The following is a 973,258-nucleotide window of genomic DNA, read 5'->3' on the forward strand; positions in this document are numbered from 1 at the left end:
CCACTGCGAGAGGCAATGAAAACAATAATAATATAAAATGAGCTAGATGTATAGAGTTATATTCGAACTGGAACTGAATACGTGCTCAGAGTGGGATCTATATATATAGTAATAGAGCGATTACTAGTTTGAGGAGCAGGCATGGGGAGAACTTTGGAAGGAGAGAGAAACTCAGGAAGGACTTCAGGGAGGAGGTGGCATTTTAACTGAGTCTTTGAAAGGTGGGTATTATTTAGACAATATAGAGGAAAGATAAGATGTAATAGACAAAGGGAGTAGTGAGAGAAAGCCACTGGGTAGGATGCAGATTAGAAAGAAAGAATAGCCACCGTTGACTAGATTACAGTGCTTGCCAAAGGGAGCAATGATAAACAGAAAGCTGATTAGAGACGAAATAGCGGAGAGCTCTTCATGGCAGGCAAGGGATTTTGAACTCTGTTCTCCATGGTAGTGGGCCTTTATAACAAAGCCATGAGCAAACTGCAGGATGTCCTACCTGTTTGGTATGTATGAACCTTGGCTTTGTCTTCCAAAGGACTGGAGGTGGAGGGGGAGGCTATTTGGGAGGCTGTTCTAATTTTCCAGCAGAAGTTGTTATTTGCCTGAGCTAGGACAGTGGCTGTGGGAACTGCAAGGAGAGGAAGAATGGCAAATGTCTTGCTCAGAAAGAACCGATGGCATTTGATATACTTGATGTTAACCTAGTGACAGCCAGGCCCACTTGCTTTAACAGAGATTCCCGTCATCTTTGTAACTGGTATTCTTTTTTAAATCAAGAATAAATATAAAATCATTTAGGTAAATACCAGCTGTCTTCAATCCACTGATTTCCAAGCACTGATTTCCAGAGCTCAACAACACCTGAGCAACTTGCCCATGAGCTTGAAACCTGGCTCACCACGTCAGCTTGCTGTCCCTTTTTCATTTCTTTCACATATAGAGCTGCCATGTATGATTTCCTTTGCACAAAGGGTTCCATAGCTATAGAATAGTTTGAAAATCATAACTCATCCAAACTTTATAGATGAAGGGACTGGAAGGATACTGCAATTTCTGGACTCCAGGTCAGATCACAAAAGAAATAGATAATAAATCCCCTTCTCAATATGCTGAATTCCCAATTTCTCTTTCAATGTTGTAACCCTGCTGTGTCATTATTATTCTGTTTTTCATCCTGGCACAATATTAACATCAGAGCTTGATTATAGATTTATCAGTATTCAGATGTGGAAAAATCAATCATTTACGAAAAGAACACCAGTGTTAGATGAAAAGCTGCAGAGCCACTTCCGTGGAAAAGAAGTAGAGAGTCTTGCCTGGGTGTTCTCTCTCTTGTAATAATTGCTGTGTAGTACCATTTTACTCCAATAGCTAATATTTCATTAACAACTCACATTATAGAGTCAGATTATTATGGATTTTCTGTTTGTGACAGGAAAGTTTTTCTTAACCAAAATAATTACAAACCACGAATCCTCATGAGGGTAGAGGTTGTTGACATAATAAAAAGATAATTTAGAAATCCAAAAATGGGTCTGAAGGGTCAAAGTGAAAAGATGAGTAAAATGTGTTTTCCTTTTAATAAACTCATACTCCCTGAAGACATCTGAGAAATGCTAATAATAGCATACAGATTATTAAGTTTCTAAAGAGGATTAATGGAGTGCAGCTTTGGCAAAAATTTAGTTGCACTCTCTTGGTATGCCTCACATTTTGTGATGACTCTATCGTGTGCTTTCTCTCACATCCTCACATTGTACCAGAGCTTCTGAAACCCTAAGGTGTGCACAGATCACAGATCGGCTGGACAATTACAACAGGAATGCAGATTCTCATTCAGTATGTCTGAGATGAGCCTGGGATGCAGGTGATACTGATGGTTCTGGAACTATACTTTGAGTAGCAAGGCTACACATACTGCTCTGCTCTGACCCTGTGGAGTCTGGCCACCTTTACAGGGTTTCCTGTATCAATACTGCAAACAATTTTTTTCTCAAACAGTGCTCCCTGATATTCTAGGGAACAGTGGGAATTGCTAAAGAGATAGGGTAAGGTCCAGAAGTAGACTCACACAAATACAGCCAGGATACTACCACTCTGCTAGAGCAGTTCCAATTTTATGGGTTTGACATATAGGCTGACCAACATGGAGAAATCCCGTCTCTACTAAAAATACAAAATTATCTGGGTATGATGGTGTATGCCTGTAATCCCAGCTACTCAGGAGGCTGAGGCAAAAGAATCTCTTGAACCCAGGAGGCAGAGGTCGCAGTGAGCTGAGATTGTGCCATTGCACTCCAGCCTGGGCAACAAGAGTGAAACTCCGTCTCAAAAAAAAAATAAAAAAATAAAAAATAAAATAAAATAAAATAAAATAAAAATTAAGAAGCTCCAATGCTTAAAAAGGAAAAAAAAAATCTGAAAATGACAGCTCTAGGCTTTTCCATCTTCCCTTCATCAAGGAAAGCTATTGCTTGCTGAGAACTTACAGTATGCCAGTCCTATACAAAAGGATTGCCCAAAGTCACACATTTGAGAAGACAAGCTAGGGTCCTAGAGCTGTCTGATTTTACCTAAAGCCTAGGTTGCTCCACATGCACCATTCTTCCTTCCTGTCCTGTTTCTATGCTATGTCCTAGCCTCAGGGGTCTAATACTCTGCTTTCTCTGGTGAGAGTGAGTAACATGAGAAACTATTCAGTATTTGCTAATGGATTCTGTAAAGAGAGTGGGAATAAAAGGTCAATATACATGTATCAATACATTTCTATATATAGAAGCAATGAAAATTGGAAACTAAAATTTAAAAATATATACCATTTAAAATAGTTCTAAAAATGAAATAGTTATAAATCTAGCAACTGTAACTGTATAATAACCATAACTAACATGCTATATTTGCTACATTTTCAATTACAAAATGCTAATGAAAGAAGTCAAAGAAGATCTAAATAAATAGAGAGACACACAGTGTTCATTGTTTGGAAGACTTAACATAATAAAGATGCCAATTCTTCCAAAGTGAGCTATAGTTTTAAGCAATACCAATCAAAACCCCAGCAATTTTTTTTTTGTAGATATAAACAAGTTGGCGCTAAAATTTATATGGGAGAAAAGAAATTAGAAGAACTAAAATAATTTTGAAAAAAAGAATAATGTTGGAGTTCTTTAAGTATAAGTAAAATTTTTAGGACTTACTATAAAGTTACAGTAATCAAAACAGTGGAATGGAATTGGTGAAGAGATAACAAGTGGATCAGAACAAAATAGAGTCCATAAATAGACTTATACAAATATGGCCATTTGATCTCCGACAAAGGCAGTTGACAAAAACCATTCAATGAAGAGAGAATAGTCTTTTCAATCAATGGTTTTGGAACAATTTATCTTTTTATGTAAAAACATGAATTTGACCTAAATTTCACAGTTCATGCAAAGATTAACTCAAAATAGAGCCTAGCTCTAAATATAAAACATGAAACTACAAAACTTTAAGAAGAAAACATAAGAGAAAATCTTTATGACCTGGGATTAGATGATGAGCCCAAATGACACCAAAAATACCATCCATAAAATAAAAATTGGATATATTAGTCTTCATCAAAATTAAAAATTTTTGCTCTGTTAAGGACATGGTCAAAAGAATGAAAAAATAAGCCACAGACTAGGGGGAAATACTGAAAATTACATATCTTACAAAGGTCTTGTATCGGTATATAATAAGAACTCTCAAAACTCAATAAAAAGACAACAACAATAACATTTACGAATGGGCAAAGGGCTTGAACAGACACTTCACCAAAGAGGATATAAGTATGGCAAATAAGCACATGAAAAGATATTCAACATTATTAGCTATTAGGGAAATGCAGATTAAAACCATGATTCAATACTGCTACAAAAACTAGAATAACTAAAATAAAAATACTAATAATACCAAGTGCTGACCAGGATATAGAACAACTAAAGCTCCCATACATTGCTGGCATAAATGCAAAGTGATATAACTACTTTGGAAAGTGGTTTGGCAGTTTCCTATAAAGTTAACATATGCTTACTAGTGATGCAGCTCTCCCACTCCTGAATGTTCATCTCAGAGAAATAAAAATTTATGTTCCCACAAAAAGCTGAATATGAAAGTTCATAGTAGCTTTACTAGCAAAACCATCTAAATGTTCTGTTGCTTAACAGGTGAATGGTTAAACAAATTGTGGTACATTCCTACAATGAAATACTACTCAGCAATAAGAAGGAATAGACTGTTGATACATTCAACAAGTTGGGTGAATCTCAAAGACACTATGCTGAGTAAAAGAAGCCATCTCAAAAGGTTGTTTATTCTATAATCCCGTTTACATGACATTCTTGAAAAGACAAAACTACAGTAATGGAGAACAGATCAGTGGTTGCCAGGGGTTGGAGGAGGGGGAAGTTGTGACTGTAGAATGACAGCATGGAGGAGATTTTGGGGTGTGATGCATGTGTGCTTTTTATGGTGGTAATTACATATATCTACATGTTTTGAAATTCACAGGGCTGCATACCAAAAGGAACAAAAGCACAAAACAAACAAACAAACAAGCAAGTGATGGTGGAAACTATTTTCAAAACTTCGCTGTTCTGGTAAACACGTTTTCAGAGCTCAAACTAGTCCTGCTGAAACTATTTTTTAAAATATGAAAGCACAGCGGAAAATGTAAGTATTTTGTTCTTTTGGATTTTTCTATTCTAATTAAGCAAGTAAATTGATGTAGAAAAGCAAGTCTCCTTTAGTTGGTTTGTGAGTACAGATGAGTGTTTTAACACCCAGATTTGCAGGAGGTAAAGGAACTGAAAGAATTGAGAGTGTTCGTGGCTGGTCCACCCAGACCAACAGGGGACAGAATGTGTTACTCTAATGACTAGAAATTTTGTAGATGAGCAAAAGGCATTCTAATTATCAATTACTGTTTATAATACCTATATCCTCTTCCATTAGTCTTATCTGTCAGTGTTAACGAGTCAGTATAGATAAGATTATGATCATTTCATGTGAATACTTTAACAAAAAGTAATATATTTAAGGACTAAAATTAGGTTGTCAGTTCATTCTATTCCTCTGGTATCCCAAAACTGAGGAGGTGGAGGCTTAGCAATTTGATACTACTGTCCTTAGTGTTAACTGTCAAATTGTAGGTATAACAAACCTCTAGGTCAGGAGTTAGCAAACTACAGTTCAGTGGCTCACAAGCTAAGAATGTCTTTCTATATTTTTAAACAGTTGTATGAAAAAGAAAAAAGAAAAAGGAAGAGGAGGAGGGAGAAGAAGAAGGAAGAAAAAGGAGAGGAAGAAGAAGAAGGAGGAGGAGTAGGGGGAGGAGGAGAAGAAGAAGAAGAAGAGGAGGAGGAGGAAACAGCAGAGACAATGTATGTCCCAGAAAGCCTAAAATGTGTACTGTTTGTCTATTTATAGAAAAAGTGTGCCAATCCCTACTCTGTTCCCAATTTTAAAAACAAGTAAATAAAAAGAAAAACAAGCAAGTCTCTCAGCCAAGAAGGAATCAATGGGAATTTTTCAACTTTATAAAGTGGATCTACAAAAAACTACAACTAACACTAACATCATACCTAATAGTGAAAGTCTGAATGTTTTCCCTCTAAGACTAGGAAAAGGTGGCATGGACGTCCACTCTCCCTGCTCTATTCAGCATTGTATCAAAAGTTCTTGTCAGTGAAATAAGACAAGAAAACTAAATGGCATCCATATTGGAAAAGAAGTAACACCATCTTTATTTGCAGATGACATTATAATCTAAATAGAAAATCCTATGGAATCTGCCAAAAAGCTAGTAGAACCAATAAGTGAGTTTAGCATAGTTACAAGACACAACATATAAAAATTAATTATATTTCAAAATACTAGCAACGAACAATTAAACTTTCCTTTTAAAATTTTCAACAACATCAAGACATGAACCACTGGGGGATAAACCCCAAAACATGGCAGAAAAAAATTAACGAAGATCCAAATAAATTGAAAGATATACTCTGTTCATGAACTATAGGAATAAATATTATTGAAATACTAATTTTACCTAAATTGATGTACAGATTCAAGGCAATACAACCGAAATCCGAGCAGACTCTTTTGGACAACTTGAAATTGCTCATAGATTTTTATGGAAATGTGAAGGGCCTAGAATAGCCAAAACATCCTTTAAAAAAAAGACAAAGTTAGAGGACATACACTCCCTGTTTAAAAGCATAAAGGCAAACAAGGAGAGGTAATGGCCCTCATTGTATTTTTTTGATGGTGAAGATAAATTGAAATATGTTTTTCAGCTCTCATACTGCATTTTTAGACACACAGAGCAAACAGTGGGTGATGTTTCTAAATATACTATTTGAGGCCAGGTGCGGTGGCTCACGCTTGTAATCCCAGCACTTTGGGAGGCCGAGGTGGGCAGATCACGAGGTCAGGAGATCGAGACCATGGTGAAACCCAGTCTCTACTAAAAATACAAAAAAATTAGCCGGGCGTGGTGGCGGGCATCTGTAGTCCCAGCTACTCGGAGAGGGTGAAGCAGGAGAATGGCGTGAACCCGGGAGGCGGAGCTTGCAGTGAGCCGAGATTGTGCCACTGCACTCCAGCCTGGACGACAGAGCGAGACTCCGTCTCAAAAAAAAAAAAAAAAAAATCATACTATTTGAGAAAATGTCAAAGTAACTGGGAGTATTTAGCCTGGGGAGAAAAGGAGGGGTTTGTTAAGGAGGCCAGCTTACTATGTCGAATAATATGAAGGGCTGTTATAATAGGAGAGGTATTTGAGCTATTCTGTGTAGCTTCTGAAGGAAGAGCCTGAACATACAGAAGACAAAGGCAGACTTGGCTCAGAATGAGGATAAACTTTCTGGAAGCCACCTGTCATGCATGATATGTTGAAACTAGATTAGTGTTTCTAAAAGTGTAGTCTGAGGTCTATTTGCATCTTAATCTTAGAGAGGTTGTTTAAAATTTAGATTCCTGGGTCATAACATGAACCATTAATTTTAATCTCTGGGAATGGGAGCCAGGTATCTGCACTTTAAAAACCTTTGCAGACGAGTTGTATATTCATTAAATTTGGAAATTGCTGGCTGAGATGACTGACAGGGATTCTTTTGAATTCAAAGAATCTCTAATTGTTCTTTTCCTTTCCTAAAGGTCTCCTTTAATTCATTTTGTTGGGTAAATATGACAGTCTTTCTATAGTTTGCATTTAATTCTGTGTTCCAAACAACTCCATGGCAAATTAAACTTCACAGCATAAACTTTGGGAAATGTTTAATAATGGATGACTCAATGTGTTTTCAGGTGTGATTGTTATCACGGTAGAGCATCAAAATTGCTTGCTGATTTCTCTCTTTGCTTTAATGTCAGGATTTTAGCAATGCATGGACCAACTGTAGTCTAATGTGCAGAAAGAAACATCAAAGTGATAGCCCCACCACGGGGTACATTATGGCCACGACATAGACTGTACTGGGTTGTTGACCCCACGACATAGACTGTACTGGGTTGTTGACCCAGGCTTTTTTTTTTAAAGTCACAATGTTACAGGAAAGGGGTCCTGATCCAGACCCAAGAGAGAGTTCTTGGACCTCGTGCAAGAAAGAATCCAGGGCAAGTTTATTAAGAAAGTAAACAAATAAAAGAATGGCTACTCCATAGGGCAGTCCTGAGGGCTGCTTGTTGCCCATTTTTATGGTTACTTCTTGATGATATGCTAAACAAGGAGTAGATTATTCATGCCTCCCCTCTTCAGACCATATAGGGTAACTTCCTGGCGTTGCCATGGCATTTGTAAACTGTCATGGCGTTGATGGGAGTGTAGCAGTGAGGACAACCAGAGGTCACTCTCGTCGCCATTTTGGTTTTGGTGGGTTTTGGCCAGCACCTTTACTGCAACCTGTTTTATTAGCAAGGTCTTTATGACCTGTATTTTTTGCTGACCTCCTATCTCATCCTGTGACTTAGAATGCCTTAACCGTCTGGGAATGCAGCCCAGTAGGTTTCAGCCTCATTTTACCCAGCTCCTATTTAAGATAAAGTTGCTCTGGTTCACACGCCTCTGACAACAACTCCTGGCTAGAGAAACCTGCAAAGGAGATCTCTAAATACAGTCCATGAACTAGGGATTACAGTCATAAAAACAGTAACATTTTACTCTTCAAATTTAAAAAGAAACAAACAATTATCACCTGAAATCCAAATATAGACTCATGGCAGGAAGAAACATACCATTTAGCTACATTGCATATACAATTAAATACCTTATAAACATCATTTAAACCATCTCCATCATCACAGCATTCCTGAGCATATAACAGCAGCAGGAAGGATAGGACCTCTTCCACAAAAAAAAGCAGGGAACAACTTTGCCAATTAACTCAATATTATATACACTATAAATAGCAAATGCATGCATATCTAAGATTGTTAGATCTCTGGATGAATTGGTTCTTTCTATCATTATGAATTGGACTTCCTTATCTCTTGTAATACTGTTTGTCTTGAAGTCAATTTTGTCTGATATTAATTTGGTTTTACTGGCTTTCTTATATTTAGTGCATGCATGGTATGTATTTTTCAAGCCTTTAAGTTTCAACTTCTGTCTTTATACTTGAAGTGTCTCTCCTGTAAATAGCATATAGTTGGGTTTTAGTTGTTACTGCTTTTTTTCCAGTCTGACAATCTCTGCCTATTAATTGGAATAGTTAATTCATTCACATTTCATCTAATTATCAATATGACTGGGTTTAAGTCTATCATCTTTCTGTCTGTTTTTTATTGGTCATCTTTGTTCTTTTGTCTTGCGTGTGCATGTGCGTGTGTGTGTGTGAATCAAATAGTTTTTAGTATTTCATTCTGTTTGTTGGCTTCTTTTCTATACCTATTTATATCTTTTCCTAGGAATTAATATTAGCCTATCACAGTCTATGTTGAATTAATATTGCACTACTTCATGGATAATGTAAGTACCTTGCAACACAGTACAATTCTATTTATACTTTGGACTTTTTTGTGCTGTTGTTGCCACATATTTCACTACTATTTATATTATAACCCTCCATAACATATCGTTTGTTTTAACTAACAAACTTAGAAAAAATAGTATTTTATAATTACCCACATATTTACCATTTCCAGTGCTCCTCCTTCTTTCCCATAGATCTGAATTTCCAGGTGATATCATTTCCCCTTTGAAGAACTTTTAGCATTTTTAGATTTAAACTTTTTTAAAATGTAAAATCTTTAGCATTGTTTTGTAGTCAATTCGCCTGGTGCAAATATTCTCAGCTTTTATCTGCTTGAGAATGTCTTTATTTTGCTTTAATATTTACGAATATTTCACTGGATATAACATTCTAAATGATGAGATTTTTGTTTGTTTGTTTTTTGAGACAGAGTCTCGCTCTGTCGCCTAGGCTGGAGTGTAGTGGCACGATCTCGGCTCACTACAGCCTCTGCCTCAGGGGTTCAACAGATTCCCTTGCCTCAGCCTCCTGAGTAGCTGGGACTACAGGCACGTGCCACCACGCCTGGATAATTTTTTTGTATTTTTAGTAGAGACAGGGTTTCACCATGTTAGCCAGGCTGGTCTCAAACTCCTGACCTCAAGTGATCCACCCACCTTGGCCTTCCAAAATGCTGGGATTACAGGCATGAGCCACCGCATCTGGTCTAGATGATGAGCTTTTAAAAGCTGTCATTCCATTGTCTCCTGGCTTTCACTGCTTTTGATGTCAACAGTTATTCTAATTATTGGCCCTGTATTTAATGTGTCTTTTTTCTCTGGCTGTGTTGATTCTTTTTTCTTTGTCACTGGCTTTCAGTAGTTTGTCTGTGATGTCTAATATTATTGCATTGTAGAAAGAAAATGTGGTTGTGTTATTGATTCCTTAGAATTTCTTGGGAATTCTTTTGTGGTCTGATATGTGGTCAGTGTTTTCTATGTGTGCTTGAAAGTAACGTAAATTCTCTATTTCAGGAATACATATTTCCATATAGGTCTCCTTTAATCTGGCTTGTTAATTATGGTGTTTAAAATGTCTATACCCTTATCAATATTTGATCAGGTTCTGAAAGAGGCATGCAAAAATATCTTCTATTAAGGTAGATTTGTCCAATGTATTTGATAAGCTAGGAGTCTATTTTGTTAGGAACATACAGACTCAGCATTGCTATTGATTCCCTGTGAATTAATCTTTAGTCATTGAATCATGACCTTCTTTATTCCAAATTAAGCTTTTATGCCTTAATATTGCTTTCCTTGCAATGTCAGTCTTTATCTATTTTGTCTTTTTCCATACCTTTCAACCATTAAGCATTATCATGTTTTAGGTATTCCTCTTAAAAACTGCACATAGATGAATTTTATTTTCTAAAAATAATCTGAGGGTCTCCATTTTTGAATACACTAGTTTAATCTGTTTACATTTACTGAGATTACTGAGATATCTACACTTTTTCTACTATGTATTTTTTTCTGTTTATTATGCCTTTTCTTAGCTTATATTTTCTCTTTCCTGCTTCTTATTAGAGCAATCTAGTGTTCTTTCTTCTTTAAAAACTTTTATTTCAGGTTCAGGGGCACATGTGCAGGTTTGTTATATAGGCCCACTCGTGTCACCAGGGCTTTTTGTACAGATTATTTCATCATCCTGGTACTAAGCCTAGTACCCAATAGTTATTTTTTCTGATCCTCTCCCTCCCCTCACCCAGGCCCTGACAGGCCTCAGTGTGTGTTGCTCCCGCTAATGTGTCCATGTGTTCTCATCATTCAGCTCCACTTATAAGTGAGAACATGCAGTGTTTGGTTTTCTGTTTCTGCGTTGGTTTGCTAAGGATAATGACCTCCAGCTCCACCCATGTTGCTGCAAAGGACATGATCTTATTCTCTTTTATAACTGCACAATATTCCGTAGTATATATGTGCCACATTTTTTTTATCCAATCTGCCATTAATGGACACTTAGGTTGATTCCATGTCTTTGCTATTGTGAATAGTGCTGCAGTGAACATTTGCTTGCATGTGTCTTTATGATAGAACAATTATATTCCTTTGGGATTTTGCTCAGTAATGGGATTGCTGGGTCGAATGGTAGTTCTGTGTTTAGCTCTTTTAGGATTCACCATACTGCTTTCCACAATGGTTGAACTAATTTACACTCCCAACAACAGCATATAAGTTTTCTTTTTTCTCCACAACCTTGACAGCATCTGTTATTTTTTGACTTTTAATAATAGCCATTCTTGACTGATGTGAGATGGTATCTCATTATGGTTTTGATGTGCATTTCTCTAATGATCAGTGATATTAAGCTTTTTTCTTCATATTTCATTTCATTTCTTCTTGTTGGCCACATGTATGTCTTCTTTTGAAAAGTGTCTGTTTATGTTCTTTGCCCACTTTTTAATGGAGTTGTGTGGTTTTTTCTTGTAAATTTGTTTAAGTTCCTTATAGATGCTGGATATTAGACCTTCATCAGATGCATAGTTAGCAAATATTTTCTCCCATTCTGTAGGTTGTCTGTTTACTCTGTTGATATTTTCTTTTGCTGTGAAGAAGTAGAACAATCTAGTGTTCTTTAATCTTTTTTCTTATGTAAAAGAAATCTTACATTTCCCCCTATTCTTTGAGAGTTACTCTTAAATTTTGGAAAGTATACTTGCTTGAAGTCTAAAGTAAACCTAAGTCTATCTTCCTCCTAAATAGTTAAATGAACTTGGACTTTGTGATTTTAGTCTCTCTTAATCCCTTTGTTCCTGTTGTTGTCATCTAGCATTTTAGTTACTTGCTATTTACATAACCCCTTAACTGATCCTCTTTAAAACAAACAGTGCTTCTTAGAGTTACAAACAGTTTACAAATTTCTTTGTTCATCATTATTCCTTCTTGCACCCCACTTTGTATTTTGGGATTAAATTTCCTTTTTCCAGAAGTATGTATATATATATATATATATATATATATATATATATATATTATGAGTTCTTTGGTGAGGTCCTCAAGTTGATAAATTCTCTCAACCTTTGTTTCTCTAAAAATGCCTCTTTATTTCACCCCACCTTTGAAGAGTAATCTAGTGTTGTATATTATTCTTAGTTAATACCTATTTTCCGTAAGCATTTTGAAGATAATATTTTGTCATCTTGTGGCATCTGTCGTTGCTAATATGGAGTCTGCTGTCAGTTTAATTTGCAGTTTTCTACATGAACAATCCCAAATTATTTTATAAACTTTTTATATTCTTTTATTCCACACATTCATAAGCAGTGCCTCTTAACCTTTTTTTTAAAAGAAGGGGTTTTGCAGAGTCCTGTGAGAATCTGATAGCTAAAGTCACCCACACATTCCCCTCCGTACCAGATCAGGAGATTCAGAGATCACTTGAAGTCTATCTTTGAATCCTCTGAAGAACTTCTGCCGAGAATTGCTCTAAAACAAAGAAAAACTATTCAAAAAATATATTTGCTAAATTAATTAATTAATGGACATAGGGTCTGGATGGAGATCTGGATGGGTGAATAAATGAATCCTGGATAATCCTAGGGAAAAGTCATGATTTCAGACATCCTACCTGTTACTCCTATTAACATTACTGATGGCTATTTCTTAGTCTATTAATGCAGATGCTATAATTTGAATACAAAAATGAAATGAATATCATTTCTTAGAGATACATTTATACTTCAAAGTGACAATTTGACTATTAATAAAAATACCCTGCTGAAAAGATAAACAGTGTTTGCTTTTTAAAGTTTGCAGAGCATTTCCATATACATTCTTTTAATTCATTTAATTATCAAGTAAACCTAAGTGAGTTAAGTATTTTTGCCTTCATTTTTTGCAACTGAGGAAGCCAAAACCATGGAGAAAATTTTGGTGATTTGCTTAAAATTGTATAACCAGCTAGCTGGATTCAATGCAGGATTTCATTTTATTCTCTCTAATTTCTCTTTGCCTGCCCTTACATTCTCCATTCGCCTGCAACTTAGTCATTTTGGGCTCCTATAACAAAGTACCATAGGCTGGGTGGCTTTTAAGCAACAGAAATTTATTTCCCACAGTGTGGAGGCTGCAATTCAAAGCTCAGATGCTAGTATGGTCGAGTTCTGGTGAGGGCCTATTTCCTGATCTGTAGATGGCCATCTCCTTATTGTGTCCTCATGCAGTGGAGGAGACAGAGAGCTCTCTGGGGTCTCTTGTATAAGGGCACTAATCCCATTCATGAGGACTCCACCCTCATGACCCAATTATCTATCAAAGGCCTTACCTCCTTATGCCATCACATGGTGGGCTTAGGATTTCAATGTATGAATTTTGGGGGACACACATTTAGTCTATAGTACCCTTGCCTCAGAGCTGCTAGACACCAGTAAGAGGGTATAAGAATTTGTATGCCCCAGCAAGGGCAGCCATGTATTAAGAAGCAGGGCATCCCCAGGGCTCCAAAGTGCTACCTCAGACCTGGGCAGCCCTTGAGCATGCTCCACTTGGACTAAAGAAAAAAGAAAGAATCCACCTGGGGTGATTCTCTGGGATGCATGCTGTGGGTGCATGCATCAGAGCTGGAGAGGAACGCAGAGTGGGCGATAAACATCCACGGAGGCTTCTCCTACCCACTAAATGATCTCAAATGATGACTGCTCCCTCCTTTAGGCTGCTGTCTCTGATCCTATCCTTTATTCACTAAGTCATATTGTTGGGGTCCTTTCCATTAGACCTACTGTCCACTCTTCTCCTTACTCTACACTGCCCTTTAAAATTTAGCCTGCATCAGTTAGAATTCTCCAAAACATTTATCCCAGCTTTCCTCTAGTGCTGGTAGGGTGCAAGTTGGTACAACCTTTCAGGAAAAGTGTTTGGTAGTATCTAATACCGCTGAAGATATGCACACCCCACAACACAGCAATCCCCCTCCTAGAGACCTGAGTGAAATGTGCTCACATGTTCACCAAGAGATATGGACAACACCATTCACAGCCGCTTTATTCATAATATCACCAAACTGGAAACTATCCAAACACCATCAATAGTCAAATGATAGATAAATTGGGGTAGTGTATTTACTCAATGGGATGCTATACAACAACGAGAATAAGCAAACTACACTATAGATGAATCTTACAAACACCGTGAACAAAATCAGCCACACAAAAGAGCACACACTGTACGATTTCATTAAAATTTAGCACAAAACGGATAAAATTAGTCTTCGCTGAGAGAGGTTAGGACAGTAACTACACTTGGAGGGAACAGAAATGAAAAGGAGGGATAAGGGAGGCTTTTGGGGTCCTGGTAATATTCTGTTTCTTGCTCTGGGCGCTGCTTACATGAGGGTGCTCAGTCTGTGGACTGTGCAATGATGATATATTTACTTCTTTATATGCATATTATGTACCTAACAGGGAAAATATTTATCTCTGCCCAAACTTAATTTAAATATACCTGTTGAAGTCTTATATATACCACACAAATGTACATTGATTTGAAGGCCCTTATTCATTCCGTCAAAAAAATCAAAGTCGCTATTGTTATCTACCAGCTGGGGCAGGAGCTATGCCTTTAACTTGTTCATGTCATGAGATGCTATGTTAGTGCCCTCCCACCAAACCACACCAAGATCAGTAAAGGAATTATGTAAATACAATAGGCAGCACTGATGAAACAGCAATTATGTATCTTAGCAGCTGTGTGCTTCTGTTCATGTTAGATAATTAGCCAGAAAATTGTTTGCATAATGATTTTATGAAGCATTTGGTGATTTAACCATTTAATTCTGAAGACTTATCCAAAAGTCATTAAACCATTTAAAGTGGTAGAGATCACAGTTGGTGCTATTTCAGCAAACTTAACAAAACCCAAATGGCTTCAGAATTCCATGGATCTCTTCTGTGTAACCAGTCATTGCAGCTGGCAGGTCTGTGCTGGCTTTTGCTTTTTAAATTATTATTATTTTTCCTCTAAAGGACATATGTGTCAGCTCTGTTAAAATGATATACAACCAAAATGAGTTCTTGGGCCTGCCACTACGCTTTCTGATTAGATGAAAGTACACATGAATCACTGCCTTGGTTATTAAATCCATGTGCTTCATTCCTTATTTGTGAATAGGAGACATTAAGAAAGAGAAATCAAGAGAGGTTACAAAGGCAGAGGCAAAAGCAAAGAAGGGGAAACTGACCTTGGAGATTTGTTTGAAAAGTACTTCTGGCCCACCAGAAGTATAGCCAACTTTATAATATTTTGGTAGCTTTTCTGCACGTCGCTAATGTCATAATAACAATATAGTTGATGACATAAAGCTTCAATAGGGAATATTTTGTCTTCCTTTTTCTTTTGACTTAGAGGAAAAACTCAATTCTTTATATCTGGCAAGATACTGAGGTATCTTTGCCATTGATGCCATCCATTGATGGAGGTATGTTGACTGGTTATAGCATTGGGCTTGGGGTCTGAATCCTTGTACAGTATTTAAGTTCTAACTAGGTTCCTCTCGTAATGTATAACCTCTCAAAGTTCTCATTGCTTCTCAAATGGGAACACTGGAAGCAATTAGAGTGGAGCTTAGAGTTCAGATTAGAATCAAACTGCATATGCTCACATCTCAGCTCTGCTCTTACTAGCTCTATGACCTCAAGCTTGTTGTCACTTAACCTCACTACTCCTCTGGCTAATTTTAACAATATCTGTCTCGTCTAGTGGTTGAGGATTCATCTTGTCCAGTTGTGCTACAATAACAAAATACCTGAGACTGAACAATTTACAGACAACAGAGGTTTATTTCTTACAATTATGGAGGTTGAGAAGTCTAAGGTCAAGGTGCAGGCATTGGGTGTCTGGCGAGGGCCTTCTTGCTGCATCTCTACATGGCAGAAGAGATGGAAGGAATGCACTGGCCCTTTCAAACCCTTTTTTTTTTTTTAATTGTACTTCAATTTCTGGGATACATGTGCAGAATGTGCAGGTTTGTTACAGAGGTATACATGTGCCATGGTAATTAAACCCTTTTATAAGGCACTAATTCCATCCATGAGGGTGTTGTCTTATGACTTAATCACCTCCCAGAGCCCCACCTCTTTATACTATGCCCATTGGCAATTAAGTTTCAACATATGAATTCTGGGGGACACATTCAGACCATAACAGGATTAGATGAATTATGGGAACACATATGGGAACTCTAAGAGCTGCCTGGCACAGAATAAGCACTTTATAAATGATTTCTATTGTTATTTTTACATCTGTTGTATGGGAAAATAAAATAACATTGTCTGTGTGAAAGTGTGACTTAAACTGTAAATTTTAGAAAAGATGATTCCCGTAATCCTGTAATTTGTCTAAGGATGACCCATTTGTGATTCCCTAGGGAAAAAGTCAGAAGTTGAAAATTAAATATACTAAACACAAGTTCAAATTAGTGCGTCTTAGGGAAGAAAACTCAACTGCATAGCCACCATCAATGAATTAAATCTTCACAAGAGGCCAGTGCAGGCACAGCTCAGCTGGAAGATAGCAACTGAACAGTTAAATCCAGGAAGGTAACAAAAGATGGGCAACTATTGTTCAAGAAACAGAGGGTCTGCCATTTTTAAAATTACCCCTTGGGAGTCACTGCTAATGGGTATGGGCTTCTTTTTAGAGTGATGAAAGTGTTCTAAAATTGATTGTGGTCACAACTACACAACTCTGTGAATATACTAATTCCATCAAATTGTACACTTCAAATGAATGAACAGTATGGTATGTGAACTATATCTCAATAAAGCTATTGTTTTTTTTTTTTTTTTAAATCCTACCCCTCGAACTTCAATTCATATCACAGGTTTCTTTTTTGAAAAACATATGAAAAGAGAATGCATTTGGCCTCTTCTGGAGTGGCGAGGCTGCCGGCACCCAGGCTGAGCTCAGCAGCTCCCGCTCTGGCCTTCTAGGTGATGATGGCAGGTACCACAGAGCCTGGCAGCCTAAAGTCCCCACCGGACCATGAGCACACAGAAAAGAATGTCAACTTCTTCCTTTTTTCTTTTTTTCTCATTTGTTCGTAAATGAGAGCAGGGTTTGAAAGGAAAAGGCAGATCCCACGGGTGTGTGTCCTGCTCATTACGTCAGGTGGCAGTCGGAGGGAAAGAGCAGGGGCCAGCACCCACGGGATTGTGGTGGTGGGCAGCCTCCCAAATGGGACAGGAGTTCCTCTTGAGGAGTGGTGTCTGTCTGTCGTGTTTATGGTACAACCTCTCCCCAGCTGTTTGCATTTCCATAGCGTCTTTTGAAGAATAAAGAGACTGAGCTCTTGCGTGGTAGCAGGGGGTCATTCCGATACTCACTCTAGTCTCCCATTCAGACAGGGGCTCAGAGATTTGGCTTCTGCCGGAGGGAACCTCCACAGCCTTAAATGTCCCTGTCTGACTGACAGCTTTGAAGAGAGTAGTGGTTCTCCCAGCACGCAGCTGGAGATCTGAGAACGGACAGACTGCCTCCTAAAGTGGGTCCCTCACCCCTGAGCAGCCTAACTGGGAGGCACCCCCCCAGTAGGGACAGACTGACACCTCATTCAACCGGGTACTCCTCTGAGACAAAACTTTCAGAGGAACTATCAGACAGCTGAATTTGTGGTCTCACGAAAATCCGCTGTTCTGCAGCCACCGCTGCTGACACCCAGCCAAACAGGGTCTGGAGTGGACCTCTAGTAAACTCCAACAGACCTGCAGCTGAGGGTCTTGTCTGGTAGAAGGAAAATTAACAAACAGAAAGGACATCCACACCAAAAACCCATCTGTACATCACCATCATCGAAGACAAAAAGTAGACAAAACCACAAAGATGGGGAAAAAACAGACCAAAAAAACTGGAAACTCTAAAAAACAGAGCACCTCTCCTCCTCCAAAGGAACGCAGTTCCTCACCAGCAACGGAACAAAGCTGGATGGAGGATGACTTTGATGAGTTGAGAGAAGAAGGCTTCAGACGATCAAACTACTCTGAGCTACGAGAGGAAATTCAAAACAATAGCAAAGAAGTTAAAAACTTTGAAAAAAAATTAGAAGAATGGATAACTAGAATAACCAATGGAGAGAAGGGCTTAAAGGAGATGATGGAGCTGAAAGCCAAGTTTCGAGAACTACGCGAAGAATGCAGAAGCCTCAGTAGCAGATGCGATCAACTGGAAGAAAGGGTATCGCTGATAGAAGATGAAATGAATGAAATGAAGAGAGAAGGGAAGTTTAGAGAAAAAAGAATAAAAAGAAATGAGCAAAGCCTCCAAGAAATTTGGGACTATGTGAAAAGACCAAACCTACGTCTGATTGGTGTACCTGAAAATGATGGGGAGAATGGAACCAAGTTGGAAAACACTCTGCAAGATATTATCCAGGAGAACTTCCCCAATCTAGCAAGGCAGGCCAGCATTCAGATTCAGGAAATACAGAGAACGCCACAAAGATACTCCTCGAGAAGGGCAACTCCAAGACACATAATTGTCAGATTCACCAAACTTGAAATGAAGGAAAAAATGTTAAGGGCAGCCAGAGAGAAAGGTCGGGTTACCCACAAAGGGAAGCCCATCAGACTAACAGCTGATCTCTCAGCAGAAACTCTACAAGCCAGAAGAGAGTGGGGGCCGATATTCAACATTCTTAAAGAAAAGAATTTTCAACCCAGAATTTCCTATCCCGCCAAACTAAGCTTCATAAGTGAAGGAGAAATAAAATACTTTACAGACAAGCAAACGCTGAGTGATTTTGTCACCACCAGGCCTGCCCTAAAAGAGCTCCTGAAGGAAGCACTAAACATGGAAAGGAACAACCGGTACCAACCCCTGCAAAAACATGCCAAATTGTAAAGACCATCGAGGCTAGGAAGAAACTATAGCAACTAATGAGCAAAATAAGCAACTAACATCACAATGACAGGATCAGATTCACACATAACAATATTCACGTTAAATGTAAATGGGCTAAATGCTCCAATCAAAAGACACAGACTGGCAAACTGGATAAGGAGTCAGGACCCATCAGTGTGCTGTATTCAGGAAACCCATCTCACGTGCAGAGACACACACAGACTCAAAATAAAGGGATGGAGGAAGATCTATCAAGCAACTGGAAAACAAAAAAAGGCAGGGGTTGCAATCCTAGTCTCTGATAAAATAGACTTTAAACCAACAAAGATCAAAAGAGACAAAGAAGGCCATTACATAATGGTAAAGGGATCAATTCAACAAGAAGAGCTAACTATCCTAAATATATATGCACCCAACACAGGAGCACCCAGATTCATAAAGCAAGTCCTCAGTGACCTACAAAGGGACTTAAACTCCCACACAATAATAATGGGAGATTTTAACACCCCATTGTCAGCATTAGACAGATCAACGAGACAGAAAGTTAACAAGGATATCCAGGAATTGAACTCAGCTCTACATAAAGTGGACCTAATAGACATCTACAGAACTCTCCACCCCAAATCAACAGAATATACATTTTTTTCAGCACCACACCACACCTATTCCAAAATTGACCACATAGTTGGAAGTAAAGCTCTTCTCAGCAAATGTAAAAGAACAGAGATTATAACAAACTGTCTCTCAGACCACAGTGCAATCAAACTAGAACTCAGGATTAAGAAACTCAGTCAAAACCGCTCAACTACATGGAAACTGAACAACCTGCTCCTGAATGACTATTGGGTACATAATGAAATGAAGGCAGAAATAAAGATGGTCTTTGAAACCAACGAGAACAAAGACACAACATACCAGAATCTCTGGGACACGTTCAAAGCAGTGTGTAGAGGGAAATTTATAGCACTAAATGCCCACAAGAGAAAGCAGGAAAGATCCAAAATTGACACCCTAACATCACAATTAAAAGAACTAGAAAAGCAAGAGCAAACACATTCAAAAGCTAGCAGAAGGCTAGAAATAACTAAAATCAGAGCAGAACTGAAGGAAATAGAGACACAAAAAACCCTTCAAAAAATTAATGAATCCAGGAGCTGGTTTTTTGAAAAGATCAACAAAATTGATGGACCGCTAGCAAGACTAATAAAGAAGAAAAGAGAGAAGAATCAAATAGATGCAATAAAAAACGAAAAAGGGGATATCACCACCGATCCCACAGAAATACAATCTATCATCAGAGAATACTACAAACACCTCTATGCAAATAAACTAGAAAATCTAGAAGAAATGGATAAATTCCTCGACAAATACACCCTCCCAAGACTAAACCAGGAAGAAGTTGAATCTCTGAATAGACCAATAACAGGTTCTGAAATTGTGGCAATAATCAATAGCTTACCAACCAAAAAGAGTCCAGGACCTGATGGATTCACAGCTGAATTCTACCAGAGGTACAAGGAGGAACTGGTACCATTCCTTCTGAAACTATTCCAATCGATAGAAAAAGAGGGAATCCTCCCTAACACATTTTACGAAGCCAGCATCGTCCTGATACCAAAACCTGGCAGAGACATAACCAAAAAAGAGAATTTCAGACCAATATCCTTGATGAACATTGATGCAAAAATCCTCAATAAAATACTGGCAAACCGAATCCAGCAGCACATCGAAAAGCTTATCCACCATGATCAAGTGGGCTTCATCCCTGGGATGCAAGGCTGGTTCAACATACGCAAATCAATAAATGTAATCCAGCATATAAACAGAACCAAAGACAAAAACCACATGATTATCTCAATAGATGCAGAAAAGGCCTTTGACAAAATTCAACAACCCTTCATGCTAAAAACTCTCAATAAATTAGGTATTGATGGGACGTATCTCAAAATAATAAGAGCTATCTACAACAAACCCACAGCCAATATCATACTGAATGAGCAAAAACTGGAAGCATTCCCTCTGAAAACTGGCACAAGACAGGGATGCCCTCTCTCACCGCTCCTATTCAACATAGTGCTGGAAGTTCTGGCCAGAGCAATCAGGCAGGAGAAGGAAATAAAGGGTATTCAATTAGGAAAAGAGGAAGTCAAATTGTCCCTGTTTGCAGATGACATGATTATATAGCTAGAAAACCCCATTGTCTCAGCCCAAAATCTCCTTAAGCTGATTAGCAACTTCAGCAAAGTCTCAGGATACAAAATTAATGTACAAAAATCACAAGCATTCTTGTACACCAATAACAGACAAACAGAGAGCCAAATCATGAGTGAACTCCCATTCACAATTGCTTCAAAGAGAATAAAATACCTAGGAATCCAACTTACAAGGGATGTGAAGGACCTCTTCAAGGAGAACTACAAACCACTGCTCAATGAAATAAAACAGGATACAAACAAATGGAAGAACATTCCATGCTCATGGGTTGGAAGAATCAATATCGTGAAAATGGCCATATTGCCCAAGGTAATTTATAGATTCAATGCCATCCCCATCAAGCTACCAATGACTTTCTTCACAGAATTGGAAAAAACTACTTTCAAGTTCACATGGAACCAAAAAAGAGCCCGCATCGCCAAGTCAATCCTAAGCCAAAAGAACAAAGCTGGAGGCATCACGCTACCTGACTTTAAACTATACTACAAGGCTACAGTAACCAAAACAGCATGGTACTGGTACCACAACAGAGACATAGATCAATGGAACAGAACAGAGCCCTCAGAAATGATGCCGCATATCTACAACTATCTGATCTTTGACAAACCTGACAAAAACAAGAAATGGGGAAAGGATTCCCTATTTAATAAATGGTGCTGGGAAAACTGGCTAGCCATATGTAGAAAGCTGCAACTGGATCCCTTCCTTACACCTTATACAAAAATTAATTCAAGATGGATTAAAGACTTATATGTTAGACCTAAAACCATTAAAATCCTACAAGAATATCTAGGCAATACCATTCAGGACGTAGGCGTGGGCAAGGACTTCATGTCTAAAACACCAAAAGCAATGGCAACAAAAGCCAAAATCGACAAATGGGATCTCATTAAACTAAAGAGCTTCTGCACAGCAAAAGAAACTATTATCAGAGTGAACAGGCAACCTACAGAATGGGAGAAAATTTTTGCAACCTACTCATCTGACAAAGGGCTAATATCCAGAATCTACAGTGAACTCAAACAAATTTACAAGAAAAAAACAAACAACCCCATCAAAAAGTGGGCAGAGGACATGAACAGACACTTCTCAAAAGAAGACATTTATGCAGCCAAAAAACACATGAAGAAATGCTCATCATCACTGGCCATCAGAGAAATGCAAATCAAAACCACAGTGAGATACCATCTCACACCAGTTAGAATGGCCATCATTAAAAAATCAGGAAACAACAGGTGCTGGAGAGGATGTGGAGAAATAGGAACAATTTTACACTGTTGGTGGGACTGTAAACTAGTTCAACCATTGTGGAAGTCAGTGTGGCGATTCCTCAGGGATCTAGAACTAGAAATACCATTTGACCCAGCCATCCCATTACTGGGTATATACCCAAAGGACTATAAATCATGCTTCTATAAAGACACATGCACACGTATGTTTATTGCGGTACTATTCACAATAGCAAAGAGTTGGAACCAACCCAAATGTCCAACAACGATAGACTGGATTAAGAAAATGTGGCACATATACACCATGGAATACTATGCAGCCATAAAAAATGATGAGTTCGTGTCCTTTGTAGGGACATGGATGAAACTGGAAAACATCATTCTCAGTAAACTATCGCAAGGACAAAAAACCAAACACCGCATGTTCTCACTCATAGGTGGGAATTGAACAATGAGAACTCATGGACACAGGAAGGGGAACATCACACTCCGGGGACTGTTGTGGGGTGGGGGGAGGGGGGAGGGACAGCATTAGGAGATACACCTAATGCTAAATGACGAGTTAATGGGTGCAGGAAATCAACATGGCACATGGATACATATGTAACAAACCTGCACATTGTGCACATGTACCCTAAAACCCTAAAGTATAATAAAAAAAAAAAAAAAAAAAAAAAGAAAGTTAGTGACTTCCAATGTAAACAATGAGAAACCATCATAAAGAGATCCACAGACATGAAAAAAACAAAAGCTCTGCAGGTAAAGCCCCCCAAACAAAGCACCAGACCCCATTCTCAGGGCATAAGACTAGATTCTCTGGAGGCTGCCAGGGGCCCAGTTTGTCCCAACTTCCAAATTGGAGGACTATTTGAAACATTTCTTTCCCAGTGAGAGTGGAAGGAATCTTTAAAGACATAGTGAGCTCCTAAGACACCCAGAGAGAGCAAGCCTGGCCTCAGGGCATCAGGGCTCTGCCATGGGGTTGCCTTGTGTGCCACAAAGTGCACCCTTCTTATATGTGGCTTTCTGGGGAGACGAGCTTTAATCGATAGTGTAACTTTGTTGTGTTTAGCCAAACGTTACAAAAGGGTCAAATTCTAAAATGTTTTAAAAGATAAAACTAGTGGGTACAAGTTTGAGGAGAAACACAATATTTACATGGTCCCAAAGTATCTCCCCACAAGATTTTTATTAATTACAAAGAGAACAATAACATCAAGAATAGGAAAAACTAGGCTGGGTGCCATGGCTCATGCCTATAATCCCAGCAATTTGGGAGGCTGAGGTGGGAGGATCACTTGAGGCTAGGAATTCGAGACCAGCCTGGACAACAAAAGACGACTCCATCTCTATGAAAAATAAAAAATTAGCCAGGTGTGGTGGTGCATGCCTATAGTCCCAGCTACTTGGGGATGCTGAGGCAGGAGGATTGCTTGAGGCCAGGAATTCAAGACTGCAGTGAACTATGATTATGCCAATGCACTCCAGCCTGAGTGACAGAGTAAGACCCCGTCTCAAAAAAAAAAAAAAAAACTAATACGATAAATTGACATCAAGTGTGATAATACACTGAGAAACAGCCAATATATCTTCTGTGATATTCCGCCAAATATGTGTAACCTGAAAATAGTTACTAAGAAGCATTAGGCAAACCCAAATTAAGGGACCTTTTATAAAACAGCTGGTTTATATTCTTCAAACATGTTAAGGTCCTAAAGGACAAAATAAAAAAAATTAAAAAAAGGAAGAGTTCAAGATTAAAAGAGACTAAAGAGATCCAAGGCAATGCCTGATCCTAGATTGGATCCTTGATCCTTTTGCCATAATGTCTATTGCTGGGACAGTAGTGATTTGAATAAGGTCTAAGGATTAGATAACAGTGTAGCAGTGTTAACTCCTTAATTGTAATAATTGTATTGTGTTTATGTAAGAAAACACCCTTGTTTTTATAGGACATATACACTGATGTATTTAGGGGTAAAGAGATATGAGATCTGCAATCTGCTCTCAAAAGGTTAGACAATATTAATGATGACAATTATAAATAATGAGAGAGAGAGAATGGGAAAGCAAAACTGCTAACCTATTAACATTTGAAGAATCTGAGTGAAGGATACATAGGATCCTTTTACTATTATTGCAACTTCTTTGTAAGTTTGAAATATTTCAAAATAAAATCCTTTTTTAAAAAACATTACATTTTCCAGGAGAAAAAAGTGAAATGAATTCTACTTGGCTTCTGGAGTCTTTACAGACAAAAATGAGTTTTGTCTGTAAAGACTCCAGAAGCGGGATGCAGCTTTGGATAAAGCAACCCTTCTGGAGGCTCCCCATGCTGCACTGGATCTCTGTTGGAGCTTTGGAATTGCAGAGGTCTCTTCCACATGGCTGCTCTGTGGGTTGCCAAAATCATCCTTCCGTGAAGGGAGATGATCTGTTTAATGGTTAGGAGAATGTGAAACACTCCCTTGACACTCAACATTTGGAAATAATATCTTATGTGATAGAAAGTCTGGGTACCCTGTCCAAGGAAATTATTTCCCATCCTCCTGTGCAAGGCATCGAAGAACTATTGTTTGGACTATTAAGATAATGAGATGCAGATGAGAACTTAAATTACAATGCTATATATAGACTCTTGAAATGTTTTCTTACTGGATTTTAGCTACCCCTGTCCTTTTCTTGCCTAATTTTCTCTTTACTTGTTTTATGTTTATGAGTTCATTAGCTGCTATCGTCATGATACTGTAGGAAGAGGCTTAAGGACTTTGTCATTTGTCATTTGCAAAATGCTTTTAGGAACTTCAACATATCATTCTGCCCCCTCCACCTCCCCCACCCTGCCGCCACTCCCTACCCTCCTGCTCCAAGTCATATTTCTAACTGGTGAAAAAAAAAAAAAATAGAGAAAGGAAGGGAAGGAAAGAGAAGAGAATTAACAAGTGATTTACATCAATATCTCATTTAATCTTTGCACAATCTTGGAAGGCAAGTGGCAATATTTATTGACAGATGGAACTGAAATTCTAAGAAGTTAAAAAGTGGCCAATGCCTTACAAACCACACAGAGAACAGCGAGATTCAATATTGAAGTTTTTCTACCTCTGGAGCCTATGGTGTTTCCACTTTACTATTTAATACCAATAAAATCTCATTCACTGAGTTCTCTTCAAAAATAACATTTTTGAGCTGGGCATGGTGGCTTATTCCTGTAATCCTAGCACTTTGGGAGGCCAATGGGGGTGGATCACGAGGTCAGGAGATCGAGACCAGCCTGGCCAACATGGTGAAACCCTGTCTCTACTAAAATTACAAAAATTAGCTGGGCGTGGTGGCGGGCGCCTGTAGTCTCAGCTACTCAGGAGGCTGAGGCAGAAGAATTGCTTGAACCCGGGAGGCGGAGGTTGCAGTGAGCCGAGATCGCGCCACTGTACTCCAGCCTGGGTGACAGAGTGAGACTCCATCTCAAAAACAAAACAAAAACAAAAAACAAAACAAAACAAAACTTTTTTTCCCTAATTCTGAGGAGATTATATAGCAGAAAGCATAGAAAACTTAGAAAACACAGAAAAGCACAGTAAACAAAATTCAATAATTCTATCACCCACAGTTAATCTTTTTGCATTTTTGATAATGATTACATTTTAAAACATCATTCATGAGCTAACAAACTTTTGGAAAACTGTTTTTAAAAAATTTTTATGCCGGGAGCGGTGGCTCACGCTTGTAATCCCAGCACTTTGGGAGGCCGAGGCGGGTGGATCACGAAGTCAGGAGATCGAGACCACGGTGAAACCCCGTCTCTACTAAAAAAATACAAAAAATTAGCCGGGCGTGGTGGCGGGCGCCTGTAGTCCCAGCTACTCGGAGAGGCTGAGGCAGGAGAATGGCGTGAACCCGGGATGCGGAACTTGCAGTGAGCCGAGATTGCGCCACTGCACTCCAGCCTGGGCGACAGAGCGAGACTCCATCTCAAAAAAAAAAAAAAAAAAAAAAAAAAATTTTATTCTTATTTTTAGTAGTCTTAAAACTCAATATACAATTATTTTTCTATATATTATTATGTTTACCATGAGTAAAATTTTAGAATCTCAAAAACATTTAAATTTTCTATCTTCAATGGTAATATATTTTTTCTTAATATTTTTCAAAAGCATGACCTTATGAATATTACTTACGCAGGACAATTTAAACATCTTCTAACTTGCTAACAATACTAATATTAACGTTGATGTAAATAAAGATGTTTATGGTGACATAAAGCTAGAGAAAAAAAAAATTAAAACAAAAGAGTCCCTAATGTTATAGATGGAATTTTATCCTCCCCTCAAATCATTCCGTTGAAGCCCTACCCCCCACTACCTCAGAATGTGTCTGTATTTGAAGACATAGCCTTTAAAGAATTAAGTTAAAATGAGGCCATTAGGGTGGGCCCTAATCCAATCTGAATGGTGTTCTTATAATAATAAAAGGAGATTAGAACACGCCAAGGAAGACAACCAGGGATGTGCAGGCACAGAGAAAAGGCCATGTGAGGACACAGCCAGGAGGGGCAGCCATGTGTGAGCCAAGGAGAGGGACGTCAGGAGAAACCAAATCTGTGGACACCTTGATCTTGGACTTCCAGCCTTCAGAACTGTGAGGAAATACATTTCTTTTGTTTAAACCACCCATTGTATGGTATTTGCTATGCCAGCCTGAGCAGACTAATAGATCTAATAATATGTGCCCTCCTCATATTTTCAGAGCACTTACATTTATTTTAATCGCTTATTTAGTTTTTTGTCTTTTCTGTTAGCCTGCCACCTGTGTGCAGGTAGGGGCAGTGTCTGCCTTGATAGCTACTGTTTATCAAGAGTTTTACTTCCCTTACCACAGTTAACCTCACCCTAAGCGTGGGGTAAGTATCTTTATCTTCATTCCATAACTGAGGGCTTGAAGCATGGAGAGGTTAAATAACTTACCCAAAATACCAGTTGCAGTTGGACCTGCACATAGTGTTTGGAACATAACAGCACCCAATATATGTGGGTTGAATAAATGAATAAACAAATAAGTTAAGTTATGGAAGTAAGATTCAAATACAGGTGTGTCTGACTCCAGTGCTTATGCTTCTAAACCTGCACTGTCTTCTGCTTGGATACAAGCATATTATCAGGGCTGCTACTGTGCCAAGGACACCATAAGCACTCAAAAATGCCTGTTAAATAAATGAATGACTGAATGAGTCACAACCTGACTGAACTCTAGTTTCTCATGAATAATACCACCTACTTTCATCTTGCAGTTGTCATAGGGTATAAATAGGACATGAAAGGCAAATGAAAAATTCATTCTTATTATCGCCTTATTTTAAAATTATTAATAGCACAGTCTTCAGAGTCACACTGATCTGGGTTTGAAACACAGGACCAACATTTAATGGCTGTGTGACCTAGGACACATTATGTAATCTCTCTGTGCCTCAGTTTCTTCATCTATAAAGTGGAGATTATGGCACCTACTTCATAAGGTTATTGAAAGAATAAATGATACCTATTACACATAAAGTATTTAGCATTAATGAATGGTAACTGCTTTATTATTTTTAAACTAAAGCACAAAGTTGAAGTCTAATCTTATTGATAAATAAACCAATGAGAATTAAACAATTCCTCTCACTACAAATTGGTAAGAGCTAAATCTCCGATAGCACCATAGAACTGATAGGTCTTTTGAGAGGAATTCCATAGCAAGTGTCCCCTGTCCCCATCAGCCCCAGACATCCCTGAGAACAGAGTTTCTGAGAGGAGAGGGTACATTCCCAAGCCTTCTTCATCTTGGGAGCAGTGGCCATAAGCTGAAACCAAGATGGCCTTGTCACACACACTAAATCCAACAAGACACTACTACTTAAGGAGAAGTTTTAAAAACAAACAAAAGACCACTTCTGAGAACTTCCTTTCTACTTTTATGTCCAGGCCAATGATCCCTAATTTTGTGCATTTATGGCTTACATAAAATGTGGCAAGCTCTCCTGACCATGAGCATTTGGAGAGTCTCCCATCATGAATGAAGATAGTAGCACCAGGGAACCCATGGTTTAGAAGTCAGGCTAATTAAAAATAGCACATTTATTGGTGGTAACAATCCAAATCTAATATTGGGTATTGTGCCCATTTCAAACAAATTAAATTTCAGGGGGAAAAAGTGCATTTTAGGTAATCCAGGCTGGAACTTTTTTTTCAGGTATGAGATCTCCTCCATCTGACAGGGATATGGAAATATCAACTTTCTGAACTAAAAAATAAGATGAACTACATGACTTTGAAAGTCCCTTTTAACTAAAGGCTTAATGATAGGAGGGTCTGTGTTTGTGTTTATTTGTTCCACCTGTGCTGCTAACCTGGCTTTCTAAATTGGCACTCAGTTTTTCTGTATCCAAAAAAAGCAGTGATGAAAACACCTACACAGTGATGAAAGGAAATTTTGAATATGACACCAATACATCAGTCCTTCTCAGCTACCTTGTCTAAACAGCATACATAGTGGTCAAGAGAATGTTCAGGGCCAGACAGGCCTAGAGCTGAGTTTGAATTCTACTGCTTTCTAGCTGTGAGATATTAGGCAGGTAATTAAATCTCTTTAGATCTTCTTCCCTCCTCTGTATAATCAGGGCAATTATAAATAATCATTGAAGATAATTAAATGAGACAATGTATATAAAGTGTTTTGCACAGTTCTTGACGTATGGTAAGTGCCTAATAAATGTTTTCTCTTATCCATATATGCTAGGATTAAAGTGGGTAGATAGTACCCCATAGTGAAACAGTATAAGTTCTGGAGTAAGACAGGAACAGGTCAAATCTTGGCATGGTTTTTCTGCTTACAAATTTTGTGATTTCCTGCAAGTAACAAACTATGAGCCTCAGTGTCTTCATTTGTAATTATTCAAACCCAGATCTGTTTGACTCAAAAGCTTATGCTTTCAATTACTACGCTACAGGGGTGAACATGATACCTGCAGGGTTGATATTTCTATAACCCTTTGTAGTGAAATTGACATCTAGAATAAACTCAAGTAGTAGTAGAAATAGCAGTAATTATTGCTTCCGTCATGCTCTTCTTCATCATTATCATTCAGTGGCCTAGGATGCAACTGTAAGGTAAAGCCAGGCTATCTGCGAAGGTAATTGGGGTTGAGCTGATAGAGACCCAGCATAAGGCAGCCTGAGTGGCAGAGTAAGACCCAGATGGTCACTACCCCTCCAGCTCAGGTCGTCCATTCATTCAGTGGAGATAATGGCAGGAGAAAGGAGTATCACAGCTTTGCTTGTGTGTTGCCTCCTCTGATGAAGGAGAAATGTCTATGAAAACCAGGAAGGTCTCTTCCAGTTTTTACATTCTCAAATTTGATATCTAATGAAACCACCATTTAGAATACTCTGACTCTGAGCCACTTAACCTCTCCAACCCTGTTTTGTCATCTCTCAAATGGTGGTAATACTATGTACCTCTGTGCTCCTGGCAGGGGACACTTACTCCTGTGTGTCCTGAATGCCTTGGGCAGTGCCTGATCTTAGTTAGGGTGAGGACATAATTTCATGCTTGTTGAATACTAAAGAAATGGTGGGGGCAGAGGCAGGGGTATAGATTCCTGCAGAGGCATCTACCCTCTTACTGTTAACAAACAACTCCTTTTGGATAAATCAAAACCCAGAACTGAGGCCACTCACCAGCTCCCTTGCTGTGAAAGCCCTGCAGCTCCCCACAGAAAAAGTCTCTTTAAGAGTGAAGAATGCCAAGCATGTCTCCATGCTCTTAGGTGCAGAGGAAACTGGCCTGCCAAGTTTGAAAAATGATGCAAAAACTCAGCACCTCTGAATTCCCCAGAGGAAAGCCTGCTCAGCTTCCTCTCTGGTGCTTACCAGATTGGAATGTGATACCCAGGAGTGGCTTTTTGCTTGACCATAACAGCAAGGTCCAGCCCCCTTAAGTGTTTCTCCATGCTGTTCAGCAGCCAGCCACTGGAGTTTTTTTGTTTTTGTTTGTTTTGCATTAATGAAACTGTAGCCTCTGGTTTTGTGTTTCTACTTCACATTTTCCCTTCCTCCCCAGTCCACATCGTCATCATTCATTGCCTTTATTAAGGGCCCGTTTGCTGGGCATTTGACTGTCTGTGCATGATAGTGGATAGGCACCACTTCATCTCTAAGAGATAGGAAATCGCTCCCCACACATAAGACCCAATATGGTCTTACCTAGTTCCCGACGTCCCCTCCCTATCAACACACACACACACACACACACACCCCAATCTCACAATTCACTATTTTCAGCTGGCTAATATACAAATGTTTAACTAGAGATTGAGAGCACATTAAAGCCATTTTTAGTCCAGATTCTCCTGCCAATTCTTTAAGGATGGTGCAGTCAGAAGCAGGCCCTTGGAATACATTTGTTTCTGGAGGGTGGCTTATAAGAAGGAAGGCTGAGACAAAGATCTGGAACAAGAAGCAAGCCTAAAATACACCATTATGAGAAGATGTGGGGAAGGGAGTGTCTTTAAAGTCATGCTACCTTCCTCCAGAGCCAGCCTGCCTCTGCCTTTGAGATTATTTGCGATAGGATCCAGATTATCATCCCCAAAATTGAGCACAAATAGAAACAACATTGAAAATAAAGTCAATGTGGGTGACAGCATTTCTTGAGGCAAAATCTTCCATACCAGATGCGAGAATGTATATCCCTGTTACCCAAGACCTAACAGTTCTCAGGGCTGCATGAAACCAAGGCGTGGGTGCAGCTTTGGAGGGACAGTTCTCAAGCTCTGGTCACAGCTTCCCAGCCACACTGCCCAGTGTACTTGGAGACATCCCTGAAGGAGGTATAGGCCAACAGGGAGCCCCTGCTGGCTTGACCTCATGCTCCCAAAAACATGTAGTAGCATCAGGACTGGAAAGGTAGGGAAGAGCAAAATTGAGAAAGAGAAAATAACTTTCTTTCTTCTGGTAAGAAAATAGATTTTCTGTTGAACTGCTCTTAGAGTGTCCATAATCTCATTATTGATTTCCTGGGGCAAAGCCTTGGGTCACAATGTTTTCTTTTCTAATGCAGCCTCACGATCCTCTTACCACACCTTCATCTGGGTGGATGGCAGTGCCATCTTAACCCTGATTTCCTAATGGCATATTTCTTCTTATTGCCCTTGTGTGAAATGACAGTTCTCTTTTTGGCTTGGTTTCCAAGGAGCCGGAAATCTTGCTGTCTGACTTCTTGAACTAATGAGTTCACTACTGGGACAGCACAAATAAAGACTGGTGCTTGGGAGATCTTGGCTCACTTTCAGAGAGTGTTATTTCTGAGAGTGCCTTAAACAATGATCAGAGGAAGACAGCAGAGAGCTATAAGAAGAATTATGTGTAGTCATTTGGGGTGGAGAGATGGGAAAAGCTTAAATAATTTGGGGAGTCCCTAAACAACATAACTAAAGCTTCAAATGCACAAAGATGCCTAAATTGGTTGATGTTTTAAAGTCAAAGGAAAACCAAATACAAACAAATATGGGAAAATGTTTGAATGAGGAGGTAATGGTACCCGACTTGCAGGAATGACTTTCAAGATCCCAAAGTTGGGGACAGTGGGAATTGCTCTTTTTAACATTTTAGAAATTTTCCTCTTGCTGTTCTTATAAAGAGAAAGCAAGTCTGTCCTTGAGAAAACTTGTAAGACAGCCTTGTCTTTAAAAAAATGCTCTAAAAACAGTCAAGTGCCACAAAACTTTGAAAGAACTAAGATCAACTTGGTGTTTGACAAAGCTAATATAAGAATGGTAATCAATCCCTTGGCAATGGAAATTTTAAATTTAAAATAAGCTTCAACAAAGCCTTTGAACCTTCAAACACTTTATGCTTAAGAAATTAATGGGTCCCTGAAGAAGTCACATTTCCTTTTCTGTTTCTGTAATATATACTTCAATTACATTAATCAACAATGCAGCAAAATAACTGACACCAACCAACTTCCAAGTCACATTTCCAAGCACTCCTTTTCTTCAACAGAGACTTAGCATTTTAAGATAGCTAATTGAGGTTTATATAAGCATGAATAAATATTTGGTGAAGCTGGATTTTCCCATCCTGTTGTCACCCTTTGCTCACCCCGGAATGGTTTCCCATCTTTTTTTTCCTCCTACTGTCATTCCTGTTGAGTGTGATAAACCATCTTGCTGACAGAGATATTAAGTTAAAACCTTCCTTCTGCAGTATCTTTGAAGATGCTGAAACACACATCAGATGAGTTTCCTTTTCAGGCAAATTTTAAGAATCTCACAAGACTGTTTTTCTTCGTTGCAAAATCAACTGAAGGGTCCCTGCTCCCCTGTAGTCTCCTATGCTCTAGACAAAACAAAGTAAAACGAAACGAAAAAAAACAGACATGCACCCTTTTACATGTGATCCTCCTTGTAAATTGGCTTTTGCTTTCATTGTATCTACCCTCAACCCTATCCTTACTAGAGTTTTGGTTTTACCTAACTTTTCTCAGAGAAAGTGTCTCCACAGGCCCTATTGACAATTTTCCCTCCCATTTGGGTTCTCTCTCTCTCTCTCAGAAATGAAGACCTTAAAAGTAAAAGGCTTCAGGATGGGTGCGGTGGCTCATGCCTGTAATCACAGCACGCTGGGAGGCCGAGGCGGTGGATCACTTGAAGTCAGGAGTTCGAGACCAAACTAGCCTGACCAACAAGGTGAAACCCATGTCTACCAAAAATACAAAAATTAGCTGGGCATGGTGGCACATGCTTGTAATCCCAGCTACTTGGGAAGCTGAGGCAGGAGAATCACTTGAACTTGGGAGGTAGAGGTTGCAGTGAGCCCAGATTGCACCACTGCACTCCAGCCTGGGTGACAGAGACTCCATCTAAAAAAATAAAATAAAATAAAAGGCTCCAAACTTAATTTTATTAGTGTAGTATTCTATAAAACAAACAAATGAAAAACTTCAATTTCTTATTTCAGAAACTTCAATTTTCTATTATATTGGGAGTGGTCAGCGACTATCCCGGGGGAGGCCATTTCTCCTTTTTGCTAATAGTCTACAAGGGAACTGCTCCTGACACTTTGCATACTGCAGAGAGGGCCAGTCTTGTTTTCAGGTTCTTTCAGCACCTGCTGGGCATTTCCAATTTTACAGTCTCCTCTGCGGGGCATAGATACTTTACGAAGGCCCTTGCCTTACTCATCATCTTAGAAACATTTCAGATAAATTTATCTTCCAAAGGTGAATTACCTCTCCCAGGGGCTTTCGAGTTTTAATAAAGAATCTCCTGAGGAAAAAATGAATAAATTAGCTTCTAATGGTGGAGTTACTTGCACAAAACAGTGTAAGATATTTGAATAGGTTGTGGAATAAGGTAGACCTTTCAGTCATGTCACCTCAGCAGCCTAAATCCATACACTCACAAGGCTTATCCTTTCTAAAAATAATGCTAGATTTCAGAAATTTTATTATTTATAGTTCAGGTAGATTGCAAGAGAATTCGGTGTCATGAGAAATGAGATGCATCATTGATACTTCGATGGTTACTCATCTCCCTTTCAAATCTGCTTGCCACCGAGAGGAAAAGTAGAGCACTTAGTACAACACAAACAAATCATCTGTACGCTTGGTTGGATTCTTCACTTTCCACATGGGTGTTTTAGTCAAACTAAAGACAGGGAAGTTCACAATTCAGTTACCAAGGCCAATCAAGCTCTCCACAGTCTTACCTTGCTGTACTCTGCTTAGCTCGAATCAAGAGACTAATTTCTTCCCTCTAGTCCCTGAGGAGAGAGAAGGGCCTTTCATGTGTTCCTTTCTCCCATGGCTCGAATATCACTTTTGTCATTGTGTACATGTGTTTTGGTTACTTCTTTCAATTTAATAAGATTGGCAATGTATGTAAATAGGCAGAGTTGGATGAGAATATCTACCCACACAATTACACACAAAGGGAAACCGTTTGGGTCTAGATCATCACTAGAATTGGAAACTGGTATTCAATAAAAGGCCTCTATGTACAGAGATAGATTTAGACAGTCCCTGCCTTTGTGCATCGAGGAAGGAAACGATGTGTATTCAGCTACCCAACTTGGCCACAAGCAAAGCTCAACACTTCCACAATCTCTGGGAAAATGAGATGTTACACGTTCTTAGCAGGAGCTGACAATTAAGCTGAGTGAACAATCGTGCAAGGCGGGGGAGTGGGAGTTCATGCTGCTTAGCCACATGCCTCAGGTGCTCGGCTGAGTGTGAGGCCGAGGGCCAAAAGCTTTCAACCACCCAAGAAGCCGGGGATCCTGAAACCTACAACCCTATGGCACGTTATTCTGTTTATTATCTTGGAGACTCCCTGTTCCTTCCAACTATTTCCTCTGGCATGATAAGGAGTTTGTGAGGTGCCAGGGGAGATATAATTCATTAGAATCAAGTAATGATTTGTAATATTTAAACTCTTCCATTAAACCAGGAAGCAGGTCAGAAACTAACCTTTAAATACAGCCAAGGGAGAAAGTCAGCCCAGCAGCTTAAAATATATATATTTTGCAGGATGCATGGAGCGTATAATTAGCTATAATTTCTGCAACTGCAGTCAGGAAGCTTTATTTTTTTGGCTGATAGGCAATGTTATCTCCTGATGGCCTGGGAAACCAAACGCTAGGGTTACATTCCTGGTTCCCACATAGACCTTGGTGGGTGGTTTTGGGGAGAAACTGGGCAAAGGAGCAAAGGAAAGGAATGGTCAGGGTGGGGCCAGAAGCTGGAGAAGTTGCAGGTAAGGATCAGGGTGATCGCCTCTTTGATTCTTTCGTAAGGAGACTCTGAATTTTGAGAACTGTATTTAAACATATTCTGATTTCCAGTGTGATCATTTCCCCAAGACATTTTTAATGCTTAATATATTGGGCAAATGCTATACTGCTTGGCTCCTGCTGATAGTTGTAGAGGAAGTTAAGTGTACTACTGTTAGAGGATCACTTTTATTTTTGGCTATTTCAACAAGCGTAGATTTTTTTTTTTTTCCAGTGGGCAAGTCTCAGTCTGGCAGAAGCATTAAAAATTGGTAAAGGTGGAAGTGCTTTGAAACATTTGATCTCTTCTTGAGGAAGCTGAGCAGAGGGGAGGGGAGTCCCTCAGGAAGGCTTGCTGTGTGGAAGCATATACACCAACAATGAGATTTTCTTCAATGCCTCCTGTGGCCTTGAATTCTCCCCTCTAGTCAGGCACCAAAGGGGAAAAGCCCAGCACTCCTCTCTGACATTTGATCTAAATCTCCTGAAGTCACAGGGGAGGCTGGGCAAGCTCAGATGGGGGCAATAGAGCAAGAACAGCAACATGGCAGTAAATAAATCTGATTTTTGTCCATTTCAGCCAAGGCTGATTTTGTTTGCTGGGAAGCAATTTCTCTTACCTTTGTTTTTCTGCAGATTGTCAAATCCTGGCTTAGTTTGCCCTGTGAACCACATCAACCAACTAATCATCCACCAAGCAGACGAACTAACAGACATCTAGCCTGTCCTTAACAAGAGTGACAGTAATTGGCATTTTTTAAAAAACATTATCTCACCCAGTTATTTATCAGCATTCTGCAGTGTATTAAATCTCTTTTCTAACTATTTATAAAAATTCCACAGTTCTTTTGGGAAGGAAGATATATGATTTTAAATGATTTAATCTTTGAAAATAGTGTACACTTAGCCTAGCAACAGAAAAGCCCAAATACTATTTCTCTCTTCTGCTTCTGGGGATGATCTCCCTTTGATGGGGATCACCTTCAGATGTGTATTATACTGATATTCCCCAGATAACACATCTTGAATTACAAACTCGGGCATCTTCCAGGTACTGAGGAAGAGAGGATAAAGCAAGAAGGTGAACAAACACTCATTAGATGAGAAATGGGAAAGCAAGGGGCATCTTTCCAGGGACCTCCATTGCCAGCATTTATCCTACAACATCCACAGTATACAAATAATTGCCTCCGAGCTCTGACTTGGTCAGATGAATCTGCTCACTGCCTCATACATAGTAGCAGCCCGAGACCGTTTCTCGGAAGGCTCACATCTCTTCCACAGCAGCTGCTCATCTCTAATGAAACCGTTCTGTGCTGTACTCCAGAGCGGAGCCGCATTGTCCCAGCCATGAATAAATCATTAACCCTATTTTATTAATAAGGCTAAGCTAACAATACTCCCAACCTGGCCCCGCTCTTCCTTTCCTGCAGCGCCTCAGAAACAAGTGCCACACCGCTCTTCCTGTGCGGAGAAGGGTTGTGAGCCTTAAGGACTTGCCTGGCAGGATCTGGGGTCTGAGGCATGAACCAGCTGTTGGCAGATGAGACCTATATCTAAAGCCTGGGAGAATTGCAGCGATGAGAGAGTCGGCTTTAAAGACAGGCAGTTACTCCCAGACATCCACTGCTTCTACGGTACCCCATGAGGGGAGGCAGCTATGCAGTGTCCCAGGGTGAAGAGTCAGAACAGGGAGCAACTCACCTTGGTCTCATTTTTTATAAAGAAGTAACTGGGATTTTAAAAAAAAATTTGCTTAAGAAAATAATATTTTAATATCATATTCCCTCTTATAGAGACCTCAAATTATTTCCCCACTTTGGAAACAGGTAGAAATAGACTATAAACTTTGTTTTTAAAAAAACTTTCTCAATCAATGTATAAAGCACCTTACTATGTCATCAGTTCTCTTTTACCATTTACTGAACTGTATTTCAATTGTATGCAGGCCTCTTTTGGAGGCAAATGACAGAAACCCAACTTAAATTAAGCAATATGAAAGGAGAGAAGTTGTTGACTTAATGAAAACTTGAAGAGGTGGGCTGGACATTAGGAATGGGCTGAATCCAAGAGTTCCAAGAATGTCATCAGATTCTTCTCTGTCCTCTACAGATTTCATTTTCAGGTAGACTGTTTCACATGATGCCTCCCATTGGGAGTCTGCTGAGGGTTTTGGGCACCTAACTGCCCTCTAGACTAGCTGAGGAATCAGACTTGAAAGGACTCTACTGCAAGATATTTCCATGGGAAATTTCATGAGGAGCTCAATCATCAGAACTCTTGAGCTTCCCCAGACCTGCTCATTTTGAGGCTTCCCACCGAGCATGTGATAACCAGCCTCCACCCAGGGATCCATTAAGAACCTTGGAGTCATCCTGGTTCTTTTTCCTTCTCCCTCCTGTTCCAAGCCACCAGCTTGTCCTATTGGCTCAATCTTCATAATGTATATGGGCCCAACTACTTGTCCATATTTGTTACTACCACCCTAATCTGAGCCATCATCATCTCATGCTTGGACCAGTGCAGAAGCCTCCTGACTTGTCTCTCTACTGATATTCTTGCTCCCCTAAAATCCATTCTCCATGCTTAGCTATAGTGATCATTTTCAAATGATCATAAGTGAAATTGTGTCTGTATCTGCTTAAAACCTTCCAAATTCATTTTCTCAGGTCTAGATTCTTAAAGAAAGGTGTTGGTAGATTTACTTCCTTCTGGAAACTTCAAGGCAGAATCTGTTCCATGCTCCTCCCTTAGATTCTGGTGGGTGTCAGAAATCCTTAGTGTTCTTAGCTTGCAGCTGTACCACTCCAGTCTTTGCCTCCATCATCCCATGGACTTTTTCCTGTGTGTCTCTGTGTCCAGATTTTTCTTATCTTATAAGGATATGGGTCATTGGGTTAAGCCAGTATGACCCTATGTTAATTTGATGACATCTTCAAAGATCCTATTTCCAAATATGGTCTCATTCACAGGTTCTAGGGGTTAAGGTTTGAACATGTCTTTTGAGGGGACACAATTCAATCCAGTACAGAACACTCTATGGCCTCCTTCAAATTCACATCTGTCCCATGTGCAAAATACATCCACCCTCTTCCCAAATCCTTAAAAGAATCAACCCTAAGTCCAAAGTCTCATCTAAATATATCAACTCAAAAAGTCCCAAATCTCAGCTGCTAAATCATCTAAATCAAGAATAGGCAAGATTCTGGGCTCGGTCCATACTGGAGTAAAATTCCATCTGTGGACCTGTGAAGCCTAGAAAACAAGTTAACTGCTTCTAAAATACGTACATACATGGAATAGGCATAGAAGAGATACTTCCATTCCAAAAGGTAGAAATTGGAATGGAAAAAGAAGTCATAGGTCCCAAACAAGCCTGAAATGCAGCAGGACAAATTCCATTACATTTCAAGGCTCAAGAATAACTCCTGTGGTATAATGCTCTGTCCTCTGAGATGGCCAGGAGAGTACTGTGGGGGGACCCCTAGCCCTCAGGGAATTATAAGAGGGTCTAGCTTCCTTAGCAGTGAGGCCTAAGGGAAGGTAGCAGTCACCTAAAGAAGAAAATGGAAAATATCTGTAAACAAACTGCCTATTTTATCAGGGATGAAACCTGAGGACAATGGTCCCTTGGACTGGCCTTAGCCATGTCTGAAGCTACAAACATTCTGGTAGCCCTGCAAAGCTGCCCTTGAGAGTAAGAGAAGGGAAGGAAGAAGAAAGTTCTATAGCCAGTAAATTGCTTATGCTTGAGATGAGGGCATAAGCAGAGCCAACTTCAAGAGTCTGCAACCTGTGCAAGTGTACAAGGCCCTCACTTAGAAGGACCTCAGGATTGGTTTACTGCTCTTGTATTACCATCTTGAAATTCTTTGTATTTGAATGAAGGTCCTATGTTATAATTTTGCATTGAGCTCCCAAAATTATGTTACTAATCCTGAGTGTAAGACACTGCCCTACACTTGCTTATAACAAATTTGTAAACGCATAAGGAAAAAATTGGAATCCTGAAAAAGCTTTCCATCTTGAAGTCAATTAGAAAGAATCCTGTAAGCCTTGTTTTCCATACAGAGATTTTTGGAATAAGTCACCTGTGGGAAGAAGCTGAATGCTTCTTCAAAGACATCTAATGGATGGAGGGTCTTCCAAGATCCTTAAGCTGTCTCCATTAGTCTTCCCAAAGGAAAGAAGGAGGAACACATCACCAGTACTCACAATGCGTTCTTTTTGGGGATCTAACTGCTGATTTCTGATTGTGTCCCAGCCTTCCAATGTGCTGTAGAAGAAACCTGTAGAGCAAACAGTGTGGCTATGGGCCACCCTGCATGTTTATGAGTCCCACATCACCTGGGGCTAGTGATTCTCAGCATTTTATGTCCCTTTATTTGGAAGCATTTCCCATTGTCCACAGAATATGCTAAATGTAACTCTGCCCTTCTGAACCATCAGTAAATAATTATTCTTCTAGCTGCCCAAGAAAATGAAGGGCATTCAGTAAGAAGTTTCCTAGCCTCTCTGCCTTCAAGCTTTTCTTTACTTTAAAACATATCCCTCTTATCTGGCTTCTATCTCTTATCTTGCAAATGGATAAAGTCATGTTTCTCTTTTCATATAATAACATAATGTCATCCTTACCAGAAGTACATTTTCAGGATGAGAAACCCAAGGTTATTCTCATCCAATTTTTCGTCATCCAATATGTCTTTCAAGATTTAAATAAATAAATATTCATGCAGGGGGTACAACTTTCTGTACTTTGGGAGTATCCTTACATACTAGTTAACATGTTTAATCTATTTTTGAATTAGCTCTTTTCATCTGCCCAAGCTCAGAGCTCACTTTCCCTATCTTCATTTTACAGCTTTTATCTTGGCTATCTATGATAGCCAGTCTCCAAAGATGGCCCCAGTGGGCCACACCTCCCAGTATTTGTAGACTTGTGGCTGGTCCTGTGCCTAATTTTTCCCAATAAATAGGATGGTAGTGACACTGTGCCAGTTCTGGGTCTATGCCTTCAGAAGACCTGGAAGCTTCTGTTTTTGTGCTCATGAGATTCAAATTTAAGAAGCCTATTTTAATAGACCAAGCTAGACCCATAGTCAGACCATATGGAGAGAGAAGAGATGGATGTTTCAGCCTTCCAGTCAACCCTGTCAACACTTGAGACACGTGAGTGGAGACAGACATCTTGGATAATCCACTTCAATCCACCATATTTTACTACATAAGAGACTGTGAGTGAGAGCATCAGAAGAATCATCCAACTGAGCCCAACCAACCCACAGAATTATAAGGAATAATAAAATGGTTGTTTTAAGCTCCTATGTTTTGGGATGGTTTGTTTGGCAGTAATAGATAACTGAGACACTAATTCTCCTCACCAGTCTCCTCGTGTCAGCTTCCTAGCAGCCCCATCACTTTTATTACCTAGTCTGGAGCCAAGTAAACATAGGTAGTCAACATATTGTATACACAAATTTCAAATGGATGGAATTCCAAAATATATCTTTGCTTGCACAGTTTGAAGTTCTTTGGGGAAGCTCCTTTCTAACATTTTGAGGCCCAGCCCTGGGCTGCCATTCAAGCATTTGCCAATTATCTTATAATTTTGGCAGTTGTACTTTGCCTGACATTTCTGTAGACCTCATTTATATTTAAAGTACCTCAATATGGATACAGCAGTTGTAGTCTAAAATACAGAATGTCACTTAAAATTAATGTGTTTTGATTGCTGTGTGTCTGATACTGAGGTAATTTAAAAAATGACATGAGACCATTCCTCCAGAATTTCAGGCTGTTCTGTAAGTATTTTGTTTCTAGCAATGTGTTGCAGGTTTTTGAAAGTAATAATCTACAATGCATGCCAGAAGAAAATGCCAATTTGGAGTATTAAAAGAAAAGTGTAAAACATTGCCACATTTATTAGCATTTTGAGGTGCCAAAATCTGTGTGAAATTTCAAATGCTATCCATTTCCTCATTGTGGTAACATTACACATCAGAATTCACAGGCTCTTGCCTGCAGAAACACTTCCAAGGAATTTCTATTGGGTCCTCAATGAGGGTTCCATATCCGCTCTAGCCAGAGCCCCACTTCCTTTACCATTTTCTTCTCCCATGCATCTGATGGGTACTGCTGTGACCTCATGGAACATATGTTTTCCTATCAGCTGAGGCACCAGAACCTTCTACATGCCAAACTTCTGAGTGTTCTGATTCTTTTCACACTCTGTTAGGTAGACACATAGCTGTGTTTCATGGGCACTATGTTTTCCTGAAACAAATCTTTTAAATTTAATTATTGCGCCCCTGTTTACCACAGGATTCCTATAAACCCATTGGGCTCAGAGAGGACTCATCTTCATGGATACTGAGTGATGGACACCATTCTGTATGCAGGTCTACTCCTGACCACCATAACTTATCATGGCTTTAGAAGGTCACACTTATCAAGCTTATATGACTTACCACAGCTTTATAAGGTCACACTTTTCAAGCTTCCTCTTCTGGTAATTTTTTGCAGGCTTTCTCAGAAATGTCCAGCCAGTCTGAATCATAATCCTGTACTTGAACCCAACTCAGGTTCGAAGAGAGTTTCCCACCATGAAACATGGTAAATAATTGCATGAGACACTGAAGACCTGAGATGTAGGCATAAACAGTTCACTGACATTTCCCTAGTGAGAATTGCAAAGAACATGGAAAGGGGAGACTAGAGGCCAGGTATATTCCTAACTCACTCACTCACTTGTCGGATAACTTAAGCAGGTTAGTGACACTCTCCTGGTCTCAGTTTGTAGATGATCCCAGTAATTTAAGCCCATGATTCTGCTGGACAATCAGGCATGGTTTTCTTCCTACATGCTGAGAATGCACTAATCCTAAAGAGAGATGTGGACTTGGATGAAACCATGGCAGGCTCCCTTCTCACTAAGCACACCCCATGGTGTGATGATGCAGGGGGAACAGGTGGACAGCCTAGGCCTCTGAAGGTATGCATGAAAACAGCAAAGCAATAAAATGCAAGTGCAAGACAGAAACACTGGCTTTTTATTGTAAAACAGGGTGCAGAAAAAAGATGACAAAGAGACATTGCATTAAAACACATCAAGGATAACTTTTCCTAAACTTCCTAGTGGGCTAAGATAGAGTATTCTCTTTAGGATTTACATGGACAAAAACTATTCCCTGGGATGGCGTGGACTGAAAATGTCCTCTCAAGGCTTCTATCAAGACTAAAAAGAAGCCTTAATTTGTCTCCCTAAGGCCAGAAAGGCTCTACATAATAAAAATAAAAGCTAAAATATGGAGCCCTTACCACGTGCCAGACACTGAGCTAAACATTTTACTTACATTAATACATTTAATCATGCCTCAGCCCCATGATGTAATATTACTATTTTCATTCCCATTTTAAAGATGGGAAAACGGACACACAAAGAGCTTAAGCAACTTGCCCAGGATCCACAGCTAGTAAGCTGCAGAAGCAGGATTTGAATTTAGTCAATTTGGGCAAGAGCAGTTAAATCATGTGGCACTAGGGTTTCTCAACCTCTGCACTGATGACATTTTGGGCTGGATAACTGTTGTGGAGGGTTACCAGATGCTGTCTGGCATCTTTTGCCTCTATGCACTGGATGCTAGTAGCATCCCCCCAGTTGAGACAATCAAAAATGTTTCCAAACATTGGCCAAATCGCCCCCTATTGAGAACCATTGTTTGGCACCAAAAATCTCTACAGTCTGACAATGGCCTCTGTCACAGCTCTGACCAGCAGTTACTATTCCCACCTTCCTTGGTGTTACAAAGGAGGTTGTGAATAGGCATTAATGAGTTAATATAGATGTAATGCTTAGGGAAGCCTTGGGTTCATAACAAGCACTAATGTAAGCATTAGCTTTTATTATTGCTGTCTTTGCTGTTGTCGTCCTGACAGGAAAGGCAGCATGGTGGGGTGGAAGGGAAGCTCTGTAGTGGACAACAGAAGGTTTGGGGAGTGATTCTTTCATCTGTTGGATAATCAAAACCAGGGATCCAGTGTGAAAGACCCAGCCATCAGAGACCAATTCCAGCAGCCATGGCCAGCAGTAGAAGCTTTGTAAACACAGTTAAAACATCAGCGTTGTCCAGGCAGAAAATTAAATCATCAAGAAAAATTAATTGCTTTCAGTGAGTTTTTATTAAAAAGCCCTTTTAAGAATATGATCTCTGTCCCATTCTTGCAATTCGTCCTTTCTATTGGAGCCTTAGTTGTCTCCTGCCTTGAGGTAATCCGCTACTGACTTATTGAAGGACACATCTCATGTCAAACAGGCAATGGCTGGAGGAAGAAGAAGAATAGGCCTGCATAGGAGCAAGAAAAGGAGACCAGCCTGATGTGTGAAGGGATAAAACAGTCAAGGGAATCATCATATTTTGTTGCCCAATTGCTGGCAGAAGATGAATCAACAAGTAGGCAGCCATCTTTAACTGGTGATCAAGTGGTGGAGGCTGGTGGATAAGTCAGGGAGGCTGGAGTGCTTACACACCTGTGTGAGGTGAGCGCTGGGACTCATTCCAGAAACAACCACAAAGGGCTTTCTGGAGACGCTGAGACACTCAGGCACCCTTGAGACAAATTATGAACTGCTAGGCAAAATCCACCATGAGCCTTCACCACTAAATCTAAGATTGACAGATGATCAGGGTTCGATGGCATCAGCTGCTTTAAAACAAGAAACATAAAAAATTCAGGGAACACGAGAACACAGTGCACGTAGAAAGGTTTTGTCATTTTCATTAAAAGCATCACATCAGCTTGGTAATGCTTACAGACTTGGAAAAGCATGGTAGAGTTTCATAGGTGAGGGTTGTGAAGAAATCTACTGACAGCAGTTAAATGACCACTTTTCCATATGCCCATTTAAACTCCCTGTGTGTCCGTTTCTTTATCTGAAGTCACAACCATGTTGTACATGGTTTCACCTACTTCACATTAAGCATTTAATTTACTCCTCATAACACCTTGAGAAGTAGGTATTATTATCCTTAATTAACAGGTGAAGTGGCAGTTTAGAGAAGTTAAGTCATTTGCCTAAAGTCACAGAAGCAGTCCTAGATACACCAGGATCTCTATTTCAATTCCTGTACTCTTTCTAGTATCCTGATCCTGAAAAGCAGACACCAGCTCTCTGAGGCCTCTTTTAGCTCCAAAATTCCATGACTTTTATGGGCTCTGTATTTTTAAAAGCGTGTCTGGTTCTTAAATGTTTTCTCTTGGAAAGGTTTTATCAGAGGCAGAGAAGCCACCAAGAAGGCCTATTTCCCTTTCCCCACCACCTCTTGTCCCTTTCTGTCCCCACCAGTTTAGAAGACCTGGAGATGAGCCCCAAATACCTATTCCAGATAAATGTTTTGATTCAGAAGCTTTCTCAGGAAAGAACCACAGAAGGCAAGCTAACTTTGGGAAAAGATAATTCAGACTAACGCTGAAAGAACCAGAGCTGACTAGGAACAGTCTAGCTCTAGTGGCCTTTTATGAGTGAGAATAGAGCTCTATGGGTTTGCAGCTTAAATGAGATGATACACCTGGGAAGAGGCCACCCAAATAACTTCCATATCCAGTCAGTCCATCACATGGAAGGCTGATGAGCTCTGATAAAAACAGACCATGTCACTTCTTGGCTGCAATATCTCCATGGGATTTCAGCAACTTTTAGGATAATCCAAAATTCCAAGCACAGCCTCCAGGCTCCTCCAGAACTTTATCCCTCTTACTGTTCCCAGCCCTAACTCTAAACCCATGCTTATATTCACCTCATACTGGAATTGCTGCTTTTTTCAAACAAGTTGTTGGCTGCTTGTTTTTGCCCCTCTCATAATGTGAAATGCCCCCAGCCACAAGATCCAGACTAAAGTTACCACCTCTATAAGGACCTCCATCCTTTAATCCTACCTCTAGGAAGATGAGCTACTTTGGGTTATTATTCCATTTCTCTGTCTCCACCATAAGTCTATATCTTCCAAGTCCATAACTTGTTTGTTTTCTTGTCATGGTGCCAAACTCAAAGTAGGTGTTCAATGAGTGTTCATGTGAATGCAAAAGTGTTAGAAAGAGTTAGTCAAAATGATGTAATAAGAAAGAATTAGGGCATGCATTTGATTGCACTTTGTCTTCTTTGCTTCATCCCCTCCAACTCCTTGGCTCTATTTTGGTACTGGTTGATTTGTGTTAAAATGAATTAATATTGGTTGATTTGTGGTAGAATTTATTATTTTCTTCATGTTTCATATGAGTCAGGGAGTGGTATGTCTATCATTCATATAGACACTACAAATCTCTCTGCACATAGGAAAGCACCCATCTCATGCACTTACAAGTAGGTAGGTGTTCATCAACAAAGTCCTGCTTTCTGCAGTCTAACAACCTCTCCTGTACTTTCTCCTCTTAACCTATGATGAGCATTCAGGGATGGTTTCCTAATTTAGGCAGCTCACCTGCTCTGTGTCCAGTCACTTGAGGTTCAACTGCTAAATGGTTCCCAAAGATATCATGAGTCAATGAGGACAAGACAAAGATGGAAGAATGCTAAAGAAAATTCCTCCTCCACCCTGGTCATGCCCCAGGACTTTTTATTCCCTTTCAGGTTATACTTTTCAATACTGTGGCAGCTTCTGGAATTAATCCCCTGACTTTTTTACTGCCTGTGCCCAATATAGGACTAGGCAATGAACATTTGCAGCCAGACCAGCTGAGGAAGAACACAGATGTTGAGATTTATAGATAAAATAGGAAGCAGGCTGGTGGAGGGAGGTGAGGTGGGCCCAATGTGCACAGATAGACACAACTTAGCAGGGACCCTCACATTACATACAACCTACACGCAGAGCTGGGCCCATTACTAGGCAAACATGAAGATCAATTATTTGTAGAGAGCACAATTTGCTGCTTCTGCTTAAAGAAGAGTATATATGGAGTCTATAGGCCTACTTGTTTGAGTCAAAGCTCAGCTTTCTCACTATGAAATCTTGAGTGAATCATTTAATTTTCCAGGTCTTAGTTTCCTCATCTATAAGATGGGTACACACCTCATAGGATTGCCATGAAGACTAAATGTGATAATACAAGAAAAGTGCTTAGCACAAAATTTAGCAAGGAGTAGTGGTCAAAAAATTTTAGCCATCATCACCATCGTTATCATCAACATTACTATGACTGGCTTAAAACTCAAATTAGGTCAAGTAACTTGCAAATAGAACATTTTCAACTAGGAAAATACCCCCAATCTTTTATTTTAGTTACTAAGAGTATAAGATTTCTCTTGAAATATGTTGAGAATTAAAAATATATTCAGACTATTTCACATTTTGAGGGCACTATTCACAAAACTGTGGCTACTGTGAAGAACGACTAGTGTCTTAAATCTGCTTCTTATTGTCATGTAAGAAGGCAGCTGATATTTACAGACTTCTCCCTTTTGAGTCATCTCAGCTGGTCTGGCTGTGAATGAATATTGCCCAATGCTGTCTTTGAGGGTAGCCAATTGATGTAATATGGACTAGAGGTTCTAGGACCTCTCCTCAGGCAAAGACCAAGACATCTTACTTCTTTTGTCCCCGCCCCCCCCAACCCCGTGATGCAGAGCGCAGAATGGATACCAAAGACAAATGAAGAATCCTGAGAACTCTGCTGCTTGCTCAGGCTGCTCAGAGAAAAAGCATGTAGCTTTGTTGCTATGATAATCTAAGTCTGAGTCCTTCTCCACCAAGTATTAATAGATGTACAACCTCAGATGTTTAGCTTCTCTGCAGCTGGGTGACATGACTTACCTTGTACAACTGTGGCAATGAATGATTTGACATTCTTAGCACAGTGCCTGACATATATGAAATGCTTAGCAAATTGTAGGATTTTTTTTTTTTTACCCCTTTCTCCCTTTTTATAAGAAAAGAAGACAGAATGAGAGATGGAGAAAATTATCCCTCTGGGATGCAATTCAAAAAATGACCATTTAGATAGGGAGAGGAGCCAAAATAGTCTAGAGGATTATTTTAGAACAGGATATGGGCTCTCAATTCAAGAAAAATGAACTTTGTAAAGCCACGTAGCCTATCTTGAGAAATATTTTTTTGGGAAACTTTCTTTTTCTGGCAAACATTTAAAAACTGTTGCTTTTACACTAAAAGCCAAGATTAAACTATTTTCAGAGTACAGTGTTGGCTCACTGAGTGATGGTGGGGTCTATGCTTAGTCTATGGGCTCCATAAATATTAATGAAGGACCCAGATAACAGATAATAATGGTGGTGGTGCTGGACTTGTTCTCATGCCTTACGTTTTCACCCAGAGGGGTTGGCTATGATTTCATGTTTAAAGGACTGAACTTCACTAGAAAATATATCAGGCAGTGTGATGTATGTCTTCCTACTCTTAACAATGAGATCTATGCAAACTCACAGTCATACACATATACACACAAACTGAAATCAGTAAAAACTGAATTTACACAAGTGTTTAGTTTGTGTTGAAGATTCACTTTTGCCACAGGGACTACATGTTTTGCCTTAATTTGATTATTTTGCTGATACGTCTAGATATGTTGGTATCTCAGAAAAGCAGTTATTATCCCCAGTTTTTCCCCAAAGTTTCTCATATTTTCCAGCCACAGTAACTCCTGCTTCACCTCTCCCCATACTCATACATGACACTCTCAGTTTGCCTGTCCTATTTATTCACAAGACTGTGTACGTGTTCTATTAGCAATGGGCTAATAACTTTTAAATCTATATATGCACGTGTCTTCCTGGCACACACTTTCACGTGTACATAGGACTGGATATACTCACTGCCTGCTGCTGGGCAAGGGGTGGGGTCTCATTTCCAGGCTGAATGGGGATGAACCACCTCATATCTTTGACTTGCATTCACATCACATGGTCCATAGGAATCATGTAGCTGTTTTGTAATATAAACTCCAAAGCAAATCCAGCATGCATGCCTGCCTGTAAACTACCCAAAAGTCACTGTGCCCACAGAAAATAGTTCAAAACCACAATATTATAACTGAAAATCACAAATAAAGAAATGGCCAGGCACGGTGGCTTACACTGGTAATACCAGCACTTTGGGAGGCTGAGGTGGGCAGACCACCTGAGGCCAGGAGTTCAAGACCAGCCTGGCCAACATGGCAAAACCCTGTCCCTACTAAAACTTCAAAAATTAGATGGGAGTGGTGGTGTGCATCTGTAATCCCAGCTACTTGGGAGGCTGAGGCAGGAGAATTACTTGAACCCAGGAGATGGAGGTTGCAGTGAGCCGAGATTGCACCACTGCACCACTGCACTCCAGCCCGGGTGACAGAGCAAGACTCTGTCTCATAAAAAGAAAAATAATAATCAACAATTCTACTTTTTAACAGCAAATAATAATGAAAATCCAGGAACCATAAAAGACAATTAACTTACAAAATAATCATCTGAATATTGCATGACTTTTCCTTCAAGAAGAATCTTACATAGTAATTATTTTTCTGTACCATGGAAAGGCAGCAAATAAACATATAAACATCATTATCTTATATATTTAAAAACCCTCTCCCATGGATGCAATCATGATGAATATCATTGATATCTTTTTCTAAAAGACAACAAAGGAACACCACACATCAAAATTTCAGATGCGCATTATCTTCAAATCAACAAGTCTACTTTTGGAAATTTAACCTAAAGGTGTCATAAAAATGTACACAGGTGTATTCCCAAGTATCTAAGTTGCAGAGTACTTTTTAATAATGAAGAAAACAACCACCCTATAATAAATACTAAGAAACCATTTGAGAGAATAATGTAGAACACAGTTATGGGCATGGGAATTTGGATGTTTCCAAATAAAAAAGGAGGGTTTTCAAAAGAATATATGTATGTTTATGCCTATGCGTGTTTATGTGCATACATGCATAGCAAAAATATGTAGAAAGATATTTAGCAAAGTATTAAATGGGTTATCACTGGTTGGTAAGATTAAAAGTTATTTTCATTTACATCTTTATACCTCTTTGCACTGTATAAAATTATTTAAATTGGGGGGAAACACACAACAATAGTAGGCACACAAATATTAATGCCAAACTGGAATATATTAAAAGTCAACCCTCCCCAGTACACATGCACAGGTCACTGGGGATTGATGGTCTCTGTAATGTCAGTAAGAGGATCTGAGTCGTCAGGAGAGTAGGAGTGAAAGTGACAAGTGGTGTGTCCCTCAAGGCAGATGAAATCCAGGAGAGTGTGCCCATGTACCACATGCCTACTGTATCCAGAATTGGATTTACTCGTGAAACAAGTGAAACATTCAATGCAGCTCATTTAGCACTTCATTGCAAAAAAATGAAACAGGCACAGCAACTAAATCTAATGCTTTATTCTTTCTCTCTTACTTTGGTCCCTCCTTTCCTTCCTTCTTTCTTTCTGTCTTTCCTTGTCTCCCTCTCTCTCTCTTTCTTCCTTTCTTCAGATTTCAAATTCCTTATAGCCTGTCATATGGCCAAACCACCCCTGGAGAAAGTGGCAAGCTGACATATTTAAATTTAAAAGTTGCCTTATTTCCTCTGCATTCTGGTCCTGGAAATGGAGTAAGTTTGCTTTGCACACTCTTGGCTACAGGGGTGATCAGCATTCTGACTGTGCTTCCCAACATTTCTGCAAGCATCTCCCATCTGAGGTGCTGCATTATTTCCAACCTGCCTTAGACTCAGACACTCTACCAGACATATGACGGGCCAGTTAAGCTTCATAACAAGCAGAGCTAGGACATGTAGATTTTATTTAAAAGGACACATGACTGTCCATTCAAGATGAAATGTTGTCATCCTGGTCAGGCCTGGATCCAATTTGTGTTGGAGAACATGAAAGAACTTCTGGCTACAACAATGAATCATCATACGCTAATATAACCTAGTCAGGTACACTGCTATTTCTTGCCATTTTCTTTTTTATCCTGTGAAGTTTGTCATCATTTCACACACATTTTGCAATGATAAGGGTAGTTCCATTACTGACTATCTTGTAGGAACGGGGAAGCAAAAGCACTTTATAACTGTGTTTCAACAATTTTGAATTTACTTCCTCAAATCTCTTTCTAACTCTATCCTCTATATGTCTTTTTTCTTTATGTACAAATATGATGTCTTTCTCTGTGACACACAAACATATAAAGTCTGGACAAATAGCCAGGGGGTTGGGAGTTCTATTCCATTTGAATTTTGAAAATGGAATAAACTCAAAATATGACACTTTCAAAGCAATTTGGAGACAAGGCTCACTCGACTAATGGGATGTAGGTAAAGCAACAACTAACCTGAACTGTTAGAAACCTCCAAGTCTCTGGAATTGCCACCATTCACAGATCCCAAAAAGTCCAGCCCACACACCTTCAACCATGAGACAAGATGGCTGGTGCAAGGAGAGACCATTGTTCGTGGTATGGTTAGGTTGTTTATGCTGTTGTTTATATGTTTTAAACAGCATAGCTATTAATGAGATTATGTTATGAAATACTCATTTCCTTCTATGTTATTGCCATGACACTCAGTGGCAAAGGGGAAACACCCAAATACACAGTAACTACATACGCAGTTGGATTCTACAGACTTTCTCCCCTCCTTTCAGAAGGAAATTTCTATTACTTTCACTTCTCAGGTATGTCACAAAGAGTTTGAGAAATAAAAAAGAGAATATAACTCTCAAAAGAACAAATAGCACATACCACGAATTAATAGAGCAATAGTAATTGGCAACAACATCCACAGATATTAACCCGCAGTGCTGAGCTACACAGAAACGAGTGAGATTAGTTCCATTTCAGTTACAATAACAACAGGAACCAGGCCCACATGTTTGTATCTTAGTGGAAGCAAAGAACAGATTATAAAGCAAGTCTAGATTCAATGATCAGACAGGATGCAGCCCTGCTTCCGAAAATCAAAACGAAATAATTGCCAGTGGCAGCTTACACTGGGTTCTAAGAGTTAGGAGGCAAATATGTTTGCAACAAGAACCATGGGGAAGCAAAATGAAAATACATTGCCCCAGGTTCTAGGCATTCTCTGTGCTTGGGCCCTGGCTGGCTTATACACAATTTTCAGAAAAATGGATGGTTCAAAAGCAAGACAAAACAAAATAGAACACATCAAGAGGCAATTTTTGCCTGGCCCTGAGTAAAACAATTCAGATCTCCCAAGCTGGTGTCTATGGTTTAATAAAGGATTTAAAATATGCCTTGCAATATTTCTAATTCTTTCTACAACAGTCAAAACACAAAGAACCAAAGTTGTAAAAGAATGTTCCAAATGAGTACTATACTGGAAAATAGAAATCAAAAGTGGGAACTTTTAAAAAACAAATGCTTGTTTAGCTTTTATACCACCCTAAAACAAGCAACCCCGGTCTGTTCACTTGGATTTGATTTGAGAATTTGAGATCTGCCTTTTCCTACCTCTGCGAAGTTAATCCCACTCCTCCTTCCACTCCCACTCATGGGTCTTTATGACTTTCTCCCTCTTTTACACCCAAATGCAGAAGTGAAGTGTGAAAAGCTGTTTAAGTACTCTTACTGAGAAAGGAAACTACCTGGCCATTTTTTATATTCCATGATATTAAAGTAATTCATCTGCATTTGCATTAATGACAGTAAATCTCTATTGCTGACAAGCTGTGGTCAATTATCCTTTCTACAGCCTTTTAAAAACGAAGCAGTAGGAAGTGCGTCAGTGTTGGAAACTTGTGGCTTGCTTATTCAAACGAAACAGCCAACCAGCTTAAGCAGCTCCCTCAAAAATGCATCACCTTGCTGCTAGACCCCAAACAGCTCTCCCAAGGGCCTGCAAATACTGGGAACTTCCGCTGGAATTTACATTTATGAAGGAAATTGTTTAAATAAAGTGGTATGCTATTTATCCCTATAATGAGTAGTTTAACAGTGACAATTAGAAAGGAAATTCTACAAGCCAGGACTCCAGTTACTTATTACTGCCACTGAAAGTCAATTAAAGTATCTAACTAATTATAGGGATTGGGATCATCTGTCATCTGGCAAATCATATTAGAGGGAAGAGGGCCTTGGTTTGTTTTTGAAAGTGTGTGATCTAGTCTCCATCATGCTGGTTAATTTTCGGACAAGGGAGCGAATGAGGGGTCTTGCCCCACACATCTGCAGATCTATTCACCTGGGAAGCTCCAGAAACGTTAGCTGTATTTCCATCCAACCTCAGCTGCTATACAAAGAGCAAGAGTTGGCCAGGAGATGGATGGAGAGAGATCCACTCTGCCAGACCAATCATTGACCAAGAACATCGTTCTTCAACTCAAGAGCCTGTAGTGATTCCTTGTAGCCTCCTAGAGCAAGTTCTTACTCCTTTGCCCACTCCCAAGCCTGCTCTCCTACCACTCCCCAGCACTTCTGTCAATCATCTTGGTCAGCTGTTTCACAAATGTTATCATCATGACTTAAACCCCATCTGTGCTTTTTCTCAACCTGTTAGTTAAGATGCATTCTACCCCTCTCTTCTGCCTATCCAAACTCTTTTCACCCTTAAAGGCTCAGCTCTGGTCCTGATTCCTGCTTCATGCAGAATCCAATACAGAAGATCTTTCCTTCTGTACACTGCCTGTGGGGTTTGGAGTTTATCACTCAATGGTTCTCAGATTGTGAACAGGCTACATCTTAAGTCTTTGCTTCCTGCCCAGCATCTGGGATACATTTACAACCCCAAAGTGGTAACCCCCTGATTCTTGGTTTCTGTTATTACTGCATTTAGTCTCATGTTTAGTAAAGTGTCTTAATCAGACCTAGCTAGCATTCTTTTGTTAAATTAAATTTAGCCTAAAGCACCTCCTTACGTATTTGAAGTCCAACCTGAAGGTTTCTCCATACATAGAGAACCTAACTGGATGTGTAAACAGACTGTAATTTACTTTTGCACCAATCACTGAGTTTTGTCCATTCAAAGGCAGCCAACTGTTCAAACTGTGTTCATATAGGACAATTGCCAAGCTGTAACCAAAATCTGGCTGCTTCTGTACCTCACTTTTCTTTTTCTGTACATAAATCCTCTCCAACCACATAGCAATGTGGAGTCTATCTGAACCTATTCTGGTTCAAGGGGGCTGCCTAATTTGCAAATCATTCTTTGCTCAATAGAACTCTGTTAAATTTAATTTGTCTTAAGTTTTGCTTTTAACACCTTCATTTGTTCAATCTTTTGCTCATTCAGCACATGTTTAGAATGGCTTCTTAGAGCAAGACACTTCAACAATGACTTCTAAGTCTGCGTCCCGTGCATCCTCTCCTACCACATGGCCTCAGTGGGAAGCTGCATGTGCTCATACCACCAAGAACAAATCAAGGAGTCTCTTACTGCTCACTGATTCTTCTTTGGCCAACGCTTACAGGGAAATGGCTATAAAAGCACTTACAAATATTAAAAAATTGAGCTCTCACCCCTCAGCTCCACACAGCTCTCCGCAGAGCAGTCCCAGAGCAAACCAGGAGACAAAGAGGGAAAAAGATTTTCAAATGATCTTCTGAATGACTTCAGAGCTCACATAAGGTTCAAGTTTAGTTCAAGGGATGGGCAAAAGTTGGGTCAGCCAGCTATGCTGGGGTCAGCCAGACACTGGGGTCAGCCGGCCATGTTTGGGTTGAAGCAAGAACATTTCTGTACTTCACATCCCAAGACAGATATTGGAATTTTAACTTTCCTTCTTGCAGTTTCTTTATGTTTTAATAGCTCATTTCACCATGGAGTGATACTTCCCAGAGGATCTATTTTCTCACTCTTCCCACTCCTGGCATGTCCTTTGGCATCTCATGTTCTGCACCTGTGGTGTTTAGACTTTGTATCTCCACTAGCATTTGTCTCCAATACATTGTGGAAAAATGAACATACTGCATGTGTCCAAGGAAACTGAGTAGGAAGAAACAAGAAACCTGACCAATGTGAAAATGCACAAAGTTTTTTCATTAAAGCTTCTTACTATTTTCTGCAGGAAATATTGCCTATAACAAAGCATTGAAAATGGAATATTCTCAGGCATCAAACATAAAGGCAGGATTCAACAACAGATCATATCACAAAGGACTGCTTAAAACTCTTCAATGCTCCACCTCTCTGACAGTACTCAGCATATTGCATCGAAACTATTGTATTTTCCTTGCAACCCCCACACTAAAAGAATTAAGAGTATACAGCTGTATGTCTTCCTGGTACTTAGCATGGTGCCTGGCACCCAGTAGGCCCTAGTAAATATTTGTATTTGGTTATATAAGTACCATGTTCTAAGTACAGAGGTTTCAAAATGCCCAGATACATAGTAGCCATCTTCAAGAAATTCAAACCCTAGTGCTGTGATTCCCAAGCCTGAGTGATCTTCAGAACTGCTCACAAAGCTGTAAAAGTACAGATTTCCAAGACTCATCTCCAGAGATGCTAATTCAATAGGTCTACATAAGGGCTCAGAATTCTATATTTTTAATAAGCTTCCCAGACATCTCTAATTATCAGCTAAATTGGGAATCATTGGTCTAGAGGGTAATAATAAAGCCTTGTTTTTACATCTCTTTTCCTACATATAAAGTATTTTCATATCCATTATCTCACTTGATTGTTACTCTCTGAGGGGGTAACATACCCTGCAGGTTACAAATGTGGAAGTGAAGCTGAGAGAATTTATAAAGTTGGTGAATTCAGAGCCTGAATTTGCACATAGGATTTCCATCCAAAAGCTCAATAGTGTTTCTATCTCACCAATCCTTCCTGAGAGTGATGACCCAGGTTAGCGCTTTTAAATAAAGAGTAAAAAACCACAAGTCATATTACGTGAACAGCTAGTATGTTTGAGTCACTCTCTTAGGTTGGAGAGATGAAGTAAAAGGAAAATACTGCCTTCTCCCCCAACATATCCCTGAGAACGACACCAGAGAGAAGAACAATTATAGGGACAGAGCCTCTCAGTGACAGCAAACAATGAAGGTTATTTCCTTATAGGTCCATTTGACATGGAAAATACTAACAAAGTCAATCCAAATAGGTGCAATAAGCTTGGTTCATGTGTCACATGGTCCTTTGGTGGAGACTACATGGTGAAGCAGACAGCAAACCACATGCAGTTCTTCAACTGAACATGGTTCATTAATTCAGTGCTCTCGCTGTTCTCCGAGTTGTTACCTCCTAGCCCACTTTGCTTCACTCTACCATCTGCAGGGCGGCTGAGATAACTCATTGAAGGATTTATCCCACTATTATAATATAATCCAATATGATATTAGCAGGGCATTTTATAGCAGACATGAAAATTCCAGCTGCCTTTCTGGATTAGTAACACAGCGAGTTTCATTTTGCAATTACAAACTACAAGGGAGCAACGCCAGCAAAAGTCACCTCCATTTTCTATGTCAGTACACGACCTGCAGCTTTTCCCTGCCATGTCCCTGACAGGAAGAGGCCAGAGGTCCAACAGTGTGGACACAGAGCTATCTCATCATTCAAGAACATGGTCCCTTCAGGATGGGAGACACACAATGAGGCTCCATGAAGCATACAGAGGATTTGTGCTGACCACAAGAAAATAGGAGAGAAGCCACTGAAAAAAGAACCAGAAAGAAACGAAAGTTTTTAGTCTTTGATCTCTTTTAAATTCTGCTTGGAAGTGTTTCTGGGCAGAAGAACATCTCACCAAGGTTTTTTTGTTTTCACTCTTCTATGTGGTGGTACTAGGTATTACCAGAGGAAGTTAGGGAGGGAAGATGGAAAAGACAAATGTTCCTAGTCATTTTTCAGAGCATTGACATAGAGGGAAAATGACTGACAGCTTCTGTTTCCTTATACTCACAATTGGACATTAACAACTCTGAAAGGTTTGTGTCTTGACGAAGGTGGCATTCTATGATAACTCTCCCTTTATGGCCTCCTGGGTAGGGATTTTGTGGCCTAATCATACTAAAATCAGATTTCACTGGGCCCACTGAATTATACACACACACATACAAGTTCAGACCACCTTTTAAGTAATCATTCTGGGAAGCTACATGCTTGATGGGAACCTCCTTCTTTTAAAATGAGCATTATGGTCAATGGCACATTCATTCAGCCACGGAATATATATTTACTGACATCTATTATTACAAGGTCCAGGGCAAGTTGCCACTGCTAAGATGAGATGAGGCAGCAAAGGCAGCCAGGGATCATCCTGAGTAGGTGCAATTTGGAATACCCCACAGAGAGGAGTCCAGCTGCAGCCCACACTGTGCTTACTTCCCACTGGGTGTAGACGAAGGCAGGGGAATGGGGGGTGGAGGCTATAGTAGCCCATGAAATCTGTATGGTGAAAGTCTGAGATTTGAAGACTGGATCACATTACTTCTAATATAACAGTTTCTCTTTTTCTGTGATCAGTGTTATTCATGGACATTTCTTTAGTAACAAATATATCCAAAGGCATGGAATAAATGACTTTCATATTGGTGTGGTATTATCTCTGAGCTCTAGCATTTTTAGTGGGGAGAAGTACATTTTGAAATAAACAAAAACAAGGTCTCTTACCAGGATAGGAACCATGAAAGCAGATCTAAGTGACCATGCATATCTAAAAGAATGGTTGTGGTGGGCCGGACTCTCAAGGGGAGCCAATGAGGTTGCCAACTTTACTGCCTCTGGGCCAGCTGCCTTAGCGCCTCCATTAGGAGCTCTCATTGTCCTTGTAAAGGTCTGCAGTTACAGTCATTCATCCTTCAAAAGGAGAGGACATAGAGGCCTTACATAAAATGTCTTGCAAGCTAGGTGATCCACATTTTATGGTTTTTGTAAAACTTGTGGCCATTGTAGTCTTGATTTAATCTTGGTTTTAGGACTTCACCACAAACTGAGCATTGCTTTTACATAACCATCTGCTCTGTAAGCAGAGCGTTTTCAGTCTGCTATGTTAAAGGCCTGAACATTGTTTTAAAGAACTTTCTGCTGGAAAACCTCAGCTGAGACATCCCTTGGCCTGGTTTCTGCTGCTAAGCCTCACAGCCTGTGCAAGCACACAGATTAATTATTTAAAGAGGGCCCTGGACATATTGAACCCTTCTATATAGCAACTTCAATGTATTATGTGTTCTTTAACATCAGTTTTAACTGCTCAGCTCTTTAAGAAGGGGCAAGATATGCCTGTTGATTACATTATTGGTACTTTGAGTGTCTTCCTTAGGATGTTTATGGGGATGTCATTATTGCATGCCTTTAAAGATGACTGTTTAGCAACATTTCCCATGTCTTTTTGAGATGAAAAAGCAATTAATGCAATCTCTCTAATATTCTTAATATGTCTAATATTATTAATAGCAACAAATAAAGTTTAACTTGTAGAACTGAACAACAAACTGGTCAAAGTATCCCCCAAAATAAATAAAAATCTGATAGTTTTTAAGAAACAAATTTAATTAAAACATTATTCTGTAATTCTGCTACAAAATGAGTTCAATTTTTAAAACATGTCTGAAAATGACAGTGTCCTCTTAAATACTGTTCTCTAGAGATAATCATTTTTAGGATCATGATCTTAGTGAAATACGAGGTCGATTTCTATTTTTATTGACACTATATTGTAGTGTCATGTGTGTGCATGTGTGTGTGTTTTGATTCCTCCACAAAGAACCAATGTATTAGTGACAATTTTGAATGTAAGAAAATGTTTTATTTCTTTACTGGTGAAAATTTAAAAAGACATCTCTGTAGCAGGGTATTGGTCAAGTAACCTACTAGTTAAATAAGCATAGAATTTTTTTTTTCAAAATATTATTACAAATTTTTATCTGGAAGGAGCGATTAATTTTCGGGATTTTTAGAAATAGTCTGAAATGATGTGAAATGAGATCTAGTAGATAAACTAGACCGTCAAACTTGATAACAACATTTTGGGGGATACGTAACTATAATGAAGAGACCCATTTTCCTTCTGGCTCTGCGATGATTCTACCAAAGAGAAATTTTGAAAATGTGTGGAGAAAGGGTAGTGCCAGCAGAATACACAACACACGTGACCTCATGCATGACTGCCTCAGAGGCGGCTATCATTTGAACTTAAAGAGTATGAGATATTTACTTACAAATCATCAGTTCAAAACAGAATGGGAGAGGTCATGTTTAAAATATCTGTCAGTCAAAGCTGAGAAGCATTATTTTTTAAAAAAATAGAAATGCTTTTTTTTGCAACCGATATCAGAGTAAAATTATTCTAAGAGCACATCTTGGGCAGAGAATCTTAAGTGCTTTTCATTTTTTGGATTAAAAAGAATTCCACACATCCAACATTCCTCTGTATGCCTAAGAGATTAATTTCTCACCACTTTAGGTAATGTCAGTGAAGTCATTATGAGGTTAATCAAAAATTTTAATGCAAGAGACATATGATATAGGAAAATGTATGTACATGCTACAATTAAGTAAGAAGTGCTTTCTTTAGACATAAGTAATGAGTTGTCCATTAAAAACTAAAAAAAAAAACTCCTGGAAACTTGCTAAAGTCTTTGTTTTAAAAGAAGTTGACTCTTAGTTGTCTTCATGATTAGCACATTTATCTGTTCAGTTAAATCTAAAGAAATTCTGTCTGAATATATCCATTTTTAATTTTACAACTTTATTGTGGGTTTAATGGACCCTAAATAAGCTGCATATATTTAAATGTACAATTTAATAAGTTTTGCCTTATGTAAACATCCATGAAGCCATCATCACTGCAATCAGAATAGTGAACACATCCATCACCTTCCAAAGTTTCTTCATGCCTCTTCATAATCCTTTCCTCCCCATGAATCCCTCCTTTCCCAGACAACCACTGATTGCCTTTCTATTACTATGAATTCTGTTAATATAGAATTTTATGTAAATAGAATCATGCGATATACTATACTCTCTTTTGCCTGGCTTCTTTCACTAGGCATAATTATTTTGAAAATCACCCATGTTGTGTGTTATCAGTCCTTTATTCTTTATTACAGATAATTCTACTTATTCCTAGTATTCCAGATACTCGTATTTATTCCTTCTTATTCCATCATATAGATGTGCCAGAGTTTGTTTATCCATTTACCTGTTGATGGCCATTTGCGATGTTCCAGTTTTTCATTATTATGAATAAAGCTGCTGGGAACATTTATGTACAAATCTTTGCATAAACATGCACTTTCTTCCCTCTTGGGTCATAGATGAGTGTATTTTTAACTTCTTAAGAAATTGCCAAATTGTTTTCCAAAGCGGTTGTGCCATTTTCCATTCCCACTAGGAGTGTGGGAGAGTTCCAATGACCATATTTATATAACTGACCTATGTCACGATCTTCTCATTTAAACAGATATTAAGTATTTTTATTTTTTTATCTTGTTGACTGATAGAGAAATGACTTGATTGTCCCTAAATTGAACCACTTATGCCTTACTAACACAAAGATAAGTCTTTTACAGTGACCCTGTGCCATCCCTCCAGATAGCCCACCTTCCCTGTTCTCCCTCCCTCTCTCTCCTTTCAGTCATTACCTTTGCTTGAGGAATTCTCATGAAAAATAACCCTGAAATAAAGGGATAAATGGCGAGAGAGAAAAAGTAAAGTCGGTAGCGACTGGATGGGGTTGCAAAGTCAAGGAGTGTAGTTGAGTAAGTTGCTGTTTAGTTGATGTATTCCTTAGGATTGGGTTCACCTTATGTGAGAGACAACCAAGAATAGAAGTTGCTAAAATAGAAACTTATTTTGCTCTCTCATAAGAAAAGTTCAGGGCACTAAATGGCAACTATGGAATCCTTTGAGTTCTAAGTCCTGTCATTCCTTGGGTGTGACTCTTATCATCATGATCTGTGGTAGCTTGTCTCCAAAGTTGGCCCTGACAATTCCTCTCTGTACTATATGCATAAGCTCCCCCAACTTCTTAATTATGGGGACTGTTTTGACCATTAGAATATAGTTAAAACGATATTATAAGGCTTCCAAGGTCAGGCCTTAAAAGAATTAACAACATTACTTCTTGCCCTTTGGAACTATCTCACCATGTGAGGAGCCATGTGGAGAAAAACTGAGGCACTCTGGTTATAACAGCCACAACTGCAAGTCAGCCCCAACTCTCAGTTATGTGTTTGGCCCACCTTGGATGTTCCTGCCTAGCCCCAGAAGAATACAGCCCCAAATGACATCACACAGAGAAGAAGAACTACCCAGCTGAGTGCAGTCAACCCACAGAATCATAAGAAATAATAAAATCATTGCTTTGAACCACATGGCAATAAATAACCAAAACACATTCTAAGAACTGTGATTAGCCACGTGGTTACATGTGTGTAATCCCAGCATTCCGGACAGCAGGATGGGTAGACGACAGGGGTTACACAACTTCTTTTTAAAAGAAATATTCCAGAAATTGCCAAATTGTACTTCTTATGTTTCATTGGTCAGAACTCAGTCACATAGCCCTACCTAGCTTGTAGAGAAGCTTTTGTATTTTTGTAAAGAAATTTTGTATTTATACATATATTTTTTAAGTTCTGGGGTACATGTGCAGAATGCACGGTTTTGTTACATAAGTATAGAACTTTTAACTAGACATTGATGAACTCAGCTAAAAATCAGGGTTGTGTTAACTTGAGGGAAAAGGAGAGCATTGGTATTTTGTGGGCAATTGGAAGTGTCTCTCTTAGGTTTTCTGGGGTTTTTTTTGTATGTAGTAAGATTAATTAGGGTTAGCACTGCTCAAAGGGGAATACATATTTCCTCAGAAACTCAGGTGGAAAACAATCTGAAGGAAAAAGCAACATTTTGAACAAGAGAGAAATGGAAGGAATATCCATCAGAGGATTCCAAGTCAGCTTTGTTAGTGCCACTTACTAAGATTAAGGAAGCAAGTGCTAGGTTCAAACATAGAGAAAGAAACTAAGGTCTTGGAAATTCTGCTTTGGGAAATTCAATAGGAAGTCAATGGTGAATAATAAAATGCATTCCTGAGCAGCACCAAGGACCTAGTGTGAATCTGTGGGACAATCAGTGAAGCTGTTTGGGGAATCACTTTAGTAATGATCAGAAAACAAAAGCAGACAGTGGGAGATACTTGGGTTTGGGGACTGACAAGGTAAGAATGGAAGAAATTCATTTTAAAAAACAATGTTGGCATAAAAAAAGTGTGTGTATATATACAATTATATATATAATTTGTACACATATACATGTATATATACAATTATATATACATTTATATATATAATTATGTATATATACAATTTATAGATACAATTATGTATATATATACAATTTATATGTACAATTATGTGTATATATATACAATTTGTATATATACTCTCTCTATATATAATTTCACATGTGTCCAAATATATTCATTGAAGGAACAGTTCCGGTCTACAGCTCCCAGCGTGAGTGATGCAGAAGATGGGTGATTTCTGCATTTCCATCTGAGGTACCGGGTTCATCTCACTAGGGAGTGCCAAACAGTGGGTGCAGGACAGTCAGTGCAGTGCACCCTGCGCGAGCCGAAGCAGGGCGAGGCATTGCCTCACTCCGGAAGTGCAAGGGGTCAGAGAGTTCCCTTTCCTAGTCAAAGAAAGGGGTAACAGATGGTACCTGGAAAATCGGGTCACTCCAACCCTAATACTGCGCTTTTCCAACCAGCTTGGAAAACGGCACACCAGGAGATTGTGTCCCGCACCTGGCTTGGAGGGTCCTATGCCCACGGAGTCTCACTGATTGCTAGCAAAGTAGTATGAGTTCAAACTGCAAGGCGGCAGCCAGGCTGGGGGATGGGCGCCCGCAATTGCCCAGGCTTGCTTAGGTAAACAAAGCAGCCAGGAAGCTCGAACTGGGTGGAGCCCAACACAGCTCAAGGAGGCCTGCCTGCCTCTGTAGGCTCCACCTCTGGGGGCAGGGCACAGACAAACAAAAAGACAGCAGGAACCTCTGCAGTCTTAAATGTCCCTGTCTGACAGCTCTGAAGAGAGTAGTGGTTCTCCCAGCATGCAGCTGAGATCTGAGAATGGGCAGACGGCCTCCTAAAGTGGGACCTTCACCCCCGAGCAGCCTAACTGGGAGGCACCCCCCAGTAGGGACAGACTGACACCTCACTTGGCCAGGCACTCCTCTGAGACAAAACTTTCAGAGGAACAATCAGACAGCTGAATTTGCAGTCTCACGAAAATCTGCTGTTCTGCAGCCACCGCTGCTGACACCCAGCCAAACAGGGTCTGGAGTGGACCTCTAGCAAACTCCAACAGACCTTCAGCTGAGGGTCCTGTCTGGTAGAAGGAAAACTAACAAACAGAAAGGACATCCACACCAAAAACCCATCTGTACATCACCATCATCAAAGACCAAAAGTAGAAAAACCTACAAAGATGGGGAGAAAACAGAGCAGAAAAACTGGAAACTCTAAAAAGCAGAGCACCTCTCCTCCTCCAAAGGAATGCAGTTCCTCACCAGCAATGGAACAAAGCTTGATGGAGAATGATTTGACGAGTTGAGAGAAGAAGGCTTCAGACAATCAAACTACTCCGAGCTATGGCAGGAAATTCAAACCAATGGCAAAGAAGTTAAAAACTTTGAAAAAAAAATTAGAAGAATGGATAACTAGAATAACCAATGCAGAGAAGGGCTTAAAGGAGCTGATGGAGCTGAAAGCCAAGTTTCGAGAACTACGGGAAGATTGCAGAAGCCTCAGTAGCTGATGCGATCAACTGGAAGAAAGCATATCAGCATTGGAAGATGAAATGAATGAAATGAAGTGAGAAGGGAAGTTTAGAGAAAAAAGAATAAAAAGAAACGAACAATGCCTCCAAGAAATATGGGACTATGTGAAAAGACCAAACCTACATCTGATTGGTGTATCTGAAAGTGACGGGGAGAATGGAACCAAGTTGGAAATCACTCTACAAGATATTATCCAGGAGAACTTCCCCAATCTAGCAAGGCAGGCCAACATTCAGATTCAGGAAATACAGAGAATCCCACAAAGATACTCCTCCAGAAGAGCAACTCCAAGACACATAATTGTCAGATTCACCAAAGTTGAAATGAAGGAAAAAATGTTAAGGGCAGCCAGAGAGAAAGGTCGAGATACCCACAAAGGGAAGCCCATCAGACTAACAGTTGATCTCTTGGCAGAAACTCTACAAGCCAGAAGAGAGTGGGGGCCAATATTCAACATTCTTAAAGAAAAGAATTTTCAACCCAGAATCTCATATCCAGCCAAACTAAGCTTCATAAGTGAAAGAGAAATAAAATACATTACAGACAAGCAAATGCTGAGTGATTTTGTCACCACCAGGCCTGCCCTAAAAGAGCTCCGGAAGGAAGCACTAAACATGGAAAGGAACAACAGGTACCAGCCACTGCAAAAACATGCCAAATTGTAAAGACCATCCAGGCTAGGAAGAAACTGCATCAACTAATGAGCAAAATAACCAACTAAAATCATACTGAAAGGATCAAATTCAAACATAACAATATTAACTTTAAATGTAAATGAGCTAAATGCTCCAATTAAAAGACACAGACTGGAAAATTGGATAAGGAGTCAAGACCCATCAGTGTGCTGTATTCAGGAAACCCATCTCACATGCAGAGACACACATAGACTCAAAATAAAGGGATGGAGGAAGATCTACCAAGCAAATGGAAAACAAAAAAAGGCAGGGGTTGCAATCCTAGTCTCTGATAAAATAGACTTTAAACCAACAAAGATCAAAAGAGACAAAGAAGACCATTACATAATGGTAAAGGGATCAATTCAACAAGAAGAGCTAACTATCCTAAATATATATGCACCCAACACAGGAGCACCCAGATTCATAAAGCAAGTCCTGAGTGACCTACAAAGAGACTTAGACTCCCACACAATAATAATGGGAGATTTTAACACCCCACTGTCAACACTAGACACATCAACGAGACAGAAAGTTAACAAGGATATCCAGGAATTGAACTCAGCTCTGCACAAAGTGGACCTAATAGACATCTACAGAACTCTCCACCCCAAATCAACAGAATATACATTTTTTTTCAGCACCAAACCACACCTATTCCAAAATTGACCACATAGTTGGAAGTAAAGCTCCCCTCAGCAAATGTAAAAGAACAGAAATGATAACAAACTGTCTCTCAGACCACAGTGCAATCAAACTAGAACTCAGGATTAAGAAACTCAGTCAAAACCGCTCAACTACATGGAAACTGAACAACCTGCTCCTGAATGACTACTGGGTACATAACGAAATGAAGGCAGAAAGAAAGATGTTCTTTGAAATCAACAAGAACAAAGACACAACATACCAGAATCTCTGGGACACATTCAAAGCAGTGTGTAGAGGGAAATTTATAGCACTAAATGCCCACAAGAGAAAGCAGGAAAGATCCAAAACTGACACTCTAACATCACAATTAAAAGAACTAGAAAAGCAAGAGCAAACACATTCAAAAGCTAGCAGAAGGCAAGAATTAACTAAAATCAGAGCAGAACTGAAGGAAATAGAGACACAAAAAACCCTTCAAAAAATTAATGAATCCAGGAGCTGGTTTTTTGAAAAGATCAACAAAATTGATAGACCGCTAGCAAGACTAATAAAGAAGAAAAGAGAGAAGAATCAAACAGATGCAATAAAAAATGATAAAGAGGATATCACCACTGATCCCACAGAAATACAATCTACCATCAGAGAAGACTACAAACAACTCTATGCAAATAAACTAGAAAATCTACAAGAAATGGATAAATTCCTCGACAAATACACCCTCCCAAGACTAAAACAGGAAGAAGTTGAATCTCTGAATAGACCAATAACAGGTTCTGAAATTGTGGCAATAATCAATAGCTTACCAATCAAAAAGAGTCCAGGACCAGATGGATTCACAGCCAAATTCTACCAGAGGTACAAGGAGGAACTGGTACCATTCCTTCTGAAACTATTCCAATCGATAGAAAAAGAGAGAATCCTCCCTAACACATTTTATGAGGCCAGCATCATCCTGATACCAAAGCCCGGCAGAGACACAATCAAAAAAGAGAATTTCAGACCAATATCCTTGATGAACATTGATGCAAAAATCCTCAATAAAATACTGGCAAACCAAATCCAGCAGCACATCAAAAAGCTTATACACCATGATCAAGTCGGCTTCATCCCTGGGATGCAAGGCTGGTTCAACATACGCAAATCAATAAATGTAATCCAGCATATAAACAGAACCAAAGACAAAAACCACATGATTATCTCAATAGATGCAGAAAAGGCCTTTGACAATATTCAACAACACTTCATGCTAAAAACTCTCAATAAATTAGGTATTGATGGGACGTATCTCAAAATCATAAGAGCTATCTATGACAAACCCACAGCCAATATCATACTGAATGGGCAAAAAATAGAAGCATTCCCTTTGAAAACTGGCACAAGACAGGGATGCCCTCGCTCACCACTCCTATTCAACATAGGGTTGGAAGTTCTGGCCAGGGCAATCAGTCAGGAGAAGGAAATAAAGGGTATTCAATTAGGAAAAGGGGAAGTCGAATTGTCCCTGTTTCTAGATGATATGATTGTATATCTAGAAAACCCCATTGTCTCAGCCCAAAATCTCCTTAAGCTGATAAGCAACTTCAACAAGTCTCAGGATACAAAATCAATGTACAAAAATCACAAGAATTCTTATACACCAATCACAGACAAACAGAGAGCCAAATCATGAGTGAACTCCCATTCACAATTGCTTCAAAGAAAATAAAATACCTAGGAATCCAACTTACAAGGGATGTGAAGGACCTCTTCAAGGAGAACTACAAACCACTGCTCAATGAAATAAAAGAGGATACAAACAAATGGAAGAACATTCCATGCTCATGGATAGGAAGAATCAGTATCGTGAAAATGGCCATAGTGCCCAAGGTAATTTATAGATTCAGTGCCATCCCCATCAAGCTACCAATGACTTTCTTCATAGAATTGGAAAAAACTGTTTTAAAGTTCATATGGAACCAAAAAAGAGCCCGCATCGCCAAGTCAATCCTAAGCCAAAAGAACAAAGCTGGAGGCATCATGCCACCTGACTTCAAACTATATTACAAGGCTACAGTAACCAAAACAGCATGGTACTGGTACCACAACAGAGACATAGATCAATGGAACAGAAAAGAGCCCTCAGAAATAATGCCGTATATCTACAACTATCTGAACTTTGACAATCCTGACAAAAACAAGCAATGGGAAAAGGATTCCCTATTTAATAAACGGTGCTGGAAAAACTGGCTAGCCATATGGAGAAAGCTGAAACTGGATCCCTTCCTTACACCTTATACAAAAATTAATTCAAGATGGATTAAAGACTTACATGTTAGACCTGAAACCATAAAAACTCTAGAAGAAAACCTAGGCAATACCATTCAGGACATAGGCATGGGCAAGGACTTCATGTCTAAAACACCAAAAGCAATGGCAACAAAAGCCAAAATTGACAAATGGGATCTAATTAAACTAAAGAGCTTCTGCACAGCAAAAGAAACTACCATCATTTTTCCAGGGGGGGTGGAGCCAAGATGGCCCAATAGGAACAGCTCCAGTCTACAGCTCCCAGCCTGAGTGACGCAGAAGACAGGTGATTTCTGCATTTCTGTTTGAGGTACCGGTTTGATCTCACTAGGGAGTGCCAAACAGTGGGTGCAGGACAGTCGGTGAAGCGCACTGTGCGCGAGCCGAAGCAGGGCGAGGCATTACCTCACTTGGGAAGTGCAAGGAGTCAGGGAGTTCCCTTTCCTAGCCAAAGAAAGGGGTAACAGACGGCACCTGGAATATCGGGTCAGTCCCACCCTAATACTGCGCTTTTCCAACGGGCCTGGAAAATGGCACACTAGGAGATTGTGTCCCTCACCTGGCTTGGAGGGTCCTATGCCCACGGAGTCTCGCTGATTGCTAGTACAGCAGTCTGAGATCAGGCTGCAAGGCAGCAGGGAGGCTGGGGGAGGGGCGCCAGGCATTGCCCAGGTTTGCTTAGGTAAACAAAGCAGCCAGGAAGCTCACACTGGGTGGAGCCCACCACAGCTCAAGGAGGCCTGCCTGCCTCTATAGGCTCCACCTCTGGGGGCAGGGCACAGACAAACAAAAAGTCAGCAGGAACCTCCACAGACTTAAATGTCCCTGCCTGACTGACAGCTTTGAAGAGAGTAGTGGTTCTCCCAGCACGCAGCTGGAGATTTGAAAACGGACAGACTGCCTCCTAAAGTGGGCCCCTCACCCCTGAGCAGCCTAACTGGGAGGCACCCCCCAAGTAGGGACAGACTGACAGCTCACTCAGCTGGGTACTCCTCTGAGACTAAACTTCCAGAGGAACTATCAGACAGCTGAATTTGTGGTCTCACGAAAATCTGCTGTTCTGCAGCCACCGCTGCTGACACCCAGCCAAACAGGGTCTGGAGTGGACCTCTAGTAAACTCCAACAGACCTGCAGCTGAGGGTCCTGTCTGGTAGAAGGAAAACTAACAAACAGAATGGACATCCAAACCAAAAACCCATCTGTACATCACCATCATCAAAGACCAAAAGTAGATAAAACCACAAAGATGGGGAAAAAACAGAGCAAAAAAACTGGAAACTCTAAAAAGCAGAGCACCTCTCCTCCTCCAAAGGAATGCAGTTCCTCACCAGCAACGGAACAAAGCTGGATGGAGGATGACTTTGACGAGTTGAGAGAAGAAGGCTTCAGACGATCAAACTACTCTGAGCTATGGGAGGAAATTCAAAGCAATAGCAAAGAAGTTAAAAACTTTGAAAAAAAATTAGAAGAATGGATAACTAGAATAACCAATGCAGAGAAGGGCTTAAAGGAGCTGATGGAGCTGAAAGCCAAGTGTCAAGAACTACGCGAAGATTGCAGAAGCCTCAGTAGCAGATGCGATCAACTGGAAGAAAGGGTATCGCTGATGGAAGAAGAAATGAATGAAATGAAGCGAGAAGGGAAGTTTAGAGAAAAAAGAATAAAAAGAAATGAACAAAGACTCCAAGAAATTTGGGACTATGTGAAAAGACCAAACCTAAGTCTGATTGGTGTATCTGAAAGTGACGGGGAGAACGGAACCAAGCTGGAAAACACTCTGCAAGATATTATCCAGGAGAACTTCCCCAATCTAGCAAGGCAGGCCAACATTCAGATTCAGGAAATACAGAGAACGCCACAAAGATACTCTTCGAGAAGAGCAACTCCAAGACATATAATTGTCAGAGTCACCAAAGTTGAAATGAAGGAAAAAATGTTAAGGGCACCCAGAGAGAAAGGTCGGGTTACCCACAAAGGGAAGCCCATCAGACTAACAGCTGATCTGTCAGCAGAAACTCTACAAGCCAGAAGAGAGTGGGGGCCGATATTCAACATTCTTAAAGAAAAGACTTTTCAACCCAGAATTTCATATCCAGCCAAACTAAGCATCATAAGTGAAGGAGAAATAAAATACATTACAGACAAGCAAACGCTGAGTGATTTTGTCACCAACAGGCCTGCCCTAAAAGAGCTCCTCAAGGAAGCACTAAACATGGAAAGGAACAACCGGTACCAGCCACCGCAAAAACATGCCAAATTGTAAAGATCATCGAGGCTAGGAAGAAACTGCATCAACTAACGAGCAAAATAACCAACTAACATCAGAATGACAGGACCAGATTCACACATAACAATATTAACGTTAAATGTAAATGGGCTAAATGCTCCAATTAAAAGACACAAACGGCCAAACCGGATAAGGAGTCAGGACCCATCAGTGTGCTGTATTCAGGAAACCCATCTCACGTGCAGAGACACACATAGACTCAAAATAAAGGGATGGAGGAAGATCTATCAAGCAAATGGAAAACAAAAAAAGGCAGAGGTTGCAATCCTAGTCTCTGATAAAAGGGACTTTAAACCAACAAAGATCAAAAGAGACAAAGAAGGCCATTACATAATGGTAAAGGGATCAATTCAACAAGAAGAGCTAACTATCCTAAATATATATGCAGCCAACACAGGAGCACCCAGATTCATAAAGCAAGTCCTGAGTGACCTACAAAAAGACTTAAACTCCCACACAATAATAATGGGATATTTTAACACCCCACTGTCAACATTAGACAGATCAATGAGACAGAAAGTTAACAAGGATATCCAGGAATTGAACTCAGCTCTGCACAAAGTGGACCTAATAGACATCTACAGAACTCTCCACCCCAAATCAACAGAACATACATTTTTTTCAGCACCACACCACATTTATTACAAAATTGACCAAATAGTTGGAAGTAAAGCTCTCCTCAGCAAATGTAAAAGAACAGAAATTATAACAAACTGTCTCTCAGACCACAGTGCAATCAAACTAGAACTCAGGATTAAGAAACTCACTCAAAACCGCTCAACTACATGGAAACTGAACAACCTGCTCCTGAATGACTATTGGGTACATAATGAAATGAAGGCGGAAATAAAGATGTTCTTTGAAACCAACGAGAAGAAAGATACAACATATCAGAATCTCTGGGACACGTTCAAAGCAGTGTGTAGAGGGAAATTTATAGCACTAAATGCCCACCAGAGAAAGCAGGAAAGATCCAAAATTGACACCCTAACATCACAATTAAGAGAACTAGAAAAGCAAGAGCAAACACATTCAAAAGCTAGCAGAAGGCTAGAAATAACTAAAATTAGAGCAGAACTGAAGGAAATAGAGACACAAAAAACCCTTCAAAAAATTAATGAATCCAGGAGCTGGTTTTTTGAAAAGATCAACAAAATTGATAGACCGCTAGCAAGACTAATAAAGAAGAAAAGAGAGAAGAATCAAATAGACACAATAAAAAATGAAAAAGAGGATATCACCACCGATCCCACAGAAATACAATCTACCATCAGAGAATACTACAAACACCTCTATGCAAATAAACTAGAAAATCTAGACGAAATGGATAAATTCCTCGACAAATACACCCTCCCAGGACTAAACCAGGAAGAAGTTGAATCTCTGAATAGACCAATAACAGGTTCTGAAATTGTGGCAATAATCAATAGCTTACCAATCAAAAAGAGTCCAGGACCTGATGGATTCACAGCCGAATTCCACCAGAGGTACAAGAAGGAACTGGTACCATTCCTTCTGAAACTATTCCAATCGATAGAAAAAGAGGGAATCCTCCCTAACACATTTTATGAAGCCAGCATCATCCTGATACCAAAGCCCAGCAGAGACATAACCAAAAAAGAGAATTTCAGACCAATATCCTTGATGAACATTGATGCAAAAATCCTCAATAAAATACTGGCAAACCGAATCCAGCAGCACATCAAAAAGCTTATACACCATGATCAAGTGGGCTTCATCCCTGGGATGCAAGGCTGGTTCAACATATGCAAATCAATAAATGTAATCCAGCATATAAACAGAACCAAAGACAAAAACCACATGATTATCTCAATAGATGCAGAAAAGGCCTTTGACAAAATTCAACAACCCTTCATGCTAAAAACTCTCAATAAATTAGGTATTGATGGGATGTATCTCAAAATCATAAGAGCTATCTATGACAAACCCACAGCCAATATCATACTGAATGGGCAAAAACTGGAAGCATTCCCTCTGAAAACTGGCACAAGACAGGGATGCCCTCTCTCACCACTCCTATTCAACATAGTGCTGGAAGTTCTGGCCAGAGCAATCAGGCAGGAGAAGGAAATAAAAGGTATTCAATAAGGAAAAGAGGAAGTCAAATTGTCCCTGTTTGCAGATGACATGATTGTATATCTAGAAAACCCCATTGTCTCAGCCCAAAATCTCCTTAAGCTGATTAGCAACTTCAGCAAAGTCTCAGGATACAAAATCAATGTACAAAAATCACAAGCATTCTTGTACACCAATCACAGACAAACAGAGAGCCAAATCATGAGTCAACTCCCATTCACAATTGCCTCAAAGAGAATAAAATACCTAGGAATCCAACTTACAAGGGATGTGAAGGACCTCTTCAAGGAGAACTACAAACCACTGCTCAATGAAATAAAAGAGGATACAAACAAATGGAAGAACATTCCGTGCTCATGGGTTGGAAGAATCAATATCGTGAACATGGCCATAGTGCCCAAGGTAATTTATAGATTCAATGCCATCCCCATCAAGCTACCAATGACTTTCTTCACAGAATTGGAAAAAACTACTTTCAAGTTCACATGGAACCAAAAAAGAGCCCGCATCGCCAAGTCAATCCTAAGCCAAAAGAACAAAGCTGGAGGCATCATGCTACCTGACTTCAAACTATACTACAAGGCTACAGTAACCAAAACAGCATGGTACTGGTACCACAACAGAGACATAGATCAATGGAACAGAACAGAGCCCTCAGAAATGATGCCGCATATCTACAACTATCTGATCTTTGACAAACCTGACAAAAACAAGAAATGGGGAAAGGATTCTCTATTTAATAAATGGTGCTGGGAAAACTGGCTAGACATATGTAGAAAGCTGAAACTGGATCCCTTCCTTACACCTTATACAAAAATTAATTCAAGGTGGATTAAAGACTTAAATGTTAGACCTAAAACCATTAAAATCCTACAAGAAAACCTAGGCAATACCATTCAGGACATAGGCGTGGGCAAGGACTTTATGTCTAAAACACCAAAAACAATGGCAACAAAAGCCAAAATTGACAAATGGGATCTAATTAAACTAAAGAGCTTCTGCACAGCAAAAGAAACTACCATCAGAGTGAACAGCCAACCTACAGAATGGGAGACAATTTTTGCAACCTACTCATCTGACAAAGGGCTAATATCCAGAATCTACAATGAACTCAAACAAATTTACAAGAAAAAAAAAACCCCATCAAAAAGTGGGCAAAGGACATGAACAGACACTTCTCAAAAGAAGACATTTATGCAGCCAAAAAACACATGAAAAAATGCTCATCATCACTGGCCATCGGAGAAATGCAAATCAAAACCACAATGAGATACCATCTCACACCAGTTAGAATGGCCATCATTAAAAAGTCAGGAAACAACAGGTGCTGGAGAGGATGTGGAGAATTAGGAACACTTTTACACTGTTGGTGGGACTGTAAACTAGTTCAACCATTGTGGAAGTCAGTGTGGTGATTCCTCAGGGATCTAGAACTAGAAATACCATTTGACCCAGCCATCCCATTACTGGGTATATACCCAAAGGACTATAAATCATGCTGCTATAAAGACACATGCACACGTATGTTTATTGCGGCACTATTCACAATAGCAAAGACTTGGAACCAACCCAAATGTCCAACAACGATAGACCGGATTAAGAAAATGTGGCACATATACACCATGGAATACTATGCAGCCATAAAAAAGGATGAGTTCATGTCCTTTGTAGGGACATGGATGAAACTGGAAAACATCATTCTCAGTAAACTATCGCAAGGACAAAAAACCAAACACCGCATGTTCTCACTCATAGGTGGGAATTGAACAATGAAAACACATGGATACAGGAAGGGGAACATCACACTCTGGGGACTATTGTGGGGTGGGGAGAGGGGGGAGGGACAGCATTAGGAGATATACCTAATGCTAAATGATGAGTTAATGGGTGCAGCACACCAACATGGCACATGGATACATATGTAACAAACCTGCACATTGTGCACATGTACCCTAAAACTTAAAAGTATAATAATAATAATAATAAAAGAAAAAAAACAAAAAAACAAAAAAACACAAAAAAACTCTATTAAAGTAAAAAAAAAAGAAACAAGATATCTAGTAAAATAGTGTTATATTCTGTACCAAATCAATCTGAAATATTTAGTAGCTTGACTCAATACAAATGTATTTCTTGCCTACTAAAAATATATATATATATCATTGAAATAATTTACCTATTCAAAAAAATTAAAGAAACCAATAATTAGTTTATCAACAAAAATAGCTAAAGAAGATAATATCTATAATACCTATATAAAAAAATCATGAAGATCAGATGATATCACAGCTTACCCCATCCTTGTTTTATGAACCCGGAAATGTCAACCTCAGCAAACTGCAGTTTCCACACCTATAAAATAGAGTTACATTTTCCATCTTAAAAGTTTGTTGTGGAGACTAAATAAACCAATATATGTATAGTACCTGGAACCTGGTAGGCACTTAATAAATGTAATCCTCTCCCTTCATTCTTTCCCCACAAAAACACACTCTAAAAAGAAACTATGAAGTACTATTTAGCTGTATTAGAAAATGGTGTATCACTTAGTATAAGATTTACATTTTAAAAAATATGAGCAAAGAATTCATAGACTCTTGAAAGTTTGGTGCTAGAAGAGTTCTGAGCTTGTCTCATCCAACCCACTCCTTTCAAAATCGAGAAGACGAAACTAGAAAGCTTACTTGGTTCACCCAAGGTCATTCATCAAGATGGTGCAGAGATGAGCTAGAAACCTTGACCATCCCCCATCACAACTGCCAATCATTACTTAATAGAAAAATGGGCTACAAACACTTGTTCAGAGTCAAAATTATGTCATAGATGGAAATAGAACAACTTAGAGACATGCAATGATTTCCTCACAAAATTTTTACCAATTACATCTAGTAGCCTAAAAGTATTAGCACACAATCTTCTAGCCAACAAACTTAAATTCTTTATTGGAGGCCATTAAAATACTTGAGAGTAAATGTTAGAAGTAGATTCATAACCTTACTGAGTTTTTTAAATGAACAAAAGAAGAAAATATTTATATACTATGTGAAAATTAAAATGTCAGCCTGGTAAAAGACATTATAAACAAGAAATTTAAAAAATGAAGCAAACTGGGAAAAAAATGACACTCTATATGACAGGCAGTGTACTGGTACATAACAAGCTATTATGAATCACCAGGGAAAAATATGAACACCCCAGGAGAAAATGGGCAAGGGATATGTACAAGCATGTCCCAGATAAAGAAATATATATAACCATAAAACAGAAGAAAAGAGTCTAACTAAAATTTAAAGAATCACATCTAAAAACAGTGAGAGACATATTTACCTCTCAGATTACCAAAGATAAAAAAAGAGTAATAATATCTCACACCTTGGTTAGCATATAGGATAGGAAGTTTTTAAAAATATATGCCTAGTATTGACATAACTTTCCTGGAGGGCAATTTGGCAATTTCTATAAAATTTCTATGAAAAATTTTATAAAATTGTTGACTCAGAAATGCCATTGCCATGAATTTATCTTATAAGAGTACTTGCTCAAATGCCTAAAGATAATTTTTAAAGATGTATATTGCAGACTGAGTTGCAATATAAAAAAACTAAGAAGTCAACAAAATGTCTACTCATTCATGAGTAGAAATAAATAGAGGAATGATGTGTTCATATGGCATGTTCTACTGTTTAAAACAAACAACAAAACAAAAACAAGGTTGCTCTAAATGTACTATCTGGAAAAGTGCCAGTGACACATTAAGTTGAAAAGCAAGTTGTAAACAATATGTATAGGATGACCCTATTTTGTAAAAGGGGAAAGAAAATATAGGTGTTTGAATATACATGGAAAAATGTCTTACTCAGAGATCTTAACTGAAAACAACAGAATTGAGCAGAATCCAGCTTAGGCCAAAAGGGATGGTTTGGCTCATGTCACTGGGAAACCCTGGATGGAGCTGGCCTTAGGGGCAGCTGGATCTGGGGGTTCAGGTGATGTCTTCAGAGTTGTCTGTGCACCAACTCTGCTTCTCTCTGTGTTTTGCCCTCATTCTTTTCATTCCAGACAGCCACCTCCCTCATGTAACTAAAACACTTCAGCCATTCATAAGCTGACTTCAGACCTTTCTAACAAAATGATCTGCAAAAGCAAGACATAGAATTTCCTACTAGCTCTAGCAGGAACCTCAGGGAGAACCTTGCCAGTTTGGTCCCCAAACCCTTCCCTGAGGCAGTAAGTGGGGCCAGGGCCAGGGCTCATTCTCATTGGCCAGCAAAGCTCCTGCTTCCATCCTGAGAAGCAGTGGGGGCACAGAGCAGGGAGTGGTGGTTCCCCAAAGGCAGAACGGATTCTGGGAAACAACGTATGTCCACTACTACTGATACTGTAATTTAAATAGGCAAATATGGGCCAGGCGCAGTGGCTCATGACTGTAATCCCATCACTTTGGGAGGCTGAGGTGGGTGGATTGCCTGAGGTCAGGAGTTCGAGACGAGCCTGGCTAAAATGGTGAAACCCCATCTCTACTAAAAATACAAAAATTAGCTGGTGTGGTGGTGCACACCTGTAATCCCAGCTACTCTGGCAGCTGAGGAACGAAAATTGCTTGAACCTGGGAGGCGGAGGTTGCAGTGAGCCGAGATCAGGCTCACTCTGGGAAATAGGATTTTTCAAAACACCAAACTCCTACCAAATCTCTTCTTCTCATACACACACACACACACACACACACATACATACACACACACCTTTTCCATTATTTTATCAAAATGCAGCCTGTGTATTTCTGGACAATAAAGTGGCTAATTTCTTCTGGAAGGATACCGGGAAAGGAATTTTATTAAAGAGGCTGATTGGGCTTTTTCTGTGAGCAGAGACCCTGATTCTGTGAGATAAGTAGGGGAATGCCAGCCTTGGCTGAAGGCTGCCATGGCTCTGCGTGGGCTTGTTCTGGATCACTCCCCAGCCCCAGGGGCAGGAGGACTCCAGGGCAGGGCCAGCCTCATGGCTCTGCTGCAGCCCTAGGACCTTCTGACAGCTGCTGAATAGGCTATAAATGTCCCCAGAATATATTTTTCTCTCCAGAAAGCACTTAGTACACTCTCTGCCACATTGGAAGCTGATTGCCTTCTTTTCCTCGTATAGGCATGTCAAAGAGAAACCAGAAGTGCAAGACCTAACAGTTAAACTCCTTAATTTGGATTCCACAAATCTAGAATTTGAGATAAATCATCTAGGAGCTATAATAAAGTTTCTGTGTTATCTCTAAATAAAAGATTTATTTTGCAAATTATAGGGTAAATAAGATTGCAGAGAAATGGGGAAAGCTACTTTTCAAGTACCATGCACTATTTCAGAAGCATCCATCTGCAGGTAATCATCTGATAAACTGATGACTAATTGTAAAGCACTGTTATCTATTCAATCAAGTTTTGTTTTTTTTAAAACAACTCTTCCATTGGACACTTTGTAGCCTAGTTCCTAGTTACTATATTCTGAAAAGCATCTAAAAATGGTATAATTCAGAATGCTTTACTAATTCAGTTTACTGGAGAGTTTTTATTGTAGGATGGCTAAAATTAGTTTTCAGATGTTATAGTGCTTTAAGAGCATTGGTTTCTGAGGTTCAAATTCAGGTTCTATCATTTAAGATATCTCGGGTAAGCTGCTCACTCTCTGAGCCTGTTTTCTCATTTTTATAATGGGACAACAAATACTTACCTCATGGAATTGTTGTCAGGATTCGGTTGGAAGTTTGGCACATAGTAATCCATCAATAAGTATTAATCTTTAATCTTCTTAATCACATAATTGTGTTTTGAATGTGTCCAACTCTCCTAAGACCCTAGATATTTTTGAAAAAAAAATTTGGTTTAGTGAGAACAGAATAGAATAAGAACCCAATGGAGCTAGCCCTAACACACATGCTGGCCAAGTGCTTGACAAAACACCACTTTGTTCAGTATAGCAGGTTATGTCAACTCTGAGGAAAAAAACTCATCATTCTGAATCAATCTGTCAACTTCAGTTCATTGATTTTACAGGATCTGTGGATTATTTTCTTTAAAGAAAGCAACCTTACTTACCATGTCATACCATTCCTATATTTAAAAACCAAAAACTAAAAAACTCTCCACCTCTCCTCCCTAGAGTTAGGTGGCATTTTGATCTATTCAACTTTGGCAGAGTCCACCAGCATAGATTGTTCCCATTTCAACAACATTCTTGTGCATGTGACATGCAGTCAGTGCTTACCCACAAACCACACTAAGGGATGAGCTAGGAAATCAAAAGGCAGACCAAGCAACCTGGTAAAGTAGAATGAGTGTGGAGAAAATAAAACAAGTGACAAACTGGGGAAAAATATTTGGCACACATCTAACAAGCAGAGGCTACAAAATTCTACTATAAGAATGCAAACATTTAAAAGAGGATACAATTTAATCAGAAATGTCAAACAATCCAACAGAAGAATAAGCCCAGATTCTTCTCTGCAAAGTTACAAAAGAAATTCGAAAGGTCAAAAACTTATGAAAAAAAGCTGAGCATCATTAGTAATCTGGGAAATTCAAATGAAAGCAACAGTGGCTCACCAATTTTGACTATGAGATTTGAAAAAGTTAAACAGACTGATAACATCTAATGCTAAGATTTTTAAATGAATATTCTCTAACATCAATTTTATTCATTTTCTATTACTGCAGTACCAAATTGACACAGATTTGGTGGCTTAAAACAACAAAAATTTACTGTCCTATAGTTTAGTAGATCAGACGTCCCACAGAGTCTCACTGGGCTCAGATCAAGGTGTCAGACTGGGCTGTATCCCTTTCTGGAGGCTCTAGAGGGAATCTATTTCTTTCCTTGCCTTTTCCACTTCCTTGCCTTTTCCATTTACTTGCCTTTCCCATTTTTTTTGCCTTCTAGAGGACACCAGCATTCCTGGCCTCCATCATGCATCTTTAAAGCCAGCGATGTTGCAACCCTCTGATCCTTCTCCTGTAGTCAACGCTCCTTTTCTGACCACAGCTGGGACAGAGTCTTTGCTTTTAATGATTCACGTGATTAGATTGGGCCCAACTAGATACTCCAGGATAATTCCCCCATCTGAAGGTCCTTAACTTTAATCACATCTGCAAATTCTCTGTGGCTGTGTAAGGTAACATATTCACAGGCTTTCAGGATTAGGACATGGATATGTCTGGGAGGAGGCTTTATTCTGCCTATCACACTAACGGTGAGAGGATGGCCTGTTTGTAGGACAGTTTCGCAGTATATGCATTATCACTGACCCAGCAATTTGACACCTGAGTATCTATCCCACAGAAACACTTGCACATGTGCATAAAAATGTACATTCAAAATGTTCATTGCAGCATCATTTGTGAAAGCAAGAGATTAAAACAAATCAAATATTCTTCGAAAAAGAATGGTTAAATAAGTTATGATATGACCATACTATGTTACTAGGTAGCAGTTAAAAATACAGGTAGATCTCTATAAGCACATATGCAAAGACCTCCACAACACCTTTTTTTTTAATATTTAAGTTTTATTTTAACTTTTAAGTTCACGGATACAAGTGCAGGGGTACAAGTACATAGGTAAACTTGTGTCATGGGGGTTTGTTGTACAGATGATTCTATCACCCAGGTATTAAGCCTAGTACTCATTAGTTATTTTTCCTGATTCTCTCCCTCCTCCCACCCTCCAGCCTCTTAAACGCCTCAGTGCATGACATATTGTTAAGTGAAAAAAAGAAAAGAAAAAAATAAGTTGAAGATAAACTATAATACAAATTTAAATTTATAGATTAAGAATTTAGAAAATGTCTGGAAAGATCTCCACCATTGGAGGGCTCTGAGAATTAGAATGGAATTGAGGATGAGGGATGGAGGGAACATGTGTGTGTGTGTGAATATATATACATGAATACAGTTATCTATACATAATACATTTTATATTTTATGCATAATATATTATAAATATATACTAGGTCATCTGTATATTTATATGTAATATATATTACATATAACATTTTCTACATGTTTGTATATTAAATATATTTATATATTATTTGTATATTACACACATTATATATTATCGGTACATTTATATGTTTATGTTATATCTCTGTAATATTTGAATTTTTACAGAGGTATATTCACGTGTTACTTGTATTTTTAAATATTAAGTTGTTTAAAAAACAAAGTGCACCAGACTGTAAGTCATGGGCACAGCTGTGTGACTTGGGCTACTCACTTTATCCTTCTGGGCTTTAGTTAAATAGTCTATAAAATAAGAAGTTAGACACAGGGATTCTAAATTCCATTTCAACTCCAGATTTTATGAATAGTTGCAGCAAGAAAATTTAAACTCACTCTAGTAATATTTTGGTGATGTATGAAAAGGAAAATAGTAATTTCTTTATTGATTTTTAAAATCACGTCCTAAATTTTCTGGAATGGTCTTGACATTAAAATATTTTAATTTTCGATTCTGTAATATATTAGTACTTGCCATATTGTATGACTCAATTTGGATCTCTACAGGCGAAGTCTAATACACTGCTGGTGTTAATGCAAATTGGTACAACCTTTCTGAAAAGCAAATCACAACAGGAGAAAGTTTTTTAAAGCAGTTTAATCATTGACCTAGTAATCCCACATCTAGAACTTTTATTCTAAGAAAAAACACAGAGGCCGGGAGGGGTGGCTCATGCCTGTAATCCCAGCACTTTGGGAGGCCGAGGCGGGTGGATCATGAGGTCAGGAGATTGAGACCATCCTGGCTAACACGGTGAAACCCCGTCTCTACTAAAAATACAAAAAATTAGCTGGGCGTGGTGGTGGGCACCTGTAGTCCCAGCTATTCAGGAGGCTGAAGCAGGAGAATGGCGTGAACCCAGGAGGCAGAGCTTGCAGTGAGCCGAAATTGCACCACTGCACTCCAGCCTGGGCGACAGAGCAGACTCCGTCTCGGGAAAAAGAAGAAAAAAAAAGAAAAAACACAGAAACACCCTAAATGTCCAAAATCAGGGAAATCGTTCAATAAATTAAGCTTTATTTGCAGGCAGCATTATTATATAGTCATTGATAATATTTCAAAGAAATGTTAATAACACAGGAATATTTATAATCAAATATTAAGTGACAAAATATATCAAAATATGTATATATTTCCTGTTCTCTGGTATAGGTTTTATGTACATGGGCCTAGAATAAAGATTGGAAGGGAATGTACCAAAATGTTAAAGATGGATAACTCCAGCTTGTGATATTTAAAATGCTTTTTGGCAATTTCAAATCTTCACACAGTGAACTAGTATTATTACATTTTTAATCATAAAATAAAATTCAAATTGGTCTCTGTACTTATAAAGTATAATAAGCTTTTCAAATGAAAAATTTCACTGCATTTATAGAAAAATTACTAATTTTCTTAACCTTTGGAGAATTATCTATTTTTAATTCTTCCTTTTTGTTTTAGGTTTAGTTTATTCTTCTTTTTCTAGTTTCTTAAGGTGGAAGGTAAGTTATTGATTTGAGATCTTTTTTCTCTTTAAATATAGGTTTTAGAGCTATAAGTTTTCTTTTAACTAGTGACTTTGTTGTATCCCATAATTGTTTTTATAAAATGTGTACTTTCTGAAAGTACTTTCTTTTTTTTTTTAATTTTCTTCTCCTTTTTTTTAAATTATATTTTAAGTTCTGGGATATATGTGCAGAACGTGCAGGTTTGTTACATAGGTATACACATGGTCATGGTGGCTTGCTGCACCCATCAACCTGTCATCTACATTAGGTATTTCTCCTAATGCTCCCCTAGGCCCCCCATCCCCTGACAGGCCCTGGTATGTGATGTTCCCCTCCCTGTGTCCACGTGTTCTCATTGTTCAACTCCCACTTATGAGTGAGAACATGCGGCGTTTGGTTTCCAGTTCCTGTGCTAATTTGCTGAGAATGACTTTCTAACTTCCTTTGTGATTTCGTGTTTGATGCATTGGTTATTCAGTAGAATATTTTTAAAAATTTCCCCATATTTGTGAATTTCCAAATTTCTTTCTGTTATTTTAAATTAATTTCCTTGTGGTTAGAGAATATGCTCTACATGATTTCCATCTTCTTAAAAGTCTCAGGACTTGTTTTATAGCTAACATATTGGTCTATCTTGGAGAGAGTTCCACGTAAATTTGAGAAGAATGTATATTTTGTTGCTGTTGATTATTCAACAAATGTCTGCTCGGTCTAGTTGGCTTATAGTATTGGTCAAGTTTTCTATTTCCATGTCTATCTTCTGCCTATTCTTTTATTGAAAGTAGGATATTGAATACTGTCAAATTGCCTATTTCTCTCTTTAATTCTGTCAGTTTTTGTTTCACATGTTGGGGTTCTATTGTCAGGTGCATATATGTGTATAATTTCTATGTCATCTTGATAGACTGATCCTTTTATCATTATCAAATGATCTGTCTATAGTAACAATTTTTGGCTTAAAGTCTATTTTTTTCTGATATTAGTATGGCAAATCCAGCTCTCTTTTAGTTATTACTTGCATGACATTTTTCCCATCCTTTTAATTTCAACCTATTTGTATCCTTGAATATAAAATGTGTCTTTTGTAGATAGTAAGTAGTTGAATCGTTTTTAAATATCTATCCTGCCAGTCCTCTGGCTTTTAACTGGAGTGTTTAATCCATTTATATTTAATACTACTACTGATAAAGTAGGATTTACAGCTGCCATATTTTATTCATTTTCTATATGTCATGTCTTTTTTATTCCTTGATGCCTCCATTACTGCCTTTCCTTGTGCTGAATAGATATTTTCTAGTATATCATTTTAACTCCCTTGTTTATTTTACATCATTTTTAGAGTTAAATTTTCTTTTTTTTTTTTCTTGAGACGGAGTCTCGCTCTGTCGCCCAGGCTGGAGTGCAGTGGCGCAATCTCGGCTCACTGCAAGCTCCACCTCCCAGGTTCACGCCATTCTCCTGCCTCAGCCTCTCCGAGTAGCCGGGACTACAGGCGCCCGCCACCACACCCGGCTAATTTTTTGTATTTTTAGTAGAGACGGGGTTTCACCGTGGTCTCGATCTCCTGACCTCATGATCCGCCCGCCTCGGCCTCCCAAAGTGCTGGGATTACAAGCGTGAGACACCACGCCCGGCCTAGAGTTAAATTTTCTTAGTGGTTGCCCTGAAGATTAGAATTAACATCTTAGTTTAAAATATTCTAGTTTGGATTAATACCAAGTTAATTTTAATACTATATAAAAACTTTGCTCCAATACCATTACATATCAACTCCCAACCCTTCCCGTGTGAGAACAACATTTGGGATATATTCATTGTGTCAGTTCTACTAGTAAGCAGTGGTTATATCTCACTTTAATTAATGAGCATGTCTTGAAGAATTCCTAATTTCTATTTAGGAGTTAAATGAAGAGGTAAAACAACCAGGCTAACTATTTAAGCAAGGAATATGGCAGCTCCATTTCACAAAGGAAATTTTGAAGCAGGCACCCGCATTCACTGCGTTTTACCAGTTTCATTTGGCAGCTCATAAGGTGATTTTATGTGCAACTGAAAAAATGTAAAACTCTTTCCCACAGTGATTTAAAGAAGTTTTAATGTATTTTCAGATACAGTGGGCTACGGGGAGATTTCCTGACAAGCTTGAATAAAGGTGGAAATTTCAATTTTTTATGAGATTGTTTAAGCACTGACTTTAAGGCAGCAGCAGTAAGCACACTCTTGCTGGCTGTGAGCACATTGAAACTCCTAAGCTGAAGAGAGGTAAATGAGCATTCCAGGGTGTGCAAACTGAAAAAAAATATGTGCACAATTTGTGTGTCACAGAAACAATTATTCTTTAAGTTTTATCATCAAGAAGTGAGAAAGGCAAATTATCCTTTATATACACATTCACACACACACACATTTATATAATGTGTAATGTATCACTTTGCATGGCAATGATTTATTTGACCATGGACTGGAATAGGAAGTATGGCTGAAATATAGTCATTTCTATATGATCTTTCTATTTTTTATTTTTTAATCACCCCTTTATCAGAATATGTTTTTAAACATGTGTGTCAGCTTAGTTAAAAAGAACCTGGCATTGTTGTTAGGCAGATCTGAACTTGAGTCATGGTGCTGCCACTAGTGTGACTTGGTACTTAATCTCTTAATCATTTAATCTCTCTAAGCCTCAGCTTCCTCAACTGAAAAGTACACTTAAATTTGGTACCAACTTTAAAGAGCAATTAAGATAATGAGTCAGTCTGATTAGGTATTACTAATATAACTATTGCTAATAATGCAACTATAAATAAAAATAATAATAACAGCAACTATTTTGAGTACTTGCTACATGCAAATCAATGTATTAGGGCCTGAAGACAAATGGTAAATGGAAATATGTTGAGCTCATTTGATTCAAATGTGCTTCAAGTAAAGTCTGAGAAATAAGGAATAATGGCATACAGAATGCAATGCAGATAAAAAGAAGTTTCAGAGAAATGTTTAGGGAAATTGGGGGCAATAGGATTAAGGTAGAAATGGAATTGGAGTTGGAATATGTCTGCTTACCAGTTTTCAACCTATTAATGAAAATAAAGGCCGGGCGCGGTGGCTCACGCTTGTAATCCCAGCACTTTGGGAGGCCGAGGTGGGCGGATCACGAGGTCAGGAGATCGAGACCACGGTGAAACCCCGTCTCTACTAAAAAATACAAAAAATTAGCCGGGCGCGGTGGCGGGCGCCTGTAGTCCCAGCTACTCGGAGAGGCTGAGGCAGGAGAATGGCGTGAACCCGGGAGGCGGAGCTTGCAGTGAGCCGAGATCGCGCCACTGCACTCTAGCCTGGGCGACAGAGCGAGACTCCGTCTCAAAAAAAAAAAAAAAAAAAAAAGAAAATAAAATATTTGGGCTTTTTTGTTTGTATGTTTTGTTTTTCCAAAGCTCCATTGTGCTTGTACTTTCATCAATGTCTTGGAAAAATACCGGTATTGGTTTATTCAGCATAGATTATTTTCATTTTTTATAACAGACATTTCTTTGATATTACAGTCAGCCCTCCTTATCCATGGGTTCTGCATCTGTGGATTCAATTGACCATAGATTGAATATACTTGAGAAGAAAAATAAATGTTTGTGTCTTACCTGAATATGTGTAGATTTTTTCTTGTCCTTATTTCTAAGAAATACAGCATAACAACTGTTTACATTGCATTTACAAGGCATTAGGTATTATAAATAACATAGAAATGATTAAAGGTGTACAGGAAGATGTGCATAGATTGTATGTAAATACTACCCACTTTATTTCAGAGACTTGAGCATCCATAGATTTGGGTATCTGCAGGGGGTCCTGTAACCAATCCTCAATGGATACTGAGGGATGACTGTATATGTAAAAATATTTGTAAAGTAAATCACATTTGAAATGAGCTTTGTGCTTTCCAGTCATTGCATTTTGCTCATTTTACTCCCTGCTTAAATTACTTTCCCTCTCTTCTCTGTCAACTCAAATTCTATCCAATCTTTCTGGGTCACTACCAACAACACTTATTCTCTGAACCTCCTCTAAGGTCATCCCAGTCCTCATCGTTTTCCTACTCACGTGAATTACTACGGGATCTGCATTTAATTATAAAGAAACTCAACAACCAACTGTTGACCAATTACAATGAGCCAGGCCCTGGAATTGCTATTGGAGACATAAGATGAACAGGATGCTGTTCCTGTCCATTCTTAGGGGACATAGAATCCAGTGGCAGGAGACAGACATACTAAGAGAATCATTATTCCAAAAAATATTTTTATAAATAAAGGGCATATTTATGGATAAATACTGCATCAGAAAGATCAGAAAGAAAACCAATCACTCACTAATTTTGTCTTTTTGGTAAATCTGGATTTTCGTCTGAAGCACAATGCACAGCTAGTCTTTCTTTCTTTTTTTTTTTTTTTTTGAGACGGAGTCTAGCTCTGTTGCCCAGGCTGGAGTGCAGTGGCACAATCTCGGCTCACTACAAGCTCCGCCTCCCGGGTTCACGCCATTCTCCTGCCTCAGCCTCTCTGAGTAGCTGGGACTACAGGCGCCCGCCACCATGCCCGGCTAATTTTTTTGTATTTTTAGTAGAGACGGGGTTTCACCGTGGTCTCGATCTCCTGACCTCGTGATCCGCCCGCCTCGGCCTCCCAAAGTGCTGGGATTACAAGCGTGAGCCACCGCGCCCGGCCGACAATGCACAGCTAGGCTTTCATATATTTTTTCAGAAATAAGAAAGTTGCCCTTCAAAAGTAGTTACAGGTTTTCTATCTCCATAGATCGAGAAAAAATTCACCTTTATAAGAAGACTTCTCTTTTTATTATGAGAAATAATTCTAACATGCATTTTCATTATGCAAAGTTAAAGCTAAAATGTTACTCTGGAATGGAGACAATTGGGACAAGTAGCTAACCTACTTTGCATAAAGATGTAAACATTTGACTTTACTGTGGTAAGAATTACATCTTGCAGCAATTAGCCTTTGCCACAATGGTGTATTACAAACAACTTCAAAATTCAGTGACTGAAAAAAATTATTTTATTTCTCCAGATGTTTGAGTCAGCTGGGCAGGTTTTGCTTCACATTGCAGGTCTGCAGGTCTGGGTCTTCCTCACATGTCTTTCATCCTTTTCGGTCCCATTGAGCTATTCAGGGCACATTCTTCTCATGGTGACGGCAGAGGCACACCAAATGGCAAGCCCAACCACACAAGCACTTTTCAAACTGCTTTTTGCATCACATCTGCTAACATTCTATTAGCCAAAGCAAAACACATAGTCCAGCCCAAAATTAAGAGGCTGGGAAGGACATTCCGTTTTTAGTAGCAGAAAGTGCAAAACTACAAGGCAAAGAATGTAGACATAGGAAATGATAGAGTCAGATAAAATAATTCAACCTCTCAGAACCCATAAAGATACTGATTGAAATGTGTTTGAAACTGAGGGAAGGATTTGGGGTTTGCAGTCATTCTCAGTGGACCAGAGAAAGAAGAGATTTGAGGGTTCTCTGAGCAGCAGACTATGAGACAGAGCAGATTAAACAGGGAGGGCTCTTGAAATCAATACCTGTGAAAAGGAGTGAAAGGAAGCAAAACTGGGCAAAGGGAAAAGTTGAGCTTTGATGTGGTCTCAATAAAGGGTTCTGGCAACTCCATGGGAAGTGTTGGAACTTGTGGCCCTTCAGAGTTGTCCCAGGTTGGGGCATGGTGTCCAGGCTTTTATATCTCTGCTCAGTCAATCTTCACAATACCTTTGCTTGATCAGGTCTTGTGTAATTTTGGCTATAGGCAATCTCCAATGAGGGCTGATGGGTGAGAACTGTCTTTTGGCAGCACTCACAGGAGTCTTCATTTTGAAGAAGATCTTGGTTGCAAAGCACTGCACCCTTACAGCAGCTACTATGTGCTAGGCACCATTCTAAGTGCTGGGGATATAGAAAAAGAACAAATGAATAAGAAAATATATCACACATCAGATGGTGCTGAATGTTACAGGGAGAAATAAAGCAGGGTCACTCAACTCCAGCCACATAGCATCCTTGAAATTATTCAAACCCACCATGTAAGTCCCCATTCTAGGGTCTTTGCTACCCATCACTTATGGCCCCACTCCCTTTAGGTCTTGGCTCAAGTGTTCCCTTCTCAATAAAGCATTGTATCACTATTCTGTTGTAAATGTCAGCGTCTCCAACATTCACCCATCCTAGCATTCCCGTCTCTCTTCTGCTACTGGCCAGTTTTCTCTGTTCTCCTGAGAAACCCGCACTCTGCGCCCCTGGCTACCTGCTGCCCTTCTGAGACTTGAATATCCTTGTCGGGGCCTTATAATGACTTCTTTTACTTTCTTTTTATTTCTCCTAAATAAGTAAAACATGGCAACATCAAGGAAGGAGAGTGATTACTTTGCGAGAATTCCCCCATCCCCTCCTCCTGCCCCATCCTACCCTATCCTTGCCATTAAATAATAATTTTTCTCAACACTAGAAGTAAACTGGAAAAACATACAAATAAGAAACTCTGATTAAAACTGATCAGGTTTTTTTCTCTAAATCAAGTTATTTTCTCTAAAGAATAGAAACATGGAGCTTCATGTGAGGTGATTCAAACCAAAGTTGAAATGCATTTCCAACTTGTAACATATAGGCATGGTCATTTATGCGAGTTAGGTATTTGATGCCTTTTCTAGCACAGCCATCTTCCCACCATTTTACTTTCCACCGCCTTTTCACTCCTAATCCCCACCCCCACCCCAGTATACCCATTCCAGCCCACCACTCTTTATCCTCTAATCCACAAATTAAAGTATTTCTGCTGGGAGTTATATATTCCACTGCTCAACAGGAGTTCACCACTGAAATTCTTGTAACTGAAATATCCAGATGGTTGTCCTAATTTTTCACTTAGCTATTCAGTGTGCTTGGTTATTCTATCTCATTTTATTCATCCTCAAAACATTTTTGAAAGTTATTTTCTCTAAAGAATAGAAACATGAAGCTTCATGTGAGGTGATTCAAACCAAAGTTAGGAATTATAGTTCACTTCAGAAGGCAGGTTTTTCAAAACAAATACAGACTGAAGTAAGAAGGTTACCATGCCTTTAAATGTTTGCCTTTTCTATATAAATAGGCTTATTATTTATTGAAGGTTTTTGAACAAATATTTATCGAATACTTACTACGTGTCAGACATTTTCTCAGTGTTTAGAATATCTCAGTGAACAAAAAACGAAGACACTGACTCTGTGAAAGCTTAAGTTTAAGATAGGAATGCTGATAATAGACACAAGCATAATAAATAAATAAATTATATAGCTTGTCAGAAGCTTCCTATACAATACAAGAAGCATTTCCATATAATATGGGGAGGAAAAGAAGAAGGAAGCTACGGTAATAGGAGAGCAGGAGGTGTTAGGGCACAATATAGCATAGAGTGGCACAGCAGGCTTATTGAGAAGGTGGTATTAGCATAAAGACTGAAGAGCTTTTCAGGCTAAAGTAACAGCCAATGCAAAGGGCCTGAGAGGGGAGTTTGTCTGGCATGTTTGAGGAACAACAAGGAGGCCAATGTGGCTAGAGCAGGGCAAATTGGGCAAAGAGAAAAAGGATCAGACAGGTAACTGGGATCAGAACACTTAGGGCCTAGTAGACCATTGTAAGGACTTTGGCTTTTACTCTGAGTAAACTGGGAGCCATTACAAAATTCTGAGCAGAGAAGTAGGGTATTTTTGGTTGTTTGTTTGTTTGAGACAGGGTCTCACTCTGTTGCCCAGGCTGGAGTATAGTGGTATAATTCTAGCTCACTGCAGTCTAGAATTCCTGGGCACAAGTGATCCTCCTACCTCAGCCACCTAAGTTGCTGGGACTACAGGTGCACACTACCATGTCTGGCTAATTTTTAATTTTGTTTGTAGAGACAGGGTCTCCCTATGTTACCCTGGCTGACTTCAAACTCTCGGCTTCAAGCAATCCTCCTGCCTCAGTCTCCAAATTGTTGAGATTACAGGCGCAAGTCAGCAAGCCACCCCACTGGGTCCATATTTAGGTTTAAAAGGGTCACTCTGGCTTCTGCGCTGAGACTAGATGGTGGGTAGAACAAAGATAGAAACAGAAAGGTTAGGAAGCTGATGATGGTGGTGCAGACCAAGGCGGCAGCAGAGGTAGCACTGAGAAATAGTCATGTTGTGGATGTAGGATGAAGGTAGAGCAAGAGATTTTCTGATGAATTGGATATGGAGCATGAGAAAACTATGAGTCAAGAATGATCTCAAGGTTGTGACCTGAGCCCTGGGAAGATGGTGTTTCCATCAATTGAGATGGAAGTGGCCGCCAGAAGTACAAGTGAGGGGGCCATATCGGGAGTTCTGTTTTTGACATATTCCATTGAGGCAACCAAATGAAGACGTTAGTAGATAACTATATGTGAGCCTAGAGTCAGGAGAGAGGTGTGGATGAAAAGGTAAATTTAGGAGTCTTAGGCATTTAAGTGGTATTTAAAGCCATGAGATTAGATGAAATCGCCAAAAAAAGGAAGTAGAGATAGAGAAGAAAAGAGAATCAAGGACTGAGCACTGGAGATCAACATTCAGAGGGCAGGTAGAAAAGGAGAAGTCAGCAAATGAGACAAAGAAGCAGCAGCTAGGAAGATAGGAGGGAATTCAAGACAGTAGCCAAATGAAGACAGGTCAAGTAAAATGAGAAGTAAGAATTGGCCACTGCAGTTAGCAACATGGAAGTCACTAGTGATCTTGACAAGAGCAGTTTCAGTGAAGGAGTCGAGGTAAGCAAAAGCCTGACTGGGGAGGATTCAGAAGATAATAAAAGGAGAGGAATCAGAAATGGCAACTAGAGACATCCCTTTCAACAAGTTTTGAGGCAAGCAATCCAGAGAAATGAGGTGATAGCTTGTAGGGAAAGATGGGAGAATAACAGCATGTCTGTAAGCTACTGGGAATGATCCAGTAGAGAAGAAACATTTTGATAATATAGGAGTCCGAAAAGATAATTGCTAAGGCAGTGTCCCTGATGGGAACTAGTCATGGCTGGAGGGACTGGCTTTAGTTAGCAAAATGGAGACCTTATCTATGATAGCAGGTGGGAATGTAGCAGATGAGAGGCAGATGGAATGAGTGTAGACATGTGATTGTAAGGGTCAAGGGAAGTTCTCTTCTAATTGCTTCAGTTTTCTCAGTGAAGTAGAATGTAGTATCATCACCTAAGACAATATAGATGGGAGGGGGAAATGTCAGAGATTTGAGGAGAAAAAGGAGAGCATCAAATAGTGAACGAGTGAACAAATGGACTAATGGAATCAGGAAGGGTTCACTTGAGTTTGTGCTTATGAATTTAAAGTGAGATCAATCAGCATGGTTGTGTTCTTTTCTTCTCCAGCTCCAGTAAGTTACCCAGGTGCAGATACAGAGAATGCAGAGAGTTTAATTTAAAAAGCATTGTGGTTTTTATCAAACAAGCATAAAAAAAAAGTAGAAAAGCAGCAAGGAAATTTTTTTCCTTGAAGGTGTGTACAATTGAGAGTGATTATTGAGGATGGAATTCAGCTGGGTATGGAGGGGAGTAAGGACATGAAGTGGCGATGGACAGTAAAAGGGTGGTAGAAGAATTGGAGGTCCCAGTCAGGTTAGAGTATTAGTGAGAAAGTCAGGCAATGTTGATCACATGTAATACATGACATTGAGAGAATGAAATAGCATGTTCTAGCAAGGCCTGCCCATGGGAGTGGGGACTGCAGAGGGGAGGACACACAATGAGGGAAAAAGAGGTCGGGGATCTAAGGTCACAAGACACTAGAAAGATGATTCATGCATATTGAGATCACCAAGAAGTTAAAACCCCAAAAGGTAAATTAAGGAAAACAAAGTTGTGGTACAACTCTGCGATGAAATATTATACAGTCACTAAAAATAGAATTTTGGAAAAAATATTTAAAGACATGAAGAAATGATAAAAAAAGCTAAGGGAATAGGGAATCTAAGATATTTAATTTTATATTTAGTAAAATTCCATTTTCTTAAATATATCTTTGTGCATAGAGAAAAGACTTGAGGAAATAAAATGTCAGTGGTGTTTATCTCTGGGTGAAATTTATTGTTTTCTGTGTATCTTTATTATTTTCTAAATTTCCTACAAAAAATAGGGAAGAAATCATTAACAGAAAACAACAAAAGAGAGTAAACATATTATCTCTGGTGCATTAAATTTTGTAAGAGCATTTTTAAAAATAATTTAGTCACAGCTCCCAGATTTCCCACTGTCTTCTCTGTGTTAGTTCACTTAGGTAATGTGAGATGTGACACAGTTTTACAGCCAATTTCTGAATTTCCTTTCATCTTCAGATGGTATTTTTTCCATATAACAGTTTTCTTTTCAGTCAACTGAAACTCTAGAAAGTTGTGTTTCTGTCCAAAAGTTCTCCAAATGGAGATGTTCAAATTTGAAGTAAGCTTTCCTTCTAGAGAGGACACATGTCCTTTACAGAAAATATGGGAAAACAGTAGCTATGTTTCTAAAGCTTAAGCATCCAAATCTGGCATGGAAAACTAGAATGGTTATAACTTAGATTGCTTTAGTAGATGCTTCTCCCATTCAGGGATAAGTTGAGCGAATAGGCTTCAACTGTGGGGTCTTTGTCCTTTGGTAATGTACACTGAAGTAAGCATATTTAAAGAGAATGTCAGTTAATTTTAAATTTGTAATTAAGTCTGGTTCAAAGTAAAAGTAAATACACACAAATGCACCCTTCTCTCCACCCCGGGAACAAAATACATGTTTGTGTTTGTGAACCTAGTGGTCGTCTTATGTTTCACTTTTAGTTTCAGCTTTTCCTGAAGGTTTTTATCCCTAACCTATTAAGAGAAACTCCACAGAGAAAAAGACCCCCCTCTTGACTCTCAATCAAGTAGATTTCTACCTGTCCTTATCTCTAACACCCTCTGTAGTCTCATGTTGACAATAAATAGGTTAGGGAAGATAATATAAGAAAAGATTTAGGATTGAATCATATGACATTTGATTTGAAATTGTACAAAATTGTGAAAGCATTAATCTCATGCTAACTCGGTCTGAGGAAAAATCCCATTTATCATTTTGGAAAATTTTTTATTTTTAATTTAAACCAATTTACAATACAATTGACACAAGAAAACTAAAAAGAAAATGTGGTTGAATTTTAACCATTGAAAGTTCATGTTCTAATCTCTGCAGAAAAGTCTGGAGTAATTTTGAGAGGAAAGAAAACATATTCTAAAAGCTGAAAAAATATCACTTTTAAGCATGAAATTTCCTAAGTCATGAGAATCTGAAATCACACTGCTATTTCCCTGGCTACTAACTTCAAATCCTTGCCATCCTTGTCTGAAAACCTACTGCCTACAGCCTGGCCAGAACACGGGGTGGGAATGCTCATTTGTAAAAGGCTGCCTGTATCTCACTTTGCCATCACCCCATCCCTAACCACAAAGCCAAGATGAGTGAAAAAGAAGACCCCTATATTTATATCAGATTTACATTAGACCTTCAATTCAAACATATAAAGTGTGCAGTGACTAGGCAACTTATAGCCCTTCTTATCATAAGGAACTTTATTCCACTTTTATGGTAGTATAACTAGCCTGAAGATGAGGGAAAGGCCTGAGAGGTCATCTAGAGCAGTGGTCCTCAACATTTTTGGCACCAGGGACTGGTATCATGGAAGACAATTTTTCCATGGACTGGAGAGCAGGGGACGGGTGGCGGGGGTGGAGTGGGAAGATGGTTTTGGGATAATTCAAGCACATTCCATTTATTGTGCACTTTGTGCCTAGTATTATTACATTGTAATATATAATGAAATAATTATACAACTCTCCATAATGTAGAATTAGTGGGAGCCCTGAGCTTGTTTTCCTGCAACTAGACAGTTCTATATGGGAGTGATGGGAGACAGTGACAGATCATCAGGCATTAGATTCTCATAAGGGGCATCCAGCCTAGATCCCTCATATGCACAATTTACAACAGGGTTCGCACTCCTATGAGAATCTAATCTAATGCCACTGCTGATCTGATAGGAGGTGGAGCTCAAACAGTAACGTGAGCAATGGGGAGTGGCTGTAAAAACAGATGAACCTTCTCTCCCTTGCCCCCCACCCCCACTCCCCTGCTGTTGTGTGGCCCTGGTGTTTGGGGACCCCTGATCTAGAGCCAAATCTTGTAACTAGGAAGGCACATGACTCTCCCCAAGGTCAAGAGGCTGAATAGAAACACTTAAATGAAGACTTCAAAATTAGATTCTCTTGTGTACATGTATCTACAGTAGAGGGTTACACACACATCTACCTTCACAGTATTCAAATCGCTCTTTACTAAGGATTTAAAGAAGCACATTTTCAAAACTTGGCTATAGTTACTGGCTCAATCATTTGCTTACTATAAACTAGAATTCCTTCTTATTTAAATGTAACATTTCAATTGCAGGAGTTCAAATACATTGTGTCCTGAATAATCTTAAGGTACAAATATTTTTAAATAATACTTTAAATAGAAAAACTTGTCTTTGGTACATTAACACTGAATTTTTCCATTTCTTCCTAAGCCAGCCATGAAATACCTACTAATTCTAAATGAAGTAAGAACTTGGTTATGTGATTCAAAAATGTCAAGAACCTCTGGCCTGCATGATCTAAGATAAATGGAAGTTTGTGCAACTAACATGATTTTGGTAAAACGTATTTTTTAGGGGTGGAGCCAAGATGGCCGAATAGGAACAGCTCCGGTCTCCAGCTCCCAGCCCCAGCGACACAGAAGACGGGTGATTTCTGCATTTCTGCTTGAGGTACCGGTTTCATCTCACTAGGGAGTGCCTAACAGTGGGTGCAGGACAGTCGGTGAAGCGCACTGTGCGCGAGCCGAAGCAGGGCGAGGCATTGCCTCACTCCGGAAGCACAAGGGGTCAGGGAGTTCCCTTTCCTAGTCAAAGAAAGGGGAAACAGACGGCACCTGAAATCCTAATACTGCGCTTTTCCAACGGGCCTGGAAAACGGCACACTAGGAGATTGTGTCCCGCACCTGGCTCAGAGGGTCCTATGCCCACGGAGTCTCGATGATTGCTAGCACAGCAGTCTGAGATCAAGCTGCAAGGCGGCAGTGAGGCTGGGGGAGGGGCGCCCGCCATTGCCCAGGCTTGCTTAGGTAAACAAAGCAGCCAGGAAGCTCGAACTGGGTGGAGCCCACCACAGCTCAAGGAAGCCTGCCTGCCTTTGTAGGCTCCACCTCTGGGGGCAGGGCACAGAAAAACAAAAACTCAGCAAGAACCTCCACAGACTTAAATGTCCCTGTCTGACTGACAGCTTTGAAGAGAGTAGTGGTTCTCCCAGCACGCAGCTGGAGATCTGAGAACAGACAGACTGCCTCCTAAAGTGGGTCCCTCACCCCTGAGCAGCCTAACTGGGAGGCACCCCCCCAGTAGGGACAGACTGACACCTCATTCAACCGGGTACTCCTCTGAGACAAAACTTTCAGAGGAACTATCAGACAGCTGAATTTGTGGTCTCACGAAAATCCGCTGTTCTGCAGCCACTGCTGCTGACACCCAGCCAAACAAGGTCTGGAGTGGACCTCTAGTAAACTCCCACAGACCTGCAGCTGAGGGTCCTGTCTGGTAGAAGGAAAACTAACAAACAGAAAGGACATCCACAACAAAAACCCATCTGTACATCACCATCATCAAAGAAAAAAGTAGATAAAACCACAAAGATGGGGAAAAAACAGAGCAAAAAAACTGGAAACTCTAAAAAACAGAGCACCTCTCCTCCTCCAAAGGAATGCAGTTCCTCACCAGCAACGGAACAAAGCTGGATGGAGGATGACTTTGATGAGTTGAGAGAAGAAGGCTTCAGACGATCAAACTACTCTGAGCTACGAGAGGAAATTCAAAACAATAGCAAAGAAGTTAAAAACTTTGAAAAAAAATTAGAAGAATGGATAACTAGAATAACCAATGGAGAGAAGGGCTTAAAGGAGCTGATGGAGCTGAAAGCCAAGTTTCGAGAACTACGCGAAGATTGCAGAAGCCTCAGTAGCAGATGCGATCAACTGGAAGAAAGGGTATCGCTGATGGAAGATGAAATGAATGAAATGAAGAGAGAAGGGAAGTTTAGAGAAAAAAGAATAAAAAGAAATGAACAAAGCCTCCAAGAAATATGGGACTATGTGAAAAGACCAAACCTACGTCTGATTGGTGTACCTGAAAATGATGGGGAGAATGGAACCAAGTTGGAAAACACTCTGCAAGATATTATCCAGGAGAACTTCCCCAATCTAGCAAGGCAGGCCAGCATTCAGATTCAGGAAATACAGAGAACGCCACAAAGATACTCCTCGAGAAGGGCAACTCCAAGACACATAATTGTCAGATTCACCAAAGTTGAAATGAAGGAAAAAATGTTAAGGGCAGCCAGAGAGAAAGGTCGGGTTACCCACAAAGGGAAGCCCATCAGACTAACAGCTGATCTCTCAGCAGAAACTCTACAAGCCAGAAGAGAGTGGGGGCCGATATTCAACATTCTTAAAGAAAAGAATTTTCAACCCAGAATTTCCTATCCCGCCAAACTAAGCTTCATAAGTGAAGGAGAAATAAAATACTTTAAAGACAAGCAAACGCTGAGTGATTTTGTCACCACCAGGCCTGCCCTAAAAGAGCTCCTGAAGGAAGCACTAAACATGGAAAGGAACAACTGGTACCAGCCACTGCAAAAACATGCCAAATTGTAAAGACCATCGAGGCTAGGAAGAAACTATAGCAACTAACGAGCAAAATAACCAACTAACATCATAATGACAGGATCAGATTCACACATAACAATATTCACGTTAAATGTAAATGGGCTAAACGCTCCAATCAAAAGACACAGACTGGCAAACTGGATAAGGAGTCAGGACCCGTCAGTGTGCTGTATTCAGGAAACTCATCTCAAGTGCAGAGACACACATAGACTCAAAATAAAGGGATGGAGGAAGATCTATCAAGCAACTGGAAAACACAAAAAGGCAGGGGTTGCAATCCTAGTCTCTGATAAAATAGACTTTAAACCAACAAAGATCAAAAGAGACAAAGAAGGCCATTACATAATGGTAAAGGGATCAATTCAACAAGAAGAGCTAACTATCCTAAATATATATGCACCCAACAAAGGAGCACCCAGATTCATAAAGCAAGTCCTCAGTGACCTACAAAGGGACTTAAACTCCCACACAACAATAATGGGAGATTTTAACACCCCACTGTCAGCATTAGACAGATCAACGAGACAGAAAGTTAACAAGGATATCCAGGAATTGAACTCAGCTCTACATAAAGTGGACCTAATAGACATCTACAGAACTCTCCACCCCAAGTCAACAGAATATACATTTTTTTCAGCACCACACCACACCTATTCCAAAATTGACCACATAGTTGGAAGTAAAGCTCTCCTCAGCAAATGTAAAAGAACAGAAATTATAACAAACTGTCTCTCAGACCACAGTGCAATCAAACTAGAACTCAGGATTAAGAAACTCACTCAAAACCGCTCAACTACATGGAAACTGAACAACCTGCTCCTGAATGACTATTGGGTACATAATGAAATGAAGGCAGAAATAAAGATGTTCTTTGAAACCAACGCGAACAAAGACACAACATACCAGAATCTCTGGGACACATTCAAAGCAGTGTGTAGAGGGAAATTTATAGCACTAAATGCCCACAAGAGAAAGCAGGAAAGATCCAAAATTGACACTCTAACATCACAATTAAAAGAACTAGAAAAGCAAGAGCAAACACATTCAAAAGCTAGCAGAAGGCTAGAAATAACTAAAATCAGAGCAGAACTGAAAGAAATAGAGACACAAAAAACCCTTCAAAAAATTAATGAATCCAGGAGCTGGTTTTTTGAAAAGATCAACAAAATTGATGGACCGCTAGCAAGACTAATAAAGAAGAAAAGAGAGAAGAATCAAATAGATGCAATAAAAAACGAAAAAGGGGATATCACCACCGATGCCACAGAAATACAATCTACCATTAGAGAATACTACAAACACCTCTATGCAAATAAACTAGAAAATCTAGAAGAAATGGATAAATTCCTCGACAAATACACCCTCTCAAGACTAAACCAGGAAGAAGTTGAATCTCTGAATAGACCAATAACAGGTTCTGAAATTGTGGCAATAATCAATAGCTTACCAACCAAAAAGAGTCCAGGACCTGATGGATTCACAGCTGAATTCTACCAGAGGTACAAGGAGGAACTGGTACCATTCCTTCTGAAACTATTCCAATCGATAGAAAAAGAGGGAATTCTCCCTAACACATTTTATGAAGCCAGCATCATCCTGATACCAAAATCTGGCAGAGACATAACCAAAAAAGAGAATTTCAGACCAATATCCTTGATGAACATTGAATGCAAAAATCCTCAATAAGATACTGGCAAACCGAATCCAGCAGCACATCAAAAAGCTTATCCACCATGATCAAGTGGGCTTCATCCCTGGGATGCAAGGCTGGTTCAACATACGCAAATCAATAAATGTAATCCAGCATATAAACAGAACCAAAGACAAAAACCACATGATTATCTCAATAGATGCAGAAAAGGCCTTTGACAAAATTCAACAACTCTTCATGCTAAAAACTCTCAATAAATTAGGTATTGATAGGACGTATCTCAAAATAATAAGAGCTATATATGACAAACCCACAGCCAATATCATACTGAATGGGCAAAAACTGGAAGCATTCCCTTTGAAAACTGGCACAAGACAGGGATGCCCTCTCTCACCACTCCTATTCAACATAGTGCTGGAAGTTCTGGCCAGAGCAATCAGGCAGGAGAAGGAAATAAAGGGTATTCAATTGGGAAAAGAGGAAGTCAAATTGTCCCTGTTTGCAGATGACATGATTATATATCTAGAAAACCCCATTGTCTCAGCCCAAAATCTCCTTAAGTTGATTAGCAACTTCAGCAAAGTCTCAGGATACAAAATTAATGTACAAAAATCACAAGCATTCTTGTACACCAATAACAGACAAACAGGGAGCCAAATCATGAGTGAACTCCCATTCACAATTGCTTCAAAGAGAATAAAATATCTAGGAATCAAACTTACAAGGGATGTGAAGGACCTCTTCAAGGAGAACTACAAACCACTGCTCAATGAAATAAAAGAGGATACAAACAAATGGAAGAACATTCCATGCTCATGGGTTGGAAGAATCAATATCGTGAAAATGGCCATGCTGCCCAAGGTAATTTATAGATTCAATGCCATCCCCATCAAGCTACCAATGACTTTCTTCACAGAATTGGAAAAAACTACTTTGAAGTTCATATGGAACCAAAAAAGAGCCCGCATTGCCAAGTCAATCCTAAGCCAAAAGAACAAAGCTAGAGGCATCACGCTACCTGACTTTAAAGTATACTACAAGGCTACAGTAACCAAAACAGCATGGTACTGGTACCACAACAGAGACATAGATCAATGGAACAGAACAGAGCCCTCAGAAATGATGCCGCATAGCTACAACTATCTGATCTTTGACAAACCTGACAAAAACAAGAAATGGGGAAAGGATTCGCTGTTTAATAAATGGTGCTGGGAAAACTGGCTAGCCATATGTAGAAAGCTGCAACTGGATCCCTTCCTTACACCTTATACAAAAATTAATTCAGGATGGATTAAAGACTTATATGTTAGACCTAAAACCATTAAAATCCTACAAGAGAACCTAGGCAATACCATTCAGGACATAGGCGTGGGCAAGGACTTCATGTCTAAAACACCAAAAGCAATGGCAACGAAAGCCAAAATCGACAAATGGGATCTCATTAAACTGGGGAGCTTCTGCACAGCAAGGGAAACTATCATCAGAGTGAACAGGCAACCTGCAGAATGGGAGAAAATTTTTGCAACCTACTCATCTGACAAAGGGCTAATATCCAGAATCTACAATGAACTCAAACAAATTTACAAGAAAAAAACAAACAACCCCATCAAAAAGTGGGCAGAGGACATGAACAGACACTTCTCAAAAGAAGACATTTATGCAGCCAAAAAACACATGAAGAAATGCTCATCATCACTGGCCATCAGAGAAATGCAAATCAAAACCACAGTGAGATACCATCTCACACCAGTTAGAATGGCCATCATTAAAAAATCAGGAAACAACAGGTGCTGGAGAGGATGTGGAGAAATAGGAACACTTCTACACTGTTGGTGGGACTGTAAACTAGTTCAACCATTGTGGAAGTCAGTGTGGCGATTCCTCAGGGAACTCGAACTAGAAATACCATTTGACCCAGCCATCCCATTACTGGGTATATACCCAAAGGACTATAAATCATGCTGCTATAAAGACACATGCACACGTATGTTTATTGCAGCACTATTCACAATAGCAAAGAGTTGGAACCAACCCAAATGTCCAACAACGATAGACTGGATTAAGAAAATGTGGCACATATACACCATGGAATACTATGCAGCCATAAAAAATGATGAGTTCGTGTCCTTTGTAGGGACATGGATGAAACTGGAAAACATCATTCTCAGTAAACTATCGCAAGGACAAAAAACCAAACACCGCATGTTCTCACTCATAGGTGTGAATTGAACAATGAGAACTCATGGACACAGGAAGGGGAACATCACGCTCCGGGGACTGTTGTGGGGTGGGGGGAGGGGGGAGGGACAGCATTAGGAGATACACCTAATGCTAAATGACGAGTTAATGGGTGCAGGAAATCAACATGGCACATGGATACATATGTAACAAACCTGCACATTGTGCACATGTACCCTAAAACCCTAAAGTATAATAATAAAAAAAAATATAAAAATGAAAAAAAAAAAAATGAAAAAAAAAAAAAAAAAGAAAACCAAATCACACTGGAGAAAAATTTCAAATAAAAAAAAAACAACAAAAACAAAAACGTATTTTTTAATTAAAAGAGTCACATAATTATATTAAAAGCTGTTTATGTTAAAACCAAAATCAATACCAGTGATAATAACTAATACTTACGAAGTGATTACTAAGTGTTAGACATTGTGCCTAATAATTTACTATATTATCTTGTTTTAGGCTTTCCACAATCACTTGGGGATAGCTATGGTTATTAGGCTCATTTTACAGTTGGGGGAACTGAGCACTAGAAAAATTACGGCATTTGCCGAGATAATAAGCTAGCAAATGGCAGAATTGAGATTGAAGCCCAGGTAGTCTTAACCACTCTATCAACCAGATCGCATAGAACAGTTATTAGCAAATAAGAAAAGTATGGCTTTGTGTGAGTTTAGTTTTCAGTTAAATGGTGTGTTTCACTGATGGCTGATGTGATTAGCACCTTATAAACCTTGGAAATGTTGCTTGTCAAGCATGGAAAAGTAAAATATTTGTGCTTGCTATTCTGTTCCCAAGACTAATTTTTAAAATTCCATAATATGTTAAGGTAATAATAATGAAAAAATTAATTACATAAACAGGCCATTAGGTTAAGAGCCTACACAAGCATGACTTACCAATTTTCCAAACTGATGGTAGAAATTAGTATGTTGATGGACTTTAACCACTGCATAAAAATAACCCAACATGCCCTTGTAAATCATTGTCGAACTCATTACTCATTACAGATTGTACTTCTCATTATCATGCCACATGTAAAATCTTGACAAGATTTGTCTGACATCCAAAGAAACTCTTAAAACTAACTCAAGCAGCATGTTTCTATGGTATGTCAGCCCGCTGCAGGTGTTTCTCTATCACAATGAATAATTACATCAAACAAAGACAAGAAATATTCTAAAGCTGACAAAACCGCACATCTGAAATCTGTATTTTCTACCTCTTGGGAAATTAAAATCTACAAGTATAGGGGCTTCAGTGCCCATGTCTTGGGGCTATTCCAGGATTATAAAGAAAGATTTTTTTTTTTTGCAAACCCAAGGATTATAATAGTACAGAAAATTAAACTGTATTTATAGACTGGACACCAGCACACCAGCATGCTTTCTTAGCTCTTCAAATCTCCCAACAAAAATAAAAACACTAGCAATCAAATGGGTGAGCAAGAAATGACATGTATTTTGACAGCTCTAGAATACTTTGAGGTATTTTTAGCATATTTCTGAGTCGTATTAGCTTAACCTGTTATAGAATATAAATGAGCCCATATGGCACAGCTGTAATTATGCTCCATGTGAGAAATCCCTGTAGTAGGTTGAGGAGGGGGCTGGAGGAGAAGAATACACCAGCTCCCACCTCCCTCCCCACCCTCTCCCCCTCACCACATGTGCCTTCTGGAGGGCATGATTTACACATCATTTGCATTGAGAAGAATATGAAGAAACACAATGCTAACAACACAGTACTGAAAAGGGCAAGCAAAAGATTGGGGATCCCTAAGGGTGCTGCTCTCTGTGACTGACATCCGGTTAGGAGTAGAGGCAGCTTCCCCTGGGGATCACATTTGATGAAGCGATCTTTGATTATGTGGGCACAGCAATCATAAGGCATAATTATTATTACTGCAAGAGAATGGGCAACAAATCTCTGGGGAAAGCCTCTGTCACAGACACTTTGCTGGCGCACGCTGGAAGCGAATGTTCTCTCAAGGATCATTTTCATTCCAACCTGATATTTAGCTGAAGATTCTTTGACTACCAGTCATGAAACATTAAATATAGATTAGAGCCAGAGAGATGTTGAAAGTTGAAATTCACCGGAGGTGCAAGCTTGTGTCCTTGAGAAACAACCTCGAATGCTGTCCAGATGTTGTAGCAGCAAGGCAGAATGGTCCCAAGCTGCAAGGAGGCTGCAACAGAGGAAAGAGAAGATGTTTAGCATTCTACCAGCCTTCTGTTTGGTTTATCTGTACTACATTAATTTAGCAGAGAACCTTAACAGGCTGTTAGTGGTAGATGTTGCTAAGTGTTCACTATCCCGAAAGAATGAAGAAATGCTTTGGGCCAAGAAGAGGAGTAATTCAAAGCACATAATTGATTTTCTACAGTTTCAAACTGTGATAAGACTAAGGTCTAGCAACAGACACATATGTTAGTAGTTTTGTCTGTGTTTCTCGATGAAATAAAAAAAGAGCACCCCCATAACTAGTAGATGGTTAACTTACTTTGAACATCTCACTAGATATTAACAGATATTGCAGTGGAATTTGGAATAAATTGGGTTGATTTGGAATGGTTTGCAGAGGGCGGCTGTGCTGTAGGAAGCAAAATTCATTGCCCAGGTGTGTGATGGAAACACCTCTCCCATTTCCTCAAGGAACTAGGTGTGCTGCACTCACATTCAAGACTCTCTCTACTCCCCTTACCTCACCCACTTTTGCAGAACATGAATCACAGGGAGGCCCTTTTGGTATTAGTTAGCAGGCAACACGCTTCACTCAGGGACAACTCTTGCTCACTATCATTCCCAGCAAACCAGAGATACTAAACCAGTCACCCTAGAGGCAACTGACCAGCTGTTCTTCTTGTTCACAGGAAACAGAGGAGATGAGGAGGTGAGCACCAGGTAGGGATAAGAAGTGAGACCTAGGAACTCCTTGCCGATGAGGGCTGACAGGTGCTGGCTTGGATGAACAAAGAGCAAAGAATTTTTATTCCCATAGACCTTTAGAAACAGGAGGTACTGGTTAGTTCCTCAGGTCTTTCTGGAAGTGAAGAGCTGGATTAGATGACATGTAAGACCACCCCCTCTTTTCCAGCTCTCTTTTACCTTCTATCAAACTAGCATATGAAAATTCTGAATCTGTCTCCCACCAAAAAAAAAAAAAAAAGTTGGGGGGGGCGGAGAACCAGAAGCTTTGTCTGAAGTTGCAACAGTCACTGGGGGTCTCTCATCACAGTGCTTCAGGGCCTAAGGTGATCATTAACAGTCAGCAAGGCAAGTTCCCTGAGGCATGTGAGAGCAGGGAGACCGCAGAGTCAACTCTTACCTTTTAAGCATCCCTCCCCCAGCTCTTGTTAGAGGCCCCTTCTGCAATGCCAATTCTGTGTTTATACTGATGGTGGAAATAGATATGTATGGAATAACCCCAAAGTCATGTTAAACAAATACAATTCACCAAAAAGGAGGAGCCAGTCCCTGCCAATTTTCATCAGTCTTTGTTCCACTTATGTAAGAGCCCTGGCAACTGGGCGCAAAAACAACCTCAAGAAATATCATCATACTCCATCAGTGGATAGCCCTCCGATAATAGGTTTGGAGTGGGGTTGAAGGGTGGAATGGGAAATGTTTCCCCAGGGAGGTGGCCCTTCAATTGGCTCTTATAGGGTAGAAAAGGATTTTGTTGGAGGTTCGGGGTGCTAAGGAGGAGATTCCTGCAGCTGGATGGCACACTTCAAAGCACAGAGACTTTGAAATTGCAAGTTGTCAGGAACTGCAAATAGTGGGGTAAAGCTAGACGGTAGTAGGTAAGCGGGGAGAGAAAAATAAGCTAGATGGATAGAAGGTGGTCATCCTAAGTTTTCCTGTCATTAAAGGGTCCTGAATAGAAGTAAAGAAAAGATTGAGCAGAAGTGATCAAATCAGTTAGTATTATAGAGGTCCAGGTGTGAGAGGATGAGTTCCTGAACTAGGGCAGTGACAGTGGGAATAGAAACTACAGGATGAATAGGAGAGAAGTTAAGGTGGTCTAATCTACTGGACTTAGTATCTTTTACAATGTGAAGAATGAGGGCAAAAGGGAACCTGGGATGATTCACAAGCAGAGTGAGCAAAGAGCAAATACTGTCCAAATCATTGAATTTTATCTCCAAATTGATTATTGTGTTACTTGAGAAGGAAGTTTGTTTCTGTATTTGACTTTGGTTTGATTTGGGGAGGCTTCATTAGGAATTTCCAGGTATCCCCTTCGTGTAGCAGTCCCTAACCTTTTTGGCAACAGGGATTGGTTTCGTGGAAGATAACTCTTCCACAGATTGGGGTAGGGAGGATGGTTTCGGGAAGATTCAAGTGCCTTATATTTATTGTGCACTTTATTTCTATTATTATTACATAGTAATACATAATGAAATATACAACTCACCATTATGTAGAATCAGTGGGAGCCCTGAACTTGTTTTCCTGCAACTAGATGGTCCCACCTGGGAGTGATGGGAGACAGTGACAGCTCATCAGGCATTAGATTCTCCTAAGGAGCATGCAACCTAGATCCCTCACAGGCGCAGTGCAAATAAGGTTCATGCTTCTCTGAGAATCTAATGCCACTGCTGATCTCACAGGAGGTGGAGCTCAGGTGGTAATGTGAGCAATGGGGAGCAGCTGTAAACACAGATGAAACTTGGCTCGTTTGCCTGCTGTTCACCTCCTGCTGTCCAGCCTGGTTCCTAACAGGCCACAGACCATTACTGGTCTGTGGCCCAGGGCTTAGGGACCCCTCCCTTAGCGGACAGCAAAGAGAAAGTGCCTGGATGAAGGAGAGGAAAGAGAGCAACTGTGCTGGGAGCCTTCAGAATGTGGACAGTGGAAGTAAGGTGATGATGGTCACTAGGAGAACTTTATGAAAAACTAATATACCATGTTCTAAAAGCTTTATTTATTTTATTATTTTATTTTTGAGATACAGTCTCATTCTGCTGCCCAGGCTGGAATGCAGTGGTGCAGTCTCGGCTCACTGCAACCTCCGCCTCCCAGATTCAAGTGATTCTCCTGCCTCAGCCTCCCCAGTAGCTGGGACTACAGGAAAAGTGTTGAGATCACAGGCCTGAGCCACCACGCCCGGCCCTAAAATCTTTTTTAAATTATTCTTTCTGACCCAACAAATTACACTTGTAGAAATCTATCTTAACAAAATGACCAAACTGCTGTTTTCCATTCTAATGATGTTGCAGTGAATATTTTAGGAATGTTCACTGCAACATCATTAGAATGGCAAAAATTCCACGTCATCAATAATTGAAGTGATTAAACAATTGCTCTAGAAGTAGTAATGCAGAGACATAAGATAACAAAGTAAAAAGCATAAAAATTGGAAAGGAAGAGGCAAAATGTCATTATTCACAAGTGAGATGGGTGTACCTGTGGAAACCCCAAGAGAATCAACTAAAAAATGGTTATAAAAGATAGAAAATTCAATAAATTGACAGATTGAATTATTGGTAAAAAATGTCAGCAGTTTTCGGACCAGCGCGGTGGCTCATGCCTGTAATTGCAGCACTTTGGGAGGCTGAGGCAGGCAGATCAAGAGATCAGGAGATGGAGACCATCCTGGCTAACACAGTGAAACCCCGTCTTTACTAAAAACACAAAAAAATTAGCCGGGTGTGGTGGCATGCGCTTGTAGTCCCAGCTACTCGGGAGGCTGAGGCAGGGGAATCTCTTGAACCTGGGAGGCAGAGGTTGCAGTGAGCTGAGATCACGCCACTGCACTCCACCCTGGGTGACAGAGCGAGACTCCGTCTCAAAAAAAAATGTATTTTTTATATATATATATATATATATATATATATATATATGAACGAAAAATCTCATTTGCCAAGGAAACATAAATGATTGACTAAATGGAAAGGTATATCCTAATTTAAAAAGATTTAAATATCCTATTTTAGGGAAAAACTGACTCAATATTAAAAAGTCAATTCTCCCTAAATCGATCTATAAATTTCATGAGTTTTCCAATAATACCAGTATGCTTTTTGTTCCTGATGGTAGTTTTGGGCATTTTTGTTTTGCTTTGCTTTTGAATAGGCAAAATGATTTTTCCTAGTGGTGGGGTTTAAATTTTATAAGATTTAAGAGTGATGAAGGGATACTAATCTTATTGATCATAATATTTCAGTAAATAAAACCCTTATGCACTGGTAATTAAGTACATGACTAAATTAATGGAAGAGAAATAGAATCAAATACTTACTAGAATTTAGCATGTGATAAATAGTGCAGCATTGGTCTGGTCTTAAACTCCGAGATGAAATTCCCTTTAGAAGAAAACTGGTAGTGTTTCAAGATTCAATGGATTTTGAGTGAGCAATAATTTGCCTACTGGAGAACATTATAATTTTGTTCCATTCTTTACAACAGGCCAGGATGGGCAGTATATTTGTTTCAATGCAATTGTTTTTTCTAATTGATATGTATAATTATATAGCTATAAGTAGTCTCCACATTTGTATTTATAACCAGATACCCAGTGCGCACTATATGTGTGACATTTTTGCTTAATGCAGTATTCATGGGTGCCCAGAGAAACAAAACCATTACATTATCATCTTTTAAAAAAGGGTTGATAGGTGAGGCATTTAAAAGTTCTGGCTAAAATAAGGTTTGGGGATTATTAACGGATTTAATTTCTGCAAGCCAACTCCATGACACATTACCATGGCTAGCTAAGCATTAACTGGATTTTCCATCCGTTTCCCATATTGTTGAGCTCAACCTCAACTTTTCAGCTTGGGCAAATCCCTTAACCCCTGTAAGCCTCAGTTTCTTCCCCTGTCAAATGAAGGGGTTAGGCAAATTGATCCCTCCAGGCCTTTCTCACTCAAAGCTTCTGTTATTCTGGGTACAGCAGCTCGTTGCCACAATCTGTTGCACAAAACATAAGGTAAAACAAAAGGAGAAGGATGCTTAGCTAAAAACAATGCAGACATTTTAGGTAGAGTAGTTACCAGTTTAGAACAATTGTTGCCAGTCTTTCTTGAAACTGCAGTTCTGTGCCAAAAAAAAAAAAAAGAATGTATGCATCTCAATATTTGTAAATACGCTTACTTATAAATTCTACGCATGTATTGTTATATGTGCATATATATCTTTAGGTATACTGTAGTAATGAGTTATGTTCATTTTAACGCATTCAAAAAATATAAAACTGTAAATCCTAACATTTTCTTCCAACGCTTCAGTAGGTCATCTTGCATATCCTCTAGAATGACTGGTTTAGAGACAGAATTAGTTTGCTCTTCAATAAGTATATTTAATAGGGAGCAAAACTGGTGGAGCCCAGAAGCTTTTTCAATTAATCTGTGGGTGAGGGGTAGCCAAGTATGCTTGAAAAGAAAAATCTTTTTTGAATCTGAAGTCAGAAAACCCTGCTCTGATGATTAGTAGAACACTAACGAAAATGCCATTTCCATCCCCAGGGACTTCTACCACTCTCCTTGCCTCTTAATTCTTCGTGCCTTATTTTCTTCATAAGTTAAATAGAGTTAATACTACATGACCTATAAACCTCACAGAGTTATTGTAACAAAATAGATTTTATATGTAATGTATATAGATTATATATAGTAAAAAAGTAGATTATATATAGAAATCTATATATATTATAACCTCTATATAATATAGATCATTATGTGTATATAATATATACAATGCATTATACAAATGGGAAGTGTAAGAATTATTGTTACCAAATGCACAAATAGTATACATTCTAATCCAGTTTAACCTTCTACAATTGACCTGATTCTTACACACACGTAAACCTAACCAAAGAGTACCATATACTGCATCCTTCATTGATCAAGGTTCTAATTAGGAAAAAGAACAGGGCAATTAAGTTGAAAAGCCTTCTGAGAATGCTGTTGAGCTTCTCATCTTTGTAACACGTTTTATTCCCAGGTAGACAATAGATATTTTAGTGGCAGAGCCCCCCTACCTATTCTGCTTACACCCTGCTCCTCGCGCCACTCACTCTTAGCCACTCTCCTCCAAAGCGCCCCACCCTGGCAGGATTGGACTATCCTTTCTTGGGCACTGTCCCATGCTCTGATAAAACTTATCTGCCCTGTGATCCATTCTTTCAGAACTTTGCCATCTCCTCACTAAGAGAACAGTATCCATGTGCAGATGGCATAAATGCCATTTGTTGATGACCGGTTAATATATGACCTCTGGCCAGGTGTAAGCCTGGGCCCATGAAGCAAGGACTACAGCATTATTGGCAACTGTCCTTCCCCATAGTCAAGGAGGACTAAGCAGGAACCAGTCATTGATTCTTGAACTCAGGAGTGCCCCCTGCTGGGATCCTACAGTGTTCCCCAATCTTCCTCGGTGTCAACCTCTGTGCCTTGAAATTGATGGCAGCTGACATTTATTAACCACTTGATATGTGTCAGATTTTATTGTGCTTAAATTCATGTTTTAATTCATGCAATCATCACAACAATCCTGTGACACTGAAATGATATATCAGAATGGAAATCAGCTGAATATCAACCCTGGATACAGGTTTTATTAGTATCACATCTCGACATTTTGAAGGTGAAGACATATTCTTTTATTCAACAAATATTTTTGAGCTCCTACTATAACCCAGTCACTGTTCTAGGCCCTGAGCATACTCCTATAAGCAAAACACAAAAACCCCTGCCTTCATAGAGCTTAGATAACTGTGAAGTTAATGAAGAAAATTTTTTGGCAGTGATCTTAAATCAGACCAGACAGTGAGCTACTTCCCCTGCTGGGCCTTGCCTGTCACAGCTGAAAAGCTGCTTCTCAACTTGTGTGGAGCTATCAGAGTTATAGTCATTGGACTGGCAGCCCATCTGCTCTCATACATGGCTTCAGCTCCAGCTTCATTTGCACCCCTGTAGGCACTGGGAGCTGAGTTGCCAAACTTCTCTCATAAAGGCTCCAAGAAGTGGGCTGTCAGAAGAGTTCATAATTCTGTCTTTACCAGCTCTGTGGACAGAGGAAGAGTGTCGATGCCGAAACATTAAAAAAGTTATAAAGTCACTTGGAAAGGGCTTGAAACAAAACAAATACACTTTGCAATGGAAATTTCCAGCCACATGTAAGAATTTACTAAAGACAGAACCTCAACTTAGTTTTAAAAAAGAAGGCAACTTCCCTTTGTGAATTAGGAACAAAGTAAATTAAGATCTTGATCTCATGGGTACTCTATTTATAAAGAAACATTCTACCATTAGCATTTTGACAGGACTGACGTGGCCAGCTGTGATGAGGAAGCATTGCGTTTGTAAACTTTACCTCCAGGCTTGTAACATTCAAATGTCCCTTTGAACCTTGGAAGGCTACTATCTCAGAGAGAAAAAGCAGAAAGCCAAATAACTAAAGTGAGGGCACATCAGAACTGCTGGGACAGCATGGCCTTGCTAAGGAAGGTAAGCTGCTCTGGGGTCACCACTGGATGTTGAATAATTTGCAGATGTAATTTTCTAAACTGTGATGTGGGGTCAGGAGGGGGCTGACGGTGGGGGGGACTGGGGTCACCCTAACAATGTAAACATTATGCTGCTATCTTCGCCCTCATACTCCATTCTTATTTCTTCCGGTAAATTACAGTATTTTACATTTTTCTGATTTTAAAACAGTACATGGTTAGAATAAAACTGCAAGCATGGCAAAACTAACAATCGAAGTTGACAGTCCCTCATAGTGTGACAATGCATTCCAGTTTGTCCAGGGCAGTCATAGTTTATATCTGTTGTCTTGGTGTAATTATTAGCGGCAAATCCTTCATTTTCAAAGGCATCTCTGTTTGTACAATAAATTACATGTTACTCTATTCATAACCTACACCCCAGGCTTAACTATGGTTAACTCTTTCAGTCTATTCTCAAAATTCACCCTTGCCTACTAAATTCAGGAGCTCTGAAAGGTGTTTCACATGTGCTCAAGAGCATAATCTTCACAATTACTGTATGACGCCCCATCTTTCCTTCCCTGAGATTTGCTTTGGCAGTGTGCAGCATCTGTGCGGCACCTATGAAGGCACTCCTGCAGCCCCTCTGCTGCCCCTGTTGGCACTGGGCCACCTCCTTTTACTGTCAAAGCCAGTCAGCCCCACCTGCACTGATGATGCAGTAACATGATAGCTCCAGCGAACCAAATCCACTCAAATTGCTGCCAATGAGCCAACTCTTTCTGCTCCACGAAGTCATAATGAATTCTCCAATGAAGTAGGGCACTTTTCATGGTGCATTTTATCAATGTAGTGGCACAGCATGCCAAAGATTTTCATTAAAATAAAAAGTAAAAGAAAAATCTCTTACAGACTTTTTATGGAAACAGCCCTTTTAGTGTTCATTCTCAGGCTGCCTTCTTAGTTGGCTTTAAGGGCAGATCCACGGGTACTATTGGTGTACATCCCACTCCTGAAAGTTGAGCACTGATCTTCCACCAAGCTGGAGGGATTTGACTCTGGCCTAAGGTAAGTTATTCCCCAGGAGATGCCTTGGTCCTCATTAAAAGAGAATTCTGGCAGTGTTCTAGATACAAAGGCATGTTTGACTCATAGTGTGATCTCATTTGCCACATGCAATCATTTTAAAAATCTATTTATATTAATGGTCTGCTTCCCCTTTATCTTTTCCCCTCCCTCGTCCACATTTTCTTCAGTTTTCCGGTCTCTGTGGTGTTTTATTAGTGTAATGTTTATTCATTTTCTTACTTCTTGTACTTTATTTTTTATGGTGGTAGGAGAAGGAGGAAAAATCTTTCTTGCCTAATGGTGTCACTTTTCAACTGTCAATTTCTGGCAAACAAGACTATGTTATAGCACAGACTCAATGCCATGTGCATGTGAATCCTTAATAATTGCTGCTGTGATTCGAAGAAGAAAGCTCAGGACTTATAATAAATCCTTCGTATTATTACCTTTTCGACAGAACATAAATATAGATGTCAAGATATTTAAAATATTGGGTGGGCTCAGGAAATAGAGACATATTTTATTTTTCATGGCATCCAATAGCTAACCAACAGGAAAGAAAGCAGACAGGAATGGTATTTTTGTCTCTTCAGCATTTGCTAACAGAAAACCTACTTTTCATTGGAGCTGCTTAACTGAATGTACATTAAACAGCAAACCATATCAGAAAAACTTTAGTTTTGATAATTTTCACTTCTTACATTTTTCTGTCTTGGTGTTCTGGAAGTTTCTCTTGCCATTTAGCCCAGTAGCTGACTGTTGCATCCCGGTGATACATTCAAACATAAGAATTCAGTGTAGGGTCAACAAAAAGGCTCTTTCAGATCTGGAAGGAGGGAGCTCTCAAAGCTGCCCACATTGCTGCATACTATAGTTCCACATTTCCTAAGACCCTGGCTTAGTTTGCCAAATGGGGCAAGTTGATAATTTTAAGCAGCCCTAAATTGCACTGCAGCATTTTGTATGAAGGAACTGAAATTCTGTGCTAATTAGGAATACTTATATCGTGGGGATGTATTGCAGAGTGGAATTTTTGAAAACCAAATTATACTGAAATCTCACCATAACACTCTTCTTAGACTTCCTGCTGTGGGACCTTCCTCATGGTGTGAGTGGCTTCTAATAAGATCTTTTCAGTGCTTCAAGGATGAAACCTCTTGAATAGTGCCTAAGATCTCCCAGTTGATTCAGCGTTGCAGCCTAGAGTTCTATAGAAGTTTCAGGGCAACAAATACTAATAAACCTTGGAATGATTAAATTAATACTGTTTATTGATAAAGTATTACAGTCTATATTTTGGGAGATTTTAAATTTTGCTAAATGTAAGTCATTATTTGACTAATGCTATGGTTTGGACGTGGTTGGTTCCCACCAAAACTAGTGTTGAAATTTGGTGTCCAATGTAGTGATGTCAGGAGGTGGGGCTGATGGGAGGGGTTTGGGCCATGGGGGCAGATCCCTCATGAATGGCTTGATGCTGTTCTTGGGGTGAGTTCTCACTTTTTTTGAGACTGAATTATTTCTAACAGGAATGGATTACTTCCTGAGAAAGTGGGTTGTTATAAAGCCAGGATGCCCCTAGGGTTTTGCCTCTTCGTATGTGTCCATTTCCTCTTTAACTTTCTGCCATGTTGTCCCACAGTATGAAAAGCCCTCACCAGAAGCTGAGCAGATGCAGGTGCCATGCTTCTTGAACTTCCCAGGCTGCAGACCATGAACTAAATAAACCCCTTTTCTTTATGAATTAATCAGCCTCAGGCATTCTGTTATAGCAATACAAAGTGGACTAAGGCAATTAGTTTATGGTAAACTTGAAATGGTACTATCAGATAGATAATTTAATCTGCTGACTGCCTCAGCTGTCCCTGAAATAATGTCTCTGGCTACTTTGAAATAGGAACCCTCTTTGTAGTTACCGATTCAGTGTTGAACCACACAAAATAATATAGTATTTATACATATTACATTATTGATCTAAAGTAGATTTGACTCAAATAAAATTTTAACCAGGTAATGTACTAAGCTTTTGGGATACTGAGTAAAACAGAAATTAGTAGACTAGAAAGGAGGAAAGACAATTATATAAGCTGTTACATAAACTGTGACAAGTTTTATGATAATGAAGGTGCAGGATGCTACATGAGTGCATAGCAGAGGCACATAAGAGGCTCTGTGGGGGTTAGAAACATATCAGACAGAGACACATATATTTAATGATAACATTGTTTTCCCCAAAGCTATCTAAAGAATATCTCCATGCATCTTTGGAAGGTTTGATGGTGGTCAGGAGGACAAATATGATATTTTAGAATCTTGGATTCTAGAAGTACAACAAAAATTTCCCAATAAATAGACGTACTGCATATTTTTTCTTTGTTTACTAAATAATAATTACATTAAGAAGGCAAATGCACATATTTCACATTATCTTTCCATACACAGGTGACATCAAACTGGAAGAGAGAGTGGATATAACAGATGATGGAATTAAAACTGAAATGTACTGTTTTAGTTCAAAAGGATGAAGTTATCTTTTTTAGTGGGAGACAATATTAAATGTATCAAGGATACATATAAGGACTTACATTTAGATGAGAAAGTAGAAGCAAAGGAAAATCTGGTCTGTTAGTGGTTTGCCCAGGGGGGAAAAAAATCACAATATTCAGCAAAGTTTTCTGGGCTGCTATAGTGAATGTGTCTATGAACAAAACCCATGCAGCCTGAGATGACATTAATAGAAATATATAATTTCCAGAGCAGATGGGTGTTTAGCACATTGATGGGCTAACATCTGAAAGAAGATTTTTCCTTCTGGGGGTCACTTTTAAAGAGAGACAGTGACAAACCCACGTGTTTACAGGAGAGTGAGAAGTCAGGAATGATTTATTAAGTCAATTTGATGCAACTACCCTTTGTTGAGTATTTGCTTTGTGCTGGGCACTGAGGATATAAAAAAGACAGTTTCCTCCTGTGAAACTGATCACAGTCCACTGGGGAAGATGGACACATGAACAAATCACTATGATGTATTCATACAATTGCTGCTTTAAAAGTGCTATGGGAACACAGAAAAAGGAAAATTAATTCTGCCTGGGGGTATTAAGAACCTACCAGGAAAAGATAACATCTGAATTTGGCCCTTGAAGAGTGGTGTTCAGATTTCCTCAGTGGTAAGGGAACAGGGAATGGAGGAGACAAGGACCTGCCAGGCAAAATGAACAGCGAGTCCAGTGTGCCTGGATTTCATGAGGGGCTGAGGGGAAATGGGGCTAAAGGACCCAACAGGCGCCAGCAAGTTTGGACCTAAATCTTTAGAAAATAGGGAGCCATCTGATGCTTCTCATAGGAAGAGTGAGTGTTCAGCTTGGAGAAGGAACAGTCAAGGTTTTACAGGTGCTTTATACTTTCAAATAACCGCACTGCTGCTGATAGAAAGTAGGGTAACATATCTATTAAGAAAGGTTCCGAGGAGCAGACATGGTACTAATAGATGGATGTGACAGGCTGATTTTAACCCTTCTGTCAACCAGAATAGTCAGCAATGGGAAGGAATGTGTCAAGATTCAGGGTCCTTTTGATATTGGTGGGATCATGCAGAGAATAGATAATGACTCCAAATAGTCAGCAATGGATTCTAACTTGTTTTTAATTTTATGAGCACTATGGAGTCTTTGATTTATCATTTCAGTTTGGCTCCTAGGAAGTTCAGAGATAAAATTTTAGCCCACCTCTGGCTAGTATACAAAAGCTTATAATATGCCCATAGCATATTACAAGTTACCTTATCTGTATTTTCTACTCAGCTAATACTCTAATATATTTTTACATTTATGTTATACAATGCATTATGATGAACCATATGAAGCCTTTTTTAATGGAGTGGTATATAAATATATAGGTAAGCAATGAATCTAACTAATTCTAGAATCACCCCTTTTTCAGTTTATTCAGAGGTATAAAAACCATCATGAACTTCCCTCCCTTCTACCATGGATCAATTTCAGAATATTGACAAGAAGCAAACTGCAAAGCAAAACCACAGTGAGATACCATTTTGTGCTCATTAAAACAGCTAGAATCAAAAAGACAGACAATAATAAGTATTGGCAAGGATGCGGAGAAACTGGAACCCTCACACATTGTTGATGGGAATACAAAATAATTGAAGCCACTTTGTTAAAAGAGTTTAGCAGTTCCTCAAAAAATTAAACATAAAGTTACCATACCACCCAGTACCACTCCTAAGTGTATATGCAAGAGAATTAAAATAATATATTCACACAAAAGCTTGTACACAACATTCATGGCAGCACTATTCATAATAGCTCAAAATAGCAACAACCCAACTATCTACTAATGAATAAGTAGGAATAAGTAGGTAATCAATGTGCTATATTTATACAATGGAGTATTATTTAGCCATAAAAGGGAAGGAAGTACTGACACATGCTAAAACCTGTGCAAGTCTGGAAAACATTCTGATAAGTGAAAGAAGTCAGGCACAAAAACCACATGTATGACTCTATGTGATATATCCAGAATAGTCACATCCACACTGACAAAAACTAGATCAGTAGTTGCCAGAGGCTGGGGGAGGGAGAAATGAGGAGTGCTTCCTAATGGGTCAGGGTTTCTTTTTAGTGTGATAAAATATTCTGGAGTTAGGTAGTTGTGAGTATTGTACAACTTTTGGAATACTAAAAACTACAAAGTCTTATTTTTAAATTTTATGGTATATGAATTGTATCTCCGTTAAAAAAAAATTTTTAAAAATTAGTTGGGTAGGTAGAATGTGTGGGGGATGGGTCAGTTTTATTTTCTTGAAAAAGGTTTTACTTGATCATCACTTCAACCACCTCTACTTAATTCAAGTGCTGTTTTAACTTTCTTTAAAAATCTCATTTAAAAATGCATGTGCCTTAGCCTTGAAATTAGCATAATTTGCTATTTGGAAGGAATTGCTACTAAATGACCATCTAATAGCCAATTCTTTTTTTATTAGTCATGAACTGCCCTCTGAATTAAGTATTAATACTATGTATAAGTAATTAATTACATCAAATAAATATTTATCTTTGAAATTCAACATCCATCTTTCATAGACTAATTTACACATCATTAACATGTTTATATAAATACTATGCAAAATGTTTATTCACATAAACATCTTAATTTAAAAAAATCAAAAATTGTTTTCCATACTCCCTAGCTAGAGTCCCTAGCTAGACTCTAACGTGGCATCCTACATACCTGGAGGAGGTATATCTTTCCAGTATATTACACACTATAAAGGAAGGGGCTGCTTGGAACTTTCCAAGCTACAGTAAGTTCTAGAATAAAATTATTTTATTCTAAAAAGATTTGGCAGTCTTTTCCTCTGTGCTGTGATTCTTTCCTATGAAGAATTAACATTCTTTACATTCTTAACATGCTTAAGACAACATGAGTTTAGATATCTTAGATTTTTTTTTAATCTTGTAAAATCAGTTGGGATATATTTTAGTCCTGTCTTACTCACATTTCCCAGTTACCTGGATTAATTGATGTGAACAACAATGGTGCTTTGAAGCTCTCGGGTACAACAGTGGAAATGATCGCATTTCATGATTAATGAATGAATTGTTCTTTCATAAGGATTTGTTTATGGAAATAAATAGAGTAATACCTTGATTAGTGAATTCCCTGGGAAGGAAGGGCCTTTTAAGAAATCAGATGTATTAAAAACCTAAACAAACAAAATACTCAGAAAGGTTGGGAAGCTGAGCTGCCTGAGAAGTCTCTATGCACAGCTTCTTCTGCAAATGGCAGCCCCACTGAAAGCAAAGAGGCCCACCCTGGGGAATACCAGGAGCTTTTTAAGTCCCTCCTCTGCCTGCCCATCAAGCTGCCACCTGCTGCACTATCTCCCTCTCTGTGGCTGTTGTCAGAAGCCCTATCTAAGCAAGAGAGAAACTGTATCCTTCTCCTTCACTGTTTAGGGGTCAGTTAAATGATACTACTCTGAAAGTCTTCTTACTAAAGGGATAACTCTAAGTTAATCTCTAGTTGTGGAATTCAACTTCCTCCCTTTAAAAAATTAAAAGCTAATAATTTTAAAAGAATTTTAGACATGAGTAAACCACTCAGTGGCCTTGGCCACTTGACTCTTCCTGATTTAGACCTTTAGGGACAAAGACCATGTGGACAGAACAGGTCTGCTCCCTACTGAGGATTCTGTAAAGCTGGTTCTCATAGCTTCACTTCACCGGTGAAGTTCCACAACATATTTATAAGAGGGAGTTTGCTGGTGAGACGAATCGCTAGGGGTTTATCTTGAAGTTTTGTTTTAATCCAGTGTTTCAAAGAGAACTCAAGAACAACCAGCATCAGAATCACTAGAATGGAGGTTCCCGAACCTTTTCCCTGGCCAACAAAATCAGCACCTCTGGAAATGAGGCCGGAAATCCTCGTTGTTAACATGCTCTCTGAGTGATTTTTATGCACATTCAATTTTAAGAATTCCTAGTAACCCATTGTCACCTCTGATAAATACCGTATATTTTGAGGATCATCTGATTTTATTTTAGTTAGCATTGAATAAGTATCCCCATCATAACCGGTCTTATCTGAGGTCTTCAAACACACCCTACAACTCCTACATTCATTCAGTTTGTCTCTAATGAAGCTGTATATTATTAAAATACATATTCTTTATTTACAGAGCCATTATTACATTCAAGTGACCTCTAGTCTATTCCTGAATTATGCCTCCTTGGGAAAAAAAGCTATAAAGAAGATGGATGATGTAAAATTTTAGAAGACTATAAAGGATGGTGGTATTAGAAGATAACTGCATATGCTAACTTATTATTGATTTATAGAAATTTTGATATATTTCTATATAATTTCTCCAAATTCACATTCTTAAAAATAATGTATATTTGGGGAGAACTATGAACATTTAGAATCTTTTTCTTAAGTAATTGCCTTAAAAGGTATATATTTTCAGAAAGATTTATATATATAAATACATATATATAAATATATATTTATATATATGGAGGCAAATATACACTTCTAGCCGTAACAGTATAGATAGAAGAAAAAAATCTTGCAGTTGGTTTTTAGTATGGAATAAAAGTTACATTTTAGAGAACATTTTTAAGGATGCATTTGTAACGCCAGGAAAATTTTTTCTCTGAAAATGTCAACATAAAATTTTAAACTAGGGCAGGTGTATTCATTATCTGAATTTGTATAAAATGCAACCCAGGCAATCGAGATTTCTTTTCTTTTTTGACAAAATGTTTAAATTAAAGATAATGAGAAAAAGATTGTCTCTATAAATATGATGGTAACTTCATGAAGAATTAAAATCTATAATCACAGCTAGAGATACATACTAGATTAATCAGAGATGAGATGAACTATATCGACTCTCGCTCCCATCCAGCCCCTCACTAAAGGGCAAAAATGTAATCACTTGACAGATGTGTTTCTGATGAAAGCCATACAATTATATCATCTGTAGCTTAAAAAAAAACAGTGGGGTTATATGTGTTCACTTGGGAGAAAAGGGTTGACATTAGTCAATCTCCATCTTTTTCTGCTCTATTTCTGGGACAGACACAAAATATGAATTTAGAGAAATGTGTATTGAAAAGACATATAGAGTAACAAAAAGGGTAGCAATCCAGAGAATATGTGCAAAGACAAGGAAGAAAAATGACATCTGAAATACAAAGAAATCAGGTAGAGTTAGAGCATGAGGACTGATCTGCAGACCTCTTAACAGAAAATGGGGTAAAAGGAGAGGGGAAATCAATGAGGAATTGACCACTGACAGAAACATACTTTGAAAGAATGAAATGGGGAAGTGAAGAAATTCAGGAATCCACTTAAAAAAAAATCGTAAAGAACGAGAATGTGGAAGGAATACTTCTAAAAGAAAAATTTTCTAGCTCCAACTGCTAAACATAGATGTGGCAGGTAGAATAATGGCTCCCAGCAATGTGTATGCCCTCATCCTTGGAACCTGTGAATATGTTACCTTATATGGCAAGAGGTACTTTGCAGATGTCATTAAAGCTAGGAACCTTGAGGTGGGGAATTATCCTGTATTGATCTAATCATGAGTCTTTAAAAGCAGGCAACTATTTCCAAATGGAGAGAATCAGACAGAAAGAACTCGACCCAATGTTGCTGGCTTTGAAGATAGGAAAACTGTGCCATGAGCTATGGAATAAGCCTCCAGAATAGAGGAAATAAAGCTGGAAAAAGTACAGAATAGATTCTCCCTTAGAGCCCCCAGAAAGAAACATAACAATGCAACAGCTTGATTCTAGCCCAATGAGACAGGTGCCAGGCTTCTCACCTACAGAACTGTAAGATGATAAATTTGTATTTTTTAAGTTTTTAGTAATTTGTTGCAGCAGCAATAGAAAACGAATACACTAGATCACAGAGGTGACCAAGGCACCAAAATGGCTAGCTACTCTTATATGAGGAAATAATACAATTACTAATCAATCTCTTCGATATAATCCCTCAATCCTGCTCAACTTCATGCATCAAAATATGTTCAGTCCATATCAGTTGTATCAAAGGAACATTTTCATAATTGCTGTGAAGTAAGTTCCCTTTGGCAATATAGTCAACAAGGACAAACAAAGGATTCTTACAATTTTTCAATTTGTTATCAATCCAGTAGAGGAGTATATTTCTGAAGGGAAATTATGAATCTCTTCCTGGTCATGAATTAGAGTGGCCTCAAAGAGCTGTTTCCATGTTACCCAAGTACAAAACCTACCAATTAGGTCAATTTGTTAGGGCTGTAAAGAAATTAAATTGAAATTTAATTAGTAGTTCCCCCTTATCCATAGGGGAGATATTCCAAGGCTCCCAGTGGATACTTGAAATGGTATAGTACTGAACTCCATATATATTATGTTCTTTTCTATATGTATCTATGACGAATAAAGTTTAATTTATAAATTAGGCACACAAAGAGATCAACAATGACTAATAATAAAATAGAACAATTATGACAATATACTATCAAGGTATATGAATGTGGTCTCTCACAAAATATCTTAGTGTATTGTATAGTATTTACCTATTTTAAGACTGTGGTTGACTTTGGGTAACTGAAACCTCAGAAAGCAAAACCACAGATAAGGAGGGAACTACTATACAGTCATACATCTTTTAATGATGGGGATATGTGCTGTGAAATGCATCATTAGCAATTTCAACACAGTGAGAACACCATAGAGTGTACTTACTTCAACCTAGACGGCATAGCCTCCTTACAAGCCTAGGCTATATGGTATAGCCTATTGCTCCTAGGCTACAAGCCTGTACAGCATGTTACTCTACTGTACTGAATACCATAACACAATGGTAAGTATTTGTATATCTTAAAGTAGAAAAGGAACAGCAAAAGTACTGTATTATAATCTTATGGGCCCACCATCATATATGTGGTCTGTCACTGACTGAAACATCACGATGTAGCGTGTGACTATAGCATATCCCAAAGCATACATTAATGCACAGAGATGTACTTATGCTTTAAGAGCAACATCACCGGTTGATTAATAAAGTACATTTGTGTCATTTAACCTCAAGATTGCCCATTATCTTAATCTTTTGTGTAAATAAGTCTTGTAAAACATGCTTAGCCTGAAAAGAGATGCAGGAAAAATATGGCATTAGTTTGCTTTATGCCTTTTCAATTCCCATCAGCAGTAAGGGTGAGTGATAGAAGCAGGAGGAGTGAAAGAGGGAGGTGGAAGAAAGAAGAGACAGAAAGGAGGAAGGGGGGAGAAGAATAGGGAGAAGACGAAGAGAGAAAAGAAATACGCAAGGTGAAGAAGACTAAGATGTGTAGCTGACTCTAGTGCTAAAAATATCATTATATACTTCATTTCTTTGATTCCCCCAACAGACGTGAATTAGTGAAAAATGATTATTATTACTATTTTAGGTAAATGGATTTGAGGCTAAGAGCTGGTTTGGATTCAAGCCAGTTCTCGCAAGTCCAAGATTCTTTCCAAGATGACATTCGAGTTCTCTGTCCAATTCTCTATTATCTTGAAGTTTATTTCCTTTTTAAAGGAGGAGGAGGAAAGGTCATATTTAAAATCCAGGGTTGTGTCTCTATTTGAGAGATGTTTCCATTCAATTCCTCTACTCACTCCCACCTGGGCTAGCCCCAGGAAAGAGTAGTTGACTTTGGTTTTCATTATATCCCTTCTCTTTTTCTCCCTTCCAAAGCAAAATGACCCCAACTTGTCTACCTGTAGGACATGAGCCTCCCCTCTCCCGGCAAGATGCTCACATCTACCCCAACTTGTCAATGAACAAATGAAGCAACACAGCTCCTGGGCACTGTCCCACTCTATGAGGACTCTCAACTCAGAAGGTCTGTCTGTGAATATGCCACATTTGGACCTGGACCATACATACTCTTAAGCCCCGCTCTCCTCTGACCTCAGAACACTCTTGTAATAATTCTTGCTCCATTCCAGCCCTTTCAGAAGAGGGCCTTCTTTCTTCTAACTAGGACTTGGCCCCCTCTCCAATGGCATAGTAGCTGTACTGCAGACTAACTCATATGAAATTTACCAGGTCTGGAAAAAATTTAAACACAAAATATCCTAGGCGTACACAGGAGAACTCAAGTGTGGTGATGAAATCAGAGAAGAGGTGACTAGGAAGACAACAGGAAGGTCTCCAGTCATCCTGGGGCCCTTCAGTGACCGGAACATCGTTTTCTAAAGGGGAGGCAGTCAATGCTAAGCAGGAGCCTTCAGATCCTCAACTTCCTCCTTAATTAGCTTAAAGTGAATGATAATTCTCACATTTTTACAGAGCTTCACCATTTATAATGGGGCATTTATATCTATTACTTCATTATTGTCTCTATTTGATTCATTAGGTCCTGTGGGTCAGACTCACTCAAGGTCCCTTAACCAAATAAATCAAGACTAGAACCCAGGTTTTCTGTCTCCTAGGCCAGAGTTTTTCCCCACACCATAACACCTGTGATGATGCAGGGAAATGTGTAAAAGAAAATGGAAGTGTGGAATATGAAGTATAACAGCGTAATACTACTAAACGCCTTTCAGAGATTTTTTTTAAACTTGCTTAATGTTATTTACAGATTTTTCCCACTGAAATTATGATACCGTATGTCCGTGTCTAGATTTGAATAATAAAAGTTTTATTTTATTGCCTGCTATGAGTTGAATATTTATGTCCCCCCAAATGCATGTTAAAGCCCTAACCCTCAATATGATAGTGCTTGGAGATGGAACCTTTGGAAGGTAATTAGGCTGAGATGAGGTCATGAGGGTGGAACTCTCATGATGGGATTAGTGTCCTTAAAAGGAAAGGAAGACAATCGTCTTCTCTCTCTACCTGCATGAACTGAGGAAAGGCCATGGGAACACAAAGCCACAAGACAGCTGTCTGCAAGCCAGGAAGCAGGCCCCCACCAGGAACTGAATCTGTTGGCATCTTGATCTCGGACTTCTCAGCCTCCAAGACTGTGAAAATTAAGTGTCAGTTGTTTAAGCCACCAAGTCTACAGTATTTTGTCACAACAGGCCAAAAGACTTCGGACACCATGCAATATTATCAGGCTATTCACCAATCTAAAAGAAAATTTGCAGGTCAAAAATAAAGCCCACCAGGCGTGGTGGCTCAATCCTATAATATCAGCATTATGAGGCCAAGGCAGGAGGATCACTTGAGACCACGAGTTCAAGACTAGCCTACGTAATACAGTGAGACCTCATCTCTACAAAAAGTTTAAAAAACTAGCCGAGTGTGGTGGTGCATGCTTGTAGACCCAGCTACTTAGAAGGCTGAGGTGAGAGGATCACTTGAGCCCCGGAGGCAGGTTGCAGTGAGTTGTGATGGCACTGTTGCACTCCAGCCTGAGGGGCAGAGAGAGACCCTGTCTCAAAAAAAAAAAAAAAAGATAAAAATAAAGCCCATGTTATATACACAGTAAAGCCATATTTTTCTCAATTGTATTTTATAAATTCGATATATTTCACTATTTTAAAAAGTATATTTGCAATTTTAATCACTCCTCCAAAGCAAGGTCTCTCAACTTTGGCACTTTCGATAAGATAATTCACTGTCATGGGCTGTCCTGTGCATTCTAGAATGTTTAGCAGCACCCTTGGCCTCTACACGTTAAAGGCCCATAGCACCTGATATAGTTTGGGTGATTGTCCCCCCCATATATTATGTTGAAATGTGATCCCCAGTGTTAGAGGTGGGGCCTGGTGGGTGGTGTTAGGGTCATGGGGGTGGATCCTTCATGAATGTCTTGGTGCCCGTCTCTTGTAATGAGCCAGTGCTCACTCTGTTAGTTACCAGGAGATCTGGCTGTTTAAAAGAGTTTGGCACCTCCCTCTCTCTTGCTCCCTCTCTTGCCAGGTGATAGGCCTGCACCCCCTTTGCCTTCCACCATGAGTAAAGTCTTCCTGGGGTGTGGACTAGAAGTAGATGTCGGCACCATGCTTCTTATGCAGCCTGCAGAAACATGAGCCAAATAAACCTCTTTTCTTTATAAATTACCTGGTCTCAGGTATCTCTTTATAGCTATGCAAAGCAGACTAAAACAGCACCCTTCAGTGCTCAGTTATGACAGTCAAGTATGTGTCCCAATATTGCCACATATCTCCTAGGGAACAAAATTGTCCCACATTGAGAATTAGCTCTAGAGTCTAATGTGTAGGTACCTCTTGCAATAATTACATTACCTATGTGTCTTTTAAAATTCATTTACATTGAGTTTAATTAAGAGATAGCAAGAATAGTATTGTGGTTTCAACAATAAAGGCAGTGAAACTGCATGTGCATTTATAAGAAGGATGACGGTAAGCTCAAAAAAGAAGTGGACCAATTCTGATGGAAGAGTTTCATGTAGAAACGTGAAGGTCTACATTCACATTTCCAGGGAAACCCATCGTGAAATCCATTGTGAAGGATTGCATGGTCCACACCGTGTATTCTACAATTTTCAATAATCACAGTATAATTTTTAAGACTTAGTTTACTTTGTCCTTTTTGTAGATACAACTTTTGAGGAAAGATATGGGTGTTAACCCTACTTACCTTGAAAAAAAGTATAATAATTATATAAACTGTTGATGTAGAGCCATTTGGGGAAATCTCTACTTGAATTTATAATCTCATCCTAATGTATTGCTTTATTATACAAATATATATGTACATATATAATTATATATATATACATATATATATACACACACATATATGTACACACATGCAGAAGCCTGATAGTTACTTACAATCTGGTAAACTTTAACATGAATTTTTTACAAAACAACGATTTAATCCAAGGGAATACTTTTTGAGAGCCTTTTCTAAAAGCACCTATTTAACCTGATTTCACGAACAGGGTTCAATGGCTAGTTAGAAGCCTACACCTATGTCCCATTTCTTCAGGAGGCAAGGGCTAAAGGTGGAGTGGCCAAGATAATCAAAGTAGTTTGTTCCATTTTATCTTCATGGTCCACCCAGCTTCTGTTGATTGGTACTATGAAGACCAGTTACAAAGGGCTGTGTTCATTGACTTTTAATCTGGTAATTAAGAAGGCTACAGCCACTGTGGAGTACTTTCAATGCTGGACCAGAGAGCAACATGTAAGCTTTTACTCTATTTTGTGAGAGCACAATTTAATCCATGGAATAAGGTTTCCAATCATCCCAGTTTGTCCAGGACTTTCCTGGTTTTACTACTTAAAATTCCCACATGCCAAGAAAACTCCCAGCCCTGGGCAAACCTAGACAGTTGGTCATTCTATCTGAGGGGCCTAGAGTTTTTGACAGAGTATTTGGTGAAGTTAACCTTTTAAAATATTTCCAAGAGTTGGAAAGATAAGGTCAAGAGTAGTTCCCAAATCTACTTTTTAAGAAAAAAAACCCTTATAATGATCAAGCAGGACATGACATTTAGAATATGTATCTAACTAGCCTGTATGACTTCCAGGTATTTGCTACTGCAATTGTAAAGACAAGCATTTCCAAGGGCAAGAGAACAGTCTGTCTCAGAGTGCTTCATTTAAGCAAGGACACGCTGCCAACTTGAAAGGAAATAAAGGCCACACTTTGTCTATGGGGGGATCCTGCAGTTATTCCCCTGCAAATTTAATTCAAACAGGTACTGAGATCTGAAACATGGAGATATCCACAAATTAGAGGATACTTGGTTTTTAAAAAGGAAAGAAAGAAAATCCAGGCCACAGAGAACTGTATCAAAGCAGCAATAGTGATTCCTTTTCATGTTAATCACTGTATTGCTATGAACATGTTTTGAAAGTCTATATTATGAATGAAATTTCTTGAGATCTTTTTTATAAAATACACATATAAATTTTAAAACAAAAACTATTGTTTTCAGGTAAGTCAATTTCATCTTTTAAAAAATGTACAAATGTGTGTAAAATGTACAAATCAGTGCTATTTTAATACTGTTTTTAGAATTATTAGTCATACGAATATGCCATTCAACTAATGTATTAATAATACCTCAAGAAAATGCAGTGTTATTTAAATTTTATCATTCAAAAATACACCTCTTTAGAATACCAATGAAATAATTTACTTAAAGTAACCTCTTTTGGAAAATTGCATCTTATTCTTTCAAGCAATTTAAGGATCTGCTTGACTCATAAAACTGACGATGACCCACAGAATACTTATTATATGTTCATTGTGTACATGTATAAGTACATGTACTTATAAATTGTATTTGAAATTATACATTATATTACATTAGAAAAATTTCTTTGAGAAACCCTTTTGTTTGACCTGTTATTAGGGTCCCAAACTAACCTACAAACAAAGATCCCCAGAGGAAGTATTATATTTGAATAGCAACTTGATTCTGTAATGGAGTAGAGACATTTGTCACCACAAAACACGATACAACTTAGAAAAATTACTCTAGAAATTGTGTTTTAATTTCCAGGTTCTAAGCAAGCTGTTTTGTCACTATAATTGTTAAAGTTTAACATATCCATTGTCAAAGGTATGACCAAAGTGAATTAAAATATTTAAGCCCAAAAAGTTTAAGGGAACTCTGAGACATAATTGACGTTCAAGTACCATTTTTCAAATGTTAAGGGCTACTGGCATCTGCCAACATTCAAAACAAAGATATATATCTTGAGAGTCATCAAAATAAACTTTACTTTTTTGGTACTTCCCTTGTAAGATCCCATTTAAAATGTAAGGACACTGAAATAAAAGCCTTCAATTTAAGATAGTATTGCAATTCCTTTTTAGTCATGTAACTAGAGAATTCTTATATATATTCCATGTCTTATGTTGGTTCCTACACATTAATCCTGCAAGCCTTTGACATTAGTGTATTCTGCAAAGTATTCAATGACAATATCATCAGCGTCCACCTCTAGACATATGTACGACTACATTTTGCTTCTAATCTCTCAGCCTCCAGTTACACAGACTATTATAATAAGAAATGAATCAGAGATATCCAATGCCATGACACTGGTTTCAATTAATTGCATGTGCATTATATAAATTGTGGCCAATAGTCAATAGATGGATTAGAAAGCAAAAGCACACACAGTAAATATGCATCTTAAAAAAAATGTATACCAAGGTTGAAACATGCTATCAGGGAATGTGATCTGCTGCCACTCAAGTCCTGAAATGATTTATGATGTAGTCTATTATTTTTCTTAATTGGCCACCAACTCTTCATCGTAGTCTCCTTTCCTAGTTAAATGCTGGACATTAAGAGTGATACAACTACACCAGAAGGCTTCAGTACTTACAGTGGAGACAAAAGGACCAGGCCAGTAAACTCAGGCTGACAAGTGACTACCACAGGACAAGCTGAAAAAATCCGGCCCGGCTCTTTTGCATGTTTGACACTGGCTGGCTCTGAAATTAAAAATATGACTCTCTGTCCCCACAAAGCTTAAGTGAAAAACTGCTTTTTTAGAAAGAAGAGCTTCAGAAGTCTTTCATACTACTTATATATTTACTCCAAAAGCTAAATTAAGTACACTATGAGGGGGGAAATTGACCCCAATTTATAGCTGGTTTAAAAAAAAATAGGCAAATCAAACCATCTGAAAATAGGGTTTGTCATGGAAACAGCATGCTAATGGGACAGTATCCCAAGTAGCCTTATGGTTTTCCAGACACGTCCTATTTTGCCACCAGTATTAAAAGAAACAAAAGAATACACTGGTTTTCTATAAGCTAAATCATTTAAAATAAATTGTTTTCTAAAAGTAAAGGCTGGTGGTGACTTAAAAATGTCTTCTAAAGCTATTTAACCACAGCATGTAAAACCTTTCTGCATCAAATTTATAGTTACATCATGTTAAGGACACCTCCAGTAAGACTGCTTTAAAATATATTTTTGGATAGCAATTAATGTCAAAAACATGTTTTTCCAGAAATTATCTAATTGAACTACTTAGTGAGGAGATATGTGTGAATTTGGCCTAAGAATACTATTTTTTGTGTGTGTCTATACAATAAACTTTCTATCTACTATATTATGTTAATGTAACAAAGAAAAAGGGAACACAAAATTGCATCTTGCTACTTAAATGCTACATTTTTAGTAAGATTTAATTTTTTTGATTTTCCTTAAAATGAATAATGACTTATAAGACAATTGCATTATAACAAGGAAAGTAACTCTATTGTATTAGTGATCTTCATTTTAGTCCCTTGTCATTTTATCACAAAATGTTTTCATGGGAAAATTTAGTAAAGATATTTTTAACCTGTAAAGGTATTTGAGGTTTTCCATCTAGCATTTTGCATTTCTCATAACCATATTTCCATATTATGAAATGTAAGTAACCTTTACATCTCTATTTTATAAAAATTAAATGCATATATACTTAGGTGTATACTTGTCTATATACACACATATATACACCCATGCATAAACTCTGACTAAGAGTAGACCAACTAGATAATTTATCTGGAGAAGGTTCCTTGAACAATTAAAAAAAGGGGTCTTCAGAAACAACAAAACAGCCTTACAAACCCAATTGCTGTTTAAAATGTTTATGAACACATAGCCAGTTAACCATCTATTGATTGCCTATTTATGGTTTTGTAATATCCAAGATTATGGAAGAGATAAGACAATACCTCTAAAAAATATGTGAAAGGTGATGATTTAAAAATAAACCTCCATAATACAAAAAGTCATGTAAATTTATTCCCTGAAAGAAAAGAAAGCTTTAATATTAAAATTAGAGTTCTCTTTTAATCCTCTTTGAGTAAAGAAATAATTTGCAAACTTCTATTTTCTACTGTCATGAAAACAGATCTTTTCTTGGGACTTCACAAATGTCAATCGCAACAATGCAAACAGAGTAATCCCTTGGAAAGACTGATCTGAGGGTTTAAGGGTAGACTTTTTTCATTGAATTCCTGAATTTTTACACTGTGGGATTGGCTATGAGACACCATAAAATGTAAAATACTTCAGACAGCTCAAGCTCTATTATTTTCAGGCACAAAATCCATATAATTTTGTACAAAACTTTGAATTTTTTATTTGCGAAATTAAAAATATGGTATTATATATATATATATATATAAACTTCTATTCCTCTATAAATATAGATGATTTTGTGATAGTGAACAGAATAAATGTATACCAAATTCAAAGACCAATATCATTTTAGCGTATGACAGACATAGATAAATTTAGGTCCTAAGTACCGGCATTTTGATAAATTCTTAAAGTTTAAAACAATATAATCAGGAGGATTGCTTTTCTCCTCTTCTTCACAGAGCACTAAAGTGAATATTTTTAAATGGCTTTGAAAGATTTACATTTGACACATTTCTGTAAATCCAAAAGAGGAGCACACAGGATTCAATGCAGTAGACCTGCACACATTTTCCCTTTAGCATGCATGCCCATATTTTGTTTATTTCAGGCGCTATCTCCCCGTCAATTATTCCACCTTCTTTACCTCCTGAAATCTCACCAGGTTATTATTGGTGGTGTGGATTGTTCCTCCCTCAGAATGTGTTGCTGAATAACAATCGTAATAAAATGTTAAAAGTGTACAACTTTTACATTTTAAAGTTTCTGATATATGTCTAGTTATTTGATTAAAAATAAGAAAATAGCACTTCATTTTGAGGAAGTCCATGACACTGAAATATCCTTCAAGTTTTCAATTTCTGTTTACGTTTTGCTGTCTTGTTAAGGAAAGCAAATATCAACTCTTTAACAAAGCTTTCCAGGTTACCTCAACATTTCCATTTTACAGACCGGTAAAATCTAAGCGCAGGCTGTCTCATTCTTAAAGGCAGGTTGCCAGGCATCCGTATGCAATTAGAATTAACATTTTATAACCCATATCTTCAGTCTCTTCCAACCCACACAAAGCTTCATGCTTCTTCCCAAATCTCAGTAACCACATCTTTCCATGACGCTGGCCAAACCCATACCAGGTTTTAGACACTAGAGAATGAAATGAGCTCACCCCTCAAAAATTAGACTTCAAAAAGTTTGGCATTGGTTATCTCACTCACCCTGTAACCAACTAAGGTGGGAGAAGGGAGTGTCTGGGCGTTGAAGGTGACCGTGGAGGGAGGCTGAGACTGCCAGTGCCCACACCCGTGGGCTCCCATGAAGTTGGAGGAAAGTTCTGGACAGTTAAAAATCCAACTTCAGGAAGTCGAAGGGACGGGCCTTCGCAATCCACCGCTGAGCAAGGGATGAATTGTAATGTATGGGGGCCCACCTCCAGATTTGGAAGCTTTGTGGAGTTCTGTACCTTGAGCCCCTACCTCAAGCCAGGAAAGAAAGGGAGGGGACAGAAGGAGGGGGAGGAGGAGGGGGCAGAAGGAGGAGGCGGGAACTGACCCTGGCAGCGCAGCCCTAGTCGCACCCCGCAGTGCTGAACTCGCCCCGGAGCTGGCGCCCAGCCGTCCGAGTACCCGCGGCAGGGAGAGGCGCGCGAGGACGACCAGGAGCGCTGTGCGGTTGCACTCTAGTTTTAGCTCCTTTGCAATACTCCGAAAAGGGCAAGAAGGAAAAGCCTCAAACGGTTAAACCGCCCTAAATAATTAAAAACTTTTGAAAAAGAAAAACGCGTGATCGGTCGTCATTTAAATACAAATATACTTACAAAAATCTTACACAGGCTATTTACAATCATAAAAGCGAACAGTCCCGCTACCAGAGTGTGAGGGCAAGAGGTCTGTCCATCCTCCCTCTAGCAGTCGGGCCCTCGTGTCCTTTTGCCTCAGAGACGGAAGGTTTTGCAGGAGCTGAGTTGTTCAAAGGAGCCTGCGAAAGAGAGTTGTCTAGTGAGGAAGCCTCGCGATGTCAGGATTGGCACGAACTCCACGGGGCTGGCTTTGGAGGATGGCTGCGCCCCGGCCGAGGCCTGGGCATGGGCTGAGCCCTGGGTCTCAAACGGTAGTCTCCCCTTGTTTGCTGTTGGTGAGCCTCGTGTAGAACTTCCTCCAGGAGTTGAGGGTCTTGCCGGACCAGATCCAGAAGCCCGACGTGATGCCCACGATCAGCGTCATAAGGTACTTGATCATGAAGACCGTGAAGTCCGGGCTCATGGGCGGGTGCGGCGGGGCGCCTCCGCCCGCCTGGAGGTGAGGGCAGGGGATAGCGTAGCTCTTGCAGCTCTGGGCCACCCAGCTGCGTTCCCACTGGTCCCGGAAGGCCTGCTCGTAGAAGTAGCAGGCGATGACGATGGTGGCTGGCACAGTGTACAGCACGCTGAAGACGCCAATGCGCACCATGAGCTTCTCCAGCTTCTCGGTCTTGGTGCCATCGTGCTTCATGATGGTGCGGATGCGGAAGAGCGACACAAAACCGGCCAGCAAAAAGGACGTGCCGATAAACAGGTACACGAAGAGGGGCGCCAGCACGAAGCCACGCAGCGCGTCCACGTTGTTAAGCCCCACGAAGCACACTCCGCTCAGCACATCGCCGTCCACCTGGCCCAGCGCCAGGATGGTGATGGTCTTGATGGCCGGCACAGCCCAGGCGGCCAGGTGAAAATACTGTGAGTTGGCTTCGATGGCCTCGTGGCCCCACTTCATGCCAGCCGCCAGGAACCAGGTGAGCGACAGGATCACCCACCAGATGGAGCTGGCCATGCTGAAGAAGTAGAGCATCATGAAGAGGATGGTGCAGCCCTCCTTCTTGGTGCCCTGCGCCACAGTGCGTGCCCCGTCCTCGGCGAACTTGTCGTTACACACCACTCGGTCCTCCAGGAGGAAGCCGGCGATGTAGGCCACGGCCACGGCCGTGTAACAGCCGGACAAGAAGATGATGGGCCGCTCCGGGTAGCTGAAGCGCCGCATGTCCACCAGGTACGTAAGCACCGTGAAAAGCGTGGAGGCGCAGCACAGCACTGACCAAATGCCAATCCAGGTGCGCGAGAAGCGCAGCTCCTCGGGCCCGAAGTACATGAGCCCATACACCTTGGTCGGCTCACAGGGTGCGCCGCAGTCCTTCTCCCCCAGGAAGTGGTAGTTGAGGTAGGAGGGCACCTTGAGGGCGCGCGGGCAGGAGAACTTGCCTCGCTCCGACGCGCCGGCGCCCCCCGGGAAGCCGCCACGGTGCCCTCCGCCGCCGTGCTGAGGGTTGCTGGTCCAGAACTCTGGAATCAGCGAGGGCGTCGGGGTGCCCTTGTCGGACGTGTTCTGGCCCACGCACAGCTCGCCGGCGCCGTGCACCGGGAACTTCTCGCACTTGAGCGTGTCTGGCCACTGGAAGCCGAACTTGTTCATGAGCGCCTCGCAGCCCTGGCGCGCGCGCTCGCACAGGGAGCGGCAGGGCGGCAGCGCCTGCTCTAGCACGGTGCACACGGGAGCGTACATGGAGCACAGGAAGAACTTGAGCTCAGCGGAACACTGCACTTTCACTAGAGGGTAGAACTGGTGCACCTCCAGGCCCGCGTCCTCCTGGTTCGTGTGGCCCAGCAGGTTGGGCATGATGGTCTGGTTGTACGCGATGTCCGTGCACAGCGGGATGGAGATGGGCTGGCAATAGCCGTGGTCCGGGATGGAAATGCCACGCTCGCCGTTGTACTGCTGCCCGCTCTGTTGCTGCTGAGGCGGCGGCGGTTGCTGCCCCGGCCCGGGCCCCTGGCCTGGCCCCTGGCCCGCCGCCTGGGCCCGTACCCCCAGCAGCAGCGGAGCCTCCAGCAGCCAAAGCAGCAGCAGCAGCTGGCGCGCCAACCGCCGGGGGTCAACTGGGGGGCGGCGGCGGCCACCGGCGTCCCCGCTGCCCTCCTCTGCCAGCCGGGCCGAGAGCGCCCCGGCACAAAGTTCCCAGCTCGCGCCACCGCCGGCGGCCCGGGACTTCTTAGGCGCCTCCTCCTCAGCCATACTTTCTCGGCTCCTCTCTTGGCGCCGCTCCGCTGGGGCTGCCAGGGGCACGACCGGCGGCGGCTCCCCCTCCGGCCAGGGAGACCTCTGCACCGGTGCCCTCCGTCGAGCCCAAGCCGCTTTCGGCCCGCTCCCCCGGCTCCTGCTCTGCGTACCGCAGCCGCCGCCGCCGCAGAAACTTGCGATTCATGAAGCGCGGGCGGCGGGGAGAACCCGGGTGGCTCGGGCGCGCCGAGGTCGTGTCCCGCCTTTCTGGCCCTCGGCTCGCTGGCTCCCGGCTGGCGGCGCCGTGCTAGTGGCCGCGGCCCCGTAGAGAGCGCAACTGTCCGCAGCCCAGCGGGCTCGGCTCCCCCCTGCGCCTCCGCCTCCTTCTCCGCCGCCGCCGCCTGACCATTTGTGTCAATCCCTCAACTCGCTCCGTCTCCTCTCCCTCGCGCGCCCTCGGACCGGTTTCCAGGCGCCCCGCAGTCTGTCTTTCACCAGGAGGGAGGAGCCTTGAAACCGACGCAGAACTGGAGGCTCAGGGACCGTCGCCCAATCGCGGCTCCGGCTTCCCGGCGCAAAGGGAGCCGGCCGCCTCCTAGCCAGAGCGAAAGCCAGCGGCAGGCGGGCGAGGTAGGAGGAGGCGGGAGGAGGAGGAAGTAGTGGTGGTGGCACTACTCAAGCACAAAGAGTAGGATTGCTCTGAAGCGGGACAGGCTTGGTTGCTTTTGCTTTTTCAGAAGAAAAAGGCGAGGATAAGTAGGAGAATGGTCCCATATGCTGCTGGAGATAATGAATAGGAGTCAGAGGACCGCGGGACTTCGCTTTTCTTTTCTTTTATCCATTATCATGTTTAAAAATCCTGCTCTTAACGCTGGTTACCAACAGCAAACCGGGTGCTGCTTCCAGAACAGATGCCTTTGACTTAAGGAGCGCACGGTTTCCTTTGAGTTTGTGTCTGTCGAGGTTTTGTTTAAAATATTACATTAATAAATCCTCCAGTTTGCAGGCTGGGCTTGGCGGGCTTTGGTCGCGCCATTTCCCCAGAGGAGACGTTCACGGGATCGCTGTCAAATGAAACAAAACACAAACTTTGATGGAATTTGGAAAGTAAAGCCAGATGCGCCTTCTGCTACTATCATTCTTCTTGGAGTCAAACTCCTTTTTTTCCGCCTCTTTAATCAAGTCAGAAACAGAAGCAAAATAAAACTATCCATTAAATTTTTGGAGAGAAAAACTTAAGAACCCGACGACCGAGGCGGTGGGGGCGCCTCTCTGGGATCGTCCTCACCTCTCCAGACCGCAGAGGTGGCGCCGGCGGGAGCTGCACTCGCCGGCAGCCTGGGCCCTTGGGGAGCCTTTCTAAACCCTGGGGACGCCCACGGCTCTGATGGGAACTCCTAGGACCTGAGCCATTTAGGTTCCACAGGCTGGGCTGCAGAGCTGGAGACGCCAGTTTAATAAACAAAACAAACAAACAGTCTGAAAGCAAACAGCGAACTGCACATTCTCTTCCTAATTCCAAAACAACATAATCTGTCTCAACAGATGCACATAAATGTTGTTTTCCTTGTAAGATTATTTTAAATGATGGTTTGACTATGTGATTCAGTTTTATAAGAAAAGTGCCATTGGACTATTAATTCTTCGATTTTTTTTTTTTGCCTGTGACCTCAGCGTACTTTTCACCAATTAATTTCTATCATTCATTTACACATTCATTTGTTTAATAGATACCAACCACCCATTGTGCTATAAGCACTCTTAGGTCGTAGAGTATAAAATGAAGGAGACCTGTGCCAGCCTTAGAGAAGGGCATAGTACAATGAGGCACAGAAATGCAAACCACTTGTTACAGTGTCCATCCCAAAGCCAAAAGGGCACATAGAAAGCAACCAGCTCAGATAAAATGGGGTTCTGACGGAGAGGTAGGTGCAAGGTGCAAAAGATTGAAGCTCAAATTCACTTGAATCGCTGAAGGAGGCCAGAGAGGTGAGTGTAGCTGAGGCACTTTGAGGGGAGGCAGGAGAAAAGGTTTTAATCCAGACTAAAACGTTTGGGCCAAATTATACAGAAAATAGAAAACTATTGAAGGTCACTTTCCTCACATAAGTAGGGAGTGATTTCAGGGTGACTGAAAGAGGACACCTGAGGCAGGCTGTCATTAGGAAGCTTTAGATGAATGTGTAACATTCATCTACACATAAAGGTTACTACTTAGATGGGTGTTACTTGTACTACATGCTAACAAGTCTCTGAGAATTTCACTACGCAGCATGTTGGTGTCTATAAAGAAGGTGCAGTCATATCTTTACCTGCTAAAGCAAAATGACATCTATTTGTCTCAGATACATGTTATGATTTTTCAAATGTTTATATAAGCAGTACATTCATAAAATGCATATTTGCTTTAAAGTATTTATTCTGATTGCTAGCATTTTTTTAAAGCAACAGGTACTAAATGCATAATTATGTGAGCATGTGTATGTGTGTTGACTGTAATTTATGACACATTTTGATATTGAAAAGGAGGTTGGGAAGCACAGCTCTCTGAAGTTCTTTGAACCGTTCAATAAGTGTTCATTTTCACTCTAGCATCCTGGCCCCCAGGCTCCCAGGGACACTTTTTCTCTAGCCTTTCCACTCTGATGCTCATTCCTCTGCTGATAGTATCCCATGTTTAGGAACTTTATCAAGCTGTCTCTCTCCTATCACACCTATCTTGGAAAGATTTAACCTGTCTTGTGTTCTAGTCTCTCAAGTCATTCGAGCTGACTAGGCTGAGTGAAAAGTGAAGTTATTCTGACGTGTTAATTACCAAGAAGCATCACATGTGTTAAGCATCCATCCATCCCTACTATCACTCCAAATCCTTCTCCTTCTCCCCTAAGGGGTTGGGGCACAGAGATATGGCAGAACACTCAGTTCTGTTTCTCAGAGTAGAAGACACTCTCTTGCTTCAGAAGTTGTTCTACTGAAATTCTTGAACTTGTTTTATGTTTCACTTGACAGTGAAGTTTACTATGAGGAGGCTTAGAAGTACAGCTAGAGTTAAAAAGAGAGAGAGAGAAAAAAAATGTCATTCTTACCAGATTATGAAACTGGAAGCAACTAAAGATGTCATCTAGAAATGAGTTAATTTTCTGCAATCTACAATTAAGAATATTGGACCCAGAAATATTAAGGGATGTGCCTCATGTTAAATGGCTCTATTTGGCTTGAATTTCATTAGAAGCTTATTTTAATCCTTCTGTGTTATTTTAAGTAGCTATAGTTCTTTTTATCTTTTTTTAAAAGTTAGTTTTCTATGGAAGTTCTCCCTCAATAGAATGTGTAAATAAAAGACCTTATAACATTTAAAAAAAATCATTTTCTGAGAGTTGTCTTCCAAAGTTAAAAAAAAAACAACAAACTTGATTTTCATTTATTATACAAATAAAATAATTAATTTATCAAAACTATGTAATACAGAGGAAGGTACTAAAATCAGAAACAATTCCGAGTTTTAGTCAGTAATAACCAGGGTCATGAAAGGAGGTCTTTTGGGGGAGGTAATGAAGGCAATGGGTAACAAAATATTAGAAGAGAAATATGAGCAGTGTATTTTAACAGAGTATAAAATGTAATATTTTCTCAAGATGTGGAAAAGTTTGAGATCCACAGATAAAAATTACTAAGTAAGTATGAACTATTATGAACTTGGTAATAAAAACATTTCAGTTAGGTCAAAACTATAAACATAACCCAATTCTTCCTTGATACTGCTTTGTCAAGCATCAGACTCAGTCAAGTTTTCTTATATCAAAGATCTTGTTTTATCAGGCCTTTCCCAAATCTTCTGAAGTTTCTCCAGACTGCTTATGTCAGGTTGAATGTGGATAATTAGCAGGGATGGAGATCCAGTTCCAATTACATATAGTTGAGTGTACACAGACACACAGGCAGTTAGGTGAACGCTCCATGTGCAACCTGAAGGATCTTAAGCTTTTAGGTAAGTTGCTTTTTTGCTGGCTTGTGAGTGGCAGACTTGAATTGTCTTTGTTGAAGAATAGAGATTAACACAGGTTAAGACTGTATTTTTGAACACCTACTGTGTATACTTGGTGTTATTCTGCACAATGTATCCATATGTTGTGTTGCTTAAACTTTGAGGAAGGTACTAATTATCTTATCCCTTTTTATTTCTTTCTCTTTTTTTTTAGAGACAGGGTCCCATTCTGTCTCCCAAGCTGGCATGATCATAGGATCATAGTTCGCTGCAGCCTCAAACTCCTGGGCTTGAGCAGTCCTCCCACTTTAGCTTCACTAGTAGCTGGGACTACAGGTATGCACCATCATGCCCATCTAATTTTTTAATTTTTTGTGGAGACAGGGTTTTGCTGTGTTGCCCAGGCTGGTCTCAAACTCCTGGGCTCAGGCTGTCCTCCCACTCAGCCTCCCTATGTTATCTCCTTTTGATAGATGAAGAAATGAAGGCTCAAAACAATTAAGTAATTTGTACAAGATCCCATAGCCAGTAAGTGCCAGAGTGGGGCTTGTGTCTGACCAAGGTCCATGGACTTCCAGTTAGTAAGACTATGTGATCATGCCCACTGAAAAAATTATAGAAGAAAATGTGGTTTCTAGGAGCACATCAGATGATTGCTCAGTATTTAACATAGTTTTCCATACCAGGATATATATGCTAGGGGCTTAAATGCTGGGATTCACTAATGAGTTAGACCAGCATTTTCCAAACTGTGTTCTGTGAAATACAATATCTTCTCCAAAGGCATTCTGTGAAATAAATTTGTTCAAATAAGTTCGGAAAAAGGCCATATTCTATGTCCTTATTGGAGATTCACATTAGCCTAATATAATCTCTGAGACTTGCTGAGCTTAAGAACCCTTTTAAACTTTCTTCTTATCTAGTATTTCCCACATTTGGAATATACATATACATATACACACTTGGAATACACACATGTATATGCATACACACATACATAGACACACATATATATTACACTGCGTCAATATTTTGCTTGACATTAATGCTCTGTGAGATTCAACTAGAAAAATGCTGAATTAGACCTACTACATTTTGAATTTTTATTTTATGAGGTTGGGCTCTCACCCCTGTATTACTTTTGAATGTCAGTTGTAGAAAGTGAGAACTTGGCCTGCTATGCTTTGAGTTCCTGACTCTTCTTGAATTCCTAGTGAAGGGAAGTTGATTGCTTAGGGAGCTGATGGTGGTAGAGAAAACTCAGACCATACTATTCCCTTCTTTCTGGGTGGCACCACGTAGGAGTCTATTATATTGTCTTTGTAGAGACACATTAGGTATAACTCTACTAAAGCTTTCAGCATAGTTCTCTATTTCATTTCTTCTTGAATTTCCAACCCAGAAATTACTACATAAGCTATTTCTTTTTTTTTTTTTTTTTTGAGTCTTGCTCTGTCACCCAGGCTGGAGTGCGGTGGCGCAATCTTGGCTCACTGCTAGCTCCGCCTCCCGGGTTCACGCCATTCTCCTGCCTCAGCCTCTCCAAGTAGCTGGGACTACAGGCGCCTGCCACCACGCCTGGCTAATTTTTTGTATTTTTTAGTAGAGACAGGGTTTCACCGTGGTCTCGATCTCCTGACCTCATGATCCACCCGCCTCGGCCTCTCAAAGTGCTGGGATTACAAGCATGAGCCACCATGCCCGGCCCTACATAAGCTATTTCTTATCTTCCATAATATCTGTATTCTTCTGCAACAATTCTAAAAATGAATGTCTTTTCTTTCTTTGTTTTTTCTTTCTTTCTCATACAAATCTGCTCTTGACATTGGTAAAATAGTTACTGAATTCACTCACACACAGAGGCTCAATTTGTAGACTCTCTTTAAAATATATATATATATATATATATATATATATTTATCTATCTTTCCCTAAAACCACTTATCAAAAGAGATTTTCAGTGTGATTACCTTGACTTTTAGCTTATAGAGTACTTACAGCTGATTGATATTAAGATCCTGAACTAACTTATTATTTGAGAGTCAGCCATAATTTGTTATAATTTACATTTTAAACATGGCAAGACTCAAAGATTTAATATAAAGGGGTGGCTCAGTAGTTCTAAATATGAATCATGGATTACTTGTACACAAATCTCACAAAACACATTTTTTATTTTAAAAAAAAGATAAGTATGAAAGGGGAAAAAATCACCATCACTGAATTTTCATCAAGGTAGGATAATAATTAACCCAAGTTTTCTTGCAATTAAAAGATTAAACTATAATAGATTTTGCTAAATACATTACTTAAACATCAGTTTCACAAAAAAAAAAAAAGTGCATATAAAGAGTACCTCATGGCTCTGCTTTAATTAGTTCTGTTGTCATTGTCATTGTGCAATTGGAAATGGTGTATACTATCTGAGAAAACTTTTGTAGAACATACAGGCATTTGTATTAGAGTTAGAATGTAGTCCTTCTTCAAGGCCCTGGGAAAGAAATATAGATGAGTCCTTGTAAATTAAAACCTTATGCCTCATGTGCTTAAAGAGGCCTCTCTGGTTGGCTAAGATGTGGGGTGCTGAGTTTGCAATCATTTTGGTGCAGAAATTTTAGGAGAATAAGTAAAACTTGTGCTTCTGTAAGTCAACATTTCTGTTCTCCCTTCTAGATGATTTGTTTGTGTATGAGGGAAATAATGTTATGCATCTGTTAAAATTATAGTCTGATCAAATTGTTTTCTTCTTTTTTGTTTCTTGCTTTAACCTGAAATCTCCTGGCCGAAGGTAACAAGGAAGTCAATTTATGGTTTCTAAAGTGTAGGTACAAATATTTCTTAAAATAACATCTTTGGGGTAGGGGGCTGGCAAGATGACCAAATAGGAACAGCTCTGCTCTGCAGCTCCCAGCGAGATCAACACAGAAGGTGGGTAATTTCTGCATTTCCAACTCAGGTACCTGGCTCATCTCATTGGGACTGGTTAGACAGGGGATGCAGACCACAGACGGCGAGCCAAAGCAGGGTGGGGCATTGCCTCACCCGGGAAGCAAAAGGGATCAGGGAACTCCCTCCCCCAGCCAAGGGAAGGCGTGAGGGACTGTGCCATGAGGGAACGTTGCACTCCGGCCCAGATATTGCACTTTTCTTACAGTCTTCACAACCCACATACCAGGAGATTCCCTTGGGTGCCTACTCCACTAGGGGCCTGGGATTCAAGCACAAAACTGGGTGGCTGTTTGGGCAGACGCTGAGCTAGCTGCAGAAGTTTTTTTTCACACTCCAGTGGCACCTAGAATGCCAGCAAGACAGAACCGTTCACTCCCCTGGAAAGGGGGCAGAAGCCAGGAAGCCAAGTAGTCTAGCTCAGTGGATTTCACCCCCTTGGAGCCCGGCAAGCTAAGATCCACTGGCTTCAAATTCTCGCTGCCAGCACAGCAGTTTGAAGTTGACCTGGGATGCTTGAGCTTGGGAGGGGGGCGGGGTGTCAGCTATTACTGAGGCTTGAGTAGGCAGTTTTTCCCTCACAGTGTAAACAAAGCTGCCTGGAAGTTCAAACTTGGTGGAGCCCAACAAACTCCTCCGAGCTAAAGGAGCATGTTCTAACCCAATGCAAGGAAGCTAAGAACCTTGAAAAAAGGTTAGATGAATTGCTAACTAGAATAACCAGTTTAGAGAAGAACATAAATGACGTGATGGAGCTGAAAAACACAGCATAAGAACTTCATGAAGCATACACAAGTATCAATAGCCGAATCAATCAAGAAGAAGAAAGTATAACAGAGACTGAAGATCAACGCAATGAAATAAGTGAGAAGACAAGATTAGAAGAAAAAGAGTGAAAAGAAATGGACAAAGCCTCCAAGAAATATAGAACTACGTGAAAAGACCAAATCTATGTTTGACTGGTGTACCTGAAAGTGATGGGGAGAATGGAACCAAGTTGGAAAACAATCTTCAAGATATAATCCAGAAGAAATTCACCAACCTAGCAAGGCAGGCTAACATTCAAACTCAGGAAATACAGAGAACACCACAAAGATATTCCTTGAGAAGAGCAATCCCAAGACACATAATCATCAGATTCACCAAGGTTGAAATGAAGGAAAAAGTGTTAAGGCAGCCAGAGAGAAAGGTCGGGTTACCCACAAAGGGAAGCCCATCAGACTAACAGTGGATCTCTTGGCAGAAACCTTTCAACCCAGAATTTCATATCCAGCCAAACTAAGCTTCATAAGTGAAGGAGAAATAAAATTATTTACAGACAAGCAAATGCTGAGAGACTTTGTCATCACCAGGCCTGCCTTACAAGAGCTCCTGAAGGAAGCACTAAACATGGAAAGGAACAACGGGTACCAGCCACTGTAAAAACATACCAAATTGTAAAGACCTTCAACATTATGAAGAAACTGCATCAACTAACGGGAAAAATAAACAGCTAACATAATGACAGGATCAAATTCACACATAGCAATATTAACCTTAAATGTAAATGGCTAAATGCTCCAACTAAAAGACACAGACTGGCAAATTGGATAGAGTCAAGACCCACGAGTGTGCTGTTTTCAGGAGACCCATCTCACGTGCAAAGACACATATAGGCTCAAAATAAAGGGATGGAAGAATATTTACCAAGCAAATGGAAAGGAAAAAAATAGCAAGAGTTGCAATCCTAGTCTCTGATAAAACAGACTTTAAACCAACAAAGATCAAAAAAGACAAAGAAGAGCATTACATAATGGTAAAGGGATCAATGCAACAAGAAGTGTTAACTGTCCTAAATATATATGCACCCAATACCAGAGCATCCAGATTCATAAAGAAAGTTCTTAGAGACCTACAAAGAGATTTAGACTCCCACATAATAATAGTGGGAGACTTTAACACCCCACTGTCAATATTAGATTAATGAGACAGAAAATTAGCAAGGATATTCAGGACATGAACTCAGCTCTGGACCAAGTGGATCTAATAGACATTTACAGAACTTTCCACCCCAAATCAATGGAATATACATTCTTCTCAGCACCACATCACACTTACTCTAAAATTGACCACATAACTGGAAGTAACACACTCCTCAGCAAATGCAAAATAATGGAAATCATAACAAACAGTCTCTCAGACCACAGTGCAATCAAATTAGAACTCAGGATGAAGAAATTCACTCAAAACCACACAACTACATAAAAACTGAACAACCTGCTCCTGAATGACTGCTGGGTAAATAACAAAATTAAGGCAGAAATAAGTAAGTTCTTTGAAACCAATGAGAACAAAGACACAACATACCATAATCTCTGGGACACAGCTAAAGCAGTGTTTAGAAGGAAATTCATAGCATTAAATGCCCACAGGAGAAAGCAGGAAAGATCTAAAACTGCCACCCTAACATCACAATTTAAAGAACTAGAGAAGCAAGAGCAAACACATTCAAAAGCTAGCAGAAGACAAGAAATAACTAAAATCAGAGCAGTACTGAAGGAGACAGGGACACAAAAAACCCTTCAAAAAATCAATTAATCCAGGAGCTGGTTTTTTGAAAAGATTAACAAAATGATAGACCACTAGCCAGACAAATAAGAAAGAGAGAAGAATCAAATAGACACAATAAAAACTGATAAAGGAGATATCACCACTGGCCCCAGAGAAATACAAACTACCTTTAGAGAATACTATAAACACCTCTACACAAATAATCTAGAAAATCTAGAAGAAATGGATAAATTCCTGGACACATACACCCTCCCAAGACTAAATCAGGAAGTACTTGAATCCCTGAATAGGCCAGTAAGAAGTTTTGAAGCTGAGGCAGTAATTAATAGCCTACCAACCAAAAAAAGCCCAGGACCAGACAGATTCACAGCCGAATTCTACCAGAGGTACAAAGAGGAGCTGGTACCATTCCTTCTGAAAATATTCCAAACAACAGAAAAAGAGGGAATCCTCCCTAACTCATTTTATGAGGCCAGCATCATCCTGATACCAAAACCTAGCAGAGACACAACAAAAAAAAAATTTCAGGCCAATATTCCTGATAAACATCAACACAAAAATCCTCAATAAAATATTGGCAAAGCAAACTCAGTAGCACATCAAAAAGGTTACTCACCATGATCAAGTCGGCTTTATCCCCGGGATGCAAGGCTGGTTCAACATATGCAAATCAATAAACATAATCCATCGCACAAACAGAACCAATGACAAAAAACACACGATTATCTCATTAGATGCAGAAAAGGCCTTTGGTAAAATTCAACACCCCTTCATGCTAAAAACCTCAATAAACCAGGTATCAATAGAACATATCTCAAAATAATAAGAGCTATTTATGACAAACCCACAGCCAATATCATACTGAATGGGCAAAAGCTGGAAGCATTCCCTTTGAAAACCAGCACAAGACAAGGATGCCCTCTCTCACCACTCCTATTCAACATAGCATTGGAAGTTCTGGCCAGGGAAATCAGGCAAGAGAAAGAAATAAAGGGTAATTAAATAGGAAGACAGGAAGTCAAATTGTCTCCGTTTGCAGATGACATGATTGTATATTTAGAAAACCCCATTGACTCAGCCCGAAATCTCCTTAAGCTAATAAGCAACTTCAGCAAAGTCTCAAGATACAAAATCAATATGCAAAAATCACAAGCATTCCTATATACCAATAATAGACAAACAGAGAGCCAAATCATGAGAGAACTCCCATTCATAATTGCTAAAAGAGAGTAAAATATCTAGGAATACAACTTACAAGGGATGTAAAGGACCTCTTCAAGGAGAACTACAAGCCACTGCTCAAGGAAATAAGAGAGGATACAAACAAATGGAAAAACATTCCATGCTCATGGATAGAAGAATCAATATAGTGAAAATGGCTATACTGCCCAAAGTAGTTTATAGATTCAATACTATCCCCATCAAGTTACCATTGACTTTCTTCATAAAATTAGAAAAAACTACTTTAAATTTCATATGGAACAAAAAAAGAGCCTGTGTAGCCAAGACAATCCTAAGCAAAAAGAACAAAGCTAGAGATCATGCTACCTGACTTCAAACTATACTACAAGGCTACAGTAACCAAAACAGCTTGGTACTGTACCAAAACAGATATATAGACCAATGGAACAGAACAGAGGCCTCAGAAATAATGCCACACATCTACAACCATCTGATCTTTGACAAACCTGACAAAAACAGGCAATGGGGAAAGGATTCCTTATTTCTTAAATGGTGTTGGGAAAACTAGCTAGCCATATTCAGAAAACTGAAACTGGACCCCTTCCTTAGACCTTTTACAAAAATTAACTCAAGATGGATTAAAGACTTAAAACTATAAAAACCCTAGAAGAAAATCTAGGCAATAACATTCAGGACATATGCATGGCAAACACTTCATGACTAAAACACCAGAATCAATGGCAACAAAAGTCAAAATTGACAAATGGGATTTAATTAAACTAAAGAGCTTCTGCACAGCAAAAGAAACTACCATCAGAGTGAACAGGAAACCTATAGAATGCGAGAAAATTTTTGCAATCTATCCATCTGACAAAGGGCTAATATCCAGAATCTATAAAGAACTTAAACAAATTTACAAGAGACAAACAAACAACGTCATCAAAAATTGAACAAAGGATGTGAACAGACACTTCTCAAAAGAAGACATTTATGCGGCCAACAAACATGTGAAAAAAAGCTCATCATCACTGGTCATTAGAGAAATGCAGATCAAAATCACAATGAGATACCATCTCATGCCAGTTGGAATGGTGATCATTAAAAAGTCAGGAAGCAACAGATGCTGGAGAGGATGTGGAGAAATAGGAGCGCTTTTACACTATTCGTAGGAGGGTAAATTAGTTCAACCATTGTGGAAGACAGTGTGGCAATTCCTCAAAGATCTAGAACCAGAAATACCATTTGACCCAGCAATCCCATTACTAGGTACATACCCAAAGATTTATAAATAATTCTATTATAAAGACACATGCACACATATGTTTATTGCAGCACTGTTCACAATAGCAAAGACTTGGAACCATCCCACATGCCCATCAATGACAGACTGGATAAAGAAATTGTGGCACACATACACCATGGAATACTGTGCAGCCATAAAAAAGGATGAGTTCCTGTCCTTTGCAGGGACATGAATGAAGCGGACAACCATCATTCTCAGCAAACTAACACGGGAACAGGAAACCAAACACCGCATGTTCTCACTCATAAGTGGGAGTTGAACAATGAGAACACATGGACACAGGGAGGGGAATATCACACACCAGCGCCTGTTGGGGAGGTGGGGGCCTAGGGGAGGGATAGCATTAGGAGAAATACCTAATGTAGATGACAGGTTGATGGGTGCAGCAAACCACCACGGCACGTGTATACTTATATAACAAACCTGCACATTCTGCACGTGTATTCCAGAACTTAGGGTATAATAACAATAAAAAATATCTTTGGAATTATAATTATGAACAAATGAGCTGGGTACTATTACTCATGCCTGGATCCCAGCACTTTGGGAGGGCAAGGCGGGAGAATCACTTGAAGCCAGGAGTTCAAGACTAGCCTGGGCAACATAGAGAGACCCTTTCTCTACAAAAAGAAATTAAAAATTAGTTGGACATGGTGGCGCATGCCTATAATTCCAGATACTTGGTACGCTGAGGCTGGAGCTTTGCTTGAACTCAGAAGTTTGAGGCTATAGTGAGTTGTGATCGCACCACTGCACTCCAGCCTAGGTGACAAAGCGAGACCTTGCCTCAGAAAAGAACAGATGGGGCATGTACCCAGGTATTTTTGCTTCAGATATGACAATAATTTTCTGGCCAGGATAAAGAAAATCACTCAGCTGTTTGTACTTCAATAGAAATCTAGCTAAAAAGATCATCATGCTTTTTTAAAAAGAAGCAAAAAGCAAAAGAAAAAGCATTTTCCTGTGTGGAAGTTGCCATCATGTCATAGTACCTGGTTTAATCTTCACAACAACTCTGGTGCAGGTTGTAGAATAGTCACCCTCATTCAAGATACAAAAATGGAGTCTTAGGAAGGTGACTTGCTCACACAGCCTGTAAATGGACGAAAGAGGATTCACATGCGGTTACCATATATATTAACACAGCCGCATGCCAAGGGAAACAAGATCCATTCCAGAGTTTTTGTAATCTAATTAAATCAAGGTCATTAGGAAATACAAAATTCTTCTATGAACCTAGCTCTAAGACAGCCATTTGGATCTTCTGGTGTGAAAGATATCAAACCCCATACAGGCAATGACAGAAGGCCATTTCTTACACCTAACCACGACGAAAACTAGGCTGCAATGGTGAATCCATCTTAGATCAGGGCAGGTGTTCACGTAGGGAATAAAACCATAAATTCAATATGTAGCTTTCCTGTGATTTGAGTTGAACTGGGGGTAGAACTTTAGGGGATGTACTCAGCATTTTCATATTTATTTCTGCATCCAAAGAAAGGCCTGGATATTCGTGTATCCTTTGGTGCTGGGTAAAAGGCATTGTTGTGTCTTTTATCATGGCAAGTTTTTCTTGCTTTACTGAACCTCAGTTTCCTCATTTATAAAATTAAACTGATCACCTAATGGATAGTGTTTATCTTGCTGTCTTTAATATACTGTAATTCTTATCACAACAAAGAGGTATGTGTGTTTATATTTAAAAGTCAGAATATTAATGAACAGGCCAGTGCATTTGTTAAAACTGCCCCAGCACATTGATTTTAGGAATCTCTGCATTATTGATCTGATAGGATGAAATGCTATCGGGATCCATTTAAACCAAGGGCTTTTATTTTCAGCTTTCATTTCCCCTCAGTTCTCTCAAGAACAGAAGCAAGGGGAATCTCTGTCTACATGGGCTAGTGTGCTTCCCCTTGGGCCCTTTCAGACTGTGGAGTTCATATGGCATTCTGTTTGCTGCAGGTCCTGCAGATTAACATAGAACTTTTAGCTTCAAAAGTGAACTTTGCAATCATTAGACACTATATATGTGTTTGAAAAATGTGCACATAGATCAAGATTGGATCTGATGATTTCGATATGGTTAAATTTTCCCTTTTATCCCATTCTTACCGCTATATCCATTATTTCTGAAATGTTCCATATTCCTATTGTTGTGTATCAAACCACCCCAAATTTAGTAGCATAAAATTATAACCATTCTATTATGCTTATGATTCATGGGGCCAGGTATGTGTCCAGGGTCAGTGGGAATGACTTGTCTGTACTCCACAGTCTGAGAACTCAGCTGGGAGGACTCTGACAGCTGATGGGGAGCAGGGGTAACTACAGCAGTTGAGGGCTGAAACAGCTGGAGCTGGAAGATCCACTTCCAGATGGCTGGACTCTGATGGGACTGTTAGCCAGAGTGCTTACTAGTGGCTTCTCCAGCATGGAAGCCTTAGGGTAGTCGAGGGCTCTTTACCTGGTGGCTCTGTTTCAGCAAACAAGGCACAAGCTGCATGTTCTTTTATTACTGAACCTTGGACATTATGCAGTGCCACTTCTGATAGATTCTAATGATCAAAGCAGTCACAATCCTGACCAGATGCAAGTGGAGGGCACAGACACTGCCTCAAGGGGAACAGTGTCAGAGAATTTTTAGCAGTTTTTAAAAACTGCTGCACAAAGAAAGCTGAATTTATACAATAATTTTCTATTATCAGGGTTAAAGATAGCTGGAGTAATAACATTTATTAAGCACCTACTATGTGCTAATCAATTTTATAAGGGATATCCTATTATTATCTCCATCTCACTGAAGAGGAAAATGAGGTGTAGAGAGGTTAAGGAACTGGTCATATCCTAATGAACATGAGAATGGAGATTTGAACCAAGGCTGTCTGACTACAGCATGTAGGAGCTTAGCCACTGGCCTATAGAATTTCCCCTCAGCTAACTAGAGTAAGGCCTTTTAAGAACTGTTAAACAAACATTTTAAAGCTATAGGCACTCACCAAATATTAAGAAATGTTTTGAATAAAATTGTTACTAAAATTGATTTGGTGGTCTTGAACCCATGGTAATTGACAAAAATGTCTCACCTTTATATACATAGACACCTGTACATTGGCAGAGTATTTTCCTAACAGGATTGGGCAAGCTTGAACTGGCAGAGCTGGAACCCTCCCCACGAAGAATGAGGTGAGTCACTAGGCCTGAGGGTTACTGGATTGTGACTGTTGGGAAATCAGACATTCATCCTTGGCTCTCTTCTTTTTTTTTTTCTTTAAGAGAGACAGGGTCTCACAGTCTCACTCTGTCACCCAGCCTGGAGTGCAGTGGTGTGATCATAGCCCACTGCAGCCTCCAACTGCTGGGCTCAAGCAATCCTCTGGCTTTGGCCGGAGAGTAGCTAGGACAACAAGCACACACCACCACATCTGGCTAATTTTTATAAAATTTTGTAGAGACAGGATCTTGCTGCGTTGCCCAGGCTGGTCTTGAAATCTTGGCCCCAAGAGGTCATCCTGACCCGGCCTCCTGAAGTGCTGGGATTACAGATGTGAGCCACTGTGCCTGCCCCAGCCTGTCCTTGACTGTTAGTTGGATATCATTCCATAGTTTAGAAATGTTTTTTCATCCACAATTTGGCTGTTTTCAAGACATATTCTAATGTAAAGTTGTTTCACCTTTCAGGACGATTAGAAAGTAGATAGCTAAAACATAAAAATACAAAGTTCTCATTTCCTGAAGTCAATTTTCACACATCAGACCAAGTTATCTGGTGGGCTCATGTGCTACAAAAAATATAAAATTACAAAGAGATGCACTTCTGTGATGAATTAAAAACCTGTGTCCTGCAGGAGCCCTGCTTTTTACTAAAATACCTCAGCATGCAGCTGAGAGTATAACTCTTGGGATACTAGCCATGAAGTGTTAATGGCTTGGAGAGGAGGGGCCAACCCCAGAGCTCTGTGGCTTTAGAATCAATTTGGGTACTGAAATGTCATCCCTGCCAGCCCTGTTTCCAGTTTGCCTTATACGTGGGGACTGGTGAAGACAGGAAATGGGATTTCCCCTGTCTTCCCACTCCCATCCACCCACCAGCAGCTCTCCAAGCTGAAAATGGCTGTTATGGCTGCTCTGTCCTTACACAGCAACCACCACAGGCTACATCAGGGTTGTTCCTGCTGCATGGCTGCCCTCTCAGGAATGGGTCTATAATGGGCCACACAGTCCTGCAATGTCCTATGCTTCCCAGAGCATCTTCCCCTCCTGCCCAGACCCAATTTTGAGAGATTTTCCTGTCCATGGTGAGAAAGCTCCTTCAGCCAATCTCAGCATTCAAATGTAGACAAGGTGTTTGTACTTTACTTCTCCTCCCACAAAATAATATAGGATTGTGGGACATCATTTTCCAAAAGTTGAGCTAAGAGACCACCTGAGCAATTTAATCAAAGGTTTCAATTCAAAGCATTTCTCACTAACATGAAATCCAAATCCACAATGATCCCTTAAACCTCCCATCCAGCCAAAGTGAAGTCATTCTTTCCCAGGCACTTCCCAAAGAGCTGCATCAGTCTTTTATTTCCATCGATTCGTTCATTCAACAAATATTTGTTAAGTGCTGACTGTGTGCCAGGCACTCTGCTTGGTACTCAAGATGCAACACCAAATGAGGCAGACAGCTTCCCTGTCCTCACAGAACTTCCATTCTAGCTTCAAGAAAGGACACAGTGCAAATACTTAAACCATTCAATCATGCATGCAAGTGTGAGTTCATGCCAGTTGGTATTAATTGTGTTAAGTCTTCTGGTTGGGAGTTATAGACAACTCTGGAAAACTTCATGAAAGAACTGAATTCATGGGAGAGACTGGAGAAGTCTAACAGGATCCAAGGAAGAGATAAACAAGTGCAGGAACAAAATTAGCTCTACCTCCTTGGCAACAGTTTGTGAATCTTCCTTCTATTGTGTTTCATTAGTGTGACTTAGTTATCAACAACTATAATTATTTCAGTTAAAAAGGGAATGTCATTGGTCCACCCTGCATTTAGCGTCTGCCTTTGGACTAACTGGACTGAGCTAGGGATGTTGGTGTTAGAGGACAGACATAGCTGTTGAGGGCCACCCCTGAGCAACAAGTGAAGGCCCCAGAAAAGAGATCAGGCAGTTTCTGCAAATTATCTATATAACAGAGGTAGGAATTGTCCCAAGAGCATCTGACTTAGTTTTGGGAAGGGGATGGATCAAAGAAAGTTTCACTGTGGATGAGAAATATAATCCCATTACCTGAAGGATGAAGGAGTTAGCTAAGTCAAAATGAAAAACAAAAACATGGGAAGGAGAGAGAGTGGGACATCATGACACAGAGAAATGGCATCTGCAAAAACTCAGAGGCAAGAAGAAATAAGACATATCTGAGGACTGGTGAGAAGGCTGGATTACAGCTGACAGGGCATTTTCACTCTGGTGGATTGGAGGCCTTATCTCAAGCCCTACATCCTTTTTATCAGCTTTCTTGGGAAGTCAATGGGACTCCCGGTGGCCAGCAAGGAGTTTCTGGGCAGGGCATCCAGAGAAGGCTCTTCTCTAGAGTTAGTAATAATGCTAGTTGACACCTCTGATTTATGGTTGTTTTTGCCTTCCAGAAATACTCATCTTTTTTGCAGAAACATATTGGCTTTTCTTTTTGAAAAGAAAAAAGTTGATTAAAATTCATTTCACCCACTTTCTCTAGATTTCATAGATATGCCACCTGATCTTTGTATCTATAAAACAGACCTATATAAATTCTAACTGAATTTTAAATAGTTTTTAAAGCAGGTCTTGAATTTTAAGATTCTATAAATTATTTTTCTATTAACCTAAGGCCAGAAATTGAGCTGTTTTGTTCTTCTGGAGAAACAGTTAAAAGCTGCACAAGATGAGATTTCGACCCAGATTTATTAACACTTTATGAAATAATTCTAAATAATATCGTGATAACTTGTAGTGATTTGAGCTGAGAAAATGTGGAGGTCTGTGGTGGGTTAAAGACGGCTGCAAATTCCTTGCCATTCCTCTCAACAAGATACGGGGTTTATTTCCCCGTCCCTTGCATCTGGGTTGGTCTTTGAGTACTAGTAGAATGAGGAAAGAGTGATACCGTGCTGGCTCCAGGCCTAAGACTTCAAACGTCTGGCAGCTGCCATGTTTGTGCTCTGCCAGCTGCCATGCTATCGAGCAGCTTCAGTAGACTAAGGAACCATAAGAAGGCATGGAAAGGTTCTGGAGGTTGAAGCACCATCTTGTGAGTACCAGCGCCAGCCAAGCTCCCCACTGAGTGCAGTTCCTGAGTGATCTCAGCTACGCCCTGTGGAGCAGAACTACCCAGCTGAGCCAAGTCAACTCGCAGAATTGTAAGACATAATAAATTTTTGTTGTTTTAAGCTATTCAGTTTTGGGATGGTTTGTTATACAGCAATAGATACTGAAGCAGGTTCCGTGTGGATTTCTTTTCCATTTCTTTAGGAGAAAGTGGATTTCTTGGTCTTTTGCTTATTTGTTTATTTTGGTTCTTAGTATTTTTTGTTTTACTAATACTTTAAAAACTGTTTTACTAACAATTTATACCAAAAACCAATAGCAAAATAATGAATCTTTCTTACTTTTCAGTCACCCAGTTTCACTCCCAGATGCAATCACTTTTGGTAGTTTCTTAGGTATTTACGTAGAAGCACAAACATATGTATTGTCTTTTTTTCATTCCTTTCTTTTTACGTCCAGATGGAAAGTTACTTTACATGTGGTTTTATACCTCCCTCTCATCATTTACCAATGTATTGTGGAAATAGTTAATGCCAATACTCAACACCCTGAAAGCTGCCTCATTTTTTAATGATTATATAATATTCTATCACATGATATAATATAATTTATCTAACCAGTCTCCTATTCATTGGCATTTGCTTCTAATCATTTATTAAAAATAAAGCTGCAATAAATATCCTGTAACTATATCATTTTGCATACGTGCATGTACATGCATATATTCCTAGAAATGAAATTGTTAAGCCAAAAGGTATATACATTTTACATTTGATAGTTGATACCAAATTAACCTCCATATAAGTGGTATCAAATTATACTCTTACCAGCAAAAGGTGAGAATTGTCCATTATCTCTACACATTGAATAACACATCTAGATCAAATTCTTCTATTGTTTGTTTTAGTTCTATGGTTGATTAGCTAAGATTTTCTGATAATTACAATTTTACCTCTTTTTCCTTTGCTGTTTTGTATTTTATTTCTTTCTCTTGTCTAATTATAGTGGCTCGTACTTTCAGAATAATATTAAATAATACTGGAACTGTCCTTTTTTTTGTTTTGTTTTGTTTTTTGAGACAGGGTCTTGCACTGTCACCCAGGCTAGAATACAGTGGAACTATCATGGCTCACTGCAGCCTGACCTCCCAGGCTCAAGCAATTCTCCCACCTCAGCCTCTTGAGTAGCTGGGCTATAGGCATGTGCTACCATTTCTGGCTAATTTTTTTTTTTTTTTTAATAGATGTGGGGCCTCGCCATGTTGCCCAGGCTGGTCTCGAACTCCTGGGCTCAAGCCATCCTCCTGCCACGATCTCCCAGAGTGTTGGAAATAGATTACAGGCATGAGCCACTGCACCTGACAAACTGTCCTATTCTTCCTTGAATGAGAGCACTTCTACTGTTTTCCCATTAAGAATAAACCTGAGAAAAAGAATAAAGCTGACATTTGAGATGAGACATTTATTTTATCATTTTAAAGAAACAGTGTCCATCTATTCCAATCTTTGAGAGTTGTTATCAAGAAAAGATGTTACATTTTATCAAATTTCAACATTTGTGGAATAGTCATATGAGTTTTGTCTCCTTCAATCCATGAATATGGTGAATTACATTAATAGGTTTCCTGACGCTGGAGTATACTTAGAATCTTAGAGTAATCCTTGTATACTTGGCCATGGTATATTAATCTTGATATTTTTCTGGTTCCTTGTTGCTCCAATTTTTATTTAGGATCTCTCTCTCTCTATCTATCATCTTCTCTATCTATCTATCAAGACAGAGTCTCTCTCTGTCACCCAGGCTGGAGTGCAATGGTGTGATCTCGGCTCACTACAACCTTGCCTCCTGGGTTCAAGTGATTCTCGTGCCTCAGCCTCCCAAGTGTCTGGGACCACAGGCATGTGCCAACATGCATGGCTAATTTTTGTATTTTTTGTAGAGATGGGATTTCACCATGTTGGCCAGGCTGGTTTCAAACTCCCGGCCTTAAGTGATCTGCCCACTTTGGCCTCCCAAAGTGCTGGAATTACAGGCATGAGCCACCACACCTGGCCTGCATTTTAATTTATAAATGAAATTGGTCAGTGGTTTTAAAGGATACTTGACAGGAAGCATTCTGTCAGACACAAAAGTAATAATAGTGTGAGTGGTTAAATCACCAAATGAGAAATTCTAGACAACAGAGAGAATGCTAAGGAGAAGGGAGGAGGCCACCTCTCCTATGAAAGAGAGTCTGGGGGAGACAATCCAGGAGATCCTGAGGCAGCAGGGAGGAAAAGCCAAAGGGACTCATATCAGACAATTGGGTCCCTGTCAACTGGAGCTAAAGATCTTATGCAGAGGAAGGGCAAAGTCAATGCTTGGAATACTGACCCATCACCCATTAGTGAAATATTGAATTGCATGTGTAAAAAATAGGCAGACTAAGTATCAAAATATCTTAAATCACAAATGGTAATTCACTGCAATTGTTCCAGTGACTGAAAGATAAAAATAATGAATTTTCTATAGAAAACATGTAATAGAGAAAGTAAAAGCAGATTTGACCTCCTGGGTTCAACTCCTAGCCCATACGTTACTCATCCCGGCGAATTGCCTGTTCATTCCTTCTCTGGTGGAATGAATTCTTCAGCACAGTGTCTGCAATGGAGGAGGGACACATTTCTGCAACAAGGGAGATGGCTCTTCTCGGGACTAGAGCTCCCCTTCATTCAGGCAGTGGGCAGTGTCTGGGCAAACAGGCAAGTACACATCCCAGGTTTGGTAGAAGTGGCCATCTGGAAGCCCTTCTCCTTTCCATGACCCTGAAAAGTCTGTTTTATGTTCTCTCACTGAGGAAGGGAGCTGAAGCTGGAAATCATTAAATGTTCTCAAGTGTCCTGAATGTCTGCAACCCTGAGGATGAATCGCTCTGACTTATTTGTTTAAACGTCTGATTTTAGCAATGATATCACCAGAAGCTATTAAGCTTAATATGAGGTGAGATAATTTACAGAGCTTATTAATACATGTGACACTGCCCATACTCTTCTCCTGCAGCTCATTAGCTGGATGACTTTGGACAAGTTTATTCAGTGACGCCGAGCCTCAGTTTTCTCATCTGTAGAATAGCTATTATAAAAATAGCTTTCCTGATTACCTCACTGGGGTGTTGTGTAAGGATCAAATGAGATAATAAATGTGTACAGCACTTTGAAAGCAAACATAATGTATATTGCATAAATCACTTGTGAAAAACATCTATGCTTACTATAACAACTCATCCCAATTCTGGGGCAAACTGGTGGGAGAATTTTACTCTTTTTCTTTTACCAAAGCACAAATGAAGAAAGGATGTCCATTCTTCTATACTTTTAAGAGGTGCCTTGTTGACTCTAATGAGATGGGTTGAGTCGCTGAGCCTCTGATACCCTTTTCTGACACATTTTCCACTCACTCTGCTAGTATACCAGCTAGCCATCACCTAGATTACAAACACAATCAGAGGGGGAAGGATCACTGGCCTATATAGGAGGATTCTGCCTGAAATAGGGTTAAGAGGCTAACCACTGGCATAGGAAAAAAAAACTTTGGCTTGAGTAAATGAGAAACAGAACATTTGCCACAAATAACTATTATAAGCCTAATGACTGCAGAATGCTCTCATCAAAAGAATCAGACTGTGTGGATTCAAATCCCAGCTCTGCCACTTGCCAGCTGAGGGATTTTAGGCAAGTTACTAACTTCTCTGTGCTTGTTTCCTTACTTGTACAATGAGTAGTATAATGGTACCTCCTTCGTAGAGTCATTATGAGGATTAAATAGGTTAATATTTAGAGAGCTCTTTGAACAGTGCCTGGTGCATGCAAGTGCTACATAAAGATTTATTATGTAATCTGGCAGATAGTATTTAGTATGTCAGACTCTGGAATTAAACCTCAATGTTTGTTTGCTAATTAGAGAAGGTGCATGCCATTGATGACACATTGAATACAACATTTAAAGAGTCTATGAGTTTACAGACCTAAATGTAAGTATTTTCAGAGACATTTTCTGCATTTAGCATTAAACTCCCCCACAAACACATTACAAATACTTTCTTTAGACAACATCAAACCAGGTTTGAGGTCTCTGATTTCAGATCGGGTAATCCATTTAACCTCTTCACGCCTCAGCTGCTCTCTCTGTAGAAATGCAATAAAAAAAGCTTGCTTCACAAGGGTGTCATGAAGATGAACATGAGATAACGTTTGTAAAACTCTAGTGCTTGCCAGGAGAAGCGCCACCTAAATGCAGATTGTAATTATTAACATTGTCTCATATCCTACTGGAGACCAGTTTGAATGCCATTATCTTATAAAATGACTAAAGCCAATCTTAGAAATTACAATGTTGGGGGGCTTGGATAGTTAGGAACATAGTGGCAGACAGCTTCCTGCATAAAAGCAGTTGAGAAGGCGCCACCAGACTCTGCTGTGTTAAAACTCACTTGTGACACTACCTAGAGTCCCCTAGGGTAGAGTCTGAGAGATCTTAGGCACTTTGCAAATACGGCTCCCTAAGGCTTACCCTCTGTGACTCACTAGCATTACCAAGTCCGTAGAACTCTGGAGCGGGAAGATTTGGAGCGTTTCCACACTTGATCTTAGCCAAAAGGCCGAGAAGCGATAGATTTGGAGCGTTTCCTACTTGAAGTTCATTAGCTGCATTGACTTTCAAAGCTCTTTAGAGGAGTTTAAAATGTTGGGGAACTCTGTGACTTTAATTCTCTCTTGCCTGTTCTAGGTTTACATGGGATAGGCAGTAGCTGACAAATGTTCAATAAGTAAATTAGTACATTGAAAGAGGCAGAAAATTTTTCCATGAAGTTTTACTATTTCTAGTGGGGCATAATATACCAAAAGGGGAGAATAAAAATATTGGTGATAAGCAAGGTGACTTTAGGTGGCACACAGACGCGTATTCTATACACACACATACATACACACACATATATGTATGTATTTACACACATATATTTACACACACGTGTGTATGTGTGTAAATTACACACACATATGTGTGTGTGTATAAGTGTATGAAAGTTAAATATAGGACATGAAACCTGTGGATTTATGGATATTATTGCTTAGGACAAAGATAAAATTGGTAGTTGAGGGCCGGGACTCATGCCTCCTAGCACTTTGGGAGTCCAAGGCAGGCAGAACACCTGAGATCTAGAGTTCAAGACCAGCCTGGCCAACAAGGTGAAACCCCATCTCTACTAAAAATACAAAAAAATAGCCTGGTGTTGTGGTGCACCATGTTGTGGTGCACCTCCCAGCTACTTGGGAGGCTGAGGCAGGACAATTGCTTGAGCCTGGGAGGCGGGTTGCAGTGAGCTGAGATCGTGCCACTGCGCTCCAGCCTGGGCAACAGAACAAGACTATCTCAATTAGACAAAAAAAAAAAAAATCGTAGTTGAGGCTGGGTGCAGTGGCTCACGCCTGTAATCCCAGCACTTTGGAAGGATGAGGAGGCCTAAAAAAAAATTAAAAAATAAAAAAGAGTATCACCGAGGTCAGGAGTTTGAGACCAACCTGGCCAACATGACGAAACCCCGTCGCTATTAAAAATTAAAAAATTAGCCGGACATGGTGGCACCCACCTGTAATCCCAGCTACTTGGGTGGCTGAGGCAGGAGGATCGCTTGAACCCAGGAAACAGAGGTTGCAGTGAGCTGAGATTGCACCACTGCACTCCAGCCTGGGCAAATAAGACTCTGTCTCAAAAAACAAACAAACAAGCAAACAAAAAAACAGTAACAACAAAAAGACAAAATTGGTAGTTGAAAAAGATGGCTGATAGTGAGGAAAAGAATGTATTTGACTTAAATAAAAAGTAATTAATAGTAATAGAAAATAATGCCGTTTTTAAAGCAAAAATCTCAACTAAAGTTAAGGAAACACTATGTTAGAAGAAAGATGAAAGCCTCCGTTCCTTGTTTTAAAATTTCTGAGTGTGGGATTTAGCTCCCAGGGCAGAATTTAGAGAACAATGATTTCTTCCATCTGGATTGATCACTACTGTTTGTAAAGCACTTTTACATGCTTTCACTTATTTTCAGGTCAGACATAATTGTTTCCGTTTAATACATGAGGAAACAGACTCGGTGTCCTTGAAAAGTTGCGCAATAGCAAGCTGGCAACTGAATAAAAATCTGCATATGTTGTAATACCGTTTAGGGAAAAGAATCATATGCTTAGTGATTTTTACAGAGTAGAGAGCTATTTACTGAAACCAGCAGTCCTTTATTTAACTCCTTGGAAACCCACATTTCTAATGGTGGTCCTGTTTATCCAGAGCCTTTCATCTGCCTTATGCTGAGTGTTGTGCTGAATATTGAGGCCTCAGTGGGGATCATCTGGTCTGTTCTTTCAAGGCCCAAAATTTGGACAGAAGTAACACACTGCTAGCTCAGTTAGACCCCCAGTCATGTGTTGCTTGAATAGTAGGGTGTTAAAATTGTTTAAAAATCTCTTGTTAGAAGCTAGGCACAGTGGCTCGTGCCTGTGATCCCAGCATTTTGGGAGGCCAGGCCAGGAGGATTGCTTGAACCCAGGAGTTTAAGACAGTCTGGGCAACATAGCAAGACCCTGTGTCCACACAAAATAAAATAAAAAATGAGCTGGGTGTGGTTGTACGCACCTGTAGTTCTAGCTACTCAGGAGGCTGAAGTGGGAGGATTGATTGAGCTCAGGAGTTTGAAGCTGTAGTGAGCTATGATTGTGCCACTGAATTCCAGCCTGGGTGGAGATCTCAAAAAAATGTTAATATTCAAGAATCTGGAGATTTTGTTTAAAGATCTGGTGCCTAGCTTCACTTAAAACCCTCTAAATATCAGGCAAGACCAGGTCTGAATTCCTGTTTATTTAGCCTTTGGCTGAAGCTGTGTGCTCTCTAGTCTGACATAGCCCTTCACTGGACTCACTTCTCCTTCACTCACTTACCCTGCAGAGCCCAGGTGCAGAAAGTAAAGCAGACAGGGTAGCAACTCTTATAAACCAGCTCTTCCTGGGGAATAAAATGAACACAGTGGACATTAGCCTAAAGTGTGAAAACCCAAGCTGGGGGAACTCAGCCATAGTTTATCATGTTGCCTAAGAAATATTTTTACACATTTGGCTGTTAACAGAATTCTTGCACATTATTTGCTCTTTGTACCAAAACTTTCAAAAATAGACTAAGCAAAAATTATTATCCGTGTTTTACCGATTAGGATATTGGATATCCAAAACTGAAAGAGGTTGCTTGGAGCAGAGCCTGAGACAGGGATTGGGTGTGTGTGATTTACTGAGAAAGTGCTCCACAGGAAAATCCTGGCAAGGAGAGAGTGAAGCCAGAGAGGGAAGGGGAAGGATGTGGTCTCATGGAAATGCCATTCTTGGCCTGGATCATGGGGGAGGGCTCTGAAATATTGACCACACCACAGAATTGCTTCCTCTTGAGGCCAAGGTGCTGGTCTTCTATGCTCTTATCCACCCGTCACTGGCTGTGGCCTTCTCCGACTAACTTCCTGGGTGAGGTGGCTCCCCTATTAGTACAGGGCAATTTCCTCAGAAGTAGAGGAATTTGCGGGCCTTCAGGAGCCAACACCCAAAGCAGATGCAGCAGAGTCACTAGCTCAGTAAATGGGATCTAGGAGGGGCCATCACAGCAGCATCTACCATTTTCCTAATATCACACACACAGTTACTCACAGTGAGATCCAAATAACAGCACTCTCTGTTGCAGTGTAGTGCACACACACACACACATACACACACCGTACACACTGTGTTTCAGGAGGTGGCAATTGCAGAAAATACACAAGTGTTTCTTCCCACAACAGCAAATTCTCAGGATACATTTTGAGAATTTGCAAGGAAATGGTCCCACCTTTATAAAACTGAATTTCACAGCTAATTCTGTGCAAACTCTGAAAATAATTAAAAATTAGTCTAGGCCGGGCATGGTGGCTCACGCCTGTAATCCCAGCACTTTGGGAATCTGAGGCAGGCGGATCACCTGAGGTCAGGAGTTAGAGATCAGCCTGGCCAACATGGCAAAATCCAGTCTCTACTAAAAACACAAAAATTAGTTGGGTGTGGTGGCAGGAGCCTGTAGTTCCAGTTACCCAGGAGGCTGAGGCAGGAGAATTGCTTGAACCCAGGAGATGGAAGTTGCAGTGAGCCAAGATGGTGCCACTGCACTCCAGCCTGGGTGACAGAGCGTGACTCTGTTACAAAAAAAAAAAAAAAATTAAACTCTAAGATTTTATAGAGTAATAGACAGATAAAATAAAAGTATACATATAGATACACATAATATACATACACACATACGGAACATATGTATATAGATATAAATGTATGGATGTAAACATAGATGTAAGATGTGATTGTTAATGTTCGGGAACAATCTCTTGCCCCAGAACATGGAAAAGCTTTGTGTTTAAAGAGTTTAGAAAATAGCTGGGTGTGGTGGCTTATGCCTGTAATCCCAGCACTTTGGGAGGCCAAGGTAGGTGGATCACGAGGTCAGGAGATAGAGACCATCCTGGCTAACACGGTGAAACCCCGTCTCTACTAAAAATACAAAAAATTAGCTGGGCTTGGTGGTGGGCGCCTGTAGTCCCAGCTACTCGGGAGGCTGAGGCAGGATAATGGCGTGAACCCAGGAGACGGAGCTTGCAGTGAGCCGAGATTGCGCCACTGCATTCCAGCTTGGGGGACACAGCGAGACTCCATCTCAAAGGAAAAAAAAAAGAATTAGAAAACAAACTCTTCTTTCACAGAGCCTACCCCCTTGGGCTTTGTCATAAGAAGAAAAAAAAATGTCCGAGAAATATCAGGTTGTAGGTCTGGCATATTCCTACTTTGTTCTGAAACAATTTGAACTCAAGCGCATTTCATCAGCTATAGAAGTATACATTTTGCTAAGTGTGGATAGAAAAGAAAAAATGGGAAAGGACTCTAATGTTGTATGAAATAGGGTTAGATTTTAAACCTTTAAAAATTTTTAGATACAGATTTTACAGATTTCTCATTGAAGGATACTAAGCAGGTTGATATCCCTCATGATAGGAGACAGTCAATATTATTAGCAATTGTGGCAAATTAGGAAAAAATAATCAATATTAGCAACTGTGGCAAATTAGAGAAAAAATAAACGGGCAAAAGCCCAAGGTAAAATACAGTTTATTTTATTTTATTTTCCTTGATTTCTTTCCATAACACCTTCAAAATACCATTCCAGAGCGATTATCATAACTGAATATTTTACATAATGGAAAGCACAGGCACTTCAGATCTTCTTCTGCATGACAAATGTTTAATTAGAAAAATAATAAGATGGAAATGAAATTGGTATTTACTATGACTGGAACAGAGAATTGTCCTGGAGAAAAAAATCGAGTTTCAATTCACCAAAGGCAAAAAAGAAGAGGGGGGAAAAAAGCAGACAAGAAAAAAAAAGAATCATAAATGATTGCTGGAAACAAATCAGAGACAAAAGTATATGTCTTGAGCCCATAATTTGGGTGGAATCTCTCTCTGCCTGTCTCTCTTTCTCACACATACACACACACACCCCAAATCCCAACACATTAAAAAAGGAAGAATGTGATATGTGATATTAAAGTTCTTAAGTTGAAAAAGACCTTTTTAATTGTTTCTGGGGGAAAAAAAGCCAGGCCCTCTAAACGTTGCATTTCCATCAGATTAGATAAAGTATATACCAAATTATTATATGGTCCAATTCTGCACTGCATTAACAACCTAATTATAACTGTGAAATAATTCAGTGCAGATCCATATGCTAAAATATGGTAATTGTATGCTTTTTGAAGAACTAGTTGTGTTTTCCAGTATTTTTCGGAGACCTCGTGGTGATCTGTTGCCTTTGGTCAGTGATTTAGAGGCCATAAGCCTCCTCCTCATCAGAGAATACGAAAGCTACAGTCATTCCCTGCCTTTTCATTTATTTGCAGATTTTTGTTTCTTTAACAGGAACACATCTTGTCATAGAAAAGGTGGATAGGGTTCCACACGTGTTTAATCCCTGAATCTTTTGCCCATTTCAGTCCTGCTCTTCTGGATGCTGGGTACTGAGTTGGGCTTCTGGCTACCCAACATGCAGCAAATGCCAAGGAGCATTGGATTAAAGGATGGTGTTGGGTTCTCACAAGCTGGAGTCCTTGGGAGGGCACAGCTGTCTTTAGACATTCCAAACCTGGGGCTTTGCGGTAGATCTAGAGGCGTGTGGTAGTTCTAGGTGCAGGAAAGGGAACCAATGGGAAAGGAGGGGTTATAGCAAGGTCATCAGCCTGAATTCTCATCCCTCTGCAACTCCTTCCCCCAACTCACTTGCAGTGCTGCCTTTGATGGTCAGGCAGCAAATCAAATTTCAAATTTTGTATTTGAAAATACAAAATTTGCCAAGAGCTCCTGCTCTGGGGTCAGACTGCCTGTTTGAATATGCCTCCACCACTTATTGACTATGTAACTTTCAGCAAGTTATTTAATCTCTCTAAACCCCAATTTCCTCATCTGTAAAATGTGGCTATTAATAGTATCTACTTTATAGTTTGTTGTAAAGATTCAATGAGAAGATGAATGCAGGGGCTTGTACAGGCCCTGGCACTGGAGAGTATTCAATTTATATTCATTTATTTATTTTCTTATCATTGTTATTATGAACCAGATTTCAAGTGACATAATCCTAAATCTTAAATAAAATTTTACACGATTTCTATCAGATTTGAGGTATATTATTTAATAGGAGAAAGTCTGTTTCATCAAATCACGCCATTAAACAGTTACTCCAATTTCAATCTATCACATCATATTAGAAGCTTAATATTTGTCCACCTCCTATTGACAAAAATTAATCTTGTTTAAATTTAGATGAAAAATTTTACATAACTTTAAAATGTGCAGGAGAAATGATCATAAGAGATCTTCTTGGGGTGATGGAAATGTTTTAAAACTGGATCCTGGTGATGGTGGCACAACCCTGTACATTTACCAAAAATCATTGAATTGGTCTGGGCATGGTGGCTGACGCCTGGGGCTCAGCACTTTGGGAGGCTGAGGTGGGCAGCCCATTTGAGGTCAGGAGTTTGAGACCAGCCTGTGTGGTCTCAAACCACGTATCTACTAAACCCCATACTTATTAAAAATAGTGAAACCTTATATCTACTAAAAATATAAAAAATTAGCCAGGTGTGGTGGTGCACACCTTAGTCCCAGCTACTTGGGGAGTTTAGGCAGGAGAATTGCTTGAACCTGGGAGGCAGAGGTTGCAGTGAATGGAGATTGCGCCACTGCACTCCAGCCAGGGTGACAGAGCCAGCCTCTGTCTCAAAAAAAAAAAAAAAAAAAAAAAAAAATCACTGAGTTGTACACTTAACACAGATGAACAGTAAAGCTGTCTAAAAAGGTGGATGAGGGGTTTACCTATTTTTTGTTAATAACTACAAAAAGTAGGAAGGCTTGGGTTATTTGCTAAAGTACTGGGCCACAGAATACTAAGTGTGCTTCATTCCATTGCAGCTGATGTCACTGAGTTTACCTCACAGTTGTTTGTTCTGGTTTTATGTCTTGTTTTTAAAATGTTTACTTATTTTAGGACAAGGACAAATTAATACCACCAGATGGAAGAAGCCATTAAGATTATTAGCTATGAACTGGCCTGCCCTCAAAATGCTACACAGCAGGTCCTCAACTGATTGGAACATCTCTGCTATCTCTTTGTGTGGGTGTCCAATTCAAACGGTTACCACCCCATTCGACTTTGGCCCTATTTTCCTTTGGTGGGACATTGTGGAGAGAGGCCCCATCCTTGCCTTTTTATCTAGGAAATATGAAACTACACAGATAACATTTTGAGTTCTTTTTTTAAAATTTTTATATTTAGTTCTGGGGTACATGTGCAGGATGTGCAAGTTTGTTACATAGGTAAACGTGTGCCATGATGGTTTGTTGGAGTTCTGTTTTTTTCTAGCCGCAGGGTCTAAATGAAGTTTGACATCTGTCACTTAGTTTCAAATCCAAGAGAGGAAATGATACAATATATCTATCAGTGAGTGCTTGCATTGTGACAACCAGGTTGCTCATATCTCATGCTTGATGGGAGCATCCATCCAGCTTCCTGGAGCACCTGTGAATGAGGGCAGCAATAGGACTGCCATGGTCAGGACCACAGGTTTTATTAACAGAGGGAAATTGGAAGCTGTTCCAATTCATTTGTCCTTTCATTCAACATGCTTTTGCTGAGTGCCTCCCGCTGTACTAGACTCCGAGAGTTGAAAAGAAAATGAGATGCATTGGGGGGTCTGGAAGGGTAGGGTAAAATCAGAAAGATTTGAAAATACAAAATCAAGAGTAGCCCTTGCTTGTGAGCATGTGAGTCTCAGAGAAAGCCCCATGACCCTGAAGCCTCAGCGCAGGTGCGATGATGGAGAAGGCATCTGCAGAAGGATCCATGTGGGGAAAGTTTTGGGAAGTCCCTTCCTTTCCATCCCAATGGGCAATACCCAGATTCAGGCCAACATTACTCTTTACCAGGCCTACTGAGTGTAAGGGGCTAACAGATCTCCTTGCCCCCAGTTCTAACCCCTCAAATCCATCCTTCTCAAAATTCCCAAGAACGATCTTCCCAAAATGCAAATCAGATCATTTGCCAACATTGCTTAAAACCCTTCTGTAGGTTCCCTTCACAGCCATGCTCATCGGCAAGGTATCCCTGAGCTAGCCTGCCTGCCTCTTTCGGCACTTCACCCTACATCTCATGCCCTGGCAGAAGTGAACTGCCAGTGTGCCATCACACCAGAGCACTTTGAACAACCACTTTCCCTCTGCCTGTGCTTAAGACCCTGGACTTTGCCTTCAGACAGCTCTGGGTCTGACTGCTGGCTCTGCAGCTGCCTAGCGTTGTCACTGTGCGGGAGTCATTTTGCCTCCTTAAGCCTCAGTTTGTGAAGTGGGATGATATGCCTCACACGACTGGTTCTAGCAATTTCTCACAACAGACAGATACTTGAAAAACAAACCTGGAAAACCAGCAAAGCTTTCTCTACTCGATTAACATTTTCTTTTTAGCACTTAAAATATCGTGAATGGGATGTATTCTATTTTGTAAAGTTCCACACTAGTGACTCACAGACAAAGGGTCATCTCGTTTATGTGTCTTGCATTATGGTTTTGTGGTTCCAGATTTTTATTAGAAGAAAGACGACAAGCTCCGACATGGCCCATGGCCCCTCACAGATGCCCTGACTTAGCCCTATCCACACAGAACAGGGCAACATGTGGAGAAAAGAAATAGGAAATCAGCAGAGACAAGCTGCCCTTCTGCTCATGGGTCACAACATTTATGTGCATCCTATATAGGAAGGCTGGGTTTGGGTGTCTTTTCCATGTGACCAACAGAAAACAAATTGGGACAGACAGAAGGCAGGAAGTTCTGTGAGCTGCCTCATGGTTATTGTTACTAAGGAAACCAATTCTTTAGTATTCATGTGTTCAGCAGACGGCCACGCTGAATCTCTGAGGCTGAATCTCTGAGGCTGAGGCGGCATCACAGAATGGCATGAGGGAGAAGAAGGGATGAAAACAGCCAAACAGCTAAATACAGAAGCTGTTTAAAAATATGTCAGTAATTGAGCCATCAACCATGGTTTCTAGTGGCTTTAAAAATGAGATCACAGCATCAAATGATTTAAAGAGTGATCAGGAGCTTGTCTTCCCACTGCATTTATATAGTCATATTCACATACTGTGCACACACAGGGAAGAAAAGCTTCTCCGGAGGGGACAAAGATCCTTGAAATCTGGTTCCATTTTGAGAAAATCATTATTGCATGAAAAGGGCTTCTGAAATTTATCTCTATCTGTTCTCTCTGCTCCAAAAAGCCTTTCCCTTACTATCTAAAGATGGTGATGGCAAATGTATTGTTAATGACCTCAAAGGTGACATTTTCTCTAGCAGAGAATGGGAGCATTTGCCATATTTGCTGAGCATCAATTCCAAGATATAAAAGAAGTCAATCCCACAGAAGTCAGAATCCCACTAGGACACCCAAATTCCCACTGGCCAGCCTGTGGGTGGTGATGAATTAACGGGTGTCGAAAGCCTTCAGAATATGAAAGAGCAAAGTCGGGGAATATGGAACCATGTGTCGCTTATCACAGACTCTCTGAGTGAAAGAGAAGAGCTGGAAGGACCAGAGAAAGAGAATCCACTTCCCATCCCACTCGCCCCACTGTCATTAGAATAATGCACAATATGTTTTGCAGTCGAGACAGTGGCCAAATAATGACCCTCCTAGTGAGCATCCAGACAGGGGATAGCTCAGACCTCTTTCTGTTCTAGAGAAATTATCTAAACTGAAACATTTCTTAAGTGAAAAATAGAGTGGGCCAGGTGCTGTGGCTCATGCCTGTAATCCCAGCACTTTGGGAGGCCGAGGCAGGTGGATTGCTTTGAGCTCAGGAGTTTGAGACCAGCCTGGGCTACATGGTGAAACATTGTCTCTACAAAAAGTAAAAAAAAAAAAAAATTGCCAGGTGTGGTGGCTTGCACCTGTGGTCCCAGCTACTCGGGAGGCTGAGGCTGGAGGATTGCTTAAGTCCCAGAAGTGGAGGTTGCTGTAAACTGAGATTATACCACTGCATGCTGCCTGGGTGACAGCGAGACCCTGTCTCAAAAAGAAAAAAGAAAAGTAAGTGTCCTGGCCCCTTCACTTCTGATCTGCATGGCCTAGGGGAAAGCACTGTGGATTCTGGCAGCATCTCCTGGTTTGGAGGTACAAGTATCCACTGAAGTAGATAGGTCACCATTAACATCCCAGTGCATGGTCACAGCACTGATATCCTTTCCCCTTGCTCAAGCAGTAACAGTTTAGCACCAACTGCATTCAAAACCCTCTGCTGGAGTTTGATGCAGCCTCAGGACATGAAGAACCTACAATCTAGTGGATGGTAAACTGAGAAATCTCAATCTGAGCAGATCACATCCTTTCTTCACATTCTTTAAAAGTCTTAATATGACCGGAATTTCCCTGGTCCCTGCCCAACTCTCCAACTTCACCACCACAGATCCCCAGCCCATTCCACTCCCAAAACTGGCTTCTTCCAATTCACCTGCTCCTCTTCCTCCAACCTCAGATCTCGGTGAAAAAGTAACTTCTTGAAGGAAACATTTCCTAAGTCCCCAGGTCAGGCCCCCCTGCTGTATCTTCTCATTGTACCCTCTTTTTTCCTTTGTTGCAGTAATTGTAGTTTGATTGTATAGTTATGGGACAGTTTGATATTGCCTGTCCTCCCCACTGGACTTCAAATTTCATGGAAACAGAGGCTGAGACAACTTCTGTTTATCACTGAGTTCTCAATGCCCATCGTAGGTCCTAGTTCAGAGTTGGTTCTTGACAAACGTTTCTTAAGTAAATGAATAAATGTGCACAAGAACATAAGTTAGAAGGTAGGAGAAACAAAATCCTGAAGCAAAGGGCCATAAAACAGTGTGGCTGCAGGTGGTTGTTTCTCTCCCAAACATTCCTTATGTACACAGTGCCTTGCACATGGAAGGCTTGTGGAATGAACAAAGAAGGAATGAAGGGTGAAATGGGAAAAATCACCTCTCAGTCTCTGGTTTGTTTACATGATTATCCTTTATATAAACAGTAATATTAAAAGACCCATTTCTGTGTGTGTGTCACAAATCTTGTGAAAATATAGTTTAAAAACAAGCAATAGCTAGTAAAACAAAACAAAAAACCCCACAACTCAGGATGTAGCTGGGAGACAAGTCTTTGTCATTTCCAGACCCTATGTTGCTGTAGAGCAAGCAGAGCTTCGAGTCGTGCAGAGGGGACAGTTATAAGATGCAGTATGAATTGTGGTGTAGTGAAGTGTTGAGGGTACCCAACAAAGGCCTCTTGGTGAGAGAAGGAACAGGCCAGTGCTCAGGCTGGTGGGAGCACTGAATTCCAAGCTGGGGAGCAAGAGAGAGGAGGTGTGTGCTGTCAGGAAGGGCCCTGGTGCCTGGTATGGACTGATCCCCAATGCAGGAGAAACCAGTGGAGTGTGAGAAACCAGTGAGCCCTCACAGCAGGTGAGGGCTTCTGAGGATTCCCTCAGTTTCATCATGGAGCAAGATTAGGAGGGTGATGAGTGAGTGGCAGGAAGAAAAACTTGAAGCTGTTCAGGTGGAAATGTTGAGGGTCTGGGTTTCTTAGAGGCAGTGGAAATACTGATGCTCATGTTCAATCAAGTTCAGAGCTGAGCAAACCCTGAGAATTACCCATTACAGTACTCGAGGTATTCTGTGAGACACAGGTGCTTTGTTTTAATTGGTTTAATCTCTAGAAAGCTTCAGTTATCTTTCTAAACAAAGGATTCTGCATGCTAGGTACATCTTTGTGCTAGGGTCCTTCCTTAAATACATCCTTCTTTGGATGTGCTTAAATTCCGCTGGAGTTCCTTGGCAGTGAGAAGTTGCTTGTTGTAACATTTATGTTCATGGAGGAAGAGATTTTAACCAGAGATTATGGACTCCATCTCGTCTTCTAAAGCTAGATCTTTGTTTCTCCATACCATGTGTCTCATGAAATGTCAGGTCTCTATTCTGTCTTAGTGTTCTCAGTATGATTCTTAAATTGGCTGTTTCACATTTCCTCTGTTCTCTCTCCTAAGACTGATGTGGTCTCATTTTGCTCTGCCCTGGCACTCAAGACAGATGTGAACATCCCAGGGACCAGGTATCCCCTTCAGAGTAATGACACACTCAATGACCCCTCCTGTCATGCAGATTGCCATGAAAGCCATAATTAATACCTGAAGATGTGCAAATTTGGATTTCTACAATCAAACAAAGACATATTTGCAGATAGAGGGGACTAATATCTAAGTATATCCAAAAATGTGTTAAGGCTGCAATGTATTTAGTGAAGATCAGTCAGCCTTGACTAAAGGTTGTCATAGAACAGAACAAATGGGACTTTAAAGTAAGGCAAATTCAGCAAAAGGCCATATTCTGGTTAAGTGCATGATTGCAGATTCAAATATGTTTGGAGATTTTCTGATCAAAAACAGCACTTAGGTCAAGTGTGTTGGCTCACACCTGAAATCCTAGCACTTTGGGAGGCCCAGGCAGGTGGATTAGTACAGCCCAGGAGTTTGAGATCAGCCTGGGCAATAAGGGAGACCCTCATCTCTACAAAAAATTAAAAAAATAGCCATATGTGGTGGCATGCACCTGTGGTCCCAGCTACTTGGGAGGCTGAGGTGGGAGGATTGCTTTGACCCCAGAGTTCGAGGCTGCAGTGAGCTATGATTGTGCCAATGCACTCCAGCTTGGGTGACAGAGTGAGACTCTATTTCAAACAAAACAAAACAGGGCTTGGCCATTCATTTTTCCCTCAGTATGATTAAAGCAACCTGTTAGACTGACCAGTCTGTATAATCATGACAGACTTTTTGGGTAGAGGGTGGCCAGTGTCTGTAAAAACCTCATCTGTTATTCTGGGAGGCCAAACAGAAAGGAAGTTGTGGAGTTGCTAACTGATGACTTTCATTCAAGCATTAGCTTTCTCTTGCTGTTGTAATCCCTAGGATTTTAGCCAGCAAAATTCCCCCAAAACAATGAAGCATCTTTACTTGCTGAAGATGAATCTAAAAAGCACTCTTGTGGGAAATAGCTACCTCTAATGTCCCATTCACCACACATGGCAATAGGCTAGGAATCCTCTAAGAAAGCAACAATGGAGATTTATGTTGCCATCTGTCTCTGGGAGATTTGAATGTTTATGTCACTCTTAGCTGTAGGGTTTTGGCAGCAATATTGTTGATACACAGGAAGGAAAGATGTGATTAAAACTAAGAGGCTAAAAGCTGGAAGTTGATCTGATTCCACGTGATATTTTGTCATCAGAGCCTACTGTCTTTCCAACCCCTCCTTCCTGCTGACTTTTCCCCACTCATCTTACTCTATACCAAACAAATGATCTCCGAAGCTTACCTTAGCTGAGTCTCTATTAAAACCACATAGGCTCTAAACAACACTCATTAACAATGGGGAAGAGAAAGTGAACAAGGTGGCATTGCAGGAGTCCCCTGGAACAATAGATGCATTCTCAGCATTCAGAACGACAAGAACATTAGGCAGAAAACTTTGAATGTAAATCTCTCCTCCCAGGTCCCTCCAAAGCTTTGTGTATTTCAGTCATTTCCCTTCTGGTCCATAATCAGTACCTTCAGATTACTCAAAGCTCTGTCACATTTTCCGCACAATTTATTTTAATATAAATTCACAGAATCAAAAACATATAAAAAGTCTCTACTTTTTTCTTCTGGAGTAACTCACTCTCCCTAAGGAGGTGAACAATGGGATTTGTGTTTGAGCATAAGTCTTAAGCTTTAGAAATGAATCACATGTGACTCAGTTATTTTTAAAAATAAACAAATAAAGCTGGGGGAAAGGAAGGTCAGAGAGAGAATAGTTTAAAGGGGAAAAGAACAAGCCGTGTATTTTCATGAACTGCGGAGATGTAGTTTAAATACAGAAAAGGGGACTCCTGTCATCTCCAAGGGTTGAATATCTCACTTCCTTGCACCAGCTCCCATACCCACATACACATTTTCATTTGTTAGCCTGTGAATAAAAATCCCTGTTCCCCAAGCATTTCTTTACATTTAGAAAATTGACTGTATACTGTCCTAGCTATGACCACAAAACTTACATTCTACAAAATCAAAACCTTGTAGACAAGAGAGTTCTTTTTGCCTCGGATGAGGTAGGGTGGAAAACCTGATTGCCTGTCCCAAAAGGTATTATTTTAGTTCCTTGTGAAACATTTAAAGCTAGAAGACTGCTTATTTAATTCTTTGGCACAGCAGGGTTTTTAAAAATTAGTATTAAAAAGCTACTTAGCTAGGCTAAGTCAAATCCAAGCATTAGCAAGTCTTAGTGAGACTAGAGATGGAGAGAGTGCTTGTTGGCTACTTGATGCAGATTATTTTTCCTTTGGGACAGTGGCTGCCTGGCTTTGGGAGGCAGGAAGCTAATGAGAGACAGACAGCATCACTCCTCTATGTAACACATGGTTTCCTGTGAGGCAAATGGGACTCTGGGCAGTTATCACCTCAGGATTCAAAAGCAATAGGGTAGACAAAGGTTTCCCAAGTGATTACAAGGGATAACATTCAGTTGCAGGTAATTTTAAAATCAGGAGACCTAACTCCCAGAATTCCAAGAATATCCCAGTCTGGGATTTTCTACCAACTCTTCCTGATTGGCAGGCACACATGTATTAGGATGGGGCCTCTGTGTCATTCAACGCCAGAGGTGTGATGATTTTAGCACATGTCTGAAAATTCTTGGAAACACTTCCCATCAAGAGGTGGAGTCTAGCTGCCCACCCTTTAAACATCGGGCTGGCCTTAGCAATTTGCTTCTCATTTTGCAAAGGTAGCAGAAGTGATTCTGTGTGGTTTTCAAAGCTAGTTCACAAAAGATAAGCTTCTGCCTGGTGCCCTCTCCCTTGAGGTATACTCCTTTGGCAGATGGAAACCATGTGCTAGAGCCAACAGAGATAGAGAGAGACAAAGAGAGAGAGAGACCATATAGACAAACAGAAAGATGCCTAAAGAGATCCAGTAGTTAAATAGCCCCAGCTATTCAAGCCTTCCCCATGCAAGTGCCAGATATGGGAGTGAAGAAGCCTTTGAGTGGATCTCAATCCCAGAATCATCTGATGTCAAGAGTTCTTATGCCAGACCCTCCCAGACAAGCTGATCCAGAATACTGTATTTGCAGGAACCATGAAACATTTTTTTAAGTTGTTTATTTTTAGGTCAGTCACCAATTTTGAAGGTGATTTGTTTCACAACAATAGATAGATGTGAGGTATTGCTATAACAAAACTTAAAACACGTGACAGTGGTTTGGGGCCTGAGTGGAGGGTGGAAATGGCAAGAGTTTTGAAGAGGCTGTCAGTAAAAGATGAAAGAAAAGTGAGCAAAATGTATCAGCAGCTAGAGGAAAGGAGGCCCTGGTTATGAGGTGGTAGAATGCCTGGCAATATCCTCTAGATACTGTGGTAGCACAGAAAACAGGAAATATATACCTAAGCAACTCACAATCTAGTAAGGACATTTCTAGGCAGAATGTTGAAGGTGCTGCCTGGTTCTTCTAGCTGCCCATAGTAAAATATGAGAGCAGAGAGATGAAGTAAGGAAAAAAATTGTTAAATAAAAAAGAGCCAAGACTGTGGGTTTCCAAAAAATACAACTATTTCTTAGTCTTAGCCTCTCCAGATGGCAAATGAGGCTAAGGTTATAATGCGTAATTTTCATTTAAAGATGAAGGCAACAGTGTAACCCTAGAATCCTTTGTTAAGACTCAGACAGATTTAAGAAAGTACTTTATGGGCTTCTTTTCAAACAGTCAAAGATCCCCTTAAAGATTGTAAGGGCATCCCTCTCAGCCATCTCTACTAAACAAAAATGCTTCCAAGAATCTTAAGGGCAAAGTACCACAATAGCCAGAGAAAAGCATAAAGTAGAAAAAAGTTTATCTCATTGAGGTTACAAGTGAATCCCAGTTAGATTTATAAGAAACACACAGAGTTTTAAAGAGATGTGTACTAATGAAAATGTTGCCAATTTATACTAAAAGAGACAGAGGTAGTACAAAATGAAAAGAGACTTTTGGACCTCTGAAATTCTACGGGAAAGAAGCAGACTGAGAAAACCACTCAGCCGTAAAGATGGGGAACATTTAATAGGACAGGAACGATAATTCAGAGGGAGAAACCAATAGCCCAGAGAACGGAGCCAAGAGCCAGGGATAATCGTTCCTAGAGAGATTACTGAGCTGTAATCAAGGAACTGGCAACCTATTCCTGGCTAGATTTCAGAGCTGCTGTGGACTACTGATTACCATATGTGTTCTGTTTTTGAAATGTCTATAGTACCTGTCCTATGTCTAGCCCACCAAAATATGCTGGGTTTGTGGAAGGCAAACAACTTGTCACTTTAGTTCACAGATCTTGAGATCAGGAGCAGTCCTCAAGAAGCTGTAAATGAGGATCTGAAGCTGAAGAGTGTCAGCTGCAGCACCTGAACCTGATTCAGATGATGAGCTACTGGCCCTTGAGCCTGAGACTGGGGCTGTAACAGCTGAGATATCTATGGCTCTTAAGAGGCGGGGTCGGTGAGTGTATTTTGCATATGGAATCAACATAAATAACTTGCATCAGAGGGCAGACTGTTACGATTTTAGAACATGTCCACAGTTCTTTGAGACTCCTTCTATCAAAATGTGGAGTCTAATTCTCTTTCATTAAATATAGGCTGGCCTTAGTGATGCATTTCTACCAAATGGAATGCCAGGTTAATACAGCAGCGGTCCCCAAGCTTTTTGGTACAAGGGACCGGTTTCATGGAAGACAATATTTCCATGGACAAGGGCCAGGGGGTGGTTTCAGGATGAAACTGTCCCACCTCAGATCATCAGGCATTAGATTCTCACAAGAAGTGTGCAACCTAGATCCCTCACACGTGCAGTTCACAATGGGGTTCGTGCTCCTATGAGAATCTAATGCTGCTGCTGATCTGATAGGTGGTGATGCTCAGGTGGTAAGACTCACTTGCCAACCACTCACCTCCTGCTGTGCAGCCTGGTTCCTAACAGGCCATAGGAAGTGTGAGAGATCATAAATGGTTGTCATTGCAAGACACTAAATGTTGGGAGAATTTATTATATTGCAATAAATATAGCAATTTATTATATAGCAATAGCAGTAATAATAGCAAATATTATTCCACAATATTTGGAACAAGGAAGCACCGCTCACATTTTGTTCTGTGTGAATGGTAATTCTCAGAGTTCTTTAGTAAGATGGTATCACAGGTTGCTGTGCAAATCCACCAGTTGTAAGTGTTGGTTGACATCTGCAGACTTCATCTGGACTACTCTGCTTCTCACTTTTTCTCACCTCTTCCCTGGTTTTCTACTTCTGTTTGGCTCCCTTGTCATCACATGAAATTGTTGACACCAAACCTCAAGGCTAGTCCCTAATAACCTTTTCAGCTCTGCTAATCTCTTTTGGATACTCTAGTCTAGCTCACCCTGGGATTTCCTCTCAATAACCCCCAATGTCCACTCTAGCACATTTGTACCTCCCAAGACCACACGTGGAGGCCCCTTCTCATCCCATCCCCAGATCCTCCCTGAACTGTGGGGGACCTGCAGGACACCCCAGCTCACACATCCAAGCTCTTTTTTCAGCCTATGCAAACAGCTGCGCCTCATCCACTCCTCAGGTGTAGAGGAGCTCACAATGGCGGACATGGTCTACCTTCAGGAGAACAGGGAAGAGGCCCATACAGACCCTACCTGCAGTTTGTAGAGGGCTCATACCCTTGCCCTTCAGACTCGTCACACCATGCGGAGGGACAGGCAGAGGAGGGCTAGATCAGGGCCCTCTAAGCACAGGGCCTGGGCAGGGCCACTAACTGCCCTGCATTAAAGGCAGTGCTGCCCAACCCCACCTCCTGAGACTGTGGGAAAGTTACACGTCTAGTGCTCTCTGCTGCTCCTCCCTAGGATCCAGCAAGACTGCTCAGCTAGAGCCATCTCCTGTCCTCACCAGCCAGCAGGATGGGCAGAGACTTGCTTTTTTTTTTTTTTGAGACAGAGTTTCACTCTGCTGCCCAGGCTGGAGTGCGGTGATGCAATCTCAGCTCACTGCAACCTCCGCCTCCCAGGTTCAAGCAATTCTTCTGCCTCAGCCTCCGGAGTAGCTAGGATTACAGGTGTGCACCACCACACCTGGGTAATTTTTGCGTTTTTAGTAGAGACAGGTTTCGCTATGTTGGCCAGGTTTCACTATATTGGCCAGGCTGGTCTTGAACTCCTGACCTCAAGCAATCCTCCCACCTTGGCCTCCTAAAGTTCTGGGATTAAGGCGTGAGTCACTGCACCAGGCAGAGACTTGCTTTTAGTGTGATGGAGAACTAAAAGCGATTGGTCCCAAAGCAGAGGCTAGATTATGTCATTTCTTTGATGATACAGGGTGAAATTCACACATTTTAGAGTCTAGGTCCTAGGGTCTCCATGGCCCAGTTTTATTCTTCACTGGTCCCTCTCACACACCTTATGCACCAGCCTAAGTCATTGTTATGACTTCCAGAAATTGCTGCCTGGTCTCTACTTTTTGTTGTTGTTGTTAAATGTGGAGTCCTTGCTGAAAAAATGACAGTTCTAATAAGATCTGGAGGCTTGAAGTGATCCTATTAAGGACAGATAATTTCCTGAGTTAGAGCCACCAGCACAAGGGTGCCCATTCATAGTCTGTCACAGAGTTTAAATATCACGCTGAGGTCATCAAAAACAGGGAAGACATTAGCTCAAAAATTTACTTTGCAACTGCAGTGGCAGCATTTGCATTGCACTTCTAGGGTTCAGCCTAACCACAAAAATGATTGGACTAAGGCCTCAACTTTATCACTTATAATATTGTGATCTTGGAAATGTTGCTTCATCTTTCAGATCTAAATGTAGGCTTAGATGATAGTGCAAGCTCCAGGCTTCCCGGTGAACCCTCTCTCCCAATCAATCAGCTAAAGACAGTCAGGACCTTAGACGGCAGCTGATGACCTCTGTGGAAAGGCGACAACATTTCAGTCAGGACTTATCTGCACTCTCAGGGTCTGTTAACTTGCTCACAGAATGAGATGACCAAAAATGTGATTGCAATAATGAAGTTATGAATAAAACTTTAATCTTAAATAATATAGAATGAGCAGTATGAGGATCCTTAAATGACATTTGTATTGGGCTCTCAATTTTGGCAACAATTGAAAGCATGCAACCTCACCTAAAATTAATGACCAACATCAGAAAAAAATAAATCTTTCTTCAACCTACTGTGAATTATCTAGTACACTTAGCAGATAATAGACATAGACACTGAAGGTTAATTCAGCCTACCTCTCCCAAGGTGTGGCTTTCCTTTGGGGCCTTATTAAAACATATCAGAACACATGTTGTCATTGTGGCATTCATATCAGAGGTGCATTCATTCAATACATCTTCCACTACTTCACAGAAAATGGGAAAGACTTGGGAATTTCATATTTTGTTTTGCTCTGTGGACACATGGAAAACCCACTTGTCAATAGGTTCCTCTTTATGTGCTTTTTGTGTGCATAAAGTGGATCTCTTTGTACCTCAAATATCTGGTGAGCCCTCGAACTGTGCCATACAAGCTGCAGAAATGAGATGAGCAAGGCTAGATGTCTTACTTCCTTAGGGAGCTCCAGGTCCTGAAGGGGATCAGAAAAGCCCTGCTCTGGGGAAATGAGGGGGAGGAAGTCAAGCTCTGTAGAAGGAGTGTGCGGAATTCCCTTGGAGGTGTTTGTTATTTCAAAGTTGAGTGATAACTTGAATTATACTATTTATTAATAGATTTGATAGAGAAAATTTGGAACACTGATGTTTTTACTGTGCAATCTTGGAATCAGGGTCAAATTAACATGAGGGGTGTACATGGTGTCTCATCCCCCTGTGTGCTTGCATTTACTCCTCTGTCTGGAAAGCCTGCCCATGTTCTCTGGAAAACTCACATGTGTTCTTCCAAGACACTCTCCCCACTCCCACCTCTGCCCCAGAACCAAAGCACAATGTCATACCTTTTTCTGTACTACTTCTGTAAATTGTATTTGCATATTTATTGCATTGAAATCGTGTCTACATAGTTGTCTTCCCCAACTAGACTGTGAGGGAAGGGCAGTGTCTCACCAGTTCATGGCCTGTAGTGCCTGGCTCAATGTCTAACACGTTGAAGGCACTTAACAGATGCTTGGTAATGTGAAAAATGGTAAGCAACCTAGGCCAAAGTGATCTGTCCCAAAGCAGAGGCTAGATTACATCATTTCTTTGTTTGACGCTCCAGGGTGAAATTCAAACATTTTAGAGTCTAGATCCTAGGGTCTCCATAGCCCAGTTTTATTCCTCACTGGTCCCTCTCACTCACCTTATGCACCAGCCGAAGCAGAGTGCCTCAATGTCCCCAAACACCCTGCATTTCTCATATTTATGTCTTTTTTGTGTTCTTCCTTTATCCTAGTGTGATGTTCTCCTACTTCAGTAAGGTATGTGTTAAAATGGTAATCACTTTCCAAAGCTCAGCTTAGATGCCATTTCCTCCATGAAGCCTTCCTAGTTACTTTCAGCTAGAAGGAATATCCTCCTCTTTTTTTCTTCTCCTTTGCACTATGTTTCACTGTCCCTGCCACATTACACCTTGTACCTTCATTCATTTAATCAACATTTATTGAACTATAGTTAGAAAGATCAAAATACCAACTACTCTCCCTCAAAATCCCAGATTCTAGTGTGCAGGCACATAAAATTTTAAAAGTGTTGGTTAGGCGCGATGGCTAACCTCTGTAATTCCAGCACTTTGGGAGGCCGAGGTGGGTGGATTGCTTGAGCCCAAGAGTTTGAGACCAGCCTGGGCAACACAGCAAAACCCAGTCTCTACAAAAAGTACAAAAATTAGCTGGGCATAGTGGTGAGTGCCTCTAGTTCCAGCTACTTGGGAGGCTGAAGTGGGAGCATCGCTTGAGCCCGGGAGGTGGAGGGTGCGGTGAGCCATTATCCTGCTACCGTACTCCAGCCTGGGTGACAGTGAGACCCTGTCTCAAAAAAAATAAAATTGAATGGTAGAAATACTCCATTTTTTTAACAGCTCTTATGACTTGAAATTATGCATTGTATTCTTAAAAAATTCTCTTTTCCACTGTGAGTTGTTCACCATCATATCTCCAGCACTCAGAACACCCCAGACATGTGGTAGGTACTCAATAATCATTTGTTGAATACATTAGTGTAGAATAACTTTTAAAGTTTTTTTAACAGTTAATCTACAATGGAAGTTTATGTCTTGCTAATATAAATTCCCTTCAAGATTATAATGTGGCTGAATTCCAAACGGTAATTCTTCCATACTGTGGCTTCATCTTCTTAACATGTGACTTCCATGTTCACCTGCATGGAGTTAGTGCGAAAGGGAAGGAGTATGGGAATTATGTGAGGCATGCTTCATAGGCCAGGCCTGGAGTGCTGCACTCACTTCTGTTCATATTCCATGGGTCAGAACTCAGCCACCTGGCCACATCCACCTGTAAGGGGGGCTGTGCAACGTGGTCTAGCTGGTTTAGTCCAGGAGAAAAAAACTTAGGTAGGCTCTTTTAAATTCTATGAATGAGGGAGGGAAAAATGGAGAAAACGGTCAGCTACTCAGGGGAAGGGGCCTTGTCAGCAACGGCTTCGTGGAGGAGGTGATGCAAAAGATGAGTCTTAAAGCAGCAGTGGGATGTGACCACCTGAGGAGGGAGGAGAAGGAATCCCAGCTAGAAGGTAAGTATAAGCTAAGCAAAGGAGTGGAAACTACTCAGCATTCACTGAGGCTAGAAGACAGAGAGGCAGGGAGAGGACATGAAAATGGAGAGAAAAGGAGAGACGGTGAGGGCGAGGTGGAGGGCTTACTGCCATTACACAGAGCTTGGAACTCACTACAGGGGATAGAAGGAGCCACTGAAAGTTTGAAGCAGGAATGCAGCACAAGTGATTTGCAATTTGAATAGAGTCTTCAGGTGGAGAGGACAGAGGGAGGACAGAGATGGAGGCAAACAGACCACTTAGGAGGTTATGTATTTAAACTTCCATATGGGGTCCCTAGAGAAGATCACTTGAGGAAAATCTGAAGTGTATATACACTCGGGCTGCAGCCTTAGCCGCTGCGATTCAGCAGGAATGTTTAGAAAGCTCCCCAGGCCATTCTGATAGTCAGACAGGTGTAGGAATCACTGCCTCTGTGCATCATGAGCTCCTGCGAGGGCATGCAGACATCTTTCCTCTTTGGTTTCTCGCATAGAGCCAGGCCCTGACTTGCATATAATCCCATATCATTACATGTGGTATACATACAGGATACTCACATTGTTTGAAGTCTTTCAACTAAACCCTTTCTAAGAAAGGGTTCTTTCTTAGAAAGAAAGAAAAAAAAATTCCCATTTCACTCTTATTTAATCTGCATTATCTTTTAATAATTGATTAATTTGTTTTAAAATGGCTAAACATCTACTACACCTTGGGCACCATTTTCAGGCTTGAGGATATGGAGATTGAAAATAAGACCTGTACGGTACTATCTTGAAAGTGATGTGGGGACACGGAAGAGGGAGAAACTGTTTCAGAGGAGTTCTGGAATGTTTTACAGCAGAGATAATTTTTGAAAAAGGTCTTAAAAGGATCAATAGGAATTTAATCAAACAACAGGAAAGGGTTTTCCAATCAGAGGGAACAGTGCGTGCAAAAGAACAGCAGCATGAGAAGGCCTGGAACATCCAGGGATCTGTGGGAACTTCAGCATGGTGAGGGCAGAGGATGCGCACATGGAGGCAGGAGATGAAGCTGGAAAGAGAGGGGTTGAGAGGTAGTGGTGTGCTGGCAACTTATTCTCAAAAACAACAACAACAAAATCCAGACATGATTTGCAGAGTTTGCCAATTTCTGTGGTGTAAATATTTCCATCTGATTTCAAGCTGTCAATGATTTAAGGACTGGCTTACAAAATCCCTAAATATTTTAGAACTGGTTTTTGTGAACTGGTAGCAGCTGCTTCTAGTACATGACTGACAGGAGGCCAGGTTCTTTAATTTCAAAAGATGTTCTGAAAAAATTTGTGTTCCCTTCACTTGGTTGTGCCTCACATTATGATGAGGCTTGTTTTAATGAGTTTGGAGTAGAGTAAGCCAAAGAAACCCACAAGGGACCTGAAAACTCACTGGAGCTATTTCTTAGGCTCCCACTACTCACCAGTAGTGCACTTAGACCCAGGCAAGAGGGGCTCCCATTTTGGTTTCTATGATCAAACAGCCTTCTGTAGACATAGCCCTTCTCTACAGAATGAGAAATCCATAGTGCTATGCCCAATGGGAACTTATCTCCCCCACTTCTCCATATTTTCCAGATGTCCATGACCCTGGAATACTCTCTGCAAATGGAGTCTTCCCTGCAAATGGAGTCTTTCCTGAGACCTCCCTCCTGAGGGCATGTACCTCATCCCCAAGGGCTGCCCAAGGAGGCGCTGTTTGCTGAAGGTATGGATAATTGGGATGTGTGGGCTGGGATGTCCACACACACGCATTTGCGGCCCCTTACATCATGGATAGAGCTGGTGATGAGAAGTGAAAAGAAGTGGGTCAGTCTCAAGCTGAACTGGCTCCCTCTGTACTGCCACATTTTGGTGAGGAACTTTGAGGAGTCCAAGCATCTAACGGTGAATCTGGCCTTCAAGTTCATAATAAAGGCATATTTGTCAAAGTAAGAGAATAGAATAGGTTTAGTTTTTTTGTTAGTTGGGTGTATATCTTTAAATATTTAGATATATAGTATGTGGGCCTTCATTTTTGCTTTTACCCTGGGTCCTGCAAATGTTAGGGGTGGTTCTTGTCCACCCCATTACTAAGGCTGTATTCTAAACCAAGGTAAGCAAACTATAGCCCCCAGGCAAATTACTGCCCACTGCATTTTTTTAATGAGGTATGTGAGCTTAGAATAGTTTTTACATTTTTAAATAGTTCTTACCCATTTGACCTAGCCATCCCATTACTGGGTATATACCCAAAGGAGTATAAATCATGCTGCTATAAAGACACATACACACGTATGTTTATTGCGGCACTATTCACAATAGCAAGACTTGGAACCAACCTAAATGTCCAACAACGATAGACTGGATTAAGAAAATGTGGCACATATACACCATGGAGTACTATGCAGCCATAAAAAATGAGTTCATGTCCTTTGTAGGGACATGGATGAAACTGGAAACCATTATTCTCAGCAAACTATCGCAAGGGCAAAAAACCAAACACCACATGTTCTTACTCATAGGTAGGAATTGAACAATGAGAACACATGGACACAGGAAGGGGAACATCACACACTGGGGCCTGTTGTGGGGTGGGGGGAGGGGGGAGGGATAGCATTAGGAGATATACCTAATGTAAATGATGATTTAATGGGTGCAGCACACCAACATGGCACATGTATACAAATGTAACAAACCTGCACATTGTGCACATGTACCCTAAAACTTATAGTAAAAAAAGAAAAAGTAATCAAAAGAAAAGCAATATTTTGTGGCATGTAAAAATTATATGAAACCCAAATTTCAGTGTCCACAAATTGCTTTACTGGAACACATCCATGCTCATTCATGTATGTATTGTGCATGGCTGTTTTCACACTACAGCAGCAACGTGAGTAGCTGGGAAAGAGACTGTGCGGCCTGGAAAGTCTAGAGTATTCACTATCTGGCCCTTATAGAAACAGTTTCCTGACCCTCACCCTAGAGTAGCAGACAGGCAGGAGGAAAGGAAGAGTCTAGCAGTTCTCACGCTGGCTGCACAATAGAATCACCTGTTGATTTCTCCAAGCAGTCCCCCCACCCATAATATTTCTTGAATGGTTTGGGGTGGGGGTGTTTTTTTAAAACTTCCTGGTGATTCAAATGAGAGTCAGGACTAAGAACCACTGGGCTAAGGGAATAAATACATGAAGGTCTGAATTTCCCAAATGTTAAGCAAGATGGTTGCAGGACTGGCCCGCTTTTCCCAGGGAATCTTAGTGGATTACAGCCTTTCTTGAGGACGAAAGGTACCCAGTAATGAGATTTGGTTGAAGATAGAGAGGCGGCAAAAGACTAATTGTTTCTCACTGTAGTATGATTTATAAGCTAAGTTCCATTTTAACCTCTCTAAACCCTTGAACCATTGTTTCAAACATGTATCCCTGGCATTGTCTGCATCTCTCAGGCAGGCACACCTTGGGCTACGTAGCACATACCTTTGCAGGGACCCCTGCTGGGTCACTTCTCAGGATACACCCCAACAGGGAACCCTTACGCCATCTGTGCAGCGTGCCCTCCATAATTATTGGTGGTCTCATAGGGAAGGAGAAAAAAGACAGCTCTATCAGAATCCCATTCTTCACTAGCACAGTCAGCACCATTGGCAGAGGATGGCTCCGGGGCTGCAAGGCTGCTCTGAGCTATTATTGTGCCTGGCTCTCTCTCAGCATGACTCAACGCAGACAATATAGCACACCGAGAGCATGGGGGATGAACAGTAAATACGAGGCCTTGGATTTTTTTTTAATCTTGTCAGTTTTTCCCTGATTTGTGTCCTTTATCCTAGCCCCCTCTGCTACATAAGCTTCTCAAAGCTAATGCCCATAACGCCACCACCCACTGGTAGCAGCAGGCTGCTGGGCCACTGTGGGGTTCTCATTGCAGAGATTTACAATGCCCGCCATTATTCAGCAACTGTACGTGTTAACCCAGTGGCACAAGGTTGCTCCAACACCTTCCCCTCTGGTTTCTCTTTACTCTGGAGGCCAACAGCAACTATAGGAGTGCCGCCCTCCTGACTCGAACTGCTTGCCTCAGTGAGCACACATCACATCCTCCAACCTGGCAGAGCTGGAATAGGCCCTGCTGAAAGACAGAAACGTTGGGCAATTATGGAACTGAGATGATGCTTGACATTTCTACTGCCACATTAAAAAGTTAAAAATATTTCTCAAAGGTGTTTCTTTGGCCTCTTGTAGATACCTACCCTCTATCCCCTTCTTTCTTCTATTAAGAGCTGATGTGATTACATCTGTAAAATGTGAGCTTGCTGCAAGGCTGCTGGGAGTGACCTCAACAATGAGCCTACAGGCTACTATAGCTGTAAGGAGGTGAAACAGTGCCATATATTTGCTCCCTTGAAACAACTCCCTGGAACAAGTTACTATTTTCACACTTCTATTAATTCTAATCAGTTTCAAGGGTGATTTATGGCTCCCATTTAATTAAGAAATGTGCCTATTATCTCTACGTTGGCTACTGTGACGTCTACCTCCATGCACTCTCCCGTTCCAGAATCCAGTAGTGGAGGCAGCAACTGTCTGGAAATGCATTTGCCTGTGTATAGACGATTTACTGCTTCAGAAGAAACAGAAGAAGCACTTGGGGGATGAAGATGCGGTCACTCTCATGAGCTTTTCTGGAGAGAAATATGCATCGGCTGAGGACACCTATGTTTGGTTTTGTGCGAAGGGTTTACAAACTGAAATCACAGAGGTTACAGGAGAAGAGCAGGGGAAGGAAAACATCAGGTAGCTGCTCCTGGTGGGTAAGCGTCTGCCCAGAAGAAAGCTGGGAGTCCTGGGGGTCCTCTTAACATGGAATGTGAACTTGTGAAACACTCTTTTTTTTTATTTTTTATTTTTTTAGACAGTCTCTCTGTTGCCCAGGCTGGAGTGCAGTGGCGCTATCTCAGCTCACTGCAACCTCTGCCCCTGTCTCCCGAGTAGCTGAATTACAGGCACCCGCCACCATGCCCGGCTAATTTTTGTATTTTTAGTAGATATGGGGTTTTGCCTTGTTGGCCAGGCTGGTCTCGCACTCCTGGCCTCAGATGATCCACCTGTCTCAGCCTCCCAAAGTGCTGGGATTATAGGCGTGAGCCACTGCACCCGGCCTGTGAACACTTTTAAGTCACCAAATACCTGGCATGAACATTATTAGCAATTTATCAAATCGTGGGGGCCCGTTTGGGGTTATGATATATCTGACAAGAAGGAAAAGGTGATGATGGAAAAGGGACTGGCCTCCCACGTTGGCACTGTCAATCCAAACGTGGGATCCCAAGAATGCCCTGCAGTTTCAGGTGCAGACGCCCCCTACGTGGCGTTCAGGGAAGTAAGCTCAGTTCAGAAAGAACAGTCATGCTTCTTGCAGAACACCAGTACACTGAAGCTTTGATTTGTATTCAGTGGAGGGTAACCTACTCAGCCCATCTTTGAATATGTGCAAAAAATAGAGAAGGAGGCAATAAAAGATAAATAGGGCTGCCATTAAACAAAACCAGAAAGGCTCCAGATGCATCTGAGATGGGCAGAACATGTGACATGTGTGAACATCAGGAAGGGGCTGGGGGAACTGTGAAGATCCTGCAGCTCGCGGATCTGTTTCTCATGGCCTCTACTCCTTTACATAAATTTGGCACAGCAAGTCAAGGAAAGCGGAGGGTTTAACAGACTCCTGGACCACTCCAGATAACTCACTCCTTCCCACATATTGTGTATTTGTTCTCTTATTTCACTGTGTAAGAGTGGTTGTGTTCAAGAGGTTTTTAAGTCAATGTTTCTTTGATATGGTATATGCTCTTACTGGGCATCCACCAAGAAGATGTACCTAGAACATGTACGGAGATTCTGCTATACTTTATTCCATATCATGTTACAAGAAAACAACAGTGACGACAGCTGACAAACCATTACATCTTTCATAATACAGACAAATTACAACTGGTAACAAATATGCAACATGTATTATTCCATTCTCCTTACTATGTGTCATTTGAAAGTATAATAGTTTTCTGAATAATGCTACCACATTTCTTAGGTACCAATCCCCTGTTAGAAAGTACACATCTCAGTGCATCATACAAAAAAAATAATAAAAGATAAAAGGAAAAATTTAAAAATCCACTCCCAACTAGAGAATGTAGGTTTTGTATGTGCCTCTAAAATATGCTGCTGTGGGAAAAGGAATGAGAATAGAAGATTGCTTATTTTATTGATTTTTTTGTGTTTTTGGTGTATGAGAAAAGTACAAGGCAGTAACATATACAGTTTCCTCTGCCTACAGGCCAATAAGGGAGATGGAAGTTATGCGCAATTATGCAGCATATTCCTATGTATAGGGGGCAGACAATAATCTACCCCAGTATGTACAGCCTAAACATCCTCTTATATAACAAAGATTACAAAACCAATAATATTCACAGATGAGTATCATATAGACGCATAACCTAGGGTATTGATTATACTGGCTGTCATATACACACTGAGGGAAGGATACCAAGAGGCCTCACTTTCTTTGCAAGTCTGGAGGTGCTCCTGGAAACTTTCTAATCACTCTTGTAAGGTAGAAATTGCTTCTCACCCCAGAATCAGTGGATGGACAGCCACCCTGCTTTATGTACCCTATTTTTTGCTGAGTACTGCAAACATTTTTTTTCACATCCTATGTATCTCATATTTTTAAGTCGACAAAACTGTTCTTTTAAGAAAATGGGAATTAAGTGTCAAATCTCCTTTCAGAATACCGTGTGTGCAGTGATGTGCTAAGGTGTTTGTACTATTCTTACCATCTGTTTGAGTTCAGGCTACTCCTTCATATAAAAATAATCTCACAAAACATTCCAGTGCTTTCTCAATAGAATAATAAATCTGCTAATGAACACAGTCTGAATTGATTTTCATGACTGCCCACAAGGAGGGCAGAAGAGAAAAGAAGCAGAGGAAGAATATGATTGCAAATAGGGGAAGGAGAGAGGGAGGGAGGCAGGGAGTGACAGGGGTTTGGGGGGAGAAAGAGAGAGAGAGAAAGAGAGAGACACGGAGAGAGAGACACCAAACTTTGGATTTCCTGTATGGGTGGCAAGGATAGGATACTCAAAACCTCCTGACCTTCTGAGAGGTATGTCTCTGTAACAAAACAGATTTCTCCCTCCACTGAGTAATGTTATATTTCACTTCTCCGAAGAAGCTGCCTACAACAGGGAAATATAACTCTGATGGCCCTAATTGAAGTCTTTCAACATTAAACATTTTCAAATTTTCAAGTTAAAAACCTTATTAAAAAGCAACATTTAATCATCAGTTGCTCTTGCTTTAAACTTAGTGAAATACAAAAGTCATGCCTCTTCTCCAAATGAATGATTCAAACCAAATCACAGGAAAGGCCATTTTTAATTGCATGTAAAGTTTTCTCCCTATATTTTCTTTAAGAAATCCTAATTTAAGTATACTTTAAATCAAAATACCTCTAAAGACTTCCAGTGGGTTGGAATGTATGAACGAGGAATGGAAAAGATTTCTAGGTAGCAAATAGTAGACATTCTACACTTGAGTGTTTTCTGCTCTCTTTAAAACCAATCAGTAAATAATTCCTTGCTTAGCACTTAAAAGTTTACAATGAATGCTACATTTGGATAGGATGAACTATGACTTTGACATAACCATCCATACTCCACTCCGCAGACAGTACCATTTTAAAGTTTAGGAATTCTGGGTCCAGTTTCCTTGGTGTATTGAGCTTGATTATAGAAAAGCTTTACCCTCACCCAACTCTCAGAAAAAGTCCTTGTCAACCTGGCTCTTAATTCCTAGTCTTGATCCTAAAACAGTGTGACACATTTCAAGCACTCACTCATTCTCTCCTTCTTTCTGAGTAATAGGAAAATGTAAGATACTGTACACAAAGGTATTTTCATAGGAATTTGTGTGCAGAGGAGCTAGGTTTCATGCTTTAGATGAAGTCTCCTAACTGTCCCCTTGGCCGCAGTACTACTGGGCATTCTGCAGCGAGGCCTGCCCCACTGGGAGCCAGCCTGCATCAGGCAGCCCTCCCTCCAGATCAAAGCAAAAGACATGCCTGGTCCACTTTTCCCCAGTGTCACCTACTCGCCTTCATCCTCCAAGGTCCCTCAACTCCTTGAGTAACGGAAGCTGGACCATTCCCTTTTCCATCTTTAAAGCAAGATTCCTGCATTGTTTCTAAAACCTGCATTTGAACAGTTATTCCAGGAGATGTCTTAAAGTAAGGAACCCAATGATGTCTTCCAATTGGCTTGGAATGTTTTTTTAAAATGTAATTTTTTTTTTTTTTTAAAGGTGCTTTGTTGTAACTAAGCAAACTTTGAACTGGATCACTTTGTAATTTACTTTGTAAGCCGTAACAGGCCAAGATTGCTTTCAAGGCTCATCCAGCAGATATAGTTCTTTTGCACCAGATTTAAAACATTCTGTTCCTCACTCTTTTCTCCAGTTAGAAAATACGAAGTGTAACAGAATGGATGAGAAAAAATAAGATGTTGACAAGACTGAGACACAAAAAGTTACCTCAATCTCCAGAGGTTGAAATGTAAGCAATTTATCCCTGTCTTTGTTCTTAACGTTTGATAATTGTTTTTTCAATTCCAACCTATTCAAAAAACAGTCATGCTATGTGGCTTGAAAATGCTAAGCAGAGTCCAATATCCTATATATAAATGTGCAGTTATTTCCAAGGAAAAAAACCACATTTGCAAAATTACCTCAAAAGGTAAGCAACAGGTGGGGCCCCACAGTCCGGGGCCAAGTTGTCAAGTCAGAGAACAGGGGTTTGCTTTAGCAGAAAATTTCCTTCCTAGTGGTTGCAAAATGTGCACTGCTCTCAAAGAAAACACACATTGTTTTATGCCACTCTGTGGCTTTCAAGTACAGACATTACTGAAGAAGTGTGAACACCAAATGTGTTGTCTTAATGCATTTAAGACATGGCTGGTGAAAGCGTAAAAACCTTTACAGAGACGCTGTGCTGCAGAGGGAAATCAAACAAAATCAAACACAAAAGACTGAAAAGAATACATGCCATGTATCAGTAAGCAAAGCTTAATCTTCATGTAGTTCTTGGAAATCGCAAGGTATCCAAATGCGTGCAAGGTTTTAAATAAATTGCAGAGAAAACAGGGTCTTGCCAGCTTCAATTTTCTTGTAAGTGAAATCCACCACAGGGAGTGAAAGAAAACTGATCCATGATTCCCTTCATATTATTGGCCTCTTCATTAATGTTTTTTTCTTTCCAGAATGATGACAACTTAATCCTGGAAGGAGGAAAATAGAAAATTGTTATATAAAAAATCTACACCATTCATTTTTCCTAAATTGCATGAAACATCAAAATTGGTCAATCCAAAGTGATCCCACTGATGTTCCCCACAGCCACTCCAAACACATAAAAATGAAGCAGAATAGCCTCCTTAACCAAAAAATTCCTTCTAATACAATAAACAAATTTTCTGACCACACTTTCCTCTCTTAAAATCATTTAACTCCACCAACTGAATTGGTCTATTTTCCTCTTGGATATTTAGAGAAAAAGAAATTCAGCAAATTTCCTTCCCTGAATCATTAGTAGCAATACTGGTCTTAATTAAGTGCCTGTAGCATCATACAGACCATTAAAAGGACGTATCATTATGTTCATTTTTATGAACATGAAATAGAAAAATGGATCACATACATGCTTTTAAAAAAATTCAGCTGTATATAATTCCTCGATTGCCTATTATCATTATTTCAGTTTCAGCAGAATGAAAATTGGCCAGTGTGACCTGAATTGGCAGCCTCTTCCCAACATCCTGTATAGGACTGCATGTTTCCAATAATGCCTGCTGAAAACAATAACAACTTGTGGGTGAATGGTTCAAGCAAAAAGAAGGAAGCTTCACTCTGCCCCTTTCCATACTTCTTTTTGGCCCTTAAGCATTTTCATTGACTCTCCAGGATGGGAAAAGAGTGCCTTGCCAGGATGGGTGGAAACACTCCCAGGTTCAAGGCACATAGCTGAGGGATCGGTTCATTAGCTGCACTGAGTCCCAGAACCAGTTCCTTAGCTAAGTTTAGAAGCTGCTGGTCACTTTTGGCTTAGGATTGACTTGGAGATGTGGGCTCTTTTTTGGTTCCATATGAACTTGAGAGTAGTTTTTTCCAATTCTGTGAAGAAAGTCATTGGTAGCTTGATGGGGATGGCATTGAATCTATAAATTACCTTGGGCAGTATGGCCATTTTCACGATATTGATTCTTCCTACCCATGAGCATGGAATGTTCTTCCATTTGTTTGTATCCTCTTTTATTTCATTGAGCAGTGGTTTGTAGTTCTCCTTGAAGAGGTCCTTCACATCCCTTGTAAGTTGGATTCAGAGGTATTTTATTCTCTTTGAAGCAATTGTGAATGGGAGTTCACTCATGATTTGGCTGTTTGTCTGTGATTGGTGTACAAGAATGCTTGTGATTTTTGTACATTGATTTTGTATCCTGAGACTTTGCTGAAGTTGCTAATCAGCTTAAGGAGATTTTGGGCTGAGACAATGGGGTTTTCTAGATATACAATCATGTCATCTGCAAACAGGGACAATTTGACTTCCTCTTTTCCGAATTGAATACCCTTTATTTCCTTCTCCTGCCTGATTGCCCTGGCCAGAACTTCCAACACTATGTTGAATAGGAGTGGTGAGAGAGGGCATCCCTGTCTTGTGCCAGTTTTCAAAGGGAATGCTTCCAGTTTTTGCCCATTCAGTATGATATTGGCTGTGGGTTTGTCATAGATAGCTCTTATTATTTCGAGATACGTCCCATCAATACCTCATTTATTGAGAGTTTTTAGCATGAAGAGTTGTTGAATTTTGTCAGAGGACTTTTTTGCATCTATTGAGATAATCATGTGGTTTTTGTCTTTGGTTCTGTTTATATGCTGGATTACATTTATTGATTTGCGTATGTTGAACCAGCCTTGCATCCCAGGGATGAAGCCCACTTGATCATGGTGGATAAGCTTTTGGATGTGCTGCTGGATTTGGTTTACCAGTATTTTATTGAGGATTTTTGCATCAATGTTCATCAAGGATATTGGTCTGAGATTCTTTTTTGGTTATGTCTCTGCCAGGCTTTGGTATCAGGACGATGCTGGCCTCGTAAAATGTGTTAGGGAGGATTCCCTCTTTTTCTATCGATTGGAATAGTTTCAGAAGGAATGGTACCAGTTCCTCCTTGTACCTCTGGTAGAATTCGGCTGTGAATCCATCAGGTCCTGGACTCTTTTTGGTCGGTAAGCTATTGATTATTGCCACAATTTCAGAGCCTGTTATTGGTCTATTCAGAGATTCAACTTCTTCCTGGCTTAGTCTTGGGAGGGTGTATTTGTCGAGGAATTTATCCACTTCTTCTTGATTTTCTAGTTTATTTGTGTAGAGGTGTTTGTAGTATTCTCTGATGGTAGATTGTATTTCTGTGGGATCGGTGGTGATAACCCCTTTTTCATTTTTTATTGCATCTATTTGATTCTTCTCTCTTTTCTTCTTTATTAGTCTTGCTAGTGGTCTATCAATTTTGTTGATCTTTTCAAAAAACCAGCTCCCGGATTCATTAATTTTTTGAAGGGTTTTTTGTGTCTCTATTTCCTTCAGTTCTGCTCTGATTTTAGTTATTTCTTGCCTTCTGCTAGCTTTTGAATGTGTTTGCTCTTGCTTTTCTAGTTCTTTTAATTGTGATGTTAGGGTGTCAATTTTGGATCTTTTCTGCTTTCTCTTGTGGGCATTCAGTGCTATAAATTTCCCTCTACACACTGCTTTGAATGTGTCCCAGAGATTCTGGTATGTTGTGTCTTTGTTATCGTTGGTTTCAAAGAACATCTTTATTTCTGCCTTCATTTCATTATGTACCCAGTAGTCATTCAGGAGCAGGTTGTTCAGTTTCCATGTAGTTGAGCGGTTTTGAGTGAGTTTCTTAATCCTGAGTTCTAGTTTGATTGCACTGTGGTCTGAGAGACAGTTTGTTATAATTTCTGTTCTTTTACATTTGCTGAGGAGAGCTTTACTTCCAACTATGTGGTCAATTTTGGAATAGGTGTGGTGTGGTGCTGAAAAAAATGTATATTGTGTTGATTTGGGGTGGAGAGTTCTGTAGATGTCTATTAGGTCCACTTTGTGCGGAGCTGAGTTCAATTCCTGGATATCCTTGTTAACTTTCTGTCTCATTGATCTGTCTAATGTTGACAGTGGGGTGTTAAAATCTCCCATTATTATTGTGTGGGAGTTTAAGTCGCTTTGTAGGTCACTCAGGACTTGCTTTATGAATCTGGGTGCTCCTGTGTTGGGTGCATATATATTTAGGATAGTTAGCTCTTCTTGTTGAATTGATCCCCTTACCATTATGTAATGGCCTTCCCTGTCTCATTTGATCTTTGTTGGTTTAAAGTCTATTTTATCAGAGCTGGAGGCATCATGCTACCTGACTTCAAACTATACTACAAGGCTACAGTAACCAAAACAGCATGGTACTGGTACCAAAACAGAGACACAGATCAATGGAACAGAACAGAGCCCTCAGAAATAATGCCGCATATCTACAACTATCTGATCTTTGACAAACCTGACAAAAACAAGCAATGGGGAAAGGATTCCCTATTTAATAAATGGTGCTGGGAAAACTGGGTAGCCATATGTAGAAAGCTGAAACTGGATCCCTTCCTTACACCTTATACAAAAATTAATTCAAGATAGATTAAAGACTTACATGTTAGACCTAAAACCATAAAAACCCTAGGAGAAAGCCTAGGCAATACCATTCAGGACATAGGCATGGGCAAGGACTTCATGTCTAAAACACCAAAAGCAATGGCAACAATAGCCAAAATTGACAAATGGGATCTAATTAAACTAAAGAGCTTCTGTATAGCAAAAGAAACTACTATCAGAGTGAACAAGCAACCTACAGAATGGGAGAAAATTTTTGCAACCTACTAATCTGACAAAGGGCTAATATCCAGAATCTACAATGAACTCAAACAAATTTACAAGAAAAAAACAAACAACCCCATCAAAAAGTGGGTGAAGGACATGAACAGACACTTCTCAAAAGAAGACATTTATGCAGCCAAAAAACACATGAAAAAATGCTCATCATCACTGGCCATCAGAGAAATGCAAATCAAAACCACAATGAGATATCATCTCACACCAGTTAGAATGGTCATCATTAAAAAGTCAGGAAACAACAGGTGCCGGAGAGGATGTGGAGAAATAGGAACACTTTTACACTGTTGGTGGGACTGTAAACTAGTTCAACCATTGTGGAAGTCAGTGTGGCGATTCCTCAGGGATCTAGAACTAGAAATACCATTTGACCCAGCCATCCCATTACTGGGTATATACCCAAAGGACTATAAATCATGCTGCTATAAAGACACATGCACAGGTATGTTTATTGCGGCACTATTCACAATAGCAAAGACTTGGAACCAACCCAAATGTCCAACAACGATAGATTGGATTAAGAAAATGTGGCACATATACACCATGGAATACTATGCAGCCAAAAAAAATGATGAGTTCATGTCCTTTGTAGGGACATGGATGAAACTGGAAAAGATCATTCTCAGTAAACTATCGCAAGGACAAAAAACCAAACACCACATGTTCTCACTCACAGGTGGGAATTGAACAATGAGAACTCCTGGACACAGGAAGGGGAACATCACACTCCGGGGACTGTTGTGTGTTGCGGGGAGGGGGAAGGGACAGCATTAGGAGATATACCTAATGCTAAATGAGGAGTTAATGGGTGCAGCAAACCAACACGGCACATGGATACATATGTAACAAACCTGCACATTGTGTACATGTACCCTAAAACCTAAAGTATAATTAAAAAAAAAAAAAAAAAAAAGAAGCTGCTGGTCACTAAGGCCTGGTCAGGCCTTCATGTCTCCAGCTATAGGGCCATACAGTCATCTTCCCAGATGCAGGGGGAACCCTGGATGATGCCTGATCCCAAAGGTTTTGTCCTTTTTTGAGACTTCACAGTGCACCTGTCTTGCTGCTGCACACACAGGCTGTGGCATCAAGGACATCACCCTTGCATAGCAGCAACCCAGCAATACCTTGTCCAGATAGCAGAAATTCCACTCTTATGCTCAGGAACCACTGAAATAGTGGCCAGGCACGGTGGCTCATGCCTGTAATCCCAGCACTTTGGGAGGCCGAGACGGGGGGATCACAAGGTCAGGAGATGGAGACCATCCTGGCCAACATGGTGAAACCCCGTCTCTACTGAAAATACAAAAATTAGCCAGGTGTGGTGGTGTGCGCCTGTAGTCCCAGCTGCTCAGGAGGCTGAGGCAGGAGAATGGTGTGAACCCAGGAGGCGGAGGTTGCAGTGAGCCGAGATTGTGCCACAGCACCCCAGCCTGGGCAATAGAGCAAGACTCCCTCTAAAAAAAATAAAAAATAAAATAAAAAGAAAGAGCATCCTCTCCACCATCTGCTCATTTCCCCCACTTACTATGGTGAGTTTCTGGCATGTTAACTTTCCATTCTTTTTTAAAATTGAAGCAAAATTTATATAAAACAAAATTAACCATTTAAAAGAATATAATTTAGTGGCATTTAGTGCATTCACAATGTTGTGCAACTATCATCTCTATTTAGTTCCAAAACATTTTCATCACCCCCAAAGGAGATCCTATATCCTTTAAGCAGTCACTCTCCATTCTCTCCTTGTCCCAGCCCCTGACAACTATTAATACTAATGTTTCTGTCTCTATGGATTTACCTATTCTAGATATTTTATACAAATGGAATCATATAATATGTTACCAATTTTGTCTAGCTTTTTTCACTTAGCATGATGTTTTCGAAGTTCATCCATGTTGTAGCATGAATCAGTACTTCATTATTTTTTAGGGTTGAATAATATTCTATTGTATGAATATACCACAGTTTGCTTATCCATTCATTGGTTGATTTATATTTGTGTTGTTTCATCTTTTGGCTAATAGTGAATAGTGCTGCTCTGAATATTCATGTATAAGTATTTGTTTAAACAGTTTTCCATTCTTTTGGATATACATAGGAGTGGAATTGTTAGGTCATATGGAAATTCTATGTTTAACTTTTTGAGGAACTGCCAAACTGTTTTCCATCATGGCTGTACCATTTCACATTCCCACCAGGAATGCACAAGGGTTCCAATTTCTCCAAAAAAAAATTTGTTTGTTTAAAAAAAATTATAGCCATCCTAGTAGGTATGAACTGATTTGCACTTGCATTTCCCTAATGATCGATGATGTTGGGCATCTTTTTTTTTTTTTTTGACAGGGTCTTGCTCTGTCACCCAAGCTGGAGTGCAGTGATGTAATCCTAGCTCACTGCAGCCTTGACCTTCCTGGGCTCAGCTGATCCTCCCACCACAGCCTCTCAAGTAGCGGGTACTACAGGCACACATCACCATGCCTGGCTAATTTTTTATATTTGTAGAGACAGGGGTTCACCATGTTGTCCAGGCTGGTCTTGAACTCCTGGGCTCAAGCCATCTGTCTGCCTTGACCTCCCTAAGTGCTGGGATTACAGGCATAAGCCACCAGGCCCAGGCTGTTGGGGACTCTTTCATGTGGCTGTTGGCCATATGAATATCTTCTTTGGAGAAATATCTATTTAAGCCCTTTGCTCATTTTTAAATTGGGTTGTCTTTTTGTTGTTGAGTTGTAGGAGTTCTTTATACATTCTGGATATTAATCCCTTACAGTATGATTTTTCTCCGATTCCATAGGTTGCCTTTTCACTCTGTTAACTGTGTCCTTTGATGTACAAAAGTTTTTAATTTTGGCAAAGTGCAATTTATCTTTTTTTTTCTTTTGTTGCTTATACTTTTGGTGTTATATCTAAAAATCCATTGAGAAATCTAAGGTTACAAAGATTTACCCCTATATTTTCTTCTAAGAGTCTTATAGTTTTAGCCCTTGCATTTAGATTTTTTGGTCCATTTTGAGCGAAGTTTTGTATATGGTATGAGAATTCTTCAGAGTTCCCTGTCCTCAAAAACAAAAGCCTTTCCTTAAGTTTCTAGGAGAGGCCTGGGGGTAAATGGATACCACATATAAGCCCTTTGCTACCTCTACATCCCAACAGTTATTATCTCAAATCCTTGCTGCTTGTGGGAGGTTATCCATAAGGCTCACTTGACCACTCCTCATCCTTGCTTAATTGTGCAGATATGCCTTTATCGAACCTCGTCTTAAAGAAGTCACCACCCTAGCAAAAATAATTAGATGGGAACAAACTCCTTTGTCCCCAGCCTACCCTTGTTCTTTCAGGGAAATGAAGAAAGAACATGCTCTACATGCTGCTCCATGTAACTATGCATTCTGATCTAGGCACTGGCATCTTTTTTGAGGACCATGACATCAAGAAGAGAGAGCACTCATCCTCACAGTACTTCAAGCACATTTGTCCACAGGCATCCTCAGCCAGTCCTCAACTCCACTATCAGCCTTGACATTTTTATTAAGCAGATGACAAAATTGTCCTTTTTCTTCCATGTACTTTAAACAGCAGTTGAGATTCCAGCTCTTCCTGGAAGCCTGCCCACTCCAGCTAAACGGGAGCTTTAGGTCTGTCCTGATATCTGCTTGTCCAGGCATGGAGTTCCTATAACTATATCCAAATGATGTAGTCTTGCCTGGCTCTCCCCTCTTTTACCACTTTAATCAACAGAATGGAGACCTGGTACCCACAATGACCTCTTGAACCAGAGACTTCATTTAGTCCCTCCTAAGGTGTGAAGATACTTCCTGTGAAGGAGCAAGTCAGGGGACAGGTGGCATCAGTATGTTCTTGATTAAGCTTGATTTTGTAGACTGCTGTGTCCCCAGAGCACAGCTCAGGCCCGGCTCAGGCACTCAATATACAGCTGTTGAATGAATAAAGGGGAAATTGTAGAATCCGAAGACTTGGTAGTGAAATATGTTCTCATATGTAGAGTTCCCTATGGCACATTCACTGAAGGCAAATGTGATGCCTGTGAAATGGTACAGTACTGCACACACTGCACACCATCCACAGATACACCACCAGCCTGAGGATGGTTGGTAGGATTAACACCTTCCTGTAGGCAAAAATAACATTTTTTTAGCTCCATGACATTATATTTGAAAGGAATGATTTGATTTCCAGTACATCTAATTTCATGTAACAATAAACTATGTTGTCACCATAGTCAATGGCATATTCACTATCCTGTTGGGTTAAGATGTTTTTTAGACATCGATGATGTTTGTTCTTGCCTTGTCCTGATTCTTTGAGTGTAATCTCTAGGAGAATCACATGTACCTAACCTAGGGCATAAACAGAATTGCATAATAAAGGGTAATATGTAATAATAGTAATTGGATAATAAACGGTGAACACAGTGATTATGATAAATCCATTACTTAGGTTTGGGCTTAGACATTTAATGGAAGAAGCCAATAATGAGAACAGAAGAGAGGTGCCAATGAGAGGCAGACTCTTTCCCATCTCTGTGAGATGGCTCCGAATGGCCCAAATTGTGCCGGCTACCCTGCCTGGTGCTGTTAGTCAGCAGCATGGGATGTCCCTTCTCTCTCCTTGAGCAGCATCAGCTTCAATTTTCAATGAGTGCATATAAGGTAGGTCAGATTTGCTGGAAAGTTTTTAAGAAAATATAAATGCAATCATGCATTTGATGAATGGGGATTTAGGTGGAAGGAGAGAGGGTATACTACAATCACAGGGAAGCAAAATATAGTATCAATGTAATTCTTTCCCTTAACTTTATTATTAAAACATGTTGCATGCACAATACAAATGAACAGTGTATATGAATTATAAGCTCAACTATGTGCATAGCCAGTCATAGATATATAAATCATAAGATTAATGGATGCCATTTTTATCTTGCTTTCAGCTTTTACAATGTTCTTTCTCTCTAGAAATGAATGCTTTAAACAAGAAATTGGATTTGATTGATAAAATCCTTATTCAGAAATATCTACATAAAGCTTCTTGGCTATAAATATTAATTAATTGGATCGCTGGTACCCATAATGCAACTTTGTTCTGACCCATGTGCCCTATGAACTAGATATTTTTTGGATTCAATTTTCTTAAAACCAACTGTCAGCATCATGTGATGGAGGAGATGAAAAATGAAAATGAGCAGTCCCGCTGTGCAGGTGGGTGACCTGTGGGAGAGAGTCTGCCTGGTAGGATTTTTACACGAACCATCAGACGCAGACCAATTGATTAGATCATCTCATACCCGCCACCAACTAGGCTCAAGAGACTAATTAGAGAGAGTACTGCCTGCGCAGGCACCCCATTGACACCTAATTTGCTCAGCCAAAGCCTTTGGGGAAAATGTATTATCTCTGCAGCTGCACTTCATGCATTCCTGATTTGAGGCATAAGCAAGGAGTGCTTCATCACTCTTTTGAGCAAACTGAATGTAGAAGCCCTTAAGTGCTAAATGCAAGCAAACAGACCCAAATTAAAAACGAGCCAGGCTCTAATTCCCTCTGTGCTCCTGTTAAATCTCTGTGTGTACATATACACACACACCCCTACACACATGCATGCAGTTTACACGCCGGAGGGACAACATTGCTGAGGACCCCCGCTCAGGGTGCTTCGATGTGATCAGGTGGTCTGCGTTTCACTGGCCTATTTATGCACTGTAAGGTTCTGCGTTTGTTTGACTGTGTTTTTTTTTCCTGCTGCATTGCCCTTCCTCAAAGTACTCTTTTTTTCTACAAGACAACTCTGGCACATTTTTCTCCCCCTAAGCCTCACTGGAGAGAAGTGATTATTTTGGTTCCAAATTAAAACAACTGTAGGTTTTCCTTTCATCGTCTAAATTGTGAACAGGATATTCTATAGGATGTATGTGAAGCTGTGAGGTAATCGCTCATTTCTATTTAGGAGACTTCTTTGTAAATATGCCTAACAGAGAAGAAAAAAATACTAACATTTGACAGAAAGAAAGCTACCTCATAACAGTAAAGACAGTATAAAGCTATAACACGTTTAGGTTCTCTTCAAGAAAAAAATAATTATAATTTGACCAAATTTAGCTTTATATATTAGCTTTAGAATAAAACTACTTCCAACCTCCTTCTCAAATGCAGAATTCAAAATATTGATACATAAGGAGGCATTTAAAGATAGGTATGCAATTAATTACATGCTTTCAAAAAGGAAATAAAAATAAATAATCCAGGTAATAATGAAAAAATTAGGATATCTTTGTGCCAAATTTAGTGGATGTATAATGGGTTTCCACAATGCTAGAATGAAAGAGAAAAACAGGACCATGGTGGTGTTCTATAGTGGACTTACTGATTTTGTGCCTTTCCAGTCATATGTTGGATGAATTATTCTACCCACATGTTCTGGTAAATTACAATTCTGCTTTGTAATTTTTCACATTTAGCCTATTTTTAAGAGTTTAATGAAAATTAAAAAAATCATTTTAGCTGTATGCCTTTTAAACTAGCATTCAAAATGGGCCTTACTTGGGCACTCAGACAGTCAGAAGATCCCAGTGACCACTGGAGTAGATATCCTTCTGAAGGTATATGGAGAGTGGTTGTAGGGGAGATGTTTGAACACAGTCAGAAAACCAGGGCCTTAACTAACGCGCGTAACTGTTTAAAGAATTTATTCTGATTTTGTCGAGAACAAAGTCCAGAAAGCTTCCCCTCCCCAAGTACCACGTCAATAAGGTTTCACATGAACAATGTCCCGGAAAAAGAAAAAAAACAAACTTACAAGACGGTGCCACTTTGATTTTGGTTTTGCTTAAAATACCAAGAAAAACAAACAAATTGTTGTACCTAATTCATCTTCAAGTAGTGCTTCCTATTATAGAGAATTAAGTCCACACATAAGGTTGTTAAACCCTAAGCACCTAGGCAAACACAAATCTCTCTAAAGTAAAAATATCAAATCCATATATACACACACGTATTTGTATATATAACAACACAGTCAAATTTTATACTGTAGATTTTATATGGATGCTGGACTCAAAGTGGTAAGTTTTAAACTTCATACTGAATTCAGAAAATCTGGGACAGCTTAATTTCCTTATTCTTCGAGTGAATTTAATGTGTTATAATTTGGCTAGAAATACAGGTTTTCTTTTAGAATATCTGAAATCAGTGTTTTCCAGTTTCTCTGACACTGCATTGAGGCTCCTTGAGAAGGAGGTAGGAGTCGGAGGAAATGGTATGAAATAGAAGGAAGTAGAAAATTAGTCAAACCTACTTCTGTAACTTATTTCTGATTTATGATAATCATGCTTCTTACCCCTAGAAGAGAACACATCTTTGAGACCAGCAAGAGAATATTAATTAAAATGAATGCAGAGATAGTCGGGCTTTGTTTTAAGCTTAACAGAAGGCCCATCATTCAAAATAGCCCAAATCCTTTAAGTTGAAAGCTATTTGGTAACATCCATATGGATGCACAATGCACTAATTGCAGCAACTTTGCACATTTTAAGCTTCATGCTAAAGTGGTGATTTTAATTAAAAAATTTTAGGCAAAGCTGTAAGTCTAACATTTCAAAACAAAGCATTTCTCACATGAGAAGACTGACTTAACATATCATTTTAAAAATCACCATTATCAACAAACATTTATTGAAATCCTCATTAAAGACCAGGCATTATATGATGTGTAATTAGCCTTGATTGAAAAGAATGTTCTATTTTAATGGTGTGACTGTTTATTAAATCAGATTTATGCAAATGGAAAACACTGGTCATCCTTTAGACACACATAGACAAAAAGAATGGCAGTTCTGGGATTTCTTCCTGTCTCAGTCAATGGGAAAACAAGCATAGGGAAAAGTACTGATTTAGGTCTTCTTAGATACACCAAGCCACATTTAATCTTTTTTTTTATAAAAAATCATATAATATTGTATACATATATCATTTTTCAAAAAGGTTAAACATATCATATAAATAAATAAAAACTGGGAGGTTTGAAGTAGTTCATTGAAACAGTTTTAATGACAAGGTTAATAGAAAAGCCTTCACCAAAGGTGGCATATTCTTTTCAAAGATTTCATGTTATTTGAAGCCTTATTTGCTCGGCATACCTTTACAAGTGACTGACTCCCAAGTGGTTATAAGTTAATTAAATAGGATTCTGACCCTTAACCCTCCTTATATATTACAATCCTACTAAACTATATTTAAACAAACCAAATACAAAGTCACTCCTCAGCGTGTGCTTTTTTCTTCTCAACTTAAAACGCATATACACAAATCTCATAAAACGAGTAAAAACCAAGTATTTAATAGTTAGAGAAACACAAGGGTTCATGTCTGATTTTAATTAAAAGATTTTAGAGGAGATGTGACTCCACTTTGGGTGGATTTTTTTTTTCCAAATTAAAACTTGTCTGGTATTATTATCCAATGTATTGAAGCAGTTTTTTCATGCTTAGGGTTTCAAATTCCAAACATACAGTCACCTACAACTTTGAACCTGTTTTGTGAACCATCTTATTTAGCAGAAACTTGCAAAACAAAATATTCATTTCTGTAGCATAAATTAGATCACATTTAATTTTGGTTAATACAGAATGATGTCAGCATGAACCAGAAGTATGTTGGTTCCTGGGAGATTTCTTTCCAATATTATTTTGAGTCACCAAGTAACAGCAGCCATGAGCAAGATACATAAACACAGTGCATGCAAGCCCAAGAGGCCTGCAGTACTGCATCCCACATGCTTCCTTTTCGTTTGGTTTGGCTACTGCTCTGTCTTGGAATTAACTGTTTATTGTACAGTCTTCCTGGATCCTTAAGCATTTTGCCCTTGCATCCAAAATTGGGCAGCCTCAACCCTTACATCAAGTTTATTTCACCTGTAAACTCTGCTAGCATTTTTATTGTTACTGCTTTTCTGAGTGCTGCACTTATCAAGTTCAATATATTTGAAGTGGACTACCCTTTATTTTATTCCCCCCCCACCACAAAAGCCCTACAACTTTTACGGTAGTATTCTGCTGAACACAGGTAGGAACACAGATGTCACATTACAGCAGAAATATCTATTTTTGTGAGGACACATCCTGACAGTGACATGAAGTGACACATTGTGCACACCACTATAGCACATCTTTTCCACCAGGAAATATCTGCAGACAGTGAGGAGGGTCCAACAACTCCAAGCTAAGGGTGGCAGGTGCTGGACAGCTCGCTAAGCCCCCTGCCAACTCCCTCCTATGTAGCTGCTTCACAACACGAAGCTGCTTCACAACAGTGCCAACGAACAACTGCTCGACCAAGGACAAATCACTGAATTCATCCACGGAAGCGAAGCTCTGTGTACTACATGTAAAGTCCTCCAATATGCACTCTACACAAAATTATAATTGGTTAAAGTATTTTGATACTAGTTATCCCACTATAGCATGTTGCTATATTTCTATAGAATCCAAGATGAGTTGTGAAAGACATAATTAACAGAATGTGTACCATTATGAGAAATAAATACCAGCATTTTGTGCTCATGTGGAATTTTCTCCTATCCAAAGTACTTTCCCATGTATTCTTTCATTTAATAAAAGTGCCTGAAAGATAGGACCTTTGAAGAAAGGTTCTGTTTGGAAGATAATAGATTTTGTGAACTCAAATTTTTAAGAAGTTCTAATCCTTTTAGTCACTGATTCAGTGTCTTCTGAAATATCTGCAGTAGGAGGTATATTGCAGATTTAAATACCAGAGCAGTCATGATAGAATCCACAGCCTTTACAGGAACTAGGGTGACCAGCTGTCTCTGTCTGAACTGAGAAGGTTTCCAGGATTTGGGACTTTTTTTTTTTTTTTTTTTCTGAGACAGAGTCTCTCACTCTGTTGCCCAGGCCAGAGTTCAGTGGTGTGATCTCGGCTCACTGCAACCTCTGCCGCCTGGGTTCACACGATGCTCCTGCCCCAGCCTCCAGAGTAGCTGGGACTACAGGCACATGCCACCATGCCCAGCTAATTTTTGTGTTTCTGGTAGAGACAGGGTTTCACCATGTTGGCCAGGCTGGTCTTGAACTCCTGGCCTCAAGTGATCCACCCACCTTGGCCTCCCAAAGTGCTGGGATTACAGTAGTGAGCCACCTCACCCGGCCTAGGATTTGGGACTTTTGGTTCTAAAATGGGGGTGCGGGGGTGCAAAATGGAACAAGCTGGTCACCACAGGAACAACAGGATTAATATGCACAGTAGTGACTTCCAAGTTTATTATAAAAACAGAGGTAACAAGGTTTGGCACTTTATTACATGAACTAAAATGAAAAGTATGCTGACACTCCAATCTGAAAGTGTGAGTCACAAAAGTTTTACAAACGTGAGACACTGAGAATGGTAAAAGGTGAAAATAAAATGGGAACTGCGCCAGCAGCCTTCTCTCTTCTCAACTCTCCAGACTGTACAGGGATTTTCCACTTATCTCCTTGGAAGAGACACAATCTTGACTCTGTGATTTAGGCTTTCTTCTCTGTTTTTTGTTGAAATCACAGTCAATCACATTCTGCTCTAATGAGGTTGTTGAACTTAAGACCATCAACCTGTTCCTCACCACAATTCAGAATAAATCCGTCTATTTAAATTCACAAATGCCTGTGCAGTGTGGCATGCAGGAGATGGCTAAGGCCACCACTCTGAAATGAGAAGAAGTACAAGTGTTGCCTGAATCACTGCCAGAAATAACCCCTGCTGTAAGATCGGTGGTGAAGGAGCAACAGCATCAACTGACTTGCCTAAATCAATTCAGGAAACACTTGCTGAACATCTATTTTTAAGCAAAGAAGAGTGTTTAGGATGAAAGACGAGAGTACTACATGCACTATTAAAAATGGATTCCAGTGGTGTTCTGGAACTGGCTTGACCTGCCTCAAGAGATGTGAATGTGAAACTCTTCAGGAATTTTGCCAGTTGTTAAACACAGCCACCCTTGAAATCACCCATCATGGGAGTATCTACACGACAGGATATAGACAAACGTGACCAATCAGGACTATTCTACTCTCTTTCTGGAGAGCCAACTGTTAAAATATTTACCAACATGCCACTGCTGTCTTTAAGGAGCTCAAGATTGGGAAGGGGAGGTGACTAGGACAACAGCAAACTATAAGTCAACACGGAAAATACAAGTGCTATCCTAGAGGTGCCACTGCAGTGAGGAATAACTGAAAAGTACGTAACAATTTAATGCCCAGAAGGGGAGGAAGAAGGACATTCTTGCACAGGCAAGGACTCTGGGAAACAGACTGGCCAATGGGACAGGCATATGTTTGCCTGTTAGGATACAGATGCAGACAGAGACACAGGAAAAGCTGAAAGGTAGGTGAGGGTGGTGGAGTAAATGGTCTGAAATGTCCTGCTTAGGGGTCTGGGCTTTCTTCTATTTGCAGAGAGGAGGTGTTGGAGGCTTTGGATGGAGAGTCCCAGGTTCCAACCCAAGGGCAGTCATACAGTTTTCATATACATGAAGTCTTGAGCTGCCACTGTAAAGTCTGTGGGTAAATAATTGTCTTCTTTAGGATGCCATCAAATCAGATAATGCAGCTGGTTCTTCTAATGACTGCTGCGACTGCTCACAAAATACCAGGTTTGTAACATTTAGTATTGAAATGCTTTATTCCACCCATGAGAAATATTCAATGTTCTGGACAAATGATGACATAGAAACTAAACTTCTTCCCAAGTATTGCAGTTTTCAAAACATAGCCCATGGGGATAATTTGGACATTTTCATACATCAGAGAGATGCCTTAGGTACTTTATAAATAGTTTGTTCACTCATGTCTCTATTTTTATCTATGCATGTAAAAGGAAAAGGAAAAAATATACATTATTAACTCCTACCTTTACTACACTGCCGTCCTTTATAACTCAAACATGTTCGATTAGTACACAACTCAGACAGACTTTCTAATTGTAGCATTGGGAGTTCTGAAATACCATCAAATCTTTTAAAGAGCAACTGCAATAATTTAGAAAACTTTGTTACTATACTCTTATCTTGATTCACTGTGGTTGCATGTATTGGACTAGGAGTGTCAGCTCATTAAAAATGTGAAGCCTGTAATGTCTGATGAGTAAGACATTCACATCAACACAATTGGTTTCCTCCTGGTATAAAACAATTAAAGTGTCAACAGCTCAGTGGTTTAGTGGCAGAGCAAAGAACAGTGGTTGCAGGCCTGGGGTCAATCTCTCACTTCCATTGGCAACAGAGCTGGAGAATGCAGTGAGAGGAGCCAGCACACCCCAGGCTCATAGGATTAAGGGATGCTTCATGTTTTTTTACTGTTCACTTGTGGCAGACTGAAACAAAAGCACTAGCTGAGTTAAGTGAGCTGAAGTTTTACTGTAAGAAGCAATGAAATGCTCCCTTTCCTTGCCCCAAACCAGAATCTCCCACACAGTGCAGTAAATCAAGAATGCGACGTATTTCTCTTCCACACCTGTGACTGGGAAGCACATCCCAGAAAGATCTTAAATTTCCTCTTCCCATGGATGCTAAAGAACAATGTCATGTCTTGTCTGGGTATGCTGTTTGTTTTCCAGTCTGTTAGTATTAAAATCGCACCCTAAGCACCTATCATGTCTCATGGCCCTCTGTTAAGTCCTTTTCAAAAGTTCTGACTTTGCAACACTGATGTCATTTGGAATTAAAAAAAAAAAAAAATCTGGTGATTTAGTTGTTTCATGTTATCCTGTGGGGAAAACCCCCCATAGCCCATTTTAGAATAATTTAATAGAGCATACATTGTGCAAAGTATACAAATTGAAAAAAAATCAGCCCAATCAGCTCCAATAAGCTGTTTTAGTTTTATTCTTTTTGTAATTATTAGATTCAGTTGTTCTGCGTGAGACATCACGCATGATGAGCATGAGCCTGAAATGCTAAAACAAAAAAGCTCTTTTGTTTTTTAATTACTAGCCTCTTGAATTTTAGTGCTAGAATTTATATAATTTTCATAATCAATTATTGAGTACTTGGGTCCAAACACGACATAAAATACTCATGCTTGGATTTACATGATATTGCTAAATCTTGCCTCTCTCAGTACTTCCTTATTAAAAGAAATTCTACCAGGTTGATTTGTAGGGACTGATGTATGTCTGGTAAAAGGTACAGGAGAACAAAGCCACTCCTTCTTTAGCTCTCTGGGATGTGGTATGGATAGGACTGTCTCCATACTAGAGATTGGCGATTCAAATAAGACATACCTGAACCAGACAGAGTAGGGGAAATTGCTCAGATTAATGGTGTGTGTAATCAAGTAAATAAATATTTAGAGGCTTAGAAAACAATTAATGGCAAGAAGAGCTTTATGTTTGAAGAACCTCCAAATAAAACTGTGAGTAACAAATCTGACAAAATATAGTATACAATCATGGTCACTGGAAGGCCATCTTGATCAGTACTATTTATACATATACATAAAATACCATATACTATATATATAGTACTGTATATACTGTATAAAGTATATATAGTTTTATATATATATATATATATATAACCGTAATCTCTCTTGACCATAAATTCTTTGTAGTTGAAATTCAAACATATGTAGATTTACTTTTATGTACTTAAAAATGCCTCCAAATTGACTCGATAAATACGTAATTCGAAACCAACTTCCATTCACTTCCTTTAATCTGCTATGCCATACACAGTTGTATGGACTCTACATGTTATAATCACATATTTTTCCAAAACATTAAAAATGTCTTTAATGTTGCCCCTCTTTCCTACTCTCACCAAACCCTCAGTGGACAATCCACTGATAAACACTAGTGCCAAGAAGAGAACACACACAAAGAACTCAGATTGTGATAATTCTTAACCTTCTGTGTCACTGCCAAACTTAAGAACCAGATGAATACCAAGAGAATTTGCTCCAGAAAACCGCATATATTTAACTACATGCAGATTTTTTTCATACAATTTCAGATGGTTCATAGGCCTTCTGATTTCCATTAATAGACCCATAGATCCCAGGTCAAGAACCAGAGGATTACGATGTCAGAATGCTGAAGCATAAAGCAGCATTTCCACCATCTAGCCATAATTTTAGAACATATTGCAGAGGAAATACCTTCCAGGAAAGTTAAATGCTTGAAGGAAATTCCTTTTGAACAACGGGCATGGGCTAGAGACACCTTGTTGAGCGGTAATAAGGCTTATATGATTTCCTACACTCCCCCATATGAGAAAAATATAATCAAGCAAACAAAACCAAAATAAACAAAATATCTCACTCAGTCTATGCATCGTATTTCCTTCAAGAGAGGAGAAACCCGGATCAGGCTATCTGATGAATGTGACAGCCAACAGGAGAAGCATACGTTGGCAGTGTGGGTCCCTATTTAGATGATCCCGAGAGTTTGGGGAGCTGAGTAGAAGATTCTCTTTCCTAAATACAATCCCTCACTTTCCATTCTTTTTCTTCTCTATTAATGTCATCAGTGATGTACTAATATTAATACAGGATTAAAGATAAATGGAAATTAATTCTATAGTACCCATTCTTACTACTGGTATTAAATGCCATTGATAATCACTTTATTTAGTACGTGAAAATAAAAATTATTGTGAGAGCTTCTCACAGCTTTGCCAATGACCCTGAACTTTGATTTTCCCTTTTAAGGTAAAAACATCAGCCAAGAACTTGCAATTATTCTTAGTGTGGCCACCCATAAGTTCCCTCTCAGAAGGGATTGCAGACAACTAATCTGAGTAGTTGAAGAGAATTTACTGTGTCTCTGGGCCTTACAGCAACCTTTCAAGGTATATATTTTTAGTCTGTCCTAGAGTTGAGAAAGCTGAAACTCCGAAATGCAAGCTGGAGAAGTACTTCCCACTCCTACTTTCTGGACAAAGATTTGTTTCCCTTATCCATGAGTGTTTTTCTGATCATTAGAAGAGCAACTCCTGGTTTTCTATCTGCTGTTCACAGACTGACCCATCTTCTATGGTCTTACTTTGGTTCTGTCATTTCAGGGCTGTGGTATAGCAGGACATGGCCTGGAAGCTTGGCATTCTGATGATTCTTGCTCACTTTTATCTCCCTGGCTAAGCCTTATCTACCCTGAACCTTGTTCGTCCCAAGTTACTTGTGCCTTCCTTGCTAGGAGATAGATATCTTTGGTTATGTGGTATCTCTCTGTGAGAGGGTTTGGTAGCACTATAAATCTTCAGGACCCAATTAAGAAGGGAAAAGGAAAATGTGGGGTCAGGTATGAATCACAATTCCTCAATCAGAATAAGGTTGCCATAGCAACCACGCCTGTTTTTGCTCCTACCGCTGATCTGCTTGCTGGCTTGGGTGTTCAAGGTAATTTGCACAGAATTGCTCCAGTCCTCTGATCCACACAATTTTAATTTTATACCACTTAATTTTGTACCATTGCTTCCCTTGAGCATCAAATAAAGAAGGCATTAAGAGTTTAAAATCAAAGCATACATACATTTTCTGACCATAGTTGTCCACCTGATCAAATGCAAGAAGACCATTCCTCATTTCCCCTTCTTGAAGCTTCACATTTCCCCTTTCCTTATTCTTCCTTCCCTCAGTGTGATCACATACACACAAACATAAACACATCCCACCTCCCTCCATCTGAACACAGTTTGTGGTATGTTTGAAGAAATACTCTGAAAATAAGTTATGTGTATATATATATATACATATATGAATATATATATATAACTTATTTTCATATATAATATATGAATATATATATGAATATATATATATATGAAACCCTAAGCATCTTGTAGACTTGTAACCTTTCTACAAGTAAGCTAAGGAAGTTTAAGAAAAAAACTGGACTTGGCATAATGAAATTTAAACTTTTTTCATTTGACATGTCTTCCTTGTAAATAATAAAGGAGACTCACTCCCTTTATTTTCAAGCACCAAGAAAATAGAGTGCTCTTTAGAGGTTTTGAGGGGACAGAAAACTTTGCTGTGATTGCTTCAGTGGTGTATGAAGCTGTGGTGTTGCTAACTCTGGTGTGGTAAGTGATCGTTCATGATAAAGAAGCACCAGGAGCTGTAGAAAGGCCAAAAGTAACACCACAATGCTACAGTGAGACCAGACACCAGAAGCCATATCAGGAACTGAGCAGAAAAGTGGGGTCGTGTGGCCTTGAGGTCATTTTGTGAGACAGATAACCCCATCTGATGATGTACAGGGGCCACTGAGGATGAGCAAACTTAGGCTAAAGTTTGCAAACCTCTTCAGATCTTAAAGTGTGGGGTTGATCTCTGGTCAGACACGTATGAGACCCAAATCATTTCACTTTGATGCCATCCCTCCGTCACTTTCTCTTCTTACTGAAGTTTTCAATCTATGTTCCTCTCCATGCCTGATACCACCCAAGTCTCCCATTTGTGTCCCCAGACTTGTTATCTTCCCTTGGAAGTCTTTTTTGATCTCTCTGGGATCAAAGAAAAGAATAGGCTGGGCGGGGTGGCTCACGCCTGTATTTCTAGCACTTTGGGAGGCCGAGGTGGGTGGATCACTTTAGGTCAGGAGTTTGAGACCAGCCTGTCCAGCATGGCGAAACCCTGTCTCCACTAAAAATACAAAAATTAGCCAGGCATGGTGGTGCGTGCCTGTAGTCCCAGCTACTCAGGAAGCTGAGGCATGAGAATCACTTGAACCCAAGACACAGAGATTGCAGTGAGCTGAGATCATGCCACTGCACCCCAGCCTGGGTGATAGAGTGAGACTCCGACTTAAAAACAAAAACAAAATAGACAAAAAAACAAGAAACAAAATAACAAAGAATGACTTTTTATCCTTTCCTACTTTATATTATTTCTAACGTTTGCTAACACTTCTGTGGTGGTCATTAGTTTTATTCACTAATTTTCAGTTCTCTACCTCAATGGAATGCCTTTCCCAGCTTCCCTGAGCCATTTGACCTGTCCTGACCAATGAAATGTGCGCATCCATGTGGCTGCTTTAAGGGCCACTATTTATCTTGGTTCATTTCCTCCCCTTTCCAAGGTGACTGAGGAAGCACCTTGTGAAGATGAGGCCTCAGCCTGTGTCTCTGAGTGAACAATGAGCAGAACCCGCTCCATGTCTACATTTGGACATATGGTGTAAGAAATAAAGATTTGTTATATCAAGCAAGCACAAAACCTAGTCAATCCTGAATGATACAATGTCTGTCATGTCTATTTTGGATCATAAGTCCTTGGACAAAAACTGCAATGTATCTGTTCTTGCAAGCAATCCTAGGGAGATGGCTAGTTTTGCTATTCCTTATTCAGTGATGAGGAAAACGAGGGGTGGAGAATACACATAATTTACCCAACGACTCACAGCTATTAAAGGGTGAAGTTGAAACGAACACTCAGGTTTTATTACTCCAAAACCCATACTCTTTCTATGGTATTGTGACGGCAGTTAACTCTTATGCTATGTAGGCCGAAGGACCGGTTTGTTTTTGAAACACAGTAGAACATTTTTGATAAGGTAGTGAGAAAAATACCACAAGCCATACAAGAAAATTCATGTTTTCATGTTGAAAAATCAATAGTAGTACTGGATACATCTGACACTCTTTACAGCATTCTACTTTTGTGTTTATTTCTTCTAGCAATAGGAAAGTTTCCAAATATCTGGTGGAAAAAAAAAAATTGGGATTCTCATATGACTATCACTTTCAGATCGGGTGAACTGAATTTCATTTAATTAGAATCTGAGTACAATTCAAGTAATAACATTCTTTGAAATTTTAAGTGTGAAGTGTCATGCATATCAAAAATGATCTGAAAAGATACACATAAACTATCAATAGCGAAGAGATCAAGATTTTCTGCAGGGTGAGAACTTTAACTTTTACTAGATATTCTTATATATTATTTGTATGCTTTACAATATGAATGCATTTATTATTTGTATAATGAACACACACACTAAATGTGATGAAGAACTGCTGACCCCATAATTGTGGACTTGTGAGATAGTAATATTTGGTACTTGTAATGAAAAGCTAGACTTATTGGGCACTTGGCTTAGTTGATGAGCATTATTTAATGCTTTGATATTCTTATGTTTAAGATAAAATTATTCATAAAGGAAAGAAGAAGTAAAATAAGCTTCATGCTTCACACTGTACATCCAAATTAAATTATTTTGTTGATTTTTTTGTAATGATATTTATTCAAAGCATTAATGAAGTGAAATGACGAAGAGGAAAAAGATAATATCTACACTGTACATCCAAATTACATTATTTTGTGGATTTTTTTGTAATGATATTTATTCAAGGCATTAATGATGAAGTGAAATGATGAGGAGGAAAAAGATAATATGCTAAGTTGAAAATAACCATGAATGTCAAATGTTGCTTAATCTTGTTAATTACAAACACATAAGACACGTCTGAAGAAAGAAAATAACAACACGCTTTTGGGCACTTGGTTGTTACTAAAGAGGAACACTTCAAATCTAAAAAGATTTTATTTTATCCTCTTCTTTACAGAAAAGAAACTAGGTTTGAGTTTCTTATTTCTGAACTCATCAACAATTACACAATGTAGTGATACACTGTTGCTGTACAATCATACTTTATTTTGAGGTATAACATTGGTAATAAGGCAATGGAATTACTTTCTTAATCCAATGACTAGTTTCTCTATAACCATATTCTATAATGAGCACCAAGACAGAAGATTTGGGCTTGGCAATTATTTAAAACTTTAGAGATTCTGAAATTCTTACTCTAAACATAATACAGTAGTGACATTTTAAAAATAGTTATGTATGTATGTATCCATCCATCCATCCATCCATCTATCTACACATACTACACTTTGGCCCTGAGTTTCTAGCTCTTAACTGGTAGACTCAGAATCCAGGGAAAAAAGTTGACAACTCAGTCCAACTCTGGAATTCCACTGATATTGAGGGCTCTGTTTTGCCTGGATATTGCTTTCAATTGCTTAGCTTGGGAGGGGATAAGCACCAGATTCTATTACTTCTTTCCTCGATTCCACTGAGAGTTTATAAACACTTGCATTTCATTACAATGTTCATTATCAGTTATAAAGAGTTAACATATCTGAGGAATGTTTAAATGATACTCCTAAAAATCTTCATTTAATTACTGGAAATCACAAGAAATCAAAGCTCTTTTTTAAAAAAAAAAGAATCACGCAGTAATCATGTAGAAGAAGAAATTACTTAGGCAGATAGCGATGGTACAGAATTCCTTGGTAAGGTTTTCCTTTTAATGAAAAGCAGCCCCCAAATCATTTTCTTTTCTAATAAAGAACAGCCTGTAAAACCAAGCTGCAGCCATAGACAAGCAAGCTGGAAGCTTGCACGGATGAATGCTGGCAGTTCTGCCAACAGGAAAAGGCTACCTGGGACTAGGCATGTTCAAAACGGCGGCTCCATCTTCCTTTCTCTTTGCTAAACCATGTGTACTGTCAGGAGAAGACAGTATGGCGCTGGCCAGGCAAAGACTCCATTTGCATAATAAGATTATGGTGGGGTGACCAGTCTTCCCCATGCACTATGTAGATGTCACACCTGGTCGAACCAATCTGTGGACCCTACATATATCAGACACCGCCTCCTCAAGCCTGCCTATAAAATATGGTGCAGTATGACCAGTTTTTCCCTTTCAGGAGCCCGTCTGATTCTGGCAAGGGAGAGAACTGTTCTCCTTTCTCTTTCTTTTGCCTATTAAACCTTCACTCCTAAACTCACTCCTCGTGTGTGTCTGTGTCCTTAATCTTCTTGGCACTAGACTACGGACTCTGGGTATTTACCCTAGACAACGATGCCACTTCAGCAAATCTTAGCACTCAGGGTTCACTTCATAAATATTGGTTCCTTTACTCTTCCTGATCTTAAAATTACTACAATTCTTAAAAAATAAAAGTGATACTTCATAATAGAAAGGAAGACAATTATGGGATTAATGGTGAAAAGAACACTGTTCAGAAATGTTTGGAAGAAGTTGCTGACCATCTGTCTTAAGAAATTCCCACAGAGTCCCCATGATATATGCCCTCACTAAAATTTTGGTTTAAAGCTGACATTGTAGCAGCTGTCTACTGATTCCCATGGGTCTTGACTGGAATAAGAAAAGAGAGCAATGTTTGGATTGTGGCACATGACAAAGAACTACGAGATGAGTATTCATCAGAACTTAACCATATTTTAAAATAAAACAATACCTTATTACAAGCACAAAGAGTAATTATTATGTTTAAATGAATTAAAGCAATATTTTAAAAGAAATGTGATGATATGCACATAATTATGTACTGTTTTTAATAATTTAACTATTCTCAACCACTGCTTTATTTAATCCTGTTCTTGTGCTTTAATTGAGCTAATAGGTCCCCTTTAACCTGATTTTGGTGGTATTTCTTCCTGCAGATGTACTGTAGCTCTGTTACCAAGTATAACATTTCTTTTTTTTTTTTTTTTTTTTGAGACGGAGTCTCGCTCTGTCGCCCAGGCTAGAGTGCAGTGGCGCGATCTCGGCTCACTGCAAGCTCCGCCTCCTGGGTTCACGCCGTTCTCCTGCCTCAGCCTCTCCGAGTAGCTGGGACTACAGGTGCTCGCCACCACGCCCGGCTAATTTTTTTTGTATTTTTAGTAGAGACGGGGTTTCACCGTGGTCTCGATCTCCTGACCTCGTGATCCGCCCGCCTCGGCCTCCCAAAGTGCTGGGATTACAAGCGTGAGCCACCGCGCCCGGCCCAAGTATAACATTTCATGTCCATATTCTCCTCTTAAAAGGTATAACTGACTAACATGCAGAAAATATTTTAATTGTCACAGATTTTATAGGGTCAGCAATATCCCAGTACTTGATGTTAAGTTCAGGCTTTTTCCTTGTCTCAGAATTTAAAGAAAGAAAAAATGAAACAAAAAAACAAAACCAAACAAAAAACCCTACATTGTGGATCCATGTGATCGCTGAAAGAGAAAGACTAGAGTGTACTGTGTCCCGCTGGTGAAGAACATTAACCTGAATAAATATTTTTCCCCAAAGAGAAGGGTTCACTCAAAAGGAGCTTTTCAGACTTTACTATAAACATGGAAGACAAAGCTTTTGTAATTTGCACATAAACAATAAGTGAACCATTAGGAGCCAATTGGCCTATCTAAGATCAATGATAATGGGGAGAAGTTGAGATCCTTGTATGTTGCTGGCGGGGATGTAAAACTATGCAGCCACTTTAATGTTCATAGCAGCATTATTCATAATAGCCCCAAACTGGAAATGATCAGAGGTCTATCAACTGGAGAACATATAAATAAAATGTGGTATATCCATAAAATGGAATATTATTAGGGAAGGGAATCGAAGGGGAGGGGAGGGGAGGAGAGGAGAGGGGAGGGAAGGAGAGGAGAAGGGAGGGGAAGGGAGAAGGAAGACAGGCAGGTAGGCAAACAGTGCTGACACATGCCACAAGACGGATGAACCTTGAAACCATTACGCTAACTAAAAGAAGCCAGTCACAAAAGGCCACATACGTATGATTCCATTTATATAAAGTGTCCAGAATTGGTAAATCCACATAAACAGAATGTAGATGAGCAGTTGCCTGAGGCTGTGGGGGTCTGGGGGAAGTGGGAATAGAGAGTGACAGCCAATGGATATGCAGTTTCTTTTTAGAGTAGATGAAAATGTTTTGGAATTAGATTGTGGTGATGTTTGCACAACTCTGTGAATACACTAAAAACCCCTGAACTGCTTTAAATTTAAAGTATTTAAATTAAAATATTTTAGTTTATTTAAATATTTAAGTATATTTAAAGTATATTTAAAGGGTAGATTTTAGGATGTGGTAATATCTCAATAAAGTTGTAAAAATAAAATAATTCTATGCCCTCTCTAGGTAAAAAGCCTCTCATAGTTTTGGAAGTAATTTGCCCATTTTATAATGATGCTCATGAATATAATAATGATGGCAATGACAATAATATACTGGTGGCTATATAGATAAATCATTATAGGAATACGTACTAATGGAAAGTAGTTCTATATGGTAAATGAGACTATGAGGTATGTCCTCTTTATATTGTGTAGTTCTATTGCTTTTGCATTTATATATTGAACATGTGTTACTTCTGTAATCAGGAAAAAAGTATAGTTTTAAACAAAGTTTTAAAAATAGAAGTTTTGGAAAAGGAGATTCACAGGGGCTATTGACCAAGCAGGGGATGATGGTTAGAACTGAGCTGGGTTTTGTACGATTAGTAGAATTGGATAGAGAAAGGCCAAGGGAAGGGCAACAGTTTTCTAAATAGTTCTTTTATTTCTGTATCATTGTTTACTCTCTCTGAACTCAGGGTTGAAATGTGTCTGTCTTATTCACCACTGAGTCCCCCGGGTCTAGAATTATGTCTGGGACATAGGAGATACTCAATAAACAATAATTGAATACATGAACAAACATTTGTTGCCAGAATCCTTTTCCTAAAATACAGGTGACAGCTGGGGCTACCACTCGCAACGTATGCACGCCTTTATGCCAATTGGAAAAAGGTGTCCTATTCCCCTAGGTTGATGCCCTTCCTCTCTAGGATTTGTGGCTAGGAGAATCAATCTGGAGTTCACCTCACCCATGACCGGCCCCAACCCTGCTGCCTGGCCAATCTTCCTTCTGAGGCCCCTGCCCCCAACTGCATACAGGGCTGGCAATCAAAGCCCTTCTCAATCTGACCCCAACTTTCCTGCTCCATCATAACCATTTCAACATTGATTCCGTGCTTACGCTACAGTAGTCCTCGGATTCAATGTGTGAGTTCCCACTACTGCCTTCATCCCACCAATTCAGCAACTTTACACCAAACACCTACCATTTAATAAAGAGGAGCCATCCCCATTCTAATATTGTTCTCAGCAACTCTCTAGAAGCTCCCTTTTGTCCTCACAGGCTCCCACTCAGACTCTTTTTCTTCCTGTCTTTGATTAAGAAGATATACTAGCTTTTGACTCGCAGCTTTCCCTTCATTTTGGCCTTGGTCTCCTTTGGACAATTTTCCTGGACCTTAAAGGAAACAGGCAGTCTGCCTCCTTAGTCCTCCTCAGGTGGAATCAACAAGCACTCTTTCTCTGAACTTACTCAGCACATTGTAAAACCTTTATAAATAAAATCTTGATCATATCATATTATGTCGTTTTCTTATATATTTCTACCTTAAGACTGTGGAAGCTTCTTAAAGAGTTCTTTTTTTTTTTGAGAAAGGATCTCACTGTGTCACCCAGGCTGGAAGTGCAGTGGCGCAATCAGCTAATTTAATTTTTTTTTTTTTTTTTTTTTTTTAAAGACGGAGCCTCACTCTGTCGCCCAGGCTGGAGTGCAGTGGTGCAATCTCAGCTCACTGCGACCTCTGCCACCTCGGTTCAAGCGATTCTCCTGCCCCAATCTTCCAAGTAGCTGGGATTACGTCTATTAAAAATGTAATTTTAAGCCCCTGGCTTAAAAATTTTTTAGTAGAGACAGGTCTCACTATGTTGCTCAGGCTGGTCTTGAACTCCTGGCCTCAAGTGATCCTCCTGCCTTGGCCTCCCAAAGTGCTGCGATTACAGGTGTGAGCCAACACACTGGGCCAAGAACCATTTCTTATTTTTAGGCACTTAGCACTGTGCTTGGCATAGGCCAGGTGTTCAATAAATTTGCATAGAGACAGTGAATAAATAAAGTATGGAGACAGAATCTGGTGTGAATAGAGAAACTGAGACTTTTGGGGTAGATTCTAGTAGGATGGAATCAGATTGTAACAGGTATTGAAATTAAAACAGAGGAGCTTAGACTTGAGGTGGAAAGAGCTAAGGTGTCAGTTCAGATCTCAAAGAAGGGAATGACATGTTATGTGTCACCATTCAGTGTAGAAGGGAAGGGAATGAGGGAGAGCCTGTAATCATAGCAAGCATTCAATAAGTGTTTGTTGTTTGACTGGTTGAGCCTGGAGAAACTCTTACAGAAATATGTTGGCATGAGATGAGAGAATAAAGAAAAGGGCGGGAAATCAAGAGACTGTTAAAAGCAAAGACCTGCCAGTCTTGGAAGCTGATAGGAAATGCAGATGAAAGGAGAGCTAGAGTGACTGGGTGCAGAATGAGACCATGAATAAGTAAGGGTACAAAAGGTGAGAGGAGAAACTGACTTGTAAGTGGAGAAGAGACCAGCTTTGAATACACTCAGCTGCAGTGGCTGGTCTATGTGCACACATGTGCTTATATGACTGTGTAGTAAGGCATATCTGTGACACACACAAACTCTGTGCTGTTTTAATAAGTCCTCCCTCCCACTGTGCACCACCCCAGCCTGGGTTTAGTTTTCAGCCAACAAAAACAAAATTACTCATAAAATTAATGGAAACAATCTGCTTTTTCCTTGCCATAGAAAGGATTTTTCTTAATTACTTTTTTTTAGGAGCTTTGAATCATATATCCTGAAGGTTGATTAAATCCCTTAGAAGTCAACTAAACATTGGAAGTTTGCAGCGTGACTCTCAGAGCCGGTGTTTACTTGTTGCATATAAATGGATCTGCCTTGGAAAGCTCTGCTTCAGCTAGTGTAATGAGCACAGGCTTTCCCTCTCTGGTGAAAAATTTATTCCTCAACATTTATAAGGAATAGGATCTGGTTAAAATGTTAATTAAAAACTGAGTCTCTGAATAATCTCAGGTTGGAAAATTAGGTTTTCTAATATGAATCTCTTATATTTGTGTAGGCTTTTCCTTTAAGAATAAGTGCTTTCCATTCATATTTTTTCCTTTTGTTCTCTCCAGCTGTCCTTAAAGGAAGCATGACAGGTGGTAGGTGCGTATAGTGGTATAAAGAGAAGCACATCACCATTTACCTAAGAGTGGGAAGTTCATAAATATAGATACGTACTTGCTTATATTATAAAGTCTACCTTCTATCCCTGTCCCTCTTTTCTATATATATATATATATATTTTAATTATATGTTTTAGTTTCCATTAAGCTATAAAATTTAAAAAAACTGCATAAGGAGAAGGAGAGACAGAGGTGGAGGTAGACTTCTTTGAATAAATCTTATTTTATCAATCTGACTTTGGAACTATATATTTTATAATATTATTAAACAAAAAAATGTAAAGGCAATCCTAAAAAGATAAAAAAACCTATCTATCTAGTTGGTGGTATATGAGAATAATTACAGCAAGTGATTTTAAAACACAGCAATTTGACTATGGTACTATACAATATTAGATTATACAGTATATTTCTCATTGGAATACCCTAGTAAAAACAACTACAAAAAGAGAACAAAGGAAGAAAAAATCTGAACCCATTTTCATTAATCATATTGCCATTCTGAGGCTAGTGTGTGTGCAGTGTGGGATAAAGCAGATGAATAATCCGTTAGCCATAATTTCCAGTGTGTAGAAAGAAATATCATTTTAAGATCAGAAAGGTTAAGTGAAAACTCCATAATATTGAATTTGAATTGTAACTATCAATATAAATTTGTAATGGGTTTCATCTTAAAAAGAAACATACATATCATAATCTATTAAAAAGGTATAGGAACAATGATCAACCTAGTAGCAATGTATACCCTTAGCACTCAAATTGTGACCTCACAATTTGTAGACAATGATAGAAAAGGCTGATTCCATGTCTGGAGCAGGAAAAACATTAGATGAGTCTGGAACATCTTGTCATACCAGAAAGAAAGGAAGCTATTAGAAATTCTTAGGGTCTGGTCAAAAGGGGTCAGAAGGAAACTTGAAGAGTCTCCCATTGGTCAAAAAAATAACTGCAATAAATCAAAACACATCCATCACCTTCGGAGGATATTAGGAAACTACTCATTATTTTGAAAAGAGAAAGAACCAAGCCTTCATCTTGTCTTTTCTATATAAAAGGTTCCTCAGGGCAACAAAACAACATACGAAGGAGAAGATTTTCTGTTTAGAAATGTTCCAGCTAATAAACTATAAAGAACTGATAGAATTATACAGAATATAATCATTTTGTAATCCTCAATGGATTAGTGGATCTAGGCAATGATCACTAACAGCTATGGAAATATACATCACCATCACAAAGTATTTTTGCCTTAAAAAAATTTAAACCTAAATCTGATCGAAATTCTTGATCTACATACCAATTTGTAGAAAATATGGGAGAGAGAGGAACATGTTAAAGGACACCACAGGAATGCAATCAGCAAAACTGACTGTGGGACACTCTAAAGGACAAGTCATTTGGCTTCTTCCACAAAATTTTATGAAGAAAGAAAGGTGAATAGAGGGAAAGGGAGAGAAAAAGGCAGATGAAGGGAGGGAAGAAATTCAGACTCAAATAAATTTAAAAACATTGTTGATAGAACAATCAGAGAAATGTAAACATTAACTGAATATTTAATAGTATTAAGGAAGTGCTGAAATTGTTTTTGGCCAGGAGAGTGTGACCATGGTGTTGAGATTAGGTTTAAAAAAGATAGTATTTATAGAACTACATTCTGAAATATTTAAGAGGAAACAATGTTGTCTTGGATTTGTTGTGAAGTAATTTGGGTAGGAAGGGGAGAGTGGGTATAGATCAGAGGAAAAAAAGAACAACTGAAAGTTGGCAATTGTTGAAGCTCTGTACATGGCAGTTCATTCTGTCTACTTTTGCATATGCTTAAAATTTTCCATAATAAAAAAATGTAAAAACACTATGTCTGCCCCTTTGGCCTCCTTGAATATTCATCTCTTCCTTTCTCCTCCTCTAAATCCCAGGCAAGTTCCACTTTGGCTTTTAAGGCATTTCTGACCAAAACACCCCTGGCATGGGTTCTCCTCCCTGACCTCGTAGAGAGACCCTCATCTACTCCATTACTTATCTGACATACATAGGCTGTTTTATTTTAATTAAAAAGAACAACAACAGCTTTTTCCTGATCTTTATTGTAGAAGTCACAAATGAGCAAAAAAACAATTCTACTCGCCCATAATCCTCCTCAATCAGGAGAGAACTAATGTCAACATTCTGCTGATATTTTTCAGTCTTCTTTCTATGCATATATGTGTATACTTTCGTTACAGAGATGGGGTTGTACTATACATAGCTGTTTTGCAACCTGCTTTTTTGAGTTAATGATAGGCATAGAGCATATTTCAGCATAATCATTAAATATTACCTTAATGACTATTTAATAGACCCAGCACAAATTGTATTATTATTTAAACTTTTCTCCAAAACTGGGAAGGGTAAACTCCTTGAAGGCAGAAGAGATGTGAATTTGTGATGCATTTTGTATCCCTAGCAAAGCATCTTTCTTGATAAGCATTAATGATCATGCTTACTCAAGGTGGGGATCTCTGATTGCGTTAATCATGTGGTTGTACTTCTGCACCTCAGCTGACAAGGGGAATTTGAAGACTGAATCCATTACAAAGGATCCTTTTCTGTCCTTTAGTACTTCTAGTGCACTTCCCTTATAGAATTTTATTCTAATATAACATGTTCTTTTTCTGGAATGTCTTGATTTATTACTCTATAATACTCCATAGCATAAATATGTACATAAGTTTGAATCTAATTTTTTAAAAATTCCTAATAAGATTAAAAACATTTAAGATTTTCTTCTGGATTGAATCATTATTAAAATTATATTGGTACATAAATGATCAAATTAACAAAATAGTACAAATTTGAAAATAATTATTAAAAATAAAAGTAAACTTTTTTTTTTTTGAGACAGAGTCTCGCTCTGTCGCCCAGGCTGGAGTGCAGTGGTGCGATCTCGGCTCACTGCAACCTCTGCCTCCTGGGTTCATGCCATTCTCCTGCCTCAGCCTCCCGAGTAGCTGGGACTACAGGCACCCGCCACCACGCCCGGCTAATTTTTTTGTATTTTCAGTACAGACAGGGTTTCACCGTGTTAGCCAGGATAGTCTCGATCTCCTGACTTCGTGATCTGCCCGCCTCGGCCTCCCATAGTGCTGGGATTACAGGCGTGAGTCACCGCGCCTGGCCACATTTTTTTTTTTTTTTTTTTTTTTTAAGAGATGCAGTCTTACTCTTTTGCCCAGGCTGGTCTTGAATTCCTGGGTTTAAGTGATCTCATTGCTCCAACCTCCCTAGAAGCTGGGATGACAGGAGTGTGCCATCGCACCCCAAAACTGGAATTTAATTGGGAATGCACCTCTTAATGAGGTGAATGAGGATGACTTCCCTTCTCCCCAATTTAGTTGATGCATCCCTGGAAGAACAGAATAAGTACTAATTGCTAGAATGAACCTGGTTGGATTACAGGAGGCTTTGATTAGAGGAGGCTTTTCTGACACCAGTAAGTGAATGTAACCTTTTGTTTGTTATATGGAAGTTTGCACAGCTCAAGACAATTCTACCCAGTAAAATGGGGACAGATGACATTTTCTTTGGTAAAGGAGAAGAAAGGCCATTAGAAAAGAAGGAGCAGCAGGTGTTCTCAAGCAGATGAATTTTAGAACAACATGGGAAAATTAAGAAAGTTTGGGCATGAGCGGTACATTCATCCTTGTTGGAAAACTACAGGAATAGGATGTGAAACATACCTAATAGGAAATCATAATTTCATGGGGGAGACATATAATTAATAAAAATAAAATCTGATGTGAGTGAAAGAGTAAGGTACAAAGTCAAAGAGGAAGAACAATGACCTCTTCGTGGAGAAGTGAAAAAAAGGCTTCTTAGAGAAATAAGTCTAAGAGAATAAGGAAAGAGGGCATTTCCACAGTAGGGAGCTCAGTCTGGCAGAACGGGAGAGTGAGGCATGTTCTGTACCCCAAGCAACTCTGTGTGGGGAACACTGAGTGGGTTTTAGGGATTAAGTGAAAGAGCAATCAGGGACAGATCATGCAGGCCTCTGAATTATTTACTTCACCATCTAGCATTTGGGAGCCACTGGAACATTTCTAATCAGGAAATGACTGCTTAGATTTGGAGTTTTGGAAATAAATCTCTTCTAGCAGTGAGGAAAAAGGGCAGCAGTAAGGAGTAGGAATAACCAGAAGAAGGAAGTCCATTTAGGAAGCAGATGAAGGATAAAGAGGGCCTCGGCTAAGGCGACAAGACAATGGGGAGTGGAGGAGAGAAAATGGATTTTAAGATAATTTTTAGGAGGCAAATGAACAGGTCCTGGTGGCTCACTTAATGTCTGGTTAAAAGATGGGGCAAGTCATGGAAGATACTGAGCTTTCTAGCTTGGGCAACTACACTAATAATAAGTAATGGCTATGAAAGAGAATACAGAATCTTCCAGTGAAGGTGGGACTCTGTGTCATTCATGTTTGTCTCTATACCTCTTAACAGATCTTACTGGGTAAGTGAATAAATTTATCACTGCATTTAACCTCATAAACCCAAGCACAATAATAAGATGCTACCTCTAGGCAGGATTTAAATTTTGTTTTATGATAAAATTTGTGGACTGCACATAACTGACCCTCTATCATAAAACAACAATTTAAAAATCTAATCAATTGTAGAAAATAACAGTACACATTTTTAAAAGACAGCACTAAATATGGGCCGGGTGCAGTGGCTCACGCCTGTAATCCCAGTACTTTGGGAGGTTGAGGTGGGTGAATCATTTGAGATCAGGAGTTCGAGACCAGCCTAACCAACATGGTGAAAGCAGGTCTCTGCTAAAAATACAAAAATTAGCTGGGTGTGGTGGTGCATCCCTGTGGTTCCAGCTACTTGGGAGGCTGAGGCAGGAGAATCGCTTGAATCCAGGAGGTGGAGGTTGCAGTGAGCTGAGATCACACCACTACACTCCAGCCTCGGTGACAGAGGGAGACTCCATCTTGAGAAAACAAAAAACAAAAGACAACACTAAATATACCATCCGTTAGAAAATGATTTAGTCAAAGATTAAATTTAAGCAGCTTGGCCTCAAATTATGTAGTGTCAAGAAAGTTATTTCCATGTGTTTTTATGTGCTTACATTTTAAGAGACCATAGTTGGCAAGTGGTATTTTCTCCAATATTAAAAAAAAATTATTCTACTTACTAATAAAAGCATCTTTTAGTTCATACAACAACACTAGTCATAGCAAATATGGAGATGAAGTCTGCTTCAATTGGAAAAGTCAGTTTTATTTTTATTTTTTAATTTTTTTTTAGATGGAGTCTCGCTCTGTCGCCCAGGCTGGAGTGCAATGGCGTGATCTTGGCTCACTGCAAGCTCCACCTCCCGGTTTCATGCCTTTCTCCTGCCTCAGCCTCCCAAGTAGCTGGGACTACAGGCACCCGCCACCACGCCCAGCTAATTTTTTTTGTATTTTTAGTAGAGACGGGGTTTCACTGTGTTAGCCAGGATGCTCTCAATCTCCTGACCTTGTGATCTGCCCGCCTCGGCCTCCCACAGTGCTGGGATTACAGGCGTGAGCCACTGCACCCGGCCCGGAAAAGTCAGTTTTAAAAATTAATGACTTTCTTCACAGAATTGGAAAAACTACTTTAAAGTTCATATGGAACCAAAAAAGAGCCCGCATCACCAAGTCAATCCTAAGCCAAAAGAACAAAGCTGGAGGCATCATGCTACCTGACTTCAAACTATACTACAAGGCTACAGTAACCAAAACAGCATGGTACTGGTACCAAAACAGAGATATAGATCAATGGAACAGAACAGAGCCCTCAGAAATAACGCCGCATATCTACAACTATCTGATCTTTGACAAATCTGACAAAAACAAGCAATGGGGAAAGGATTCCCTATTTAATAAATGGTGCTGGGAAAAATTGGCTAGCCATATGTAGAAAGCTGAAACTGGATCCCTTCCTTACACCTTACACAAAAATTAATTCAAGATGGATTAAAGACTTACATGTTAGACCTAAAACCATAAAAACCCTAGAAGAAAGCCTAGGCATTACAATTCAGGACATAGGCATGGGCAAGGACTTCATGTCTAAAACACCAAAAGCAATGGCAACAAAAGCCAAAATTGACAAATGGGATCTAAGTAAACTAAAGAGCTTCTGCATAGCAAAAGAAACTACCATCAGAGTGAACAGGCAACCTATAAAATGGGAGAAAATTTTTGCAACCTACTCATCTGACAAAGGACTAATATCCAGAATCTACAATGAACTCAAATTTACAAGAAAAAAACAAACAACCCCATCAAAAAGTGGGCGAAGGACATGAACAGACACTTCTCAAAAGAAGACATTTATGCAGCCAAAAAACACATGCAAAAATGCTCATCATCACTGGCCATCAGAGAAATGCAAATCAAAACCACAATGAGATACCATCTCACACTAGTTAGAATGGTGATCATCAAAAAGGAAACAACAGGTGCTGGAGAGGATGTAGAGAAATAGGAACACTTTTACACTGTTAGTGGGACTATAAACTAGTTCAACCATTGTGGAAGTCAGTGTGGCAATTCCTCAGGGATCTAGAACTAGAAATACCATTTGACCCAGCCATCCCATGACTGGGTATATACCCAAAGGACTATAAATCATGCTGCTATAGACACATGCACACGTATGTTTATTGCGGCACTATTCACAATAGCAAAGACTTGGAACCAACCCAAATGTCCAACAATGATAGACTGGATTAAGAAAATGTGGCACATATACACCATGGAATACTATGCAGCCAAAAAAAATGATGAGTTCATGTCCTTTGTAGGGACATGGATGAAACTGTAAACCATCATTCTCAGCAAACTATCGCAAGGACAAAAAACCAAACAATGCATGTTCTCACTCATAGGTGGGAATTGAACAATGAGAACACATGGACACAGGTAGGGGAACATCACACTCCGGGGCCTGTTGTGGGTGGGGGGAGGGGGGAGGGATAGCATTAGGAGATATACCTAATGCTAAATGATGAGTTAATGGCTGCAGCACACCAACATGGCACATGGATACATATGTAACAAACCTGCACATTGTGCACATGTACCCTAAAACTTAAAGTATAATAATAAAATAAAATTTAAAAAAAAGAAAAAAAAATATTGGATTGATGGGAGGCTGAGGTGGGTGGATCACCAAATCACCTGAGGTCAGGAGTTTGAGACCAGCCTGGCCGACATGGTGAAACCCTGTCTCTACTAAAAAATACAAAAATTAGCTGGGCATGGTGGTGCACACCTGTAGTCCCAGCTACTTAGGAGGCTGAGGCAGGAGAATCACTTGAACCCGGGAGGTGGAGGTTGCAGTGAGCTGAGATCATGCCACTGAACTCCAGCCTGGGTGACAGAGTGAGACTGTGTCTCAAAAAAAAAAAAAAAAAAAAAAAAAGATTGAAAACAGAATTTACAAACAAGTTTTTCATAAAAGTTAATTGGTTATGACAAAATCATTTAAAATTATTTTCCTTTTTATTTGGTATTCTTCATTGTAAATAATTGAATACAAGCTAATCAAAATTATTTTTAATTAACAAATCAATTTTCACTGAAGGGAAATGATTTATTTCTATCTCTCCACTTTAAAAATAATCTTTCTATGTGGACAGGAGTACCAAGGTGTCAAATATCATGGTCTTCACTCTAAATATTATTTTAATATTGGTAACCCATGCAAATAACAATATACATTATTTATTATCTATTACACACACCCACATTGATTTATTTCTGCCATCATCAGAACTAAGCAGTAGATTCTGAGACACTTGGTGGAGTCATTCATGATACTGAAACAATAAAATAGTTAAAAGGCATTATTTTCCCCAGTATATAAAATTAGCATGTAGGGAATTTTAAAAGAGTCCCAAAATCCAGTATCTTGTGGAGAAATATGCTAAAATGAGCATTTATTATTATTTTTAGGACTATTAATGAAGTTTGGACTCCAGTCCTTTCCATATCTGTGAACACACAGGGAACAACTCATAGCATCACTATTTGACCTCTAAGGAACAGCTCGTGTCATCACAGAGCAAAAGTGCTGGCGAAACATTTATCTAGATAAAAGATCTCAAGCAGTTAACCTGCTCAGCAGAGGCAATGCAACCAGGCAACAGGATAATGACCTCTATCCAAATGTGGAAGGTACATCAATTTAATACCCTGACAGCTTGACAAAAGATGATGGCAGCTCAGCAGGAAAACATTAGCCATGATAACGCAAGGTACTGTATGTGAAAAGAATGAGTTATAAAGCACAATGCTATTTGGGCCGAGTAGGGATTTTTGTTTTTTTAACCAACTTTATATTTAGGAAGGTAGTCATGTCTAAAGCCTCCTTCCATTCTTCTCTACCTGAAGAATATCCTCATAAAAGTAAAAAGGCAGTGTGGATTAAATTGACAGCTTAAACACAAATCGAGTTTCCGAACTAAGCCAGGAAAATGCTGCACATTATTTCTGGCAGACTTGTTACTGTTTCAGAGTAGAAAAACCTGGGCATTGGTAAATTGGCTTAATCCACTTGAGGAAAAACTGGTAACTCAAATAAGTGTGAACAAGACCAGGCTTACTGTGTGTATTATTTTGTTTTATTTTTAAAGGGAGAGGGTACTTGGCCCGCTTTGGGGTGCTTTAGATCTTCAGCTGTAAAATGTCCCTATTGCAAATTCAGTTTAAGAAAACAATTTAATTTTAGAGTAGTAGTATGATCATCCTTGTATGTTTATTCAAGGACCTTTACTCTGTGACAGGGTTTCAGCCTGTGAGGTTTTCTCTACACATGGCAGGCAGCTGTCAGAACCAGTGTGAGGGGTGAAAGGGCAGCCCGGCTGCTCTGTTAAATCATGGGGTTCCATCAACATCTCAGAATTCCTGCCGAGTGGGAGCTGGGAGACCACAGATTAGAGTACACTGGAGTGTGTATATTAGGTCACTCAGTGTCTATCAAAGCGGTATCACGCCGGTGAGCTGTACAATAGATTTTACTGTGTTCTGTTCAAAGAAAATGTAAGGAAAGTGGACATGTGTGTAGCAGACCATAGCTGAACACTGAATTCTTCTTGTCTTTAAATGGATGGATTTATTATCCACAAGATGAACGAAGAGTAGGGGCACAATCAATAGCTATGGAAAACATGCGAGGCTGACGGTTTCTATTCAGTGCTTGGAAATAACTGTTCAGCAGATGTGTATGAAGCAGATGAGTCCACGGCCCAGCACAGTGGAGGGGGAGGAGGCCGGATCATGGCTGTGATCCTGGGCCATGAACTTGTTTTATGACTCTAGATGGTCACTTCCCCTCAGTTTCACAAAACTTTAATGTCCTCATTTGTGAGTTGAAAATAATAATCTCCCTTGTCTTATCTACATCTCAAAACCTGTAAATAAAAAATGAACTCCTAAATGAGAAAAGACTTTTTAAATGTTGAAAGGTATGAAGCATGATGGTATAAAGTGTGATACTTAATTAAGAAATAAAATGTAACTTGTGTTAGTGGATATTTGGTCTACATGTAAAATAGAAAACATCTGCTCCTTTATTACCTATTGTTTAATTTCTTTTTAAGAGAGAAAAATTCATGTTCCCCAATGCATCATGTAATCTTTAAAAAGATAATGGATAAAAAGTGAATAGCATCATGCCTGGCAAGTACAGTGAAACTTTAAACAACTTTAAAAATTTGTGTTATATTTTAATTTCTCAATTATAACTTCTGTAAGAGGTTTCTTGACTGTAATAAATATATACCTGAATTTATGTTAATGATAACTAATACTAACAAAATGCTTCCTATGTGCCAGGCACTGTTCTAACTACATTACAAAAGTTAATTTATTTAATTCACATAACCATATGTAAAGTGGCCCAATTACCTTTTTTTGAGACAGAGTCTCGCTCTGTCGCCAGGCTGGAATGCAGTGGCATGATCTCGGCTCACTGCAACCTCTGCCTCCCGGGTTCAAGTGATTCTCTTGCCTCAGCGTCTCGAGTAGCTGGGATTACAGACATGCGCCACCACGCCCAGCTAATTTTTGTATTTTTAGTAGAGACGGGGTTTTACCATGTTGGCCAGGGTGGTCTCGATCTCCTGACCTCGTGATCTGCCCGCCTCGGCCTCCCAAAGTGCTGGGATTACAGGCATGAGCCACCATGCCTGGCCCCAATTATCAGTTTTTAGGTTATAGCACCCTCTTCCAAAATATAAGGCTCTGCATTATAATCTCACTTTGGGTTAAATACATTTTCTAATCTTGTAAAATGTGAACAGCCAACTACCTTCAACACAACAATTTCATTTTTTACCCTATGTGGTAGACACTATTCTTTTCCCATTTTTTTTTTAGATGAAAATATTATTTCCTAAGGGGTTAAGTGATTTGCACAGCAACAAAATGGCAAACCTAGCATTCACATGTAGGCAGTTGGCTGTACGGCCTCTCTTTGCATCAGAGGGCCTGAAGCCATTCTATTATTTGGGGGCAACATCATGGTGTCCACTTGGATCATTTGGGATCCAAAATGAAGATACCAGGTTGAGAGCTAATTAGTCACCCAGAAAATAACTCCAACATGCAATGTGGCACTGAGACTGGCTCACGTTGGAGCCATGACCCTATCTACATTATATAAGAACAATCAGCTGGGCAGTTAGCTGTTTCAGTGTGAATGCAGCAATGGCTGCCGTGTCCAAAGCACTTTCCAGGAGAGGAAGCTGAAAAGCTACCTTATGGCCTCATGTTGACATTTATCCAGGTGAATTGCAACTTGAAATGTACTTCTAACATTTGCTACTGTGAGTGCAGAAAAGACGTCATATAATAAGGCAAATGTGGAGAGCCCTTTGTTTCTTCTTTTTTAAAAAATTAGAACTATTTTTCAACGTTGGCTGGAAACAAGTCCATGAAGAACATCTTTAAAAGACAGTAAAGAAATTCTGAGATTGAATTCCATTTTGTCTGTTTGTTGTTGGGTGACAAAAGACTGTGAAATACAAACAGGCATAGATAGAGCTGCATATAACAGCTTTGTGGCTTTCCCTTCAATAAACTCAGAGATTGTCTTTGTATCCAGTGACCTTTTAGGGGGATTTAAAATAAAAACTAAAAAGACACAGTATAATTTGTCTATACTAAAGACTCAATTATAACTCTCAGTCTCATCTTTCAGGGTTACTTCTCAAAATTCGCCTAGGTGAGAAAGAACTGAAAAATATTCCTCTTTTCTGGATAATATTATCAAATGAAGTGAGGGCCTGGGCGGTTGCCCTCACTGGTGATTGATTCTTTAATGAGCTTCACCTGCAGGCCCAAGAGCACAGAGACTGCCCAGCTCTTTAGATTTTAAAATAGTGATCAATTCAGACACACATTGGGTTGTGTTGTTGGGACTAGTCAGAAGAACTGATGTATATTCTCTGAATAACAAAAACTGAAATTGAGATGTATTTACAGACACATTCACACATACTCAGGGGCCTTATGAATAAAAAGCGAAAATGCCAAATTACTCGGATGCCTCTAGGCTCGATCAGTATCTTATGAAAAACATAAGGCTCTGCATTATGATCCCTTCTAGGTTAAACACATTTAAAAATCTTGTAAAATACGAATAATATAAATAATCTGAATGCTTTCTACGAAACAATTTCATTTCATAGATTAATGTATCAGTAGAGTAGCTATAAGCTGCTGTTTTGCTTTTTAAAAAATTAATTAATAGGCACTTCAAGTTTTGCCTCTTCACAAGGCCATCCTATTTATTTATACATTTTATTAATTCTGCAGCCAGTAGCTCCTCAATGGTGTATTTATGTTCAACTAGGTCAGGTCCACTGGGATGATATTTGGTCTTTCACAGAAGACACACTGAGCCTGTATAGACAGCAGGCTCAAACTACCAAACACACTTCCTTTCCTAAGATTTGACTACATGAATTTGTTAGACTTTAGTGAAAGAAATATAGGAATCCAGATATGCATTTCATAAGTCTCTCTACATAAGACCTTCTACACATAAGGGTGTCAGTAACACGTTGCCTCCTTATTAGGGAAGCAGGCATTTGGCAAACAGTCCATTTGTGATAGGTGGTTTGTGTAGCTCGGTGTAGTAGTTTGAAGGGCACCCACAAATACCAATAGAGGGAAATACTGAAAACTGTTCTCTCACATTACATTAGTTTGCTTAAAAAGTATGCATGTGCTAACCAAGCCTACAAATCACTAATTGTCAAGTATGCTGCAACAGAATAAAATTTAGTACAGAAAATACTTAGGTGAGATAAAAAACATTGACGTTTATATTTCTCAATAAATCTATGATTGATTACTTTGATAGTGATAATGCCATAGAGATAACTTTAAAAATACTAACAATGCAGAGGATTTGACATTAAAAATGTTCAAATGCAAGATGACATTCTTACTTCCCCTTTCAGAAATGTTATGCATGGATTACTTTCAGAACTATTTGAGCCAACCCTGTTGATGAGTAAACGTTAAAAGCAGCTGGGATGTCCACTTTCTAGGTCTTTCTGCTCTATGATTTTACTCGGTGGAATGTGATGAGCACTATTACCTTTTGAAACTATTACTAGCCAGAACTCACTGATGACTTAGTACAGAACATTGGAGTTGATGGGAGTCCTGGAGACCCAAAACTCTCTCCTCATTTCACAAAAGGGAACCAGAGGACCCATGGAGATTAAGTGGCATGCTGAAGGTCACAGCTAGTTGGTGACAAGGTTTAGTCCAAAACCCATGTATTTGGATTCCTAATACGGTGGTCATTTGCTCTGTTACCCTTAGTGTGATGAAAGACAGATAAATGGCACAAACTCCTTACAGTTTCTATGTCAGCACATGATTATTAGATGTGCGCTGTTGACTCTGAATGCTCTGAGGTTGGAAGAAATGTGCAACAATCTAAATGTCACAGGCCTGGAAGTAATCAAAAGGAAACTGAATGTTAGTTACTACTGTGCATAATGCTTGCAACATATCTGTGGTTGGTTGCAATGTATTATTAGAGCGTGGGTTTTTGTTGTGACTGTATGAACCAAGCCGCATAGGGAACGCTGAAGAGTGATCACAAAAATACCTTTCTTTCCCTACTGTCCCTCAAGCAGCAGGGATCAAATAACTGTTTCTCAGCTGTCTGTCTTTTAAACAAAAATATCTCCTTCACTCTATGTGTATCTGTGGCAAGCTAGTGTCTGTTTCCTCTTCTCTTTTCTGTTCTATTTTTTAGACCCCAACCTTGGATCACCAGGGGATACTGGGACTAGAAAGGGCCTGACATGATGTTTTACAAATTTATCTTGGATTCCTTCAGTACGTCACAGTTTGTGTTCAATAAAGGCAGGCAGTGTAGAGCAGGCAGGCAGAAAACAGTCTGCAACTGGATATTGGGTGTGCAGAATCATCTGCTGCCAATCTGGACACTGGAAGGGCTTTCCACTCTGAGTATGACAGTTTCCATTTGTATTTCGTGCCAGCTGCTGTTATGCCAACAATGTAATAATGGTGTGTTTTATTCATCTGCAACACAGCCAAATCTTCCTGCATTTGTCTAGGAAATCACAAAGCTTGATGAGACCTGGAGGAGCCATCTTTCATCCTCCTTACTTCCTAACTACACACAAATCCCCCGATTCCTTTACCCTGACTCCGGCCTGATCACTTACTAGCCGGACATGTTTCTTAATCTTTACTTTGCCATGGTAGCCTCATGTGGTAAATGGGGCTGACAATAGTAGCTCTCTCTTAGGGTTGTTGTAAGGATTTAATGAGTAACATGTACAGGACTTTAATAGGGCCTGGCATATAGGCACTATATAAATATTAATTATTATAATTATTATTTCTACTCGACAAAATTAAGACTTCCTCATAGTTTTGGATCTCAGCTGATTGTAACCACTTGTTCATCAGTGGTAGCATGGTTGGTTAACTAATGAACATCATATAGCTATACCGTAATTTATTCAACCATTCACTTATTATCAGACATTTAGTGTGTTGCCAATGTTCTGCGATGTAAGTAATATTGTATGCTACGTGCCCTGTCAAGCGTCTATCCTTATAGTTTCCTTACGAGGTGGATGTTTTAAATCCAAATCATAATTTCAAAATGAAGCCACTATGTCTTAGGCAATATGAGCCCAATATGACCACACAACTAGTAGGTGTTATATGCAAAACTTGAGCCCATGCCTTGGACCCTAAAGCCTTAATCAATTGCCTACCTATCTTCTTATCCTAAATGGTTATAATAACAATTAATTTGTGCACCTAATGTTACAAACTCAATTTTTCCAGAATTTTTCTCATATGGATCATCTTATTCCTTAATAATTCTGAATATTACCAGCAGCTGGGAGTGGGGTAGGGTGAGGGAGGAAAGGAAGTTGTTGGTCAAAGGGTACAAAGCTTCAATTGGACAAGAGAAATAAGTTTTGAGATCTACTGCACAAGTAGGGTGACTACAGTCAATAATACTGTATTGTGTATTTCAAAGTAAGAGTAAATTTCAAATTTCCAATGCAAAAAATGGTAAGTGAGGTGACGGATATGTCAATTAGCTTGATTTAATCATTCCACATTGTATGCATGTATCAAATCATCACCTTATACCCCATATATCTATACAATTATAATTTGTCAATTAAAAATATTCAAAAGGGAATTCAGAGTAACTGCAGTGATATTTTCCCCTTGAGCCCAAACTCCTCGATTTAAAATCTCTGATCTGTTGTTAGGAATGCTTATATTGCAACACCGTCAGCAGCTTTATCAAATCTTGCGCTGGATTCTAAAGGACCTAGTCACTTCCTTGCATCCATTTATTCCCAACTGCCTGGACCAGCAAGACACAGAATGGACATGAAGAGCAATTTCTGGGGCTGGAGGGGATAATGTAACTATGATCCAGCAAGAAGATCTTCTTTGCTGCTTTCACCTACTACAAGCTTGTACAATACATTTAATACAATCTGACTAATACCTTGTGGGTCAGGGAGAAACTCCCATCATCACTATTGGGAGTGGTGTGAACAATTATACACAAGTGCTAGTTTTAGGAACATACAGATACATTTGGTGTTTTGAAGACAGGGATGGTAACTGAGTAACAACTATATAAGTGTGCTGTCTGCACAACTGATATTACTGTGCACTTAGGGGCCCCAACATTTCCCAGAGAAAGGAGCTGGGATGGCACTGGCGACACCACACATCCAAGCTGAGGCTGCCCTCTCCAACTACCTGCCCCTTCCGTAAGAGCACCTATAACTCTAATAATTATGGTTAAAGTTTATGGATCGCTTACTATGTGCCTTGTGTCTGTCTCCATTCTACATACTTTATATGTATCAATTCAATCTATTTAATGTAATCCTCACAACAATACTATGAGGTAGATATGACTATTATTTTCTTCATATGGTAAATGAGGAACCAGAAGTGTAGAGAGGGTAAGTGACTTCCCTAAGTTACAGAGTCAGTAAGTACTAAGCCTGGGACTTAACTCTGGTAGTCTGACCTTGGGGCCTTTGCTCTTTGTCACTACAGATGCTCTACAGGCCAACAGCTGGCCCTGGGGCCTGCCTCCTCTCCCTCCCCTAACATTCCCGGTTTCCTGCCCAGTTCAACGTGACTTCCTCCCATTTGTTCCTCCACTGGCACCTTCACGGAACTGATCACTCTCCAGGCGTGAGCTTCCCAGTGGGTCTCCTACCTCCCACCTTCCCCATTCCCAAAAACGTTCTTTCCACCTGTGCCATGAAGCCTTCTGGGAGAGTGAAATAAATTTAAACATGGCAGAGAAACACAAAAATTACTTCCTTTCCATACAAGGTTTAAATGATTACTAAGAATACCTGAAAAATAAATATTTAATACATAAAAGGGAAAATTGTCGGAATTTATGTAATCTAATGTTTCCATGTTATAAAGTCCCCCACTGAGGGTTTTCCAAAAGTCTGTCCATGCTAATCCCACTGGCCTGTGAGAGAAGGCAGTGACTGTACACTTTTATGTGCCTCTCTTTCTTAGTTTTTAAAAAATAACAAACATTTAAGATATCAAGAGAAAAGTTACTCTTGCCTAAGTGTCAAGCTTGGAAAGGGCAGAATAGCTAATCTACTTTCTCGACTTCTGTGGAGGTTTTATTACTTCAGTGTTATATTAAAAATGTACTTAAATTTCATGTTGACATGCCATTTTATGAACTTTATTAGAAATTATTGATTCACAAATTGAGGGGAAATCTAAGCCTAATATTTTATTTATTATGTTCTAGCTATGTGCCGAATGTCAAGAAGGATTTAGCAGTACCTTATAGCTTTGTTGTTTTAATATTCAGTTTAACTATTTATTTTGCAATCATTTCTTAGATTTTAAGTCATTTTAGGTGTATCTGAATTCATTTACTATTAGAAGTTGTCTGCCTCAAATGTTTTGAAACAGTAAAGGATTTGTTAAAAAGGGAATGCAACTAAAATAATGAAGAGATTGATGACTTCACTGTAAAAGCATGATTTTTTACCTTCACTCCGTAGCCATTTTTAAAATTGGCCTATCATGAAAACAACTTGTGCTGTTACTTGTAATCAAAACATTACATTATTTCTCACTCTGCTCTGGTAGTGTAGAAAAGCACACTGCTCTAAACAATAAACCTTGCATTTTAGTAACCTCACCACTCAGATTTTTCTCAGGATATACTGTGAATTATACAGAAAATGTCTTGCTTTCCAAAAGAAGTAAATTCAGTTTTTCAGCTTTACATCCCACTCTAAGAAACCCACTCTCTGGCTCATGTTGCCATCATGGCATGTCCTGGCTGTCCCACCACTGATTCTGCGCCTAGGGCGGCTCCTGCCTGAAATGAATCCTCTCTGTCTACTCCCTACCTCCACACCACAATATCCATAATCCTATGGACCGGTCCAGACCCAGATCAAATGTACTTCCACCATGAGTCTTCCAAGTCAGAGGCAGTGTCCCTCTGTTCAGAATTTTGACACCAATTGCCCATATCTCTATCACATTGATTCTCTGCTGATATGCCTTTCCAAGGTGTATGTGGGTCTCCACACTTCTCTTTCCAACTAACTCTGAGCTCCCAGAGATCAGTGACTCTGGAGAGAGTCAATAATTTATTTTATCTTTTGTATTGTATATAAATTTGTGAGCTGCCTCCAGCCTCATAATAAAAAATTATATAAATATATAATGCTTACAATGCAATTATAGAATAAAGAAATGAGGATTTTTAAATGTATGGGCCTGTAAGAATAACTGTATTATTTTGTAGTGACCCCTTATGTTCTGAAAAACCCATAACATCCATGTACATAAATAGGATTGTTAAATATATTATAATAAAGTAAATAAAAAGTAAATAGCAAGCATGGAATATAGTAAAAGGAGTTTGAAACAGAGAAAGAAAATCTTTAAAAATATATATAGTATAAATATTTGATTACCTGTAAACCTGGACAAGTAAAATCAATAGATAACTACACACCAAATTTTGGCTATAGGTTTCAATCATCTGTTGAACAGAACATTTCAGTACAATTATTTATAGACTGCAGGCTATGTATATGAATTTATATCCCCTCCCTAACATAACATAATCTTTATACATATATTATCCAGATGGTGATGGGGGACTTTCCTGCTCTTTAAGTCTGGGTAAAACTGGTAGGGACCCTACCAATTCCACAGCCCATGGAAGTCCACAGTCCCCAAGGTATCTATAAATTCCAGGGTGGAGGTGGTACTTATACTCTCAGGTGCCTGGGCTGGAATGGGCCATGCACAATAAATTGTAGCTCACATTAGATGCTTCCAGTGCAATTTGCTGATGATGGGGAAGGTAGAGCCAAGGGCACATGGTCTTTTGACACCCAGATGATTCCTTTCTCCCTATTATTTTTCATTTTCTTTCATATTCATTTTCTCCTTCCTGAACAAACTAATTTGGATTTTCTAAAGGAAATCTTTGCATCATCTCATTTTCCCAACCTTAGTGGATCACATTCCTAAGTATAATCTCCAATCAATATTTCTTCAGACAAAAGTAGTATGCTTCTTGAGACAAATTCAAATCCTAGCTGTTAACCAGTAAAAATGACTTCCCATCACACTCATGCATTGAAAAGGTAGTATATTGTTAAGAAGCTGAAAACAAGAGGAAAACTGAGCTCACCAGAGCTCAGCAGCTCTACTGTCGTGCCACTACAGCTCCCTCACCATCCATGACTGAGGGTGCAGGTGTCCTATAAACACCACCATGGCCATACACCAGAACCCACCATCAAGTTGCATTGGGAACCTCCTGTCCTGGGATGGTAACCTCAGTTTTGGTCCCATTGCCTAACTTCTGGCAGACTCTTGGTTGTCATGCACAACTCAGACAGCTGCTTTCTGTCCAGTGTTGTTTCCTTCCCCGGCTCATTGAGATTACTGTGGTCTGGAGCCCATTGGCCAGCTCCACTTTGCCTTGCTGCTGGGCACATCCTCTTCTCCCACCAGTCCAGACAGCAAGCTTGGGACAACACTTTAGATAATATGGACTTTGAATAATTGGCTATGGGTAACTGATAATTAGATCTATTATAGATTTCAGATATCATTTCCAAATGTCCAAGTGTTTATAATTCTCATGATGCTAAGTTATTCATATCTACAGAATGCTTATTTTCACCACTGAGGCAGTAGGCAGACAGAGGATGATTAAGTGTTATCTTAGAAAATAAGAGCAGGCAACAGCATGACCATGCTGAGTCTCTTAGTTAATAGGCTAATCTATGGACATGAAGTTGTTAGATGTGAGCAGCCAGAAGTACTGGGTTCCATACGTTTTAACCACCTTCATTTTTCTTGGCAAAATTGTTTCCACAATTTGTTTTTTGTCAGAAAACACAGTATCCCATAGTCATGATATCAAGCCAGCATGTTCTCTGTTTCCAGTTAAAAGAAATATAAAGATGCCAGAAAATATTTGCCCAAACAGTGCTGTTTTTCATTAGAATGACACTTTTGGAGCCTGGTTACTACAATATCAACTCTACTTTGTTCTATTACCATGAAGAACAACATTGAAATAGACATTTTTTCTATCAGCAACATATCATATTTGTTGGCTATTAAATAAAGTGTTCACAGATATTAAAAGTTGTTTTTCCTTCTGGTAAAAGCACATTATTGAAATACAACATAATTCCCGTTTTCTTTTCAAGCCCTAAAGTTCAAGAACCTAACTTTTTGGGGGGTTGCCTCTAGACAGCCAGGGCATTAAATACCACCTGTGACCTGACTGTATCTAAGCTGGACAAAGATGTCAACCCTTTGCCCATCAATTCCTTACCTCTGACAGGGTAGAGGGACCACTTACTCACATTCCTGCCTTAGAATAACCTCTCACAGTCTTCCTTTCCTATGGCAATTTTCATTATAATATAACTTATCTCGGAAAGCACACACTACTTCACAGAAAAACTTCTCAGAAACTAGAGAATATTTCATATTCCATTAATATGTAAATTGTGACAAATTCTACATCTCCAGTGTAATGAGTCTGGAAGTGCAACAACCTAATGGATGTCAAAAATTTCTGTTTGGCCTGTAATCTCAGCACTTTGGGAGGTCAAGGCAAGCAGATCGCTTGCGCTGCGGAGTTTGAGACTAGCTTGAGAAACACGGCAAAACCCTATGCCTATAAAAAATAAAAAGAAAAATTAGCTGGGCATGATAGCATGTGCCTGTAGTTCTAGCTACTCGGCAGGCTGAGGTGGGCAGAATGCTTGAGCGCGGGAGGTCGAGACTGCAGTGAGTCAAGATTGCACCACTGCACTCCAGCCTAGGCTACAGAATGGGAGCTTATATATATAATATATATATATTTGCCAAACATATATTATATATATTTTATGTATATTTAATGTATAATGTATTTAATGTATATTTATGTAAATGTATATTTAATGTATATAATGTATATATATTTATATATAAATATTTATATATTTAATGTATATAATTAATGTATATAATATATATATAATGTTTGGCAAATGGATATTGAGAAAAAAGTTTCTTGGGAGTTATGAAGCTCATTATGGCTTTGAGAAATACAGTGGCATCACAGATGGCATGTGCCAGACCAGAAGCTCCTGTGGCCATGATAGACCAGGATATCTGACCAAGAATACTCACTGTAAAGTGGGACTCTGCACTGGATGACAGGGGCAGCAGCTACCACATACTGCTTATTCATTATATGCTAGGAATTACAGATACTAATGCCCATTTGCCCAACCATCCTGCAAGGTCAGCAAACGAGAGTGTGGAGAACTTTCCATGTGCCATGCAGGAGCTAGTCTAAGAGCTTTATGTGTATCATTACAGTCACTTCTCATCATACATCTGTGGGATGTGAGTATGATTGCCGTCACTCTCTAGATGGGAAATAGGGGCTTCTTTCCCAAGGCCACAAAGTTAATACCTGTCAGAGAAGCTTTCAAACTAGGACAGTTAACTCTGGAACTAGAACTCCTAATGGCCATGCTACAATGACCCAATGCCTCTCAGGTAATAGGAGGCATTTGACATCTGTCCTCTCTCATTTAACTCATAGCATTAGCTTTGTAAGATTAGCAGTATCATCCATACTTGTAAATGAAGAAAATGAGCCTTAGAGAGATTCAGTCACTTGTCCATGGACACACAGTTAGCAAGAAGTGATGTTGCTGGGATTTGAACCCAGGTCTACATGAATCTGAAGTATGACTAGAAGCACTATGGGGCCTTTGAGGATCAAGCCACAGTGAGCCTCTTGCTCTTCATGGATAAGCTGATTGCGGCCAGGGTTTAGGTGCTCATATTCCAAAATCTAAGGAGACATGACATAATTTTAGCAAGAAATGGCTTTTCATACACACATTCTTTCTTCTCATAGAGAAAGAGAAAATATGAAACGTGTGATTCAGCAATCTCTCTGATGAACTTTATTTTGCATCCTAATTCGGACCCAAATTCCAAACTCTTTTTCCACGTTTCCCTGTTTGAAATCTCTTTGAGCACTTAAGATACCTAAGTCACAAGGATGGAATTTAATTCCTAGAGACATGTAATGCACAAAATATGGAAATGATAGCTGCTTAAAATAAAATATAGTTGTATCATCCAAATGAAGGCCCATCCAAAAATGGCATTTCAAACCCCCAACATTTCCTTAAGTGCTATTTGCATGTTCTTCAGTTTTGTCTACAGTGTTTTATGGGGCTGCTCATGCTCCAAGTGTGGACCCTGCCAAGAGGCTCAGCATAAAATGGTTTCAAATGCAGAGAATGTGATGGGATTCTCATTTGAAACCATATGGCTTTTCATAAATGCTCCAAATGGCCACCACTTATAGGAACAAGATTTTAAAAATAATCCTCCCACCATTAAAAATATATGAATAAATAAACGATGGCAATGACTTCCTTTTCCCCACTGGATTTGGGGATGGGTTGGGGAGTATGAATTGCTTCTGCTCTGTGGCTGATTTTCAGTTCTGATAACTCATCTTTATTCATTTCCTTTCAGTCATGGTGAGCCATATTGAGAGCAGCTGTAGGCAAGAGAGAGTGAGAAGGAAAAAAAAAAGGATCTCCTCACTCCTTCCTTAAATCGTTGTCAAATAGCCGTTCTAAAGAATCCATCAGGGCTCATTGCTGTGCTGGGCACCCAAAAAGTAATAGAAAACAGGACAAAGAACAGTTTAAGCCAAATTTAATGAAGAGATTTAAAAATTATCCAACCACATATTTTGGGGAAAAATCAACCTTGGAATGATTTAATTCAAAGTCAGGTAGACCAGGTCTATAGGGAAATTATATTTCAAATTAAATTAAAAAACAAACAACAAATTGTACTTTAAAGGTGATGGGAAACACCAGTAGTGGGCAACTAGTTAATGAGAGGTCTGGCGGCCTATTCCAGCAAAAGTTACTTAGAAAGTTAGAAGGTGGTAAACGAGTGCCAACAAGCTAGGCCTTAAAATGGAAGAACAGCGAACTGATTACGGGAAATCAACTGGTACAAAGTGGAATGAAATTAAAAATGATTTTAAATTAGTGATAGAGTTTTTATATCTCAAAATGTCTTTCCAGGTTTACCCAGCAAGTGAATTAGGGGTCAAAACTTAGTTTTATTTTGTTTTTAAATTTTGGACAAATGTTAAATAATTTTTGGATCAAGCTTAGTCTGAGCTAGGAAGTAAATGCTTTTAACATTTTGTTTAAAATGATTTCATCTGTTTTAATATATAAACCCAACAGAAATCTTGTTAATGGGTCATTCTACTATACTTCAATGACACAAAAATGGCTTCAGTTTCAAAGGGGAGGCTTTGCAAGTTATTACTGCATAAAACATTGCAATCTTGTTTATTTTCTAGCATTTTTGTTCATGTGTTTTTAATGGTTACATGAACCAAATGCTTAGGCAATTGTGTCAAAGGTGATAGTGAATAAGAAACAAAGATCTGTTACACTGTGAGTTGGAGAACTGCTTCACAAGTTTTCTTAAAATGTGGCTAATGGAATAAAAAGAATTCTAAGTTGTGTTTGAAAACAACCAATAAAACATAGTGACTAAAATTCACAAAGAAAGTTTTGAGAAGCTAGGAAAAAAATGAACAAAAGAACCATCATGAAATACACAAAGAAAATGCAAACTCTCTTACCTTTAATTTATTAACTAGAATTAGTAATTGTCTTTACTTCTCATCACCTTTGAATGTTTTGCTATTTGGCATTGCTGACTACCCTCTCCTTTGTGACATTTATCCTTGTATGGTTCCCACAACTATGATTCTCTGTTCACCTCTGCAATGGCATCTTCTCAGCATCCTTGGCTAGCTGGTCTTCCTTCCTGCTGTTCCTTCTCTCTACTTTCCTCCAGCAGTCTAGGATCCTAAGCCCTGTTCTCTCAATCCTCACTTTTCCTGGGAGTCCACCCATTTTCATGTCAATAGTTCACTTCTGATCATTCCCAAATCAACATGCCCTTCCTCGTTCTTTACCCTGAAATCTATAGTCACTAGTCTGTGTCCATCTCCCACTGTGTCCACTTCAGTATGCCCTAAGCCAGAGGCCACTTCCATCACTGAAACATCCACTTCCCTAGGCTTAAAAAGTTTGGCTCATTTTTTCACTTCTCTCCCTTCTTTGCCCTATATAGCCAATTAGTCACCAAATATGACTGATTTGTCAAAGATTTCTCTCTGTATCTTTCTTCTCACTAATTTGACCTAGGCTCTCATCATTTCAAAGCTAAATTACTGTCATAATAATACTAACAACAACTCAGTGTCAGCTAGAATGTGCCAAGCAGTGCTCTAATTGCTTCAAATGAATTACCTCATTACACAGGAAGAAACCAAGGCACAAAGATTAAGTTATTTGACCGAGGTGACACAGTAAGAGGAGCCAGGATTTGAACCCAGCCATCTGAGATGGAATTGCTTCTCACAGAATTTCTCTTCCAAGACGTGCTGCATACTATATCCACTTAATTTTTCTAAAATAGTGTTTTAAAGGTGGCAATATGTACCAGCAACCTTAATTATCCATATCTGTTAGCTTGAAATTTATTTTGACTTAAAACTTCTGAAAGTGTATCTTAAGGATATAATTAGCAATGTATGGAAAGATTTATATACAGAGATCTTCATGGCAACATGAATCATATAGTTAGAACTTGGAAACAACTTTAATGTTCAATGGTTGGCTAAACATAACTGTGGCACATTCATATTAAGGAAAATACACCAAGCAGAAGAGGATTTGATGACATGGGGAAATATTCAAGATTTACTAAGTGGAAAAAAAAAGGAGATTATAAAAGTTAAGTAAAGTATAACCCCAATTCTGTTAAAAAAAAAAAAGCAAAGACAAATAATAAAACCCCTAAAACCTGGAAATATATTAAAATGTTAAGATGGAAAAATGTTAATCAAAATTGTTTCTGAGGTTTGGTGACTTTAAGAGATTTATTTTCATGCTTTTGCAAAATTTTTCAATGAACATATTTACACATTGCAGTCAGAACTCCCTCCCATAATAAACGTTATTCAAATCCCACTACTTCCATAGTGTAATTTCCCTGCTCAAAGACACAACTATAAATACTTTTGTTTTTTTGTCAACTTAATTTTCTTTTTTTAAAGACTTTTAAGTTCAGGGGTACACGTGCAGGTTTGTTACACAGGTAAGCTCGTGTCATGGGAGTTTGTTGGACAGATTATTTCATTACCCAGGTAGTAAGCCTAGTACCCATTAGTTATTTTTCCTGATCCTCTCCCTCATCCCACCTTCCATCCTCTGGTAGGCCCCAGTATGTGTTGTTTCCCTCTATGTGTCCATGTGTTCTCATCACTTACTTCCCACTTGTAAGTGAGAACATCCAGTATTTGATTTTCTGTTCCTGCATTAGTTTGCCAGAGAAAACGGCCTCCAGCTCCATCCATGTCCCTGCAAAGGACATGATCTCATTCTTTTTTATGGCTGCACAGTATTCCATGGTGTATATGTGCCATATTTTCTTTATTTAGTCTATCATTGGTGGGCATTTAGGTTGATTCCATGTCTTTGCTAATGTGAATAATGTGTGCATGTGTCTTTATAAGAGAATGATTTATATTCCTTTGAGCATAATGGGATTGCTGGGTCAAATGACAGTTCTGCTTTTAGCTCCTTGAGGAACCACCACACTGTTATCTACAATGGTTGAACTAATTTACACTCCCACCAACACTGTACAAGCATTCCTTTTTTTCCCATAACCTCACCAGCATCTGTTATTATAAATATTTATTGTCTGCTGCATCAAGTTGAAAGTTTCTCTGCCTAGAATTCAAGTTCCTGAGTCTAGGGCTTCTTGTTACTTTTTCAATGCATGTCTGCATCTTTCCAGGAGAATCTTTGACCCCTGCCACACCAGTCTCCTAGCTATGCTGCCTTGATCCATTCCCACCAGCCCTACAGCTGGCCACAGCTCCACTCCATCTCTAACCCCTCACTGAAACAGATGTATCAATCTCTCCCTTGAATTCTTCAGAGCATAGCTTTGACTTATGTATACTATAAACTATTTGGGGCTTCTTTCTGTTCTTGACATACATGGAAAATGGTACTCAACCTGTGGGGCAGTTATTATATAAGATCATTATTACCATAGGCAAATCAGGAAAATGGTGTTAATAGTGCTTCCCACATTTATGTGCTAGAGTTTTAATGCTGACATGCTAACTTGAGTTGCTCTTCTCTGTCTCCTACATCATATTTTTTCACCCTTGGGCTACAGCACTTCCCACCTATATCAACTTTACATGTATGTCTCTCTTGCTCATTTGTCAGTTCCTTAAGCACTGTGATAATATCTAATTATTTCTAAGCTTTATAGCCCCAGCACATAGCACATAGTATTCAATAAAGATTTATTGAACAAATGGCAGATTACAGGGAATAGGTGAATCTTTATGTAAAATAAGTACAGGTTGTTTGAAGGAAATTCTGGAAGCAACTTTCACATGACTTATGAATGCAACACAACATAAGCACCAGAAATAATTCGATGAATGAAATGAATTAGATAAATATTAAAGCTAAAGAATATGTTCTATATCCACTTAGCTTTGCCAGATAGCTAAGAGATGCATAGAAGTAAACCCAAAAATGTAATATAATGAAATTCTTACCCATCACAGTAATCTCTGATATTACAAGATATGATTTAGTAATGAAATAAGTGAAGGAGACAAAAAAGAATTTTGACTGATTGTGATTCCCAAGTGGTAATTCTAGTTAGTATGCTTCCCCACTATATTCTAAATTACTCTTAAGTTGCTATGTATCTATGGAGACCAAAAGATCATACCACGATTCACAAGACACAACACTATGAATAAGCGGTCTATGTGGGGAGCTATAATTTTTCTGTGAGGCTTTGGAGAAGTTGTAACCACATGAGGAAAGTATGACTGGTTTATAAAGCCAACCAAGCCCACTGGTAGCATTTAAGAACACCATAATTCCAAACACACAAGTTCGGTTTTATATAATGCATGGGTATAACTCCAACTGAGTCTGCATACTGCGAGGACTGTTCCATCTCATGTTGGCCTCAATTTCTATTGCTTTAGACTACCTCACTTTTCTGTTTTGGGCTTGATGGGCTATAACATTACATCATAGGTGGGCAAAACTGAGACTCCTTTCTCCATCTTAGTGACCATGAAATGTAGGCATTTAGCTACCAGTGAATTCTGTCACCCATCTAGGCACGAGTATGGATCAAAGGCAGAAGATGCGGAGAAAAGGGAAGCATTTTTTCTTTTCTGCATCCATGATATAATGAACACAAGTGACCTTTTAGAACCAAATGTGGACCGCCAAGAGGGATGTCATTCCAAACCAGCTTCTATTTAGATTGTTGTAAAAGCATGGCAAATATTATTTAAATAGCATTGTTAAGAAATCAACCAGAGAAACAAAAGTCAGGAAATAAAAAAGGTATGGTTTTAAATGAAACCCCATCATAACTCCGGAGTTAGAGAAACTCAGGTCCAGCCCCCAACTTTATAGGCTAACTACATTTGCTCAGGCTTTTAACAGGTGAAATTTGTTTTGCATGAATGAGAGCATGATTAAATTCACAGTTGTCTGGATTTGAATAGCAACAAGCCACTTTTAATAGATCTATTCTGTATCAGGGATATGATCTGAAATGAGTGGATTCTGTGATGAGGATGCTCCCACTGGACTTGTACCTGTTAGCAAATCAGACTCACTTTGAAACTGGGACTTTTGAGTTCTCAGTCCCGAATTATGAGACAGCCTAAAGACTGGGGTGTGGGAATGAGAAAGGTAAGAGCAAGAGGCTGAATACTAAAGCAGAAACACAGGGAGTATTCCCACCAAGGGAACTCCAGTTTTAAGAATAAATTATGTCTGCTTCATGGGATATACAATCCTCGGGACACTGCAGGCATTAAATAGAAAATATTAATAATGACATCTGTGTCCTTCAGCAGAGTTCTTCGCATAAACACAATAAAAATACCTTATGCATTAATGAGGCAAATAAGAAATAGGAATCTTGTATTTATTATAGTAATACCTAATTCATTTTGATTCAGATCTATCTTTCAGGACTTTTAGCCTGAAAATTTTAATGTTAACATTAAATTTTAATGTTCTTTAAAGAGATAAAATTGTATTATCCTTAAATATATATAGAAACTAGAAGAAAGCTAACTTCATCAACTAGAGGTCCTTCCTGGGCTCACTTGGACTCAGAATATTAACATTAATTCTAACATGCTTGAAAACAGTTTTCCTAATAGGACAAATCCTATCCTTTGTGTTTCTCTTCAGAACCATTGTTGACTTAGCAACTATTTTTCATAGATGGAGTAAAGGCCAAATTCTTACTAAAAAGGATTATATACTAAATAAAGTTTAAGTGTTTAAAAAGTTGTATAAATTTAGTGTGATCCTATATATGTTTGGGCATGTGTGAACACATGTAGAAACACACATACACAATGAGAACATAAACCTTAGGGCTTTCTAGTCCTTTTAGACCAATCTGGAAAAAAAAAATCACAATGGTCTGAAACATATGTAAATATATGACAGCAGCAAATGTAAATGGATTGACTAGCTTTCCCTAAATAGATAATTAATTGGTTAATCTATTTTAATTTAAAAGGAGACTTGGAAATGAAAATTACATTTTAAAGACATATTTTAAACATGAAATATCACCTTGTAAACAGCCAGCAAGCAGGAGGTATTATATCCTGGCATTAAAAGGGTTAAGTGCACCACTGACTGTCCCTTCCACTTCCTCCTGACCAGAAGATGTTGTAATTTTTTGGATTTATGAATTGGCCAGGCCAGTCAGCATCTTGAACACAACAGACTCTGCCTAGATCTATCCCTTACCTGCTGAGAAGAGACAATTCCCCTCACACTTGGAACCCTGAAGCCCTTTAAGCTGCTTGCTCTGTAACCGTGGCAGCTGGGCCCTACACAATTCTTCATCTCCTGCCACCAGGCCTCACTAAATAAAAACTATGGTGCCTTGTTAGCCAACAACTGAGCGTGAAATCACTACATTGCAATCCCCTACTTTCTGAGTCAATCAATTTTCCCCCACCACTACAGATTTGGATGCACAGGATCAGTAAAGAGGGGGGGAAAATGGAGTGGAAGAAAATGAATGTATCAGGGCAATCAGAACACACCCATATGGCCTAGTTAATTCTGTACAGTGAAATTAGTGCATTCACATAAAACAGTTTAGAGCTAGCTAATGAAACCAACATGTGTGCTATCTAATGTCATCATCATGCTTTGAACTTGCACAGGATATATAGTGGAGAGAACTGTAGAGACAGACATGGGGCCAAGAACAAGCTTTTGTCAGCCTAAAATTGCTAACAGATTAGAGTGTGTCTGACAAGGCACTAAGATTGTAACATATGTTCTTTTTAAGGAGTATTAACATTTTATGCATTAGCTACATGTTAACGGAGAGAGAGCTTGAACTGCTAAAAACTATTGGAATATCATTTGCAGTCCATCAGCAATTTCCTTCCACATTTGGAATTCTGTGTGTGCCTGCATGGGAGGATGGGGTACTCAAGTAAGGTGGCAGGAAGGGAAGAGAAGGAAAGTCAAAAAGGAAAGAGCATGAAGAATTACGCTGTAACGTGCTGAAAGTGGTGCCTTTTTTTTTTTTTTTTTTTTTTTTTGAAGCTCCCAAAGTGAATGGCATGTTCGGAAAATGGTTTCAGAAGAGGGAAGAAATGTTTTGAAATATTGAAATAAAGCCATTTTCAATGTTTCTTCCCACCTAAATCACATCTTATATCTATTACTACTTCCCTTCTTCAAGGGCTATGTACTCAGTATCTTGATATGAACCTTTTGTTTATATATTGCAACGATTCCTTTCTCAACAGGGCAAAATTGTTTTATAGCAAAAGTCAAGGTGTTAAATAAATGTTATTATTAACAATAAGCCAGGACTACTGGTCCATCCAGAGTACTCTAAAATCATTAGGTCTCCACTCCAGGGCACAGTCTCCCTGATCACAGGTTTTCACATATGGCGTCTCATGTTTTTATATAAAATTTCAATAACTGATGCTGTTGGTCTGCAGCCCCTTACAGGCAATAGGTATATCTCCCATAGTGCCTGGTAAATAGCAAGAACTGAATAAACATTTATTAGCTTGTACTAATATGAAGGAAATGAAAAAAATAATAATACTGCAAAGGAAGACATCCCACCAGCGGCCTATTTATACACTCCTCTCAGGGTTCCCCAGGGACTCCTGGGTGTGCCTGACCATGGTCCTCGTTCCGCTGACCAGACTCACTGATTGTTGTCTATCTCTCCCCAAAGAATGCAATGTCCTTAAGAGTGGACATTATGGCTCACCTGACATTGTAGCCTAAACATCTAGGTCAGGCTGTACTTAAAGGGGCACTCCACCTTTTACCCTAAGGCATCAATGCTAACTATTACCTCACAAACTTCATACCCACCCAAGAAGCTACCGTCATATCTTATTAGAGGAAATGGAAATGGAAGATTCCTATGTGGGTAAAATGTAGTTATATGCACATCATTATCTATTTGCAAATTCCTTTTTTTTGGAGACAGGGTCTCGCTGATCGCCCAGGCTGGAATGCAGTGGCATAATCATAGTTCGCTGCAGCCTTGACCTCCACAGCCCAAGTGATTCCCCCACCTCAGCTGGGACCACAGGTACATGCCACCACACTGGACCTGGCTAATTTTTAAAATTTTTTTGTAGAGACGGGGTCTCTCTAACTTGCCCAAGCTGGTGTGGAACTGCTGGGCTCAAGTGATCCTCCTGACTTATCCTCTCAAAGTGCTGAGATTACAGGCGTGAATCACCACACCTGGCCTGCAAATTCCCTTTAAAAATCCATTTTTATTTCAGACTATACAGCTTAATTTTATTCAAACATACTCAGAATCCAGAGATAGCTATTGATTATATATGCATATGTGTGTATACATGTAAGTATGTGTGTGGATAGACATATAAGCATTTAACCCAAGGTCTCTTTTTACTACTTGACTGATTCCCTGATGATAATTTTAATGTTAAACATGCTAATTTTAAAGTCAAACATATTAGAAACAAAGACAAGAATAAAGGTATCAAGTATTATCATACCAAAGGGTTGAACAATTTCAGAGTTGGTCATTATCCTGAATTTTTCATGTACCCATCCAGGCTTTAATGGGGGGGAGGGGGGAAAGAGTTTGGTGTGAATCCTGGGACTCACAGCTCCACTTCAAATATAGCAAGTAGACAGTATCTACAATAAAGTGCAATATAATTGTCATATATGCAAACATAATCTGTTAGGAAAAAGGCAACATGGTTTATATGGAGACAAGGCATGTCTCGCCAATCATTTTGAGTTATCTGAGACAGTAAATAAGCAGAGGATATAATTTATAAACTTTCAGAAAGCCCTTGACAAGGTTCTTCATCAAAGACAGTTTAGAAAAATAGAGTTAACATGGGGCTGGGGAGAATGTTTTCTCTGGGAAAGAAAACTTTGATTAAAGAGGGGAAATAATGAGTCAAACCAACATTTTCCATCAGAGAAGTGTTAAAAGTAACTAGCAGCCAGCATTAGTTGGATTTTCTTTCTAATATTGAAAATTATCTCGGAGTAAGAGACAGAGTACACTCAAAAAAGAAAAAAAAGGCAAATCTTGCAGGACACATCTGCCTCTTCCAAGTGATAAAATACCTAAAACCATGGGAAGAAGTGTGTGTGTGTGTGTGTGTGTGTGTGTGTGTGTGTGAGAGAGAGAGAGAGAGAGAGAGAGAGATGCTAGTGGAGGTGGGGCTGTTGGAACCCTGAAAGTGATGACACAGGTGAACATCAGACCATGCTGATGAAGCAAATGATGCTCCTTATCCTTTTACCACACTGACTTGTCTACACCCACCCAATTTGTGTGAGTTTGATTACTATGTCCTGCAGGATACATGATTAGAAAAGTCCCATAAAACTGGAGAAATAAAGTATTCTAAATATTGTGTTTAAAAGTGGAGGGAAATAATTTCATTGATAGGTATGTGTATAATCAAAGAAAAAAGGAGGCAGATGGAAGAAGATAGAAAATGGGGGTTGTTCAGCATGGAAAAATGGAAGTTGAGAGCAATGACTGGAAAAACTTGTAGAATGGCAAAGGACAAAAGTGGGGTATCATCATATTCACTACCTGAACAATATAACTTGCTATTGCCATGTATATTTGTATGTCTTTGCTGTGTCAAATAACTGGATCTGATTTTAGCTCTTTTTAAGTGGTAAAAGCAATGCATTTGTATTCTTCAAATTCAGACATTGAATACATATTAAAATATGTATGCTTACCTGTAATCCTCTCCCCATCAACAATTAGGAACATGTTTCTCCAATTACTGTTGGCATGACTACCAAGAAAAATTGTTGAATTAGAACCCCAGCGCTGGGCACGGTGGCTCATGCCTGTGATCCTAGCACTTTGGGAGGCTGAGGCAGGCAGATCACCTGAGGTCATCAGTTCAAGACCAGCAGGGCCGGCATGGCGAAACCCTGACTCTATTAAAAATACAAAAATTAGCCAGGCGTGGTGGTGGGCACCTGTAATCCCAATTACTCAGGAGGCTGAAGCAGGAGAATCGCTTGAACCTGGGAGTTGGAGGTTGCAGTGAGCCGATATCGTGCTATTGCACTCCAGCCTGGGCAACAGAGCAAGACTCTGTCTCAATCAATCAATCAATAAGAACCCCAGATTGTATAGCTACATGTTTTAGCCCCCTTTTCAAAGTATATGTTCTCCTTGGTACTTATTTTGACATTCTGATTTTTCTACATATGTTTTATCAACCTCTTAATTAAACCATCATTGTCTATTTTGAGAGATAACTGCACTGCTTCCCATTGTGTGTTTTAAATGTTATTGTTCAGTTTGAGTCAAATAAAAGGATATTTAATTTGTGGTGCCTTGACATAAAAATAAATAAATAAATAAATAATGCCAGGTTAATCCCTTTGAAGTTTAAAGGGCTCGTTTAGGACACAGGATAGGAAAGACTTAGATTTACCCAACAGGTAGTTCTTCAAGGGAAAGCATCTAGTGACAAATTTAAATAGACTTAAGGAGTTTGGGAAATTCAGAGAGGCTAGATACATAACAAGTTAATAAGGAAGATGAGCAGCTTCTAGTTGCATCCCCATCTTTTGAAATTATCATCAAGACAGTTATGCCTGCTCACTGAATTTCCTTAGGGACAGGAGCTGAAGAGTGGCCAGCCTGGCAAGCCATTTCTTCCATTTCCTCCATTAACACAGAAAATTAAGCATGGATTGTGAATGTTGCATTAGCTATCATTGTTGTCAACACTAGTCACTAATGACCCAATTTGAGGGAGAAGGGGTGGAGGGGAGAAGGGTCCAGTCAAACAACAGTTACAGTCTAGAAATGTAAAATGTCTTTTTTGAGGTAATTAAAATTTTTTTGCGACTTTTAAAGACTGGCTTTCTTATGTGCAGTGCGGCATAGAACAGCTTGTAGGCTGCAGATCAATAAATTTCCAGTTAACTTTCAAGTCATGTCAGCATGCAGCCCTGGCTGGTTTATTAATTTAAATTTCAGCCCTCTAAAAAAAAGGTATGTCTAAAGAAATAAGGCACTATATGGATCGCAGTGAGATTGCGCAATCAGAACAGGTCTTCACATACATTGGGTATCAACAGCAATAGGAAATCTCAAAACACTGAAGAGAATAGGTCAACCCTCCCTCTGTCTTATCCAGTTAGTGTTTTTCTTAGGAACCCTGACTACCAATTCTTTTTGTTTTTAAGAGTAGTTGATACCTGAAACACTCATGGCTTAACTCACATAAGCTTCAGCAATTAGTTAAGTAAGAATAAAATGGTGAAAATGAAAGGAAAGTAGTGTGATCCATCTCAGTGTTCAAATCTTTAGGAAGGAACAGTCTCCCTTATTTCTCTTTTCTCTGCCCTTATGTCCCTAATACCTATCTAATTCTAAGGATATAACCCAAAAGTCTCATAGTAGCAACAAAATGCTAGAAGTTGCTTATGTTTTTCTTTTTAATAATCTCTCTCTTGCATGTTTTACCTTTGATTTTTCGCATTGTTTTTAACAATTTTTCCAAGCCCGCAAATATCTACCAGTGGATTACACCCCTTTTTGGAGACTTGCTCCAGGCACTTTAGAAATCCTGCTCCAAAATTGTTGGTATTTTAAGGCACCAAACTACTTTTACTATGAGACTATCAAAAATTACTGTGATGATACAGCATGGCCCAAACACTGCATCCTCAAACTCAATGATTTCTGTTATCTGTGTCGCTTCTCCCTTGTGTCAACATAAATAAGGGAAGGCTGTCTGAATCTATTAAAAACGGTCAGAGTCTAAAGCTGCAGTTGAATTCTACTGCACCTACTGCATTTTTAATATTGAAAGAAATATTGATGAAATGCCAATACCATCCAAGTATGGCCCATAATAATAGAATCTCAAGCATATATTTTTTAAAAACAAATGCTTACGTAGAAATTGCAAATGTTTTCAGACCAATTGTGTCTTCATGAAATTTACAGAGAACATTATCATTTTATTAATAACTGTGATATGTATTTGAAAAACCAACATGATTCTAAAGACAGATTTATACTTTTTATTTCTTACTGCATTCAGTTTTAATGAAGGTTCTGGAGCTTCTCACTAACAGTGAAATTGTATTTAAATGGGGCCTTTAGGGTGTTCAAGTTACAGATTAGTTAACTTGATCTGGTCAGGGTTTTGGGGGCACTGTAGTTCTTGAACCTCTAATTTTATTCTTAGAGGTAGCCAAAGCTTCTCTAGACATTAGCAACTAAATAACTGCATAGGCTTAGATTATGATTGAAACATCTAAAATAATGCAGGCTTGTCAGAAGATAGAATAAAAAGACCAGTTGATAAGTGCAACAACATGACATCTTTCCAGCTTGCAAATGTAGCTCTACTACTTCATAGCTGTAAGACATTGAGGACACGAAAGAACAGCTCAGGTCTCGGTCTCCTCTGCAAAACGGGGATAAGAACACCTACCTTAGTGGGTTGTTATGAGGATTAAATGAAATTACTCATGTAAAGTGCTCAACATGATGTCTAGCACACAGTAAGCACTCATTAAGTGAGATGTTCTCACTATAACTATTATTTTAAAGACAGGGTCTCACTCTGTCACACAGGCTGGAGCACAGTGGCATGATCTTGGCTCACTGCATTCCTGGGATCAAGTGATCCTCCCACCTCAGCCTCCCAAGTAGCTGGGACTACAGGTGAGCACTACCATGCCTGGCTAATGTTTTATTTTTTGTAGAGTCAGGGTCTCGCTATGTTGCCTAGGCTGGACTCAAACTCCTGGGCTCAAGTGATCCTCCCTCCTTGGCCTCCTAAAGAGCTGGGATTGATTACAGGCATGAACCACTGTACCCATCCACTGTTATTATTATTAACCTTACAATTGTGCTTTATGGCATGACAGCCATCTCCAGAAATAAGAGGCAAAGAGAAAAGGTTAAGGAAAAAAGTAGCTTGTACTTGTTCTGACGCTATAGTGAATGGTGTTTATTACATTCTCTCTCCTACCTTTAAGCAGGACACACGCACCCACTCACCTACTCTGTTTTTGAGGCGATTACATTTCTTGTCCAGCTTCAAACATATCCTGGACTTTTCAGCTGTTCTGTGGTTTTAGGTGCCCCTTCCTGGAAACCCATCCCTGACTATAAATATCCCACCTAGTCTTCAAGTTTGAGCTCAGATGCTATCTTTTCCATGAAGCATTCCCTGAAATTTATGAGGTCTGTCCCTGCTCTATTTTCATTGCATTTTATTTATATTTGTATAACAATAATTTTCACATTTTACCTTGAGTGAGTCATCCGTACCTTATGTCATCTACTGCACTGCAAACTGCTTGACAATAGGGACGATGTCTTGTACATCTTTGGATCTCTTACAAAATCCATCTGAGATCTGTTGGCATTTAGTAAATGTTTGCTAATTTGTCATCTCATTCTCAATCAGTTGGGTCACTTATTTTCAAGGAGATATTTCTTCTTTAGAAACTTGTTACAGTCTTTTCCTTTTGTTCCTGGTTCCCCTGAAACTGTATGCACATATTTCACTTTGTGTACAACATTATGTTATATGCTATGGAATAAACCAACTCTAGCTGACGAACCTTTATGATTCCCTTGGAAATGGAAGCTAAACACATATAGTAATAAAACTGATTAAATGCCATACAATTATTATGAATTCTCAGACAGCAGCTCAATAAGGGCCAAGAAGGCAACTTGAGTGAAGTGGCCTAGATTATTTATACAAGGAAATAGGATCTTGTCAATTCTTCTTACAACAAAAGGCTCCTCTGGGCTATTTTTATATTTGACATTGACAACAGAGACATGGCTACAAGAAATATTTCACTTTTCTTTTCCTCCACTGAAAGTTAAACAACACAGATGGCGAAGGTAAATAGCAATTGCTTCTCAGTCTGAGTGGCAGGGGGACAAGAAGGAGTGGAAGGGACTGTGGAAAACTTCAGGTCACAGCCTTTGCTAAAGAAGGCAGCCACTACTCAGCCCTACTGATCACTGCTGTTAGAGAATGCCCAAAGTGGTCTAATCTTCCTTTTTCTAACAACAACAACAACAAAAATGAGATGCAGAAAAAAATGTATTTTCATGTAAAATCTACATAGTTTTAAAAGTTGACTATTATCTTAAATATTTAAAAACACTGTTGGCCGGGCATGGTAGTTCATGCCTGTAATCCCAGCACTATGGGAGGCCCAGGTGGGCAGATCACGAGGTCAGGAGATCGAGACCATCCTGGCTAACATGGTGAAACCCTGTCTCTACTAAAAATACAAAAATTTAGCCAGGCGTGATGGTGGGCGCCTATAGTCCCAGCTACTCGGGAGGCTGAGGCAGGAGAATGGCGTGAACCCAAGGAAGCGGAGTTTGCAGTGAGCGGAGATTGCACCACTGCACTCCAGCCTGGGTGACAGAGTGAGAATCCATCTCAAAAAAAAAAGAACAACAACAACAACAACAACACCACCCACTGTTTTAGGCAAATGCTAGGTATACGGGCAGTATCTGTTAAAGGCTTCCAGGTTACAACCTCCACAAGTGTTTTGGAAAAATAAGAGAAAGACACTATAACTACAGGTTGGAATGCCCTGGCTTGGCATCATGGAGAAGCTGGTAGCAGAGATGCACCTGTAACTTATTTCTCTCTTTTTCTTCTGACCTTACTTTCTCTGTTGTCTGTGCTGACCTCTATTCACAGCTCAGTAACAATGACCCAGCTTTTGAATCTTTGTTTATCCCATCAAGTCCTATTATGCCAGAGGCTCCCAAATCTTCAGTTCTGCTTTTTAATTTCTATCTCTCTTTCTCTCTCTGTTGCTATATCAACCTAAACAAAAGGACACCTCTACTTTATACCACCAGACTTGGCCTAATTATCCTCACCTAATGCTTGCCCCTTCTGAGTTCTTTGAGGTCGCCAGTGAAAGTACCATCCGGCCAATGAGTTCATCTGAGAAAGTGGAGACAATTTTAATTCTTCCCTGTCCATCTCCCACCACTCTAACTACATGACTACGTCACACTGACGATTTTCTGGAATGGCCCCCTACTGAGGGTCATGAAACTTACACTTCCTCAAAGACTGCTTCCACTTTCTTGCTTCCTTTGCTTCACTCAAGTGGAAATTCTTGCCATCCGCTGCACGTGACACACTGCAACTTTTGTGCTTTTTGCTGATGTACAAAAATCTCTTGCATCTCTTTTCCCAATTTCCACAAATCCCTTTTCTTCATGTCCTCATGCCAAACCAAGCCCTGGTTTGCTCTTCCTTCTTTCATGGTTACGTACAACTTTTACCAAGCAATACTCTACACTGTAAGATGGTCTAGATTTTTTTTTTTCATTTTAGGTAAAAGAAATGGAAAAAACACCAAAAAAAATGGTTACCATAAAAGATCTCAAATAAGTCTGGCTTTTATTTATACAGACTTCATGAAATTTGGAATTCATAACAGTCACTGAGTACTTGTTATGGAGCAAGCAAGTATTGTGCTAAATACTTTATCCTCCTATTTAGATCTTCACAACAAGCTGACAAGAAAGGAACCATTCCTACTCCTGATTTATAGATGGAAAAACTGAGGCTGAGAAAGGTTAAGTCTCAGCTCAGGCCACAGAGCTGGTAAGTAGCATAGCACAGTCTGAAAGCCCAGGTTGCTGGTATTAACCAAAGATATTAATCCCTATTCTATATTGCTTCCCGAGTTAGAGCTGCCTGTACTGAGTCAAGTCTACCACCAACAAAACTGATGTTAGTGCAATGAATGATTAACAAAAGACTCACTAACATAAGGTCAAAGTAAAGGAAGCCCATGACCACTTCACATCTTTTCTCAAACAGACACAACAGAACTCAGGATTAAACAAAAGAGTTCGACATAAGGTTCTGGCTTCAGGACAGTCTGTGCCACACAGATCCCCTCATACAATGTCAAGGGCAGAAAAAGCACCTGTTAAATTTATTTAAACTTTCCAAAGGAAGTCATATAAAATGCACTTTTAGGGAAGTCAGTTTGTTTTCTTATTTAGTCTTTGTTCTCTTGCTATTTATTTCTATTAAAGAGATTGCTTCTCTCCATGATCCTCGGTTTTAAAAGGACCTTATTTGAGCATGTGAGGAGGCTGCCCAAATCCTTCTCACTCGTGTCACCATTGCTCACTTTTGCCTTTCATCCCATCCTAAAGAACAAAACAGGAAAAAGTGCGGGGAGAGGGACTCACTGCTTTTCTCTTTTTAAAATTGTAAAGCTGTTTACAGTTCAGTCTGATTCAGTGTTGTCCTGGTTGTATGCTAAGTCTCAGAGTTTTTTGCAATGGGATTAAGTAGGGAAACTGTACTTCATCTTGAAAGAAAGAAATGAAGAGAAAAAATGAAAGGTGACAGAGAAAGAGAGAGGGAGAGAAATAGGGAAAATAAAGAGAAATAAAGGAAGAAAGGAAGAGCAAGAAAGAAAGAAAAGAAAGAAGAGAGAAAGAAAGAAAGAAAGAAAAAGAAAGAAAGAAAGAAAGAAAGAAAGAAAGAAAGAAAGAAAGAAAGAAAGAAAGGAAAGAAAGAAAAGAAAGAAAAGAAAGAAAAGAAATGTTCTGGATTGTTTCCTGATCTCTCCCTAGTAAAGAAAACCAAAATAATGCTTGCTCTGGTCCTGGAGGCTACTGTACTTAGCTCTAAAAATACCAAGGTACATGGGAAATCATTCATTCAAACTTTTGGCCACTGCATCCTTTGTTTAAAAATATCTTAGGTGGAAACATAAAGTGTAAAACAGATTAAAGTGGAGCTACTTTGATGCGGAGAGTGATGGGGTTGAAGCCCTGCCCAGTGTTCCTCTCTCTTTTCACTGCCTCCCAAGAGATACCTTCAAGGAGATCTGAGGAGCAGTGACTGCTTTGAAATTTGTTTTGGCCACAACTCACTGGAAAAAATGCATTTTATTAAGTGACTCAGTATAGATACAAATGCACATGCACACATACAGTTGAAATAAAAATTTCATGAAATGATACTTATTATTTTTACTACATGTGATCATCTCATTTTCCTTTCCCATTTAGTCTACTACACTTGCGAAGTACTTTTTCAGTCTACTAGATTGATATCACTATCCAATAAGGAGTTAAAAAACACTGCATTCAGTAACTTAATCCTTAAAATAATTCTATAGATTAAGAAATACTTGCTCCTGTCTGCATTTCCTCTCTCTTGAGGGAACACTGATGAAGAAAACATGCAGTAAGAAGTGGTAAGTGGAGGCACTCGAATTTGGATGTAGGGCTGATTCACTTGTCTAAGAAGGACAGATTGTCTTCGCAAGGAGTTGGGAACACTGACCTCGAATGATGTCTGCTTGTTATTGCAAATCACAGGACAAGTCAACCTGGCTTCCATCACATGGACCAGAGAAGCAGGGAAAGCCAGAATTGAGGCAACAAAAAGATGGTGAAAGAAAGAGATCTTATCTCTGCTGGAGTCCCTGTTTCCAATTTACGCCCAGGGCCCAGTTTTATTTTTGTCCTTGGTTCCATAAAATATCTTACATATCCTTATAATCTCCCATTTTATAAAAATGAGGAAAAAAAGAGGGAAAGAAAGAAATAGAAATCACAGGATAGTCATGACAATACATTTAACAATCAGCTGTCATTAATATATATAAAATCTATTCATGCTACAAAATTATCACCAACATAAAAAAATTCTACCCCACTTAAAAGAATAATAATAAAAATATTTCTGGTGGATTTAAAGAAAGTGAAAGAGAATGCAAATATATATTTGCAGAAAGAATTCCCTAGGTCTATTGCTTTTTCACCCTTAAGATTGTCAATGCGCTATGTCAATACAGTGGCAACCACAGGATTTAAAGCTTTTATTAAACTTTCTTCACTAACTTAAAAAATCCATCTCAAATGCTATCTATTTAAGTGTGTGTCCCTTTTCACCTTTTTATTTTAGCAAGAGGCTCTAAGAAATACACCTTTTAAAAACTCTAGCCACAGCAAGCCTATAACAAGGCTTCAAACATATGCACTTCCACATGAAATCACAAAATGGGCTTTTATAAATTTCTTTCTACAAAAATAAATAAGAGAAAGTAATAAAAAAGATAAAGCCTTCATATAGAATTGCAGCAATTATATCCCCACAGCTACACTATAACCCAAAACTTTGCAAAGGCTTTGATTATTGAACCATGGCTGAAGTGAATAATTTGCTTTTCACTAAGAAAACAAGCACATTCATTCTCACCACAATGGAGAGAGGCAGTTTTAATTAAACCTTATCAAAAGATGAATAAAGAATAAACTCAATACCCATTCCACAGAACTCTATTTTCATCTGTTTAGTTTAAGCTTGCCATGTTCATGCAATAATTATCCACTGTCCAAGGAATGCCAGAGTTGTGTTAATGTTGGTAAAGATTTAATTAGCTCAATTATCTGGAGAGTATTGAAGTGAGGCTCAGCACAGTACAAATTTCTTCAGGCTTTGTACATACCTCTCATCAAAATACATGAAACTGAAATCTAAGTGAACAAAAGACTCTTACTCTAAAACTCCACAATTGAAACAGTTCCATACTTCATAATTTTATTACTCCAATTACACACACACACACACACACATACACACACACACTCAAGTCTTTAGAAGTAGAGCTCATAAGTGAGGGCTTATCTTGGTGTGAGTGTATGTGTGTGTGCACAGTGCATGTAGTTAACTTCCTGAATCTGTAAATATGTTCTTAGAAAGTTAATTAAATCTGCCTTTTAGATAAATATTAACATCCAAAGCACAGTCCTTTAAAATTTTTTTTATTTTTTCAATGTAGCCTACATATTACTTTTTTTTTTCCCAGAAAGCAAGGCATTTAAATAGCATTGAAAGCACAGTAATGCAGATAACTGTTTCAATCTGTCAGACACCACGGACAGACAGTAGGGTTCATTTCAGAAAACAGATCGGCCCCCAGCGGCCTGACCTTCCTGGTGGGAAAGAGAACACAGCACTGTGCTTGACAAGCTCAGCAACAAAGAGGTATATTCAGGTTCCCCCAATTCAGACACGCTTCTCACAGGGGAAAATGCAAAGCTGTGGAAAGAAGTGCACCACTTCCAGCAAAGCAGAGTTTACTTAGATCAGAGACAAGCATTTCAACCATAACAAAAAATAACATATTTAGGAAAGCAGCAAGCACAATTTTATCCACAGTTATAAATTTAGAAAACTCTAATTTGGGCATTGTCAATGTCTTAGCTTCCAACTTCACCCGTGATCCACACCCACTAGCATTATAACATCAGTGGAAATCCCAAAATATGATTATCCTGATAAAGATTTCCTAATTATCAATGAAGAGGGCATAACTTTTCTCTTAGAAGATGGCTCATGTGAATTTCAAAGTGTGCTTTATCTTTCTTTTTATATGCTGCAAGTTTTGCCTTTATTTTGAAACCCAGATGGACATTTCCTTGTCTTTCAGACCCTCAAACAGATTTTTCATTACCTTTTATTTTGCATTTGTATAGGGTCTTTTTAAGAAAGTTTCAAAATGAGACAAAAATCCAGCAAAAGAATAAAAAACAACTAAAACAGTGATAAAGTAATAATTTAGAAAACCTCAAGCTGAATTAGTTGTTCTATGTAAATACGTACATATTTTTCAAAACTCCAATGTCAAGTTTTATTGTATATCCTACAGGATCCATTACAAGGAATGTTTAGTCTGTATGTTTATAATTATATATATAATGTGTTAAGATATCACATTTTTAAAGCATTAAGCTTCATGTGGAAGATTATAAATTTAAAAGGCACTCACAGATACCCATGTTACCCTTATAAACAAGTACACTGCTGTTTTTTAAATTCAGAGTCTATGCTTTTAGTACATACTTTCCTGAACTGTAGACATTATGGGGCAGTAACGCTCAAATCAACTAGTGAAGTTGAAACAAGCCCTGACTTCTGACCCATAGATATCTGGATGATTAAACACTCCTCTTTGTAAATGTGTAGATTATTAGAAAAACTTACGGTGGAGAGTAGACCATGATATACTACGTAGAACATCATATTTTAGAAAAGAAGGCATAGTTTTGAAAACTGGACACAGATCAAAGTCAGAAACTCACGTTGCCAGATAAAAGATATGGCTGGTCGGGTGCTAAGACAATCTGAACTGCCAAAATAATTTGCCTCCATTTTAGACATAAACACTTACGTATCAGAAAATGCTATAAGGAAATGGGGCAAAAATGATCCATGCCAATAAAAATTATTTTTTATCTGCCTCATTTTTTTTCAGCCATCTTCTGTAGGAAGTACACAAAGGTCTCTTCTGAGCTGGCAAAGAAAGACACAAGTGTAGGTTGGTTTTACCTAGTTTTCTAGCCTGTGAGCACTTTGATGGTATGACTCACTGAGTCAGGCTCTAAAAAACATCCTTGGAACTTCAGAGTATTTTGTGTAAGAACAAAGGGTGCTTGGGTTCAGTTTGCAACACAAGTCATTTTTACCACACAAATTCCCTTCTTTTGTGCTGGCAAAGGGGGATGCTTTGAGCCCTTTGGGTTTAGAAGATCTTCAAACAGACAATAGTGTGCAAACAACCCTCAAGAACGTAACTTTGCTAGGACAACCTCAAGGCTGAGACCAAGGCTTTGAGAAAGGCCCCTTCAGCTGATTTCCTTCTGCTCTTCACCCTGAACAAAGCCTGACTGACAATACTGAAATCTCCCTCTTTGGATTAAACCCTTTTTGCAGGAAAAGTATGCAAATGCTATACGTGGCTCCCTTGTCTGAGGCTACTCTTACCCGGCTATCTTTTCTCTGTCTGGCTCACCCCTGCAGACCATCTATTCCTGACACTGAGACCAGCCTTCCAATTCAATATCTTTCACAGCTCTGACAGTCAGATCCCTGGGCCTGCCACTGCCTCTAAAAGGGGCTCATTTAATTGTAATTAACTATTCCCTGCATATTTCCTAAGGTATGGTAATTGTGCTAAAAGCCAACAAGTGAGGCATTCATTCTAGTTCTCATTTAAATCTTTTTTTTTCCCTCAGCAGTCTTCCTCCTCTGCCTCCTTTTCACCCCCAACCCTCTGTCCCCCAGTTTTATTTTTTTGTTCCTCCCTGGTAACATACCAAGTAAAGAGATGAAGTGAAGGTGGAAATTGAAAAGTACAGGAAAATAAACAATTCAAAAGGCAGAGCTTACTGAATGATGAAGCATTGCATGGAAAGTTATAAGTAAAAGAAAATTTAAAATGAAACACATTGCTTTTTTTGACAGAAATATATGTATACAAATATGTAAATACATACATATTTGCATATTACATAAAATGGCCAATTTAATAAGCTGGTTCAGGGTCTCAAGATATGTTTGTATATACACACAACAACAAAAAATTCTATAAATTATTATTATTTTTTTTTGAGACAGGGTCTCACTCTGTTGCCCAGACTATAGTGCAGTGGTGCGATCCCAGCTCACTGTAACCTCTGCCTCCTAGGCTCAAGTGATTCTCCTGCCTCAGCCTCCCGAGTTGCTGGGATTACAGGCACATGCCACTACTGCCCAGCTAATGTTTATATTTTTAGTAAAGACAGGGTTTCACCATGTTGGCTATGCTGGTCTCAAACTCCTGACCTCAACTGATCCACCTGTCTCGGCCTCCCAAATCGCTGGGATTACAGGTGTGAACCACCGTGCCCGGACTAAATTCATTTTCTTAATAGAAATTTTCTTCTCAAAATTTATTTGCACTCTCCACTACAAAGAGTACAAACAAAAGATAATGATTTTGCCTTCCCAGTCTTTCTACCCCTTAGCTGCAGATAAGAAATAAATAAGGTCAAGAATCTTAATTTCTGATCTTTTGCAAATAGTTCAGGTCTGGGCAAGTGGGCAGTGGACCTCTGAGGACTGTAGCATGTTCTTGCAGGTAGATCAACAATGCCATGATCAGGAGATATTTAGGGGATGAGATGAAGTGATAAAAAAATTATTTACCTCAAAGACTTTCCATTAGCTACAAGCTGTTGAGCTATAGTCAAGTGGATCAAACTGGAAAATAGTCATGGCTGTTTGCAACATCTCCATTCTCTCAACCCACAAAGCAATGTTGTAGAATTAGTCTTGGCATAGGAAAGTACATATTGTTTCATTAAAAAGACTCAATGCCCTCCCCCCACAAAAAACCCTCGCCTTTTGAAAAGCCCATTGAGATTAGCAGCAGGTGGAGAATCTGGAGTCCCAAATTCTTATGCCCATAGGACTCCTTTAGCTCCTCTTTTTGCTTTTGGCTAAATTATGTTTCCATGCTATCTCTTAATCATCTGGATACTGCTATTTCTAGTATTAATTTATCAGCATTTCTTAGGGGTAATAGAAAGTACTTTAAACGTTAACTCATGGAATGCCCTGTGGTTGTAAAATGAGCTTAGCTTGCATAGTATCTGACTCTTCAACATAGATCTACAGAGGAGAATTTGGTAATGAGATAGCATCAAAGAACTTGGACCCATCCAAGGGGACTCTGAGGTTGGAATACAGTGAGAGCCTAATATGGCTATAAAAATGTAAATTAACTAACTTTCTTAATTATACAATAAAATCGGTAAAACCATTTTCTCTGTTAAAGTTAGGACACAGCAGTTCAACGTACTTCCTTTCACTCCTATTTCTGATGTATAAATTTTATATGTACAAGCAAAATATTCTACTTTCACTTTATCCCATGTATTTCTCCATGTTACTTGGCTTAATAACTGCAATTTTCAAGACTGTATCATATTTCATCTGCTTTGGTAAACTTTAATTTACTTATTTATTTTTAAAATATTTAAATGGTCTACTCTGTTCTTAATAATTTGTTGAATCAGTTTTACATCAGTTGTTTCAACATTTTTTTCATTGTTATCATAATTATCACTGAAAATTTTAGTTACTAACCATTAAGGTGGTTTAAGGAATTTGGTTAGACAGACTTTAATATTGTCAAATACTTCACAGTGTATTTGAGTTTAGGCAAAACTGGGCCTGAAACTACAGTTAACCCTTACAGGGACTTAAAGTACATAGACAGGAGTATGAATTTATTCATAAAGACACTTTTGCACACCAATTGACTGCTGAGCATACAAGACCATGAAGATGCTGAATGCTTAAACATTTCTTTTAACTTTGAAAATTGTCTTAAATTTTTATCCCTAGAAACTTGCTTTTCCATTTTTTGCATTTCTCCCAAATGATGCCAATGTATCTTAATATATGAAATTTTATATATTCACAAAATTTAAATTAAGGGGATTGTTATTCATTTTACAAAAGATATGTGAATAGAAAAGGCATATTCTTTAACTTAAAATAATTTACGTATTACTTTTAAGAAACATGTTGTAATATGCTGATAAATGTATAATCAAGAAACTATGTCTATAACAGTCACAACAGAGTTGCAGTCACTTTTGCAACCTCCTCCAGCAAAATTAATTTTTCCCTCATTTGCCCTCCCATATAGCTTCACGCAAAGTTCTGCTGTACCCTTTATCATCCTGAAATTTAAAATGTCATGGCTGGAGGATGAATAGAAGGAGAAGAGTAAGTGTTGGTAAAATTGCTAACATCAAATTAGGCATAAATGTGAATGGAATCTTGTTTATTTTCTTTACTTAATTTCAAGACATGATCTAACATAATAAGTTTAAAGAAGAAAAAAAAATACCTCTTCCTTTAGCATTGCTAAATGATTCCTAAAGGATCTCTCAGCTTGAAGATGTTTTGGTTCTTCTATCTCTGACCAGGAAGTCATACATATTTTCCATGGGCAACAACATGAAAATCCAAACTCTTTAGCATGTCATTAAAGACCCTCAGAATCAGGCTTCAAATGACTTTCTCTGTCCATGTCTTCTCACTCCGTACCTCCCAGCCCCTTAGCTCTATCAGATCAGACCCTAGAGATGCTGCACTTTGTGACACAGCTTTGCTCTTGGTGTTTGTGTCCTCTTTTTGAAAACATCCTTCTCCTCCTGTATGCCCATGCAAAATCCAATGCCTTCTTTTGTTCAAAATCTCTTCCTTTGGAAAAACATCTGCTACCTCCTCGAGCAAAATTAATATTTCCCTTATTTGCCCTCCCATATAGCTTCATGCAAAGTTCTGCTGTACCCTTCATCATCCTGAAATTTAAAAGACTGCATTTGTGTCCCTAAATTGTGAGTGTCTTGAAGCTAGAACTGTCTTCTTACTATTGTCTAGTAGAGTACCAATATAGTGTTTGCTAAAAGACAAACAAACAAAAAAACTTCCTGAAAGAACAGGAGATTGGTGTATGGTGAGTTGGTTGGATATTCACTAAGTCAATCAATATTTCAAAAATATTTAATGGGCATAGATTATGTGCCAAGTGAGGAGATGGGAAATATAATGGTAAAATGAGGATAAAACTGTAAACGAGTTCCTGTATTCTGACATTTAGATTCCAGTGGGGAAGAAAGACAAATGAACAGGTGACTTCAATACTGAAGGGCTAACACTTGCTTTGTTCCCAACATCTGTAAAGTAGCCACATTTTATTCATGTTTACAAAATATATTCCACACGCTGTCAGATGCCCTGATAAATTCTATCACTGATCCTGAGTCAAAGGCTGGAACATCTCAGGGTTCTTAAATCAGACATTCCCTGCTTTGTTGGTGACTCTTTCTCCATTTCCACCTATTTTCATTTAGAAAGTTGAAGCCTTGAGAGTAATTTCTCTCTTCAGATTCTGACATTAGGCAGCCTTGTTGTCAGTTCAGTAACCATTTAGAGTTCCTTCCATTTGATTGAGAACCTGTCCCAGATCTCCAGCTTCTCTGACTTTACATCCTGGGTATCACATTGGCTTTAAAACCTTATCTGTGTTAAGGTAGTGATCAAGGTCAACATCTCCAGTGACAAGTTATGTGGATATCATGTACTTCTTGACATCAAGTGGTGAAAGGGCATCTCATCTTAGTGGTATTCTTCTCCAAAACCCAAAACCCCCATCTAATCATGAGAAAGCATCATGAGGGACATTCTGCAAAATACCTGAGCAGTACTCTTCAAAAGCATCCAGGTCATAAAAAATAAAGTTAATATTAGGAGAAGTTGGGTTAAGGACATAATCCTCTGTGCTGGCTTTACAACTCTTCTAAAAAATCTAAAAGTACTTCAAAATAGAGTTCAAAAAACAAAAACAAAAACAAAAACAAAAAATAAAAAACTAAAGAACATAGCCCTAATCTGACTGACTGCTACTCAGGTTGAGTAGATATTCTGGATTCTGAAACCCCAAATGCACCCAGATTTCCATGAGTTACTTCATGGGAGCTGGGTAGGAAAAGACCCAAGTCCCGTTTTCTGACATAAAGTTGAATTTATGCTGTGTCTAATAGGAGCTATCTAAAAGCCTTTCTGAGTCCTATAAGCAAGCTATGTAAAATGGCCTGAAGATTTAGTATCATATGGCCAGAGGCTCTCCATGCGAGGTCAAACTTGATGCATATAAAAAAGGAAAGTCACAGCCCCTGAGATTAATATACAGTAAAAGTCTTTCAAGATTTGGTTTACTAGTCATCAAGAGGATAGTAAACGATGCTCTAATGTAATTTTCAGATGATACCTGTGTGAACACAAGAATAGGGATTTTTATCTATTGTACACTACAAAAATTGAGATATTAAATCAAGAGATCCAGAATCATTTCATATAGCTAAAAAAAAAATTTGTGCTGAATAGTAATTTCTTCAAGAAGGAAAATGTTACCAACCTAACTTGTATGTTAGAGTTAATGCATGATACTTGTGAAATAGAGCAGTGTTTCTCATACTTTATCTTAGGACCCCTTAAGACTCTTAAAAGTTAAAAGGAACCCCCTAAGAACTTTTGCTTCTATGGTTTGTAGCTGCTGACATTTACTATATTCAAAATTAAAACTGTTAATTACAAATATTTACGTAAGAACTCATTACATGATAACATGAAAACAGAATTTAAATAAAAATAACTATATTTTCCAAAGAGAATTAGTGGGAGGAGTGGCAGTGCTCTACAGTTGTGCAAATCTTTTTAATGAGTGGCTGGATAGAAGAGAGTTGGGTTCACAAATATGTTTCTACATTCAATCTATTATGATACATTGTTTTGGTTGAAGCAAATGACAAAAATATGGGACTACAACAGGTAAGTAATTGGAAAAGAAAGAAGTATTTTAATAGCCCTTTCAGATATATTCTTCTTTTACAGTACAACAAAACTCAACAAGTGGTAGTTTCTTAAGGGTTAATTGTACCAGGGAATCTGAAACTATATCAATGAACTCTTCGTATTCTGTTACCTTAGTATCTATTGGTTTATTTTAAACTTTCAGTGAATATTTTATCCATGCATTATTTTGCTAACATGCATTGATCATTTGGAAAACATTGATTTAGTGACTTACGCAGGTATTTCAAAGATTGACACATTTCACTACACAATATCAAAAAAAATCACATTTGTTTATATTACCACCAATCTCATCATTACTGTCCAGTTCACAGTGGCAAATAAAAGCTATCCATAGTGTTCTCAAATTCAAATTTTCTATTGAAAGCTCTAATTTTATCAACAAATTACTATTGGTTTTTTGCTTTGCTGACAAACTCATTTTTGGTTCCTTTTTGAGAAAATGTCTGCCAAATACCTAAGTTTGAATAACTATAGTTTTTCCTGTCAGTCATTCTTTCAAGTAAAAACCATGTGCCTGGAAAAAAGCAGTCAGTTCAGCTTGCAACTCAAACAACTGTACAAGAGCTTTTCCTTGAGACAACCATGGTAACTAGGTATCCAGCGGAAATGACTTAGGCAAACTTCCCATTTAGTCACACAGTATATTAAGAAGACATTTACCTAAAAGTAGAGGTTTAATAAAATCAACACTTTTAACTTCCTCATCAAGAATATTATTAAGTGAAGCTTCCCCCCCCAAAATTGAATTGTGTGGTTGTGAAGACACAGTGCCCAGGAATACAGTTTAGAGTGTCACTGCTTTGATTCATGCTAAGGAGCCAGCAGTTTTACCCTCCATTGCTTTTGCACCACTAGTGCAAATGTCAACACAGTGAAAATGGCAAAGAACATCTTAGTGTTATTATGAAAACAGTTTTGACCCCATGAAGCCCCTGGGCATGAAGCCCCTGGGGATCCACAGGGTATATGGACCACACTTTGAGATCTGCTGACATAAAAGACGATGATAAAACTATCACTTCTTTTCTTTAGTATCCAGGGACCTTCTCTGAGGAGAACTCACAAAACTGAAAGTAAGACTTTTAACACACGGTTACTCAATCCACAGAGTTGTGGAAAGGTTCAACAAAGAGTATGATAAATATAATAATGTCAATATGTACCAGCAATTAGTTAATGGAGAGGAGATGGATTGAGAAGAATGTAAAATAGTGGAGAGTCTAAGAAGTCAGTGAGTGCAGAGCTGACTTTGCAATGCGGAATTGAGAGGAGGGGCTGGAGAAAAGGGTAGGCAATGAGACCAGGCATGCACAAACACCACCAATTCACCCCTGCAGTCTGTAGGGCCAGGAGCCTTCAACTTGCCTGTCTTGAGTGGTAAGGGCTTCTTACTTAAAGGTACAGACTGGGAAACCTACTTGTAGACAAATATACCCAATTATTTTAACATTTTTTTGACAATGTTTTCCCTCAAAGTGGTTTATTTATTAATCTAATAAATCTGTCAGTTATTAACAAGTTGGGTTTCAGTGAAAGAAAAAAAATCCTAACGTTAGGTGAACCATTTCAGACAGTATTCTATAAAAATTTTGTTTTCAAGGCCAGCTTCTGGACCACACAATACAATTCCCAAATGAGGGGAGGGGTGGATTCACACTGATGTTTAAATTTTTATATTTGACAGAACTAATGCAATATATCTTGACAGCTATATACAGTAGCTTAATGCTAAGCTTTTTATGCTGAATACAGAATGGAATGAATTTTGCACCAGTGTTTTGGACTAGGAGGTTTTAAGATTCCTATTCACATTACACAGCAGTCTGAGGCTGCTTGATAAAACAAGCCTTGGCTATTTAATAACTGCCTCATAAAATGTCTCAATATTTAAAAGAAACCCAAGGCAAAGACATTTTGAAAATATACATTTTAACCAGAATCTGGATGCTAAGTAAACATCCTTTAGTGTTCAGCCAGAAAGACTGCAGCTGTGGCATTTGTGACTTAACAAGATGAAGATCTCCATGCCAAAAGATAAATGATATCATAAAAGTTTCTTATCAAAACAAAATACGTTTTCGGATGGAATTTATGTTTAAAAAAAGGCTTTACACAAAAGTTCATTTGATACATTGTAAAAATACTGGAAGCTTTTAATTTGGAGTTTAGTATGAATACATGTGAGGCAATACTGTTTTCTGTTTTGCCACTGTGTTCTCTTTTTATAAACTGCAGATTAATTTCCTCTATAACAGCAACTTTTTAGTTTAGTTTTGTTTGTAAATAAGGTTACCGTAAATTGTTAACTTTATAGTAGAATATTAAATTCTAGATGAATTGACATGTAGGCAGCAATGAAATTGGAGAACTTCTCCTTTAAAAAAAAGAAGTTAAAATTTTAACATTGTACCAAAATAGGACACAGTCATATTCTAAAATGTACATATATTTTTTCACATGGATTAGATACAAATCTCCCAAAGGGCATGTGGTCTCTTCTATCAATGAGACTGCACATGAATCCGGAACCCTAGTTTGATTTGTGCAGCCTAGCTAACCACTGAGTATAAACACCAACCCTGTTATAATTCAGTATGCAACTGAGCTAGTCTTCCACACTAGCAGAGGGGGGAAAAATCCCTCTTATTTTCTAAAGTTGCCCATCTCTATCCGCTTCTGTCAAATTGCCACAATTGCCCAGATAAAACATTTGAGAGTATGTCAGCTTTAATTAATGTAACATGACCTGACCACTTCCACAGTTAAGAATAAAGAAGTTTGCTTTCTTTAAATCCAAAGCTCAACCTGGAGATTATGCTAAGTTGCTTCATTCATAGTCCACACTCCTCTGCTCATGTCAGAAGGACAGCATTTGTCCCCTCTAGTGATAAACAAATTATACATGAAATCAATTCCACTTCACAATCATTTTCCCTATTGGGTATTATCTTTCCTTCCCTGCTCCCTCCAGTTAAGCCCGCATCCTGTAACTTGCTAATGAGCTGAGAGCTTTCTGTTCCAGGTGGCACCCCCTGCCTCGAAGTCATGACATTTCCCATTTCGAATGCTGCTGGCATTTTTCGACAGCTCCTGCTAACTAGCCTTTTTGACCTGCACTAAGAGGAACTCATCTGATCGAATCCTCTAACCTGCCAATCATTCCAGCAAATGATCTTCACAGTCACTCCCAAGGCAGGAATGGAAGGAAAAAAAAATAAAAAAAGGAAAAGCGAGTGAGAGAATGAGGGAGTAGGCAAGCGGCTGCCTCTGCAGCTACCTAATGAGAATACTTTAAGTCTCTGAGGCAGCTGAAACACTGAAAAACTGGTGGGAAAATTAGGACACAACTGAATGCCTGGCTCTGTAATTACTGATTTCTTTCCATCCTGAGATCATTTTGAGAGCAACACCTCTGAGATGTGCCAGTTTCTAAAGAACACAAGATATATCCCACCTTACGTAGAGAAAATAGATTTATTTCTCCTGCCACTATCAATATGCAATTCTCATAATCCCACTCTGTCAAACAGCATCCTTTGCAGAATTAATTATGTGCTATAAGCTCGTTAAGTGTGCATTTGTAAACTAGGGATGATTATAATATTTGCCACAGTGAAGAAAGAACCTCTTTTTTTCTCAGGCATATTTTAAATGTTACCAACATTTAGGGGTGTTAATTTTTACATATCCACATAAAAACAAACAGGTATGGTGGAGGTTGGTATGGCACCAGGGAGGATTAAATTCTTGACACCGACAAAAAGAGGATAATCTGGGCATTCTTAACTAATAGAGGTGAAATAATTTTTTTCCTTCCAAATTTTTCCTGCCTGTGCAGAATCAGTTTACTTAATTATATTTAAACTTAGTGGGGCCTTGGCCCACAGAATAACCCTATTATTTTAGGAAGAATGATCCGGAAGATGGTTAATTTGGCAATGTATCACAACTCTAGGTATCTTAATATGCAGTAGATTTGTTGACCAAGGAAAGATACAATATAGTTATGTGTTATCATTATAACATTGTATGTAATAATGTAAAATAAATACTGTACATGACTTAATTGCACATTATAATCACACATCTTTCCCCATTTATAGTAATTAGGCCAATAGCCCCATATACAGTAATTATTATATGTAATTGAGGGCATTTTACTAATTGCATTGAAAATGATAATCCAGAGCAATTAAAAATCCAAGGGCACTATACACAATGCAAACTACATTAAGACAATGGTGATAATTTAAAGTGAAAAAATTCACCCAAATATTGAAGTTAACAGTTCAGTATTTGATTCCATGCTTAGCTTACAGGGTTATATTTATAATGAGATAAATTTCCACCAATGGCTCACTTTTGTATTTTTTTTTCTAGATTGTGTACATTATTTCCCTAAATGGAAAAGTAACCTTTGATTAATCTATGATGTTATCTTCACAACTCAAGGACTGCTGAAAAATTATTATTTTTGGCTGTATGAATGGTGTGTGTTTGTGTTTGTGTGTGTGTGTGTGTGTGTGTGCATGCATTGGTTAGCAGAGAAAGCAGCTATCCTAAATTCCAAAAGATGCTCAGTAAACCATTCATTTGCACAACCAATTTGATGCTCTGAAAAGCTTTATTCATAGAAGCAATTCAGAGTATTTCAAACTTTTTGTTAATTATACTTGTAATACTTTAGCTAAAGTGTTTAACTTTGTCTATCAGAACACATTCGGGTTACAATTTTCATTACATTTGCTATCTGTCTAGAATTTTAATGTGTTTAAGGACATGAAACCCTGGCTCTTGTCCCCAGGCCCCAGTGTCTAGCCCTCCCTGATCCCACTCCCCATTTCTACCCAGACAAAGCTCCCATGTGAAGAATATCGCAGGAGGAGTGACGAGCATCCGTGGGATAGCAGGAATAGTTTCCAGCTTCTTTTTGCCTTCCCTTCTCGACATTGTCATTTAGACATTGTCCTCTGTGAATTCAAATGTCATCCCAGACCATCAGCCCACTTCAACTCAAACAGCCTCCTTTTATGCTTAGATACTTCTTAGAGTATCAGCAGACCACAAAGACTGTCTAGTAGGACTCAGCTGCTATACTGGTATTAATAATACAATACAGTGCACTTAGGGCATAGACAATTCCTTCTGTATCCCAAATTCATAAGAATCAACATTAAATGAAAAGGAAAAATACAGCACCTGAACTGATTCTAACTACTTTCTATATGTGACTGCTAACTTCCTTGTAATAAATATTGTGGTTACTAGCCACATCACAGCTTGGGCCCACTATTTACAAGAAAGCTTCACTCATATTATGCTGCTGGCTAAATAGTCCCTAAGAAATTAATTTGGGTTTTAAGAAGTCAGAAGATGCAAGGCTATTCCCCCCGCCCCTCACCATTTTGAAAGCTCATTTGACCTGGAAATGCTGAATCACAAAATTATAGTCAATTTTCAAGGATCCATAGGCTGATGAACCAATTTGTGAAGCATCAACCAGTTTCCTCTCTTTTAGCCACTTTGCTTTTTAAAACCTTAATCAGAGAAAAAAAAAAAGGAAAAAAAGGGCAAAAATTTATTATTTTTATTTAAAAAATCACTCTAAATTCTTTGTTTTTAAGAAAAACACTGTTAAATATTTAAAGATAATGGAGCTTCATTTCAGTAACACACATGGTTTAGTGAAACAATGTCTGTGTGCACAAATTTGTGTGTGATGGTGGAGAGAATCAATATGATAAAGCAAATGTAGCTAATGTAGTAAAATGTTAACACTTTGGGGAGAGTGGGTGAAGGGTATCAGGAATTCTTGTGCTATTCTTTCATCTTTTCTGTAGACATGAAATTATGTCAATATAAAAAAAAATGCTTGAAGGCTGGGCATAGTTGCTCATGCCTGTAATCCCAACACTTTGTGAGGCCAAAGCAGGATGATCGCTTAAGGCCAGGAGTTTGAGACCAGCTGAGACAACATAGCGAGACTCCATCTTTACAAAAAATTTAAAAATGATCCAGGTGTGGTGGTGCACACCTGTAGTCCTAGCTACTCAGGAAGCTGAGGTGGGAGGATCGTTTGAACACAGGAAGTTCAGCCTGAGCAACACAGCGAGACCCTGTTTCTTAAAAAAAAAAAAAAAAAAAAAAACAAAATAAAACAAAACAAAAATGCTTTAAGAATGCATTCTGAAGGAAGCATGATACAACTTTATTTTCATTCTGCTTTGTGACAATCCCAGTAGGTGGTGAGAGCCTGCGAGTCCTCTGCCTACACTTGCATGGGGTTAGGGTGTTAGTGGTACAGAGTACAGATCAGAGTTGACCCAAAGAAAAGAAGGGGTGGAGAGGCAGAGAAGGGACAAGGAGGAGAGAAGAAACAAACTTGCATTAGCATTTAAAGGACAGAACAGACTCCCCAGAGTAGAGAGGAAGCTAAGGTAAGGTGGGGTGGAGGTGAGGTGAGGTGGGGAAACTAATAGCATTGCAGCCTCTTCTCATTTGGATATTCATAATATGCATCATGCATTTTGAGGTTCAAAGTGCTGTCAATTTCCCAAATAAGATGTATTTTTTAATTGGCAGTCATGTGGGGGTAATGGTAACAACTAGGGAATCTTCCAGATGAAACTTGCAAAGAACACTAAGGTTTGTTTCCCCTCTGAGCGTCATTTCAACAATTGTTGTCAATTACATGAGGTAACAGAAATAATAAAACTGCAGATGTTTAATAGGAAAAAAAATTTGTAGGATAATGCAGAAAATGGCAGTTTTTGCAGGAAAAACCCCAGAAATCTTCCTAGTACTGAAAGAAACCTAGATCTAACACTTGTGTTTCGTATATATTGAAAAGTGCTGATGGATATTATCTCTGTTTGTGTCTATAGTTGAGAAAATGCAACACATCTTAAAAGGACCTTTAGTCAATAGTCAAAAATATCACACAATGAAGATATCACACCGTCAGAACTGGAGTTTCTCTCTGTACTTGCCTGATTTTTCACTTGGTAGTATACAGGCCAGGCAAGGCACTTTCCAGCTATACTGCTTGCTTTCCAAAAGCTTCTCCAAGTTTCTGAAGGGCTAAGCGCAGCAGCCTCTTCCAAATGCTTCCTTACAAACAGGTTGGCCACCCAGTTCTGGGTCCAGCTGACTGGATCAGGGCTCACAGCCTGACCTCAAGGCAGCCTACAGTCAGTCAGCAGTTTCTACGGGGGTGACTGACACAACAGCTTTGCTCTCTACTTCATGATGATGGCTACATCAATCAGAGCCACTCTCTGGGAGGGTTTGAATCTGAGGCAAAAAGAGGTCAGCAATAGACTGCCCCAGAAGTAGAAGGACAAAGAGAAATGATAATAAGCAGGATCCATGAATAAGCAGAAACAAGTCAGCAGAAGCCCTGAAGTGAAGGGAACATGAAAGCTGTGTTAGTTGATGCAAAGACAGAAAAAGTGAGCCGCCATAATATCACAGCATGGAGGAGAGCAATAGGTGGCTGTTCTTTAGGAGCAGTTTCCAGAGTTGAGATGGCGGTTGGGATGGGAAACAGCTCTAGGTGGCCTACCGAGTAGGAACCACCATTCTACTAACGTTCAGACAGTGCTGCCACAGTCTTAAGCACCAGTACATTGTGTTCTGTCTAAAAGCAGGTTTCTAAAAAAATCTTTATCTCATTTAATTAAATTTCGTGGAGCATTCTACTCTGTTTACCTAACAGCCTACTTATAGGAAATTACTGCTTAATGACCAAGCAGGGAGTCTGACACATTTTTTTTTCCATTATCATGTAATTCCTACATAATGCGGATTTACAGAAATAAGAGGCTAAAAGGTAAGGAGACGGTCACCAAAATATGCATGCAGTTAACTTCTTGCAATTGAACCAAATAAAATTCTTTCATGCACTAGACAAATATTTGTAAATTTATTAGGAATGGGGTCTGTGAACCAACTGATTCATTGAAAAGAGATATTCCATAATGAGCACATACTATTTCAGAAAAATTACAAAACATATCTAAAAGAGTAGAGACCTTTCTTATCCCTTATATTTAGCTAAAGGAGAAGTAGAGTGACCATGCACTTTCTATGCCAGTTTAGAGTAAGTGGAAAATTAAGCTCACCAGAGGGATGCGTTTGGTATCACTGTATGCAAAAATAAGTCATACTAATGGATGTGGTATTCAATACAGCTTCCAGTCTTTTCCTTGGGGAAAATTTCTATGTATATTTAAGGCTCTCTGATTTTAGAAGGGTCTTACACATCAGTGCTGATAAAATGAGTTAGAAGAATCTATGAAATCTTTACTCATATCTTTAGAGGATAACAAAATGTAAGAAGCACAGTATTTTGATAATCCAGTGGCACCTACCCCATTTTTAACTTAGGTGTTTATGGTTTGCTTCTTATTTAATTTGGTTACAAGACTCTGAAACCAAAATTGCTTTCTGCTGCAAAGCCAAATGCATCTCATTAGATTTTCCACTAAGACCAATTTATGCAAATCTGGCATTATTAACTAAATAATTAAAGTGACCTTGGTATGCAAGGAAAGAAATAATTTGGCATTGAGGTTTGGAAGAAAAATTAGGACTTGAAACATTCTTGTCTACTCAGTCCTCTATCATTTCAAAGACAGAAGTAATATAATGCATTTTCCACATTCACCTCCTTGTAACTCCCCAAAGAGAGGTGGTTAAAATGCCGGCCCTCGGTCTTAGTCTCCTTTAGCCCCCAACCCCCTTGGCCTCCCTCTCCTTCCCAATCTCTCTAGGCATTACAAAGAATTGGGACATTTGAGGAAATTTAAGATGCCAAAGCCTTCTCTAAACAGTCAATGAATTCAACAGCAACAGCAAAATCAAAGTCTAAGAAATTACAGATTGTTCTCTAAGGATACCTTATCTACGTAGACATTTTGCTCTACAATGTCTACATGATATTCAGTATTGGTCAGAGTAAGGCCATTCCACAAGATATAATAGGCCAATAAATAGGCTATATTACTTGATCTCAAAGATGGTCCCATTTATTTAAAAAGTCCACAAAGGTGAGACATTAAAATAATTTATTTTTCTGCTGACTGACAGAAAACTCTTAGAATCCATCTTCCCTGTAGCTTTTCTGAGAAACGGAGTTGTTTCCTCAGCATTATGTTGAATCAAGCTGAGGCATTTGGATTGGAAGAAAACTACACCAACAATAATACTAAAGCTTTATTGGGCCAGGTGCCATGACTCATGCCTGTAATCCTAGCACTTTGGGAGGCCAAGGTAGGTGGATCAACTGAGGTCAGAAGTTTGAGACCAGCCTGGCCAACATGGCAAAACCCTGTCTCTATTAAAAATATAAAAACTAGCCAGGCGTGGTGGTATGCACCTGTAATCCCAGCTACTTGGGAGGCTGAGGCAGGAGAATTGCTTGAACCCAGGCGGGGGCAGAGGTTGCAGTGAGCCCAGATTACGCCACTTCACTCTAGCCTGGGGAAAAGAGTGAAACTCTGTCTCAAAAAAAAAAAAAAAAGCTTTACAAGTTGATGTGAAAAAGGCAAAACTCATAGAAAAAATATTTGTATTGCTATCAAATAATTCTGGAGGAAAAGCTTCTACTGTGTTATAACCTGACATCTAGTTTAAAAAATATATGTGAAGAAAATACATTTTTACATTTTTGTAAAGGCTTTTATATACTGATGACTGTAGTTCTGAGCACCTTTTAAAAAAATCTCTTTTCAATTAGCAACCTTTGAGACTTTCTGAGCAACGCTTCTGTCCTGTGAGCTTGATTTGATTTCCCAAGGAGGAGCTGAGCTGAAACACGTTCTAGCAGCTTTGACTGGCTGGGCTCAGGTCAGGGGATCTCAAAAGAGCCAAGAAGAAGGAACACAGCCTTGCAATTGAAATTCAGGCTTGCTTGTGTGCATGTGTGTATGAGGCAGCAGCACAAATAAAGTCCACTTTTTATTTTGTTCCACTGAATTGGCGAAGGGATTTATAAAGCCACGGCCCTCATTATGATAATGCAGGTTAAATACTTTAAAAAAGCATATGCTGTAACCCTCATGAATCAAAACCATTCTCAATACCAGGAGGTAGCTTGTCAAAAACCTAGCCCCACTCTTTGTCTGACCAATTGAAATTCAGAGTGGGAGTACAAATGCAACCGAGAGTTGTGCTTTTTGTTCAACAGGGAGAAATAACATGAAGAATGAAGACTCTTACCTATGGAGTGGCAAGTTTAACAGTAACATCTTCTGACTGTCATTTATACATCATACTTTATCTGGAGATCTTTTATCTCCAAATCATTCATAAATTGCCACCATGCCCCTGATAGGCCAAAATTGACCCCTATGTTGAGGGTATTCAAAAGCTAAGTCCAGAAGTAGCTCAAGATACTGGCAGATTACCCATAAGACAATGTGTACAGTTTAAAATTTGCTCTCTTTACCATGCTATCAATTTAGCCTGTTAACATATTTCAAACTAAGAGAGGGAGGAAGGAAGAGGAACTACTACAATGCTGCATATATCCTTTGAGTTACTTGAACACTTTTTATTTTATTTATTTACTTTTTGAGAAGGGTCTGGCTCTGTCACTCAGGCTGGAGTGCAGTGGTGCAATCTCAGCTCACTGCAACCTCAGCCTCCCAGGCTCAAGCCATCCTCCCACCTCAGCCTCCCAAGTAGCTGGGACTATAGGCACATGCCACCACCACGCCCAGGTAATTTTTGTATTTTTTGTAGAGATAGGCTTTCACCATGTTGTCCAGGCTGCTCTCGAACTCCTGAGCTCAAGCAATCTGCCTGCCTCGGCCTCCCAAAGTGCTGGGATTACAGATACATGCCACCATGCCTGGCCTGAACACTTAATTACTGAATATCAGAACAAACACATACTTTTCTCTATAAATCAGCACATAAAAAGCCTTCTCCACAGTAACATTTGTTCTCTATTTGTTTCAGAGACTTGTGTTACATTAAGTATGTATATGTATATAAATTATATATATACTAAAAATTTTCCAAAAATACTAGGCATTTCCATCTGGCAATCAAGAAAGATGGCCTTTTCAGAAGTTGCCATCCCAGGCTGGTCACTACGTAGCACACGTGATGTGATGACTGGGCCAGGCTGACATGGCTAGAGGTTGCCAAGTTTAGATTATGCTTCCTATCTGCAGAATAGTAGAGGACAAAGAATTTGATAGTAAAAGAGAAAAACTTCATAACGATAAGGTCCGTACCAGGAGCCAGACAGGAATCAGAAATAGGTGCAGTGGCCCAGATGGGAGCTAAACTAAACTGGGGAGTCTACATCCCCTCCAAAGGAGGCAGCAATGATTCAGTTATGCGCAAACACTTCTGGTAGGAATGTGAAGGCAATATTGCTAGAGTTGCTTATTTTTCAAGGAAAACCAGAAATCCAGACTTTTGTGTATAGTCTCCCCATTTTAAAATGGGAACAACTAATGAGAAAAATTGCATGGGCAAAACAAAGTAGGTCTGTGGCTTAGATATAGCCCAAAGTGAACCTTTTTCTAATCTCCATGAGGAATGTCAGTAGTTAAAATGACTTGCTTATAACTAAAATGGTTTGCCTATGACTACATAAATAAAAGCATAAGATAAAGTATAATTTTAGTTAGAATCTAGTAGGTGCCTGAAAACATGGAAATAACTGAGTGCATTCTATCTCAATAGAAGGTCTGATGAATGCCATAATGCACACAAGAGACTCGTAGGATAGTTGGTGAAAAAACGAGTCTGAAATATTTCACTTAAAGAATCTGTTCAATATCCATTGAATATTACTTTCCAGGTAAAGCAGGTCATCTTACCTGTGTGCTCTTGAGAATGTGCTGCTTGTCAGTGCTTGCTGTTTGATAGACTTTTGCCGTAACTATTGTTTTTCCCAAAGGCCCGCATGCTTTCTCCAGCTTCTGGTTGCAATCTCACATTTGGGACGGTAAAAATAGAAGACACTGTGGACAGAATATGAAGTTTTCATTTATATAGTTATAGACATTTAAAATCATCCATTTTTTTTAAAAAAATGGAGACTGAGATGCAAGTTTGGATGCCCAGCACACTGAACATCATGGTATGTTTTGATCTTTGAAATGCCAGGTGGTTGCAGGCACACACACATTTGCAAACATATGATAGGACAGTCGGTCTTTCCCTCAGAACCACAGCTCAGACTATCTCCCGCATTTCTCTGATCTAGAGCAATGAACTTAGATTGGGAAACAACATATTTTGCCCTTCCTTTGTGCCATTCTTTCATTCATTGGAAAAATATTTATTGAGCCTCACACTGTTCTGGGAATTTCAGAATCCTGTACTAAATAAATCAGAATGAAAGGAAATCCCTGTTGTTATAGAGTCCAGTTGGGAGAGACAGGCAATAAGCAACTGAACAGATATAATATATTAAATAGTGGTAAATGTTATGAAGAAAAATAAAGCAGAGAAGAGAAACTGGAAGTTTTAGGGTGGAAGGAGGTCAGTGAAGGCTCTCCTGAGAAGGGACATTGGTGCAGAGAATCAAATGAGGTAAGAGGGCAACCCATGCATATATCTAGAGGGCGAGCAAGCACAAAATATAAGGAGAGGAAACAGTGACAGCTGACTTTAAGGAGGCAAGAAGAGAAGCAGGCAAACCAGGTAGGAGGCAACTGTAAAAATGTGGGTGAAAGATGGTGAGTGACTGAGGGCAGGGTGATAGCAGTGAAGTGAGGAGTGGCGTGCGTGATCCTGGATATACTGTGAAGGTAGCAACAACAGCGTCTATGGAAGAACTGAATGTGGAGTGGAACCAAAAAAAGATGAGTTAGGGACAGCTTCCATCAACTGGAAGAATGATGCTGCTATTTATTGACAAGAGTAAGACTAGAGAAGGCGCAAGTTTGAGGGGAAAGATGAGTTCAGTTTTGGTAAGATTAAGTGTGAGAGGTCTACTAGATAGTCAAATGGAAATGTTGAGTGTCAGTTGGATACACAAGTCGAGTCAGGGAAGACAGGACTGGAGATGGATATTTGAAAACTGTCAGTGTATAGATGATATTTAAATCATGAGATGGGATGAGATCATCTAGGCTCCAGGGATCCGTGCAGATAGACAGATCTGAGGATTCAGCCCCAGGACACTCTAATGTGAAAGGTCTGGCAGATGAGGAGAAATCAGCAAAGGAGTGTGAAGAGGAGACTTGAGTTTTCTGAACTAAAGGAAAGCAATGAGAGAATACTGTCCTGGAAACCAAGCGAAAGAAGTATTAGTAGGAGGAGATGGTTGTCAATTGTGTTGAATCTTCGATAGGCTGGGAAAAGACGAATGAATAGAGATTTCGAAAGCCAGGCATTGTGGACACAAAAGCCTGGTTGGAAAGGATTCAAAACAGCATGAAAGTCTAGGAACTGAAGGCAGCAAATCTTACATCTGAAATGGGTGCACCTGTTTTATTTTTAAAACGATGGCATAGAGCTACATTAAGAGCATTATGCTGTTCTAGGACGATATACAGAACATATACAGGAATATGTGGGAAAATCGACAAACTCTAGAGCTAGAAAGGTCCCTGGAGACTACTGTGTCCACCTCACTTGCTGCTTAAGTGAGAAATGGGAAGCCCAGAGAGACTAAGGCACTTGTCAAAAGTTCCCTGGCTAGTTAACAGTGGAGCTGAAGCTGCAATCCAGGTGGTCTGATTCCCAGTTCAGTGCTCTTCACACTATACCGATTTGTTGGCCTTCTTTCACTGAATTTGAGTTTTGTGAATTAGCAAATGAGTGCAATAAAATCAAGGACTCTGTGCTATGAAGTGTATTTTGTTCATTTACTTTGACAAGGGTAGTTCAGCTTCAATTATTTATGTAACTTGATAGTATATGCAGGAGAATGCCCTGTGGTATATTTGGGAAAAGTAATGAATTTCTTCTAAATCAGCCCTCCATTTACTTCCCTGCAATTAAATCTTTGAGAAGAACTGGGACAAAGCTGTTGGGGTTTCAGGACAGAGGGAGAATGACAGGCTGCCACCAGAATTAGCCAGCTTTAACAGCCAGATCCCCAGATAACCGTACCATTATTCTTGCTTTCTGCTTTTGTAATTCCTGCTCCAGTGCCACACTAATACATTACCTCTAAATTTGGTACTATGTAACCTGATGAGGTTTTAAGGAATAGTATACTAAAGAAAGATATTACATTATTATGTATTCTTCCAAAGCAAGTGTCTGACATAAGCCCATAATTTCATTTTTACACAAATCTATGAAATAACTGCAGGGCTCTTTGTTACTCAGGCTCCAACTACACTTGATGCCCTTCTCATGGGGTCTGACATATTACACTAGGCCAAGAAGGCTCAAATCTACCTGTAACTTATTTTTGTTCCCATCTTCTCCTTTTAACCTGACTTTGCTTCCTGCTTGCATAAGTGTTTTCCTCTTGTGGAAATTCTTTAGAAAGTGCTATGAACCATCTTTAAGAATGAGAGTGCTATGGATTGAATTGTGTCCGTCCTCAAATTCATCTGTTGAAGCCCTAACCCCTAATGTGATGGAATTTGGAGATGGGGCCTTAGGAGGGTAATTAGGGTTAGATGAAGTCATAAGGGTGGGGCCCTCATGATGAGATTAATGGCTTGGTGAGAAGAGGAAGAGATTGCTCTCTCCATCCTGTGAAGACACAGCAAGGTGCCCTTCACAAACTGAGAAGAAAGACCTTCCCAGGAACCTAATCTGCTGGCACCTTTATCTTGGACCTCCCATCGCCAACAGAAATAAATGTCTGCTGTTTAAGCCACCCAATCTATGGTATTTTGTTATTGCAGTGTGACCAAACTAAGACAGCGAGGTTCCTAAACTACAGCTTGGTTGCTAAGACAATCCATTTATTGGTTCTGTAACACTTCTTTCCAGGTGGATCTCCTTCCAAATCTCCTTAAAAAATAAGCCTGTAAGAGTATTACAGGTGCTGCTGCTACTGCTGCCACTGCCACTGCTGCCTTTGCCAGATAGTGAACTTTTACAAGACTCTATGCTAATATGAAATTTAATTATAAAAATTTAAAAAACTTCTAAATATAGTCTGCAGAATACTAACCTAGACAATAAGTCACCCAAACCAGTCATTTCACTTAAAGAAACTAATTCCCAAAGTCTCCGAAGTCTGGGAATTCTCTGTTTTGTAAACATGTTTACAAGTACAGCCACGTTGTTCTAAATGGAAATGACTATAGTATTTAATACTGGGATTGTCCTTTCTTGCAACTGGATTTATGCCTCATAATGATTATCTTCTAGACACAGAAATAGCATTTCTGTAACTCAAAATTGCTACTGGAAGCATTTAGTAGAATCTTGGTTTAAAAATATAATGATTTTTCATCTTTATTCTCCCCCCTTCAAAAGGTTTCACTGCTCCTGATGTTTAACGTTATGCAAAGACGTGTTTCTGCCAATGAATATCGCCTTATGGTTATGCTTCTGCAAATAGCCTGCTGTGAGCTGATAAAGGGATTAATGCAGCCAAAATTCTTAATCTGTGAAATTACAAATTAAATTCTCATATTAAAAATACCACCCTGAGGTATTTTTTGTGGTTTTAATTCCCCTCTGGTGTTCTGCATACTTTGTGCTTGTTAATGATGGGGACAAGGCTGTCTCCCTTGGCAGTCTGCTGCCGAGTGATAATGTGTAGGCATTTACTCACTGATAGAAACTGGATTTAACCACTGGCTGATAAACTAAGTGGCAAGTGGGTAATAAGTCCATATTAACAGAAAAGTACTACTACAGAATTCAGAATTCATAGACCATCAAAATCCTGGCTTAAACTCAATCATCAAGTCAGTTGGGATTGAGATGTCACCAAGGAGGAGTGATATCAAGTTACAAGTTACACTAAACAGGAAAACAAACCATATGTTTGAGTGTGATGAGCTGTAAACTAGTAAGCCTATTTACATCATTTTTGTTTTCAGTATATAAAAATTATTTTCCCATAGGGATTTAATTTTTAATTTAAAAAAAATTGAGGATAGCTGTTGTAATAGTCAGTGAGTAGACTTTAGAAAGGGCAGAGTGTTGAGTAAATATGGGCTGGAAATACGTGAAATGTTAAGGAGGATTTGCTAAGCATTAAGGGGAGTAGTAGATTAATATATCTATAGTCACTTTAGGGTTAAAAAAAGTAATGAGAAATAAATGTGGGATATCAAAAAAGATTTAGGATAGAAATACCCAAGAGGAGTTGTACTTAGCACTTAGTTCCAAAATAAAGGGTTATTGCCATCAAGGAGAATCCAATATTACGATGGGTGAAAGAAATCTAAAATCCAAGAGAATGAAGAAATAATCGTACATCTACTGTAAGTGATGTATACCAAGGATTAATAAACACATTATAAATATTAATGTATATATGCAGTATGTTCATTTTTAAGGCAATCAGAAAAGAGTACAGAAGAAATATCTCTAATTGTTCTTTGGAAAGAACATATCACCATTGAGCAAAAATATTCTGATGGCAATGGTTTTTACAAAATTTAACAAGAATTGTTTCACACTTTGGAAGAAATCTGAGACCCAGCCATAAATCCTCCCCCAAATATTTAAAATGTAATTTTAAAAGGCTGTATAAATATGAAGACTTCTGTAAAAACAAAACAAAACCCACCCAGGAATGTGTTTTGTTTTAAAAGATTCAGAGAAGAGCTGTCTGTACAAATACCAAGAGCATTTGCAGTTAAAATGAATTACATGTCTTCAGTCTGTACATGTCAATTCAGTGCATTAGCCAATTGCCAACTCTGTTCCTCAGCTCACTGCATAGCAGCCCTTTTTAAGGTTATTGTTACAACCAAGATGGTCTCTGAGAATCAAACAGAAATGAATCATCGTCTCCTCTGTGTACTGCAGCCAGTTAAAAAGTACTGTATGCATAAAGCACTAAATATGTAAATCATATTTTCCTTTTCCTTTATGACTGTTCAGATCATTTTTTTGGACACACACATAATCAAATACAAAGATGCACAGCTGCAGACTGCAGAGCAGAGATAGCAAAAAAGGAATCCATTTTCTTCCTGTGTCTGGTAAGCTAGCAAATGAATGGCAGGATTCCACTAAATACATATACACATGGCCCCCCTCCCCCGTTCTCTCTCTCTCTCTCTCTCCACACATACACACACGCACACACACACACACACACACACACATACCTGTAATGCACATACAAACATACATTATCTTATGTTTGTGGACACACAAATATGTGAATCTCTGTATACACGTTACATACAGATGCTAAAATAAAATGATGTCTCTGCTTGGACTGGATGTTGTGGATTTGTCATACTCACTATCGGTGAGTTCCCATAGCCGTGGGGGCAGGTCACTAAAATACTTGTGGCTCAAGGCAGCCTGTGCCGACAGTCTGTTCTTTGGGGAACACTGTAGGAGCTTGGAGGCCAGGTCCTCTGCATGGTTCACATAGCTGAGCCTAAAAACATGAGCAAAAAAGAGAGGTCAGACCAAACAAGAAAATCCACTAAATAAGACATAAAGCTTACTTAATTTTTCTGGATTTCAATTTATTCCTGGCTAGAAAAACAAATTACCTGCTGAAAATAAACAGAAGCAAAATGCACATTGGTTCTTAGAGTATTTGTTACTTCAAACTCACTTTTACTCTAGGTATAACAGTATAATTGATTTAAAACATTTCTACTACAGGCAAAGGGTTGATACTTTCAGAAATGATAAAACTAGGTCCAGAGGTAGAAAATTTCAGAAGACAACATATCAAATAATTATTAGAATTTGTTAATAGAATCTACGTACTACACCCACATCTGGATATATTTATAGAAAATTAATAACAAATACCAAGAGAATTAAAATAAAACTGCTATTAAATTCTCCAGTTACTAAAGTTTCTTTTCCTCTAAGAATTTACATTTTCTTGCATTGAATATGAGTTAACATTATTGAAACAGTGCCCTGTCAAATATCAACTATCATAATATTAATATACAGGTTAGCAAAGGGGATGTGCTTAGATGATACGGGGCTGAATCAATTCAAGATGACCTTTAAAACAACAGTAGATAGAAAATATGTGTCTCAAGATTACAGAAAAAAGCATAACAATAAAGTCTTTCATGTGGTATAAGCTTTCAAATGGGTAGCAGCACTTCTCAGTCCAGCCCAGCCTTGCTTTTCATGGAACCTCTATTTCTCTACTCAGAGCAATCAAGCCTGGATAATTAATATAATAATGAAAATAAAAGTATTCCTAATAATGGCTACCATTTCTGGATAGTTGAACATGTGTCAGGCACTTTCCTAGGCACTTTTAACACTCGTATTTATTATAGTCTGAGAAGGTAACAATTGCTATTTTGTAGTGATGGAAGCCAAGTAGGAGTCAGAGATGGCAGTGGATCACTTGGATAGCAGGTTGAGAGGAGATTCAAATCCTTCCAGAACTCCTTGACTCTAAAGTGGTTTGCATATGCCATGCTCTCTTTCTCTCACAGGTTATTTTAAAGGCATTTCCCAATGGATTCTCCAGTTTCTGAAACCCGGTACAATATGTACAGTGACTCTCAGAGGCAGCCAGAAGTGGGTGAGGGAGAGCTGCACCTTCCAGTAGGTATTTCTTTAAAAATCCTTGAAGCTACTCAAGACACAATTAGTCAACAAACATATTTCCTCAATGACCAACAATCTCCTCCTTCCCCTCCTCAACCAATTCTTTACTATTTATTTCAAATTGTTGGGGATGGGGGTAGGAAGAGAAGATGAGGTAATGGATTTGGGTAGAGAAAGAAAAAGGGGAAAAGCAAAGAAAAATATTACCACAAAGATCCAAACTAAGAGACTTTCTCTTTAAATCTTGTTATGTGAAGGCCTCACAAATGGGTTCAATGTGTGGCTGCTGCAATGGCTGTTCACAAAAAAATGAATCAATGGATTGGTTTTAACTGTCTCTCCCTGGAAGAGAGAAATTTGTCCACAGGGAAAGAAAGCATTCTCAAAATTCTTCACAGTTTTTTCCCCTTTAAGAGGGCACAGGGCCATTCATATTATTCCTTCCTCTTCCCAAGACTTTATCACTAGTACAACTTTTCATTCATATTTTTAAAAAATCAAATGCAAAGTTTGAGATAGGCTTCATGGTTAAAAGTTATATTGAATGTACAGTTCATAGTTAATTATGGTGAACAGTATGTTCAAATCAATTTTATATAGTTTTGATAAAATAGAACAACCAGATTAGGACTAGATCTGAGTTTCAGGCTTAATACTGTTATCATTTTCCTAAATTCAGACAAATAACTATTATTAAAAGAAAAAAGGAATATTATTAATCGCCCAAACTGTATGTTGTTACACTGCATGTAAATACAAGAAGAGAAAGGTGATTGCGATACTTGGTGTACAAGTACTTAACTCAGAAGTCAAGAGTATAAAACACATGAAATACAAAGCAAGACATATTATTTTTGATCTTGGTTTTCTCATCTATTGAAAAATACTGATGAACCACATTATGCCTGCAGTCCTTCCAGCTCCAAAAAGCCATGAATCACATCTGAAGCATGGTTTCATTATCTTGAAGAATTATAAACACTTATAGTTGTATCTCTGTTTCTGAAGTAAATTGTTGACTATATTTAAATATAGTATATGCCTCATACAAGGAATTCATCAATATAAGATAGTCCCATTCCCCCCTAAATTGACTACACTTTAATATGCCAATAATCAAATTTTCATTTGTGATATTTAGTTAATACACATTTAATTGTTATATAAAATTTTAGTTTAGAAATTTCATTCTAAGTCTACACATGCATTTTCAACATCAGAGCCTTTGTCATCACTAGAACCTCTTTTCTCGGTCTACCTAAGTTGTTAAGACATGATGCTTTTGGGAATCCACGTATGGTATCTTAATTGGAAGTTTTATCTGAAGTAATACGTGTACATTATCAGATTGTTAGAATGGTGGTGGTGGTTCTCAATCTCCCATTGTGATGGCAGATTTTTTTCAATCTTTCCTTGGAATTCTATCAATTTTTGTTTTATGTTATAAGGCTGGGTAATTAAATGCATAGCAGTCTAGCACTATTATCTCTTCTTGGTAAATTCAGTCTTTAATCCTTACGTCATAACACTCTTTATCTTTCATAAAGTTTTCTAGGCTAAAGTTCATTTTATTCTCACATTAATACAATATAATGACCTCAGCTTCTTTTGTTTAGTATTTGCCTGCCATACCTTTTGTTACCTGCTTAATTTTAATGTTTCATACATGTAATATTAGGGTGTCTCTTTCATAAATATTATTCAGCTAAGTTTAGTTTTTATCCAATTAAATAATCCTCGTCTCTCAAGGAGAAAGTTTAGTCCATTTACATTTTGTGATTATTGATATATTTGGAATTACTGCTACCAGATTAGTTTTGCATCCTATTTTGTCCTCCTTTACCTTTTTTCTCTTTACCTGTCTTCTTTTGGATTCAGTTTATTTTAGACAGAACTATTTTAGAAGTATAACTTCTAGAAGTTATGCATTCTATTTCCATGTAATTAGTAATTCCTCTTAATTTTTCTTCTTTTTTGCATTCATCATCAATTTAAGTGTTTAAGCTTTCACAAGTTTTTGGAAGCTGGTGAACACTGACAAATTATTTCTCCCACAAAACTGGAAACACACAATCCAGACAGTATAAGTATATGGTTGAACGGACATCAATATACATTACCATTTCATTGATTGTATAATAAAACAATTAAGTATGCAAATATTAAGTTATACAGAGCAATAGGCTTAAAAAATATTACATTTCTGTTCAATTCACTACCAGAAGTTAACTTCTCTTTTTGCAAGAGAGGTTGGGAAGAGATAGACAACAATCACATTTCAAACAATAACAGCTGGTAAACAATTTCCAGTAGATATGGAAAAAAAATTATAAGATTTTCAAAAATTTTATTATTAACAATTATTTCAGCTACAATCATAAGGCATGTCTACCTTAAAAAATATTTACTAAAGAACATATGTCCTAAACAACACAAACACATTTTGCTAAAACTACTTAATAGCTCTCCTACCCTTCCTTTAGATCTTCTCTTTTAAGTTGCACCTCAAATGCAGACATTAAATTAGCTTTAAGACATTTTTGGTCTGGAGATAGACATTAAAAATATGTGCTTCTGTGCAATGTGGACTTTGCACGAACTTTTCAACCAGAGGTTTGTGATTTTCAAAATGGAGGTTTTCATAATAGCACAAAATGAGATTTATAAAAAGACATTAAGAAATCATCATTAAACTTGGATGAAAGCCAACAAAATCAATGGGTACACAAATCTGATGCACACTGTTTTAAATGTGGCAGTTATAAACATATAGTAGCAGGCAAATAGCCATACAGGCACCACTATTAATGTTTGAAATGACTGAAGGAATAAATCACAGAAGGCGACTTAAGACTGTTCACAGTTCTTAAGTTTTTAATTCTGTAGGACATTAAAAACATACAAGTATTGTGCTGGGTATTTTGGCACCCAATATCTCTATATTCCTTATATATTGATAAGATTCAAGAATGTGAATAGACTTGAAGAACACATAACTCAATACTGCATGATTTCAGGAAAGGTCAACTCAAACGAATGGTAAACATGCTTTAAGTGTTGAACAACAAGCTTCTCTTTTTTCTTTTTTGAGACAGAGTCTCACTCTGTTGCCCCAGCTGGAGTGCAGTGGTATGACCTTGGCTCACTGCAACCTCTGTCTCCCAGGTTCAAGCGATTCTCATGCCTCAGCCTGAGAGTGGCTGAGAGTACAGGCATGCGCCACCATGCCTGGCTAATTTTTGTATTTTTAGTAGAGACAGGGTTTCACCATGTTGGCCAGGCTGGTCTTGAACTCCTGAACTCATGTGATCTGCCCGCCTCAGCCTCCTAAAGTACTGGGATTACAGGCGTGAGCCACTGCGCCTGGACAAACAAGCATCTTTTGCTGAGTGTTCAAACAAGCTGATCATAATCCAAATACACAGGTTCAATTATATCAAGCTCTTGAGTCCTGGTAAAAATGCTCATCAATACTCTCGGGGAAGCTTCATTAGACTTATCATTCACTAAGCCTACACGTTGGCTAATATGTTTGATAAACTGGGTCCTGTCTTAAAAGTTCCATTTCCAAAGCAATTGCATCAGGTAGCCCGGTTTTATTTACTGCAAGAGTTGTTTCTCTGACTGCTGGTGTCTAGGAAGTGCAGCTGCATTGTAGGACAATACTGCTTCAAAGAGAAAAACTGCTGGCTTCTAACATTTCCATTTCACTTTTGTCTTATGAACTTTACTGCATCTTCATATTTCATTCCACTTTAATGCTTGGACAATGAACACTAGAGCTCTCCCAAAACCAGCAACATGATGACAGTAATATTTAATACAACAACTAGCCTCTTCAAGAAACTTCATTTTACAAAACATAACCAGTCATCAACAGGCTTGGATAAATGGCAGTGTACCATTATTCAGAACCTGGATGCCTTCTTTCTCACAAGAGCAGTGTTGTAAGTTGCTTCACATATTCTCACTACTGGGTAAGACCATACTTTTAAAGTTCCTTTAACATTCATTTAAGGTCATACTGACTGGAATGTCCTGTGTGTGACTTCACACGACCTGACCTATTCATTTGAGTTATGTTAGTTAAAAAGCACTCAATAGGGTTATTTACAAATTAAAACATTTTTTGAATAAAGCATACAGAAATGATGTAAAAAATAATGTAAAAATAACTGAAGTCTACTTCAATGTACCACACTTTATAATACACTTGAAATCTTCAGTGCTTTGGAGTATGAAGATGAGAGTAACAGGACGTGAAATGAACCTCCTGAAAAGCAAGACCAATTCTTTAACCCAGGAATGAGGCAACAGAAAGGAAGTTCCCCCTAAGTTTACCCATCTAGGTCAGAACTCTTGTAAAATGCTTTCCTGATTTTAATTTGATTCTCCTGTGTCCTAGTTAACCCCTCTCATGGAGCTGCTTGGTAGAATGGTAATGACTTTCTATAGTTCACCTGTTTGCACAGAAGTCATGCTGTATGCCTGATAATAATCTCCACTGCCCCTCAGAAACTTTGCAAATGCATGACCAAGAACACTACAGAACTGCCCAACCTGCAGCTAGCAGTGACCTCTCTTGGTATAGGTTGGCTTAGTGTCTTTTACCATCAAGGATATAAAAATAAATTTCCATACTTTACATCTTCACCCTCACTTCTCCAAGTGGATGGCTCCTTAACTTTTTAATATTTAACTCTATTTAACTTAAAATTTAGAGTTCAATTTTATTTTTACTCTCGTGTACAAGAATATTGGAATACTTTAATTCTAATGACACAGTCCCATCTATCATATTATTAATATTTTATTTCTATTTTCTATGCTTTTTAAGGACACATATTAGACATTGTTATTATTATTATTACTGTTATTGTTATTTTATTTACCCATGTTTACTAATTTAATCACCTTTCTTCTTATGTTTCAGACATTCCCTCCCAGATTATTTCTGTGCCAGAAATACAAATGATAGCAGTTATTTCAATGAGCATCATTTGGTGGTAAATTCTGTTTTGTTTTCATACAGGATAATGGGTTGGCTGGGTATATATTTAATAATTCTATATGCAGGCTGAAGGCATTTTCCCTTAACCCTCTGAAGACATTATTCCATAGGCTTCTGTTGTTTCTGCCTCTTAATGCCCTTCTCTTCCTCTTCAGAGTTCTGCAATTGCAATGTTAGGTCTTCTTTTTATTTAACCTGTTTGGTACTCATTGTGTTTCCTGAATTTGAGGTTTCATGTTCTTCAACAATTCAAGAAAAAATACCAGCCATTAGCCCTCAAATATTATCTTTCCCCAATTCTATCTCTTCTCTCATTTTGTAATTTGGATGCAATGTTCATGTTCTTTAACAATTCAAGAAAAAATACCAGCCATTACCCCTCAAATATTATCTTTCCCCAATTCTATCTCTTCTCTCATTTTGTAATTTGGATGCAATGTGATCTCATTAAATTGTCCATGTCTTTACTCTTTCATGTTTTCCATCTGTTTGTCCCTCTGTTTTCTATTCTGGGCAATTACTTCAGAGCCATCGCTCAGTTCAATGAATTATCTAACCAATTGCATCTAATAGGCTATTTTCCCTGTTCATTTTGATTTTATAAGGTCTTTTCAACTCTTTGACAAATTTGCCTATTCAGTTTTGATAGTCTCTTAAGTTTTTTATATGATCTTATTTCTTTACAACATTTTAAATATAGTTGTATGTCTGATAACTCCCAATACCTAAAATGCTAGGTGACAGGAGAGTTCAATTTTGTTGCTTTTGCTACTGATCCTCACTTGCAATAACTTTTTCCTCATATGCTTTATCATTTTTGGTTTCTGGGTCCATGGTTGTCTAATGTTAATCTATGGGAAACCTGAGGGGCCTCGATTCAGAATGTGTTTCTCCATAAGGATTTTCTTTTGCTTCTGTCAAAAGGCCTGAGGCTCTCCCAGTACATGGGTACTCCAAGTTCTTGCTGTTGGTTTCCAAGAGCATGCAAGCTGTGTAAATTTAAGCCTAAGTACGTAGAAATTCTCATATCAGACTTTTACATCCCCATTCACAGTGAAGGCTGGCACCAACAATTGTCCTTGTGGTCTTTCTTTGTTGGAAGCAGTTATTCCTGAGTCCATTACTGGGGCTGAATTACATTACTGAAGCCCATTAATGTGCTTTGAGGTTCCCCACTCTATGTGGAGAATCTCAATTCCTATTACCTACCTTTTTCAGGCCAAAGGCCTTGTTTCCTGATCCCCAAGTGGTTTCATGTTTCTATTTTAGAGAACAACTTCAGGGCAGCTGCAACTTTAGCATTTGATTATTCTTCTGGTTTCCTGTCTTTCTTCATTCTTGGCCTTTCTGGAGATTTTACTTATTTTCTTCTTGGTTCAGCTGTGCATCTGAAATCACGTGCTTGGTGTATTTTATCCAGCATTTTAGGTGACTTTTAGTACTAGGAGTAGTAGAAAGGATATTTTTTTTCCTATAGGCATATATTTATAATCCCTGTAATCTAATTAGTTACTATAAAATCATCTATACTTATAATTTTTAAGTCTTTCTCCCTGGAATAATCACAAAATAATTACCTATACTTATAATTTTTAGGTCTTTCTTCCCGGTATTCTTTCATTGCCCCATCCCTCTCTTTTAAAACTAATTCCGTTAGGTTACCTCTATTTAGTCTCAAAAACTAATTATCTGAAGTTGATTCAGGCTGACATTTTTTCACCACACAATATCTAGATGAATCTCAAATGCATTATCCAAAGTGAAGAGGCAAGAGGCCTCTTATAGATATATAATTCCATTTATACAACATTCTGGAAAAGCCAAAATTATATAAACAGAAAACTGATCAGTGTTTGACATAGGCTGGAAGGAGGGTGAGAGAGGTTAGCAAAAGGGAACTGGACAATGTTTTTGGATGGTTCTACATTTTGATCAAGAAGGATGAACATTGGGCCATGTGAGAGGGCCAGGTCAGAGGGACTATAATAAAAATTCAGAAGATGGAGCCATTTAGAGATGGAAGACTGCAGATTTTTCACAAAGAACATTCAGGCATTAAGGATGGAGAGCTGCCCTCCTGTGAGTGGCTGAAATTAGAACTTCCTTGTCTTGAGGGGATTCCCAATGATGCCTCAAGGGATGCTCCAGCCTACCCAGAGATGCTGCTGCCAATGGTGAGGCCCTCCTATAGATTTCAGTGTTCTATCCCAGGTCACTGAGTGGGAATCTGCCTCAGGCTGATGGAACTGGGCCCATCAGGTTGGTGGGGGTGTACTCAATGAGCCTCTATGTTCACAAGGGGTCAGAAAAACCTGAAAGGTTATGTGGGACAAGAGACTGTTATGTTCATTCCACATTCATTTTGTAAAAAGATGTTTGTTGTTCATGGAAACTCTTTAAAAACAAAACTAAGGAATTTTAAAATTATAAACCTGGATGACAAGACATAAACAATCCCTACTGAATTCAGAGTATGTGTGGTATGAGAATCTTATATTGCGAATAACTATGAAACAAGTGCTTTTAATACAGTTGAAAATAACAGTATGCGGCTCTTCTAATTATAAAGAATTTTCTGCATTTTTCTAGTCCTTATCCATACAATACTCTCTCTCTCTCTCTCGATCTCCTTGCAGTTTTTTAAAAAAATGTATGAAAGAAGATAACATGAATAGTGAAAAACAGTCTTAGACCATGAATATAGAGCAGGATATTCTCCTTATTCCCTGTACAGGTTAGTTTTTATACCTCAGAAATGAGGAAGATGGAATAAATTGTCTTTAAGAGTTGTCCTAGCTCTAATGCTACATATCCTCCAATCTGGGAAGAACCGGATTGTGAACTAGAGGCAGGGAGAGTTAGCACAGCTGTACTGGCCTGCCAGGGCTGACCTACCAGAATTTCCTGCTCTGCCACCAATGAAAGGAACAAACAGTGCCTCTCACTTCTCTCCACTCAACCTTGCAACTAACGCTTCTTCAAAATCTAACCTAAGTTTCTAAGACTTCCGGAAAACAGACAAAGAGCAAAGTAAACCTGGAGTCCTCTACCAGACTAGAGAGTATCATCAAAGTTGAAAAGATGGAATGGAAAGTGGAAGACAAAAATGGTGGTGCAAAAAAGAAAAAGAGGAGGTCCACTGGTTGTGGCAAGACGAAGAGGGCTACTTCCTGGAAGACAGCATTTCTTTCTTTTTTTTTTTTTTTTTTTTTGACCAAGTCTTGCTCTGTTGCCCAGGCTGGAGTGCAGTGGCATGATCTCAGCTTGCTGTAGCCTCTGTCTACTGGGTTCCAGCGATTCTCCTGCCTCAGCCTCCTGGGTAGCTGGGATTACAGGTGCACACCACCAAGCCTGGTTAATTCTTATATTTTTAGTAGAGATCGGGTTTCACCATGTTGGCCAGACTGGTCTTGAACTCTGAACTCAGTTGATCTGCCCGCCTCAGCCTCCCAAAGTGCTGGGATTATAGGTGTGAACTATCGCACCTGGGCGGAAGGCAGCATTTCTAATACAATGTGGAAACACAGTATCTGCTAAATGACTGAATGTTTGCTTGAGTACTGAGTATATCAATGGTTATATCTTTTTTTTTTTTTTTTTTTTTTTTTGAGATGGAGTCTAGCTCTGTTGACCAGGCTGGAGTGCAGTGGCGCAATCTCGGCTCACTGCAAGCTCCGCCTCCCGGGTTCACACCATTCTCCTGCCTCAGCCTCTCCGAGTAGCTGGGACTACAGGCGCCCGCCACCATGCCCAGCTAATTTTTTTTTTTTTTTGTATTTTTAGTAGAGACGGGGTTTCACCGTGGTCTCGATCTCCTGACCTCGTGATCTACCCGCCTCGGCCTCCCAAAGTGCTGGGATTACATGCGTGAGCCACCGCACCCGGCCATCAATGGTTATATGTATAGAGGTTTCACATTACCTGAGAAATAAAAATTGAAGAAGTAGAGAGTCATTTTTGAGCAAAAACATCTTATGTTCAAGTCCTGGTGCTTAAAGAACCTCTTCAAACTATACATCCCCTGGAAGATGTCATTTTCTTTTTCTTTTTCGTTTTTTTTTTTTCTGATTTGGTTTGGTTTTTGAAGTGGGAAGGAAGTTCATCCTTGCCTTTTTAAGGTTAACTTATAAACTAGGACTGCATGGATGTTTGTTTTGATTTAGGGTTTTTTTTTTTTTTTACACTATAGTTCTAAAAGACTCCCTCTGAAACTGAAGATACACCTGCTTGTATAACAACTAAGGCAAGCTACATTTTGTTCCCAAGGGTGGCTTCTAAATCTCTGTAAAACTCTCCACTGGAATTTATTAATGTTTTAGCTCATCAAAACTGGATATAAAGAGTAAAGGTGTGGTAGGTGTAATTTACATATTAGACCATTCAATGGAAAACAAAATTCCATATAAAAAGCTTAAATGGGAAGAAAAAGTTCTAGAATATTCCTCACTTGCATTTTATATGGTGATGGGATACTATTACACTCACTATGGGCCTATGTCTGAAGGATAATAGTGTGCTTTCTTTTACAGAGTTGGAAGTACAACAACCAACCTGGAGTGAGTGATGCAGAGAGTCTATACTCATGCTTTATGCACTGTCACACTCTTCACAGAGCAAAGCCACAGAGCCTGGATCCCTTCATTTGACAGTGCACATCTCTGTGGCAAGGATGCCAATGCGGGTGCTGGCCACTGAATTAATCAACATCTGATCTCTTGAAAATGATCTGGATGATTTGTGAAGTCCACCCACCAATAAAAACAAGTCTGTCTGTTTTCCTTAACTACTGAACAGAACTGTCAGATGCAGGAGTCTTCTTGTCTACACATCAAAAGCAAAATGCTCAAATACTCATGTAACCCCCTCTTATCAAAGCTTTTTGTCTTAGAGGGAGTACTATGGTCATAACACTGCTTTTGTTTTTTCAAAAAATGACTTACTTTTAGCAAATAGGCTTAAATTTATTCATCTGCAAGGAGGGGTCAGAAATTGGTCAAACAGAACATGACTGAATCTGACATTGGGATAAACTCTTGGGGAAAATAAAGACTAACAGAAGAAAAGATTCAGCCCTGTGCAGTGTACTACTCAACCCCAGGTGCTGCGCTGTGCAATGAAATGAGAGGCAAGACTCATAGTTACATTAATAATAAAGACACAGAGTTGTTTTACACTAGGACTTCCTTTCTCACTGTACTCAATGTAAAAAAAATTAATGAGATTCCTCCCCTCAAAACAAACTGATAACATTTTTATATTAGTTTCTGTAAATAGGCTGTAGTTTTAGTACATAAAAATACTCAATTCTTATTCATTTACTCTAATGAAATTGTTTAATGCCGCAATCTCCCTGGCAGACACTCATTCCCATAATGGTCAGCTCACTTGACAGCCAACGCTATATTAGAATAATGCTATTTGTAGGCAGCTCTACAGTTCACAAAATGCTTTCCCATGTATTATTTTATTTGATCCAGATGATCAAAGGGTCATGCTTACAAAATGGACAGTATTCAGACTCCTGATACTTACATCTTAGTGTCCATTGCATGCCATGACAAAGAGTTATTGCTAGCTATACATTACTCAGTTGGTAAAGGGGTTATTAGATTATTCCTAAAGTTTTCCTTAAGAACATATTACATTTTTCCATATTTCTCTCTTTTCCTTTAATTTTGAACTTTATTGCTATAGAGACTATTCTTTCTACATTCTTGTTAACACCTCCACTGTCCTATGCTAAATAAGGACAATGGGGAAAGTCCAGCCTTAACATGAACAAGATGAATAATCATACGAATCTACACTGCTAGGTCTCCCCATCAGATCTAACCCTTACTCAATACACAGTTGCCTTTGCAGTCAACTCTACCTGATGGAAAAGTACGGAAAGTGTTGAAGAGCCCTCAGCAGGATCTGAAATGAATCAAGTTTTTGAAAACACTAGCACTGACATTGTAAGGCTATTCTAAACTGCCAAAAGTGGGCCAGAAAAATGAAAATATTAAATTCTTGCTTTGGATTTCAGAGCTTAGCTTGGTAGTAATTCCCCAGCCTGATTTTATTTATTACTATTTTCTACCCTTCCTGGAAAAAGAAATGTCTTCAAATGTTTAAGATTATTCCAAAACCAAAGAAAGGGTGATCTGCTTTTTAAAAATCTGTTAACTTATGACATAATTATAGCAACATTTCCTGTGTACTAATATGATGCTATTTTCATATTTACCTTTCATAAATCCATTGATACTGACATTATCACAAAATATTCATAGACTAATATATATGAAATTGTTATATTCTTTACAACAAGAGCCCTCGTTTATTTAAACTTATTTTCATTTAACTGCTACAAAAGTAGATCATGTTTCCATCCTACTGTCTACAGGAGAGAATAAGGTAACTGCTTCATTACATTGCTTTTGCAGAGCTTCCACTTTAATTCCTTTTGCAATCTTCTCCAGTGCCTACTGGCAGTAACTGTTTTCAGTGGTGAAGTTTTATTTTTAATAATTTGTACAGAACACTATAATCCATGTGCACTTAAACTATAATTCTACATGCATAAATAGCATAATTAAAAACTTCTCCTATGATTTATCAGAGATCACCAAACATTAATAGTATTTTTCATATATGGGATAGTACAAACCTGTCAGTCATTATACTTGTATCTCAGTTATATTTTAGAAAAGATCCCTAGATTTAGTGAACCAGTGATTATATGATTTTATAATTTTTGTTAAGTATTTTACTTCAACAAAGCAGTAAACAGCAAAAGAGGCACCAATAATTACTTTTCAATCCTCTGACTAGAAGTCTTGATAGAAGAAAAATACATTTACAATAATTGACCTTTATAATTAGAAGAATAAGGTTTGCAGAATACTTAAAAGTCTAACCTCACAAGTCAGCATAGAATATCCTCAAACCCAAAGATGTGTATTCAACAGAATTGATTTCCAGCTTCCCAGTTATTTTTACAGTTATAGCCTATCTATCATAAGCACTAGACCTTCATAACCACACAAACCCATCCTGTATGAAATCCCATTGTTACCTGAAAGACATTAGGTAACTCACGACCTTTCCAACTTCTGGATACAGATCAGGATAAAGTTAATAGCCCTCTCCTACTTCATAGGACTGCTGAGAAGATTGACCTTTTCTTACCATAACTTGCTTAAATCGATTATAGGCATCTTATTATTTCACTGACTTCACAGGTTTTAAAATGTTTTTAGGAAATCAAGAGTGAAGCAAAGTAAATTGTTAGTGAATGTTATACTCCTGTGATGCTTTTAATATTTATACTATTTGGAGAATAAAGATTACCCAATTTTCCTGAATTCAAAGTGGTTGATTAAAGCACTGTTTCAACTGAAACAGACAACTCCCATTTTTAATGATAAAAGATTAAATGGGAGTTTAAACCCAAATCTTCATTTATCCAAAAATTCAATCTATGTAAAAATTTAGGAATGGCTTATGTTTCAGGGAGATTGGTTATAAATATTTAGTCCAAATTATCCAAGCAGTATGAAAAACATTTTCACCATCAAAGGCTCTGGTAAAAAGTTTAACTTATCGGTGCATCTGCATTATGGTAAATGGAGTTAGCAGAAATGGTGGCTTCCTAGCCTTTCACTCTTCTGAAACCCTAGAGAAGTTACAAATCTCATCATCAGAGGAAGGTTTTGGAACGGTATGTCCTTCGACTATAAGTAGCGCTAAAAATAGCTCTTGAAAGGCATAATTTTGTGTCACATTATTTCGTAAAAAGAGAAGAAAAAATGTATCTTTAATCCTGAACAAACCTCTTCAAAGTTTATGTTCTCAATAAACCTTTCACCGAGAACTGGAAGTATAACTTAGTAATGCAATAAATGCCCTAACAAATATATCAGATTTTTCACTTAATGCTTTTTACAGGCTTAAACCAAATGGAGTAAAAGGAAATCACCTTTTACAGTCTGACTCCTACAGGAAGAATGCCTTGCTGTTACGCTTTTTAAAGAAGGCATGGTGAATTTATCTCAACTTTGGTGAATCTTGGGCTATGATAAAAGGAAGAAAAATAGCAGAGCAGTTAACATTCTACAGAACTCTTTCTTCACATGTTTATTTCCTTACAGATTGGGCATGATCCAAGATAATAAGAAAAGTGTAAAAAAGAACTTTTCTTAAAGGCAATATATAGTTTAGCACTCTATGTTGATATAGAAGAGATAATGTTTCCTCATCTCTCTTTCTCTCTTTCTTTCTTTACTTTAAGTTCTAGGGTACATGTGCACAACGTGCAGGTTTGTTGCATATGTATACATGTGCCATGTTGGTGTGCTGTACCCCTTAACTTGTCATTTACATTAGGTATATCTCCTAATGCTATCCCTAAAAAATTATCTTGTAGATTAAACATATTAAATGGTTAGGGCTGCAGAAAATCACCAAAAATAGTGCTCCCATTTATATCAAAATGAAACAATATTCAGTTTGGTCAGAAATCATGGGTTATTAAAGTTTAGTTCAAAGCAAATGAAAAATCTATTTGCTGGGCACTCTAATTTCAGCTTCTTTATCTCATGATATTGCATCTGGAATTTGAAAATATATGCTTTCATGATGAAAGAACGAGAAATGGCTTATGTCTAAAGCAAGAATTGGATTAAGACTGCTGAATAGTTGAGCATCCTTTACATGGGCCCTGTTCTCTAAGAAAGAAATGTCAGAATCCCTCTCAATGCTTTCCACTCCTATGAGGAGTTTCCTGTCCATCTTCTCTAACCCACAGTGTCTTCCCAACTGCACACTGAACCAACTACCTGGTGAATGATCACATCTCTTCCCATTACACAGAAGACATGGCCAGCCAGGAGATGGAATCCTTGTATATCTTCTACTGGGGGAAGATACACAAAGGGGAAGGAAACACATGGTTTACTATGTGCTAGTGATGTTTTTCACATGTGATCTCCCTTATACTACACACCCAGCCTATGAGGTGATCATTAGCATCCCACCTTGCAGATGAAGGAGCTGAGGTTCAGACAGGAGGAGCAACGTAGCCTCAGTCACACAGCAAGTGAGGCAGAGCCCATTACATGCCTCAAATGTTGGTGCTCTCTTCCCTGTATCATTCCATCTACAGGCTATATTTATAGCTTTTTTTTTCTCATTATAAAAGTAAGATATGATGATTCTAGAGCACTTAGAAAATTCTGGAATGTATACAAAAAAATAAAAAAACATCTTATTAGTGTGTAATCTAATGTTTTTTAATCAATTAGATATATTAACTCCATGTATAGAGGTCCAAGAAAATTTATAAATTTAGTTCTTTGTATTTTTTAACCACTGAAAATTTTTTTTATATTTCTTTTTTTTTTTTCCTGGAGACAGAGTCTCGCTCTTGTCACCCAGCTGGAGTGCAATGGTGCGATTTCGGCTCACTACAACCTCTGCCTCCTGGGTTCAAGCAATTGTCTTGCCTCAGCCTTCCAAGTAGTTGGGATTACAGGTGCCTGCCGCCACACCCAGCTAATTTTTGTATTTTTAGTAGATACAGGGTTTCACCATGTTGGCCAGGCTGGTCTTGATCTCCTGACATCAGGTGATCCACCTGCCTCGACCTCCCAAAGTGCTGGGATTAGAGGTGTGAGCCACTGTGCCCGGCCTGAATATGTTTTTATATAATAAAACTTCCTTTCAATACCTGGATTTTACTCAAGTCCATTTTGAGGTTATATTAGCTTTTCGTTTTCCCTTTTGTGAAGAGAAAAAATTTTTGACATCCATGAATGCTGTATCCTGTTGAGGGTGTAGACTTTTCTTTTACTTGGGCTGTTTACTTTGATTCTCACTTTGCCACTTAATATTCTCTTATTAATGCAGCTAGTTTTACGAATCTCCTCCATATGCAAAAACATGGTTATAGGCATCTCATGTCAGGCCAAAGCCTAGTGATGCATTCGACTTTGTGACCATGATACTGTGAGGTGTCATGATGGAAATAAATAAATTTTACTTTACTGCACAGCACTCCTTTTAATGTTAATTAATAAAGTCTGCTGCACCCAGGACTTCCATTAAAAGAGGAGAAAACAAGACTTCAAAGTTAGGGAAAAAAACAGCTGGTGTCTATTGCATACCCATGAGGATAGCTGTAGTGAAAACAAGATAAAAAATTTTATATTTGCTTTTCTTTTTTTTTTACAAAAAAACAAATATTTATTATCTCATAGTTTCCAAGGATCAGGAATCTGGGAGAAGCTTAACTGGATAGTTCTGATTCAGGGACAAAGTTGCAGTCAAATTGATAGCCAGGGTTGTACTCATTTGAAGTTTGGGTCTGATGGATCCACTTCCAAGGTAATTTATTCATATGGCTGTTGGCAAAAAAGGTCTTAGTTCCTCACCATGTAAGCCTCTCTCTAGGGCTGGGCACATGACATGTTGGTTGGCTTTGCCAGAGCCAGTGATCAGAGATAGAAGGAGCCAGAGCCCAAGACAGGAGAGGCAATCTTTTATAATCTAGCCTTGGAAGTAATGTGCAGTAACTTCTGCCACATCCTATTGGTCACCAAGACCGATCCTGGGATGAAGTGAAAACGGTGTGAAGACCAGAAGGTGGGACCACTGAGAGCCACTTTTGGGGCTGCTGGCCACACTGATGATTATAGAAGATACCTGTTTTTTTTTTTTTTTTTTTTTTCGGTAAATTGTGGTAATATAGATAAATAACTGAAAATTTGCTATTTTAATCATTTTAAGTGTACAATTCAGTGGCATTAATTACATTCATAATATTGTGCAACCATCACAGTATTTCCAAAACCCTGTTATCACCCTAAACAAAAACTCTACACAAATTAAGCAACATTTTTTGTTATTAAAATAATGTGACAATATTAAAGATAATTTCAGGAAAGTAGAAAAATAATCACCCAAAATTCTACTACTGTATCACAACCATTTTCATCTTGTATATTACATTTCAGTAACAGCTAGTCCACAGACTTTTTATAGTAATATGTTAGTATATATATTTTTTATTCATCTTTTTTCAGGAAACATAGGGAGAATTTCCTATGTTTTTAAAATCTCCATATCTAATATCCTAACATTGTTGTGTAATATTCCACTGAGTTCCTGAATCATGACTTGTTAAACCTTTCCCCATTCCCTTAATCTTGGTTAAGTTGATACCAAGTCTTTTTAAAAATATTAAACTACAATACAAAAATGAGAATTTTGGGGCAACTCGGTTTTTACCTGGTTGATCTATTTCCTTGGGAGAAATACTAACAAGTGAAATCGGTAGGTTCAAAGCATAATTCCTCAGGTTTCCTGTTGGAAGTAAAGGAAAATCCCAAACTCTGGCCTGCAGGGCCATTCCTTGGCTGGCCTCTGCTTTCACTCACCAGTCTCCTCTTCTCTCACTCTCCCCACATTCACTATATTCTCACCACCAAGCACTTTCATTCTTCAACAAATATGAACTGAGTGCCCTCTATGGGACAGGCTCTGTTGTAGGCGCTAAGGACATGGAATTGGGCAAAAAGTGAAAGTCCCAGCTTTCATATGCTTATAGCCTGCCAATGCTCTTCCTTTTCATCACATTGCTCTGTTTTATTGTCTTCATGTACCTAGCACTCTTTGAGATTATACTGTCTATTTTTTGTTTACTGTCCTCGCTACTCTAGAAGGTAAGTTCTATAAGAGCAGAAACAGCATTCCCAAACATCCAGAGCATCAAGATACTAAATTAAATTTCTTGAATATTCCATGATATCTTTATGGCCACTAACATGTTTCCATATTGTTTTTCACATTTACCAGTTTACAGGGATATCAGCAGTAAATGAATGGGCTCATTTTTCTATAACCTCACCAGTATTGGTGTTTATGAAGAAGTGGGTTGTGGATGTGAGGTTGGGTACTAATGAAGCGTAGTTTGATGGAGAGCATACAAGACACTGAAGCTATCTTTTGAGTTTTTGAAATATTGCATTAAAGTGTTATTTATCTTGATCACTGAGATTTTTCTTCATACCACCTAAATTCTGAACTGAAGATGAGCACCTTACATGCCTCACTCTAGTCTCAGCCCTGTTTGGTATAAAAATGGCAAATGAGACAGGTATTTCTAGATCTGCTCTTGAGACTACAAAATAACTGAAGACAGGAAAATAAAATTTGTAAAATAAACTTAGTTGTTCCTATCAGGAAAACAATTTGAGAGCTGTTTTCAGGATTAAATGAGATGATACAGACAAAGCATTCTGGCATGCTGTGAGGCACAGATGTGTGCCGTGATACTTCATACTGCACTATTACCACTTCTCCCCCACCGCTACACTTGTAAAAAATTAAACTGACCTTACTAAATGGAGTTAAAAGAGTCCCTTAGGACAGTAATATTCCTTCCCAAATTAGAGTACATCCCTGACAATATTTTGGTAGGAGAAACCTCATTGGAGAATTTACAATCAATGGAAAAAAACATGAAGTAAAGAGGATTGAGATCATGAGTGAACTCATATGAAAAAGGTCTCATAATTTTTATTTATTTTTACTTTTTAGTAAATTTATTTTAGGTTCAGGGCGTACATGTGCAGGTTTGTTATATGGGTAAATTGCATGTTGCTGAGGTTTGGATTAGGAATGATCCCATTACCCAGGTAGTTAGCATAGTACGCAATAGGTGCTTGTTCAACCCTTTTACCCCTCCCCCTCCTCCCAATAGTCCCCAGTGTCTATTGCTGCCATCTTTGTGTCCATGAATACTCAATGTTTAGCTCCCAGTTACAAGTGAGAACATTCAATATTTGTTTTTCTGTTCCTATGTTAATATACTTAGGTTAATGGCCTCCAGCTGCATCCATGTTGCCGCAAAGGATGTGATTTCATTCTTTTTTATGGCTGCACAGTATTCCATGGTGTATATGTGCCACACTTTATTTATCCAGTTCAACACTGATGGGCACCTAGGTTGATTCCATGTATTTGCTATTGTGAATAGTGCTATGATGAACATGTGAGTGCATACGCCATTTTGGTAATATGATTTATTTTCTTTTTTGATATATAAACAGTAATGGAATTGCTGAGTCAAATGGTAGTTCTGTTTTTAAATGCTTACTAAAATAAGATAATGGTGAGGTACCTTAAGAACAAATATTTTCAATATTCTTTTAAATACCTTGAGATAGAAACATTCTCTTGATAGATATGCTTCAGAATCTGTCTCCAAATTTTAAGAAGATTTTGTAACTGTTTTGCTGTGTTACACACTAAAGTATACTCCTCTCTTTGCCAATCTCCCCTTCAGGCCCACTCTGTTTGTCCTTTTTCTAAATGTCCAATGACTTCCTCATTTTATGGTCCACCATGATTGGTTCCTGTTTCCCTGGCCTATCTTAGTTTTATACGTCTTGATTTCCTCCTGCCTAGTGGGCACCAGGGTGCTGGCTTCAAGTCCAGATTGATCAACGCAACAGTGCAAAAGCATGCTTTCTACTTGGCCATCCTCATTCTTCTTTTCCCATTCCCAATCCTTATGCTCAAATACTTCCAAATAGAGTGACACACACACACATCTGAAGCAGCCCTCGGAGCTGCAGAGTATCAAACTGACAACTGCTAGAATTCTGAGTAACTGTGATGTGTGTTTAGGGAGAAAATACTGCAAAGTCTTACATGGCAGGTGCTAACGTTAGTATGCATAAAATTTTTGTCATTTTTGTTCTGCAGTTCAAGTCCTGGGAAATAATTTATTTACTCTGTGATGCATGCATCAAATATGAGAACATATTGGAGGAGGGATTTTCAAATAATTAGAAAATTCATGTATTTCTTTCAACAGATCTTCTTTCAAAAAGATCGTTTCCTTCTACATTAGAATGTGAATGTGTAATTTAAGGAGTGACTTTTAACAACAAATCTGCAGGATGCATTTCAATTCTATGTTATGAGGAAGAGTTAAGTAGTGGTACCTCGTATTCTCCTTCTAGTTCCAAGTCCTTGCCTTTGACTTTTCATTTTCTCTCTCTCTGCTTATCTGAATCTGCATTTGACTGAAACGCTCTTATCAAACAGCCTGAAGTACTTCTGGAGTTTGCCATTGGCTGTTCCCAACACAGAAATAGTTGCTACATTGTAGAAACTTTAGTGAAACGACTTTTCTGTGATAATTCGCATGTTCATCAACAGAAAGGCTACCAATCTTACAATGGCAGGGAACTTGCTTTGTGCATGGGAGCACAGTCTTAAAGTTCATTACTAAAAAACACTGCTAAAAGCTTCATGGCCTCTATTGTACTGTCATGCCCTGTGGTAAGAGGATGCCTAGGCTTTTCCAAGAGGCTGGTCAAATTATTCTTATAGTGTGACTCCCAGCAGACCCTACATTCCTCTCTCATGGGGAGGAGGTTGTAGATCTGGGGACACGGTTGCTCCAAAGTGTGGTTTGATGGTGAGCATAAAATAGGCTGAGGCTATCTTTTACTGCAACTGAGCACAACCTTTGTTTCACAGTCCTTTATTCCTGACTTTAACTCTACATCCGGCTCTTTATATAAAATGATTTATAATGGAAAGGTGCCATTTCATATTTGTGGCTTTAAGAAAACCCAAATTGGCATGATTGCTAGAGTTTTTTATCTTTTTGATCAGCATTTTCACCTTTACAACTGAAATAAAAGAAAGACAAATGAATAGGATTAAAAAGCTGCACATTTAGTATCATCTGGGGTTCCAGCTACTTATAACTTCCAGGTATATGTAGGTAAGGGCATTTTCAGGTGTATGTCTAACATGAATCAGAAGCTGGTGGCAAAAAAAAAACAAAAAAACAGTCTACTGATGTCTTAAAACTAACAATATCAGCATAATGTACGAAACTAAAGACAGGCATTTGCAGGTCATATGTAAAGATATGGAAGTGTTTAAAGAAATGAAAGAGAGAAAAAAAACTCATCTGATTACTTGGGAGCTTAAAATAACATTTTCTTTCCTTTCTTTCCCTCTCCCTTTCCCTTTCTCTTTCTCTTTTTCTTTGACAGGGTTTTGCTCTGTCGCCCAGGCTACAGTGCAATGGTGTGATCTTGGCTCACTGCAACCTCTGCATCCTGGGCTCAAATGATCCTCCTGCCTCAGCCTCCCAAGTAGCTGGGACTACAGGCATATGCCGCCATGCCTGGCTAATTTATATATATATAAAATACATATTTACTATATATAATATATAAATTATATATAAATTACGTATATGTATACATACATATATATTTATATAAATAAAAATATATATAATTTTTATTTTACTTTTTTTTTTACAGATGGGGTCTTGTCATGTCACCCAGTCTCGTCTCAAACTCCTGGACTCAAGTGATCTGTCCACCTTGGCCTCTCAAAGTGCTGGGATTACAGGCTTGAGCCACCGCACCTGGCCACAAGAACATTTTCAAAATAATATTGAGGTCATTTCAAAAAGGATGATATAAACCTAAGCTTTATTTGTAGTCAATGTAAATAGCTGCTCATACACACACACACAAACAAAACCAACTTAGTTAATGAGCTGTGTGTCAAGCTTCTACGTAGCCTGACACATTTTAGCACATTTACTAAGTTGTGTTTCTATATTTAGGAACACTAGATACAAACAGGTGAAGAGTGACACAGCTTAGATTGTGAAATGGCCAGCGCCTACAGAATCAGTGCTGCCAAAATGCCATGCTTCAAACTCCATTCTGGATACCCAAGAGAGATACATTCAATATTCAACAAAATCGAAGAATTTGAAAATGGAAAATCTCTCAGATGTTCTGAGAGAAAGGAAATCCTGGGGCAGAGTCATAGGATTTAGATTTAAACCTATAGCTATATAATAAAGAAATAAGTGCAAAAATAAAAACCTGGGCAGGAGGTTTTTAGCTGAAAATCCTAATTCACCTCCCAACATATTCTGGTAAAATATTTGCTTTCAGCTGATCAGAAGTTATGTTCTATTTTGCACCATGCAATTTGGTAGTCGCTAGCCACATGTGGTTATTTAAATTTAAACTAATAAAAACTAAATGAAATTAAAAATTCAGTTCCTCAATTGCACTAGCCACATTTTAAATTACTCAATAGCCACACACGGCTAGTGGTTACCATACTGGAAAGTGAAGATAGCGAACATTCTTGTCAATGCATAAAGATCTATTGGACAGTACTGCTCTATATCCTTAAAATATTTAATGCAGCTTCTAGAAATCTCTAAATTCTCATAAAGGAATAGTGTAGTTCACACAATGGGAAGATTTGGCTCTTTAGATGAATGGTAGAGACTGGACTGAGAAAATCAATGAATGTGGCAATAGAGAAGGGGTCCTGATCAGGGACTCACCCCAAAGAAGCGCGAGGCAGGCAAAGGAAGGAGCCCAGCTTTAAGCCCAACGTCTACTCTGAACAGAAGATGTCCCTGTGGAAATGTTTTTCATTTTCTTGGGAAAAATAAAAGGTACTAGAATTCTTTAGCAGTCGCAAGCTAAAAGCAAAGGATGTGAGATAGCAGAATTCTAAGATAGGAAGGTAAAGTCTCACTTGACTACCAAATAAAATTAGAACTATAGGTACAGTTTGACTCAAATTCTACACTTCAGTCAAGGGTGACAAGAAATAAGAGCCAAGTGAAAAAAAATCCATTTGTATTTATCTTCATAAATACAATGATGGGCTTAGTCCCATTTGGTGGCAAAGGCATGGAACCTGGTGTAATCTCTAAGTAGCCTCCAAGGTAGGCTGAGCCAATTCATAAAAAATATTCATCATCCAAACAGACATAAAGTGGCAGACAGGGACAGACAATGCATGGGGCAGCTCTGGCTTCTCTAACAGAGACATTTTACTTGTTTTGCTATCGGAAAAAATATATATAGCTGCTTATCTCATATTTTACAGAGATAAACAGTTGCCTGGTTTTTTTCCCTCAGAGCATGCTGCCCTCTACAGGCCACATGGATATATACATATGTGAAGATGCATAAATAGGGTTCGGTTATATCCAAATAGGATCATTAGTAAAGGTAAGACGAAAAAGAGGGGAGGAGGTTGGGTATATCTGTGTGTCTAAAAGGCTTTAGAATCAAGATGAGAAGCAATCAACATTTATGAGCCTCTAATAAACTTTACCTCTTCAGCCGACAGACATGTAAGAAATTATAAATAGTACTATAGTCCTATCATGCCGTTTTCCCTGAGAAAAGTATGTCGACAGTCATTTTTCCTTTGTTTTAACTAGGGAGGAGAGGCTGGGGAAGAAAGAGAAGGAAGAATGGTTGACGTGGTTTGATGCCTTTTCCCAACATCTCCAAAGTACATCAGTTTTGATCTAAAACTTAATATATTAAAACTCAGCTCTAAATTAGCAAATAAAAGCCAACGCATTTAAAGAAATACACACGATTTTATCCCTGAGAGTTTAATCTTTTAAGCCCTGGCTTCAGTGAAGTAGTTAAAATCTGGCCTAAGAAATGAGAACTACCCTTCATCTTTACTTCAAATTGATTCTTTTGCAATAGCTGTGCCATAAACACACACTCACACACACACACATGCACACTCACAGCTGGTATGTTTATTGGTTTAGTCACTAAAGGATTTAGCTGGACAAACATCACAAAGATGATGGCTGATTTAATTGAATTTATGATCAAATGTTTTCTATTGCAGGAAGAGTGGGAAATCACTTATGGGGAGATTTGAATAATTTAAGGGAAGTTCTCTATTTGGCATTATGTTTGTATATCAAGTCTTGAGGGATTAAATACAGCTGAGGACTAGCAGAGACTTCACATAGAGATACACAAAGATATGCTGTATAACAACCTAATGAGGGCCAGAATATTGATCCCTTTAATATTCCTATTCATTTGTCTCATTTATAGTCTGAGTAATAACCACGCACACACACACACACATATATATAAACTCTATGAGACTTCCATTGTAAACCAATACTAGATTTTTCTGAAATCCCAAAGATGTTGAAATGATTTTAAAATATTCTTTCAGAGAAGACAGAAAAATAATCGTGTTGGGAGTTGTGTATGTGTGTGTTTAAGGCTTTTCAGTTCATTTTTGTTGTTGTTAAAGACATAATGAAATCTATTGTTAAAGTCAATGTCACTGCCATGATGGAAATAACCGTTTAACATGGGATCTGTGCCTTAGGGTATGGACGTGGCTCAGTGTCTAAAAGAAAAAGGCCAGTTACCTTTGGAATCCCCTTCCCATTTTCCTCACCACAACAGATATGGCATGGCCATGCTCCCAGCCTTTATTCATTGTGTTTTGAGAGATAATTCATCTACTCTCCCCCTTTAAATGCTGTAAACAGCAAGGATAATTACCTTTAGTCTCACCTGTGAAATCACTGGGCCAAGTGGATGCCCAGACCCCACACACCTGGCTTAGGGTTATCCATCAGTTTGTATACAAGTTATATTACAAGAAAAGGTCTAATAGACATTTGAACTTGGTAACAGTGATCTGTCTATGGGTTTCTTTCAATCTAATTTGGAAAACTGTCTAATAAAATGTGTTTCAAGACTAAGGATGAATCACAGTATTGCATTAATTATGTACAATGCTATTTGTTAACACACCACTCTTGGGAAGAAACTGTTGAGGAAGGGGAAATCTTGCTTTTACCCAACAAGTATTTAAAAAAAAAGTTTTGGTGACCAAGTAGTTCAGCATGTGCCCCTACGAAGGTAGAAAGAATATTCCAGAAGATGTCTGGGGACTCTATGTAGGAGTGGTATCCATGTTCAAGAGTAATTGCTTATTTGGAGCTGAATGAAATGCTCTCACTGGGAGGTAGGACAGGGAGCACTGAAAAAGAGAAGGGAGGTAAACTAATATTTGCCAAAGGACTGTGTTTAGTAAGGTACACAGTAATTTATACCCTTACCTTACTTAAAGATTAAACAATAATCCTGCCAAGAGGTTATACAAATTGAAAAGCTGAGGCTCAGAGAGGTTAGTGAGCTTCCTGAATATTACACAGTTCAGCAGTGGAACTAGGGATGAACCTGGTTCCTATGCTACCAAAGATGATGCTGGCTCCAAGCATTTTCTTGCTATTTGTGTCAATAATTAGCTTGTGCAACCTTCCTTCCTCTCTTCTGTTTTTTTCTTTGCTCATGTCAATACTATCTATTGATGGTATATTCTTAGGTCAGTAAGACCACTATGTACACAACATATTAGATGCAGGTGTTAATAAGAATACTCTAGGAGCTCTATCCTCACAAGGAATAGAAATTGAGCCCTGGTTTTATAGAGTCTCCCCAAATGATGAGAGGGATATATTGTTTCATGAAAATCAAACAAGTAGAGGGTGGAATGGGTAACAGTGGATACTAGGGATGACATTGTTGTTAAAATTGTCTCTTTCTTAGCTAGGGATGGTGGTAGGTACTTATAGTCCCAGCTACTTGGGAGGCTGAGGTGGGAGGATTGCTGGAGCCCTGGAGGTCAACGCTGTAATGAGCCATGATCATGCCACTGCAGCCTGGGCAATAAAGCTGCAAAAAAAACAAAACAAAAACCCTAAAAAACAAATAGTTCTTTCTCCAGTGACTTCTTATATTCATCTTTATTTTGAGGCTGAACATTCACTAAATCTGTAAATATTTTCTTAATCAAATGAAAATGATATCAATAAGTTTGAGGAAAGGTATCACACATCATGTGTTTCTTTTATATAAGGAGAGGTAAAAATGACTGCATTTCTGTTCATGCTTCACTTTCTAAAATGTGGCAGTTTTCAATGTCCTAAAACTTAAGAATTAAGATATATATATACCCACAGGGGCCCAGTGAGGAAGACCTAGCTCAGCTCTTGATTTGGAAGGCTTTTTCAGAAAATGGAGCCCCTCTCAATAGCATCTCATATGTGATGAACAGGAAGCTGAGCCTTTACGGTGTTTTCTGAGTAGAGTTAGGGGAGATCAAGGAGATCGGGAACAACAGCAGAGAGGTGAATTCTTAAGGGAGTTCAAAAAGGGTAGAGAGCTGTGTGTCTAACCCCTAACAGTTCCCAACAGAAAAGAGAGAGAGAGAACAGAAGAAGGAGAAAGGAATAGAGACGCTTGCAACAGGCTGTGCCCCTCAGGAGGGAACAGCGTGGCTTCTGGAGGGGAGGAGGCAGGGAAAGGAATGTCTGCTTGATGTTCTTTGATATTTCCACTATTCCCCCTGCAGATTTATTATGCTTATTGGGTACTTCAGAGCTATTATTCTCAGGGTGTTTACAAATAAAAGATAGGGGTGAGAAGCAAAAATAAAAAGCAAGATCTCTGGACACTTGAGTGCAAAATGCAATGACTCTTTAGTGTAGCATTTCCAAAGCAGCAGACATCCACATTTGTATTACACTGACAAGCATTTAAAATAAATGAATATTGCACATGTTGATCTAGAATTGTGTCAACCAATATGGCAGCCACCAACCACATGTGGCCCTTAACTCTTATTAATTACATTTAAATATAATAAAAAATTCAGTTCCTAAATCACAGTAGTCACATTTTAAGTGTCCTGGAACCACAGAGGCCTAATGGCTACTGCATTTGTCAGCACAGACATAGAAATGTCGGGCCAAACTTTCAGTTACCTCAGAGGCCAGCAGCCTTCTTGAGCATAATCTCTTTTTCCTCTGTGCTAGACATAAAAACTGATTTCTTCCTTATATATAATTTTGAGGATACCGGTTGTGAACCAGGCAACTTGAAGTCAGAAGCCTATGCTTGTTACCTGATGGGTCAGAGACCAGGCAAAATAGACTGTGTCTGACCTGGCTAGGACTGGATTTGCTCCTCTGTGCTCTGCTTCACACCATGACTCAGGATTGAACGGGAAACTCTAGTACCCACTTGTGATAAGCAAAATGGCCCCCAGAGATGTCCATCTGTTAACCCCTGAAGCTGGTGAACAGGTAACTTTTCACAGCAAAAGGGACTGTGCAGAGAGTAACCTGGATTAACCAGGTGGGCCCAATCTAATTACATGAACCTTCAGAAGCAGAGAACTTTCTCCTGCTGGAAGCAGAGGAGTTGGGGCAGACAGGAAGTCAGAGAGATCAGAAGCTTGTTTGATGGAGGTGGTGGCTATGTGATGAGGCATGCAGGAGGCATTGAGCGGGTGGAGACAGCGAGCAAGGAAATGAGACCTCAGCCCTACCCCACAAGGAACTGAATTCTGCCAACAACCTGTGTGAGCATGGGAGTAAATTCTCCCCAAGAGCCTCTAGATAAAAGCCCAAGTTGGTCAACATCTTGATTTTGGCCTTGTGAGACCCAGAGAAAAGAAACCAGCTCAGCTCATACAGACTTCTGCCTGACAGAACTGTCAGGTAACATGTTTGTACTATTCTACACCAATAAATCTGTGGTAATTTGTTATGGCAGTCACAGAATACAAACACCCACTGTATATTTGGGAGAACAGAGGAACTCTTACAGTTTATGCTTCTAGAATCTGTTCGGAGAAGAGTTCAAGAAAGCCTAATTCCATCTCCTCCTTTCAGGGAAATGAGCAGCCCAGCTGCCTCTAGAAGCTCTGTGCCACTTCAGAAGTAGAGTTGAGTTTTATTCCTTAATGAGCTGGATGGCAGGAGGAAGGTATTAGCCACACCATAAGCGTGTACTTTTGGATGAGGAGTCCAACACATAATCTGAAAGGATGAAAAGCAATGGCTGTTGCCAACTCCCAAGCCTGGCACATACTGCCAATTACTAAGAGAGAAGATGGGTATTTTCTGTCTATCAGAAGGGGAACAAAAAACGCGTGTCCAACAGATAACAAACAGCATGGGGCCTGCCCTTGGTCATCACCAGGGGTTATTAATGACACTGAATTATTTGCTAGAAAAAAAGAGACATGTATAAGAAATCTGGCAATGACACAAAATGGCAGGGGTAAACCTCCTGGGGGCAGTGGGAGCTGTGTGGAAGAGGTGACAAACCTCACTGGTAGGGTGTGAGTGGGTAGCAGGCAGGCCTGTCATCTCTGGCACTTAGATTGTCACAAAGCCAGCCTTTTTCCCATGGTGCATTACCCAGCAGTGGGCAGGAGAGGCCCAAGTTGGTGGTGCGGGCAGTTAGCCAGCTGCAAACACTGTTTTCCCCAGGACAGAGGAAGTCACGCTTCTGTTCTGTCTCAGCTCTCCTGGCTGCATGAAATCTAGATTGGGAATGACATCAGGTCCCAGAAGAGATATCCCCACCCATGGCAGCAGTGAGAACAAAATAAAATTAGATATTGATAAGCTCCCATGAATATGGAGTTTTAAAATGGATAATATTCCCTTCATAAGATTCACTGAAGTACATACATTCCTAGTTGTTATTTTCAATTGTGCTGATCATTTGATCTCATGAGGCTGTTTTTAATTTTAGGCTATAAAATCAAGATGATAATATCTGCCTTGACTACCTCAAAAGACTGCCATATGCATACATGGGGATGTGACAACATACATTGCAAAAGGCTGTTAGTTCCATCACAACTGTATCTGTGGAGATGAGTTGCATGTCAGGCCTTTGACTACGTCTGTTTCATAAGCTTTCACATTTATGCTGTTGCCACTGCTAGTGATCAGGGCTATGCCTTTGGCAAATTTACCATCTTCCACTCAGATAGTTTTCTCTTTGTCCTTCTGGCACCTGCTTGCAACCTGAATCTTTGGACAGATCTTTATTGTCTTTTCCAAGGCTCTCTAGGACTCCCACCAGGGCCTGGGAAGCATCTCCTATTTTAGGTCCTCCTCTTTTTCCTTTCAAGAATCCTATCTGCAATTTTCTCGAAGAGCTGCTCTCTGTTAGATGGCAAGGGGTTTAGGGGGTTTTGATAAACATCATATCCACATAATGCTTTCAGTAACTTAACTAATGATTCATTCTTATGAAAACAAATGTCTCCAGAAATTGCTATGAGCTGCAACTTCTGAGCAAGCAGGTGAGCCTTTGGGGCCTCCAAACAATACTATGTATGTCAGTGCAGGGTCAGGACAAGAGACCTGCTTGGATTGGACTGTCTGCATATTGAAAACAGTATATTTTCAAGGGTATGGCATGTGGTGAAGAACTACACCTCATGCAGTGTTCTAATGCTGAACTCAAATCCATAGAGCTGGGCAGTGGACAGCTGCAGCTCACCCTTTGAGTTAAAAGACTGGAATTCCAAAAGGTCTGCTTTACTTTCTGCTTTAGAGTTTATCCGCCCAATAAACCCATCCCCCAAACATTGAATTGATGATGTATAGAATAATTTCTTTGAAAATATTACAAGAAGAAGTCTCCAGGCACTAAATAAATTAAAATTGTTACTTTGAAGTAAACAGAATTATAACAAAAATGATTGACAATGGGAAAAAAATGTGAAAGTCGAGAAAGATGATTTAAGATCTCACTCAACTCAACTGCTCCTCCTAGTGCAATAACAGTGTCCTTACCTTCCTCTCACATTTCTAAACAGGAAAAGACATTTACAACTCTAGCTTACTTTGCAATATATTATTATGTTAGAAAATTTTAGATCAACTTTGAACATTAGGGAGAATGGAAAACAGGGTCTTTCAGTTTCTTGCAAATTCTCTGACTTAAATCTTAATGGGACACATCAGCTATAATGACAAGAAAAATACAATAGAGCACCACCAACATAAATACAGAGTGAAAGTTATGTTATTCCTCTGAATATTATTTTAAATACATTATGTTTTATGCATATGTAACTCAACTATCTAGCAAGTCACCTTTAAAATATGTCTTGGAAGTTAAACATCAAGTCAGATAAAATACTCAAGGAAAGTTCAAGAACACAAAGTTAGGAAACATTTCTAAATCTTGTAAATTCAGGTTGGAGACTCTGCTGGTACATTCAATTGTAGCAGGTAAGATTTTTCTTCTCTATTTTTGTGTTTCCAGAAAGGTACCTTTGTTTAAATGTCTCTGTATTTACTACACAAATTAAAATATCAATTTTTACAAGTTCTTAGGAGAAATCCAGTTTTACTTAACTAAGAGAGGATAAGCAGAACCATAACATGTGCGGGAACAAGCAGGAAAAGGTTAACCTGTGCCTATTCAAGTCTGTAGACGTGCTTCTTGTTACCAGCCACAAGCGATCTTTTCCAGATCTGTCTTCTGTGACTTAGTGGTTTATCCTTAGTTCTCTTTTTGATACTTTCAAACCTCCGAAATCGTTCGGCTGTTTAAAAGTTCCAAAACAAGCAAATGTGTTCCTGGAATCTTCCCCTTAACTTTGCTGGAGAGCATACACTAAGGCTTCTTCTCCAGCCAAAATAATAAAAGATCTTTTAAGTGGCTAAAATTCTTGGTTGATTGCACATACATGCCAATGTCAGACAACTATAAACAGACAGATTTGGAAGAGAAATAGGGAGAGTATAACTGCAACGAAATAAAATAGAATGTTTTGAAGGCAGTCAGAAAACAGTACATGTTTTTATAAAATTAAGATTTGTCTCCCTTTAATCCACAATCCCCTTTATGGAGGAGGAGCCCACATGGATTATGCACTTCAAGCACGAGGGAATAAAAGGACTTTCTTTTCTTTTTAATATATATTTATTATTCTCAATCGCATAATTAAGATTTCTTCTATTATTCTTTTGAATTTGGGTATCTGTTGGATCTTACGATATTTCCCCCCATCACTGCTTTGTTTTCCCAGAACAATAAAAATATCTTTCAAAGGAAATTATGCCCATGGTTGCTGACATAAATGAAGTCAGCAGGGAATTGCCTAGGTGTTACTTAGGGCAGAGTTGGCCCCAAAATAAACTGGGTCTTTTGTTATAGCTATTCAAATAAACTTAAGGATTCACTTCTCAAGAAATTCCTACTCTCTTAGGCAGGTTAACATGTCCACTAGCTTCAATACCTAGGTTAATACATATTTTTAAAAGCATTGTTACTTAATTTTGAACAGTGACCTACTTTTTTATGTTAACCCACCTATCTTATATTAACCCATCTAAACTGAATTCAAATTAGTTCTTGCAAATTAGTTCAATTTATTTTAAACCTATTACCACTGTACAAGAGAATTTAACAGTTGCTTCAGTTTAGTAATTGTGTTATAGACAACCAAATTAGCTGGAAATGGAGGAAACCATCACTCGTGTAATAGTCTTTTAATGTAGTTCTTTCGAATTCTGATCTCACTCCTTAAGTGAAAGATGCTGAAATGCTGACAATGGTTGCAAGGACCATTTGGAGGAAGAATCAATAATATAATTAACGTCTCTGCATCTTAGTTCTCTTTAAATTGCATTGGTTTGAATTGGCTAGAGGCTACAGCTTGGCTCTAAAGATTCAGCACTTAATACTGGAATACCAGAAAGTAGCATTTTAATATTTTTAGTAATGATTTTATTACTTAGTGTTTCTGAAATAAACCCTTAAGGCAAGACTTACAAGGACTTAAAAATAGTATCATTCTAAACAAGCCATGTTCATAATTTTAAAATCTTACCTCAAGCTCAGTTTTATCATTTTCCTTAAAATATTTAAAAAGTGGGACTAATGGTGGGACTCAGTTTATTAAATGCCTTTGAATTAATTCTAATGATAAATTCTGTAATTCCGTAATTCTAATTACCTATTCTCCAGAAATGCTGCTATGCTACGTATGATAGTTTCAAATTTTCCTGTTACTTTAAATATAGGTTTAGAGATTCAATGGCTTTATCAAGAATTGTTTCATAAAGTGGTTATCTGGTTGGAAGGAATGATGTCTTATTCCTATGAAAGGAATGTGTTTGATCATTTAATTAAGGTAGGAACTGTATACTGTATATATTATCTGGTGTATAAAAGCACTTAATTAAAATGTTAGACCAGTGATCAGGAAATGGGGAGGTAGAGAAGAGGAGCATGCACAGGAAGCTCCCAGGAGAGGGAATGCTTCCCAGGGGAGCCTTGAGGGTAAGAACTGGCTCTTCAAATGGCACATGCAAAGCCCCAGGTTAGACAAAAATGATTATACCTATGTGTTCTTTGAGGTACAAATTTAATAAAAATAAATGGTCAAATCCTTAAACTACCGTAGAATTTAATGTATTCATTTCATGAGTTCCTCGCCATTAGCTGTTCACTGTATCCACTGAGAGCATGGATTAGCAGCATTTTAATATGAAAAATTTTTTTCTTATTTTTTTCATAACTGGGAGTATCCAAAATTAAACATGTGATAATAGTGAAAAATGTGAGTATAACACTAAATTCCAAGTAGACAAAATTTTATGACAAATTACAGTTTATTTAATCAAACCAGTTCCAGTTGTCTTTTCTCCAGCATAAACCTTGAAATGTGACACCCACAAGTAAACGGGAATGACTAAATTACTGTTTCCAGCTTCCAATGATTTTCTAACACATTGGCTTGCAATAAAAGTCTCCTGAGTAACTACAAAATCCAGATCTTCAGATTTTATGAAATTTCAAAAACAACAAATAAAAGGAAGTAAGGTCAGATGAGAGAACAGACATGAAATAAATGGAGAACACACACTTCAAGTCATAAATGCATTTAGCTTCCCAATAAGGCGTAAGGGAAAAACACGCAAAGTGAAAAAATCTGAAAGATCAACTTTAGCTCAAAAGTTGTTGCCAACATCATTTATATTAGAAAGTCAGTCATTATATTATATTTTCTAAATGCTATTTTGCTGATACAAAAATATTTCTTGGAATTTAGCGGCAAGAAGGCTGACCACAAGGAATTTTAGGATTTACAGTTCTGAAGCAATGCCACATTGCTCTAGGAACTCAAATTCATACAGTGTTGGCTCAGGCTGAACATGATAGCTAGCACACAGTTAAGGTTTAACAGCAGTTTAATGGTTAAATGAATGAATAAATACACAGCAGGATGAATCAATAACACCATGAAAAACATATAAGAAGAGTTGTAAATATTAAAAGAGAAAGAGAATGAGCACAGTCTGTATAAAGACTTACTTATTCCACGCTTGTCTAAGGCTTTTAGAGCTGTACAGGGTAAAGCATTCTGAAATAAAAAAGAAAAATGATAAACAATCTTTGTATCAAATGTATATATTACAAGTATGTTGAAAAAACTTCAACTTTAATAAAAGACAGTTGGCTATTCAGTCAGGCCAGCATAGTAAGGTCTTCACTTTTATACTGGGCAGTTATAAAGAGTAAAACAGGAAGATAACAACATATTAAACGGTGAAGCATTGTTTTCTTTTGTCTAAGATGGTTTATTTCATAATTTGGCTTCCTAATAACTATTTCTTAGAATAACTAAGTTTTAATTGAGTTGAAAAAAGAAATGCAAATTCCAAACCACCAACCTGTAAGTAGATTTACAGAAGTATATCAACACATTTCGTCAAGTGAGACTTGCTGTTTTTTTCCTATGATGTTTTCTCTGACCAAATGTAATAATGTTGGGTCTCCTTTCCTATATTGTATGGTATTTATACATGCTCAAAGCCAAACTACCAGGGTCCTATACTGTATATTTACATTTATCAGTGAACGATCTTTAGATTTGTTTTAGTTTAAAAAGGAACATGTTTGTTTTACCAAGTTAAACAATAAAGTGATACAGAATAGACATTATAGTATCTTCAGCTGCAAATTCTTTCACTTCTGATGATATAGCAATTGTTAATGATTTGACATGTCCTTTTTCACATATTTTTTGTTTATGAAATACACCCATCCTTATGTACGAACATATATAGCATTGATTTTTTGAATGGATTTTACAATAAACATTACTCTTGAAACTCTTTTGGCACTTAACAATATATACTGGATAGTCCTTCAAATCAAGAAATATATATAACAATTTTTTCAGACAGAGTCTTTCTCCGTTGCCCAGGCTGTAGTGCAATGGCCCAATCTCAGCTCACTGCAACCTCTGCCTCCCGGATTCAAGCGATTCTCCTGCCTCAGCCTCCTGAGTAGCTGGAATTACAGGCATGTGCCGCCACACCCAGCTAATTTTTGTATTTTTTAGTAGAGACAGGGTGTCATCATGTTGGCCAGGCTGGTCTCAAATTCCTGACCTCAGGTGATCAACCTGCCTTTGCCTCCCAAAGTGCTGGGATTACACGAGTGAGCCACTGCACCTGGCCTGTAACAATTGTTTTAAAATCGTATAACGTTCCATAGAAGTACCATAATTTATCTAACTGTTCTCCCACTGATGAACCTTTAAGTAGTTTCCAATTTCTTTTCCCTTACAAACAATACTTCAGCAAATATCCTTGTACATGTCTCTCTACCTACAGATGCTTTCATTTCTGTTGGATAGATTCCCCAATATAGAATTGCTTGGCAAACGGTATGCATATTTTACATTTTAATAAATGCCGACAGAGTACTTTTCATTTTCCCACCAGTGATGAAAAAGAATGTCACTTTCTCCATACGTCTTCTAGCATTGGTTGTTATCAGTTTTTTACATGTTACCAAAGCTACACTTGATAAAACATTCTTGGGCTTCTTTTCATACACTTTCTGGCCATTTACATTTCTTCTACTGTTTCAAATTTCACTTTTCATAGCTGGTACCAATTTTAATATTGGATTCTTGGTTTTTTATCAATCAGTTTATAGAAGTTTTTTTGTATATGATCAAGTTTACCCGTGTGTGTGTGTGTGTGTGTATAAAAGTGAAATATGTATACACTTTTTTCCATATAAAAATTTAAATTTTTATTTAGTGAAATAAATTATTCTTTTTCTTTTTTATTTTACTTTACGTTCCAGGATACATGTGCAAGACATGCAGGTTTGTTATGTAGGTATACTTGTGCCACGGTGGTTTGCTGCACCTATCTACCCGTCATCTAGGTTTTAAGCCCTGCATGCATTAGCTATTTGTCCTGATGCTCTCCCTCCCCTCACCCCCTGACTCCCCAACAGGCCCCTGTGTGTGATACGTTCCCTCACTGTGTCCATACGTTCACATTGTTAAATTCCCACTTACGAGTCAGAACATGCTTTGTTTTCTGTTCCTGTGTTAGTTTGATGAGGATGATGGGTTCCAGCTTCACCCAGGTCCCTGCAAAGGACATGATCTCATTCCTCTTATGGCTGCATATTATTCTATGGTTAATATGTACCACATTTTCTTTATCCAGTCTATCATTGATGGGCATTTGGGTTGGTTCCATGTCTTTGCTATTGTAAATAGTGCTGCAATAAACATACATGTGAATGTGTCTTTATAGCAGAATGATTTATAATCCGTTGGGTATATATCCAGTAATGGGATTGCTGGGTCAAATGGTATTTCTGGTTCTAGATCCTTGAGGAATCACCACACTGTCTTCCACAATGATTGAACTAATTCACATTCCCACTAACAGTGTAAAAGTGTTCCTATTTCTCCTCAGCCTCACCAGCATCTATTGTTTCTTGACTTCTTAATAATCACCATTCTGACTGGCATGAGATGGTCTCATTATGGTTTTGATTTGCAATTCTCTAATGATCAGTGATGTTGAACTTTTTTTCATATGTTTGTTGGCTGTATAAATGTCTTCTTTTGAGAAATTTCTGTTCATATCCTTTGCCCACTTTTTGATGGGGTTGTTTTTTCCTTGTAAATCTGTTTAAGTTCCTTGTAGATTCCGCATATTAGACCTTTGTCAGATGGGTAGATTGCAAAAATGTTCTCCCATTCTGTTGCCTGTTCATTCTGTTCACTCTATTCATTCTTTTGCTGTGCAGAAGCTCTTTAGTTTAATTAGATCCCATTTGTCAATTTTAGCTTTTGTTGCAATTGCTTTTGGCATTTTTGTCATGAAATCTTTGCCCATGCCTAAGTCCTGAATGGTATTACCTGGGATTTTTTCTAGGGTTTTTATGATTTGGGGCTTTATATTTAGGTCTTTAATTCATTTTGAGTTAATTTTTGTATAAGGTGTAAGGAAGGGGTCCAGTTTCAGTTTTCTGCATATGGCTAGCCAGTTTTCCCAGCACCATTTATTAAACAGGGAATCCTTTTCCCATAGCTTGTTTTTGTCAGGTTTGTTAAAGATCAGATGGTTATAGATGTGTGGCATTGTTTCTGAGGTCTGTTCCATTCCACTGGTCTGTATGTCTGTTTTGGTACCAGTACCATGTTTTTTTTTTTTGGTTTCTGTAGCACTGTAGTATAGTTTGAAGTCAGGTAGCATGATACCTCCAGCTTTGTTCTTTTTGCTCAGGATTGTCTTGGCTATACGGGTTTTATGTTTTTTTTCTTTTTTGGTTTTATATAAAATTTAAAGTAGTTTTCTTTTTTCTAATTCTGTGAGGAATGTCAATGATAGCTTGATGGGGATAGCTTTGAATCTATAAATTACTTTGGGGAGTATGGCCATTTTCATGATATTGATTCTTCCTATCCATGAGCATGGAATGTTTTTCCATTTGTTTGTATCCTCTCTTATTTTCTTGAGCAGTGGTTTGTAGTTCTCCTTGAAGAGGCCCTTCACATCCCTTGTTAGCTGTATTCCTAGGTATTTTATTCTCTTTATGGCAATTGTGAATAAGAGTTCATTCATCATTTGTCTCTCTGTTTGTCTATTGTTGGTACATAGGAATGCTTGTGATTTCTGTACATTGATTTTGTATGCTGAGACTTTGCTGAAGTTCCTTATCAGCTTAAGAAGTTTTTGGGCTGATACAACAGGGTTTTCTAAATACAGAATCATGACATCTGCAAACAGAGGCAATTTGACTTCCTCTCTTCCTATCTGAATACGCTTTATGTCTTTCTCTTGCCTGATTGCCCTGGCCAGGACTTCCAATACTATGTTGAATAGGAGTGTTGAGAGAGGGCATCCTTGTCTTGTGATGGTTTTCAAAGGGAGTGCTTCCAGCTTTTGCCCATTCAGTATGATATTGGCTATGGGTTTGTCATAAATAGCTCTTATTATTTGGAGATAGTTCCATCAATACCTAGTTTATTGAGAGTTTTTAACATGAAGGTTGTTGAATTTTATCGAAGGCCTTTTCTGCATCTATTGAGTTAATCATGTGGTTTTTTTCATTGGTTCTGCTTATATGATGGATTACACTTATTGATTTGCATATGTTGAAGCAGCCTTGCATCCTGGGGATGAAGCTTTTTGATATGCTGCTGGATTTGGTTTGTCAGTATTTTATTGAGGATTTTTGTTTCAATGTTCATCAAGGATGTTGGCCTGAAGTTTTCTTTTTTGTGTGTGTTTCCACCTGGTTTTGGTATCAGGATGATGCTGGCCTCATAAAACGTGTTAGGAAGGAGTCCTTCCTTTTCGATTGTTTGGAATAGTTTCAGAAGGAATAGTACCAGCTCCTCTTTGTATCTCTGGTAGAATTCAGCTGTCAATCCATCTGGTCCCGGGCTTTTTTTGGTTTGTAGGCTACGAATTACTGCCCCAACTTCAGAACTTGTTATTGGTCTATTCAGAGATTCGACTTCTTCTTGGTTTAATCTTGAGAGGGTGTATGTGTTATGAGTTTATCCATTTCTTCTAAATTTTCTAGTTTATTTGTGTAGAGGTGTTTACAGTATTCTCTGATGGTAGTTTGTACTTCTCTAGGGTCAGTGGTGATATCGCATTTATCATTTGTTATTGTGTCTATTTGCTTCTTCTCTCTTTTCATTAGTCTATCCAGTGCTCTACTTTGTTAATTTTTTCAAAAAAAACCAGCTCCTGGATACATTCATTTTTTGAAGGGTTTTTTTGTGTCTCCATATCCTTCAGTTCTCCTCTGATCTTAGTTATTTCTTGTCTTCTGCTAGCTTTTGGTTTGTTTGCTCTTGCTTCTCTAGTTCCTTTAATTGTGATACTTGGGTGTCGATTTGAGCTCTTTCTAGCTTTCCGATGTGAGCATTTAGTGCGATGTTTCCCTCTTAACACTTCTTTAGCTGCATCCCAGAGATTCTGGTACATTGTCTCTTTGTTCTCATTGGTTTCAAAGAACTTCTTGATTTCTGCCTTAATTTCATTATTTACCCAGGAGTCATTCAGGGGCATGCTGTTCAATTTCCATGTAGTTGTGTGGTTTTGAGTGAGTTTCTTAATCCTGAGATCTAATTTGATTGTACTGTGGTCTGAGAGAATGTTCTGTTATGATTTCAGTTCTTTTGCATTTGCTGAGGAATGATTTTACTTCTAATTATTTAGTTGTTTTCTGAAAAAGGGCCATGTGGGACTGAGAAGAATGTATATTCTGTGGATTTGGGGTGGAGAGTTCTGTAGCTGTCTATTAGGTCCACTTGATCCAGAGCTGAGTTCAAGTTCTGAATATCCTTGTTAATTTTCTGTCTCATTAATCTAATATTGACACTGGGGTGTTAAAGTCTCCCACTATTATTCTGTGGGAGTCTAAAACTCTTTCTAGGTCTCTAAGAACTTGTTTTATGAATCTAGGTGCTCCTGTATTGGGTACATATATATTTTGGATAGTTAGTTGTTCTTTTTCAATTGTACCATTTATCATCATGTAATGCCCTTCTTTGTCTTTTTTGATCTTTGCTGGTTTAAAGTCTGTTTTGTCAAGAGACTAGGACTGCAACCTCTGCTTTTTCTTTTCTTTTCATTTGCTTGGTAAATTTTCCTCCATCCCTTTATTTTGGCCCTATGTGTGTCTCTGCACATGAGATGGGTCTCCTGAGTACAGCACACCAATGGGTTTTGATTCTTTATCCAGTTTGCCAGTCTGTCTTCTAACTGGGGCATGTAGCCCATTTACATTTAAGGTTAATATTGTTACATGTGAATTTGATCCTGTCATCATGATGCTATCTGCTTATTTTGCACACTAGTTGATGCAGTTTCTTCACAACATCACTGGTCTTTATATTTTGGTGTGTTTTTTGCAGTGGCTAGTACCAGTTTTTCCTTTCCATATTTAGTGCTTCCTTCAGCAGCTCTTGCAAGACAGGCCTGGTGGTGACAAAACCCCTCAGCATTTGCTTGTCTGAAAATGATTTTATTTCTCCTTCATTTATGAAGCTTAGTTTGGCTGGATATGAAATTCTGGGTTGAAAATTCTTTTCTTTAAGAATGCTGAATATTGGCCCCCACTCTCTTCTGGCTTGCAGGGTTTCTGCTGAGAGATCAGCTGTTAGTCTGACGGGCTTCCCTTTGTAGGTCACCTGGCCTTTCTCTCTGGCTGCCCTTAACACTTTTTCCTTCATTTTGACCCTGGAGAATCTGTTGATTATGTGTCTTGGGGTTAGTATCTTTATGGTGTTCTCTGTATTTCCTGAATTTGAATGGTGGCCTGTCTTGCTAGGTTGGGGAAGTTCTCCTAGATAATATCCTGAAATGTGTTTTCCAACTTGGTTCCATTCTCCCTGTCTCTTTCAGGTACTCCAGTCAATGGTAGGTTCTGTCTTTTAACACAGTTCCATATTTCTTGGAAGTTTTATTTGTTCTTTTTCATTCTTTTTTTCTCTAATCTTGTCTGGCTGCCTTATTTCAGCAAGATGGCCTTCTAACTCTGATATTCTTTCTTCTGCTTGATCAATTTGGCTATTGATACTTGTGTATGCTTCATGAAGGTCTCATGCTGTGTTTTTCATCTCCATCATGTCATTTATGTTCCTGTCCAAACTGGTTATTCTAGTTAGCAGCTCCGGTAAGGTTTTTATCAAGGTTCTTAGCTTCTTTGCATTGAGTTAGTACATGCTCCTTTAGCACAGCAGAGTTTGTTATTACCCACCTTCTGAAGCCTACTTCATCCATCTCATCTTCTGTCTAGTTCTGCGCCCCTGCTGGAGAGCTGTTGTGATCATTTGAAGGAGTACAGGCACTCTGGCCTTTTGGGTTTTCAGCATCTTTTTGTTGCTTCTTTCTCGTCTTCATGAGTTTGTCTAGTGTCGATCTTTGAGGCTGCTGACCCTTGGAGGAGGTTTTTGTGGGAATATTTTTGTTGATGCTGTTGTTGCTTTCTATTTGTTTGTTTGTTTTTTCTTTCAATGGTCAGGTCCCTCTTCTGTATGGCTGCTGTGGTTTGCTGGGCATTTACTTCAGGCCCTATTTATCTGTTTCACTCCTGCGCCTGGAGTTAACTTGAGGAGGCTGGAGAACGGCGAAGATGGGTACCTGCTCCTTCCTCTGAGATCTCTGACCTCAAGGGGCACCTACCTCATGCCAATAGAAACATTCCTATATAGGGTGTCTGACAACCTGTTAAGAGGGTCTCGCCCAGTTGGGTGGAATGGGGAGCAGGACCTATTTAATGAAGCACTTTGGTTGCCCCTTGGTGGAGGGGGTGTGCCGAGCTGGAGGGAAACCTACTCATCTGGGCTGCCTGGGTTCCTCAGAACTAACAGGAAGAAAGACTAAGTCTGCTGGTCTGCAGAGACTATGGCCACCCCTCCCCCTAGGGGCTCAGGCCCAGAGAGATCAGAGTTCTGCCCCTGAGCCCCTGGCTGGAGTTGTTGGAGTTCCTGCAGGAATGCCCCATCCCCATGAGAAAAGATGAGTCAGGGTTAGGTCTGAAGAGGTACTCTGGCCACAATCTGCCACAGCCAGTGTGTTGGGCTGTGGGGAATCCCTCTTGGGACCAAGCCATCCAGCCTCCCTGGCTTCAGCAGGGGAAGAGCATGGCCTAGAGCTATAGAGATGGCTGCTGCCCTTACCCGGCCCTGGGAGCTTAGTGTGTTAGGCAGCTAGCAGTCCCAGTGTTGGCTGCTGCCCCTCCCTGAAGGAGCTCAGAGGGCTTAGACAGCAGGCAGCCGCAGCTGTGGTGATGGCCGGACCTCCCACCAGGAGCTTGGTAGGCTTAAGCAGATTCTAGCTTAGTGGCTGTTGAGAATCTGAGCAGCTCCATGGTTGGGACCCTAGGCCCTGGTGGTGTGGGCTCATGAGTGGGATCTTCCAATCCATGGGTTGCACAGTTCCGTGGAAAAAGCACAGTTTCCCAGGCTGGGGAGCATGCTCACTCACTGCCTCCCTTGACTGGGGGGGTGAGGGGTCCCCTGCCCCATGTGGCTCTCAGGTGGGCCGCCACACTACACTGCTCTTCCTTCCTCTCCATGGATCATGACAGCTGCCTAGTCTGTCCCCATGACAGAACCTGGATACCTTGGTTGCCAGTGCAGGATTCGCAAGCTGTTTTAGTTCTTTTTGATGGGAGCCTCAGATCACCACTGCTTCTAGTCGGCCGTCTTGGCCCTGCCCCAAATTATTCTTTTTCCTTTGGCTTTCTTGTCTTGCTTAAAGAAAAAGACCCTGATCTTGATTTTATACAAACAATAACTTCATTTTTCTCCTACTTATTATTATTTTTTTTAACAAATTGTTACTTCTTGGCTTTACTATCTGGAATTTATTTTGTAAATACGGTATGACATTTTCTTTGTTCAAGGAGGACAGACAATTGTGCCAGGATTCGGTAAAAATCAATCATTATGGATCACTCTTTCTCTGACAATTTGAAGTGACACCTTTATCCTACATTACTTTCCAAAATATGTAAGAGCCTGGACTCTTTAATACTTATCTATTTATGTCAGTATCATAGTGTTTTAATTAGAGTGCCTCTTGTTATCTAGGAAATGTCTTTTCTTACTAGTATTCTTTTTTTTTTTTTTTTTTTTGGTAAAAATTATTGGGGCGAGTTTTGAACATTTCTTTCTCTTTTTTTTAACATTTCCTTTTTTATTTTTAAAGACAAGGTCTTGCTCTGTCACCCAGGCTGGAGTGCAATGGCATAATCACGCTTACTGCAGCCTTGACCTCCCAAGCTCAGCTGATCCTCTTACCTCAGCCTCCCAAGTAGGTGGGACTACAGGAGCATGCCACCATGCCTGGCTAACTTAAAATTTTTTTTGTAGAGGTGAAGTTTTGCTACGTTGCCCATGCTGGTCTCAAACTCCTGGGCTCAAGCAATCCTCCTGCCTTGGACTCCCAAAGGGCTGGAATTAGAGGCATAAGCCACCAAGCCCAGCCTGAACATTTCCTTTTTCATTAATTCTGCACATAGTTAATGGTTCCTAATATGTGCTAAGGATTCTTCTCATGCTGAGAATATAGGCATGAACAAAACAGAACAAGTCTCTTTCTTCACGGAGCTCTTATTCTAGAAACATGAGACAGACAATAAAAACATAAACACCACCATCACCATCACTACCACTACCACCACCACCACCACCACCACCACCACCACCACCAGCAGCAGCAGCAGCAACAACAACAAAATGAATGAGTTAATTTTAGAAAGTGGTAAGTGTTCTAGCAAAGCAAACAAGGAGATCTGATGTAGACCAGTGTGAGAACACTTTAGGTTCTTCTTATTAGGGCAGACCAGTTTAAAATAAAACAGTCAGTCAACACAATACACAGGCTGGGTGTGGTGGCTCATGGCTATAATCCCAGCATTTTGGGAGGCCGAGGCGGGAGGATTGCTTGGGCCCTGGAGTTTGCAACCAGCTTGGCCAACACAGGGAGACCCATCTCTACAAAAGAATTGAAAAATCAGCTGGGCATGGTGGTGTGTACCTGTAGTTCTAGCTACTCAGGAGGCTAATGTGGGAGGATCCCTTGAGTTTGGAAGGCAGAGGCTGCACTAAGCCATGATCGTGCCACTGTACTCCAGCCTGAGTGACAGAGCAAGACCCTGTGTTAACAAACAACAAACAAAAAATTTTAAAAAATGTTTCCATTGGAAATCTGATTGCATTCTATTAAAATATATATTAACCTGAAAAGGATGATGTAAAACGTTTGTGTCTTTCTATTTAGACAGCATTCACATATACATTCTTCAGTAACATTAGTTTTTTAAAGTATTGATCTTATTTCTTTTTAATGATTTAATACTTATTAGGCTTAATTCTGCTTAATAACAGTTGGTGTCCTTTTTCAGTGTTGAGTGCTTTTTTAAAATTTAAATTTAAATTTTTTCAGAGATGGTGTCTCACTCTGGATGGAGTGCAGTGGCACAATCATAGCTCACTGTAGCCTTGAATTCTTGGGCTCAAGGGATCCTTCCACCTCAGCCTCCCAAGTACCTGAGACTATAGGCACTCACCACCATGCCTGACTAATTATGTATTTATTTATTTTTAGACATGGCATCTCACTGTGTTGCTCAGGCTGATCACAAACTCCTGGCTTCAAGTGATCCTCCTGCCTCAGCCTCCTGAGTAGCTGAGATTACAAGCATGAGCCACTGTGCCTGACTTCTTGTCTGCTTTTAATTATAAGTTTTTAAAGGAGAAAATAAAAATGACTTATATTGCTTTTGTTATGGTATGTTTCATGTACAAGAATACCATTGGATAAGAAGAACAAAAAGAAAAACACACACTCAGCTTCCTATCTTTAAACACTATGCAATGATTTATTCATTCATTTCAACTACTATGTATTGAGCAACTACTGTGTGTCAAGTATGTAATTCTTGGGGCTGCAGACACTGGAGAGAAACAAACCAAAAAACCTTCCTATTTGCAGGGGGCTTGCATTCCCATAACGAGTATGCTAGGCTGGAATGTGCTGGAGGCCAGGATAGCTGCAGCTGACATAAAACCCAGGAGAGAGAGGTGGAGGCTGAGACAGAGACAAGCAGAAGGGTTTGTGGCCTTTAAGATATGATCTGGTATGGGCTTTTTTTTTTTTAATATAAAGGTATCACTCTGGTTTCTATTTGGAAAGTACACTATAGAAGGCAAGGTTGGAAGCAGGGGGCCCAACAAAAGGTTATTACTGTCCAGGAGAGAGACAATATGACTTGGGCTATGGGAACCGAGTGAATGCAGTGAGAAGGGGATCAGAGTCGTAAATGCTTTGGAGGATGAACAAGTGAGATCTACTGGTGAGTTAGAAATGAAGTGCGACAGAAAGGGAGGAGTCAAGGATGATTCATGGAGCACTGACTGATCTCCAACTTCCAGGTTACAAAGATGTGGAATTTCACACACAACTCAATTACTATTTGGAGAAGAAATTAATCTTTCCGTGGTAATTCAGAAGGTATATAAAGAGGAGTTCTCCTGGAGTTTTGGAGTTATCAATCAAACGGGTAATTGACAAAATATTTAATAACCTGTTAAGCACAGGCATTGACCAATCAGAACAGAAACTAGCCATTATGCAATAAAGGTGTGCACTAGCTGAAGATCAGCCCCGATTACAAACATCCATTGTTCTAAAGACAAAGGCCAAAGGGCTTACCAACAAATGTGTATTTATTTGTTTCAAAGGAATGTCTAGTTTCTGAGTTTATTCTCTACTAGGCTGCATTATATAAGATGCAACATAATTCAGCCAGTTGGTGTGGAATAGGAATTTAAGGGCATAGTCTAGGTTTGAGGATTAACTGACAAAAGAGAAACAGGAAGAACAGTTCTTTGTATAAAGTTCTTTTTAAAAAAATTATCTAAAGTTTGGCATTAAGAAAGCAAGAGACATTTTAAAAATTAATTAAGTCAAATGCCCTCATAAAACAATTTGATTTCCTTAACTTTGTACTATCCACAAAGCAAATTTAATAATTTGCTATGATTTCAGGATGGATGGGAATTCTATTACAGATAAAAGTAATGCAATCTTGCATTTATAAGTAAATTCTTATTCTTAGCAATTAATTGCACATAAATATTAGTTCTAAGAATTACCTCTTTTAAAGCTTGACAAGATATGCTAATATAATTTTTTTCCAGAAATACAATGTTAATTTTAGCTGTGCACAAAAGAGACTAAATTAATAGTGAAACATGCCATATGAGAGTAAAAAAATTTTAAAAAAAATGAAGCCTCATCCTCAGGTTTACCTTCCATCAATATTCACATAAAACCTTAATTCTTTTAGCAAATATTGCCTGGGCACATGCCTGTGTGCCAGGTGCTACACTGGGCAATGGGCACACAAAAATAACTAAGTCCTGGTTACAGTTTGGTGGCATCGAAAACTAAATATAGAATTACAGATACAGAACGAAAAATGCTACAGTATGGATACAGACAGCGTCCCCACCAGAGACTACAGCTAGAGCCACTAACTGCATCTGTTTCTTTTCCAAATGAAGACAGGACAAACTCAAACACCGGAAGCTAGCTCCAGGAACACACAGAGCCTCATGGTTTATATCCAACAGCTTTCAGATCATAACTGCCAAAGTACACGATTTCAAATGGAGCCATTTCTAATGTTTTCTGCCACGAACATGACATTTATAATTAGAATAAAAATTTTTATTTTACAAACTACTTCCATCATAAATAAAAGTAATGTTCCATTAGATGAAAACAACGTAATTAGCCATGTAAGTTGTGAAAACAAAAAGGTGTTAAAATTGGTGCCCCAAGTTGATAACAAGCATATTTAATAAAATAGTCAACTGCCTATGAATAATTTTATCAAGAGTATTTGAGTATTTGCATATGAATGTTTTACACTGTTCTCCTTCACTTAAGTTTACTCTCACTTATTACTTTAATGTCAACTTTCTCTTTCCAATTATGTCTAAACTAGAAGTTTAGAATGTCATTATTTAAAGCACTGGCTAACTCACAGCATAACTGAGAAGTGCAATTAATTTGAACCTGCAGGCTGATTTTCACCTTCTCCTCTTAGTGCAGGGACATTGCAGAGGATGATCCCAACACAGCAGGAGATCAGGTAGGAGAGCTTGCCGAGAAGAAATCACTTGCTAAGTGACAGGGCAGGGAACAGAAGATTGGAAAGGTTTTCTCTCAAATCGCCATGCAGGTAAGCACTGCAATTCGTTGACATTCCACAGGAAAACAACTGGAGAACAATGCTGCATATTGTAAAGTCCCTTGGCTTAAAAAAGCTACACCTGAAATGTCTTGAGGCACTACAAAGCAAACTTTAGCCCACAGGAAGATAAAACCCAAATTGGATTTTACTCATTTGCATATAAGCATGCAGTATACACTTCAGGAGATTAATTTTAATTTTCCTTATTCTCTTCTCACCAATGTTTTTGTATCTTATACTGCTGTGTTTTCAACTTCAATGACAGAAAGACATATGAATAAAAAGTTCAAACAACCAATAAAAAACTTCAAGTGTGTTCAAAGGACTTGAAAGGCTGAAACTAGATTTGTAGCTAACACTTTTCTTTCTTTTTTTGGGAGGAATGGGAGTGAGCAGACAAGGAGGGGGGTCGACAGAAGGATCATAAAAAGGCTCAAACTTCAGTAGATCTTTTGCAAATGGCTTTGACATCATATAATATAAACAATACCATGGAACAAGCATTAGTTTATAAATCAATATAAAAGTGAGTACGTCTAAATGCCATATGAACTTCTAGCTGTTCTTCATAATTAACTCTTCTAAATCATATATTCAGTTACTCACAATTTCAATTTAGGATTATTTTTCATTGTAACACATGCATTTACTCCTACTGAGCTGGTAAAAAAGTAGTAATGATTTAAGCAAAAAGCCATGGCCACACTGAAGGGCACTTCATCATCTGGCAGAGATGCTGAGCCCAGTGCCTTTCTGGGGGTTGTTTCCTGAAGGCAAAATGCTCCAGTCCCTTACAAGGATGAACAATTAACACTGTCATAAATCACTCTGGTTACAGTTCAAACAATTATCCTAATTATTTGTTTATGTTACAAATAACACACTCAAATCCTTTTGGCTAGAAGGCACAGTATTTTATTCATTCATTCTACAAGTACTTATTGTGTGTCTGCTATTTGCTAGGGACTGTGAATACAGTGGGGCAGCAAACATACAAGGTCACAAGTAGCCTCCAACAAATCATGCGAACCAATACTGAGAGGCAGGCCTTCAGTAGAAGAAAGCTACACTCGCAAGTATTCACAAGAACTTTTATGCACACTTTACTTTCTTATATCTGTTAGGAAAACCAAGCCATCAGTGAACGACACTTTAGTCAACATTCTGATCAAAATATTTTAAAAGCTGAATCTATAGTCCTTGGAACAGAAGTAAAGCAGTATTTGTGTTCAGCAGAAAAGAGTTGACCTCAAATAAAGAGGGCCAGACTTTTCCCAAAATCTTAGGATTATATATCTTAACTCCCAAAGGGCATGGTGATTCCAACAGGCATTTTAGAATAATATGTATGTTACTCTAAACTGCAATCCACACCCTTAAAACACTTGATATTCCTAAGATATTTAATGGCTCAGATTTGACACAGCCCCAGCATTATCAGTGAGAGGTTTTGATGTAACACATCAATGCTGAACAGAACTGCACTGCCCTGTCACTGCCACCCAGCAGAGCTACCTTAAAATGCTGAGCAGCCTCTTCAGTCCTTTACCCGTGAGGCTAAAGCATCCTAACTTGCCCTGGCTATAGGAAATCATCCTTCAATTACTAACAGTATGCTTTTCTAAATGAGTAATCTTTGAGCAACTTCTGGAAACAAATGTTCTACTGTATTCATTACACATTATTGCTTGTGAAGACATTTGTGTTTCTAACATAGAAATAACATTGTGGGGTTAGTCAATGCATATTCCCAGATGAGGTCACCAAACCATCTACACCTTTCTCCACCTGAAAGTCATAGACTACTTATCTTTCCACAAGACATTTTTCTCTAGAGAATTAAGTGAGGCATTTATTAAAGTCTAAAGCATACTATTCATAAACAAGATCAAATTTACAGCTCCCAGAAACGAAAGCAGGAGAAAAATGTTGTGTCTTACTCTCTGTGCATCCCCTTCCCCTTCCAAATCCCCCATCCAAACTCTCTAAAGGGGAAGACAGAGCAGCTCCAGAGGATCTGAGTCCTAGATGGGACCCAAGCAACCAAGTGGCCTAAGCACTTAATTTACAAATGGGTAAACTGAGACTAGGAAGGTTGAGTTGCCTGAGGCTGTGATGCAGGCTATAGTGACAGAGACTGAGCCAGGACTCTACTCCAGTCTACTATTACCAAAGAGCTAGGATACCCACGACTCCTATTTGATATTTAACAGATGTTTCTTGTATCCTCTGTGGTTTGCAAATATGAACTCACTGTAATCCACGTAATAATGCTACGGGTAGGGCTATGATTATCTCCATTTCTTACACGGTGAAATGGTACACAGACATTGACCAATTTGTCCACGTTACACAGCTCATAAGTGACAGAGCAGAGATGTGAACTCAGACAGTGTAGATCTGGAGCCTATGCTCCTAGTCACTATACCATGACACCCCTCTGGGTCTTAAATGGTAGAGACTTGAAGTGCTACCCTGATAACGCACAAAGCTAGTAGCAGAACAAACAGATCAAAACTCCTTGACCAGCAACGAAAAAACATGCATAAGAACATGCACACAAACAAGATTCTCAACATTCCTCACTCCCAACTCTCTTTCCACCTGCTGTCAGAGTGCCTTACCTTTTTAAGTCTAGGAGAATAAATCTGTCTTTTGTTTACAGGGAATGATAAACATATGTCTTTCAAATTCTAGAAACCTTGAACAGATTACGTAATCATTCCGTGCCTCAGTTTCCCCATATCTCAAATTGGGATAATAGCAGTACCTACTTCATAGTTACTAGGAATGTTCAATAAGAAAGTGTATCTCAAGAGCTGATAAGTTCCTGACACATAAAAAAACACTCAATATCTGTTAGCTATTAATATTGCCACTGCAACTATTAATAATAATACAATTGAAAAACTGACCATATTGTACAGTTATATACTTCGGAAGGAGACATATGGTATATATAAAGCAGTATTACTCCAGGGAGGGCAAATGCTTCATCTATCCTACATTACTCCTTTTGAGGCAACAGTTAAACGAATAAAAATCACAAATACGTTGATGCTCTTCTAACTCCTGATATATAATCCTGTGATTCTAATACACTAGTGGAGAGTGAGGATTGACATTCTGAGAGGATGTCAATTGTCCTCCTTTTTTACAGTTGAGAGATTATTAATTGGATTTACAAAGCTGGCTCTAAAGGCATGAGCATCTGTTTACATACATACTTATGTCCTTTTTAAACAATCTCCATTGGGAGTATTATTGTCTGTTAGCTACAAAGGCGCTCTCTGCCAGTGCTGCATGAAGGACAGTGTACGTGAAAGAAATCTTATCAGATCTTATGCCGGAGCGAATAATTAGTAGTCAGTTTACCATACTGTTGGTCTGACTTTAACATTTTGGGGGTAAAATAGTGCTTGCATCTTAAGTATTGGAAACGAAGGTTTTTTTCTTTCTCCTATATATTAGAATCAGAGTTATTATTCCATAGTCATGCATTTGTCTTGAAGGAGACATATGATAATGGCCTAAAAGGATTTTTTAAACAGCAAAAAATGAACTCACTTGTTTTAGCTAGGAGTAGCTGACAAGCCTAGGAGTCAGAACCTACTATGGGAAATGAGATGATTATTCAGCAAATAATCACTCCCTCCTCTCTTCCAACTTTCACGAGTGGATGATACTTCTCTGCCCCACTGACAGTTTGCATGAACAGTGGTAATGACACAAACAGAGATCTGAAATGTGACTGTGGCATTAGGTCTGCTCTTTTGTGCCCTGCCTTTCACTGTAAGAAGGACGTTCTTCCATAGTTGCCACTCCAAAGAGGATTAGAGGGGTGTGGAACATACCTGAATCCAACCTGCAGCTAGAAGCCCAGAAATGCAGGGCCCAGCCAACGCCAGCTGAAACCCAGCTCACCACACAGGTGTAGTAATTGCCAGATACTTAGTGGGGTATAGTACACCTTTGGGGTGGTTTGTTTTTGTGTCACGAAACAGTATTTTCCTCACTGAGCTTCGGCTTTGTCCATCTGCCCTGTCTACCTTCCCTAGTGGGAGGACCTCCTGAGATAGCATCCATGAAAGCACTTGATACACAGGAAAGAGCTATGCAATGCAAACTAGCATCATCAACTATGTGACACTTAAATTTTTTGCCATTATTCTGTGTTTCTAAGAATTTTCAAATGCTGAAAAATTTATATGAATATTCAGATTACCGAACGCTATGTTGTTCTCTGTGCTTCCAATATTTCCAGGCACCTAAGAAAGAAAATCTTCATCCTACCCTTGGTTCAACCACTTAGTCACGAATCTCTCATAGTGGTGTGGAATCACTGCTCAAATTGGACAGCTGTGCAAGCTTTTGGCTTGTTGAAGTCCCACTTCTTCCCTAAAGATACAGTGTCCTATTCAAGGTACTGTGGTCAACACCCAACTTGAAGACAAGGGATAACGTTTTTTTATTTTACATCCAAACTTCCAATCCCCTCATCTCCCTTCCTAAGATCTTGATTTTTAAAAAGTGTTTGGAAAGGGACCTAAAAGTTCAGGGTCAGGAGTTATGGAGGACTTTACACAATGCATAGATTCCTAGTTATATACTTGCCGGCATTAATTTGTGGGAAGGATAAGCATAAAACATTATGTTATAAACTTAGGAAGGCAATTAAAAGTGTACGGCCAGTTTATGGAAATGCCACTGGTATATAACAACTCAATCAAATGTTTTATTTTAAAAGAGATGACAGTTCTTTCAGTATCAAGTAAATTGTCCCTGTCTTCATTTAATTCTGCTATAAATTCTTAGGCTAAAAGTTTAATTCTTTTCTTCAATATGACTTTAACCAAATCATACAAATTGGAAAGTATACAAGACTTTTAATACTCTTAGGCGGGTTGGAATTACTGAAGAGGTGAAGAAGTCTTTATATGGTGATTGGCCCTCTATATCAACTTTAGCGATATGAGGGGTGAATAACTCCCAAAATGAATTTTACAAAATTCCAGGGAGTAGAACTAATAAAACCGGTTTATTTAGGATTTTAAAAAATAAGTCTGCTATCAGTAGAACTTCATTTTCCCTTGAAAATTTAATCTTATTACTTTTTTTTCTGGCATTTTCTAGACATTCTCTGCTAGTCTCCATCATTACTGATGCCCTCTAGTGAAAATAAATGTGAAATTCTTCAAGTACATCCAGACAAAGTACAGATCGTCCCTCCTTTGCATTGAAATGGGTTTACAACATTCCTACAGGGATTTCCCTCCTTAACCTACCTATTGTAGGGGAAATGAATTGCTAATTTTACATTTTTAAGTGATTATCAAGGTTTTTGGTTGTTTCTTTTTTATTTTTATTTCATATCGTTGACCATATCTATGACTTATTTTATATCAAATCCTTGGTCAGCTATGGACCTATGAGGAAAAATATCCTTCGTGTCTGTGGCATCACTGCTAACTGGTAGGAGAATAATTTCCCTGTGAGTTAGTACTTGCTTTTATAGACCCTTCTTGACCCAGGGATGAAGGCAGAAATGACCAATCAAGAGGATTTCACACTTCAGATGAAACCTCTTTCCAGCTCTGAAATGAGTCCGTGACTTTTTGTAGCCTGTAGGTCTTTCTGAAAACATAAAGCATTGATTTCTTCCTGTCTTCAAAACCCTCCGAGGATTCCACTCACACTTCAAGTAAAATCCTGACTCTTCACCTTGGCTTTCCAAGGACCTGTCCCCCTGAATTGTCTCTTGCTGCTCTCCCTGTGCTCACAGGCATAGTAAGTTGTGATTTGTCTATTATTAGTCCCCTCTCTAGCATGTGAGCTCTGCAAGAAAAAGGATTCATCTGCTTTGTTCACGACTGCATCTTTAGCACCCACAATACTGCCTGGCACCTAATAAGCACTCAGTGGGAATCCAAGCTCATAAGCAGATGTAAAGCAGTTACTGCTGATGGAAACACCAACTTTCAACTTTAGCATCTGCTCTCCAGCAACCACCAGTGACCTCCCAGTATGGCTGGCTCAGTCAGAAAGTGCAGTCTGCCCTTCCTGTCATGTTTACATACTTCCTTAGCTTTATAAAGTTCACATAGTTCATAAATTTAGTAATTAACTGGCTTTTTCACTATGTGATTAAAGCAGCATTTATTTGTGGGAGGAGGGACAGCAAAGTTCACAAAGGTGATAGCTGATGGTGGGTGGGGAGAGCTCTAAATACCCTAGGCTTGTGTCAAGCAGACCCACAAGGCTTTTAGCAATAAAATCTCAGATAAAAAGCAGATATTTATGTAATAATTTTTAAAGTGCATTTTAATAACCATCACATAGTTACAGCCCATACACCTAGACCTAACCTATAATCATTATAGTTGCTATCAATCATAAAAATAATTTAAAATTCCTGAGGTAAAGTGTAAAGAGAAAGTGGGAAAGGAGATAGCAGGCAGAAGATATGGTATAAATGGTGAAAAAAATACATATTATTTTGCAGTTACATGCCCCTAACAGTTTAAAAGTACTCTTATATCAATTATGTCAGCTAGCTCAAATCTTCTTAAAAATAGGTAGAGTATAAATAACAAATATTGAAGGGAATGTAAAAATAGTTTATCTCATTTAATTTACGTAGGAAGTCTGTAGGCTGGATGGAGCAGACACGATTCTTCTAGAAGAGTAAGGAAGGTATCTCAGCACTTCACAGGCCTCTCTCACTGCAGGTGTGGTCTGTGCAGGGCAACATCACGGCACAAAGAGGCCATCCCCCCAGTCTTCCTGCATGGAATATCCCACCCGGACAACAATTTCTGCTGCATCCACAGCTTTCCTATCACCTTCTAAAAGACTCAGGAAAGGCCAAGAATGTCAATAAAGGCTAAGGGTTCAAACATCCTCACATCTGCAAATGAGGAAAGTGGGCAGTTCCGATAGTATGTATTAAGGACTACACATCTGAGACTAAACATCTGCAGAGGACATTTTGGAGCTGAAGACTTATTGGAGGCATAGGTTTAAAGGGCGGAAGAATATGCCCATACCTAGCAAGTGGAGGGTGGATCGGGTATGTACAAGAAGACAGAGGTCTTTTCCAAGATGCCACAAGACAGAGTTGAGAAGAGCCTGACAATTCTCCTTCGTAGGTCTAGGTCTGTGGGCAGGGAAGCTCTTTTAAAGAGAGGAGGAGGCATCACTGAAAATGGCTTAGAGTTGAAAGACCTGGATTTGAGTTTTGGCTCTGCTACAGCCTGGAGGGATGAGATCTCTGGGCAGGCCACACTATCTCTCTGAGCCTCAGTTTCCCAGTTTCTTCATCTGTAAATGGGATAACAATATTAGGAAAAAAGCATTATTATAATGCAGTTATTCTAACTGTCAAATGAGATAATATATTAAAATGCTTTGTAAATAATAAAATATAGCATAAAATGTATGGTGTTATCACCATAGTATTTTATTTCTGAAATGATTTACTTCCTCCCTCTGGAACAAAAAAGTGTGGATCTGTTCGGTTTTGGGGTCCCAGTCAGGCCAGAGAAGAGGAAGGACTTAAAGAGAAGGTTTTTTTTTTTTTTGCCTCATTACAAAGCCTTGATACAGCTAAGTCCGTATGTAAATGTTCCCTTTAAGGTCATTGTGTCTGTAGGATTAGTTTTCAGCAGAGTGTGTTTAAAATATCACCATTCCCCAATTGCCTCCAATGGCAAATTCTTTATATTGTTTCATTCATTGGGAGACAGTCCATTTTCTTCAAAGTTTCCTGAATCAAACACTCTTTTCCATTGACTAACTTTCCCTTAGAAATAATATAACCACTTTAGAAATGCTCTATTCTCTTGCTTGATTTTGGAAAATATAATTATTTTATTCTAAATTTCATTACTTTTAATTGCTTCCGGTCTAGTAGCATTTTTTTCCTCACTGAACTTCACAGTGTATTCCTTTTTGAGCTCCTGAATAATCTGCCATTAAATAGTTTTTGAATGTTCCTTTTGTTGGAAGCATTTAAGAGATGAAAATATCATACATGGAATCTACATGTTATTTCAGTGCTAAACCATTTTATACAAACTGTTATTGGTGGTTTTGTGTAGATATTTTACCAAATACAGAAATCAGATCCTCTCTACTTCTCTGCTTTTTAAAATAGTCGATAATTGTTGGTAAACTGTTCTTTAGAAGGGCAATGAGAATTTGTAATACACATTCAGTAGAACGCTATTTCATAATGAAAACTGGAAAACAAAAACACAAACAGACTCAGGAAGTGAGACCAAGGGAGACCTGGAATCTACTTCCACCTCTGACACTAATGTTAGGGAAGTTCTTTAACATCTCTGGACCTCAGGTTCCTAACTTCACAAGAAGAAAGCCAGACTAGATGCTCCCTGGGGCTTCCTCTAGCTCAAACATTCACTTTGCTTAAGGCACAATCAAACACCACTCGCACTCTCAGCTCATGCAGCCCCGGGGTACTCTTTGACAGCTAGAAATTACAAAGCCTTGACAGAACTCTCCAACCATTACTCTGATTCTACTGGTCTGGAGAACCACAAATGTCTATGTATATTCTGCCCTGATCTGGGGTTACCACAATTCGATGAAGCTTAAACAACCCCCTCAAACATGCATGCAAGATGCATCTTTTAAAAATGGTAAGTCTGTCTTATAACAAACAACAAAAAAAAATGGCACTGTCACTTTAGCGGAGACATACGAACCACAGCACCTGTTGATGGGATGTAGCAGGGGATAAACCTGGTAGGAGAAAGTGATCCTGGGATTCATATAGGGGAGCCTCTCATTATCCCAGGAGGAATTTATAGCAGAGAGCCTTATGCAAAGGCCTCCTGTTAGTGAATAACTATGAACCCATGAAAAGGAATATGACTTATTTTTACAGTAGACTCTCACTTTGTGTTAGAGCATGGGTTTGCCTGTGATGAATCTCACCCCAAGTTACGGAATTACTAAAGTACTGAGAACACCACAGCACAACCTCTCACCTCAAGACTTTCCCACAGCAAGCATCCTGAACAGTGACAAAAGGAGACACTCTGGAATGAGAGAGTGAGGGAGAGACAAGAAGACCTACTTTTAAAAGACCATTAACTACGGAACCCTGAGGGTAAGGGAAAAGAAACAGGAAGGTAATCGGATTCAAAAAAGAAACAAGCCCATTTTCCATTTCTTTTAAGAGAAATTTAAATAGAAGTAAATGACGGAAAAACAGCAGCTTCCAAGGTTAGACTCTGATACAGTTTGGATGTCTGTCTCCTCCAAATCTCATGTTGAAATGTGATCCCCAACGTTGGAGGTGAGGCCTGGTGGGAAGTGTTTGGGTCATGGGGGCAGATCCCTCATGAATAACTCAGTGTCTTCTCCAGGATAATGAGTGAGTTCTTGCTCTGTTAATTCAGGTGAGAGATCTGGTTGTTAAAAAGAGTCTTGTACTGGTGTAATATTGTAATATTGGTGTGTATTGGTGTACATATTTTCCCAGAGATCAGATCTTCTCTACTTTTCTGCTTTTTAAAATAGTCTAATTGTCAGTAAACTTTTCTTTAGAAGGACAATGAGAAATCGCGATGCACATTTCTTAATGGGTACCACATCCTAGTACTTTCCAAAATACAACTAATAAATGCTTTTGTATGTTGTTGACGAAGATAAATTCTATTCCCACCAAAACACATAAATTACTCCATGTTTTCTAATCCAGAAACTAGGCAGGCCAAATGATTTCATGTTAATTGTTCCTTTTTGCATCTAACTTTATTCATTTCAAATCTTTTTAAAGTCTCTTGTTTCATTTGCCTAGGACTTAAAATTTTAGGTCCTAACACAGGGTAGTTAACCTTCTTTAAGAGCCCACAATTGAATCACTTATAAAGAACTGTGTTCTTCACTCCATTAAGAACACGTGGTTCAGTTAGAGGATGCCTCTTAGTTGCTTAAAAAAGAAAGTCAGTCCACTTAAAATTGTTAGGTTTCTATAGTCTTTCAGAACATAGAAGTCATTTAGAATTTCCAGTAAAAGTACAAAGAGTCTTTAGGGCAGTTGAAGAAGATAAAAGAATTCTGAACACACTGTACACTTTCAGAAGAAAAATATTAGGAGTAAAAATAGTTTCCCAACTCAGTCATTCTTTGGAACTGATAATTTATTCCTGATGGTTCCCCAAAAGAGGGGAAGAGAAGAAAAGAATATACTTGGCTCCTCTAACAGATATTATTCATAGCTCTTTTCCCTCATAGGATAACAGACTATTAGAGCTTCTATAAAATCCCTTTCAGTAATTTTATGGTGGGTCTGCATTTTGTGAGCCATGTTTTATAACTGAGAAAAGAAAAAAAAACACAACAACCAACAAGAGAATCATTTTACAATAATTCATTCCACTGATTTTATTAAATTTTCAATTCCAAACCTTTCCCTTCTCTTATAAAAATCAGACCATGTTTGAGATTCATCTGTTAAGTGTAATTATTAAAACAAAGTTTCATGCCTGCCACCTACTGGTGAAAAAAAAAGACAACTTATTTTAAAAGTTCACATTTCTTTCAGATTTTTCAGTGTTTAGGTTTAAATATTTTACATGAAAACATATTGAATGCTGTACAATAGAACATTCAGAATATCTTACATGTTTAAACTCAAATTATGGACCATATATTTCCTAGTTTTGTAAAAAAATAAAAATATGATTTTTCCTTTTTACAATTTAATACTTTTCCTGGTCACTTACTACAAGAAGTGACACAGATGGATTACAGCACCCCAATTTAAATTTTGTTTTTATAGACATGGATGCTAGTCCAACTGATGATGAAATTAATGGTTACTGCAGGATCAACCAGTCAAATAAAATAAAGTATATATGGAGAAAATCATCAGTGATGTCTTTAACTCTGTCTTCACAGACAAATAATTTGTGAGAACAAAAGGACAATTCCATTAATAGACAAAGTACACAATGGCAAAAGTAACCAGAATTTTTCAAGGTGGTATATTGCTTGAGAGGGAACATTTATATACTCACCTTTTGCATATAGGAAGCACCTAGTCATCTGTAATTAATGAAACATACCTGGCTTAAAATGTGGTAAAGAATGAACTCCAGGCCATGTGTCCTCATTTGGCGTTCCAAGAACCTAGTGGAGAGCAGGAAATTGTGGAAACAGCCTTATTATTTCCAAAGCACTCAAAATTCTCAAGTGTAGAAAAATAGTACACTACATATTATGAAACTCTGGTATTTTTTTTTCCATTATCGTGTGCCAGAGATTTTATTTCAGTAAAAACAAACCCGGCTAAAGAGCCACCCAAGATGAATCTCTGTGTTATAACAAATACAGCTGAATGTGGTAAGACAAGTTAAATCTGCTATATTTTATCAAGTCCAAACTTAATAAGTAGGCTAAGGAATCAAACAATGAGCTGTCATCTTCATGCTGCTGAATGAAGTTTGTATGTGTCCCTCATGATTCTTTCATGAGCTTTTGTCTTTCACTCCAGTATCACATGTCTCATCATTTAACAGTTCCAATAATTCTTCCATTTCTACCCCACATCCTCTGTCTGAGCATCATAATGTTTCAAAGAGGCAGGGTCGACAGCTTAGAATGCTCAAATTCTCTCATTACAGTTAAAATCTGTAATTATGTGATTTACAGTTTCCTTTTGCCAAAATACTGTTCTTTCGACATGTTTTCCTTTTTCTATCCATATGTCTACCTTCTTTCTCCACCTATTTTTCTATCACTACAATGTTTGATCTGGGGAAAGGAATTAATGGGCAATTCCAGCTCACATGTAACTGGGCGCATTCCATTGGAATATTCTGTTCCATGATCTATGGCTCTTACACTCAATGATCATGGCAAATTACTGACTGACAACAGAGTTTCAGGGTTAAGAACCTAGAAAGGGGAGATTCAGGGTTAAGAGGCCAGGCTCTGAAGACACCTTGAGTTCAAATCCTTGCTCCCCTATTTACCAGCCATGTAAGCTTGGGCCGAGAAACAACCCCACTGAGCTCCAATTTCCTCATCTGTAAACTGGAGGGTGTTAACAGCATCTACCTCAATTGTGTGGAGAACGCTGCCTGGCACATAGCACTATGTCAGTATTAGATATTACTCAAAGAACCCACAGAAAACTGGGTCTGTTCAGATCAGGGAGGCTCCACCATATGGGAAAATTTAGACTGCCCACTTTTTCCACAGGGACGCTATGTTCGAGGGAGTGCCAGATATGTCATTCCAACTATATTGGATAAATGGATAGACAAACAGGTTAGAAAGGGCAAGAGATAAAGCTGGAAATCAGCAGAAGAGAAGAAGGACCACTGGATATTATGAGAGGTGTAAACCAAAAATAAAATTATAAGCCCTTCAACCATCTGAATGGACCCCTCCTCTCAGCCAAAGGCATTCTCAAGTTAACCTGAAAAACCAGTTCAGGCCATGATGGGGAAGGGGAGCTGGACATGCCTCATTATACCCACCTCCTTTTTGGAATTCAGGCACAGCTGACCAGCAGAAACATCAACACAGGCCTTAAGACTGATAGGACAGACTTTGTAAGTCTGTAAATGTAAGAAACATTTACATTCTATTGTCTCTGAAGCCTGCTACCTGGAGGCTTCATCTGCATGATAAAGCCTTGGTCTCTACCCTTTTGGTAACCCCTTTGGGTAACCCAGACATTCCTTTCTATTGATTCCAGGTCTTTAGGTAATAACTCTTTCAAGCAATTGCCAATCAGAAAATCCTTGAATCCACCTATGACCTAGAAGCTCCCACGTCCAGTTGTCCTGCCTTTCTGGACTGAACCAATACACATCTTACATGTATTGATTGATGTCATATGTCTCACTAAAATGCATAAAACCCAGCTGCAGCCTGACAACCTTGGGCACATGTTCTCAAGATCTCCTGAGGGCTGTGTCATGGGCCATTGGTCACTCATATTTGGCTCAGAATAAATCTCTTCAAATATTTTACAGAGTTTACTCTTTGTCAACAGAGGAAATGAAGCATATTCACTTTATCCGAGGATTTGTAGGCACTACTAGGCAATAAGGTAACACAGGGCTCAAATTGTTCATGCATTTATTTACTAGTGGGTGACATGGCAGTGATGTCAAAGAGTGGCACATATACAGTAAGTGCCAAACTCCCTGCTTCCTACTCTGGTGAATCAGGATTAAATACATGTATTTATGTTCCTGGCTGAAACATGAATCCAGCATCAACAAATGAGAAAATAAAAATTCTTTTAAGACTCATACTTGGTTACTTTTTCCAGCACTAATTAATACTAACATCAATAGATAGATCTACACAAACTAGGTCACATTATTGATGGGCTGGATAATGAGGGGGAAAGAGGCAGGCAAGAGGGCTGGAAGAGTTGTAACATGAGAAAAGAGACAAAAGCATTGTCTCTGACATAAACGATTATGATAACAGTGTCTGCAAAAGGCATTTCTCCCTTTCTTTTCAATAATTCCAACCATTATTTCAAGAGGAGACAAACAAGTTTGCAGGCAGCACATACAGCTAATCTGGAAACGCTCCACTTTGTTCTCACTAAAATTTGCATCAAAGACAAAGGAGTTCAACAGTACTAAACTTTAGCAACAAAAGGGAGAAAATGTCAGCTCAAAAGCACAATTTGAACACAGCCAATCAGACCTGCATTTGAACACTGCAAAAACAGACCCTATGGAAGTTTTATAAACAATGAAAAGTCCAGCCAGAATCTGAGCCCTGTTCTCTTGCTCCTAATAAAGTACAATTGTTTTCCTGGCTGCCTCTGTTTCTACAATGCTTGCGTTAGCAAAACTTTTTTGTAGGCATTATCCTCATCCATATCCAGTGTTCTGTTTCAAAGTGATTATGAAATATTATGGTTATATCATAAAAATTACCAGGAAAGAAACAAATACATTAGACTTTTCTTTTTCAATTATAGGCTTAACTGTTGAGATTCCAGACCTCAAACTGTCCTGCTTACAACCCTGAACCATTTACACAGAAAAGGCAAAGTGGGCAGAAAGTGGGCAAAGGAAAAGAATAATTAAAAATTAATTTTGCTTCCTGTAAAAGCCATTTTGGAAAAAATTGTTTGGGTTTAATGTATGATTAGCAATGACTGTCTATCTGTGCACTAAGGAGGGTATGTGTGGTCTCTGATGCCAGATTTTCGTTTCTATTAATTCGCTAACAAGTTCCATTAACAAGACACATTTAAGTTAGAAAAAAATATTTTCTAAAAGTCAAAAATTATCTTTTGCAAATGAAACAGAAAGAAAAAGAAAATTGCACCTGAGGTGCCACCAACACTTAAAATGTGGTCCCCAGCTCTGTAAATAAGCAGGTTCATGACACTTGAAGCCCTTTTCCATCTATGATATACTGAAAAGTCTTCTACACATCCATTTAAGCAGATTTACCCTAAACTTGTGTCTGTGGCTTGTCCATCTCCTTTTTCTTTTATTGGTTCAGCTCTTTATTTGGCTAACACTTATTGTACTCCTCACAGAAGATGTAAGGACTTGGACTCTGCCTTGAGGTGCTCCTGGTCTAGTGATGCAGATGAACAGGGGTGGTGATGAATGGCCTTCAACACAGCAAAGCTGATGGCATGGGAGAGTGAGGTCAGAGCCTAAAGAAGGGAGGCTTGAGTCTCCCTGGGGGCAGGGAGAAAGGCTACCGGGAGAGGGTGGTTTAGTGGGAGAGAGAACACTGAGTCATGGTTTGCCAAGTAAAGAAAGGGTGGGAGTGACAGTAAAGTATACGGTTATAAGGAGAGGCTTATATCAGAACACTTTCAGCTCTCCAAATTAACACGATGCTCAGCCCCCGTGTCTTCTCATAGTGGATTCCTCTTCCCTAAGGCCCTGCCCTAATTTTGCCAGCTGAACTCCTACCTCTACTTGTAGCTTCAGCTCAAGGGTCACTTTTTCCTGAAAGACCTTCTGGACTCTCTGGTCCAAGTTATATGCTGCCTCTTTGTGATGTCTGAGTGCTTTATGCAAACTTCTATTTAGAACCTAACCACTACCTGGTAATTGCTAGATTACTCACCTGTCTCCGCATTGTGGTCCTCAGAGTGGAGACGATGACATTGATCTCTGGATACTTAGTGCACCATGTGCCCAGCACCAGATATGCACCCAGTAAATGTTGACTGACTGAATGAATGAATGGTGTGTCTGGATAACACTGTGGCTAGACTGCAGGTTGGGCTACAGGATGGGAAGCAGGGGCCAGACGCTGAATTCAAGGAGACTGCATTTTATCTCTGTTTACGGTTTTCACAAATTGTAGGTCACATGACTGGTTGGGGGATTGTAAGTAAAATTCATCAAGGGAGTTGACATCGGCACTTTTCAAAAGATGGAATTCAAGAGAAGGTATCAGAGGGCAACATAAATGTAAAGATACATATTGTTTTATGAAACTGTTGTTCAAGTTACATCTTTGTGTGTGTGCATAGTGAGTCATGATGTAAAATGTATATTCTGCTGTTTAAAATCCACTTATACAGGGAAGTTATTAGCTGAAATCAAGAATGCCAGAGATAATGCAAGTTTGGGGGCTGAGGGCAATGAGTTTCGTTCTGGATCTATTAAATGTTAGAAATGCCTGCAGGTCAAGATTGGGCAGCTGGAAATACAGGTCTGAATCTTGGGGGAGGAATTTCAGAGGGAGAGAAACATTTGGAACTCTTCAGCACACATATGGTAACAAATAGCAAATGCCAAAATGCTAGCTACAAAATGGTCTCACGTCCCTCTGTTCAGAAATATACAGTTGCCAGAAGTCTTTTCTGTGATTTCTTAGACTATTTAACATCTGTTAAAAAAAAAAAAAAAAAAAAAAGGACAAGTTCATCTTATCAGTGGAGGTCTACACCCCTGACCCTGAGGAACTAAGAGGCAATGATGGCCCCATACTCACTCCTCCAGGTATGCCTCTGCCCTGGCAGGTGTGGCCCAGGTTCTGCCCGTTATGTCAGCCTCTGTTGGGCAGAGAAGATACTGAGAAAAAGAGGGCCTCGCTGTGAAAAGATCTACTCCAAATAACAGAAGAAAAGCAAATTCTAAACTTCTAGAGCTCAGAGTAACTCTGACAAACTAGTGTTTGTCAGAAATATTTACTTATCTTTCTAAACTATCACTAGTTCCACTTCCAATTCTCTCACTTTCTAGTCTTTGCTTTTGCAGAGGCCTCAGAGCTGCTAAACAGGAGTCCATGGGCTTTTCCCTGAACAACTGTGATTTAAGTAGAACAAGACCTGCTAACGGTTCTTCCTGGGTCAAGGGGACCGAGAGGTCTCTAACAGAGACTGCAGCACAGAGGAATTCTGGCCTATGGGACACAAATAAAACCGGCTCACACAAGTGTGTCCTAATGAAGTGATATGGAAAGCACCAGATTCCCACTTCAAGGCTTTAAGTTTTAGAGGCAGGACTACAGTGGTGATGAGGATTTTAAACGGACTCAGCTGTGGATTCTAAGGGACTGGAGAACAACCTAATAACTGATGATTTTTAAGCTGCAACTCTGAAAGTCCACACATATAACATCTCTAAAATAATGATTGCTTCACAGCTGTACTACTTTCGGATCTGGAAGATTTTTTTTCTAGCTCCTTAGTGAGAAGTCCTAAAAGAAACCTGTGAAGTGGCTCAGCAGAACTCAGCTGCAATATTATACACCCTGCTCTGGAACAGATGGTATGAAGTTCCCAGAAGAGCCAGAGAGAGAAAGCAGAACCTCCTAATTCTGATCCTAACTGTGCACTCTCCACCTGGAAAAACGATGATCAGGTGGAAACACAGACAAGCCACCTGGAGCTGGCACTACCCCCGACAGCACAATGAATGTGCTGCAGACAGGGCAGGTGGAAGGCGAGGAGAAAGCTTTCAGGATCCAGTGGCCTCATGGGTGATGGTGAGAAGGAATTGTTTTATTTTTCAAGATAGGATTTCATTCTGTTGTCGAGGTCATAGTGGTATGACCGTGGCTCACTGCAGCCTCCATCTCCCAGGCTCAAGTGATCCTCCCATCTCAGCCTCTCGAGTAGCTGAGATGACAGGCACACTCCACCCTATTCTACTAATTTTTTTATTTTTTGTAGAGATGGGGTCCCACTGTGTTGCCCAGGCTTGTACTCCTGGGCTCAAGTGATCCACCTGCCTCAGCTTCCCAAAGTTCTAGGACTACAGGCGTAAGCCACCGCACCCGGCCAAGAAGGAAGTTTTTTAAGACGAGGATATCGTGATTGAAAAAGCAGAGGTTGAAAGGATGGAGTACATTAAGGGGAAGGGGAAAGATGTAAGTAAGAGGAGATTATAAGAGTGGCCAAGGACAGATGGAAATAACCAAAGAGAGCAAATTTCAGCATGGAAATCTTGAAAAATGCCAATTGCATACTTGAATCAAATATTCATTTTCTCTATGTAGATAACTTCTAGAGTAGGCAAAGGATATCCCTAAAAAACAAACAAACAAATAAACTAGTAACAGCAGTGGTCTCTGAAAAGGGGAATGGGTGGCTGGAAATCAGAGGTGGAAGGGGCCCACGCTTTTCACTGGCCATCCTTATGTATCTTTTTCATTTTATACTATATACATGTTGCTCAACTGTTATGTTTTCCCATCCATGTATTAAACAGAAATGTACTGAGTGATGTCAACATGACCACCCCTTTCCTGTGTGTAGAAGATAAAAGATTTTTTATAAAAGTGTCTGCCTTGGAGTTGCTCAGTCTGGAGAGAGAGAGAAAGAGACAAGCATGTGAAACAGAAAGTCAGCATGACAAGGCTGCTCAATGAGGGGTGTAATGAGTGCAGTGGGGGCCCAGGAAAAGAAGCGGAGGGACAGCTTGAAGAAAATTAAGCCTTAAAACTGAGACTTCAAAAGTGACTAGGGGCTTGTCAAACAAATGAGTAGGAGAAGGACACTCCAGACAGAAGAGAGTGTGTGTAAAGATACAGAGGTATGTATGTGTGTGTGCCAACTCTAAGTGATCTGGTATTGTCTTCTGGGAACACCCGTGTATTAGTCCATTTTCATGCTGCTAATAAATACATACCCAAGACTGGGAAGAAAAAGAGGTTTAATGGACTTACAGTTCCACATGGCTGGGGAGGCCTCACAATCATGGTGGAACGCCAGGAGGAGCAAGTCACATCTTATGTGGATGGTGGCCGGCAAAGAGAGAGCTTGTGCAAGCAAACTCCCATTTTTTAAACCATCAGATGTCATGAGACTCATTCACTATTATGAGAACAGCTCAGGAAAGACCCACCCCCATAATTAAATCACCTCCCACTGGGTGCCTCCCATGACACGTGGGAATTGTGGGAGTTACAATTCAAGATGAGATTTGGGTGTGGATACAGGGCCTTTACACACGTATTTCCAAAGCCTGGACATCTGTGCCCATTCCACTTGATTAGTTCCTGATTCATTTTTCATCTCTGAGTTGAAACATCCTTTTCTCAGGACAAGCCCCTGCATATTGGGGCAGAATCACCATAATATACCATTATAGCACTGTAGGCTTCTTGGTAAAAATTGTCACAGTTGAAACTTTACATTTATTTCTGTGAAAATTTGATAAATGTCTATTTCTTTCATTGTACTCTAAGTGTAATAAGAGATCATGTCTTTTTTAAAATTTTTGTTTACTTTATATTCCTTTTGTTTATCAAAGCACATAAAGTAGGCACTCGTTAAATATTTGTTTAATTAACTATATAGACCTGAAGGATCCTTGTAAATGACAAATTATCATGACTTCATTAAATAAAAGTCATGTTAAACTAACCTTTTTAAAAACTAGAAGAGAGTCGTCTTCAGCTTCAAGATTTGTGCTTTTCCTCCTACCTTACTCTGCCTTCCTGGAGCAGAACGGTAATGCAAATTAAAATTCTTCTAGAAGCAGTCAGGCAGGTGACTGAGGGAGAGGGCTGGGGAGAAAGAAGGCAGGACTGAATGTGACAAGGCACTGTCCACAGAGAGCAGCGACTGCTCAGCTTCCGCCGGAGGCTGCCATGTACAGTGCAGGCCCCAGTATTGCTGTAGCTTCCATTTCACTAAGGGAACTGGATGATACCTGGATTTCCTGTGAAAGTACCTTAATCCTATGACCTAATTCAAATTTCTACGAAAAATTACTTAATTCAAATTTAAAACAAAAACTAAATGAGATGGGTCAAATAAAACTTGTCAACATCCTGAATTCAGAGAAGAGCGTCTGGGCAGTAACCTTCGCTCCTCCAGCATATGTCGATTTTAGCCAGGCATCAAGAAAATAAGCTATCCTTTATTGATATCATGTGTGCAATATCAGGTTTATAACCAGTTTACTGACAAACTGGTTGTTCAAGGTTGCACAGCTAGAAAGTTGGGGAGCCGGAGTCCTATATCAGGTTGGTGTAGCTAGAGAGACCATGCTTTGAAGAGCTGTACTATCTGCTTCCAGGAGAAGCTGGCTGAGCAATGTGGCTCAGATGTTGTTAAACAATTCACATCCACATGACCAGACCCTAGAAGGGGGTTTTGAGTATCAGAACAAGGTTTTCTTCATTCTCTCTCTCTCTCACATTCAACACACACGTGTGTGTGCACACACACATGCACATACATATGTTTATGTCTATAGGACATGTGATGTAGATGTACATGTATATTCTGTATAATGTTAGGTATCATCCTCTTCAGGATTTTTATCAGCTACTTGAAGGAAGACAGAGGGATGTCTTACATTTTTCAGATGACATGAAATAGAAGGGATGTGTAGTATTCTGATGGCTGAACCAGGATTCAAAAATATTTAATCAGGCATGAACAACTGGCTGAACCTAACACCAGGAAAATGTGATAGCTATAAACATAAAGTCCAATACTTAGATTCTATTAATTGATTGTTCAAGATGGGAACAGCTGGCATGCAGCAAGCTGCATTAAAAAAAGACTTGTGGTTTTTAGCTGAATAAAAACTTCTATAAGACCACCTACTAGAAGTCAAAAGAGATTAGGAGAGATGACTCTAAGCTCGCCCCTGTGATTCCCACCTCCTGGTGTTCACAACCTTCTCCTTAAGTGTGGGTGGGAGCAGCAACTTCTAACCAACGGAATATGGCAAAAGTGATGAGATGTCACTTCTGAGATTACGACTGGCCCTTGAACAATGAGGGGTTGGGGCACCAACCCCATGCACAGTCAAAAATTCCCATATAACTCTTGGCTCTCCCAAAACTTAACTACTAATAGCCTACTGTTGAACAGAAGTCTTACCAACTATATATATGTTATATTTATTATATACTATATCCTTACAATAAAGTAAGCTAGAAAAAAGAATATTAGGAAAATCAAGAGGAAGAAAAATATAGTTACTATTTATTAAGTGGAAGTGAAACATCATAAAGGTCTTCATCTTTATCTTCATGTTGAGTAGGCTGAGGAGGAGGAAGAGGGCTTGGTCCTGCTATCTCAAGGGTGGCAGATGTGGAAGACACGGAGGTGACAGAAGGGGAGGCAGGAGAGACAGGCACATTTGTTATTACTTTTATTGAAAAAAATCCACGTTTAAGTGGACGTGAATTCCAAAGCTGTGTTGTTCACAGGTCAACTGTATATTGTGTACAATGATAACAGCCATTGTGCTAGAGGACTTGCTCCCTTGCTGGCTTTGAGGAAGCGAGCAGCCATGTTGGGAAGGCCTGAAGGCAAGGAACTGGGGGTGGCTTCAGCCAACAGCCAGCAAGAACCTGAGTCCTTAGTTCCACAGCCTGCAAGAAACTGAGTGTTGCCAAGAACCACATGAGCTCTAGCTGACCCTCACATCAGACTGCTGCCCCAGCTGATACCTTGATTACAGCCTTTTAAGACCATGAAGCAGAGGGCCTAGCTAAGTCCAGGAATCCCAACCCACCGAAACTGAGAGATGATAAATGTGCCTTAGTCACTACATTTTTGTTAATGTTGTTATGCAGCAATAAACAATTAATACAGATGTAATCATTTAATCATATGATATACTAGTCAGAACACATCTGGATTGCTGTGCCAGTACCAGATGCTACATGTGACAAGGGACAAAAATAAATAGTCTTCTGTGGAGTGTATTCAGAAAGGTTGGGGGTGGGGTGTGCCCCATGTCCCATTGGGCTGACTGGAAATGCTGTTGAGAAAAAAGTGGTTTGGGATATCACTTTGAATAGATTAAGTGCTACATTGTGAATGGGAGACTGACTTATGCAGAGCCACATGACAACAAAGACCAATGGGGTAAAGATATTAACCTACAGCAAAGAAGGGCACTGTGTAAATGGAATCAGCACTTTTATGAGGTTTAGGCAGAATTAAGGTTGCATTTTGCATTCGTTTTGCATTCAGACAAAATAAGAATCAAATTCTGCTTCCATAGACACAGTGCACTAGTTTAATCCTGAGGTAATATACAACGGAGTTTGGGTGACAAGATGAGGTCACACAGATGCCCATATATTTACTTTTGGTTTTATGTGGCTGCAATTACAGCTTAGAGGGTAGACAGGGAGAAGTGGGTTGATAAGGAAGGGTATAATTATATGAAGGAGGGCAGAGAAGTTAGTCATGAAAGCTTTCCTTCCCCACTTTCTATAGTGTCGATGCTAATTGTTTTGCAGGGAACCAGCACAATCACATGGCTAACAGAATATTTTGCTGGTAGCAGGATAAGCTATCAATGTGTGTGTGTGTGTGTGTGTGTGTGTGTATACAGGTGTGAGTTTATCTATTTACATATATATAGTTCCTTTCTTCCATCATTCCCTAGGCCTTACCTAAACTACCACTATGTAAGAGATTAGAGTATTCTGAATGTTCGTTTTTGGCAGTGACATACAGGCTTGATGTGGGATTAGAAAATCTTCCTTAAAATACTATGATTCTGGGTTGTGTTTTGCGGAGCAGCAGAATCCGTAATGAGGTTCTGTAGAGCAGTGAGCTCTACCTGGTAAAGACAGCAGGGGGAGCCACCGGACTGAGAAAATGAAAAGCTGACAGGGCTTCAGAAAGCAGCTTCAATATTTAATCAGCTGTTTGGCTGCAGGTGATGGATTGAAGGAGAGGGTGTTTCCAAAATATTATGTAGAGTTTTCAACATTGCAAAGGTTTATATAGGAAGCAACACACACACACAAAAACAGCTCTTAGGGGTTGTTTAAAAATGAGTTCAATTCACCTGCTAGAAGATTACTGTCTCATTTAGCGGTGCTTGGCTGGACACAGGAATCATCTAAGGAATATTTTAAAATACTGATTAAAAAAAAAGAAAAAGAAGAAAGTGCGAATGACTGGGACCTATCCCCTAAATTCTTATTTAACTGGTCCAAGGTGTAGCAAGATATGCAGAATTTTCCAAACCTCCTCAGTGATTCTAACATCAGCCGAGTTGGGACCACTGACTGGCCCGATTTAACTAGACAAACTCTCAGAGGCTGCAGCACTTAGTTATACAGTTCAGAGATTTTTTTTTAAAGTTTTCAGCCTGTATACAGAAGGTCACAAAAGATTTGTGGATGAATGAATACAACAAGCTGCTAAAGAAATTCGAGGATAACAAATAAATAAATTTAAAATTATTCCAGAAAATGCTCTTAGTGCCTGGAAAATTCTGCAGTGAAAGTAGCACATTTCAAATGTTTTTCCCCAACTAAATTTTCATGCTTTTCCCTCTCCCTGTTCTCCTACTGTTTTTATATTCCCTGTCTCCCTAAACCCTGATTCCCTTATGGATTTCACTCTCATCTCAACGACTTTTCTCTCTTTTCAGACTGAGTGATGTTATTGTGACACAGCTTCAGACTCAGTCCCTAACTGTGCACTGTGGGACCCACAGTAGTGGAAACATACGTGCATGTGCAGCGGCCAGAGGGTGGAAGCTGCAGAGGCTGGAGGGAGGTGATGTTGCCAAGCAAATGCAGCAGAACCAGCCTCACTGCCTGAAACTGTGCCTCAAAATAGGGAAAAACAGGGAGAAACCTGTAAGCAGGAGCACTAGATGCTACAGCCCTGCTGCTCAAAGTGTGGTCCATGAACTAGCAGCATCACCACCACCTGCAGAAGCTCAGGTCCCACTCCCTGCTGAATCAGAATCTACAGCTCATGAAGAACGCCAGGTGGTTTACAAGCATACTGAAGTTTGAGAAGTACTGCTTTAAAAGATGCATTCTAATTGGACTTTTCGACCTAAAAGGCACGAATAGAGGAGAGGAAGTTATGGTCACAAGTCCACCTTCATCTGGAGTGCCTATGTAAGATTATTCTTTAAAATAGCATTTGTAAAGGAAGGGTTGAGGGCAATTTCAAGTTCTGTGGTATCAGGAGCTACCACTGATGATAATGACTGCATGGAGAACTGGCTTGGCACTCTGCAAGTCACAGCTCACCCCTAGGTACCTGCTCTTCTACCTCGAATAGCCTTATAGAATAGGTAGCTCCAAGAGGTTTTGAATCATTTCTGGAAGCTGGCAGGACATAATAATAAAAATGCTCAATTCATCCACTGATGCTTTTACTTCAGCTGCAAACTTAAGGCCAATGAAAATCCTCACACTTGTGTCAAAACGATACATAAGCATGCCCAAATTGCTCACCATCTTGTTTTTCTGTAATGTGTGCTGATTGTCAACTTTTACCCTGAAAAATGTAGTGCTTTAAATATTTAATTTAAATATTCATTTCAGTTACATCAAAATTAAATGTGACAAAGTTATTGAATTGATTCAGAACACTTCAAAAGCTTGACATCCTCAATTGTGTTTTAGAAAATTATATTATCTTCAAAAACATGTTAATATGAATGTATTTATTTCCTGTGACTGCTGTAACAACACAAACTTGGTGGCTCAAAACAAGAAATGTACTCTCTCACAGTTCTGGAGCCTGAAGCCAAAATTGTTTCCAATGCGCTGAAACTAAGATGTTAGTAGGGCCTTGTCCCCCCTGGAGGGTTTAGGGGAGAAGCAGTTTCTTGCCTCTTCCAGCTTCTGGTGGGTGCTGGCATTACTTGGCTTGTGGATGCATCACTCCAATTTCTGCCTCCCTCTTCACACTGCTTTCTCTTCTGTGTCAAATCTCCTTCTGCCTCTCTTTTATAAGAACATCAATGACTGAACTTATGGCTTATCTGGATACTCAATGATAATTACCCCATTTCACGATCCTCAACTTAATCCCACCTGCAAAGACCCATTTTTCCAAATAAGGTCGGATTATAGGTTCCAGGTATAAGGACTTAATATCTTTGGGTATCCATTATTTAACCTACTACAGAGTAAAATTACCATTTACAAGATATTATTTGTAAATGATACTCAACAGGGATAGTTTATACATATAAGGTATATGAAGTAAACAGAAAAATCTGGGGAAACATGTCTACTTGCAGGAATAACAACTTCTCATAAGCTGGTCTACTATTTGCAATTTTACACCTATTATTTTATGAGTCTGCATCAACCCAATGAAATAGGACATAATAATGAAAGCTAAGAGGGGACCCTGCCTAGGTGCCCTGGAAGAGAAGAACAGAAGCAGGATGCAACCTGGATGTATGACCCTTTATGAGGTGCCCTTCCCCCTGCTGTCTGGTAAAACACTACTAATAGGACTGTTAATTCATCTCGGTTGACTCACAAAGAGAGGCTTATGTATACAAGACCAGCAAAGACTGACAGACTGAAGGTCAGTGCTCAACTGGGTGACCTCACTAGCTAAATGACTCCTTTTCCCCCAGCAGGTGCTGCTAAGCTTCTGCTGACCTACTGGACATACTTAGTTTGGTTTCAAAGTCAAGGAGCAACATTCCCATATGGATATTTCCTATGAAAAACAAGTTTGTGATTTATTCTTATTTCAACCTGGAAAATAAAACAGTGTTTATCCTTAAACTAAGGAGAAAAGAATGCATTTGTTATTTTTTTCTTGCTTTGGATCTGATGCAGGGAATTTTATTTTAATTAACTTAATAAGCACCCATGAACTCACTACATCATTTAACAACAATCCACATCTAATCGTCTGGCTAAGGCCCCATGCAACCTCCTGACCTCCTCCAAGTGAAGTAAGCTCCATCCTGAATCATGTTCATTATTCTCTATGTTTCTTTTTTATATAACTTTGTTGTCCTTATAACGATTATAAAATAATTTTAATTATTTTAAATTTTACATACAGGATATAATGCTGTATCTAATATTTTGGGATTTTTTTTTCACTTAACATTACATTGCTAAGATTCATCCAAACTCCTGTATGACTGTTATCGAAAGGGAATATTATTCATCTGCTTGCCTATTGATGAGCATTTGCATTGTTTATGGGTTTCTGCTCATGATACAGAAAGGAAAATCACATCATGCAAAAATAGCAAGTAAAGCCTAGCAGCAATCATCTTATTGTCCCTTTACCACTATAAAATTCCACAGTGCAAAAACAAAATATTGGCACCTAAAATGGAGTTGTGTTCCAACAGATTCAGAGCTGTTTGAGACTCACAATATATTTCCCCAAAGAAACAATTCTCTACATGGTTGTTAGTCCACTGGCTGGTGCACAGAAGGCTGCTTAATTCATAATAAACCAAAAGGACGACAGAGCCAAACCATTCTGGTACAACAGCATTCCTGATGAAAATGCATCCACCAGGGAAATCACAGCACTCCTATAGAAGCAGACCAGGGAGCAGGACAAGGCTCCTGTTTTCTTTTCCCAAAGTCTCACCTAGCCTCAGCCAGAGGCAGCAACTCCAGCCAAGGGAAGGAACAGGCTGGCCTGAGGCTTCTAAGCCCAGGGAGATACTGGGAGGGAGACTCTGAGGCCAAGAACTGAAAGGCAAATGTGACTTAGGAGAAGTGACAAGAACTTTAGTGGAAGGAGTGAGGGGTGGTCAAAAAGTGAATAGTTTCCTCTACATTTTTAGCACTGGTCAGTGAGGATCAACAGCAAGGTGGGGTCAGGAGGCAGCTGCAGGGTGCCTCTACCAGGTGACAGCCTTGCATTTTCTTTCTCTTCTTCACAGTCTTACCTCCTCTTTCACAGGGGCACCTACCTGCACTTAGGATGGGACATTTGAGAGGCAGAATATGGGGCTCTTGGAAGAGGTGGCAAATACTGAAAGGAGGTGCCACCTCCTCTGTGCTTTTGTGTCTGCAGTGGTTGGGAGGGAGAGCAGGATGGAGCCTCTGGGTGCTACGCCCACAGTAACTATTGCTCTCTAAGGACTGGTCCTATATTGAGAATATGCAGGTCAGAGCCTGTATACTGAAAGAAAATGCATACATTTACCTGTTCTAAAAAAAGATGCTGCTATTTTTAGGGCTTTGAATGAGGTATGCGGGAATGTGTGAGTTACAACTAAACCTCTGATAAATTTAATGTTAGGAAACTTATTTAAAAATTTGGGTCAAAATAGTTCTATAAAAATGTACTACATTTGCAATATTTTGTTATAGTTTTTGCAACTGTATATATAGCATTTAGATATATACAATCAAAATTTTAATATGTGTATACTATTACATACGTATCCATTTATTTTCAAAAGTTATTGAGAGCTTATTTTTGCCAAGGAAAAGCTAGGATACAAGTATGGAAAAATATAGGTCCTGATAAAGGGTGATCTTCATCATAATCTCTGGGGCCACAAGGCCCTACAAGCCTACTCCTGGTTAAGAACAGACTCCCCTGGAAATCCTAGCCAGAGCAATCAGGCAAGAGAAAGAAATAAAGGGCATTCAAATTAGAAAAGAGGAAGTCAAGCTACGTTTTTTTGTCAATGATATGGTCTTATACCTTGAAAACTCTAAAGACTTTTTGAAAAGATTCCTAGATTTGATAAATGAATTCAGTTACAAAATCAAAGTCTCAGGTTACAAAAATCAATGTACACAAATCAGTAGCACTGCTACACACCAATAATGACCAAACTGAAAATCAAATTAAGAACTCAGTCCCATTTATAATAGCTGCAGGAAACAGAAGGGGAAGGGGAGAGGGGAGAGGGGAAAGGAGAGTGGGGAGCGGAAGAGAGGAGAGGAGGAGAGGAGAGGAGAGGAGAGGAGAGGAGAGGAGAGGAGAGGGGAGGGGAGGGGAGGGGAGGGGAGAGGAGAGGAGAAGGAAGCACATTCAGGAACATACTTAACCAAGCAGATGAAAATTTTCTACAAGGAGAACTATAAAATACTGATTAAAAAGAAAAACAGAAATGACACAAACAAATGAAAACCATTCCACGCTCATGGACTGAAAGCATCGATATTGTGAAAATGACCACACTGCCCAAAGCAATCCATACAGACAATGCAATTCCTATCAAATGATCAATATCATTTTTCATAGAATTAGAAAAAATAATCCTACAATTCATATGAAACCAAAAAAGACTGGAAATAGTCAAACCAATCCTAAGAGAAAAAGGACCAAAGCTGGAGGCACCACATTATCTGACTTCAAATTATACAACAAGGTCATAGTAACCAAAAGTATAAAAGTGGAAAATTTAAAGCCATATTCAGAGGAACAAAACTGGACCCCTATATATCACCATATACAAAAGTCAATTCTAGATGGATTAAAGACTTGAATGTAAATGTAAGACCAGAAACCATAAAATTTCTCTAAGAAAGCTTAGGAAAAACTCTTCTGGACATTGGACTAGGCAAAGAATTTATGACTAAGACCCTAAAAGCAAATGTAACAAAAATAAAAATAAATAAATGAGACTTAATTAAACTAAAAATCTTCTGCATAGCAACAATAATAATATTAATAATCAATAGAATTAAAAAGACAACCTACAGAATGGGAGAAAATAGTCATAAACTATACATCCAACAAAGGACTAATATCCAGAATCTGTAAGAAACTCCAACAAGACAGCCAGCAAAAAAAAAAATAAAATAAAATAATCCCATTAAAAGTGGACAAACAACATGAATAGACATTTCTCAAAAGAAGATATGCAAATGGCCAACAAACATATGAAAAAATGCTCAACATAAGTAATCATCAGGGAAATGCAAATTAAAACCCAATGATATATACCACTTTATTCCAGTGAAAATGGCCATTTTAGAAAAGTCAAAAAATAGGTGTTGGCGTGAATGTGGTGAAAAGGGAACACTTATACACTGTTAGTGGGAATGCAAATTTGTAAAATCTCTATGGAATACAGTATAGAGATTTCTTAAAGAACTAAAAGTACATCTACCATTCGATCCAGTAATTCTACTAGTAGGTAGCTACCCAAAGGAAAATAAATCACGTAAAAAAGATACCTGCACTCCCACGTTTATTGTAGGACTATGCAATATGCAATGTATGGAAAAATACAGAATCAACCTAAGTGCTCATCAACAGATGAGCAGAAAAAGAAAATGTGGTGTATGTGTGTGTGTATGTGTGTGTGTTTGTGTGTGTGTCTGTCGTGGAAATCTGAGCCATACAAAGAATAAAATAATGTCTTGCAGCAACTTGGATGGAACTGGAGGCCATTATCGTAAGAGCAGAACTCAGGAACAGAATACCAAATACCACATGTTCTCATTTATAAGTGGGAGCTAAGCTATAGGTATGCAAAAGCATAAGAATGGTGTAATGGACACTGGAGACTCAGAAGCAGGGAGGATGAGAGGGGGGTGAGGGATAAAAAAAATCACCTATTGGATACACTGCACACTATTTGGGTGACAGGGGAGAGGGGAAAGGGGAGAAGGGAGCGGAGGGGCGGGAAGGAGAGGGAAGGGGAGGGGATGAGAGGAGAGGAGAGGAGAGGGGAGAGGAGGGAAATGGAGGCGAGGGGAAGGGAGGGGAGGGGAGGGGAGGGGAGGGGAGGGGAGGAGAGGGGAGGAGAGGGGAGGGGAGAGGAGAGGCCCAGATTTCACCACTAAAAGCCCAGACTTCACCACTATACAATTTATCCATGTAACCAAAGACCACTTGTACCCCCCTAAAGCTATTGAAAAACAACAGCAGCAACAAAAAAAGAATCAGCTCCCATTCCCCATGCAATGCTCTTTTGGCAACTGACATATAATAGTACAGACTTTCACCTACAAATGGGCTACTTATTCCTAAAAGCTTGTGGGTCAAGAATCAGTATTTGGAATCCCAATACTAAAACGTGGTATGCATAATCTAAAATTAGTAAATTACATAGAGTTGAAAATGAGGCATCTTCCAAGGAAGTATGGCTGCCAAGCAAGTCCCGAAACTTTGGGGCACTCCTAACAACACTGGCACACGACGAGAGTAGATGTCTGCAGTTCTCTGGATGGCACTGAGATATGGGGTCATTGTCAGTATTACAATCAGTTGGTTGCAACTCTCAGTTGCTGTTAGTTTTGGTTCAAATTGTAAACTGATGTTAATTTAGCTTCCTCAGCACCGGCTTAGATTGTTGTGAGCTACATGGTTAACTACATGTTATACTTTAATGTATTTCTACATCAGTAATATATTTGGCCCATTATTTTCCAGTATCTAGAAATTATGACAGTTACGCATTGTGAGTTATACATGAATCAGCTAAGAGACTAATGCTGAAGTAGATATACATCTAATTCTTCCCCACCCTTTAATCAGTTGTTTTTGAACACTGATACTGTTATCTCCACAGTTACGTAGGAAAGGGTAGCAGTAGGCAGGCTAAGAGATCTTTTGCCTAAGTGTACCAAGGAAACAAAGAGGGGAACACGTTCTAGAGGAGCTCCAGCGAGAAACATACGACGTTTTAATTTATCCAGCATCATGATAGTTTAGATAGAGAATTTATAATGGTCATAAGAGTTTGGGCAGGGAATTTATAATGGTCAGAGGAGTTAGGAGGAGGGGGCCTCACCGTATATGACTATGAAATATGATATAATGAACAATAAACCCTAAGTGGGAAGCACTGATTTACGCAGACATATATAAATGGTGTGTGAAACAGATTGCATAACTTGCCAAAGGTCACGCAGCTAATGGTGACTGGTGAGGGAGGGGAGAGAGGATGGTCTCTGGACTCTAGTGATCTTCCCACAAGATTATATTAGAAAATTAATTTAAACACATATGTTGACCTTTGATGGAGAATTTTACCCTCATACGAAGGACAGAATGAAGATCAAAGATACTCTAACACATCAGAGGTTGGCCTAACAGTGAGTATCTCTTCCTATTTTCCATCTTACTTCTATAAGACTATCCTGTCTTGTGATTACTTTAACAGTTGTTTTCACTCCAGATTATCAACACATTGCAAAACACTGCTAAGGTGGTTTATTGTTTTCAGTAAAGCATAAAGTTTCCCAAAAGTTAGGAATCTAGACAGTAGACACGGCATGGCCTCCTTACACAGCTGAAACTGTCAGCAGCTGCTCTTCCTCTCATCTCTCAAGAAGGCAGCTCTCCTCACTGTCTCTCCACTGTGCCTCTGTTCTGCTGACAGGTTACAGGGAGAAAGGACAGCCTTAGAAGACTGCCTGTCAACAAAAAGGAGCAAAGGGACGGCCCAACCAAGGTGCAAAGTCTTCTAATGATTATGTTCACTAAAAAAAAAACAGGTAACTTAGTCCTCTAAAAGATGTCACCTAGATTTTTAATTTTCAGCCACTTTTGTCTGGCTCTTCCTTGACAATAAAATAGGCTTACAGCACAACAGGTTGAGGAAAAGACATTGACAGTGAGTGGGCATTTTTGAAAGATAAAACATCAGGACTGGCAACAATGCAACTCCTGCCTGAGACCTGGTGACTCATTCTTTTAGAATATACAAAATTAAACTGAAAAAGGAAGAAAACCTTCACTGCTAGTCTTTTTTTCCCATACTGCTCTAGAGACAGGCACAAGCAGTGCACAGGCAGTTGCCTCAGATTCTTACTTTCAAAAGATCATCCTCAATAATGTAGCATTTTCAGGCTACACTGTAATGCCCAAACAGAGCCACTTGTGTCTTTCTTTCTCCTGCCAGCTTTGTCAAAAGGCAGCAACCATATGATCAAGGCCACCTATAGTACATTAAAGTACCACACTTGAGTCCAAGAACAATCAACATCATTTTCATCACTTTCTCATTCCATGAACCATGCTTACATTAATGTAATTTCATGAGATTTAGGTCATAAAACTCACTGTTCTTTACTAAATTACTCACTGAGTAGGCCTTAGACTACCTCCCGCTTGAATGGAATAGCTAGGTTTCCCCAAGATGCCTTTTATTATGTACATTTCTTTGGACAATCTTTGGACAATCCCTTGGCAGAAACCCTTCTCTACTTTAACAGGCTCATCTGTGGCTGATTTTAGAGTTAGGAGGTCAGAAGAACAAAGTGCCAGGTACAACTGCAGTATGGTGCAAAGCAATCCAGTTTTGTTATGGTGCATTCATAATATAAAACAGAATTTGATTCTTTTATTAATGTATGCCATGAAAAGCTCTGTTACTACATTAGAAACAAACACTTCAAAATTACACAGACCCTCCTACCTCTTACCAAGAAGGCCTCATTCATTTCAGTTGATGTCTCTGTCTCAAACAGTTGAGCAAACAAAACACCTAAAGACTTATATCCTCGATTCCTAAATTACTTCAAAATTATTCAACAGTATTTGCATTTGAGACCTGGCTGGATCACATTTAGAGTAAGGGAATCAATCACCAGCAGAAAACTATTAGTTGGGTATAAGGAGTGTTCATGGGAGTAGCTCTGAAGAGGGTAAATAAGCACATCACATACTAAAGACAACCTATCAAATAGACTTAGCTGAACTAATTAGCTATACTGCTCAGTGATTAAGAGAAGGTCTACGAGACCGAGGTTTGGGTCCAGGTCTGCCACTTACTTACCAGCCACATGATCATGGAAAAGCACTACGATAAGAGTGCGGCTGCCGAAATCAATCTATCTGCATTCAAGTCCCAACTTATTTATTTATTTTTGAGACAGAATCTCACTCTATCACCCAGGCTGGAGTGCAGTGGCACAATCTCGGCTCACTGCCACCTCTGCCTCCCAGGTTCAAGTGATTCTCCTGCCTCAGACTCCTGAGTAGCTGGGACTACAGGCGTGTGCCACAACACCCAGCTAAGTTTTGTATTTTGGTAGAGACAGGGTTTCTCTATGTTGGCCAGGCTGGTCTCGAAATCCTGGCCTCAATGATATGCCTGCCTTGGCCTTCCAAAGTGCTGGGATTACAGGCATAAGCCACTGTGCCCAGCATCCAACTTAAATATTTTGAACCCAGTAATTTAAACTCTTTTATTCTAGTTAGTTAATTTCCCTGTGCGTCGATTTCCTCTTTGATGAAACAGGGATAACAAAGAGTATCTACCTCACTCGATTCTTGGTAAGAAGATTAAATAAGGCAATGCATGAAAAGTACTAAAAATACCATTATAACATATAGTGGCACTCAGTAAATATTAGCTGACATCATTATCACCATCATAATCATCATCATCATCATCATCATCATCATCATCATCATTTTGGATGGGTTGCTTAGCTTCTTTAAGATACACTTTCCGGCTGGGTATGATGGCTCACGCCTATAATCCCAGCACTTTGGGAGGCCGAGGGGGGCAGATCACTTGAGGTCAGGAGTTCAAGACCAGCCTGGCCAACATGGTGAAACCCCGTCTCCACTAAAAATACAAAAATGTGCCAGACATGTTGGCGTGCATCCCAGGTACTTGAGAGGCTGAGGCAAGAGAACTGCTTGAACCCAGAAGGCGGAGGTTGCAGTGAGCCAAGATCGAGCCATTGCACTCTGCACTTCAGCCTGGGTGACAGGTTGAGACTCTGTCTCAAAAAAAACAAAAACAAAAACAAAAACAAAAAACCACTTTCCTTTTATGGAATATAGGATAATAATAACACCTGTTTCCCAACATTGTGAGAGTTCATGAAATAATGCATAAAAATGCTTAGTATAGTACTTTGTCCCCTAATGCCAACAATAGTAGTGGTAATAATTAAAATAATTTGTCTATCTATTCCCTATAATTGAATTCCTCAGAAATCTTTACATTTAGTGACTATTTAGCAACTCTGAGAACTCTAGTGACTGAGCCAAATGGTATGGATATTTAAAAATTCTTTGTAATCTATTCTGTAGAATCATTATATCAACTTATAATCCCATTAGGAGTATTGAGAAGTACTTATTTCATCTTGCCAACAGTAGAAATTGTCACTTTGAAAAATCTTCCCTGAGTGATAATATATCATAGAAGACATGAAAATCAAGAACACCACCACCCCATCACCAACAAAAACCAAACTTAGGGTTTATGGTACTAGGATACAGAAAACAGATTTACAGAGTAGCAGGAACAGTAATGCATTTATTATGAAAAACAGGAAATGGTGTACTGATTAATGGACAAGTCTTGACACGAACATCATGTTCCGCTGTGGAATAAGATAGTACTGTAATATAAAAAATATATCATCGTGGTGGACGTTCTCAGTAGCATGAGGAAATCAAGAAATACCAAGTTTCACATGCTCCCAACAAAAAAATAGTTGTTAGTACTTTCAAAGGATTCAGTTGTTTCATTAGATGAAAAAAAAATGTATACTTCAAAGGCTTGAAATATTGAAGCCCAAAGAGTTTTTTCTTCTAGCCATACGGCATCAGTCTTTAAAGAGACCATAGTGAGAAGCTCCAGAGGCTGAGAGAGTAAGTTAAAAGGACATAGCTTCCTAGTGGGCAGGAAATAATTCTTCTTATATGCAGCATATCAGCTCGGAAAGAGCTAATGAGCTTTTAAACAATACAATGGAAACAAACTAAAGCAGATTCATTCTGGTCATTTTCTTGTCATCTTGAACACAAATAAAAAAAAAAGCTGCTAATAAAAATGTAATACACAGCTGCATGTATTATAAGTATATGCCCATAACTGCATTTACATGAAATTCAGTGCAATCTCTGGAGATCTCCTATAGCCTTAACAATGGTAACGATCCCTTCCTTACACCTTATACAAAAATTAATTCAAGATGGATTAAAGACTTAAATGTTAGACCTAAAACCATTAAAATCCTACAAGAAAACCTAGGCAATACCATTCAGGACATAGGCATGGGCAAGGACTTCATGTCTAAAACACCAAAAGCAATGGCAACGAAAGCCAAAATTGACAAATGGGATCTAATTAAACTAAAGAGCTTCTGCACAGCAAAAGAAACTACCATCAGAGTAAACAGGCAACCTACTCATCTGACAAAGGGCTAATATCCAGAATCTACAATGAACTCAAACAGATTTACAAGAAAAAACCAAACAACCCCATCAAAAAGTGGGCGAAGGACATGAACAGACACTTCTCAAAAGAAGACATTTATGCAGCCAAAAAACACATGAAGAAATGCTCATCATCACTGGCCATCAGAGAAATGCAAATCAAAACCACAGTGAGACACCATCTCACACCAGTTAGAATGGCCATCATTAAAAAATCAGGAAACAACAGGTGCTGGAGAGGATGTGGAGAAATAGGAACACTTTTACACTGTTGGTGGGACTGTAAACTAGTTCAACCATTGTGGAAGTCAGTGTGGCGATTCCTCAGGGATCTAGAACTAGAAATACCATTTGACCCAGCCATCCCATTACTGGGTATATACCCAAAGGACTATAAATCATGCTGCTATAAAGAAACATGCACACGTATGTTTACTGCGGCACTATTCACAATAGCAAAGAGTTGGAACCAACCCAAATGTCCAACAACGATAGACTGGATTAAGAAAATGTGGCACATATACACCATGGAATACTATGCAGCCATAAAAAATGATGAGTTCATGTCCTTTGTAGGGACATGGATGAAACTGGAAAACATCATTCTCAGTAAACTATCGCAGGGACAAAAAACCAAACACTGCATGTTCTCACTCATAGGTGGGAATTGAACAATGAGAACTCATGGACACAGGAAGGGGAACATCACACTCCGGGGACTGTTGTGGGGTTGGGGAGAGGGGAGGGACAGCATTAGGAGACATACCTAATGCTAAATGACGAGTTAATGGGTACAGGAAATCAACATGGCACGTGGATACATATGTAACAAACCTGCACATTGTGCACATGTACCCTAAAACCTAAAATATAATAATAAAAAAAAACTCAACCATAAAAAAAAAAGGGAGAAATTTTGCTGGAGTAATGGCATAAGATAAATATTTTTTACTATTACTCTTTGGTACTGTACTGTTTGGATTTATTAAAATCATGCACATTTCATTTACTTAAAAAATGCATGAGAAATAAGCAAGTAAATAAATACGTAAAATATACTGAAGATATTTGACAATTTTTGTAGGCATTTTTGGAGGAGAAGAATGCCACTAGCATTTAGTTGATAGAAACCAGAGCTGCTGTTAAATATCCTACAATGCACAGGACCAGCTCAAAAGGTCAATAGTGAGAAACTATTGTCAGTAGTTGAGAAACCCTACTCTAAATGATGAGCCTTTACGAAGAGAACATAAAGACACAGAGTATGAATTATACAACTACTGAAGCTGCCTCTTGGCTCCTCACTACCCCAGACAGAATATATCACCCAAAGAGACAGGGAATGGAAGTGATTCTACACACAGTCCCTCAGCCTCTGGCAGTTTCCTGCCTGGTGGGGGAGGAATAGCTTTCATCAGCAGCTCTCAGCACAGGTAGCCGTAATAGCAAGACTGGACCCATCCTGTTTCCTCAGCCATCTTTGAGAGATGACTGTCAGGCCCCCTCTTTGTGGGCTTCTGTGGGTCTAAGAGGGCATTTAGGGGCTGAACTGTCCCAGTTATTCATGTTTAAAAACATTTGGTTAAAATCTACTTACACTTTCATACACTAAACATAGCACTGGCACCTATATTCAAACTGTTGTATTACAATCCAATGGCATCATTCAACAGTATATTTAAGAGTCACAGGCTTCAATTAATTTAGAAAAGAGTATGCTGACCAATGAAAGTTTCTTACAAAGAAATATTTACTTGGAGGAATTCAGGCACCCAAAGGGATCCCTTGACAAGGTGTTCCACAAAATTTCAAATCAGGAAGAACTTATGGAGGGTCCACTGATGGCAAACTAAAAGAGGAATGAATCTTGCTTCTTTGTAATGCAAAATCTATTTAGGTTAATTTCAACATGTCTCTATATTATGCTTTTTCTATCTCTCTAGTCAGTAGATTTCTTATACTTGTTCATTTTTGTATCACAGTGTGTGGCAACAAAACCATAACGTTTGAGCTGGAAGGGATCTTAAAAATCATCTCACAATATCCTCACATTTTGTAGATAATAAAAACAGCTATCACATATAGAAATTTCTATGTACCAGGCATTGTCCTAAGCGCTTTACTTCTAACTAATAATTCTTTAATCCTCAAAGCCATCCTATCAGGTAGATATTATTATTACTCCCACTTTACTGAGGAGGAAACTGGGACACAGAGGTTAAGTCCCATGTTGTGAAGACAGAACTCTAAGATGAGCATCCATTAGTCATGCCCTTGTACAAACCCCTCCCACCGAATGCAGGCAGAAACTATGATGTTGCTTCTAGTTGATAATATATGGCAATGGTGATGACAGAGTCACTCCTATGACTGCATTATGTTATATAAGACACTGTCATAGGAGACTTAGTAGACTGGAGAGAGAGAATCTCTTACTGGATTTGAAGGAGCAAATTGCCATGCTGTGAGACAGCCTTCTAGGGAATCATGTGGCAAGAAACTATGGCACTTCCAGGAGCTGAGAACAGCCTGTAGCTGACAGTGAGAAATTAGGGACATCAGTTCTATGGCCGTAAGAGATTGAATTCTACCAACAACTGCATGAGATTGAAAGAGGATTCCAAGTTCTAGAAAGGAAAGCAGTTCAGCCAACACCCACGCTGTAGCCTTGTAAGATCCTGATTCCAGGACCTGGCTAAGCTATGCCTGGCACCTGAGCCATAGAAACTGTGACAAAATAAAGGTATGTTGTTTTAAGCCACTAAGTTTGTGGTAATTTGTTATGCAACCATGGAAAAATAATAGGCATGTCCAAGATTGCAAAACTATTAAAAGGAAGAACAGGGATTCAAATCCCAGTGGTCAGGTTCCACTATTCATCCCCTCAACCACAAGCACCAAACTGTTAACAGTGTAAAGCTCTAGGGCAGGGAAAGGTGAATTATTTTGTTTATCTTAACTTTTTCTTATTGCATTTTAACTCTGACATATTATATACTCATGCATGCATGTACACACACATTATTTACTGTCTATCTCTCTGACTGGAATATGGGATCCATGTGAGCAAGGGTTTTTATTTTGTTCAGTGCTGTATTCTCATCACCTAGGACAATGCCTGGCATTGAGTAGGTGGTAAAAATATTGGTTGCATGCACGAATGAATGTAATCATTGAGAATCTGAGGCTTGGAGACTGCTCAAAGTCCCTTGATGGTTAATAGTAAAGCTAGATGTGGTCAGTTTATTACTGATCTTGATTCTTTAACCATTCCCATAACTAAATCCTCTGTCCTAGGACTCTGCAATCCCTCCATGGAGGTTTGACTTGATTGGCCAATGGAATGGGGCTGGAAGTAAAAGGGGGAAGTTACAAGCATATGACTTAGGAGGCAGCACATGTTTCCATTGGCCCTTCTTACCTTTCTACCATGACCAGAGAAAAGCATGCCCTGATTAGCCTGCTGGTCCAAGGGGCATGAAAAATATCTGGAGCAACTCTGGACTTAACCTGTAGTTGATGGCTGAGGTTGAGTCAGCCAACCCTGATCAATCCATGAGCATTTGAGCAAAAATAAACAATTGCTCTAAGCCGCTGAATTCTTAAGTGGTTTGTTATGCAGCATGATTATGGAATAGGAAGAGTTCTTTGGATTTCTGTTCTGCCAGAGCCTTATTAGCATGGTATTTCATAGCACTGGCATTCTGGGGGAAGAAAGCCCTAAGCAGTAAAGAAAGGTATAATTAATTCTTTAGTAGTCCTTTTGTTGGTCACAGGATGCTTTGTAACCACTATGCTAAAAGCAGCTTTTAGGATAGAACATATCAAATATCATAATTTTGATAAAATAACAAAACCAATACATAAATATGTACTTCTGAAATTAAGGCATTACAAAAAAATATATTATACAGGTTTAAAGGGAGAATAGAGTTGTGAATTGAAGCCAGAAGTTCAATGGCCAAGAAAGCCCATCAATATAGAGCTGACAATGGTTAATCATCTACTTTCAAGATCTAAAAAGACTAAAAAGATTTTGAATTTTTGTAGCCTGGAGTCTCTGGCTATACTTTAAAATCATGTGTTATTGTCCATAATTCAGTCAAAATTGAAAATGGATCAAAGCTAGATCTATTTGGTGTAATTTTCCCTGGGTAAGGATGCAGTAGGAGTGCTAAAGCTTAATGTTACAGACATGAAAGAAGTAGTCCCAGGAAGCCATTAGTTGAATGGAGCTGTCCATTCACAGGAGCAAGCCAGTCTACCAGGGATGATGGGGATGATGAAGAGAAAGCCAGCTCAGCACAGTGGCTGCTGCATCTCTGCCAACAAGAACAGCAAATTCTTCTTATTTATTGGAGTTTACTATATGCCAGGCTCTCTCTGCTAAAAACTCTATGTATTATCTTCAATCATCACAATGATCCTAATAAGTTAGGTACTTCCTGTGGTCTGAATGTTTATGTCCCCCCAGAGTTCATAGGCTAAAACCTAATCCCCAGTGTGATGGTATTGGGAGATGTGGCCTTTGAGAGGCGATTAAGCCATGAAGGTGGAGTCCTCAGGAATAGGATTAATGCCTGTATTAGTCCATTCTCACACTGCTATAAAGAAATACCTGAAACTGGGTAATTTATAAAGAGGTTTAATTGGCTCACTGTTCCACAGGCCATACAGGAAACATGGAAGGGGAGACCTCAGAAAATTTACAATCATGGAGGAACATAAAGGGGAAGCAGGCACGTTTTACGTGACTAGAGCAGGAGGAAGAGAGAGAGAAGGGCGAGGTGCTGCATACTTTTAAACAACCAGATTTTGGGAGAACTCACTCACTATCATGCAAACATCAAGGGGGAAATCAATCCACCCATGATCCAATCACCTCACGCCAGGCCCCTCCTCTCACGTTGGGGATTACAATTCGACATGAGATTTGGGTGGGGACACAGAGCCAAACCATATCAATGCCCTTGTAAGGAGTTGAGGAGATAGAGTTTTTCCCTTCTACCATGTGTAGACTCTGCAAGAAGACATTTTTTATTTATTTATTTTTTTGTGTGAGAAAGAGGGCCCTCATCAGATACCAAATACGCCAGGGCCTTCCCAGCCTCCAGAACTATGAGAAGTAAGTTTCCATTGTTTATAATTTACCCAGCTTATGGTATTTTGTTATGGCAACTCAAAGAGACTAAGACAGTTCTCTTATATTCATGATACAGACAAGGGTCAGGAAGTGAAGTTCATTGTGTGAGGACAAACAGCTAGTAAATGGAAGAGGAAGAAGAATAATGGGGAGCTCACACCCAAAGGCCTAGGTTCTTTCTACAAGACCACACTGCTCCTCAGGCTTTGGAACAAAAATGGCTTCCTTTTCTTCCTGTTTCTTTTGCTTCCTTTGTACTGAAGATTTCAAATTTATCCAGTATGTATGTACTCACCATTTATGTCATCAATTATAAATTCACTCAGAAATACCACTGTCCCCCATGCCTCTTTTAGGAAACATGGTCACATTTATATGTCTACTGTTTGCCAGCACAACCTCTGTCTGATGCACAGTAGATCTAATTTGGTTTCATCCAACCCCCAAAATTGGATGAAGCTGGTTTGCAGCCCATTTTTAGTTATGAAAATAATCTGGAAGGCTGGCTAGCATTTGTACCCTAGTGGCCCTGTAATTCAAAAGGCCTTGTTATCTCTGTGCACAGATTCACCTACTCAGAGAACAAAAGCAATATCAGAATACACTGGTGTTGGCCCTTCCTGAAAGAGTTATGTGAAGGCAGAGCCCTTCCAGATGCTGTGATACTCATCCATCATACAGTAGTGCCCATTTATTCTGTCTATGTCAAACACAAACGCCTACCAACCATCTGAAGTAATCAATAATAGCAATACACAGACCAAAAGTCCATCATTCAGGCAGCACCACCAGGCACCTACTGCTGAGCCTAAAGTGTATATGAAAGCTGACCTGGAGATATCTTGTTTTAAAAGAGTTCATCTCTCTAAAAGCATTTTAAAGTCCAACTTTAAAAATTAATAGGAAAATATCAAATATGAAAAACAAAATAACAATTAACAATATTTGAGAGTATTTAATAAAAAGTGAGTGTGTTAGCATAGGCCCAGTCCTGAGCCCTGTAAGAAACCACCAGCTAGAAATTCTCCCTGCATGCCCTGGATATTGTATCATGTCCATCTGTTTAGCCACTTTCTCTTCCTTCCTCTAATGTGAACTTAGACCTAGTTTGTACTTAGCTTTTTTCCTTTACATATCTTAAAGAGCTTCTTCTATTGGAGAAAACAGTGGGGAATAAAGTCTTAAGTGAATCACTCTTAAAAAGTGAAATAGATCTCACTAAGAAGTATTAACTTCATAGAAAATAGACCTGTGTACTTAAACTATTTTTGCTCATTATAAATAGATTCCAGCAGATGGAAGTGAAGAAAGAAAACACCACTGGGGGCTCAAGAACAGTCAAAAAAGAGCCCCATAGGAATTCTGCCTACCTTCTTCCTTAATATGATTTTGTTTCTTATTTCCCTTTCTTCTTTTTCTTAATAGGAAAAATAGGCCCACTGAAGTTATTGGGAGGCTTTCACAAAGGTCCCTTCTAGGTCATCTTCTGTGCCTCCACTGGTGCATGCGAAGTTACTATAGACAATGCTTTGTTTAGTTTTGTTTGAAAGTTTGGCTTATGAAAAAATACCACTCCTATTCCTCTAATAGAATCTAGATTCCAAAACCTTAAAACTTGTTATAGATGATGAATATAAAAACTACCTAGCATACATAGTAGCAGTGGATTTGCCACAGCAAGGCCAGAGAGAAATATGTTATTCAAATTTCAAACGCACCCTGCAATTCTGCTTAAGACCTGAACTGCAAAGCTCTCAAGAAGTACTCTCTCAACATCTGAAATAACTGAAGACTAGGTTGGGTGGGCTGAGGAGGGGTAGTTAAAATGCATAACTCACTTTCAAAAGAGGTTGATAGTCTAGCTGGAGCCATATGGTACCATAAAACAGAGTATAATCTAAATGTAAGTATCTATCTAGTTCATTGTACCACCTAGGATAATGGCTTCATGGCTTTTCATCAATACATGAGAGCATGTTTAGGACAGTCTAAATTGAGGAATACAAAATTCAGTCTGTGATTCCTGAAGGACCACAAAAAATCATGGTAAAATGAGAGGCACGTGTAAACGGTGATTGCTAGAAACTAACATGTTAGAGTATTATGTTTTGTCAGCAGAGAAAACACATCGGTTTTCAAATATTCTCAAATCAAAATTCATAATGGAAGAAGCGCTAACCTGCAGGCATTGTTCTGAAGGTAGATACTGGCTTTAGGGCTGCTTTTCTTGTGGGCAGCTCTATGTAGCTCCACACAACACCCTCCAGGGTGATAGCAGCAGGGATCTATTTATTTAATGATGGTTCATATAGGCATTGCGCACTTTAGGTCAGTTATCCATATCTGAAAAGCCAATGTTCTCCATGAAAATGCTGAGAACCTATTTCCCATCACTTTAAATGAGAAATATTTTGATATAGTACATGTCAACCAGAAAATCCCAATCAACTTCCCAAAATGTAATTAAAGCATAGTAATCTGCTAATATGTAAATCATCAACTATCATTTTAGGATGCTTGTTGAAAATCTAACAAATATTTTTGTGAAATGTTTATATGTCTTTTTTTTGGTATATAAACACAGAACCGATTCATACCCATATTCCATGAAGTAAGGTATAAAAAACCAAGACAATCCCATTTCTACTAAAAAAAACCACAAAAAATTAGCCAGGCATGGTGGCGGGTGCCTGTAGTCCCAGCTACTTGGGAGGCTGAGGCAGGAGAATGACTTGAACCCGGGAGGCAGAGCTTGCAGTGAGCCGAGATCACGCCACTGCACTCCAGCCTAGGTGACAGAGTGAGACTCTGTCTCAAAAAAAAAAAGCAAAAAACAAACAAACAAAAAACCCAAGACATACTCTGCTGGGGTGGGGAGACCCAACAAACCTATTCATTGGGAAGATGAATGCTACAGGATACATCTTCAATTATTGTGAGCAATTCTGGGAGCAGATGGCACATAGGGTAAAGTACAACCTGTTTGATCTGAATTGCCAGTGAAGAGTAATTACGAAAAGGAAGAGCATGCTGGGGCTAAAGACCCCATAGCAGTGAAGAATGTACAGAACTTGGGTAAGGGAGTGAAAACAGGGAGTGCCTTGAGGAAGGAGTTAATGCTCAAGGAAAGAAAAATAAGAATGACCTTGATTAGTAAGAAAACTGATCCGATTTGTTAAAGAGGAACAATGGGAAAGTAAGGTTGAGACAGGTAAGAGATTAAAGTATCTGGACTTCATATAAAGCAGAAAAAAATTAGCAAAAACACAAATAGATTAAGGCAAAGTCAAATAACACACTACACAGAATATTATCTATTACATAAAGATAGATAGACTCCTATAAGAGAAAAATACTAAGTATGCTAATAAGGAAAATTAGTGACAATGGACATAGGTTTCAAAGACTTAGCTGCAAGCAAGCAATATGAATTTTCATATCAACAAGGAACTAATCATAGACTCTGAAAAACTGAAAGGGGCTTTCACAGTTGGCCCTTGCCCCAGTCAACCAGGCATCTTTAGAAATAGTCGGTCCATACAGCTAGGCAGGTGGACACTCAGGCTCCTCACCCATGCTGGGGCGTGCACCATAATGGAATTTAATATTTATATCTGAAATGGAACAAACTTCTATTAGTAACAATACACATAGATAACCTTTACTGGCAGCTAACCTACTTTAATGACAATGAACCCATGGTATGGCTGTTTGATATATTAGCTTGTTCAGTGCTTTCAAAATCTGTATGCTTGTTTAATACTATTGCTACCTCTATATCACACTTAGCTTGGTCACAACATAGTCTTCTAATAAAAATAAGGGAAAAGTCATCATCATTGTATGTTTTATAGTTGGTACTCTAAACTCATTTATTAAAACTCTTGGAAAAAGAACATGGGCTAAATCATTCTAAACATGATCTCATGTTTGACTCCAAGAAAGGAACGAAAAGTTCACAAAGTAATATCTAATTCTGTTCTGGATTACCTTTGTGTTTCAGATTTCCCTCATCTATAATAAAATGTTGAGTTGCAAAAGAGAAAAATCCCTGAAATATAAGCTAATTTGAGAAAGCAAGGGGGGCCAACTAGTGCACAGCTTAATATAAACAAATAAGTTTAATTTTACAGTTAAATTCTGTTCCCTTGTTTCCCAACCCCCAACTCCTCATTACCAGTAATGTATGTATTAAAACTTTGGTTTTTCTAATGCGTGACTTCAAAAATCAGCACTGGATTATGATAAACTGAATGTGAATTCTGGTAATGGGACAAGTAGTAGACAGACAAGAGATGTCATCTAGTGTGATGTTTTAAGGTTCTAATATCTTGACAACTAATAAAAACATCCTCAGCTTAAATACCAGAAGAGTTTATGTAAGGTACTCTCACCACATATGTAACTACAAAAGAAGAAAAAATTAGGTCACCTACTTTCCAGTTCAATTTCCCTATTTTTAATAGTTATTTCGCTAGTCACACAGACTCATGCAGGGTTGAAAATGCTCTCTAGCATTCACTCCTGTGCAAAGCTAAAAAACCTCTTTAGATTAAGTCTTAATTACATGTTACCTCAATTAATTGTTTTATAAAGCTTGTGATTATTATTGTCAGACACTATGATTCTCGTAACTCAGAACCACTCTTTCTTTTTTTTTTTTTTTTTTTTTTTTTTTTGAGACAGAGTCTCGCTCTGTCGCCCGGGCTGGAGTGCAGTGGCGCAATCTCGGCTCACTGCAAGCTCCGCCTCCCGGGTTCACGCCATTCTCCTGCCTCAGCCTCCGAGTAGCTGGGACTACAGGCGCCCGCCACCGCGCCCGGCTAATTTTTTGTATTTTTTAGTAGAGACGGGGTTTCACCGTGGTCTCGATCTCCTGACCTCGTGATCCGCCCGCCTCGGCCTCCCAAAGTGCTGGGATTACAAGCGTGAGCCACCGCGCCCGGCCAGAACCACTCTTTCTTAACTCAAGGTAAATCAAGGAGAAGCAGCAGGAGAAAAACAACAACAACAACAAAAAAAAAACAGAGGCAATGAGACCGTGTGATCCACAGAAAGATTTTTCCTTAAAAACACTGGTAATTGCCAGGACAGGAACGTAGGTTTCAACCAGATTGCTCAAATTTTCTCAGTGCCAAAGTGACATTTTAACAGGAAAGGAGAAAAAGCTCCCTGTGGAAAATGAACTGGTGTTTCCTTTGATGATTTCTAGAATGTCTTTCTTTAAAATCTTGACTCAGTTTCAGGGCTTATAAAATTGTTAGTCATAGGTAATGAAGTCAAATACAAAGTTTTAATAACTGGTAGAAGCAAGTAGACAGAAGCAAAGAACAATCCACTGCCAGAAAGCAGAACTCAAAGTAGAAAGTGAAAATAGACGAGTTTAATACTAGCTAGTCTATCTCCTATTGAAGAACAAATCAGAAGCCTTGGTAAGACCTCCCTAAGGGAGGCCGTGGGCAGGAAGCTACAAAGAAGAAAGGAAGAGAACAAAGGAAAAAGAAATTTGGGTTTCAGTTTACTATGTAAACCTAGGCCTGTGTTTGGGAACTTCTAGAGTGGTGATAGCCTGTTGCCTCTCCCACTGGCTTTGATCAATCGGGTTGGGTAGTAAATTAAGTAGTTTCATGCCCACGTTATTGCTGTTATTCAGCAGTGCTGGAAGAAGGTAAAATTCTGCCCCACTAGTGCACTAAGTGACTGACCAGAGCATGGTGCAATCCCAGGAAGCCTGCTCAGAAATGCTGTGTTGTCTGACATTTCCTACTTAATGTTACGCCCTCTCAAAAAATTACATATTTTTCTTTCACTTACACACTACCCCTTTATTTGTATATGAATCTATGTAAGTGACTCTCTATCTTTACCCTTTGAGGAGTATTTACTATATATCTAGCATCATGTTAAATGCTAGGGGACATAAAGAATCAGTCACAACTTCCCCTTCCAGTCAAGATCAAGTAAGAGACATTGAACTTACCTTCCTGCCTGAAGCAACTCAACACCATAGAAAACATATAAAATAATGGCTGTCAAGAACTTAAATATCGGGTAATAAAGAACAGTGATTCCAGAGACAGGTAACAAGTTGAATCTATGATTGCTCCAATTTGCTGCCTGAAGAAAATTTGCAGAGAGGAGAAACCCAGAGGAAGTCTGAAAAACTCCCTGAGTTGAAGACACATAGCTGGAAGTCCAGGAAGGCTAAGGCTACTATAATATGCAAAGCAGAGGATCAGAGAGGAGAAATCTGTACCAAGAGAAAACTATGAAGATCTGCAGAAAGTCCCCTTGATGATTCAGTTAAGTAATGTCAGTGCACAAAGTTGAGGAAACTACTCAAAGTTAGGGAAAGGACTACCCAAAATATTGAGGGAATACTGCACAGAGCTCACACAGGGATGACAATGGTGCCTATTCCCACAGACAGAGTAGGAAATCTCAAAATTCACAGGCATTGTTTACAGTGCTAAAAAGGATCTTGTTTCAGTAGTGCAGAAAAATTTATCCTAGGCTAAATGCAGCAGCTTTGATAATCTTGCCCATCAAAGTCTAAAAGCAAGACCAAAAGGCTGAAACAGTTTCAAGTAACTTGAGCATGTCACAGAACAAGCTGAAGAATATTTTTAGGAATATAAAAATATCTAGAATCTGGCAAGAAAAAATTCACGATCTATGGCATTGAATAAAAAATTACCAGGCATACAAAGTAGAAAGAAAATACAACCCATAATGAGAAGAAAAATCAACTGAATCAATCAAAGTGACCCAGAAATGACAAAGATGACAGACTTTGTAGAAAAGAAAATTACATAGGTATTCCATATGTTAAGAAAGTTAGAGGAAAGACTATACATGTTAAGTAGTGATATGAAAGAGATTTTTAAAAAACTTTTAGAGATAAAACCTACAATATATGAGATGAAAAATACACTGAATGAGATTAATGATACATTAGATATTGAAGAAGAACAGATTACTGAATTTGCAGATGTAGCAACAGAAATGCTTCAAACTGAAACAAGTAGGGAAAAGAGACAGAAAAAAGAAAACGGAATCAGTGAGTCATGTGATAATCAGTCAATAAACTTGCCCCAAAGACATGTCATTGTAGACCCTAAAGGAGAGGAGCAAGAATAGGAGGCAGAAACAAAATATATTAGGAAACAATAGCCTAAAATTTTCCAAAATTGAAAATTATACAGTAACATCCAGAAACTTACTGAACCCCAAGCACAAAAATATAATAAGCATACCAAAATGCATTATAATTAAATTGCTTAAAACCAGTGATAAAGAGAATATCTTTAAAGCAGTTTCTTCATTCATTCAATTATTTAGCCAGCACAGAATGGACACTTAACCCTCTAGGTGCTGAAGACTGTGATTCCCAACCTTCTCCCCTATTTATTAAGTAACTCACCTAGTATCATGCCTCAGGTAGGGACAATACCTATTCCAGGATACAGATAAGGAAAACAGCAGCTTTTTGTTGTTGTTGTTGAAGATGATGCAAGATGATATCATAATCTCAGTAGACAAGAAAAAAAAATTTCACCAAATCTGATATCCATTCCCGATAAAAACTGTCTGCAAAGCAGTATCAATTGTCTGCAAGCAGTATCAGGCTGCGCCTGATAAAGGGACCGACAAAAAACCTAAAGCTAACATCATCCTTAGTAGTTAAAGATGGAATGCTTTTCACCTGAGTTTAAGAACAATGCAAGAATGGCCATTCTCACCACCTCATTTAATATTATACTGGAGGTTCTAGCCAGTATAATAAGGCAAAAAAAAAAGAAAGAAAGAGAGGGAGGGAGGGAGGGAGGCAGGCAGGCAGGAAGGAAGGAAAAGAAGGAGAAAAAAGAAACATAAGGACTACAAAAAGAAAAACTACCTTTATGCACAGAGAGATGATAACTGACATAGAAAATCTATGTAATCTACCAAAAAACAACTAGAATAAGTTGATTTTAACAAAGTTGCAGGATATAAGATGAATATTAAAAAACCAATTGCATTTTTATATACTAGTAATGAAACATTAGAATTCCAAACAAAAGTACCATTTACAATAGCATAAAAATATTAATAGTTATGAATGTGAAAAGATGGGCAAGACCTATACATTGAAAACCAGGAAACACTGCTGAGATATTATAGAATAAATACATTGAGAGATATACTATGTTCATAGATTGGAAGACCCAAGATTACTAAAATGCCAGTTATCTCCAAACTGATCTATAAATTCAATATAATCCCATTTAAATACCAAGCAGGCTTTTTTTTGTAGTAACTGATCAGCAGATTATGAAATTCACATGGGAATACGAAGGATCTAAAATAGCTAAGCAACTTCAGAAAAGTCTGTGTAAGTTGAAGGACTTATACAATCTAAATTTCAAAACTTATTATAGAGCCACAGTAATCAAGACAGTGTGGCACTGGCATCAAGATGAAACAGTCTATGAATACTTATACACGCATGGCCAATTGACTTTCAATAAAGTTGCAAAAGCAATTCAGTGGAGAAAGGATAGTCTTTTCCACAAATGGAAATGGAACAATTAAAAAACTGTATGTCAAAAATAAAATTAAAAAAGGAATTTTAATCTGTCCCTGGCACCATAAACAAAAATTAACTAAAAATCGATCCTAGACCTAAACATAAAACCTGAAACTATAAAACCTCTGGAGGAAAACAGAAGAAAATCTTTGTGACCATGGGGTGGATCAAGATTTCTTGAGATTTCATCAAAATTATGTCTTTTGCTCTTCAAAAGAAACTGTGAAGACAATGAGAAGGCAAACCAGAGACTGAGAGAAAATATTTACAAATAACTGATAAAGTTCTCTATCCAGAATAAAGCACTCTCAAAACTCAATGATCAGAAATTAGTAACCCAATAAAAAAGGAACAAAAGATCTAAACAAACACTTCACCAAAGAAGACATATAGATGGAAAACAAGCCCATGAAAATATGCTCACCGTTAATCATTAGAGAAACGCAAATTAAAACCACTATGGAATATTAGTTCATACCTATTAAAATGTCTAAAATTAAAGATATACAACAACTGGAACTCATACACTGCTGGTGGCAATGTAATGGTATAGCAACATTGGAAAACAGACTGGCAGTTTTTAAAAGAGTTAAGCATACACCCACTGTATTGATTCAGCTTTCCACTCTTACGGGAATCCAATGGAAGAGAAAACATGTCCCATAAAGAATTTTACATGAATGTTCACAGCAGTTTTACTTGTAATAGAAAGGTACAACAAAACTGGAAACTAAAATGTCCAACAGGTGAAGAGTTTAAAAAATGTGTGAAATATCTATACAATGGCATACCACTGAGCAATAAAAAAAGAATAAACAACTGACACTAGCAACAACATGGATGGATCTCAAAATAGTTATGCTCACTAAAAAAAGCCAGGGCAAAAAAACAAGTATATACCTTATGTTTCAAATTATACAAAACTTAAGAAAATGCAAACTATTCTACAGTGACAGCAGGGAGATCAGTAGTCGCTTGGGGATGGAAGCAGAAAGAGGGAAGGAAAGGTGGGACTACAAGGAGATTCAAAGAAATTGAGGGGGAATGATGGATAGATCACTATCTTGAATGTGGTGATGATTTCATGGGATTATACACATGTCAAAACTTAAGCTGTACACCTTAAACGTGCAATTTACAGTAAGTCAATGATACCCTGATAAAGTAATTAAAATTTTTAAAAAGAATGACATAAAGAGGTAAAAATTTAACATGGAATACAAGTTTGTACTCTTGTTGTACAGTAGCATTTCTACACTTCAGTTAACTCAATACCCTCTTTTAAATATGAAACCTTTAAGCCTTTCATGACTGTTATTTAAAATTTCAGAAGTAATCCACTATCCTGACAGAAAAAAAAAACTGAATATGCTTATTCAAACTGCAAATTCTCCCCCACTCACTTTGATATGTTCCAGTCTTTTTGAGATTCTGATATTAAAGGCTTTAAGAAAAAAAATTACTGCCAAATAATAGGCATTTCGGGGACATAATACAAATACAAGAGGGGAAGGAGGGAAGGAAGGAGCAAAATTAACAACAAAAAACAAAAACACATGAAACCTCAAACAATGACTTCAAATACAGTCTAAATTTAAGAAAGTTTACATTTGGTCTTTATTCTAAACTGAGATCACAGGCTGCACTGCTTGTTCAGGTAGCTGTTTGTTCATTTTCCTCACCTGCCTGTCTTTCTCTCACCCTTGATTATTCTGGTTAACCATCCCGCCAGCCACACTAAATTCACAATTTCAGGTTGCTAGCTGGCTTCACCTTGAGTTAGCAGAGCTTTGTGAAGTGTCAGACAACAAATTCCTGAGTGGAATTACTGCAACGAATGCTGCCTCCACCATCCACTGTTTTTTTTTTTTTTTTTTTTTTTTTCGGCCTTCTCCCGGCACTGGCTCCCATTTCTAGGCGCCCTGTAAGGCTCTGGTATACCCAGAATAGGCAATCCCAGTCCAATACTGGAATGTCTAAAGAAGCAAAAGTCTTTTCTGGGGAGGTCAGCACCATCCCTCACTGAACCATACACACACTGACCACAAAGGCTGCAACTCTCACATGGAGTATCTAATGAAATATTGTGTTTATAATGAAAATATAATGTAAAAATGTATTCATAAAAAGATTTCAAGCACATAAAGATACTGGCAGATGGACATAAAATAGAAAGACGTGTAAAAATAAAAATAAAGTACTTGTCAGGATTTTTGTTTTTTTTTCCTCCCTCCTGTTTTCACAAACTATCTTTATTGATGTTATATTGTCTATATAGAAAAAAAGAACAGTTTACTGACAGCTGCTAGCTGGAAGGCTTTTTCATTCTATACAGCTGAAATTAATCTGAGGGTTCTATTCATCTGGGAAAAAGGAAAAATAACATTTATTTTGCTCCTGTGGTGGGTGGATTTGTAGCTGGGGTGGATTTGTTTGGCTGCCAATTACTGGTAACAGTTATCTGATTGTTATACATTTTATAAATGTGTCTAGCAGTGTTCTGTCTGGAAATGTATACGGTGTAGAAAATAACTAACATAACTTAATCTCCCTTTCCGTGGGATGTGGAAAACTGACCCTGGTTAACTTAGAGGTGTGGCCCACACCTGACTATGCACAGTGTATGCTTTGGTAAGTCCCAGGAAAGTCTGGTCTGCTACTGTTCTCCAGGGAATAATGCTACTGTGGCAAATTATCTAAGATTGAAAACCAGATTTTGTTGAGTTTATTGTGTCTTAGGAAAGCAAATCACGGTTGAACAAAAATGTTAACTCAAGTGCCAACCAGTCCAGGCAGAGGGCAGCTTCTACTGGAGAGTCAGTAACACCGGCACTAAGGTGGGATGGGAGGGTGCATGTATCACTGCTGACGGGAGCGTAGACTGGTTCAACAGTTTTGGAGCATTATTTGTCAAAATTTATAAAAATGTTCAAGGTGCACCCAGCAGTCCTCCTCTAGGAATCATTTCTACCGAGATAACATATGAGTGCATAAAGCTCTGAGTATGAACAAGGATGCAGCAGGCTTGTCGTTCCATGACAGTAAAAACAAAAACAAAATTGGCACAATCTACATTTTCAGGAATAGGTGGGATAAATATGTAACAGCCATAGAATGGATCATTATGCAACTGTTCAAGCAAAATGAAGATTTATATGAAATTGCTGAGAAAGCTATCCGTGACTGATTTAGGTGACAAAGGCAAGTTGAAAACCATGTTTGTATCACTTTTTGGTGAAACACACATCACTCACAAACACATACTGTTTATGTGAATGATTGCATGGGCACAAAAGAAAAGATGTAAGTGAAAGTTTTAATAAACAATACCAGACAGGGAATTATAGTGAGATTAGAGATAACTTTAATTTTTAAATTTACATATTTCCAAAATCTAGTGGAATTCTAAGTACTTTTTAATTCAACAAATCACAAAGACAAGTTCAAATAAATTTAAAATAAGTGGAACAGGATATTGATATAGGGAACAAATTATTTTTAAAAATAAAACGTGATCAAATTAAGAAAATGAATTTAGTAGCACATGTGTTGGTAGTAAGGAATTTCTATCCAGGAGCTATGTGTAATGTTTTCTGAAAAAAGAAAATGAGCACATGTTAAATGGCTTTCTCTCTTCTTTCTACTTAACTTGCCAGAATTGGTTTCTGAATAAATGCAGCCTATATAGCAGACAGAATGGAATATTAAAGAACAATTCAAAGAAGGGTAGTAGCCTTTGGGGAAGGGTAGTTTCAATGGAAACTTATATTCTTTAAGAACTAAAAAGAGCCATGAGGGGAAAAACTTCAAATTTTTTTCCAAATTAAAATAAGCATGCTTATGCTAATTCTGAACATCGCCAGCAGGCTGAAGCAGGCTGAGTTCCCAGATGCCCTGCAGTCCAGGCACTGCCTGTCTGTGGGGTCCAGCGGTGTCCACCCACGGGGATGGCTGACACCATCTTGTTGCAGAGTTGTTTGGATGAGCCTGGAGCCATCACTGCCTATAGGGTGGGACCAGGACAAGACTGGGTGTCTTTATGAACCGAGTCAGATCTTAAACCACAGCCGCCCACATCACCATCTGTTAAGTGCCATGTGGACCCCAAAAGAAAAATCCGGTTTGGTTCTAAAAATACCACTATTTGCCTCACAAGGAACGGTCTCCTCCAGCTCTGCCTCACAGGCCTCTGTTTTACATAACATTAATTAGAGATGCCAATTCTGTGTCAGAATGGTACAACGGCCACACCTTGGAATGTGAAACTGTAAACCTTAAAATTCTGCCAAAATGTGACATTTTATCCAAGTGTAGAAAACTCAGTTTAAATTGCTTATGTTCCAGGGTTCCCTGACCACAAGTTAACTGAATTGGAATTCAGCTGTCATCTTGCTTGGACTAGGAGCTGTAACCTTTGACCCACAATGTGTAAGATTGATTTATTTCTCCTTTGGCTAATAATAAAATGGTATGTATTCATGTGTTATTTAAGAAAATGAAGCCTTTGAAATTTTTAATTAGTGCTCAGGGTAGACCTTGAGAAGTTTCTGCTTAAGTGTAATGCTGTTCCACTCCAAGGGTATCTTCCATTGCCTCCTAGTGATACTGGAATATTTCTCCCCGCCAGCTGACAAGATGCTAAGTTTTGTCAGTAGATGGTGTTGGAGGGACCCTGAACGAGGAAGGATCTTGATCCAGTGGCTTGTGTTCCCAGCAGTGCACCTACCACGAAGCGGTGTTCACCTTCCAGCTTTCCAGCCCTTGTCAGCAGTTCCCTGCTGGCTCACCAGCCTCAGCCTGCTAGAACCCAGGAGGGGATTTCCTGCTCACAATGCCCTGCCCACCAACCTGGGCCCACTGGCACCCCAGAGGGAAGCCACCAGCGAGCTAATGCTGACCTGGAATCCCATGCCACCGCCTCTGTCCTGCTGTTGTGGGCCAGATCTGGCCCAGGGTAACACAATAAACCTCTCCACCACCCAGTGGGCCACACCACTCCTTCTCCAATGAGATCTGAACCTGAACTTGGTGAGGGAGAGCCTTTCCACGCTGGTTTCCTTCTTGGGTTCTCTCCCTCAGCCTCAGGCTATTCTTCAGATTTCTCTTTTATATCCTCTTAGTAGCAAATCCCTTGTAAATAGTTCACAAGTATATTAAACCATCCTTGGTCAAAGTGTGGTTTTGACCAGGCTGAACCCTGATTGATACAGGAACCTTCTATGATAACCATCCATTGGTGAATGCAACAACTTTAAACCTCAAATTGGGCCTCAGTGCTGTTCATTAATTTCAATATTAATTTCCCATGGTCAGATCTACACACTGCTCACCAGTTCACTTCAAAACTTCCCCTGTGTCCTTTAGGTTCCAAGTCATCCAACCTACCAACAACTTACTACCAGAAGATGACATCAATTGATACTCTTTAAGGAAATAGGAGTCTCCTTCAAAATCCAAAATTTTAATACTGGCTTTGCCCTTCTATTGACCTGGCTTACATTCCTTTAAGCGTAAAAGAAAATAGTTGGAAATGCCCCTCACCAATACCACTCCCCAGTAGATTGGTTACTTGTTTCTCCTCAAATAAGCTTTAATAGGTTTGTATATTTGAAGGAACTTGTCCATTTCATCTAAGTTATCAACTTTATTAGCATATATTTATTCACGACGTACCTTTATTAGCCTTTTAATGTCTTCAGAACGGAAAGTGACATCTCTTCTTTCTTTTCTTAGTAAGTCAGGCTAGATGTTTATCACATTACTAATCATTTCAAAAAACCAGCTATTGATTTCATCGCAGTTTTCTACTGGTTTTATGTTTTCAATTTCATATATCTCTTCTTTCATATTTATCATTTTGTTCTTTCTGCTTGCTTTCAATTTAATTTGCTTCTATACTTCTACTTTGTAGTATGAATGCATAGATCATTCATTTTAAATCTTTCTTGTTTTCTAGTATAATATTTTAATGCTATACATGTCCCTCTAAGCACTGCTTTAGCTCTATTCCACATATTTTGATATGGTGTGTTTAGGGGAATCTGGCTTTTTAGTCAAGGTATACTGCAAGTTATCAAAGGGTGATACAGGGGGACCAGCATAATCTGACATTTTAAAATAACCACCCTGGGCAATGGAGTTTACTTACTGCCTGCCCCCATAACCATTTTCTATTTTCTCCAATAAACAATCAATTTTCTTGAATTTTATATGAATATCCAGTGACCCAGGTAGAGGTTACATTTCCCAATCTCCTTATTATCTTGTTCTGGCCATGTAACAGGGTTCTGGACAGAATTATATGGGTGGAAGCGTGGAACTTCTAGGTCATGCCTTTAGGAAGAAGCTCCTGGATTTCTGGAATTTGATGCTGTGGTGGTTACCCAGCTTCCACTATGTAGATGATGGCAATACCCAAGGAGAAAGAGGGACCCCAGATAAAAGAAACCCAGGAACCTGAAGGACCTCATGCAGCACAGCCCATCCATCCACCACCTTGCATTACACATGAGAAAGGAACAAACGATTTATTTTTTTCTAAGACATGTCATTTTTGCCTCTTTTTCAGTAGGCAAACCAATATGCTAGCTAACACACCATGGCTGCCATTTAAGATGATAGGAGTGTTGTCAATGGGTGGGGGCCAAATGGAGGTGATATGGAGACTGCAGCAGTGACCAGGTGAGACATAATGGTGACTAGGACTAGTATGGTGGAAAACTGTGGATCAGTATCTATTTTACAACTAGAATTAACAGAACTAGCTGATACATCTGATGCATAGGATGAGGACAGGATAAGAATTAAGAGTGACTCTTAAACTGTGGGCTTGAGCCACTGGGTGAAGGATACTGTCATTTACTGAAATAGGAAAACTTGGAGAGGAACAAATTTGAATGATTTTGTTTGATATATTAAGAGCTATGACTTAGATAGATTGCATCTGATTTTTTTTTTTTTTTTTTTTTTTTTGAGATGGAGTCTTGCACTGTCGCCCAGGCTGGAGTGCAGTGGCGCGATCTCGGCTCACTGCAAGCTCCGCCTCCCGGGTTCATGCCATTCTCCTGCCTCAGCCTCCCAAACAGCTGGGACTACAGGCACCCGCCACCATGCCCGGCTAATTTTTTTGTATTTGTAGTAGAGATGGGGTTTCACCGTGTTAGCCAGGATGGTCTCAGTCTCCTGACTTGGTGATCCACCTGTCTCAGCCTCCCAAAGTGCTGGGATTACCGGCGTAAGCCACCAGGCCCGGCCACATCTGATATTCTTATTAGACATCCAAGAAGATAAATTAATCACGAAGCTAGATACAAGAGGCTGGGGCTCAGCACTTAATACATGGTGTCATGACTGTCTGCCTCCTGTCTTTCTCCTTGACCAGACTGTGAGATCCTTGAAGGTGAAGACAATGTCTTGTTTGCTTTTACATCCTAGGTGCTAACACAGTAACTGACATAAAGTAGATATTCAATACATATTTGTTGAGTTGGTTTATGAATACTTGGTTTTAGTAAAAGGCAGTTCATACCAGGAGTTATGGAAAAAACTGCTGTGGGATCAAAATACACTACACAAGTGATCAAAATAATTAAATAGTTAAGAAAAATCAGAAGACAGAAATAAATATTTTAATGAAGGTAATACATTCAGAACATAAAAGAATAAAGAAATCTTTATGACATTAATTTTTAAATATATAAGAGATATTATAACATAAATCAAATATAACTACTGTGGAGAAAATGAAACAATTTTGGAGATACTGTAAACATCATTTGGTCTAGTGCTTCTCATAGTATGTTCTTTGGAGTCCTACACTTTCTTGGAGACACCCTAAGGAGGTTGGGGGGATACTACACGGGAAATTTGGCATTATTGGTGAAATTTCATTTCAACAAACAATTACACTAATATTTTTTTTTATTTGCAGGCTATGAATTCTTTAACCTCATTCTATAGGTAAATAAATCGAACACTCCTTAAACAAACCCAGTTACAAATAGACAGGACTACAGGTTGGGTCTTCCAACAGCCAGTCCAAAGGTAATCTTTCATTCCAGAATTTACCTTAAAAAAACTTGACATACTTCCATATTTACTATCACCTCGTTGAGTCATAAATTCCATTAGTTCATTACAAATGGTTAAGTTGTATCACTTATACTGGGCTTAAACATAGTGTAATGCAAAGACAAAGAGCTTTAAAGAGAACAACTGGGTTTAAGCTCTGACAGCTCTGGTTACATGAAAGGTTTATGTGTTGGTTATTTTAATGGAGGTAGCACAGGGTGCTCAGCTCAACCAACTTTGTTCTTGGGACACTGCTAGGAGATACATACACAAATTACTGCAACATATCCTAATTTTCCCTCTTGGGTTTGAGTGGAATTAGTGAAATACTAAATAGAAGTAAAGGAGAGAGTAAGAGGATAAAAAGAAAGTTTCTCTATATTAATATTTGAAAAAAGTATTGCGTTTCCCATGAAAGAAAAAATAAAAAACGGAGGCACTATTGAAGGAAGCTTCATATTGTATTTCCATTATCCCTATATTATTTATCCAACAGGTTAAGCTGCAACACACCGTGGATAAAATCTCTTCATTTGCTTTCTTCTTTCTCTTCTGAGTGATTTTTTTTATCTTACCATCTGAAGCAATAGGCTGCTATTATCAAAGCTACGTATTCCAAGAGTCAGTAGCAGGACTAAATTTCCTTTTTTCATTATTTTTGGTAGAACACACAGACCTTAGGGGTAAGCTATCAGCACCAATATGTCTTCAAATTCTTACTAGCCTCCCTTAAGGGAAAAAGAAGGGAATTAATCTGTCATCCTAGACAGTATACTGTTTCTCCCCAATATTTAAAAGCCTATTTCATTGGAATAACATTTTTTCATAAACAGATGAACTAGAACAAAAGAAAAGAAAGCATCTCTAACCAAGAGCTGCTTCAGAGCATAAAGGTAAAGATTAATTTTAAGAGTTTTCAGAGTTTAAGACAAAATCAGTAACAATAACAAAAAACTAATATTTTTGCCTGCTGATTTGTAGTTGCTATTTCTGAATTTAGTTATGTATTTCCGAAAACTAATCTGACATGAATAGCTTGCTCCCATAAATTTTATTCCAGCGAAGACCATACAAACATGAATAAAGGCATTTAGAAATGCACTGAGTTTTAAATGTGTAATCCTCTTAGTTACTATGTTGACCTCCTGAATTTCCCAAAGCATAAACATTCTAGATGATTCGCTTCACAAACTGCTGTTTTGAGAATGTCATTAAATGTGAAGACCTCACTTAGATAATCTCCTAAGACTTTGGGAAAGAGCCTCTTAAAACAAATTCTCATCTTTGTCTTTCTTTTTCTAAAACTTGTCCTACATATTGTCACAGGTAGCCCTGAAGCAAGAAAAGTTCTCAAAGAGCAGCCTAGGTTATGTGGAGGGAATAAAGAGTACTATCTGTCATTGTAGCAACACCTTAATAAACTACTTACAGTAACACGAATCTCAGTATCTTTTGATGTACCTGGCTATATCCTTCTGTTAGTTTCTTGAATCCTATCCCGATGTTATAAACATATGGTGTGGCTTGTCAGGCCTGGCTATCAGTGGAAACAATCTGGAATAAATGTGTATGTACATCAGCAAAAAGTAAGCCACAGCTGTTTTTTGGCAAAAAGTAAGCCATAGCCACAGGTTCACATAAAAAGGGATGGCAAAATATTGAGCAGTGAATTGGAAGTAGCCTATAGAAGACTGGTTTGTAGTTCTTTTTACTTAAATATAGGGTTTTGAACACTAAACACAAATCATAGGCTAGATTCCTGGCATTTGTCAAACTCCACTCTCGGGCTGCAGGCCTACAGGGCATGGTAAGTCAAAAAGCAAGAGGAAGTGAGCATTCTGCTGTGTATTTTTCAGCTCATTAACTTTCTAAGCAAAGAAATACCAAGCAGTTGGCTTATTGAAACCATAAAAAAAAAATTCAGCTTGCTTATTGTGGTATTTTCCTAAATAAAATCACCACTTAAGAAACCAGAAGTCAAATAATTGTATACATCTCTAGAGAAGATGAAACTATTTCATCATATGGCTCAGTCGTTACTTTTTTCAAATTGGTATTAAAGAAATGCTAAAGTGGTGGCTGAGACAGAACAGTTATACTACTAAGTAATAATAATTTTTTGTAAACCACAAAATATCTATGTTTGAACAAACAGGCCACTCTTAAAACTCAAGAGTTGAAGGTTGATTATTTTCTATTAAAAGTTGCTGAGTTTTGTGTGAATGATAATACGGTGTCTCATTTCTTACCTTTTTTGAAGTAATGTTGACACAGCTCTGCTCAAATAAGTGAATGCTGCCATTTTAACCAATTCATACCAACTTAAATACACAGGAAGGAGAAGATCAGCAGCAATGTCCCCCAACAGTTTCTCCTACCCCAGAGTACTGATGACAGGTTTTTGTTTTGTTTTGTGACAGAGTCTTGCTCTGTCACCCAGGCTGGAGTGCAGTGGCATGATCTCGGCTCACTGCAACCTCCGCCTCCCAGGTTCAAGTGATTCTCCTGCCTCAGCCTCCCGAGTAGCCGGGACTGAAGGCACATGCCACCACGCCTGGTTAATTTTTGTATTTTTTTTTTTTTTTTTTTTTTTTTTTTTTAGTAGAGACGGGCTTTCACCATGTTGGCCAGGCTGGTCTCAAACTCCTGACCTCGTGATCTGCCCACCTCGACCTCTTAAAGTGCTGGGATTACAGGCGTGAGCCACCCTGCCCGGCCCTGATGACAGGTTTTTAATGCTTCAGCTTGATCACCTATTACACTGTTAATTCCTCTGCTTCATAGCCTGGCATTTACTTATTTTGGCACCACCTCCTGCTACAGTTTTAATGTGTTCCCCCAAACTTCAAGTTTTGGAAACCTAATCCACAAATTCACGTGTTGATGACATTTGGAGATGGGGCCTTTGGGAGGTAATCAGAACTAGATAAACTCAGCAGGGTGGGTCCCCAATGATGGAACTGGTGGCTTTCTAAGAAGAGAAAAAGAGAACTGGAGCTGACATGCTCTTGCACTCTAGCCATCTGATGCTTTCCACGATGTTATGACATAAGAAGGCCCTCACCAGATGCAACCCCTCAGCCTTGCACTTCCCAGTCTCCAGAACTCTAACAAGTAAATTTATTTTCTTTTTAAGTTATCCAGTCTGTGGTATTCTATTACAGCAACAGAAAATGGACTAAGATACCTCTCTACCCCACCTACCACAGTTTCCATAAAACTGTCAGGGAATAAGTATTTTTATTGCCCAAGTGTCTATTCTCTTCTGCACTGTGTCTCACTGACAGAATATGAAATTCCTGAAAGGACAATCTTACTATTAACTCAAAAGAAAAGAATGGATTTTGTGGACAGTATTCTGCTTTTATTCATCCACAACATCCTTTTTTTTTTAATTCATGTATTTTATTTTTTAAAGCAGTTTTTGGTTGACAACAAAATTAAGTTGAAGGTACTGAGATTTCTCATATAATAGCACATTTTATTGCTTATAAAAATTAGCTTAACATTTGGAAAGATAAACAAAAAACACATTATATTCACCTGAAATATTTTTTGCTAGAAAGGTGGTTAAAATGTCATTCAAGTTAATCTTTTTCCATTTCACATCTAATTTGACATCATGGTATATTAGGAAGATCAAAATAATGAGATGAGCCACTCTATGCACTATCTGATTATTTATGCCTAAAAAAGATTTTTGGTATAAGGTAGAAAAGTAGTAAGGAATTGAAAATCAATTTTAGTTCCTTTATTATTTTATCTTCATAATATCCTCAGAGTGGCATTCCCAGTACTAAGCAGTAGAAAGAACATTTAATAAAAATTTTGTCAAACTTCTTCAAAATAGAAGTTCACTGAAGCCCACTGCCAGGCTTATCAAAGACACTCACAACTACTGAATGACTTGAATCACATCCCAAGAGTCAATAATCAAATTAAATGTGCATATATCACTATTCTATATGAGAGATAAGCAATATTTCATTTTATTATGAATAATATGACAGCCAAGAAAAGAACCTAATATTATTCTCCCAAAAAGGTTTTATTAACACCTCTCAGCTGTTTACTTTCTATTTGGCAAACATGAAACATTTTTAATATCAAATTTTACTTAGAGCAAATTGATAGTAATTTGTTCTCTTGAGCTTCAAGAAAATGAACTCTGCATCTGAATGTTAAATGTTACCTGCCATTAGTGATTTAGGTATTATTAGAACAAAGAACTGCAACAAGAGAAACTAACAAAAAGCATGAATTTGCATCTATATTTAAACAAACAAATGAAAGAAGGAAAACCATCTTTAATTTTTTAAACTTTGGTTCTAAATTCATTCCCACAGAATTCTCCAAAAGATGTATTTAAAAAGGAACACAGAGAAGTTCAAGAAATGTCCTTGGCCTCGCAATAATTCTGTCATCACAAGTCAATATCTAAGCCTCGTCAGGGCACATACTGTTTGCTCCACACAAAGTAGTCCTTATCTTCTTACTTCTACTCTCAAATCCTAAACTCTATTAGGAGAATAAGAGCAAAACAGCTGCAGTGCAAGGCAGACACTGAAGAGAGACACCAGAAAGTTTGGGCAAAGAGACCAAGAGGTCCAGGAGAAGGAAAGAAAATTTCCAACTGAAAAATCTGAGAAAAATTCACTGGTGAGGGGGAATATTTCATATATTTTGAAATGGGTTATATTTAGACATTAGAGACAGAGGAAGAAGAAAAACTGCAGATACTTAGGCACAGAAGTTTAATAGCACCATATGTGTCTCTAAACCTATTCTTGCATCTTTACCAGGGATTGACCAACATGAAAGGTAAAATATGACAATACTGACATTTGCTTTTGTCCTGGAGAAGAATATATTCCCACACAGAGACTCAGATTCACTGACAATTTTCATGTCTAGAGTTATTCAAAATTAATAGAAGCCTGAATTTATATTAGGTACTATACTAAGAAAAATTTAATTGAATGGTACATCTAAAATACAGTTTTCAACACTTCCAGTACAACTAAACCCACAAAGAGATTTTAGTAAGAATATGAAAGCCATAGCCTCCATACATACACATTACCTGGAAATGTATGACTGTCATTGTCAAAAGAGACAAATGAGATCGAGGACAAATTCAGCTCCAAGGTCAGATAATCTGTTAACTTGACTTAGAATAAAACTGTTCTCTAAGGGAAATGTTTCAATGACTTGGGTAGATTATTTTATGATAAATTTTAATCAAACAGCCATAGCTTTTTATCAAGTTATGTAATAATGAGACATAAATCAATTTAGGATAGAATATTTTGAGGAGGCTTTTTTCTTGCAGGGGGTTGGGCAGGAGATAATACAAGGTCAGGTTTTAAATGAACTCATGCCTCGCTAAAAGATTAACATCCTGGACAGATTTATCCCTGAGGGTAAAGACTTCTGAAGCATAAGAAAAGGTAAGTTGCAAAATGAGAGTAGAAAACAGAATGTCAATCAAGTGGCCAGCCAAGATAAGAAGTCACAGTGCTGGGACATGATGATTACAAATCTTCATTTGCTTGTATATGCAATTCTAATAATAGTCACCTGATACTAGTAGCACAAAGACATGAATATACTCATTATAAGGGAGGGTCCCTTGAGGTCCTATCAAAAGTATCTCTGTGAGAAACAAAGGACTCAGTCTAACCGAAGAATGACTTCCACATTCCAGATAGAATGTCCACACTATCTAGGTTTTAAGGTTGTCACATAAGGCCAGGAAACTTAAAACATGCTTAACATTTCAAAGAATTCCATGTATCTTTTAGAGTAGAGTTCTTAAGAGAACTCATCAACCAGGGACTGCTTATCTGTTTGACTACAGAGGGATGTCCCATCCCCTGAGACTCTGATTCAGAAAGTCCTGAGTGGGGTCTAAGAATGTGCATTCAACAAATAACTCTAAGTCATTCTATGACATACTCCTGATTAAGAATCAGAGCAAAAACAACCAAACAAAAAGACAAAACAGAGCATTCTGATGAAAGAGTAAGCAGATGTGGCATTTAGTCTCAGTTCTGGCACACACTAAACATGTCTTCTTAGGGAAGTTCACATGATCTCCAAAGATAATTTTCTCTGCTATAAAATAAGAGTAATAATAGTATCTACTCTTTCTTGGTCATGGGATATATTAGTTATCTATTAGTGTATCTCTATAAAAGAGTTATATTAGGTAATTATTGGTGTGCAACAAGTTACTACAAAACCCAGTGGGTTTAAGTAACAAACACTTATTATCTTACAGTTTTCTTTGGTCAGGAATTCCAATGAATCTTGGCTATGTGCCTTTGGCTCAGTCTTTCACAAGGAGGCAATTAAGGTGTTAACCATGGCTGTGGTCTCCTCTGGGGAGGCATCCACTTCTAAGCTCACTCACAAGGCTTAGGTCAAGCCTCAGGTTTACACCGGCTGTTGGCTGGAAACATCAGTTCCTTGATATGAGGGCCCCTCCTCAGAGCCACTCGTAACATGGCAGCTGGCTTCCCTCAGAGTGAGCCGGTAAGAGAGGAAGACAAAGTGAGCAAGAAGTAACAATCATTTTGTCACCTAGTCTCAGAATTGATATCTCATCACTTTTGCCATATTCTATCCATTAGAAGCAAGTGACGAGGTCCAGCCCACACTCAAGGGGACAGCATTACACAAGGGCATAAACGCCAGGCGGTGGGCACACTAGGAGCCATCTTAGATGCTGCTCACCTCAAGAGATACCATATGTAATGTTCTGAGAAATAAGATTTACGTGGGGAAGTATTCTGCAAATGAAAGTTTTACTCAAAGGCAGAATGTGAATTATGAAAACAGGCTTTATGGATAACATTCAGGGAATCTGCTAAGAAGTGTCACCACCTCCTCACTTGCCTCAGATGTGTCACACTATGGCAGTATTTCACCATCTTTTTCAGTCTGACACATCTGTGAACTTGTTAATCAAAAAGGGAAGAAAAAAGGGTGAGCAAATGAGGGACCTCATGACCCACCAAGTAACACTCTTGACAATTCACACTTTATATTTAGCATGGGAAGCAGTAATATAATGGCTATAAGGAGTATGGGAAAAACAAAAAATTCAGGAACTTGATAAAATTGTTTCCTGGAGCTTTTTCCCTACAAAGCTGTTTATCAGCCCTACTTGGTGATATGCTCTAATGCAAATTTACATGGTCAGTGTGGCAGCTTGAAAACACAGCCCCAACATTCTGGACATTCTTATGTACAAATGGGATCTATGTCCCCTTCCCTTGACTTTGGGTGAGGGTTTGTGACTGCTCTGACCAGGAGAGAGTTACTGCGTGACTTCCGAAGCTAAATTAAGAGAAACCACACAGTTTCCATCTGGTCCTCTTGGGCCACCCACTCTTGGAACCCAACAACCATGACATAAGGAAGTCAAAAGCAGCCCACATGGCAAGAGCCCTTGGAGAGCCCTAAGACTCTGAAGAAAGAAACAGGAATGTTTGGCTAGTCCCAACTGCTCCAGCCCTGATTAGTCGAGCCCAGCTACTATGTGTCTGCAACCCAAGTCCAGAACTGCCCAAGCTCTTACTGAATTCCTGACCCTGATACCATAAAAGAAAATTAAAAAATGATTATTGTTTATTTAAACTAGGGGATTTTGAGGTGGTTACATGAGAAAAAATAACCAGAACAACCAGTCATATATGTTAAAAATAAAGTCATGTATATTAAAAAGATAGTAATATTAAACAGCAATACATCAGGTTAAATTTTTTTCAAAACATTTAAGACAGATCACAGAGGTAAACCATAGCCTCCAGAAAAGTCTTTGGTAAAAATTCCTACAACTGGGAAATATTTACAGGTGGTAGAAATATATAAAAGCATTCTTATGTTAATAGGAAAGTAAATAAACTATCACAAATCAGAAATTGGGAAGACAACATTTCTATTTCCATAATAATGTCTCAGATAAAAAATAGATTAAAAATCTAGTCAGCAACTATTTCCTCCTGTCAGTTGCAAAGCATTTATTATTTCACCAGCATTATGAATATTATCCATTCCCTCAACATCTGCCCTCCATATGCACATCACTGTGCCAGCCATACCCCACCCCCTTTCACGTAGGAATAATGCAGATCATAAAATCTTCAAATTTCTTCTTTCTCCTCTAAAACATTTATTGAAATCTCCCCCTCCTTCCTTCCCCTTCTTCTTTCTTTTCTTTCAGAAAAATATTTCATCCACATTTCAAGGCACTATCCCCTCCACCCATCCTCTCTTGCCTGCTCCAATACCTTGATCCATCCAGTATGCCTTCTTGGAGTTTTGGTGTCATTTACCTTACAAATATACTGGTTTTCATTATTTCAAAAATACTTAAGATTATAAAATATATGAATATTGATTGAAAAATACCCTCAAGGTGACATCAATTCTCTTCATTGACCCAATTCTCAAAGTTGTCTACAGGCTCAGTGTTTCCCAATTCTTCACTACCCACTCACCCTTTAAATCCATTGTAACCTGGCTTCACATACTCAGCACTCAAAAGTTACCAACCAGCGGCCTGTCTCAGCTTTCTGAGTATTTGATGCAGCTGATACATAGTTTCTTCTTGAAATTCTTCTAAAAAAGCACTCTCTGGGTCTCTTCATCCTCTGGACATTCTTCCTCCCTTCTCCAGAACTATCATCTACTCTCTAAAACAGAAACATTTCCATTTTCTTCTACCTACACTAACTCTCATGGTGAACTGACTCAGAAAGCCCAAATCCCTAGCCCCAGCATAATTCCTACTTGGAATACGTATTCAGTTGTACTTCAAACTCTGTGGATTCACTCAATCTAATGCCTGAATTGTAACATATACAGAAATTTAATGTTCCACACAAAGCAAGCATTTCCCAAGTAAGAAAATGCTTCATATAAAGGATGACCTCAATACATGGGAGAATGATCCTTAATTTAACATATGAAGGCATGAGAATTCTCATTTAATACTATGACCATTAAATCCACCCAAGTTGCTACTCCCTCTGCCTCAAATGCTCTGATCCCTGTTATTTGTGAGTTTGGTGCCCTTACAAACTTCAGTGAACAAGTATCACCTCTGAGAGAAAACTCCCCAGAACATGGTATGTAAAATGGCATCTCTCAGAATAGCACTTAAGAAACACATTATATATTTATATATTTATTTTCTCACTGTCTATCTTTCCTTACAGGAATATCAGTTCTACGAGAGCAAGAATGTTATTTTGTATACTGCGGTCTCCTCAAACCATGAAAAGATTATTTAGCCTAGAGTAAGCACATAATAAATATCTGCTGAATAAATGAATAACTTAGAAAATGAATGATTTAAGTGTTCTCATTTTCCATTTTATAGAAAGTTTGTGGTACTGCAATGCAAAAACACTGAAGTAAAAAAAGTTTTTTCACTATGTGAGTTAATTCAAATCTCTGGGTCACAAACAGGTTGTCTTTTAATAGAAGTTTCTTTTTAAGCAATAATGTGATTAGCTATTCTATAGATGGATATCCCACTGTCTTAGCTTTCATGTAAGACAAATGACCTTATTGAAGTTTGCTACCAACATTTCTATTCGCTTAGAAGCATGGAACTTTCTTTATTAGAACATCCATCTAATGTCTCCACACATGAACCACTCAATGTTTATTTTTCCAGCATCTTCATTTTCACTGGATCTCTTCTGAACACTTTTCTTCCACATAGACTTTTTTTTTTTTCATAGAACTATTGACCAGGGAGGACCTTAAGATGTTATTAGTCCAGGGCTTTTCAACCTTTCTTTCAGCAGTGGGATCTGTTTCACATGCAAAATCTTAATAGAAGCAGAGCCAAGAGTGGACAACCTAGTGCCTCCCTCTGAGGCTATACCCACCTTCACTCCAGCATCACTGAGGCATCAAGGAGAATTACAGGTCTCCTTTGAAAAACCATGGAAAGTCTAACCTTTCTTCATAAACCAACATATGTTTTCTGTGTTGACTCTTGCACTTTTGGGGCAGGAAATCTTTCTTTTCCTCTGTGCTAAAAGCATTTACTAGGCACATACAGTGTGCCACAAACTACATGAGCAGTGTGCAGAACATGCTGGGAACAAGCAAGGAAGGGAATCTGGCTTCATAACCCACCACCCCTACCCGCTGAACAGACCTGAGCTGAAGGATTATCTTGCTCCAGGGAGTGATTTTTTTTTCTGTCCTTACCCTTCATTTCTCTTCTAGTCACCCTTCCCTTGATTTGTGTCACTGTACTGATTTCTCCCCTGATCTAACCCTCCAATCCCCCAAAACATGAACATCCCCTACAGGGTAGGCAGTGGTCCACTGCATTTCCCTCTACCTTCTCATGATTCAAGAACTAATATGATGTGGGAGCCAAGATCGTCTCTTTCGGGTGAACGGCTCCTTGATTCCCATGCATCTCCCTGATTTTGTTGTGTATGAGTTATAAACCGGACATGTCCATCTGAGGTCACCCGCTATCACATAAAGTCCAGTACCTTGAGCTCTCTTCTTCCTCTCCCTCCAGTGGTACTCCTTTTCAATGTTCCCATTATTTTCAGTGACATCGCTGATCACGTAGTTCCCCAAATTTGAAACTTTTAAGTTATCTTTGACTCTTTTTCTCATCATTTATATCCAAGATGTGTAACAGTAGTGTTGCAACATCCTTCTGACCTGGTTTCCTGGAAGCTATTCAAATGTAGCTCAGCTGACCATATTTTTGAAGCAAGTAGGGGCTGTGTTTGTTGGTTTACCACCATAGTCACAGTGACTGTCACATAAAGTGCCTAATAATCTTGCTGAATGAATAATTAAATGTGGTAAAAATATGCAATGCTTACCGTAGCATAAAAACTGTAAGCAAATTATCTAGTAATAGAGAAATGTCTGAGTTTCTCCATCTGGGCACATTTGTAAGATATTATAGTATAATTAAAATAACATTTTCAATTATGTATTAATGGATTGGAAATGGCTATTTCCTGTTAAAGAGAAGCTAAACACAAAACCATAAATTTATTATGAACTCAATTGTGAAAATCTAGAAAAGGGAATACAAAGATGTTTAATGTTGGTTATATCTCAGTGGTGATTTTTTTCTCATACTTTTCTTTTACTTATATACAGTTGATTCTCTGAAAAAGATTTTTCACCATGTAAATGACTATGCCTATAGATGAAGCTTGAAGGAAACAAGTACAAATTAAGAGGTACTTGTTCCAGGGTGGGAGGTAGAGTATTATAATCTATTGTCCCTATTTGTTTTTCTAAAACTGATTTAAAAATTGTAGCTTAATATTTTCAATATTCTTCACCCCAACAGGTGTTGTTTAATTCTCTACTTCTGCCAGTCTTTATACAGTTGAATTTATCATTTTATCCACATTGTATTTTTCTTTTCTAGAGACGGGGTCTCACTCTGTCACACAGGCTGGAGTGCAGTGGCACAATCATAGCTCACTGCAGCCTTGAACTTCTGGGCTAAGTGATCCTCCCACCTCAACTCTCCAAGTAGCTGGGACCATAGGCACATACTACCACACTGTACTGTATTATTTTTGTTAAAATGCTCTTAACATTACTCTCCTGTTATACTGTTTTATTACATTATGGATAAAATGAGATTTAAAAATACTAAACTATCAAAGTGCAGTCTTGAACATTCAACCTCACCTTCCACCCACTCCTATACCACTGCCTGATGTCTCCTTTTCCCTTTTATTTTCACTTCAAAGCTTATACTTTCTTTAGTACTTAATAAAAATTTTCTTAGCAATTTTTCTTTAAACACCCATAACTAATACATAATACAGTAACATCAAGCATTTAAAAAAATAAAAAATGGTTAGAGCTACAAGACTATTGAAATCACTTAGTTTAACTTCCTCCTTTAAAGATGCAGAAACTACTGTCCAATTTGAAAAGGTGGCTTGCTGGGGGGTAGTGGGTGAGGGGGAGGGTAGAAAACAAAAACCTTGGATTAGAGCACAACATTTAACTCTTAGAGTTCAGTATTTTAACTAATACAGAATCCACTATTATTGCTGGGTCTCACATCTGCTGATCAATTGCTCAGCAATTATTCATGATTCCATTCCTAAAGTATGCCTTGCCCACCTGCCTTGATTCTCATGGTCATTACTACAGGCTGACACCATGACACATAATTATTTTATGTCTTCATTGTACCTAGTGCTACACAGTAACTGCTGAAGTAGTATGGCAGAAATGACCTAAAGCAAATCCAGTAATGGTAATGATCATACAAATCTGTGATAGCAATATTCCATCCTAACCATGTGGCTGTTATAATACATCCACTTGAATGGCAATAACTGTCAAGGAGGTGATATCAGCTTTCCCTTATATTCTACAAGGCTTCCCTAACCAATCGTGAAGCTGCAGGATTATGGTTCCAGTTCTAAAGACCCTGGAATCAGAGCCATGTGGAGGAAACAAGGACAGGAACTGAATCTGCAAACTATATCTCCACAGTCAGTTTAACGCAAAGCACAGCAGCTTAAGGAATAATCCAACTCAAAAGCCACACTAAGTACTACAGTAGCTTTCAAAGTTGCATGTGGCTCATTACACACACACACACACACACACTCACACACACACACACTCAAATTCTGAATGGCATATATTGATGAAGAGGACTATTTTAACAATTGTACCAGTCAAATAATGTACAATAGTTTAACAATCAGTGGATGAAATTTCATTGTAAGCCAGGAGACCCAGGAGACAAGGAAAGGCGTGATTTGTCAGGGTTATCAACATTCAAAGACAGAGAGAAAAAGAACAGATCTGAAAAGCAGAATCACGCCAGCTCCTTTGTCATGACTGTTACACAATGGGCCATGAGCCACAGAGACCCAGAAGCATCTGCCAAAGGTTTCAGACAGCTGTGCAAGCATTCCCTGCCATTTGTTCAGCTGTTTTGAAGTGAGAGAGACACATATTCCCAGGGTTGTACAAGTACCCTTCTTTTTCAATTCAGAATAATATGTTTAGAATACAAATGTTTTATTAGTTGTGATCTTGTCACTCTGAATATATATTCACCTGGATGAATGCATTTGCTGCTTATTTTGCAACTAACAGAGGTGAACAGAATACACCATGCCACATCAAAAACTGGGTAATGCTAAAGAAGTGAAAATAAATACTCTTTCTACCTAAGAGCAGAGTTACTACTTGGAGAATTAGGTGCCTATTTACCTGCCAATTCAAAATGTCTTGAATATAATTCATTAAAATTCCATCATCTTCCTTCCTTCCTTGCATGTAAGTATCACAATGTCAAGGAAAATGATTTAACAGTGAAATTTCAGATTGTAGCATATCCCAGCTCACCTTATATATATGAACATAGTTATTATGTTCCAGAAATGAATTCACTGAACTTGTTAAAATTGTGAACTGCTCTCTTCAACCAAAGGAAGAAAAAAAGAGAATAGGGAAAAAAGAACCTCAGAAAGAAAAACATAAAGACTTTTACTAACTGATCTTTATTTCCTTTCACCTATTTTATAAAGACTCAGTGTGTGGGAGCTAATTATATTAGCTGTCTTGGGTAACAAGCTATTAATTTTGTGCTTCAAAGTTATTAACCACCTTTCTATGTACGGTTCACAGGCAAATGAATGAACTTAATCCTTGTATTAAAACACAGAACAAACCAAATAATCCCATGTTTCATGACTTTTCAAAGTTGATTATCTCCTTGGCAATGCTTTACCAGAGGCCAGATATACAATTGCCACTTTAGAAAAGAGTCTCTGGCAGTTTATACTATAGGCCTGTTAAAGTGGATCTAATCACTATTTAATAGTCATTCCTCCCAAGATTAGACATAAAAGGTCACAGAGGAAAAGCATTTTTTTCTCAGTGATTTAACCATACTGGGTTTATAAAATTTCCTCCTCCGAGGATCACACCAGTCTTGAGAGAGTCTACTTGTGTGATAATACAGCTAACATTTGCAAATTTAAACAATTCAGTGGAGAAAATAAAATATTTAAGATGATAACATTTAATGTCAAAAGAATTCTTTAGATTTCTCTTTATCTGGCTTCATCTAATTCTTCAGGGCAAAACATAACATTTAATTCTACAGCAGTAACTTCATATAGATGATGATCTTCATTTCCTGATTATCAAAGGACATTTTATTGTAAGAGGCATTAGACATGTAAAATAACTACAGTAAATGAAAGAATTATTGCCATAAATCACGATGCTTATCTGCATTTGAGGGTCTCTGTGCTCTAACAATAGCAATGTAGTTTAGTGTATCAATAATCCCATGGGAAATTTAAAATGATTTATTTCTCTGACTTATTAAAAGCCTAGTCATAGCTCAAAGGTCTCTGAATACCCATAATATTGGGAAACTAATGCCATAAAATTAAAAAATAATAGCAAAAATTTCATACAAGAAGTAATCCAACAAGATATTACCCAATGGAAATTACTTCTGTTAAACAAAGATTTCAAATGAAAGCTTTGACTAAGCTATGTCAATAAATTATGCTTTTATGAAACTCACCTTTTTGTTCTGTTGCTGTATAATATATCTCAATTATGTAACAATTTCTTTTCCTTTATAATTCAACCTAAAGTAACATATAAGTTGAGGTATTTCTTTTCAGTACAATTCCCTTTTTAAAGTTTTCTGCTTTCAAATACAGTACAGTAATAATTCTACCATAAATCAGTAATTTGACAAGTTACATAATTATTGTTCAACAGCTATTAGAGGCTGAAAAGTGGAATCTAAAGTTTAGAAAATTATTATCAGAATATAATTTAGTGATACTATTATTATCATTATACATGAGCTTTATATAAATAAAAATGATAAATATTTGGAGATATGTCTTTGCATAAAAATTTATATAAACTACAGCCCATTAAAGTTCCCTCTAGGCCATTTTTGTCAATACAAAATATATGGAACAGTTTATATTTTTAAGAAAGTTATTGTGAAAAAGTTAATTAAAATAATTGAATAAAAGTAAAGTCTTGAGTAGAACAAAAAACCAAACATGTTTATAAAAACTGTACATTTATGCTAACAGCCATAAAATTGAATAATTTAATCTTGGATAGGAAAGTACAATTTTGTATTATTTCTATAGACTCAGTACAATCTCAATAAAGTGAGTAAGAGATTTCTTGGGAGTAGGTTTCATGAGTTTAAATGAAGGGATGGATATGAACAAATAGTCTACATCTATAAAAATTAAATTTTATTGAAATAAGGATTTCTTATTCTAATAATTATTCTTAACTAACAGGATGATTGTGCAATGAATGTTTCTGGCAGCATTTTATTATAGTGAAAAACTGAAAACAAGCTATCAATATGGGGCTGGTTAAGTAAATAATGTCTCATCCATAAAATGAAACACTCCCCAGTCATTAAGAATGATGATAGGTTTCTGAATTTATTTTTCATTGAAAGGTGTTAATTACAAATTGTTTAGTGGAAATAGCTGATTCCAAAAGAATATACAAGATATGATTCAATCTTTTCAAATACATATAGAAAAACTCTATAGAAGATACATGTCCAAATACTAGATGTGGTTTTCTCTGGGTAGTAGGACAAAGGGTGATTTTCCAGCCTTTTTTCATTTTGACACTGTAGGAATTTTCCATTATAAAGATACACTATTTTTATAATCATGTTAACATTTGTGTGTGGGAATTTATAGATATTGAATAAAATAAAATTGAAAGGAAGTGGATACAGATGGTTTCTGAAAGAATAAAACCAACAGGACAACACTTTGAGGATGGTTTCCATGTTAGGGACTTTGCTGATTGTCCATTTGTTGTTAGCACACAGCGACTCACAGGGATATAGGCTACTGCATAGAGGAATCACATGTGCTTTAATTTCCTAGTTTCCAGTCTTCTTTTCTTACCATTTTATTGCTGACATTAAGGGAATACAATAGTGATGGAGCCTCAGTTTGTATCACTACGTTCTACTGCAGATTTTATTCTTAATATGATAGTGATATTTAAATGTTGCACTTACTTAATTTGTCTAACTCTGATTTCATGTTTTAAATTACAGGTTTATATGAATATTAGCTCTACTGGAAGTTCTACTGAATATTTGGCATAAAATGATGTAATTAAAATAACGATTTATATATATGTAAAGTATTTACTATATGCCAAGCAGAGTCCTAAAAGAACTTTATATATTAGTCAATTATTCTTCAAAGCCACTTATGAAGAAGGTGCTATTATTATCCCTCATTTCACCCATGAGAAAACCAAAGTGCAGAGAACTAATAAGCCCCTTGTTTAAAGTCCCATGGCTAAAATGTGACAGAGAAGGGTGATAAGCCCAGATAGTCTGGCTCCAGAACACTTACATTTTGCACATTTTCAAAAGTTTAAATAAGCTTTTAATTTTAGAATAGTTTTAGATTTACAGAAAAGTTACAAAACATAATACAGAGAGCTCATGTATACCCCTCGCCCAGTTTCTCTCTCTAATCAAAATCTTACATAATATGGTACAACTGTCACAGCTAAGAAATTCACATTGGTACACTGATATTAACAACATACTTAATAATGTTTTTCCTTTCTAGTATTTCATCCAGGAGACCACATTACATTGACTTGTCATGTCTCCCCAGCCTCCTGTGATTTATGACAGTTTCTCAAACTTTCCTTGTTTTTGATGACCTTGACAGTTTTGAAGACTACCAGTTATGTATTTTGTAGAATGTCTGTCAGTTTTGGCCTGTGTGATATATTTTTTATGATTTAACTGAGGCTATGGTTTAGGGAGGAAGACCACAGGGTGAGGTGTCATTATCAACACATCATATCAAAGGTACAGCCCACTAACATGACTTATCTTTGATGATGATACCCTTGAAAACCTGACGGAAGTACTGTTTAACTGGTGTCTCTATTGTAAAGTCACCATCTTCCCACTCTCCATGCTCTGCTTTATGGAAGAAAGTTATCAAAGCTCACAGTCAAGGGGGACGGGGGAGTTAAGCTCCACCTACATGATGGGGAGGGAGTAACTATATTAATTATTTGGAATTATTCTGTCAGAACCTTTGTTTTTAACCCATTACTTTCTCTATATTGCCTCTCCTGCCCTGTTCCTTCTTACTACTTTGACATGTTATTCACGTACAGTAGTATAAAAACATAATTCTTAACTGATTTCCTGCTTTTTCAAAGTTCCAAAATATGTTAGAACCAAATGTGATAGCAAATTTTGTTTTAAATTATTTTTCCACAGACTGCTGCAGAATTTGTCACTAAGTGACTAATTAGAAACCAATTTTTCTTAGAAATACTCTGTAAAGGACTTACCAGAAATATTCGTTCAAGTTGATCCTGAATGTCTTTCATTCCTGGAAAAGCAGCAACTCCTTGGATCATTTCAACAAAGATGCAACCTACTCCCCTAGAGAGAGAAGAAAGAATCGTTACAAAACTTCAATACATTCTGCTTAGGAAAACTAAATCTGGAATTAGAATATCCACTCCTACAGAAAAGATGTGGTGGGTAAACTGTTTTCTTTTTCCCCTCTAACTTTTATTTTACACTCAGGGGTACACGTGCAGGTTTGTTACATGGGTATATTGTGTGATTCTGAGGTCTGAGGTATGAATGATCCCATCACCCACGTACTGAGCATAGTACCCAATAGTTTGTTAACCCTTGCCTCCCTTTCTTCCCCCTCCTTCTAGTAGTCTCTAGTGTCTATCATTGCCATTTTTATGTTATGAGTATCTGATGTTTAGCTCCCACTTATGTATGACAACATGTAGTATTTGGTTTCCTGTTCCTGTGTTAATTCACTTAGCATAATGGCCTCCAGCTGCATCCATGTTGCTGCAAACAACACTATTTCTTTTTTTTTTTTTTTTTTTGAGACAGAGTCTTGCTCTGTCCCCCAGGCTGGAGTGCAGTGGCACGATCTCTGCTCACTGCAAGCTCCATCCCCTGGGTTCATGCCATTCTCCTGTCTCAGCCTCCCGAGTAGCTGGGACTATAGGCACCCACCACCAAGCCTGGCTAATTTTTTGTATTTTTAGTAGAGACGGGGTTTCACTGCATTAGCCAGGACTGTCGCGATCTCCTGAACTTCTCGTGATCTCCACCCATCTCAGCCTCCCAAAGTGCTGGGACTACAGGCATGAGCCACCGCACACAGCCAATACTTTCATTCTTTTTTATGGCTGCATAGTATTCCATGGTATGTATGTACCACATTTTCTTTCTCTAGTCCATTGTTGATGGGCACCCAGGTTGAGTCCATGTCATTGTTAATGTGAACGGTGCTGTGGTGAATACGTGAGAATATGTATCTTTTTTTTTTAGAATGATTTGTTTTCTTTCAGATATATACCCAGTTATGAGATTGCTGGGTTGTATGATAGTTCTGTTTTAAGTTCTTTGAGAAATCTCCAAACTGCTTTCCATGGTGGCTGAACTAATTTATTATACATTCTCACCAACAGTGTATGAGCATTCCCTTTTCTCTATAGCCTTGCCAGCATCTGTTGTATTTTGACTTTTTAATAATAACCATTCTGACTGGTGTGAGATAGTATCTCATTGTGGTTTTGATTTGCATTTCTCTGATGATTAGTGATGTGGAGCATTTTTTAGTATGTTTCCTGGCTGCTTGTATGTCTTCTTTTGAGAAATGCCTGTTCATGTCTTTTGCCCATTTTTAATGGAGTTACTTGATAAGCAGTATTTTTAATGAGCACCATGAGCTATCTAGGTGACATACACCTAGATCCCATAACCTACCCACTCCCCCTGCCCCCATCTACTGCCTTGAAAGAACTCTAAATAGATGCAACTATACTGGGCTCAGAAAAGAGTGGAAACCCATAAAATAGTGCATTCTAGTGCTATTACTTATAGAATAAAGTTAAGTCCTTAGCCTGATGTATAAGAGTCCTCACAGTCATGTTCAAGTATCCTTTTCCAACTATATTTCACAAACTTATAAAGTATTGTAGTCTCTAGAGATTCAGTGGTTCTCAATCCTCTTTGCATTAGAATCATCTGGAGAAGGTTAAGAAACTGCATATCTCTGACCACAAACCCCAGAGATCCTGTTTCAATTTATCTGGGTTGGAGTCCAGGCATCCACATGGGCTGCTCAGATGATTCAGGGCAGCTACAGTGAAAATCACTGAGCCCGACTGATCTACGTGATCTACCTGAGTGCCAGGCATAAACCTGTACCATTTGGCTCAAATTGCTTCACTATCTAGAATACCCTCCTTCTTTGCCTATTTGCTCTTGATAGCAAATTCCAACTCAACCACTATAATCCTGTTTAAATGCATCTCCTCTGTGATGCCTTTCATGGATCTTTCAGCAGACAGAATTGCTCCCCTTATGAGCTTATGGATTACTCTATCAGCCATCTACTATGCTCGACATCCTTTCGCAGCTTGACCTGCCATGCTCACAGTTCCCACCTAGCAAGTTAGTCCAGTAAATCAAAAGACCTTGCCTACCAGACCACTGCAGCTTGCATCTAGCCCAACAGGAATAACCAATCCATAGTATGGACAGACAGCCAATTAGATACTTCTGCCAGGACTCTGGAGAATGGGGCAGTATGGTAAGAAACTAGCATACGTAGACGGCTAAGTCATGTTAGTGTCAGGGAAGTAGCATGAATGGCTACACATTCCTGCAGATGAAGTCCCCTGAAATGACTTGGTTCTTGACTTCTGGAGGCTTAGATGTTCAGATGATCCAGTTTTTGTTTGTTTGTTTGTTTGTTTGTTTTCCAGAACTCTCTACCTCCTGGAAATTCTCCAGATTTTTTACACTGGCTCTATTTGAATGGGTTTATGTTTCTTGCAAATATTCTAATAAAACCACAAACATATTGGGACACTTCTTCCACTGCTGCACCCCCATACTCAATTTAGGGCAAGCAAACACTTGTGTCTTTAATTTATTTCATAAACCTAGGGGTTAAGACCAAGTGACCTACTTCTCTAAAGCTACTCCAGTTGTTATCACAATTGCACATAAACAATGTTTTGAATTAAAGAAGTAATGTATTTGCAGAAATTGCTTCCCTATTGTACCACATGATTCTTATTCAAAGTAAACACCAATAGTATACAGTGTTAAAATGACTAAAAACAAACAAATGCCATTTTATATCATAGGATGTAATTTTATTTAAGTAGTAAAGAACTAATTTCAAACCAGTGTTCTAGGTAGATGGGTTTTTACACAAGTTGTTTTCATTTTAGATTTGAGAGACAACATAGGTATCGAGAGAATTATTTTATTAGGATATTAAAATGCAATGATGTGCTTATAAATATTAGGGCATCAGATGTCTGGTTAAGTCTACTTAAATTTTCAGTATGGTGGCTTTCCAAATTTTTCTGTCAGGAATTCTTTTCTAAGACTATTTTCTTCTTATTTAAGTTTATACAATAAAATACCTTGGATTTTAAATAGCTACCTGCACCTTCCTTTTTTACACTCAGTGTATCCTCTCTGCTCTCTACTTTTTGGCCTTCGTTTTTCCCACCATAAGCTGCAGTTCTGAGTGTGAAGAGCCTCAGTAGAAGCCATAGCCACCCCCATTATGTACACAGCTAGGCTGGCTAGAAAAATAACTATTACATTGCCAGAACTACTTATAGAATTTATTTTAGCACTACTTGTGTTTAGTCTATATCATCTCCATAATATGTTACTTAGAATGATTAAAAGACAAATCTATTCTATGCTGCAATTCTATTCAGTTGGAATGAAATGATGTAGCATTTTTATAAGCTCTTATCTGCTTAGCTGGCTAAGACTTGGATTTTCATTTCTAGTGGATGCTTCCTATGACATCATCTTTTTCAAAGATGCTTGAGGATGTACTAAAGAAGCTGAGAGAATTATACTTAAAGGACTCACAACAAGAGATAAAATGTACAAGGAAATAAAAAAGTATGTGTATAAAACATATCAACATACGAATATAACAGAATTCCTTATTACTGGACTGCCTTATTGCCACACAGCAGTAACAGCTCTTCAATTTAATATGAAGGAACTAGTGTCTGCTTTCCCCCCATCTCTTTCTACCCTCCATTAGCCCCATGCTCCCTCTCTCGATGGATTAAATTGACTGCACTGAATGGTTTACTGAGAAAAAAAATTCATCTACTTAAGCACTATAATTTCTGATATATAATCTTATATCAGGAAATGTCTCCTTTGTTCCTTCTTTTGAGAATTTGAATAATTATGTAATTATCATCTACTTAGTCTAAATTTTTCAAGAAGAACTGGTCACAAAAGCTTACAATGAAAGGTGTCACAGGATGCAGTATGCTCAAACTCTTATTTTAGGATTAGTTACCCAGTAAGGTAATATATAAACACCCACCTATGCTCATGCATTTCTCAATTTTTTTGAACTCAACATTTCCCAATGTAATTTATGTCTCAGGTATATGAATGATATTTTTCATCAGAATTCAAAACAAAATTTTAAGCAGAATTGACAATTTTTTGTCAGTAGAAGCAGAGACAGACAATCTTTTAGGATTGAAACTTACATAACTTGGGAGTTTTTGTTATTAAAAAGATTATAAAATTATAACTAAAAAATTGGCTATAGAAGTGCATTTAAAATGAGCAAATCAGTCAAAAGCAATCACAAAATTTTAAAAGGTAGCAAATGCAACAAAGAATCTGACATTCAGGAAAACAAAGTAAAATTAACTATCTGACATTTGTCATCTGACAAATCTCTTTAATACATTTATTTCTATAATTTGGCTGTATAATCTTCAATTAATTCTTCTTATGACAATTCTATAGTAACATTTTCTGTAACGAGAATGTAGAGATAATTTAGACTTTCCTCTAGCATGATGATGAACATTGGTTTGGGGGTATGTCTAATAGTTTAGAATTTTTTTTTTCTCTGCTTCACTTCTCATTGTTGGTAAGGTCAGTAAACTTTTAGGACTGTTGTTAATTTTGGGAAAACCTCTATCAAGTTTCTGTTTAGTAGATCTATATGGTATAAACACAGTAATTATAACGTATTCCATTTTACACAGTTCCTTGAGCATGAGAGGACATGCTTAGCTCAGAGTGTAGGGTTAGGAAGGATGCTTAATGCCTGAAAGGGCTAGAAAAGTTGAAGCTGGTTGGATTATGGAGTGATGGCACTGGGAATGGAAATATTCCAGGTTGAGAAAACAGGGTCTAGTAAACTGAAGACTCTTTAGAGAGCTAACTGCTGTTGTTATGGCTCTATGTGGACAATAGAAGAAAATTCTAAAAATAAAGAGAGCAGAAGTCCATATTCCATTCTAAGAATGGCTTCTACATTTTTAAATGGTTGAAAATATCAAAAGAAGGGTATTTGGTGACATGTGAAGATTACCTGAAATTCTAATTTCAATATCTATAAATAAGCTTTAATGAAAAACAACCACACTCATTCATTTAGGTACCATGTATGGCTGCTTTCTCATCAAAATGACAAAGATAAGTAGTTGCTACAGAAACCACATGTCCTGCAAAACCTAAATTTTTACCATCAGGCCCTTTACAAAGTTTGTGAAATCTTGACCTATGTTATGCTCCACTTGCAAAAAAACACAGTAATAGAAGAAGTCATACTAATCAGTTATGGAAAAACAAATAAAGAAAGTATAATATATCATGATTATTTGTAAATAATAGAAATAATCTCTTAAATATGATCTGTTTTTTCACTACTGTCCTTAGCAGTTTTCTTGTAATAAAATATGACTTAGAAGTTTCCTGCATTTTGTCAAAAATTAGTAGATATTCTAAACTTGATTGAAGAGAGATATTTTAATCTCTAAAGTATTTTGAACTGAGAAATAAATTGGGAGAAAATATGTGGAGTGACGTTTTTTAATAAGGTGCTATCTAACTTCTTCCCAAAATACATAATTTCGTGAGCTGATATGCATCATGGGAGGGAAAAGAAGGATAGTTTATTTTACTAAAGTTTTTATTTTATATTTAGAAGATAGGGAAGCATTATATCATGCTTGGAAGTAATACCTTTTGTTTTATAAACATTAGAAAATTTTACCTATTAAATTTAATTTTATAAACATAAGGGGTTTCCAAAATTATGCCGGGTTCTATCCTGACTTCAGAGAATTTTCTTTCTACCTGTTTTCTTTCTACTCATAACCTACATATGTGCCCCTATATTGACAAAAGGAGGGGAATCCAATTTTTAAAATTATCCCTTGAACTTTTTTCTTCCTTAAAATCAACAGTAGAGGCTGGAGGCAGTGAAGCCTCTGCATGCTGTGCAGCTGACCTCTATCTCCAAATTTACATCATGTCTGTATCCACATTAGATTTCCTCTGCTCCAGCCATGCTGTTCCACTGTCCTCTCCTAAAACTTGCCACACTCTTTCCCATCCCAAGATCTCTGCACAGATTGTTGTTCCCTTTGCCCTCTCTGTACCTGGTTAATTGCTTTTTGCTATTCAGAGGTCAGTGCAAATAGCTCCACTTAGAAATGTCTTTCCCAGCGATCACCTATAAGGCAGTTCCTCCTTACAGCCCCAGCCCCAGTGTCTTACCCTGCTTTTCCTAGTTTGTCCCCTTTATAACACTTAAAAATGTTAAATTGTATTTGGCTTTTAGGGGTGTGTCTCTTCTAGATGGAACATCTACAAGATCGGGGACAAGGTTGTGGACATCACCTTATTCCCAGGACATAGCAGAGTGTCAGGCACATAACAAGGGCTCAAAAATATTTGCTGAATGAATAGAAAGCAACACAACCCTCCACTGGCTTTCTGTGCAGCAGGCAAATGGGACCTAGGCTGAACCCCTGGTGTTTTGATAACAGTGCCAAGAACACTCACGGGAAAATGACAAGCTCTTCAAGAAATGCTGCTGGGAAAATTGGATATTCTTATCCGAAAGAACAAAACTAGACTCCCACGCTTCACAGTAGACAAAATCACCTTAAAATGAATTAAAGACTTAAACATAAGGCCCAAAACGGTAAAACTACTAGAAGAAAACACAGGAGAAACACTTCAGGACATTGATCTGGGAAAAGATTTCATGAATAAGACATCAAAAGCATAGGCAACAAAAATAAAAATAGACAAATGGGATTATATCAAACCCAAGGCTTCTACACTAAAAGCTTCTGTACAGATGGGAGATAAGTCTCAAATCCATCTCCCCAACCAACTTAAATTGAGTTTTTATATAGTGGGGTAAGAATGTAGCTACACGCAGGAAAACAGAGTGAAACAATCAACAGAGTGAAAGAAAAACCCACAAAATGAGAGTAAATATTTGCAAACTACTTATATGACAGGGGATTAACATCTAGGATATATAAAGAACTCAAACTTCTCAACAATGAAAAAACAATCAATCTTATTTAAAAATGGGCCGATGAGGACAGGTGCCATGGTTGATGCCTGTAATCCCAGCAGTTTGGAAGCTGAGGTGGGAGAATCGCTTGAGGCTAGGGAGTTCGAGACCAATCTGGATAACATAACAAGACTGTCTCCACAAAAAGTTAAAAAAAAAATTTGCCAGGCATGGTGGGACAGCACCTGTAGTAGTCTCAGCTACTGGGGAGGCTGAGGTGGGAGGACTGCTGGAACCCAGGAGATTGAAGCTGCAGTGAGCTATGATTGCACTACTGCACTCCACCCTGAGTGACAGAGAAGGACCCTGTCTCTTTAAAAGAAAAAAAGGAGGGGGACAAATGATCTGAACAGATATTTTCCAAAAGAAGACACACAAATGGCCAAGAAACATGAAAAAGTGCTCAACATGACTAAACATCAGGGAAATTCTCATTAAAATCACAATAAGACATTTCACTCCAATTATGATGGCCATTAAGAAAACGATAAAAAATAACAAATGCTGGCAAGGATGTGGAGAAAAGGGAACTCTTATATACTGTTAGTGGGAATGTTCTATCTAGAACAGTATGGAGGTTTCTCAAAAAACTACAAATAGAACTACCATATGAGCTAGCCATCCCACTACTGGGAATTTATCCAAAGGAAAAGAAATCAGTATATTGAAGAGACATTTGCACCCCCATGTTCACTGCAGAACTATTCACAATAGTTAAGATAGGAAATGAAGCTAGGTGTTCAACGACAGATGAATGGATGAGGAAAATATGGTGTACAAGCACAATGAATACTATTCAGCCATAAAAAAGAATGAAATCTTGTCTTTTGTGACAACATAGATGGAAATGGAGGACATTATGTTAAGTGAAATAAGCCAGGAACAGAAAGTTAAACACCGCATGTTCTCACTCATATATGGAAGCTAAAAAAGTCAATGTCGTAGAAGTAAAAAGTAGAACAGAAGATACTAGAGGCTGCTAAGGGTAGGGAAGGAAAGTATAGGGAGAGATTTGCTAAAAGATATAAAATTACAGCTGGGAGGAAGGAATAAGTTCTAGTGTCTTATACCATTGTAGGATGACTATAGTTAAGAAAATACAACTATATTATATGTAACATATACTATATATAAGACTATAACAATAATACTGTATTATATAGTTTCAAATGACTAGAAGGAAGATATTGAATGTTTCCAACACAAAGAAATGATAAATGTTTTTATATGAGGGATGAGCTAATTACCCCGATCTGATCACTATACATTATACGTATCAAAACATCACTATGTACCCCATGAAAATGTAAATTATTGTCAATTTTTAAAAATTAAATTAAACATTTAATATGAAAGTATTTGAAAAATATATATACATATACTCTATGATAGAGGAATTCAAGGTGAAAAGATTTATTTAAACTATTATATTTGGGGCAAGGGTGGGGTGGAGTGTGTAATATATAGAAAATAATGTAATTCATACGGAAGGAGTAAGAACTTTCCTCCATTAGAATAGGGAAAGACAAGTTCAGGGTTACTTCTGTGGGAAGGTCTTCTGATCTCTCAGGCTATGTGAGGTCCCCTAACTCTGTGCTCTCCATGATACTTTCTACAACTGCAATTTATTTATTTACTTGTAAATGTATTAGCTACCATCACCTTTCTCAGAACAAAGATTAGGTCTTTTACTGTTAAAAATATAGTCCAAATGACTGATAGGGGTTATGGCGATATGGCAACATTACCAGACTTGAATGAAATAGGGTTAGGTCAAAAAGGCACCAGCTAATATGCCTTGTAATGTATGTATCTGTTCATTAAAGTCCTGTTGGGATTTTATGGTGTAGGATAACTTTACATATTTCAACTAAATATGGATTAATTATATCCATCAGCATGCATAATAAAAACATCTGCATTTGATGCATATTTTCAATGGACTATACTCAGTCAATTTTCTCAAAAAGATATTAACTAAATGGTAATTAACTCAATAAATAATTATATCACGAAGAAGCAGAATAAGACATAAAGGTTATTATTTCTCTAGTTGACATTAATCTAATTTTGGTTAGATTCAGATATCAAAAAAATAAAACATTGTTCTCCTTCTTCCCTAATTCTCAAGGCAAAAGTTTGTTTCGGGAAGTCAGTGACCCAGAACAAAGGGACTGGCTGAAGCCGTGGCAGAAGAACATAAATTGTGAAGATTTCATGGACATTTATTAGTTCCCAAAATTAATACTTTTATAATTTCTTACACCTGTCTTTACTGCAATCTCTGAATATAAATTGTGAAGACTTCATGGACATTTATTAGTTCCCAAAATTAATACTTTTATAATTTCTTACACCTGTCTTTACTGCAATCTCTGAACATAAATTGTGAAGACTTCATGGACATTTATTAGTTCCCAAAATTAATACTTTTATAATTTCTTATGCCTGTCTTAATCTCTTAATCCTGTAATCTTCATAAGCTGAGGATGTATGTCACCTCAGGACCCTGTGATGATTGTGTTAACTGTACAAATTGTTTGTAAAACATGTGTGTTTGAAAAATATGAAATCAGAACACCCTGAAAAAGAACAGAATAACCGCGATTTTCAGGGAACAAGGAAAGATAATCATAAGGTCTAACTGCCTGTGGGGTCAGGCAGAATAGAGCCATATTTTTCTTCTCATAGAAAGCCTATAGATGGTTGTGTGAGTAGGAGAAATATCACTGAATTCTTTTCCCAGAAAGAAGTATTAATAATTGATACGCTGGTGAAGGAATGCATTCCTGGGGGGAGGTCTATAGATGGCCGCTCTGGGAGTGTCTGTCTTATGAGGTTGAGATAAGGACTGACACACGCCCTGGTCTCCTACAGTACCCTCAGGCTTACTAGGATTGGGAATTTCCAGCCTGGTGAATTCTAGTCAGACCAGTTGTCTGCTCTCGAACCCTGTTTCCTGTTAGGATGTTTATCAAGACAATGCGGGCACAGTGGGACACGGACCCTCATCAGTAATTCTAATTTTGCCCTTGTCTTGTGATCTTTTATTGCCCTTTGAAGCATGTGATCTCTGTGACTTACTCCCTGTAAGTACATCCCCTCCCCTTTCAAAATCCCTAATAAAAACTTGCTGGTTTTGCGGCTTGAGGTCGCCATTACAGTCCTACCAATATGTGATGACACCCCCAGAGGCCCAGCTGTAAAATTTCTCTCTTTGTATTCTTTCTCTTTATTTCTCAGATCAGCCGACACTTAGGGAAAATAGAAAGAACCTACGTTGAAATATTGGGGGCTGGTTCCCCTGATAAAAGTTTGGCTCAATCTCAGTAGATAATGCAGAAAGACTCTAATATTTTAAAATATGGTGCAATGAAAATGTCAGAAAACATTGCCTAGATTTTCGTTTTTTTATTGCACCCATGTGTTAGCAAAGGCTTGGGATTCCTTAGGACTGAGAGCTTTAAGCAGAGTGACAGTTTCAATTCCAGAGGGATCATGACACAGCACAGCCCGTGCATTGCCATATGTGCAGCAGGAACAATGACTCATCAAACTTAGACTATTATGGTGGGGGGAGACCTGCCCCTTATTATACATAATTTCCTAATTGAAAGTGATAAGAGACCTCTTCTCAAGTTTAGAAAATTATTTAGAGCCCTCAGAGCCATCTGCATTGTTGAAACCTTTGGAAAGAAGGAATGTTAAAAAACGGAGTGTCAAGCTGTTTCTGATTCTGACAGGCGGCAAGCAGATGAACAGAACCATAACTCATTACAGGTTAGTTCTCTGCCTTTCAACATTATGCTGGCATCAGAAATTTCCTCAAATCCTATGTATCCTTCCAAAAAAAGTACTTGAAGCAGTGCTTCTCATCCTTTAATGTGTATGCTAACCACACGGGGATCTTCTTAGAATTCAGATTCTAATTACTGGGTATGGGTTGAGGCCTGAGATCCTGCATTTCTAACAAGCCTCCAAGCCATGCTGATGCTGCTGTTCTCAAAATCAGGTACTGAGGGGCAAGAATGTAAAGGAATTTGGGTAATTCTGTTTTGAATGGAGTTTTATAACTCAGATCAATTCTCTGAACATATATTCAAGCTCCAGCTAAAGGAACAACAAAGAAACAGGAGATCACTGAAATAAGTTAGATTAAATGCAAAACATAATGTAAATTTAACACACAGGAATGCAATACAAACTCAGAATGCTTCCACATTAATTAACCTAATAGGTAATTTTATTTAGCCATGGTTCACTGAAATAAACCATTATGCAATTAAAGCTAGAACTATTTGATGCACCAAGGTAGCCATTTATTTATCTTACTCTTCTCTGATGGAATGTATATATTTGTAAAATAGACGAAAGAGTTTTCTTTCCTAGGAGATCAGCTTCAAAAAGATGAAAATTAAAAAGTGACTTTTTTCTATATTCTAAAAGAAAATTTATTACATATAACAGGCTTAATCTTTTCATTTTGGCACTTGCAGTATTTGAAAAGTGAAAGATTAAAAAATTACATTCCGCATGGCCTTGGTGACTACAGAAGGAACCTAATTGATTAAGCTGCCACTCATCATTTACTGTGGTTAGTGCTTCATTAGGCACAGATAGGCACAATATATCTTAGTCAAATACTTCTATGGAGTATTTTGCTCTTAAGGAATGAAAATGTAACCCAAATTGTGGGTAAAAGCCCATCTTAGAAAATATTTGATTCAAAACAATAAACTTTTAATATAATGGGAAACTATAATATTTATTTTTCAACTATGAAACAAAATTATATCTCTAAGAAGTTGTACTTACAAATTAAGCATATCAGAATAAAAATAAAAGTAAAAAATCAAGTACAGGAAGCTAAGCTAATGTAGTTCAGTAGACTCAAGGCCCAGGGTGGCCTGCTGCTGACTTGGAGGGAGGCACTAGGCAAGTGATTAGAATCCTCTTACTAGGATCTACATCAGCAATAAAACTAACAGGGAAGACTGAGAAACCCAACCATCTTAAAGTGCCAACCAGCATAAATGTTCCTTATGTTCCAATGATAATTTTTGCTCATACACTTTAAGTACTATGTACATTTATTATTATTATTTTTTAATGAAATGGCAAAGATATATTTTTGCTGTCTGGTCCAGTTACCAGATCCAGAAGCCCAGGAATCATCTGAAATCTTTTGCCTTTTTTTTTTTACTACGTATATGCAGTCATCAAGTTGTCTACATCCTAAGTATTCCTAAATACTTCTAGAATCCAATCTCCAACCGCTTTCTCTCTTCCTCCTTACCGTCCTTTTTGAATGCTTCTGAAATCCTATCCTCCATCTCTATCCACAAAACAACAGATATTTCACCTGTTAGTCTTTGTCCATGGCATGATCTACATGTCCTTCAAACCTAGCTTTGTTAGCTTGGAAAGATGGCTTTGAGAAGTCAGGCAGAGTAATTACCACCGGGTGAAGCCTCCCCTGACCCCCTTAATCATTCACCGAGGATAAATTTATCACCTTCACCTCTGAGCTGCCACTGTACTAACTATATACCTGTGTTATGGCTCATCACACTGTCTTTCCCTGTGACCTTGAAGGCATGAATACATCTTTCTCATCTTTTCAGCTCCAAGATCTCACAAACTGCCTTGTACAAAATAGGTGTTCAATAAATATCTTTAAAATGAGACAAAAAACCAAACACCGCATGTTCTCACTCATAAGTGGGAATTGAACAACGAGAACACATGGACACAGGAAAGGGAACATCACACACCGGGGACTGTTGTAGGGTGGGGGGAGGAGGGAGGGATAGCATTAGGAGATATACCTAATGCTAAATGACGAGTTGATGGGTGCAACATGGCACATGTATACATATGTAACAAACCTGCACGTTGTGCACATGTACCCTAAACCTTAAAGTATAATAATAATAAAAAAATGAGGGAATAAATGAATGAATTGCATAAACTAGTCTGAGGAGTACACACAAGATACTGCAACAGAAAAAGGCACTTGATTTAGAGCTAATATTATCCTATGAAATTAAACACTAAAAAAAAATCAACTCAGTAATTTTACCAAAATATCTGAACTCTAACTTCATTTCTAAGAGACTCCAAAGGAACTCCATCAGTCTCCATGGAAACCTTTTGCTCCACTGTACAATTTACTTGAATGCTAAAATTTAGAGATAGAGGTACCTTTGAGAAGGCCTCAGACAATCTTTTGATTTTTACATGTAAGGAAGCTGTATTATATGTTTAAATGTCTTAGTGTAGGTCGCAGAATCAGAAACCGCATCTCCTGAATCCAGGGTCAGCAATCTCTTTGTTATGCTATGCTGCCTCCGCAGTCAGACCAACCTGTCTTTATTTGGTCAGCCTGCTCAGGTTAAAAAAGAGGAAATAGAGATGGCAACTTTGATTTCTTCCCTGGTGACACAAATGCCAGCAAAGATAAAGACAAAATCAAAATCAAATCTTCAAAATTAGAGGCTTTGGCAGAGAACACAGTAAAACTATCCTAGAAAACTGAAGTCTACCATCATTGCTAATGCACTGAAAATATGATGTTGGCTGTGTTTAAAAAGTGCTTAAAAATTTGGCCGGGCACAGTGGCTCACACCTTTAATCCCAGCACTTTGGGAAGCCGAGGCAGGTGGATCACCTGAGGTCAGGAGTTCAAGACCAGCCTGGCCAACATGGTGAAGCCCTGTCTCTACTAAAAATACAAAAATTAGCTGGGCATGGTGACACACATCTGTAATCCCAGCTACTCAGGAGGCTGAGGCAGGAGAATTGCTTAAACCTGGGAGGCGGAGGTTGCAGTGAGCCGAGATTGCACCACTGCACTCCAGCCTGGGCGACAGAGTGAGACTCCATCTCAAAAAAAAAAAAAAAAGCTGAAAAATTCAACACAGACTCCCATGGATAACGAAGACTCTAGAGATGGAGTATAAAGTAATAACTCCAGGTTACATAGATAACAGGGAATATTTGGACTGGTAACATCCAGCAACCAGTCACAATTAATATAAAAATATAAATAGGAAATGCCCTCACTGAAGACTACTGTAAGAAAAAAAAGAAAAATGAAAAATATTACAAGAAATAGCAGATAAATATTATTTCTTGTATTATGGAACAATGAAAGGAGAAGTTCCATTTGATAATTCATTTAAAACTCTACCAACGACGGCCCTTCTCTAAGGAATAAGCATAGACCAGGCAGAATGAGAAAAAAGCAAATTAATAAGACTTGCACATCTTTAATTTCTGTTTATATGACAGCTGATGCAAAACAAGGAAGTCATATTTTAAGGCTTCTCTCTGCAAATGTATTAATCCTTATGCAATAACGTAGGAAATTAGGAAAAATTTATTCAGGGGTAATTATCTTAAAAATCAAAGCAAAAGACACATCAAGCAATCTTTTTCAAGAAACTTCATATGGCATATCGTGAAGAGAAATCACTGCTAAAACCTTCATGTAAATTATCCTACTATAAGCAGAATTCTGAACTTCAATTTACACTATGTTAAGTTGATATATTTAGTTCCAGTCATCAAATGGCATAGCTAGACTTTGATGGACTATGAGTAAGAATGCTGAAATGGGCACTACTAAGATATATGACTGGATGATTGATATTTTACAGTAAAATATTTGACAACCACCTAATATCTTAGATAATAGATGCAAGACCTAAAGGCAAAACCTTTCCAGTACAGATTAACAGGGTCTATTTTTTTGGTGAAGTCTATGGGCTGCTTGGAATATTCTCAAATATTTGCCCTGGAATGTAGCTTTGCAGTCTGGCCACTGCACATAGATTACAACTTGAATGATGCCTTTGGGGTTGCACAATGCAGTAGTGCTAGTGGGTGCTGCTTGAGGGCAGGAACCAGGTCTTTCTCACCTTGAACCTCTCGACATTCTGTAATGTTTTGCTGAATGAATAAATGAATGAAGTGACTCACATGGTATAAGGAAGATTTCTGTGGCAAGAGAGCTACCCTGAGATTCTAGAGCTGTTTGTGTGTGTGTGTGTGTGTGTGTGTGTGTGTGTGTGTGTTACCACCAACCACACCCAGTGTGTGAGAAAAAACAAACAAAAACAAGCGCCTCTAATTTCAGAGGTTATAAAATGGTCACAAATAGATGGAAATTTATTTATTTACATAATAAAGTTTTTAATCTGTTGGAGTTTCCATTAGGCCATGACTATATTAAGTATTCAAAAACAAACATGGTAAAAGCTAACAATAAAGGAAGAACCATTTAAATTATCAATCAGAAAAATGAGAAAAGCTTTGCCAAGCTCAACTGAAAATTCAATTATATAAACATCCCACTCTTGGAATCTATTGTCTCACACAGAAATACAGAGAAATAGAAAATGCCACAGTAAAAGATGAGCAACCCATATGGGTGTAGGAAAATAGGAAGCTATTCGGATTCTGTCATTAGTAATTACTAAGCGACTGACACATACTATGAATACGTTTTGTTTTATTTTTAATGAAATTTAGCAGGATGTTTCTTGGACACTGATAGGTTGTTTTAGTTGAGTTCAAGTTTAGTTCTTTTTCAACTATTGTTTTATTTCTTTTCTTTTTTTCTAATGACATCCACCAACAGGAATCTAAGGATACAACATTTGAAGAATAAATTTTTTTTAAATCCCACAAACATCTAAGTTTACCAATTACATAATATAGCATCTAAAATTAAGAAAGCCACCAAAACATTTAACTTATAGTAATCCATACAGCAAAATACCAGCAAATGAAAATGTGATTCTTAATTAAAATAACCTCCAGGTAATGCAGTACTGAGGAATTAATTCACAATTGTCATAACAAGCACAGAATTCTCCACTTCCATCCTTCAATAAGCAATATGAAGTAGACATCCTAGTAACATTCTAGTAGGCATCTTTAGTAACTATTGTCACACAATGACATTTATAGAGGCTCCTAGTTTCTCTCCAATCACATTTCCATTCAATCATGTCTTTCCTGTGCATATAAGTTAATGATCCACTTTTTCACCTTCACTGGATTAGAAATTTTCTATTGCCTAAACACTTGTTGAAAATGCTTCACTAACTACTTTTGCTGGTTTTAACAGCAAGCTTTTTTTTTGGATTCATACAGCCCATAGATCCAAAGAACTACTTTCTATAATCCACTCATGTAAAATTATTATCTTTTTAAAGTATTATGACCTCACCAGGAGAATGGCGTGAACCCGGGAGGCAGAGCTTGCAATGAGCCAAGATTGTGCCACTGCACACCAGCCTGGGTGACAGAGCGAGACTCTGTCTCAAAAAAAAAAAAGAATTATGACCTCACATTTTATAAACTTGCATCACTATCTCATCAACAAGTATATGGCTTTCTTTTCAGGTTGGTTTTCATAAATTTGTTATTTCACTAAGAGTTAAATGGTAGGGATTATAAACCACCACCACACTAAGATGCCAGCAGTCATGAGTTTCCTGCCTGCATTATGCTATTTAATCAGCTCCCACTCATCAGCATATGCAAGTTAAATTTGTGCCCCAGGAAAATCACAAATGTCTACATGACAAAGACCCTTAGTAGGCAATGTTCATAGTTAAAGCCACAAATATTAAATAATCAACAAAAGCAGGGCATGTGGTAAAACGTGCATAGATCTCCCTTTCTAGACACCTCTAGAATTAGGGCAGCTCCCTTCCCACAAAGATCCTTATACAATATGAACCTAATTCCCTCCTTATGCAATATGAGCCAGCCTGCTTTCCTTCCTTCCACCCTTCCTTCCTTCCTTTTTTCCTTCCTTCCTTCCTTCCTTCCTTCCTTCCTTCCTTCCTTCCTTCCTTCCTTCCCTCTCCCCCTCCCTCTCCCCCTACCTCCCTACCTCCCCTCCCACCTCCCTCCCTCCCTCCCTCCTTTCCTCCCTTCTGGACAACCTTACATAATATCAAGACGTTCAAGGTGAGAAAGACCTCGTTCTTGCACTCAAGCAGCACTCACTAACATTGCTGCATTTGTCTTCTCCAAAGTGACCAAAGTGTCAGTTAGGAAATAAAATTTTAAACAAGGATAAAAGAACTCTATGAGAAGGCACAAGTACGTGAGAGGTAACCTGTTTTGAGAAGATGTAGATGAAGACGTGACAATCTAGGCAGACCACAGGCAGTTACAGCTTCAAGTTATAGTCAGACTATTTACCTACAGCAACTTGGAAAAAGTTCAGGATGTAAAAAGTGTGAAGCTGAGTCTGACAGCTGGAGATAGAGGGGAGAAATGAAAATGTATATGAAGAGCAAACTTTTGCCTCATAGGTCTTCTCTGACTATCCCTCATCTCACCCTAAACACACACCAGCAGGGTACATGACATTAAACCCAGGAGGCCTCAAATTGAAGATAAAAGTTGCAGAAGAGAGCAGGGTGAGGCACTGAGCTGAAAAAAAGGGAAATCAAGTGAAAAACACGTTTACTGGTCTATGTGACCATCAGCTCCCCTTTCCACTCTGCTTTGAGGATGTCAGCTGCCTGTAATCAGCATGTGAGGAGGAACAAAGAAAAAGCCTTCAGATACTGACATCTGGGGATCTCCGAACCAGAAGTTTAGCTCTATGCCTGAACAATATAAAATGAACTGACCGGTTAATTGGGCCCTTCTAAGTGTATAGATTTACAGTGCTTAATGTATAAAAGTAAATGAAAAGCCAAAAAATGTCCCCATCCTCGTGTCTGAAGAAATAGAGATCAGAAGGAAAGGAAGCAAGAATAATTTTATATATGGAAGCTGATTTTTTTTTTAAATAGAAGGTTTGTAAGACACAAAGTTATATAAAAGACTTTAAAAAATAGAGGATTAAGAAAGGAGTTCCAATATCAAAGTAATACAAATTTTCTAGAAAGTGAAGACAGAGAGGATGGAAGAAATCATTTTTTTAAAGAAATTCAGGAAGTTTTCTAAGAGCTAAAACACATTATTCTTTATCTTGAAGGAAACTTACCCAGCACCAATAGAAAAAGACACTACCAAGGCAATATCATCATGAAATTCTGGAATACCAGGTATAGAGGGAAGAACCCAATTCCCTCCAGGGAGGAAGTATGAGAGGGCACACAAATGATCGAGAAATGGAGAATGGAATCACACTTCTCAGCAGCAATACCAGAAGCTCTAGGGAAATAAATGTATTGAAAATTCTGAGGAAAAAAAATTAATATTCAAGTTATATATTATCATTAATGATATACACTTAGCCAAACATCAGTCATTTGTGAGAATAGAATAAAGGCGTTTTCAGAATACTAAGAATTTGAAAACTGTATCTCTAATGTATGCATTCTTCTAATCCACCTAAAGGAGGAAGACATGGAATCCAGATAAAGGGAATCTGCAGTCAGTGACACTCCAGAATGAAAATGAATCCAACCCAGAAGTGACTACGAATAGAGCTATAAGGGAACCAATAAGACATACTGAAATACTCAGATTCTAGCAACAGCAGGAAGCCATGACTCCCTCTCCAACTAATAACTAAGTGTTATTAGTGTCTACTGACAGCTAGTGCTATGAGAGAGAAGCTTCCCCACAAAAGTTGTAGTAGTCATTTCCAGAAACATGGTCCAACATGCAGAAGAATTAGGGAAAAATATACACTCTCTCCTCTCACTTGTTTTTGCCTGAACCCAGCTGGAAACCAGTGAGTGATGGCAGCTGAGAGGGTGCAATTCCCTAGGGGTCAGCGAAGTAAGATACAGGGCAGGACAGAAGAGGGTGGGGAACAGATTGGGAAGAGAACAGAGAATAACCAGCTCAGGACCTACAACACCATGCAGAGACAAAGTGGGGACGGGGATGAGTGGGGAGCAAATGAAGTCTGAGATAAGAAATGCTACATTGTGCTAAGCCAAGAAATCAGAAAGCTGAGAGAGGAAAGTTTCAAGAAAATGGTTGAGGAAAGGAGAGGTAAAAAAAGTAAATGGAACTGATAGATTTGCTGTTGTGTTTGAGAATTTGAAAAATATGTTTTCATAGGTAATTGATAAATTCTTCACAGTTACAATCAGTCGTAAGGGCAAAGGCAACTAATAAGAATCACAGACAGTTATTAAGTCCAGGAAAAGCAAAAGGTTATACAAGAAAATATATCATCATAAATACTACTTGACTTTAAGCATGAATAATATTTATATATTAATGTTCTAAGACGTGATATAGATTCTAAATTAGGATAATGAAGTAAGGTTGACAGAAGCAAGTTAAATCCTCATCTACCATAATACCTACTTAGTAGCTAGTGTCGAAAATAGTAAATCAATGAATAGCAATATAAGCAATTTAAGACAGACAGAAGTAAAATACCATGTCTAAGAGTTAAAAGTAAAAATAAATAAAAAATAATTAAAAACAAACAGTTAAAAGTAGTTGCTTCTGGGAAATAGGATTAAAGGGTGGGTATTGATGAGGCAGAAGATCACTGTTTTTCTATTGTTATTGCTGTGGTATGTATTAGTTATAGGTTATACTTAAAATAGATTTTATTGTTTCAGTTTTCTGGTTTGGAAACTGAAGCTAGGAGTAGCTAAGGAATTTGTTCAACTAAAGTCACCCAGCTAAGAAGTGGCTAAGAGGGAAGTCACCCAGCTAAGAGGGAAGCTGACCTAGGTTTTCAATATGTTTTCTACTATAACAATGACTTTCCTTTATAAAGCAAGACACTGCTAGTTACATTTTGTGAGAGTTGTCACAGTCAAAATGGATTCACTTGTGTTAAAATCCCTGACAAACAGAGCTGGGGAAGGCCATGAAGGAAGGGTTCTCATACATGAAAACTATCACAAAAGGCTGCAAAAAACACAGCCTTGCACAAAGGCCACTGTAACCTTATACACAAAAAATACTTCTATGAAGACATCTGCCTGCCCAATGTCAGACTGCCATCACCCTTGTTACTGATCTTTGTGGTCAAGGATAATTATCATAAAACAATTATGTAATTCTTCTCATTTTCCTTTAAAAACCTTTGTTGGCCAGGCACGGTGGCTCACGCCTGTAATCCCAGCACTTTGGGAGGCCGAGGCGGGTGGATCTCAAGGTCAGGAGTTCGAGACCAGCCTGACCAACATGGTGAAACCCCATCTCTACTAAAAATACCAAAATTAGCCAGGCGTGGTAGTGGGCACCTGTAATCCCAGCTACTCAGGAGGCTGAGGCAAGAGAATCTCTTGAACCCAGGAGACAAAGGTTGCAGTGAGCTGAGATCGCGCCATTGCACTGCAGTCTGGGTGACCGAGTAAGACTCCACCTCAAAAAACAAAAAACAAAAAAAACAAAAAACCTTTGTCTTCCTTCACCTCCCTCAATATGCACATAATTTATTACGACACACATATTCCCATTGCAACGCCTGTTTCTGAATAAACATCATTTTCTTTTGGAGAGTCTCCCTCTCCGTTTTTGTTATTTAGGTTGACAATGTTCAGAGAAATGATTTCTATATGAATAAATACACAACTTACAACACGAAAGCACCAGTGCACATCCAATGTTCTCTAAACTTTGAATACTAGTTTATGTATTTCTATTTTTATTTTTCATTTTTTATTTTTGTAGGTCTCACTCTTGGGGCCAGTCTGGAGTGCAATGGTGTGATCATAGCTCACTGCAGCCTTGAATCAGGGGCTCAAGCTGTCTTCCCACATTAGCCTCCTGTGGGACTACAGGCACACTCTACTATGGTAACTGAATTTTTATATTTTGCTGAGATGGGATCTCATCATGTTGCCCAGGCTGGTCTCAAACGCCTAGCCTCATGCCATCCACCCACCTTGGCCCCCAAAGTGCTAGGATTACAGGTGTAAGCCAACACTCCTGCCTATATATTTCTAAATTAAAACACACACACACACACACACACACACACACACACTCTCTTAAGATAAGAATATCCTGGGCCAAAAATTATTTTTGATTCTCAAGACATAGGCAGTATGTTAATTTCCCTAAAACCAAATAGAACAGCTTTTATATATCCCATAGTACCCTTGGATGCTATACCCCAATGGAAATGCAGTATATGTAGCCTGGCTGATTGACATTCTAAGAGTTGATAAGAACACTGTTCTCAACATTTGGGGAGTTTTATATTTCTTAAAAAATTTTACATGTAACCATCTCTTGTTATTCTCACAAACCAGTGAGGCAGCTGAATGCACCAAGGGTTATAATAATGTCATGAAACTGAATCTCTGTGATTGGCTATTTAAAAATCACCCAAAAACCAGTTTGTGGATAGCCAATTATTTTGCAAACATTGATCTAAAATGGGGAAATTTTTATTTGTTCTTAAAAATATTTGGTAGTGAACAATGTCTCATTTTACATATTGTCATTCAGCTAATTTATTGCCAATAAATGACGAAACATATGCACTGAAAACACACATATACTCTTTCTCTCACAAACATACACACCGATAAACAACAATGGGATATAAAAACTATAACCACACTAGATTTTTTTTTTTTTGAGACGGAGTCTTACTCTGTCACCCAGGCTGGAGTGCGATGGTGCGATCTCAACTCACTGTAACCTCTGCCTCCCGGGTTCAAGAGATTTTCCTGTCTCAGTCTCCCAAGTAGCTGGGTTACAGGCATGTGCCACCATGCCCAGCTAATTTTGTATTTTTAGTAGAGACACAGTTTCACCATTTAGGTGGGGCTGGTCTTGAACTCTTGCCCTCAAGTGATCCATCTGCCTCGTCCTCCCAAAGTGCTGGTATTACAGTTGTGAGCCACCGTACCCAGCCCCACACTAGATTTTTGACAGAAAAATAGAGGTGCTTCCTTTCAGCATCCCAAAGCTATCACTAAATTCGGCACTTTAGTAGCCACTCTAAAATGCCACAATAACCTAATATGAGAGAACTGTACTCACAGAGATAATTTGTATTAGGCAATGTAACATGAAGTTTGTAACAAGGAATTTGAGTTTGTAGTCAGTAGTCCTTAGTGTGAATTAAACACTCGAATGTATTAAGTCTCTTCTGATTAGTAGTATTTAGTAAATTATTGCTCTAGTGCATTATGAGAAAGGTGACCACATGTCACAGTTATCTCTGTTTTACACCTATTATCCTGGCAGAATTATTAACTCTCAATGGTGTCCTGGTATAATAATAAAATACAGGGTCATCCTAATTTTAAGGGACTTCCGTAGTGGGAGTGGGCTTAGAAACCATGGCTGCCACCATGAGATCAGCTTCAATCTCCTGGATGCCCTTCTGACTGTCCCCAGTTCTTTTGTTATGTTGCATTGCATTTCGGTGGCTACACCAAAAAGTCACTTGGATCATGCATTATTTGAGCAGTTCTCAAGAACTCTTAAAGAGGTGTTACATTCGACAGTAACTAATTCATATGCTCCTTGGTCTTATGACCTGATTAATTAGAAATAGTACAAACAGTGCTGACAGATAGATGATTCAACATAACTCATGAACTCAAATTCTCATTCTTACTATCCTTCGGTTTAAAATGAACTCATTAATTTTAGCAAAAGTAATAAATGAGTAATGGCTAGGAATTGGGAAAATATTAGTACACGCCAGCATAAGTACTAGTCCTGTGAAAATGCGTTCAATCCAATGATTCCTGTCTTAGTTTATTTTTTTAAAAAAACTCTTCCTTGCATAAAACTGTATAGTAAAATGTCTTAAAACGATGTCAGGAGAGAAAAACAGTCCACAGACTGTGGAGTGAGTGAAAGACACCCACTATATTTGAGCTAGGCAAAGGGCATGACTCAGAGTATAACCTAAATTATAAAATATATATTTTGCTGTATTTGTGTTTTGGAGTTGTTCTAGTGGTAAAATAAAGACCAAATTTTAAATAAATCATCTTAAGAGATTATGTAGTGTCTTGTAAAAAGAAACGGCTTTGAGTAGGTTATCTTTGAGTTTGAATGTGTGCTCTATTTACTAACTGCAAGAACTTAACCATATTATTTAGTATCTCTGGGTTTGGTTTTCTTTCACTGTATCATGGTAAAATAGGTAAGTAATTAAAATGCATAACAAGGCTCAGAATACAGTTTGTGTTCAATAGAAGTACCTATTGTTGTTACTATTATTATTACTCAAGTCTCAAATCAAACCACAGGACCTCAGATAGAACAAATTTACTTTCAGAGTAGGGGCTATTGTAGGGCTAATTTGTGATTCTCTACCTTAAAACATTAGTAAATAAACCTAAATCCTAAGAAACATTATTTTATTATATACATTTCCTTGGTCAAGAAAGATCATTAAAGATGATTGCAGAACTTTGTATATTGCCAGTATGTATGGTGATTAGGCTTATTTAATAAAAAAGCAATGTTAAATGGCCTTTTAATACTTAATAAACAGGCAATTTCTTTTCTAATATATGCGAAATCAATTTTGATGTCAACATTTTTCTATATATCAAGAGTGGTATGGAAATTTTTTCTAACCACCCAGCTGCTACAATGTTAAATAAATTAATTTTAATCTTAAATCAGAGATGTAATAGAGAAACGGATGATTTAATATGCAATCTCATTACATTTGACAGGCTTATTTATAAATGATTTGCCCTACATTTTGACAAGCATAGTTAATATGTTAATTAGCTTTTTAAAAGATGATGAAAGGAAGAGACTGGCATGCTATCATTCTTCATACACTGTTGGGGTGTTGGGGAGTACTGTAGTTGATACCTCAGGGTAGTGCTACTATATATTTTACCCACCCCCAAAGCACTGTGGGCTTGAAGAGATAATCATTTATTAGCTGCAGATGACTTAGTCACCCTATTTTAAAAATTAAGCCCTTAAAATAATCCCAAGTGACGTTCTGCTTTTCTGCTTTCAAAAAACAAATGCAGCTCTAAACATATTTATGAACTTCTATAGAGGAATATAAAGCTTATTTGGAACAATGACCTCAACAGCTTGAGCAGAGCTTCCTAGCAAGGGAAGGACCACATAGATAAGCTGCTTGTTACATCTGCACTTCTCTTAACGTGGCTTTCAAAACTTAGTAAGCCTTTTTGGTTTAGAAGCTTAGCAATGATTTCCTATGCCTTGACTTTCACAGAGTTATAAATCCAAATATTAAGAGAAGTTATAGGAGGAAATGTTCAATTTGATTCCTCTGCTTAAAAGTTCCTTTACAGAGGGAGATAAAACTATCAAAAACTATCTATTTTCATAAAAGTATCAAAAACTGTCTATCTTGATGAGTTCCCAAATCACACAGGGTTGTTTGTTCATTGCAAGTGTTGGAGACCTGGAGGAGGAAATCGTAACATGGCCAGCTCTGATTTCCATCACTTGCTGACAAATGATAATGCGTATGTGTCTTCATTCATATTTTTATTTCCTGTGGCTATTTAAACAGAAAGCTGGAAAATGTATAATGTATAGGGATCATTAGTTTTTAGTTACTACCTTACTGCCCCACGCTGATAAATGAACTGTAAGAAAGCCTGAAACTACTGCCACCTGCCTCCCTGCTATTCTCCACGGGTTAGTATTTGCACTTCTCTTTGCTGCAGCTGAGCCATGACTCAATTATAGTCCCATTTCTAGTTCTCTCAATACCCAGCATCGATGTCATCGATTATGCAAAAATCAGTGCCTGTGAACTTCTCTCTAACTGGAAGAACACATTTTATTTGACTTACAGGATAATAACAAGATAGCTTTTAGAAAATGGCTTGAAATCAGATTCAGACAGGCAGGTGTACCATAGATATAACATAGATTTTAAGGCTTGGAAGTGAAGAGCCAGTTAGCATGGGAAGCTGTTCAGACATAACACATTTGCTATTTGGTTCTGGCAATGAATAACCTTGGCATGTAGACAAAAGGGCATTTGGGGTCTACTATTTTCTATCAGTTTTCCTCCTTTCCACTTAAATAACAGTCTTCTTGTGCTTCCATTATGTCTCTGTTCAAAGCAAACTGGCAGAAAGTGTCCGAGCTATCTTCCTTGAGAGAATGAACACACACACGAGGAAGAAAAAGTGACACACGTGCAAGAAAAAGTGGCACACGCTGGAAATCAAATACTAAGCTACACCTCAGAAACACACATATTATGTCACAGTCCATTTGGTTCTTGGTGCTTTTAAAGGTTTGGGAAAAATTAGCCACTAGTATGTAAAAAATGTTCTGAGGGTAGAGTCTTAACTGAACTGCCAAGCAACTAAGATAAAACTGGCTCCAAGCCACAGATGTTTCCAACCAATGTTTTATTAGCAGAGTCCCTAACTGACCTCATTGAAAGACAACCTAGAATTTCCATACTCAAAAAATAGAGAAAAAGCCCCATAACACAAGAATCTTAAGTAATGAATATTTGCATAGCCAACTATAAGTCAGGAAGTAGGAAAGGGATGAGAAAGTAACTAATACCCTGATGCATTCATTGGCCTTTATTTTCAACTTTTTCTGCCATTACACTAATTATCTAAATATCTATTTTACCCAAATCCCTGTGTTGGGAAAAAAAAAATCTAACTGTGTAAACAACCATCCCCCCAAAAAAGCCAGGAAGTGTGATAAAATAAAGATTAGCTCAGCCCCTTAATGACAGATGATCATCTTTAGTCTCAGTGTTTTAGAATATCATTAAAATGGTATTAGATTTATTACAAGATGTTACAAAATTTATGACAACAGATCTGTAGGATTATCTGATTTTCTTGTAGCTCTACTGGAAGCTTTAGAGCTAAACTTCAATAAAAATAAATACGTTCTCATGTACACAAAATGTTGCAGGTATCCTCAGTGGCTTTACAAATCCCCAAATCTCATTCCTAGGGAGGGCTGCTAGAACATAGAAAAATCTGCACTGTGCCCTAGATCGTGAGAAACTTGATTGTTTTCTCACCATAACGTTTTTGGATCAAAAACATCAGGAAAGAAGCCAGGCCTCATCACAGGCCAATTTATGAAAAGCCAAGATTACGGGGGGTAGAGCACTGAAGTAAGTATGTATACAACAGTAAGATAAACAACACATACTGCAGTTTTACTGAGGTCATAAAATTATATGAATATACGGTGGAATTCTACATATGGGGCCATAATCACTCAGGGAAGATGACTCCTATTATAAAATAGTCATGTGCTATGTAAATTGTTTTACTTTGGACACAACTGTGAGTCTAGAAAAGAAATTATTCTATTAATAAATGACATGTTCAACAGTCTGTCCTTCATGCCAAAAATTAGATTATTCCCTTGATTGTTTGATTTGGATCACACTTAATTGGGAACTCAGTATAGCTTACCATTAATGCTCATTATGAATTAAATCTTGACAGTCATTGGACCTCATAAAATAGATTTTTAAGCTTTGCTAAAGCATTTGTGAAAGTGAGACCTAAAATTAAACATAAAATATTTTTTAAAAGTAGTCATTTTATTTCATTTTGGATAACTAGTGTCAGAAGTTTTCAAGTACATACTGTGAGTCAAACTGGTGCCTAACAGTTACACCAAAATTTTTAGACCACTCATCAGAGCTTTGTTGCAAATTTAAACATACTCCCTGCTACTTCAATCCTGTTGCCGTCTGGAGATATATACTTCCCTAGTTATAAGATACAGCCACAAATTAAGACTCTTAGGGAGAGAAAAATCATGATACTGACAGTTAGAAAAATGTCTCTGCCCCTGTCCATCAAGAACCATTACCACACAGCATCTGTAAAGGAGACTCTAATTAGAGAACATTCCCAATCATGTTTTAAAACATCCAGCAGCATGGCCACATGCAGGCAAACACTCCTGCACCATTAATCTTCATTCAAACTGTTAGGATGTTTGTCTAGGCTTGACCCAGACCAAGCACTACAGATAGATTAGCTAGAGTAAAGCTTCCATTTCTTACCACATGTCAAGGCAGGTGGAATATTCTGTTGAGCCTAGAAGGACATCTGGAGGTCTGTACCACAAGGTAACCACTTCGTTGGAGTATGTGTGGCTAGGGACGGATTTTGCTCTTGCAAGACCTGTGGGTTACATGAAACATAAAGAAGTTTAACAGGCATTAGTAAAACAAGGGAATTTAAATTTGAATGTTCACAATTTTAAAAGTCAAACCTCACCTTTTAATACAGAATCAGAAGTGCAGTGTCAAGGTTAATAGAAAACTGGGGAAAGCATATTGTGGTTTCTGTTTTTAACACATGCTAATAATCATTAAAACATTTCTATTTCCTAATAAAGCACTGATGTCATGAATCTAATAAAATATCCGCAGAGTAAACAAATAATTCATAAACTACTATAGCAAAGGAGCTTAGAAGTCTCTTGAATTTTTCAGATTTATAAGTATTGTGAGAAAGGGTTCCTTGGTCAAATAACTTTGAGAAAAAATAGATTTAGAAAGTTAAAGAATCCTTAAATTGTGAAACTTCTCAGGTTTTTTAATTGTTCTAATGCGTATTGTGAATCTGCAAGAGGAGAGTATAATACTTTCCTCAAAGAATTGTCCTACAATTCCTTGTGGTTTCAGTGTTCTGTCAAATACTCACTAGGAAATGCTTATTGCAGAAGCTCTTTTGAAAAAACATCTAAATAAATAACTATAAAGGGATAGTCAAATCTGGTACATACATTGATGAGATTATATATGATAAATTAAAATGTTCTCTACGAATTGTTTTAAACTGGGAAGATGTTAAGTGAAAAGGTATATGCAATTTGATCTCATAACCATAAATACTCATGCACAGAAAAAAGATTGGTAGGTCTGTTTATTTTCCCTCTGAAAAAAAAAAGAAAAAAGTTTGGCAGAAAATACATTTAAATGTCTTCAGTGGTTACCTCTGGAATATGGGATTATCTTTATTTTTTAGTAAGTTTTTCTGAGTGTTTTCCCAAGATTTGTGGAATGAATGTGCAATTATTTTAAAAATCACAAAATCTATAAATGTCATTTTTTAAAAGAAAAAAACCTGTGTGACAGCTTTCTATCTAGCTGTATTCATTAGTGACAAGTATAAAGTATTATTTACTGTTATGTTTATAGCACTTAAAACATTTTTACAGTGAGCCTACCAAAATATATTCATTTTAATGTTCTGACTATTTAAAAATTTTTATGTAGTAAGGAAATGGCTTTTTCTTATTTATTAAATGTAGCATTCCATTTTCAGTATTATACGTAAATTTTAAAGTTAATAAGACAGCTGGTAGGACAAAGAATTTCTAATTAATTCAGCTATGGTTACAGTACCCCAATTTTTTTCTACCAGTCAGTTTTAATAATAATACAATGGTATACTATAAATTGGTTGATATTTATAAGTATTCCATATTAAAATGTACAGATTATACCACACAGATGTGCTTACACATTCATGGTCCCCAATTTTTCTCCACATGAATGGAGTAATTATTTTTGATAATAGATTTCTGTAACAACCTCTTCCTTCTTTCCTCTGCAAGGTTTTATCCTACATTAATTCAGGCAAAATTGAACAACAGATAGGACAATCAAGATGATAATGTGTCTCCAGAACTTGGTAATCCCATCAAGAGGGTTGGTTCCTCAAACGACTATGGTTCCATATGGAGACTAAAGAGCCAGGCACAAGTCCTGAGATAGGTTCTGACTTGTTCCATATGCTGTTGTCAAGTCAAATGGGATGCTACAAACATTCGGGCTTGATTCTCTTAGTTTTCCTGAGGCCCTGTTGTCAGGAAGCTAAGCCAGAAGGATGAGAGAATGAAAAAAAATTGAAGATTTTCATTGACAGCTCAGACCAGGCTAGCTATAAAAGAATTGTGATGTTCCCAGTTGTAAAGGGGAAAATAAGACCTCAAATAACCTAGAAGTAGTATAAATCAAAATAACCACATGTAATTTCAGATCAACTATGCTCATTCTGAATATGAGTTTGCTAGACTGGTTAAATATTTTTGGAAAGTACAAATAGAAAAAAGTGCTTTATCTACATTACTGTCTTTTTTCCCACATGTTTAGGCCAAAGACTACTCCAATTTTATTCAGATGAGCCACATAACTTCCCAAAATAACAGTAAAAATAACTTTCAATATCTAACTTTTCAAAGCTTAAGTCTGAGTCTCTTAAAATGGTTTGCATGTAAATGTGTCAGAGTGAAGAATGTTATTATATTTTTAAGATACATTATTCTACATTGCTTGAGAAAAATTCTCTCATCTCATTTGAATACAGTTAGTCAATTAAAACAATTTATTGTAGAAAGTGTCCTCTATATTGATGAACAAAAAATTTTTACCCTAAAAATGTCTGTTTGGTTAATAGGATAAGAAAATTCCAAAACTTTTCAGGAAGGGAGAAAATCATTAAAACAATGACTCAGAAAATAAAAATAAAAGAAAGACAAAGAGAAGCGAAGAAAGAGAAAGAAAAGAATGAACAAAAGAGGAAAGAAAGATACTTTGAAGTATAAATATATACAACTACATTTTTACCAAATATTTTTGGTAAAGATATTGCTATGTGTTTATACAGTTCATGCATCAAAACATGCTTACTCATGCAAAATTTATTAAACTGCATTCTTCAGTTGAAAGAAAACTGTAGGACAGGATTAATTAGCACAGCATGTGTGAAAGCTTTCTTTCTCTGTTCTTTGTCAGTTGCTATGGTTACACTACAGGAACAGAGCTACACTACCTTTTAAAAAAGATGCAGTTCACGGATTATTATCAAAACTTCTTATATTAATGTTTAGTTTGATTTAAAAGTCAAAAAGCAAAGTGCTAACCAGACAAGTGCAGGTTATATGCATGTTGCTGCTTTGGCTGAGTGTGTGCTCATGAAGGGGTACAATTCCGATGGGCACCTAAAATGGCTTGCATAAAATTCAGTGTATCCAACTTTACGGTGTTGATATTTCTAACTAATGAAAGACCCCAGAGTAAAAGGGATAATCCTGCTATTCAAGCCCTACTGCCAATGATTCAAAGTTGAGCTACCCTGATACTAGCATAGTGGACTCTTGGATTTCTGGAGGAGTTAAGAAGCTTTATAGCTAACCTCTTATCCAATAAAAAAATTCCTCCTCAAATCTCTATAAGATGGTTATCTTATAGATAATATCTGCTGCTACCCTGAGCCTGGTTCTACCCTCTGGCATGGACTCAGAATAAATCACGGGATAGTGCTCCGGACATTTTCCCTAAGCAGACCAGCCATTCAGCACCAAACAATGGAGACTCTTCAGGCCTCATCATAATAGCCTCTGCTGCATTAGACTCTGCTGACCACTCCCCTTTCTTCTACATTTTCTCCCTTTATTTCTCAGATATAGGATAGTTAACCAGGAATGACTTGGTCTCCTTCTGGGACCTACCCCTTTTTTGCCCCTTAAATGCTGGTTTTGTCTACAGCTATATATACATACGCTCAAACCAGTGCTTTCTCAAATATATACACTTTATAGGTCACTGGGTCTTATTTTGAGTTTTTAAACTGTCATCCATAGATGATTTCTCCCAAGATTTTACCTTCAGCTTATACTTGTCTTTGGGCTTCAGACCTGGTTCTATGTAATTCCCTACTGGGCATAGGTGCTAGATGTCCTACAGGCACTCAATGTAACTCCAGCCAGAATTAATACAGTGAATACACCAAAAGAGTCCAGAAGCAAATGCACTTTACTAGTAACTGTTTCAAGTTCCAAAAACAGCCAAGGTTCTTTTCTTTTAGCTGTACACAGATGCAAACTAGAATTTATATTCCATGTACATTTAATTATTCCTTCAAATTCCAGTGCATCCTTTTTTTTTTGTAGGTGGTAAAATTGGCTAGGGATTTAAGCAATCTCTTTAACTCTATGGAGAAAATTGCTGAACCTAGGATAAGGTTCAGAAATGATAATTCCCATTCCTTTGCTTTGACTAAGGAATTTAGAAGGAACTGGCAACACTGACTTACTCCTTTCTAACTAAGTGAAATTAATAACAGCAAATCTAGCCAAATTTGCAGAGTCAACTAAAATACGGTATAGAAATAGTATCTTTCATTACTTCAGAGTCTTTCCAGAAAATGGGCCAACGCTTTGTGTTGGTCAGTGGTTTCATATTATATTACAGAGCAACTCCCACACCTCTCTCAACACACCTTACTCCCCAGATAAATCATAAAAAAAAAGTCTTGCTCTTAGTTAATCACAAAAGCAGTATTTCTAGGAGAAAGGTTCCTTTCTTTATCATTTGACTCCAAACAGACATAAAATGCTTGGATAATATTTTACCATAAGACAGTTACACTGGGAAGGGAAAGACTTGAGGCCTTCTCTATTCCATGAATCAGTCCCTGGGGTGAAGGCTTTTGGATTTCATTCCCATTCCACAGCCAAAGACTGGCCAAGAATTTCTTTTTTGATATAATTTTTTAATGGAGTATTCTCCCTCCTACAGGATTTATACTATATTAAATATCTTATGATGTGGTAACACTGTTTGAAAATACTCTATTGCTGCTTTTATAATGTATCAATAAACAACCAACAAACAAATATTTTCTTATGGTGTTCTAGCCTTTAATCTTTTCTCTCCGTACTTGACAAGGTTTCCCTGAATGATTCCATTTACTCCCATGGCTTAAGTTACTATCTATATATACTGATGATCCCAAACACATATAGCTAGCATCAATCTTCCCCTAAAGCTTCACGTTTCTGTATCAAAAATGTCCACGTAGATCTTCCATGATAGTCCACAGGTATCTCAATTAAACATTTCTCCTGTCTCCAATTTTCTAACCAGTACTACATCCTCTAGCGTCTCCAACTGACTGCTACACATCACCATCCATCCATTCACCAAAGCTGGAAGTCTTGTTTTGGTGTAGTCTCCCTCCACTTACAAAATCACAAAACCCAGTGGATTTTACTTTATAATTTTCCCTCTTTTCTTCCTCCTCCTTAGGTCCTCATATCATCTCTTGCTGGATTATTACACTAGCAAGTCTGACCATGGCACAATATTATCTTCAAAATATAGACAATAAATGATCTTTATTAAAATTATTTTTAATAAAGATTAATAAATTTTAAATTATAAAAATTATAAATTTAAAATTAATAATTTTAATAAAGGTCATTTAATAAAGATTAAATGACCTTTATTAAAATCATTTTTATTGTTGGCCAGGCACAGTGGTTAACACCTGTAATCCCTGCACTTTGGGAAGCCAAGGCAGGTGGGTCACCTGAAGGCAGGAGATCAAGACCAGCCTGGCCAACATGGTGAAACCTCATCTCTATTGAAAATAAAAAATTGGCTGGGTATGGTGGCACGCGCCTGTAATCCCAGGTACTCGAGAGGCTGAGGCACGAGAATCACTTGAACTCAGGAGGCGGAGGTTGCAGTGAGCCGAGATCACACCTGGGCAACAAGGCGAAACTCAGTCTCAAAAAACAAAAATAAAAAGAAAAATTAATTTTATTGTTTAATTGGAACATTCCTCAATGTGAATAACAGTAATAATAACAACAAAAGACTTAAATGCCCAATCTACTCATATAATCACTACGAGATGTGGGTACCCACCAACTCCCTCCCTTTTATTTGACTTAATAGGAAGTGTATCCTTTCCAGAAAATTGGGCATCTTGAGGACAGGTCTATGTTTTTTGTTTGTTTGTTTTTTAAATACATTTGCCATCCTATGGTGTTGTTTAAGGTGGAAAAGTAGTTTCAAAATTACAATTAAAATATCCTTTTCTTTTCTTTGTATGTAACATCTTTGTTTTGGTTTATGTCCAGACTTTCAACAGTGCTACTTTTTATAAGAAACCTAAATCCCTTAAAAATGTTTAGATTTATTCAGTAGTCTTTCTATTGAATAAGGGTATTCTTTGAACATAAATAAAAAGGAATTAAGTCCAGAAGACACTGAAACATGTTAAGGTAATATTTGATTTTATTTAATTATCCCTGAATTTTTGAAGCTCAATAAATTATGCCTAATTTATATATATCCCAAAGGGCACAGATTTTTTAAAAAATATATTTCATTTGGCCGGGTGCAGTGGCTCATGCCTGTAATCCCAGCACTTTAGGGAGGCCGAGGCAGGTGGATCACCTGAGGTTAGGAGGTCAAGACCAGCCCGGCCAACATGATGAAACCCCATCTCTACTAAAAATACAAAAAATTGGCCAAGTGTGGTGGTGGGCGCCTGTAAACCCAGCTACTCAGGAAGCTGAGACAGAGAATCACTTAAAACCCAGAGGTGCAGTTGCAGTGAGCCGAGATCGCACCACTGAACTCCAGACTGGGCAACAATAGCGAAACTACATCTAAAAAAAACAAAACAAAACAAACAAAAAAACTATACATACACATACATATATATAATTTTTAAATAACAGAAATAATATTTTAATATAAGCATTCCAAAGAAGACAGAAAATATTCAAATAATTAACTTTCATATACAGTACAGGAATTGCATTTTTTTCTATTTTTTCTCTTTTTGCATAGAAAATAAAAACTATGGTTTTCTGGGAAATAACAACTTTAAGTGAAATTAATAGATGTGGAAAACCAACTAGTTAGAATTATTTGGCTAAATACTATATGAGAAACATGCTTTTGTTCTTAGAGCATTAGCATGCATATTGGAAGACTTGTGATACAGCAAAACTAAATGCCAGGTAGTGGTTCTGGCACTATCTAGGTTTGTTATTTTGTTATTTCTCCTTGATTAAGTGACTTAAGCTTTCTAGTCTTGGTTTCACTATGTGTATGATGAGGGGCCTGAGATCTGGGGTCAGCAAACTATGGCCTGAGAGCCAGCCATTTGTCTTTGTAATTAAATTTTGGTGGAAAACAGCTATAGCCATTCACTCACGTATTGCCTATAGATGCTTTTGCACTAAACAGCTGAGCTGAATAGTTGACAGAGACCATCTGACCCATAGGCTATGGTATTTGGTACCTGGCCCTGTAAGAAAAAGTTTGCTGACTCCTGGGACAGACTAGGTTAACTTTAAGTACTAACTCATTCAAGTACTAATGCTCAGTGATTCTAAGAAAATAACTTTCACTAAAATCTTCTTTATTCAATGTATGAAGATCATGTATGCTTAAATTCTTAAACAGCCCCTTAAATAATTCCACCTCAACGATCCCATCACATCACATCTGCATTAGCAGAGAATGCAAAATCATTTTCAATAGAGTATATGTGAATATATCATCATTTTCACAGTTCACTGGTTTACATTTCATTTTCTAGTTTCTGCTTCTCAGTTAATGAAACTTGTAGTTATTATTCCAATGCTAGATGACAACACAATATAAAAAATGAATTTCAAAACCTGACTAAATCAGCAATTTTGATGTATTTCCATAACCATGCTGATTTATTACCAATTTTCAAAAATTAAAGGTAAAACCCATTAATTCATCATAAGAATCTGTCTTAAGTCAAGGCATAATATTCAGAACTTTTAAGGCATTTGTTTGTTAACATGTATTAATATATACTCAAAACATTATACAAGTATGTATCTATATGTGTTAAAGAGAAAATATTTATTGAAATAATTACGACCATAATTATGTCAAGTAAGGTAAGACTAACTGTGATTTATGCCAGAGAAATACTTTGCACTTGATAGGAAAGAAGTCAATCTATAAAGATAAAATTTATTATACATACATACTTAAAATGACAACATATGCTCTTGTTAGTGTATTAATTTCTTTAGTTTTTAAAAGAAAAAATTTGTATGAGTGTTTGTATGGGAGGCTTATGAGAAAACTCTTTCCATTTCCTTCCTAAACCACCTAGAGTTCTTTTTCTTTCTTTCTTTCTGTTTTAAGTAGTAGGAGGAGGCAATATCCTTACCTGGTCTTATTATAGATAATAGAAAATCATGAAAATCAGTGGATGTACAGTGCTCATTATACAGAGGCAAAGCACATGATAATTTATTGAGCAGTTATAGTCCGTTAGGTACTCTAATGGTTTTAAATGTATTATATCATTTAATGGTTACACAACTTAAGAGTGTTGGAGGATTATTCGTATCCCAATATAACAGAAAGAAAACTAATGCCTAGAGAAACTAATTTACCCCAGGTCATACCATAGTAAGTGGCTGGGAAAATGCAGGTAGTTCTACCACCTCCCCAAGAAGACTGGGAACTTGGGAACAGGTTGCCTGGCAAGTGTGGGGCTCACATTGGATGGTAGCCTAGACTAGCAGGTCCAAAGTCCAGAATGGTGACTGGCTAGCCTGGTGAGGGAGACTGAAAGGGATAAGGTTGTGGGATGGATGGCAGTGAAGACAGGAATGGGAAGTGAAATGAAAACACAGGCTGGTTGTTCTGGAAAAAGGTTCCAAAAACATGCGTACATTAGAGAGAATGACTGATGCTGTCTAGAGAGCCTCCAGATAATCGGACAAAAAGCCTGTGAAGAAAAGAGAAAATTGATAACGAAATACTGCAGAGAAAAGCTCAGGAAACTTCAAGCTAGGGTCTGGTTGCAGAAATGAGAACAACTCTTATCTGCTTTGTTTGTCGGTTTGTTTTGTTTTAAAATGGAAAGGGTGGAAGGCAGTAGACACATAAATGGAGCAGTAAGCTAGAAGGCTGTGATGGCTTGCAGGGTAACAGCAGGAAATGGAAACTGCTGGGAGAGGGGGACCCTGAAAAGGGAATGGCCTATTTATCTTACAGGATCCTAAGGACAGTTTTTTTTGTTTTTTTTTTTTTTTTTTCCAGAAACCTCAAACTGGGGTGTGGTCAAAGCCAATCTAAAGGGCATGTAATAAATAACACTGAAAGAAAAGGCTCTTCTGAAATGCCCGGACTGAAGTGAATTTTTAAAACATTCCATGAGATAAAAATAGGCAATTACTTTCAAACATGAACTAAGAAGTTTTTATGTTTCTTCAATAATAAATGCCCTTATGAATCAGTGCAAATTAATGAGGCGATTATTGAGCAAATTCAAGAAAAAAAAGCTTTGGGTCATATTGAATTATTGTAATACTTTTACATTTTATGGCTGCTGCCCAGGTTTTCTGAATTATTTTCACTATGCTTTTAGTATTTTCTTTTCTCTCATCATTCTATTTGAGGAGAGGCCTATTAAAAGACATGCACATCTTTATTTTGATAATTTTAAAGACACTTTGTGACACCTGGTGACAATCTTGGTTGTCTTGAAATTGGAGTCGGGCATTGCTAATGTAGCAAATAAGCGTCACAACTTTGAATCTCCAAAAGAAGCATTTGGGGAATATTTTCAAAAATACATTAATTCCATGAAATAAATACATACCACAATCACTACAGAGAAGAATCATCACAGAGCTTTCATTCAGGCAATGATCTAAGACAGTCTGTATCTTCTATAATATTCTTATTTATTTTAAACAGAAAATAAATTGAGGCCCAAAGTTCTGTCCATTCTGCCTCCACTGTTTGTAATCTATTCCCTTCTTTTTCCCCACTGCTGCTGCCACATCAAGCCCTCAGACTTAAACACTTCTGGGTCTTGAACCTATTAACTGGTCTCCTAGCTGCAAAGTCTGCCCTTCCTATTCCTCTTCCATATTCTGATGAAGAGACAGTTTCATGTAGTATGTAAGAGCTTCCTCTCTGGGGTCAGCTATGACCGCCACTTACAAGATGTGTGATTTGAGGCTGAGCTTCAATGGCTTTATCTGTGAAATGCATGCAGTAAAACTCTGCTAGATATTCTGAATTTGCCTCTTCTGATGCATTCTTAACTCTCCTTCACCCTGTTCTTTGCTCCCCCCAGGCTGTCCTTAATGAGTGTGTAATTACAAAGTCCTTGTCCCCTGGCCTCAAGTTGGGTTTGGCCAATGGGCAGCAAACTGACCAAATGATCACAAGGAAGGAGAAAAGTGAGCTCAGTATATTTGTTCTCCTGGCTTCTTCTCAGCCGGACAAGGAAATGGTATTGCCTAAGTTATTCCTTAGAAGGCTACAGCTCTTGCTCAGGCAGTTCCAGAACCAATTTCTCTAAATTCTCCCAGGAGTAGTAGTGAAATTTTCCACACTATTGCTAGCCTGAAAGGGTTCCACATACTTAACCCTGCCCAGAGTTTCACAAACAGTCCCTTCGTCGAACACCCCTCGATTGCCCCATTTGTGTTGCCCTTTGTTTCCTTCTAGAATCCTGATACAATTGCCACACCTAACTTGAAAGGTATTTGTGCAAATTAGATGAGATAATGCACGAAAAATGCTTAATCATACAGTTGGCCTAGAGTAACAATTCATACTGGCTATTACCATAAACTAAAACATCATATGATTAAACCAGTTCTCTGCTAAAAATCTTAATAGATCCTCTGGGCTTTAACCTGAAGTCCAAATTCCAAGGAATGAAAGAACATGTGACTACCTTGTTTCTTCCCATCCCTTTCTATGTTCTAGCCAACTGTTAGCAGCCAATCAAATTACCAGTAATTATTTTTTTTCTTAGTTCATTGGCACAACATGGTCTCATATCCTGTAATTATTAATGCTTATTCAGCAGATGACTTCTACATATCCTTCAAAATTATACTCAGGGCCAAGGCCTCCAGAAGCTTCCCTGACTTGCCCTCCCCTTCCTGGTCCAGGTAATGAACGTTCCTCTGTTCTCTGATTTACCTCAGCACTGCACTTAACAGATAAACATAGCAGTCTTTCATTTACATGACAGCTGCCACCTGCCCCACACAGGTGGAGCAGACCAATTTTCCCAAAATAAGGCCACATTTTTTTCCCTTTTTGGGAAAGGATCTTACACTGTCACCCAGGCTGGAGTGCTGTGGCACAATCACAGCTCACTGCAGCCTCACACTCCTGGGCTCAAGAGGTCCTCTCAGCTCAGCCTCCAAGTAGCTAGGGCTACAGGCGTGCACCACTATGTCTGGCTAATTTCTAAATTTTTTGTAGAGACAGAATCTTGCCATGTTGCACAGGTTGGTCTCAAACTCCTGGGCTCAAGTGATCCTCCCACCTCGGCTTCCCAAAGTGCTGGGATTACAGGCGTGGGCCACTGCACCCGGCCATGGCCACATTTCACCTGCCTTTGTATCTCCACTTCCTGGCATGATGTCTGACCTGCAGTAAGTCTACTGATAAACTGACATATCTAGCAAGAACAACCACCTACTATGAACCTCTGAAGCAGAGGTTCCTTTGGCAGATGGCACTTGTGTGTCATCCCAGCCTATAGGGATGGACCTGTCTTAGTCCATTTTTTGTTGCTATCAAAGAATACTTGAAAGTGAGTCATTTATAAAGAAAAAAAGTTTACTTTGGCTGATGGTTATGGAGGCTTGGAAGTCCAAGATCAGGCAGCTGCATCTGGTTGGCATCTGGGTAGAGTTTGGTATTGTGTCATCATATTGTAGAGAAGTGGAAGGATGAAGTGTGCACGTACAAAAGGGCAAAACATGATGGGAAACCTCAGTTTATAACAATCCACTCGCTTGGTAACTAATCCAGTTCCCTGAGAGCAAGAACTCACTCGCTCCTGTGAGGATTAACCCAGTCCTGCAAGGGCAGCATTAATTCCTCTTAACAACCTAATCACCCCTTAAAGGTCCCACCTCCCAACACTGCCGCACTAGGGACCAAATTTCCAAAACATATTCTGGGGGAAACACTCAAACTATAGCAGGACCCACCCCAACTCATCCAGAACATCTCTGTTTTCACCTTGAGACTTCAATAGAAAACCTATCCTTGGATTTCAAAACGTTAAAGAACTTAATATGAGTAAAGTTGAATCACGTAAAAGCTCAAGATCCCCTGTAGGGGGTAAGAAGTAACCCCAAAACAGACATAAAATACTTTAATCTGTTTATGATGCACATGAATATTGTAAATAAAAATATAAGCCTATTAATAAGGCTATTAATATTCTTATTTATACCATAAGACTATTAATATACAAGCTACCAGCCCTTAAATACAAGTAAGGGAACCACTTTCCTGACTAATCAATTTTTCTCAAATTTTATCTAATATGATATTTAAATTTTAGATAAATAAAACCTCAAGAATTAATCTCTCCTCTAAACTTTTATATTATATCTCAATCTTTATTCAGCTCACTTAGCAGACAGTATATAAATCTGTTATTATTTATATTTTTATCTCTGTTTACCTCTCTAGCTGTACAAAATATACTCCCTAAGAGCAAGGATCATTTCTTAAGATTGTCTCAATTTTTTACCACCACTCCCCACCTCTTCTCCATCTCTATGTAACACTGGGTCTTATGTAAAATGTACAATTTAGACAAGACTAAGTCTGTGTAAAATACACTTGGAAAGGGGATTAATTCTTCCTTTGCTTACTAGGATTCCAGGCTATGAATTATTATACTCAAATGTGTTAAGCCAGCTTAGAGCTCAACCATAGAAACATCAGGCTTCTCTGATTCAGCATGACACTTTAGCTGCCTCTCACGAGTTAACTTGAGCCATAGAAATAGGTATGTCCAGACTCGACAGTTTTTTAAAAAAAAACCTTGACAGGCAGAAGTATAAAAATACTCATTTCAAAGCTTCCAGCTGTTCAGCTTTACTGAAGGAAGAGACCTGAATTTACATTTGAGGCTGTTTCTTTATTCTCGGAAAAATCAACTTAATGGCAAATTCTGTTATATAAATATAAAGCAAGTCCCTACCCACTGTTCTGGGGCAAGCAGTGAAATTAACCTGCATCTTGATGTTTCAAAAAGAAGAAAGGGTTTAATGTAAGCCGGGTGTGCATGTTTTAGCAGAGCCATGTTTCTGAGGCTCTGTGGCTTCTTTGAGGAAGATGTTTACTGGCTCAGGGAACATAGAGACTGCACAATGAAGCTTCCCCTTGTTCTTGATCAGCAGTTTTCAGGAACTCAGAGAACTGAAGAAAGGGTGTGTGCTGAAAGCTATTCTTCACCCTCCAAAGGAATGGACCAATAAAGCCCAACTTGCAGTAACATTTAAGTCTAAATCTCACAAGGATTACTGATACTGGACTGTTGGTTGTGATCAGATCTTTAATCCCTGAAGCCACAAGTCATTTCTCCTTATTGTGAAATTTCTCAGGTCATTTCTTCTTATTGTGAAATTTCTGAAGATTCAACTGTGCCTCTGATTTGTCACCCAGAGCTCTATCTTGTATAAACGTTATGTGCTATGACTGTCTACTGGGGCTGGAGGGCAGAGTCCCCGGTCCTGTGGCTGGGGGATGGAAGGTGGACTCCAAGATCTAAGATGAGACTTCCCAGGCACCTTAGATTCTCACAGGGAGAGAACATTCCTTCCCAAGCCTTGGGGTTGTAGGGCCTGAATTCCAGGTAGCAACCCAAGTATATAATCCCTAGGGAAATAGAGAATCCGGCCCTAGTCAGAGAGAGATGCACAGGAAATAACGATAAGGGATCCCTTTCCCCCACACTGAGACTGATCCTCCAAGCTCTGAGCAGAGCACTTTGAAGAGAAGTGTGTGATACCTCTGCTCTGCCCTGCCCATCCCCAAATGTCCCGCCTTCATAAAATCTTGTTGGAAATAACAGCCAGATATCAGCTGCATTGTAGCTGACTAAGAAAAGGGTCAGCTTTGCTCTTGGGCAGATGGCAAATGAAGCCAGAACAGCCATTGCAATGGAAGACACCAGGGAGGAGCCAGGATGTGCCCTAAGGGTCAACATTACAGGCACTTTTATGGTGGCATGAAAAGGAACAGCAAGGTACAAGAACATGAGGCACCTGCTTCAGACACAACAGAACAACACCTGATGCACTAGCACAAACTCGCAGGGCCCATGCTGGGTGCAGTGGCATGCACCTGTATGCTCAGCTACCTGGGAAGCTAAGGCAGGAAGATTGCTGGCCCCCAAGAGTTTGAGTCCAGCCTGGGCAACATAGCAAGATGTCATGTCTAAAAAAATTTAAAAAAAAAATACCCAGGTTTGGCGGTGTGCCTATAGTTCCAGCTACTCAAGAAGCAGGAGGATCACTTGAACCCAGGAATATAAGGCTGCAGTGAGCTATGATTGCACCACTGCTCTTTACTCTGTCTTGCTCTCCTGCAGGACCCTGTCTCTAAAAACAAACAGACAAACAAAGTAAACAAATAACCAGGGCCTATGCTGAGGAGCCCCAATGTCCTGGAAAGAGAGCAAGCCATAAAGAAATCTAGGGGAAGTGATTCAGGCAGTGGGTACAGCAGATGCTCATGTTTTGAGATAGGGTGGGCCTGGCATGTCATGGGTATGGTGAGGAGGTCCATGTGATAGAATGCAGTATGTCCTTCATGCACTTTAGTGCATCCATGCTTCCAGGCACCCTCCCCACATGCCCTTCTCTGCCACTTTCCATATCTAATTCTAATCTCAACCCAACCTCTAATTTTTCCTTGATTACTGAAGTTACAAGTTATTTCTCCCCTGGTGTGGGCTTTCTCAAGATTCAAAGGCACCTCTGATTTGTCACCCAGCACTTTGTCTTGAAGCATCACCATCACATGAAAGTGGCCCTAACCTATTTAAGGCAGAGGCCATGTCTGATTGTTGAAAGCCCCCAGGATCAATACATGAGTAATGTGTTCATTGAGTTAACTGGTTGAACTGAACTTGGAAGCCATTGGTTATTTTTCAGAAGTTTCAGAGAGTGACCAATGGCAACTTTATTCCAGGTGTTTATCATATATATATAATATATATATTTATATAGATACATATATCTATATCAATATAGATACAGATATAGATAGATATACAATTTTTTTTGAGACAAAGTCTGGATCTGTCACCCAGACTGGAGTGCAGTGGCACAATCACAGCTCACTGCAGTCTCAACCTCCCGGGCTCAAGCAACCCTCCCACCTCAGCCCCCTAAGTAGCTGAGACTACAGGCCCATGTTACCACACCTGGCTGATTTTTATATTTTTTGTAGAGACAGAGTTTCGCCATGTTGTCCAGGCTAGTCTAGAATTCCCGGGCTCAAGTGATCCACCTGCCTCAGCCTCCCAAAGTGCTGGGATTACAGGCATGAGCCACTGCACCCAGCCTTATTGTATATTTATACATACAAATTGGCATGAAGATCCATTGTGACATTGTTTGTAGCAAATGACTAAAAATAATTTCAAACTCCAGGAAAGAACTGGAATTACAGTACAGATACAAAATGCAGCCAATAAGGCCAAAAAATCGCTGTGTACTAATATGGAACCAACTATAATATACTGTTAATGGAAAAGGCAAAATAAATAACAGGGGGCATATTAGGTATTATTTGTGTAAAAAATATGTGATTCTATTTGCATACTGGATCTCTGGAAAGATGCATAAGAAACTGGTAAAGGCAACTGCTTGTGGGGAAAGGAACAAGGAAACAGGAGAGAAGAAAATTTAACTTTCACTATACTCCCATTTTGTACTCTTTGCAATGTCTATTACAGGGTGTACATGTTACCTACAGAAAAAAAAATTGTTTTTAAAGAGAGAAAGAAAAAGGGTCTAATAAGTCCTCACACAGCCCTGGGCAGTCTCAGCTCCCTACATCCCCCAAGACTCCAGCCTTATTTCATTATGGTCTGGTTCCTAAAACAGTCATCAGTTGTAAATGACAGGCTTTCATGGCATGGCAGGAAAACTGGTTGCTGGCAGGAGTGAGTTAAAGACTGGGTGGAACAAGCAGAAATAAACTACTATTTAAATATTCTCACTAGTAAACCAAGTTGCCTTCCAAAGCTCAGGCTTGTCTGCATAATAGCTCATTTAGCTACTAAAACCTGGGATAGGCTTGTATGAACAATCTGAATCATCAAACAATTTAGAAGTTAAAAAATAAAATCTTCCTTAAAGGGAAACTTGCTTGCAGAATAAATCCTGTAAAAGATTTCTACAAGATGATGAAAGTTTCAAAACTGGCCAAGCATCTAGGACTTTTAAAACAAAATTATACAATTCATAAAATGAATGCAATGAATGTTGCATTTCTACATCCAAGAAGACTGTACTAATAACCAATACAAATGAATGCAAGAATACAGTTGGACAGATTTTGATAAGTTTGAACTTATTGTCCACAACCCGACAATCTATGTATCCTCACTTGTCAGTAAACATTACACATGTTGCATTTTTTAGGACCAAGAGTGTTCACAGAAGACTGCCATGGTTTTTAAAGAGCTGGCAGCGATGAAACTCAAACTTATCTTGTGCTATACTAGACAAATGTCTTAGCCTTTAAGAATTACAGACAGAAATCTAACATCTGAAGCACATGTCCTAGTTTTTCAGAATCTGTTACGTACACTTTAAATATTCCCATCTTGTCAGTCCAAATAACTTGTCCTTAATACTTTTATCTTCTCCAATAAAGCTGTATTTGAAATCTTACAGTACGGTTGAAGACACTTGAAATTTAGCAATCCTCTTCAAAACAAATTTGAGTTACAGAATCATAAAGTGATATTTCACTATCCACTCTTGTATTGATATTCCTGTTTCCTTCATTAAATATTTTGTTAAAGGAGCAAAAAGGGAAAACTATAGTTGAAATATAAGTGTAGAAGTAAAATTTAGTACATGTGGACTGATTAATCTTGGAAATTATGATTATATGTTAAAATACCAAAGTACGAAACAATAAATCATGGGCACAAAATTACTCTCAGTCTATTATATAACTTTAAAGATGACAATGCATCAAATGTTGTAAACAAATACAGTAGACATGTCTCAAAACAAATTTCAAGGGAATTAGTGTTCAAAATCAAAGCAAACACACATGGAACTTTTAAAAGATATCCTTTATAATATCAATTATTTTCTGTGAACCTTGTTTTGTTTCAACTATTGGCAACTTCACACATTACTAACTTTTAAGTAAAAAGGTAAGCCATTTAACAGAACACTTTTTCTAAAAATAGTTTTCTTACATTAGCACTCATTGTTGCACTATTATTATCATAAAGTCACAAACGACTCATTTTTTTTTTTTTTAATTATTGACTTCATGTAGTTCCTATGATGAGGTCATTTGTTGGCAATGTGTGAAGTAATAAATTTGGGTTGAGTTTTTACTAGATTACTAGGTTTTAACCCCCCAAAAGTTTAATAAAAACAATATAACATTAGCAAGTTGGGCTTTTAAGGAGGGAAGAGATGCCTATGAGAAAGGCCACATGTTCAGAAGGTAGCATTCCACTATGTAAAAGCCTAGTCTCTCCATGTGCTCAATTAGCCCAAGGGCTGACATTCTTATTCCACAAGCTCTCAGACCTACAGGATTTAGTGGAGTTGTTCAGATGGTTTTCAAAGACTCACAAAACAAAGATGGATTATTCATTTGAGAAAGGATTGCCATTTAGTACAGGAAAAAGAAATCTGTATTTAGCAATATTACATGAAAAGAAAATACAGGGTGACAGAAGTCAACAATTTGTAAACACTTTATCAGTCAGTGGTATGATTTAGGATCTACAATTTGCACTTTAATACAAATTGCAATATACATAAAAATTCCAAACTATTCTTTCATGAATAGTTTGCAACTACTATAAAAATTGTGTAATATGAACTTACTCTAGCTATGCTTTGTAAGTTTTTAGAGTATCATATATTGGATACTTTCAGAAATAATAACTTTAAAGATGAGTATATACTAAATTATAATATTACAAATTATTTCATTATCTATTTTTCCTTTGAAAATCTCACTGAACCAAATGCTTTATTACCAGCTCATTGGTTATTAGCAAGAACAACTGAACTGCAAAGGTCTAGAACAGGGGTTGGCAAATTGTGCTCCATGAACCAAATCCAGCCACATCCATTTGTTGAGATGGCGTCTGTGGCTGATTTTTCTTTGAAACAACAGATTTTGTGTAGTTGCAACAGAGACTTCATGGGCAAAAATATTTATTATCTAGCCCTTTACAGAAAAAGTTTACCAACCTCTGGTCTAGAACATCTCCTAAGATAGAAATTTTGTTTTCTATGCAGCATTTTATTATTTGAAATCCTACTATTCCAGATTGACTAAGGTGTGAAAAAACAACAATTAATAGTAAGAAATACAATGTTGGCCGGGCGCTGTGGCTCAAGCCTGTAATCCCAGCACTTTGGGAGGCTGAGGCAGGCGGATCACGAGGTCAGGAGATCGAGACCATCCTGGCTAACACGGTGAAACCCTGTCTCTACTAAAAATACAAAAAATTAGCCGGGCGTGTTGGCGGGCGCCTGTAGTCCCAGCTACTCAGGAGGCTGAGGCAGGAGAATGGCGTGAACCCGGGAGGCAGAGCTTGCAGTGAGCCGAGATTGTGCCACTGCACTCCAGCCTGGGGGACAGAGCAAGACTCCGTCTCAAAAAAAAAAAAAAAAAAAAAAAAAAGAAATACAATGTTTACTTGACTGTTATAGGAAACCAGGGTACTTTCTGAGATGATGAAAGTGTTCTACAACTTGATTGTGGAGGTGGTTTTCACACTACATACATTCACCAAATTCATCAAATTGTAACTGGCAATTTGATTTTATGTAAAATATAATGCAATAAAAATGAAAACATTTGAAGATAAGTTCACCTCATTTTTATAGTTGGATAATAAAAATATCAAAACAAAAGAAGAAGAAAATGAAAATCAGCTAATGATTTGAGCTATGTGATTCCTGATAGGAATGTTTCTACAGTTTACCATATATATTATACAATACACAACAATGTAGAATTTGAGAACTTATTCTTAAATATTATTTACAGTGTCCTATACTTTGAATTATTTATTTATGTGTTTGCTTATTTATTTATTTTTTAAGAGGCAAGGTCTTACTCTGTCATCCAGGCTACAGTGCTGTGGTACGATCATACCTCACTGAAGCCTTGAAATCCTGGGCTTAAGTGATCCTCCTGCCTCAGCCTCCCAAACAGCTAGGACTACAGGTGTGCACCACCATGCCCATCTAATTAAAAAAAAAAATTGTAGAGATGGAGTATCACTACATTGCCCAGGTTAGTCTCAAACTCTTGGCCTCAAGTTATCCTCCCTTGTTGGCTTCCCAAAGTTTTAGGAACACAGGCGTGAGCCACCATTCTGGCCTAAAATATTTTAATTTATATGCCAGACACAGCATGTGTATGCATTCGTGTACCAGGAAGTAAGTGGTAGCTCAGGGAGCAGTTAATTATTTTGTGATGGAGAGTATTTTCTTCCTGAGGGCACCTAAGCTGAGGTTTCAGAATCAAAAGGTTTAAGGAATTATTCGGCTTTAGATACATATCAAAAATTAAAAGAATGATATTTAACAAAGCTGAACAAACACATTATCTACTAACAGAATCTCATAACCACAGTGAGTTTGAAGGAAAAAAGAGATAAAAAGCTATAGGACACCACTCAGTTTTCTACACAAAAGTTTTCTCTTCATTAAAAAATCTTAGTAGTACATTTTATGAATATTTTGAAGTAAAAGGAAGCAAAGGACTGATTCATGTCGGAATATGATGTTACTAGATTTTGATATAAAATTTGTGACCATTTCATGGAGAAACATTTGTCTGTTTTCTACTGCATTTCTGGTATCTCACATAAATCACTTTTCTATGAACTTCATTTGGGACAACGAATAAACTGGTAATTGCCTGTTGAAAAATTCAACAAATAAAATCACATGGCCTTAAAATGCAATTTATGTATTGTTAAAAAAAATTAAGCAACCTTTTTAAAAAAAGAAAAATATATTGTTATGTAAGTACACAGAAAAGGGTGAAAAATATGTTAACATGGCCAAATTAGAGAAAAAAGACAGGGTCTTGCTCTGTTGCCCATGCTGGAGTGCAGTGGCAAAATCATGGCTCACTGCAGCCTCAACCTCCCTCTATTGATCCTCCTGCTTCAGCCTGCTGAGTAGCTGGGACTCAGCTGCATGTCGCCACATGTGGCTAATTTTTAATTTTTGTAGAAACAGGGTCTCACTGTGCTGTCCAGGCTGATCCTAAACTCCTGAAGTCAAGCGATCCTCCCACCTCAGCCTCCCAAAGCACTGGGATTACAGGTGAGAGGCACCACGGCCAGCCTATGTTCTTCTTTATGACTATCTGTGACATCTATTTTAAAACAAGGCACATATATTACTTATAATTGTAAAAGCAAATACATGAAAAATCTTACTAACAGATATATTAGTGAAAAAAAAAACAGAATGCATGTTATCATTGGTATAATTGCCCATTATGTAAAGATAGGTATACATGCAATTAAGGAATTTATAGCTACTGTAATCATAAGAAAATAAGCAAATGTTTCAAGAGTTCTCTTTGGTAATATCTTATTCCCAATGTTTTAACAATGAATACATCTTGAAAATAACTGTGCATTCCCCTTTCGTATAATGTAAAGATATATTTAAAAATTTGCCTTGAATTTACTTTTAAAAGTAACACTTTCTGAAAGCATTAAAATTTGCCATTCCTTTCCCTAATTACCTAGTTTCAGTCACTGGAATGATGACTGCTATGGTCTGAATGTTTATCACCTCTCAAATTCATGTTGAAATTTACTTGCCATTTTAGTAGTATTAAGAAGAGAGACATTTAAAATCTGATCAGGTTATGAGAGCTCTGCCCTCATGAATGGATTAATGGCATTACAGCAGGAGTTGGTTCATTATCTTGGGAGTGGGTTCCACATAAAAAAAGTGAGTTTGGGCCTCTTTTGACTCTCTTTCTTGCCCACTCTTGTCCTTCTACCTGCTGCCCTTGGATGACACAGCAAGAAGGCCTTCACCAGATGCTGGCCTCTTGCTCTTGGACATGTCAGCTTCCAGGGGACTGAGGAAATAAATTTCTATTCCTTATAAATTACCTATTCCGTACTATCCTGTGATAGCATTACAAAATAGACAAGACAACACATGAAGAAAGACAATAAAATCTCCATTCCATAACAGGCTGGCAGTCCAAATAATTCTATATTTGTTGAATTTCTTCAATTTTTCATGAGCCAAGCAGTTTACTTTGAAGTTAGCAAAAGTATTTTTAAAGAAATAACCACAAATTTGGTGTATGTATCTATATATCTACATCTGTATCTGGTAGGGAATGGAATAACTTACCTAAAATAATAGTTTTTAAGGAACATTTAAAAATATTAAAACCATAACTTAAAGCTAAAATAGATCACTGAATCCATTCTTATTTTTTTAATTTACAGGAAACACAACTGTCCATTTAAGTGACTTGTCCAAAATAAAAAAGCTAACTGGTGACAAAGTTAGAAGAAATGCTGGACTTCCAATTCCTTGATATCATGCTTTTTAAACTAAAGTTCACTGCAAAAGGAGCCTGCCTTTTTGCTGCCATCTCTGCTCAAGGGAAGGACTTCCAGAAAAGACACAAGGTTCCTAGTTTTTCAGCCCCAGTCTTTGCTGTGAGCCTTGGCTATCACTCTCCTTCTATCCCAGAGGACTGGTAAATGTGACCAGGACTTATTCACTCAGCCTGGCCTCCTTTGATCTGTCAACTGGCCCTGTATGTGGCAAACTGTACATTGCTGGCACCTGGCTCAGGGCTGTGCCATAGTCCTAGGGGCATATCTTGGCAGGGACTGGTCTTGGCCTAAGTCCCGCCTGACTGGCAGCAGGTTCCAGCTGATCGGAGGCCAGAGGAACACATGCTGAAACCCTCTTGTGCCACCACTCTCACACCCCAAGGCCTCCTGGGCACTGACTGCCTTTCCAGGGGCACATGATGAAGGGTGGAGCTTGGAGACTGCAGCTGGAGTGAGAGCATGTGCTGGATGGAAATAAGTCTGCCTAGCACAGCCTTCAGGCTAAACAAGAATAAAGCGAGTGGAGCGTCAGATCAGCAGCTGCTTCAGAGCCATTTTGGAAAGAGGCTGGGAATAAATAAATAATAAAAAATATAACCAAATAATTGCCATCTGTTACTGTTGCTACCACCTCATTGACAATCTACTCTCCAGCTTTGCTGTCCACATGAACATCAACATCTCTGCTCATGGCTACAAAGCAAAAGCTGTCTTCTGGAATGTTACTAGTGGAGGATTATGAAATATTACCATTACATAAACCTTACCTACCTTTACTTACACTGAGCCTGTCTCTGTCCTTGTCTTAAAACTTCATGAAATCCTATTGGGACCTTCAAAATAATTCTTTAGGTCTTCCTCTCTAAATCTCCCAAGCAAAAGGTGCAGTGTCCTTTTCTGGTCTCCCGTTCTATATAAAGAAGTTACTTGTCATACAATATAATTAGTGATATAAATTGTCTGTTTTCTCAGTGAGCTGTTTGAAAACAATCTACAGCCCTCTGTTTACATAACTTCTCGACCTGTTATATAGAAAAGGAGACTATGTGAAGATTTGAAAAGATACTACAGGCAAAGTGCTTACCCTAGTGTCTCACATGAGCAACAACCAACAAGGCTTGCTTATCATCACCATGTACTATCATTAATCATCATCATTATCAATACCGTTTATAAATCTTTATACCCTAAGGTAGCTGTTGACATGCACTACATGCTAAGTTAACAATTTTTTTTTTTTTGAGACAGAGTTTCACTCTGTCACCTGGGCTGGCATGCAGTGGCGACATCATGGCTCACTGCAGTCTCGACCTCCTGGGCTCAGGCAATCCTGGCTAATTTTTTTGTATTTTTTGTAGAGTTGGGGTTTCACCATGTTTCCCAGGCTGGTCTTGAACCCTTGAGCTCAAGGGATCTGCCTGCCTTAGTCTCCCAAAGTGCTGGGATTACAGATATCAGCCATCATGCCCAGCCAACCATTATTCTTTATGGAAAACCATATCACATAGTTTAATCACCATGACATAATTGGACAGTACTTTTGATACCAACAATGGTTGGCAAACGCTAAGGTGGTTCCCATGACTCCCTTGCCTACTCATATTCACTTTGTTGTGGAATATTCTTCCCTTCAGTGTCTGTGAGAGGCTCTCAGTCCAAGAGACTCAAAAAACAGAATGTTGCCAACAGCCATGTGAGCTCAGAAGTAGATCCTTTCCCAGTGGAGCATTCAGATGAAACAAGAGAAGGCCTGGCTGACTGTGCAGACTGAAGGGAGATCTGGAGGCAGAGGCACCCAGCTAAGCCATACCCAGACTCTTACCACACAGAAACTGAGATAATAAACCAGTGCTATTTTAAGCAGCTTATTTTACGGTAATTTTTTACACAGCAACAAACAGCTAATATACCAACATTTCCCCAACTTATGTTCCACAGGTCCAAAATTTGTTCTTAATCTAGTAAATCTGGGAGATGTAATGGCAGATTTAATTTTAACAGCAGAAGACCAAGAGCTTTTAATCATTAGCTAATGAACATTGAGATTCTACTGGCTGAGGGGAGATGGGAGAGATGCACATATGCAGCTCACCCCAAACAGATTTGACCAAGGACATTTTTCCTAATTTTAACAATTATTTTTCATTAATGTATGCTCCATGGACCATAATTTTATTTTTCTTGTCTTTGTTTTTATGAAATAGAGACATAGTCTCACTATGTTGGCCAGGCTGGTCTCCAACTCCTGGGCTCAAGCAATCCGCCCGTCTCAGCCTCCCAAAGTGCTAGGATTACAGGCATGAGCCACTGCTCCCAGCCGCAGACCACAGTTTCAGAAATGACTTTTCAGATTCACAGAAGCTTTAGGAGACACAGAAATCCAAAGCCAGCTGTGAATGCCTCAGACAGGAGGCAGAACATGTGCAAAAGTAGACAATAGCCATCCCACAAATTGAGGGAAATTATCTGACTCTTCCTAAAAATATCCAAAGATGAAAGTTTCACTTGAAATATTTCTCTAGTCCTTTCTGATCTTTTATTTCTCTAAACCAACCAAGCATGATATTTTTATGAACAAATTCTGCAATTGTGTTTCTCAAGAAAATAATTTACAGCTATGAAGAAGACAAAACAGTAGTTTTCCTCTCTTATCCTTTCCTTCCCCCATCACATCAGCCATACACATCACCTCTCACCAGCAATGATAGGGACTGTCAGGAGGCTGGAGGCAGAGCGACAGAGCAGCTTGCAGAGGAAAGGAAATGGAGTAGAGTCCAATGAGCACCTTGTTTGACATCACATCCATCACTTTAAAAGGTGTTGAGTTCTGTTTTTGTTTTTTAATGTCTTCCTGCTTTCCAGAAACTTTACTTCTTTGGCAATGAAAGCGCCAACTGGCACATTCTAGAATGTTTTACTGCCTTCAACATTTGTGCTTTCAATTTACAGATAGCCCTTCAGAACTGGAGGGTAAAAGTGCTATGTTTAATCTGGCACTCTGATTCAAACGCAATTTCAAATTTGCATCAAAATTTCTCAACTTAGGTGCATTTCAAAGTAAAGTGATACTATGTCTGAATTTTAATAGCACTAATTCCAATTACTAGTCTAAATTTTATTATTGAGGGAGATCAAGGAGCTCATTTATAGCTATTCTTTGATACAGTGCTAGATAGCAAAACTTACTTATCTTTAATATTCCTATTTAAAAAATCACTGATCATAATAAAAATCAGAACTACTTGAAAACTCTTCATGTTGTTGTTTAAAAGATGTACAAGAAGTCATATGATCTTATAAGATTATTTCAAATGAATTATCTTCAAGTCTGAAGCCACAACAGAAATGCCCATGTTAAAATATTGGTCATTCTAATGCCCAAGTAAAGCTAATATTACAAGCACAAATCAATGCTCTCACATTAAAGACGAGGTAATGAGACCTGCACTCTCTACTCCACAGGATTATAAGGATAAAACAAAGTAAGAGCTATGAAAGCACTTCATAAACTGTAATAGGCTCTTACTATTATTAGAAATGACTGAAGTTTGAGTCAATTTCGCTTCCTAAAAGCAATCTAATGTCAAGTGCTGCAGATCAAACATTTTTATGATTCAAAAACCAGAATGCTTACAAATGTTGAATTCAGTGTTCAAAAATAAGAATGCCCTCAGACACTGAAGTCTACATCTTGAGCTTGACCAAAAAAAAAGCTTAGCCTGTGCTGTAACACTGCACAGTACAGATGCCCATATCACCCATATCCAAAGCAGACCACAGACATGTCATTCACATAGAAGGTCAAATACACAAGCAACTTTCAAAATTTAAGAAGTGACTTCATTTGCTATCTATAGCCAAGGCTGACAAAATGTAGGGAACTGATATTTTTATTGTAATGAAAGATACATGTGACAAAGTGCTTGATTTATCAATCTGCTAAGGAATCCACAATCTACCATTTTGGCAATCTATGCATTTTTTATTGACAATTACAAGAATACTCCTTCATTTATGCATATTTCCACTTATGTATGTTTACTCTTGAGATTTAAAGGCTGGTCAAATGAACTTTGGTAACAATCTAATTAAGAAAAAAAAAACTACCAAAATGTCCTAAAAAACAAGCTATTAATATAATGGTCTGTACACTGTTTTCTTATAAACTAATTTTCCTGTTATACAGAGCATCAAATCTCTAAAGACTTCAAGAAATCAATATGCCATTTTACATGTAGATTTCCGTGTTACCTGCTAATATAAAAAGTAATACTTGTAGCAAGAACTACCCTTAAGAGACAACAAACACTGAAATTGGACAGCAGTAGTAGTGTTCACTCCAGATGAGAGCTTACTCTTCTTTAAAGTATACTCTAAGGTGTAATTATGCATTTTTTTCAGGACTGAATTTTCTTGTGATCCACAAAAGTTCTTATCTCACAGGTCTCTGTGAATGAAAACATTTGGCAGAAACACTAGGCTGTTTATGAGGCACAAAAGTACACCAATGGATTCCTGCTTAGCAAACAAAATGTTCTGTCTCTTAAAAGAATTAACATGAAGTATAATTTTATTCTCAAAGCATGGCATAAATAATACAAATGTATCATAAAACCTGTTTACTGCAAGAATGATTCCCTTTTATTGAATTATTCTCACTTCTTTTGCCAGGAAAGCTAAACTGAATAGCACTGTGATAGAGATACTTTAAAATCTGAGCTACAAACAACAGAAAATTGTTAACATTGATATGTAAAGAACTATTTTTAAAATCGTCCCTTGCCCAGTAATTATACTTTAAAATAGTCAAATAACCATCACCATGAAATATGCAAGACAATGATTTAAAAATCAGTCCATTTAAAACAGGTTCCAGAGGTTCAAAGATGGCTGAATAGGAACAGCTCCAGTCTGCAGCTCCCAGCGTGAGCAATGCAGAAGACGGGTGATTTCTGCATTTCCAACTGAGTTACCACGTTCATCTCATTGGGGCTTGTCAGACACTGGGTGCAGCCCATGGAGCAGGGTGGGGCATCGCCTCACCCGGGAAGTGCAAGGGGTCGGGGAATTCCCTTTCCTAGCAAAGAGAAGCCATGACAGAAAATCAAGAAAATCGAGAAAATGGAAAATCGAGACACTCCCACCCTAATACAGTGCTTTTCCAATGGCCTTAGCAAACGGCACACCAGAAGATTACATCCCGTGCCTGGCTGAGAGGGTCCCACGCCCACAGAGCCTTGCCCACTGCTGGCACAGCAGTCTGAGATCTAACTGCAAGGCAGCAGCGAGGCTGAGGGAGGGGCGTCCGCCATTGCTGAGGCTTGAGTAGGTAAACAAAGCAGCCAGGAAGCTCGAACTCGGTGGAGCCCACTGCAGCTCAAGGAGGCCTGCCTGCCTCTGTAGACTCCACCTCTGGGGGCAGGACATAGCTGAACAAAAGCCGGCAGAAACTTCTGCAGACTTAAACGTCCCTGCCTGACAGCTTTGAAGAGAGTAGTGGTTCTCCCAGCATGCAGCTGGAGATCTGAGAACGCAAAGACTGCCTCCTCAATTGGGTCCCTGACCCCCGAGTAGCCTAACTGGGAGACATCTCCCAGTAGGGGCCGACTGACACCTCATACAGCCAGGTGCCCCTCTGAGATGAAGCTTCCAGAGGAAAGATCAGGCAGCAACATCTGCCATTCTGCAATATTTGCTGTTCTGCAGCCTCTGCTGGTGATACCCAGGCAAACAGGGTCTGGAGTGGACCTCCAGCAAACTCCAACAGACCTGCAGCTGAGGGTCCTGACTGTTAGAAGGAAAACTAACAAACAGAAAGGACATCCACACCAAAACCCCATCTGTACGTCACCATCATCAAAGACCAAAGGTTGATAAAACGACAAAGATGGGGAGAAACCAGGGCAGACAAGCTGAAAATTCTAAAAATCAGAGCACCTCTTCTCCTCCAAAGGAATGCAGCTCATTGCCAGCAACGGAACAAAGCTGGACAGAGAATGACTTTGATGGGTTGAGAGAAGAAGGCTTCAGACGTTCGGTAATAACAAACTTCTCCGAGCTAAAGGAGGATGTTCGAACCCATCACAAAGAAGCTAAAAACCTTGAAAAAAGATTAGATGAATGGATAACTAGAATAACCAGTGTAGAGAAGTCCTTAAATGAGCTGATGGAGCTGAAAACCATGGCACGAGAACTACGTGACACATGCACAAGCTTTAGCAGCCTATTTGATCAAGTGGAAGAAAGGGTATCAGTGATTGAAGATCAAATGAATAAAATGAAGCGAGAAGAGAAGTTTAGAGAAAAAAGAGTAAAAAGAAACGAATAAAGCCTTCAAGAAATATGAGACTATGTGAAAAGACTAAATCTACGCCTGATTGGTGTACCTGAAAGTGACGGGGAGAATGGAATCAACTTGGAAAACACCCTGCAGGATATTATCCAGGAGAACTTCCCCAACCTACCAAGGCAGGCCAACATTCAAATTCAGGAAATACAGAGAATGCCACAAAGATACTCCTCGAGAAGAGCAACTACAAGACACATAATTGTCAGATTCACCAGGATTCAAACTCAGGCATGTAGCTCCAGAATCGGCACCCTACCCATTTGGGTATATTTTACTTTTTATATATATTTATATTTATGTATGTACTTTAGTACTTCTGTTACACCTCCACTTGCACTAGAGCTGTGTACTGTCTATTTCCAAACTTTGTGTGACATTGTGATTTAGTAAGAGATATATATTTGGTCTTCATCCCAGGTCTTCATCCTGGCACAGAGTTCCTAAAATTCTTATAATTTTCTGAGTAACAGGGGTGGTAAGAGCATCTTTTGTTATAATATTTGGTCTTAGTCCTCAGTTCCTGACACAGAGCTCCTAAGACCCTTGGAATCTTAGTGATAAGAGTATATTTTCTGAATGCTAAGAAGAATGACTGGTGGCTACAGGCCCCTAGATAGGTTCAGGATGGGGATTGGTTGCCAGAAGAACCAAGGCATGATTACAGGGTTGTAATTTGCAACTCCACCAATGGGCCTCCAGGGAGGGGCAAGGTGCTAAAGATGAGTTAGTCACCATTGGCCAATTAATCAATCATCTAGGTAATGAACCTCTATAAAACCCCTAAATGATGGGGTTCAGAGAGCTTCCAGGTTGTGGACACACTGAAGTACTGGGAAGGTGGTGCCCCTAGAGAAAGCCTGGAAGCTCTGAGCACCCTTCCTCCCTACCTTGCCCTATGCATCTCTTCCGTCTGGCTGTTCCCCAGTCGTATCCTTTAAAATCAACCAGAAAATATAAGCAAATGTGTTCCTGAGTGCTGTGAGCCATTCTAGCAAACTATGGAACCCAAGGAAGGGGGCATGGGAATGCCCAATTTGTAGCAGGTCAGTCAGAAATGCAGGCAGTCCAGGACTTGCAACTGGCATTCAAAGTGTAGGCAGTCTTGCAGGACTGAGCCCTTAACCTAAGAGGTCTCTGCTACTGGGTAGTTAAGTGTCAGAAACAAATAGAATCTTTAGACACCCAGTTGGTGTCTGTCTGAGGGTTGGTGAATTGGTTATTGGTGTGGGGAAATAACCCAAAAAGTTAATTTGAAAGTGTTATGAGTAAGAAACAGCACAGTACCATGGAAAAGGTGAAATCTGAAAAGAAAATTTACCCCCATTGGCAGGCATCACGGCATTTTTTGAGCTACTGCCCGGCACTGCGGAGCCCTAACAGAACATTATTAAAGCCAGTTCAGTGTTCATCTGTCCGTAAGGCTTCTCAATGCTTTAATTCACCCAGGAATATAATTAAAGAGGGTGATTCCTGAAAGTACCAAAGCTCTATTCAAACTTTTATTCAAACAAGGTTTCCTACTAGTCTACTGTGAGAAGCATTCTTTGTATCATTTCTTAAAGTTTCCTCAAGGCTCGTGGGGTTGGGAACAGAGTGACATCTAGTATTCCCGGTCCCATCTTCCTGACAGGATCCCAGTGATCAGGTGACACAGGTCATCAGACCAGCATGGCTTACTTCAACCTGAACATCCAGTTAGCATTCCTACCTTCTCACATGTTTGGGGAACTAGCCATGCATGTGCCAACTTAGTTATTAATACTCTACAGGGTATTACACTGGGGCTCTAAAGACATTGGTAACAATAATATTAGGAATAATAATTTAACACTTACTAAGTAACAGGCACAATGTTAACTTATTTTCCATCTCTGGCCCAAAGTATACATATTTTTCAGATGAGGGGTCTGGATTATAAAATCTCTGAGGTTCCTTCAAAATCTAGAGAAATTTTCAATTTAAAAAGCCTGAAAATGTCAACGTAAAAGGATTTCCTTTTCTCTTATATGAGTGATTTAATTTCCCCACATAGATCTTCTGCCTTTATTCTGAATAACAAACTATAACAAAATGTTCCCAATGATATGATTCTATCAACAACGGGATGATTTCAAAAGTAATACCATCTCCCGCTTTCAATTCTTTGAGCAAAATGCTCGCATGTCATTATTTATTTATTTTCATTATTTTTTTAGAGACGAGGTCTTGCTATGTTGTTCAGGCTAGACTTGGACTCCAGCCTCAAGCAATCCTACTGCTTCAGCCTTCCAAGTAGCTGGAACCACAGGCACACACCACTACGACCACTTTATTTTATACTGTTCTTGTAATTCTGGTATCAGTGATTCTTATAACAATATGCTCTCAATTGATTTTAAGCATGTTGAGACCTTAATGCTAACTTTTCAGAAACCATACTAAACATTTGATCTTGAAATCTTCCATCGTTTTCCATCCTCTGCTTATGCCTCAGTTGTTCCATTCGCATGATATGGGCACTTAATTTAGCCAACTCACTGACCCACTTCATCTACTGCTCCCAACTCTATGGCTGGATCTAAGCACAGTTTCTACATCCAATATTAGCTGGTCATTGTTTCACAGGACAGATTTCCACAGCTGACAACTCTATTCCATAACTGGAATGAACACTTCAATCTGCATTTTTATATCAGTATCCTTTCTGATTAAAAACTAGAGTGTCAAATAACTTGACAGATATTTCACAGAAAGATGTTTCGTTTTTAAAGTTTGAATTTTTGCAAAAAGTTTTATCATTTTAGGCCTATGAACTTGATTATTTGCACCAAGATTCCTTTCCAGTATGTGGTAAAAATAAAAAAAAAGTTTTTCAGAACTGCATTGAAAATTAATAAGCAGCACAGACCATTAGTTCTTAATTGGTTTTTATTTTTAATTTTCCAGTGCTTTCTTCTTTCATTAAAATGAAAAAAGTCCTAATATCCTAAGTTTATCTATTACCACAGAAGAAATTATTCAAGGTGAAAAGCACATTTTAAAATATTAATATGCATAAATATGTACTATTTCACAAAGCTAAATAAACCAACATGGCAGGTTTTTTTAAAAAGAAACTAGGGAAAAAAGGAAGAAAGAAAACTAATATTGAACTGGTGGTATTAAAGTGAGAAACAAAGGTTTAAAATCACAAATTAAAAAAAAAAAATGTCTAACCAGAATCTACAGCATGTTTTACATTTCCCATAGTAGCTGGTCACAGTTTTTCTTGCTTCCAGTAAAGATTTTAGAAAACATGTGCTTTAGACTGCAATAATTCATTTACTGTCATCCAAGATTTTAGTATAAATCAAGCATATTGACATATAGTAGTGGAGTCTGGTTTGGGCTGAATTTTAACATGAGCTTTTTAGAAGGTAGAGAAAGAGATGGGCCAGGATCTATAAAGCAGGGATATTAGGCAATTGCCAAACTCTAAGCTAACTTTTACACTTACTGAATGTTTGTCCCCACCAAAACTCAAGTTGAAACTTAATCCCAAATATGGCAGTACTGAAAGGTGGGGCCTTTAAGAGGTGCTTGGGTCTTGAGGGTTCTCCCTTCACGAATGGATCAATCCATTCATGGGTTAATGTATTAATGGGTTATCACAGAAGTGGCATTAGTGGCTTTACATGAGCATGCTCAACCCCCTTGCCATGTGATGCCCTGCACCGCCTCAGGACTCTGCAGAGTCCCCACTAACAAAAAGGCCCTCACAAAAGGAGCCCCTCAACCTTGGACTCAATCTCTATAAGAAATAATTTTTTTATTTATAAATCACCCAGATTTAGTTATTCTAAGTAACAAGAAACAGACTAAGACACTTAGCTATATGTTAACAACGTTCAAGTGTAATCACTGTTGCCTTCAATAGCACATGTATTACATAAATCTGTGATTCATTCCAGTGTTACTACTGTTAACAACACCTATTAATTCTTCCGCTGTGGTCATCATGGCTGCTACTTAAGGTTCCAGTCTTTCTACATATGCAAATATTTTCTAAGGATACATGGCTATATTTTAACTTACATCCAGTATGACTTATTTGATTTACTGCCAACAATTCTGCCCTCAAATTGTACAGGAAAAAAGAAACACATAATGTTTTTGCATATTGAAATCCCTCTGCCTAAGTTTCCATTAACAGTGGAGAATAAGATGATCGTCCTATGTGTAGCAATTTGTTCTGCATTTAAAAGATGTCTCGTTACCTCACACGCATGATTTGGCTGAAACTGAACTCTCTTTCAAATTTCCTCATTTCCATGGAGTTTGAAGCTGCCATTCTTAGCAATCAAACCCTATATACATTGCTTCAATCTGGCTTATGGTGACTGAACAGAGAGATTTCTCATAGATGGAATAGTATATGCATATTAGTTGCAGTTCATATACATCATTCTCATTCCCATTTACAGCTTAAAAAAACTAATCTATATGAGTTTTTAAAAAGATGTTGGGCCAGGCATGGTGGCTCACACCTCTAATCCCAGCACTTTGGGAGGCCGAGGTGGGTGGATCATGAGGTCAAGAGATCGAGACCATTCTGGCTAACACGGTGAAACCCCATCTCTACTAAAAATACAAAAAATTAGCCAGGAGTGGTGGTGGGTGCCTGTAGTCCCAGCTGCTCGGGAGGCTGAGGCAGGAGAATGGCGTGAACCCGAGAGGTGGAGCTTGCAGGGAGCCGAGATCGGCGCCACTGCACTCCAGCCTGGATGACAGAGCGAGACTCCATCTCAAAAAAAAAAAAAAAAAAAAAAAAAAAAAGATGTTTAGGGCAGTGAAATTATTCTCAATGATACTATATCAATGATACTATAGTGATTGACAAATGTCACCCTAATGTAAACTCTGGAGTTTGGATGATACTGCTGTGTTAATATAGGTTTATCAATTGTAACACATGTATAACCCTGGTGTCAGATGTTAATAGTGGGGGAGGCTGTGCACATGAGAAGCGGGTATATAGGAACTCTCTGTATTTTCTACTTAATTTTGCTGTGAACCTAAGATGCTTCTAAAAAATAAAGTTTATCTAAAAGGAAAAATGATCTCAAATATTTATCACTTTAATATGCTTGACACAATGTTATGTTGTGATAACACAAAACAAAAAGATCCAATATAATTAGATGTCATTATCATTCCTCTTGAATAGAAAATAAAAACTTTTGAAGAGATGAGCAGGATATTAAACAGATGTAAATAATTAAGGTAACTGATGTTTCAAGATAGGGAAAAGACAATTTTAAGTATCAACATTCCTTTTCAAAAGAGTTACTATGTCTTTAAAGTAATGTGTGAAAGGGAAATAACTTTGTCTAGTTCACATGTCAAATAAAAATTATACCTAACATGTAATTTTAATATTCTGTTCAATAGATTTTAAAATATGTATACTTGCATTCAAAGTTTTAATGACATTCCCTAGAGAAATTAGGGAGAAAAAAAAAACCCTTTCTTTGGTTCATATATTATCAATTATTCTAAATACATTCTTTGCTTTCACATCTACATGAAAGCAACTGCCTAAACTCTGCCTTAAAACTGTTGAGGTGTTAAGATGTTGAAAGGATCTTTTAGAAGTAGATTGATGCTTCATTGGGTAATAAAGTTGTTTTGCTATTAAAAATATATTCTAAAAGAAAGATACAGTAAAATGGAATTCTGCAGGCCACAACAAATGAGCTAAGTTATATCTAACCTTAAATTTATGACGATAACTTCAATGGTGAATTCTGCGCGTAAATGATTTAAAACACAGGTAAAGGTCTGTACCTTCAGGACTAACAGGCTTTTATCCAGAGACTATATTTATCGAACTGACACACTACTCTGCATCTGAAAGAAGGTGATTTCTTTCTGTTTACTACTATTCCTATGTGAATTCAGAGAAGCATATGACAAGCCATGAACTTACCATGTCCTCTACAGAGTCACATTTCTGGTCTGTTTTTCAAATTAATCTAAAACATGATTTACAATGATTTCCTCTCTCAAATTTAGACAAGGACCAGCCTGGAAGAGGAAACTATCAACATTAGGAAGGTAAAATTTTAGACCTCTGATGGGAAAGAAACCAATGTGATTTTATTCTATTATAACCACAGAGATTTTTAACTTTGTTTCTCCACCAGGACAGTCAATAAAATAAGCTAAGTCCTTAAATGCTTATATTATAGAATTCTCGCTGTCTGTCATTCTCAGGGGCAACTTTAATCTCGTTGTCTTTTGGTATAGTTAGACCACGACCCTTGAAAATAGTGAAAGAATGGCTGAGAAATATGGAAGACACCAATATCATCTTGCAGAAATTCTACAGACACATCCATTTTGCTTCAATCTCGTTTATATGGAAAAATACCTTTAAGTTTGCATACTATTATACTGCAAATGACCTTAATTTCTCGGTAAATTTATTTATGCATTTATTTGTCTTGCTTCAATAATTTTCCTTTAATGTGCTCTCAATGCTTATTATAAAAGCAAGGTTCTCATCTATTTAAATTTCCAAAAGATGGAATCAAAAATTAGATTCTAGGGAGGGATGTTATAGCATTGATCCCAGGTTTAATGGACAAATTTTTTTTTTACCCACCAGCAAATATCTGGTCATTAGAAAATAAGTTAACAATTTCAGAAATGTACAACATAAAAAGCCAGCCCTAAAACGACCTTAGAAAGTATATGTTCAAGCTCTTGTTTTTCAGTCAAGAAGTATAAGGCTCAGAGGGGGATAAATGAAGGCTTGAAAGTCACAAGCTAGTTAGGGAAAGAGCTAAGTTCTCTTAACTCAATGTTAACACACTTTGCTCTCAAGAGCAGTACATTTAGACAATCATTTAGAGGTTACAGAGTAGAAACTTCAAATCCTATGCATCTTATATATGTTTACATTCACTGAGTGGTGTTTATTTTGGCAGCCTGATATTACATAGTAAATACCACGTGAGTGTGTTGGGTCTATGTGTAAGAGCCTCAGAGCAATTCTGAAGCTTTAACACTATCTAAAGCCATCTAATTCCATCTACACTCTTCATCATGCATGGCCAGGACAGCACTGAGGAAAAGAAAATTATTTTACAAACTGTTAAGTTTGTCAAAACTAATCAGACAGAAATTAGTAAATTCAGGTGGGTCTTGGTCTTTAGACTAATACTCCATTTAGTCATGTATATTTTTTATTCATTCAATCAATATTTACTGAACATCTATGTGCTAAGCATGGTTCTAGAGATAGTGCAAACAACAGTGAGCAAAACAGGTCAAGTTCCCGCCTTCACGGAACTTCCAATCAAGCAGTTTAAGCAAAAACTAAATAGATAAACAAATGAAAAAAATAATGTCAGAGCCGTAGAAGTGTTACTGAAGAAATTAGACTAGAAGATAATAATGGGAAAGATTCTATTTTCAGAAAGGGGGCCCCTTTGAAGAGGTGACATGAACTATAACCTCTATGGTGAGAAAAAGGCAGCCGCATGAGAGGCAGAAGGACGAGCATCCCAAGCAAAAGGAAAGGCAAACTGAAAGCCTCTAGTGGAAAGAAGTTTGGGGTTTGGCTGCACCACAGTATACAAGGAGCAACAAGGTGGTGAAGACACAGGCTATATAAGGGATTTGAAATCTTTTCTGGTAAATTATGTAAAGATGAACCATCTTTTAGGAAATGAGTCTGAATGCCTCCATATAATTTTATCATTTTATTATATCCAGGCAGAGCAAACCTCTGCATTAGGAAAGCCATAGTGATTCTAAATCATGTGTAATTTACTTATTCAAAATGCATATAGAAAATAAGGCTCAAGTAAGGGTTTAAATACGACTTTGCTTACAAGAAAAAAAAATGGTTGCCGCATTTTGACCACCTGGAATTCAGAGCTGTATACTGTTTAAAGCTGAAGGGTCTCCAAATTCACTATCATCTGGCTTACCTCATCCAGCAGGTAAAGTCTACTAAGGTTGAACTCACTCATTACTACTGAATTAGTCAAATGACAAAGTGTTCTTTAAATTATGTGATGCATATTTTTGTACCAGTGTAATCTATTTACATAGCATGGGTGTCATATTTGTCATATATAGAAAATAGCATACAAAAACAATCAATAATTTCCTAGCTTAGGCAGCCATGTAAGAGAAAATATCTATATGTATAAATAAATATAAAGGCCCTGGGCCACCTGAGATTGAAGGATATGAATCAAGCATCTGAATTCCAGCTTTGCAACCAGCAACCTGTATGTCCAAGCCTGGGCAAGATTCTAACCCTCTCTGAATCTCATCTCTCTCAAAAGTACAGGTTAGTATACATTCCTAGCTTGAAGAGACAACGAAGCAAGAATTTCTAAGTGTTTAACACATAGAATAAACTCAATAAATTTTAGTCTTTTCCCTCATATATTTTTCTAATAAAAGTAGTATCATTTACAATATGAGAACTACAATCATGCTTTGTATTTGTCTCTTTTAGTCAAAATTTTATGGTTTTGTTCACACAAGGAAAAAAGGTAAGACAAAGAAACCATTTTTAAAGCTCTTCACACATCAAATACTGAATTAAGACCTTGTGTTTTTAATTGTTTTGCTGCCTGGAACCATCCTATTCTGACTGTCTAACTTCTCTACAGTTTTCGGTGTGTTTCCTTCATCTCAGACACACAAACATGCCCAAACACAGTAAATCACAGTTAATTGCATGTCTTAAATTAAAAGACAAAAAAAATCACACAGTTAATTGGGGGAACTTGTCAGTTGGTGAATGAATCTTGCTTACTACACTCTGTGCACAGGATACATGCCAAGTGCATGTTCCAAGCTGGACGATTCAGTCCATGCCTCTGAGGAGAAGTGCATGGGCACGATCCTTCTGCACAGCAGTCTGGTCATAAGAATCAAATGCTTTAAAACACTCAGCACTGCAATTGCTGTATCAATAGCTATCTCTACAAGGATGTTCAGTACAGGACTGAGCATAATAGTGAAAAATTAGAAAGAGCTAAAATGCTCATTAATAAGGGACTGAATAGAGACTAGGTTTGGCCATTAACGGAAAAAATCTAAGCTGTTACAAATGATTTTGTCAATCTTAATAACATAAGAAAATGTTCATGACATATTATTTGAAAAATGCTTACAAAATAGTATATTTCTATTTTTGAGGCTATGTGATATGCAAGTGAAGCAAGAAATAAGAGAAAGGAACAGGAGAAAGCTACTGGGAAAATAAACGAGAAAAATGTATCATTTGTCATCTCTGAGTTGTTTATACTTTGTAAATTTTCTAATTTTCTAAAAAAAGTCTAAATTTTAAAAAATTATATTTCAATTTGTTTTTGAACCTGATATTTCAAAATGTCAGTTTAAAAGTAAAGATCCATAAGAATCTTTTAAGATAAACTTACCTACTACAATGAAAACATCAGCATAAAATTTAAAAAGAATCCCTAGTAAGCACAAACATACAATCCTATTGTATCCTTGGTTATACAGACAAAATTTATAAAAATGCTTTTTATAAATATACAACAAGTGCATGTTCATACAATTAATGCTCAATAATGTATTTCAACATATGTCTTACAGTATATTAACACACCATAAGAAAATCATTATAAATCCTTTTTCATTTCCTGACACTGACCAACTACAAAATATTTTCACAGTAAAGCCAATAATCTTGAATTTGAGAAACTGCAAACCTTCTCTCCTCCACCCACTACTCTCCCATTATTTTCTACCCTATTATAAAAAGATTTTATACCCAGCCACCTAGTGTAATTCTAATGTTAAAATCTGGCAATAAATGATACACACAAACTAATGTGCACAGAATTTCATCATTTTTATCAAAGTAGGAAATGACAAAGTTTTATAACCTATATCACTACTCAACTAGTCATACTAACTTTTGTTTTATTTCATTTTTCGAATAAAAGAATTTATAAAACCCAACAAAGTAGATTCATTCCAAAGATATTCAACAGTCTACTAACCTTGAAATAAGAAATAAACATTTCCTGCCTTCTTTTATTTAATGGGGGGGTGGAGAGGGAAAAGATAATCATATTTCAGCAAAAGCCATCTCAACCTCAGGCATCTTTATGTCCCAAGGGTAATATTTTCATTCCATTCTTAATGGAACAAATTTCTAATCAGAATATGTATTCAAAAATAATTGAGGCAATGCAATGTCAACACGTTATGCTGCCATCATGCATCCTGTGGTGCTCAGAATCAACTCAACACAATCTCTAGTGTGACAGACAGCCTGGGCAATGCAGAAACGTCAGACTTGATCAAGAGAAGGGGAGCTAGCAAGGAGCATGCAATGGTTTTGCTTCCCTTTGGATGCTCAAACATGGTGTTTGGAGGAAAGCTTCTATGCTGGAAGAAGACAATCTCAAGACTTCTAAGGAAGGAATGACTTATAATGCTCACTCCAGAACCTCAACTTTTAAATAGTAATAAGTATCTATTTTTGCACTGATATTGAAAATACTTGAAACAGCAGTCAATTCTGGAAAGGTTAACACTATATCTAGATTTCTAGTTATTAAAGCCTCAGGGCAATGTACATTATTGTATATATCCTGCAACCCTCTGAAAAGGTCCACAGATTTAAATTTAGGTTTCTCCAAGTTTGGCAAAATATTAGTAATTGTTGAAGCTGGGTGATGAGTAATTGAAGTTCATTATATTTTTTTTTACTTTTGAGTATATTTGACATTTTCATAATAAAAGTTTCAAAAAATAGATTTTCACTGAAGCATATATTTTATGTTCAAAATTTTACCGACTTTTCCTTTGGAAATATATATTAACAAGATCTGATTTATGTTTATTATTAAAGACTCTAACAAGCAGTCTGAATTTTATAAAACTCCACAAAGCATTATATTTTATGCTATCATTAAAAAAAAGAAAAAAACCCTTTATTCCAGAAAAAAAAATTACCATGATCTATGATGACAGAAGAAGTGCACCTAAACAAATGCAGTGCCACCATCTGCCTGGCATTCTCACAGTGTGACAAAATAGACTGGTAATTAACTGCTTTCCTACCGAAATCTGCCAGCTTTAACTCCCCCGTGTCACTGATCAGAAGGTTCTGTGGTTTCAGGTCTCTGTGCAAAATATAACGCTGGTGGATGTAAGACAGCCCTCGCAGCAACTGAAATAAAAACAACTGAAAAATAAGGAGACAAAGGTTAAAATCAGAACACAGATAAATGCCAGTTTCTACAGACAGTCTGCTAAATACTTGTATTAATATTTAGTGAAAATGGGTAACCATCACCAAATTTTCTACCAAATTATTTCAACAGAATGTGAGATTTTAGTATGTAAACTCCTAATTCATTTAGAAGTAAATCTAGGAATTTCTAACAACCTATTATATCAACCCCAGAGTGATACTTCCTCAGCCAGAGAGATCTGTGCTCCAATTAGTGTTCTTTAAGCAAAATGTAAATAATCGATTTTTTTATAACTGATTTAGTCTTCAGGACTAAAACGATGTTTGAAAGGAGAGGAAATCTATCCATAATATTACAGAGATTAAAAAAAGAACTGTTTACCAAGTTTATATCAATATGCACATATTTAATTCCATAGAAACAACATGAACATGGTACCCATAAATTTATCCATTAACATGCTTTAAGGAATGGAAAGATAAGATGATTTGAAATAATTAAAACAAAAACAATCATATTGTCTAATTAATACTGCATTATAATTCTACTGCTTTTGCACATATGGTCACAGAGATTAGGCTGCTGCTTAAAGACAGACATGTACCACCTTCACTAATTTCAGAGCAAACCTATCCTAAAGGGAAAGGAAACACAGAAAACAGGAAAGTCAAGAACTCGAGAGTAATACTTTTGCAAGAAATAATTTCAGAAGTGATTAATAACCTTTTCTGTGAAGTTTCATATTGGATCATACCAAATGTTTCTATTTTGATAACAAAAAAGTGTGATGCACTAGGCTTCCCAATATTCTTCTTATGAAAAAGAGAATATTTTTAAACAATTTACTTGCCAAAATAATCCTAATTGACATTTTTTAAATCAATCTCCTAAAACAAAAACAAATGTTCTTACTTTTAAGTGCCACCAATATTCTAGTCTATATAACCAGTTAGTAACCAAAGGCAGTTTCAGGGCAATTTTAATGAGTTGTAAAAGACGAATGATAGAAAGATTCTGAAATACTTGAATCGAAAAGATTGGCAACTTCCTGAGGGCCATGGAAGGTGGCATTTCTGGAACGTTCTGACTAAGCAGGGGCTTTGAAAGCCAAGTGAATTTCATTACAGGGGATACCTTGAAATAACAGTAAAGTTAATTAATCTCGAAATCTTTGTATGTGGCAATATGTACGGGGCAGTAAAGGCTTGGGATGATTATTTCCAGAGTCTAGGCAGCAGAAAGTAGAAGTCTGATCTGTGCTGGTCAAGATTAAAAGACTAACTCAAGAATCTCGGGATGCAAACATCTCTCTGGATTTGTCCTCTCAACCCTTCTTGTACAACAAACAGAAAGATTTGAGTTCACACCATCACTAGCAGCTGCCAGCCTCATTCTTCACTTCCAATACTCCCTGCATCCTGAAGCCTAAAGCTTACAACTTCTAAGAAAATTCATACTCCTTTAGTTTAGAAGGAAAGAGGGAAAAATAAAGCCACTTTGTGTTATCAAAGCCTTTTAAAAAACCAAAATAAAAACACGAAAGCAAACCACATAACAAACTTAATTTTAAAAATAAGTTGATTCTGAAAGGAAACAGTTTGCCATTCTGCAAAATGCTACCTGATCTTTGGGATCTAGCAGAGTCTTATCAGAATGTAACTGTTTAACCATGGCAATGCATTTTAATTTAATGAATACATAACACTACGTGCCAACTGCTATTCTATGCAGTTTATACAGTATTATTTCATTTGACGTTCTAACAATTTTAATGAAGTAGGTACTACTATTAACCTCCATATTAGTAATGAGGAAACTGAGTGCAGTTTCTCAAGATCACACAGCAATTAAGTGGCAGAGCCAGGACTCAAACCCAGAGAGTCTGATTCCAAATTCTATGCTCTTAACCATCTCACCATCTCACTCATCATCTTGGCCAGAAATCAACATCAGTAGACAAAGTATTGCTAGAGAACTGCTTCCTCCAATGAACAGAATAAAAATTTGGGCATCTAATAACATGGCCTCCAAGGACACTGAGCTGAGAACTGATTCCAACAGAGGGGATCAGGCATTATTTTTTGGGGGATGTGGGCTCAGGCATTGCTACTCTATATTCCCCGGCTCCAAGAAACCTTGCCCACCTCAGCACTCATCATGCTGTTCTCCAACCCTGTACTTTTTGGAGTGCAGTGGCGCAACCTCAGCTCACTGCAACCTCCGCCTCCCGAGTTCATGCCATTCTCCTAGCTCAGCCTCCTGAGTAGCAGGGACTACAGGCTCCCGTCACCATGCCCAGCTAATTTTTTGTATTATTTTTAGTAGAGACGGGGTTTCACCATGTTAGCCAGGATGGTCTTGATCTCCTGACACGATCTGCCCGCCTCAGCCTCCCAAAGTGCTGGGATTACAGGCGTGAGCTATTATCCTTGCCTCTCCGTGGCCAGAAAAGCCCTCTCTTCCCTTTGCCTGCTATTTTCCATGCATTCCTAGGTCTGTCCTCAGGAACTGCTTCTCCCTAGAGCCTTCCTTCCCTGACCACCCCTGCAAGCCCTTGTACCCCTTCAGGTCTGTGTGAGGTGCTCCTTCTCCATGCTCCCAGGGCAGTCTCTGCATATGTCTATCACAGTATGATACTTATCTAAGCTGTCTGCTTTAACTATCTTTATATACTTGGGTAATAGGTGGCACTCCTACACCAGTAATGTGAGCACTGACCTGAATTTAGAGACATCTGGATGGCAGCAGATAAAAACAAATAACAGGCGCCTTGGAATGGAATTCTCGAGAAGCTAAGGGCAGACGTAGGTAAATCAAGCAGTTCCAAAGAACTATTCCTTAATACCTTTACTAATTAGTGAAAATATATAATCCTCATGCTAATGTAGAAGCTATTCAAATACGATGCCATATTAAAGGAGATTTAAAAAGCAGTACTAGAGAAAAAAATGCCACTATACACTCAAATTCTAAGTGTATACATGACAAATTAAGCCCCAAACATGACAAATACTATATCTCTACTAAAAAAAATACAAAAAATTAGCCAGGCATGGTGGTGTGTGCCTGTAGTCCTAGCTACTCGGGAGGCTGAGGTGGGAAGATCGCTTGAGCCCGAGAGGTGGAGATTGCAGTGAACGGAGATCGCACCACTGCATTCCAGTCTGAGCGACCCAGTGAGACTCTGCCTCAAAAACAAATAAACGAATAAACAAAACAAAACAAAAAACCCCCAACAAATTACTTAATCCTTTCCATCTACCATCCTGTATTTTTCCTTTTGTTTAAACAAATGAGAAAACTAAAGCTCTAAAGACATAAGAAACATAGTCATCCAATCATCACAAAGCCCTTGTGAATTTTCCACCACACCTCATTATCTTCAATATGGTTGATGCTGAATAAATGCATGGATGAATAGTTATACACCCAATACAATCAAAGTGCTTGTATTATTAAGTGAATCAAAGTTTGTAAAAGCCTCAATTAGCATATAGTATAATGAGCACGATTCTTGAATTTCTGTTTTTGACATTCAAAATCTTAGAAATAGATAACATGAGAGAAGACAACTTCATGTGCTGAACTAGATGAATTAATATATTTGAAACTCTTTATCTTTCTACTATAGTAGCCATAAGATCTTCCTAAGAATATTTTGCCATTTCAAGATATTCTATTCCATCTTTATAAAAGGAGATTCATCCCAAATCCATCAGTAGGATCACTGAAGATTTATATTCCAGTTTGAATATGTTCATTTTCTGTAATAAAAATCCAACGAGAAAATGTCTTAAATAGTAATGAAATGATGAACAGGGACACTTTTGCCAGCAGCCGATCTATCTTTAGCCAGTTGTCTTGGCATCCCCAGCAGGAAGCAGCATATTCTCAGTGCCATGGCATATACTTCTTGGGAGTATCCCTTAACGCTTCCTCTATTCCCTTCTGAAACTCATCACAATTTAGGTAGGTAAAATAAATAAATTAATTAATTAATGGTATTTTATCACAACTTTTAAAGTAAGTTGACATAAAGCACACACTATTGGATTCAATGTTATGTTTATTGCTCAGAACTACTGACACTTGCAGTAAGAAAGAAGCATTATAACCAATCCCTCTCACCGAAGTCTAAATAGGTGAGGTCGGATGCTCTTTTTCTCAGCGTCTAGAGGTGTCACGCTCCGTGAATAGTCAGAAATACACAGATTATTTAATATATGCGGATCAATTTAATCTGAGATGAAGCGCGGTGAATATCTTGTAGATTTTTCAGGGCTTGTGTCAACTTCTTTTAAGGAATGTGCAGGGTCTCTCAGGGCTTACAGAAGATTAAGAAATCTACTAATAGGAGTCATTAGCAATGGGTCCTACCATTTAGAACACAGCAGTAATGTCTTACGAAGAAGATAATTATGCTACTCTTTTGTCATGTTTGATACTCTATAACTCAGGTTTCTCATCTTAAATATGGTAGGTTGAGTCTTAGATATCTTTGTTAACCATTTCACATTGTTAAATTAGATCATTCCGTTATTTTATGAATAACAGAAATGGAAGGGATGTTATAAATTAAACAACTGGAGTTGAATCACTACCATTTATTGAGTGCTTACTACAATAGACATTTTGCTAAGTGTATTACATACATTCGATAATTTAACCCTCACAACACCTCTAACAGGTATATATTACTATCTCTATTTCACAGAAAAAGAAAGCCTCGGATAAGCGAATTGCCTCAGCAAAGTAACATAGCAAGAGAAAAACAAATACCACATCTTCTCACTTATACTTGGGAGGTAAATGATGAGAACACATGGGCACATAGAGGGGAACAACACACACTGTGGCCTACCAGAGGGTGGAGAGTGAGGGAAGGGAGAGGATCAGGAAAAATAACCAATGGATACAAGGCTTAATACCTGAGTGATGAAATAATCGGCAAAACCAACCCCCATGACATGCCTTTACCTATGTAACAAACCTGCACATCGTGCACATGTATCCCTGAACTTAAAAGTTTTTTTTTAAAAGAGGAATTAAGTGAATTGGCCAAAGGAACACATAGTAAGTAAGACAGAGTGCTAATATTTGAACCCATTTTTGTCTTACTCTGACACTACAATTAAGAGGGCTGCTATCCAAAAAGGTGAGCACACTGTTTAATTAAAATAGCTATATACTATGTGAACCTAAAGCTACAAAATATGACACTGGTAGATAAATGAAAGTTATACATGAATAATAAATACTTCAAGTAGTATGTTCCATATTTAACACTGTATCATTTAAAAACCCATAGACTGCACAACCTTAAACTACCCATATATCCAACTTCCTAGAAGTTAAAAATAATTAGTTAAAATCCCAATTATATGCAGTCAATGTCAAAATATTTTGTAATATGCATCAGATAATGGTTTAACTGCAATACTAGGTCTTCAATTTTTAAAAGCCATGAAATGATTCATCATGATTCATTCCATTTAGTTGAGTTTCAAAACAGCTAATGCAAATATTAAATCCTAATTTGTAATGCAATGTACACCCAAATAGTTTTATTTTACAAAGCATCACTGCAATTCAAAGTACTGAATTTTTAAAGAATATTTAGAGGGTTACACAGAGATATAAAAAAAGACAGAAATAAAATCCTAGCTATTCAATATTACAGTACAATTTATGTGTCACTTTGGACATACTTGACAGTGTTAAGTGTGCTACTGGGATGGTATAAGACACAAGCATTCATGCTAAGGCATCAGTCCTTTCATGTGTATTTTTTTGCAATCTGTATATTTTACAGATCCAGTTCTTGGAAAATCTGAGTAGCAGGAGGAATTTGTCTTGCCACTGTTTTGCCCTGTTTTGAGTTCTTCCATTCTTCTTTCTGCTTTTTTAGTTACAATCCCTAAGGCTCTGACATAAGTAACATGCTTTGTCATTTCTAGATAATGTAACAATTTAATTTACATTCTTTAAGATCTTTGAACATTAATATGCTTTTCCTAAAGATGAGAACTTTCTGGAGAGAAATAACTCAAAAAATGAGAATTTCAGGTTCGTGGGCAAGCTGCTGGGGAAATAACTGCTTAGCTTACCAAGGAAGTTGGCCTTCCATTCCACACTCTCTTTCTACTTCAAGGCAATGGTGGATACCAAGCAAGGTGGTGTTCCCGGTATGGAGGTGCCCACAATGAGCAGGCAGTTTAAAGCCATGGGATCTAGAGCTGGGAGATTTATAATGAGTCAAGTGAGGCTAGTGTGACTGATCTTTGTTTTGTCAAGTTCTGTAAAAGAAGATCTAGTACAGTAAGTAGGTTTCCAAGTTATTGGGCTTTGTATATACCGTGAAGCATGTTGCAGGGGGGCTGGGTCTTCCTAATAAAGGTGGGCATCTGCCTAAAATTAGTATTAGAAATATTCCCTAGGTGAGCAGAAACTGTTAAAGACAAGCTGTTGGATTTAATAGCTATCTAACATAATTTTCCAAGAGAAAAACTGAAAGAACTGTTCTAAGAAAGTCAAATAACATAATCTTATTCTGTCATTGTCAAGTTTCTGTCTGTCAGAATTATAGGGCTGACCTGACTGTTAAGTGCTTTCTGAACTATACAGAAATAGCACAAAATCCAAATTGGGAAATGGAGAGTCAGTAGTTCTTCCTACTCAACTTCATTTGGGAACTTATGCTACTCTCTCCCAACTACAGGGCCATTCTTTTTTATACACAATGAAAACGAATCAATATTGAGTTTAAATGGATTTTCTGACAAAAGTAACATCTTAGACATAAATCAAAATGAATTATCTTAATATCAACTGAGAAGGCTAGTATAACTAAAAAGAGAGAGATGTGGATAGAAAAATTGACAAAGGTGATAGATCTTGAGCTTAAAGGCCTTGGAGTAAATCACAAAAACAAGCTATACTAAAGAAAAACTAATTTCAAATAGGATGTAACATTTAACAACTTGTGAATTTAGATACGTATGACCAACAAACCTCTTTCTCCATCCTCTCAGGGGGGTCTGAAGTAACAGAAATTTATACAGGAATGAGAAAATACCTATGAGCTGTACTGGCTGGACACAGGAATGTTGTGCCTATCCAAGACAATATGTGTATACTCTACTACTTGAACTTATTTCCCTCCGGGGTCTCATGTCTGTCTTGGAAAACACGGAAACAAAGGGGTCGTGTGCAGATCCATCTTAAACTGGAGAGAGGCAAGGCGACGACTGTAAAGCCCAGAAGGGTGTTTCCCCTATTCTTAATGGGAACTCCCAAGTTGGGTAACTTACAATTAAAGCACCATGTAACACTTTCAATCATTGTCTGCATTTCATCATTCTTTGGGGTGATTTCTTTTCAATCTGGGTTTTAAAGGATCTCTAGGAAAGAGTGTACTGTTTAATTAGCTGGCCTTAATTCCTTTGCTGGATCCAAATTGTTACGAGCAAATCAGCGGATGATCCTGAGGATGCAAAAGACATGTTCTAAACAACAAAATGCAGGCCCCATATCTTAACCAGAAAATTCACTACTCAGATCCCCTCTGAATGTCTAACACAATATGAGCTGACATGTGGAATTTCATTTTCTTTTATCATTAGTCCTCCACTTTCTAGATATGGAAGATTATTTTATTATAATAAAAATAGGATGAAAACATTCAAAAAAAGCCTGGACAGACACTGAGACTTGGTGTCAAATTTTTAAAATATTCTTTAACGGCCTCATGAAATAATCATATTTCTTAATTAAAATACAGAATGAGGAAAGGCTCTATAATATTCACAGTTGTGTAGTAGTAAATTATTAGGAGCTAAATGAGAAGCTCTAATGAAGAATATGGAGAAAATCAGATGTCACTTGGTTTTCTATCTGACCATTAGAAAGTCTCATTTAGAAATCAATTCTCAGTGCCATCTGTATAATACAATCTTAATTCAGCCTAGCATTACTCTGTCTGTTATACACCTGCCTGTTCTCTGGTCTATTAAAGAAAAATAGCAAGTTTTCAACCATAATAAACCTCCTATCCTTTAAATTAGTATATCTATTGAAAGGAAAAATAAGAATCAGCTTTATGCCAATAGGATTTCGGATACTTCAGAGAATAAGGCAGGAAGTTCAAAATTACTTTGGTCATTTTCAATTGTTCACAAAAAAACGGCAAATGTGTTTTTGCAGGGAACCTTCTAGAAAAGTCATTATGATAACAGAAATGGAAGTACATTACATAAAAACACAGGAAGATTCAATCTCATCACGGTAATAAGATTCAAACATCTATATTTCTGGATATCAGCTGGAGATGGCATCAATTAATTTTTTTCATGAATCTTAATTTTCAGTCTCTCATGCTTATCAATTTTTAAAGAACACATGAAAAACTGAATAAAGAATGAAATTTAGACCATTATAGTCATTTATGAAAATGCAATGGTCAATCTGTAAACCACTGAGAATTATAAAATCAAGAATTAATACAAGTTCTATATTCAACTATGATAGCTCAAACCCAATATAATTCACAGTGAATGGTCTTTAAAGGGAGTGGGGAATTTAACTACCTTTCCAAAAATATTCTAACCAGTTTCCCACATACCAATTATCACCATCTACAAACTGGTTGCAATGCCTTTAATCATCATAAATATTTATAACAGGGCCAATGTCCTCAGGCTTTTGATTCAGGTTTTAAATCATCCTCTAGTTAATTGCTAAAATTACTTTGTCAAAAATTGATACTATGCTTAGAAATAAACCATTTGTTATTAGTGAATATTTATTTCAGAATGCCATACTGATAACAGACACATTTTATAGGCAATTAAAGTAGCAAAGTGAGTCTAGAAATTTAGTTAACGCTGGCTTTTTAAAATGAGTCTATTCCAGTGCTTACGAGAAATACGCATCAAGAAAAATAAAACTTTCACAGATGTTTTGCTGAGAATTAGTACAAAATTATCTTGTTTTACTATGAAATCAGGAGCTATGTGTAGTTCCATTTGTTCTTTTTTTCTCCCCTTTATTCTTCCAGGATACATTACCATTGTAATGCCTGAAATTCTACCCAAGTCTCACTAAGGAACAATCTCCATAATTCTTAAGTGCAGGATATCCACATTTTTACAATACACAATTATATATAAAATATCAACAAAGAAAAATATGTACAGTTTTAGAATCCTAGATAAATGTTTAAAATGTTTATATATACTGTCATGCTGCAGAATGATGAAACTAAAAATAAAAATTGCTAAATTTGGAAGCAAAATGATTTGATCACTGTGTTTTCCTATTGTTCACCATAATGAAAATTAAGTATTAATCACATTCTGAACATTTAATAATCTGTGAAGTGTTTAGCAAACATAGAGCTTCTGTGTTACTAAAAGGACATGCTCTTTTAAAGATAATAGTTTATCTCACCTGGTTTTCCTATCTCCATAAATTTATAAAGAACTATTACAATGTCTTATTTTAGCTCAGCTGAGGTTTTTTGTCTATATTTTCCCAACAATCTAAGATGATGGGAAGATCAACTTAAAAAAAAACTAATATCTAGCATAGCATTATGAACAGCCGTTAACTTAGTAAATATTATTTGTATGTTCTTCATTTTTATATTCATAGATTTAAGTGACAATAAACATCACCACATGAAAAAATGTTTATATATCAAACAGAAATACCCATGAGACATCTGTCACTATGTCATAGTCAGAATTTTTTGAGAATAATTTCACCTGCAGTTCAGATCCTAAAGCAACTCTGGAGGAGACCCTTGTCTCTAAGCAAACAGTGAGGAAAACCCAATGCATAATTAGATGAGTGGCCTCCCATAGAAACCAACATGGTAATAAGGGTTGTCTGCTTCCATGCACGGCAATTCAGATGCCAGAACACAAGGCTTTAACAAGCTACATCTATTTTTTAACTTTCCATACCCTTGGAGAAAGTACCTCTATTATCTTCAATATGAAAATGATGATGAACCTATGTGACTTAGTGTTTCAAAAGTCACAAATAATCAAGCTAATTACAGTAACTTAATGTATTAATCATGTAGCTCAGGGAAAAGAACACTGGACAAAGAGTCAAAAAGCCCTTTAACACACTCCATCATCTCAGTGAACCTGATGTTTACTTTCTAAGAAATGTCAGGGGCTGGAATGAACCATTGATCCAGGACGCTGGTCCTGGAATGAGCTTGGCTACAGCATTATCACTTAAAGAGGTATTTTTTGTTTTGTTTTGTTTTAAATTACATCAACATTCAATGTTTAAATTATTATGACCATGTAAATGTTATTTACAGCTGAGCTATAAAGTTTACTATGAATACCTTTCTTTCCCCTGCATAAAAATTTGTTTTTCCTGATGTTAGTAATTATCTAGTTCTTTTGTTTGTCAGTTCGTTTTCCTTTGTTTAGTTTTCTTTGTGGTCACTACTAATTCAACACCAAATTCTTTTCCCATCTTTTAAGTCTACTTAAACACATTTGGTATTCTAACTAACAATTTTATCTCCTTTATGAAATCTCCCCTGGAGACTTCTGGCCTGCTGGCTTAGCAAGTTACTTTCCCAGCCTGATGCATAATTGTCATCCTAGGATTCTCTTCTTCTTTATCCTGGGAATTTCCTTCCCCTCTCTCCTGTGGTAGATTTTGTTACCTGGTTTCTTTGTCTTCTCTTCCTTGGTATATTCCTTGAGTATTAGTGGAATATATCCTCAAGTATCTTCCTGAGAAAGAATGTAACACAGGCAAAATTTTCGACTCCTTGTGTATCTGAAAATGGTAATTTTACCTTCATACTTCACTGACAGTTTGCACAGAATTCTAGGCTGAAAATACTTCTGTGTCCAAATTTTCAAGCTATTGTTTCACTGCCATCCCCCTTTCAGTGTTACTGTTGAAAATCTGACGCCATTGTAATTCTTGACCCCGTGGAGTAAACCCGTTTCCTTTTTTATCGATTTTTCTTTGAACCCAGTGTTCTGAAATTTTGCAATAATGAACATTATTTTCAGCTTATTTTTTTAAATGATCTAGGCATTAATCTAAAAACTCAATCCTATACATTTGAAAGAATTATGGTTTCATAGTTATTACTTTAATGATTCCCTCCTTTCTTTTTTCCTCACTTATTCAGATGTGGGATCCCCCAGATTAGACCTCTGATTTTTTGATACTTTCTTCCCCATTTTTCATCTTTGTATTTTTTGGTTTATTTTCTGGCAAATTTCTTCAATTTTATCTCCCATGATTTTATTGTTGTTTTTAATTTGTTATATTTTTAATTTCCAAGAGTTCCTTTGTGTTGACTAAATTCTGCTTCTCAAAAATAACACGACATTCTTGTTTTATGGATGAATTATCTTCTTTTCTCTCTCTGAGACTATTAATGATAATTTTTTAAAGTTTCCTTCTCTACCTTTCCCTATCCAATCAGTGCAAGCAACTTGGCTTCCTCCAAGTTACTCATTTGTCAACTGGGGTCTTCACTGGAGAGTTTCTAGGATTCTTTAGGTCTGTTGTCTTAGAATGATCAGATCCTTCACAGAATACTCTTAAAATCTTTTCCTTGAGGCATGATTTTGCTGTCTGAAGCTCTCCATGCCAAGCCCTGTCTCTCAAGCTCTCCCCTGCCTCTCCCTGACCTACACAGCCCCCACCTTATTCTGGGTCACCATCCGCTCCCCTGCTGGCAGACTGAGGAGCAATGGAAGCCAGCAGGCTGCAGGGCTGTGGAAGAACAAGAGACTAGGATTGCTGGCAAGTATACATGTCCCCAGGGCTGGGGAGTAAAGCAATGCAGGGACATAGGGAGAGTCAGGAGATGCTGCAGATCATGGGATAAATCTTGGCCTCTCCTCCTTGCGTCTGAGCAAATGCCCACATTTCCTACTTAAAGATACTTTTTAAAGTATATTTTTATTGATACATAATATTTGTACATATTTTGGGGAGCCCAGGGTATTTTTATACAATCATACAATGTATAATGATGGGTATTTAGGATATCCCTGACCTCAAATATTTATAATTTCTTCGTCTTGGGAACATTCCAAATCTTTTCTTTTAGTTATTTTGAAATATGCAATGTACTGTTGTTAACTATTGTTAGATTACTGTGCTGTCAACACTAGAACATATTCCTTCTATCGAACAGTATGTCTGTACTCGTTAATCAACCTCTCTTCATCCCCCACCCCAAAATCCTTCCCAGCCTCTGGTAACTATCATTCTACTTTCTACCTCCATGAGATCAACTTTTTTAGCTCACATATATGAATATAAATACACCCTATTTGTCTTTCTGTGAGGGGCTTATTTCACTTAACATAATAACCTTCAGTTCCATCCATACTATTGCAGATGACAGGATTTCATTCATTTTTATGGCTGAATAATCTTCCATTGTATGTATGTACTGCATTTTCTTTATCTATCAATTTGTTGATGGACACTTAGATTGATTCCCTATCTTTGCGATTGTGAATAGTGCTTCAATGAACATGGTGGTGCAGAAATTTCCTTTCTTTTGGATAAACACGCATTAGTAGGACTGATGGATCATATGATAGTTTAACTTATAGTTTTTTAAGAAACCTCCATAGGTTCTCCATAATAACTGTACTAATTTATATTCCCATAGTGTATGACTTCCCTTTTCTCCACATCTTCACTAACATTATGTTTTGTCTTTTTGATGATAGCCATTCTAACTGGGGTAAGATGGAATTTCATTGTGGTTTTGATTTTTACTTCTCTGATAATTAGTCATGTTGAGCATGTTTTACTACCTATGCACCATTTGTATGTCTTCTTCCAAGACAGGTTTTTTCAGGTTTTTTCAGGTCCTACTTTTTAACGAGTTTGTTTCTTTTGCTGTTGTGTTGTTTGAATTCCTTTTATAATCTAAATATTAGTCCCTCATCAGATGAAGAGTTTGCAAATATTTTCTTCTCTTCAACAGCTTGTATCTTTGCTCCTGTTTCCTTTGCTTTGCAGAAGCCTATTAGTTTAATATAGTCCCATTTATCTATTATTTTTCTTTTTGTTGCCTGTGCTTTTGAGGTTTTAGCCGTACAATCTTTTCCTAGACCAAAGCCCTGAAGTGTTTCTCCCATGTTTTCTTGCATGAGTTCAACAGTTTTGGGTCTTATGTTAAAGCCTTTAATCCATCTGAAGTTGATTTTTGTATATGGTGAAAAATAAAGGTGTTGTTTCATTCTTCTGCACGTGGATTTCCAGTTTTTCCAGCACCAGTTATTGAAGAGAATGTTATTTCCCCAAAGTATGTCCTTGACACCTCTGTCAAATATCAGTTGACTATAGATGTTCAGATTAATTTGGGGGTTCTCTATTCTGAGCATTTTTCTGTTCAGACACATAGGTGTCTCTTTTTTATATCCATAACATGTTGCTTTGGTTACTATAGCTTAGTAGTGTATTTTGAAGTCACGTAGTATGAAGTCTCCAGCTTTGTTTTTTGCTCAGTATTGTTTTGGCTATTTGGGTTCTTTTGTGGTTCCATATAAATTTTAGGATTGTTTATCTACTGCATGAAGAATGTTATTGCTATTTTGAGGAATTGTATTGAATCTGTAGATTGCTTTTGGTAGAATGGTATTTTAATAACACTAATTTTTTTGATCCTGATCATAGGATGTCTTTCCATTTGTATCTTCTTCAATTTCTTTGGTCACTGTTTTGCAGTTTTCTTATACAGATCTTTCACCTTCCTTGGTTAAACTGATTCCTACATAATTTTTAGTAACTGCTATAAATTAAATTGTTTTATTTCTTTTTCAGCTAGCTCATTATTGGGGAAGAAATACTACGAATTTTTATATGTTGATTTTGTATCCTGCAACTTTACTGAATTAGTTTATCAGTTATGTAACTTTTTTTGGTGGAGTCTTTAGATTTTTCTATACATAAGATTACTTCGTCTGCAAGGAGAGATGATCGGAGGACTTCTTTTGAAATCTGGATTTTTTTCATTTTTTTCTCTTGGCTGATTACTCTGGCTAAAATTCTCAGTATTATACTATGCAAACATCCTGATTCTGGGAGGTGAGAATATATATATGTGTGTGTGTGTATATATATACATATAAAGCTTGCCAGGTGACTCTACTATGGAATAAAGTGAAGACCTCTTAGTTCATTACTGAGGTTTCTTGTATTCACAAATATGCCAAGAACTGAGACTGTCCAGGACATTTCAGAAGATCCTCAACAAATCAAAGATTTCACTAGTTACGGGGAAAGGAATCCTCATAGATGAATACATTTTGCTGCTTTTAAGGTATTTTAAAAAATAAGAAGAGGTAAATCACATCACATTTTTTTAGAAACAAAAATGTAGTAAGTCATCTATCTGTGACCATGTTAAACAACTTCTAAGTAGGAAAAGTTCCTGCTGTATATAAATACCCAGGCTCACTGTAAGTGTCACATATAATTTCTGTGACATTATTTCTACACTGACTACACATTTCACTCATCATTAAGTTTCTCACCATGTCCTAGGAGGCACCAAGTCCTGCAGTGTTAAACCTGTTTATCACCATGGTGCAACCTGGACTTGGAATGAGGAGCAAACAGTAAGTATTTGAAGTATGATGAATGACCATATGATGAAAGAAAAGCACACAAAGCTTGAATAAGAGCTGGTGAGACAGTTTCTAGAGGCACAGCCCAGTTACTGAGAAACAGTAACCTTGAGACCCATCTCTCCATGACCATTAGGAGATAAGGGAAAATAAAATGTAATGGAAGAAGCAGAATGTATAGTAAAAATGGGACAAAATTCATCAATGTCAGTGGCCTGAGGACAGAGACCACAGCGAAGCTTTGTGGAAAGAGGATTTCTTTTTTTCAACAACAAAATTTTCCACCAACAGTTGCTGATAACTAATGACACACAGATGACTGGTGAGAAACTAAACAGGGATAATAAAAGCCCAGTGATGTCATGACTGTGGGAAAGGTTCAATCAGTTATTTAATCTCAATTGTATCACTGAATGTGAAAGTCAGGAAGTCAAAGTTAGCTCAGAGGATCTGCTCATTTCCACTGTGGCTGGTAGACTTCTGAGCTCCCCGGGGCCAACGGTCTCACTAGCTGGGTGATTGACACATTCTCAGGGATAGAGTGGGAAACAAGAATGAAGATGTATTGTACTATTGATTTCAAAACCAATAAACCCTAAGAAGAGAACATGCGAATGTATAAATGAGAGAATTTGAGATTTTAATGTTAAAAAAATTATGTTCATGTTATAATACTAATATTTAGAGCTGGAATTGAACATAGACAAGATTAATAAAACAGGTATTTTCATCCATTAAATTTTCTAACCTATTCTAACTACTAATAAACTATATGTTAATGGTTAGAGATTTTTAAGAAAAATGAACAACCAAAAAACTTTAAGGAGAGTCAATCTAATAAAACACAAAAAGAAGATATATGAAAAAATCAACAGACTATAATTTCTATATCGATTCCATTATTTATTTAACAATGTTTTGACAGAGTTCCTGTAAGTTCCTACATTTTAAAATTATACAGTGTAACTGACCACTATAAAAGCCTCTATTAACTTGTCACATTTATACATATACATATAAAGTTTCCCAGGTGATTAGACTATGGAATAAAGTGAAGACCTCTTAGTTTATTACTAATAGGGTTTCTTATAACAAATGGGAAGAAATCGAGATGAATAAGTTTACTTCAAATACATCTGTAATACTCAATGAGTTCTCAGGATTATGAAATGTAGTCATTTGAGTTACACAATGTAAGCACACAATTAAGCCATATCAAATATAACTTTGATCTCTTTTAATTCTATTGCATATACAAAGAAAGAGTTTCCTGTTTGAAGCTTGAAATTTTGGAATAATTTCCCAAGATGATTGTGAGGTCAAATTTTAGGAAATCGTAGTTCTTTTGACACTTGGTAGTAAAATTTCTACTAAAAAGAAAGGAAAAAGAGTAGCAGGAAGTAGAATATGCTTGTACATAGAAATAAAAAGACATGCACTGTGAACTCACCATAACATTGTTTTGCATCATAATGATGCTTTATGTTGAAACCAACTGGTACATCAGTATGGGTTCCAAGCTAGAACTGAGACTCCCCTCTACTTTGAAGTGCTAAAAACTAAGATTCCAGTGGTTTTCACTCATTATTAGCAAATGTTTCTCCAGCAAGAAAATACGAGATCTAAATATTAATACCCCAGTAAAAATATTTAATGTTAAAACACGGTTTCCAACAACTCAACTGAAGCAATGACTGTGGTCCACCTCAATATCCCTTCTCTTTACACAAAAAATTTTAAAAATTTAAATATGTTATGGTAGAGATGCTAGACTTCAGTTCAAAAAATACACATCAAGAGTGCTAACCTTTGGCTTAAAAAGATCTTTGCCTACCTTCACATTATCTGGATGCAGCCCCCCAGGGTGTTTGTCCATGTACTGACATAAATCAGTGTGCTAGAAAAGAAAAGGAAAAATGTATTAATAACCCTCTGGCTATAACATAATAAATCAATATTTTCCCACTTCAAAGTCACCATTACCTTCTGAACAGAGCAAATAAAAGACAAGTGGGTGGATTTTTCAGTGTATGTAGTGGCATGCCTCCCCACCCCCTAATTTTAAACACAATTGAATCATTATTTTTCCCTCTCAGCTCTGTTTTATTTTAAATATTTCTATGTATTAAAAAGAATACATGTCCATAATTTGTTAAGTGTCTCATTTCCTCTTCATTGAATATATCCTTATACTTTAACTTAGAAAACCACACGTATTTAATCAATGCAATTATAATGTCAATTATCCCATATTTTCCAAGTGCAAATGCAAATAAAAAATATTTATTTTGTATGAGATAAAAGTACCACAAATATATTCTGCTAGTAAAATTAATCACTGGACTTATCTTTATGTCCATATTCAGAAAAAATAATTTTCAGGTTTCTAGAACTCCTGAATCTATTTGAGCAAATATGCTTCATAAATTAACAGAAACATCTTCAAAATTAAAAATTAAGATAAATATATCCAGATATAAGTTTAAACAAATATTCAACATTTCATGCTGTTATTCTTTTAAATATGCGAAGCTCGATTTGTCCACAAGTAAATATCTTCTTCTTAATGCTTTTTCTGCTTATATCATAAACTACATATGATTTTTTAAAAGCATGTAGTTACTATTCACATTTTTATTCTTTATTGGAGTGTACTATAAGATGTATAAAACTGAAACATTTAATCATTCAGTAAAAGCCAATGAACATGAGCATTTGTGCCCCAATATCAGGCCTGAATTATTGAGGAAGTACAGGTTTTATAATACATTCAAGAACCTTGCTGTAGTAATTTATAACAACAGTTCAGGTTCTGTTATTAAGCTTTCATTGCATGCTAGGTTATAATTGCTGAGGATACAAAGCAGAAGTTAGCCTTCATCATTCATCATGTACTTTTTGAGCCCATATGTTCCAGGCACAACACTAGTCACTAAGAACACAGGAGTAAATGAAACAGATGCAAATGGAAAAAAACCAGACATGTCACTGATTACAGTAAAGTCTGCTGTGTAGTATTTTAAGAATAGTGCTGGATGATGTTCAAGGGCACAGCAGGCGAAACCTAATGAGGTCTAGAGATTTCAGAAAGGTCTCTGGAAGAAGTTACTTCTAAGTAAGACATGAGTAGAGAATGAAAGAAGTTAGCCAATTGAAGGGCAAAGGCAAAGAAAATGGGTCAGAGAAAATGCTCTTAGATATGTTCTGAGACAAAATTGTCTTTATCTTGGGCAACCCAAGCTTTGATTTAGATTCTAAATCAAAGTCAAACTCCATGAGGGTAGAAACTATGATTAATTTAGAAATTATTCTCTCTCTGGTCCAGGCAAAATGTCAGACAAGGAGGAAAAGGAATTAAGTACAGATGGGAATACTTTTACATATAGGATAGCACACTAAAAACAAACCTAAAATATGATTAAAATAGGTTCAATGGAGTTTTTCCTGAGTAACTATATAAAAGTTTTATTTCATGCATTTAGTGAAATGAGGAATGACTCTGGACCCCAAACTGCCATTTTGTAACTTCATATTGTTAACTCCCCCATCCTTAAATAAGGATAACACCATCCTCAGAGAACGACAAATAAAGAATGAGAGAACGTTTGTTTTTGAAGCCAGTATACAATAAGTACTTTTTACTTATAATATAATAGATAAAAATAAGGTATTCTTTTAAAACAACGCTCATTATACTATAAGATCCAGGAAGGCAAGAAGTGTATCTAATCTGTTCAATGCTTCACACACAAGAAACAAAATGGTAAAAGAGAAGTACATCTAACCATATCAATAATCACATGTCCATGATGTGTTGAAATGCTTATCAAAAATGTAAAATCTGTTTTTAAAACAAAGAAAATCAAATTTATACTGCTTCCCAAATACAAACTAAGAACAATAAATACCAAAAATCCAGAAAGTCTGAAAATAAATGTTTATTTATACTTTTGATATTTTGTTATTTATACTGCAAATATCAATAAAGGAATCAGATATATCAATGTAAAATCACGTTTAACATAATTCAAGAAATGTGTATTCAACATTTGCACACCTAACAATAGGATACATTATTAAAAGCAAAAATTGACAAACATCAAAGAAGAAACAGAAAATTTCACAAAATCTTGAAGGGTTTTGCTTACTCCTTTCAAAAATTAACAAATGGAATTGGCCAAAAAAGTAAATCTATAAAGGATATAACACAATTAAATAGCATGCCCAATGAACTCATGCTACACATGCTTTTTAAACACAAATGGCCTACTCACAAAAACTGACAATGTATGAGACAAAGAGAAAATCTCAAAAATTTCCAGAAAGCTGAAATCATATTACATCCTTTCCTCAAAACTGAATAAAATTAACATCAGAGTATATTATATTTCATCAACTCTAAGACATACAATTCTTTTCATCTTTGATACTGGAACAACAGCATTCATTTACGATTACCCAGGCAATGAATGCAATATAGTTGTTATTGCCTGTGTCTCAGCAAACTTTTTATTTTGCTCAATTTGCAGAGTTTACTCAATGGCATGAGTCACCAACAAACAACTTAAGGACCATCTGAAGAAGAAACAATGAAGGATGAGCCCTAATTGTTACCTAGAAACCATTTACTGAAATTTTCAGGTAAGATTTTTTTTTAAGTGCCAGAATTAAAACTTCTCCAGCTCTTTCAATAAGCATAAAATAAAAATTCGGAATAAGAAGGCATTCAATCATAGTTTAATTCAGTGCATTTTTTTCTTTTTTAGTAGTATATCAATAAGGTTTCTTCCAATCAATGGTGTTTTAAGTTCAATGGCAGCAGGAGGAAAATAAGGAAGAAAGAAAATCAGTTGAAGAGAGAGAATGAGAAAGGGAGGAATGAATAGAAAAATCTATTTTCCTAAAAATGTACAAAAAGTTAAAAAGTCTAAAAATGCTTAAATCAGTAAAAAATGAATGATAATAAATATACTACATTTCAAAGCAATTAAATTTGGTCAGAGCATCAACAAGAAAATTTAGACCTTTAAATGTATTTATTTTAACATAACAATGACTAAAAATGAATAAAACAACCAATAAAGTAAAGCTAGAGAAAACAAAAGAGACAAGAAAAAAAGAGAGAAGGGATCAATGCAGTTAATAGCAGACATTAAATAGAAAAACTAGAAAACAATAAGTTTGAACAATTAAACAAAAACCTACTTCTATGAAAAGCCTAATAAAACAAACCAACCTTTGGCCAGTCTGATCTTTTTTATTAAGTCAGGAGTTTGCCAAGACATAAACAACATTAAGAATGAGAAAAACGAGGGTGGGCATGGTGGCTTATGTCTGTAATCCCAGCACTTTGGGAGGCTGAGACAGGCGGATAACTTGAGGTCAGAAGTTCGAGACCAGCCTGAGCAACATGGCAAAACCCCATCTCTACTAAAAATCTCAAAAAAAAAAAAAAAAAAAAAAAAAAAATTAGCCAAGTGCAATGGCAAGTGCATGCAATCCCAGCTACTCGGGAGGCTGAGGCAGGAGAATCTCTTGAACCCGAGAGACGGAGGTTGCAGTGAGCCAAGATCAAGCCACTGCACTCCAGCCTGGGAAACAGAGCAAGACTCTGTCTCAAAAAAAAAAAAAAATAGAAAGAAAAAAGAAAAGAAAGAATGGGAAAAGTGACAACTAAAATTGTGAAGATTTTAAAATACAGCACTGTACATCTTTAAACCAGTACATTTGATATCTAGAAAAAAATATTTTTCTAAATAAAACATAAGTTACAAAATTTGTAAGACATAGGAAGGGCTATAACTAAAAAGGTACCGAATTCAGACAGTTTTAATAAAAAATGCTCCGAATCTTCAAATAACATATATAAGTTATTCCAGAGTACAGAAAAAGACAAGAATGCTTCCTACTCCTTCTTTAAAACACAGTGTCAAACTAGGCAAGGACAAGAAAGGGATGGAGGGAACTAAAACAATCTCTCTATGATCACAGTCACAGATGTAATATTCTAAAAATAATAACAGTAGGTGCTAAAATTCAATATGGCATTAAAAAACTAACACATCAAGACCAAACAAGGCTAATCTTAGAAATGAGAAATAGTTCAATATAAAAACATATGTTAATGTAATCCTCTAAAATTAACAAATTAAAGAAGTGGAATAGTGGTGGGTACAAAAGAACATGTATGGCATGTATTTATAGAATGCCAACTTTGCATAAATAAGATGAACTCTACACTCACAGAGCTAGCATTCTGTGTATATTACATGCTTGTGAATTATCTTAAACTTTTCTAAGAATAAAGTATTCAAGCTTCTTGTTTAAAATGAAACAACAAAACCATGAGGAAGGAAATACATTAGGACTGGAGAAAAAAATTCCTGATCCTCCAAGTCCAATGACATTAGCACCAAGAATTGCAGTAAAAAGATCATCTCCAGAAATGAGATCTGGGAAAACTTAAAAGACTTTTCTAAACCTTTAAAATTTTAGGTTTTTTTTTAGATATGGCATGAAACCGTGGTATGTGTATGCGCACACATCACCTATACACACACGGCTTCCTTAGCTGTGTAACCTTGAGCAGGTTACATAACCTCTGTAAATCAGTATTACATAACTTTGAGCAGGTTACATAACCTCTGTAATGAAGACAATCCTAGTTCAATTTTCACATTAACCTCACATGGTTATTGTGAAAATTAACAGGTGAACATCCATAACAGTTTCAGAACATTGTCCAGCATATTGTGGATACTATACGTGATAATGATTCATGATGATGATGATGACGGTGACTTTCTGTAGTGTGTTTAGAGGTAGGGAAGCAGGGAAGAATTGTTGGAAGGGATTGAAATAAAAACAGGAATGATACATATAGTCAAACGTTCCCTAGGAACTTCTAGGAGTTGCATTTAATCTTTACATATGTGTTCTTCCTATGTGCATGCCCAGACATTCCCATTCCCATGCCACCACTCTCTATATATACAATCACTGAAACTACATCCAGCATTATATCACTAACCTCAGAGTGCTCTGAGTGATTAGAGGCAAGAATATGGAGAATCTCATATGGAAGAGGGAACAAGAGGTAGTACAACGTCACATTTTGCACCTTAACATTGATGTTTCACAAATTTCTATTTTACCTAAACTAAAAACAGTTTGTTTTCCCTCTCTCTTTTTAAACACATGGTATTGTGCCTGGGACTGCGCTACATGTGCCTGAATTACAAATTTCATATTGTACATATCTTTTTTCTTTATACATTCTTTCCTTAGTTTTACTCATTGGATTATGTGACCCTTATGATTTGCACTTATCCAGAAATACAGAACTACACTTAAGAATGATGCCAAAAGGCACTGCTGGGTATAAAAGTTCCGAACGGAACATCACTATGGCATATGACCAACAGATCACTCTCCTGTGATGACATACTAATAAGCTCAGATGCATCTGGCTTGATCTCTGGCTATTTCTTATTCTAATACCAAGAGGACCACCTATAGACTAGACCCCTGGTAACTACACATATCCAAAAGATTGCTTTCCTCCAATCCCTACCATGGCTATGGGATAACATCACCTCTTTCCTTCACTATATTACGCCTCACCTCTTCTTCCCACACTTTCCCCTTTACTCCATCACCATTGCTATGCCTTAGGATAATGCTGCCAGATATACTTGTGTCTGACAAGGTTACACCTGAATGCCTTCCATGAAGTGGGTGGTTTTAAAGGAAGCTATCAAGTATGGCTTGACTCAGAAACCAAGCAGAAGACAGAGTGAGCGCAGAAAGAGGCTCTGAAGACTCAAGCCCCACATTAGCATATATTCCTCTCAAAATCAGTATCCTCTGGGAGACCGAGGTGGGCAGATGACGAGGTCAGGAGATAGAGATCATCCTGGCTAACACAGTGAAAACCTATCTCTACTAAAAATACAAAAAATTAGCCGAGTGTGGTGGTGCACGCCTGTAGTCCCAGCTAATTGGGAGGCGGAGGCAGGAGAACTGCTTGAACCCAGAAGGCAGAGGTTGCAGTGAGCCAAGATCGTGCCACTGCACCCCAGCCTGGGTGACAGAGCGAGAACAACAACAACAAAAAAATCAGTATCCTCTTTCCCTGCTGTTGAATACCCATCAGGTAGCATTTATCTGGTTATTTACATAGGTACAAGACTATCTCCAGGCGAAGGAATCCGAGGAGGGTATCTGAAATCATAACTCTCTGGAGGTGAAATGTTTTCTGTAAAAGAGTTTATGAGGTTTAGATGTAGGTTTCCCATATTTATTTGATTTCTCTGTGTCTGCATCAATTTAAAAAGCAAGAGAAAAATATCCCCTTGTGAAAAGACAGAACGTGGAAAGACCACAGAAAATTGAAAAGACATTTTACTCATAGGCATTTTCACGGTTAAGTCTCAGTTAATTGCAGTCATATGCAGATCTGAGAACTATACTGACTCATCTTAGTCATGTGCTGCAACAACAGCCATGAGGCTCAAAAGGAAAGATACAGAAGAAAACTAGAAAGATTAATTATGTATATAATGACCATTTTAAAACAAGTGTGAGTGGAGAACTGCCCCTTTTAAAAGAGGAGGACAGAGAGGCCAGATCAAAGAAAAGGTAAAAAACAAGCTAGAAAACAACACTCACCTTTGCATGTTTTCCTCTCTCCATCCCTTATACCCTTTTTGAATCTGACCTTGGGTCAAGGGAAAGAAGCAATATCCCTCCATCTAAAGCCACTGGTAAGAAAGCTATCTGAAACTCAGACCACCTCTTGGACATGAAATTTTGCCGTTTCCAGGGCAGAAACAAGTATAGGAGAACTGTTAATAGGCTTCCTCTTTCAGTAAGTGCTTATGTTTCTCTTCACCTAACTTATTCATGAAGTGAGGTTTTCCAATTGTTGACTCTTCAAATGATCAGACCTCCTATTCATGAGATATCAAGTTCCTCAGAGAAATTCTGCTTTTGCATTAGGATTGGCTTTCAAACTAGACTTTTCCCTTCAAGCAAAAATCCAAATAAAGCCCCTTCCTGAACACATGTATTTGTTTCCATTCTCCTACAATGTCAAGCCTGGTGTACACCATATTTGTAAGCTAATTTCGATGTTCTTCAGGAGTACTGCCAAAATGTGACATTGAAAATAGCATAGCCCTAGTTTTTGCATCTAGGCTAAAAATAAGGAAGCCATTCCATGGAGATGACCAACAGAAATCCTCTCTTGAAAGTTACATTAAACACAGACTCTATATCCTTAACCTCTATTTCATTTAATTTTCTATTTGACAGTGAGAGGACAGTCAATATATTCAAGCTTTGTATAGATTTTATAACACACACACAAACGAAAATAGTTTCACTGGCATAAGGACACAGAAAGAGTACAAAAAATTATTCTGAATTTAATCTTAAATAGGTAGGCATAGTTTATGTGTAAACACCAAATTTCAGTTATATTTTGTTTTGAAATTGATGAAACTTTAAGTGAACACATTGTTTTAAAAATGGGATATGTTATAAACTAGTCAATACGGTGCAAAATGGAAGCATAAAAATTCCCTGATTGATCTCTGCTTGTTTAAGAAGCTCCCTTGGGTACATAAACCATCTGATTATAGACACTCCAACCTCTGCCAGGTGAATGAACCCATTATAAAAAACTTTAAGCCACCCTTTCAATGGTAAGAGGAAATATCAGAAGTCCACAATTTTCTGAAGAAAAAGGGCAATAATTTCCACTTTTCTGTGGTACCCCATGTGGTCCCAAAATTTATGGCAATGACAGTAATTATTAGTGTGGCCAAGGAAGCAAGGGTGGATGCCTTGATGCTTATTTTCCCACTGGCCAATGTCATCTTCATTACCAGTGTCCCATGTCTGAGACACAGTGCACACACCACACACATTTCACTACAATCACACTTAAGGGTGGTCCTGAACTTTGAAATAACTCACTATCCTTTCACTAATAGTTTTTAATCTACTTCACCTGCACCTTATTACAGTCATGTAATTTATTGGGAAATTGTTGCTGCTAGAGGCAATTGAAGAAAACTTACAGAAGCTGAACCCTCCTTTCTTCTATAGCAATCAATGCCATTTTCCTCTAGGTATAACCTCTGTTTTATTCAGCCTACATTGCTATAAGAATTAAAACATCAAATTACTGAGCAATTAGGTTCAAACTGCTCTTATATGCAGTCCACAAGATTAAATTGACTTTGAAATTGCACTTTTCCCTGTTATGCTTTACAGTACTTATCTACTTCACTTCTAAATTATAATTAATAAAATTATAATGTGAGTTCCAATACATGAGAATCATTCATTAATGAGAAAAAAGGGAAAGGAAAGTTCAACCAACTTATCCTTTAAAATGAAATCACAGGCATTTAGGATGTTTAACAGAGGAAGTCTGTACCCACTGTACATTATATATCAAAGGGGCTCTATCTATCTACCTACCTACCTACCTATCTATTGAGACAGGGTCTCTCTCTGTCACCCAGGCTGGAGTGTAGTGGTGTGATCATAGCTCACCATAATTTCAAAGTCCTAGACTCAAGGGATCCTCCCTCTTTAGCCTCCCAAGTAGCTAGGACTACAGGCATGTGCCACTACATCTGACTAATTTTCTTATTTTTTACAGAGACGGACTCTCACTGTGTTGTCCAGGCTAGTCTCGAACTCTTGGTCTCAGGTGATCCTTCCACCCTGGCCTCCCAAAGCACTAGGATGACAGGCTTGGGCCACCATGCCTGGCCTAGAGGGGTCTGTTTTTAAAACAGCGATTAACAAATAAACCATTGCAAGTATTTTATCAAATGTTATTCAGGTTTAATGCTATATTAAAATTCCATATCATCTTTAACAACAAAAACAAGCCATTCATGAACCAGTAAAAAAGTGCTGTCTCTCTACTCTGAAGGCAAGATTATAATTCCAACTAGATTATTATGCCTCAAGTTGCATCGTAAGACACAGTATGATGATAGAGACAATATGGTCTTCAAACTATTTCATCATCAAACAATCAGATATGTTATTCTCAAGTATTCCACTGTTCCTGTATAGACTTATTTGACATATTACAATGCCTATTTATGTTTTGTTGTATTTTTACCTGGTTTTAAGCCATTTAGGAAAGATTTAAAATTCTACCAGTAAACCACATACATATTCCCTAAAGAGGGTAAAAGTAGTTATCGTACACAGTATTTTATACTACATAAAAATCCTCTCACAGCAATCATAGTGCAATAGTTTATGCCTAATTAAATTAGCCATTTCTGTTTAGTCATAATATGTATTCTCTTTCTTCTTTTTGGTCATAATAAACCTGTACGTGTCTTAGATGTCCCATAATTCTGTCCAAATGATTTCAGCTGTCATTTCTGAATCCAAAACGTACAGGCAGTCTGGGGCTGGTGACTGGAACAGGAAGCATTTCCAAATGCATTCCCATCATGTAAACCAGCAACCTGAAAAATCCCTTCCATTAAGAAAGAAAAAAGGAACTGAAATAGTACTCAGGAATATCTTAACTCTCAAACACTTTCTGGAGCCACCCTGATAGGAATATGGAAGATCTCGAAATCACAGGGTGAAAGCAACATGAATGAACAGAGTTAGAAACAAAGAACTAATGGAAGAGAGAACAGATAAAGGGAAGGAAGACAGAGGAATCAAACACAGCCATCCTGAAATAACTTTTGCTGACTACAGGGGTGAATAATGGAGTCTTTTAAAAAATAATCTAGGTTCTAAAAGGTACTAAATGCGTGACTCAGAAAACTGAACCGTATTGTAATGAGCTTCAGGTACCTGTTACTTTTATTATTATTATTATTATTTTTAGACGGAGTCTTGCTCTGTTGCCAGGCTGGAGTGCAGTGGTGCCATCTCAGCTCACTGCAACCTCTGCCTTCCGGGTTCAAGCGATTCTCCTGCCTCAGCCTCTCGAGTAGCTGGTACTACAGGCACAAGCCACCACGCCCAGCTAATTTTTGTATTTCTAGTAGAGACGGGGGTTCACCATGCTGGCCAGGATGGTCTCAATCTCTTGACTTCATGATCCGCCCCCTTGGCCTCCCAAAGTGCTGGGATTACAGGTGTGAGCCATTGTGCCCAGCCTACTTTTAATTTTCAAAACAGTAATTCTGGAACACATAATCAAAAATAAAATATTAAACAATTTGTTAATTTGGTTACCCCATTTTTTGACATGCTAATGAAAAATCAGAATTTTCAAACTCTTATAATAATGAAGGGAACATAACAGAGAGAACATCCCTGCCGCCAAGGACTTCGCAATCTAGCCAATACCAACTGAAGCTATAATCTCTCTCTCAGATATTTTGATCATTGATCCACAGTCAGAAGTGTATTTCTATTATGGCCTGGGAGGGATGCACCTACACACAGCCTTACTGTGTGTCATACACTGTTATTTTTCACTGTTCTATTTCATTTAAAAATGTATCCACCCACTAAATCAAAAAAAAAAAATAAGTGAAGTATTACAAAATGCATAAAGATGAATAAAAAAGTATTCAAAATTTAGGAGTTTACTTATGACTCTAAGGAAAAGAGTAATGGCGATGAAATACATGACAATATATAATCTTTCTATTCTTAATTAAAAATGAAGCATTTATAACTTTGTTCATATAATTTGACCCAGTGGTAATAATTTTAGGGAGACTTGTTCCAAGAGAAAATTCAGAGGAATGTATTAGAAGCAATGTTATTAATAAGATTTTACAATGCAAAATACAGAGGAACTCTTAAACATGGTCATGAATATCTGATTACTTATGGGGCAAAAGTTGTGAGCTAGACTCCAAGACCAGACAAACTAAAAATCTCTCAAATGGGAGAAATAGTTTGAAAAACAAATTTATGTTATGAATAGAGTATATCTAAATCTTCCTGGCTAGATGTATATTACACACAATGTAGAATAACAATGCTTTCAGAGAAAGTAATGGTAAACAATGAAGTATATGAACTATCTGTTTGCTACATATGACGAAAGAGGCAAGTTATATTGCTATTCTTACGGCTAGCCTGAAGCATAGCATCTTTAGGTAAGATCTCCGTGATTTAAATAAAACTGTATTTTTAAATTATTTCAATATAGTGTATATAAAGAGACAAAGTAATTAGGTTTCTCAAACTCAACAAGAAAAGGATCACACCAACATTATTTTTAAAAATTCAAGTTACCTACAGAGTATCATGCTCTGAAACATGAGAAAATGAAGAGTAGTAAAATATACTGTTAAGAATCCATAAAATTGTAAAAAATTTGTTCCAAGTAGCTCTGTTAACAGCAAACAAACAAAATCCCTCAGATACAGCTAGGGGAAAAACTCACAAATTTTTCTATCTGGAGTACTGCCAAAAGTTAAAATGGAGTAGAAATTCCAAACTATTTGTCAGTACCTATGAGCAAATGTCAAATTCCTGACTTGTCTGTCAAATGAAAAAATAGCCAACAATCAACTCATCACTCTTTTTCTTCTTTTTTACTACTAGCTTTGCTCAATCCATGGATAAAGAAGATGTACTTAACCTCTTGCTGTGCATGGGTATGAAATTAAAGATACTCTGGAAAAAAGAACTTTTTTTTCAATCATTGGACACTTGCAAACTTTCAAAAATAATAACTTTCTCAGGACCCTGATATATTTGGCAAACATCATTGATGTTTTGAATAAAAATCCCGAAACTTCAAGCAGCAAAGACCAACATCATTGCTCCTCATAATATGTTTTATGCTTTTATGCCAAAATCTTGCTAGGTAGTCAGTGAATCAGAGCTAAAAATATCCCTTCATTCTCTTTACTTAGTGCCATTTGCCATTAGAAGGTTACTTCAAAAATATTTCAAGGGAAAGAACAAAATCTCATCTAGTCTGTTTGGGATGAATTCAGGTAATGCTTTCCCGATGCGAGGGCTGAAAATATCATTTGAAAGTCACTTTTAGCAAAATGTTAAAAGAAGTTATTGGTGCTCAAATTTGAATCAATTACCAAAAATCACTTGAGAAAATTATACTTGAGAATTTTGGGTAAAATATCTCTCAATATTTACTTCAAAACAAATTAGTAGGCTTGGCATGTAATTACCATAATCAAGATATGAAGCTTCTTGAAATGATTTTTATCAAGGAAAACACAGTAGAAACCCTATTTGGCAAAAAAGACAACACACTTGTGCTCAACCCTTGACATTATGACAAAAAAGTTGGTGTTAAGCAAGCCAACTCAGTGCCCTCATAGAGAAAACATGTGGTTTTTAAATATTAAAAAGCCAGATTCAAAAGCTTAATAAAATCTGTTAAAATAATCATTGATGGAATTTGTTTTAAGAATTTTAAATTTATGCAAAAATTACTTTATTTATTTCTTCTAAAGAAAAACGAGATATATGTGCAGAATGTGCAGGTTTGTTCCATAGGTATATGTATGCCATTGTGGTTTGCTGCACCTATTGACCTGTCCTCTAAGTTCCCTCTCCTCACCCTCCACCCCCAACAGGCCCTGGTGTGTTTTGTTCCTCTCTGTGTCCATGTGTTCTCAATGTTCAACTCTCACTTATGAGTGAGAACATGCAGTATTTGGTTTTCTGTTCCTGTGATTGCTGAGAATGATGGCTTCCAGTTTCATCCATGTCCCTGCAAAGGACATGATCTCATTTCTTTTCATGGCTGCATAGCATTCCATGGTGTATATGTGCCACATTTTCTTTACCCAGTCTATCATTGATGGGCATTTGGGTTGCTTCCCTATCTTTGCTATAGTGCTGCAATAAACATATGTGTACCTGTGTCTTTATAGTAGAATGATTTATAATCCTTTGGGTATATACCCAGTAATGGGATTGCTGAGTCAAATGGTACTTCTGGTTCTAGATCCCTGAGAAATCACCACACTGTCTTCCATAAAGGCTGACAATCCCACCAACAAGTAAAAGCATTCCTATTTCTCCACAGCCTTGCCACCGTCTATTGTTTCCTGACTTTTTAATAATTGTCATTCTGACTGGCATGAGATGGTATCTCATTGTGGTTTTGATTTGCATTTCTCTGATGATCAGTGATGTTGAGATTTTTTTCATGTTTGTTGGCCACGTAAATGTCTTCTTTGAGAAGTGTTCATATTCTTGGCCCACTTTTTTTGGTTCATATTCTTTGCCCACTTTTTATTGTAAATATGTTTATGTTCCTTATAAATTCTGGATATTACACCTTTGTCAGATGGGTAGCTTCCAAAAATTTTCTCCTATTCTGTAGCTTGCCTGTTCACGCTGATGATACTTTCTTTTGCTGTGCAGAAGCTCTTAAGTTTAATTAGTTCCCATTTGTCAATTTTGGCTTTTGCTGCAGTTGCTTTTGGCGTTTTTGTCATGACATCTTTGCCCATGCCTAGGTACTGGATAGTACAGCCTAGGTTTTCCTCTAGAGTTTTTATGATTTTGGGTTTTACATTTAAGCCTTTAAGCCATCTTGCGCTAAATTTTGTATAACGCATAAGGAAGAGTTCCAGTTTCAGTTTTCCGCATATGGCTAGCCAGTTTTTCCAGCACCATTTACTGAATAGGAGATCCTTTTCCCATTGCTTGTTTTTGTCAGGTTTGCCAAAGATCAGATAGTTGTAGATGTATGGTGTTATTTCTGAGATCTATGTTCTGCTCCATTGATCTATATGTCTGTTTTGGTACCTGTACCATGCTGTTTTGGTTACTGTAGCCCTGTAGCATAGTTTGAAGTCAGGTAGCGTGATGCCTCCAGCTTTGTTCTTTTTGCTTAAGATTGTCCTGGCTAAATGGGGTGTTCTTTGATTCCATATGAAATTTAAAATAGTTTTATTCTAATACTGTGAAGAATGTCAATGGTAGCTTGATGGGGATACCATTGAATCTATAAATTACTTTGGACAGTATGGCCATTTTCACGATATTGATTCTTCCTATCCTTGAGCATGGAATGTTTTTCCATTTGTTTGTGCCCGTTCTTATTTCCTTGAGTAGTGGTTTGTAGTTCCCCTTGAAGAGGTCCTTCAAATCCCTTGTTAGCTCTATTCCTAGGTATTTTATTCTCTTTCTAGCAATTGTGAATGAGTGTTCATTCATGATTTGGCTATCTGCTTGCCTATTGTTGCCATAAAGGAGTGCTTGTGATTTTTGGACATTGATTTTGTATCCTGAGACTTTGCTGAAGTGGCCTTTCAGTTCAAGAAGTTTTTGGGCTGAGATTATTGGGTTTTCTAAATACAAAATCATGTCATCTGTAAACAGTGACAACTTGACTTCCTCTCTATTTGAATACCCTTTATTTCTTTCTCTTGCCTGATTGCCCTGGCCAGAACTTCCAATACTATGTTGAATAGGAGTGGGGAGAGAGGGTATCCTTGCCTTGTACCAATTTTCAAAGGGAATGCTTCCAGCTTTTCCCCATTCAATATGATACTGGCTGTGGGTTTGTCATAAATAGCTCTTACTATTTTGAGATATGTTCTATCAATACCTAGTCTATTGAGAGTTTTAACTTGAAAGAACATTGAATTTCATCAAAGGCCTTTTCTGCATCTATTGAGATAATCATGTGGTTTTTGTCACTGGTTCTGTCTGATTATGTGATGGATTACATTTATTGATTTGCATATGTTAAGCCAGCCTTGCATCCCAGGGATGAAGCCGACTTGATCATGGTGGATAAGATTTTTGATGTGCTGCTGGATTCAGTTTGCCAGTAATTTACTGAGGATTTTTGCACTGACATTCATCAGGGATATTGGCCTGAAGTTTTGTGTGTTTGTTGTTTATCTTCCCAGTTTTGTTATGAGGATGATGCTGGCTTCATAAAATGAGTTAGGAAGGAGCCCCTCTTTTTCAATTGTTTGGAATAGTTTCAAAAGGAATGGTACCAGCTCCTCTTTGTATTTCTGGCAGAATTGAGCTGTGAATCCATCTGGTCTGGGGCTTTTGTTTGTTTGTTTACTGCCTCAATTTCAGAACTTGTTATTGGTCTACTCAGGTATTAGACTTCTTCCTGGTTTAGTCTTGGTAGGGTATATGCGTCCAGGGATTTATCCATTTCTTCTAGATTTTCTAAGTTTATTTGCGTAGAGGTGTTTATAGTATTCTCTGATGGTAGTCTATATTTCTGTGGAGTCAGTGGTGTTATCCCCTTTATCATTTTTTATTGTGCCTATTTGATTCTTCTCCCTCTTCTTCTTTATTAGTCTAGCTAGGAGTCTATTTTGTTAACTTTTTCAAAACACCAGTTCCTGGATTCATTGATTTTTTTCGAAGTTTTTTTTTTTGTGTGTCTCTATTTCCTTCAATTCTTCTCTGATCTTAGTTATTTCCTATCTTCTGCTAGCTTTTGGATTTGTTTGCTATTGCCTCTCTAGCTCTTTTAATTGTGATGTTAGGGTGTCAATTTGAAATTTTTCTAGCTTTCTGATGCGAGCATTCAGTGCTATAAATTTCCCTCTCAAGACTGGTTTAGCTGTGTCCCAGAGATTCTGGTACATTGCTTCTTCGTCCTCACTAGTTTCAAAGAACTTCTTTATTTCTGCCTTAATTTCATTATTTACCCAGGAGTCATTCAGCAGCAGGTTGTTCAATTTCCAGGAAATTGTGTGGTTTTGAGTGAGTTTCTTAATCCTGAGTTCTAATTTGATTGCATTGTGGTCTGAGAGACTGTTATGATTTCAGTCCTTTTGCATTTGCTGGGGAGTGATTTACTTCCAACTAATTTGGTTGATTCTAGAGTAAGTGCCATGTGGTACCGAGAAGAATGTACATTCTGTTGATTTGGGGTAGAGAGTTCTGTAGATATCTACTAGGTCCACTTGATCCAGAGCTAAAATCAAGTCCTGAATATCCTTGTTAATTTTCTGTCTTGTTGATCTGTCTAATATTGACAATGGGTGTTAAAGTTTCCCACTACTATTTTGTGGGAGCGTAAGTCTCCTTGTAGGTCTCTAAGAACTTGTTTTATGAATCTGGGTGCTCCTGTATTGGGTATATACATATTTAGAATAGTTAGTTGTTCTTTTTGAATTGTTCCCTTTACCATTATGTAATGCTCTTCTTTGTCTTTTTTGATCTTTGTTGGTTTAAAGTCTGTTTTGTCAGAGACTAGGATTGCAATGCCTGCTTTTTTTTTTTTTTTTTTTTTTTTTTTTTGCTTTCCATTTGCTTGGTAAATTTCCTCCATCCCTTTATTTTGAGTCTATGTGTGTCTTTGCACATGAGATGGGTCTCCTAAATAGAGCACACTGATAGATCTTGATTCCTTATCCAATTTGCCAGTCTGTGTCTTTTAATTGGGGCATTTAGCCCACTTACATTTAAGGTTAGTATTGGCATGTGTGAATTTATCCTGTCATCATGCTGCTATTTGGTTATTTTGCACACTAGTTGATGCAGTTCCTTCGTAGTGTCATTGGTCTTTATATTTTGGTGTGTTTTTACACTGGCTGGTACCGGTTTTTCCTTTCCATATTTAGTGCTTCTTTCAAGAGCTCTTGCAGGGCATGCGTGGTGGTAACAAAATCCCTCAGCATTTGCTTGTCTGGAAAGGATTTTATTTCTTCTTTGCTTATGAAGCTTAGTCTGGCTGGATATGAAATTGTGGGCTGGAAATTCTTTAAGAATATTGAATATTGGCCCCCAGTCTCTTCTGGCTGGTAGAGTTTCTGCTGTTAGTCTTATGGGCTTCCCTTTGTAGGTGACCTGGCCTTTCTCCCTGGCTGCCCTTAACAGTTTTTCCTTCATTTTTGCCTTGGAGAATCTGATGATTATGTGTCTTGGGGTTGATCTTCTCGTGGAGTATCTTAGTGGTGTTTTATCTTAATGGTGTTCTCTGTATTTCCTGAGTTTGTATGCTGGCCTGTCTTGCTAGGTTGGGGAAGTTCTTCTGCATAATATCCTGAAGTGTGTTTTCCTGCTTGTTTCCATTCTCCCCATCTCCTTCTGGTACTCCAATCAATTATAGGTTTGGTCTTTTTATGAAGACCTATATTTCTTAGAGGCTTCTTTCATTCCTTTTCATTTTTTTTCTCTATTCTTGTCTGCATGTCTTATTTCAGTAAAGTGGTCTTCAAACTCTGATATCCTTTCTTCTTTCTGCTTGGTCTATTCAGCTGTTGATATTCTGTATGCTTCACGAAGTTCTCGTGCTGTGTTTTTCAGCTCCATCAGGTCGTTTATGTTCCTCTCTAAACTGGTTATTTTAGTTAGCAATTCTTCTAAACTTTTATCAAGGTTCTTAAGCATTCTTTGCATTAGGTTAGAATATGCTCCTTTAGTTTACCATAGTTTTATATTACCCATCTTCTGAAGCCCACTTCTGTCAATTCATCCATTTGCCACCCCGCCCAATTCTGTATCCTTGGTGGAGAGACTTTGCAATCATTTGGAGGAGAAGAGGCCCTCTGGCCTTTTGGGTTTTTAGCATTTTTTCATTGATTCTTTCTCATCTTCAAGAGTTTGTCTAGTTTTCGTCTTCAAGGCTGCTGAACCTTGAATGGGGTTTTTGTGGAGGTCTTTTTGTTGCTGTTGTTGATGCTGTTGTTGCTTTTCTGCTTGTTTTTCTTTCAGTAGTCAGATCCCTCTTCTGTAGGGCTGCCACAGTTTGCTAGGGTTCACTTCAGGCCCTGTTCATCTGATTCGCTCCTGTCCCTGGAGATGTCACTCAAGCAGGCTGCAGAGCAGCAAAGTTGGTTGCCTGCTCCTTCTTCTGGGACCTCTGTCTTAGAGGGGCACCAAACTGATGCCAGTAGGACCACTCCTGTATAGGGTGTCCGACTACCCCGTTGGATGGTCTCACCCAGTTGGGTGGCATGGGAGCAGGAACTATTGAAGGAAGCACTTTGTCCCTTGGTGGAGGGGGTATGTTTTGCTGTGGGGAAACCCACTCATCTGGGCTGCCTGGATTCCTCAGAACTACCAGGAGGAAAGGCTAAGTCTGCTAGTCCGCAGAGACTGCGGCCACTCCTCCCTCTAGGCTTTCAGGCCCAGGGAGATCCGAATTCTGTTCCTGAGCCTCTGGCTGGAGTTACTGGAGATGCTGCAGGGAAGCCCCATCCACTGAGGAAGGACGGGTTACGGCTGGGCCTGAAGAATCACTATGGCCGCAGACTGCCACAGGTGGTAGGTTGGGCTGTCAGGATAAGTCTTGGGACCAAGCTGTTCAGCCTCCCTGCCTCCAGCAGGGGAAGCCTGGAGCTATAGAAATGAGAGCCACCCTTCCCTTGCTCAGGGAGCTTAGCATGTTTGGCAGTTGTGAGTCCCAGTGCTGGCTGCTGTCCCTCCCCCAAGGAGCTCAAATGGCTTAGACAGCAGGCAGCTGCAGCCAATGCTGGTCGCACCTCCCCATGGGAGTCTGATAGTCTTAAGCAGATTCCAGCTGAGAGGCTGTAAGAATCTGCTTGTTTCAGCGTTGGGATGCTAGGCCCCGGTGGCACGGGTTCACAAGTGGGATCTTCCGATTGGCGGGTTGCACAGTTCTGTGGAAGAAGCAGTTTCCCCAGCTGGGTAGTGCACCACTCACAGTCTCCCTTCACTGGGGAGTGGGGGCTCCCCTTTCCTGTGTTGCTTTCAGGTGGGCCACCATACCACACTGCTCTTCCTTCTCTCGGTGGTTAATACCCGCCTTCTAGTCAATTTTTTTCTTTTTACAATAGCAGCAACTTTTATTTATTTATTTTTATTATACTTTAAGTTCTAGGGTACATGTGCACAACGTGCAGGTTTGTTACGTAGGTATACATGTGCCATGTTGGTTTGCTGTACCCATCAACTCGTCATTTACATTAGGAACAGAACAGAGGCCTCAGAAATAACACCACACATCTACAACTATCTGATCTTTGACGAACCTTCACGTCAATTTTGATGAGAGAACCTGGATACCATGGCTGCCAGTGAAGGATTCACACACTTATTATGGTTTTTCTGACGGAAGCCTCCAATCGCCGCTGCTTCTAGTAGGCCATCTTGTCCTCTCCCCACTATCCAGAATTTTAAATGACATCAAAGATGAGCATGGAATTTTTATGTTAATGATACAAAGAGTGTGTAAATTTTTAAATGTGAATAAACAATACATAACTGCATTTAATAATCTGGAATGATGACAACACTAGTATGGGTATAAAAGGTTAAAAAAAACAGTGTATGTTGTATATGGTGTAGTATACACATAAACATACACATATTATATAACATGCATGTGAGTATAAATCCTAAAAGAAGTCTTCAAGGATAATACATGGTAGCATCGGCTCTCTCTGGGGTGGTTGGATAGTAAGTAATTTGAGATAATTCAGTCAGGATAGGCCAAGTCATTGCTGCAATAACAAGTAACTTTTGCTCAATTCATTGGCCAAAGCAAGTCACCTGGCCATGCCTAACTTCAATAGGGAAGACAGACATATTCTTTTTACAAAGACTGATATACAAATATTTGGGAACAGCAATATGGTCTTCTACATTAGGCAAATACTACTCATTTTTTTCTTCACTGTCAATACTTACTGAACATTAAATACATACATATATGTATAAATCTTTACTGAATTTTAACAGAACCCTTTGTCAAGGATTTAGCAGCCTTAAAAAAAAAGTTACAATTTTACCAACTCACTCAATTACTTCTCTCCTTTTTTAAAATTACTTCTCATCTAAAGTTAACTTTTCTAGAAATTCTTGCTATACTACATTAACTTTTTCCTTCTGATCTCTGAAAGTCTGATTTTCTGGTATAATGTCTCATATACTTGGATACTTAAATCAAAACCCATATTGTGTCAGTGACTTCTCTAAAAGATAACAAATCCATGTTAAACTGAAGGGTTAACTACATTTATAAATTAATCTTTGTACGTCTTGGACACAGGATGGATCTTCCAGATGAAGGCTGATGTACAATATGTCTGTTGTGTAAAAGAAATGCATCATATTTACTAGTTGAAATGTAGGAAAAGAGAGCAAGACTGGACAAAGGAAGTCAAACTATTATGCTGACAAATAAATCTGTGGCCAATCTAGCACCAGAGTTGTCCTGTGTTGTGCAGAAATGGCTGGACCTTAATACCTTCACGTTTTACAGTCACCAGATATAGGAAGCCTGAGGAAAGGCCTGACCTCATTCAGAATGGGTCTCTGTAGCTGAAATAGATGCTGGAGGAGCTGACAGATGGAGGCATTCAGCTGATATTACTTCCTGTAGTAAGTCTTCCTTTGAAGGAGAAACCAGCCACTATATCTCTGTGTCAGCCACTATATCTCTGTGTCAGCCACTATATCTCCTGTGTCTGATATACTCTATAAGAGAGTTTTAATGAAAACCTTGAAAAATAACTCTCAATTCTCTCTCTGTCTCTCTCTCTCTCTCTCACACACACACACACACACACACACAGCCACACAATGTGTCCAATGCAACTACTCTATGAAAATAACCATATCAAGTTGGCAAAGATTTATAGGGTGCCCACTGCAGTTGGTAACATGAGAAATTAGTCCCTGCTCTCATGGAGACTGGCTGCTCATTCATCTTATACAGGTGTCATGATGACAAACAAGAATGATCATGTTGCCCTTTGAACCCTTTACAAGATACCACTCAGTTCAATGTAATTTTAGTCAGCCAAAATCTGATTTTTTTTCAAGATCCCTGGTCCTTTCTTTTTCTCTAATAAATATTCTATTACTAATCATACTTTCCCCATATTTCTTTCCCATAGTATTGCTGACTTTTTATCTTCTTGTTAGATTTAGACAGCTTTCCTCACATATTTCCTAAGATTCTAGCTAGAATACTCAACATTTTTCTTTCCTGACTGGTTCTAACTTCCTTATCCAAGTAAAAAGGGTAATAAAATAGAAGGGGGAGAAAGATCAATCAATCCATTCTTCCAAATGTCCCTAACAAGGGCTGAAAGAAGAACTAATAATTGAGATCCAAAGCTTTAAAACCAAGATCACATATCTGAGAAGAAAGGAAAAACCCAAAAGATGGACAATTCTTACTTAGCAAATAGCTGCCACCACAAGTTAGTTTCTCAGTTCTCAATTTATGAAATAGAAATGAGGCAGGAGCATCTGCTGGGGATTTATAGCCAGGCTTGAATATACCAGTGAGAAAGGAGTAAATTACTCACTAGAAGTTGAATATTAACTCAGAACACTGAAGTTCATTTACTAAAAATGACATCTTTAATAATACACAGCAATCAAAACATAATGAAACTGAAAAATGAAGTGTATATATTCTGAATAATTAAATTTTAAAATCAGAACCTTTCACCCCTACATACTCCTTTATACATAGACTGTAAAAAAGTTCTCATTGCTTTAAAATACTGTCAAATGTATGAATATGTATCTATACATGTGTCAACATCTCAAAATCATAACAAATCATAAAAAAACAAACAACTAACCAGCCAATTGACAGTCATAACTATTTTCTATTAAGATAGCAAATTCTAAGAAAATCCTTCAGACACTGCTCTTGTGCCTAAAATGTTATTGAATGGACAATAATCTAATAACAGTTAATTAAAATACCTTCACTCCCACTAGCCTTGTCACATTTGATAAACTCTGACAATTGATAAAGAGAAAAACTTATATACTTCACAACAATTGATGTGAAAAAGTTATCTAATTATACATTGGTTTACACGATGGCACGCTTTAACATTTGTTCATATTTAAACTTATTAAGAACGGATGATATTCCAAAGTAAAGATGACAAATAGAACATATGGATCTACCTTGTATTCTCCTGAATTCTCACTCACCAAATTTTGAAGCTCCAAAACAGATGGTAGCAAGTTTTGCATAGAAAATACACCCAACCAACCAAATGGAATACTAAACTGGCAGTGAGGAAAGCCTAGAAGCAGCACTGCTTATGCGGAGAACAATCAAAAGGCTCAGAAATTGGTCGCACAAGGAAGTGGGCATGAGTTGAAAGTCTACATATGGAAGTCGAAAACATGGAATATTGGTTGACAATCTTTTTAGTAGCTATTTAACTTAGATTTGTTTCCCCACTCTGCTTATACAGATAACTGCCCCTCTTAAACCCAGAGAAGGAAAAACAGAAGGTGTCCAAACTAGAAAATCCGACCAGTTAGGGACAGCGACACCATCCTAAAATGGGGGATTACGTAGAGGTCTGAATCCCACTCGGTTTCCAGAAGATTGGCAGCCAGGCAGCAGTTTGGAAGTTTTTTCACTGGGAATCTTATAGCATTGCAGGAAAGATGGATACTGGCATTGAGGGTCTCTCAACAATATGACTTAGTCAGTACCTACAGTGAAATTCATAATGACCCAGATACCCACATACCTGGAATTCCCAATCATATTGCTTCTGTACCAGCTATCTGACCAAAGCCTCAAATATTAAAGAGAGAGCCCAAAACAAACTAAAAGAAAAAAATAACAATGTGGTGGAAACAGTTTTACTATTAGAAAAACTTCACAAAGGCTATTATTAATATTTTCAGTGAGAAAATATTAGTAAGAAAAGATATTGCAACCTTGAAACAAGAAAGAATATATTATAAATGAAATATTCAGAGCAAAGTTACCTTAGAAATTAATAATAAAATTTAAATTTAAAAATTTCAGTAGAATATGTGAAACACAAAGTTGAGGAAATTTGATCATTAGTGTTGAGCTAAAGAAAAAGAATTAGAAAACGGGAGAGAAAAGACAAGAAAATTAGAACAATCCAGGAGGTCCAACATTCAAATAATAAAATATCTAAAAATAGAGAAAGGAGAAAATAAAGGAAGGAAATAGTAACAAAATAATTTAAGTTCTTGAATACAAGTAAATACATTAAAGATGTTCAACATCATAAGTCAGGAAAACACAAGTCAAACTCACTATCAGATACAACTAAACATCCAATATAATAAAAAAAGGCAGAGAATAACAAGTGTTGCCAACTGTGAATAAAATTGGCACCCCTATACACTGCTGGTTGGATTGTAAAATGGTGCATCCACTTTGGAAAATAGTTTGGCAGTCCCTCAAAAGGTGAAAGATAGAGTTACAAGATGACCAGCAATACCACTCCTAGGTATATGCACAAAAGAATTGAAAGAAGATAAACAAATGTACGTACACAAATGTTCATAGCAGCACTATTCACAACAGCCAAAAGGCTGAAAGAAACCCCACATGTACATTAATTGATGAATAAATAGATAAAATGTATATCCAAAGTATGGAATATTACTCAGTCTTAAGAAAGTATGAAGTACTGAGAAAAGCTACAACATGGATGAACTTCAAAAACATTATGCTAAGTGAAAGAAGACAATGACAAAGGGTCACATATTATTATGATTCCATTTATATGAGATGTCAGGCAAATCTATCGAGACATACAGTAGATCGGTGGTTCAGGAGCAGGGGGTTAGTGGTGAATTCAGAGTGAATGCTGATGGATATGGGATTCTTTTCAGGGTAACGAATTGTAAAATTAGGTTGTAGTGATGGTTCCACAACGTTGTGAATAGGCTCAAAACCGCTGAATTGTGTACTTTTAAAAAGCAAACTTTGTTACATGAATTGTATCATAATAAAGCTACTGCATTACACACACACAAAAAAAAGGATGAAAGGACGTGAGATTCCAGATTGAAAAAGTGCACCCAATGAGCATAAAGCTGCACCTTGGTTTCTTTTTCACTTTATCATAAAATTTCAGGACACTAGAAATAAAGAGAAATATCTTAACAGAAACAATGGAACTGAAAAATGGAGCAATCTTATTGAAATTCAAATGGAATTATTTCCAAGCAAGAATTCTACATCTAGCCAAACTGTCAATCAAGCATGAGTACCGAATAAAGGTATTTTCAAAAATATAATGCCTCAACAACAACAAAAATCTTGCACACACCCTTTCCCAGGAAGCTATTAGAAATTGTCTTCCTCAAGACAAAACCACATAAGATGAAGACAAAAGAGCTCCAGCTCAGGGAAGAGGTGAAGGGCATGCCAGGAAATCAGGAAAGATACACCAGGCAGAGGCTCTGGGAGGCCCTGAATTAATAACAGAAATGAAAAACAGAAAATTAATATTAATTCCGGAGAAACAGAGAGGAAAAAGTAGTCACAGTACACTATGTGTCTTGGCTACAAAGATTTATATTAACATGCTAATATAAATATCAAATTCTGAATTCTGATCTAATCAAAATTATGACTACACTGGGAGGATGGGAGACTGGGAGGGCGGCAGGAAAAGGTGAGTACTTTGGTTTGAAGTGGAGGAATGAGAAAAAAACTAAATTCTCGCTTTGCATTGTAGGAATCAGTAGATTATGCCAAAGATGAATAATCAATAAGTAAAATAAATGAGTTTTATTAGATATTTAAAGAGAAATCTGAAAGAATCAGCTAAAAAAGTAGAAAGTTGAAGGTGAAAACTGCTGTTTTTCATAAGAAACCTAGAACTAATTGACTTAATCTAAATACATATATAACATGCATAAAAGCAAAAATCACATCAATAAAAATGAATAATTTATAGAGTGGCCTAATATTCCTTTACCAAAGTAGAGAATGCACATTAAACTAAACCATTATGTGATACTAAGTATTCATAAAATGCAAGAAAAAGTAAAATTAAAAATAAATAGAATGCAAGAAGTGGTCATTATCATGACAGGCATTTACTACCTTACTTTAAAAATTGGTGAAGTTATAGCCACCAATTTTGTATGATATATAATAATGTATACTTTCACACTTAGAACTGAAATTGCTAGTGATTTTTTCTTCAATTACTTAATGACCTATTCAAACCTAATGTGAAGGTAACTGGAATTATTGATCATCTTCATCCTGATCTTGGGTACTTACATCAGGCGGTAACTTTTGTACCTTAGCTGGAGCTTTCTCTAATCTCTCCAAGTTGATAATTATTGTCAGTCTTATTACATTTAATGTATTACTCTCATGCCTCCACCCACCCCCTGAATCATGCAGTTTTCCAGGAGTATTGTTTTCTTAAGACATATGGCCATAATTCCTGTGAGAAAATTTAAAAAAAAAAATTAACATGAGAAATATATACTTTTCATTCCAAAGGAATTATCTTTTTATTACTGTTTTATCTTCTTTGTGATTTCTCTACCATTAAATATCATAGTTTAAGTGGTGAAATTCCAAGATAAACTGAGGAACAAGAATTAAAATTTTATAAAAATCAGATGCATACTGTATTCTCACTAAAATAGTTTGATCTATAGTGGAATATACTCAGAATTGTGTGCTTTTGTGGATAGGCAGGCATTTACCATAGCAACAGTTGGAGATCAGAAACACTTCTATCTTCGACCATGTGAATTAAATACCAAATCATGATTATAAGTATCTAATAAGGACAGCAATCACATAAAATAAAACTAGAATATAGAGATGATAGAAATGATGTAAACAGGAAAAAAATTGAAATCTCAGCACCCAACATGATAGTGGACAGTTGAAAATGACTAAAAGTAACCATCATTCCTTATTATTAGATGAGAAAAAGCCATTAGGGAAAAGGACAGAAAAGAAGTTAATTTACTTTGTCCTACCAATTACAGAAAATGGGAAGTTCCTAAGAGAGCACTGACTGAAAGCTAGCTTCTTTCCTTTTCATTTCTTTAATTTCTCCTTATGATTCAGAATTCCTCTATCTTACACTGCCTGCACATTCAGTCATCCACAATGTTTACATCTGTTCACATTCTGTACTTGGTTCTGAATGACAACCTCCCCTTCAGAATATAGAATCACAGTATTATACAGCATAACTAGTTCTCCATATATGAAACAAAAACCCTTCCATAAAGAAAAGCCTATGAGACAAATCTAGTTTTCCTATTGTTTACACTAAAACACAAATATGTTCTAGTACCATGACACATATAGATCTGTGACAGCAATTTATAACTCAAATGGCTTATGGAGGTTTACCTTGTCTAAGATCACAGTTCTCCACATGACTTCAATCTCTTTAAAAACAACGTCTATATATTTGTATCTCTAGAACTTAAGGATATTCCCCTGGCACAGAGAAGACAGTCCGTATATGTTGGAGGGAAAAAAGTGAATGAATGAATACATAAATTATTAAGTGAATGACCATAACGAGCTGTGTTTCTGTTCCCCGAAATTATGTCAAATGGGACACACTTATCTATACCGACTATGGAAACTTGTAGTTACCTGGATTCACACTCAAATCAGGAGATGATATGATATAGCCACTGGAAAGGGCATGCATGAAGTATCCGACATCTTAGCCTAAATTTCCTCATCTGCAAAATGAAGGGACCTTACATCTACGTCACGGTATCAGTTGGGAGCACATAATCTAAATTACATATCTCAATGTCATGCATGTAATACAGGTTAGGAACCCTTTCTACAATATTCCTGATGTGAATCTAGTCATCCTCTATTTGAATGCTTTTAGCAATAAGGTGCTTATTACATTTCAAAGAACTGAACATAATTTACAGAAAACACACAATTGAGCATTCTTCTAAGAATTAAGCCAAAGCCAGCCTTCCCAAAATTCTCACACTTGACTTCCTTACCCCATCTAGAATATATACACTACCTTTTTCTCTCCTCTCTTGGTATGTCTTTAATTCTCCTGAATAATTTTGGCATCTTATTGGAGCTCCTCTGTGCATACTCCCATACACCAAAGAAATCACTAGTCTTTTTTTACACGAATTGTTTTAAGTTACCTTTCCTCCACCCCATTTTTCTGTATTAGGTTGGGATGCTTTCTTTTCTTAAAACCAAATATACCGTTTTACTTATCCCCATGATAATTCACCTTTTAGGTTAGGCTCATCATTTTATTAGATTCTTTTCTGACCCTTGATTCTATAACCCTAAGTGTTAATTATACTTCCCAGCTATGACACAAATAGATCCAGCATATCACCACCACTATCTGAGTCATTAATAAAAATATCAAATAGAACAAGGACAAGGACAATGCCCTCCAGCACACCCCGACAGACTTTTCTCCATGATGATGTCAATTCATTGATCAACACGCTTTGGATAAAGTGGTTCAACCAGAGATAAAACTGGAAAAAAAAATAATGATCTTCTAACAACTAGATTTCATTTCCATTCTTGTTTTAAATATCTCATAAATATCTCAAACTAGTTCACTAGTCTGTTGAAATCAGGAAATAACAAAGAGAATGAAGATCATTAGACCCTAATGTCTAAAAATTTATTTTAAATTTCACCAATGTTCTATATTAAGCTTATATTTCTGTAGATTCAGATTTGTCCCCCATCACCCTTCAAAAACCAGCATTACTTTTGCCCATCTGCATTCTTGATGATTTCCCAAAGATTATAAACAATGGTTCCATGAATATACCACCTGCCAATTCTTTTCACATTCTAGATTTACCTTATCTGGGACTAGATAATGAATCTAGTGGACGTTTATGAGGTGTCTTTTTCTCCTTAGGGCATGGTGGAAAAGCAGGGAAAAAGGGAAGCATGCCCTGTATCTGAATGTATTCCCTAAGTTGGGAAAAGTTCTGATTTTATGAATTTTTTTAAACTTTTATTTTAAGCTTGGGGTACACGTGCAAGTTTGTTATACAGGTAAGCTTGTGTAATGGGGGTTTGCTATACAAATTGTTTCATCACCTACATGTTAAGCCTAGTATCCCTTAGTTACTTTTCCTCATCCTCTCCATTCTCCCAGCCTCCACCCTCTGGCACACCCCAGTGTGTGTTGTTCCCCTCTATGTGTCCATGTGTTCTCATCATTTAGGTCCCACTTATAAGTCAGAACATGCAGTATTTGGTTTTCTATTCCTGTGTTAGTTTGCTAAGGATAATGGCCTCCAGCTCCACCCATGTTCCTGCAAAGGACATGATCTCTTTCTTTGTTATGACTGCATAGTATTCCACAGTGTATATGTATCACAATTCTTTCTGCAGTCAATGGTATTTTATGAATCTTGACAGGAAACAGGACCCACCTGCCATTAGAAGAGCCAAAATGCTAGACACTCACTTTCTTACGGTCCTGTGCAGTCAAAACATGGGCTTGAAACTTCATCTCAGCCAACAAACACAATCAATCCTGGCTTAGCATTACGAGCTAACAGTCCAAAGAAGCAATGATAATGTAGGATGTTCCCATTTTGGCAACACTGGCAAAGATAGCAAGGCCAGCAAAGCAAGAGACAACGTCCAGCCCCAACATTCATGGTGGCAGCAGGGTGCTTAGTGGACAGTGCCATGCATGATTTTGGCTCTGGTCTGGCTATTCAGTCTCGTGTTATTCCCGCCCACTTTTAAAGTCTTCCCAACAGGTGTGTCAGCCACACAATATATATCCAGAATCCAACCATTTCTCTTCACCTCTTCTGCAGACATCATCTCATGCTTAGATCTTATTGCAATAGCCTCCTGACTGGTCTCTCTGTTTCTTAACTTGCCCACCCTTGGTCCATTCTTAAGAAAGCAGCCAGAGATCCAATAAAAAAAAAAAAAATCTAGCTGAAAGATTTAAAAATCTGGGAAAGGAAGCATTCAGTTCATATTTGTCCATGCATGTAAGTTTCACAATTTTTCAGATACTTTAGTCTCAAACTGAATATTCACTTTATTCAAATAATAAACACATTTTTAAAGCCTGGAAAAAAAAAATATGAGTCAGATCAAATAATTTATCTGCTCAACACCCTTCGGAGGCTTCCCATCTCATTCTGAGTCAAAGCCAAACTCAGTACAGCCAAATCTTTCAAAGCCAACACAATCTGAATGCCACTGCATCTCAAACCTTGTCTCTTCCTATTGTCATCCTTGCCAGCTCCCTGCAAGCCACAGCCCTGCTGTTCCTCAGACAAGCTTTCTGCCTAGAATGTTCTTCCTCTGAAAATATGTGCATCTCCCTCATTCACCTCCTTCGGATTTTTACCTAAACACTTCTCAGCAAGCCCTCCCTCATCACCCTCAACTAAAGTTGCATGTGTGCATACATATGCACATACATCTATCTCAGAGGAAAGCAGAAAAATGTTCAATTGCTCAAGGACTGTTTAATCTGGAAAGGAAAATATTGATAGAGAGCTACAGTTTTTCAAGAACAGATGTGGCATAAAATCACGCAAATCACAGCATTCTTCACAGATTTAAACATCAAAATGTATGAGGCAGAGAAACCAAATAATTAAGTAAATTCTGTAGCAAGTTGAAAAGACAGAATGTAATTTTCAGCTTCCTGTCCCATCTTCTAACATCATACATACCTTAGGCCACCATATAAAACTCTAGGAAGGTAGCTAATACAGGTAAGTTGCAGGTTAAAATGGAGTAACTGGCATCTTTAGGCACAGAAGACTTGAGCTAAAGTAATATCTTTACCATTTTAACTCAGCTAAACCATTTGTCAATCTGCTTTAAATTCTCTAAGCGTTATTTTTCCTCATCAATAAAATACTTCATAAAAATAACATGCTACCTACAACTCAAAGAGCTGAGGGTGGCATCTAATAAAATAACATCTATGAGAGTGCTTTGTAGAATGTACAACACTATAAAAACATTTTATGGGCTTTATGATTTCTATTGATACAGTTTTGTTTTCATGTGAAATACAATATTTTTGTTTTATATAATGTTATACATTAGTTTAGGCTATTTCACTAGTTTATAGCAAAATAGGAACAAAATGATTATCCCTAACAATATCATGATTAGCTTTGAGTTTGTTGCTTTTCACTTCACAGCTTTATTGAGGTATGACTGATATGCAAATGACTGTATATACTTAATGTATACAATCTGAGGAGTTTGGACATATGCATGCACCCATAATACCATCACCATAATCAAGGCAATCAAGTTAATAAATATATCCATTACTCCATTAGTGTGTGTATATGTATGTGTATGTGTGTATATATATGTGTGTATATATATATATAGTGTGTGTGTATATATACATATATATGTAATACATATGTATAATAAAGGCAAAATGACACAAGGAAACTTGTGGAGTAACGGATATGTTTATTACCTTAACTGTCTTGATTGTGGTGATGGTATTATGGGTGAATGCTTATATATATATATATAATATATATATATATATATATATATATATATATATAATATATATATGGCAAGAGACAAGGTCTTGCTCTGCCATCCAGAGTCCAGTCTAGTGGTACAATTATAGCTCATTATAGTCTTGCACTCTTGGACTCAAGCATCCTTCCACCTCAGCCTCCAGAGCACATACAACCAGCCTGGGTAATTTTTTTTTTTTAATTTTATGTAGAGACAAGGTCTCACTATGTTGCCCAGGCTGGTCTCAAATTCCTGGCCTCAAGCAATCCTCCCACCTCCACTTTCCAAAGTGCTGGAATAACAGGGTTGAGCCACTGTGTCCAACCTTGCTTTTATATTTCTGATGGTAAGAATACTTAACATAAAAATCTACTCTACTACCAAAATTGTAAGTGCACAATATCATATTGTTAAACCATATGCACTATGGTGTGCAGTAGCTCTCTGGAACTTACGACTGAAACATTTATCATCCATCTTGTATCCCCCACCACCACCCCCCAAAAAAAAACACCTGAAACTTTATACCCACTGAACAACTCCCTATTTTCCCCTCCTCCTTATTTCCTGGTAATCAAAATTCTATTTTGATTTCTACTTGTACATAATTATTAAATATGTAATGAAAAATGCTGCTACACATGCTTTGCTCTTATGTAATTTAAAATAGAACAGTTATTAGCTTAATGGCAATATATATTTACATAATCATGTTTGCTATTAGCATTCTTATTTTCACTTATGGGATCTGTTTTAAATTTTTCAGCATGGTGTTAAATAGGATAATGCGGCACTTATTTGTCTTTGGCAAAGAAAATAAAAACTAAATTGCTTAACTTTCTGTTTAAGTAGAAGAGAAATTTGTTAGAACTTTCACAACTAAATATATTCTGGAGTCAATGATTCTCAACTACATTTTCTACCTTTCTCTTCCAAGTCTTAAACCTGTATAGGGAAAAAAGACAGCTATAATAATATTTTAGACCATTATGAACGAGATTCCTTTTCAAGCTAACTTAGCCACTCCTTGGTTTAAGGTGTTCCTTCATATTTGACATATTAGACCCAACTTCCTGGGTCTGTCTTACAAACTACAAGACCTTGGAAATAACTGTACTCAAAACCATGCACCAGAGGGGTCCACATGTTACCCAATAGCAACATGAGCAACTTAAGGAGCACATTTCCTAAGGGGTTCCAAACCTTGCAGCTTCCAGATCATAGTATCTACAGACTTTGTAACTGTATAAGAATCTAAATTACAGAACACTTTAGGTCTATAAAGCTTTTCCTATTACTTAAAAGAAAGCCTACACCAACAATATCCTATTAGCCCCTAAACCACTTTAATAACGACCTTCAAAGTCATTTCCTTGAGTATTCTTTCACATCACTAAATTTTTTACCACTTATTTCATTATTCTGGCCCTCAGAAGGCTTTTATAAAACCTAAAATGCCATTCATGGCAATAATATAAAGCAACTAGGCTTACAGTTCTCCTTTAAAGCCAAAAAAAGAAATACATTTATAGTATGTACACATTATCATAAATAAGAATCCTTCACTTGGCAAAACTTGAATTACACAGGTATCTCAAAAAGCCCTTGAAAACTTCATTGTGAAATCAAAAGGAAAAGTACAATAGTACCTAATGAATCTTAAATTATTTTACCTTCCCTTCATATCCAGGGTTTTAATGGGCATGGGGTATTGGTTTTTCCTACTGTTTAACTTACAATGGTACCTCCCTCAAAAAAGGGTACAATGAATTACATGGAACTACAAAATCAACATTGTTTAGAAAATAGCTTTGATGTTAATAATTCTGAAATACAGCAACATTATCATTAAGTTTTAGAAATTTTAAACTAAACTGATACTGATTTTAGAACTTGCTAACAAAGTTGTGTGTGTGTGTGTGTGTGTGTGTGCATTTCAGAAGACCTTAGTGGCATATATGTGACAATACTATAACTTACAAGTTTGCTTTATGGAAACTAAAAACATTTTTAATTGAAATAAAAGTTTAAATGGACAGGTTTTTGGACAGTCTACAAAACTTATTCAAACTATAAAGCAGTTTCACTGTTTTTAGGACTTCTCTGCACTCAGGATATTAAGTGTAGAATAAAGGAAGGTGATGGAAAGAAAGAAGAAAGTTTTCTTTTCCTCTTCTGACCAAAGACCTAGGCTAACTAAAATTGATAAAAATAAACAGGAGCTATAACAGTCCAATTAGGATGGGCCTGGGTCTATCTTACAAACTACAAGACCTTGGAAATAACTGCTTCATCTCCCTAACCTTTAGGTTTTTCCTTTGCAAAATGGTGATATTTACAGTTCCATGAGGCTGTTGAGAACACCAAAAGTGACAATGAATGTAAAGCCCTCCGTACAGCGCTCAGCATAAAACTCTGTAAATTTCAGCTGTTGGGTTTTATTATTGTGGCCATATTTGTCTTAAACATTCTTTTGCCTCTCTTTCTGTGGCCCTCACTCATTCATCCCAAGCCCACAGTGCCCTCCTGTTTCCTACCTTATGCCGCTCACTAATATCTGCTCTAATTTCCAAGGCACTTAATGTTTAATAATTATTATTGCCTTTCCACTGCTTCAAAACATGCAAGAAGAGTAGAGTTTATTTCTGCTAGATACTGTGAGGAAAGCAATCTGATTAAAACAATCCATTAAGGTATGTAAGAACCTTAACTTTTCTTGAGATATCCAAATATTTACAAAGAACAAGCAATTGGAAACTTGTGTTAAGGAAATAAAAACTTTAGGTAATAGGGAAGTTATTTTTGAACTGGGCAATTGCCAAATAGACTAATCCTGCTGAGAAATCTACACCTTCCCACCCTAAATGAGAAGACTATCCCTAAGAAATTTCTACAAGCTGGAGTGGTTCTTTTCACCAAAGGCTGATTTCAGGAATTGAACTAAACATCTTTTACTAAAAATGCACCAAAACAAAACAAACTTCACATATAGCAGCAAAAAGCAAAATGATAGAAAATGATGAGAATAGGAAAAGATAGAAAAAGAAAGGTAGAAAGGAAAAAGGCAAAGAAGCAGTGTAAAAGTAAGGCAACACAAGTAGACAGGACAACAGAAGCAGAGGCAGGGCAATCATAAGCCAAAAATGACCCAAGTTGGCCTCAATCTCTAAAAGCGACAAGAGTAATCTATACGATGTCCAAACTCCATGGAGAAGTTGGGAACAAAATGTTACTATAGATACTGCATGTGCCCATATTATTAAGTGGTTGATTTAAAAGGACATGGGATGTCTCCATAAGAACTGGACTAGGGAAAATTTCACTCACACAAAGAAAAGTGATTATGTTTAAAAGTCAGGGCTGGGCGCGGTGGCTCACGCTTGTAATCCCAGCACTTTAGGAGGCCGACGCGGGCGGATCACGAGGTCGACAGATCGAGACCACGGTGAAACCCCGTCTCTACTAAAAATACAAAAAAATTAGCCGGGCATGGTGGCGGGCGCCTGTAGTCCCAGCTACTCGGAGAGGCTGAGGCAGGAGAATGGCGTGAACCCGGGAGGCGGAGGTTGCAGTGAGCCGAGATTGTGCCACTGCACTCCAGCCTGGGTGACAGAGCAAGACTCCGTCTCAAAAAAAAAAAAAAAAAAAGTCAGTCTTTATCAGTAAATAATGCAGGGTAGTGAATTTATTTCCTTTTATTTGGCAACAACATAAATACAAAATCATCAAAGGACACTTGATCCAATATGTACATTTTAGCCCCATAAATATATTTCATTATTTTTTAAGATTTAGAGGACATATTTTCACATTATTTTTATTAGTTTCTTTATCAATGTTACTGATTTTGGTGCACAAGCTACTTTCCTTCTTTTTAATTATCTAATTTCAGGGACAGAATAAGTACATTTTGGAAATCTCTTTTCTACAAAACATTGCAAAAGTCAAGCATAGTAAGGAAAATCTAGATTTAACTGAAATATGTAAACTAGATATACTTAAAAGTATGAATCAAAAGTTCCAAGTCTAAATCAGCTGGAATACATTATTAACTCCAAAATCATGGATTAAACAAAAGAAATTATGTTTGCATTGATGTGTGAATCTGCATCCATTCTTGGTACCACATAATATATGCAACTGCTCAGCTCTAGCTGTCCTTGCAGTCACATTACCATATTATTCAAATGTATCTATCATTTATATGTAAATAGACAAGATAAATGGCTTCTTCATAAGACAACAATTTTCAAATGACAGACACAGGCAGACATAAGGAAAATAAAAATGCTGCAAATATTCATTCTTTTTTTTTTTTTAAGGAAAAATGGAAAGTACTTCAAATTTTTTAAAAAGTAGTGTGGTAATTACAAAATGGGGTCCTAATACACTGACAATACCAACAACTATTCTAAATCAATGTCTACACCGATGTCATTTGTGTCTTATAAATTACATGTTCTTAGATCCATCTGTGAAAATTGGGATGTTAATTATCACGGTTACATTTCACGATTCCACAGTTAAATGCTGAAGTAGTGCTACACAAATACCATATGTTTTTTAAGAGAAATGGGGAAGGATTAATTATGAGTTCAAGTCCAAGTCTTCCAGCAATAATACTCTCACACAAGAAGATCATTACATTGTGTGCTATGCAATTGGAAGTTCTAATTAATAGCTGAAATACCAAGTGAGGGGGAAGTCTAAATTGTAAGTATCAGGCTTTCCTACACACACACACACACACACACACACAGATCTTAATAAGCATGCTTTTGAGAAACCAAGTTACAAATCCAAAAATAAAAAACCATTCTTATTGCCTATGAGCTTTCTTTGATAATGATCACCATCAGGCTGTTGAATCCTATGTAATAACCTAAAAATTACAATGTATCCTAGTAACAAATAGGTTATAAATAGATAACATATCTGATAAAAATTCAAGTTAACATTTTTCTGGGTTTTTCTTCTAAGACACATATCATTCAATAATCTCCTATAAGGCCATTATTTTATACAAAATTACAATTCTCATGTATTCAGATAAAATATTAACTTCAATACAGCAATCTAAAAACAAAATTCTATGATAACACTATAAGAATTTCATTCATATTTTAAATGTCTAAATTTAAAAGTCTTACTTTACTTACCACATATTCAAACACAAGTGTCAGTGTCTCCTTGGTATGGATGATGTCATGAAGTAGTACTATGTTAGCATGTTTTAGTCCTTTTAACAGAGAAGCTGTAAAATAAAATGGACAGAGAAACAATTTATTATGGATAACAATCAACTAATATATACCATTATAATTTTGGCACACTGTCAGATGAGAGTTATCTATTTTCACATGTTCCAAGTCAATAACAATTCAAAATGAAGGGTAGAAAAGCAAGACTTTTTTTGAGATGGGGTCTCACTATGTTGCCCAGACTGGTCTCAAACTCCTGGGTTCAAGTGATCCTCGTTCTTTAGCCTCCTGATAAGCTGGGATTACAGGTGTATAACACAGTGCCTGGCCAGAAAAACAAGGTTTTCATTTAGATAAAACTTCTTTCAGTTATTTTACCTGTCATCTGTTATTAATCTCTAGTTAGGTTTCATTATGGTCAGGGAAAATACTTGGTATGATTTCAATTCTTTAAATTTGTATAGTTTATTATCCAGAATATGGTTTATCTTGGTATACATTCCTTACGTATGGAACCTGTATTCTGCTGATGTTGGGTGGGGAGTTCTATAAATGTCAATTTGATCCTATTATTTAATAGTATCATTGATTTCTTCTATTAATATATCCTTACTAATTTTCTGAATAGTAGTTCTATGAACTACTGAGAGAGACATGTTGGCATCCTCAACTGTAATGGTGGATCTATCAATTACTCATTTGAGTTCTGCTTGCTTTTGCTTTTTGTATTATGAAGCTCAGTTGTTTACTGAATACATGTTTAGGATTGCTGTGTCTTCTTTGAGAATTGACCGTTTTATCAGTCTGTAATGTCCTCTTTACTCCTAGTAAATTTCTTTGTTCTGAAGTCCTCTTTGTATAGCCATCCACCATTCTCTTGATTAGCATTTACCCATCCTTTTCTTTTCAATCCTACTGATATCATACAGTTGAAGTTTCTTGTAGACAGTATATGGTTTGGTCATTATTTTTAATGCATTTTGCCAATCTCTGACTTTTCATTTTGATATTTAGACCACTTACATTCAATGTAAATATTAATATGTTGGGTTACCACCTGCCATTTTAGTCTGATTTTCCTTTAGGTACCTTGCAATTTAGTCTTCACTTCTGATTTGATGTTTCCTTTTCTTCTATACTTGCCAGAAGTTCAATTAACTCTAATTTTATTTCATTTTATTTTTTGTCCATTTCTCTACTTAGCTTTTGTACTTCTAACTAAAGGTAGGCTTGTTTGTTTCATATACCAAAAAGCATGAATTCAAATATTCAATTCATATTTCAGTGTTATACACAGTTTTAATTTTGCGGTTGACTTTTTGCAAGAGTTTTTGCAACCAAAATGCACTAATTCCTAATTTCAATGTTTGAGAGTCGTTTTGGGTAGGTGTGGGCTACTTTATTCTATTCCTATTTATTTAATGAACTGGTTCCTAATCTGACAGTCTTTTTTTCTGTCACCTTTGCCCTCTTCTATGTAGTTTTTACAGCTGGCACTGGGAGACGAAAGAAGAAGGGTTTGGGTTGTCTTGTTTCTTTTTCATTTCCACAGGATCCTTAATTTCTCCCTTTTCCTTCCTTTTTTACTTTCACTATCCTGTCTTAACGGGTACCACTCTTTCTCTCTATATATGACTCTCCCCTAGAGGCAATGCTTTCCAACAGCTACCAATTCCAGTCACTTTCATCCTCCTTTCTTGCACCCAGTGCTGTGAATGAACTACACAGCATCCCAGCTTTCTCTTTCTGGAATAATTTTGCTTGTGATTTGATTAAGTCCTCCACACCCCTGGTACTGTTTTTCACAGCTTCTTAAGCCTCTATCAGCTTCCCCTGTGTCACTCTTTGCTATCACAGGCTTGTTGCTGTCTCTTAATGCTCTTGAAGGGATGAGTTGTCTGTTTTCATTTGTTCTCCTTGTTGGATTTATGACTTTTGGAGGAGTATGAGTGGGAAGATTCAAGATCAGAAAGCCACCATTAATTGTCCTCCAAACCCCTTCTCCCATAGGAACAGTAATCTTTTTTTTCCCCCCATTGATATATCTTGCTCCTGGATCAAGATCTAAAGCACAGTAAGAACTCAACAAACTTACTGAATGTCATGCATCTGGGGTCCTCAGGGGTTGGGGTGGCTATTCTGAATAAGAAGAGCCTGCTGCCACCTAGAAGCTCTTCCTCAAGTTTGACCAATCTTCCTTTGACTCTGAGACCAGCACTACGCCCAAACCTCCAGCTGATAAAACTCAGTTTCCACACAGGGCCTCTGGGTATCTACTCCTCTAAAAACCCAGAGAAGACCAGCTGCTAATGCTAGCAATTTCAAGACCTTGACAAGGAATAGCTGGCTTTACCTCTTAAACTGCACTCCTTCCTCAATGCAAGCCTCCTTTCCTTTGATTAAAAAAAGGAATAAGACGTGGCCAGGCGTGGTGGCTCATGCTTGTAATCCCAGCACTTTGGGAGGCCGAGTGGGGTGGATCACGAGATCAAGAGATTGGGACCATCCTGATTAACATGGTGAAACCCTGCCTCTACTAAAAATACAAAAATTAGCCAGGCATGGTGGCGCATGCCTGTAATCCCAGCTACTTGGGAGGCTGAGGCAGGAGAATCACTTGAACCTGGGAGGTGGAGGTTGCAGTGAGCTGAGATCACACCACCGCACTCCAGCCTGGCAACATAGTGAGACTCCATCTTAAAAAAAAAAAAAAAAAAAGAAATGAGACACATCACATCCCCATAATCAGATTCTTTACAACACTGCTCATCTTAAAGAAATTTTAGATTAAGATTTATGTTTATAAATAATACCACAAAAGACACGACTGGGCACTTAGTTTTCCTCCTTTTGGATTATCTCCTTACAATAAATTGTGAAAAATAGAATTACAGGGTCAAAGGATATAAATATATTTACAAAATATTATTTATTAAATTTAGGTGGTGAATTTAGTCTTACATCTTTCTAATTCCGTGTAAGAATAAAAGAACTGTGAAAGACAGGGGAAAATATATTAAAAAAAAATTGTACAATGCAAGTAGCCCATCCTATCAAGTAACTGAAACCTTTATCAAATTAATATATGAGTATTTATAAACTCATAAGCATGAGTATTAAGAATTCTTCATATCTGAGTAAAACCAAAAATAATCAAAATTATTTCTCTTTACAGCAATGACAATTCAAGTAGAGTATTCAAAACACAGAAGTTTCCTCTTTACCATTACATTAAAAACACTATGTCTTCATTTTGGTTTTTTGGTAAGAATCTATAAAATCTGAAAAGAAAAAAAAAACAAAACATTCTGCCTATATTCTATTCTATCAATAACTTGTAGTAATTCATTTATTAATCAAATATTTATTCAGAATCTAGTTGCTGACACTGGTGGCCCTGAGCAGGTCTTTGATCCCTTGGCAAATAATAATACAGCAAGGCCATATCTTTAAAGAGAGATTTACAACACCAAGAGTGAACTTTCATGTAAATGATGAAATTTGGGTAATGATGTGTTAATATCATAAGTTCATTAACTGCAACACATGTATCATACTGATTGGGGATTCTGATAGCTGGGGAGGCTGTGCATATGTGAAGGATGGAAAATATGTGGAAACTCTGTATTTTCCAATGAACTTTGCTATGAACCTAAAACTGCTCTAAAATGTAAAGTCTTTTAAAAAAATAATATTAAGGGATTTACCCATGTTTTAACATATTAAAATAAATTTCAATTATTTAATATTTCACTAAAATAAAATAATATTTTAGATACACAATTACCATGCAAATGAGTCTGCACTGGACAGTCATCAGAGAAGGCAAAAATAAAGTACTTAGGACTTAGTAGTACACTAAGTGCCAGTATTACCTCCACGAATGTGAGCTCGTGTTATCAGAATTATTGTTACTGCTATGAATTTCCACTGTCTTCCCCAAGCAAACCTGTTTCATAACAATATATTAAATCCTTAACCCAAATATAAACTTTTATAAACACATATTGGTCATAAGAAGTCAGTCTGATAACTGATCGGTGTGGAAGGCAGTAAGAAGTGCGTTCCCTCTGGAACTGAATCTGGAGCAACAATGTATATTCCCACACAAGAGAAGTAGACCCTAACTATGGCAGAGAGGACTTCTCTTCTGCCCTACGCATGTCTGCCAAGAGAAACTTAGTTTTGCACACTAAAATCCTTATTGTAAAAATATCTACAGGCTTATTTTATCTGAGCTTTATAAACCAGCACTCAAGTGAGAAAGTCATTACAATAACACAGTAAAATCACAGCACATTGACTTTGAAGAAACAATCGCTATAGATTTACCACAGAGTTTAGTATTGTTAATTCTAATAATTTACAATCTTCTTTCTTTTAATTATTCAACTAGCCCAGTAGCCTTAAGCAATTAAAACTTTATTAGGTAGCTAGCTTTCACATATTAATCTGGGGATCACATAGGCTCATTTCAAAAGGGATACTCGCTTCTGCACCAGTCTTCTGAGGTGCACACATCCTCAGAGATCATTATTTCAAACCACAGCAGGGCATTTTTAAATGATGGCAAGGTATGGTACAAAACACCTAGCCTGCACAGGAACTTTTCAGACCAAATGAATTAAGGGCCCGTGAATATCATGTTGTAAGAAAGGCGCACGGCTTTGTGAAGCAAGTTTTGGAAACATATTATTGAACATTATTTGCAATCTTGTCAAATTCCATTTTTCAAGTTAATACTTCAGGTTGTCAAATTCAGAGATGATCCATCCTTATTGGCAACAACTCCATAAAGGTATTAAAGCTTCCACTTCAGTGAGAATCTCATACCCAGAGGACACTTTGACACAGGATTTTTTTTTAACTGTTTTTCCCCAATTACTGCCTTTCTTCTCTTACCACTTACACCTAAATTGTTCCTCATTTCTCAAAGTAATATCTTCACACCCATCATTTCCTACTGTGTTTGTCCCACAATTTCAGTAAAATCAAATTCCTGCCAACATTCACCTTAAGAAGAAAATGTTTTTTCCTGAAAGTGGCTAATATTATAGAAAAGTATCATGTCGTTTTTCATATTATATTTTTGACCACTTAGATGAAACCTCAAAGCCTCCACATTACATCCTAATAAATCTCAATAATTATGACAGATTTTTAGATTTCAAAACATATTTATATAAACTTTTGAAACACACTGTCAGTTAAATAAATACCAACATCTGAATTTGAAACAAGCCCTCTTGCTTTTAAGATTAACATAATTAATTTGTACTTGGAAAAGGACAGAGCCACTAATTTCAAAGCTGATGGCAGAAAAATGGCATTAATGGACAGATAACAGCCTACGATATGTACCAACATCACGGTAGGTGACAGACATGACTAACTTTGAGGCTGCCAAATGCAGCAGCCACTGGTCCCAGCGAGGTGCCAGATACTACAGTTCCTGCTGTTAGCAGGGCAAGGGAGTCTCCTAGCTGCCAAGTCAGTCCAGAGATTAACACCTACAAGTTCTAGAGCCAGTGTGTCTCCCTCATCAAGACAAACACTGTCAAAATCATACTCCATGTAATCCTAACAATATCATAAACACAGGACATGTTATTCTCTCATTGTTTATCTACAAAAATCCCGTAACATTAGCATTAGTAATTCAAGCACCCTTGGTTTCATCATAAATTTTAGGTAAACATATGGCAATGTTTTAAATTTATTTCACCAGTGAGATTTGAAAAGGTAAAATTGCACATGATGCAAAAGACTTGTAATTAGAGTTAAGGGTGAAAATTATAACAATCGTTTGGGGACTGTGGTGTCAAAACCATATAAAAACAGAAAAACATTTGCTCATAGAGGTAGCTGTGCTCTGACAAAGTCCCAGTAGGATAGAGGGATGCAGGGAGCCTTCCCTTAGGTTGGCAGAAGGATTCAGACTCATATTCAGCAGCCATACTCAAACCTTGGCATCCCACTTTGAGAATAAACATCTTAATTTTTCACTGCAACTTGGAAGAAATGAATTTCATCTAAACTCTAGTCCCATCATGTTTAAAATAAATTTTGAGATAATACAGAAAATCAGAGTAAGTTCATTTTATCAGATACCCACTGTAGTGTTTTTTTTTCAAAACCGATGTTAATAAGGGGGAAAAACAACCTTTAATATTTGAGATAATTTTCTAGATCATTATTTGATGTCCTACTAGGAAAAAAGGGATTACAAAGACACACAGCCCATCCGCCATCACTTCGCCTTTAGCCCCTGGGAGAAAAAAGACATTCACAGGCTCCTTTCATCTTACGTGTTCTTTCTCAGCAGAGTGGAGTAGAGGGATTGCTGCCTGACTTTTCCAGAATGACTACTCATGAAACCTAAGGGGCCAACTATATCTCAAGCCACAACCAAAACAAACATCAACTTTTTTTTCAAGCCCACAGCTTGATAGCTTTAAGGCTGTTGAAATTTACTTTTACTACAAATAGTAAAACTACTTTTAAGTACTAAGTTCCATCTCCCTTACTTGCCAGTGGAGTCTGAATATTTTCATAGCTAAAATATTCTGAGGGGAAATATAAATGGGGACTTAAAAATGCATGCACAAAAGAGACAGGATTGCTTGTTTAACTGTTTGTAATGAGGTCACAGTCTAGCAGAGAAAAAACATGTGCGTACGCTGAGTACCGATATGCAGCTCCGGGTTGGTGCATTCATGGTTCTATAATGCATGCTGCCTGCTTGGCCTAAACACTGGGAGAGCAATGATAAACACTGTGATTGTGATCAATCTGGACCTTCTCCTTAGTGATATCTAATACAATAAGCACTCCACACACAGAACCATAAACTAATAAAGGAAAAAATAAAGGAATAGGGCTAAAAAATAGAATTAAATGTTTGACCCCATATTTGCTTTTTATTCTTTATACACACATACGTACAAAGAGTCAACTGTGGGTTATGGAGGAAAGAGGTCATAGCCAACTCTAAACATAAGGTTATAAGAAATGTGGTGTTATGTAATCCTTAATTTAGCTAAAATCACATTCAGGATTTAGAGATGTTTTTTGTTCACCAGATGTCATCCAAAATTGGAAAGGTAATACAACAGGTTAGGAATACTTTTAAAATATCATGTAAGTTGTTTTATATCTATGAAAAGGTGTACTGTTTTCACTTGCTTCTTAAGAGTTTTTCAGTTTGGAGATGGGCAAAAATTCAATCCCACTACATATTTCTCTTGCTCTGCTTCTCTCTAATTTCCCCAACATCACAGAACTGAAATGTGATATTGGAAATTACAGCCTAAACCATTTCCCCCTTCCTTAGCATCGATACCTATTTATCCGTCACCTGACTACTGGCAAAGAGCAGTGAGATACAGGCTATTTCCACATTGTAGCCTCACATGCCCACATCAACTTGTTACTAAATCACTGTAAAGAACGCATTCCTCTAAAACTATAGCTTGACCACATGAAACTGCCAATATTTGACATTTTTTACCTACTAACACAAGAATTGTACATGGTTCAACCTAGTAGAATTTACCTGGTTCAAAGCATTTAAATTTTTTCACAAATGTATTGTTATTTTTACCACCATTAATATTCGAACCAGTAAATCTGCTACCAAATCACCACCAATTGACTGCATTTTTAAAAAGGAAGAATCTATTCATCAAATTATAGTTATAGCTGAGAAGAGATATAGAAATAATTTAATATCCTACATGTATCTTTCTGCATCATTTGAATTGTTTATGATAAAGATATATTGCTTTTATACTAAAAAGGAGATATCTGGAAAAGTTTTTATTACAAGTGAATTTGCTAAAGAACTGGAACAACACTATTAAATAAAAAGCATACAGGTGTTTATACAATATGGAACTATAATACAATAATGAATCATTATAACTGCAGTAATATTCTTCACTTCTAATCCCTCCTCACTTGGGTACTGGTGGAAATATGTATATTAAGGATCTCTTTTTCTATCCTGGTACACTGCAGACCCTGTATCAGCCTGTAATTTGCTCTCATATCACATATTAATCTAACATGTTAAATCTGTTTCTTTTCTAAATAGTTACTTTCCTGCATTAAAATTTACTCAGTGCAAAAACATTTTCAATCTTACTGTCTCCATTTACTGCTAGTTCAACCTGTAAATGACCCTCTTCTGCTGTTCCATGCTTCTAGTTAATCTTGGTCCTATTTGTGATGGGAAATATCCAAACAAATGAAGGTACTACATAAATGCTAGACATGTGGCTCTTCTTAAATGCAAACATCTTGCTAGTAACTTCTGGGGAAAGGAAACGTACTTACCAACAAGGATGGGAATGGTGTTGATTATAATCCAGGTACTGTCTTCAGGAGGAAAAGAGACAATTTTGGGACTGAGGGTTTCTGCAAGACCTGATAACAGGTTTTTTATTTTTTAATCTTGGTCTGGCCATAAAAACTAGGTTTAAAAGCCATTAGGCAGTTTGCTTCATTTTAACTATTTTATACTTTATTACACATGGGTTACATGTACAGTTAACAGGAACACTACAAAGTATGTGATTGAAAAAAAAAAAAAAGATGAGTGGTTTCGCACCAAGCCCCTTATGTTTTCTGGTTAAGAAGAATAACCATTCATATCATATTAGCTATTACTATTTGACTAGATTTGTATTTACATATGTTTTGTTTATGTATTTATTTAGAGGCAGGGTCTCGCTCTATTCCCCAGGCTGGAGTGCAAGGTGTAATCACAGCTCATTGCAGCCTCAACCTCCCAGGCTCAAGTGATCCTCCTGAGCAGCTGGGACCACAGGCACCTGCCCCCACCCCTGGCTAAAGTTTCTTTTTGTTGTTGTTGTTTGTTTGTTTTTAATTATTTGTAGAGATGAGGTTTTGCTATGTTGCTTAGGCTGGTCTCGAACTCCTGGACTCAAGTGATTCTTCCACCTTGGCCTCCCAAAGTGCTGGGATTACAGGCATGCCACTGTGCCTGACCTTGCTGTCTGAATAGATTTAAATCAACCTCTCTTTAAATGAATGCATGTGAATAGCTATTGTTGTATGCTTTTACACATAAGATTTACACATCTGTATCTTTTACAGATAAGTTTAAAGTCAGAAAACGTCTCCTTTGCCATGGCTACAAGTCCCAGCACCCAAAGGCACATAAGATACTCAACTCTGCAAGACTGTAGTCAAGAGGTAAAGCACTGTCAGACTCCTCCACAAAACAAGGTAGTTCTGCAGCATATTCTTAAGCAAATTAGAACCCACCTCCCTTTATGGAGAAGCAGACCATTCACCATTCACCACAGCCACAGCTCCAGGCTCAGCATGCAGTGCTTCTCAAAGTATGTCCCTCCAACCAACTACATCAAAGTCAACTGGTGTGCCTGATATCAATGCAGATTCATGGAGTCCTATCCCAAAGCTACCAAATATAAATTTATAAGGATGGAACCCACGAATCACCCAATACATATTTATTTAACATCTACTACATGCCAATCACGAGACACTGAAGATAAAACAGAGGAACACAGACAAAAAACTCTTGTTCTCATGAAGCTTATATTCTATATTTCAACCAAACTGTCCATTTAATATTTACACATCCTGAAGTTTGAAAATCACTGTGCTATGGCTCTCACAGAGGGAGAGGGGTAGCATGTTTATGGTGGGTGTGTGTGTGTGTGTGTTTATATATTTAGTTACACTTCAACCTACTTGCTGCTCTACAAGCATATCAACAGAAACAGCTAAGTCACTCCCTCAGTTCATTTATCTAGTGTCTATCTTTGTCTTTTCTTCCTTGGGTTCCCTCTCTCTCACACACAAAGCTACTGAGGTAGATTCTACTAAAAGTGATAGTCTTGAGCTAGAAGACAAAGGAAATTCTTTATTCTGAAAATCTGATGTATTTTGGTGTGTGCAGTTTTTTCCTGTTCAGTTGAAAAGCCCAAAAAATGTCAGCCAACAAAGTTTTCCATTATTAATGAACTGTTGATAAGGTCATAATTATATGGCCTTTCCAATTCCACTACAATTCTAAAATCTGTGAAAGAGTAAGATTTGCTGTAAATTGCTTTAGAACCAGTGCTTTGATAAACATATACAATCAGCAGATCTGATCATAATGAAAACAGATTATGAGCACAGAAGGAAGAGAAAGAAAAGACCATAAAAAATGAATACAGATTTTGTTTGGAGCTGAATTAAAATTTCAAACATACCACTACTTCATTTGACTGAAACAAAGTCAAAGCTAAAAAAACTACAAAGTACAGCACAGTTCATTGGAAGGCCCACAGTCCCAGAGCCTGTGTTACCCAAAGCGTCAGTTCACCTTCAGGCCGTCATCCTCCTACACCTGGACAAGCCTTAAAATCCCTCAGGCTGACTCTACTCAGCAGTGGCCTTGTGAGCACCTAAGTTCACCTCAGCCCTGAGCGAGCTCTGCCACTTATGTGAAGGTCACTAATACACTGAGTCCCAGTTTGCTTCTCTATCACTTGTACCTGTCCTCCTTGTCAGTATCCAGTAATGCTCAGCTGCTAATAACCGTGCTTGGCCAATGCTAGCATCACTCAAATGTTCAGGGTGTTTATGAGATATTTAATCTAAGAAAAGGCATTGGCTGGGCATGGTGGCTCACACCTGTAATCCCAGCACTTTGGGAGGCCAAGGCGGGCGGATCACGAGGTCAGGAGACCGAGACCATACTGGCTAACATGGTGAAACTCCATCTCTACCAAAAATACAAAAAAAGAAATTAGCCGGGCGTGGTGGCGGGCGCCTGTAGTCCCAGCTACTCGGGAGGCTGAGGCAGGAGGATGGCGTGAACCCAGGAGGCGGAGCTTGCAGTGAGCCGAGATCACGCCACTGCACTCCAGCCTGGGCAACAGAGCGAGACTCTGTCTCAAAAAAAAAAAAAAAGAAAAGAAAAGAAAACGCATTAAGGCCTTCCAACCATATGGTGGCAAAGACTGGGGAATCCCAGCCTCTGCGTAGGCTCATTTCTTTCATTTTAACTATTTAACTTTTCTGCTTCACATTATTCCAGCTAACGCAGCATCTGAAAGAGGCTATTCCACATCTGGAAACACATAAAAGCAAGACAGGAATACATACCTATAAAGGGTAGAGTGACTTATCGCAAGTGTTCAGCATTTAGAAGTCTATGATAATAAAATGGTTTATGCAAAGTTACATATAGCAAAATGTTATTTAATAAGCTTCAGAATATTCTCCTTCCAACTTTTTCTGAAAATAAAGACATCCTAAATCTCCTTGATACTAGGGAAACTACTTCAATACAAAAGATAATAACATTAAAAGATCTGCCAGACACAGCGGCTCACACCTGTAATCCCAGCATTTTGAAAGGTGGAGGTGGTAGGACAGCTTGAGCTTAGGAGTTCAGGGCCATCTTGGGCAACATAGCAAGACTCCATATCTATAACAAATAAAAATTAGCTGGGCGTAATGGCACATGCCTGTAGTCCCAGCTACTCGGGAGGCTAAAGCAAGAGAATCACCTGAGCCCAGGAGTTTGAGGCTGCAGGGAGCTGTGATTATGCCACGACACTCCAGCCTGGGTGACAGACCGAGAGTTGAGACCAAGAAGTTGAGGTTACACTATGACTATGATCACACCACTGCACTTCAGCCTAGGCAGAAGAGGGAAACTCTGTCTCTAAAAATAATAATAATAAATTAGCAAGGTAACTGCAAATCGTCATAATAATTTAAAAAAAACAGGTATTCAAGAAAATGACAAAGGGGAAGAAAAACAAGTTTCTCTATTATGGCCTTAAATTCTCCAGAAATCTTGCATCTCTGTATGCACTGCCAAACAGAGGAATTGGAGAAAGAGGTAACCTTATCATACATTCCTCTAGGTAAGAAACTATCTGACTCTTGGACAGTTTGGGTTACAAACAGTTGAGGGGACAGTCTCTGCAATGTACACTTGTGACTGGTATTGACAATAGCTCCTGCTCATACGATCTGCCTTTTCATAAGAGACAGGCAGCTCCTGAGAGCTATGGCAAACCTCCACCCATTATTAGCATTACCATCATCTTCTTAAATGCATTCAACCTTCTACTGACCCATGCTTCCCTTTCTAATAAGTTTTCATCTTGTTTCATGTACATTACCCACACACACATCCATACACATACATATATATGAAATCTTAGTGCACTGAATACATTTGTAATTTGACTGATACACAGGGTGATTGATTCACCATGCACAACTGAAATAACCCTCATAGAATTGTAAAACTCAGGGTCACCTTCAAAAACACCAATTCAACCCTTTATTTGACAACTGAGGACAATAAAATACAAAAGAATTTGGTCATAGGTCTCAAATTCTGGCCTCCTGATTCCTGATACAGTACAATTCCATTTTCATAAGAAAATAAATATTTTCTGCTTTTCCTTTTGTCTTAGTTTTCTTGCATCCATTCCCAGTTTTTTGCTATGGTCATGGTTTCCCTTTATCTTCATACCCTTCCAGGTGTTGAAGGCAGAAAACCCTGAAGCAAAGAAGACTAAAAGGACATCAGATATATCCTGATTGTTGTGAAAACTGTTCACTTGCAGCATCACCACCTGGACTAAAGAGGTTTAAGAAGACAGTAATAAGTAAAGGGGGAGCTAAAGAGGAAACTGCTGCTCAAATCAGCTTTTGAAAATTGCCTTTATCTGATCTAGTCACTTCTCTTCTTAAAACCTCTCAACAGCTGCTTAACAGGACTTACAAGAGCCCGCACAACAGGCTCCTGGTGGAGAGGTCTCCACGCAGCTCCTGACTCCCTATCACGCTTGGAACTCCAGCCATATGGTGCTTTTCTCAGATCTTCAATCCCCCATGGTCTTTCAAAATTAGGAGACATTGTCCTTTCTGTTCCCTCTTCCACAGCTTCTGGGCCTCACCAATTCCCACCATCTCTTCAGATCTTAACTTAGTTATCATTTTCTTTGGAAGTGTTCCCTGACCCTCAAGGTTAAGTGAGGTGCCTTTTCTAACCTTCTCTCAGCAGTGTTGTCCTGTCACAGTGTTATAATAACCTGATGACCTATTTCCACCTGTCTATATCCCCCACTCACTCATTATTTACAGCTACTCCTGCTGTGCCCATAGCACTCAATTCGGTGCTGAGTTTAGAGAAAATGCCTATTAAGTGCTGACTGAATAATGCATGCATGAACAAGAAAAATAAAATCATTACAGGATCCTCCATAAATCACTGCAAGGAGCACAGTATCTAGCACTGCACTCTGCTGTAGATTGGTTATTTCACTACAATGTGTTTAGTTCACCCTGAATATATTGATCAAAAATAAATCCATTCTCATTTTCATATTGAATGACAAACACAGGGAGACTATAGATGTCACAGAATTTTAAAAAGAAGCAAAGAAATATCCTATAGGATGTCATTAGGAGTTTTCCTTTCATAAGTGGGTGAAATGTTATATATTAATGCTATAACTAAAAAGGCATTATTTTATTTCCACACACATTTCAGATTATGCAAAGATGGTAAAAGATTTGCTTTGAAAGTATCATTTATTTCTAAAAGCACATGTCGGAAAATGAAATTGTACGCTAACATTTTATTCAGCATGAGATAAGTTTGTTAACAATAAGACAGTATCAATAAGAAAAGGAAGACGATGTTCTAACCATAGATGGATTTACAGTAGAACCAGATCCAACCCACAGACTTGGTTTATGTACCCTGTGCAGTATTTTTTAATCTTTGTCAGGTATTTAAAGATCAGAAAATTTCACATAAACGAACACTGGCTTTTCTTTTTTTTTAATTTTTTTTTTTTTATTATACTTTAGGTTTTAGGGTACATGTGCACAATGTGCAGGTTTATTACATACGTATCCATGTGCCATGTTGGTTTGCTGCACCCATTAACGTGTCATTTAGCATTAGGTATATCTCCTAATGCTGTCCCTCCCCGCTCCCCCCACTCCACAACAGTCCCCGGAGTGTGATGTTCCCCTTCCTGTGTCCATGAGTTCTCATTGTTCAATTCCCACCTATGAGTGAGAACATGTGGTGTTTGGTTTCTTGTCCTTGCGATAGTTTACTGAGAATGATGTTTTACAGTTTCATCCATGTCCCTACAAAGGACATGAATTCATCATTTTTTATGGCTGCATAGTATTCCATGGTGTATATGTGTCACATTTCCTTAATCCAGCCTATCGTTGTTGGACATTTGGGCTAATATCCAGAATCTACAATGAACTCAAACAAATTTACAAGAAAAAAACAAACAACCCCATCAAAAAGTGGGCACAGGACATGAACAGACACTTCTCAAAAGAAGACATGTATGCAGCCAAAAGACACATGAAAAAATGCTCATCATCACTGGCCATCAGAGAAATGCAAATCAAAACCACAATGAGATACCATCTCACACCAGTTAGAATGGCCATCATTAAAAAGTCCAGAAACAACAGGTGCTGGAGAGGATGTGGAGAAACAGGAACACTTTTACACTGTTGGTGGGACTGTAAACTAGTTCAACCATTGTGGAAGTCAGTGTGGCGATTCCTCAGGGACCTAGAACTAGAAATACCATTTGACCCAGCCATCCCATTACTGGGTATATACCCAAAGGACTATAAATCATGCTGCTATAAAGACACATGCACACATATGTTTATTGCGGCACTATTCACTCTGGCTTTTCTATAAAAATCAGAACCTCTGCCATTCTGTGCTTCAAGATGTGGGTAAAAGTTATGTGGCTGGAGCTATACAACTGGCCCCTTCAACAAGCATCACTGCTATGGCTCCCCACCCTCTCCAATCCCCAAGAGCGCAGAGCTCTTATACGCTGTTATTGCTGGACCTCTAAGTTTGTGGTCCCTAAATTAATGTTTGAATGTCATGTGTAAAAACCTAACACCACTTTGTCCAAGATAAGATAAAATAACAATTATAAGTGTATTTGTCCATTTTGTGTTGCTATAAAGAAATACTGAGGCTGGGTAATTCAAAAGAAAAGAGGTTTATGTGGCTCACAATTCTGCAGTCTATATAAGCATGGCACTCACATCTGCTAGGATTCTTGGAGACCTCAGGAAGATTTCTGTCATGGCAGGAGGTGAAGGGTGAGCAGCATATCACAGGATGAGAGAGGAAGCAAGGGCTCGGGAAGCAAGAGGATTTGGGGAGGTATCAGGCTCCTTTTTAAACAACCAGATGTGAAGTGAACTCATTGCCTCATGAGAGCACCAAGCTATTCATAAGGGATCTGCCCCCATGACCCAAACACCTCCCAACAGGCCCCACCTCCAACACTGGAATCACATTTCAACATGAGATTTGGCAAGAACAAACATCCAAACTCTATCAATGAGGAAACTGGAAGTAGACAATTTAAAGTGGGTTTTATGTGTCCCACAAATCAATAAACAGAGTAAGAAAAGGGACAAGAAGGAGAACACATAAGAAGGTATTTGTGAATGGTCATAATTTCAGCCAAAGAATAGGCAAAAATAAAATTATGTCAATTTTCAATTATTTATTTCAGAGCCCCAATGAAACCCACTAGATGAAATAGGAACCTCTTAGTGTCATTAGCATGGGACATTTGTTTCTTTCATATCACTTTGAACACAGATTCATTGACTGGCAGATTTAATCAGACACTGAAAGACATTTAGCCCATTTGATGCACTTTTTCAGATAAGAATAATGTGCCTCAGAATGTTGAAAATCAGGCCGGGCGCGGTGGCTCACGCCTGTAATCCCAGCACTTTGGGAGGCCGAGGCGGGCGGATCACGAGGTCAGGAGATCAAGACCACAGTGAAATCCTGTCTCTACTAAAAATATTTTAAAAATTAGCTGGGCGTGGTGGCGGGCGCCTGTAGTCCCAGCTACTCGGAGAGGCTGAGGCAGGAGAATGGCGAGAACCTGGGAGGCGGAGCTTGCAGTGAGCCGAGATTGCGCCACTGCACTCCAGCCTGGGTGACAGAGCGAGACTCCGTCTCAAAAAAAAAAAAAAAAAAAAAAAAAAAAGAATGTTGAAAATCATCCAATTTGGGATGTGTCCTCCCCTCACTAGCCCTCTGCTGCTCCAATTCCATCTCAGAGGCTTAGAAAAAAAGTCAAGTAGGCATTAAACTTCTGATATTTACCCCCTAGGAAAATGAGGAATAAAGAAATAAAATGCACTTATTCAAGGTAGCAACAGAGAGCCGATAGCCAAGCTGGGCCAAGAGTCAGGTCTGGTTCCCAGGCCATACTGCCAGGCTTCTACCTGAAACACCGCAGAGTTTAAAGTCTGAGAAAACTGGCTGGGCACTGTGGCTCAGGCCAGGCAAAGTGGCTCACACCTGTAATCCCAGCACTTTGGGAGGCCAAGGCGGGCAAATCACTTGAGGTAAGCCTGGCCAACACGGTGAAACCCCGTCTCTACTAAAAATCTTAGCCAGGCATGATGATGCAAGCCTGCAGTCCCAGCTATTTGAGAGGCTGAGGTGGGAGGATCACTTCAACCCAGGAGGCAGAGGTTGCAGTGAGCCGAGATCATGTCACCGCACTCCAGCCTGGGCGACAGGTTAAGACTCTGTGTCAAAAGAAAAAAAAAAAAAAATGCTTATGCCTGACAGATCCCACCCCCAACACACACACAAAACGAACAGAATGGGAGGAAAGCAGAGATAAACCCTAATTAATGCATGAAACTCAGAATAAAATTAATCCAATGATAACACTGACAAGGATGTGAACAAACAAACACACTTGGACACTGTTTGAGGTCAGAGTTATTGTGGTGGGAAGGAAGACTAGTAAACATCTAACAAAAATTACATTTTTCATAGCCCTTGAACCTGCATTTCTCCTGGGAATTTATCTTTTAAGAAACAGGGGCAGAAAAAAGCAAAGACACATTAATAAGAATGGTCATTTCAACGTTCTTCATAAACAGTAAAATATTAGAAATAACCTAAACTGTCATTCATTGTGTTAAATAAAATTTATTCTGGTTAAATAAAATATGGTACATTTATATAACATAAAAATCATGTAGACATTTAAAAATATACTATAGTTCTCTAACTACCAATATTGTAACATGTCTATGGGGAAAAAACATCAAGTTGAGAACTGTATGTATTTAAAAAGAAAGTAGAGGTGGTGGATGTACTCAAGCTATGAAAAGAAATTACCTGCATGGAAGAACACAAGAGCTCAGGGGATAAAATATGGGTAGATTGGTGGTTTACTGTTTATTTAATATTAATTATTTAGTTTAAGGATAATCTATTCTTTTATATTATAAATGTAGCGAACAAAAACTAATTAAAATATTTTTTAATTCCTTTGCTTTCTACTCTCTTCTAAGGCAGGTATTTATTTAACAAAGTATTTATTGATTTATTCAGCTAATATGTACTGACCACCTATTTCTGTTTGTGATTATCTAACCTCGGAAGATATGGAAAGATACAGCAAATGCCAAAAAACGTTTAAGATTTGACTCCTTCTGGAATATAAGCAAAATTCATACTATGTGTAGGTTAGCTCTGGAGTAGACAAGCATCCAAGAACACCTCCAGATTGGTTGGCATAACCTGCCTAGAGAAATGTTTTGATACATACAGTTACAAACCCTCCTTCCCTAAGTAAGATAAAGCAGTTGAACCAAAATAAATAAGTATTCTTGCCACCCAAAAACTCTTCTGCTGGGATCTTAAAAGGAAAGAGAATAATGAGCAATCAGGCCCTGCTTGCCTCTACTCCACACAGGAGAGCTTTGGGGAAATGGACTGGACCAACCAGAAAGCAAACTGTTCCTGATAAGGGTGAAGGGAGGAAGGAGAGTGGGGTGATGGGAGGGCAGGAGCCTATACAGAGGCCAAGCCCCAACATTAGGATGCTGGGGGCCACTTTGGTTATTCAGGCGATTTTCATTCTTTCCAAGTGAATTACCTCATAAAACCGAGGGAAGTGATGGGCCCAAAACCAGGTGGTGACTGATGACACCTACCGTTGGCCACATCTACCCATTTCCCTGATCCTGGTCCTAATCTACTCTGGCATGGGGCACTGGGTGACTGACAGGTTTTTACATTTTTCCTTTTGTTCTTACTACCTCAATAAATAAATAGATATGTTTTTCCCATTTTAGAATCTGGGGTACTGCTTAGTGTGATGGAAGTAGATCAGCTACTTCTAACAAAATGAGTCTGTCTCCATTCAAACATTCCTGAAGCTAGTCAAGAACATGTTCAGCAACAGCACAGACTGTGGCAGCTCAAAGAAGGATCTTAAAACAAAACTACTACTCTTAAGTGGGTGAGAAGAGCCATAAATAACTTTATTACAGCAGATCTTTATAAATGCATGAGAGTGTAACAACCGAACAACGGAAATATTAGAGCAATGGAGAAATAGGAGAGAGAACTCCCAATGGAGCCAAGTGTGGAACCTTATAGTACAGGTGCCACATGAGCTGCTCAGGAAGAACCTATGGATATGCTGTAATGAGATGCAGCATTCTAAGCTCAAGGAACTTGAGTTTGGGGGCAGAACAAGAGTCACAGATGGGAAAATATGTAGTTTATTTTGGTTGAAAACCAAAATGTTTGAAGTAAAGTAATGGGGACAAAGTTGGAGACAAAGGTTTGGGTCCTCATTCTTCAGGTTTTTATGGAGTTTAATTATTATTTTATATAAAAAAGACAGGAGAATTAAATAAAAGGTGAGCCTCTGTAAGGTTCATCCAGCAGGAATACACAGAATAGATTACTGTTGGAAAAGATGGTGTCCTTTCACATAAAACTAACTGAATGCACTATTCTAGGAGAGCTTAAGAGAACAGCTATTAATGGCTAGAAACTGCCATCCTAACTTAGTGACATAATAATGTCACCAAGGAGACAAAAAAATTCTCATTTTATTTTTTCAGAAAATCTCATACAGGCATTAGATTACCTGAAATAAAAATGTACATGCCTATTAAAAGGTTAGCACTGAGTAGTGCCTTTTACCTGTGATATGAATAATACAATGTACTACAAGTCTTATGAGAAGGTTTGCTGGGAATATATTCAAAGACAAGTGACACCAGAAAAGTGAGCTAGCAAAAACAATTTCTACCTGCCTATATGCTGTACATGTAAACTGGGACATTTTCTTTCCTTCTAGTTTTAAACTACCACTTAATCTTAAACAAAAAATAAAGAAAACCAAAACAAGAGTAATTCACATATGTTCAAATAAGGGACTTAGCCAATTTTCTGATTTAAATTTCCCCCAGAATATTTCCATATAATGGTTTTAGAAGATGAAAAGTAAAATTAAACATTTAAAACAAGTGGAATAAAAACAGTGATGCCCAAAAATGTTTAACCAGATTTACATAATGTAATATCTATCATTAAATGCCTTCAAAAATATAGAAAGCATAGTTTTAAGACTCAGGATATGCAATGCAATACTTGCTTATGTAATGAGTTAAGAGAACTCATTCATTCATTCATTCAATAAATGTTTACTGAGTGACTACTCTGTGCAAGGCACTGTGCTAGGTACTGGAGACACAACACTGAAACAAAAGAAAAAAAAATAAGTAAAAATCCTGCCCACCTGATGTTTATCTGGTGGGGAGAGACAATCACAAAAAGGGAACGTGTAAAATAAGTATTTTGTTAGAGTGTGGTATGTGCTAAGGAGAAAAAGTTTCTCTCTCTCTCTTGCTAGATATTTTGCCACAAGCTGCCATCTTGCGACTAACCTAAGGGTCACTATTTTAGAATGAAGCCAGAGCTAAGGAGAGAGCTCCACAGAGATGGGGAAGGGTCATCTTCACTATCTGAAGCCTCACCTTTCCTCTGTACTTACTGTGTGAGACAGTTTGTATATTTGCTTAAACCATCTGAGTAAAGGCTATCTGTGATTTGCAGCCAAAAACTTTCTACCATGAGAAGTTTAAGAAAGAACTTTCCAATATGATTTAAAAACTGAGATTTTCTTATCCTTCATTTGTTGACTGCAGAGAGGGTTAAGATCACATGAACAATAGATCTGGAGCTTGGAAATAAAACTTGATCATTCCTACCAGCTTTTTGCAAATATACGCAAATACAACATGAACACAGCCAGAAAACAGATAATTTTCTATCTAGAAATTCTGAGACAATAATCTAGCTTCATATTTCATTTCAGAGTAGAAGAGACCAACAGCCCAGCACAGGAATTCAGAAGTCCCACCTCATGACTCTAAGGCCAGTGCTCTTTCTACCATCTGTTCTAGACGAACACAATATTAGTTGAAAGGGAGCTTATATATCATTAGGCCAAACCCTACATTTTGTAGACTAAAAAGTGTATTTCTCCTTACCCCATCCCCAGTCAAAGCCACCTGAGATGATGGGAAGTTAAATTCCTTGATAAAGGTCAGGGTTTATCAAAAGCACATTAGAATTTACCTCTCCTAATTCCCAATCCTAACTGTACTTCCACAGGTCACCTCCCTCCAGGCTCCAGTATTATGTGCTTATGCAACTAGCTATTAAAGTGCTTTTCTAATTTTTCAAAATCTTTCTGGCTAAACTTGTAGGGCATGTTATTGCTCTGTTTCTCTGTTATATGCCTGTTACCAAGGACACTCCAAGGAGTAATGATAATTTATTTTTTTAATCCATTTCATTTTAAATTACAAAACCAAAGTCATAACTTGGCAGCTCTATGAAAATAGGGCGAAAATGCTTACCTTTTCCCTAGTAAAAATTTAAAGATGCTATATAAATGGAAGCTTGACAATGGGATATATATCAGTAAAAATTATACTACATTATATAGATCATAGTCAAAAACTCCATTATCTGAGGCAGGAATAGCATAAAAAGCATCTGAATTTCTTCCAGGCTATTGAACTTCCCTACAGCATGCCTTTACAATCATTTTTCCCCCTCTAATCATCAGGTGGACTTTCACTTCCAGTTCAGAAAATTCCCAAGACACTGCTCCTGGCTCTGCTATGCACAGATAATGTGTCTTCATTTCTAGAGAACCAGATCTCTGCCCCAGGGAGCTTTGCCACGGGTCTCAAGCCAAAGAATTCCCTGCCACAGTCCCAGCACTAAGGAGACTAGATCAATTGCTTTCCAGGATGCTTTTTATTGAAGAATATGATTAGATGTATTGTTTTTCCTAACAAGCATTAATCCTTAAAATTTAGAGCTTTACTAATATATCTTATATATACAAGGTTAACCTACTGAGATGGACACAGCTAATTCCCAGTGCTTAAGATTATCATCAATTAATTTTCATGAATAAAATAATCAAGTCATTAATTTTCTAATAAAGCTGCAAAACTTTTTAAAAGTCAAGATAAATCACTACTTTTAAATATGTATTTCTTGTGTGACAAGTATATATGAGTTACATTAAACTATAATTGTGAATTTTTTTAAGGAAAAAGGGACTGAGACTAATGAACTAGTGAACCAAAATATTAAAGCTAGAAGAGAACTAGCAGTATTGGGTGCAAAATTTTGGTTGTATCAACTTCATATGACCTCAAGCCAAACATCAGCTCCCATTCTTAGTGAAGAAAATGTAAATTTAAGGAACTATCAAAATTTATCTCATCTACCTGAATCAAGCAAGGTAAATAGTTAACAGCAGAACATTTCTTATAAGCACAATAATGACGCTTTGGTCTCAGTAAAATCAAGCAGGAAAAATATTGTCACTGTGCAAACCTCTCCAATAAGAGCAACATTAGCAATAAGGTTGTTTGGCATTCCTATGAAAGATCCACACAACAACTTAGGAAATGTTTTATCTCTTCACTTGTAAATTCAGGCCCTCATTCAACTCAGACACTAACAGAAGGATTAATAAATTTTACAAACTAGGGTTCCAGGTACCAACTTTTGCAATGGTGCAAAAACTATGACACAGCTTAGTTTGTTATGTACTGGGCAAATTTAGTACCTTATTTTATATATTTTCTTACAAGATGCTATTTTTATCCTATGAAGTCATCATTTGACATTTTGCAACAAACTGCCATTCGTGTGTATGTGTATGCACGCACAGACGCACATAGATGTGTGGGTTTTACTTCCAGATTGTGTCTGACACACTCTGGTTCTTCAGAGAGAAAGACGTCTTTTTGTTTCAAAAGTCTTTCTAGCAGCTTCTGCTTTCTCCAATCTGTGCCACTTGTTCCTAACACCCTTCCTTTCTGCCTTTATTTTCCTAGGCTGCAGTACCAGATCACTTTCTGGTGCACATTCTCACTGCCTTCCTTCACACCAATCACTAATAAGTGAACATTTCCCACTTTAAGCTGGATTCTTTCAAACTCTTCAAAGTTTTCACATGAGTCTCACATGGCACTTTGTACTTGTGGGGATCGTTTGACAGGAACAAAGAAAGACGCCTAATGTTACTGCCAAAATGTCAAATGATGGCTACATAGGATCAAAATAGCATCTTGTAAGAAAATACATAAAATAAGGTAGTAAATTTGCCTAGTACATAACAAACTAAGCTGTGTTGTCGTTTTGAGTATAATAAATCCAAAGATACAATTAGCTATTAAAGTACTTTTCTCATTTTTCAAAATCTTTCTAACTAAACTTGCAGGGGCTGTTATTGCTCTGTTGCTTTGTTATATGCCTGTTGCCAAGGGCACTCCAAGGCATTATGATTATTTTTTTAAAAAAATACATAGGATTTGAATTCTAGGCTTTGTCTCTGCTAGCTTGTGATCTTGCTCAGCGGCTTCCTCATCTTCAGTGTAAGGATGGTACCTGTATTAAAGGCTGCATGAAGACATGCGAAACGAAACACCTACTGTAGTGCCCAACACAGAGCGGGCACCCCATGAAAATGAGTTTCTTCCTTTCCATAAGCAAGTGTCTGGAACTACTAAGAATATAAGAAGTACCCTCAAGTAACCACAGTTACTGGAATCTTCCCGGCTCCTTTTGTTCCACTGGGAAAGCTGATACCTGTATATATATATATGAGATGAAAATATCATTATTATCAGAAACTTCCTAAGGAAGTGCTACTGTAGGTAAGTGCTGCTTCATAAGCAACTGCTCTGTTACGGGCAACTAACATAACAGGAGGCAATTAAGCAACATGTTTACCACCCCAAATTTAACAACATTGTATATTACTTTTATTTTTAAATAATATACTTTATTTTTAGAGCAGTTTTATGTTTACAAAAAAAAGGAAGCAGAAAGTTCAGAGGGTTCCTATATAGTCCCTCCTCTCCCACTTCCCAGATTCCCCTAGTATTAACATAGGAGGCTACATTTTTTACAGCTGATGAGTTAATATTGATCACTTTTTTATTCACTGAGGTCCACAGTTCATGTTCACTGATTGTTTTCTATATTGTATGGGTTTGGACAAATGAATTATTTCCACCATTACAATAAGATATAAAATAGTTGCAATGTTCTGAAAGTTCCCTGTAACTTTTATTTTTCAAATAGGAAAACTTTTTTTTACCCTGATTATGAAAGTAAAATTTATTTGCCTGAAAAAAAGTTTAACCATTTCTAAAGGTGTGAAGCAAAAAAACACAAAAATCCATCAAAATTCTAGCTATAGAAAACCAGTTTGATACTTTTCCTCCCATTTCTTTTTCTATTCATATGCTACCATGTATGTACCTGTATGTGCATATGAGTGTGTACTCTCTTGTATTTTTCCTTCATTCACTTGCACTTTAAACAGACATAGTGTCAATGAAAAAGTAAAAGAAAATCCCTCAGAATATCTACTAATGCAATATTGGCTAAACCTCTCAATGGAGAACACTTGTAGCCCTTTGGTATAAGAGAAACTACGGTAAGCAGTCTGTAGCACCTTCTATTGTAAAGGTAAAACATACTGATTGTGGAATGGGAATGCATCAAAGTGGAAGTGAATAAAACAGGAAAAAGGATAAAGAGAAAGGTATCTTGGACTATTACTCAGAATTCCTACATCTCTTCCAGAACTACTATATTGTCCTATCTTGGACTGAGGCCACAAGCTTCCCTTGTGTATCCAATTCTCCAACCACCATTCTTACTCTAGCAAAGGAAGGGATGGGAAAGATCACAGTTAAAAGACAAAGAATTATTTTAACTCTTGTTCTCCCTGCTTACCTAAATCTTAATACATCAAAAGGGGATTTATAGTTAATTATAGAAGAATGTCCTGTTCTGGTTATTCTTTTGGATACATTTTTTGCAAATCACTATGGCTTTAAAGAAAACTAAAAGCCTTCTTATATAGTTCTTTTTAAGGATCATGAACTTTCCAAACTTTATGGATCAAATAACAAGTAAGACTTGAGCTCCACTCAGCCCTTGGTTCTGGAAAATCACTCTGCCAATCTCTCCAACAAGGAAAACTGTACCCACCGCTATCTTTTTCACTCCTTTAAAATTAAACAGGGCTTTGAAAGGAAGATAGGCAGTTGCCAGGCTAGAAAAGACAGGAGTAGAGAACATCTTAGCTTGAAAGTCCGACAGCTTCTGGTGACAGTGACAAGGTAATAGGGCAGTCCTCTTAGAAGGAAAATAGATGTAGCCTGTCACCTGAAGCAAGTAATTTCCAATCTCTTATCTCATCATCCCAAAGTTTAAATGATAGTCAGCTTAACTCACATCCTTCATTCTTTTTACATCCTTCTAGATGTCTACATAGTAGGCATGCAGTATATGTTGGCTGCATTGAAGTAAACATCCCAGCAAGCAAACTTGTGTGTCAGTACAGGATGGAGGCATGAGGCAACAACATAGTGCAAGAAACAATTTCAAAAACGAAAAAAAACTTCACTATGCACACAAGCACTTGGAACACATTCCACTTTGATTCTGAATGAAAAAAATGCATAAAACCCTACTATCTGTAATAAATGATATTTCATTAAAACCAATAGTTTATACTAGAGAAAGGGAAACTAGGCATAGCATCCTATGATACCATTTGGAAGAACTGTGAAAAATAACCAGAAAATACAATTATTTGTTTCTTACATGTAATATGTTGTTTTCGCAAGACTCCTGAGGCACAAATTTGCCATTTGTTTTTAAATCTTGAGAGACACATTGTAGCAAGTAGAGATCATTAAAGCACTGTATGCTAAGGAAAAGAACAGATGGGGTGGGAGGAAGTGAGCAAATGTGCTTCCCTGCATACAACCTTTGTCACTAGAAAGCTATCTTGCTGTGGATTCTACCACACTGGAACAGCAAAACTGTTCATTATGGCTAATGACTCACTTCAATAGAGGCAAGGGGCATAAGCAGAGTACAAAAAGACACACAGCTAGAACCCTGGAGGCCAAGCTATAGTCTCAATTCTACACTATTAACTATGAATCCCTAGGCAGGTCAATCAACCACTAAGACTTGATTCATTTCCTCACCTCTTAAATGAATGCTTGGAACCAGATCTCTGCATTTCTTTCACCCAAATCTTCTACAAAACTTTCTTGCTCGACTATCAGGGGAACCAGCCCCCAATATTTCAATGTAGGTTCTTTCTTATTTTCCCTAAGTGTCAGCCAGTCTGAGAAATAAAGGGAAAGAATACAAAGAGAGAAATTTTACAGCGGGGCCTCCAGGGGTGCCATCACATATTGGAAGGACCATGATGGTGACCCTCAGCTGCAAAACCAGCAAGTTTTTATTAGGGATTTCAAAAGGGGAGGGGGTGTACGAATAGTGAGTAGGTTACAGGGATCACATGCTTCAAAGGGCAATAAAAGATCCCAAGGCAAAGGGCAGAGCAAGATCACAAGGCAAGGACAAAATTAGAATTACTGATGAGGGTCCATGTCCCACTGGGCATGCATTGTCTTGATAAACATCTTAACAGGAAACAGAGTTCAACAGCAGACAACCAATCTGACTAGAATCTAACAGGCTGGAATTTCCCAATCCTAGTAAGCCTGAGGGCACTGCAGGAGACCAGGGCGTATTTCATCACTTATCTCAACTGCATAAGACAGACACTCCCAGAGCAGTCGTCTATAGACCTACCCCTGGGAATGCATTCCGTTCTCAGGGTATTAATTATTAATATTCCTTGCTGGAAAAATAATTCAGCAATATTTCTCCTACTCACATGTCTGTTTATAGGCTCCCTGCAAGAAGAAAAATATGGCTCTATTCTGTCCGACCCCACAGGCAGTCAGACCTTATGGTTATCTTTCCTCGTTCCCTGAAAATCGCTGTTACTCTGTTATTTTTCAGGGTGCACTGATTTCATATTGTTCAAACACTCATGTTTTACAATTTGTACAGTTAATGCAATCATCACAGGGTCCTGAGGTGACATACATCCTCAGCTTATGAAGATGACAGGATTAAGAGATTAAAGTAAAGACGGGCATAGGAAATTATAAAAGTATTAATTTTGGGAACTAATAAATGTTCATGAAATCTTCACAATTTATGTTCTTCTGCCGCAGCTTCAGCCGGTTCCTCTGTTTGGGGTCCCTGACTTCCCGCAACACTCGACCACTGTCATACCCATTGCAGCAGAGGGAACTTTGGTCAGTGTGTGTTTTGTAATTTGTATTATGGAAACAACAGGCACCCTACATATGTTTTTCCAAACAACACATCCTTTCCCCTCCTCACCACAATCCTGATCTGCAACCCACCCCAGCCTTGAAAATCACTACTCTAGATGTTTAATATGTCTTCTAACACTAATGTTGTAAGAATCTCTAAGGTTCATCCTACAAAACCCAGGCACACCCTCACACCAGAGATGGTGCCCATACACCCCTCTGAATCTGTCTGCCCACCTTCCCCTGACCAGGTCAAGTTGGAGTCAAGAAGGCAGAATCCAGCAGTAAAAAAACAAAGAAGAAGAGGCTCTGCCGGGCTTCTAAGTCCATCTCTGATACTCTGGCCAGGCTTCTCTAAGCCCAACATGTCTTTCTCCCCACAGAGATAATACATCCAGACTTTGATTATAAAAGCAGAGGGCAGTGACAGTTTGGCCCAACTCTTTCTGTGTAATCTGGAATGACTCTGAAATCATGTTCTAATACACTAAGCTTATCATTCTGCTGTCTAGAATTTTATTTCACTTAGAAGTATTATTTAATTAGCCAGGCATGGTGGTGGGCACCTGTAGTCCCAGCTACTCGGGAGGCTGAGGCAGGAGAACTGCTTGAACCCGGGAGGTGGAGGTTGCAGTGAGCCGAGATTGTACCACTGCACACCAGCCTGGGTGATAGAGCAAGACTTCATCTCAAAAAAAAAAAAAAAAAAAAAAAAAGAAAGAAAGAAAAAAAGATTATTTAAAATATTTTGCAGAAGTGTAGCAAGCCTAATAACAAACTCTCCATAGCAAAGATCTTTCTCTCACACAACCTTTGCATGTGATCGCAATGCCCAGGAATAATCATTGCCATACTGTCCAAAGGCCTGAGGGAAAATGGCCAGCTATCCCATTAAACTCTAAAACTAACTCCTACTCTGGAGCAAGTGCCAGGTGTCCCAGAAACCCTTTATTTGCATGCTTTTATGATTTCGTATTTTCCTGAGAAGGAGACCAGCTGCTTAACTTGTATTTCAACAGAATCTGTGATGCAAATGAGGTGAACATTCTACTTGCTGTTCAGCAGGTACAGAAACAATATACAGTACATGCTGCATAATGACATTTCGGTCAATGATGTACTGTACATATGACAATGGTCACGTAAGATTATGATAGAGCTTAAAAATGTCTAGCACCTACTAATGTCATGGTCATGATAACACTGTAGGACAGTGCATTACTCCTGTGTTTGTGTGATGCTGGTGCAAACCAACCTACTGTACTGGCAGTTGTATAAAAGGGTTGCATAGACAATTACATACAGAACAATAATACTTGATAATGATAATAAATGACTATGTTACTGGTTTATGCATACCATTTTTATCATTATGTTAGTGTATGCCTTTACTCCTTTTACTTATTAAAAAAAAAATTCACTGTAAAACAGCCTTAAGCAGGTTCTTCGGGAGGTATTCCAGAAGAAGGCCTTGTTATAATAGGAGATGACAGCTCCAAGCGTGTTATTGCTCCTGAAGTCCTTCCAGTGGGACAAGACATCAAGGTGGAAGATAGAGATATTGATAATCCTGATCCCATGTATCCAAGGCTAATGTGTGTGTTTGTGTATTGGTCTTTAAGAAAAACATTTAAAAAGTAAAAAAGAAATAAAAAAGTTGAAATATTAAAAATAGCTTATAGAATAAGGATATAAAGAAAAAATATATTTTTTGTACATCTAGGTAATGTGTCTGCATCTTAAACTTAAGAGTTATTATAAAAGAGTCTAAAAGTGTTTCTAATTACAAAGAATTAGAAAGTTAAAAAATTAATGGTAAGCTAAGGTTATTATTGAAGAAAAAGTTTTTAAAATAAATTTAGTGTAGCCTAAGTATACAGTATTTATAAAGTCTACAGTAGTGTAGTAGGCCTTCATATTCACTCACTACTCACTCATTGACTCACCAATGAAACTTCTAGTCCTGCAAGCTCCATTCACGGTAAGTGCTCTATACAGGTGTACCATTTTTATCTCTTATATTGTATTTTCACTGTACCTTTTCTACATTTAGATATACAAATACTTACCACTGTATTACAATTGCCTACAGTATTCAATAGGGAAAAATGCTGTAGAGGTTTGTAACCGAGGAGCAATGGGCTATACCATATGGCCTAGGTATGTACAAGGCTGCACCATCTATATTTGTATATTAGCACTCTATGATGTTTGCACAAAGATGGACTTACCTAATGGTACATTTATCAGAAGGCACTCTGTCATTAAGTGATGCAGGACTTAATATATACCCACAAACTGTAAAGTACTAGTACTATATGTGACTTGGTAGGAAGTGAGAGAGGAGCAGGAGGAGGAGGTAAGGGAGGCAAGAAGTAACAGAAGTAATTACAGAATGATAGGATCGTGTCATATTTACCTAGCACTTCATTGTCAACAACGCACTTTGATTTTCATTATCATTGTCTTGCACAGAGACTTATATATATTAAGTGCATTTGTATTCATAGCCTGGCATCCACTGCTACTACAAAAGGCAAACTCAACCATCTCTCCTTCCCCTTCCTTCCAGCAATTATCTGTTCTCTCTGGCTAGTCTTCCTCTCTTTCTGCTAGGACATTACCTTTAAACATATGCTAGAGCACCATGTTATAAAATTCTCCCTTGACTTCAAGTTCTCCACTCCCCACCTGCCACCCTTACCAACCCTTAACAATCATTTCTCAGTTACTCTTTCTAAAGATCCCAATCCTTACAAATTCCTCTATCATCTTCCACTTTGTCCATAACCTACTTTAATCTGGCATCCATGTCTTTCATCTTTTCCAGTCAATTTCTGTCTCGCAAAAACCTCTGACAGATTATTTTCTCCTTCTTCAATGCCTTTATCTTCTTGTTTACTTTGTCCTCCTTCGCTCCTTGTCAGTCACCGTCACTCCTGCTGCCTCATCCTCCTAACATCTAAACCCTGGGCTGTGACTTGAGCCCTCTTTTCTGTCTACATTCACTGAATGGATAATCTCATCTATTTCTGTGGTTTTAAAGACGATCTGTTCACTGATAAATCTCCAGTTTTTCCCTCTAGCCCGCGTGTATCCTTGAGCACCAGCCTTACACATCGGCTGCCAAATAGACATCACGAATTGCATGGCTGATAGCCATTTGAAAGAATCCTTGATTTCCCCCAGATCTGCCCCAAACCTCTTATTCCCACAAAATAATACATTCCAGTAAATGCTAAACAAATAAAACCCAGAATTTGGCCTTGATTCCTATTTCCTCTTACCCCCTGGATCAATCCAGCAGAAAGTCCCATTAGCAGTACCATCAAAAAATGTCCAGTCTCCATTTACTTTTCCCCATCTCCAGGTTATAAACCTAGTTTAAACTACCAACACCTTTCTTCCCAGTCTACTAAAAACCCAAATGCAAAGTACTCTTTTAAAACTTATACTGCAAACAAACAAAACCTCCAATTTCTTCCCAATTACTCCAGTGGCTTCCCATTACAGTCATAATAAAATCTCATCTTTCACACACAAGGCCCTACTTTATCTGATCACTCCCCTCTCAGTCTCCACACATCAGCTTCCAGCCTTACTTGCTTTTCACTTGTCTTCAGGAAGTCAATCTATAGGTCTGACATATTCCCATTGTTTTAACAAAACAAATGTATTTGATAATCATGGCTTTGTTCTCTAATAATACCTACTACCACTGCTGATTAATATATCTTTCAAAGTAATTTGTAGGAAAATGTAGTAATTGTACATATGCTAAATGAGAGATACAAAGTAGAGACATAATTTCCTCTAATTGCTTCCCTCTTATTTTCAGATAGTTTACTTATAAATTTCCTTATGATAAAGTTTCAGAAAGCCACTGATATTTTGAGCCTAAGACCATATGATGAAAAACATCAAGAGCTAATAATTTATTTAATCACCACCAAGGGGTCTTTTAGTCACTGCCAGAACAGACTTTTAATAAGGCAATTGGGTAAATTGGTCTAAATGGTTTTAAATTGTTGTTAGAATTATTAGAGCTACTATGCGATATCCAAAGTTTACATTCTTACAGGAATGTGAAAGGAAATGCAAGTCAATTTATAAAAGGTATGAGAGGTTTGTTCATCTTCACCCTAAAAACAAATTTGACCAAAATGATTGGGTCTATTTTTAAGTCCTTTCTTAAAAATCTTGCCAGCTTTGAAAGTAGAAAGGGAGATACCAGCTACATAAAAGGCTATTTAAGATTATACATTTTTGAAGCCATAGTAATGATTGATACACTAAAATAAACCTTGCAGTACTAGTCAGACTATCTGGTGCTTTATCCAACAATAAATCAAGGACACCAACCACATGCTGCCTTATCTAGACTACTCTTCATTCACACCAATCAAACACACGAACAGAAAACCAACTCCAACGCATTGTCTAACTGAGCCATTTGTTCTCATTTTCATTTTTGAACTAGACACAAGAGTCTTGAAGACAGAAAATATGCCTTATAACTTTTCTTGTGCCCCCAGATGAGTGGTTGCAAACAGGAAAACATACCAAAGTCCCTAGAAAACTTTAAAAATGGGGTTGTTGTACCTAAGCCTCAAAGATTCTGATTCAGTATATCTGGGGTGTGCATTTATAAATGCTCCCCAAGGGATTCTGACATGCAGATACATTGTAGAATTACCATCATAGAGCCTTTACATGGTGTTCATATTATAGCCATTGTGTGACTAATGGTTTCACAAATTTTAGAAATGAAGTGGCTTTCAATTATCAATCGGCTAATAGTTGGAAGCATCCCCATCTTTACAGAACATGAATGAGATTTAAAACAAAATGAGCTCATGAGACAGGAAGTGGAAATGCTGAAGCTATGCCCAGACCTGGTGATTCTGAATAACCCAATTTCATTCCTCTGCTACTTCTTTAAAGAAAAGACAATGGCAAACAGAGTCAACAGCTAAGTGCTGACATGATGGGTGAAAAGGTGATGGCTGGATGTGGGAAATGGCTACTAGCATGAGAAGAGATCATGCAGACACCAATGACAGTCCCAGAAACATTCGCCAAAGCACTAGCCATGTGACTTTCTCATCTCCACTGACCTACTCAAGGCATTGTAACCCACTACACTGAGTGACTTCCTCTATAAGAACTTCTTCAAAGCCTTTTACATAAGCTCCTTTTCATGACCTATGTTCTTAAGCTAAAGTATTTTTATTAAACCTGACCTCCGGCCCACACACATGCTTAAGATAATGTAGAGGAAAAGTGTTTCCTGCATTGTATAGCACTTTCAACCATAAGACTTATCAATGATACTTCAATATTTAACAATATGTTCATTTTTTCCATGCTGATTGACTCTTTTAAAAATTCAAACTTAGGTAAGGGATTTTCAGGTATTTTCCTTTTAAACATACCTATCTTCTTTCAACAAGTAAGTATTTTACTATAAACTGTAAGTAAAGTGGCTTAAAAAAAACTAAATGGCAATGTCTAATGTAAATTCCATGCTGAAAATGACAAGCTGCTTTAGGAAGCCTAAGTCAATCAGCTATGGGTCCAATAATAGTGTTCTCATTGGGCTCTCTTATGTGTAACTTTCCCTTGGGCCTCTCCATCACTGGGGAGGGCTACAAGCATCAGGGAAGGTGGGGAGATTACTCCTTCTACTCCTACAGAAGATTACTCCTACAAGCGTTTCTGAACACTTACTGGTGCCAAGAATTATTCTAGGTGCTGGGGTTATACCAGTAAATTTGTAACAATAAACAAATACACATACAAATACACACACATAACAATGCCAGCCTTTTTTAAGTATTACAAATAAAAATAGCCAGTGAAGAGGCCATAGAGTGAGTGGAACTAGGGTAGGATGTATGGAGGGGCAGAGAGGGAGTTTAAATCAGAAAAAAATGATCAGATGTATTCTCTGAAGACATCTTTGAGGAGGTAATCTCTTGAGCGGAGACCTGATTGGATAAGGGAGAGGGACATGCTAATAATATTAGATGGCAGAGAGTTACTAGATGAGGCACAGTAAGTCCAAAGGTTCTAAGGAGGAACCACAAGTGCTGTGAGATTAAAGAAAAACAAGGAGACCAGTGTGGTTAAGAATATTGATGGGACATGAGGTTGAGGACAAGCCAGGATCTACAACGTACGGGTAAAGAATTTGGCTATTAGTCTATTATGACTAATGCTAGTGAAGGATTGATAGTGGTAGAATGACAATCTGCTAACTGCTATGTAGAAGACAGATAATGGGGAAAAGGGTGGGAAAAAAAAAGTCAAGTGTCAATATAACAATAGAGCCCAAGCGAGAGAGAATGGCAGCCAAGGAAGTGGCGAGAAGCTGTCAGATTCCAGATCTATTCTGCAGGTGGAGCCACTAAATGTACTGATGGACTAGATATAGGGGCTGAAAGAGCCAAGTCAGTCCCAAAAATCTAATCTAAAAATTGTACTTAATACAGTTTGGCTCTGTGTCTCCACCCAAATCTCACCTCAAACTGTAATCTCCATGTGTCAAGGGGAAGGTCCTGGTGGGAGATGATTGGATCATGGGGGAGTTTCCCCCATCCTGCTCTCATAATGGTGAGTTCTCACAAGATCTGATAGGTTAAAACCCATCGTTCTCTCTCTCTTCTCCCACCACATAAGATGTGTCGTGCTTCCCTTTCACCTTCTGCAATGATTATATGTTTCCTGAGGCCTCCCCACCCTTGCTGAACTGTGAGTCAATTAAACCTCTTTTGTTTATAAATTACCAAGTCTCAGGTAGTTATTTTCATTTTTGAAAATAACTAATGAAAATGAACTAATACAGAAAATGAACTAATACAGAAAAGTGGCACTGAGAGTGGGGTACTGCTACAAAGATACCTGAAAATGTGGAAGTGACTTTGGAACTGGGTAATGGACAGAGGCTGAAACAGTTGGGAAGGCTCAGAAGACAGAAAGTTGCGTGAAAGTTAGGAATTTCCTAAAGACTTGTTGAATGGTTTTGACCAAAATGCTGATAGTGATATGGACAATGAAGTCCAGGTTCAAGTGGTCTCAGATGGAGATGAGGAACTTATTCGGAATTGGAGTAAAGGTCACTCTTGCTATGCTTTAGCAAGGAGATTAGTGTCATTTTGCTCCTGCCCTAGAGATCTGTGGAAATTTAAACTTGAGAGAGATGAATTAGGGTATCTGTCAAAATAAATTTCTAAGCAGCAAAGCATTAAAGCGGTGGCCTGAGTGCTCTTAACAGTGTATTCATATGCATTCACAAAGAGATGGTCTGACATTGGAACTTATGTTTAAAAGGGAGGCAGAGCATAAAAGTTTGGAAAATTTCCAGCCTGACCATGTGGTAGAAAAGAAAAACCCATTTTCTGGGGAGATATTCAAGCCAGCTGCAGAGATTAGCATAAGAAAAAAGAAGCCGAATGGTAATAGCCACAACAATGGGGAAAACGTGTCCAGGGCATTTCAGAGATCTTTGCAGCAGCCCCTCCCATCACAAGCACAGAAGCCTAGGAGGGAAAAATGGCTTCATGGGCCAGGGCCAGGGCCCTGATGTTCTGTGCAGCCTTGGGACGTGGTGCCTTGCATCCTGGCCATTCCAGCTCCAGCCATGGCTAAAAGGCACCAAGTTACAACTTGGGCCTTTGCTTCAGAGGCTGCAAGACCCAGGCCTTGGAGGCTTCCATGTGGTGTTGGGCTTGTGGGTGTGCAGAAGACAAGAGTTGAGGATTGGAAACCTCCACCTAGATTTCAGAGGATGTATGGAAATGCCTGAATGTCCAGGCAGAAGTCTGCTGCAGGGGAGGAGTCCTTATAGAAAACCTCTACTAGGGCAATGCAGAAGGAAAATGTGAGGTTGGAGCCCCCACACAGAGTCACCACTAGGGCACCGCCTAGTGGAGCTGTGAGAAGAAGGCCACTGTTCTCTAGACCCCAGAATTGTAGATCCACCAACAGCTTGCACCATATGCCTGGAAAAGCCACAGACATTCAACACCAGCCCGTGAAGGCAGGAATGGGGGCTCTACCTGGCAAAGCCACAGAGGCAGAGCTGCCCAAGGCCTTAGGAGCCCACACTTTGCATGAGAGTGCCCTGGATGTGAGATATGGAGTCAAAGGTGATTGTTTTGGAGCTTTAAGATTTAATGACTAGCTGGGCACAGTGTCTCATGCCTGTAATCCCAGCACTTTGGGAGGCCAAGGCAGGTGTATCATCTGAGGTCAGGAGTTCGAGACCAGCCTGACCAACATGGTGAAACCCTGTCTCTACTAAAAATACAAAAATTAGCCGGTTGTGGTGGCATGCACCTGTAGTCCCAGCTACTTGGGAGGCTGAGCCAGGAGAATTGCTTGAACCTGGGAGGTGGAGGTTGCAGTGAGCCAAAATCACGCCACTGCACTCCAGTTTAGGTGACAGTGAGGTTCCATCTCAAAAAAATAGGATTTAATGACCGCCCTGCTGGATTTCAGACTTTCATGGGGTCTGTAGCCCCTAGGTTTTAGCCAATTTCTCCCTTTTGGAATGGGAACAGTTACCCAATGCCTGTACCCCCACTGTATCTTGGAAGTAACTAAGTCATTTTTGATTTTACAGGCTCATAGTCAGAAGGGACTTGCTTGTGTCAGATGGGACTTTGGACTTGGACTTTTGAGTTAGTACCGGAATGAGTTAAGACTTTGGAGGACTGCTGGGAAGGCATGATGGGTTCTGAAATGTGAGAAAGACATGAGATTTGGGAGGGGCCAGGGGCAGAACGATATGGTTTGGCTGTGTCCCCACCCAAATCCCATCTCAAATTGTAATACCTACATTGTCACTAGAGGTGACTAGATCATGGGGGTAGTTTCCCTCATGCTGTGCTCATGATAGGGAATGAATTCTCACAAGAGCTGATGGTTTAAAAGTGTGGCGCTTCCCGCTTCACTCTCTGTTTCTCCTGCTGCCATGTAAGATGTGCCTTGCTTCCCCTTCTGCCATAATTGTAAGTTTCCTGAGGCCTCCCCCAGCCATGCAGATCTGTGAGTCAATCAAACTTCCTTTGTTTATAAATTGCCCAATCTCCAGTAGTTCTTCACAGCAGTATGAAACCAGACTAATATAGTACTTCATAATGAAACTTTTGTGAAAAACCTTTAGTTGTATTTGAAACTCACTCTGCCACATACAGGATACATTCATATATAACATGTCAACAGAGACCTCAAACATCTGAATTGTAAAAGAGTATAATTTCTTTACTTTTCCTTAATATGTATGATTCATGGTTACTGTTCTGTCAATGAGTAATTCAACAAGCAGATGAGTATCTCCACAGGAAACTCAGTCAGACATAGCTGTCATTAGCAAGATCTTAGCAGTACAGCTACAGAGACAGAGGTATGAGAGATCTGGAGAATTCAGTAATATTAGATTTCAAAAGTCTTAAGAGTTGTGACCTAACCAATAAGGAAAAAAAATATTAAACAAATAGAGAATTCAATGAGAAGTTTAAGAGATTAGCTGAAGGAAGTTAGGTGCCTCCAGATTCAGAAGAATGCAGATTCAAATGAAATAAAATAATTACTTCAAGGTAGAGACTTAGAATCCTCCAATTGTGATACTGACTATACAAAATAGTGTCGAGCATCTGTCAGTGGCTGGGAGAGAATACTGCTGGGTCCACATGGCAGACCTCCAACAGGTCTCAGATCACTGGCTGGTAAGTTACCTAAACCACGTTATATAACAACACCACTTCCAGAGATGAGAACTATAAATCACTCTGGGTGACAAGGACTCTGGAAATATTTAGTTTTAAATACAGACATAATGATTTTAACGCAAACCCACAGTATTTAAACCTTTGAGGTTAAGTTTAGGAATCAATGTGTAATCATTTGGACAGGTTTCAATATTTAGGTGATAAAGTATTATGTTTAAGACAGTTTGATATAGTAATAGACTATGCATTTAATATCAATTTCTTTTATTTTAAAATGTGATTTTTAAATTGAAAGGTATAAAAGAATTTTACTAGGTTCCCACCAATACTAGAATGCTTCAGAGAAACTACATTTACAAATTTTGTTTTATTGGGTTTACAAGAAGAGCTTTTAAGCTATTACATGGAGAAGTTCTGGTTGTTAGATCAAGGCATTTGAAGGCTTTAAAAGAACCAAATACATTAAATTTATAAACGCATTTTAAAAGTGTTTCTGGGAATTGAATTAACTAGGTCAAAAATTGGAACTGATTAAGGATGCTTAATTGGTACTCCTCTAGATTATTCTGAAATGTAACCAAGAAGAAAAATGTCCTTCCAGTTAATCCCAATGGTCCATTTACCCACTGGCAGAAGACAGGTTGGCGTTTCTGCAGGACCCATACTTTTAAACCCTCCGTGTTCTATCTTTCACTACCTCTTATTCTCACAGGAATGGTGTGTTTTTCTTGACCTTCATCTATATACACAGTGTCTACTTGTTCTCAGTGCTAGGTAAATGGAAATTAAGTATTCAAATGAGTTGAAAATGTATGTCCATGCAAAAACGTGCACGTGAATGTGTATAGCTGCTTTATTCATAATTGGCAAAACTTGGGAGCAACCAAGATGTCCTTCCACATGTAAATAAATAAATAAACTGTGGTACATCCATACAATAGAATATTATTCCATGACAAAAAGAAATGAGATATCAATTCACAAAAAGATATACAGGAACTTTAAATGCAAATTGCTGAGTTAAAGAAGCCAATAGGAAAAGGCTATACAGTCTATCGTTCTACTGCATGACATTCTAGAAAAGACAAAACTATTGAGACAGAAACATCAGTGGTTGACAGGGATTGGGATGGGGGATGGGTATAAGCAGGGTATAAGTAGATGGAAGACAGGGACAGGCAGCGGGGGTGGCGAGGGGGGTTGGGCAGCAATGAAAGTATTCTGCATGATACTGTAATGGTAGATACATATATCATGCATTTGTCAAAACCCAAAGAACTATACAACAGAGTGAACCCTAATGTAAGCTCTGCACTTTAGATAATATTAATGTATAAATTTTGTTCATCAATTGTAATGAATGTACCACAATAATATAAGATGTTAATAATAAAGGGAACTGTGTGCCAGAGAAAAGAAGTATATGGGATCTCTGGACTTCCCACTCAATTTCTCTGTAAACCTAAAACAATTCTAAAAAATAAAGTCAATTAAAACACACACACAACTGACTATGCAAGTGTAATGAAAAAACATAATTTAAAAATTTTTTAATTAAAAATTAAGCCTTTTTATAAAAACAAAAAATCCCCCAACCTTACCTTCCTACTAGAACTAGTATCTCCACAGAGATGGCCAACAGTGCCAAGGATACTGAGTTCTTTAAAAATAAACTGAAGAGGCCGAATGCAGTGGCTCACGCCTGTAATCCCAGCACTTTGGGAGCCCAAGGTGGGCAGATCATGAGGTCAGGAGATCAATACCAGCCTGGACAATGTGGTGAAACCCTGTCTCTAGTAAAAATACAAAAATTAGCTGGGAGTGGGGGTGGGCGCCAGTAGTCCCAGCTACTCACAAGGCTGAGGCAGGAGAATTGCTTGAACCTGAGAGGCGGAGGTTGCAGTGAGCCGAGATCACACCACTGCACTCCAGCCTGGGTAACAGGAGTGAGACTCCATCTCAAAAAAATAAATAAATATAAATAAATAAATACTGAAGAAACTAATGCTTCATTCAATAATTCAGTCTAATGAGTGGACTAATGGTTGCAAAGTTTTTTGATTGTGAAATTATAACATTTAAGAGCTTTCTCCTAGTTTACTGACAGTTGAACTCACAGACATTCTACATACAATTCACTCCAACAGCTGGAATTAATTGGCATTCTTACTCAATTTCTCTGGAAGAAATTCTTCTAAGATAGCTATAACTGCAAAACCAATTTATTGAAATTTCTATCCAGATGACTAATCATATCTTTAAAACTAAAACTGCTAGAAATTTTGACTAACAGAGACAGAACTACCACACTACTCTGTGTGGTCATTTTTACTTAATCTATTCTCAAAGAATCTTTTCGAAAACATGAGTAATAAAAGTTTTAAATAATAAGTAGATCTACGATACAGAAATTGTACGTAAGAATTAGTCATCTTATCTAGAAAATCCCATTGTCTCAGCCCAAAATCTCCTTAAGCTGATTAGCAACTTCAGCAAAGTCTCAGGATACAAAATCAATGTACAAAAATCACAAGCATTCTTGTACACCAATCACAGACAAACAGAGAGCCAAATCATGAGTGAACTCCCATTCACAATTGCTTCAAAGAGAATAAAATACCTAGGAATCCAACTTACAAGGGACGTGAAGGACCTCTTCAAGGAGAACTACAAACCACTGCTCAATGAAATAAAAGAGGATACAAACAAATGGAAGAACATTCCATGCTCATGGGTTGGAAGAATCAATATCGTGAAAATGGCCATACTGCCCAAAGTAATTTATAGATTCAATGCCATCCCCATCAAGCTACCAATGACTTTCTTCACAGAATTGGAAAAAACTACTTTCAAGTTCATATGGAACCAAAAAAGAGCCCGCATCACCAAGTCAATCCTAAGCCAAAAGAACAAAGCTGGAGGCATCATGCTACCTGACTTCAAACTATACTACAAGGCTACAGTAACCAAAACAGCATGGTACTGGTACCACAACAGAGATATAGATCAATGGAACAGAACAGAGCCCTCAGAAATGATGCCGCATATCTACAACTATCTGATCTTTGACAAACCTGACAAAAACAAGAAATGGGGAAAGGATTCCCTATTTAATAAATGGTGCTGGGAAAACTGGCTAGCCATATGTAGAAAGGTGAAACTGGATCCCTTCCTTACACCTTATACAAAAATTAATTCAAGATGGATTAAAGACTTAAATGTTAGACCTAAAACCATTAAAATCCTACAAGAAAACCTAGGCAATACCATTCAGGACATAGGCGTGGGCAAGGACTTCATGTCTAAAACACCAAAAGCAATGGCAACAAAAGCCAAAATTGACAAATGGGATCTCATTAAACTAAAGAGCTTCTGCACAGCAAAAGAAACTACCATCAGAGTGAACAGGCAACCTACAGAACGGGAGACAATTTTTGCAACCTACTCATCTGACAAAGGGCTAACATCCAGAATCTACAATGAACTCAAACATATTTACAAGAAAAAAACAAACAACCCCATCAAAAAGTGGGCAAAGGACATGAACAGACACTTCTCAAAAGAAGACATTTATGCAGCCAAAAAACACATGAAGAAATGCTCATCATCACTGGCCATCAGAGAAATGCAAATCAAAACCACAGCGAGATACCATCTCACACCAGTTAGAATGGCCATCATTAAAAAAGCAGGAAATAACAGGTGCTGGAGAGGATGTGGAGAAATAGGAACACTTCTACACTGCTGGTGGGACTGTAAACTAGTTCAACCATTGTGGAAGTCAGTGTGGCGATTCCTCAGGGATCTAGAACTAGAAATACCATTTGACCCAGCCATCTCATTACTGGGTATATACCCAAAGGTCTATAAATCATGCTGCTATAAAGACACATGCACACATATGTTTATTGCGGCACTATTCACAATAGCAAATAGTTGGAACCAACCCAAATGTCCAACAACGATAGACTGGATTAAGAAAATGTGGCACATATACACCATGGAATACTATGCAGCCATAAAAAATGATGAGTTCGTGTCCTTTGTAGGGACATGGATGAAACTGGAAAACATCATTCTCTGTAAACTATCGCAAGGACAAAGAACCAAACAGCGCATGTTCTCACTCATAGGTGGGAATTGAACAATGAGAACTCATGGACACAGGAAGGGGAACATCACATTCTGGGGACTGTTGTGGGGTGGGGGGAGGGGGGAGGGACAGCATTAGGAGATATACCTAATGCTAAATGACGAGTTAATGGGTGCAGGAAATCAACACGGCACATGGATACATATGTAACAAACCTGCACATTGTGCACATGTACCCTAAAACCTAAAGTATAATAAATTAAAAAAAAAAAAAAAAAGAATTAGTCATCTTAGCAAAACAGCTTAATAAAAATAATTCACATTTATTTTCCAAATCCCTAAAATTCAGCTTCACACTACCCTGAAATTATGTTAGTAAGAACTATATTTGGTATAATTTGCATAACAAGTCATATTTTTTAAGGTTATACAAAGAAATTATCTAATAATAATCCCTGCCATGATAACAGTTTGTATACACAATTTCATTACTTACACCACAGCAAGGCAGGCAAGGGTAATGACCACTCTAAGTAAGATATAAATGTTTTCTAGCTCTGAAGTCCTCTAAATATTTAAGTTTACTTTTTAGAAACAAACTATGGTATTACTGACTTTCATGGGCATTTTATTTAAAGAAACGATTTGCAAATGAGTATAACTCTCCTTTATACATAACTTTTCTTGGAGGGTCCTACGGGGCCCTTTACAAACCTCACTTGCTAGACTGGAGGCATCCTCCATTAAATCAGCAAGCTCCAACGAAGTCAGATGCTCACTTACATGTAAACACCATCATAGCCCCATAGATGGCTGCCCTGCAGTAGGTGACTCAGAGTACAGGAGTACAGTCTCCATCTCTCAGCTTCATTGTGAAACTCAAGTCACTTTAGCTATGCACATAAGCTTTAGTTATATACATCATCCTATTCTTTATGAATAGGTCTCAAGTGATTCAGATGTTAATTTGTCCATGAATCCTGAACTGAAGCCAAAATTTCAACAGCATAGGCTATACAACCAAAGGTAACCTTTCATGATCCTGAGGAGAATTTAATTGCTTGTCTGAGCCAAAGACACAAACTATGAATCTACCAAAACAACTTAATCAGAAAATATTTGAAATATTGCCAGCAAAAGGCAATTCAATCCTTGTGGCCATCTGACTCCAAGTTATATTGTCTATTTTTATTACTATTTTAAGTTATTACAATAATTGCTATATCATCATCATATTATTATTACCATCACCACATCTATTACTTGAACTATTAACAAAAATAACTTACTTTGTAGCACTTGACAATTTCATAAATCCACCAGATCATTACAATAGCCCCATAGAGCAAAAATGGCAAAGTATATTATCCCTCTACCCTGTTTAAGGATATTTTAAGGAAACAGATGCTCTATTTTGTTGAGTAACTTGTCCAGGGCTGCACAGCACATAATGAGTAGCAGCAACTTAAAACCAGTTCTCACTCTACATCCACATGATTTCCCCTCCTTGATATAACTGTTTATGAGCTACTCTTCTGCTGAGATTTAAGAACACAGAGGTAGAATTATTAATTCTCCAACTGACTCACAGCTTCCTGGGAGCAACTGTTTCCAAAACCACTTTGGTACTATACCCTACAAACACCATGTTCACTCTTAGGTTGATGCAGATGGCTACAAGGGCTTTTGGACACAGACACCTGCCCCATTCCACTAACTGTGCGACTCTGGGTAAGTGACATTCTTCTCATGAAGCTTTGGTTTTCTCACCTATAATGGAGATCATGCTGGCAGCTACTCTTCCCAGAGTAGTTGTGTGGATTAGAGGATATAACACATGTAATGCAGGAAGTCAAGTGCCCAGCTCGAAGACCATGTACAATCAACATTGTCTATTGTCATTATGACTGATTTTCCAAAATTAAGCTTCAGTCACACCTACATCTGTTAATATAACTGTTCCTGACAAAGCTCACATCACAAGCATCTTCATTCACTTTAGAGTCCCTTTGTATTTATGAAAGATTTTGTCCTACTTGCCAACATATGGCCATAAAATTGTTTTCTTTCCCAAAATTTTGAGTTGTTTGGAGAACAAGAATTGTTTCCTTGTATTTATTTTTATATCCCAGACACATGAAAAGTGCCTACTATGTGCCATCTGTATAGAATATCAAAATACTGTGCATTCAAAATAACAATGTGAAAATGTGTGTCCTCTCTGTTCTAGTCCCATGTCACAATGGCAGTAACTATCACAGCCTGAATCTGCAGCTTCATACTCAGGGTGTCTAGTCTTCACAAGAACCTGGCACAGGGAGAGGGCATGTTACCACTCTGTTAGAGGAAAGGTTAAACAGTCTGCCTAAGTTCACACACTGACTAAGTGCTGATGCCCAGCCTGGAAACTAGGTTTGGTTGATTCGAAATACCTACTCCCTCCTACTACAACTTGCTGCATGCACTTCTGTTCCTGCACCTTTCCAATCTGATCACATTAATTTACACCACCCATGTCAAAGTGGAAAAATCCAACAGGGCTTCTTCTCTCTGTGCTGGAAGCCTTTGTGCCATGAGAAAGTACATCCAAATTGAAGGATGTTGTGAGAAATAACAATCAGAATTGTTAACTCTACCTCAATTTTTCTTTCCTAGTTATTTTGAAGATTCAATGGGAAATTATTTTTCAAAACAGAAATTGTCATTCTATTTGGAATACTTAATGAAACTCAAAATCAACTATTCTTTATTTCTGAAGATAGAGTAGATATCTACTTTGGGGAGAAGGAATTAATAAGACATAAAGAAAAATAATCTGGTAGCTTGGCTCTATTAGAAGAAAAATTTAAGACTTCGAACATGAATTTTGATTAATGTATGCTAATATCAAGAAGCATCTGGATGAGCTTGACAGCCTCCAAGTCCTCTCTAGAACCATCATAAAGAGGGTGGACAGAGAGGGCCAACTTTATGATTCCTCTATTTCTATTATCTCCCAATTAGTACTAGTGGGAAGAGCAACACACTAGCCCCTGTTCACTGAAGAGTTTATAAAGTGATCAGCTTACCAAGCAGATAAATGATTTTAAAACTTTTTGTCAGAGTATAACATACATACAAGGAAGCACAAATCATAAGTACACAGTGCAAGCATTATACATCCATGAAATCTGCACCTGGTCAAGAAATTAAAGATTCCTAGCATTCTAGAAGCCTTTTCATAGTCCCTTCTAAAGACTGCCCCTTCCACGAGTTACTACTATACTGATTACAACACCAGATATTAGTTTTGTCCATTTTTGCAACAATCATTATGTGCTCTTTCGTGTCTGCCTTTTTTTAGCCAACATTATGTTTTATTGTATGTAAATGTAGTTCATTCATTTATGCACCTAAGTTTTGAAGGGGAGAGTTGGCCAGGAAGAGTCAGAGCATGGTGCTAATGGCCAGGGCAAAGGCTGCTCTGCAGGTAAGGAAAGAGAGTTACTGGGCAGCAAAAGGAGTCAAGGAGTGGAGGGGAGCACAGCACTGGGCATCAGGACAGGAAGTGAACTCCAAAAGGTGGACTGGAATCACAGAGAAGAGACTCCAGGTCTGCAATGGTCCCAGCACAGTGTGGGAGACTAAAGTGAGATAAGAGGAGAGGGAAACAGCAGCTGTTAATTCATGCTCTTACTTCAGATCATCTATGTAGGAGCCACCCAAACCCGTACACACATGTAACTCTGAAATTCCTTCAGGGAAGTTCACCAATTGAGCTCAAATACAATCTTACTAGAAAACTCTCTCCATCTTATCTCACCACTCTCAGTATTAATATTTTGGATGTGCCACATACAAATATAATCAAGGAGTAAAGTAGTCACTGATTCACTACTATGAGCCTAGCATTCTGCTAGATACTGCCAAAAATACCAAAAAAAGTCTCACTTTCCAAAATAAATACTGAAGACAAGAACAGCATACATGGAGCTAATGAAAAAATAAGAGCTAGTATACAGTGGATAATAGAATTGCACAGTATTAATAATAAGCAAGATTGATTCACCCACGGAGGATTAAAGATGAACAGAAGACTTAGAGAAGAGGGGACATTCCAGAAGAAAGGATAGCAGAAGCAAAGGCCTAAGGCCTGAACGAAGGTACAGCATGGACAATGAGTGGGCAGGGGTCTCAAGAGCGCTAAAGAGCAGACTTTCCAGGTAAGAGTAACCCTTAATGGACTGGAGGGAGACACTGAAGTTAGGGAGAAATTGGGTTCAGTGACAGGCAAGGTGGGGTCAGATAATGAAGGGCCCCCTGAAGTCTAATAGTAATGGTTACCTTGATAAAGCAGTGTAGGGAATACACCAAAGGTCCCTAAGCAGGAAAGTGAAATGTCGACGGTGATTGTGGTGAACATTGTGGAGCTCAGCTCACAGCCCTCTTTGGTGCCAACAGACCCATCCTTCAGCTACTCCACAGCTGTATCATTTGGTGGAAAGGGATCTTAGCTGTGGAAGCCTCCCCCAGTTTCTGCCTCCTCTCATGGGGTGAGTTGCTCATAGCCAGGCCCTTGAGGAGGCAGAGAGGAGGGGACTCAGAGGGCAGTTACAGAGCAAAGGACAGCCACACGAGCAAAGAAATTAGAGGGCCTCTGAAATGGACCTCAGAGGTCACTCAGAAGAGCATGGTGGGGCATAATAGCCTGGCCCTTGGCCTTAATTTTTGACAAATCTAAAAGCTCATCCCAGCTGTGGAACACTCTGTAGGATCACCTGAGGTTTTAGGTACAACTTCTTGTGGGTCAACTCTCTCTGCCCAACCCTGCCTTCCTCACTTTCTTATAGCTGTGTCTCTTGAATCATTCTCGAATAAACCTGCATGCAACATAGGTTTCCAGGGAACATGATCTAAGAGACTGTGTTGAAAGAAGACTAATCTAGCAGCAGAATGTAGAGGAATGTGAAAGAAGGGACATATAATCAGAAGGGCCCAGAAAAGAAACTTATTCCAAGAACCATCACTACTTTATAACTGAATAGGATAACAGCAATGAAGCTGAAAGGCAGATGATGAAGTGGTAGCCATTTTGATGAAAACTCTACAAACATGTTGAGAGATGTCTTGTGGGGAGGGTCTAAGATGACCCTGGCATAGACAACCTTTTGAGAAACTGGTATCTTTCAGTTAATGGAAACAATGTAAGCCCTGAAGGCAATTGGGATATGTGGTCTGCAGCATTCAAAATAGAGTTTGGTTTGATCATGTTTAGTTGGAGATAGTAGCACCACATGCAACTACAGTTATAGTAGGTTTTCTGAAATTTGGGGCTATATCAGTCAAGGTTAGAGATGTGGACTGGAAATCAGCACAAAGAGGTGACAACTTGTTCCATAAGGTTAGACACATGTATTAGTCTGTTTTCGCACTGCTATAAAGAACTACCTGAGACTGAGTAATTTATAAAGAGAAGAGGTTTAATTGACTCACAGTTCCACATGGCTTGGGAGGCCTCAGGAAACTTACAGTCATGGCGGAAGGTGAAGGAGAAGCAAGGCATATCTTACATGGTGGCAGGAGAGACAGAGCAAGGCAGGGAAATGTCACACTTTTAAACCTAAAGCTCTCATAAGAAGTCACTCATTATCAAAAGAACAGCAAGGGAGAAATCCACCCCATGATCCAATCATCTCCCACTAGGCCCCTCCTCTGACACATGGGGATTACAATTTGAGATGAGATTTGGGTAGGGACACAGAGCCAAACCACATCAATGCACTCTCATTAGGAGGTAAAGAGAATCAAGGTCATGGATTGGTGGGATGCCCAAGGAAGCAGAAAGAGGGAAAAACCTTCTTAGAGAAGACGGAGGACTTCAAGATGCCATATTTGGCAAATAAAAATACAGGATGCCCAGTTAAGTGCTGCAAGGGTCATACTCATACTAAAAAATATATTAACTTCTTATATGAAATTCAAATTTAACTGGGCATACGAAATCTAATCTGGCAACCCTTGGAACTTCAAATACAAAAAAGTGGGGGTGGGGGCTAAAAACCTCAGGAATGTGTGGCATAATGAAACTACGGAAAGAGAACAGTTGTTCAGTGGCAGTAGCAAATGGTGTCACATGACAAAATGATGTTAAGGATGACCAAAAATTTGGAAAGGTAACTGATAACCTTTAAAACATTCTACTATTTATTTGAAAAATTCTACAGAAGATTAATTCCTATGCTTGAATTACTGTGTACTTTCTTAACTTATTGAGTCCTGAATAAATTACTATTTTACCAAAATTGTCTAAAAGATGATAATTCTGTTGCCCATCCAGAGAAAAGGAAATGTTAAGTATTGTAAATCCTCTTCTTCCTACTGGAGGAAGGTTAACATTTCTCACAAAACTGAAAGCTATCAAAAAACTGGTTTTCTACGTTAATATATGCATTTTACATGATTTAAAATCTTCAAGTAATGTCTTCTCTCTTTTCTTTAAAGACTACAAATTGCTTAGGGTCATTCCATGAACTCAATCGGGCCTATAGTAATTAAAAAGAACACAATTTTCTACATGTTTCTTTCCATGAAATTAAAAAAAAATCTCCAAAGGGAAATGTAAAACACAAATTGCAGTTGGTAAACATGAGTTATCTAAAATAGGCATTTCATTTGCAGAAATGTGTCAATGTGTATATTTATGTGCATGTAAACAGAAAGGAACTGTAACCTGGAAATATTAGCACTAAAAAACACTTGCTAGATACCTTCTGGATCACATATGTATAACAAATCATTTCAGTTACTTCCTTGTAAACAAAGGAAAAATAAATATTCTTCATTTAAAAAGTCTAGAGGTTTGAAAATCTCAGTTCTTGACTGTCATCTCAAATCTGCTTTTGCATTATACTTCATCTCTAAAATAGGAAAGGCCATATATTGCTCTCCAATGACACATGAAGTTTCCAGTAACAACTCCATGCACAGACCAAAACAATGTATCACTGTACTTAAAGAATTTGCCTAGATGCTTTATGAAGCCCAAAAGCAACACACAGGTTTACCAGATCACTAAAAAAATGCCCATATATTTCTCTAGTCATATTTTTACTCCAAATACAGCAATACGTATAATATTATGGCAGCAAATAAAAAGTTTCAGTAACAAATTATATATGTATGTATATATATGTATATATGTATATATATGTATATATATGTATATATATGTATATATGTATATATGTATATATGTATATATGTATATATGTATATATATGTATATATGTATATATGTATATATGTATATATGTATATATATGTATATATGTATATATGTATGTATATATGTGTATATATGTATATATGTGTATATATGTGTATATATATGTGTATATATGTGTATATGTATATATGTATATATATGTATATATGTATATATGTGTGTATATATACGTGTATATATGTATATATATACGTGTATATATATGTGTATATATACGTGTATATATATGTATATATATATGCACACACACACACACACATACACACACACAAAGAGAGAGAGAAAATATTGGTCATTTGCTCTTTGTGGGTTTTAAGATTTTGTTTTACTGAAAACATTTCAGATTAATGAATATTTTACTTAAAGAAGGCAGGACTTCCTATTAAACACACTGCAAATTCAAGGCCAGTAATTTTTCCATAACATACATAAATTTCAAAGTTGAGAGGAAATTATTCCTAATAAACTAAATTTACTATCACTCGTTGCTTATTCAGAATATTTTTACTTCATTTTTAATAGTTTCAGTAAATCTGAAATTATAATAGCATAGGCTTATTGGCCAAGTATTTTCCATAAGCTATTAGTGAGGCAGAAATCTTCTGGGAATATAAGAAGTATCTAGAAGTATAGTTATTCAAGTTGTAGCTAAACTGCCAGTGATTCCCCAATTCTGAAAACATTTAAGCATGCATTTGAAAACAAATTTGTGTGGTTGGCAGTTGAACTTTCATGTTTTCCCATTTTCAGTTTGATTTAGCTCTCCTGATAAGGCAACAACTTAAAAATTTTTTTTGCACTAATTTTTCCATCATGTGTGATGTAAATAAGTTCCGCTATATTAACTGCCCATGAAACAGCAAAATGTTTAATATCTGGTTAATCCATTTTTCCAGAACTTCATTGGTTATGTGTGAATCATTGCCAGACAAGTTTTGATTGTTTTCTAACACATTCACAGTTATGCTAGAGAGGACTGTGTGCATTTGACTAAGAAAGGAAATCTGGAGCGGGAGTTGGGGTAACGGTCTGCAGCTCCTGGCCAATCAACTAGCAAATCACTTTAGGGTTAAGTCTTAACTTCTATAATCCTGCTTCTGGGAAGCAGCACTTCCTAGTGTTAAGAGCTGTGCTTTAAGAGTCAGATGGACTTAGGTGTGAATCTGCCTGGTAATCAATTCTGTGGGCTTACAGTCTGCTGGTTAGAAAGGGTAGATGGTGGGAGATTGGTTCCCTTACCCACCATGAACCATCCGGAATAATCCAAATGTATTAACATAAAACAGGCAGAAGAGAAGAGCTACTCCAGATCCAAATCAACCTTGGAAGTCCCTGAGACCATAGAAATGTTGAACTGCTTCCTAATGGCTTACAATCTTACAATTTAATTAAAGGTATTTAGAAAGTAACAACAGAGACAACCACTTACTAAGTGACTACTATGCATTTAGAACTTTTAAAAAATATTACACAGGTCATTCTAAATAAGCCAGCTCTACCAATCTGCTGTTCATCATAGAAACTGGATCAATTCTTAAAACAAACAAACAAACAAAAATCCCTACAGAAAAACTAACCTCAGTCTCTATCAAGAAAATTTTATGATCCTAAATAATTCTGTTACACCAAGTTAGTATCATTAAAACTGACCCCTGCTGTTGATTCCTGCCTATTCTAGTATGAAACTTTAGGACAAAAAGGAAAGAGTGTCAAGCTCACAGATAACAGAACCACTGCCAAGTTCTGGCTTATTATTTTCTTTAATTCTATTTCTTGGGTCCTGTTCAAGTTGCTAGGGTTTTTAAAGGTACGATTATCAATTCGATTCTTACGGGTATACTCAAGGACTTGACTGAAATGGAATGTGTCCAAAATATATAAATGACCCATACTAAAATTTCCCTTAACTCTCTACTTCTACACTTTTCCCACAATATACTATATGGTACTTTTTCCCCACATATGCTATTAATTTTCCTTTTATAAAATTAAAATAGGAATTATTTGATAGTCTTTTGAAGAGTTCCACCACATTCCAAAATGTCAGGAGAAAATATAAAATACAGAGATCTGAATGATGTGTTTTTTGGCACTTCACACCAAGATCAGATATAATCTGTGGTGAGAGCTGTATTTTAAAGAAGTGATTCACTGCCAGATCTCTGACCATCTTCTCTGCAGTGATGACTCATACGACTTTCACTCCTGATCTTGGTAGTTCAAACTACCTACTCTGTCCAGGACTCACTTGTTCTCTTGTAAAATGGTGGGAACACATTACATCATCACTAATTTTCTTTTCAGCTTTTATATCCTCAGATTCAGTGATTTACTGGGATAAATGGTTATCACCTCAGTTTCAGTACATATCACATGAATTCAGTCACTTTGGCCCTAAAACTGTTGCCATGTCTGACTTCCCTGTTTCTGTACGTAGTCCTATCAACCTCAAACTCACCCTCACTGAAGATACTCAAATCCTTCTCAGAATTTACTAATATCCCTGAACTGGACATAATCTTCAATATCTTGTTCTATCTCTTCTTTCCCAGGATGACATTTTCTTACAGATCCCTGGGTCTCCTGACCAGTCATCCCACATTAATGATCCTGGCCACATTAATGATCCATTGTCAATAATTAAATTCATGCCAAAGTAACAAAAGGAATAGTAACAAACAACAAGTATAAAGAAAATAAGTCCTAGAAACTGACACTGCACAGAACAATACCCAGATTATCTTTTTAGTAGAATAACAGTGAACATCTGAGCAGCTAGAGTTTTCATTAGAAAACTTTCAGGAGCAACCCACACACCCTGCTAGCAAGATATTTAATTCTCTCTATGCCAGCCAAACTGGTGGTGGTGTTGGTTGATGTGGAGTGGAAGTACTAGTCCTACTCCAGCCAGCTGCCCTGGCAGTTATGTCTTTCTCTGTTCATTTATGTTTATAGGAATTTTACCTACGTTTGAAGGCTCAGCCCAAATCCCATTTCTTCCACAACCACATCAGTGATCTCTAACTCTTTTCATTCAGAAACCACTATGGCCCTTTTTTTTTTTAATTTTAAGTTCTGGGATACATGTACAAAACGTGCAGGTTTGTTACATAGGTATACACGTGCCATGGTGGTTTGCTGCACCTATCAACCCATCATGTAGGTTTTAAGGCCCGCCTGCATTACGTATTTGTCCTGATTCTCTCCCTTCCCTTACCCCCCACCCCCCGAAAGGCCCCAGTGTGTGAAGTTACCCTCCCTGTGTCCATGTGTTCTCATTGTTCAACTCCCACTTATGAGTGAGAACATGCAGTGTTTGGTTTTCTGTTTATGTGTTAGTTTGCTGAGAATGATGGCTTCCAGCTTCATCCATGTCCCTGCAAAGGACATGAACTCATTCTTTTTTATGGCTGCATAGTATTCCATGGTATATATGTGCCACATTTTCTTTATCCAGTCTATCATTGATGGGCATTTGGATTGGTTCCAAGTGTTTGCTATTGTAAATAATGCCACAATAAACATACGTGTGTATGTGTCTTTATAGTAAAATGATTCATAATCCTTTGGGTATATACCCAGTAATGGGACTGCTGGGTCAAATGGTATTTCCAGTTCTAGGTCCTTGAGGAATTGCCATACTGTATTCCACAATGGTTGAACTAATTTACACTCCACCAACAGTGTAAAAGTGTTCCCATTTCTCCACAGCCTCACCAGCATCTGTTGTTCACTGATTTTTTAATGATTGCTATTCTAACTGGCATGAGACGGTATCTCATAGTGGTTTTGATTTGCATTTATCTAATGACTAGTGATGATGAGCTTTTTTTCATATGTTTGTTGGTATGGCCCTTTTCATTACTGCTTAAATTCTACTGAAACACAAACTGCACTCTGGGTTAGTTCCATTTTGACGGCAATAGGAAAAGAGTTGGGATATGACTAGTCAGTGCTTGATTCACACCACAACCCTTAGAACATAAAGCCCTAAGAAGTTGGCAATAGTTTATAATTGAACACAATTGACTGTATCATAAAGTACAATGTAGTAAGTGCTAAAAGGTAAGTGTACACAAGTAAAACAACAACAACAAAAATGAACAAAAAGTACACAGAAGGAAAAAGATTGTTTCTACGAAAGCCAGAAAGATTTCAGGGAAGAGGCAGCACTAACATGACCTTGAAGGATGCTCAAAGCAGAGCTGAGGAAGGCAATGGAAGACTCAAACTTTAAAAAGGCAAGAGAGTCCTTCTTCTGAGATGTAGCTTCTCTGGCTGCTTCTCCACTATGGAATCATAAAAGTTCAACTTGTCAGTTGCCATTTACAATCAGCTTCTTGGCTGCATAAATTACTCAGTATGTTTTGTTTGATTGTTTCTTTTGAGATGGAATCTTGCTCTGTCACCCAGGCTGGAGTGCAGTGGCACAATCTTGGCTCACTGCTCAACCTCCACCTCCTCGGTTCAAGCAATTCTCCTGCCTCCCTAGTAGCTGGGATTACAGGTGTGAGCCACCACGCCTGGATAATTTTTGTATTTTTAGTAGAGATGGGGGTTTCACCATGTTGGCCAGGCTGGTCTCGAACTCCTGACCTCAGTGATCTGCCTGCCTCAGCCTCCCAAAGTGCTGGGATTACAGGATTGAGCCACCACACCTGGCCACAATGTAGTTTTTATTTTTGTTTTTTGCTCGTATTGGGTTATTTTCTCTTGATAAACAAGTATTTTGTGATTAAAATTGTCAAAAATTGACAGAAATGATAATTTTTATAAAAAAAAGCACTCATGTAAAATGTGGCTCATGGTTTTTGTAATGACAGGACAGCTGGATAGCATCAACAGGAGACGCCTGAAACCTTCCTTCTGACTGACTGTAACAATACTTACTCAAGGGCCACCTCTTCTATCAGTTTCAAAGCTCTTTTAATTTACCCACGGTTTCTATTTCACTCTTTCCCTTCAACAGACTTTGGTAATTACAGTCCTATAATTCAACCAATTACACATCTTTCTTTACTAATAAATTTTAAGATCTTTGAGACTAGGAGGTACCAGTTACAGAAGGTTAGAGTCAACAAAAGTTTTATTTCTGATAATAAAAGTAACACATATTTAGAGAATTTGGAAGAAAGAGAAATAGATAAAGATATTAAATCACTGATGTTGACACTTGAATTTTCTTCTCTTTTGGCTACACCTATAAATAGGTATTTTAATAAAATTAGGAAAAAATGTAGGTGAGGTATAATTTACAAACCATAAAATATACCAACCGTAAGTATAAAATTCAGGGCTTTTTAGTAACTATACAGAGTTCTGCAACCAATGCCATAACTCAGATTTGTTTGTTTTATATTCTTCGGACCCTAACTATTATTTATATTACATTACATTAAGATCTTTTTTTTTTTTTTTTTTTTTTTTTTGAGACAGAGTCTCGCTTTGTTGCCCAGGCTGCAGTGTAGCAGCATGATCTCAGCTCACTGCAACCTCTGCCTCCTGGGTTCAAGCAATTCTTCTGTCTCAGCTTCCCGAGTAGCTGGGATTACATGCACATGCCACCGTGCCCAGCTAATTTTTGCATTTTTAGCAGAGACAGGCTTTTGCCATGTTGGCCAGGCTGGTCTCAAACGCCTGACCTCAGGTGATCCACCCGCTTCAGCCTCCCAAAGTGCTGGGATTACAGGCATGAGCCACCACGCACAGCCAGATCAGTCATTTTTGTTAAACAATTTTACTGAAGTATAATTTATCCATGGTAAAACCCACCAATTGTAGGCATACAATTCAATGATTTTCAGTAAATTATTATACAGTTGCCCAACTATAAGCACAATCCAGAACCGACACATTTTCCCTACACCAGAGAGCTGTAACAGTTGACTGTCAATCCTTGCTCCCAACTTGTCCCAGGCAACTTTTTCTGGGAAGTTCTTGTATATACAACCAAGCGTATTTAACTTAGCATAGTGTTTATGAGGTTCAAACATGTTATCAGTAGTTAGCTCCTTTTTACTGCTGTACAAATATACCATATTTTATTTATCAACTCAATGGTTGATGGACATTTAACTTGTTTCCAGATTTTGACTATTCAGCATAATAATACTGGAAACACTGAGGTAAATGTCTTCATGTGGAAGTACGTTTTCATCTCTCTTGGGTAGACGATACCCAGGAGTGAAGTCACTGGGTCATATGATAATTTAATATTTAACCTTTAAAAAACGGTCAAACTATTTTCCAAAGTGGTTGTACCATAAGCAGATATTCCCAACAGCAACGTTTAAGGGTTCCATTATTCCGTATGAAACACTTGGTAATGTTGGTTTCCTTAATTATAACCGTTATATTGGGTGTGCAGTAATAGCTCACTGTGGTTTTTAATTTTCATGTCCTTTATGATTAACAACTTTGAAAACCATTGCATGGTCTTATTAGCCATTCATATATTACTTTTTTATTATTATTACACTTTAAGTTTTAGGGTACATGTGCACAATGTGCAGGTTAGTAACCTATGTATACATGTGCCATGGTGGTGTGCTGCACCCAGCAACTCGTCATTTAACATTAGGTAGATCTCCTAATGCTATGCCTCCCCGCTCCCTCCACCCCACAACAGGCCCCAGTGTGTGATATTCCCCTTCCTGTGTCCATGTGTTCTCATTGTTCAATTCCCACCTATGAGTGAGAACATGCAGTGTTTGGTTTTTTTTGTCCTTGGGATAGTTTGCTGAGAATGATGGTTTCCAGCTTCATCCATGTCCCTACAAAAGACATGAACTCATCACTTTTTAAAGCTGCATAGTATTCCATGGTGTATATGTGCCACATTTTCTTAATCCAGTCTATCATTCTTGGACATTTGGGTTGGTTCCAAGTCTTTGCTATTGTGAATAGTGCCCCAATAAACATACACGTGCATGTGTCTTTATAGCACCATGTTTTATAATCCTTTGGGTATATACGCAGTAATGGGATGGCTGGGTCAAATGGTATTTCTAGTTCTAGATCCCTGAGGAATCACCACACTGACTTCCACAATGGTTGAACTAGTTTACAGTCCTACCAACAGTGTAAAAGTGTTCCTAATTTCTCCACATCCTCTCCTGCACCTGTTGTTTCCTGACTTTTTAATGATCACCATTCAAACTGGTGTGAGATGGTATCTCATTGTGGTTTTGATTTGCATTTCTCTGATGGCCAGTGATGATGAGCATTTTTTCATGTGTTTTTTGGCTGCATAAATGTCTTCTTTTGAGAAGTGTCTGTTCATGTCCTTCACCCACTTTTTGATGGGGTTGTTTGTTTATTTCTTGTAAATTTGTTGGAGTTCATTGTAGATTCTGGATATTAGCCCTCTGTCAGATGAGTAGGTTGCAAAAATTTTCTCCCATTCTGTAGGTTGCCTGTTCACTCTGAAGATAGTTTCTTTTGCTGTGCAGAAGCTCTTTAGTTTAATTAGATCCCATTTGTCAATTTTGGCTTTTGTTGCCATTGCTTTTGGTGTTTTAGACATGAAGTCCTTGCCCATGCCTATGTCCTGAATGGTATTGCCTAGGTTTTCTTCTAGGGTTTTTATGGTTTAAGGTCTAACATGTAAGTCTTTAATCCACCTTGAATTAATTTTTGTATAAGGTGTAAGGAAGGGATCCAGTTTCAACTTTCCACATATGGCTAGCCAGTTTTCCCAGCACCATTTATTAAATAGGGAATCCCTTCCTCATTGCTCCTTTTTGTCATGTTTGTCAAAGATCAGATAGTTGTAGATATGCGGCATTATTTCTGAGCGCTCTGTTCTGTTCCATTGATCCATGTCTCTGTTGTGGTACAAGTACCATGCTGTTTTGGTTACTGTAGCCTTGTAGTATAGTTTGAAGTCAGGTAGCATGATGCCTCCAGCTTTGTTCTTTTGGCTTAGGATTGACTTGGCAATGTGGGCTCTTTTTTGGTTCCATATGAACTTTAAAGTAGTTTTTTCCAATTCTGTGAAGAAAGTCATTGGTAGCTTGATGGGGATGGCATTGAATCTATAAATTACCTTGGGCAGTATGGTCATTTTCACGATCTTGATTCTTCCTACCCATGAGCATGGAATGTTCTTCCATTTGTTTGTATCCTCTTTGATTTCACTGAGCAGTGGTTTGTAGTTCTCCTTGAAGAGGTCCTTCACGTCCCTTGTAAGTTGGATTCCTAGGTATTTTATTCTCTTTGAAACAACTGTGAATGGGAGTTCACTCATGATTTGGCTCTCTGTTTGTCTGTTATTGGTGTATAAGAATGCTTGTGATTTTTGCACATTGATTTTGTATCCTGAGACTTTGCTGAAGTTGCCTATCAGCTTAAGGAGATTTTGGGCTGAGACAATGGGGTTTTCTAGATATACAATAATGTCATCTGCAAACAGGGACAATTTGATTTCCTCTTTTCCTAATTGAATAACCTTTATTTCCTTCTCCTGCCTGATTGCCCTGGCCAGAACGTCCAACATTATGTTGAATAGGAGTGGTGAGAGAGGGCATCCCTGTCTTGTGCCAGTTTTCAAAGGGAATGCTTCCAGTTTCTACCCATTCAGTATGGTATTGGCTGTGGGTTTGTCATAGATAGCTCTTATTATTTTTAGATACCTCCCATCAATACCTAATTTATTGAGAGTTTTTAGCATGGAGGATTGTTGAATTTTGTCACAGGACTTTTCTGCATCTATTGAGATAATCATGTGGTTTTTGTCTTTGGTTCTGTTTATATGCTGGATTACGTGTATTGATTTGCATATGTTGAACCAGCCTTGCATCCCAGGGATGAAGCCCACTTGATCATGGTGGAAAAGCTTTTTGATGTGTTGCTGGATTCGGTTTGCCAATATTTTATTGAGGATTTTTGCATCGATGTTCATCAGGGATATTGGTCTAAAATTCTTTTTTTGTTGTGTCTCTGCCACGGTTTGGTACCAGGATGATGCTGGCCTCATAAAATGAGTTAGGGAGGATTTCCTCTTTTTCTGTTGATTGGAATAGTTTTAAAAGGAATGGTACCAGCTCCTCCTTGTATCTGTGGTAGAATTCGGCTGTGAATCCGTCTGGTCCTGGACTTTTTTTCGTTGGTAAGCTATTCATTATTGCCTCAATTTCAGAGCTTGTTATTGGTCTATACAGAGATTCAACTTCTTCCTGGTTTAGTCTTAGAAGGGTGTATGTGTCGAGGAATTTATCCATTTCTTCTAGATTTTCTAGTTTATTTGCATAGAGGTGTTTATAGTATTCTCTGATAGTAGTCTGCACTTCTGTGGGGTCGGTGGTGATATCCCCTTTATCATTTTTTATTGCGTCTATTTGATTCTTCTCTCTTTTCTTCTTTATCAGTCTTGCTAGCGGTCTATCAATTTTGTTGATCTTTTCAAAAAACGAGCTCCTGGATTCACTGATTTTTTGAAGGGTTTTTTGTGTCTCTATTTCCTTCAGTTCTGCTCTGACCTTAGTTATTTCTTGCCTTCTGCTAGCTTTTGAATGTGTTTGCTCTTGCTTCTCTAGTTCTTTTATTTGTGATGTTAGGGTGTCAATTTTAGATCTTTCCTGCTTTCTCTTGTGGGCGTTTAGTGCTATAAATTTCCCTCTACACACTGCTTTGAATGTGTCCCAGAGATTCTGGTATGTTGTGTCTTTGTTCTTGTTGGTTTCAGAGAACATTTTTATTTCTGCCTTCATTTCGTTATGTACCCAGTAGTCATTCAGGAGCAGGTTGTTCAGTTTCCATGTAGTTGAGTGGTTCTGAGTGAGTTTCTTAATCCTGAGTTCTAGTTTGATTGCACTGTGATGTGAGAGACAGTTTGTTATAATTTCTGTTCTTTTACATTTGCTGAGGAGTACTTTACTTCCACCTATGTGGTCAGTTTTGGAATAGGTGAGGTGTGGTGCTGAAAAGAATGTATTTTCTGTTGATTTGGGGTGGAGAGTTCTGTAGACATCTATTACGTCTGCTTGGTGCAGAGCTGAGTTCAGTTCCTGGATATCCTTGTTCACTTTCTGTCTCATTGATCTGTCTAATGTTGACAGTGGGGTGTTAAAGTCTCTCGTTATTTTTGTGTGGGAGTCTAAGTCTCTTTGTAGGTCTCTAAGGACTTTCTTTATGAATCTGGGTGTTTCTGTATTGGGTGCATATATATTTAGGATAATTAGCTCTTCTTGTTGAATTGATCCCTTTACCATTCATTATGTAATGGCCTTCTTTGTCTCTTTTGATCTTTGTTGGTTTAAAGTCTGTTTTATCAGAGACTAGGATTGCAACCCCTGCCTTTTTTTGTTTTTCATTTGCTTGGTAGGTCTTCCTCCATCCCTTTATTTTGAGTCTATGTGTGTCTCTGCACGTGAGATGGGTTTCCTGAACACAGCACACTGATGGGTCTTGACTCTTTATCCAATTTGCCAGTCTCTGTCTTTTAATTGGAGCATTTAGTCCATTTACATTTAAGGTTAATATTGTTCTGTGTGAATCTGATCCTGTCATTATGATGTTAGCTGGTTATTTTGCTCATTAGTTGATGCAGTTTCTTCCTAGCCTCGATGGTCTTTACAACTTTGCATGTTTTTGCAGTGGTTGGTACCAGCTGTTCCTTTCCATGTTTAGTGCTTTCTTCAGGAGCTCTTTTAGGGCAGGCCTGGTGGTGACAAAATCCCTCAGCATTTGCCGTTCTGTAAAGTGTTTTATTTCTCCTTCACTTATGAAGCTTAGTTTGGCTGGATATGAAATTCAGCGTTGAACATTCTTTTCTTTAAGAATGTTGAATATTGGCCCCCACTCTCTTCTGGCTTGTAGAGTTTCTGCGGAGAGATCAGCTGTTAGTCTGATGGACTTCCCTTTGTGGGTTACCCGACCTTTCTCTCTGGCTGCCCTTAACATTTTTTCCTTCATTTCAACCTTGGTGAATCTGACAATTATGTGCCTTGGAGTTGCTCTTCTCAAGGAGTATCTTTGTGGCATTCTCTGTATGTCCTGAATTTGAATGTTGGCCTGCCTTGCTAGATTGGGGAACCTCTCCTGGATAATATCCTGCAGAGTGTTTTCCAACTTGGTTCCATTCTCCCCATCACTTTCAGGTACACCAATCAGACGTAGATTTGGTCTTTTCACATAGTCCCATATTTCTTGGAGGCTTTGTTCATTTCTTTGTATTCTTTTTTCTCTAAACTTCTCTTCTCGCTTCATTTCATTCATTTGATCTTCCATCACTGATACCCTTTCTTCCAGTTGATGGAATCGGCTAGTCAGGCTTGTACATTCATCACGTAGTTCTCATGCCTTGGTTTTCAGCTCCATCAGGTCCTTTAAGGACTTCTCTGCACTGGTTATGCTAGTGAGCCATTCGTCTAATATTTTTCAAGGTTTTTAACTTCTTTGCCATGGGTTTGGACTTCCAACTTTAGTTCGGAGTAGTTTGGTCATCTGAAGCCTTCTTCTCTCAACTTGTCAAAGTCATTCGCCGTCCAGCTTTGTTCCATTGCTGGTGAGGAGCTGTGTTCCTTTGGAGGAGGAGAGGCGCTCTGATTTTTAGAGTTTCCAGTTTTTCTGCTCTGTTTTTTCCCCATCTTTGTGGTTTTATCTATCTTTGGTCTTTGATGATGGTGACGTACAGATGGGGTTTTGGTTGGATGTCCTTTCTGTTTATTAGTTTTCCTTCTAACAGTCAGGACCCTCAGCTGCAGATCTATTGGAGTTTGCTGGAGGTCCACTCCAGACCCTGTTTGCCTGGGTATTAGCAGCAGAGGCTGCAGAATAGCAGACATTGGTGAACAGCGAATGTTGCTGCCTGATCGTTCCTCTGGAAGTTTTGTCTCAGAGGAGTACCCGGCCGTGTGAGGTGTCAGTCTGCCCCTACTGGGGGTACCTCCAACTTAGGCTACTCGGGGGTCAGAGACCCACTTGAGGAGGCAGTCTGTCCATTCTCAGATCTCCAGCTGCGTGCTGGGAGAGCCACTACTCTCTTCAAATCTGTCAGACAGGGACATTTAAGTCTGCAGAGGTTTCTGCTGCCTTTTGTTTGGCTATGCCCTGTCCCCAGATGTGGAGTCTACAGAGGCAGGCAGGCCTCCTTGAGCTGCGGTGGGCTCCACCCAGTTCGAGCTTTCTGGCCGCTTTGTTTACGTACTCAAGCCGTGGCAACGGCGGGCGCCCCTCCCCCAGCCTTGCTGCTACCTTGCAGTTTGATCTCAGACTGCTGTGCTAACAATGAGTGAGGCTCTGTGGGTGTAGGACCCTCAGAGCCAGGCACGGGATATAATCTCCTGGTGTGCCGTTTGCTAAGACTGTTGGAAAAGCGCAGTATTAGGGTGGGAGTGACCTGATTTTCCAGGTGCCGTCCATCACCCCTTTCTTTCACTGGGAAAGGGAATTCCCTGACCCCTTGCGCTTCATGGGCAAGGCAATGCCTCGCTCTGCTTTGGCTCATGCTCGGTGTGCTGCACCCAGTGTCCTGCACCCACTTTCTGACACTCCCCAGTGAGATGAACCCAGTACCTCAGTTGGAAATGCAGAAATCACCTGTCTTCTACATCGCTCATGCTGGGAGCTGTAGACTGGAGCTGTTCCTATTTGGCCATCTTCGCCACTCATATATTTCTTTGTTGAAATGTCTATTCAAATAAATTCCCCATTTAAAAAAATTGTGGGGGTCTTTTCATCGTTGAGTTTTGGACCTCTTTATATATTTTTAATATAAATCCTTTATCCAATATATTATTTGGAAATATTTTCTACCAATTTGTGACTTGTCTTTTCATTTCTTTAATGGTGTCTTTTTAAGAGGACAACTCCAATTTATTGATTTTCATTTATATATTATGTTTTTGCTGTCATATCTATGAAATATTTGTGTAATCCAAGGGCACAAAATTTTCTACCAGATTTCCTTTCAGAAGTTTTAACTTTTATCTCCTACACTGAGGTCTTTGATCAATTTTGAGTTGACATTTGTGTTTATTATTACATAAGGGTGTATATCTTTTTGCATTTTAATATCCAATTCTCATGGCACCATTTATTGAAAAAGTTATTTCTCCACTGAATTGCCTTGCAACTTATTAAAAATCAACTGCCCACAAATGTCAGGGTTCATTTTTGAATTTTCCATTCTATGCTATGAATCAATAGGTTTATTTTCACAATTATAACATACTGTCTTGATCTCTGTAGCTTTATACAAAGTTTCTGAAATTACGTAGTGTAAGTCTTCCTACTTTGTTCATTTTCAAAACTGTTCTGGCAATTCCAGTTCATTACATTTTCATATAATGTAATATATGAAATATAATTGTAGCTCAGATGGCCAATTTCTACAAAAAGCTGGCTGGGATTTTGACAGGTGTGACATTAAATCAATAGAGAAATTTGGGTTGAGGTGTCATCTTAACAATACGGGATCTTCAATCCATAAACATGGTACATCTTTTCATTTATGTTAATCTTCTTTTATTTCTTTCCATCAATATTTTGTAATTTTCAGTATAAAAATTCTAAATATGTTTTGTTAGATTTATCCCTAGGTATTTCTTTTTTATTATAAGTATTTAAAGTGATTATAAGTGGTATTGTATTCTAAATTTTGTTTTCCACATGTTCATTGCTAGTATACACAAATATGGCTGTGTGTGTGTATGTTGAGAAAATTCCTTTCTATTCAAAGTCTGTTAAGCCTTTAACATGAATAGGTGTTAGATTTTATAACAAACATTTTTTACATCTATTGGAATAATAATGTGATTTTTAAACTTTATTCTATTAACATGGTATTACATTAAATGATTTTGAGGTGTCAAACTGAACTTTAGATACCCCCCCTTGCTCATGGGTTACATTTTTTTAAAGCAACTTATAGTAGCTATGTTAATTACTATCATGACAAGAAGTTTACAAGTACATTATGAATTCTCATCATTTTTTAAAATTAACCCAGAAATTTTGAATGGAAGAATGTATTATCTTTGAATAAATACCTCAATTAAAAATCTCAGTGTAAATCCTAACAGTCATTTACTGGCAAGTTTTGTAACACAGGACATTTTATTTATGTCTAGGCCTCAATTTCCTCATCTGTAACTTGTATATATTAAAACCTACATATAACATAAGATTTGGTGAAAATCAAATGAGATAGCATTTTTTAAAGATTGGCAAAGTAGGAACTGAAAAAGTCCATGGGATTTTTAGAAGTTATACATGAATTCAGATTAGAACTGGTTATGTAATCCTCCTAAAAATGTCTTAAATATAAAAGTATCGTATCTCAATTTATATTTCTAGTTGACAAAATAGGACAAAATGTCATATAAATTTTTTACAAATTTAAAACAGCCAAGAATTCAGTTACTTGGTTTATCCTTTAAAATTATTAATAAAAAAAAGAAAATATGTGACTTTCATAGTTTTTAATCACATGATTTAACACTTGACAAGTTTTTGTTGATATCAGTTGGCAGACACCCATCAGATTACTCAGACTTAGAATAACAATTGTGGCAATTTACATAAGCATACTTAGAATTACAGTCTAGACTCATGGATTTTTATCTTCCATTTACAAAATTTTTGCCTGTCAATTATAAAAATGCTTTAAGCAATTCATGTTAATTTTTTCAGTGACAGACATAAAGGGTGATTATTAGAGGGTTTAAAAAATATTTTAACCCAATAAATGTGCATCATATTACTGCATGTATGCATTGAGAATAATAGTGATACAATTATAGATCTTTTTTCAAGGTAAAAGATTCAGGTTGGTAATATTATTTTAATTATAAAGCTCTAAAATAATATGGTCTCCACTTCATTTCAAAAATGAAAAAACTAAAGACAAAATATGTTAAGTACTTGCTTATGATCACATAGCTTGAGGCACAGTCTCCACCAAGACTGAAAAATTTCCTGCTCCTCGCTTATGGAGCTTTCTCAATTTCACCTTTTTGCTTTGGGGCCGCCTGAGAAGAATCTGTGTACAATTTTCATCATATGGGTTTCTGTCCCAATAGTAAGGCCACATAACAGAATACAAAGAAAGAACATGGGAGTTTATTCATTCATTCACTCAGTCATTCAACATACCCTGAGTGCCTATCATATGCCAGGCACTGTTCCAGGCCCTGGTTAGAATATTCAAGGTGAACTCCATATCTACCACTTAATTATTTGTGTGACTTTGCACAAAAAAAATCTCGTTAGACCTCAGCCTCTTGATTAGTAAAATGAAAATGGTAACATCAACCTTCCTCAAGGAATTGAAAATTAAACTAGATCATATACTCGAATATGACTTGTAAAGTTCTCAATTTATATACAACAAACACCTGTTATCTAAACTGCACCACCATGTCACACAACTGCCACATGAATGCCAGACTTCAAACTCACTAATTGAACTCATTGTCTTTCTTATACTCCACCTGCCTCCCCTATCCCCAACCACAGTTACTCATTACTGGTTCCACTGTCTACCTAATTACCCAATCCAGAATCCTGGAAGTCACTCTGACTAACCCCACCTCCATCAAGCTCCATGTCTAGTCAAACACAAAGCCCTACCAAGTGTCCCTCTTAAGTCCCTTCCAAACATATTTATCTCCTATCTATCTCTACTGCCAAAACCTTTTTAGAGGCTCATTATTTTTTTGCCTTAAATATTTGGGTGCCTTTTTGTCTCTCTAACACTTACTGCATAATCTGAACTGAAAATAGGTAAATTCAATAAAAATCTGCATGTTGAAGGTTGAGACTCCCCTGTAACCTCTGTCTCTTACTCAATCCCCACAATGTGGGCAGCAAACTGAAATCTTCCAGGCAGGAGATTAAATAATCCTTTTCTGTAGAAACTGAAGCCTCCTTCCAAGAAACGACCCCCAAATACTGACATCTTAGATACTGCAAGAAAAAAAAAAAACTGGTTAACTCACCCCAACACAAAACTGCCAACCAACATTCCCTATCCAAGCACCCAGAGCTTCCAAACAGAGTATTAAAGTCTGACTTTTAAATATGAGTTGACAATCAACAAGATCTCCAGGTAGCTGAAGGATGCTTCCAATAAGAAAGAGACCAAACAGACAAGCAGAAATAAATGAAAGAGACAATATAGAAGAAAATTCAAATAACTATATTATTTATTCTCAAAGACATAAGAGATAATAACTCTTCTTGATCTCCTTTTGGGAGATTTCTCTGAGTTCACAATCCAAATGTTCTTCTGAAAGTTTAATACCTGTTAATGTATTTTTATTTTGAAGAAATTTTCATTATTCCTTGATTGTTTCTATTTTATGGCCTCATGTTCATATTTGATGGATATAATATCCCAAGAAGTCTGTAAGTTGAGTCGTATTTTCATCCTCTTTAAGAAATGGAAAATGAGGCACAGCAAGTTTAAGACTTGCTCAAAATCATACACTTAGATGAGAATGAAGTCCAAACTGGAATCTAGGCAGTCAGGCTTCAGAAACCAGGCCCTGGACCTCTTTCTGGTCACTAACACTATGTATTAAAATTTACTGTAATACCAAACACACAGCTTGAAGACCACCAGGATGTAACTGAGAAACCCCTGGACAAGGTAATCTCTAAAGTCTGATTTAGATTCCTAATTAGCTTATATAGGATTCATGTACTTCCAACAATGATGCTACAAATAGTGTCTTTAAAAACAGTTGCCAATAAAACAGCTGAATTCAGAAATGTCTAGGCTGAGCAAAGAATTTCTGAGTCTTAAAAAAAGTTATTAAGACCCTTGAAGAAACCTAATTTAACCCGTCACCTACTACAAAGGGTCAGATGTTGCATTAACATGTTTCACTGAAAATTCCATTTATAATCAACTTGTTAATTTAGAAATCATTACAAGAGGATGAACAATTCCAAATACTGATACTGACAAAACACAAATGGAAACAAATGTCCTTTCTTCCTCTCCCTGCCACAGCCCTCCAGTCTGTTAAAGAAGGAGGTTATGTCCCAGGAGCCCCTCTTCCCATCTGTGCCCACTCTCTCAACTTAGCTTTCAGGAACCTGAGTGCAAGAGACTCCAGGTGAGGGAAAAGGGAGGGAACAGAGGACCTGAGTTCTCTTTTGGCAGATGCCCTCTCTCCACTGGGAAGGTGATAGGGGTTAGAAGTATCTAGGCATCCAGATACTGACAAGATAATTTCAGTTATAACCAAAGATGATTCTGTACTTATCATTTAGGTTGTATTTGATCATCAAAGCTATATATTTGGATTAAAAGAGGCTCTTATGGGACAGCCCCAGAATCTACTCAAAGATAAAAAAGATGTATCTGGATAAAAAAACATGTCCATATACCTAGATAAAAGGCATATCGGATAAAAAAGATTCCAACAGAACAGCCTGGAACATTTTGTCTTTGTGTAAATGTGTCTGAAATCCCAGTGGCCAACGTATAGAATCGTGGAAGTAGACCTTTATCATTTCACAGCAACTTAGTAGCTTTGGAGGTCTCCATTATAGCAGTTCTCCCTGCTTCCAATCCCAGACTAACTACCAATGTCTCAATCATACTTACTAACTTGACAGATGTAATCTATCTCCACACAAGCCACAGTTCGTAAGTCAATCAACCAGAGAATGACATTTTGCTTGAAAACAAAAATAAATGAATAACAATAACAAAAGAGCCCATATGGAGAGAAACAAAAATAAATCACATTGGAGAAAGTTATCTATATTCATTCATTGTCTATTATATGCAAACTTCAGTAATAAGAAAACAAAGAAGAGTGTTATCAAAACCACCATGTAGTACATTTTTCTCCTAAGCTTTCAAAGGTGCAATGCAGGTCCCAGTCCATTATGACCTACAAATCTCCCTGTGAAATTGAGAAAAATAAACACTGGTAGCAGGTTGAATAGTGTCTCCCAGAAATTTACGTCAGCTCAGAACCTCAGAAGGTGACCTTATTTGCAATGGGGCCTTTGCAGACATAATTAGCTAAGTTAAGATTAAGCCATACTGGATTAGTGTGGGCTCTAAATCCAATGACTGATGTCCCTATAAGAAGAGGAGAAGACACATAGAGACAGAAGACCATATGAAGATGGAGGCAGAGATTGAAGTGATGTAACGATAAGCCAAAGAACACCAAAGATTGTAGGAAGCCACCAGGAGCTAGGAAAAAGCTAGTAAGAATTTCTTCCCTATAGCCTCTAAAAGAAGCATGGTCTGGCCAATATCCTGATTTTGGACTCAACTCTCCAGCACTACAAAAGAATAAGCCAGCAAATTTGTGGTAATTTATCACAGAAGCCCTAGAAAAGCAACACAACACCCCAAACATGAAATGCAAGAGATGAAATCTAGACTGATTAATTATCAATTGAATTATAATTTGATTACATATACAAACTTCACAAGCAAATGTACCATACAGTTACAAGGAAGAATGGTATGGTTAATGAAAAACAACAAAAACAGATGGACTATAACATTAAAAAAGAAAAATGTAAGGTAGAGAATCAAATATTAAACACCAAAATTTTAATGACTCAATTAAAATCAGTCTTATTTTCCATTTTTTAACTTTAACAAATTTGTAAAAGTAATATCAATAATTCATATAACATTTATTGTACTATTAGAATATTTTAATTATACAGTACAAATTTTACAATTAAATCATAAAATTATTCATTTTACAAGCAGGTTAACTAATTGCAAATATTTGAAATAAAAGGAGTTGTTCTTTTTCCTTTATCTCTTTTTCAGTTTATATCTACCTCTGCCTTCCTGGTACCACATTTTGTATTAAAAATCTAAAATGTTTCCATAGAATTCTAATAGACTGAATAATGAAAAAAATACATAAAGAAGGGTGGAGAAAGGAAGAGAGAGAAGGTGGATAAAGCACATGGGAATACTCAGACATGTATTAAAAAGAATGTACCCAAACAGAAAGTTCAATACTACAGAGTTTACCATGAGAGGTCCCCTTTTCCTCTACATGTTTCTACTGTCCCTGAGTTATATTGTGTTGAATCTATTTGTTCCTTTCCTCTTTTAGACCCTTTCTTGTCCTATGTGGATGTTGCGTTCCTTTCTTTATTGAAACATGTGTTATCACTTTTATAAATAAATTTTTTCCCGTGTCCCCCCTCAAATTTCCTATCTTTTTTGCTAACCTTGGTTTAATGGCAATAATACAAAGCCTCTGTATGTATGAAATGAAAATTTAGCATGAATTCAAAATTTCTATGTAAAATCTATGAGAGTATAATGTTTAAGTATAGGCTCTGCCGTATGATTGCTCAGGTTCAGCTTTTTTTTTTTTTTTTTTTTTTTGAGACGGAGTTTTGCTCTTGTCGCCCAGGCTGGAGTGCAGTGGCACGATCTTGGCTCACTACAACCTCTGCCTCCCAGGTTCAAGTGATTCTCCTGCCTCAGCCTCCCTAGTAGCTGGGATTACAGGTGCCCGCCACCACACCTGGCTAATTTTTTTGTATTCTTAGTAGACACGGGGTTTTGCCATGTTGAACAGGCTGGTCTCAAACTCCTGACCTCAGGTGATCTGCCTGCCTCCGCCTCCCAAAGTGCTGGGATTACAGGTGTGAGCCACCGCATCCGGCCAGGTTCAGCTTTTAGCTCTACCACACGCTAGCGTTAACCTTAGGTGAGTGACTTCTCCATTCCTAACTTTACTAACCTCAAAATAGCAATAATGATAGTACCTACCTTAGAGGGTTTTGTGAGTGTTAAGTGAGACTAGGCTCTGGCTGTGCAAGCACACACCAAATATTGCCTATTGATACTGCTACCATTTTAATTTAAAGTTGTTCCCTATTAGAGTATCTAGATTTCTCTTTAAGCATAATTCTCACCTAAGAAAACCATCACATATTCAAGAATCTATGAAAGGAGACAACTGGTTCGTTCACCTCATGCCTGTCTAAGAAAATCTTAAGACAACAAAAAACGTGGAAGTCTAGAATACAATATCAGAGAGTAAGAACATACACACTTAACACTTAAAAGTTGTTTGAAAGATGGAATATCCTAAGACATTTTATCCACTCTCTTTCAAACCTCTCCTGTATCTCCCAGCCCTTTATCTGTTCCTCATAAACCAAGATGATGCCATATAATGATTCTAAATTAAAATAGAAAAGCTGACCCTGAGCACTACAATTTAATTTCTCCAAGCTGCCATCAAGGACAGAATGAGTTTCAAAGCACCTGAACTTGAATTAATCCATTACACAGTCTAGCTCAATGAGAGATAAAATTCAAAGTACATCTTTGGACAGATGTACTTTAGGTTAGATTAAAGTTGCTTCAAGTCTTTCCACTTGAGGTGAAAATTGTGCCTTAAAATCCAAGTTTCTAGGTAAGCCTGTGAGTGGCAAGTAGCCACTTACAAACTACTTTACTGTGCATGGTGCTTTCCTATTCTGAAATCTTCCTGCTGTTGATATTTTGTAAATGAGAAATTGATCAAAACAGCAGAAGAGGGGCAAATTCAAATTCAGGTATTCTATCTCAGTTGAACACACCATGCTGCTTCCTCATCAATGTAAAACTGAACATATCCTGAATGTCTCCCACATCACCCTAAATATTTCAAATTCTACCACCAGATACACAGAGGAGTTATTGTGTCTGGACTTCCAGAAGTGTTAATGGGGAAAGGCTAAGCAATGATGATGCCTTTTGCTTTCAGATATAGACAGCAGAAAAATAAGAATATGAAAGGCAGAATGAGAAGGCAAGAAAAAAACAAGTAACAAAAACTGACCCAGAGGTTAACTTATCTTCCTTAAAGTCATTTACCACTACAAAAAAAAAAAATCACTCAGAAGTCAGACTTTATTAGAAAGACATTAAAATATTTTATTCAATGGAAAATAAAATGCCATTCTGTGATCAAGGCCTCAACTGTTCTTCTATCATTCCCTGATCTCCAGAACATTCCAAATTCTGAGTTTAAAGATTCCTTGGGAAATCAAAACCACAATGCCAAAGTAGTTCTTAAGAGATGGCATAATCCAACTCCTATTTGTTGCAAGCAGGGTGACATTGTTTGAGTCTGTGCCCTCATCTAAATCTCATGTTGAATTGTAATCCCCATTATTGGAGGTGGGGCCTGGTGGGAGGTGATTGGATCTGGGGGTGGTTTATCATGGTTTATCACCATCCCCCTTCGTGTTGTCATATCAATAGTGAGTCAGTGAGTTGTCATGAAATCTGGCTAAGAGTGTATAGAACCTCCTCCCTCTCTCTATTCCTCCTGCTTCAGCATGTAAGACATGCCTGCTTCCCCTTTGCCTTGTAGGGTGACTGAAAGTTTCCTAAGACCTCTCCAGAAGATGCTGTGCTTCTGGTACAGACTGCAGAACCATGAGCCAATTAAACCTCTTTTCTTTAGAAATTACTCAGTCTCAGGTATTTCTTTACAGCAGTGCAAGAATGGATTAATACGTAGGGTTACTAAGGCCCGAAGCTATTAAGTACTGTTATGGGCTGAACTGTGTCCCCCAAAAAAATTCATGTTAAAGTCCTGACCTTTACTACCTTAGAATAGGACTGTATTTGGAGATAGGGTCTTCAAAAAGGTAATTAAGTTGAAATGATGTCATATGGGTGGAACCTAAACCAAAGTGATTATTGTCCTTGTCAGAAGAGAAAATTTGGATGCAGACAGGTACATAGGAAAAATGATGTGAAAACACAAGGAGAAGACCACCATCTACAAGTTAAGGAGAGTGGCTGGCACAGATCCTTCCTCATTGCCCTCATTTGAAGGGCCATGACACCTTACTCTCAGACTTCCAGCTTCCGAGACTGTAAGACATTAAGTTTCTGTTGTTTAAGCTACCCAGGCTGTGGTACTTTGTTTCAGCAGCTCTAGCAAACTAATTGAGGTGGCTTATCTTATACTGTACAGTGATGAAGAACAAAGTCAGGATCAAAACCTACTGATTTGTGTATGTTGATTCAGTAAAGTTGCAGAATACAAAATCAACATACACAAATCAGTGGGTTTTGATTCTGACTTTGTTTTTCATCACTGTACAATGTAAGAGAAATCACCTCCAGCTTTCCATAGGAGTTTCTACCTTGCCTTGTAACTGACTTCGTTTTCACTCAACATTCTCTTCCACAAAAATATTATACTTGGTTCAACTTCTTAACGACCATGGTACATATATACTACTTATGCTAAAGTCTTGTGAGCTGCACTCCCACATTCCCAACAAGACATTTTCATACAGATGTCTCATGAGCTCAAAATCCCTAAAACCCAAATCGATTACTCCAAAATGTCAGTAATGACCCTGTTGAAATCTAACAAGGTCTAGGTACAAGATCCTGCTCCTTAGACAAGTCATCTAACGCCTCTGAGCCTTAATTCCATATTTATAATACAGATTCTATAAACAATATAAATTCTACAAAATAAAAATTTAAAACTCTTTCAAAGGGCTAGCATATGAAGATTACATTGGATAACAGCCTTTAAACTGTAAAGTCTTAAAAGCAATTCTCCATGCAATCACAAACTATTTCTATCTCTGGCCCCATTTTTTTACTCAATCAAACTCAAAACCATTGACATTTCCCTCTCAATCTATAATCAATACTTCACCTAGCTCTGACACCTCTTTCTATAGAATATTATTTTTTGTTACTAACATCTAATAAACCCATAATTTCAAATCTGCAACACACTGAATGACTGACTTATCAGCTTCCAGTTTCTTCTTTTTCTAATTGATATCCTATCTGAATATCAGATTTTTGTCCCTAATAGCCCAACTCAAAAGTCTTCAGAGGCTCTCTAACCCACAGAACAAGATCCCACCTACACAGCCCTGCATTCTACAACACAACTGCAACTGAGGGCCAGTTCCTAAGCTCATCTCAAGGCTTAAAATGAAATTATGTTGCCAGCCAAAGCCAGGTCTCAGTGTGCTGAGGATTCATTGCATTCCCTGCTTCTCTGTGTTTCCCAGAACCCAACCTTTAATGTGCCTCAGGAGCTTGCCTCACACCCAGCCAATGTGAATAAGATCATCGGCCGGGCGCGGTGGCTCACGCGTGTAATCTCAGCACTTTGGGAGGCCAAGGCGGGTGGATCATGAGGTCAGGAGATCGAGACCATCCTGGCTAACACACGGTGAAACCCCATCTCTACTAAAAATACAAAAAATTAGCCGGGCAAGGTGGCGGGAGCCTGTAGTCCCAGCTATGCGGGAGGCTGAGGCAGGAGAATGGCGTGAACCCTGGGGGGCGGAGCCTGCAGTGAGCCGAGATCGCGCCACTGCACTCCAGCCTGGGTGAAAGAGCGAGACTCCTTCTCAAAAAAAAAAAAAAAAAAGAAGATCATCAACAACTTCAATGTGATCCTACTTGCTTTTTCCCTTGAACCTCCCATTGATGGGCCTGCTTGTCACAATGGATCCTTCAATACCATTACAAACCTTCTTGTTACCTTGGACCAAGACTAGAACCAACAGTAAGGTTAGGTTGATTAATTCTAGTGCACACCCTGCATACCAGGAATCCTGCCTGCTGGCCAGTTTCATTTTTCTTCTGGTTCCTTTTTGGCCCAGAATCCCTGTCCCTCTCCTCTCTCATATTCAGGGTCTACTGTATAATTAAATTCAGTAGCACTTTTAACCTTATCTCCCTCCACAGCATAACAAAAACCTATTGTTCTACCTCAGTCAATCATTTTCAATCCCATCAAACCCAATACCCTCTTTATATAACAAATATTTTACTACTTTTTTTGCCTTTACTATTATGAAATGGAATTCATATATAACAAGATACACACACATAATTTCAAATATTTATATGTAAATATAATTTCAAATATATTAATTTATATCTATATGTAACTAATACAAAAAATAAAAATTAATTTATAATAAAACAAAGTCTTTAAATATGTAAGTAGACACAACTATACTGGAAAACATTGAAGAGTGGTGCTCACATCTATGTACAGAATCAGCATAAGCACAACCACTACAAATGCAGACTGTGGGATATGGCATTATTGAATTAAATAACACAAGCAGTACTGCCACTAAGGAATTTTTCCAAAATATGAACAAGTGGTAAAGTTTTAAGCAAAACACAATACAATCTTCCCATGATTTACACTGTAGTTGTATTCCTGGATAGTTTGGTATGTATTAAATCTGTGCACAGCATATTTTGTTTATATGCAAAATAGTTGGGTTTGGGCTCATAAACAGATTTTTCACCTGCATGAATGCCCAGTAGGACATTTAAAAAAAGCTTGTGGGACATGAGACAATTGTTGCAGGAAGTCAGGGACCCTGAACAGAGGGACCAGCTGAAGCCATGGCAGAAGAACATAAATTGTGAAGATTTCATGGACATTTATTAGTTCCCCAAATTAATACTTTTATAGTTTCTTACACCTGTCTTTATTGCAGTCTCTGAACATAAATTGTGAAGATTTCATGGACACTTATCACTTCCCCAATAAATACTCTTGTGATTTCCTATGCCTGTCTTTAATCTCTTAATCCCATCATCTTCATAAGCTGAGGATGAATGTCACCTCAGGACCCTGTGATGATTGTGTTAACTGCACAAATTGTTTAAACAATATGAAATCTGGGCACCTTGAAAAAAGAACAGGATAACAGCAATGTTCAGGGAACAAGGAATATAACCATTAGGTCTGGCTGCCTGAGAGCCGGGCAGAACAGAGCCATATTTCTCTTCTTTCAAAAGCAAATAGGAGAAATATCGCTGAGTTCTTTTTCTCAGCAAAGAACATCCCTGAGGAAGAGAATGCGTTTCCAAGGGGAGGTCTCTAAAAATGGCCACCTTGGGAACATCTGTCTTTTACAGTTGTAGATAAGGGATGAAATAAGCCCTGGTCTCACGCAGCACTCCCAGGCTTATTGGGATGAGGAAATTCCCACCTAATAAATTTTGGTCAGACCGGTTGTCTGCTCTCTGACCCTGTCTCCTGATAAGATGTTATCAATGATAATGCGTGCCCAAAACTTCATTAGAAATTTTAATTTCACCCCGGTCCTGTGATCTCACCCTACCTCCATTTGCCTTGTAATATCTTATTACCTTGTGAAGCATGTGATCTCTGTGATCCACATCCTATTTGTACACTCCCTCCCCTTTTGAAAATCACTAATAAAAACTTGCTGGTTTTATGGCTCAGGGGGCATCACAGAACATGCTGACATGTGATGTCCCCCCGAGACACCTGGCTTTAAAATTTCTCTCTTTTGTACTCTTTCCCTTTATTTCTCAGACCAGCCGACACTTAGGAAAAATAGAAAAGGACTCATGTTGAATATCGGGGGCTGGTTTCCCCTGATAGACAATTGTTTATTGTATTACAGCAGAGATTAACAAACTTTAATTGAAAGGGCCAAACAGCACATACTGTTAAGTTTGGGGGACCATACAGTTTGTCAAAAGTACTCAACTCTGTCTAAGAAAGCAGCCATAGACAATATATAAATGAGTGAGAGTGCTGCGTTCAAATAAAACTTTATTTACCAAAACAGACAGCAGGCCCCAAGCCATAGTTTGCCTCCCTCTGTATTAGAGTTTCTCACGTAAATGCCAAGCTCTCACCCACTAAACATCGGTTGCACTGTTCAGTTATTGTGATGACAAAAGCCACTTCTATGGAGCAATAATTACCCATCCCTCCCACCCTATCAATTGAGAATTCCTGATCTTAACTATTCCTCCTGTTCACTGCACTTGGCAAAGACGTTGAGCTTTCTGGTCTCAGCTCCTTTCCTATACCTGTCTGGAACACTTCTCCTCAATCTACTCGTTACTGTTTTTCCATCTTATGCCTAATTCAAGTCCCAGCTAACACTTTACCTCCCATCACTAATGGAAGAATTTCCTTAAAAATCACAATCTTTTAGAAATAATTTCACAATCTTTTAGACTTCACAATCTTTTATAAATTTGGCATTAATATGCTACCACATATTATTCTTCAACTTATGATTTATATGTTCTACCTCCCACCTGCAAGGCAGTTTCCTTGAGGGAACTGACTGTATCTAATAATCTATCATATTTATAGATTCTAACTTAACGATTTTCCTTAAATCACTTACTACTGTAGAGTGATTACCATGCTAGATGTTGAGGGTATAGCAGTGAACAATCAGACAAGGTCTCTGACCTCACTAAGATTATATACTTACAGAGAGGAAAGAAAATTTCAGATTCCAATAAGAATTATAATGGAAATAAAAATAGGGTGTGATGTGGAGAGTAAAGAAGCATAAAATGATGGTCAGCCACTAATTTGGATAAATGGACAAAGAAACCCTCTCTGAAATGGGATGTTTGAATTGACCCCTAAATCTAAAGAGAGCCAAGGAAGAGCATTCCAGCCATGGGGAAGAACATGTGTAAAATTCCTGAGACAGGAAACTCTGTAGCATGTTTGAAGAAAATCAGTCATACAGGACTTGAAGCAATTTTAAATAAGGGGATTGACATAATATGATTTTAGTTTTCACAAATATTATACAGCTAACAGAGTAGAGAAGGGATAGTAATAAGGCAAGAGAAGTGAGGTATATAATTAAGAAGCTATTACAGAAGTCCAAGGAAGAACTAATGGTATCCTGGACTGGGGGTGGCAGTGGAGAGACAGAACGTGGACAGATTTCAGGTATCATTTAGAGAGGTAATCAACAGGGCTTGTTCATGGCTAGATTTGGGTAGAGGAAGCACTGGATGCTGCTATTACTAATACAGGGAGAACATGGTTTCAGTTATAGTGGGAGGATCATGAGTTCCATTCAGATGTGTTAAGTCTGAGATGCCTGTCATACAATGATTGATTTTTAAAGATTAAACTAGCCTTGTATTCCTGAAATGAATCTCAGTTGGTAGTAATGTATTATCCTTTTTATATACTACTGTATTCAAGAGAAGATGCCAAACAGGCAGGTGGATATATGAAATGGAGATGAAGACAAGGTCGTAGCTAAAGAGATGCATGGGTAGGACATCAACTTACAGCTGCTCTTTAAACTCACAAAATAAATAATATCACCTAGGACAGAATGCTTATTAGAAAAAAAAAAAAAAAAAAAAAAAAAAAGCCAGGCACAGTGGCTCACGCTTGTAATCCCAACACTTTGGGAGGCCGAGATGGGTGGATCGCTACATCAGGAGTTCGAGACCAGCCTGGCCAACATGGTGAAACCCCGTCTCTACTAAAAATACAAAAATTAGCCAGGCGTAGTGGCACGTGCCTATAATCCCAGCTACGCAGGAGGCTGAGGCAGGAGAATTGTTTGAACTGGGGAGACAGAGGTTGCAGTGAGCCGAGATCGTGCCATTGCACTCCAGCCTGGGTGACAGAGCAAGATTCTGTCTCAGAAAAAAGAAAAAAAAAAAAAGAGGCCCTTTCCTGTCCTGAAACTCCTCCTAACTCAGAGAAAGGGTCAAGCTAAGAGAAAAACCTACCTACTTGGAAAATCTGATGTCACAGAAGAGACTGTTTCAACCATGTAATCTGCTAAAAAGCTGGGTAAAATAAGACAGAGAGGTATACATTTGACTTGACAAGAAGCAAGTGACTGATGAACTTTATAAGAACAGTTTCCGCTAAAGATAAATGATGGAAACAAAATTAAAATTGAATGAAAAGGAGAATAAGAGGTGAGAGAGTAGAAATAGAAACAAGATTTTCAAAAATGATACATGTAAATCATATCAATAGTTGTGGGAAACAAACCAAAGCAGTGACAGACCACATTTAGTTCATCAATACCTTGATAAATTATTGCAGCAAATCACCAATTTATCTTGTTATGGATGAACAGAATAATAGCTGTGATCCCTTCAGTGCAAAAATAAACTGAAGTCTTATGTCAAGATAATCTGCACTTTCAAAAATGTAGTAGAGGTAAACCTACTTATCCTAAAAGTTATTAAACTGAACTGAAAAAGTTCCCACTAATTAAAAAAAAAGATACTTTATTCTCTTGGAATACAAAAGCCTTTCTATGCAGGTAACAAAGCAAAGATAGAGCTATTTAATTTCATAAAAAATAAAATCTTCTATGTAGCAAATAACTACATTATAAAAGAAATTTTAGAAAATAAGACTAGAGGAAAATATCACAACATAAATGACCCTAATATATAAAGAATGTCTATATTATCTTCTTCCAATCAGAAAAACCAATAAAAGTACAGTAAAAGATAGAAACAAAGGAAAAAAAGAAATTCAAATGACTAGTAAGATGGCATGACAAATCCCCATTTTTAAAGATTTTTCCTTAAAAATAATCAATGCAGAATAATGTTAAACTCATACGTATCTAAGGAACTCTGCAAATGAAATGATAGCAGACATACAAAATTCTTCTATTACCTAGATAGCTTCACCATTAATGCATAGCATTTTATTCCACATCTGAGCACACAGTAGATAATCTTGTTTCATTTAACATGATTTGACATGACTGCAAGAGATACTGATTTTTAAATTTCAGTTTACACATTTTAATAAAAGATACAATCGTGTAATTTTAAAACTCAGCATATTCAGAGGTGTATAATATTAAAATAGCTACGGGGACCATAGAAACACAAAAGCAAAATCAACAAGGAAAAGTGCCTACCTTCCCTGATAGCTGTGAAAGGTGTCCCTTCTTCTTCCTGCAGCCTGATCACCTTCAGAGCTACCAACTTCCCATTTACCCTGTGAGAAATGAAAGATAAGTGAATCCATGAAAATATGTGTCCATTATAGTTCTAATTGTCTTCCTTATAATTTATATAACTAAATTAATTCACTTTTTTGCTAAAAATGGCAGTGACTCAATTATACCACCAAACCAAGTTTAGTTTCGGCTGGGAATTCTGTATCATCATCATAAATATTCACATTTTAAATATTCATACTTGCATAGGCCAAGATTTAACTGAAGTTTTCTGTGATTCACTGTGTTCCTTCCAGAATCAAACTAGTATTTAACCAAACCACCACACTTGATAATTATTCTCAGATTAATTAAAAATCATGCAATCAAAAATAACTCTGTTCCTTTGTTTCTCCAATAGCTCCCTCTTTGTTCCTTCTGCTGAAATGTCTTCATTCTCGGTCTTTAGCTGAGGTCATTCAATTCCCAAGGACAGAAACTTGTCATTCTCTCTCTCTCAAAAAAAAAAAAAAAAAGGAAAAAATTCCCATTTTTTTCTTTTTTTTTGTTTTTTACTACAACCTCCTAAAATTATATTTGGTCTAGTTGTGCTTTATATTACAGTATGTCATCAAAAAAGTTATGAATATTTTACCATTACAAGATTACACAAGACCTATCCAAAGCAGATGGTCCTTCCAGACACATTCTAAGTATGTGTTGGCGCCAATTAAAAGTAAGATTGTGCTACGGAGTTAACTTTTTATCCAGTCAATTCTGTCATCAATCAAAGACATGACTATCTATATTAGTCCCCTCCTTGAGTGTTCTATTTTCTACCCACGCTGGGCCTAGAACCATACTTTATTTGGTTTGTTAATTAAAATAGGAAAAAACAAAAGCACATATATAATCCTCAGTGGATTGGTTCCAGGCTCCCCTTTGATACCAAATCTGAGGATGTGGAAGTCTGTTACATAAAATGCTGTAGTGTTTGCATAAAACCTGTGCCCACCACCCATACACTTTAAATCATCTCTAGAGTACTTAGTAATACCTCATACAATATAAACACTATGTAAATAGTTGTTATACTGTATTTTTTACACATATCATTTTAATCGCTATATTATCTGTCTTTTTTCCAAAATATTTTCAATCCAAAGTTGGTTGAATCCAGATGCAGAAACCTCAAATATGGAGAGACGATCCTATTAAAAATGTAAAAGGTAAAAGATATGTGGACTTACATATATATGTATCACACATATATATGCACATATACACATATACACACATAGTAGTATACAATACAGAGTACACTCTATATTGTTTACACTTAACAACATATTTTGGTGACAGAAATTCATAGAAAACTGCCTTTTGCTTTCCAAAACCACAGGGTGTTCTTATGTATGAGCATAGCATACTAAATTTAATCCCAGTCCTCTACTGATAGCTATGTAGCTTGTTCCCAAATTTTGCTACTACAATGATGTAATAAATATTCTTGTATGTGTACTTCCATCCTGTAAAAATATGTCTGTATTAAATTCCTAAAAGTGCCATTGCAAGGTCAAAGGTATGTGGATTTCTGATCTCCAATTTTGATGAATATTGGAGAAGCAGCCTACATAGAGGATACCAATATAAATATTTGGTATCCTTTCCTATACCAAATAGAGCTCCTCTGCCTCTCCTCCTTCACCTACACTATATGTTCTCAGTGTCTGATTTTGCCAATTTAATAGGTCGAAAATGGTATCTTGTTGCAATTTAAATGGCTATCAAAGATCTCCAGAGGTTAAAGAACTAGCAAAGGAGAACTTATGTGAGCCAGAGAATCTAGTGTCTGAGTTTGAAAGAATTTGAATGTCTCTTTTTTAAACCTACATCTATTTGGTCTGTTTTCGCTCAAAAAACTGCCGTAGACATAAAACCCAAAAGAACAAGGAATTCATCATAGTTGAACCATCCTAGTGGCATTTCTCATTGAACTGATTGCGGAAATACATTATTATTGGTTACAATAATGGGATAGGGAGACCTGATTATAAGGCTCCACAATGTACCATCTCCTCAAGGTTAGGAGTTGCGTTTCTTTTTCCTTCTGCTTTAGCAGACAGGACAGGCCTGCTGCTTTTCTGTTCTGCAACCTCTTTTCCTGAGTATATTTTCTTGATTTTTCTAATCCTGTTTGTGCTCTAGGTACCCAGATGCAGGCAAAAAAAAATTACCATGCACATGGGGTTCAGCTGGAGACTGTACCTTGTACTCTTCACTTCATCTTTCAGGACTAAGCACTTTGGCGGGGCTTGAGGCTGGGATGCAGTTAGTGCTGATATCTGCATGAATTTTTCTCAGCCCAGTTGAGCTCATCACTGGCTCCCTGAGGAGGCAGTAACTGATTCCAGGAACTGCTTGGAATTTTCCCCTCATTTACAGATATTTTCCTCTCACCCATAAAACACACACACACAACCTTTTTCCCGCAGAGATTTCCATTTCTCTTGAGAGCATTAACTTGTATGTATCACGTATTGTGAACTGAGTTCTGGAATATAGGAACCGCATGCTTCTGTAGGTTGTGTAGTTAAAGCACATTCTCAGGCATGAAACTATGATTGCCTTGTAACATGCTGAAAGGACACCAGCCTTTAATTGAATCAACACTCATTTTTTAAGTGCAACTAAAGATGGATTCCCCCTAAGTAATTTCATTGACTAATTTGTATTATTTTCGTAGTGAAAAAGGTCTTTGAAAATATTTTCTATGATAACTGCATAAAAAAACAAGACCTGGCTCATGGAATTCATATTCTGAATTCTCCATGAATTGAAACTCCAAGTGTTTGTTTTTAATAAGTTATGATCATCTCAACAGTTCATGACACTGAGATTTTATGTATTACATCATTTCAAACTAAAATTTCCTTAAAATATATACTACACCGTAAGTTCCAGAAATGAAGGGGACTTTTTCTGTTTTATCAACTGATATGTGCCCAGTATCTAGGGCCTTCTTGGCACAGAGTAGATTCTCAAAATATTTCACTGGATGAATATTAATGCTGTTATAATAGTATACTAACATTTTCCTCATCATACCTGCAAAATAAGTCCAGAATAAATTACTAAAAGTATTATTTCCAAAAAATTTCAAAAATACCAACATTTTATAAAGTTTTCAACATCTTCTTTCATGTTAGGTTTAAATGCTTATTTTCTTTTTACAAATAAAAGGTGTGGTCTCTTTGTGTTTACTGCATCTACATATAGAAAAGTTTTTATTTCCTTTAAGTTTTTTATATTCTTTAAGAATTTGTAGAACGCTTTGTTAATTAACCTTTTTGCACCCAGCAGACATGTTTCAAAACACTCACTAACCTTTAATAATCTGAGCACAGATGACTAATCAGCATCTCCCTTTTCTATGATTGCTTCATTGGTTTCTCATTAAGAATCATATTGATTATCAAATTGCTCTTTAACCTAAGAGTCATTGTGACTTTCTCCTTTCTTAATTACTTTTTATCTACATGTCTCAACGCTCAGCAACTACTGAGTCTCTCAGTTTTAAAGTCTAGTATAAATGTTAAGTCACTGGGTCCACTTTTAGAAAAAATAGATGTGGAAAAAATAACATTAAGAAATTTTTTAATAGTATACCTTTTGTTCATGTATATTTTAAACCTTTTTTTTTTTGAGACAGGGTCTCACTCTATTGTCCAGGCTGAAGTGCAGTGGCATGATCATGGCTCACTGAAGCCTCCAGCCTCCATCTCCTGGGCTCAAGAGATTCTCCTACCTCAGCCTCCAGAGTAGCTGAGACTACAGAGCCATGCCATCACGTCAGGCTAATTTTTTAAAAAAAAATTTAAAGAAAGGGTCTCACTATGTTGCCCAGGATAGTCTTGAACTCCTGGGCTCAAGTGATCCTCTTGCCTCACCCTCCTAAAGTGCTGAGATTACAGGTGTGAACCACTGTGCCCAGCCTTATTTTAAAGTTTAATATGACCTGAAATATCTGACAGTCTAAGTTACTAACTCATTTACAAAATGGAAATTTTTAAAGATATCAAAAAGAAATATTACTGTATGAAAAACAAAATGAACATTATGCCTTCTAATTATCTTGTGGATTTAACCTATTTTATGAAAACTTAAAACATATAATTCAAACGTTGATTTAAATAACTTGAAATAATCACAAAATTCAACTTGAATCAATAAATTAGAGCTGTTTACAGAAAAACATTGAAGATCCCTCTTCAACAAGTCTTATTAATTAAATCAAAGGCTAATGAATAGAAGGCAATCAGGGCTTGATTGCCAGCGGAGACGTTAATTCAGGTAAATAAAAAGGGCTCTAAATTGTGCTAATATTACCACAGAACGTTCTATTGCAGTTACTGCCAAATTTGCCTGCATTTGCTTTAAGCTGTATAGACAGCCATTTTATTTCAGAGATTCTTTATGCTTATTCTCTTATTTTTCCAATAACTGTCATTCCCAGCTTAGCTCAAAGGAGCCGTGACTCATTGCTTTAGTCTGCCCATCAGGCAGCATGAACTCCAAAGTGCTGTACCAGGAAGAACTGCGGTGGGCAGAAGTGGGGAGAATATCTCCATGCACAGGACATGGGGATACTGAGTAGCCAGGTAGAGCCAAGCTGAAAGGGGATCCAACTTTCAAACTGTTTCTAAGCACAAAACACAAATCCGTCCATTTCAGAAACTTTGTTCACACATCTGTGTGCCCTAAATTGGTAAATATAAAATTTTCTTGTGGGAGTAAAGCAAGGTCTAGAAGTTTTTTTTTTTTTTTGAGACAGAGTCTCGCTCAGTCGCCCAGGCTGGAGTGCAGTGGCGTGATCTCGGCTCACTGTAAGCTCCACCTCCCGGGTTCACACCATTCTCCTGCCTCAGCCTCCCGAGTAGCTGGGACTACAGGCACCCACCACCACGCCCAGCTAATTCTTTTGTATTTTTAGTAGAGATGGGGTTTCACCATGTTAGCCAGGGTGGTCTCCATCTCCTGACCTCGTGATCTGCCCATCTCGGCCGCCCATAGTGCTGAGAGAAGTTATCAATAAAGAAAACAGCCTATTTATTCTTTCACCCATTCATTTGTTCATTTAATGTTTTACAAAAACAATAAAGGTAAACTCCCCACTTAGCTCAAAGTACATTTTCCAGTTTCAAAAGATGATGCTTAAAGAGAACTTCCTTATGGAAAAAAATTCTCAAAGGAAAGCCTAAAGGTCTTCTATTCCATTAGTTACTTCAAATTAATAGAATATCTTAGCACAAGAAAACAAAATTACAAATATTATCTGTGTCATCTTTGAAAACAGTGTCCATGTGCTAACAACTAGAAGAAATTATGTCTAGAGGATATGAAGGAAATTAAAGCAACAGACCCAAAATAAATTTAATATACTCTGGGAAATTTAATATATTCTGCTTCTCTCTTCCATTATGATTTTGTCTCAAGAGAAACTGCAAAGGAAAATAATACCAAGTACAGACATATACAATGCTCTTGTTTCCTTGCGGTATTGGTCTGGAGGCAATAGAAAGAAATGCAGATACTTTGGAGGGAGTGACAGTAGAATGCTGGAGTAGGGCAAGGACAGTATTTTGGGAAGAATTTACAGATTTTTGGCAAAGTTATTAAAAATATTTTTAAAGTTATACTAATAGTGTTTCATTTATTAATTCCCTCTTTATATGCTAGTTAAAATGCTCACTATACTGTATTATATACATATTTCAAAAATTAAACTTAACTAAATATTCACGACATTGTTACTGTCATCTAAATTCAATTCTTATTCAGGTGTGAATAAGAAGTCATCTCAACACTGTTTAACGTTTGTTCTTCAGGAATATCCTAAAAGTGCTAACTACTATATTTTAGAAAAATAAATTAGAATTTCAAGGCAAACTGTCAGTAATTACACCTTGTCATAATCCATATCAAAGTAATACAGAGATAAGTGGAAGAAGACTAAAACTAGTTTGTCTTAATTTCTTTTTAAAAAAACTTAAGGATACATAATAGTTGTACATATTTACAGGGTACATATGATATTGATATAAACATACAATATGTAATGATCAAATTATGGTAATTGAGGCATCCACCGCCTCAACCATTTATCATTTCTTTTTGCTGGGAACTTTCCAAATCCACTCCTCCAGCTATTTTGAAATATGCAATAAATTATTGTTAACTATAGTCATCCTATTGTGCTACCAAACGGTCTTATTCCTTCTATGTAACTATATTTTTGTGCCTATTAACCCCTTTTTATCCTCCATCTCTCCACTACCCTTGCCAACCTCTAGTAACCATCATTCTATTCTACCTCCATGAGAACAATTTTTTAGTTCCCATATATGAGTGAGAACATGTGCTATTTGTCTTAGTGCCTGGCTTATTTACGAACTTAATGTACTCCAGTTCCACCCATGTTGCAAGTGACAATATCTAATTATTTTTTATAGCTGAATAATATTCTATTGTGTATTATCTATCACATCTTCCTCATCCATTTATCCACTGATGGACACTTGTAAGCTGATTCCATACCTTGACTATTGTGAACAGTGCTGCAAAAAACATGGGGGTGCAGGTATCTCTTCCACATATTGACTTCCTTTCCTTTGGATAGATATACCCAGGAGTGGGACTGCTGGATAATATGATAGTTCTAGTCTTTTGAGGCTCCTCCACACTGTTCTCTATAGCGGCTGTACTAATTTACATTCTCACCAACAGCATACAAGCGTTCCCCTTTCTCCATATCCTCATCGCTATTTGTTATTGCCTGTCTTTCAGATAAAAGCCATTTTAACTGGGGTGAAATGATATCTCACTATGGTTTTGATTTGTATTTCTCAGATTTTTAATGATGTTAAGCATTTTTTCATACACCTGTTGGACATGCGTATCTCTTCTTTTGAGAAATGTCTATTCAAATGTTTTGCCCATTTTTTAATCGATCTTTAGGGGTTTGGGGGGATTTTTGTTTTTGTTATTTGTTTGAGTTCCTTATGTATTCTGGTTATTAATCCCTTGTCTGTTGAACAATTTGCAAGTATTTTCTCCCATTCTGTAGGCTGTCTCTTCACTTTGTTGATTGTTTGCTTGTAGAAGCTTACTACTAAAATAGAACATTGGGAAATGCTTCAGAACATTGGTTAGGCAAATAGTTCTTCAGTAAAACCTCAGAAGTACAACCAACCAAAGCAAAAATGGACACATTAATTTATTTTTGAATAAAATCCAAAGATTAATAAAACAATAGTATAATGGCTATTCATCAGGATGTGACTAACAATGCAAGAAGATTTAATGAAATGAGGAAAGGGCATATTCAATCAACAATTATTACTTACAAAAAGAACTGATTGCTACTAAAGCATGATTAATCATTATCAATGATTTATCAAATATACAAACTCATAATACTTAGAAACATAATATTAGAGTGGCATATAATGTTCATAGAAAAAATTAAATTATGTACATTTCAGCAATTTTAAACCACCCAAATTTGCACCTTTCTAAAAATAAAATCTGTCAACAAAGGATTTTAGGGTCTTATCATCTTACAATTAAAAGTAACCTCAGTAATCATCCAGGCTCCCAAGGAGCCAAAAAGATCCTCACTGGCTTGATGGTCTATCCTTGTACTCTCACTGCTGGATCAAAGTAGTCCCTAAAACATTTTCATGGAACCCCAACTCCTCTATAAAAATTCAAATTATTTAATTCTTCCTTATGCTGAGACAAAAATGCTTCCTATGAGTTTTACTCTCTAATTCAAGATCTGAATCCACAAAGACTAAACTAGGTCTTCTTCTATAAGAGACCTTCTATAAGCCTTTCACTTAATGAAATTTTAATATCCCACCCCTTATTCAATAAATATTAACTGAGAGACTATGAGTCTGTGTGTGGGGTAAAGGATAAACAATATAGACAAGGCCCCCCATTTAAGGAGCCAATAGTTTAGCCAAGGAAACAGACACAGAACATCTAAGTACAGAAATGACTGAGGCACGTCAAAGAGATTCCAGAAGCTCCCATTTGTCAAATTAGACAATTTGTGCATTAGTAAAATAATACCTGCAATTTAAAGATATAAAGTATGTTTAAATTTATAAGTTTTAAAATGAAACAAAAAACCTAACTGGTCATTTTGGAGGGTATTACACAATCATTTCATTACTTTAAAACCTTCTAAATACAGAATACATCAAACATTTTCCTTCCCTTTCATACTCTTTCATATACACTGTACCTCAGTATAATTAAATATTGTAGTTGATTTGAGGAAGCTTCTCTATAGATGCACTGCATGTAACAAATGAAGACGGAAAGACAGAATTTGAATGTCACCATTTTGCTAACCATAATCACTTAGTAGATTATCAACATTTAGATTCTGACCAAGTCCAAATGTAACTACTTATTTAAAGGGCATAAGGGAACAAGTTAAATAACACCATTAGGAAACAATAAGGAAAATCCAGACTTCACAAAGCTCTATAGGAGAAATGAATCTGTTTCTTCAACAAATGAACTTCAAGGGGAAAAAAGGCATGGTAGGGGCAACCCATGGACTAAAAGATTGACATGTAACTGCAATTCATTGCAATGTATAGACTCAATTTTTCTGGATTCAAACAAAGTGTATTTTAACACTGTATAGTTGATATTAAGGAACCATTTAATTTTTTACGTGTTACCATATAGTACTGTCGTGTGTTTTAAAACACAATGCTTATCTTTCAAAAAATAAATCTAATATAAAATAGTATAAGGTCTGGGGTTTCTTTCAAAATAATTGCAGGGAATGAATATAGATGAAATATGATCAGTCATGAGTTTCCCATGTTTGAAGATGGGTGATGGCTTCATGGAAGTTTATGACTATGCTCTCTACTAGTTATTTTCTATAATAAGTTCTTTTTTAAAGAATACAATATGCATTGGTATAAATGTGGTAAGGGAAAATCACAGCACGCTATATAAAAGAAATAGGGAGGCTGGGGCAGGAAGATCACTTCTGACCAGGGGTTTGAGACATGCCTGGGCAACACAGCAAGACTCCTTCTCTCTACAAAAATTTAAAAAATAGCTGAGCATGGTGGCACATGCCTGTAGTCCCAGCTACTTAGGATGCTGGGGTGGGGGAACCACTAGAGCCCAAGAGTTCAAGGTTGTAGTGAGCTATGATTGTACCACGCACTTCAGCCTAGGCAACACAGCATGCACATCTTTTTATATTTTTTTTCTTTTTTTGAGACGGAGTCTCACCCTGTTGCCCAGGCTGGAGTACAATGGTGCAATGTCGGCTCACTGCAACCTCTGCCTCCCGGGTTCAAGCAATTCTCCTGCCTCAGCCTCCCGAGTAACTGAGATTACAGGTATGCACCACCATGCCCAGCTAATTTTTTGTATCTGTAGTAGAGACGGGGTTTCACTATGTTGGCCAGGCTGATCTCGAACACCTGAACTCACGGTGATCCACCCCTCGGCCTATCAAAGTGCTGGGATTACAGATGTGAGCCACCGCACCCAGCTGCCCATTTCTTAAAAAAGAGAAAAGAAGAGAGAAAGAAAAGAAAGAGAGAAAAGAGAGAGGAGAGAGAAAAGAAAGGGAAGGAAGGAAGGAAGGAAAGAAGGAAGGAAGGAAGGAAGGAAGGAAGGAAGGAAGGAAGGAAGGAAGGGAGGGAAGTCAATTTTTACATTCCACAGGAAAGGATTAAGCTGAAAAAAGGAAGATAAAAGAATAAGCCAAGAACATTCCAGGCAGATGGAACAACTTGCACAAAAGCTCAGAGGGTGAGAACGTGGTGTGTTAAACAAAAATGAAGAAGAGAAGGAGGAAGGGAAAGAAAAAATGGGGGAAGAAGGATAGAGCTAGTGAGGTGCGGGTGGAAGAACTAGAGAGAAGGACAGGAGCCAGATCACGAAGGGCCTTCTGGGCTGCATAAAAGACTGATACAAAAACACTGAAAGATCTTAAGAAGGGTAGCAGCGTGATTAACTTCTGTGTCTGCAGCTCACTCACTATGGTGTGGAGAATTCCTGCAGAAGCACACAGTGGGAGCCGCAAGGGCAGTCAGAAAGCTGTTGTGGGGCTCTGGGTGAAACTTGGCTATTTTTACCAGGGTACTGGTAAGAGCAATGGGAAAAAAGGAAAATGATATTTTGAAGACAGAACAAACAGGCTGTCAGGATAAACTGAATTGGGATAGGAAAATTATAAAGAATGACTCCATTACTTCCTTATTTTAGCATCTAAGTGGATGGAGGTATCATTTATTGAAATGAGTGAAAGTAAAGGATGAAAGATTTATACAAAAAGGACCAAGAGTTCTGTTTGGGAAGAAGATCTTAGTCTGGGAACATCCAACTGGAGACATAAAGGAAGCACTGGTATTTATGAGTCTGGATCTCAGTAGAAAAATCTAGGCCAGACATGTAAATTTGAGTTACTTGGGGGACTGCAAGAGACAGCCAGTTTTCTGTTAAAGCAGAAGTAAACACTCAGAGAAGACGTAGAGAATATGTAGGAATTTCCTGATCAGAGAATGATGTTCTATATCTAGAACACCTGGAAAGAGCCTAAAGGATGGAGGAAAGGGACAGTGTAGAGAACACATTAAGAAACATGATACTTGCAAATGATTAAAAACAAAAAGGAAGAAGAAATATGAGGGCGCAGTCTGAGGCATAGTGGATGATCAGGGAGTTTTTTTACTTTGGGTAGTGCCTGGGATATGATACAGTGATGTGAGGCAGAGGAGATTCCATCCTGGCAGTCTCTCGGAAGCAGTGGAATTTTGGCTGCTGCTCAGCACAGCTGCCCCTGTGTGCACTAGGCAAAGCCTGGAGAGGGATGGGCCGAGCTTTTGCAGCTGCACAAATGACAAGGTACAGGTCCTCAACCTTGGCTACATATTAGAATCACCAGAGGGATTTGAAACAACAATGCCTAGCTCTGCCCCTGATTTAACTGGTGTGGGGTAGAGTCCTAGCATCTGTATTTGTAAAAACACCTGCAGTGATTCTAATGTGCAGCCAGGACTGAAAATCATTGTGTTAAACCTTCAGGTTCCAACACCAGCTTCTCACTGCCTCTCTTCCTTTGCCTGGTCTCTCCAAAACTGAAGTCTCCTTTTTGCTATAAACATTCAAAAGTTTTTCAACTATTTTGAGTGTCCTCATAGTTGAAAGCTCAGTGGTAAACAAATGAGCCAAGTCCTTACCACATAAAAGAAATACTGAAACAGCACCTTACTGGAAAACTTACTACTCTTAGGTATAGCTGAACAGCCTGTTTTAGATCCACCACCAGCAACAGCACATCATCCAACCGCCTATAATCCTCGTATCTACCAGAACATAACTGAGAACACTTAGCAACATTTTTAAAATAAGCAGCTATATAATAGCTGCAGTGTTCTGCAAGTCTACTAGCTTAAAAATCTGATCCAAACAAGGAATTAAGGTTATTTAAGTATGACTTTTTTTTTTTACTAACTTCTTGTCACTATTTTGCTTTCTAACTGTTGAGAAACCATCAGAACAGTATTTTCATTAAAGAAGGGGGAACAAGAAGAGCGTGCAAGGGGAATGTCACACCACTTCCTTGGGTTCTGGTAATTGGACTGCTAATGCCTCTCCAATTTTTCATAGATCCTCAAAGATCACTGACAGTGATGAAACAATTTCAACTCCAAATTTCTTTAAAATTCTGTGAAACAGTCATCTCAAGTCTTCAATCAGAACTCCAAAGAGAACCAAAGTACTATCATATGTCCTAAGACATTTGTTAATTTAATTCACATCTACATTTGTTCTGCACTTTCACGCCTGAAACTAACTCTCCCTGAAAACAATGATATCAGGAGGTCAGTGCTTGCACTTCTTCTGTGACCTTTCTACCCCCATGACCCCTGTGTATGTGAACTTTAAAGCCGAGCTCACACTCGGTTTCTGATTCTTGCACTTTTCTCATTGAGATGACTTGTGCTATCTGCTTTGATGTTTGATTGTTCGGTTTTGAGAGACTTTAATCCTCCATTTTAATACATTAACCTTCTGGAGTTTTGGGGCTATGGGTTGTATACTTCTCAGGACCTTGAAGAGAAATACTTCTTAGATGCAAGGAGTTGTTCCAGGTGGAGCAAGAAGTAACATGCATACAGCCCTTGAGGAGATTACCAGCTAACAGAGAAGACAGGAAAGTACCAAGCAACCAAAATGCACGATGAAATAAAGAAAAATTCTAAACAAAAGTAAGGCAAAGTTATCAAGGACCAGGAATGGAAGAACTCCAAACACATCAAAAGAAGGCAAAGCACAGGAAAAATCCCCAAGTCCTCCACAGAGGTAAAAAGCAGTTGTTTGCACTTACTCTTGAAATTACTAGAGAAGGGCTGTGTTTGATGAGATGGGATAGTTTCATAAAAAATAAGTAAATGTAGTTCCTTATGAGTTTTTCAGATTGATTTTTCGCACATACTGAGATTTGAAACCTACTATGTTAATTAGTTCTACAAGTTTTTATACATAAACATAATACCCACATGTACCATATAATGCCACACGTACCATATAATACCCACATACACTGAAAACTATGAAGAAAGGAATTCTGTGAAGGCGAACAAACACCAAATAACAAAAATTAAGAAGAAGGAAGAAAAGGGGAAGGAGGAAGCCAGGTAGGAGGAGGGTGGGGGGAGAAAGAGGAGGAGGAAGAGGAGAAGGAGAAGAGGAGGAGAGGAGGAGAAGAAGGAAAAGGAGAAGAGAAGAAGGAGAAAGGGGGAGGGGGAGGGGGAGGAGAAGGTATTTTTGTTTTTCTCTGGTCCTACTTTCAAGCACACTTGTCTGGAGAAACACATTACTGAGGTCTTTGAAAAACCTATATTTCACATTTCTAGAGAAATCAAATTTTCTCCTTCTGAGGTCAAGTTGCCATTTCAAATAGATTTTTATCTGGAGTAGCTTTTTTTCCCACAGAAACTGTTTTAGAAAAGCAGAAAAGAAATGGATATACTTTTTGATATTATCACTTTTCCTCAGTCTTTGATTACTTATTACACTCTTGCTAATTCTTACCTACTACATCTCATATTGTATCTAAAAATCAAAGTCAAATCCATTCATTCCTAATTTTCTGTTTTAAAAGCCACATACAGCATCACGATGAGAATGAATCATTGCATGAGCTAGGATTAAAGGAAAGCAGATAAATCTGATGCTCAACTTTATAGCATTTCAAGCCTCCTGGTCCAAAGATGTGTTTAAAGCATTCTGTTCCTGTTTCTTGAGCAGAGTCATAAATGCCCCCCCTTTCTCTAATAGAGGCATACACATCCAGGATCACACAAGAAAAGTCAAGTTTCCACTCTCATGAAAAAAGCATCTCCAAAGCAGTGAAACGAGATGCACAAAAAAAATCACATCACTGATTCACCACCATGGGGCTCTGAGGAGTCCCCAAGTACTACTCATTGCCAAATAGTATTAACTAGAGATTTTGCATGTCGCATTCAAAAATAGTCACATGAAATTAAGTGAAGCTTAGAACAGCAGGAGAAGCAATTAAAACAGCCCTCGAGAGTTATTAAGGCATGGGTATTCAGAGTTCAGACTCTTCTCCACCCATTCTAATAGAGACCAAAACACACACACACACACCCCTCAAGTTTAAGTTATAACCACAATTTTAAGCTAGTATTTTCTTTTTCTGGTTGCCTGCCAAGGCCCTTGGAGAACAAATAAAGAAAATTTCACAGTAGCCTGGTGAAAGTAATAGAGAGATATTAAGACAAGAGGATTATGAGTGATTTTTATTTTCTCCAATAATAATGTATTACTTTCATACTTATAGGAAATGTTACCGTTGAATATATTCAAAGTGAAATTAAAAATAATACCAAGAGAAGCCAAAATTATTTACTTTAAGGCTTTTATGACAAAAAAGATTAGAGAACAATGGTATATGCCATCACTGATTACTGAATCTAAAGGTCTGTTCTTCTAAAAATAAGGGTGTCACTTAAAATGGACTGTCTTATAGGCAAGACCATTATCAAGTTAAAAAGTTATTCAATTAAATATAAAGTTGAAAAAGAACTACCTACACATGTTGAAGATCAGGTTTTATATTACTTCATATATAACTGAAGAGCTAAATAGATTTTAAAAAGAAAAAAATCTAAGAGTTATATATAACTGATATAAGAAAGACCTATGCTGGCCGGGCATAGTGGCTCACACCTGTAATCCCAGCACTTCGGGAGGCCAAGGCAGGCAGATCACTAGAGGTCAGGAGTTCGTGACCAGCCTGACTAACATGGTGAAACCCCATCTCTACTAAAAACACAAAAATTAGCCAGGCGTGGTGGCAAGCGCCTGTAATTCCAGCTACTCTGGAGTCTGGGGCAGGAGAATCATTTGAACACAGAGACGGAAGTTGCAGTGAGCTGGGATCGCACCACTGCACTCCAACCTGGGCAACAGAGCAAGACTCCATCTCAAAAAAAAAGAAAAGAGAAAGAAGAGAAGAGAAGAGGACGAGACCTACGCCAGTGTTACTTCTAAAACCTACCAAGCAAGCCAGAGTACAAATCAGCCTGATTTTGAATGAACTGGTTTTATACACAGTCAATAAATTTAAAATCAAGATAACAGTCTTTAATTCAAAAATAGAGCCAGGTGAGGTGGCTCGCACCTTTAATTTCAGCTAATTGGGAAGCTGAGGCAGGAGGATCGCTTGAGCCCAAGAGTTCAAGGCTGTAGTGAGCTATAATTTTGCCACTGCACTCTAGAATAGGTGACAGAGTGAAACCCTGTCTCTAAAATTAAAGCAAAACTCGCACTGATGTTCAGGTATCCACTATGTGGCAGGCCCTGGGCCAAGGACTTTATTTACATTGTCTCATTTAATCACGCTAATACCTCTGTGTGACAGATACCATCATTATCTTCACTTTATAAAGAAACTGAGACACAGGGTAGCTAAATAATCTGTTGTAAGTCACACAACTAGAAGAGGCAGGTTCACAATTTGGATCTAGGTGGTCAGACTTCCTAAGTTATCTGTGGGGTTGCAATAATTACAGCATGAACCACAGAAGAAAGGTGTGTAGTCCACACTCTTATACTACTCCTTCGTTCATCAAAAGTACTCTTCTTATAACTGTTTTTTCTTTCAAGACACTCATGATCAAATTATTTAATCTGAAAGTAGTGTCATTATTCTTGGAGGTTTTCAACTAATCATTCTTTACAAACGTCAAAATAAACCAATATATTTTAGAATGACACTAATAAGTCCTATCCTAATTACAACACTGATTGATACATGTTTATGGCAGAATTCTTGGTCAGTACAGAAAAATTTTTCACCAATAGTAATCTCACTATTCAGAGTTAAATTCTTCAACATGTGTGTATATTTCCTAGGTTTTTTTCATATGTAGATTTTTTTGCCAAAAACAACATTCTACAGAACTTTTATAATTGGTCATCTATTTTGCTGTGGTTTAATAATATATCCTTTTAGTGGATGGGCTTAAGTAGAAACCCAGTGTATTAGTCTGTTCTTGCATGCTATAAAGACATATCTGAAACTGGGTTGTTTATAAGAAAAGAGGTTTAATTGACTCACAGTTCCACGGGCTGTTCAGGAAACATGGTTGGGGAGGCCTCAAGAAACTTACAATCATGGCAGAAGGGCAAAGGGGAAGCAAGCACGTTCCTCACTTGGTGGAGCAAGAGGAAGAGAGAGCGAAGGGGGAAGTGCTACACACTTTCAAAACAACCAGGTCTCCTGAGAACTTGCTCACTATCATGAGAACAGCAACAGGGAAATCTGCCCACATGATCCAATCGCCTCCCACAAGGTCCCTCCCCAAACATTGGGAATTACAATTCAACATTAAATTTGGGTGGGAACACACAGCCAAATCATATCACCCAGGAAGCCTCAAGTTCCAATAAGCTCACACCTTCCTTGTAAGGAAAATGACCCCAACACTTATTTCTTTCATAATGTTTCATGACTCCTGCATTTTGATTTATTGGTGAAAGCAATCTTGCTAGCTAGGCAACAGAAGCCTGAGTGAGAAAGCAGTGTAGAAGCCTGGCAGGCACACGGAGGCAGAACCTATGGGGCACAGTACCTCTGAGATGGCCTGGCTGGAATTCAGTCCAGTGGGAGTGCTCTATTTACAGTGACAGAAAACAACCAATCAAATCATCTCCAGGAGAATTCTGCTAGCAGATGTTACTCTATGAACCCAGGTACAGAGACTATATCCAAATGTTCAGTTGAAGACCGTCCTATGTCCTGACAACAAATCTCTATCCCAAAAGTCCATTTGTTAGTCTTGTCTCATCAACCTTAGCCTGATTGTAATGTTCCAAAACATTTTCCAGTCATTACAGAGGTAACATTTATTAATTGAGCATCTATTTACAGTACTGTTGATAGCAATAGGAGGCAGACAAATTCCTAGGCAGACAGGAACGGGTTCCCAGTGAAACTCGACCTTCAAGCCAAGGACACTTTGAAGTCTGAACACCAAACTACCAGTTCCAGATAGAGTCCAGTGACCGGAGTGAGAATGTCCATTCTCGTTCAGTACACTCGGCCCCTGATTGGGCCCAGGCCAAGCCTTCACTTCAGCTCCTGATTGGTCCCAGGCCAAGCCTTCACTTCAGCCCCCGATTGGTTCTTTACACTATCATACCTCTTCTGAATGGTGATCTTCCCAAGCCTATCCATAAACCAATCAGCACACATTTAACCATTCTAAGCCCATAAAAACCCCGGACCCAGGCTTGCAGCCAGCAACCCATTTTTGGGTCCCCTCTTGCTGCTGAGAGCTTTCCTTCTGTTGCTCAATAAAATTCTACTCTGACTTACTCATTCTCCAGTGTCTATGTACCTCATTCCTCTTGGTCATGAGACAAGAACTCAGAACTCACCAAACTGTGAGAGTAAAAGAGCTGTAACACTCCCTCCTGCTCACCAAACTCTGGGAAAGAAGAAGCTGCAACATTTCAACAGGTACTGAAGAATAAGTTGATACATATGAGGAACTAAAAGAGATACCAAGCAAGGCAGTAACTGAATCATGCAAGAAGTGTTAAAGAAAAAATTATTCTGATCCTTGTTTAAACAGTAAAAAAGACTATTATGATAGGTGTCAAGACAATTGCATGGGGAAAGAAAGATTAGGGTCAACTCAGAATACAAAGAACAAGTGAGGACTAATAGACAGAAGCAGGCTGGGGGATTGGTGGATGGAAAATTACTAACAGGAGACATCAAGGCTAGAAGGAATTCTTGCTAAGCTGACATAACATGATTCCTACTGAGGGCAGGCAGGGTGATCAGACATCAGGGTGAGGGGATTCTCCCTAGACTGACTAAGCAAGACTCTTGCTAAAACTGGTCTGTGCAGCCCTGTCAAGGATGGGGGCCAAGGGTGATGCCTACTTAAGAAGAGGGCCTGGAGGAGCCTGACAAAATTTGGTCACGGAGATAGTCTTGTCAGAAGTCAGAAAAGTTTTCTGATATAGATGGGGCTTGAGTTAAACCTTGAAGATGGGATCGGTTGTAGGCATGTAAAAAGGAGACACAAGCCACTTAAGCGTGAAGGGGTCTATCACGAACAAAGATGCAGAAGTGAGACAGCAAAGCACATTTAAAGCCTGGAGAGCAGAAACAAAGGAAGCAGTAGGGATATGGGGAAAGACAGCAGACTCCACAGGGATGTGGATGCTGGGTCTGCTGCAAAATTAATCCAGTTAAGTAACGTGATATTTGATCTTGCTGGATATCAATCAACATTTGTATTAATATATTTTTTAAAGTAGAGCTTTGAATGAAGATAAATAAGAACCAGTGAAGTAAAAGCTAACATAATCAATAATGTTCACCTGAAGAAGTTAAAAATACATTTTTAATCCTACCCAATAAAGGTCAATTAACTGAGTTTGTAAGTCCACTACATAAACCTCAAAACAGACTATAACATTAATATACTTATAAGATAAATATACTAAAAAGTTAATAAATTTCCAAGACCAAGACTTCACTACTATAGTTATACATACATACTACAAAATCTGGTAGCAAATCTTCATTGTAATTATTTGAAAACCTGAATACACAATTTGTTAAAAACATCTAAGCTACTTCCAGGGCTTTACAAGCAATTACATGTGTGTTCATCACCATCAAACAGGACATTAGCATCCCTTTTCTATAGAGCAATCTGCTTTGCTGGGTTTAGTGCTACAAAGTAAAGCAAACTGGCAAGGTCTTAAACAAGAAGCGATTCAGTAATGTTAAACCTCAGCTACCAAATCTAGCATCTAATAAAAAAATCTAATTTCTTTTTACGTGAGAAAAAAGAATGTGGCCACTCTGAGGAGAATTCATGTTTATATGACTTTTCCTTGGATAGATGCCCTTCACACAAGTTGGCTTCAATAAACACTACAGAAGTGAATGAAGTCCAACTATTTCAAACGAGGACTAAAACAGCAAACAACTACAAAGGACAGATTACATCAGCTTTCTCTATTCATAGGACCATTCATAAAATAAGTAAGCAATCACCTAAGTCGGCCAGGCGCGGAGGATCATGCCTGTAATCCCAGCACTTTGGGAGGCCGAGGTGGATGGATTGCCTGAGGTCAGGAGTCCAAGACCAGCCTGGCCAACATAGCAAAACCCTGTCTCTACTAAAAATACAAAAATTAGCTAGGTGTGGTGCACATGCCTGTAATTCCAGCTACTCGGGAGGCTGAGGCAGGAGAATCGCTTCAACCCAGGAGGCGGAGGTTGCAGTGAGCTGAGATGGTGCCAATGTATTCCAGCCTGGGTGACAGAATGAGGGCTCAGTCAAAAAGAAAAAAAGAAAGAAAAGAAAAGAGAAAGAAATCACAGAAGTCAGCTTTCCTAAATGTTTCTCCTTTGTGTGTGTGTCAATCCTCACAGTCACTAATAGAAAGCATTCTGATATGCTTTTCACTTAAGTTGAAAATGAGTGTTAGAAGAATAAAGTACCTAGCTTCAGGGGCAACACATACTCAAAAGCAGTTAGATATGTGCTCAGTTTTCACCCAAAATGAGCAATGACTACAACTGGTATGACTCTTCTCCAACTGAAACAGATGGGAAATCAGTAGTCATCCTTCCATAACAGCACCTTAGATACAAATGCTAGCCCAGAAAATAAATAGGACTTTGGCTTGCATAATATACTAGCTTATAAAAAGAAGTTTTTTTAAGAGTAGCATATCTGTAAATTAGGTAAATTGAATATAAATGTCTAAATTTTTGTACGTAAAATATCTGCAAACAAAGGTTTTAATCACTGATTAGTAACTGTCTACCATTTGCCTCTTAACATTAATTTTAACTCTTTTGTTCAAAAAAGCCTGGAATGTAGCTATATAAAAATTACCATCAAAAATTAATACTATAAAAGTAATGTCCTGTGTCCATGGTAGATAAGCAACTTAGTCTGCTTATAATACATAGGATTACCTTTCATTTTATCTTTGTTTTCAAATACACAAATTTTTAAAGGAAACATATCATTTACTGTCTTTGTTTTACCATGATTTAAAAAAAATCCAGACCACTAATTAGTCAGCTGAACTCACAGATTTTGAATCTAAGAAAGTGAGAGAACACAATTGCTTAGGTGTCAAATATGCATCCAATCAGTATACTATAAAAATCACCAATTTTGAGTGACTAAAAAGAAAATACAAATTATACCTGATATTCGAAAAAAGAGGACAATTCACTCATTTCAGATAATGGAATGGCTCCAACTCTGAAGTACAGTAAGAAAGTGGCAGATGAGAAACTGAGACGCCCAACTTTTCAGTGCAGCTGTTACCAATGAAATACATAAACACAGGCCCATCATTCATCCTGCCAACTCTGCTTTCTCCAACTTTCAAAAATAATCTCTGCTACCTCTCTGAACTTTCTTTGTAATGTACACACATCCACACTCACACACATGTGCACAAATATATATAAATCCAGGAAAAGTTTTTGAAAAGTAGAAAGAGAAACATAACCATACAGGCTGATCATTAAGTGTCTCCTAATATTATCTCTAAATAGAGATCTGGCTGTGCCAGCTACAATAATTACATTTACAACTATAAACATCCTCTACAAAACCACATTTATTGGATGAAATAACCTTAAATACAGTGGTTCTCTCAGGTCTTATTAATTAAACGAGCCCTTTTTTAACAGAGGGTCAATGGTAAGTTAGTCTAGGTCACATCAATCATCACAAAAGTGATTAACAATTTAAGAAAGTTGTATCTGACAGTTTATGTGAATAAATACGTGTAAACAATATAAATACACCTACGTAGACACGAATGTACAAGGAAGTGACTAAAAAAATGAGAACAAAGATAATGAAAAATTGGTAAGAGTTTCAAAGGACACAACAGGTTGAGAGAATCAATGTCTCCTCTTAATTCAATTTTGAAAACTTAACTACATTCACAGCAAGAGCTGGGGATATACTTCGGGTGGAGGCTCAAGAGGGCTCAGATTCTGATTTACTCAAAAACCTATTAGAAAAAATTTTATTTTTTCAGGTATAGTTCTTACTATTAGTTCCTATGCTATTTGTGAGAAGAATAAAAGGGTTGAAAGGTGCTGGCGAGTCAGGAGTTATGTTTGTCATATGCTTATATGGCAATGAATAAAAAGGTAGTAAGAGAAATGGAGCCCATCAAATCTTGGGCTGAAGTCCACATGAGAAGGCAGCAAAGGAATAGAAAACCTTTTCCAAAATAAATCTATCTGATAGAAAGGGAAGGTGAGCAGTGAGCGCTCTATTTCATGCAGGCACCTACTATATCAAAACTCACAAATCACTTAGGTGAAACAAGGGGGGAAAATAGCTATGATTTCACTGTGGAATTGCCTAGAACAGTGGAGAATATTAATAATAAATGACTAGAGAGAAAAAATAGCATTGATACAGAGGGAAAATAGAATTATGCAAGAAATTGGCTATGTACCCTAGAGTTAATTATTCACAAGGAAGGTATAAGGTACATGGGTGTGCTTTGGTCAAGAAATAGGCCAAGGCAGACATCCAGGCCTGCATGACTCAGCGAGTTTAGGACACAGGCACATACTCCACTTGTTAAATAACCTGTTTGTGTAAGTTCACACTTGGCTCTAAGCCATTATTGTCTGTTAAAGGTATAATTGCCCTGCTGACACTGTGCATGGGGGGCTCCGTTCAGCATGGGTCAGTATGGCATGGCATGGCTTGGCTATTGCACCTAGAGAAAAAGAGAGTACCAGAGTTGTCCATCTTGCAGACGGACAGAGGGGAGCCAGGGTACTGCATGGCTCCACATGGCTCACATTCATGGCCAGAGGGAAGGAGTCAAGCTGCTGACACTGAAGGCAACGGAGAGCTGGCCGTCCAGCTGTGTGTGAGAGCAGCCAGAGAGGCAGAGCTGGCTGCTGAGAGGAGCTGTGGAGCCGGAGCAGACAGCCAAGATAAAGGCGGACAGTGTGAGAGAGCTGTTGATGAGAGAGCTGCTGAATAAAACCATATTCACCTGCCTATGGCCACCCGAGTGTTCCTTCAGCTATCTGCCCATCTACCCACTCCCCTCGGACCTCGGCTGGGGCTCAAACCTGACCCTGGACCTTACAATTGGCATAGTCATGGCATGACAGAAGGGTAGGGTAAGAATAGATTTCAAGAAAGCAGATTTTGAAATTTTACAAAAAATAGTGAAAGTTAAGAACTCATCTCTGGAGTTGGATTAACTGGATCTGAATTCTGACCCTGGCACTTAGCTGTGTGATTGTAGGCAAATTACTCAAACTTTATGGGTCTCAGTTTCTTTATCTGTAAAATAAGGGAAATTGTATTATCTCAAATCTCTTCTAGGATTGTTGTAAGAAATGAAAAAGAAGTAGCTGACATTCATTGAACATTTATGTGAGACAATGTTCTAAACACTAAATGTATTTGCTTACATATATTCTTCACAGCTGTATGAAATCAATTCTATTATTAACCCTATTTTTACAGGTAAAAAAATGGAGTGTTCAATAAATAGTAGCTTTATTTCATAACTCTAAATTACAAAGAGAGAAGTGGTATCAAGGAAGAAAATTCACAAAAAAAGAGATGTCATTAAAAAAAATCACAACTAGCATCAATGAAGAAAATGGAGCAAAGAAGAAAAACAAATGTGCTACACAGATAGTTCCATGATGTATCTGAATTTCAAAAGAACATGAATAAAAATAAAAGATATTTAAGAAGGATAATTTTCTTATACGTCTAGATCCTAAATGAGATGAAGCTGACAATAAAAAGAGCTATTTCATATCTACACATTATCAGAAAAAGAAACAGGAAGACCAATTACATGGAGCATATGAAATAAAGTTCAAATGACAGAGAAAATAGAGCTCCTCAGATTTCTTCATCAAGAATATACTTCGTGTTTCCTTAATACTTTTTCTCTTTCTACTGACTCCTTTGTCATAGTCTATATACATACTCGACTATTTCCCATTTAGTTTAAAACTGAAACAACACAAAACACTTCTCCCCTTTCTTCTAGTTATCTTTTCTTTCCCTGCCTCACTGCTAAAAAGAGTAGCTTATATATATTTTACCCTACATTTTTTCATCCCCCATTCTCTCTTCAACACAAAATAATTAGTATCCACTCTCACCAGTCCCTTAACATTCTAAAAAAAAAAAAAAAAAAAAAAAAAAACCTCCTAGTTGTAAAATGTAATAAATTCCTCTCAGGATTCTTTGATTTGACTTTTCTGAATATGTGACATCATTGTCCATGCTCTTTGAAACTCTCTTTCTTCCTTGGTACTTTGCTGGTTTTCTTGCCACCTCTCTAGACAATCTCTCCTCTGTTCTTTGCTTCTCTCTTTGCCCAGCTCTAAATATTGGTGGTCTGTTATTTCATCCCTTCTGTTTCACTGAGATGATACACATTCTTTTAATTTAATAATCCTTTATGCTCTGCTTTGGGCACAGTTCCAGGTGCCCTCAACTCTCCAGCACTTAGCCGTGAAACTTTCTCAAGAACAAGAAGTAAAAAAAATTAACTTTTTTTAATAAAAAAAGTCACTGTTTAACCTAGACCGTTGCTTTCTCATTAGGAATTTTGCTTCCTTTGGAACTCCCAATAGGCCTAATTTGTAACACTACTTATTTGGTTTCTCAATATCTCAATTTCCCTCTTCTTTCTCCTAAGAGGTTTGATCAGACACACAACAAAAGCCCTTGGTTCCTCTTTTGCTTCCTCAGGGGCTTGTCTGTCCATACCTATGCTGACTGCTAAGCTGCGTGAGAATTCACTCTCCTGTCTCACCCACCAGGCCAATTAGGAATGACTTCTACCTTATTGTCTGTTGGGTTACAACAGGTCTTTCACAACTATTAACCAAAGTGCCTGATGTTTACAATTTTCCCTCAGCTCAGACAATGCTTGCAGATCTCTAGGATCATTGATTTAAATCCCTGAAAACAGAGATAGTTAAAAACACAGCAATCCCAAAGAGACCCTTCTGAACTAGAGACAGAATTATCTTTTAAAAATTCAGGCCGGGCGCGGTGGCTCACGCTTGTAATCCCAGCACTTTGGGAGGCCGAGGCGGGCGGATCACGAGGTCAGGAGATCGAGACCACGGTGAAACCCCGTCTCTACTAAAAACACAAAAAATTAGCCGGGCGTGGTGGCGGGCGCCTGTAGTCCCAGCTACTGGGAGAGGCTGAGGCAGGAGAATGGCGTGAACCCAGGAGGCGGAGCTTGCAGTGAGCCGAGATCGCGCCACTGCACTCCAGCCTGGGTGAAAAAGCAAGACTCCGTCTCAAGAAAAAAAAAAAAAAAAAAAAAAAAATTCAAAGAATTGGTATATACAGGCAAATGTTATGTCTGTTTCCTCAGAACTCTAGAAGGAAGGAAAAACGTATTTGCTCAAGAATCAACCATTAAGCATAAAAAAGTCTTATGCCTGAAATCCTTAAAATAATTTCCTTTCTGTCTGATAACCTCCCCAACATCAACAGTGTCTACCATACAATCTTGCACTGAATTACTCTATGCAAATTGCAATCCTAGATTTTTAAGGTACCTGCATCTCTCCACTGTTATAATTCCTACTAGTAGTATAGTATACTTCTCTTGTACGAGCCAGTGCTAAATAGACTGGGAGCATTTGACTAAAACTCACTGACACTGCAACCTGTTAGCTTTGAGCTCTAACAGCACCTAATTTCACCCAAACCCTAGCTTGTTAATTCTTTCACATTTCCAGCATTTCAGCTATCTTGAATTACTCTAAGCCTAACATTTATGTTACGAGTAGTAAGGCACCTGAGTAGGTCATTTGAATTTTAGATTGATTAGCTCCTATTTCACAAAAATCATGTCTAATTGCCAGACCTTTCTAAGAATTGTACATAAAGTTCATTAACCTCCCACAAAACTTTTAAAATCAATTCACAAATCTGCATTACAGATTCGACAGCACTCATAAACTGTTCAAAAATGCTCTCACAGATTCACTGACATTAATGGCTCTAAATAGTCAGTTGGATCCCACAATAACATATTCTAATCAAATTTTGGTTTTTGGCAAAATATTTTACCAAGTTTCCAGAAAAATAAAAATTATATAATATGATCATATAATTTATCATCCAAATGGGACAGTATTCAGAGTAAAAAGAGCACTATTAATAATCACAAAAATGACAAGCATAAACCAGAACTGTGCCAGGTACACTAGGACAGAAGGTCCCCCTCTATACAAAGCCATTTATACTAACAGAATCTTTTTTTTAATATACACTTTAAGTTCTAAGGTACATGTGCACAACATGCAGGTTTGTTACATATGTATACATGTGCTGTGTTGGTTTGCTGCACCTATTAACTCATCGTTCACATTAGGTATTTCTCCTAATGCTAATGCTATCCCTCCCCCATCCCCCCACCCCACGACAGGCCCCGGGGTGTGATGTTCCCCACTGTGTCTTTATTCTACTCAAGGAGAGATCTAAAATCTAATGAAATTAACCCAAAAAGGAGTCAGCGAATACATGTTCAGAACGGATAGCTGAGAGAACTCTGTACAAAGATGAGAGCACAGATTTAATTCAGCCTAGAATAAAAACCAAACTCTATATGGGGTTTTAAAACACCGCCCCCAAATTCATTGACACTCCTCACTGAGAGGTGTGGTCTATGGCCCCTACCCTTGGATCTGGTCTCTTTGAACACTTGATCAAGAGTAGGTGAAAGGAGCATCGTGCCAGTTCTGGGTCCAGGCCTTGAAATATTGGCAGCTTCCACTTTGTTTATTTTGGCAGCACTGATCAGATCATCTAATCCTTAGTGATATTTCTGCCTGCTTAATCTGTCAATTACTGACAAAGTGGTGTGAAGTCACAACCACCATAGTGGATTTGTCCATTTCACCTTTCAGTTCTATTAATTTTTGCCTCATGTATTTTGACACTCTGTTGTTTGGTGTGTACACAATAAAGTTGGTTGTCTTCTTGGAGAACTAAGCTCTTTATCATCATGTAATGCCTCTCTCTAATCTTGATGATCTTCTGAATCATCAGAAGTACTTGCTTTGTCTGAAATTAACACAGCTACTGCAGCTATGTTAATTTTTTAAGACAGGGTCTCACTCTGTTGCCCAGGCTGGAGTGCAGTGGTGCTCACTGCAACCTCTGCCTCCAGGTTCAAGCGATTCTCCTGCTTCAGCCTCTTGAGTAGCTGGGACTACAAGTACATGTGCCACCATGACTGGCTAATTTTTGTATTTTTTGTTAGAGACAGGGTTTTCCCCTGTTGCCCAGGCTGGTCTCAAACTCCTGATCTCAAGTAATCTGCCCACCTCAGCCTCCCAAAGTGCTGGGATTATAACAGTGAGCCACCACACCGGGCCTTCCAGCTATCTTTCAATTTGCATTAGCATGGCATATATTTCTCTATCTTTCTGCTTTTAATCTGCATCTTTATATTTAAAGGATAGTTCATAGATAAAATATAGTTGGGTCTTGATTTTTTATCCACCCTGATAATCTCTGTCTTTTAATTGGTATATTTAGACCAATTACATTTTAAGTGATTTTGATATGCCTGTATTAATATGTCATGTTTGTAACTTATCTGTTCATTGTTTTTGTGCTCTCTCACTTTTCACATACCCCCTTGATTCAGTAGGAAGGAAACGAGAGCACCCTAGCCCAGAGAGAGCAAAAATTCACACCTACTTACAACTTGAGGGAGGGTGCCAAACCCAGGAGGGACTCAGATGTGACCCACCAGCAGATCCCAGTACAATGAGAAAAGTATGGGTCCTAACGCACCTCAAAAAATAAAATAAAATTAGCTCCCTCATTTGGTGTAAAACACACCAAGCTCTTTCTCACCTCAGGGCCTGGCATGAAACACCCTTGTGCCTGCTCTTTACCTGCTTGGTGACATCTTCTCCTTCAGATCTATGCATAAATGTCCTCTCCTCAACAAGGCTTCCATTTCCATCCATCCAACGTATATTTACTATCTATACCCCTCTCTTATGCAAATACACATAACCCACTACTCTCTGTCTTAATTCTTCCTCAGCTGTCTTTTCCTTTACATAATTTACAATTACAGATTCTATCTGCTGACTTGATTAATTTCTGCCTCCCCCACTGGATAATATGCCTAATAAAAACAGGGGCCCTGTCAATTTTGTTCACCACTACACACCTATTGCCTGGCCCACTCAGCCCACAGAACACAGTAGAGAGTTACTACAACCTCAAAAGGAATGCACTATTTTAAATAGACACTGCCCCCATGCATTTCCTGTTAAGGCCAGGGTTTCTCAATCTCAGTACTAACGTCATTTTGGGCCGAATAATTCTTTGTTGCAGGAGACTGTCCTGTTCATTCACAGGATATTTCTCAGCATCTCTGGCCTCTACCCACTACATGCCAGTGACACCACCACTCAAGTTGTGAAAGCCAAAAATGTCTCCAGACACCAACAAATATATCCTGGCAAACAAAATTATCCCTAGTTGAGAAGCACTGGTTTAGACTAGAAATGCTCCTTCCCTACCATCCTGGCTTAAACAAAAGGATGACAGTAACAATAAAGCAGCTCAGGAACGTGGGTATGCTTTAACCTGAAGTCAATCATATCCTTCCCCAAGTCCTCCTCAAAAACCACTTTGGGAGAGGGGTTTTAGGAGTCCTCACATAATGACTTTCAATTATTTCAGTAATTGAACATTTCTACACTAACTCTTTAAGAAAAAAAACCCAAAGAATGCCTCCATTTCCACCAGATGGGCATAGCTGACATATGACCACAATTTTAACAACAGCAAATATCACTGGTGGTATTGAGGGTCTCCTGTCCAAATGATCAAAGAACCCTGATAATAAATATGGCTAAGAGAGGCCAATACGTTTAAATACTGTCTAACAGGAAAGTTATTCCAGTACAATTTAGTCTAATAATTAAAATCACCTTCTTACTTAAACAATATCCTCACTGTCACTTTCATCAAAAAGATTAAGCATTGTTTGTTTATCTGCTGCAAGCTAAATGAAACCAGCTGTACCAATGAACCAGACTCTAATGTCTGCATTCTTCCTCTAAAGGACGTCAGGGCTGAATCTGCAATTTGAGTAGGATTTAGGGTTTAAAAATAAAATAAAATTAGCAGATGTTGGTGGGTGGGCTATTATCCTCCTTGGACTAAGTAAGGATATATATTTTCAAACTTTCACCTATACACAGATCTGAAGGAACACAGATCGGAAAATCCCACATAGTGAACTGCATTTACTCTGTTGGCTTTTCTTCCCTCAGTTTCTCCTGTTATACATTGTAATGCTGTATTTTGTTCATTAAATTATAAAACTAACAATGATTGTATTATACTGTGATGTTATTTTCATTGATTAAATAGTGTGGTTACAGGCTTGATCTTTGAAGTGAGCTGTAATAATAAGCTTCGGTCGAAGAGCACAAAGTCTAAAAGAAGTCAGAGCAGACCTAATGAGAAACAGAGTGGGCCTCGGGAGCATCCTACAGCAGAGCTTGTAAAATATAATCAGACTAGTGTCTCTTTGTAGAAAGCTCCCATTTGTGGGCAGGTAACCTCTCAGGACTCTGAAGTCCACATGACAGTCTAGGTGTCAGCACTTAAGATTGCAGCTTCAATGAACCAGGAGTCCAGTGTTTTCCATCTGGGGATTACTGACTTCTAGAATTCTTCAAACTCCTTCTGATAGTGTTTCAATGAAGTTGACCTTCAGTGCAAGCAGTAAGAACTGCATCTTTAATCTCACATATTGTGAAAAGGTGGTTAACTGCTGCTGCCTTTCTTCTTGCGCTGTTGCTTGTTTTAATTAATAGCATTTCTTCCCCTCTATTTCTCCTGGGGTTTTGAAGAGCTCTTTGAACTGTATTTAGTATATTTCAGTCGTGGTTTGGTGTAGTCTCTCAATTTATGGGGTCGTTTAATTCAAGTTCAATTATTCAGCACAAACTGGCAGGATGAAATGCTAAAAGAAGATTGGCACTTTGAATCACATAAATCTCATGTTACATAAAGTGAGCAAATTCCTTCATTGTTCTCATTGACCTCTGAGATAACAATTTATGGCTGGCACAAACCAGTGTGGGCAGGCTTTTCTTTGGCAGACTCCTACAGAAGTAACGCTTTGGCATCTTCACCTGAACAGAAACTGAACATAAGCAGAGAAAGTGACCAGAGATCAGAATCATCTGTGGGACAACTTAGTCTGAATACTCCAATTCTAGAAGCAGAACAAAAAGATAGCTGTTTTTCCTCTAAATGGCATGTGAAGTCTGAGAAAATCAAAAGCAGCTATAGACTCGCAGAGCCCCTAGATTCAGTAGGAAAGAAACGAGAGGACCCTGCCCCAGGGAGAGCAAAGACTCATACCCACTCACTACTTGAGGCAGGATGCAGAACCTGGGTGACTCAGGTGTGACCTACCAGCAGATCAAAGTACATTGAGGAGAATATGGGTCCCACTATGTCTCAACTTTGGGTCTTGAGGTTGTGAGAGGTAGTAGCTCTTATTTTCAACAACCAGGTATTCATGGGTGCCCTTGCATAAGCAAACCACCAATCCTCCCAGATCATATTGCTTAAAGCCAATTCCACTTCAATACTCAAACAAAACACTTTTGCTTAAGCAAAACTACCACAATAATCAAAGTGAATCTGTTTACTTTTAGTTTAAGGCCCTCAAAGTTCAACAAATTTAGTGAAGAGTCTGATAACCAATAAGTGAAAATCTCACTATATTTGCTTGGGGGGAAGGAGCAAGCCCCAAAAGGGAACAGTGCCAAGGATTCCACAAAGACACATAGTGATGAGGGAAGCTTGATTTAAAAGCACACAAGGATGTGGCTTCTAAACTCAATCAGTGGCCACTGGAGAGAAAACATTTAAAATACTTTAGTCGACATCATCCTCTCTTCATTCCTTTTGAAACCCCACACCATTTTACCTGGATGTTTTTGTTTTACGGTTTTTTTTGTTTTTTGTTTTTTGTTTTTATACAGAGTCTTGCTCTGTCACCCAGGCTGGAGTGCAATGGCGCAATCTCAACTCACCGCAACCTCTGCCTCCCGGGTTCAAACGACTCTCATGCCTCAGCCTTCCGAGTAGCTGGGATTGTAAGTGCATGCCACCACACCCAGCTGATTTTTCTATTTTTAGTAGAGACAGGGTTTCACCATGTTGGCCAGGCTGGTCTCAAACTCCTGGCCTCAGGTGATCCACCCGCCTTGCCCTTGCAAAATGCTGGGATAGCAGCCACGAGCCACTGTGTACCTGGGCCTTTCTCACTACATTCTAGCTTATATAGAATATAGTATTGATACATCTTCATTTATATAGAATTACTTATGTATTTGTGCCATCTCCCTTCAAGATTAAGTTTCCCAAGGGCAGAATCCTCATCTGAGTCACCTTTTTTACCGACAGCATAAAAAAGGCATAATTATAAACAATATAATGAATATTCATCACTAGTTGAATAAATTCAAAAAATATTAACACATCTCTGAATATACAGAAGTCCTTGGTAAACTGAGAGGTAAAAAGATGATTTTAAGGTGCTGAATTAAAGACATTTTAAAATGCCATATATTTTAATTTTCCAAAGTATTATACAATGCATAATTTTTTAATCCTATATTAAATGCTACAGGAATTTAGAAGAGAGAACATAATCAGAAAACCAAACCAGAAGAGAGATCAGCAGTCAGCAGTCAGAAGTAATGATAACTGCCACCCCCCATCTAAACATAAAAACAGTGAGAGAGAGAGAGAGAGAGAGAGAGAGACAAAGAGACAGTGAAAGACAAAGAGAGAGACAGAGAAGAAATCTGGAGCACACTGATCAAAAAACAAAAACTTTGTATTGAAATATGAGAATGTGGTAAGTTCAAAGCTTTTTCTTAAAAGCATATTTGTGAGTTTTGTCTCTTGATGTGAACAGGGTCAACCAGCCATTTGTTAGAAGCCAAGCTCATTACAAAGAGACTGCCTGTATAGGAATCTCAGTTAACTTCTCTCCAGTGTATGTGTTCCTACATGGATAAGAGATCCAAAAGAATCAAGAATAATTAAAAACAATTTCTATTCCTCCTCAAGCTTCTAAACTATGCTTAACAGCAACTACTCCACAATCAAGAATAACACACACCCACTGGGCATGGTTGCTCGTGTCTGTAATCCCAACATTTTGGGAAGCCAAGGTGGGTGGATCACTTTAGTTCAGGAGTTCTAGACCAGTCTCGGCAACATGGCAAAACCCCGTCTCTACCAAAAAAAAATACAAAAATTAGCTGGGTGTGGTGGCACGTGCCTGTAGTCCCAGCTACTCAGGGGTGCTGAGGCAGGAAAATCGCTTGAGCCTGGGCGGCAGAGGTTGCAGTGAGCCAAGATTGCATGCACCACCGCACTCCAGCCTGGGCAACACAGTGAGACCCTGTCTCAAACAAACAAACAAAAAAGAATTACACAAAACTCTTGATGGGGCAAATAAATATCCTTTGTTTGTATTGTTTTAAAAAGAACCAATAGGTAAAGGATGAATAACATATATTACAGGCAAAAAAAGAACAACACTGTCATGAATGCAATACCAAGTTAGTGAGGTTTGACACTAGTAAGTGTTATGGATTGAACTGTTCAAAAAGGTATGTTGAAGTTCTAACCCCAAGCACCTCAGAATGCATTTTTTTTTTTTAAATGAGTCCTTTATGGAGGCAATCAAATCAAAATGGGGTCATTAGCGTGGACCTTAATCAAATATAACTCATGTCCTGACAGAAAGGGAAAACTTGGACACAGACACACACACACACACACACACACACACACACTGGGAGAATGCCATGTGGAGAAGGCAACAAGAGGGGTGACGTACCTGCAAGCCAGGAATGCCCAAAATTGCCAGCACACCACCAGAAGCCAGGAGTGAGGCATGGAACAGATTCTCCCTAACAATCCTCAGAAGGAACCTACCCTGCAGACACCTTGATTTCAGACTTCTAGCCTCTAGAACTGAGAAAGTACATGTAGTTTAAGCCACCCAGATTGTGGGACATCGTTATTGCAAGCCCTAGCAAACTAATACAATGAAGCTTATGGTAAAATCCAAACATGACACCTGTAAACCAACACATATGTGTAAAATGCTCACAAACTGAAAATCACAAGTATCTCTACAAATGCCAGACAGCTTCACTGCAAGATAATGAGAGCTGTTCTCGGGGAGGATGCAAAAGATTATGTTTAAAGATGGCAGTTGGGATACAGACATTTATGAGAGAATGGTGAGGAGTATTGGAACAGGGATCCCAACAATTAGTTGGCTATTTAAATTATATAGCACTATAGGGACACACCAAACTTAGCTCTCAATTCCTGCTATATGACATGTAGCTGTTATTCTTCAGCCTGACTTAGCCACCTTAATGCAAGCAAAGCCAGGCAGCCTGTCATCTCTTAAAGCAGGTGAATAGGCAATGGCTTTCATCTCCACCTGGAGGAAATGAAGTACTACATGTGACCAGGAGGCTTGAAACTGCTCAAGAAATGCTAACAAGGTAAATTAATATCCACTAGAGTGAAAACCATTAACCGTCCAGAACCATCTTTCTCAAAGATTATAGGTACTTTTAAAGTCTTTCTTTTATTCAGGCATAATAAATGAAAAATTCTTCAACTATCTCCAAGATTTCAAAATAAATCTTCAAGTTAAAAGTTTAATAGAGTTATTAACACATCTGGAGATCAGCTGAGCACATCTTCAATGGGTAGAAACTTCCAAGTGTTTGGTTTGTTTTCTTATAAAGAAATAGTGTTTGCTTTGAGTCATAATTAAAACAAGTCAGAGTACATGTGAGAACTATTTGGAATATTTAAAGAGGATCACATCGTTCCAAGGTCTTGCACTACAGAAGCAGTAATGGTGTACTGATTAGGAAAAGAATAGCTTCAAGCCACCAGATTGGAATGAGCTAAACAAGCTTTGCACTAACTACCTGTGTGAACATAGGCAAGATGCTAAACCTCTCTAAGCACTAAGATTCCTGACTGTTAAATGAAGATGACAATAATGGGACCCACCTCATATGGCATTGTGAGGAGTAAATGAGACAAAGGGATGTACTATATTGTACACAAAATAATTGCTTAATAAAGGCTAGTTATCATGCTATTGACACTAAATTTAGTACAAGTAATTTTTATATGGTAAAGTACTGCTATTTTTCTTTAGGCAAGAATATTAAAATGTGGGAGACAACCCCTGTTAAAATTAACTCAATCATTTAGACCATTACTTTGACATTCCAAAATTCTCAAGCAATATGGTTATTAAGAGTCCTCTGGATTTTGTTTTTTATCCCTTATCATGTTGACTTCATTCAAATTTTCTTAAAAAAATACTTTTAAAATAATTCCAACTTTCATTTTAGATTATGGGGCTACATGTACAGGTTTATTATATTAGTATACTGCGTGATTCTGAGGTATGGGATATGAATGATCCTGTCATGCAGGTAGTAAGTATAGTACCCAAAAGTTTTTCAACCCTCTTCCCCCTTCCTCAGCAACCCCACTCAGCAGTCTCCAGTGTCTGTTGTTCCCAACTTATGTCCAAGTATACCCAATGATTAGCTCCCACTTATAAGTGAAAACATGCAATATTTGGTTTTCTGTTCCTGTGTTAATTCACTTAGGATAATGGCCTCCAGCTGCATCCATGATGCTGCAAAGAACACGATTTCATTCTTTTTAATGGCTGTGTAATATTCCGTGGTGTATATGCGCCACATTTTTTTTATCCAGTTCACTACTGATGGGCATGTAGGTTGACTCCACGGCTTTGCTATTGTGAATAGTGCTGTAATTAACATAAAAATGCATGTGTCTTTTTGGTAGAACAATTTCGTTTCTTTTGGATATATACCCAGTAATGAGACTGCCGGGATGAATGACAGTTCCTGTTTTAAGTTCTTTGAGAAATCTCCAGCCGGGCGTGGTGGCTCACGCTTGTAATCCCAGCACTTTGGGAGGCCAAGGCGGGCGGATCACGAGGTCAGGAGATCGAGACCACGGTGAAACCCCATCTCTACTAAAAATACAAAAAAAATAGCCGGGTGTGGTGGCGGGCGCCTGTAGTCCCAGCTACTCAGAGAGGCTGAGGCAGGAGAATGGCGTGAACCCGGGAGGCAGAGCTTGCAGTGAGCCGAGATCGTGCCACTGTGCTCCAGCCTGGGTGACAGAGCGAGACTCTGTCTCCAAAAAAAAAAAAAATGAAAAAAGAGAAATCTCCAAACTGATTTCCACAGTGGCTGAACTAATTTACATTCTCACCAGCAGTGTATAAGCATTCCCTTTTCTACACAGCCTTCCCAGCACCTGTTTTTGACTTTTAATAATAGCCATTCTAACTGATGTGAGATGGTATCTCATGGTTTTGATTTGTATTTTTCTGATGATTAGTGATGTGGAGCATTTCTTCATGTTTGTTGGCCACTTGAGTGTCTTCTTTTGAGAAGTATCTGCTTCTGTTCATGTATTTTGCTCACTTTTTATGGAGTTATTTGGTTATTTCTTGTTAAATTGTGTAAGCTCCTCAGAGATTCTAGATATCAGATCTTTGTCAGATATACGGTTTCTGAATATTTTCTCCCATTCTGTTTACTCTTTATTTTGCTGTGCAGAAACTCTTCAATTAGGTCCCACTTATCAATTTTGGCTTTTGTTGCAATTGCTTTTGTGAACTTAGTCATAAATCATTTCCAAAGGCCGACACTCGGACGATGTTTCCTAAATTTTCTTCTAGGATTCTTACAGTTTTGAGGTCTTACATTTAAATCTTCAATCCATCTTGAGTTAATTTTTATATATGGTGAAAGGGAGGGATCCACTTTCATTCTCCTGCATATGGACAGCCATCTATACAAGAAACATTTATTAAATAGAGACTCCTTTTCCCATCACTTATTCTTGTTAACTTTGTCAAAGATCAGGTGGCTGTAGGTGTGTGGCTTTATTTCTGGGTTCTCTATTCTGTTCCTTTGGTCTATGTGTCTATTTTTGTACTAGTATCATGCTGTTTCGGTTACTGTAGCCTTATAATATAGTTTGAATTCAGGTAGTGTGATGCCTCTGTCTTGGTTCTTTTTCCCTTAGGAATGCTTTGGATATTCAAGCTCTTCGATTCCATATGAATGTTAGAATATGTTTTTCTAATTCTGTGAAAAACAACATTGGTAGTTTGATAGGAATAGCACTGCATCAATAGATTGCTTTGGGCAGCATGGCCATTTTAACAATATTGATTCTTCCAATCCAAAAGCATGAAATGTTTTTCCATTTGTTTGTGTCATCTATGACTTCTTTCAGCAATGTTTTGTAGTACTACTTGCAGAGATCTTTCACCTCCTTGGTTAGACATTTTCCTAGGCCTTTTAATTTTTTGTAGCTATTGTAAATGAAATTGCATTCTTGATTTAATTCTCAGCTTGAATGCTGCTGGTGTATAGAAATAATGCTGGATTTTATACATTGGTTTATATTCTGAAACTGTACTGAAGTCATTCATCAATTCCAGGAGCTTTTTGGCAGAGTCTTTAGACTCTGTATAGAATCATATTGTCAGCAAAGATGGATAATTTCACTTGTTTTCTTATTTGGATGCCTTTTATTTCTTTCTCTTGCCTGATTGCTCTGGCTAGGACTTCTGGTACTATGTTTTAATAGGAGTGGTGAGAGCGGGTATCCTTGTCTTTTTCCAGTTCTGTAGGGGAATGCTTCCAGCTGTTGTCAGTTCAGTATGATGTTAGCTGTGGGTTTGTCATACGTGGCTCTTATTATTTTGAACTATGTTCCTTCAATGCCTAGCTTATTGAGGGTCTTTATCATGAAGGGATGTTGGATTTTATCAAAGGCTTTGTATGATCAAATGGTTTTTGTTCTTAATTCTGTTATGTGGTGAAGCACATGTCAATACATTTGTGAATTCTGAACCAACCTTGCATCCCAGGAATGAAGCCTACTTGATTGTGGTGAATTATCTTTTTGATGTGCTGCTGGATTTGGTTTGCTGGTATTTTGTTTAGGATTTTTGTTCATCAGGCATTGGCTTGTAGTTTTCTGTTTTCATTGTTTCTTTCCTAGTTGTTCATATCAGGATGATGCTGGCTTCATCATCCTCGATGATAGGGTGGTGTCCATCTTCCTGGATTTTTTGCAATAGTTTCAGTAGAATTGATACTGTCTCTTCTCTGTACTTCTGGTAGAACTTGGCTATGAATCAATCTAGTCCTGGGCTTTTTTTGGTTGGTAGGTTTTTATTACTAATTCAATTGTGGAACTTGGTATTGGTCTGTTCAGAGTTTCCATTTCTTCCTGATTCAATATTGGGAGGTTATGTGTTCCAGAAATTTACCAATTTCCTCTAGATTTTCTACTTTGTATACATAGAGTTGTTCCTAATAGTCTCTGAAAGTCTTCTGTATTTCCATGGGATCAGCTGTAATGTCACCTTTGTCATTTCTGATTGTGCTAATTTGGATCTTCTCTCTTCCTTTAGTTAGTGTTCTATTGATCTTTATCCTTTCAAAGAACCAACTTTTGGTTTCATTTATTTTCAATATATTTTTAGGTCTCAATTCCAGTCAGTTCAGCATTGATTTTAGTTATGTTTTTTCTTCTTCTGGCTTTGGGGTTAGGTTGTTCTTGTTTTTCTAGTTCCTCTAGGTGTGATGTTAGTTAATTTAAGATCTTTCAAATTTTTTTAGGTAGCCATTTAGTACTGTAAACTTTCCTCTTAACACTGTTTTTCCTGTATCCCAAGGATTTTGGTATGATTTGTCTCTGTTGTCATTTACCTCTAAGAATTTTTTGACTTCTGCTTTAATTGTTTAATCAAAAGTTATTCAGGAGGAAGCTGTTTAATTTCCATGTAATTGCAAAGTTTGGGGAAATCCTCTTGGTATTGATTACTATTTTTATTCCACTGTGGTCTAAGAGTATGGATGGTATGACTTTGATTTTTTTTCTATTTATTGAGACTTGCTTTATGACTGAGCATGTGGTCATCTGTCCTAAATGCAAATGAGAAGAATGTATATTCTGTGGTTGATGAGTGGAATATTCTGTAGCTGCCTATTAGGTCCAGTTGGTCAGGGGTAGAATTTAATTCCAGAATTTCCTTGTTGGTTTTCTGCCTTGATGATCTGTCTAATGCTGTCAGTGTGTTGTGGAAGCCCCCACTATTATTGTGTGGCTAAGTTCTTTTGTAGGTCTACAAGTAATTGTTTCAGGAATCTGGTTGTTCCAATGTTCCATGCATATATATTTAGGACAGTTAGGTCTTCTTATTGAATTGAACACTTTATCATTATGTAACGCCCTTCTTTCTCTTTTTTTATTGTTGTTGGCTTAAAGTCTGTTTTATCTGATATAAAAATAGTGACCCCTGCTCTTGTTTGCTTTCCATTTGAGGGACAGATCTTTCTCCAGCCCTTTACTTTGAGCGTACCTGTGTAATCACATGTGAGATGGGTCTCCTGAAAACAGCAGAGAGATAGGTCTTGTTTTTTTTTCCTTAATCCAACTTACAATTCTGTGCCCTTTAAAAGTGTGAAGTTTAGTCAGTTTATATTCAAAGTTAATATTGATATACAGCATTTTAAGCCTATCATGAAGTTGTTACTTGGTTGCATTATAGTTTCTATTGCGTAGTGCCTTTACAGAATCTGTAGGCCATGTACTTACGTGTGTTTTTGTGGTAGCGGGTGTTGTTCTTACATTTCCATGTTTAGAACACCCTTGAGGATCTCTTGTAAGGCTGATCTAGTGGTAAGAAATTCCCTTAGCACTTGCTTGTCTGGAAAACATTTTATTTCTCCTTTGCTTATGAGGCTTATCTTGGTGGGATATGAAAATCTTGGCTGAGATTTATTATCTTTAAGAATGATGAAAACAGGCCCCCAAACTCTCCTGGCTTGAAAGGTTTCTGCTGAGAAATCCACTGTTAGCTTAATGGTGTTCCCTTTGTATGTGATCTTGCTTTTTTCTTTGTAACATTTTTTCTTTAGCATTGACCTTAGACATCCTGGTGAGTATGTCTTGGTGATGTTCATTTTAATATAGTATCTCCCAGATGTTCTCCAGATTTTTTGAATCTGGATATCCACCTCTCTAGCAAGATTAGGTGATTTTTCTGGGATTATTCCCTCAACTATGTTTTCCGGGTTGTTTACCTTTTCTCTGTCTCACTTAGGAATGCCAATAATTTGTAGGTTTGATCACTTTACATTATCCCATATTTCTCAAAGATTTTGTTCATTTAAAAAAATGTTATTTTTGTCTGGGTTAAAAAGATTGGTCTTCAAGCTCTGAAATTATTTCTTCCACTTGGTCTACGATATTGAAGCTTTCAAATGTTTTCTTCTTTTTTATTTTTTATTTTTGGAGACAGTCTCACTCTGTTGCCCAGGCTGGAGTGCAGTGGTGTGATCTCGGTTCACTGCAACCTCCACCTCCCAGGTTCAAGCTATTCTCATGCCTCAGCCTCTGGAGTAGCTGAGATTACAGGCATGCGCCACCACACCCAGCTAATTTCTCTGTTTTTAGTAGAGATGGGGTTTCATCATGTTGACCAGGCTGGTTTCAAACTTCTGACCTCAGATGATCCGCTCGCCTTGGCCTCCCAAAGTGCTGGGATGTACAAGTGTGAGCCACTGCGTCCTGCCTCAATTGTATTGAAATTCCTTAAGTGAGCTTTTCAATTCTAGAAACGCTGACTGATTTCCTTTTAAGATGTTATATCTCTTTCTTCATTTCCTGGATTGATTTAGAAGTTTCTTTGTGTAGATTTTGAATCATGTCTTTGATCTCACTAAGCTTCCTCGTAATCCATGCTTTGAATTATTTATCTGTCATTTTCAAGTTTCCATTTTGGTCAGAAATTATTGCTGGAGAGTTAGTGTGATCCTTCAGTGGTGCCATGACATTCAGATTTTTCACAATAACAAAATTCTTGTGCTGGTTCCTTCTCATCTGGAGATGTTGGCACTATAATTTTTGTAATTATTTTTGTACAGATTGGATTTTTTCTCTTTCTTTCTTTCTCTGTAATATTATTGTTCTTTTTTTTTTCTTTCCCTTTCCCTTCTCCCCACTCCCTCTGTGTTGTGACTGCAGAGAATGCTGGGTAGGATCTTTTGGCTTTGCTTCTATAGCCCTATGCATTTCTATCAGCAGCTTTTACATATGGCTGTTCGGTTTGACCTACAGCCAGTAGACGGCACTTATCTGTAAAAACCTACTGCAGCCAATGTGTCTGGATATATACTCGATCCTTATTTATGGGGAGATGCTCACTGTTGCCTTAGGCAATGGGCTGATCTGTGCAGGCCATAGTGTTCTGAGTTCCCTTCTCAGTCCTGGGGGCAGGAGGCAAGATGGTCATCCCTTGATGACAGGCACAAGCACCAGCACTGATGGAGAATCCAGTGGAAAGCCACCAAGCACCCAGAGTGTGCCCAAGCATGAAGCTGGGAAACATCCTTAGCCCCAAGTCTCTTCAGAGGAAGTGGAGGCAGCCTAAACTCCTAATCCAGGAGTGTAAGTGCTCCAGATCCCTGGAGATTTGCCGGGGCATAGAGGAGAGAGGACCTTGCCACACCAGAGTTTTTGTGTAGAAAGGGGTGGGGCAGCTTAGGCTGCCATTCCAGGTGAACCGGTGCTCCAAATGCCTGGAGATCTGCCTGGGTGTGGAGCAGAGAAAGAAAGCCCAGCTGCACCATGGTCTCTCCACAGGAAGGGTGAGTGACTCAGGATGCTGAACGAAGTGAGCAGGTGCTCAAACTGCCTGAATGTAAAGCAGAAAGGGCCCCTCCTGCACCTAGATGTCTGCAAAGGAAGGGTGGGGCAACTGAGGCTGCCAATCCAGATGAGGTGAGCAGGTGCTTTGAATGCCTGGAGATCTGACTGGGCATGGAGTGAAGAGGGCTCCACTATACCAGGATCTCTGGACAGAAGGGGTGGGGCAGCTCAAGATGTAGAACCAGGCAAGCAGGTGGTCCAAATGCCTGGAGATCTGCCTGGGTGTGGAATGAAGAGGGCTCCCTGCACCATTTTTTGCAAACTTTTTTTTACAACTCTCAAAATTAATACTATTACTTTTGACTTCACAGTATTTTTGCCTTACATATCTTCCTTGATAAGGAATATTTCATCTTCTAAACTTAAGAAACATGAACAAACAAGTATAAGACCACACTCCTGAAAGTCCTAAGGTTATCTAAATTAGCACATAATCAAAATTTCCAACTATGTCTTTGGAATGTCCTTCAGAGAATTTTTCTCTTCTACATCTTCTTATTTAATTACTTAAGTCACAATATCCCAATCTAGCTGGGTGCAGTGGTTCACGCCTGTAATCCCAACAGTTTGGGTGGCCGAGGCCAGAGGATCACTTAAGCCCAGGAGTTTAAAACCAGCCTGGGCAACACAGGAAAATTCCGTTTCTGCAAAAGAGTTTTTAAAACAAAATAGCCAGACATGATGGCATGTGCTTGTAGTCCCAGTTACTCAGGAGGCTAAGGCAAGAGGACTGTTTGAGCCCAGGGGGTTGAGGCTGCAATGAGCCATTATCAGGCCGCTGTACTCCAGCCTGGGCAACAGGGCGAAATGCTGTCTCAGAAAAAAAAGTCCTATCTTCTATAAAGATTTTGAAAAGAGATAACAGGGACGGTATAGAAAATTATCTTGCAACATCATTTGGTAAAGTTATAAAGGTAAAACAAAGCTTGTGACTTCTGTGGTTGTTGCAGAGATTGCATTAAGTTATCTACAACTACATGTCACTAAGTACAGTAACTCTCTGTCCTTAATCGATAAGGGAGAGTAAGGAGGTCAATCAGAAACACATGAGGACAAGCTTTTCAAGAATCCAAATCTGTGCCCTGACCCCCAGAGAGCAATGGAGAGAAAGAAGAAAAGGAGGAGAGAGTTGTTTCTCGATATGAAAATATACGCAGCATGATGCCAAAGCAGACAGGAAGAAAGAAAAAGAAAAGTTTGCTGTTTTGTTTAATTAAGAGACTTCTGAAAGATAGAGTAAAAGCTTAACTTAAAAAGACCCCAAGAATGGCCAATATATTTGGCATTGTCAAATCAATACTCCTATTCCCAACACTAAATCTCTATGAGAAATTAATCACATAATTCACCTGGAAATGAATTCTCATTAGATGGTTCCAACTCCTTTGAAAGAGAAAGCAGTGTTGTGGGGAGGGGCGTTAAACAGAAAAATAAATTGAACAGTCTGAAAAACCGTTTACTAGCAGGGTACACCAATTCCAATGAGTTTTACACACTTGCCAAAAAAAAAAAAAAAAAAAAAAAAAGGACACTCTGAGGGAGGAAAATCTATTGTATATTAAATAATAATTATTTAAATAAAATGCTATTTAGTAATAAGAGGTCAGATACACTGTACATGTGAAATAATCCAAAAATAATGAACTTACTTGCTTTTCCCTTTGTATACTGTAGCATAAGATCCTTCCCCTAGTTTTTCCAGCTTTTCATATGAGTCAGCTTTTCCAAATTTGGGACTTGTTGGCTAAAAATGAAGCACAGGGTAAACAAAACAGATTGTATCAAATTAATTAACAACAAATACCCTGATTTTGCTAAGAATGTACAGATTCTCTGTCACTTTTTAAATAACTGTTTTTTCTGGCGTACATGTTTATTTTTCAAAACAACATAATAAACAGGGTACAAAACTCAAAAAAATGCAAAAAAACACAATGTAGAATGAAACTATTCCCATAAGCTAACCAGGGAACCACTGTTAATATTTTGATATGTGTTCTTCCAGTGCTATCTGTAAGCTGATGATAGCTTTCTTACATAAATGAAATTGCACCATATCTACTGTTTTTTAACCTGCCCCTCCCTTTTTTTACTCAATCAATTATGAACACTTTACATGTTATTTTACAATCTTCTAAATTAGGAGCTGGCAAACTGTGGCCCATGGGTCAAATCCAGCCCACCACCTGTTTTTGGATATCCCATAAGTTTAGAATAGTTTTTACCTTTCTTAATGGTTGAAGGAAACAAAGCAAAACAAGAATAAAGTTTCATGATATGTGAAAATAATATGAAAATCAAATTTTAGTGTTCATAAAGTTTTACTGAAACACAGTCATGGTCATTCACTTGTATATTGTTTCATGGTTTTCAAAATACAACAGAGCTGTAGTTCCAGTACAGATCATATGTCTGACAAAGCTGAAAATATTTACTGTATCCCGTTGTAAATCATGATGGTATAATATTCAGTTATATAAAGGTACTCTTCTGATACCTTTTAGTGATAATTCAAACAGATAATCAGAAGATGTATCACTCAGGTATCACTAATACAAAATGGAACTCTCTTATACATACATAAATCAATCCTTAAGGTATAGCTGCCACAAAATAACTCTTAAGACAGGTCACATCCCAACAGGACCAAAAAAAAATGCTAAGAGGGAGTGACCTCATCAATCTTTTTGTACTCAACTCCCACCCCAACTTTAACTATGGAGCAAGAAAAGGGGAGTGTTGTCCTCCATGGTGGAGAAGCATTCGCCTTCTATTTCAATAAGAAATGATCTATTATTATACTGTTGCTATTATATAAAAGGGTAATACCAAAGCATATTAGAAAATGATAATTATATAAGGAATGAAAAATCTTATTAAAGAGATTTATTTCAATATAAATATATATATAATTCATTAAAAGTTGCTAATATTTGTGGTACTTTATAAATAACGAAGTTTAGAACTTGTATTCTTCAAGTTGGGCTTGAACACTACTTTTGAGTATACTCCTGTACCACATATCAAAAAACACACAACATGTGGGCAATGATTCTGACTCCCACTATTTATTGGGATTTTATGTGGCCAGTTGAATACATCTTTCTTACTTTCTTCCCACCCAAAATACCCCATCATGACTTAAAAGTTATTTTTCAAAAACAATAAATCAGAATTAGAAGCAGAAAACAAAAAAGAGTGCCAATATCTAACCAGAAATTTTGAAGAATTCTGAAAGAAGGTAATCAGAATAAAAACTTCAGAGAAAAGCCTGACCATGTAGGGGAAGACTATTAAATAAAAGAAGCAAGAACCTCTAGGTGAACATGAGACTAATCAACACATAAACAGTTGAGACTGCAGTGTCCTCCCAAGCAAGCTGCAGAGGCATCTGCACAGGAGAAGGCTTAGAGTGTGGTATCTGAGCAGAGCAAGGACTCAAGTAGCCAATACCCAGAGAAAAAGCAATGTCTCCCCATCCCCCAAGCTGTAATCCCTTTCACACAATCAGTAGAGACAATTTACAGAAAATAAAATAAGCTGACAGTGATTCTCAAGTACAAATATGAGTATACAACCAAAAATCACAAATCGTTTTAGGAAAAGCAACATCCTGAAAGAGAAGGATAAAATTCAGTGGGCAGATAAGCTAAAACCTTGGAAGGCAAGTTAACATTGCAAAGGTAAGGATAACTTTAAATAGGCTGGGCACGGTGGCTCACACCTGTAATCCCAGCACTTTGGGGGGCAGAGGCAGGTGGATCACGAGGTCAAGATATCGAGACCATCCTGGCCAACATAGTGAAACCCCATCTCTACTAAAAATACAAAAATTAGCTGGGCGTGGTGGCGTATGTCTGTAGTCCCAGCTACTCGGGAGGCTGAGGCAGGAGAATTGCTTGAACCCCAGAGGCTAAAAAAGTAATAAGCTCAATGGCTAAACAGAACTCTCCCAGAAACTTCAGGGAGAGGTTGCACCTAAATAGAAAAATTATTCAGCAAGCATATTGTCATAGATTGTAATAGCTGCAAAAAGACAGTTAAGCAATATTTTCAAAATTAAAAGGAAAAATAATTTTGCATAATTAATACTATACCCAAGACAGTCCCTCAAGTGAAACATGGAAACACAACAATTTTACTACCCACAGAAAAAAAATATAGATATAAAATTATCTCAATATAAGATGTAGTTGGAGTGATGGGGGAAAAGGCAAGGAACAGTAGGAAAGGAGAAATAAAAGCACACTGAGCTTTCTTGAATAAATGAGAATATATTGCAGATACAGATTGAAACACCAAATGCATATGTTTTAGGATGTTTCTTAACCTTTAAAAGGAATCAGTAAATTGATATAAATAAGGTATACAAATCCCAAACAAATTGGGGAGAGGGGAAATGGGAAAAAAATGCAACGAAAGAGGAAGAGGGTAAGGAGTGAGAGGTTAGAGGAAGAGGCATATTCAATAAGAAAGCATGCAAAGTAAAATTTTATAAAATAAGAATAAAGTTAAATCCAAACATATCAATGATTACAATAAACATAAATGAATCAATTTCCCCTATTAAAGGAAAAGCTCTCAGATTAAAAAATAAAAAAAAACAAAGAAAATCTAGCAATATGCTATTAAGAAGAGATTAAAAAAGAGTAAATCTGAAAATAAAGGAGTAAGGGGAAAATATAGCCCAGTAAGCATTTTTAAAAATAATACCTATAGTAGTATTGACAGCAGACAAAACAGAATTTACAAAACAATAAATAGATTAAATTAATATCTCCCATAAAAAATGAATGTTAAAAATCCACCAAGAAGTCTAATAAACTAGTAAACTAGTAAAGGCCAAATAACATAGTTTTGAAATGTATCAAACAATTGTTGGTAGCAATAAAGTGAGAAAGAAGTGATAATGAAAGACAAGCACACACTACTAATCGACAGAGCAAGCAAGTAACTAATAATTAAGGGATATATGGGGCTCAAATATTAGAAACAGTGGCTTAATTAATATACATATACAAATATTTATATTCTTTCAAGCACACATCTAAAATTCACCAAAAAATGATCATAGATTAGATCACAAAGATAATCTCAATACTGAAACCTGCAAAAACATTTCAAGTTGCTTTTTCTGAGCACAATGTAATTAAATTAGAAATTAAGACTATAATTAACAACATTGTACTGTATTTGGGATTCCTGCTAAATGAGTAGATTTTAGCTGTTCTTGCCACAACAAAAAATGGGTACTATATGAGATGATAGATAAGTTAATTTGCTTCACTATAGTAATCATTTTACTATCTATATGTATCCCATAACACCACGCTATATAGGTTAGAATCCCTAATCCAAAAACCTTAAAACCAAAATGTTCCAAAAATCTGAAACTTTTTGAACATCAGCATGATGCCACAAGTGGAAAATTCCACACCCGACCTCATGTGATAGGTGCACAAAATTATTTAAAATATTGTATAAAATTACATTCAGGCTATGCATATAAGCTATATATGAAACATAAGTGAGTTTCATGTTTAGACTTGGGGTCCCCTTCCTAAGATATCTCGTGTATAATCCAGAATCCAAAAAAATCTTTTTTTTTTTTTTGAGACAGAGTCTCGCTCTGTCGCCCAGGCTGGAGTGCAGTGGCGCAATCTCAGCTCACTGCAAGCTCCGCCTCCTGGGTTCATGCCATTCTCCTGCCTCAGCCTCTCCGAGTAGCTGGGACTACAGGCGCCCGCCACCACGCCTGGCCAATTTTTTTGTATTTTTAGTAGAGACGGGGTTTCACCATGGTCTCGATCTCCTGACCTCATGATCCGCCCGCCTTGGCCTCCCAAAGTGCTGGGATTACAAGTGTGAGCCACCGCGCCCGGCCCCAAAAAAATCTTAAAGCCAAAATACCTCTGTACCAAGCATTTCAGATAGGGGATACTCAATCTTTGTATCTTAAATATATACAATAAATGTTTTTTTTGAAATAAAAAAATTAAAGCTGAATAGTTCAACAACATGAGTTTAAAAAAATCAAAACTTAAAATTCATAAATATATGACAATGAGAGCATGACCATTTAAGACCTATGGCATGCAGCCGAATCAATACATAAAAGAAAATTTAAATATATGCATATAATAGAAAACAATAAAGCAGTATGATTTAGACTTTTAATGGCAGCTAGAAAAGAAGCAACAAAGAACACGGTAGGAAGAGATTAATAAAGACAAAAAAGATATTTGTAAAATATAAGACAAAAGTATAATAAACATGATTAATAAAACCAAATGCTATTTGTAAAGACCATTAAAATAGAGAATTATCTGGAAAGTCTCATTAAAAAGAGAACTAAATAAACACTGGAAATACGAGAACATAACTCAGTTTAAGAACGAATGTTTTTGTTTTCGTTAATTAACCTGGAATACCATGAACAGCTTTATACCAAAATATTCAAAATTTAGTACATACTTTCTAGAAAAAATTAATTACCCAAATTCACTTAAGCAAAATACAAAAACTAAGACACAATAAACAGAATAAATTTAAAGAATTAATCTTAAAAATACAATCTTCTAAGGGCAACTTCTACTAAAATTTAAGAAACAGATACACTAAGTTGTATGAAGCAGATAGCATAAAAATATAAAATACTTCTAACTAGCAAAACCCCATTACCAAAATTAACTAACTAATTAAACAAAAGGCCAAGTATCGCAAACATAGGAGCAAAAATTCTAAGAAATATTTTAAAAATTAATTTCTGCAAATGTGCTACAAGAATAATACACCATGGCCAAATGAGATTTATTTCATGAATTCAAAAATGGTTCAACCTCAAAAAAATTACTAATATATTTCACTACATAAGAGAAAAATCCGGAAAAACAATTTTTAAAATTCAGTATACTGTGTATCAGAAATAAAATGAAAAAATTATGTAACCTAGTAACAAAGGAAAGTGTCCAAATTCAATTATTATTTTTATAGAAACCTGTAACAAACCTCATATTAAATGGTAAAATATTTGATCCATTACTTTTAAATGCAAGAACAAGACAGGAAACCACCTAACTTCCACTATTTGGCAGTTATTAACAAGCATTTGTGCTTTAGATACTAATCTCTTCCATAAAACAGTAACCCATTATGTTAATCCTTACAGTAACAAATATATCTGTAAATATGTTCAAATGTTAGGGGCTTAAAATTAATGCCACAGAGATTGTTGAAAACAGGTACTTATTAAAATTTTCTACTACCCAATTCACCTGTAAATATCCTAAAGGCTCAATGGTTGAAGTCAACCCACTACACATAAACCTCCATGAGGTTGTTTCCTCATTCTGTGTAATGAAAAAGAACTTAATTTATGTGTGGAACCAAACAGATTTTTGCAAAATCTAAAGTCAGATCCTTCCAGGTGTATACAGCACAAGGTAGCCTAAAGCTGTGCAGACTGAGGAGATATTATCAGGCAACTACTCTTACTCATCATTAATGCTAATAAAAAGAGAAGAAACAAGTTCATCTCTGAGAGTCTCAACTATTAATCCAGGCTATCTCTAGACAGTGGCAACTTCAATGGAAGAATGACTGTGGCAAATGCTGACAGAACTGCTGGAAAATTAGTAAGTGCTTCAAGAAAGCTTCCAGAGTCAAGTACTCAATCTGCACAGCTGGACATAATAGTAACCCATTTCCTGACCAAGCATTCAATGTGGGGTCAATTCCTCCTCAAGCTCCATGATTACTAATTTTATAATGAAATATAGACCAAAAATAGAATTCCTGCCTTCACAAAATCAGAGCTCCTAGAGCTACATAACACTGTCGGCATCATTTACTCTAATATAAATATATAAAAATGAAAACCTCCCAGAAACACCGATTTGCCCAAGACCATACACTGAATTTCAATTAAATATTTTTTCTTAAAGTCATCTAAGTAATCTGCTCCCATTTAGCACTCAGTATGCAAAAACAAAACTAGCAGCACAAATTTTGCTAGCACTCAGTATGAGAAAACAAAACTAGCAACACAAATTAACAGTGTTTAAAGAAAAAATCCAAACCAAATAACAAGGGTTTATTTTATACATACGTATGGATTGCTAGAGGTGTCATAACAAAACATCACATACTTGGTGGCTTCAACAACAAAAATTTATTTGTTCACAGTTTTGGAAGCTAGAAGTCCAAGATCAAGGTTTTGGCAGGGTTTGTTTCTCCTGAGTCCTCTCTCCTTGGCTTGCAGATGGCCACCTTCTCATGTGTCCTCACATGGCCTTCCCTCTGGCTGATGGGATCCCTGGTGTCTCTACACTTCTTGCAAGGACATCAGTCATATTATATTAGGGTCACACCCAATGACCTAATTTTAATTTAGTCATCTCTTTAAAAATCTTACCTTCAAACACGGTTACCTATTGAGGTACTAGGGGCTGGGACTTCAACATATGAATTTTAAGGGAACACCATTCAGCCCATAACACACACACACACTGTCTTTCTCTCTCTCTCTCTCTACATATATATATACACATACATACACATATATATGTATATATATATGAAGGACAAAGATATTTCAAAAATTAATATGGAAAGGAACGGAGGGAGGAGAAGGGAGGAGAGGCTGTAAGATTTTTTTTTAGGAATTTTAACTTGGTTCCATGTAATTTAAACTATGATTACAATGATGAGCTCTTTAAGCATTACATTCACTTAGGACCACCTATTTTTTTCTTCAAGAAATTTGTAAGATACAAACCATGTGTTGAGTTAAATCAAGTAAAATTTAATGGAAAATTACATTCAAAGTCGCCTGACTAGTCCTGTGTGGGTTATGTTCTCATGCATTTTTCATCACCAGGAAACAGCTTGTGAATGTCACACTTTACCATCACCCTCCTGAGCCCAAGTTTTAAATAGAAATTTAAAAACCTATATTAAACTTCAGTATAAAATGATCTTCAATGGGGAAAATATTGTGTTCACAGTTCCACTCCAAATTATTTAAAATCAGAATGAGAGGTCTGTGTGTTTGCTTTTGTGCTCCTTTAAGAATGAATGCAATCTAAGTTAAAGAAAAACACACCAGCGGAAAATTATCTTTTCATTCTTATTAGGAGATAAACTGCTAATGACTACTTAGAGTAAGTATAAGACACAGTCACCACTTGGCAAGAGAATAGGAAGACAAAATTTTCTCTTTCTGGAAAGGCACAAATAATTTTCTAGAAATGATATATTCACTCTACATAGATAGCTTTTTATAAAAGAGTTAATGTAATTGTTTTTAAGACATAGACCATATTAAACTTACTACTTGAAAAAACTGAACTGAGGAAATTAGAAAAACAAAAAAATTTTTAATAAAAACAATCTCCATTCATTCACAAGAAAGATTTAGTAAAGGAAGATGCTAATGGTACAAAGTAGTCTATCTAATTAACTGGATTTGGATGCATTAACTGCTATGGTTGTATTCTATATTCTGTTAACACTACAATGGCAGAAAATTAATACTTTGCCACATTTTGTGGTAAAACAGTATTATTTGCCCTGTGAAACTGATAGGTAGACATTGTGGAAATACACTGTAACTTACAAATCAATCATGCTGACTCCATAGGAAGAATCAAAGGCATGTAATTCTCTTTAAAACTTTTCCTAGTCTACAAAAGAATAGGCCTATGATGAATAGGATGCATCTAAGAGACAGTCTCCGCTTTGAGAGTTAGATTCTTATAAAGTGAGTCTCCTATTTTAAGTATGCAGAAATGGTCTGATCTGTAATTACTGTATACATAAATAAGGAATCCAAATGCCAAATATTTAAAGATGTCAATAATAAAATTCTTCCTATCAAATGAGTAAAAAAAAAAGAAGAATTCAGAAGGATTTTTGTTTATAATTAAAGTGGAGGCCTTTGTCTTTTTTTCCTTGCAACTTTATTAAATCATCACATTTAAATAAAGATGCTGGATCAAACCAAGGTGTAGCCAACCTTAAACATTATCTTTGGCTTTTTGATGTCAGGTGTGTGGATAGATGAGAAGCAGCTTTATGGGACAACTATTCTCTGCTTATCGCTTCCCTACTTAGGGTGTAGGCTTGAGATACCACTTTAGAGACACGGAAATACAGAGGGCTAATCAGCAATTTCTAACAGACACTAACTACATAGATGTGAAATTTAATGAGACAATGTTAACACTTTTTTTAAAAACTTAATAAAAGTATAGAGAACCGTCAATTATCTGGGCCAGCAGAGGGGAACACTGACATGGATAATGAAAAGTGCACGTAATGTTCTGGCTGAACAATGTTTGTCACCCTGCCATAAAGGTGTTCTTAAGCCTTGACAGCTCCAGTTCACTGTCTGTGTAATAATAATAACAACAACTAGCTAATATCAAGTGATTATGTACCAGGCCTTAAGCTAATCATTTTATATGTATTACATAAACTTAATCTCTATAATACCACCATGAGGTTGGTTCTATTACTATCCCCATTTGAACATGAATAATTTACAGACTGGAAAAATAAAGTAACTCATCTAAAATCCTATAGTTACTGGCAGAACTAGAATTCAAACCAAGATGATCAGAATTGAGAATGATTTTCTTTGTTACTTTTACACTGGTGGAATATTCCCACAGAGTCCTAAATCTCACCCACATGGAGGAAATATTAAACATACTTTGGTCTGTCTTCTATTGAAACCTCACTCGCAGAAGCAAGGATGGGTGTCTGAACTGCAATTTTTATAAACTTCATGAGTATACTTCAGTGTTCACTGTAATGATACCCTGATATCCAGTAAGAATGTCCATAGCTTCATACTAACATCATTGAAAATTGATTTTAACCCTCACACATAACCCTTTGCTTAAGATTGTTGAGTACCCCCTGAATTGAGGAAAACCACAATGGAGAATCACTTCTCCAGCACATTATACTGTAATTGTGAGAGTGGGTATGAGGGTGAGAGAGTAAGGATTCAATCAGAACCACCTGACTTCATTAAATAGGGATTTAAAGTCAAATCTGACTGGGCTAATTTTATTTTGCCTTTGATCTCCAGAACAAGCTTTATCACCCAGCATTGATAGCCCTATTACAGCCACACTAAGGTAACGCATCATTGATAGGTAACTTGGTTATAAAATAGATCTAGGTGCTGCAGAGAGATATGGATCCAAACATCACACATGGTAACAACCTGTCAAGGGGGCTTGGTTCTAATCTGGGAATTTTCCACTCCCCAGAAGAGGGAGTAATGCCAAGATGACACACCAACCACACCTCAAGAACAAGTATCTAAAAACTGAAGTGAAACTCTCATTTGCAGGTTTGCACCCTCCTCCCACATCTCCCAAATTAGGCCTGCCTATCATGGGATATAGATTTTTATGGTGATGAAAAGAGGTAAATTTGGAGCAATTTGTGGAATGTAGAGAGGACCTTAAACTAAATATGAGTTTCTGAAAATATGCCCTCTTTAAGATCAGCTTATGACAGCACAACTCAATGAAATCCCTTCTAAATTGGTCCAGCAAGACAGGAAATCTCCCGTAGTACTCCCAAGAACTGCAGCTACTGAGGAGCACAGCTGGGTTAGAGGAGGTGGCAGGAATAAGGGAGGGAAGGTTTGTCATATCAGTGACAGTATTAAACACTACACAGGGACTAGTCCTAGGAAAAGTGGGCACTCAATATATGTCTGAAAAAAATTTAAAAGCCTGTCAAACACCCTCTTAAAATACTATAAATAAAATCCCATTCTTTATATTTTGCGTGAATTTTGAAGGGCCACTATCTGAAGAAAAAAAAACAATCAGCCAGTTACATTAGCATGATGGCCACTGAGGTCAAGGCATTCTTGGTTCCTTGATTTCAGTCAAGGCTCCTAATATATAATGGCCTATATGTGAAGAGCATATAGATGTATATGGCTGGGAAGGCATGGTATTTTAAAATAGTTTCTACCACAGTATTTCCAAAAAACAATGCTTTCCTCATTAAAACAGTGGCTGCAATGCCACACTTCTATCACGTTTTCCTTCCTTTTCAGCTCTACTCTTGGAGCCTATAAAAGATAACTAATATTTTAAAAGAAATAATGATAAAATAAAAGTACGACATAAATCATGGTGACCCTTAAGGAAACAGAGTCTTCCTTTGATGCTTATCAGCCATTGTTACATCCTCTAAGCACTGTTAAAAATAACACCTGTGTCTATAAGGCTACCTTGCTTTCCCATGCTTCCCATGGGTATTAACTGATCAAACCTTTACACTGCTGCAGAGGATGTAAAACTGCATTATGCAAAAAGGGTTAATGTCTCCATTTTCTGCCCAATTCAGAATCCAGTGGAAATTAACCTTTACACCAAAAAAAAAACAAAAAAAAAAACATAATAAAGTACCCCTTCTTATCACAACAGGGGAGAGAACAAAAAGGCAGCAGACAGGATTTGCTGGCAAGACGGCCAAATAGGAACAGCTCCCATCTGCAGCTCCCAGCAAGATCAACACGGAAGGCAGGTGATTTCTGCATTTCCAACTGAGGTACCCGGTTCATCTTACTGGGACTGGTTGGACAGTTGGTGCAGCCCACGGAAGGCTAGCCAAAGCTGGGTAGGGTATCACCTTGCCCAGGAAGCGCAAGGGGTCAAGAGATTTCCCTCCCCCAGCCAAGGGAAACCATGAGAGACTGGCCCAGATACTGTGCTTTTACCACAGTGTTTGCAACCGGAAGACCAGGAGATTCCCTCCAGCGCCTAGGCCACCAGGGCCCTCGGTTTCAAGCACAAAACTGGGCAGCCATTGGGCAGACACCAAGCTAGCTGCAGCAGTTTATTTTTCATACCCCAGTGGCACCTGGAGTGCCAGGGAGACAGAATCGTTCACTTCCCTAGAAAGGGGGCTGAAGTCGGGGAGCCAAGTGGTCTGGCTCGGCAGCTCCCACCTCCACGGGTCCCACCTCCATGGTGCCCGGCAAGCTAAGGTCCAGCGGCTTGAAATTCTCGCTGCCAGCTTAGCAGTCTGAAGTCGACTTGCGACGCTTAAGCTAGGTGGGGGTGGGGGAATCGCCTTTGCTGAGGCTTGAGTAGGTGGTTTTACCCTCACAGTGTAAACAAAGCCGCTGGGAAGGTTGAAATGGGCAGAGCCCACTGTAGCTCAGCAAGGCCAGGCCAAAGGCCGCTGTGGTCAGACTCCTTCTCTAGATTCCTCCTCTCTGGGCAGGGCATTTCTGAAAGAAAGGCAGCAGCCCCAAGTCAGGGACTTAGAGATAAAACCCCCATCTCCCTGGGACAGAGCAACTGGGGAAAGGGGCAGCTGTGGGCGCAGCTTCAGCAGAGCTTAAACATCCCTGCCTGACAGTTCTAAAGAGAGCAGCGGATCTCCCAGCACAGTGTTCAAGCTCTGATAAGGGACAGACTGCCTCCTCAAGTGGGTCCCTGAACCCCATGTATCCTGACTGGGAGACACCTTTCAGTGGGGACCAATGGACACTCATACAGGATAACTCTGGCTGGCATCTGGTGGGTGCCCCTCTGGGATGAAGCTTCCAGAGGAAGGAACAGGCAGCAATCTTTGCTGTTGTGCAGCCTCCTCTAGTGATACCCAGGAAAACAGGGTCTAGATTGGACCTCCAGCAAACTCCAGCAAACCCACAGCAGAGGCGCCTGACTGTTAGAAAGAAAACTAACAAACAGAAAGGAATGGCATCAACATCAAAAAAAGGATGTCCACTCAGAGACCCCATCCGAAGGTCACCAACATCAAAGACCAAAGGTAGGTAAATCCATGAAGATGGGGAGAAACCAGAGCAAAAAGGCTGAAAGTTACAAAAACCAGAACACCTCTTCTCCCCCAAAGGATCACAACTCCTCACCAGCAAGGGAACAAAACCAGACGGAGAATGAGTTTGATGAACTGACAGAAGTAGGCTTCAGGAAGCGGGTAATAAACTTCTCTGAGCTAAAGGAGCGTGTTCTAACCCAATGCAATGAAGCTAAGAACCTTGAAAAAAGGTTAGATGAACTGCTAACTAGGATAACCAGTTTAGAGAAGAATATAAATGACCTGATGGAGCTGATAAACATAGCACGAGAACTTCGTGAAGCATACACAAGTATCAATAGCTGAATCAATCAAGGGGAAGAAAGGACATCAGAGATTGAAGATCAACTCAACAAAATAAAACGAGAAGATAAGATTAGAGAAAAAAGAGTGAAAAGAAGCAAATAAAGCCTCCAAGAAATATGGGACTATGAGAAAAGACAAAATCTACATTTGATTGATGTACCCGAAAGTGATGGGGCGAATAGAACCAAGTTGGAAAACACTCTTCAGGATATCATCCAGGAGAACTTCCCCAACCTAGCAAGGCAGGACAACATTCAAATTCAGGAAATACAGAGACCATCACGAAGATACTCCTCAAGAAGAGCAACCCCAAGACACATAATCACCAGATTTACCAAGGTTGAAATGAATGAAAAAATGTTAAGGGCAGCCACAGAGAAGGCTCAGGTTACCCAGAAAGGGAAGCCCATCAGACTAAAAGCAGATCTCTCTGCAGAAACCCTACAAGCCAGAAGAGAGTGGAGGCTAATATTCAACATTCTCAAACGAAAGTATTTTCAACCTAGAATTTCATATCCAGCTAAACTAAGCTTCATAAGGGAAGGAGAAATAAAATCCTTTAGAGACAAGCAAATGCTGAGAGAAACTGTCACCACCAGGCCTACCTTACAAGAGCTCCTGAAGGAAGCACTAAACATGGAAAGGAACAACCAGTACCAGCCACTGTAAAAACATACCAAATTGTAAAGACCATCAACACTATGAAGAAACTGCATCAACTAACAGGCAAAATAACCAGCTAGCATCATAACAACAGGATCGAATTCACACCTAACAATATTAACCTTAAATGTAAACAGGTCAAATGCCCCAACTAAAAGACACAGACTGGCAAATTGGATAAAGAGTCAAGACCCATCAGTGTGCTGTATTAAGGAGACCCATCTCATGTGCAAAGACACACATATACTCAAAATAAAGGGATGGAGGAATATTTACCAACCAAACGGAATGCAAGAAAAGCAAGGGTTGCACTCGAAAAAACAGACTTTAAACCAACAAAGTTAAAAAGAGACAAAGAAGGACATCACTAATGGTAAAGGGATAAACGCAACAAGAAGAGTTAACTATCTTAAATATATATGCACCCAATACAGGAGCACCCTGATTCATAAAGTGAGTTCTTAGAGACCTATAAAGAGACTTAGACTCCCAAACAATAATAGTAGAAAACTTTAATATTAGACAGATTAATTAGACAGAAAATTAACAAAAATATCCAGGACTTCAACTCAGCTCTGGACCAAACAGACCTAATAGACATCTACAGAACTCTCCACCCCAAATCAACAGAATATACATTCTTCTCAGCACCACATCACACTTACATTAAAATTGACCACATAACTGGAAGTAAAACACTCCTCAGTGAATGCAAAAGAATGGAAATCATAATAGTCTCTCAGACCACAGTGCAATCAAATTAGAACTCAGGATTAAGAAACTCACTCAAAACCACATAAGTACATAGAAACGGAACAACCTGCTCCTAAATGACTACTGGGTAAATAAAGAAATGAAGGCAGAAATAAAGATGTTCTTTGAAACCAACGAGAACAAAGACACAACATACCAGAATCTCTGGGACACATTTAAAGCAGTGTGCAGAGGGAATTTATAGCACTAAATGCCCACAAGAGAAAGCACGAAAGATCTAAAATTGACACCCTAACATCAAAATTAAAAGAACTAGAGAAGCAAGAGCAAACAAATTCAAAATATAGCAGAAGACAAGAAATAACTAAGATGAGAGCAAAACTGAAGGATATAGAGACAGGAAAAACCCTTCAAAACATCAATGAATACAGGAGCTGGTTTTTTGAAAGATCAACAAAATAGATAGACTGCTAGCCAGATTAATAAAGAAGAAAAGAGAGAAGAATCAAATAGATGCAATAAAAAATGATTAAGGGGATATCAACACCAATCCCACAGAAATATAAACTACCATCAGAGAATACTGTAAATACCTCTACGCAAAAAAACTAAAAAATCTAGAAGAAATGGATAAATTCCTAGACACATACACCTTTCTAAAACTAAACCAGGAAGAAGTTGAATCCCTGAATAGACCAATAACAAGTTCTGAAATTGAAGCAGTAATTAATAGTCTACCAACCAAAAAATATCCAGGACCAGAAGGATTCACAGCCGAATTCTCCTAGAGGTACAAAGGGGAGCTGGTACCATTCCTTCTGAAATGATTCCAAACAATAGAAAAAGAGGGAATCCTCCCTAACTCATTTTATGAGGCCAGCGTCATCCTGATACCAAAGCCTGGCAGAGACACAACAAAAAAAAGAAAATTTCAAGCCAATATCCCTGATGAACATGGATGTGAAAATTCTCAATAAAATACTGGCAAACCAAATCCAGCAGCCCATTAAAAAGCTTATCCACCACGATCAAGTCGGCTTCATCCCTGGAATGCAAGGTTGGTTGAACATAAGCAAATCAATAAACATAATGCATCACATAAACAGAACCAAGGACAAAAACCACATGATTATCTCAATAGATGCAGAAAGGGCCTTTGAAAAAATTCAACAGCCCTTCATGCTAAAAACTCTCAAGAAACTAGGTGTTGATGGGACATTTCTCAAAATAATAAGAGCTATTTATGACAAACCCACAACCAGTATCATACTGAATAAGGAAAAACTGGAAGCATTCCCTTTGAAAACTGGCACAACACAAGGATGTCCTCTCTCACCCCTCCTATTCAACATAGTATTAGAAGTTCTGGCCAGGGCAATCAGGCAAGTGAAAGAAATAAAGGGTATTCAGTTAGGAAAAGAGGAAGTCAAATTATCTCTGTTTGTAGATGACATGATTGTATATTTAGAAAACCCCATCATCTCAGCCCAAAATCTCCTTAAGCTGATAAGCAACTTCAGCAAAGGCTCAGGATACAAAATCAATGTGCAAAAATCACAAGCATTCCTATACACCAATAACAGACAAACAGAGAGCCAAATCATGAGTAAACTCCCATTCACAATTGCTATTAAGAGAATAAAATACCTAGGAATCCAACTTACAAGGGATATGAAGGACCTCTTCAAGGAGAACTACAAACCACTGCTGAAAGAAATAAGAGGACAAAAACAAATGGAAAAACATTCCATGGTCATGGATATGAAGAATCAATATCATGAAAATGGCCATACTGCCTAAAGTGATTTATAGATTCAATGCTATCCCTATCAAGCTACCATTGACTTTCTTCACAGAACTGGAAAAAACTACTTTAAATTTCATATGGAGCCCGCATAGCCAAGACAATCCTAAACAAAAAGAACAAAGCTGGAGGCATCACACTACCTGACTTCAAACTATACTACAAGGCTACAGTAACAAAAACAGCATAGTAGTGGTACAAAAACAGATATGTAGACCAATGAACAGAACAGAGACCTGAGAAATAACACCACACATCTACAACCATCTGATCTCTGACAAACCTGACAAAAACAAAGCAATGGGAAAAGGATTCCCTATTTAATAAATAGTGTTGGGAAAACTGGCTAGCCATATGTAGAAAGCCAAAACTGGATCCCTTGCTTACACCTTACCCAAAATTAACTCAAGATGAATTATAGACTTAAACGTAAGACCTAAAACCATAAAAACCCTAGAAGAAAACCTAGGCAATACCATTCAGGACATAGGCATGGGCAAAGACTTCATGACTAAAACACCAAAAGCAATGGCAACAAAAGCCAAAATTGACAAATGGGATCTAATTAAACTAAAGAGCTCCTGCACAGCAAAAGAAACTATCATCAGAGTGAACAGGCAAACTCCAGAATGGGAGAAAATTTTTATAATCTATCCATCTGACAAAGGGCTAATATCCAGAATCTATAAAGAACTTAAACAAATTTACAAGAGAAAAAAGAAAACAACATCAAAAAGTAGGCAAAGGATATGAACAGACAATTCTCAAAAGATATTTATGGAGCCAACAAACATATGAAAAAAAGCTCATCATCACTGGTCATTAGAGAAATGCAAATCAAAACAAACCACAATGAGATACCATCTCACGCCAGTTAGAATGGTGATCATTAAACCATCACGAAACAACAGATGCTGGAAAGGCTGTGAAGAAATAGGAATGCTTTTACACTATTGGTGGGAGTGTAAATTAGTTCAACCATTGTGGAAGACAGTGTGGCAATTCCTCAAGGACCTAGAACTGGAAACACCATTTGACCCAGCAATCCCATTACTGGGTATATACCCAAAGGATTGTAAATCATTCTGCTATAAAGACACATGCACACGTATGTTTACTGCAGCAATGTTCACAATAGCAAAGACTTGAAACCAACCCAAATGCTCATCAATGACAGACTAGATTAAGAAAATGTGGCACATATACACCATGGAATACTATGCAGCCATAAAAAGGATGAGTTCATGTCCTTCGTGAGGACATGGATGAAGCTGGAAACCATCATTCTCAGCAAACTAACAGAAGAACAGAAAACCAAACACCACATGTTCTCACTCATTAAGTGGGAGTTAAACAATGAGAACACATGGACACAGGGAGGGGAACATCATATACCAGGGCTAGGGGAGGGATAGCATTAGGAGAAATATCTAATGTAGATGACAGGTTGATGAGTGCAGCCAATCCACCATATCAAGTATAGACCTACGTAACAAACCTGCACATTCTGCACATGTACCCCAGAACTTAAAGTATAATTTTAAAAAAAGAAAAGATACATTTTTAAAACGGCAGCAAACAGAAAGGACTCAGAAAAAAAACAGGATATTATAGCATCCTGCTAAAAGAGAAAATGAAGCCATATCCAGTTTGATAAGGTAAGAGAAAAGACATTTTTCCAGGGCACATTGAATTGAAGCAAAAATTCCTAAAATAAAAAGAAAGCAAAGCAGTTCCCACACAAAGTAATATAAATGACCTAACATATATAAAAAAAAATTCATCCCAAGGTGAATCAGGAAAGGGTAAGCCCAAGAGGATCTAAAGAAATTTAAAAATACAGGGCCGGGCGCGGTGGCTCACGCTTGTAATCCCAGCACTTTGGGAGGCCGAGGCAGGCGGATCACGAGGTCAGGAGATCGAGACCACGGTGAAACCCCGTCTCTACTAAAAATACAAAAAATTAGCCAGGCGTGGTGGCGGGCGCCTGTAGTCCCAGCTGCTCGGAGAGGCTGAGGCAGGAGAATGGCGTGAACCCGGGAGGCGGAGCTTGCAGTGAGCCGAGATTGCGCCACTGCACTCCAGCCTGGGTGACAGAGTGAGACTCCGTCTCAAAAAAAAAAAAAAAAAATACAATACAGAAACAGTGAAAATTTCCAGTAAAACTTGATGGCTTGAACACATGTATTTATCTCTCCCCTTTACCAATTAATACTAAAACAACAGTAAAATTAAAACCCATAAGGGCAATTAAAACGAGTAAAGAGAACACTAGAGACGAGACAGAAATAAAAATGCAAAGAAGGACACAAATGGTTGAGAGGTCACATTGCCTAGGATGGGAGTGGGGAAAAAAAAAAAAAAAAAAACCTTGATACCTACATGATCCAAGGCATAAGCCAGTAAGAAATAAGTCAATTCATACTTCAGAATCCCAAAAACACTCACAAACTAGAAACTGAAGTTCAAGTTGGGGCTACAAATTATATGATTAGTTGGAGTGAATTTAAGGTGGAGGTCTTTGCCCCTAGTCTCCCTCGGCCAGCCCCCTATCCCTTCCTAGTCCTGCCAGAGATTTATTCTCTGAAGAGGTTGAATCAGAGAATTCAACTGGGGCTTGGATTCCAGGAAGAGTGGGTATGAGATTGAAGAGTCATACTGAATGAAAAAAAAAAATCATGAGAAAGTCTGCATAGAGAACTGAAGGGTCCTCAGTCCCTTCTTGATCATCTCAGAATAGTGACAGCTAGGTTTACATGTCCTAAAAAAAATAAATTGGGTAAGTCCATTTTGTGAGAAACACCCAGTAACGAAAACGAGATCAAGAGATAGCAACATTTGAGAATACTTAAATAAGTTCTCCTTGAAGAGGTCCTTCACATCCCTTGTAAGTTGGATTCCTAGGTATTTGATTCTCTTTGAAGCAATTGTGAATGGGAGTTCACTCATGATCTGGCTCTCTGTTTGTCTGTGATTGGTGTACAAGAAGGCTTGCGATTTTTGTACATTGATTTTGTATCCTGAGACTTTGCTGAAGTTGCTAATCAGCATAAGGAGATTTTGGGCTGAAACAATGGGGTTTTCTAGATATACAATCATGTCATCTGCAAACAGGGACAATTTGGCTTCCTCTTTTCCTAATTGAATACCCTTTATTTCCTTCTCCTGCCTGATTGCTCTGGCCAGAACTTCCAGCACTATGTTGAATAGGAGCGGTGAGCAAGGGCATCCCTGTCTTGTGCCAGTTTTCAGAGAGAATGCTTCCAGTTTTTGCCCATTCAGTATGATATTGGCTGTGGGTCTGTCATAGATAACTCTTATTATTTTGAGATATGTCCCATCGATACCTAATTTATTGAGAGTTTTTAGCATGAAGAGTTGTTGAATTTTGTCAAAGGCCTTTTCTGCATCTATTGAGATAATCATGTGGTTTCTGTCTTTGGTTCTGTTTATATGCTGGATTACATTTATTGATTTGCATATGTTGAACCAGCCTTGCATCCCAGGGATGAAGCCCACTTGATTATGGTGGATAAGCTTTCTGATGTGCTGCTGGATTCGGTTTGCCAGTATTTTATTGAGGATTTTTGCATCAATGTTCATCAACGATATTGGTCTGAAATTCTCTTTTTTGGTTATGTCTCTGCCAGGCTTTGGTATCAGGACGATGCTGGCTTCATAAAATGTGTTAGGGAGGATTCCCTCTTTTTCTGTCTATTGGAATAGTTTCAGAAGGAATGGTACCAGTTCCTCCTTGTATCTCTGGTAGAATTCGGCTGTGAATCCATCAGGTCCTGGACTCTTTTTGGTTGGTAAGCTATTGATTATTGCCACAATTTCAGAACCTGTTATTGGTCTATTCAGAGACTCAACTTCTTCCCGGTTTAGTCTTGGGAGGGTGTATTTGTCGAGGAATTTACCCATTTCTTCTAGATTTTCTGGTTTATTTGCATAGAGGTGTTTGTAGTATTCTCTGATGGTAGATTGTATTTCTGTGGGATCAGTGGTGATGTCCCCTTTTTCATTTTTTATTGCATCTATTTGATTCTTCTCTCTTTTCTTCTTTATTAGTCTTGCTAGTGGTCTATCAATTTTGTTGATCTTTTCAAAAAACCAGCTCCTGGATTAATTTTTTGAAGGGTTTTTTGTGTCTCTATTTCCTTCAGTTCTGCTCTGATCTTAGTTATTTCTTGCCTTCTGCTAGCTTTTGAATGCGTTTGCTCTTGCTTTTCTAGTTCTTTTAATTGTGTTGTTAGGGTGTCAATTTTGGATCTTTCCTGCTTTCTCTTGTGGGCATTTAGTGCTATAAATTTCCCTCTACACACTGCTTTGAACGTGTCCCAGAGATTCTGGTATGTTGTGTCTTTGTTCTCGTTGGTTTCAAAGAACATCTTTATTTCTGCCTTCATTTCATTATGTACCCAATAGTCATTCAGGAGCAGGTTGTTCAGTTTCCATGTAGTTGAGCGGTTTTGAGTGAGTTTCTTAATCCTGAGTTCTAGTTTGATTGCACTGTGGTCTGAGAGACAGTTTGTTATAATTTCTGTTCTTTTACATTTGCTGAGGAGAGCTTTACTTCCAACTATGTGGTCAATTTTGGAATAGGTGTGGTGTGGTGCTGAAAAAAATGTATATTGTGTTGATTTGGGGTGGAGAGTTCTGTAGATGTCTATTAGGTCCACTTTGTGCAGAGCTGAGTTCAATTCCTGGATATCCTTGTTAACTTTCTGTCTCATTGATCTGTCTAATGTTGACAGTGGGGTGTTAAAATCTCCCATTATTATTGTGTGGGAGTTTAAGTCCCTTTGTAGGTCACTCAGGACTTGCTTTATGAATCTGGGTGCTCCTGTGTTGGGTGCATATATATTTAGGATAGTTAGCTCTTCTTGTTGAATTGATCCCTTTACCATTATGTAATGGCCTTCTTTGTCTCTTTTGATCTTTGTTGGTTTAAAGGACATGAACAGACACTTCGCAAAAGAAGACATTTATGCAGCCAAAAAACACATGAAGAAATGCTCATCATCACTGGCCATCAGAGAAATGCAAATCAAAACCACAGTGAGACACCATCTCACACCAGTTAGAATGGCCATCATTAAAAAATCAGGAAACAACAGGTGCTGGAGAGGATGTGGAGAAATAGGAACACTTTTACACTGTTGGTGGGACTGTAAACTAGTTCAACCATTGTGGAAGTCAGTGTGGCGATTCCTCAGGGATCTAGAACTAGAAATACCATTTGACCTAGCCATCCCATTACTGGGTATGTCCCCAAAGGACTATAAATCATGCTGCTATAAAGACACATGCACACGTATGTTTATTGCGGCACTATTCACAATAGCAAAGAGTTGGAAACAACCCAAATTTCCAACAACGCTAGACTGGATTAAGAAAATGTGGCACATATACACCATGGAATACTATGCAGCCATAGAAAATGATGAGTTCATGTCCTTTGTAGGGACATGGATGAAACTGGAAACCATCATTCTCAGTAAACTATCGCAAGGACAAAAAACCAAACACCACATGTTCTCACTCATAGGTGGGAATTGAACAATGAAAACTCATGGACACAGGAAGGGGAACATCACACTCTGGGGACTGTTGTGGGGTTGGGGGAGGGGGGAGGGACAGCATTAGGAGATATACCTAATGCTAAATGACGAGTTAATGGGTGCAGGAAATCAACATGGCACATGGATACATATGTAACAAACCTACACATTGTGCACATGTACCCCAAAACCTAAAGTATTATAATAATAATAATAAAAAAAGAGAATACTTAAATAAGACAACTAGGTCTTCACCAAGAGTCCCTATGCTGAAGCCCACCAACTGACAAGCCACCCAGGCACAGAGCTTCCAATTAACTTCTGAGTACATTACTCATAACATAAACTGACAGCCAACAGTTTCTCTCCAAGACGCATGACACAGACCCACCAAAAATCTCAACAGGTAAGGCAGAGACCAAAACAAATAAACAGAAACAAGAAGCTCAAAGGAAATCCAGAAATAATTCAGAGAATATGTAAAAGGAAAAAAAATTCTCCAAGCTACATTTTGCATCCTCAGAAACATATGAAGTGATACGTTATTCACTGAAATAGAACAGGATACTTTTTAAGAGAGCATTCAAAGAATAAGAAAGAGTTCATGGAAATAAATATTAGTATAATTAAAAATGCAACTGAAGGGTTAAAAATTAAAAGTTAAACCCAGAAGGTAGGGAAGAAAAGATTTAAAATAATAGGGAAAAGATAAGGTAACTAGAAGGTCAATCCAATAATGCCAACATCCAACTAATAAAAATGTCATCTTAAAAGAGAGAAGATTAAAAAAAATTAAATAAACATATAAGAAAACTTGTTGCAACTGAAAGAAATTAACTCGAAAATTGAAAACACCCATTGATACCAAGAAAAAGGATGACACCAGGGATGAAAAGAAAGTCCTAGAAAGTTCCACAAACAAAAAAGCAGATAAAGGATGAATTGGGAAACCAGAATAGTCTAGGGATTTCCATACAATCTAGGCACCTAAAAAACAATAAAACAAGGTATTCAAAAGTCTAAGAAAAAATTATTTTCTAAACAGAATCACATATTCGGCCAGATTATTAATCAAGTAATCAACAACAGATAAAAACAGTCATATGGCAAACCCCCCATCACCCTTTCTCAAGAAGCTACTGGAGGATATACTTTTTTTTTTTTTTTTTTTTTTTTTTTGAGACGGAGTCTCGCTCTGTCGCCCAGGCTGGAGTGCAGTGGCGCAATCTCGGCTCACTGCAAGCTCCGCCTCCCGGGTTCACGCCATTCTCCTGCCTCAGCCTCTCCGAGTAGCTGGGACTACAGGCGCCCGCCACCACGCCCGGCTAATTTTTTGTATTTTAAAACAATGAAATAAACCAAGAACAAGTAAGACATGTAACCCAGAGAATGGGTATTTAACATTAAAAAAGGAGGAAAAAATTCTCAGAAAAGGAAGCCTTATGACTATAGGATTAGAGATTAACCAATCTTTATTAAATTAGGACTATGAAGAACTGCCAGGGCAATCTCAGTGGGGGAGAAAAACTGATAGATTACCTGATTTGTTTTGGAGGCATTTTACAGTCTTGTCATATAGTTGCAGGCCTCAAATTGTGTTTAAAATTATGTTAATTTGAACAAAGGAAAAGTAGACAAAGACAACTAAGAAAATCAAGAAGTTGTGCAAGGAAGGAAATTTATTCATAGCACACTTATGGTTTCCCTATGACCAAAATTTACATTATCATACAATTGTAAATAATGTATATTAATTTAAGCCAAAAAATAGGAAAAAATGTATTTGAGAATAGAAATATAACAGAGAATATTCTCTCTTGGTGTGTTCCTTTCTAACTTGTAAATCACTAGTTATATCTAAAGTCTGTTTCCCTCTGACACTTCTTTCTGGACATTCTCTTTCCTTTGGTCCTATTGAATCTACCCTACACAGATTTCTACTCTAGCATTTTCCATTCAGTACAGGGCTTTGTCCTGGAAAAGAACTTCAATTTGTCATTTTATGGAAGTCACATGAGAAAGACTGGTGGACTACACCCCCCAAAAAACTGGATTAACACAAGTGAACGAATTTTGATATTTATTCTGCAATGAAATTCCTTGTGAATTTGCTAATTTCAAAACTATCCTTACTGCCTACACAGTAAAGTTCAATAACCTCTCCAAGAGTTTGAAATACAAAAGACTTTTAATTATAAATTCCTCTAACTAGAAACAATTAAGGGGGAAAAATGATTTTTCCAAAAATAAGTTGAATCATTTCATTCATTTGCTTGCTTAGTGCTTATAAATAAGGAGTCCATATACAGTTTGCTCTCTCTCTTCCAAAACATTCAACCACCCTGGGAGAGAATGCATAATAAGGCACTGATAAAGTTTCCTGCTGTCTTCCAGCACAGCATGCTATCATAAGAGGGCTATTCCTTCTGTTTACCCAGTGATAAACAAAAAGACTGCACTTACCGAGCTGGGGCTGGAGTGCCGCCTAACTTTAGGTGACTCTTTGCCAGTGGAGGAGGTCTTAAAGTTAATGCAAGCATTGTTCTCAGAATGCACCCTCTTTACTTGATTAGCTGGTTTCTCAAATGGGTCAAAAGTGCTCTGTGTCCTCTGAACTCTGACTTTTTTATCCTCAGGAATTGTGTCCAGGGGTTTGATCACTGAGTCCATTCCCTGGCAGTTCCGTGTAGACATCTTTGTGACACATATCTGAGAAAAGAAGAAATTAAATTCAGAACTCTTCACTGAAACTTTAATATAACTAAACATGCCAACATATAACTCTAGAAAGCATGCCAATTTCAGTTTCAGGAAATACCCAAAAAGCCCACATTCTAAAAGCTGCATCAGCATAAATTACAGTACAAAAAAATCCTCACAATCATTCTGTTTATACCCACTTAGAGCTTACACTAAAAAATCTACCTCTAAAATGAGAAAGTTAAGGCCCAGGCTGCTAGTAGTACCCTAAGATGATTCTTGAACTCTGTCACATGTTTTACCATCTGACTGGAAGTGGTTTATTTCTGAATCATTAAGAGGTTGGGTAACTGGCCTTAATTTAAAAAACAAAATTAGGCAAATCAGATGGACACTAACTGATGGGTCATCATGTAAGCAGCTAACCTAGGCTAGAGAAGGAAAGGGCATTATGTTGTTTAAAAGTTTTATGCATGAATATGTATGCTTAAAATCTGTCCCCATCTTGATTTCATCTCCAAATTGGAATGAATGGAGCTAATGGTTAGAGATATTAAAGAACTGAAGACAATGGTGGGGGTTTCCTTTATTTCAAAGCTAATGGATAAAAAGAAATAACATTGTAAAAGAAAAACACCGAAAAGCATTCATTTCAAAATTTGGTTTACATTACTCCACTAAACCTCCACTTCCTTCCCTTCTTCTTCCTTCTTCACCCATTCTCTTCCCACCCAGCCTTCCCCACCCTCTCATTCTATTTTAGTCTCTGTGACTTTTGCTCCTTGCTTTTTACTTTAGTTCTAAGCCTGTCATTCTTCCGATACTCTGGAGACTTTGTTGTCCTTATTAAATAATTTGATGGCCTCTGGCTTGTCTGTAAAGCTAGCTAATTTAATTATTCTCTCTAAAGAAAATATAACTCTAATTAAAATTGTTTTTAAACGTTTTTCTTCTTATAAAAAGTTCCCACATCCCTATATGCTATCAAAAGCAGAAAAACAGAAGATATTTATGAAAAGCCCACATTGTTAAGGTAAAAATACTAAGTTTTTGAATACATACTGGATCCGTGGTTGGTTGAGTATGTGAATACAGAACCCACAGATACAGAGCTAATATGTATAGAATGACTCCATGTAGGGAATAAATGCAGCTATGTATATGGATATAGACAGATACAGATATAAATACAGACACAGATGCATAGATATAGATATTTGTGAGTGTATGAGCATGGTGAAAAGTATACAGGAAAACATACCAAACTATTAACATCAGGTATCTCCAGACATGTGGAACTGAATGGGTAAGATTAGCAATTTTTGGTACACTCTTGTGTGAATTTTATAATAAATATGCCAACGTACGTAATGTTTTAAAAACCACTAAAGTAGAAAAGTATGTATAATTAAGCCATTTCAAGTTTTTGAAACAAAAAATTTTTAATTGTTAAACATCAACCCTAAGAGTATGTCTCAACTACCAAGCACAGGCTGAATTCTAACTAAGTCAAATGAGAAGAATATTATCATACTTTTTAGCATGTGAGAAAACAGCTGAAGATATTTTTAAAAGACTCAAGGCAGAGTCCTCTAGTCATGATCAAAAAGTAAAAATTTATTACAAGTATGTTGGAGCATGCAATATTTTTAAGGGTTTTTGTGCTCTTCTTAAGGACTTGAAGGCAGTAAATAAGAAACCATCCACATCACTAAGGCAATTAAATTAGAAATACGTGGGCCTGATAAGTCAATGAACTGCAAGCACAGAAAATTTGAAAGAAAAAAAAAATGTAAGGGCACGTTGAAATCAAATTACTTAAAACAAAGTAAAAGATAAGGATGACAGAAAATAGTTGATGACTAAATTAATAGAGAAAGGCAATTAGAAAGCATCTTGGACTAAATAAAAATGCTAACACAAAATACGAAAGTGGTGAGATTCAGCTAAAGTAGTATTTTAGCTGTAGGAAAAATTGTAATACTAAATGACTAGAGAAAAGAAGAAAAGTCTCAAAGCAATGACCTCAGCTTCCACCTTAAAATACTAAATAAATAAATAAATAAATAAAATAAAATAAAATAAAAACCAAGATAAGGAGAAGACTGAAATAATAAATAAGAAAGTGGATACAAATAAAACAGAAAACAGAAAACAATAAAGAAAAATCAATAAAACCAAAAGCTGGTTTTCAGAGAAGTTTTTTTTAAATGATGAACATCTAGCCAGACAGATAAGGGGAAAAAAAAGTAGAAAATATTCGTTGCCAGTATTACTATCAAGAATGGGAGTAGTGATATCACCACAGATTTTCTACAAATATCATAAGCAACATTGTGCCAATAAATTCCACAACTTAGATGAAACCAATTCTTTGAAAGACAAAAAAACTACCAAAGCTCACTCAGTAAAAAAAAAAATAGATAACTTGAATAGGCCTGTGTCTATGACAGGAATTGAATTTGTGGTCAAAAACATTACCACAAAGATAATGCCAGGGCCAGATGGCACCACTGGTGAAGTTAAACCAAACATTAAAGGAAAAAATGACATCAATTGTACAGAAACCCTTTCAAAATACTGAGGAAGAGGACATACTTCCCAATTCATTTTATAAGGCCAGTGTCATTCCAACCAAAGCTACACAAAAACATTGTAAGGAAACTACAGATCAATCTCTCTCATGAACACAGATGCAAAAAACTACTGGTACATCTTCAACAAATTGAATGCAATAATATATAAAGAAGATAGTAAACCACGACAATGTCACACTAATCCCACGAATGCAAGGTTGGCTTAACATTCACAAATGTGTAATTTATCATTTTAAAATACAGTAGTAGGCAGTCTCTAACATGGCTCCCAAAAACACCCACTTCTAAGTATTCACACTCTTATGCAATCCCCAGCTCTTGAGTGCGGGCTGCATTTGTTGACTTGTATCCCATAAATATAATATGGCAAAAATCATAGGATACCGCTTCTGAGAAAACATTATAAGAACAATGTTTCTTCTATTTTGGTGCTCTCTCTGCCTTGAGTATCCCCTCTTAGATCACCAGACCTGGGGAAAGCCGGCTGCCATGCCATAAGGCAGCCCTGTGGAGAGGCACATGTGCAGAAAGACCAGGGCCTGCAAACAACCTTGTGAGTCAAGTTTTCAGGGCCAACCACAGTTCCAGCTTCCTGCTTGACTGGATTCTCATAAGAGATCCTGAGCCAGCTAAGGAGCATCTGCAAGAGACCCATAGGAACTAAGATTTTTAAAAAATGAACGTTGTTTTAAGATGTTGTTATGGGATAATTTGTTATGAAGAAATTAATACACAGTTTTTTAAAAATCATATGATCATCTCAATAGACTCAGAAAAGCATTTGATAAATTCAGCATCCACTCACGATAAAAACTCTCAACCAACTAAAAACAGAGTAAAACTTCCTCAACCTGATAGAGAGCATCTACCAAAAAATTACACATAACATCATACTTAATGCTGAGAAACTACATGCCTTTCACCTAAAAACAGGAAAAATTCAAGGACATCCACTTTCACCACTTTGATTTAACATTGTATTTTAAGTTCTAGAAAATATAATAAAGCAAAAAAAGTCATTTGTTGGCTTCAGGAAACAGAGGAACTCCAATTAGAAATTCTGATGGCTTTCTGAGCCTACACAATTTAAGCAAGAGAAACTGTTATAGAATCTACTGCAAGTACAGCTTTCTCTCCATCTTCATGCCTTAACGGCCTTACAATACATACTTTGAGTCAGGTAGCCTCTCATTTAATGGATCTGACTATGGCACACTTGATAATTATAAAAATCAGTGGAAACTATGCACCTGTGAAAAACCAACATCTCTAAAGTATTCTATCATTAAGACAGAAGAGTGGCAGCCTTTCCCTAACTTTTGAGAAAAAAAATTAACAAAGTTCTCAAAATATTTCCCATAAATATTCTTAAACATTTCATGTTTACCAATTTTGCTAACTACTAGCCAATCAACTTAGCTGGGCATGGTAATGCACACCTGTAGTCCCAGGCTTTGGGAAGCTGTAGCAGGTGGATCCTTTGAGCTCAGGAGTTTGAGACCAACCTGGGCAACATGGAAAAACCCTGTCTCTACAAAACAAATACAAAAATTAGCCAGGTGTGGTGGTGCACACCTGTAGTCCCACCTACTCAGGAGGCTGAGGTGGGCAGATCTCTTGAGCCACGGAGGGCAAAGCTGCAGTGAGCTGCAGAGTCCATGCCACTATACTCCATGTACTCCAGCCTGGGCAACACAGTGAGACCCTATCTCAAAAAGAAAAGGGAAAGGGGAAAGGTGGGGGGAAGAGAAAGAGAAAAAAAAGAGAAAATGGAAAAGGGGGAAGAGGGGTAAGAGGGGAGAAGAGGGGAGGGTAAGAGAGCTCTTAGAATAAAATTATTTAAGTATCCAGGGTGCATGAAGAGAAAAGCGAGCAGCCTGGGTCTCAGCAATGAAAGAGGGCTCTGGAGGACATAGTATATGCTGGCGCTACTCCCCTGCATACAAGTCTTCAGTTGAATGCTTATATTAACTCGTCAGCAATCCGAATAAATGCTTCCCACCCCAAATAGAATCTTTCTGCCCACAGCAAAATGCTTATGGTCAGTGCAGTAAAAGGTCTTAGTAAAAGGTAAAACCTCATATATTAAAAAACTCAGAGACATAAGTATGGAATGTTAAATTGGAAAAAATCACTGAGAACCCAAACCTCAAAAACACAGATTCTTCCAGCCACCAAACAGTAGCCCTTTTATCCACTACTAACATTCATGTGCACCCCTAGTGCCCAGATTTTGGCCTATGTTCCAGTTCTCCAGTAAGGAAAGGAAGAAATCTTTGGAAAGTAATAGATTCCAGTTCACAGTGCAGGAAGTGTGAAAGAGCCAGGAAACATCCAGCTGTTACCAGAAAACTAGCATCCTTTCAAAAATGTCAGGGATCGTGCTAGAAGGACAAAGGAATCTGCCTAAAGGAGCTCCCACCAATCAAACTGTGATTATTTATTCAAGCATCAAAAGGAAAAATAAAAGTATGGTTAAATAGAAGAAGCTGAGTTGTTGAAAGACCATGAGTTCATTCTGATTTCAAAAGAGAAAAGTTACTATAAAGGCCAAATGGCAGCTATAATATAAAAGAAGTATGAACATAATACAATACGGTTGATTTTAAGATACAGAACTGTGAGTAAGCCAAGAAGTGCTAGAAAAAAAGTACCAAGGAACTGTATCAAGGACAGGAATGAATGATCAGGGCCTGTGGGGAGGGTCCAAGGAGCATGAGTTTAGAAAGAAAAGCAACACAGCATGTTCCAATGACAGCAGACCAGGTGGGTGGATGTAATGCAACAGGCTAAAGGGCAGGTGATGTTGCCTAAGCAACGTATTACAAAGTACACATGTGGTGGAGAGAAACAAGATTAAAAAGAAAATCTATGTGAACCAGTGTGGAAAGCATTTTTTTAAGGAAGTTAAATTTTAATAACACATATGAAATTTAATCCTTAAAAAGAAAACTCAGCTTGACTGCCAACCCGTGACTCAGATGTGAATCTCCGACTTGAAAAAAGCATTCAGGACCCCAACAGTCAATAACTCAGATCCTGTAACCGTGGTTGTTCTGAGAAGGAATTCTTTTACTTGTGGTCCTGTAAAGATTACAAAATCCCAAAAAGACACAAAAAAAATTATTACTGAACTCCCTGGAAGAAATCTAAATAAGTAGATCTATAACCCTAGAAAGGTATAAAAAAGAATAGAGAGATAATAATAAGATTACATAAACCCACACTGTTGATAAGTATAGTAATATATTAATAATTTGCAATAATTACCTTTATGTATATCTTCTTTGTTTAAAAGTATCTAGAATATGGCAAAATAATCAGTCACACTAAATTAGTATATGACATTAAGGGAATTTAATTAGGTCAGTAATCAATGCTTAAATAGAAACAAACTGGTTTTCAAAATTACATTTCTTAGCTACATATATTCTTAACGATGTGGGCACTTGGCCAAATACAAAGGCCATGAGCTGTGAACATTCTGGATACAGGAGACCCTTGGACATTCTACGCACTGTCCATCAGCTTCACTGTCCTTCACACATGCTTTCTTACTACCCTCAGCCTGAAAACCTTCCTCCCACCAAGCCATGACTTGTCTCCAAAATTGCCTTTGCCTAGATGCATTTGTTGATTAAATCCCGCCCACTCAGACCAATCCTTTATTAAGAATTCACTTCAGTCAATTTAGTCTGCTCCAATATTTTGCATACCTTAGACTGTAATTATTCTTTTTGTGATACTTTAATGTCAACAACCTGATCATCTCTTCCACAGGGCAAGGACTGTCTTATATTCATTTTATAGCCCCCTAAAGTACTTTTCCCTTCAAATCTCCTCTTGGAGTAAAGATTTGTTCATTAACTCGTGGAAAATAAGGAACTTCCACAGGTTAAACATTGTTTTCTCAAATTATGGGTCCAGAAGAAAATATCTTTGGCACCTCTGCCCAAGGCAAATTCCAGTAGACAGCTATGCTATCAGTATTGTGTGAAAACAAGACATTCTAATATCAATGAGAACTAAGAATAGTTTTCTCCATGACTGTACTTTTTCATACTACTTGTTCCATTTAGAAACTGAAGTAACAAAAATCACATAAGCAGGGTGTCTCCTGGTATTCGAAAATAGATAAAAAGAAGTCATCACAAATACCAAAATAAACTTTTTTTTCCAGTAAATTCAATAGAAGCTAGAATTTCAAACTTGCTTTGAGATGCACCCACACATATGGATATTCATCTGAAGCGATTAATTTGGTCTACTCATTATTAACAGGAACTTGTTCATTTGCTGGCAAACTCAAAACTGAGTAAAAATTGTCAGAAATTCAGTGTATGAGGCTCCAAAAGTCACAGTTTGACCTACGATTCTAGCTTAGAGCTATGTAAAATCCAGACAACTGTCTACTGAACTCACAGCAGTGGATTTGAAAGAGCACAACTTAATTCAGTTAAGGTTGGCATTCATTTCAAGTGAATTCATTCGGGCTGAAAATTGTCCCTTTGAATCACTCATTTTCTGGTGATCAGCATTTTACTGGGTTCAGAGTGTGATCTTCTCTGAAAGATCTACTTCACTCCACACTCTTAGTTGAAGGCAGACACTGGAAAAGAATTGGTTTAAAAGACTCCAGGTTAACCCACAGCAAATATGTATCATGCATCAGGCTGTAGCTAGGTCATGCTCTTTTGATATTCATGAAAGGAATATCCATCACAGGTCCAATGCAAAACTATGAAATAAGCAAAAATCCTGACAACCTCTTTCATTTGTTTTTTTCCCTTTGTCCAATACCCCAGGAGGGCCTGATGGCTTTATCCTACTCAAAATCTGCTCCCGATATAAAAAAACATCAGTCATTTATAAGTTTTTGAGCACTTAAATTGTAGTACTACCTCTCCAGAATTATCTGAACTTTAAGCATTACAGAACAAGAAGTTTCCTCCCTTATAAAAGTAATTTCAGCTATTAAGGATAGATGTGCAAGAGTTTTGGGTAGAAGAGAGAGGTAGGAAGAACTAGAATCATTGCCACTAGAATCATAGCCAATGATAACTGCTTTCATCTATAACTTAAATCTGTCAAATCTAAAAGTATGCTTTCCTCTCTTTGCTTGCTGTCTTCTCTATTTTCTCCCTAACAGTATGTGTGTCTATGTATGTGTGTATACACAGAGATGGCAGTAAGAGTGGCTACATAGAGCAAAGACATGTACACATATAGAAGGATATATGCAAGAATGTGTTTACTTACAGCTTTGTTTTATGAGAACCAAGATCTTGCCTAAAGTCACCTTCAGAACATTACCTAATATACATGCAAGCATACTGCCCATAGAAGTCAGAACTAAGTGCCTCAAGACAAGCCACTTAAATTCCCCAGATCTCAGTCTTCTCATCTGTAAAATGATACAGATCTGTTTTAGCTCTAATGTTCTACTATGAACTCTAGGCAGCAGTTTGCAGCTGGTAAATAATTTTAGATAGGTCAACTAGTAAAGTTTCACACATAAATTCACTTCTTTGTGCTTCCTTTGTGTTCCACTTTCCCTCAGAATTTTAGGATTTAGAAAGGACAAAGACAGGTACATACCATGAATACACTTCTCTTAATGTCTCCAGTCTTTTCAGATTTTCCTTAACTCTGACATCCTGGCACTGTTTCTCAGTGGTGGCATCCTGGGCATTTTGGCTGAAAATTATTTGGGTACAGCATTTGCACAGCAGTACACGTTGTAGAGCATCTGGCAACCATGGTTCTGTCTACTAAATGCTAGTTCTGCCCTTATATCATTGTCACTGTCACAACCAAAAATGCCCTCACTACCAACTACATCATTTTTAGATTGTACTTTATAATTTGTTACTGAAATATATGTTATCATATATTCTTATATAAGCTACTGTAGAATTTGTTTTCAAGTGTTTGGTTTATTTTGGTGGGGTGGGGGGAGCTCTGTCTTTGCTGAGCACTGTTTCTCATGTATTTGTATTTCCATGACCAGAGTGTAAACACCTTGAGCACACAAACCGTATCTTCTATTTCTTTAGTGTTGCCAAAGCACAAAAGACTGGGCATGAAATAGTTCTGTTAATATTTACTCAATGATGGATTGTTTTACTAATTATAAGCTTTCCCCTTTAACTAAAAATAGGCCATTAAAAAAAGTTAGTCCTGAGAAACTACATTAAAAACAAGGTACCTTCTGAGTTGAGGTATTTTCCAGTCATGAAAACACTTCACCAGATGTTTCCATTCATCAGAATTCAATGTTCAACATTGCAATTTAGTTTTAAAATGCTTATTTTCCTACTACATGGTTTCTTTGGCATCTGACCCAATTTCACTTAAATCCTGAATTCATCAGCTAGTGGACACAGCTGAATGGAGGACTCTTGAGGACACCACATTCCTTTATGCTGCTTCAGTGACCTTTATGCTGCTTCAGTGACCTTTATGCTGCTTCAGTGACTGTAGTTTTGTTACATCTCTTACTGGACTTCAATGCTTGCCATTAATAGGCTTGATAACTGTTTTGCTAATTCCATTATGGAATATTAGGTAGTCTTTCCAGAAGCTTAAGCTTTGTTATATGTTGCTAAAATAATTTTATTTAGTCGCTTTCTCTTCTGTGATAATTACACATTTCAGATGAGATACAGTTTTGTTTATAGGCTCATATAGGTAGATGCCTATACTTCCTGACTTCTAGGTTCTTCATTTTGTCCAAATCATAATGATAAATTTAACGTAAGGTTTTAATGAGCACTCATAGCAAGGGTAGAATTACCAGCCCTATTGTTAGTTGTCTGTATAAGTTTTTCAGAATGTAGCTAGCTTTGTGGACCAGAATTTCATCTGGAAAAATTAACCCTTTGCTGCTTACAGACTGGCAGCACTGGAATCACTGGGATCTCAGACCCACTGCAGTTCTACCAAGTCAGAATCTGAATTTTTACAATATCCCTGGGTGATTTGTGTGCACCTTGAAGTTTGAGACATGGTGCACTAAACCATGTAATGATATATTCTGCTGTCATGGTCCAATAAGAGATTGTGATTGTGAGAGAGGGCAAATTTAGGGGGAAAATTTGTTTCAGTCTCTGTGTACGAGTGATAAAAATTTCACTACTCCTTTGGTAACATATTTTACTCAAACTTATCGCAAAAGTTCTATATATTTTCAGCTCTGAAATAAAATGTGCAATAATATACATCCAATATGTTTATGAATTTAAACAACCATGGGATTGGAATGAGTGATGAGTAGACAAGAAAGAATATACATGGGTTATAGCAGCATATATGACATTACTTCCTGCATAGAAATTTATAGATGTATGTGTCTCTAATATAGGAACATTGTTTTGCTGCTGGCCATCATATCTATAAAAACAATTACTGGGCCGGGTGCGGTGGCTCACGCCTGTAATCCCAGCACTTTGGGAGGCCGAGGCGGGCGGATCACGAGGTCCCGAGATCGAGACCATCCTGGCTAACACGGTGAAACCCCATTTCTATTAAAAAAAAAAAAAAATACAAAAAATTAGCCGGGCGAGGTGGCGGGCGCCTGTAGTCCCAGCTACGCAGGAGGCTGAGGCAGGAGAATGGCGTGAACCCGGGAGGCGGAGCTCGCAGTGAGCCGAGATTGTGCCACTGCACTCCAGCCTGGGTGAAAGAGCAAGACTCCTTCTCAAAAAAAAAAAAAAAAAAAAAAAAAAAACAATTACTACAAAATTATCCTAAGTAGAATCGAATTCAGAATCTTGCTTTGCTTACTACTTACTAGGGTTTATTTGGTAGCTTTGGAGGAAAAACTTAGAAGGAAGTCACCTCAGGATCTAGAAAAGAAATTTGAAAAGGAACTTAAATTTGTGAAGAGTACCATGTATCCTAAAACAAGTCCTCCTTTGGTGTGGGTGTGAGGGGAGTCTTTGGCCCAAATGGCATAACTGAACATTTCCCACTCCAGTTAAATCCTACTCTGATTATGTGGAAAGCCAGATGAGATGTCTTTCAGACACTGTTTCCACTAAGAACATTAAATATCCCAAAAAGGTCAACAAGAGAAAGAAGAAGGTATGTACATTTTCTGACTTCCAGTTGACATCCACAATTATATGCTGGTTAAAATGCCATCATGGAAAAAAGAGTCAGGAGTGCAGAATTCATATCATATGACCAAAAGATACGTGTTAAGAGATGAAATATTAAAATTGATATCTATATTCCCCCCACCCCTCACCAAAACATTTATAGCCAAAGGGCTCAGAAATGGGACACAAGAGATGAGAAGCTCCAAGCACAGCAAGCGGATGACTTTGTTTTGTGATTCTACAAAGCACAGCGTTTTCCAATCTACAAAATTCCCATAGCTGCACTGGGGAAATGGAATACCTATTCTCTACAAAATAGAAAAATCAAGCTACACAAAGTGGCTCACACTGCATGGCTAATTAGTTTCTTCATCAAGACACTACTCCCTTAAAGCTCTTATTCTAGAAAAAATAAAAAAGATCTATTCCTGCAAATAAAAACTTTTTCTCCCTCTCCCACAGGATTTACACGTTTAAATATAGCTTTTCTTTTTTAGGTTTTGCCTTGGGTTCTACCTGAGAAGGGGAAAGCAGAGTGTATTACCCCACAACATATAGCAGTATGAACTAAGCTGGACAAGGGGACTGACTGTTAACTACACTGATTTAAAAACTAAAAATGTCTACCATGTCAGAAGCACTAACCACTAATAAACAGAAGAGGCTGATCTCAGATTCATAGACTTGAAATCAATAATATGGTCCAGGACGCTTTCTACCTATACACACATATGCTTAATGTTTGAGGGGTATTTTTAAACATCACAGGGACTGCAGAAGCTCACTTGTCTCAAAGGCCGTGCAAAAGACAGTCTCAAGTGCCTTCTGAATTCTGTTTGGTTTCACTTTTGAGTTTCACTAAACCACCCCTGGCTTCTTTGTACTAAACCAGGCCAGTTCTTCCTTGATGTCTATACCTTTCAAATATCTGTAGCTCACTATTCTGTCCCTCATGTAAGATACAGCATCCAGAAGGTGCAACAACATTAAAACATGAAAACTGAAGAGAAAACACTACTGGAGATATGACTGATCCTTTAGGATCTGAATTCTTTCCCCCGGTAACCATATGAACAGCATTTAAAAATAAAGATTATAAATATTTTTAAATTCCTGCCCTAAAGGAGAAATAAAATTGTGTACTATCTTCTTACTCTGAAACAGATGGCTATATAAATACAACATACATCTCCAAATCTACAATAGCCATCTTTTTAATAAAATGTAAATGTATTATTAGTGCTTGGATAATAATTTAGTGGTTGATGTCAAGAGTCATGTTATAAAGTTTGAAAGTTTAATGTTTTTCTTCTTATAAAATAAATCTAGATGCAAACTCCATCAAAGAGTTCAGGAAAATATAGGGCATCACTCAATATAGAATTGACTTCTGAAGCTCTTAACATTTTCAGAGACTCATATATGGGTCACTAACCACACAGAGCTTATGAAGAGAAACACTGGGAACAATGAACCTTTGAGGAGAAAATGGAAGTATCTTTCAATGTTGCTTTAACAATTGATTCATCCATTATAAAGAGCCAAAATTTCAGCAATGATAAATTTGACATTAACCTATTAATAACACTCCTAACTGATTTCATGAAGACCAGTTCTGTAAACCTTTCCTGTAGCTGAGAAAAGTCAATACCAAATCCTGCCTGGGAGATGCAAGGTGAATAGAGCAAAGCAGTGGGATACACATATCCTGCTGTTTGTCTGTCACCTGAAAACAAATCCCAGTGCTTCCAGAAGCGTTTCACTGTCAACTTCGTATTTTTAGCAAGATTTCATTTACCTGAGGAATAAGCTGCTGGGGCAAATGTGTTATCAACTGGGCTGAAAAGTAAGTCTGAAGAACATTTACCCTTCCAAAGTCTGCCAGATGATAAATAAGATATTGGAGCTTTCTATTACATCCTCCTTTTATCCACTCAGACTCAATAACACTAAGAAATAATTACATATGCTCTACAGTCAAACTACAGAAGGATCTTGGGCAAGATATAATGCAGCTGATAGAAAAGAGATGGAAATCAAGGATTTCTAGAAGAGATGACAATGATGATGATGGCTAACTTTTGTTGAGCTCTTATTATATAAATTACTATAAAAATGCTTTAAAAATGGCTTCCCAATTAATCTCTGCAACAACCTCATAAGAAAGGTGACTAGTATTATCTCAATTTTGCAGATGGTTACATTGAGGCACACATGAATTAAGTAACATGTCCAAGGCCACACAGAAAATAAACACAGGAGATGGGATTGATTACAGGACTGTGAATACAAAGCTCAAGCTCTTGACCACTGTATTGTCTTTCGTACATGTCCCCTGGGACTTACATCCTGAGAGAAGTAAACAAAAAACAACTTTATCTACAATTCTCTCCATTTCTCTCCATTCTCTCTTATCTCTCCTGATAAAAAAAAAAAAGTACTTCCAAAGCTGTGCAAAATAACTGCTCACTGGTTTAAGGTTTTCTGGCCCATCTTCCCTCTCTCCCCACAAACCTACCACTCAAATTTAACATGCATTTGATGAATCTGATTCTGAATTAGTCTCATAATAAAAGTCAGGCCATAACAGAAAAACAGGGGGACAGAAAAACAGGGGGACAGAAAGCAAGACCCATTAAGAGGGAGCAGGCTTAGCTGGGAAGACTCAGGTATTGGATATTGCTATGTTGAATCTTCCTCCTCTATAAATGGTTGGGTCCCCTGGATAGTGAGTTAATAGCATGGATATAAACTGCTGACTGACCCAGTGTAAGAACTGTCAAAATGGTCGATAGAAAATAAATGAACAGCACTGAGGCCTCAACTTGGCTTTCTAAAATGGGTCCCCTCAGAAAAACCATCTGGATTTATGGAAGCGGTATCAAGAAGAAATCTGAGGAACAGAAAGCTGTATTGATGAAGCTAGGCTTACCTCATCCAACGAAAAACTTCTTAATACGGCATCAAATTTACACCCTCTACTATTTCTGTCAAACTCCGAGGATACTCGGGGTTTTCTGGTTGTTTCCACTGAAAACAAGGGTGGGGAGTGAAGGAAGGCCCACAGCGGGCAGCAGGCGAGTGAGTTTCCCTCTCACATTGGCTAATGAATGATAATGAACCAATTAAAAAACATAATTTCTAAAGTACCTGCCAGCTCTAAGAGTCTCTGACTCTGTAAGAAGACCTCAACTTGATCAGTCTTTGCTTATGAAGTAAAATAGAGAAAGGAGATGCAAGTACAGTGGGTGAAATTCAAATGTTAATAATGACAAAAGCCATGGCCCAGCTTCCAATTATTTCAGCTGATTGCTGCTATCAGCAAAGAATTGATGTGAAAATCTTAGCATCTCAATTATAATACATCCATAGATAAATACATAAACATAATATATAATATAATATAATATATCCATAACTTTCTCTCAGTGAATTTCTATTCCTTATTCCTTGCCCTTTCCCATGGGCTATTTTAGTATATCTAAAGTATCTATTATGATGTCCATACAGGAACTTGATTCATGTCATCATATGAGGAAAAACTGCTGTCTATCCCATATAAAAATCAAGGAATGCATTAAGAAGGAATGAAATTCTGATACATGATACAACATGGATGAACCCTGAAAACATGCTAAAACACGGCAGAGACAAAAGAAAAAATACATATGACTCAATTTAATATACTATGAGGTACCTAGAATGCCAAACTCACAGACACAGAAAGAATAAGATTACCAGGGGCAGGGGAAAGGGGAATGGGGAGTTACTATTTAATGAAAGCAGGGTAGGGTTTCTGTCTGGGTTGATGAAAAAGTTCTGGAAATGGATAGTAGTGATGGTTGAAAACACTGTGAATATATTTAATGCCACTGAATTACAAACTTAAAAATGGTAATAATGGCAACATTTGTGTTATATATATTTTAGCACAATAAAAAATACCAAAGCATACACTATCTCCTTCATAACTACCAAAATGAAAAAAAAAAAAACTTGCCACATATTTTCTCTTTGAAATATTTCTAAAAGTACACTGTAGATGGGTGCAGTGGCTAATGCCTGTAATCCCAGTACTTTGGAAAGCCAAAGCAGGAGGGTCACATGAGTCCAGGAGCTCAAGACAAACCTGGCCAACACAGTGAGACCCTCGGCTCAATTGAAAAAAAAAAAAAGTAGTAGACTATAAGTTCCATAAGAACCAGGACCAGATCTGTTTTACTCACCACTATTACACAACAGACTCCATAAATGTTTAACAAAAAAAATGCTTTTTTAAAAGCAGAGGATTAAAAAGCACCAAACTGACTATCCATGAGAAAGTATAATGGGGCATATTCCAGGGGAAAATACCAACACAACTATGTCTAAGCTTCTTCAGGAAAATGTACTGTTTCATCCATACTTCCTTTATAGCAGGTCTTACAATGTTTTACACATAGTAGGTGGCTAATCAATATTTGCAGGATGAGAGAAATATCATATGATTGTAAAATCAGTCATATTATTGCTCTACTTTTTAAAAATTACTTTTCGCAAACTTACAATTCCTTCTGTCACAAGATGAAAAAAAATCTTCGCAACTCACACAAAGTAAAGGCAAAAATATAAATAGCTAAAACACATTATTCTCAGAAAAAGAAACAGGAAACACAGGGCACAACATCTTCTCAAACAGAAAAAAAAGTTTAAAAAAAAAAGAGAGGTAAATTTGATCTATTTTTGGAAGAAAATCCAAATATTCACTCCCAACAATCAATGTCCAACCTCAACAGTAAATAGTTGAGTGAACACAGAAGCACTGCACCATTAAAGAAATTTACTCATAGTGAACCACAACAGTTACCAATATTTCTCTCAATTAGCCTATCAACTAATCAGGTGATCTTTCTTAAATTTACTTATGTCACAAAATTATACAGAACTGGCTACATGCCAGTTCTATATAATAGCCAACATGCAAGCTACTGATGATTTTCTTAACATTCACCATCTACACATTTACATTTTACATAAAGTACTAAGTTAATTAAACTATACACAGTGGAATATTTTTAAAGCAAAAAATCAAATGCTGACATCCTTAACATTCAGCACCTATATAATAATAGGTGGATCCATATAAAGTCACTAGGACTAAGTAATGTTATTAGTCTCACTTTGAACACTATTAAAACATGTCCTTCAAGTTCAAACCCCCGCCACATCAAATATGTCAACTGTGTGACAATTAACAAAGGAAACAAAAATTCAGTCTCTGAAGACGTCAAGGTTTACATTCCTATCTCTCAATTTTATCTGCTTTACAAGCAGGTAAGCCTCATTGGAGTAGGCTGTCTGCTACCACAGTCCTTCACGAATGCAGGGGTTCTCCATTAGCAACCAAAATGCTAATAGTCTACTATTAGAGCTGCCACTTCAAGCAGAACTGCACGAAGAATTATCACTTCTGTACATAAAAGCATAACCACTACAGGTGTAATGATGCAAAATACCAGCACACTGACCTCTGCTCGGCAGTACACACTTAAAGCAGGTGTATTTCTGTGATCCAAAAGGGAAGGAAGTACAATGAGCAGGAAGGAAACCCCAGGTCCCTAATATATTAGAGATATTTATTCTACTCAGATCCAATCCAGCTAAATTCATGGACATCAGTTTACTCAAATGGAAAAAGTAGTCTCTCGTCCTTCACTTGCTTGACTCAGAGGGCATTCAGCCAAGCGTAGCCAGGCAAAAACAATCTGTAAGATCTCTTTCAGCTATAATAAATAAAGACTAGTTTCAGAAGGAATAAGACTCAGATATGGCAAAGAAGCAGTCGTTAAACCTTTTCCCCATCTTATCACTGCTACTGGTGTTTACAAACTACAAGCAGTAGCCTCGGGAGCCTCAAAAGACTCTCCCATGAGTAACCTCCAGTCAGTCCCTAATTTAAATACCCCCTTTATCAATCTGTGATGTTTCTGGCAGTTAAATAGAAGGAAGTGAGTAAAATGACATGCATAAAATGAATCCTTTTTAAGTTGTAAATGAGTGAGTCAGGATTCAGACTTGCCGAGATGCTCCAAATTAAAACCCCTGCTGTAATTTTAAGCATGCTCTGTCTTACCGTTTTGCTGTTGTCTCCCTCAGGCTTGATTCACCTGGAACTCTTTAACATGTCTCTAGCAATGTGTTTGCACCAGGCCAGGCTCATACAGCAACTGAATTCACATCTTTCTGCACTAGCAAGCTGAAATGGTACGGCCGTACTACAACCAAGAGAGGGGGATGCATAAGCAAGCAAAAAAAAAAAAAAAAAAAAAAAAAGAAAAAAAAAGAAAACCCAGAAATCTCCTAAGAGAAGCTAATCTCAGTGGAATAAGACCAAAAACTGTTGAGAAGAACTCAAAGGACATGCTAACATTCAGTATCAATAGCTTTAACAGCTCAATTATTTTCTCCAAAAAATCTATTTTTTTTTTCCAAACACGATGGACTTGCCTGTGGAGTTCCCAGGAAGGCAGAGTAACCGGGCTCTGCAGCAGCATTGCAGCCAAAGTAACCGTGCATATGCTGTCCAGGCAATTTACAACACACTGTCTTTTCAGAAAGATATTGATTTGCAATGCAGGGCTGCTTCAAAAGAATACAGAATGGGAGCCAAACAGCTAATGGTGATTGCATAGGAGGAAAAACATTTAATCAAGGGGATGCACCTCATCATGCTCAATTCAATTTTTTAAGAGCACTGGAGAAAGCCAGTAAGTGTCCTGAGTGACAACCCCATTAAATAATAATCTGCGATCCTATAGAAGGCCAAGTTTCAGCCACCATCATGCATGCTGCAAAAGCTGCTAAAATGGTGTCTACGTGTATATATTTGTCATATGCAAATGGAGCATGATGAGAACTCTAAAATAACCATGCAACAAATACGTGGTTTAAAAAAAAAATGCACACGTGCAGTATACACAGAACCAAAGTAAAAGAATGCAGTTATGAGCTTGCAAAATTTTTGGTGGACTTAGAGCTCATACCACTCTGAAAAATAAAATACCAAAACAAGCCAGATCTCACAATCCTTAGGCAAATTGTGCCAAGTCATGCCACAAGGTGCTAGGTGGCAAAGGAAGGATGCCAGACTGCTACTCTCATAGCGACCCCTACAGGAGAGTGGTTGATCCATTCTTTTTTAAAGGAGTTCCTGTCCTCAGTACACAGAATCACGAAAGGACATAAATTAGATTAATATACAACAATACAACTGAGAAATACCTTAGGCAAGAAATAAAAAAGGCATGAAATCGAACCTTGTCAATATTCACTTATTTTAAAAATTAAAGTACAAGAGGAGGTAACAACTATGTCAATAAGTGGTCGATATTCCCAAAGTTCCCCAAACTAGGGTGTACAATGATGATGAGAAACCTCAGGCAAAGTGTTTTCCCTTCACATCCTAATTGGTTTAAATGAATCATCTCTTCTTTCTCCCACTTGCAAACCATCTTCACTTTCATCATTTTGAATGACACTGTGAAGATATTCAACTTTGTTTTCTTGCAACACAAAAGCTCATGTAAAATCTTTTTAAAAAGTTATTGTTCAAATACAAATATTACATACTTTCATCTTCAACAAAGCCAAAAGAGAAAGCTATCTCCTTAATATCTGAAAACTATCGAATTATATGAGCATTATTACTGCAGAACAGACTTCAACAGGTCTTTCAAGAACCTGAGGTTTTTTTGTGATTGTTTATCCCTCCAGCCCACAAAGACACCTTTTCCAGAACCAACAGCACTTCTTATTTGAGTCATTCAAGATTTAATCATATGCCACCTCATAAAACTCTCTTGTACTGTTGGCATTTTCCCCATTTTAAGGTCCTTGATAAATCACACCAATTGCATTTTTCAAAATTTACTTAAATACCATATAATACAATGCTAGGCATCTAGCAAATATTAAATTAACATTAAAAAATTAATGAATTTCCCAACTCCATATTTTAGGGCTAAAAGTTCTTCTTAGGCAATCCCCTTTCCCCTATCATTCGTACAATGTTTGTGTTCACTAAGATATCTTGTATAAAAACCAACAAACACAGTAACATTTCTCCTTTAATCTTTCTTCTATTCATTCAGCAAACGTGCTAACGTGCCCAGCAATGTGAAGAGCCATGTTCTCTGCATTCAGTGAATGCCTTAAGTGATTAGAAATAAAGCAAGTGATTATAATACACTGAAATGAGTATTTTGAGAGTGCTCTATTCAGTATAAATACTATTCCTTAGGTGGCTCAAAAAAGACTTCACAGAGGAGGTAACGTAAAGCTGAAGCTTCCAGTACTACCCAGGAGAAGAAGGACATTTGGGGAATAGCATGAAGCCTGAAACTGGAAGCTGTATGAGGAAATAACCAAGCCATACTCACAGTGGTCACCACTGTGAAGGCTCAGAAGAAAGGTGGCTCAATGCCAGGGCAGAAAGGGCCCTGTAAGCCATGCTAAGAAGTTGGGAATTTTACCCTATAGGAAGTTGCCATTTAATCCAATAGAAAAGCCCTACAGGACTAGAGGCAGAACAGTGGCTGGATGAGATTTTTCATTTTACGACAGGGTAACAGTGTAGAAATGGATTGGAGAGGTGAAGGAAGGGAAGTGCAGCGGCCACTTGGGAAGCTAAGCTAGTGTTTCAGACAAGGCCCTGAACTAAAGCCATGAAAATGTGGGCGGAAAAACAACAGAGGTAAGAGACATTCACATGAGTTACCTGCTGAGTGACTTGACATGAAGTCTAATGGAAAGGGAAAATCTATACTGAATTCTCTAGTATAACTAGGTAAAAGGCTGGTTCATAAAGTAAATGAGTGAACACAGGAAGAATACAAGCTTGAGGAAAAGAGGAAACTATCATAAATTCAATTTTTTACACATTGAGTTTTAGGTATCTCTGAACATCCAAGTGGACATGTTGCATAGGCAGCTGTCTAAGGGTCTGGAGCTCAGATGATAGATCGAAAGTGTGCTCATATGCCTAGGTCAGGGTTTCCTAGAAACAGAGCTGGGCCCGGATCTTACAATTTATTGGGGGTGTGCTCTCAGTGAAAAGAAATGAGGAGGCAGGACAGGGAGGGGAAAAGCCAAGGAAGAATGTGGCCTCAGACAAAAACCCAGCATTAGTCTCCCCTGAAGCAAGAGGGCCAGGCTTTTGTATCCCTGGGCTGATCAGTCACTGACTGAGACCTGGACGGGAAGGACTTCTGTTCACCCTAGGCACCCACTGACCAAGTGGATCTGAGCACAGCACCCATCCAACTATGGTTCAGTCACAATGGATAATTTTTCTTTTCCTCAAAGCTGGTTCCTCAGGAATGTTTGTTTGCTGTTCTCTCTGCCTAGAATGTTCTTCCCAGATAACCCCTTGGCTGACTTGTTCCCATTACTCAGCTGGACCTCAGGTATTGCCTCTTCAGAGTCCTTCTCTGGCTTTCCTCTGCTGTTGCTCCTCCCTCCCCTATCACATTACACTGTTTTCGTTTATTAATTTACTTTGTCTTCCTTCCCCACTAGATTGTAAACTGCTCAAGAGCATGGACATCTCATTTGTTCTCCTGTGTTTCCCCAGCCCCTAGGACGGCACTCAGTACTTGCTGAATAAATAAATAGTAAGAAGAGTTGCTGATGACAGAAGTTCAAACAAATTCTGTGGACATATGTAGAGTGGAAATGGATGGGGAGCTTGAGGAATGGGTAGGGGAAAATAACAGTGTCAACAAGCATGTAGACAACAAGTCTGACTATAAAGCAGAAGTAAAGAGAGCAGTGGGAGGGCAAAGCTGCAGGAAATTAATCATTATGTCATACAGGATTCACAATCTATGGTGTTAAGAATATCTTTATTAGAGGCCATTGAGATGTGTCTGAAACTATAGCATTAAAGAACAACAGTAGAGGTTAAAATAAAAATTATAGCTTCAAAGAGAAGAGACAAAAAGGCTTGTAAAAACAATCTCAGTGGACAGAGAGAAAAACAAGACTAACATCTACTAGGTCATTTTTGTGAGTAAACAAAAATTGATCCCTTGAAATGCCTGCCTTTATATGAGGCTTTTTTAAATTCTAAAAAGTAGTATGCACTTCCCTGACTTTTAAAATAGATTATAATAAACACAATCTAATCTTCAACTGATGATGGGGCCAATTATAAACATCAGCGGCAGCCCTCAGGGTTTAACAGTGGGTATATAGGGCCAACTGGCTCCTAATCTCAATAATCTGACATCTAAGTGTTCTTCTGCTTCATTTTTATGATTCATTCTCTTTTTACCATCAAAATCGCCTTATTATGGTCCTACATGTGCCTCCTCCTTCTAATATCACCACACTCTCCTCAGTCTTCTTGCTACAGGCTTCCTCAGCCATCCCCGTATTGGGCAACTAGATAATCAGGCTTATTAGAAGAGTGTGTGAATGGCTTGAGTCAACAGGTGGGTTCAAAGCAGAACCAGGAACTTTCTCCTGAGTGGAAAACATGTAGGCCTTACTCCACAGGCTCTGCAGTACTCAGAAACCCTTGTTTCATGTCAGCCTTCCTGGAACTATCTCAGACACAAGAGGCTGCCAGATGACTGATCTTCACATAATTAGGGTCTGAAGGACAGGTGGGGCCAAACAATTTTTTAAAACCTGGAAAAAAGAATTGAAGAAAGGGATAGAGAATTACTTTTTTTCTATCTTTACCTTTTTTTTTCCTTTTCTACCAAAAGCCTGTGAAGGGAAAACACTTTTTTTTAACAGAACAAGGAAAAAGAAACACTAAGAAAATTTTAAATGTGATGGAAGAAAAGAGTACTTTATATATACGAATCTAACTATAATAATCAGCTACTTTATGAATTAGTTTCATTAAAACTTTAAAAGAAAGGAAAAAATTATAAATTTATTTTCAAAAGTAATAAAGAAAACAGAAATTTTCCAAAAATAAGTTGGTTTTCAAATGATTATCATTCCATATAACCCTAGCAAATTCTTTCTTTTTTAAAAGACTATATTTAGTAATATATTAGTAATCTATTTTATGTTGTAAATTTTTATGGCAAAATTTCATGTTATTGATTTTTAAATGTTCATTTTGTTTTAGTAAGCCTAAACCCCAACCTTTTTGTGAACCCTAAAAACTTTATGACTTAATTCTCTTCTGATGTCACTCATTACTTACAATCTCATATATTTGAAGAAATGTCACTTATCTAAAATACTTTCCCAAGACACCGTGAAATTCTGGAGGAATCTGTTAAACTGAATGTTTAACAGCCATGTCTTAACCACAATACCAAACCTGTCCATATGTCATGCACGACATTGCATGGCAATGTTGAGATTTTCCTCCTAATATTATACAACTTTGAGTGTTTTATTGATTCTGTAGGGAAAAAAAAGAACTAATTTTATCAATAAACATAGGTGATTCTATCACAACACAATAAATCTGTTCCCAGCAAAACTTTACATTCTGTTAAATTACACCCTAAAAACCAAAGGACTTATGTGGAAAATGATATTGAGGAAGATCATTCAAAACCTACACATCCAGAACACTAATAAAAACAAAACAATTCTAATACACACACATACATGCCGTATTTTCTTCATCTCTGCATTCCCTACATTGCTGATACAATTTTGCATACAAAGGATGCTATAACATGTCTTGGCTAAAGATAAATCCTGTGCTGATCCCTATGAACTGCAGAAAATATGTCCAGGTGAAAAAATGTTTTGTTATGAACTCCATCTAAGTTGGAAATTAAAATCCAAAGCTAGAGCTATAGCAAGGGAACTTCGGATTGTTAAGGTTGTCAAGAAGCAGCGTGGAAAGTTGACAATTATGACTCTATAACAGAAACTGGTAGATGCAGACTACCATTTTTAAAAAATCTTATTTTTGCCTGACTTTCAAAAAAATCTGATTTCAGGGCACTGCTTTCTCTTTGAGACAGGGTCTCACTCTGTTGCCCAGGCTGAAGTACAGTGGCACGATTGTGAGTTACTGCAGCCTGGACCTCCCAGCTTCAAGTGATCCTCCCACACAGCACCTCAGCCTGCCGAGTAGTTGGAACCACAGGTGCATGCCACCATGCCCAGCTAATTTTTGTATTTTTTGTAGAGACGGGATTTTGCCATGTTGCCCAGGTTGGTCTCAAACTCTTGGGCTCAAGTGATCCACCCTCCTTGGCCTCCCAAAGAGCTGGGATTACAGGTGTGCACCACCACTCCTGGCTCAGCCTACTCCTTTTTATGAAATAAATTTCCTCCTCCCTACGTGCTGTGTTTCCTGGTTGTATGCCCTCAATTACCTTGGATAATAATTTGTCTGCATCTCAGTTTTTGCTTCCCCATTAGTTCAATTACAAACCCTTGTTTCAAAAGACTTGTATCTGCATTAAAACAGATACTGGTTTTCTATATACCAACCATACATATGGTTTCTACATACATATACATGCACATTTATGTATTTATTACTTATTTATTCAGGTGATATCTAAAATGCATGGGCATTCACATGGGCACGGCACAGTTTTTCATTTTTACACCCTAAGCAGAAACACAACTGGAGTTCTGATGTGGTGCCATGCCTCAAGTGTGTAGTATGGAGAAGATCCGGATGTAAAAGTGATTTTATTATGACCACATCCATGAAATAACAGTATCACAGAGTTCCAAATGTATAGCACTAATATGATCTGAGAAATGGGAATTAAATTATAAGACCTCAATGGCAGACACAAAATCCTTGGGGTAGCATCAAGAAGAAAGGCAAACAGCACTGAGAAAAGATGTGAGGATTTTCTCTCTTCTTGGTGTCAAAATGCCATTGAGGACAGAGGCTACAATCCCATGACTATCAAAAAACTGCTTAAGAAGCAAAGTCTCATTTGTAAAAACTTACTTCGTTTTTGAATAAACTCTGAAAAGGAAAAAAAAAACAAAACAACAACAAAAAAAAAAACATACTTTCTAGTTTGGGGTTATAAGTGAATTTTATTGCCTTTAGGGACTTTGTCCCAGCTTTCCAAAATTTCACTTAGTTTGTAAAATTAGGAAAATCTCAAAAGGAAGAAAACCCTCTTAAAAGAGCCTGCCAAATAAACATACAGAAATAATTTTTAATTATGTTTGACAGTTTTAAATCTAGAAAACCTTTGCCACTTATGTAGTATGTACTTGAAAATACTCAAATAAAAAGTATTTGTTAAGAAATATACTTCTTTTGTCTCACTCTACATACACCTAAGAAATAAAATAGGAAGTAGGCCCTTGGGAAAAAATGGTTAACAGTGATGGATATTCAACAATAAATACTTAGGACAAATAAAGGATAACCAACTGAAGACATTAAAAACTGAAATTAAAATGTGTATCCCTACATAATTTAATTGACTTTCCTGCGGCATTGTTTTAGTATTTGCCTTTTCAAGCTAATACTGATATAATTTAGATCATTCCAAAACCATGTGTGCATCACTCTTCAACAACAGAAAGAAAACCAAAAAAGGCTTTTGGCTAAGGAAGATTCATCTATGATCATTTAACAGTTCAGTATCACTGGGGTGATAGTGAAATCAGGTTTACTACAAACATGCATAAGTCACAGGGATATTAACAACTCTGAAATGCTTTAACCTACTCTGCAACCCTTTTGTATTCGGTAACATAGTGACAACAGTAGCACCCAAATATTAGTTGAATCCTTTTTGCCATTCCTTGTGGAATGCTTTCCCTGAGTGGTTATTAAAATAGGATAGGTTCCTGTTTCTTTTTTTTTTTTTTTTTTAAGTCTTTCAATCAATGAACATTGAATTTATTTCCATTTATTTAGGTTGTCTAATTTCTTTTGACAACTTTTTTTTTTTTTATTATACTTTAGGGTTTTAGGGTACATGTGCACAATGTGCAGGTTTGTTACATATGTATCCATGTGCCATGTTGATTTCCTGCACCCATTAACTCGTCATTTAGCATTAGGTGTATCTCCTAATGCTGTCCCTCCCCCCTCCCCCCACCCCACAACAGTCCCCGGAGCGTGATGTTCCCCTTCCTGTGTCCATGAGTTCTCATTGTTCAATTCCCACCTATGAGTGAGAACATGCGGTGCTTGGTTTTTTGTCCTTGCGATAGTTTACTGAGAATGATGGTTTCCAGTTTCATCCATGTCCCTACAAAGGACACGAACTCATCATTTTTTATGGCTGCATAGTATTCCATGGTGTATATGTGCCACATTTTCTTAATCCAGTCTATCGTTGTTGGACATTTGGGTTGGTTCCAACTCTTTGCTATTGTGAATAGTGCTGCAATAAACATACGTGTGCATGTGTCTTTATAGGAGCATGATTTATAGTCCTTTGGGTATATACCCAGTAATGGGATGGCTGGGTCAAATGGTATTTCTAGTTCTAGATCCCTGAGGAATCGCCACACTGACTTCCACAATGGTTGAACTAGTTTACAGTCCCACCATTAAAAAATCAGGTTCCTGTTTCTTAAAAAGAGGTAGAATCAAATTGTTTGGAATGGCCAGCACATTTTTTCTCTCTTCCTGGAAAATGGTTTTTCCACCCCACGCCATCCACTGCAGTCTAAGGAGGGTTGCACCTTATCCAGGAACAGACAAGGAATCCAACTTAAGAGTAATCCTTCCCTGGGACTTTTTCAGCCAGAGCTCAGTTGCGCCCCTCCCCTCCACCCTTGATGGTAGCAAAGCAGAGAAAGCATCCGCTTAGAGGAAGCCAGTGGCAGTGTCTCTTGACCTGTAAAGAAGCTCAACTCAGATCCTAACGCCATCAAGTAGTAAAATTAGAGATGAGGGTAGCATAGAGACAGACAGCACTGATAACATGGAGGTAGCACCCGCTGAGGTGCTAGCTCTGCTGGATGCCTAACTTTCTAAAGCATAGTTGTTCAGCTCTTGTTTCTATCCTGCAATACTTCTCCTCCCAATAAATGTATTTCTTTCTTTAGCCACTTCAAGTTGATTTTCAGCTCCTTATAATCAAGAGTGCTGGTACACATGGGGATACATGTACAGAAAGGATACGGAGCTACTGTGAACCAGTAACACCAGAAGTAGAATAAATAACTTAATAGATGTCTTGTTTTAAACTCTAGGAAAGGGAGATATAAGGTAGACATTAACTTATATAATGGTAGGAAAGGATGGGTTTAATAGCAGTCAAGGTTTTTATAAAGCTACTTCACACACTTAACTATATAAAAATTTGTACTAAATTGAGTATCATTATATTAAAATTTTTATTCTTATAATTTATAGAGGAAAGCCATAGAACATTAGCTACTAATCAGTCATCTGAACTTCCAGGAAGCCTGAATGCTTTGACCAATTAGTTTAACCAGACATCCAAGTTGCTGTGGTAACACATGCTCAAATTTTAGGCACAGTACCTAAAGGGAAATAAACTGACTATCCTTATAGATACCACCTATAAATTGCTGGTAAATACTGCCACACATAAGTAGCTAAGAAATGTCATAAAAAATACGAAACTGAAAGTGGTTTGTTGCACCGATCCTGACCTTTAAAGGCTTCTGGCCATGAAGGAAAAAGGGTTATTAAAAATTAAAGAAGTAATATCGAGGGGATTTTGGAAAAAGCCACGGAAGTACACTAGGGATTTGTGGAATATGTAAAGAAAGTGCTAAGAAGACACTGTAAAGTAAACTACATTTTCTGTATTTCACGGCTAAAGGATTTTTTCTGTGTTCTATTCATTTACCAACCATTTATTGAGCTTTGTATTAATCACTATAGGAGGTATAAAGATGAATGAGACACAACTGCTGCTCTCACAGATACTTACACAAATAAATATAATATGAAAATCATTGTCATAGAAAAGGTAAGAGAAAAATACTATGGGAGTTCAAGTTGAGGAGGCCTCAGAATGACAGATCAGGCACAATTGGCAGATTTTCACTTTAGGTAATCAAATTCTGAATACTAGAGTCACAGAGAATTCAATAAGTAAAATGCTGGCAGTTGGAGATGCATATATATCCACAGACTGGCAATGATCACTCTTAGCACCAGAGTTATTATCTATATATGGATGTAATTTGATAATTTAACAAAGAACTTTTGTAATATCATAGGAGTACAGCCTAGAAGATTTGAACAATTTCTGTAATTTGAACCTTTATGAATAAGGGTTCTTTTCTCCTCTCTGGTAGAAGATTATCTGGATGGACTCCAGGGTCTCCAAGTACACTGCCAAGTACTCCAAGTACAGTTTGAACATATGGTTCAAAGATGTGTTTTATCGGGCCAGGCACAGTGGCTCATGCCTGTAATCCCAGCACTTTGGGAGGCTGAGATGGCCGGACTGCGAGGTCAAGAGATTGAGATCATCCTGGCCAACATGGTGAAACCCCGTCTCTACTAAAAATACAAAAATCAGCTGGGCATGGTGGCGCATGCCTAAAATCCCAGCTACTCGGTAGGCTGAGGCAGGAGAATCGCTTGAACCAGGGAGTCGGAGGTGGCAGTGAGCCAAGATCACACCACTGCACTCCAGCCTGGCGACAGAGATGTGTTTTTTCCTAGTTGCCCTGGACACAGACAACCAAACTTTTTTTCTACCTATGTTAAGAAAAATATAGCTTTGGGGCTGTTACAACAGCTGGTCACCAGGAACTTGGAGACCATCTTTATACCTCTCTCTTCCTCTCCCCAATGTTTATTCTAATTTAGGGAAAGTAAAGTTTTACTTATCACAACACAAAGGCCTAATAGATTAACTTAATTTTATCAATCCTTCCTTGAAGCGCATGATTCCCTCAATAACCACTGTTTCTCTTCATCATTTAGGGAAGATACAGCTCACATGAAACACAGAGGTACTTTCTGCCTGACCCCATCATAACTAGTTCCTTCTAAGGGCACCTAGTAATTGCAGCCCTGGCAGAACCACCTGAATGCAAGGAATCACAGTGCAGCATGGATCCACCTTGTTTCAGAGATTTCCTGCCACACCCACCAAGGTTATTTAACTCAGAACTCTAAGGGTTAAAACAGGTTTGATAAGGAGGAAAGAGAAAACATCATAGATGAAGTCATATAAACAGGTGCACTGGGGCACTAACTTCAACATAAAGTCAGATGCAAAACAGCTAGATTAAGAATAATGTAAACTCAAGGATCAGACAAATCTGTGTTCCTGATCCAGGCCTTGGGAAAGGTATCAATCTTATGGGAATACTTAGAATAGTTCCTATACCTAAGAGGGTTGCTGTGGGGCTAAATGATGTACAAACTACTTAGAATAGTGTTCAGTAAAGCAAGCACTATTGCAATCCAGTGATAAGCATAATGTATGTTTAAGTGTGATCAGGCACTAAGCTGTTAGGAACCACAGACTCCCATCCTGGGTCCTGTACTTCTGCAGGAGGGCTTGTACTTGTCTTGGTTCTCTTGGTTCAGATCAGCCTGGCACTTTCTTCTGTATCAGCCATGGGCTGTCAGACTCATTTTCTCAGTCACTCCTTAATTTTATCAGTTCCTATCAATTCTTCTCCAGTATTCCTGTTTCTATTGACATTGCAATTTGCTTTTGCACTATTCCATAAAAATCAAACACTTTTTAAACAGCCATAGGGAGCTGCCCTACAGGCCTTCTTGATATTTCCTTTGACTAAAGGTGGAAGGAGCTATTTATAGTTTATAAAAGTTTTAATGAAAAAGTTTAGTACACAGTCTCTTCTCTCTCTGTGGATTTTCTTCCTTTCTCACTGTCATATTTCCCCTTGTAACTACAAAGCTGCAGGGTAAGAGTCAAGAGAGAACTGAGAACCCATGGTTACATAATGAAATATCAAAGACAAGGTTTACCAAACAGATTACAAAGATGACAAGAGATTTTACCACCATCAGCACACACAAGGAAACTTTAGTGAGTAGCAAATGCTAGAAGAGGGGAACACTCATCAAGAGTCAATTTTGCCAAAGCAAGCAAATAACTCGTCAAATAAAGAGTTGGCAGGCATACATTTCCAAAAAATTTGGGGGTGTTGTAAGATAATTGATGCCAATCAGGAAGCAGGAATCTGTCTTCTGAAATTTTACTAAACAAAATGTTCTATCTGATCAAAGAAGGAATAAAATTATGAGGCATCATCTTTCAAAATATACACAAATAATTGGTTTTCTTATTAAAATTTGGTGAATCACCCATGATGCATATTATCTATGTATAAAGAATCTATCCACATGTTAAATACCAGTCAGAAAAACCCACCACCATTCTGCTCTTCCTCTCATTTACAAAAGTATTTTACCTCTTGGTGGCGTAGCATAAAGTGTCACAACCAAGAAACTGTATTTTAATAGTAATGTAATTTATAGGTAGAATTCATTATTGTGCTATCATAGCAATTAGCAGGAAATTAAAATGAGCATGTAAACACTTACAAAACGTAGTTATCAAAACAGTATAATTTTAACTAGAATTAATCCTATCGGAACAAACATCAAGTAAAACATCAAGTAGCATGAATCACCTAATTTTCCTTAAGTATTTAAGTACTTTTTTAAATTGGCATATCCATGCAACACTTTTTTCTTTTTTTTTTTTTTTTTTTTTTTGAGACAGAGTCTTGCTCTGTCGCCCAGGCTGGGGTGCAGTGACGTGATCTCAGCTCACTGAAAGCTCCACCTCCTGGGTTCACACCATTCTCCTGCCTCAGCCTCCCGAGTAGCTGGGACTACAGGCGCCCGCCACCATACCCGCCTAATTTTTTGTATTTTTAGTAGAGACGGGATTTCACCATGTTAGCCAGGATGGCCTCCATCTCCTGACCTCGTGATCCACCTGCCTCAGCCTCCCAAAGTGCTGGGATTACAGGCGTGAGCCACCGCTCCCGGCCGCAACACTTCTTTTTAAGTGGAAGTAATTACTTGGAAAAGTTATTTGATTCTTTTAATACTATTTAGATATTCTAAAAGAATTAGAGTAACAGAACTTTCACCAATTTTGTTTCAGACATATAATTGTGTAAAATTTTTATTCTGAAATTACTTCTGGGTTTATAGAAAATCTCACACGGGGCAGTTCATCTCCATATAATTCAAAGGCACTATGTAACATCCGAAAAGCTAAAGAAGAAAGCACATTGTAACTGCACTGAAATCTGATGCTTTATAAAAAGATTTTTTAGGCCAAATACAGTAGCTCACACCTATAATCCCAACACTTTGGGAAGCCAAGGCAGCAGAACTGCTTGAGAACAGGAGTTCAAGACCAGGCTGGCCAACACAGCAAGACCCCATCTCTACAAAAATAAAGATTTTTTTCTGCACCACCATGCAAAAAGTGCTATCTCGTTCAATGACAATTTTCTCATGTTTATAGCGACTGTATATATTAAAGCTAAGAATTTCCTCAGGTAAATCATGACTTCTTTTTAACAAAGAAGAAAAGGGGAATAAAACTATCATTATTCCCAAAGTTGTCTCCTACTTTAAATCTACCTTGATTCTGAACCGCTCTCAGCTGCTACTCCATTTCTCTGTTCCTCTTCATACCAAAATTCCTCAGAAAGAGGATTCGATCCCAACTGGTTCCACTTCCTCAGTCCATTCGTTCTTAAACCCATTTTAATCAGATTTCTGTCCTCTCTACTCCACTAAAGGTCAGCAAGCCTCCTCAATGGCAATACCAGTGGGCAATTCCCAGACCTCATCTGAACCTCTCAGCAGCATCTGACACAATTGATCACCTCCTCCTTCCTGAAACGTTTTCTTCACTTTGACTCCAAATACCACACCCCCGTAGTTTTCCTTCTACTTCACTGGCTCTGCCTCCTCAGAATCCTTTGCTGGACACTCTTCCCTTCCCAACCTATAAAGACATGTGTCCCAGGATGGGGACCTTGGGCCTTTTGCCATCTCTGCCTATACTCCCTCTTTAGGTAACTCTTATCCTAACCTCTTCCTTAAGTACCATCAGTAAACTGAGGGTTCCCAATTTTGTATTTCCAGGTCCTACCTTTCCCTCATCCTCAGACTCACATATCCAAATATTTATGTGACAACTCCTTTAGGTTATATAATAGGAATCTTAAACTTAAGCTGTACAAAACAGCTGAGGTAGGCAGATCACTTGAGGCCAGGAGTTTGAGAGACGCCTGGCCAAAATACAAAAATTAACCAGGCATGGTGGGGCATGCCTGTAATCCCAGCTACTTGGGAGGCTGAGGCACAAGAATCACTTGAACCCAGAAGGCAGAGGTTGCAGTGAGCTGAGGTTGTGCCACTGCAATCCAGCCTGGGCAACACAGCCAGTCTCTGTCTCAAAAAAAAAAAAAAAAGTACAAAACCAAATCAAATTCCTGATTCCATAACCTCTCAAAAACACTGCTCCTCCTTCTGATATTCCCCCATCTCAATACGATCCTACCTTTACATCACTCAAATTTCTCTAGTGAAAAACTTCAGAATCCTTGATTGTATTCTGCTACCCTATATCCACTCCAACAAGCTAGTTCCCTTGGCTCTCTTTTCAGAACATACTTAAATCTCACTACTTCTCAGCAGCTCCACTGCTCCCATCCTAATACAGGCGACCATTACATCTCACCTAGATGATGACCACAGCCTCCTAACTGGTCTTTCTGCTGCTATTCTCACATTCTTTCCAACACAGTCTACATTCTACACAACGGGTAGGGTTTTTTAAATTATCACCATCCTGCTCAAAAGCTCAAACAGCTTCTGCCTTGGAGTAAATTGCTACATCCCAACCAGGACCAGCAAGGTACGACCTCTCTGACTTTCTCCCCCAGACCCTTTGCTCATTCTACTCCAGCCACCATGAACTCCTTCCTGTTCCTTAAGAACACTAAGCCCTCTATACTCAAGGCTGTTGCACCCTCCTCCTGAAACATTCTTCCTCAGATATTCCCATGGTTTGCAACCTCCCTTCTTTCACATCTACACTCACATGTCACCTTCTCAGAAATGCCTTCCCTGACCATTTAGCAACACCCATCTCCCATCCCTTTTTCCCCTTTCCTTGCTTTTGTTTATATTCCTCAGAAATTCCGCCTGGTCATATCTGTTTATTATCTGCCTGCCATCCCCACTTGTGTAAAAGTTCCTTGGTAGCAGAGATTTGTCTGTCTTGCTCAATCTCAAATCTCCAGGGCCAAGAACTGTGACTGGTAAATAGTAGATACTCAGTAAACATTTGTTGAATGAATATATGAATAAATCACTTCTATACTCTTACCATTGTTACCAAGGTAGAGAACATTTCAATTGTTTATTACTTTTAATATACATGGCATATTAAATATTAAATATTTTTCAAGTTATATTTTTAGGACCTCATAATGTCAGGGGATTTCTAGGCAGAAAGAGCAGCTTCAGCAAATAAATGAGGTAGAAAATATTACAACATATTTAAGGGAATACAGAAAATTCCCTACAAGAAATCTGGACAAAGTGGTGGAGAAGCAAGGAGCACAGGTGAAAGATGAAGTGTAGATAAGGCTGAAAGCAAGACAAAGGGCAATCATGAAGGGTCCTGTGTGCCCGCCTGAGTTGAGTGTCATCTTAGGCAACAGGGTGTCATAAGCAGGGAAACAGCAATCAAAATTTCATTTGGGAAGAATTATTCTGATCACATAAGATTATATAACTCACATATCATGTCTGTTCTTAGTTGAAGTAGCAGCTTAGCTGTTCCAGATCCACACACAGATAAGACATATAAGCATACAAGTCTTAAATGATTATTTAATCCCTTATCATTCATACCTAAAAGGCATTCATAGTTTCTTGCTCACAAACCTTCACCTGATCTATTTTCCCATGAAATATTTTCTCAGCATGTTCTCATTTGAATATTTTCAATTTTTAATTAATTAACTCTTCAGTTTAAGAACACTTACATGACAGTCCTTAATTAATGCACACAAATTCCTATGCATGCAGTTTATCAGTTAACTTATAATATTAAATGTTAATACTACATTGAATGTAAAATATTCAAAAAGAAAATTCAATTATAGTTATTTTAATTAGTAAAAATCTGGTATCTGATTATTAAGATACCAAAATAGTTTATCCAATACAAACTTCAAATTAAAGTAAAATAAAGTTCAGTTGGTCTAGACAAGGGGCATATTAAAAGTCCTGTATTTTTATGGTTAAAAAATAGGTTTGATTTCAATAACTAATATTTACTAGCATAAAGAAGTTTAGTATCAAATACATATTGTCAGTTTACTATGCTTAATTTGTAATCAAATGGCATTCAATTCAAGTTAAATGGGTATGTTTTAACTGTTTTTTTTTTAAATCCTTATTTGCCTTCTATTCCTCTTTGCTGCTTCTGTTTCCTTAGTATTTATACTGTAATCATTACTTTTCCCTCTTAACCTTAGAGCTTACTCTTAACATCTTATTTGATAGTTATTCCATCTTTGACTGCTTCACAAGATCATATAATGAACACCTACACATCAGGCACAGTGCCAAGCCCCATGGCACAAAGATAATAAAAGGTAAGCTCGCTACCCTGCAGCAGACTCTAACTAATCACAGTCATCCAGTCTTCCTTCCTTCTCACCTCTTGAACATCCACATGTCATCGACTATCCCTTTAATTACATGACCTACCTAAATCTTCTTTTATCTCCTCACCCAAATGACTTAATTCCAACAACATACTTGTGCCTCCTCAATGATATTTCTTACACTAGCCTCTTTATACTGTAAGTCCATTTTAAAAAGCAGCAAAATAAATCAAGGACCAAGGTGTCATATTAGAGCCATCTTAAACAACTTCTCTGCTCAGCAAGTTTACGATTAATACCAAATCAGAGAGGATCTAGAAAGAGGATCATTACGATGAATGAACAAACAATATAAATACACAGAGCAACCATTTCCAACAAAGGCAGAAGACCCAATATCAATAACTAAGTAGATGTTCTGTCGCTGGGACTTAGGAGCACAGAATCCACTGAGGCCAATGAATTGGATCCAGGGACAAAGAAGCAACACAGCACAGTTACTTGGTAGTACAAATTAGTTCAATTTCTGCTCTCCCGGTCTACTTACCTGAACAAGCTTTTCCTGGAAGTTCCCAACAACACAGCCGTGCATGTGTGGTATTACAGGGAAAGGCAAAAACAAAGATGCCTGCATAAGCTATTCATTATAAGGACATAAGGTATGGAAAAATGAGGAAACCTCTGATGATGTCTATCCCCCGCTGGTAGAACTTACCTAGTAGGTGCTAACCTTGGCAAGCTTCATTCAAATCTGTGTTGGTATCACAGACTAGGGTCTATTCCAGGTCAAGACTCATCATCAGCTTATACAACTTCTGTTCAATAAATATTTAAGTATGAAGGAGAGCAGATGTTTTAAATTTTAAAAATGACCTTTAGACATCAATCTTAATATTTACATTCCACAGAAGTATTCTCATTTTAAGTACCTTTGGGAAGAATACACAGAGCAACCATTTCAAGATGGAAAAAAGCAAATATGTATAAAATCTGAAGTACTTCCTATAACAGCATGAAAAAGAAACCAGGCTTTTCACACACAGGCTAAAAGATGGATTCTTTCATTCATGTGCTTCACATTTTTATGCACCTTTTCCTAGTACATCCCACAAGCTACAGAACCCTACTGGCAAAATGCTTACTCTGGGGAGAATTTTTTTTTTTAACTGATGGAAGAAATGGCCTGAATTTAAAGCAGTTTTTCTTTCTCATCTGACCAGTGTGGTAACTTGTATGCAAAATATAATGAAAAGTGGAAGTCACCTGCCCCAGCCTCCCAAAGTTCTGGGATTATAGGCATGAGCCACCGCACCCAACCACAATAGCCCATTTTAGCAAATATAACCATATGTGTCATTTACTTTAAAAGTATCCTTTGGAAATAAATAAATTATATATATATAATTTATTCCTGCCCTAGTCCTGGGACAGGAAGCAGAGAACAGGAAGACCCCATCATGGCCCGCCAGCATAGTCTCCACCAGGCAGAGCCCTCACGCATTCTTCTTAGTCCGTATCATTAGTCTGCTGACAGCTGAAAAACTAAACGTGGCCTGTAAATGGTTTTTGGCTCTTAAGGGATATCGGTGTACAGTATGTCAAAGGTGGTATAGAAGTCAATATATAAAAATTAAAAACTCCTACAAGACTGATTTGCCTGAGTGGCTTATAAGCTAATTCTTTAACACAGAAACAGAATTTCAAAAATATTTAGGCAATTGTGGTATCATTTTGAAATAAACACACAGCCATCCAAAGTTGATAATACTTGAAAAATAAGTCCTTGGAATACAGAAATGTAATGGAATGTCTGGGTATATCTGTCTGAAAACCAAACCAATATAACACACAAAAAATATGCTCTTGTCTTACAGAAAAAGAAGCATTCGATGGACCAACGATATAAGAAGAAAAGCCAGAAATACTGGTTGTCAAATATTTGCAATCAAATGTATCTTTAAAACAATTACAGATGCAAAACACATATATTTCGCAGATTGGAGCACACCATATTTCATTTACCTTTACTTTTTATACCTTTAAGTATAGCACACACTTGGAATAGGACAACTTATGTATGTAGAAAATGCACCTTTCCTCTCAAACTCACTCATCTGAAATAAAACTGCTTATCTCCTGCCCCACAACTATCATGAAATCAACTCCTTCACAGCACTCCCAAACCTCACTTATGGTAATTACATCCTCCAAATTATTCAGACCCAATGTCTTGATAACTCTAATTTGATATCCAATCTGTTGGCAAATACTTCTGGCTCTACCACCAAAATGAATTAAAAATCCAACCACTTCTCAATGTCTCCAGTGCAGCCACCATAGTTGGATGGTGGTGATCTACCATCATTTTGCAGATTATTGTAGTTGCCTCTCACTGGTTTCCTGCTACTACCTACTGTCTTCTTCTCAGCATAGCTGAGAAAGTCATCTTTTTGAAATGGAAGGGACGTCACTTCACTCTGCCTGAAAACTTCCAATCGTTTCCCATCTCGTTCAGAATAAAGGCCAATTTTACAGCAGCCTACAAGGCCCTGTGCAATGTAGCTCATGTTTCTGAAAAATTCCTACTACTCTCCCCTTACTCTTCTCTATCCACAACAGCCTCCTTGCCATTCTCTCTGCCTGAAACACCATTCTCCTGTGCAGCCACATGGGTCACTTCTTCATGGCCTCCAAGTCTATGCCTACAAGTCACCTTTTCTGTGAAGTCTTCCCTGACCATCCTATTTAAAATGACAAACTTTCCTATACCCTCCCTCTATTTTTTTCCACAGTACTTACCACCCTCATACAAACAAATTTTACCTATGTCTTTATTACCTTCCTCTCTTCACAGCTAAGTTCCGGGAGGGCAGGACTGTTTTGTCCACAGTTGAACCCTCATGGTCCATAACTGAGATAAACACACACTAGATGTTCAATAAATATTTGTGAATAAAATTATTTCTCTCCATAAAACACCAAATTGTGTGACCAAACAGGGAGTATATGTTAACGTTTTTATAAAATATTTTCAAGTAATTATTACTATAAGTAAGAATAAAATAGAAAATCACAATACAAAACACATAGAGGACTTGTCTGAACTGAGCACCAAGGGAATGGTTTTCACATTTCTAATTAAACTTATCATTGTTTATTCTGTTTTACTTTAATTTGCTTACTTTCTAAAGTAATCTTTGTCAAAATGAATGCTTAGAAGTATAATTGTTTTCATTCTTTTTCTTTTGCTCTTACATATCACCATACAAAAATTATTTTATTACAACCACGGAGAAAATTCTCGACATTTGCCATATTATCAATTTTTAAATTCCATAATAATTTTATTTTAAATTAATATATGTTGTGGCTCATAAAATGACACACAGCTAAAGGATTCCTCATTCTGTAGCTAGAGAACGCCATCTGGCTCAATATGAGAGAAACCACACTATTATACTGAATACTGTTATAAACACAATCTTTCGTGCTTCTAAAGAAACTTCCTGCTAAGATGAAATAAATTAAGTTGTGGTATTTTATTTAATAATACTTTATAAACAAAAAGTACACAGACATAGTGAAAGAAGTTAATAGTAAAATATTGACAATAATAATGGTTATTTCTAAGGATTTTACAGGCATTGCCATATTTAATCTGTACAAGAATCCCTTAAGGAAGGCAGGTACTATTTTTAATCCCATTTTACAGATGTGAAACCTGGGGCACTAAAAAGATAGGCCACCAAACAGAATCCTAGTAAAGCTAGAATTCGAATATAGGCAGCCTGGTCCCAGAACCCACACACTTAAGTGTCACACAACCTGCCTCTTCTAAGACAGCAAACATTAAGCAAACTTACCTAATATGCCTTTCAGAGCATTAAAAATAGATTGAGATCTGCTTTATAGGGTTTACAGTCTAAAGATGTGGACCCTCAATTTTTGATGGTATACTACTTTATCAAAAATTATGCCTGGTACAAATGATCAGATTTTTCTAATGCAGTTTCTTAAGTACACAGAAGAAAATATTTACTTTTTAAAAAGGTAAGCAAAAACTAAAATATAAGTTTGAGCATCAATATAGTAGTTAGACTTCATAATGTAAGTCTCTTATATTAATCATGAAGCCTGAAATTCTATAAAAATTTTCTCAAAGGCCAATAATTTCCCTTCCTGTTATATCATCAAAGAATGATTTCCAAATAATTTGCAGTTTATTACAAACTTTCAAATTCCTCATCTATTCAGCAAACAATTATTAAGTCCTAGATGTGTTTTATGTCTCCAAAGTATTTAAGTTCCATACATTTTTCAAATGCTATTTTGAGGTCAAAATTCCCTGGAATTATGGAAAGATATAGGATTATGGAAACTCATTTTATAAATATTAAATACAAAAAGCAATCTGTTCACAACAGTCATGTATTTCTTACCCTTCCCCAAGGAACAAATTTCTAGTCAGCAGCTAAACTAGTCTGGGCTAATGGTTTTCCCTGGGGTAGTATGAGAAGATCTAATTGTAAAAATGTCTTCAGTCTTTTTCTCCTCAAAGGAGGCCAAGGGCTCGCAGACTACACAGTTCAATTAAACATTTTCATTTTCATTCATTCATGCCCTTCCTCTCTCCCTCTCTTCCATTTTCTGCCATTCTTGCTCAATCTAAAGAGGTTCCCTACCCACACCCAGCCTCCCTGAATAGCCCTTCAGTCCATACATAAAACAAAGGACCCTGGTGATAACAGATAAAAATAAAAGTATTGATAGTATCTAATCTGTACCAGATAAAAAGAAAATCATAAATAAGCTAAATTAATCATTAAAACCAGCACCATTATCTACTTTCTATGGCTCCTGAAAGTAAACACAAATTCCTTTAAGAGCTCCACAAGTTTCTTTCCACCTCTTCAACCACATTCAGCTGTATCTGCTTATTCTTGAGCACCAGAATTCAAGATAACTACAACTGCAGTATTGATACCGTATTCTAACTGCCTGCTGACCTGTCTGAAAACTGAGGGTACTGACAGTGGAGGAGCGGTGGAGGACACAGCTCAAGCTCCACAAAGGCAAACACCGTGGGAGGGCCAGGGACTGTTCTTTCTGGTTTACTAACCCCTCCAACCCAAAGCTGAACACAAAGTCTCATAGAGCACAGTTATTTTGCTGGGTAGGAGAGAGGAAAGGAGAGAGAAAAGGGAAGGGAGGGACTCTGAAAATTCATTATGGCTTGTGGGTGGGCAGAGTAATATAATCACATTGTAAATATTGTTTCTACATATGAATGCTGTTCCAAACTGTCTCTGAAGTCAGCACTGACTACACCAAGGGAGATTATAATGCCTGCTATATCAGAAATCCCGTTTTGGGACATTCTCCCACTAGGTCACTAAGTATGACAGCTTTTATTACATTGCCATAACAAACTTTAAATATGTCATGGAACATCTTTTCTAGTTTACTTTTGTAATAATCTGTTAGCAGCAGTTTTTTGTTAATACCTCTTACTGTCATTGCCCATTAATTACTACCTAGGTGCTTTAACGTGCATCCTTAAGTCATTTCCGTTTGCTCTATAAATAATAAAAAACAATTTTTTATGAAACAGAAATTATTAAAGATATTTTGAATAATGCAATTTAAAAATAGTGACATATAGCAAAGGCTAATTATGACCCTAAGAGAAAAAGATTAAATCATCAAGTTTTCTTCAATATGATCGTAAGATGATGGGCTTTTTCCTTTTATATTTCCATTTCTTATTTAATTTATCAGGTGTCAATACTGACTGCCATTAGAAATCTGTATTCACTGCTCTATGACTGATCTCAGGCGTCAAAACCAGATATTGAGTGTCCACCAGAAATCTCTGAAACAATCATTTTATTAGATGTAGGAACAGGTCATAGGAATGTGTGTTCTGACTGCTACGATAACCACAGTCCAACCTGGATCTCTTGAACTTCCCTCCTAATACTTCCCTTAGAGCCTGAGCCTTTTACTTTATACTTTGTCATTCTAATATTATTCGTATTGATTTAGGTGACACCGAGGAAAAAAGAAATCATAATTCTAAGTCACATTTCTCACTTGTCAAATCTTGCGGTTTAAATCAAGTATTTATTGGCTGTCTTCTCTGTCCTTCAGCAGTTATCAACACTTTTAGCTACAGCAACTGTTCCTATTTGCTTTAGACCATCATCAAAAGAAAGAGGCCACTATTCCACAATTTTATTTATCAGGGTACCTCAGAAATCGCTTTTACACTACAAGTTGTTTCCCAAGATTAATATAATGTATTTCTCTTTCAAATGTCTTTCAAAATATGTAAACAGCTTTTAAAGGTAAAATGCTATGTTTTAAATAACTGAAATCCTTCTTGTGGGGTGAGAAGGAGACTCTTACCCAAAAGTATCACAGATGAAAACTTTCTGCCTTGTTTTCAAGACCCTCTGAAAGCCTAGCATATCACTTCCCCATTTCCCCATCTCATTACACATTTAGTCATTAATATGTATCTAGATCCATTATTATCCTCATATCCCTTAATTATTTCTCCTTTCAGTACTACTGTTTCCATCTTTTCCCCTTGTTCAAAAAGCCCTCCTTTTCCATCTTCTATCAAACCAAAACCCTACTCACCCTTCGTAGCCTTCTAAATAAAGCTTTTTCTCACAGTTCTTGTTTTAATTAGCCTTCTTCAACCCAAAAGTCCAGAAGTTCAGACCTGCTTCTTAGCCTAACTTTTAGACCAGCCCTAAATAGACCCTTAACTCTGGTCAGTTAATATAATAGACTCATGTTGAGGATGATTTTTTAGGTTTAAGAAAAAAGAACATATTTGGCTACCCTACACATCCCTCAAATCTCCCTACTTCTCATGTTTACATTTTACAGCCCACTCAAATCATAGGTTAGAAAATAGGGAAATCTTTTTTTGAATAAATTACCCCTCTGTTCTGATGTGGATGATTTGAACTACTTGAAAGTTAACATTTCTAAGTTGCATAAGTCACAGCTGCTGCTTAAAAAAAAAATTCAATCACAACTAGATCATGTATTCACACATTAGAGGCAGTCACATGAATGAGTTTTTAAGTCTTTTATTCCTCTCTGGTCTTTAGTTCACAAACAATTTGCTATTTGGTTAGAGTTTTTCATCTTCTCTTGCTCATACAATATAATTGAACCACATTACTCACTTAAAATTCACTTTAAGCACACTGGAATGTTTAACATATGAAAACTTTTAATCAAAGACAAAAAGAGTTCCATTGATTCTCCCAACAAATTGTTATCTCAGGATTAATGGCCACGGTAGGAATTTGGACTTAACCACTTTCCACCAATCTTACTTTTAGACAATCACAGAAATACTCCTATTTCATCTTATGCACTCTATATTATGCATTCTGGTTAATTCATTTAGTTGACAATATTTGCCAGTACTTACGATAGGGAATGGGATACAGTGAGGAATAAGACAGAGTCCTTTTCTTTTACTAAGATAATACTGTCCTTCAATTTTCAACAGGGTCATCAAGAATAACACAGACTATGTCTTCCAGGAGCTTCTCAATGAAATAAACAAAACTATATTGTATAATTCATTTTTCATAATTCCCCAAATTCATTCTCATTAGAACATGGCTGACATTTTGATCAATAAGTCAAAGGCAGCTGAAATGGTAATGATCCAAGACTTCACACTGAATTAAACTGCCTTTTGAGAGGCACTGTAAAATGTTACCTAATTGGAAAAAGAAGGCAAAATATTTATTTAGAGATAAATGACCGAATATTTGGAAACCAAAGAAATTAACTGAAAAAACTACTGGAAACCAAAGAAAATTCAGTAGACTAACATCTAGAAAACTAAAAATCATCATAATAAGAATTAATATTTGTTAATTGAGAACTATGTATTAATCCCTTTAAAAGATCATCTCATTAAACAATTCTTATGAAGTAGCTACAATATCATCTTAAAGATGAAAACATTGAAGGAAATAACTTGTCCAAAAACACACACTATGCTGTGCTGTTTGTTAAACTCAATATGTAGAATAAAACAGCTTTCTTATGTACCAATACTAAAAGAGAAAATTTAGTTAAATAAAAAGTATAATCAAAATATCAACAAAAAGAAACATGAAGCATCAGGTAATAAATATTAATAAGAAATACACAGTACCTATAGGAGAAAAACTAGAAAATGTAAATAAGAAACAAAAGGAAAATGACTGGAGAGAGAACTTGTATTTGAACGGTAAGACTTGAATATTTTACATATATCAGTTCTTCCTAATTTCTAAATTCAATGCTGGCTAGGCATTGTGGCTCACACACTTGAAGCCAGGAGTTCAAGGGCAGACTGGGCAACAAAGCAAGACCTCATCTCTACAAAAAAAAAAAAAAAAAATTTAATTGGCTGGGCAAGATGGCATGCACTTGTAGTCCTAGCTAGTTGGGAAGCTGAGGCAGGAGGGTCACTTGAGTCCAGGAGTTTGAGGCTACAGTGAGCTATGACAGTGCCACTAACACTCCAGCCTGGGTGACAGAACAAGACTCTCTCTCTAAAGAAATATAATAAATTAAATAAATTCAATACCGTGCTAATCAAAATCTCAACAGAAAATGTTTTAAATTTTGAAACAAATCATTCTAATGTTTACTGGAAGACTAACTGTATGATAAGTACATTATCATGCTTCAGTAAATAGAACAGGGTGGTACTGACACAGGAAAAGACAAATAATGTAATATCATCATAGAGATACAGGCCCAAGCATATATTAAGAATAATTTATGATAATGGCAACACTTTGAAGCAGTGGGGAAAAGATGGATTATTCAATAAATGCTACTGAGACAACCGGAAAGCAATGTGAAAGAAAAGGAAGGATGAATTCCCTACTCAATCCTTATACTAAAATAAATTTCAGGTAATTAAAACATGTAAATATAAAAGATGAAACTAGAGGTAAATATTTTTCTCATATTAGAATGGTGAAAACTGTTATAAACATACCCCGAAACCAGAAACCATCATAGGATGATTCCCTAAAAATGAAAAAAAAAATCTATGCATAAAAACATATACATATTTAAAAGATGGAAAATTGGAAAAATAGTATTCACTATATATATGAAAATATGAATATATATATATGAAAGGCAAAGATTACTGTCCCTAGCAATACAATCAGCTCTTAAAAACAAGGAAACATATATATGTGCACTAGATACATGGGTGGGTAGATGGATAAATGAATGGATGGATGGATGGATGGATGGATGGATGGATGGATGGATGGACGGACAGACAGTTAAGTTTTAAAGAGCCATAAACATGGTGTGATGGTTTTAAAATATGTACCCAAATTCTTTGATATGCCTCACTTCAAAACGCAGATCTTAATTCCCTTCCCCTCTAGTATGGGCTGCAATAGGAAACTGTTGAAGTTGTTTACCTATATGGAGGGTGGAGATGTAGGAAAAGACTGGACAGGACACTAGAGGAAGTGACACTTCTCTGAGTATATCTTTTTGAATAGTTTGACTTTTTGAAACATGTTACTGTTATTGACATTCAAAAAATAAAGTTAAACCAACAAGGATGGGGAAGAAGGAATAAAACTGAAAGTAAACAAACAAATCCAAATTCTATTTCAAATGTGTAATATAGCCCCACTGCCACGAAGAAGAAGGATAACTGTGAAGTGATGGATATGTTACCTGGTTTTACTGTAGTGATCATTTCTCATTATCTACATGTTTATAAAAACTTCATGTTGTACACATTAAATATATACAATAAAAGAACAATTTATGGAAGTTTATGAACACAGTATTCTTGATTGGAGGACATTCTTGGCCAAATGGAAAGAGAACTATAAATAACTCTAAACTCTTTTTATTAGGTTTGATTTCGTAGTGCTACAGCACAACAATTCTGAAAGTACTTTAGATATACTATAGATTTTAGCAAACAAGTAAATATACTGAAGTCGTTGCGAGTTAGGGTTCTTACCATGGGAGAAATAAAAAACCTCTACAGGGATAGATTCAAATTAAGGTTATAAGTGGACACAATTTTAAAATATATATGTGCACATGCATGTGCATATATACATATACATGCATGTGAATGTATATATGAATGCATATATATATATACACACATACACACGTATACATTTTCTAGCTCTATCTGCTCAAAGGCCCTAAAAGCAGATTCCCAGTACCAATGAACACATCTACCCAGAATTTGGTCTTTTGTGGTTTTTTTTGGAGACAGAGTCTCGCTCTGTCGCCCAGGCTGGAGTGCAATATCACAATCTCGACTTATGGCAACCTCTGCCTCCCAGATTCAAGCAATTCTCCTGCCTCAGCCTCCCGAGTAGCCAGGATTACAGGTATGTGCCACCATGCCCAGCTAATTTTTGTATTTTTAGTAGAGATGGGGTTTCACCATGTTGGCCAGGCTGTTCTCAAACTCCTGACCTCAGGTGATCCGCCCGCCTTGGCCTCCCAAAGTGCTGGGATTACAGGCGTGAGCCACTGTGCCCAGCCCAGAATTTGGTTTCTAATAGCATTCCGCATGCAGAGGAATCAGGGTCCATGGGGAAATGCTGAAGCACAAAGGCATAAAATAAAAGCCTGTAAAATCTAGTTATGTCACAAAGTAGGAAGGTGCTAAAATAGTTGGGCATATCACAAAGACATAGGAGCCAACTTGAAGAGGCTCCTATTTGCCCATTCAGATAATCTGAGAACCAAAATTATCTTTAAAAACAGTAATTAATTATAAACCATTGCAGGCAAACAGGAATCTGTAAGTTGACACCAGAAATAAGTGAATAAAGAAAGAAAGAAAAGATAGGGATCTTGTATGTGAGAAGGCCAAGGGTCAATTTGGAGGGAAATGTCATCATTTTGTAACCACCACAGTAAAGACAAATTGATGAATGCTAACTCTAGGGGAAATATTTTAATGAGGAGCAAGTATCTGTATGGAATTAAACTGCCTCCCCACAGATTGCCCACAGTAGCAAGGGGAAAAAATAGCATAAAGAAATCGACTAACACCTTGACTAGATGATCAAAATTAGCATCAAAACTGAGAAGCAGATGGACACCATGTGCCTCCAGATGTGAAACCCTGAGGGCACAATATCAGTTACGTAACATTCCCGCTGGGAACACATAACCTAAAACTAAACAAGAGGAAACATTACATAAACATAACATGAGGGACATTCCATTTTTAAAAAAGACCTATATTTTAAAATGTCAATTCATAAATATAGAAGAAGGCTGAAGAACTATGCCAAATTAAAGGAGACTAAAAAGATATGACAAGTAAATGTAATGCATGATTCTACACTCGGTTCTGCACTGAGGTGAAAAGAAGCCATAAAAGGTGGTATTGGGTTAACTGACAGAAATGGAAAACAAACCATATAAAAGATAATAAGTATTGTATCTGAGGTTGATAACTTCAGATATGCTGAATAGGTATAAACATACTGAAGGTGATAACTGCACTGCATAATGTAAGTGGATATCTTTATCCCTAAGAAATATATACTATCTTATATGCAACTTACTCTCAAATAGTTCAAAAAAGAGACTATATGTCTACCTATCTATATACACACACATTAGACCGACAGATGATTGACTGATAAAAAATAACAAAGCTAGTGGTAAAGGATATTTTAGTATTCTCTGCATTCTTCTTACAGGTTTTCAAGTTTAAATTATTTCCAAAGAAAAAGTTTTAAAATGTACTTAGCTTACTTCTACACAAACAGGTCAAGTCTTTTTTTAAATATTTATACATTTTCCCTCAAAGATTTTTCTATGTTATTACTGTTTACTGGATACGTTCTTACTAGATAGTGAAAAGGTAAACTTTAATATTCAGGACCTCTAACTAGGTAATTGAAAATAACAAAGTAATGAGGCTCAAATACATCCTCAGTGCATAAACAGATACAGGTAATTAATGCAGATACAGGTAAAGAATGTAAAGTAATACTCCAACACTATTAATGCAGTGGATACCACTAATAAATGGACAAAGCAAAAATGTTACTTAAAATGGTGAATCATAAAAATAAATTATAAAATACGCCTTAAAATTTTTAGTTAACTTAATTCTTATAAATGGACATTCACTCAAGTATCTTTTGAAGTGCAGTGAAGAATTTTTCTTTGAAGATGGTCCAGGAATTGAGCTATTTTTTTCCACATTAACCATAACCAAAGCATTATCTACAAATTCCAGTATCAGGTTTCATAAGGGGAGGATTTAAAGACACTAGGGCTGAAGTCTTCTAAATCTGTGCAGTCTTTAGAGTTGTCTCTCCTACACTTGAGTCAATAAAAAAGTTTAGTAACATACCTGCGTCCTATTTTTAATGCAATTACCTTATTTTTTCATCGAAACAGCCACATTCTTTTTTATGCACTTATATTTTATCAGTTAATTGTTATATTATTACAAACACAAGTACAATGGCATAAACATTCAGCTTGACAGTGCAAGCAGCAGTGCATAGGCATCCCAGAGAGCAGCTGAGCACCACCAGTCAGTATGTTCTCAGAGATAATGTAAAGGACCCGTTCATCCTATGAGTCTATTAAATGGAGGTCAGTTACAGTGTCTAGAAGACACCTAAATGGAGTCACCTCCACCAAGTCTGTAATGGAAATATTTGTCTCAAACAAGTGAACTAAGTACTTCCTGAATAGCTCTCAGTTTGCCAAAAGTACACAGGGATTAAAGTGACATTTGATCAAGTTTACAGGCAACCTCAGTTAAGAGCCTCCCTGTTTTCCAATAGACCAACAATACGGGAAAGCAAAAACATCTGGTGCCAGGCGATATATAATAGTTAGAAACGTGTGTCCCAAGTAGTTAAGTCTAAATTAAAGTATTTCATAAAAAAACAGAAATATACAAAGCAAAAGGGAATAACAGAACATAAGACAAGAGGAGAATTAAAACTCTGGCCTTGATGCACTCTTGTAAAATAAATCAAAGTATCCATATTTTCAAATACATATACACTCCACAATGTACTATCTGTCTCTTTACAGAACCCATTAAAAAATACTTTAATTTTCCAACAGAGTTTTTGGAAAATGTGTACATAGCCATGTTCTAAAGTACATCCAGGTATGGCCAAAATCTGGTTTGCCCTACAAAGTTTCAAACCATTAAAAGTAAGTTCTTTTGTTTTCTAATTTGTGATCACAATGTTGTTTCCATTAGGAAGATATATGTCAATAAAATAATAATGGCTGGAGCTAACTTTTATGCACTGCCACTTCTTTTCCACTTTAAAAGACTCAAAGGAATAAAAGCGCCCAAACACTCCCGCAGCTGATCTGAATCGCTACATATTATGCATATCTGATATGTGATGACAATGAGACATGCAACTTAATTCACTGCCTTAAGTTATGAAGAGCCTGCAGAGGGAATCTGATTAATTCACCCAATAGATTTTTCCAACACAGTGTCTTTTAGAGCAAGACAAATAGAAACTCATTCTGTCTGACCTGAGGGTCTCATCTGGCTTCTTTTACATCATGATTTTAAATTTATTATTCATGCTATATTTTATTTCTCCAATCAATGAAAAACTGGTGCTCTTCTATTCAAATTGTGTTATGAATGCAAAAATTTAATTATACCAAATAATATTTGAAGACCCAATATAACATTAAACTAAACTGAGTAACTTTAAATCAGATACTAGAAGCTATGTCTAATGATACAACAAAATTTAAATTCATCTCAAAGAGGCTGTCAATAAGTCTGAGGCAGATATAAACTGATGTCCCTCAATATCATTAGCTGAGCTAATACTTCACAATACAAAGAAACTCAGATCCTCCAAAACACTCCTATCTTACTGCAGACATTGTCTTACTTAGTCCTCAAACTACCATAAAGGTTTTACAGGGATATACATACAAACGAAAAATATATATAAACTAAATATATATATAAACAAAAATTCTATTTATATATAAACAAAAACCGAATACTACTATAACCCCCTTAAACTTGATTACACATAATAATTTTTAATTACATCTAAAGCACCAGGAGAAAGATAATGAAGACAATAGTCTCCGAGAGCCACAACACATTTTCGAGTTGGAGACATCCATCCGCCATGCTCTGAGACAGCTTCTTCAATAGCCTATGCTGACTATAAATCTATATAGCAAAGGATCATTTTTTAAAATTCATTCTTAAAAATGACAGATTCAATGACTTATGCAACAAATCATACAGCATAGCTGTACTATGCCAACAAAAATTGATTGATTTGCTAAGAAAGTAAACTACTTTTGATTCAATAAAACTACAGGAGTCACTAAGAGCACTTCCAGCATATTCACAATTTGCAGAATATTTTAAGAAGTTAAAAAAATTATAGCAGTAGGCTCTCCATTTCTCTGTACTATTACTTGTAAGTCTCTGTTAAAATAAACTGCTTTGGTGACTGGTGCATCTAGAGGTTCTTGGAAGGAATATATGATAGACAACTTGACAAAATATACATTTATTTGGTGAGGGATAATTTCCATTACAGGTTATTAAAGAGACAGTATATTACCTACACTAATAAGTCATTATTATCGAACACACATAGAAATACTTTGGGTAAATTATTAAAAAACTTAAATAAGCTTTAAAGTATTTGTTTGTATATGCAACTCAGATTATTTTGTTAATTCAAGTTGCAATCAGCTAATACAGTTTAAGCCAATCACACAATATTATCTCTGAGCTAGATTTAAGAACTGTTCCTGCTGGGTAGAGTAGCTAACATCTGTAATCCTAGCATTTGAGAGGCAGATGCAGGAGGATTACTTGAGCCCAGGAATTTGACACCAGCGTGGGCAACATACGAAGACCTCATCTCTACAAAAAATGCTTAAAAATTAGCCGGGCATGGTGGCATGTGCCTGTAGTCCCAGCTACTTGGGGGACTAAGGTGGGACGATTGCTTGAGCCTGGGAGACTGAGGCTGAAGTGAGACTTGTTTGCGCTACTGCACTCCAGCCTAGGCAACACAGTGAGACCCTGTCTCAAAATGAAAATAAAACAAAACAAAACTGTTTCCAACTCTCTTTGCAACTCTTCCTGATACGATTCCTTTGTAGGCTACTGATTTAAGGTGGATAATTATTCTCTTGTTCTTCTTTTCTCAAATACAGAAGTATGTGAGCACCTTCTTAAGGAACTTTTTATGTCATGATTTGCATCCCCAGGACCTAGCAAATAGCAGCTAGTGCTGATGAATGAATGAATGAACAATGAACCAATTATGATTTCTGAGTTTATATGGTGATTACCCTACACTCTGCTCTTGTGCAATCCTTCTTCATTAAATCCTCTATTTAAAAAAAAAAAATGAAAAGGTTGGCCGAGGCTTCTCACAACATACCTGAATAACAAGTTACCCTTAACCTGAAGAGGCTAAAAAATGGCACATTTAAAAGAGGAATTCATCTCACCTTTCAGTTCATTTCAATAAACACTGATGATATAAAATGAATAAGCACAGACATCACCCTCAGGACATCCACAGTCTAGCGGGAGAGAGGAACACAAACAAATCACAATACAGGTGGTAATTTTTTCCTCTGTTTCTTCTCCTCTAAAGCTTTAGGTCAGGTTTATTCTCTCATGTGCCAGCTGATGTGACTGGGAAGGGTCTCAGCGACCAAACACTTTGCCTTCACCCCAAGCATCAGCCAAGGGGGCCAGATTAAGCACTTCCACTCTCTCCCCCTCTGCTGTTACCTCTGCTTAGTCTTGGAGAACCCACCAACCGCCCATCCTCCAACGCTGTGGCTTCATTTGAAATTCTGAGCGTAAGCGGGCTTCCCTTAAAGCCTCTACGTTATATGCTTCTAACAGTACTGTTCCTCAACAAAGGCTGTGGCTTTGCTCCACTTGATTCTTACAATCAGCTAATAACCAAAGACCAGTTCTGCTCCTAATCATTCAAACTAAACAAATGTTTACAATCATCGCTGAGTCACAGTCTCTCTGGCCCAAATGTTGACTCTGCCAAAGAGGCAACTCAGTGGCCCAGCTCCTGTCAGCCACACAGCTGGCACCACTGGGCATCATCCTAACCCATTCCCCTGACAGCCTAAAGAAACGACGTGCCCTAGAGCAGGGCACTAAGGCATCAATCACAGAGACCTGACAATTGTAACACTTGCTCCCATTTCCCCTTTCCATTAAACAAAGGGGTAAGATTCGTAAATGTCACTAAAATGGAAAAAATCAAGTCATTTTAGGCACCAAAACATCAACTTCAGAGAGGAGAGGCTTAATTATAAATGCATCGGGCACAGCTGGTAGGCTTTCCTCCTCCTATTCACAAGGGAAAAAAAAAAAACAGCTTCCAGGAAAACATATTATGTATTCTTCTCCATCACCTCCAAAAGGCAAAGTGATTTGGTGTTTTCTTCTTTTAGTGAATACACAAAAGAGGCCTCAGTAAAATCACTATCAGGTTAGATTTTAAGAACATAACCGAAACCAAGATTTTACAAACATCTCTCTATTTTCTTAAAATAAGCCGATTAACAGCCTGCAACACAATAAGAAAGTGAGAAAATTACTATAAGACTTTGGCAGCATAACTTTAAGGCACCTTTGTTTGGAAAAAGTAAAAATTAGTATGAAACTATTACAAGTAGCTCAAGTTTCACGGTAAGTTTTACAGGAACCAATAAATTTAGGAGGGAATTGGTAGGTAGGTGAATGTCAGAAAATTGTATTTCAGGATTTATCACTCTGATTGCTTAAACAAGACTACGAACCACGGAATTTACCAGTCTATATAGTACAATACTCTGTTAGTGGGTATTTGTCTAAGCATTTGTAATGACATGTCGATCCAGGGAAGTCTTTTTTTATTTGCTTCCAAAATAAACAGTGATGTATCAAATTTTGATGAACATCCTAAAATATCTGCTAAGATTTCAAAATGGTCTATGTCAAAGTTAAATATAACAGACATGGTAAACTTGCATACATCATTACTTCCCTTCTTTCTTCAAGCTATCAGAAACTCCAAAAACATAAAAAAAAATTGATATACAACTGAATAAACATGTAGAAAGTATGGCAAGGCTAGTTTCTTTGGTTTTAGCTGTGGCCCTGCTCTTTCTTCTCTGAAGAGCCTTGAAACATCTGGGACTGAGCTGGGTATAGTGGCTCATGCCTGTAATCCCAGCATTTTGGGAGGCCAAGGCAGGAAGATCCCTTGAGCCCAGGAGTCTGAGAGATGAGCCTGGGCAACATAGTGAGACCCCACCTTTACCAAAAAATGAGCAAAACTAACCAAGTGTGGTGGTATCCACCTATAATCCCAGCTACTCCCAAGGCTGAGGTGGGAGGATCGCTTGAACCCAAAAGGTTGAGGCTGCAGTGAGCCAAGATCACGCCACTGCACTCCAGCCTGGGTGACAGAGTGAGATCCTGGCTCAAAAAAAAAAAAAAAAAATGAAACATCTAAGACTGGTCCTGGAGTTGCAGATGCCAACCATGACCCACCTCCTACTACCCTCTCCTCCCTCACTCCACCCAACCCCTCCCCAGCAACTTCTTCCTATAAGTGCACCAGGGTCTTTGCACTTGCTATTCCTTCTGCCAGGTACACTCTTCCCTTGACACCCTTACAGCTCCCTCACAGCCTTCTGGTCATTTTCCAAAGTGAGTTTCTCAGGGAGGCCCTTCCTGACAACTCCATCAAGAATGTAACGCCTCCCTCAACACCTCCTATCTCCTTTTCCTGCTTTAATGTGTTCTCCTTAGCAACTATTACTATAGTATATTTAGACTAAACATTTTGCTTACTATCTCCACTAAAATGCAACCCCTATGACTATGAAAGCAGGGATTTGTGTCTGATTTGCTCATTACTGCATTTTCACTGCTTAAGAGATTACGGGCATATAGTATGTGCTCAATAAATATCTACTGAACAAATGAATGAATCTACATAATGACTACTCTTAGGATGGCCTCCCGACTGCCTTCTTGATGAACTGTAGCTTGCTAACTCCACCTTGAAGGCTCTTTGCCTAGTCAAACATTCTTAACGTACCTCCATCCCCTCCTCTTCTATAATAGTTTTCTTCTTTCCTGCCTTGACTGTTTTAGATCTTATTAAAACGGACTTTTATAAGCAATCTGAAATAACTTGTAAAAGTAAGCAAAATGTAAACAAATCAATAAGAAGAAGCAAGATTTTAGTTCCCATGAAAGGTTTTCCCTCAGTTTTGCATGTTTCTGCTATCCTTGAATTATATTACTGTAAGATCTTGGAAAGGGGGCCAATACTTACCGATTTAGAAAACAGCCCATTTGTATATCTGTTCGCATATATATAGAAAAGAGAACAAATTCTTAATACATAGATGCATTAAATTGTTTCTATTTCTAAAGGAGATTCAAGAAGGTGGTGTTTTAAAGTTTTATAAAGTCTTATAGAGTTGGCTGGTTATTTAAAAGTTATAGAGCACATTCCGTCCTATCAACTTTAAAATAGCCAAAGTTAACTGTTGATGATACTTTGCTAGCAATTACCAAATTTGTATTTCAATAAAAAAAGCTCTACATGATCTATGACAGCATTCATTTAGGAAAAAAAATCCTATATTCAGACTTTAAAAGCAAGGCATTCAAACAAATGAAAATTCTTTTAAAAAGTTTGAAAGCAAAATAAAGGCCAGACTATACCAGATACAATAAAGTGTTATAATATTGCTACAACAAATAAAACAGCAGTTGTGGCACGAAAATAGACATGCAGATAAATGAAAAATAATGCCTGGAGGAAGAAAAAAAATCCCTACTATATAGGAAAGGTTAAATGTATGGAAAAGAAAGGTTGAGTGGGCAAAATTCCAGGCTCTCTTATCCTCAAAACCATTCCCAACCTTAAGCCATCTCAGCACTAATGAGATCCAGGTTATTGAGCCATACAAACTGGCCCTCTGTCTTAACTATGGCCAACTATCACATAATAAGAAAAAAACTATTCTCAATAAATGGGGCTACTGAAATTGACGATTTGGGGAAATAAAAACTATTTAGATCTTATTCTACACCATATGTCAAAATATTCCAGATGGACAGAGCTGAGCTCCACCTTCAGTTTGGGGTGTGGTGCTCCTGTCCAGGCAGGGAAGGAGAGGTGAGAAAAGTGCCTGTTTGGAGGCTGAGCCAGACTGGGTGTGCTGAGGTGGTGTCCTGGCCTGTCCCAGGAGGTCTGGAGTGGCCAGTTTGCAGGGGGAGGCAAGGGTGTCACTGTGGTTTCCACTTACCATTTTTTAAACTGCCTAGACCAAACTGTTTTGGAAAAAGATGCTTACACCAACCACAATTATGCATTTTACGGTATTTTTTGGCCCTCTGAGAAGGGAATCCTCCCTAAAACCTCTAAATCTAAAAATCTAAGTTTGTTTTGTTTCTACACTCCCATTTCCAAATATAATCATGGAGGCAAATTAGGCACTGAGGTTAGTCTATAGCTCATTTCTCTTCTCACAATGAACATATCTACATCTGCAGAAATTCATCTTTTAATACTCTTCTAGGGGAATTTGTGTTCCCACCTTCCCTAACTGATTGTCTTTAGCTATGGCTATACTCTCTCGCGACTGATAAGATTTATTGAAGCTGAAACTTCTCATCTAAACTCTGACAATCCCAGCAAGTGGCCCCCAGTCACCTCCACCAGCTAGAGGTTCAACGATACAGATTCTCCTTAATGATCCTACTCTAGTTGACTCCTATCCCAGTAATTAATACAAGGCTGTGCTTCAAAGGCTGCATTTTTTTTCTCGCTATAGATAACCATATTCTTAAAAATAGTGTTTTATCCTTAAAAGTAGCCCTCTCATTAAGACTCATTCAGAATTTCTGTGCAATCTGACATCCCCTTCATTATGAACGATACACTATCTCACTATAGAACTAGAGTCCAAGACAACTTAGTTAAGCTCCCAAACGTCAAATAGTGTTTTCATAATAACACATTCATCCCAATGCAATCAGCACAACTGAACACTCTACAAAAGCTGTAAGTGGTGTGTACATATGGAGTGATAAACAAGTTGTTAACTCAGCTTATTAGGTCCTTGATATCTATGAAAAATAAGTGTTAACCTTGATACAAGTCAGTGGATGTGAGAATACTTAAAAATGCATCAGTTGTAGTACTCCATTATCTTAATGGTACAACCAGCAGTAACTATGAAAGCAAAGTAAGGATGTGTTGCACAACAAATAAGGCATGAAATTATACTTTTGTGATTTATAAAACCATAGGTTTGTGATTATTCACTTACAAACTTTTCTTAGGGTAATGATGTGTGTTGGAATATTTATCATACTGAAGTCAAAAGACTCCTAGAAAAAATATTGTTAACAAGCACCATCTATTGTGTCTCTGGGCAACAGACTTAACCAATTTTAAATTGCTTAATAGACTTAACCAATTTTAAGCTGAGGTGGGAGGACTGCTTGAGCCCAGGGGGTTGAGGCTGCAGTGAGCCCTGACTGTGCCACTGGGTGGGCTGTGATTGTGCCATGGCACTCCAGCCTGGGCAACAGAGGGAGGGAGGGAGAGAGGGAGGGAATGCAAGTTCCCATTCAGTTTTGAATGTGGCAACATCTGTGAAGTGATGCCTTTCCTTACCCTTCTAGGATGAAAGCATCACTCCCTCTTCTTTCCCCAATCTTTGGTACCCTTATAACGGCGCCTAACACACTGAAGTATATCCATATGTTTGTTTCCTCTACTACTGCACCTCCCTGACCCTTAAGAAACAGTGCCATAGACTCCTGCAGCTTGATGGGAGAAGTCCTATCCCTTAGGCAAGGAAAGCTATTAAGAATGTGAGAACGACTGTCTTGGACTGTGTATGAGGAAACTAATTTAATTAATTCCTTAGAATGGAACCAGTTGAAAAGTTCCAGCTCCACAAACTGAAGTGAAATCATTTTTTCTCCATTCCTTACTAGTAAATATACTGTTCTATGTTAAAAGAAAAAAAAAAATCAACCAGCATTGAAATTATGGCAACCTAAAATGTATCCAGTATCTTAGAATAATTTCCCCACTGACCTATTCCTCTGTAATAGTAAAACATATACACAAATGTTTATAGCTACATTAGTCACAATAGCCGAAAGGTAAAAACAACCCAAATGCCCATCAACTAGATAAATGTATTTAAAAAATATGACCCAGGCGAGGTGGCTCAGGCCTGTAATCCCAGCACTTTAGGAGGCTGAGGCGGGTGGATGACCCAGGAGTTCAAGGCCAACCTGGTGAACACAGTGAGACCCCATCTCTACAAAAATAAAAATAAAAAATTAGCCAGATGTTGTGGTGTACACCTGTAGTCCAAGCTACTCAGGAGGCTGAGGAAGGAAGATCACTTGAGCCCAGGAGTTTGAGGCTGCAGTGAGCTATGATCACACCGTGGCACTCCAGCCTGGGCAAGAAAGTGAGACCAAATTATAAAAAAAAAAAAAAAAAACAGAAGAAGAAGCGCTGATGCATAGGCCATGAATAAACTTTGTAAATATTATGCTAAGTAAAAGAAGCCAGAGATGAAAATCACATATTGTAATTGTATGACTCCATGTGTTTTTTAAAAAGGTCCAGACAGAAAAGCTATTAGTAGTTGCTCACAGCTGGAAGGCAAGGAAGGCACGTAAGTGGGTGATAGCTAAAGGATATAAGGATTCTTTCTGAAATGATGAAAATGTTCTAAAACTGTGGTAACGGTTTTACAACCCTGTGAATATACTAAAAACTACTGAATTGTATACTTAAAATGAGTGAATTAGATGGCATATGAATTATACATCAATAAAGGTATTACCCAAGAAAAAGAATACAGTATCTTCATATTCTATATTCTCCTCTCTTAGCTTTACTCAGATTTCACCTCTGTCCAGTCACCTTTCCACATTAGCTCCAGGCAACTCCAAAAGTTACTCTTCCTGCTTCATTCATCCCCCAAATAAATTACATTCACTACCGTGAAGATAACTGGCCAGAAACTCAATTCCTGAAGTTCTGGGAAATGGTTCCTAGACTCCAAATGGAGCAGAATAATTTGCAACTGGGCTTAAACACGGTTGTCTTTTTTAAGGCATCCTCAGTTTTAAACAGCAAACTTTTAGTGGGCTGATACCATATTGATTTAGTCTCTGTTTTTACATATGCTGAAGGAACTGCTTATTTGTTATCCAAGTTTCATAACCACAACAGTCATAAAATTCATTAGAAACAATTCCACTGAGCATCAGGAGAGAGATGAAGAAATGCCTAGTGGTGATATATAAGCTAAAGTGGAGGACATTACCCTTTCTCCCACAATGCCATCAAATGCCCCCTATTGAGCCACCCCAAGTAACATACAAGATAAAAATACATAAGCATGCTATCAAAATGAAACGTCAAGACAAGCCATCTCGACTGCCACACAGATTTCCCTTCTGTGCTGTCCTATATAAAGATTTTGAGTGCCACTGCAAAGGACCTAACATTGGCTTTGCCTTAGGGAAAAAAAATTCTTTCTCTTGTTTTGTTTTTTTCTTTCATTGGTTTACATCTTAACATTTTCTGAATTACTTCTGATAACCTTATTCAAGCTACAGTGAACCTAAATAACCTTCTTATCAAGGTTGCAGAGGGGAGATGGTGGCTCAGTAATGAAGACCCAAAAAAAGAAAAAAAAAAGTCATCTCCTGAGAGGAAGAATCTATGGCTTCTAAGGATTACTTGATCTCAAATTCAGTATGGTGGAAATCCAGAACGCTGGAAATAGGTGTGCTGACAATCTGCACGATGATCACAATTTCCTACCTGACTGAACAGACACAGAGAGCACCATCTGGATGGGAAACGGAAGCCATCTAGCCATTCCAGGAGAGCCTGGGCACCAAACTTACAATGATGAAAACATCCAGCTGGCAACCTGCTAAACAGAGAGCTCATCCACATAAAAACCTCCCCTATTCTTTATGTTTTTTTCCTCAGCAATTTTACTGTAAAGCTCACCAGCTTTTGTTCTTAAGAAAGTTAATGCTGGAATAAGTTAAGACTTTGGAGGACTACTAAGAAGGGATGACTGTATTTTGAGATGTGAGAAGGATATGAGATTTGGGGAGGGCAAGGGTAGAATTATATGATTTGGATATCTGTCCCACCCGAGTTTCATGTTGAAATGTAAGACTCAATGTTGGAGGCTGGGCCTGTGAGAGGAGGTCTTTGGGTCGTGGGGTGGATTCCTTATGTTTTGGTGCTGTCCTCATGACAGTGAGTTCTCATAGGATCTGGTTGTTTAAGGGTGCAACACCTCCCATCACTCTCTCTTGCTCCTGCTCTTGCCAAGTGATGTGTCTGCTCCTGCTCCCACTTTGCCTTCTGCCATGAATAAAAGTTCCCTGCGGCCTCCCCAGAAGCCAAGGAGATGCTGGCATCATGCTCATACAGCCTGCAAATTCGTGAGCCAATTAAACCTCTTTTCTTTATAAATGACTCAGTCTCAGGTATTCCTTTATAGCAATGCAAGAATAGTCTAACACAAAGCCTCAAATAGGAGAAGGTACGAAATTGTAGAAAGACTCCACTAAGGATGAAGAAATCAAGATTATAGTTTCAGTCCTATGTGACTTTGGACACATTCTTTAGCCTATCTGGGCTACAGTACCTTCTCCATGAAATAAATTAGTTGAACTAAATGATCCCAAGTCTATACAGTTAAGTCAACTTAAAGCGCAATACCACACTGGAAACTCATTCGAAAATACACTGAATAAAATAAGGTTCTAAAAAACTTAATGCCACTTCCCAAATTATATAACCTGCTATACTTACTTCCTACAGCCTCTGCATAACTAGTAGAAAAGTGCCATGGTATAGTCATACCAATGGCAGAGTGTAACAACACATCCAACTACTATAAAATAGTGAAAATAACTCCCACAGGCTACCGTGGAAAAATCTGTTTTGTTGTTTACAGAAAAACCAAGTAAATGCAAATTTATCTTTCAACACCAAACCAGAATTTATCTTTTTTGAGGACTTCTCCCAGTTCCTTAAACCCTCCTCAATAGTTACCCACTCCTGCCTCTGTGCTGTCAATCTATTCTATATCAATTCTTGCATTTGTCATTTATTCATTTACTCATGTCTGTCTCTCTCACTTTTAGGTTGTCAAGTCCACAAAAGCAGAAAATATCTTCTTATATCTTGTGTCCTCAGTTCCAAGCACTAGATCTGTGTAACAGTCACAACTATTTCAGCTGCAAACCTAAAAAGGAATGTACAGGCTCATGTATCTAAAAGGTCCAGAAATAGTCTGAGCTTCAGGCACAGCTAGATCCAGCTGTTTAACTGATAGTTAAGAATCTGTCTCTCCATCTCTTGGCTCACGTTTCTTCATGTTGGTTTTATAAATAGACACTACTTTCTGGTGGTAAGGCAGCAATATTCCAGGCCACAGCAGTTTTCTTTCTCATTAATTATAGGTATCTCTCTCATGACCCTTTTTGGGTCTGTGTCCATCTCTGAAACAATCACTGTAGCTCCAGAGACACAAAGCTCATCAGCCAAATCACTGCAATTTGCCCACTCCTTGAGCAAGGTCAGTCTGTAGACTAAACTGTGGGTAGGGAGTTTCACAAAGAGCAAACCAAGTCCCACTTCCAGAAAAATAGAGGGGGCACAGAAGGCAGAAACAGCAGATGTCCATTACAACTTGGTTGTTTGCTTAATTGAATGTAATTATGTTTGTAATAGAGACTTTGTCCTTTCATAGACTCTGACTGCACTACTATCTACTATGCAAACAGATTCTAATAAATTATGTCATGGTTAGTTAAGAATGGAGGAGGAGGAGCTGGGATAGCAGATGAGGTACACAAGTGGATGCAGGCAAAGAGAAAACAGCAATCTTTCTAGATCACCCTGAAAACTGAAGGTAAAATTCTACTTTTAAGTGTGTGAGGCCAGGCACAGTGGCTCATGCCTGTAATCCTAGGCATGGGAGGCCTTGGAGGCCAAGCAGCAGGGATCATTTGAGTCCAGTGTGGGCAACACAGTGAGACCCTGTCTCTAATAAAAATTGTAAAAAAAAAAAAAAAAAAAGAAAAATAGCCAGGCACGGTGGCACGCATGTGTGGTCCCAGCTACTCAGGAGGCTGAGGCATGAAGATTGCTTGGGCCCAGAAGACCAAGGCTGCAGTAAGCCATGATCACACCATCGCACTCCAGCCTAGGCAACAGAACAAGGCCCCAGTTGAAAAAAAAAAAAAAAAAGAATGTGAGCCCCTCCTTACACTCTATAAAAAAACTAACTCAAATAAAGACCTAAATGTAAGACCTAAAACTATAAAACTCTCAGAAGAAAATAAAGAGATAAATCTATCTGATCTCAGATTAGACAACAATTTAGATTAGACACCAAAAATACAAACAAAAGAAAAAATAGACAAATTGGACATAATCAAAATTTAATACTTCTGTGCTTCAAAGTATAACATTAAGAAAATGAAAAGACAACCGAAAGAGAAATATTTGCAACTCATTTATCTCATATGGGACTAACAACCAGAATCTATAAAGAATTTTCACAACTCAATAGTAAAAAGACAAATAACCTACTTAAAAACTAGGCAAGGATTTGAACAGACATTTCTCCAAAGAAGTTATGCAAATAGCTAATGCCCCAATGAAAAAGTGCTTAACATCACTAGTCAGTAGGGAAACGCAAATAAAAATCACAAAGACATGTCACTTCACATCCACTGAGATGGCCAAAATCAAACAGACAACAGGTATTGGTAAGGATATGGAGAAATTGGAAACCTTGTAAGTTGCTAGTAGAAATGTAACATGTTGCAATCACTTTGGAAAATGATTGTGCAGTTCCTTAAAAAGTTATACTTATAGTTACTATATGACCCAGCAAACCCACTAAGAAAAATTAAAACATACATCAACATGAAAATTTGTATATGAATTTCCTAACAATATTATTCATAATAGCCAAAAAGTGGAAACAACCCAAATGTCCATCAACTAATGGATGGATAAACAAAATGTGATCTATCCCTACCATGGAATATAAAGCTATAAAAAGAAATTATAGAATATAAAGCTATAAAAAGAAAGTACTGGCTGGGCACGGTGGCTCACGCCTGTAATCCCAGCACTTTGGGAGGCCGAGGGGGCAGATCACAAGGTCAGGAGATTGAGACCATCATGGCTAACACGGTGAAACCCCGTCTCCACTAAAAATACAAAAAGTTAGCCAGGCGTGGTGACGGGCACCTATAGTCCCAGCTACTCAGGAGGTTGAGGCAGGAGAATGGTATGAACCCAGGAGGTGGAGCTTGCAGTGAGCAGAGATCGCGCCACTGCACTCCAGCCTGGGTGACAGCGAGACCCCATCTCAAAAAAAAAAAAAAAAAAAGTACTGATACATGCTACAACATGGATGAACTTTGAAAACATTAAACTAAATGAAAGAGGTCAGTAAAGAAAAACCACATAGTGTCCAGAAGAGGCAAAATCCAAATGCAGAAACTATGTTAGTTGAGGGAGAAAAAAAGGGGAGTGACTGCTAATGAGTACAGGTACCTTTTAGGACAATAAAAATGTTCTGGAATTAGTGGTGATGGCTGCACAACTTTGTGAATACACTAAAAGCCCAATTGTACATTAAAAGAATAAATTTCATGGTATATTATTTCTATCTCAATTTTTTTAACTCGAATATGGGCTGGGTATTAGCCAAGGAATTGCTATAATTTGGTAGGTGCAAAAATACTATCGAGGTCATACCAGGCAACGTCCCCTTTTATAAAGATGTACAATGATGACTATAAGAGTGAAATGACATGATCTCTTAGATATGCTTTAAAACAGTTCAGCATCACATGTACCCCAAAATTATGTACAACTATTATGTGCAACTATCATATATCAATCAATAAGTAAATAAATAAATAAAAATAAAATAGTTCAGCAAGAAAAAGATGATAAAGAATATGGCAAAACCTTGCTAAGGGTTGAATCTGGGTAATAGGCATATGCAGATTCATTGTTCTCTTCTCTCTACATTTGCATGTTTGACAATTTTCAAATAAAAAATTATTGAAAGAGATTATGATACAAAATGTGCATTTCTTGTGTTTGGACTATGTGGCAATCAGGACAGCAATGGCTTTAATGACTCTCCACTGAAAATGAAGTAAATATTGAAATACTGAAATGATGTCATGGAATCCATTCAAAGAAGAACAAAACCTGTCTGGTGTTTCCATTACTTTCAGCACCTTCCTTCCTAAGATACCCCCTCTTCTTAACCAAAACCATGTTTTAAGGCAACATTTTCCCAAACTATGTTCCGTGAAACAACAGACATTTCTCAAGATATTGACAGATATCTTCAAACCAAAGTGTTCCACGGTCAAATAAATTTGAGAAGCACTCCATCAAAGTTAAAGTATTTGCTACACTAATTCTCAAAGCTGTTAATATGCCCATATGTGCAACAAGTCATCCAAAAAGGGCTATAGTATGTCTCATTTGGGAAACTCGTGTGAATCCACTTATTTCTACAGCATACCTACTTGTGAAGTACTTCATGGAAAGCCGCAGGGTCACAACCCTGGCACAGAATCAGAATCACTTCCGCAGCCTGATATAAATAAAATTTTTGTCTATTTCTTAACATTAACCCTGATCCAGAGTTTATGAAATACTGTCTTAAAGTTTTTGCTTAAGAAAAGATATCTGAGCTGGGCCTGGAAACAAAACAAGAAGTTAACCAAGCAATGTTGTATTCAAGGCAACAAGGATAGCAGGTACAGGGATGCAAACACAAAAGGTCCCATGAAGCACTTGGAAACCAAGAGTAACCACCTATTACTGGGCAATGGAAGTACATCAGAGGACGAGGGCTGGCAAAAGATGAGGCTGCAGGGGAAGGCAGGGACTAGGCAGGGAACTCTGCTGGGCTACTGAGTTGGATGTGAGAGCAGTGGAAAAGGCCACTGAAGCACTAAACAGAGTGCTATGGTCACACCTATAGTTCCTTTTGGTGTCCCAAAATAGATGTACATCCATCCTGAAGCATGATGATTTTATCAAGATAAGTCCTGTGTCTATATCAGAACTGATTTGCTAAATGAAGCAATTTCCCAGTCTACATTTGTAATTACTCAAACTTCAGCCAAGGTATAATTCACTTATGGAATACTACTACTCCTCTAACTGTTGCTATTAGGGGCTGCAAATGCAGAAATTTTTAAATGTGTAGTTCTCCTGTATTACATACGCTAGAAAATTCCTTTCCAAAATCTTCTTTTTCCCTGATGCCTGAATTTCTAGAAAGCAGAGAAGGCTTCAGGGATCTGCTACCACCTGAAAGAACCTCCCCTCATCACTTAAAAGCTACTCTATCATCATTTCTCCTATTGCACTTTCAATTAATAACCCAGACTGAAACTGAGGTTAAAAACTGTACCCTCACAGCCTTACTGGGGATTTGCTTTTTAATTGGTTTGTTTGCCATCCATTGCACTTTTTTTTTCCTGCTTTCTGCTAAACTCCTCAAGGGCAAAAAACAACTGTGTATCATTCACCACTATATTCACAGAAACCAGCACAGTACCTGCCATAGAGGGCAAAATAAGTAAAGAATGAATGAGTGCTTTTTATTTTTTATATTTTTATTATTTATTTATTTATTTATTTATTTATTTATTTATGAGACAGAGTCTCACTCTGTTGCCGGGCTGGAGTACAGTGGCACAATCTCAGCTCACTGCAACCTTCGCCTCCTGGGTTCAAGCAATTCTCCTGCCTCAGCCTCCCAAGTAGCTGGGACTACAGGTGCCCACCACTATGCCCAGCTAATTTTTTTTATTTATTTTTAGTAGAGACGGGATTTCACCATGTTGGCCAGGCTGGTCTCCAAGTCCTGACCCAGTGATTCACCCGCCTCAGCCTCCCAAAGTGCTGAGATTACAGGTGTGAGCCACCTTGCCTGGCCAAATGAGTGCTTTTTAAATACTGTTAGCAAAAACATGATTTTTAAGCAACATTCAGAAAAAAAAAAATCAGTTTGGAAAGTTTTTAAGGAAAATGTAAAATATGTGAAAAGTGTAAAATTTAGTTACAGAAAATGTATTAGAAAATATTACTTCCAGATTTATAGTGTAATTAATTGTCACTGGAAACTCAGTATTTTTTGCAAAGCAATTTCTATTTTGCAAAGTAAAGGTACTATTAAAATGCAAACATTATCGAGGAGCTCTTGAACCATTAAAAGGAAGAAAAATCTGTTTTTGTTGTATTAAAACCAAAGGTGACTGAAGGTTGCAATGAATTTTGAGAGAGACACTAAATAGAAGAGTATGACCAAAATATTTAAGCAGAAATTTTGCTAGTAACAATTCAGTGCGTGGGAATATTTCTAGTTTCTCACACTAGAAAAATGAAGACAAGAAAACAATGGTTTCTCCTCAGAGCTCAAAGGCATAAACTACTAACAAACTGATGGAGGGGAAGAACTGGAGAATGCAGGCTGTGAACACACTGGCAGGAGCCCCACGCTCCCTGCTCACCGTGATAGACTCATCCATTAACATCAGCAGTTCCTTACTAAGTACCTACGTAGGACACCCTCCGTATGAAAGACAGGGTGATCCAAGATAAATACATCTTAACGTTTTCCCAACCACTCAATTTCTGAGAGAGAGTGTGATTATGTAATAAACAATTTTAAACAGTTCAAAGCAATACACAGGAAGTGAAGTGTAATTTTTTATATGGAGAGAGATTTCCCAAAGTTGGTAAGAAAGAAGGGGGTGGCCTACACGGAGGTAACAGAACTCTACGTGTGTGTGTGTGTGTGTGTGTGTGTATGTGTTCCCATCCTAGTTCCAGTCACCCCAACGTGTGTGTAGATATTCCACTCAATGCAAAGGGAACAACAACAACAAAAAAAAAACACTTGTGTGCTACAGCTAGGTTTCACATCCATTTCCCCTAGCCTTCACAGTAAAGTACATGCTCACATCTCCACTTTACAGATGAGTAAACTGAACAGGGGCATGAGGTGATCAGGTTGCATAGCTAGAAAGTGGAGGAGCCCAGATTCAAACCCATGTTTATCTGGTACCAAAGTCTCTGCTCTTTTCATACTTGAGCTCTTCTTGAGAAAAAGCAATACAAGCAAGATGATGAAACCTTTCTACAAATATTTCCTCTCTTATAAATGGGCTATAAAAAATTAAAAGGCAACTTCCAGCTCATAATCCTAACAGCTCATGGTGCATAGCACCTACCCTGTGCCAAGCACTGTCACGAATACTTTACAAGTGTGAGCTCATAGCATCCTTGCATTTCTATGAGGAAGTAAATGTGATTTTACGAAGGAGGAAAGTGAAGCACAGAGAGGTTAACTAACTGCCCAAGGTTATTCCTCTTATTAGAGGAATTATTCCATAAGCATTATTCCACTACCATGCCAATGAAGTATTCAAATGAAAATCACCCCAAAGGCAACAGATTCTTTAAATGTCCCCATTTAAATGTCCCCATCTCTGGCTTTCCTAAGGGTACTTTCCTCAGGGGAGAAAATCAAGAGACCAAAGCAGGACTTGTATTTCACTGGCACAGCATAACCTGGGTGCTGGTTCACTTCTTATCACCCATGGGCTCTGTGACTTCCCACAAGTTACTTAGCTTCTCAGGGCCTTAGACTCTGTCACCTGTAAAATGAGGAGCTCATGATAAATGATACCAGAATTTCTTTCAGTTCTAAATGCCTGTGGTTTAAACTGATGGACTTGCTGTATACCAATTCTCCTAAGTTCCAAACATGTGAAAGTGTTCCTCAAAGTATTGACAAAGTTGTTTAAAACAAAGCACACAAATGCTTTTTCCAAAGTGAAGTGACCTCATGGAGGGACGTGCCAATTTTTCTTACTCCTTTGTTGAAATATAATTGTTTTTATTTCCTGGAAGGACTCTGACACTCCTGCCAGACACAGCTCTAGCAAGCAGCATATTTAATCCTTTTGTAATGCAGGGAGTTCTTTGACTAACACTAGGCAGCTGTTACAGTTGCTCCAGACCCTTGCTATATGGGTAGGGCACTGTATGAGTTGAGCCAGCCTTGCTGTATGAGATAGAACAACCTCTTGCACACAAGCATCAATACATTTATAACCTCCTAGACCTTCAAGTGACAACAGAAGAATCAGTCCTAGCAACAGTGGCTGTAATAACACAAGCCAGGCTTAAAAGTGAAGAATGCTTAGTGAGGTCCCAGCACACAAGGATTAGAAACCTGTTAAAAACTAGTCACCAGATGACCTACAGTGACAAGGCATGTCATAATAATCTTGGTGATAACACTGAGAATTTGGGTTAATGCCACCAGACATAGAAGGCATGTGGTTAAATACAGGGTTATCTAAATATGTAGACTTAAATACCCTACCCAGTCACTGCCCAATTTCATCACTAAGACTAGCATATATTCCAAAGAACTTGTAACAACAGGTTCTGTGAACATAACTAACTAACAATTCAGCACAAGGACCTTCATGTGTGGCTATGTAGATCATGTACTCAAAATTCCAGAGGGTGAAATTTACGTAAGCTGTCTATGAATAGTGTCCCTTGGAGTTGTACACTTCAGTGGCCCTGCTCAACACACTTCTAAAATAGAAATGAAGCTAGAAAAAAGGGCAGCAATAGATATTTTGCAAAAGATGTTTTGTTTTGGCTTTTAATTTCAGTTTGACAAAAAGCATTAGGTAAATTTCAGACTCTTAAGAATTTCCACAGGACTCTTGCAGCAAGCATAGAACTCAATTCACCTGTGCCTTAACATTTTGGCAGAAAAGGTTTCAGAATCACTGGGAAATAACCATATGACAGATGTCTGTTCCATCTTTAAAAGCCGAGCAGTCATGGTTGAAGGCAACTCACATAGTGGCTGCACTCCACGGTTTTGTCAGTTTCTACCTCCTGTGACGCAGGAGCCACTGCTTTGCAGTTGGGCCACAAAAAGGTATTCAAGAAACAAGACCATTCCCTCCTGATGGGTCCATTCACTTGAGACATGTGGTCAGTGTATGCATTTCCATAGGAGGGCCAAATAGTCACACTTCACTAAACCAATCCAACCAGGAGAAAGTCATTCAGAACTTACAGAAAAGTCAGAGCTACAGAGCATGTTATAGGAAATGCTTACTTTTCCACCATTTGAAGAGATTCAAACTAGGTTTCTGAAAGATCATTGAATTGAATACAGTTTATAAACAGTAAACTACACAGAAAATATGTACCTATTTGTACTGTATGATATTGATATTGTATGTATATATCAATACACATTATTTTATCTGTTAGTTTGTCACATTTTGACACCAGAAATTCTCTTTTATCTTCCCACTGCACTTAGCAGGATGCCAGGAACACATTAACAATAGTTACCACTTAATGTTACATTTATCAGGTACCGAGAATAGAGCTAAGCATTTTTATATTAATACATTCAATCTTTATAGCAAAGCTAAGAGGTAGGCAATATTATTATTCCCATCTTACAGAGGAAGAAACTGGGGCTGAGAGAAATTAAGTAACTTGCCCAGGTTAGTAAATGGTAGAGCCAATATTTGAGTTAGTAAATAGATACTTGAGTTAGTAAATAGATATTTGAGTTTGCCAGTATTTGAGTTAGCAAATAGTAGAATTAGTAAATGGTAGAGCCAATATTTGACCCCAGGGGGTGTGAATGCTCCAATCTATGCTCTTAGCCATCACACTACTCCTTCTCAACATTCTACACGTTCAATAACTGTTACTAAAATGATTATGCATGGATCCTTCATTACAGAAGCACTGTAAACCATTATCTTCTCCAAAATAGGTCAAACATTTATTTTATATCTATACCATTAATTTCTCAGAAAATGCTATTTAACTTTAAGCTCAATCCTTATCCATTTCACAATAATTTTCTAATTAGTGGAGTCCAAATTAATAAGGTTGTGCTTTTACTGTTGGAGTCAATCTAAAAAATCTGCACCCATGAGCACATGCGCGCACACACACACACACAAACTGAGAGAGAGAGAGAGAGAGAAGCATTCCCTGGCTCCAGGATTCTACCCCCTCCAAAAACCCCAGACTGCTGAGCTCTTTCTGAATTACTTGGAACTTTCCCACCGCCCTTTGTACTATTCTTGGACACTTTCCTTCATTTCTACCTTATATCATTATTTGTATAAGCTTGACAAAACAGGGGAAATCAGGAGAATATCAAAAGAGTGGACATTTTTACACCAGAATTTTTTTTTCTTTTTTAACCAAAGGTACTGTTTCAGGGTAATATTCTTGCCGGCCAAACTCATCATATCCCTATTTTTAATAAGATCATTTCTGGCAACATTCATGGAATTATTAAACTGTATATTGTTTAAAAGTAGTTTCAAATTTCTGTCATTTCAGCAAGAAATGCATATTTATTGAACAAAAAGAAGCTATACTACCTTAAAATTCTGCTGTTTCTTGCAGACAAATCAGCAGGAAGCATATAATCTAACCCTTTGGGGTCTGAACATAATATGAGGTCTGCAAAAATGCTATAAACTTACAGGGATTATCGTCTTGCTTTGGGTTCATGAATTTTCCCCCTGATATCTTTAACACTTACTCAAAGTGCAGACTGTTATTTCAACCAATATTCTACCAACAGTCTGTGGATTCCCATTGTCTAGATTACACTGGGAATGCCACTTTATATATAAAGACCAACCAATGTATAGGTTTTTAGAACAAATGTATGAAGAAAGACATAAGAGGAAAGACTGTCATGCATTCTTTTAATCCCCAATGTTTTTAACACTATGTCCCAAAATCCAAAAACAAGTATTAGTCATTTTTTAAATGTTTAACCCAGAATTTAGGGAGAGTACCAGACACACTATTATTCTTTATTATCATCCTGAATCTATACTCCATTGTAATTCTAATTCACTACTAGACAGAAACTGCCAGAAGGAATGCAGAACCAATCGCATTTATCAAAAAGAAACTACCCCTGATTCAGAAATGCTAAACATATTAGAGTTACCATACGACACATCAATTCCACTCTTACGTATATACCCAAACAAAATGAAACCTTATTTCTCCATAAAAAACCTATGTATGGGTGTTTATAGCAGCACTATTCACCGTAAAAAAAAAAAAAAAAAAAAAAGATAACAACCCATATCTCCAGCAACCAAATGAATAAACAAAATGTGCCCTATCCATATGATGGAATATTAGTGAACCATAAAAAGAAAGCACTGATATACGCTACAACAAGGATGTACCTTGAAAACATGTCAAATGAAAGAACACAGTGACAATAGACCATACGGTGGATGCTAAGATCTGAACATTTATGCTCCTCCCTCCAAAATCCACATGTTGTAATCTAATCCCCAATATGATGGTATTACGAGGTGGGCCTTGGGGAGGTGATTAGATCATGAGGGTGGAGCCCTTATGAATAAGTGCCCTCATAAAGGGCTGAAAAGATCAGAGTATCCCTTCTACCATCTGAGTATACAGTAAGACTTCATAAGTGTGCAACCTAGAAGAAGGCCCTCACCAGAACCATGCTGGCATCCTGATCTTGAACCTTCAGCCTCCAGGACTATGAAAAATAAGTTTCTGTTGTTTATAAGTCACCCAGTCTAAGATATTTTGTTACACTAGCCCAAATAGATTAAGATGGTGTGTGATTCCATTTAGGTGAAATCTCTGGAATATCTTTAGAGACAGACAGTAGGTAAGTGGTTGCCAGGGGTTGTGGGAGGAGCAGTGACTGCTAGCAGGCACAGGGTTTCATTTTAGGGTGATGAAAATACTGGGAAACCTCAAGCTAATCATAACAAAACATCAGACAAATCTAAATTGAGAGGCATTCAACATAATAATTGATCCTACAGTTTGAACCAAAATTAGATCTTATGGCAAAACAGAAGGAGCAAAGATATGGACTAGCTCTATGACCTTGATCAAGTTACTTATGCTCACTGGGCCTTGGTCTCCTCACGGTAAAATAGGAGCTTATAGGGTTGTTGCATATAGTAAAAATTAAATATTCTGTGATATCCCTAGAATGAAGTAAACAGATGCCCATTAAATTTTTATTTTTGCTGTCGTTAAGTCGGCCAGGTCATTAAGATAAAGTTTAAGCCTTTGGCAACCAAATGACTCACTTGAGCTGTGCTGTCCAATAGAGTAGCCACTAGCCCATATGCGGTTATTTGAATTCATTAAAATTAAAAATTCAGTCCCTCAGACCCGTGAGCCACATTTCACATGCTTAAAAATCGTAAGTGTCTAGTGCCCACCACATTCAACAGCATGGATCTAGAAAAATATCAAAAGATAAATTTATATAGATCTAGAACATCTCTGCCAACACTGTGCCAGAAAACTAAAGATATTAAAATTAACTATCACATGCTAAATTTTACATCCAGCTTTAAACTTTTACATCTACTTTAATAAATTTAGTATCAACTATTGAGAGCTCTGTCAAGGCAAAAAAAAGATGGAGAATGAACTAAGTTGATGAATGTCCACTGAAAATATTTGCAAAATATATTTCAAGCAAGGAAACAAAAATAAACTGTATTCAAAGTCCTTATCACAGTGAATGATTTGGGCTATTCAATAGCCCAAAACCATTTGACCATTTGGGCTATTGAACAGTCCAAACCATTTGCACCTCCAAAATGTAAAACTATGATAGTCTCTTATTATTGAAAAATGAAAGGGAGGAGTTACATAAATGAGAAACAGGAATTTCTAATCAACCAAATGTTTGTGACATCAATTTTTCATCTATAAATTATATTTTTTAGAAAATATTTTTAAATATTTCTCTGCAAGTACTTCCAGTTCACACGATCTTGTTGGTGTCAGCAGAGAGAGGCATAAATCTCAAAATGCAGTGAGATGTGTCATATTTTAGCCTAAGTCATTTTCTACGAAACAGACTGTGTTTTTCCACTATTGTTAGTTGTGTCTGTTTTTCAGTTATTAAAAAAACTTCATGTTTATGATTTTTATAAATAATTGCAAAAAAACTATAAAGTTGTTTCTCATTTTTATTGTCACACAAGATGCTCTAACTACATGCAGAATAAAGCAGACTGGAATGCTTCCATTAAGTGGGCACAACCAGATCAAGAAGCTCTAGACAGTCTTCAGAAAAAAGGAGAAGGTGGGGCGCGGTGGCTCACACCTGTAATCCCAGCACTTTGGGAGGCCAAGGAGGGCAGATCACAAGGTCAGAAGTTCAAGATCAGCCTGGCCAATATGGTGAAACCCCATCTCTACTAAAAATACAAAAATTAGCCAGGCATGGTGGCACGTGCCTGTAGTCCCAGCTACTCAGGAGGCTGAGGCAGAAGAATTGCTTGAACCTGGGAGGCAGAGGTTGCAGTGAGCCAAGATCGCTCCACTGCACTCCAGCCTGGGTGACAAAGCAAGATTTTGTCAAAAAAAAAAAAAAAAAGGAAAGGAAAGAAAGAAAGAGGAAGGAAGGAAGGAAGGAAGGAAGGAAGGAAGGAAGGAAGAAAGTAAGAAAGAAAGAAAGAAAGAAAGAAAGAAAGAAAGAAAGAAAGAAAGAAAGAAAGAGAAAAAAGGAGAAGCACCAGTCCACTGTAATTTAGGTTAAGGAAGATTCTGGGCTACTATGCATGATGTATTTAGTTTCAGGTATCAAAATAATAATGAGTCCAAATTTATGATGAAATGTTGAATAATAAGTGAAACATTCCCCATTGTAACTCAAATGCTTTCACGTTCAAGATATTAATATACCCCATATGAGGAAGCCAAATGGAGTCCCTGAAAGAAAAGGATGAGCATTTGGCTTTAAAGTGAGTGCACTCTGTTTGCCTTATTCCAGCTGGAATACACTGGTAATTATGCCTGGAAGTTGCAAAAGGTTTCCCCATGGGAGCTGTAAGTGCTTTAAAAACATGGGCTAATCCACCTTTATAACATCCCCAGGCTGCAGAGACAGGCCTCATACTCAGTGAGACACAAAAAAGTTCAAGTGATTTTCCTGAAGTTAGGTTTTCAGATGGGAATTTATATGTTCTGGCTCAACACTGAACCAGAAGATTGAAACAGACCACTAGAAATGAAGGGTGTTTCAGCATGAGTCAAAGTTTCTGATGAAAGGTTGGCAAATTCCCAAGATGTCAGACCCCTCGGCAGAATTATTGGTGGCCACAGGAAGTCTTGAAAGAATGGCTCTTTGCTTACTCAAAAGGAAGTAAGAGCTATATTAACATCCCAAAGAAGTGTTCATACTCTAGATAGGCATTTGTAATGTGTTTAGGTCCTCAATTTGAAATAAAAGTAGTTGAGTACATTGCTCATGTGCAATTATAAAACAGGTAACAATTTTATACTTGATTTATGTCAGATATTCAGTTTGTATTTCAACTCTAATTCTCAGATCATACTTAAGTATGTGACTAAGTGATTAATCAAGCCTAAGTATGTCTGGCAAGGAAGTCGGTATCTGCCCTTAACTGTGACTAGTTTAAAGAAACCCCTTTTCAGAAACCACATTTTTCCAGGCTGTTTGTTTTTTTTTAAACCAATAGACCATCTTGAAATTCATATGCATCTTAAATCCTGGGACACCAGTACAAAATTTACATCCAAACAAAATCCTACACAAAATACTTACAGAAGCTTTATTCATTATTGCCAAAACTTGGAAACAATCAAGATAGGTAAATGGAAAAACAAACTATGTTACATCAATGCGTAAATGGAGAAACAAACTATGGTACATCCATACAATGGAATACTACTCAGTGATAAAATGAAATGAGCTGTCAAGCCATGGAAAGACATAGAGGAACCTTAAATGTATATTGCTAAGTGAAAGAAGCCAGTTTGAAAAGGCTACAGACTATTTGACTTCAACCATATAACATCTGGAAAAGGCAAAACTATGGAGACAGTAAAAGGATCGGTGGTTGGCAGGAGCTCTGGACAGGGAAGGAGAAATGAATAACAGGTGAAGCACAGGGAATTTTTTAGGGTAGGGAAACTATACTGTGTGATACAATAATGGTAAATATATGTTATTCATTTGTCAAAATCCAGAGAATGGTACAACACAGAGTGAACCCTAATATAAACCATGAACTTTAGTTAATAATAGTGAGCCAATCTTGGTTCATGAATTATAATAAATGTACCATATTTATGCAAAATATTAATAACAGGGGAAACTGGAATAGGGAGTGAGAAGTAACATGTGAACTCTGTACTTTCTGCTCAATTTTCCTAGAAACTGAAAGTTGAGCCCCCTCCCACCCAAACAAAGCCTATTAATTTTTTTTAAAAACTGATAGGCCTTCCCAAACTTCGTATGCATCTTAAATCCTGGAACATCCATCAGGAATTTTATCTGATGGAGAGTTCTTACAGTGAACTTATTTTTTAGTGAAATGATGAGTTCTAAAAACCAAAGTTTCAGTCACTTTACATTGAAAAAGACCTTACACTCTCCTTGATGTTGTTTTGTTAAGCTAAATAAAGAAAATAACTTTTCAAAATTCTGGCCAAGGGACAAAGTTAATATACATGGTAGAAAGAATTAGCAACAGATTTGTGAATTGCTGTCTGCATTTTCCACTGCGTAATCAACTAATTTCATTTGCTAGATTCTCTGTCACTCTGCTTCTCAAGTACACTAATAGTTTTTATTTCCATTATTATTAATCAAATTTTAATCTTTATTATAAATTCCTCAGGGTAGGGACCATGCTTTAGCTATTTCTTATCCTCAACATTGAACATACTGAGAAAGGACAGGAGTGGGAAAGGGAAGAAGAAAGAAGGTATGCCTTACAAGAATTTCTGTATACCAACTATTCACAATAGCAAAAACTTGGAACCAACCCAAATGTCCATCAATGATAGACTGGATTAAGGAAATGCGACACATATACACCATGGAATACTATGCAGCCATAAAAAAGGATGAGTTCATGTCCTTTGTAGGGACATGGATGAAGTGGGAAACTATCATTCTGAGCAAACTATCACAAAGACAGAAAACCAAACACCGCATGTTCTCACTCATAGGTGGGAATTGAACAATGAGAACACTTGGACACAGGGTGGGGAACATCACACACTGGGGCCTGTCATCAGGTGCGGGGATGGGGGAGGGATAGCATTAGGAGGAATACCTAACATAAATGACGAGTTAATGGGTGCAGCAAACCAACATGGCACATGTATACATATGTAACAAACCTGCACATTGTGCACATGTACCCTAGAACTTAAAGTATAATAAAAATAAATAAATAAATAAATAAATAAATTTCTGCATACCAATCTGCCTCAGGAGGAAATCCATAAAACACTCAAATTGGGCATGATGCATTCAAATGGAGTTTGATCAAGGGACAACTTTTAAAGTCATGGTCAGGGTTAGTGTTCATGACAAGGAATGGTTACCCCTCTCAGTGCTGCAAAGGTCAAGGAGTGGTTCCTAGGATCCAGAGAAAGGAAGAAAAGTGGGAAAGGATAGAAGGAGACACAGCGAGATGGAGTCAACAGGTGGGAATCTAATGGAGAAGAGCTAGGGGAATAATAAATCTTATTATATAGCTGTTAATAGACTGAAAAAAATTAAAACAGGTCACAGAGGTAATTCCATTATTAGTAACTATTAGAAGCAACTACTAGCCTTAGAGCTGAAGAAACAGAGGGGGGTTGTGGAGTTACCAGAACCTGGGTGCTGAAAGGAGGGATTGGTTCTAGAAGCCTAAGTGGGGCTGGGGGAATAGGAGGTGTACAGTGTATAAGGACACCTAATCAAGGAGTACGCAGGGGCAGGAGCTGGTACAGCCAAAATTATATACACCCAACATCATTCTCAGTCTGCCCTCAGATCTTCTGAGTTATTCACATTGGTCAAACCTGGCCAGAACCAAAAGGCAAGAGTGTTCACTGGTGTAACCCACACAGGTCAGCCACCCAGGGTACAGAGTAGGAAAGAAAAGAATTTCTATCAGGGGAGCAAATACAAGATACCTAGCATATTTGAAAACACACATGCAAACAAGCAAAGACACAGCCGTATGCAACCTTCACTTCTATCTATTATGATCATTAGACTCAGGCCAACCTAAGGTTTAAATCTTAACTTCCGTCACTTTGTAGATGTGTGTCTTTGGGCAAATGATTTAACCTTTAAGCCTCAGGTTTATCACTTACAAATTACAACTAACTAGAGTAACTATTTCAGAATTGTAAGGAGTAAAGAAGACAACATCAATAAAGTGCTCGGTGCCTGTGTACAGGAAGTACCATTATTATCTGCCCCACGACACATACTTACTTCTAGCACATCATCTCACACTTATTTTGGTCCCTTCACTATTTAATGTACGTTTTCTATATCCCAAGTACAGAGCAAAGTCTTTCAAGGCAGGCAAGAGCTGGGTCATTTTACTCCTTTGCTATCCCTCAATGCACCTACCTGATATAGAGCCCCACCCCCCATTACCCCAGCTCCACTTAAAGTTCTAATACCGATTCCTACTTTGAGCACCCAGATTCTGGTAACTCCACATCTCCCTTTGTGTTTCTTCAGTTGTTGCTTCTAGCAGCATATGTAAACATGGCAACACAATAAATGTTTACTAAAGAAACAAAGTAACTCCTCTAATAAAAGTAGAAAGGCTTAATGAATTTATTAACCTGAAGAACAAAAGTACCATTAATTAAATCACTAGCTATTTTCCCCTGGTCTATAAAATGTTCATTTGATTCATAAGTTGATATAATTATGCTTCCTCATGCAGGAGGTTCTCCTTATGTAAAATTGAAGTAATTCAGCAGATATACCTTCTCAGCAAGTGCTTCAAATTTTAATATACACAAACTATCAGTCACTCCAATCGGGGATAATAAGAAAAAGAGGGAATTAGGGTTTGGAAATAGAAAAGGGAAACAAAGCAGATGACAGAGCAGTAGTAAAAGTCTTGGGAAAAATAAAGAAAGATGAGGGGAAGTAAGTGCTGGTCCTGCAAGTGCCCACTGGTGAGCAGTGTCTGTGAGGATGGAGGCCACTGGGAAGTGTGTAAAGGAGGCTCAAAGAGCAGGCACTCAGGCAGGCAGGAACTGGTAGAGCCAAAATTACACAGTGTATGCTCCTTCGTATTGGAAAATACATAGGAATAAGTACTTGTATTAAATAGATTGAACCAAACTACTCAACATCCCAGATAACCTGGATGTCTAGGACCACTGCGGACTAAGGAATTAGGATCCTGGAGGCCTGCTCTAAGAGGCCAGATTCATGAAATGAAGTCAATGGCTATGAGCATTAAAAAAATGAAAAAAAAATCACTAAACATTTGAACACGGCCGCCCCGTCTGGGAAGAAGTGAGGAGCGCCTCTTCCCGGCCGCCCCTCATCTGGGACATGAGGAGCGCCTCTGCCCGGCCGCCCCGTCTGGGAGGTGAGAAGCACCTCTGCCCGGCCGCCCATCTTCTGGGATGTGAGGAGCGCCTCTGCCCGGCCGCCCCGTCTAGGAAGTGAGGAGCGTCTCTGCCCGGCCGCCCCATCTGGGAAGTGAGGAGCGCCTCTGCCCGGCCGCCCATCGTCTGGGATGTGAGGAGCCCCTCTGCCCGGCCGCCACCCCATCTAGGAAGTGAGGAGCGTCTCTGCCCGGCTGCCCCGTCTGGGAAGTGAGGAGCGCCTCTGCCCGGCCGCCCTGTCTGGGATGTGGGAAGCGCCTCTGCCCGGCCGCCCCATCTGGGATGTGGGAAGCGCCTCTGCCCGGCCGCCCCGTCTGGGAGGTCTACCACGGAGGCCAGACGCAATGTGGGGGCTGGACATGGTGGCTCACGCCTGTAGTCCCAGCACTCTGGGAGGCCGAGGCAGGTTGATCACTTGAGGCTAGGAGTTCGAGACCAGCCTGGCCAACATGGCGAAACATATGAAAAATACAACAGACAAACCAACCAACCAACCCAGCGACAACAAAACATGTCTACCCTGGAGTCATACTCTAATTTTTTCTATTTTCCTCCCTTTCTGATCCTTTATCCCACTTTCTTTTTCTTCCTCTTCCTGCTCCTTCTTCTTTGTCAAATAGAGGATTGAGTTATTATCATTGATCCATACAAAGTCCCTCTCTCATTTATTTTCTTTAATTCCCACCCCCCATTTCTATTCCCCGTCTTCCCATGTGCAACCTTCCTAATATGTTTGATATGCATCTTTTTGTTTGTATGTATTTTTAGAAAATGTTGTTTTGTGTGCAAAAAAAAATTAATAAAAAAATTAAAAAAACATTTGAACAAAGGACCAGATGGAGAAGACAGTGGCCTCTTGGTATGACTGTCACCTGGCAAGAAAGAATAATTAACTACAAACATGTCACTGTAATTGTGAGGGGTGACATATCCAGAAACCTTAATAACGGTTCCACTCAGTGGGAAAGCAGAAACCTCACACATTATGTATTTTAAATGGAAGGAATTTAATACAGGAAGCTGATTATACAGGTGTTAAGAGACTTAAAAAAATAAAAAGAGGTCACAGAGGCAACCCCAATATTAGTAACTGCTAGAAGCAGCAACCAACCTTAGGGCTGAAAAAACACAAAGGGAGAGTTACCAGAATCTGGGTGCTCAAAGGAGGAATCAGTACTAGAACTTTAAGTGGAGCTGGGGGAATCGCGGATGGGGCATACAGTGTAACTGCCACTTAGATCTTGGTTAGGAGCCATAGTAAAGTTGGCACAGTGAGTTCCTAAAGAAACTATAGGCTAGACAAATCATGAGTGAACTCCCATTCACAACTGCTAGTAAGAGAATAAAATACCTAGGAATCCAACTTACAAGGGATGTGAAGGACCTCTCCAAGGAGAACTACAAACCACTGCTCAATGAAATAAAAGAGGACACAAACAAATGGAAGAATATTCCATGCTCATGGATACGAAGAATCAATATCATGAAAATGGCCATACTGCCCAAGGTAATTTGTAGATTCAATGCCATCCCCATCAAACTACCAATGACTTTCTTCACAGAATTGGAAAAAACTACTTTAAAGTTCATACGGAACCAAAAAAAGGGCCCGCATTGCCAAGACAATCCTAAGGCAAAAGAACAAAGCTGGAGGCATCACAATACACAACTATACTACAAGGCTACAGTAACAAAACAGCATAGTAGTGGTACCAAAACAGATATATAGACCAATGGAACACAACAGAGCCCTCAGAAATAACACCACACATCTACAACGATTTGATCTTTGACAAATCTGACAAAAATAAGCAACGGGGAAAGGATTCCCTATTTAATAAATGGTGTTGGGAAAACTGGCTAGCAATATGTAGAAAGCTAAAACTGGATCCCTTCCTTACACCTTATACAAAAATTAATTCAAGATGGATTAAAGACTTAACTGTTAGACCTAAAACCATAAAAACCCTAGAAGAAAACCTAGGCAATACCATTCAGGACATAGGCCTAGGCAAAGACTTCATGACTAAAACACCAAAGCAATGGCAACAAAAGCCAAAATTGACAAATGGGATCTAATTAAACTAAAGAGCTTCTGCACAGCAAAAGAAACTACCATTAGAGTGAACAGGCAACCTACAGAATGGGAGAAAATTTTTGCAATCTACCCATATGACAAAGGGCTAATATCCAGAATCTACAAAGAACTTAAACAAATTTACAAGAAAAAAAACAAATGACCCCATCAAAAAGTGGGCAAAGGATATGAACAGACACTTCTCAAAAGAAGACATTATGCAGCCAACAGACACATGAAAGAATGCTCATCATCACTGGTCATCAGAGAAATGCAAATCAAAACCACAATGAGATACCATCTCACGCCAGTTAGAATGGTGATCATTAAAATGTCAGGAAACAACAGATGCTGGAGAGGCTGTGGAGAAGTAAGTAGACTTTTACACTGTTGGTGGGAGTGTAAATTAGTTCCACCATTGTGGAAGACAGTGTGGTGATTCCTCAAGGATCTAGAACTAGAAATACCATTTGACCCAGCCATCCCATTACTGGGTATATACCCAAAGGATTATAAATCATGCTACTATAAAGACACATGCACAAGTATGTTTATTGCAGCACTATTCACAATAGCAAAGACTTGGAACCAACCCAAATGTCCATCAATGATAGCCTGGATTAAGAAAATGTGGCACATATACACCATGGAATACTATGCAGCCATAAAAAAAGGATGAGTTCATGTCCTTTGCAGGGACATGGATGAAGCTGGAAACCATCATTCTCAGCAAACTACCACAAGGACAGAAAACCAAACACTGCATGTTCTCACTCACAGGTGGGAGCTGAACAATGAGAACACTTGGACACAGGGCGGGGAACATCACTCACCAGGGCATGTTGTGGGATGGGGTGCAGGGGGAGGGATAGCATTAGGAGAAATACCTAATGTAAATGACGAGTCAATGGATGCAGCAAACCAATATGCACATGTACACCTATGTAACAAACCTGCATGTTGTGCACACATACCCTAGGACTTAAACTGTAAGAAAGAGAGAGAGAGAAAAGAAAGAAAGAAAGAAAGAGAGAGAGAGAGAGAGAAAGAAAGAAAGAAAGAAAGAAAGAAAGAAAGAAAGAAGAAAGAAAGAAAGAAAGAAAGAAAGAAAGAAAGAAAGAAAGAAAGAAAGAAAGAAAGAAAGGAAGGAAGGAAGGAAGGAAGGCAGGCTAGAGCTGTTGCTGACTCTATGAGAAATAGTGACAGGAGCTGAGAACAGCAAAGTCCTTTCTCTCCCTCCTGCATTTCAGTTCTCCACCAGTGTCTCCTACTGCCAGGAACAAACTGGAAATCCAGTGAATCTGGGAAACATAATTTACAGAGTTCCAACCCTAGCCTCACAAAACAAAGTATAAAATGGAGAGATTGAAGTTGAAACCACAATTAAATAGCCAGCACAGTTTGCTATCCATATTTTCCCTATTAGGTTTCAAGTCCCTCAACTGAGAACTCTCCAGTATGGGTTTTCCAAAAACCTAACCCTCATATTTGAGAACTAGTAAATGCTACGAAGCTTTTCTGAATAAAAATGAGTTGGAATATTTCACTAGAACACCATTCCTCTGTCAGGATTATAAATCTATTTCCTATTTATTTGGGCCAGAAGTTTCATAGGATAGGGCATAAAGAAATGCTTTTATAATTCAAAACACTGCCCAAATCCAACATTTCTTCCAACAAAGGAAAATTCTTAATAGATTCCTAGCTTCCCCAAATCTGTTTAAATATCCTTGAATTCTCCTTCACAGAGTTGGGCTCAGTGCTGGGATGAGGTTTCGGGGCCCTGAGAGAAGTGAGTATGTTTTGTTTTGCAGGTGGGTGAGATGTGAATCTCTAGGGGCCAGAAGGTAGTCATTCTCTAGAAAGGCCCCACTGATCCTTGCCTCCTAGTATTCACTCTTCTGTGTAGTCCCCTCCCATACCAATAGGACTGACCTGTGTGGATACTGCACCTGCAATAGGATATTACAGAAATTACAATGTGTGACTTCTGAGGTCTTAAAAGACATGAGGGCTTCCATTTTGCTCTTGCTTGGATTACTCACTCTAGAAAACACCAGCCACCAAAAAGTGAAGACACTCAGGCAACCCTACAGAGAGGTCCATGAGGCAAGGAACCTCATTCCTTAACCTTCTGCCAACAGTCATGTGAGTGAGGCACTGTGCAAGCAGACCCTCGTGGCCCAGTCAAGTCTTCAAATGAATGCAGCTCCAACCACCATCTTGACCGCAACCTCCAAGACAGCCAGAGCCTAAACCACCCAGCTAGGTTGCTCCCAAATTGCTAACCCACAGAAACTCTGTGAGAGAACAGATGTTTATTGTTGTTTAGGCACTAAGGCATGAAGTTTAGGAGTAATTTATTATGCAGCAATAGATAACTAACATACCCTCAAAGGACCCTCCTTAATTATAAATTCTCTCATTCTTAGTCAAAAGGACAAGATTCACTAAACATGCATTGCTCTTGATCCCCTGATTGGACCTGAAACAATCTTCTCGCTTCATAAATGTCATATATTTATTTATTATCTATTTTTTAAGATACAGGATCTCACTCTGTTGTCCCGGCTGGAGTGCAGTGGTGCAATCGTAGCTCACTGCAGCCTCGAACTCCTGGGCTCAAGTGATCATCCAGCCTCAGCCTCCCAAGTAATTGGGACTACAAGCATGAGCTACTGCACCTGGCTTAATGTAGCAATTTATTTAAAGAGTTCAGCTGCTCCCACCTTCCCTATCTATTCAAATACTCTTTTAACATATCTTGAAATTTCTGTCAACTAAAGCCAAAAGAGGAATTAGTTGCCCACGAAGTTTTAACTCACCAAACAACTTTACCAACACCTTCACTCAAAACTGCTTTTGAGTTACAGGAGGAAAAAAAAAAAAAGATAAAAAAATAAAACTAACCAGTCTCTTTCGAGATTTTAAATCATTTTAACGTACTTAAGTGAAATCATTCTTTTAATAATTAGAAATAAGATTCACTTATAGACTAAAACATCGTAAACCAAGCAAAGCCAAGCAAGGTCAGGCCCCCTAAGATTGTTCTAATATTGAAAGCATTTAAGCAGATAATCAAAGAACGAGTCACAGAGGTTATAAAAATATTTTTTATACTAATTGGAAGGTGGGACTAGATCGTCTTCAAGGTTCCTAACACACTAAGAAGGTTCTACAATACAAGTCTCTGGATGTCCTCCCAAACCTGTACAGTAATTCTCATCAGGTATAACTAAGTGTTGAAAGCAGCCTATAGTTCACAAGAAAAAAGAATTTAAATGGCTTATAAGCATAAAAAGAAAATATGCTCAGCCTCACTAATAATTAAAGTAATGCAAATTTAAAATAACTAGTAAAGCATAAATTTTCATGTTCCAGATTGCAAGCTTCAGAAAACGCAACAAGGGTAAAGGTGTAAAAACAGACATTTCAGATGAGGGTGTGAGTCAGTTCATCAGGCAATTTTGGCAATATATATAGTATTATAATTTTAAATGTATATTACCATATGTGACTCAATATTTAGTTGTTAACAAAACTATCCATTCATCTCTGTTTGTAAGAACAAAACCCAATAAACAACCTAAATGTTCACCAATTTTTAAAAACGGGTAAATAAATTATAGTACATCCATACAATGAATAGCATGCAACCTATAAACAGAATGAGTTGGATCTATATACGTGCCGATATAAAACAGTCTTCAATATATATTGCTAAGAAGAAAAACAAAATACTCTCCACTAATGTGGAGCCCAAGATGGGGAAGGGACCTATAGGCAAAGAAAATGTCTGGAAGCAGCTTTTAAAATGCTGTTCACAGTTATCTCTAAAAAGGACTTGGGAGACTTGGGAGCAGGAGGAAAACTTTTTATTTTATGCTCTTTTGTATGATATGCATATATTATATTTTTATTTTTTAAATGAGGGGGAAAGCTTAATGGGGAAAAAGAACAAGAGAAAAGAATAAAGGCTTAAGTTATAGCTACTTTTCAACTAATTTGCAAGCAGTCCATCAAAGGAACCAGGGTCTGGCTTTGGGCTTAGAATACTCACATGCACGCTGAACCGTTAAAAATCACCTCCAGCAGAATAAAAAAACAAACAAACAAACAAAAAAGTCCTTCACACTGTCAGTATGCCTCTCACTAATTAAGCAACAACAGCTTTCTCTTGCCATCTTAATGCAAACCACTAACTCAACAACCAGAGGCTTCCATAAGATGAACATCCTCCTGCCTGCCCTTAAGCTTTGTGAATCAAGAAATATGATGGAACCACTGCCTTTCTTTGAATGTTTAGGCAAACAGTGGCAAGGTTAAAGAAATAAAAAGAAGTTGGCATTAATTTCATTAACTGGTGGGAGTTACCCAGAGCTCACAACTGCTGTCAAAAAGCTGCTGCTCCTGCCCACGGACTCCACCCATAAATGTCAGTTGTGATTTTCTTCTCCACTGACCAAACCCTTTCTGAGACTAAGTGAGCACTTCCCAGATCAGTGACCTGCTTAAAAGAAATCTACTAAGTGGCCGTTAATTATTCTCACTGTGTGTGACACAGAAGGGAAAATGAAGTAGGACAACACACTTTCAACGTTCTTTTTTCTCTTTTTCTCCTTTGGCCAATGTGTTAAAGATGGAAGATCTTTTGTATCTTGAAGTGGGCTTGCTTTAGCAACAGAAGTTAAAGGCTGTTTGGTTCATCTAACTATAAATAAATTATAACTGTCTAAAAACATTCATTTTAACTGTTATCAAGTATGTAGTAGGACCTACTTTTAAAAGACTGATGACAGAGTGAGATCTCATCTCTAAAAAAAAAAGGAGGAAAATACCCAGGATTTTTCTTATAAATTGTTTAAGTGATGTTACCATGAGAGTAAAGAAAAAAACCGTCAAACAACTTCACCAACACCTTGTCACTCAGATGCTCAAATGTTTTCAATTCAAACCTGGCAAATGTGTAGATTTTTAAAACTGCTTTTGAGTTACAGGGGGAAAAAAGGATAAAACAAGTCTCTTTAGAGATTTTAAATCATTTTAAGGTTATTTAAAGAGAAATCATTCATTTAATAATTAAAAATAAGATTCATTTGTGGACTGAAACACTGTAAGCCAAGCATAGGCCCAAAATCCGTTTCCATAATCAAAATGTTAATACCTGAAAAAAACTCAGGATGTATTTATGAAGAAAATACCAAGTGGCCAAGACCAGAATGTGCAAAAAACCTTCCAACTATAATAATTTGTAAAATATATATACATATATAAACATGTTGAGAAGAACACATGTAACCCTTAATCTCCACATCTCTATACAATGTAAATTCCATGAGACTGGAACTCTCATCCTTTCTGCCCTACAGAAATGCATGCCACATTTAGTGCTCACTAAAATAATAATAAAAAAGCTTACTTTTATGGAGCCATCTACTTTCTTAGCGGTAAGATGTCTAAAATTCATAACCATCTACCTTAAGGTTTTGTCTAATCTTTATGCAAAAAGAAAAGCTAAACTCAACTGAATTTCTTGAAGTAACATAAATGTATATTCTCATTACATTTTTTAGTTCAATAAATTATAATAAGCATGCATGCTCATCAACATTTAAGTATGTTTTAAATTGAATAGGCCTATAGTGGCGAGTGCAGGAATCTAATGACCACTCTGGGCTGCACTTCCCAAAATGATGTCCAAGAAACACTGTTACCCATGGTATCACCAGAGATGCCCCTAGGAAGTATTCTGAGAAAGTAAAGTTAAACAGGTTTCTTCAGTGTAGGATTTCACAGAGTCTTGAATATTAAATGCACATCCACTAAGAAGAGGATGTGAGTTTCCCAAACATATTTGTGCAGGAGTTTGTAGTCTACTTGTGGTTGCTTTTGAGTCTCTTTTCCTCTAAAATATATAAATGAATTACATAGAGCTGTTACCTAAATTAGACATAAGCTCAACAAGGATCCACAGATTCACCTTCCCAGCACTGAGACCTGAGGGAAGTTACTTAATGATTAGATTACCCATCAGGAAAATGGAGATAAAGATGTGACTTAACTCATACTTGGCTTTAAGGGAATCCAAAATGGATACATGTTAGGTAATAAATAATTGTTTTGGTTATTATCATTATGTCTGTTTTCGTCTGCTCAGGCTGCAATAATAAAATACCATGGACTGGCTGACTGAAACAACCGACACTGATTTTCTTAGTTTTGGGGACCGGAAAGTCCAAGATCAAGGTCCATCAAGGTTTGGTTCCTGGTCAGGACCCTTTTCCTAGCTTGCAGATGTCTGCCTTCTTGCTGTACACTCACACAGAGGAGAGGGAGAGAGAGTTCTCTGTTATCTCTTCAACATAAGGACATTAACCCAATTAGATCAGGGCCCTACTCTTATGATCTCATTTAATTTTAATTACTTCCATAAAGGCCTTATCCACAAATACAGTCACATTGGAGGTTGGGGCTTCAAGATATGAATTTTGAAGGGAGACACAATTCAGTCTATACCAATTCTCTTTCCATCTGATTTATATCCTGTCACTCCTTACTATCTACTATATTGCTAAAACAATAAAAATTTGAGGCCATTGAGAGGTGAACAGGTTTTTCAATTTACTGCTGCCACAGACCTGTGGAGGCCCAGAGTAGGGTTGTTGGCTTGGCTCTTCAGATCAAGTGAATGAAGCCATTCTACCCTGAGAAGATGGTAAATAAACAGAAGCTGTCATCCGGCTTTCTAACTCAGCCATCAAGTTAACGTCACGCTGTATTATTATAAAGTGGTTGGACACAGAAAGAGCTTTGGCATGAGAAATAAGGGCCCCACATATATTTTACAACTCTTCTCATACTTAGTGGGAAAACCACCTTAAGAAACAAGGCTTTGCTACTACTGGACCAGCTAAATCCATAATGTTATAAATTAAGAAATTTCCATATGGTGTATATCAAAACAAATCATCATAATCCCAGAATGTAAAAATATGATGAAAAATAAAATAGTCAAAGGACAGACTGAAAGGAAATATTTGTCTTAAAAGTGACATTTAACATTACTATTAGTATGTGTATGGAATGGAAACAACAGAGCATATTATCAAAAACAAAGAAAACAACCAAATGTACTAATGAATAAATTAGAAACACAAAAGAGCCAACAAGTCTTCAGTCAAAGGGAACCTGTGGGAACTGCTTGCCCAGATCACAGTGTTTGGAGGCTGTGTGTGTAATTGCACCAGGAATCCCCTCTCTTTGTCCTCATCTTGCCTCCAGGCAAAGGTCTGCTCATCTTTTGAGCTGTACATATATATCACCTCCCCTCCTATGCTGGCCACATCTTCCAGGTACCTCCTCAAACACCTTTTTATACTTGAAGCCTTCTTGTTACCTACTGTAATTATTTCCCCACAAGATGTGGAAATTTTCTGAGTGCGAAACTAAGCCTTTCTCACTTTGCATCTCCAGTCTCTAGTGTCTGGCACAAGTTCTGACAGAGTGGGTATTCAGTACGAGGTCATTTAATAAATAACTTTCATCACTCTCAAGGCAGTAATAGGAAACAAATGGAGGTTTAACAATAATTTACTTAGATACTCAAAGAAATACAGCTTTAAACATTTACTGTAGAACAAATTATATACTTAATATTAAAAAAAAATGTAAACGATAAAAATGGGTTCAACTCTTCAGAAAAGTAACATGGCAATACCTATGGCAAGAAATCTCAGCAATCCCAATTCATGCTAGGCACAGTGGCTCACGCCTGTAATCCCAGCACTTTGGGAGGCTAAGGCAGGCAGATCACTTGAGGCCAGGAGTTTGAAATCAGCCTGGCCAACATGGCAAAACACTGTCTCTATAAAAAATAAATAAATAAAAATTTAATTAAAAAAACTCAGCAATCTATTCATTTTTTCTGAGTGTCAGTCAGAATTTTATCCAAAGAAAGTAGCAAAAGAAGAAAATTAGCAGGTATAGAAATTCGTATTTAAAACGTCAAAATATGAGAAAGTACTTATATAGGAGAAAAATGAGCAAAGTATCCCACATCAACTTATTGAAATATTATGCAACCATCAAAACTGGTAATTTAAGACTGCATTTTTTTAAATGTTTAAGGTTATATGTGCAACAGTTCACCACATGTGTATTTCAGAATGCAAAGTATGTCATTTCTGGCATACTGTAAACACAGACTTTTAAAAATGAAACTATTACATTATTTCTTTATGTACCTCAACAGCTTGAGGTGTAATTTACATACTATACAATTCACTCATTTGAAGTGTACAGTTTGGTGGTGATATGGTTTGGCTCTCTGTCCCCACTCAAATCTCATCTTGTAGCTCCCATAATTCCCACGTGTTGTGGGAGGGAGCCAGTGGGAGATAACTGAATCAGGGAGGCAGGTCTTTCCCTTGCTGTTCTAGTGATAGTGAGTAAGTCTCACAAGATCTGACGGTTTTAAAAATGGGAGTTTTCCTGCACAAGCTCTCTCTCTTGTCTGCCACCATGTGAGATGTGCCTTTCACCTTCTGCCATGATTGTGAGGCCTCCCCAGCCACATGGAACTGTTAAGTCCATTAAACCTTTTTCTTTTGTAAATTGCCCAGTCTAGGGTATATCTTCATCAGCAGTGTGAAAATGAACTAATACAAATGGTTTTTAGTGTATTTACAGAGTTGTGCCAAACATCAACAAAATCCATTTTAGAACACTTTGATGATCTCAAAGAGAGCTGCAGCTGTCAATCCCCTACCCCACCCCATCATCTCCTCCCCACCACTACTTCCACCTCGGCCCTAAGCAACCATTAATCTACTTTCTGTCTCTATAGATTTACCTATTTTGGACATTTCATATAAACAGAATCATACAATATGTGGTCCTTTGTGACTAGCTTTTCATTTAGCATAATGTTATCAAAGTTCACTCATGTTGCAGCATCTGTCAGTACTTCATTTCTTTCTATTAATGAGTAACATTTCATTATATAGATATGCTGCACTTTATCCATTCATCAGATGATGGACATTGGGATTGTTCCCACATTTTGGCTATTATGAACAATGCTGCTCTGTCCTTCCATGCAAAAGTTTCTGTGTCGACACATGTTTTCATTTCTCTCGGGTATATACTTAGGAGTGGAATTACTGGATCATGTCATAATTCTATGTTTAACTATTTGAGGAACTACAGACTGTTTTCCAAAGCAGGTGAATCATTTTGCAGTCCCAGGGTATGAGAGTTCCAATTATTCACATCCTCACCAACATTTGCAATTACCTGTTTTTGTTTTTGTTTTTTTACTCAGGCCATCCTAGGTAGCTCATCATTATTTTGATTTTAATTTCTCTGTGAAGTGGTAGCTCATGATGGTTTTGATTTGAATTTCCCTGATGGCTAATAAAGTTCAGCACCTTTTCATATGTTTATTGGCCATTTGTATATCCTCTTTGAAGAAACATCTGTTCAGATCCTTTGCCAAGAATTTTTTATTATTGAGTTGTAAGAGTTCTTTATATATTCTGGATACTAGTCCCTTATCAGGTATGTGATTTGTAAAATTTTTATTTCTCTGGATACCTTTGAAAGAATAATATTAAGAAAGTGAAAAGACAAGCCACAGAGGCTTTCAACGGTTTTTTAGAATTGTGCCAAACATCCACAAAATTAATTTTAGAACACTTTGATGATCTCAAAGAGATCAAACCACAGAGGCCTGTCTTTTCACTTTCTTAATATTATTCTTTTAAATGTATCCAGAGAAACCTAAGTATCATATTTTATTCCCACCATGATCCATATAAAACATACATTAACAAGACTTTTAAAATTTACATTGTATGCTTTCCTCCTTGAAATCGTATTTCATTCCTCCTCTCCATCCAAATTTCAACCTAATGAAATAAAAAAATTTATGCTTAAAGTCTTTTACTGACTTACAAATACTCTATCATATTTCTCTGCATCATAAAATTTCATACATACTTTAAAATTTTGAAATGGCTTTGATTTCCTGTGACCACAAAACTCTAGGCTTTAATATTATTCTTCTAGATTAATTATCATTATTAATATTAAACAAAAAGCATGTTTACTGTGATAGTTATTAAACATAAGGAAAAAATTTCACTGGTAATGAATTGCTTAACAGGGTGGGAGACAGTTAAGCGTCTGAAGATTTGCCTGACATCAAAACTAGTCCTTTGATGATCAGGACTTTGAAAACCTTGGGTCAATATACCATGGTAAGATTACAGATGGAGGAGAGTGGTTTTTTGTAAAACAGAAAAGGATATGGCAGGCTGGTCTGAGTGCAGTGGTGTTTACAACTAATTGATCACAACCAATTACAGATTTCTTTGTTCCTTCTCCACTCCCTTTTGACTGCTTTAACAATAAATAAATAAACAAATAAATATAAAAGTAAAGGACATGGCAGAAGAAAAGGTAGGAGATACCCAAACCATGGGTGTGTTTTCAAGGGATATCAATTTTCAGAAAAAATACATCACAAGGTAAGGATCTGGAAATCAACTCCCTTCTAACTTTTGAGGTGTACATACCTCTTGGAAAGTTTCCTTAAATGTACATGTTCCCCAGTTGGAAGATAGCTGCTATGGGGCAGCAGTCCCCAACTTTTTTGATACCAAGGACCGGTTTCATGGAAGATAATTTTTCCACAAACAGGGGCTGGGGGGGTGGGAATTGGTTTCAGGATGATTCAACTGCAATACATTTATTGTGCACTTTATTTCTATTATTATTACATTGTAATATATAATAAAATAATTATACAACTCACCATAATGTAGAACCAGTGGAAGCCCTGAGCTTGTTTCCTGCAACTAGACAGTCCCATCTGGGGATGTGTGACAGTGACAGATCATCAGGCGTTAGATTCTCATAAACAGCATGTAACCTAGATCCCTTGCGTGCTCAGTTCACAATAGGATTCGTGATCCTATGAGAATCTAATGCCCCCACTGGTCTGACAGGAGGCGGAGCTCAGGCAGTAATGCTTGCTTGCCCACTGGTCACCTTCAGCTGTGCAGCCTGGTTTCTAACAGGCCACAGTACCAGTCGGTGGCCCAGGGATTGCAACCCCTGCTATAAAGGATCTTAAGAGATGGTTGTGCTCCCTTCATTACGCATAATGAATTCTTGTTATATTACATAAAGTCTCATTTGCTAACACCTCTTTCTATACAGGATAGAAGTGGTATCCTACGTAGAGAAAGGAGCTTACTTTCTCTAATAATTCATGATGAAATAGGGTGGGTCAAAGCAGTCAAAGCAAACTCAAATAACCAAGTAAGGTTGTATTAAGCATTTGGTAAAAATATACCCAAATGCTGATTAATTTTATGTTCTTTTCTATTTTTACCCTAAAAGTTTGATGGCTTCCAATCACTTGCTATACTAGACAGTGATATATAAATAAGCCTAAAATAGCTACTTTTTATTAAAATCAGCCTTAAGCTTGACAAGAGCTCATGACTAGATTAATATTGCTTACAGTCGTCTAAATGTCACCTTGACAAACTAAATGTTTGTCTTGATGACATCTTCCCCTAGGCATATGGCACTTCCATTAACTCCAGTGTTATCTTTATTAGAAGCAGAAGAAGATGCTTCATTGTTTTCAGAATATTCACAATTTACAAGGCCTCTCTTTGGTCTTGATTTATAATTGCTCATAACATTAAAGGGAAAGATCTCTGCACAGCTAGCCAGTGTGTTTTTTTTTAAATTAGTATCTATTTCAAAGAACAAAGTGTTCTCTTTGAAACAAATACTTAACAGCAATGATCTAAATTTTAGATTAAAATGTCACCTTACGAAGTATAACCTTAAAAAAAGATGTTACGCTAAATTTTACAATGGCAATCTTGGGTGACTCTGAGAAACTTTGCAAATATGAAATCATGGAAGAATATAAATTCATAATAGTCATCAATTCCATCCAACAACCATTTAATGAAAACTAATCTTGAACAAGACCCTGTGATAGAAACTGTGGAGAATAAACACACTTTAGCCCTTGAAAAGATTCTGATTGCCAAACTGGCACCACTAAATACACAAAGAATTTATAAGGGGACTCATTATTTAAGTATTTATCCCCAAACTTAGTTGTCATAATTCAAAAATATTCTCTAGGAAACCAATCACTTATAAAATCAGCTTAGCACTTAAACAGTCCTCCCTGCCTGCCCTTACCACCAATGGCATTAAAATGCAAACAAATCAACTACAAATCTCGCAAAATAGACAATATTCCATGAGACTGATGAAAGTAATTCTGGAAACCTGCTTAAATAACAAGACCACAAAAAATGAGGCCCTCAGGATCCTCTTCATAATAATCAAGGAGAAGAAAACTACAATTTTATAGATACTTTAAAAGAGAATAAAATGCATATCAAATGGAAAAAAAAATTGAAAAATTAAAATGGACCCTCTTTATGATTATGCTTAAGCAAAGGATAGTGTATTGTTTTACCATATAAACTGTCAGAAAACTTATTCCCCAAAAAACCTTACTAAATTCATTTGTTTTTTCCTAATAATTAGCACATACTTGCAAATAAACACTGGGACAAACTTTCTTTTGATGATTATCCATTAATTTTTTAAAAGACTCAATTCTAATCAAACTTTCTATGCATATTAACCATAAATTTTTGATCTTCATTTTCTTTTGCTCTATAAACAGCAGTTTTATACAAATATAAAGTTTTATACCTTCACAGCTACTAGTCCAAAAAAGACACTTATTCAATTAAACATCTTATAAAATATTTTAACAAAGTACAGATATATTCACAACATAATCTGCTGACCAAAGTCTCCAACAAAGTTTACAGTACCTACAACAGCATCTATGGATGCTTAGAATAGTTTGTAAATTAATTTAGTTTACAGTTACATCTACTGCTTTAAGAAATACCATTAATACAAATGCATGATTTACAATATACCCGTCATAGCAAGAAAAAAAAGATTTATAAAATAAAATGTCTTTTAGGCATTTATTATGCCAAGTATTTAAATGATTACTGTCATTATGACATATGAATAATGCTCTTTTAGAGATAAAAGATTTTATTAGCTCAAGGGCCACTGAACAGCTTGTAGGAAGCTCCAAAGTAAAATTTGCCTATCCTTACTGTAAAATAAATGGAACAGTAGTAATCTCTGTGTATTCCTTAAACATAAACTATGATGATTCCATTTGTATTATTGGGCCTTAAGTAAATGAATTGTTACAAATAAACAAAATTTTAGAAACTAGTTAACACCACTGACCCAAATTTGGTTTTTACTTGTTTGCATATATCTAAGAAATTTTACCATGAGGTACATATTAAAAATTAATAATTATTTCTAACTTATGCACAAGCCAAAATGCTCACTTTTATCATGGAAGCAAAATTTACTTCTGAAAATAGTCTACATAAATAATATATAAACATACAGTTTTGAGACAGACTAACATCCTCTCATGTTCTATGAATCAAAATGCAAAAGTCTCCATACTTACGTAAATGAACACATTTTCATTAATTTGGGACATATTGATATTATATGACTATGTGCATATCTATGTACACTGTAAAACAATTTTTTTTTTTTTTTTTGAGACAGAGTCTCGCTTTGTCGCCCAGGCTGGAGTGCAGTAGCACAATCTCGGCTTACTGCAACCTCCACCTCCCAGATTCAAGCAATTCTCCTGCCTCAGTCTCCCGAGTAGCTGAGACTACAGACTACAGGCATGTGCCACCACATCCAGCTAATTTTTGTATTTTTAGTAGAGATGGGGTTTCGTCCTGTTGGCCAGGCTGGTCTCGAACTCCTGACCTCAGGTGATCCGCCCACCTTGGCTTCCCAAAGGGCTGGGATTACAGGTGTGAGCCACCGTGCCCAGCCTGTAAGATAAATTTTCACCATGTTTCTAGTGACAACATACTTTCTAGCCCCAACTACTGGAAAGAAAATAAAAACCTAATATAAAAACTAATTTTCCTTTTTTTAAACAAGTAAAGTTTTAAGTGGAAAAATAGAGCCAACACTCCTCATTACAACATGGACTCGGCACTAAAAGGTTCAGTGTCAAAAATGTCTTCATTCCCCAATATAATGAAAGATATAAGAGCATTCTCTCTAGTCTGAAAGTCAGATTAGCTTTACTGTTTTGTCTTAAAAATTGCTTTCCAGGGTACAAGATAGCCATGCTGGTTAAATTCCTTCTACTGCCAACTTTATACCTGATGTAACCATATAGGTTGGCATCTTGCAGCACCACACCCATGATAACCAATGCCAATCACTTTACTCCAAAAAAGAAGAGGGCACTAAAGGCAATTACCACCCACAGCACTGAACAGGCAATAAATCCCAACCAAAAGATCCTTAATTCAGCCTCTGAGACAGTTTTGTTATCTTGAGGGGATGCCTTCCTGCACTCCCAGTGGCTCTTCCTGGACACCCAGTGGTTCTTCTCATCTTCATCAGTATGATTCCACCAATGCAGGTCCACCATTAATCTACCTGTGACAGTCTTCACTGCCCCCAAATCACATGGCAACAAGAGAACTGTCACCATCCAGGCAGTATAACTGCTGCTGAGCAATTCACAGAGATGGATTATAACTGCATGGACTCAAAAGAGTAAACAGAAAAATTATGCTATTGGGTATCTAATTTTTTTTTGGTCTATTGTTTTTAATCCCCTATTCTGAGAAGCATTTTTGGTCTATTAAGTTGTCTTCTCTTCTGCATTGAAGGGTAAAACATCTTCAGTGTCATCATTACTGTCCTGCTGCAACATGGCAGCCATGCGCTAGTCCCTTGATCTTCATCTTAAATGAATTCACCTTCAGTGACCTTTTTCCAGTGCCACTTGCCCTTGAGCTTCCTGTATCTTTCTAGTTCCAATTAATAAGCAACATTCTAGCCAGATCTAGGCAGACTAAGATCATGTGCTTGAAGGGACTTTCTGCTGTGAAACCTCGTAACCCAGTCCCCGAGGGCGCTTCTTAGCACGAACTGTGTACACTGTGCACTACTCTTTTGCCTCTGAGCTTTGTGGTCCACTCCAAACCAACTGCTGAACAAGACACAAAAGTTTCCCCAGTCTATAAGTCTTCATGGGTTTGGTTGTTAATCACTAAGAAACAGATAAACATGGAACTGTCAAAAAATCCTTACAATAGTGGCCCCTAGTCTAAGGATCTTAACTGCTTCCCAGAAAGGTAAAACATACTCTGCTTTTATTCAATCATTAATACTACCCCACCACTACCATAATTCCCCACTCTACCTCATACCTTATCATTAGCCAAATCCCTTCCTCCAAGGTGGTCTGCTCTCCCTAAATGAAAATGCAAGTGAAGCAGAACAGTGGGTCTCAGGTGGACAGTTTGCCTTTCCGAGGAGCCCTGGGTAAGAGTCACCATGTAAGCAAGGCATTTTCCACATGTCCAGTCATTCATGAAACATCTACTGTGACTTATCACATCATGACTTACCTTATCAGTGATAATGTAGATCACCCAACAAATTCAGAAAAGTTATGTGAGCAGCTTAGAGAAATAAACCAAGACCAGAAGGCAGAAATCCTTGATTCTATGCTGCTTCCATGAGAAGGGGGGTTCTGAATCCTATCAGAGTACCACCACCTTTTGATAGCAAATGTTTGTAATACACAGAGACAATATGTACACAGAGAAAGAAAAACAACATAAAGTCCAAAATGTAATATAAAAAGAAAATAAAAGAGATTAACTTTTATTGTCTTTCATATGTGTGATTTAGGTACACACAAACACACACACATACACACCAAGATGTAAATACTCAGAGATAACACCACCAAATGGTTTAATGATGTAGTAAGACGCTTGCAACCACTTTTAATGGGTAAATTTGGATTTTAAAAAAGTAAAAAACATTCACCTGAATATTCTCAACAATTTTTATTGGATAATTTAGAATAAGGGCTAAATTTGTATGTACACACACACATATACATAACCATCATATTTCCTACAAACGTGTATTAGTGCAGTTGTATATATAATAATTCAAATACCACAAACATCACTGCTACTACGGATTGGATTTGCCAGAATGGTAGACATTACTTTGTAATGTTGCTATTTAATCAAAGTACAACTTTTGAAGTACTCAGCAGCTGCATTTCTGAAAATTTCAGAATACAGTCACGTGTTGCATAACGACATTTCAGTCAACAAAAACTTCATGTATAATTCTGGTCCCATAAGATTATAGTATCATATTTTAACTATACCTTTCCTATGTTTAGATACACAAGTACTTACCATTGTGTTACAACTACCTACAGTAACATACTATACGGGCAGCCCAGGAACAATAGGCTATACCATATAGCTTAGGTGTGCAATAGGCTATACCATCTAGGTGTGTATAAATATACTCTATGATGTCTGTACAACAAAAAAGCTGCCTCGTGACACATTTCTCAGAATGTGCCCCCATCATTAGTGATGCATGACTGTATGTGTATTAAAACTGGACATACATAAATATAATTGTCTTTAAATGTTAAATGGAGTTGGGTTTTTGTTTTGTTTTTTGTGTTTTTGTGTGTGGTTTTTTGTTTTTTGTTTTTTTTGAGACAGTGTCTCATTCTGTTGCCCAGGCTGGAGTGCAATAGTGCTATCTTGGCCGCTATCTTGGCTCACTGCAACCTCTGCCTCCCAGGCTTAAGTGATTCTTGTGCCTCAGCCTCCCAAGCAGATGTGATTACAGGCGCATGCCACCACGCCTGGCTAATTTTTGTATTTTTAATAGAAATGGGGTTTCGCCATGTTGGCCAGGCTGGTCTCCAACCCTGGCCTCAACTGATCCACCCACCTCGGCCTCCCAAAGTCCTGAGATTACAGGGGTGAGCCACCACACCCAGCCGAGTTAGGTTTTTGGTTTAGGTAATTACAAATACGTTTTTCATCAGTTGAATCTCCAATGGGGACATTCAAAGATTTTGCAAAATGCATCAAATATGCATTCACTTAGTTAGCTGTTCTGTACACTACAGAATGTCTAGCACCCTTTAACCCCTGCCCACCAAACAGTAGCATACTTTATTCTTTGGGACAACCAGTAGTTCCCATCAATTTCCAAAACACTCCATTAGGGGGCAGTACCACTCCTACTGAGACCCACTGAATAAAGCCATCCTAAAAGTATTGACTAGGGACAGACAGACAACAGACCCAGTGCTAGTGAGACACTAGGGACAAAGTGATTAAAAATACAGAGCAAGAGCTTAGAGCACAGTGGGGAAAGTGACATTAAACAACTGTCCAAGTAATTAGGTCAATACAAAATACTATAAATGCCATGAAGGAAAGCTATAAACTGCTAATTTAGATGGTGGGGTGGCATCAGACTTGAGGAGTTTGTGAACTACTAAAATTCTTTTATTAACTTGGAGACATAAGTAGGGTTGGCAGCTGTATAATTTTGCCATGAAAGGTCATTTAAAAATAATAATAACTAGCATTTGTAACCACTGTAGTAGCAAGAGGCAGTAATGAAATCATCTCTGAATTTTAAAAAAATATATAAAACAAAAAAGTACTTTTAGCTTGGTGGAAAACCTCACTACATTTTTTTTAATGTCTTTGCTGCAGGCTGGTATAAGACAGCAGCATTTTACTATCATATACTAGATCTCTATGTGGTCTCTGGACCAGGGGCATCAACATTACCTGAGAGTCTGTGAAAAATGCAAACTTTCATCTCAGACCTACTGCATCAAATCAATCTCTCTCTCTTTCTGTCTCTCTCTCTTCTTAAGGGTCAGGGTCGCACTCTGTCGCCGAAGCTGGAGTGCAGTGGTGGGTGTGTTCATAACTCACTGCAGCCTGCAACATCGGGACTCAAATGATTCTCCCGCTTTGAGTCTCCTGAGTAACTGGGACTACAGGCACGCAACCCCATGCCTGTCTAAGTTGTTTTTTAAATATATATATATTTTTAGAGACAAGGTATCTCACTATGTTGCCTAGGCTGGTCTCAAACTCCCGGCCTCTAATGATCCTCCTACATTAGCCTCCCCAGTCACTGGAATTACAGGCACAAGCCACTATGCCTGGCCTAAATTTCAGCTTAACAAGATCCCCAGATGATTCACATCCACATTAAAGTTTGAGAAGGACTGTGGCAGAACAGATCATATGGACCCTCAATGGCTGAAATTCAGCCATAGTCATTTACATTTAAGAATCAGTAATGGCCTTTAACACTTGAAAGTGATTGAGGAGTCCTGGAAAAATCAGGGTGAAAAATGAAACAGAAAGCAGACAAGCTGCTGTAACAAAAGTATCTTGGGGTGGGAAGGAAAGCAAACAAGCTAGAATCCTAAAAAATCATCTTTCTGGCCAGGCACGGTGGCTCACACCTGTAATCCCAACACTTTGGGAGGCTAAGGCAGGTAGATCACTTGAGTCCAGGAGTTCAAGACCAACCTGGGCAACACAGCAGAACCCCGTCTCTACAAAAATAAGAATAAAAATTGCCATGCTGGGAGGCCGAGGGAGGCAGATCACGAGGTCAGGAGATCGAGACCACAGTGAAACCCCGTCTCTACTAAAAATACAAAAAATTAGCCGGGCGTGGTGGCGGGCGCCTGTAGTCCCAGCTACTCGGAGACGCTGAGGCAGGAGAATGGCGTGAACCTGGGAGGCGGAGCTCGCAGTGAGCAGAGATTGCGCCACTGCACTCCAGCCTGGGTGACAGAGCGAGACTCCGTCTCAAAAAAAAAAAAAAAAAAAAAAAAAAAATGCCATGCATAGTGGCACACACCTGTGGTCCCAGTTACTTGGGAGGCCGAAGTGGGATGATCACTTGACCCTGGGAGGTCAAGGCTGTAGTGAGCCATGATTGCACCACTGTACTCTGGACTAGTAAAGCAAGACCCTGTCTCAAAAAAATAATAATAATTGAGAAGAAAAAAAAATGAAGTGCTAATCACAAACAAAAAGCATTCACAGCTTTGCAGTAGATTTTAGGAGCATAAAACTGAGTCGCACGACTCCTATGTGGGAGCCTCCAGGGATTTCGCTAAAAGCTGAGTCTTGTCCTGACTGCTACTCCTGCCATAAGACAAAGCAATTTTTATCACTATTGGTCAAGAATTCAGCCTGCTGTTTAGGTGACTTCAGTAGCACCTGTTTAGGTGCTACAGTTGAATTCACGTTCTGAGATCATTAATCCCACAATTAGTTTTTCTAACAAAGGAAATCTCTCTAGAAATGTGTTAATTATGAGCAAAGACATGAGGCCAGATTCATGTCTCTTTTCTAGGCCACTTTGATGGGAAAATAATTGCCAGTACAACGCAATGCCTTTTATAGTAAGAAGAAAAGTTACAGTAAAGATCTGTGCTAGCCGGCCACAATGGCTCATGCCTGTAATCCCAGCAGTTTGGGAGGCCAAAACACAAGGATTGCTTGAGCCCAGGAGTTTGAGTCCAGCCTGGACAACACAGTGAGACCTCTGTCTCTACAAAAAATTTTTAAAACTTAGCCAGGTGTGCTGGCATGCACCTGTAATCACAGCTACTTGGAAGGCTGAGGGGGGGAAATCACTTGAGCTTGGGAGGATGACGCTACAGTGAGCCATGATTGCACCACTGCACCCCAACCTGGGCAAAAAAGGAGACCCTGTCAAAAAAAAAATCTGTGCTGACCAATAAGGTAGCCACTAGCCACATGTGGCTAATGAGCACCTGAAATGTGGCTAGTCTAAATTGAGATGTATAATAAAGTACACAAGCAGATTTTTAAAGCAACACAAAAAAAGAGTAAAATGTCTCAATAATAACTTTAATGTCCAAATTATATTTTTACATATGGGGTTTTTCAAGTATAACAAAAGTAAAGTCATCTGTTTCTTTTACTTTTCTGTTTTTTGTTTTGTTTTTTGTTGTTTTGTTTTGTTTTTTGAGACAGGGTCTCATTCTATCACCGAGACTGGAGTGCGATGGTGCAATCAGAGCTCACTGCAGCCTCAAACTCTGGGCTCAAGTGATGGTCCCACCTCAACCTGTGGAGTAGCTAGGACTACATGACAGACACACATCACACCTGGCTAATTTTATTTTTTTGTAGAGACGAGGTTTCACTATATTGCCCAGGCTGGTCTCCAACTCCTGGCCTCAAGCCATCCTCCCACCTTAGCCTCTGAAAGACCTAGGATTACAGGCCTGAGCCACAACACCTGGCTTCTTTTACTTTTTTAATGTAACTACAAGAAAAATTTTAATGACATGAAGTTTGCATTACGTATCTATTGAACAGTGCTGGTCGAGAAGCTCATTAGAATTATACATGCATCAATCTTCAATTTAGATTATAATCTATAGCTAAATTACATAAATTACAGATAATCCTAGAGAATAACTGCAGAAAACATGAATTTTGGAGGTAGCCAAACAAAAAGAGGTGCTTGGCAGTATTGATCTTTTCATTTTAACAACAGCTGAGCAAGAGAGCCCTTTCAGAAATGTCTGCCTGAGGGTCTCTAAATTTATACCCAAAGAAGAGAGAAACATCAAGTATTTAATAAAAATAGCACCGGGGGAGGAACTGATAAAAACCGAAGTGCAATCACAGTGATGACCAGTTCTCTCACAGCCTAGGAATGTAGGGGTGGAAAAGATAAACAAATTCCACTGACAATAGCCAATAATTTCCTGGTCTAAGGCATTCAAATAACTAAACCTTCCCGCCTCTAAGTAAATGGGAAAGTAAAACCACAATCCCAATACTTGCCTCAGATCAAGAATGGTGCTACCAGTGGAAGTCATAGAAAGATTGTATTGATTTGCAGAGGTATAACTATAAATTAAAATTAACTCATAGTTCTTCTTTCATAGTACAAAGAAAAACAGAAAAGCTCCCATGGAATTAAAAAGTAGATTCAGAAATCATTGTTTAAATAGCAAGACCTCCACACACAATGTTAAAACATCTCCAATAATGGAAAATGGTACTGGGTCAGATTCAGTTTGGGAATAAGACTACGAGTACGAAGCAAAGCAAAGTAGCTAAAGCCATCTCCAATCTAGGCAGATTCCTCTCATTCCTGGCCCCGGGAACAATCCCATCACTTAGGAAATCTGGACCTCTGCCAGCCTGCTGCTTCTGTAGCATGCTGGGGGATGGGTGAGGAGGGTTTGGAAATGTCTGGGCAGCTGGCTTTTATCACAAAGCCTTCTCTCTTAGAAAGGCCTATAATGAATTTCCTAGACATGATATAATACAATATTTTAAGTGATTAATAGTGCAAAAATATTACATTTAAATACTACATTTAAAAAATGAATGTCCAAGGCATAAGAGATCAATAATTACACGAATTAAATGTGATGAAAATATTAAAATAATTGTATTTTAGTGGTTTTTGAATTGCTTTCATTAGGCTTAACCTCAAAACATCTAAATAGAAAAGGAAGAAACTAATCAATTGAAAGCTTAATGTACGTGGCAGGTACTACCGCAACTTATTCCACTTAAAAATAACTTTTTTTAAAGACAGAGTCTCGCAATGTTGCCCAGGCTGGAGGGCAGTGAAGCCATTGCAGCTCACTTCAGACTTGCATTCCTGGACTCAAGCCATCCTCCTGCCTCAGCCTTCTGAGTAGCTAGGACAACGGGCCTGTGTCACCACACCTGGCCAGGTTTTTTTTATTTTTTAGAACTGGGGTCTTGTTATATTGCCCAGGCTTGTCTCGAGCAGTCCTCCTTCCTTGATCTCCCAAAGCACTGAGATTATGAGCCACTGTGCCCAGACACAATTAACTTTTAGTAGAGAATTTACTATGAGCCATTCACTGTTTTAAGTGTTTTACATGTTTTGAAACTGTTGTGATCCTATCAACCCTATGAGCTAAGTATTATTAGCATCCTCCTGTTCGAGATGAGGAAGCTGAGGCATCGAGATGTTAAGTATCACATAGCCAAGGAGTGTTGGAGCCTGGATATGACTGACTACAGGTTTATGACACCGGGCAGCTGGCTCCAGCATCCTGACTTATCGCCCTATAATATATGAGACTGCCTCACAGCCTTCACTCGCAGATGAGGACGCTGAAGCTCAGGGAGATTAAGCAACTGTCTGTTCATGGTAACAAAGCTACTAAGTGGTGGAGCAGAGTTTCAAATCCATATCTAATGCTAAATCCTTCTCATAAGCAGCTTCCTGTTATCACTAAACCTCTGCTCCAGTTTGTAATGCTGTCAGAAATATCTCATTTTCTCCTATTCTCAGGGGATGGTTGCTAGCCACTTCTCTCTTTCCTCTTAGCCAAACTGCCAATACTGCCTCCAGAGTTTGAGCTGTTGGCTCTTGAGGCACCTAAAGAATACAAAATAGGATTTATGTTTCTCACTGCTATGTAAAATTAAGCATTCAGGTCCACAAATCTAGAACACAGAAACACAGAACATAGAGTCTGAATAGACAAATTAGAAAGTGACTCATTACTTGTCATTAATGTTATGAAATAGAAGAAATAACTACCTTTTTGAAATCCACATTGCTAGGGTTTCTAGGTCACATACCTCCCCTAATCTGATGCTGAATGCAATGTCTTTAAATCCTGACCTTTTCAGAAGCAGAATAAGGGGGTGAGGGTGAGAGGGCAGGAAACCTGGGTCCCAGACAAAGCTCCACTGTGAGAACAGAAGACTGTGGCCTGTGGAACAGCACTTACCTTCCCTGAGTACAATTTCCATCTCTACAAAACAGAGATGAAACTATATGTCCACTCCTTCACAGGGCTATTTTGTTGCAAAAATTCACTGAAATACCATATGAAATTGCTTTGTAAACTATGAAGCCCTATAAAAGATGTATTATAAATATGCAGTGACACTCCTGCCTAATCTTAGCAAGCATGAGAAGGGGTTTCAGGGCTTCTGATGATGACAAAGAGGAAGACAGCAGTCTGCGCCTCTAATCCTACACACCCAGTAACCCAATCTTCCAGATGAAATCTTCACTGGACTTTCAGGTTCAGGAGCTGTGTTTTAAAACAACCGTAAGAGATAATAAGCACTGATTTAAATAAAAGGCTTGAAAACTCCAGGAAGGCATTATCACCACTGTAACTGCCATCCTAACAAATCTCTGAGGCATGGCTCAGGATGCTCAAGGGGAAAGTTAATTGCTAGACTTTCTGATCAAGTGTGAGACGGTGAAAATTTTACCTTAAAATCACTGAAAAAAACCCTGATATTCGCAATACTTACATATTCTACTTTTTAATTAATTGAAAAAGAAAACTTAAAAAAAACCTAATACTTTAAAATCTAATATTCAGAACACTTCAGGTTTTCTTTTTCAGTTGTGCTTTTTTTCCTTCCTTCTTTCCCACTATTGCCATGCCAGTATCCCGGTCTGCCATCAACCCTGCCAAAGAGATGCATATATACAGAGAAAAGCCCTTTAAAGAGAGCAAAATAACTGAAGATCTCAAAATTCAACTAAAGAAACAGCTGCCCATTTCTTAAAATAAAAGATGTCAAATTATTGGTATTCATGTGGTCAGTCTACACCCTCAGAAGGGCACAGATCCACTCTTTCAGTCACAGCAGAAATCCTTTTAAGCCATTTGACATCCTGCACTGTGCAGTTTTAGACCTACGTATATGTCTGGGTTACAGGAAAAACACATGATCACAAACTCTATAAAGAAAAAAGATTATGGAAGACAAAGACAACAAAAATTTTAAAATAAATAAAAAGAATTTTTAAAAATATATATATAATACAAGAAAGCCAGTGAGCTGACAAATGGCATGCTATTACATTAATAATGGAAACTATGAATATTCATTACACAATTGTCATAAATAGAAGGAAGGAAAACCGGAGAGTGCAGATGGAGCAAAAACTCAGAGTGCTAAAAAAAAAAGGAAAGAAAACACATGCAGTCTCAGACAATATTTTTTAAGTAGGATCCCTGGGTAGAAACTTTGATCTAAGATAAGATGGGACAGTAAAGAAAGAACTTCCTTATACAAGGTAAATAAACAGTATAAACTACCCAGAATGACAGGAAGAGCTTTCAGTAAAAACACAGTCAGGGTAGTCTTCGCTTAGGATGTTTTGGAAAACGGATAATCTAGCTCCAAAATCACAAATAAGGTTAGTAGATATTGCTTCACCCTTCCACACTCCCACTACTCACTTAGAGAAGGGACCACTCCAGATAAAAATCCAATGCACTAATGTGCAATCTCAAATGCTTTTAATTTTTATATATCTTGGGAATGAAGAAGAAAACCAAAAATATGAATAGGATTCACCCCAAAACATGTGCTCAGGGATCACAACTTTTATGCCCAATTGCATGCTGAGGACTTCAGGGAAAGATCACCGCACTAGATTGACAGTTTTTCTATTAATAAAAGTTTCAAGAAAAGTACAGAAAACTTATAAGCTCAAGATGATAATGCATACATTTACTAAGCAAAAACATTACCACACAGACAGTCATTTATTTTTTAAAATGTGCACAGAATATTCTAAATTGTAGTTTCCAAACAAACAACAGGGATAAAAAGATGCAGGCACTAAATTATTAACAACACTCAACATCTGACCTGTACTTTTTAATTAGATAGGAAAGACTCCAACTCCTTAAGGCAAATGCCGCAGGATTAATAGTAAATACCTACTCTAAGCAGGAAAACCCATTTGTTTGCAGCACTTCCATTGTACTTCGTTTCTCAATTAGTCTCACAGCCTAGGGCTACCCTAATACACTTTTAGCATTAATTTGCAACTTAAAAGTTACACAATTCAAGTAAATGTAACCCAGTCATCATCAAATGCAAGGAACTTTCAATGTTCCCTTTCAAAGGCCAACAATCTAGCAGGTCTCTCCAGCTGCTACTTCAGCTGGTGTGAGGACCCTGTCTGGGTCACCACCACTTCTGGAGCTTCACTAGCCCTGTGACCCTGTGCTAGTTGCTTAACTTCTCTAAACTTCCGTTTCCCCATCTGTAAAAATAGAAATAATAGTGCCAACATTACTGGGAAAATTAAATAAGGTCCATACAGAAAAAACATTTAAGATAAATTCCATCCCCATGAATAAACAGTTGGTGAATTCCTGTGGCGAAGGAAGGAAGGAAGGAAGGAAGGAAGGAAGGAAGGAAAGAAGGAAGGAAAAAAGTCTGAATTATGGGAACAAATTCACCTAAAAGACTCCAAAAGTATTATCTGTTTATTCTCTCAAGCAACTTTTATTCAGCACCTACTAGGTGCAAAGGACTGTTCTGAATGAATGAGATTTAGAGAGAGGTAGAAATGCTGTCTCTGCCCTCAGGAACCTTACACAGTCTTGTAGGGGGAATAGAGTATTTTAAGGATGTGAACATCTGCTCAAACAACAGGTTCCAAGACTGTGATTAAGTGTCTACGATGGAGAAAATGCCCCAGTTACTCAACACATGAACACAAGACACATGGAGTAGAGACAAAGGGGCTTCCCCTGCCAGACAATAAACATGTGCCAGTACAAATGCAGGCAAACAAGAAAGGGAACCAAGAAGAATCAGGAGAACCGCTGGGGAGGCACCAACCCAAAAACGAGGAGGTCCAGGAAGATTCTCCCTCCCTCTATATCTGGGGTAATCATCCTCTGGAAATCCTGTGACCAGATGCACACTGTAGATGTGACATATGTGAACGCTGTTTCCTTCTAAAACATGAGTTAGTAGTGCTCACATACGCAGAGCTCCTGACTGTCTTGTGGGATTCAAAATCCCATCCACCAAAAACTACCTGGCATACAAACCCCACCAGTGGACATTCCTTTCTGCCAGATCCAGTAACACGTGGTCACAGCAAGGCCACTGTGATGGGCAGAAGTGGGGCAACAAAAGGAGGAAGCCTAAATTTGGACTTTACAGACTCAGTTTCCCCCTCTTTAAAATGTGGAGGTTCCTAAAATTAGATTGCTGGTGTTCCCATCATAAAGCCAGGAGTCTCCATGTGCCCCTCAGCTTGTGCCCACAGATGTGAGGACTCGTGTGGAGGATGGCCCAAATGTCACGTGCAGCACCACGCTGCATGTGCCAATGCTTTGAGGGGCACAGCCCAGCTCTATGAAACAGTGGTGCCTGCTCTGTGCCAAGACCCTTTTCAGGAATTACAAGCATTATTTCATTAATTTTTACAACTTTGCCAGGTGGAGATGGTTAACTCTGTTGTACAGATAAGGAAAAGGAGACTACTAGGCAGCCTCACACAGATTACAAATAGGGATACGGGGACAAGCTGGAAGATGGGTAGAGGAGATTCCAGCGCTCTTGCACTTTCCACTCACACCCAGATTCTGAGGTTGTTCAGGTGGAGAAGCGTCACTCACTGCCGTCTGGAGAGCACAGAGTTTCTGCTACAAACAGCACTGTCACTGCCCCTGACATGCCAGTGCCAATCAATCGATCCACCAAAAATAAAAGAAATCTCAAAGAAAAATATCCAGCCCAGTCAACTGAGTTAATAATTAGATAATTAATTTGATCAGCTAATAATTTGTTGAGTTAATAATTCCTGTAGCTTGTCTGTGCCTTGCTGATCCTTGAAGTGGTAGATGTCCCACTCAAAGCTCATAAATATTTCTCAGGTTGCCAACTAGACAAAAATACTATACATTGATACATCATCTTGTAGGTCATGTATTACAGAAACATTTAATATACATACTTGTAACAGCAAGGGGATGTCAACTAGATCATGAATAAAGAGTCATATCTCTCTGTATTTGTTTTTGTTGTTGTTATTTCAAGAGTCTTGCTCCGTCACCCAGGCTGGAGTACAGTGTCACAATCTCGGCTCACTGCAACCTCTGCTTCCTGGGTTCAAGCGATTCTCCTGCCTCAGCCTCCCAAGTAGCTGGGACTACAGGCTTGGGCCACCACACCAGCTAATTTTTGTATTTTTTAGTACAGACAGGGTTTTGCCATGTTGGCCAGGCTGATTTCAAACTTCTGGCCTCAAGCAATGCACCCATCTCGTCCTCCCAAAATGCGGGGATTACAGGTGTGAGCCACCGCACCCAGTTCTTTTTTTCCTTCAGTATCAATTTTTACATTCCCCAAAACAGCCTTCAAATAATTAAACATAACGGTCAGTTTTCTCACACAGCAAGCTTTAAAAAACCAACAAAAATTACTATACAATGTACCTGAAGACCTTGGTTATTAAATACTTATAGAAGTTAAAATAATCAGTATTTTATGTTCATTAAAATTTTTAATAGTGAAAAAATACTCATCTGAGGCCTAAAGAAAAATAACAGCTTTCATCTAGAAAGTTGCAGGTATCGAGAGACAAAAAAACTGTAAATATCATTGTATGGAATACTGGAAAGAGATTTTCAAATGTGATCTTTGAGTTTCCAGGTTGTATCTTTTATTTAAATGTTCAGTTTCCTTAAACCCCTGCATAGGTGTCAATTGTGTTATTTGAAATGGGTTTAAAAGCACTAGAGATGTTAAATATCATTCAATCAATATTGTGCAGTAGACACAGAAAAAAAAAAGGAAAAATTGCCTTAGCTTCATTTCTTTCCCTTCCTTTACCCTCAAGATAAATGTAATATTGAAGTGACAGAAACAGATGTTACAACTGAGATCCACACATCACACTCACCACCACCAGTCTGAGAGGTGAAATACCCAACGGAGGTGGAAACTAGTTAGAGGGTCTCAAATGTATGTTAAACGCTTCCCAAACAAACAGTGGGAAGGGCTGGCAAATACATTCATTTTAAAAGTAAATATTAACTTAATGAGCTTGGTGACCGGAAAACTGATTCTGCTCTCTTGAGATTTTTACTTCCCTGCTCCTTCTCATCAAAAAGCAAAAGAAAAAGACACAATAAGGCACAAATTCTCCTACTTCTGAGTCCAAATGGTATCAGAAAAGAATCTAAAATCACTCTTTCTGTATGTGTCCTCAAATCTTTCCAACTCAACTGATGGTAAAAAGGAAAGATAAAGTACATCAAACAATGTAAATACTTGCAGAACTAGTCCATTAAATGCAGTGGGGAGCATCAGAAAAGCCAAGTCTTTCTTTAGGAGCCATAATTCTGTGCTCTAATAGCAGAAGAGGGCCAATCATTATAAAACATCTCTAACTCCTGCCTGAGACTTCCCCCTTCTTCCCTTGCCTGCACCAGTCGCGCATCAGAAAAGTATTATGTCTGGTATAAAGATGGCAAAAGCAACCAAAAGGTCATTCACTGGACCTAGCACCTGGGTCATGAAAGGGTTCAGGGCAAGGTGGAGCCCAGTGGCTGGCAACTAAACCACTAAAAGCAAGGTGTTTTCAGAAAGAACAAAGAAAAAGGAAAGAAGAAAATGCAATGATATCGGAGGCATAGAAGAAAATCCAGTGAATTGGAAGCATTTTATGTTTACGTAAAGGAAAAGGAGAGAAAGAAAGAAAAAAATTAGTCTATCCCTTTTCTTAGCACTCACTCTACCAATAAAAAAGAATCCAAAGTATTGAATGTTTCTCCCTATACCCACCTAAAGTCTTCATCTTTCTAAGATGTAAATACTAAAAACCTGTCTGTTTCCTCTATATTTTTAATCTTCACAAAGATTTGAGCTGTTGTAATATGAAATAAAAATGAAGCCAGAGTGGCTTCACATGCACAAGCTAATAACCCAACTGTATATATTCAGGATTCAAAGAAAATGAATGAATTTATTATCTGACATTTTCTGTTCAATATTAACCATTTGCCTTGTTCAATGAAGGTAATTTACACCCGTTGAAAGATGTTCTGACACTTTTTTCGGAACATGCTAGTTAAAACACAGCAGTTTTCTCATCATGCCTTCCAGCTCAAAGCAGCCTGTATATATCACAAGGTGGTCCATGGTACCTCAACCAATAGTTAACCTTCCATAATCTTCATCGACTACAGAGCCCTCATGTCTAGCAGGAAATTTTTACTAAACAAATTACTACCGGAAGGATCAAGTTTACATCTCACCAAACAATCCACCCACTCCCCACCTAAATCCAGATAAAAATGGCAATACAAGCTTAGTTTTAATGTAACCTTGAAACTGAAATCTAAAACATAAAGAGTAATTCAGCAAAGAAACCCCCTTGATTTCACAACGACTAATCAACCATGTTCTCTTCCGCAACATTATTTACTAACGTAATGATTTAATCTCCCTGGGTCTCAGTTTCCTCTCTGTAAAATGCGTGTAACTCAGTTCAAAAATGACATAGATCTATGGCAGGAATCTTTAAGGTTCACTTTTAGGCCTTTTTTTGGAAAAACCACTCATCTGCTAGAATTACTACCAAAATTACTACCAAAATCAAAGTTCTTACAAAATTCTTTGTAAGAACTTTGTTTTCCCAACTATATGCTGCACCTGTAGTAGTAATACCTAGATGTTATTTCTCTCTTTCTCCCTTCTCCTGGGAGGCAGCCTAGTTACGCACATACACTTTGGATGCAGAGAGACTAGGTTAGAATACTAGATTAAACCACTTTCTAGCTGAGGGACTCTGAGCAAGTCACAATTTCAATAAACCCCAATTTCCCCATTATCCATTTGTTGTATTTCCTTTTTTTCAGATGTTTTCCCCCATGGAGAGGACACTTACAATCTTACAAAACTGAGATCATACTCTACATACAATGGCTGTTTCACTGTAAAATAGTAATTTTTATTTTATACATGTTCTGCCATGAACATAATTACTTTTCTTAATAGCAAATATTAAAATTATTCAATGAAACACATGTAATTGTGATAAGAGGTAAGGTTTTGAAACTGAAAAAAAGTCCACCATTGAGTTTAATATGCCTATTTTGCCTGAAAAAAAAAAATCAAAATGGAGGAAAATATGTGTATATATACACAGGCACACATATATATATGATGATGATGATATAATAAGGTAACTAAAGGGAATGCTGAAGATCATCAAAGTGTGTCATCCAAAACTGTGGTCATCCAATTAATGTCACTTTTATGGGTTTTAATCTTTTTTATCTTCTAATAACTATATAGAAATTAGTGCAATGTACACTGTACAATTTGCATTGTATCTTCCAAGTACACATTTATTTTTTTTCCTTTCATGACTAAAACATCTTTTTTGTTGCACATGTAACACATCATTTAGATAAAGTAATGCAAACCTCTTGGGGAAAGTTTTGAACTCAATTAGGGCATCTGGGGACAAGCCATATGTTACCAAGCCTTTTGCACACCTGAACCCCAATATGTAATGACCCAAGGATGCTCATTTGTAAGATTAAATAGTCTGCCTTTTAAGAGAAGAGAATCAAGCACTGCAGGACATTCTCCATCATATTCACTTGAAGACAATACAAAGAGAGCTATATAGCTGAAGATTTAAAATAAACGAGCACCTATAACACAAAAGAATTTGTAATTCATGCCCTGAATAACTGTAACTAACATATCTCTTCTTTACCTATATTTTTTAATAAAAAATGTTTTCATTAAAATCAAAAGTAACCATAAGTTATTCTCACTCATTTTTCTCTGTTGTAGAACAATGCTTACTTATCCATTTCTTTGTTAGAAATTTCTGTATCACTGTTTTAGTTTTTCTTCTGGCTAAAAGTTCTGGATTATGAATTTGATATTAATAAATACACAATTTTAGGACTAAGACTATATTTTCTGAATCAAAAATCAGAAAGCATTATCTAAAACCAAGAGCCGTTCCAAAAAAAAATTAAGGTTGCATATGATTGTACGAATCATATGCTTCAACTCCTATAATTCAGCAACAGATATTTTAAAAGAAAGGCTCTCAAACTCTGAACTCACTTGAGGGATATGACACACCCCCAAGAACAACCCTTCCTAACTACAGCAGCAAAATTTTCAAGGTGTGTGAATATTTTGATAGGGGAAGTGAAGAGGCCTGCACCAAAATCTTTAGGGAGCACTTTGAAAACTCTCACCCTCCAGCTCTACCACAGCCCATCACTGCTTTACAGAACTGGTGCAATCTCCTTTTTTGAAAATCCGTTAAAATAGAAAAACTAGTACTCCAAGACAACTAAGTTATCCAAGAGATATGTCATAGGTTATAATTTCATATTTGGCACAATTCCCATGGGCAAATCTGAAATAAGCCAAATTTCTGGTACTCTAACTGCAACTCAGTCCCCTTCTTTCCCACTCAGAATCAAAACATAATTGAAAGACTGACTTCAATATACTCATTTTTTAAAGAAAAGTATTCACACACTTCAATATTTCGGCTGATCAGAACACAGATTATAACATGTTCGAAATCCGCTAGACTAGAATAGTTCCCAAACTCTGAAAAACATCATAGTTTTATTCTAAATACCACACTTTATAGACATCTTACATGAGGGTAGTCAGAGACTGAGAAAACACAAAAGAGCATACAGAATTGTAGAATCCAGGACTCCCTGGGTTCTCTAAGCAATTCCAAATGTCTTTTAAAGTGTAACTTGCAAGATTGGAGAAAGATATTTTTAATCAGTGAAAGGTCGAATAAGTACTTGCCTGATGCATTTTCATCTAGGTATAAAAGTGCATATTGAAAACATTTTTTCTATTGTATTATAACTACATGGGTCATAAAAACCTTAAAATTTTTTTCAACACATTCCTTACTCATATACGTAAGATTCATCATTATCATAGAATTTAAGGTAGCTACTGAAAAACAGGAAAACTATTAATTTCATTATTAAAAAATTAATGAAATAATGTTGCACTATAAGACATGCCATACTTGCAGATGATTTCAGAATCTCATAATTTTTTGCTAATACCTGGCTTTTTCCTAAAACCACTGTAAAATAATTTTCCATATCCCCAGCCTAAGTTTAGGATGCTCATGGAACACCCAGGTCACAATAAACTTACCAAGGCAAAATAAATTAATTAATTTATTTATTTTAAGAAAATTCCCAGGCTCATATGCCTCAAACAAAGAACAGTCCATTTCAAAAGAGTTAATAAAATAAAACTAAAAGACAGCCAGGTACGGTAGCTCATGTCTGTAATTCTAGCATTTTGAGAAGCTGAAACTGGTGGACTGCTTGAGCCCAGGAGTTCAAGACCAGCCTGGGCAATACAATGAGATGTCAACTTCTTTATTATTTTTTAAAAAATTAATTTTAAAAAGAAATTTAAGAAAACTAAAAGTTATTAAGAAAGAAGGAAAACTTAAAAAATAAATAGTAAGTTTGAAAAATTACCAGAACTTTACACATTGAAAATAAAATAGATTCAGAAGGGAAAGTGAATATTACTTCAATTATTCCCTTAAAATGATGAAAGAGCTCCTTTAAGACGCTGATGAGTCCTAAAGAAATTAAGCTTGCAAAATTGAAAGCAAACTGCTGGTTCCAATATCTTGTAATTATGCCTTTTAGAAGTTTTATGACAGCAAGAATAATAAGAGCGTTTGGAACTAGGCCGGGGACGGTGGCTTATGCCTGTAATCCCAGCATTTTGGGAGGCCAAGGCGGGTGGATCACTTGAGGTCAGGAGTTTCGAGACCACCCTGACCAACACTGTGAAACCCTGTCTCTACTAAAAATACAAAATTAGCCAGGCGGGTGGCACATGCCTGTAATCCCACCTACTCGGGAGGCTGAGGCAGGAGAATCACTTGAACCCAGGAAGCAGAGGTTGCAGTGACCCAAGATCGCACCACTGCACTCCAGCCTGGGCAACAAGAGCGAAACTCCACCTCAAAAAAAAAAAAAAAAAAAAAAAAAAAAGAGTGTTTGCGACTATAAAAAATAGTCTCAAACACTCAGGACTGGAATTTATGGTCTAGTCCTGAGAAAACTCTGACCCACCTTGGCTTCACTGATTTCAATGATTGCTATGGTTCCTAATAGGAGAAGCCATCTCAATCACAACCCAGCAATATAAAGATTTCTAAATCAATGGCTCAAATTCCAGTCAGAAGGAAAATAGGCATAGTGTACTGCAGCTGAGCCCATTCTGCACTTGTTGAAGAAAATAGAGTATTTAGGCTGTACAGAAAGACTTCCTACGTCAAAGGTCAGCATCTTTTTTTTTTTTTTTTTGAGACAGAGTCTCGCTCTGCCACCCAGGCTGTCACCCAGGCTCTGTCATCCAGGCTGGTGTGCAGTGGCGCGATCTCAGCTCACTGCAACCTCTGCCTCCCAGGTTCAGGCAATTCTCTTGCCTCAGCCTCCCAAGTAGCTGGGATTACAGGCACCTGCCACCACACCTGGCTAATTTTTGTATTTTTAGTAGACACAGGGTTTCACTATGTTGGCCAGGCTGGTCTCAAACTCCTGACCTCAAGTGATCCCTCCCAAGGTGCTGGGATTGCCACCAGGCCTGGCCCAAACGCCAGCTTTCAACAAATGAATTCAAACATGCAAATCAGAGCACTGCCCAGGAGGGAACACAAACCACCCTTACAGCAGAGACTTCCTACAGGCTATACAGCCTGCCACCAGGATGCAGGGTGCTCACAACAGAAAGAGGACACTACTCATGTTTTCCATTTCTGTAATATTCTGCCTTTTGAGAATTACAAATTGAAAGTGACTAATTCTTCCAAATGTCATACATCTTGCACTTTGTGACATGTACTTCCTCTCTGAATCTTTACAGCACTACCCAAGACATTTGAGCCACTGTCTGGGACTAGATCTAATTACGATAATTATGTCTACCATAATTAGGGAGATGGTAAATATGATCAAACATTTATAAAAAGGAAAAACTGAAGCACAGAAAGTTTTAAGCATCAGAAAATTAAAACTAAATTTCCAATGAGAGAATTAAGGAGGTAGTGACGTTCTTTTTCAGCTATCTAAAATGTTGAATTTGAAATATAATGACTTCCTGGATTACTGGCATAATTAAAGAACAGTCTAACTTTTAGACCTCTTGCATGGAATAGGTTCATAGCATCTAGGACTGGCAGACATGACCATAGTGAAAATAAAACAGGACAGAAAGTAATATAATTTTTTTTTTTTTTTTGGAACAGAGTCTCACTCTGTCACCTGGGCTGGAGTGAAGTGGCACAATCTCGGTTCACTGCAACCTCTGCCTCCCAAGTTCAGGCAATTCTCCTGCCTCAGCCTCATGAGTAGCTGGGATTACAGGTACCCACCACCACACCCGGCTAATTTTTATATTTTTGGTAGAGACAGGGTTTCACCATGTTGGCCAGGCTGGTCTCAAACTCTTGACCTCAAGTGATCCACCTGCCTCGGCCTCCCATAGTGCTGGGATTACAGGCATAAGCCACCACACCTGGCCTATAAAATCTTACTATAAGAGAGAGTGAGACAGAATCTCCACCCAGGCCCAGCCCTGTAAGATGCTGAGAGATGGTCAAACCATAAATGCCTGTGAGGCTGAACTAGATCAAGAGTCAGGCTGAGACCATATCCAGCCTGACATAAAACAAACATCATTTGATGCATGAATCTTTGAACATGAAAGATGTTTTGGGAAGGCTGAGTGGAGGAATAAGATGGAGCAGTGATACCAATGAAGAATTTATTGAACTAAAATAGATAAAAGTGAAAAGGTTCTGAACTGAGATGGCAGCAGCTGCAATGATAATGAAGTCACAAAAATAAAAGATAACTGTTTGAAGACAGGTGTGCTGGCTCACGCCTGTAATCCCAGCACTTTGGGAGGCCGAAACGGGTGGATCACCTGAGGTCTGGAGTTCGAGACCAACCTAGCCAACCTGGTGAAACCCCGTCTCTACTAAAAATACAAAAATTAGCTGGGTGTGGTGGCGAGTGTCTGTAATCCCAGCTACCTGGGAGGCTGAGGCAGGAGAATCACTTGAACCCTGGAGGTGGAGGTTGCAGTGAGCCGAGATGGCGCCATTGCACTCCAGCCTGGGTGACAGAGTGAGACTCCATCTCAAAAAAAAAAAAAAAAAAAAAAAAAAGAAAGATAACTGTTTGATAACAGTCAAAAGGTACGAAAGAGATAGATCGTGAAAGGCCTTGACAGATAAGTTAGGAGTCTGGAGTTAAACCTGCACCTTTTAAAGCAGTAAGCAGGGGATCGGCAAATTTGTATTTCAGACCCATCATTCTGTTGGAGCAGGAGGCAAGTCATAGGCAGGGAAGTCAGTTATACAACTACTCCAAGTCCAGGAAGAGATTACGAGGCTGAGTGTGCACATCAACTGTGAGAATGGATATGACAGCAAGGAACAAAAACCAAGCCAACACCCGGATGTGGGGTTGGAGAAAAGGTTAGGATAGCATCAGGTTTTTAGCTTGGAAAATCATGTGGCTGGTACAGCCAATAGCAGAGAGAGGAACAAGAGAAGGTGCATGCTTGGGGAAATACAAGAATTAATGATATGTGCTGAGATCGAGGTGACTGTGAGATACAGCGGCAGAAACTTCTAGTGGGCATCTGGATGTGGCGGTTAGAATAGAAAGCTGAGTCAGCCACACTGACGTCAAGTGTACACCAACCACTCAACCAGAGCATGAAAACTGATCATAGAGACAGAAGGCTGAAGTTATGCACAAGATGGGGAAGACTTAATTATGTTCAGAGCCTATGGTGAAAGTATCTATAAAAAGGAGAGGGCAGAAAACATAGAAAAGAAAGGAAAGAATCAATTATGTAAGCTTCTGGAGTAGAAAAGAGGGAAAGGAATTGAGAAGACAGGAGGAGGAACTGGCCTGGAACAAAACAAAGGACAAAACCCCCTCTGAGATCGATGGGAAAAAAGGAGGTAAAGACTGGAGCAAATGGGGGTACATGAATGGGTAGGATGTTGAAAGGGAGTGGACACCTAATGGTATTAAGGGCTCTAAGAAGTTGGAGGGTATGACAGGTTGAATTGTGTCCACCGAAAATTCATATATCGAAGTCTGAGTCCCCAGTACCTCCAAAAGTGATCTTATTTTGAAAAGAGGGTAGTACAGATGTAATTAAATTAAGAGGAGGTCATACTGAAGTAGGGTGAGCCCCTAATCTGACTTGTATCCTTGTAAAAAGGGGAAATTTAGATAGACAGCCATGCATCAAGGGAAAGCAATGTAAAAAGACACAGGAAGAAGGTGGTCATCTAGAGCTAAGGGGCGAGGCCTGGAATGGAGCCTTCTCTAACAGTCCTCTGAAAGAACCAACTCTGCTACTGTTTGTCAGACTTCTGGTCTCCAGAACTGTGAGACAATAAAAATTCTGTTATTTAAGTCACCCAGTTTGTGGTACTTTGCTAGGGCAGCCCTAGGAAACTAACAGAGAGAAAGCCTTCTACTAAAAGAAGAAAAGGTGGAGGAGGGTCGCAAGAAGGCTTAGGGGGAGTGAAAAGAGTTCAGCAGGAAACAGGCCAGCAGCACAAGGACACAAATGCAAGATGGTCCACAGTTGCCTGATGTTCCAGCTAAGGATGGAAATGATAAATTTATTTATAGAGTGATTTCCTCAAGCAGCTCTTGGCAGCCACTAGGTAAGATAGGAAAAGATGCCAGGTCAAAATCAAGGGCTGGCAGCATACATTAAAAATGAAGTACAAAGCGGTAAGGCCATTGAGGATACTGGCAAGAGAGTGATGTTCCCTGAGTGAACAGGGAAGGAACTAATGGGGGAGGATGGGTTATGGACTATGAGAATGGGATGGGACAGGCAGAGAAGGAATCATCTGGAAACTGGAAGCCAGCAAAGAAAAGATACAGGGAATACAGCAGCAGTGAGAGAGCTAAACAGGAAAGATTGTCAGTGGGATTTAATATTTTAAATCTAGGACAGTCCCAGTAAGATGCAGTTCCTGCAGAAACCAAGTAAGGGTAAAGTAGGTAGGTATGAGACAAGAAAGTCAGGGATGCTAGAATGTTGTATTACAGCGTATACATCATCCATATGGACACTGAGACATCCCCTAATGGTGATAGTTAGGGCAGGGAAAAGACTGAACCAGCTTCTACCATGCTCCATAAATGGAAAAGAATGACCAGAAATATCCACAAATCATATTTGTATCTAACCACTTGTATTAGTCCATTTTCACACTGCTATAAAGAAATACCTGAGACCAGGTAATTTATAAAGAAAGGAGGTTGAATTGGCTCACAGATATGCAGGATGTACAGGAATCCTAGTGACTTCTGTTTCCAAGGAGGCCTCAGGAAGCTTCCAATCCTGGCAGTAGGCAAAGGGAGAGCCAGTTTCTTACATGGCAGAAGCCAAGAGCAAGACAGCAAAGGGGGAGGTGCTACACACTTTTAAACAACCAGGTCTCACAAGAATTCCCTCACTATCACCAGAACAGCACCAAGGGGATGGTTCTAAACCATTCATGAAAGTTCCACCCCCACGATCCAATCACCTCCCACCAAGCCCCCCCTCCAATATGAGATTTGGCAGGGACACGATCCAAACCATATCATCCCTAGATTCTGGTTCTCATAAAAATCACTGCATGGCTGTATGTGGTGGCTCACACCTGTAATCCCAACACTTTAGGAGGCTGAGATGGGAGGATCACCTGAGACCAGGAGTTCGAGACCAGCATGAACAATATGGTGAGACTCCATCTCTACAAAAAATACAAAAATTAGCCAGGTGGTGGTGTATGCCTGTGGTCCCAGCTACTTAGAAGGCTGAGGTGGGAGGATAGGTTGGGCCTTGGAGGTAGAGGCTGCAGTGAGCCACGATGGCACCACTGTACTCCAAACTGGATGACCAAGGGACACCAAGTCTCAAAAAAAAACAATAATAATAACTGCCACCTTTATTATCTCTGGTATTATATCTTTATATAAAATAATAAGGAGGGACATGGACTAGAAGCCAATATCAATGTGCACAGTCTCCACCTAACAGAATTGTTATATTAAATGTAAAGTAAGCAAGTTAACCTATAAAAATGTGCTTGGGGCACTCACAGACCAGATGTAGAATTTTTTTAATTTTATATGCTTTGTATACATTTTCCTAGGATTTGAAAAAATAAAATAGCTGGGAAATGACAAAATAAGTGCTGGCAGCCTTCTACTTCACAAACATAAAATAACTGACCAAAGCAGAGAAGAATTAGAAAACTCATACATAGTCACCCATTTTTAAAAAACAAACTAAGTGCTTAATTATCTGGATTATATGCCATAAACATATGAAACTCTTTGCATTTCAAAGGTTTATTCTAATTGCTAAAAATTTTGTATTTCTCACCAGAGAGCCAGGCAGAGCCAACACTTTGTTCTGGCAATCATCAAAGCTAAAAAACAGAGGGATAAAGCAGAACTGCATGAGTTAACCTTTTAATTTACCCATGAGAACAATTCATGAATTGCTGTAGCTATCACCATTTCCAACTATTTCCATACACATACATATACACTTAATTAGAGCTTTTGTCTCCAAAGTTCAAAAGGTTTTATGCGTGGTAATTTTACATTGGTGGAGATTATCTGTATTTTCTGACCTTTCATATATTAGGTATCATTAATATTCTAAAATAAATCATTAAATCAAAAATATTAATTCAAAAATTCACCAGAAGTCATAGTGTAGTTATTGTTCATTACTCCAGGAAAAATGGGGCCACTTAGGGACATGGTCTGGGCATTTATTGGGGACAAAAGAGTAAAAAGACATTTGGAAATTTCTTCAGTCATTTCACAGATATGAAGTTGATGCTTTACCCAAGACTCTCATCACAATGTCACCAGAAACATTATGTCCACCAAAAACTATGACACAAAATACCAATCTTCTTTCACCTTCAATCTAGCTTAACCATGTGTTTCTCCAGTAATTACTTAGCCTCTTCATTGTGGCCAAGTACTATGTCAAACCCTTCCAAACATCAAGAAGTTGGGAGGGGAAAAGGACTGAAACTAATAAAATTTTACTTGGGATATCTTTAGAAATGATTAGTCCATCCAAGTAAAATGTGTAGATTTAGCCCACAGAACATTAAATGGCTAATATTGTAGTCACGGACCAAATACACAATGAATGAAAAGCAAAATGATCATTCATAGAACGTCCCCTCTCCAACTATGACTGGCTTCAGCAAAATTTCTATTGTTTACTTATTGTAAATACCTGAAGGCCTCAATACTTAACTTCCAAACTGTTCAATTAAACACACACACAAACACACACGTGCGCACACAAACGCGGCCCAGTTTACAACAAGCATAGTTTCTGAATATAATTCCAGTCTGGTTTTGAAAATTAGCAGATTAGACTGAAATCATGGCATTTCAGTCTATGATTAAATAAGTCTGTATTTCTTTTTCTCCTGGGTTCAAGGTCAAACATTTGACACACACTCTAGAGGCATCCTCTACATGAATCAGGGAGCTGCTACCAAACTCCAGCTCACGCACTCTCTGGAAGACGCCACTCCTTGAGATAAGGAGCCCTCCAGCTCATAAATACTAAGGAGAGTTGCCACACCTTATTGCATACCTAAGAAGCTGAACCAACCCTCAAAGTTTTAAGACTCAAATCTGAATTGATTCCAATGGACTGTAGAGTTCCCCAGCTCCAGGAGAGAGAAAGTAAAAAACAGGCATTCAAGAAAATTTCTACTATTATAATCTGAAAATGATCACAGAAGAACTCAGTTCCTATGTACATAAGCAGAGTTTTAGTGCTCTTTTCTGATGTGATAAAATTGTCATTTTGATCCTTTTGTATAGTTCATAAGCATGATGACTGGGGTTTCACCTCATGTGTAAGATGTGCCTCCCTCAAACCTTACTACAAGGTCAGCACATTACCTGTCTGACATAAAAACATGAAAAAAATCGTAATCTTATGTTAGTTGTTACATTATTTAGAATCCTACATTTAAAGCTAAGAGGCAACTTGAAGATCATAGTTCAACTGATTTTACAAATGAGAATGTCATGGCCGGGGTAAGTTAAACGACCTGCCCAAATAACTAGAAAGTGGCAGATGAGAATCCACATTGCCTGACACCTAATTCATCACTGTCTCTACTCCTCTACAATAGATATTTACTCATATTCAATAGATACGTACTGAATGTTAACTATGTGCAACACACCCAGGGATTAAAAAGTGAATGCAATCACCCCCATATGGAATCTAAACAATGGTGGGTTTTAGATAATATTTTCTCAGTTTTAATATGCAAGTCATCACATGAAGCTTTAGGTGAAATGTTAGAGGAATATCTGAAATTAACTCTCCTCATAGCTGTAATTATTCATTTTTTAATCCTTCTATCTACTCTGTAGCCTTTCCAACTACAGAAGGTGGATGTCAAAGTGAAAGCATCAATGATGATGATGATGATGATGAAGGCAATGAAGATGATAACACCAATTATGAGCTATTCACTTTTTGTAAGCCATTATTCTGAAACCTTTATATGCATTACCTTATTTAATTCTCTCAACTACCTTAAAGGGAAGATACTATTATTATCTCTATTTTACAAAGGATATGAAATGAATAAGTCAAATGCCCAGAGGGTAATTGAATTGGGGATTATACCCTGGCATGCCTTCATTACTACTATCTCCCAAGATATTCTGGCCTTGAGTCTTTCCTTCATTAGCTGGAAATTACTTGTCCCTTCTGGATCTCAATTTCTTCATCTGCGTAATGATGGAGTGGGAAAATTATTATTTCCAATGGATCTTGCAAGTCAAGCATTCTGTGATTTACTGATTTGTGATAGTTTCCAATCTCGTGGCAGAGGAAGGAAGCCACTTTGCAAAAGCTAAGGATGATTTTGACCCAAATTACAAACTCCAGACCTTTGACTATACAGAGGTTTCAGAATAACAGAGAGACAGAGTAGTTACATGTTTGACACATCTTTAACCTTCAGCTGGGCTCCAGCCGCAGGTGTTTTTTAAAGCTAATCACTAACAATAGTGTTTAAGCAAGAAAAAAGGTTTTTGAAATTCCTAATGATGATTAGGAAGAGTTTGTAAAAACATGGGAAAATATAATGTTATCTTATCAAAGAAAAAAGCGGGATATAATAATGGGCTGCTTTTTTAAAACACGGGGAAAGAAGCAAGAACATTCAACTGTTGTTGTATCAGGGTAACAGGATTTATGAGATTTTTTCTTTCTCCTTTTCCTTATTTCTCTCTCTTTACATAAGCTTAAATTATCTACATAATTAGAGGGGAAACTTTCTTTTTGAAGAGAAAAATGGTGCCAAATATTCTCATATTGATTTCTCCTGAAAAGAAAGAAAACACTCTCCTGAAAAATATCTCAATAACAACACTACTGAAATTCCAGAAATACAGGTTTAGAGGAAAACTCCATTATTGCCCACTATGAAGGGAGAAGAAAAGACTCCTCTATTGCTTCAAGCCTAGAAGAATTAAGATTTTTAGAGGATGTCACAGGAATGCTGGCAGGGAAAGTTGCTTTGGAGTCCAGGGACACACAGCTTTGTAAAGCTCAGCCCAGGAAAAAGAGAACAGGTGCAGCAGATGAAGCAGCAGACCGTGACAGCCAAATGACGGTGGCCCCATCCAGAAATCCCAGCCTGGAGCAGGTTCTCCCTGAGCAGACCTGCCGTGCACCACGGCCAGCCACATGGCCAAAGGGACTTTCCATAAGCACAAATGCCCTTTCCTCACTGAAACACTGCAGCAGAGGGAAGACAGGTAGCATATTTCATGGAATATGTAACTATTAAAACAAACCAAACCACCAAACCAAACTTATGCTTTCATCAGGCTTTAGGGTAAGCACACTGTATAGATAACACCCATGTTCCTATATAAAAACACAATCTATATATACATGTGGCCCAGTTTACAACACAGATCAATGAGTGTGGCTCAGGATGGTTACAATGAAACACTTCACTCTTTGGCACTGTGAAAACATTTTGTAAACATTAATTATTTCTCTGGTGATTCCCACTTATACTACAAAAATTCAGGAATGACTGCAATTTTAAAATCACATTCAGGATGCTATTAATTACATATGAACTCTCTGCCTTCCTTGAACAGTATTTTACACTACTTTGTGGCAAGTAGATCAAGACAGATCTCATATACAAAGAATAGGAAAACTAGAACAGGAAAAGTCAGCTCCTCCTTTGGGAGACTGACAGACGATATGTGGCATCAACAACACATCACACCCTGATTCAGCTGAGGTCTGCAAGGAGCCATGGCGCCCAACTTACCAACAGCTCCAGACTTGCCTTAAGCACGTACATCACTCTGCGTGTCTCAAGCACTACCACCAGCAAGAAGGCAACAACACAAAGGCCTGCATGTGTCTTCTAATTAGTTCATTTATTCATTGAAAAAGACATATTTCTGTTACTTGCTACCAAAACTCATTTGAACAATTATTTAACATTTGAAAACATAATAATGCAATGAAATAAACAGATGTCATCTCGTGTTTTAAAGGCATTTTTTTTTCTAAGTACAAAGTTGGCAGCTACTGACTTTACCTGGTAGTCATTAAACACATCTAACATTAGATAAAGAAATTTAACCTACCTCATCAAAGGTGGTGTCATCTTTCTTCAAAGCTATAAAATAAGAAGGAAAAGGAAACAGTTATTGTGAAAAATTCCAAAGAGACTAAGTTATAGAAAACAAAAAAAAACAAGGCAGTATAGTGTTTTCATTTCAGAAAGTAAATTGTACCCCAACCTGAATAACAATGTTATGATACAAATATGAAAACTGCAAATGAAAGAGAATTGCACAGCATGCATCTTTTTGAAATATTTTTTATAAATATGCGAATAGAACTATCCTCCCAGATATTAGAAAGAAGCACACATAACTGTTCCCTATCTCTTCTTTAGTTTGAACATGTTTCAATGAAAGTATAAAAGAATCAAAAGTAATCTTAAAGAAATTTCCCCTTAAACTCCTGGGTTTTGAGAAGATATCACCAATTGTTAGGATGACACCTTCTTTGCATAGAACCCTGAATGACATTTTCATAGTAAGTGAAGTGTAAGTGTGTTGATGAAAGACTAAGCCTGCTAAAATAAGCATTGCAGAGTAAGAGACATAATTTAAACATTTCAACATGATAAATTTTATAACAAAGTATTTCAAAAGAAAACAATACATTCAGAATATTTTATAGGAACCAGCAAATACTTCAAATTTACTTTAAATACAGACGTGTCACTTAACAACTGGGATACATTCTGAGAAATGCACCGTTAGGCAATTTCATTGTGCAAATGTCACAGAGTGTACTTATACAAACCTAGATGATACCACCTACTACACACCTAGGCTATATGGTATAGCCTATTACTCCTAGGCTACAAACCTATATAGCATGTTACTGTACTGAATACTATAGGCAACTGTAACACAATGGCAAATATTTGTGTATCTAAACATAGAAAAATGTACAGTAAAATACAGTATTGTAATCTTGCGGGACTACCGTCAAGTATGCATGACTGTTCATAGCTTTAGAACTGGAATTTTTTCACCCAACATAGAAGGAGAAGAATTTCACCTACAGTTGGCAAACATCTAGATCCTTACATTTTACAATTACTTAGAATGTTTCATATTAAGAAGAATGCATTAAATAGCTAATTTATCTGAAACTACTAGCTGGAGAAATGTTTCAAATTTACAGAACAGTGCATAGGTGTTTGATGCTTTATACCTTATTTAGTCTGGATAGAAGCACTTGAGTAGCTATTACTTGGAAAGCTTTGTTCTGACAAAAGCAATGAAAAGCAAATTATTCTGGCAATTAAGCTCTGAGAAAAGTAATGTGCCTAAACTGAAGCTATCATAGAAAAGCTTAGGATGCATACTCTAACAATCGTGAAAAGGTTATTTTCTCTGTTTCATATATTTGTGTTTTCAAGAAGAATGTGATTGTGGTGAGTTAAGGGGGACGCAGGTAGGCTGAAGGAAATAAAACGTTTCTAAATGTTTCTTATTTTTCCCTTTTGCCTAATAAACTAATCTTTCTTTATTGGATAACCATTTCTTCTGAAAGTGAATGGAAAATAAAAAGATAGAGCTTTGTTGTGAATGGCTTACCTTGCATCCAATTACTTGCACATGTTTTAATTATGTGTTTAACTTAACCTATATTAAATCTAAAATAACCTACCTTAAATCTAAAATAATCTGTTTTGATAGAACCATATTAAGATCCTAGCTACTTCCTAATGTCTGCATTTTCACTAGAATTTAACTTCTAGGCTACAAGGCTCTGTATAAATACCAGTCAACAATATTACTATACTGTCTACTCCCTCAACCCAAGGCGTGTCCTTTAATTAACATACTTGACTAATGAGTCCTTTACAAAACATTAGTAATGTAATTCTAAATATAGACAAGTTGCTTCATCTGAAAAACTAAACTTTTTGGAATAAGAAATTAATAGCCCACTGATTTCAAATACAAAGTCTAACATAAGCAAATTACCATACAGCCTCATACCTAGCTCATTTAACAAAGATTAATGGAACACACGCACTATGTGGCTGCCATGCAAGATGCAAAGCTACAGCAGCAAACTTACAATTCACAGCACAAACTTTTAAATATACTGTCTTTATTTTAGACATTATAAAAGTTCTGGAAATTTAGCCACGTGTTTTCTTAAGCAAAGCATCCAACAAGAACTACAGCTGACACTACCCCACCAGGTGCAGTGGCTCACACCTGTAATCCCAGCACTTTGGAAGGCTGAGGCGGATAGGTCACCTGGGCTCAGGAGTTTGAGACCAGCCTGGGCAACAGGGGGAAACCCTGTCTCTACAAAAACAACACCAAATATATACATAAATACATACATAAAATTAGCCAAGCGTGGTGGTGTGTGTGATTCCAGCTATTCCGGAGGCTGAGCTGGGAGGATCACTTGAGCCTGGGAGGCAGAGTTTGCAGTGAGCAAGATTGCTCCACTGCACTCCAGCCTGGGCGACAGAGTGAGACCCTGTTCCTCTGCTGCCAAAAAAAAAGATACTATCCCATAGGGAACTGCAAATATGGAATGAAGACCCTCAAGTTGAGAAATGAACACTGGAATGTCTTGAACAACCAGACTGGACTATTTCCTTCTTATCTCCTAAGTCCTGACAATTCTCCAACATTCTGGACAAAGAGGTGGGGTCTGGAGGTATCAAGCGGAGAAAATAGAAGAAACTGCAAGTGTATTTGCTATGACATAATGAACAGGAAGCCAGATTATCTCATCTGCACAATACTCTCAAGCTCAAGGTACCACAGAACACCATTACTTCACTGAAGTCATTCACTGCTAGATTGACACCTTACACGGTTTCTTCTAAATATTGAGTCCTTGTCCTGAACAGCAGTTAACAGTGACAACAAAGACCAACTTAAGATGTCTTTGCCAGATATTCATCAGGTCACTGATGAGTAAATTCTGACCCAAACAAGAACACAACATCTCATTATTGATTACATTCCCTGATTGCCATTAATCATGTAAATGTAAATCCACAATTATCTTTAAGGATTTCATGGAGTAACAAGCATATTACATTATTCTGGAATAGCCAAGGGGCATATATCAAAATATTTAAGATCAGCAGATATTCTTTTCAGTCCTTTGCTCAGACATTGCTTCCTCTAGAAAGCTTTTCATGATTTCACCTAGATGAAAGTGGTGCTCCTCCTGTGTTCTCCAACAGCAAATTTCGCTAATCTTCATGGTAGAGTTTGTCACTTTATATTGTAAATGCCTATTAATTGGCCTGTTTTCCCGTAAAATCCTTGAGGACAGGGACCAGACACATTAGTCAGTCAATCTGACTGTCAGAACAGTATCTACAGTGGAGAGGAGGTACTAAATAATTATTTGTTGAATAATGAGTCCTACCTCAATGGCAAAAGGAGAGTATCTTTTGAGACACACTTAAGTTTTGGTGTATGAAAATGCTACACTGGTTCTCTCTTAAAAGATCATAGATACAAATTCCATTTTGTAGTTTTCGAATTAAAATATTTTGAAGTTGCATTGGGGAAAATGTGGTACAATACTTAAATTTTGTGTCTGAACATTTAACCTTTACATTTCTCTTTTCTGACATAATGAATTCATCAAATGACGACTGGACTCTAGAATTACACACTTAACAGCACAAGGTAACAAACCCCAAAGTTCAGTGTAATCACAGCCTCTTCTTTTTTAGTTCCCTCACAAACCATATCCTTTAAAGAAATGGTATACATGGGGTTCATCTCAAATATCGCAGAGTATAAACTTCCTTTCTCTAGGAGACAGTCCAAATAAGTATGAAGAAATGCATTCAAATGAATATGAAAAAATGTCAGTTTGACCTTAATCATACACCGGATATTACATAAAGCCTTTCTCCTTCTAGGCTAACATTCAAAAATAAAAAAGAAACAAGAAAGAAAAGAGGAAATGAACTTTAATATACTTAAACTATTCAATAAGTTCCCATTTGTCTTTGTTAGCCTAAATTAAAAAAAAAAAAGTGTGAGACAACTGTAGTAATTCCTAAATAAGGGACCACACTGACACTATTTAGTAGAAAACCATAAATACTACCGAAATTGATGGGTGACTTTAAAATTCAATTACACCCATCTTATAAAAGAACGATAACTATATCATAGTCATTCCCTGGCAGATGTCGTTAATTAGAGCACTATGGCTTGAAAACTTTATAATATAGTAATCTCAGCTCAGCTGTATTTGGGGTGGGCAGTGACAAAGTCAGCATGATCTCTAATGTGTAAACAAATTAAACACTAGCACTGCTTTATGTATTCAGAATTATTATTATTAATGATAAACACTGACCGGATATCAGACACTTTCAAACATTTCCTCATTTTCAGTAGATGAATGATTAACAATTTCTTACAGCTAAATAATAATATTGTACATTTCACCATACAACAAGCTACACTTTTGGATCATATTAAAGCAGCAAAATAAAGTCAGCATGTCTATTTCAAAAGCTTAGATAGGTTAAAGAGAATGAATATGTTGCAGTGTGGATTATTCAACAAGAATAAACCATTCACTCTTTGGTCTCCTCATGAAGTACCAATGAAGAAAGGAGGATGATGGGGTATAAACAGAAATTGGAAGGAATAATGACAGCCTATGGTATTGACCTTCACCTTGTGATAGATACTGCACTAGATTTTTCATGTAGTTTATCCGATTTAGTCTTCACATATATTCACGTTATATGAATATTTACAGACGAGGACTCTGGGCTTTAGGGTAATTCCACCAGCTGCCAAAGGCACAGAGCAAGCAGCGAAAACCAAGTTCAAATCCAGGCCTGCCTAACTCCGTTTTAAGGCTGGCCACACTACAAAGTTAATGACCACTTCCCTCTTCTGCTTTCTATCTATAAGATCAGTTATGTCAGTATTATGGAATCCCTAACAATAACAAAAACAATGATAACATATCTTGAACGTTTACTGAGTCTTTATTTGATGTGCCACACAGGACATGGTATGCATTATTTCACTAAAAGCCAACAACAAAACTGAGTTGTACATGGAAAAACTGAAGCTCAGAGAAGTTGGGGGCCCTCGGCTGGGCATGGCAACACTGGAAACAGTCTTTGTGACACACAGCCCACATTCTTAACTCACGCACTATATATCCCACAGTAAGCCCTCAACTCAACAACCTCTAGCGCCTTAAAAATCCTTAATCAGAATGAGTTCACTGGTTTTAATTTTGCAAATACAATATAAAACACCAACAAAATAAGAAGATACAGATTTTGTTTCTGTAATGCTACTTTGAATGTACTTGGCTTGGTATACAACTATAATCACTTCAATATCTCCTTTTACAATATTCCACAATGAGATCTACAATTCAGAATCATACTTTCCATCAATACAAGAAATAATCAGCTGTGCTCACTGCACTGCATTCTGTGTCCTAAAGGGAGGACATAAAATCCACCAGCTCTTAGAAGACATTTTAACAGGAGTTGGATTCAAAAGGAGTTTCACATCACTAAATCACAGTAAGCTAGAAAATCCAATTAACTATAATATCTCCATTTGCCAGCACTGTACTTAATCCAAATTTTACTGACTGTCGATCAAAACCTTGAAATTATTTAAACATAAGGAACTTTCATATTAATGTCCTTGGTTTCTTACTGAGACTCAATTGCAATGAATTATTTAACACAAAACTGGAGGGGCTCCAGCAGAATCATTAGCATTAGTAAATATATAGTTAATGTGTTTTAGAACAGGGCTTAATGGACTCCAGAACCCGCCTCTGTGAAGGTTTGGGTCAGGGCTGAAACATTCTCGTTAATAATGCACACGACTCAACATTTCCCTCTCTCACACTCTTCTTGGCTTCAAACTTCATCTGAATGCAGGGACTCTCCATATGTATCCCTAATTCTGAAGAGTGAAATTAATATCCAATATATGCAATAAATAAAACTAAAGATTGGTTTCACACCATAACTTTACAGTCATCTTGGGAAAGATTTTGCATACCAACACAAAATTTTAAGTCGAAAGACAAAAAGAAAAACACTTGGCTAAATTTCGATCCATTGTACTCTCTCACTTGAAGAAAGTTTGCGTATCTTACAACGAATGGGTGGACGGGTATCTGTAACACTCATGTGCATCCCAGGGTTTTATTTTAAGGAATTAAGTCCCTTTATACTTAATTTCCATTAACACCTTCGTTAACATGGATGACATTTAAAACAAGTGAAACAAAGACTAGGCAGCTTCCTAGGGACTCGCAGGAGTTATTTTTTGTCTATAGCATTCGCTTGTTCAGGGCAGTTACATGTATCAGTGAAAGTTGTGACAGTAGGGGAGGCAGCTAACTCTTCAGGTTAAAAGGGGTTTTCTATGCCCAATACTCAAAATCTAACAAACCCATTCCACGTGATACTGCTGTCACCCTATTACAGCCTGTGACATGCATTTATTCTTCACTGTCCTAAACACTGTTGGTCAGTTGGTTGGTTGGTTTAAAGACAACAAGCCCCTCAGCTCTATTAAATGGAACAAGTTCGGGAGACATTCCTAAATGTCCAGACAACTCCACAGCGCGCATTTCTCTCCAGCAGCGGGAAGATTCAGAGACCTCGAGACTGAACATCCAAATCTCGCTTTCCAGGACCCGAAGTACCGAACAATAGGTCCCAAGGTAACTGTCCCACTTCCCTTTAGGTTGGATACGTTAAACAATACCAGGGCACAGTCTAACGTTTCACCAATTTCCAAAGCTAAATTACTGACTAAACGCCCAATATCAAAGCCTGTGCGCAAAAAATAACAAGTGGCCCAAGCAGCCGCGCAGCCCCTTGCGCGGTGGGGGCCGAGGGGTGCCCTCGCCCGTCCCCCACGCGCGCGAAAGGGCGAGCACTAGTGGCGGAGGAGGGGGGACCCCATATTGTAGGCTTGAGATAATCTACAGATGAACCCCCAGATCCTGAGGAAGAGGGGTCTCTTTCCTTTGCGTCCTTGCCCTCCCCCGGGTCCCTAGCACTGTGCCCTCGACCCCTGCCCGCAACGCACCCCCACGCCAGCCCCGCTGGCAGCTGCATGGCTGGTGCCAGGAGCGCGGCGGGGGCGCGGGCCGAGGGGAGCGGGCGCTGGGGGGGGGGCCGGGGGCAGCGCGCTACTCACCAATGCGACTGAAACTCTCCGACAAAGTTCTCCGCAACTTCTTCATCTTGCCGATCTTCTCGGCCGGCTGCGGCTCAATGAGGTCGCACATCTGGGCGACGCGGGGCCCCGACAACTTCCCCAAACTGGTCCAGGCACAGCTCAGACAACGGCGAGGGCGCGCGCCGCGGGGAAAGCGGCGCCTCCTCCTCCTCCACCTCCTCGGCGGGCCGGGAGGCGACGCGCAGGGCTAGGGAGGCGAGCAGCAGGCAGGCGGCGGGCGGCAGGCTCCTCTCCGGCCTGGGCCGCAGCTGGGCGGGCGGGGGCCGTTTACGTGGTGCCGGGGGCGGCCGCGCTCGCCGCCGCCGTGGTGGCCCCGCGCCGCGCCGCCGCCGCCCGGCTCATTTTCCCTCCTTTGTAACGCTGAGAAGCGCGGCCGGCAGGGGGAGTGGTGCGGCCGAAGGAGGAGGCGGGGGCGGGCCGGGGACAAGGTGCGGGAGTCGCCTGGCGCCGAGTGCGCGGGGCGAGGGCGAGTGGGCCGGCGGGAGAAGTTCTCAGCCCAGAGTTGCGGGCGCTGGGCAGAAGGAGCCGCGGCGCGGAACCGCCAGCCCGACAGCTCCTGCTGCCCTCCTGCTGCCGCCGCCACGCCCCTCCCTCGACGAAGGCCCCTGGGCGCGGGATCTTAGCACGCCCTCGGCTGCCCGCTCGCCTCCCGCGTCCTCCGCGGCCTTCTGTGTCTGGCTCGCGCCCCGGCGACGCCCCCTCCCGGCCGCCCCCGCGCTCCTGCCCCGCCCCGCCCGCTCGCCGGAGGATCGCGAAGGGGCCGGGGTGGGAGCGGGCAGTGTCTGGGGACAGCGTGTTGGGCTGTGGGGAGGTTACTGAAAGGAAACGGGCCGAGTCCAGTTGTTTGAGCGGCTTTCTCCTTCCACGAACGCGTGTGGAAAAGCGCGGAGTTGGGTGGAGGGCAGCTGCCAGGACTGCCTCCTGGACTGGGTGCGGTAAGGCCTTAGGGATGCATTCGGATGTAGGGTGCCTTATTTGGGGCCGAGAAAGCTGTCAAGTAAAAGATCCAAGGGGAAAGGTGGGCCCGGATTTTTTTGTTGTTGTTTGCGGTGGGTTTTTTGTTTGTTTTGAGGTCCAGTGCAGAAGCAGCGGAAGCTTCAACTGTAACCCTCCAGAAGGCAGAGATCATGCTGTTTCCCTCATCCTTGTCTCTGATCTTGGTGACACATGTCGGTGACTTCTGATAGGAATACCCAGTTCTGCAGTAAATAGCAGACACAGCCCTTGGTCTTTTTCTATTAAATTCTTAGAATATATTTCTGAATTGGGAGACAGAGGCTAAACAGATTCCGACCTCGTTTTCCCCCACCTCAAAAACAGAACTTTAAAAAGGAATGGGGGAGGTGTTTATAAAATCCCAGGACAAACAGTTCCAGCAGCAAACACACGTCGTCTTCATTCTGAAAAAACCTGGTGCGGCGTGAGTTCCAAATGTCAGTCTCCCAGGGGAGAGAGAAGGAAGGTGGGGGAGGGCTTGATTGTGTTGATTTGGGGCCAGCAAACCCCTTATGAATAGAAACGTTAGTAATCTTGAGTCATCTGGCTGTGTAAGTAATAAGAGCTTGTGAGGGTGTGACAATGCTGTTTGGCTTGAAGGAAATTTTGGGGAGTTTATGTTTTGTTAAAAGATTTTTATCTTAAAAACTAGCCCCCTGCCTTCCTTAAATTGTGAGGTAAACCAGTAATTTGTTCCACCCTACACTGAGCACATTGTAGGATCTTGATAGATTGCGGATGATAAAAGACAGGAAGTCAAGCTAAGTGGGGAGCAGAGGGGGGCAAGGAATTCGCCAGGAAAGACCATATGAGTTAAAACGCAAAGCTGTTGGATCCTGGCTGCCATGTCTAGATAATTACAGACAGCACCAAGGGTGGCCTCATGCCGGAAAAAAGTTTGACTTTTACCACTTCCTCAGGTGAGTTAGGGAGAAAGTTTTCAGCAGTTATGAATGAAAAGACAAATGCAACCAATCAAAATACTAATGGGTTGTACGAGTCAACAAACACGAAGAAATATTAATTTAACGAACTTTCACTATACACCTGTGACTGTTATCCACTGTGACAATGGCTATTTCAAATATATAATATGTTAAATATATATTTGTTTTACCTTCCCAGTATTTTTTTTTTTTTTTTTTTTTTTTTTTCCGAGACAGGGCCTGTCGCCCAGGCTGGAGTGCAGTGGCGCGATCTCGGCTCACTGCAAACTTCTCTCCTGGGCTCAAGCCATCCTCCCACCTCAGCCTCCTAAATAGCTGGGACTGCGGGTGCGCACCACCACGCCTGGCTAATTTTTGTATTTTTTGTAGAAACGGGGTTTCATCATGTTACCCAGGCTGGTCTCCAACTCTTGAGCTCAAGCAATCCACCCGCCTTGAGCTCCCAAAGTTCTGGGATTACAGGCATGCACCACCATGCTCGTCCCCTTCCCAGTATTTCTGACTTAAAAAAAGTAGTCAGCTTCTTCTTAAATTATGGTAAAAGCATACAAAGGTATGCACCAATTTTCTTAAATGAGATCAGTGTGTACTGATGTGTGAATATGTACAGGCTAATTTGGGGGGAAAGCATGTTTAATATTTTAAACAATTTGTGGAAAAAACGTATACACATCTATGAGTTTCTATATGCATAGAATATTTCTGGAAAAAAGAACAGAAAACTGTTGATTGTATATCCAGAATAGAGAGAACTTTTCCCTTTGCAATTTATACCTTTAAGTATAGTTTTGAATGTTTTATCCAAAAATTCTTTACTTTTATAATAATAAAAATACTAATATAAACATAATGAATATTTTCCTTTTCCCTACCCCACTTGAAAACTTCAGCTCTCTCAACTCCAGAACAACTTCCTCTAGTTACAACAGTATACCTGGCAGGAGAAACACCTTCTAAGCATGGGCTAAATAAAGCTTGGCAATTATGAGTAACCAACTTTCCATTACATGCTCATCTTGCTCACTTTCCTGATTATATTTTAAAAGGGCAAATTTTGCAAGAAACTACAATGCAAAGAAGGACATTTTTAACTTGACGCTTTTAAGATATGTATACTTAAAGATTCAACTCTTTCTACTATTATTTGTTTCACATTTGCCTTCATCTTAAACAGTGTAAGTTCAGGGACCCTAAGATATGAAACACACAGTGCCTGTTGCATAGAGAATGTAAATTAATGTTTGTCAAATAAATATAGAATGGATTGCTATCTCTGAGAAGTGATGTGTTGTCCTTGGAAACAAAGATGACTATCCAGCATCTGTGTAGCATATGTTTTTTCAGTAGGAGAATGGATCTGTGCCAGTTCTCCATCTCAACTTCTGGTTTACAAGGTTATAGTTTTGCATGGCCTGAATTAAAGGTGCAGTGTTCAAGTACAAAGAGATAAGCTTATCTAGAGGCTGAACCCAGCATGAGCTGACCTTAACCAAATTCACCAATTAAAGGATACAAGTGTATTAGGAGTTCAGTAGTAACAAAAGTGGCTGGGGACCCAGGACTCATGAATTCTAGTCCCTACTGTCTATCACTAAGTGCATTGTAGCCTTAGACAAGTAAGTGATTTATCCATTTTCTTATCTATAAAATGAGGGGCTTGAACTAGATAACCTCTAGGTCCATTCATAGCTGCAAAATTCTAATTCTAAAGTTAATGGTGAGCCAGAAGCAATGACCCATACCTACAGTCTCAGCTACTCAGGTGGCTTAGGTGGGAGGATCTCTTGAGCCCAGGAGTTTAAGACCAGCCTGGGCAACACAGCAAGACCCCATCTCTAATAGATAAATAAAATGTAATGATGAAATTTTCCCTCTTTCATCTTATATACTACAGATAGATATATTAATGAAGAGTAAGTCATACACAAATAAGATAGACAAGGATTCATTGCCAAAAATTATGTGAAATTTAAGATACATCATTTCTAGTCACATTACATATACATTATGCTTTTATTATAAAATAAAATGTGGATATTTTCCATATAAGAAAAATATCAGGCTAGTATGCTGGCAGTAGATTATAAGGGAAAGAATCCTAATTTAAGTAAGATAAAATATAAAGGATTTAATTAGGATCCAAAATTCCACCAAAAGCAGACTTATTGATCTGAAACAGTTTTTAAAATATTATCAGAGAAAAGAAATCCATGAAAAAGGATACCAAGAACATGAAGAATAGAGTTGGAAAATGCGTTTCAAAAAGATATGTTTCTAATGTAAAGTTTTAGAATTTAGCCAAGGCATAGATAGTTAAAGATTAAGACATAGTGCCAGAGTATAATTATTAAAGTGGTAGACATTTACATTATTAAATATCCTCTTAGAGCTCTAAATAGTCAACCTATTTAACTAGTTTTAGGATTAAATTTATCCTTTTTGAACACATCAGGAACTGAAGTAACACAAGGTTAAGCGACTTGTACAAAGTTCTCAGTGAGTCATCAGTAAAATTGGTACATTGACTCTAAAACTCTTGACACCAACCCTTATGTTCCAACTATTGGACAGTATCCAAACTTAAAGAGTTCATTTTTTTTTCTTTGACAAACAGCAAGTTGAAATCAGAAAGGGGAGTAAAATGGAAGGTTCCAGAAACCAGTGTATTCACAACTCAGGTCAACGAAGGCTTCCCTCATCTCTCCTCCTTGTTCCATCACCCATCCTTTGCCTACTCCTTCCTAATTCAGATCCTTTTCACGTTTACAGAAATCACTGTCTGCTGACACAAAACCTCCAGGCTTGTTTGAAAATGAGACCTACATTTGCTTATTTTATAGGTAATTGTACATTTTTTCATCCTATATCTCAAGAGACCAAGGGACCTAAGTAAATTGATCTACTTGCCAATGACTGTAAGAAAGACAAAGTTGTAAAAACATCCAAATGATGTTAAACATAAATTAGCTCAGAATAGTTTGAAGAAGATAAACTACCAGGGTCAAAGCATGCATCAAAAATTGGTAAGTTCCCCTCTCCCATTAAACCATGCTTAAATATGATAATGCATATCATTCATGTTTTTCATTGTTACATAACTTTGTACTATAGGCATTTATACGAGAAAACATCTACCACTATTTCTAAGATACAGTTCACTTAATAATGCTTTTTGGTATTACTTGTATTTGTGGTACAGATGTGCCATTAACTATGGGTCCTCAGTCATTAATGGCATCAATTTCAATGCATCATGTTGCATTCATCAAAACTAAACTTCAGACACCAGCCCTGTAATTGAACCCTGGACATGGATGCGAAAGTGGACAGAAACTAATACCTTAGTGAACTAAAACCTTATGGCTTTTGTGCAGTCCAGACAAGTCCTGTTAAGGGCAATTAAGTTCAGAAATGCACCTTTTCTATCAAAAACATCCTAGTCTTTCCTCCCAGGCCCTTTGACAGTTCATCTGCATTCACATGTCTATTCTAATCAAGCACTTACAAGCCAAAAAAAAAAGTATCTATAGAAGTCATATTGATAGTATCATTGCACATATGACATTCTCTAGCTAAAATAACTCAATACTTGTAATTGTAAAATGTTACTATTATAACTTATGGTTTTATAATAGGCTATGAATTAATGATCTCATTTTATCTTAACTCATACTACCCCAAGAGGCATTATCATTATTACTACGTTACACAAGAAAATGGGCCTAGAAATGCCAAAAGTATGTGCCCAAGATCATTACACAGGTTCCAGTTCTAAATTGACACACACTTGTTTACCAAAAAGTTTCCTTTTATAAAGCATTTTGATTGCATGATGGTAGTCACTTCTTTTTCTTTTGATATACTTTAGGTATAATCATGATTGTCCTTATTGTATAGAAAGGAACTATTCTGAAGCAAAGAGAGTTCAAGAAAGTGGCCATACTCAGACAGGTTAATAAATGCATCCAAACTTTTAACTTACAACACTGTATTTTGCTTTTTCCTACCTTATAGGAAAGAAATTTAAAGTGTGGTATTGAAAGATGTACAACTGACTTTGGAAAAAGGGTTCCTCTCTAATTGGTGTTTGTAAGTCATCAAAATAAACATTTTTAAACTATCATTTGTGGAATCATTGCTACATACTAGGCAATTGAAGACACGGCCTCCACTTTCACCATCACCCTATGAGTTGTCTTTTATTATCCTATTTTGCAGGTGAAAAAACTAAGGTCCATTGAAATCAAATTTTTATTTTATTTTTTATTTTTTTGAGACAGAGTCTCACTTTGTCACCCAGGCTGGAGTGCAGTGGTGTGATCTCAGCTCACTGCAACCTCCGCCCCCAGATTCAAGCGATTCCTCTGCCTTGGCCTCCCCAGTAGCTGGGATTACAGGCGCCCACCACCACACCCGGCTGATTTTTTGTATTTTTTAGTGGAAACGGATTTCACCATGTTGGTCAGGCTGGTCTAAAACTCCTGACCTCAAGCAATCCACCCTCTTCAGCCTCCCAAAGTGCTGGGATTACAGACATGAGCCACCATGCCTGGCCTGAAATCAAATTAATTTCCTAAAACTACACAGCTGACCAGGCACGGTGGCTCACACCTGTAATCCCAGCACTTTGGGAGGCTGAGGCGGGTGGGATCACTTGAGGTCAGGAGTCTGAGACCAGCCTGGTCAACGTGGTGAAACCCTGTCTCTACTAAAAATACAAAAATTAGCTGGATGTGGTGGTGTACGCTTGTATTCTCAGCTACTTGGAAGGCTGAGGCAGGAGAATTGCTTGAACCCCAGAGACAAAGGTTGCAGTGAGCCAAGATTGTGCCACTGTACTCTAGCCTGGGCAACAGAGGAAGACTCTATCTCAAAAGAAAAAAAAAAAAGAATACCCACATGGTAATTTTCTTAGTCTACCTGAGCTGCTTTAGCAAAAATACCATAAACTTTGTGGTTTATAGACAACAAATGTTTATTCTCACAGTTCTGAAGGCTGGGAAGTCCAAATCAAGGTGCAGGCAGATCCAGTGTCTGGTGAGGACCCATTTCTCACAGCTGGTGCCTTCTTGCTTTGTTCTCACATAGTAGAAGGGGCCAAAGAAGCTTCCTGGGGCCTCTTTCATAAAGGCACTAATCCCATTCATGACGGCCCCACTCTCATGATCTAATCACCTGCAAAAGCCTCCACCTCTTAATACTATCACATTGGAGGTTCGATTTCAAGGTATGAATTTAGGGGGAACACAAACATCTAAACCGTAGCAGTAATAATCCTCTACAATGTAACCCATACAGATTACAGTCACAATGGATTGGTTGGCTGTTATGCCCTTGCCCAAGTGATCAAACATAGACTCAACCAATAGCGGACATCCTGAATACCATGTGCTTCCTAATGTAAGGCAACAAGAGGTACCCACACCACCTATGTTGTATTCTTGCCAAAAATGTTTAGCAGTCACACAGTCCCACAGTGTGGGACCTTGTAGAAGACTACTGATTGGGGCTTTTTAAAGGGTATCAATATTCATGTTTGTTCATGAAAAACAAAGCAAAACAAGGCAAGGGTATTGTTCTATATTAACGAGACATAGCAACCACAAGTAATGCACAAACTTTGTCTGACTCCTGGATTAAAAAATAATATGAAACCGCACAGTATTTTATAACACACAGTTGTAAAATACATTTGAGAAGATTAGAAATTAAAATATTGACAGCGTATTAGATGTTGGATTCAAGTTAATTTTCTTAGGTGTGACAAGTATTAATGGATAAAATGTCATGATATATACAAATTATTTTTAAATGGCTCAACAACAAAAATTATGTTCATATGATTTAATAGCAACATACACACACATATAGATCTATCTCCATATGTATATATGCATATATACACGCACACGGGAGAGGGTAGTGACAAAAATGATAAAAATTGGTGAACGTAGGTGAGGAATATACAGTTTCCATTGCATTGTCTTTTTAACTTTCTGTAAGTTTTTTAATTTTCAAAATAAAAAGGTAAAATGGAACAAACCAGCCCAGCTGGTGAGTGGCAAGTCAGCAGGTCAATCAAGTTCTAAAGCTGTCTATAAGTAAGCAGCCACATTGTGAGTAAAAACTAAAAATTAAAAAATTAAGAAGTTCTAAAGCTGGTATTTGGCTCACATTATACCACCACCTCCACATCTGAGAAAAGTAAGAAAAGTACTAATGTCAGTAGCAGATTAATAAAATATAGCTTAGTCATAATTAATATTTAAACCAACATTCCTTACCTATGAAGACAGTCATACCAAAGTTATTAGGGTGCACATTTAAAGGACTGCTCTAGGACATTCTAGGCAGGGACTGGAAGGGCAGGAGGAGGAAGAGCCATGTGTGATTGAAAAAGACTCCAAGATGATTATTGCACTGCCCCCATCAAGTGAGAGCCAATGATTCACTTCCTGGAATAGCAACACGATGGTAGTTATTTGATGAAAGTCAGACAGAGAAGATAACATGGAGGCACCTACAGAGCATGAAGGATGAGTTGGAGAGATAAACATCCTAGGTGTGTTTCAAACAGTGAAAAAGCAGGGCTAGAAGCAGAAGATATTAATTCTTAGTTCTAGAATCTTCTCTCATAATCTGCATAGTATTACCAATCCTCTGCTTCCTTGACTGTAAATTCGAGATGGACAATTATCCTGGCCCTACCACTTACAAATTTAAGTGGTCATTATCTCCTTTCCCCAATTTTGGGGCACCTAATCAAGTATATTTGATTTCTTTTCTTTTTTTTTTGAGACGGAGTCTTGCTCTGACGCCCAGGCTGGAGTGCAGTGGCCCAATCTCAGCTCACTGCAAGCTCGGCCTCCTGAGTTCACGCCATTCTCCTGCCTCAGCCTTCCAAGTAGCTGGGACTACAGGCACCCGCCACCATGCCCGGCTAATTTTTGTATTTTTAGTAGAGACGGGGTTTCACCATGTTAGCCAGGGTGGTCTCGATCTCCCGACCTTCTGATCTGCCCACCTCAGCCTCCCAAGGTGCTGGGATTACAGGCGTGAGCCATCTTTTAATTACAAACCAAGAAAAGAGGGACAGTTGATGTAGTTAACCAGAAAGAAGTGGGAGGATCCTTTTTCAGTACTCTATTTCCTTATTGTAAGAAAGTAATTTCACTTGTCTTCATTTGTTTATTCATCAAACACATATTGAGCACCTACTATGTCCCAGATACTGTGCTAAGATCTGGTTATACTGCAGTGGATGAGATGGAGCATGGTCATAATCCCTGCCTGCACAAAGCTTACAGACTAGTAAGAGAAAATGATGTTAAAACCACCATTTACAATAAAACATGACCCATTTTAAAATAGAGAAAAGAATGAATGCCACAGCAGGGACATTTCACCATAATCTGAGGGTGAGACACATCCTCTCTGAGCAATCACACCTAAACTGAGATCTGAAGGATCCATAGAGGTAGTCACGCAGAAAGCAGAAGTTCCTTACAGAGGGATCAGCATTTGTGGGGGCCAGATGGCAAAGGCAGAACATGGCGGGTTCAAGAATCTGAAAGGCAGTTGGAGTATACAACAGACATAAGATGAGGTTGGCAAGTTTGGCAAGGGCCAAAAGGGAGACACTTTAATACTTACACAGTAAAAGGTATGTATGCTTTAATTCCTACTAGAAATCACAGACAACATTCATGGTAGTTTCTGCTCCTCCTGAAAACGCACCAAAACTATGATGAATGAAGTTTTTAAAAGCATAAGTCCATAAGCACACAGGTAATGGAAGAGGAAAAAGCAGCAACACAATTTTGGAAACTGGAAAAATTATAGTTGTCAGTCCCAAGAAAGCTGATTCCTTAGCCAGCCATTGGCAAGACTGAGAAGCAACCTACTGAAAATTTATAACTGAATGTCAAGGACCCTAGCCATCTTTCCTCACTTCCTTCACATAGTTCTGGCCAACAGATTATCCTACAGTGAAAACCATAGTTGACAGGCTGAACCATATAAATCAAGCTTTCCAAAAACTTTTCAGTGTCTTTCTCCCAGATATGGGCAGGCAGCCAAGGATCTCTGTATAGTTGATGGAATATAATAAGAAAAGTAGAGGCCAAAACAAACTAATAGAAAAACAGCTAGGAAGAAATAAAGACTATGAAGAAGAAAAAAATTAATATCTTCAAAAAAAGATAGCGAAATATTATAACATATTACAGCCATTAAACAAGAACTGGGTACTACAAATTTTTTAGAAAGTAGCAAAGGCCAAAAATAAATTGGACATTAAAAATATCATAGTTTAAAAGGAAACTTTAGGCTGGGCACAGTGGCCTTAAGTGGAATCCCAGCACTTTGGGAAGCCAAAGCAGGAGAATCACTGAGCCCAGGAGTTCGAGACCAGCTTGGGCAACATAGCAAGACCTTGTCTCCACAAATAACAATTGTTTAAAAATTAGCCAAGCATGGTGGTGTGCACCAGTAGTCCCAGCTACTCAGGAGACTGAGGCAGTAGAATAGCTTGAGCCCTGGAGGTTGAGGTTTCAGTGAGCTGTGATCACACCACTGCACTCCAGCCTCAGTGACATAGTGAGACTCCGTCTCTCAAAAAAAAAAAAAAAAGATAAAATATAAAAGAAAACTTCAGTTAAAGGTTTAAAATTTAAAGGAAATGAAATTCCCCAGCAAGTAAAACAAAAAGATAAAGAGAGGGAAAGTGGAGAAAAAAAGATGAGAAATGTACAGACTAGTTCAGGAAGTTCAATATCTGAATAATAGGAGTTTACAGAAAGAAAGAACAAAGAAAATAGAAGAGAGGAAATTGTCAAAGAAATAATTCAAGAAAATTTCCTTTAATAAAGGAAAATGGGCCAGGCACGGTGGTTCACGCTTGTAATCCCAGCACTTTGGGAGGCTGAGGCGGGCGGATCACGAGGTCAGGAGATCAAGACCACGGTGAAACCCCGTCTCTACTAAAAATACAAAAAAATTAGCCGGGCATGGTGGCGGGCGCCTGTAGTCCCAGCTACTTGGAGAGGCTGAGGCAGGAGAATGGCATGAACCCAGGAGGCGGAGCTTGCAGTGAGCCGAGATCGCGCCACTGCACTCCAGCCTGGGTGACAGAGCGAGACTCTGTCTCAAAAAAAAAAAAAAAAAAAAAGGAAAATGACTTTCCAAATTGAAAGGGTCTATTGAGTTCCCAAGACAACAAATGAAAATAAATCTACACCGAGACACTTCATTGTGAAATTGCATAACCCTGTGAACCAAGAGAATATTCGAAAAGCTTTCAGAAAACAAAATTAGGATTCTAAAAAGAATCCAGTATCAGAATGGTTTTAGACTACTCAAAAGAAACACTGGATACTAGAAAATAGTAGAAGAGAGTGATTTCTAATCTAGAATTCTATTTCCAGCCAAATTACTAATTAGGTAGGAGAGCAGAGAATAAATGCTTTCAAATATGAAAGGTCAAAAATGCCACCTCCCAGGTTCACCTCTCAGCCATCAGAAGATTTGTTCAACAAGAACAAGAAAAGGGTAATGTAACCCATGTAACAGGGTTCCAATACGTGAGAAGGGCAGGATGATAATGGAGGGAGAACCTCAGACCACAGTGCAGATGGATGCCAGTCAACCAATCTGGTGGACTGGAGCAGGGCAGAAGACTCTAGGAGAAAGTTCATCAAGAAAATTACATTGATAGAACAACTGGTTTTTAAACCACATTGATCAATGTGAAGATGGTTTGATAAAAAAAAAAAGAGGAAAACTTTCAGACTGAATTTTATTTAAAAAATTTTAAAAAGCATGTTGAGGGAAGATTTACAAAACTAGAGGTGGGGACAGTTTGGAGACATATTAATAAGAACATAGAAAGCTGTTTTGATCAGTCTGCACAGAGATGGGCATGATTGCCTACCCAGAAATTTATTTAGGTATCCAGACAAATGACACAATGCACTCCAGTGAATATGAATAAACTAGATTTAGTACAGTAATTAGGGGGTTCCCAAAAGGGAAAGAAGATGAGCAAAGGGCTGGGAGTGGTTTGGGGATTTTATTGTGGTTAAAGGATAGACTTAGCATGGAAGAAAATTCTCCTAAAATGGGCCAGAGTATCATTTTAAATTCTCATTGGCTTTCAGAGGCAAGGGCCTACACAGGTTTTTTTTATCTTGGTTCCCAGATGTACAGGAGACAGGAAAAAGTGGTAGTAATTGAAAACTGTCAACAGGCCAGGCATGGTGGCTCATGCCTATAATCCCAATATTTTGGAAACCAAGGCAGGAGGATCACTTGAGCCCAAGAGTTCAAGACCAGCCTGGGCAACATGGCCAAGACCTCTTCTCTACAAAAAAATAAATAAATAAAATGAAATAAAAATAGCCTGGTGTCATGGCAGGCACTGTGGTCAAGGAGAATTACTTGAGCCCAGGAGGTTAAGGTTGCAGTGAGCTGTCTTCACACCACTGCACTCCAGCCTAGGCAACATAGTGAGACCTTGTCTCAGAAAAAAACAAAAAATTAAAAATTAAAAAAAAAGGAAAGAAAAGATAAGAAGAAAGCTATCAACAATCAAACAACAAAAATGGAGTCAGCATCTTCATCACAAAAATAAAGTTACAGGGAAGGAAAAAGAGAGTTATTAACTCCAGAAAAAAAAAAAACAAAAGCAGTACAAGAAAGGAAGAGTACTCATAGCACAGTACACTATACTGCACATAGTACACTAGATATAAATAAATATATAGAAATATGTAGAAAGTCCTATCAGTGCAAATACTGAATGCAATATTATTAAATCATGATCATGTTGGGAAGAAGAAGAACGGAAGGTGTACATGTGTATGAGTACCTAGAGGATTTGGTGAAATTAAATCTTCTTTTCGAAAGTTAGAAGTTACTGAGAAAAACTTTAATAGCACTATAAATACGTTATTTAGAGATACAGAGATAATTTCAAAGGAATCGGGTAGAATAGCTGGAAGTGGTTGCCCCTAGGGAACTGAACCATAAGAAATGGTGGACAGTGATATGGGAGAGGGTATGTTGTAGGGCTGCTGTTTTGTTTGTTTGTAACAGGTGTGTGTATAAAACTTAAAATACGTGTACCTAGTATTAAATGACTAAAAACATTGACTTTGTCCTAAAGGCAAGGGGAAGCTACCCATCACATTGGAGCTCTAAGCAATGAGGCTCTGAGCATCTGATAATGAGATCAGATTTGCATTTTATTAAAATTATTCTAGTTACTTTATGGAAAAGAATTTGAGGGAGGAAAGAATGGATACAGAAGTGTCTCTAGGAAGCTATTAGTTACCAGTATGCTGGAAGGTAGACAGGAAGTGATATTGACCTGAATTCAGGTATGACTATAGGAGTATGTAGAAGTAGATGTGTGAGTACTTTGAGGTTGATTGGACTGTGGGATTGGAGAGGGAGGACTCCAGATTGATACTACATTTTCTGGTTTGAACAATGGGTACATGGAGATGCCATTCATTTAGACAGGAAATACCGAAGGGGAGCAGGTTTGGAGGAAATAGAATAATTTCAATATTGGATATCCAAGCAGAATGGCTGTAAGGGCATCACAGGTACAGACCTGGAGCACAGGAGAGGAAGCTGGACTAGAGATGTAGATTTGGAATTATCAGCATAGAAGTGGCAATTGAAGGCCAGGCACAGTGGCTCATGCCTGTAATCCCAGCACTCATGGAGGCTAAGCCAGGGATCACCTGAGGTCAGGAGTTTGAGACCAGCCTGGCCAACATGGTAAAAATCCTATCTCTACTAAAAATACAAAAATTAGGCAGGCATGGTGGCACACACCTGTAATCCTAGCTACTCAGGAGGCTGAGGCAGGAGAATCACTTGAACCTGGGAGGCAGAGGTTGCAGTGAGCTGAGATCGTGCCACTGCATTCCAGCCTGGGCGACAGGGCGAGATCCATCTCAAAAAAAAAAAAAAAAAAAAGCAGAAAGAAAAGAAATGGCAATTGAAGTCCTGGGGGTGGATGAGATTGCTCAGGTAGAAGGTATACAGAGTAATCAGTGGCTAGGTATATGCCCAAAAGAATTGAAAATAGGGTCTCAAAGACATATTTGCACACCCACGTTTATAACAGCATTATTCACAATAGCTAAAATGTGGAAGCAGTTCAAGTGTCTATTGACAGATAAATGGTTAAGCAAAGTGTGATGTAGACACACAGTGGGATATTACTCAACCTTAGAAGGAAGGAAATTCTGACACATGTTACAACATGGATGAACCTTGACATTATATTAAGTGAAAAATAAGCCAATTACAAAAAGACAAATATGGTGTGATTCCACCCACATGAGGTACTTAAGAGTAGTCAAAATCACAGAAACAGACAGTAGGATGGTACTTGCCAGGGGCTGAAGAAAGGAGGAAATGCGGAGTTATTGTTTAATGGGAATAGAGTTTCAGTTTTATAAAATAAGAAAAGTTATTAAGATGGATGGTGGTGATGATTGCCCAACATTACGAATATTTAATACCGCTGAATTGTATATACTTAAACATAGTAAATTTTGTGTTATATGTATATTAACAGAATTGAAAAATTGAAGAAAAAGAAAAGAATAATCAGTGTCAAAGGCAAAGCCTGAACAAATATAGAAAGGGGAGAGGATGAGGAGCCTGCAAAGGGGGATGAACAGAGAAAAGCAGAAAAGTAGTAGGAAAGTCTGTGTCCCGCGGGAATCAGGGAGGAGAACGTTCAACCTATCGAGTGGTGCCAAAAGGGTAACTGAGAAAAGGATGGATCACATAGAGGAACGTCTGTTAGGAACCTTGACCAGAGCCAAGGCTATGGAGCTCTGGAGTAGGTGAAGTATGTCTAAGCAGAAGCACTCATTTTCATCTCTGTTTAATAGATAATAGCAATTTTTCTCAAGTTTATTATGAGCTAGATACTGTATTAAGTATTTGACCTAGTTTATCTCATTTAATCCTCAAAATAACATCATCTCTATGAAGTAGATATTATTAACATCCCAATTTTTCAGATGAAGAACCTGAGGTTGCAAGAGGTTAAGCAGTTACTCAAAGGAACAGAGCTTGTCAGCAGACAGGCTACAGTACAAACTCAAGGAGTCTCACTTCAGAGTGCAAGCTCCTAAATGTTGCACTGTACCCTCCAAATGACCTGCCCAAAATGACTCATCCATTCAACAAGCCTACTGTGTGGCAGGTGCTGTAATCTAACAGTATGCAAACCAAACCAAAGCCCCTGACCTCATAAAACTTACTTTCCAGTGGAGGAGATGATCGTAAACAACAACAACAAAAAATTCAGGCTGGGTGCCATGGCTTATGCCTGTAATCACAGCACTTTGGGCGGCCGAGGCAGGAAGATGACTGGAGCCCAAGAGTTCAAGACCCACCTGGTCAATATAGCAAGACTTTGTCTCTACAAAAAATTAAAAATTAGCCAGTCATGGTGGCACATGCCTGTAGTCCCATTTACTGGGGTCAGGGACAGAAGGATCTCTTGAGCATGGGAGGTTGAGGCTGTAATTAGCTGTGATCCCACCACTGTACTCCAGCCTGGGCAACAGAGTAAGATCCTGTCTCAAAATATATATATATATATATAAAAAAAAACAGTATACATGCATATATACTTTCAATACTTAGCACAATAAACATTAAGGCCAGGTGTGGTGGCTCATGCCTGTAATCCTAGTACTTTGGGAGGCCAAGAAGGGCAAATCACTTGAGGTCAGGAGTTCGAGATCAGCCTGGCCAACATGACGAAACCCCATCTCTACTAAAAATAGAAAAGTTAGCCAGGCTTATTGGCATGCGCCTGTAGTCCCAGCTACTCAGGAGGCTGAGGCAGGAGAATTGCTTGAACCTGGGTGGCAGAGGTTGCAGTCAGCTGAGATCACGCCACTGCACTCCAGCCTGCGTGACAGAGCAAGGCTTCGTCTCAAAAATAAATAAATAAATTAATTAATTAAACATTAAGAAAGCAGGGTAAGTAGCTGGAGAGTGGCTAGCGAAGGAGCTATTTCTGATCATAGGCTGGCCTTTATAAAATGACTTTTCAGCAAAAACATGAATTAAGTCACAGTTTGAGCCACGAGAAGATCTATTTGAGGCTGAAGGAGGAGGAAGCGCCACCAACCTGACATAGGAATGAACTGGACTCAGCAAAGGAAAAGGCCTAGGATGGGGATAGAATGAGGGGGAAATTAGCAGGCTACGAAATCAGTAAGGAAGGCAGGGGCAGCTCCATGTGCAGCCTTACAGGTAAGACGTCAGCTGTTGTGATAGGTGTGACAGGAAACCCATGGAGGATTTTAAGCAGGGCAGTGACAAACTGTGACTCACAGTATGTTAGCTTGCAATAGAGCCCAGACTTCAGGTTCTGTGACCATCGCCCTTTCTTTTATTCTCTCGAGTTGTGCTGTTATGTAGCTACTGAGCATGTGAAATGTGGCCTGTCTGAATTGAGGTTTGCTGGAAGTGTAAAATGCACGCTAGATTTCAAAGTACTTAGTACTGTACCCCCTAAATCTAAAAATAAAAGCTGAAAAAAATAAACCCAAAGACTTAGTACAAACAAAAGAATGTAACAGATTTCATGAACAATTGTTTATATTCATTTCGGCGAAATGATAATTGTTTAGATGTGGTGGGTTAAATAAACTATAATATTCAACTTAATTTCACCTGTTTCTTTTTACGTCTTAAAAATGTAGCTTTTAAGGCAGCGTACAGTGGCTCATGCCTGTAACCCCAACACTTTGGGAGGCCAGGCAGGAAGATCACTTGAGCCCTGAGTTCGGGACCAGCCAGGGCAACATGGCGAGACCCTGTCTATACAAAAAACACAAAAATTAGCTGGGCGTGATGGCACATGCCTGTAGTCCCACCACTTTGGGAGGCAGAGGTGGGAGGATTGCTTGAGCCCGGGAGGTCAAGGCTACAGTGAGCCATGATTACACCACTGCACTTCAGCCTGGACAGCAGAGGGAGACTGTCTCAAAAAAAAAAAAAAAAAAAAAGTAGCTTCTAGAAAATGTTAAATTACATGTGTGGCTTGAGTCGTATTTCTATTGGATAGCATTGGTCTAGACAACTTCCCTTCTGCTTTATCTATCTTCAGAATGTTACGAAGACAATGAAATAACTTGTATAGGGCTCTTTGAGTTTTCTTAAGGAAACACATTGTGTAACTACAAGATAAATTATTGAGGATGACAGTCAGCCAAAAAGTGTGCCAGTTCTCTATAGGCCTAAGATAATGTTACTGACTGGGTCGTGGTTTTGTGTTGTTTTTCCTACAGTGGTGATGAGTTTGCACAAAGTCATTTGTAACATTTCTGTCCCCACCCACTCTCCTCCCTCCCTGTATTCCCTCATGACCAAAACAGCATATTTTTGAAATACCTGGCCCAGGTTAAGAATGCAGTTCTCCAGCCATGGAAATTTTTCTCTTTGCAAAGCCCTCAGTTCTGTATAGGTTTGATCCTAAGCCTATTTAACATGATATTTTAATTATCTGGTCTACTCAAGCAAGCAAATTTCAACTGTCAGTAATTATATCTATAATCATAATCACAGAATACTCTTGGTTCTCATATTTCATTCTAAGTGTGGTCGATTAGACTGTACTTATATTGAAAAAATTGCACACATGCTCTAACCAAGAAAGTTGTTATTCTTTGTAAATTTACATCTATGGAAAGTCTCATAACGTTACCAATTAAGTCATATTTTGATTTACATATGGCAGCATTTAAAATATAATTATAAGACATTGTTATTATTGAGGGTGATATAGCTATACTACTCTATCCTAGGCCTTGGATAGCAGTAAGAAAATAGAAAATCAGACAGAATCTCACTCATCTTCTTTGCCTGCTCATGTCTGATTCGTTTTTATTTTATTTTATTTTATTTTATTTTATTTTATTTTATTATTATTTTTTGGAGATGAAGTCTCGCTCTGTCACCCAGGCTGGAGTGCAGTGGTGTGATCTCGGCTCACTGCAACCCCTGCCTCCCAGGTTCAAGCAGTTCTTCTGCCTCAGCCTCCTGAGTAGCTGGGATTACAAGCACATGCCACCACACCCAGCTAATTTTTGTATTTTAGTAGAGACGGGGTTTCACCATGTTGGCCAGGCTGTTCTCAAACTCCTGACCTCAGGTGAGCTGCCCGCCTTGGCCTCCCAAAGTGCTGGGATTACAGGCATGAGCCACTGTGCCTGGCCTTCTTTTTATTTTTTTGAGACAGAGGCTTGCTCTGTGGCCCAGGCTGGAGTGCAGTGATGCGATCATGGCTCACTGCAGTCTCGAACTCCTGGGCTCGAGTGATCCTCCTGCGTCAGTGTCTTAAATACCTGGGACTACAGGTGTGCACCACCTGTAGACCAGGTGGCACACAGGTGGTGCACGCCTGTAGCTCCAGCTACTCAGCTATGCCCAGCTAATTTTTAATTTTTTTGTAGAGATGGGGTCTTGCTAATGTTGCCCAGGCTGGTCTCGACTCCTAGCCTCAAGTTATCCTCCTGCCTCAGCCTCCCAAAGTGCTGGGATTACAGGCATGAGCCACCATGCCCAGCCTCATTTCTGCTTCTACCTTCTTTTTCTCTCCAGTTAGGCGAATGACAGCCTTCACTCTCAATTTTCAGTCTCAATCTTTGTGCTTTGGACTATTTCCTCCCTTCCTCTTGAAGACCTCACTGCTTTGCTTTACCCTTTTCTGTCCTGCATGTCACCACATCCCACCTTACTAGATCAGCTCCATTAGCAAACAGACAGCCATAGAATCTCCCAGCTTTAAACAAACAAAGAAATACACAAACATCTCCTTTGGCCCCACATTTCCTTCTATTTACAGCTTTTCTACTCCCCCTTCACAGCAAAATCTATCAAAAAGAGTTTTCTAGAGCTCTGTTTCCATTTCTTCACCTCCCATTCATTCTTGTTCTTCATTTAAATTATCGTTTATTTATTTATATTTTATAGGCTTTTTGGGTGATTTAAGGATTTTTTAAAAATTTTAGTGTACAACATGATGTTTTGAAATATGTATACATTGTGGAGTGGCTAAATAAAGTAAATTAACATATGCATTATCTCACTTTTTTTGTGGTGAGAGCACTTAAAATCTACTCTTAGCAATGTTCGAGTATGCAATACATTGTTATTAACTGTAGTCACCACACTATACAATAGATCTCTTTAACTCATTCCTCCTGTCTAACTCAGGTTTTGTGTCCTTTGATCAACAACTCCCCAACTTCTCTCCCTCAACAACCCTTGGTAACCACCATTCTACTCTGCTTCCATGAGTTCAAATTTTCAGATTCTATATATGAGTGAGGTCATATAGTATTTCTTTCTGTGCCTGTCTTACTGTACTTAACATAATGTTCTCCAGGTTCATCTATGTTGTCACAAATGACAGGATTTCCTTCTTTATTAAGGCTGAATAGTTTTTCATATATACCACATTTATTTTATCCATTCATTCATTGATGAACACAGGTTGATTCCATATCTTCACTATTGTGAATAGTGCTGCAGGGATCATGGGAGTGCAGATATCTCTTCTACATACTGATTTAATTTCCTTTGGATATGTACCCAGAAGTGGAATTGCTGGGTCATATGGCAGTTTTATTTTTAAGAGGAATCTCCATACTGTTTTCCATAATGGCTGTGCTAATTTACATTCCCACAAACAGTGTGCTAGGGTTCCCTTTTCTCCACATCCTCACCAACACTTGTTATCGTTTGTCGTTTTCATAATAGCTATTCTAATAGTTGTGAGGTCATATGTTATTGTAGTTTACATTTGCATTTCTCTAATGATTAGTGTTATTGAGCTTTTTTTCCCCCCATATACCTGTTGATCATTTGTATGTCCTCTTTTGAGAAATGTCTATTCAGGTCCTTTGCCCGTTTTTTAAATTGAGTTATTTGTTTTCTTCCTAGTAAGTTTTTGAGTTCCTTATATATTTTGAATATTAACCCCTTAGCTGATGTATGGTTTGAAAATACTTTCTCCCATTACATAGGTTGTTTTTTCATGCTGTTGATCGTTTCCTTTGCTGTGCAGAAATTTTTTGTTTGATATAATCCCGTTTGTTCATTTTCACTTTTGTTGCTTGTACTTTGGGGGTCATATCCAAAAAGTAATTGCCCAAACCAATGTCATGGAGCTAACTCCCTATGTTTTCTTCTAGTAGTCTTATATTTTCAGGTCTTATGTTTAATCTTCAATCCATTTTGAGTTGATTTTTGTATATGGTATGAGATAAGGGTCTAATTTTTTTCTTCTGCAATAGATATCCAAATATCCTAAAATTGTTTGTTGATGAGACCATCCTTGCCCCATCCCATTCATTCTTCAACTCTTTATGATTATCTTTCTTTCCCCTACTAAAATTGCTCTTGTTACAGGCAACCTAAGACTTCCATGGGACAAAATGCAAGAGACTTTTCTGTCTTCATTTCAGTGTTCTTGTTGTGCATATGATACAATTGGCCACCCCCTCCTTTAAAGTGCTCTTCCCTTGACTTCCATAAGGCTATATTTTAGTTTTCCACCTACCCAACTGGCTATGCATTTTCAATTTCCTTTCTAGCTCCTTTGCTTCTATTAGACTTATAAATGTTGGGGATCTTCTGATTCCTTGCACTTTTTCTCTTCGTTTACCCTCTCCCTAGATGCTCTCAATTATTCCTATGGCTTTAAATGCCATGTAATTGCTGATAATTCCCAAATATATATATATATATATATCCAAACTAAACATCTCCTTTAAACTCCAGAATCTCTTATCCTTATAGTTGAATCTCAACTATATGTCTCAAACTTAACATTTCTGTACATGAAATATTGATGTACTCTTCTCATACAAAAAAAAAGAATAAGAATAAGGCAAAGAAGAATAAAAGAGGAAGAGAAAGAAAGAAGAAAAAGAGGAAAGAAGGAAGAGTCAAAGACAAAATTACAAGTTTAGTTTAAAGATCTAATTGGCTTTTATTTGTGATTCCAGAATCAGGCAATCCCTGTAAAATAGAATTGGTATTCCGAGTAGCTGAGCAGAAGAGATTGACTTTATAGGCTGAAGAAACAGAAACTGAGAATAAAAAGTGGATTGGTCATTTCAAAGTTACTTTCTTTGTAAAGGTTAAAGCAGAAGTGACTTCTTTATCATGCTGGCTAAAACTGGCCTGTTTGGGGATTTGGCTATTATCTCCCTTTCCCCTGATTTCTCTGAAGTTCAGATAAACAGATTAATTTCAGCTTGGTGGCTTGGAACTTCAGCACGAGTAACTCCGTTTGGTTTGGTCTGTTGGGCTTAGTGCAGGAGTTAAGTCCAAACCAATGGTCTCTTGTACATTTTATTTACAGAAAGAAGAAAGGAAGAAAGGAAGGGAGGGAGGAAATAGTATATGTTTTTGCTCTAGGCAAAAAATCTAGGCACCCCTTAGTCAACTATATTTAATCCATCAGCAAATTGTGTCTAGCCTAGCTCCAAAATATGTCTCAGGCCCATTACCTTCTGTGTATATCCACTGCCACTGCTTTAGACCACTATCTCTTATCTGGGTTACTACAATATTCTCCCAACTGACCTCCCTGTCTCTGCTCTGAAACCTGCCCAGCTCATTTTCAGAACAGCCAAAGGTATCTTTTGAAACCATAAATCTATTCATGTTACTCTCCTATTTGATGGTTCAACAACTCCCCATTGCACTTGGAACAAAATCCAAACACCTGATCCCCACTTAAGGCATGGTTCAGCCTTACCTAAAGGCTTCACCTTGTGCACTCCCAGCCTATACTCATCCCCACCCTGGGGACTTTGTATTTGCCGGATCTTTCTACCTGGAATGCTCTCCTGTCTCTAATCTCCTCCCCCATTTGAATGACAGTTTCCTTTTCATCCTTTGGGCTTCAGTTTAAATGTCCTCTCATAGAGCCTTGCCAGGCTACCCCTTTTAAAGCAGCCCGGCCCAGTTATTTTCTCACAAGGCCTTGTTTGTTTCCTTTCTAGTATTTGCTACAATTCTCATTACATATTTTTGTACATTTGCTTTCTTGACTCTCAGCCCCTGCCTATTCTTATCTCATTCTGGGTAAGAGGATTGACATACTGGCTAAGACACTGGTACTGTAGCCATGCCCCTCCTTTCTCTCTTCTCTTAAAAGTCAGCCTGTCTATGGAGTCTTCATTTGTTTATGCACCCTTATCATTAGTTTCCCAAGAACAGGCCTGTGCTGGCTCGGTGCTGTCTGTGGCTGGGTGAGAAAGTCCAGCTAGGTCTGAAGTATTAGGAAGCTCACCATGACTGCAGCAGCTCTATCAGAAGAATATTCACATTTTGATCTAGATCTCAGTGGCTTTGGAGATGAGGTAGAGAAAAGAGGGGTGCTATATATTGACCCCATAAACACCAGTATCTTTCCTGACATGAATCAAGATCTAGGTCTATGGCTTTTCTTTTCTTTTTTCTTTTTAAGTCTGTGGCTTTTCATTGTTTTTAAGCAATGGTATGCTTTCTTCAAAACATGTGTCTGTGAATCCCAATATATGCAGAAAGAAAAGAGTAAAAATAAATGCAGAGATATTCTGATTACAGTGAATGACTATATTATTACTTTTTACATAATTTATCATTCTTTCTGCAAGTCACTGAAATCCCATTAAAACTGAAAAACAATAAGGAAATTTCATTGGTTCACATAACAGAATATTTGGGGACTTATCTGGATCAGATAGAGATTGATTTGGTCAAATGACCATGACTGGAATGCAGTTTCTTTCTCTTTCTTGGTCCTGCCAAGAACTCTGAGAAGCTCAAGACTGAAAAAAAATTGTAGTAGAAACCAATAGCGTTGGATCACTTAAATAATGTAATTGGACTATTTGCAACTAAAACGATAAATGCTTGAAGGGATGCATACCATTCTCCATGATATGCTTGTTTCACATTGCATGCCTATATCAAAACATCTCAAGTATCCTATAAATACATACACCTACTATGTACCCACAAAAAATAAAAAAAAAATTTAAGACGCTTTTGCCTTCATGGTTGCAAGATGGCTACCAGAGGCTCCTGGTGCTACATCTCCACACTCATGTCCAGCAGCAAAGAAAGCATCTCTCTGCCAACAACAGATATATTTAATGCTTGTATGCTTTCTTTCTCCATAGAAGCATAAGCATAATCTCTTGGACTGGACTATTTGCTTAATTGAACCAATCATTTCCTATAGCCAGGAGTATGGGATATACTGATTGGCCTAGGTCAGCAATCACGTCTTGTTCACGGAGCTGACATGGGCTCAATCACAAAAGCCAGATAATTGGGAATGAGCTGGGGGTACTCTTGCTGAGGGAAGCGAGGAACAGATGCTGAACAGAGGTAACCAGTCAATGTCTGTATACGTGTGGAAAGAGAAACCTGAATCCCCACATGCCTGATATACCATGTACAGCCCCTCCATACAGAATCAGCCTTTTGTAATTTAAAATCTCCTCTCTATCTTCAAGAGTATTTGAGATCTTTCTTTCTTTCTTTACTCCTTGTGGTCTTTCTTTTTCTTTCTTCTTCATTCTTTCTCTCCTTATTTCTTTCCCTTTTTATTTCTTTTTTAAAATTGAATTGGCCAGGATTATAAAACATCTGTGCACAAATGTTGCTATCTTATTTATAGTGCCCCAAAGAAGCTTTATTTTTTATTTTATTTTATTTTACTTGATTTCTTGAGACAGAGTCTCACTCTGTTACCCAGGCTGGAGTGCAGTAGCATGATCATGGCTCACTGTAGCCTCGACCTCCTGGGCTCAAGTGATCATTCCTGCCTCAGCTTCCATTGTAGCTAGGACTACAGGCACACATCACCACACATGGCTAACTAAAGAAGCTTTTGAAAGAGTTGAAAGTTTAAGAAAATATGTGCTAAAAATGGGAGGAGAAAAAAAGCCATCCCACAAGACGATATAGGAGATCAGCCTCAACATTTATCCACAGTGCCAAGGTGCTATAGCACCAAATGAGTGAAGTTTACAGATCAGCAATCTTCAGGCAGAGGAGGGAAGGTATGTGGAGTTTTCCTAAGGGGTAAGTAGGCATGGATAGTTACAAGGGAATAGGTTTTCTGATAGGCTTGTCCTGTGGTCGTCATCGGGCTGTTCTCCTTTCCTATCTCCCCTGCCCAATCATCTTGCTTTCATCACTTGATAATATAGAAAGGCATACCTCACACTCATCCCAAGCCTACGAATGCATTGCCTCAGGTGCAAAAACCTCTAGAACACTCAAAAAAGGGGAAAAATTATTGCAATGATGGGCTAATTAATCCTGTTGCAAGTTAGATGGATTCTAATTCTCTGCTTTTCACCAAAGTGAGAGACATTTAATCAAGTCCACAGAGGAGAGATCACTAAAAACCATCTTGATGATAGATTACCATGTAATTTTTGGTATGTAACTGAACAAGAATTCAAAGAATTGAGCCCCATTGCCATAACAAAACTCTCATTCCCATTTACTTATTTAGTTGAAAAGCTTCTCAGCACCTATAGCAACCAAATCATAGCACTGATGCTATTTCTGGTATCTTTACCATGGGTATATGGGGGGAAAATACTACCCATCTCAGTAAGAACTGCAATTCCAATGCAGTCTTACATTTTATGTTTAGTAATTACCCATCAATATTTGTAATATATTTATGTGGTTTTAAGAAATCATGTAGAATTTTCTAACAGAATTGAACCATCACAGGAAATTTTAAATTATTTCCAATTTTTACATATTTTTGTTGTAGAGAAGTATGTACTTATGAAATTGTTTAAAGTAGAAAAAATAGTAGGAAGTGGAATGGAAATATAATTTCAAGGAGTAAATAAACAAAAGAAAATGTCCTGCAGGTAAAGAAGAACTTTATGATGTATATTTTAAAAGTATATAATGGACAGCCTGAGGGCTATACTTAATATTATACATTGAGAATTTGTTAAGAGTAGATTTTAGGTGCTCGTATCACACACACAACACACACACAAACAAACACACACACACAAAAGGTAACTATGGAAGGTGATGGATATGTTAATTTGTTTGACTGTAGTAATCATTTCACTGGATATATGTACGTCCGAACATCATGCTATATACCATAAATATATACAACAAAAAATAAATTAGAAAGTAGGATAAGGCACCAAATTGATATACTATTTAGATCTTGCTGTATAGATATCAACGAATAATGTGATATTTATTTTTTAAATGTCATTAATTATATCAGAAATTGTATATATGTAAGTATATACAACTCTTTTACCCCATGATAAAAATTTTATGCATCAATTTTAAAATATATTACTTTTTAAGATATTTTAGGACTGCATGTGTGAAAATATCTGGAGACAATGAACAGAGAAAATTAAACATTAGACAAGAAAACGATCAAAGAAAGAACAGGCCCACTGTTGAGATTGACTGTGCAATGCAATATGGTGACAAAGGAGCTGTCTACTCACATTTGATTTTGTGCCCTTTATCAAAGAGAAAGATCAGAATGATTGAATGGACATTGGCAAAAGGGAAGAGAAGTTCAAGATGGAAAAAGAAATTGTAACAGAAATTGTACCCGTCTCCCTTGGGAACCAGCAGAGGGGAGTGAGAATAGCAAGGATCTGAGTCAGACAGAATTGACTCAGAATTCTGACACTGCCAGTTAATATCTATGTGCCCCTGGACAAGATGCTTCACTCACCTAATCTGTATTATGGACATAATGTGATTTACCACGGAGGGTAAAATTTCCTAATGGACCTAAAGTGCTTTGCATAGGGTCAAGCTCTGCAAAACATAAATAGTGGCTTTTGTAATTATCATGTAGCTGTAGACTTTGGAGCAATTTAACCTCCTTGAGCTTCACCTTCCTCCTCTATAATGCAGGAATAATAACATCTACCTCCTAGGATTACTGTGAGGATTAAATTGACAATAAATATTTATAACACAAAGAAGGCATTCAATAAATATTAGTTCTGGCCAGGCGAGATGGCTCATGCCTGTAATCCCAGCACTTTAGGAGGCCAAGGTGGGCGGATCACAAAGTCAGGAGTTCGAGACCAGCCTGGCCAATATGGTGAAACCTTGTCTCTACTAAAAATACAGAAAAATTTAGCCGGACGTGGTGGCACATGCCTGTAATCCCAGCCACTCGGGAGGCTGAGGCAGGAGAATTGCCTGAACCCAGGAGGCGGAGGTTGCAGTGAACAGAGATCGGGCCGCTGCACTCCAGCCTGGGTGACAAAGCAAGACTCCATCTCAAATAAATAAAGATTAGTTCTTTCCCCAACCCCTACCTTCTCTATTTTCCTATTGATTTGGACAATTCTATGGTATCCTTGATGGGATATGATGAAAAAGAGACTAATTCCAAATGCCTATTTATAGAATAGTAGTATATTACTTTTATTATGTCTACTAGTAAAAAGACTAAACCCGAAATGATTATTTTTGATGAGACAAGTGGCAAGGGTCTCATACTAAAAGTGAATCTATCCTTGTAGATATGACCTTTCTGCTCTACTAGCAAATCTCATTAATGACAAAATTATTTTCATGAAATTACGGAAGACAAATACGTTGCTGATCTATGACAATGTAATCAGTCCTCTCACAAAGAGGACCTCATCATGAAGAAAATAATTCTTCCTACATGTTTTCTTTTCTCCTACAAGTGAAAAGATAAAGCATTTATCAATTGGTGGGAATAAATGCTGTTGATTAATGTGATTCACTTACTTTAGAGGGTACTAAGCATGCCCTCTTTTTGTAGCTTTGCATACAAAACAAAACATAGTTTGAGATGAGCTTGGTTGCCCAGGAGGGAGTTAGGGAACCAAGCTTCACTGAACAGGTAGGGAATATGTTTAAGGCTACTTCCGCCATTTTAATCTGTGGGTCAATGTTCATTAATTTCTTTTTAGAAACAAGCTGTCAAGTTGCTGCTCCCTGTTGAGGACAGGGGTATGATGAATAGTCAAAATGCATAAGCAGGCCTTCTATCAGCCAAGATCACAGCAGGAAGCAAATGGCACACTCCAAAGGGGTGAAAAAATTATTGTTGAAGCTAGATACTGGGTACGTGGACGTCTGTTATATTATTCTCTATTTATGTTTGAAAATGTCCACAATAAAATATACACAAACAAACAGAGCAGTGTAAAAGAGAGACTAATGAAAGAATGACTTACACAGATGTGGACAGAGGTTAAAGGAAAATAACAAGGGAAGGTGAAATCTACTTCCCTTCTCTGGTGACGCCCCCCATTGGAACAGTGGAAATAGTGCACAAAACTAACTCGACTGTTTCATTTCACTTTCTTATACTCATACAGTATTCCAACACTCTACTTTCAGTTTACTGATGAGGAAGGAAGGACTGAAAGGAAAAGGAACTATGACTTGCCTGATCTTCCCCTTTCCTTCTATGACATCATTTTTAGTGTAAGTGGTTAGGAAGTAACAGAGAAGTAACATGAGTAAGAAATGATATGATGAGGCTCCTTGGTTGTATGTTTCTCAAATTTCATTGCCTTTTTTCTGAATTTTAAGCAAGTTGTGGTTGAAATAGAAAGCATGACATCTCGGGGCTTTATCAGTTGTACCTTGTACTTGCTTTGAGTCTCCCTGAATTCCTTATGTAGTGCACGGGTACATAGGCATTCTATGATCGTGGGGACACCGTAAATACTATATTCAAATGGAGCAACTGGAAATTGCAGACACATATATTTCATGTAACCCCTCTGTTCACATATATGCTCCACTTTCCCTTTGATTTCACTTACAAAACACACATTCAAAGATAAAATGACATACCTCAGCATCATGCAATATACCCTTATAATGAACCTGTACCTGTACCCCCTGAATCTAAAATAACAGTTGAAATTTTTTTAAAAAGATAAAATTAAGAATTTAAGACAGTGACAGAAAAGCATTAAACCAAGCACAAGGCCTTTCTTAAGAATGGGGTCCTATTGACTCCATGGTTTGCACACCCATGAGGCCCACCCTGCTGCCAACCCATTGTCAGAGAAATCAACAATCTCCTCCAGTCCTCCCATCCCCTGCAGATGATCTCACTGATGAACCCCAAACTGATGGCAAGGTAGCCAGGGAAGCATCCACAGAGAGTAGCCACCTGGGCTACAGACTAGGGAGAGAAGGGTGAAGAATAGGTCTGGAGGGGCAAACAGAATATACAGCACAGGCTGCTAGCCCCCAAATCTCTTTCCAACAAATATATTCCTTTGTAATCCAGCTAGGATAATAAGGGGCAGGTAGACCTCAGGAGTAGGGCCTGGTGCATATGCAGTTATGAGCCACTTCAAAATAAATAAATACATAAATTAATTAAACCACAAATATCAATTAGGCATGAAACTGATTATTAATTTAGAATGAGAAAAGAAATCAGTAAGTCTCTTTCTTCTGAGGTCTCTAGGAAATTTAACAGAAATGCCTATACAATTCTGTTTTCTAATTGCATGCTGGCTTCCCCCCTCACCTGGAATACTTTACAACTCCAAGCAACTCCCACCACTCACAGAAGCCTGGGGAAGTGAGTCCTGAAGCTTAAATGTTATTAGCTTTATGATAAATTCCTCTGTAGACCCCAAAACTAAGAACATAAGAAGATAGTATTAAGTAACTGTGGAGAAGCAGGCGTTCCTTAACAGGTTATGATGTGCCCCCTTTCCCTACCGTGCATACCAAAGGCAGTGAACCCACATTTCGGGCTCTTCTGACCTAGCATTGTTTCACTGTAGTTAGGAAGTTCCACTGAATTTCACTACATAGGGAACTGGTAAGGTAATGGATAGTCATGGCCACTCCTTTGCATTCTTGATGTCTTGTCTATTCCCTGCATTGTTTGCTGGGTTGGAATCAGGCAAAAGGCAAGCTACCTTAGAAGTCATTGTTCTCATTCACCCTCAAATCCTGGCCAGATTTTGTGCTCTGGCCTAATCAATAGGTTTCTATCTAGACACAAAATATGACCGAGCTTATCTCATAATAGCTGTGGCACAGTGGAGGCAGTTTAGATTCGGAAAAAAGAAGGAAAATGTCAGTTAGATGGAAGGGCTGCCCTGGATGGAGTTCCATGATAGGACTTAGGAGCCCCAGACACCAGAGCCACAGCCCATGAGAGGAGGGAAAATGGTGGGCAGAGACAAAAGAAGGGGATGACAGATATGTACAGGGAAATGGAAAGATGTTAAAGAAAGACTTCAAACTTTGCCCAAGGCCCTAGTGTTGGTGAACTCACCACTTGCTTTTGATAAATATGGGGAAAGCTGCTGGTATCTGAACTAAGAATATGTCTTAGTCTATTTGGGCTGCTATAACAACACCATAGACTGGGTGGCTAAAACTACAGACATCTATTTCTCACAGTTCTGGAGGCTGGGAAGTCCAAGATTAAGATACCAGCAGATCCAGCCAGGCACAGTGGCTCACGCCTGTAATCCCAGCACTTTGGAAGGCTGAGGCGGAAGGATCACTTGAGGTCAGGAGTTTGAGAGCAGCCTGCTCAACCTAGTGAAAACCCATCTCTACAAAAAATACAAAAATTAGCCAGGCATGGTGGTATGTGTCTGTGGTCCCATTTACTTGGGAGGCTGAGGTGAGAGGATCACCTGAACCCAGGCAGGTTGAGGCTGCAGTGAACTGAGATCACACCACTGCACCCAGCTTGGGCAATGGAGTGAGACCCTGGTGTGTGGTGAGGGACCTTTTCTGGTTTACAGACAGCTGTCTTCTTGCTGTGACCTCATATGGTGGAAGGGGTAAGTGAGTTCTCTAAGGTCTCTTTTATAAGGGCACTAATGCCATACACTAGGGCTCCACCCTCATGACCTAATCACCTCTCAAAGGCCTCACCTCCTGATACCATCACCTTGGAGGTTAGGATTTCAACATATGAATTCTGAAGGGACTCAAATAGACCCTTGCTTAGCACAAGAGCATTAACCTAAATAAGATAGAAGAGGATAGTGCTTGAGTGCATGAGTTCAAATCTTGCCCTTATTCCTTAAAAGACACTTTGGTCAAGAAACTGATTCTCGGCCAGACACAGTGGCTCACGCTTGAAATCCCAGCACTTTGGGAGAGTGAGGCAGGTGGATCATCTGAGGTCAGGAGTTCGAGACCAGCCTGGCCAACCTGGCAAAACCCCATCTCTACTAAAAATACAAAAGTTAGCTGGGCATGGTGGCGGGCACCTGTAATCCCAGCTACTCAGGAGGCTGAGGCAAGAGAATCACATGAACCCAGGAGGCGGAGATTGCAGTGAGCCGAGATTGCACCATTGCACTCCAGCCTGGGCAACACAGTGAGACTCCATCTCAAAAAAAACAAAACAAAACAAAAAAAGAAAGTAATTCTCTCTGTGCCTCAGTTTCCTCATCTATAAGATGGGGGTATGTTATGTATACCACGTCATGCCACATTATGTTATGTTATGTTATGTTATGTTATGTTATGTTATGTTATATGGAGCTCACTTCACAGTGTGTGAGATTAAATAAGTTAATACTTACAAACAATTTCTAATAGTTCTTGGAAAACAATTAGTACTCAATAAAAATGAGAAATTATTATGAAAATGACTCCATATACAGCATTTATACACATTTGGGCAATATATATATTTTAATTAATTATTTTTGTTTGTTTGTTTTTGAGATGGAGTCTGACTCTTGTAGCCCAGGCTGGCGTGCAGTGGCGCAATCTTGGCTCACTGCAACCTCCACCTCCTGGGTTCAAGCGATTCTCCTGCCTCAGCCTCCCGAGTAGCTGGGATTACAGGTGCCTGCCACCATGCCCGGCTAATTTTTATATTTTTAGTAGAGACAGAGTTTTGCCATGTTGTCCAGGCTGGTCTCAAACTCCTGACGTCAGGTGATCCACCCACCTCGGCCTCCCAAAGTGCTGGGATTACAGGCATGAGCCACTATGCATTTCCACCATATTTAAGGCTATAAAATTTTTGCAACAGATGGAAAATCTGATCCATTTATTTTTACTATGTATAATTTTACAAAAATTATTGATTTTTTTTTTTTTTGAGACAGTATTGCTCTGTCGCCTAGGCTGGAATGTGGTTACGCAATCACAGCTCACTGCAACCTTTACCTCCTCAGTTCAAGTGATTCTCTTGCCTTACCTTCCCAAATATCTGGGATTACAGGAGCATGCCACCACGTCCAGCTAATTTTTGTATTTTTAGCAGAGATGGGATTTCACCATGTTGGCCAGGCTGATCTCGAACTCCTGACCTCAAGTGATCCTCCTGCCTTGGCCTCCCAAAGTTCTGGGATTATAGGCATGAGCCATCACGGGTGGCCAGCAAAAATTATCATAGGATAACTTTTTATGTATTTTTTATATTTGATATTTAGCCAAAGATAAGTATTCCAAAGTTTTCAGAAACAAAACACGGTCATTTCTGAACTTTCCTCACCAAAAGCAGGGATACGCTTTACCTTTTTATCTCTTACAGACAAATAGACTGACTCCACCATCTCCAAATATTGAGGAAAGGTTTAGTTTTCTTTTTAACCTTGCTCAAATTATACGCTGACATATAGAGATTAGATAGAATCCCAGACCTCGCTGAGCAAATAGCTAAGTGGAATTCTTTCCTTATTAAAGACAACTTCACATTAGAATCAAGTTTGATTGAAATAGTTTGGAAAAGGTTAGGAGACTGTATTATCAGTCTTGTTTGATCCTAGATGTTTTACCTAGAGGGTAAGATGAAATAAGGGTTGGACTTTCTGGGTTCCTGCGCATCTCTGAGCAAGCACATCAGCTAACCTCCTTGACTTCCATGTCCTCATCCACAGAAGAGTCACGGGGAAGGGGTTGCCCAGCCCGACTCCGAACGTTCTTGTAAGGATTTAACATCAAATGTTATTTAAAAGCTGAAAAACAAAAACATTCTACAAATTCAAAAAGAATTTACTCAAATCACTTTCTTCTTACCAAATTTCTTTTTTGCATGTCATTCAACAACAGGTAGACTGACTTATCTGTCAGGAGCAACAGCCCTGAATTAATCCCATTCACATCTTTGAATTGCTGTTACTGGTATCTGTAAGAGAAAAATCATGCTCGATTAACCAGCTTGAGTTCTTTAATGCTGATTAAAAAAATAGCAAAACAGTATCTGGCCAATAGTAGGTACTCAATAAATGTTTGTTGAATGAATTTGGAAGTGCTATAATTTAAAACATTTAACAAGATTCCACTCCCAGGGCTGTTAAAGTCAAAACAATGGCCAAAACAACCTAGTTACTAGGGAGACATAATTTTCATAGGGAAGGAGTTGGGTAACAAGAACCAGAACCTGCTGGTAAATGCTCTTCTGGCAGAATCAACAATTGTGGTAACTGGCACGAATACTTAATCTAGCACTTTTATATTTCAAAAAAGGGTGCAAGGCAAAAGCAAGCATTTAAAGATGGCATTAAACTCTTCATTGTAACATAATACATCATAACATTGAGCAAAAAATGCATGCGATTTCATAAACTCTGCAAGTAAGCATAGTATTTGCAATGTGTACAAGTATAGAACAATGAGTCTTGGAGAGGAGACAAATAATTTGAACAAATAACTCAAGATCTAGAAAAGTGTTAAAGGAATCGTTGTAGATTCAAGAAATAGGTAAATGCTGCCTACAATTGAGAAAAGGTTGGGAAGAAAAAAGAGGGTTCTTTTTTCTTTTTGTAAATTAAATTAAATTTTATTTTAAGTTCTGGGATACATATGCAGGACGTACAGGTTTGTTACACAGGTAAACATGTGCCATGGTGGTTTGCTGCACCTATCAACCCATCACCTAGGTATGAAGCTGCACATGCATTAGCTATTGATCCTGATGCTCTCTGTCCTGCCACCCCACTGACAGGCCCCAGTGTGTGTTGTTCCTCTCCCTGTGTCCATGTGTTCTCATTGTTCAGCTCCCACTTATAAGTGGGAACATGCAGTGTTTGGTTTTCTGTTCCCGTGTTAGTTTGCTGAGGACAATGGCTTCCAGCTCCGTCTGTGTCCCTCCAAAGGACATTATCTCATTCCTTTTTATGGCTGCATAAGATTCCATGGTGTATATGTAGCATATTTTCTTTATACAGTCTATCATTGATGGGCGTTTGGGTTGATTTCATGTCTTTGCCATTGTGCATAGTGCTGCAAAGAACATAGGCACACATGTGTCTTTATAATAGAATGATTTATATTCCTTTGGATATATACCCAGTAATGAGATTGCAGGGTCAAATGGTATTTCTGGTTCTAGATCATTGTGGAAGACAGTGTGGCGATTTCTCAAAGATCAAGGATTTCTTTTTTTACATCATATTAGCAGAGGCCATCTTCTATCATCCATCTGTCTCTCTTCAACCTTTGTCTCAACATTTTGTAACTATTTGTCAGTAATTTTTTTCCTTTTTAAACAGCTTTATTGAGAAGTAATTCACATACCATATAATTCACCCATTTAAAGTGGACAATTCAGCCGGGTGCAGCAGCTCACACCTGTAATCCCAGCACTTTGAGAGTCCAAGGCAGGCGGATCACCTGAGGTTAGGAGTTCAAGACCCACCTGGCCAACATGGGGAAACCTTGTCTTTACTAAAAATGCAAAAATTAGCTGGGCATGGTGGCACATGCCTGTAATTCCAGCCACTCACTAGTGGGGCTGAAGCAGGAAAATCACTTGAACCTGGGAGGTGGAGGTTGCAGTGAGCTGAGATTGCACCATTGCACTCCAGCCTGGGCAACAGGGCAAGACTCTGTCTAAATAAATAAATAAATGAAGTGGACAATTCAGTGGTTTTTATTATATTTACAAGGTGAATTATCATCACTATTGAACTTAAGAACATTTTCATCAGCTCTGAAAAGAGCCCCTACCAAACAGTAGTCACTCCCCATTTTTCTCTTCACCCAGAGCAACCCAGAGCTCAATAAAGCTGTTTAATTTACTTTTGATTGCTACAAATTTGACTATTCTGGACATTTCACATAAATGGTGTCATATAACATAGTCTTTTGGGCCATTATATTTTCTTTCTCTTAGCATAATGTTTTCAAGGTTCATCCTTGTTGTAGCATGTATCAGTATTGCATTCCTTTTTACTGCCTAGTAATTTTCCATTGTATGAGTATCTCATACCTTGTTCTTTCATCAGTTGATAGACATTGGGTTGTCTGGAGGCTATTATAAATAATGCTGCTATGAACATTCATGTATACAAATTTTTATGTACATATACAGACAGCCCCTGACTTAATGATGGCTTGACTGAATAATTTTTGACTTTACAATGGGTTTATTGGGGTATTATATGCATTTTTGACAGGATATTTTCAACTTTTGATGGGTTTATTGGGACATAACCTCATCATAAGCCAAGGAGCATCTGTACCTAACTTTTTATTTCACTTTTTTTTTTTTTTGAGACGGAGTCTTGCTCTGTCACCCAGGCTGGAGTGCAGTGGCGCGATCTCGGCTCACTGCAAGCTCCGCCTCCCGGGTTCACGCCATTCTCCTGCCTCAGCCTCTCCAAGTAGCTGGGACTACAGGCGCCCGCCACCACGCCTGGCTAATTTTTTGTATTTTTTAGTAGAGACGGGGTTTCACTGTGGTCTCGATCTCCTGACCTCGTGATCCACCCGCCTCGGCCTCCCAAAGTGCTGGGATTACAAGCGTGAGCCACCGCGCCCGGCCTATTTCACTTTTTAAAAGTTGAGATTTAACCATTCATATACCATAAAATTCATCATTTTTAAGTGTACACTTTACTGGGGTTCAGTATAGTCACAAGGCTACACAACCATCACCATCATCTCATTCCAGAAAATTTTCAGCACCCCAAATACAAACTCTATGTCCACTAGCCTTGAATTAGTATTGGATCAGTAAGGCTAGAGTCTATTCTTCCTGCCTTGAGAAAATAATTTAAAACATCTTAGTCCTTTTTATTCAAAGGGAAATATCATCTGTGTACCTGAAAAATAAGCACATTGACTTTTTAAAATACTGGGTTTATTGAGATATAATTCACAGACCATAAAATTCACCCTTTTAAAGTGTATAATTTAGTGGTTTTCTAGTATGTTCACAAAGTTGTGCAATCATTACCACTGTCTAATTCCAGAACATTTTCATCATGCCAAAAATGAAACCCTGTACCCATTAGCAGTCACTCCCCATTCCCTCCTTCCCACAACCTTTAGCAACCCCTAGTCTACTTTCTGCCTTTATGGATTTGCCTGTTCTAAACTATGTTTAATCTCTTGAGGAATAAAAAGGAATATTTTTTTACTTTGTACGAAATAAAAAATGGTAACAGACATTGTCCATTAACCACTTCTTCAAAACATAAATCATTTGGTTACACACACACACACACACACACACACATCCCTAATGTTTTTGCCATCACTGACATTTTCATACCTCCACGTCACTTTACCTTCTTCACAGAGAAGCTCAATACCTGTTAAAATACCAAGCTGGGAGAAATATTGGCAGCAAAGCATTTATATTCTTAGTAGAGAGAGAGAGATTTACCCATCAATAAGAAGTGTCTCATTTCCTTATAGTCATATCATTACAAACTAAAACAAGATAATTTTTTTTTTTGAGGCAGGGTCTCACTCTGTCACCCAGGCTAGAATGCAGTGGTGTAATCACAGCTCACTGCAGCCTTCTTTGGCTCAAGTGATCCTCTTGCCTCAACCACCCAAAGTGCTGGGATTATAGGAATGAGCCACCATGCCCAGCCAACAAGATAATTTTTAATCGAAAATATTTTTTCTTTTTTTCTTTTTGAGACAGAGTCTTGTTGTGTCACCCAGGGGAGTGCAGTGGTGCTCACTGCAACCTCCACCTCTCAGGTTCAAGCGATTCTCTTGTCTCAGCCTCCTGAGTAGCTGGGATTACAGGCACATGCCACCATGCCCAGCTAACTTTTTTGTATTTTTAGTAAAGGCAGGGTTTCACCATGTTGGCCAGGCTGTTCTCGAACTCCTGACCTCAAATGGTCCACCTCTCTCGGCCTCTCAATGTGCTGGGATTACAGGCATGAGCCAATGCGCCCAGCCCAAAAAGATTTTTTTTTTTTTAAAACAGAATTAAACACTCTGATACCCATTGTTGCTGAGGAGGTAAGAAAAGAGGCACTCAGTTGGAATTTTAAGTAGCATAACATCTGTCAAGGCCAATTTGGTCACATGGATCAAAACTTTAAAAATATGTATACCGTTTGGTCCAGAAACTCCACTTCAAGGAACTTACTCCAAATAAATTATCTTGGCTGGGGGCGGTGGCTCATGCCTGTAATCCCAGCACTTTGGGAGGCCGAGGTGGGCGGATCACATGGTCAGGAGATCGAGACCATCCTGGCTAAGAGGGTGAAACCCCATCTCTACTAAAAATACAAAAAAAATTTAGCTGGGCATAGTGGCAGGTGCCTATAGTCCCAGCTACTCAGGAGGCTGAGGCAGGAGAATGGCGTGAACCCGGGAGGCGGGGCTTGCAGTGAGCCGAGATCACGCCACTGCACGCCAGCCTGGGTAACAGGGCGAGACTCCCTCTCAAAAAAAAAAAAAAAAAAAAAGGCCCTGAAAGATATGTGTATAGGTTGCTCATTATCTCATTGCTATTCATATGGCAGAAAATAGGAAACAATCTAAATATAGTTAAAACAAAAAAAGGATAAGTTAATTAACTTATGAAACAGCCATATGATCAATTACCATTCTGTTATTAAAAATTATATTGAGGAAGAACATTTGGTTACTTAGGAAAATGTTCAAAATTTTTGGCTAAGTGTAAAAAAACTGACTAGAGAGCAGTATTAAATATCTCAATGTTATAAAAACTTGGTGTTATGGAGAACTTTTGTAAAATTTATTTCTTGGTAAGAAATCTTGGGGTAAATTTTGTGTAGGTGCTAATAATTTCAGAGTCACAGCTCCAAACTATAGAAATATTACTTAATGATGCTAAACTGAGCTCAATTTCTATGAGATCCTGTTTTTGACAGTGAAGATAATTATGCCAATTACAGCTAGCTTAGTTACTTTCAGCATAAAATTGAGCTCCTTTTCATGAATATTCAGTCAGAGTTGGCTTACTATTTTATCATTTCAAAGATTGAACTCTGTCCTCATTTCTCAAAATTTTGTCCCTTCCCTCACTTCTTGGGATGTCTGAGGAGGGAATAGTTTTTAGAACACCACTGGTTGTGGGGCTTTGGCCCCTGGTCCTTGCTTGGGGCTCCTACTGACCCCAGGTGAGGAGGGCTTGTTGGCCCATCTTCACTGCATGCACTCTTTGAGGGTCTGGAAAGTGATTCCTGGTCACTTGTCTTGGCATACACGGTTAAAGCCCTGTGGTTGTCCTATCTGTCCCCATCGCTGATCCCCCTTCCCTACCCCATCACTCCACCATGCCCTTGACTTGCCTCACCTCAGCCCTCCTAGTTGGGATTGATCTTCCTCTGCCATGGAGCCCTCAGGTCTAGATGACTCTCCACCAACCACCCCAGTGACTCCTGGCAAACCCTGACTCAATCCTTGGCAGCCCCAACCCCCAGGATATGGAACTTTTGTATCTTCTCTCTGCCTCATGCAGACTTGGATGTACTGGAGAGTGGGGTATCTTCTTCAGCCTCTGTTTCTGCCTAAAAATGAGACAATAAAACTATACCTAGGCTGCCCCATGCTATCTTCAGGCTCCACATGGCATTCTCCTCCCAGAATTCTGGATGGAAGGGGCCCATGCCCCTGCTCTTGACAGATACTGAAAACTCTCTGGAAGTCTATTCTTAGAAGGGAAGGTGGGGAGTAATCTACAAAAACAGCCAATCTCTCTTTTCTCTCTCCTCTCTTCTTCCTTCTCTTACCTTTCCTTTCCTTTCCTTGCCCTCCCACTGTGTATGGATGGTGGCTGTAGGTCATCTAGGTGGGTACAAAACTCTGAAGTTTGGGGAAGCAGTCAGGGGTCAAGGTACATATTTGGAAGGTGATGTGGTTTGAATGTGTCCTCTAAAGTTCATGTACTGGAAACCGAATCCCCAATCCAACAGTGTTGAGAGATGAGATCTTAAAGAGGTCCTTAGGTAATGAGGGCTCTGCCCTCATAAATGCATTAATGTTATTGGAGTGAACTTGTTTTTGTTTTGTTTTTTACCTCCCTTCCTCTCCACTCACTCTCTCCTTTTTTCTTTTTCTTTTTTGAATTTGTTATCTCAGGATTGGGATCCTGATTTAAAAACTGAGTTCAGCCTCCTTCTTCTCTGGCATGTATGTGCTCTTTTGCCCTTCTGCCCTCTGCCAGATGACACAGCGAGAAGGCCTTCAACAGATGCCAGCCCCTTGATCTTGAACTTCACAATCTCTAGAACTATAAGAAATAAATCCCTGTTCTTTGTAAATTACCCAGTCTCAGGTATTCTGCTATACAAGATGAAAACAGTCTAAGACAGAAGGCTTCAATATAAAAGTGATGGTTGAAGCCATGGGGCTTATGAATGAGATCATGATAGATAGAAAGTCTTAGGAGTCATACTTTATTATTAAGAAGCTACAGGAATGGCAATGAATTTTCTTCAAAACCTCTGGTCCTATTACAAGATAAATAATGTAAATTTTGTGGAAGAGGAAGGACTTCGTCTTTTACTTTGTCAAAAGGTCGTTCCTAACCAAAAACCAGGGCTTTAGGGAGGGAAATGGAGCATAATGAACCCTAACGTACTCTTTCACCATTGAAGAGGCCAAGGAGAGGAGTTGAGGAAGACTGTTCATATTTTGAAAATCGGGCCATTATTGTTGTAAAACCTACTCAAGCAACTTTATAAGATCTGGAAGGAAAGTCTTTGAACTGGGAATTCCTTCATGAAGAACATTCTTTTTAATTACCAAGAAGAAAGGATCCCTTTGTAAAGACTGTCCTTAAGCATCAGATATCTTTAGGGATGGAAGGAGGGGTGGTCTAAAGGATGAACGGGTTGATGGCTGGCTAAAAAGATGGATAGGTAGATGGATGGGTGGGTGAGTGGATAGATGGATAGGTCCATGGAAGGTATTACTGCTGACTACATGAAAACACAGAATAATCTCTAGAAGGGTTACTCCCTTAAGAATTTACAGTTAATTACTTAATGGAGTTAACAAATACTTATTGAATGTCAACTCTAGTTATGGTGTTTGGCAAGGTCCCTGAAGTAAATGCTCTTGACCTCATGGAGCTTTCAAACTAGAAAAAGGGACAAAGAACAAATGAACAACTAAGTTATTGCGCATTTTGAAAAGTACCTTAAAAAGGATTATCATTATCAGTCTAATTTTTATTTATATTTCATTAAATTAGAAACAAGTTAGTGCTGCTAATTCCTTCTCATAAGAGGAGCACTGACCACCACAAATTAGGGAAAATCCAAGATCACATTTTTACTTTTTAATAATATCAAATTTTATTTTAGATTCAGATGACACATGTGCAGGTTTGTTACATGGCTGTATCGTGTGATGCTGAGGTTTGTGGTATGATTGATCCCAACACCCAGATAGTGAGCTTAGTACCCAATAGTTAGTCTTTGAACCCTTGTCCCCTTCCCTCCCACCTCTAGTAGTCCCCAGTGTCTATTGCTGCCATCTTTACATCCATGTGTACCCAGTGTTTAGCTCCAACTTATAAGTGAGAACATGCAATATTTGGTTTTCTGTTCCGGGATTAATTTGCTTAGGATAATGGCTTCCAGCTGCATCCATGTTACCCCAGAGGACTTGATTTCATTCTTTTTATGGCTGTGTAATATTCCATGTGTATATGCAACACATTTTCTTTATCCAATCCATCATTAATGGGCATCTAGATTGATTCCTTGTCTTGCTACTGTGAAAAATGCTGCAGTGAACAGAAGAATGCATGTGTCTATCTGGTAGAATGATTTATTTTCTTTTGGATATAGACCCAGTAATGGGTTGAATGGTAGCTCTGTTTTAAGTTCTTTGAGAAATCTCCAAACTGCTTTCCACAGTGGCTGAACTAATTTACATTCCCACCAACAGTGTATAAGCATTCCCCTTTCTCCACAGCCTTGCAAGCATTTGTTGTTTTTTGACTTTTTAAAAACAGCCATTCTGACTGTTGTGTTTTTGATTTGCATTTTGATTTGCGTTTTGCTGACGATTAATGCTGATGAAAAATGTTGAGCATTTTGTCATATGTTTGTTGGCTGCTTGTATAACTTCTTTTGAGAAGTGTCTACTCATATCTTTTGCCCACTTTTTAATGGGGTTATTTGTTTTTTGCTTGTTGAATTGTGTAAGTTCCTTATAGATTATGGATATTAGGCTTCTGTCAAATGCATGGTTTGCAAATATTTTCTCCCACTCTGTAGGTTGTCTTTTTACTCTGATGATAGTTGGTTTGTTTTTCTATTTTTCTACACAGAAGCTCTTTAGTTTAATTAGGTCCCACTTATCAATTTTTGTTGCAATTGCTTTTAAGGACTTGGTCACAAATTATTTCCCAAGGTCAATGTCCAGGATGGTATTTCCTAGGTTTTCTCCTAGGATTCCTATAGTTTGAGGTCTTACAATTAAATCTTTAATCCATCTTGAGTTATTTTTTATAATATGGTGAAAGGTAGGGGTCCAGTTTCATTCTTCAGCATATGGCTAGCCAGCTATCCCAGCACCACATATTGAACAGGGGGGTTTCTTCCCATTATTTATTTTTGTTGACTTTGTCAAAGATCAGGTGGCTGTAGGTGTGTGGCTTTATCTCTGGATTTTCTATTTTGTTCCACTGGTCTGTGTGTCTGTTTTTATACCAGTGCTGTTATGTTTTGGTTATTATAGCTTTATACCATAATTTGAAGTTGGGTAGTATGATGCCTCTGGCTTTGTTTCTTTCTCTTAGGATCGCTTTAGATATTTAAGCTCTTTTTTGGTTCATGTGAATTTTTTTTTTTTTTTTTTTTTTTTTTTTTTTTTTTTTGAGACAGAGTGTCGCTGTCGCCCAGGCTGGAGTGCAGTGGCGCGATCTCGGCTCACTGCAGGCTCCGCCCCCCGGGGTTCACGCCATTCTCCTGCCTCAGCCTCCGGAGTAGCTGGGACTACAGGCGCCCGCCACCTCGCCCGGCTAATTTTTTGTATTTTTAGTAGAGACGGGGTTTCACCGTGTTAGCCAGGATGGTCTCGATCTCCTGACCTCGTGATCTGCCCATCTCGGCCTCCCAAAGTGCTGGGATTACAGGCGTGAGCCACCGCGCCCGGCCTGGTTCATGTGAATTTAAGAACAGTTTTTTCTAATTCTATGAAAAATGACATTTGTAGTTTGATAGGAATAGCATTGAACCTATAGATTGCTTTGGGCAGTATGGCCATTTTCATAATAATGATTCTTCCAATCCATGAGCATGGAATGTTCTTCCATTAGTTTGTATCATCTATGATTTCCTTCAAAATGTTTCGTAGTTCTCTTTGAAGAGGTCTTTCACCTCCTTGGTTAGATGCACTCCTAGGTATTTTATTTTGTGTGTGTGGCTCTTGTAAATGGGATTGCATTCTTGGTTTGGATCTTAGCTTGAACATTATTGATATATAGAAATTCTACTGATTTTTGTATGTTGATTTTGTATCCTGGAGCTTTACTGAAGTCATTTATCAGTTCTAGGAGCGTTTTGGTGGAATCTTTAGGATTTTCCAGGTACAGAATTATACTGTCAGTGAAGAGAGGTAATATGAGTTCTTCTTTTACTATTTGGATGCCTTTTATTTCTTTCTCTTGCCTGATTGCTCTGGCTAGGACTTCCAGCACTATGTTGAATAGGAGTGGGGAGAGGGCAGCTTTGTCTTGTTCCAGTTTGCAAGGGAAACGCTTCCAGCTTTTGCGCATTCAATACAATGTTGCTGTGAGTTTGTCATAGATGGTATGTTCCTTTGATGCCTAGTTTGTTGTTGGTTTTTTTTTTCCTTTTATCATGAGCAGATATTGGATTTATCAAAAGCTTTTTCCATGTCTACTGGGATGATCATATGGTTTTTTGTTTGTTTGTTTGTTTTCTGAGACAGGGTCTTGCACCCAGGCTGTCATACAATGGTATGATCTTGGCTCACCACAACCTCTGCCTTCCAGGTTCAAATGATCCTTCCACCTCAGCCTCCCAAGTAGCTGGGACCACAGGCATACACCATCATGCCTGGCTTTTTTTAAAATTTTTGGTAGAGATAGAGTTTTGCCATATTGCCCAGGCTGGTCTCAAACTCCTGAGCTCAGGCAATCTGCCCACCTCAGCCTCCCAAAGGCTGGGATTACAGGCGTGAGCCACTGTGCCCAGCCTGGTTTTTGTCTTCAGTTCTGTTTATGTGGTGAATCACATTTATTGATTTGTGAATGTTGAACCAACCTTGAATACCAGATATGCCTACTTGATCATAGTGAACTAATTAACTTTTGATGTGCTGCTGGATTCAGTTTGCTAGTATTTTGTTGAAGATTTTGTGTCTATGTTCATCAGGGATATGGGCCTATAGTTTTCTTTCTTTACTGTGTCTTTTCCAAGTTTTGGTTTCAGGGTGATGGTGCCTTCATAGAACGAGTCAGGGAGGAGTCCCTTCGCCTCAATTTTTGGGAATAGTTTCAGCAGAATTAGTACCAGCTCTTCTTCATATGACTGGTCAAATTTAGCTGTGAATCCATCTGGTGTGGGGTTTTTTTGGTTCGTAGGTTTTTATTGCTGATTCAGTATTGGAACTTGATATTGGTCTGGTCAGGGTTTCAGTTTCTCCCTAATTCAATCTGAGGAGGTTATGTGTTTCCAGAATGTGTCCATTTCCTCTACATTTTCAAGTTTGTGTGTATAGAGGTATTCGTAATAATCTCTGAGGATACAAGATCACATTTTAAAAAATTTAATATTGTGGCTGGGCATGGTGGCTTGTGCCTGTAATCCTAGCACTTCGGGAGGCAGAGGCAGGAGGATTGCTTGAGGCCAGGAGTTCCAGGCCAGCCTGGAACACAGTAAGACCCTCTTTCTACAATAACTTAAAATAAAATAAAATAAAATAAAATTTAATATTAGCCAGGTTGCTTGCCTCCTGGCCAATTTTGCTGCTGCCAAAAAAAAAAAAAAAAAAAAAAAAAAAAGAGGCATAATTGAAATATGTATTTACATTTGAAGGTCAACTAAAAAACATGTATTAATATACATATAAAAATTTTAAGTATTTTATTAAATGTGTCGCTTTTCACTCTCTATCCTCTATAATACCTGACTTATAAATACTTCAAAATACTATACCTGCCATATTGTTTTAAGTATTTCATCACTGTTGTATTGAGCTGCCCTCTGGTGGTTTTTAATTTCGTGAAATTTGCAACTACCTTATATCCGATGTGTATTATGTTTAAGGTATTGTAGATTGTTTAATATCATATTTTTTCCTACTTTTTATATGTACTTATTTGGTAGGGCCTTGAGATACATTCATTTAATATGAATAGACATTGGCTAATATTCAAAACAGGGAAAACAATTAATTCATGCAAGAGGGTTTGTACATCCAGTGTAATGAATCATCAATTATGAACATTATTTCTGTTAATGTCATTATAGTACAGAACTAATTGATGAGAGCCTCAGTAATAAAGTACAGAATATAACAACCAAACACACCTGAAATTTAAAATATACTTTTTTCTTTTTCTTTTTTTTTTTTGAGACAGAGTCTCGCTCTGTTGCCCAGGCTGGAGTGCAGTGGCATGATCTTGGCTCACTGCAAGCTCCGCCTCCCAGGTTCACGCCATTCTCCTGCCTCAGCCTCCCAAGTAGCTGGGACTACAGGCGTCCGCCACCATGCCCGGCTAATTTTTTGTATTTTTGTAGAGATGGCGTTTCCTCATGTTAGCCAGGATGGTCTCGATCTCCTGACCTCATGATCCGCCTGCCTCAGCCTCCCAAAGTGCTGGGCTTACAGGTGTGAGCCACCATGCTTGGCCCCTAAAATATAGTTTTTAAATGATTGTGTTTAGTATGTATTAAAAGCTCTCACATCACACAAAACCATATAATTAACCTTTTCAATAAAAGTATAAAATGTACTCCTTAATGAATTAGCTATATGTTTGTCACTGCTCCAAATAATTTGAAATATAGAACCGTCTTTTTTAACTTTCCATCAAAGATAGACAGAAAATACCTGTTGAAAATAGATACCTTTCATCAAATCAGTCTCTTGATCTTTTGACAGTAAAATGGTAAAGATTTGATAGTAAAATCTTTTGTTTTATTTTGTCAAACTTTCTCTATATTGGTTGTCATGTATAAAATGACCTTGGTTATGAGAACAATATATTTTAACCATAAGAGTTTAAAAGTTAGGGTATTATTAGTCACTTCCAAGATGGCCAAACAGGAACAGCTCCAGTCAGCAGCTCCCAGCAAGACTGACACAGAAGACGGGTGATTTCTGCATTTCCAACTGAGGTACCTGGTTCGTCTCATTGGGACTGGTTGGATAGTGGGTGCAGTCCACAGTGGGTGAGCTGAAGCAGGGCAGGGCGTCGCCTCACCTGGGAAGTGTGAGGGGTTGGGGGATTTCCCTTTCCCAGCCAAGAGAATCCATGACAGACTGTACCTGGAGAAACGGTACACTCCTGACCAAATACTGCAGTTTTCACATGGTCTTAGCAACCAGCAGACCAGAAAATACCCTCCCTTGCCTGGCTCAGCAGGTCCCATGCCCATGGAGCCTTGCTCACTGCTAGCACAGCAGTCTGAGATCAACCTGTGGTGCTGCAGCTTGACGGGGGGAGGGACATCCGCCATTGCTGAGGCTTGAATAGCTCACAGTGTAAACAAAGTCACCAGGAAGCTCAAAATGGGCAGAGCCCACCACAGCTTAAGCAAGGCCTGCTGCCTCTCTAGATTCCACCTGTGGGGGTAGGGCATAGCAGATCAAAAGGCAGCAGACAGCTTCTGCAGACTTAAACTTCCATGTGTGATAGCTCTGAAGAGAGCATTGGTTCTCTCAGCATGGTGTTCAAGCTCTGAGAATGGACAGACTGCCTCCTCAAGCAGGTCCCTGATCCCCATATAGCCTGACAGGGAGACACCTCCCAGTAAAGGCCAACAGACAGCTCAAACAGGCAGGTGCCCCTCTGGGACCAAGCTTCCAGAGGAAGGATCAGGCAGTAATATTTGCTGTTCTGCAGCCTTCACTGGTGATACCCAGGCAAACAGGGTCTGCAGAGGACCTCCAGCAAACTCCAACAGACCTACAGCCGAGGGGCCTGTTAGAAGGAAAACTAACAAACAGAAAGGAATAGCATCAGCATCAACAAAAAGGACATCCACACCAAAACCCCATCTGTAGGTCACCAACATCAAAGACCAAAGGTAGATAAAAACACAAAGTTGGGGAGAAACCAAAGCAGAAAAGCAGAAAATTCCAAAAACCGGAGCTCCTCTTCTCCTCCAAAGGATCACAGTTCCTCGCCAGCAAGGGAACAAAACTGGATGGAGAATGAGTTTGATGAGTTGACAGAAGTAGGCTTCAAAAGGTTGGTAATAACAAACTTCTCCGAGCTAAAGGAGCATGTTCTAACCCATCGCAAGGAAGCTAAAAACCTTGAAAAAAGGTTAGACAAATGGCTAACTAAAATAAACAGTGGAGCTGAAAAACACAGCTGAAAACCAGGAACTTCGTGATGCATACACAAGATTCAATAGCCAATTCAATCAAGTGGAAGAAAGGATATCAGTGATTGAAGATCAAATTAATGAAATAAAGGGAGAAGACAAGATTAGAGAAAAAAAAGTGAGAAGAAATGAACAAAGTGTCCAAGAAATGTGGGACTATGTGAAAAGACCAAATATAGGTTTGACTGGTGTTCCGGAAAGTGATGGGGAGAATGGAACCAAGTTAGAAAACACAATCCAGGATATTATCCAAGAGAACTTCCCTAACCTAGCAAGGTAGGCCAACATTCAAATTCAGGAAATACAAGGTGGGAGGGATAGTATTAGGAGATAGACTTAATGTAAATGACAAGTTAATGGGTGCAGCACAGCAACATGGCACATGTATACATATGTAACAAACCTGCACGTTGTGCACATGTACCCTAGAACTTAAAGTATAATAAAAAAAAATTCAGGAAATACAGACAATACCACAAAGATACTCTTTGAAAAGAGCAACCCCAAGACACATAATTGTCAGATTCACCAAGGTTGAAATGATGGAAAAAATGTTAAGGGCAGCCAGAAAGAAACGTTGGGTCACCCACAAAGGGAAGCCCATCAGACTAACAGTGGATATCTCGGCAGAAACTCTACAAGCCAGGAAAGAGTGGGGGCCAATATTCAACATTCTAAAAGAAAAGGATTTTCAAACCAGAATCTCATATCCAGCCAAACTAAGCTTCACAAGTGAAGGATAAATAAAATCCTTTACAGACAAGCAAATGTTGAGAGATTTTATCACTACCAGGCCTGCCTTACAAGAGCTCCTGAAGGAAGAATTAAACATGGAAAGGAACCACTGGTACCAGCTAGTGCAAAAACATACCCATTGTAAAGACCATTGATGCTATGAAGAAACTACATCAATTAATGAGCAAAATAACCAGCTAACATCATAATGACAGGATCAAATTCAAACATAACAATATTAAACGTTAATGTAAATCAGCTAAATGCCCAATTAAAAGACCCAGACTGACAAATTGGATAAAGAATCAAGACACATCAGTGTGCTGTATTCAGGAGACCCATCTCATGTGCAAAGATGCACATAGGCTCAAAATAAACGGATGGAGGAAGATCTACAAAGCAAATGGAAACAAAAAAAGGCAAGGGTTCCAATCCTAGTCTCTGATAAAATAGACTTTAAACCAACAAAGATCAAAAGAGACAAAGAACGCCACTACATAATGGTAAAAGGGTCTATTCAACAAGAAGAGCTAACTATACTAAATATATATGCACCCAATACAGGAGCACCCAGATTCATAAAGCAAGTCCTTAGAGACCTACAATGAGACTTACAATCCAACACAATAATAATGGGAGACTTATCACCCCACTGTCAATATTAGACAAATCAATGAGACAGAAGGTCAACAAGGATATCCAGGACTTGAACTCAGCTCTGGACCAAGCAGACCTAATAGACATCTACAGAACTCTACACCCCAAATCAACAGAATATACATTCTCAGCACCACATCGCACTTATTGTAAAAATGACCACATAATTGGAAGTAAAATACTCCTCAGCAAATGTAAAATAACAGAAATCACAACAAACTGTCTCTCAGACCACAGTGCAATCAAATTAGAACTCAGGATTCATAAATTCACTCAAAACCGCACAACTACATGGAAACTGAACAACTTGCTCCTGAGTGACTACTGGGTAAATAATGAAAAAAAGGCAGAAATAAAAATATTCTTTGAAACCAATGAGAACAAAGACACAACATACCAGAATCTCTCGGACACATTTAAAGTAGTGTGTAGAGGGAAATTTATAGCACTAAATGCCCACAAGAGAAAGCAGGAAAGATCTAAAATTGACACCCTAATATCACAATTAAAAGAACTAGAGAAGCAAGAGCACACACATTCAAAAGCTAGCAGAAGGCAAGAAATAACTAAGATCAGAGCAGAACTGAAGGAGATAGAGACAGGAAAAACCCTTCAAAACATCAATGAATACAGGAGCTGGTTTTTTGAAAAGATCCACAAAATAGATAGACCTCTAGCAAGACTAATAAAGAAGAAAAGAGAGAAGAATCAAATAGACACAATAAAAAATGATAAAGGAGATATCACCACCAACCCCACAGAAATACAAACTACCGTCAGAATACTATAAACACCTCTATGCAAATAAACTAGAAAATCTAGAAGAAATAGATAAATTCCTGGACATGTACACCCCTCCAAGACTAAACCTGGAAGAATTTGAATCTCTGAATAGACCAATAACAGGTTATGAAATTGAGGCAATAATTAATAGCCTACCAACCAAAAAAAATCCAGGACCAGATGGATTCACAGCCGAATTCTACCAGAGGTACAAAGAGGAGCTGGTATCATTCCTTCTGAAATGATTCCAATCAATAGAAAAAGAGGTTATCCTCCCTAACTCATTTTATGAGGCCAGAATCATCCTGATACCAAAGCCTGGCAGAGACACAACAAAAAAAAAGAGAATTTTAGGTCAATATCCCTGATGAAATCGACATGAAAATCTTCAATACAATACTGGCAAACCGAATCCAGCAGCACATCAAAAAGCTTATCCATCATGATCAAGTTGGCTTCATCCCTGGGATGCAGGGCTGGTTCAACATATGCAAATCAATAAACATAATCAACCACATAAACAGAACCAACAACAAAAACCACATGATTATCTCAATAGATGTAGAAAAGGCCTTTGACAAAGTCAACAGCACTTCATACTAAAAACTCTCGATAAACTAGGTATTGATGGAATGTATTTCAAAATAATAAGAGCTATTGATGACAAACCCACAGCCAATATCATACTGAATGGGCAAAAACTGGAAGCATTCCCTTTGAAAACCGGCACAAAACAAGGATGCCCTCTCTCACCCCTCCTATTCAACACAGTGTTGGAAGTTCTGGCCAGGGCAATCAGGCAAGAGAAAGAAATAATGTGTATTCAATTAGGAAAAGAGGAAGTCAAATTTTCTCTGTTTGCAGATGACATGATTGTATATATAGAAAACCCCATCATCTCAGCCCAAAATCTCCTTAAGCTGATAAGCAACTTCAGCAAAGTCTCAGAATACAAAATCAATGTGCAAAAATCGCAAGCATTCCTATACACCAATAATAGACAAACAGAGAGCCAAATCATGAGTGAACTCCCATTCACAATTAGTACAAAGAGAATAAAATACCTAGGAATCCAACTTACAAGGGATGTGAAGGACCTCTTCAAGGAGAACTACAAACCATTGCTCAACGAAATAAAAGAGGACACAAACAAATGGAAGAACATTCCATGGATAGGAAGAATCAATATCGTGAAAATGGCCATACTGCTCAAGGTAATTTATAGATTCATTGCTATCCCCATCATGCTACTACTGACTTTCTTCACAGAATTGGAAAAAAACTAGTTTAAAGTTCATATGAAACTAAAAAAGAGCCTACATAGCCAAGACACACAATCCTAAGCCAAAAGAACAAAGCTGGAGGCAACACACTACCTGACTTCAAACTATACTACAAGGCTACAGTAACCAAAACAGCTTGGTAGTGGTACCAAAACAGATATATAGACGAATGGAACAGAACAGAGCCCTCAGAAATAACAACACACATCTACAACCATCTGATCTTTGACAAACCTGACAAAAACAAGCAATGGGGAAAGGATTCCCTACCTAATAAATGGTGCTGGGAAAACTTGCTAGCCATATGTAGAAAGCTGAAACTGGATCCCTTCCTTACACCATACACAAAAATTAACTCAAGGTGGATTAAAGACTTAAATGTAAGACCTAACACCATAAAAACTCTAGAAGAAAACCTAGGCAATACCATTCAGGACCTAGGCAATACCATTCAGGACATAGGCATAGGCAAAGACTTCATGACTAAAACACCAAAAACAATGGCAACAAAAGCCAAAATTGACAAACAGGATCTAACTAAACTAAAGAGCTTCTGCACAGCAACAGAAATTATCATCAGAGTGAACAGGCAACCTCCAGAATGGGAGAAACTTCTTGCAATCTACCCATCTGACAAAGGGCTAGTATACAGATTCTACAAAGAACTTAAACAAATTTACAAGAAAAACACAAACAACCCCATCAAAAAGTGGGCAAAGGATATGAACAGACAGTTCTCAAAAGACGATATTTATGCAGCCAACAGACATATGAAAAAATGCTCATCACTGGTCATCAGAGAAATGCAAATTAAAACCACAATGAGATACCATCTCATGCCAGTTAGAATGGCAATCATTAAAAAGACAGGAAACAACAGATGCTGAAGAGGATGTGGAGAAATAGGAACACTTTTAGACTGTTGGTGGGAGTGTAAATTAGTTCAATCATTGTGGAAGGCAGTGTGGCAATTCCTCAAGGATCTAGAACTAGAAATACCATTTGACCCAGTGATCCCATTACTGGGTATGTACTCAAAGGACTACAAATCACGCTACCATAAAGACACATGCACATGTATGTTTATTGCAGCATTATTCACAATAGCAAAAACTTGGAACCAACCCAAATGTCCAACAATGATAGACTGGATTAAGAAAATGTGGCACATATACACCATGGAATACTATGCAGCCATAAAAAAGGATGAGTTCATGTCTTTTGCAGGGACATGGATGAAGCTGGAAACCATCTTTCTCAGCAAACTATCACAACGACAGAAAACCAAACACCACATGTTCTCACTCATAGGTGGGAGTTGAACAATGAGAACACATGGACACAAGGCAGGGAACATCACATGCCAGAGCCTGTCAGGGGGTGGGGTGCTGGGGGAAGGATAGCATTAGGAGAAATACCTAATGTAAATGATGAGTTGATGGGTGCAGCAAACCAACATGGCACATGTATACCTATGTAACAAACCTGTATGTTGTGCACATGTACCCTAGAACTTAAAGTATAGTCTTTTTAGAAAAGTTAAGAGTATTATCCAATTTTTCCAATTATTCTTTTTGGCCAAGGCAAGATCTATTTGGAAAAATTTAAATTATTTATCTTGGCCAAGGCAAGATTTATTTCAAAAAATTTAAATTATTTATCTTATCATGTGTATGCTCTGTGTTCAGGGGAAGGAGATCCACATCATATGAGATTAAACATTTTTGAAATTCAAATATTTATTTAGGCATTCAAATTCCTTCTGTGTGCCTAACCCTGTGTGGCTCACACTATAAAAAAGGACATTTCAGAAAAGAAGCTCCAGTTATATTTTCAGCCATTGCATCATGAGAACTAGAGCTTGGAAGAATAAAAGTGCTTCAGTAGTTCAGAAAATAATTTAAAACTGTGTTAAGAGGGAATAAAAACTTCACAGAAGCAATGACATCTGAATTGGGTGGTGAGAATTCATAGAATTGGGTGGCAAGGTGTAAAGTGCTGAAGACATTTTCAGTGGGCCATTTCATTGTGCTGCAGTATAATTTGGCCAAATTCACACCATACTTTGGGAGTTTATGAGCATGTGCTGTGCAGACTGTCATATCCCCTTCCATACCAGCATAAACAAGGTGACAATTAACATCTCTGTTGGTTATATCAACTATCCTTCTGTATTTGAGTGTGTTGTACCTTTTTAAATCCTGGATTACCTGTTCTTGAACTTCTTACATGAAGTTCATGTATGCAGTAAAAATCACACATGTAGTGTTTTGAGTCCAACTTCTTTCACGCAGCCTAATGCATCTGAGATTTATCCTTGTTGTGTATATCAGTAGTTAGTTCCTTTTTATTGCTGGGTTGTATTCCATCGTATGACTATATTGCAGTTTGTTTATCCATTATCCTGGTGATGGATACCTGGGCTGGTTCCAATGGTGGCTATTAGTAATAAAGCTACTGTGAATATTTGCATGTAGATCTTTGTGTGGTCATCATTTCATTTTACTTGGGTATATATTTAGGAGTGGAATTTCTGAATTGGGTGGTAAGTGAATGTTTAACTTTACAAGAAACTGCCAAATAATTTTCCAGGGTGGTTAAATTATTTTATACTTCAATATATGAGAAGTAACATATAAAAACTTGGAGTTTTATTCTCTTTAGTTTTAGCCATTCTAGTGGGTTTTGTGGGTATCTCATTGTGGCTTAAAATTGTGTTTTTATGAGAATTTAATGTTGAGTATTTTTCAAGTGCTTATTGGCCATTTATGCATCTTTTTTTGAGGTGTCTGTTCAAATCGTTCGCCTATTTTTAAAATTGTGTTTATTAAAACATCATTAAGTTGTAGGTATTATTTATATATTCTGTGTGCAAGTATTTGGTCAGATATGTGTCTTGCAAACATATTCTTGCAACCTGTGGCTCATCTTCATTCTTTTAGCTGTGTCTTTTGAAAGTTTTAAATTTTGATGAAGTCTATTTTACCAATGTGTGTGTGTGTGGCTGGGAGGGGAGTGTTAGTGCTTGCTGTATTTTCCTTAAGAAATCTTTGCCTACCTCAAGGTTGCAAAGATGTTTGTCTATTATTTATTCTAGAAGCTTTACAGTTTTATGTTTAGGCCTATAATCCATCTCAAATTAATTTTTGTGTATGTTTGAGGTGTAAATTTCAGAGGTTCATTTTTTTCTCATATGAATATCTAGTTGTTCCAGCACCATCTAATGAAATGATTTTGTTCCAGTTTAATTCACCAAAATTATGTCAAGAAACAGAAAATTTTTGAAAGATTGCTGACAGAAAGAAATTAGGAGTTAAAAATTATACTTGACATGCCTGAATCATTCTTTGTACCCATACAGAAAGCATATGCAAGTGATTGTTAGTATCATTTTTAAATACAGCCATAACATGTACAAATTTCTGACAGCAAGATCTATTGCCTGAATAATTTATATGGAAAAAGTTCTCTATCTGTAGTACAAGTATTTTTAAAATTATTATTATTATCATTTTTAACTGAAAAATCATAATTGTATACATTTAAGGGGCACAACGTAATGTTTTAATATATGTATACAATGTGGAATCATTAAGTCTAGCTAATTAACATATCCATTACCTCAATCATTATTTTTGTGGTGAGACCTTTGAAATTTATTCTCTTACCTATTTTGAAATATATAATACATTATTATTGACTGTAGTCACTCTTCTGTCCAATAGATCTCAAAAATTTATTTCTCCTCTCTACCTGAAACTTTGTACCCTTTGATCAAGAACTCCTCGTTCCCTCTCTCCCCAGCCCCCAACCAATCCTGCCCACTCCAGCCTCTGGTAGCTACCACTTTACTCTCTATTTCTGAGTTAGGCTATTTTTTATATTCCACATATAAGTGAGATGATGTGGTATTTGTCTTTCTGTGCCTGGCTTATTTCACTTAGCACAATGTCTCCAGATTCATCCATGTTGTCACAAGTGACAGGATTTCCTTCTTCTTTGTGGCTGAATGGTAACCCATTGTGTGTGTGTGTGTGTGTGTGTGTGTGTGTGTGTGGAGAGAGAAAGAGACGGAGCATCTATACATATATAAAGTGTATATATACACACACATATATATGTATGCATATACACTACATTTTTAATCCATTCATCCATTGATGGACACAGGTTGATTCTATATCTTGGCTATTGTGAATATACTGCAGTGAACATAGTAGTGCAGCTATCTCTTCAGCAAATTGATTTCAATTTATTTGGCTATACCCAGAAGTGGAATTGCTGGATTCTGCAGTAGAATTCTAAATTTTTTGAAAACTTGAAGCATTTATCTCTTTGACTAAGTGCCTTTGAAGTCAGATAAATCTTTTTTGAGGGGCGAAAGGGTGGTAACTGGAAACCTTTAGTGACCTTTTTTTTTTTTTTTTTTTTGAGACAGAGTCTTGCTCTGTCACCCAGGCTGGAGTGCAATGGTGCGATCTCGGCTCACTGCAACCTCTGCCTCCTAGGTTCAAGCGATTCTCCTGCCTCAGCTTCCCGAGTAGCTGGGATTACAGGCACCCACCACCACGCCCAGCTAATTTTTTGTATTTTTAGTAGAAACGGGGTTTCACCATGTTGGCCAGGCTGGTCTTGAACTCCTGACTTCATTATTTGCTCACTTCAGCCTCCCAAGGTGCTGGGTTTACAGGCATGAGCCACTGCGCCCAGCCTAATAAACTTTTTAAACTATACAAAGATAAAGCCAAAATCTCTTCTAGATTGGAGTGTTTTAAGGACTCTGAGGAATTAAACTGCAAATGATGATACACTGTTGGCTGGGGCAGACTTTAGACTGGGGCAAGGAGGGAAAACTAGGGTTTTCCCAGTCTCTGTGCTCAGATGAGATAGAGGTTTGTGTTCTGGGTAGGCAGGAATTTGGAAGAAGGCATAACATGAGGTAGAAGGCACAGGACAAGAGCGAGGCAGGTAAGCTGCATCTTAGCAACACATCAAGAAATAGAGAGGTCAGAATACCTTTGGGAAAGGTGTGGCACCTTGGGAAAGGTGAAGCACTCGTATCCACTGGCTGCTTTTTTTGCATGTGTTTCCATTCCATGAACTCCAAGTCTTTGGTAAAGTTATAACCAGGTCCTGCTTTAGGAAAATAAGAGGCTGTGTTTCAGCTTGGAGTAAAATTGAAAAGGTAGGGGGCAGTAACCTCAAAAAGGCACCCTGCGAAAAGCCTAAAGAACAAATTGAAAAACTTGGCAGGCAGAATACAAACCACTTTTGGTTTAGATGTAGCATTGTAATTTGTCTTATCTAAAGCACCACGTATTTGTTGTTAGACCTTATGTGTATTCAAGAAGAAAATTCCAATCCAGAGAAGGATCAATGGATGAGACAAGGAGTAGGACCACATACATGATTTAGCTCTTTTATTTTAAACCAGTTTGAAAGGTAAAAGGTGAATGTGAGCATGAGAGCTATAGCATAAAAGCTGTTTTCATGGAATGAATTTGGAATTGTCTGACACATAGGGCCATCTGAGTGCTTCTCAAACTTTAGTGTTCATACAAATAACCTGATGATTTTGTTAAAATGTAGATTCTAATTTGGTAGAACGCAGATGAGACCTGAGAGGCTACATTTCTAACAAGTGTAGAGCAGCAATTCTCAAAGTGTGATCAATAGACCAGCAGTATCAGTAGCATCTGGAAACAGGTTAGAATGCAAATTCTCAGGCCATGGTTTGGAATGCAAATTCTCAGATCTCACTTCAAAAATCCTGTATTAAAAACTCTAAAGGAGACATGAACAGACACTTCTCAAAAGAAGACATTTATGCAGCCAAAAAACACATGAAGAAATGCTCATCATCACTGGCCAACAGAGAAATGCAAATCAAAACCACAGTGAGATACCATCTCACACCAGTTAGAATGGCCATCATTAAAAAATCAGGAAACAACAGGTGCCGGAGAGGATGTGGAGAAATAGGAACACTTTTACACTGTTGGTGGGACTGTAAACTAGTTCAACCATTGTGGAAGTCAGTGTGGTGATTCCTCAGGGATCTAGAACTAGAAATACCATTTAACCCAGCCATCCCATTACTGGGTATATACCCAAAGGACTATAAATCATGCTGCTATAAAGACACATGCACACGTATGTTTATTGCGGCACTATTCACAATAGCAAAGAGTTGGAACCAACCCAAATGTCCAAAAACGATAGACCGGATTAAGAAAATGTGGCACATGTACACCATGGAGTACTATGCAGCCATAAAAAATGATGAGTTCATGTCCTTTGTAGGGACATGGATGAAATTGGAAAACATCATTCTCAGTAAACTATCGCAAGGACAAAAAACCAAACACCGCATGTTCTCACTCATAGGTGGGAATTGAACAATGAGAACTCATGGACACAGGAAGGGGAACATCACACTCCGGGGACTGTTGTGGGGTTGGGGAAGGGGGGAGGGACAGCATTAGAAGATATACCTAATGCTAAATGACGAGTTAATGGGTGCAGGAAATCAACATGGCACATGGATACATATGTAACAAACCTTCACATTATGCACATGTACCCTAAAACCTAAAGTATAATAATAATAAAATAAATAAATAAATAAATAAATAAATAACTCTAAAGGAGAAGCCCAGAAATCTGTGGCTTAGCAAGCCCTATAGGTCATTCTGATGGAAGGGAAATGGAGATGGTAAATGTGGATAACTCAAGTTTGGCTCTAAAGAGGTGGGGAGAAATGTAGCAGGAGCTAAAAGAGGAATTAGAATTGAAGATTTTCTTCTTTTAGATAGATTGTCCCCGACCCCCATGTTTAACTGCTAATTAGAAGGAATGGGTAGAGAGAAGATTTGAAGATGTGGGAAAGAGAGAAACAGGTGGGAAGGATACAGAGGATAGATGAAGGTTGTATTATTTATGTATTGCTACATAAGAAATCACTCAAAAATCTAGCAGCATGAAACAGCAAACATTTATTATTCTCAACAGTTCTCATGGGTTAGAAACCCGGGTTCAGTTTCATGGGGTGCATCTGGCTCAACGCAAGAGGTTGCCATCAGGCTACTTGCTTGGGTTGCGGTCCAATCTGTCAAGACTCACATAGTGGGAGGACCTGCTTCTGAGTTTGCTCACATGGTTGTTGTCAGCATTCAGTGCTTTACAAGCTGTTGGGTAGTTCCTTGCTGGCTGTCAGCCAGATGCCTCCCTTGGCACACAAACCTCTCTATAGGGCAACTCACAATACAGCTAGCTTCTTCCAGAGTGTGTGAGAGAGCAAGAGAGACCTAGAGGATGCCCGAGACAGGAGTCACAATCTTTTGATAACCTAACTTTGGAAGTGACATTCTATCACTTTTCTGTGTTCTATTTATTAAGAGCAAGTCACCATGTCCAACCTTCTTCAAGAGGAGGGGATTACACAAGGGCATGAATAACCAAGAAGTGGGGAACGCTGGGAACCATCATCCTCCAGGTGCCTCCCACAGAGAGGTAAGCTTTAAACAGAAGAGGGAGACTTCTTCTATGGTAATAGAAAGGAAGGGGGAAGAGTTGGGTCTGGATTAGAGAAGCTTTGTGTAATTGTGGTGAGAATGGAAGGAGTACCTTTCAGATGGCTTCTATTTTCTATGCAAAGACAGTTTCTAGGAGTGAACAGAGAATTGGAGCAACTGGAGTTTTGATAGTGGAGAAGTGGCAAGGGATGTGAAAATAATAGGGAAGGTTTGAAAAATTATTGTTGAGAAGAGAAAGAGGTGAGTTGGGAAACAGAGGATGATTGACAGGGAGTGTTGTGGGCCCAGGTGAAGTGAGTAAACATAAGTTTATAGTGAAAGAAATCTGCTCCATAGGGTGATTTTTTTTTTCCTCCAGCAGCACTTAGTTAACAGGGAAGTTTTCCATGGCTACTTTCTAATGGCTGCCCACTTTCCCTTAGGGGGACATGGAAAGCATGAAAAATTGCTGAGGCTGATTCCAAAATTCATGTAACCATAAAATTTAACAACGTAGCTGCCGGTTTTAGAATCTAAAAAAGGAACCTGTCACATAGCTTCATTTGCTACAAAGCTCACAGAAAATTAGGTTAGCACAAAATAGGCCAGGATGCTAAGTTCCATGCCATAAAGTTTTCTATTTAGCTGCCCTCACTAGAATTCATGCTTGCTAAAGAAATCAAACCCATCAACCACAGGAAAGCACTAGAAGTTTTTCATTGGTTATTGTGGAAAAGATTATCATATGAAAATTCCCAAAATAAAATTTTCAGAAATAGGTCCACCTGTTTATTCTACCTTCTGACTAAAACCTAATGAAAACTCCACTTTGATGCTTTTATTTCTTATATATAAAATTTCTCTCTACCCCCAAAAGAATGAGACAGCTTCCCCAGACTGGAGGGAGGCCTAGCTAGTACAGGGGGTAGGTGGTACTGTTTTGTTGTTGGCTCTCCACCAAGTGAGCTAATCACTGCCTTGACGACCACTTGCCCACTGCAGTGAAGGGAAGGATTTAACAAGTACTCACATATCCAGTATTATCTTCCATCCTTATGTGTATGTGTTGCTGGATCAGGAGGGTAAAGCTATTCAGGCACTGTAACCTGACTTCACTCAGACTTGCCTATTCAAAAGGCATCCAAAGATTGGAACATTATAAGTTCTTCTAAGGCAAAAGCAGATATAATTTTGCTGCTCCCAAGACAGCTCAAAACCAAGGCACAGATGTGGAGAAGATAGGCAGTTGCATTTCTCCTTAGTTGAGATTTTTCTCAGAGAGGAGTTTCTGAAGGACAGAGAAATAAGTAAGTTTAGGATTAATGAGGAAGAGCAGTTGATGCATTGGTCACAATAGGATAGGACATGAAAGCAGGCGAGGCCAAGCAATGTGAAGAGAGCAGAATTGTCACTGGGGGGGACTGGGGTCACAGACCAGAGGTGCTGAGAGTGCCTGATGCCCTGAGCTAGAAAGGGAGGCAGGTATGGTCATAAAATAGGGTTTGAATTCATGATCTCTGAAAATTTTACAGTGTTATCATGATTTGTGGGCAAAACTCATTTTGCCTACTAACTGCTATGAATGACATGATTCATACTGTAGGGGAGAATTCTTTCCAGATTCCCAAGCATTTACAAACATTTAATTCCTAACCCTTCTGTAGAAGGGAGACTCCTACCTAGATCTTGCAAGAGGAGCAGAGCAGCAAAAATAGGCCTGGGTAATCACTAGATAAGACAACCAAGAAAGCTTACGTTACATAACATGTGAAAATCCCTCCTGACACAAGATTGCCCTTCAAGCAACATATCCCTTCCAAATATTTTTTCTTATAAAAGGAAACTTTTTCATTGTAAAAAATTCAAAAAATTAATTCATCCATTAATCCATTCATTCAGCAACATAGAGAGCCTTGGTGACTTTGTTGGAGTCACAGGGGTACAATAATAAATAAGACAGATAAGGTCCCTGCTCTGAGTAGTGGACCCTACTTCCTAGTGAGGGGCATTGCTAAGGAAAACATAATTTTAGTTAATGAAGACAAGATGAACAGGGCAATAAGAGGGTGAAAGACTGCTGGGTAGGGGTGGGGAATGAAGACACGTTAGATGGGGTCTTCAAAGAAAGATATCTTTGAGGAGGTAACGCTTGAACTCAGATCTGAATAACGAGATCTGGGGAACGGCATCTCAAGTGACTAACAATGATTGCCAAACCCTTACAACAGGAGAGACCTTAGCCTATGCTAGGAAGCTACCAAAGTCCAGTGGGGCTGGAGCTCGATGAGCTAAGCAAAGAGCTATCTGAGATGCAGTTAGAGCAGCCAACACAGGCAGGACCATGAAGGGCCTTGAAGACAGTGGGAAGGATTTGCACTTTATTCTAGGTGCAGTGAAAAGCCTCATTGGGATTTTAGCCAAAGGATACACATTTTTAAAACATTCGGATTTTTAAATGACTTTGGGTCTTTCACGAAGAATGAAAGAAGTGTAAAAAGTGTAAGGAAATGTAAAAAGAAAACAAAATCTATGACTATGTTTCCAAAATTGTAATTCTAATGTAGGTAGAATTTTGTGTATACTTTTTATATTATATATTATGAAGATATAACCATATCACTAAAAGTCACTCAAAGTAATTTTTTTAATGCACATGCAAAAGTCTTTTTTTTTTTTTTCCTCCTCTTATTCAGGTAAGAAGAAAAGTCTTGTCTGTGTCTTACCCTAACCTATTTCATCTTTCCTCTGTTGTGCAGCTACCAACTTATTTCCACTTTTGCCTGTTTTTTTTGTTTTGTTTTGTTTTGTTGTTGTTATTGTTGCTGGAGTTATGCTCTGGTTGCCCAGGCTGGAGTGCAGTGGTGCGATCTTGGCTCACTGCAACCTCTGCCTCCCGGGTTCAAGTGATTCTCCTGCCTCAGCCTCCTGAGTAGCTGGGATTACAGGCATGCACCACTATGCCTGGCTAATTTTTAGTAGAGACAGGGTTTCACCATGTTGGCCAGGCTGGTCTCGAACTCCTGACCTCAGTTGATCCACCCATCTTGGCCTCCCAAAGTGCTGGGATTACAGGCATGAGCCACCGTGCCTGGTCCTTGCCTGTTTTAACTATGACAGCCATAGTTATACTTTTATTTAATATTTGATGACATTTCCCACCTCATTAGAATCCATTCCTAGATGTGGAAAGACAGGGTTAAAATATATGCGTACTGGATTGTACTATTGTCAGTTTGGTTGGGTCTGGACCTGTTTCCCAGAATTTCTTTCCCTACAGGGTAGGAGGCAAGAGTTGGCCAAAGGTGGAACTCATGTAAGGTTTGAACAGTGGAAGTTAGGCAATGGCTTTCTTTTCTCTTTGAAGGTCTTTGTTGTCAGTACACAAAAAGTTCCAGGTAGTCCTTGCTCTTTTCCTCTTGGTGCCTAGCCTTTCTTCCTATTCCTGGCCCTGCTGATGGAGAGTGGCCCCAGACCTGCCACCAGATGCCTGGCTGCAGATCTCCAGAGGCAATGGATTCCCAAAAACCCCCTACAAATCCCCTCACTGTCCATGCCAGTATCTCAGATTGTTTCCTTTAACACTAGTTCTCCTCCAACCCCAGTGGTTGAGGATTGGTTAATGATTCTTTTTCTGATTCTCAAACTTCCCCTTATCTGGGCTTTCACTTCCCCAGCTTTTCCCACAATTGTGTAAGGTCTATTTATACAACTCATCTTTTATTCTATAATCTTTGTAGTGGTATATGAAATACGAGTATTTTGATTGTTCTTATCACATATTGCCAGATTACAATGTACCCTCTCAACAGTATTTACATTTTAAACCACTTTCAATTTTATGTTGGAAAAGTTTAGATCAAGTTTTAATTTATATTTATTTGATTACTAATGAAGTTGAACTATTTGTGTGTGTGTGATACGTTTTTTGCTCTTGTTTTAAGAAAGGGTCTCCTTCTGTTGCCCAGGCTGGAGTGCAATGGTACAATCTCAGCTCACTGCAACCTCCACCTCCCAGGACCAAGTAATCCTCCTGCCTCAGCCTCCCAAGTAGCTAGGACTATATGTGTGCGCTACCACACATGGCTAATTTTTGTATTTTTTGTAGAGGCAGGGTTTTGCCATGTTGCCCAGGCTGGTCTCAAACTTCTGAGCTCAAGCAATCTGCCCGCCTCAGCCTCACAAAGTGCTGGGATTACAGGCATGAGCCACTGCACCCAGCCCTATGATACTTTTGATACTTTCCTTTATCTTTTCTATTGGGAACAATTACCGTATGATTACCATACTTATTAAGATTTTTGAAAAATTTGAGAAAACTTTGTAGTAACTTTACTCAGACGTCTACCTTTTTGTCCATCTTCTTTTCTTGTTGGCAGTTCCTGCCTAAATTTCTTCATCTGTTGTAAGGTTGTTGGATTTTGTTGTTTATTTTCCTTACTGACTTTCAGTTGTAGTTTGGTCAATTCATAAATGAGTAGATAGAAGGTGGAACAGTTAGGGCTTGAGGATTGAAAACAATGGAAACCAAATCTGCTGAATCTAAGGAAAATGGAATTATACAGGAACTGGTGGAATTTATGCAAATCTTTGGAGACTTAGGCATAGACCCAACAAGCAGAGTACCAGTGCAGGAACGAGTAAATCCTACCAATGTCAGGTTCTTTTTCACATTATTTAAGATTTAAATTCCCAGGTGTGAACTTTAAATTGACCTAGCTTACATCACGTGCGAGGCCTCCAGCTCCGTCTGGTTGTTGAGTGGAAGATTCTGGTGGAAGGAGCCTCCAGCGGCCTCTTTCTCATCCACAGCAGAAATGAAGGCACCTGAATTCACCATTTTACCAACAGTATTTCGAAGCAGAAGAAGTAATTTCCCAAAGGAAATTGGGATACTGTTAAGAAGAGAGAATGAATGTTGGGTGGTCCAAACACTTGTAAGTCTAATCTGTAGCTGTTGCAAGTGAATTTTCACTGGTTCATTGATTGCAGAGTGAACTAATTTTGGAATTTCTTTTTTAAAAAAACTACAGTATTTTATGAACCATCATTTAGAAATTTATCTAGGAAGTATATAAAATAAATGAATTTCCAGTCTTTAGAAAAGCTCCCTTTTAGACTTTTATGAGTTTATCTGAGGTTTATGGCTTTCATAACCACTAGTAGATCAATACTTTTGACTGGGATGCTTTGCATGTATTTATTACACTGTATAGGAAAATCTTATTGCTAGAAAACTGTACAATCCTTGTGGTAGCAATTTCTAATATGTGTACAGCCTTTTCTATGAACACTGCTTCTCTAAAAGTACATTTTACTCAAAAATATAAGAGATTAACAGGTTTGGAAAACCCTATTAATAACTTTCAGTACCTTTTACACATAATTTCCTTTTCTCATACATTCCTTCTTTTGTGGTTACACAGTTAAAATATCAATGTATACTATTAAGCAACTGTGGGCCTGACTTCTTTCCCAGTTGCAATTATGGCAATTATTTTTCCATAAGAGTAAGCAGTAGGACCCAGTTTTCTGAATTGTTGGTTGAAACCAAGTACTCGCTTGGCAGGCAAGGGGGCATTGTAAATAGAAAAGTCACTTTGAAAAGAAATTGAAATCTGAATTTATAAGCAATTTAAGATTTTTTAAAAGCAATAAAAAAAGTACTGCCATAACATGAGGGATTAGGATCAGGATCTAAAAAGCTTTAGGGAATGAGGCAGCTCCCTTCTTAACTTGCTCTCTCTCTGGTCTCTGGTTTCCACTTTTCTGTACATCTCCATCTTTTTCCATTGCTTTTTCTACTCCAGCGTTTGTTGCTCCTGAAAATAGTCTACTCTGTCTCACTTACTAAATAGCAAATAGAAACATTGCCTGTTACGGTCTCTGTCCCCACTAATTGTCCATTTGCCCTTTTATCTATAGTAAATTGTGATTTAGCTAGACCCATAACTACTTAGCTAAATACTACATTTTTCAGTCTTCCTGGCAGCCAGCTGTACATGTATGACTCTCTTTTGACCAAAGTGATGTGAACAGAAATAATAGGTGGGACTTCCAGGCCATGCCCTTAAAAGGAACGGGCATTTTCCTTTCCTCCTTCCTGCTGATTGTGATGTCGAGGAGATGGTGAGAGCCAGAGAAGCTACCCTGGGCCCAGAAAGGAAGCTGGTTGTGGGATGGCACAGCTGTCCTGCAAGCCTGGGCTGTCCACCTTGGGACTCTCATGTGGGAATGAAGCTTCCACCTATTCTACTCTGTGGTCTCTGTCGCAGAGTCTTAAACAGCATTCTAAATAAAACATACCCTTCAAGATCTGAATCTTTATGAAGGTGAGTGAGAGGGCTTTTTTATTGCGTAGTTGTTCTCAGTCTTTAGAACAGCTCCTATTAGGCACTCAAAATATTGCTTGAGTGTTGTTATGGACTGCATTGTGGCCCCTCAAAATTCATATGCTGAAGTCCTAACTCCCAGTACCTCAAAATGTGACTGTATTTGGAGACAGAGTCTTTAAAGAGCTAATTAAGGTTAAATGAGGTCATGAAGGTGGGCCCTAATCCAATATGACCAGTGTCCTTTTAAGAGGACATTTGGACACAGACAGGCACAGAGGGGAGACCAGGTGAAGACACAGGGAGAAGATGGCCATCTACGAGCCAAGAAGAGAGGCTTCAGAAGAAACCAAACCTGATCACACCTTGTTTTCAGGCTTTCAGCCTCCAGAATTGTGAAAAAATAAATTTATGTGGTTTAAATCACTACAGTCCGGGGTACTTTGTTATGGTAACTCTAACAAACTAATACAAATATATAAATGGCATAGAAGTTTTTATGAATGTTATTTCTTTTTAATAAAAAAGTCCAAACTGGAAAATTAATCAAGGTTAGAAAAAAACAGGCAGAAAATATTTCTTTTCTTTTACTTGAGGACAAACATCAATGCCTGCTAGAATCACTTAAATATAGAGTAAATAGAGACCACTGAAACCAATAGGTAAAGTTCAAAATTTTCAAATGTGCTGATGATTTGAGTCATTAAGGGCTTCAGCAATTGATTCGAAACCTAATTATTGCTGAGGATTTCAGGGGAAATCTGTACTTTAAAATCCCAAGAACATTGCAAATTACACCACTTACATTGACTGCTAGTAAAATGACTGCTTTAAATAGCACTTTCTTATATAGCAAAAGAGAAAATTCTTGCTCTACTGGCAGTAATCACAGAATTTCAGGATATGCCCAGACCCAAAAAAGTCACTCTTAAGGTTTTCTTTAAAGTTTAATGAGCTAAAAATCCATGACTGTACACAAGTTAGAAGATAAACTTTTTTAATGTATGTGTTTTACTTAAGAATTTCCATTTTAAATAGCAAAAACCTATTGGAACTAGCCTAAAAAGGAAAAAAACCCCATAATTTATTGAAAAGCTACGGGGAGTCTCTTTCCAAATCACTGGGCAGGAAAGTGGCCCTCAAGTGAGGCTGGCACCGGGAACTGGAAAGCAGTCAACATCCTTGGCCACCACCCCTACTTTGTGTGTGTCTCTCTGGGCCCTCTTGATCTCTCATTTCTGTTTCTTTGTTCATCAGCTTTTTTCTTGTCCCCTCACCCCCACTTTCTCTCTTCCCCTCTGTGGCCAAAGGTAAAAGGAGTGGTGTCAGGGCATGTTGTATAAACAGAGCAGACATACTCACCATCTACAGGAGCTGGGGAAGTCATTTATTAGAGAACTGGGGATGTCTTCTTTGGGCTAATACTCTGAATATTTATATTTAGATTTTCATTTCATTTTATTTTATTTACTTATCTTTGAGACAGCGTCTTGCTCTGTTACCCAGGCTGGAGTGCAGTGGCATAATCACGGCTCACTGCAGCCTCGACTTCTTACACTCAGGTGATCCTCCCACCTCAGCCTACTGAATAGCTGGGACGTCAGTCACTAGGCCCGGCTAATTTTTTTGATTTTTTGTAATAACGAGGTCTTGCTATGTTGCTCAGGTTGATCTCCAACTCCTAAGCTCAAGCAATCCTCCCCGCTCAGTCTCCCAAAGTGTTGGGATTACAGGCGTGAGCCACTGTGCCTGGCCATGATTTTCATTTTAAAAAATCCACATGTATAACTTTTCATCCTCAACAGTTTTTTGATTTAAAAAAAGCTACACATTTCATAAGGGCATGATTTCATGGGGAAAATGGTGATACAGTAATTGAAATTGGTGATGTATTTTGTTTTCCCCTTTATTATAAAGTAATGTTCTGTGGACCTCAAGAAGTTAATTTCTAGCATTTAGGGTCTCTGCTAGGGGGCTAGAATTCAAAGCTGAACCTTTATTAACTGGCACTAAAACTGCAGTCATTGGAGATGGGGAATAAGAAACAAAACTTCTTAAATTTTGAATGCAACCTACAAAGGAACATAAGAACCAGTTTTCAAAGTAGGAGTATCTATTTCCTTCACAGTAAAGGCATGTTTGAACTGCCTTTACTGAAGAATCTGGCGATAAATAATTGATGCTTTCGAGATCATAGAATTCACTAAGTTGCTGAAGTCTTTTCTTTGTGGTTTATCCCATTGTTGGATATTTTAAATTGGCTCAGGTAGCATTGCAGTTGGCTTTGTGAATGTGTAGGTGTCTGTGGATTCAACCAGCCACCGATAAAAAATATTTGGGGCCGGGTGCAGTGGCTCACGCCTGTAATCCCAGCACTTTGGGAGGCCAAGGCAGGCAGATCATGAGGTCAGGAGTTTGAGACCAGCTTGGCCAACATAGTGAAACCCTGTCTCTACTAAAAATACAAAAAATTAGCTGGGCGTGGTGGCAGGCTGCTGTAATCCCAGCTACTTGGGAGGTTGAGGCAGGAGAATCACTTGAAGCCAGGAGGCTGAGGTTGCAGTGAGCTGAGATCATGCCACTGCACTCCAGCCCAGGTGACAGTGCGAGACTCCATCTCAAAAAAAAAGAAAGAAAATGGAAAAACACAATAAAAAATTACAACACAACAATAAAAACAATATGTATTTGTAAAACAATACAATAAAGCAACTATTTATATAGCATCTACATTGTATTGGGTATTATAGGTAATCTAGAGATGGTTTAAAGTATATGGGAGGGGCTGGGCGTGGTGGCTCACTGTAATCCCAGCACTTTGGGAGGCTGAGGCGGGCAGATCATGAGGTCAAGAGATAGAGACCATCCTGGCCAACGTGGTGAAATTCCGTCTCTACTAAACATACAAAAATTAGCTGGGTGTGGTGGCACGCGCCTGTAGTCCCAGCTACTCAAAAGGCTGAGGCAGGAAAATTGCTTGAACCTGGCAGGCAGGGTTGCAGTGAACCAAGATCATGCCACTGCACTCCAGCCTGGTGACAGAGTGAGACTCCATCTCAAAAAAAAAAGTATATGGGAGGATATCTGGGATATATGTAGGTTATATGGAAATACATCATCTTATATCAAGGTCTTGAATATCCAAGGATTTTGAGGGGCGTCCTGGAACCAATTTCTCCACAGATATCTAGGGATGACTGTACTTTTCTAAGTGGCTTTTTTTTGGCAGTTGATAGTTTCTTCCCCCTGTAAACTAGGAGGTGCAACTATGAGGCAGGCTGGTACTTAGGCAAAATAGGGCTGACAAAGAATAGATTTAGCACCAGATGTAGAACCTCCTCTCCACCAGGGAATAGGGAAGGGAGTTAGGGCAACTCTCTCACTTGCAGAGATTAAGGGCAACCCCATTGTTTCACGAAGCAGAGCAGCCCAGACATGAGTCATTCACAAAACACCATGAGAAACTATCAGACATATTCTTTCAGCCTACAAGTGACAGAAGCCTTACCCTAAATGGGCTTGAACAAAAACCAAATGAATTAGCTTATATAACTGGAAAGTTCAAGGGTAAGCTCAGCTTTAGGTGTGGCTTATGTGGAAACTCATATGATGTAACCATAACCCAGTTCTCATCATTTCTTGGTTTGCCTTGGTCCTCCTCTACTATCTTGGATTTATTCTAACATAGATTCTACCCTCACAATTGATATGATTGCCTGAAGCTATGTAACATCCTTAAATCCAGGCAAAAAGGCCCCTCCCCTGGACCCTGCACTATAAAGAGCTCTTCTGCAGGTCAGTCCCTCCCCATGGGACAAAAGAGCCTCTGGGACCAATGGGACATATCCTCCTGGAAACTTCTCACATCATTTTAGACCATACTCTGGATACCGTGGACACAAGGATTCCTTGCCCCAAATCTCCAAGCTAGCTCTTGGCTTGGAGTGGGTATAGATCTCTTCCTCAAGTTCATCCTCTTGAAGATGAGCCAAACTGTCAATGTGTATACCTTTGGGTGTAGGTGTTAACTGTTTGCAGAGGGTGTGGATGGAATCTGAATGAACAGGCTAGGCTTTCACAAATGACTATGAGTCCTCTTGTTGTGCAGAATTGAGGCAAGAGTGAGAAGGAGATGGGACAAAGAGTGAGAAGAAGATGTGATCTTTCCATCCAGCCATGTTCTAGAGCTGAAATCTAAGGATTCTAAGAACGAGAACCTGACCTTCCAGGTCATTATGAAAGTGTATTGTGTCCACACAATACACTAGGAGAAAAGAACAGTTGTTTTTAAACATTATGCTTGAATTTATAATTTTCACATATGTAGGCATATAGTTCCATGTTTAGAATATAAGGCCTCCATTTCTTCTCTTGCTATGTGACCTGCAGTGTCAGGGTCAAAACTGCTTAGTTACAAATTTAACCAAAGGTTAATTTTGTACATCATATGAGTTTCCACACAAGCCACACCTAAAGCTGCGCTTACCCTTGAACTTTCCAGGTTCAAATTTAACCAAAGAAGAGGGAACAACTATTCCAGAACTCCCAGTAGAAGTCTTAACATTTTCTCTGACGGGATAATTTAAGGTCACATTCCCACTTCTGAACCAATCACTGTGGGAATATGAATATTTTGAGTCCCAAGTTTTATTCCCTAGGATTTAGGATTGTATTAGTTTGTTCTTGCACTGCTATAAATACCTGAAGAAAAGAAGTTTAACTGGCTCATGGTTCCACAGGCTGTGCAGGAAACATGGCAGCATTTACTCAGCTTCTGGGGAGACCTCAGGGAACTTAAGTCACGGTAGAAGGCAAACAAAGAGCCAGCACTTCACATGGCTGGAACAGAAAGGAGAGAGAGAAGTGGCAGGTACTACACACTTTTAAACAACCATATCTCACAAGAACTCATGCACTATCACGAGAACAGTACGAAGAGGATGGTGCTAAACCATTCATGAGAACCTGTCCCTATGGTTTCATCACTTCTTACCAGGCCCCACCTCCAGCACTGGAGGTTACAATTTAACAGGAGATTTGGTGGAGACACAGATCCAAACTATGCCAAGGATGGAGGTCCACCTAGCCTACCCAGATTAAAATTGGTGGAAGATCCCAAACATAAGTTGGGACTGCTGCTGGGAGGAAGAGGAGTGGATTTTTAAGCTAGGTGGCCAGGCATATTGCTGATCAATTTTGTCTGGTATTCAGCTCTATGGTATTGATGTCTTGTTTTATGGAATGGCCCGGAAGGACCTGATTGATCCCAGGAGGAGGGACATTATTATTAGCTAGGAAAATGAGACTACAGACAGGGCAACTGAGGCAGACACTGTATGCATAGACATGCCAACTAGGGGAAGAGAAGAAGAGGAGAAAGAACATTACAGTTCAGGAGTGCCCAGGTATCTAAGGCATACCAGAGATTCCAGGTTTGTCAGAATTAGAGACTCAAGAGAAGAGCCTGGGTGATCCAAGTCATGAATGACTTGTTAAATCTGAAAAGCTTGCAGATAGGCTGAGGAACTTTAGACTAGACAGAAACAGGAGTGGAATTGTGCATGTGGGTACAGGACATCCATGGAAAAGACAAGGACAAAGGAATGAAAATGGGCGCTGGCTTTCCCTAACATTACTTCCAAAGAGCAGACTCTGTGTTTGGAGAAGAGCTGTCTCTTGACTATCATGTTTGCCATGTTAGAAACATTATGATCAAAATAGAGTTTATACACTTTCCAAACTGCATTAGGCGAGAGTATTATTAGTTTTGTTAAAGATTTCTAAATCATGTTTACATTTGCTCTACCATAATTCATAAAAATTATAAGCCATCTGTAAACAAGTGGCTTTATTAATAGTCAAGAGCATCCAATTTACCACCATTATATAGATCCACTATATTTTGCTTGTTTTGTTGTTTTTTTAGGGACAGGGTCTTGCTCTGTCACCACTGGAGGCTGGAGTGCTGTGGCACTTGTAGCTCTCTGCAGCCTACTACTGGCCTCAGGAGATCCTCCTGCCTTGGCCTCCCAAAGCTCTGGGATTACAGGTATAAGCCAACATATCCAGCCTATCACTTGCTTTTCTTTGTCCATGTTTTCTGCATGATGTTTACACTTCTATTAGCTTTCTGGCTGTAACTTTTTAATTTTGCATGAAATAGAAGCATAGTACTTTGTATATTATAGGGACTCACCAAGCATATTTTTACGAAAGAAAGTGAAATGGCCTTTACAAATTTCCCAATTTATATCTTATTAATAGAAATTTGAACCTGGAAGAATATTTGGAGAGCATTGTTGCCCATCTTTTCTCTTCTTGATAGAGGAGAATTTTTATCTCAGAGAGTAATTAACTACCTTATATGGGCATCTCAAACACAGGAGCTGGATTAATGATGAACCTGAACCTCAGGACTCCTGAAAATCACTGCTTCCTACTCTGTCTACAAGGAAGCCTGGCTTTAGATAAAGACTAAAAAGCCCTCTCTCGCTACTCCTATTCAACATAGTGTTGGAAGTTCTGGCCAGGGCAATCAGGAAGGAGAAGGAATTAAAGGGTATTCAGTTAGGAAAAGAGGAAGTCAAATTGTCCCTGTTTGCAGATGATGTGATTGTACATCTAGAAAACCCCATCATCTCAGCCCAAAATCTCCTTAAGCTGATAGGCAACTTCAGCAAAGTCTCAGGATACAAAATCAATGTGCAAAAATCACAAGCATTCTTATACACCAATAACAGACAAACAGAGAGCCAAATCATGAGTGAACTCCCATTCACAATTGCTTCAAAGAGAATAAAATACCTAAGAATCCAACTTACAAGGGACATGAAGGACCTCTTCAAGGAGAACTACAAACCACTGCTCAATGAAATAAAAGAGGATACAAACAAATGGAAGAACATTCCATGCTTATGGGCAGGAAGAATCAATATCGTGAAAATGGCCATCCTGCCCAAGGTAATTTATAGATTCAATGCCATCCCCATCAAGCTACCAATGACTTTCTTCACAGAATTGGAAAAAACTACTTTAAAGTTCATATGGAACCAAAAAAGAGCCCGCATTGCCACATCAATCCTAAGGCAAAGGAACAAAGCTGGAGGCATCATGCTACCTGACTTCAAACTACACTACAAGGCTGCAGTAACAAAAACAGCATGGTACTGGTACCAAAACAGATATATAGACCAATGGAACAGAACAGAGCCCTCAGAAATAATGCCACATGTCTACAACTATCTGATCTTTGACAAACCTGACAAAAACAAGAAATGGGGAAAGGATTCCCTATTTAATAAATGGTGCTGGGAAAACTGGCTAGCCCTATGTAGAAAGCTGAAACTGGATCCCTTCCTTACACCTTATACAAAAATTAATTCAAGATGGATTAAAGACTTACATGTTAGACCTAAAACCATAAAAACCCTAGAAGAAAACTTAGGCAATATCATTGAGGACATAGGCATGGGCAAGGACCTCATGTCTAAAACACCAAAAGCAATGGCAACAAAAGCCAAAATTGACAAATGGGATCTAATTAAACTAAAGAGCTTCTGCACAGCAAAAGAAACTACCATCAGAGTGAACAGGCAACCTACAGAATGGGAGAAAATTTTTGCAATCTACTCATCTGACAAAGGGCTAATATCCAGAATCTACAATGAACTCAAACAAATTTACAAGAAAAAAACAACCCCATCAAAAAGTGGGCAAAGGACATGAACAGACACTTCTCAAAAGAAGACATTTATGCAGCCAAAAGACACACGAAAAAATGCTCATCATCACTGGTCATCAGAGAAATGCAAATCAAAATCACAATGAGATACTATCTCACAACAGTTAGAATGGCCATCATTAAAAAGTCAGGAAACAACAGATGCTGGAGAGGATGTGGAGAAATAGGAACACTTTTACACTGTTGGTGGGACTGTAAACTAGTTCAACCATTGTGGAAGTCAGTGTGGCGATTCCTCAGGGATCTAGAACTAGAAATGTCATTTGACCCAGCCATCCCATTACTGGGTGTATACCCAAAGGATTATAAATCATGCTGCTATAAAGACACATACACATATATGTTTATTGCGGCACTATTCACAATAGCAAAGACTTGGAACCAACCCAAATGTCCAACAATGATAGACTGGATTAAGAAAATGTGGCACATATACACCATGGAATACTATGCAGCCATAAAAAATGATGAGTTCATGTCCTTTGTAGGGACATGGATGAAGCTAGAAACCATCATTTTCAGCAAAGTATCGCAAGGACAGAAAACCAAACACCGCATGTTCTCACTCATAGGTGGGAATTGAACAATGAGAACACATGGACACAGGAAGGGGAACATCACACACTGGGGCCTGTTGTGGGGTGGGGGGAGGGGGGAGGGATAGCATGTGGAGATCTACCTAATGTTAAATGACGAGTTGCTGGCTGCAGCACACCAACATGGCACTTGTATACATATGTAACTAACCTGCACGTTGTGCACATGTACCCTAAAACTTAAAGTATAATAAAAAAGAAAGACTAAAAAAAACTTCCTTTTCTATCAATAATTTTGGAACATTAATAGTTGTTTTATTAAATAGAAAAAAAAAAGAGTCATATGTGGTGACTCATGCCGGTAATCCCAGCACTTTGGGAGGCTGAGGCAGGCGGATCACCTGAGGTCAGGAGTTCAAGACCAGCCTGGCCAACATGGTGAAACCCCATCTCTACTAAAAATACAAAAATTATCCAGGTATGGTAGCGGGTGCCTGTAATCCCAGCTATTTGGGAGGCTAAGGCAGGAGAATCTCTTGAACCTGGGAGGTGGAGGTTGCAGTGAGCCGAGATCACATCATTGCATCCCAGCCTGGGTGACAAGAGGGAAACTCCATCTCAATAAATAAATAAATAAATAAATAAATAAATAAATAAATAAATCGAAAAAAAATCCACTGAGGAAAATGTTTACTTCTGAGAAATTCTCAAGAGTGGGATAAGGCCTTGGAGATCATTTAGCTTAAAATCCCACTTGATGCAAGGATCACCCCCCTCCTTTATTGGCTTTGAAAACAAATGTCAGTATACTATTGAAAAGTTCAGCAATTCTGAAACTCCACCAACAAAACCAGACCAAGATAAAATGGTTTTAAAACACTGGATGTAAGTTAACAGTTAGGTAGTAGCAGCAACACCATTGAAAGCAAAAGAGAATAGTCCCTGTTAACTCCTGGCACAAAGAACAATTTCATTTCATCTCATTTAAGCTGAAACTTCAAAATCGTCAAGTCAGAGTAGTGTGAAAATCACCAACTTATAAAATATCTCAATATGAAGGTATAATGGCCCAAAGAAAAATGAGTGAGGTGAGCTTACCTGGAGTAGCCCATCTCTTCTTTTATATTGTAATAAATATAACAAGAACATCGAGAGTTCCAGCCTAGACTTTGCAGCACAGCACTTACTCCAGCTTCTTACCAATTATTTTTCACACTGTATCAACAGTAAGCACATATTAGCTTGTGATATTTAGAATGCCTAGAAATCTTTTAAGAGCATGGCCTTAGGCAAATTTTGAAACTCATATTCCCAGAAATTACACTGGCAAATTCATGTTAGAGCTCACTGATATTTGCGTCCTCTGGATTATATATTTTCGCCGGCAAGAAGTATTCAGTAACTTTAGTGAAATGGTTTGTACATTGTGAGAACCATGGAATGATGATAGAGCTGAAGGGTCCCAGATGGATCAAGTAAATAATTTATCCTTCTTATTTCATAGGAAATGTAGGCTCACAACAATCCTTCCAGGTCACTTGGTTGGCTAGTAGCAACTCTAGAATTAGGTAATTTTGTGGTTCAATGACATTATGAAGGACGTAGTTTTCAGTTCTGTCCTTCTTAACGTGTCAACTTTTCCCATAGACTCATTTATCTCATGATAAGAAAGTAACTACAGCAAATCTGGAAATCACTTTCAGACACAATAACGTCCAGCTGAGGAAGACGAAGGTGTCTTCCTTGTGTCTTAAGAGTGGGAGAAACTTTTCTAGAAGCTTCCAGCAGATTTCTCATTTCTGGATGGTAAGAATTGAGTTATGTGTCCTTTCTAGAACAGTGACTGGAAGTAAAGTGAGAGTGCCATAGACCAGTTAGGATTTATCTACTAAGAATCAGGCCAGCCTCCCTCAAATATATGGCCATATGGAGAACGGTAGCTACTTAAACAAAATCAGGGGCATTTTAGCACCTGTGTGTAAATAGATATTGGGTAGGCAACCAAAAGAAACTTCTACACTGTATAAAGGGCCCAAAGCCTTAAGTAAGAGCTTAAGATCACTGGGAATAACATTTCAGAAACCTGCAGAGCATTACTCAGCTGTCTCTTGCTTTGCTGTGGCTATCGTTTTCTTTTTCTTTCCTGCCTGCCTTATGACCCTCTCCCTCCCTCTCCTTACGCTAAACTGGCCATGAACTGGAATTAGTCTACACCACTTTGAAGGTCTACTGCATGCAAAGAACCCTAATAATACAACGTAATATTTGGGGTGGGATAATTAAAATTATATGAGTCTTATTACTTTAAAATCAATTCATTGTTTTATGTCTATTTCTAAACCAAATGGCTATTTAATATCAAAGCTCATTTCTTTCTTTTTATTATGGTAATCAATAATCTTCCACAGACAAAAGATTTTCCATGGAGTTATTGCCACCAAAATACGAAAAACTCTTCACTGATGCATGGGTTTTTCTTCATAAGTGTTTATTGTATCTCAAAATACTGATGAATGTATCATTTTCTCCTACTGGCCATTTTATTCTATGGTCAGAATTATATTCTCTCCATTAGTGGGAAGTCTTTTGTTTCCATAAAACACTTCCTATTATAGTTCCTTGTCCCAAAGACCATATCTGCACCATCGTGATAACTGACAAGGATCAGTTGCTTTGTGTCCCAAAATGTGCTGTAATTATGGAAATAAATGTTATTCTTTAACTCAGAAGGAATCTGATGTGAATCGTCAGGAATTATATGAATGTACAGAGGTGATTATAAGGAATAAGGATGATTTTTTTTTTTAAGACAGAGTCTCATTCTGTTGTCCAGGCTGGAGTAGAGTGGTGCAATCTCAGCTCACTGCAACCTCTGCCTCCAGGGTTGAAGTGATTCTCATGTCTCAGCCACCCAAGTAGCTGGGATTACAGGTATGTGCCACCATGCCCCAGCTAATTTTTTGTATTTTTAGTAGAGATGGGGTTTTGCCATGTTGGCCAGGCCAGTCTCGAACTCCTGGCCTCCAGTGATCCACCGGCCTTTGCCTCCTAAAGCGCTGGGATTACAGAAGTATGATTGGTTTTTAACATAAAAAACCTTTATTAAAGATAGGCCAGTTCTTTCACTGACCTAAAAGACACAGGAAAGCACATAGACTTTCAAGCAAAAAATTCCCTGGTTGAAGTCTCCACTGACATATTTCCTATTTTTGTGGCTTTTTGAAAGTTGTTTCTAAATCTTAGTTTTCTTGTTTCTGAAGTTGAAAATGAAAAACAATAGGGTCTCCCTGTAATTTATTATCTAGTTGGGACATTTTCTGCATATCTCCCTCAGGGAATCTTTTAGGCTTTTTGGAGGAAAAAGGTGAGTTGAAGTTAGTATATGTATAGAAAAGTGCACATACTTTAAGTGGATTTTTGCAAACCAAGTAAACTATGAAATTAACACCCAGATTTAAAAATCTATTAAACCAGCATTTAGATCAAGAAAGAGACTTTTACCAGCATTTAAACTGTGATACTTTTGAAAGCGAAAGGTGGTGCTATTTTAACAGCCTGAATGAGACATAACTGACATGCAATAAACTGCAAATTTAAGTCGCACAGTTTGATGAGTTCTGACGTACACCCATGAAACTGTTGCCACAGTCAAGATGATAAACATATCCACCATCCCTTGTGCCTCTTTGTAATCCCTCCTTTCATTCTCTACTTCCTATTTCCAGGCAACCACTGACCTGGTTTCTGTCACTATCGTTTGCATTATCTAGAATTTTGTACAAACAGAATTATACACTATGTCCCTTTTCATTTGACTTCTTTAACACAATTAGAGATTCTTACATGTTGTGGGTATCAATAGTTTGGTCCTATTTATTTCTGAGTAGTATTCCATTGTATAGCTATACTATAAATTGTTTATCCGTTCTCCTGGTGATGTACATTTGGATTTCCAGTTCTGGATTATTATAAATAAAACTTCTATAAACATTCATGGAAAAGTTTTGGTATGGACATATGTACTCATTTTTCTTATGTAAATATCTAGGAGTAGAATGGCTGAGTTACCATTGGTAGCTGTATTTAAGTTTTTGAGAAACTGTCGATTTTGCAAAGGGGTTGCACGATTTTAGGTTCTTTACAGAAACGGGTGAAATTAAAGTTTCTCTACATCTTTGTCAACAATTGGTACGGACAGTTTAAAAAATTTTAACCATTCTAGTGAGTATCTGAACTTGGCTTTATTTTGCACTTTCCTAATGACTAATGATGGTAAATATGTTTTCACATGTTTACTTGAGGATGTTGTATTTTTAATTACACTAAGACAATAGGCATAAATTGAGACTTTCTTATGCACTTTGGGGCATATGGTTACCCAAACAAAGAAGAATGAAGGAGGTGAAGGAAGAAGGATATGGAGAAAGAAAAAAGCCTAACTCATTGAATTATAATGTGACAATGCCTTCTTAATATAAAGTTACATAAAATTTTATTCTTTTTATTACATAAGCTAATAATAATAATGCAAGTTTGTTGTTTTATCCTCAAAGGAAAAATATGGTAAAAGTTATATCTTGACTAAGGATCTGAGGGTCAACATTTTAATAGTTAGCAAAATGCTATATTTATAATTAATATATTCAAAATATGCTTATCTTTAAACCAAATGGTATATACTATAAGACATCAGAAAGTATTTACTAAATAGTACAATATAGTAACCATCTTGTAACACTGTACTTAATATAGCTCAATTTTACAAAATATTGTAAATAGTTCTACCGTCTAAGCAATTCTAGATTTTATTTTTTCCCTTAGAACAACAAATCAGAATGCCTGATTATAGAATGCTAAAAGCTCTTTTGGAGATATTTTGCCAGGCATCTTTGAGGAGAAATTTTAGAGAATCAACGACACTTGATTAACCATTTTTGAACCATAAGTTTTTTCTTCTGCTCTCCTGTGGAAAAAAGCAAACATAAAATAAAACAAAAAACCATATTGGCAATTGCAGATGTTTATAAGCATTCCATTTTTTTTTTCTGTTTTAATTATCTTTAAAGATGAAATAATCTCTGTCTATAGGCTGGAGCAGCAAATTTATGCAAGAGAATATGAAAACATCCTTCCTTCTAGTAGAATATGTATCCATAGTGCATGATGTCCCCTGAGGTTTTGTAATATTTTTACATGCAATGTTGCTATTGCAATTATTATCAACAACCTATAATGTTTTGCACATAGTAGGCTTTCAAATGCTGTGAGGATTCAAGATGGGACATAAAGCCTAAGAATGGAACCAGATTCCCTAGGGTTTCAGTATTTAATTTCTAGACGACTAGAAGACTGTCCTTAATATAATCTATGTGTTTTGGGAATTTTTTATGGTGATGAACAAAGTAAACATTTGAGCTGGAAATCACTGGAAGTATTCAAACCAAACAAAAGGGTAATAAAAAGTAAACCTACACTTAACTTTAAAACCAAGCATGGGTTCTTCTGGTTGATGGGTGTATAGTTGAGAAAGCATTTTTCTCCAGAACTATTCAGTTTCACTGACAGGGAAGTCTATTTTGGCACAATAACCAATTATTGAATGATTTTATACATATTTAAAGGAAAAGGTTGAGCTGCTATCTCACAAAGAATCAGCTTCTTATGAGACAAAAGGGGTGTGCTTGAAATCTTATCTCCACTCTGAAAATCATATAATCTTGGGCAGTTTATTTTGCCTTGTTTAAAAAAGTTCTTGTCTATAAAATAAATGTGCTAGTATCTGTCTATCTCAAAGGATTCATTTAAAAAATGAGAAAACCACCATTTTCTTGAAGTAACTTGTCACGATCACCAACAACAATGTCAAAGCTGAACTAAGGAAACTAAGTTGAACTAAGGTCTCCTAAATCTAAAACTCCATTTTCTATTCCAAGTATATCACTCAATCTCCTGACGTAAGACATGCTAGCAGCTGTTATTAAATAGGTCATTTTTGATCCCTCACCAGATGGTAGCTTGGGTGTAAACACCACCCAAAATTCTGGTTAGAATGGTGACTATCTGTGAACCTAGGCTCCTTTCTCTTTTCTAAATTTACTTTGTTCTCTCTGTCCAAAGCTGACATTTTCTGGATTTTCTTGATTCAGCATTATTTATGCAAATGAAGAGTTTCCAGTAATTCAACAAAGCTAAGAAGTGTCTCCCCAGTAAGAATCAAACAGAATGGTACCTGGTGGGGAGTAAGGTTTTTGGCCAGACTGTTGCTGGGTGGATAGAAGGGCCTTAGGAAGAATTCATCAGAGTCAGCTTTAATTTATACGTTGTTCACTTTAAATCCTAATATGGATATAATGGACTCAGAAGTATAAATGAAAATCATGAAATCTCAGTGCTTCATGGGTTATCAGTACTTCCAAATGATTGCTGTGCTTTCGAAATAGTCACCGTGGAAAGCCCTGTGCTTTTTGAACAACTGCTGAAGCCATTTCAGATTTTTCTTTTTAAATTGTTATCATAGTCAGTTTGGCCCCTCCTTTTCCTTGCTGCCTTTTCATTTTTCCTCTCCCATGCACACAATTAGTTCTTTATAGCCTAGCCCTGACTTTGGCCAAAAATGGATGCTCTAAAACAATCAATTAACCTGTTCATCACATACGGCTCTGAATGCCTTTCTGCTATTTCAAAAACAAATTCTTTGTTTCCATTTCTCAACCATCCTTAAAGAATGATGACCTGCCACCATGAAGATGTACATCTTTCAAATGTTCTGCAGATTGTTAAGAACATTGCAAAGGAAAAGGTCCAAAGACATTTTAAATAATTTTAGAAATGCCAAAATAAGTGAATAACGTCCAATAGTGAACACTCGCAAGGGGAAAAATTACTTTTGGTACTTCATTTTAGTATGTTAAAAGATGAGCCAAATTAAATTACAGCTATACTTTATACATATATAAACCCTATGCATGGGTTTGGGTGTGTATAATCATAAAATCTCCTGCATATTTATAAAATGAAAATTAAAACTGAAAGGAAGCAGAAGAAAAATCAGCATGTAAAATGCCATGGAGGAAAACACCTGCTGGGAAAACAGAAATGTAAAAAAGATCTAATAGGCTTCCTTCATGATTTTACCCAGAAACGTGGTAATATTTAGAAATAAAAGTGTGAAAAGGCAGTAGCATTTCAATGTTTTTAACACATTTAAAGGCTCTGCTCCATGGTCAACATATCAAGAATCTAAAAACCTGTAATAAACTTTTGTTTTTTAATATCAATTTCAAAATACATTTTATTCTATTTTTTAGTTGTTTTATATTAATTAGTGAAATTTTAGGAATAAATTTTAATGTTGTCAACTTTAAATTTTATGTCTTCATGATGTAATTCCCCCAAAGATGGCATTTACATTTTAGCCAGATGCTTCATTTTGTTGCATATCACTGAAAACTCAGAAATCATAAATGCACTAACCTTTTACTCCTAAAGCATGCACACAGGCACTCTTTAATAATTCAACGACCTTTCTATAATGATGAAGTCATACTGACGAACTCAATAGGAAAATACTAATACAATTAAACAAAGCTTAAATAATTCATTGTAGAAACGAGGCATAATAGAGCAAGAAAAATAAATTCTAGCTGCTCAAAATATTTTACTTTTTCTTATGCCAATGCATATTTCTTAAATCATAGTGACAGTTTTTCTTCTCTTTTGTTGAAATACATGACAGCTATTCATATACTGGAGCAGGTGCAAAAGATAAATGCTTTCCTATTAAAATCAAGAATGTCAGCATTCTATATGCAATGATGGGCAGACCTCCATCATTTTTGCATAAGTTATCTCCTGGGAAAGCTATCACTAGACCTTATTACTACACTATCAACTTATTCTCATCTCAAATTATTTTTCTTCAAAGGCAGTCAGCTGCTTTGCACTTTGCTTTCTTAGATTCACTGATTGATAGGTGATGAAAGAAGTCACCCAAAACAGAAAAAAAAGGTTATTAATAATTTCATTTAACACAAAAAATCCAAAATTTAATCATTTGGATATAGTATTGTGCATTTTGTAATTACGATTATCAATAATTACTAAATATGGCTATACAAAATAATATTTAAAAACTGGAAAAACTAAATAATTTTTGTGAATACAATCGTGGTAGATTCTAAAATGAATTAATTAGAGTCAGTCATGAAGAAATTAATTTAAAAACTTCTATTGTAATGGAAATAAAATAAAAGTTCTTACTATGGCTTAATGTTTTTCATTTCTTTTACTTAAAGATGATTATGCATTTTTTCAGATGATTAGAAATTAAAGGCCATACTCAGGTTGTGTAATTAAAGGGTGATTTTTTTTCATGATTTATTGAGGGTGACATGATATTCTACAGAGGATAACACAGTCTATCTGAATTGTTTTGAACCAAGAAAACAAATCAGAATTTCCTATGGTGAAAGGAGAAAAAAAATGAAACTCTCCCCAAAACATCAATTAATGAGATTTTGAAAAGTATGTGAAAATGTCTACAAGTAGGGAATTAAGAAAAACTAGATATACTTTTAATATTCTAAAAGTTAACATGCTTTTGAGATATTAATCCCTCTAAAAATATAAGACATACTTAAATCTAGCAATGACTTTTTTTTTTTTTTTGTATGTACATTTCAAGGGGCCTCACTTTGTTGCCCAGGTTGATCTTAAACTACTGGCCTCAAGCAATCCTCCCACCTAGGCCTCCCAAAGTGCTGGGATTACAGGCGTGAGCCACTGCTCCTGGCTGGTAATGTTATGAATAGTCAAAATAAGTACAACCTCCAGTTATTCTTCCTAATTTTTCTACATATAAGCATCCCACCTTTATCTAGAATTAGGAGATTAAAGCTCTAATCTGTGGCAAGTTTAAGAAAGCTTGAATGTTGTGGCCTCCATCTGTCTGTTCACCATATCTTAGTGCCAGAACTGTATTTCCAACAGACAAATGAGACAGAATGATTTACCCAGCATGCATATACCCCAAGAATGTTACTGAAAAAAACTATCACCAAGATAACCATAAAGCCAAACTGAGAGTACTATAAGACATCCTCCATTCCCGGTGAGGTTCAGCATCCACTCTTAAGTGAGGACAAACTCCCAGAAACAACTAAGGGAAACTCGAGACAGGAGAAAAAAACAAACAAACAAACTCAGTTGTCTAGATGGCCTTACTTAATGGGGGCAATGGCAGAGGAAGTTCTGAGATTCTGGTGTAACAAAAGAGCTTACTTATTTCCACATTGCTATTTCAGCTCCTTAACCAAAGTCAAAATTTCTGCCTAGTAGAGAAATCAATCTTTGATCCAATGTAAGATCTGTCTTGCTGGAGTTACAAACAGAAAAATTTAGTTTTTCCTAGCTCAAGCAATTCCAGCCTTGATATATTTAAGGAATACATTAAATATATATAAAATCCAGCTTCATTCACCACCACTATGAAAGTGGATCACTTTTTTTCTTACAATTTTTAATATCACATGCCCTGTACTCTCAAGCTCACCTGAGGTCATGTTTATTTTATATCAAAGTACTGCAAATAGCAAAAATATCAAATATATATTTATACTTTCATCTTCCAAATTTTGCCTAAAAAGTGGAAGTTATGAAAAAGAAGTTGGTGAAACAATTATTAATGAATGTATCAGAACATTACTGAATTTTAATGAAGAACTATTGATATTGAAACAAGTCTGGCATAATTTTATTTTATTTTTTATTTTTTGTTTGTTTCTTTGAGACGGAGTCTTGCTCTGTCACCCAGGCGGGAGTGCAGCAGTGGGATCTTGGCTCACTGTAACCTCTGCCTTGTGGGTTAAAGTGATTCACCTGCCTCAGCTTCCCAGGTAGCTGGGACTACAGGCACCCACCACCACACCTGGCTAATCTTTGTAGTTTTAGTAGAGATGGAGTTTTACCATGTTGGCCAGGCTGGTCTTGAACTCCTGACCTCAAGTGATCTGCCTGCCTCAGCCTCCCAAAGTGCTGAGATTACAGGCGTGAGCCACCGTGCCTGGACTATTTTAAAAATTCTCTAATATTCTCCTTAAATTGTAAAAAGTCTTTATTTCTTTCATTTGGGAAATAAAAACATCTATATATTTTAAAAACATATTACCATCAATTCAATCAAGATTTCATCAAAAGATTCTAATAATATCAATCATCACCTCAAATGGGAGGCTTCTGAATAATGGACCATTTTGTGTAATAATACATGTAAACAAAATTATAATTGATTTTTTTTTTTCCGAGATGGAGTCTTGCTCTGTCACCCAGGCTGGAGTGCAGTGGCACAATCTTGGCTCACTGCAACCTCCACCTCCCAGGTTCAAGCAATTCTCCTGCCTCAGCCTCCTGAGTAGCTGGGATTACAGGTGTGTGCCACCATGCCCAGCTAATTTTTATATTTTTAGTAGAGACAGGGTTTCACAACATTGGCCAGGCTGGTTTCAAACTCCTGACCACGTGATCTGCCCGCCTCGGCCTCCCAAAGTGCTGGGATTACAGGCGTGAGCCACCTCCCCTGGCAGAATTCAAGTATTTATTTACTGTCTGGTAACACTGATGAGAAAATAACAATGTTAGACACTATCACAGGGTATACCCTCCAATCTTCAAACCATATGTAAATTTATACATCAGGTGCCTGAACATTCTATATTTATACTACTTTATGTTCAAAGAAAATCTATATTTGAAGATTATGAAATGAGCTAGGAAGAAGAACTTTTGAAAAGTCAAAAAAATTTTAACTATAAAATCTTATTTGAAGATATTTTTCAACCCTTATGATCTCAAATTACTGTATAAGTCATAATGTAAAAGTAATGAAATACTCGAAAAAATGTTTAATAGAATTTAAAATTTTAACTTTAGAGAATTTGGAAGTTCAATCATTCTCAAAGAGGCTGTAAGGATGATTAAAATCCTGAAGGAAGCCTGAAAGAAAAAAGACACATTCATTATTGGAAATATCATACAGTGCTAACTCTCAAGTTTCACATTCAAACTAGAAAGCTTAAGTTCAAGGCCATTACACCAATTTTTACAGAAATGTAATGTTTTCCAACTCCTGATTCATCCCTTGAAAAGCTGTACATGGTTAATGATTATCAACTTAAATTAGTCACATACACCAGAGTAAATTGGAAATGAAAAGCTTCTTCAATTACCCAAACTAACATAAGTGATTTATTTCCTTCTGCCAACATGAAAGGGAATGTTCATGAAGGATCTCATTGACTCACCCTGCACTGAGGTTAGAAAGCTCACTCAGCACAAATATTCCCAGAAAGGGTTCAACTTGGCAGTAAAGCAACCATCTATTCCAAAAGATCACCACATCAGTTCAACTTTTCATCTGCTAAGAAAAAAGTCCTGTCAAAGTGTGTTACTGTAAAGCAGCAGCTGTTCTGTAGAATAATATCGTCCAAAAGACAATTGTTTCTCTTATTCCCGAAAGCAACTCCTCCACTTCAGCAGACTATTTCTTGTCTTCCTTGACACCATTATTAGTCACAACCCCATGTCTTTGCTCTTCCATCTCAAATGTCTACTTCCAAATATTTCTCTACATTTTTATAGTCTTAAGCTCAGCTGAACATCACACCTCTGTCAGTCTACTGCAACCCCAACTCTTTATAATGGCCAATAAATCCTGACATAATCTTATCCCTGCATATTTCTATAGCCGCAAAGAACTTCCAGTTTCTCTAACACCCCGAGCTCTGTCTCACCTTGGAGCCTCCACCTGGTTCATCTCTTCTCCCACTTGTCTTCTAGCTGACTCCTTATTCTATTTTGGTCTTTGCTGAAACCCTACTCCTTCAATAAATAGGCCTTTCCTATTTATCGCAAGTACACTCTCCACCCTTAATTCCCCTAATTTTAGTCCCTTCTTTTCTTCCCAGCAGTGCCACAATTTTAAATTATTGGCTTTGCTCTTCACTGTTTTTCTTTGTATCCACCTGGGAACATAATCTCCACAAGGGCAGACAGCATTGCCTGTGTTGTACAACTTATATTCCCAATGCCTAGCACAAGGCAAAAGCTCAATAAATGTTTATTTAAGCAACTCCATTCTACTTGGAGCTATCTTTTTCTGACTCCCTTTATTCTTATCTGATCCAGAGAAAAATAATCTTATCACTTACTCAATGTTATCATTACTATTCAAGTCAACATGTACAACGACTATATGTCAAGAACATAAGGTGCTGCTATTGCAGCTGCAATTTACTGAGTGTTTATTATGTGCAAAGTATCATATAGAGACGTATTCTGAGCAATGCCCAGGCTGAGCGGAAGGAGCACAGTGATCCGTAGTAATATGTTATCTCATTGTATCACAACTATGTGAACAACCAATTATTTTTAATCCCTATTTTACAGCTGAAGAAACTGAGACATAGAGAGGTTAATAATACGCCCAAGATATCACAAACAGTAAGTGATAGAGCTGGGATTCTATACTCTATTGAGTAAAATACAATTTCCCTCTTAAGATGAGTATGAGGAGAGAGGGAAAAGTAAAGCGAGCTGACAATTCAAAAGGAAAGAGACAACATGTGCTTAAGGAAAACCAGCAAAAATTGTTTGGAGATGGCAGTGGAAATAAGATTTGAAAAAAAGTTAAGAGTTTTAACTACATTATAAATAAATACCTGGCATTGGTGCAAGAGCCTCTTATCAAAAAGAAAATGGTGAGACCAACCATACAGGAAAAAGAGATATTAACTGTGCACAGAAAATAGTAATGGTGGGGTCATTATCCATTGTTCTATCTCTTAAGCCCAAATTGTGAAGGTCCTTTCCTATATCACTAAGGAATTTAGCTGTGGCTGAAAAGGGAATAAAGATGCAATCAAGGTTTAAAAATTACTGTGAAAATTACAGTATATCTGTTCTCTAAGTTATTAGTAACACTTGTTTATTATCTGTTTCTGGGGGCTATCTTCTTAGCAACTAGATTTTAAGTTTTTTGATGGCAGGCACCATATCTTACACTTTCATAAGAGGGGTTATGAAAGTTGACTCTTGAAAACATCAGTGGACAAGAAGAAGAAAAGTTAGAGGAGACTAAAGAGAGGCCAGACACTATACCAGGTGGTGCCAATGGCGCAGTGATTAAAAAAAAAAAAAATACTGTCCTTGCCCTCAAGGGGCTTGTATTGTCACAGAGATGATGACTGGCGTAAGTTCTGACAACAGAGTAAATAGAAGAAATACAAAAGATTCTAGCTCCAATGTCTGCAAAACAAAATTACGGTATTCCAAAGTTAACTCCAATAGATATTTAATTACAGTGGTATTTTCCAAGTTTTTAAGCACCACATTTTCAAGACTAAAAACAGTAAATTTCTACGATAATGAGTACTCAGCAAAAGCTGCAACACAGCTATTCACATAGAACAGTGGAAAGTCTCCTCCAAAACTTTATTGATACGGTTACCATCTCGTCGGTGAGTAATTCCACACAGCATTTGCTTTTTTACATTGCCTGCCTGTGGCTTTCTATAATAAAAGTCCTTGAACTGGAGAAACTTCAAAAACTTTTCTTCCTCTTTCAGTAAGAAGCAATTACCTTCAATTTTCTTCACACATTCCTACCATACTTCCATTAGAATATTTACCCAAAGTCCCAAACAACTGAAGACACACACACAGATACAGACAAACATACATGCATGCATGCGCGTGCACATACACACACAAATAAAGCTCATATTAGGAAACCGCTGAGTTAAAGGTGTGTATGTGATTCTCCCTTATTTATCCTATTGAAGGCATATCATTTTTTCCATTCATTCACTCTAGAGAGCCTGACATTTAGTATCATTTCGTAAATCTAGGCTACTGCACAGCTGTGCTACCACAAAATTATAAGGAGTCAATTTGCACTTTTTTCTTTTGTTTTTTCTTTTCGGATAATATGTAAATATGTGTGATAAATAAACTAGGCACTGACAATCATAGAAATTTAATTTTAACAGTACCTTGGAAAGCATTTAATTGAGGGAAAGCCAATTTAGGCACAGTGGTCCCCACCCTTCTGTGGGGTGTCCCAGCCCACTTGCCCCGTGAGTCCCCGCCTCCAGCTTCTTGGGGGAAATCACAACTTCTATCCACACTTTATATTAAGGCTATCTTGAAGGGTCCACTCCACAGTCACTCTCACCCACACCCCCGGCTTCACGTTTGTAGACTGTTTCCTCACTAGGTCTCCAGCACAAATATCCCCAGCTCCAGATTCACAATTCCAACTTCTGGTTGGAGTTACTACACGCATGTCTTGCTATCACTACAAATTCAACATGCAGACTTCATCCTTCTCACCAAAACTTTCTTGCCCTTCCTCCTGTTTTCCTCCTTTATATTAACAGCATCCCTATCTTCCAGCCACTCACAGTGGAGACTTTGGGGTCTCTTCCAGGGATGCTTTTTCACTCCCTACTTCTAAATGATCACCAGGACTTGCCAATTCTAACTTGAATGTCATCCAAGTCTGTCACTTCTTCCCAGTTTCCAGTGCTACCACCCTTGTTTGGGTTTTCATCTGTGCTCGCTTTAATGCCTAGCACTCTCCTCCTGACTGGTTTTCCTGCCTGAATGGTTCCTTCTTTAAACCACCCACCCAACCACTTCCCCATCCCCCCAGTAACACCATCAAGGTATGTTTCCTTACAAATCTGATTATGCTATTGTCCGCCCCTCCAAAAAAAAAAAAAAAAAAAGCCTTCACATTCCTTCAAAATAAAGGCTATATTTCCATGTCACCTTTAAAATAAAGTCCATATCCCTATGTGGAGATTTCAAGATTCCCCACAAATAAAGCCCAAGTGCCTTTCTCATCACAGTGTCAGGATTGAAAGCTCAGCCTCTGAAGCCAGATTGCTCACCTCACCTGTGCGACATTGAGCAGGGCCACTGCGCACACCTGTCTAGGCTGAGGGTCCCGACACAAGGCTGGCTGAGGGATGAGTGAGCGTGGAAGCATAGTCCACATACCATTCACCATGCTATGTTTCAGCACAGGGCTTCTACAGGCTCAAAATAAGTGGCACCATTGTCTATCTCACATAAAGGCAATATAAAGGCTTAGTTTCCTTGTCTTAAAGTATGGCTAATGTTAGGATTTACCTCAAGGGATTGTTGTAAGGTTTCAACGAGTTAACACATGTAAAGTTCTTAGAACAGTGCCCAGAATATTATAAATGCCCAATAAGTGTCAGCAGTTATGTTCTCAGCTTACCTGTTCCTTATACTGTAAGTGAACAGTAGAATTTATTTACTATTTCTCAGGTATAATCTGTGCTTTTTCACCTTCATGTTTACTGTTTATTCTGCTTCCTCCCCCGAAAATGTCCTCCCCTGAAAATTTCCTCCCCTAGCAGCTCCAATCTGCATGTTCATAAGCCGTCCATTCCTGAAGCTCAGCTGGGAGACCATGATACCTCCATTAAGCTTTATTTGATCTCCATGTACTACATGAGTTCTTTGGGCTTTAACTCAACTCTTAGGTGCCTAACATGGAACTTACTGTAGAAATATTTTTTCTTTTCTTTTTTTTTTTTTTTTTGAGACGAGTTCTCACTGTTGCCCAGACTGGAGGCAATGGCACAATCTCAGCTCACTGCAACCTCTGCCTCTTGTGCTGAAGCAATTGTCCCACCTCAGCCTCCTGAGTCACTGAGACTACAGGCATGCACCACCACCATGCCTGGCTAATTTTTTTTTTTTTTTTTTGTATTTTTTGGTAGAGACAGGGTTTCACCATGGTGTCCAGGCTGATCTTGAACTCCTGAGCTCAGGCTATCCACCCACCTTGGCCTCCCAAAGTACTGGGATTACAGGTGTGAGCTATTGCACCCAGTCTGATATTTTATAGTATCTAAACTTATACTCTCAAGGGCTTGTCTTCCTTGAAAGATCTCAAGTGCCTTATGGTACCCTGCAAAGTTCCTGTTTATGTTCTCGCAGGGCCTCTAGAATTACAGTGACATAATAGGCTCATAATAGGTAATAATATAACCATTTATTGAGCATCTACTATGTGTCAGGTACTATAAAAAGTGCTTTATACATAGTATTTAAATTACATCTCACACAACTTTTGTAGCATTGTTTCCTTTTATACAGGAATACTTAAGTAATTTAAATAATTTGCTTAGTGTTAGTGAAAAACTGTTGGGGCAGAGATGAGAATCCAAGATATTTCTGGCCCTGAGATTGAGCTCCTTCTACTTCATGGCCCTATCTTGCCTGGCTCCTTCCCTTGCCCGAGAGCCCAAGAATCACCATTTAGTGATTATGTATTATATTCTAGGAGTTTTTCCTAAATTATTCCTAAGCTTCCTTGAAAAATGCTTATTATTTTTCCTGTATTCCAGATGAGGAAATCAAGTCTCAGAGATGTTAAACAATTTACCTTAGGTTTCACAGCTAGTAAACTCCAGATGCAACTTTGAGCCTAACTCCAGAAGCCTCCTGCCCACTCCACCCCTACTCCTCAAAACTGCTTGTCACATTTTAGGAGAAGTCCCTTGAGAAAAATGCATTGCCCTTACTATTATCAGGGTTTCATTTATGTGGTTTTATTTTATTTAGATAGCTTTTCACAGAAATCATCACTACATACACTTACAGAAAAAAATGTTATCCCTATACTGTATTTTGATCACCTTTTGTCTTTATACATTGACTGCCTAATTATTATAACTAACTTCGCAAAAAGAAAGTGCTGGTCCTCCCAAGAATTTGATGAAGTTTTACATCAAAGTGATCTTGATATTGAAAGAATAAAAATTGTTTATACAAACAATAGGTCAGGAATATATTGAGGGATCCATATTTCATACTGGTCATTGTTAATTTCACCAGACCATGAAGTTTTGCCTGAAACTTCTATAAGATCAGTAAAAAATACCACACAAGAGAAATAAGTAGTTACTGATACAGAATACCAAAATGAATCTTGAACTTAATGCAATGCACACAAAGCAGAAGGAAAAAAGGAAAGATGAAGGATTCAAATTACCCATTAGATTTTAAAACAAAATAAGAATATAACTTTTTTTGAGACAGGGTCTCACTCTGTCACCCAGGCTAGAGTACAGTGGCATAATCATAGCTCACTGCAGCCTTCATCTCTTCAGCTCAAGCCATCCTCCTGCCTCAGCCTCCCAAGTAGCTAGGACTATAGGTGCATGCTACCACACCCAGCTAATTAAAAAAAATTTTTTTTAGTAGAGACAAGGTCTCATCATGTTGCTCAGACTGGTTTTGAACTTCTGAGCTCAAGTAGTCCTCCCTTTTTGGCCTCCCAAAGTGCTGGGATTACAGGTGTGAGTCCCCAAGCCCAGCCTGAGAATACAATTTTTAAAAGGGAAAAAATGGGAGAAGAATTAATGGAAATTAATCTGACTTATTTATGAGAAAATAGCACTTGATACCAAACTGGCATGTATGCAGTAACTACCAACGTAATTAAAATACTTAAGATATAAATGTAATTGAAAATTACATGACTTGAATATCATTATTCAATTTTACCAGTGCTCCCTATTTAGTTGGAAAAAATTGTATTGGTTTTCAGTGAAAAAAAAGTGCAAGTGAAAATAGAAAAAAAATTTAATAGAACCAAAATCTTCCCAAGCAAAAAAATAACTCCAAAAAAGTATCCCTCATTATGAAAGTGCTAGGGTTTCTGGAGCTCCCAGAGGACTCAGTAAAAGTAGAGATACTTGCAGTGCATTGTAAGTGTGTAATTACCATTTAAATGAAGGGAGAAAAGCTGGTGAGTGAAATGAGAAACAGGCATTTTCTTACAGCCAACCAGGAACTGACATTTCAGGCAACAATCATCTGATCTACAGTGCGGTTAACAAAGCTATTGTCATTCTGCCACTCATACTCACTCTTAACTGACATTCTCCCCTACCAAAAGGAAACAGTAGGTTAAGTCTTTCTCTATGATTTTCAGTCACAATTTGCTCATTAGGGTCTGGCCTGCTTAATATGTAATTTAACAGCGTATGTTTACCAAAAGACAGCCGAGAGACATAAAGGCTTCTCTTTAATTCTACCTTTTTAATTATTTGGGCATCCAAATCGTGAAAGTAAACAAAATGTCAGAGTAAATTCCTACTGGTTGTACAATCATGATGGTTAAGAATCATCTCATCTCACCTGCAATCCAACAAAAGCTTTCCCTACTAACATCCATGTTTGTGGATTTGGCTGGCCAGCAAGTTGGATGTAGAAAATATTATTGCCTTTTTCTGAAAAGGCATTGAACACCCTTTTCAAATATGGTTAAAAGTTATCACATAGATTTCAAAACTGGAAAACTATCAAATGTGTTCTTATTGAATAGGTGCATAATGAAGTATAGAGTGTAAAAGATTTGTCAAAATCACACAAATTAACTGGAGAGACCCCTCTCCCTGCCACATGTGTTTCAGAAGTCAAATCTTTTCCTTTTGGGTTGCTGCTAGCATGAGATTAGCTAAGTCTTATGATGTGTTTGGCAAAACCATGTGGGATTTATTAGTGTGGCTTATGTTTGTTGGATTAATGTTTCTACAGAGCAAACAAACAACCCTGAGTATTTCTGAAGTAAGAATATAAATGTCAAGTATGACAAGATTAATAAATCATGAAAAGGAAGACTGTGCACACATAATCAGCCATGAGATAAAAGTGATGGGGTTGTGGGTTTCATAGGGCTACTTTATTCTAGCTTTCCCTTTATATCTTCTTTTGGCTGTTTTATCTGATATCTTTTAAGAATCTGTTGCAAGTCAGTGAAACAAGTTAGGTAGACCCTTCCAAGCCATTCAGTGATCTTTCTGATCATCTAAACCAACAGGTCCACAAACTATGACTCCCAGACCAAATCTGGTTCTCTGCATGTTTTTGTAAATAAAAATTTATTGAACCACAGCCACATACATTCATTTATGTGTGGTCTATAGCTGTTTTCAGACTACAACAGCAAAGTAGTTGTGACAGGGATTATGAGGCCCCAAAAGCCTAAAATATTTACTACCCGGACCTTTATAAAGAAAGTTTGCCAATCCCTGATTTAAACTTGTCTCTTACTGTTCTAGGTGAAAATTATACTCTCTGATATAACCTTCTACTCTATCCCACTCTGTCCCATTAAATGTGCTTTTTTTTTTTCTCTTGAGATGGAGTCTCACTCTGTCACCCAGGCTGGAGTGCAGTGGCGTGATCTTGGCTCACCGCAACCTCCGCTTCCAGGTTCAAGCAATTCTCTGCTTCAGCCTCCTGAGTAGCTGAGATTACAGGCACCCACCACCATGCCCAGCTATTTATTTTGTATTTTTAGTACAGATAGGGTTTCACTATCTTGGCCAGGTTGCTCTTGAACTCCTGACCTTGTGATCCACCTGCCTCAGCCTCCCAAAATGCTGGGATTACAGGTTTGAGTCACCATGCCCAGCAGATGTGCTTTTTTTCTACTTCACCAAACCACCCCATTTTTCAATTATAGGCATATCTTGTTTTATTGCACTTCACTTTAGCGTACCTCACAAATATTGTGCTTTTTACAAATTTAAGGTTTATGGCAACTTGGTGTCAGGCAAATGTGTCGGCACCATTTTTCCTATAGTATGTGCTCACTTTGTGTCTCTGTATCACATTTTAGTAATCCTCACAATATTTCAAAGTTGTTCATTATTGTTATATCTGTTACGGTTATCCATGATGGTGATCTTTGATGTTACTATTGTAATTGTTATGGGGGTGCCACAAACCGCACCCATAGGAGACAGTGGACTTAATCAATACATGTTATATTTGTTCTGACTGCTCCACTGACTGGCCGTTCCCCCATCTTTCTCTTCTCAGGCCTCCCTGTTCAGGGAGACACAGCAATATTGAAATGAGGCCAGTTAATAACCTGACAATGACCTCTAAGTGTTCAAGTGAAAGGAAGAGTTGCACATCTCTCACTTTCAATCAAAAGCTAGAAATGATTAAACTTAGTGAGGAAGGCATGCCAAAAGCCAAGATAGGCTGAAAGCTGGGCCTCTTGTGCCAAACAGCCAAATTGTAAATGCAAAGGAAAAAATCCTTGAAGGAAATTAAAATTGCTATTCCAGTGAACCCAAAAATGATGAAAGAGCAAAATAGCCTTATTGCTGATATGGAAAAAGTTTTAGTAGTCTGATGGAAGATCAAACCAGCCACAAAATTCCTTTAAGTCAAAGTCTAATACAGAGCAAGGCCCTAACTCTCTTCAACTCTGTGAAGGCTGAGAGAGGCAAGGAAGCTGCAGAAGAAACGTTGGAATCTAGCAGAGACTGGTTCACAAAGTTGAAGGAAAGAAGCCATCTCCATAACATAAAAGTGCAAGGTGAAGCAGCAAGTGCTAATGTAGAAGCCGTAGCAAGTTATTCAGAAGATCTACCTAGATCATTGATGAAGGTGGCTACACTAGAAAATAGATTCTCAATATAGACAAAGCACCCTTCTGTTGGAAAAAGATGCCATCCAGGACTATCATGGCCAGAGAGGAAAAAGTCAATGCCTGGCTTCAAAACTTCAAAAGGACAGGCTGATTTTCTTGTTAGGGGTAATGGAACTCGTGACTTTAAGTTGAAGCCAATGCTCACTTACTATTCCAAAAATCTAAAGACACTTAAGAATTATGCTAAATCTACTTGCCCGCACTCTATAAATGGAATGCCAAAGCCTAGATGATAGCACATCTGTTTACAGAATGGCTCACTGAATATATTAAGCCCACTGTTGAGGCTTACTGCTCAGAAAAAAGATTCCTTTCAAAATGTTAACGCTCATTGACAATGCACTTGGTCACTCAAGAGTTCTGATGGAGACATACACAAAGATTAATAATGTTTTCATGCCTGCTAAGACAACATCCATTCTGCAGCCCATGGATGAAGAAGTCATTTTCACTTTCAGGTCTTATTTAAGAAATACATTTCCTAAGGCTATAGTTGTCATAAGTAGTGATTCCTCTGATGGAGCTGGGTAAAGTAAATTGAAAACCTTCTGGAAAGAATCCACCATTATAGATGCCATTAAAAACATTCATGATTCATGGGAGGACATCAAAATATCAACATTAACAGGAGTTTGGAAGAAGTTTATTCCAACTCTAATGGATGACTTTGAAAAGGTTCAAGACTTCAGTGAAGACTAATGTGGTGGCACATGCCTGTAATCCCAGCTACTTGGGAAGCTGTGGTGGGAGGATCACTTGAGGATCATTTGAGGTGAGAGGATCACTTGGAGAGAAGGACTTCACTGGAAGAAGTCACTGCAAATGTGGTGGAAATAGCAAGAGATTAGAATTTGAAGTGGAGCCTGAAGATGTGACTGAATTGCTGCCATCACATGATAAAACTTGAATGGATGAGGAGCCGCTTGTTATGGATGAGCAAAGAAAGTAGTTTCTTGAAATGGAATCTACTTCTGGTGAAGATGCTGTGATTGTTGAAATGATTACAAAGGGTTTAGAATATTACATAAATGTAATTGATAAACCAACATGGTGTGAGAGAACTGATTACAATTTTGAAAGAAGTTTTACTGTGGGTAAAATGCTATCAAACAGCATCACATGCTGCAAAGAAATCCTTCATGAAAGGAAGAATGAATCATGTGGCAAACCTCATTGCCACAGCAAACCCAAACTTCAGCAACCACCACTCTGATCAGGCAGCAACCATCAACATCAAGGGAAGACACTCACTAGAAAAAATGTTGTGACTTTCTGAGTGTTCAGATGATTGTTAGCATTTTTTAACAATAAAGTTTTGTGGGGGTTTCTTGAGACAAGATCTCACTGTGATACCCAGGCTGTAGTGTTGTGGAGCATCAGAGCTCACTGCAGCCTCAAACTCCTGGGCTCAAGTGATCCTCTCACCCCAGCCACCCAAGTAGCTAGTACCACAGGTGCACACCGCCATGTCTGGCTAATTTTTTAAATGTTTCTGTAGAAATGAGGTCTTGCTATGTTGCACAGGCTGGTCTCAAACTCCTGGTCTCAAATGACCCTCCCGCCTCGCTTCCAAAAGTTCTGGGATTACAGGTGTAAGCTACTATGTCTGGCCATGTATTTTAATAAAGGTATGTACATTGTTTTTTAGACATAATACTATTGTACACTTAATAGACTACAGTATAGTGTAAACATAATTTTTATATGCACTGGAAAAAAAAATGTGTGACTGGCTTTAATGTGATATTTGCTGTATTGTGGCATTCTGGAACCAAACCTGCCTGTATCTCCTTTTTCTAGTAAATATTATGTTTATGTATCTTTCCTTTTTCAGTTACTATCACAGTTAATTTCATTCCAAAATTCACTTAACCTAAATTTAAAAGTGGTCATATGTGGCATAACCTGAATTTAAAAGTGGTCATATGTGGCACAGTCTCTGCTTTGGGTCAATCCAAAGTAAAATCAATTCCAAAACAATGAAAATATATAATTGAAATAAATTTAAATGTTTACTTAGGGTCTAAAGAAAATGCTAACGAGGTAAAGGAGGAGTATGCTGTTAATGAATAATTGAACATTTTGAAATCCTATCTTCCCAGAATCATTACTCTCAATATTCCCCTAAATCAATGACAGATGTTGTGGTGAATGCTATGGTGTGCTGCACAGATATTCCTTTCAGGAACAAGGTACTCATACCTCCAGACACCAGGCCCTCTTTGGAAACTGCCCTAGCCAGTGCAGCCAGCCACCTCACTTGAGGTTAAATCTCCTTTTGGAGGGCCTCCCACATCTAATGATGGTTGATATTGGGATTTGAGCCATAATCTGGGACAATTCTAAAAGGAAATCCCAGTTCCAGAGTGCCCCATAAGATTGACTGAGGCCTCCTTTGTGACTGCATGACACTTTAACTGTTCCTTCTACCCAAGTCTGCTTCTGTCAGTCCCTTACATGTGTTACTCCTGAGGGAATTCCCCAATTAACTCCTGCAGGCAAGTCTCTGCCTTGGAGCCGAGTTCTTGGGGATCCCAACTTAAAACAGCTGTTCTCTTCAAACTCTTTCTCTCATCCCATTCTCCCCCAAACCTAGTCTTTCTAGCTCTTTATTCCTTCCTCCTCACTGTCTTGTTTCCTCACATTCCTGAATCAATTCCTTTTCTCACAATAGAGTTAACCATCTATTCTTTAAATTTATAATTTGTGCTAGTGTGTTTCAATGCCTTATTCTAACCTTTCAAAATATTCCCTTATAGAAGGTAGTTTTGGATTATCAAGATGAATTGTTTGTTTTGTTTGTTTGTTTCTGAGACAGAGTCTCCCTCTGTCGCCCAGGCTGGAGTACAGTGGCACAATCTTAGCTCACCACAGTCTCGACCTCCCCAGGCTCAGGTGATCCTCCCATCTCAGCCTCTGAGTAGCTGGGACTACAGGCGCACGCCACCAAGTCTGGATAATTTTTTGACTTTTAGTAGAGATGGGGTTTCACCATGTTGCCCAGGCTAGTCTTGAACTCCTGATCTCAAGTGATCTGCCCCCCTTGGCCTTCCAAAGTGCTGGGATTATAGGCCTGAGCCACTGCACCCAGTGAGGACTAATTGTTTTTAATGTTTTACAGTTTTATTTTTAAAAGAACACTGGCCAGGTGCAGTGGCTCATGCCTGTAATCCTAGCATTTTGGGAGGCTGGGGCACGCGGATCACTTGAGGTGAGGAGTTCAAGAACAGCCTGGCCAACATGATGAAACCCGTTTCCACTAAAAACACAAAAATTAGCCAGGCGTGCTTGCACGCGCCTGTAGTTCCAGCTACTCTGGAGCCTGAGGCAGGAGAATCGCTTGAACCCGGGAGGCAGAAGTTGCAGTGAGCCAAGATCAGGCCATTGCACTCCAGCCTCGGCAACAGAGCAAGCCTCTGTCTCAAAAAAATAAAAATAATAATAAAAAAATAAAGAACACCGATCAAAAAGCATTTAAAATTGTACCTTTTTACATTATGCATTTAAAAGTCTTTATATGATTATTATATGGCCAACTGTAGAGTGAATGCTGTTCTGCAGTTACACTGTCCCCCTACAATAGCATCTTGATTCAAAATGAAATGTTCTGGTACAAAAGTTGGAAAACAAGGACACGTAAGAAGACAAAAACTTAAAAGAGAAAGAAAGAGGAGAAAGGAAACTAAGATGAAACAAATCAAACAAAACTATAGTAGATTTGTGAATTTCCATTGCATGCAGTACCTCTGCAAGCTCTAGACTCATTATCTTTTCCAGAGCCAAATGTTTAATTTCGTGAAATTCCTAGCATTGGCACAAGTTAAAATAAATAACTCATCTTTATTCTGCTTAAACTTAAAAATTGTTAAAAAGGGCCATGTGCAGTGGCTCATGCCTGTAATTCCAGCACTTTGGGATGCTGAGGTGGGTGGATTGCTTGAGCCCAGGGGTTCGAGACCAGCCTGGGCAATATAGTGAAATCCCATCTCTACAAAAATCACAAAAGTTAGCCAGTCATAGTAGTGAGCATCTGTAGGCGTGGATACTTGAGAGGCTTAGGCCAGAGGATCAATTGAGCCCAGGAGGTGGGGGCTACAGTGAGCCATGATCATGTCTCAAAGAAATGAAAATTTAAAAAAAAATTTTTAAAAGGAAACAGAAAGAGTAATAAGAGGTGGAGAGAAGTTAAATACCATTACCAGATATTAAAATAGCTTATATATCCTCCATAATTAAAACATTATGGTATTAGGAAACTATTATCCAGATAGAACAATAGCAGTGAAAAGATGCACAAAAATATACTCAAATATGAATGGAAATTTATGAAAAAAGTTTCATCTTATATTACTGGTGTAAAAAAGGCTTTCACAATAAATTGTGTTGGTGTAGTTTTCATTATATAATGACATTCTTTGTCTCTTTTTATAGTTTTGGACTTAAAGTCTATTTTGTTTGATATAGGTATAGCTACCCCTGCTCTCTTTTGGTTTCAATTTGTGTTGAATATCTTCTTCCATCTCTTCACTCTCAGTTTATGTGTGTCCTTAAAGATGATGAAGAGAGTCTCCTACAGGCAGCATAAAAGTTGGATCTTATTTTTTAATCCATTCAGCCCCTTTTTTTCATTGGAGAATTTAACCTATTTACATTCAAGGTGATTACTGATAGGTAAGAACCTACTGCTACCATTTTATGGTTATAATATAGTAATAAAGATTAACTAAGTCTTATGATGTGTTTGGCAAAACCATGTGGGGTTACAGTAGTAACAATTGACACTTATTAAGGACTTACTGAGTGTCGGGGTAGTTCTAGAAACTTTAGCTGTAAAATCTCATTTTGTCCTCAAAGTCACCAAAACAATAATTTAGTCACTGTTTTTAGGTAATATTAACAAATTAGGAACTAAGGCACAAACAGATTAAGTTAGTTGTCTAACGTGGCATACTTAGTAAATGGAAAGCCCAGATTTCAACAAAGCCAGCCTGAACTGTTATATCTCCACTTTCTGCTGCCTTCCCTTTTCATGGCAGGGGTTGGGCGGGGTGGGGGGGTGGGGTGGGGTTGATGGGGGTCTCTTTGTCACCCAGGCTGAAATGCAGTAGCACAATCGTAACTCACTACAACCTCCAACTCTTGAGCTCAAGCAATCCTCCCACCTCAGCCTCCTGAGGAGCTGGGACTACAGGCACATGCAACCATGCCCAGTTAATTTTTTTATTGTTTGTAGTGATGGGGTCTTGCTATGTTGCCCAGGCTGGTCTTGAACTGAGCTTAAGTGATCTCACCTTGGCCTACAAAGTAGTTAAGACCGCAGGTGTGAGGCACCACACTGGCTAACTTTTAAATTTTTTTGTAGACATGGAATCTCGCTATATTGTCCGGGCTAGTCTCGAACTCCTGGCCTCAGGTGATCCTCCCTCTTCCACCTCCCAAAGTGCTGGGATTAAAGAGATCAGCCACTGTGCCTGGCCTTCTGCTGCCTTCTATTACATGTTTTGGGCATTGAAAATCTGCCTACGTTTTACAGATTTGATTTCCATTTTCTTTCTGAATAATTCTAATTATATTCCTGAAAAGTGGCTTAATAGAACGGAGAAAATGGCATGCAGAAAATTCACGCAATATAATTTGAAACCTTACCATTGAAGAAACTTCCTTCTGCTCTTTCTGGAAGATCTCTTTTCAATTATCTATTCATCATATACTATGAGAAGAGAAAATAAATTTATCTTTTCAAATTCTTTCTAGGAAAAGTCAATAAAAACTTATGTAATTTTAAAAATGTTAAACATGAAACATTCCTGAATAATAAAAAGATTTCTGAGATTTTAATATTGTTGCTATTTTAATATTTAGGGCTCAAGTGACTTAAGGTACTATCAACTTGTAATTGACAAAAAGGAAAAGATCAGATATTTGATGGTGACCACAAGACTAGTTGTCTCCAGTGACAGAAAAGCTGTGGATGCTTAATGAATGCTTAATGAATCCCTAATCCCAGCAAACCATCTTCTGAATTCATTTTCTAGGAAAGAAGTGTGGACCAGGAAGGGCACTATTACCACCAATCCTGAAAAATAACTGTGTTCACAGGTAAGGAGTATCGCAGTGTACATAACATTTTATAGGCTCCCTATTTTCCTATTCCACAGTCAGAAGACTGTTTATTCTACATCTTGCATAAATACTCTGAAAACTACCATATGCAAATATCTTACCAATCATCTCCCAATGTGTAAGTCCAGAGGACACTCATGAATCTCCCTCCATCTTCAGACCCCTTTCTCTTGATGTCTATGACACTGAAGTCTCCCACTTTTTCATCTTCTTCTCAATTTCTTTTGCAGAACCCTGTTTCACTTACTCAAGCCTTTAATATAGGCATTCCCATTGGGCTCTCTCATGGGTGAAAAATCATCCTGCCTTGTGAATTTGACTACACTTTATTCCCTACAATGAATCTGACAATTCTCAATCTGTGTAAAGATAACCGTGTCTACCTAAACTAAATAAATACCTAACATTGTGCTCTTTTCAGTGTTTTTCCTGGGTCAATGTGCTGTGGAATTTAAAATGGATGGGGAAAAATTGAAATGCAGCCTTATCCTCTGGAGCCCCCCGGTTTGATTTCAACCTTCGGAAGAAGCAGCATTTGCCCTACACTTTGGCTCCTGTCCTAAAATAGCTTTTGGAACATTTCATGATCCCATTATCACCCAAACAATTTCTACATAACAAGGTCTAGGAGTGGACAAAAGAGTGTGTATGTGCTTACCATTTCATCCTTACCCTAAAAGGTTTCCCCTGCTTCTCATCCAGATTTTGTAACCTCAAAGTATGGGTCCCAGGCTTTTCTACATTCCCTATCATTATGCCCCTGCAGCCCAAAGCACTAAAATAATCTGAAGCCCCCCCACCCTGCAAAGTTATTTTTTAATAGTAATTATAAAGGACTATGCGGTACTCTTTCCTCAGTCATATTATTATGATGTAAATTTTTTTTGTAGTCCAATTACATGAACAGGGGGATCATGATTTTGACTCCAGTTGGGTTTTCAGGATCCAGACCTGGGTAGAGGATTGGGAGTGCCCGCCCAGGAACTGTGGGTGATCAGCCAAAGGAAGCCAAGATTTGAGTCCCAGATAAGGGAAAGCTTTGTAAATAAGGGAAAGTTTAGAATCGAGTTGAGGAGAGCGGATAGTAGGTTAGCCAAGAAACTAGGTAGATGAAGTGAATTAATCTGGGAAAGCCTGCAAGAATTCCTGAAGACAACGGTCATCTTTTGCTCGGTTGCTTTTGTGGAGTGGGAGTTGGGGTAGCAGGGGAAGCTATGAATATCTCCAACTGGGTTGGAAAATTTTAGCCCTTCTCTATCAATATTGTGGTTTTACCAATCCTGGTCTAGCTATTGAGGTTACCAAAATGTATCATGGAAATGGGAAAAATGAAATCTGTTGTTATGAGTCCTACTATACTTTGATTTTTGTTGTTGTTTTCAGAGACAGGGTCTTCCTCTGTAGCCCAGGCTGAAATGAAATGGTGCAATATGTATGCAATGCAAGGTGTTCGCCATAACCTCGAATTTCTAGCCTCAAGCAAATCCTCCCACCTTGGCCTTTCAAAGCATTGAGATTACAGGTGTGAGTCACTGCACCCGGCCCCTACTCAAGCTTTAATTTTGATGTTTGGAAGAAGGGAACAAGCTATTACTGAAGGAGTCTGGGACATTCCATCAAATAAATGAAAACACTTGCCAGTAGCACTGCGGTTGTGAATAGGAACTGTTTCTCGTCTTCCATAAAAATAGGCACGATTTCTGTTCAAAATGATGGTGAATTTAGAATTAGGCTTATTTTCAGAACAGTACAAGTTATAGTTGGAACTTTTTTTTTCATTAGACTACTTTTTTTATTTTTTAATTATTTTTGAGACAGAGTCTTGCTCTGTCACCCAGGTTGGAGTGCAGTGGCACAATCACAGCTCACTGCAACCTCCACCTCCTGGGTTCAAGCAATTCTTGTGCCTCAGCCACCTAAGTAGCTGGGATTACAGGCACTTGTCACCACACCCAGCTAATTTTTGTATTTTTAGTAGAGACAGCATTTCACCATGTTGGCCAGGCTGGTCTTGAACTCCTGGCCTCAAGTGATCCACCCACTTCGGCCTCCCAAAATGTTAGGATTATAGGCGTGAGCCACTGCACCTGGTCTTATGCAATATTTTATCATTGCTTTATCAAATTCTTCTTTTATCCCTCCACCAGGAGAGTTAAAACATTTAATTAAGAAAAGCAATTAAAATAAATGGAATATAATTTAAAATATCAATAAGCTAGCAATAGAATTAACAATTGCTTGTTTACTTGTCTGTGTCCCCTTAGTAAGCTATAAGCTCCATGAAGGCAAGGGTTTGATATTTCTTTTTTTTTTTTTTTTTTCTTAGATGGAGTCTCGCTATGTCACCCAGGCTGGAGTGCAGTGGTGTGATCTTGGCTCACTGCAACCTCTGCCTCCTGAATTCAAGCGATTCTCCTGCCTTGGCCTCCTGAGTAGCTGGGACCACAGCTGCGTGCCACCATGCCCAGCTAAGTTTTGTATTTTTAGTAGAGACGGGGTTTCACCATGTTGGCCAGGCTGGTCTCAAACTCCTGACCTCAGGTGACCCACCCACCTCGGTCTCTCAAAGTGCTGGGATTACAGGCGTGAGCCAGCACTGGGCCTGATCTTTCTTGCTTATTGTTATATCCCTATGACAATGACATTGCTTAGTGGATAATAAATACTCAATAAATATTTGCTAAAAGAATAGATGACAATCAAGGAGGCATCGAGTACATGGACAGTGAAACACTTGTATTCTCTAACATTTGGAACTTTTTAAAGTGCTTTAGTTTTTATAAGCATAACTGCTGAATAATAGTATTAGATCAAATGTACCAATAAGTATTTTGGTATTTCATTGGTCATTGTAGGGTATTTTTTAAAAGAAAAAGTCCTGTCTCTAAAACCCAACCAGGATCTTTGGTTTATGAAGTGCAGTAAGTCCTTAAGAAGATAAATTCCTCTACAGAATACAGCACTCGTTGAATTAACAAGGTCTAGAAGATCTCTTGAAGAAATTCAGAAAGAAGAGATGGTGGATATACAGCAGAGTTAAACCAGAACTGAGTACATTTGTTGGACCATATTTTCAGAGAGGCTTCAGGGTTTTTCATTTAAAATGCGGATAAAAGAAACTTCAGTGATGGATATTTGCTCAGGCCCCTACTCTTATGGGCAGAATTTGCCACTTTACTCATAAATACTATATAAAAAAGTGATGATACTCACAAGGAGCCAGGATCCTAAGAAGAAAATATACATTTAAAAAATTACAAAACAGCCTCTTGCCACATATGTAATGTGCCCTGTTGGTTCTTCTTTCTGATTTGTATGTGTATATGCGTATGTTTGTTTCAGAGGGGAAAAATAAGGAATACCTTCCATCCTATCCTAACTTGTCTTTGTATGTCAATAAGGAAAAGACCAGAAAAATACAAAGTTCTTGACCAAGTTGAGATCCTTACCAAGCAAATGGAACATTGACCAACCCTTATCTTTTTTCTTTTTTTTTTCTGCAAGCACTATGGTGACTTACCTTATCTTTTTATAAGCACATTTTAATTACAGGTTCACCTATAAATATGCATTTATCTTATTTTTGAGACACATCTATCTTATCTACAGTTCCTTCTTATAAAAAGTGTATAATCTGAAGAAAGAAAATAATATCATACTGGGATGAAGGAGAGAAAAATAATCTGTTGATACGTAATGGACTATGCAAATACTCTCCAAACCTTCTGTGAACTCCCTTTGAAAAATTTACTTGAGGAGGTACTCCACCAAAAGGAAAAAATCAACCCTAAAAAGAGGTATAGGAACCCCCAAATTCTCCTAATTCAGTAGAGCAGTAAAAAGAAACTAATTTTTGCATGTTAAAGCAGGAAGTCAGAAGACTTCAAGAAGAATATTTATAAGAAGAAAATGAATGTATTTTAGCAAATACAAAGATGAATGATCACAGTGATAAGAATAAAGATACATGTGTTTTTGTTAACGAGAAATAATGAAGATAATTTAAAACTCTAGAAGTGCAAAAGCTGTATAGGAAAGTCACAATTAAGTAACATGAAGTAAGCTGAAATGTAGCATGATTTTGTGAAATAAAGAGTAAGAAAAGAGAATCTATTTGATCTTGGCACTTGATAATTCTTTTTCAGGCAATATAGGTTAGTGTCATAGAATTATATTTCCTACTCCACTTTGGTTCTTTATTAAACAACATTTATACAATCGTGTATAAATATGTGTTATCCTTTTTAGCAGTTAACAAATTTTAGAGTCAAATTATAGAGTAAGCATTTCAAGATATAATTATAGCCACAGAACAGAATGTAAATATTACACATCTGACAAGGTCAAATTAATGAGAAAGCTTATAGAATTTAGGAGATAGAGGGAAGAGAGGATAAATGGAAGGAAGTATAGGGATCCAAATTTTCTTACGTGTATCAGGAGAAGGATTGAGATATAGAAACAAGGAATTAAATTGATTACTCAAAGTCAACAGGAGAAATATTAGTAATCTTAAGATCTAATAACTAAAAATAATGAAAAAAATAGTAACAACCCAAAAATAACACAATGATAATACCTACTAATAGCAAAAAAAAAAAAAAATGTGTATAGTGCAAGGTAAGTTTTTCTGCTTTAATGATTGGGGGTCAATAGATAACATCTAAAATTAATAAATCATGAAAAGAAAACATAACCATCAAAATCAAATATATGGAGGTAACTACAGAAGAACAACAAATAGAACCATACTAAAAGGATTACTTCTGGGAAGACAGTGTTAGAGGTGGAGTGGGGGATGAGAAAGTTAAACTTTTTTTTTTTTCATTTTACAATTTCCGTACTTTTTGGACTTTTCTTCCTTACCATGTGGATATATTATTTTTATTACATAAAAAAGGCAAAACATTTCCTGATGACTAGCTCAGTATTCTCTTCAATGATACTACCCCAAAGTGCATTCTTAATAAGGATAAAATGAGCATACTCCTGCAGGTAAAAGTGACAGGCGCAGCAGTACCAAACGAATCCTGTAATTAATATTGCAATGAGTAGAAGCATCACGATTCCAAACATGTCAACTGAAATGTATGAAAAGAAATATATTTTAAGTTAACAGAACATCAGTAATTTCTGCTATTTTCATCTTTTCTAATATCATGCAATGTGATTCTTTAACAAATGATTATTGAAAGTAATGATACAGTAACATACATTACATATTCCAATAAAACTACCATTAACACAACAATCACTAACATTTAAAAATAATCTGGGTTGCTAGAGGAGGTAACATTTGATTTACTGATTTTTAAATTGGTGAACTATTAGGCTACTGGCTTAATTTTTCTTTATTTTACCTCTAAACTCATTTCTGGTACTATCTTAATAGGTAAAACAACAAATCCCTCAGGCTGTTATATCTCTAAAAATACATCTAGATAGCAGGAAATGGTTTATTGTTTGAATTTCAGCAGTCCATTACCAAAGAGACAACCAATGCTTGCTGCAAAACCAGATTTCTACCCCTTGTAAACTTTTTTTCTTATCTCAGTAAGTACAATGTAGTTTATTAGCTTAGTGTGTTGTAAAATGAAACTAGAAGGGCAAACATGAAATAGGAGACTAGAGTTTCTGTTCATACTAGTTACCCGAAGTGTAACTTCTTTATAAGGCAAAAACATGTATGATTTAAATATATCTGATAGTACCTGAAAGAAACAGAGATTTGAGGGCAAAATTTATATCTTTTTACTCCAGTGAAGGAAAAAAGAAGACAACTGGTTGTTCTAGGTTGGGTTTTTTCACATAGCTAGGATTTACCTAGAAAGCTTTTTGTTTCAATTCTTTAAGAAAACTTCTTAAATGGTACTGATACATTTGCCTGCCTTGGTAAGTATTGTATAACATACCAAAAGCCCAACATTTCAGTATAATTTAAAGATTCTTTGATGATTAATATTTGTTGAGTCCTAGTGAATCATTATTCTGAATAGCAATTCTCAGTGTAGAATACATTAGCTGAAAAAATGTAAGTTATAGCAATATTTCTAGATACAATATATCCTCAGACCAGGACTAGCTTATAAAAAAAATCCTGTAATTCCTAAAACGACATAAGAATACAAACATTCTTTAAGTGGGTTATGGATATCATACACTAGAGATTTTAGAAATGGAAATTTAAAGTATTTAGCTACTGGTATGCCAAAGCATCCACCAATCAAAATGAATGTTGACTTAATTTGAATGAATACTTGTTGCAAACAACCAATAAGCCTATATCAGGAGGAAAGACCAGTGAACTTCCCTGGACTTGCTATATTTTTATTTTTATTTTACTTAAAGTTCTGGGATACATATGCAGAACATGCAGGTTTGTTACATAGGTATACATGTGCCATGGCAGTTTGGACTTGCTATATTTTAATATGTAAGGCATATGTAATAATTTATAATCCTTCAAATATAGCAAATCACTAGCATTTGCAAGTCAATTGAAATAAAGAACATAAAAATCTAAATAAGAACAACTCACCTTTACAGTTTAACCAATATATAGAACTGAATCGACATCCGAAATATGGAAAACAGTATTTTTTGCACGCTTTTTCTTCACTACACCAAACACACTATATTTGCAAAGAGAAAAATAAAAGTAGCATCCAAGTATAATAATCACAATCCCAGGAAGTTTTTAGTACTAATTCAATAAGTATTCAATAAATAATAGCCATTATTATTATTATTATTATTATTATTTGTAGTAGATGCCTTTGGTAACTTATTGAGAACTCCTTTGTCAGACCCATGCATCCAAACCTCAGCTGCAAACAGTTTTGGCACCCAGTGGCTCACAGCTTCCCCTCTTCTTGGACGACGATGGGGACCACCTAGCCCACAAGGTTACGATCTCCCCAGGCCAGTGACTGACTGACATGGGGTTCCAAACAATGGGCATCCTTGCCTCAAGGCAAAGACAACTCTACCTTGTGACTTTTTTTGCCCAAGGGCTGCCCATGATTCAGGCCAAGAGTGAGCTTTAGCCAAGACCTCATCTTTTCTTGGCTCTTGCCGCTTATCTTCTCTGAGTCTCTCACTCCATAGGATTTTTGCTGAAGAGCAGTCACTCAAAAATCACATGCACCTGAACCCCTTTCTCAGACTCTACGTTTAGGAAACAAAACCAAAGATATTATTTCACAAAGTAGTAATAAGAACTGAGGTAAGTGGTTTTTAAAATCTCTCTAACACTCTTTCCATTCCTCTTGCCTGCATCCCGACTCTTTCCTTTGGGATTGCTCCTCTGTTACACGTGGCCCTGGTGATACTGTCAACAAGCCTTACCTCACCCTTCTCCCCACACTGCTCACTGGTGCTCAGATAATCATGCAAAAATAGGAAAATGGAATTCTAAGTCCCTTAAGCAAGGCATAAGGGTGAAAAACATTATGGGAGGTAAAACCAGAAGAACCTGGAAAAGTAAAAAAAAAAAAAAAAAAAGGAAGACAAAGCAGTAAAAATGGCTGTCACTTACATAGGGCCTACCATGTGACAGGTACTATATTCTAAGTCCTTTATATATATATATCCACTCACTTCATACTCATGACAACCCGGTGATCTAGGTACTATTATGTCCACTTTATAGATGAGAACAAGAAGGCACAGAGAAGTTAAATGACATACATAAGATCACATACCTAGTAAATAGGGGAGCCTGGGTTCTAACCTAAGTAGCATGGTTCTGTGCGGGTAACCAATCCTGTAAGATTGAACCCAGACCCCACCCGATCACTTCTTGCTGTACATCCTGGGACCAGCAGAGGTAATGATTCACTCCAATGTAAAGAACCACCCCTTAGACACTCAGGTACCCTGAGTACCAAGGCCAGCTTTTGTTTCACACTGGACAAGACTAAAGGTCAAATCAAGCCATTCAATCAAATCTAAGATTGAAGCCACTTTCACTGAATGAGCCTTGTCCTCCTGGACAGTTGCAGAAAGACTGGAACTGCAAAGATAAAGTCTAGATTCAAAGATTACAGCCCACAGAGACTTCTGGCCCTGGTTATTAGTACTCAGAGTCTCTAGGAATCAAGTCCAAGATCTAGCAGGGTTTTAAGGGAAATGAATTGCCAGAAAAAAACCTGAACCTGCAGCTAAGAGCTATGCGCACTTAAGTGTTAAACTGATTCCCAGGCTCCAGTAACCAAGTCCACCGCAGGCGAGCTCCTAAAGAAGTGCAGTCCCCAGAAGAGACAATCTCCCCTATGCCTCTCTCTGGTTGGGGCTCAGAGAATAATGGAAAAGAGACTCCTTCGGTAGCAGCTAGACTGGTGACCAACAACTCACTGCCCAGCCAGGGAAACTCAACAATGCATTACAGACTTGGAACATATTGTGGGACTATTGGCCACTATCCTCCTTCTAAATAGGAGCGTTTACTGTTGTTATCCTGCTTTCTCTCTTCTATTGAATAGTGGGTCTTTGAGAGCTGGTTTAACTGATTATATAGCTAGCTTGAAGGAGTGTGTGGAGCTGTATTCAAACACAATCAAGAGTAATACACATCTCTCAGAGATTTCAGACTTACAGATGGGAGCAGTAGCTCATAGTGACCTTGGGTAAGTCCAACTGCAGTTGAGATTTAGTTGCATTATTTTGCCAGGAGCATTTTTAGGAAAATATGGGGATGGATGGAGAAAATAGAATATGCCTGTCCTGAAAGATCAAGGGGGAAAAATAGTAGACTGAGGTCATTTATTTTTAAAATCTGTCTGCTACTTTTTGTCCCCATTCTTCTTTTTCTGATAATCACACTGTCTTCTACTGAGGACCTCTTCCCCAAAACCTGTGTGGTCCTGTGGCTGCCAATCAGTTTTCCCTCACCCTATTCCTACTACTGGAGTGGTCTTTTGACCCAGGCAGTAGCCTAGTAACAAATGCTGTACCAGACATAAAACCCCAATAGGGCCAATCAGAATCTTCTTTGAGTTACAACTCTTTGAGTTACAGACATTGGGTTAGATCTGCTGGCAGTCAGCCCCTTGCCAAGCTGTATGCAGAATGTCCAGAATGTCCATTTACCACAAGAGAAAATAAAGTCAATTCCCAGAGGGAGGCAGAGCTGAGAGATGAAAGAAAAGAGGAAAATGAGAAAGACATCCTTTGGTTCAGTTGTGCAAGAAGGCAAGGCCACACCTGGTCTTCACAATATTGTGAGCCAATGAATTCCCCTTTTTATTAAATTAATTTGAGTTTGGTTTCTGTCCCTTACCACAAAAATATGTGACTAATACCTTAACTACATTTAAAAAGTTATCAAAGACCAGAACTTCACATTGCCCCCAAGAACAGTATAATATATTCAACATTCCTAAATTGGTAATGTATAATTTAAGGTAACTTACATGATTTTTTTCTTGTAACTAAGGAAAATAACCCATGTAAAGATGAAGCCATCAGCCTCCTTGGAGTGTGACAACTGAGAAGCCAGCTAAAAGGCTTTAGAGTGATGGCTATTATTTTTTCATGGGAAAATTATAGTGCTCTTTTTAGGGTAGAGCTGTTTTATTAAGTTTATATGGACATCACAATTGCTATTTTAATAAAAATATCATTAAAATTAAAATATGCAGAAAGTGGGAAGGTACATAATAATTTTTAGTGGTTTAAGATTGTATAAAGCAAATGGCTTAATATTATGCCAGCTAAGAGCTATGTACACTTAAGTGTTAAGCTGATTCCCAGGCGCCAGTAACCAAGTCCACCGCAGGCGAGCTCCTAACGAAGTGCAGTCCCCAGAAGAGATAATCTCCCCTATGCCTCTCTTACCACAAAAATACATGACTAATACCTTAACTACATTTAAAAAGTTATCAAAGACCAGAACTTCACATTGTTGGGGGATGGGGTGTGTAGAAAATCCAGGATTTTTCCAGGTGAAAGAAAAGAATGGAGAGCAGATGGGGGAAAAAAAGAAAAAAAAAGCCAATGATTTCTAAAATTATGGGATATTGGTACCAGAAATAAACAAATAAAGAATATGAGCTTCTTTGGGGAAGGCAAAATTATAAACTTAAAGAAATTTTGAGCATGATGTGATTAAAAAAAAAAAAAACTATCCAGAAAGAAATGCCAATTAAGCAGCTGTGAGCATCACTATTGGGGGTCGCTAGATTTAAGGATGTGAATTTGGGATTTCTTTATATGCAGGTTGTGGTAGAGACCAGGACTATGAAAGACATGGCACAAGAGTGAGGACACAATGTGAAGAAATGTGCTCATTTAGGAAATGAAGGAATGCGCTCCTGCTCCTTAGGAATTAGGAATGTGCTCATTCAGGAAAATGAAGAAGAGGAATTGGTAAAGGAAACAAAATGGTGAGGGAAAAAATAGGGCCTGTATAAAGCCAAGATCGCCAAGGAAGGAGCAAGTTTCCAAAAGGAATGAGTGATTAATTTGAAAGGTTGTTGCATTTGGTTATTGAGTCTTTTGTAACCTCTGAATCAGGTTGCTAAGGATTAAATCACACTGTGTGATACGGAAGCAATGGTGGAATAAGCACAGAATAAGTACTTCAGCTTCTAGAAAGAAACAAAGAGAAGATCTGGTTTTGTTTGTGTTTTCCATTTTGTCGGAACTCGGAAGCCAATGCACAGAAATAGGCTGGATTTGTCATAGAGGGAACAAGGAAATGAGAAAGGCTTTGAGCTTGTGAATGTGCATGTGTTTCCGAGTATGACACATAGATAGAGGCGAGGACTAAGGGATTCACCTCAGAAATGAGAACAGACTTCTCAAGGGGAAAGTCAATGAAAGGGAAAAGATATTGAATTGGTTCAGGTGAAAAATGAGGAAACTTGAACCTGCTAGATGGTCTTAAAATTCTCAGGGGAAGTCAAACCCTGAAAGGAGGATCATGCCAACAGTGGTAAAGTGCTGGGAACAGTTGCCACGGGAAATAATCCACGATACTGGTTGTCCATATATTTTTTCCAGCTGAAGGACTCCCAACAGGTGATATCCACATATTCACTGCCATATCCAGATTCGGATCCATCACCTTGTCCACTCTCCCAGACTCCATGCCCTACCACACAAACACACACACCCACAAAAACAATTTTTCAGAAAAATAAATATCCAAGTGGGCATCTCTTTGTGGGTTGTAAGGTATGACATTTATAAATGCATTTTACAAGCATGTGAGTAATGGTCATTTCCCATGAACTGTGCAATAGATAAAGTAGGCTGTAGGAGATTCAAAAATCCCACTGGGCTTGCTATAACTTGACTCCTTTTTGTCTCAACCAACCATCCATATCAGGTCACAATTAGTGACAAAGATGTGATTATGGAGAAAACCTAGAATCGACTCTGATTTTAAGTCAGTTGCAACAGTCTTATGATGCTCATTAGCAAAAAGCAAAAAAATGTACTTATGACAAGTATCACCATTGTGACACCATGATTGAGAACTTTCGTTCCAAGGATTCAACAGGGATGCATAATGACTCTGAATAGCAATAAAAGCACAGATTACAAGATGCTTCTCCTTTTTTAGTTAGCCTGATTTTTGAAATTTTATTTCCAATATAAAATATCAACAAAATATAATATGTTTTTCATATGCTATGTTTATGAGTTGTGTGTGGGTGGGGGGACTAGGAAGGCTAGTCCTACACTATGAAATCACAAGGAAATGTTTCAGATAGAATCTAAGGAAGATTCCCCTACAGTTAAGAAGAATATCATTTATCATACAAATTGGAATATTTTGGGAAATGAAAAGGAGTTGGTATATATATTTTCTCCAAGTCCACGGACAAGTGGACATAAAGTAGCACAATATACGAACACAGCTGTTTATCCTCCTTTTAGTCCAAAAAGAGCTCAAATATTCTTGGTTGCTTCATGAGTTACGATCTTATAAACTCTGGTACTTTCTCTGGGAGTATGGGAGGTGGCAGAAACTACCACTGAAAGCTTTGCATCCTTCCAACTTCTGGGAGGGCAGGGGATCTTTCTCCAAAGGATAATACCCTAATTCTATGTTTTTTTTTAATTGTACTTTAAGTTTTAGGGTACATGTGCCCAATGTGCAGGTTTGTTACATATGTATCCATGTGCCATGTTGGTGTGCTGCACCCATTAACTCGTCATTTAGCATTAGGTGTATCTCCCAATGCTGTCCTTTCCCCCTCCCCCCACCCCACAACAGTCCCCGGAGTGTGATGTTCCCCTTCCTGTGTCCATGTGTTCTCATTGTTCAATTCCTACCTATGAGTGAGAACATGCGGTGTTTGGTTTTTTGTCCTTGCGATACTTTACTGAGAATGATGTTTTCCAGTTTCATCCATGTCTCTACAAAGTACATGAACTCATCATTTTTTATGGCTGCATAGTATTCCATGGTGTATATGTGCCACATTTTCTTAATCCAGTCTATCGTTGTTGGGCATTTGGGTTGGTTCCAAGTTTTTGCTATTGTGAATAGTGCCGCAATAAACATACATGTGCATGTGTCTTTATAGCAGCATGATTTATAGTCCTTTGGGTATATACCCAGTAATGGGATGGCTGGGTCAAATGGCATTTCTAGTTCTAGATCCCTGAGGAATCGCCACACTGACTTCCACGATGGTTGAACTAGTTTACAGTCCCACCAACAGTGTAAAAGTGTTCCTATTTCTCCACATCCTCTCCAGCACCTATTGTTTCCTGACTTTATAATGATGGCCATTCTAACTGGTGTGAGATGGTATCTCATTGTGGTTTTGATTTGCATTTCTCTGATGGCCAGTGATGATGAGCATTTTTTCATGTGTTTTTTGGCTGCATAAATGTCTTCTTTTGAGAAGTGTCTGTTCATGTCCTTCACCCACTTTTTGATAGGGTTGTTTGTTTTTTTCTTGTAAATTTGTTTGAGTTCATTGTAGATTCTGGATATTAGCCCTTTGTCAGATGAGTAGGTTGCGAAAATTTTCTCCCATTCTGTAGGTTGCCTGTTCACTCTGATGGTAGTTTCTTTTGCTGTGCAGAAGCTCTTTAGTTTAATTAGATCCCATTTGTCAATTTTGGCTTTTGTTGCCATTGCTTTTGGTGTTCTAGACATGAAGTCCTTGCCCATGCCTATGTCCTGAATTGTAATGCCTAGGTTTTCTTCTAGGCTTTTTATGGTTTTAGGTCTAACGTGTAAGTCTTTAATCCATCTTGAATTAAATTTTTGTATAAGGTGTAAGGAAGGGATCCAGTTTCAGCTTTCTACATATGGCTAGTCAGTTTTCCCAGTACCATTTATTAAATAGGGAATCCTTTCCCCATTGCTCGTTTTTGTCAGGTTTGTCAAAGATCAGATAGTTGTAGATATGCGGCATCATTTCTGAGGGCTCTGTTCTGTTCCATTGATCTATGTCTCTGTTTTGGTACCAGTACCATGCTGTTTTGGTTACTGTGGCCTTGTAGTATAGTTTGAAGTCAGGTAGGGTGATGCCTCCAGCTTTGTTCTTTTGGCTTAGGATTGACTTGGCAATGCGGGCTCTTTTTTGGTTCCATATGAACTTTAAAGTAGTTTTTTCCAATTCTGTGAAGAAAGTGATTGGTAGCTTGATGGGGATGGCATTTAATCTATAAATTACCTTGGGCAGTGTGGCCATTTTCATGATATTGATTCTTCCAACTCATGAGCATGGAATGTTCTTCGATTTGTTTGTATCCTCTTTTATTTCATTGAGCAGTGGTTTGTAGTTCTCCTTGAAGAGGTCCTTCATGTCTCTTGTAAGTTGGATTCCTAGGTATTTTATTCTCTTTGAAGCAATCATGAATGGGAGTTCACTCATGATTTGGCTCTCTGTGTCTCTGTTATTGGTGTATAAGAATGCTTGTGATTTTTGTACATTGATTTCGTATCCTGAGACTTTGCTGAAGTTGCTTATCAGCTTAAGGAGATTTTGGGCTGAGACGATGGGGTTTTCTAGATATACAATCATGTCATCTGCAAACAGGGACAATTTGACTTCCTCTTTTCCTAATTGAATACCCTTTATTTCCTTCTCCTGCCTAATTGCCCTGGCCAGAACTTCCAACACTATGTTGAATAGGAGTGGTGAGAGAGGGCATCCCTGTCTTGTGCCAGTTTTCAAAGGGAATGCTTCCAGTTTTTGCCCATTCAGTATGATATTGGCTGTGGGTCTGTCATAGATAGCTCTTATTATTTTGAGATACGTCCCATCAATATCTAATTTATTGAGAGTTTTTAGCATGAAGGGTTGTTGAATTTTGTCAAAGGCCTTTTCTGCATCTATTGAGATAATCATGTGGTTTTTGTCTTTGGTTCTGTTTATATGCTGGATTACATTTATTGATTTGCATATGTTGAACCAGCCTTGCATCCCAGAGATGAAGCCCACTTGATCATGGTGGATAAGCTTTTTGATGTGCTGCTGGATTCGGTTTGCCAGTATTTTATTGAGGATTTTTGCATCAATGTTCATCAGGGATATTGGTCTAAAATTCTCTTTTTTGGTTGTGTCTCTGCCAGGCTTTGGTATCAGGATGATGCTGGCCTCATAAAATGAGATAGGGAGGATTCCCTCTTTTTCTATTGATTGGAATAGCTTCAGAAGGAATGGTACCAGCTCCTCCTTGTGCCTCTGGTAGAATTCAGCTGTGAATCCATCTGGTCCTGGACTCTTTTTAGTTGGTAAGCTATTGATTATTGCCACAATTTCAGAGCCTGTTATTGGTCTATTCAGAGATTCAAATTCTTCCTGGCTTAGTCTTGGGAGGGTGTATTTGTCGAGGAATTTATCCATTTCTTCTAGATTTTCTAGTTTATTTGCATAGAGGTGTTTGTAGTATTCTCTGATGGTAGTTTATATTTCTGTGAGATTGGTGGTGATATCCCCTTTATCATTTTTTATTGCATCTATTTGATTCTTCTCTCTTTTCTTCTTTATTAGTCTTGCTAGTGGTCTATCAATTTTGTTGATCTTTTCAAAAAACCAGCTCCTGGATTCACTAATTTTTTGAAGAGTTTTTTGTGTCTCTATTTCCTTCAGTTCTGCTCTGATTTTAGTTATTTCTTGCCTTCTGCTAGCTTTTGAATGTGTTTGCTCTTGCTTTTCTAGTTCTTTTAATTGTGATGTTAGGGTGTCAATTTTGGATCTTTCTTGCTTTCTCTTGTGGGCATTTAGTGCTATAAATTTCCCTCTACACACTGCTTTGAATATGTCCCAGAGATTCTGGTATGTTGTGTCTTTGATCTCGCTGGTTTCAAAGAACATCTTTATTTCTGCCTTCATTTCGTTATGTACCCGGTAGTCATTCAGGAGCAGGTTGTTCAGTTTCCATGTAGTTGAGCGGTTCTGAGTGAGTTTCTTAATCCCGAGCTCTAGTTTGATTGCACTGTGGTCTGAGAGACAGTTTGTTATAATTTCTGTTCTTTTACATTTGCTGAGGAGAGCTTTACTTCCAACTATGTGGTCAATTTTGGAATAGGTGTGGTGTGGTGCTGAAAAAAATGTATATTCTGTTGATTTGGGGTGGAGAGTTCTGTAGATGTCTATTAGGTCTGCTTGGTGCAGTGCTGAGTTCAATTCCTGGATATCCTTGTTAACTTTCTGTCTCATTGATCTGTCTAATGTTGACAGTGGGGTGTTAAAATCTCCCATTATTATTGTGTGGGAGTCTAAGTCTCTTTGTAGGTCACTCAGGACTTGCTTTATGAACCTGGGTGCTCCTGTATTGGGTGCATATATATTTAGGATAGTTAGTTCTTCTTGTTGAATTGATCCCTTTACCATTATGTAATGGCCTTGTCTCTTTTGATCTTTGTTGGTTTAAAGTCTGTTTTATCAGAGACTAGGATTGCAACCCCTGCCTTTTTTTGTTTTCCATTTGCTTGGTAGATCTTCCTCCATCCTTTTATTTTGAGCCTATGTGTGTCTCTGCATGTGAGATGGGTTTCCTGAATACAGCACACTGATGGCTCTTGACTCCTTATCCAATTTGCCAGTCTCTGTCTTTTAATGGGAGCATTTAGTCCATTTACATTTAAAGTTAATATTGTTATGTGTGAATTTGATCCTGTCATTATGATGTTAGCTGGTTATTTTACTCGTTAGTTGATGCAGTTTCTTCCTAGCCTCAATGGTCTTTACAATTTGGCATGATTTTGCAGTGGCTGGTACTGGTTGTTCCTTTCCACGTTTAGTGCTTCCTTCAGGAGCTCTTTTAGGGCAGGCCTGGTGGTGACAAAATCTCTCAGCATTTGCTTGTCTGTAAAGTATTTTATTTCTCTTTCACTTATGAAGCTTAGTTTGGCTGGATATGAAATTCTGGGTTGAAAATTCTTTTCTTTAAGAATGTTGAATATTGGCCCCTACTCTCTTCTGGCTTGTAGAGCTTCTGCCAAGAGATCTGCTGTTAGTCTGATGGGCTTCCCTTTGTGGGTAACCTGACCTTTCTCTCTGGTTGCGCTTAACATTTTTTCCTTCATTTCAACTTTGGTGAATCTGACAATTATGTGTCTTGCAGTTGCTCTTCTCGAGAAGTATCTTTGTGGCGTTCTCTGTATTTCCTGAATCTGAATGTTGGCCTGCCTTGCTAGATTGGGGAAGTTCTCCTGGATAATATCCTGCAGAGTGTTTTCCAACTTGGTTCCATTCTCCCCATCACTTTCAGGTACACCAATCAGACGTAGATTTGGTCTTTTCACATAGTCCACATTTCTTGGAGGCTTTGTTCGTTTTTTTTTATTCTTTTTTCTCTAAACTTCCTTTCTCACTTCATTTCATTCATTTCATCTTCCATTGCTGATACCCTTTCTTCCAGTTGATCGCATCGGCTCCTGAGGCTTCTGCATTCTTCACGTAGTTCTCGAGCCTTGGCTTTCAGCTCCATCAGCTCCTTTAAGCACTTCTCTGTATTGGTTATTCTAGTTATACATTCGTCTAATTCTTTTTCAAAGTTTTTAACTTCTTTGCATTTGGCTTGAATTTCCTCCTGTAGCTCGGAGTAGCTTGATCGTCTGAAGCCTTCTTCTCTCAACACGTCAAAGTCATTCTCCATCCAGTTTTGTTCCATTGCTGCTGAGGAACTGCGTTCCTTTGGAGGAGAGGCACTCTGCTTTTTAGAGTTTCCAGTTTTTCTGCTCTGTTTTTTCCCCATCTTTGTGGTTTTATCTATTTTTGGTCTTTGATGATGGTGAGGTACAGATGGGTTTTTGGTGTAGATGTCCTTTCCGTTTGTTAGTTTTCCTTCTAGCAGACAGGACCCTCAGCTGCAGGTCTGTTGGAGTTTGCTAGAGGTCCACTCCAGACTTTGTTTGCCTGGGTGTCAGCAGCAGTGGCTGCAGAACAGAGGATTTTTGTGAACCACGAATGCTGCTGCCTGATCATTCCTCTGAAAGTTTTGTCTCAGAAGAGTACCTGGCCATGTGAGGTGTCAGTCTGCCCCTACTGGGTGGTGCCTCCCAGTTAGGCTGCTTGGGGGTCAGGGACCCACTTGAGGAGGCAGTCTGCCTGTTCTCAGATCTCCAGCTGCATGCTGGGAGAACCACTACTCTCTTCAAAGCTGTCAGACAGGGACATTTAAGTCTGCAGAGGTTACTGCTGTCTTTTTATTTTTCTGTGCCCTGCCCCTAGAGGTGGAGCCTACAGAGGCAGGCAGGCCTCCTTGAGCTGTGGTGGGCTCCACCCAGTTCGAGCTTCCTGGCTGCTTTGTTCACCTAATCAAGCCTCGGCAATGGTGGGCGCCCCTCCCCCAGGCTTGCTGCCGCCTTGCAGTTTAATCTCAGACTGCTGTGCTAGCAATCAGTGAGACTCCGAGGGTGTAGGACCCTCCAAGCCAGATGCGGGATATAATCTCCTGGTGTGCCATTTTTTAAGCCTGTCGGAAAAGCACAGTATTAGGGTGGGAGTGACCCAATTTTCCAGGTGCTGTCTGTCACCCCTTTCTTTGACTAGGAAAGGGAACTCCCTGACCCCTTGTGCTTCCCGAGTGAGGCCATGCCTCGCCCTGCTCGGCTCGCGAACGGTGCACTTCACCCAATGTCCTGCACCCACTGTCTGGCACTCCCTAGTGAGATGAACCTGCTACCTCAGATGGAAATGCAGAAATCACCCGTCTTCTGCATCGCTCACACTGGGAGCCGTAGACTGGAGCTGTTCCTATTTGGCCATCTTGGCTCCACCCCCCCTAATTCTATGTTGACCATGTGGAGGTATCTCTTAGTTCATTTCTATGAGGTACTGGAAATATTTTTAAAATTACACTCAAATACACATATTCCCAGTATTTCCATAATGAATGATATTTAGAAAATTTTTAAAAATTATCTACCATATTACATTATAGAGTATACTGAATTAATTTACCCTTCTTTGAATGGCTCAAGAGTTAATTCAATAGTTATTGAATGCTTGCCATGTGTGGGAAATGTGTGAGGTGTTAGAGATACAAAGATCAATAAAAAAACATGGACTCTGTCCTTAAGGAGCTGAGAACAAGGGGAAGGTGAACATAAAAACAATTTAAATGATACGAGTTTCAATTCAAAAATGTACATATTCAAGTCCAAAAGAGAGGTATTGGGGAAGTGCAGGAGGTATTCTTCCTCTAAAAGGAGGGATAAGAATAGGTAATTATGGGTAAAAATGACAGCAATGTTATCAGTCAGGGAATGAAGTTTATACCTAAGGCCTCAATTTTTTCCATAAAATTGGAGATAAATACATCTGTTGATATTGATGGGATGGGGGAATTGCTGCTGTGGGAAATTTTAGGCAATATTGCTAACCAAAAGTAAGTGATAGGTAGTATTTGGGCTCAGATGAGACCAGAAATTGTGACTTTGTAGCTGTATTCATGCAGATGTTGATGAAATATGCTCAAGCAGCAATCAGCTAGTAATGCACAGCAAACAAAAATATGAACCAAAGGACCAATCAGAGTTGCAGAATGTGGGTCCAGTGCCGTTAAAAAAAGAGGGTGTATGCATTGCATCCCTGTATCAAAACATCTCATGTTCCCCATAAATATGTACACCTACTATGTACCCACAAAAAATAAAATTTCAAATTTAAAAAAAGAGATCAAAGCCATTAAAGTAGAAGTAGTTTTTACAACTCCCAGGGAAATAATAGATCTAGGCAAGGATCATTGCTAATATCATCAAATGCTAGACAAAAAATCTTATCTACCTCCTAATGAAGGGCCTCTCAGCATGAAACATTCCTACCAAAAAATTAAACAGAATCTGATAAAGCCTTTATATCTAATTATCAGTTTATAAGAACAAAAGAACAGGGAAAAGAGGAACATGATAAAAGTCCAAAATTAATCAAAATTATTTTTGGATTAAGTCCAAAATTAATCCAAATCCTTTTGGGATTAAGTCTAAAATTAATCCAAATCCTTTTAGGATGTGACCAGCAAAATCCAGACTATGAGAAACCAAATAGGACAATCTAGTTTCTCCAACAAGTAAGTTGCAAAAAAGAAAATAAAAAGGGAGAAGGAACATATAGATTAAAAGATACTTAAGGTGTATATTAGCCAATTGCAATGTACGAATGTGATTCAAACAAACAAACAAAAATGACTCAACGAGACAAATTTATTATTTTCTGGGTGCCTGATGAGATTAAGATGAGATTGTTAAATTTTAGGTATGATCGTGGATGAACTTGTAATATTTAAAGTAAAATATCAATTAGAAATATATGCTTAAATATTTTTAAATAAAATGATATGGTATCCATATCATCATTTGCTTCAAAATAATACATTTAGAGGGGAAGAGCATACGTTAAAAAAAATTGGCCAAGATGGCTCTTTGGGGTATAAAGTTTTATTATATTGCTTTCTTTATTGGTATATTTGAAAATTTCCATTATAAAACATTTAGTGACAACAAAAACTGGAAGAATATTGCATTCAGGTGAACAGCCATGAAGGAGGGAAGGAAGTCTATAGAAGAGGGCCAATAAACTGAAGGGAAAAGAAGAGTGTTAAAGGACTGGAGGATGTTCTTGTCTTGTTGAGGCTAAAGAGTAGGTATAGTATAAGGGAGTGAGAATGTAAAAGCCAATGTAGATTGTGCAGGGTTCAGAGATGCCACAGAAGTGATGTCTTACTACAAAGGGTTGAGGAAGGCAGTGTTGAGGAAGGCAGGTCATGTATCTAGACCCCCACCAGTACTGTATAAAGAGTATGTCTGGGTCATCACTGGCTGTGGAAAGCATGTAAGGCAATGGTAGTACGAACTGGCTGGAGAATGCCATGAGCCAGAAGCCCAGGTCCTCATTAAAGTAGACGAGTGATAGACGTTTGTCTTCTTAGAGGAAGATAAGACAGGGCAGAGAGTGTATATCTAGATCACTATGAGAGACACCAACTACTAGAGTGTGCCCTTTTCTAAATAGTGACTTCAAGCTTCTGTTTTTAGTATTGTCAGTTATCCAATACAAGTTAGACTACAGTGGTTTTTATGCAGCTTGCTGCAAACCTGTCTGTGACACAAAGTGGCCATTTCCCTCATAACTTATAGCATTTCTGCTTTCTTCCAAATCTGAACTGAAGAGCAATGATTTCAGACATTTAATCATCAAAGAAGAGGAATCCAGCTACACTGTGGTTAAGGAATGGTATGTCATTCTTTCTCGTCTTTAGGAAATAGAAGTGGGAAGGAAATTGTCACCACATCTCAAAAGATATATCTTTTCCTTTACTTACAAAAATCATTCCAAAATTTCAGTATAATTTTTTCAAGGAAATAATTCTTTTCTTTTTGAAGCATAATTTTCCAGAAGGAAGTATATGTTTGTACTTAATTATCTCCATTGTTTATTTCTAGATCCTCAAAGAATGGTTTGAAATGCATAAATAGATCTTAATAACTGTTATGAGTCATTCTTGTTATAAAAAACTGTGTAAAACAAAGTTTAGCATATCTTTTAAATGACAACTGTAAATTGTGACTTTATAACGTTCCCAGAACAATTTCCTCATAAGAAATTTAACTTACTTTCTTATCTTCTGTGCACAATTGACAACTCTTCTTTACAGCACATTCTACAAGAAAAAAAATATTAAGTCCAAAATTAATCCAAATCCTTTTTATTGCTCAATTTTACGTAAAAGTACATTTCATTTAGTCATTCCTGTTTTAAGCCATATTCATCCATACCCCAGCAGTTTACTTCATTATTTTCATGTATCTAGATCCCCACCAGTACTGTATAAATCCTCTTAGTCTTAAGTCTTTTCTCCTATTTCTTGGAAATGGCATCATCCAACTTTGATGAGCCAAGTTCTAAAAAACAACCCCCAAAACATAGTAAGGAAAAACAAATTGGCAACTCCATTGTATTTTAAAATATCATGTGTTGTTATTCAGGATGGTATTGCCAAGATATTCCTACTTAACTAATTAACCCTTTAAATAGTAAAAAAAAAAAATTAATTCCTCAACTTTTTTTGCCACATAGCTTTAAAAACTTCTCCCAAACGAGGATTTTCATTCCTCTAGTTTTATGGAAAAACAAACAGTATGATTTATATTTGAAAGTTCTAGAATAAAAACTATGAATTTGGAAAAAAGCATTTCAATGCCTCATTTTATTACTGCAACATCTCCTTAAAGAAAGCGTCTGGAATTAATGTCCTAGTTGTTTTGTGATACAGCAACAATAAAGTTGCTCTCTCTATTATTTTGAGGACAGAGTTCACAGGCTCTGTGGGAAAGGTCAGACCTTTCTATTTAATTTCAAATTGTTTGATTGGATGCAAATCTGATTTGGCTGGGGAAAAAATTTTACAGTTCAGTTTTCAAATTAAGTCCTATTGAATGTTACTTCCTCCTAGCCGAAAGTATCCTTAAAATACCCATGGGAAAGTTGAGTGAAAGAAAAGGCAAGGTGAATGGTAAAGATTCTGCTGCCTCAGCTATGTGAAGGACAGCTGGCCTCAGGCTCCTTTCGGAAGGCAGAAGCAGGGAAACAGAGGACACATGACTTGGCCACTGTTCTCAGAGCTCTACGTGCTTCCCACAGCTTTTTTGTAAACTAAAGTTTTTATTTTGGAATAATTTTAGATTTACAGAAAAATTGTGAAGATTCTACAGGGAGTTCCTGTATACTCCTCACTTTCCAATTTTTTTTTTTTTTTTTTTTTTTTTTTTTTTTTTTGAGACAGAGTCTCGCTCTGTCACCCAGGCTGGAATGCAGTGGCACGATCTCGGCTCACTGCAACCTCTGCCTCCTGGGTTCATGCCATTCTCCTGCCTCAGCCTCCCGAGTAGGTGGGACTACAGGCACCCACCACCATGCCTGGCTAATTTTTTGTATTTTTAGTAGAGACGGGGTTTCACCGTGTTAGCCAGGATGGTCTTGATCTCCTGACCTCGTGATCCTTCCGCCTCAGCCTCCCAAAGTGCTGGGATTACAGGTGTGAGCCACTGCACTGGCCCTCCTATTGTTAATACCTTACACTACCATGGTACATTAATTGAAACCAAGAAACTAACACTGGCACGTGACTTTTAACTACACTCCAGATTTTATCAGGATTTCACCAGTCTTTACACTAACATCCTTCTGCTTCCCAAGATCCCATCCATACCACATTGCCTTTAGTCATCATGTCTCCTCTGGTCTGCAACAATGTCTCACTCTTGCCTTGTTTTTCATGACCTTGACAGTTTTCAGGACTACTGTCCTCAGTACTTTCAGATATTTTGCAGAATGCCCCTCAACTAGGATTTGTCTGATGCTTTTCTCCTGATTAGATGGGAAAAGAGTTTTGGCGAAGAGCGGAGATGAAGTTCCCTCCTCAACACACATCAGTAAATGGCCTGCTCTGGTTCCATGGTTGAGGTTTAGATTGAGCATTTGTATAACTAACTAGCCATCTCTTTAATACTCATTTTTGCCCTTATTGGAAAACTAATGAGGGTACAGCTGACCTATGTGTTACATGAATCAGTAGGTTCTTTCTTCTCTTCTATTCCTAAAAAACAAGGTTCTAGCTATTTCCATGGTATTACCAGGTACCAGATTCTTTCACCCTAAAGTCCTGATGTTTGCATATATGTTTTCTACCTGGTTACTTCTTTGCTCTTGATTACATTTTCCCTGACTTCTGTATCATTTCTCCTAGTTCTCTTAGAACATTGCTGGCCTTTATTTTTCAGTTTCTTCAACTGGTTCCACTCCTACCAATGTCTGAAATGTTGCTGTTCCATAAAGTTCCATCCATGATCCTCTTCTCCCATGAAGAATCACAATTTCAAATGCCTAGACATTCCTGGCATCAAAATATATTATGCAAAATATCAAAATTTTTTATTGGCATTGCAATAAATTAATAATACAAAAATATAGTTTATCTGCAAGGGAAAATTTTTCAAGAACAGCTAAGAGAAAAAAACAATGGGGAGTATATGTAAAATAACAAGATTTTATATATAAAAATTCTTCTTATATTTTATGTACCTGTTACATCTATTTTAAAACTATGTTGTTATGTGAATAAAGGTTTGTCATATGTCATCTTGGTGTACTGTACTACATGTCAATATGGAATATCACTTTTTCTTTGGCTTAATGATTTCTTTTACTTGAATTCTATTTTATATAATATTGCTACACTTGCTTTCTTTTTCAGTAGCATTTGTAAGGTATATCCTATTCCATCAATTTATTCTTTATTCCTTTATTTCCTCTAGTGGCCTCAAAATACACATTCTATTTCTATTCTTGAGTTGTTATTTTAAAAATGTAGGGAGATATTTTATATGCATCTTTCTATCATCATTTAATCAGGATCTACATTCTCAACCTAGACAAAGATCCTAATATGTTTTTACTCTTCTCTTTCTCCCCAAGCCACTTCCCAGTTAAATAACTTTAACTATTTAATAGCAGTTAAACTTCCATATGATTTCTGTATCGTATGGATTTCAGAAATCAGATGGAACTTTAATTACTATTAAAGCTATTAATGATTATTAGACATATTTAAATTGCTGTTGAATTATAATAAATTATTTAGAATTAACTCTTCATTTTACTAGTTTCTTTGCTTACTACTCTTTCTTGAATCTCACATTTTCCCCTTGGATTCATTTTTCATTTTGCTGGATTATATTCTTGAGTATTTTTTTCAGATGTCTGTGAATGATAAACTCTTTGACTCTTCAAGTGTCCAAATGTTTTTATTTTGTATACCTTCTAGAGCACAGCTGGGTAAGTCTGTTAATATGTTCTAGTTTCAACACCATTTTCTTTTCTTCAAAATTTTAAAGATCTTTTTCTTCTTTTTTTTTTTTTTTTTGAGACAGAGTCTCATTCTGTCGCCAGGCTGGAGTGCAGTGGCACGATCTTGGCTCACTGCAACCTCCACCTCCTGGGTTCAAGCGATTCTCCTGCCTCAGCCTCCCAAGTAGCTGGGACTACAGGTGTGCACCACCATCGCCTGGCTAATTTTTATATTTTTAGTAGAGATGGGATTTTGTCATGTTGGCCAGAATGGTCTCTATCTCCTGACCTCGTGATCCACCCACATTAGCCTCCCAAAGTGCTGGGATTACAGGCGTGAGCCACCACACCTGGCCCAAAGATATTTTTCTGTATATTTTTCTTTAATTAGTTCCTCTCTTCCACTTTTCTCCTCCTGAAACTCCTGTTACATTAATGTTGGCATGAACTCTTGTCTCTTTTTTCTACAGGCTCTCTCTTGTTCTTTTGTACTACATTCTGTAAGAATTCCATGGCTCAATTATTGAGCTTGCTAATTCACTCTTTAGCTATGTTTGTGTTGATTATATTTTTAATTTCCAAGATTCATAATCTTTTCCAGAATAGTCTGTTCTTGTTTCATGGATATCTCCATGAGAATACTAATTATAGTGTTGAGAGAGACATCCATCCTATACCCTAAGCATCTCTGGATTTCCTTGCCGAATGTGCCAAACTTCTTGGCCTAATTATCCTCTGACCCTGCACTTATTCTGTATCTGGTAACATAGTCAATTAAATGGGTCAAGGCAACCACAGTGTGACTATAGTCACAATTACTCCCCAGGGACTAGATTTTTTACTGCTTGCCATAAAAGTTCATAAGCTCTTAGTCCTGGGTTCCTTAGCTCCAGTGCAACTGGCTGCATTCATAGGCACAATCTGGATACATTGCATTGCTCCGTGGGACTTGGGGGCAGGAGATTTGGTGCTGCCACACTGACATTCCTGCTGTTGGCTGTGCTATGAGTAATAAACCGTCTGGCACTGATCCATTGAGTCTCACTGTCTACTTTTAGCACCTTTGGAGTTGTGGCAAGCCAATCTACTTGCCAGCTTAGTCATTTCCTTTGGAATCTTGTTAGTCCTTGCCATTTTCTATAAGAGAAATTTCTAATTTCAAGGTGTTTTTTTCCCCTCTATTAAATGTGTTTTAATAAATTGGTTCTTTTCTTTATTGGGTTTCATGATTCTTGATTGTGTTAGCACAATCAAGTTAACATTTAGGTGTATGTATATAGGCTTTTTCCACCTCTGTGGTGTGGGTGAGGACTGGGACATGCTGCCAGGTTCAGTGTGTTGGTAGTATATCTTTTCCCGCCTTTCCAGGCCAATAATTCACATTCATTGTTAACCTGGGGCAGTTGCCTCTGCTGCCTGCTTCTTGAGACAATTTGAGAAGGTAGAGAGGCAACCAGCTATAGTGCTCTAAGATCAGCACCCGGGAAGCTGCTCCACAACTCCCTCATGCTCTTTGTATTCAGTGCTGCTGAGCTTGGAGCAACCCCAGAAACCACTCTTACATTAGTCTTCTCTTATGTGTGTTTTAGGCTGTGGCTTTCTCCATTGGTCTGATCTCAATTGCTTTCTGTTTCTCAGGGATTCTTAACATTTTCTGGCTCTCATCTTATTTTCCAGCACTGTCATAATATATATCTCTACATCTATAACTAGTCGTGTGCTGCATAACAATATCTTGGTGAACAGACTGCATATAAGATGGTGATCCCTTCAGATTATAATACTGTATATTTTTACTATTCTGTTTCTATGTTTAGGTAAGTTTAGATACACAAATACTTACCACTGTGTTGTGTAATACTGAATTGCCTGCAGTATTCAGCATAGTAACATGCTGTATAGGTTTGTAGCCTAGGAGCAATAGGCTAATCTAGCCTAGGTGTATAGTAGGCTATACTATCTAGGTTTGTGTAACTATACTCTATGACATTCACACAATGATGAAATTGCCTAACTATGCATTTCTCAGGATACATCTCTGTCATTAAGCAACATATGACTGCATAACATTTATTGAAAACTTACCATGTACTAGAAAATGTTCTGAGTGCATAACATAGATTAACTCATTTGATCCTCACAACAACCATTTACAGAAGATACTATTTTATTCTTATTTTACTGATAAGGAAATTGTGACACAGAAAGCATGGGCCTAGTAAGCAACAGAGCTGGGAGGTGAGTCCAGGCAGCGTGAGCTGCTGCCTGTGATAACTGTGTTCTTCTGCCTCGCTGGTGAAACAAGCACTGTCAGAGAGGCGCAGCTAAGCATAGGAGCAACTATTCTCTCAGACTGGGTGGACTAAAGGAAGGCATCACAGAAGAGGTGGAATCTGATCTAGGCCTCTCAATATCAGAATTCAGTTTTACATCACAATTCAGTATAATGTCAAATCTCCCATTTCTGCTAGTGGCAGAAAACCATAAACTTGCAATCTAAGTTCAGTCAATAAATTCATCCTCCTTTGAATAAACATTTAGCTAAAGGTAGGGTTTGTTCCTTCCCCCTTTACCTTGGGGATGCTATACTTTTCTGGGGGCAAAGGCTATGTGTTGCCCTGGCAGCAGGGTGTGACTGGACTGAGTCCCCTCCTCCTTCCTTGCTAGCCTTACTGTGTGAATCTCACCTGTCCCCTTCTTAGGGAGTGTCATGTCTAGCATCTGTGGTCCTGCTGTGGTTTCTAGACGTGAGGTCCAGTATTCTCTGGGAAAGACCTTTCCCTCTTCAATTCTGCCAGCTCTCGTAAGAGCTGCCTTGCCTGCACCCCACCCACTATATTGGGAATTTTAGGGCTCTCTACTCTTTTCCCTACAAAATTCTTATGTCCAGGGAATTCTGACATGCGGTCCTTGAGTCCATTTGCTAAGATACTTCTTCCTGCTACTATTACCTACTGTTTGGGAGCCGTGTTGGCCTCATGTTATCTATGAGACCAGTGGATTCAGAGTATACTCTAGAAAGTGAGTCACAAGTTTCTAATATTTTCAGATTCCCCTTCAACCCATCTGACATTTTTATTATCTCACCCTTCCTTTACCTCAGCCAGAAGTGGTATACCAGGTTTCTCTCCTGGTTCCCCATCAGCATTTAAACCTTAGTGTCAATGCTCTAATCCTCCTAATACCTGCCTGCTGGTCAAAATCTTAAAGCGCTTTTTGTCTTAAAGATGGCTATATGAAGTTAGGATCCAACCAGGAAAACAGAAATCACTCTGTGCGTACATAACACTGGGAACTTAGTACCGAGATTGGGTATGCAGGTGATGAAAGAGGCTGAGAAGTTTACTGGGAGAAAGAAAGCTAAGTCCCACTTCCTCCCAGATAACAGCACCCCCTAGGCTAGAGGACGGAGGAATGAGGCAGCTACCAGAGCCCACCACAGTAAGTAAGCTTAGAGTATGTGACAAATATTCTTGGTGTGTTCACCATTAGCAGAAATAAACAAATGGATAGAGAAAACTCAGAAGCCTTGCCTTATATTCAAATTATTTGGCCTTCAATTTATTTCCTTGGAGCTATCTGCCTTTTAATTTCATTCTGATATCTTGCTATCGACTTCAAGGCTTGTTTCACTGAATATTTCTCATTTGATTGTTCTCTAGCTCAAAGCACTTGTGGGAAATTTTCATGTTTCTTGAGTTGTGTTCTCTTCTAGGGTAGATTATTTGGGGTGTGTGTGTGTGTGCTTGTGTGTGTGTGTGTGTGTGTGTGTGTGTGTGTTTGCATGCTATCATATACTCCTTTATTTCTTTATTTTGCTGTGCAGGGTTTACATAGTTGCTCTATTGTTTTCATTCTACTAATGCTTGTACAGCTCTGTTCAGACCTTCCATTTGTTCTGACATAGTGTAGGTGAGATCCTAACCACCTTACCACGATCCTTGAGATTTTTTTCAAGAAGCTACAGTTTTATGGTATTTTATGTTCTATTCACTCCATTGTTTTCAGCATTAGGCAAGGGGGAGAACTCAAATGAGGCTGTGCCAGGCTTTGTTAGAATATCTGACTCTCCTCTCTCTTTTGAGGTTTGTCATTTTCTAACGCCAAGGTTTGCTAGAGCTTATCAGAGGTGTTTCCCATTTCCATGAAGGGGTATCTTTGGACTCTAGATCTGCCCTCAAATCCAGCTTGTAACTCAGGAACCTAAGTTTCCATCAGAGAGTCTGGCCCTCTCTCATCAGGTCCTCATTCCACTTATTTCTCTTCAGTAGCCATTTCCTTTTCTCATCTTCAGAATAAGATAAAGAATGGATACCCACTCAACTTGTTTCTCTCCAGATTTGGGAGAATTAATAAAAATTCTTGGTTTATAGTAACTCACTAGTTACCTCTAAGGGAGGGTGGTAACATTTGGAGTCTTGCCATGCTGTGCTATTCTGTTCTGATCCAGAATCTTCCAGTTCTTTCCTTAGTTGCCACTTACTTTTTGCACTATGCCCCTTTGTTGTCTGGTTACTTTTAGTGATGAAAATTCTCTAGATTTCAGTACATTTTTTAATCCATTCATTAGATTCTAGAAGATTAACCCAAAGTTGCATCAAGTGCTTACTATAATTTCTTGAGATATTGATTACTAAGCTCTCAAATGTAAATCAACATCAGAGTTAGAAGCCCTGGGGATCAAAACAACCTGCTTAGGGGGAGGTCTCACTTGATGTGTGATCCTTCACAAAGTCCTGTCTGTTGCCTGTCACTCAGGGCACAATCCGGGACATAGATGAGGATCTTGTGAAGGCTTAGAAGCCCCTTCTCAGTTTTGGAAGTGAAAAGTATCATTATGTCTAAGAAACCATATCCTTGTTAGATGGGAAGATTAAATGCAAGCACTAAGGGGAACTGGCCCGAGACTAAGATGCAAGCATTCAGGAGAGGCCCTTGGCAGGCAAGCTGTTTCCTTAGAAATATGGACTCCAGTTGGCCAGCCCTAGAAGTGAGCAAGCTAGCAACAGAAACTTCCATCTTTAGTGATAATCTTAGATGTGATTTTTGATTTATTTTATTTGTTTGCTTTCTTTTTTTTTTGTTCTTCATCAGCATTTTGATAAAGTCTTAAGACATGAAAAATTTCCAGTATGAGTCTAGTTTGCTAGGGAACAATAGGAAGAATTTGTTTCTATGTTTGGGCCTATGCTTTTAGGTGCTGTTTGTTGGGAGAAGGGGCCAGGATGGCACTGGAACACTGTTTCTCTTAGAGTACATATAGGGGTGACCAAGAGGTTAAAAAAGAGAAATCTGTGGGAAAGATGAAACCAAAGAAAACAAGCTAGGTCTTTTAATTCAGCGTCCCCCCAACCCTACCCCCTCAAAGGAGATTCTTATTTCAGTGCAATGCTGAGAACTGTGGGTTTGGTTTTAGTAAGGAAGACTGATTTGCTTACAGATACTAACATTCTTTTCTACTCTGGAAACCAAACAGCAGTAATTATTCTGTCTCATAGTCTTTGTAAAAATGGCAATCTTGGCTTTACAGGGCACTTTCCAAGTAATTCAAATTCTGTCTCTTATTTTGTCTATACGGTTCCAATTTAGGATACTAAAAACCTTATTTCCAGGTTCATGAATTTAACTCAGCATGACTTTTAACATTTCAAAATTTTTTCAATTGGGAAGGAAACCAAGAGATGCCTCCAAACTGAAGTAATTTTTTTCTATGAAAAAGAACAAATAAAGCATTTTATTAACTAAGACCTTTAAAAACTTAAGAAAGAGGAACTATGACCATTGAGTGGGTCTGATTAGAACAAAACCCAACGGCTTATTCACAACAAAAAGCTTATATGCCATAGGTCATGCAAAAAGTGATGGGGGAGAAACCATGCTTTTCCTCAAATTTAAAACTTTGAATCTACCTTTCATATTTCAGATAAACCAAATTAATCTGAGTCCAATTTAACTGAGTTTCACCAAAACCATCTAGAACCTTTAAAATGTCTTCCCATCAACACCAAATGACAACTTTTGAGATGAAAATTCCAGTGCACCAGGATGGCACAATTAAAAGGAAAAACAACGCTGGAGCATGTGGGGCACCCGCCTCAGGACTCCAGATCACTCACCCTCTTTATTCCCGTCTCTTGGTTTCTGATTGTTCCTGGGGCTGTGGATAAAACCATTCTCTGAGAAGCTGACAAGCAATTGGATGAGAAAGAGGGAGAGGAAAACTGGCAGAAGGATCTGGCCCCACACCCGCAGCCAGCACATCTCTCTTCAGACCTGGTGACCCCAGCCACTGGGAACCTGGCGGGCACCAGCTACAGTGTTGGATACTGAGACCCGCTCAGAGACTGTGACCTACCACAGCCCTGGGTCCTGAGGCTGCCACTTGCAAGCCCTGGATGCCAGCATAATCAGCAGAACCTTAGAATCCCTAATGTTCTAGCCAGAATGTGGAATGTTCATAGTGCAATCCTCTAGGCACTGGGTCCAGCTTCCTGGGCCCTGAATACCATGTACAGTCGGTCTACTGGACTTGACTGAGGTCTATTTCCCCCAAATCAACACTTTTCCCTACTACACTGTTGTTTTTTGGAGAAAGACCTGGATTGAAATTCTCACTACCTGAATGTGTGTACAGCAGTTGCACTCTTCCATGCTGCCCTTTCTCTGATGTAAATGAACCTACCACCCACTGCACTCCATGGGAGTGGTTGTGCGATCAATGAGTGGTGAGGCCGTGAAACTCACAGCTCTGTAAACCCTTGGTCTTGTCCTTGACTAGCCTGGTGATCCTCTTGACGTACTCTAATGCAGTTTCCTAAAGGTAGATATGTTTTGGGTAGTACATAAATGTCTTTTATTTTCATAGTTATGAATTTATTTTAATGCATATTGGAAAAATATAACCAGTAGTTACAATGATGTAATAGCAACAATATATGCTTTTAAAATAAATCTGTGCAAAAAAGGACAATTTTCAGAAATATAAATAGTACATAACTTAAAGGATATGGCAAAAATTGGGGAGGTGGTTCCAGAATGACTGCAATTTGAGTAATCTTGCCCCAGTGTGTGTGGTTGGGGAGGGGTAGAGGTGGGTGATGAAAACTTGTCCTTGACCAGGAATTATCTTGTTTTGTTTTTCAAAAATGATCAGGCGGGAAGATCGCTTGAGCCAAGAAGCTCGAGGCTGCAGTGAGCTATGATCGCATCAGTGCACTCCAGTCTGGGCAACAGAGCAAGACCTTTTCTCTAAAAAAATTATTTAAAAAAATTTTAAAAATAAATGATGCAGTTGTCCCATAATATTCCTGGCATATTGATCTAGACTGCATCCTGAGGACTATGGGTCTAGTATGGACAATAAAGATGGAGGAGGAGGAGATGTGCAGAGTTCCAGGCTACTTTTTCTTTACTCATTTGCAATGCAGAGGACAGACAGAGGGTTATTAGCTATAATATAAAAAGTGCTTTTATAAATTGACAAAAAAAGGACAAAAGATAAGCAACAGAAAAATGGACAAGAGATGTGGAGAATCCATTGACAGAAAAGCAAATCCAAGTAGCCAATGAATATATGAAAAAAATAGTTTAGAAACACTAGTACTAGGAACTAGGAAATTATAAATTAAAACTAATAATGTAAACATCAGGTAGGCAAGCATTTAAAAAGAAAACTAAGATATCATTGGTGAAGTTGTGGGGGAAAACGTACTATTATACTTTTTGGAGGAACTGTAAATTGTTACAGTGTCTTTAGAAAGCAACTTTGTAGCAGCCATTAAAATGAAAAATACATATATTCTATGTGCATATTGTTTTTTGGAGACCTGCCCCTCACTGCCTCTCAGTTCTCACGGTATTGGTGGAGTTCCAACTCCTGCTTTGGAAGTAGGACATGAAAACTACCCCTGAGCAAAGCAGGTTATAAAACTTCCCTGGCCACCATGCCTGGCTCAGGAGTGGGCACATGACCTAGGTTGGTCTAATCCAAGTCAATCTCAGAGCTTTTGCTAGGAATGCTAGGATAAAGATGCTTGTTTTCCTCTGGATTCAAACTTGGAAGGACTTAGTCTCTGTAGCTGCTAAAAGCCATCATAAGTCTATGTGGGAGACGGGCACGTTGGCTCACGCCTATAATCCTAGTACTTTGGGAAGCTGAGGCAGGCAGATTGCTTGACTCCAGGAGTTCAAGACCAGCCTGGGCAACATTGTGAAACCCTGTCTCTACAAAAAAAAAAAATACAAAAAATTAGCCAGCATGGTGGTGTGCACCAGCTACTCAGGAGGCTGAGGTGTAAGGATCACTTGAGCCCAGGAGGCAGAAGTTGCAGTGAACAGAGACTGCACCACTACACCCCAGCCTGGGTGACAGAACAAGACCCTGTCTCAAAATAATAATAATAATAAAAGAAAAAAAGACTATGTTGAATATGGCCGTTAAAATGCCCATATCAAATTTAAATTGACTGATGGACTCAGCTGCTGTCCCTCAGATGTATCCACCATATTCATCCCAAGGCCATGCTTCCTACAAGCTACTCTCAGCCAAGACTAAACATAGAAGGGGTACTAATATGGGATATTTTTAGTGGAAGATTTTGGCTTGAAAATTCCCCATCAAGGTGGTTGAAACTTTCTTAGAATTGTGCTGCACTCTGAAACTCTACCAACCAAATTCTCCTTCCTCCTTTCCTCTCTCTTCACCGATGTCAGACCTGCATTGCTGTTTGAAGGTTCTCACCTGCACTAGCTCCTTCCCCTTTATTTTTTCTTCTTTTCTTTTTTTTTCGAGACGGAGTTTTGCTCTCTCTTGTTGCCCAGGCTGGAGTGCAATGGCGCAATCTCAGCTCACCAGAACCTCCACCTCCTGGGTTCAAGTGATTCTCCTCTCTCAGCCTCCTGAGTAGCCAGGATTACAGGCATGTGCCACCATGCCTGGCTAATTCTGTAATTTTTTTTAGTAGAGACGGGGTTTCTCCATGTTGGTAAGGCTGGTCTCAAACTCCTGACCTCAGGTGATCCGCCCACCTCGGCCTCCCAAAGTGCTGGGATTACAGGTGTGAGCTACTGTGCCTGGCCTCCACTTTATTTTTTCTGTTTCCCCAGTAAAACTCTTAGACTTCTAATCCAATCTTAGCAGATCTTGAAGGACCTGAGCTAATACAAATGCTACTGAATGTTCTGATAGAACCAGTGGTAAGATAAAATTTTGAGATTTGTTTACTTACTATCGGATGGACAAAGAAGATACCATATTGAGCAGTATGTGGAGTATGGATAGCTCCTAGAAAGAGATGGCAGCTGCATTGTTAAAGACTTCATGGTGATGAAATGTTTTCTACCTAGGAAAACAAACTGGTAACTGGCAATCCCCTGGTTGGTGTGATAATTGAAGCATTTGAAAGATATAGGGGGACAGTGCCTGCAAGGACAACAGAGTTGGTTGGTTACAGAGTAGTACTGATGCCTTGCAGAGGGACAATGAGAAACCACGTGCCTTTGATTGGCAGTTAAAGGTTAAGTATGAAAGCTAGAAGGTATCTTTGGTAGCCCTTATCTCCAGTAATGGAAGAGTGGAGAAAGCTACCAGCAGATTGAGGATATGATACTTACAGAGCTCCAGAGACATTTTGATAATACCAGCCAGGCAGGTCTTACCTATGCTAAAGGTAAGATCTTGGGTTGGAAAAATTTGGAATCCTGAAACAGCTTCTGTGGTGAAACATTATTACTCTATTACTTTGAGAACCACACTATCCCCATGGATGTTAATGAGTTCAGCTCTGCGACTGCCTCTACTGTCAGTTTTGGCTTGCAGAGGGGAGCTGCTGAATTTTTTAGTGATGTTGGTGCCCTTCTTACCAGCACATTCCTGATGGCCTTGGTGAATGGATGGATACTCCTAATGTTGACTCTGCAGATCCTCCAGGAATCTAAGAACTTGCAGGGGGGACTGACCTTTCTGCTGGAAAATGCAATAAGGATGTCTTAATAGGTGTCCTCTCAGGAGAACCCCTACCTCTTCTCTTGGCTGCTAGGCCAATAACTAGGACTAAATCCAGTTGGGGACATGCTGGGACTGATAAGGGAGGAAAGAAATTATATTCCAAGATATAACTAGCCAATGAGAGCCACCAATACTGAATTTTGAGGGTGTTTGCACAAGGGGCTAGAATATGAAACTGAACAAGCAAGGTTTCTTTAACTTGGAAGTACTTTTGTAGGACATGAAATTTAATGGCCTGGTAAGACCCAGGGGACGGTGTGAACTCATTGTTAGAATGGCTCTTAGAAGCCTAAGAAAGTGATCCAACACTGAGCAAAGTGGAAATGCCTGAGTTGCCTAGGCAGGAGGAAGAGGAAGGCATAAAAAGGCTGAGAAGGAGAAGTTGGCTTGCTGGAGTGCCTACATTATGTGAGGTCAGAAAAACTACAAGATAACTATGTTCCAGGTGACAGTCCAGAGGAAACACCATTTACCAAGGAAATCAGGAATGTGCTGGTAAGAAGGGCACTTGCATCACTGAGAAGTTCAGTAGCTTTCTTCTGCAGGCCAAGACTGACAATAGAGGCAGTCACAGAGCTGCAATCATTAATATCCAATGGGACTACTGGGGCCTCCAAAGTAATAGTGATCAGGTCATGGCACTTAAATGAAAGAAGCCAGAACCTCACAACCACCAAGATCAGAGGGGTGGTCAATGGAAGCCTGGCCCACAGCAGGGTAGGGAGATGGTTAATAGACCATGGCATCTCTAGGGGCAAAACAGGGGAGTAGCAAGCAAGGGTGACGTTTAACATCCACAACCAGAAAAGGGCAAGGATGGAGGAGTAGGAAGCTGAGGACAATGACCCCAATAAACAGTCATGATCCCTTGATCACTGTATTAGTCCATTCTCACACCACTATAAGGACATATCTAAGACTGGGTAATTTATAAAGGAAAGAGGTTTAATTGACTTACAGTTCAGCATGGATGGGGAGGCCTCAGGAAACTTAGAGTCATGGCAGAAGGGAAAGCAAACACGTCCTGCTTCACATGGCAGCAGGAAGGAGAAGTGCCAAACAAAGAAGGAAAAGCCCCTTATAAAACCATCAGATCTCATGAGAATTCATTCACTATCACAAGAACAGCAGCATGGGGGTAACCAGCCCCATGATTCAGTCACCTCCCACCAGGTCCTTCCCATGACATGTGGGGATTATGAGAACTACAATTCAAGATGATATTTGGGTGGGACACAGCCAAAGCATATCATTCTGCCCTTGAACCCTTCCAAATCTCATGTCCTCACATTTCAAAACACAATTATGCCTTCCCAACAGTTGCCCAAAGTCTTAACTCATTCCAGCATTAACTCAAAAGTCCAAGTCCAAAGTCTCATCTGAGACAAGCCAAGTCAATTCTGTCTATGAGCCTGTAAAATCAAAAGCAAGTTAGTTACTTCCTAGATGCAATGGGACAGACATTGGGTAAATACATCTGTTCCAAATGGGAGAAATTAGCCAAAACAAAGGGGCTACAGGGCCCATGCAAGTCTGAAATCCAGCAGGGCAGTCAAATCTTAAAGCTCCAAAATGATCTCCTTTGACTCTATGTCTCACAACCAGGTCATGCTGATGCAAGAGGTGGGCTCCCATAGCATTGGACAGTTCCACCCTTGTATCTTTGCAAGGTACAACCCCCTTCTTGGCTGCCTTCATGGGCTGGCATTGAGTGTCTTCAGCTATTCCAGGTGCATGATGCAAGCTGTTGGTGGAGCTACCATTCTGGGGTCTGGAACATGGTCACCCTCTTCTTGCAGCTCCACTAGGCAGTGCCCTGGTGGGGACTCCGTGTGGGAGCTTTGACTGCACATTTCCCTTCTGCACTGGCCTAGCAGAGGTTCTCCATGAGGGCTCCATCCCTGCAGCAAACTTCTGCCTGGACATCCAGGGATTTCCATACATCCTCTCAAATCTAGGCTGAGGTTCCAAACCCTCAATCCTTGATTTCTGTGCACCTACAGGCCCAACATCACGTGTAAGCTGCCAAGGCTTGGGGCTTGCACCCCCTGAAGCAACAGCCTGAGCTCTACATTGGCTCCTTTTAGCCACAGCTGGGATGCAGGGCACCATGTCTCTAGACTGCACAAAGCAGCAAGGCCCTGGGCCTAGTCGATAAAACCACTTTTTCCTCCTAGGCCTCTGGGCCTGTGATGGGAGGGGCTGCCATGAAGACCTCTGATATGTGCTGGAGACATTTCCCCCCATTATCTTGGTGATCAACATTTGGCTTCTCATTACTTAAGCAAATTTCTACAGCCAGCTTGAATTTCTCCTCCGAAAGAACATGGGGTTTTCTTTTTTTTTTTTTTTTGAGACGGAGTCTCGCCCTGTCACCCAGGCTGGAGTGCAGTGGCACAATCTCGGCTCACTGCAAGCTCTGCCTCCCAGGTTCATGCCATTCTCCTGCCTCAGCCTCTCTGAGTAGCTGGGACTATGGGCGCCCGCCACCACGCCCGGCTAATTTTTTTGTATTTTTAGTAGAGATGGGGTTTCACCATGGTCTCGATCTCCTGACCTCGTGATCCGCCCGCCTCGGCCTCCCAAAGTGCTGGGATTACAAGCATGAGCCACCGCGCCCGGCCCAAACATGGGTTTTTCTTTTCTATCACATTGTCAGGCTGCAAATATTCTGAATTTTCATGCTCTGCTTCCCTTTTATACATAAGTTTCAATTCCAAACGAATCTTTGTGAGTACGTAAAACTGAATGCTTTTAACAGCATCCAAGACACATCTTGAATGCTTTGTGCTTAGAAATTTCTTCCAGTGGATACTCTAAATTATTTCTCTCAAGTTAAAATTCCACAGATCTCTAGGGCAGGGGCAAAATGCCACCAGTCTGTTTGCTAAAACATAGCAAGAGTCACCTTTATGCCAGTTACCAACAAGTTCCTAATCTCCATTTTCAGCCTGGACTTCATTGTCCCTATGACTATCAGCATTTTGGTCAAAGTCATTCAACAAGTCTCTAGGAAGTTCCAAACTTTCCCACATCTTCCTCTCTTCTTCTGAGCCTCCAAACTGTTCCAACCTCTGCCTGTTACCTAGTTCCAAAGTCACTTTCACATTTTCAGGTATCTTTACAGAGGTACCTCACTACCCAGTACCAATTTACTATATTAGTCTATTCTCACACTGCTATAAGGACATATCTGAGACTGGGTAATTTACAAAGGAAAGTGGTTTAATTGACTCACAGTTCCACATGGTTGGGGAAGCCTCAGGAAACTTACAGTCATGGCAGAAGGGGAAGGAAATATGTTCTTCTTCACATGGCAGCAGGAAGAAGTGCTGAGCAAAGAAGGAAAAACCTTTTATAAAACCATCAGATCTTGTGATAACTTACTCACTGTCATGAGAACAGCAGCACTGGGATAACCACCACATGATTTAATTACCTCCCACTGGGTCCTTCCCACAACATGTGGGGATTATGGGAACTACAAGTCAAGATAAGATTTAGGTGGGGATACAGCCAAACCATATCACTCACTTCCCAAACTTTATTTAATTTTCAGATCCAGACCCATTGAATGAAGAGGTGGCCAGGTTCCTAGAAGGGACTCTGCAATATTGCTACAAATATAAGCTATAATTCTCCCAGTCCTTACCACCACTTACTAGGGGGTCTGTACACTAGGAAAAGTGGAATACCTGACATTTTAAAAATTACTGGACACAGAGCCTGAGTTGCATTGATACATGGAGATCCAAACCATAACCATATCTAATCTTGTCTTGGCATCTTCTTCTCAGAAAACTCCACCTCATAAGGAGAGAGCCAGCATGAAAATGGAGTTGTTTCAGAAAAAGAAACAGGTTCTGGTGATCCATCTGGACACTGGATCAGATCGTGCCTGGAGTCAGGTTGTTCCATTATCAGTATCCAAGTCAATAAATTCACCTTTTGCTTAAGCCAGTTTGAGTTATGGTTTTTGTCTCTTGAGCATCCCTTGACAGTAACATATCAAGACTCCTGATAGGCAGGAAAGATGATGATAACAGATTTGCAATTATTGTTCTTAAGGAAGGTTCTCAAGCCCTTTCCTGGTGTTGATCTCAATATCCACAATGAGGAAGGGGACAATGTGAGTCTACAAATCCTGTGTATAAAGATCCTTTTGTTCATAAATCATGTTTGCTCTCTTGCTTCTCCTATCTACAAGTACATTTCCACATATATATGTTTTGCATTTATATATACAAACACACACATACACACATTTGCAAAATATACAAACATTATCTATCTATTATCTATCTATCTATCTATCTATCTATCTATCTATCTATCTATCTATCTAAAATATAAGGGAGCCAGGCACGGTGGCTCACGCCTGTAATCCCAGCACTTTGGGAGGCTGAGGCGAGTGGATCATCTGGGGCTGGGAATTAGAGACCAGCCTGACCAACACGGAGAAACCCTGTCTCTACTAAAAATACAAAATTAGCCAGGCACGGTAGTGCATGCCTGTAATCCTAGCTACTTGGGAGGCTGAGGCAGGAGAATCATTTGAACCCGGGAGGTGGAGGTTGCAGTGAGCCGAGATTGTGCCATTACACAATCTTGTTGCCTGCGCAAGAAGAGCGAAACTCTGTCTCAAAAAATAAAATAAAATAAAATTATATATATATATATATACACACACACATATATATATACACATATATGTGTATATATATATGGAAAGTTTTTTGACATTGTCCTAAATTAAGAACAGAAGATTGCGATTATTGTCTGTACCAGAGATCCTTAATTTCTGGAGTAGAATAGTAGAAAAGATCAGGACATCCCCTCCCTCAGAGCATGACCTTGGTATGCCTACTGCTTCCTCCACTGGCCCAAATGTGTACCTCACCAGCTCTGGGTCCCTGAATCTATTCAGGGAGTTGCAACATCCCACCTTAGGCAGAGGGTTGAGAAAGTGACATCACAACCCATGATGCCTGAAACCCTTGAGCTGAACTCAGTGTCTCAGTGCCTTATGACTGAGGCTTCATTGCCTCATCAAAACTACCATTCTGCCCAGAGAAGGAAGGTAGTCCCAACTCTGGCCAACTTGGAATCAGCAATCTCACACACCCCCAACATAACAACTGCCACTTGTCACACTTCCAAACCACTCTTAGCTGATGCCCTTGTTTATACTGCCTCAGAAAAAATGAAACCAGCCAGAAGGAAATTTCCCCAGCCTCCACCTCAATATTTACCTGTGTTTGCACTCACATTTCTGCTTTCCTTCATGCTCTATTTCAAAGCCAAACCTGCCTGTGGTGTTATGTTATATATTGGTTTTCATCCACAGTTCCTGGTTCCTGACTCCCATAGCTCTTGTTACAGTCTTTTGTAATAATATTGGGTGTGTGAGGCCTCATGGGCGGGACTCTGACCTTCTGCTTCAAGGCAGGACTCTAATGCTTCCCTGCCTTTCTAATTGTGGGTCTTAAGACCCTCCCATGAGAGGGTCTGACCCTATACCCTGGGAGAAGGAATGCTGACATCATGAAGCTTCCATAAAAACTCAAGAGGAAAGGGTTCAGTGAGCTTCCAGATAGCTGAACATGTGGAGGTTCCTGGAGGGTGGTGCATCAGGGAGGGCATGGAATCTCCATGCTCCTTCCCCCATACCTTGCCCTACGTATGTGTCTCTTCATCTGTATCCCTCATAATATCCTTTATAATGAACCAGTAAATGTAAGTAAGTGTTTCCCAGAGTTCTGTGAGCCACTCTAGCAAATTAATTGAACCCAAAGAGGGGGTTATGAGTACTCCAACTTGAGGCCAGGTGTAGTGGCGCATGCCTATAATCCCAGCAATTTGGGAGGCTGAGGCGGGTGGATCACTTGAGGTCAGAAATGTGAGACCAGCCTGGCCAACATGGTGAAACCCCATCTCTACTAAAAATACAAAAAAAAAAAAAAATTAGGGGGGCATGGTGGTGCCTGCCTGTAGTCCCAGCTACTCGGGAGGCTGAGGCAGGAGAATTGCTTGAACCCAGGAGGTGGCAGTTGCAGAGCCGAGAGCATGCCACTGCTCTCCAGCCTGGGCAACAGAGCAAGACTCAGTCTCAACAAAAAACAAAAAACAAACAACCTTGAAACTGGTTGGTCAGAAGTTCCAAAGGCCCAGACTTGCAACTGGTATATGGTGGAGGACAGAGGGTAGTCTTGGGGACTGAGCCCTCAACCTGTAGGATCTGACATTGTCTCTAGGTAGATAGCATCCGAATTGAATTAGAGGACACTGAGCTGGTGTCCGTTGCTTGGAGTGTGGAGAATAAAGCCCCACATATTAGGTCACAAAATCTTCTTCTGTGTTGATGATCGTTGATGAGTGTTGTGAGTAGGGGAAAAACACAGAGAGAGTTTTCCCTACACACCGCCTGAGGGCACTAGATCTCACCCTACTCATCTTCCCAACAATACTGCTCCAGCAACTTTCTTCTTGCTCTTCTGCATCCCTCATTTTTCAGTCTCTATGGGATCATTCCCCACAATATATCAGTATGCTGTTGTTGATCCTGTCTTTAAAAACACATATACCTTGTCCTAATGCCACTTCCTTAACTAGCAATCACTTCATTTTTCCCCTTGGCAAAAAATTTTTCAAGAGAATTCTTGATTATTTACTTCAATGCTCATCCAATTGTCTCTCTCTCTCTTTTTGTATGTTTTTTTGAGACGGAGTCATGCTCTGTCACCCAGGCTGGAGTGCAGTGGTGGATCTTGGCTCACTGCAACCTCCACCTTCCAAATTCAAGTGATTCTCCTGCCTCAGCCTCCGGAGTAGCTGGAACTGCAGGTGTGTGCCACCACGCCCAGCTAATTTTTGTATTTTTAATGGAGATGGGGTTTTACCATGTTGGCCAGGCTGGTCTCGAACTCCTGACCTCAAGTGATCTACCCACCTTGGCTTCCCAGAGTTCTGGAATTACAGGCATGAGCCACCACACCTGGCCCCAACTGTCCTTAAACCCTCTCCAATCAGACTTTTCCCCCACACTCCACCAAAATGGCTCTTGGATAAACAAAGGATCCTAAAAGTAGCAAGAGAAAAGAAACAAATGACCTACAATGGAACTCCAATACGCTTGACAACAGACTTTTCTAAGTCGAAACTTTCTCAGTGGAAACCTTACAGGCCAGGAGAGATTGGCATGACATATTTATTTATTTATCTAGTTAGTTAGTTAGTTGAGACGGAGTCTCGCTCTGTCACCTAGGCCGGAGTGCAGTGATGCGAACTCTGCTCACTGCAAGCTCCACCTCCTGGGTTCACGCCATTCTCCTGCCTTAGCTTCCCAAGTAGCTGGGACTAGAGGCGCTGGCCACCACGCTGGGCTAATTTTTTTCTGTACTTTCTTTTTAGTAGAGACGGGGTTTCACTGTGTTAGCCAGGTTGGTCTCGATTTCCTGACCTCGTGATCCGCCCACCTCGGCCTCCCAAAGTGCAGGGATTACAGGCGTGAGCCACCACGCCTGGCCGACATATTTAACGTACTAAAGGAAAATAACTTTTTATCCTAGAATAGTATATACAGTGAAAATATCCTTCAAACATGAAGGAGAAATAAAGACTTCCTAAGACAAACAAAAGCTGAGGGATTTCATCAATACCAGATCTGTCCTACAAGAAATGCTAAAGGGAGTAGTACTTCAATCAGAAAGAAAGGACATTAATAAGCAATAAATAATCACCTGAAGATACAAAACTCACTGGTAAAAGAACACAGAAAAAACAGAATATCATAACACTGTAACTGTGGTGTGTAAACTGCTCTTATCCCAAGTAGGAAGACTAAATGATGAACCAATAAAAAAAAAAAACTACAACACTTCAAGATGTAGTCAGTACAATAAGATATAAATAGAAACAACAAAAAGTTAAAAAGTGGAGGGATGAAGTTAAGGTGTAGAGTTTTTATCAGTGTTCTTTTTGCTTGTTTATTTATGCAAACAGTGTAAAGTTGTTATCAGATTAAAATAAAGGGTTATAAGATAGGATTTGCAACCTCATGGTAACCTCAAACCAAAAAACATAAAATGGATACACAAAAAACAAAACAGCTCTTGTCAAGGACATTAATGACCTCCATGTGCTAACCTCAGTGTAGCACATGGAGATCAAATCTCAGCCATCATCTTCTTTGACTTATTAACACCCTCTGGTGCAATTTATCATACCATCTTCCTTGATATCTTTTTCATTTGGTTTCCAGTTCACCATCATCTCTTAAATTTCCTTCTACTTCTCTGCTTGCTCCTACTCAGTCTTGTTTTTTGGATGCTCCTTTTCTCCAAGAACTGTTACTATTGGTGTGACCCCGACTGAATCCTTGATTTTCTTTTCTAAGTACGTTCATTATCTTGGTAATCTCAATTAATAGCATGGCTGTAGATACCATCCACGTGCTGCTCACTCCCAAATTTATATTTTTAGCTTGAACCTCACTCCTAATATCCAGTCAAACATAGCAGAATGCCTATTCAACATGTGCAAATAGATGGCAACAAACATCTCAATACATTTGAAAGTTATGATCTTCTCTTTAATCCATTTTCTTATCCTTCTTGTTTCTCAGTTTAAAACTCTTGAAGTTATCCTTGATTCCTTTAATTCTCTGAAACTCCACATATAGTTCATTAGTAAATCACCTCTACCTTCAAATTAGCAAACTTCTACCTCCTCTTCTGTTACTGCAATTGTGCCCCAACTGGTCTCCTTGCTCCCACCCTTGCCCTTCCTTCTTCTCACTGCTTATTGGTAATACAGCAGCCAGTAATTATTTTAAAATGAAAGACCTGGTAACACCTCTATTTGGAAGCTTCCATATCACTCAGAGTAATACTCAAACCCCTTACAAAAGACTTAGCCTGCGTGACCTGACACAGCAGCCAGTAATTATTTTAAAATGAAAGACCATGCAACACCTCTATTTGGAACCTTCCATATCACTCAGAGTAATACCCAAACTCCTTACAAAAGACTTAGCCGACGTGACCTGACACTTCCTCCACCTTGTCCCTCTGTCATCATCTACTATTACTCTCCTCTTCTTTCATTAGGCTACAGCCTTGCTGGAATCTTTGCTGTCTCTCTGATACACCAGGCATGCTGTCATCCCAGGGCCTTTACAGTGGTTATTCCCTCTCCTGGACCACACTTTTTTCAGATAGCCCCTTGGCTACCTCCTTTACCTTCAAGTCTTTGTTCAAATGCCATCTTCTCAATGAGACCTAACCTGAATGACCTTAGAGAATATTGCAACCTGTACCTCCTCACACCAGCATCTCCAATTCCCTTGGCATGCTCTGTTGCCCTAAGGCATTGAATTGTCTCCTAAAATACTGTATAATGTACTCATTATGTCATCCTAAAATACTGTATAATGTACTCATTATGTCATCCTAAAATACTGTATAATGTACTCATTATGTTATTGCTTTTTGTTTTTTTCTTTCTCCTGTCCAGTAGAATTTCAGCTCCATGAGATAGGGGTTTTTGCCTCTTTTGTTCACTGATGTAACCTAAGCATTAGGCAGTGCCTAGCACACAGTAGGTGCTCAATACATATGTTTTAGGTCAGGCACTGTGGCTCATGCCTGTAATCCCAGCACTTTGGGAGACTGAGGCGGGCAGGTCACTTGAGTCCAGGAGATCGAGACCAGCCTGGGCAACATGGCAAAACCCTGTCTCTACAAAAAATACATAAAAATTAGCCAGGCGTGGTGGTGGGTGCCCGTAGTCCCAACTGCTTGGGGGGCTGAGGAGGGAGGATTGCTTGAGCCCGGGAGGCCGAGGTCTCAGTGAGCCAAGATCACAATGCTGCACTCCAGGCTGGGTGGGACCCTGTCTCAGAAAAACTAAAACGAAAACGAAAACCCAACCATATGTGTTAATTGAATTTTTATCCCCAAATCATTTATCACCTTAACTCTGGTCTAATATTCCAAGTTCTTTCAGAAGTCTCTACTTGAATGTCCTTAAGACAACTCAAACTCAGTATGCCCAAAGTCAGACTCATTTTCCCCATCAAATTCGTTCTTTCTCCTGTTTTCCTAATTGGATTCATAGTCACCTATGGGAGACGCCACGGGGTCATTCCGCATTTTCAGTTTTGGAACAAGTTCCTAGCCATCTCCTAATGCTAACAGGCATTTGATATTAATACTGAGCCTTTAGCCACACATGCAAACACTATGTTTTTCATTGCTTTAGTCACTTAGTCTCTTGGGGATTATTGTCCACGGGTTTGTGTATTAGTCTGCTAGGGGTGCCATGACAAAATCCAACAGATTGGGTGGCTTTAACAACAGAAATTTATTTTTCACAAATTTACTTCTCTGGAGGCTAAAAGTCCAAGATCAAATTGCTGGCAGGGTTGGTTTCTCCTGAGGTTTCTCTCCTTGGCTCACAGAGGGCTACCTTTTTGCTGCATCCTCACGTGGTCTTTCTTCTGTGCACATATACTCCCGTTGTCTTTTCCTCTTCCCATAAGGACACCAGTTCTATTGGGTTAGGGCCCCATTCCTGTGACTTCATTTAACCTTAATTAACTCCTCAAAGCCCTATCTCCAAATATAGCCACATTAGGGGTTAGGCCATCAATAAATGAATTTTGAGAGGACAAAAATTCAGTGCATAACAATTAGACACAATGCTTTTCTGTCCCTTTAAAATTATTCCTGTTTTCAAAAGTTCATTCGTTGCGCATATGAAACTTTGTTCTTTTCTATTTTCCATCTGTTTTGAATAATCTCTATTCTTGGCTTTATCATAAACAAATATATGCCTGCTAAAATAGCTTTTCCCAATACTCTTACTGTTTTGCATTTATCAGGTGTGGATGGAGTTAATATTTGTAAAATATTTTTTAAAAATAGAGAAAAGCAGCTAACAGAGTCAAGAACAGAACACTTCATGGCCCCAAATAACCAAGTATGACTACTAATGCCATCTGTTGGCAGCAACAGAAATTGCATGCTTTTAATCTGGATAGTAGCTTTGTTCAGATCTATCACGGTCTACGTGCTGAAAATTTGAAGGTAAAGAAATCCGTGTATTCTCTTCCTTTACCTTCCATATTCCTGTCTGTGACAGTAAGCAGCCCACCAGGAAGGTTAATTGAAGAGAATTCAATGAAGGGACTAAATACAGAGGTGTGTTAAGAGTAACAATAACCAAGGATGGTGAAGCGCCCAGCGACTAACAACGAAGAGAAGCTGTTACCATCCCTGCAACTGAAGAGACAGAGCAGGTAGTGGAGGGGCTGAAATCAGAGAGAACTGAAGAATTGCCCAAAAGAAGCTGTGGTCATAAGGTAAAGGAAACATAGTTTGGCTGAGCGAGTAGGGGGAATAAATACCCAAATCTTTCTCTTCTCCTACTATCTATTCTCCCAAAGTCAGAGGAGCAAAGAAACTCAGATAATGCAATCTGTAGGTCAACACAGGGCAGAGAAGGATGGAGAATGAATTTGGAGGGTTAGCTAGTGTCTTGGTCTGTTTTGTACTGCTATAGTGAAATATCTGAGGCTGGGTAATTTATAATGAACAGAAATTTATTTGGCTCACAGTTCTGGGGGCTAGGAAGCCCAAGGTTAAGGGCCTTCTTGCTGCATCATCCCATGGTAGAAGGCAGAAGGGGAAGAAAGCACACATGTGAGAGAGTAAAGGGAGCCAAACTCATCCTTTTTATTAGGAACCTACTCCCATGATAACTAACCAACTCCCTGGATAATGGCATTAATCCATTCATGAGGGCAGACCCCTCTTGACCTAATCACCTCCTAAAGGTCCCACCTCTCAACATTGTTGCATTGGGAATCAAATTTCCAACACATAACTTTGGGGGACATGACGAAATCATAGCAGCTAGTGAATAATTAGCATAACTTCCCTTCACAAAATTAATTGTCCTCTCTTCTATTTTATGTACAGATTGAGTTCTTAAATGTCTCATCCATGGTTGTAAGTATTCCAACACAAAAAATGTATTTCAGAGGAACTAATAAATACATATTTGTGAATAAATAAATTAATACTCATTATTTATCTCCATGACTTAAAATTTTGCTGGAGGAAAAAATGGCAACTGTGCTCTATTTTATGTTATGCCTTACGCCCAATGAATTCCATCTGAAATTCGATACATTAAATTCCAATCCTGAATACAATAAATACAACAATAAAGCAAACAAGATCATTTTTCCTGATTCCTGGCTATATGTTTATATGAGAAACAAATTTAAATAATAAGAGAAAAATCCCCACAGTTTGCCTTTTAAAAATAAAACTTGAAGGATATTTTAAGAATAATAACAGCTCACTTATCTTTTCTTTCAGCGTTAAAAGTTCTTACAAAGGCTTTAAATGAAAGTGAATAGTTACGTTTATCTCCAAAAGAAGTACTAAAGTCAGCGCTGAAAGCCCTTGAATGTAGTCCAACAGTTGACCTTTAATAAACAAACAGCCTGTTAAAGGCAGGCAGATTAAAAGTCTCCAGTATACTACAGGTTAATTAGCAAGTACTGTTACAGCCAGGATCTATACCTCCTTCCCCCAAACACAGAGAAATTATGTTTATGGTGACTGGTATTCCTTTGTTCTGACCATTATAACTGTCAATCACTAAACTGTGGAAGTTGTCTGATATGACATTTAAGACAAACATACAAGTGTACTCATCAACTGCAGTCTAATTACTACAGTTGGCTTAATGACAGGGTTGCATCAATTTTTTAGTAGTACTATCAGTCTTGAAATCCTAAAGCAGATAGTCTAGCAGATCTCCAAATGTCATATTCTCTTGTATATTTCCAACTTGGGGAAAGAGAGCATGATGACTCAAGATTGTTTCCTTGGTATTTTGTTGTTATGGAAAAAGTAGTATTTGTAATCTATTAGACATTTTTGAGGGCACAAATAACATGAAAATGATATTTCAGTGAAAAATGTACATTTTGCTTGGTTATTACTGGTTATTATTGCTAAGTGCATTGTTCAGCAAATGTTCTGCTATATTGAGTTTCAGGCATCACTTGAATTATGTTATGGTGAGATTTGTGATTAAGGTAAGCTAACTCAAAATGACAAGCCAAGGGCTTTTAAAACCCACATTTCAATGAAATCTGGCAGCACAAAAACAGCTGCTCTAAGTCTGCTCTTCTAATATTTCAAAGGAAGAATAGCAATGGATTTCTGATACCATATGTGCCAACTGCAGAAATTCTAGAACAGCCTGAGAGACCATGGGTGAAAGGTCACCCTCTGCCTCATACAGATGGCATGTTTAATTATTAAAGAGCAATTTTAATCATTTAATCATTTCAGACCTTGAAATAAAAGGTCTTCTTGGGTATCTCGAAGCTTGTTGCAACCTAAACTCTGCTGTCAAACTTCTAGGGAGCCAGAAAGTAACATATGTGATTTCATATCCTAACTTGATTTACATTCTCATGTGAGTTGAATTTCTTTTACAGGCTGTCAAAAACATTTCTTGGAAAAAAAATTGAAGGTCATGTCTTTAGCAGAGAATTTAAAGTTAAATCTAAATCCAGACTGAAGTCAGTCTTGAATTCCTCAGGAGGATGGCCCTTTCTTTCAGCAGAATTGTTTGTAGTTCTGTTGAAAAATTTCCTATCTAGCCTCAAAAATATTTTCAGAAATAGTCTCTATAGCTTTTTCCACTATTAAAAACAAACAACACTGGCAAGGTGTCTGGCATGTAATGTTCAATAAATGTTAGGCCCTCCTCTCCTCCCTTCACCAAATGCATGCATGCACACATTCACGTGCAAACACTGGAATTCATGTTTATGTGATTTTGCAAGAACAAGTGGAATGAAATCAAGGATAGCTCAACCATTCTTTAAAAACAAAATCAAATACAAAGTTTTGAATCCATATTTTTTAGATGAAGAAAATAATATAACTGAGCTAATAATATTAAAAAATATTGAGCAAGTGACATCAGCAACATGGCAGAATAGGACTTTCTAGTGCTTGTCCCTCCACAGAAACATCAATTTGAATAACTACCCATGCACAAAAATACCTTCACAGGAGATGAAGGTTAACAGACAAAACTACTAAAAAATAATAATAGCTAAATTATTTCTTAAGGGATACAAATATAAAAAGATGTTGTACATTGTGACATGAAAAACATAAAATGTGGATGATGTGGGGTGAAAGTATAGAGTTTCTGTATGCAATCAAAGTTAAATTATCAGATTAAAATAGACTGTTATAACTATAAAATATTTTATGTAAGTCTCATGGTAACAATAAAGCAAAACCCTACAGTAGATACATAAAAGACAAAAAGCAAAGAATCAGGCCGGGCATGGTGGCTCATGCCTGTAATCCCAGCACTTTGGGAGGCCGAGGCAGGCAGATTACTTGAGGTCAGGAGTGCAAGACAAGCCTGGCCAACATGGTAAAACCCCATCTCTACTAAAAATACAAAAGTTATCCAGGCATGGTAGTGCACACCTGTAATCCTAGCTACTCAGGAGGCTGAGGCAGGAGAATTGGTTGAACCTGGGAAGCAGAGGTTTCAGTGAGCCGAGATCATGCCACTGCACTCCAGCCTGGGTGACAAAGCGAAACCCTGTCTCAAAAACAACAACAACGACGACGACAACAACAAAGGAATCAAAGCATACCATAGAGAAAAATCTAAATCACAAAGTAAGACAGCAAGAGACATCCAAGCACCTAAATATAGAAAGCAAATATTAATAGTTATAAAGGGAGACATAGGCAATAATACAATAATAGTAGTGGACTTCAATAACCCACTTTTAACAATGGACAGATCATCCAGATGGAAAAAAATAAGGAAACATGACTTAAACAACACTTTAGACCAAATGGACCTAATAGACGTAAACAGAACATTCCATTCAAACAGCAGCAAAATACACATTCTTCTCAGGTGCACATGGAACATAATCCAGGATAGATCATATGTTAGATCACAAAACAAGACTTAACAAATGTAAGAAGACTGAAATCATATCAAGTATCTTTTCCAACCCAAATAGTATGAAACTAGAAATGAATTGCAGGAGGAATTTGAAACTTTCACAAAAACAGAGATTAAACAACATACTCCTGAACAACTAATGGGTTAAAGATGAAATTAAAAGGGAAACCAAAATATACTTGAGACAAATGAAAAAGGACACACAACATACCAAAACTTACATCATGAAGCAAAAACAGTTCTAAGAGGAAAGTCTGTAGCAATAAATGCCTACATCAAAAAAAGAAGATCTCAAATAAACAGCTTAATATTATACCTCAAGGAACTAGAAAAAAAAAGAAATTAAGTAGAAAGAAGGAAATAATAAAGATTGGAGCAGAAAAAACAAAATAGGCACTAGAAAATCAATAGAAACAATCAAGAAAACTTTTGAAAAAATAGCCAAAATCAACAAACCTTTAGCTAGACTTTGGAAAAAGGACTCATAAATATCGGAAATGAGAGAGGAGACATTACAATTGATATCACAGAAATACAAAGGATTATAAAAGACTGCTATGAGCAATTACATGCCACAAATAGAATAATATAGAATAAATGGATATATTCCCAGAAACATAAAACCTACCATGATTGAATTATGAAGAAACAGAAAATCTGAACAGACCAATAATGTGTAAGGTGACTGAATCAGTAGTAAAAAATCTCCCATCAAAGAAAAGCTCAGGACCTGATGTCTTCACTTCATAGTCTACCAAACATTTAAAGAAGAGGTAATAGCAATCTTTCTCAAATTCTTCCAAAAAATTGAAGAAGAGTGAATAATTCCAAACTCATTTTATGAGCCCAGAATTATCCTGAAACCAAAGTCAGACAAGGACAGTATAAAAAAAAGAAAATTATAGGCCAATATTCCTGATGAACATAGATGCAAAAACCCTCATCAAAATACTAGCAAGCCGAATTCAGCAGTACATCAGAAGAATCATTCACCACTATCAAGCGGGAGTTATTCCTGGGGTGCAAGGATGGCTCAACATATGCAAATCTATAAATATGATACACAACATTAACAGAATGAAAGACAAAACCATATGATCATCTCAATAGATGGAGAAAAAGCATTTGACAAAATTCAAAACTCTTTCATAATAAAAATTCTCAACAAATTAAGTATAGAAGGAATGTGCCTCAACACAACAAAGGCCATATATGACAAAACCACAGCTAACATCAAACTCAACAATGAAAAGTTAAAAGCAGTTTCTCCAAGATCAGGAACAAGACAAAGATGCCCATTCTTGCCACATCTATTCAACATAGTACTGGAAGTTTTAGCCAGAGCAATTAGAAAAGAGCAAGAAATAAAGGGCATTCAAATTATAAAGGAAGTAGTGAAAATATGTCTCTCTGTTTGAAGAAAACATAATATTACAATATATTTAAAAAGTTAAAGACTCTACCAAAAAACTGTTAAAACTAATACAGAAATTCAATAAAGTTGTAGGAAACAAAAATAACATACAAAAATTAGTAGCATTTCCATATACTGACAATGAACTATCTGAAAAAGAAGTTTGAAAAATCCCATTCACAATAGCTACAAAACATTTAAAAAGTTAAAAATAAATTTAACCAAGAAGTGAAAGACTTGTACACTGAAACTATAAACATTGATGAGAAAAAAGACAAATAAATGGAAAGATATTCCATGTTCACAGATTGGAAGAATTAATATTATTAACCTATCCATACTACTCAAAGCAATCTACAGATTAAATGCATACCTATCAAAATTTCAATGACATTTTTCACAGAAATAGAAAAAACAACCCTAAAATTTGTATGGAACTCTTGAAGAACCTGAATAACCAAAGCAATCTTAAACAAAAAGAACAAAGTTTAAGGCATCACCCTACCTGACTTCAAAATATACTACAAAGCTATAGTAACCAAAACAATTTTAACTGGCATAAAACAGACACACAGACCAATGGAACAATATAGAAAGCCCAGAAATAAACCCAGGCATTTACAGTTAGCTGATTTTCAATAAAGGTGCCAAGAACACACAATGGAGAAAGGACAGTTCCTTCAATAGATGATAATGAAAAAAACTAGATATCCACATGCATAAATAAGAAATTAGACTCTCACGTTACACCATATGTAAAAATCAATTCGAAATAGATTAAAGACTTAAACATAAGGCCTGAAACTGTGAAACTACCAGAAGAAAATATAGGGGGAAAGTTTCATGACATTGATCTGGGCCATGATTTTTTTTTATATGACCCCAAACCACAGACAACAAAAGCAAAAATAGACAAATGGGATTTTATCAAACTAAAAACTTTTGCACAGCAAAGGAAACAATTGACAGAATGAAGACACAAATTACAAAATGGGAGAAAATATTTGCAAACCATACATCTAATGAGGAGTAAATATCCAGAATGTATAAGGAACTCCATAGCAAGAAAACAACCCTATTAAAAAATGAGCAAAGAACCTAAATAGACAGCTCTCAAAAGAAGGCATAGAAATGGCCAACAGCTGTATGAAAATAATGCTCAACATCACTAATCATCAGAGAAATGCAAATTAAAGCCACAATGGGATATTATCTTACACTTGTTATACCACATGAAGGTGGGCATGGTGGCTTGCATCTATAGTCCCCAGCTACTCAGGAGACTGAGGTGGGAGGATCATTTGAGTTCAGGAGTTGGAGACCAGCCTAGGCAACATAGCAAGACCCCATCTCTTTATATTTATTTATTTATTTATTTATTATTTATTATACTTTAAGTTCTAGGGTACATGTGCACAATGTGGAGGTTTGTTACATATGTATACATGTGCCATGTTGGTTTGCTGCACCCATTAACTCGTCATTTATGTTAGGTATTCCTCCTAATGCTATCCCTCCCCCATCCTCCACCCCACAACAGGCCCCAGCGTGTGGTGTTCCCCACCTTGTGTCCACGTGTTCTCCTTATTCAATTCCCACCTATGAGTGAGAACATGCGGTGTCTGGTTTTCTGTCCTTGCGACAGTTTGCTCAGAATGATGGTTTCCAGTTTCATCCATGTCCCTACAAAGGACATGAACTCATCATTTTTTATAGCTGCATAGTATTCCATGGTGTATATGTGCCACATTTTCTTAATCCGGTCTATCATTTATGGACATTTGGGTTGGTTCCAAGTCTATGCTATTGTGAATAGTGTTGCAATAAACATACCTGTGCATGTGTCTTTATAGTAGCATGATTTATAATCCTTTGGGTATATACCCAGTATTGGGATCCCTGGGCCAAATGGTATTTCTAGTTCTAGATCCTTGAGGAATCGTCACATTGTCTTCCACAATGGTTGAACTAGTTTACACTCCCACCAACAGTGTAAAAGCATTCCTATTTCTCCACATCCTCTCCAACACCTGTTGTATCCTGACTTTTTAATGATCGCCATTCTAACTGGTGTGAGATGGTATCTCATTGTGGTTTCGATTTGTATTTCTCTGATGACCAGTGATGGTGAGCATTTTCTCATGTGTCTGTTGGCTGCATAAATGTCCTCTTTTGAAAACTGTCTGTTCATATCCTTTGCCCACTTTTTGAGACCCCATCTCTTAAAAAAAAAAAGATGAAAAATAAGTGTTGAGGAGGATGTGGAGAAAAGGAAATTTTTGCACACTCTTGGTGAAAATGCAAATTAGCATACCCAGTATGGAAAAGAGTATGGAAGTTCCTCAAAAAATTAATAATAGAACTGCAATATGTCAGCAATCCCACTATTGGGTATATACCCAAAGGATATAAAATCAGTATGTCAAACAAATATCTGCACTTCCATGTTCACTGCAGCATTATTCACAATAGTGGAGATATGGAATCAACCTAAGTGCTCATCAGCAAATGAATGGAAAATGAAAATGTGGTATAATAACAATGAAATATTATTCAGCCTTAATAAAGAAGGAAATTCTATCATTTGTGACAATACGGATGGACCTGAAGGACATTGTACTAAGTGAAATAAGCTAGTCACAGAAAGACACATATCTGCACGATCTCACTCATATGTGGAATCTAAAGAATTTGAACTCATAGAAGTAGTGGGTAAGATACTGGTCATATAGCTGGTAAGTGGTGGAGCTAGGATGCCAAACTGAATCACTTGAATTTCAAAGCCCATTATTGTGTCAGTACACTCCAGCTAAAGGCCACCAGGAACATACCTGTAGTTGAACAAGTTGAGTTTATTCCTTGTTACAGAGAGGAAGAATGGGGTGTCTCAGTAAGACAGTGTTTGAAAGAACTTATCCTAGAATTTGGTCATATGCTAGGTGATTTGGAAAAGGTCTTAAGGAACCCAGGCTTTTCTCTGGATTGGATGCTATCAGGAAGTGGTGGTAATTCTATGATTGGGTATCATCTTAGTAAATCTTATCTAGAAGGAGGGAAGATTAGGGAAAGTCTAAAGCTGTAAGTGGTAAACCAGCAGCAGTAACTCCTATTAGCCAGGATACAGACAGATAAAGTCACCCCGCAAGTAGGTAGAAGAGCTAGGACCTGAACCCAGGCAGCCTGCCCTGAGTTTGCACATTTACCTGCCCTACAGGCAAGGGCAATAGGAGCAGCAGCAGAGCTAAACAAGGATGATGGGAGAGATGTCTTAGGAAGAAACCTCAGCTATGTAGTCAAGCTAAGGATTCACAGTAGGAGAACGGCACCAAAGAAGTCTTCTGGGGGGGCTACCTGCTCAAACAATAGTCTGAAGTTAAGAAGGAAGGAAGGAAAGAAAGAAAGAAGGAAGGAAGGAAAGAAGGAAGGAAGGGAGGGAGGGAGGATGGAAGGAAGGAAGGAAGGAAGGAAGGAAGGAAGAAGAAAGAAAGAAGAAAGAAAGAAAGAAAGAAAGAAAGAAAGAAAGAAAGAAAGAAAGAAAGAAAGAAAGAAAAAGAGAGAGAGAGAGAAAGAAAGGGAAAGGAAAGGAAAGGGAAAAGAAAAGGAAAGGGAAGAAAGAGAGGAAATCCCTTTAAGTCTTTCTGTTTCCTGGAAACTTTCTAGGTCACCTTACCCATAAATGCCCACTGAACAGATCTTCTCAGATTTCAAAGGCTCAGTCTCATTAGTCACATGTGTGATAAGGCTACTTTTTCCGAGAAGGCTGAGGTCTATGCTGGCAGCTTGATGTTCTCCACAGATTTGATGCAGGATTTCTCTCTGGCTTTCTCAGATCATTTCATTGGAGTCATTTCCTTTTGGGGTCCTAGACCTCTTTGGTACGAATGCCATTAGGCTATGCCAGGAGGCTGCTGTGCTAAGCCTTGGTAAAGAGGGGTGAAATGAATGCCTGTTGTGTCCTGTACTTCAATTCTCTCCCTTCTTGAGTAAGCAAGCCCTGATTTCCTTAGTAACGTCTCCTTCATCATCAATTATAGTCTCAGAATGACATGAAAATGAAGATGCCCTTCCCGCCCCCCTCCTTCTGACACCAACACACATCAAGGAGGGGCCACATGGCACAAATCGAGAAAATTAGACTTTACTTTCCAGGAGTCTCGACCTTAAGTGGAGTGATGCAGGCAGGAGTATGTAGAGCTAGCATGTGGCAGTTCTCTGAAGAGACTATCCATGCTTTCCTGTTACCCAGATTCCCAGAGCTGCCTCATGCCTTTCCTTCCTGAGGCCTAATTGTTCGACATTTCCTTTGACTCCCTGAGCTACCTAGAATATTTCTAACAACTTTTTGCTTAAATTAGTCTGTTTCTATTGTTTGCATCCAAAGAGCCCTAACTGACACATATAGTTTATTTGATCGTGTTTTCTATTCAGCAGCGTTTGGGGGAAATGTCCTTTAACTATGTCAGTTCAAAATAATGAGAAAGGATATGTAGTTAAAGCTCTGCCTCCCAGTTCACATGGAAATCAGACTATGCTCTCCCAGGAGACTCTTGCTTTATTGAGATTACCGGTCATTTCCCCTAGCACTGATAGGTGGTCAGAATAAATAACCACAAAGGTAATGGATCTTTGACCTTGATTTTCATTATGTGACCCTACTTTTCTTCCCAATGGTAACAGATGATGTTGAACTCACAGTTCTTCTCCAACTTGCTTTATTGATAAACAAAAAGAGAACACCTTTGTTTCAATCTATTTACATAGAAATCTGATTAGGAGCTTCCTAAATCTAAAGACAATTTCTCCAAAAAGTCCATCGTTATATGAAATTACAGGTATTCCTAAGTGAGGTAATATTCTCTTCTTGAAATAAAAGACACCCATTCACTTCCAGTCCTGTGGCTTTATGGTGCTCCATTTGAAGTCACACCAAGTAATCGCCACGGAATAAAATCTTTGGGTGACAGAGTAAGAAAACAGCATGGTTTTAATTCTACCTCTTGAAAAACATTCAAGATGGGGATAGGATATCTCTATTGCAATGTATGCTTGTGGATACCGGAGAGTGATTTTATTTTAGAAATCAGATAACCTATGAGCTTTTTATTCTGCAAAGTAGCCGGTCACCCTCAGAAAGATGATTATTTGAAAGTGCTGTTCTTGCCCACATAGAAAATCCAAGAGAATCTGCAAACTATTAGAAGTAATAAATGAATTTGGAAAGTTTCCTTGAAATCAAATCAATAAAGTCCTCACATAACAGCCATAACCAGTTAGAAAACATAATTGGAACAAAAGTCCCATTCACAATATCACAAAAGCTAAAGACATAAAACTACTAGCTTTAAATATCAACATGAATCTCAAAATACCATAGAGCATAAAAACAAGTTGTGGAATGATAGATCTAAGACTATATATATATATGTATATATACATATACACATTATGTATGTATATGATGTTATCATATGATAGTTATTTTACGTAAATACAAAAAATCTTATATTTAAATAGTTTTAATTATAAATGTACTATATAAATTATCATGGATTAATATACAAAATTCGGGTTGCTGGTTACCCCTGGTTAATGCAAGAAAAGAATGGTATTGGAGAAACACTCACAGGGACTTTATTACTTAAGAATAAATCCAAAACAAATACATGGCAAACTGTTCAGGTGGGTTATAGATGGGTGGTGAATATCATTATTATCCTCTTCAAGAGATCATCATTTTCTCTATACATGTATTTATATTTCATAATAGTATATTTTAAAATACTATTATAATTGTGAGGAGTAGAACAAAATTTTTCCTTACTGTTTTCTTAGTCCAAGTGGAGAATCTGAGAAAGAAATCAGAATCAGTCAGAATGTATGAATGGTTTTGTTGTTTTGGGGAAGCTTCATCAACAATTTATTCAGCAGATAAAGTTATTCCTGAAATATTAATGAATTATAACCTATATGTCCAGAGTTGATGCTCCTTAGATAAAGAGCCTTGGCCTAGGAGAAAAATGTCCAGAGCTTTGTTACCAATTTTGCCAAAACGTGGTGGAATTAGAGAAGTTACTTTCTCTTGTCCTTAGTTTCTTTATTTGTGAAATATGGGTATTCCCTCTTCCCTTTCTCTTGGGTTTCTTATGCAGAGAAATGTGAGAATGTTTACTATTATAGCAATGTTACAGGATCTTATGTACATGGTTTTTACTGATTTCCAGATTGAATTTCATGAAAAGCCAAACATAGGGTATTGAGGAATGTAAATACAATTACATTTTGTGGGAAAAGAGTAGCATTCACCTAACATTGAAGGCTCAATATCAGGAGAATGGTAATGTGTGAATAGGATCTAATCCTGGGGGTTCTCTTTAGAAGGAAGTATACAGAAATGTTACTGTAGTGCTCTTTTCCTAAATTTCTAGGGGACGTTATTAGGAGAGTTTCATTCTTCTCCTATTAGACTGAGAGGTTTGAGAGAAATTAGGATTCCTTAGGTTATATTTATTGAGATAAAGGATATCCTCTAGGATTTATTTTAGCTGAAAAGAGAATGTCAACAATTTTCTTATTTTTGTTCACAAATGTAGAAAGGCAGTGGTTAAAAGCACAAACTCAGGCCTTACATCATCTGAGTTTAAAACCAAACTCTTTTGACCCAGCCATCCCATTACTGGGTATATACCCAAAGGACTATAAATCATGCTGCTATAAAGACACATGCACACGGATGTTTATTATGGCACTATTCACAATAGCAAAGAGTTGGAACCAACCCAAATGTCCAACAACGATAGACCGGATTAAGAAAATGTGGCACATATACACCATGGAATACTATGCAGCCATAAAAAATGATGAGTTCATGTCCTTTGTAGGGACATGGATGAAACTGGAAAACATCATTCTCAGTAAACTATCGCAAGGACAAAAAACCAAACACCGCATGTTCTCACTCATAGGTGGGAATTGAACAATGAGAACTCATGGACACAGGAAGGGGAACATCACACTCCAGGGACTGTTGTGGGGTGGGGGGAGGGGGGAGGGACAGCATTAGGAGATATACCTAATGCTAAATGACGAGTTAATGGGTGCAGCAAAACAACATGGCACATGGATACATATGTAACAAACCTGCACATTGTGCACATGTACCCTAAAACCTAAAGTATAATAATAAAAAAAAAAAAAGAAAAAAAAAAACAAAAACCAAACTCTTAAATTTACCAATCTCCTTTACATTGCTAGGGTAAGAATAAAGTCAAATCCCTGCCTAACTTGTCTCACTAAAATGCTGTTAATAGATAGATGAAAGACATAAATGTAAAAACTAAAACTAAATAACATACATGATTATGTTATGTAAATAAACATACATTATTTTTAATTTTTGTCTTCTGGGAGAGGATGTATTAGTCCCTTCTCATGCTGCTAATAAAGACATACTCAAGACTGGGTAATTTATAAAGGAAAGAAGTTTGATGGACTCACAGTTCACATGGCTGGGGAGGCCTCACAATCATGGCAGAAGGTGAAGGAAGAGCAAAGTCACGTCTTACATGGCAGCAGGCAAGACAGCTTGTGCAGGGGAACTCCCATTTATAAAACCATCAGCTCTCATGAGACTTATTCACTACCATGAGAACAGTATGGGAGAAACCACCCCCATGATTCAGTTATCTCCATCTGGTTCTGTACTAGACATGTGGAGATTACAATTCAAGGTGAGTTTTGGGTGAGGACACAGCCAAACCATATCAGAGGAGATGGACATTTTAAATATGACATGAAACTAAAACTATAAAGGAAAATACTAGTGGACACAGTGGCTCACACCTGTAATTCCAGCAGTTTAGAGGCAGGAGGATTACTTGCACCCAGGAATTCGAGACCAGCCTGGATATCATAGTGAGATCTTATCTCTACTAAAAATTAAAAAAAGAAAAATAGCCGGGTGTGGTGGCACACACTTGTAGTCCCAGCTACTTGGGAGGCTGGGGTGGGTGGTTCGATTAAACCTGGGAGATTGAGGTTGCAGTAAGCTATTATCATGACCCTGCACTCCAGCCTGGACAGCTGAGTGAGACTCTGTCTCAACAACAACAAAAAAGGAAAATCCTGATATACCTGACTACAAAAACATTAAAAACTTTACAAAGCAAAAAATAGTCACAAAGCAAACTAAGAAAAATATTTTCAATGCAAATGACAGTAAATTTCTTCAACATGCAAAAACCTTTTACAAACAAGATGCTTATTAACCAGTAAATCTTTAAAAAATGGGATGAATATGTATGTTGGTGCTTCACTGATAAATAAATATAAATGACCAAAGAAAATAAAAAACAAAGAAAGGAGAAAAATGGTGGGGCAGAGGTGGGGGGTGGGGGAGCCATAAAAAGATAAGCTGTCTCATTCATTAAGAAATAAAGACTGGCTGGGCGCGGTGGCTTACGCCTGTAATCCCAGCACTTCGGGAGGCGGAGATGGGCAGATCACAAGGTCAGGAGTTCCAGACCATCCCGCTGAACACGGTGAAACCCTGTCTCTACTAAAAATACAAAAAAATTAGCTGGGCATGGTGGCGGGTGCCTGTAGTCCCAGCTACTTGGGAGGCTGAGGCAGGAGAATGGTGTGAACCTGGGAGGTGGAGCTTGTAGTGAGCCGAGATCGCGCCATTGCACTGCAGCCTGGGCGACAGAGCGAGACTTCATCTCCAAAAAAAAAAAAAAAAAAAAGAAATAAAGACCAAAACAAAAATTAACGTATTTGATAATACTCATTGTTGGGATGATGAGAGGAAATATCATAGAAGTTCAAATTGGTACAACCTTCTTGGGAGAGTGAATTGGCAACATCAGCATTCTAAGTACACATATCCTTTCACTCAGAAATTCTACTTCTCCATCTTTATCTCATATAGTTAAGTATATAGAATGTACAAGGATATTTATTACAGTATTTGAATAGCAAATTCTCATTTAAGTGGATTTAGCTAAGGAAGCCTATGAAACCATTTCTTGGCATTACTTAGGTTAGCCACTAGATGTCACGATTGTTCCACAGAAATAAAGCTATAGCCAGGTGTATAAATCAAATTGGGAATACTTCTGTTACGTAGTCCTTCACTTTAAAATAAGTGGTGCTTATACATGCCACCCAGCACAACTCTAAAACAAGGACAGTTTGCCACATCACAAAATGATCTTCAAAATGCCTTTTAGATCTCTAAAGAAATCTCAGTGAGTTTTCATATGCTTTCATAAGGCTTTAGCCTCTTAAAAATGCTAAAATTGGGTAGGTTCATATGGTGTGATCTGGGGGTTTTCAGGGGGAACTCAGGCTTCAGAGAATCTCACCTCTAACATGTTTGTCACCTGAAATCCCACCACTGAAGATTCATTGTGGGGAGGTTACAGTTTCCAATCTTCAGAAGTGGCATTTATTTTTTATTTTTTTATATAGCTTTAAAAAAACTTTGGCTTCAGCCATCCCTATAGGAGTGGCATTTTAAACTGTAAAATATCTCTGGGTAGAGTGACCCCCTCAAGTACTATTGCTGAATCATTTTAAATATTCATTGGGTTTTAAATAGGAACGAGGCCCACAGTGAATAAAATATAAGACAGATGCCCAGGAAAAGGGACAGGGTAGGTGACAGCGCACGAGGAAGAGGTGGCTTTAGCCTGGGCTCTGGTGTTCACTCTGGTGTCCCTTAAGCTAAATATGACACAACTCAGTGTGACCTTACTACTGAGAAATGTGAAAACATGAGAAAACCTAAGGCCCTAGATAACATTTAGCTTATCAAAATCCATGTCATCACAGATGCTTCCCGATGCTCTCGCATAGAGCTGCATACTTTATGTTGATGTAAAATAAATCATCACAAACAGATGAGGAAACAGATATCACTTATTTGTTCCTGTACTCATAATAAACTAATCATTAAAACAAGCATTCAAACCAAATCCACATTTAGTTTCTGATTAAGAAGTTCCAAATATAAGAATTGCATGTAGACGTAGGGCTAAATAAGTATTTGGCCATAAAATAATAATTTTTTAAAGAAAAAAGTAGGTGACATAGATTAAACAGGAAAGTGAATCAATAGTATTAAGTGATAACATTTAGCAATAGTCGCTCCTTAACTTAGTTTTATATCGAGATAAAATAAAATAATGACAATGAACAGGGTAGAAAAGGCCTCATCTTGGGAAATGAAGATGTGGAATACCAAACTTGAAGACACAGCTGCTTTTTAGATACCTTCCATTTGAAAGAAATTGTATGAACAGAGTAACATGTATAAGAGTGGTTTTTTTACTCATATGAATTTATGAGGTACAAGTGTAATTTCGTTACACAGATAGATGTTGCAGCGGTAAAGTCAGGGCTTTTAGGGTATCCACCACCCAAATGATGTATATTGTACCATTAAGTAATTTCTCACCATTCAACCCCCTTCCACTCCCCCACCCTCCTGAGTCTCTATTGTCTACTATTCCACACTCTATATCCATGTGTACACATTATTTAGCTCCCACTTATAAGTGAGAACATGTGGGATTTGACATTCTGTGTCTGACTTTTTTCACTTAAGATAATGACCTCCAGTTCCATCCACATTGCTGCAAAAGACACTTCATCCTTTTTATGGCTGAATAGTATTCCATTGTGTATATATGTATGCTATTTATAGACACCAATCAATTCCTAATATTTTCTGTCCATGGAACATTCTACAATTTTTAAAGCAGGTTTATATGTTATTTTATTTTTTCATGAAGAATTATTTTTTTTGTTGATATACAATTTTTTTCTAGTCTATCTAAATGAACTAAATTACATATTCTTTAGCCTTAGGCATTTCAAGATGAGGAAAGTAAGTCTGACTGTTGAGTTTTGGACAAATTTTTATCTAAAAAGATAGAATGGCATAAGTGCCCAGTGCCCTCTCCCCCATCCCTGGCCTGGGAGCAGAACACTTACAGCTCTGGCATACAACTCCATAGGGTGGACATGGAGGTTAACTGATGAAATATAAATGATTCTTCCTGGCCCATGACTCACATGTGTACATTTCCTATTTCCTGTCCCAGAACTGAAAGGTTAGGGTGTGTCTTCAACATGATGGAAGAACAGTGCAGTAGTTCCAGTCTGGGCTGAGGGTTGGGTCTTTTTAATGTGTCTCCTCCACCTGCCCCAACTGCTGTCCAACACAGTGGAGCCAACTTTTTGTTGGGCTCTTCCTTTGAGGCTATCATATCAGAAGTTGTTATTTCTCATTCCTATTTTGCTCTTAAAATCCTAGTAGAAGCTGGTGTAGGCCTTCAAACTATTGATTAAATTACTTTATCTTAATTAGGATGGCCAGTTTAACCAGAAAATGCTTATGGTTATATTCTATTCCCTTGGATTCATAATGCATTTTGAATGAAAACATACTCATTACCCTAATTCAAATATTAGTATGGACTTGGCATCTGCTTTTCTTTCTGGGGAGACAAACCATATACAAAGGAATATTCTAAAACACAATATGACACCTGATTCACCATCTTCAATCTTAGCCCCGAAATTAAGTAACAGTAAGCCAGAACTTAAAGAAAAACCCACTGCACCCTCACAATCACACTTTGAAAGAAGATGATTATTGTTCTCAACTAACACATGTGGAAACTGAGAAACGAAGTTTTCAGACACCTACTCAAAGTTGCCCAGCTAGTCAGACAAAGACCTGAAACCACAGAAATCTCAATTCTTCTGACTTCATGGGATCTCTGCTGCATCCTACTTGAAAACGATGTGAGAGACACTGCCCGATGTCACATGTATGTGCATCTCTCAACCAACAATCTGGATGTGTTTTCTCTTCAAGTCCACTAAGGTAGTGGAATCACTTCCCCTACCATGTATACTTGTACATTTCTATGTACAATTGATCTTCACTATTTGTGGATTCCACATTTGCAAATTTGCCTACTCACTAAAATGTATTCGTAGCTCCCAAATCAATACTCACTGTACTTTCATGGCCACTCTTGGACATGCGCAGAGCCACAGAAACTTGAATGGCCTGATGTGCATGTTCCCAGTTGAAGTCTAAGATGGCGATACTGTGTCTTCATTTCAGTTCTCATACCAAAAACAAGTGACACATTTTTCATGTTTTTGTACTTTTTGTTGGTGATTTTGTTTAAAATGGCCCCCAAGCGCAGTTTGGAAGTGCTGTCTTAGTGTTCCCAAGCAGGAGAAGATTGATGTGCCTCATAGGGAAAATGTGCATATTACATAAGCTTCCTTTAGGCATGAGTTACAGTGCTATTGGTTATAAGTTCAATAATAATGACTCAAGAATATACATTAAATAAAGTGTCTTTAAACAGAAACACTCATAAAACAAGATTATGTACTGGCCAACTGACGAAAATGTTGTGACCAAAGATTGTGACTTAACCCTGTATCTTCTCTAAGAACAATGGTTCAGTGCTCACTTATTCAGTATGCATGGCTACTTTACAGAAAATAACTACAATGAATAACAAGAATAGACTGTCTTTAGACGCAGTGTCATAGGCATTGGTTTTGAGGTACATCATCTCAACCCTGTGTAATGTCAGGGCCTGTCTCAGCTCCCTATCCTCTTCCCACAATAGGGACTACTTCAGCCCATCAAGGTAGTTCTTACAGTTTGGTTTAGGTTTGGTAAATTGGTGCTCCAATATCACTCTACCTTTAGAAGTAATAAACAAGGAAGTAAGTTTCTCTGACCACAGCTATTTGGGGGCTGGGAATAGACCTGCTGCTTTGACAGCGGGAACAGTGGAAACATCCTTTGCTCCAGGCTATCAGAAAGGGCATCAGGTATTTTAAATTGTGTATTTTATTCACATTAATATCTTCTTAAAAGAATTGGGAAAATTCATTGACTTCCTTGTTTCTGGTATGGAATCATGAAAAACAACTACCTTACAAGAAGCAGCTAACATTGAAGAGGATTGTTAATTTTCTTACTCTCTACTTTGGGGGCAACTGCAGTAAGAAGCCATGAGAATCCTGGCAAAAGCGATAGCCATGGCAATGTAAATCCACAGCTTCCTGTAAGATGTGAAACAGAGAGCTGCTTTTCTAAAGAAAACATATTTTTCTTGTTTTTATGACCAGCACTAACATCAACTGGGATCCAATATACAGACTTGGCTTTTATGAATAATTGCGGTGAAGCCAGGTGTGCTGTTCTAGACACTTTACCTGCATTCCTTCACAACAGTGTCTAATCCTCACAATAACACCAAGAGGTAGACAGCATTGTCCTCATTGCAGATGAAAATCTGAATTTCAGAGGATCATTTTCCCATTGTGTAGTAAGAGGCAGTTTAGATGGAATTCCAAGCCTGCCTACCTCCAAAGCTGCTGTGTTGCCTTCCCTAGAGCACCCTCACACAGGATGAGCTACGTAATTTGTGGAGCCCACTGAAAAATGAAAATGCAGGATCCCTTGTTCAAAAATTAAGAATTTCAAGACACCCACCACAGAATATTAAAACAAGAGCAGGGCCCTTCTGAGTGCCCGGTTCTCTGTGACTGCACAGGTCTCATGCCCATGAAGCCGACCCTGCCCTCATGTCACCATACCAGCCAAAAGCACAGATCCTGCAGGAGTTGGGGCAGTATGCAGGGGAATGCTTCTATTTGTCCTTGGTGTGATCTGTATCTATGCCGCAGTGGAAACATTGCTAATTTCTCTTGGCAGTCTGAGTGCCTTTGCCTCTAACAAAGATTTCAGAGGCATCCGTGGAAACAAAACAAATACATAAACATAGAAAGACCAGTCTCTTGATACATGACTGACAATGACAGGGATTTTAAGTGAAAAATCAGGATAAGACAATTTTCTTTTTTGCCATTTTTTCTTTCTGAAACATCTTTAAAATTTTAATTCCTTTATTTCTTTAACACTGACATGCTTTCATTCTGTCAATAAATTGATTTTTTGTTCATCATTCTTTCACAGTGTCACTCCTAAGGGCACAGAATTTCATTTGGAGCTGAACTAGGTAATTCTCATTTGCCACAAGATGTTGGGACTTCCTTAATTCCTGCTCTGTTCCCTGCCAAAGCTAGCTTAAGTCCATTGACATTGTGGGGGGAAACTTAACAGTCTCTCCTTATTTCACTAGCATTTTATGGCTTTCTCAACCTTAGTGCCTGACAAGTTGTACAGGCTGAGAGGGGAGAGAAGCAGTCTGAAAACAGTACAAGGGCAAGAGCCATCCATTCCTTCACTTCGATCACATTTTCTTCCATGAACCTCTTTTATTCCCAACCAAGGAGCTCAATGTCCTTAGGCTGCTTCCCTTGAAAAGTCTAAAGCCATCAGATTCAGCCAAATGTTGGGAAAACAATCAGATTAAATTCACTATACTGAAATGTCAGTACAATTCAGCTTCCTTCTCCCAACCCTTATCTCACAACCACTGTTACAGGCTTTTGTCTTGCTATTTATTATTATTTTTAATTGACATATAATTTTACATATTTATGGGGTACAGTGTAATATTTTGAACATGTGTACAATGTGTCATGATCAAATAAGGGCAATTAGGATACACATCACCTCAAACATTTAACATTTCTTTGGGTTGGGAAGATTCAAAATCCTCTCTTCACTATTTGAAAATATACAATAAAATTATTGTTAACTCTGGTTACCCTGCAGTGCTATAGCAGGAGGAATAAGCTGTAGTGTTCTACTGCTACTAGAGGGAGGCATCACTTCAATTCAACTGCCTGATGTCTTGGAATCAGCTATTTCCTCTCCCACCTGAGAAACTATCAGTTCTATCTTCTTAAAAGGGTTGGCCCTAGATACAATTGGCTAGTTGGATAAAAACTAACAGATGATGTATTTTTTATAGGATTGGTTTATTTGCTCCTGCTAACCATATGACAACATAACCACTATGTGTATCAGATTGATTTGATTGAAAATGTGTTTATCTTCTATTCCAAACCTCATGTATGACCAGTGTTCAGTTTATTGCTTTGGTAACAACAGCAGCCATTCATACCTAACCAAAATTACGAAGAACTCTGCTCCCAATCTAAGCTCAGATCTTCCTTCTCCCTACCTTCAGATTAAGTTGTTTCACCACATTATAGCAACAGTCAGCACCTTCCAAGGGAATCTGAGATCATGAGAAAGAGCTTTTCTGATATGGAGCAAGGAAAGCTCACAATACTTATAGCACAAATACTCCTCAGGATTGATCCCCTGCAACTGCTCTATGATCTTTGCATTAGTTATCTACTGCTGCAAAACAAAACCCCCAAAATTTAGCAGCTTAAAACAACAATAAGCATTGTTTCATCCAATTTGTGTGGGTCAAGAAGGTGGTAGGGCTTAGCTGAGTGATGCTGGTTTTCAGTCTCCCACTCTGGTTGCATTCGAGACACTGGCCAGGGTTGCAGTCATCTAAAGGTTTGGCTGGGGTTAGGGGGATTCACTTCCAAAATGGCTCTCTTACATGGGTGACAAATTGGTACAGATTGTTGGCAGAAGGCCTCAGCTCTTCCTGTGTTAACCCTACAGCTGTATGTGTCCTCAAAACATTGTGGCTGGCTTACCCCAGAGTAAGTGATCCAAGACAGAACAAAACAGAAGCTATGTCTTTTATGACCTATAACCTCAGAAGTCACACACCATAATTTCTGCAAAATCCTACTGGTAACACAGCCTGCTAAATGACAGAAGAAAATACACAGGGTATGAATATCAGGAAGCAAGATCACTGGGTCCATCTTGGAGGCTAGCTACCACATTCATCATGCCACTCTTTCTATAATAATGAATAAAAGAGGAAACAGATAGTCTTTGAATAATACAGGAAACAGATATTCCTTGAATAAGGAATGTGGCCAATTTAGTCACAGAAAAGGGATATTCCCCATTATTTATTATTAAATTCACTTTTTTTTACACATTCGTCTTGTGAGATATTGTGTCAATAATCACCAACAGTCTTATCATTTCTGGGCACAGTGAAAAAATTTTTCTAGACAACTCATGTCTTTGTGCTTAGACTGTTCTAAGATGTAGCTGCCAAATTTCATTTTAAGTATGGGAGAAACTAGGTATCAGTTGCATTTTTTTTTTTTTTTTTTTTGAGATGGAGTCTCGCTCTGTCACTCAGGCTGGAGTGCAGTGGCACGATCTTGGCTCACTGCAACCTCTGCCTCCAGGGTTCAGGCGATGCTCCTGTCCTCTGCCTCCTGAGTAGCTGGGACTACAGGCACATGCCATCATACCCAGTTAATTTTTGTATTTTTAGTAAAGAAGGGGTTTTGCCATGTTGGCCAGGCTGGTCTCGAACTCCTGACCTCAGGTGATCCACCTGCCTCAGCCTCCCAAAGTGCTAGGATTACAGGCATGAGCCACTGTGCCCGGCCTCAGTTGTATTTTATTAGGATCATTCTGCAGCCTTGTGTATAGATAAATTTGTGGTAGGGTAGGAGAGCAATATTGGAGACAGAGACCTGTTAAGAGGCTATTTCAGATAGCCCCTTTATCACAGATAACGTTTTACAACTCTCAGCATTGCTATGATTTTTCATTTCCTCATTAGCTAACCTGAATCTCAGCAAACGTGTCTTGCCTAAGCAGCGGTGTGCCAGTAAATGTTTAACAATCAGCTCTCAGGAAAAGGCAAAGCAAAGCCCTAATTTGTAGTATTTAACAATTTCTAGAGCATAAGTGCTTTCACTCTGGCCAATTCCAAGCAACCAATATGATGTCACAGGTTGAGGGGTTGGGAGGAGATGTACACACTGGTTCTTGTGGGCCAGTACCACTTGGCTCCAGCACTCCACTGCTACCTTTGAGCTCTTAAAGCAGAAGCAGCCAGAGAAACAGGTTAGCAGTTCTGGAACACAAGGAACCAGCTGAGTCTCGGCCCTCATCCACATGGCCAGCAAAGGTGAAGATGGGCTCACCCCAGAGAAGGGCTACCAGGGCCTGGGGTTTCCCTGCAGCAGCCTCCTGGTGCTAAACTGCCACCTGGATCTTCCACACCACAAGATTATCTTTTGAAAGTGAGGTCAAGAAAGGGGGCATGAAGAAAAAGACAAAAGTTACTTAAAAATTTAAGTGAGTTATCTAGATTTATTTACTAGATTCACTTTCAACAATTTGAGAGTGAACCTTGGGAACAAGGCCACTAGGTATTATATAAAGTATCAATAATGTCTTTTAATGAGAAGCTGTGCCTTTTTTTCTATAAAGCAAAATCCTGGAGATATGAGCATATATTCCATCTTTCTAAAGAGGATTTTGGTTAGTAAGACCACCCCAAAATCATGATTACTAGACTTTTGCTAAGAGGTCCAGTCACACTGGGTTTTTTCATATAAAATAAGAAAAAGGTTCTTTTCTTCTCATCCACCATCTCGCTATCTTCCCCAAATTTTGCTGAATACAATTTTCTATAGAACAGCCTGAAAAATTGGCATATTTTGAAACAAAATACAACAAACCAACCCAAATCTCCCTTTAATAGCAGACTTGGATATGAACACTAGGCAGGATATAGATGTGCTTTTCTCTCCAAGTCCTACAGTCCTGCAGTGAGGTTTAAAGGGCTCTCTTGCATGCTATGGCACTGACATAGAAGCTGGCTGGGCTGGAGGGGTAATGAGCCACCCAGAAGGTACAGGGGGAATGAACCTCTCCTGGAAAGGGTCCTCTAGTATGCGTGGGGTAACGTAAGCTTTCAGATTGAAGACATTGCTAACCAACAGAAATGGAACAGCTAATTAAGTTACCATCCAGTCCTGTGTTTCTGTGACTTTGATTTACTTCTGCAGTGACTTTTTAGTTTTTCAGGACAGAAGATCTGACACAAATTCTTTTAAAATCTCTCCTAAAAGAGGTTATTTTATAAAATATTTTGGAGATAGGACTACATTTTTATAAAAATGAAGATATATGAGATCAGGATAGAGAAGGAAACAAAAAGCAAAAATGGGACCAACGAGCTGCATGTTTCAAGATTAGACTCAGGCAGTACCTCAGAAATATTGTGACCTTCTCCTTGCATCATATCAGAAAGTGCACGATGTTGCTTTTTCTTATTATTGGCGACAAACTTGATCACTCAGCTAAGGTTGCCAAGTTTATCCACTATAAAGTTATTTTCCTCTCTGAAATTAATAAGCCATTTTGTACTTTGAGACTAAGCAAATATCCTGCCTCTCATAAAAAATTCAACTAGTTTTAACCCCATTGATGTTTTTCTCATTTTTTTCTCTACTTTTTATTTGGTATTTTACTATAAGAAAGAGCTTTTCTTTCTTCCCCTATTTATATCAGCATGGACATATGGATTTGTATTTTATTCAATGAGTTATAACCCATTACTATCATTTATTTTGATGTTCAAATTGTCCCAGATTTGGCCAGTGGGAGCACCTTCAATCTGGCACCTGTGAAATTTGATAAGCTCCCATGATTCTTTGAGCATTTCCTCACTTTTTGGCAGAATAAGATGTGCTGGGCCTTGGATAAAACTGGTTGTGTCTGATGGTTCTAAGTAACATGTATTTCTCACTTCTGGTTGGTAAACCAGTCTCTTGTGAACCTGGTTAGCCTGAATGGTTTCCTCTACCATTTACTCACCCTCAGTGAACCTGCACAACAGTCCAGAACAGACTGTTGTGATTTAGTGTAACCCAGTTTGAAGTAGCTTCTGATTTCCAGTGCAACATATGGCTCAGCCATCTAACCTATCAGAGCCACAGGTTTCAATGAGAAGTGTATATAAGAACTGCCCCAACACAGGTGTAATCCAAAACTATACATTCATCACAGGTTTCAGAAATGTTGAGGTGACATGCCTGTCAGGACCACTTCTCCTGGTAACCTCGAGCTTTGAAGAGTATGGAAAGTTCCCTCTACTTAACTGTTTGAGAACTGAACTCCCAGTCTCTAAGATCACAGGCTGAGAAAACTCCATTGATGAGGCAAATGTGGCCCACAACTTGTTTCTTTGCGGACTGTTTAAAAAAACAAAAAAGAAAAGGAGAAAAAAGAGAAGCCCAGTGAAATGTTAGGACCACAGGACCACTTGGACTACTCTTAGAAATGGATAAAGCGTCTTGACACTTGTGGAATAATAGTTTCATGTTTTCCAATTCCTTTCTAGTTCCTTTTTCTGAGACAAAGTCTCTGTCACCCAGGCTGGAATGCAGTGGCATGATCTCAGCTCACTGCAACCTTCACCTCCCATGTTCAAGTAATTCTCATGCCTCAGCCACTCGAGTAGCTGGGATTACAGGCGCACACCACCATGCCTGGCTAATGTTTTGTATTTTTAGTAGAGACAGGGTTTCACCACGTTGGCCAGGATGATCTCAAGTGCCTGACCTCAAGTGATCCGCCTGCCTTGGCTTCCCAAAGTGCTGGGATTACAGGCGTGAGCCACTGCACCCAGTCTTCCAGTTCATACGTTTTAGAGCTTTAAATGGAACTGTCTTTTTCAATTTACATACATCTGAGAAACATTTCTCAAAATATTTCACCTTAAAACACTGAGGAAAAAAACAGAAGCAGAAACTTGTAAAAATACATCTTTTAATAAACATTAAGAAGTACAGCGCACTTTTATTGAGGTTTTACATTGTAGTTTACAGCAAATATACTATTCATTGTAGTGTATATGTACAAGTAAAATAAACTTAGGTTTGTTTTCTCTTCCATGGCTGGATAAACCAAATCTGATACATCCACATTTAAGGTTGTTTTCCAAGTTGGTTTCCATAAAAGGCCTTTAACAATAATAGGCTTTTAACAACAAAAAGGTATCCCTCCCATCACAATGAGAGCTTGATGAGGGCTCAAAAGTGACTTCAAAAACTGTAAATAATTATTTTCCTTTGATGGCCTTAAAAATAGCTACTGATAGCAAATCAGAAACACTAAAGAAAAAAGACAATAAGGAAACAGCTGTTTGTCTAGTGAATCCATAATAAATACCAATTTGAGGCTATAGATTACAAAGCCAAAAGATTCTTATAGGAAAGTTAATGTTTATATTTACAATCCCATGGACTAAAAAAACTGTCTAATATCTTAAAGACTGAGTCTACCTTTATTTAACATTGTTTATACACAAAGACCCAAGAGATGGTAGAATTCTTGATCCTTCTGGACAAAAGCATAGTGAGAGGGGACTGAAATTAACAAAAAGGGAAAATTAATATTAATCTCAAAATTCTACCCATCATTGTCTTAAAATGATCAAGACTCAGCTACATCTGAGAAAAGGGAAAAGGATCAGAAGTGAAAGAAATCAGAAGCCAATAATTTAAAAAATCATAACCTTGTGTGCTTTCTACTGACAGCATTTAAAAATTTATACAACTAGATTTATTTGCTATATATATAAACTAGTGTTGGAATTAGGGGAAAAAGTAACAAATACATCTACACAAATACTAGAATCATATTCAGAATTGCAAAAAGGCATAATAATCTGTTCACCGTATAACTAGCTGTTTGTAAAATCTGTAATGGTTAATAAAAAATCCTTACGAATATAGTACTAATATGTAGCAAATTACACCAATTAAATAAGCAGCTCAAATTCATAAGGCTAAAGACCCAATATCCCTGAATTTCTAAGTGTTCATCTCAGTTTTGACATGGTTTCATCTAACTGTTACCTCATCAGAAGAGACATTTTTAATAACTCCTCCATCCTTAATACATCATCATACTTTCAGAAGCGGAGAGGGAACAATTTCTCTACCACTTTTGTCCATTCTCATAAATCAGTGTTATTACAAAATCTAGGCTAGCACAGGTGCCTTAAGGATACAATGGACTGAAGTAAACAGAATTTCAAGGTCCAGGATATTGTTGGTGTTGTACAATTTGTCTGTCTGCCAGAAAGTTGTGTCTCCGGTTGAAATATTCCTGGATCAATGATTAAGAAGTTAAGGCCAACTGCCAATGAAGTCAGATTATTCCCCAACTGTCAGGTAATATTTTGATCTTCTCTATTAAAATGTCTTACTGGATGGGACCAGATCTCATACTTTTCACGTATCCTCTATAGCACCTACTAAAGCGTTAGGCAGAGATATATGCTCAAGGAAATAATCAGTGACGGGGGCAAGAAATGAATCAAGGGTGAATGAATCAAGGTTATGGTAAAGCCATACCTTACTTCACCCATAACTCAAAAGGCAGTCACCAGGGTAAATCTCTAGTGTAGTCACTGAAGAACAGACTTCTTGTCCCCTACTAAATTATGTCTGAAAGAGAACAAACCATTATGGCCCTTTTATTTATTTCTCTTAGCCACTAAGAGATTGTATATGGGCACGAGTACTGCTTGATGGATGATATCTCCAAAAAAGAGTTTTCTGCCTCAGGGGAAACACTAACCTGTCATAAAGCACATTCTAACCCCAATAATACAATTTATGGAATATTAATGTTAAAAATTATTACATGTTATTCATAAGTAGGTGATATTTAGAATGGTAGTCTTATTCTAACATCATTTAAAATACATTTTACTTTTAAACACTGGCATGAGGTAGAAGAAAGTCACAAAAGAAAGTAATCTTCAACATACACCTATTCATACAATTAGCCCCGAGAGAAGAGTTACAGCCTTAAGCTAGATTATTGACTACTATTAAAATATTACCCTTACCTGAAATAAATTTCTTATATTTGAAACTGCCTTTTCTTTGCAGTTAAAGGTATTATAGAAAAAGAAAAATACACACTGAAATATTCATGAAGATTGTATACAACAGCTTCTGCTAACCATCACTCTTTAACATGTTGCTCTAAATTACCTCAATTGTGATGCAGGCCTCTTCCACTTAAATAATTAATTAGATATCAATATGAAGGCTAAAATTCCTTCCAGTATAAGAAGCAAAATTAAAAAAATTCACATTTAATATAATGTACTTCTCATAAAAACTAGCAGCACTTCATTCTACTAGGACATACAAATTTGGCTTCATTGATTGGTCAAAAACAAAGGGAAATGTATTGTAGGTCCAAAAGAGCTCTTTGGACAAGGGGAATGTGAGGCTACAAGAAGTTTTCTTTAACAATTAACTATTTCCCCATTAAGTGGTGTGTGAAACTACTGGAATGTCAATTTCAATCGCAGAGAGGCGAGAGCGTGCTGAATAGGGCTGTGAGTAAGTATGCATACTGGGTGGATGGGAGTACAATGGTTGCCAGAAAGGAGAAGGCAAAGATTTGCATGTACAATACCAAATAAACAGTATAAGGGAAGTCATAAACAGGCCCCCAGCACTAGCAATAGTGACATACACTGCATAGTCAAATGAAAAGACTGGCTCAAACTTCTTGTTCAGATGGATGTTATAAAAGATGACCCAGATAGATGGGGAGAGGCTCACAGTACCTGCCAGGAAAAATAGCAGCCCAGCCACCAGGTGGCAACCTGCACTATTGACCAGACACTTGGCCAGTTTGATGTTGGGCACCGAGGACCTGAAGGCAGTGTTGCACATTCCAATCAGGCAGAGCAGCAGGGCACCCATGGCGATCAGCATGCTGAGGGGTAGGGCAAACTGGAGGACACGCAGGTCCAGCTGGTCAACTGATGAGTACCAAGTAGTGTCGTACATCAGGCAGTCACTGCTCCCATCATACCGGGCACATTTCACCCACAGGCCTGTGTAAACAGTCAGGTTCTTCTCGTTTCTGTTGAATGTGATCAATCGTAATTTTCTCCAGTTGGGAAGCAAAGTCCCTGCAAAGAGGCCTGCTACTGAGGCGATTCCACACAGGAAGGAAAGGACTGTGGCTGCGTGGACATCCCGACAGCCCATGGCAGGCAAGCTTGTGGAGTGCTGTCAGTCAGACTAGGGGGTGACACACAAGAGGACAAATCGTGAGGGGACAATAGCAGAACAGAGCAGGAAGGGTGGTGCCAACTGGCAACACATTTAATGATGAAATGTCAATGCAAAGAGGGAAAGTATCTCCCTTGTTTCCTCTCTGTACAGTACAAATGTATATACATGCAGGTGTGTGTGACCTCAGAGCACAGGTGCACACACATTTGGTTATTACTGACTGGGTCATGGAGCAACTAAAATCTTTAGCCATCAGTATTTTTCTTCACAATTAAAAAACAACCAAGATAATGTTAAAGTCTCTTACAATCACACCTTCAATCTTCTTGCTTGTCAATAATCATTCTTTCAACACATATACATCAAGCACTCTGTATGTGTCAGGCACTCATATAGCAAGGGCCCACTCATCAATCATCAGTTAGCTACAAACACCACAAATTCAGCCTCAATGCTCATGCAGCAGGGGTGAAGGTGGCTCATAAAAAGCAAAGGTGTAGGAAAAGAAGCAGTACAGGACAGCGGAATGGTTGAGAGTCAACTCTTAGCAAGGCTGCTTGAATTCTAATCCCCATCTCCTCACTTACTAGCTCACTGACCTTGGGCCAGATTCAGAACTTCCCTGTGCCTCGTTTTCTTCATCTGTGAAATGGAAAAAATAACAGTGCCAACCTCGCAGGGTTGTTCTATGGGTTCAATGAGATAATATAATGTCGAGTGCTTAAAACATGTCTAGAACACAATAAATGTTATGGCAAGTGTTAACTACTTCTTAGCATTCAGTGACCCAGCTCAGTGCTTGGCACATCAGAGGAGTTCAAAGAACATTCACTGAATGAATGTTAAATAAGAAAAAACAAACTGATCTCATTCCTATGTACTAAGCACACTAGGAAATTATAAAAAGTAAATGAGCTCATCTCCAGTGAGTCAGTCAAATGAAAAGATGAGAACAATGGTCCCTGAAATTATTCTGCTTAATTACTTCCTTGTTGATTCAAGATGACCCAATTACTTCCTTGTTGATTCAAGACGTAGATTTTCAGGGAAATCTACAGCACTTGTTGGTTATTACTACTACTGTTCATATGAGATGAATGCAAACATTTTTCAAGTAATGACAACCTATTTCTATTAATGCTATTACAAGAAAAACAGTCACCAGGCCTTTCATTTCAAATTAAAAGGCCATGTTCTTTTTCTGTATATGGCAAACTATAAAAAGCTTGCATCTTATTCAGCTTTAATTTCCTCAAGGGTCTGATATTCACTCTCAAAGCAGGACTCAAATGTATTTTCTCTGCCTTCTATAATGCCTACTATGAGGCAATAGAGCAGACTACTTCAGTAAGGTTTACTTTTTTTGTTCAGAGCATGATGAAGGGGCAAGGTTGAGAATAATTTTTATTTCTGAATACAGTTCCATCATCCTTTGCAGAATCAAATATCTGCTGGGATGGTGAAGTTGTATTTCCAAGCTTTCAGGATCAGAAAGACAATTATGACCAAAATGCTAGGAAGCTGGCTTAGAATGTGAGTCTTGCATGAATTCCAGTGGGAGGACACCATGTTCTTTAGAAAACAATGTTATTTGTATATTTAATCTAGTCATATAATACAGGAATAATTTTTTCTTTTTTCTCTTTTTTTTGTTTTGAAACAAGTCTTACTCTGTTGCCCAGGCTAGAGTGCAGTGATATAATCATGGCTCACTGCAGCCTTGACCTTCCAGGCTCAAGTGATCCTCCCACCTCAGCCTCCTGAGTAGCTGGGACCACAGGCACACGTCACTATGTTCAGCTAATTTTTGTATTTTTTGTAGAGACGGGGTTTTGTCATGTTGCCTAGGCTGGTCTCGAACTCCTGGGCTCAAGCAATCCACCAGCGTCAGCCTCCCACAGTACTGAGATTACAGGTGTGAACCAGCCCTCCTCCTTCCATCCCCCCAATTCTTATTCCCTTTCTTTTTTTCTTTCTTTTAGAGACCTGGTTTCACCATGTTGGCCAGGCTGGTCTCGAACTCCTGGCCTCAAGCAATCTTCCTGCCTTGGCCTCCAAAAGTGCTGAAATTACAAGCTGGGATTATAGGCATGAGCAACTGTGTCCAGCCAGAATAATTTTACTAACCAAAAAAATGCCTATGTGTACATACATATATTCAAATATACACATATAGCATATATAAATATATAATATAAAAATCAGAGTTTAAGCACAAGTAACCATTTTTAAAGCCCTCAAGTTAAACATGGTTAGTTCTAAGTTTTTCCATTAGTATTGGTTTACTATTTATTATGTTACCTTCTGTCAGTATTATCAGAAGTAGCAATTGCTTAAGAAAATTTTATGAAAGGGAGAGACGAATTACAGTATTTTTTTCAAGCAAATCGGGAAAAAGTTGTCTTGCTTAATTGTGGCAACCAAACACCTCAGTACAGCAATGGAAACTAGTACAGATTTGAGAATGTTTGCACTGGAAAAAGCTACTAGAGATACCAAGCTCTAGGATACAGCTATCTGGTGGTTTTTGCTTATTCACCTGTCTATCTCCCCCATACAACTTGTGTGTCTGGCACACAAGTGATTCTAGGATTATTTGAATAAACGAGTAGTGGGCTCTGTACAAAGACCCCAGTAACTCACAAAGGTGGGCCACTGGTAATGAAGAACTGTACAAGGAAGTAGCTATTACTAAGAAGCAATCATTCATTCAGCAAGTACTTACATCGTCCTGAGTGTCTAGCAAATGCAAAACACTCTGTTAGGCCCTGGAAAGACACCAAGACCACTGAGACCTGGACCTTGCTCCAAATGTGTTTATAGAGACTTGTGGAAAGAAACGGCTGTTTTATGTAAACTCAAAGTGCTGGTGGTGAATCAACTGTATAATTACTACATATCAAGTGATTATTGTTGTTAAGCAAAGTGAATAAGGTACCTGTTCATAAAAATTTATCAGCCAGGAGTTAAAGACTGAGAAATGAAGGAGAATAAGGATTTGATTAAAGTTGTGAAGACATAGGAAAAAGGTTCCCTCTGTTTCTTTCAAGCTTCAGAAGTCTTCAGATAACCCACTCAAAGTCCTAATGCAATCACAATTCCTTCTTGCTTTCAGAAGTAGTATACTGGCTGGGCGAATTGGCTCATGCCTGTAATCCCAGCACTTTGGGAGGCCAAGGTGGGTAGATCACTTGAGGTCAGGAGTTTCAGACCAGCCTGGTCAACATGGTGAAAGCCCGTCTCTACTAAAAATACAAAAACTAGCCAGGCGTGGTGGCACGTGCCTGTAATCCCAGCTACTCGAGAGGCTGAGGCAGGAGGTGGAGGTTGCAGTGAGCCAGATCACACCACTGCACTCCAGCCTGGGTGACAGAGCACGAGACTCTGTCTCAAACAAACAAACAAACAGGAACAAAAAACAAAAGTAGTATAGAAATAATTGGAATTTCAATGTAATTGAGATTTCTCCAATCAAACTGCCCTGTAACACTGATTCCTGAAATGTAAATGGAGTGAGAAACAAGATCAGGATGTATAACTCTATTATTAATAAATTCCAGGCCAGGTGCTGTGGCTCATGCCTGTAATCCCAGCACTTGGGGAGGCTGTGGTGGGAAGATAGCTTGAGCCCAGGAGTTTGAGACCAGCTTGGGCAACATAGCGAGACCCCATCTCTACAAAAAAAGATTAATTATTAAGAAAAATAAATTCCTATAATTCTTAGCCTATAGACTATCAAATGACATTAATGAAGAGAGGTGGGGCAATATATATTTCAGTATTAAGTGCTTTTAACTATATTCTGTATCAAATCAATACAAATATTATATTGGTTCTCTGAAATTGCCTTTGATGAAGCATTCTTAGCTCAGATCTCAGGGATGGACAAAGGCCTATCTATACAGAGTCAACAAGGATACCATGGCATTTTTCAGAAGGGAAGTACTATTAACCTTAATTCTTAAGCTAAATTTTGGCCTGATACTGGAATTAATGCCTAGCTTCTTTTGGCTACTTCACTTTGTATGCCCTGTTCTTAATTTCAAATGCCTATGATTTGATAAGTAATATATCCCACCAGAGAGATAAAGTAATTTCTTTTAAGACAGGGTCTTACTCTATCACCCAAGCTGGAATGCAGGAGATGATCACAGCTCACTAGATTTCAGTGAGCTGAGATCCTGGGCTCAGGTAATTCTCCTGCCTCAGCCTCCTGAGTAGCTGGGATTACAGGTGCATGCCACCATGCCAGGCTAATTTTTAAGTTTTCTGTAGAGATGGGGTCTTGCTATGTTGCCCAGGCTGGTCTTGAACTCTTGGGCTCAAGCAATCCCCCCACATCCACCTTTCAAAGGGCTGGGATTACAAAAGTAAGCCACTGTGCCTGAAGTAAAATTTTATAGGATAGTTTGGGGAAAGAATATGTCTGATGTTTTAAAACAAAGATAATGCTGACTTCCCGATTAGGATTTGTTCACACTTGCAAGGGTAAAAAGACCTCTACTCTTGTGCTGTGTCAATTAGTTTTAATCCACAATAATTTTTTTCAAATGCAAACCTCATCCGCCATTCCATTTCTTACCATTCAATAAGTTCCCATTTCCCACAGAATAAAGTCTCTAAAGTTTCAACTCCTCCCCATAGCTTACACCACCTGATTCCTACCAAATTCTCAACCTTCTTATGTGCCACTCTCCCACCCTACACACTACAGTCTATGCAGCCACACCACGTTTCTTTTAACTTCCCAAATTTTCCACTTTCTAATTTGGTAAAGGGCCTTCCCTCATGGTCTTTCTCCTAGAACTTTCTTAATTCCAACCTATTCTTTGCTTGGCTAATATTTACTCATTCTTGTAGTGTCCAGGGAGGCTCGTCCTTAACCTCCCCCTGCCCCTGGTTATATGCTGTGGTAGCACTTTTGCACTTTTTCTTCTGTAGCAGTGATCATTCTTACAACTCCTTGTTCAGTGTTGTTTTCTTTCCCATCAGACTGTGAATTCCAGGACAGAGATCCCTTTGTTTTGTTCACTGTGTCCTATACTGGCACATAAAAGGCACCCAATTATTTGCTGAATGAATGAACAAACAAATGGAGGTTCTGTATAACTCTGGTCAGAATACGGACAGAAATTAAGTCTCAGTTCCATTCACTTCATTTGGGACAATTCACACCACCCTGCGTTCTGATACATCCAGACTGCTTCTAGACTGTGCCCCTGCTTTCTCCTTTTTGGCCAAAAGACTCCCATTTTACAAAACAACATTTATTTTCTTCCCCCAGAAACCTGTGGTTAGCAAAGACAAGGCCATCCTTAGGTATCTACATGCAGACTATGCTTCTAGAAATACATATCTAGGTTTAGCAACACTGTCTAACTTCAACAATGGTTTGAAAGTCAAGTATTCCTGGCCCCGCGCGGTGGCTCATGCCTGTAATCCCAGCACTTTAGGAGGCCGAGGCGGCTGGATCACGAGGTCAGGAGTTCGAGACCAGCCTGGCCAATATGGTGAAACCTCGAGACTCCATTTCAAAAACAAAAAGTCCATTGTTCCGGTATTGATTCTTCTGTTTTCAACTTGACAGGTATGTCATGAATTAGACATACTTCTCTTAAGAGTGGTTAATATATCAAATTAATATTTATTAAAGCTAAACGATACATATGTTTTTTAATGGAGGAAAAAAACATCTTTTTGCCACGTGAAAATCCCTAATTAGGGACTGTGGAAAACGTGCAAGGCTAAGAACACTTTAACAAATTCGACAAGCAGTCATGAGTACTAGCTGGATGAGAGCTTTGAGCTAGGTCATATATACACATAAGTGGTTTGTTGTTTCCATCTAGGAGGCTGTTTGATATTGTTGTCCAGGAGACTGAAGACCTGAATACCATTCATAACCTATCATTTACAAATTGGACAAGTCACTTATGTCCTCTGAACCTCCAATTTTCCATCTGTAAAGTGTCCCACAAAGTAGTAAAATCATGAATAGCAGAGTCCTTTCTAAACCAGAATATGGTCAGAAATGTAAGTCAGTAATGATTATTAGCAGGATTATTTACTTTTTTCAACTAGAAACATACTTTTCTTCTGGACCCTCAGCAAATGACCACAGATGGTTATAGTCATATAACAAGAAGGACAGAACATTCTCTTTGGAGATACTGACCAAATAAAATATAGACGCTATTTCAAATAACCACTTCACATTTGTCATTTGACTCTCTGTTCCACTGTGACTTTCAGAAAAGTAGATAAAATTTGGTACACAATTAAATGTTATCAAAGCCATAATTACAAATAAAAATATTTTCAAATTATATATTTTCTATGGTTTTGAATAGAATTTAAAGAAGGCTGGAGCAGGAACAGTGGCTAAGAGCTTTAGGAAGTCATAGATCAAATAGACCCTGTACTATTTTTTCCAGGCACGATTCTGAGTTATAGTTACAAGAGTACATATGTCTAATAGCAGCTAGCTTCTATTTTTTTGAGACAGGGTCTCGCTTTCTCACCCAGGCTGGAGTGCAGTGGTGCAATCATGGCTCACTGCAGCCTCGACTTCCCAGGCTCAAGCAATCCTCCCACCTCAGCTTCCGGAGTAGCTGGGACTATAGGCATGTACCACCACAACTGGCTAATTTTTTAAAATTTTCTCATAAAGACAGGATCTCTCACTATGCTGCCCAGGATGGTCTCAAACTCCTGGGCTCAGGGGATCCTTCCACCTCGGCCTCTCAAAGCGCTAAGGTTACAGGGCTGAGCCACCATGCCCAGCCCTAACTTAATTCTTGATGGTAACATTGAGAGTTCCTTCTACCTATAATTTGGGTTTTCTTAGAAACTGTAAGTCATCAGTCATTGCGCTCACAAGAGAGGTCTGTCCTATACCTCTATTTTGTTGAACAAGAGAAAAAAAAAGAGTCATTGTTGGCAGATGTGGTAGCAGGAGGGAGGGAAATAAGATATAATTAAAGGACGTACTTACCCTTTGAGGTACCTGACAGTTCCAAAACAGCTTTATTCAGCTTAGAAGAAACACATGCAGATCTGAATACAGAGTAGCAATAATCTGAGCCTAAAGAAATAGGAAAAACACTCCAAATTAACGTAGTACTTCTTAAAAAACCCTGCTTGAATTCCCATGTATTAGAAGAAATGATTAGTAATCACCTAAAACCAATGAAATGTTATACTAAAAAGGGCAGACAGTAAGTTTTTTAAAAAGGCAGTTTAGCAGGGGTGCAGTGGTTTACACCTGTAATCCCAACACTTTGGGAAGCTGAGGCGGGATGATCACTTGAGCCGGAGTTCAAGACCAGCCTGGCCAACATGGCAAAACCCCATCTCTCTTAAAAATACAAAAATTAGCCAGGCATGGTGGCTCATGCCTATAGTCCCAGCCACTTGGGAGGTTAAGGCACAAGAACTGCGTGAACCTGGGAGGCGGAGGTTACGGTGAGCCGAGATTGCACCACTGCACTCCAGCGTTGGCGACAGAGGGAGACTCTGCCCCCCAAAAAAAAATAATAATAATAATAATAATAATAACATGTGTGATGGTGCACACGTGTTGTCCCAGTTTCTTGGGAGGCTGACATGGGAGGATCACTTGAGCCCAGGAGTTTGAGGACACAGTGAGTCATGATCATGCCACTGCACTCCAGCCTGGATGACATAGCAATGATCTGTCTCAAATAATTTATAAAAATAAATAAAAAGGCCGTTTATTCCTTAATCCATGCATTATATATGAGAAATATATAGAATACAGAAAAATACGTAGAAATAGAAGAAAAAAATTAACTCATTTTGTGACTTGAGAATATAGGAGAAATGAGGATGAAAAACACTTTGCTGTCTGGGAATATATGGTTGATATTTCATGAATGTTTTAGATCACTTTCATGACTACGGTGAAAGCATAAGGAAGGTGGTGAAAGACTGTGCAGTTGTCTTGGAAGTAAAAGAAATTTTCTTTTACATTTTTAAAAAAGGACACTGACAACAAGACCAGACAAAGTTGATTTGAATTCTGCATCCTGAAATTTGCAACCAGAATGCTTAAAAAAAAAATAGTTCCACCAATGGCTCAACCTGCCATTTAAAGATGCGTCTATATATCTACTTTAAACGTTAGCCACTTCCTCTTCAAATACCATTTATCTCAGACAGGTAGGATGAGAATGGAAACTCATTATTATGTGCACCTGAGAGTTTCCTGGATTGAGGCGTTCATCACTAGCCCTATTATGATCATTACGTAGAATGCACTCTGCAACTGGCTGCTCGGAGATTTCAGTCAAGTCCCCCCCAACCCCTCCCCCGCCCCAAATGTGTTTCTTGGGTTGGTATCAATCATAATTGCTCACTCCAAAGTCACAGGAAATCGCTTTACAATTAATAACACACAATAGAATCCTTGAGCAATCATTTTATGTGAGGTCACCAAGTCTGACCTTTCCCTAACGTGGCTATGGGCCCCTTACAAGGCCGGGTGCACAGAACTTACAGGAAAGCAAACCAAGCTTCCAGGGCAATCCGCATCCCCCTCCGCCCCCCTCCGCCTCCTCTCCTCCTCCCTCTTTTCGAAGAGCCCTGTGCGTGGTAGACCCAGACCTGGCAGAAGGAAAAAAACGCCCTACTAGTTACAGCCAAAGGAGAGAGACCGCAACAGTGACTGTTAACGCTCTCAGAGTTAGCCCATCCCTGCAACACTGAGTGGGTTTGAACCGCAAGCAGGTCATCATTACACAACCAGCATCAGCTGGTTACTCAAAAATAGCAGCTTGGACTCCCCCACAAACCCGCGCCAGCAAAGCTCCCAGCCCTTGGCGGCTCCGGCAACACACCTCGACATTTCCATACTCCTGTGTACAAAATAATTTTTTAAAGCCTTACCAAATACCTACTCAATTTTCACATCCACAGATGTGGTCAGCGTTTTCCAACTCTCCTGATTCCCCTGGATTTAGCTATTTTACATAAAATCCTCAGTTACTTATGCAAAAGACCCAGAAATCGGAACATCTTGACCACACCTACCTGCTTCTCACACGCAGGGCATTTTACTCGCCCACACTGAGGAGCCTCTTGGAGCGTCTCCCTCTCAGCGTCCCAGGAAGTGCGTTCCCAGCGAGGTACACCGGAGGCTTCTGGGAGCGAAGTCAGGTTCTCCCGTGGCCCTGAACGGCAATGCCCTGGTTGGCTGGGACTACAATTCCCAGAATCCACTGGGCCGCCAGCCGCCGGCAACATCCTGAGATCACCTCCTGCCCTTCCCTTTCTCTGCCTCCACCTCCCCGGATTTCTCTTGCACCTTATGTTCCGTCTAGAATTGGGTTATCGGTTAAAGAAAAAAAAAGGCAAAACGAAACAAAACTAAAAGTAGTTCTGAGTTGGATACCTAAGTAAATATTCCCCAGGTGACTTGAAGGTGACTTGCCCGTAAGAAGGTTAGCAAAAATTCTTAAATCTGGATTTTTTTTTTCCCCTCAAAGTGTTTATCTAGGCACAAAGTAGAAAAGAGCTCAAAGTCTAGAACCAAACAGCCCAGATTTGTATGGGGCTTTGCTGTGTATTGATTGGGTGGCCCTGGGCAAGTTATCTCTCTATATCTGGAGGTTATCTGGAAAAATGGGGATAAGATCACTCACATCATACTGTTGTCTTGAAAATTGAGGGACCTAATATAGCTAAAGTACAGTATAGCTAACTATTAGATATTTGAACTAATTTTACTCTCCCACACAATTTCTACTGTCCTGTCCCTTTCTCTGTTGGCTTCTCTCCAATGTGAAGTCCTGCATTAGTGAATGAATATCTGAATTAAACTAAAAGATTCCAAAGTCCTAAATAGCAATGATCTGATTTTTTAAAAAATAAAGGATGCTGAAGTGTTGTGATGCCTACTACTTCGAAATGATCTCACACACACACACACACACACACACAAAAATGGATATAAAGTGTGGCAAAGTGTATAATTGTTGGATTCATGAAGAATACGTTTGGGGGTGTTTCTTGTACTATTCTTTCAAATTCTCTGTATCTTAGAAATTTTTCAAAATAAAAAAGAAAAAGTATCATAGTTTATACAAAAGGATGGCACCCATCCTAAGTAAGTATAACCTTGGCAAGTAAGGTAACCCCTTTGTGCCTCAAGGTCTCATCTGTAACAGTATATCTACATCAGAAAATTGTGATGAGGATTAAATGAATTACTATAGAGACAGTTACAACAGTGACTGACGCATAATAAGGACTATATGTTTGCTATTAGCAGTTTCCATTTTGTGTTGCTCTAGTAACAATGAGACTATTTGTCAGAGACTTTTTAAAAAGGGAGGGTAGAGAGGCTGCTATCAGTCCACTGCTATCTCCTTCTTATGTGTGATACTGCTTTAGAGGATGGATAAGGTTATCTAAGGCCAGAAGCAATCCGATCCCAAAGCCAGACTGGGAAATGTAATAACGAGGAAGAAAGATAGCATTGGATGGTGAAAAGATTTCTGGGCTCCAGGCCAGCTCTGGCAATAGCAGATGGATAATAGCAATGTGACAAACGATAATCACTTATTTCCTCTGAACTTCAGGTTTCTCTCATCTATAAAGCTGAATTGAATCAAATAACTATGTACAAAATCATTTTATAATTTATTTCCCAATCACTGATGAATACTGCCTGATTAGAGGACTTTAGCTGGGAGGTACTTGCAATTGATTGCAATAATTTTAAAAAATCACAGCACAAAAAGGAAGGAAGGACAGCCCTATTCCTAGACTTACTGTTCAAGCTGGGGTCTAAAATGCCTGCCTCTGGCATAGCAAAGATGGAACAGAATACTTAAATACCCTGTTGGAGTTCAGTAGTTAGATAATTGGAATATAATTCTCAAAAATACTTGAGATAAGAATTTAGATCTTCAATTAACAATCCTGTCTTTCCTGTTTTTCTCATTAGAGATTCTTTAAGGAGAAAGTCAAATCTTAAATTCACTGCAGTGTACCATTCACCACCAAAATTCTACAGAGATTCCCATTTGGTCACTGTGTTAGCTTTCTATTGCTTCTGTGACAAATTATCACAAATTCAAAGGCTTAAAACACAATAAATTTATTATCTTACAATTCTGGAGGTCAAAAGTCTGACACAGGTCTCACTGGGCTAAAATCAGGATGTCAACAGGGCTTTTTTTCCCTTTTTTACTGATGTGTGATAGTACATAGTGTTTAGAAGTAGATATGATCATAGTTTTACTGATGTGTGATGTACTGATGTGTGATTTACTGATGTGTGATGTAAAAAAACACATAGTTTTACTGATGTGTGATGTACATAGTGTTTAGAAGTAGATATGATCATATAATACATTCATATAATTTGTAAAGATCAAATCAGTGTACTTGGGATATTCATCACCTTAAATATTTGTCTTTTCTTTATGCTAAAACCATTTGAATTCTCTTCTAGCTATTTTGAGATATACAACACATTACTGTAAACTATAGTCACCATACTGATCTAAAATTAGTTCTCAGTTCTTCTATCAAACCATATATTTGTACCCATCAATCAACTTCTTTTCAAACCCCTCTTCCACCCTACCCTTCCCAGTCTCTGATGACCACAAGCCTACTCTCTATTTTCATGAGATTCACTTTTTTATGTCCCACATGAGTGAAAACATGTGTTATTTGTCTTTCTGTGCTTGGCTTATTTCACATAACATAATGACTTCTAGTTCCATCCATGTTGCTGCTAAAGACAGGATTTCATTCTTTTGTAATAGTTGAATAATGTTCCATTGTGTAAATATAGCACATTTTCTTTATCCATTCATCCACTGATGGGCATTTAGGTTGATTTCATATTTTGACCATTGTGAATAGTGCTACAATACACATAAGTGTATTGATGTTTTTCCAATATATTGATTTCCTTTCTTTTGGATATACACCCAGTAGTGAAACTGCTGGATCATATGGTAGTACTATTTTTAGGTTTTTTGGAAACCTCTATACTATTCTCCATAGTGGCTGTACTAATTTGCATCCCCATCAGCAGTGTACAAGAGTTTCCCTTTTGCCTCATCCTTGCCAGCATCTATTATTGCCTTTTAGATAAAAGTCATTTTAACTGGGGAGGGATATTGTAGTTTTGATTTGCATTTCTCTAATGAGTAGTGATGTTGAGCATTTTTTCATATACCTGTTGGCCATTTGCATGTCTTCTTTTGAGAAATGTCTATTCAGATCTTTTGCCCATATTTTAATCAGGTTATTTGTGTGTGTGTATGTGTGTTTGCTATTGTTTGAGCTCCTTATATGTTTTCGTTATTAATCCCTTGTCAGATAGGTAGATCGCAAATATTTTCTCCCACTCTGTGTGTTGTCTCTTCACTTTGTTGATTGTTTCTTTTGCTGTGCAGAGCTTTTTAGCTTGATATAATCCTATTTATTTTTGCTTTCATTGCTTGTGCTTTTAAGGTCTTACACAAAAAATCCTTGCCCAGACCAATGTCCTGGAGGGTTTCTCCAATGTTTTCTTCTAGTAGTTTCATAGTTTCAGGTTTTAGGTTTAAGTCTTTAATCCATTTATATTTGACTTTTGTGTATTGTGAGAGATAGAGGTCTAGTTTCATTCTTCAATATATGGATATCCAGTTTTCTGGCATCATTTATTGAAGAGACTGTCCTTTCCCCATTGTATGTTCTGGATGCCTTTGTCAAAGATGAATTGGCTGTAAATGCATGGGTTTATATCTGGGTTCTTTATTCTGTTCCATTGGCCTCTGTGTCTGTTTTTTAAGCCAGTACCATGCTGTGTTGATTACTATGCCTTTATAGTAAATTTTGAAGTCAGGTAGCATGATATCTCCAGCTGCGGTCTTTTTGCTCAGGATTGCTTTGGCTATTCAGGGTCTTTCGTGGTTTCATATATATTTTAGAATTTTTTTAAATTTCTGTGAAAAATGTCATTAGTATTTTGATAGGGATTGCACTGAATTTGTCAATAGCTGAGGTTAGTGTCATGTTCACAATATTAATTTTTCAATCCATGAACATGGAATATCTTTCCATTTTTTGTGTGTCCTCTTCAATTTCTTTCATCAGTGTTTTATAGTTTTCCCTGTATGGATCTTTCACATCTTTGGTTAAATTAATTGCTAGGTGTTTTATATTCTTTGGAGCTATTATAAATAAAATTCCATTCTTGATTTCTTTTTTGATTGTTTGCTTTTGGCATATATACATGCTACTGATTTTTGTAGGTTAATTTTGTATCTTGCATCTTTACTAAATTTGTTTATCAGTTCTAATAGTTTTTTGGTGGATTTTTCTAAGTAAAACATCATGTCATCTGTAAACAAAGCTAATTCGACTTCTTCCTTTCCAGTTTAGATGCTCTTTCTTTCTTTTGCATAATGCTCTGGCTAGGACTTCCAGTACTACATTGAATAAAAGTGGTGAAAGTGGGAATCCTTGTCATGTTCTAGATCTTAGAGGAAAGGCCTTCAGTATTTCGCTGTTCAGTATGATGTTAGCTATGGGTTTGTCATACATGGCCTTTATTATTTTGAGGTATGTTCCTTGTATACCCAATTTAATGAGGGTTTTTTTTTTTATCAAAAAGGGATGTGGATTTTATCAAGTGCTTGTTTAGCATCTATTTAAATAATCATATGGTTTTTGTTCTTGGTTCTGTTAATGTGATATATCACATTTATTGATTTGCATATGTTGAACCATCCTTGCATCCCTGTAATGAATCCCACTTGATTATGGTGAGTGATCTTTATAATGTTTTGTTTGAGAAAGAGTCTTGCTCTGTCACCCAGGCTGGAGTGCAGTGGCATGATCTTGGCTCATTGCAACCTCTGCCTCCCTGGTTCAAGCGGTTCTCCTGCCTTAGCCTCCCGAGTAGCTGGGATTACAGGCATACGCCACCATGCCCATCTGATTTTTGTATTTTAGTAGAGATGGGTTTTTGCCATGTTGACCAGGCTAGTCTTGAACTCCTGACCTCAAGTGATCTTCCTGCCTCAGCCTCCCAAAGTGCTGGGATTACAGATGTGAGCCACTGCACCCAGTCTTTAACATATTGTTGAATTTGGTTTGCTAGTATCTCAAAATTTGTTGAGAATTTTTACATGTATGTTCATTAGTGATACTGGCCTATAGTTTTCTTGTTTCATTCTGTCCTTGTCTGGTTTTGATATCACAGTAATTCTGGCTTCATAAAATGGGTTTGGATGTTTTCTCTCGTCTTCAATCTTTTTGAAGAGTTTGAGTAGAATTGGTGTTAGTTCTTGAAATGTTGAGTAGAATTCAGCAGTGAAGCCATCAGGTCCTGGGCTTATTTTTTATTTATTGATTGGAGACTTTTTTTTTTACTCATTCTTGGTTTATTGAGGCTATTTCTTCATGGTTCAGTCCTGTGTGTGTGTGTGTGTGTGTGTGTGTGTGTGTGTGTGTGTAGGGCTTTTTTAATGTAATACATCTGAAAAGAATGCATATATAAAGAGTTGAGACATGAGAAAGCATTGGTTCAACACTAATGAATCTATAAGAATTAGAATTGGGGAAAGGAAAAGATTACCTAAACATTTTTAGAAATTGGGAACTGCAACAAAAATAAGCTGATAAATCCCTGTTAACACTTATGAATAGCCTTCATAAGACTCTTTCCATGATTTTATTAAACTAGAAAGCCTCATCTAGCTGCTCTAGGGTTCCTCATATGTGAAACAGAAATAAGGGGATTCCCTGACTGGTCCCAATGTTGTTAAGTGTTCTCCTCACTCTCACTTCACCCCCAGCTTCTTAATGAAGTAGGCCTTCATTCTCATAACTTGAAAGGATGTGGATCATTCCATAGATGTCTGTCTTCTAGCACCACCTCTCATATTTCCTGTACATACCAGGTCTCCAGCTTCATTCTAGGGATAAAATATACTACTGAGTTGCAAATCTATGCTAAGGATATAAGACAATGACTGACAGGGAAAAATTTATTTTAAAATACATATTCTGGGAGGCCGAGGCAGGCAGATCATGAGGTCAAGAGATTGAGACCATCCTGGCCAACATGGTGAAACCCCATCTCTACTAAAAATACAAAAATTAGTGGGCATGGTGGCGTGCACCTGTAGTCCCAGCTACTGGGGAGGCTGAGGCAGGAAAATTGCTGGAACCCGGGAGGCAGAGGTTGCAGTGAGCCGAGATTGTGCCACTGCACTCCAGCCTGGCAACAGAGTGAGACTTCATCACAAAAAAAAAAAAAAAAATTACATATTCAATCCAGTTAAGTGTATTTCAAAGGTGCAATACTTTTCTTCATTTATTAGTGAAAGAAGTTAGGAATTAATTTTCCCCCAAATCAGGAAATGGCAAATAAATGTCTTTGAACATCACAGTCACATATATAGTGCATACTAGAAAAGAGGAGGGACAAGACAGGTTCCATGCACTTTCATGAGTACCATCAAATACTGATCTATTCAAGGGTAGAGAGAAAAGGCAACTTTCAAAAAGAAGCACATTGTTAAATGAAGCATTTACTATACTTCTTCCTAAGAGCACTAGATTGAGAACATGTTTTCTAAATGAGATCTAAAAAGTGGAATGTGGAATCAATCTGTCCTCCTCCCCTTAAGGGCTGTCCATTGGTTAATTAAAATAAACAAGACTAAAAATCAAACCCCACCTATACTCCCCCTCCCAAAAAAGAGGGGGAAAAACTCACTAAAATGTCCCAGATTACTCTCCAGAATAGAACCAGGGAGCAGTTTTAACAATTCAAATTGGTCTGTTACACAGTCAACACAGCATGCCTTGCTTTTAAACAAAAAAATTAAATTAAAAAATAAAATTTTTTTTGGAACAACAAAACAAAAACTAATACTGATCACTTTTCTGACAATACGCAATTACTCAAAATTAACTAGTACTGGGAGAGGGAAGGTGGGGATACCTATGGGCCTTGACTCACACGAGTGCATGTGTGTAAGTCCAGGGCATTTGTCATTATCGCAAAAATGAATTTTGATTTTTAATCTCTAGTTTGATAAACACTACTTTTGGTATGATGCCAATACCAGCTGTGCAGAAAAGGCTCTGGAAAGATGTTCATAGCAGCACACACTTGCAGCTCTTTTTCAGTTCTGGAGGCTCCAGGGCAGCCAATATTGCTTCATCAGATACATTTTTCTGCCTAATTTGCAGTTTCACTCCAATGTTGCTTCGCTGATTTTCTGTCTGGATGATCTGTTTATTACTGAGAGTGGGGAGTTACAGTCCCCTACTATTATTGTATTGTTGTCCATTTCTCCCTTTAGATCTATTAATGTTTGCTTTATATATTTGGGACCTCCGGCGTTGGGTGCAGATATT

The 973,258-nt window shown here is 38.4% G+C and overlaps 4 protein-coding genes, 1 non-coding gene and 1 pseudogene across 17 annotated transcripts; 1 reads left to right on the forward strand and 5 right to left on the reverse strand.

Annotated features, from left to right (window-relative positions):
- Positions 1-100,191: 100,191 nt before the first annotated feature.
- Positions 100,192-785,551, reverse strand: CDK14 (cyclin dependent kinase 14). 8 transcript variants are annotated; one of them, XM_055272770.1, is made up of 15 exons: positions 785,153-785,551; positions 778,007-778,038; positions 658,110-658,355; positions 634,382-634,476; positions 593,137-593,216; positions 516,711-516,805; positions 481,186-481,248; positions 464,573-464,696; positions 425,715-425,835; positions 398,688-398,781; positions 336,281-336,344; positions 312,447-312,495; positions 279,101-279,240; positions 273,569-273,712; positions 181,561-185,007 (listed from the first exon to the last, which is right to left on the reverse strand). In XM_055272770.1, the coding sequence occupies exons 1-14, from the start codon at positions 785,241-785,243 to the stop codon at positions 273,597-273,599; spliced, it is 1,410 nt and encodes a 469-aa protein (XP_055128745.1). In that variant the 5' UTR covers positions 785,244-785,551; the 3' UTR covers positions 181,561-185,007; positions 273,569-273,596. The 8 variants fall into 8 exon arrangements, with proteins under 8 accessions (XP_063492466.1, XP_055128745.1, XP_063492467.1 ...); XM_063636396.1 differs by lacking the exons at positions 181,561-185,007; positions 778,007-778,038; positions 785,153-785,551 and adding exons at positions 100,192-101,265; positions 675,532-675,853; XM_063636397.1 differs by lacking the exons at positions 778,007-778,038; positions 785,153-785,551 and adding an exon at positions 773,706-773,726.
- On the reverse strand, positions 124,550-132,800 carry FZD1 (frizzled class receptor 1). Its single transcript, XM_055272765.2, has one exon. It carries the CDS (start codon positions 130,987-130,989, stop codon positions 129,049-129,051), a length of 1,941 nt encoding a protein of 646 aa, XP_055128740.1. The 5' UTR covers positions 130,990-132,800; the 3' UTR covers positions 124,550-129,048.
- Positions 749,562-750,312, reverse strand: LOC129479519 (Golgi apparatus membrane protein TVP23 homolog B-like; annotated as a pseudogene).
- LOC129479994 (small nucleolar RNA U13) lies at positions 775,173-775,277 on the forward strand. The gene has a single exon (XR_008656907.1). It is a non-coding gene; the product is annotated as a small nucleolar RNA U13 (small nucleolar RNA).
- An 81,863-nt stretch (positions 785,552-867,414) lies between the features above and the next one.
- Positions 867,415-913,862, reverse strand: PTTG1IP2 (PTTG1IP family member 2). 4 transcript variants are annotated; one of them, XM_055272783.2, is made up of 7 exons: positions 913,604-913,862; positions 904,256-904,302; positions 889,760-889,853; positions 888,209-888,302; positions 884,860-884,921; positions 882,745-882,808; positions 867,415-867,539 (listed from the first exon to the last, which is right to left on the reverse strand). In XM_055272783.2, exons 1-6 carry the CDS (start codon positions 913,746-913,748, stop codon positions 882,795-882,797), a joined length of 456 nt encoding a protein of 151 aa, XP_055128758.2. In that variant the 5' UTR covers positions 913,749-913,862; the 3' UTR covers positions 867,415-867,539; positions 882,745-882,794. The 4 variants fall into 4 exon arrangements, with proteins under 4 accessions (XP_055128758.2, XP_055128759.2, XP_063492470.1 ...); XM_055272784.2 differs by having other exon boundaries at positions 884,860-884,930; XM_063636400.1 differs by lacking the exon at positions 867,415-867,539 and adding an exon at positions 881,573-881,668.
- Positions 913,863-953,556: 39,694 nt separating this feature from the next.
- Positions 953,557-966,187, reverse strand: CLDN12 (claudin 12). Of its 3 annotated transcripts, XM_055272782.2 has the most exons (4): positions 965,909-966,057; positions 963,852-963,941; positions 957,457-957,499; positions 953,557-956,863 (listed from the first exon to the last, which is right to left on the reverse strand). In XM_055272782.2, the coding sequence occupies exon 4, from the start codon at positions 956,828-956,830 to the stop codon at positions 956,096-956,098; it is 735 nt and encodes a 244-aa protein (XP_055128757.1). In that variant the 5' UTR covers positions 956,831-956,863; positions 957,457-957,499; positions 963,852-963,941; positions 965,909-966,057; the 3' UTR covers positions 953,557-956,095. The 3 variants fall into 3 exon arrangements, with proteins under 3 accessions (XP_055128757.1, XP_055128756.1, XP_063492468.1); XM_055272781.2 differs by lacking the exon at positions 957,457-957,499 and having other exon boundaries at positions 965,909-966,187; XM_063636398.1 differs by lacking the exon at positions 957,457-957,499 and having other exon boundaries at positions 965,776-966,037.
- Positions 966,188-973,258: the final 7,071 nt, after the last annotated feature.

Source organism: Symphalangus syndactylus, chromosome 3 (assembly GCF_028878055.3).
Source record: "Symphalangus syndactylus isolate Jambi chromosome 3, NHGRI_mSymSyn1-v2.1_pri, whole genome shotgun sequence".
Lineage (NCBI taxonomy): Eukaryota > Metazoa > Chordata > Mammalia > Primates > Hylobatidae > Symphalangus > Symphalangus syndactylus.

What these genes read in the sequence shown, in the direction of transcription:
- FZD1 (XM_055272765.2), bottom strand. Translation starts at nt 130,989, where the DNA reads ATGGCTGAGGAGGAGGCGCCTAAGAAGTCCCGGGCCGCCGGCGGTGGC.
- PTTG1IP2 (XM_063636399.1), bottom strand. Translation starts at nt 913,748, where the DNA reads ATGTGCTGGCTGCGGGTGTGGGGCCAGATCCTTCTGCCAGTTTTCCTC. An exon ending in AAGAGACGGGAATAAAGAGG is followed by an intron (nt 904,303 to 913,603) that starts GTGAGTGATCTG and finishes TTTTTCTTGTAG; the next exon opens with AATGTGCTGTAAAGAAGAGT. An exon ending in TGTGCACAGAAGATAAGAAA is followed by an intron (nt 889,854 to 904,255) that starts GTAAGTTAAATT and finishes TTGCAAATATAG; the next exon opens with TGTGTTTGGTGTAGTGAAGA.
- CLDN12 (XM_055272781.2), bottom strand. Translation starts at nt 956,830, where the DNA reads ATGGGCTGTCGGGATGTCCACGCAGCCACAGTCCTTTCCTTCCTGTGT.
- CDK14 (XM_063636396.1), bottom strand. Translation starts at nt 675,714, where the DNA reads ATGCAATCACCATTAGCTGTTTGGCTCCCATTCTGTATTCTTTTGAAG. An exon ending in TTTCACAGCTATCAGGGAAG is followed by an intron (nt 516,806 to 593,136) that starts GTAGGCACTTTT and finishes TTTATTTTACAG; the next exon opens with CTTCTCTGTTAAAAGGACTA. An exon ending in AACTTGAACGAATATTTCTG is followed by an intron (nt 336,345 to 398,687) that starts GTAAGTCCTTTA and finishes GCTCTCCACTAG; the next exon opens with GTTCTTGGAACGCCAAATGA.